Source organism: Myotis yumanensis, unplaced genomic scaffold, assembly GCF_028538775.1.
Source record: "Myotis yumanensis isolate MYYU_CA2020_CCGP unplaced genomic scaffold, mMyoYum1.0.hap1 SCAF_14, whole genome shotgun sequence".
Classification (NCBI taxonomy): Eukaryota; Metazoa; Chordata; class Mammalia; order Chiroptera; family Vespertilionidae; genus Myotis; species Myotis yumanensis.
Window position 1 is genome coordinate 41257986 of NW_027223765.1, and position 1137133 is coordinate 42395118.

The following is a 1137133-nucleotide window of genomic DNA, read 5'->3' on the forward strand; positions in this document are numbered from 1 at the left end:
TTCCACACACAGGGATCAAGCCTGCAACCAAGGTACATGTCCTTGACCAGAATCGAACCTGGGACCCTTCAGTCTATGGGCTAATGCTCTATCCACTGAGCCAAACTGGTTAGGGCTGCAGGTTTTGACTTTCAAAGGCAGGCTCCTCTTCTTGAAGAGTCTCCAGTATACGTGCAACAGGGAGGAAATAATGGCTTTTTAAGAACATGAAATGTCTATCATTGCTTTTTGAATGACAGGGTAGTGGTAGAACTCATCTGGAGAAAAAGAGAGGAGAAAAAGCTTTGGGAGATGAGAGAAAAGGGGCCCCTGACCCAAGGGCCCCAAGAGACTTCACCCAGTAAGGGACAGTCTTGGTCAGGGGGCAGTGGATGGATTTTCAGTACCTGTCCATGCCCAGCATTCAGTTTGAGGTCCACCTCCCACCCTGACCCCGTGCTGCACTTACCTTCTGCTGTCTCCGGATTTTACACAGGTCTGTTATACACAGAGCACCTGGGAAGCAAACGGGAGGTGAGGTGGCCTTGCTTATGCTTGGGAGAAGGGGCTGCAGATGTGAGCTCTGAGCAGGAACTCAGAGCAGGAGGGGTCAGGAATGGTGGTGTCTTTGAGTTCTCGGGGGAAACCTTTGGACCTGGATATTAAAGCAAAGGATGACTGTCCCTGAAGGCTGAGGAACTCAGATAAACCTCAGGAAGATTTACTTATTAAGTAGGTTTCTAGGAAGATCTCCTGGAATCCAAAGTACTTGAAAACAAAACAAAACAAAATGCAACATATGTGTGAGTATCTGGAGAGTACATGGTGCCAATTCTTTTTGAGAAGCCAAGGCTATTGGTGATTTCTACCACAGTGGAGAGATGAGCTTTGACGACTCAAAACTGTGTGTACACCAGCCTTGAATGTGGTTTCCAAAATGCCTTTCCAGTCCCAGAGGGACCAATTTGGCACTTAGGGCACACAACATTTTCTGTGCCACCTCAGGCTTTGGCACTGTAATCAATGAAGGGGAGCTTCATGATGAATTGCAGCACAATCTTGGGGTATAAATTACCTATCACTTAAAGCACAAATTGGAAAGTCTTCCTTATTTTGCCAGTTGGTTATGTAAATATCCACCAGCCCTGTCTAGATATGAGCCACCTTGGAGCGAATGGATATTTGTTTAAGAGACAAGAATGCCCTGGATTTCCCCCCTCAGTAATCTGGCTGGATGATTCCCCCCATTTGGCACTGCATGGAATTGTTAAATACATTATTCGGCAATATGGGAAGAAAGAAGAGGGAAGAATATAGAAGGTAGAGAGAAGCCTTATGAATCTATGACCTTCAAATTAGGAAAAGGAGAATGGGAGAAACAGAAGCAACATTTAATTTGAAGGAGGGGAAGGAAATAGAAAGAGGGATTATTATGCTTGAGGATTTGTGACAGTCATGTAGAAATAGCTGCTGTTTTGTGAGAACCTACTATATGCTAGTGCTGGGTTAGGAAGTATGCCAAGTATGGCAAGCCAAAGCAGGACATGGAGCATACCTACCTCTATGGTCTGAACCAGTGGGGTAGGTTCCCATGGCAAAGTCATGTTTACTAATAGGGTGGTACCACTCTCTTCCCAATCTTTCCCCATCAGTCATTCTGCAATCTTCTCCATTCTTCCATCCCACCAGACTCTCCTGCTGCCTCTGGTCTTCACACATACTCTCCATGGCTGGGGTTGCTCTTTGTCTGGCTATGTCCTTTTCAACTCAGCTGAGACACTTCTTCCCTGGCCCCAGATTAGATTCAATCCTCTTGTTATATCCTATACTAGGGCGGTAGTCTGCCTCTGCTCGCAGCCCCGCCTACCCACCCACTGCTGCTTGCTGCGCTTGCCGCCCTGCCCACCTGCCGCCCACCTTGCTGCGATCCAGAGCCTGTGGGCTGCGGGGGAGGGACCGAGAGGTGCTCAATGTCTCATGGTGACTGGTTGTTTGGTTGTCCTGGTCATCACGGACACTGGCTTTTTATATATATAGGTAATAAAAGCCTAATATGCTAAGTGTCTGGTCCTCTGGTTAGCTGTTCAACCAATCAAAGAGTAATATGCTAAGGCCACTCAGCTGCTCGTTATGACGTACAGTGACCACCAGGGGTCAGACAATTGACCGGTTGACCAGTTGCTATGATGTGCGCTGACCACCAGGGGGTAGACGCTCTGATCGGTAGGTTAGCTTGCTGCTGGGGTCCAGCCGATTGGGACTGAGCTGAGCGAGATGGGCCAGACACACCCTAGAGCCCTCCCACGGTCCCTCCCATGTTGGCCAACCTCCCGTGTCCCTCCCCGGCCCCTAATTGTGCACCAGTGGGGTCCCTCGGCCTGGCCTGCACCCTCTTGCAATCCAGGGCCAGTCGCTATGACGTGCACTTCCACAAGGGGAGCGCTGCTCAGCCAGAAGCCAGGCTCAGGGCTGGCGAGCGCAGCGGCAGTGGCAGGAGCCTCTCCACCTCTGTGGCAGTCGGACATCCGCTGAAGGCTCCCAGACTGGGAGAGGGTGCAGGCCGGGGCTGAGGGACTCCCCCGAGTGCACGAATTTCATACACCGGGCCTCTAATATTACCATATTTCCCTGTGTGGTTTAATTCATCGTTAGTGACCACTGGCCTCAGGTCTGTCTCCCCCACCACTCTGCGAGTCCATAAAGGCTGGGATGGAGTCTGTTTTATTCTCTAATGCTTAGACCTGGGCCTGGCACATGATAGATACTCAATAAACACGGGGAGGTGAAATATTTTTTCCTTACCGCCCAGTAGTTATGGGCCTTAATTTAATTTTTAGCCTTAGATTGCCAGACCTTTCTCCCTGCTTCTGTGACATATAGGTATTTATTGGTGCATTTAGATTTACCCCAGGACTAAGGCAAAATAAAGGAGAAATTCTGCTAAAGAAATAGGCGACTTTTCTTCTGACACAATGAACAGGGCTTAAGAGAATGGAAAATTTTCTTCAAGGGGAAAAGTGGAGCATTGGTAAAGATGTTGCTCTAAATCTTAGACTTGGAGAGACACTCCATTTTAAACTCAGTAGTATTACCTTTAGATTACAATGCTTTCTGAAGGCTTTAAGCCCAAGGACACTAAAGAAGAGAAAATGTAAGCAAGGAAATATGCTTTCATGATGCTAAACTCTCTGTGGTGTTGCTATCACTGCATGCAGATGAGTTTCTACATAAAGTGCACACATGTGAGTGCCATCTTGCACCTAGATTGACTGGCCGCAGGAAAACTGACCACTGCCATAGCCTCCACCACAGAGTGTCAACAAAATGAAAAACAGATCTGATTTAATGTGTTCCAGAAGCTGAAACTGCCGGCGAGTGGCCTGCAAAGGGTGCCACATCCCTAAAATGGTAGTCCCTCTCTTTGTGGCTGATTTCATTAAATTGAGTGGTTGCTAATGTCACTGAGACTAACCCAGTGAGACTCTTAGGAGCATGAAAAGAGGTTCAAGGGCATTTGAAGGCCCACAGACCAGGTTTGCCGACCTAACTCTGCACCTTACAAAAGGTAGGAGACTTGGGCAGGTCCCTCATCCTCAAGCCTCACTTTCCTGTAAAATGGGTTTGAGAACAGCCCCTAGGATTGCTGTGCCCATGCCCGACCGGAGAAGCGGGTTTGCCATTTGTTCCCTCTGCTCAGGGTGGGTGAGGACCACAGGTCCCACACTAGATGGTCCAACAGGGGCCCTCTAGTTAGGTCCCAATTTTAAGAGGATTGACAGGGTCAGAAAACTATTTTCTTCCACTTTTGAGGTTTGGTTTATTAGATGCAGGGGCCTGAGGGGATTCCGAGGGCCATTAGGACGTTCAATACATAATGTCTTGGGTACAATGCAAAGAGACTTCTGCGGGTCAAAATTTCCTCCAACTAAATGCACTTAAGAGCATTGGGGGCAGGAGTAAAGGAGATTACAACGAGAAAAACGTTGAAAAGAAGTGGGGAGAAGCTCTGCGCCAGGATAACCAGGAGAGAGAGAGAGAGAGAGAGAGAGAGAGAGAGAGATCGAAGAGAAAAGCTGCTTTACCAGCCAAGACCAGGAGACTCAGAGTCCACACCTGTAGCTCCACTAGGGGTGTTGAGATCCAGGATCTCGTGGTTCCCTCTGAGGGGTGGCCTTGCCCACCCTCCAGGCGTCCCCTAGGGTGATCCCCCAGGGCTGCTAATTCTCCTTTGTCTCAAGCCCATCGCTAATTGACCTGCAGTTTTCTTTATTTCCTTGTTAATAGCTTTTCTTCCCCCCATCCCTCCCTCCATCTGGGACCCTGGGAGGAGCATCCTCTCCCCTCCCAACAGAGCACCCCCCAACTCTCTATCTGCCTCTTCAGCCTGTGGTCCCTCACTGGAGCACGCAGAGGGAGAGGCGTCCTTCAGGTAAGATGTGCCCGGACCGGATGCACAGAGCGCCCCTGGATGGCAGCAGTGAGTCTTCCTGGGAAGATCCCTGTCCCTCACCCCCAGGTCCAGGGCTGCCTGAGCCAGTGTGAGTGAAGTCTACCAGTTCTAAGACATTAGGAAGCACCATTCCTGCTTTTAGTAAATGAAAGAGGCAGAGCTGTCGACATCCCATAAAATACAGAGACTGGACAGCAAGGCAACTTCCGCCAGCCTTGGACTGTTATTCATGGGTTCTCTGATGAACACATTCTTCCTGAGAATCTACTGCGCTGGGCTCTGACCAGGTCCGTGTCGCTGAGTTCTCACTGGACCCGCCATGGAAGTGTGACTTGCAGGAATCTCATGTAGTTCTCCTCACACTCCTCCAGGGTAGGAGCATCTTACCCCGAAGTCAGTGAAATGGCAGGGCCCAGGGAGGTCAGGAGTAGCTTCAGGCTCCCACAGGGACTATTCCTGGGATTTTTCTTGGGGAATCGAATTCCTTTACTCCAAGAAGGTTTGCATAACAGTGACTTCATTCTGATGAGGTGGAGGAGGGGCTCGCTGGACCTAAGTCCATCAATGCATCTTAGCCCTGGCCTTGGGGATTGGAGTGTGACCAGCATGGGCCAATCAGCACCACCTCCAGGACAACGATCCCTCAGTTGGAGGAGAGAAGCTTTCTTTGACCCAAGTGGGAGACATTAAGAAGAGATATTGAGCCTGTGTAGGCTAAGGGAAGTGGGAGAAAGCCAGCCTCCAGTGGCCAACCCAGGGTTTAATCGTTTTACTTAAAGCTACGCACTGTTTTTAATGGGAGGAAAATTTAGATCCTTATCATAAATGGCAAAATAGTATTGCTTGCCATAAATGAGTATATTAAAAACAAATTCATATTATTAAATTATGGTTTGATTCTGTTGCTAGCTACAATTGTTGAGCCTAAGGCTTATTCTCTTTTTCTTAAAATTGGATTCTAGCAAGTTATTAGGGAGAATTCAAAGACGACCCCCAAACCAGGCTTTCTCCTTGAGTGATATCAAGAATTGAAAGGGAGTCGATTTAACATTTCCACCTTCCACTAAAACCATCCCACAGGCTGCCCGAGGTGAGTGTTCCACAGGAGAGGCAAGGCGTCTGTACTTAGTCAAGATGATGGAAACGCATGAAGTATGGTAGGTTCTCAGAAAGATCAGGCTGTTTTGGAGTAGCCAGCCAAGGCCGCACTCTACAGCTGGTAGCTGTGACTCAGGAGCCCATTTCCACCACCTTTGCTGTACACTTTAGTTAATTTAGCAAGTATTAGGGTAATGAAGGGCCGGCTTTTCTAGGAGCTTTGGATTCCTCAGTGAACAAAACAGACAAGAATTCCTCATGAAACTTATGTTCTATTTTGGACACAGACAATAAATCATTAACGTAATAAATGAGTAATCATATTATTTTGCCCCTACAGCATCTTTATGAAATAGGAAGTATTATTAAATGATGTTGTCTATGATAAAATTAAGGCCACAGAGCTAGTGTAGAAGCAGGAACAGAATCATGATTCTTAACTCTTAGCCCAGTGTTCTTTCTATTAAATTACCACTCCTGGGAAAATGAAGGACTCAAAAAAGTGCCTGGCACTGTGCCTAATATTTAGGGGCATTCAATAAATATTTGAGTACATATTTATTGAGTTTTTTGGTGCCTGGCACTGTTGTAAGTCCTAGCGCACAAAACTGACAGGCCCTGCTCTGATGGAACTTAGTGTTGAGAGAGAGAAATGGAGAGGTAGTCATCCAATATTATATTAGTATTACAATTAATAAAAATGTTAAGAAGTACAATTTGGCACTTAAAAAATAGTCATGGTTGCCCAGCCGTGTGGTTCAGTGGTTGAGCATCAACCTATGAATCAGGAGATCACAGTTCTATTCCTAGTCAAGGCACATGCCCGGGTTGCCAGCTCGATTCCCAGTGTGGCAGCTGATCAGTGATTCTCTCTCATCATTGATCTCTCTCTTTCTCTCCCTTTATCTCTGAAATCAATAAAAATGTATTAACAATAAATAAAAAATAGTCATGGTGATGTAAAGTACAGCATAGGGAATATAATCAATAATATTGTAATAACTATGTACGGTGTCAGGTGGTACTAGACTTATTGGGGGGGTCACTTCATAAATTATATAATGTCTAACCACTAATATAATATTGAATGTTGACTTTAATTGAAAAAATAAACATATTGACTGTATAATATACAATCTAATTAGACCTTAGTATATAAGCTAACTTTTAAAATTGCTTTTCATTTATTAAGTGCTTATTGAATGCCTACTAGATGTTGGGAAGAACTATCATCTTGTTAACTTTTATTCTAGGAAAGTGATTTAGCCCTTTTGTCACATATTCCTCTTCTGTACTGTTAATAATGGACAAGCAAACTATGCCAAACATTGGGTTTTATGGGGAGACTTTGTTTAGACCCCTATCTTGTATAGTATTTATACATTCTTGGTGCTCAGAAGTGTACAGCGTAAAAAGGGAGTGTCCAATTGTACTTGCCTTTTAGACAAAGGAACACATAACCCCACCATGCCCATTTGGTGGATATGGAAAGAGAAACAAAAGGAAGGGAAAGAATCTTGCTAGCCTCTCTCAGAGAGTTAGCTATAGAGGCTTAGGTGGTCTCACTGCCAAGGGCTCTGCTCTGTCTCTCTGGCTGGGCCAGGGGTAAGCAGGGAATAGAGTGGTGGATCGGGAGATGTGTAGCTTAGGATAGATCACCTCTTTCTTAGGGTTTAGGTTATTTGATTCAAGCTATCAGCCAGAGGGTATGTGTCCAGGCTCAGAGCACAGTCTTGAAAAATGTTGACTTCCCTGCTCTGCCACTTGTCAGGGCAAGGAATAAACCCCTCATGATCTCTGCTTCCTCCTCTTACAGTACTTGTCCCCATCCAATGAGTTGTCCTCAGGACGGGATGATGTTATCCAGGGTAAGCAGGCAACATAGTACCTGGCTCGGGGTAAGTGACAGTGGATGTTAGCTTTCACTGTTATTCTTTTATAAAATGTATTTTCTCTTGAATAAAAGTAGATGCGTGCATTGTACTTTTGTGGCTGAAAGCATGGCTTCTTTAGAACATTTACGTAATAGGTGCGCAGGACTCCATAGATTGTAAACTGCTGTCTTGTACTCTGAATAATTGAGCCACTGGTTGCTGCTCAGTACAACCTCTCTCAGGCTTCCCTTTGAATTGCGGCCTTCTAATGTGGTGGTGATTACACGGTGACTGTGAAGGATGAACTGAACTCATCTGACCTGCTTCTCTCTAGCTAAGGACTGCTGGGGGTTTAGTAGAATTCTCTCCACGAGCTGGCAGGGGTGCAGCCCTACTTTGGTTGGCTGGTCTTTCAGCATGAGAGTCCTTGCTGGCTTCCTAGCCAGAGCTGGCTCCCTGGGGAGCTTGACCAGGCTGTTCCCCATCCCTGGTGGGACCAGCTGAGGCACAGCTCAAGAGTCCAGCCTGGTTTCCAGCCTGCCCTGCCTCGGCATGTCCGTGACCCCACTCAGGCTCCCAGGATAAAGGACTGGCTCTAGAGCACAGCACAGACCCCTTTGGCCTCCTGGGAAGTGGGCTGGTGAGTGAGGAGTGGGGGGACTCTCAGTGAGAACGTGCCTTTTGCTGTGGGTACCGCTTGATTGTAACTTTTAAATATGTAAACATTTAGTCTGTGGGCGTTTATTTGTACCCTTGGTCAGTTTCCATGAATTTAGAGCCAGGCCTACCCCCTGGCCCCCAGTAAAATCTAGTAGGCCTATTGGGTTGTTGAAAGAGGGGTACAATCTTAAGGTAGAAGAGACAAAGAGGTGGCATATCTGTTGTATTTTATTGTATATCTCTTGTGATCTCTACCTTGGCATCCCTCCCCACCAGCTCCCTAGATGCATCACCATGGCACCAACTGCCTAGCGTCTAGGCCAGGGGTGGGCAAACTTTTTGACTCAAGGGTCACAATGGGTTCTTAAACTGGACCGGAGGGCCGGAACAAAAGCATGGATGGAGTGTTTGTGTGAACTAATATAAATTCAAAGTAACCATCATTACATAAAAGGGTACGGTCTTTTTTTTTTTAGTTTTATTCATTTCAAACGGGCAGGCCGTTCACACAAACACTCTATCCATGCTTTTGTTCTGGCCCTCCGATCCAGTTTAAGAACCCATTGTGGCCCTTGAGTCAAAAACTTTGCCCACCCCTGCCCTAGACAGTTGACTGAATTGGTATGGAGACCATATCATCTGAAATAATTCTGAACTAGCTGCTAGATAGAGCCCAGGCATTTCAATATGCATGTGTCCATGGGAGAGATGCTCTGTCAGGCATGAATTTATTGGCTAGCATATTAGTTATCTATTGCTGTATAACAAATTACCCCAAAGTTAGTGGCTTAAAAAACCACATTTATCATCTCATAGTTTCTATAGCTCAAACATCTGTGTGAACTTAGTTCTCTCACAGGCTACAATCAGGTGTTGGCCCGAACTGCAGTCATGCCAAGACTCCATTTTGAAAGATCCACTTTCCCAGCTCACCCACATGGTGGTTGGGAGGGTTCAGTGTCTGGTGGGCTACTGGACTCACTGGCTATTGGCAGGAGGACATCCTTAGTTCCTTGCTCTGTGGGCCTCTCCAGAGGGGAGCTCAGAATAGCTTGTTCTATCAGAGCAAGAGAGCAGACAAGGGAAGGAGCACGGACAAGATGGGAGTCACCGTCTTTTGTAAACTAGTGTCATACGTGACATTCCATCACCTTTGCCACATTCTACACCTTGGAAGCAAATTCCCTACATCTAAGGGGAGGGGATTCCACAAAAGTATGAATACGGGAAGCAATCTGAGATGGCTGTCTATCATCGTTAGTTCATTTGTTCATTCACTCAGTCAACCCAGAGCTTTCCAGGCACTGGGCACTGGCCTTCGCACTCTAGCACTAAAGCAGTTTATCTCAGTTACTGAGATCCAAATTTCATGTTCCATGGGGGATTTTTAAGGATTAGAAAGTTAGTTTAGTATTATTGCTACTTTCCTAATTTATTCACTTTCACTCTCTTGGAGGGAAACACATGACTTCATTTTCTTGTGTATAGAAAATCCTCTTCCCGATTGAAAATAAAAATGTTTCTCTGATTCACTGTGTGAAGCCAAGGCATCTATTGAAGGAATAAAAACCACACTACATACATGACAACTGAATAAGGAGAGGAATCTGTTTAAAATAAATAAGATGATGTAGGTTGATTCACCTAACCAAATTATGGTTATTTCATTAACTCTTCAATCGAATTCCAAATCCTCATTCTCTTTGCTGAGGTAAATTTGTTTAACATGAAGCCTTGACATCCTTTAAAATAATTATGCTCCTAAATGAAAGTTTAATTTTTAATCACCCGCTTTGCTAAAAGAGAAGCAAATGAGAGGATAATATGACAATTTAAAGGATTTGCAATAGATCCCTGAGCGCTAGAGAGACATGAATTTTTCCTGAGTGCTGCTGACTAGTGGAGGAATTTTAAATATGGTAAATGTTTGCTTCGTTAATGGAAATAAAACCAGAGGCAATTAGAAGCCAACAGAGACCAGGAAGGTCAACGCTCCCTGATCAATCGCTGACCTTAATGGGGGCTGTGATCTTCTCCCCACCAGGTCCCTCCTCTAGGGAACTTCTGGACTCAAGATTCAGGGTGGTGCAAATCCCATTAGAAAAAAGGGCCAAATCCCAGCACAACAGAATAAAAATCAATTTCATCTGAGAATGAAGGAGCTACCAGGGGTGGGCAAACTTTTTGACTCGAGGGCCACAATGGGTTCTTAAACTGGACCGGAGGGCCGGAACAAAAGCATGGATGGAGTGTTTGTGTGAACTAATATAAATTCAAAGTAAACATCATTACATAAAAGGGTATGGTCTTTTTTTTTTTTTTTTAGTTTTATTCATTTTAAACGGCCGGATCAGGCCCGCGGGCCGTAGTTTGCCCACGGCAGATGCTCCTGTATATTTGCAAATAATGAACTCGATACAATAGAGAGGACTGGTTAGTTTGTTTCAACTTATGGTAAATGGTATGACTTTGGATTGTTTGCTTTTTTAATTTTAATCCTTACCCGAAAATATGTTTTTGTTGATTTTTAGAGAGAGTGAAAAGTTGAGAGAGAGAGAGTAAGGGAGAGAGAGAGATGTGAGAGAGAAAAATCAATTGGTTGCCTCTCATGTGGGACCTGATTGGGGATCAAACCTTCAATCTAGGTATCTAGGTATGTACGCTGACCAGGAGTCCAACCCACAACCTTTTGTTGTATAGGACAACGCCCTTACCAACTGAGACATCCGGCCAGGCCTGGTTTGTTTGCTTTTAAATCACTTTCCAGCAGTTGAAGGTAACATCTGCCAGCTCCGGTTAGGAATGTGAATTCATGTAAGAGATGTTTTCAACCAGAGTTACCGAACGATGAGTGAAAAACAGAGCCTCTCTCAGTCACTCTCCGGATGACGGGTCTGGTTAAGGAGGCTTTACTCCCTCTTCGTTGTAAGTCTTTTAAAAACGGAGTTTTTTCTCTCTCTCTTCAGAACTTGTGAATTGTATTGATGCTCTTTACCTCCTCACATTCCTCATTGCTTCACATGGCAGAGGTCACATTTTAACGCCGCATGTGCTGATTTCCTTGAAATAAAATGAAAAAGGCACAGAAGGGAAAGGTACTTGTGATTCTGTTTCTAGACATTGCGCTCAGAGGTGAGGGCTCATTTGCAGTGGCTCTGACTTTTAACCTATACCTTGTTTGTTTGATTAGCTGTCTCTGATCCATGTAAAACTAGTGAGAGTGCAGTCACATTCATAGTTGTCAGCCTTTCAAAGTTCATATATGATTTTTTTAAAAAAGCTTACTATCATTATTATTTATTGCACCAACAACCATAGAGCATTGTTACTACAGATCAAAATGAAAGAAAAAGTTCATCCACACTCCTATTCAAATATATTTTATTTTTCAAGTTGCCTCCCAAATCTTGGTTATGCATAAAAGTATTTTTTCACACAGTTGTAAAAGTAGGATAGATAAGGGTTGCGTTTTACTTTTAAACTTAAGGTGCCATACACATTCTTCATTACTTCATTTTAGTCCTCACAATTAAAATGCTCATATCTGCAAATATTCCTTTGAATGGTGAGACCATTTTCATTTATGATTATGAACATTTAGATGAAATATAGTATATAAATATTTCTACAAAGTGTGTTTTTCTGGCATAATTGAAACATTTTTTTGGATTATTTCCTTGGTATAAAGTCCCAAAAGTGAGGTCAAAGGGGTAAGAATATTTTTATCCTTTTTAGCAAATTTGTGTCCTTGATGAGTTGCACTCATTTACACTGCACGTTGTCACCCTATCAGTCTTACCTGTTAGCATCGAGAATTCTCATTTAAGTTATTTCCTTCCTGGATGGCTGGCAAGTGGGTGCATTTGGATGTCATCACATCAGTGGACAAATGCATGTTATTTCCTAGTCTTCGCTCCTGCTCTCTCGGGGGGAAGAATGTGGAGATACTTCCTTAGAGTCTTAACTCGTCTCTTAAACTAATAATTAGGAAGCAACCCAAGGAAATACTATTTAGACATGTCAGCATAAGTTAATTCCTGATGTTCTTTCATGTTCTTTTGTCCATTTTTAGCTGGGACATTAGAGGCAGAGGGAGCCACAGCTGGGACTGAAGGCAGAGGGAGCCACAGTGTTACCATTTCCAAGTTGTTCATCTGGGGCCCTGTCACTCCCCTGAGTCTTTGCTGATGCTCTTCATCGAGCCTGGAAAGTGCTGTGCTTCTGTCCCCAGTTTAATGACTGTGGTAGCCAGAATGCTAAACATGGCTCCCAGGAGGCCACTGCCGTAATCCCCAGCAGCCATTGATATGGTGAGTGATCACTCCCAGGATGGCGCTCTTTTGTTGGCAGTTGACTTTGGTGGGTTTATCTGGGTGGGCCTGATCTAATCCCATGGTAGCAGAAGGGAATTAATAACTTTGAAGCACAAGGGGCATGTGACACACCGTGGCGGGTTTGAAGATGGAGGAGGCCACATGCCAAGGATGTGGATAGTCTTTAGGAGCTGAGAGCCAGCCGGGAAATGGGGACCTCAGACCTACAGCTAAAGGAACTGCATTTGGCCAACCCGAAGGAGCAGGGAAGTGGATTCTTCCCCAGGGCTTGTGGGAAAGAGCCCAGTTGGCCTCAATGTTGGCCTGTGAGACCCTAAGGGGAGAACCCAGTGGGGCCCACGGGGACATCTGACCCACAGAAGTGTGAGATAAATGTTCAACGGCTAGATGTGTGGTAATTGGTGACTACAACACTAGAAAACTAATGCAGTGGCATAGAAAGAAGGTTGTCAGAAATGGTAGGAATTATCTTGAATCAGCTTGCTGGGCTCAACAGATTCCATGTGAAAGAACTGCTGACTGAAGCCCATGGCAGCCTGAATGCCTCTGCTGCTGGGGCTTCAAACGTACTCCTGTCCTTTCCTGCTGCTGCTGGCTCCGTCGTTGGCTCCCCAGCCTGCTGGCCACAGTTGTGTTGGTTATAGAGCTACATACTTAAATGTGTCTAAGTATCATGTCAACTGGGGATGTAAAAAGTGAGCTTGAAGACGGTCCATCTTTCTACAAAGATGAACGCTTCGGGATGCCTGGGTAAATGGTGGCCACTGGAAAATGCCATGGAATTAGCTGGGTGTGGCAGCTGAAACACCAGAAAAGAGTTGTAAAGTTCTAGAAGGCCTCTGCACTCAGATTGCACTGTAAATATGTCTAAATTCTCCCTTGTGGTAAAGAATTTGAAACTAGAAATGGTACATAGTTCATGATGAAGACAGCTGACAGGGTGTTCCCTCAGCGGTGTCACTCTCAAAGGAACAGCCTCAGCCGTACATCCGAAGAGTGGTGAACGAAGACACATGGCTTTTTTAAAAGTTAAAATACAATGTTTCAGGCATTTACTTTTGTTATATTTGATTATTACTCCCATTGATTAAATTTTTTCCTGAACAACTATCAAGTACTTCTGATTATGTCAGATAAGAACTTCTGTTGTAATGTCACAGCACACATGTGTGTGCACACATGGCTGGTTGAGCAGTTTACATCTCAAATTATGAAACACGATCACATTTTTATGAAAAACACATTCCTATAAAAACAATGGGAATACCTCTGGTAGTTATATTTGAGTGGTAGGATTATGGGTATTGCTTATGTATATGTTTTCTATAATACAAACATATTACTTTTGAAATAAGGCAATAATAAAATAGTAACTCTAAGCTATCTTTCCAAGTCAAGGTCTAAAAAAAATTCCCTCCCTGATGTTTTTCTGGATTCACATGAAGCTTCCTAAATTGCTTATTTCTATATGCTTTTATAGATCCTTACTTGTACTTCTGGCTTCGCATTTAATTAGTTCTGATATTTAGCACGGCCTATTGTGCCTTTCCCACTTGTTTGAGAGCAGGGACCATGTCTTATGAATATTCATATTCCATAACATCAAGCACAGTTCCCACCCTTTAAGAAGTGCTCATCCAATCAATGAGTGTAGTCACAAATATATCAGAAACTTAAAAAAATGAAAGCACTCTTAGAGCCCTTTGGTAAGTGGCTTTAAAATCATACTCTGATCTACGTCATCCAGATTATGTGTTTTAGCATCTTACATAATCCGAAAACAAAGACAATACAGTCTTTGCTTTCAAATTATACGGAGTATAAAGGCCTAGATTTGAGCTTTTCTGGGCAAAATGAGAACAGCTTTATGAAAAGCAAAGACAAGCTCAGCACCAGTGTGCAGGCCCCACACAGATGTTTGCCAGGCTCTGGAAGACTCTGCCTAGTGGAGGTTCTCCTGACATTTCCCTCCTAGACAACCTGTGAGCAAGCCCTCTGTGTCTGTAGCGGGGCATTTGTGAAGCGTTTCCGAGTCTGCATCTCCTGCAAGCAGACCAGGCTATGTCCTCATTTTGTTAGTGTGATTGCTGAGAATGGAGTGGTCTATTAAAAAGTAATGGTCACCGCTGCCTGACGGATTTGCTTCTTGCAACATTAGTGTCATGGTGATGGATTAGCAGAATCTCCAAAGTGGAAAGGCGTGTTTCCGCAAATACTTTGTATAAACATAAATTCACTTGCAAACGTTACTCATTTTCCTTTTATTTTTAACTTGCTATCCTTTAATATTTACCATGCCTCTCTCAGCACATGCAGCCCTTGCTGGATCAGTGACTGTGGGAGGGCCAGAGAACCTATGCCGTGTTTATTGAGTTTCCCCTCTGCTTCTGAGCTGCTTGCAGGAGGGGAAGAGAAGAAAACAAAAACACAAGGCAGGACCTAGCAACCTCACTAGGCTAGAAAAGCTCTGAGAGGCATTGTTTTTACTAGAAAGGCAAGTCTGTGTAGTGATTTGAAAACTGTCTGCCATGGGGGCTTCTGGGGAGGAGAGGTGGGAGAGTAGAGTAGGCAGAGCAGAGAGGAGTTTTAGGGCAGTGAAAATACTCTGTATGATATTATGATGATGGGTATATGTCACTGCACTTTCGTCTAAAGAGTGAACCCTATGTTAACTATGGATTTGGGGTAATTATCATATGTCAATGTAGGTTCATTCTTGGTAAAACAAAAAAAAAAAGTACCATTTTGGTGAGTGATGTTGGTAATGGAGAAGGCTATGCATGTGTGGGTATTGGGGATACAGAGGAAATCTCTGTACCTTCCTCTCAATTTTGTTGTAAAACTAAAACTGCTCTAAAAAGTCTTAAGAAAAACCAACCTCTGTTTCATTTCATCTTTCACTGTAAAATTGAACGACTGCTCATGTTGCCTTCCAACATCTAGAAGGACCAAATCAAGAAATGAATGGTATCTCCCGCTAAGGCTGGACTCAACGGACAGCTGAACTATCATGTGTTTCCAGCAGTTGGGACCAATACACTTTCTATTAAAGACTTCATAAAATGCATTTCGCTGGAGATAAGGTTTGTCTGCCTGGGAGAGGAGGTACATTCAGAAGCTTGCACAATAGGCCACCAAACCTGATAAACTCAGAATCCTAAGAGATTGGAATGCCACTGGGAGAAGGGCTGAGGGTAGTGAGCTAAGAAGTATTAGGGACCTGGAAAGAGGAGACACACCCCAGTGATGACCCTTTCTCTGTGTTTGTGGAACCTGTTTTCATTATTCCTGGTTCTATAGATACCCATCTGTTGGTTTTGCCTGCCCAGGATCCATTCTGCTAATAGCTGCTCTCTGATTTTCTTTGAGGAAGGATCTGTTTACCACTCTTCGATTTAGGTCTGGATGAAATTGACTTCATCTCTGACCTCAAGGGTGGGCATGTGACCCAGGCCTGACAAGGAAAGCCACACCCTCTTCCAGTCCAGTATAGAGATGGAGCATCAGCCACTCAGCAGATATTCAGTTATTGTACCTTGAGTCTTTTAAGAATTCTTCCTTCTATACATGGAGACATTTCTTGGTTGCATCATATAAAAATCTCCCTAGCAATATCCCATTTATTATGCTTCATGTTTGTCTCTCTTGTTGTTGTTTTTCAATATTAGAGAGTTTGTAATGCAGTTGAATTAACTAGTGTAGCAGCCTGGGGGGTTAAAGATAGTTAACCAGCTGGGAGAAGAATTCATTGTCTAGCTTAATATTTAGAGATATGTGAAGGCAGGGTACTTTTAGTGGTTGAGCATTCTAAGATAAATGAACCTTATAAGAAATGAGAGTCCAATGAATTGCTTCAACCAGATCTGGTTAGCTGTAAACATCATTAACTTAAAATGCTTTCTCTTACCCCTGTTGTCTGTGATAAGATGGGCCTCCTAAGTGGGAAAGTGCTGTTCTGTCACATTTTAACTCCTTCTGGGGTATCAGAGCTGGCTGAAATCAGGCTTCCTGCAAGCTACATTAAGCTTGTGTTCCTTCAGGCCAGAAGGGAAATTGTGATGTCTCTTCCGGGTTTAGAGATTTCCAAGCCAAGGCAGCTTTCTTCCTAAAATCAGGGCTTTAATAACAAATATATAAGAAGATGTAGATCAGTCTACTTGTATGCTATTTTAAAGGCATTTTTTTTTCTAATATTTAGTGTACCTCTTGATGTCCCCATTCTTGATGTCCGAGATCAAGATTTGCAAAATTTAGATGTTAAAATATGTGTGATGTTGAGTTTAGAGAGGGTGATTTTTGTAATGAGTTCTTTGTAATGAGTTCTTCTCAAATCACTCTTTATATTGCCAGAAAACACGTTATGGACCAAGTTTCTTTAAGTCAATAACATCATAAAAAAAAAGGAAAAAGAAGAAAAATGGTGCTGATAATGGAAACTCTTCTAGATTTTAAAAAGACTAGCTTTTAGAAATGAAATGATCAGTTGGCCCTTATGCGGATCTTAGTTGGAATAAAAAACTACAAAGATACATTTTGGGGATAAATCAGAGAAATTTAAATATGGTCTAAGTAGTAGATGATATTAAGAAAGTATAGTTAATTTTGATAGAGGCAAAATTGTTTTGGTTATGTTAGAAATGCATGCTGAAGTATTTTGAGATGAAATGTCACAATGTCTAATCTATATATATAAAAGCCTAAGTGACCGAATGACCGAATGACTGGTTGACCAGTCACTATGATGTGCACTGACCACCAGGAGACAGATGCTCAATGTAAAGGATCGGGCTCCCTCCTGTCTGAATTGGGCCTGCAGGGATCAGGCCAAAACCAGCTATCTGACATCCCCTGAGGGGTCTCAGATTGTGAGAGGGTGCACTAGGGACCCCACCGGTGCACGGTGCACCAGGCCTCTAGTTTATTTTTAAAAAGGTGAAACAAGTACAGCAAGCTATTTATTAAATCTAGGTTATATTTATATAAGTTTCACTAAACAATACTCTATTTTATGTGTTTGAAATCTATATATACAAAACCCTAATATGCAAATAGACCTAATGGCAGAACAACTGAACAACTGGTCGCTATGATGTGCGCTGACCATGGGGCACGTGCAGAACATGGCGGGCATCGGCTGTGGTGGGATGGTGGACCAGGTGAACCGGGGGCACCAAACCAAGGTGGGGCACCGGTCGCTGTCATTGGGGCAAGCCTCTGGTGGTTACTGAAAATTCTTTTCTCCTGCGTGCCATGGTCCCACCTGGTGCTTGCACCTGCTGCCCATGACGGCCCTACTTGCAACCGCTGCTGGTTGCCTGGTGCCGGTCCTGATCGCACCTGGGGGCTTCACCACCTCCCCCTGCTCCTGAGGGGTGATGGGAACAGCAGCCGCCACTTGCACCCGCTGCTGGCGCTGGTCCCAATCGCTCTGTGCCATCAGCGGGTGTGAGTGGGGCCAGTGCTGTCAGTACGTGGGAGCAGTGGCAGCAGGAGCGGGGCTGCCAGCAGATAGAGGACTGGGGACTGCGGCAGGAGGGGCCAGGCGGGGGTCTTTTCAAGGTGCATGAATTTGTGCACTGGGCCCCTAGTATAATATAAAGGGTTTTTTTTTTTAAAGGACAAATACATTTTTAGTGGATTCCTTTTCTATACCTATTTTAAGAAACCAATATTGATACCATCTCTGAAGGAAACTTTAGAAGAAAACTACAAACATAAATTAGGTAGATTTAACATCGCTTTAAAAAGTCCTCTGCTGTTGGAATATAAAATTATGCAGCATTTATAAGTAAAAGTTCATGAAGATCTCTTAGTTCATCTATGTTCTGTGGGTGGGTGGGGATAAATGAATAATAAAAGCATTGCCTGTTGAAGGAATAAAATGTCAACTCATAAATTAAACTCCATGAAAATTATTTAAAGTACTTGTAAGTATAACAGGTTCACCAGAAATGGTTCTCATTTGCATGATAGCATTTCCTATAAACGAGTAGAAAGTAATATATGGTCATTGTAGAAAACACAGATAATCCATAAAAAGAAAAGGATCCCATAATTTTACTCCCTGTTATTAATATAGGATATTTCTACACAGCATTTTTTTTATAAACAAGAATAGATCTATCTTCCTTCTCTCCCTCCCTCTTTTCCTGATCTCTTCCTCATTTCCTTTCTCCCTTTTTCATTAGACATGGGATTGAAATGGAAATGAGAACAGAAACAGGAAAAGTGGCCACACCCAGGAGTGGAACCCACTTGCGAGGAAAGCACTCCACTCCTAGAATGAAGCTGTCTTTACTTTGGTAACTTATGGTATTTTTTAAATAAGTTTTTAAAGAATTCTTATATGTCGAGGTAATTAGCCCTTTGTCTGAGAGACGAGTTGCAAGTATCTCCAGTCACCCAGTTGTCATTTTTAAGTGTTTCACAACTTTATTATTGCGATTGGTCACATTTATGAAGATTTTATAGTTACAAATAGTTATAATACAAAAAGACAGTTATCACAATGCAAGGTAGTCCATCAGCATCTCTTAAAAACAACAGTCTTATTGCTGGGCAACAATATGGTACAGAGAAACCTCATAACCGTAAGTTTGTGTTTGTTTTTTTTAAATTGAGGCATAATTTACATACAATAAAATGCACAGATCTGACGTTTTAGGAGTTTTGGCAATAGTATCCACCTGTGCAAACACCATCCAAAACAAGATATAGAACATTGCGTCACCTCCAAAAGGGTCTTCGTGTCCTTTCTAGACGATGACACGATGCCTACCCACTAGGCAAGCATTTTCTGATTTGTCATCATAGATTAGTTTTTGTTTGTTTTTGGACTTCACATATTTCGGAACCATTATAGTATATACACTCATTTCATTCAAGCATAATGTTTTTGAGGTTCATTCATGTTGATTGTTGCATGTATTAGTGACTCATTTTTAGTGCTGTACGTAGATTCAAGTTTTCTTATATTTGCATTGTTTCCTTGAATTATATCTTTAGATATTTGTTCTGTTTTCATTGTCTTGGGTTTCTTCTCTGAAGACTATGATCATATGTTTGATCATCTTGGCCTGCCTTCAATATCTCATTTTCTAGCTAATATTTAATCATTTCTTTATTTCCATTTTATTTTGTTAGTTTTTGTAAGTTTTATTCTCTATGTCCCTTACTTTATTTTCTGCAGTATATATCCTTCTTCATGTCCCTTCAGTTTAATATTTATTTCTTTGGCGATTTTATCTTTTTCATCTGATTCTTCCCCGAGTTCTGCAAGCTTATGTTTCATCCCCTCCTGTTGTCTTCATCATCTTTTCCCCAAATGCTTGTATTTCTTCTTGTGATCTTCCATCATTGAGGGGGGATTGCTTCTTATGTTTTTAAAGTTCATGGTGAAATATTTGGTAACGGTTTTCATCTGCTCTTTGGCAACATTTTTATGGTGAGTGTTTTTTGTTCTTTGATGAATTCTGCTATTTTGTTTTTTACATTTTAAGGAATAGACTCTTTGTACTGATGTTGGGCCAGGTGTTTCGTCTCCTCCCCTTCTTACCCTCCCTTGTTCCACCTCCTTCTCTTCATCTTCTTCCCCTCCCTCCCCTTATTTCTTCTTTCATTCGTCATTGAGTTCATTCATTTTCTAGATCAATAACTATTTTCAAGAGCTTTAAGTTTGTGTTTATGGATAGGAGGTCTGGGGATAAACTGAGTTAGCTTTTCTTCACAACCCCCAAACTTTTCCCTTTTATCTGCTGCTGTAATGATAGCCTATGCAATGTAACATGGCTGTGTGATTCCTTGTGCGGTACCCTATCTTTTGCTTCAAGACCATGAGTCTTGGAGAGCTTCTGCTTTCAATTTTGTTCAACTGAAGTTCTGCACCCATTGTTGCCACATGGATGGAGTATCTGCATTTAGGAAGTGCTTTTAACTCTCAGGCACTTGTGATTTCTGGTGTCTGCTAATGCTGGGACCCCTCACCTCTCTGCTTTTCTGCCCCCCCCCCACCCCCCCCACCCCCATCCTCAGCTTCTGCATCACCTGCTCCTGTGGGCAGTCTTTACTTGTATTTTGTACTCTGCAGACTACATCTGCCTTCAAGTTTTGATGAAAATGGAGTTTATGGATAAAAATATCTTTGTTGATTTTTTGAGTTCTCTGAGAAAGGAAAATGGCTGAATTGATAGAATTATGTTCATACCAGAAGTCCCTCTTTTCTCTGTGGATCCAGACAGCCTACATGGTTCACAGAGACTAATAACAATAAGTACAAACCCATCTGTTACTGTAAATGTGACTTTTGGCTCTCAATTTTTATAATGAATCTATAGGTAAGGGCTGGAAGAATGACTTATAAAATAAAATGTAAACATTATAAACCTTGACAATGTAAAAATTGTGATATACTTGCCAAATATTTCTATTTGAGGTGAAGAGAACATAAGAGGGAGAGTAAATGCACAGATTGGAAAGTAACTCCCACTGTGGCATGCCCAAGGATGCTGGGTAACACAGCATTGGAGAGTAAAGTTAATAACCCAGTGGATAGGACACTCTATGAGGGCACAGCCTGCTTCACACACTCTCATGTCCTTGGCATTTAGAATCACAGCTGCATGTGGTAAGGGCACCACAAAATTGGCTATGCTGATGACTAAACAAATAAAAATGTAGAAATATAAAATATACCATTTAGAGTTACAATGATAATCACAAAAATAACTAAAACCAGAAGTTGTCTAAAGTCATTTTCTTTGGAAAGAAAGAAGACTTCACATCTCATTTTTTAATTTTCTGTACTGGTTGAAGCCTTTTAAAAATTATGTTTACATATTGTTTCTATCATTTAAAAGAAATGATTGAATAAAAAAGAGGGGAAAAAACTCAAAGCAATCTCACTGAAATAAGTATATTTGAGGAATTTTTAATTGATTATGTGTTTTCATTGGTGATAACTATATTAAAGCATTGGATTATTATTTGAATATATATTATATAAATGAGCTGAGGATTTAGAGGGCCTCTTTTCCCAATAGGAAGTTATGTTTTTCTCTTACTGCCAACCTTAATCCATGCTGAGAGAGAGAGAATTATTGACAATGAGCACTTAAAACAGTGGCTAATCTCATTCATATTTATATTTGCCCTTGGAATTTGTGTGTGTTTATGTGGGGGTGCCTAAATAGATAGATCATTTATCAAACTATATTTTTAAAAATCTTATTTAAAAATTGACTTATTTCCCGAAGTGTAGCCTTGTTGAGTAGTGGGAGGCATTGCTGAATGGCACTGGGGAAGCTGACCTGGAATGAGAAGTTGAGACTGGATCATTAAAAAATTGGCTTCAAGTAGAGGGTTTAGCATGTATATTTGAAACCTGATTATATTCTGCAAAATTTAAAATATTATATTTGTACAAAAGTAAACAATTTACTCTTTTGATAATTGCTATTCCTGGAATTTAAATATCTTAGGTCTACAAAACATGGTTATTTAAACAAACATTTTAAAGTATAATAGCAATTCACACAATTGCAACTCATCATTTCCACAGCTGTTGTTATCAGTGAAAGAGGGAAAAGCCACAAATGCACACACTGCAAGGAGGTCAGGGGGCACTGCCTGGGCCACTCCGCCAGCTGGGCCTGCTGACGTGGTCATCTTTCTCAACTTAGAAGACATGTATCACTTCCTCCTGCCAGGTCTGAGCTCTGAGGAGCAACCTCTCCTCCCCCTGCTCGTTCATTAACACCGACAGGTCTTCCTCGCCTGCCTTATCATGATTTAGAAAACAGGTGATCACACACAAGTCATCTTTCTGGAACATCTGTGATATTCGGGTGCTGATTGTGTTAATACCTCCAGATATACTAACTTCTACTCTCTACACTTTTTGTAAAGATTAAAACAAACAAAAATGTTGAAAATAAGAAGTGAAATGTTTTACTTTAATTTCCCAATCCCATTTTCTAGAGGTAACCAGCAGTAACAGTTTAGCAAGTGACTTTCCAGTTTGTTCCATGCTTACACACTCAGGATATATATATACACTGAGTGGCCAGTTTATTATGACCACCCCTTCAGTACTTCGTTGGGTCACCTTTTGCCTTCAATACTGTGGCCATTCTTCTTGGCATTGACTCCACGAGATGTTGAAAGGTGATGCGAGGAATCTGTCACCATGCCTGATGAATAGCACTGTCCAGTTCTGTGAGATTTGATGGTTGTGGAACCAGCTGCCTGATGGCTCTTTTAACTTCGTCCCACAAATGTTCAATTGGATTGAGAACTGGTGATTGTGGGGCACTTAAGCAAGGTAAAGTCTCCCTCATGTTCTTGAAACCACTCCTGCACAATACGAGCACCGTGGCATGGCGCATTGTCTTGTTGGAAGAAGCCATCCCCATTGGGATACGCCATCAACATGATAGGATGAACCTGATCAGCAATGATACTTAGGTATGTTGTGCTATTCAGACGTTGTTCCACACGAATTAAAGGGCCCAATTCATGCCAGGAAAACATGCCCCAAACCATAACACTGCCCCCACCAGCTTGAAGGGTTGTACGCATGCATGTGGGGTGCATGCTTTCATGCTGTTTCTGCCAAATTCTCACTCTGCCATCTGCATGATGCAACTGGAAACGTGATTCATCGGACCACATGACTTTTTTCCAATGCTCGACTGTCCAATTCCTGTGCGAATTGGAGACGCTTTATCTTGGTGACTGCAGACAGCAAAGGTGTTTGAACAGGCCTTCGGCTTCCATATCCCATATGATGCAGTGTATGGCTAATTTGCCTACAAACATCAGGTGGTCATAATAATCTGGCCACTCAGTGTATATACTACTATACTAGAGGCCCGATGCATGAAATTTGTTCAAGGGGCTCGGCCCTCACAGCCACGGTGGCTGCCTTGGCCCTCACAGCCCTGGCTTCAGCTGGAAGGTTGTCCGGAGGGTCATTCTGCTGTTAGGCCATCTGGACTAATTAGCATATTACACTTTTATTATTAGAAGATACTAGTGACCTGGTGCACAAATTCGTTCACATTGAAAGGAAATTAATTAGAAGAAATATTTTAATATCGCTACTTTCCCTTTCTCTATAATAGCAGTGTCAGAGATTAAAGAAATTTAGTCAAATGTATATGAAAATAATTTATAAATTGATTAATAAACAATAACAACATGATGTAATAATAATAAAAACATGATATAAAACAACATTGATAAAAACTATGACTGATAAATTAATTAAACTTATTCTAATATCTCCCTGTATACCACATTAAGAGTAAAAACACTTTCAGAGTGCTTGTCTAATTTCCCTTGTGATGAAGTATTTACAACTTTAACTTTAACGTTACACGCTCTTCAAACTCAAGAGAAAGCAACATATAACTGACCATGTCTGAAAACAGGTTCAGGTAGGGATATTTCTACTCTGTCTAGAGTTTGTCCTTGTGACTTATTAATAGTCATCGCAAATGCTGGCATAATGGGAAACTGTCTTCAAATTTATTTAAATGGGAGGCCAGTGTCAGATAGGGATGCCGGCTTCTTTAGGCTTCAGAGGTACATTGTGCCAATGGCTGGTCTTCAGACATATTCTATTGATGACGATGCTTTCTTTCAGCTTCAGAATATCAACAAAAACAACCAAATTCATGATCGACAATGACAGATTGAAACACGTGCGTGCGATTGGTGCCAGTGAGAGCTTTATATGTATCGTGAATGGGCAAGTCAACATCTATTTTTAAATTGCCAGTGCGCGTCATATGTACCAGCTGGTTGGTCAGACGGTCGGATGGATGTACGATCGGTCACTTAGCCTTTTATATATATAGATATATACCCCTATAATTGCATCTATGCCTATATCTATGTTTTTGTTTTTTAAAATGGGTTTATACTACACATTGTTCTACAACCTGTTGTTTTTTCCATTTAGGACTTTCACTTAACATTGACAGCTTGCCATATGGGCACTTCAGTTCATAGAAGTCACCTTATCCTTTTTCTTTTTTTAAAATTGATTTTTTTTTTTTTTGAGAGAGAGAGAGAGAGAGAGAGAGAGAGAGAGAGAATGTGCCCTGACCAGGGATCAAACCTGCAACCTGGGTATGTGCCCTGACCGGGAATCAAACCCATTGAACCCGCCACCTTTTGGTGTATGGGATGACACTCCAACCACCTGAGAAACACCAGCCATGGAGTCACCTTATCCTTTTTAATGGATTTATGACATTTCCTTATGTGATAAACTGTGATTAACTTAACTACTTCTCATTTGGTGGGCACTTGCAAACCTTGTAATTTCTTAAGATACTCCCAAAGAAATTAATCTGATCCTGGAAATACATTTTCTTACACCCCTGACCTCCAGAAAGCACCTGCCCACTATGAAAACAGGCAACTTTGGATGCAGATAATTAGAAGGTGTGTTATGCACGAACACTTGCTTCTTTTTCTCCATTTGGCTGTGTGGTTTAAATGTAAATCACAACGAAAATAGTAGCCTCAGCATATGTTGCGACTGTTCATTTAAGAGCTTCTCATTTTACATGAGTATTCTTCTCTTACCCAGAGAATGGTGGCTGAGAAGTTGTGCCATTAGGCATGCGAGTGTAGCTGTGTGAGTGTGAAGCCACTGTTCTTCAGGGTAGAATTTGGTTTAAAGGAATCTCCTTAATTGAATGCCAAGCCTGCCTTACCCTAGGACATATTGCCTTTTGCAGACAAGATGACTGCAGTGTTATGATTATTGCATTCACATGCACACTTATGTATTCACATACATGCACACAGAATCACATATACAAGGTGTCCCCCCCAAAATGTGTCCACACTTTAACAGCTGATAGCTCTATTTTGAAAATGAAATGTACTTTAATAAACACTGTCTTTATAATTATTCAAAGTAAGTGTGTACATTTTTGGGGGGCACCCTATATAAACTCCCACCTATAATCATACATATAAAGCAGTCACACACAGTCACATACACAATACTGATACATTATACATTCATACCAAGACATATTCTGCACATACATACATATATGTGTGATATACATTGTATAATGTACATACACGCACAGAGAATCACTTTATTCAGTAAACCATTGTGAGGGCTCATAGCGTGGGGTTAGGGGTGGGCAGGGAAGGGCTGGAGGAGAACAGACTTGCGAGCTCAGTCCCCACCCCTGAGTAGGGGTGGACAAGCCAGCTCTGACCTCTGTGGCCACAGGTTCTAGGCTTGGGTGAGCTGCTCCACAGCCAGCTGCTCCTAACAGGGGTGGGCAAACTTTTTGACTCGAGGGCCACAATGGGTTCTTAAACTGGACCGGAGGGCCGGAACAAAAGCATGGATGGAGTGTTTGTGTGAACTAATATAAATTCAAAGTAAACATCATTACATAAAAGGGTACGGTCTTTTTTTTTTTTTTTAATTTTATTCATTTCAAAAGGGCCGGATCCGGCCCTCGGGCCGTAGTTTGCCCACGGCTGTCCTAGAAGGACCTTCCTCTGGGATGGGCCTGTGCCACTGCCCAGGACAAGCTTCTCCCAGTCGGGAAGGGCTCTTAGGCGGAGGGGGCACATCTCATACAAAGCACCAGCATGCCCACCCATTGCCACTTTCTGTGTTGAGGACTCAAAAGCCCTGTTGATTTTTTTTTGTTGTTTGGTTGGTCTTTTCCCCCCAATTCAGTGGAAGAGTTAGAAATGTTTGCAAGGACCATCTAGTTTGGTTGAATTCAGCTGAAGCTGCTTTAATGCCTGTTCCATGCAAGCGGCATTGAACAGTGAGCCCACACCCGCTTCAGGGCCATCTTTCTCCAGGGCTGCATTTCAGAGACGTCCAAATTGCTCCCAGGAGTAGAACATTCTTCTGTGGTCGCAGTGGTCTCCTTGGCGCATATCTGCACCCGAGCTCCTCCGAGGGACTAGGAATAATGTCACTGTTACACAGTAAACAGAATTCTGGAGAGGACAAGTAAGTTTCTTCCCCCTGACAGCTTAAACAGCAGCACTGAGCACGGCATTTCATAGTGTTTTTAACTTGAGAAATCTCCCTTGTCTCTGCCTCTCGTCTTCCTCCAGCCAGCATCCTCCCACAGAGATGTTACTGAGGATTTCTCCTCAGAGGAACAGCTTCCCTGGGTCGTTCCTTCTTGGCACATCTAATGCCTTCTTAAAGGCCCTGTGTCTGGGGTGAGGTGCCCTACAGCCTGAGGAGGACGGAAATAAGCAGGACCTTAGGAGAAAGGGATTTCAAACTGACGTCCTTTCTAGTCATTCCTCCCATGTTTATTGAGTCCCCATAATGTTAAAGTTCTTGCTGAAGACATTAGAGTCAGAATGATGAAGAACATGGGCACATCCCATCCAATGGGGAGGCGCAGTGTAAACAAATAAATCACTCTATCAGCAGTGATAACTGCTAGGAGGAAGATGCAGCAAGGCGAGGGAACAGAGAGGCGTGTGTGAGAGCCAGTGTATATGCTTCTCTTTTACCTGGAGGGGTCAGGGCCAAGTTCTCCCCTCGGAGGAGACATTTGAGCAGAGACCTGAATACAGTGAGATAAAGCCGTGGAGCCATCTGGAGGAAGAGTGATCCAGGCAGAGGGCACAACACATGCAAGGGCCCAGGTGGGAGCAAGCTCAGCATTTTGGGAACTCCAAGGAGACTGGCTGGAGCACAGTGAGCAATGGGGAGAGGAATGGAAAGTGAGGCTGGAGCGGGACCAGTCAGGGGCCTTGGGAGCCTTGGTAGAGAGTCTGAATTTTAATTTAAAACAGAAACCATGGGAAGATCTCTAGCAGTGGAATGCCTAGGATTTGATTTTTGTTTTTTAAAAAAGAATGCATTAGAACAGTGTTTCTCAACCTTCTGGCCCTTTAAATACAGTTCCTCATGTTGTGACCCAACCGTAAAATTATTTTCGTTGCTACTTCATAACTGTAATGTTGCTACTGTTATGAATCGTAATGTAAATATCTGATATGCAGGATGGTCTTAGACGACCCCTGTGAAAGGGTCGTTCGACCGCCAAAGGGGTCGCGACCCACAGTTTGAGAACCACTGCATTAGAAGGAATGCCTCATTAGGAATCAGTCAAAGGATCCTACAGAAGATATGATGGAAGTCTGGGCCAGGCAGTGCGATAGGCACAGAGAGATGGGTTCTGTTTGAGATAGAGATAGAGATAGAGATAGAGATAGAGATAGAGATAGAGATAGAGATAGAGTTAGAGATAGGGAGTGTGAGAGAGAGAGAGAGAGAGAGAGAGTTAGTTGATGGTCAAGCAGGAAAGGAAACTGAGCTTCAGCCAAGGGCTCCATGGCTTTGGCACTCAGAGGCAAAGTGAGAGCCAAAGCAACGCTTGCAGAATGAAAGTAGTAACCAACATTTGTTGAATATTTAGCTGCACTAGCCCGTTTCATTCTCCTCATGTCTTCGTGGAAATGGCTCTGTGGTTACCATCTTTGGCAATTGAGAAAGGGTGGCTCAGAGAGGTTGGGTAACTTCCCCAGCTAATGTGAGGGTGACCCATGACCTGGACTTAGGTTTGTTTGACCCCAAGCTCTATACTATACCTTGAGTGAGAGAAGCCTTGTGCTTGCAAAAGTGGTGATACAGATCCCCACTCCCCTTCTTGCCCCAATTTGAATTACTGAATCAGAACCTCTGGGGGTTTGGGAACCACCCCTGTAGGGATCAAGGACTTCAAGTGTTTCTCACATTTCTTCCCAATGATCGATCCCTCTCTCCACTGCAGCCCAGGCCCCAGAATCTGAATTGTTACAGAGCTATGAACATTTGTATTCTGTTGCTTTGAATAAGTACTAGTACCTCATTCACATGGCTCAAAAATCCAAATGCTAGAAAGTGACAAACAAACATTGAGAAATGTCACTCTCAAACTCATCCCCTCTACTTTGTTCTTCCTAATCCCTCAGCAGGTAATAACTATTAGTAGTTTCTTGGTACCTTTCATTGTTTTTCAACAAATACAAATATGTATCATTTCCCCCTTTCTTACACAAAAGCAGCATGAAGTATACACTTAAACAATTTAATAAAGCTAAAGATCTTTCATACCCATAGGTAGAAAGTATCCTCACTTTTAAAATTGCTGCCTAATACTCCATTGTGAGGATACACCAGTTTCTTGAACCAATTCTGTACTGATAGCCACGGGTTGTTCCCAATCTTCTGCTCTTAGAGATCATGTGATAATGAATGACATATCTGTATGCCATTTAGTACTGTAAGATACATTCCCAGAGGCAGGATTGCTGGGTCAAAGGTGAAAGCATTTGTCATTTTGCTTCTTTGGAGTGAACCATTTTGTATCCCTACCAGCAACATCACAGCCTTGTAGCTGGTGTCTTTGTAATCCAGAGTAGTAGATCTTACTCAGTTAGACCCAAGTCCCCCTTTACCATCCAGATATGAAATTCTAAGACAGCATAACCTACTCAAAGTCAGAATTAAAGAAAAAATCAATATGATGCTTTATCTGGTAAAATAAAATAAAATAAAAGCAATTTATAATAAAATAAGAGGTAATTCACTATGTGAAATGCTCGTGCAAGGCTGCACTGCAAGATGTAAGAAGTCATTAGATGCTTGTGCCTATATGTGGACTAACTGGGTGCCACACCCCAAGTGAAGACTGACACTGATGTGCTAGTGATTCAGGACCTGTGAGCACAGTTGCCATTGGAGAAGGGATTTCCAAAATGGTAAAACAAACAAACAACCCCCTTGATAAGGTTCTGAACAAAACAGAAGAAAATCTTCCCTTTATTTACACATTAGTTGCATTCCTGGAAAACTCAGTGCTTATTAAAGCCATGCAAACACTCTTTTGTGTTTATATATAAAATGGGCTTGAGTTCTCAATTCAGGTGATTACAGGCAGGCTTTTCTCCTACCCCAATGTCCAGTGGGACATTTGAAAGTCTCATGGGACACAGAGCAATTCTTCCTCGTGTGGCACTGTCCTACCCTCCTCCACTGAAGGCCAGCAGGACTCCCAGCCATTGTGAGGAAGTGAAAAGTCCCAACTGTTCACTGCCTTCTCCTGCCCAGAGGACCGCTGCTGTGGGGTCTCCTCTGGAATCCATTCCATAGACCAGGATTCGGTGAAGGTTTCTGAAAAATTCACCTCTGTTTCATCATGTTTCACTCTGTTCAGACCCCTCTGGTAGCCACTCATTGTTGCAGGATAAGTGCAGCATCCTCAGCTGGGACAGCGTCTGCAGGTTCATTAGCTGGATTCAATGCTTCAACTGAGAGTTGGGTATTGAAATATATAATTTTTGTTTGTTGGTTTGTTTTGGTGAAAGTAGCAAGTAGGACCCAGTGCCCAGTGTTGCACTTGGCATATTGAGAGGTGCTCCTGGTCACTTGTCCTGATGTGGCGGCACAAACGCCCAATTTTTGTGACACTTGGAGTTCTGAATTTAATTAGCAGAAAGTTTAAATATTTTTATTCTTGAGAGAGTAGGACATGTTTAGTGGGATCCGTCCTTAATGTATTGTGCATAATGCTCTGTTGAAGATAGTCTGTGTGTAAGTTTCAAAGGCTCAAGATGCCACTCTCCTGTGACCGTGATGCCCTGTGTTAGGGCTCCTCTCCTGGTTACTCTCTAGTTGCCTGTGAAGGTTAATGCCTGGGTCAGGCTGGTGGACCATAATGACTTCACCATAAACTGTTCTCATGATCTTGGTGCCCAGGTGGCTCTCAATATAGTCTAGCAATCCAGCAGTTCAAATATGACTAAGCTGTATTATTTTGTTGTGCCTCAATTTTCCCATCAGTGAATAGGGATGACGATAGGATGGCTGCTACAGGTACTATTTTGTCAGATGCAATGTTTGACCCCTTGTCCAAGTTTATGATTATGCATTTATCACGGTGGCTTTTGGAGCCAAGCCTGTCTCTGTCTCTAGTGTATTAACTCTGTGAAGGCAGGTCTCTGAGCACATCCTACCATCCTATCACTGGATAAATCAGGGATTGCATGAGGGGTGTTATGTAGATACCATATAGGTAACGGATTGGAATTTTATTAACAAGGGATAGTATACTTTCACACACTCACTCACTCATTTATTCATTTGGGCGAGGGGGAAGACTTCTGGGTTCTGATAGGAAAATTACTTTTCTCCAAGCCCCCGTTTAAGCAGCAAAGCCATCCCAACCGCTTGCCCTGGGGTCAGGCGCACTTGGCGTCATTTGGAACTGCTAGCAGGCTTCCGGAGATGGGAGGTGTGCACAGAAGCGGAGAATTCATTATAGCCAGTTAGTCATCCGTGGAGATTGTAGACACTGCCCGTGGGCAGGGCGCACCTGGCGCTTCCTGGGTGGGGCCTGTTCCCCGCGCTGCGCCCCAAGGTGGGAGCTGGAAGGCCCACGGGAACCTGGGGCGGGGGGGGGGGGGGCGCTTCTCAGTGGCCCATGTCCCCGCGCTGCCACCTCTGAGATCAAGCCCAGCATCTGCTGGGGGAACTTTTTCCAGGGACTGCTGGGCAGGATCCTCGACGACACCACCGGGCGGACGCCACAGCCCTCCCCCCCCCCCCCCTTCCTTCCCTGAAAGCTGAGGGTGCTGAGGTGGCAGGCGGGGGCAGAAGAATGCGGGCCCTGATGCCCAGGCCGCCGGGGGACCCCGCGAGGTCTGGAGCGCCAGCTGGTCCAGGATGACTCAGCCTCGCTGGGGTCCATCCTTACTGCGGGCCGGCGCCAGGGTTCCGCAAAGTTCCCACTCACGCCCCAGACTTGGCGCGGGGGTCAGGGGGCTCCAAAGCCGGGTCCCGAGGCCTCGGGGAAGCCTGGTTCTCAGGGCGCCGGGGGTACCCCGACTTCTTTCACCTTGCCTTTCCTCTGCGGGCTGCCCCAGTGCGCCTCCGCCGGTGGCTGGGGTCCGAGTGGGGAAGGGGACCCCTGGCTCTCAGAGGGGTCTTTCATTCCCAAACCAAAGGAGTCTGCCCGTCCGGGAGGACTTGGCGCCCGATTTGCTCCCTGCCGCTCCGGACACCCCGGCCCCGCCACTCCCGCAGCCCCGCGGACGCCGGCCAGGCCCATCCAGTGCCAGCTGTTCCCAAGCCCTCGCCCGGGTTCGGGTTCGGCGCGTCCAGGCGGCTCTGCTGCGGGCCCGCCGGTCCCCGCGCCGGTTCCCTGCACCGCGGCCGCGCGCCGCCCTCCGCGCCTTCCCCGCCAGCGCCGCGGGCCCAGGAGCGCTGCGGGCGGCCGCGCAGCCGTGCCCCCGCCGGAGCCCCGAGTCCCCGGCCCCGTCCCCACCCCAACGCCCGCGGGCGACCCGGCTCCTTCTTCAGACTTTTGCTTCTTCACCCGCCTTCTCTCAGGAAAACTGCGCGGCCGGGCGGGGGTCGCGCTATCTCTAGGCTCCGCGGCACCGACCCGCCGCCCCTGCCCCGGACCCGGCGCGCCCGCTCCGAGCTGTCACCCACGAAGTGCAGGGCGCTGCGCCCGCCTCGGCCTCCCTCCGGCGCCCCCAGCCGCCCCAGCGTGGACGGCCCGGCCCGAGGCGCGCCCCGGCGGCGGACTGCGGAGTTGGAGGAACTCGGCGGCCGCAGTGGCCGGGCGGGGCGGGGCAGGGCGCGCTCGCTGCGGCCAAGGACACCCGAGTTGGCGAGTCCCCGCCCGCGCGGCGCCTCCCACCCGCCCTCCGTGGCCGCCGGACTCCCCCGGGCCGCCGAGGCGGGGCCGCGGCCGCCGCTGCGAGAGGCGCGCTTCCCTCCTCCTCCTCCTCCTCCTCCTCCTCGCCTGCTCCCCCTCCGCCTCCCTCCCTCCTCCTCCCCGCCCTCTCCCCACCCCGCCCGCTCCTTTTTCTGCTCCTCAAGTGAGCTGGGCGCGCGAGGCAGGCGGGCAGCGCGGAGCAGGCAGCCCAGCGCGCAGCCCACCGCCGCCCCGCGCAGCTCCCGCGGCCGCTCCTGTCGCCGCCGCCGCGCGTGGAGGGAGCCCAGCATGGCCGGGCCGGGCTGGCCGCGCCGCGCCTCCCGGGGCCCCCGGGCGCTCCTGGCCGCCGCGCTCCTCTACGCCGCGCTGGGGGCCGCGGTGCGCTCGGAGCAGCAGATCCCGCTCTCCGTGTAAGTGCAGCTCCCGCGCCCGGGGAGGGGACCCGCGACCCGCTGTGCTCAAGTTTGGGCGCCGGCAGGTGCGGCCGGCAGGTCTTGCTGGCGTCGGCCTCGCCTCTCGCACCTGCACTCCTTCCAGGAGCGGAGCGGGGCGGGCGGCGAGGTTGGGGTGGGACCCTCCAGCCCCGACCCCCGGGCTGGCGAGTGGGACCTGGAGAGGCTCACCTCAAGTGACAGCGCCAACTTTGAAGCCTGTTTACTGAACCCAACTTCCATGGGCCGGTTGTTTACCCCGTCGTTGCCACCTTCACTTCTTTTGGGGGAGGAGGATGGGTGGGCTTCTTCCGACGAGTATTGGCCAGGTGATACCCATTTGGGGTGGGTAAGTTCTCGGGCAATTATTCAAATAAAACCCAGTGATCTTTTCAGACAGCCTGGGAGACTTTGCACATTTTGAACTATGTGACCCCCCTCGTGCCCCCTCCCGCGCCGTGCTCTGCAGTTTGGTGCTTTTTCTTTCATCCCCCCCCTCCCCCTCGCCCCTTCTCCTGTGTATCTCTCTCCCGGCTCCTTCAGCCACAGCCCGCGGGTGCGTGTGCGTGCGCGTTGGCTGTGACACGGGGTTACATTGGTTCCTGTGCCCTTTTCCCTTGCAGGGTGAAGCTCTGGGCCTCGGCTTTCGGCGGGGAGATAAAATCCATCGCTGCTAAGTACTCCGGCTCCCAGCTTCTGCAAAAGGTAAGGTTTCTGTGGTGGCAGGAAGCAAGCGAGGATTTTTTTTTTTTTTCCCAGCACAGAAAATGGAGGCAGTTTTAGTTTTCCAAACAAACGTGAACCCCCGGCAGCATCAGTTAGCAGAGGTGTCCCTGATCCCCGGTTTCTTGGCAATGCCCGGTGCGGTGACTTCTCCCTACCAGCTGGCTATTTTTAGATGACACTTGATTCTAAACACAAAGAAAAGCAGGATACTCACAGGCACTGTCCTGGCCGGGGCTCTGAAACTCGGTGCTTCTGCACAGCTCTCCTCTCGGTGTCGGTACTGCCGTTTCAGTGCCAGAGCAGATGCTCCTTGGCCAGGAAATGCTAACTTCATCCAAGGGGTCCAGACTCCGTGCCTATTTGGCGGTGCCTTTCACCTCGCCTGCCTGGGAGGCTGGGGTTCAGTGGATCAGAGAGAGGCGCTGCACTATTGTTTGTCATCCCTGCAGTTGTACAATCCCATTATTCCCCAATCATCTAGACCCAGGGCTGGGATGCATTACATCATTACAGATAAGGAGAATGAATATGGTTATCTTTCCACTCAGCTGCACTGCCGGGTAATAACCTGGGAGAGTGGTCCGCAAACTTAAGAAATTGGTCTTCGTCCATATAATTCTGGAGAGTAATGAGAATGGGGAATTGATTATTAGGCTTTTATCAGGAGCGGCATCAATTTTAATTCAAACAGACAGCATTATGTTCAAAATTACAGTGTGTGATATATGGTTCTTTGCCCTCCTCTCTAAGAAGAAAAGAAAGGAAAAAAAATAAAGGCCTGGGAATGAGAGATTAGAGGGGTTAAAAGAGTTTCAAGTTAACAAATCAACAGGATTAATCCAAGTATTCTCTTAAAGATAGAAAACAAAATTGGCCTTGAGGGGATAATTCTCTGAAAATGGGTACAAACAGCTTAAATTGTTAAGTTAACTTTTAAGCATTTTAAAATGTGCTTTTTGGGCCAATGTAACATATGTGTTATGCATGCTGCCTGGTAACCAAGTACGTATTTTATTTATGGCATACCGCTTCAGAGAGGAGCATTTTTGGGGACAGTATATGAAACAGTTTGTCACATGAAATTTAAATATCGTAATAAAATACCAGCCCATAATAGAATGTTATTCTGGTTTAAAAACTGCCAATAGCCATACTCTTTTAAACTGTGCAGATTGTTTGCTCAACTCCATTATTTGGGGAAGGAGTTCATTGAATTAAAGGCAGTTGATAAAAATTTGAGGCTCTGATGTACCCTTATGGACGATGATAATTTACAGACCCGTGAACCTTCTCTCAGTTTGTAAGGATTGCGTCTTTTGCTCATATTCTTTTACTCTGGACCAGTCTGTACCCTGCCTTGGCGTTTTGCCCATGTGTCAGATGTGTTATGTGGAGAGTTCTGGACTATCGCATTGTCTGTGTATTTTTCTTATGCTTTTAAAGAAGAGAATATTTGTATAACTTTAAAGAAATATTTTTCATCTGCATGTTGTAGTGGAGTTGTAACAACTCTGAAAGCATTACTTCAGAGCCCGTGACTGTTTTTTTTAGTTGTGCTTACATATCTTCTAGTTCACATTTTGTAGGAGCACATGAAATATATATTTTTCCTCTCTCTGAAGTGAAAACACACACACACACACACACACACACACACACACACACACTCACACAAAATGCACAAAACCCCATCAACCATATTATTGGCTTCTCTATAATAGCAAATTGGAAACAGTTAAAATGCTTCTCTTACCTTCTCATCAGCATCCTTTCTGATAGTGAATTCACAAGCCTAGCTTTGCTTTTGTCATCTTTGCAGCTTGACAATTGTATAATTATTTCCAGCTGTTTATGGCTTTGTTGTCAGTTCTTGCTGTTGCCTGGCATTTGGTAATCTGATGCGAGGAAGGTGAGGTGTTGCTTAGCATTAGGTTCCAGGATGGGTATCTGCTCTTGCTCTTGGATTGCAATCACCGGCCATGGAATCCTGAGGTAGCCAGGGCTTTGGCTTGCTAGGCAAGTACTTCCATGAATGATGGGCCGGGCACATTAGACAATGCACATCGGGGAGCATTTTTGCAGTTATCTTTTGGCCGTCTTATTCCATTGCCCCCAAGTATGACTATTTTAAAAATTAGCAAAGAACACTGATTTAGAGAGTTTTCACAGGATGAATGAGAAAAGATCTGAGGTGCTCAGAGTGTGGGAGGCATAGCATCATTTGGAAAAGCAAGGAGCCGGTTGCCTTTCTCTTCTTTATTTTCAAGTTTCTGGCCATTTGCATGGGAAATTACTCCTCTAAGTCAAAACTCTCTGCATCCTTCCATTATAGCATTGCATCTTTAACAGTTAAGATACTCTCAAAATGACCGAGAAAACTTGGTTGAAAAATGCATTAACACCGACTGTATTAAGAGGACTCAAAGGTGACAATACTGTGTTGCATAATAGACTGTAATTACATTTTTAAGGCATGGACATTGAACGTTGAATTTCAGTTAAGTGAGGTATACTGCAGGCCACTGTATAATTGTATGTACTCTATTGTGTAGTTTCTCTGATTGACACTTCCTGTTGTGATGGATGTAGTATGCTCATTTTTAGCATGGGACTTTAGGACTTTTTGCACTAAGGCAAAAACTTTATAAAGTAGTTATAGTGAGTAGAAGTTAAGTAATAATTGGCCATCTATTTTAAGGTGTTTGAGGACAGGGAAAACTGCCATTTTGGTAATAGGTTCTTATTAGGTAATTTAATGGGTGGTAGCAGAATTATCACTGACTTCAACATAAATACACATAGTTAATAATGTGCCTCATTGTTGTGGCTTCAGAAAGGAGACTATTTCATTAATTGTTTCTATATTTCATACCATGGCTTTTGCTACTTTAGCTTATGATAATGTATTAGGTATTCACTGCCAGACTTTTCTTATTTTTTTTCCTCCTTTTTGTCTTTGCTGAGCACAGGAATAGCAACCTATTAGTTCCTTACAAAGAGGAAATCTTTTATTTTATAAAATGCAGTAGTCCGTGTTTTAGCGAAGTTGTGTGTTTTCAGTACAGAATGGCTTGGATGTTGGAGCTGGACTGAATCTTGAGAGGCCATCCTGTGGTTCAGGAGCGCGGGCCCGGGAAGGAAGGTGCTGGTATGTGGCTGTGTGCCTGGATGCTGCCTTCCTGAGCTGCAGATACTGCAGGGGTTTCGATTCACTTCACCCTTTAATTAACTTTCCTATTTGACATATTCATGCCAGGATTCAGCTCCTCCATCTCGCTTCATTTTCCCCAAAGAATGTGCTTTGTTTGGGTTCTTTGGGGGAGGCATGGCTTCATTACCCCTCTAATACCGGGGTTCAGTGGGAGGCATTCTAGTAGGTCAGATAACCTAGGCTGTTAAACTCCCGGGCTCCCCAGCCCTAACATTCACAAGAAAAGGCATTAAACTGGCATGATTCTCATTTCATCCTCCTTGGGGACAATTTGGTAGGAGCTGGGTGTTTCATTCTATTCAGTCCTGCATTCAGGGAATGCTTGTTCATGGGAACGAAGTGTGTTTCAATTGCATTTTCCAGAACTGTGTGGATAAATACACAGCAGAAATATAGGTAATGTGTGTCTGTGGCAGTAATGCTGGGAAAGCATTGACATTTACCTTGGATGCCCCTTGCAGCCCTTCTTGGAATGCACAACTAGGTTTTTGTGTTATCAACTATTTATCGAGAGAGCGGCTTTAATACACAAACTTGATGTCTCTTTCCACAGGGCAGAGTCAGCAAAGTAAAAGGCTGGCTCTTTAAGCCACTTTGATAATTATGACTTTTTTATCAATGTGGGAATCGATGGACGTTTGAATAATTAAATAGGAGTAGACACTTGTCAGGAATTGGGGAGCAGTGCTTGCTGCCCTTAGGAAGCCTGAAGCTCGCCCTACAGATTGCTTTTATGGGGGAGGTGCCACTTAGCTGAGCATTTTTGTTGAATAAATACAGTTATTTGTCATCCTGCAAGATTAATGCATTCACCCTATGCTGCCTATGCTTTAAGTCTCGGCACCACTTCAGTTACTGGACTTTTCCCTGGCAGATTATTTTTTAGAGTCTTGAAATCTCAGAAATGACAGCTTTCTTTTACTTTTAAAAAATATATGTTTTTATTCATTTTTAGAGAGAGGAAGGGAGAAGGAAAGAGACATTGATCCACTACCTCGTGCACACCCCCTACTATAGATCGAGCCCACAACCCGGGCATGTGCCCGAACTGGAATCTAAGGGTGACCTCCTGGTTCATAGGTCACTACTTAACCACACCAGCTGGGCGGAAATGACCATTGTCAAACTTTGAGGGCAGTTTATTGGTGTCATTAGCCCAGGCATCAGGACATTAGCAGGGCAGGGCAAACCAGTTAAAATTCAGTGTGAGCATCTTCCCCAGGCATATATCTACTTGCATCTATAAACTGGTACATGGTCACTTCCTGTTCAGAGAAAGTTCTTTTTTTATGGCTTTGCTCAGTTTTGGTTTGAGCCCCTTTTGTTCATTTCTTTTTCTTTTTCCTCAAAAAATTTTTTCTTTTCTGCCAGGTATACTTCTGCTCTGCTTTTTCTCTCATCAGGAACTGCTACAGCCTCTTCCTCAGATTTCCACATGCTAGTCAGATAAGGGAAATGAAAATATGGTGCTCTTGTCAGAGGCAAACTTCAGACTTTTATTTCCATGTGCTAATCAATTGTGATCAATTACTATGGTGATATCAAACTGGTTTACTTTTATATTGTATTTTATCTTATTTATTCTAATACCAGGGTGCTGTTAGGCAAACACATGAATATCAAACCACCTAATAATTATGAAATCTGTCAGGCACAGGCAAGCACAATTAATGTTTCCAGTCTGTGATAAAGACATAGCTGTGTATCAGGATGAATAAAACCATTACCCTGAGCACCTACCAGGTGGTCTATTGTATTCAAATAAGTGCAAGTTTGGGGTTCAGCCTTTTTCTTTTTCAGTTTTTGATTGATCCTCACGTGGTGTTTAATGCTCCCACTTATGGTGGTCAATGAATGGCTTGGGGTGTTGGGCTTACTTAGAGAAGCGTACATTCTCACAGGGATCCTTTGCGTCAGGTCTGTCATTAATCCAGATTTCCTACTGCAGGTGCCCACTAGTGGCCCTTTTCTTTTTCCAAGCACGCACCTCTGAGGCATTTATTTCAGGCACCGCCCTCATCTTCTGCAGTCACAGTGCTTGTTAGAACGGGCTCCGGAGTCCACAGGTTGTGTGTTCCTGGGACACTATGATGTGACTTAGAGGTCTGCTATGGCTGAGACTGAGAAAAAAAATGAAATAGATGTTAGAAATGCCAGTCTATGAATTTGCATATGAGATTCCTCCCCCTCCCTCATTTTAATGTAATTTTTATACAAGAGACACGTGGCCTGTGTTTCATCTCCAGTGACTCGAGTGATGCTTTTATGCATCATTCAACAAGAGAAGTTGAATGGCAACACAGAGAATCTTCATCAGCCCTGGCCCAACTCATACCTGGCAACACATAGAATCTTCATCAGCCCTCTGGCCCACTAAAGTCAGCTTCTTCTTCAAGGGAAGAAAATGAGGTGGGGGAAGAGGAGGGTGCTTGCTGTCCCTTGCTTTTCCTGAGCAGTTAGAGACCAGTAGACAGAGGGGGGTTGTGTCTGAAATGTAAAGCCAGACTTAAGGGCCCCTCTTTGACACAGTCCTCTACCTGGGCCACACCCCACCCTTAGCAGACTAGGCATCTGCATAGCTGATGTGTTTGGGGGGATTTTTACCTGCATAGCCAGCACATCTGCTTTTCAGAAAAAAAGTTATTTTACAAATTCAGCTTTGAAAAGGGTCTAGTATGTTTTCAATAAATGGCAAACATTTCGATTTTCACTTGCTTTGAACAACACTCTCTGGGTGCTCATTCCAAGGCAGTTTAACTATGGCATTACATTTATAGGGTGTATTAACTTTATATGTTGCATGGCTTCCCCAGTTACCCCAAATCAAGATTATGAAAATAACTCAGAAACCAAACTGGGCATTTCAAGGCCAAATTGGAAAGGAGAGCATTATCTCTTGACAAGACATAGTTGGCTATTTCTTCACTTTGTGCATTTGCTATTGGAAAACTACCCTCCCAAGGTTAAAAGAGCTGCTATTCATGTAAATGCCCTGGACAGGCAAGCTGGGCAGGGCTGTGGATGGTCTTGGGTTATCCATTTCTCGTGAAGCCACTGCCAGTCGATATTCGGGGCTTGCACATGTCATTGCCATTATACTTATTAAGTTTGTGTGTGCATGTGTGTTCCAATAAGAATGGATGCTGCTCATCGCAGAATGTGCCAGATGCTGCCTGCTGATAGGAGGACTGTTCTTGTCCTCTGTGCTGCTGGAGAGCAGGGCCCGAGGGAGCACACCAGGGAGCTAGGACAGAACCGAGTGACCCGGTCCACCAGGCGTGGATTTGTCCAGCATATGAGATTTTATAAGCAGCTGGAAGCTGAGGATCTGCTCAGACCAGGACCAGCTACATAATTTGCAGGGCCCAGTGTGAAAGGAAAACATGAGACCTCTTGTTAAAAAATTATGAAGACTTTCAAGCATTAAGGCAAGCCAAGGGCTCATTGGGTCCGGGAAAACCCACTGTGCGAGAGGCCGTCCTCAGTTCGGTACCCCCCCCCCCCCCCCCCGTGCTGAGTCACTGGTCCTCTCAGCCTAATTTAAGGTTCCTGGCTGCAGTCAGTTTAGGGGGCATCCTTTGCTCATCTTTGTTGTAATAGGTGGAGAGCGTGGAGCATTTTCAGAGATATACATCTTTGGAGACACAGTGTTGTTAAAGGTAAGGTCACTGGCCTAGGAGCGGTGGCACCCGTCCTTTTATGTTTTCTGTAGGCATTTTCTGAGTGGCCTTGGGCAAATAATTTCATCTATAATAATAAAAGCGTAATATGCTAATTAGACCAGACAACAGAACGACCTTCCAGATGTTCTTCCGGATGTCCTTCCAGATGAAGTCGGGGCTGCGTGCGAGGGCTGAGGCAAGCTGCCATGGCTGTGAGGGCTGAGCCCCTTGCACGAATTTTGTGCATCGGGCCTCTAGTCAAATAATAAAAAACAGCATTCACTGGGTGTCCCTGCATTCCAGGTACTGTGATAAGTACTTTACATATGTCATGCCATCCAGTTCCCCCAACAACCTAAGGAGGCAGGGACTACCAGTCACCCATTTTACAGATTTAGAAGCTGAGGCTTCAGAAGTTAAGCAGCCTCCCCAAGGTGACCAAGCTGAGCTTGCAGAGTCCACGGTGCTGTGGCCTCTCCCCTCTGTGTGCTCTTCTTTGACCTCAGTTCCCATTTGAAAAAATGTGAATGTACCTGCCTTCTCTACCTCCTGGGTATTTGGGAGGCTTAAATGAGATAACATCTGGGAAATTACTTTAGAAACAATTAGAGCCTAGGATAACAGCTGAGAGGACTCGGCTTGGAGTCAGAACTTGGATGTAAGTCCCAGATCTGCCATTTCCTAGCTGGGTCACCTTGTATTTTAACATTTCTGAGCTTGTACTTGCAAATGTGAAAGGAGATCAATACCTTCTACCTTACAGGCTGTGGTGAGGATTAAATAAAATAAAATATTCAGAGCATCTAGCACAGTGCCTGGCACTTAAGTGCTTCATGCCAGCGAGTTGTTGAGGTCATGCTTGTTTGCATGACACAAATACCAGCTCCTCGGATAACGCCATTGAGCACTCATGGGGTATGGCTCCACACATACATGTGGACTGAGTTAGCAAGCAAGTGCATGAATGGGTGAGTGAGTGCTGGGTGCTGGGGTGTAGGCAGGTGAGCCCACCTGGCACTTGATGGGGAGGAACCCGTGAGACCAAATACTTCAGAGTAGGAGGAGGCAGCAGCAGACACAGCCTCTGTCCAGATGTTAAGTCTTCTGGAAGGTCAGCACCCTTCTCCCCGAGGGCCGGGGAATTGCCCAGAGGAACCCTTCACACAGGGTCTTCCGGTCACTCCTCCCTGGCTCACCCAGCTGTGTAGGCAGTGGGCCAGGCCGAGGAATGCCTGTGTCTGCTGCACTGCCCAGAGGGACAGCCGGGAGCACCCAGCAGCTTTTCCTGCTGTAAAAGTGCACCCAGCAGCTGCTGCAGACATGCATTAATCCAGATATCCTCTAGGACATCAGGCCAGGCATTTCCTCCTGTGAGAATTCTTCTTGCTGGCCTTGGGGGGACACTGACCTTCTCCTGCCTAGCGCCCGAGGAGCAGTGGAAGAGGCCATTCGGGGTCCAGGCACCTCGCTGGGGCAGGGAGTCTTTCCTCCAGTCAGGGAGGGAGATGCTGCACTGCACGCGGGCCGCCGCCATCTGTCATCAGGAGGCACTGAAGGGCATCCATGTTCCTTGTTTCTTCCCGCAGCTCTGCCCGCCCCCTCTTCAGAGCTGCCTTGACACGTTCTGTGTTGTGTTTTGGCCTTGGAGCATCTGCAGTCCTCTGCTGATCTCCTTCAAGAGTTTGAATGAGTGACACTTGCCACCCTCTTTGTGTAAACATAGGTACCAGCATCTTGAAATCATGAAGGGGATGCTATTGTAGTCGCATAACTTTTAAAAATTGTTTATGCATCAAGCCATTCTAATGAACACCAAAAGTCAGAAGTCAGTAATGAAAGAAAGTGAGGTGGCACCATTTTTACCTTGGTTTGCTCATCAGCAAAACAGAGCTAATAATGAAAGCCCCTGTGTCAGAGGGCTCTGGGAGGATTAAATGATATAACACAGGAAGAGTTTAGAATGATACGTGGCACATGGGAAGCTGTAGCTCTCCAGCTACTCTCTCATTTATAGAGTCTTGTTTCATTATTAATGAAGAACAAGAGAAATGCCTGGAATTGTAGTCACTTTGATCCCATGATGAGTTCATAAAATTAAGGCAGTACGTGTCACCCACACTTAATATGATGGGTACAATGGCAAACAATAACATTTATTATGTCTCTGAGGAGGTAAAATTCTTTTTGCCTCCCCCCTCCTCACCCTCCCGCCCCCCACCAAATTTCCTCATCCTGTCCCTTGCTCAGTAAAAGTGCCCAGTTGTGGGATTCAAGTTTGTTCCTGCTATAACATTGTATTGTAATTTGCAAAGCAAAGTGAGAGTCAGAAACACCAGGCAGGTTTTTGCCTGTGTCCCTACGCCATCCGTAGTGCCTTTTCCATTGTGCTGCGTTGAGGCAGAGGTGGAAAAATATTGTAGGAAGGAACAATAGGTGGGAGGCAATAAATCCATTGAAAGTAGGAAGTCTGGCCACGAGTCTTAACATACAGCTTTGCTCTTAGCTTCCTACCAGTTTCCATGATCAGGGGAATTTCTGTTAGCACAATACAATCGCATCATGTACCAGGTACAAACAGCTCTGTGGGCAGAGGCTTTCGCCCCACTGACCAATAAATGGTAGTCGCCTGGCTTCTGGGATGGTCATGCTGAAGTTTGACTGTCCTTGGTGCCGGTCTGGGCTTCTTTCGGAATGTTACACTTTTGCACACTGGCTGAGGGCACACTGCTAGGGGATGACTATCAGGCAATCTTTACAGGTGCATGGGTGTGTGTGTGCGTGGGCGAATGTGTGTGTGGGTGTTTTAATATACATGGGTTGTTTCCTTTTGTTGGTAAAAACTGGTAACTCCTTGAAATTCCCAGGGTCTGTGTCCAAGTTCAAGTGTTTCAGAACATCAGGAGTCATCTGGTCACCCTGAAATCAGGGGTAATCCTCTCAGGAAAGGGCTCATAGCTCACTAACCTTTTCAAAATACAACCAGCAACATACATTTTCCAGAACAGGAATTTCAGAATTACAGACCCATGCTGGATTTCTTACTTCAACAGCAAGATTTTCAGGGGTTTTTTTGCATGAAACAAATACCCTATGAATGACAGGAAAAATATATAGTGTTAGAAATTAGAGTTCATTGATTTTAAAAGTCTTTAAAGAGAGGTGGTTGGTCTTGGGAGGGCAGAACTGTGAATGGGTGAGAGTCTGGATCAGAGTGAGACTAGTCTGGGTTTGAATCTGATGCTACTGCTGACTAGTCATCTGACCCTGACAAGTCAGTCACTGAACCTCAGTGTTCTTACCTGTCAAATGGGCACAGTGGTACTAACTTCTAGGAGGAGTGGAGGGGTCTGACTGAGAAGCCGCACACAGGATGCTTGGCCAGGAGTGGCTCCTAGGAAGAGTTTAGAAAAGGTGGGCTATCGTTACTCTTGGTTACTGTTGTTATGATTATTATTCCACAGTGGCTGCTGCCATGTACCAGGGCATGTTGCTGCTGAAGATAGCAATTTGTTCACATGGGGGAGAGCTAATAGGCCATCCACAGGCCTCGTTTGTGACCTCCAGTAACACTGCCCAGCACAGAGCCCCATCAGTGCTCCTTAGGCAGTCATCCTAAAAATGATGCAGGTACTTTGTATTTTGTGCCATGTGCTTTATTTGTACTATTTCATTTAATTCCTCACAACTACTTCTGAGGTTGCATTTTCTTCTCTTTTATTTGTTTGTCCTCAAGGATATTTTTTTCCATTGATTTCAGAGAGGCAGTGAAAGGGAGGGAGGGAGAAAGAGAGAAAGGGAAAGAGAGAAACATCCATGTGAGAGAGAAACACTGGTTGGTGGCCTCCACTTGCACCCTGACTGGGGCTGGGATTGAACCTGCAACCCAGGTTCATGACATGCCCTGACTGGAAATCAAACCCGCTACCTTCCCGTGAGCAGGCCAACGCTCTAACCCACGGAGCCACGCCAGCCGGCTGAGGTTGCGTTATAGAAGTGCAGAAATGGAGACAGACAGCGTGACTTTGCCTCAGGCTACATCACTCCTGGTGGCAGAGGCAGGCTTGGAGCCTGGGTCATGTGAATCCTGGGCACCTGGGCTGGGGTCTGAGGAAGGGCCCCTGGATACCTCCCAGGACCAGCATTCTCCCTGAGCTTTCCTTACAGCCTGGCGTTGGTCCATCCGGGCGGTTGTTGGAGGCTTGCTCCTGCTCTCATCCTTTCCCCAACCGAAATCTTAAATGTTTGGGTACATAGTCATTTGCTTTCATAATGCAGAATTAAAAGGGGCAACGGCTGGACTGAAGGCAGGGCCCAGTAAGCCCTCTAGCTTTTTACAGTTCTCTCTTTTATTACAATAAAATGATGCTACTGATCTTTTGATTTCAGCTCATTAGGTCTGACTCTTAGAAGCCTTTCTGAGAAGCTCATTGAATTTGGTTAAATTTCCTTTTGTGCGTTCCCCATTATGGTAATGGATGTTTCTGTGGAAGAGCCAGCGTGGGCCCTGGGACCTGGGGACAAGACTGATCTGGCTTTGCCATCCAGCTTAGCTCCTATTCAGCCAGGCCTCAGGTTCCTTACCTGTCAAATGGGGTCATGGTGAGGATCCGCTTTGTTGACATCTAACAGTCTCAGCGCAGAGCTGGGAAGTACTTTGTCAATTTTAATTCCTTGGCCTTTGTTATTCCCATTCTTCGTCTCTCTGTCCTGAATGTTTTTTTATTTCCCTCTGGGACGCTACAGTTCTGTTTTTCTGCATGAGTGACAGCCAGCTTGAAGGCCACAGCCCTTGGACTCAGCAGGGTCAGTTTTATTTTGCATGGAATGAGTCTGGCAGATCCGTTCATGCCCTAGGCAGGTCTGGGAATGTGTGATATCCTGAGGACCCCTTAATCTCTCTCCATGGGGGGTGTTGAGAAGGAGGCAGGTAAGCTAGACCTTAAATTCCCATGCGGGGGGCAGGCTTGTTCTTTCGGGGAGGAGAGGACCCTCTTTGGCATGGGGCACAGAGCTGTCTTCGGGGTGGGCTTCAGGGGCTGTTGTGGATGCGTGACTATACAGATGAACAAAGGAAGGGTGGAGGGGAGCCTTTTCCTGGTGCTCACAGGCTAGTAATGAGAATAAGAAAGCTGTTGAGCACAGGCTAAGAACAAGGTCCTTCCCATCCCTTTCTTCATTTACTCTCCAATGCTGGGTCTTATGGGTCCCTAGCATCAGGCGTGGATGCCACCGGAAGTCGGAGACTGCCTCCCAGCTACAGCAGTCCAGCTCTGAAGCCCTGCGAGCCTGTCCCTCACCCATAGCCCCTGGGTTCCAGCAGGGACTGCCAGACAGCCTAGCCAGCTGCTCCTCACTTCTCCCAGCCCGCGGCCTCCTCTCGTCCCAGGAGCCCCCCAGCCCATCTCGGTCAGCACCCAGAAAACACGGCCAGGTCTCCCTGAGAAGCCTCCCCGCCAGGCTGAGGGGTCCCGGTACCTCCGCAGCACCAAGCCCAGCAGCTGCCACGGGAGCACCGCAGTGCTGGGCAGGAGCACCGCAGTGCTGGGCGGGTGCACGCGGAGCACCAAGCGAGACTGATGGGTCCGCGCAGCCGCCACCATCAACCTGGGGGAGGCAGCTCTGCACAGGCAATTAGGAAGCTGCTGCAGCTAATTCCATGGAGCGCGCCAATGCCACATTCCCAGTGACATTCCGGAGAAATGGATTTTATTTCTGTCCCCGTCACCTTCATGTAGGGCCGTTACCTGGCCTTCTCTGAGGCCCTGCCAGCTTCAAGATGTTGCACGTTGTTTGCTGAGCATGATTTCACCTTCTTAGTGTGGCTTCCTTTGATTTTATATTTGTTTATTTATTTATTTTCACGTCATTGGGACTGGGTTTCTGAGTGTGTGCGTTGCAGGTGATCAGAGCTGCTTCTTCGTCTGTTGCACGCACGTACCTGCAGCATCCACAGAGCAGCGCTACCCACTCCTGGACCACATCCTGGCTGTGCCCTACATGGCTGTGCCCGGCACCTCCGTGTAGGAGGAGACCTTGGGAGAGGCCATAAATCCAGGCTGGGTGATTCGCATTTGCATTTGCATCCTGCAGGTGCAATTGCCTGCTCTCTTCCCCAGGCCTAGTCCCGGGAGCTGCCTAAAATAAAGCCTGCACCAAGCACAGCCCCTCCGAGATGAGGGGGAGCAGCTGGCTGCAAAGTGGGAATTAAATTATATGGATTTAATGGGGGGCAGTTTTGCCAAAAGATGTTTAGCTCCAGCCCTCCTTTCTCCCAGTGTCAGAGTCAACAGGGTATGGCGTTTGGGGGCTTCTGGAGGGTTCCTGCGTCCAGCTTCTCCCTGGGACGTTATTCTATGGTGTCGTGAGGCTTCCAGGATGACCTTTGCTCTGCGGAGCACCTCGGGTCATATCACACCTGGAATTTGCCATGTGGCCTTGCAGTGACCAGAATCCTATGCTCACTTCTGCCTTCCTGCTGTGCCTGGCTGCTCACTCAGACGGGACCAGGAATGAGAGACCTCGGGGCTGGCAAGGTCGTTCTGAGAACCAGCCCCTCCCCTGTGGGTTGGGAGACTCGGTGGCCTGCCCCAGGTGTCACAGTGAATCGGAAAGGCTAGCCCGGGTCCTGCACTGAGCCCACAGAGGGAAGGAAGACACCATGTCAGAGGACAGTGAGAGGCAGCCTCTCGCCCCCTGTCCCTCTGCTCTTGTCCCACACCTTTCAAAGCTCCCCTGCTGGCCTGCAGGAGAAATTGGTTTGCAACCTTTCCTGGGATGAAATCTCTTTTAAGCTAGTCTTTTACCTATAGAAAATGTTTCCCCAGTGTATCTCTTTTCAACAGCCAAAATATTTGTCCCAGTGTGTCATCGGGGAACATTCTCCTTATTAACACAGTCTGCATATGGGAAGCCAGTAGAAGTCAGAACAATTAGTCAAATGTTTATTAAGCGCTGATAACCATCTGGAAACCTGAGGCCTCAACTTTCTCCTTTTGCACAATAGAGGTTCAAATGACCACATGCTTCATTTGGGGTAGGATATTATGGGTTGGGAAAATCTTTAGCCGTCTTCACAGACCTATAAGAACACATTTGCTTTTAACCTAATGTTGGAAATATTTTCATCCCTCCTCCCCTCCTTTTCTTCCTGCTTCACCAGATACCTATTGAATACTCAATGAGGCGTGCAGAGCGTGTTGGGCGCCAGAATCCCTTTGCTGTTGTGGCTACCTTTTCCCATCCTCACCCGGAATGCCTCAGGGACAGCACACTGCTCACAGTCCCCAAACACACCAGGCCGTGCCACGCCTCCATGCCACGGCCCGTGCTGTTCTTGCTGTCCACACTACCCTCCCTGTTGCCCTTGTCGGGCACTTGAGCCTGACTCTGGAGGATGTCAGACTTCAGCATCAGAAATATCACCCGGGGAGCTTGCTAAAATGCATTATTCCAGGGTCCCACCTCAGGAGATGGAGACTCAGTAAGCTTGGCCCAGGGCCCAGGAACCTGCATTCTAACTAACTAGGTGAATCTGTTGCTGGTGGTCCATGGACCAGGCTTTGAGAAATGTTGCTTATTTCTGATTGTTGGGAAGGCTGCTGGCTTGCTCTAAAGAGACCCACTCATTCCCTGTCTTTTCTGCTGGGGGGAAGCGAGCACATCTTCCCATCATGGTTTGCTTTAGCATCTGTGTGTGAAGTCTGTGTTGTCCTGGGCCAGAGGCTGTGGCTGCTCGGCCTCTGACCCCAGCCCGACGCTGGCCCTGGATACAGCCTTCCTCGGTGTACCTGGCGTGAGTGGAGCTTTGGAACAAGTCAGGCATTTTGTGTCTAAGTCAGAAGGTACCCAGGAGCATGTCTGATTGTTGAAGCAGTTTATTGAGAAATCGCTGAGCAGACTTGAAGTGGCCATTCTCCAACTTGTGAGATGGAGAGGAATTTGTTGACCTGTCACTGATGGCTTTTCTTCTTACCAAACAGGTGAGAGGGTCCTGTGGTTACTTACCCTTTAACAAAAAAGGGTTAGTGTGAAAGACATCATCTGCTTTGCACAGAAGGCTGCTCCTGATCTGCCTGGTACAAGAATTGCTCCCCCAGGGGTCTGTTGGGCACAAAACTGCATTTCCCCCCCACGTCAGTGGCTTTTAAACTTTTTTGACCATGGCTCACAGTAAGATATACATGGTTCATTGCAACCCACTGTACACAACTTCACATGTGAAACACAAGTTTTATGGAGCATTACTTAGCCTGACTCTCTGTAGTGTAGTCTGGTCTGTTCTATATGATCATACTCCTTTCTACTAGTCTGTTGTGTTGTTCTGTTCTGTTCTGTTCTATTCATGTTATAAAGCTAACTGTGAACAGTGAATTGATCTCACAAACTAATAAATGTGCTAAGAAAAAAAGTGCTGTAAATGTTACTAGGGTAGATTATAGGTTGGTTCAATTTTATTCTGGGAACTACAGCATTGATCTTTGAGACTAAAGCTGTGTTTTCCCCAATTATAATGCTAGGTGGTGATAGCTAACATTTACCAGCCAGTCACAATTTAAGTTCTTTATATAAATTGTAGTTCACCTTCTCAACAATCCCAAGAGAGAGGTGCTCCGATGCCCCCTTTTGTAGATGAGAACACTTCGGTTCAGGGAGGTCACATAGCTAGTACGTTGGTTCTTGAACTCAGAGCTGTGTGGCTGTGAGCCTGTATGCTTAACCTATGTTTGCATTTACCTCTGCCTGTTGCCAGCAGCCACCTTAGTTGGTCCTAAATGTTACCACTGGGCTCCTATGTGGACAATATGGGATGGCACAGTGGGGAGCATGGGAGGAAGTGTGAGAGAAAGGGAGGAGAGTGGAAGAGGGACGTTTGGGAAGCACAGGGTGAGCTGTGGTCTTTAAAAACATCTGATATTAGCCCAAACCAGTTTGGCTCAGTGGCTAGAGCGTCGGCCTGTGGACTCAAAGGTCCCAGGTTTGGTTCCGGTCAAGGGCATGTACCTTGGTTGCGGGCACATCCCCAGTAGGGAGTGTGCAGGAGGCAGCTGATCATGTTTCTCTCTCATCGATGTTTCTAACTCTCTATCCCTCTCCCTTCCTTTCTGTAAAAAAATCAATAAAATATATAGAAAACCCCCAAACATCTGGTATTATACCTAGCACTTACAGAATTTACAGAGAGTTTTTACATCTCTGTTCTCCTGGCCACTTCCTTTTACTGTGTCTACTGCTTCTGGCATTTGTTATTGTACCTGCTGGGCAGTTAGTTTTCTCATCTCTTTCTCTGACCAGGGTCATCTTGGCATGCCCAGGACCTGGCCCAAGGAGAGGCCTCACGAGCGTTTGGTGAATGTGCACGCGCATGAAGAGGTCCTTTAATTTAATCCTTACAACTAGCCCATGAGTAGCATTTTATGCTAGTATTGCATTTGAGGAACGGGGCCCGAGATTATGAAGCTAGTGATGGAGGAACACCACCCCTGGGTGCAGATATGACTATTATGTTCCTACTCATTTGTTTTCTGAAAATTAATTTGGTTATCCCACCTCCCAAGAATTTACTTTCCTACATCTGGATCTGGGTTTGCTGAGCTTGGTTTCGTAGGTGTTTTTGGTTATTTAGGCGTGATGTGGCTTGACCAGAGGTCACGGCTAGAGAGGTCAAGGCCCTGCCTGGGAGTCTGGGTCCAGGTTCCAGCCCTGGCTGACACTGCTTCTCCCTGAGCCTGCTCTCCACCAAGCTCCAAGGGCCTTCAGTGCCGACTCAGCATAGCCAAGGGGTGGCAGGCCCTGCCTCAGTTCCCAGGCTGCTCCACCGGGAGATGGGTGGCACTCTTTCCATTCAGTGCCAGTGGCCACCTGTCCTACCAACATCTGCTGCCCTTGGCTCTGTCTGCACCAGCTCCTGCTCAAGTAGAGGGAGGTGGGATACTACTGGCCCTACCTCAGGAATGTAGTGGGGGCAGTGACTCCAAGCAGAGCCAACTCTGGGGAATACAAGACAGAAGTAGCTGAATGGCCAAGAGAAAACAGGGCTGCACCATTGTTGGAGGGGGCAGAGATGACTTCCCATCTCGGTACATTCTCCTTTGCATTTTTGATGATGTTATTTCCCAGCAACTGTTGTACCAAAGCCCTGTTTTTAGAGTTGTGTCAGGGAATGGAGTCATCTCTGAATATAAAAGGCAAAAATAAAAGGGACTAAAATATTTGACATATGATGAAGTTCTGTGATATTTTAGACAGTGAGTAAATTGGTATTTATATAACCTGATATATTCATTTCCCCTGATCCACCCTCCCTTGAATGTTGACTTAATAACATGCATGACTAAATCACGTTAATTGCTTTAAACTGCCAAAGTAAAAAAAAAAAATAAAAGCCAGCATTTGTTCAACAAGTGTGCCGTGTTCTTTCCTGCTGGAGCCGGGGAGGAGCTGAAGTCCCCGGGGGAGGGAAGGCTGATACGGAACCAGAGCAGCGCAGGAAAGGGGGCTTGTACATCCCAAGACCATGAACTGATAGGGCCAGACCTAAGCAGTGGAGCTGAGGGTTAAGCTGCTGGCACCTGGCTGTAGGTTCGAATCCCGTGGATGGTATATAGTCTTGAGCAGCTACTTAACTTATTATTTCACATTTTACTCTTTTGTAAGTGATCCCCATCTCACTGGATTGTTGTGAAGATACATTAGATCATGAATATAACATTTAGCTCAGTGCCTGGCAGTCATAGGAATTCAGTGAATGGCAGCAACCATTGTTTTAATTCTTACCATTAAGTTATGCACCTGCCCTCTGAGGTATTGCCCCATCCAGAGGATGTCAGACCCCCCCCCCCTCCCCGCCACAGAGAAAGACCGTTGCTTGCTCATTGCTTTATTTTTGGCTTCCATAATAATCTCTGTCAGTAAATATTTGTGGAATGAGTGAATGAGTGCAGCAAATGAAGGAACTTCAGAGGCTGAGAAAACTGAGGCCCAGAGAGGTCGGCCAGATCGTGAAGGACAGAACAGAGATTCACGCCAGGTTTGCTTGGTCCTCAGCCATGGCCATCAACTAGTGGAGGCTTGTTGGCTCCCCTCTTTAATGCTACCAAAGTTCCTAGGAGGAATACCATCTGTCCCTGCGATGTGAGGGTTAAGTGTGTGTGTGTGTGTGTGTGTGTGTGTGTGTGTATGCACATTTTCCAGGATGGCATCCGGAGAAGGTGGGTCATGTTAGATGTAGCCTTATGATTATTTAGAAACTAATTATTTGGTCAGTTTTCATTCTGGAGCAAAATGACAGAATGGTAAGCTTTCTGTCTTTTTAAATTTCTTTTTGTTAATTCTCACCCAAGGATATTTTCCCATTGATTTTTGGAGAGAGTGGAAGAGAAGGGGGTGGGGGGAGACAGAGAGAGATATATATAGCGATGTGAGAGAGACACACCATGGTTGCCTCCTGCATGCACCCTGACCAGGGCCAGGAATCGAGCCTGCAACCGAGGTGCATGTTCTTGACCAGAATTGAACCCGGGACCTTTCAGTCTGCAGGCCGACGCTCTATCCATTGAGCCAAGCCAGCTGGGGCAGCTTTCTCTCTCAGAGAAAAGCTTCCGAAGGGCCCCTGTGTTCTGAATCACAGAGTCCCACCAGGATGCTGAAATAGCCCATTGCCATCAAGGCCCATTCGAGGTGCTTTTTTAAAAAAATACATTTTTATTGATTTCAGAGAGGGAAGGAGAGGGAGAGAGAGAGAGAAACATCCATGATGAGAGAGAATCATTGATTGGCTGCCTCCTGCATGCCTCCCTCCTGGGGATCGAGCTCACAACCTGGGCATGTGCCCTTGACTGGAATCAAACCCGGGACCCTTCAGTCCACAGGCTGATGCTCTATCCAGTGAACCAAACCGTCTAGGGCTCGAGGTGCCTTTTCTGGGACTTGGTAGAGGAGAGCTTTCCCACTGAGCCTCGTGCATGTGCCATCTTTCTCCTGTATATTGCAATGGTGATTTAAACCTCCCTGCTCACTGCAAAATCCCTTCGACTCCAGGTGCAGTGGGCTGTGGAGGTCACTGCATCTCGTCTTTCTCAGGTCTGTTTTGCAGGCAGGACTACGGGGTTAAGTGAGGACGAGAGGGAGCAGCAGAGGGGCTGGAGTGTGAAGAGGAGCACTTTCTGTTCTTTTTTAAAAGTCCTTGAATTAAGCCCTTAGTATAGATCGGAGAGATGATGGCTATTATTACTTTGCTTCTTGTATAGCAGGTATTAGTCCAGAATGTCAAAATACATCAATAGCACATTTCTTTTTCCATTTCTCCACTTCCCGTGGAGGGGGAGGGGAGGGCATTTCCAGAGGGAATATCGCTGCCTCAGACGGTGCTGGGCCCTGGCAGGAGCACGAGAAAACAGTGTGCACTTGATGATTTCTTTCATTTACTCATCATTCATTCATTCCTCACTCAACAAACATTTTTGCATCTTGCTACTCCATTCCAGGTGTAATGCTTGGCTTTGGGGACTTACAGACAAGCACGCAGAATAAGATGCAGTCCACACTCCCATGGAGATTACCACCTCGTGCAAGAATCAGGCATTTCTCAGAGAATTAGACTAACTGATGCAAGTCTCCCTGTGGTGACCTGCTCTGGTCCAGGGTCAGAGGAGGCTTTGCAGAGGGGATGAGTTTTAGCTGAGACTGGGGAAAGCAGGGATTCATAGCAGAAGGGACCCTGGATCCTCTGTGACGCTTCCTCACCCATCGTAGCCCAGCTCCACCCTCACCTGGGCCTGTGCTTCAGCTCCTTGCATGAATCTAGGTCTCAAAGCTCATCCCATACTTTCTTCTCAGCCTGTGCTTCTCTTGTTCCTACTGCCCTAATGCCCCCCCTCCCCCATCCCCAGAACTGCAGGTAGGGTTCTCAGTCCTTGTGCCTGGTTCTCTAACTCACCAAACAGTTTTGAACTTCTGCTCGGCTGGTGCTCAGTGCTGGACCCGCAGCTGCTACGGCCTTCAGGAAGCCTTTCCCCGTCTCTGTCCTGCTTTGCCTTCTGCACCGCTCTGTGCTCATCATGGATGACCTTGGCTTCTAATCACTGTGGTACCACCATTGGGTCTTCCCCTCAGCTCCACAAGCTCTTTGCGGCCCTCCTATCCCTTTCATTTTTGTTTTCCTCAAAGCTTCCTAGGACAAAGCCTTGTGATGATGATGATGATGATGATGATGATGATAACACCCTGATGCTTGTTGAACGTTTACCACAAGCCAGCTGGTGTTTAAAACACCTCATACATATGAGCTTATTTAATTCTCCCAACAGCCCCCCGAGTAAGCTCCTCTGTGATTATCTGAAGAAGAAACTGAGGCATAGAGCTACTGTTAACTTTGCCAATGTCGCTTGGCTAGAAGGTGATAGAGGCAGGTCTCCAGCTTGGGCACCGTGACTCCAGTGTCTGTAACCACCACACCTCACCTTCTTCCTAGCACGGCCTGCACCTGCCAGGTTGTACATGTGAAATGATTGTGCTGGTTAGTGACATACAACACAACCCTCTGGCAGAGTGCGCACAAGTGCAGTAACCCTGAGTGGTAGAGGAGTAACTCACTGACTCTGGCCCTCCTGGTGCCACAAGAGGTAGGGTGCTGACTAGGTTTCTGTGCTCTGGGATTTGTTCCTATCCCACAGGGTAGGGGGCAAGGTTGATGCATTGGTCACACCAGCAGCCCTGCTGGGCTCTGATTCTTTTATCCCTGGTTGGTTTTCTTCCCAGGACTGAAGAAGATTCTAGACCAGGCCCAATTGTGTGGATCATAGAAAGGCCAGTGTCATTACTATAGGTGCACATTCTTTGTTTCACCACAGGGCTTCCAAAGCTGGCAGAGACGGGAATTTCCTTTCACTGCAGTGTTCAACCATAGATGCTGGATGAAATCACAACTGTGATAAAATCTAGCATTTTAAATTGCCAAGTGTTGTCTATTTATTGTGGACATTCTTGGAAATACAAATAAAAACAGCTGCTATTCTGGCCTGATCACTGTTGATATTTTGGTGTATTTCTTCCACACTTTTCCCCTTTGAATATGTTTATGCATATATTTATGCATATATGTACACATATTTACTTTACATAAATGGGATCATGTTGTACCAACTATTTTATAATGGCAAGACGTTCAGAGTGGATTTAGGCAGTGTAGGGACCACTTAAAATAATTCTTTTTCCTACAAAATAAAATTCGTACTATTCTTTGAAAAATTGGAAAGTACTGAATAATACAATAAGAAAAAAATTATTTCTCACCTTGCAATGCAAGAATGACTGCTTTAATGTTCTGCAGCATTTCTTCTAGGCTGCTTAAAATTAGAATCAGACTATAGATATGACATTATTTTGCCCTCCCTCCCCCTAACTTTCTGGCATGGACATGCCCCCATTTCATTTAGTATTCTTCAAAATGATGTGCTTTCTGGCTATAAAATATTTCACCACGTGGATGTGTTGTAACTTATGTCACCTTCCCTCAATGTCGGGCCCAAACATTGATGCCCAGATCACTTCGTCCCGCCCCCCCCCGCCCCCCCATACTGTGTAAACAATGCTTTACTGAACATCCCTTCGTCTCTGCCTGGTTCCAAAATTCTGATCATGTCCCTCAGAGCCATCCTTGCAGGGGACATCACTGCTAAAGGGTGTGAGTTTTAGTAGCACTCTCTGCTCTTGCTGCTGCTGCTGCAATGTGTGTGTGTGTGTGTGTGTGTGTGTGTGTGTGTGTGCACACGCTCATTTTACTCTTTGTTTCTCTCCTGTAGCATCCAGCTCTGTTCCATGGTTTGTGGCTTAAGCTCACCTGATAGCATTGGTTGGGCTGAACTTATTTTTTCTTACATGTGCTAGACAATCGACTGTGCTAGTAGCAAGGCTTTGGGGTCAGGCGTACCTGGGTTCAAATCCTGGTTCTGCCGCTTACTAGATGTGTGGACTTGAGTAAGTTATTCATCTGCCCTGAACTTTAGTTTACTGAGAGAAAAATGATATCTACTTATGAAGTTATTGTGAGGATTAAGTGAAGTAGTATATTCCAAGTGCTTAGCATTGAACACATAGTAAAGTCTCAATAATGGCAAATGTTCATTTGTACCATTTATTCCACTTCACTTTTTAGCTTTTAGGACTGTAGGAATTTGCTTCATTTAACAAAACTATTCATATTCATAGAATTTCAAAATAATGTAGAGATCAGTTGTGTGTTTTAGCTACTATCTGTGTGGTTTAGAGAGAGGTCTTAGGGTACCAAGTGTCATTTAGGGTGTCGGGCATCCTGTATCAGTTTATAGGGTCCCCAAAAGAGTTTGGGATTTTGGATTGGCTTCTAGCCTAAAAACTGGCTTTAAAGAGATAGACCATGATCTAAGTGTTGGCTGGGGGAGTGCAAGCTGCCTCCTTAATCTCCCAAATGCAGTTGTTTTGGCAATCAAATAAATTAGAATTAACAATGACCAGTTATAACATGAGGTACACTGCCAATTTTGTAGCAGCATCTAAACCCCAGAGTAAGTGGAGATATTTGCAGACATGACTTGCGCTGTGCACAATGTCAGGAGGCCAGGGGGTTGAGTTTTGATAATAAAAACATTCACGATGCTTATGTCTGGACTTCTGGAACCTGGATGCTGAACTAGAACTGCTTACCGCTAGCTTGGACAGCATGGGCTGTGGCCTGGCCGGGGTGGCTCAGTTGGCTGGAGCGTCGTCATGCCCGGGCACTGACCGTGCCCTGAGAGGCAGCCGGTTCCATTCCCAGTCTGAGCACATTGCCCAGGTTTTGGCTTCTGTCTTCCGTTGGGGTGCATATGGGAGGCAACTAATCAATGTTTCTGTCTCACATCTCTCCCTCTCTCTCTAAAATATCAATAAAGACATATAAAGAAAAAAGCACCCTACGGGTATTGTAGAATTGTGCACCTGAAACCTATATAATTTTGTTAACTAGTGTCACCCCAATAAATTCAATTAAAAATAAATTAAAAGAAAAACAAAAAAATATGGGTTTTTGATGCTGTAAAGAAAAACACATTTTTTTTTCTTTTAGGGAAGTGTCCCCTTTTCCATTTAATATCACTAAAATTTGTAAGAAAGAAGAGGAACAATTCTAGGTGCTTTTTGAATGCTGGGTAGTGGGAACAGCAGAGCCTTGTCTGCCACTGAATACCGCCACGTGCAGGGGCTCTCCTGGGAAGGGATAGGAAAAACACCAACAGAACAGCAGGGGGAGAGACTAGCCTTCTCTGTGAGTCGGAGGGTGAGGCTGGAGGGTGCGATGGTTGGTGCACGTTCCTGTTCTGTGGGCCACTACGTGGCTGTGGGGAGATGGAGAGCAGCCTGGTGTGGCCAGGCGACGATAGTGTCCCTTCAGATGGTCCCTTTATGTGAGTGATGGTCCCTTTTCCATGCCACACAGTGCTCTCCTATTATACAGCAGGGCTCCAGGGAATGACCATGGAATCTCTGAGATTTCTCAAGAAATAAGATGCTGGTTGCATCTGCTTGGAAGGGGGGTTGCTTTGGGGATGAAGTGACTCCAGGTGGCCCTTTGTACATTGCCCTGGGGGGCTGAGACCTTGATGTTGGTCATCAGCTCTGCAGCCCTGCTAGGGACCTGTGTGGCCATTTTGCCGTGTGGAGAGGTTTGGAGGTGGCCCAGACTCCCTAGAACCATGGTCGGCAAACTGCGGCTCGCGAGCCACATGCGGCTTTTTGGCCCCTTGAGTGTGGCTCTCCCACAAAATACCACGTGCGGGCGCGCGTACAACGCGATTGAAACTTCGTGGCCCATGCACAGAAGTCGGTTTTCGGCCTGGGCGAGTCTATTTTGAAGAAGTACTGTTGATATTTGGCTCTGTTGACTAATGAGTTTGCCGACCACTGCTCTAGAATATGCTCAGTGCCCCTGCCTTACCTGTAAGCTGGACCAGCAAAGCCCACCATTCAGAGCACTTGGGTCATTGTCATGCCACTGCCATGGGTTAAGCAGCAGAAGTCTAGAAGAGCGAGAAACTGACCGCACAAAGCCAGACCAGGCCCTGTGATTCCCACCCTCGGGTCCCCTCCAGGTGACCAATGCCCTTTGCTGCTGGGATCTGCTTTTGAGTAGTTTCTCTTCCCACTGATGCTCTGCTGTTCTTTGATGTTATGCAAATCTCTTTTCTCTTGTGGAAGCAAATCCAGCTGAGACAGTTTCTAGCCTGGCAGGGAGACATCACTCCTTTCTCCTGCTGAGGACAAGCCCAGAACCCTGTTGTTAACGCAGTGGGAGTCCCTTGGAGCAGACAGGAGGCTGTAGCCCCATTTTCTCTGTAGAGGAATTCTGACAGGGGGTTTTGAGGAGACCTGGCCCCAGGCTCTCCTCCTGCCAATGGCCGGGGCTGCAGCTTGCACTCCCACCCCTCTCCATGGCCCCCCTGCACCCTGCATTTCAGAGGCTGTGACATTCTTCATCAGAGGTGACATTCATTGATAGAGTTTTGTCTGGGCAAAGCGGTGTGATCTTCCCTGAACTTACACTGTTTAATTTAATTCTACCCGCATCCCTCTGAGGTTTGTCTGCTCCTATTTGGTCTGTCTTGCAGGTGGGGCAACCGAGGCCCCAGAAGCCAAGTAACTGGCTCAGGGTCCCACAGTTAGTAAGCCTGAACCTGGAGAGGCAGAGGCAAGAGGGTGACTTAAATAGCTTGACCCTGGAGCCTGAGGAATTTGAGGAGACACAGGAATTATAATAGCAGCAAATGATGTTGGAACCTGTAATGAATTGCTCACCACTGCACGAAAGCATCAGACTCACTCACTTAATCCTCCTGAGGACCCAAGGAGCAGGTGTGGTCGTCCCCATGGCCCAGGCCAGGAGCTGTGCTTGGAGAGGGCAGCTGGCAGGCCCAGGTCACACAGGGAACAGTCCGCAGGGTGGGTTTGAATTCGGATCTGTCCAGCTCCAAAGGCCTGACTTCAGCCCCTTGCTATTTTGCACTGGGCTGCACCCAAGTGCTTTCCTAGTCCTTGAGGGCTCTGGGCTCCCCCCTCTGGTAAATACAGAGTAAAGGAAGTAAACAGAGTAATAAAGTCTTGCTTCATCTTGCTGTGGGAATAGTTCATATCGCAGAGTATGTTTAGGGAGAGTTGTGGCAAGTATGGCACCAGCAGGAGTGGTATCCTCTGTGCCCCCCGCCCCCCCCCCTTCCCCGCCCCACTCTCCCCAGCTAGGGCAATGGGCCCTCCTCACTCCCTCACAGGACAGGGCAGCAGGTCACAGGGGCTCTAGGGTCTCTGTGATGGCACCTGGCTATGCACCCAAGGTCCTGCCCTGGAGCTTTGGGACATCACCCCTTGGAGGGCACTTGACCCTGGGTGCCCAGCAAAGGAGGCGAGGGCTTCCCTTTCCCCTGTCTTCTTTGGTCCCCACACACAGCGGGACCCATGGCTTCCCCACCCACGGCTGGGATCTGCTTCCCTGGGGTTCAGGGAATGTCCCACCCATGAGTCTTTCTGAGCCACCTGAGCCTCTGAGTGTCTTGGGGAGACCCCGGAGGACTCCTCACGGGGATCAGTGTTGTGGGCCCCTCTGTCCTCCAGTTGCCTGGTTGGCCCCTTTCCCTGCCTGCGATTGCTGCAGTTCGTCACAGGGTGGCAGCAAGAGTCAGATGCGGAGGCTGCACTGGGCTCCCTTGTAGCCAGGACAGAGCCTCTGGCCTCTGTGGCTCCTCCCGCCTCTTCCCTGGCAGGACCCAGGCCGGGGCTCAGCATCTCTCATGGTCTTTTCTTGCCAGCATTGCAGGTTCAGGGAAGAACGAAAATTCCCCCTTTTAGTGAATAACGCTAATCATATACTTTGATTTCTAATTAGTCCTTTCTGTATCCCAAACCCATACTGTTCCAAGAGAACCAATGCACAGCTACCAACAAAGATACAAAATCAATTCAGGGAGAAAGCTGGCTTGAGGGTACAGCTGTGACTCCCCTGCATTGTTTACTGGCTCTGCCACTAGGGCATGTGGCTTTGCTCTTCATCTGTAAAATGGGAAAATCGATAGCTTCAGGGTTATGAGGGCAGGGCCTTCAGTGATTGGGAGCCAAACAAGGAACACAAGGAGAGGAGCATTTTGTAGGGCCAGGATGACAAGCTTGGTTCCAGACATGTTCAGTTTCAGGTGCCCACAGGACATCCAGTGTACCCGCTGGGCTCTGTGGTTTACCAGAGTCCTGTTAAGGTGAAGATTAACTTGGTGCCTGACTCTTGAGATAATGCACTTTGTATTATTTAAGTAACATAAGGACTCTCTCTTTCTTATTTATAATGTTTTTATTATTTTCTTTTAGTTACATTGAATTTATTGGGGTGACATTGGTTAATAAAATTATATAGGTTTCAGGGGTACAATTCTATAATATACCATCTTCTTTATATTATATTATGTGTTCACCATCACCTTTCATTCCTCTTTTCCCCTCTCCGGCCTCCCCCCACCCCCCTTTCCCTCTGGTAATCAGCATACTGTTTCCTATCTATGAGATGTTATTTTTTTCTTAATCCCAGACCCCTTCCCCTCTGACAGCTGTCAGTCTGTTCTCTGTATCTATGATTCTGTTTCTATTTTGTTTGTTAGTTTATTTTGCTCATTAGATTCCACATATAAGTGAAGTCATATGGTACTTGTCTTTCTCTGACTGGTGGAACTCTCTTAAAGAAATCAATTTTTCCCTTCCCCCCTTTTATCCCTCCCTTTTTTTCCTCCTCATGTATATGTGGAGTCACATACAGACATACAAAGAATAGAAACAGATTTGACTTTCCCTGGGAAAGTTCAGTTTTCAGGGTCTGCTTCCCTATGTAGAAAGAAAAAAGAATGTTGATAGTCCCTGGGGAGAAAAAAATAAAACAAAAATACGAAATTCCCCTAAAACTCCAGAATTTGTCATTTTCTAGTTTCTCCCTTTTAGTTCTTACTTCAGGTGTTAAAGGTCTAAGCTTTTGGGAAATGCTCTGAGGATTTTTAAGGAAAAATATAATGGAAATGAAAGGCAGATGGGATAGTTTTATTCTGGGGCAGGAGGAGGATGGGAATGAATGAGACCCAGGCATGGGCAGGGGCTGAACAGCCCTGGGTACCCCATTCTGGTCTTGCTTCTTCAACACAATGTGCCCATGGTGCCTAAGCTGGGTGATTCTGATGTAGTTTAGAGATGTTACGAGGGTTCATCAAATAATCTGGGACATAGTACATTCTCAATAAATGGTAACATTATTATTATTATTTATTATTGTAATTATTATAACTCAATTTCCTTATATGGTAGAGCTAAAGTCACATTTTCCAGGGAGAGGCACCAGTCATATATTAAAACAAAAACATTACAGAGGAATAAATAAAGTGGTTATTATAATTCATTTAGGATTGGGGAGTATTCTAAGCGGAAATAGCTGTTGAAGTAGCTATAGAATTGGTGCTTCATATGTGATGGATTAATGGATAAGTGGATGAAGGAAGGGAGAGTAAAAGGGATGGGTGAATGCATGAATGAATGAATGAATGAATGAATGGATTAGATGTATGGATGGGAAAGATATATGGATGGAAGGATGGGTAAATGTGAGGGAGGAAGGAGGGATGGATGGAAGAGGGGTGGATAGATGGATGGTTGGGTGAAGGACTAAATAGATGGATGGGTAGATGGGTAATTGGGTAGGTAGTTGTATGGAGGGAAAGGTGAATGGTTGGTTTGTAGGTGAATGGATGGACAAATGAGTGGATGATTGGGAGGATACTAGTAGATGTATGAATGGATGAGTGAATGGATTACTCTCACTGTGTTTTTGCAACATTTGTCTACACCATTCTCACAGGCTCTTTCTAAAGAGCATTGATTCAAGTTTGCCTTGGGTTTGGTTACTTATGCCTTTGATATTTGTCTCAGGACACTGAGCTCTGGGCAGTCAGGGACCCCCTACTTCACCTCTGTCCTCCATGTGGCCTGGAAACAACACATAGTGGTTAATATTATGCTTGTAGGAAATGACATTAAATCAGCCGTGGGCAAACTACGGCCCGTTTGAAATGAATAAAACTAAAAAAAAAAAAAGACCGTGCCCTTTTATGTAATGATGTTTACTTTGAATTTATATTAGTTCACACAAACACTCCATCCATGCTTTTGTTCCGGCCCTCCGGTCCAGTTTAAGAACCCATTGTGGCCCTCGAGTCAAAAAGTTTGCTCACCCCTGCATTAAATGAAACATTCTCATCTCAGGAGAGGGACATTGTCCTGTGGCTGAGTTTATGCCAAATGCCACACCTGGAATGTTGTGGCCATTGAGCTTGTGCCTGTTTCTTTAAAAAACTGCATTTCTATCAACAGATCCTCTTATTTGGTAGGACTTTAAAATGGTGCTCACTTAAAAAAATCCATTAGTGTTTGGCTTCTTTTCAAAACCTTCTCTGATTAAATGCATGTGAACCCCAGTCTCATACAGTCTAGCACATAGTAGGTGCTTCCAATTTTTTATGAAGAGTAAGTAAATGTTTCTCAGAGGTTGATCATGTGTCCACATTGTGTCCCAGGGAACTGGAAGGGGCCAGGGAGGAGTGGACAAACTTAGAAAGAGGTGAATCACCCAAGCTGCAGAGAGGAGAGAGGCAGAGGCAAAACAAAACCTCGGAATATAACTGTCCTGTCTTCTCTGTTTAATTTTTAATAGTGTTTAGAGAACAAAAACACATGGGAAAACTATTTTAAAGAGACATTTATAGATATTTCTAAGTGCAGCCTGTGATTGATCTTTTTAATACCAGAAGAATTTTTATCTAAGTATGAGGGAAAAAAATGTGTGGTTATTTGCCTCGGTGCTTACTTCCTGTGAGCAGATTGCCGAGGCCGACCCTCGTCGCACAAACTGTCGGAGAAGCAAAGAGGTCCTTTGGGAAGGAGCTTAATGTACGTTGGACTCACATAGGTGATGCAAGCGATGTAGCCAGGAATCCAAGGTCTTAGGAGCACTTCATCACCCGCAGTGGTGTCCTCACGTGCTCGTTATATTGTGCAAATAGGCTGTAGGTCCACTGAAACCCCACTCCTTTTGGGAGAGAATGCAGGCAGGTTCCTCTGTATGCAGTACCCACAGGCTGTTCAGCGGCCGGGGTACTGGGTTATAGAGACACGTGGTAAGTCTGTGACTTTGGGCAGGTTAAGTCTCTACTCTGGGCCTCAGTGCCCACACCTGTAAAAGAAGGTCAGTGTTCTTCTGGGGAAGGTTAGGGTCACACAGGTAAGCACTGACCACTGCGTTTCATACAGAAACACATCAATGCCAGCAGCCTACCCGGATCCCTTAGTTCAAGACAGTGGCAGGAGACAGGGAAGGAGAAATGCGCACACGTGTATTTTGGAGTCAAAATAAATATGTTAACCGAGAAATGGGAGGACTCCAGGTTGGAGGGGCTTGTGGAGTACCTTAAATCTCATTTATTCAATAAATGTTATTGAGTACCCGCGGTGTGTCAGGCACTGTGACCGTGCTGTTGTTTATGAATGAAAAAGATGACAATGTGGCCTCACTGAATTTAGTTGGGGAGGGGCTGAGGAGTTGATTGGGTCGATGCTAAATAAAGGAATACATATATAATGATTAATGAAGAGAAAACTTAAAGGGGCTGAAGTGAATTTTTTGAACTATATAATATGACCCACCAACTGATGTGTGTGTGTGTGTGTGTGTGTATGTGTATGTGTAGCAATTGTTTTTTTTTTATATGCACATTGTACTGTTTTATTTTATTTATTTTTAAAAATGGTAGTTCTGCTGCCCTGGCCTGTGTGGCTCAGTTGGTTGGAGCATCGTCCTGTCCACCAAAGGGTCGCAGGTTCTACTCCCAGTCAGGCACATACCCAGGTTGTAGGTTTGATCCCTGGTCAGGGTGCATACAGTAGGCAACCAATCAATGTTTCTCTCTCACATAGGTGTGTTTTTTTCCCCTCTCTCTCCTTCCCCCTTCCTTTCTAAAGTCAATTTAAAAAAGTAGTTCTAACTCACTAAGTTTATTTTATTATTTATTATTGGGTTGCTTGTTGCCTGAAAAACTTTTGTAGAATAGTCCTTAACCTTTTCTGCTGGGTTTGGCTGGTACACTCCTCATGCTACAGTGTGATACAATCTGAACTCTTTCAGAGCCTCTGTGTTGGTAGCATGGGCATTCAGCCAGTGAAGAAGTAGAGGCTAAGTAATGTGGTAGACTACAGCCAATACTGAGTTCTAGACCCAGCCTAGCTTTGCAGCTGCAAAATATGGGGATTTGTTTCACTATATGACTGCAGGTCAAGTATATATTTAAATCTCTAGAATAAATGAACAAAGTGGTTCTTTTAATCCACATACCTAATTTGAATGCTATTTCCCAACCAAATCATTATGTTCTTACTTCAGATTCAAACAATTTCACTAAGGTCCTGCTATGTACCAGGTTTTAAAAAACAGAAAATTATATCTAATACTTCTGTAGCATTTGTTATGTACAGGCACTAATCTAAACACTTATATGCCATAGCTCATTTACTATTCCTCGTAACCTGATTAGAGAGATACCTGTTTTACACATGAGAACCAAGCACAGATTAAAGTAATGTGACTGAGATCAAGGTGATGGAGTGAGGTTCGAAACCAGAGCTCTTAGTTTAAAAGCCCGGTTTCTTGTCACAGGTGTGCAGTTCTGTCGTGTCAACAAAGGAACCTGCTGCTGTGATCTTTTTCTTTCTCTGTGAGGTTGATGCTGTGTTTCTTACATTTCAATCATTTGGTTTTACCTTCACAGGGTTTATCTACTATTTACTGTTTTCCTATAAATTGACTTACTTTTTTCTAACTTCAATAAAAGTATTTAAATAGAAACGTAGAAGCAGTACAGATAAATATCAAACCATTATCAGCTCCCATAATGGAAGTAACTGCTATGAAAACAAGACAATGGTATTGGAATCCAGCTGGATATTTTTGCTTGTGGAAGGCTCTTTGTTGAATCCTGTTCTCTCTTAGAGAGGGACTTAGGAGAGGTGGTTTTATTGGTCAGGCTATGCTGGGCTATGCTGCAATAATAAGCACACCTTGGAATCTCACAGAGTCGGCTGGGGGTGGACAACTTCCCAGGGCAGTGTCCGTCCTCCGTCCCCACTCAGGGCTGCAGGTCACTTCCCATCTGGCTCCCCCAGCACACCATGTCCTATCTGGTTGCTGCAGAAAGGGGAAGAGAAGGAGAAGAGGGGGACACACATAACTTCTGCTCAGATCCATTGCTGAACTAGTTGGCCTCAGGCTAGCAGTGGGGAATGCTGGGAAATAAAAAGGGACACACAGGTAGTTAGAGGTAACCTTGTGTAATATAACATTGAGGTTTCTTCTTTCTTTCTTTCTTTTTTTTTTTTTAAATATATTTTATTGATTTTTTACAGAGAGGAAGGGAGAGAGATAGAGAGTTAGAAACATCTATGAGAATGAAACATCGATCAGCTGCCTCCTGCACACCCCCTACTGGGGATGTGCCTGCAACCAAGGTACATGCCCTTGACCGGAATCGAACCTGGGACCTTTCAGTCCGCAGGCTGATGCTCTATCCAATGAGCCAAACCGGTTTCGGCTCTTCTTTCTTTCGTAACACTAGAAGCCCGGTGCACAAAAATTTGTGCACTGGGGGGGGGGGGGGGGGGGAGGTGGTCCCCCAGCCCGGCCTGTGCCCTCTCGCAGTCTGGGACCCCTCGGTAGATAACGACCTGCTGGCTTAGGCCTGCTCCCAGGTGGCAGAGGGCACGCCCAATCCCTAGGTGCAGCCCCTGGCCAGGCTCAGAGCAGGGCTGATTGGAGAGTTGGGGCCCCGCCCTGTCATGCACAGAGCAGGGCGGATCAGGAGGTTGCGATGCCACCCTTAGTCACGCTCAGGGTAGGGCCGATTGGAGGGTTGGGGCACCGCCCCCTGTCACACTCAAGGCAGGGTCGATGGGGAGGTTGTGGCGCCACCCCCTGTCACGCACAGAGCAGGGCCCATCAGGGGGTTGGGGAGCTCCCCCTGTCATGCATAGAGTAGGGCCAATAGGGGAGTTAGGGCACCGCCCTCTATCACCCACAGAGCAGGGCCGATCAGGGGGTTGGGGCGCCGCCACTGTCACACTCAGGGCAGGGCCGATGGGGAGGTTATGGCTCTACCCTGTCACACACAGAGCAGGGCCTGTGGGGGCGGGGGGGTTGGGGCGCCACACCCTGTCACACACAGAGCCGCAGGGCGATCAGGGGGTTTGGGTGCTGCCCCCTGTCACGCTGATCCGGTGCCAGGAGGCCTTGCGGCTCCGCTGATCCCGGTGCTGGGAGGCATATTACCCTTTTACTATATAGGATAGAGGCCTGGGGGCCGGCTGGTTTGCCCTGAAGGGTGTCCTGGATCAGGGTGGGGGTCCCCACTGGGGTGCCTGGCCAGCCTGGATGAGGGGATGATGGCTGTTTGCAGCTGGTCACACACCCTTCAGGGTGGGGGTCCCCACTGGGGTGACTGGCCAGTCTGGGTGAGGGGCTGAGGGCTGCTTTCAGGCTGGCGGTTGTTGATTGAAGCTCCCAACTGCTCCTTTTTTTTATTTTATTCTGGGCCAGCTTTAGCTCTGGCTCTAGCTCTGAGAGCAGGTATCTGGTTTGTTTCTGTTCTATAATCGAAACAATGTATAACTCCAGCTCTGAGATCCGGCCTATATTTGTTAGAATGTTTCAAACTGCCAGCTCAGAGGCCCGAAAGTGAGGCAGGGAACGTTGCAGTCTGCAGTCACTGGAGCAAGCAAGCCTCATGCTCGCTTCCAGCTGCTTGGCTGCCGGCCGCCATCTTGGCTGACAGTTAATTTGCATAAGGATATGCTGATTAGCCAATGGGAAGGGTAGCGGTCGTACGCTAATTACCATGTTTCTCTTTTATTAGTGTAGATGGGCAAAGGAACTAAAGGCAAGTTGTAAGGAGGAAACCGCCTTTGTGGCATGGGTTATCTGTCAGTCCGGTCTGCAGGGAAACCTGGGTGAGCAGGTCCTGTCACCAGAGCCAGGACTATGGGACAATTGAGGAAGGAGCAGGGCCATTCAGGAGCAGGGCCGCTTCCTGGAGCTAATATTCAACCCGAACAGATTTTGTTTTAGAAATAGATATCTTCCAGAACTTCTATTTACTGTAATTTAAAAATACATACAGTGTCACTTTATTGTCCCACTAATCTATTTTTCATGTGATCTTACTAAGGTTTTGCCAAACACAGTATTCTATTTAGGAACATAATTACCAATATTTGTTTATAGTTTGCTTTTTGAAGCTATGCAGCCTGACTTACGTGCATATGTTCTATCCTCCCAGCTGAGTGAAAGCTCCGTGAATACAGGGAACTTTTCAGTCCCCTCATTGCGTTGGTTTGGGTCACACTGGCACAAGCTGAGTTAGTAATCCGAGTACAAATAGCTTACATATATGATGAACCCAGGAACTCCAGTAGGGGAGTGAGGACATGAAAAAGCAGACGATAAAGGGTGCTTTATCAAGCCAGTCACCGTGTGGGCAATTGCAGTGTAATAGGCGGGGGGCTCTGGGAGACAGTGCAGTACACACTCTATGGAATGATCAAGGGTGGGGGGCTGGGCATTACACAGGGATGCCTGTTAGCCTATGTTTGAGAGCTGCTCCTGGGAGTGGTCAGTCCTCAGCACTGCCTGCCCAGTTGGCAGGTGGGTGGATGTACCTGGGGCATCTTGCCTCTGCTACACCCACAGTGTCTAACGGTCAGCCTCTTTGACTCCCAGGGAGCCAGACTCCGAGATGGCTCTCATTGCCTCCAGGTCTTCGTGCTCTTATAGCATCTCCCTCTCTGAACCAGGGATGGCCCTTCCTGACAGAAGTGACGTGTGACCTCTGAGGTGTGGGCTTTGCCTTGGTCTCTAGGATTCCTTTCTCGGGTGTAGCCCATCGCTGTGCTATCAGGGGCCCATGTGGAGAGGAGGTGAGGCTGCTGACTCAGAGCTAACATTGACTTGCTGGCCAGATGAGTGAGCCTCTTTGAAAACGAGTCCTCTAACCCATTGATTTTTTTTATCTCATGGCACCCATAAACTAATTACCAAAATTCTGCAGTTCACCAAAAAAATATAGTATCTGACAAAAAACAGGTATAATTTTGATTCATTTATATAAGACAGCTATTGTTGTATTGGCTGTTGTCATTTTTTTTAATTTGACAGTCTAAGGGAAAAGAGGTCAGTGCCCCTGACTAAATAGTCAGGTATTGCATGTTTTAAAAATTCTTGCAGCAGACCAGTTGAAAGTCATTGCTCTAACCTCGTGCAGCCTTGAAGTGAAGCATCTCCCTCCAGCTGAGATCCCCTGGCACCCGCTTGAGAGACCCACACGTGAGCTCTGCTCAGCTGAGCCTCTCCCCAATTCCTGACCCACAGAAGCCACAGGAGATAAGAAATGATCATGACTGTTTTCACCCACTAGGCTTTGGGGTGACTTGCTATGTAGCAATAGACAACTAAATACTCACCAAAGTCGTGGAGTGATTTGCAAGTCAGCAGGGGTCCCTCGCCCTGTGCTGGAGGGATCCACTCTTCAAGTGATGGATGCTGGACATGTTTTATCAAAGATGGCGACTTGGGTGGGAGCAGAAAGAAGAGAGGAGACATTCTCTTGCAAGGGCTCTTTTCAGTTAGCAACCTCCTTAGAACCATTGCATTCAGAAGTTCTTTGGGAAGGGGGAGAAGCAACATAAATTTTGAAGGGAGCTGCCTATTTCAGAAGGAAATTGCCACCCAAGGTGGGAGGCAGAGCAGCTCTGGACCCTGGAAGTGCTGAAGATCATCCCCGCGCTGTGTTGTCTGTAATCTCTGGCTCCCGCAGTCTGGCTGCTTAGAGCTTTGCGATTCTTTAGCGGGGACTGGGATGGCATTAGAAGCCCCCTGGCCGGCTATTTCTGTGTCCTTTTATTTGTCCTCTCTAGGGGCTGTATTTTCCATACCTGTTAATTTAGGTCCTTTTGTGAGTTGTTTTATTGCAGATGCCTTTTGTGGAAATTTTCTTCTAGGCCGGCTGGAAAGTGTTTTCAGTATCGATTCCGTCTTTAAACAATATACCGGAGTTCACTGCTCGCCAGGAAAAAAGGACTCATCTCGAGCGTTCAGAACAGTGTGCGGTGGGCTTCCTGTCCCAGGCAGAATCCTGCGGTGTATCTTCTGTCCAGTATAAACCAACTTGTCCTCTTTACATAAAATCTAATCTCTCGAATAACAAGAGTGCAGATGCAGAACTGGTTTCTCGGAATCAGATGGCTGCGCTCAGTCTTTCAGGCTTGTTCATGATTTTCCTGTTGCTGTTTTTGAGGTTTGATCGAGGCCCCACACATATCTCTGCTGGGCTTGCTTCTGTGCTGTGTGAGGTGGTGGAGAGAATACACTTCCTCTTGGGGAATGGGTTTCATTTGATCACCCAGCAAGCACTCCTAAAACGGTGCTGGAGCTTGTGTCAGTCTCATCATTTGCATAAATGCAAAAAGAATAGGTTATCTGTGATGGTCATGAGTGATGGTCACAAATACTCCATTTGCTCTCCCTCTGGGCAAGTGTTAACTCTCACTTCCCATGCTGTTTAGTGTGGCAATATCACTTTCCATTGGCCAGTGGGATGTAAGTGGATGTGATGTGTGTCACTTCTGGGCGAAGTCCCTGAGTCCTGTGTCTGATCACCCTGCATTGCAATGGCAGTGTTTTTAGACAGTAGAAGCTCTGTCTAGCTCTTTGTTTTAAATCATCCCTCTGAACCAAATCCTCTTCAGGTCATCCTAATTTCCTGGTGGATCCAGCCATCATTAAACGAGTACATGATCACTCATGAACATTTGGAAAATGGGGGAATATAGAAAGAAGAGAAAAAAAATATAATTTTATACCCAAACACCACTGCTATTAACATAAACATTTCTTTTTCAGATTTCTTTCTTGCTCAGTGCAGATTTTTAAAACTTGATTATAGTCATTTGGTATGTACAATTTTATGTCCTTTCTCATGGTTGTTATATCATCCACAGTGTTATTACACACTCTTCATAAGAGTCCCTTTTTAATGATCGTGCAATAGGGGATACAGTTTAAATGAAAAAACTTAAGCTATAGAATCATAAAAAATTATCTTCCTCGTAGTTGCAATATATCCACTAGTTGAGAAGGGGGTAAGTTAAAAAAATTAACAAATTTCTCACAGTTGTGCCTCCCATGTACAGTACCAGCCTTGCTCTGGATGGAAAGTCATATACAATGAATCATCATGTTCTTATGGGCCTGCTGTTGATAAACAAATGTTTATTCTATATCTAATCCTCTTGGGACTAGTTTGGTTTTGTTATCACTGAGTTCTTTGTCTTACTTAGCTCATGGAACCCACCTGTTTTAAAAAACAACACTCACAAAAATTTCTCTTCTCTATGAGGAGGACTCAAGCTTGCACAATTTGGGGAGTGCACTTTATAAAAAAAAAACACAAAATTTTGAATACAAAACAAAGAACAGCACATTATTTAATTTAACAGTTGAAAGTGTCACTTATGTAACAAACATACCACAAACATTACAAAATCCAGAACATAACATAAAATTATTATTACTATTTTATTTTAATTAACTGCTGACATGCTTTATAATTATAATAAAAAAGAGATTTATTTTTCTCCTACACTTTTTGGCAGAATGTTCATTGATCTGCTCTTCATCCATTTTATATGGAGAGAATAGAAAGATGATTCATTCTTTGTTTTTGGCAGTTCTTCACATGGGATGCCCAATAGAATAATTTGGAAACTACTAAGAATCCCGAAGCTCAGGATGTTCTCTAAACTACTTAATTCAGAATTGCTGGGAGCCAGGCATTAGTCTTTTGTAAAAGCATAGGGTGAGAACCATAGTTAAGGATGGATGATGGAAATTAGACTTTTATTATTAATGTTTCAGAAAAGTTTCTTTCAGCTTCACTACTCGTTACTGGTATTGTCATATATATTTTTAGTCTTGTCATATTTGGGAAAAACCCTACCAGTTTCTTTCATACACGATTTGTGAGATTTTAGTCCATTTAAATTTTTCTGTGCAGTGACTAATCTTAAATGTTCTTGCAATTGAAGACACTCACTGACCAGTTTGTCATTGGTGCCCTCATTCTCCAGGCCTTTTACAAGTTTTATGCTATATTTTATTCAGGTCAGTATTTTGTGCCAAAAGAGTAAGAAATTGAATGGCCTAAAGAAATGTGATTGGATAAGACCATTTCCGCTGAAAGGAGAGTGTGAGCAAAGTGAGGTCCAAGAGGCGGGTCTTGTGTGAATTGAGGACAGTGGGTGAGTGGAGCAGCTGTGGGCAATGCCACTAGGAAAGGGAGAAGTCTGGGTGCAAGTAGGAAAATGCCACATGCGGGCAAGCACTGGAGAGTGGACAGCCTGCTTTTAAGTTCAGGGATTGATAAGCATATGAAAGACAATGTCATGCAGTGTTAAGAGTATTCCCTTCAGAGGCCCTTAGTCCTGTCAGTATTACTAACCAGCAATGCCTCTAATGGAAATAAGACATGCATATGGCCCTCGATGCCCAACCTCAATAGATCTCCATCTCAGCTTCCTCTTCACTGCATCCCATCAAGCCCCTGGCCACACCTATGCCACCTGCTGGGAAGAGGAGTGTGACAGAAGACAAGAGGGAGCATTTGAGGTTAAAATAACTTTTGTTAAGTTGACAAAAGCATACGTCGTGGCTAATCTATCTCTGCTTTTGTACATGAATTAGTAACTGAATGTTACATGTCCTGGTCAAGTTGAGGCTTAAAAAAGAATAAATAAGAGCTACTGATGTCAAAGTTTCAGCCCTAGGACCTTAAGAAACAGTTGAAACTTTTGTGCCTTTCCTTCAGTTTCATTGTGTGAGAAATGATTGTAGCTTTTTGAGACTGCAGCCTCACAGCCTGTGGAATATCATGATATTGAAAAGCGTCATTCTTGGGTTGCCATCCTGTTTCCATTGAGTTCCCGACAGGAGGCTTCTTTAGGAAATTAGCAAAGGCTGAACCAGAGCCAGCCTCCTTAGGATTTCTGAGTCTCATCAGTCCTGACATTAAGACAGCGATGATTGCTCCCCAGGGAGTAGCCACTGTGCGTTTTTATACCATCCCAGCCATGGGTTCAGAGGTTCATGGGCTCATAATTTGGGTGCACATTGATGGTCATGGTTATTACCAAGATGTATCAAGCCCCAGGAATCCTGGAGGGGCTCAGGTCAAGGCAAAGGATGGAATTAACCTTAACCTCTAGGTGAGGATGTGGGGCCAGAGCCAATCTGTCACTCAGGGGTGTTTACTGAGTGGGTTCATCTGTGTGGCATAGAGATGTTTCAGTTACTATTGCTAAGTAACAACACCCCCCAGAACTTGGTAGTGAAAAATAAGCATTTTGCATACTCATGGTTCCTGGGGTCGGGGATTTGAACACGGCAGAGTGACTTGTTTCTGCTGGGACCTCATCTGGGAACATTTGAAGCCTGGGGATAACTTGGTGGCTGGGAGTTGGAATCGTCTGGAGACAGCTTCAGTTATGCGTACATCCTGGGACCTTGGCTGGGCTGTCAGCTGGAACCCTACATGTGGCCTCCTGTATAGTGTCTCTGTGTAGGATGGCTTGGCCTTTCTCATAATGTGACAGTCGAGTTCAAGAGAACACATCAGTTGGTGGGTCATATTAAATAGCTAAAATGAATATAAAATGTAATGCCACTAGGAAAGGGAGAAGTCTGGGTGCAAATAGGAAAATGCCACTTGCTGGCAAGTAATATAAAGAAAACTAAATCAGGTCAAGGGAGAGGGAACAATGGGAGGCGCTAGTTTAGATAGGGCTGTTAGAGAAGGCCTCACTGATTAGGTACATTGTAGGCGGGGTAGAGCAAGTACAAGGTCCAGAGGCAGAATATTGTTGGCAAGATTGAGAAATGGCCGGGAGGCCAGTATGGCTGGAGCAGAAGAAGTGAGAAGAGCGGTTGAAAATGAGGTTGAAGTCATAAGGGTCAGATGTTGTAGGGCCAGGCTCTGATGATAACTTTGTATTGATACTAGGTGCAATGGGAGCTTGTCAGCTTTTGTTGCAGTAACAACCAAATCTCAGTAACCTACAACAGCAACTATTGATGAAGTACTGTGAAGTAAAATCTCAGGGAAGCCTTAGGGAATGGCTGCAGTCCACCTTTCAAACTTTTAGTCAAGACCCACATGGTTACTTGACCTTCAAAAGCTGACTATAGCTTTGCTGCACATCCCCTTTATCGCAGGGTCTAAGCGGAGGGAGTCACCTTTCTCTGGGACAGTGCTGTCCTGGTGGTGGAAGGAAAGAGCGATGGTGGAATCCATGATAGCTCATAAAGCTATTTCTTTGAAGTGAGCATGCCACTCCTCATATTTCATTGGCCAAAGTCTGTCACATGGCCAAGCCTGATATCAGTGGGGTTGGGTAGAAAACAGTTACTAGTATAAACAAACACACTCTGACTGAGACCCATGGAAGGTTTTTGAGTGATAATGACATCTCATTTGCCTTTTAATAAGATCCCCTGGAAAAACAAATTTAATACAGGCAGTGGGACCTTGACTTACGAATTTAATTCGTTCGGAGACCTAGCTCGTTAAGGAGCTCGTTAACTCAAATTACTCTGTCAACTCAATGCACAAAAATCGGCAGAGAGACAGCTGGTATCTCAAAAAACTCTTTAGTTGGGACACTCGTAAGTCAAGGCCCCACTGTACTGAACTGAGAGATAGTAGGAGAGAGCTGTGGTGCTGTGGTCCCCAGAGACCTACAGGAGGAGGTGTCAATACAAATACACACCCAGCCTTCGGGCATGATGTCAGGTGTTCCAGGAGGTGCTCAGCCCCTTCCCACACAGACCACAAGTTTTAATTGAGGAAGAGACTAGTGAGCTGTCAGTATCAATATAGTATGCTTGGTTCCTAGATAGAGGACAGCCCAGGGGGCTGTGGTAATACCGAATGGAGTGCCTAACCCAATCAGGAGGTCAGGGAAAGAGGAGATTTCTTGGTGGAGACTTGGCATCAAGTAGGAGTTAGCTGGGTCAGGAGGAGACGCTGGGGAGACAGGAATAGGATGCGCCTGGTAGAGGGACTAGCATCAGCAAAGGCTCTCAGGTGAGAAGGACGCTTCATGTCACCTTTTCTGTGTGTCAGGGGAATCAGTTGAGGCCGAGGAGTCCCCTGCCTTTTCTGTGGGACTTCATACCTTGCCCTCCCATTTCTTTTTGTCCTTCTAGGACAGTGGTTCTCAACCTTCCTAATGCCGTGACCCTTTAATATAGTTCCTCATGTTGTGGTGACCCCCAACCATAAAATTATTTTCGTTGCTACTTCATAACTGTAATTTTGCTACTGTTATAAATCGTAATGTAAATATCTGATATGCAGGATGTACTTTCATTGTTACAAATTGAATGTAATTAAAGCATAGTGATTAATCACAAAAACAATATGTAATTATATACGTGTTTTCCGATGGTCTTAGGCGACCCCTGTGAAAGGGTCGTTCGACCCCCAAAGGGGTCACGACCCACAGGTTGAGAACTGCTGTTCTAGGAGCTCCACAAGTTTATCTGGTAGGCATATTGATTCCATATGCATTACACCTGCAAGTTTCAACCTTAAGAAACTGCCTACACTACTGAAGTGTGGAGCCAACAGTTCCCTGTCATGAACAGGGATGAACATACCAGATGAGTAGTCAGAACTCCCCCTGATATGGGACTTCTGCCCACATTCTCCTCCTCCTGGGCACTCAATGGGAATTTGTCATTTTGCTCTCTCGACTTCGCAGTTTCCTTTCAGATTCAAGTATCTGGCCTTTGTTCAGACAGTTCCTAAGCCTTTGTCCTCTGGGGTCACTTTTTAGGTTATTTAAAAGTTCAGGAAGGGAAGGTATGGCAATCATCTAGTCCAGTGATGGTGAACCTATGACACGCATGTCAGAGGTGACACGCGAACTCATTTTTTGGTTGATTTTTCTTTGTTAAATGGCATTTAAATATATAAAATAAATATCAAAAATATAAGTCTTTATTTTACTATGGTTGAAAATATCAAAAAATTTCTATATGTGACACGGCACCAGAATTAAGTTAGGGTTTTTCAAAATGCTGACATGCTGAGCTCAAAAAGTTCGCCATCACTGTTTCCTTGCTGCATTTCCCAGAGGTAGGTACTTTGTGCGAACGCTTGGCGTATCCTCACCTTGTGCCCTCTGTGTGGTGTACAGAGGCGTGTTCATCTCCTGAACAGTGAGAGCCCCAGCCCTGCCAGTTCTAGGCTGTGAGGCCTCAGACAAGCCTCAGACCCTCTCTGTGACTTAGGTTGATCTTAGGGTCCTTGTATGGATTCAGTGAAATAAAGCGTGCAAAGCACTGAACCCAGGGCCTGTGTAAACAACATCCATCACCTGTTACCACTGCTTTCACCTTTCCTTGAAGTCCAGTAGAGCAAGGAGCCAGAAAACCTGGTTTTTAGTCTCAGCTCCTGCTCTTAAGTAGCTGGGTGACCTAGGGCAAGATGCTCTTCTTTTCTGGACCTCATTTTTCTCTTCTGTCAAACAAGATGGATGAATGAGATCAGTCTTCTTGAACAGAAACTTCAGTGGCATTTGGGAAGGCACAGGTCCTGGTTGTGTGGGATAATCCCTGGTTGTGTGGCATAATTCCTCGTTGTGTGCCCACACTAAATGCCAGTGGGCCCCCCCCCCCCCGCACATTGTTAGAAACCCAAACAGCACCCCCTATCATCAATTATTTCTGGCTGTCCCTGGTAGTTGGTGATAGTACTGCCCCTGGTTGAGAACGCCTGAACCAGCCCATCCTGAACTCCATGCTGTCTGATGTCCTGTACCAGTGGCAGAGTGAGGATCCAGCAGGGCAGGTAGACAGGGCAGTTCCCTAGGGCCCCCGCTCCTGTGATCCTGAGACAGCTTCATTTCCTCCGACTCAGAAGCTTCTTGGCCCCCACATATGGAGGAAGCAAGGGGTTTCCAACAAATAAAAACACAAACCTGATTTTGCCCCAAGGATCCCTCTTTGTCCCCTGGTCACATTCTTGGCAATTGATATATGCTGCCCTCTTGGGAAGGTGGAGAGGCAGCCATGTGATCACTGAAAATACATTTGACCTCCAGTGGTGTAACTTGAAGTATGTGACCTAAAAAAAGGATCCACAAAGAGAGGTGCCTCGAGTGTTCTGCTGAGAGAGGAGCCGGGCGTGCAATGACCGCAGCTGAGCACCTGCAGTCCTCGTCGCCTTGTTTGCCAAGAACCTTTGAGATGGGCAGGGGCTTTGTTCAAAGCCTTGAAACTCACAGTGTGGATCCATGTGGAGCTGGCTGCGTTTCCTTTTAGCCTGTCTCAGCATTTCAGAGACGAAGTTCAAGGCTGGAAATTTGACCTTGGTGGACTTCTCTTTTCCAGCTGGTGCTTTGCGGTCTCGAGGACCATTGGCAGCCCGAGTCCATCATGTCCCTTTGCCCATTTGTTCTCCCGAGGTTGACAGCCCTAAATTATAATGCCGCTCGCCGAATACCATTAATCTTAAGCACGCAACTTACTGCAAGTTATTAGCCGCTCACCTTGAAATTCTGTGAATAGAAAAGAAAATTACCCTACTGTCCAGAGCCCCTTATTAATTGAATACCTGGTGGAAGAATACAGAGAGTGCCATTAACTTTGAGATAGGGGAGCTTGTTGCCCCCTTTTATTTATTTTTATTTTACCCTTGGATGTCCTTCTAAGTAAATTACTAAAATTTGGTAATTTGGGGGAAGGTTTTTCTTTCTTCCTCAATACCTTCAATCCCAAGCATTTTAGTTAAGAAGCTGTTAGTGATGCCTCTGCCTCTGTGGTGCTTAAATTTATAGAAAGTAGGGGAAGGAGGGGGCAAGGGGAAGAGATCAACCAAAGGACTTGTATGCATGCATATAAGCTAAACCAATGGACATGGACAACAGGGGGAGGAGAGCATGACTGGGGGCGGGGATGGGGGTTTAATGCGGGGGGATGAGGACACATTTGTAATACCTTAACTAATAAAGAATTTAAAAAAAGATGAATTTTAAAGGGTTTGTTGCATTTATCAGATAATTTTCTGAACCTTTGGGAACATTGCTAATGAGTTTTTATGAGATAGTTTGTGCGTCTCTTTAGCGTGGAGAGATGAAGATTGCTAACTTGATAGTCTGAAGAATCCTGACATCTTTATTTATATTTGAATATCTTTTAGGTCATTTCTCCTATCAAAGATATCCTGGTGAAAGTTAACATTTTGGGGGAGACTTTTTGAGTTATAATATTACCTGGGTTATAGTTTTTTCTTAATTATAAAAAGTCTAGTAAGACAGCTTTTGAGAAAAAGAATTGTGATTCAGGCTTTGAAGTTTCCCTCACTCCCTATATAGAATTGAATTTCTACTTACACAGTGTCTGCTGGTTCCTGTTTTGCACTTCATTCTCTCTGCCTTGTTTTCTTACTGAGTTCTTCCATCATCTCTTTGAGTTGAGACACCTGTGTTCCCCACTAGATTGTAAACTTCCAATAGTGTTTAGATGTCCCCAAGTCAGGCACATGGTTGGCCCACAGTAGAATGTTTTCAGTAAAGGTTTGTCAACTGGGAAAATGTGTGATTTCCTTAGCCCTGCAAAGGCATTGGTGTGCACCAGAGTCAGATTGGACCTGATAGCCTTCAACTCTGATGATTCATCCCCAGCTTTCCGCCTTTCTCTCATTGAGATGTGGCATCTCTGTGGGTTCCTTACACCCCCTTTGCCAGTTATCATCACATGTAACACAGTCTGAGGAGACATACAATGGCAGCTCAAGCTTGGGAAAGAGTGCATTCAAGATGGTGGGCTCCAGCGGTGTCTTGGTGGGAGGATCATGCTCAGATCTGTGGGTTATTGATTAAGTGTGGAGCCAATTTTTAGAATCAGAGAGCGTGGGAGGCAGGGGATGGGACCTTGAGCCCGTGCTGTTCATCACCTTCATTTGCTGGTGGTGGAGATGCCCCAGAGTGAAGTTCTTTTGTTACTGTTGTTAGCTAGTTAGTGAATAGGAAAAGAGCAAAGGGAAGGCCAGACATTATAAGCATGGTCATCTGGGCAGCTCCACTAGGATGCTACAGCTTCATACTCCCTAGGACAGTGGTCGGCAAACTGCGGCTCGCGAGCCACATGTGGCTCTTTGGCTCCTTGAGTGTGGCGCTTCCAAAAAACACCGACTTCTGCGCATGGGCCACGAAGTTTCAATCGCACTGTACATGCGCGCCCACACGTGATATTTTGTGGAAGAGCCACACTCAAGGGGCCAAAGAGCCACATGTGGCTCTCGAGCCGCAGTTTGCTGACCACTGCCCTAGGGAACCACTGGTTCATTCCCTACAGATCACTGGGGGAAGGAAACAAGTAAAGGGGGAGATGAGCATATGTGCAGTGAAGTCAGGCTGACATAGGGAAGGTGCTTGCCTGTCAGTCTAGCATGGGAAAGGGATCATTGGCTAGGAGGGTGAAGCCACTACAAGCGTGTGAAATCTGGGAGGGTGAAATCCCCAGACACAGAGTTCCTTCTCTCTTGAGCTCTTCTTGTGCCCTCTCGCTTTCTTTTTCCATGATCCACACTCACCCCCCACCACGTGGCCTTAAGCAGCTGCATGGCCCATGGCCATACGGACCCCACATGCAATGGACTGTAGCTGGAAACACAAGCTAAGCTAGCCAGAGGCTGGACTTCAATCCATCTTATCATTTTGTCCTAATTTCCTTCACTCCTTTTTCTGTCTTCATTTCTAATCCTTTCTCTTCTTTCCTATATTGTGCTTGTTAGTGAACCCTTCAATAGAGGCAACACAGGACTGTTATGCTTGACTCCTTATGACAGAAGGAATAGATCTTGAGAGGGGGAAAAGTTAAGGCGAACAATGAAAATGAGGTCAGTGGGAGCCTCTTGCCCAGAATCTGGGACACTGTAGGTTCTCCATAAATGTTTGTGGAATGAATGAGTTTGTAACTTTCATTCACTTGTGCTGACATTATTTCACATTTGCATAATGGCGAGTAGGTTCTGTTTTGTTAATCCATGCAAAAATATTCTTTGAATTTTCTCTTGTCTGATTGGGGTGCTTGTCTTTTAAAATGTGAACAATCTAGAAGTAATGTTGCATAAGTCAGGGTGATTTCAGGATGGGAGTTGTTTGCAGTTTTTAAATGGAAATCCCAGATTTGGAATGCAAGGATGCTCACCTCCCACGATGCCTTGCGTGCCTGGGAGCTGCTTCATGAAGCCTGGCTCAGTTCTATTTACAATCCAAACGAGATTCCAGGCGTGTTTGCCAAAGTCCGCAGCCTTCTCAGCGCTCCTGCCAGTGTCCCTGTGGTTGGCCCAGGAGCACCTGGCCAAGGCTCTACTTTCAGAGCAGGATTGTGCACTTGCTGGAGTTTGCTTATGCAAATGAATTCACAAATTGATGCAAATTAGAGAAGAAAGGAAGGCCCCTTCAGGTGTCCTCGGCCAGTGCTCCTGGACTCCCAAAGGCTCAGCAGAGCAAACTTTGGGGCCTTACCTTCTTTAATTTCAGTGCCAGGGAATCTGATGTAAGTGCTTCATCCCGAGGGCGGTTTTCTGGACCCTCACTGTCCTGGCAGGAAGTTCTGGATGCTGGCATGAAATTACCGCCCAGTTTTTGTATGCACTGCCTCGCACCCAAGATGAGATTGAAGTGGACAGTTCAGGGTGGTCAGGAATATGATCAGGAATATGCTTTGAATGGACAGAGGGGATGTTGCTTATTGTGGGAGACTTGTGAGCTGTTCGTGTGTTGTGGAAAGAGAATCCCAGATCACCATTGGTCTTAAAACGGAAAAGCTAAAAAACAACACAAACGAAAACACAGTAATTCAGATTTCAGCAGAAGAATCAAGGCTGAAAAATAGTGTCTGTGCCTGAACCGGTAAATAGAATAGCAGCCTGACCCAGGAGCCAGCCTTGCTCTCAGGGTGGCAAGAGACAGACCCAGCGCAAGCAAAGGGGGTTTACTTTTGGGAGACAGAGCTTTTCCCTAGACTCCAAAGACTGAAAATAATGCCTCATGGTCCTTGGAAAGGATCCGAGTCACCTTTTGTTCAGTGGGCCATCATCTCTGATTCTCCTTCATGCATTTATTATACAGTTTATTGTTGCAGTTCTGTGAGCTGGACACTTGTCCCCATGGAGCTTACCATCTACTGGGGGAAGCAGAAAATAAACAACAAAAATATAAAAATAAATAAAACTATGACATACAGTAAAGAAATGGAATAGTGATAGGGAATAGTATGTGTGTGTGTGTGTGTGTGTGTGAGAGAGAGAGAGAGAGAGAGAGAGAGAGAGAGAGAGAGAGAATGGTGATAGTGGTGATGTGGGGGGAACATGTTTTATATCAGGTGGGAAGGAAGACCTCTCTCTAAATGTTAACGGCAAAAGGGCACCAGTTGTTACCTGTGAAGTTGGACCTCGGTTTAGCAACCTTGGTTTTTGAGTTTCCCTAAGAAAATAATTCAGAGCCAAGGAACTCAAATATAAGCAGAAGTTATTTAGGAAGTCACAGGGGTGGAAGTGAGCTGTGGGAGAAGTGAGCCCATTGGGCTGCATGGACTCAGGGAACAAGTTACAGAGGCAAAAGAAGGGCCCTTGGAGCTTAGGAGAGAGGAAAGCATGCTCTCACACTGGGTCTTTCCTCTTAAGGGTTTTTATCTGTTCTCTAAAGGAAGGGATTTTAGGGGAGGTCTCAGGGGAGGATCTCAATAGAATATTCATCAGCTTTCCAGGTGTGTCCTTTCAGGATTGTGGTCTCTAATAATTGGCCAGTGCTAGGGGAGGGGTCATTAGTCATTGTACCTCGCTCTGATGTCAATCATACCATCATCCCACCTGGCCTTGCTTTTTTCCTGGGCCTGGAGCTGAAATACAACTGAGACCTCGACGTTATCTCTAGTTTGACCAAAACTCTGTCTCTCTGGTCAACAGACCTGAGGCTTTATTCCTAAGATTATTTGATGCAATGAGAACCTCATTGTCCTGAGGGCTTAATGTTCAAGGGAGTGGTCGTGCAAGGGCTTGTATTAGAGTCCTATGAGGCTATTCTCAGGTCCCCTTGTTCTTCCTTTAAGGGAGTCCACACATGACTAGTGATACTCTGCTCATGTCTGTCTAACTGCCTACTCTAACATAAGGAGGTGACATTTTAGACAAGATCTGAATGGTGAGATTGAGTTATCCAGGTAAAGAGTGGAGGGAGAAAGTGGCCTGGGAATAGGCTATTACACAAACAGGCTTGGCCAAGAGACCTACTGAGAAGGAAACCAAGTCAATTTGCTCTTCAGGTAGAGTGTCCACATCAGTTCCATCAGGAGCACAAGTTTGCCTGTTCCTAGTACAAAACAGGTTATGAATAAAATTCAAAGCACAATTAAAAATTAAATAATGTACGTGATAAAAATATTCCTGGTTAGAATTCTGGGCATCTGAGACACAGTTTGGAATTTCAAAATATTGCTGTTGTGGACCTTTTCGGTATTGATAATTTTGTCCTCGAAGAGTCAAGAAATATACCTTCCCCTCTCCCTCCCTCCCTCTGCCTCTTCAGCAATATCACCCAAGAGCAGATCAGTGAGTAAACCTTTCTTCTATTGGAATCAATTTTGCTCACTAAAAGCTTTTTATATGAAGACCAGCAAGTGTCCATTTTAAAGCTCCTATTCTATTTAAGAAACCAAATTTTGTCAAACCTGAACTCAGCTGGAAAGATCAGTAGATTTTATTATTTTTGCCACGTCAATAGATTTGTCTTTCTCTCGACTTTGGCAGATGTCTTAAACTAAAAAATATAGATGAAGTCATTTTAATAAAAAACCTTTTACTGAATGATTGGAGACCTTATGTATTGATGGAAAGACTGGCCAGGCCATCTAACTATGATTGCGGGGGAGAGGGAGGGTGTATGGATCAGAAATTCCTTAAAGGACCTTGCAGTGTAGAGCTTTGAGGATTATCTACTAGTATTTTAGGCATGTTTGTGGAACTGTTTTTGAGCCCTTTGTTTCCTTTTCAAAGATTGTAAGCACTTCTTAGGAATAACTAAATGAACAGTGAAGTTATTGATGAGGGCTTTTCTGAATTCTGTAGCTGCATTGTAACTTACATGTTGATATTTGTCACGAGAGATCAGTTAGTTTGCTGTGCCAAAGCGATCTTGAGGAGGTACTGTAAGAGGAGCCCAAGGAAGAGCTTTGGTGATTTCTTCAAGGAATGCTCTGATGAGGCTCTAGGTACATCCTGGCAGGCCTGGCACTTTGTGGTTGCAGTTTCTTGGAGGCAGAGCTGATCCCTGGCGATGGGACGGTTCATGCTGGGAAGCCTTCTGACCTGTCAGAGGCCATTCTGACATAGAGCAGAATTACTATCAGAGGGGAAGTGTTACGGGGAAGTTGGGGTATTATCTTCCCCACTGAGTACTGGGGGTGGAGTTCTTACGATATCTCTAGAAAAATAATGTTCTGAGACTTGCATGGGAGGATGAGTGACTTTTATTTGCTTGGGATGACATCTCTGTGTTTTTAAAGTCCCATTTCCCTTAGTCCAGTCCTGGGAGAAGTGCAGCTGGGGGTTCAGTGGAGCTAAAAGCAAAGCCAGCGTCCAGAGTTTCCATTCCATGTTGAAGCTAGTCCAGTTGAGCATCAGGCTCATTGTAGTCAATTAGTCCATTGTGTGTGGAGCCATTTGGGCAAATGCAGGGGAGCAGGAGCGTGAGAGCCCCACAAGCCAGGAGTCAAGCAAGAGGAACAAAGAGGAACCAAGAGAGCAAACTTCTTTGTTCAGAGGATTAAGTATCCCAAATCTTCCCACACTTGCAGTGGCCACACTTACTCTGGCCAATGACCTCTTCCCAGGTGTGACTGATAGCAAGCACCTTTGCTAGTCCCCCCAGCTTTACTGGGCATGCATCTATTTCTCCCCTGTCTAGTCCCTTCCTCCAGTGATCTGCAGGGAATAGACCAGTAGCTTCCTGGGGAGTAAAGCTGTAGCTTCTTGGCAAAGGGGCCCAAGTGACATAATATTTGGCCTCCCCTTTGCTCCTTTCTTGTTCTTAATACTAGTTTAATTGCAACTGTATCAGAACAGCAGGTTGCTTGCAAATCCCCATATTCCACTTATGAAGTGTTTTATGTCCAAAACTGTTTAAGAAATGACCATCCAAACATGAAGGTTAAAGAAGTACAGATGATCCAGTAAGGTGGGACTCACAAGTAGCCTAAAGGTTTAAAACATGCGGATCTCCAGCCAGAGTCTGAGGAACAGAGCTCTTCCTCTTCCACGCACAATGCTTAGCCGGATGGTCAAGGACTGGTGGCTGTTAAAGAAATGGCAGGTGACTCCTGGGGATATCTTTCCAAGAACTTTGCATTATTCTAGGCTGAAATCCTGGGTCGCTGGTGTCTTTCCCTATGCATGTGTTCATCTATGCCTTTTTCTCTTGTTCTATCCATCTCCCTCTCTCTTCTCTTCTTCCGGTCCATTTGCCTCTCTGATGTTCATTTCTGTCCTGTCCTTGAGAGTCTTTCCATCTCAGCCAGAGTTCAGCAAAGATTGTGCTCTGTCCTTCCTCTTCTCCTGACCTGTGGCATACCTGCTAAATGGCCAGTGAGAAAGCTCTCTGGCTTCCATGAATGGCCTCTCTTCGGAGAAAGCACCACGGTCCATCAGACATGCCCCGTGCACACCGGCCTTTGCATAGCTGAGGGATCCTTAGTGATATTTGCCCTGCGGTTCTGCCCCCGCAGTGCCTGTCTTTAGGCACCCAACACCTCCCCTCCTCCCTTCCAAACCCGAGATGCTGTTTCCTCTGCCTGGGCTGCCAGTGTAAACCTCTGTTGGAAGGTGTTCATTTGATTTGGCAGGAAACATGTTATTTCTATCAGGCCTGTATGCTTGTGTTCTGCTGAGCCTTTGACTTGTAGTCCTTGGCAAGCTTTGGCCCTGCACACAGCACTGCTACATGCTGGTTGGACCTGGCAGAATTGTGGGGTTTTTCTCTTTGGCTTCTAAATATAGAGCTCCCGCTCCATACTTTGTACATTAAAGGGTGGTTTCACTGTCTGAATGGCCCTTTAATGTATGTTGGGGTGATGTAGATCCAGATGGGCAATGTTTTTGGCACCTACTGTGGGCTTATTAAGGGGTGGGGAACCTTTCTTCTGCCAATGGCCATTTGGATATTTATAGCATCATTTGCAGGCCATACAAAATTATCAACTTAAAAATTAGCCTGCCATATTTGGTCAAACATTTAATTAACTCACCCCTAATGCCTTGACAGGGCCAGACCAAATGATTTCTTGGGGCTTATATGGCCTGCGGGCCAGGTGTTCCCCACCCCTGGCCCTAATACCTAATGTTGACTACATAAAGAAGGTGGCTACCAACACTATATAACATATTTTGCACATTAAAACCTCAGTTCTATAATAAAAGTGTGTAAGTTCAGTTGAAACATGAAATTCCTGATATTTGACCATTTTTTGACCTGCAAAAATGGCAATTTCATGTGGCTCAACGTAGTAGTATTGAATAGGAGGAGAGGGCTTGGTTTAAAAGGACCTGATGCTCTATTTAATAAATTCATTTATTCAAGACACATCTATCGAGTATGTTTCCTATGCTTAGCAATTTGGGTAGGTGTTGGATGGGGTTACAAAGAGAAATCAAGTCTGTTCCCTGCCCTCTAGCCAGGAAGACACTCAACCAATTTGAGTACAAGTGTCAGGTGTTCTAAGGAAAGTCTGTTCATGTATCAGGGGCCTGAGGGATGACTGACCGTGAAGTGCTGGTTTGCCTGGGACTGTTCCCAGTGATAACATGGAAAGTCCTGGGCAAACTGGGACTGGATTATGTGGGCATCCTGCAGTTGTGGCTCCATGCAAAGATAACAGCTCTGTTAACAAGTTTATGCTGGGAAATAAAGTCACCCCTCCAACCTGGAAGAGGCAACAAAGCACACTAGCAAAGGAAAAGCTCTGTGAAGTCTCAGTGGAGGAAGCTGTTAAATTTGTTTAACCAGGAATTCTCTAATTTATTTGTCCTTGGAGCTCCTTTTGTATTTAACATCCTTTGAACATCTTTGGGTTCTCCTCTCTTTGTGCTTTGGGGGAAAATTGCATCATTCTCTATCCTAAAGTGCACATTATTACCTTATATTATTAGTCTGATCCATGATTCAGGCAACAATTAGTATTAAAATAGCCCATCACAAGGAAATTTAGTAATAATGCAATCTTGGGATTAAAAGGTTTTTCAGAAGGGTTGCTAATGTGTTGTGGAGGGCTGTGAGTTACCGCAAGGCTATTTTTTCTGGCTGACAGGCAGAGTCAGGCTGGCTGCTCACCTCTTTCTACAAGTGTGTTTTTTTTGCACCAAAGTCTGAGCCAAGTTGTTATGGAAACGGAAACAGTCGCCCTGTCTGAGAGCAATGCCTTGCTAATAATTAGAGAGCACGGCTGAGCAAACTTTAGTGGAAATGATTAATCTTTGCAAAGTACAGGTAAGCCTAGAAGATTGAACAGGTGTTTTTTGGCCTTTGCACTTTTCATCCCTAGAAAATTTTAATTTGGAAAGAGCTGAGCAAGCTCAGGTTTTGAGTCTTTCCTTGCATTAAAAAGGAAAGTCATCCCTAATATTATGTTTACTGTGACTTTATATTTTTAAAGGACATCTCTTAAGCCTATAGAGTTTCTCAGGCTGTGGTTTGCAACCCTTTTTGAGCTTGTTAAAATGCAGATCTCTGGGCCTCTCTCCAGATCCATTGAGTCCGAATATCTCGAATATCTTGGGCAGGGTCTTGGGATTTGATTCTGTAACAAACTCTCTGCTGAATTTGATGCTTGCACCCTGAAGTTAGCTTTGCTCTAGGAATCGGGAAACTTTAAAGAGCCAGATAGCAAATAGGTTAGGCTTTGCAGCTCTATTGTAGTGTGACACTAGCCATAAACAATGCCCGAAGGAATGGGCATGGCTGTGTTCCCATATGACTTTATTACAAAGACAGCAGTGGCTGGACTTGGCCCTTGGCTGTAGTTTGCTGACCCTGCTGAAGGATCTGCCAAGTACCGTCCATGTAATGGGACTGCTACTTTCTTTTTTAAAAAAATATATTTTATTGGTTTTTTACAGAGAGTAAGGGAGAGGGATAGTTAGAAACATCGATGAGAGAGAAACATTGATCCGCTGCCTCCTGCACACCCCCTACTGGGAATATGCCCGCAACCAAGGTACATGCCCTTAACCAGAATCAAACCTGGGACTCTTGAGTCTGCAGGCCCACGCTCTATCCACTGAGCCAAACCGGTTAGGGCAGGGACTGCTACTTTCAAAGGCATTTGTGCAAAAAGTCAACCACCCTTCTAGATATCTTCTCTTCTCACCTAAATACAGACAAAAGGAGAAGATACCTCTGCTGGGGAAGGGGAGGGAGGGAGTTTGGAGTGATCAGATGGCAAACCATTCTTCTGTGGTTATGAGTCATTGTGGATGAGATGATTTCCTGGTTTGGGGGCTAGAACAGAAGTGAATTGGTGAACTTGAGTCTGTTCTGAAGAAGTCTCAGGTTTTTCTTGAAGGAGGAGATGGAAGTTTGGTATTGATGGAGGAGGGGTTGATTTGAAAGGTACTGTTTCCCTTCTTTTTCTCTGCCCAACTTGCTCCATATGGCTTCCCTCCCAGCCCCCCACCTCCACCCTGAATTCCTGCTCTGTCTCTCAGGCTTGGCCTTTGGAGTCAGAGTTGGATTAGTATCTATTCCCTGTATTCATGGAACACTGGACTCTTCTCTGGGAGTGCAGATAAGCTCAGCAACTTGAGATTTTCTTGCCATTTTCAAATGCCACCATGGCACATTCTGTGTTACATTTATGGTAGCTAATTGTTCATAGCTTTTAAAAGGCTTTTGGAGTGAAAGGGGGCCTTGTTCTTTTTTTTTCTTTACAATTTGAATGGCTTTAATTTATTTTTCTTGTCTATTACTGTGATTAGGACTTCCATTGCTATTAAATAAAAGTGGTAACAGTGGACATCCTTATCTTTTTCCTGATCTATTTTTTCTTTATTGATTAAGGTATTACATATGTGTCCTTATCCCCCCAGTACTCCCCTCCCACACTCATGCCCTCACTCCTGTGTCTGTGTCCATTGGTTAGGCTTATATGCATGCATACAAGTCCTTTGGTTGATCTCTTCCCCTTAGCCCCACCCTCCCCTACCTTCTCTCTGAGAATTGATGGTCTGATGGATGCTTCTCTGTCTCTGGATCTGTTTTTGTTCATCAGTTTATGTTGTTCATTATATTCCACAAATGAGTGAGATCATGTGATATTTATCTTTCTCTGACTGGCTTATTTCGCTTAGCATAATGCTCTCCAGTTCCATCCATGCTGTTGCAAATGGTAAGAACTTCTTCTTTTTTACCGCAGTGTAGTATTCCATTGTGTAGATGTACCGAAGTTTTTTAATCCACTCATCTGCTGATGGGCACTTAGGCTGTTTCCAGATCTTCGCTATGGTAAATTGTGCTGCTATGAACATAGGGGTACATATATCCTTTCTGATTGGTGTTTCTCTAGTTTCTTGGGATATAGTCCTAGAAGTGGGCTCACTGGTTCAAATGGGAGTTCCATTTTTAATTTTTTGAGGAAACTCCATACTGTCTTCCACAGTGGCTGCACCAGTTTGCATTCCCACCAGCAGTGCACGAGGGTTCCTTTTTCTTTGCATCCTCCCCAGCACTTGTCATTTGTTGATTTTTTGATGATAGCCATTCTGACAGGTGTGAGATGGTACACTATTGTCATTTTGATTTGCATCTCTTGGATGATTAGTGACTTTGAGCATGTTTCCATATGTCTCTTGTCCTTCCTTATGTCCTCTTTTGAAAAGTATCTATTTAGGTCCATTGCCCATCTTTTGATTGGGTTGTTTATCTTTTTTTTGTTAAGTTGTATGAGTTCCCTATAAATGTTGGAGATTAAACCCTTATCAGTGATAACATTGGCAAATAAGTTCTACCATGCAGTGGGCTTTTTTGTTGTTTTGTTGATGGTTTCTTTTGCTGTGCAGAAGCTTGTTATTTTGATGTAGTCCCATTTGTTTATTTTTCCTTAGTTTCCATTGCTCTAGGAGCTGTATCGGTAAATATACTGCTTCAGCATATGTCTGAGATTTTGCTGCCTGTGGATTCCTCTAATATTTTTATGGTTTCCCGTTGTATGTTTAAGTCCTTTATCCATTTTGAGTTTATTTTTGTGTATGGTGTAAGTTGGTGGTCTAGTTTCATTTTTTGCATGTATCTGTCCAATTTTCCCAACACCATTTATTGAAGAGACTGTCTTGACTCCATTGTATGCTCTTGCCTCCTTTGTCAAATATTAATTGGCATAGTGGTTTGGGTTGATTTCTAGGTTCTCTATTCTATTCCATTGGTCTATATGTCTGTTCTTGTGCCAGTACCAGGCAGTTTTGAGAACAGTGGCTTTGTAATACAGCTTGATATCTGGTATTGAGATCCCTCCTACTTTGTTCTTCTTTCTCAGGATTGCTGCAGCTATTCAGAATCTTTTTTTCATCCCAGATGAATTTTTGGAGAGTTTGTTCTAGGTCTGTGAAATATGCAGTTGGTATTCTAATGGGAGTGCATTGCATCTACAGATTGCTTTGCGTAGTATGGGCATTTTAAGGATGTTGATTCTACCAGTCCATGAACATGGTATGTTCTTCCATCTGTTTATGTCTTCCTCTATCTCTTTTTTTCAGTGTCCTGTAGTTTTCCGAGTACAGGTCTTTTACCTCCTTAGTTTATTCCTAGGTATCTTAATTTTTTGGGTGTGATCATAAATGGGATTTTTAAAAATCTCTCTTTCTGTAAGTTCATTATTTGTGTATAGAAATGCCATAGATTTCTTGGTGTTAATTTTGTATCCTGCTACATTGCTGAATTCATTTATTAAGTCTAATATTTTTTTTTGATGGAGTCTGTAGGGTTTTCTATGTACAGTATCATTTCATCTGTGAATAATGACAGTTTTATATCTTCTTTTCCAATTTGGGTACCTTTTATTTCTTCATCTTGTCTAATTGTTATGGCTAGCACTTCCAGGACTATGTTGAACAGGAGTGGTGAAAGTGGGCATCCCTGTCTCATACCTGTTCTTTTAGGTTTTGCCCATTCAGTATGATGTTGGCTGTAGATTTGTCATATAAGGCTTTTATTATGTTGAGGTATGATCCCTCTATTCCCATTTTGCTGAGGGTTTTTTTTTTTTTTTTTTCAAGAAAGGGTGTTGGATTTTGTCAAATGCTTTTTCTGCATCAATCGATATGACTGTGTGATTTTTATCTCTCAATTTGTTTATGTGATATATCATGTTTATTGATTTGTGGATATTGTACCATCCTTGCATCCCCAGGATAAATCCTATTTGGTCATGGTGTATGATCTTTCTGATGTAATGCTGGATCCAATTTGCTAGAATTTTGTTGAGGATTTTGGCATCTATGTTCATGAGGGATATTGGCCTGTAATTCTCTTTCACTGTATTGTCTTAATCTGGTTTTGGTATTAGGGTAATGCTGACTTCATAGAATGAGCTTGGAAGTGCTCCTTCCTCTTGAATTTTTTGGAATAGTCTGAGGAGGATAGGTTTTAGGTCTTCTTTGAATATTTTAATAAACTCCCCTGTGAAGCTGTCTGTCCTCAGGCTTTTGTTTGCTGGAAGCTTTTTGATGACTGCTTCAATTTCCTCCATAGTTATTGGCCTATTGAGATTTTTAGAATCTTCCTGATTGAGTTTTGGAAGGTTGTATTTTTCTAGGAATATGTCCATTTTCTCTAGATCAGCGGTTCTCAACCTGTGGGTCGCGACCCCTTTGGCGGTTGAACGACCCTTTCACAGGGGTCACCTTAGACCTTCCTGCACATCAGATATTTACATTACGATTCATAACAGTAGCAACATTACAGTTATGACGTAGCAATGAAAATAATTTTATGGTTGGGTCACAACATGAGGAACTGTATTTAAAGAGCCAGAAGGTTGAGAACCACTGCTCTAGATTGTCTAGTTTGTTGGAATAGAGTTGTTCATAGTATTTTTTAACATCCTTTGTATTTCTGTGGGGTCTGTTGTTATTTTGCCTCTTTCATTTCTGATTTTGTTTATTTGAGTGCTCTCTCTTTGCTTCTTGGTGAGCCTGGCTAGAGCTAGTTTATCCTTTCAAAGACCCAGCTCTTTGTTTCATTGATTTTGTGTATTGTTTTTTTGGTCTCTGTGTCATTTATTTCTGCTCTGATCTTTATTATCTCCTTCCTTCTGCTCACTCTGGGCTTTTCTTGTTGCTCTCTTTCTAACTCTTTGAGTTGTAGAGTTAGATGATTTATTACCATTTTCTTGTGTTTTTTTTTTGTTGTTGTTTGTTTTTTTTGTTTTGATGTAGGCCTGTAGAACTATAAACTTTCCTCTCAGGACTGCTTTCACTGTGTCCCATAGATTTTGGATTGTTGTGTTTTCATTGCCATTCGTTTCCAGGATATTTTAAATTTCTTCTTTGATCTCTTTGATAACCCAATCATTGTTTAATAGCATGCTATTCAGCTTCCAAGTGTTTGAATTTTTTTGATTGTTTTTATTGTAGTTTATTTCTAATACTATGCCATTGTGGTCTGAGAAGATGCTTGATATGATTTCAATCTTCTTGAATTTGGAGAGACTTTGCCTGTGACCTAATATGTGGTCTGTCTTTGAAAATGTCCCATGTGCACTTGAGAAGAATGTATGTTCCATGGCTTTGGGATGAAATGTTCTGAAGATGTCAATTAAGTCCATCTGATCTAGTGACTCATTTAGGATTGCTGATTCTTTGTCTAGACTCTAGGCAGGGGTCCTCAAACTACGGCCCTCGGGCCACATGCAAATACAAATATTGTATTTGTTCCCGTTTTGTTTTTTTACTTCAAAATAAGATATGTGCAGTGTGCATAGGAATTTGTTCATAGCTTTTTTTAAAAAAACTATAGTCCGGCTCTCCAATGGTCTGAGGGACAGTGAACTGGCCCCCTGTTTAAAAAGTTTGAGGACCCCTGCTCTAGAGGATTTATCCAGTGTTGTCAGTGGGATGTTAAAGTCCCTTATTATGATTGTATTGTTGTCAATCTCTCCCTTGATATCTCCCAGGAGTTTTTTTTTTTTAAATGTATTTGGGTGTTCCTGCATTGAGTTCATATATGTTTACCAGGGTTATATCCTCTTGTTGTATCGATCCCTTTAGTGTTATGAAGTGGCCTTCCTTATCTCTTGTTATGGCCTTCACTTTGAGGTCTATTTTCTCAGATATAAGTATTGCTATCCCAGCTTTTATTGGGCGGCCTTGTTCTTTAAGGGTTAGAACTGAGAATTAGAGAACATACTCTTATGTACTTTGTTGTGTTACGTTGGGTTTGGGGTTCAATTTTCCCAACTGTATACATCCAACCAGATTATGAGCTTTTCTGCTTCTTGTTCGAATACTGTTTTTCCAAATGGTTTGCTTAGTTTCAATTTTTTTTTTTTATGTGTTTAAGGAGGAAATAGTTCCTCTGGACTACAGATATGAATGCACCGACTAATGCTGCTTTCAGAACGTATTTCTGTTCATATCCTCCGGCTTTTCTTCTTTGTGTCACAGCAATTCCTTGCTATTTTCTTATTTTCTGATTTCTTTTGAAGGGATAATGATGGTGGCCAATTTGTGCATTTTATAATGTTTTAATTCGGTTCTTCTCATACTGAAGCTTATTCTGGAAACATAATGGCACACACACCTGAGTCGTTCTCTTTGATTCAGCCTTAAAATCTGTTTCCCACACGGTTTGAGTCTGTATATTGTGGGATCATTAGCTTGTGTAGCTTTGCGATGTCACTGTCAGCTCTCTGTTATCAAATATAAGAGCATTTTCTTTTGACATATTTATATCCAGTTCCCAAACTATTTTATATTAATTTACTTGCTTTACATTTATCACAAGGTGATTTTAAGCCTTCTCTTGTTCATTGTTGTTTATTTTTTAACAACTTTGGCTTTATATATATTTTGAAATGTGAGCATTTATGCTTTACTTCTCTTATGTACCATTTTCCCTCTTGATTTTTTTATTCCTTCTTTCTAATTATATTTTTACTTTTCAAACAAAAATCATGTACTCAGTGCTTTCTGTGAGCAACAAATATTCCTCCATCATCTGCATGGACCTGTGCATAGCCTGCTCCCTAGAGGGGCTATGCTTTTCCTTTGGTTGGAGGTGAACAATTTTGGGCAGCCTAGTGAGGGCTTAGGGAGCTTGGAGTCAGGAGTCAGGAGAGCTTGAGTTTTGGTGTCTCTAACTCCCTGTCTGTGTGACCCTGATCCCAGGGGCCCTTCTCTGCAATACCTCCCTGGAACGGGTGTGTATCACTGCATGCCAACTGTCTAGTATATGCCTGGCAGAGAGCGAGTGCCCATGAGCATGAGCTGTTACCCTGATAACAAGAAGGTGGATGAATCCCTTCCCACATACTTAAGGACAGATACCATCTATCTGAATATGCCAGTTCCCATGAGCCCTGTCCGTTTCCAACCTGAAATGCTGAGATTGGTTACATTTTTAGCCTGCAAACTCAGGTTCTTTATCTATGGCTCGCTATTTTGGGTATTGGACCCAGAGTGATTTCACAGGAAGGATTTGGCAGGGTGTCGGCAGTTTTCTCGGTGACAGAAATGGGAGGTGGGACGTTTCAGGACCAGGTTGCTGCCTGTCTTTCAATCTTGCTGTGTGGTGGGGGCTCCTTGGACTTTTTCATGCAATAGTTAGCTTTGGAGAATTCTTGGCCACAGAGAAGAATCGAGTCCCCACACTTGCTCCTTCCCATTGTAAAGCTTCCATGAGAATTAAGTTTTTAGGAAACATTTTTTCTTTCTTTAGTGAAAACCATCATAACCTGGTGATGATGCTATTACTGAAGTTGACAGAGGACCTGAGACAAAGCCGTGTGAAAGGTGTGGAATATCCTACTCCAGGCTCCTGTAATTGCTGCGGAGACGATGTTTTCTTAATTTCACTGGTTTCCTGGGTGGTTGGATTCTTGCATCTCTGTCCCCTACCTTTATCTTTAAGAGAATGTTGCTGCTTTTGTAGCTCATGAGCAATATATACTCTCAAATTTCAGCTCTATGAAATTGGTGGAAAACTAGGGAAGAACTTTTTAAAAGGATTACCTTCTTTAAAAATGTTACCTTATTTCCTCTGATCTGTCATCTGTTTCCATGGAAATAGAATTAGGAGATAGTTTCTGACGATCATTTTCAGGGTTGGCTCCTGATTCCTACTCCAGTTTCCATAGAGATGGAAGCAACACTGGTGAAGACAAGGTAAAAAGGATTACAAAAGTGAGCTGCCACGTGGACTGTGGTCCAGACCTATTCTGGCGGTTGCTGCATGTTCAGTTTGGTCATGAACCCTCTGCGACGCTGGTACTTGATGGAAAACCAGTGGTTATTACTCAAAAAATGGCCTTCGTCCTAAGCTGAGGGGTCCCGCTGTTTTCCACACTTCTCTTTGTCTTCTAGAATCGGCTTCAGAGCCAGCCCCAGCCCCATGGATCCTGACCCCCTGCGTCCTTTTTAGAATGGGCTCTAAAGCAGTTGAGTCAATCAGGCATTGATTACCTGGCAATATTGGTATCTCTGGTCTCCCAAGGTAGACAGTACAGGCAGAGAGAGACTCTGGCTTTTGTGTGCCAGGAGCCCGGCCTTCCTGAGTCCACATACTGGCAGGCGCTTTCACATTTTCTGTCTGCTTTCACAGGCAGACACAGGAACAGAAAGGGCCAGGTTGCATGGCGTTGTCACGAACTGCGCTGTGCTCTTTCTGAGGGCTGTCTTGGTTGTTTGCCTGGAAATGATGAAATTGGCTTTATGCTTTCACTGAAGTCCAATCAGCCTGCACTTTTCACAGAGCAGTTAGTTGGGAACCGATTGATTCCATTCACATGAATAATGTGTCAAAATAAAAAATGGTGTCCTTTGAAGAAAGCAGCTTTAAAATGAATCAGGATGAAATAGGATGTTCGCGTGGGCGTCCCCTCCTTTGGACCCAGGCTTTTTGTTCTGGGCTGCAGGACAGCAGAGTCTGGGACTGGAAGGTTGGGCCATCCCGTGAGGGGTTGCTTTCCCGAATCTCTGAATTCCTCTGATGGGAAGAAAATTAGGTGACAGTCTTGAAGGTTTCTTTGCATAGCAAACATGCTTCTGGAACTTTAGCACGCCTGCTGACTGGAGTTGGTGGCTGTGGTGCCTGTACCATCTCTGCCTGCACTGCCAGTCCTTTGGGGAGAGAAGGAGAGAGTAGTAGCGCCAAGCTCCCCCCAGAGAGGCTGCACATACATAGCTCATCCTGGGAAGGTCATTTGCTCTTCATCAGAGGTCCAGCCCCTTTGTGATTTCGAAAGAAGAAAAAATGGGGATGAGAAACAGCCATGAAATACTGAGGATTAAACTGACTGAAGGAGGGGACTTGACCTCATGTGTCTCTGTAGGCACCTCAGGAATTGCATGTGGATTGTTGACGTGCAGAAAGATCTGGAAATCTGGGATTCAGGCATTCTTGCTCTCTTCTTGCTCCCCTTCTATGGGAATTCTGCTGCTACCCAGCTCTGACCCATGCTGACCTTGACTCTCCAGGGTGCTTGGCTGAGCCATCTGCACCTGCACCCCTCCTGCCCCATGGTGGAGGAGCCACACCTGGTGGAATTCTCTGAAATCCTCCAAATTCTTCCACTGGGTGTGCAGATTGGACCCCTTTTATGGTCAGGGCCATCTCCCTCTGTGTTTTGGGTTTTCTTAGCTTTAGTTTCTGAGGATTTTTTCCTTCCTTTTTTTCTCTCCATTCTGTGTTTTAACTTATATGTTCTTTTTTCCCCCCTCCTCTTGCTTTTTTTTTTTGGTTACACCTTAATCAGGAAAGGAAAATCTTCTAGAAATGTGCATGTAACATGAAGAAAAACCTAACCTTGAGGTAGTAACTTTACATATCTGAGACCTCACTCAAAAGTGCCAGGGGGTGGGTGGAGTGAGTGAGACTCAGTTTACCAGGTGGGACCACACACTGGCTGGTTGGCTGCACACCTGCTTTGTGCCAGATGGGACACCAAGTGTGTGAACTCGCTTAGTGCTCAAGACCCTGAGTGGGCACACCACTAAGGTCTGTCTTGGGAGTGAATATGTCACCATCTGCATTTTACATATAGGGAAACTGAGGCTCCTGCCTGGAATCAGCCCAGTTCTGTGAACTGCAAGGACGACACCCACTGCCAGTGACATACATGACCTCGCTGCTGACACTGGAGGCTTCCCTCAGTCCAAGGAGACCCGGCCACAGAGCCTCCCAACTGCCAGCTGCTCTCACTTGTACTTCTTGTTAGGAGCTCTCTATGTGGTTACTGTCTTCTCTTCCTTCAAGGCCCAGATCATGTGTCCCTCCTCTTTGGAGTCTTCCAAGAACCATGTCTGCCTCCTTCCTCAGCAGGCCTGGCTGCTCCCCTGCCAGTTGATGTCCAGGGGTGTGCTTGGCCTGTGACCCTAGAGCTGGGTGTATTGTAAGTGCTAAGTCTGTACTTGCCTGCCTGACCTCCTGGCTTAGGAGGCCCTTGAGGGAAAGGGCTGCATCTTCCACCCTAATATTCAGCAGGTGCTCAGTAAGTGTTTGCAGAAGGAGGATACCCAGTGGATATTAGCTCTGAGCAGAGTCTGTGAGCTAGTGGACCATCTGGTTGACCGAATAGTGATGAATAACAAAGGCTTCCTAGGGTCCCAGCCCCCCTAACCAGGTATGGCGGGACTCGTCCCTCTTCTCTGTGACAAGTGGATGGTTCTAGCCTGAGTGGAAACAGCAGAACAGCTGACATTTACAATATTCACCGTTCACTTACTGTGTAAAGGGTTTGATTGTAGGGTCGTTAATCAAGCTGTCAGGTGGAACATGAAGGTCTTATTTATTATATAAGAAGCCATTTTATAAAGAAATTGAGCTGTGGTAATGAATAGGTATTGGGCACCAATGATGTTGCCGCTATCAATCAAGATATTCATATTTAGAGGTAACAGCGACCGTGAGGGATTGTAAAAACTTCCCCAAGGATGAATTATACCATTTGATGATTAACTTTCCATTAAGTACACTGGCTGTTTACAATTAGACTTTTTACAAAAGTTAGAAACAAATCTGTATTTAAATAACAGTTATGATTGAGCATATCAACAGAAAGAGACATTGCTAATACTTTAAATTAATTATGAATAAATTATTGGGTATAAAATATATTCTCCTATTAAATATGTCCTAATCTATTTCATGAGCTTGGAGAATCACGTGATTTGTTCCAGTGCCACAACTGATGGGGCAGGATTAGGATTTGAACTCATCACCTGTGCTTGAAAATGTTTTTCAGGTGCTTCACCATGAACTGTCTCATTTACACTTTAAACAATTTTGTGGACCCAAGTCCCGCGTGTATTTTATTGACACAGGCTTTGGAGCCGATTCTCTCTTCTGTCCCGTGATGTTGTGACGGGGTCCCTCGTGGCATGCTTACAGGGGGAGTGAATGGCTGTCCTGGCCATAGTAAGCTGTCTGCACAGGTGAACTATTTATTTTTTCAATCCTCACCAGAGAACATATTTTCCATTGATCTTTAGAGAAAGAGTGGAAGGAAGGGAAGAGAGAGGGAAGGAGGGAGAAAGATAGAGAGAGAGAGAGAAAGAGAGAGAGAGAGAGAGGGAGAGAAACATCGATGTGAGAGACACACATTGACTGGTTTGCCTCCCACACATGCCCAGGATTGGGGAATCAAACCTGCAACCAACCAAGGTATGTGCCCTTGACCGGGAATCGAACCCCAGACCCTTCAGTCTGAGGGCTGATGCTCTAACCACTGAGACAAACCGGGCAGGAAGGTGAACTATTTTTAAAATGATATTTCAGTGACTTTAAGCAAATACCTCAATTTGGAAACTGGTTTTGATACCTTGAATAATCTGGTGGGTCTGGGAATGTGTTTGCAGGCAACAATATTTATCAAAGTTAGCCTTTATTTTGCCCCAAAGCTGAAGTTATAACATAGTTTTAATGCAAATACTTAAGTTTTCTACCCAGGACTGATGAACAGTGAGGGGTTTTGGGTGAGCCACTTAGCAGCACAGCCTCTCCAGCACCCACTGAGAACTCATCAGCATTCAGTAGCCCTGCCAGAGTGGAAAAGTCTATTTACTTTAAATGAGATTTTGCTTGATTGCTATTTTTATTTTGAAAATCCAATTTTAGCTTTTTGTCTCACATAATAATGAGTTTTTTGATAAATATTGTCACCCTTTATTGTAAGTGTAAAGGAGAGGTAACAGCTTTGTGCAGTGAGCTAGTGCATCGGAATCCGATGCTAGGAACCTGTTTGTCATTGGCACAAACAAAGGCATTTCTTCTTCTTGGACAGGCAGAGGCTGTTGATGGTCCCCTTGGAGAAATTTGATGCCACCTTTGAAAATTCAGAGACTGAAGTCCGAAGTGAATGTTGCCACCTTATTTGATTTGGAGTGGTTAAAATTGGATGACGTTCACCATTAATTCTGGTTGGGTTTCACTTTGCTGTGGCTGAGTGCCCTACGCACGCTGTGGAGGATTAAGGGGAAGGGGTCCCTTGGTGATCACTTCCTTACTGTGAGTTTCCTTTGGGATGGCAGAAACTGCTTATCGTGGCCCAGGACAGAAAATAAATCCCGAAGGCGCCATACAGCTCAAGTGACAATTTGAGAATAACAGTTGGAGCAGTGCAGAGAAGCTGAGGCCCAAATTCACTTAAAAAACAGAGGAACTAATCTGTCAGGCATTGGATGGAAAGCCTATTTCTGAGTTTATTTCACAGCACATTATGACAACGTTTTTTAAAATCACGATTCATCTCCATTTAAAAGATATAATCTGCATATACTCATGGGAAATACTCAGAGACAAAGCTTTGCGATTTTTCCCCCTGAAGCTGACCTTGTGTGCCCCCCGCCCAGCCCCACCCCCCAGCCAAGGGACATTTTTCGCACCGTGAAATGTAATTTATTGGACCCAAACAAAATTGGAATAAAAGCCATCATCGTTATCAGTGAAAAAGAAAGTGAGGATTTAGGAGAATCAGGGCTAAGAAATTCATTTCTTTTGCTATTCAAAAATAAATATGCTGAAGGAGATGCAGGGAGACCCCCTAATTCCAAAGTATTTGCACCCATTTCTGGTTTACAGTACAGAGTGTCAGTTGAGAGGGATGGGCAGTTGTGGAGTTTATGTTGGCCCACACCCTCCTTTGGCTGAGGAGCCTGGAGCCCAGGGGCGAGAGGTCACATGCGAGAGTCAAATGGCTGGCCAGGGGCAGGGCTGGGTTTGCACCCTGGTCCATGTACTTGGTGTCTTTGCTTTCACCTCTCTAAAACTTTTCTTTTGGGAAGCCCATCTTTTTTTTTTTAATATGTTTTTTTTTTTTTTATTGATTTTCTACAGAGAGGAAGGGAGAGGGATAGAGAGTTAGAAACATCGATGAGAGAGAAACATCGATCAGCCGCCTCCTGCGTGCCCCCCACTGGGAATGTGCCCGCAACCAAGGTACATGCCCTTGACCGGAATCGAACCTGGGACCCTTGAGTCCGCAGGCCGACGCTCTATCCACTGAGCCAAACTGGTTCTGGCAAGCCCATCTTTTTTTAAATACCACAGTGTATTGTGTTCTTTCAGTGTCTAGTTTCACATTCGCTTGAGTCTAAGAGGAGCCACAAAATAAATGATCTTTGCGGGGACTTCAGCAGTGACTGATGAGGACAGTTCTCTTGTCTTGAACTTGCTTCTTTTCAATTTAGGGAACGTGGAATTGCCTCGAGGACAGAGTCACCGGCCTTTCCCAGGGCACCTGTCCCTGTGCATTTGTGATGGTCTTCTTAGATGAGACTCAGTTATCAGAGGTCAAGTTCCAAGGCTGCGTCGGCTTCATGAACACAAGAATGTCGTCAGTCTCGAGTTCAGGAAACAAATGCTCTCACAGAGCTGGGGAAGTGGAGTGGTCAGAGATTCAGGGTGGTTGGGGAAAGCCAGAGCCCTAAAAGGTTGTGTAGGGCAGGTGCTGCCTGGGTCTTTGCTGCCTCCCCAGGATATGGGCATTTATCCCCTATTTGAGAGAATATCACCCACTTCTGTGATTGTTCACTGTGTGCCAGGCTCTGTACAGGCTCTGTGCGAAGGTCTAGGACTCTTTCTCTCCAGTTGTAGAAGCACAGAAATGAGATCTGAGTCACTTGTTCAAGATCACCCTCCCGGAGACCCTCAGTCTGCTTTGAACCCAGGCTCTGCCCAGCACCCGCAATATGGGAATGGGACCTGTGCCCTGGGGCTGCCCCCTTGCCCACCTCATCTCCCCTTTGCTCTTATGTCTGATTTCTGCATGAAAAGAGCCATCACATGTACAGTACGTTATGCTTCACACGGTTATTATTAAACCTGGTGGAATTGAACCCATTTTGGGAGATGAGCTCCTCTCCTAACCATGATGCCCGTTCCTCTCCTTTCCTGGCGCACAGTTTTATTTTTCCTTTGATTCAGAGTTGTGAATGTGGGTGAAAATGGAGGAAGGTTTTCTCTGGAACTGGATTCCATGTTTTCCGGAGCTAATAGCAGAATGCTATAGTGTTTCTGTCTGTCAGCAACATTCAGGCGAGAATCACATCCACTAGCAGTTCCGGTGAGGAGAATGGCTTCTGAGGGCCAGTGACTTAGGCAGTAGAGCCTAAATGGAGAGAATTCTTCTGCATGGGCCCAAGACAGAGCCCTCCGTGCCCGGGGCAGGAAGGGTTTGCATATATTTTCCGTAGGTTCTAGTCATAAACGTTGGGATTTTCTGTTGACAAGGCAATAATGAACCCACTGGTTTGGAAGGTGAGGTAATGGGAAGCCTATTTTACCAGCCCAGCTGGTGCTATGTCAGTATCACAAAGTTGTGATTCTTGTGCTTGTTAGACTGTAGTTCTTCCAAAGGCTTCACAGAGTTCGTGGTTTCCATGCTCTGCTTTGTCCTGACATAAGCTCTATATGATTCACAAAGAAACACTTGTGTTAGAATTAAATGACTTTCCTGTAGAAGAGAACTTCACAAAAAGTTTTTTGAACAAATAACTGGGAAATTCTAGTTTCTCAATTTTTTTTTTTTCTTGGTGATTGTGCACTAATATATTTAAGGCACTGAGAAATCCTGAGAAAGAAACCTGTTTCATTTTACCCTGGTATTTCCCAACCTTATTTATTGCCCTAGATTTTAATTTGCCTGAAGGGGTTTTAGTACTTAGAGGGCAGTCACATAACATCTAAGAGTTGAATTATATTTATTTACTAGAGGCCCAGTGCACGAATTCATGCATGGGTGGGGTCCCTCAGCTGGGATGGCAATCAGGGCCAATGGGGGCCATCTCGCCCAGTCCCTGTCAGGGTGATTGGAGCTGGCTGGTCAGGGCAGGAGGGACTGCAGGAGATTGGCTGGCTGGGGGAGGGACCATGGAAGGTTGGCTGGCTGGCCCTGATTATGGCTGATCGGGGCCGTCCGGCAGGGAGGAGGGATCATGGGAGGTTGGCCTGCCATGGGAGGTTGGCTGTGGGAGTGCACTGTCCACCAGGGGGAAGCTCCTATGTTGAGTGTCTTCCCCCTGGTGGTCAGTGTGTGTCATAGTGACTGGTTGACCGGTCGTTCGGTTGACCGGTTATATGGTCGCTTAGGCTTTTATATATAGACTAGAGGCCTGGTGCACAAAAATTTGTGCACTCGGGGGGTGGGGTCCCTCAGCCTGGCCTATGCCCTCTTGCAGTCTGGGACCCCTCGGAGGATGTCCACCTGCTGGCTTAGGCCCGCTCCCTGGGAGATCGGGCCCAAGCTGGCAGTCAGACATCCCTCTGGCAGCCCGGCAGCCCTCGGGGGATGTCCACTTACCAGCAGGGAGCAGACCTAAGCTGCAGTCGGACATCCTTAGTGCTGCTGAGGAGGTGGGAGAGGCTCCTGCCACCACCGCTGTGCTGGCAGCCATCAGCCTGGCTTGTGGCTGAGCAGAGCTCCCCCTGTGGGAGCGTACTGACCACCAGGGGACAGCTCCCGCATTGAGCGTCTGCCCCCTGGTGGTCAGTGTGTGTCATAGTGACCAGTCATTCCCAGTCATTCTGCTGTTAGGGTCAATTTGCATATTACTTTTTTAAAAAAAAATATATTTTATTGATTTTTTACAGAGAGGAAGGGAGAGAGATAGAGAGTTAGAAACATCAATGAGAGAGAAACATCGATCAGCTGCCTCCTGCACATCTCCTACTGGGGATGTGCCCGCAACCCAGGTACATGCCCTTGACCGGAATCGAACCTGGGACCTTTCAGTCCGCAGGCCGACGCTCTATCCACTGAGCCAAACCGGTTTTGGCTGCATATTACTCTTTTATTATATAGGATAGAGGCCTGGTGCATGGGTGGGGGCCTGCTGGCTTGCCCTGAAGGGTGTCCTGGATCAGGGTGGGGGTCCCGCTGGGGTGCCTGGCCAGCCTGGGTGAGGGACTGATGGGTGTTTTCAGGCTGGTCACACCCCCTTCAGGGTGGGGGTCCCCACTAGGGTGCCTGGCCAGTCTGGGTGAGGGGCTGATGGCTGTTTGCAGCTGGTCACACCCTCTTCAGGGTGGAGGTCCCCACTGGGGTGCCTGGCCAGCCTGAGTGAGGGGCTGATGGCTGCTTGCAGGCTGGTTACACCCCCTTTAGGGCCATTTTCAGGCTGGCCAAGCCCCCCAGCGACGGAAGCTCCCAGCCTCTCCTTTTTTTCTTTTTCTTTTTTTATTCTGGGATTTATTTACCTTCTATAATTGAAACTTTGTAGCCTTGAGAGGAGCTCAGAGCCAGCCAGGGCAGGCGGGAGGGAAGCTTGGCTTCCTCCATTGCAAGCCTCCTGCTCACTCCAGCTCCATGGCCACAGCCGGCTGAAAGCAGGTATATAGGGTTTATTTACCTTCTATAATTGAAACTTTGTTGCTTTGAGTGGAGCTCAGAATTGGCTGCGGCAGGTGGGAAGCTTGGCTTCCTTCATCATTGGGGCAACCAAGCCTCCTGCTTGTTCCAGCTCCGTGGCTGCTGGCCGCCATCTTGGTTGGGTTAATTTGCATATAGTCGCTCTGATTGGCTGGTGGGCGTGGCTTTAGGTGTAGCAAGGTATGGTCAATTTGCATGTTTGTCTTTTATTAGTGTAGATGTGCATATTAGCCTGCAGATTTAAAGCCAAATCCTTTAGATCAAGGATCAACAAACATTTTCTCTCATGGGCCAGATTGTAAATATTTTGAGCTCTGTGAGCCATGAGGCCTGTTGCAACACTGGACCCTGCCCTTGCAGCATGAAAGCAGACACAGATAACACATGAATGGATGGACATGGTGGTGTTCCAATAAAACTTTATGTATAGAAACAGGCAGACTAGCTGTAGTCTGTAAGTCATAGGTTGCCCATCTTGTGTCAGACCCCTGGACTCTGGATCACCCTGCTGCTCTTCTGTGCCATTCCCTCTGGTGTAAAGCATGCTTGATTCAATAACTGCTACTCAGTTTCCAAAACTTGGCTCAAGCACCCCTCCCCCAGAAGCCTCCTTGGACTCCCAGGCCAGCTCCATGTCTCCCCATAGTCTCAGTGGCTTCCTCTATCATAGCCCTAAGCAACTAAGCTGTCATCACTCATTTCCTTCCCCCACCCCACTGGGAGCCCTTAGGGAAGGGGCCTTATTGCTAGTGTGTAGCTTCAGCTCTTATGCAGACACTCACTGTGAGCTTGTGGGATGAATATGATGTGATAACTTGACACAGCATTTTGTTTTTGTTTTGTTTGGGTGAACTCGTAGAGTTAATAGTAAGTACAGCAGGAGGAAATGCTCTTTCCAAATAAAAATTTCAAGTATCCCCCAAGACACGGATCATTTGGATAAATCTGAGGATGAATTCCACATCCTCCCAGGATCTGTGATTCTCTGGTGAAGGAAGGAAGAAATGAGGCTCCTGTGTACTGTGGTAAATTATGCGTGAGGAACAGAAAAGCCGAGTGAAAATGATAATTTAGGGGGCAATGGGGATGCATTTGAAAGATCTGAAGGCGTATTTTTCTCCTTCTTTCTCCATGTATTAGAGATTAAATGATATAGACCTTTTTCTCTTTTCACCCAGGCCTTTAAAATATTTTTTTCTGGCAATTTCTCTTCATATTACATGACTGCTCTAATTACATCTCTAGTTTTAAGATAATAGAACTGCATTTTTAATGTGCTCTCTACTGTATCTCGATTTATGATGTGTCTTCTTTCTTACGCCTTCTAAAAGAATTAACTGAGTTAATATTAAAATAAAGTAGGTGAATTAAAAGGGAATGAGCCTTTAAAATCTCAGATCCAACCCAAATGCTCCCTCAAAGGCTGACCTCTCCTTCTCTGAGGCCAGGATAGCCTTGCTCTCACCTGCCTTCCTGCTGGAAAGCCCCACTGACATCCAGGTGTGCCCATGACCCTGAGCTGGCCTGATGAGGGAGGAAAGGAAGGGAAAGGCTGGCTTGATGTCCCATAAGGTTTGAATTGCATTCCCCTAGAAGAGACACCATGACTTTCCCAGAGTCCAATGCTGAGAGTCCCATAATCTCTCAGCAATTTGGCCCCCTTCTGCTGCTGACCCCAGAAGCCCTGCAGGGTGCAGTGACTTTCAGAGTCCTAGCAGGCAGAGCAGGGCTTATCTCAATGCCACTGCTGATGAATGGGGTCACTTGACATCTTGGCCTTCAGCCTCTGGATGACTCCATCTGTCTGGAGTGATCGATCGACCTCCTGGGTTATCTTCAATGTTAGCAAACAAAACTCCATGTACTCAGTTGAATATTAAATACCACTGTGCCTATCTCTCACTCTGATCTTAGGGACTGCACAAAGGAAATTGCAGAGATTTAAAAGTCTTGACAATGGAAATAATTGGATAGCACAATTGTGTTATTCATTAAACACAGGCCCTTTCTTCAAGGAGGTCATATATGACTAAAGGACAGGGACACACAAACCCAGGACTGTGGGGCTGGAGAATAATGCCATGTATAAAGTCCTGTGGGGGTTTGGAGGAAGGCATACTGTCTGTCTGTCTGTCTGTCTGGAATAGGGACTAGACAGTCAGGAAGAGGTTCCCAGGTGAGGTCATGATTAACTGGGGTATTTAAGGATGACCTGGTGTTCACCAAATTGAAGGGCAGGGTTCCAGAAGTTTCTCACAAAGAGAGTAGAATTCCCCGATAATGGCCAGGTTTGCAGATACAGAATTAGGGGAGTAACAGGTGATTGTGCTTCCCCAACCAGACACTCAGAAGAACATTTAGTGTAGCTGTTTCATACACATGGAACTCATCATATAGATTCCTAAACATAAGTCATGGTTGCGATTCTCCCATCTTTCCATTGTTACACTAACTTTTATTAAGTATAAATGAGGAACTTAACAGCCAACCAAACAACTAAGTAGCAGGAGAGGCTGTGTAGGAACCATCCGGAAGGGACAACCCTGCTGAGAGCAGTGCTGTTTCAGCACTGAGGACAGCGACACACAGCCCTTTGAACTCCTGGACCTGGAAAGTCCTCTGCTGATGATTCATAGGTGTTGAATGTGGTAAGGAATGGCATTGTTTGCAGAGTCTGTTTCATCATGCCCTCAGGACTGCACCCAAGCTTGGTCAGGCCACCATAGGTTAGACTCTGATACCCCTGTACTGGAGGCCAAGTGCCTCAGAGTCACATTCCCCTGGTATGGACCTCTTGGCGTTGGGATCAGATCACAAGGGTTCTCTTGAAGCAGATGGAAGGCCATGCTCGCTGTGTTTTCTGCCAGACAGTTGGCTCAAGGTTATTGTGTTACTTGCAGTTCCTTTACATATGAGGAATTTCTGTGCCTTTTCCGGGTCATAGGTAATGATCACAGGGCCCCTTCTCTAATAGACCTGCAGATCCCAAATTTCCAAAATGGCTATTTTTTTCTGTTTATTAGTGGATTGAGACTAGTGGTGAAATTCACTGCCAAATTCTGTAGGATATAGAGTGTCACTCATTTAGTACTTGGCAGGCCACTCCATGTCATTTTTGTCCCCCAGAAACTCAGGATGATGGACTTGGCCTTTGACTGACTTTGACAAGTCTGTAGAATTTTCTCCACCTCCACTTAATGTGTCCAGCCTCAGTCAGAAGTGAAGCTGAGGTGTCTGAGTCTCAGCCGGACTCTATATTTTATTGGAAGCATTAGCTAAAGCAATCCCTTTACATTTACTTTGGAAATGAGGGCTCCAATGTATTCAAGGATTTCTTGGATTTTTGTGACTGTAAACCCTAATTTTTTCATTCCAACTTAGCCAGGCTGTTGACTGGCAAGTTTTTGTGTGTGAAGTTGATTCCCCAAAGAGACTGAATGGATGTTCATATTTGCTTGTACAGTCATAGCTAGAAAGAGGCTCTCCGTGAAATGAGCCCAGTGATTCTGTGTGTGGTGCCTCTGGTCTGAATGGGCTTATTCCTTAAAAAAAAAAAAACACAAAAAACTGCACATGATATTTGAAAAGAAACTCCCTAGAGTTAATTGTGCTCATGGACCTTTGTGGGTCACTGCTGGGGTTGGCATAATGAGGGCATGCTTTATGAGTGTGCCACCTGTGCAATCACACCAGACCCCATGCTCAGAAGGGCCCCTGTTTGGTTTAATGTCCTGCTGCCAACCTTTTGAAGTTCTTAATTTTTGAACAAGGGGCCTCACATTTATATTTTGCACTCAGTTCTGTAAATTATGTAGCTAGTCCTGACACAGTCTAGTGTGGAAAGAGCATAACAACTGGAGTACAGGGACCTTGTAGGATGCAGAGAGGATACAATGGATTTTAATAGGTGTCTTATCCATTCATATAGGTTGTATAACTCTCCTCCACAGTACATCGTTTTAGCATAAGGCCAGGACAGAAAGAATGAAAGTTAAACACAAAGGCAGCAAGTGGGCTTGTGACTCTTAAACCAGTCTGATTTCTCACTTCCCTGTGCCCCTAACCCATCCTTTGAGATCTGGAGCCCAGGAGGCAACTAGCAGGGCTCACAGTCCTGTTGGGTGGCAGCAGGTGAGTGTCCCACATGGTGATGAGCATGCTGGCAGGCTGGGCATCTCTGGGCATAGGGTTGGCAAGTTACTGGGGTGAGTGATGCTTCTTGCCCAGCTTTAGAAGGGAGTTGTCTGGAGCCGTGAGAGTTTGGAGAGACCTGCTGGAAGCCCTTTCCCACTCCACTGGGCATGAAGGACAGGCCGAGTTAGCCAGAGGCCTGATCCCAGCAGCTGGACCTCACAGCCAGGTTGCTTACTGTCTGCTGAGTTCAGGCCCTCTGCACCTTCACCTTAGATGCTTTACAGAGGTAATTGTTTATTCCTATAATATTGATTAATACACAGAACTTTCTGCCTTTTAATTGTTACATACAATAATCCATCCTCATAAATGCTTTCCCCAGTATTCCTAACTGCAGGTGGGGCTATGACAAATTATTAGCAGCAGTTAAGGTGAGGTACCTAGAAAGAATGGGCAAATGTTTCTTAAAACCTCATCCCTGTACAGAAGGCAGAAAGGCAACAGGCAAATACAAGGTTTAGGACCTCCTGCCCATGGTTACAAGGTTATGTTCCAGATAAGTGACACCTCTCCCTGCCCTGCCACCAGCACACACACCACTTTGTACCTTCTGAACTCGAGAGATTTAAAATCTCCCATCACTGTCACCTTTGGTTTTTAGCTTCAGTTAAATCTCTAAGCATGTCACTATCCGAGTTTCTGTCTTTAGAAACCTTTGAATGTGAGCCTCAAAGTGATCCTCCCAGTGTGCTTTCTCATCTTCTCTTGCACAGTGATGCGATCGGCAATTCGCCATTCTGCTCCCAGGAAAAGCAAATCTCTTTCATCTGACTTCCCTTGTTAGATGATGTGGGACTCATCTAGAAACATTTTAGGGCCCTCGGTTGTAACGGCAGAGGTGTTAAGACCCAGTGGACAGACACAGGGCTGGCATCTGTAGAGTTGGGTTCGGATCCTGACCCTGCCACTTGATGGTCATCTGATTTTGGGCAAAACATTTAACCTCCTTGGGACTCAGTTTTCTCTTCTATAAAATGGGGATCTCAGTCCAAAATAAAAGAGAGGACAACCCTCCGTGACTGTTCTTGGAAACATGGGGGGCAGTGTCAGAATTTGGTGTAGTTTGCTTCTTCTTCTCCTTTTTTAAAATGTATTTTTATTGATTTCAGAGAGGAAGAGAGAGGTAGACAGAGATAGAAACATTAATGATGAGAGAGAATCATTGATCGGCTGCCTCTTGCACACCCGCTACTGAGGATCGAGCCCGCAACCTAGGCATGTGCCCTTGACCGGAATTGAACCTGGGACCTTCAGTCTAATAGCCGACGATCCATCCACTGAGCCCAACCAGCTAGGGCATGGTGTGGTTTGCTTCTTGACTGAAGTTGGTGGAAGCTGAAGAAAACATTCCCTTTATTGAGCTGGATTTGTTTTAATTAATTATGGTAACCCCACTCAAGGACAGTTGTGCAGCACTCATATGGAGCCATAGCACAGCCTGCTCTGGGGGGTGGAGGGTAGCCCTGGAGCGTGGACGAAGCCATCTCCATCCTCTGAAACAGAAGCAGAACTTGCGCAGCTTCAGTGAGCAGGGACAGTGTTCTGGGACAAATGTGCAATCTTCACTGTCTTTTTGTAATGCGAGATCACATCAGATTAATGATTTTGAAATGAGTATTTTTCTGCCTTCTGGCCATATTTAATGTTCTAACATCTTTTATCTTTTTCTTTTTTTTAACATCATCAACAGCCACATCATCATAATACTACTCAGTTTAGTAATTTTGGTTTTATACTCACGCTGAGCCAGCCAAACCGTTAAATGGACGTTGTAATCGGGTATCCAGGGAGCTCCTTGGGAGATGGGCTGTTTTCGGTCCGTTTCCATATTGAGCTGACTGAGTACGTGGAACTTGGAGACACGCTCTCTGTTCATTGGTATGTGTTGTGGGTGGTGGGGATCCAGCCTCCTCTGTGGACTGTGTGGCTTTGGAGAGCTGGGTTTGGGTGTCAGGATTTTGCAATTGGGGAAGTTATATAATTTCTCTAGGCCTCTGTTTTCTGATATTTTGGGATAATGTTGGATTTTGATACCTGCCTTCTGTTTCTGATGTTACCATGCCATATACTTAACCTGCTGTTTCTACCCTGAATATTGAAGTGGAGGGTCCTTGGATACATCTACATGGAGGGGGTTTGCTTGAGGGGGTTTGGATTTATTTGGGACCCGCTCACTGCCTTCTAGTGCATTCATGCTCTCCTTGTAACTTTTCTTTAGACCCTCTTATGCCATTCAGAATCATAAAACCTGGGAAGCTGTTTTTTTTTTTTTTTTTTTTTTTTTTTTTTAAATTTCCTGTCAGTTAGCAGTGCTGAGTGATTCAAGAGTGGGTGGTCCTTCATCCTCCCAATTCCAGAAAGTTCTTTTAAAGACTGCTTGGGGGTGGAGGGGAAGACTTTAACTTGATTTTTTTTTTTTAACACAAATGATGTGTTTTGACAAATACATATCACCATGATGAGTTTATGCTAAGGGAAATGCTTGGGAAATGCTAGTTGTTACAAACAGTGCTTATTTTTCTTTCTGCAAACAGGTATTGACACGTGGGTGACAACTTTTGACTGAGATGGGGCTAATGCCATATGCACATGAATCTTTGGTAACAACATGGAAACCACATCAATGCCCAGACTCTTGGGGTATTTAAAAAATCAGGGACCTCACGGGGGACGCAGGGAGCACATGGTTTTGAGTGTCGGAGCCTGGGTCAGGTCCCAGCACTGCCACCACTTCGGGGTCTTGGGAAAGTGACTCTTCTCTTAGTGTGGTTCTCCCCACACTAAGTAAAGTGTGGAATGAGCACAGGAGGTAGGAGGCTGCCTTAGCTCCCCACCAGCATCCCCCACACCCAAGGTCTGTGAGTGCGCACACCATGCTGGTTGTGGTTTGTTCTCTGAGGACCTCCAGGTAACTCAGGTGGGAGCAGGGGTGTGACAAATGCACCCTGATATCTGCAGCTGGTGTGAGGGAAAGCCACCTCTCATTGAGCAGGTATTATGGAGCCAGCAGAGCTGCTTACCCCTCAGGGAGAGTTATCACTAGAGAAGGGGCGGAGGAATCTAAGAATTATGGGCAGTGAAACAGTGTTAGTTAGTTGCAGCCCTATTGGACTCTGCTTCCAGTATCCTTCCTCCTGTGACTGATGAGGAGGCTATTGGTGATTATAGTGAACATTTACTTAGCACATAACCTTGGCAGGCTTGGTGTTAAATGGTTCACATTTAATCTCTACAACAACCCTCTGAGGAAGGAGCTGATATGATTGAAACCATTTTTTTGGATGAGGGCATGAGGCTCAGAGGGATGAAGTGAGCTCCCTGGTGACGTGGTAAATTGGGGAGGCTGGTTTCAGCCCAGGTGGTAGGACTTTGCAACCCTTGAATTCAGTGGCTGTGGCTGTGGCTAAGGATCGAGTGAAGCTGCTCTGGGTAGAGGTCAGGCTGTGCCCAGTTATACAGTGGGAGAAAGCAGGCAAGAGGGTGTTTGTACACCTCTTTGCAAATTGAATATTGCAGCCAGCAGCTTTTCCAGGGGCCAGTTTTTCTGGAACTAAATAACTAGGGTTTCTACCCTGCCCCCAATGGTGACATCAACACATAATGATAATACACATTAGAACCCTAATTTCTAGGTACCATCATAAGGATTTTGCAAACATTATCTCTTGGGTCTTGATAACAGCCCTATTAAATAGGTAGGGTGACTATTCCCATTTCCAGATGAGAAAACAGTCACTTACCTTAGGTCTTGGGACCATCTACCTGGACAGTTTGTCCCTAGAGCTCCCACCCATGACCACCAGTCTGTGTGCACTCAGGAAGGACCCCCAACCTGGAAGAGCTGTTGCAGGAAGGATGATCTGAGCTGTTGCAGGGCTGATTTAGAGTGTGTTGCTGGGAACATCAGCTCCATGGCCTGAGAGACCTGGGTTCAAATTTGGTTTCCCCCACTTACAGACTGTGTGGCCATGGGCAAGCGATTGCTTTTCCTCTTGAGAGCTCATTGTCTGACCCTCTGTCAGCCCACAACATATGGGAGCTATCGTTACATTCACGATCAAGGAGCAGGGCACAGTAGTGGAACTATCACCCAATGGCCAAAGTCAGAAACCCACAGCAGTTTTCTCTCCTGCCTCTCTTCCACATCCCCATCTTTGCAGCATTTTCTCTGGAACATTCCTCCTGGCTGTCCCTTCCTCTCTGCCTGATTACCACATGGATGAGACCCTCATCCATGAATCTCCTGCCTGCCTACCATTGTGTATCCTCTGATTCACTTCCCACATGGCCACCAGGTTACCCTGCCAGCAAAGCACATCTGACCCAGTCATCTTGCTAAAAAGTCCCAAATGACACCCGGTCACTTACTGCCAGATTTTTTTGAACCTTAGAAGGTATTGGAATCATTGGGGGACTAACATGCGCATATGGGGTCCCACACCCAGAGATCCAGTTCTGGGCCTGGGTCACGCCCAGAAATCTGCTGCCTGGCCGTTGCCCCAGGTGATTCTGATCTGGGCTGGAACACTGACCCGTGAGGGTGTAGTTCAGGTTCCTTAACAGCCTCTGAGCCTGGCTTATTTCTGCCTCTGTGTCTTTGTGAGGCCACCCCTCTGTCCCCTGCCTCTGCTTCCCCTTTCACCTGGCTTCGTGTTTTGAAGACTCAGCTCTAAGAGAGACCGACACGAAGATGTAATGACAGCGTGAAGCACCATAATATCCATCATTCATTGAAGGCTTATCATGTGCTGGTGCAAGCTTTTACAGGTCTTCACTCATTTACTCCTATAGCCTGGGAGGCCAATGCAGTTATGGTCTCCACTTTCATGGATGTGGAAAGCCAGGTGTTGGGAGGTTGAGCTGCTTACCCCAGGGAGGAGCCCAGGTGGTCCAGGTCTCGGTGGGGTGGGTGGTGAGAGTGCCGTCTTTGGATTTTGCAGCACTGGCTTGGGTTGCCACATCACAGTGACTGGAGGACACTGCTGACATTCAAAGTGCAGAGCTCAGGGATGATGGGCATCCTGAAGTGTATACGGCAGCCCGGTTTATGGGAACAGCGTCCCACATCCCTCACACCCAGCAGGGAATTCTGCTGGACATTCATTCATGCAGGTGAAAACCCTGATCACAATGATTTGAGCCTAGAATCTAAGTTAAACACACATTGTTTTATTTCATGGTTTTAATAAACAATGAATTTTTCTAGAGCATGGCTACCATAAATCACCAAGAGTTACTCATTGTTTTTGGAGTAGTCCATCATTGACAGACACATTAATAGCCATTAAGACTCATGTCACGGGGATGCAAAGTATAGCGTAGGGAATACAGTCAGTGTCAGATGGGTAGTAGACTTATCAGGGTGATCGCTTCATAAGTTATACATGTCTAATTACTCTGTTGTGCACCTGAAACTAATATAATATTTTATGTCAACTGTAATTGAAAAGTAAAAAGGCACACCTGTGTCTGCCCATGTTTGTAGCTGTTGAACTTCTGGCGATTCTAGAGATTCGACTGTTTATGTTTTTAGTGTAGTTGTGCCTTAGTGCTTCCCTACTGAAATATATATTATTTTATTATAAATCGGTTGCCTTTGATTCTCTCTTATATTGTAGGTCAGGAATATGAAATTATCTGAGTTTTCAGGATAGTAAAGGAGACATAACCAAGTGATTATCGAAAAAGGAGGTGTTTGGTCTCATCAGGTTAAAATCCACTTCTCTAAACTTCAGGTGGGAGGGCTATGAGTTCTCAGGAGGGGCATCAAATGGAAACTGGTTAAAATAAAACTAGAGCGTGGAATGCCTTTGCTAGACCTCAGCTTGCCTCCTGCCCACACATCACAGCCCTCCTCATTCTCTTTGAGATGTTAATTTGTTGCTATGAAAATTATCTTGTCACTGACAAAGGGAATCTGGAAGAATCAGCTCTTCTTATAAAGTGGTTCCTATGGTATCTGCAGGGCTTTGTCAGTTTGCAAGTTATGAATATGTATGTCTCAGAAAAAAATTCCTCATTTAAATTGCATTTTCAGTAATTTCTCACTTAATTTCACATGGAAAATAATGACATTTCCAGCCTTTGCCTAGGTGAATGTCTTCAGAGATGGCAGTTTTTGCTCAGAGGCTGAAAGGTCACTGGGATTTACTGAATTCCACGCGGATGCCGCCCTGCTGCTGCACTTGTTTTTATATAAAATAATGTATGTGCCCGATACAGTATTGACTGAACATAAATGCCAGGCATGATTATGGTAAATTAGACCTTTTGCATTATTTATGAGATCCAACGTAAAACCCGTTTCCCTTTCCCCCACAAATGTTTGTGTAAAAGCCGTTGTAGGACTTGTAACAATTTGAAAATTTATTACACAAATAAATTTGTTTATGTTTTAAAGTCAGTTCTAGCCCAGGTTTCCTCATCCCCACCCATGAGTTCTGCAGGCAGAAAAGGAACCTGTTACACATGTTATTGGACATGTCTTGGGTGGCCTGAGTCCTAGAGAAGCTGAACATGGGGATGGCAGGCAAGGTCTTCATTTTGGCTCCACGTCGGCTGGTCCAGGCCACGGTTATTTGAGCATCTGTATGAAGGTGTGGATATCTACAGCATGTCCTCATTCCCTTCTCAGTTTCTAGGGAAAAATGGAATGCCTGACTCCAGTATGGATCCACCTTCATCATTTTTTTCCAGATAAAAACTTACCAGAAGTGTGTTTTTTTTTCCTGGTACCCTCTGGTCTTATACTGATCTCTTGAGGGAAGCAAGCAGGATGAGCTCACAGATGCCATGTCTTCCTTGAGCTGTGTGTGTCGATTTTTTTGTGGCAAGTCAGCATGATAACATCTTACACTTGTTTAGACTCTTAGTTTCAGAACTGCTTCTACATATGAGCTCCTATCTTTAATCTCCAGGCTGCTGTCCTACACGTGGATATGGGCTCTGGGGGAGCAGGTCTGAACAGGGGTGGCTCACTGAGTCCATTCTTTCCACATTCACACCTCCATTTCTTAGCTTTCTGCACATTCTTTCCCAGGTTATTATTTCTCCTACCCCATTTCCTCACCATCTCCACCCTGAAGTTAAAGGTTTCTCTACCTTTGGTGTTAGAGACTCACTTAGGAACTGGCTTTGATTAGTACAGTGACATTGTACGTGTCTTTGGATATATTCACAATGAAAGTCAAACAGCATGTGTCAAGTTCCAAGGAAAGAGAGATCTCAGAAGCAAAATTGATGCCTCTTTCTTGTCAGACTTTTCTCTTTTTTTAATCTAAAAGGCTGGTTCTGTTCTTTACCTGTGCATAACAAGGAAGGGGTGAACCGCCGCTTTTGTGTGTCTTTGCCTTTGTAATGCCTACAAGAGCCCCCTCCTAATAGGCTCCGTGTGGCTCTGCCCTGCGACCAAGACCACAAGAGATCTGAGTCAGTGAACCCATCACACCTGAAAGGCCCAGCTCCTGTTTGCTGGGTTAGCCTTTCCAAGGGCATTTTACAGTGTCTGGAACCCTTTTCACGTGAACCAACTCAGCCTGGTGTTAGGCCAGAGCCTCTGGCTTCCCATGGCCCAGGGCACTTCTGTTAACCAGCTCGAGTATTTGATGTGCCTGCCACTCTGTGGGGCTCTATTTGCTGACTTACACCATTTGCTCACTTTTTATGCTTCAGTTCCAGTACGTTTGGACAATGAAATTAAATTGGCCCATTTCTAGCACATTAATTGGCTTTGTTCTCCTGCTCTGGCACGGAGCCTCACGTGGGATTATTTAAAAGGAAGACTCAGCTGGGAGCACAGAGGAATCCAAGGGTTGGTATCTGTCCTTTCAACGCCCTGGTTTTGTTGTCAGGCCTGGTTGGTGACATCATCCTTAGCCCCAGGCTTCGTGAGGCCCCTGCAGGGCATAGTCTGGTTGGTGCAGGTCACTCACCAACGCCTTTATTCTTCAGCTGACTTTCCCTTACTGAGTGATGGTGACTGCCAAGAGCTCCTAAGTGCCTGGCTCCTTACCTTTGCTGTAGAATGGAAGCCTTGATGAAATGTATCTATTTCTTTTATTCCTGGCCCCCTACTTTTCCTGTCTTCCCTTTTTCCTTTTAAAAAAAATCCTTACCTGAGAATATGTTGGGAAATGTCAGTCAGACCCAATCTCTTGCTTTGTGGCTGATGTAGCTAAGACCCAGGGAGGGAAGGTTTGTCCTGGGTCACATGCCTGGGGTGGCAATCCATTCTGCAGCCCAGTTCTCCCATCTGAGGACTTTTCCCACCCTAAGGCACCGCCCCAGGCCTTGTGTTACTATCTTTAAGCATTTCAGATTGGGTCTAGGCCAGCAGTGGGCAAACTTCGGCCCGTGTGCCAGATCCGGCCCATTTGAAATGAATAAAACTAAAAAAAAAAAAAAGACCGTACCCTTTTATGTAATGATGTTTACTTTGAATTTATATTAGTTCACACAAACACTCCATCCATGCTTTTGTTCCATCCCTCCGGTCCAGTTTAAGAACCCATTGTGGCCCTCGAGTCAAAAAGTTTGCCCACCCCTGGTCTAGGCCTTATGTTGGGCAGTTGTTAATTCCAGAGCAGAAATAATTTCTAGTTTTCAGTCATTTATAACAAAATTATTTGTATTAAGTTTCTGTTACTGTAGCCCCTCAAATTATTACACCAACCAGGACAAAAGTAATTGCAAAGACATAAGAACCGTATTTGTGAAATTGGATAATTTACCACCAAAGAAAATACAGGGAGGGTCTCCTCACATAAAAATGCTGGGATGATTTTACTCGGAGATATCAACTTGATCTCTAGCTTTTGTGGCAGATAGCCAGCTGGGAGGAAAGCATTAAGAGAAAATAAAACGAAAGAGATCTCTAGCATATACTTGTGGTTTTCTCATTTCAGTATTTATTCCTGCCAATTATCAGAGTAGGAGCAAGGCTTCAGGGAAAACTGTTGTAGGGTACTCATACCATTTGATTACTTAGGGTTGAATAGTCATAAAATTATACTGACCCATAGACTTTTCTGATGTTTCCCCATTTCTTTCTTTCTTTCTTTCTTTTTTTTTTTTTTTTTCATGTTTTAGGCAATGCTTAAAAGAAAATAAGATTTCTTTGGTTGAGATTTTAAGATTTTTGAGGTGAAAATATTGTTTTTTATGTATAATTCAAAGTTATATTATGTGGTACAGGCAACTTGCTAAAATGCTTCTGTGGATTATTTAGAATTACACTAATCCGATAGCCATTGGGCCATCTATAGCTATTGAGCACTTGAAATATGGCTGGTATCAACTGAGATGCTATGCTAATATGAAAAAGACATTAAGTTTTGAAAACAAAGTACAAGAAAAAGAATGTAAAATATGTCATAATTTAAAAACAGTGATTACATGCTGAAATGATAGTACTTTGGAGTAAGTCAAATACATTAGTGAAATTAATTTTATCTGTTTCTTTTTACATTATAATGTATTTACCAGAAAATTTAAATTACACATGTAATTATCATATATTTATTTTGGAAAGCACTGAAGAGTAAGATGAGACTAATCAAGGAAATTTTGAGCAATTAGAACAATGATAGGGAAGCTGACTTATTTGACACTGAAGAATATTGTTACGATGTTTGAAGCAATAGTAACAAAAGGAGTGAGCATTGGCTCAAGAATCATAACGGGGTGGACTGAAACATCTGGCCTAGAAACCAACCCTGGCGTTTGTGTTCAGTCAATGTAAAGGTGGCCTCAAGTCACTAGGTTAATGCAAGATTATATAATAAACAATCCAAGTGGTTAACTATTTGGTAAAAGATTTGAGTTTGAACCTGATGTTATAATAAACCCTAAGATAAATTTCAGATAGATTAAGAAAATAAATATAAGACATTAGACTACTAAAAAGAACTAGAACATTACCTAGTCAAATGCATATTTGATCTCAGAATAAAATCAGTAGAAAAAAATTATGAAGATATGGGAACAGGAAACTCTTCTCAGCTTCTCATGACTCCCTGAAGCTACAAGGCTCGGGAGACAACATTTAACGGACATCAGAACACTCTGAAGTCATCTGGCCTTGTCCCTGCCAGTCAGATTTAACAAATGAAAATATGTGATACCCAGTTAAATTTCAGATAAACAACAAATAGTTTTTAGTATAAGCTTGCAATAGTTGGGGCTTACTTTTACTAAAAAATGTCGTTTATCTGAAATTCAAGTTTAATTGGGCTTTCTGTGTTTTATTTGGCAACACTAGGCCTGGGGATGGCAAACCCAGTATGCAGAAGGAACGGAAGGGGTAGGAGTTCAGTAGTCACATGTCTGAATACAGTGGAGAAGGGACCACGGACACAACTGCCCTGCAAATAGGCTTTCAACCAATTGCTCCCTTTGTGCCCTGTACCTCATCTCTGGCTCCTGGAATATGGGGTACCTCTTGTCCAGGATACAGCTGGACCCCTCATGCTGCAGGCAGTTAATAGAACAGAGGAATCCAGTCCTAACTCCTAGTTACCATGCCTTCTTCATTCCATTTTCCAAAATGAATGAATGTTGTTTGCTGTAGTCCCCTCCCCATCCCTTATCCTGTGAGTTTCTATACCCACTTTATTCTTTTACTGTCTTTTAATGTGGTTTCACAAAGAGGAGAAAAGTTCATGTGGTCTAGGTACTATGATTACTAGAAAGGCAACCTTAATCAGAACACATATTTCAATTATTTCATTAATACATGCATTCATTTTTGTTGAAAGAAAAACAATACATACAAAGAAAGAATTCCGTTGATTCCTCAGTTTCTAGTAGACAGCCCCAAACTTTGCTCACCAAGAGTTCTCTGGTTGAATAGGAGATTATATGGTCAAATTGGGCCTGGGGGAGGGTGAGTGTTAAGTGCAGGGAGTGAGCTCACCAGGTAGGACATGGGAGGATTGTTCTGGGAGGATTGTTCATGGTCAGGGTTTACATCATTGATTGAAAAGTTATGGTAACTCTATTGGGAAGATTGAGGGAGGTAAATCAGGGGATTGTGTTGAGAGCAAAATCTTCATTTACAACAGGATGTCAACTGATACTTTCTATAATTAATAATGCCTATATTGCTACTTTCTGATATTTAGCTACATGGAGGCAAATGCCAATGTAAGGAGCTACAGGAGTTGAAAGTGGTTGCCTCTGAGCCTGGAATGGGGCAGAGCGTGGGATAGAGGACAGAAAGGGAGGGAAGAAGGATTGGGGTAGAAGGTGTCTTCTTTTGTTTAATGGTCAACATTGGGCTCCTCTCATCTGGAGGTTCCATTGCTCCCTAGGGACTGCTAGAGCCCTTGGCAGGACTTGCTCTGCCAGCAAGCCATGGACAAACAGTGACCAGACACAGGGACCAGGCCAGAACAGGATGTACATCACCTCTGTTCCCAGAATTTGGTCACATGGCCTCAACTTCACTGCAAGGGTGGCTGGGAAATGTAGTCTTTTTGAGTGCCCAGGAAGAGGAATGGGCTTAGGTGAGCCTCTGGGCAGTGTCTGACACAAGAGCTATTGTGAGTGGAGCTCTCACTGTGTGTCAACATATTAAGCCATTTACATACACTGTCTCACTAATTCTGGGAGATGTGTTCTAAGGTCTCTGTCTTCCTCACCAAGAAATGAGGCTCAGAGACATAGCCATTTGCCAGGGTTACACAGCTCAGCTAGTAACTGGGAGATCTGGGCTCGTTCATGATCTGGTACCACTGTATCCTGAATGGTCCTGTACTTGAATTTTAATCATTTATTTTAAAAAAAGAGCATTGTGAGAAAATTTATAACCCTGTTTAAAATCTCTCTTGGACCCATTCTTATGTTCTTTTCCATACTGTGTCTGAGGTTTGAAGCAGTGTATTTCTCTCCCTTGCCCAAACCCACTGCTAACCTTCCTGGATGAATGGAAGTTGGTGTAAGATTCCTGGTGGCAGTCTTCCAGGCCAGCAGTGAGGAGAAACTTGCATTTGTCTGCGTTACCTGGGAAATGACAGAGACCAGGCTCCATGCACCATTGCACCATACGGAGAGTGGGCCACGGAGCATGGTCACTAGTGAGGAGAGAGCTGATGGCACGAGGGGAAAGTGACAAATCACTCCTCTCTGTAACTTCATCACGGGAGCCATGAGATGGAGCCACTTGACGGAAAGCATTTCCACAAGATTACTGTGGGTTGCCTTCCCGGGTATGTCTGTTCTCAGGACACTTACCCACTTGCCTGAAAAGTGATCTACAGCCCCGCTGGCTGAGTGACCGCCTAGGTGTGAATTCTGCTTTTCTTCCCCTGTCAGTTGAGTCCAGTGACTCAGAGCCCTTTTTGAAGTTGAAGTAACTTGGTGTTATTGACTCAATTTGGTGATGCATTTCCTCTACTATTTTCTAAGATGCCTGAGTAGTGAGTGTGTTCTGTAACTTCTCTACTTGGCTAATCTTGTTTGCCAACTGCCCTTTAAGATGTTGGTGTTCCTCAGGGGCCTTCTGGGGAGAGCTGGGTCCCCAGCAGGACCACTGACTGGCTTGGAAAGGCTCCGTTGTGTGGGAGGCATTGGTCTCAGTGGCCTCTGCTTTGGCCCTGGATAACCTACAGTCTTGACCAGGGACTTGTGTTGCACCTCTACCACCCCTCCTCCTAGTCTCAGAGTGGCCTTGCTGGTGCCAGGCCTCTGCTACTCACCAGTGTCTGCTCTTGGCAGTGAGTGGCAATTTGAGGCCCTCCAGTGGGCTTTTCTCTGCTTCTTTCATTATTTTAAAAATTCTTTATTGCTTAAAGTATTACATATAGTATTACATATGTTTCCTTTTCCCCCATTGACCTCTCCCCTGCCACCTCCACCCCCCCCCCCAGCACATGCCCTCACCCCCCTAGTGTCTGTGTCCATTGATTATGCTTCAGTGCATGCATACAAGTCCTTTGGTTGTGCTTCTTTCATTTTGAACAGACATATCCACTTCTGGTCTATACAGGTCTCCTTTCTCTGTTTTAGAACATTACTGTGTGGGTGGTAATACATTTTTTCCAATTATACTGATATATTTGGTGAATGTTTGATTGAACATATTGAACCAAGGGCTTACACAATTTTCAGAGGATTTCAAGTTATGCATTGAAACGATCGGAGACCCCTGAGGATGTCAGTAAGAGTAGGAGGTAATTTTCGCTCTTAGAGAAGCCCTTTAATAAGGTCAGTTGTCCATCATGCCTCACCCTCCTGCCCCTTTGTGTGCACCTGGTGATCTTGCTGCAGACTAAAGCTCTGGTTGGAGTTGTGTATCAAGCAACATGAGAGAACTTTCTTTAGAACTTGTAACTAATGAAAATACAGGTCAAAAGTAATTATTCCGGTATCGTTCTGTACCAAGCGAGGCTGAGAGGAGTTCACCCATTAAATTACATTTCAGTGTTCTGTTCCAGTGTGTGTCCCTTTGCAGCTTTATTTAAAGAAAGCATAATGTGAAAGGCTTTTAAATCTGATGAAAGAAAGACAGGAGCCTTAGTCATTTATGGTAGAACCTCTCATCTCATCATCTGTTCCAAGAACAAAGATGTTTTTAAAACCTGGATGCAGGCAGTCTCTTGGATATATTAATGGAACACAACCTTAATAGACTCCTCCAGAGGAAAATCTAAAGATATATTAGCTCTCTCCAAACTACTTTGATCTCAAACTTTTTATTATTTTACTGTGTAAATTTTCTCAAATATCTAAGGATTTTGTTTTAAAAGAATTCCTTTAGAGGTGAATGCTGTAGGTGTATCTCTTTTGCCTATGTGGATTTTTGATCATTGAATTTGAGATATATTTAGCATGTGTTTGTTGAGCATCTACTAAGCACCATGCATTGTTCTAGGCCTCTAGACTCCATCAGTGAACAGGAGAGAGGAAGATCTATGCCTTGGTGGGCCAATATTCTAGTGAGGAGAGGACAGATAATAAAGATAAGTGTAATAGTTAAGAAACACACAAAATTTGTAGCATGTGGTAAGTCACATGGAAAAAAAGAGTGGAGAGGTAAGGAAGATTAGGAGAACCTGGGGATATAGGGTGGTGGGAATAGGAATGCATTATCCAGAGGTGGCACCTGTGACTCCACTGGTCAGCCCTTGACTTTCCATCATGTAAAATTAGGATGCAGGGAAATGACTTCTAAATTTTTTGAACAATGAGTTATCATTAAAAACATAACTAAACAGCTGTTGTTTCTTAGGTATAAGACTGTCTAGTTTATTTCTCAGTAGGAAAATTAACAAACATAGTCAAAAAAATCTACACAGTGTGCAAAAATATATATCTCATGATGTCAGAGAGCTCATCTTGACCTAAGAAGAAATGTGTTTTTAATCTGGGGTTATATGTCAACTTGGTTGGACATTGGACTTCTGTGTTTTTTTTTCCTTTTCTTTTCCTTTTTGTTAATCCTCACCCGAGGATATTTTTCCATTGAGTTTTAGGGAGAGTAGAAGAGAGAGGGAAAGACAGAAACATTGATGTGAGAGAAACACACAGATTGGTTGCCTCCTGCATGAGCCCTGACCAGGGCCCAGGCCGGAGAGAAGCCTGCAACCAAGGTATGTCATTCTTGATAGTGTGTAAATGACTGATAGGCTGCATCTTGAGAAGGAATACTGACTAGGTACGGATAATTTAATGGAGGGGTATGTTAATAGAACTAGATATATAATGATGGGGGATCATTGAATATTATTCATTGTTTAAAATAGATAATGCACTTGACTGGGGCATCAAAAGAATATGAAAAGTGGCACAGAGAAAAGAAAAAAACAGAAAAGGAGTACAGAAAAAGTTTTTATCTTACCTCTGTTTTCCATTTCCTTGGTTCTGTATCCTCACTCAAACAGGAAATAACTGATATTAGTTTATTAATCCTTCTCTATATATTTTTATGCACATGCAGTCACTACCAATATATATTGTTGTGTCCTCTATTTTATGTAAGTGATAGCACATTATATATGTTGCTAAAACCCTGCTTCTCTCCATTTTGCAAGTCTCCTCATATTAGAGCACAAATACTTTTATGTGCTTCCCCCCCCGCCCCAGCTGTAAAGTAGCGCATTTTATGAATGGGTCAATATAATTTCAACCACACCCTTTGAGAGACCTATCTTTTGCTGTTATCATGCCACCCTGAATACCTTGCACAGGCATCATTTCACCTGTGGATACCTTTGTTTTGGGATAAATCCCTACAAGTGGAAGAGTAGAGGTAAAGGCTGATTGCGCTGGTAATGTTGATGTGTTTTGCTAACTGAACCGTTAGAGGGGTTGCACTAATTTACACCCCCTCACCAGCCATGAATGAGATGCTTCCCCTCAGTCTTGCTGGGAGATTGTGCTAGTGATCGTGTGAACATTCCCCACCAGATAGGTAAGAAGGAATGCAGTTTTGAGAAAGGGGGATTTCTTGAATCTCCCTTGTGTCCTCTGGACTGTCAACTCCTCTCTATTCTGCATGTTCCCACAAGGGCAGGTGACTAGTGTCTGGGAACCTTACTCCTGGAGGACACTGTAATCTGCTTGGAGCTATATGTTTTCCTTACCTTTGGATTCAAAACTCAGACCCATTTAATTTTTACAAACTGCATAGTTTCCTCTGACTGTCTAGGTGTTCTTAATTGCTGGCTTAGTTGACAGTGACTCAATTCGCTAGTTTTAATTTTTTCTATCATCTATGAATTAATGCATAATTAATGGGAGGGAGCCTGTTATTTAAAGATACTTACAAATTTCTTTGTAAACATATATTTATAAGATATAAATTATTTTATTAATTTTCTATTTTTTAAAATTTAGGTATTTAAGGGTTATATTTCTTTAAAAAAAACTGAGGGCTGAGGTACACAATGAAGCAAAGGCACCATAGAAGCCAGATGAATTTACTTGGCTTGTACTGGGGAGGAAACAATTTTACTCTACCCTTCCAGGTTCTTTCAGCTGGTCTAATAATTAAATCAGCATGAAACAGATTAAGAGAAAATAACTGAATTTAATTACAGATGTACATATAGGAACCCCACATACAGGAGAGAGTCAGGGACAGAAATGGGGAAATGAAACATGTGTGGAATCCTAACTAAAGAATTAGGTAAGAGGCCTGAGGTTTCAGAGGGGAGAACAGTAATTTGCAGGACGATAAGAGCAGATGTTCAGTAATTAGAAGTCTGCCCTGCCCTATAGCTATGTCATAAAAAGAATTATTCCTGATGATAACTCTTATTCTGGGCAAAGTCCTAAATTTAAATTCTTAAAGGGAGAGGCAAAAGTTTCTCTTGATCCCACAGGATCTTGACTGTCTTCAGTTCAAAAGAATCCACATACCAGAGCCACATCCTGGGCTGGTTCCTTCTGATCCCTACAGTAGGAGACTGTAGAGAACACTATAGAAATCTTGACTGCACCTGCCTCTGTCTCAGGAAGGCATCCCCCAGACACCTTGAAGCCTTACTTTTTAAGGCTCAGGGAATGGAAAAATATCCTCGATCAGCTAACTTAGATGTAAGAGCCTCTGTTTTGTCCTCAGACAGGTGTGGCGGGCAGGGAGGGCTCAATCTCGGGCTCCGGGCCTCAGTCTCCTCATCTGTGAAGTGGGGCTGATGATAATCCTGCGCATGGATAGTCCACTGGGATTAACGAGATGGTGTGTGATGCAGGTAGTGCAGTGCCTGGGATCAGCAGGCCTCCAGGGCTCCTCAATACCCCTCCCTTTAGGTTCGCTCTTATATTTTCATGGTTCCTCACCAACGGCCTTCAACCTGTGCCTATAATGTGGGCTCCTGAGCTGATGATCCAACTCAGAATATCCACCATCGGTTTTCCTTGTGAAGCCTCCAGATGACCCCCGTCAGGGCCTGGGAAGAGGGCCCAGAGCGAACGAATGCTTCCACAAATGGCTCTTGGCCACGGAAACTGGGTCACATTTCCTTTCTTTAGGAAAATGCTCAGGTCATTTGCTTCCTGAAAAACCTTATTTTTCACTCTTCTGAAAGGTTGTTAATGGAATAGTTTAAGAAGAAATAATAAAGCCTCTTTTCTTCAGGTCCTCTCTGGCTGTATTAATTAGTATATTTCTATAATGTTAATGTGGCTATTTACCAGCATGGGTTTGGGCCATTAAAGGCACCCCCTCCTGACCCACACCCTGGGGGAACATTGGTAATACAGGAGCAATTGCTCCCTGGTGGTGTGCCTGGGTCACAGTTCATTGTTCTTTAATGGATGCCTCCATCTGACTGCTGGTGGAGGATAAGAGCATTTTCTCTCCTCCGTGGCCCTCCCTGGGAGGATGGTTCCTTTCCCTGCAGTACACAGAGGATGTAGGCTGAATATAGAATTCCTAGTGACCCTGTTGCTAAATGTAAGGGGTGGCCTGCTGTCTTCAGGCTGCTGACTGCACAGATCGGATGTGGAGCCATCAGCACCAGATCAACCCTGCCCTGCTGGGGACTGTCTGAGCCTTGCCATTGCCAACGGAAATACTGGGACGAAGGCATTTGCTGAGATCCCTTGGCCCCCGAGGCTCAAGCCTTGTTGGCGTGGGATCCCAGAGCAGCTCATGACCACTCTGTAAGTCTAGAGACGCCTCTGGCAAGAATGAGTCTGGCATTTAAAAATTCTCGTGAGGGAAATTCCCATATTTCAGATGATTCTGAGTTCATCAATTCGATAAACCTGTCACGTACCATGCCTCGAGCATCCAGCATTAACATTTTGTCTATTGCAAGTGCCTTGCTTTTGATTGGTAAACACACAGAGGAGCTGTAAAATCCATCTTTACATCACAGCCACCAAGAGAGACAAACGGGAGGCCCATCCTCCCGTGTCTCTTAGGGACACAGCCTGGAGTCTGAGGGCAGGACCCGGGTAGTACGCAGTGGCTGTCACTAATGGTGAGTTGGCGAAGTGAGTGGATTTTACCCGCTGCGTCTGTGGCCCTGGACCAGCCAGTACTTTCTGTTTCAGATTGTCCTTAGAGCTACACAGGTCCCTGTGTTAGAGCTGAAAGGTGTGTGGGGTTGGCTCTCCTGTTCTGAGCAGCTCACAGTTACCGGGTCAGGCAACCTCCCGGAGTGTGACAAGGCTCCCCAGCCCAGTCAGAAGGAAGCAGCTCTGTTAAGCCCCTGTCTCATGCCAGTGTCCAGAGGTGACACTACCAGACCAAAGAACTTTTGTCTCTTTGGTCATTTCATCGAGGTGCTTTTGTCTTGTCATTTTGGGGCTTTTGTCTCGTCATTTGGTGCTCAGATGCTGACGCCAACAAGGGCTAGGAAGCAGGAGCCAGGCAGACCTTCTGTCCTTTGGCTGGAGTTTCTCCAACAAGCCTGATGGGAGCAGATAGTCCATGCAATACAGTGTCCTCCAGGAGGGAGCCTCAAGTGTGACCTATGCCAAGCATCTAGCCATCAGCTGAGAGGCAGCTGGGGCCTCGGCCAGCCCCTCCCCTGTACTGTGCTTGCTCCCTGTTCTTCCTCGGAGCTGAAGTCAGCTCCACAGAGCAGCCCTGGAGCCCAGAGTTGCTGGCGGTTTCTGCCCCCCCCCCCCCCCAATCACCCTTCAGATACTCTTATACGTGTGGACGTGGCCTTTGGATTTGAGAAGCCAAGGCTTACCTTGTCTTTGTTTGCTGGGTGTGCCCTGCCTTGCCTGAGACCACCCTCCTTCCAAGTGAGCAAGGCTCCTGAGGGAGGGAGGTGGGGCAACACATTTTCTACTTTTTCATCTCTCACAGCCTTTCCCATGTAATTGCCAAACTCAGGTCCACAGCCCAGTGCCCCTGGGTGTGAAATTGATTTCCTCTGGTCTCAGTTGACCAAAGAGAAATAAGGATAAGGCAGGGAGACGTTCATACATGTAAATATATTCCATGCAAGGGCTGAGCTTTTTTATTCCGAGCCGGCTCTTCTTTTTTGATTTAAAATATCCTTGATGAAATGACTGTAATAGAAGATTGTGTGTGTTTGTGTGTGTGTGTGTGTGTGTGTGTGTGTGTATTTCCTCTTTAATGCCCTTACTTTGTTAAACAAAAACTTCACAGTCCCGTGCTGGTTCCCCGGATTAGGTAGTCCTCCCCGTTTTGGGTTTATGGACCCTCTGAGAGCTGTGCATTCCTGTGTGGCCACCCCTGCTCACTTTCCTACGTTTAGTTTCTGGGGGGTGGGGCGTGGCATAGTTTAAGAAGCCCGGCACCCACCCTTTGCAGAGGTGTTGTACAATTTCAGAAGCTAAGGCTTTTCAAGTTGGGATTTTTATATTCCAAACAGCCTCTTTAATGTCCATTTTCTTGCAATGGTACATTTTTTCCCCATGTCAACAGTTTAAAAAAGTTCGTATTTTGAGGATGTTTAAATATTCCAAATATGTATATACTAATAAACAAAAACTAATAGTTGCATAAATATTAAAATATCCTGCTTATCCTTAAGGTTTGCACAGACAGGTTAAGCAGTTGTTCCCCAAGTGTGTAGGGGTGGGCTATGGGCCCCAGAGTTCCAGGGCTACAATTGAACTCTGGATTAATGTCAACATTTTAAACTAATTAGGTGAGGAAAAAGCATTTCAAAGAAAGCGTAATGGCTCCTTGCACTCCTGCTGGAAGGCAGCACCAGCATAATTGTCTGGTTAGAAAAGCTTTTTAACATCAGTGATTTAACTGAGCATATTTGAAGGAAACCCAGGAAAAATGCTTTAAATGTTTTGTGTTTGTCAAAACTAAGGCCAGGTGGAAGACAGCAGTCCCAGCCAGGACGGGAGTGATCGCAGTGGCCGGGATGGGGGACCTGCTCATTGAGCTGGGATTGTTTGGAGCGCCTGCCCTGGCGGCCTGGTGGATGCTGTGAGGACAAGGCCAGAGATGTTCCAGAGGGAGGCAGAGGAGAGCAAGGTGTGTCACCTAGGTAGTGACAGTGCCTGGAAGAGTGACGAGAAGACAGTGAGGACCTTGGGTCTGGAAGTGGGGAAGGCCTTGAGGAGAGGGGTCCCATCTGGGCTGCGAGGAGGGCCTACCTCTGGGGGAGCCAAGGGAGGCATCTGGGGGAGGGAGGGAGGCAAGGGGAGAGGTCGCCTTGAGGTCCTAGAGCAGTGATTCCCAAAGTGGGCGCTACCGCCCCCCGGTGGGCGCTGCAGCGATCCAGGGGGGCGGTGATGGCCACAGGTGCATTTGGGGGCGATGAGTAACTGCTATTAAAATTTTAAAAAATTAATTTCCAGGGGCTGAGTAATATTTTTTCTGGAAAGGGGACGGTAGGCCAAATAAGTTTGGGAACCACTGTCCTAGAGGGAGGCAGGGCTTCTTTCCAGTGTGATGGGGAAGCAACCAGAGGATTGTTCAGCAGGGCAGTGACTACAAGGGCAGGTGGGGTCTCAGGGTCTCAGGCAGAGAGAGCCGGGCTTCTGAGCACCCCACTCCGTGATCCAGGCAGTCTTAGCCTGTGGCAGCATTCCTTTTCCTGGTTCTGTCTGGCCACCCCACACCTGCCCTTGGCTGGAGAGCTGATGGACATTGAGGTAAACTGAATAATAGCCACTCCCAAATACCAAATCCTCATCCCGGGAATTGTAAATGCCACCTTATTTAGAAAAAGGGTCTTTGCTGGTATGGGCTGGGATTTTGAAATGAGATTGCCCTGGACTTTTTGGATGGGTCTTAAAGGCCATCATAAGCATCTCTATAAAGGAGAGGCAAAAAGAGTTACAGACACCGAGGAGAACAGGAGGTGAGGACAGAGACAAGAGATGCCAAGGGATGCCAACAGCCACCGGAAGCTGGCTGAGGCAAGGGACAACAGCCCTTCCCCAAGAGCCTTGGAGGGAGTGTGGCCCTAACATCTTGAATTTAGACTTTTGGCCTCCAGACTAGGAAAGAATAAATTTCTGTTGTTTTAAGCCACTGGTTTGTGGCAATTTGTTACAGACACCACAGGAAACTACTACAGGCCCTAGGGAGAAAGGGAGGGGTGTGTCATCTTCTCTCTTCTTTCCAGCTCCCAACCCCCTGCATGGTGGGTGCTGATGGAAGGGGGAGGGAGAGGGGTTGAGGGTGATGACTATGCCCTCCCCAGGCTGGTCGTAGCTTGTTGATGAGGGTGGTGGGCAGGAGGCACTTGTCAGCCTGGACTGGTGCATGCCCCCACCGGCTGTACCTCCCCTCAGCTGATGTTTCCCATGGGAAGTGGGGCCAGTGGGGTCCGATGTCCTAGTTTTCCCAGACAAGCCTGAAAATCTGATTTTTAAACATGAGCTTTTCTGGTGTAGAAAGCTGGCTCAAGTGTTTACTTTAGTCTGCAGGTCTGATTTGGCCCTAGAGTGAGGCAAAGGGCTCTCTTTCGTAACTTGTCTTATAGTTTTGATTTGTCCCAGAGGTTAGTATAGTAATCTCCACCCTTATTTTTAAGAGTCTTATTGGGATTTTAGTCAGTATATTAGTTTCTCATGCTGCTGTGACAAATGACCACAAATTAGTTGTTTAAAACCATAGAAATGTATCAGTTTACCATTCTAGGGGTCAGACGTGCAGAACAGATTTTACAGGGCTACCACCAAGGTTGTGTTCCTGATGGTGGCTCCTGGGGAGAGTTCGGGTCTTGCCTTTCCCAGTGTCCAGAGGCTGTTTGTGGCTCATGGCCCACTTCATGGCCCACTCTGACCTCTGCCTCTCTCTTCACATCTGATTCTCTGACTGTCACCTCCCTCTCTCCCCTATGAGGATGCTTGTGCCACACTGGGCCCAATCCAGGTCCATCTCTCCACCTCAGGACCCTTATTGTAATCACATGTGCAAAGTCTCTGCTTCCATGTAAGGTCACATATTCATAGGTTGCGGGGATTAGGACATGAACATGTTTGAGGGGCCATCACAACCCCTTACGTCAGTAACTGGTGTTTACCTGTCGATCTCCCAGGAGAACCCTCATGGCTGCCTTGTCTCCTTTTTACCCATTCCAGTTTGTGCTGGAGCTGGTCGGTACCAGCTCTCGAGAGCTGACTGTAAAGTATCTGATTATTTAACCAGTATGCTGTGCACCTGACATTGATACAAAATAATATTGAATGTAAACTGTAATTTAAAATTTAAAAAAGAGCCAATTGTGCCTATCTCTTCCCAATTTAATGTTAGTGCTTCATATCGGTAGCTTGACATGGGCCAGGGTAGAGGATTCACACCGTGGAAGTCAGCAAATGCTACATGCAGGCCTTGCCAGCTCTCCTCCTCCGCTCTTTGTCCTGGAGAGCTGGATGCTAGAAGCTCACCTGCGTGCCTTTGACCTCACCTGTTCTGTTGGGGCTGAGATTCCTGTTTTCTGGGGGACCCTGCCCATTTTTCTGTGGATTGTCATCTCACATTCCGGGCGGGGGGAGGGGACGGGAAGGATGGATATGGCTGTCCAGAAACATTATGGATATCTTGGTATGGAGACCATTATTGACTGAACGCTGTAGTTCGGATAATAAACTATGTGCCCTTTGGCATTTTCTTCCTTCAAAGGAATCAGGGATTTTCGCTCGTTCCTGGTTGGCATTGCATCCCTCCTTTGCTGGCATAAGGAAAACATTATGTATTTGCTGGCTTTAACCTAACGGCCTCCTTCCTTCGTAAGCATTTGGGGCTAATCGCCCCTGTGTTCCACTGTGAGGGGGCCGCAGTGTCCCTCCCAGTGCTTCGACTCTGACAGACAGACGTGTGCAGTTCTGTGAAAGCTGGGTGGCCACACTCCCCAGTGACCCCCGGAGCTGGTGGAACGGGGCTCATCTAGAAGGTAGCATGCTGACAGGGGGTGGCAATTCATTAAGGATTCTGCTTACTAGAACCATCTTTCCTTACTGACCCAGAGATTAATGTAAATATTCTCACAGAACCTCACCCCTGTTTTTGCACTTGGCATTTTATCATGCTAACCGTACCTTTTGAATTTCTAAAGTTGTGTCTCCTATTCTCTTTTCTAATGGAATTTCAAGCAACTTTTTTGATCAAGAACTTCCAAACAATGGGCTATCTAAAATATTGAAAAGCTGTGGTTTTCCCCCTTTTATGTCAATACCTGGTTAATTGTTTCTCGGCGACTGCTCTGACTGTTTCCTCCAGCTTTGTTTACAGTCTGTCTGCTGTGATAGGAAGAGTATTTTCATTACATGCATTGCAAGCATGTTTGGAACATAATTGCTCCTATCAGTTAGGTTTGCAGTAAAGCCTCATTAATTAGACATGTCATTATTAGCTAATATTCCCATCACAGCGGAGGATTTTCAGTAAGTTACTTAAAAGTGAGGATTGACCCAAATCGTGCTAAATTTACTAAAGCTCTGATACTCAGGTAGCCTAGAGTGACAGGCGATTAGCTCAGCAAATCAAGCCACCCTCAGATGTGACAAGTGGCTCCAAAAGGGCTGTTTTGTTGGGAGACAAGGCCCAGTGTGGACTTCCACTTCCTTGTCAACCCCCGCCCCCCACCCCTCCCCCCCCACCCCCGTGCCAGTGCTGGTAGCCTCTTCCAGGCTGAGAGGCGTGGAGGCTCAGCAACACTGCTGTGCTGGCCTTGCATGAGCAGGGCTTTACCAGCAGGTGGGCGTGGAGCCAGTGAGAGGTTGAGGTGGGGACATTCGCCATTCAGCCAGCCAATATTTATCCTGTCTGCTCCATGCAGGCACCAGGTGAAGCACTTTGAAGTGCACGTTCTCATTTTGTTCTCACCCTGGGAAGTAGTCTTTAATTCATCCAGTAGGTATTAGTAGCTACCAGGTAGCAGGCATTTTACTGGGTGCTGGAGATATGGAGATCAAAATCAGTGAAGCCTGCCTCCGTACACCACAGAGCCTAGAGTCTAGGCCAGTGATGGCGAACCTCTGACACGCGAACTCATTTTTTTGGTTGATTTTTCTTTGTTAAATGGCATTTAAATATGTAAAATAAATATCAAAAATATAAGTCTTTGTTTTACTATGGTTGCAAATATCAAAAAATTTCTATCTGTGACACGGCACCAGAGTTAAGTTAGGGTTTTACAAAATGCTGACACGCGGAGCTCAAAAAGTTCGCCATCACTGGTCTAGGCCCTAGACCTGTGGTTGGCAAACTGCGGCTCGCGAGCCACATACAGCTCTTTGGCCCCTTGAGTGTGGCTCTTCCTAAGCCTTAGAAGTACCCTAATTAAGTTAATAACAATGTACCTACCTATATAGTTTAAGTTTAAAAAAATTTGGCTCTCAAAAGAAATTTCAATCGTTCTACTGTTGATATTTGGCTCTGTTGACTAATGAGTTTGCTGACCACTGACTATCAAAATGTTAGCTATGAGAGGGTGGGATCATGAGAATGGTACGGCCATGACCAAAAATTCCATTGATTATTTTATTTCCATTTTGGATTGGCTGTGGGCGCCACCATCTTTGAGGGCAGGGCAGTCAATTAGCATTCCATTCTTTATGACGATAGTTGACTCTCCTGTTTGTATTTAAAGTTGATTAATTCAGCCTCTTTCACAGTTGAGTATTTTCCCAAGGTACAGTTGTAACTTTGAGCTTCTAACTTGGTAGTTTAAGTTTTAATGAGAATTATTTAAATTGTTTGAAATATGAAAACTTATACCTAAATGAGAGTCCATATAAACTGAAATCCACTAAAATACATTAATTATTAAATGAATATATTATAGATTTGTTTTTTGTATTTGTGAGTTTTCCCCAGCAAGATTTTTATAAAGATACTAGAGGCCCGGTGCATGAAAATTCATGCACTGGAGGGGGGTCCCTCAGCCCAGCATGCCCCCTCTCACAGTTTGGGAGCCCTCAGGGGTGGGGGGCTACCTGGCGATCAGGGGAAGGCAATGCCCCCATCACACCTCTGCTGCTGCCACTGCCAGCAGCGCAAGCCTCAGCCAGCCCTGGTTACCTGCGCCTCGGGTGGCCCTGGGGGGCTGGGGGGCTGAGGGGACTGGGTGCTGCCATCTTGTGGCTGTGGGCGCAGCCATTTTTGAGGGCATACAGTTAATTATCATATTCCCTCCTTATTGGCTGTGGGCACCGCCATCTTTGAGGGCAGGACAGTCAATTAGCATATTCCCTCCTTATTGTCTGTGGGCACCGCCATCTTTGTGACAGTGTGAGCATCAATTAGAATATTCCCTCTTTATTAGATAGGATGCTGTTGGCATATTCAGCAATTTATAATTCTAGAAGAAATTATTTTCTCATTGATTCATTCATTCACTACTTGTATATTTTGTGATTCTGAGAGCACACACCTAACCTTTCACAGTGTGCTGTGAGTGATACCCTTTCATGTTCAATGCAGAAAACTTGCAATCATCAGTCCCTTTACCTCCTGTTATAGTTGTCATATGTGCTGACAATGCTAACATTTTTGCTTTAAAGAGTCATACATATTTTAGAGTACCTAGGAGTAGAAAAGGCTTTTTATTATTTTTCTTCTGTCATGCCTGAACATCCAACTTTCCCTCTATTGACATTTACGCTGATGGCACCGGTCCCACCTGCACCTGCTGACGGCGTGGAGTTATTGGGGTCGGCTCCAGCAGCGGGTGCGAGAGGCGGTCACTGCCCCGATCACCCCTTAGGAGCAGGGGGAGGTGGAGAAGCCCTCAGGGAAGATCAGGGCCTGCAGCCGCTGCTTGCACCTGCTGATGGTGCCAAGTGATTAGAACCGGTGCTGGGCACCAGCAACAGGTGCGAGTGGCGGCTCCAGCACCGGCTGCGGGGGCAAGCAGGGCCCGTGCTGGCAGTGGGTGTGAGTGCTGGGTGGGACCGTGGCATGCAGGAGCAAAGAATTTTCAGTAACCACCAGAGGTTCACCCCAATGACAGCAACCAGTGCCTGGCCTTGGTCTGGTGCCCCAACTCACCTGCTCTACCATCCCGCTGTGGTCAACGCCTGCCATGTTCTATAATGCCCCCTGGTGGTCAGTGAATGACATAGCTACTGGTTGTTCGGTTGTTTGGTTGTTTGGTTGTTCCGCCGTTCAGTCTATTTGCCTATTAGCCTTTTGTTATATAGGATATTGTGTTTTTAAGTTTTAAAATTTTCATTTGGTCCTTTATTGTGGTTTATATTTCTCTGCTTAGTGTTCTTATATTTTCATTTATTTCTATTGTGTTTTCCTTTATCTCTCTTTTTAAATTTCAGTATAGTTGATATACAATATTATATTTGTTTCAGGTGTACAATATAGTGATGCAAAATTTATGTATCTTACAATGTGATCAACTGTCACTGTGCAAACTTAGCACAATATTATTGACTGTAGTCCCCTTCCCTTTTTTTATCCACTCCTCCCCCATCTCTTTTCTAGTAATCATCAGTTTGATCTGTGTTTCAGTGAATCTGTTTTTGTTTTGTTTGTTTATTTGTTTGGTGTGAACTATAGTTTTAATAGCACTTTTTAAAGTCTCTGTTTGATATTTCTCACATAGGAATTAGCATCTGTTGACTGGATTTTTTCTCAAGTAATTTTGGATTATATCCTGAATATTCTGAAAGTTATCTTGTGTAAACTCTGGGTCTAGTTAGAATCTCCTGGAAAATGTTGAATTTTTTTGTTTTTTATCAGGCAATGAATCTAATTAGATTCAAACTATAAACTTCATTTTCATTTCATTTCATTGAATGGCGGTTCCCATCTTAACCAGACTTCTAAGCTATAGAATGCAGATTTGGCTCTGTCCTTTGCATGCATAGTTTATAGATCATTCTGAAGCTTGTTTGGGTTATTCAAATCTCAGCTAAGTTCTCTAAGCCTTTGCTACATGGGTTTGAGTCTATCCCATACATGCTTTATTCAGGCTGGAGTTTTGCAAGAGGACAAAGAAAAGACAAACTATTCAGCTATTGCCTGGGACTCTTTTGGTCACCTTCCCTACACCCTTTCACCAATCTGGAGAGAAGTCATTTCTCTGAGCCAGCGAAGGTTGGAAGAAGTGGAGCTTACTTGCATGCTCTTGGTCCAACTTGTTCTAGGGACTCTCTGTGGCTCTACTTTTATTTCAATGTAAAATGTGTGTGATTACAGGATGTCATCCGACCTTTCAGAACTCCCAGGATGCAAAGAGATTTGGTCCATTCTCCTGGTTTTATAAATTAGAAGATGGAGACATGTTGAAAGGTCTAAATCTTGAGCCTTAACAGGTCTCCACTTTGGTTCCCATAATGGGATGGGGTGGCAGAAACTGAGTTCAGAACCTAGCTCTGCCACTTATCTGGGCGTGATCTTATGGAGAGATCTGAGCACTTTAAGTTTAGATTTCATCACCTGTACAGTGAGAATAATACTTGGCTTGCTCTGAGAGTTAGACATATTAGTGCTGTATATAAATCACCTAGTCCAGGACACCACTAAGTGGCGCTAAAAAAGATTGAAAAATATTTCTTTTTTTCCTCTTTAATTTAATTTAATTTTTCCCATCACCTTTTAGACACTCTATGCCCTCTACCACCTCCACCCATTCAGCCCCACCCCCCACCCCTGGCTATCTGCCTGCTCTCTATGACTATGACTCTATTTTGTTTGGTAATTAAGTCTTGAACAAATATTTCTTGATTCTGGCAGACTCCTTGGTGGGAACATGGGCCCTATCTTTGAGGAGGTGGCCAGAGTCTAGCAGTGATTTCTTTAGCAAGTTTATAGAAATTCTGGTCTTTTATTTCAAGTCCTTTATTTCACTCATGAAATTCAGACCTTGAAGTCAGAAACCTGAGACTAAAGACCTGTGACTTACTTACCTGCAACTTTACTCTGTTCCCAGTTCTTGCTCTTAGTAGGTCCCTACAGATCGTTACTAAAGATGTTTGCTGTGGTGACCAGATAATGCCTTCACAGTCTGAACTGAGAAATGGCAGAATCACTTTCACAGGCATGACTGCCTGTATTGTCAAGAGTGGAGTTGGGTTTTTAGTTTGGGTTTTCACATATGGGCTTTGCACACGCCAGAGTGTGTTGATATAGTGACGGGGTGCTCTGCTGCTTTTCTCTCCCCAAGGGGCTCACATCTGCTTTCACAGAAGACCCCGAGGTCTGTGAGGAGGCCGGTTGCACCTGCCGATTCAAGCATCTTAGAAAGGCAGGGCCCTGTGTGGCTCCAGTGGCAGAGATTCCTGTACTTGCTGCAGCATCAGGGCTCAATCAGATGAGCAATGCTGCTGGGTCCAGTCTGGAGAGCCTGGGTTCTCTTTCTCATTTGGACCTTTGTCGCATGACACAGGATTCGATGTTACCTGATCTTCGGAAGGCCTAAAGGGCTAATGATTTCTAGGCCAGATTTGAAAGTTATGGGTAAGTTACGGAAATTTGAAGCCTTTATGGAGTTTGCTGGATCCCTTTCTGCTCTTTTCTTCTTCTTTCTTGTGCTGTTTTATCCACATGGCAGCTACCCAATTATAAAACCCCAGCATTACCCTTGAATACCAGTTGTCTTGGCAAGCTTTTTATATAGTTTAAACTGGAATCCATTTTATTATATCCTGTTCAGAGCGCTCATTTCAATAGAGAGGGACATGTTAATCATTTGGCTGGCTGCAGATTATAGAGACCCCTCCCCTCCTTCCTTTCTCATCTTGATGGAACTTCCTGTCTGTTCTTTGTCACTTCAACACGTTGCCTCTAAATAGCCAGGGCAAAGGGAGCATTGCAATAATGGGAAAGTATTATGTAAGTTGAAAACTTCTCCAAAGGTAAGTTTAATTATGAGCAAAGACATTTTAAAAAATAAATAATAAATGAAAAAAAACACACCTATTTACTATGGGACTGACTATAAAAAGGCTTAATTGTTTTTGTGTGCTTTTTTTTCCTTGCGGTTTAAAGTATTTTCAACTTATTAGTGTTCTCAGTTTCTGGTCCTAAAAACAAACATGAATTTAAAAGGTAGCATAGTTTTATTGTAGGAAATTATGCCAGATTTTATTTTTCCTCCTTTATTGCCAGTGGAGTATTTTCTGGCCTCTTCTTTGGGCTTCCCAGAAGGATGAAGCTCCAAGAACCTGTGAAATTCTCCTTCCTGACCTCTATGGGCTGAATGTTTGTGTCCACCCCTCCTCCACCCCGGTTCATGTCAGAGTCTCTCCTCACATCCTTCTCCCCAGGTGATAGTATTTGGAGATGTGGCCTTTGGGAAGTAATTAGGTTTAGATTCAGTCATAAGGCTCTAGTTCTCATGATGGGATTAGTGCCCTTATAAAAAGAGACCAGAGTGGCCTGCTCTCTCTACCTCCCCACTCACCTTGCCAAAAGCATATAGCAAGGTGGCCATCCTCAAATTAGGAAGAGGGCCCTCACCAGACACTGAATGTACTGGCACTTTGATTTTGGACTCCCCAACCCCCAGAATTGTAGGAAAGAAACATCTGTTGTTTAAGCCACCCAGTTTATGGTGGATTTTGTTATAGCAGCCCAAACTGACTGAGACACTGATTTACCTTACTAACATTCACCAAAGTGTTTCCCAAATCTCATAAGAATTATCTAAGCCAATACATATTTAAATTGGTAAATTGTAAGGGTCATTAATTTCTGAAAAGGCATAATAATTTTTGTAGATAATTTTGAAGAGTATCCTATGATCTATAAATGAAAAGCTCATCTTAGCATGTAAATAGTTTCTGAGCCACAGTTAGACACAGGAGATTCTAAAAGCAAATTCTGCTGGACTCTGTGGGAGACAGGTTGCAAACGTTTAGCTTCATTAAACATGTTATACTTACAGCTCAAGAAATGCCGTAAATCTGTATGAGAGATTATTCCGGCCACATGTCACCTCTTCAGTCTTATAAAATCCCTCTTATCTTGCCAAAGAATCTAGATTTGACATTTTTATTTCAATAATATTTTATATAGATAGATGTGGATAAATCTCTTTGCAAAAGGAAGAATTATAAATGCTAATTCATTCAATTGAGCTGTAAACATTTTCTCCGCTGCTTAATAAGACAAAATACATAAAGATTAATTAAATGATCGAAAATTTCCAAGCTTCTTTTTAATTGTGTAAATTGAACCTGCTGCCAAGAGAGATCCAGCTCTGGAAAACATGATAGATGGTGATGGGGACACATGGTGACTTGGATGGACTCCATTTCTAGGTTCTGCCTGAGTGTGCTGGCCAGTGTGAGGTTTACAAAAAACATCCACTCTGCCAGCATGTAAGCCAGGGCTCAATGGTCAGTGGTTTCATGTGACGTCTTTAGGGTGCCGTCACATTGAGGAGACAAGGGAGAAGCTCAGTGGTTGGGGGCATGGGTCTCCAGGGAAAGAGTGGCTCAAATGTCATAGCTGCCAAGTATCTGGGTGTTTATAAGGTTTCTGTTTGTTGAAATCCAAAATGCTGTACCTTGCTGGGTAGAAGAAGTTCTTAAGCAGGAATTAGAAAGCCTACCTCCTGGTCCTTCCTCTGACAGCTAACCCCATGGAACCAATGGCCCACCATCTGCAAGATAGGGGCAATGTTACATGTTTCTACCTTTCAGGGTGAAGGTAAGGAGCCCGTAGAAGTGACTATGATAGTCAGAGTTCCTTGAGAAAATTGAAAGCAATATATTTCTTAGTTTGTTGGTCGATTTATCAAATACTCCATGAGCATCTGCTAGCAAAGCAGGACAGCCTGTGAGTAAGAGGCTCACACATATGTATAACTAATGTGCAGATGTGTTGTAAGTATGTTTTCAGATGCTGCTATAATGTTGTCTTGAAGCTGAAAGGGATTTTTGTCCAGTTCCACATGTGTATTTTCAGTGTGTCATAAAAGTCCCTGGCATGTACTAGTGGTTCCATACATTTATCGAATGTAAGAATGAATGGTTTGCACAGGCATTATCCTTAGTAGTACATGGCTTTGTCAAGGCCAAGGTTATAGGCTGCAAGGTTGTAGAGACACGTTTATTATATTCCATTGCATGGAGATGGGCAGCTGCCAAATGTCAAGCAACTACATGATGAACAGAAAGGGTGGTCTTGGGGTGAGGTGGGAGCAAAGTTCTCAAGAACTCGGGTAGCAGTACCCAAACTGTTGCTTTGGATGTGACCCCTTCCCCATGGCACACCTGGAGTTGCTTGTTCCCATGTGACATGGCTTGGGTCCACTGCCTTGTTATCCAAGAACAGACACATTTCATGGGAATGACTGCCTCTGTGCCATGGTAGCCTCAGCTGTGTAAACACATGTTGTGTGTGTATATTCCATATACTAGGATATGACATGTTGTGAGTGTCTGTCTGACCTGAAGAGCTCAGCCTCAGAGTCAAACTGTTGAGGGGTCCATTCTTAGGTTAGCCATCGGCTGGCTTCCTGCTCTCGGAAGTCACTGAATCTCTTGGAGCTTGGGTTTTAGCTACAGGGAGGTGATGAGAGCCCCTACTTCATGGTGTTACTGGGAACATTAAATGAGTCAGGGCCCACCAGGGGCTAGTGAGTTGAGTGGTAGTCTATGTGAGAGAGTGTTTAGTTGTCCCTGTTCTCACATCAATACCACTTATTATAGGATTACTAGGAGCTGGGTCCTAGGCTGAGACTCTTAGGCACATAATATTTTTGAATTTTCATAGAAATACCATGAGGTGGGTTTTTAAGCCCAAAGGGAAACATGTCACAAGTGGTGAATTGCATGAGAACAGTTTTGCTTTGTTTTGACTCAAACAGCTTCCTTTTAGATATACTCAGACAATCCCCCACCCCCACCCCACACTGAACACATTCCCCCACCCCACCGTGCTTTCAGAGTCCATTGTTTCACATCATTTGTTCGGGTTTTCCTGTGTGGCTCTTCATAGGCCTTTTCCTAATATTAAATAGCTTATTCCTTGAACTGCAGATATAGAGCACATGGACATTTTGGTCTGTGATAGTACAAGGACCATGCTTCAAATTATGTAATTAGAGTACAAAACCTCATTGCCATCCATGCCCCTACTGTTTGCAGAATCTCATGCCCATCATTCCCTTGGAATGGTCCTCACTGAGTGCTGGCTCTCTGCAAACTATTGCACTGATAAGGTGAACCTGACCCATGCCTGCTCCCAAGGGTTGTCAGTCTACTGGGGGAGACACCCAGACCGACAAATAGTTATACTCGTCATGGTGAATGCTCTGCTAGTCCTAGGAAGACAAATAGAGTGGACTGAGGAGAGGGGAAGTGGTGGACCCGAGTTCAGGAAGGGCCCTCTAAGGTGGCCATTGACTAGAGACCAGGTATTCCCTTCCATGTTCACTCTCCTTTTCTTTTAGCACTTACTACTACCTGTACCACTACCTGATCTTTTTCTGCCCTCCCCCCACCCCCCATCCCCTTGGAACTTAACTCTGTGAGAACAGGGTCTTAGTCTGTTAGCATTCATGCTCATATCCAAGATTTTAGGGCCTGGAGTAGTCTGCCACAGTGTGGAATGAATGAGTGACAGATGGGCCCGTGAACTGGAAGCCACAGACTATGGATAGTATATAGGAGGTTACCAGGTAGACAAGGGTGAGCCACATGCACAGGGCAGGGAAAACGACACAGGAACAGCTTATCTAAAGGCACAGAGCCTATAGACACCATAGATCAGTGGTTCTCAACCTTCCTAATGCCGTGATCCTTTAATACAGTTCCTCATGTTGTGGTGACCCCCAACCATAAAATTATTTTCGTTGCTACTTCATAACTGTAATTTTGCTACTGTTATGAATCGTAATGTAAATATCTGATATGCAGGATGTATTTTCATTGTTACAAATTGAACATAATTAAAGCATAGTGATTAATCACAAAAACAATATGTAATTATATATGTGTTTTCCGATGGTCTTAGGCGACCCCTGTGAAAGGGTCGTTCGACCCCCAAAGGGGTCACGACCCACAGGTTGAGAACTGCTGCCATAGATGGCCATATCCTGAGTGAGTATTTTATAAGGGGCTGCCTTGCCTTTTTGGCCTCTGTGACCTTCTGTTTCTTTGGAAACACATCCAATAACACAGCCCTGGTTAAGCAGGACAGTGGCTGTTCGGGTCTCGCTTTCTGATAGAGTATAGCAGTGTTCATTCTTTGCGACAGAATTCTTATAACTTTAGGAAAATGAGTGGTCTGTACATAGTGGACTGACTAATAATTTAATCTAAGGAGGAGTGTCTGCAAGCAAGAGATCTGGATGCTTTCTCAGCTCAAAGGGATGCTGGGAATCATTAGTATGGAGGATTTAAATTTTCTATTTGATTTTCACAGTTGGTTTTCACTGGTGTTGTATGCCTGAGTTATATAGGAACTGCTCCTATTTGGAAGACTAAGGATGGGTTGACTATTGGTATAAATAAAACTAAGAAGGTTTTCATGAACATTTAGGAAAATACCTATTCTTCCAGATCTTGGTTTCTAATACTATTTCCCAGTAAAAGGAACTAGGTCTCTGTGGAGAAAGAGCAGATTCTAGGACTGAGGCATGGAATCTATAAGATGAGCCTGGAGCATTTGTATTGTCCGAAAGTAATAACCAAGTTCTCATGAAACAAATAATAAAAACATAGTGGAGAGTGTATGCCAAAGAGATATAGGAGTCACCTGAGAGAGCCCCCAGTGGCCGAACTGGAATAATTTCAGCAACAAAATAAATAGAATAAAGTAGTGTTGGATTGTAACCCAAAGTATGAGTATCTACCATCTGTAGAAATGGGGAGTAGACACATCTTCTGGACAGAAGAATTCCATGTAATGTGTGCAGCTGCTCTGTCTCAGGGAGATGGAGCAGAACTCCACTCCTCACCTGCTGACTTCCTTCCAAAGAATACAGGATGGAAGGGGAGAAAAAAGAATAAATTTACAGTGGAGCAGGTTGCCAACCACCATGTCAACCAGGTAATGAAGGTTAATGTCAACAGCGATTTGTCACGTGATGTGATGAGAATGGCACTTACTTCCTCAGAACCTGTAAACTCCAGTTTAACCATGAGAAAAACATCAGAGAAATCACATTTGAAGAACATTGTACAAAATACCTAACCAGCACTCCTCCAAACTGCCAAGATCATTACGACAAGGAAAATCTAAGAGAAAGTATCACAACCAAGAGGAAATTAAGGGGATAGGATGACTAAGTGTGACATGATATCCTAAATGAAGTCTTGGAAACGAAAAATGACATTAGGTAAAAACCAAGCAAATCTGAATAAAGCATGGATTTTAGTTAATAATAATGTATCAGTGTTGGTTTCTTAGTGTTGACAGATATCCCATGTGAACGTAAAGGATAGCAATAGGGGAAACTGGGCAGGGGATAGGTACAAAATCTGTACTATCTTTGCAATTGTTCTGTAAACATAAAAACTATTCTAAGACAAAAAGTTTATGTAAAAATGCCCACTGAGCTAAACTCCAGGTTATTGTCACTTTTGACTGGATACCAAGATGCCAGGTCAGCATGCCCATGTGTGTTCTGTGGATGAAAATTGAGGGATGGCTTAAAAACCTTAGCTCAATAAATACAGACGGTGTGCATGAAAGTCTTCAGGCATGTGGAAACTTCTTGTCAGGGACAGTTGGGCGACTCGTAAACTAATGCAAAGCTCATTTGAAATAACCATTCTTTCAAGCAGGCTCTACAACATAGCAACAAAGCCACACTGTGCTGGGTTCAAATCCAGCCATGTGGCACACTAGCCAACAGATTTTTGCACAAGTGGTTTTACACTCTGAACCTCAGTTTCCTCTTCAATAAAACAAATATCACAGTGACACTGCATCGTTGATGATTTCCAGGATAAAATGAAGGCGATTCTAATGTATGTAAAGCACTTAGCATAGTACTTGGGACACATTCGCTGTTTCTTAGATGGAAGCTGCATGGTTGCTGATAACTTCTTTTATTTTTTTTAACTTGTAAAAAATATTTCATTGACTCAGGTCTAATGATTCTGCTTAATGACAGTAGATGACGCTAGTGGCTACTTGGATCTGATTGCAAGCCTAGGAGGAAGTCTTCTCTTACAAAACATGGTATCAACACCTCTGCTTCCCCTTGGAAGAATTAATTGTGTTAAATAATGTGTGTTAGACATTGCCATACCTCTTTCAAGCTGCTCATGTCCCCAGGAGGAAGAACACATCTGGTGTGGAAGGGTTTACAAGGTTTGCTGTGCAGGGGAAATGATGCACGCCGGAGCTTGGCTCACTTGGACAGAGGTTTGGAGAGGAGAAGAGGGTTCAGAGAGGAGAGCAAAGGCGCCCAGTTTACCTCCCAAATCCACCCACATGTACCAAGGGATGCCCCTATTGCTATTTATCTAAGAAGTTAGTATTTCATATTCCCTGCTCATCTAAGTATCCATGTAGTTTGGATTTATCTAAATTGTACCAATGGAATGGAGGTGAAACACATTTTTATAGATTATCATGCTTCTGGAACTTGACTTCTATGAAGAAGGATTCTAGCTGACCCACCAAGACTTTATTTAATAGACTTAACTTTTTAATTGCCTTTTTTTCTGCCTCTCAGGAATTATTAATCATGAATATTTTATCTCAATTGAAAGCCCAAGTGTTTGTGCTGTCAGCACGTGTTGCACAGAGCAAAGTATCCCAGCTTTGCCTCAGTTTCCCTTGGCTACATCTCCCAATGTTTTCCTCTTTTCATTTCAGGATCTCCCCGAAGCTTCATGAGTGTGAAGTAGGAAAAAATGGCTTCATGCGTCAATAGGATTAGGAAATACAGAGTTAAGCCAAGTTAAGAAATAGACTTCTTTAATACAGGACTTTCCAGAGCCTTGATTTTCCTGATGTGCATTGTGATTCTCTGAGAGTGCGCGGTATGGCTCATCTCCAAAATCCCGTGAGATCTGCTTTCTGCAGAGTCTCTGCAGCCTGATCCTGAGGGATTGGTGTTTGAAAGTAAAAATCTAAAAAACACTGTTCCATATTATTTTTTCAAAAAACACTGTTTCATACTATTTTTCAATTTCTTTGTACTCATTAGACTTGTCTTTCTTATGTCTACAAGCCATATTTAGCATAATTTACACATTATTAAATTTTCTTGCATATTATGCCCTCAATATATATGATTGTAATTAAAAAGGTAATATAGTTGAACCTCTGTAGAACTTAGGTTTTATTTTTGTCACATAATCGCCTGCATTGACATTTGTGGGTTGTCAGTCACCTGTGCATAATAAGGGGGCAGAAGCAAATTGCTGCTGAGCCCAGAGGTATAGCAAATCACCTCAAATGATTATGCAAAAAAAAAAATCCAATTGGGTCTTATAATTGCTTTCTTATGGCCATCCCACTATGTGGACTTTTTTTAATAGAGAAAAAAACCTCAAAAGATGAATGCGCTTGCTAAGATATTTTCTTTCCTTTGGCATAGAGCTTCTTACTAGTAAATCTCAAAGTGATCTAGTTTTTATGGTGTCAGTTTTTATATGTGAGAGTACCTGGTAGAGACGTTGATACAATTAAGCAAATATGCCCTGCTTTTTCTGAGAAGGGAAAGTGCTAAAGTACATTCCAATTTTAAGTCTAAAAGAAAAAAGGTTTGCAAGGGCTGCTGAGAAGACCCTGGGATGTGAGAGAGTTACCTCCCTAATGCAGTTCAAACCACTAGTGATGGGCCAGCCGGAACGTGGTACAGTGATTCAGTTCAACTCTTTTCCCGTGGCTCAAGGAAATTAATTTTCTTATGCCCACCAAAGTGCTGTTTACCCAAAATGTAAGCCACAGCACTAATGAACTCAATTGAGGTCTTTAGAGTGTTTTGAATATTTTATTTATTAGCAACAGAGAAACCAGCCATTGTGTTTATTGATGTCAAATGGAAAAATATTTAGGATGTGATGCTCATAAATTCATTATCAGTCATTCTTCCTAACGCTTGTCAAATATTATTATCTGATATGTACAAAGGGGTGGGAATCTGGCCCTGTGGCTAAACTATAGGACCCAAGGCAATGCTGGGCAGCAATTACTGAGTCAGCTAAGTCCTACCTCTGGGGAGGGGCTTGGCTTGGAATGTGGTCAAGGCCTTTCAGAGGCTCTCGAAGAACAGGAAAAAATAGGGATTGAATTTTTTAAAATATATTTTTATTGATTTCAGAGAGGAAGGGAGAGGGAGAGAGAGATAGAAACTTCAATGATGAGAGAGAATTATTGATCAACTGCCTCATGCATGCACCCCTACATGTGCCCTTGACTGGAATCGAACCCGGGACCCTTCAGTCCACAGGCCAACACTCTATCCACTGAGCCAAACCAGCTAGGGTGGGATTGAATTTTTTGAGAAGTGTTGCTTTCAAACTATAAGCAAAAATGCCTTTATTATATTAATTAAATGTGGAAATAAATCAGTAGGTATTTACAGAGTAACCATTATGTCAAAGGAAGGGTGTAGAGCAATAAGCCTAACTCTTCTAGCCTTTTACAATTTTATAATTCAGATGGAGAGATGAGACATAAACGCATGGACAAAGTTCATTGCCTATGCAAGAATCAAAGAAGGCTGAAGCAGCTTCAGGTTTTCAGTAACTGCATTTGAAGAAAGTTATTATTCCTGTTGTGTGAACCCAGTTGCCAAATATGTCCAAGTAAAAGGTCTGGATGAGAAGAAGGAAGGTTGTGGTGTGCCGAGTAGGTGTGGGGAAGACAAATGTGGTTCTTCCAGCTGTCATGGCTCAGAATCATAACTTCACTTCCTGAAAATCAGATAATCTGAGCCTTGATCTAAAAAATGGCATAGGAGGTAATAGGATATAATGGATAAACATCAGGACTTCAAGTGAAACATAGTGGACTTTGGGGGCAGGTTATTTGAGTGTCTAATTCTCACGTTATTCATCATTAAAATAGGGATAATGAAAATCCATACAACTGTAATAACTACCAACCTGGTTTCTGTGAGAATAAAATCAGATGACACTTTTAAAGTTAATCCACTTTACGCTAGCTAGGCATCGCATAAATGTTTCACTAAACATTGGCTGCTATAAGAATCACTGTAAACAACATGTGTAGAATTTTGTTTGGGGCCAGAAATAAAGTTTACAGACTAGAGAATAGAATCATATAGTTAAAGAACTTAATATCTCATTTTAGAATATAAACTACCCTTTGGGGATTTGTGACAAACTATCCATGACTATTTGGAGTGGTTCAAGATGTTAATGGGGCTCTCTGAGTAAGAGGGAATTTGGAATATTCAACCCACCAAGATATGAGAAAAGAATTGACTGGTGACAATCATATTAGGTGGACTTTTGTTGTTGTTGTTGTTGACATGAAAACCAATCCAGACAGGGGTCACAAAGTAGAATGTGGGGGGAGGGGGCTGACAGGTCCTATTGGTAGGTTGTTGCAGGTCAAAAGCCCAGCAAGTTAGGTTGAAAGATCAGTGATGATAAGCAAGTCTGTTTTGTTCCAACCTACCCAAGAGAACAGTAATTACCAGACATAGTAATGCTTGTCAAAGGTGGTTACTGAAAACCCTCTGCTGCTTCAGCATAATCAGAACGACAGAAGTTGCAGGGTGATTTTCCATGAGAGAGGCATCCACTCAGAATGCTAATTAGGTGAAGGCGAAGGAATAGGGATCAGCCACTGGGAGATGCATTTCTCTCTGATAAGTGAAGCTGAGAAGGGAAGTAGTAGGGAGAAGAATTCGACTTACCTGTGTTATGGCTTATGATGTGATTCTCCACATTGATTTCAGGCTCCTAATTCTTTCCTTCTGTTTGTTTTGGAAAGAGATGCTTGGAGCAGCCACAGCAGAGGGGAGGCTGCCCTTTCGCTGGGAAACTTTGTAGGTGCCGTTGTTCTTGGAAATACCTTGGTACAAAGAAAGAAATCACTTAGGAACCAATTGTTATCTTCCAGCTCCTTGGGAAAGCTCTCTAAAAATAAAGGTCGGAGTCTTTATTCTTTTGTCCAATTCTGATTTCTTCTGGTGACCGCAAAATGGAACTTGAATCCAAAGGTAAATGGGCCCCCTTGGACATGGAGCTGACACTTGGGATCATGCCATATCTTTTATTTTCTGTCAAACATTGTCTCTGAGAGAAATCTAAACATTTGTCTAGAAAAATCTCAGCGCTGTTGTCGAGGTGACCATGACTGAGGGCTGCCTTTCTCTTAGGCACCGTTGTAAGCACTTCAGAGCAAAACTTCACATAATCCTCATACCATTCTGAGTGGGGGGTTCCATACTATCATGAGCCTATGTTAGATTGAGAGAAAGTAGCCTAGTGAGGCTAAGTGTGTTGCCGTAGGCCACACAGCCTCTAAGTGGGGCTGCCAGGGTTTCAACCCCAGCCATCTGGCTCCAGAGTCCACAAAGAAAGCATATTAATGACAAAGGGGCTTTGGGGGCAACTTTAAGATGGAAAAAGGCCTGCGTAACAGAGTCTGATCAAACTGGGCCTCATGGGGACCATGTTGGGCATGCCCAACTCCCACTGCACCCAAGACACTGTAGGCTGGTGTGCCAACTGCATGCTGCCCAGATGGCTGCTTGGGAGGTGGTCAGTGGGTGGAGTGGATGGTGGGCTGGCCATATCTAGGAAGCTTCTATGGCAGAGGGCGCCATGGTGGGGCAGTCATTTGGACCCTGGGCTCTGGGGACACATGCGCCAGCTTCTGAGTGTACTGGTAGTGGTAGCTGGTGAGTTGTTCCACACTTGCTACCACTACCAGTACACTGTGTGTGACCTTGGACAAGTTATCTCAAGTTTCTAAGCCTTGGTTTCCCCACCTAAAATATGATGAAAAGAGCATCTGTGAAACAGGGCTGCTGTGAGGGTTAAGTGAGGGAAAACATGTAGAAGCTTGAACACAAGGCCTGGACATGGGGAGTGTGCAGTCTGACAGAGGTGGTTGATTTTGTTTGGCTGCTACAGGGGCAGAGAGGCGGTTGCGAAGATAATTGACAGTAAAGCACCGCCTACCAGTTGTCAAAATATGGAAGTGCTCTTGGACAACACGCTTCCTAACAACAGAGAGACCGAAGGAGATTGGTTGCAGGTGAATTGCAGGCAACTTCAGCACTTTAGCCTGAAGGCCAGTTTCCAATCCTAAACCAGGTGCCTGAGTCCAGATCTCATCTGAGATTGTGCCCTCTGCCTCCAGTTCTTTTATTCTCCAGCACAGCAGTGCTTTTCCTTCCCCCGTGTCCTGTGGAGCCCTGGGAACCCCAGGCTGCTGGGCGCTTGACTCACTGCCAGGCAGATACAGGGTGGGGGGTGTGGAAAGACTTGAGACCGAGGGGCCCTTAGATGCTTGGCTAATGCTAGGTGATGCCAGGTGAGCCTGGTCAGAAATGGAGTGGGTGCTCTTGAGTACAGTCTTCTATTGTGAGTTCACATGGTTCCGAATTATTTCCAGCCCTCTTTCCTCTTGCCCTTAGCTTTTCATTGCTTTCCTGTTCTTCAAGCCGATTGTGGAGCCATCTCCAGCGCTGGAGAGGGGGATGAGGATGAAAACTGGAGCCTTGCTGATGGCTCAGCTCCAGGAGGATCTAACCCCGTCTTTCACATTTCAGTGCAAATAACGGTGTTGTCTTCCTTACCTGCATTCTTAAGGCCAATGAAGCATTTGATAGCTCTGACTAAAAATGATCAGTTAGGATCAAAAGGGGAAAAAGAAACAAAAGCAAAACAAAGCATTCCCCCCGCACCATACACACACAGCACACCTCAGGGAGGTGGGGGCTCCAAGTCCTTCTGATTCTGGGTTCCAGATCCAAGCTTGAAACTGGAACGAAGATCTTGAGCTCTGACTCAGCTTTGCACCTGTGACCTGCACAACCTTGGACAAGTCCTAAGCCCTCCAACTTCTACTGCCCTGAGCTCTGTGGGCAATGACATCTACCCTCCTTCCTCACTGGACTCACAGAGACAAATGAGAATGTATCGGGGTCTCTTTCCAAATTGTACATTACAAGTTTTGATTCATACTCACCCCCCGACCCCCAGGTCACAGAGCTTAGCACATTCATGATGGAGAACTGTGTGGAACCTGTAACATACTGTCAGCTGGAAATAGTATGTGGAAAAGGCGATTTTAATGTGTGACATGTGTGTCTGCGATACACCATGTGGGGAAAACCTCAGTGTCTGCTTCCCCTCAGCAGGGGATACAGCTTCAGGTGACGGTACTCCCCCATCCCCTGCTGGTGAATGACCTGGCAATTCATTCCAGCACCTTCTCCCAGAGTTCAAATAGTGCCCCTCAATCCTTCTCAACTGAGGGCGCTGTGGGGAGGAACTGGAGAAATCATGGAATCCAAGCAGGGCTACAGTTAGCACTCAGCTGCTGAGAGAAGCAGCCCCAGTGGCTACAGATGAGCAGCACCGATCGGGCAGGGGTGGGAAAATGCCCGCCCCCGTGACCTGCGGAGATGGCGGGGAACCAGAGCAGCTGGCATTGGAGGTGATCTTGAAGAACAGTGTTTCCTCTTCGACTTTAAAGTGAACTGAAAGCTATTAGTCGAATGAGATTATGTTCAAACTATGTCAACTATGAAACACAGTATATATTCATTGTTATTAAATCAAACCATCAAACGCTTCATTAGCTTTAAAAATAACATCATTTGTGCCAAAGATTCATTGGCTGGTGACTTCCCTGAGCAGGGACCAAAGTCACCACTGTGGCCTCTGGGTCTGGAGGAATGCCCTGTTCATAGTGAGGGCTCAGCAAAGATTTGTTCACTGATTGGTTGAAGGAAAATAAAAGATGCATCTATTGAATAAGCCAGTGATTTTCAAAAGTAGGCATCTACATTGACATTTGAGCCGTTCAAAATGTGTTGGGTGGGCCATACCTAGGGTAATCTTTTGTCCTGATTTACCCAAGATTGTGCCTGTTTATACCAGTTTCTTGCATAATTATTGCCAGTTCCTTTCACGTTCAACAGTGTCTTCATTTGAATAATAAATTACACAGATGTGTAATTCAAGTAGTGGGCTTGTTGGAGAATGCAAGGGTTATTTTGTTTGTTTTTGTAATGGTTCTGAATGAGTGAGTGTGAATGTATGTGTAAATAAACGATCATTTCTTTGGGGACTCTCTGGCTGGAACCATCAAAACGTACCTTGTGCCAAACAGAGAAAGTAGAGTCCTGGCTCTGAGCTTGGCGCATACTTGAGGGCTAGGGCCTTTGACCTTAGGCCAGGGGTGCCCTCCCATCTTTTATCCAGAGCCTTGTATTTTGCATTGCCTCCCACTCCCACCCTTGAGGTGGCAATGGCACTTAATACTTTTCATTTGGAACCTGAGCATGACACTGATATGGAGCACAAATGATATTACGTGACCTGGCTCCTAGGGACTAGTTAGAGAAATATCAAAATGATATTGTCATAAAGTGGTTTCACTTCTATGGCAGGACAACAGTGTGAAATTTGAGGATCCTCTGGGTCACAGGGAAGCCCTGTGTGTTACTGTTCCAGCTCTCCTGTTGAAGTCTGCTCGCTCCCAGTATCTATGAACAGCTTTGGAAATAGTCTCTCTGTGCAGTAAGCTCTCCAGGAATCTTTCCTAATTGGGGTCCCAAAATGTACTGTATTTATGTAAAGTGTCTGGATCCCAGTGACACCAATTTCTGTTTTTGTGAAGCCGCCTTTTTGGTACAATAATCTCATATACAGTTTTTTTCCTCTTTGTATAGTTTTGCTAATGGACAAGCAGATCCCTGCAGGAAAAACCTCCGCCCTCTTGCAGGATGGCCTGATGAATAGATTGTCGGAAAACTAGCCCTAGATTTAGGTTGAGCTTCTTGTAGTGGATTTCACCCTGAATTTTACTTGAGAATAACTGAACATGCTCTAGACATACATGGACTTCCGAGTAGTTGATGTCAGCCCTACCTGTCACGGAAACGTGATGGGAGCATGGAATCAGTTGTGAGCAGGGCGTTGTCTCATTTTGGTCGTCAGGTGCTGTGGGCTTGGCTCTCTCATGTCTGCTAGGTTTTATTTTTATTATTTATTTCCTTTATTTTAAGTGTTTTAGGGGCTTCTGTAAAGACTTAATTGGCCAGTGACTATGTCACTAGGACTTTCTTAACATTAGATGTTTTCGCCTTTAGCAGTTTCTCTCACCTCTTCTTGGTGTCTTCGGTGCAGGCTGCCCCCCTTGGGACACAGAACTGCCTTTCTCTGCTCTCTGTTGTGTTTTCACCCAGGGCCAGGCATCTGTCATCTGTCATCTGTCCTCCGCCATCTGTCTGTGCTGCCCACCCCCCTGCTCCTTTGTGCTGCTATCTGAGTGACACTACTATGTTCTAACTGTCCTAGAGGGCTCCAATGAGGGTGGGGGTGGCGGGGGGGGGGGGGGGAGGAGGAGAGGTCTGGGGGCGGCAGGCAGAGCAGAGCCAGTAGTGGATCTTAGCTTCCAAGCTCCATGGTTCTTACCTTCATCACTTCCAGGCCACAGCAACCTGTCTGCATTTTCTGAGGCTTTGCAGGCCATTAGACTCACATAACTTTTGCCTTTCCTGTGACCCTGTGGTTTTGGCTGTGAGGATTTAACTGAATATTCTCTCTGAATTATCCTGTGCCCGTCTTGTTTACACACATCTCTGAAATTGGACTTTCAATATTGAAGATTCAAAACTGCCCTGAGTTTGACCAGCTCTCTCAAGTACGATGGCTCCGAGCGTCTTCATGTTGGATGGCATTTTGAAATACTATATCGATGCTGCGTTTTTAAGGGATGTCTTAGCTCAGTGCCAGGAGCCTGGTGTTAATTTGTGAATAAGGGGTTGTGAGTGGGTCTCTTCATTCCTGTTACCCATTTTGATTCAGAGGACTCGTGTGTTTTTATGTGTGTGTGCCTTTTGGAGGATTCCTTAGGGAGCGAGATCAGGATAACTTCAGTTTCTAATCCGGGAATCTTCAGACAGCCACGCAGGGATCTTGTTTAAAAGGCAGTTTCTCGTGTTTCCTTGGAGAGTCACTGGGCTCGCCTGGGCTGGGCTCGGATGTGTGGAGTTTTCCATTTTCTTGGCCGGCGTTGGCTAGCACTGTTAGAGACACTTGAGAAGCACTTCTCTGAGGAGGGCTGACACCCATCAGACGGCAGGTCTGGGTTTGCCAGGAATGTGTCTGATCTGCCGAGGGTCGTTTTCCATTTCCAGTTAGAAATGGGGGTTAAGTGATGGTTCTTTATCTCACAATCCACCGCTTCCTCCCATTTCCCCTTCCAGGAGCTGTCCGGGGGACCAGGGGACCAGTGAGAGCTGCCAAGGAGCTTCTAATAACCTATTGTTGCTTTTTGGAACAATAGGATGTACTTACTCTGTAGGAGTGCAATGATGTACCCACCAAATGCTATCTTCTGTTGGCTTCCGGGTGGTTACATGTGTGTGCCTGTGTGTTTTGATGGAGAAGATAAGGCCCTGGGCCAATTTCTTAACCTGTCTGAGCTTCAGCTCCCCAGTATGAAAATGGGGATGATAAGTGTACCTAATGTTATAAAGATGAAATGCTAAACGTTAAGAATAGAGCCTCACTTGTAATACGTGCTACGGAAGGTTATTTGCTAGTAGTATTATTGATATTATATTGTTGCTAAATTATTGAGTTAAAGTAACAATGTTCTTTGTCAGAAATGTATAGGAATCAAGAAGAAAGACGGGAGAACCCTCTACACAGCGGCTTGCACGCTCTGAGGGAGTCGGTGCAATTTCTGGGATGAACACAGCCCTTATCTGCAGTGGGGAGCCTTTATCAAGCAATCTGCTGTGCAGAGCGTTAATAGGACATTTTCCTGTCCTCCAGCCCTGGCTCAGAGGTGCTGCCAATTCCAGATAAAAGCGCTGGAGTAATCTCAGTTGACTATTGTCTGCCTCCTTAATCTGGCCATTGTGAAATTAATATTTGGGTGTGAGGGAAGACAAACATCTGTAACTTTCCCCTTGTGGAATGGCTGTTCGGTTTCTACTGCACACATTTTTCTCTCAGGTCACAGCTGTCTAAACCTGACCCCCCCCCCCCCCCCCCTTAAAAATGGAATCCTGTTTGATTTAATGGTAATGCTCATAGTGCGAAGGAGAGTTAAGAGTCATCCTGGCGTTAAAACCTTCTAAGCCTTAAAATAAATATATTGTTGCTATCTTGAAACTTTCCAAACTGAACTTGGAATTCACTCAGGCATCTTACAGAGCTTTGAAATGTAAGAGGTGGACAACTAATGATCCTGTAAATTCCTAATAACATCGCAGCCAGGCTTGCAGCTTAAATATAACAAAATGCAACTCAGTGCAGGGATGTGCATTGGCAAATGTCCACACGATTATTAATCAACTTGCTCTTCTGATTACAGAAGATTTATTTTGGAGGAATTTGGTGTTTTATCATCATCTCTCCTCCGAATGATTGCGGCAGCCTCCTGACTGGTCTTCATGCTCCTCTCCCCTTTTTACTTCAATCCATCTTGCATGATTCTGGGTTACCTTTTCTAAAACAGTGTTCCAAACAGCTCGCTCCCTTGCTCAGAAGCCTCTGTAGCTCCCCACTGCCTCTGACAGAAGTATAATCCACAGATCTCTGTATTCCAGGCCCTTCTGTGTCTGCTTCCCCTGCCCGCAGCGCTCCTGTGCTAGAGACAACTCTGGTCGGCCCCATTGGCCCCTCTAGGCTTTGCTCACCCATTGTTTGCTCTGCCCGACAGCCCCTTCCCCACCTCCATGGCCAGGTGTGCTGGTACTGCGGGATCCCTCAGCTCATCTCCAGTGCCTTTCAGAGGAGCCTTTTCTGAACACTCTGCCCTCAGATGTAATCATCCCACTGGTCTTGACTGGGGTGCATGGATGTACAGAGGCACAGAAAGGTTAGGAACTTAACCAGATTGCACATTTGTTCAGTGTCATAGCTGGGCTGGGCAATGAAATACTTAATGGACATGCAAAAGCCTAGTTGCATGTGAAATGTAGGTTCTGGGAGGACTTACCGTTGGGATGCAGGCTGGAGGAAGGCTGTCTGTGCCTAGTCCTGCAAAGAGAGGGCCAGAGCCTGATATCAGCAGCACCTTTTCTGCTGGACCTGCCATCTAGTCGTTAAGGAGGTGCCCATTCCCTGCCCTGGTGCTGGGAAGTGCTGTGCCAAGTCTGGCCGTGACGGGAAGAAGTCCTCCAGACTAGACAGCCACCTTTCTCTCACTGTGCTGAGCAAGGGGCCATCTGACAAGGAGAGTGGCAGCTGCTGGGGTCTTCTTATTCCATGTAGGGGCTCCCTGGCTGTGGCAGAGCCTGCTTATCCATCAATAGGCATCTGAGTGAGGGAAAAGAAAGTAGGTTTCTTAGGCTTGTGGACTATTGTGGGTATCCCCAAGTTCATGCTGTTTCCTAGAGAGTCCACATTTCCCCTCAGGAGCTGGAATATGGTGGGTGACACATACATGAGAATCTCACACTAGTGACATTGCACTCTCTGCCATCAACAGGAAATGCAGAATTGTCTTCTCTGCCAGGGACCACCTTAAGAGCAACAACTGCAAAATAAGCTGCTTTCTCCCTCGCCTTCCCCGCTTCCCCCCCCTTCCCCCGCCTCCCTCCACACACACATTTCTCACCCAGAAACTGTGGAAAAAAGAAACCATTTCTCACTCAGAAACTGTGGAAAAAAGAAAAAAAGAAACGAGCTTCTCTGGTTAGAACACCATGAAACCACTGAAGGTAGTTTTCCATGTTTAATTTTCTATATTTTTGGCCAATGCTGACCCTTTAAAAGTCTGCATTTGGCCCTTCCTTCATCCACTTGGACTGACTTTCAGGCTACAGTAAACAGGGTCTCGTTATGTCCAACAAAGCAGAAATGCAGATTCGATGAGTAATTATTAAGAACTTTCCAGAATATTAGCCGTTTCAGTCCCTGCAGTGACTGGTGATGGAATAGTCCATTAGACGTTTCTGTTCCCAGCAACTCCTGAGAATTGATTCCAATCTGAAGCAGCCAAGCGCTTTGATCAATACCATAATTACTCTTATTGATGGATTGTTGTACAATGGTAGCCATCAAGACAGTCCGTCAGCTCCGGAGGCACCCGGACTGTCCCCTGCAAGCTGTAATGTACCGCAAATATCTGATTCAAATCAACTTACTATTGAGGCCAGGATGACAAGCGTGAAATTAATTGTTCCACTCCATGTAAGACCTGCATTCTTCTTTGGGGAGAGTAATTGTTTGCTGCATGTAGCGCGAGAGCTGGGGGAGCCTTGCCTCTGCAATGTTTATGGACTTAGTTTCCCCACCCCCACCCCCAGCAGCTATTTTTCCTACTCTTTCGGGTGTCAGCAGTGTTGTACAGCTGCTCTTCCTGCTGCTGTTTGTCACTGGGTCTTGTCATGTCAGAGAGAATGGTTTTCTTCTAGAAAGGGTGACTGCAGCTAGAGTACGTTTTTCTGAAAAGCTTGTTCATAAAAAGAGAGGGTTTGTTGGCTGACACAAAAGCAAGAAGACCTCAAAAGCACTTCCGTGAATGTAAGAACATTAGGCAAATAGCAGGAGTTGTGATAGGCTAATTCAAGAAGTTCTCCTTTTACTGAGAATCTTCTGAATAGACTTGGCCTTCAGAGACCTGTGGATGGAGGGATGACTAGGCCACCTCATTTGAAGTCAAGGACAATTGAGTACATTGGAAAACGGGGACAGTCCCAGCAGTGGTTGGCCATTCAGTCCTCCTCAGCCAGCTGACCATTGGATGAATTCGGGATCTCAGTAGAACTTGAGAAAAGTGTTGTAAAATGGTTTTATAAGAATATCAAGTACATAAGCTCACAGCAGGTGCAGGAAGGGAAAAGACTGTAGAAATGGAGGAGCATCAGAGCACAGAACCCTTCATGGCCTCCAGGGGTGGATGGATGTCCTGCTGGAGGTGGGACTCTTAGATTCTAGGGTTAGTCAGCAGCTAGGACTTCTAGGTGTGGCAATGCCTTTTGGTGTAATGAGTGTTTATGACAGCATTTCCAAGTTAGATCCGATGGGAATGGATTGCTGAAAAAGGGATTCTATGGTCAACTGATCCTATAGCCAACCAATATATACTGAGCACCTGCTATGTGTAAGCATTATTTAGGCCCTGGGGCTAGCTAAGTAAATGACATCCTGCACCTTTGAAGCTTACATTCTCAGGGGAAAGGTAAGAAAGCAGACAATAACTGTACACTCAAATATGTAAAGTGACGTCAGATGATATTAGGGATGACACTTTACGGAAGGTGGCAACTCTGTCTGATGTTGGAGAATTAAGACCAAGGAAGAGTAAGTAAAGTGGGTTTGAATCCAACCAAGCTCAGGGGCTGAAAGCCGCCTTCACCATTAAACCTGGTTTGTCTTTGAGATGTGCTGCTCGCTGAGTTTCCTTTTACACTTTGGAAGGAGGGGAGGAGAGCTCATGCTATCAGCATTCAGTACAGGGAAAAGAACCAGTATAAAAAACCCAATTGAGATGTTGGAGATGGCTTTAGAGGTATGTATGTGATTCTATTTCTGCTCAGTCATGTAAGCATTTGAAAGTATTGATTGAACACTTTCAAAACACCTGAAGGAACCAGGAGTGATTAATAATAAATAACCTACAAAAGCAAAACTTAGAGAATTGTAAAACTCCAGATGATGCTACTTAGGGAGGAGGATTCCATATCATCCAGTTGCATGTAACCTTGTTAACTCATATCTCCACCATAGAGGACCAAGGTGGCTGTAGCATTAACCTGCTCATCATGCTTTCCTAGCTCCCATTTTGGGGGATCATAGCCTCCTTCCTTTTGATGTCAGAGCCCTATAGGCTCCAGCCACAAGGTGGTAAGGATGCCCAAGCTCAGCCCACCAAGGTCACAGACCACTCTGGACACAGGAATTGCCTCAAAAAGGGCTTGTGACTCAGACTAGGTAGGCCAACCAGCGCTTTTCTGGACTTCTCTCCAGGAGCCAGTGAGAACAATGCTCTTCCCACCAGTGTGTCTAAGCTGATAGGATGAGAGTCTGGCCTGGTGACATGGCCTGCTTAGAAGGAAGTCAGGCAGAGCTAAGAGCTGTGCTGGAGAGGGAAATAAACACAGCAGGTGTTGGGACAATCCACAGTTGTGGGCTCTTGATTCTTTAGACTGCCTTGTTTAATCTAGTATACAAATCTAATGGGGGGAGATCTTCTAAAAACAAAAAAAATTGAAATATGCTTCTACTTCATTAAGCCACGTTGGTGAGATTTCGCCTGTGTTGTCTGGAGAGCAGGTGGCAGTGCTCTCACTGTGCAGTGGGCTTGAAAGACTTCTCCCAGGAGGGATGTGGAGCTGGAACCCGGCAGCTTGTTCTTGGGACTCCCATACGGTCGCCTGTGGAAGCACTTCCTGTGAATGCAAGTTATGCAAGTTCTCTTTGGTGACTTTTATGATGACTGCATCATAAATATATATCATAAAGGCCATCTGTGAAGGAAACACACAAAATTAAAGTCCATACAGTTAAAACAGAAGCCTGCCAATACATTTATGTAGCTGCAAAATAGGGACTTCTGAGAAGAGAGACAAAATTTGCAGCTGCTTCAGCCAAGCACTGCCTTCTAGCCACTCAGCTTTTTCGATGCTCAGGAATTTTATGGACCAGCTGCTCTGCTGAGATGCAGTGATATATGGGCAGGGGAGTCTTGAATAAATACGTTTCCTCTTTCTCCTCCTTGCGAGCCGGGATCTTTAGCCCTTGCTTCTTCCAAGAATTGAACCCAGTAATGTTTGATGTTTATAAAAGATGAGTCAGCTATTTATTTAGTTACTTGAGCCATTTCTCATATGGAATCAGCATGTGACAAGTTTGTTTTCTAACAGAAACTATATTTATTGTGTTCATGCTGAGATGTCACTCTTTGGAATCTTTCATATTCATCTCTTCTTTCTCTGCAGATCAGGCCCCTAGAATCGAGTGCCTCAAACGTCTACCTTACCCTACAAAGCCCCCAGGGTTTGTCTCTTTTCCTATTATGTCTCCTACTCCTTCCCTGAGTGTTCAGCAAGGCTTTGGCCTCACTGGCCCTCGTTTTCTTCCTTAAGGAAACCAGCCTCTTGATGGTGAGGACCTTATCGTTCACATTCCCTCGGCCTTGAATACACGTCCCTCAGCCTTTGCTCTCCTGACTTACCAGGCAGGTCTCAGCTCACATGTTGTCTCCATAGAGCAGCTTGCACTGAGCAGGTGATCCAACATCCTTTGCCCAGTAACTAACTCCATAGCATGTGGTCCGCTCCTTCTCTCCAAAATAACTTTGTCTGAAATCTGAACTCATTTCCAGCTTGTTCTCTCCTTCTCCTTCTCTGATACTGAGGGGGAGGGGAATTCAATATTGAAGTTTGGAACTCCGCATTAAGCTGGATGCTTCAATGATCTCATTTAATCCTTACAGAGGCCCGAGGAGCCAACAATACTAAAGCCCATCTTCTTTCCACATCTGGAGTCCGGCTTCACTTTTTGGCACCTGAGTTTCTTCCTGGCTCTGGATATCATGAGAGGATCAATTGATTTTGTGATTACAGTTGACTCTTGAATAACACATGGATTAGGGGCACTGACCCCCATGCAATTGAAAATCCATGTATAACTTTTGACTACTGTTCACTCTCAATATACACAGGGGGTTGGTTGCAGTATCCCCTATGGATACTTGCGTGGAAACACAAGTCCCTTATACAAAATGGCATAGCACAATGCATTAAGTTGGCCCTTCACATCTGTGGATTCTTAACTGTGGATTAAAAATATGGGTTTGATCTGTGGTTGGTTGAATCAGCAGATGCAAAACGTCTAAGTGGACCTGCACAGTTGAAAGCCATGTGTTCAAGGGTCAGTTGTGTATGTGTGCTGCCTTCTTCCCCTTTAAGCATGGTGGTAGGACTGCTGAACCTTTTGAGCCTTGCAGAGGGCTTAGTACAAGAAGGGCCATGACTCAGACCAGGGGCCTTAGGGCCAACGATGAGGGTAGGCAGAGGGGGTTCCTGGCTGAATCCCTTAATCTGCCTGGTCTGGATACATGATTTTGTGACCACAGAATTCCCTATGAACAAATTTGTGTTTCCTCATGGCTAGAGAACATTTAAAAGTTCTTTTTTCACTTATTCTTTTGCAAGGGTTGAAAGAAATGTAAGTCTTGTGTATTTAGTGATATGGAGTCTTAGAATCTCTCTCACCCTAACCGCAATTTATAGAAATTGATAGTCAGGGACATGGTCCAAAATATACAAATGTGCTTTAAGGGGCAACATGCTGAATTGTTTGAAGCATCCTGTACTTGCCTCCTAGGAGGCACAAATCCCTCCCTGGTGCTTGAATCTGGCCCACCCTAATAGGCCAGGTGGCTTTTTGCAGCCCCACAGGGGTCTGTCTCTTTGGGGGCGGTGACCTCAGTGGAGGTGGAGAGGGGTTTGGGGGAAGGGAGCACGAGTTTTGATTTTTTGCTACTGCTCTCTAAGGAGTTCTTCTATATTTCACTGTAGTGTGTTCCCAGAACCCGTGACAGCCTGTATAATTGCTGGACCGACATAAATCTATAGCAACGATGGGTAGTTTTGCTGATGTGCTTGCTCCAGGCTGCAAGACTCGGCAGACCACGTCTGCATATCATATCACAATCTCAGGCCTCGGTGGGACAGGGAAGGAAAGCTATTTATTGTGCCTCCAAGGTCATGATGTGAGATTGTGGGGGTTGGGGCAGGGGAGTCACAATGCAAGGAGCATTATTTGGCAGAGAGAGGTCCCCGAATATCTGTCATTTACTAGTAAATACGCGGGTTAAAACCCTGACTGGTTAGAAGTCTTTCCTCAAAGTTTGAAAGTTAAATAATTAAATGTGCTTAGGCTTTCAAAACAGATATTGAAAAAAAAAAAGAAAGACCTTATCAAATTGCTTAAAGGATTTTGAACATTGTTTTTTAAATGCATTCGTTTGGCCTGTAGACATATGCTGAGCCCCCACTGTGTGCCTAGCACCGTGATTGGTGCTGGAGACACAAGAATATGATGAGGAAGGTGGGTTCCTTGCCAGGCAGAACCTGTGATCAGCCAAGAAGGAGCCATTATCCCAGTAATTCCAGTTCCCTCCGCCGCAGCCATGTGGAGAGCACCCTTTCTCCCTGTCGGTCCTGTCAATGGATACGGTTCTCTTTTCTTTTTCTCATTTTTGTTTTTCTTTCTGGTCTACATTTTTAAAGTCTGTTTTCAATTTTTGATGATAATTTAAGAAACAAACTCAGGAATCCACTTGCTTTGTAATTAGAACATTACAGATAAAACACAAGCTCCGTTAGACTTCCCCCACCCCAGGTACCCACTGTGATAGATTTACTGCCTGGCTTTGTGGAGGATTTTTGCTGTACTTCCATTGTGTGTGGAAAGTGACTACTCCTATTCCAACCCAAATGCAGCACATGCTATGCAGACATCATTGTGCAACTTGTGTCTTTTATTCTATAGTATATTTTTACATTAGTTCACGTTGATATCTGGAAATGAAATGGATTAATTTTAATGACTGAAAGCTATGCTTATTCATCCTCCTCCTCAGAACCTTGTATGTTGGTGACGGCCTACGGACCCAGAAGAGTAAAAGTAATAGATAGAAAGAGTTTGGGTGTGTTGAGTGCTCAAGATATGGCTGATGGTTCTAAGTCTCACATGGGTTATCTCATTTAATCATGAGAGCCACCTCCATGGGCTAAGTACTGTTTTTATCATCATTTTATAAGAGGGAGGTTGAGGCATGGAGAAATAAGGTAATTTTCCAAAGGATACACAGCTAGACAATGAGGTCAAGATTTGAAGCCAGGTAGTGCAATTCCAGAGCCAGAGATTTCTTGGTTCTTTTGACCATCTGTGGTTTCTGGGACTTTAGATGCTGAATGCTACAAATGAAGCAGTGTGACTGGATGGTACAGGATCACTGAGGGGACGGTGGGTGGTTTGCATGTCTGTCAACCCATTGATTCAGGGAACACCTGTTGAGCACCTTCAGCATGCTGGATTCTGTGTGAGTCCCCAGCAACACAGCAAAGAGACACAGCTGTGCCTCAGGAAGCTCACAGTGAGCTAGGATAATGCTGTGACCACCTACGGAAGGCATGCGTGTTGTCTGCACCTGGTCGAGTGCGGATCTTGTCCCCTCTGCGGTTATGTATTTTGTTTTGTTTCATTTTCTTGCACATTAGTAGCATTTGTTAAACTGCATTTTTAACGTGGGCCCATCGGCATATTTGGAGGAGTCTAGTCTTTCTGTAGTGGCATTATTGCCTTCTGCATTCCTTCTGTCCGGGCAGCATGTCCTGGACCCTGGCATTTTATCCCCAGTTGTTGCCCAGTCACAATATGACAGATTTGCTATTCATCCAGCTCAATCATAATTAGCATAATCGCCTCTGGTGCCCACCCAGATGTGGTGGGTAGTGTCCTCCACTGATTACAAAGATTGCTTGCCAGGCATTTCGGGAAACTGCTCTTACTTCCTGTCCTCATATCACTTCTGTGGGTTGATGTTTCTGCTCTCGTGTTGAAAAACAAAGTAAGGAAATGTTCAGTGTGTCTTGTGTAACGATGAAGGATAATCAGTGCCTGTGATTTTTTCTTTGACAATCAGGAGAACAGTTAAGGACAGAAGGAAGTATAAATCACTTGGCTTTGAACTCAAGGATTCATTAATTGTCCTGAAGGCTCAGATGAAAGGAGTGTGCTTATTCTTCTCTCTTTACTTGGACCTAGAATAATCTTTTAGTTTAGGAGTGAAAAGGTTTAATGGGTCATCTTTTTTCCTTTTCTATCAACAATGAAGTGGAGCTTATAGGAAATGTTGGCCAGGTTATCTATCTATCTATCTATCTATCTATTATCTATCTATCTATCTATCTATCTATCTATCTATCTATCTTTCTATCTATCTTGGGAACACTTAGGTAAATTAAATTATGACTTTCTACTGTTTAGTTTGTTGAACCAAAAACTATCAAGCTCTCTTTCATTGCTTAAAGATCACATTTTTATTTTGTTTTATTGTTGGTTAATCCTCACCTGAGGATATTTTCCCACTGATTTTTAGAGAGAGTGGAGGGGAGGGGGAGAGAGACAGAAAGAGAAACATTGATGTGAGAGAGACACATTAATTGGTTGCCTCCTGCTAATAACCTGAGCAGGGCCTGGGATCAAGCCTGCAACCTAGGTATGTGCCCTTGACTGCAATTGAACCTAAGTCCGCAGTCCAACACTCTATCCACTGGGTCTAACCAGCTAGGGCAGTGGTCGGCAAACTCATTATTCAACAGAGCCAAATATCAACAGTACAACGATTGAAATTTCTTTTGAGAGCCAAATTTTTTAAACTTAAACTATATAGGTAGGTACATTGTTATTAACTTAATTAGGGTACTCCTAAGGCTTAGGAAGAGCCACACTCAAGGGGCCAAAGAGCCGCATGTGGCTCGTGAGACGCAGTTTGCCAATCACGATGCTAAGGCAAAGACCACATTTTTAAGAGACACATTGTCCTTCTAAGTAACTTCTTTCTCATTTTGCTATGCATATGAAATGAAAAAATACATATATTTAAAAGAAGAAAGCGTATTTTTTCTCTTGGGATAGAACCCACTTGTATTTTGAGGAGGTTTAAATTTCAGACTGACCTAAAGCCTTTTGAGGTTCAAGTTTAATTTGCTCTTAGCAAAAAAATAAAAATAAAAGTCAGTTCAAAGAGGTGGGACATTTAAAGACTTTTAAAATACTCAAAGCTTCTTGGATATCAAATAGCTCTCAGAGAAAGCATTTGATGAATGAAGGACATAGGAATTAGAAAAATATGGGCCTATTTTTCTTTATATATAATCATATTTAAAAGTGGAGGAAAAAGTTCTTAGGTCTAGAGAATTGGGACTTAAATCAGTGGCTCTTGGAAAATTTTGGTTGTTGCCAAACATAGAAAATGGACCAGTTCGGCCTGAGCTTTATAGAAGTGAAAACTCCTCTAGCCAGTTCTATGACAAATGAAATTAGCATGTAAAATGTTGGAACATGCCATCTTGGTAATAGTTCTTATAATTGGAATTGAATAGTCTGCCAGCTGCTGTCAATAATATTTACTGGGATTCTATGGCTATTATTCCAGATAACTGAAATGGAAAATAAGGTTGAGAGAGATGAGATAAGACATCAAGGAATTCTCTAAACGTTCCTAAGAGCGCTGATTTCCTGAATTAGCTTGTTTTGGAGTTTGGAGTTTAATGTTGCCTGAGGTTAACTCTGCCTTTCGACTGAAGGTATTGGATTACAGTTGTGGAGAACAGAGGGCTCTGAGGCTGCATGGCCGGCTCACAGTGGGCACTCTGTATAGGAGCACCAACAGCGAGGGCCCGGTAACCGTCTTGCTCATGCACGTCACAGGCATTTTGTCCAGGTCATTTGCCATTAGGGTCTTCATGTAAATTGACATGTACTGAGTGGGAGAGTGGTGCCTGAATGAATGACAGACAGCAGGAGCTGCCTCGTCCATGTGGAAGACACAGAATTCCAGGCTGGAGGGAGTGACGTGGGCAGTCAGTGCCTGCCCGTTCTTACCTTAAATTCCAGTTTAAGGGAAGGGCCACCACTGGGAAGGGCAAGGTGATGACATGGATGACATCCGGCTGACCGGGCCTCCTGCTAGCTCTCAGGCACCATGGATATGTGACTGGTTCACTTCATTGTCGTTTCTGCGGTACCAAGTGACCAATCAGCAGAAACTTGAGCACATGTAAATGGTTTCATCCTCTGCACACCTCATCTTAGCTTTGACCTGAGCATGGACCACAGATGGTTTACATTTCAGTAGCTTGTATTTACTTAGTGTGAAATGGAGGGAAAATATAATTGGCACAATCATGATGTCATTGTCATTTGAGCTTAAGGATGCGGCTAACGTAGGCAGTAAGAAGAAAATGTGACTTTATTAAAAAAACAAAAATTGCAGGTGTGTTCAGCCATTCTAAGTATGACGTTGTGACTCAATGATAGAAGTTTGCACGCACACCTTGGCATACTCATTCATGTCAGGTGGGTATTTTCACTCTTTAAGGCTTGGGTGTTGTAAGGTAGTATTTCCATTATGGAATGTGTACTCCTTCACAAATCCTCTTTAATGACAGTGACTTGTTGGAGTTGCAGAGGAGGCTATGGCTCCTGTTCTGGGTACTCAGTTCACTTTAAATAGATGTTTCTAGGGAGTTCATAGTCTCTATTGGAGGTGCCCTTGGACCCTACCCTCCCGCCACTTGGTTTGCAAGTTTCAGAAACGTGGTAAGCCATAGTAGAAACATATTACTTTATTTTTAAAGGACAAATGAAAGGTATCCTTCCAAAATGGAATAGAATTTAGTCACTGTTTCTTGGGAGCCCAAAGTTGGCTATGAGTCTGAAATCATGTGATGGCTGGTGATCAGGGAAAGGAACAGCCAATCCATGGCTGTTTTAAGTTTTACTTAAATGTTAGAAAGCATATCCTAAGTGAAATTTACCTGGAAGGTACTTGCAATGTTTGGTGGCAATGGGGCAGGGTTTCCTAAGTGATTATTCCAGACCCCACTTGCCTGAGTAATTTTTCCATCCTAAATGTGGGTGATTTTCAAGGGTTTGCAGTTCATTCATATACCAATTTTTTGGCTTAATCTAATGGCACAGAAAGGTTTTAGCCTGGAAGCCAAAAACGTTTTGGGGGTTATTTTAAAAATAATGTTTAAAACATAAATCTCTTTGGTTGCTCCAAGTTAAAAATGATGAAATAAAAAGAAGAAAAAGGAAAGAAGTTAATGGTCTGAAACGTAGTGTTGGTATGTGTTTATACTCAGAACAGAACAGTGTGCTGGCTTTGGCAATTGGGAAATATTAATATTCTGCACTGTGGTATGGGAATTTGGAAAAGAGGTTTAAAGAAAAGGCTCATATGACAAATTTTTAATAAGAAAGAGGCTGCTGCCCATGTATAAGAAATCCTGCCTGTCTGTCCTGGGTGGGACAACCTTGATATGATGGCCATTCAGGGGTCACTCCACCACTGTGGTGTCATGGCATGTGGCTACCATCCCTGAGCTGCGACCACTTGCTGGCCACTAAGCTGACGTGTGACTGATCTCACTTTGCCTTCACAATAACCCTGTGAATGAGGGTTATTTTCACCATCTTAGAGATGAGAAAACAGGTTTGGAGAGGGGAAAAGGAACTCGCCCGAGGTCACTCAGTTGGTGAGTGGCAAAGCTGGGACTTGAACCTGGGCCTCTGTCTGTATTCTAACCATTGTGTGATAGGACACAGGAATCAAAGCACTTGGAAACAGAGCACCTTGGAGGCAGTGGTTCGAAACCCTTTGTGTTTTGTTTCATGAATTTGAATGATGAAAGGTATTTAAAAGTATGTCAGACACTTAGAAAAGCGCCTGGCCCCTGAGGAAATCCTTCAGAATACATGGTAGCTGCTGTGTTGTTGTTGTTTAGTAATAATAACACTAGTATTGATCCGATTTTGGCCTGGGGAACAGACAAATAAAAGCTTTTGTTAGCTTGTTATACCAGAACCAGCAGCAGTTGGTCTGAGTTTGAGGCTGGGCAAAGTCATATGTGGACACCATTTCATTCGGACCTGGTGATACTTAAGCTTAAAAGTGGTTTTGAAATTGCCTTATTCTCCCTGCATTTAGCATCCTCCTCAGGTGCCCTGCAGATTTAACGGTTAAAGCAGCCTTTAGCAAAATTACCTATGTGCTGAATTTGCAAATATGAATGAGAAAAAGTCTCTTTTCTCTGCTTACTTAGCCTCCTGATTATTTTGTTTTTGTGTTGTTATTATACAAACCTTACTTTATTTAAATCTAAGATATAAAAAATACTATGTAATGAGTGTTATAGAAATTAATTGGCCTAGTCCAGCCATTATCCTGGCACCTTTCTTGAGTTGACCACATAAATCGCTTTCCCCCATTGCCACCACTTAACAAGATGTTGACAGTCCTCATTCCTCAAACATGGCTTTGCCAGCATCCACAAGAGGCACATGTCAGCTGCCAACCATGTCAGCCTTCTATTCCTGCATGACAATTTACCAGAAACTTAGCGGCTTAAAACAACTTCCATTTATTACCTCACAGTCCTATCGCTCAGCGGCCCAGGAGGGCTGCATCTGGTGAGATCTGCTCTCAGTGTTTGGCTCCTGGACCGGCCCAAAACCACGTGCCGTCCTGGTTGGGCCTCGATCTGGAGGCTCAGGGAAGGACACTTCCATGCTCATTCAGACTGTCAGCGGGAATCTGGTCCTCGCAGGCATGGGACTGAGGTCTCTGTTTCCTGGGCTCTCGGTGGAGGATGTCTCTCATCTCCTTAAGGCTGCTGCCCTCAATACTTCATGTCGCCCCTTCATCTTCAAAGGCAGCAACAGTGCATCGGGCCTCTCGAGCTTCCCATCTCCCTGGCTTTCCCTTCTGTCTCCAGTCAGAGAAAGCTTTCTGCTTTTGAGAGATGATTTCGTTTCATGTATTGTTTTTATATAAAATCAGGAACAGCGAGCCACCAAGAAACCCTGGAGAAAAGCAGGAGGGCTGCATCTGATTTGCATTTTTTGAAGTAATTATTTCTAAACCACAGCTGGTGGGAATAGCACCACAATGGATGGGACTTGAGAGATGGGGCTCCAAGTCTTGGTTCTGGGACCATGTGTCTGGAGAGCCTGAGCACGTTTTCTGGGACTTGATTTCGCCAGCTGAAGAATGAGATAGCCTGGTTTTTAGGGTCAGCTTGTTTTCTTTGTCTTTCTTCCCCTCTACTCTCCCACTCTCATCCTGTCTTCCCTGGCAGATCTCTGTAAATCAACTGTCCTCCTCTTCCCCACTGAGCCTGGATGCAGTCCTAGAATCCTTTAGACATGGCCCTCCAGAAAGTCACCAGCAATCCTCTGGAGTTGGCCTTGGAGCCGAAACCCGTGTATCATCCCGGCACTTGGAGGTCTCATTTCATCCTGAAATGTGGTGATTCTCTGAAATGAAGAATGATCAGCTCCCTTGGTCAAATTGCAGCCAGCCAGAGAAGAGCCAGTTGGCTTTTGCTTTGCTTGTCGTACAGACATCTGGGGAGCGGGTTCAGTTTTCAAGCCACAAAATTGAGGTGTGCAGAAAAAAAATCACTTTCTTTCTCTCTAATTGAACTTCATTTCTAGTTTAAGTCCATGTTCTGCCAAGTTGTTGAAATGAAATCCCAGTCAGGTCATGGTACTCCCTCTGGCTCTCCTTGGGGTTGTTCCAAATCCTACGGGCCACGTGGAGCCCAGGCCTGGGGGTTGAGGGGCTGCTGATCCTTTGCTGTCACCTGTCTGTGATGGCATCTGTGGAGACATCCTGGCTCCCAGTTGTTGGTTTTGTCCAGCAGAGGCTAGGTTAGTGAATGAACCCCCAGAATTAAGTCATTTTCTTGCTCAAAGTCCTCTATGACTTGGGCTGTTACCCAGGGCATCCTTCACCCATGCATTGATCAAGGAACTAGCTGTTGCTGTCTTGTTTCAGCACATGGCCTCTAGTTTCTCAGGTGAGAAGATTGAGCTGGAAGGTCACTGGGTGGCTCTTAAATGTGTTGTTCTGGATGTGACCAGTTCCTTCCTATATGTACTTGCCAAAGCTGGGTACAGGGACCCACCCATCCAGAGGGAGAGATGTGAGTGTGTTTGTGTGTGTGTGTGGGGGGGGGGGGGGGGGGGGCGTCAGGTGAGCATTGCCAGTAGCTACCACAGTTGTTGATTCATTTTTAGTTGATTCCGCATTTCTCCATCCTCCCTGTAGTTCTTGAGCAGGTTGCCAGCTCTGTGCTCTGCTCAAGCTGCTTTCGGCCAGTGATGGAGGCTTTCTGTTCTTCCTCCACCTGTCTGGGCTTGGACACGTGCTGGGCCTGTCTGTGCTCTTCAGCACACCTGAACCACACATGTCTATCTTTTGCCTACTTTCTTGACAGCAGGGGCATGCAGTATTTACACCAAGCTGATATTTGAGGCCATTCATTCTCTGAGGATCAGTGTATGCTGGGAAAATCAGACAGATGCTGGTGATTTTGACACTACTACATGTGATTGAGACCCGCTCAGAAGCAGCCTTTATGCTGGAAATCTGTGGTTATTTGAACCTATATTACTAGGGATTTCATGACTGCTGTACCAGCAATGCCTGGCAATGAGATCCCGGTAGAGGTGGTGGTAAAGATGGTCACGGGGATTAGGAAGGTTTCTGGTATTTCTCAAATTATGTATGATTTGACATCAAAGCCCCCAGAACTGAGTGGGGAAAATAACTTTCTTGTTCTATTTAAAGAAAACAGCACCGGTTATAGAAGCCCTGTGGAATCCTGCGGTGGGAACAGGAGGTGCAAGAAAAACCTTGTTTTCAGGTTCCTTAAGCTTATCTCTTGTTCCCATCATCCGTGTCTGACTTGGCCAGTACGGTGTGGTGAGGACTCAGGGCTCCTTGCCGGGGACACTGCTCGTCCTCCCCTGAGAGCTTGCCAGCATTTCCAGTCTGGGCCCTGGTGAGCAGGTGAGTGGGCAGAAGTGGCTCTGACTGCCTCTGACTCCATCCTTCCCAGGCTTAGTTTATCCCGAGTTCTGCATCCCAGAAAGTTCCAAGCCAAGCATTGGACTCGCTCATTGTGGGTCCTGCTGTGAGCCAGCCTCTCCTCCTGATTAGTACATGAAAGTATTACCCTGCTTCATCACCTCACATTTTCAGTCATTATCCTGTCGTGGTCATTGTAAACATGTCACTTGAGAAGGGAAAGCAGATTTTTGTGATTCCATATGCGCAACACAAGGACATTGGTGACGAAAATTGTGGAATTTGTGAAGGTCTTAGGTTTGTTCTTTCCTCTCATCCAGCTGTGCTTACTGGCTGGAAAGAACGGTTGGCTCTGGCTCGTTACTCTGGGCTGCTGGGCTCTTCTTCCTTTCTCAGCTGTTCATAAGTTGAAAAAGGGAGGTTTCTCTTGCCCCCTCTCTTTCTCGGTTTCTCTACCTCTCTCTGTCTCTGTCTCTCTGTTTCTGCCTGTCTCTCTCTTACTGCCATGCCCTCCTCCACCCTCTGATCCCATTCCAGCTTCCCTGATTGATACCCCAGTGCTTTCTTTGACCTAACAAATATCCAGATGAATTAAATCACTCTCCATGTCTTCTCTTTTCCTGTCTTTGTGTCATTTAGTCTACTGGAAACGATCTTCTCTTATGAAATCTAAATCTTTCCCATTTTAAAAAATAATCTTGTATGAAGTGTAAAACATCTGGAAAACATACAAATATGTGTTTCTATATTCACAGACTCATTTCTATCTAGATAGAAACATCCAGGAAATATAGAAAGTATAAGGCAGAAAAGTATAAAAACCCATAACTTTATCACTTGACTATAATCATTTCTATTTATTTTTCTTTTGACCTTATTTTTTTTCTTTTTAAAAAACCCTCTGATGAATTTGTCTGTGTGTTATCCTTGTTTTTGAGGCCCACTTCAAACACAAGAATCCTTGGACACTTTCCTGTCTAAGACACTAATCCCGACTAAAAGACACGACCTAGCATCCCTAGGATGTTGGTTCCCCTGCACTTCATTGTGTACTCTGGGTCATCATATTAACAGATCATCCCAAAACAGTGATTTATAACAACAAATGGTTACCCTCAGAGTCTCTGTGGGTCAGGGATGTGAGCTCAGCTTAACTGGGCCCTCTGACCCAGGATCTGCTATAGGCTACAATTGAAGTATCAGCTGGGCTGCAGTCTCATCTGAAGGCTTGCCTGGGCAGGTCTGCTCCCAGATCACTGGCATGCTTGTTGGATGGAGGATCTCAGTTCCTCATGGGCTGTTGGCTGGAGGCTTTCTTTAGGTGTTCACCACGTGACCCTCTCTATAGAGCAGCTCATTACATGGCAGCTGGCCTCCCTCATAGGGAGCATGTGAAAGAGCCAGGGAGGCAGGCAAGAGAAGAGCCAGATTCTTTTATAATCCAATCTGGGAAGTGGTACCACATTACTTTTGTCATATTCTATTCATTAGAAAGAAGTCTCCAGCTCTAGCCACACTCAGGGGAAGGGGGTTACACAAAGACACCAATCCCAGGAAGCAGGATGGACCATTGGAGGCCATCCCAGAAGTTGCCTACACAGACAGGCTTATTTATGAGCCTGTTGTCTCTCCTGCACTGGACTGTGTTTCATCTTGAGCAGAGCCCTGCTCAATCATCTTCTCTCCACAGCTTAGTCAGATAATGCATCGTGCACCTGAGGCACATACTGGGAAACCTGTCTTGTTGTGACCATTTGGGGTTTCATAACATGTGTCCTCTGTCCCACCCCGCTATGCCTTTGCTGGATAATTCTTCTCAGTCCTTCCAGTCTCAGCTGATGAACCATCTACCAGGGGGCAGTGCTTAACCTCGTTTATTCCATCAAGCACTTTGACAGTCTAATACTTACTCTTTCTTAGAAAAAACACACACACGTTCAAGTGCATAACATGAAATGCATGGAATGATAGGGAAACCCAATTATAAGGAAATACAGTTATCAAAATAACCCTCCATATGTATAATATTAGTGCTTACTTTTTAACACCTTAAATATCAAGATCCAGTATCAGGTTTAAATTCAAAATAGTGATGACAGCAAATGCCATTTTGAGATACTGACAACAACTTAACTGTGGTGGGAAAATATCTGATTTCTATTAGTGATAAAGTTAGCTTCTTCTAATACAACTTTTATTCAGTATTCAAAAATCAAGTGAGATATCAGTGAAAATCCAGATATGATTCTTTTTGGACTTCCTGAACCCTGATTGAGAACCCCACCTGTAGGGAAGGGTTAGCTGCCTCCCCACACCCCTCACCTTCTTTTCTTCCCACATGCTCTTCCTCGTACCGCCCCCTCCCCCCCGTTAAGGAGTCCTTGCCTGACCTCTTGCTGGAGAGTGGAAGGGGCAGCAGGGTTTCCACTGGAAATATGAGGATGACCTGAGAGAAAAGCAAGAGCAGTTTGATAAGAAAACGAAAAAGGACATGATGGATAAGGTTGTCTGTATTGATTGTGTGGCTGGGAGTTTTGTGTTCTGCGGCAGGGAATGGAGAGACCGGGGTAGGGGGAGAGAAGAAACAAGACTACAGGGCGCGTGGAGAGAGAGAAAATGCAAGAGCTGGGGGAGGGGGGTATGGAAGGTATTATTCTATGTTTATCTATGAGACTGAGGTAAAGGTTCAAATCTTGTGTTTTCTGGCTGTCAACTGTTGTGTCTTTAAACCTGTCTCTCTGCTAGAGCTGATCATGGGGTGGGTGTCCTGGCCTGGTTGCTCACTCATGACCATGTACTGTGATTATGTGTGTAGACCAGGATTGATGTACCATGGGTCTCAGGTCAAGTCTGGCTGCCCCTGTTTTTGTACAGCTCCAGTTTCAAGTTCTGGGCACCATGCTTTTCCAGATGTTATAGTCCTCAGGCTCTGCCCCATGGCTTGGAGGAAGTGCCCATGGGTCTCCCCGAGGAATGTCCTGCACCGTTCCCTTCTGTCCTTCAGATCAAAACCAGCCTGCAGGACTCTGCCACTGCCATTTAAAACTTCTGCATTCTTCCTGTTTCTTTAAACCAGGCGAGTATCACCAACCCAGCTACAGAGCCCACAGAGTCAAATTAGCATTCTTCAGTGTGCATGGAACCTGCAAAGATATCTAATTCGCTGTTCTAAATGAACTTATTTCCTACTCCCCAAAGCCTTGCTCCTCCCCTGCGAGGCTCGAGCGATGAAGAGATTGGCTGTGTCACTTTGATGACTCATTTAATTTCCAGTTACACGAGGGGAATGCACAAGTGCAAGGTAAGGGTGAGATGCAGATTCTGACTTAGGAATTGAAACATCACAAGCAATTTCAGCGGCACCTCTAGGCCATGGCTACGGGCAGGTAGTTATGACCTTGGCTGAGGGTGGACCAAACAGCATGGCCCAACTGTGATGCATATCTAAGTAGAGCTGTGTAATTTCCCAAGGGATGGTGGATTTATTAAAAATTGGAATCCTGACAAGCTCTGTCTCTCTCTTTCCCTGGTAGTGTGCCCTGCCTAGAGATGACCTTGACTATGCTCAGACTGCACATAACTTGTGCCTGGCAAGTGGGGCTTTCAAAGAGAGGCCTTGTCTGCAAGAGGATGCTTGATTTTTCTAGAACTTTCCTTCTCCATCATGCTGTCTTTAATATTAGAAAGCATTATGTAGTGTGAGTAACACTACATGTCCAGGCTGGATCGTCTGTGCAGAACTCCAGATTAGTCCTAAGAATGGAAACTCTTTGAGCCCCAGCCTCTTGTGCATGGAGCTGTCTCTGCCCTCACACACCCAGGACCGAGGACCTGACTTGGGTTTGTGCTTTGAGGAGTTGCCTCACTTACTCAGTGTGGTCAGGGGGGCGTGGTCAGGGTATAACCGGAGTCATTCGTTTAGCTTTGTTTTTGTTTTTTTTAAAATATATTTTATTGATTTTTTACAGAGAGGAAGGGATAAGGATAGAGAGTTAGAAACATCGATGAGAGAGAAACATCGACCAGCTGCCTCCTGCACACCTCCCACCGGGGATGTGCCCGCAACCAAGGTACATGCCCTTGACCGGAATTGAACCCAGGACCCTTCAGTCCACAGGCCGACGCTCTATCCACTGAGCCAAACCGGTTTGGCTAGCTTTGGTTTTGGGGTAGCCTGAAGCCAAGGTTCCCCAATTGGCATTTTATACCCTGAGTTTTCAGTAGTAGAGGCAATCCAGGATCAGCTTCACCCATAGAGTAATTTTAACAGTGATTCCTTTGATACATCAACTATACCTAAAGGAAAATAAGAAAGATGACTTGTTTGTTCGTTTAACACTCATTGTTGAGTGCTACGCCTCTTGTGTCTCAGGCTTGGTACTGGCGTGCAGTGAGGAGAAACACGCAGCTCTAGTCCAGTGGAGGGGACCCAAGTAAATGGTAACTACAAAGTGTGAGGTGCTGTGCAGTTCATGAGCACTGTGCAGAGAGAGAGAGAAGCTGGAGCGGGGGTAGGGGGTCAGGGGAGGGTAGTCAGGGCAGGCCTCCGAGAGGTGACATGGAAGCTGAGACCTGATTATGTTGCCGTCTTGGCCGTGCCTGTCTCTCAGGTCACACTGACAGTTTCCCCCTTGAGCTCGGAGGTGACACTCCTCCCAAACTACCTTTTCTCTTCTAACCTTAGTCTCTTGCCTGTTAGCCTTCACATAGCTGTTCCCTCTGCATGGTTCTCTCATTCCCTCTCATCCTCATCTTTCTTAACCAGCTGCTATGCATCCTTCGGGTCTCACTCAGCTTAGGCACCCTTCTTCTGTACAGCCCTTTGTGACCTCAGGTCTGGACTGGGTGCCGCTCCCAGACATGGTCTGCACATCCCCCCTTCCCTTGTCATGGGTGGAACTTCCTTGGTTTTCTCCTTGATGAGGCTGTGAGCTCCCCGGGGGCAGGGAGTGTGGACATCTCATTCATGCCTCTACCTCCGGCGTCCACCCTACGTGCGGCTGACACACTTACACGTGGGCCAGTGAGTGCTGGAGGGGACTGTGGCTCCTAGAAAACTTGGAGCTGAGAGTGGCAGGTAGCCGCACAGGGACTGCAGGCAGCCTGACCTTGCATGCAGATAATTCACCCATCCCAGGTGTGGGAAAGCCGGTAGATTAAAACAGCATCCAGAGCAGGGCCCCTCCCCTGGCTTTGTGCTCACAGGAATGTTCCATGATTTTTGAAATAGGAAGGTGTCACTATTTTTGTGTAGATTCTCACACATTTTTTCGACTCCTAATCTTTTCCTTTGTGCATCCAGGTGGCCAAAAAGCACACGACTACCTAACTGTGTCAGACCAAGTGGGTAGGGAGGCATGGTGAACCTCCCCCTTCCCTGATGGGCCATGATGGGAGGGGACGGCCAGCCTCTGGGGAGGGAGGGGAGACCCCAGACCCCAGAGCTCACTCACACAGGGCAGCTCTGTAATGAGGTGATTCTTCATTCCCTGAACTGCTGAGAACTGCACACACCGCTGTGTGCCCGTGGCCGTCATGTGGAGACACCCACAGAATGGCCAGTTGTGTGGTTGTCTTATCGATGGCCTCCCTCCTCTGCAGACTCTGGCTGGGGAAGTGAATTATATTTTGTTGTGCAGAATTAAAGCTCCCAGTGAGGAGCTGAAGCTCTGTGCGAGTGCATTGTGGTAGGAGGCGAGGAGAACTGGGTCAGTAGAAGTCCCCAGCAGCTAGGAATGGATACATGCCTCTGGAGATGTGTGGTCCCAGTGGGTCTCATGTGACCGTGTGACAGGGGTTTCTACCATGTTGTCCTGTCCTGTTCACACTGCTCACCAAGATAGCACAGCATGAAGGCTTGCTGCCCTGTGTCAGAGAGTAAACTAGCACTCTCCCCACTCCCTTCTCTCTCTCTCTCAACATTTGTAATATTAAACAGAAAGGCTTTATTCTGTAGTTGATAACAGGAAATGAATGTATGACTAACAAAAGCAATTGTGACAACAAAATTTTGATACAGAAAGATTTTCACCACATATGTAAAAAAATACCTCACAAAATGGCACATATACAGGGTAAGGTTTACAGTTGTTTGTATGGAAACTAACACAATAATTAATAAAGAATAATACAGGAATAAACTCCGTGAGTTTTGCATACTCAGAACTGTAAACCTACTTTTGCCCCACTCTGTATGTTTAAATATTTTTGGTGTGTGTGGGGTGGCAGGTTAGTGGAATTATTACCAGGCTTTCTAGTAAATAAGAACTTATTATTAGTATTTTAATAAGCTAACAAAGGTATAGCAAAATAGCTTTGAGAGTTGAGTAAGGACAAGCTCTTTATGCCACCTTATAAGACTAGTTTGACATGCTAATAGCCCCTCTGGATAGTAGCCATTGGTTAGTAACAACCATAAAATGGGAAGAACAGATGTGTTAACACTGAGACACAGGCTAGTGTGCGGGTCATTCTGGGGCTCTGACACCCTCAGTGAGTGGCTGTATGTGCTTGGGCACTAAGGAATGGGAGCGGAGGCATTTTCCTGTTAATGTCGCGTACATTTCTCAACATCTAAAGCGATCCAGGAGAAGAAGCAGTTGTGCCCAGGGATGCACTGTCCTCGATTCCCAAGTCTCCAATCTGTGTGCTGGGTTCAAAGACACAGTAGTCACTTAGATCTTTGTGAGCTTACAGCGTAATAATTCATAAGCTATTAAACAAATAAGTATTTAAACATTACAAACTGTGATAAGTGTTATGAAAAAGAAAACAGTTCAAGGTGAGAGCACAAGAGACATCCCTTTCTCTAGCAATTAGCCATCTCAGATGAGCACAAAATCTCAGTTTTGGCTTTTCCCCCCCAATCAAATATGGTCATTATTTGCTGGATCACAAAGTACATCATGGTAATTAGTATTGGCTGTGCTTGTGGATTAAAGTCTATTAACAAACAGGGAGGAATGTACATGAGAAATAGGACTTTATTTCTGAGGGCAAATTTACCTTGTGATGAAGCAGTTTTGTGCTGAAGGATGTGGCTTTACGTGACACTACAGTCATTCTTATCTTTAAAAAGGGATTGACTTGGGCTTTGGGTTAGCAGGACTTAGAAATGTGATTCTAGTTTTAGGATATAAATTGCAAAAGTTCTGCGAGAAGAAGTCTTGTCCAAAGAGAATGAATAGGGAAGGCAGAGCTTTGTGGTGGAGAAGAGGCCAGCCTAACTTTCCCAGGTTCTGGGCTTTAATCCTGGACCCGCTGTTCACCTCCCTGGAGCAGGCCCCTCCCTGTCACAGGGTGAGAGTCCCTCAGTGTCGGAAGAGATAGACTTTCAGGGTCTCCCCTTCACTGGTGCCTTACGATGATGCTAGCCGGTGTTTTTGGTCACAGAATATAATGTGAAGTTTGGGTTTCTGGGTTATTTTATCTGCACGTTAAACATGAGAACAAGATTCTTAATGGGTGAATGTCTTGAGTTTAGATACTTCACAGTAAGAGCAGATAAACTATTTAGAAAGCGTTCCTAGCAAGGGAAAGAAATTGCTTTATGGCTCACTCTGTGTACCTGGCTTTCATCGCACAGAGTAAGGTTCTGGGGATATGATTTAATCAGCGTTATCAGAAAGCACGTGTTGTGTCTTTGAGCAGTTCCGAGAGTTGGGATAAATCTCAGGTGTATCCCACTCCCACTGTACAATTTGAAAGCTGATAATGACTGTGTTGTTCTTGATCTTCTAACATCAGAGAGGTTTCTATGTGTAGACATATCCCCAGGGAAGAGGTGCTGATTTCAGTACTACTGTTCGGAAGTATGTATTTACATAGATATCTGTAGCATAACGTCTTTTCCTCTTTTTTCCTTTTATATTAACTTTTGTGCCAGTGTTAACTTTTTAGTTCTTACGTATGTGCCACAGTTAGGTGTAATGTTACATTATGGGAAGATGAGTGAAGTGCAGATGAGAACTCTACTTCCTTTGTAACTTCGCTGAAATCCAAAATTATTTCAACATAAATCTACTTAAGGGAAATTTCTTTTATTAAAATGTCTTCATTGCATGGTTATTGAATACACTCTGAGCAGTAACTTCTCTTGATGAACACTTTCCGGGGCAGAATAAATTCTAAAAAAAAATCAATTTAGTTGGAAGAAAGCTCCTTCATACTAGAGCTTCTTAGTAAAAAGTCACCTGGTTGCTGCCCCAGTAATTCTTCTAAACCTGGAATCACAAGAAGATGTTCTTTGCAGCATTATTGATACGAGTAAAAGATGTTCCCAAATAAGAGACATTAAATGAATAACCAGCGGTTCTCAACCTGTGGGTCACAACCATTGGAAAACACATATAGCATATCAGATATTTACATTACGATTCATAACAGTAGCAAAATTACTGTTATGAAGTAGCAACGTAAATAATTTTATGGTTGGGGGTCACCACAACATGAGGAACTGTATTAAAGGGTCACAGCATTAGGAAGGTTGAGAACCACCTTATTAAAGACCCTTCAACATCCTGGAATACTATCAGCAATAACATGATAGTGTCTAATATATTTGATATTAATAATGTGGAAAAAGTAGGTCATAAAGGAGAATGTGAATAAAATATATACCTACATATGCAGGAAGGCAGAAAACAGTATGGCAGACTTTATACCAAAATACAAATTGCTGTTTATAAGTAGCTTGTGAGTTATTGGGAATCCTTATTTATATTTTGCTTATGTTAATTTCCTATGTTACTGCCATAAACATGTAGTACATGTTTAAAAGAAAAAAAAGTCATTATTCCCCTCCTCATAAGCACAAATTTAAAAATAACCTTACAAGAATGATGACTATCTTTTAGTCTCTTCAATAAATGGTGTTGGGAAAATTGGACAGATACATGCAAGAAAATGAAACTAGACCACCAACTTACACCAAACACAAAAATGAACTCAAAATGGATAAAGGACTTAAATGTATGACAGGAAACCATAAACATTCTAGAAGAATCCAAAGGCAACAAAATCTCAGACATATGCCGAGGCAATTTCTTCACTGATACAGCTCCTAGGGCACTTGAAACTAAAGAGAAAATGAACAAATGGGACTTCATCAAAATAAAAAGCTTCTGCACAGCAAAAGAAACCATCAACAAAACAACAAGAAAGCCCACTGCGTGTGAAAACATATTTGCCAATGTCATATCTGATAAGGGCCTAATCTCCAAAATTTATAGAGAACTCATACAACTTAACAAAAGGAAGATAAACAATCCAATCAGAAAATGGGCAAAGGATCTAAATAGACACCTTTCAAAAGAGGACATTCAGAAAGCCAAGAGACATATGAAAACATGCTCAAAGTCACTAATCATCCGAGAGATGCAAATCAAAACAACAATGAGGTACCATCTCACACCTGTCAGAATAGCTATCATCAACAAATCAACAAACGACAAGTGCTGGAGAGGATGTGGAGAAAAAGGAACACTCATGCACTGCTGGTGGGAATGCAGACTGGTGCAGCCACTATGGAAGACAGTATGGAGTTTCCTCAAAAAACTGGAAATGGAACTTCCATTTGATCCTGTGATCCCACTTCTAGGAATATATCTCAAGAACCAGAAACACCAATCAGAAAGGATATATGCACCCATATGTTCATAGCAGCACAATTCACCATAGCTAAGATCTGGAAACAGCCTAAGTGCCCATCAGTAGATGAATGGATTAGAAAACTGTGGTACATCTACACGATGGAATACTATGCTGCTGTAAAAAAGAAGGAACTCTTACCATTTGCAACAGCATGGATGGAGCTGGAGAGCATTATGCTAAGTGAAATAAGCCAGTCAATGAAGGAAAAATACCACATGATCTCACTCATTCATGGATAATAAAGACCATCATAAACTTATGAACAAAAATAGATACAGAGGCAGAGCTGCCTCAAACAGACTGTCAAACTGCAGCAGGAAGGCCGTGGGAGGTAGGGGGACAGAATGGGGGGGTAAGAGATCAACCGAAAGACTTATATGCATGCATATAAGCATAACCAATGGACATAAGACACTGGGGGGTAGGGGAGGCCAGGGGATTGTCAAGGGCGAGGGGAAAAGGAAGACATATGTAATACCCTTTGTAATACTTTAAGCAATAAAAAAATAAAAAGAAAAAGAAAACAATTACTATGCAATAATTCAGAATAAAACAGCCATGTGTATCTAAAAAATAAATAAATAAAAGAATGATGACTATCTTTTATCCTAGGCAGTAAAAGTGACATGTCCATATGAAAACACTGTCTGAATTTGGTCTCTTAAAAATAAACCTTGCCCTAGCCGGTTTGGCTCAGTGGATAGAGCGTCGGCCTGTGGACTGAAGGGTCCCAGGTTTGATTTCAGTCAAGGGCGCATGCCTGAGTTGTGGGCTCCATCCCCAGTAGGGTGCATGCAGGAAGCAGCCAATCAGTGATTCTCTCTCATCATTGATGTTTCTATCTCTGCCTCTCCTTCCTCTCTGAAATCAATAAAAATATATTTAAAAATAATAAACCTTAAGCTTCCTTTTACTTGAAACACACTGTCTTTTTCTCTTTGACTTTCATTCTTACTGCTGAAAGCTTAAACAGTTCATCAGAATCTCCTGTCATTTTAGCCATTGATGTGTTCTGTCATAAATGATCCGAATCTGTAATCTTTTAAAAGAAACGGTAAACATTAATTATCATGGACTAGAAAAAACTGTGTGTCTCCCCATTGGCACAGAACATTACCTGCCTGGAGCAATTGTTTTTTTGTAACTTTTATTCATGGGGTGTGCTTTTTACTTGCTATGGCTTAGTGACATGTTTCTGACATTTCCTAAAACCCAAATTCTGATCTGTTCCTGGAACAAGGGATGATTGGGGGAGAAAGTCACTCCAGGGAAGGAGTTTGCTGGACAGATCTGTAAAACTGTCTAGGGAAGGAGCATCTACATTCATTCATTTATTCCTGTGTTAATATATTTTTTTATTTACTCAACTATTAAGTGTGTTCGTGTTATGTGCAGGACACTGTGTTGGAAGTTGCAGAACATAAAACACAATCCAGGAAGGGAGATAAGTATGCAAATAATTAGTAGAGTGATTATTGACCCCCAAAATAAACAACAACAAAAAAGCATTCATTTAATAAAGAGGCCAGAAAATAAACCTTTCACATATATGGTCAATTGATTTCAACAAGGGTGCTAAAATCATTCAATGGGGAAATACTAGTCTTTTCAACAAACAATACTGGGACACCTGGGTAGCCACATGCATAAGAAAGAAATTGTACCCTTGTGGCACACCAAATATAAACACTAACTCAAAATGCATTAAAGACCTAAAGGTAGGAGCTAAAACTCTAACACTTTTAGAAGAAAACATAGTGCTAAATCTTTGTAACCTCAGAGTTGGCAATGCATTTTTGGATATAATACCAAAAAGCATGAGCAACAAAATAAAAAGAATACATAAATTGGAATTCGTTGAAAGTAAAGCTTTTGTGCTTCAAAGTACAGCATCAAGGAAGTGAAAAGACAGCCCACAGAATGGGAGAAAATACTTGAAAATCATGTATATTACAAGAGACTTGTATCTAGAATATGTAAAAAAAGTTATATGAACACCCTTATTAGTTGAGTAAATAAATAAATATATTAATGGAGGAATAAATGAATGAATGTAGATGCTCCTTCCCTAGACAGTTTTACAAATCTGTTCAGCACAACTCAATAATATAAAAACAACCCCATTAAAAAGTGCAAAGTATCTGAATAGACATCTGTTGAAAGAAGATATACCAATGGCCAATAAGCACATGAAAGTATTACCTGAAAAGATGCTTGAAATTATTAGTCATGAGGGAAGCATAAATCAAAACCATAGAGAGATATTACTTCATACCCACTAGGATGAGAATAAACAAAATGTCAGATACTAAGTGTTGGCAAGGATATAGTGAAATCAGAACCTTTATACATTGCTGGTGGGAATGTAAAATGGTACAATTGCTGTGGGAAACAGGCAGTTTCTCAAAAAGTTGAATGGTAAACATAGCATTACCATATGACCCAGTGATCTCACTCCTAGGTGTATACCGAAAATAATTGAAAGAAGGGGCTCAGATATTTGTACACCAATGCTCATAGAAGCATTATTCACAATAGCCAAAAAAATGGAAGCAACTCAACTATTCATCAACAGATGAATGGATAAACAAAGCATGGTAAATACATACAATGGAATATTATTCAACCTTATAAAGGAACAAAATTCTGATAATGCTACAAGATGGATAAACCTTGAAAACATGATGCTAAGTGAAATAAGCCAGACACAAGGAGAAATATTGCATGAGTCCACTTATACAAAGTACCTAGAATAAGCAAATTCATAGAGACAGAAAGTAGAATAGAGGTTATTAGGGACAGGGGAGGTGGGATTGGAACTTTATTGTTTAATGGGTTGAGAGTTTCAGTTTGGGATGAAAAACAGTTCTAGGGGTGGATAGTGGTGATGGTTGCAATGTGTTGAAAATACTCAATGCCACTGAATGGTGCATTTAATGGTTAAAGTGACAAATTTTACGTTATGTATATTTTACCACACACACAAAAATAAGTTATACATTCCTCTCTTAAGCAAGATGAGTATGAGAAGAACCTTGAGTTTTTCCAAGTCAAATTTTTATTCCAAATTCTCTTGCTTTACTTAATATGTTTAATTTATTGACAATTACAAGAGTTTTGTTATTCTTTTTTAACAAAAGGGAATTATTAATGTGTCAACATTAAATTTTTTAAAACCTTTTATCCCCCCTGCCCCAGCCGTCGCCCCCCCCCCCCCCCCCCCCCCCGCAAAAAAAAAGCATGCGTTTGTAGCAAACAAGGCTTGGAATAATTGGATATCCATATGTAAAATAAATGAACGTTGACCTTCACATCTTTTTAGAAAAATTAAATAAAAATGGATCATAGGCCTCAATGTAAATTATAAAACTTCCAAAAGAAAACATAGGAAAACATTTTTTGTGACTGGATTAGGCACAAAGTTCTTAGACATGACACCCAAAACACTATCCACTAAAAACAAGAACAAATTGAAATTTACCCAAATTTAAAACTTTTTTATGTGAAAGACACAATTTAAAAAGTGAAAAGACAAATCACACCCTTTGAGAAAATATTTGCAATTCCAGCATATAGAAGCCTTGTATCTAGAATATATAAAGAACGCTCAAAATTTAAGAATGAGAAAATGAACAACCCAATTAAATTGGGCAAGATTCGAACAGACATTTCGCTAGAGAAGGTATATGGATGGCAAATAAGCACATGAAAATGTACTTAACATTATTAGTCATTACAGAAGTGTCTGTTAATAATACAGTGAGATATTACTACACACCTATGAGAATGGCTCATATTCTCTCCCTCCCTCAAAAAAACAAAACAACAAAATCTTACAATTCCCAATATTGGTGAGGATGAGGAGCAAATGGGACTATCATATTCTGCCGGTGGGACTGTGAAATGGTGCAACCATATGGCCTACCCATTCCACTCCCAGGCATATACTGAAGAGAGATGGAAACTTGTGTTCACCCAAATACCAGTATCTGAATGGTCATAGCAGATTTATTTATAACAGCTCCAAACCATGGAAGGGTGGCGAGGTCAATGATGGGAAGAGTTGGGGTTTCCAAGGTTCTGTGGTTCTGACGGAGGCTTCACCTGGTTGGGGGTGCAAGGAGGCCTCTGTGAAGGCAATGGTGCCTCAGGGCAGACCTGCCTTGTAGGAGACAGATAGGTGATGGGGAGTGTGGAGCACAGAGAACATCCAGATGTAGTGAGCTCTGCAGCCTCTCCCTCCCCGGGTCCTAGGAATTACTGGGCTTTGACAGAGAGGAAGGGGTTCAGTGTGGCTGGAGCACGGATGTAAGGTGGGTGTGATGATGGATGAGGGGTGGTTGATGGAGTTCGGCTGGAGGAGATCCCATGGGCTGTGTCTGGCTTTGTCAAGCCTTGGAAGGGTGTGAGTTCTAGGATGCACATGGCAGGAGCCAGAGAGAGGATGGACTCAGAGGGGTAAGACTGGGAGGACACTGGGAAGGTGCCTAGCCACTGAGGTAGAGACATGGGTGTGAATTGGACTTGGGGGCTGGAATGGTTAGAAGTGAACAGATTCAGCAAAATCCAGTGCTGAGGTGCAACCAGACCTTTTCCAGAGGGTTTCTTTTGCTTTTTCTCCCCCCCTTCCCTTCTTCCTCTCCCTCCCCAGCCACCCCAGGTCAGAAGAGGTAGTGGGTCTTGTTGCTTTCTTGTTCCTTGCCCTTGCCTTCACCACACAGACCCAGGCCTGTGGGAAAGGAACCTTACTAACGTAAGATGGATGGGCTTGGCCAAGGGAACTCTGCATTTCCCAGGATAACATTTGTCTTTATTTTAAATCATTGAAACAGCATTTAGGCGAGAACAGGGATCCATGCATGCTTTTATCCAGCGTGTTTTCCAATTGCTGGCATTATCCTCTAATAACGGGATGTGTACTCGATATGATATAGGGGCCACTGGGCTGCAGAGCAGTCATTAGCTTTCCCTCAAAAATAAAAAGAGAGGCTGCTGTTTGAATAATGATCCCTGGCTGTTTTCTTTGTACACGGGCCATTTCCTTAATTAGGTTTCAAGCTTCATCTCTCTTGTTTTTAACTAAAAAGCCAAGTGAGAAAGAGACAAATTGTATTGTGGAAAAAGGGAGAGGAATGTGTTCCATGCAAAGTAAGGGACAAATGCGTGAAACGAGATCAGCGGACTCCCCGATGATCACGCTGACGTGGGCAGAGCTGGGTGGGTGTCTGGGCTGAATCCAGCATCTTTTGAAGCCTGAAGGTCCTCTGTGCACACCCCAGGGAATACCCCCCACTTCCTGTTTAGAGTTGTGATCCAGAATTTGTCTGTCAGGTCACCTTTTCCTTCACTCTACCTTGTGAAGAGTGCCTCTTCAACACACACTCTTAGGAGTCAGGCACTCTGGGTGTGAATCCTGCCCTGCTGAGCACCAGCTCTGAGACCCTGGGCAAACCAAGGGATCCTCATAGTCCCAGGCTGTTCTTTGGGAAAATGGAGGTGATAATAGTAGCCAACTTTGCAGGGTGGCTGTGGGATTAAACTGCTTATCTTTTATGTGAAACACCGAAAGTCCTGCATGGGACACGGGGGTGTTCCGTTAAGCTGCTGTGGTCATTATTGTTATTACTAGAGGCCCAATGCACGAAATTCATGCAGCCCCAGCTTCGTCCGGAAGGTCATCCAGAAGGACGTCCGGAAGGTAGTTTGGCTGTCTGGTCTAATTAGCATATTATGATTTTTTATTATTATAGATAGATGGTTAGCCCCTGAGGGAGAGTCCTGGCAGAGGACTGAGGACAGGTGGGCAATTGTTTCATAACCCAGTCCATAGTGCGGGGAAGGGAGGCCCCATGTTGGAGCCATAGATTACAGAGAACATCGACACCTCATTTATTTCCCCCCAGAATATCCTGTTTCTCACCTGTTGTTTTTAACTTCTGAGCTCCCTGAGCTGCTGAAGTTGGTGGCACCCTTTGAACCTACTGACTATGGCAGGAATCACTTTGAGTTAGACTGAGGCCTTGGTGCATACATTCCATCTTCTCAAATTGGGATTTTTTAAAAAATTAATGTTAAATGTTAAAAGAATGTAAAAGCTGGACAAAAGGCAGGACCACAAAACAGCTTTCCTGACCTACCTAGGCGAGAACTGTTCTTTATTCCCTCAGCAAGCCTTCTCCTCACCTGCCCTCCTACTGCCCAAGCATCGGATATGGCGATAAAAACCAGAATCGCTGTCATTTAGAACTCAGGTTGTGGTCCATGGACAAATAGCATTGGCATCATCTGGGGCTTGCTAGAAATGCAGAATCTCTATTCCCACCCAGATCTGAATCAGAATCCTAATTTTAATAAAACTCCACAAGAGATTTATGTGCATATTAAAATGTCAGGTGCTGTGGCATCTCCCACTCACTGGTCCATTCTCCCATTGAGCCAAAGAGTGAGTCCTGGTCATCGAAATGTAATGAAGGTGGGGAGGAGGGGACAGGGCCACAGGCCACACTCCTGCTCTGGGGCTGTGGGGTAGCTATCCTCAGTTCTCTTAGCAAGGAGAGTGTTTTCACAAGTGCCTTACACTGGAGAGCTTCTTCAGTAATGGGTACATCATGCTTTTAAGGTTAGGTTTATTTGAGGTTGCATTTTATTTCTTTTTTCTGGTTAACCTTATGTAGCATCCCCCCCTCCCCCTTTGCTGTGTTTAATGAAAGATGAATGGATTAAAGGAAGCCCGGTAATAACACGGAAATGGAACATCTCAAAAAAACATTCAGTTCATGAGAGAGACCCTGGAACACAAAATGAATGCAAGGCAGATAAATTCAGGGCTCATTTATTAACTACAATTCACCTTGAATTCAGAAAAGGGAACTTTTTCGGTAAAGGATAAGTGACAAGATTTGAAAAGGGCCCCTTGGGGAAAGAGGATTAACAAAAGAAGACATTATAGAATGAGATAGAAGTGAATTAACAAATCGATTTTCTGTTAAGGTTTAGAAGACACAAGATTTATTTGGGAGATAAATATTTGGTAATTGAAAGCTGTAAGTATTTTGTTGTGATTTTCCAGTGGAGCTATGCCCCATGAAAATCTTATGGCTGATGAACATGGACTGGTGCGGATCCTATAAAAAGGCTGCCAGATCGATTTCTCCCTCAGTGTTTGTCTCTGTATGTCTCAGATGCATTTTTTTTTCTACTTTAGAAATGTAAAGGATTTCCCCTCTAATCAAAGGAATTAGTTTAAAACTTAACAAAAATAATTTGAAATAGAAGCTAAAATCATTTTTTTTTTAATCAGAGGAAGTTCTTTTAATAAGAGCCTGGTATTGGATTTTTGTTCATTGCACATTTACCTCCCAGCATTCCACCTGAATTCTATGAACATGTTTCCGTTGGTTTTAGAGCAGTGTCCTGGGACTCGTCCTATCTGTTGACAGCAGAACATGGCAGTTTACCTGATGAAGGTTTTATGGGATGTGATGTCCTGTCGGCAGGTGATAAACTTGATGTAGAAAATGCCACGGGCAATCTGTGCCACGTGGCCCGTTCTCAGAAATGGCCCTTGCTTGGATTCCCATATCTGACCCTTCCAGAGGATGCTGGGGTGTATTGTTTGGCTCATCAATTCACAAAGGATTATTGATTTTCCGATGATCTATAGCAGTGGTTCTCAACCTTCCTAATGCCTCGACCCTTTAATACAGTTCCTCATGTTGTGGTGACCCCCAACCATAAAATTATTTTTGTTGCTACTTCATAACTGTAATGTTGCTACTGTTATGAATCATAATGTAAATATCTGATATGCAGGATGTATTTTCATTGTTACAAATTGAACATAATTAAAGCATAGTGATTAATCACAAAAACAATATGTAATTATATATGTGTTTTCCGATGGTCTTAGGCGACCCCTGTGAAAGGGTCGTTCGACCCCCAAAGGGGTCGCGACCCACAGGTTGAGAACCGCTGATCTATAGCTTCTTCGCCTTTGGGATATAGGCTGTGCTGCAGAACAGGGAGGGGGTGAAGGTTGTTAGAAGACAAAAGTGACCATATGTCTACCTGACTTAATTTCAATTCCTTACTATTTTTTCATTCATGTCCCTTTCTTCCTCTTTCTTCCTATTCATATAGGAAATGGGTGTCTGATTATGTATTTGGCTTTTGACTCTGCTGCTTTCTGGGTACAAATGTTACCAATAATGTCACTGTCATCAGTTCTTATATCTGACGGCCCATTGGGTGAATGGGTTTCTTTATATGAAGTTGTAATTATTTATGTTCAAAGGTAGAAAAAGAGAAATGAAACATATTTAACAAATAGATTATAATTACAGATCTAATATTATACAGGTTTTTTTACATACATAATAATTTTAAAAGGAATTATTTAATATTATTGAAATTGCAAAGGTAATTAGGCTTTTCCAAACAAAACTTGGTTATTTTACCCATTGAAATAGTCCTTCATTTCCTGCACTTGTTCTGGTTTTCTTTGTTCTCCTAATTTATCCCCCTTTTCCTCATGAAACAAGGCATGCGCACATGGACACACACCTTTTTGGGAGGATGGTAGAGAGCGATGGTTCCTTTGGAACTATGTTGCTTTTGGATCAACCCATGTTTGGAAAAGATGAGTCATATGACTCAAGCAGGGAGCCATATGTCTCCCACCTGACCATTGTTTAAGTTTGCTTATGTAGATTACAGAATATGTAATTCAAGGGAAGAAAAGAAAATACTTTCCTAAAATTGAACTACAAAAGCATGTGAAACAAATATACAGGCGACTTGAACCTTTTTTGTCTCACTTTGTCCCTATTTTGGTTCCAGGTCCATCTATACCAAACTCAGTTTTCCTGGAAACTCTTCGCATTGTATTCGGTTTTATGTCAAAGCTGGGGACTGGAGCAGCACAGTCTCCTCTCCCAGCACGATCTTTCAGTCAAGGCTGCTGGCCTTACCACTTCTCCGCTGAGAACAGTCCCAGCTTCTCTCAGGCGCGGTAACACTGATGTATGCCCGGGAACACTGATGTATGCCCGGGAGAGCCAAGTGTCTATGTGAGAGCTAAGGAATGGAGACCTGGAAGTGGCTGGGATAGCTCAGGAGTCTGTTCTAAACATGACTTTGGTTCATGGAGAGGATTCTCTACCATCGTTCAGACATTTGGAAGGTGTTTTCCCCCCTTCCCCCCAGCAGAATGTGTTTCTCAGAACATTTACTGAGCTTCCATGGAAGAATTCTGAAGGGCCAATGGAAACAGCACTTGCTGGATCTCCTAATTCTCCATCTTGAGTGTAGTTGTTCAGGTTGTTCACCAAAAGCACCCCTGCAGCTGAGCATATACTTTCATCCACATCCACCCCCCAACCCCCACCAGGACCTTTTAATAATTCTCAGTACTAAGAATGGGACGGTCTTCCCCAAAGTCCAATTACACAGGAGGAGACTCTACCGTTGTCCCGTGAGCTATGGCCTGGATTGGCCTCTGGTGTCACATGTCCATGACCTCACCCTCTCCTGTCTGTTCACTCCTCCTTCATCCATTTCCCTCTTCTCCTCCACCCAATTGCACATAGGGGCCTTTGCTTGGGCTTGGTTTTGGACTCGTTTTTTTCTCCTCTCCTGCTCTCATCTCCTCCATTTGCCTCTGTACTCTGTTATTGTGAGTGATCCCATTCACGTGCAGTGTCCTCTTCATTCCACAATCCTCCCAACCTGGGGTGTGGGCCCATGCCATTCCCTTTGCCTACTAGTCATTTCCCTCCAGTCTCCCCCTCTCCTCTCAGCTCATTCTTTCAGTATCTGTTGTAACAGCAATTCCTCAGAGAGGGCTTTTCTCTCCATCAAATTTGGGTCCCCAAGAGTTCAGGGAGATGGTCATTAAGATTTGTGTTATGTGCATTCAGTGTTGAAAATGATTATTTCTCCCAGGCTTTTGCAACCCCTACACTTTGACATATTTGGCTGGATAATTCTTTGTTGTGGAGACTGCCCTGTGCTTCATAGGGTGTATAGCAGCTTCCCTGGCCTGTACCCACTATATATGAGCAGCATTCTCTCCTCCTCCCCTACTTCCATTGTGAAAACCAAAGATCTCTTCAGACACCGCTAAATGTCCCTACAGTCTCTGAATGCTTACCTTTCTTTTTCAGGAGAAGCCCATCCCAAGGGCCCCAGGGCATTGGTCTGAGGGCTTTGGTGACTGGGCCCTTGAACACTCCCCTTCCTTATTCTGGTGGTCTGAAGGATGAGTTCATCCTTTTTTTTTTTTTTTGGTACTTAAGCTTTTTGGGAAATAATTTGAAAATAAATCCCATTGTAATGTATAGAATGATCTCATGTTGACTATAAAAACACAGTTACACTTAAAGTCTTACATTTTTTTAAAAAAGAAAAAATCTTAAAGGTATGAGCCAAAAGGTATTCCCTGGTGTTTTGAGGAATTGGGGTTAAGGTTATTTTGGTTTTATCTATTTGCTTATGTCTACTTCTGATTATTCTTCCTAAAGTGAGAATATTTTGCTTTTATAATAAGTAAAAACTGTCATTTACCATCAACTATTTTAGGAGAATTATAAGGAGAGGTTGGAACACGGGTAATGGAACCAGCTTGCCTGGATTTGAATCCCACTCTTCCCTTTCTATTTTTCTCCATATTAGACTTTACTTTCCCCATTAGAAAAGCACTATCACAAAAATTTCTTTTAGAAAACTGGAAAAATTTATGCAACATTCTGCCACCATAACCCAGCCATGATCAGAATTTTGCTGTGGTCCCTCCCAGTGTCTTTTGGTTTGTGTTTTTACATGGCTTTAATTATAAACGTAATGCACTTCACTTAGCATTCTTTCATGAACAGATTTCCATGGTTGTACACAGTTACATGTATGTTGGATGAAATTAATTTTTGACGCAGTCACCTAGTAGCTGTGGACAATGGCCAAGCTTGTTGAATGGGCTGATTAATTCATGTCTCCAGTATGAGCCTCCTGAGTCAGTCCCATTTGTGGTTTGCATGTTATCAGACATTCTAAATTTCTTTGAACTTGACACTTTATATATTTTTAATCACTCGCATAAAACATGAGTGAATGCTCTTTGTGAAGAATTCTAATAACCTAGTATTACATAGGGAAAAATCATAGTTCCCTTTATGGTGCCTTAAGACGCTGGCTCCAGATAAACACTGTTTCCAGCGTAGTTGTTTACCCTTCCCTGAGCCATTGGAGAAATTGTTATTGACAGAGGCCCCAGAGAACCTTATAAGCTGTAATCTATACTTAACGTAGCAAAACCATCTGCCAAAATTATCGCAGAAAATGTCCATAATTTGATGTATGTGTTTAATATACAGAACGCTTCCATTGGATTGTAAATATATGCTAATGATCAGACAATACACGAGACACAGACCAGCAGTTGTCAACAGGTGCTGAACATCCTGCTGCTGCACGTGAATCAGGGCAGATGCCCTGTCACTGTTCACACATCACGTGACCTTTCCGGGGGCCTCTTGCTGTTCTTGGGTAGTGCACAGGGGGGCTTAACCTGGGTCCACAGCCTTGGGGACAATCCAGGGGGCATGAACCTATTGGGGGGCGGGAAATGACATCAGTGTTTGCACTGACCTCTAACCAAAATGTATTCCTTTCTCTTACACATGGCAATAAGCCGCAGCAGTGCCTGTGACTTTGTCACCAGCAAAGACCACAGATGTTTTCATATCATGTCATAGTTGAGGCAGGCATCTCCTTGCTGTTGCTGCTCATCCTTGACACCCATAGTGACGGCGGTTAATACTTAGCACAAAGTCTTGTTATTTAATGCACTGATGAAAAAACACATACATTACACATTTATGCTTTGAACGTTTTAAACTGAATTTCAGTGTAATTGGTTTCATGCCTATGTGTTTGCTTTTCGAATTTAAAATATCATTCTGACCCTGACCGTGGTGTTCGGTGGTTAGAGCATGGCCCCATCCACTGAAGGGTCACAGGTTCGATTTCTGGTCAAGGGCATGGAGCTGGGCTGGGCTGCAGATCCCATCCCCAGCCCCAGTCAGGTGCACGAGGGAGGCAACCAATCGATGTGCCTCTCACACATTGATATTTCTCACTCTTTATCTCTCTTTCTCTCTCTCTTCCTCCTCCCTCCCTTCCTTCCACTCTCTCTAAAAAAAAAATCATTATGAAAAGGGTCTGTGGGTTTCATCAAATTCCAGAGCAGCTACTCTCCCAAATCCCCCAAAATCCCCATCTTAAAAGCATATTATACAGGATAATAAGAATAGGGTGGCTATATTGATTAATTTCCTTATATTTTCCTAAATTCATTCAGGAGACAAATACTGGTAGCATAGTGATTGTGTGTGTGTGTGTGTGTGTGTGTGTGTGCGTGTGTGTGTGTGTGAGAGAGAGAGAGAGAGAGAGAGAGATTATTAACATTTCCTATGACTCTGGTATTTTTCAAACCAGCATAGGAAAAAAACCCTTTTTAAGAGTAATTTGTGGGCTTCTCTCAATCTGCTTGGAGTCCTCATCTTCAGGGTCTTGTTTCTGTGCCTCCAACCCCAAGTGATGAGGAATCCAGTGCTTTATTTAGGTCTGGCATGTAGGTCGTTAGGGGATACAGCCTAAGGGTCTGAGCTCCTTCAAGGCCAGGGAACGCGAATGCCTGGGACCCTGGTGAGCCAGGTGAACATCGGTCTCTTATGGTCCTGAGCTGGCTGCTGCTCTCTCGGTGCCTCAGTTTCATTTCACGGTGGAGGTCACAGCAGCGCCTGGTTCGGGGGTTAGTGATAGCTTCCCGGAAGCAGCCCCCACACTGCCCAGCAGCCCACTGCCTTCGGAGACCATGTTATTGTCTCGGTCTCCTTATGTGAAGAGGAAAGAGGAGGAAGATGTTTACTGACATTTTGTATCTGGGTGCCAGAGGGTTCAAAGAAAGAGACTCAGTGGGTGACTTCACATAAAATCATGGATTTCTGGCTTCTTTTTTAAAAAAGGAAGACTGGATAACCACAGCGTGCCCCTCACCCACAAAGATCAGCCAAAAAGTCACCATCGTTTTAGGATGAGACGAAGGTCTGCTGTTTGCCCCAGGCCCCAGCCTGGCTCGATCCCCCTCACCTGAAATGACCTGTCTGGCCTCTGGAGGTGTTTGCGTTTTTTGTTTCTGAAATGGATTATTTCTAAAATTTTTTCGGATTCTAACACTGATTTTAAAGATATTGGGAGAAGTCCTGTGTGCTGGGCTCAGTGAAGTATGCCAACAAAATTATTTGGTTCTGAAGTTGGTGACATTTAAATTCTTGGGAGGCTCAGATTATGTTTTGCATCTCAGCATAGGGATGGCTGTGCTATAACACCTTCACTTTTTGGTACTGTTATGGCAGATGAGTGTAGCTGTGGCAAGGTGAGACAAGAGGATGTTTCCGTGAAAATGTTGACGCCATGGGTTATTTTTCTCTGCCCTGAAATCAGTAGGAGGGAACAGAATCTTCCCGACATTTTTATAAAGGTTTCCCAACAGGAGACGGGAGACCAGTCTTCAGCTTTTCCTTCCCACGGGAGGGAGGGCGGGTTCATCACTATTAGGCACGATCTCACTGATACCCTTATAATTAACTAGTTATTAATCATAGGAAAGGAGCCAAGGGAAGGCCAGACATTATAGGCATGTTCCCTGCAAAACATCAGAGAAAGGAGACTGGACAAAGGGAAAATAGATACATGCCCAGTAAAGTTGTGATAACATAGCTGAGATATGTCTGTCAGTCACACCTGGGAACAGAGGTCATTGGCCAGAATGGGCATGGCCACTTCCAGCAGCAGAAGATTTGGGACACTTAACCCTGTAAACAAAGGAGTTCGCTTTCTTGGGACTTATGCAACTCTGGGCTTTTGGGGCTCTTTTGCTCCTGCTCCCCTGCATTCACCAGGTGGACCCCACACACAGTGCACTCAGGGACTGTAACTAGCCTGATGCTGAATTGGTCCCAGCTCCAACATGGAAAGGAAACCCTGGACACTGGCTTTGCTTTTAGCTTTGCTGAACCCCCAGCTCCACTTCTATGACTGGACTAAGGGAAATGGGACTTTGGAGACCCAGGGATGTAATTCCATGGAAATAGAGCTTTTTACCATGTCTCATCGTCCTGTGGGGGCCTCTGGGAAGGCTTATTCTAGCGGTACCCCACGAACCCCACTTCCACTAGCAGCTGGGAAAGACGAGGCATGTTTTTTCTCTGATAACATCACCGTGGTTCTCTACATTCCCCAACAAAAAGCCGGGGGCCAGCAGTGCCATGAATTGGTGCCTCTCTTTTTAGTTTGGAGTTGATGGAGTTAAAGATTCATTCAGATGCAGGGTCTTAGCACTCATTCCAGCTTTTGGCTCTGTAAGTACAGGAACCACTTGAGCAGCTGCAAATAGCATTAGCTCTAAGCTTGTTACAGATCTTGCAGACTCATTCATTGATTGCCTTCGATTTTCAGGACATCTTGGCTATAGAATTAAAAAGACTTTAGTTAAGCCAATTAACTTTCCTGGGGCCTGGGCGACTAATACCGTATGCTGGAGAAGGTCATTGATGTTAATCAAATAGCACTTTTATTTGAGCTGGGATTAAGGAAATCGTACTAAAGGTCTCAGAATTGTTTATAATGTATTTCTTTCTGTGTTGCTCTAACTTGCCCTTTAACACCTGGGCCTGACCATAATTACATCCACAAGTACTCAGGTGATATTGCCCTTCCTGTAGCCTGCAGCTTGATTGCGCCAACTCTGAAGTATCCATCTTGCCGTTGATTCCAAGCCAAGTTTTAATCGGAGGTTTCATCTGTCTACAGTTTAGCAAGCCTTTTATACTCAAGTGTGGTGGTAAAGAGTGTGGACTCTGGGGCCACGCTGCCTGGGTTTGAATCCTGGTTCTGTGACAGCAGCACAGGCAGCTCACAGACCCGTGGTGACATAAGCATCTATTTCCATAGTGTTCACTTAGAGCAGCGGTTCTCAACCTGTGGGTTGCGATCCCCTTAGCGTTTGAACTACCCTTTCACAGGGGTCCCCTAAGACCATCCTGCATATCAGATATTTACATTACGATTCATAACAGTAGCAACATTACAGTTATAAGTAGCAACGAAAATAATTTTATGGTTGGGTCACAACATGAGGAACTGTATTTAAAGGGCCAGAAGGTTGAGAACCACTGACTTAGAGCCTGGATATGCTCTCCAGCTACCTGGTACCGTTTCCCAGGCTCCCTTATGCTGGGTCTGTTCCTGCCTGTGGAAAGTGAGCGGAGCTGATGATGCATGTCCCTTCCAGGCTATGGAGTTTTCAGCAAGCAGGTGTGCCTTCTCCACTCCCTATACCCCCATTTGCTGGCTGAATGCAGAAGGCTCAAGGCCTTCGAGGAGAGCAGAGACTCACGGGAGGATCCTGGATCTCCGAGTCACTATGTGGAAAGGCCCTGATGACAAAGATCCCCCACATGGGATGGTAACAAGAAATAAATCTATATTGGGTAAGCCACTGAGATTTGGGGATATTTTTACTATACCAGCTTCTGTCCCCCTAATGAATACAACCACTCACTGGTGGTGTAACCTTGGATCCTTCTGTGTGTCTCTGTTCTCCACGCAGGCCTCAGTTCTCTAACCTGCAAAATGGGGGGAAATAGTATCTGTATCACCCAAAGTAAGTGTTCAATAAATGCTTGTTGTTCTTACTAATAACAATTCATTATTATTATTGTCATCATTGTTGTTACCCCTTCTGATTTTTTGGGAGCAGGAAGGATAAATTACTTTAAATGGGAACATCAGAAAAATGTGTTTGAAAAAAGTGGCCTGCAGAAAACAATCTATACCAAGTAGTACAGGCTTTGTCAAGTAATGTTTTATTATTTGCAGTTTGGCTGTAGTTACATTGGTCGGTGTACATAAAACACACCCATAAATGATGTGTACAATGAAATTTTTCTTCTCTAACACACATGGGCCTGTAATCATTATTTTGGGGTTTAGTGTTGTGAGGATGTATGTGCCCCATAAATAGTTATATTCAGAGCTTCAGATCCCCCCATACAGTTATCCAGAAAATACCCGGGAATGGGATTTTTTAATAAGCACTGAGATCATTTGGTTTTGTTCAGTAGACAGATGGATCTCCCAATTTTAAAGCAGTGTGCTCCTCTGCCACACTGGGCAAGGATGGCTGCATCAACAGCTGGTTGAGTAGCCTGCCTCTGACTTAATTTTCCTTATGGAATAGGGAGTGCGATGCAGCACTCACACTCAGTTTTATCACCATAGAGCTACAGTTTATCAGTGGTATTTGTCCAGTTGACTGTGTTGAACAGTAAAAGCTTATGAGACTCATCAAGAGTTTTTTAAAAAGTATAGACAGTAAACCAGGAGAGGGGGGACATCCATCTGTTACGTCAGCACCTGACAATCTGAAAGTAGTAGAATGTCTCAGAGGGCACCCCCTGCGGGGCCAGCTGCTCTGAGAGCAGCCTCCCTGGGACTCTGGAGGGGGGCGCACTCCACACAGTGAGCTCGGAACAAGGGCCCCAGGGACACTGGGGCTGGGGACCCCATAATTCATAGATTACCAGAAGGTACCTTGATAAATAATTTAAACCACACTACTCTCCCCACCTCCCCCCACCCCCAGGTAGAAGTTCTTAACCGCTTCTGCCCTCAGTGGCAGCCCATGTCCATGCTTCTCACCCCATGGAGTAAGAACTGATTCCAGATTCCTTGAGTGGTCTCCAAGTGCCACAGCCCTGCAGAAGGCGGGGCCCAGCTCTCCCTGCCTCCTCTGTTCTTTGGGTTGTAATGTAGTGCCCTGTCCTCCTTCCTCTCCTGTCATTTCTAAACCAAGGTCTCTTCTTCTTATGCAAACTGTCTCTTGTCCTGATGGTTTTGACAGTGAAAAAACAGCATTCTTCAAGGATTTTCTTCAAACTCAATGAGGCCTGAGAGAGCACAGAATCACTAGTGGGTGTTTTTGTTTTAATGTTGACCTTGGAGACGCTTGATCAGAACACCTGTGTGACGCAGAATTGTTTGTACAAAATGGCTCTTCCCATTTTCAAATATTAGAATAGCCTTCTGTGATCTAGAGTTCCATGAGTTTAGTTAGGTGGTGGTTGTTATGGTTAAAAAGGAGCATTCTTAACATCAGCTTAAAGGATTTAGAAATATATTTACTTGGAAGCATAATTGCTTTGGAGTGTTGTATTTGAAGTGACACTGTATGCGATAATTGAGTTGAGAGGAATACTAAGTACATTTATGTCACAATAGGAAAATGACACTGCCTATAAGGTGAGACTCTAAGAATTGTAGATGACTCGTTTGTGTGACAACATCTTTAGTAACATATCTAAAAAACATCATCTGCCAGCCCTACACACACACAAATGTGTAGGCTCCTATCACCCAGTTTCTGCCAGAAGGAGCCATTTTCAGAGATACTGTTGAAGACACCTCAGGACCTTGTGAATGTATTTGGAAACTGCCAATCCCAGAGCAGCATTGAGAACTAGTTCACCTGTTAGGCTGTGAATGTTGATTAAGACTTTCTTCTTATTGTTGAGGCAAGAGAATGACATTTTTCAGGAGTTATAGACCAAAGGTCAGAATTTATTACTAACCTCCACCATCACCATCACAATTTTGAGCACTTTTTGTCCAGCATTCTGTTGGGTACTTGATCCACTTGACCTCATTGGATCATCCCAACAGCAGTCTGAGGTCTAGTGTCATCCACTTCACTGATGAAGGAAAGGAGGCTGATGGAGGCCAGGCAGCTTGTCACATAGCTAGTAAGTGGGGACATTAGGACTTGAACTTAGCACCTCTGGCTAGAGAGTCCCTGGTTAGCACCATGTCAAATTGCCTCGAGAGTGGGATGCACATTGATGATCTTCCTCTGACTTGAGCTCTGGCAGGTGATTCTAAACCAAAGAGGAGGATGTTACCGGGCTCCAAATCAGTAGTATTACAGCAAAATCCATGCGGGTCCTTTTCCACCCATCCCATTGTGGTCAGCCCTTTTTGCTAGAAATAAGACAGAGAAGACAAAACAGTAACTGTCTCTCATTCTCCCTGATGGAGGGACATACATGCTTACATGTACATGTACACGGAAGGGGATTACATGCAACCTGAAAAGACTTCCCCCTGCTCCCATGGTGCTCACTCTCCCATCAAGCTTGTTCAGAGTCCTGCTCTGCTTACCAGCCACCTTGTGTTGGCTCAAGACTGCCTCATTAAAGTAACGGGGTACTCCATCACTGTCGTCTCCCAGGAGGCAGGGAATTGTATATACTTCATAGTCATTCCCTTTTCCAGGGGCCTTAGCTCATTTATTGTTTTACACGCCTTCCTGGGACCCTTTTCCTACACAATGACTGTGACATCCTTCCTGTTCCTGGCCAAGTTTTCACTGTTGACAGAACTGTTGGGTTGCTCACAGTACCTGAGACTGACCCCTCCCTACTCAGGGAGAAATATAGGTCTGTGCTTTATAGACTGTTATACATTCAGTAGAACAGACAACACTCTCTTGCCTCTGGCATAAATGATTTACCTGCACTGAAGACAGGAGTGACATCAGGGGAGACATACAGGGCTTGATGGGATATCAGGGCTCAAGTTTAGACTGAAATGATCCATGCAGCTCTGCTCCAATTTATTTATTACTTTTTTAAAACCCTCATATGAGAATATGTTGTTTTTTTATTGATTTTAGAGAGGGGGGGAGATAGAGAGAGAGAGAAACATCAATGTGAGAGAGAAACATCAATCAGTTGCCTCCCATACAAGCCCCAACCTGGGATTGAACCCACAACCTAGCTATATGCCCTGAGCTGGAATCAAACCCGCAACCTTTTGGTGTATTTGAGGACTCTCCAACCAACTGAGCCACCTAGCCAAGCTATTACTTATCCTATCTAATAAAAGAGAAACATGGTAATTAGCTGTACCTCCGCTACCCTTCCCATTGGCTAATCAGGGCGATATGCAAATTAACTGCCAGCCAAGATGGCGGCCGGCAGCCAGGCAGCTTGAAGCTAACAGGAGGCTTGCTTGCTTCAGTGACGGAGGAAGCCAACGTTCCCCACCTGCCGCTGCCGGCCTCTGAGCTTGCAGTTTGAAACATTGTTACAAATATAGAAGCTAAACAAAACCCCAGAAACCTGCTTTCAGCCAGCCAGGATCTCAGAGCTGGAGTTGAAACAGTGTTTCGATTATAGAACCCAAACAAACCAGATACCTGCTTTCAGCAGCCGAGGCCTCAGAGCTGGAGCCAAGCCTCAGGGCTAAAGCTGGCCCAGAATAACAAAAAAAAAAGAAAAAAAGGAGCGGTTGGGAGCTTCAGTCACTCACCAGCCTGAAAACAGCCCTCAGCCCCTCACCCAGACTGGCCAGGCACCCCAGTGTGGACCCCCACCCTGAAGGGGGTGTGACCAGCTGCAAACAGCCATCATCCTCTCATCCAGGCTGGCCAGGCACCCCACTGGGGACCTCCACCCTGATCCAGGACACCCTTCAGGGCAAACCACCCGGCCCCCACCCGTGCACCAGGCCTCTATCCTATATAGTAAAAGGGTAATATGCCTCCCAGCACCGGGATCAGCGGAGCCGCGAGGCCTCCCGGCACTGGGATCAGCGTGACAGGGGGCAGTGTCCAAACCCCCTGATAGCCCTGCGGCTCGGCTCTGTGTGTGACAGGGGGCGGGGCCACAACCTCCCTATCCGCCCTGCTCTGTTCCTGACAGGGGAAGGTGCCCCAACCCCCTGATCAGCCCTGCTCTGTGCCTGATAGGGGAGAGCTCCCCAACCCCCTGATCGCCCTGCGGCTCTGTGTGTGACAGGGTGCGGCGCCCCAAACCCCCCCCCCCCCCCACAGGCCCGGCTCTGTATGTGACGGGGTAGAGCCATAACCTCCCCATTGGCCCTGCCCTGAGTGTGACAGGGTGTGGCGCCCCAACCCCCTGATTGGCCCTGCTCTGTGCGTGACAGGGGGTGGCGCCACAACCTCCCCATCGACCCTGCCTTGAGTGTGACAGGGGGCGGTGCCCCATCCCCCCAGTTGGCCTTACCCTGAGCGTGACTGAGGGTGGCATCGCAACCTCCCGATCCGCCCTGCTCTGTGCATGACAGGAGGCGGTGCCCCAACTCCCCAATCGGCCCTGCTCTGAGCCCGACCAGGGGCTGCACCTAGGGATTGGGCCTGCCCTCTGCCACCCGGGAGCGGGCCTAAGCCAGCAGGTCATTATCTCCCGAGGGGTCCCAGATTGCGAGAGGGCACAGGCCGGGCTGAGGGACCCCCCTCCCCCCCGAGTGCACAAATTTTTGTGCACCGGGCCTCTAGTTTTAAATAAAATGAACCAAAATTTAGCTTCTTTATACCCCAAGGGGAACATATGTATTTGCTAACACCCCCCACCCACCTGGCACATTGAATGAATGAAAATAAAAGTGATTTCAGTTTAGGTTCTTTTTTTTGTGTTGGTGTGATTCTTACTTAAATAGTGGTTTAATGAACTTATTTCTGCACTGTGGCTATTTTAGAGAGTAAGACTGACAATTGAACCTTAAGGTAGGAACACGAAGCATCTTCTGCTCATGTTCCTTTAAGGGCCTGGGCATAGCCAGTCTCCAGGTGCTTTCCCAGGAACAGGGTTTATTGGGGATCTGGGTCAGGGATTTCAAGGGAAGTGCCATAGGCTTAGGAGAGGGATGGAGAAGCAGGCCATTCTCTAAAAGTCCTGGCTTTGAGGCAAGCCCCCCAGATTCTCACTAGGGGCTGAGAAAGTCCTTGCTTTGCTATTGCTCTTCCTAGATATGCTGTCAGCCCTCATCTAGTGATTTAATTCTTCCCACTTTAGAGATGAAATTGCAGTTTTTGATGAAAAATTTGGCCAAGAGACCATGTTCAGATGCACCGGCTCTTTGGCTAATGATCCCCATTCATCCATTCCCTGCGGAGGGCATGTTTCACAGTGCTGAGTGTCCTCAGAGCCCCCACTTTCATGTTTGGCGTTTATACCAATTAACTGTGATTGGTCAGAAGCCTCCTGGCTGGAGTCCCTCTCTGAGGCTGTTCCAGGTGACTCACCCCTAGATACGCAGTCATCACGTAGGAGAAAAATGACCCAAATGTATGAACAGCATTAAGTGTTCTGACAGTGACGTAGTGCTTTTCTCTTCCTGGTGTTTGTGTGAAATGATCTGGCAAAGTAGATGCTGCAGAAATAATGCATTTCTTTGCCTCCCTTCGCCAATGATGAATGTTCTTGGCTCATCACGAGATTTCTTGCCAAATGCTGATTCTGCTAACAGAAGGAGTGGGGGCTTCAGATGCTCTCCTGAGACAGAGGGAATAAAACGTTCCTCAGGCTCGCCTGCCTTCTGTGTCATGCATACTGAGAGGTGCTCTTGTGAAGGGCTGTGTTCTGCCTTCTCCCAGGTCTTGGCTAAAGCCACAGACTGGGTTGCTCAGGTGTCCCTGGCTATGGCCCCAAGCCTTAGGGCGGGGGGTGGGGTGGGGCAGAGGACAAGGGTGGCAGAGTGAAGAGCATCGACATCATCCCCACCCTGTTGGATTTGTCTCTTATATTAAGAGCTTCAGTTCAGGAAGGCATCAGTACGAAAACACAAAGATGCTTCGTGTTCCTACCTTAAGGTTCAATAGAATCATCTGTAGCAGAAATGCCAAGATGGAAAACCAGGGCCTGTGAGGATTGGAAGGGCCTGCTATGTGCCGGCACTGTGCTGGGGGCCTTTGCAGACATCCTCCTAGTAACCCTCTCAGCACTCTGAATGAGGACCCTGAGGCACAGGAGGTTAAGCGATTTCCTTGAAGTGACATGACCAAACTCCCAAACTGCTGCTGTGTCTGACTATCAAACTTCTGCATGTCTCCTGGGAGCCCACCTGCCATTCCTCTGACTCTTCTGGCCTCTCGCTGTTGCTGAGTCCCAAGTTCTGGTCGTGTACACCTCCCAACTCCTAGTCTCCATCCAGCTTTACTCCCTCCTACCCATTCTGCACACTAAGATTTTTCAAAACGACACATCTGATCATCGAGTCCCAATACTACCCAGAAACCCTTCAATGGCTCTGGCTGTTGCCTGTCTCCACACCCCACCCTCCTACCCTAATCAGGATGAGGTCCAAACCCTTACATCCTAGAACACTACCCTTGATGGACTGATTCTGCTCACTACTCTGACCTCATCTCTCATTAGAGTCCCCCACCTTGACCATCCATGTGCCAACGAAGTGAAACCGGGTAGTTTCTTGAGCCCCAGGCAGCTTCTTGTCCCTGGACCTCCATACCTGCCTCTTGCTCTGTCAGGCAGGCTCATCCCCTATTGTGTCTCCCACCTTCCCAGCCTAGTCGTCCTTTAAAGGCCCAGCAATATGGGAGTCACTACGTTGCCCACCCCACTGGTTCAACCTACCACTGTGTTGTACCTTCTTTGCCTGTTTACTCATCAGAATACTCCTGACCATTAGAAAACCAGCCTTATTGAGTTCTGCTTTACTTATCATTGCGCTGGGTGTCTAGTACCCTGCCCAGCATACCAGAGACACAAAAGAGATGTTTGCAGAACAAGTAAATGGGACACTGGAGACAGTATTCAAATCCAGGCTGGCCTGAACCTTTAATTGGGTGGCACAATGTCACTTCCATGCTCATCTTCCCCTCTGGCTTCCTTTGTGTTTTCAGGGACCTGCTGATACTTCCCTAACTCCTTTTCCCAGTGGAAGGAGGACTGCATTTATGCGAAACAAGTAATTGCTAAGGCAGCCCTTGAACCTGTAGGAAACAGCCCTTGTCTGTATAGCTGTGTGGGAAGCCACCTGGAGGGGTGTTTTGCCTCCAGCACAGTCTTGATACCTGAGAGAACAAAAGAGGATTTGTAGCCCAAACACAGCCATGGTGTCATTTATAATTAAGGCTTCAGGGCCACCTTCTGAGGGGGCTTGCTCATTTCCCTCAGGATATTTTTATTGTCAAGAGCTGCATCTGCTCCTTTAAAGTCCAGCTTCAACTTCACCCCTCAGTGGCCCTGTGGGGAATCTCGCCCACTTTTGGGACACCCGGTGGGCCCTGGCCACAGTTGCTCTGGCTCACTTGGAGCAGCCTGGGAGCAGCTGCAGCCCTCGTGAACTGACCATGTCTCTAGTTTTTGCCACTTGACTCTCTTGGCAAGTCCAAGCCACCACTGGCTACAAAAATCAATGAAACAGGGGTTTTATGGCGGTGAAATGCAGCCTCACAAACCAGCTTGCAAGTATTTAGGCTGTCAATCCTTCACCCTTTGCTTCTAAGTTCAAATGACCAAGCGACTAGAAGTTAGCCCTTTCTAGGTTTAAAACACACTCTAACCACTTGCCTTTCAACATGGCTAAACCTCTCTGTGCCTCAGTTCCCCATCTGCAGCATGGGGATAATGCCAACCTCCCAGGGTGGCTGTGAGGATGAGACGAATTAATTTGTGAAGAGCTTCCGGCGCCGTGCTGGGCCTGGGATAGACGGAGGACTGACTCATTGTACCGACTTCCTCAGGCTCTGCTAATGAAGACGTGCTGCTTAATTACACAGTTTCTAATTGGGACCACATCCCCCTGCAGGAATCTGTTTATGAGGCGCCCATATGCTACTCTACATACAACTACAACTTTTATATTTTCTAATTTCCAATGTGTGTTCATTGTAAAAATGAGAACATGCAGGTAAGCAAGAAAGGAAGAAACCCATTTGTAATTGTATAGCCAGCTGTGAACACTTGGTGCCTCCTTCTAGCAGGGTGTGTGTGTGTATGTGTGTGTGTGTGTGTGTGTGTGTGTGTGTGTGCTTGCGTGTGTGCAGGTTAGTAACTGAAAATAAAAAGCACCGATTACTGTCTGTACCATATCGTATCACACTGCATGCACAATTCCTGCCTTCTTCCATACACTTTTTGGATGGCCATGTGGAATTCTGTTGTACTGTTGAGCTTACTCCCTCCAGTTGCTTGAAGTCAAATCGCTTGGTTTCACACTGAGGCACGTTTTTAAAGGTTTTGATGTTGCATTCTAAACTGCTAAGGGCTTGCAGTTGATTAATGACTGTCCTGGGTTAATCTCTCTGTTCTTGAAAATCCTTTGATTCCAGCAAAGTGTGATGTTTCCTGGTAAGAGTAAGGCATTACGTTGTTCTGTCCTGATTCCAACAGGCATCAACACATCTTGAAAAGCAGGTTTTTTTCCTTATGGACTAACTTCCCCAGGGTGATGAGAAAGTAGCATGGGCTTGACTCATAGCTGAGAGGACCCATTGTCATGTGTCCTGAAGGGAGGAGAGGAGGAGACAGGCTGGCAGAGGAATGGATCCAGTGAACGGCTATGCTTGTCCCACATCTGGAGTCCTTGGCTTGGCAAGAGCTTCATGCTGAGATTGGTTAGCTAGGTCACCAGGCACCCAATAGTCCTGGGAGACTGACAGCTCCCCAAAAAGTCAGCGGCTCCTTTCACAGAACAGATTCAGAAGGAGAAAAGACGCAGGAAGATCTTGGGGGACAGTGAGAAATGAATTGATTCCCTTTTAGAACTCTATTGGGAGAGAAACACATGCAAGGAGCAGATATGGCCAGAATAATGGCCCTCCTATATAAAAGCCAAAAGATTCAAGTAAAGGCCAATTGTGAAATCCATTTTATTTTTCTTTATCTTAAATCTCTAGATCAGCGTTAGTTTCAGAATTACTTAAGACAGAGATTGATTTCACTGCCTCTGTAAATACTAGACGGACATTAGTTTTGTTTTGTTTCTCTCACTTCTTGAACTTTGTGTTTTTGGTAGTGAATCAGCCTTGGCTATGAGTTGGTCTCTGCTGCTGGCTTTTGGAGCACATCTGGCGGGCAGCAGAGAACCCCCAGGATTTTTGGCTCCAAAGACATTAGCTTGCATTTGGACTTAGGGAAAGTTTCCAGTAATTGCCATTGAAGTTTTCTTCATACAGCAGAGGACGCTGTTAGCTTGAGCCAGGCGTGGGCTGGCTGGAGTCCCACATCCCAGGCTGAGCCAGTCAACCTCCCAAGGGGTTGGGAGGTCACCCTTACAGAACCATAGGCCAGTGCAGCTGCATCGCCGGCTTGTTGCTTGACTTGTAACACCACAATTGTTCTCCAGAGAGGTCCTGTGAGTGTCTGCTGTGGGCTGGCAGGTGACCATGGGGACCTGTCCTCACCCCCTGGACCACAGACCTTACAAAGCCTGCAGAGAAGAGCACGGGGTGCTCTGGGGCTCAGAGGGAGGGCGCATCCTCCTTGTCTTGGGGAACCAGGACCCCCTTGTTGAGGCGGAGGGGAAAGTTAGAAGAAGGAATATGGGTTTTCTAGGTGAGATAGAAGAGAGACTCTCGATACAAACACATAAGATGTTTCCAGGGAGCAGGGAGCAACATGTCTCTTTCAACTCAAGGTCCATTATGGGACCTTGAGCATCTTATAAACAATGTAGCAGGTGTCTGTCTTGGTCCAGACTCAGGTGGTCTGAAATAGCACTTTATTTTGTCAGGATTACCTTAATTCTGAGAAACCCCAAGCCCTTGGGCCTGATGTTCAGGTGAGAGGCCCAATGCCTGAGGGTCCCTTCCTGTCTGTTCCAGAGTCCAGCTGTGGGCCCTGGGCCCTCTGTGTGGCCAGAAGCCCCCAGACTCTAGGAATTTCATTTTAGTGTTAAGGATCAGAGGGATTCTCTCTACATTCATTTCCTTAGACTAGAGTCACTCCCTCTGTTTTTAAACTCTAATCTTTTTTTTAAAGACACAAGTATTCTTGCCTCAAAGGACTTGGGAATGTGCTCTAGGAAGGGAAGTGTTTTCTCACCCGCGTGTGAGTGCGTGCACACACACACACACACACACACTCCCCCTTCCTTGGGGTGAGGAAAAACTGAACCTCCATCTAGTTTACATTTTTTAAGATGAATTTACATTTTATCTCTATTTATAAATTTATATCTTAAAATGATCTTATTTTTAAAAAGTCATTATATTGTTCACTTCAAAAATGACTGTCAAGGTTACTAGAGTCAAGGTAAGATACGGAGCCCTTAGGATCTTGGGGTGAGGGGTTATTAACTGATTTAGTTCTCCCCACAAATAAGAGTTATTGTAAGGCCCCCAGTATTTTCAGTTTCCAGCCCTTTATAGCTGCATAAATGGAAGTGATTCCTGTTCACACTAAAAGTATTTGGAACTCCATTTACAAAATATTGAAGAGATCACTAAGACCTTTTGCTTATATGGATTATGTTTATTGATATTTGTCAAATTAGAAATTAAAACTAAGAAATTTAAAAATTAAAAATTATTAATTCAAAACATAAAAACTTCTTACATGTTAACGTAAATAACATATTTTATGAAAAACAAACGTATTTTGTAAAACAGAAAATTTAGTTAGAGGAATGGCCCTTTCTTTTCATTTTTGCAAATGTCTCTCATGCTTGGTGTAAGAGGAGGGGTGATTTTCCTCTGCTTCTGGTTTCAGTCTGTGGTGATTTGTTGAAATCTATGAAGAAAATCTGGCTTCACATGGATATGCTCTTGGAAAAAGGGGGCACTGCCTGGGTCCCTGAAAGGGTCTCAGAGACTCCACAGGGGTGCTTGGACCACTCTGAGAATGGCTTAAGCAGACCAGTTACCAGGGCATGTGATGGGTTTTAAACGAAACATTGTGAGAATTTGGGTGAATTGTAGGTCAAATCAGTCTCTTATGGAACAGAGGAACAGATTAAGAAATCTTGTATAAAGCGTTGTTTTTATGGTCTTGTACTTGATTGCACATGCTCCTTCCGTGAGCTCGGGCGGGGGGAGACATATGACGTCCCCAGTAATTGACTTGAATTGCTGAAATCTGTAGCAAGGGCTCCATTGTTATAAAGTGTTTTTAAGATGCTCTGCCGTTCTTTAACTTCTACTCCAGTTCAGGAGATGACATGCTTTCTCTATAAAGGATCAGAGTAACTATTTTAGATTTTGTGAGTCCTCTGGTCTCTGTGTGACTACTTACTTACCTTGATAGAATATGTAAACAAATGGGCATCGTTTTGTCCCAACAAAACTTTATAAAAACAGATGGTGGCCTGGATTTGGCCCAAGGGTTCTAGTTTGCTGGCTCCTGCTATAATTACACATTAGAGTCCTAGCCTTGAGACTATTTTGCCCCAAGTCCTCAGTCTTCAGCCATGAAAAGTTTAGTGATATTCAAGGAAAAATAAAACCAAAAAAGTTGAATTTCTTCTTTTTTACTTGATGACACATCTGGAATAGTCAGCTTCCAGTGGTGTTGGCTGCAGGCAGTCCTCCTGAGGAACCGCTGACTGTGGGCCGATTGGAAATAGAGTGTTGATTCCAGGAACTGAAGAGGATGGATGGTAGAGTTTACTTGCTTCACGGTTTATTCTTTTCCTGGGTGCTAGTTAAGCTTCCAGAGAGTCAGAGCCAATTTTTACATTTCTCCCTATTGGTTCAATAATTATGAAATACAGTCCCATCTCCCCAAATCCAACAGAGACAGTCATATTGTAACTTTACTTTTACTGACTCCTTGTGGATAGAGATGCTGGGACAGCACAGGCGAGGTGTTTTGCAGTATCTTGAGCCTTCATTGTTTCCCCCCCTTCTTACAGAAATACAAAGAGTATGAGAAAGACGTCGCCATAGAAGAAATCGATGGCCTCCAACTGGTGAAAAAGCTGGCAAAGAACATGGAAGAGATGTTTCACAAGAAATCTGAAGCAGTGCGGGTAAGTGCCTCGGCTTCAGCTCTTTATGGTCTGTAGACATAAGGCAGCTGCAGGGAACTGGCTCTTGTGAACCCAACTCTCAGAGACCAAAGTTGACTCAGCTATCATGTGAACTTTTTCTTTTCATAAGTCTAGTGAACCAGGAAGAGGCATCACTAGGGGCAGGATTGCCCTCTCCATATATGGTTCAGGTCCTATATTTCATTTTATAATTTTACTAGAGGCTTGGTGCACGGAATTCGTGCACTCGGGGGGTCCCTTAGCTGGCCTGCGCCCTCTCGCAGTCCGGGAGCCCTCAGCAGTAGGACATCCTTAGCATTGCCACTGCTGCTGCGCTCACCAGCCATGAACCCCGCTCAGGGCTTCTGGCTGAGCAGCCCACCCCCTATGGGAGTGTGCTGACCACCAGGGGGCAGCTCCTGCATTGAGCGTGTGCCCCCTGGTGGTCAGTGCGCAGCATAGCGACCTGTGGTTCTGCTGTTCGGTTGACTTGCATATTAGCCTTTTATTATATAGGATGCTTTCATCAGAGGCAATGTTAATTGTATAGCCAGAGAGGGTGGCTTATGACTGTGTGATGCATGTCCTAATTCCCCAAATATCACTCAAAGGTCCCTGGGTTCAACTAAGCAGCTATAAAAAATTTAAGCAATGCTTGCCAAAATATGGAACTGGAAATCTCAATGAAGTGAATGAATCTAGATGAAGTCAGAAGTTCCTTTGTCACTAGTGGACTATTACTATAAATATAAAGCTTGTCTTGACTGGTAGGAGCTCCCTGAACTTTCATATTATCAGCAGGACAAATGGAACTACAGTGCACAGATATATTATTTTGGATTTCCAAGGTGGTTTCTGACTTTATTCCTTGTAGTCAGCTAAACAGGCCATCCTCCGTTCTTGCTTTAGGACATGGGAATGTTGCAGTATCCTATATTGTCATATTGGCACAGGATTATGGGAAAGAATTGCAATATGCAGACTTCTTTATTTCTAATCATGTATAGTTTGCTTACCTTCCAGTTTTAATAGTCATCTCCAGAATCACTTTATTATAAAGGAACACTTTTGACTTTAGCTTTTCTCACACTTAATTGGCCACAGAAATTTCCACTAGTTATTTCTGCTTTAAACCTGATGACCCCACATATTTGCTTAACCCTGAAACTTTTCTGTACTATTTTTAAAATTGATTTAAGAGAAGAGGGGAGAGGGAGAGAGAGATATAAACATCAGTGATGAGAGAGAATCATTGATCAGCTGCCTCCTCCACATCCCCCACTGGGGATCAAGCCCACAACCTGGGCATGTGCCCTGAGCAGGAATCGAACCTTGTGACCTCCTGGTTCACAGGGCAATGCTCAACTGCTGAGCCACTCCATCTAGGCATTTCTGTACTATTTTGATTCAGGGTAGGAGGGATTGTAGATTAGTAGCTAAGAGCATGAGTCTGACCTGGGTTTAGTGCCTGTCTTTGTCACCTCCTAAGCTTCGGCCTTTGGAGAAACAGCTTTACTCATCTGTAAATGGGAAAACAACAAGAGGTATGAAATTTAATCATAAGTTATACTTTAGAGCCACTTAGCACAGACCCAGACATATACCCAGTGCTCTGAAATGTGTATGTCATGTATTTCAAAATAGATGTGCAGGGCCTTTTGCGAGCACACTTGATGCCACAAAGTCTAGGCTGACTGGTCCAGTGAGAGTGGCTCCTCCTCCCAGTCTTAACAGGAGAGAGGGCTTGTGTGCCCGGGTGGAGTTTGGTTTGGAGACGGTTTCGTCGCTGAGATTGACCTGGTCTCATTGTCAGCTGTGTGGCTCTATTGGCCCCAGTCATGAACCACGTGGCATTTGGAGTGAGATGAGGTGGCCACTGAGAGATCTCCTGGATGTGGGTTCATGTTGAGGCCAGGGGAGAAGAGGGTGTGACTTTTACATACTATAATGACACCCCACTTCTTGAATAGGAACAGTTGATATTTGCCTGTGGGACTTGTGAACATCTGGAGGGCAGACACCTCCAGTCCCGATGTGCCTGTGGTTTGCAGTGGAGCATTATCTGCAGCGTTGCCCTAGAAGACATCTCGGTGCCCCAGGGTCCTTCCTTTCCCATGCCACCCACCAAGCCGCAGCCTTCTTCTCAAATAGCCCAGGAGAAAAAACATTTTAGAACTCACTCGATCACTGCGATGCCCCATGTCTCACGGTCTCCCATTTCCAAGCACCCATCCGCACCCTCAGCAACCTGAGCAGGGTCGGAGGTTCTAGCGCCTCCCGAGTGTCTTCCTGCCAATAACTGATGCAGCGCCAAGTGCTTATCAATGGTGGGCGGCTGGGAGGACGCAGGGACCTAAGTGAGAAAACTGGCTCACCAACAGCACTGGTTATTAGCATTTCCATGGATGTATATAAAATATTTATGAGACTAGAAATAGCAATTTAGAAAACTGCACTCACACCTTTAGTCTGCGCAGGCAGTTAAGTTAGTGCTGGGGAAAAAGGAGACCCCGTCCTCCGCAGGCCTGCCGTCTCTTGGCTGTTAAGCAGTGTTGATCCTTTCTGTCGCTTCTGGCTTGATTTCATCATTTTACCCCATCGCTTTCCCCAGTGATTAGTTGAATCAGAGTGATTTTATCATACTCGTCCCCTATTTGAATTACTCTCCACTATGCAATTATCCTATCACAGAAAGTCCCATTTTCTCCCTGTCAGATGTCTGAAGCAAATGGGAAACCTAAAGTGGCCTGCCCATTACATAACCTCTGTCATCTGGTTGGTAATGGACTATATGTAACTTTTTTTTTCTCCAGGCCAGCAAATTACAAATAACCTTAGCTTTAATAATTGCCATTAACATAATGGTGGCATCATGATGGCATCACTTCTTAACTAATATTTTCTAGCACGTTTTAATGCCCTCGGCGGTTTAAATCATTTTTCCAAGTCCACTTGGAGGCTGGCAGTGGGTTGTTTTGACTTAGAGCCAAATCAAGTTTGATGCAGCCACGCTGCTCCTTGCTCTCTCGGATAACACTTGTGCCTTAAGCCTTATCTCCCAACTTCTTTGTCCAGACGTGTTCATGCAACCAAGTCCTCATTTAATGCTGCTGAGCGGTTTATCAAGTTTTAAGTTCTATAAATGGACAAGGAATGGAATCAATTTGCTTCCAGTTCATTAACATTTCAAGGAGATATTTCACATGCTGGATGGGAGGAAGTGGTGGTCGGCAGTCCTCTGCCGCCTGATGACTCCCATGGGCCTTCCCACGTGACACCTGGAAATGCTGGGCTTGTCACAGGTCAGAGCTCCTGTGAAATACTGACAGAGGCACAATTGACACAGCTCCCCGTTCCTCTGTCTTGCTGATGGTCACCAGTTCCTCTCCCTGATTTGAGAAGAGGGAGAAGGCCAAGGATGTGCATCCCATGGCCTTGGCTGTGTGGGCAGGCTGCCCAGCCTTTCCTTTGTCTTTGATATCCCAGCCTCCACTAGGAGGAGCACAAACCATCACCCCACTGGAGGGGCCATCTGAGCCCCAGCGACCCCCGGGCGGGCACAGTGAAGTGTGTAGCTGGAGGAGACTGTAGGAAGTGACCAGGCCACTGCAGGCATCTCTGATTACAGGGACCCACTTTGGGGACAGATTCCAGCACTGCCAGGGGAGGTGATGGTCTTGTGGTTTCAAAATGGCCCACAGGCTCAAGATGAGCAGCACAGCCTGCAAGAGTGAGCCAGGAAATGACCACAAGAAGGACTTTGGAGAATATATGAATGTGTACTAGGGTTCTCCAGAATGGTGTTCAAAGGGTGGGTTCTCCAGAGCTGTTGTTGCCTTTGATTGTTGGGGCCACCCCAGAGCCACTCCCTTCGTCACACTGATTTGGGTCAGACTTGTAACTTCCTTTCGTCTTGTTCTCAGGAGTTCCTGGTTTCCCTGGAAGGCACTGACCCACGTGGCTTTCACAAACAGGCAGGGCAGAGTCCAGAGAGAGGGGATTATAGGATGGTATCTATTCCTGCCACACAACAGCCAAAACATTAAGTACTTTACTTGTTGTTCACATGCAATGGGGACAGTGAGGAGACATAAAAACAGGTTGTAGCTAAACTCACAAAGTGAGGAGGAGTCTGTTGTTTTCAAACCTTGGATAAGCTATTGAGTAAATTTTGGAGGCACTCAGAAGCTCATACCTGGACATAAACTTCATCCTGTTTCACTTATTTTTTTTAATTATATCGATACAGCGATACATCCAGCTCTCGAAAAAAGAGTGTTTTGCTTAAAAATAAACGCGCTTGCTCCTGGGGAAAGGCTGGAGAGACTAGATTGCATGTGAAGTCCCCCTTCCTGTAGCCGCCTGCTGTGCACTGCAGAGCTGTTTCCCATTACAGCTGTACTGTGGAAAGTAATTGCTGTTGTACAGTAATTCAATTTCAGGGCATTCACGCATCGCTTCACCGATAGGGGTTTATCTGAAGGGACCTGGGACTTGAAGGCTTTTTATCGAGAAATGCCACATGCAGCACAACGTTTTTCCTGGGTAGCGAATACCAGCATTTGCATTTAATAAACATTTACCTTCCCCAAAAGATGGATATTTTTCCCCCTGCAGAAGAGATTTACACCAGTCTTCCAATAAGCTAGAGGGTACTATTAAGGCGACTTCCTCTAGATGTTTTTTGATGAGTGTGTGCCTACATGTGTATGACTATAAAACACATCTTTGTTTTTATGTAAATGTATATATACACAGAGGCATGACAAGCAGGGTGTGCCCAGGGAAAGCATGCTCTGTACCAAAAATATATGCTATGGAAGGGATTAATATCTACAGGGCCTTGTGAACACTTCTGGTTTAAAAACCATCTATATCGCCCTAGCCAATTTGGCTCAGTGGTTAGAGCGCCAGTCTGCGGACAGAAACTTCCCAGGTTGATTACTGTCAAGGGCACATACCTGGGTTGCAGACTCTACCCCTGGCCCATGTTAGGCTGTGTGTAGGAGGCAACCAATCAATGTGTCTCTCTCACATCGATGTTTTTCTCTCTCTATCTCTCCCCCTTCCTTCCAATCTCTCTAAAAATCAATGGAAAAATGTCCTCAGGTGAGGATTAATAACAACAGAACAAAACAAAAACCATCTGTCTCTGCAGGCAAGGTGATATTGTTGGTGCAGACACTTTCAAAAGGACCCCCATTAAGTTGGAATTGAAATCAACTCTTTTGTTTATAAATTTATACATTAAGTAAAGGTTCTTAAGACAGAACTGATCCTCCCTGTATAAAAGAACTCTTAGATTGTGAGGACTCTTTGGATATTAAGTCCGAAATGAGCTGCAAAGGTCTTAAGAGTTGAATCTATCAAGCATTAGTAGAGTGGCCTCAGTGGAGGCGCTGTACATACATAAGAACATTTCCTGCCTTGTGTTCATGTGTCATCTCATCTCGGATTTTCAAAACTTGCTCCTTGAAAGAGGAGTAAATTTGTTTCTGAGAAAACCAAATGTTTTAAGTCACAAGTGAAGAAGGAAAAGACTCTTCTTTTTTATGTTGCCGCCTATTTGCTTTTCTTTCTCCCTCCCCGTCTCCTTCTCTCCCTCTCTCTGTGCAAACTGGATTGCAAAATTCCATACATATATGTAAGAGAATTTAGAGCAGAAACCTCAAACCAGAAGACACAGAAAATAGCAGCGGTCTGGCCACACCAGTTCTAATGAGGTCAGCGAGCCATTCTTGGTTAATGGTTGAGGGTAAGACCACATGGAACCGCATGGTCTTCCTGGAGTTCACCCCAAATGGATGGGGCTGGGGTTTCCGCTGACGTACTCCGGAGCCTCACAGGGAGGCCGGGAGGCTGCTGTCCCACCCACACTGACAGTGAGCAGCTCCCTGCCTCTGGAGGGGCACGAGCTTCTGCCAAGGGAGGCAGGGAGGACGGCTGGTCTGTCTGTGCCATTTGTCTCCTAGCTCCTCGAGACCCCTCTCTCCTACCACCTCGAGTGCTGGAAGTTGGCTGGCTTGGTGAACAGTATGGAGTGGTCTTGCAGTTCTGGGATGCTGACCCCTAGAAAGAGTTCTTCTTTGGGGTAGTACCACTGTGCCAAACCTGCCCCAAATTCATGGATTTTTTTGTCTCATTCCCAAATATTTGACTCTAAGTTTTCCATGTTCAGAGCCAAAACCCCAAGACTTAGTTTGGGGTTTTCTATGTAACTCACCTCAGCCATGTTTTTTTTTTCTTCTTAAGCTTTATGTTTTGTTTTTACTGGTTATACAATACATGGTTATTATAAAAGAAAAGAAATGTGAAAAAATGATAAAGGAGAAAGTAGAGATAACAGCACAACATCTTGCAGTACCTTTTGCTTTTAGCCATCTTAATTTCTATTCTTCCAGATGGTTTTCTATTGGGCATGTGTATATGGATACATGTGTGGTGTTTATATAAACTTCTAAAACATTGGATTATAGTTTCTTGTAACCAGCTTTTTTTTTCTTTTGAAATTGTACATGTTGTGGACATCCATCCATGCTAATGAAGACATATTTCTATTCTTTTGCCTGACAGCATAACCATCTTCTCTCGGGGTGTCCCAATCAAGCAGTTGTCTCTTGGTGAGCATCGATGTCATGGACAGTGTTTCACCATTATCAGCAATCATATGATAGACTCTCCTGCAGAGAAACTTCTGTCCATTTCTTTGATGCATGTATTGGGATGTGTTTCTAGGAGTAAGATCAAGGCTTTTGGTTCCTTGCCGGCTTGTCCCCCAGGCAGCATCCACTCACTCGTGCTCCTACCTGTGTGGTTGCAAAACTACCATTTCTTCACTTTCTGCTCTAGCATCTGACTGTCATTAGTCTTTTAGTCCTTGTCCATCTTACAGGCAAAAAAGTAGCAGTTCCCTTTACGTTGTTTCGGTAATTACTCACTGTGTGGCACGATGGCTCTCCGGCCCTGCACCAGGGTTTGAAGTAGACCACACAGTGTCACAGAGCGTGGGCATGGGTGCCATGACATAGAGAAGGCCTGGTGCTGGCCCCCTGCCATCCCACAGAGAGGTGAGTGAGCCAGGCATGAGCTCGGACACACTTGGACACCCTACCCTCTCCCTTCCTGGAGCGTGTCATAGCACAGCCTGGTGGGTGTGTGAGGGGCTGTGGACACACTGACCAGCACCAAGCTGCCTGGATTTGGGGTGCCAGTTGTTTGGAGGAGTTGTCAGTGGCTCAGCACCCAAGGATTGTGGTACTCGGGTGTCTTAGACCCCCCACCATTGGAGAAAGTCACCAGCCCCAAGAAAACATGAGCTGGTGCAGCCCCTCTCACTGGAATGGTGGCTCATTGTTGGGACATCAGACTGAGGGCCTGAGTCACTTTGGTTCACTTCTCCTATGGACCATGTAGGAGGATTGACCATTTTGTATAGGTTCATGGATCATGTCTTCTTCCTCTCCTCCCCTCCGCCACCCCCCAACCCCTACCCCGCCCTCCTCCTTCTCCTTCTTTAAATAAACTGCCTGTTAATACCCTTCCCCACCATTTACACTGCACTCTTTCTCTTCCTTGTCCCAGCTTGTCCCCACTCCAGCCCCAGAACCTATTACAGGGTCTGAACCTCCAGTGAAATGCTCATGAAACATTTGTTGACTGACTCACAGACTTTCATCTTGGAGTCAGGGTACCTGGATATCAGAGTGATCACAGATGACAGAGAACTCCCGAACGATGAAGGGGAGAGAAAAGGATTCAAGTTTCATTGTTGTGGGGCTGGGCTTTCTAGACCCCTCACTGTCTGTCCATTTAAATGAGGCTTCTGTGTGCTGCCGCCTGCTTGGACTCTGGCTGTGGGCTTCAGCTCAGTCCTCCCCACGTGGGCCTGCTCCTGGAACTGGGTGAATGGAGGAGCTGAAAAGGGCAGACACCAGCCAGCTGCTCAGAGTGGAAATAAAAGGTTGATGATTTCCATAGATTGAAATCAATCCTTCTCCCTTCCTCCCTCCCTCCCTCCTCTCTTCCTATTTGTCTGGAACTGATAAAGGAAGACTTGATTCCTGGGCAGGTGAAGGAGAAGAAGTCAGTGCTGTGAGGCCGTGACTTAGCAAAGTAGCCTCGAGCTCCCTGGTGTTCTCTGTGCCTGACTGAGTGAGCTTTTGGTTACAATGCATAGCTGGACTCTAGAGCTAGGGTGTGTGCCTCTGGGCTGGGCAGATGTTTCTCCTCATGTGGCAGGTGGTAAACAGGCAGCCTACTACCCCCAAGAGATGGCACAAACCGATGCTATGAGCAGGTTCGAGAGGCTTGCCGTAAATCTGAGAGTGATGTCATGCAGGAGAGTTTCAAAGTGGCGCTGTCCCAGCTGGGACGTGGCTGGGCCAGGACACTCACCTAGAGCCGCCCCACCCCACTACACCAGATTGTCCATCACAACGTCTTAGATGTTGTGCTTCCTCTGTTTATCTTAGTGCTGACTGGCAGCTTGCCAGGCTCTGCCTAGAACCCCAGTGTCATGAGGGCAGGGAGCATGATGGTCATGTTTCCCTCATGTCCCCACGGCTCAGGGAGTATGCTCGGTGAGTGTCCATGAATGAACCTGTCACACTGGTAATGGTGATGTCAGGGGATGAGCGTCCCATGTTTGGGACGACCATCTGGTCACCAGGACACAGGGCCGGGTAAGGTCCCAAGCGCTTCCCATGTGTCTGTGCCTGCCCTGCCCACTCTTTCCCATGAAACCATCCATTTGTCCTCCGCCTCACACATAGAATTTGGATTTGGTTTATGCTGCACCATGATAAAGAAAATGAAAGAATTACTTTTGCATCCAAAGTAAAATGTTATTTAAAATCATATTTCCCATTTTCATTGCCTGTTTTTCCTTTCCATTTAAAAAATCCATTTTGAAAGATTTCCTGTCACTTCGGTTAAGACCGCGTGGACCAAGCAGCCTGCAGAAGAGAGGCGTGTGGCCACAAGACCATGTATGAAATTATAGTGCAGGTCCCTGCCTTTGGCCCAAGTAACAACGATGCCCCATCAGGGAGCCCATGGGGAGGTGCGGCCTCACCTGCTGGGACTGGAAGACCAAGGTGTCTCCTGCAGGCGGAAGATATGCAGCACTGTCTGAATCAGAGTGGCTGCGTCAGGGATGGAGATGGGGACAGGGAAGCTCAGCAGCTCTATTGCAACAAGGTGCTGGCTTTTCGGAGTATCGCATGGTCATTCCAGCCCCCCAGGCCAGGTAGAAAACAATGCCACAGGAGTTATACGCAGGCAAGGTAAAGGAAATCTTACAAGGTTTATGGGTGGGAGGAAATTATGGTGCATCACCAAAGTGTCACCCTCCATAGGTCCAAATGACAGAATGAAGCCATAATAATAATAATAACAATAATAATAGGCCACTGGCTATAATTGTATAAATTACTGGCAACAAATGAAAGGTTTTCAGGAATATTTTGAATGCATAGTTAGTATGTTTAACCAAGGATGTGTTGGTGGTGTGAGTCGTCTCTTTTTGGTCTTGGCTCAGTTTTCTACGTGGAGGTTAGGAACAGCTGGCCCTGCGCAGGCAGGGAGGTTATTTACGTTTTCTCAATTAGGCCATGAGGGGAAGAGGAGAAGGTAGCCAGGGATTCATTGGCATTTCGTTTGCACTGCATTCAGGGGAGGGATGGCGGCCCTTTCAGTAATCAGAGTCTTTGTTAACAATCAGCCGGGATATTGTTGATTGCACATCCCAGGCTGTGCTGGCTGCTTGAGCAGACACCACACAAGGCTTTGTACCATCGGGGCAAAGGTGGAGTTTTTGTTTCTTGTGTGATTTTTAATTGAATTTTTGCATGTGAGCTGGGGAGGAAAGCCATCGGGAAGAGACTTAGAAAGCCTGCCTCACTGTGCAGCCCGTGATCCCCAAGCTGCCCATCACTGTCGGGTGGGCTTTGCAGAGAGGACCTTGTCCAGGGGTCCAAGGAGCCTGTGGTGGCCATCAGACAGCAGAGCCTTATCTCGGTCATGATGGGGAGTTGCTTATAAATACCCAACCCCCGTGGCAAGGGGGAGTCTCCTTTTCTCAAGCAGGGGACTCTGGAAGAACCTCAGGTTGGGCAGAGGTACTGGTCTGGGCACTTTCACCGAGAGGTGAGCAGACAGTGCCAGCAGCAAAGGGCATAGACGCAGCCCCCGCACAGCCGAGCTTGCAGCTCTTGGGCCAGCCATGCAGTGGCCTCTGTTGGGGGTTTGTTGAGTCTCGCAGGCTGTCTCCATGAGGACTCCCCCCACCTGCTCGGTGCACCCCTCCCTGGCTGTGCTGGGAGCCTTCTGTTGCAGTCTCCACGGCCAAGGTCTGGGAACAGTGTGGTTCTCAGCAGGAAATCAGGTGGCCTCTGAGGCCGTGGCCGTTCACACTCGCAGGGCTTGTTTCAGGGGCCATGGGGAGTCAGAAGCAAGTATCTGCGTCACAGCTAGAAGCCCATGACCCCAGGCCAGTCCTGGCCACAGAGAGGCTTCACTGGACCCACGTGGGTTTGACAAAAATGAAATCACATATAAAAATACCCAGATTTAAAGCTTGAAAAATTGAGAGGGGTAGCCATCCTGGGTCCCCATTCCCACAGGACAGTTATCAGCATGAACTGCCCAGTTTGCTGATTTCCATGCTGTTCCCCAGTCATTTATTTTACCCCAAAAAGCACTGAGTTTACAACCCCTGGATTAGTCAGACCAGGGCCAGAGCCTCTTCAGGGACAGAGAGAGGGTCTGAGTGTTTGAAGTTTGAAAGCTCATAGGGGGGATTCTCAGAGCTTTTACAGTTCACTAGGACAGTAAGCTGGAGTCTTTGTCATTGTTGTCATCCTTGGCACATTAGCCAGTGCTTCTCATTTGCCAAGACACTATGCAGTGCATTACATATATTATCTCCTTTAAGTGTTACAACCTTGTGAAGTTCTTGGCTGGGGGAAGGAGGAGAAGAAAGGTCATTCACAGGACACAGGATAAGAAAGGATAGGGCAGCATCTCTCTCTCTCTCTCTCTCTCTCTCTCTCTCATTTTGAGAACCACCACATGAGGTTGTGTCTGAGATTTTCTTCTCCTTTAACATTTTAGCATTGTAGCCCTTGTTTTAGGCTCTTACCAATAAGAAGTCCTATTTGTTTTGTTGTATTCCTCCCCCCCGAATTTCTGAGAAGACTTGATCTGTGTAAATAATTACCAATCTGGTCTCATTCACAGAATCAGGAAGCAAAAATCACAGTGGTACCCTCGCTCACAACCCCCTCCCCAGAACACACTTTCCTGCTAGAATGATGACTGAGACAATATCTCTCACCAGGAGAAGGGGATGAAAAATGCTCAAAGTGGTTACATTTGAATATGTGGCACTTATCTCTCTGTGCAGGCCCCTTACAGAAAAAATAATTCATCAAACTTTGCTCAAGAAAAAAGAGCTTTCATCAACAACATCAAACACTCACCATGGCAGGAACAGGACAATAAAGGAGTTATTTTAGCAGAATTAACAGGAAGAAATTAGCCTCGTATATCCTTCCTTTTTATCACAGTGTGGTGCATTTACATGTTCTGAAATTTCACATTTGCATAGTCGATGATTTTAAATTAGATTCTCACATCTCCTCTCTGATGTTTGTCATGTGTATAACTTGTCTTAATAACTGAGTTGTTCGCATTTAAAAAATAGTTATCTAATCAACAGCCTAACCCAGTTACCTTTACAATTATTTAACAGTTTTAATGAGTTATAATTCACATATGATATAATTCACTCATTTCAAGTGTACAATTAAGTGTTTTTTAGTACATCCACAGAATTGTACAACCATCACCCCCAGCCAACTGTAGAAGATTTTCACCGACTCACGGAGAAAACCCGGGACTCATTAGCAGCCACTTCACATTCCCTCCAAAATTTCCTTCCTCCAAGATTAGGCAAACCCTATTCCACTTTGTGTTGGCAAAGATTTACCTATTCTGGACATCTCATGTAAATGGAGTCAAGCAGTGTATGTGTGGTCTTTTGTGACTGATTTCCTTCACGCCGCATAATGTGTTTTTCCCTAGGGCTCTTTTATTTAAACTTTTCTTTTAAGGTTGGCACTATTAGAAATGCCCCCATTTCCCACCTCCAAACAGCCCCCGCCCCCTTCCCTCTGGCTGTCACCACACTGTTGTCTGTGTCTATGGGCTATGCATATATGTTCTTTGGCTAATCTCTTCACCTTCTTTCAGTCCTCCCTGCCCCCCACCATCCTCCCCTCTGACAGCTGTCAGTCTGTTTCATGTATCCATGCCTCTGGTTCTATTTTGTTTGTCAATTTATTTTGTTCATTAGATTGCACATATCAGTGAGATCATGTGATACTTGTCTTTCTCTGATTGGCTTATTTCACTTAGCATAATAATATCCAGGTGCATCTATGCTGTCCCAAAAGATAAGAGCTCCCCTCCCCTTTTTTTTTGGCCGCATGTATTCCATTGTGTAAATGTAATAAGTGGAAGCATATATCAGAAAGATTAACATAATTAAAATATCCATACCACCCAAAACAATCTATAAATTCAATGCAATTTCTATTAAAATACCAATGGCATATTTCACAAATCGAGAACAAATATTAAAATTTTTTTTTAAGGAAACCCAAAAGACCTTGATAAACCTTAGCAATTTTGAGGAAAAAAAACAAAGTTAGAGGTATCACAATAACAGATATCAAACTACACTACAAGGCCATTATCATCAAAACAGCCTGATACTGGCATAAGAACAGGCATATAGATCAATAGAGCCCATAAACCAACCCACATCTTTATGCTCAGTTAATATTTGACAGAGGAGACAAGAGCATACAATGGACTAAAGACAGACCCTTCGATAAATGGTGTTGGGAAAATTGGACAGGTATGTGCAAAAAACTGAAACTAGACCACCAACTTACACCATATATAAGAATAAACTCAAAATTGATAAAAAGACTTAAATATAAGTCACAAAACCATAAAATCCTAGAAGAAAACATAGGCAGTAAAATCGCAGACATCTCTCTTAGCAATATTTTTGCCGATGTATCTCCTAGGCCGAGGGAGTATTGCAGTATCATCCCAGTGCCCTTCCTCCTTGCCCGGAGCCGGGCAGGCAAATGGCTTGATTTCACACAGCATCTTCCTGCTGGCAATTATATAGCACTGGGCTTCCATGTGAGTATTTCCAACATGAGTTAGCAGGGAGATGCACGATCCTACGGTGGACAGCTGAATCACTCAGAATGTTTTATAGTTTATTTCACTGTCCACAGGAGTAGATCAAGCCGCGGAGTCCGTCTTGGTCATTAAGATGTAGTCCAGCTCTTGCATTCAGAGCTTTTGAGTGCCTTAATTGAGCACTTGTCTGGCCTGATGGCTGTTGGCAGGGCTGTGCGGGCGCTCCCCAAGGGCAGACAACGCCAGTAAATCGCAATCACAATGGAGCACCGATGGAAGAAGTAAACAGTTCTGAAACCATGCTATAAATTGTCATCCAGTGATGATTCTGTTTTATTATGAAGGTTAAATTACAGCAATCACCCATGCACAAAGGCTCTGCAGTAAGAAAACATTCGGGAACAATGTTTTTCTCCTATGGCTTGGGTGATGGGTGTGTAGGAATAACACACAGTGAATTGTTTACTGTGGGCCAGAAAGGAAAATATGAACTATAGCTCACTGCCAGGTGTGCACTCTCTTTATCTTTTATGAACCAAGCAGGTTGTAAGCAGGTTGCTGTTCCCACAGGAAAAGATGATAAACTTGACCGGAAGACAACTTCCAGCTATGTTTTTCTTCTCTCTCTGTCTCCTCTCTACATGCAGGCGTGTGTATGTGTGGTTGTGTGTGTGTGTCTGTCTATTGGGGCTGGGATGGGTTAGGATAAAATTAACCAGGGAATGATGCCCACCCGAGTGATTAACAGCTTACAGATGCAGTCTTTCTGAAGTTCCCCAGAATGCTCTCTCAAGGCCTTATGTATTTCATAGCCACTTGATTTAGTGGTGAAAAGATGGGCTTCGGAGCTGTCCAAATTCTGGTTTAAATCCTGACTCTACCTCTTAATAGCTGTGTGACTTAGGGGAAGGTCATTGCTCTCTGATCCTCAAGATTATCAACTGTAAATGGGAGCAGTGACTTGCCTCACTGGTGTGGGCCCATAAAATGCGACCTGATACTAGTCACACAGTCCCTGCTCATTATTATTGTGTGGCGGCAGCAGCAGTTGGTAGCATCGCCACAGATATTCTGGCATCCCCAAAGCTTCATGATGACCTCTCACCGCAGAATTATTTTGCAGCTGGTAGAATTTATACAGAAAAGCAACCATGTTAACGCTGGAAGTTGATGTTGTAATTGCAGAGAGCTTATCGCCTCCCATCATTTCTCACTTCATTTACAATGAAATGGACACCCATTGGCAAGGCCATTGCGTGATCTTGACCCTGCCTGCCTCTCCCAGTCCCTCTCCTGCTGAGTTCCCACGTGGACCTCCCACTTGTCCCTGGAACATGCCAGGTCTGTTCTCTCTGCAGTGCCCTTGTGTTCTCTCTGAGTGACATATTCTTTGCCAGAATTTGCTTCCTTCTTGTTATTCAAGATTCAGCTCAGGTTCTTTTTAAGGCAGCCTTTCTTGGCCACCTTGCCCAAGAGAGGGTTCTCTCCCACCCTACACAAACCCCTTGCTCCCTCCTTGCCCACCCTCCCACTGCCCTGTCACTTTCTTTCACATAGCCTTGCTTATGCTTTGTCTCATGGAACTCATCAGTATCTGAAATTACCTTTTCACGTATCTGGCTTTAATTTCCTCCCCTGCTAGAATTTAAGGTCCTGGAAGAGGACTGTGATCTATTCACCTGGGACAGAGCCTTCTATAGCACAGATACCCAAAAAGTATCCGTTGAATGAGAAATGCATGTTTCTGTGATGTACAGATCAGATCAGAATATTTTACCTAGAAAAGCATTGGAAACGCAAACAATTTAAATAAATTAGTGGCCTTTTAAAGTATTAGGCATTAATACTGTTCTTTGTGAGTTGTAAGATGCACTCTAATGGGTAGAATTAAAACTATGAGTGATACTACCAGCTCTGGGGAATTGCAGGGTGGAAAGTGATATGAACTTTAATCATCAAACTTTAATTTTCTCATGGCTTTAAAAAGTATAATTTGCAATGATGACCTGTAAATACTTATTGAAAATTAATGATGAATTTACACGTATTTATTTAATAATATTGTAGAGTTATTTTTAAGGGAAAGATTTCTCCAAAGGTGATGAGTCACAGAGGCTATCTCACTGTTGAGGGTGATAAAAGACAGAGAAAAATGACAACATTGAGGGATAAATGATTTTAGGAAACTTAGATTATAAACAAGTTAATCCTATAGATGAAAAAAACCCCTTAGAAAATTTCTCACCAATGTTATTTTTTAGGTTTGGGCTGATAGTGTACCCCACTCTCAGCACTTTATTATGAAAATATGCAGCAAAATTAAAATAGTTTTACCATAAACATCCATATACCCATCACCCATTTTCTACCATTGACATTAAGCATTCTCTCTTTATTACGTATCTGGCCATCGAAAGCCATTAATTTATTCACCCACTAGTATACTTGTTTTAGTGCATTTTAAAGGAAATTGCAGACTTGTTGATGCTATTTTCAATAATCCATTTGTCATTGAAAATGAAACATGTTTTGTAGAAGTTGGGCTGACATATTTAATATATCTAATATATTTAATACCAAAATTCGAAATGGTGTTAGTAAATTATTCAGCCTGATTAGACAGGACCCAACATCTTCCTGGGCTCTAACCTTGTGTTTGACTTGACTTGATATTATCACGTGTACTACCTTAGACAGAAACACTCTTGAAGAATTTTAAAGTTTTTAAAGTATTAGGAAAGACACAGAAATCCCTCCTGGTATTTCAGACAGGAAGAGCTTTAACACAGAGAATTTAAGGCTTACAAAACAGTTGGAAAGACTGAGGAAACAAACATCAGAGAACATCAACTTTAGTTTTTAGGAAACTGGGCAGTGCAGAGATCCCAGGCTAACACTCCACCATGATTTCAGCTGCCTGCAGCACTGGGGTGGGCAGTTTGCTGGAAGCCACTGGCAAAGCCTAGAGCTGCCCTCAGTAGAGGCTCAAGTACCTGTTTGTGCCTCACTGCCCCCAGGAAGACACTGCTGCCTGTTCCTCAAGCTCTTGCCCATCTCCCAGGAGAGCCTCTCACTGGCTGAATCTAACCTGGACCCTGCCTGGAGGATTCTGGGAAATGTAGTTCCTGGGCTACCAGCCCCTGAGATACAGGGCCAAGCACATTACCAACAATCAGCACCAGCATGTTTAACAAATATTATATCAGAAGCCGATGGGAAAATTTTACACCTGGAATAGTGTATCTAGAATGTTGAGAAAGTAGTCCTTTGCAATTATTTAACAGTCACTCACTTTAATGGTTTTTCATGGAATGTGTGGAGTAGTCTAGTATCATTTGGAGATACAAATAATAGTATTTTGCTATTACAGATGTTCAGAATTAAAATTCATGATTTGTGCTCTGTCATTTTGAATTTTAATAAATTTACACTGGCCAAAACAAATGTGATTGGATGGATGGATAAATAACTGGTGAAAAAAGAGCTTATATAATGATGCCTCCCAAAAGCATATGTTTTCAAATGGCATCTTAAGGGTCTAGGACTGGGGATCCTTCCAAAATGCAAAGGAATGAAGTGGAAATGATAGACTGACAGACACGGGGTTGTGTTCACTGGGCAGGAATGTCTGGCTTGGAGCCCCGTGAAATCGTTTAAATCTCTCCCTTTGTCCCCCAGGGTTCCCCAGGATTCCATGTTAGAGCTGCACTGTCAGGTTAATGCACATTTTGGACAGATTTGAGCTTACAGTACACCTGATCCTTCTGGCATTGCTGTCTGCTATGTTCTGTCTTCCAAGTATCTGTCCCTCTTGCTCAGGCAGCTGTACCCTATTTTCTTTCCTCATTCTAGGCCATGGGTGGGAGTGGGGATGATGGACACATGACCCAGGTCTGGACAGTTTGCATACTTCGTCTCTCTGCCTTAGTCATTTGTCTCAGGATGGGCACTGGACCTGTGTCAGCCCAAAGAAACTCCCACGAGGGCCTTGTTTTGGGAAGATGAGAAGAGAGGCACTCCCTTTGCACCATCCTGGCTGAGCTGCTAGGATAGGATGTGGAGGTGCCTCAGCCATGCTCCCTGCCTGAAAAAGCCCACCCTGATGCAGGCCATGCGTGCAGGCTCTTTCATGCAGACCTGGAGGCACATGGTGACAGGACTTGACACTGAATTCAGCTGTGGTTGCAGCTAGCTTTAGCCTGGATGTTTTACTTTATGAGCCAAGTACTCCCCTCGCCCCTTTTACAAATTGAGTCCGTTTGCAGTATCTGTCATTTGTAACTAAATTTGTCCTAAAAAACCCAAAAGCCGGAAACCATCCAAGCTTTTACCATGGGGCACCTGTTCTGGACATGGATAGATGTTTCTGCATTGAGACCTCCCTCCTTGGTGTCCTCCTGGGCTATCCCCCCAGAGCCAGCTTGGTGCCCTTCTCTTTAACACCCCACAGAATTCTAAGCTCGACCTCCCTGGAGTTGAGTCTACTTTGAATGAATGAATAGCTACTCCCTCTGCTTTCAGGATTTACCACTGGGCTGTGACTGCTTGAACGTTAGGGGTCCCACTGAAGCTCACCTGCATGAGGGTCCTCTGCACAGGCCACCTCGGCCTCACAACTTCTTTAAGGTTCGCATGTGTGCATCCTGGCTACATTGTGAACATCAAACTAATAGGACTCGACTGACCTTCCCTTGTTTGATGCCTCTGGCTCAGATCACACACACAAAATCACATTTTTATTTCCAAGTGCTAGTGTAAAATCTAGATCATCTACTAAACAGTGCCCAAATGGAAACAGACATGACTATGTGCTGCTTCCAGTCCTTTATAAGGGATAGGCAACGTAACTATAAGTCTGCAAGAACAAAGCTGTGAAAGCATCATTGTAGTCTTATTCACGTCTGTTCCACAAAGTTGCTTTGTCAGACCGTGTGTGTGTGTGTGTGTGTGTGTGTGTGTGTGTGTGTGTGTGTGTTCCATTTTGGGCATTGGCCTTGTTTCAGAATTGCATGATATAGAGAGAGGTCTGTTAGTGCTGCCTCTCAAAGACCCTCAAATCATCGCCAGGCTGTGCGGTTATTATGAAATGTAATGCCATTGGGAAAGTCGGGCTTGTTCCAACTGAAGTTGACTTTTGGGTTTCTGTTTTTCTGGTAACGGACGCTGCACTTTGCCCCCTCCTCCCTTTTTTCTGTACAGCATCCATTACTCTGCTTCCTGATTTCCTGTGGGAACCTGCCCTTTCCCATCCCTTAGTCCATACGGTTTACATGGAGCAGATCCCAGGTGTGAGCAGAAGGCTAGTGTTGCTCATATACAGAGGAAGTAATGGTCTAGTCCAGTGATGGCGAACCTTTTGAGCTCGGCGTGTCAGCATTTTGAAAAACCCTAACTTAACTCTGGTGCCGTGTCACATATAGAAATTTTTTGATCTTTGCAACCATAGTAAAACAAAGATTTATATTTTTGATATTTATTTTATATATTTAAATGCCATTTAACAAAGAAAAATCAACCAAAAAAATGAGTTTGTGTGTCACAGGTTCGCCATCACTGGTAGTCAGTAGGTCGTGATTCTTACCACGGGTACAAGCTCTGCCTCATCACTCCCTGACCTTACTTCTTGCCATTTTGTTTACTGTGCTTCACCTCCCACCTTTGTGTCTGCCATCTCTTCGCCTGGTCTGCTCTTCCGCAGACAGCCACGTGGCTTGCCCTGCACTTCATTCTGGTCCCTGTTCAAACGTCAGTTCTCAAAGAGACCTTTCCCGGTCATCCTCACCAAGACAGCATCTCTGGCCTTTTTTGTCACTTGAGCTAACACAATCCCTATGTTGTGTAGCACCTTGGAGGTAGAAGTTTGTTCCTCACTGCTAAAGAGGTCCAGGAGAGGCTGCTACCCCTGATCAGGCTCCTTCCGTGTGTGTTCTCACTTCCGCCATGATTCCCAGCACTCAGACTCCATGGTGGCTGATCCAGCCTCCCCAGAGCGGAGCCCCGGGCAGATAGCCGAGCTAGTGTCTGAGCAGAGCTAGTGCCCATGGGCTCCCAGCTGGGTACTGGATGGAGGTTCATGGGAGGCTTTTTGGGGAGAGGATGAGACCTGGAGGTGTGATGTAGAGATCAATTCAGGGTGGAGGCACCCACTGATTCCTCTGACCTGGACGGACCAGGAAAGTGGGTTCACTGAACATCTGGTACACGCAGATGAGATGGCATACCAAAGGGAAGCCTGGGAAAGGGAGCTCAGCTTTATTATCACCTGCATCCCCTTCCCTAGGAGTCAAAGCCCTGGGAGGCTGGGGCTGTTCTGAGCATCTCCAGCAATTGGTAACCACGAGGCACTGAGAACTCTCTCCTTTCATCTACTGATCCTTATGGGAGATTCCAAATCTGTACATCGGCTTAGCTCCTGGCATGGCAATTGCATTGTGTATGTAATTAACTACATTCCATCTCTCATTAAGCTAGAGTGAGGCTTTGTTAATTATTTTTTTTTTGTAGTCTAAATACTCAGTATAGTGCCTGAGTCAATAGTAATAGTCAATAATTGTTAAATTAATAAAATAATAAATAATGATTATTGAGTGTTTGCAATGGCCAGGCATGGTTCTAATCCCATTATATATAAACTTATTTAAGCATCACAACAATAATAATAAGGGGGTAGGTAGAACTATTTTCCTGTCTCATAGATGAGGAAACTGACTCACAAAGCTGTAAGTTACTTGCCAGGCATCACTGAGCTAGCAAGTGGATGAGCTTGGATTTGAGCCCATCAAATCTACATAATATTTGCTTTATTAATAATAAAATAGTATAAACGTCATATAATGTTACTGTCACCTAAACATATATCAAGAATGTTCATAACAGAGTAGCATAGGCTGCTTATCCACCGAACGGTTCTTGAACCACGTGAAAGTGATCGGATTTAAAGATGAGAAAGGCAGTGCTAAGATCCAAGAAGCTTACAGATGGAGGAAGTGATAGGAATCTATGCACAGATCTGTCCTATGAGGCCATGGGACTGGCTGTTATAATAAAGACATCAAATCCTGTTGACATGTACAGGAGATGTGATTGATGCTGGTCTGTGAGGCAGGAGAAGGCTCTGAGACCAGGTGCCCTGTGGGCTGGCTGGGAGCGGAAATGGCAGGGAGGGCGGGCAGGGGAGCAGGTGGTCAGTGACTTAGGAGCAGGACCTCTTCCTGTGTGGAAGTGATGCTTCAGTACCTGGAGCCGTGTGTTCCCTCCAAACCAGTTGATTAGATTTTAAATTACTGACCAGTTTGAACTTTGAAAATGTTGGATTCCAGGAGATTAAACTGACATCAATAAAGAGCCTGTCTGAGGTGGTTGACCAGGACCACTTTGAAGTTGACAAGGTGGATAATGGCTACCAGTAAAGGTGAAGAGGTGCCTACCGAAGCCTCACTTGGGCTGGAACCACCCTAGTGGGGAGCCTCCAGGCTGTGACTCTCTAGTGATCTGGGGCTTGAGGAGCTCTGGGTCCAGGCAGCCCCCCTGTGAGCTGTGTGGACTGACATCACCACATATCAAAACAATGTGCTGTCTGTTGCTGCTGTTCAGGGTGATGGTTTTGGATAGAAAACACCTGAAATATATTTAATGCATTTAAAGAGTTTCATCTTGGGAAAATGTATTTAATCCAGAGAAGTGCTTCTAGACCTTCAGTAAATTTAAGGGTCACCTGAGAAGTTTGTTAAATGCAGATTCATGGGCCCTGCTTGGATGGTGTATCCAGTAAGCTCAGAGAAGGGCTGTGGAACTGCCACTCCACCCTCAAACCCCAGGCAGACTCCAGCCTAGGGGTCTAGGGGTCTCCTTCTGAGAAGCCTGGAGCCAGATGATAACTTCTAAAGGAGGGCAGGTTAGAAGCTTCTCTGCCGTGCAGGCAGAAAGTATTAGAATGCCTCTTTTCAAATATCCATTGTTGTGTATGTTTTATGATGTACCTAGCAGAGCAATAGTACATTACGATAATGTACATAATAGTGATATTTATATAATGTGTGTATAAATGTACCCATCTGCAAGCATATGCTCACTGTTTCCTGTGTTGCTGATAAGAACATGCATTTTTTTTTAAATTCAGGCAGTCAGTTTAAAGGAAGTTTTAAGGATTCATCTTGCTGAAACAGGCCAGGTATGCCATGTCACAGATAATTAGAGGAGGAGATGGAAACGAGCAGCATACTTCACGTGTAACGGGTGAATAACAAGTGTTGTTACTAAGGTGCACTGCAGGGCCCCTCCCTCTCGCCTGCCTGTTGCCAGGAGCACCCTGGGCTCATCTTCCTGTAGGTGCAGCGGAGAGCACTGCGTTCCCTGGGATCTGGACCCCTGATTACATATGTGCTGCTTCAAGTCAGAACCCCTTTATTCAGCCTTGTGTCCCCCCACCCACATCAGCGCCTGCCTCTCCATGGGTTGGGTGACTGAATGAGGGTGGGGAGGGAGGGAGGGAAGGACTCTATCCATTGCTTTCTATCATGGCCCTTGGCATGCTGGGGACCATACACAAGAGCAAACTGTGTGTTGGCAACAATAAACCCTTTATCCCTATCCCACTCTTTTCTGGCTAATATGCCCCCTGATCAGAAGGTTTTCCTTCCTCAGGGAACCTCTCTTTGGATGGAGACACAGACTCACTGGACCTGGTTTGGGTTCCAGCTGGCCTGCTGGTTATCTCCGTGGCCTTTCTATATGCTCCTCCTCTGGGGTCTCATTTCCCGAACAGTGAATGAGGGATTTGGAGTGACCCAAACTCCAGCTACTCCTGCTTTGCCTTCATAATTCTTTCCTAATCTGAGTAGCACCTATAGAAATGATAAACACGATGTTCTCTTTACATTGACTTCCCTTTTTCTTACATTTATTTTAAAAGCAGCCTTTAACTCACCAGTGCTGAAGGAAAGCCTTGAAGAAGAGACTTAAGGAAGTAGAGTGAACCCCAAACAGGCTTGCTCAGTGCTTGTTCATTGCTATGGCCTGCAGGGTTGAGCTCGAGGCCTGTGGTGAGGTTGGTTCTGATTGGAAAGGGGTTAGAGACCCAAACGCTGGGCTGAGACTTTTCCTCCTCCTCATCTTGGATCACGAGGCTTGAGGGAGCACTGGAAGAGAACTCTTCTCTCTCTCTGAGGTTCGGAGTTATTTAATAGGGTGTCTAGTGGCCACCTGCTGTCACTCCCCAAAGCACCTGAAGCCCATGTCATCCCCACAGGCCTCTCCCTCTGGCCATGGAAGATGCCAGGCCTTTTCTATCTTAGGTGGAGCATGATTCGTTACTGGGCATCTCTTGTTGCTTATTTTTCCTTCAAAATTGCATGTTTAGTGTTTGAATCACAGCGTAGTGTTTGAATCACAACCAGGTGTCTCTTATAGCTGTTTTTAGGTTAAATAAATATAAGGGGCCCGAAGGACATCACTTGTACTATGGCATCTGTCCTCCCATGCCAGGTTTATCTTTGACTTTGCGCAGTATCCTCACATGGTGGGAAGAGAGAGAGTCAGCTCTCCTGGGCCTCTTCTTATAAGGGCACTTACCCATTCATCAGGGCTCCACCCCCATGACCCAATCGCTCCCCAAAGCCCCACCTCCAAATACCATCACACTGGGGATTAGGTTTCAACATATAATTTTGCATTCTATACAAACATGCATTCTAGAACAGACAGCTCTATGGGTTTTGACAATTGTGTAATGTCATGGATCCAGCATTTCAGTGTCATACAGGACAACTTCACAACCTAAAAATCTGCTGTGCTTCAGTGACGAGTGATCTCTTCGCTGTCTCCATAGTTTTCTCTTTTTCTGTATATTTTTTAAAATTATGGTTAAATATACATAACATTTACTATTTTAACCATTTTGAAGTGCACAATTTCTTCACATGCATGTGTAATGGGGTTTAGATTCAGGCAGGTGGCTGACTTTGAAGCCACAAAGGTGATGAGGAAAATGACAAAGCCAGACACATGGCTCATGCCTGCGGTCATGCTGGATGCCCACGGAGCCTTGACTGCATGGAGCCCGGGCCACACTTTTCACATGCAGAACGCGTTGACTTCTCATGCGAGTACTAACAGGCAGATGCTGTTACTACATGAGGAAGGAGAGGAGACCTGACACTGAACCCGGAAATGGCAAAGCTGGGAGGAAACCCCTGTGGTCCAACTCCACATCTCAGCCTCTGCACCCGTGCACTTTCCTGCCTCTGTGGCACCTGATGAAGCTGCGGTGGCAACGCTCTCCTGAGGGTGTGATGCGCACGCCCTTATATTCTGGAGACCAGCTGGAATGGAGACCTTTATGCTGCCTTATTAGTAGATCCTTTAGATGATAACTGCAGATGATACTTCTGTTTATCCATTACTTGTGTTTTCATCAGATTTGATAGGTACCTGTAATACATACCCTTAATACAAAACACACTTATTTCTATATTAAACACTAGAAGTTTGGGGGAAACAGAGTAAAGAATGAGATTATGCTGTGTCAGGATCAGAAATAACTTGTTTTGGCTAAAAAAATTTTTGTTGCTGTCTCCTTCAGAGACATTTGTCAGGTGACTCCATGGACCTGGCTACATGACACAAGGCTCCTTCTGCCCCATCCCAGATGGAACTGCACATGCACACAGCCTCTGGGCCCTTCCCTGCGCTGACTGGTCTATGGGCCCACCTTCCTCTCCTAGGCTGTGACCTCTAGAAAGCAGGAACTTCTCATGGGGCCTGGTACACCTTAGGCACTTAGTAAGTTTTTATTTAATAAACTTAACTGTAGAGAGCTATATGCTTTTCAAAGCAGGCACAGATACAAAAAGCCATCTCTTAATTTGACTCCCATTATGTAAACGCAAAAAAGTTAGTGTTGCTTGAAAGAAAATTCCTAGACTATTCTGCTTTTGGGTTTGTTGGAATGATGAGCTGATTGCAGCACAAGGTTTCATCAAGAACACTCAGAGTGTCAGCCAGGAATAAACTCCAAATGTTCACTGTACTCCAGTTCCCTACCATAGACCCCTCTGTTGCCCTGGTAATGGGTTCAACATAGCCAATTATTGTTCTTTTTGGAATTTGGATCTTTGTTCTCAGCCTGAGTACATATTAATCGTTTTGGTGATTTTTTTAACTTTTATTTATTTTGAATGGTTTTTAAATTGATTTTCAGAGAGAAAAGAAGGGAGAGGGAGAGAGAAACATCGATGTGAGAGCTCAACGTCGATCGGCTGCCTCCTTGCACACCCCCAACTAGGGATCTAGCCCACAACCTAAGCATGTGCCCTTGACCAGAAATCAAACCAGCATCCTACTGGTGTGTGGGACGATGCCCAACCAACTGAGCCACACCGGCCAGGGCTTTTATTTTTATTTTTTATTTCGTTGGCTGGCATTGTGACCAAAATAACTGTGACCCATGATTCATTGAAACATTTTAACTGCAAGATAAAATATTTTTTAATTTACAGAATTTCTGTAGTCAAGTCAAAATGGGTAATTTTCTAGTAATGTTATTGCCAGTGCTCTGATATCTATAATGTTATGTTTCAGTTATAAAATGCTTGATACTATGAACTTGCAGAAACATCTATTTCCTTTTAAATGGAAATTCAAGGCACATGATCAGGAGCCTCTTGTTCTTCGGTGAAACGCCGCTACTTCTTTGCCCATAACTTGTTTTTCTCATTCTGTGGATTATTGCAAATGACATTAAAATTATTTGCTCATCTTTCTTTTCTGTCAAGAAGAGAGCTCGTTGTATTAGAAACACACCTAATTGTAATTGTGGTTTTTTCAATTAGCATCCTGCAGTAGGAAGTGAGAGGCTGCCAGCGCTGTCCCAGGGAAGGAGAGAGAAAATGGGGCTGGGGTGGTGATGAGGATGGTGTGTGTGTGTGGGGGAGACGACAAAAAAGAAAGACTTTTCAGGGAGTGGGGTGCTGAGTTTCTGAGTTTCTGAGCTGTTTTCCCCCTTGCAGCTCTCACCTCCACAATGACACTGCAGGCCCTGAGAAGGGGGCCTTGGGAGGATGGATGAAGAAGGCAGGGAGCGCCCACCTACCCCGAGCCCACTGAGCCTGTGGATTGAATCTGTCCAGGCCCAGCCTCCTGCAACCATTCGTTCTGAACATTGCACTTTCTCATTAGGAATCTCTCATTAGGAGACATTCTTAAGAGGAAGCTCCTTTCAGGAATTCCGAAGCACAGACTTCATGGAGCCCATCGTCAGTACCAGTCCCATCTGTCACTCCTCCTCCCAGCAGCTCCTAATGGCTCCCCTGGCTGAGCCAAGCTGTTGGCTCCTTATCTTTTCAGAGCATTGCTCTGTTTATCTTTATTTCACTCCGCTCCTTTAATTTTTGCCTGTCTAACTTTTCATTATTCGCTTCCTTATCTTTAAAATCACCAGTGAGTTGCTTTCCTTCTTTTTAATTAGTTCTAAGCCTCTTTTGGCCACAAAGCTTCCTGAAAAATCATAGCACGCAGGCATCCATCATGGCAGCCCAGAGCTTCCCTTTGTTACGGGATGGTCCGCCCAGGCCCAGCATCTCTTCTTTGTTAGGATGATGTCCTGCTCTGTCCAGTCATGACTCTTACAATTCTTACCTCAGTTTTCTTCAGAATTCATCCCTGTACCTGAGCATCAGAAAGCTTTGTTCTTCACCCCTGCTCAGGACAGTTGCTTGCCTTCTGCGGTGCATGGGTACGAGCTGGCTGCCATGGCGGGAATTCTCTTTAACACCTCCCTTGAACAGAGGGCCCTTTGGTTCAGATGTTGCCCATACAGCTGTGCTGTGTTTTGGCTGTTGGTGGGTCTTTGACATTTTATGACCAAAGGATCTGACTTCAGTTATATCTTCAGCCCTGTCTGCTCATCAGGGTAGACTCAGCTGATTGCCTGGTGGGCGGTGTTCCCTGCCCCCTTCCTGTCCAGTCTCTATCCCTTCACAACAGGTATTATGAGGGGATAAAGAGAGAGAAAGACCTTTGGATGGGAAGTAGACCACCTTCCCTCCTCCCTTTAAAAAAATAAAATTTGAGGTGTTCAAATAACCGTACTCTAGAAATTCCAAATGGGTTTCCAGTTGCTCAGTGTCACCTTAGTTATTTTATTTGTTTGAATGGATATTTCAGATAAGTGTAGGATTTTCTTGATTGATGCTAGTCAGTTTTCTATTTCCTTTTTATTAATCCAACGTTCATTAGGCATCGATGACACTTCAGGTTCTGTGCCAGGCCCGGAAATAGAGAAGTGAACAGGATAAGCATGGTCTTTCCCTCCTTCAGCTTAAGGCCTGTGTGTTGGGGGAGTTAATGTAATTGACCGCAGAGGCTCTATGGCACAGTGGTAGAGTATATTAGATTCTACTAACTGCACACTAATTCACACTTTCACATTTTATACATACTTTATTGGAGCACAGTCAGAAACATCTAGAAGTTTCAGGATGACTGGCTCAACATTTCTATCATCAACTTAGTGATATTGCATCCTCTTGCTCACATCCCAGGTAAATGTTCTGCAGGAGAGAGCTTTCTAGATACTTGAAGCATTGAGCCTTGTAAAATGTCATGAATTCTGTGGGATCTGTGTCTTGAATGTATTCTCTCTCTGTCTGCCTACCTGAATGGTATTATATTAATATTCCCCTTGCGGATTTATTAATGACTTTTAACATCCATTAGTTGTGGCACAATCATTTGGTAAGGTATGCAGAGGTTGTTTGCCTCAGGGTCAAATGTTTCCAGATTGCTATAGATTTGGAGTTTTTGAGTCTGATTTCTAGATATTATCCGTCTCCTTTTTTCTTGTCACATAGCCATGGGTGATTTTTGCTGCATTGGTTGCTATTTTCTATTTTGTTAGAATAATTTTCAAACTAAGAGTCAAAAGACCTCTAAATGTTTCTGTTCCCTGCTTTGTGCAATTCTTTTAAAAATATTTTTATTGATTTCATAGAGGAAGGGAGAGAAAGAAACATCAGTGATGAGAGAGAATCATTGATCAGCTGCCTCATGTACAATCTACACTGGGTTTCGAGCCCACAACCCAAGCACATGCCCTGACCATGGAATCGAACCATGACCTCCTAGTTCATAGGTCAATGCTCAACCACTGAGCCATGCTGGCTGGGCTGTGCAACTCTTTAGTTCTCACTTTTATCTTCATGTTTGAACGCTCTTGGTAACAAAGGGTAGTTGGGATATATCACTTTAAAGAATGATTAATCTCTACAGTGTGTGCTTTCACCTATAATAAGGTTAGATACTCTTTCAACCTGGTTGGTAGCCTCCTTTTTAGACTCACTATCATGGCCAAGCATATTAACTTTGTAAAGTAAGAGTTCTTGGAAACTGAGCACTGGCTCATGTCTCACCCCATGCTCACGGCTGTGCCCGCTGCCAGGAACTTTTCTAAAGCACAGTCCAGTTATATCATCCCTCTGACTCACTCCTAGCTTCCCACAGAATGGTCCCATGCTACTCACCTAATTCACCTTAACTCATGTCAGACCCCTTTCTTTAGAAAAAGCATGTCAAACGTGCGGCCCGTGGGCCGCATGCCTCATTTATTTGTCCCATGTTAGCCTTTGAGTTTGACATGCTTGCTTTAGAATCTGATCCCCTTCGCTGTGCTTCTGTCAGAGCCCAAAGCAGGTCTCCTTCCTCCCCGGCCCTCATGGCTCTCGGTGCTTTGCTTCCGATGCCTGTAGCACCTCGTTACATGGGTATACTAGTATGTAGTGTTGTTATTGCCCCAGTCATGGCAGGCCCTTTGTGAGCTAGAGCGTTCTCCTTTGGTCTTATACTCCCCTTGCACTTGGCATAGTGGAAGGTCATACAGCATGAGGGTGAGAGCATAGCAAGTGCACTTGATTTCTCCTCTGGCTCTGCCTGTTGCCCCCTCACGGTGCAAACTATTTCATATGCACAAGGTACTATTGAGTCATTTACAAAATAGAGGTGATGGTAGCACCCACCTTGTAGGATCCTTGTGAGGATAGAGCCCCAAGGTCCAGTACAATTAAAGATAGTGGTTGTATTGTTATTACTACTCCTAGTGGAAATATTACTATTACTCTTCCAAGTTATTCAATATATGTTAACATGATTTGAATCTGAAAAATTTGGTGTGTGCCAATCATAGGCATAAACCTGGGGAAAGTCGATTGTAACTTACAGGGTCACCAACACTTAAATCAGCGTGTGGAAGGATCACAAACAAGAAAGCAGTGACCAGTAGGTTATTAAAGGCTCCACACACCCAGACCAGGCATCTCCTGGTCACTGGGGCATCAGTGGAGCTGACTGTGGATAGCACCCCGCTCTAGCAATTTAGGGTTTCTCCAGAAATTATCGTACATGTGTGATATGTGACTTTTAATGTGTTTTTATTGATTTTTGGAGAGGAGAGAGAGAGAGAGAGAGAGAGAGAGAGAGAAACATCGATGTGAAAAATACAGATCTGCTGTCTTCTGTATGCACCCTATGGGGGATTAAGCCTGAAACCTAGGCATGTGTCCTGACCAGGAATCGAACAGGTGACCTTTTGGTGCACTCAATCAACTGAGCCACACCAGTCAGGGCCAAATATATCACATTTAAATGTGAATGGGTAGGAAGGTGCTGGTACTTAATTCTAAGGAAATATGCACAAAAGTTAGAAATAGTCATGTGTGGAAGCTTGGGATACAGCTGTGGTAGTGAATCCTGATACATTCTGGCCAGTCAGTTTGGTGGTTTCTAGTCATCACATTGAAGTCATCACATGCAGTTAACTTAGTGATATAGCCGCTTCCTCAAAGTCAGACATGGCAGGACAGTTAGGGCAGCAGAATTCCTATGTAGTTCTGAAAGAAACAGAGATCAAATCTGAAGTTGCTAGGAAAGGGAGCCGTCCCTCAAGGCCCGTCACCAGCAGCTGAGTGCAGTCTTGGAGCCAGACTGACGTTGGCTGAGTCCCACCTCTGCCCTGTCCCGGTGGTGTGATGGCCTGGTTCAGCAGGTGCGGGTGTGGGAAGGTCCTGAGTGGTATTTTTACAAAGTCACCATCCTGCTCCCCCTTCACAGTAGTTTTGCTCATCAGCTGAGTTTGGGAACCACAGCTCTAAGCAAAGTTGGCTCAAGAGGCAGGACTTTTTGGTGAGTATGCTAGAACCAGCAATGGCATGGACCAGAGTAATGTATGAAAACACCAGTCTCAACTTCGGAGCCTAAGCTGACCCCTCAGAAACCTTCCCCTCTCCCCTGGCTGGCTTCAGGAGGGCAGGGCAGTGGGGTGATGAGATGCCAGAGCAATGGGGCAAGCCGCCTCCCTACAGACTAGGCTCTTGGCCATCCTGTCACAGCCAGAGAGTTAGCCAGCCAGCCTCCCAGCAGGGGCTTGGGGAGGGGGTGGGCAGCAGAGGCCCCTTGGGTAGTATTTGGTCCTGGAAGAAAGAGAACTACTCTTCCATCTAGAAAGTCTTTCTGCCAGGATGGCGTTTTCTCATGTTTGCCCAGGATTCCTGTTACCCCTAATCGCCTCCTTTGTGTAGCTTTAGCCATTATTTTCCTTTTTGCGTTTACTCTGTCAGACACTTAAGGGCTGTTATCATGTCTCTTTCGCCAAGCTATACACACGCAGGGTCTTTTCATCTTTGCACATAAATCTTAGCTTTCCATCCCCTCAACACCTACCCATACATGCTGTGCACTGTTTGCTTTGGATTGCGTCTTGGAAGTGGAGGAATTTTCCCCCTTGGAATTACTGGCATTAGTGTGCACTTTATACGTCGGCCACAGACACACTCACAGAGGGAATTACGGAACAGAATCCGGTTTACTATTGTTCTAAGTGCAGCACAGGGCCTCTTAGCCCCCTGATGGTATCTCTTTAAATTGAGTTTGAGGCATGGGCAAAAGTCAGCAATGACTAGTGTTTCCATTACTTTCCATCTTATAAAGTATGGGAGGCCTAAAACCAAAAAAGAAAAACAATGCAAGGGTAATAAAAAATGACAAACAGTGCTGTGATGAGCTGCCAGTTTAACGGGGTTCCAGTGCTTTCCATCCCTGGCACCCTCCTGAGTATCTTTGAGTTTCTTTATTGTGCATACAGGGTTTTCTGTCAATGCTTTTACTTCTCAGCAAAGCCAGCTTAACTCATTCAAAATCAGATAAAAGGGGGGGAAAAGACACAACTATTTAAATATTAAATTTAATTCTTCTTGTCATTCTACTCAGTGGCTGGACTGTGAGATCTAAGGCCTGTCTGCTGGGCCCCTCAGGCTGCTTGGTTCTCACATGCCTCTCCTTGCCTTTGAAGGGGATTCCAGTATTTGATGATAGTATCTTTTGTACAACATGGTTCATAAATGTAAGCCAGTTGCTGTCTCTTTTACTCAACAGCAATAACAACTGAAAAATCATTTGCAACACCAGAGAGGAATGTGACTATACTGGACTTACTGAGCGGTGGTGTATCAGTGTCTCTTTCTCCAACAAAATATTTACTAAGGACCTCTTCTGTCCTGAGTAGACTTCTGGGCAGTGGAGATACTGTTGGAAACAAACTTTACTGTGGTGGTGTGTGTATGAAAAATAGTGATAAGTATGCTTCAGAGGATGAAAATAACCAGATACGAGAGACTGATTGGGTGGTGGTCTCTTTATATTGGGGGTCAGGCCAGTCTTTCTGTGTATTTGACAATGTGACTTCGGGGTCTGCATGGCCAGGAGGATGAGATTGGGGAGATAGGCAGGGGTTGGGTTGTATATAGTTCTGCAGGCTAGGGCTGGGAGTATGGATTGTACTTGAAGTACAACTGGAGGCCACTGAAGGGTTTCAGACAGTAAGAGACATAATCTGATTTATGTCCAGGTTACCCCAGGTGCTGTGTGGAGACCAATGCGTAGGGGGTGAGGGTAGAAACAGGCCAGCTAGTGGGCTCTTGTATTCATCAGGGGAGAGATCAGGGAATAGGGTTGTATTGGTAGAGATGGAGAGAGGTGTGGTCAGCATACGTTGGAAGTCAGTCATCAGGAATTGCTCATAGGTTGGCCATAGGGCAGCGTGTGCAGGAGGTGCTGAGGAAAGGAGAGTAACACATACCTCCTAGACTTTGCTTTGCAGCCTTCAGTTCAGCTCTGGCCACCTTAAGTTTGAGATGTCTTTTAGACTTGTAAGTGGAGATGTAAAAAAATGCCACTGGCTCTATACGGGCAAGAGTCCAGGCTGAATATGGAAGCTTGGAAGGACTGCCATATAGGTGATACAGTAAGTCATGTTAGGGGTTGTCTACAGATGTGGGAGAAAGGAAAAGAGCCTGGTTGGACTGCTACCCCTTCACCTCACACACGCTGGTCATACTGGAAACCCCACTGTACATGTGCAGATATTGTCCCGCCATTCACTGCTCTGCTCTAGTCGGCTGCTCTGAAGCTGGCAGGTCACTGTGGAGTTGCTCAGTTCTTGGTCAGTCAGATATTCGGAGAATCACAAGGACTGGCTGCATCAGCCACATCTGGGTGTGATTTCCTTACAAATTGCAGAGGCCCCTTCTGAGGTGCTCTGTGATGACTTCCTCCAACATCCAGATCTGGAGGGCACTTTCAGAATGAAATCTGGACAGCTCTGCACAGGGCCAGGGTCTATACAGTGTAGGCGGGTTGTCATTCCCCAGAGAGCTGGTGGAGGGAGCCTGAGGTGAGCTAGTGGGGTGGCGTTCCTTAAAGTCATTTAGTTTTCCTTTTTGGTCATCCCTGTTGGGGTGGGCTGCTATTCCCAATTCCTGTCATATTGTATGGGAATTAAAAAGCTGTCTTGCAGTCTCACTTTTCTTCTTTGCTGAGAACATCCAGAGCTCTGCACCAACTTGAGGGCTCAGGTCACTGCAAAGACACTGCTGATTCAGTTTTTTGTACCTAATGAATCAATTGGCATCAAGGTCTAACCTTGACACAGTGAGGTGAGTTATGCCTTGGCAGCCACGCTCAGGCACCGCATTCCTGTGAAACCCTATATAAGTAATGTGGCTGGCTCGGAGATGCTCAGCACAGCAGGTCTGTGAATGGCTTTAAAGAATAGATGGCAGATGGGATGGTGGCCTTAAAATTTAGGGAGTGTTCAGTATTTAATGCTAATGAATGTCCCCCCCCAAAAATAATACTGAAAAATTTTTGTTAGTGCAAATGGGCTGTATGAATCTATAAAGTCCACAAGAGTGGAATTAATAAAAAAAATAGGTGCATTCCTGCGGCCTTAGTGTTTGTCTAAAACACTTTCAGGGGTGGCATGCACTCTTGAAGCAAACCTCCAGCACCTCTTATTTGAGCTCATGTCACTTTTCTCCCTGGGTTTTCTGGCAGAGCAAATTGGCAAAAGCACAGTTGCAGAGGGTTAGGCCATTTGTTTTGTCATTCTAGAGGGCCCCTCCTTGTGGGATGCCAGAATGGAGGGCTCACCATGAGAGGTGACCACTCCCAGCTCCGGCCTCCCGTTGGTTGCTCCTGATGTGACTTGCCCAGGGGTACTGACTGCAGTCTCTGCCAGGCCAGGAAATCCAAGTGCAAGACCATGTCTTGTTAATCACTCTGCTCTCAGGGCCATGGTGCTGCTCAGTGCACCAGCGGGTGGGGGGAGGGAGCTCAGTGAATGAGATGTGATCAGTGGGTACAGTTAGTCTTTTAGGACCCTGGAATAAACACATCATTATTATATGGATTTAGATATATTGAATATCAAATCTTGACCTTGGCATATAACAGATATAATCTACAAATGGCTGTTATAAATTGAGGTGATCACACTCACATCTTTTATAAAAATGTAACATGCGCAGCACCAAATGATGGTGAGGTAGTGGAGCCACAGGAACTCTGATTCATTGCTGGTGGGAATGCAAAAGGGTGCAGCCACTTTGGAAGATGGTTTGGACTTTCCTTACTAAACTAAACAGCAATTCAATTGTGCTTCTTGGTATGTACTCAACTAAGCTGAAAACCAAACTCTACACAAAAACCTGCACATGAATGTTTATAGACGCTTTACTCATAATTGCCCAAACTGGGAAACGACCAAGATATATTTCCATAGGTGAGTGGATAAATGGTATATCCAGACAACAGAATATATTTGGTGATTTCAAAAAAGAGCTGTCAAGTATGAAAAGGCTTGGTGGCACTTTAGATGCATATTGCTAAGTGGAAGAAGCCAGTGTGAAAGGCTGCATATCTCCTGATTCCAGCTCTATAACATCCTGGCAAAAGCAAAACTATAGTGACAGTAAAATGATCCTGGTTACTAGGGGCTTAGAGAGGGCGGAATGACTAGGTGGAGTACAGGGAATTTTTAGAACAGTTAAACTATTTTGTGTGATACTGTAATGATGGATGCATGTCATTTTACATTTGTCAAAACCCATAGAATGTACAACACAAAGAATGAACCCTAATGTAAACTATGAACTCAGTTAATAATAAGCATTGGCTCATCTGATGTGACATGTCCACCATTCTAATGCAAGATGGAGTAATAGGGAAAATTGCGTGTGGGGGAGGTGAGGTGGTATTTGGGGGTTCTCTTTATATTTGTCATTTTTTCTGTAAACCTAAAACGGCTCTAAAAAATAAAATCTATTTTTAAAAAACGACTAGTAAAATGCTATGGAAACGTAAGACATTGCAAGGAGAGGGCTGATCATGTCTTTTTTTTTTTTTTTTTCAATAATAATTTTTATTTCTTAAAGTATTACAAAGAGTATTACATATGTCTCCTTTTTCCCCCCCATGACGTTCCCCCGGCCCCTACCCCCCGCCCCCCCCCCCCGTGTCTTGTGTCCATTGGTTAATCTTATATGCATGCATATAAGTCCTTCAGTTGGTCTCTTAATCCCCCCCCAACCCTCCCCAGGCTCCCCATTGTAGTTTAACATTCTGTTCAATGTTGCTCTGCTTCTGTATCTACCCCTGTTCATCAGTCCATACTGGTCCCCTTTATTTGTCCCAACCTCACTGGAGTAGTCTCAACCTCACCAGGGCCGTCTGAGCCTCACCAGGGCCGTTTCAACCTCACCTGGGTCGTCCCTACCTCACAGGGGCCGTTTCAACCTCACCGGGGTCGTCCCTACCACACCAGGGCCGTTTCAACCTGACTGGGGTTGTCGCTACCACACCGGGGCCGTTTCAACCTGACCGGAGTTGTCCCTACCACACCGGGGCCGTTTCGACCTGACTGGGGTCGTCCCTACCTCACGGGGGCCGTTTCAACCTGACCGGGGTTGTCCCTACCACGCCGGGGCCGTTTCGACCTGACTGGGGTCGTCCCTACCTCACGGGGGCTGTTTCAACCTCACCGGGGTCGTCCCTACCTCACGGGGGCCGTTTCAACCTGACCGGGGTTGTCCCTACCACGCCGGGGCCGTTTCGACCTAACTGGGGTCGTCCCTACCTCACGGGGGCTGTTTCAACCTCACCGGGGTCGTCCCTACCACACCGGGGCCGTTTCGACCTGTCTGGGGTCGTCCCTACCTCACGGGGGCCGTTTCAACCTCACTGGGGTCGTCCCTACCTCACGGGGGCCGTTTCAACTTGACCGGGGTTGTCCCTACCACACCGGGGCCGTTTCGACCTGACTGGGGTCGTCCCTACCTCATGGGGGCTGTTTCAACCTCACCGGGGTCGTCCCTACCACACCGGGGCCGTTTCGACCTAACTGGGGTCGTCCCTACCTCACGGGGGCTGTTTCAACCTCACCGGGGTCGTCCCTACCACACCGGGGCCGTTTCGACCTGACTGGGGTCGTCCCTACCTCACGGGGGCCGTTTCAACCTCACCGGGGTTGTCCCTACCACACCGGGGCTGTTTCAACCTGACCGGGGTTGTCCCTACCACACCGGGGCCGTTTCGACCTGACTGGGGTCGTCCCTACCTCACGGGGGCCGTTTCAACCTGACCGGGGTTGTCCCTACCACGCCGGGGCCGTTTCGACCTGACTGGGGTCGTCCCTACCTCACGGGGGCTGTTTCAACCTCACCGGGGTCGTCCCTACCTCACGGGGGCCGTTTCAACCTGACCGGGGTTGTCCCTACCACGCCGGGGCCGTGATCATGTCTTTTTTGCCATTGGATTTACCAAAAAAGAAATTAAAGCCTTATGTATATCTGAATCCAGAATTCATTAAATTGTTTCTTTGTAAAGAATATGCAGTTTCATTTCAGTAAAGGAAATGTTCTACTTTTGAGGCCACAGCTGCAAGAAGGACTGATTGTAACATTTTGGCATTAACGTTCAGTGTTCAAGTGAGTCGCTCGGGTGGGCCAATCATCTTCTCCCTGCCCTGGTTTCATCATCTGTAAAATTAGGACGATAATGCCTGAGGATACTTAAAATCAGAGGCCCGTGGAAGGGGAAGAGAGGCATTGCACGGCCCTTGAGCAATCTCCTGAAATGTGAGGCATCCATGGGAGGGCTGCTGGGCCAGGCGCCTCCCCGCTGGCCCGTGGCTTCCTTATCTGAAAAATGATCGTGTTGTTCCCTCCAGCCCTGGTGTTTGGTAATTCCTATTCTGGTACTTAGTGTGTGAAATTACCAATGAATCAACAATACGGCAAATTGGGTATCAACCCGAAGCAAGCTGGAAGGCCAATATTCAGTTATTAAAGGCAAGAGGTAATGGGAAAAAAATAAGATAATTAATTTTAATAGTTTATACTTACTATTTGCTGGACATGTTTTAGGATACTTTCCTTCTCATGACCTCATTTTTTCCTTCCATAGACATTTCCTGTAACCCCTCTACTCAGCCATCCCTTTATATTGTCTGAGGAGCCCCCCGGAAACAACATAGGGTGGAGGGAGAGAGGAGGGAAGATATTTCATATATTCGTAACATGTGCATTATGGGAGAAATGACCTTTTAGTAAACTGAATGTATTGCACCAGGTTAGAGAAACTAATAGAAAAGGATTCAGGATCTCTCCTCAAATTAGGTATTCAAGGTCAAAAGGGAAGTATCACTTCTTCCAGGATTATGTAGTTTAACATCGGATTAGGAATAAATCAGAATGTATAGGGTAATTGAGTTATTATTTTAAATATTCTCTGGGCCCAAGGCCTGGGAGGTGAACTTTACGGGAGGGGCTACTTAAACACTGAGCTGGTCCCTGCAGTGTAGAATTCCTCCGGTGTGGGTGGCGTTGTGGCGTGAGTTACGGCGTAGAGATATAAAACACCCTGGCGTGTGATGCACAGCTCAAGTGAATGGGGTAGAGGATACACTGGGGGTTCCTGGCAGATGCAAAATGGAAACACTATAGCTCGGGGCTAGATTATAAAGGGTAATTCATGTCATGCTAAGGAATGTGGGAGTATTTCCCAAGGCATCTTCCCCATACACAAGTTCAGAGGGTTAGTCTGTGGAAATGAAGAGCTTCATGGTCAAACGTGTGAGAAATGGTTCTTGAGCCTTTACAGCTGCGTGATGCTCAGTGGTGTGTGGTCCTCGCAGGTTCCGCGGTAAAGCTGAAGCTGGCATTTCTCAAACATGGGGCATTGCAGACAGTACCACTATGTGTGTAACTCACCCATGGTTACCTGGGCCAATACCAGAGATTCCCTGGTGCAGATGCTGGGTGCTGCTGCAGGCCCTGGGGCACAGAAGGTTTGACAGGGAGGGATATGCTTGGTCCTTTGCAGTAGTAGGTGGAGGATGGAGGGGAGGAAGGACATCTGTTAGAGCACCACTGTGAGAACCCAAGGCTGTGTCATCACAAGCATTATTCGGGTCCTAGGTGTGTTTTCAGACACCAAGGTCAGGAATAAGCCAACTGGAGCCCAAGGCTCATATCTAGTGGATCCACCTCCTGTTTTTATAAATAAAGTTTTATTGGAACGCAGCCACACCCATTCCTTCCCATGTTGTCTTTTCACTATAACAACAGAGTTGAGTATTCCTTCCCATGTTGTCTTTTCTTTCTTTCTTTCTTTTTTTTTACAGAGAGGAAGGGAGAGGGATAGAGAGTTAGAAATATGGATGAGAGAGAAACATCGATCAGCTGCCTCCTGCACACTCCCTACTGGGGATGTGCCTGCAACCAAGGTACATGCCCTTGACCGGACTCAAACCTGCGACCCTTCAGTCTGCAGGCCAACATTCTATCCACTGAGCCAAACCAGTTAGGGCCCATGTTGTCTTTTCACTATAACAACAGAGTTGAGTAGCTGAGCTAGAGACCATGTGGCCTACAAAGCCAAAAATATTTGCCATCTGGTTCCTTACAGAAACTTTTGTTGACCTCTGATCTGAGCGATTGATTAGGTTAGTTTTAGTTATGCAAATGAAAGAGAATTATCAGGGATTTTCAGTTCCAGTTTCTTCAAACAGATGAATGCAAAGAAATATATACAAACAGCATTCCAAATGCCAGATTCTAGGAGTCAGCCCTAACTTGAAAGCATCATGAAAGGGCTAGACACAGGGATCATCCTTTTCGGCTCTAAAGGTCCAAGAAAACTGAAGACCTGCTTTCGTCTCTGGTGGGATGTGTATCCCTCCCTTGGTGGGACCCAGCTGCAGGGGACCAGGAGGCCACTTCTGTCCTCAGATGTTGAGGCCTTAAGCTATCAATCATTACCCTTGGCACGACCTCAAGCTGTCACAACCCTTAGGAATCCAGCTGCAGTTTCTGGTTCCTCTGAGCCCAGTTTCCCCAACACACTGTTGATACTGGCAGACGTTGTCTGCTCTCTCCCTTGGAGACCAACTTTCTACACATATTTCTTGGGGCACATATATTTATATAGCATGTATAATGTAAAGTCTTGTAATGATAAAGTATGTGGTTGCCCCAAAAGGTAGAGTGGAGGCATTCAATTCCATCTCTCCCACAAGACAGATTTATGTGGCCCGTTCAACGCCTGGCTACCCAACACCCAGTGCATGCTTTATTTTATTTTATTATGTTTTTCTCATGAGTAAGCGATCTAAAAATTTGAAACTGTATTGTTTCAGTGGTGTTGATATGTTGGAGACTCTAGGAAAGTTAGTTGTAACAAAATCTCTAAGAATTACTAGTATTTGTCACCTTATGGTGTTAGCAAGTGTTTAAGAGAATTTTCAGATAGCTGCACAGAAAACATAAAGAGGTAATGTTTCTTAGCTGTGAAACATGCCAGGGAAAATGTTCACGTCCAATCATGATTTGAATATTTGTTTTTACGGGAAGTTAAGCACCAGCAGTGAGTTCCACAGCTTATAAAGTGGGTGGTTGTAAATGAAGTGCGAAGGTTGCTGGGGGCCCGTGAGGTGAACTGGAAACAGCCTGCCTGGCTGGCTGGCAGCTCTGGAGACCAGAGACCTGAGACCATCTGTGGGTCCACAGAGCAGGTCTGGCCAGTGCACTGCAACTGCCTGTCTTCACATCCCCAAGGCAGCCGCTCTGGTTTTTAATTCTCATCTGAGAATGATGAATTTTAGGTCCAATTCAACTTCTGGGGTTTTGCTTACGGGAATATCCACTTCATTATTTTTCATTTGAAAACCAGAAAGTACAGTTTACCTTGTGATTTCAGGAGGACAGAGACCTAGATTATAATCACTGACATCTCTGATGTTTGAAACATTCATTTTTTGAAGCAGCTGATTGCAGAAATCTTTACATGTAAAAGTAAGGCTGCTGTAGATATTAAAAAGACTAGGCTGTGGTCTGGTTCCGCTATGAGCCAGCTGGCTATGTGACTCTGGGCGGAGCCAGAGCCTCAGATCTTTCCTGATATAATGGAAATGGTAGTATTTGCCTCCCAGGCTACCGACAGTGATCAAAGGAGAGACGCATGAGAGGGATCTAAGAGATGTAAGTAAAGGTCTTGAAAACGATAGGCAGATTGTCCTCTGTGGGAATTTTATGTACGTGAATGTGTGTGTTTGTACATAGACATACTTTACTCACCGTGAATAGGCCTACATGGGTTATGAAAACTAATCAGTAACATGGGCATAATAGCTCCCGTGAGCTAAAAGGTTATGATGTGCTCCGTATTTCCCAGAAAATATCCCCAGTCCTTGCAGCATTCCCACAGCTAGAGGCATGCCACTCTGTATTATTTTTCTATTGATGCATAAAAAACCCCCAAAAAACAAAAACCAGCACCTATTTATTATTATTGTCGGTAGGTCAGAAGTCGTGACATAGTGTAGCTGGCTGGGTTCTCTGCTCAGGGTCTGACTAGGCTGAAACCAAAGTGTCGCTCAGGCTGCAACCTCATTTGAGGGTTCTCTTCCAGTTGTTGACGGAATTCAGTCCTGTGAGGTGCTAGGCCCGAGGTCCCCGTTTTCTTGCTGGCTGTTGGCCAGGGGTTGTTCTCAGCTTCTCCAGGCCACCCTCGTGTCCTAGCCACATGGCCTTCTCACAGAGAAGAGGCAGTTACTTCTTCAAAGTCAGCAGGGAACCCATCTCTCCCATTTCTGCTTTTATAACTTCTTATATAACGTAATCTAACCGAGGGGGTGGCTACCCCTCCATATTCACAAGCCCTGCCCACACTCAACCAAGAGGGATTAGGCAGGGAGTGTTGACCGGGGGATGGAGAACTTGGGGTGCCATCTTTGAAATCTGCCTACCACACATCCTCATTTTGCAAATGGGAGAAGATTCTCAAGGAAGTTACATTCCTAGCTCTGAGTCACAGAGCCAATAAGGGCAGAGTGGGATTTGATTACCACCAGCCTCCCAGGCAAGATGTTGGGGGAGAGGGAGAGGCTGTTACATGTTTTCAAGAAAGTACTGGGTGGGGACAACTGCACTGTGGACCAAAGCTCCTCAGAGTGCGGGCCATAGGCTGGTGTTGGCTCAAGGAACTGTTTGTTATCGCAATGAGATAAGAACAGAAATTGAGAGCAAGTGTCCGGAAATAGTTATCACAATATGACATTGCTGTGACATCAAGGATGCTCTGCTTTTGTGTGTTAAGAGAGTATTGGACTCTGATGGATTGGAAAACACACAACAGAAAAAAAAAAAAAGCCAATAAACCCCAAATTTGGACCCTTCACCACTTGCAGTGTGAGGAGTCTTGTGTAGAGCACATCTCCTCAGTCCTGCTGGCATCGATGAGGCCCCAGTGTCTCTCTCCTCGCTCCAGAGCTGAGCACGAATCCACCGGAAGAACACCACCTGGGTGACAGAAGTAGCTGAGACCTTGGACAGCTCTTTCTGGCCTTTGCTCTTGCACATCGCCGCTTGCTCAGCGAAGCCTAAAAATGCTCCCACTGAGTTTCCAAGGATTCGGGGTGCCTTTTGAATCAGAATATTCAGAAGCCCTGCTGGTCATGACTATGCCATTGGTTTTAGAGGTTATAGAGAAGCTGTCCTGCTGGCCTACCAAGCGGTCAAGGTGGATTGTCAAGGTTGTCCCAAGTTCTTTTGGTGACAAGTCACCAAACCCCACAGGAAACGGCACTGGTGAAAATGAAGATTTGATGGTGCAGCAGCAGAGGTGTGTGGTGGAGCCCGACAGAGAGAGAGGTGGGGCCAGGCCATGAGCAGAAACTGGGAGACCCACCCTCACTCCCACCTCTGCTGCTCTTCCTCCTGCTCCCTTCTCTTCTCAGCACCCGGCTTTCTCTGGTTCTCTGGGTACACTGGGGTTGGTGGCAGCGATAGCCTCCTTTTCCAAGTTCATGTGTCTTACTTCTAATGTCCCACAGTAGCTGACGAAAGTCTCAAGCCTCTAATTCCAAATTCTTGAGGAGCCCCTTTTGGTCCCACATCTATTCTTGAGACAAGATTGATTAGTGCAGTGTGGCAGCTGGGCCCCTCAGGGGGAGGCTGGCTGGGCAGACACGGTAGAATGCCTCTTACACCCACCCGTGTCTAGACCTCAGGAAGATACATTAACATTCTCTCCATGTAGGAAATGTTGATTAGCTACCTAAAAAAATAATTAGTAAAGACCTTCTTGATATTTTGTAGCTCAATCATTGTCTGAAACATGGCCCTGTTTTTATTAAGACCAAATATCAAAACAACAGGGACACAATTTTATCTTCCTGAAAAATCTCTCCCTTCAGAATAGAAAGACCTTGGGCAACATCTAATTGTTTCTGTGCCTCTTAATTTGATGGCTTGAGAAATGTTTGTAGTCTTTTAAGAATGTCTATGGAAATTTCCTGTCCCTGACACAGATCAAGTTGTTTAAAAGATGGATGGCGATTTTATATTGAATTGTGATAATAATATCTCATTTGCTGCTACTTAAATAACTTCTTTTCCTCTGAATACATGTAGGTCAAGTTACTCCTTCAGTTCTAAAAAGATTCTGGGAATAAAAAAGAATGGCAAATGGAAGAAAGCCAATTATTCAACAATTTTAGACTTTTGAAGATCATCACATTTTACAATATTGATTATTTTTCGCTTGATTACAGTGACTCTCTCCAGCTATTTATTACAATATATGTAGATCTTAATTCACAGAATACATTTGTTCTCAACTAAAAGTAAGTGCAAGGAAGTGGAACGAGGAAGGAGGTGAATGAAAAGTTGAATTTTGACATCAATGAATAACCATCGAGTAAACAATCATATTTGGCTTTCCTAAGCATTGGATTTGACTAATAACATATTGACCTCCTCTTGTCAGAGAAGCTCGGATTTCTTAATATATACCACCTCAGGCATTTCCCATTTATTTTTATAGTGGCTTGAGAACAACTTTGTGTCATTTCCGCCTGATAGGAGAGAAACGGGGAAATGAAGTGGCAGGCAGCAAGCACTGAGATTTGTGGTCTGGAATTAGAGAGTGAAATTTGTTTCTGCGACCTGAACTCAGTTCACCAACTTATGTTGTTGAACCTTTGACATGGCTCAGAAATTAGACTTTGAGTGAAGTGGGGCCACCTTAAATACCCTGTAACCTCATTTAATCCTGGCTGAATATTTAGTCAACAGGCATTGAAGGACTTCTGGGCTCAGTACGCTCCACTCTGGGTCTCAGTCAAACCAGTTCTGGACCTCCGGGGGTTTCTATTCCACCTCTATTTAGGATGTGTCTGTAAACCTCTAAAATACAAGGTAGAAAATGTGGGATGGCAGGAGGGATACGCAGATAAAGATGTTCTGAGGAGGTAACCATTAACTCAGCAAATGTGTCAAACGGAGACTGGACACTGCTGCTTTTATATTTCTGCAGTCATTCCTTCACTCGTTTACTCACACATTTAGCCCACATTCTGTGAGTAATTACCATGGGGCCAGAGGTTGGATAGACAGTCTGCTATCCCAGAGTTCAGCCTAATAAAAGAGGGGTGAGCCAGGAAAAGATGGGAAGGGTCATTCACTGTGAGCAGCCACTGATGAGCACCCCCAGATAAGGATTCTCACCTATGCCCTGAACACAGCTGTGGACAAGTCCAAGGTATCCAGGCGTAGAAGGGGGGAAGGATCAGCTCTGTGGCTGATGCTTATAATGCAGTATAGGCAAAGCATCTCTCAGCTGAGTACAGATTTGTCCAATATTCCAGTGAAAGAGGTCTGGGACCCCAGAGGAAGGAGCCATTTATTCTGCTTAGGAGGGTTCAGTAAAGGTCCACAGAGCAGGAGATGTTGGAGGAGGGCGTTGGAGGGAGAATGGGGGTGTGCTGGGCAGGAATGAGATGAGTCCAGCCAGAGGCACCCCATGCGGAGGAGACCACCTGCTTGTTGCTGGTTTGGATGCCACGCAGTGTGCAATGATTATGGCGTGGGCCTGACTTCTCTCACTACTCTGCACTTTATCTAGATAACCTCTCGAAATGAAAGAGGAGTTAGGCTTCCCTTTTGAGGATTAGTAACCCTAGGGCTAGAAAATAGTTTTCTCAGAAACTTGGAAAGCGAATGTAAAATACATTTTTTCCCCTTGTCAGAAAATGTTTAAATCCATTAGGATGCAAAGATTAGGGGCTTCAATTGGATTCGCAGGAGGTATGCCAGCTCCACATATGTGCTAGATTATTTTTTTGAAATGATTTAGGCACTTTGCCCATAAACTAGAGTAAGGCTTTTGATACAACTGAACAACTGGGGAAGAAATCTTTGAGAAGGGCCTATGCATTTCACCTTGGCAACCACTAGCTGAAACATTCAATAGATATGGTCCCTGAATTTTGGACTCGGCTTTTCTTAATTTTACTTCTTTTTTTCCAGATGTATCTTGATGAGAAAAAGGCAGCTGCTTGTTTAACTCCATACACATTTGTATTATCTCAAATGATCTAACAATTATGGTTAAGAGTCTTACAAGAGGCTACAATGCTGGTAAAGAGAAAACCAACCTCAAAAAAGGGAAGGGTGCTACAAACACAAAGCTGAGAGCAAAGAAAATGGAGACAAAGCAAAAGCATTTTGCATGTAAATGTGGCTGGGTTCCAGGCACCTGCCAGGTGGAAGTTGTTAAGAATGATAAAATGGTTATTCACTTTCAATTCATCCCTCCTCTCCTGTTTACATTTGATAAACTGCCAAGTCTAATTCTCTCAGTACCAACTTACCTTTTCTAATAATTTTCTCCAACAGCTGTCCACTCAGGTTGCTTAGTTTGTGGTTTTTTTTTACCCCTATTAAATGTTGTTTGATGCACTCACTTGATCCTCCAAGGAAGACATTTCTGTGAAGACAATTAAATTACCAAAGGGCAGACAACTTCCATGAATGTCAGCTCTGCTCCCAACCCACTGTGGGCACTGGGATTCTCTGGCCGTCAGTACTCAAGTGCCCCTACCTTGTTTGAGGTGGTCTCACCATATTGTCCCTGGGGACATTGTTTCCAGGCCTGAGTGGCCTCCCTGAGAGCCAGCCTTTAGAGAAAGGGAAGCTGAAGAGTCTGGTTCTGACCACCCATCACCTGGTCACAAGAAGCAGCTGTCAAAAGTCCCTAGTTCAAGGGAGTGAAGGTTCCTGGGGAATGCAACCCATCCAAGAAGGGTCAAAACACCGAACCAGGGGGTTAGGGCAAGAGCCCTGGCCACAACTCCGTCCCTTGACTCGGTGCCTACAAGAGCTCAACCGAGTTTGTAGTAGCTCCTTTTCAGATGAACCTTGCCAGCTGGTCTTCCCACATTACACTTGCCTTAACTGGGCCAGGGTCTTGCCTCATCATCATGGTTTTCCCAATGTCCTGGGTCAGGTTCCTATTTGCCCCTTTGGACTTTGCAACACGCTTTTGTCCTTGACCTTGTAAAATGTTCCCTGCCATCTGCATGGTTGAGATGCCTCCCCACCTTGACCTCTAGTATTGTTCTGTCAGGTGATTCAGCATCCACTGCCTGGCTGTTGCTTATAATATTAGTTATCAGCAAAGTGGCATGTACTATTGATGGTTTTCATTGAGTACCTGTAAGTTAAAAACTATGATTTATTAAACAGCATCAATTAAGTGGTTTGTCTAAAAGATGTATCGGTAAATGAGGGAAATTGTACAAGGAGCAATATTTTGTTACACAGAACACATAGACACAAGTTGATATTCTTGTTTTAACTTATTAACAGTTATCATTTTAATTCTTATTTGACGTAACCATGTCTGAGTTACCTATAACATTCATCACATAAACAGTGATTGTTTGATTGCATATTTGCCTCTTTTACTATTTTTTGCAATCTTCAAGAGGAAGGACTATGTATTATTAAGCTTTGCTTAATAAATAATGGTTGAACTTAACTTCTGAGAGATCCAGAGAGGGAAAGAAAGCCCAGGTAAGTCACTGATCTCTTCTGGTGCACACACATTTTTATTTTTAGAATATAACCGGCACATATGACATAATAAGTTTATTAATCAGCATGTGTGTTCTGAAGCAAGCTAATATTTGGGGGCCTGGTTCCCTTTTAACATACTCTTCTTTCTGTGTTCATTACCCTGCTTACTTTCCTTCCCTAATAGCGAAAGCTTAATTAACATCATAGAAATAATCACCCATACGTATACATATAACATCAATATATCAGGGCTATGCCAGGTCATTAAAAAGGTTGTTTTCCCTCCCTCTCCCAAGGCTTAAGGAACATTGTTCTTTTTAAAAACTTGTAAAATAATTTAATGACACAAAACATTTTTAGATAGCAGTACGGAATAGGACTAAGTTCATTATTGATGGCTGTGATTATATTTGACAGTGACGAGGAGCCATGGCTGTGCTGGGCAGCCTTCTGCATGGCATTCTGTGAGGTACCCTCTGCTCCAAGCAGCTGGTGGTGGGACAAGTCGGGGCTAATCTTAGGCATCTTTTAATGTTAGTTCAAATTCTGCCTCTCCTCTCTTCCTGGCCTCAGCAGTGGGAAGTTATCACTCCTTCGTCAACTCTTACCCCTCCTATTAACTGAATGTCTTATTTGAAAATTGGCGAACAGCATCGGGGATAGTAATTTATTGTTATTGCTGGAGGTCACTACACATTCCTAGGGGGCAGAGACTGTCTTAAGTATTTTGTACCTCCCTTCAGTGCCAGGCCACATTCTTTGTTTATAGTGGACGCTTAATAAATATTTGTTAAGTAACTGGTTTCATGCCCCTTAAGATCAGATGTTCTTGATCTCACTCATAAGTAGAATGAACAAAATAAATTGATGAACAAAATGTATCCAGAGACATAGAAGCATAGAACAGACTTTTGAATCTCAGAGGGAAGGTAAGGGAGGGTGGCTAGGTGGTTGGGAAGAGATCAACCAGAGAACTTGCATGCATATATGCATAACCTATGGACACAGACAATAGGGTGGTGAAGGCCTGGGGTGGGCGTAGAGTCAGGCTAGAAGAAGTCAGTGGGGGAGACAAGGGGACATAGGTAATACTTTAAACGATAAAGATTAAAAAAATAAAAATTTAATAAAGATCCAATGTTCTTTATTAGTTTAATAATTGAGGGGATTTTTTTTCTTGATGTAGCACACAAACAATGGGAAAACCTTTTTGGAATGTGGTGGGGTAAAAATGAATAGTAATAACTGTAATAAGCCTTTCAAAATATGGCAAATCCATGATATTTTCCTCCATGTGGTGTTTCCTTTCCCAAGGCGTGAGAAAGATTTTAATTAGTGCTATTGATATGTTGGCCCCTGGATTGACCTCAAATTCTGCTAGATGCCCTCCGAGTCCTAATTCTTAGACTCTAGTAGTTGAATGTTGACAATACAACGCACTTCTCAGGATCAGGTTAATATATTTAACTTACATTTACCTCAATAATATTTATTTAGTGTTTTTAATCACAGCTATTGCAAATGCCAGTAATTTTGCTGGTTAATCTGAAATGGGTTGTTGCACTAAAGGTACATAAAAGATCTTAATTAAGAACCAAGTAAGTAATTCTGTAAAGCAGATTTAAATCTCAGCACAGACTTTCCTGGTCTCATCGGTGGGAGATAGGACTTCCCCCTGTTGATGGTGATTGGTGGTCCAGGTCACGCTGGGAAGGCAGGTTGCACTTGCGAGTTGGCACCGCTGAGTCACTGCATGCTTTGAGGAACAGGAGACAATGGTACTTAATTTCACCCTAATATAACAAAGACACTTTTTGGGGGATGACAGTTTTATCGAAATATAATTTACCATGTAAAGAATAAAAATCAGTGGGTTTTAGTATATTTACAATTGTACAATCATCATAACAATTGATTTCAGAATACTTTCATCACCCCCACAAGAAACCCAATACCTTTAGCCATTATCCCTCAATCTCATCCCTAGACATTCACTAATCTTTCTGTTTCTATGGATTTGCCTCTTTTGGATGTTTCATGTACACAAAATCCTGTCAGATTGGTCTTTTGTGACTGACTCCTTTAACACAATGTTCTCGTTTCACCCATGGCGCAGCATGTATCAGCACTTACTTCCTTTTGATTGCCAAATAATGCTCCATTGCTTGGATACACCCCTGTTTGTTTATCCATTCATCAGTGGACGAGCATTTGGGTTGTTTCCACTTTTAACTATTATGACTAACACAGCTACGAACATTTGTGTATAAGTTTTTGTGTGGACATTAGATTTTTATTTTCCATGTGTGTATACCTAGGAGTGAAATTACTAGTTCACATGTTTAACCTTTGGAGGAACTACCAGACTGTTTTCCAAAGTGGCCGTGTCATTTTACAGCACTTGGGATACGTTTACTGTGATAACGTAGTATCACATTACCCATAGGTGGGTCTCTGCATTTGAAAAACAGATCCATTAATTCACATTCCTGAGTCTCTCCCATTGATATGTTTTCTAACAGCTTTACTGATACATAACGTCAATACAAGTCACCATTTTCAGTGTAGAATTCAGCGACGTTAGTAGAGTTCCGAGTTGTGCATGTGTCCCTGCAAGGTGGTGACTGGTGCACATCTCAGTGTGTGCATCCTCATCGCTTCAGGAAGACGCCTCCCGTTGCCAGGTATTCGATCTATCCTCACTCACTTCACTTTGTGACTTGCTGGCCCAGGCGGTAGCTGAGCCAAAGGGCTGAGAAAACTCTGACTAATAAACATAAATTTGAGAAGCTTCTTTCAGTTTCATTTTTTTCAAGCCCCAGTAGGTTCACAAGCCCATTCTGTAACCTAGAAATTTTGAAACCTAGAAAGCTCCAAAAATTGAAAATTTTTCGTAAGTCATTTGTTGAAAAAGCCTGACCTAAACTGACATATGTATAATATGTATAACATTTATTTTAATTAGCATGAATAATCACATGTCTTACTACAGAAATAGAGTATTTGATTATGGAGTGCTGCCCTGGTCCTCACTAGGGATGCTCTGTAATAAGTATGTGATACAGGTTTCATTTTATCTTTCTAAAGTCTAAATAATCCGGAACTGTCATAGCATCCCCAGACCAAGGGCACCAGATACCGTCTGGAGACCTGTGCTTGCTTTCGGAGGCCAGCATCTCAGGGCCTTTGCACTTGTACATCTCAGAAACTCTTCCTCCAGAACTTCTCAGGCTTCCTGCTTGTTTTTAGAGGCAGGGATTCCTTTCCTGACCACCCAAACATGCATGTCCCCTCACTCTCTACTGTGTCACCTTGTTTTATAATTCATACTTAGCTGATGTGACCTAACATATTTCTTCCTTTGATTGCTGCCTATGTCCCTGCTAGCTTGTTCTGTTGCTACGGAGTTGATTGTGCTTGGTCCCTCCCGGGGGTAGAGTGGGACTTGACCTAAAAGATGCTGCTGCTGTCAGACACGCAAGGCTGCTGCCTCTCCCAGCACATCAAAAGTAAATGTTTGGTCTTGATTCTTGTCCCACCTCCTGTTACCATGGAGACGGAGACAGGGAGTTCTCTATGTGTCTCCTGGCCCAAAGGGAGGACAGATTGGCAGTTAGGCAATCATCAGCCTTCGAATTGTTTTTTTTTTTTTTTATGTTTTATTTTCTTCAAAGGGAGATTTTCATCCCTGTGTTTGGGACAGGAAGAAAGTTGTCACCAGAACATCAGTCTCCTTTTCTCTTTTCTCCTCAGTCTGTAGATGAATAGGTGGCAGGCATACTTTCCGACACAATGCAAAAGATCTGAGAGTGCCTAACTCCCTCCAATCTAGCCCCGTTGCCCCTCATTTTACACCTGGTGGTAAAGCATAACACGACAGGCAGGCTCCAGTCCAGACATCACAGCCTCAGTTTATCCGAGTGTTGGATTAAGTATCATTTCTTAAGGACCAGTGGAGGCAGCTGCCAGTGGCTGTTTCAAGGGCCTGTGCCACTCTGGAGCGCATCCACGTTGGCATCTGTGGTCTGAGTCTTCGTAACGGTTTAACCCAGTGACAGTGCCCTGAGTTCCATTCTCATCCCATAACTCAGTCGCTGGGCCAGTTCAAGACTTTCTCATCTGTGCAATGGGGACGTGGGGCTTTGCAAGGGCTTATTATCGCTTAAATGGGCAAACATTTGTAAAACCCAGACACAGGGAAGGGCCTTGACCATGTCCATTCCCATCTTCTGCATTTTCCTAGGACTCTTTTTTCTTAAATCCTCACCTGAGGATATTTTTCCCACTGATCTTTAGAGAGAGAGACTGGAAAGGAAGAGGGGAGGAGGGAGAGAGAGAGAGAGAGAGAGAGAGAGAGAGAGAAAGAGAGAGAAAGAAACATCGATGTGAGAGACATTGACTGGTTGCCTCCTGCTTGTGCCCAGACCAGGGCCAGGGGTTGAACCTGCAACCAAGGTACTTGCCCTTGACCTGGAATCGAACCCGTGATCCTTCGGTCCGTGGACCGATGCTCCAACCAATGAGCCAAACTGGCTGGGGCCTTCCTAGGACTCTTTTTTTTTTTTAAGACTCTTAATTTGCTCAAAATCTTTTAGAGCCTTTGGAATATTAAAGGGAATTTAAACACCACTAAAGTCCAGATAAATTTTATGAGTTTGCTCAAACTATGTAGTACCGCTGATATTCAACTGCTTTTGATTCACAAAGTGGAAATTTTCTACAACTTACCACTTCTCCGAGTCTATTTCACAGTAAAAGAAGGGTGTGGGTGTTCACAGAAAGGGGAACAAGGCGTGTCGGTGGGAGCGTTGTGCTGAAAAGAGGACTCCGTTTTGTTTGATCCTGTAAGAGCATCGGGAAGTACAGGACTCCAAGCTGCAGGGCATGGGCGGTCCAGAGGGTGTGAGAGCAAAGCGGGATGGATGTACAGAGCAGGCGCACAAATGAGGCACTGCATAGAGGCCAGAGGGAAGTTACATTTTTGCTCTTGGTCTACTTTTAAGCAAAATGGATTTAGTGTTTCATTAGCTCTGCCTTTGCTTTGTTAAAAAAAAAAAAATTCTTAAGTCTTTCACCACTGGCATGTGTTCATATATCTGCTTATTACATTGTCATTTTGAAATAAAGTTATAATTAAGAGCTGACAGAGGAGAAAGAGTTGAAGCTGAGAGAATAAAGTCTATGAATAACTTTCCATCAAAATTCAAACCTTCTATGTAATTTAGTTCATTACCTGGGCATTAAAAAAGGGACAGGCAGCTTATCCTTTAAGCTAGCTTCTCATCCTTGGAAATTTAAAAATGTTAAGTCTGGTTCCAGAGGGTAAAAATGTCATTTCTTGAAAGAGGAGGGCATGTATGAGGAATAGGAAAACAGCAAAAAGATGAGTTTAAGGCACACACTCTTCCTTCAGAACCAGCCCCTTGGTTAACTCAGCGACCTGTGGACTCAAGAGCTCATGCACAAAATATTATGCACAAAATATTATGTCATGAGGGCTGGGCCCCTTACTGCCCACGTTTTGAGTTGAAGCTGTCATTTTTCTTGATAGTGTCAGCAAGGTTCAGATTGCTAGCTTCAGGAATTTATTTCTATGTCGGGAAGAAGGCCTGTTCTGAAGACATTGAACAAGGAACTTGTGTAACCTGTGTGGGGACCAAGATTCTGGGAACAGTCTTATTTATTATTATTATTGGTTTCATTGGAAATAAGCTTCACACCAAGTACATGTGTTTGACTGTACCTTAGAGCAGTGGTTTCCAATCGGTAGGCCACGGCACACCGGTGTGCCGCAAGAAATTTTAAAACATGCAATACCTCACTCTTGTCCCTTAGATAGTCAAATGAAAAAAAAAATGGTAACAGCCAACAACAGTAGCTGTCTGGTGTGAATGAGCCAAAAATATTCCTATTTTTTTTGTCAGATCTGAAAAATATGTAATTTTTGTTGTGCTACAAAATTTTAGTAATTAGTTTGTGGTTCCCTGAGGTGAAAAAGTGGAAATTGCTGCCTTAGAGGAGTAAAAGCCAGCTTGGTCCTATTTCCCAGGGTCCTTCAAAAGGTATATGTGACCCTCGCCATTTGGACTTTTTGTTTTTCAAGGATCCCAGTATGTTATGAAATGAAGAAATGACAAACACAATTGAAAATTGTTGTATATTTTAAATATTTACATTAAAAGTCCTGGCCAGTGGCTCAGTTGGTTGGAGCATCATCTGGTGCACTGAAAAGTTGCAGATTTGACTCTGGGTCAGGGCTCATACCAAACTTGCGGGTTCTATCTCCAGTCAGGGAATACTAGTATAAGGAAGGCAACCAATTGATATTCTCTTCTCCTCCCCTCCCCTCCCCTCCCCTCCCCTCCCCTCTCCTCTCCTCTCCTCTCCTCTCCTCTCCTCTCCTCTCCTCTCCTCTCCTCTCCTCTCCTCTCCACTCCTCTCCTCTCCTCTCTCTCTCCCCCTTTCTAGAATCATATCCTTGGGTAAGGATTAAAAATAAAAATAAAAAATTAATGAACACATAAATATTTACACTCACAAATTGCTGCCTTTTAGTAAAGAGTGCCTAAACAATATCATTGGGCTCTTCCCAGGAAAATTAAGGATACAGTAAAGAAAAATGATCATGTGGCATGGGCCGTGTGGCCCAGGAAAGGAATGCAACTTTAAACAAGGCCTCCTTCCAGTGCCATGGTTTCTCTGTGATTATACCTATAACCTCTTTAGGAGACAATGTAGAGAGTCTAACTTGCAGGCCCTGTGACTTGGAGGCCTTGGCCCACTAGCTTTCTGGCTCCCAGGAAAGGTCCTAGAGCTGTCTGAGCTGGGTCTGCAGGCAGCTTCCCAGGACAGTTCTTATTACTGCTTTTGTTAAGTGACATGTTTTCATCTTAAAGCCTTCCTTAACTTTCCTCCTCTTTCTCCTTTTTTCAAAATTTATATATATATAAATTTTCCCAAAGTTCCCTCACTCCCATTTCTCTGCTCCCTGCATTTTGGCCCCTGCTCCTACTTCTGCTCTGAAATGGTCTTACACAGTCACCCCCTGGCTCACTCAGTCATGTTTGATCAGAAAAACAAAAAACCCTTTAGGCATTCCAAGTAGGCAGGGATTTAATCTTCTGAATTAAAAGCTTTCTTCATCATTAGAACTGGGGGCACGAGGGTCAGGGAAGCTGCTGCCCAAGTTCGTAGACTTGGGAAGTGCCCCAGACTCAGAGAGCCACCACTAATGGCCTCAGCTGTCAGCAGGCCCAGTGGGTAATTCCCAAGAGGGCACCTGGATGGCACTGGCAAAAGATACCTGCCACCTGCAGATGCCCACATACTTGCCAGCTGCTTTGATTGGAGAATATTGGTGTCACCCCTGCCATTGAAGGGATGCTATAGATGGTGGTGAGGGTCAGCAGCCTCCACACAAACATACCCTTAACCACCAAGCTTTCTATCACCACATTACTCAGTCCGACTGTGATATTTTGCAGCTCCTGCCCACCCTTCTTTTCTCAAATGTTCTTTGAGCTCCAGCTCCCTTTCTGACCATTCCTGGGTATCTCCTGGGCACAGTACTGGGCAGTGGCAAATGGCACCAGAGCTACTATTACTTTGCCTTCTCCTTCATTCTCTAGGTGTTGTTGGCCTCTGAGTCTTGTAAATTCTCTCTCCTAAGTAGCTTTAGCAAGCCTTCTCTACAGTCTTTCTCTTTATTGCTTTGGATAGCCTTTGGATATTTTTAAAAGTTTAGATAACTTCAATAATATTTAGCCACTTAAAACATTCTGGCCTTCTTTCTTGCTACCCTCCATCCCCATGCAGTCAGTCAGTCCATCCTTTAAATACCTCCATACACTGAACTGCCTATAACTGCCTGGATGCATCATGTTCTCTTTTGCCTTGGGGCCTGTTACTGGGATCCTGGGATGTCTTTCCTTTGTTTTCTGGGCTAGCTCTTGCCTTCAGGTCTCAAAAAAGATGAGAAGCCTCCTTGTATCCCTGAGCCAGGTCTAGTTGACCCGTCAGTGGATGTCCACAGTATCCCTTGCTTCCTCCTCTTGGAACCTTTGTCACATTGAGTGGTGGTTGCCTGTTTGTCTCTTTCTCACCCTAGACTGTAGCATCCTCAAAGGAAGGAGCTGCATCTTATAAACTTTATATTTCCATTCAAACACAGTTCCTGGAACTCTTATAAACTTTATATTCCCAGTCAAACGCAGTTCCTGGAACTCACACAATAGGATTCATAGATATTTCATTTTTCCGCAGCTGTATTTTGAGCATTGGCCATGTTCTGTATAACATTTTAACATGAATCCAGTCACCATTTCATTGGAGTTGGGGTGGGGACTTCACAGTGGAGCCATGGTTCTCAAACTTAATTTGTTTTGGAAGGCTGTTTGAGAAGTGATCTGCCTGAAAACCAAATCATTTTTTTCCCATTAGAAATAATGTAAATTGAATTTATTCGTTCCAGACCTCCAAGTGATTCCTTGTTTTAACCTTTCTATATACAGTGCATGTCTAATATACTGTGTAATCTGTAAACAAACACTTCTTTCCTTACATTTATCAAACCGACCCCTACTTAAATGAATTACTTTCAGCACTCGTTCCAGGGGTGTCTTTCAGGAGGTCAGTGTGCAGCATCTTTGCTTTTTCACATGTCATTGCCTCTGAAATGCTGTCACCAGCTAACTGCTTTTTGTTTATACAAATCAATAACAATTTCTATACCTCTTCAGTTGCCTGTGATCATTGTTTCTTTCACACCCTTAGCAACATTAGCATTCTTGATGGCCTCTTTATGTTTTAAAATTGTGCTAATCATCCATTTTGCCAGCAAAAAAAAACAACAACAAAAAACAAAAAAAATAAACCCACAAGAAAATTCACAATACAGTTTCTTCAGATATTAACCACATGAGGTTTCTCTCCTTTGTGGCCTGAGAGATGCTTCTTGTCATGCTGATGTGTCAGCATAAAAGGGTTGTCAGGTCAAGAACTGAAGTTTCCTTCAACAACCAGGCCCTTTTTTCCTTGAACAACTTGGTTGAGAACCAAATTGTTCAAAATGGGAGATATTCAGAACCAAGATTTGACTGTATCTCTAAGGAGTCATTTGCATGGCAGAATGAATGATGAGGAGTGGGCAAACATCTAAGGATCTAGGAAAGGAACATTCTAGGCCAAGAGAACAGCAAGAGTAACGGAGACGAGAATGTGGTGGTCTGGGTTCAGAAAGATGGCTGGGAGGAGGAGCTGAGATGCAGGGTCAGATTGTGATGGGCCTGTGGGTCATGGTCATGAGTAATGGGAAGTGATTGAGGGGTTTCAAGGGGGGAACGATGATATCAGAATTATACTTAAAAGGCTCTGCCTGGCAACTGTGTAAAGAATTGAATGTAGGGCCTGAAGAAGAAACTGAAGACATGTTAGGGGGCTGGAGTTTCCAGGGGGACATAGCTATGGCTTTGATTGGGGTTGTTCCAGGGGAGGTCATGCTAAAAGCTATAAAACGTGGGGCATATTTTGTAGAGAGAGTCTATATGACTCGCTGATGGCTTGAGATATTTGTGGAATAAGTGGCATTAAAGCAAATGGTTTCCCTGCTACAGTCTCTCTATGTTTCAGGTTTATCCCCTCCCTGCTACCAGATTAATTTAAAGATGACTTAAATTTCAGAACTGATCCTGTTGCTTTTATGCCCAATCAGATCTCTTCAGCTCCCCACCCCCACTGTGCATAGAAATAGTATTCCTTAGCCTTGCTCATTGCCCTTGCTCACCTGAACTTCACTTGCCTGCCGTTTTGCACCCTTTTCTTCAACACCACTGACCTCCCCCCTTACAAACCATCTGCCACTCTGTAGACACATGAGGCTCCTCTTACCTTGGATACTTTGCTGCTCATTCTCCCATAGTTTCCCTGGGCCACTTGGCTGACTTCCACTCATCCTGTACCTCAGGCTCACTGTCACATGTATGAAACCTTCCCCACACTGGTGCCCCATGCCCTGGCAGAGTTGTATGCTCTCTGCTTTGAGTTTTCATAACACTTTAACTTCTCTGCCCTTTGGTTTCCCCATGTGTAAAGTTGGGATGATATCTGTGCTTTCCTTCATAAGACACTTGTGAGGATTAACGGGTTTAATTGACTGAGTCACTAGAACAGTTGGCACTAGGATAGGAAGTGTGAACCCCAATAATTGCGTGCTATTATCACCTTATGTCACCTCCTAGGATAGCCCATGTCACATTGTCTAATTTCATCTCCTTCCAGCTGAACTATGGATGTGTTTGTCATCTTCCTGGCCAAAGCCTCTGGCATAATTCTTCTCACATACTTAATCATCATCATCACCATTGTTGTCACCATTGACAGTAATAAGAGCTAACATTAATGGACATTTACTATGTATTAAGAACTTTTGCCCAGACTATTTTCTTTAAGTAGCTGGAGCCAAAATTTAGTCAAGTTGTCTGACCCAGGGCCTGCTCTCTGGACCAATATGATATGTTCCCTCCCAAACTGAAGTTGCCTAGCAAGTATCTAGAGGCATAGATAGAAGGGAATAATGAAAAGGAAATTAAAATAGCATTTTCCCTGCATCAGATTTAAACAAAAACCCATCTTGAGCAGGTAAAGTCTGAACAGACATGGAAATTGTTCCTCATTTTTCCATGATCAAGGAGAAGGGTATATTTTTCCTTTCCTGGCTATGATTGGGGTCCAGGGGCTGGGAGCTGCCTGTTACACTCGCTGGTCCTGCCACACTTACCATCCTGTCACACTCGCTGCCCTGCCACACTCTAAGTCTCACAGTGCCATCCATCAAAGGAGCTTGTGTTGGCAAACAGCTTACTCATTGTGCCTGCGCCATTCTGAGGACATCAGTCAAGCCTTTCGATACAGGCTCTTGCCTCAGTTCATTTTCAGCCTCACTGATCACAGATTTTGTTGCTGAAGCTGAGAAAGAGAGTTCTGGATTCTGAAAACCAGTCCTTAAGGAGCAGGTGCTCAGCCTCACGTTTGAGAACACAGACTTGGAGTCCTTTCCTTGGCAGCAGAATTAACTTTCATATAACCTCCATGTAACTGTGAACTTGAGGAGTTCTTCCAAGTTCTCCCATCTGAGAGCCAAGTGTGGGAGGCACAGACGCTGACGTTTCCTTGTTCCAGGCAAGCTGTGCTGTGCCTGAAAACCTTGCCTCTCCCCCTGTCCCATCGCAACAATATCTCACACTCGTGCAGAACTGGAGGAAATGTTTTGTGTGTGTGCATTCTCATCAAATTCACACATAGAAGATCAACTAAAGAGGATCTTTTTTTAGTTCATCAGAGAAGAACATCAAGGCCCAGAGAGGAGAACAGTTTTTGACTTGAGCAGCTAGTGAGCTGGATGACCAGGACTCAGACCCTGTTTTGGGGCTCGGAGATGTGTCTGGTCCTACTGGGCCATAATGCTTAAAAGACCGAAAGCTTCCTGAAGGCCAAGACAAGTCATTGATCTCTGGTGTCCCACTCAGTTCTTGTTGCTGTTCTGATTACTTCATAGACTCTCAACAAATACTTGTTAAGCTAAATTGAATGGAAGTGATGGCACTGTGTCACTACCACCAGGAATGGAAACTGTCATAGGACAGACTTTCCCACCCAGACTATCATCCTCTTACCTTGGCTGTGCCTTTTCTTGTCCTGCCTGTCTTACTGTAGGCAGATGTCCCCATCTTCCTTAGGTCATTGGACCGTATCTTCAAAGCTCCATCATTGCGGGTTCCAGTCCAAACCTCTGAGGAGGTGCTGAAAAGGTTCTAATTAAGGGCTGGGACAGATTGTGTTCACCACCGTCAGAGCCCTCAGGGATAGATGGTTTCCAGTGTGTAAAACAAATGTTTATCCTAAAAGTGATATAATGTCATAGTTGGGTTCATCCTGAGCTGACCCCTTGGGAAATGAATAACAGTTCCATTGTCCACAAAGGAACTAGATCAGCTCAAAACTGAAGGGCCCTGAGTGGATTTTCTAAGGGTTATGGTTAAACTAGAGGCCTGGTGCACGAATTCATGCACCAGTGGGGTCCCTCGGCCTGGCCTGCAGGATCCGGCTGAAACTGGCTCTCTGACATCCCCGAGGGGTCCTGGATTGCGAGAGGGTGCAGACCAGACTGAGGGACCTCACCGGTGCACGATTGGGGCTGGGGAGGGACATGGGAGGTTGGCCAGCTGCGGAAGGACCGTGGGAGGGCTCCAGGGCATGTCCAGCCTGTCTGGCTCACTCCCAATTGGCCAGACCCCAGCAGCAAGCTCACCTACCGGTTGGAATGTCTTCCCCCTGGTGATCAGTGCACATCATAGCAACTGGTTGACCGGTCGACTGTCTGCCCTGTGGTGGTCAGCACACGTCATAGCAAGTGGTTAAGTGGCCTTAGCATATCATTAGCATATTACACTTTGATTGGTTGAACGGCCGACCAGACACTTAACATATTAGGTTTTTATTATAATTCTATAGGATAGTCTTGATTTTGATTATCAACCCTAAACCATTCCCAGAGGGTTACCTAAGCAGAAGACAATTCTTAAAAATGCTGCATCACTGGGAAAAATTACTTTGGGCTGAAAGACAAGGTTGACTTCTTTTCCTGTTTCCTCCCCAGCTGCCTTGGCCCTTGGGCAGCCATTTCAGCGAAGTTCGTCTGTTTCCATCTCCAGAAGCTTTGCCAATGCTGCACTTTGGGCCAATGCAGCCTTAGATGTAGAGCAAGATGCCTTTGGTTTGGAAAAAGGCCATTCGTGTTGATAATAGGTATTAATTTAAGCAATCTCAAATTGATAACTGGTATCTCCAGTAGAAACAAAGATAATTTGGTATTGATTGTGATTGTGTCTTCTGATGTCGACTCCAGGCTTAGTTTGTCTTGTCAAAGGCTGGTGTAGCCTCATGTAATCTGAAAGAGACAGGAAGGGGAGGAAGAGAGCTCCCACCCACAGAGAGATGTGTTTGCTCTATTGCTCTGTTACCTGCTTTCTCTGGAAACTTCATAGATTAGCTTTTCTAATCCACTTTGAAATGTTTGCTGTTTCTAAAGCAGAAGCAATCTTTGTGGCTTTCAGGCAGAAGGTCATTTTATACAAAATGTTCATTCGTGTGCAGCAAAGCTTATTTCTTCCGAAGGAACAAAGAAATAATGGAGGCTCCTTAAAAGTTGTTTTTCTCTAAAGAAACGATCATCTTGATAGTTGGTGAATTATATGGGTCATTTTGATTGGAATTGCAAAGTAAAAACACTTGTATGAGGAAGGATTACTAAATAACATTAAGCTCTCAGATAGGACTCCACCTGCAGTTTCATCATTTCAGAGCAGGATCGGAAAATGAATTGGATTTCTTCTTGTCTAATTGTGTCCTTCTCTCCAGGTTATTCCTTTGCCCTGATTTCTTGCCTGATGGTCACCCAGCCAAGGCTGTGGCCTCCATGTAGGTCTCTGAGGTCCAGCTGTTTCCAGAACTTTTCTTGCCTCCAAAGCTTTGTTTACAATGTTTCCATGGGATGGAACAGTCTGTCAGCTTCTTTCCTTCTGGAAGAACCTCCCATTCTCCTGTAGGGCTCAGCCTAAATGTCACTTGTGGGGAGCTTCCTGACCTACTGCCAATGTTCTTTGTCATTCATCCCTTCACATGAAAGAGCTACTTGCCTTGTGCCTGTCCCTCATCCTTCTGGAAACCGCCTCCTGTTGTTTCATGGCTCATGGTGGTAGGTTCCACACTTTGCAAAATCACCATCCAATAACTCTAGCAACAAAAGCAGTGAGGATTAATCTACACTGTTACAGAGCAATACAAACTCTATCCTCAGTGACAGAAGAAATGATAGTGTTAATTTTAATATCTTACTTTTTTGTTTTTGAGCTTCATGGTTCTTAAACTATTGTTTTCTGACCTTCATACAAGAGAAGAGTGTTTGAAATTAGTCCTGGGAACACATCCGTCTCATTTTGCCCAGATTCCTAGAGACATCTTTTGATGTGCTGATGGCATTTAATGAGGATGGAATTGTTTCATTTTGTTTTAAAGATCCACAGAGTTTGAAATCTGTGACTATGGAGAGGATACGGGTATTCTCTGTCCTCACCTCTGTAGATGGTCATCATGCAGAGGTCAAGCCTGCCAGGAACCTTGGTGCTAGGAGAGCATCAATCCCATGTACACAGTGTTGTAACTCTCATTCTATTAAATGCTAGCCCTTACGACAACAGCCACTAAAGCCAGTGTGAGGGAAAGACGACGTGCCACACTGGGTATGCTTGTGGGGGAAATTGTTACTTCTCTTTGATCACTCCTTTGGGTTATCTTCCTTCACACTTAGCTCTTATTGATTTGGTATTAATGACAATTCAAAACTATCTCCAAGTTAATCATCACTGCAGCTTAAATCCATGTTAATGATTATAGATTTTTCCCAGTTATCCCCTTAGTGGAGTTTAAGCAGTATTTAAGAAAGAATTATGTATTCATTCTAGAAAAAAATGGCAATAAAAACCCTGGTGTGATATTAAATGTATTGTTGCAAAACATTCAATGAAAACCATTGAACATATTAAGTGCTTTGGCATTTTCCAATATTCCATTATAACAGCATTTACAAAGCAACACTTTTTAGCTTTAGCATGAGAAATCAAAATGTTTTTTTTTCGGTTTTAATATTTGTTTTGCTTTAAGAGTTTTGTCCATAATGAACCCCCCGATTTTAGGAATATTTATTGAAACTTTTCTCATTTGTACACAATTTGCTCATCTTGATGGAACCAGTAGGAGTCCAGCAGTAGGTCACTGAGGCTGTGTGATTACATTTTCTATCTCCTCCCACGCTCATGGCATCTTCCCGGCGTTCCTCCTAGAAAGCCAGAATGACCAGGAACAAAAAGATGAAATACAAACAGAACAAAAGATCATTTTCTTCTTCTGATTCAATTTTCACTTTGACCTGGTGTCCTATTTCCCCCTGCTGGACCATGACAGGAAGTTTGACCTCTATAATGTCTTTAACTTTATTCTTTATTCCAGTGTTTTGGGAGAGGAGATGGAAGACAGCATTCTGTAGTGTTGTAGGGATAATGTGGGGTCGTTGGAACAAGAGATAAGATGCGATTTTAAATGAAATGCTTTAATATCCCTGCTATTCCCCTAGGCCAGTGGTTCTCAACCTTAGCTGCACATTAGAATCATCTGGGAATCTTTTTAAAATCCTGATTTCCGGGCCTCATCCTCCGGAAATTCTGTTTCTTTGTCACTAATGTTGTGGCCCCATCCAAGAGGTTTTGGGTTGGCAGGAGGTGCTCACTCTTACACCCCTGTCCTTGGTAGCTTGCTTGCCTGCTGCTGCCTTTGTGGCCCCACCCCATAACAAAGAAACAGAATTTCCGGAGGATGAGGCCCAGAAATCAGGATTTTAAAAAGATTCCCAGGTGATTCTAATGTGCAGCCAAGGTTGAGAACCACTGTCCTAGGCAGTTGTGATTTCACCGTAGCTATAAATACTGTCCATGGTCCATGACTTCTAGCATTTGTTATTTATAAAGGTAGCTTCTGTTTATACTTATTTAACTAAAAAGGAAGAGTAATTTAGAAATATAAAAGTCAATGAAATGTACATCAACTCATGAATTAAAACATTGTGCATTTAGGTGCTTTGTTCCAATCCCAGGGTGTGTATTACATTTACATTGAATAAGGAAATTTTCAGCATTAAAGGGAGAGGGGAGAATTTGGCATTAAAGGTGCTGTGGACAAAACTTTTGGTTTTCCTTCCCTCACAGCACACTTTTGAATACAAGTCTTTAAAGCCATTTTTATTTCCAGTGTTCAGTTTTAATTAAAAACCACAGTCGCAATTCTATAGCCCTTCTTCACAACCAAAAGGGGAATTCATGCAAGAGAAAATTAACTTATTATTATTAAAAGCACACTGCCTTTCTAATAGACATAATAGAATAACAGTTTTCCTCAGGCTCAGTGGCAGCTTTTTATATAATAACTAAAATATTAGCACATTTAAATTGATTTTTTGTACCTGCAGGTGATAATTAAACTTATTTTTAAAGCATACTTAATTTGAATTAGATGATAGAGATATTTGTGCAGGAAAGAGACATTTTAAGCTTTTTATTTACTGGCAAGCATCAGAGTTGAAGTTGAGTTGTCTTGATTTTTAAAACATTATTGATTTTATAGAAAGAGGAAATGTTCTACTCATTTATGCATTTGTTGGTTGATTCCTGTAAGTGCCCTGACCAGGGATTGAACCTTCAATTTTGGCATATTAGGACAATGCTCTGACCAACTGAGCTACTTGGCCAGGGTGTCTTGATTTTTAAAAATGAGAACTCAATTTATTTTTATTTTATTAACAGGGGAACCTCTATCCCCAGGAGTCTGTTTTAGGCAAGTTTATGACACATGATTTTCTTCTTAGGTACAATTTTTTTCACTCATTTATTTTTATGCGAGTGTTTCAGAGGAAAGATAAACAATCCTTTGTTCCTTTCAAAAGGTACACAGTTCTGATGTCCTGCTTGTCATTACTATTGTGTACAATAGCTGAGCCTATTCTTGGGGTTTCCCCCGGAATTTTCTCATAAAATATAAGCCTGTCTCCCACCGGCATCAGGGTGCAGTTGGGATAACCCCACGGTTGATTGCAGGAAGGGTATATCCTTTCAAAGAGCTCTGTTCCAAAGTACTTACTTGTTTCACATGGGACAGGGATATGTATAGTTGACTATCTTTTCCTGAGTCTTATTTCCTAAGCTTTGCAGTGAGTGTGATCGGAAATATCATTGTGATAAATGAAGAAGCCATGCAGCAACCTAACTTGAAAATGAGCATTAAACTGGCCAGAAGGGTTCAGATTCTCTTGTACTCACTGCTCCACACAGAGAGCAGTATTCTGGCTTATCTCAGTGATTAGTACAATTTTATTGAATTGTTTCCAGTGTGTTACCTGTTTATACACCATGTCTTGCATTGTAGTATTTGTGGTTGAAATACATTTTATGTTATGTTATATTATATTTGGACATGTTATATGGTATGTATGATATACATTAACATACAAACACAAATATAAGTAAAATGCTTTATAAGAAATGCATTTTACACTATACTCTGTCATAATTTCTATTTGCCTATCATTTCCATCTTGTTCTCTTACTTGTTGTTCCTATACTGCTTTTGTGTTTTTGTACATTTCCAATTCTTCACTTTTTTTCAATATTATCTGTCTCGGTCATTGTGAAATTAATTTGTTCCCATCTTTTGATCATTTGTACTTTTGATGGACATTGCTGGATTCTCAGAATGCTTAGGCACCATGATAAAAACAACTTCTATGTGTTTAAGTAAATACATAATCAAAATGCATAACTTTTAGATCATGTAAATGTTCAGACGTGCATAATATTTATACACATTCAATATGTAACTGATTTTTATGATACATGCATACAAATTTTAAGTCTGTTACAAAGATTAAAAGAATAAGCTCTCAAGAAAACATTGATTTGATATATCACTGCCTGTCACTCATCTGTCAGGGTTCATATCGATCCATTTGCAAATTGTGTCTTGTGATCCCAGAAGGCTGACAAACCTCATCGGCTGGGACAATTCCAAGAAAACTGCGACCCTTTGAAAGCTGTCCCAATGTAAGCTTTGGGCCAACATATCCAATCTACGTAGACCGTGTCTCTTATTTTTCTTTTCCTCAGTTTCTCCTCCTCTCCATTTTATGCCTCTCTTCTATAAAGTACTTTACGTCTCATGGTGAAAATAGATATGTGCACAGGTTTTGAAAAGATAAATGAGAGTTGAGACACCTTGGAGGACTGGAGGAGCTCATTCAGCAAGGCATCAGGGTTGAGCTACGATCAGGCTAAGTGGTGTTTTTAGCCAGTGGATCAGTCACTGGCAGAGCTTGTTAACACAGGTCGCCAGGCCCACCCCCAGAGCTCCCAATTCTGCACGACTGGATGGGGCCTGAGAAGGTGTATTTCTAACAAGCTCTCAGGTGAAACTGATGCTGCTGATGGGGGACTACGTTTTGAGAACCACTGCTCCGGGGTCACCTTTTCATGTGCATAAGGTGAAGAAATGACCCAGAGAGGGGAAGGGTCTTGTCCCAAATCTCACAATTGTAGTGTGTTGCATTGCGCTGGAGTTAGAACTCATTCTTCTGTCGCCAGCCCTGTCCTGCTTCCTGGGGGCTATTCTTCGATTGACCAGAGATGGAGCAGACCCTTTCTGACCATCTGCAGGGAGTGTGAGGAGCCAGATTGGCCAGCCCTCCCAGATTCCTGTCTGTAACAGCACGGCCTCTGGCTGGCCTATCTCTTTCTTTGTATGCCCCTATGAAGAGAGAAGACTTTAGTGCTCTATACCAGAGCCCAAAGTTACCCAGTCATATTCAGACTCTTCATTTCTATGTCCAATTTAATAATCATTCATGGAACATTTGTCTGTGGATTTGTGATTATTTAGAGATTAATGTCATCATTTTTTTTTTTAAAACATGGCCTTTTAAATTCAGGTCTGTATTATGTCAAGCGAAAGCAAGTTAAAGGTAGCATAGGCTGCAAGATTAACCATGGGAAAAACAGGAATGGTTGCATTTTTATTTGGATCAAAAGATTTTTCTCTTAGTTCAATGAAATTTCAGTGAAATATTATTTAAATAAATGAATTTTCTGCAATATCTTCTCGTTTGCATTTTCATGGTGGGAAATAACTTACTGGCAAATTCAAATTAAAGTGAAATGATTTTGGTTGTTGAATAATTGTTAAATGGAATTTCATTAAGTTGTTTTCATAAGAATATGAAGTGGCTGAATTTAGTTGGCTAAGAAGAATAATTGTGTATTTAATTTCAGTGATTTTATTATTGGGATGAAGATTGTCAAAATGGCATTGATGTCCCATAAAATTCAAATAACTGTCACCTGATAATTACATACTAGAACTGGGTGCAGAAAAAATTGACCTTGAATGAGGCAGGCAATTAAAATAAGTAGTGTTTTCCAAAGCATTGGGGAAGTTAGTCCATTTAGAATTACAGTCAATTCAGTTCAATAAATTTTGACTAAGGGCCTTCTCTGCCTAAGGAATGTACTTTCTAGGTAGGTCCTGGAGTCCATATCCAGCCTCAAGGGCCAGTGTCTTTTATACAAAAATGGATGTGGAACATGTGTGTCTTTATACACACATAACAATAAATATCTGTTGGAAGAATTATGGTTGAATAATGAAGGCAAAAGCTGGATTTTGACACTGATGTTACTATGTTCAGTGTCATGGGTATAAAGGTACCAGTCACAATGAACATGATATACTCTGACATTTGGGGGGCAACAGAGAAAACTCAGTCTTTTCACATTGTAGGAATGGGGTCCAGGCCACACTTGTAACCCTTCCTGTCGATTTCTGTCTTTTCAGCGCCTGGTGGAGGCTGCGGAAGAAGCACACCTGAAACATGAATTCGATGCAGACTTGCAGGTACGTGATTATAGTTCGAATTAATTGTTTTCTGCTGAAGGAGAAGCACTCAGTGTACCAGGAATGCCAGGTTTCAGTGGCTGGGAAAGAAAGGCTTTGAGAGGATGACACTGAGTTGGAATAAATGTGCCTATTTTTTGATAAGGCAGGATAGGGAACCTCAACCATTGTCCACCATGATAATTGCAGTGGGATGACACAAGCTCATGAATATAACCAGATTTTGATGGATTCTTCTCCAATTCTGGGAGAGTTAACCAGCCAACTGACAATAATCACCAGAGCTCTTAATGGTAAATTGATAAGATAGATAGCAGAATACAGACACTTCCTTGGCTTAAGTGATTGAAAGGAATGTTGTGATGGATCTAATGTTGAATTGATTTTAATTGTATTTAAAAATTAAATCATTCACAGATGTGGGATTTGAACATCCACTTAATAAATTTCTTGTAGTAATCTCATATCTCATCATGGAATCCTGTGTCTGGTTGAGAAGGCTTTTGATGTTGTCTTGTAGAGAGAAAACATAGTAGAAGGGGCCAGTGAATTGAATAACATGTGGAGGTTCCTTTGCTTCTCTTCTGAAGTAAATTTTATCTGTATTGTCATTCCTGAGTTGTGTAGCCTCTCCTTACTTCTAGAAAAAACAGAGGGAGTAAACCTGAATCCTTAAGTCTGTGTTTTGATAGAACATAACTCTTTTAGTGGTCACAATTGGGAAATAGTGGTATATGAAAAAGATAAAGACAGAAGAAAGAAAAGATAGTGATCCCTGAGATAGGCTTTGGCTGTATCTCTGTCCCATGGGTCTACCTCTTGTCATCATTACTGTCTACATTGGTTTTCTTTTTGCCTTGTAGGTAAAAGCATGAACACTCAAATGTGGTAATTGAGGAAAGTTTAATAAAGGGAATATTTACAAATGTGTGGTAAATGAAACCAACAAGCTATAGTGTTGCACCCCAGGTCAAGCCACACTCCTGGCCTGAAGGAGCCAGGGGACAGAGAGGTTTCTAATAGCCAGAGAGTAGCTATATGGAAAGGGTACTTGATAGAGGGGTGCAGCCATGATGATCTGGCAGTTTTTGGGAAAGATACCCCAACAACAATTTCTAGCCTTCTGATCTCTTGCTGGTACCCACTATTGGTTGAATCCAACTGTCAGTATAGTTGACTTGATTCAGCCTCCTGAGGCATTGCACTGGGTGGAGAAGGGTGAAGAATAGATCTGGAGGGGAAGCAGAAAATGTCAAACCTACTATCTGAGGTTCATTTTTAGGCATAATCCCCAACATATAAAGCAAATAGAGCCTGGAATATAGCCAAGCACAAGAAGTTGCAGGGGGAGGTGGAGCTGTTCTAGTCACTGTTGGTAACATTGGAGAGGAGTGGAGAAGCCAGCCCCGGTTTCTGAGCACAGCTGCAAGAGAGAGAACAGAGAAATCAGCTGAATATAGCAAGAAGCATCGCGCTTCCTACAGCTACAACCATGCGGCGGCTCCAGGAAGATCCAGGGGCCATATACTGGCCATGCTGACTTCAGTGTGCCTGCTCTTCAGAGGGTCTGGACTTCCTAGAGTGGCCATGAGGGGTTTAATGGAAGCATCAGGAAGCGCCTTTGTAAGTGTGACACTTGCAAGGAAGGGTCTCTTGAATGTGTTGCCAAGGGAAATTGTCTTCCTCTCCTCAGGAGTTCCTTAGGCCTTTTCAGGAATATTCTGGTACTAAAGGACAGAAGCTCATCTCAAATCAACTTAGATTATAACATTGAATAAATTAAGAAACCATGAGTCTACTCTGATAATAAACAAACAGGTAGATAAAAAGATAAATGCATAAATAAATGAGAAGGGAAGCTCTTACGATGGCATGGCAATTAATAACTATGGAAGAAATGATGGAGTTAGAAAATTATGGTATTGATTGATTGAGATAAGAATCTTCAATTGATACTAAAATTAGCAGGTAAAAGTTTGATGAAGAACAGGACATTGACAGTCTTAATGCAACCACCCACAAATTACTCATTAATCACAAAGGAGAAAATATCAACTTTATTAGGGAAAAAGCTGGCAGAGACTATCTTGAATATGTAACCAAAGTTAATGTCATCAGTGATGAGACCAAGTGACATCAGGAGCTTCCAGATGTGATGACCAGGATGGATACAACACCGCTTATGTAGGATTCTTTCACAGTGTGTCCCAAAGGTGTAGCCTTAACCTAATCATGACAAAATGTCAGAGAATCTGGACTAAGGCATATTTTACAAAGTAACTGGCTGGACAGTTCACGAAGTAACTGGTTGGACAGTTCAAAAAAGTCAAGGTCAAGAAAGACAAAGAAACATTGAGGACTTGTTCCTGAATAAAGGACATTAAAGACACATGACAACTAAATGCAACATGAGATCCTAAACTGGATTCTGAACCAGAAGCAAAGATGTGAATATTGACTATGCATTCGATAAATAATATTGCCTCAATGTGGACTTTCCTGATTTTGAGCCTTGTATTGTGTTTATGTAAGAGAATGTCCTTGTTCTTGGGTTTCTCTGGACTAAATATTTGGATCCATTGGTCCAATTGGAAGGAGTGAGTTTGCGGGAGGGCAAGAAAGGACTGTTTTGTAAAATCTGGTGTTTATGTCTCATAGTCAATTTTATGCCGAGACCAGTTGTCTAGTCAAGGCAGATGGGCAAGGAAGGGAATGCTTTAATTGACTTCAGGGGATTTTTATCCTTCAGCTGAGGAAACATGTTCTGTGGTTTAGCGCAGCTAACCTTGAGCCGCTCTCTTTTGTCTGTCTGGAGCTGTTGTTATCTTCCCAGAGTGTTCTGACTTCCTTCCCATTATTGAAGCTTCACAATAAAACCCTGTTGTAGCACAAGCGGTTCCTTGTCAAATGTGGTGCTGTAAACACGAATGCAGCGTTGGGTCTCTCTGGAGAAAAAATAGAGGACGAGAAAGTGAGTCCCTGGAGTGTTACAGCTTTTGTTTTCTTGGGAAGCCCTGTCCTCTGTTTTGTGTGAGTACACAAGAACTATCAGAGGCTCAGTTGTGGTCTGAACACAAGAGTAGATGTTGAAATAACCAGTCAATATTGCAGAGTGTCATTCACTACCCAGACCTCAGACCTCAGTGAAATCTCTGGGTCAGAGTAAGCCATGCACACTTTCTCGGAAACCTGAAAAAGGGAGGCCTTCCAGAGAATGGATGTGCACTGAAGAATGCCTGTCGGCTTCCATGAAGGTTTTGAAGCTGCAAAGCAGCGATGCTATTAAGCACAAGTCTGTTAACAGCTTGGGTGTCAGCCCCGTTGCTATTACTGGGGTAGCCGGTCTGTGTACGGGCTCTGAGTTTATTGCTATGACGGTCCATTAGAGCTGATCAATTGTTAATCTGGGTTCTGCTGACCTCTTGGCAACCCCTGGCAGTGGATTGTGTATATCAAAAAAATTTCAGACTACCATCTGCTCACCGTGAAATAATGCTGAGAAGGTCCCTGCACTATTAGATCAGTAAGAGCAAAGGGAGCTGGGAGGTTTTTGTGGAATTTCCTAAACTGTGTAGCTTCATGTTATATAGTCTTAGCCCCTCTGCTCTCCCAAAACCAAAGGGGTGATACATCTGCCCGTTCTTTTACGTCAGCTTTGAGATTTTGTGCCACGGTACCTTCATGTATTTTAAAAGTGAAAATTTTGGGGTTTTTTGGTAGAATCTTTGAAAGTTATCTATCACTAGAAAGTTGTTTCCTCTATTGCCAGCATTTTATTTTTCATTTGTCTCTCCAGAGGTTTAACACTTTCCCCAGGGGTTTATGACCTTGAAGTTGGCAGTCCCTTCTGTAAGGTCCCTAACTCTGGCATTAGATGGTTAGTGCCTAACAAAAGCTGTGTTGGGCAAAAGCAAAATGCAGCCTTTGACGGGTAGCGTGTGTGAGCAACCACAGTGCAGCATCCTCCGTGGGAAGCAGGGCTGCCCAGTTGTCACTGGCTGCAAAGCTTGTGGGATGCTAGTGTCATCCCAGCCCCGGGGGGTCCCCCTTTAAGATGCCCTCCATGAGCCTCTGTGGGTTTTGTTATTTATTCCCTGATACCTCCATTGGGACAACTTTCAGTTACAACTGATGTCAACAGAGGCCTTGTTAAAGGGGCATTCTTCCCTTTTTTAGTTTATGTTTTGAATGAACATAGGTTTTTAATGTAAAGCACATGGGAGGTTAATGATGATGTTAAAAACAGAGCTTTAGAAACTGCCTCAATTATCACGCATGATTATTTTAGTGTTTCACCCTCATTATTTTGATGGCAAAATCTACCTTGGGCCTGGGGCAGTGTGGTGGGGGTGGATCCTCGCCCTGATTATCCTAGCTACTGATGGATTTCCAGAAAACTAGGTCTACACGTGCAGTAAAACTCAGAGACTGTCTTCCCCCTCTTACTTTTCCTTTTTGGGTTTTTCCACCAGCGATGAAGAAGAAGACAAAACTTTTTTTTTTTTTTTGACAGTTTACTAAAAACTTGCTTATCTTTGAATGGCGAACATAGTTACTTTGAAAACTGTCTCAGATAAGTGCCAATTGCACAGCGCTGGTGCACAGTGGGGAAAATTGTGGTTTTGAATTGTGTATCCTGCAGAAGCCTTTTCCATTACAGCATTTTCTATAGTATATTTTTCTTTGTTGTTTGTAAGTGACAGGAAAAAAAGCCTGGTGACAGTCCGAGGGGTAACCAAGTGTGAGTGGACACAAAAGGCTCTGGAATTAGCAATGGAGTTGTGTTTTTTTTTTAAGTATTGCTATTATTTTTGCAGTTTACTTTCAATATTATTTTGTATTGGTTTCAGGTGAACGGCATAGTGGTTACACAATCATATACTTTACAAAGTGTTCCCCCTGATATTCCCAGTGCCCACCTGGCTCCCTACATAGTTATTGACTCTATTTCCTATGTGGTGACTGTATGGAGACAGCTGATTGACGTGGTGCAGTAAAGAAGAAAGATGGGGGCCGCACCTATAGGAGAAATAACTGAGGAGAGAAGGAAAATTTCACACTCTCTGTATTAAAATCAATCTTTTTTCCTGATCTAACTATGGGGCATGCCTATTGCTTTTCTTTTTTTCTTTTTCTCTCTTTTTATCAGCTTGGCAGGGGCGGTCACATTTCTCTGCATTTTAAGATCTTACATTAGGTGTTCTTAGTTAGGACTTGCCGCTTGTCATTTATTCACAGCACTGATGTGTAAATAGTCTCTGAGGAAACTCTAGGTGTGAGCATTTTAGAATAAAAGTCATTTTTCAGTTGTTACAAACCATAGACACGCACACTATTGCTTTTGTTCATTTAGCTAGAACATTATCGCTTTGCATAAGGCCAATGCCGTGCCTTTGAGGTTTGTGTTATTCACTTGTTTGGTGGTCACATGTTGTGCACATTGACTATTGCTCAAGCAGCTTGATCCAACAGAGAGAGCTTTGGCCTGGTGACCTGGAAGTTTCGGTGCCAGTAGTGCCAGTCCCACTGGGTCATTACATGCTCAAAGATCTGTTGCTGTGGTCTCTTTGCTCAGCTGTAAAATGGCATGCTTGTAGAATCGAGATGATGTCTAAGACCTCACCCATCTCATGTGCTGTAATTCATTCAACAGAGAGTTACCAGTGGCCTCCTATAGTCAGCACTATGCTGTGGATATGACCATGAGCTCAGCAGATGCTGTCTTTGTTCTCACAGAGTTCACCCAATGGGAGAGATAGAGGATAAAGACATGGCAACATAAATAATTATTAGATTTTGGCTATGGCAAATGACAGGAAAGAGAAGCACAGGGTATTATCACAGTGCACGACAGGAGACCTCTGTCAGTCTGGGGTTCCAAGCTGCATTGGAGAAAATCCCTGAAGAGCTCCCTTGATTGAGGGAGATTCTAGGTTCACCTCCACCACAGTTAGAAGAAGTCTCCCCAGACACAGGGAATCCATATTATCTTTATTTTCCCTAAGTGAAAAATTAAAATGATTTTATATACATAATAATTTTGATAATCTATAAAGATACTTTATTTTTGCCTCTTATGATGCTTATTACTTCCTAACCTGTTAATTTTATTCCTGTAAGTGTCCTTTTTAAAAAATTTAACATTATGCAGAACTCAGTACATGTTAGGGCCTCTGTAGGTTGGGGGTGACCCTTATCCTCCAGGAAAATACTAATCTACCTTTTCAGTTTAATTTTATTTTTTTGGATACAGCACAGACTGGTTTATTATACAACACATAGTGGATGTTGTAGTCTATGGGCAAGGAATCACCTCAAGTAACTATATGGATAGTACACTTGAATTCAGTCTTGATCTAGAAGAGGAGTTTGCAAACTATGGCCCTTGGGTCAAATCCAGCCCAGTACCTGATTTTGTAAATGAAGTTTTATTGGAATAACGCCATGCCCATTTATTTATATCTTGTCCTGGCTTCTTTTGAGCTGCAATGGGGAAATTGAGTAGTTGTGACCGGAAAGGTAAGGCCTCTAGAGCCTCAGGTATTTACTATCTGAATCTTTTGCTTTTGGGGCCAGTCTGCCTTTTGGTGCTAAGCTACCTTTTGGTGCTAATCTACTTTTAAAAAATATGTTGTTTCAGTTGGTGCTTTAAGGATTAAAATAAGCATCTGTAACTTAAGTGTACAGTGTATCTAGACTTAGTGTGTCAAGTACCATTTTACCTGAAATAAGAACTTTACAACAGTGCAATTCCATCTACCACCATCCTTTGTGGTATTGTCATACTATGTTACTTCTATATGTTATAAACACTATAGTAAAATGTTATTTTTATTTTGTTTTATTTTTTTCTTTAAACGTCCATATCATAAAACATTAATTGCGAAATAAGTTAGTAATATATTTACCCAGACATTTATAATTTCTGGTACTCTTCCTTCCTATAGATGAGAAGTTCCTCTGTTATAATTTCTCTTCAGCCTGAAGAACCTCTTTTAGCATTTTAACATTTACAGGTTCAGTAGCAACAACTTTTTTTCAGCTTCTGTTTATTTAAATATATCTTTATTTCACCCTCATTTTTGAAGGATGATTTTGCTGGATATAGAATTTTTACTTGACAGTTTCATTTTTTTCTTTTAGCACTTTGAAGATATAATCCCATTCTCTTCTGTGCTTTAATGCTTCTGATGAAATTTCAACTGTCATTCTTTTCTTTGTTTCTCTGAATGCAGTGTATCATTGTTCCCTGCTGCTTTCAAGATTTTTCTCCTTATCTTTGATTTTCAGTAAACTATAAAGTATGATAAGTTAAAGATGTTCCTAGATGTGATTTTCTTTGTACTTATTCTGCTTTGAGTTTGCCAAGATTCTTGAATATTCTCACCATATTTGAAAATTTTTAAGTAATTATTTTCTCAAAATCTTACCTATTTCTCTTTATATTTTCTTCTGACTCTTAAGTTGTATCTATGTTGGATTGCTTAATATTATCCCACAGGTCTATGTTCTATTAATTGGTCTCCAAGTTTACTAACCCTTTCTTCTGTAATCTCCAATCTGCTGTTAAACACATCCAGTCAACATTTTATTTTATATATTATACTTTTAGTTCTAGAATTTTTATTCAACTTTTTATACTCTCCATTTCCTCCTGAAATTCCCCTTATGTGCAACAGTTATATTCATGTTTTATTTTAAGCCCTTGAACATATCTACAATAGTTGTTTTTTTTTTTTTTAATTCCTTCTCTGCTAATTCTAGTACCTGGATCATGTTTGTATTGTTAACTGCTTTCTTCTTTTAAAGTAACTTTTTGAAATTTACTTTTTTGCTTCTTCACATACCCACTTATTTTTTGTTGTATAATGGACATTGTGGTTATTCTGACTGATTTTTATAAATTTCCTTATTGTAACTTAGTATTGGTTGATCCATGTAGTAGGTATTTTAAAAAACACCAAATTTATTGAATCTGATTATAATGGTATAAGAAACCGTTATTAAAGAGATGAAAAGAAAATAATCATAAACCATACATAACAGGGCAGCCTGCAGTGATTTGATCTTCTGCATTACTTAAGTTGTGAGTACAATATTGTCTTCTTTGTTCCAAAAGAACCATACAAGGCCATCTTCCAGTTGAAAGAAAGAGAAAAATGAATTTTTAAAATAGAATCTTGAAATGTAAACATTGTTTCTCAAAAGTTTATAATTTCTACAGATTAATTATATTAGAACCATCCAGATAAAGGTATTGATATTAACAAATTTAAAGACAAAAGTGCAAGAGCTCAACCAAAGAACTTGTATGCATAGATGTATAATCCATAGACACAGATGATAGGGTGGTGAAGGCCTGGGGAATGGGGGCAGGGGTGGGCCAGAAGAGGTCAATGGGGAGAAAAAGGAGACATATGTAATGCTTTCAATAATAAAGATTTAACAAAATAAAAATAAAGACAAAAGTGCAATTTTATAGCAATGATAATTGTTTTGGCTTTCTTTGCATATTCATCTTACTTTACAGTTCAGAAAGAAATAATGGCATTACTTATTCTTCCAAAGTCACCTTTTATGCACCTGTACAACATTCCCACACTAGCAACCCTCTTTTTAGAGATTCTTTAAAAAGACCCTTTTTATTTTTTATTTATTTATTTATTTATTTATTTTATTTTATTTTTTTTAAAAAATATATTTTATTGATTTTTTACAGAGAGGAAGGGAGAGAGATAGAGAGTTAGAAACATCGATGAGAGAGAAACATCGATCAGCTGCCTCCTGCACATCTCCCACTGGGGATGTGCCCGCAACCCAGGTACATGCCCTTGACCGGAATCGAACCTGGGACCTTTCAGTCCGCAGGCCGACGCTCTATCCACTGAGCCAAACCGGTTTCGGCAAAAAAAGACCCTTTTTAAAAACAGGTGTGAGTTTAGAAACTCTGGGTCACTTATCTCTAATTTCATCAATAATGAACAACCTAGTGTTTTCCTCATTGTCCTCAAATTTCTTGTTACAACATTCTGTATCATGAACGTGCATACTCAATTTGAAGGCAATGCTTGTTATTGAATTCTGAATGATTGCTTTAGAAAGCACGTTCTTTCCTACCAAAAAGTCATTGGTTCTTATGAGGTCTTGGATTTCTTAATTGGGCTTTCTCAAAGCTGGGAATATTTATTTTAAATAAATATTTGTTTAAAACACATTTGTTTTAAATAATATATTTTAAACACAATAAAAACCACAAATTCAAAATTTATTAAATATTCCAATTAAGAAATACTTTTTATGTTCAGTTTTATTGTTTTCATGTGCACAGTATGATTCTGGCGTTTCAGACCACAGCCAGGTTGGAATGGGGCATTTTGGGACACCAGACAATGTTTGCATATCTACATTCATTAAGTAAACAGTTAGTGGTTCCATTAATCATAATATTCAGAGTCCCATGGTACATTTCCAGAAACTGTAGTGTCTTTCATTAAGATGGCTGACCACAGAGGTCACAGGCAGCCCCAGAAATGCATGAGGATCTTTCTGCAGCTACATTTGAAAGCAATGGAAATGCCTTTCAGTTGCTGATTTTTCAACTGAGGATCTTGTGATCTAGGGATTTGCCAACTACTATTGAATTCTTTAAACTTGAATCTGATGGCAATCCAGAAAGTACACAACTCAACAAGAAATTCCCTACCCTCGATTTAAGCTTATTATTGAAGTACCTGATACGTACACAGATGAATTAACTCTTACTTTTTCTACTTTCAGGTTTGTTTGTGATACAGGCTTTCATAATATATACATAGCTCCAAGCACACACCTTTGATATGATAATCCTAATTCTTCCATTTAAAAATTCTTCCACGAGTAACGATTTTAGGACATTTCTCTTTGTTGGCTAATGAGCACTAATAGATTTTGGTAACTATGATAAGAGTAATAGGTGGCGTTATAAAAAATGTATTAAGTGCAGGCAGTGGCTTAAGTGCTCCACAGGCACTATGTCATTTATTCTTCTCCTCACAATCCTGTGAGATGTACACTGTTATTATCTCTGTCTTACATATGGAGAAGCTGAAGATTGAGAGGCCACGTGCTGGCCCAGGGTCATACAACAGTGGGTGGAATGAGTCAGAATTTACAACCGGGTTTATCTGGCTCCAAAGACCAATAAGTTCCATTGGCTCATGGAACTACAGTTTACAACATTGATCTTAATTTGCACTGGACAAAATCTTATAGGGAAATAAATTTCAGTTATCATGGGTTTATTTAAAAGGTCTATCAAATACTTCAAAATGAAATTTTCCAGAATCATAAATTCTGACCCAGATATCTATGAAATTAAAAAAGCTCAATAAAATACAATGATTCAGTGGAAATGATTACACATCAGTTTACTGATATTATTAGAAACATGTATAAGAGAAACAGTCCCTCATTTGGCAATTGGATCCATCCTCTAAATACAGTAACACAACTAGGTTTAAGAATAAGATCTGAACTCCCCATGTCCCTTATGGAGCACTGTGTAACCTGCCCAGCATTACGTGTGGATGAATAGCCACCTCCAACTCTTTCCCTCCTGCCTGTGCTCCTGTCTCACTCCCCCCCCCCACCAATAAGATTTATTTGTTTATTTTCCTGTCTTCTCCAGCAAAACATAAGCTCCACAAGAGTAGGCACATGACAACTAGTCAGATGTCCACAGATATTTGTTAAAATTAATCGAAATGTGTAATGGTGATACAATACTAAGACCCACAGCCGATCACCAGAGTTGTGCATTGTTAGTAACCCAGGAAGCTGATTCTTTCTTAAAAGAAATACTTATGCTTTACCAGAAGAGATGCAATTTTTGCAGTAATAAGCAAAGACGTTTTCATATACTAATGGCAGCCTTTTAGTGGAACAGTTGGCTTTTGCTATTACTTGCAGTAAATTAAAATATTTGCTCATTTTTCTCATCCAAATGATATGTTTCTGTCCTTTAATATGTAGTTACAAATATATGAACATACTAATTAATTATGAACAAGATAATTATGTTTACTTAATACGATATTAAATAAATAGCTATTTAGTTATTTGTATGGAAAGAGACATGTTTATAGAGAAAACATCTTTAAAATTAGAAAGGAGAAAAATTAGACAGGAAACAGCTCTTGCAACTCGGATTCCTCTCTTGAGCAGGTTCACACTCACTTCCCAGCCTCCTTTGCCAGAGCTGGGGATTCTGTGTGTCTGTGGCAGGGGGAGCCTCTTAGATACAAATGGGAGTTTGGAGGGAGATACAATCAGGCTCTGAAAACGAGTATTTGACAGCAAAAACGGGTGTGCATTGGGGTCCTATCTAAATGTTGTAGCTAACAGAAAGTGAACTACTTTCATGATCATCTCCTTAGAATATCTTTAAATGCCATCCTGTCAGCCTCTCATGGAAAATCCTGGAATTTACATTCCACTTGCTCATAGAGAAACAAAACAACATCAACATAAACAAACAACCTTGAAAAAAGTCCTTTCTCTTGCTGGTAGTCATTAACAGAAGGAAAAAAAAGAATGACTTTCCTCCTTGGAGTATCACATTGGTAGCCAGGTGCCTTGAAGTTTTGCTAGCCCTCTATCTGACCTTGGGAAAGTCATGTTCCTTTTAGACTTCATGTTCCCTCAGGTAAGTGAGGGTGGGACTAAGGGATGTTCCTCCCTGACCCAGAACAGAGTCTCTGATGTGGTGATTTGTTTTTGGAGAGAGAGAACAGTTATCTTCCCAGAGGGGTTGCACTCATTTTTTTTTTTTTTTTTTTTTAGGAAATCCAGCAACTTATACAGACATAGCATTGTCCTAAGGGAAACATCTCTGAGAGTGAAATTCTTTTTCTATTCTTTTCTCCCTCAAGATAGATATAAACTTCCTACTTTAATACTGAAAAAGGGAAACTTCAAGGAAAGATTGATTGATTGGGTCACTCATAAACTCTCCTCCTGGTAAATAATTTTATCAGTTTAGATTGAAAGGTATTCTTATGAATAATAAAGGACGTGTGTGTGTGTGTGTGTGTGTGTGTGTGTGTGTGTGATGTTAAGAACATAACTGGAACTGAAATGACTTGTTTTACTCCAAACCTTAGTTTGCTGTATAGTTAAAGAAATCCAGAACCAACTTAAACCTTTGCTTTGACTTATTTGGAAGTGATTATGTCATGCCTATAATTGTATTCTTAATTTATCTTTTTTCCTAAAAGGTTTCAGGTGACAGGACATACAGCCACCATGAAAACATTTTTTTCCTGGGTTTTAAAGCCCTTTGTCACCTTGTTTTACATGAGACTGGCTGCCATGTAGAGGTTGATCTGATTAAAAAGGAGCAAGACTGGAGAGGGAGAGGAGGAGAAATTACAGCTTCATAGTAATATTTTCTGAAACCCAGGTCAAGAGAAAAGTGGGCCACAGACAGCTTTTGTCTGGTCATAATGGTCCTTTGATTACAAGGAAATAAAAGAGGATTTCTTATGTCTGATTATTCTGCTGATTAACATTCTGGATGAGGTAGATATTAGCTGTTGAAAGAACATCTTCTGAAGACAGAAAAACACAGATTTAAATACTGGCTCTTTTTTTCTTCACATTTCTTAGCTCGTTGGAGTCTCCGGTTCTTCTTCGTGTTATTAAGATGGCGATGCTGTTCCTGTAAGGGTGTCAGGCTTCCCCGGGCTTCTTTATCTACATGAAGTATTTAACACTGTTGGAGAAGATGACCCCAGTTGGGCCTTATCCTTATTTTGGCCAACTCTCTTGCAACACAGAGGGATTGATTCCGTTTATAATTGCATACTTAGCCTCTGCCTCCTTTGAGGACTGTGAGCTCCATGAGACAGGGAACACGTCTGCTTTTCTGTGACGTGACTGGAGCTTAGGCACACAGCTGGCACTCAATATATACTCAAGGAAGGACTGAATGACTGAAGGAAAAAATGAAGGATCATCTCAAGATTTAGACACCCATTAGGAAGGAGGTTAAAAGCAGTCTTGGCCAAAGAGAAAAATAATACAATGCCGTTAGCAGAATTGATGGTAACTTCGCAGCTGAAAGGCTGTCCACCTTGGGAATCTGAGGGGGCACAGGAGTGGGTGTTTCTTGTCCACAGAGGGGCTGAACTCTAACCAACTTTGGCCGCACCTGCCTTCTCCTGGGGGGAGGGGGGGGCGGGTGACCTTGAGAGAGACTCCTATCGAAGACCTGGAGCAACTTCCCTTTGGAATCCTCAGCCAGTTGGGGAGCGCTAGGCCAGCCAATTGTTCCATTTGGTTTCATTGTTGTTTTAAACTTTATGTGTCAGAGGAAGAGCACGAACAAGAGGCTGCTGCTAGGACATAGTTTATATTCCTCTCCTAATTTCGTTAATGGCTTTCAAGAAAATCTCTCGTAACTGCCTTAAGCATTCTGTCTTCATTATTAAATACCAGCCATTTATTCTATTCTACACTTCTTTTTGGCTTTGTGTGCCAATTTTTTCTGTGACTTTCTGACTTACAGGGACACTGAACTGTAGGCAGGTGGTTCAAGAGGCACAGCCTTCCGTGTAAATGTCCAGAAACACCACCATGCTTTTAGAAATGACTTAGCAAGACGAATGTCTGGAGTCTGGGTTCTATTCATTCAACTTTCAAAGGCAACATTAGCCATTAGTAAAATCAGCAAAGTCCTCTTTGGTTTGGGGCCATCTCAGTTGTACTTTATAGGTCTCATATACCCCAACCTCAAGGGCAGGGTTTGACCTTGAATCTCAGTCACATCCCAGCCAGGTCCACACCCTGTCTCAGGTCATGATTTGAGAGGAGTTATAGGATCTTGACTCAGCATTACAAGGTGTGCCTTAAACTTGAGGCTGTCAGGTGAGGTAGGATTCTGAGGGCTATGACTATCTCATGTAATCCAGGCACTAATCTGGTTGGGGGGGGGGGGTATGTACTATATTATTGTCCTCACTTCAGGAGTGATGAAACTGACATTCATATAAGTTAAATAAAATATCCCAAGTCACATGGAAGGATGTGGCAGAACTAAGATGAGAAATTAACTGGTTTTAGTTCCATGAACAGCACTTAAATATTACACTTCCCAGAAAGCCGACTTTGTTTGTAAATGTTTATTTCCCAGGTCTTTATTTGACCTGATATTGATGGGTGATTGGAAGTTGTAATGAATTTGAAAAGCAGTCAATCAGTTGAGCCAGGTTGGTGGTGTTCTTATTTTCTTGCACATGGGGCTACACAGCGTCTGCTGCACTAGATGCTATCCCTATGTCTCCTGAGTCACCCTTTACAATCCATATGATATTCCACCAGGAGGCGGGTGCTCTGCTCCCAGATGAAGCAAGAGGCACCTTTGGCGAGATGACTGTGCAGTGAGCTTGCTGGTGGTGTGTGGGAACATCTGTAATCTGAAGCACTTTTATACCAAGGACCCTGATTGATTTATTGATTAATTATTTTTCTTGAATTTACCTGCAAAGAAAAAGAGTCTAGAATGTTCTCCCGAGACTGGAGGCAGCAGGCAGGGAGCCGGTAACAACTGGAGGAGCCTGGCACAGCCAGTCAGACACGCCGAGCTCTCTTTGCTTCCTTGCTCTGCCTTTTGTTCTATTGCCTTTCAGTTTAATCGACTAAAGACAGGGGAAGGGCAGAGCAGGTGACACCTCTCTTGAGCAAAAAGGGCCCTGGGGTCCGTTGGGGGTGTCTGTTGATGGGATTCACGTTATTGTTTTAATCCTCACCCGAGGATATTTTTCCAATTGATTTCTAAAGAGAGTGGAAAGGAGGGAGGAAGGGGAGGGAGAGAAACATCCACATGAGAGAAACACATTGATTGGTTGCCTCCCACACTTGTCCCTACCGGGGCTGGGGAACCTGCAACCAAGGTACATGCCTTGACTGGGAATCGAACCCGTAACCCTTCGGTCCGAGGGCTGATGCTCTAACCCAGCGGTTCTCAACCTGTGGGTCGCGACCCCTTTGGGGGTCGAACGACCCTTTCACAGGGGTCGCCTAAGACCATTGGAAAACACATATATAATTACATATTGTTTTTGTGATTAATCACTATGCTTTAATTATGTTCAATTTGTAACAATGAAAATACATCCTGCATATCAGATATTTACATTACGACTCATAACAGTAGCAAAATTACAGTTATGAAGTAGCAACGAAAATAATGTTATGGTTGGGGGTCACCACAACATGAGGAACTGTATGAAAGGGTCACGGCATTAGGAAGGTTGAGAACCACTGCTCTAATCACTAAGCAACTGTCCAGGGCGAGATTCACATTATTGATGTACATTTCCAATGTGGCACAGGCCAGCCCTGGTGTTGAGACGTTCACCTGGACTCCATGGGGGTGGGGGGCTGTTGGTGTGTTTGCTTTTCTGGGAGAGGTAACTGTTCCCTATCCTGGGAGGGTTGGGACCGGGCGCACTGGAGATAAGGATTTAATGAATACATATGAGAAGAGGAGATTCAAGCCACTGAGCCTGCATTGCCCTGGGCCCTTCCCATTTCAGGATGTGAGATATTTGGGGAGTAAATCTCAGAGGATCACGGAGGAAAAACCGTCCGAGAGGTGTCGGGGAGAGAGAGATATGACTTCCCTGTGCTTCTAACAGCAGGTGGGTGGGCCGTCTCACTGAGAGCCTGAGGAATCACCACTCCGCTTTGTCCATTGTCTTTGTTTGTATAATTCACTTACAGCTTTAAAAACAATGATTAGCCCTGCCCTCTGCACATGATTCCACGTGGCAGAGAGGACATGCTTTTGATTTATTCTTTGCTTCTAATCGTGGTGTCTGAATGTCAGGGTTCACTGGCTGGAGAGAATGAGCCTTGCTTTTGTAAAGCAGTTAATTGAACCCGGTAACGATTACTGTCAGAAACCCCGGGGCTGTGCTGGTCCCCTGTGTCCTCCTTCGGGGTGTTTTTCAGTGCCCAGTGTGCCAGGACACTGGAGGTTTTCCAGAGGGAAACAGCACGTTGGGGTTTGTGTACCGCAGACCCCAACTGCGGGCGTTAGTAACCTTTCCTGGGTTTGTACCCGTTTCTGATCCCAGAGACTTCAGAGGGCAGTGTTTCCGGTTCTGAAATGTTTAAGAACATGTTTGCATTATAGACAGCAGACGCAGGGCCAGTCTCTGGGACTGAGGCAGGACTCCTCCACATCAGTCACAAAACTGCCACAGTAAAACCTCCTCCAGATCGATCTACCGCAAAGCAGCAGCGGCAGAACGGGCCGAAGAGATGGCAGCCCACTGACAGGAGTGGATTACAAAGACAAAATGCTCAATCCCACTGCTATTCACGGGACAGTAATTAAAGCAGTGGAATGCCACTCTTAGCAATCAGCTGGCAAAATAATCATGATGAGGTTGATAGTATCCAATGCGGGTAGGGCCTGGGGAGGCAAGATTCCGTGATGCAGCCACGCGGCAGGAGCGTGTAAACGAGTGCACAGACCCCGTGGGCGTTCAGCTGCACACCTCACCTCTACTTACAGGAATACTGGCTCATGTGCACCAGAAACCAGCATCGCTTGATTTAGCAAAAGTCCACAGGCTGCCTAAAGGTCTACTGTACTGGAAAGGCTGATGAGACTATGGCAGATCCATGGAATGGGAGTCTAGGGAGTAGCTCTGGGAATGAGGCAGAACAGGTAACGCCCAGAACATGTATTGTTAACTTTGCAAATCCAAGGCAGGGTTTAGAGTTATTTTTACAATGTGATATAATTGATGTTAAACAGGAAAGTGATCCTCATATATTGAGAATCTATATATTTTTGTTATTACAGGGGAAAGGTCTATGCATAGCATCTCTAAGAAGGGCCTGAGATTACCAGGGTGGTCAAAGGGAGTCTTATTTGGGATGCTTATTTGATTTTTACAAGGAAATTATTTGGGATAACTAAAATTGAATTTTAAAGTGCTTTTTAAAGGGAAAATGAAGGATTGGTTAGTGGGTTAATATCCATTAGTGTCTGCTTATTGCCTTACAGTAGCCACAGAGGGAAGCCAGAGATCAGCGCATCCAACATGGAGCGCTAGCACCCCGTTTTCATTCTCCTCTTGGGCTTAGAAGCCCATTTCCTCAAGGGGTTCTGATGAAGATCAAGTGGATCTGTGTGTGTCTTGCTCCCCTGCTTCCTCAGCCCCAGCACAGTGCCTGCCCGTGGACCTGAACTTAGAGGTCTTAGTGTGTCTATATAACTGGCGATAGATGATTGCCCTCTGCCTTGTAGTCGGAGGTGCCCCAGCTTCAAATCCGGAGGGTCCAGTGTACAGGCCCTAGGTTTACATGGGCTCTGCTAGGCCAGTCGTCCTGAGCGGAAGGCCCTCTAGCCTCTGTTAGGGTGTCCAGCGTGCCCAGGCTGAGGCTTTGCTCAGACCTTTGTGGCCCATGTGTGGTTTAACGCTCTGCTGTTGCCATCTTGAAATTATTAATAGTTTTGAACAAGGGGCCCTGCGTTGCCTTTTGCACTGGGGCCTACAAATTATGGTTAGAGTGACTTATGGGGGCCTCCCTTGGCCAGGTGGTGAGGAGAGCTAATGAGAACCCGGGACCCTGGTTGGATGAATGGGAGATGAGGAGTTCCCACAGCTGCTCCTTCCCCTGCTTGAAGCAGCCTCCGCTAATGAAGGGACATGGATTTAGAAGTCTGAAGGTTCTAAATTCAAAGCTCAGTGGGGCCTTTTAATAAGTTGGCGAATTCTTAGGTAAGTTACTTCACTCTGAGCCTCAGGTTGAGGATTAGAGGAGAGACAGTGGTTCTCAACCTTCCTAATGCCATGACCCTTTAATACAGTTCCTCATGTTGTGGTGACCCCCAACCATAACATTATTTTCGTTGCTATTTCATAACTGTAATTTTGCTACTGTTATGAATCGTAATGTAAATATCTGATATGCAGGATGTATTTTCAGGGGTCGCAACCCACAGGTTGAAAACCGCTGAAAGGCATCAGGCTCAGAGTTGTTTTAGCACTTTCTCCTCTGCTCTTCTCTTTTTCTGGAATTTTCCACTAGCATCTTGTCGTCTCCTCTCCCACCCCCAGCTCTGCACTAGTGGGACAGCTCTAGGGATACCAGGAATGGCCAAGGCAAAGTGGGTTTGGGTTTTCCTCTGAAATGTAGGTAAATCCAGGCACATTATCATCATGGGGGAGCCCCAGTATTGCTGTGGTTTCTGTAACAAGCAGTGAGGTGTGAGCATCTCTGGGGCTCCAGGTCCCAGGTCAGGCCCTGAGGATGGGGGAGGGGCCAGCCCCGGCCCTGAGGCAGCTCCACCACCTTTGACCAAAGGGGAATCTTATTTGGGATGCTTATTCGAATTTTACAAGGAAATTATCTGGGATAATAAAATATGAATTTTAAAATGTTTTCTGAGAGAAAATGAAGAATTGATGATTGGGTTAATACCAATTAGTGTCTGCCACTTGCCTTACAGTAGCCACAGAGGGAGGGAAGCCCAAGATCAGAGCCTCCAACATCAGAGCAAAGCCTTGGGAGGAGCTGATTCCATGAGTGATCTCGCTGACCTGCCTTAGGCTGAGGTTGGAGATTGACACATGGGCTCGCTGGTAGCCCAGGTTTCATCGGAGCAGTTCAAGTCAGCGTATTCCCAGCCTTGGAGATATCACCACTCAGGGTGTGTGGGTGGTTGGTTGGTTTGCATGAGAGTTGAGCTGTTGCTCCTGGTCAGACAGTTCAGTTGAGGACCAGAGCCCAGGTGTGCATCCTGGGTAACTCTTCCTGGGTAACAGATGTCTATCTCTGGCTCCTAGGGCCAAGAGGAGAGAGAGGCCAGGGGCATGACTATCACAGACGTGCTCGTTGGTAGACACATTGTTATTTGTATTCTAAAGATATAGGATATTTGCAAAGTTTATTTCAGGTACCAAACTCTTACTTAAAGCATACTTATTTTCAAGAGTGTCATAAGCTAGCCGTGGTTTTTATAGCTCCAAGTATTTTGATCCTTTTCAGCTTTCCATCTTTGCCATAAACTGTATTTTATGTGCATGTCATAATATTTGCCTTCCCACTCCTTTTAATGGGTTCGGATATTTTGGAATCAGTTACTTGGTGCTTTTGTTTTTTCACATGAAACATACCACCGATTCTTCCCTTAAATATTTTAAATGTTGGAAATAATTTCTTAGGTGACATAAATTACGATGCACAGCCCGCTGAGCTGTTCTTCCCTGGCGATGTGAATGATAGTGTTTCGGCTTTCCCACTGGTTCTGTCACTAACCCATCATAGACACCAGCCCCAATTAGTGTGCAGACGTGGAACCAGCCGAGGAGTGACGTGTGAGCACAGCAAATAGCGGTGGACGCTGGGCCCTTCCCCGAGGAACAGCTGAGTTTGTCACCTGTCATATCTGAATGCCTAATAGTTCCATTTGTGTAAATATGCACTTTGGTAGTTTTTTCCATTTTACACAGTAATTTGTAACCACAGTTGGCAATGATGTCTGCTTGCAAAATCTTACCCTTTGGTTTCTTTTCATTCCGTTAAATTATAAAATCCTTTCTTGATTCAAGCATATTATGCCTTATAGCTCCCTGTTAACATGCCCACTTGTACCATCTCTACTTTTGTGTCTTCCTTTACTCTTGATTTTTTCCTTTTTTTCTTTTGTCTCTTTTTCCCCTTTCATTCTTAATCTTTCCCTTCTTTCCTCTGTCCTTCCCTCCTTCCTTTCCCTTCCTTTCCTTTTGTCTTTGTCCCCTTTCTTTGCTTTGGAAAGTGTTATAAGGAGTCAGAACTGGGAGTGTTTACTTACACCCGTGCTGTGCTCAGCCAGGAGGGACTGGGAATGGTTTCTGGCCCTTCATTGACCTTGCAAGTGCCAGAAAGTCCTGCACTTGTGGATTATCAAGACATATTTGTTGACTAATAGATTTTTTTATAAAACAGATTTTTCAAAGTGTGTAGCAGAGAACAGTCTTTAAATTAGCAAACATCCAGGACATGTTTGCTTCCCTTGGCCACCCATCCAGAAAGTAACCGTTCATTTGGTTGTGTAAGATGTGCATTGTTAAGATCCTCTTACATGCCTGACATTGTGTTTGGTGTGTTTTAATCCTCCCCTGAGGATGTTTCTTTATTGATTTTTTTTTAAGAGAGAGAGAAAGGGGGGGGGGGGGGGGAGAGACATTGATTGGTTACCTCCCGTATGCCCTTGGACAGGGGATCGAGGAACCTGCAACCTGGGTATGTGCCCTCAGCGGGAATCAAACCCGAGACCTTTCAGTGTACGGGACGACACTCCAACCAACTGAGCCACACCATCCAGGGCCCAACGTAGTTATCTTTAAACCGAGATACTTTTCTAAGTGAAAGAGGAACTATTGATAATTACTCTTGGACAACAGTTGTAAAGCAGGACTACCCTAGGCCAATGGTAAGATTGGCAGATAAAATATAGGACACCCAGTTACTTCTGAAATTTAAATTTGGCTGTTAGTCCTGTGTTTTTCATTGTTGTCCTGGCAACCCTATCTGCAGTCATCAACACATGAGACGTGCTCCGTGCAGTATGGAGCTTGTAGTCTAGCCATCCTAACTGCAGGTTATTGACCTCAGGTATTACACTGATTACTTAACATGTCCCAGCAACCCTGGGAGGGGGTGGTGCTTTCCACTTCACAAGGCAGACTAACAGGTAGTCCCATCCCCAAGGTCAGACAGCGAGGACCTGGAGGTGTGGGTAGGGAGTGGGGAGTCAGGACCAGGATCTCAGCTTTGACCCCGTTACCTGCGAAGGCTTCCCCGTGCCCACCCGACCCTCCCACCTTCTGACCTGCATGTGCCAGCACGGAGCTCCTTTTGCAGGTTTTTAAAGAGATCCTGCCGGGAAGTGAAGTCTCCAGCATTCCTTCTCCACGGCTGCATTTTCCAGGCAGCAGGAGGCAACCAGCTGTTTTCTCTGTATCGAACCCAAAACATGTCACGCAGAAAAAATGTCAAGTCATTTTGAAAAATGTCTGAAGCATAATGCGCTTGACAGGGGTGAAACAGCATTGGCCATAGTCACGTAATTACTACCTCAGTGTTTGTTTACCGTACAGCCCTTTCTTCTTCGCTCGAATTAAATCAATCTGAGCAACGAGGCAGCTTTATACAACCCAGGTCTCAGCGCAGACAAGTGAGATTTTTCTCAGGTTCTTCATAGGCATGATCCTAGCCAGGTTGACTAAGCAACTTCACAGCTTCTTCCAGGTTCTTATCTTCAGACTAAACTCAGACAGACATATTGAATTAAAGTAAATGAAGGTCACCTACCCGCCCCGCCCCCGCCCGCCCCCGCTAAACAAAAAAATGTTAAGATAGAATGAGGCACTGAGGTCCCAGACCTGATTTGAATGTAAGCTGCAGCCAGACACCATAACATCGACAGCCACTAGATGTCGCTGATGATTCACACCAGTGCCACTGCACGCCCACTTCAGTCCTTGACACTGTCAACCCAGAGTTAAAAATCTGGGTCTTCCAAGTTTTTGTTTTTTTCTACCTTTTTATTCTTTAATATCTTCTTTGTGTTCATCCAAATGGGCCTTCTTTCTCCTGTCCATGATCTTTTTTCTACCTTTCTAAAGTTGTCGAAGAAGACGTTGAAGAGGATAAGAAAGGCTGTCATATTTAAACCATCTCACTCTTTGTGTATGTTGCTTTTTTCAAATTTTCCTGAAACTCGTCAGACTTCATTTCCTTGACGAATTTGGTTAGTGTGTATTAACTCAACTTACCTAAGTTACTGTAGGTTTCCTACATCCAGTGAAGTTGACCTTCCTGTTACAGATCTATGCTTGATTTACTTTGAAAAGGGAGGACATCTTTAGCACTGGGATTTGCCCCTGACAATTGGAGGGATCAGATGCCTGTTGTGGTCCCAGGAGGCTGAGTCCTTGGTCAGCCATTCTGGCTCAGACACTGCCGCTGGAGGGATGCTCCTGGAGGAAGGTGGGAGGGCTGGACGTGGAAATTATACGACAGAGGAAGTTCGAGGCTGGGCAACAATTTCAAAAGCAGAAAGACTGGCAGCTGCTATAGATTTCCACTCCTAATGAGCTACATTTTTTCCTCCAGAGCATGGCTAATATGGGATAGGATTCTCAAATTAAAAAAAAAGAAGGAATGTTTAAAGGGAGTAAGGTTAGCTTTAATCAACCAAAAAAAATCATAAAACTAATTTTTAGAAAAGCATGAGACCCATGGAAAGTTCTCTTGTAAGTATTATAATGGCAAGCCATTCTCTTTTCCTTCCTTCCTTCCTTCCTTCCTTCCTTCCTTCCTTCCTTCCTTCCTTCCTTCCTTCCTTTCTCCCTCCCTCCCTCCCTCCCTCCCTCCCTCCCTCCCTCCCTCCCTCCCTCCCTCCTTCCCTTCCTCTTTCTCTCTCTCTCTCTCTCTTTCTTTCTCTCTCTCTTTTCCTTCCTTCCTTCCTCCCTCCCTCCCTCCTCCCTCCCTTCCTCCCTTCCTTTCTCTCTCTCTCTTTCTCTCTTTCTTTCTCTCTCTCTTTTCCTTCCTTCCTTCCTTCCTTCCTTCCTTCCTTCCTTCCTTCCTTCCTTCCTCCCTCCCTCCCTCCCTCCCTCCCTCCCTCCCTTCCTTCCTTTTCTTTCTTTCTTGTTCTTACTTTTGAAATAGCAAACCCCTGGGTGGAGGGGAGTGTTATAGCCCTGCATTAGACTGGGAATTGGTTGTAGATCCAGTCTTCACAGGAGAGCCCTGCTGGTGGAGGGGAGGGCCTTCTCTAAGAGTGGGCTCAGGCTTCTCAGCTGTAGCTGACATTTCAGTAAGAGTGGGATGGGCCTGAGATTTCCTGGGGGCCATACCATGGTGGACAACTGTATGGTGAGGGGCAAACTCTGCTGTTCAGCTCCCATGCCTACTTTGGCATCCAGCAGTATGAAGCCCCCTAACATGTAAAGTAGTTGTTTTTTTGCCAGGGACTTTTCTTGGATGGTGGAATGAAGCATTTGCTTGAGTTAATTTTTAAATAGTCTTTTATGGATTTCATTATATTGCAAAAAATTTAACATCCATGAAATAAGAATAATGTAATCTTAAGAGGTTTAGATTTCCCAGTCATTGGAAGGAAAAGACAGGCCTTTTTTAAGTATCCCGATTAAAATCTGACATTCTGTTTAGAATTTCAGGGAATGAATGAATATCCTAAAAATGTCTAGTTGACTGTGCTGTGGATGGAGATGGGGGGAAAGAAGCCACAATGCAGTATCTAAACACAAAACACTTCCTGAGTTTCCCCACAGTATGAATTAATCATATTTGATACTAATTATGTCCTTGCTATACAACAACTTCCTGTGTAAATTGTGGGAAACCGTGAGAACATTTCCAAGCCCCACGCCAGTTTTACATTGAGCTTGTATATGGGGATTTGTTATTTGCTAGGTGTCTCTTTCAATACAAATTATTCTCTGAAGATTTACTAAGGTGCAGTGTTGCTAATTTTTCACTTTCAGGAAAGATTCTGTTATTTTTCCCTCCCCTTCAATCAAAGTGTTTAAAGTATTGGGAATGGGTCGACAATACAGTTTGGATAGAGCTGTTAGGCTCGTTCAGAATTATTTGTGCATATGTTATTAAGAGCCCCGGTGAATTGTTTGACTTTTGTCATTTATAACTTTTTGTCCCCAGAGCCAGCATTTGGAATTCACACCACCCAGTAACCATTATTAAAAATATCTTTGATTAAAGCTCCTCTTCCAAGTCCACATACTCAGAAGTTGGCCTGATCCTAGACCTGGTTTGGTTTCTTGTTGGGCCCTGGGTGTCCTAGGTCCCTCACATATGCCCAAGGTCTACCCTGTAGTAAGTTCTAAAACCAGTTGGACCCTTGAGTTTCCTCCAGACCCATAATGACCACAGCAAGACCAGCTCTTTTGGACTAGAGCGAGTGCTTTAAATCTCTGAAGACACTGTCAGTTGAGGGTTCTCTACTTGATTATTGTGGGAATTTGCTTGAGAAATAACTCTTTCATGAAATAACATATATATATTTAAATAAATCTAACCTTGTAGTGTATCAACACATGTACTTATAAAATGTATTGATTGTAAAGGTTGTTTCTTCAAACCTCATGTCCTGTAGGGGACTCCTTAGATCAATTCTAGCCATAAAAACCATGATTATGTTAACTAATATGGAAGATGGCCATGCTGCATTTTCAGGCAAAACCATAATTAAATAGGAATTGCAAAATGCTCTTTACTGCTGGGGTCCCATTTTTATAAATGTGTGTGATCATAGATATACATCTAAAAGCTCTGTATTGCCAGAATAGTAGAATTATAGCTATTTAGAATGTTTTGGTCCTTCAGGAGCTTCTTATTTTTATGATGAAGATATATTTTATTATCAGAAAATAAATAAGGAAGCTCTTTCCTGTTGGGGAGAAATGAAGGTCGTATTTGTTTTCGATTTCTCAATTTACTGGGTGTTTCCATATGCTGCTATCAAAATATAACTGGAGCAAAATATGCAGATGCATTTCTGGAACCAAATGAACTCTAGAATACGTCATTCTCCAAAATATTGTAATTCATTTTAAAGAAGGAAGAAGTAAAACGTGCTCTTTCCTAACTAGCTGTGAGTTTCCCCCTGAAAACAAAAGCACTGACATCACCTTCTCAAAGCCTTCAGTGCCAGTAGACCCATTTCACGATTCTTTCCACCCAGGCTCTGTTACGATTCTGTTAAGGTTTTATCAGAACATTACAAATATATTAGGAATGTGAGGCTTTCAGCATACACGTATTGCTGCTGCTGTTTATTATGGATTTTTTTTCCTAAATTACCTCAGGCATTAATTTTAAGAAAGTCTGCCTGGATTCAATTTATTTTAATTAAAATATAAAATGAGAATGGAGTAAAGTTGACATTTGGGGAAGTTCCCCTAACATGTCTGCGTTGTATCTTCTGGTTCCCAATTGCAGATGAAGACCAAGGATTACTGGGTCTTGCTTGATGCCGTAGCCTTTTTCACCATGCCATTTTCTTGGGCCAAAATAATTAAGTGGTGAAATTTTTTTACAAAAAAAATCGAAAGGTTTTGATCTGGGTAAGTGGGCACATTTTAATCAGTATATTATGAGCTGATGTTTTGATTCAGAGCAAGAAATGAACACAAATCCACTTGTGAAATGGATGATAAAATGATTTTGTGTTGAGCTTAATTTAACGTTGGAAGAGGAGCAATAAATATAGGTCATGGAACAATGACTGTTGCTTATCAAAGTTGTGAGTAGCTGGGTATTTATGTACTTATTCAATGCCTCTCTTTTTAGTTGTAAGCTCTGTGAGAATGGAGATAGCATCTGTTATCCTCTTTATTGCTGTAACTCCAGATACTAGCCAGTTCCTGCAACTAGTAGATGCTCAATGAATACATATCAACTGAATGAATATATTCTGGAAATAATAGACTTGTCATCTTCCTATATGTCTGCCAGGAGTTAGTTTTCCTTTGAACAAAGAGTCTTAAGCTTTCATAAAATTAAAATTTGAGCTACGAAAAGTGATGTCTGGATTCATTCTCCTTAAGAAACATTAGAACATAACTGATACATCCAGTTACAGCCAAGATGGAATAGCCTCATTACCCCCAGGTCCTCCCTCTTGCAACTAAAAAGGTCTAGACATCATATAAAAAATGAGCATAGGAAGAACTTGAAAGGTAGAAGGAAGAAGATGGACTGCCTGAGGACCTTCAGACCCGAGGGACCACATGGTTGTGGCTTCCCTGGGTTTCCTATTACTTCTCATACATCATGGACAGAACACTCCAGAAGCCTCCCACCTGGATGGCTAACAAGCACAGATGGTAAGGAAAGCCGGTTCCCTCAAGACTGGGAAAAGGATGGCCTCACAGCAGAAACCTTTCTGGCAATATTCACTTTCCACCACCCAAATACCAATGGAAAAAATCACCCCCCACTCCACTATGTTTTTAGCACGGCCAGGCAAAGTGCTCATCTCCCACCCATGCTCCCAACCAGCAGAATCAAGCAATGGTGCTCCAATCCCCCCACAGAGCTGAGCCAGGGACGGCCCTCACACCCCTGCCTGGCTGAAGCAGGCAGAGTTTCAGCTTCCCTCCTGGGTGGCGTTTGTGTGGCTCAGTGGGGGCCTGATATTCCATTCCCTGCTTGGTGAACAGCAGTGTTCCTGTTCCCCTGCCTGGACTCTGTCAATGGGTGCCCCGAGTGCCCAGAATCAACATGACTGAATAAGCAAATTGAGGTTCATCAGCATTCTCCTTTCTTTCACCCCAGTAGGAAGCTTAACCTCCACACTTCCCAAGCAAGCAGCAGCAATGAGACTGAACAACATGGTGTAAAGCAGAGCTAGTTGGTTCTCTGGTTTTGGCCCATCCCTTTCCTCCACCAATGCTGGTGAGGTCCCATGTGACATCAATGAGACTGAACAAGGTGTTGTGAGGTGAGGCGATTAGCACTACAGTGTCCCCAGCCCCTGTGAGTGGGATGCCTTCATCTCCACCTGGCATCAAAGAAGTGGCTGTACTCTGCTCCCCTTTTCCCTGGGGGTAATACCCAGTGGGGAACTGGGATTCTGTGTCCATTTGCAGCAATAAAGAGGTATGTCACTTCTCCCCTCCCCGACTCCTCCAGTGGCAGTGGAGTCTAACAGAAAGTTGAGCTTATAAGCCTTCCCAGGGCCAACAGGGTGATGTAGTTGGAGCCCCACTTTGACTGGGAAGATGTCAGCAAGGCTGAAGGGCAAGCTGCACTGCCATCCCACCTCAATGCAATAAGGTAATGTGACTCAGTGCACCACTTTTGCTGAGATAGTGTCCATACATACTCATCCAGCCTTTTGCTCCACCTCCACAGGAGGAAAGGCTGCAAAATGAGGAGATTGAAGAGGATCGACAGTTCCATAATATTCAATTGTTCAGGATATCATTAAAAACCAAGAGCCGAGAAAAGTTACAACTTGAATGAAAAGACAGTCAACACAAATAGAAAATAAATTGATTATTGGAATTATCTTACAAGGATTTAAAGAAGCCATTACAAAAATACTTGAAGCAATTATAATTTTTTTCTGAAACAAATGAAAATAGAAAAAAATAGGAGTTATTAAAAAAGAATAAAATGGAAGTTGTAGAATTGAAAAATACAATCACCTGTCCTGCCTCTCCCTCTCCACCAAATAAAAACTTACTGGATGGGCTCAATAGTGGAGTGGAGATGACAGATAACAGAATCAGTGAACTTAGGCACAGATGAAAATTAAATTATCCAGCCTGAAAAACAGAAAAATAGATTGGGGGTGGCAAGAACAGATCCTGGGGTAGGGGGTGCATCTGTGGGAAAATAAAAAATAGGAAGAACTAATATTTATATCATCATAGACAGAAGGAAAGAAGAAAATGAGACTGAAAATGTATTCAAAGAAATAATGCCCGAAAACTTCATAAATTTGGTGAAAGACATAAACCTGCAGATCCAAGAAGCTGCAGCTGAGTAAACTTCACAGAAGATAACCCAAAAACAATTTACATGAAGATACATCAGAATAACACTTCTGAAAACTAAAGATAAAGAAAAAATTAACTTATTATTTATAGAGGAACACCTATTTGAATCACTGCAGATCTATCATCTGAAACCTGGAGGCCAGAGGAAGTGGTATATTTTTTCATTACTGAAAGAAAAGAAACTCTCAGTTGTAGCAAGACTATCCCTCAGGAATAAAAGGAAATAAAGAAGTACTGACTAAAGAATACTGAGAATCTGTTGCTATCATATCCACCTTTAAATAATGTCTAAAGGAAGCTGTCTAAACAAAAATGAACTTCGGAAAGGAAAGAAGAATATTAGGATGGGTCAAAATAGAGGTGAATATAGTAGACTATCCTTCTCATGAATTTCTTAAATTGTGTTTTATAGTTGAAACAAAAATGATAAAACCTACTGTGTTGCTTAATGTATGTAGAGGAAACAGTTAAGACAATTATACTTAAAAAGTGGTATGGTTAGAGAACTGAGTGCAATTACATTTTCTATACCTCACTAGAAATATCTCTACTAGTAGAGTGTGATACATTATACATCCATATTGTAATATCTACAACAACCACTATTTCAAATTGGCAAGTCTCCTTCTTGACACTTTTTCAAAACATGGTTACGCACCTGTGTATGTACCTTAAAAAATGTAGAGTTGGCTTATGAGACTTTTACATAAATGCTTCCATATTCTACATGGCATTCTGCAATGTGTTTTTTTATTCAATATGTTTTTTATTGTAATTCCTCATAATTACTGTGTTAGATATGAATGCACCACTTTATTTTTCTGATGCTTTACTGAGAGATTTTTTTCAAGAGTTTTTTTTTTTTTTCCAGTTTAGCTACTACAAACAATTCATAATGGACATATTTGTTGGAAGCCCCTGGAGTACATGTGTATGTTTCTGTTTTTGAATTTTTGTAGTTGAAATAAAAACCCTTGGATGTCTACCCCTGTTTTGTTTCCTTGGCTCATTCTGGCCTATATGCAAAGTCAGATTCTCATAGATCCCATTTAGCAGGAAAAGCTTTCCTGGAAATGCAAGCTGCTTGAGGATTAGATGTGCTCCTAGATCATGATAGGTTGTCACCAAGGAGTTTAGACAGATGTTACTGGTCACTCCACGTAGACCAGTGTTGTTCAAGGGTGTTCAAGGAATCTGTGGGTGGACTTCTTTGTAGTTTAAGATTATTTATTTATTTATTTATTTATTTATTTTTAAAAGAAATATTTCCTTAGATCCCAGGATAAATGATTGCCTACAGTTCTGTTTCCTTGAGGATCCCCGGGGCCACTAGAAAACATGCTCCTTTCTTTGTTTTCCTAATTACTTACGGCATGGACGGACATGATCCCTTGCAACAGTCAAGATGGTTAAACACAGCCAGTCAGGAAAATAAGGGCATGGTGGTCAGAGGTGCCAACACTGCCCAAGGTAACATGGGAGACAGATGTGATGTTTTGTGATTGAGAGTGTTTGCAGGTTGGTATGCCATCACTCATTGGTCAGGATGGACAGAGAGTATAGATGCTGGACAGCTCATTGGTGGGGTTGGGAGAGAATACACAGATATAGATGTATTTTATATATATATATATATATATACATATATATATATATATATGAATTCTGTAGGGGTCTTATTAAAGAAAATATTGGAGACAAGTAGAATTATAATAAACTAGAGGCCTGGTGCACAAAATTTGTGCATGGCGGGGTCCCCTCAGCCCAGCCTGCACCCTCTCTAATACGGGATCCCTCTCACAATCCTGGACTGCTGGCTCCTAATTGCTCACCTGCCTGCCTGCCTGCCTGGTTGCCCCTAACTGCCCCCCCTGCCAGCCTAATGGCCCACAACTGCCCCCCCCCCCCGCCAGCCTGGTTGCCCCCAACTGCATCCCCCCCCTCCGACGGCTTGGTCACCCCCAATTGCCACCTTCTTCTGGCCCGGTCACCCCTAACTGCTCCCCCCCTGCCAGCCTGGTCGCCCCCAACTGCCCCCCCCGCCCCCCCCCCCCGCTGGCCTGGTCGCTCCCAACTGCCCCCCCCCCCCCCTCACCAGCCTGGTTGCCCCATGCAGCCTGCTTGTTCAGTCGTTTGGTCATCCCTCACTAACCCCCCTGCCAGCCTGGTCATAGGCAGCCATCTTGTGAGAGTGTGAGGGTTAATTTTCATATTACCTCTTTATTATATAGGATTAGTGATGACTGAATGGCTAACTGAAATTTCTCTGAGGACAAGAAAGGCTGTGTTAACTCCATGGGAAGGGTTAGAGAAGGGGGCAGAATCACTCCTTTTCTTTCGATAATGCTGTTTGCATGAGGAAAATCAGTTGGTTTCCAAGTAAATTATTTTGACTTCCTTGTGGCTTACTTTTTAAATATGATTATAAAATAATTTGGAATCTGACATGTAGAGGCTTCAGCTACTAAATTGTGTTTCATGATATGCCTTAGGTGGGTGATTTATCTATCAACCACCAAATAAGGGACATGAGGACTTTTACAAATAATTTTCAGTTCTGTAAACCTTCCTGAAAAAAAAAAATATTGCTTTGGGAAATCAGGATGACCTCTTGTTGCCGATTTTCAGAGTAACTCCCTGGGAGAGGGAAAGCACATTGAGAAATCAAAGTATAATTAATGCATAGTTCTTTGTTTAGAGGAGAGACTGAATTGAATATTATTAAAAGCATTTAAGGTGACCTGTGTTTTGTATCAAGGGCATTTAGATGGCTAAATTATGATAAAGGGAGTATTGTATTTGTCAGCTATTATCATTCTAAATTTGCATAAAAGTAATCATAATAGTGAGAGACATTAAATGCATTAATTACCCATTAAAGGGGCAATTTAGCAATCATTAAGGGAGGCACTAATAGATTGGTGATCATCTTTACAAATGATGTGCTTGATCTAAACTTTATATAACACCAAAAAGATTAATCAGCCATTTTTACTTTGGTAAAAAAAAAAATATATATATATATATACTAGAGGCCAGGTGCATAAAATTCATACACGAGTAGGGTCCCTAGGCCTGGCCAGCGATCAGGGCCAATCTGTGGGGTGACTGGTGGGACGATCAGGGGCCCCTGCTGGCACCTGCCTTGGCCGGCCTGGCGCTGCCTGCTTGCTAGCCCTGCCCCCCGCCCCCGGTCGTCTCCCTCTGCAGGGTGACTGGTGGGGCGATTGGGAGGCCCTTGCTGGCATCCACCTTGGCTGGCCTGGGGCCTGCGGGCTGGGGGAAGCTCCTGTGTTGAGCATCTGTCCCCTGGTGGTCAGTGTACATCATAGTGACCAGTTGTTCCGCTGTTGAGTCAATTTGCATATTAGGCTTTTATTATGTAGGATATATCTATATAGATAGATATATATATATAGATATCTATCTATATAGATATATAGATTAGAGGCCCGGTGCATGAATTCTTGCACAGGTGGGGTCTGTCTGGCCCACCCCAATGGGGGCCCATCCGGCCAGGCCAGCGGGGGGAAGGGGCTGCAGGTGGTTGGCTAGCTGGCCTCGTCCCTGATCGGGGTGTTGGGGGCTGATCGGGGGCCGGGCCGCCTGGGGAGGGGACCGGTCAGGGCCTGGATCAGGCTGGTTGGCTGCCGCAGTGTGCATCATAGCCACCGGTTGTTCTGGTCATTCTGCCGTTTCAGTTGCAGGGCATATATATATAAGTTTTCCGGTAGCTTCTGTTAAGAATTAAATGTTGGAATGAATGAGCAAGCATTCATATTGTGCTTGTTCCATAACTTTGCATAAGATACATGGGAATACCAGTATCAAATTTTTGATGGATCCATATACTCACCTGCCATGGTAAGAAACCTTGCCATTGTCTCAAGTTCAACAGTTATAGAAACAGCCTGATCGTTCTCCCCAGTGCCCCCCACAACTGATCCTATGGCAGTTGGGGATGCCCATCTTTCATTTTTTGGACATCACAGTTAGGAGCCTGGATTCACCTTGTCCAGCTATCTTGTGTTTGATTTTGAAATATCTTTGTCTCCAATAGGGTTAATGTGCTTGCAAATGAAAGACAACCACTCAAGGTAGCCTGTATAAAGGAGACTGTTTTTATAAACCAGGATAGAAAGCTTGTGGAACCCAATGGTAGCAGAATAACTAGGCCTCCTGAGGGCCTGGGGTAGAACAGAGGGGAGTTCCTAGCAACTTAGGCTATCTCTCTCCCACCCACTGGCATCCGCTGCTTTTCTTTTAGCCTCTTTGCAGAACTGGCTTCTCTGCTTTGCCAGGAATGTGGGCCCCAGCCCAGAACTTATGTGCTTGTCTCAGGCCAGTGCTGCCCACTAATGGACCGGAGGGTTTGTATCCCAACTCCAGATTCCTAGAAGGGAGAAAGTGTGGCTGTGTTTTTATCATGCACTCACCCCTGTTTCAATCGCCATGGCCAGAAGACAGGTGCATGTCATAAAGTGTGCCTCAGGGGAGGCAGTTGCAGAGAAGGTTGGTGGCTTCCCTTGATCTCTGGCACAATACACTTCCCTCACCAAGAGAGACCAAGTTCTGCTCTGGAACCCGAAGGCTGGAACTGACTCTCACTGTTTTCCTCCCCTTCAGGCTGCCCCTTCCCCTCTTCCCTGCCACAAAGCTGTCTGATATGCTTCTCCAGTGTAACATTTACATCATGTCGCTGTCACATCTAGTAAGCTAGGCTCTTTCTGATTCCCACACAGTCCAGGCCTTCTCTTGCATTCTAATGGCTCTCTGACCTTATCTGGCCAGCCTCATCTTCACTACACTGTGGGCCATTCCAGCACGCAGCAGGGCTGGCTGGCTGGCTGTCCATGCCTTTATTCCCCCCACCTGGACCTGTGCCTCTGCTTTGCCCCTTGTGTGAGGTGTCCCAACCTCTCTCCTCTCCAGTTACAGTGATCTGGCTCAGCTCAGGCAGACCTGGGTTTAAGCATCTGGAGTGGGAAGAATCATGCCTAGTTTGAAGGACTGGTGTGGGAAGGAGCCAGCTCTGAGCTTCTCTCCTGGGCCTGGCAGTTCTGTTAGGAATGATTGCAGCAGCAGCAGGTGCTTTTGTTAAAGGCCCACGTGAATCCCTGCCTTTCCCAGGAAGCCCACCTGAACCACGCTCACCCTTGCTATCTTCAGGCTGCCTCTGTCTCCTTAACACAGTCTAGCAAGTAACTGCTCCATAGTACACACTGCTGTTCCTGAGTCCCCTTGCTGGACTGCAAACTCCTTAAGGGTAGGAATGGTGTTTCTGATTTTTTTTAAATCCATTGTGCTTAGCACTAAGTAAATGCTTTTCTTCATTATTGGACAAATGTGATCTAGTTCCATAAAATAAACATTTCTGAGTGCCTCTTTATGTGTCAGATATCATTCATTGAAAAAAGTATGCTTGACCCAACAAAGGCCCATGGAGTGAATAGATTGTGAAGGATGATATATTTGATTGGCATTGTAATGACACAAAATCTTTTACTTTCAAGTCTCTAATTATGCGTGGTTTTATACTGGCTCTTGAACAAAGAAACCCACAAAGAACTTTTCCCTTTGCTTGAATCTGCCCAAATTATTGACATGGACTTAAGTAATGAACCCATCATGGTAGACTTTATAGGGTCACTTACAGAGTTTCAAGCCCTTCTCCTTTTCTTCTCCATGATCTCTCAGCCTCCCTTGTGTCTGTGGATGCCCATGTGACCTTGTTCTGGTAAAGGGGAATAGGCAGATGCTCCAAGAGATGGTTTCTCTCATCAGTTAAAAACAAAGATTTGTCCTTGCTGATGTGTTCAGTTGGTTGGAGCATAACCCCATAGATGAAAAGGTTGTGGGTTTGATCCCCAGTTGGGCACGTTAGAGGCAGCTGATTGATTCCTCTCTCACATTGATGTTTCTCTCTTTCTCTCTCTCTTCTCCTCTCTCTAAGACAATACAGAAGGTAATACACATTTTTTAAAAACACACAAAGATATGTAAAGAGAAGGGTTTTCTCCTTCTGCCTTTTTCCTACCTGGAAGGCAGATGCTGTGCTTGGAGATGCAGCAGCCATTCTGCTACCATGAGATTGAAAGCCATAAGCTAAGGATGGGGACTAGGAAGATGGGGAAAGCTGGTACCTCAGTGATGTTCTTGAACAACTGCCCCTGCCCTTAAGTACCTCCTTCTGGATACCATTATTCATGAGAAAAAACAAAGAATAATTGTTTAAGCCAATGTTCATTGGTTTTTCCCTTCCTTGCGCTTGAATGCACTGTCAGAGGACTGACATTGACACAGCAGCATCAAATCGTTAGCTCAAGAGTGATAAAAATCAGGCTGCTTGGATGATGTAGTTAATTCAGTTGCTCCCTAAGTAAGTACTTCCTCATTCATTAATCTATCCCTCATTAATCCAATCAACCATCTGTATGTTCGTTCAATCTATATGAGCAGGGCAAGGCCTATGTATGTGCAGCACTGGGAAAAAAGGTTCCCAGGGTTCCCATCTTACTTGTGGCCAGCCACTTCATCAGTTGCTGCTGAGACGAAGGTCAGAGACCCAATAGGGAAAGAACTTGGCCTCTTGGTGGATCCTGAAGCCATCCCACTATTTGCTAGCTGCTTGGGCACTTGAACATGAGCCACATCTCCCTGAGCTGCCTTGTCAGTAGAAATGGCTATCCATACCTACCTATCATGAAGGGCTGTATGGAACATGTAAAGATGTAATAAGTACATCTGGACACAGGTGCTGAATGAAAGTCAGCAGGGAAGGAAGCTAAAGGAAACTGTTGATGAAGAAAAGCACCTAATTTTTTTTGTTTAAAGAGACTACATGAGTCAGGGGACAGGGACAGCTTTCTGTGGTAGAACCAGTCTCTGGGGAATCAGGCTAGACCAGGAATTCTTCCATACCACCAGCCGTCTGCCTTTCCCCGGGTTGTTTAGTTTTACGGTCTCAGTGCCTGTCTGTGTGTGGTGGTGAGGTGGGCAGGCAGGCGTGGCAGTAGAACAGTTCGCTTTAGGCAGCGTCTTAGATTGTGGGAAATGTGTTGCAAAACTCTTGACTGGAAGGCTCCAGTTTTTGTATACTGATCGCCACATAAGGGCGCCCTGTCTAGGACTGCTGACTCTTCAAGCTTTCTTCTCTTGAAGAATTTGGAAGCCGGGAGGGGAAGGACCATCTTCATTGGGGATGCTTTCTTCCCCACACCTACCTGTCAGCCCACCCAGTTTATCAGGAGGAGCAGAGGCAGATCTGCAGACCAGCCACCTGGCAAGCGCCCTGCCCTCCATCTGCAGCTGGCCTGCAGGGACTTGGCGAGCTTTCCTCCCAGGGTCGGTCACAGTGTGTTCAGCCTTCATGTGTGTCTCTTGCCATGTCTTGCCTTTAACACAGGCAGATAGAAGAGATTGCGAAGGAAAATGACTCTCACGGTTTTCCTCCTTTCATCTGAGTCATGGGTCACAGATCAAAGTGGCCACAAAGTCATCTTTGCTTCATAGAATTCTGTTGCACAACATGCTGTTTGTTTTGTTTTGTTGGGGAGAGCAGGCTGAAGATTTGGTTGTATATCCTCCAGTTCTCTTTGCTTCTGGACTTCCTTATCATGTTGTTTGACGTTGGCAGTAGACTTGAAGCTACAGGTGATGCCTGATTCATCCCTGCAAGGCAAGGAAAGAGTGGAGACCTGGCCGCCTTTAATGTAACCAAACAATGAGCATGACACACTGTTTCCCCCTTTCCCTGTGTTCCCATCTCCCTTTGGATGCTTCCTCGGTGCATGTTGTTGGTTGAAACTATTAATCAAGGTGCCCAACTCTCCCCCGTCCCCCCCAGCTAGATGGGAACTCCTGGCCCAAAGCTGGCCTGTCAGCCTCTCCCAAGACTTAAATTTGAGCAGAAAGTCCCAGACACTTTCTCTGGTGTTTTCCTGACCAGGATGATGAATAATTCTTGCCACTTGGAAATCCACAGTGTCCTTTGCTCCTTCTTCCTCAAGGTGTGTTCTCCAGCCTTCTTGTTGATTCTGTGAGGTCCTAGTCTGCTTGCAAATCATTCCCTCTTGGTTTAAATTGCCACAGTACTTTTTGAATCCAAAGAATCCTGGCTAATGCAGTTGGCCTTTTCATAAACTAGCCTGTTCCTTTACTTGCAATTTCTGTCTCATTTTGTCTGTGGACACTACCTCCTGAGATGGTAAACACATCATGGGGACCAAGTAACAGCGATTAGGGCCCAGTGAGCTGAACCTCTTCTCTCCAGGGGACTCTCAGAGCTGCCAACAGCAATGTGGCTCTTGCTTCTGCTGGTTTTAAGTGAATTGTTGGCCTGAGTTTTGAGGCACTCAGAGCTCTATATTTCTGAAAAACACGGCTAATGAGTCCTTACAAAGAACTTAACTCATTGTTCAGTCAGTACTTCTTTTAGGTTTTCCTTATTAGAAATAATTGAATTCCTTTTACTGTTGATTTAGAGATAAAGATTCTTTCTTAGGGGAGACTCTACCTCTCCCAGTGCAGCCCAAATTCTGCGTCCTCCGTGAAATAATCCTCTTGTCATCTCTCCCCTCCGCCCACACAGAGTGAGCCTCTGCCTACCGTGAATGAGCCTGAACCAAATGTGCAAGAGGACGCAGACTCCAGAACCCACCTAGGCCAGGCAGAGTCCAGTAGGCCAGGTGTCCAGTGACGAATGATAGCAATTCTGAGCCTCAGGTCAGGGTTACAGTGGCAGGGAAAGGAACTGGGATCTCAGACTGCTGTGCTCCAGCCATTGTGGTCACGTGTAAAGGTAGTTCTGTTGTGTCAGAATTGAACATCCATATTTGAAATGAACAATCCCATTACTAAACAAATTGAAATTTAAAACATTGTGCAGACCTCACTACTTAGGCCAAACAAAACATTCCTGCAGGCTAAACATAGACTGGGATCTCAAGAATTCTTGACCTCTGTACTACTTAGGAACTAGGTCCGAGTTATAGTAACTAACAGAAAAAACCAACTTGCAGAAGAGCATGCATAGAATGCATTTCTGTCCATGCCTATATATGTCTCTATATCTACCTGTAGACATGCATGCATAGACTGTATCTATACACATAAACATGCACGCACGTGTACACACATTCATCTATGAATGGGGAGAAAGTGGATAATCCATATCATTATTGCCAGAGGGGAGGAGGTGGGGACGTGTTGGGATACTTTCAATTTTCATATCTCATTTCTGTAATGTGTACATTTTTAGTTAGAAGCATCTCTTCTCTTTCTTTGCTATTCAGGAAAAACAAAAAGGATACAACGAAAATGGGAGGAGAGCAGCGGCCTGATAATGCTGTATTACCTTTAGCCACTCCCCTATTTTATAGGGAAGGTGTTTACAAGGCCTGCTTATTGCAGAGCTCCTTATTTTGGTTATGTCTCCAGTCCCTGTCATAGAACTTCCCCTGTACATAGGTGACCACCAGTGTGCTCTGAGGGGATGGATGCATGACGGAGGCAGGCTGATAGAACAGCTCTGGCAATGAAGAATCCAAGAGCAGGCTTGGAGTGCCTGCATTGATGACATAATTGCCTCAACACTGAGTTTCACCCACCTGTATTCATAAGAAGAGATAATTGCATGTTTTGCTGAAAGATGTCTGCCGATCTTCAGTTTTTTTGTTTGTTTTAAATATATTTTTATATATTTCAGAGAGGAAGGGAGAGGGAGAGAGAGATAGAAACATTAATGATGACAGAGAATCATTGATCAGCTGCCTCTTGCACACCCCACACTAAGGACCGAGCCCACAACCTGGGCATGTTCCCTGACCTCCTGGTTCATAGGTTGATGCTCAACCATTGAGCCATGGCAGCTGGGCCGATCTGCCATTTCATAAGCTGCATCAAGTTTGATACTTTTTGTGCCTCCTAATTTATCTTTCTTTTTTGGACATCCACATATGATCAGAATACATGCTCTTACCTGTTCCAGTTCTCAGTTCCAAAACTTTGGCTAATTTGATCAAGAACAATAATGGATGGGAAAAACCCATAGATCATGGAGCAAAGATAGACCTCTTGTTGCACAAATGGGCGCCGTGAGGCCTGGACAGGGACCTGACTTCGGAAAGCACCACAGGTGGTTGAGGGAGACAGTACAGGGAGAGGCCAGGTGTCTGGGCCCATAAGTCAGGACTCTTCCACACCATGCTGCTTCTTTAAAAACGTTTAGAAAAGGACAATGAGTAATATAACAAACACCAAGATTGCCATCCAGAATAAATGGCTGTTTTACCTTTTGTCCTTTTCACTTTTCTGGGTGTCCTTTTTTTTTTTTAACTTTCCTTAACGAGTACTGCTTCTCCACACCCCAAAATCTTATTTGAGGTGTAGTCCTAATAATGGGATTCCTGAACAATGATATTTAAGGAAGCATCATGACAGTGATGTCTGAGCCATCTCAGAATCCACTGAGCTTGACTTCTTCATGCCTCCAACAGTGCTGGGCGCCTGCAGTGTGTGGGTTGTGACGTGTCTGCCCTAACGTTCCCTCCCAGCCCCTACGAGGTTTCTCTGCATCACTGGAGTGGAGCCTCCTGGAAAGGAGACTCTGAACTGTCTGAGCCATAGACGCGATTTCTCCCACATTGCAGATTCTCCAAGATGGGATCTGGGAGGAACATTTTTTTAACCCAGCTCTGACATCTTGGTTAATTACACAAGAGGCACTTTTTTTCAGCCAACAAGACTGTCCTTGTTTTTGATTGTTGTGAACCAGTCGTTCCAAATTCATTTTTCTTTGATCAGTGTTCCACAACGTGTCTGAAGGCGAATCTGCTCCAATTCACAATAGATGAAAACCACCACTTGAATGGCAGCTGCAGGTTTTTATTTTCCTTAAAAATTATCTATCTGAAGGGGGAAAATCTGAGAAATTGTATTATGCCAGGGGAAAATATCAGTGATGGATTCTTCGCCAAGATGATTAAAACTGGGAAAATATGAAAAAGAAAACAAAGGATAAATCCTGGAAAAGGAAGTTGTCTGAAAAGAAGATCAGCAGTTGCAAAGGCTATTTCAGGGAGGGTGTTGGTTCAAGTCTGAGAACCTCAAATGGCTGTCAGAGGAAGTTTCCAGAAAATGAACTATTTCCAGTGTTTTGTTTTCATGTCAGTCAAACAGAGTATACAAAGGGCTTGTAAGCCAGACCACGGAAGTAAAGACTCCACATCTCATGTGGTGTGGTGGGACCTCTGTGGCCGGGAGCTGTATAGAGCTTTTGTTTGTTTAGATTCTCGTTGGCCTTGAACGATAACAGGGGACATCCATTTGTGGCTCCTGCTGACACTCTGGCAAGGCATTACTAGGTTCCTGTTAAGTCACAGTTATACATCAGGGCAAACGTGGGCCAGAGAGCACAACTTGTCTGTTATTTATTTATTTTTTTTAATACATTTTATTGATTTTTTACAGAGAGGAAGGGAGAGAGACAGAGAGTCAGAAACATCGATGAGAGAGAAACATCGATCAGCTGCCTACCGCACACCTCCCACTGGGGATGTGACCGCAACCCAGGCACATGCCCTTGACCGGAATCGAACCCGGGACCCTTCAGTCCGCAGGCCGACGCTCCATCCACTGAGCCAAACCGGCTTCGGCTTGTCTGTTCTTTTGAAAATGATGCTTTGACATTTGTGCAAAGAAGCTGTGGGGGTTACTCTTTCTTATAATGACACATATTACTGTGAACCAACCTTTGAGCTGTTTTAGATAACATTTCTGGTCATTTTAGGATAAATAATTCTAATCTTGGCCTTGGAGTTCTTGGTAATGGATTCAGGTCCTTCATAAATACTTCTGGGAGGGTGTTTCAGAAATAACTAGCTCCTGCTGAATTTAACAATAGAAAAGGCCTTGCTTATTGATTATATTTGTTTTGGCTGTGGCAGAAAACTCAGTCTAAAGTAGCATGACAACAAGAACATTTACAAAAAAGTTCAAGGGAGATGTGACTTCAAGCAAGGTGGATACAGATGATGTCTTAAAAACACCTGTGTCCTGCTTGCATGTCTCATGCTTCAATCCCATCTGCCTGGGTTAGTCCATTCTTAAGCAGGCTGGGCACCAGCTCCATGTCTTCCCAGACACAACTAAGGTGGAAGAGAAGAACATACATCTGAAAGCTCAACACACAGGACTGAAAACTGAGGCTGGTTGCCTCCGACTGACCCAGTAAATGTAGCCTAAGTCATGTGCCCAGCTCTGAGCTGACCACTGGGCACTGGTTGATGAGGTCTGGATCAGGAGCTGCTCCCCTGGGAGAGGAGGAGCCATCTCCTCCAGATCCTTAGGCCAGACCCTGCTTCACCCAGGGATTTGAACAAAGTCACAGGACCTTTTGCTGTCTCTCCATTTCTTCTTCCTGCACGTTGTCTTTATGCTCAGGTCCCCCGCTGACCTTCAGAAAACTGGAGATTGAAACGATAGGTAGGACAAGAGCTCTGAAAAAGGCCCACACCTACTGATGCTCTTTACAGAAAAGTGCCAATGAACTAACAAGTGGAGAAATGAGTGAGCAGTGCTCATGTTCCCTCCAGTGCGATCCGTCTTCACCTCTTTGGTCATCACTGAACCTTGTACCAAACCACCCAAGATCTCCAGTGTGTTTGGGAACCAGGTGGTCCCAGCTGTTTCCGTTGTCCAGAACGCAGGTCCTGGGACAGGGGCCTCACTGCTGCATTATTTTCTCATTAGCCTGTCTTAGTTTTCTAACTGCAGGGTGAGCTGTGTTCTTCTATTTGTCAGGGGAGCCATACATCATCTCTGCAGAGATTGGTTCATCATCAGTTATCTTGTGTCTGTTCACATCTCTGTTTGACTCAAGATGAATTCAGCAATGAGTACTTTAGAACCATATGAGTCTTTATCTGGTATGTATTTATTTTAGAGTGGTCAATATCACTCATCAACCCGTCAGTGAAAAACAGGAAAATGCAAACTGCTTTTTAATATCATAAAGGATTTGAACTGTATTTTTAAATCCTTCAGTCCTGTGTGCTGTGTTGGACTGTCATGGAGCCGAGGAGCTGGATTCCAGAATGTGATTAATCACAGTTAATACCTCTATAGAGAGCGCTGGCTTCTTGTGATACAAACAGTATAAAAGGAAAAGAATTGTTCCTGTTGGCTAATACAAAGCAATTAGCTTAAGTGTAGGAATTTGTCTCTATATAGGGTGAGTCAAATTCACTCCATTTAAAGAACATGGTGTGTTCATGTTTTCAATGAAAACGATGTGCTAATTTAGTGTTTAAGATTTGTTTCAAATTTGCTTTTCTTTATGAAGGAAAGTAGTAATCTTAGTGCCAATTTTATGTTGCTCTGTTTCTACATAGATATACTGCACATAAGCTCTGCTGTTGGTCCCCTCTCTCTGGCATTTTGTCTATAAATGCAATAATTGGAACAACCAATTGTTTGTAGAAGAAATAGTTATTAAAATATTTACTTATGTAACTTGTGTTTTTTTCCCTTCATAAGCGAAATCAATCTATAACACAAGTTCACAGTTGATAGTTGTGCCATTGTTTGGCTCTGGGGAGCGGCTCAAGTCTTTACCTGAGTTAGTTTCCTATCTCTGTCTCCTTTAGGCCAGGATGACAGTGTTTCTGCCAATATAATTGTTTTAAAACCTTGTAGCCTTCCTTGAATATCAAGGGGATCCATGCCAATACCCAGGGGCATTCTCTACAGATTCTTCCTGGGTAACCCTGTCTCCATTCCTCTCTCTGCTTAGATGGACTATTGGATCCATGAGTCACATGCCTAATTTCCCTGCTCTTTCTTATCTGGACAGGCCAACAATTTTCCAAGTCACCAAGAGCTGGTTCCATTTGTTTAATAATTTCATCCTTGATTTATCTGTTTTGTTTTTGAATTTTACTGTAAGCAGCAAGGGGGAACCAGGCCACACCTTGGACATATTGCTTTGAAGGTTTCTCAGCTAAATTTCTTCTTCCCTCTGAGAATTGTCAGTCTGTTTCATTTTCAGGCCTCTGATTCTATTTTATTCACCAGTTTATTCTGTTCATTAGATTTCTTAATTTATTTTGATTTTTAGATTCAATTGTTAATAGATATATATTTGTTGCCCTTTTATTGTTCATATTATTGATCTTTTTTGTTTTCTTCTTCCTCCTCTTCTAAAAGAATACCCTTCAACATTTCATATAATACTGGTTTGGTGGTGATGAACTCCTTTAGCTTTTTCTTGTCTGTGAAACTCTTTATCTGACCTTCAATTCTAAATGATAGCTTTGCTGGGTAAAATAATCTTGGTTGTAGGTCCTTGCTATTCATCACTTTGAATATCTCTTGCCACTCCTTCTGGCCTGCATAGTTTCTGTTGAGAAATCAGCTGACAGTCGTATGGGCACTCCCTTATAGGTAACTAACTTCTTTTCTCTTGCTGCTTTTAAGATTCTCTCTTTGTGTTTAGCCCTTGGCATTTTAATTATGACGTGTCTTGGTGTGGTCCTCTTTGGGTTCCTCTTGTTTGGGACTCTCTGTGCTTTCTGGACTTCACCAGGTAGGGGAAGTTTTCTGTCATTATTTCTTCAAGTAGGTTTTCAATATCTTGCTCTCTCTCTTCTTCTGGCACCCCCATAATCTGGATGTTGGTACGCTTGAAGTTGTCCCAGAGGCTCCTTACACTATCTCCATATTTTTTTATTCTTTTTTCTTTTTGCTCTGCTGGTTGGGTGTTTTTTGCTTCTTTATATTTCAATTCCTTGATTTGATTCTCTGAATCCTATACTCTACTGTTGAATCCCTGTATATTGTTCTTTATTTCAGTCAGTGTATGCTTAATTTATGAATGGTCCTTTTCCATTTTTTTGGCATTCTCACGAAAATCCTTGCAAGTCTCACTAAGTTCCTTAAAGGGTTCTAGAAGATTCTTGAGTAACCTTATAATGGTGGTTTTGAACCCTATATCCAGTAGTTTGCTTTCTTCCATTTCTTACATGTTTCTTTTTCTCCACATTTTGGCAGCTTCCCTGTGTTTGCTTCTATGTATTGGGTAGAGCTGCTATGTCTCCTTGAGTTCGCAGAGTGGCCTTGTGTAGTAGGTGTCCTGGAGGGCCCACTGGCTCAGCCTCCCCAGTCATCTCAGCTGGGCACTGTAGATGCACCCCTTCGTGGGCTGTGTGTACAGTCTTATTGTAGTTGAGACTTGAATCCTGTTGGTGTCACTGGGAAGAATTGACTTCCAGGCCAATTAGCTGTGAGGACCAGCTGCGACTACAGTGGGAGAACTGCTGTTCAGGAGACACCCCTGTGGTGCAGGACTTGCTTCAGTGGGGCTTGGCTGCTCACGGAGTCTGCCCTTGAGTGTGTCGCTTATGGATGTGTAGAGTTGTAATCTGGTATGGTCTGATACTGACCACTGGTTACACCGGCTCTTGGGTCTCTAGGATGGTTCAAAGTCAGCCACTGCCTGGGGCCACCCAGCAGGAGCTACAGAGAGAATTGAAGGCCCTCCTCTTTGTATTGGGTTTGGAAGTGCCCAGCTGTGAAGCAAGGCAGGCTGGTGCTAGTGCCATGTCTTGGGCCTTTTATTGATAGGTTTGGGGCTCCCTGACCCACCTGCAGCTTGTTTAAAATTTTAGCCTGAGCAAGGACAAGCCATTCATATGCAAAAGCCACTGCACACAGCTGGATGGAATTGTAAATTGGATGAAGTGGGGTCTCAGGGAACCACCAGTGCGGAGCAAACAGAAACAGTTGCCAGTCAGCCCTGCAACCTGGGGAAGTCCCAGCATAGGAACAATGACCCCTGGGAGCACCTCCTTCTAGGAGAAAGCCACCCCCTAGTTCTTACCCCAATGCCAGAAAATCCACTTCCTCCTCCTATGTGTCTCTGTCTTCCAGAGCCTGGCCCTGGCACTGGAGCTCAGAGAAAGCAGGACCTTGTAAGTTCAGGTAGTGGGCCAGCCTTTTAAGGGGAACAGCTGGTCTCCAGCAGCCTCTGTGTCACTGATCCCCAACACACACGGTTTTTACAGCTGATAGTCACAGGGACTTCTTTCCCCAGCTCTGGGACCCTGGGCTGGGCGTCTGGTGTGGGGCTGGGACAACCTTGCTCCTCCGGCAGCCTCCTCAGAGATGTTCTCCCTCCTGATTTAAAAAGTGGCACATCTGAGTGTCAGACCAGCCTGATCTGCACCTCTGCACCTCCTACCAGTATCAGTGTTCTTTATTTTTTACTTCTATTTTTTGTAGGACTTCTAATCAGCCAGCTTTCAGCAGTTCTGGATGATGGTTGTTCTGTGTTTTGGTTGTAATTTTGATGTGGTTGTGGGAGGTGGCAAGTACAGGCATTTGCCTACGCCACCATCTTGGTTCTCAAAACTCTCTGCTTTTAAAGAGCTTACCTGACTGGGCCAGGCCCAAATCTCCTAATTAAAGGTCAACTGACTTGAGATTTCATTTTCACTAGCAAAATACCCCCACATTAATGTTTTATTGAATAATTAGGGGACAGGAATTTTAGATGGGCCATATTTAGATTTCTGACCACCATAGTAGGTGTTGTATAAACTTATTTATTTGTTTGTTTGTTTGTTTGTTTGTTCATCCATTCATTCATTCATTGTACTGAATCAAGGAGAGAGTAGAACATTAAAAAAAATAAAGTATCAAATTAATTGAGTGTTACCTCTGCTAATTTCAGGTCCTTTTCAATATGATATCAGTGTGACTCTGGTTACCTGCCTATTGTTGTGACTAAGAAAACCACAACCTAACAGAGAAGAAAACAAAACAAAGAAACCAGTAAATTATGCTGATGTTGTTGCCTTTTATATTTTTTGGAAGGAAGAGAAATCTGCTGATCTGGGCCAACTTTTTCCCCTCAATGGCTGGCACTGCTCAGTAACATTACAAGTGTTCTTCATATATAGTGTTTATTTCTTTGAGGATCTTGGGTAAAAAAAGTTACTTAAAAAAAAGAAAATGGATTTAAACATGTGGAAAAGTTTAAAAGAAGAGGGTTAGTACGACCGATATAAAATAGTTGTAAAAAGTGAACCACCTCATTATAATGTTGTGATTTCTGAGCCATATTGAGTTTCATTAGTTGCCCAACATTATAATTATAAGTGTAGTTAGAAACATGGGTGCCCTTCAAAAGTTTGGGATGGCTGATTGGGATTTTGTAGGCCATCCAGTGTTGAAAGGTTTGCTTCATCATGTTGTGGTGTTATCTTTGGGTTGAGAAACAGGAATCTTCCAAAAAGAAAAGTTTAGAGAGTCCTGGTAGATTTTGCCATCCTGTGGTTTGCAGCCTATTTGCTGGAAGCACCATGAAGTGTTCAGTACTGAAAATCAGCTTTAATTAACTTTCAAATTTAAAAGCAACTATTTTTTATGTGTTGTTTTAGAGTGAGAGGTCCCAGGCAGGATTTTCCCTGTATCAAATAAACAACAATAGGAGTTCTGGCTGGCAAGAGTTGTCTGCCTCAGTTGATCTGTCTCCAGGAAAGTAAGTTCAAAGCAGAGCACCAAATGGCATCTGAATGAGGGTCTAACCAATTGGAACTGGCAAGAGGCACCGATTCTGTGGGTGCCCTTGAGAACGCATGTGCGCTCCTTTCTGTGCTGTGAACTGTAAACCTGGGACGAGTCTTGGAAATACATCAATGATCCTTGAACCTGCTTGGACTTGTGAAAGGGAGAAGGAGGAGGTGAAGGAGAAAGAGAAGCTCAGTCGATGAGGAGTGATATTTATGGGGTGAGCAATACTGGGCTTCAAGTCTTAGCTTGAAGGAGATTTGGGCAAGTTGCTTGATCTCTCAAACTGTGGCATCCATATCTGCAAAATAGAGATAATAATAATAGTAATAATAATACCTGATGTGGACTGAATATGTGTCCCCCCATCAAAATTTATATGTTGAGCCCTAACCGGTTTGGCCCGGTGGATAGAGCGTCAGCCTGCGGGACTCAAGGGTCCCAGGTTCAATTCCGGTCAAGGGCATGTACCTTGGTTGCGGGAACATCCCCAGTAGGGAGTGTGCAGGAGGCAGCTGATCGATGTTTCTCTCTCATCGATGTTTCTAACTCTCTATCCCTCTTCCTTCCTCTCCGTAAAAAAATCAATAAAATATATTTTAAAAAAATTTATATGTTGAAATCTTATCCTCAATGTGATAGTATTTGGGAGGATTTTAGGAGGTGATTAGGTCATAAGAGTGGAACTCTCATGAATGGAATTAGTGCCCTTACAAAAGAGACTCCAGAGATCTTCCTCACCCCTTCCACCATGTTAGCACATAGCAAAAAAGACAGTCACCTAGGAAGCATGCTCTCATGAGACACAGAATCTGCCAGTGCCTTGACCTTGCACTGCCCAGACTCCAGATCTGTGAGAAATAAGTTCCTGTTGTTTAAAAGTTACCCAGATTTATAAAAGATATTTTGTTCTAGCTTCCCACATGGACTAAAACAATATCTCTTCTCTACTATATTAAGTGATGCTTAAAAGCATTTAATAGAGTACCTGGCATGCACGTACTTAGCAAATATTGGCTGTAATTGAAGGGAATTCATATAAGAAAGAAACAGGAAAGATTAAGAGCAAAAGAAAGAAAAAGAGAAGGAAGAAAGAGAATAGGGGAAAATGAGACTGTTGGAGGCAGATAGAAGAAGGAGGTGGTCTAGATTATTAGGATTCAATGCATTTAGAAGAAGAATTTAAGTTCAAATTGATATTTCATTGCCCGAGAGAGGTTGAGTTCTAGGATGAACACTGTCTACTGCTTAAAACCCTTTGGATGGTGAGTTTCTCTACCTTTTAAGTGAAGCTTTAAGGGACTGATCAATGCAACCCACAGGATGCCTCTGTAATCTAGTGGTGATATTAGTGGAGCCTGGGAAATATTTTATAATCACCAGTCAATTTATTTGCCAACTTATTCTACACTAAAGATGTTGGCATCAAACTTTTTACTCCAACGCTAAGCACAGACTCTCAGGAGAACTGATTAAAGAGAAATCTAAGTGAAATGCTACTTTGAATAGTGGGTCTCCCTGGAAATGAATGAAGTGACTCAGGGGATAGAGATTGCCAGGGGGAGCCTGGAACGGAGGAGCTGGCTTGTGCTCCTCCCCAGCACTGGCTTCCCTCTCAGAGTCACTGCCCCTGGGTCTGTCCCCATTGTGAGTTGCAAAGGAAAGAACATACTCGACGAGCAGCGGAGTTTTGGTTTAATCTGGGGTGGAATACCTTCAAGGTTTCCTGTGATGCTGCTTTTTGGAGAATAATTGAATTACCTCCCTCAGCAAAATGGCAAATGGTGTGTAAAGTCTCTCACAGCAAGGGGAAAAATGAGAATAAATGTCTTTTTTCCCCTCTCTGTTTTGCTTTGAGATTTTGGTACAGAAATACATTCATTTAGAACAAATGAAGACATATCCTTTTAAGAAAGTTGGCCAACATGTTTGAGAGGTCTCATTGCTTTCTGTGGGTCATGGGGGAGCTGTGGGGGCCTTCATACCACCAAAATCGACTATTTTTCTCTACCTACAAACCAAAGAAAAACAAAGTTTTTAGTTTATAACTAAACCCTTGAAGGCAGTTTCATAAATTTTTAAAAATTCAATAACTTCTTTTCTTTTTACTCTTCAAGATGTACATGATGGTAGATAGGAATGTGGACACTTCTCTCAAGTCTGGCTGTATAGAAAGCAGTAGATGGGATGGTGTGCGGGGGGGGCGGGGGGGGGGGAAGAGTAATTTTCCTTCTGCCCTTCTGAATTCTTCCAAGTGGCTTGATAATCAAATTAACATGAGACAGATTAACAGGAGAAAAATGACCTAATTTATTAGGTGTGAGAATATGGGACCCAAGGACAGATGGGCCGTTTAAGGCTTCTATGCCATCTTGAGCTAAAGAGAAGGGGGCTGTGGTTTGGGACTTCAAAAGGCAGAAAGGCAATTCATATGGAGATAGGAAAGAAAATGTTTGGTAAATGAATGTTTGCTGGGCCATCTTTAACCATGGGGCCCAGAGAGGACTTGGAGCAAATGGGCCTTGCTGGGTTCCTCCCTGTCTATCACACTAGTTCATATTAAACTATTCTTATTTCTGATGCTAACTCCCTTCCTTGAGCAGGTCCTCTATCTAAATTATTTTAGGCAGTGAGGACAAAGATCAAAGTTTTTCTTGAGTTTTTCTTTTCTTAAAAATAACCAGCTTAAAATAATCAATATCCCCAAAGGCATATTTTACAGTGGCAAGTTCTGCTTTGCCTCAAGGGCAGGTGAGTGGCTGGATGCCATCATCAAGGAGCACAGAGGGGAGGCTGGTGCTGCTGGGAAGGTCAGCGGAGACCAGCCCAGGGTTCATATTGTTCACTCTGGGATGATCTCTTCCAATCTGATCTCAGTGGTTCAGGGAGATCTCTGTACTTCAAATATGTTGACCACAAAAATATTCTCAGGGTACATTGGGTTATTAGGAATGATAAAAGCTAATACTCATATGTAAAGTGATTAGATAGGAACCTGCTATAGAACCTCCTTGCCTGTGAGGAAAGAACTATCCTCAATTATTTGAGATTGGGATACTGAGGCCTAAAATGGATTAGTAGCTTGACCAAGGTCATTGCAATAACACCTAGTTAGTGGCAGAACAGGGATTTGAAGCGTGCAGCCCTACTTTAGGTTACCCACCATTCCAGACTGTCCCCATTACAGAATGTGGAAAACTGAACAGTCTTCCTTCCCCCCATACCAACCTTCTTCTCTTCTTATGTTTCCTGTGTCAGAGGACAGCCCACCCACCATCCATTCACTTTCACAAACCAGAAATCAGAGAATCATCCTTGACTTGCCACCTCCTGTGCCCGCCCCATGAATCCGTCACCAACTTCTGTCCAACCTCACATCCCGGCACTCTCTCACCTGCCTGTTTCTCTCCACCCCGTGGCCACTAACTTGTTTAAGTCACCTTGTCTCTTGCCTGGATTTCTGCCTCCCTCTCCTTGCTGGTCTTCCAGTTGTCTCTCTTCCAATCTTATCTCCAAGGTCCAGGGAGATCTCTGTATTTCAAGTCTGATCCTTTTGGAGGGTAAATCTCTTCAGTGGATCCTCCATCTCATGACAGAGAGCTGCCTTCCCCATAGTGTACACTCCTGTACATGGTCACTTAATGTGTGCAACTTTCATAGGAAGGGACACATGACTGGCAGTGATTGAATTATTCTGCTTCAATTAATCCCTCTGACAACCTCTGGAAGAAAGTCTCAAGTTAGTGTTAATATTCTAATTCTTGATTATCTCCATTTTTAACCAAGAGGGAGTAAGTGGCTGTAGTTAGCTAAAATTTAATACTACTGCTTATTCTTATTGTGTTTTTATGGTTTTTTTCTACTCTATGACTTATAATACAAGTTTTCCCTAATATAGTAGTGATAAGCAAGTTACCTTTTAAAAGGACTATCTTATATAATAAAAGGCTAATATGCAATTGTCCCCTTAGGAGTTCAACCACTCGCTGTGATGTGCGCTGACAACCAGAGGGTGGCACAGAATGAAGGAAGACCCCAGCTGGCAGCCGGCAGCTGGGGGAAGGAAGGCCCCAATTGGCCCTGATGGCCAGCCAGGCCCAGGGACCTGACCCATGCACAAATATTGTGCACTGGGCCTCTAGTACTTAAATAGTAAAGTAAAAGTATAATAAATTATTAATTAATAAAAAACACAGGAGATATAGTACAGAAAAAACTGATCATGGTACAAGAAAGACTGGAGTTTGGAAAACCTTAATTAGAGAGCTTTCTGGAACCTGCTCCCTGCCTGTGTTGCCAGCCTCAATTCTCCCATATTTATTCCATTTTGGATTATTTCTTGAGACTGATGGTGTCTTGAGCTGTGCAGTGGCTCCCACCTTCCTCTCTCTCCCTTCTTGGAGACATCAGAACTCAACAGGAGAGGAGGCTTTGTATTGGTCCATATGTCCTGCAAGCACGGATTAGTCACTGATCGGCATTATTTTACTAAATAGTGTCATTAGAAGAAGAAATTTTTTGAACAGTGTTGTTAAATATGTGGACGAGCAAATGATTGAGTTGTGTATTTTAAGATCTTACAGTAATACCTGCTCACTGGGCAACTGTTTGTCAAGCTTTTTACAGTAATTTATTCAAACCAACATCATACCACTTTCAGAAGCTGGAAATCCATCTCTGTTTAGCAGACCGTCTTATCTTTGGGGGATAAACTTATAAAACCCTAGGGGCATTTTCTCTCCTCTCAACTGTTTGTCAGAATATGAAAGTCACAGGAACCTGCTCCTTCCAAACTTCCCTTACACAGGCTCCCAGAAGCAGAGTCCATAATAGGGTTAAAATGTTCTCCTAACCCCTAATTTCCAATACAAGTGCTCCTCCCAAAACAATTGCACTGAGAGTGTTGACCCTGAGAATGCATTCTTTGACTTCTCATCTTCTTGTGTTTTCATTTGAGGCAGGGGGAGGGGCTTAAACAGCAGACATTTATTTTTCATAGTTCTGGAAGCTAGAATTCTAAGATCAAAATGTCAGCAGGGCTGTTTTCTTCTGGCGCCTCTCTTGTTTGCAGGTAGCCATCTTCTCCGGGTGTCCTCACCTGGTCTTTCCTCTATACATCCCTCATGTCGATCTCTTTTTGGAGTTTTGAAGACAGAATGCTTGCTGAGATTGTTGCTGCTTGGCGTAGAGTCCTGTGGATTTGCAGCCACTGAGCCTGCATCCACATGCAAAAGTTCCTCCGTTTGGGACCACCTCCTTATGCTTTCTCTTCCTCTTTTACTGACGTGGTCCACCACCAGCATTGCTTTCAGTTCCTGGGTAGTAAGAACTGAAACAGGGACTTATAATAAAAGGAAAATCATATAAGTTGGGCCACAAACAAGTTATAGAATTTAAAATGAAAATTTTAAATTTAAACATACAACTTTCAGGAATTTAATGATTGTCAGTTTGGGCTGCTTCCTGATTTTCGGGGACACTTTATTTTCTTTTCCATGTGGGCAGTTTTGGTAGGAAACCTGGACTCATGTTTCCATAAGCGAGGATGATAGATGGTGTTAAATGCCTGGAAGACTTGGGTACAAACTCCAGAATCTGAAGTGAAGGAAGCTGGGAGGGAACCCCTCGGGTCATCTGGTGGAAAGGCCTCGTAGTCAGATGGGGAGACAGAGGCTCAGAACGTTAAAGACTCATCCAGGTGAAAAAACAATCCAGACAGAAAATCCCAGCCTTCTGACTCAGGCCTGAGATCACTCTTCCTGTGATGACCACAGGAATCCCTGGTCCTGGGACACTTTCTGATCCTGTGTGTGGCTCGGCCTCTGTTGGGGGGAGGCAGCAAGGTCTGGACATTCTCATTCCTTGGTGGCCTCCGGGAATCCCTGGAGATGGACAGCACTTTTGCTCTTGCTTCCAGGAAGGGAAGACAGAGGTCAGACATGAAAACCTGGCCTCCGGCGAGGCCGCCTTGAGGTGGAAAGACATTAGATGAGAAGCCAAACACATGTTTTATCTTCCAAAGCTTTGGGACAATCCCCAGATCCCCCCACACCTTCGCTGCACTCTGGTGTTTCATCTGCACGGCCAAAGTGGAGTTGTTCTTTCAAAGTGTTTCTAGGAAGCCCGCAGGGTTTCTCGAAAACCTCAAGCAGATGGATAAGTTATGTGATCTTCATTCCCACCCGCTGGAAAGCCTGTGGCTAATATTCCACAATGGCCCTGGAATCTGGGTGGCTTCTAAGCGACCTGGCCTCCACGGCTTCTTTGGGCGAGATCAAAGACTTCTCAAAACAGCCCAAGCATGGGAAGCGATTGGTAACTGTGCTCCGTTCTTCCACAGCTATTTGCTTTTGCAATCCCAGCCTTCACATCTTTTTCCAAAAATTGTCCATGGCAGTCATTCTCCGGAGCGGTTGAAGAGCTAATAGACATTCTCATTTTGTTCCACCCATGACTACAGGAGACTCTGTTGCTAGATGAGTTTATCTGAATTCCATTTGCTTAGACCTTACGAAGTGAATACATTTGAATTAATGTGTAGTTGTCGGAGGAGAGGGAAGTTATACTTTGAGGGGTTAAGCGATGTTTGTGTTCATTTATAGAAGTGGGTCTTTAGGGGTGTAAACGTACTCAACACCATGATACCATATTGCCTCTATTAGTTTATACAACATTTTCATTAAGGGACGCTAAAATAAACACATGGGGATTTCTAAAATGAGTTTTTTCCTTTTGAACAGCCAGATATTTATGTTTCTTTGGGTTGTGTTGGCAGATAAATATGTTTTCCCTTTTTAAGGTAACATTTGGGAGAAATATGCATCAATAAGTATGTAAGTTATAATTAGAGTTCCCCTCAAATTGCGTTTGCTGTGTTGGGTAACTCTCTAATAGTGTTCCTTCCCATAATAATTAGAGCAGAATTGAGATGTCAGGAAAGAAACTGATACTCCTGACTTAGTTGTCATTTCAGGGGAGTTTGGGAGGGGAAGTGGGAAGCATTTGGCTTCTTTGTAAGTGGAAATTTTATTACTGTATTTGTATTTCTAAATGACTACGAATGGAACTGTGGTGGGTAAACTCATGAATGTTAATATGGCTATAGCTTCTGCTTACATAACACTTTGGTGTTCTGCCCTTTATTAGACTCCTATAGACGTTGATGGTTCGACAATTGGAGCTTTTAAACTAATGGAAGGCTTTCAACCAAATAGAATGCCTTCATTACTCCCAAGCAGGGAGATCTGAATGTGAATTGAGGTGGTTTCAACTAATCTGAGAAAACATTTTTATAAAAAGACTAATACCCATAATTTATATGTTTATTTTCAGTTTTCTTTGACTTGAATAAATTAGGGCAGGAATTTATATCATTTTTCTTCTTTTCAGTTCCCAGCTGCATTAGTCAGTATGACAACCTGACACCTCAGGGGATTAACTCATGAGAATTTATTTATTGCTTTTGAAAAAGCCCCTGTGAGTCCAGGAGCTTTCCTGGGACCTTCTCTTCCAGTGGGTGACTCAGGGACCCAGGCACCCTCCATTGTGTCATCTGAAATATGTGGCTTCTGGAATTGCTTCAAGGGGGAAGACAGTGTGGGCTACTCATCACCCTTCCCAGATAGTGTAGGTAGAAAGTGACACACAGCACATCTGCTCACTGGCCATTGGCCAAACTAGCCAGGCCCCACACCAACTACAGGAGCAACTAGAGAATATCGAGGTGACATGAGGCCCTCCTGTTTTCCTCTCCAGGGATTCCCAACACTTCACAGGTGCCTAGCAAATGTTCACTGAGAGAACAAATGAATGAATAATGAATCCTAGTAACAACTTGGCAGTCATTTTAAGTTGCCGTTCTAAATTGATAGAGGAGGGACTAAAAATGGCTGGAGGAATATTAACTTTAAAGGGTGTTCTGTGTACATTTCCATCATTGACAGCTACGGGAGCTCGTTGCTGGTTTAAGTCTAGGTATCTCTGCTCTGGCACAACGATTTTTTTTTTTGGAGGTACTGACACATGGGGCCTGAAAAATGTCATCTTCAGATCCTAAAGGCCTCTAAAGCAAACAGCACCTTGTAGTCAATTAGGTGGAGGTGTATCAGAGCCCTCACTGTGTGCATGGTGGGAACGGAGCATGTTAAGGTTACAGAGAAGGTTAACCTCCGTTGACAAGACAAAACTGAAGCCGTTTTCTCTCTCTGCAGAGCAGTCCCCAATCTGTATTGTCAGCACAGAGGAGCTTATCCATTTTCTCCAGGGCATTATCTCAAACGAGGTGTCAGGGCACTAAATGGATTTACTGTCTTGTATTATTTTTTTATTTTGATGTTTAATTTTTTTTATCCCACTTGTTTATTGTCATGTGAGGTTAAAACAATAACAAAAATAAACAGGGAAGACTGAATGAGAAACAGATGACAGCCTCACAATTTTTTATTTTATTCCCGAGTAGTTATTGCAGGAACCTTAAGGAATGCCATTGTGTTAATTTCTAGTGTTTGCTCTCTTGACTCCTTACATCTCATTTCCACAACTTATTTTAATTCAGATAATAGGTCAATTCACTGAAACATATTCAGAACATTCACTACGTACAATCCAATGTATGACTAGATACGTTGTAATATGTGACTGCTTTTCCATAATACCTTGGTAAGTTACAATTTTGGAAAGCAACTCCAGGTCATCAAAAATGGCCGTAGGTGTTGGAGTTGGTCACACAAGGTCTCCAGTGTAATTCTGCCACCTCCTAACGGTGGGACCTTCAGGCAATTGCTCAGTCATGCTGAGCTTCAGTCTCCTCAGAGGGGGCGATGGGAGGAGAGTTTGACGAGGACCCTAAGAGGTCCTAAGCGCCCTAACCGGTTTGGCTCAGTGGATAGAGCGTCAGCCTGTGGACTGAAGGGTCCCAGGTTCGATTCCGGTCAAGGGCATGTACCTGGGTTGCAGGCACATCCCCAGTAGGGGGTATGCAGGAGGCAGCTGATTGATGTTTCTCTCTCATTGATGTTTCTAACTCTCTATCCCTCTTCCTTCCTCTCTGTAAAAAAATCAATAAAATATATTTTAAAAAAAGAGGTACTAAGCAAGGAAACACTATTGTACTTGGACACATCACCCTCAATAACCAGATAGCCCTGGGTGTACTGTAAATGAAATAACATTTCTTCTAGATTTTGAAAAATTCTAGATATGTCTAGGAAAGCTTATATTTTCTGTTCCATTCTCCACCCTGTCCCCTCCTCACCCCAAGGATAGAGTTAATCAGCTTTGGAAAATCCAGCACTGCGCGTTGGACACACACACATTAGGCACACTGGTGGTACCTACACTTGTTATCACATTTTTTTTTTCTTTATCAGAGAAGCAGTTGTGTTTAAGATGCTAGGAGTTATGGAAAAGACAGTATAATGTTTTACCTTGGAAACCAGAGATGGATGCCACCTCTTTTTGAGGTGTGTATGCTGTGGCCTTGGATATCTCTTCCCCTAATTAACTTCCTGTGAGAAACGCAGAGTAAATCACCAGAGCAACCGGACCACTGTGATGTGAAATGCTAGAACATTCTAAATTGTAGTAATCATCATGATAATGAGGCCACATATTCTATGTCTGTCTTTTAATTGCTTCTTAACTCTTCTAAGTGGGAATGGCAGAGTTATTATGATGTGGAAATGCGGGGAGATCATTTATTTCTTACTTCAGTTGGGCTTTGTGAAGAAACTTGTTCTAGTCTAATGAGAATTGTGAGAGTTTCTTTGAAGAACAACGTAGGTAGATGATTTTAAATATAGTTTAATACTACTAATATACGGCATAAAAATATGGATTTGCCTTAGAGTCATGCATAAAGCATTACACTCTAAAGCCCAAGTGCCCTAATAGAGTCTTGTTCTTCCACTTTTTGCTACTCGGATTCAAATTCATAGGTGATTTTTTCCCTTGAACCAAGGAAGTCCAGTTATTGGACAGTACAGTAGAGGAGCTCATTATTGGATAGTTAGTCTTGTAAACTGGTGTTCTGTTTTGGACTTAAAGGCCATATGTTCATATTCCATTTACAGTTCTTGAGTGTCTTCCATGTAACAACTGACTTAATCTTACTGATGACTTCATGTAGTGTATGTTAGCCCAGGAAGTTTTTATAAAAACCCTCGATAGTATAGTATAGACATCGTTTGAAGTCTCTGCCAGGCCAACAAGGACTCCCCCCAAAAAATCCTTTATTCATGAGGATGGACCCCAGTTTATGCCATGTTTATACAACCATGTTTATACAACTTGACTCCCTCACCCTCCCACCTTCCATGTCCCAGTTGATTGGACCATGCGTGGTCTTTTGACATATGGTGGACCAATTGGATTTCCTCTCCTAGGATCTGGAAATTAGATCGCAGTTTCGTTTATCCTGGGCTAACCTCTGAATAGAAAGGTGTAAACAGGGAGACGCTTCAGGTATTTCTCTTTGCTCTGTGAATCAGTGGAGGGAAGTAGAAAGGCGAAGTGAGGGAACTTGACCCAGGGCCTGGCTTTCTTGTTTGTAGTTCCAGGTCTTTCCTCGGACCTGGCTGTTTTCAGTTCTTTGAATTCCATCAAGCACTCTCATATCTTAGGACACCTTTTAACACTTCCAAAATAACTAACATAATAGTTGTTTTTGTCCCTATTTTGCGTATGAAGGAAACTGAGGTTCAGGGAAGCCAATCTTATTCCAAGTGTTGATGGTGGTGCTTCTGAACTCAAACAGGACTCTAGCAACCCAAGTCAAATTAAAACAAACAAACAAACAAACAAAAAGCACATTTTTTTAACTTACTTACCTGGGCATTCCAAGGTAAGTCTTTAACTGTGATTGCAGTCAAGGATTGTAACAGAATCATTTCATCAAGCCTCTTTTCTGCCAACTCTTGGCTCTGTTTGTTTGTGTGGATTTGTTCTCAGATTAGTGATCCCTGGATGTGGGTGGAGCAAGTGGCCACTGGCAGCCCAAAGCAGCAACTTTGTAACTTGTAACTATTGATAAAGGGCTTGGGGAGCTGTCTCCCAGCATTCATAGCATTGCCTGAAAAAGAAGGACTCTGATTGGCCAGCCTGGGTCACATGCTGGAGAGTGACTGACAGGGCTCCTTGATTGGCATCTCCCCCTATATCAGAGATTTGGGGTTCCCTTACTAAAACAAGGGAGAAGAGATGCTGAGCAGAGCCAAGCAAAGCAACCTTATTCATCACATTTACTTTTATTCCTCTACCTGAGTAGAAGTGACAGATGATACTCATATGTGTGACACACTCCATATGCAACTTTTATCCACCAGCTGGCAATCTCCCTCCCACTCAAACAGATCAATCTGGATATAGATGATTGGGTGTGAGCTTATTATTCAGATAACCTTAAATCTACTCTAACTAATTAGAAAAGTCAGTCTGTTGCAAATGTGAGTACTCCCACCATTAGTGAGAACAAGTGTGACACATTTCACAATTGTTGAGGCACAAATACTGAGGTGGAGACCCCTGCTCTTGGATGGATGTTATGAGAATAATTGTACCAACATCTTTTTTGACACATGCCTACCTATGTAGAGCACATTTGAGTGCCTCGCAATAGCCAGGCAAAGTTGTAGGCACTTGGGTTCCAGCTATGAACAAAACAGAGAAAGTCTTAGTCTTCATATGGATCTCAGGTTTCTAATTGGAGAGATGGACATAAACTAATGAAAAAATAAAAAGAACTTCAGATATTGAGTGCAATCAAGAACATAAAACAGGGGAGTGGGCCTATTGTTGTTTAATTTGGTAGCCACTAGCTGTGTATGGCTATTTAAAGTTAAGTTAAAATATATGTAAATGAAATCAAATTAAAAAGTCAAGTTCCCCAGTCACACCAGTGACATTTCATGTGCTCAGTAACCACAAGGGGCTGTTAACTACTGCATCAGTGCATACATAGAACATGTCCATCACTGCACAAAGTTCTGTCACATTGGAAAGAGGCAGTTAGGGTTATTCAGAGAAGGCCTTGCTGTGAAGCTGACATTTATACTAAGACCTAAAGCCAGCCACGCAAAGGCCTTAAGGAATAGCATTCCAGGAAGAGCAAACAGTAGATGCAAAGACCTGAGATGGGAATGGGCTTGGCCTATTTGAAGATCCAAAGATGGCCAGTGTCTCTGATTGATGTGGAGAGGCAGGAAAGAGCTAGATCAATATGACCTTTGGTTGTATTCTACACAGTGGGAAACCATTGCTTGAGTGAGAGAGATAGTGACAGTTTTACTTAATTTTTAAAGAATCATTCTGGTTGCTGGGGGAAGAGCGTGTCAATGGCAGAAGGAGAACATAGAAGACCTTCAATATCATTGGACGAAAGTAAAAAATCGTTAATGGAAGGCCCAGCCAGGCCAGGGTGTCCTTTAGCCTGATGTTATTTTGCTAGAGTTCAGGGCCCTGACAGAGCCCAAAGAGGGGTTCCCAGCTGCCTCGAGAAGTTCCCTGTCACAGTGTTAGACTGAGCAGTCAACCAGACAAACCCCAGAGGAGCCTGAGCCCTCAGACCCTATGTCCTCCCCGCACTGTCCCCCGTCTCTCTGGGGCAGAGCCTGGGTCACTGCTGGCTGTCCTCAGCTACTCTGAGCTCCTGCTGTGTCTTGAGGACCACTGCAGGGCTCTGCTGCTGTACTTTATCAACTCCCTACCTACATCTTCCTTCAACAATCCCAACGAGTACCTGTTATGTGCCAGGTATTGTATTAGATGCTGGGGTTACAGTGGCACAAGAAGCAGCAGCAGTGGTCCCTGCAAACATATATCTCACAATGTAGAGTGGAAGCCGTTTAAACTAAATAATCGCTCAGATAAGTGTGCTGTGACCTCTGGGATAAGTGCTATGCAGAGACGCCCATGAGACTTCAAGGGCACTCAATAGGAATGTCCCCAATCAGGGAAGTCAAAGGTGGCTGCCCAAAAGATGTGATAACTGAACTGGATCTAAGGGGGGACGGGGATTATGAAAGTGTCAACTGGAGAAAATCTTCTGGACAGGAGGGAATAGTATGGCCAGTGGCCACATGGACCTAGGATCATGGAGTGATGGAGCCATTAATGGGGACCAATGAGGTGAGCAGTTCAGTGAGGTGGGCGGTTCTAGGTTTGGGGAGGAGCCAGAGCTAGGAGTCCTTGACTGCCATGGTAAGGAACTTGTCCTTTGTCTTAAGACCTTTGGGAAAGCCCTGGAGGATTTCTTGTAGGTCAGTGGCCAGTCAGGAAACTCACACTGCCCTAAGGAGACGACAGTGGGGGATGGGCACAGTAGGTGTTGAGGGAGCACCTGGGAAACCCATCCCCAGTGAGTGGGAGATAATGGTGTTCCTGCCTTGTCTTTTCATACGTTTTCCTCCGCCCTCGGTCTGCCAGTCAGCTCCACCACAGTAGTGACTGCTATTATTTGTCGAAACCCTATTATGTGAAAGCGTATGAAATTACCAATATATAACCATTATTATACAGGTCAACCGAATACTGTGACTAAGTCAGTGAACTGAGTGCTTTTTTTTTCCTTTATGTGTTTCTTACTCAAAATGATTCCCCTATAATGTGGGTGTTGTAATCCCATCATGTGGACGAGGTAACTGGGAGATTGTGGCTAAGCAGCAGAGCTGGGATTTGAACCCAGCATGCTTGAGTTATATACTCCATCCCAAGGCTCTTAAAGTTAAATGCCAAGTGGCCAGCTAGACCTGCAGACCGCTGCGGTCCAGGCCTGCATAAGTAGCTTGTTAAGTAGGCCATTAAGACTCATATTTGAGCAGTCTCCGAGGCCAGAGATTCCAGATGGCTGGGAGAAGGATATTCATTATCTGCTTTTTAAAGGAACGGTGGTGCTTGGGGAATTATAAATGAGTTAATGTAACATTAATACCTAGAAATATTCTGAAACAGATCATTAAAAAGTCAATTCTCACATATGAGGAGAAAATGGGATTATTGAGTAGTAACAGATAGCACCGGAGAGGGCCACTGAGGAGCGGGGTATATGTCACTTCCCCATAGGATGCCTGTGCCCTGAGAACTTGGTATTTTCTGGGCTCATTTGGAGCTAAAATTCTTACTAATTTTTATTTTTTAATCTAAGTTGTAAAAAGTTGGCTGCCATCCCAGAGCACGGAAGGGGAAAATAATAAGGAAAAGAGGAGAGAACCAAAACATATTAAGAGCCTGCTCTGGGCACTGTGCCTATTGCTTTTGTCCATTTTATCCCACTCAATCCTCAGAAAGATCTGAAGAGGAAGTGTCGCCATTCCCTCTGCACAGAGAAAGAAACAGCCGTAGAAAGTTAGAGTGCCCTTTGGAAGCAAGTGTGCTTTCAACCCTGGGCATCAGGCTTCAAAGCCCTGCTTTCCTCTCCTTGCCATCCCTGGCCGGTTTGCTGCTTCATGAGTGGAACACGGTGAAATCCAGGCAGGGGGAGGGATGGGAATCAGGAGGCCCGTGCAGGTTTCTGCCCCCACTTGGCACTAACTTCTGGGCTGGGAGAGGGAAGGCTCCTCCCAGCTGATGGTGGGACATGAAGATGTTGCCCTGAGTGGTTATTGTATTTGTTTATTCGCCCTACCACCTGACTGAGGATCCAGGCACTGTGTTTGGTGCCAGGGATGTAGAGGTGAGAAAGGTGTGGTGTCTCTGGGATGGTAAGATACTCCTGAAATCCAGGGATGCATGGGTGCCTGCCTGCCCTTCGGTGACTCACCACCCAAAGCTAACCCTTTAAGGCAGTGGTTCTCAACCTTCCTAATGCCGCTACCCTTTAGTACAGTTCCTCATGTTGTGGTGACCCTCGATTTAATTGTTATAAATTGAACATAATTAAAGCATAGTGATTAATCACAAAAAAATATGTAATTATATATGTGTTTTCCTATGGTCTTAGGTGACCCCTGTGAAAGGGTCGTTCGACCCCCAAAGGGGTCGCGACCCACAGGTTGAGAACCGTTGCTCTAAGGGTTTCCAGGGAAGCAAATCCCATGAAGGAAAAGGCCCAAGGACCCACTGATTTCCTGAGTTGGGAGAGAAGATCAGAGGAGGTAGGATAACTGGGAAGGAGAAGGCTTTGGGGGAGTGGGAGAGAGAGCCCTGGGCCTGCAGATGGATTTGAGCCCTTAACCATGGTGCCCTTTACTGAGTTCTTCCCTGTGCTGGATGCTTGAAGGAGTTCAAAGCATCCAGCACAGGTGAGGAAATAGAGGCACATAAAGATCAGGTAGAGAAAGATAGGTGATGATTGGGCCAACAGGACTGGGTAGGTAGAGATTGAAGCCAGTATCAGGGCCGGGTGAGGAATGCACACCGGACAAGAACCCAAGGCCGGAGGGACACTTCCAGTGAGGCCTGGCAATGCTGAGAGCAGTCCTTCTGGAAGGCCTTCAGCATCAGGGTGTGATGCGTGTGCAAGTTAGGACTCTGCTTGCAAGTAACAGAAGCCCACTCAGCTTAGCCACCAGCAAATCGCATGAAGGAAAAGGCCTGAGGACCACAGAGCTTAATGTAAAGACTGCAGGGAGTGGTTGCCTCAGGCAACCTCAGGGCGCTGGCTCAGCCTGCCTGTAACGCCCTAAGTGGAGACGAATGTTTGAACCCTAGCAAGAGAGCAGGGAGGCTGGTCACTGGAGGAGACCCAGTGGACAAAGTGGGGAGCAGCTGGACCACAGGGCCTTTCAGAGCTTGGGGAAGGGTTTATTCTGAGGGTGGCAGGGAACCCCTGGAGAGTGACACAGCCCAATCCACTTGTCTAAACAATCACTCTGGTTGCTGCCTGGATGGGTGGTGGGGGACGAGGAGATAGCTGGGAGTCCAGCTGACAAATTGCTGCCCCAGTCCATTGAGAAGGACAGTTGTGACGGTTCATTTCATGTGTCAACTTGGCGAGGCTGTGGTACCCAGGTGTTTGTTTGGTCAAGCACCAGTTTTGATGTTGCTGTGAAGGCATTTTTAGATGTGACTAACATTTACAATCAGTAGACTCTGAGGGAAGCAGGTCCCCTCATCTGTAACAAGGGGGTGCCTCCTCCGGTCAGCTGGAGGCCTTAACAGCAAAGACAGGTTCACTGAGGAAGAAGCAATTCTGCCTGGTGAGGGTGAGGGCAAGTGAAGACCCTGCCTGTCCCAGCTGCCTGGTCTGCCCTGTGGAATCTGGATTCAAGGCTGCAACACCAAGTCTTACCGAAATACCCAGCCTGCCAGCTCGCCCTATAGAATCTGGACTTGCCAGTGCCCACCATCAAATGAGCCAACTCAATAAAGCTCAACCTCTCCCTCTCTCTCCCTCTCCCCCGCCCCCATTGGTCTATTTCTCCAGAACATTCTGACCAGTCTGGGTGTTTATTGAGTGGGTGCTGGCTTTGCTAATAGTGCTTGTTCTGGGTTCCACCCTCAGGCTGAATTTTATGACTTGGAGTGACTCTGGGGTTCAGTGCCCGGTAGGTGAGCGGAGAAGCAGAGGCCCACCTGCTGCGGAGTTTACAGCTGGGTGGTTCCACAGCGCACACACAGCGGAAACAATTAGCGAGCTTTCCAGGCGGGATTTAATTAAATGTGTGGAGCAGTACCTCCGCCCCTGAGGCAGGCCTGCTGCAGTAGACCCTGTAGTTCTGCTATGCAACTCACCTTGGAAGGGAAATGGAAGTCACCCCAGAAACTCTGCCTCTCCGCCTGGGCTGCACCCTGGAATCACCTGGCCGAGGCTGGAGAAACACCCTCTTGATATTTAAATAGAATTGTTCTGAGATCTGGCCAGATGTTGGAAGCTCCCAGGCTGGGGTTGAGAAGCATTGCCCCAGGGCATCTGGATGTTTGAGGCCAGCTGCCTCTCACCTGTGAGAGTGAAGAGGGAACAGCGGAGAGGTCAGGTGCCTGTTTTTTGTAGAGAAAGTTTTATTCGGACTCAGCCACACCCACTTGTTTATGTATTGCATTTGGCTACTCTTGCTAAAACAACAGAATGAAATGTGACAGAGACTGTTTGGCCTGCAAAACATAAAGTAGTTACTGTCTGGCTCTTTCTAGAAGCAGTGTGCCAACCTGTAAACTAGGGCTGAGGAGTGCTCAGGGCTGTGAGGGTTGGAGAGACTCCACCACCATTGGAGGTGAACTTAGGCTTCTAAGGCTGAGATATCACCTCAGGAGCCTTCTCAACACACGCAGGCAGTCACCACCAGCTAGTGAGCGAAGCCACACACGCTGTGCTATCTAGTGATTGTTCCTGATGAATCCGAGGTTTGGCTCTGGATGGCGGCAGGTGTGCAGCTAGGCCAATGAGACGACCTTACCTACTGGATTCTAGTTGGTAGAGAGGTGGAGCAATAAATTGTTTTCACTGGTGCACCGCTATCAGAACTGAAAACTGCCATATTCTGTGACAATGGCATTGCAGGAGAGGGCCTCTGCCCGCGGGAGGATGCCCAGCCAGCCCTCGGGGAAGCTGCGGTTCCTGGAGGTATCACAGGGCTCCCGCCTTGTCCCTCATCTTACGATGATTTGCACGGGTCAGCAATTCGGATCACTTCTCGAGTCACGTTCACCCACTACTCTGTACACTCTTCTCCCTGAATGTGACCGGCAGTGCAGCAGTATGACCTTGGCCTCCTCCAGCTTCCCTTTCCCTGGGCCATGGGAGATGCTGTCTACTGCATGATCTCCCCTCCCTGCTGAGAATGCTCCTGGGTGCCACGTGACTTGGAAGCTGACTGTGAAGACAGGTCTGCAGGAGAGACCTGGTGACCCAGTGGATCCTGACACTGGATCCTGGTCAGTTAGTCAACCAACAAGGGCCTGGTGATACAGCAGTGCCTAACACGGACATGATTCCTGAGTTGCTGAACTAGTCCTGGGGAAGCCACCATTGATAAAACAGTCACACAGGTACTTATACAGTGACCCCTTGGCAAGTGCTGAGGAGGACACCAGCATGATCAGCTGTGTCTGTGCAATGCTGCATTCAGCATCTCTGCCCCCAGACCTCCAAGCTTAACAGTGTAGTCTCACGGAGTTCAAGGCCCTGAGAAGTCCTGAAATGGAGAGACCTCTTTGCCTTTCCTTAAACTCCAGCTCTCCATGCATTTCCCAACCTTTGTTCACCATGACACACATTTTAAAAATCACTCCTTGCAAGTGTTCTGTGGCCTGGCTCTCTTGTACACACAGATCATGTTTTGGAAATGCTGCTCTGGGACACTGTCCAGAAGTGCTGTACCCAGGGGTGCACAGAACCAGCCAGGGGTGCCCCAAAGAGAATGTGTCACTTGTACCTTTTACTTTTACTGTATATTTTGTAGTTTGTTTTAGAATGTTCATTTATCTATATAATAGAGGAATATGCAAATTAGCTGGGACACCATAACGTCATGACCAAACAGCAAGGACCTGAGGCTGCATGGTGCCTGGCCAGGGCGAGGGACCTCAAGCCGTGCCCCCTGCCCGGTGGGGCTTGACCGGGGACCTCAGGCTGTGCCCCTCACCCCAGCGGCAGGCCGGGAGACCTCAGACTGCGCTCCCCAACCTGCGGGGCTTGACGGGGGACCTCAGGTTGTGCCTCTCGCCTGGTGGGGCTTGACGGGGGACCTGAGGCTGCGCCCGCCGCCCGGAGGGGCTTGACGGGGTTGGGGCTGGTCAGGTCTGGGTCTCACCCAATGGGGTGGGGCAGGTCGGGTTTGGGTCTCCTGCATTTTCGAAGCGCGTGCGGGTGGTGGGCAGGGACTTGACTCCAGGTCCCAAAGTGCACCCCAGACTCTGACAGGAGGGAGATTTTCATATCTCCCTTTCATCTCTGACACTTCTATTATAGAGAAAGGGCAAATAGCAATATTAAAATATTTCCGCTAATTAATTCCCCTTTAATGTGCAGAATTTTGTGCACTGGGCCACTAGTGTTAGTATAATGGTTGGTAAGCAGGACATATGTTATAAATAAATATGTATCTAGGAGATGCTGCTCAAAAACATTTTTTCAAAGATTATTTATTTAGCACAGGTTTAGGCTCACAGCACAATTGAGAGGCCAGTACAGAGAGATCTGCCCTCTGCTCCCACACATCACTCACCAAGGGTGAACCTACATTGACACATAACCACCCAGTCCATCGTTTACTTTAGTATGTACTCTTGGTATTTTATATTCTCTGGGTTTGGAAAAGTGTATAATGACACATTTATCATTATATCATACATACTATTTTCACTGCCCTGAAAATCCTGTGTTCTGCCTATTCATTCCTCGCCCCCACCACACCCCTGGAGAACACTGATCTTGTATTGTCTCTACAGCTTTGCCTTTTCCAGAATGTCACCGAGTTGGGGTCATTCAGTATGTAGTCTTCTTATATTGGCTTCTTTCAGTTAGTAATATGTATTTAGATTCCTCAGGTCTTTTCATGGCTTGATAGCACATTTCTTTTTTTAAAAAAAATATATTTTTATTGATTTCAGAGAACAAGGGAGAGGGAGAGAGAGATAGAAACATCAATGATGAGAGAGAAAATCATTGATTGGCTGCCTCCTGCAAACCCCATGCTGGGGATTGAACCCGCAACCCTGGTATGTGCTCCAACTGGGAATCAAACCGTGACCTTCCGTTTCATAGGTTGACACTCAACCACCAAGCCATGCCAGCCGGGCTAATAGCTCATTTCTTATTAGTTCTAAGTAATATTCCATTGTCTGGAGGTACATAATTTACTTGTCCATTCACTCTCTGAAGGACATCCTGGTTTGTTCCAAGTTTAAATAAAGCTTCTATAGACATCTATGTGCAGGTTTATGTGAGGACATAAGTTTTCAGCTCTTTTGAGTAAAAGCCAAATAGCATGGTCACATGTACACCCCTGGAGAACACTGATCTTGTATTGTCTCTACAGCTTTGCCTTTTCCAGAATGTCACCGAGTTGGGGTCATACAGTATGTAGTCTTCTTATATTGGCTTCTTTCAGTTAGTAGTATGTATTTAGATTCCTCAGGTCTTTTCATGGCTTGATAGCACATTTCTTTTTTAAAAAAAAATATATTTTTATTGATTTCAGAGAACAAGGGAGAGGGAGAGAGAGATAGAAACATCAATGATGAGAGAGAAAATCATTGATTGGCTGCCTCCTGCAAACCCCATGCTGGGGATTGAACCCGCAACCCTGGTATGTGCTCCAACTGGGAATCAAACCGTGACCTTCCGTTTCATAGGTTGACACTCAACCACCAAGCCATGCCAGCCGGGCTAATAGCTCATTTCTTATTAGTTCTAAGTAATATTCCATTGTCTGGAGGTACATAATTTACTTGTCCATTCACTCTCTGAAGGACATCCTGGTTTGTTCCAAGTTTAAATAAAGCTTCTATAGACATCTATGTGCAGGTTTATGTGAGGACATAAGTTTTCAGCTCTTTTGAGTAAAAGCCAAATAGCATGGTCACATGTTAAAAGTATGTTTAATTCTGTAAGAAACCACCAAACTGTTTTTGAAAGTGGCTGTATCATGTTTGATTCCCTCCAGCAGTATAAGAGAGTTTTTGTTGCTTCACATTCTCACCGGCATTTGGTGTTGTCAGTGTTTGGGATTTTGGCCATTTTAATAGGCATGTAATGGTATCTCTTTGTTGTTTTAATTCACATTTCCCTGATGACATATGATGTGGAACATCTTTCACATGCTCATTTGCCATCTGTATATCTTATTTAGTGAAGCAACTTTTAAAGTGTTTGGCCCATTTTTTAACTGAGTTTGTTTTCTTATTGTTGAGTTTAAATGTTCTTAATATATTTTGGATAACAGTTCTTTATCATATGTGTCTTTCCAGTCTGTTCCTTGTCTTCTAATTCTCTTGACACTATCTTTCATAAAGCAGAAGTTTTTCATTCCAATGAAGTCTACTTTATAATTCTTTCATGGATTTTGTCTTTGGTGTTGTACCTAAAAAACATCACACCCAAGGTCATCTAGGCTTCCCTTGTTATTTTCTAGGAGATTTATAGTTTTCATTTTATATTTAGGTCTATGATTCATTTTGAGTGTTTTTTTTTTTTTGTGTGTGTGAAATGTTTAAGCTCCATGTTTAGCCTCTCCTCCTCCTCCTCCTCCTCCTCCTCTTGCTCCCCCCCCTCCTTCTCCTCTCCCTTCTCCTTCTCCTTCTTATTTTTTTGCATGTGGATGTTCAAATTTTCCAGCACCATTCGTTGAAGAGACTATCTTTGCTCTTTTGTCAAAAATCAGTTGACTGTATTTATGGGAGTCAATTTCTGGGCTCTCCATTTTGCTTCATTGATCTATTTATCTATTCTTCCACCAATATCACAGTGTTTCTATTGCTGTATAGTTTTATAGTAAGTCTTGAAGTTGGGTAACATCAGTCCTTCAGCATTATTCTTTTCCTTCAATATTGTACTAAAAAACTTTTTAGCGAAAGAAATGCTTAATTCCTTCCAGCTTGAGGTTTTTTATTTCTGTCTCTTGAAATTCTCATAACACCCTACTAAAAGGGATGGCAAACTATAGCCTGCAGGTGAAATCCCTTTTGTAATTTTTGCACGTTTTTGTTAAATTAAGTTTGACTGACACACAGCGTGTGCATTGGTTTAGACACTGTCTGTGCCGCTGCTGTGCTGTAAGGGAAGTCGAGGTGTCGCAGCCACTTCCCTACAGCTTACAACTTCTAAAATACTTACTATCTGACCTTTACAGAAGAACTGTGTCTGCACCTGCCTGAATGAGTCTGTTTTAGGCACTCACTGGACCATCTCATTCTGAGCCACCTCCTTCTGAGCCACCACTTTTGTACGTCACAATCTGTGTCCTGCATTAGTTTCCTTTGCACCCCATCACACTTAGTAGGTTATCGGATCTACTCACAACATTGATTTGCTCTTACTCCATGGGATTCAGAAATACTGAGGTGACTTGAACTAAGCATATCTTTTCTCGACCATGTGGACAAAGCCCCTGAGCCTCATAACGATAGCAATGAATTCCAAGGGCTGAGGAATGATTCTTCTTGTTTGCACCAAGTCAGCCTTTTCCAAGTCAATAAGGACAAATGGATTTGGGAGGAGAAGCAGAATACACAGTCGCCCGCGGGAAATGATGAGCGCCACTGAGCAAAAGCCTGCTTGCCTTTCCATCCCGCCTTCATTTGTATTCTGGGCTGTGCAGACTATTCCATTCAACGGCCTGGCCTCCGGAGGGCCTGTGCGTGAACCATGATTGCCTTGGCCTTTACCATGCAGGCCGAGGCTTTGTTTTGTTAATTCAACATCCAGTTATAATGAAACAATGGCATTGAAGGTTTGAGATTTAAAAAGTGTTGATAATATTCTGGGAAGCACTTGGGTCTGTGGGAGATTAAGACCTTACCCAGCGTGGAGCTGTGGGAGGAAACCCTGCTGACATGTTACCTAGAAAGCAGATCCGGTTAGAAGGACGGCCTTCCCCTTGGTGTGGGCAGTTCATGGGCCAGTCAAGGTGTTTCTGCTGCTCCGGTGCTCCCTGGTTGGTGTTTCATCAGGAAGGTGTGTTTTCTTTTGTTTCTGGGTGTCATATCACAGTAAATCATAATATGGCTGGGAGTGAAATTTGTTAAACTGAGTTTTGTTTCTGTATAGCTTTTGAATTAAGAATTGTTCAAAAAGTGAAAGGTCTTCTATGATTAATTTTCTTATTGAGGCATACATTTCTAGGTAATAAAATGCAAGTTCTTTTGCTGAAAAGTCAGTGCGTACTGACAAATGAATACTCCTGAGTAGCCCACACCCCATGAAGACATAGAACGTGTCCAGCATCCCAGGACGTTCCCTTGTGTTCCTTTCCAGTAGCCCCCCTCCCAGAAGCAATCCTTGCATCCTGCCACTATTGCCTTTGCTAGAACTTCATATAAAAATGGCATTGTACACATGTACTCTTGTGATTCTGGCTTCATTCCCTTACAAAGTTTTTGAGATCCATGCATATTTTGACATCAATGGATAGATCTTCCAGACAGAAAATCACCAGGAAATAGTGGCCTTAAATGGCACACTAGTTTAGATGGCTTTAACTTATATCTTCAGAGTATTTTACCCCAAATAAGCAGAAGAAATATTCTTTTCAAATACACATGGAACATTTTCTAAGATAGACCACATGTTAGGACACAAAACAAGTCTCAATAAACTTAAGAAGATTGAAATCATATCATGTATCTTCTCTGACCACATTTGTATGAAACTAGAAATCAAATACAAGAAAAAAATGAAAAATTAATTCCGTAAAGTAGCAGAGTACAAAACAAATATTCAGAAATCAGTTGCATTTTTATACAGCAATAATGAACTATCAGAAAGGGAAACTAACAAAACAATCCCATTTGCAATTGCATTAAAAAAAAAGGAATAAACTTAACCATGGATGTAAAATGCCTGTACTTGGATAATTATAAGAACTGAAAAAAGAAACAGAATAAGATACAAATAAGTGGAAGCATATATCATCTTCATGGACAGATATAACTAATCCTATGTAATAAAAGCCTAATATGCTAAGTGTCCGGTCATCCCGTCTTCTTTTCAAACAATCAAAGCATAATATGCTAATGATATGCTAAGGCCATTCAACTGCTCATTATGATGTGCACTGACCACCAGGGGGCAGATGCTCTGACTGATAGGTTAGTTTGCTGCTGGGGTCCGGCCGATTGGGACTGAGTGAGATGGGCCGGACACACCCTGGAGCCCTCCTGCAGTCCCTCCCCGACTGGCCAACCTCCTGTCCCTCCCCAGCCCCGATCGTGCGCCAATGGGGTCCCTCAGCCTGGCCTGCACCATCTCGCAATTGGGTTGAGGTACCCCCCCCACCCCCAAGTTCAAGAATTTTGTGCACCGGGCCTCTAGTATCATTACAGTGTTCATACTACCCAAATCAATGTATAGATTCAATGCAATTTCTATCAAGATACTAATGGTATATTTCACAGAACTAGAATCAATATTCCAAAAATTTATATGGAACAACAAAAGACCCCGAATAGCCACAGCAATCACAAGACAGAACAAAGTTGAAGGAATCACTGTTATCAAATACCAGATATTAAATACTACAAGGTCATAGGAATAAAAATAGCATGGTACTGGCATAAAAACAGACATACAGAATAATGGAACAGAGTAGAGAGCCCAGAAATAAACCCATGCCTTTATGGTCAATTAATATTCAACAAAAGATGCAGGAACATACAATAAGGTAAAGATAGTCTATTCAATAAATGGTGCTGGGGAAATTGGACAGAAATGTACAAAAAAATGAAACTAGACAACCTTCTTACACAATACACAAGAATAATCTCAAAATGGATCAAAGACTTTACCGTAAGACTCAATATCATAAAAGTCCTAGAAGAAGACAGAGGCAATAAGATCTCAAACATCTCTTGTAGAATTTTTTTCCCTGATATATAACCTTGGGCAAAGGAAACAAAAGAAAAATTAAACAAATGGGACTACATCAAACTAAAATATTTTTGGACAGCAAAGGGAACCATCAACAAAGTGAAAAGACAACCCACTAAATGGGAGATACATCTGATAGGGTTAGTATGAACAATTTATACCTGAATAGACACTTCTCCAAAGAGGACATACAGATATCCAATAGACCATGAAAAATTGCCTGTCACTAATCATCAGGGAAATGCAAATTAAAACCATAATGAGATATCACCTCACACCTGTCAGAATGGCTATCATCAATAAATCAACAAACAAAAAGTATTGGCAAGGATGTGGAGAAAAGGGAACCCTCATGCATGTTGGTGGGAATATAGATTAATTCAGCCTCTGTGGAAAGCAGTATGCAGTTACCTCAAAATAACTAAAACCGAAACTGCCTTATGACAGAGAGATTCCACTTCTGAGAATATATTTGAACAAATCCAAAACATTGATTTGAAAGAATGTATGAACCCCTATGAAGATTGCAGTGTTTTTTTCAATAGCCAAGATCTGAAAACAGACCAAACAAAAAAGCTGTGGTACATTTACACAATGGAACATTACTTGGCTGTAAAAAAGAAGGAAATCTTCCCCTTTATGACAGTGGGGATTGATCAGGAGAGTGTTACACTAAGTGAAATATGCCAGTCAAAGAAAGACAAGTACCATATGATTTAACTTACATGTGGAATCTAATGAACAAAACAAACTAATAAACAAAATAGAAACAGACTCATAGATACAGAAAACAGACTAACAGACTGATAGCTGTTGTGAGGAGAGTTGGGAAGCTGGGTGAAAAACGTTATTAAGCAAAATCATAGACACAGACAACAGTGTGGTGATTACCAGAGGGAAAGGGTGGCTTGGGGAGGAAGAAGAGGGTAAAAAGGGCCATAAAATGATGATGGAAGGACACTTGACTTGGGGTGGTGAACACACAATGCAATATACAGATGATGTGTTACAGAATTGTACACCTGAAATACCTGAAACCTATGTAATTTTATAACTAATGTTACCCCAATAAACTCAATAAAAACATAAAATTAGGTTTCTGAGTTACAAAGCAGGAAAGGCAAAATCAGTCATCACAAATGATGAGTTAAAACGCATATTATGGAAAATGTTGCTTCATGATGATAAGAGGAAAAAGAAAGCCTGACAATGACTCTTTCCAGACAATGGTAATGTTTACAATTATCTTCTGAAAATAAAGAAGTAAACCATTGTTTAATATTAAAAACAAGGGAAAAAAAATCAATTGACTATATTTGTGGCTTTATTTTTGGACTCTGTTCCATTGATCTGTTTGTTTCTTCTAAGGCCAATACCATACTGTTTTTACTTAATTAGGTTTATAGTAAAACTTAAAATCAGGAAATGTGACTCCTTGGACTTGGTTCTTCTTTGTCAAAATTGTTTTCAATATTGTAGATCCCTTTTACTTCCATGTAAAACTTGAAATACACTTGGCAATTCCTAGAAAAAGCCTGTTGAGATTTTGATTGGGATTTTGTTGAATTTATAGATCAATTTCAGAAGAATTAGCACCTTAATACTGAATTTTCTAATCCTTAAGCAAGCTATCTCTCTGTATTTATTTAAACCTTTTAAAATTTCTCACAGCAATAAACAGAGTGGGGAAAACATAGGTTTACAGATGTTTGAATGGAAAAATAATACCATTATATATATATATATATATATATATATATATATATATATATATGCCTAAGCGACTGTTTGACCATTTGACCGTTCGACCATTTGACCAGTAGCTATGATGTGCACTGACCACCAGGGGGCAGATGCTCAATGAACAGGCATAGAACCATGGAACAGACTGATGAATCTCAGAGGGAAGGGGATAAGGGGGAGGGCGGGAAGAGATTCACCAAAGATCTTATATGCATACTAGAGGCCTGGTGCAGGGATTCTTGCACCAGTGGGGTCCCTTGGCCTGCTCTGCAGAGATCAGGCTGAAACCGGAAGTCCAACATCCCCTGAGGGGTCCTAGATTTCGAGAAGGTGCAGGCCAGGCTGAGGGGCCCCACTGGTGCAGGAATCTGTGTACTGGGCCTCTAGTTAATAAATAATAATACAAGAATAAACTCTGTGTTTCATGTACTCACATCTGTGAATCTACTTTTGCCCTACCCTGTATTGTAGTTTTCAGCATACAGGCATTATATATGCGTTTTATAAAAGGAATACATAAGTATTTCATCTTTTTTATACTACTGTAAATGTTACTTCTTTCAATTTTAATTTCAATTGTTCTTTGTTAGTATACTAGTATTTACTGATTTTTATATATTGATCTTGTATCCCATGATTTTGCTAAACTCACTAGTTATAGTAGATTATGTGAATTCCTCAGGTTTTGCAACATAGGTAATCATGCTGTATATAAATAGAGTATTTCCTTTTCAATCCCTATGACCACTTATTTGTTTGTTTTACTGAATTTGCCAGGACCACTAGTATGATGTTGAATAGAAATGATCCAACATCTTTGCCACGCTCCTGATCTTAGAGGAAACATATTGAGTGCTTCATCATGTATATAATTTTAGCTGTAGGTTTTTCATAAATGCTCTTCATCAGGTTGAGGACATTTTATCCTATTTCTAATTTCCTGAGAGTTTTTTGATAAACAAAAGTTGAATTCTTTCAAATGAATTTTTCTGCATTTATTTGGTCATGTGATTTTTTTTTCTTTATTCTGTTAATGTGGTAAACTGTGCTGATATTTTCAAATGCGAAACCAACCTTGAATTCCTGGGATAAACACAAGTTGGTCATCTTTTTAAGTATAGGTGAATTTGATTCAATATTTTGTTAAGATTTTTACATCTAGGTTAATGAGGGATATTAGTGTATAATTTTTTAAAAAATTTCTTGTTTGATTTTGGCATCAGGGTTATGCTGCCTTCATTAAATAAGTTGAGACATATTCCCTCTTCTAATTTTATAAGAGGGTTTGTGTTTATTTCTTACATATTTGATGTAATTCATAATTTAAGGCACCTGAACCTGGAGTTATTTGTTTTAGCATGGCTATTAATTGTGAACTCACTTACTTTGTGTTTGTAGGGCCAGGCATATCTTCTTTTGAGAATTTTGGTAATTTCTATTTTTAAAAGAAATTTGACATTTAACTCAAGTTATCAAATATCGGCATAAAGTTGTTTGTAATAACCCCTTATCTTTTCATTGTCTCTAGGATATATAATAATGTTTCCTCTTTCATTCCTGATACTAGTATTCTGTGCTTTCTTTTTTTTTTATTCATTCATCTAGCTAGGGTTTTATAATTTTATTAACTATTTTAAAGAACCAACTTTAATATTATTGATTTCCCCCTGCTGTTATTTGCTTTTTGTTTTATTGCTTTCTGCTTTTATCTCTATTATTTCATTTATTCTTTTAACATTGAGTTTCATTTGTTCTTTTTTATCTTCAACTATTCATCTTAAAATTTGTTTCTTTTCCATAAGCTTTTAAATCTATAATTTTTTGGTAGTCTTTTTCGCTACATCTTACACATATTGACACTTTTCATTATCATTCTTTAAAAATATTTTCCATGTAATTTTCTTTCTTGACACATGTATTATTAAGCACTGTGCTGTTTAATTTCCAAATCTTTAGGGTTTTTCTAGGCATAAACTTTTCTTAGATATCATTGATAGTTTTATATCATTATCATATATTAATTTCTAAAATTATCCTATTGTTATCAGGGACAATACTATGTGGATTTCAGTCATTTAAAACTTACTGAGCCGAACCGGTTTGGCTCAGTGGATAGAGCATTGGCCTGCGGACTGAAGGGTCCCAGGTTCGATTCCGGTCAGGGGCATGTATCTTGGTTGCGGGCACATCTCCACTGGGGGGCGTGCAGGAGGCAGCTGATCAATCTCTCTCATCGATGTTTCTGACTCTCTATCCCTCTCCCTTCTTCACTGTAAAAAATCAATAAAATATATTAAAAAAAAGTTATTGTGCCCTGCCGGTGTGGCTCAGTGGTTGAGCGTAGACCCATGCACCAAGGGGTCACTGGTTCAATTCCTGGTCAGGGCACATGCCCCTATTGTGGGCTTGATCTTCAGCAGGGGGCATGCAGGAGGCAGCCGATAGATGTTGATGTTTCTCTCTCATGGATGGTTTTATCTCTCTCTCCCTTCCTTTCTCTCTAAAAATCAATAAAAACATATTTAACACCTCACTTCCTGGCTTCTTTTAATATTTTCTTTGACTTTTTTGCTGTTTGAAAATGATATGACTAGGTGTAGATTGTTTTTTAAGTCATATGCTTGGTGCTCTCTGAGTTTCTTGGATCTGTGGTTTGGTGTTTGTCATAATTTTAGAAAAATTTCAGCCATTATTATGTCAAAATTTCTTCTGTTTCTTACTCTCCTTTCCTTCTGGTATTCCTATTACACGTTTCACCTTTTGTAATTGTCCCACGTTCTTGAATGTTCTGTTTCTTTTATTTCTCTCCATTTTTTACTCGTTGCTTTTCAGTTTGGGAAGTTTTCTATTGAGCTATTTTTCGGTTCATTGATTATATCCTCAGCTGTATTCAGTCTGCTGATGAGCCAGCAGAGGCATTCTTCATTCTGTTATAGTGTTTTTGGTTACTAGGGTTTCCTTTTTTTCATTTGAAAATTTTAAACAGACTACCAAAAAATTATAGATTTAAAAGCTTATGGAAAAGAAGCAAATTTTAAGATGAATAGTTGAAGATAAAAAAGAACAAATGAAACTCAATGTTAAAAGAATAAATAAAAGGAAATAAATAAATAAATAAAATATTCTTTCTTAGAATATTCATCTCTCTGCTTATATTATCCACTTGTTCTTACCTGTTTTCTATTTTTTTCCATTAGTGTCCTGAGCTTATTAATCACAGTTGCTTTAAATCCCCAGTCTGATCATTCCATCCACACTGCCATCTGCCATCTTGCAATCATGTAGATAAGAGCACATGCTGTGGAAATAGACTGCCTATGTGTGAACCCTGACTCTGCTTGTCAGCTGTACATTAATCTTTGACAGGGAACCTGAATTCTCTATATCTCAGTTTCCTCATCTGTGAAGTGGGAATACTCATAAGATCTTTTTCATTGAGTTGTTAGGAACATCAGCACATGAAAGGAGAATTAACCCATCAAAAGCACTTAGAATAATGTAAGCATTATATATATATATACACACACACTAGAGCCCCAGTGCATGAAATTCGTGCGCAGGTAGGGTTCCTAGGCCTGGCCAGCAATCAGGGCCGATTGGGGCCTTCTGGCTGCTGGCCAGGGCTTTCCTTCCAGCTGCTGGCTGCCGGCCAGAGCCTCCCTTTCCTGGGTGGCTGCCAGCTGGGTCCTTCCTTCATTCCTCGCCACCCCCTGGTGGTCAGCGCACGTCATAGTGAGCGATGGAACTCCCAGTCTCCCAGTCGAACTCCCAAGGGGACACTTTGCATATTCGCCTTTTATATACATAGATTCCATGATGATGATTATGATGACGATGATGATATGAGGATACAGCCATTTTTAAAACGTGTCTGCACACTTGCATCTTGAGGGCCTTTGCCCTGCTGTCCCCTTGGCCTGTGCTGTCGCCGACACAGCTCCTTTCCTCCCTTCATTCAGCATGTGTGCGAGTCCCTGGAGCAGTGAGACCTCCTCTGAGCCTTGTATATAAAAGCACAGCCCTTCCCTGCTGCTTTCCCCTGGTCCTGCTTTATTATTTTTCTTTTTCTGACATATTACCTGTTTACTTGTTATTTTTTATTCTTTCCAGTTGCCTTCAACTGAAATGTAGGCTGTGTAATAACAGGGTCTGTCTTCAAATTTTCAAAAATTAAAATGGTTTTAGGACAGTTTTCTTTACATATGCAAAAGGAAGTACTGTGCAGCTCCTTCCATTTTTCCCACCAAGAATATTGTATGATATTGAGAAGCACTTACATACCACTATCACACCCCTGTGAAAGCTGCCATCAGGATACGGAAGAGTAAAAGGGACCACGTGACCAGGGCAGGATCCACAGTGTGAGGATGGCCCGTGGCTTAAGCCCAGGTCTGCCTGAGACCACAGCCCCCTGCCTGAGCCACATGTAACGTTTCCTGGCCTTCTCTTTCAGTATGAATACTTCAATGCTGTGCTGATCAATGAAAGGGACAAAGACGGGAACTTTTTGGAGCTGGGGAAGGAATTCATCTTGGCCCCAAATGACCATTTCAATAATCTGCCTGTGAATATCAGTCTCAGTGATGTCCAGGTGCCAACGAACATGTACAACAAAGGTAAGCCTCAGGGCGCTCCTTTCAGCGGCGGAGAGGAGGTGGTGAGGTGCGGGTCTGGCTGGTTTGGGACATTATGTTATTTTGAAAACCACAATTATACCCTGGGTATGTCAGCGTATACCTCAGAGGAGGTCTCACTGCTCCAGGGACTCGCACCCTGGGTAGGTGCAGTGTATGCTTGATCTGCCTGGAGTCTCTGGCTTGCTACTTGCGCATGCTGTTTGCAGGAGCTCTCTGACAGCCAGTCCAGGGTTAGCAAACTTGCTTCTGTAAAGGGCCCAATAGTAAATATCTCTAGCCTTGAGGGACATCTAGCCTGCTCACAGCTACTCAACTCTGCTGTGCTGGCACAAACACAGCCTTGGCGACAGGTAAGTCAGTGGATGTGGCTGTGTTTCAGTAAAACATTCACCTACAAAAAGCAATGTCCGGATTGGGCCTGTAGGAGGTCACTCCCTGACCTGTGGTGGAGTCTCTCTCTCCCCTTCCTCTGTTCCTTGTAATGGTAGTTAAGTGTTCAGGAACGCCTGGGGTTGCAACAGAGTCAGTTGTGGTCTTTCTTAGAGTACAAAGCAGCAGGGACCTCAAGGGGCTCCCTGTTTTCAGGCTTGTGGCCCTCAAATCCAGCCTTCACATAAGGGTCTAGGGATATTGTCCCCAAGTCCCCATATGCCCATTGGGGTTGGGATTATCTTGGCCAAGGACCGGGCTCTGGCAGCAGATGGACTCTGGTTAGACCCTGGGTTTCACCTCTGAATGGCTGTGACCTTGAGTGCACCACCTTCTCTCCTGAGACCTTAGTTCCCTCTCCCGTAGAATGTGGATAATAACTGTGTCTACCTCATGCGGTGGCTGTGAGGACTTAACAGAGGGTGTGAATAAAGGCTTACGTTAATGATGTTGCCCTTGTCATCATCACCATCACTGAGTTGGACTTTGCTCTGCTTTGTCACACCTGGGAGGCTCCTAAACAAAGAGCCATTCCCTCCGAAAAATACTTCAGAAAATGATGGCATCTTCAAAGTAAAATTCCGCCCTGCTGCCTACCATTGTGGTTTCAAAAATATCAGGTCCCAGTGTCCATCACCCACCCAGCTCCGATTCACCTACAGTTGCGCGGTGGTCCAGAGAAGGCTGTGGGTTTGGTTCCTGCTCCTCCCGTCGCTGGATCCTGAGCCTCAGTTTCCCCCCGGGATGAGGATGCCAGCTCCCTCAGAGGGCCATTGTGGGGCTGTAAAACGATCTGGGTGCAGCCTTCGCACAACAGCGACTCATGGAAGTGCTCCGCCATCTTAGCTGCCATCGCTGTTACTGGGAAACAACATGACCATGAGGTGCATTTCTAAATAGTTCTAGGTCCCTGTTTACAAAGGCTGGTCAGTGATTAAAGAACCTCCTCCTCACTGTCTCTGAAGCATGCCTCTCGTGCCTGTGCTTTGTGGCTGGATACCTGATGTCTTCCTTTCCTTGTTACCCTGTTACCCATCCTTAATCCTCAGTGGGGGCAGGACTCCATTCGTGAATTATTCCCATGGTTTTGGGGCACTGCATGGTGAAGCAGACACAGCCCCTCTCCTGAGGGGTTCACACTTTACTTGGGGAACAAACAGGTAATGAGATCATTAGTTAGCGGTCACCTTCATGGAAAGCCAGGGGCAGTGGGAGTGCCAAGGTGGGGCCCTGCCACTTGCTCATGTGGCAGCCATACATTTGCCATTTTCTCTCTTCCTCCTGTCCTGATGTCAGTCTGAACCGCCTCTGCTGGGCTCTGGACTGGGCCACCTGACCTAATCTTCAGTTTGGACTCTTCCTTAGAGAGCAGATTCCTGAGCACCTGAGCCTGAGGGGCTGAGCTCACGTCTCTGGTAGGATTGAGTCCTCTAGGACGGTCTTGTCAGTGAGGTAGGAAGGCCCCTTTGTGCATCGTGCCTGGAAGAAAGCCATCCTCTCAGCATTAAATACACACTCAACTGAAGATGAAAAGTTAACAAGATTTTACAGAGCAATTTCAGATATAAAACAATTCAGAACGATCTTTTAAAATATGACAGCTGCTGCAAGGTTGCTGGAGCCATTAGCACCATTATGGAGAGAGATTTAATTGCACCGTAAGCTTTAAAGGCATAATTGTACCTTTTGGGGGCAACAGCACAATGAGGGACCAGCACTGCCATTGATCACTCAGGCTGTGGTGGTGGCTCTGAGTCTCACCAGGCGAATTCTAAAAGCCCAGGCAAGGGCAGCGATCTATGAGGCGGACTTGGGCCCTGTGGGAGCTTCGCTTGAGCTGTGGAGGTAGGTGATGATGTTTAAAGTCACCTGATGGACCTGCAGGGGTGAAACCCAAGGCCTGGGGTCTCAGCCTGTGCAAAAGTAGGCTGTGGGGTCTGCCTACCGCCCCAACCCAGACTCGCTGGTCCCTGGCAGTGGGGTCAGTCAGGCTCTATCCTTTGTCTAGTCTGCTAGGCAGCGCGGAGCTGCCCAGGGGAGGGGCTTCAGGAAAATTCCTGTCTCCATTCTACCTAATTCAAACCAGCCCCAAACCATCTTTTTTCTTTTCAAGCTGCAGAGATGTATTTCATGTTTAGAGCACCCTCCAGCTCCGATCCAGTTATTGATGACATGTACTCAACACACATGCTCAGAGCTTGGTCCCTGGCTGTGATGCTCCTGGGTTAGGAATCTTACTCCCCACAAAGGAACCAATGCTGGGTCACGCTCTCCCACGGGGCAGCTTGGACCCCGGGGGTGCACGTGGTTTGAGACTTGCTTGGGAGCTGCTGTGTGTGGGAAGTGCTGTGCCAAGCTGGGGGTGACAAGTCCCACTTACTTGGCTGCCTCTCTGGACATGAGGTCCGAGAGAATAGGCACCTGGTCCCTCAGGATCCTCTCGGCTACTCTCAGGTCACCTTGGGGACTGGGAAGATTTGCACAGGCTGAGACCCCAGGCCTTGGGTTTCACCCCTGCAGGTCCATTGCCTGCCTTCCTTCTGAAGCATAAACATTCCCGGCACTGTAAGGAGGTGGGGACAGGCTCTGCTCTAGTGAGACCCCAGGTCCATCTCCAGTGTCATGTCCCTCTGGCTGCCCTCTGCCTCCTCTCCTTTGCACACCACAGCTCCCTGCCCAATAACTGCACTGAGTTGAGATGCTCACACTTGCTGGGGAGAGCTTCTGACTTATGTAGCTTGCACATGTCAACCCTGCAAACATCCTGGGAGCAAGAACTACAGAGGCTCTGACTACCGGCCTGGGAGAGAAAGGGGGAGAGAGCAGAGAGAACTAAATGTTGTCTCAGTGCAATATGTCATCTGTTCCTTTGTTTGTGCTTTCCATCCTTCATTCATTCATCAGACATTGTCTGTGCCAAGCTCTAGAGATCCATCCATGACTAGGACAGACATGGGCCCTGCCCCGAGCGGTGGGGGAAGACAGGTACTGAGCAAGGTATGACCAGCGTGACAGGAGTTGCGAAGGCAGAGTGCGGCGCTGACCTGGTCCTGGCCTCCCTGAGATGAGGAGAGGAGGAGACAGGCAGGCAGGGAGTCATTGGTAGTGAAGTGTGTCCCACAGAAAGACTAAACTATGAGCAGGTATCCAGGTGGGCGAGTGTGGGGCAGGGACTCTGAGAGTGAGGAAGTGGGGTATCGGGGAGTCAGGATGGGCTGGCCCCCAGCAGCTGCAGCAGGAGTGGCTGCCTCCTCTATGGGAGTCAGAAAGGTAACTGTGGGGCCCGGGAGGGCTGGTCAGGTGGTGACAGGCTGTGAGAGCCATCAGAAGATCATGGAAGCGTTGGGGCCTGGTACCATCTGATTGGCAGCTTCCCTGAGAGGAGGTGTTTGCTGGAACAGGTGTGCGCTGGTCCCATCCACACGGAGGAGAGGACAGAAGGGAGGGAAGGAATCCAGGACACAGAATGAGAAAACCCGGGGGAGAGGAATGGTGCCTGGCCTGTTGGATGACTAAGGTGAGGGCTCTCGGGCCTGGGTCCCAGAGAGCAACCTCCATCGAGAATATTAGCTCCCTGAGGGCAGGAACCTTATCTGTTTTGTTTTCTGATGATTTATCAGCTCCAGCATGGTACTTAGCACATAGTAGGGGCTCAATAAATATTTATTGCAAGGTGAGTGAAGGAAAGAAGAGTGCAATTAAAACACTTTGTTTTGATATGTATGAAGAAAAGACACCTGAAATAACTCTACATCTTGATTCCCCCTCCTCCAGCAGTAAAGGAAGGCAGGGGGACAGGTGGCCTGCCCGGCAGGCATAGGGGAGGTGTGAGTTGCGAGATACAGCCTAGGCGTGGTCGGCAAACTGCAGCTCCTGAGCCATATGCGGCTCTTTGGCCCCTTGAGTGTGGCTCTTCCTAAGCCTTAGGAGTACCCTAATTAAATTAATAACAATGTACCTACCTATATAGTTTAAGTTTAAAAAATTTGGCTCTCAAAAGAAATTTCAATCGTTGTACTGTTGATATTTGGCTCTGTTGACTAATGAGTTTGCCGACTACTGGCCTAGGCCATCCCTTTATCTTCTTGTCAGGGAACCTAGTCAGACAAGACTGGGCTGTGTGTAGAGGCCCAGCCCCTGAAAATGAAAACAGGTTCAGGGAAAGGGACACTCATCACCACCATCACAGAGGAATCGTTCTGTCTATTACAGTCCAATAGGTTCTTCTAAAAGCCCAGGCAAGGGCAGCGGTCTATGAGGTGGACTCGGGCCCTGTGGGAGCAGAGCTAGCTGCTGGGAGGTGGACCTGGGCCCTGTGGGCGCAGAGCTCGCTGCTGGGAGGTGGACTCGGGCCCTGTGGGCGCAGAGCTCGCTGCTGGGAGGTGGACCTGGGCCCTGTGGGCGCAGAGCTCGCTGCTGGGAGGTGGACTTGTGTCCTGTGGGCGCAGAGCTAGCTGCTGGGAGGTGGACCTGGGTCCTGTGGGCACAGAGCTCGCTGCTGGGAGGTGGACCTGGGTCCTGTGGGCACAGAGCTCGCTGCTGGGAGGTGGACCTGGGTCCTGTGGGCGCAGAGCTCGCTGCTGGGCGGTGGACTTGTGTCCTGTGGGCGCAGAGCTAGCTGCTGGGAGGTGGACTTGGGCCCTGTGGGAGCAGAGTTCCCTGCTGGGAGGTGGACCTGGGCCCTGTGGGCGCAGAGCTCGCTGCTGGGAGGTGGACTTGGGCCCTGTAGGTGCAGAGCTAGCTGCTGGGAGGTGGACTTGTGTCCTGTGGGCGCAGAGCTCGCTGCTGGGAGGTGGACTTGGGCCCTGTAGGTGCAGAGCTAGCTGCTGGGAGGTGGACTTGTGTCCTGTGGGCGCAGAGCTAGCTGCTGGGAGGTGGACTCGGGCCCTGTGGGAGCAGAGTGCGCTGCCATCAGGATAGGCAGGATCACTCTGTGTGGATTTGTCAGATGTCTCAACCTATTTTTCAAATGTTGGGTTTGATAAAATGCAAAGTGCATTTTACCAAGCACTTTTCCCCTTAATTACATGTGTATATTTTAAGGGGAATTTAATCCATATGTTTCTGCTTCGTTTACACGGAAATCATTAAAATGTTTTCTAAGAGTTGTTTGACGTGTAAGAAGGCTCATGGACCTTTAAAAATGCTGTGTTTAAGTTTCTTTTTCTTCCCCTTGCCTGTGTGTGTGTGTGTGTGTGTGTGTGTGGAGAGAGAGAGAGAGAGAGAGAGAAAGAGAGAGAGAGAGAGAGAGAGATTCAGGCTCTGAATGGTTTGTTTTCTCCTGGAATGCTGAACTGGACCATTTGGAGGTGGCTTGAATCACGCTTTCACGTCTGTCTCCCTTCACTCACTGAACGTGATGGTGCTATGGCCATAAATGGGGATCGGGCCTGACACCCCGCTCTTGCTCTAGAGGAAGATGCTAGGACTCTCCCAGCGCAGGGCCCTCCGGCACCTGCAGGCCTCACCTGGGCCAGGGGAACTTTCCCAGCCCGGCCCGCCAGTGTGAGGACAGCAGGACAGGTGAGACATACACAGGGTAATGCCACTGAAGGGACTCCACAGCTGTCATCCCCAAATAGTCATCATTTTTCTCTTACAGTTTGAAAATTATATTTTTGTGTCACAGAATAACTTTATCTGCTTAAAAAGTCACAGTTTGAGCAGCTGAGTTCAAGCTCCTTTGCCAGTCCTTCACACTTGCGCTGCATGTGCACGCACATGAGCCCAGCACAGGTCTGCATAGTGGTGTATGTGTCCGTGCACAGGCTTGTGTCCATACTTCCTCAGGAGTGGTGTTAGTGGAAGGGGGATGCCATGTGGCTCCTTAGCCCTATGCTTGGGCTTGTGTTTATCCCAGAAGGTGCATTTGTTGAATGAATGAATGAATGAATGAAGCAATCATTCAGTCAATCAATGAATCAAGGAGTCGATTGCTTACCAAGAGCAGCGTCTGATTTACTACTACCCCATGTGTTATAGGCAGCAGCAGGAACACCATCTTCCCCAGCTGCTGTGAAAGAATTCCAAGACAAACCTTCCACAGCTGGTGGTCTAGAGTGGGGTCCAGACATAAAATAGGATAAACCTCAAATGCATGACTTCAGTGAATGGCTCCCTAACAATCGAGTGGGAAGAGTTGCACCTCCCCCTGAGCCTCTGGGAAGCACTTCGGTGTTGCTCTGGCCCATTCACTCAGGCCTGACCCCTGCAGTGCCCATCGTCTCCATGAGGTCTGTTTCCCGGTTTTCCAGAAGCATCAGCGAGTCTTTGGAGTGTAGCAGGCCTGGACATGGATCACAATTCTCTGAGTACCAGCCTGGTAGACCAGAGAAAAACGTTCCACTCTCTGAGCCTCAGTTTCCTCCTCTGTAAGGTGTGAAGTGTTATTTTGAGCACCCAGCACAGAGCCTGGCATGAGGAGGTGCTTGATTGACACACATCACCTCCTCAAGCAAAACCAGTTTCCATCTCTCGACTCTCCAGGTGGGTTCCTGACCTGGCCCTGCCCAAGACTCAGCCTCTCGTCAGCGTTTTGCAGGGTGAGGTATAAACACTCTCACAAACGATGCCAGTTCACTGCCCTCTCTCACTGGCCAGCTATCTCCTCACCCTTCGTACCAGATCCCGGGACTCCAACACTCAATGGCCTTCCCTTGCGCTCCTCCCTCCACCCCAGCCTGCTCTCCCTGCTCCCCTGACCAGACTCCCCCTGTCTTGAGAGCCCAGCTTCTCCACGGAGACCTTGTCCCTCCCTGTGGTCTCAGCCCTCCTCTCCAGAACAGCCACCTGCCCCTCATGGATGTCCCCACAGAGCAGTGGCTTCACTTTCCCTGGAAAGCAGGGGGATCATTTTCTCATCCCCTTGGGACCTGGCAGAATGGCTGGAATAGAAGTGTTTCCACCGATGTTTGTTGAGCTGAATTTTATATTGCTACCTTCCTACCTTGAACCTGCACTACTATAATACCACCTGGATCCTACATTATTGCATCGCCACCTGAATCCTACATTACTACATCACTAACAGAATCCTACACACTGCATCAGCACCTGAATCCCACATTACTACATCACTACCTGGATGCTACATCACTGCATCACCACCTGAATCCTACATCACTGCATCACTACCTGGATCCTGCATTACTGCATCACCACCTGAATCCTACATCAGTACAGGAATCTTACATTGTTACATTACTATCTGATTCCCATATTACTATAGGTCATCACAGATGGATCATTATTTCTGCTTGTTGGTTTGTCAATTCTACTTCTATTTGAATTTGATTTTGTGTGTGTGTGTGTGCTTGCTGTTGAAGACGATCGTTTTAGATGTATTCTTAATGAAGTTATACTGCCTTCAAGTTCTCTTACTTTGTTTGTATTTTTAATATCTTCCTATTTTTCCAGAATAATAGAAATCATTATGGAGGCTTGCAATTCAATGAGAGCTGAATGTAGGCCAGGGCATTCTACAAGGAGGGGCCGGGACAGTGAAGGGCAATGTAAGAGCTGGAACCATTGCTAACAGGGGTTTTTGTTTGTTGTTGGTTTTCCTGGTGTGTCTACATTTGTGAAATGTCGCATTAATAGTAGAGAACCGGGATTTGTAGGTGATTTACAGTATGTACTTAATGACTTAGGTAGCAGTCCACTTAACACTTGCTTGCTTTGGATCTGTGCTGTGATGGGGAAGGGGAAGGATGGGGCCATCTTCAGCACCTGGAAATCACAGCAGTGTGTGGTGCAGCCTGGGCAGGCAGTGGGGACAATAGGACTAGAAGCTCTGTGCCCGGACTGACTCAGCCAGCCATGAGATGCCACCGGGCCCCGAGAATGAGAAAGGGGCAGCTTTGCTGAGGATATGGGGGCTGGGCCTCCGGGGAGGTGAGCAGATGATCCTGCAGGTGGCCCCAGGCCTCCTCTGCCCCCTCCCTGGGCTGCACCAGGTCAGCCATGGGGTTCGTCCAAGGGCGTGTGGTCCAGTGACATATGCGTTGCCTCAGTGCTGACTCTTGCCGCCACAAAGGTTGTGCTGCCTGCTCATCTGTAAAGCAGACATTATGATAGCACCTACCTCATGGAAGTTTGTGAGGATTAAATGAAACAGCACACTACGCTCAGCCTTTAGCACCGTGGCTTGTATGTGGTAAATGCCTACTAAGCGTCACTTTTGTTAGTGATGATGGTGAATACCCCAGAGTGGCTGATCTATGCCTGGGTGTGTGTGTGACCCTGAACCAGGTGACATTATTTTTCCTCCTCTATGTTGGAAATCCATTTACTACTGGACAGTCAATGCACAGAAAACAGTGTGGAGCCAGAGTTGCTTGCGGGTGTCAGGAGCCGTGGGCGCCTTCTGCAGCAGCCGCGTGCTGATGCTCACCCGCCTTCCCTTTGCTCCTCATGCTCAGACCTGGGAGCCTCCTTGTGTTCAGGTCCTACCGCTGGGCCACACGGCTGCTGAGAACCGTGGTGTCGTCAGTTAATTGCTGTGAGGCTTCCAAATGACGCTCTTGGCTTTCCTTCTTTCAGGGACTCAGGACTCTCGGGGGTCCTGGGGCCTCAGCAGTTCGCTGGTACTAGTCATGGCAGGGGCTTTCTTCCCACTTCTCTTTCTTCTCTCCCCTGCTCTAAGCTAATGGAATCTTCTACCTAGAACACACAGCCCCCCTCTTCCTTGGGAGCACTCCCCTGTGCATGAGCCCACGGATGTCTTCCTCGTCAGTGTTCTTCCTTTGGATAACATTGATGCGGTGTTTATTAGGTGCAGGCACAAGCATGATCTCAGACAGTATAATCCTACCCACAAGTCAGTGAAGTAGGAGCCATTGTTATTCCCATTTTACAGATGAGGAGACAGAGGCTTAGAGACTTACTCAGGATGACTCAGCCAGTGAAATGGACGAGTCAGCATATGACCCCCCACACTTTGATTTCAGAACCACCGGGACATACTGCCTCTTTGTACTGTGTCCTATATGTCCCCTTATCCACCACCCTGTGGCTGTGCCTGTGTTCACGTAGCTGTGTCATGCCTATTAACACACACACTTTGCTCGTGTGGCAAATGGAAGGCCCTGTTTTTGTCAAATTGTGCTATTTTCTTCTCAGCATGTAAAAATCCATCATAAATGAAAACTAGTCTTTTTAAAAAAAAAAAAAAAAATACTCCCAATCTCTTCTCCTGAGCAAAAGAAATGTTGCAGCAGAAAATCTTTTTAAAAATGTAAAGCAAACTGCCTCAGAATATCAGTGGGTACCAGCTGCTCACACGTTGGGGATATTTCTGTTGGAGGTGAGACGCCTCCACATTTAATCCTACAAACCTGCCAGACAGGAATGCTTACCAGGGAAGGGAATAATGATTTGCAGCGCAAAACGGCTCTCCGCCTCCCTGGCCTCGGTGCCTTTAGAAGTGAATTCCTCCACCATAGTGACTGGGGTGACAGGCACAGAGCTGGGTTCGACACCACCATCATATATTGATCTAATAGATTTTCACAAAACATCTCCCGTGTGCCGACATCAGACGCTAGCATAGAAAGGTGTGATGAATGGGAAGACACCGCCATGCGCTCCTGGAGCTCGCAGGCCAGTGGGGAGGCACAGGGAAGTGAGCGCACAGTGAGCGCTGGGTGCACCCAGAGGAAAGGGGGCTGTGGTTCTACCAGGCTGTGTCCCAGAACAGCTCAGCCGGGCAGGGGGCGAACTAGGAGTGGCGGTGGCCATGGCCAGAGGACACGTTCTTGAGGAAGATGAGCTTGGCTGCCGTCTGAAGGGTGAGTGGGAAATAATAGCCAAGGACTGGGGCAGGCTGGGAGGGAGGACTATTGCAGAGAGATCACAGTGCACGGATGTTGCTAAGCATCCTTGAAAGACTGTTTGGGGGTGAAATAAGGGAGGGAGATGCTATGTAAAATCTGCCACTCTTGATCCACTGTGTACACAGGATATTCAGGGAATACAAGTCTGTACTCCAGAGAAAGCCATTGTATTGTATGAGTTAGCTTGCCCAAACTTGCCTGATTATGGCGGGCTCTCTCAGGGAACAGCATTAGCATCTCGGAGGGAACAGGCATTTCCTGGGAGACCTGAGTGAGATGAAGCCCCATGTGCTCAGGTGGAGAGGTTCAGATGCTCACCAATAAGGGGCCGAGATGCCGGGGAAAATACATAGGACATTGTGCATGTTTGAAGGGTATTTATAAATGGTGTATATGCAGAACATTTCTCTAGGAATATACAGGAAATTAAAGGACTTACTTTTTACATTCCACCCTCGGTTCAGTTTAAGTGTTTTCCCATGGACAAGTGATGCTTTTTTAGGAGTTAAAAACCAAAGAACAAAAGCATTTGATTTACAAAAGCTGCTCCTCTACAAGTATGTTTCAGGTACACAGCTATCCGGTAAAAGGCAGCACAGCTGTGTGTCAGTTGCTAATGGCTTTCCAGTCGACGGGCCACTCAGCTTGTGGTGGGCATGGCTGACACACTCTTGTTTGAGGCAGAGGACCATGGAGTAAGCTGTTTATGTGCGACACTGACTCTGCTGAAGATTGCATTTAGTGTCATACTGTGCCCTGGGGTGGCAGTAGTTATTTTCATCCAAGTGATGTGGCCCTGGGGAAGGAGAAATGGTTCCCTCTAAAACCATTCCATAATACTCCAGTCATTTGTGGGCAGGTGTCACAGACATGGGGGTGCTCTTCCTCAAATATGAGCAATGTTCTACACTTGGGGTCACATAGATCAGTGCTTCCAGGGATCAGACTGGAAATGGGATTAGAAGTGAGGTTTGCTGTTTTCAGGCCAAAGGCAGGTGGCTGTGTGTCTTGCTTGTGTTCTCATTGACATTGCCTCAGGGTCCATGCATGATGCTTTTTGAAGCAGCTGTTCCTGGGCTTCAGGAACCCTCTGGAGGTGAGGGAGGTGCCTGACAGAGGCCCAGGGCTGAGCGACGAGGATGTGCCTCAGTCAGTCCCTGTGGCTTGACCGCCTGTCGCAGGCCCCTCTTCAAGCCTGGCCTGCATTGGTGAGATGAGTCACGGGGTTGGGGCCAGAGGTTGCATCTTCACCACCTGAAGGATGCACAGGTAGACCTTCGGGACAGGACACCCACTCTCAGCTGTATTCTCTGCTCAGTGCCCCCTGAAATGCCTAAAGCCCATGCCTCCGTTACTTCGGGTGGGTTTCTAGTAAAAATGACTGTGGTTTCCTTATTTATCTTTTGAGATATCCTTCTCTGAGCAGCATGGCAGCTCCATGTTATAATCTCCCAGGGCCACCGTCTGGCATTCCTTCACCGTTCGGAAGTGGGAGAGTGATTTTCTACATTTCTGATTGGATTTCCTTTTGCAGGACCAAGTCTTTCGGGAACCCAGACGAAGAGGTGTGAGGGGCTCTCTATTGGGGTGCAGACTCAGGACCAGTTGGGGTGCTGGCGATGGGCTAGCATTAGGGAGACCATAGGGAGGTTTCCCAGGCAGCAGAGGAGCCCCAAGAAAAGAGTAGACCAGGTCAAGGCCTTCTGACATGTGCCCAGAAGCAGGTGGGGCTGGTTTGTTCTGCACAAAGCAGACTTTAAAGACTGGGGCTCAGTGCCCTGTCAGCTTTTACAGCCTTTCTGGAAGGTCCTCTTGGATTTCAACAGGTTCTCATACCCTCTGCTCTGATCTCCTTGGTTTTCTCCAGTCGATTGGCAGCATGGGCCTACGCTCCTTCCCCATCCCTTCTCCCATTTTCTCCTGCCATGGAATATCTGCTTGTCTCAAAGGGATCGATTTACCCTTTTCTTATTTGCCAGTTTACTCCCTTCTTTCTAAGAGGATCTGAGGCAGGTGCATTGAAGGGCTAAAAGGTCTTTTCTTCTTTTGTCCTTCTTGTTCCTCCCTCCATTTTGTGAGCAGAGTCTAGCCAATGACTGAGTGACGATTCCTATGTGCCCAAAGGCACTGGCTTTTTAAGTACAGTTTGGGGCTACTGCGTTGAATGAAAGGTGGAGCACGAAAGACGAGAGCTCTCAGTTTTATGTGTAAGAAACACTGTTTTAGCTCACATAGAAGTTTCCTTCTGTTTGCCCTTTTCTGGGACAACCCCAGCAGGTATCAGCATAAGGGCTGCTAAGACACGCCTGTCTCCCCAGGATAACAGAGGGCCACTGGGACGCCGCCATGCTGTGCCCGACAGGCAGGTGCCGCCAGGTGCCCCAGCTCCACAGCCTCCCTGGCCACCTGCTGGTGGCCAAACGGCCTGGGTTAGCATCCAGGCTCCACTATTCAGCTGTGGTGTGATTTCAAACAAGATAGAGAACCCCTCAGCCTCAAGGAGAATAACTCTACCCACCTCAGCGCAGGGCATTTTTTAAAGACTGGATGAAAGAGAGAGGAGAGAGACAGAGAGACAGAGGGAGATACACAGAGAAAAACAGAGAGACACAGACAGAGACACAGAGGGAGACACACAGACAGACTCTGACATATTAGTAGACCCAGAAAGAAAGCATCAGGCACTGCCATTGCTGTTGCTCACCCACTCGCAGATGGGAAGACTGAGTCTCAGGGAGGTTAAGTTACCTGTCCAAGTGTGAATCCCGGTCCAGCCCTCTGAAAAGTCAGCTGTCTTACCTGCCGTGCAAGGCGAGCCTCCCCAGAGCGGGCCTGGGAGAAGCACCTGCTGCTCCTCACTGACACCGAGGGAAGGACTTCATGGTCAGCCTGCTCACAGCCCTACCGGTGTCGCCATGGCTAGTTCTTACTGCCGTCCTGCAGCCAGTCTGGCCTCCAGCTAGGAAGCCTCGGTGTAGCTGGGTGTGGCTTATTATTGGAGCAATGTGTGCGGTTGGTGGTTGGCGACTAGCCTCTGCTCCCAGGCCCCTCCCAGTGCCCCTTGTCCACCCAGTCTCTCCCTGCAGCCGAAGGGCTGGCGTCCCAGGGGAGCCTGCTGCAGAGCTGCCGTTTCTGTCCATTGTGGTAGGTTGGCACCTGCCATATGGCTTGCAGACCCTGAGTGTTGCTTGCCAGGTGTAAAGGCACTGTGCTCCCTTGGTGCCAGTCTGACTGGCTCATTGGCAGTGACCTCCCCAGTGGGTAAATGTGCATCTCTCTGTGCCCCCAAGGTCTCTAACTCTTCTCTTAGGGGCATCCTGAGAGCCTCGCAGTGCGGCCAAGCCCTCTGCCTTGTCTCTGCGAATGCTACCCGTGGCTGCCTGGTCTTGGCCCAGTGTTCCTGCTGCCTTGACCCCCTGCTCCATCCAGACTCTTGGGGCAAGACCTCAGGAGCTTCTGGGCTCTCCCAGAACCACTGGGCCAGGACCCCATTCAGTTGAGGGTGGAGCCTAGGGTGGCCCTGGGAATCTTAGCATAGAGGACTAGAACAGCCACCTGCACCCCAGGTTAGAAGTGCTCTGTGTCCCTGGAGACCTCATTGTGGGGGTGGATCTTCTGGGGTCCTTCTAATGAAGGGCAGTGGGCTCCCAGAGCTGGGCTGGATGGATCCTCCTCAGGGAGTGGCCTGGTCCAGGGACTTCTTTATTAGAAACTGGGTGGACGGGGACGGGGCGGGGACTCTCTGCCGGGCGAGTGCAGAGCCAGCGCGGGGCTGCTGTGTGTCTGGTGGTTCTGAGCGTGGACCTGGGGCCCAGTCCTGCTCCTCCACGTGCTGGATGTCGACCTCATGAGTTCCTGAGCCTCTGCCAATCAGTCCTCTTCTACAAGGCCTTCATCCCCATGGTGTGGAGGCCAGAAAGCATCTGGGAGCATGGAGAAGAGTGGTGGTGGTGGTGGTGGTGGTGGAGGCGGCAGGGTCGGGGCCAGGGGGGGGGGGGGGAGGGTAGAGGGAAAGGGAAGGGAAGAGAGGGAGGGGTGGGAGAGGGTATGCGCCAGGCTCCCTCAGCCTCTGTCACCTGGTGGATTATTTCTGTGGCTGGTATTGTTGGTAATCTGACAGCAGAAATGCTCTCTTCTTATCCTGACACATTTCACTCTAGAATTTCAGATTTCTTTCCCCCTGTAGCTCATTCTAAGGAGTCCGCAGAAGAAAATATGACTAGAAGTTGTTTCAACTGTTGAGATATGAAATCCCTTTGTCACTCTTTCACCGGGTTTTCCCTCCGAAGTCTCACTGGAGTTGATAAAAAGGAGGCAGGGTTGGTGGTTACTCTTTTACTTACACAGGAAAAGCCGTCTTCATCCTTCAGGTTCAGAGTCACATAAAATATTTGAAATTGACATTTACCAGCTAATGCGAGGCCTTAACAAATACACTGTCACCTGGAGCTGAAAATAGATTCAGGGGATGAGGGTAGAGAACTAAGGAGCCTTCCTGGGTGTGGGGGCCAGCGAGCTGACAGGTGGTGGAAGATGGAATGCGGGCACCTCTGCAGCTCATCTGTATGAAGGTCATCTCTTCCACACCCAGGATTTACCCTACAGAAGGTGCTCCTCAGGGACCCTTTGTGAGGTAGAGGTCCGCCTCCTGGTGTTGATAGTAACTTTGCCCAGGAAGGAGCTGGCCTTCTGCCCAGATGCCATCCCCTGGGCACTCCCCTCCATCCTTAGGATCTCACCCTGCCTTCCCTCATGCTTCCCAGCCTTCGGAAGGCATGGGTGGCCCTCTTCAGAGAATCAGAATCTAGACACGAGCAGACCCACACCAGGGCGAATTCATGGTGAAGTCAGACATTGGAACAGTACGGGGGAGAGTCTGCTCTGAGCTCCCCCCGTTTTCAGACTGTATGACAGCAAAGTCCGTCTGTTCTTCCCATTGTGAGCAGCCCCTCTTCTCAATCAATAGCGTAGTCATGGGAGACACGTAACGCACTTTCAGGTTGTGCCAGAAGGGCTTTATCCTCCATTCGCAGGCCTGTGGCCTGCATTTCTGTCCAGAGGATGGCCAAGTATGGAGAAGCTGCTGCAGAGAATGTCGTCTCTGGAGGGATGTGGTTCACATTAGCTCAACTGACAGAAATCTAAGTCAAACATGCCAAGATCTGAGTTTAAATGGGGAGTGAGTGCTGACTAGGCTGGTGAGAAGTACAACCATCTGCTGGCACTGAATGGCCTGAGGCAAGGCCTCTGGGAGGTGTCCAGCCTCGGGCGGTGGTGGGAGCACACCTGGGGCCAGCGTATTGCCATTCAAGACGAGAAGCGAGGAGTGTGAGCACATCTGCTATGGTTCCGTGTGTCTGCGTTAAAAACGAAAAGTCTAGGCGGGGGGATGCCATACTGTGGACGTTGAAATGGCGACTTGTGAGGAGGCTGGTTTCCTAAAAGTAACAGATAAAATTCCTGATGGTTCAGTCACCCTCCGCACACATGTCCGGGAGGGCTGAAGTTCATTACCCGGGCAGCAGCTGATGGTTCACAGGGGCCTCCGTGCAGTCTCCCAGCTGTGCTCACCTGGATCACGCGAGGCTCCCGAGAAGAGGTGACTGTTTGTCAGAGGCACCTCTTCATCCCGAGAGCTGAGAGGTTGGCGTCTGGGCCCAGAAGCCAGAGCGCTGGCCTCAGGGTTTGGTCCTAGAAGCAACGGAGGCAGGGCCTTCACACAGCTCATTTGTCAGTGTGTTTGGCCCGAGCACAGCCGTTCATAAACACAGCACTGACTCAGTCCCCAGCCGGCATCATAAGGTGCAGGAACCAGAAATGCTGTCCAGAGAGAACCTGGGGAGACTCCAGGGACCAGAGGGTGGGGCGATGTTCTTATCTCAGTCCACTTAATGGTCAAAATCACTCCAAACTTCTTTTTTAAAAAGAAAACCGCTTTACGAAGATATAATTCACATACAGTTTCCGCTAAATGTACTATTTCATGGTTTTTCATATATTCACAGTTATGTGCAAGCATCATCATGGTCAATTTTAGAGCATCTTCATCATCCCAGAAAGAAACCCTGCAGCCTTTAGGGATTACCCACCTATCCCCCCATCCCTCCCAGCCCTAAGCAGCCATGAGTCTACTTTCTGTCTCGATAGAATTGCCTTTTCTGGACATTTCATATAAATGTAACCATATAATATGTGCTTTTCCATAACTGGCTTATTTTACTTAGCATAATTTTTTAAAGTTTCATTAACATTATAGCATACATCAGTATTTATTCCTTTTATGCTTGAGTAATATTCCATTGTAGGCATACACTACAGATTGCTTATCCATTCGTCAGTTAATGGACATTTAGACTGTTTTGACCTTTTGACTATTGTTATTGCTATAAATATTCATGTAACAGTTTTTGCATGGACATATATTTTTATTTTTATTGGGTATGTACTTAGGAGTGAAACTGTTGGATCATATAGCAACTTTATGTTCAACCATTTGAGGAGTGGCCAGATTTTTTTCTGAAGTGGTTGTACCATTGTCCATTCACACCAGAAATGTGTGAAGGTTCTGATTCATCTACATTCTTCCTAATATTGTGAGAAATAATATTTACTTCTTTTTAAAAATATACTTTTATTGATTTCAGAGAGGGAGAGGGAGAGATAAAAACATTAATGGTGAGAGAGAATCATTAATCGGCTAACTCTTGCAGGCCCCACACTAGGGATGGAGCCTGCAACCTGGGCATGTGCCCTGGCCGGGAATTGAACCATGACCTCCTGGTTCCTAGGTTGACACTCAGCCACTGAGCCACACCAGCCGGGCAGGAAATAATATTTCATTGTGGTTTTGATGTACATGTCCATGGTGACTAATGATTTCAAGCAAGATTTCATGTGACAGGTAGCCGGTGGCAGGATGAAAAATGCCGGTGTCTTAGCCCTCTGGGATGAATGCCCCGCAGCTGCCAGTGTGGGGAGGGAGCCTGAGTTCTTGGCTGTACCAGTCCAGAGCCAAGTTTCTGTCTGGTTGAGCTGGAAAGGGAGAGGGAGGAAGCAGGTCTTGGTTCAAATACAATAGACTCCTGCTTTTCTGACTAACATTTAGTAAAATCAATTGAATAAGTGTTTCTTTTCTTGCAGTGTGTTCTTAGGACCATTTCTAGAAACTTTAAGTGATTGTTTTAAAAATAGCTTTGCCAGTTGCACTGTGGAGCAAGTCTGAGGAGCTCCTCGTGCTCTGGTGGTAAAAGTGGAAACTCTCAGGGTACTGCCTGAATATCCTCTGGGAAGGCAGAGTCTGAGACATGGTCGGGCTTGGAAAGCCCCAGGAGGTTGGGGTGTGCAGCCAGGATGAAGGCTATCAGTGCAATGAATGGGAGCATGGATTTGGGTGTGAGTCATAGCCCTTGGGCCCAATGTCACTTATCTATTAGTTTCTTTTTTTGTTGTTGTTGATCTTTACTCAAGGATCCTTTTCCATTTTTAGACAGAGTGGAAGGGAGAGGGAGAGACAGAGAAAAACATCTATTTGAGAAAGATACATTGATTGGTTGCCTCCTGCATGCACCCCAACCAGCGCCAGGGAACCTGCAACCAAGTTATGTGCCCTTGACCGGAATTGAACCCGGGACCCTTCAGTCCGTGGGCCAATGCTCTCTCCACTGAGCCGAACTGGCTATGGCTGGATTATTTTCTTAATTTATAAAATGGGGATGAGAATGATTCCTACACCAGAAGGTTGTAGTGAGGGTTAAATGAGTAACACGGTAAAGCATATAAATATTATAACACATAATATAACAACATATCATGTAATAATAAAACTAATTATTGTTTGGATTGGTAAATTTTGAGCTTAAAGGGAAAAAAGGACTATATTCTTGTAGTTGATTATCTTACTGTGTCTTCAAAGTAGGATAGGAAAGTTGAACTCAACTAGTGTAATAGTAACGTTTTTGAAGAACATATAATGCTCTAACCTAAGTGTACATCTTTAGTCTTCACAGCAATTCTATGAAGTTCAGCTCTGTTTTTTAGATCATAATTTTATAGGTGAAGGATGGAGTTCAGAGACATGGAGTAACTTGCCCAGGGTCACACAGCTTTTTCATATAGTCAACCATATGCAGTATTGCCTGACTGTGAAGTCCTTCATAGGAAATGGACACCTGAAAGATTGTGCTGTGTTGGCTGAGGGAACAGATGACACGCTCTAGCCTTTGGTCCGATTCTGATTCCTGCATCCTGTACCTCCCAGAAGAGGATGTTTACATACCTGCTGGCTATAGATTGTCACCTCTGACACCCGTGGGGGATACACTCAGGCTGGGAGTTTCAGGGCTTCCTAGTTACAGGTACTCTTGGCCCAATTGCTTCTTGGATAAGGGTGTGTGTGTGATGGATGGGTGTCATAACTCCCTTTAAGTGACAAATTGAAAAGCCCCATTTAATCCAAAAAATGGCAGTGGTTCCTCTCATTTCGGTCTTGTTTTGGGCTGCCTCTACACACCCTCAGAAGACTCCTCCCCGCCCCCCCCCCCCCCCCGCCCCCAACTTCTGATCATTCCTGCATTGACTTGCTGCAGTGACAAAGCTCATCTCTGGCCCTGGCGATGGGCTCTGGCAATGACATTTGGAGGAGAGTGGCCTACAGAGTTCAAGAGAAGCCAGGTGAGGCATTTCTGTGAAGTCCAAGTGGGGAGTGTCAGATCTCATTGCTCAAGGGCAGAAGGATTGGTCACTGAGGAACTTGAATTGCTTGGGTGGGACCCTGACAAGGGAACTCTGAGGCAGAGGAGATAATATTAGACATTTGCAACATTGGCAAGAAAAGGAAATTTGTCACTGAATGAGTCAGGTCAAGTTTCCTGTTCAAAACCTAAAACCCCTCCGCAGGTGGTCAGGGCCTGAGACCAGCAGACCCAGAGCTGCCCCCTGTCACAGCTTGTCCTTGAGCGGCTGTCAGTGCCTTTCTCTCTGATGTGCCCACCCTGCCTCTCTGACCTCATTTCTACACCTGCCATCCAGTTCCTGCCAGCACAGGGTGGCCTTCTGTCTGTCACTGTGTATTCCAGACCCATTTTCTCGTCATGGTCTATGCAGACTGCCCGGCCCTAATCTGGTCACGTCTGACTAAATCCTGTCCACTCTCAAAGCCACCAAGCCTCACTGGGGGCTCTGCCAGGTTCCCGAAAGCCTCCCGAATCCTGCCGGCCCTCTTCCAGCTCTCACACAGCTCGCTGGGGTCATTGCACGCAGGGCTCCTGCCTCTCTTGCACTGTCCGGGTGTGCTGGCTCCTAGCTATGGTGTGGCATGGCTGGTGTGTTTTCTGTTGAGATCAGTGTCATGACTACTGGAAAGAGAAGCTGCACAGGTACAACTGGACATACAGCCTGAGACACTGTGGTTCTGAGGAATTTGGGGAGGAAGGGCTATGGTGTGGGTGGCTTGTTCTCAAGTGGCTGGGAACGGAAAATTATGCGCATGTGTGTGAGTGTGTGAGTGTGTGTGAGTGTGTGTGTGTGTGTGTGTGTGTGTGTTTGTGTGTGTATGTGTGTGTGGAGAATGTGCAAAGGTTGAAACAAATAGGATAAAGTGTTAAATAGGATAAAGAATCTAGAAAGGTGGATTGGTGGTCTTCATGCTGTTTTTAGTCTTGCAGCTTTTCTGTCAGCTTGAGAATGTTTCCAAAAAATTTTATCTCCAGCTGCTGTCCCCCACCCCCAATAAAATGAAGACAAAACAATGGCCATCCTGAAGATACCCCCCCCACCCCCCCCACACACACACTCTCCCACACACATCCCACAGGGAGTGTGTTGCCCCCCTGCAGGATGCCTTCTATCTCCACCCTCCCTGCCGGGTCTGCTGGTGACCACTGAAGCTGGTGGTCCAAGCTGCCATCTCTACTTGCCTCCTCGCTGACTGGTCTTCTTGCTTCCATTGTAGTCTCCACACCTCATCATAGCCAAGGGGTTCTTTTTATAACACAAATCAGCTCACATCACTTCCCCGTTGATAGCGTTTTTCTCAATCTGCCCTGCCCTCCCGCCGACTCAGACCTCATCCCCTCCCATTTCCTTCTGCTCTGTTGAGGCTGGTCTTGCTGTTCTGGGGCACGCCAGGCTCATGGGGTTCTTCCCGTGAGATGCCCCTTTTGCCTGGAATGCCTTTCCCTCTGATTTTGCATGGCTTCCCCTCTATTCATACCTCATTAAGATGTAACTTCTGTTGTATTCACTGTTTGAGGGTCACCTCCTCAGAAATGCCTTGTCTGACTATCTTCTTTTAAAAAATGACCCCTTCTTCCTCCATTATCCCCAATTCTTTTTTACTTCATTTTTTTCACGGTAGGAATGATCATTTTGCCACTAATGAAATTATCCTATGCTTAATTGTTATCACTCCGATAGAATGTAAGCCCCAGGGGGTGGGGCTGTGGCTTGTCTCTGCTGGAACAGTGTTTCTCAGGCTGCGGTCCCAGAAAGGCAACCATCAGCCTCATCTGGGAACTTGTTAGAAATGAAAGTTTCTCGGGCCTTTTCTGATCTGTTGAATCAGGTACTCTGGGCTCCAGGAAGGAGGTGGGGGGCGCAGGGGGTAGAGAATTTGCGATTTACAACTCCTCCAATTGACTCGGGTGCGATTTAAAATGTGAGAATTGCTGCTTTCCAATAGTGATTGAGTTAAGTTCTAAGAAATATTTAAGTGAACAAACAAATATTTAGTGCCTGCCTGTGTTATAATGCTCACTTTCTGTTGCCTTCTTGATTCAGAACTTTAAAATTCTATTCCACAAAAACATAATTTTTTTTTTCATTATAACAGTGTGAATGTTTCAAGTTTGGGCTTTCTGGGGATTAAAAGTTAAGATGTAACTTCTGTTTTATTCTCTGGTCCTAGTGCCTCCTTTGTTGTAGGCTGCTGCCACCTTCCTTGCTCGACATTTCAGATCATGGCTGTTGTTGGGGAAATAGTATCGGTAGCTTCACATTTATGTATATAAAAGCCTAAGCAACTGTTCGACTGTTCGACCAGTAGCTATGATGCACACTGACCACTCAGTGCAGGAGCAGCTGAGCTAGGGTGACTTGGCAGCTGCGGTTCTCAGGTGATGCACCTGGTACCAGAGAGAAGGGAGCCCAATTCCTGGGTGCATCACCTGAGAACTGCCCTCTTGTAATCCGGAACCCTCGGGGGATGTCATAGATCCGGTTTTGGCCCAATCCCCACAGCCCAAGCCAAGGGCCTCTAGATATGAATAATTATAGAGATTCCATTTTGTGCTGCTGAGTGTTTGTGGAGAGAATATAGGATGTGTGAGCTGGTGAACTGGCTCAGCCAGGATTCGTGTCAGGCCTCACTGACCTGCTAAGAATAGAAGCGGGTGGACAGGTCAGCTGTCAGGATGCTGAGTAATGCCTGGTGTGAGACCTTTGCTGGCCAATTTGTCAGTGTCAGCTCTGAACGCATTCTTGTCTAGAGAACAGATGAAGTGGCCAGCAGGTAGAACGGCCAAATGAAAAGGACTAAAAGGTTATTTGTTGGAAAATTAGAAGTTCCAACTTCCAGAGAATCTCTTGGAGATGTCACTGCTCAGAGCTATTTACTTGGGAGCGTCGGCGGCTGAGCTGTATGTATTCCATCTCATAATGTGGGCTTTCCGCCTGAATGTCCCTTGAGCAGAAAGAAGTCATTAAAACACCCAGTTTTCAGCCCCTCCCTCTAGTCCTAGGAAACGTCACTGAGCTGATGTGGGCAGTTGCGTGCACTGAGGGCACCGTTGCATGCAGCGGGCTTGGGCCTGTCCCAGTGTTAGCCTGCTCATCAGATTAGGGTGGTTTTAAGTGTCCCTCTGTCCCTTTCTGGATTTTCTGCAGTGCACACTTCTTTTTAAAGCCCGTGTGGGAGTATTTGGAAGTGTATTTGGTTGGGCTTGTCCACTCTCCATGTGGGTATGAACTGAGATGTGCAGAGAGCAAGCGGGAAATTTTCCAGGACAGTTTGGAGTCACCCACTAGGGATCATCCACACTCCGCTGATTGCAACTCCTCCAGACCCCGGCCTGTCAGCAGACCAGTGATGAGCAGTGTGTCCCCCTGTCACTCCTGTCTCCTTGCTCACGTGGCTGCTGCTCTGTGAGCCGGCTGAGGGTAGGTGGTTGGAGCTCTGCATTGAGTGCTCACAGGTGCCCAGCACCTGTAACTCTGGCAACGCCACTTAACCTCACTCGCCTGTGCAGTGGGGCCGTCAACACCATGCCTTGGTGAGGGAGACGTAGTACTAGCCCCCGAAGAGCCTGGCATGTATTAATAAATGCCCAGTAAATGGCATGACTTCATAATAGCAATCATCTTCCTCCGACTGTGGCAGTTCAGTATTGTTATCCTCATCTTAATGACAAACTGAGGCAGAGAGAGATGGAGCGAGGGAGGGGCAGACAGCACAGCCACCTGGAGAGACGGATGCTGTGTGTGGACGAGCACCTGTGAAGAGGTCATGAACTGGCCATGTGAGAGGTCGGGGTTCCCTCGTCCTGGAACCCCGTGCTCTGGCTCCCAGCGCAGAGGCCCAGCACGTGGTGGGAAAGAAGTGGCTCTGGTGCTTGAGGGTGTGGTTAAATCTTCACTCCCTCATTGCCACGCTGCATGACCTTGGGGGATCACTTCGCCCTCCACCCTATGCCTCCCCTGCCCTCTGTAAAACGAGGGTGTTGATGGCACCACCGCATAGGAGTCACTTATTAGACAACCATTTATTGAATACTTACTATGTGCCATTCACTTGCAGGGACCATCCTGCCAGGGAGCTCTGGGCACTTTGCCCTGTATCCAAATTGGCGGCTTAGGCAAAGGCTTGAGCCGCAGCGAAGCTGAGTCCTGGCCAGATGCCTGGGGATCTTCCTGGAAGGAGAGGGTGGGAGGCCCCTTATCGTCAGGCCATCCTGAGGCAGCTCCCAGCTGCTCCTGGGTTCCGATGAGGACGAGGAGCGGGGCTCTGCCCACCCTCAGAGTAGAGCTGCAAGCTAGACAACTGCTTAGCTGCCATCTAGATTTGGCTCCGCAACGGGGGTCACCCCCAGCCCCTTTTGTTTGCTGTCATTCCTTCGGTTGTGTCGGCCAAGAACCGCAGGGAGCTGACTGGCACTGTGGCCTCCGTCTGTGTCTAGGTAAGCAACGCACTTGCCACATGGAAAAGTGGCTCCTTGAGCGAGCCAGGCCTCGGCCCCGCCCTCTTTGTCTGTGTGCCCGAGTTGGACAGTGCGGAGCTGCAGTCTCCGTGTGCACTGGGAAGTCTCATCACGTGCTTCTCGGACTCATGGAGTTGCCATCCTCGTAGGGAGAAGGAAAATAAACAAGTAAACACACAAGAATGCCTAAATCACAATGAGACAGGGGCTTCTGGGTAACTGGTTGTAAGCACTCAGCCCAGGGGTCCGTGGGCTCCCTCCCCGCCCCCTCCAGCCTTTGCAGCCTGGGCTCTGGAGTCTCAGAGCACCGTCCAGAGTGCAGGGTCACGAGAAGTGAATAGGCTTCGGGAGAATCTGCCGGTGTCCCGAGCACGTGGACAGGGCGGCCTGGCTCCTGGGCTGAGTGGGGCAGTGATAGCAGCAACTCACAGGGGCCAGGCTCCCAAGGACGTGCTCTGCCCGCCCGAGCCTGAGGTCAGGGCTTCCCCACAGTCGGACAAGGGCTGCCCGGGGAGCAAGCCTTGACTGACTCTTCCTGGGGAAGATGCTAACCCGGGCCACGCAGCCAAACTTGACCCATCTCCACTCTGCTTTTCCCCGTGTCTCCTCCGCAGCCCTGTCCCAGGCAACCAGCTCTGCCCTCAGCAGCCTCTCCCACTAGGAGGGTAAACATATGGCAGTCATTCCCACAGGGAGTGTAGGCCGTTCCTGCAGCCCAGCTCAGAGGTGGGAGAGTAAAGCAGCAGGCATGTTTGGTGAGGCAGGTCTCTGTGAGCACCCTTCCTGAGGCCGCCCGGGTCCTCATGGTCACCGTGGGAAGAGGACACAGTATCCCTGTGTCGCAGGGATTCAAGTGGGTTCACACAGGTAGGAACAGCTTCAAGCGCACTTGGCCAGTGAAGTGGGCATTTGAACTTGGGTGGTTTGAGGTGAGGCACCTGCTTCCCACGGTGAGGCAGCGCTGGAGCAGACTGTGACGGGGAGCACGTGGAAGGCATGGCGGCTGCTGTTGGCAGGGGTGAGGAAGCTGAGCTGGGGGGCAGCACCTCGGACTCTTTGTCTGGCCTGGGTCAGTACCTGCAGTGACATCCCTGTTAGTGCAGAGGTCTTCGGTGAAGGGCACCCACGCCTTCTCTATGACCAAGCCCAGGACGGGGCCGTGCCCTCCTCATGTACTGTAACATCCCACCCAGGCATGCCCCGTCCCCCCAAGCTATATGACCACCCTTTGTCCACCTGGGAAGTAGAATCTGGGGGTGACCTGCTGAGAACGGGTGTTGGACAGGTCACTTCGCCTCCCTGGCCTTTCAGATAATTGAAGCCCCTGCTGCACTGCCGCTGTCCTCACTGTGGGCTGCCCTCTGGCACCCATGATGCTTGCCTTAGAGCCGTATTTGGTGGTGTGGTGGACACTCATCTCAACGCACCCATCTGTGAATTAAATACCACCCCACTATGTATGCACCCCCAGGACACTCGGCAGTTTTCTTTTTTCTCCATCGCATTCTTCCCCTTCCTCTCAGCTTCCCTTTAAGGCGCCCTCCATCATCAGTAAAGGAGTCCTCTCCCAGGTAAGGAAAGAGAGCAGGCTGGTGGCAATGGCAGCTTCCAGAATGGATCCATGACCCCCCTCTGACATTGCAAAAGGGATCTGAGAGTCCAGGGGAGCAGGGAGAGAGGAGGCCAAGTTTCTGCTGTTCGTCGCTGCTCCCTCCAGGGAAGACTGTCTCCTCCTCACAGACGAGGCCCGTGTCTGAGAGATGTGCTGTCATCCCGCGCTGCTCTGTGTCCATCCCCCTGAGCGTCACACCAAGATGCGCAGGATCCCCAGGGCCCTCCATCTGGCTCTGTTCCAGGCGCACCGCGTGTGGGAGATCCGAGGCCCGCCTCTCAAGGCTGTTGCTTCATTTGCTTTTTGGGACCCAAAGGGTTCACGTGCTGTAGCTGTGAATTTGTTTTTAGTTAGAACTTTTGGGAATGTGACCCGGTGATTTGCTTATTCTCTTTTTGCTGTGGTTTTTGTCTGTAGATGTGGTCAAGAAGAGCTATCGGGTGACCCTGAGCTTCCCCATCTGTAAAATGGGGATGATGTCCTTACTCCCTCTGGAGTTGTTTTGAGAATCGAATGTGTTGCTCTACATGGATGTCCTGGCACATCCTGAGTGCTCAATGCCTGTTGACTGTGTTCAGGTTCCGCTACCTGCAAAGGTGTCTCCTGTGCAAATTACGCTCTCTAGTGCCCCAGTGTCCACATTTGTAAATGTGCACGGAGGACCCATGTGACAGAGGAGTAAGTGAGCCAAAACATGGAATGTGCTTCGCCAGGCAAACAGAAAGTGCTGCACACGTGGCCAGTCTCCTTATGTTTAGGGGGGTGTGTTTTTAAAATTGAGCCAGCTTTTCTCTTTTCCTGTGTTAATTCTTATTCAAATAAAACCTGGTGAACAGTGTATGGACCTTTTCCAGGACCATCAATATCGTGTACAGTCTGTTGTAGTTTGAGGGTGTGAGGGTGTCTGTGTGAGATACAAGTGCATGTTAAATGCTTTCCTTTGCTCCCAGGGCATTTGTACAGCGTTCACCCGTTTCCATCTGGACACTTGAGTCTCTTTGCCTTCCTCTGCTTTGGCTTCTCAGACCAGAAATCTCAATCCAAATTGACACACGTATGATGGTGCAAGGTTAAGTGTGTGCGTGCTTTAAATATTTCTCTCGCTTTCCAAAGCTTTATCTTTTCAAAATTGGTAGCCTGGAGGGTGGGGCAGGCATCTCAGAAATTGTGAGCAAGAGGGGGCCTCCTCCGCCTGGTTAAGGAAATTGCTAAGAAAGGAAAAGGTTTAACCTTGAAGACCAATGAGGTGTGTTGGGGAGCAATCTAAGTGTCGTCCCATCTGTGGCCGGGCATCTCAGGACCAGGTGTGAGAACCAGCGCGGAGCAGGCTCAGGGGCTGTGCTGGAGGGATGGACCCCTGTTCATGTTACTCAGCTTGAAAATCTGACGGTCGGAGTGACGTCACCACCGGCCCAGGTTGCAGATGAGCTGCTGTCTCCCCACTGGTGGATTTCTGCAGAGAACTAATCCTGCAAAGCAAACCTCATCTCGTTCTCTAATCAAGTGGCAGCGCGGGCTATTGAACAAGTGGCAGTTGTCCTTTTCCCTGGGCCTGCGAGGCAGAGCGAGCGTCTTGGCAATTCTTGGAAATAATGATCTCTTACAAGAGCATCTAATTCAGAAGCAGCATCAAACCCCTGATGCCTTCCTGGACCAAAGTGTTTATGTTTCTTTGCTCGTAGCAGACTGATGATGGTACATTTTCACCCGGAGTGAGCAACAGCAGGGAACTGTGGAGCTGCTGCTGAGTCGTCTCTATAATTGAAATACCAAATGTAAAACTCAATTTAATTTGCCATCATCTCCCCCTACAATGGGTGTTTTGAGTTTGTTCGATGCTATTCTAAGACATAAAATGGTCCTTTTTACCTGCTCCTGCTGTTTCATATTAAGTTAATGTGAGAAATTGTATAGCAGGACTCATAACAATAATCTATATTACTGGCCAAAAATATCCATTTAAAAAAATAAATTGAAGGACATTGTAGTGGTTGAATAATGTTTCCCTCAAAAATTCATGTTCACTCAGAATCTCAGGCAGTGGCCTTATTTGGAAATAGAGTTTTTGCTGATGTAATTCATTAAGGACCTCAGGATGAGATTATACTAGATTTTAGGGTGGCACCTAAATCCAATGAGAAGTAGCCTTAGAAGAGAGGAAGGTCCGGCCAAGGTGGCTCATTGGTTGAGCATCAACCTATGAACCAGTAGGCCATGGTTTGATTCCTGGTCAGGGCACATGCCCGGATTGCAGGCTCAATCCCTAGTAGGGGACATGCAGGAGGCAATCAATCAATGATTCATTCTCATCATTGATGTTTCTCTATCTTCCTTTCTCTTCCTCTCTGAAATCAGGGGGGGAGAGAGAGAGAGAGAGAGAGGCACATAGAGACACAGAGAGAGGAAGGTCCTGCACACAGAGGTAGAGTTAGAGTTATGCATAGAGGAGCCCAGGAATGCCAAGGATTGTCAGCAACCACCAGGAGGTAGATGAAGGACATGGGACAGTTTCTCCTTCAGAACCTCCAGACAGAGCCAGCCCTACCGACACACCGATTTGAGACTCCTGGCTCAGGAACTGTGGGAGAAGAGAATGCTGTTGCTTAAAGCCACCCAGTTAGTTGTAGTTTGTTATGGCAGCACCAGGAATCTACCCACAAGCCAGGGCTCTTCTGGGCCCCGTTAGACAAGTGTCTCAAGTCACCCTCCCAGGACTACCTGGGAAGGGGGCACCAGGGTCCTGAGAAACAGAGAAAGACTGAGGAGCTGTCCTGAATTCAAGGAGACGAAAGAGACAGCACAGCTAATGAAATGTGTGACCCTGGATTAGGCCCAGACTAAGGACATGGGTGGGGTAGTTGATGGCACATAAATGAGATCTGTAGATTAGGTGCTAGTTATCAGTGTCAGTGTGGTTTTGATTATTGGACTGTGATGGTTCGGTAGCAGGTTAACATTTGGGGAAGCTAGGTGAAGGGTATATGGGGATTTTTCTTCTTACAAATTTTGTGACTGTTTTAAAGTTTGGGAGTATTTCACAATGGAAATTTAAAACAGTGATACTGTTGGTTTTACAGGAGAAAGATGGATGGGAAAGAGGTCAGAGGCATTATTTTGGACATGTTAGGAATGGTGAGCTGCCTTGCGTACATTTCTGTAGTAACGACACAGGCATCGCTTCTCAGTTCACCAACATTTCCCTCTTTACACTTGTGAGGAAGTTAAATTTATTTTCAAACAAATCCTTCCAAGTACTCGGGGTACTAAAAATTCCACACATGAAACCAGACTTCTTGCTTCCCCACACGGGATATGCATGCCTCGCTGCTGTTACAGGTGAGGGAGGTGCGCATGGCCTGGGAAACGGACAAATGGAATGTAAAGTGAGGGTCTAGCTGTAAAGGAGTGGACACAGCCCAACTGCATTTTAATAAAACTTTAAATTTGCATGCCCTTTAATGTCTTACCACAGACAGACGAGGGAGGAGAGTTTCATATCAAGATGTTAACACAGTTATTGATAGGATTAGGGGGATTTTCATTTTCTTTCTGATCCTTTAATTTTTTTTCAAATATTGAGGATATCTTTGTTAATTAAATGAGAAGTTATTTTTTAAGGTAAAGAATAAAACTCTTTTTAGAGCATGATGTCTACTTTCTTCCCCTGAAACAGAGCTCTATGCTTGGTTTAACATAAAAAGCCCCAAGTGGAAACTTCACACAGAATATCTCTATTATTCCACTCTCTTACCACGTAGGCCGAGGCTGGGGCCCTGTCGCTGTACTCAGAGGTGGCCAGGGTGACAGCACGACCTGTCTGGTGGTCTAGTCAGTGTCTGAAATGTCCAACTGAGGATTCGTTCTTGGCTCAAGACATAGATATTTAAAGAAAAATACTGTCTGCATTTTGTTTATCAAACGGTCTTTCTTATGTTTCTTCTTTGGCACAATTAAATAGATTTTAGAATTTGCAGTTGTGGGTCCTTAATATATTCATCCCAAGATGCCTTTGTGCATCTGTTATATATTTCCATATTGTTGTTGCTAATAATTTTGGGGAAATTTTTAAGCATTTGAACTTTTCCCCCCTTGCTTTAAAGATGATGTCTGGAGAAAGTTAAAGACCCGGAAAGTTATTAACTTTTTTGTACCCCTCATTGCACCATAGTCAGCTACTTTTAAGACGAAAGGGCCCAATTTTTTTGTCCTCCCCCCCCCCTCCCTTTCCTTTTCTTCTGAAATAGAATTTTCATTAATCAAGAGGATTGTATTGGCCTGCTGGTATGAATTTATACTGATCCCATATGTAATGAACTGTGCTCATGCCTAATTCAATTGTAAGAGATGAGGTCTCCATAAATACATGGCAAATACATAATATGTCTTTGAGAACAAATATTGAACAACTAAAAATTAAATCAAATATCTGTTTTAAGTAATACGTTCTCTCTTAAATATTTCTGCCCTTTATTATGGGCTGTTGTTTTGAAACGCGCTTATTATCTTCTCTTCACATATTTTGTATTTTTTGTTGAGTCTGCCTATCTCCTGACCTTCCAGTGACCACGCCAGCTTTCTTTATTTTGATCTTGTACTCTCGCCCTGGCATCATGGATGGTCCTAGCTTTGGGACATTCCTTGAGTAATATAGCTTTCAGTTCTTACAAACATCTCATTATATTCTAATCATGTAAATGCTATTGAAATATCAGCAACTTTAAATTTACATGTCCTTTAATTCACATACAAAATAGAACCAAGCTATTTAGTAATAATCAAGCAGACCAAAGAGTGAAATCATGGCAGATTAAATAAAAAAGCTTAATTGGATATGAGCTGCATAGATGGCTTGTCTTATTTCTAGTTAGCCACTGTAATAAAATTAGTCATCAAATGTGTTAGGACTCTAAAATGTTACTGGAGGTTTAATTTATTCTGTACTTCTGGCAGTTTAAAATATGTTCCAAACAATTAAATCAGACCACCATGATAATATAAAACTTGTACCATCTTTATTGCTAGCTCGAAAATAACCTTTGGACTACAAAATTTTTTAAGAAAAGATTTCTCAAACCTTGAGTTAAAAGCTTTCTCTTATTTAAACAATGCCAGCTAAAATTTGGAAGTAGCTCTGTCCTTGAAGGTTTTTGGAGATCAACTTCCATTTCTGAAGGCCTGTCCTTGTCACACGTCATTTTTTTAGCAGTCAGCTTCTCTCTTGGTGCAGTTCCTGTTAAATATGTATGGCCTGTTCGGTTTTACTTTAGTAGAAATGGCATTTTATTATTTTTCATTGTTATTTGTAGCATTATCAGCAGGTCTTGAAGCATTATTTCCCATGAAGCACTTCTTTTCACTTCTTTGATTTTTCTTTCCATCCCCAGTGATCTGTCTTTTGCATTAAACTTTCCTTGATAAAGTTCTTTCTATCTTTCATGCAATTTTAGAATGCTCACCATATTTCTTGTACCATAGTATGCTATGAAATGCTTCACTTGGGGTATGGTTCTGCCAGATTTAAATTCTTTAACCAAATTAGTGCTTGGGGAAGTCCTGAGTCACATGGGCTTTGTGGCCTCTGAGATGACTCTTTGGGTGATTGTGACCATGTTGGGAAGTGGGAGTTGTTTATGGTTTGGTGTCCATACCTCCTCTTCCTCCTCATGGTACCCTGAATTTCTTTTAGGACCCCATCTTCCATGGCTAGTGGGCTTGCATTCAGACCCAAGGTGTAACAAGTTTAAGCAATCGCTCAGCATATCTCATCCCACTTCTGTGTGGGCTAGTTCAGGGACGGGTCTACAATGGTCAGAGCCCATGGAAAGTACGGAAATATTTGAAGATTTCACATCTTACCCCGGAGAAGCATGGAGGAAAGATGGCTGGCTGTGAGTGCTGCAGCAGTTTCCTGGTGCTGTACAGGGATAGGCTGCAGATGCTGGGGCAAGGGCTATAGGTTGAAAGGCCAGGGTGTGTGAGAGGAAGGGTCTCAGGATGGAGCCAGTTCAGTAGGATGCAAAATAGAAAGAAAGTTGGAAGCCAGGTCCTTGGTGAAGCCATTGGTAATCTGGATCAGTCTGCCCTTTGAGCCATTCCTACTCCTCATCTTCCCAATTCGGTGGCCCAGTATTTCTTAAAGAATTTTGAGTAGGGTCTTTGTTTCCTTCAATTGGACAGATGCCCAACTTGAAGAAGTAGAGGTTGCACTGACATAATTATAGTAGAAACTCTTAAATAACCTCAAGTTAAGCAATATAGTGGATTAATTAATGTTCTTCATTTCTTCTCCATCAGTGAAACACTAAGGCTGGTGTCTAGGGCATGCTGAATGCCCATAGCTAGTTGACTGCATACAATACTCAAAAGGCCATGGTCCTACAGGCAATGATTGGCTAAGTGTTAAAAGAAGGCATTTGATGTATTATTTTAAAAATGAGTTTTTGCTCTACTTCATTTTGGCTAATCAACCAACTGCATGATCACATCAGAGATACACATATGCATACAGAGTCAATCAATTCTATGCCTTATGAAATGGGTGAGCTCTCAATGGGGTGCCCATCCATTTTGGTTTGCCAAAGACAGACCCACTTTACAGTGGTAGTCCATATATAGTAATGAAAAGGCCCCTCGGTCCCCAGTTTGGTTGATAAATTATATGGGCATCCTACTTATAAATCCTACTTATATGGGCATCCTACTTATAAATCACTTAATAGAATTGAACCTATGCACTTGGATTTTTCATGAGCTATTTGTGATAAGAGGAGGTACCTTTAATCATGGGTCCTTGCCTCTCAGGAGTTAGGGTGCACCAGCTACTGAAGGTCCATAAACTCAATCATTTGGTCTCAATTAATTTGTTCCAACTAATATTGCTTAACAAGCCAAAGAAATAGTTGACAAAAGAATTTGTAGGTTGAGTGAAGTCTGGTGGAAAGATGTCTGGAGCCGCCTTGTTAATAGTTCTTGGCCAATATTATTGGAGGTTGGCATTATTCCTAGTGTGCATCATGCTTTTTGGGAGTTTGAACTTCCAGTGATAAAATCCGGGGGTGGGGGGGATTATGACCTGTAGATATTCAGATGAAATTGGGCATCCAAAGCAAATTCTTCCAGTGTTCTAGTCATGTGAGCCCTGTCCCCTTGTGCCATATCCATCAAAGCCACCTAGGCAGGGGTTTGGCTTGCTCCCCGGAGGCCTGTGAGAGGGCGGGTCTTCCCTGCCGTTACTTGCAGAGAACATGCCTGCTTCTTAGAGCACCTTTCTGCACTCTCTCAGTCCTACTCCTGACTTCTGCTCGCAGGCCTAGCTAGGAGTGTAGAGCTAGATGCCTTTAGTCTGTGACCACATCCACATTTTCATATCCTTGGGGCTGAATGGCCTCAGGAGTTTGTCAGCTTCTGAGCAGGAAGACATAGAGGATTGTCTTTATACAAGGACTGTGTTCATGTGTCACCTGCCACCCCCCACCCAGGCGTAGACAGTGCTAATGTTTGAGTGTGAATTCCCTGGGAGGGAGCCTGGGAGGAGACCATGAGCTGCTGCTTTGAGCCATTGGCGTTGCATCCCCAGCCTGCCACCATGGGCCACACATATGACTTCATGTCTTTCTGCTCAACACCTGTATAATTACTTAATGCTTTTCTTTAACTCACTCTTTATTTTTATCTAAATAAATTTAGCCTCATTCTGCACAATAATCTGAGTATCCACAGGTTCAATGTGTTGGTTAAAATTTCTCTAATATCATGACATACATAATTCATAAAGACTTAAAAGTTTCTTTGTGTGCTACCTGGAAGCACTTACCTATGCTGGGTTGTGGGGTGTGTATGTCTTTGGAGGTGGTGAGGGTGGGGCATAAGCCTTCGTCCATCCATTCCTTCCTTTTTAATAAAGAAGAAATTAAGATGTCTTTATTCTACTACCCTATTGGCAGCTATTTGTAAGCCCAGATAGCAGCATTCCATTTGACCAATGAAGGCACAATGAGGCCATTCATTAAGACATCACTCCCTTCCTTGTCCCACCTCTTCCAGGCACAAAAACCAAGGCTCCAGGACATCTCAGAGGAAGAGAAGAGATCCTGGTACAGAGGGGAGGTTGTGTCTACACCTCCAGCACTGTGATGACTCCGTCCCCACCACCAGTGTTGCCTGTTAAGTCACTCACAGCATAGGTGTGGATAGGACCTGCACTGGCACGTGGCACTACGGCATTCTTGCTTCCTACTCAAGGCTCACCTCCATCTCCTTTCTGTTAGACCTTTGCCTTCAGTGGGCACATCTTTCCTTCTTCCCTGCTCAGAACCCCACTTTCTTTCCCATCCACCCTGTCTTTCTCACCCACAATTCAATTTTGTGACAGCTCTCAGAAACGGGGTCACCTTCCCATTCCATCCGGCCCTCATGTCCCCCCACCTGGGCCTCTCTGAAGACCCAGGCTCAAGGTTGCATGTGATCTCTGCAATATAAATGTCACAGTAGGTAGGAGAGTCGGCTCTCTCTTGGCCTGTGGGTGTTGAAAGCAAACAGCAGTTAAACTTGGTCCATTTCCCTTTCGGAATGTCCATAATCCAAGTATCTCCTTCCTGTGTGTGATGCTGGGCCCGCAGCAGCAGTGATGTACAGGCCTGCTGCCCCGGCCCTCTTCGCAGCCCTGGCTCCCTCAGCCTCCCACCCGGTGCCTGCTGCCTTGTCCAACCCACAGCTCTGCGTCTTCCCACCAGCAATATCCTTGACAGCTCCTTAATTGCTACACACATTTGTACAGTTCCCTGGCAATTATATTTCAGACCCTGTCAAGGTACCTGCTGGCCTCGGGGCTGTGTTTATATTAAATATCAATAAAAAGCTGATAGCATCGGCACAGATGGCAGGCTCGCAAAATCATATTTTCCTGGGAGCCAGGCCTGTCCAGAAGATGGAAGGAAGGGCTGTTTAAATTTTTTTCTCTCTCCTGAAAGGTTGTAATGAGAGGAGACGGTCTGAGTATCGGGAATGGGTTCTCACTGAGTGCTGGCAGCTTTGTGTTCTCTGACTGGGTGTTGCCCTTGATTATGTGTGACTTGTCATAACATCTGTTTTCTCCAGAATTGCTTCTTTGTGGAACCATTGGGCACAGCTTCAGGGGCCCTAGACATTTTTAGGTGCTATTGACTGATGGGTAGGAGTGCATTTGGCTGTACTTTGAGGGAGAGTGCCCTGCTGTCCTCCGACCAGCATCTTAGGTGAAAGGACGGCCTAGTTTCTCACTGGCTGTGTGGTCGTCGCTCACTGAACCTTGGTTCCCTCACCCTTGAGACAGTGTGGGCCTTCTCAATAGCGGTGAGCATGATGGAGAATGAGGGGTGTAGGGCCACTGGCATTGTGTGGGCACATAGGAGCACCAAGCAAGGGAGCTCGCTTCCCCCATGGACTGTACGTTCCATAGGGTTAAAATCCATGTCTGGTATGTTCAATGCTTTATCCCCTAACTCCGAGCTCAGTGCCTGAAACACACTCAGCAAATATTTTCTGAACGAATGAATAAATGCACACTCCATCCAAAACAGGGGCTAAGTGCTCCTGGGATATTAGAAAATGTGACATGACTTATACCCTTTATGTGGATATAAAGGGTATAAATCATGTCACATATACATATAAAATATTTATTTGAAAACATTTACTTATTAAATTGATTAGGGTGATATTAGTCAACATGAAAATATAGGTTTCAGATGTGGATTTCTATGTTACAAGTTCTGTATATTGTACCGTGTGCCCACCACCCAAAGTCAAATCTTCTCCTGTCACCTTATATTGGGGCCCCCTTCTACCCCGTCCTTCTTCCCTCTGGCAATCACCATACTGCTGTTTGTGTTCATTGATTTCAGTTTTATATCCCACATATGAGTGAAATCATATAGTTCTTAGCTCTTTCTGACTGACTGATTTCACTTAGCATAATGTTCTCAGGGTCCATCCATGTTGTTGCAAATGGCACTATTTCGTCCTTTCTTATGGCTGAGTAGTGTTCGATAGTGTATATTTACCACATCTTCTTTATCCATTCCTCTATCACAGGACACTTTGATTGTTTCCATGTCTTGGCTACCATGAATAATGCTTCAGTGAACATAGGGTTGCATATACCTTTGCAAATACATGATTTCGAGTTTTTTGGGTATATAACCAGGCGAGGGATTGCTGGGTCATATGGTAGTTCTATTAATTTTTTGAGGATTCACCAGACTGCTTCCATAGTGGCTGTACCAGTCTACAACCCTACCAGCAGTGAATTAGGGTTCTCCTTTTTCCACAACCTCTCCAACACTTGTTATTGCTTGTCTTGTTGATAATGGCCACTCTAACAGGTGTAAGGTGGTATCTCATTGTAGTTTTGATTTGCATTTCCCTAATTACCAGTGAGGTTGAACATCTTTTCATATATCTATTGGCTTTTCATATGTCTTCCTGGGAGAGGTGTATTTCAGGTCCTCTGCTCACTTTTTGATTGGGTTGTTTGTTTGGTGTTGAGTTTTATAAAATATACTAGAGGCCTGGTACATGAAATTCATGCATGGGGTGGGGATCCCCTCAGCCCACCCTGCACCCTCTCCAATCCAGGACTTTTCCGGTGATGTTCAACTGCTAAACCGGCAGTCGGACATCCCTCTCACAATCCTGGACCACTGGCTCCTAATCACTCACCTGCCTGCCTACCTGGTCGCCTGTTACTGCCCCTCCCACTGGCCTTGTCACCCCCAAGTGACCCCCTCTGCCAGCCTGGTAGCCCCTAACTGCCCGCCCCCCTCCCCGCCAGCCTGGTTGCCTCTTACTTTCCCCCCCTGCTGGCCTGGTTGCCCCCAACTGCCCCCCTCTGTTGGCCTCTTCATCCTTAACTGCCCCCCCATGCTGCCTGGTCGCCCCAAACTGCCCTCCCCACCAGCCTGGTCACCCCACACAGCCTGCTGTTCAGTCGTTTAGTCGTCCCTCACTAACCCCCCTGCCGGCTTGGTCGTAGGCAGACATCTTGTGAGGGCATAAGGGTTAATTTGCATATTCCCTTTTTATTATATAGGATTTTTCTGATTCCAGAGAGGAAAGAAGAGGGAGATAAAAAAAACACACATCAATGATGAGAGAGAATTATTGATTGGCTGCTTCCTGCACACCCCCTACTGAGGATCAACAACCCAGGCATGTGCTCTGACTCAGAATCAAATCCATGACCTCTTGGTTCTTAGGTAGACACTCAGCTTCTGAGCCACACTGGCCAGGCCATGATTTATACCCTTCAGCAGGTTGTCCAATGGTAGTAGTAGTAACAGCTACTATAAATATAATCATTAGAAGAAAAAAAGGGAAAAGCCTTAGTGAGATTGGCCAGGGTCGTGAACTGGGTGTATATAGTTGGGTGTTGGAGGGCAAGCAGATTTGAAAGGGATCCTGGGCTGGATCAGAGTGGCTTGGAGCACCAGACAATGATGGTTAGTCTGCATGATGGGATAGCAGGAACTACTGCTGTTTCTGGGGCAAGGTGGGTGGTCTGGCCATGGTATTTAGAGCAGATTTAAGAGAAGGACACCAAGTTCCAGGGAGCCTCTGTGAGGGCCATGCAAGGTTGGTGTTTTCATACATCCTGGTGGGTAGAGAGTGACTGTGCTCACTCCATCTCCAAACCTGTCCAAGAGGAGTCTGTTCCCTTTCCAACCAGAGCAAACCCTCAGGAAGGAGGTAGGCTCTGCTTCTTCAGCTTTATGCTGTAGACCTCCAGGGAGACTCAGTGAGTGCCACAATATCGCATGGCACAAGGGGTGTTTTACATTAGTGAGTACCAGCTTAACTGCAATTTATCAAATGCCATTTTAGAGTCAGAAGCCCCTTGATGGTGCTCATCTTCACTCTAGACCGAAAGTCCAAATGCCTATGGTGACAGCATAGCCTCACTGGCAGCTTTGCACAGAAATGCTGAGGCGGATGCGTAAGGGGCTTTGCAGAAGGGCTTTTGTCCCCAGCATTGCCTTGTCTTCACCCACTATGTCCCCTTCCACTCCCTGTCCCCAGCATCAGGTGCAGAGCTGCCATGTCAGGGCCCAAAGACTGCCTAATCCCAGTCCCCCTCTCCAGTGACCTCCCACTTTATTTGTTGACAGCTGAGGGCATTCAGCCTGCTATGAGCCACCTGTTCCCTGGTGTCCAGACCGTACATTTCTAGGCACCCCATTCCTCTTCCCCCTGTGTCTCTCTGGGAGGCAGTAAATAAGAGCTCACAGCCTCCCCTCAAGTCTTCTTCCAGCTAATAGTTTGGACAAGGAATTTAGCTAATCTCTACCTTAGGAAGGTGATGTTCTCAGGCAATGGATTTCAATGTACCAAGGATCAGTTTCCTTATCTATAAAGTGTGGCTAGGGAGAGTTGTTTGTACCTACCTGGAAAGGGTCCTGCATATTTCGTGGCACATTGGAAATGTTCCAGAAATGACAATCTCTGCTGCTGTCAATGTCATCATCATTGTTTTTATTTCTATTATATACTTTTCTTCTTCTTAAGACTGGGGAATGGTTTATTCTAGGAGAATAAGAAGTGACCAGGAAGAAGATTTATAGTATGTTAAGGGAGGAGGACTCTTTAAAATTCATATATTTAAGGCAAAAAGCAAACAAACAGAAGACTTTAGTCATTGATGTGACCTGGGAATGACCCCTGGAGCCTAGCACACTGAGAGTCCAGAGCACTCTCTAGATTTGCCAGGCCGGTAGGGGTGCCTGTTTGCCATTCATTTTGCTTCCCAACTTCATCTAGAGAGGTTCAGCATTGGGTCATGAGTTCTCTTCGTCCCTCCTGTCCTAGGGCTGCCAGAAATTGGCTTCAGCTTTGTGAATTAAATGTGAAACCTGCATTTAATATCTAGCATAGCACATCACTGAGTTTAGAGGAACAGTAAATGTTTGGCAAATAAACCTACTTGATAATTCAACACACATTAAGGGCTATTTTCCAATACATATAAGTACTTGATAATTAGCATAGAAACTATTCATTATTTAATCTATGATCTATTTAGAATGAATAGGAGAGATGTCATTTACTTGCTGAAATGGGAGACATGAAAACTATCCAGCCATTCTCCTCTTGAATTGGATCCAACATGTAGTGCTGAGGACAACTCCTGCATGGCTCAAGCCCTCTCCTCTGGCTGGGTGCGAGTTCAAATTCAGAAGACACACTTTCAAAGACCTCAGAAAAGCCCAAGGTCCTTCCTCCAGCCTTGTTCAAGGCAGGAAATGCCTTTTATTAACAAAGGCCACACTTCAAACCCTAGTTGAACCTGAACTCTGTCCTTTCCCTTCAAACAATGGTTTCTGGGTAATAGTAGTTCTACATTAGCCTATAATCTCTCAAATGTACTCAGATTCTCTAGAAATGGACCCATCTTTTGTGGCAGAAAGGCAAGTTTAAATCAACCCAGTACTATTAATTCACTAGAGAGTAAACAATATTGAGGGAAAAGACGGCTTTGAGGTCTGGAGAGGAAACTCCATGAAGATCCTGGTTGCTTGGAGAGGTGTCCTGGAAAGAGGAAGCAGGCTATGCTCACTGTAGAGTTCAAAAGAAAAAGGACCTGAATTGAGGACTGTGAGTAAAAATGTGAGGGGTCTTGGCGCTAGTGGAGCATAGGTCAGGTCTCTTAGGAACGTATGCCTGGCAGAAAACCCATGCTTGCTGTGGCCTGCCCACCCTCCAGCCCACCTTGCAGCTCTCCCCTGACCCCAGCAACATGCTCTGATTTGCTGTTTCTCAAAATACTGGTTTCTTCCCAGCTCAGGGCTTTCTGAAGTGCTGCTCTCTCTGCCTAGTAAGCTCTTGTTGGCCACCGCATTTTTGGGCTGATGCCTACTTAGCATTCCTGTCTCTCCTCTAAGTGTTCATCTTTGACCATCCATTTTGAGTCACTCCCCTTCCTTCTTTCCATACAAGTAGCTTACCATTCCTTTTTGTTGCCTTTGTGACACCCATTTCTACTTGGAATTCTCCTTATTTGTCCATTGTCTCCCCTCCTCAGACTAAAATGTCAGCTTCACAGTCTGTTGGCTCAGGGCTGAATGCCTGCTAGAGTAGATGCTCCATAAATGTTCCTTGACAGATCAAATGAATGAAAGATCCATGAACAGGACCTTGCCCTGATAATTTAAGGAAGGGTGGATGAGATTAGGGAGAACCCCAGCTGGATAGTTTTAGAACCACTGAGCTGCTCCGGGGTTGGGGCTCATCATAGAATGGCATGAGACCAGTGAAGTCCCCTCTGAGGGTTAGGAGGCCTCACACCTTACATGCCTTTTCTCAGCAGCCTTTGAGGGAGAGCCAGTTCTATCTCTTGCTACAGATGAGAATGGCAACTCAGGGAAGTTGTCATAGTGCAGAGCTGTTAGCTAACAAGTGTCCAGTGAGGACTCAAACCCTGAACTCCAGCTCCAAAGCCTGAGTTCCAGACTGGTTCCCACCTCTGTGAGGCTGCTGCCCAGGATCACCACTGTAGGGTGGGTGCTCCCAGGGATACCTGCTGTAGGGAGCAGGGACACCCACTGTTGGGAGGGCACTTCCTGGGGACACCCTCTGTAACGAACAGGGACAAACGTTGCGAGTTCTTATTTATTCATTTACTAATGCACAGAGTAAATAACAGCCCCCTTTGGGGAGCGTTTTGGATGTGCCAGTGGCTGTGCTAAGTGCTTACATTCATTGACTTGCTTGAAATCAAAGGGCTGGTCATCTCCAGCAGGACTCGGGAGATGAGGCTGGTGACTGAAAGATGATGACCAGAGAGGCTATTCCTTCAAAGATAAAGAACTGAAATGGAAAATTGTGTGACTGTGTGTAGGAGGGTGTGTGTGAAGAGAACGTTAGCCATGTGTAACACCAGGTGACCTCCCTGTACCAAGCGCCAACCATGGGGGAGAGCAGTTATTTGGGGGAAAATAAAAGAAGGAAACTGCAAAGGTGATTTCTTAAAAATATACTTTTTATTGATTTCAGAGAGGAAGGGAGAGGGAGAGAGAAATAGAAACATCAATGATGAGAGAGAATCATCGATTGGCTGCCTCCTGCAGAACCTCCACTGGGGATCGAGCCCGTAACCCAGGCATGTGCCCTTGACCAGAATTGAACCTGGGACCCTTCAGTCCGCAGGCCAACGCTCCATCCACTAAGCCAAACCAGCTAGGGCTGCAAAGGTGATTTTTGATGGGTTATATGATACATTACAAAGACAGATCCGAGATGTGTGAGATGCTTTTTAGATACCAATTGCAAATTGATCACAGAGGTGGTGTGGGACTCTCACTCTCTAAACATCTGCTAGGCATCTATTTTACTAAAAGCTGAACATCTGATAAATTTTTGACTGGCATCGGAAGGGATTTAATCTCTCAGGAGATAGCAGAACCACTATTCCTGGACTTCGTATGGACCAACATGAATAATAAGTTGATGTGGAATGGGCAGGAACATTGAATAAAATGACTGTGTTATGTGGCATTCGCTATACTGAGCACAGTAGGCTGAGCATTGACACATACACTAGACATTAAGGAAAATATTTTAACCCAATTTTGTACATTATAGGTTAGACCCATTGACATAAGTCAGGAAGCTCATAAAATTATAATACAGACATAAAAATCTGAGTTGTCCCCATAAAGAAGAAAAGGAAGAAGGCCTTTAAATGTTCTTTGTAGGGTAAAAGCCTGCATTTATTAAGCTAGGTTTAAAAAGGAATACACACAAACTATGGAATATGGGTGTATTGTAGGATAAGTAAGAGAGTACCTGTATTGGGTTGAGCAGCGGCCTCCTGTATGTCCTGCAGATGTGAGCTGTTTTGGAAATAGGATCTTTGCAGATGTAATTAAGTTAAAAATTTTGAGATGAGATCATCTTGAATTGAGGGTGGACCCTGAATCCAATGGCTGGTTTCTTCAAAGAAAAGGAGAGGTGATTGGACAAAGGCATATAGAGGGGACAGGCCATATAGAGATGGAGGCAGGAGTTGGAGTGATGCATCTACAAGGCAGGAAGCATCAAGGGTTGCTGGGGGCCACCAGGAGCTAGGAGAGAGGCATGGGACACATTCTTCCTCAGGGCCCCGGGATGATCCAATCCTGCCAACACCGTGATTTTGGCGTTCTGGCCTCTGAAATAAATTTCTGTTTTGAACCACTTAGTCTGTGGTGTTTTGTTATAGCAGCCACAGGAAGCCAATACAGTACATTAAACCCCTAAGACGATTAAGGGTGGAGGTGAAAGCTAACGTTCAAATTAATCTAGGACTCCTGAAAAATCCTACATGAAGCAAAGGGGGCTTTTAAACAAATTTTGAAACAAAACACAGTAAACCTGCCACTAAGGAGGATGCTGTCATTTTTACAAGTGACCTTAAGAAAGCAAATCTGCTCAGCAAGCACGGAGGGAACATCAGGCTGGGGAGTTGTCCACACCCCGGTAATGTCTACCTCCTTCTCAGTCAATGCTGGGAAGGCTGGGGTCCTGGGTACATGGGGTGCATGACCCTTTCGGCTCCTTCACTTCTGCTTTCTGGCAATGAGCTGCGAAAACCATTTTTAACTGAAGTCTTTTTAAATCCCAAATACTTAGATGAATGCACCACTTAATAATGACATCATTTTCCTGTTTTTCTCTTCTATCTCTTAGGTGATGGTAACAATGGACAGTAATTCAGGATTTTTTTCTTCTATTAATTTGCTTGCTAAGGAAGCTTGTGAAATCAGTACACTGTGATTATTTGAGATATTTGATGAAATAGGTGTGTGCAACAGTCACCATTTTAACTAGATCATATCTTTTAGTGGTTCTGATTCTCTTGCTCACCACGCCCTAGGAAAATTATGCCCCCTTTTCTTGAGGAGGCATAATTTCATAGCAAGATCTGAGGTCCAAATGAAGTGGGCAAAGCGATCCTCAGACCACCACCATCTCTGAATGTACTCACCCTTCCCCAGGTGGTAATCTTAGGTTTCCAGGACCGCCTGGAGGCAAGGACCGACTCTTACCACCTCCAAAGAAACCACTACCGAGAAAAAAGAATCCTCTAACTGGAAACTGTTTGACTCCTTAACATGTTGAGACAGTCATCTGGTGAATTGGAATTTTTGCTTCTAATCGTGAAAGGTTTTCATATGACACTGACATAATTGAGGCCATTGATGGAGGAGGCAAGAACCATAGATTTTTTTTCAGTGTCATTATTGTCTTTGCATCTTTGAGGATTAATTTAAGGGGCTTTTGTAGCAGAGAGTGAGTCAGGATAATTTTTGTCAAGCTTGGACAGGAACAATAAAGGGCTCCATTTTCCAGGATTGTAAAGATCAAGTCTTTCTTAAAATTACTTGCGGCAAAAGGTTGAATTGGTCATTTTCACTCTCCTCGCCTGTGATGTGGTTATTATTGTTCACAAGAGTTAGAATGAGAGTCAGAATCCCAATTGCCTATTGAGTCCTAGTAAGTGATCTGAAAAAATAAGGCAGCCAGAGGTAAGACAATAAGACAAGACACCATGAATGCCCACTGGGTCAGGAGCCATTGTTGGCTCTACTGGGTCCTCTCCAGGTGAACATTTTGGGGCAGCCAGCTGGCAGAGGGCAGATTGTGTGGAGGAGGGTGGGGGGGGATAGGGTGCACTATAGTGAGCAAGTCAGTGTACCTAATTCATATGAACATTTCTGACATGATTTATCTCATTGTCTTACCATGAGATTGAGGACTGGAGTGACCCAATCTCTCCTCATCCCCTCAGCTGTGCATAAAGATGAATATTTGGAATAAGGACGCCGAGGTGGGATTGCTGTGGCTTAGAGTCCCACAGGGAGCTCTGGGGAGGGTGTGGGACTTCAGGCCAGTGAAATACCTCCATAGATGACTTTAGGAATGCCCTTGGCCTTTTCTGTCAATTATTTTAACCTTCCAAGCAGCCTTTGATGGTGGGCACTATTACCCCCATTTTACAAATAAGGAAAACACTGATCAGAGGTTTTGTCACTTCCTAGCGGGGTGCCGATAGGAGGAACCTAACCTTCTTCACTCAGTTTTCACTGGTGTAGCCTGCAGGGTAGCGAGGCAGCCTGTCTTGGAGGCTGAGGTAGGGTGGTAGGAGATAAAATAGCACAGTGCCTGTCCCACAGGAAACACTGAAAGGTTTCTCCTCCTCCTCTTCCTATTTATTAATATGCTCATCCTGTTGTTAGTCTTCTCATCAGACTGGGACTGGACAATTATTTCCCCAGTTAGAACAGAATGTTGCTTAATGTGGTATCATTTTGAAACAGGAGTTTCAGAGATTAAAAAAACAAAAAGTGGACAGTCATGACATCCTCGCTGCTCCGTCCTGCTTCCACCAGTATCCAGAAATCTTGTCCATTTTCCTTCAGTGCCCTTGCCCTTCATTCTTATGTGTGGGACAAGGAGTTATCTTTGGGCAGCCCAGGGTGAGGAAGAGGGATTTGCTCCTGGAATAGCGGGTCAGAGAGTAGACAGCTGTCTGTAATCTTCGTTTTAATCACCCATCCAGCCAACCAGCCCTCTCTTCACCAATCCATACGTTTTTGGAGTTTCTGCCACGGGCTGCTCAAAGGAGTCCAGCAGAAGAGCGCAGCGAGGTGGTGCCTTCCCTCCTGCGCTCAAGCTGCTGAACAAAAGAAGTGGAGAGATTTACTTGCACAATTCCAATTTACTTACCTTTTTTTTTTTTTTTTTTTAAAAAAAAAGCAAACTTCTAGGGCTGAGGTGGAGAGAATTTGAACGAGACTGTGTTGGCTGAGGTAAATGCAGTGCGAAAAAAAACACACACATGTTTTTCCTATTGTTAAGCTGAGTTCAGGCTCAGGAAGGGGAAAGTGTAAAAAATGCTAAAAAGGTCTCTCTTTGCTCCCTTGAGAACTGTGGGCCACATGAGAATAAAGGGATGTGCCTTTCAGGGAAGGAGCCATTGGGAGGGCTCCCACTTGCTGGAGGGCTCAGGCAGGGCAGGATGGGGACACCGTGATGTATGGAGTTTCCAGGGGCTGTCACTGTCTTTGTGGCTTTCTGCAAGGTGGCCTCCTGCTGGTTACCACCAGCTATGCAATACCAGCCAGGTTCTATCTCATTTTGGTTTGTAACATCTTCTCTCTCTTTCTTTTCCCCCCTCCAGACCCAGCAATTGTCAATGGTGTTTATTGGTCTGAATCCCTAAACAAAGTTTTTGTGGATAACTTTGACCGTGACCCGTCTCTCATATGGCAGTACTTTGGAAGTGCAAAGGGTTTTTTCCGGCAGTATCCAGGTGAGTATCCTGCATGAAGGGTTATGATTCAGACAAAGGGACATGTGGTATGTTCCTTTAGGGTTTGCAGTTAAAATTGGTCCCCCTTCCTTTAGGAGAAAATGAAATGTTCTAAAAAGCAAAACAGAAGAACAGACAAAACAAAACAGAAACTGACTCATTGATACAGAGAACAAACTGATGGTTGTCGGAGGGGAGGGAGGTGGGGGCATAGGAAAAATAAGTGAAGGGGATTAAGAGGAACAGAATTCCAGTTATAAAATAAGTAAGTCATGGGGATGTAATGGACAGCATAGGGAATGCAGTCAGTAGTGGTGTAGTAACTATTTGGTGTCATTTGTTTATTACTTACCACAGTGATCATTTGTAAGGTATTTAAATGTCGAATCACTGGGTTGTACACCTGAAACTAATATAATATTGCATGTCAACTATGTGCCAATTAAAAAGCCATTAAATCTATCTTCAGGTGCAGGACAGGATTTTCCATGTGGCATCTGCACCCCCTCGTGCACATGCACCAGGCATCTTTCTCAATACATTCATTCATAGAGTTGCCCAAAATGGGGAATGGTGGTTTGAGACATACGGTATTTAAACTTCCTCACAAGAGTTTGCCTTTATTATTATTATTATTATTGTTGTTGTTATTATTATTGTTATAATCGGGGAAAGGAACAAGTCATCATTGGAGGAGTTAAGTTCTGACTGGAAGGTGTAGGAAATGGAAAATTTGAATTTGAGTTTTCCCCCTCTGGAGCCAACTGCCCTTGGAAGAAGGGGCCGAAATGGCCAACGCACCGTGGATGTCGGGAACCTATCCTTAGGGGCCACCAGCAGCACCTTCCAATGAGTGCATTTGTCAGAGTCTGGCCATCTTGCCGTGAAGCAGGTGTTCATTTGGGAGCCTTCCCAGGCCTCTACTTTGCAATAGGAATTTAACTCTGGCTTGGTTTGAATTTTAATTAAAAAGGGAAGTTTTAATTTTGCTTACAAGTTGTGAAAACAGGACTCGAGGCTGCAATTGTGCCAGCAACACAGCTGTACAAATTAACAAGCTCAACCTAAAAGAAGGGGGAAAAAACATCCTGCATAATCTTGGAGCAATTAAGTGGAGTCTTTTATGTTTTCATTAAGTAAGGCTAGGCACCTGATGTCTTCCCGCTCCGAGGCACAGAGACTGCCAGCCTCCGCCCCGAGGAGCTGCTTGCCTTGCACACAGCATCTGTCCCCTGAGACTTGCCTGCCAATGTCTGCTTTGCCAGATTATTCACCATTTCCCAAGAGCTGTGTTCAGCAGGGAACGCATGTTCCTCCTGGAGCTCACAGGAATTTAAACAATAAATATCTTATTAAAGATAACGCTATAATAAACAGCGGTCTGTTAAAGTTCCAGTATCACCAAGTTGCAGTCTGCTTTGAAACACTCAACAGAAAGTAAATTTCACACAGATGTTGCTGAAATGAGAGCATGGTGGGTGGCTGATCCATTGAGGAAGCCACAAGGACATCTCATCATCTTGCCATGTGGCATTTGGCTGAAGTGGAGCAGATAAGAAGAAACCAGAGGTCATCTGTTGTCTCCACCAGCAGGAAGCCCTCAAACTATGGTCATGAGGAAATTTGAAAATAAAGGTGTATGAATAATCTTGGGCTGCCATAGCAAAATATAGACTGAAAGGTTGAAACACAGACATTTATCCCTCATAGGTATGGAGGCTGGGAAGGACAAGATCAAGGTACCAGCACACTCAGTTCTTGGTGAGAGCCCTCTTTCTGGGTTGCAGATGGCCACCTTCTCCCGGAGTCCTCCCATGGTAGAGAGAAGAGGCTCTGCTGTTTCCTACTCTTCCTAAAAGGCCACTAATCCCATCGCGGGACCCACCCTCATAGCTTCATTTAAACCTAATTACCTTCCAAAGGCTCTACCTCTCAATACCATCACATAGAGGGTTAGGGCTTCAACATATGAATGGGGGGGGGGGGCGGGCCTTGACTCAAACATTCAGTCTACAATAAAAGGGAATTCTAATAGAGAGTTTATATAATAGGGGAGATTAATTACATACAAGGTTTTCATCAGTCAGAGCAGTTGACTCAGAAATGCTTATAGTTCTTTTATGACATTTGTAGCAGAATTTTGACTTTGTAAAATTTCTGCATCTTTTCTATGTTAATGTAGACATAGGCACAGTCCTCCAAAGGGCTTTCATTGCCTGATAAATGTCACGCAGTCAGTGCTGAGTTCTGAACAGAGAGCACATAACATGATTATTGGAAAAAGGATCCAGGGGCATTTTTTTTGCTAGGATGTTTTTCTTTTCATGATGCATCTTTCCGTGTGTAGAGTGATATAATACTGTAAACCAGTTATCAGCATGCATGTTCTTAAGCAGAAGGGATGTTTCTTTATTCTTACAAAAATATATCTTGAGTTCTTGCTTTGTTCTGAGCTCTGTGTGAGGCCCTGAGGATAAAATGAGGAACTGGACAGAAAAGGTCCTTGAGCAGGCCCCTCTTGTTGGGACATGCATTCATCAGGGATTTTGATTGAAACATTCAGAAACCCAGTTATGATTAGCTCCAGCAAGGGGCACATTTATTGGCTCATATAACTCAAAATTCAAGGGTTGTGCAATTTTGAGGCACAGACGGATTCCAGAAGTCAGCAATGCCATTTGGATTTTGACTATTTGCTTTCATTCTTCACCTCTACCTTCCTCTGTTCTGACCTTCTTTCCCTGGCAGATGATCTCGCAATGGAGAACGTGGCCGCGGGCTTGCAGGGTCATTCTTCAGTTATGGTCCTGGGAAGAGACAGCATCTTTCTCAATAGCCTGGATGAAAGTCCAAGGATTAGCCTGGTCTGGGTCATGTACCCACATGGGAAACCCAGGACACTGGACAGTGGGTAGGGCCAGTCAAGTGAAACCATGGGGATTGGTGAGGATACTGTGGCCTTGCCTGGAGTGGGCGCCTAAAGGGACAATGACCACCATGGGGAGAGAGACGAACAGGTCGGTGTGGTACAGTGTGTTTCATGCTAAGGTAGGGGAAATAGAGGGTGCTGGGGGATCACAGAAAAGGAGCACCAATCCCATCTCTGGAGGTGGAAGGAAATTCTTTCTGGAAGGAGAATTTTAGTCAGCATTAGCCTAGAAGCATACCTGTGATGATGTTGTCCACTCTGCATAACTTCGCATAGGCCTCCACAAGTATCCCTTATGTGTATGGGCAGGTGGCAACAGTTCTGTCGTGCTGTCTGAAAGAAGTGTCTGTGACCACCCAGATGCTCTGTATCTAGTGTCTAATGTGGTAGCCACTGACCACAGGTGGCTGCTGAGAACTTGAAATGTGCCTAGTGAGACTGAGGAACTAAGATTTGAATTTTATACTTTTAATTAATTTAAGTGTAGAAGGAAGTAGTCACATGGGGCTAGTAGCTACTGTGTTGAATAGTATAACTGTAGAAAAAGACTTGTATAATCTGATGCCCAGTTTTCAAGGTACTACTGGCATTGCCTTTTAGTGTCTACATTACAAAAGGGTCTCACTGAACAGGGAACTTCAGATAAGCTCTTCTAAACAACAGCAACAACAAAACTGCTGTTAAAGGGCCTTTGGGCTCTGCAGGATTGTTTACTCAGGGCTAGTGAAGCTCTGTTTAGTTCAGTTTCATCCCTGAGAGCCTTTGGGATTGCTGTGAATGTAACACTCCTGCTGATGATAGTGATGGTGGCCACTGTTTGTTGAGCTCTCTGCTGGCTGCTCATACACGCATTGCTTGCTTTAACCCTCACACGATCCTCTGAGCTGGGGCTCCTGCAATGCCCACTGTGCAAATGAGAAAACAGAGGCCAAGAGATGAACCGACTAACCCAGGACATACCAACAGGGTCAAAGGGAGTTGGCAATAGTGTTAATGCTTCAACCACCTCTTTTTTTTTGTTTGCTCTCATGGTGGTTGTTACCCTATAAAATATGAACTCTGGCCTACGGTCCTGAAGCATCAGGCTTTCAATCCTTGTCTCCTTTACTGGGATACCTGCCCCAGGAGGACAGAGCCATTTGTTTCGTCCATCACTTGTCACCAGCACCAAGAATATCACATTGTAGGTATTCAGTATGTATTTGTTAAATGGATATATCACTCAGTGGATCAAAGTCCAGCACATCTACCATCCCCTATCATACTGGTATTAGCAGCCTTCCCTCCCTAGGAACAGTAGAGCTGCTGCCTCTCTGGGAAACTGGTCACTAGCTTCTGTCTAAGGGACTGAGTGACCGAGAAGGGAATGGGCATAAACACAGTGTAGAGCCATGTAGAGTTCTGCCATCCCCCTCCATTGCTCCCTCTTCTCCAAGTCCTCCCAAGTCTCTGTCCTTTCTATCTCAATGTCCACCAAGTCCGGGACACTGGGTGCCCCCTTCTGTTGGTGGTTTACCTCATTATGCCTCATGACCACTATGTTAAGGTTAAAAGGGATCTCCAGGCTCATCACCTCCCAGGAGGCAGAGTCGTACCTGCACAGTGAGTCTATCCTGAGAGCCTCGTCAGTTCATGATTTTACAATCCTGTGTGTGTCCCAGTTTCTGCCTGGGTGGGGCCTTCAGTGCTGATCCATCCTTCGTGTTCTGGCCAATTCTTCCCTCTGTCCTCCATGATATGGCTGACTGGCAGTCATTTGTAGCTGTCCTTAAATATATATAGGGAGAAAACTATCTGTCATAGATCAGTAGCTAATCAAACACAGACAACAATTAAATGTATGCATGATGATAAGCAGCTCAGCTCCTTCCCCAGTATCAGACTCTCCCCATCCCAGAGCCTCATCTCAGGAGATTGTTCCAGTAGGAGGCTCGGTGATCACAAAGGGAACTGCTTTTCTGGTCTTTGTCATGATTTCTGGGCCACACGAAGGTGGAAGCTGGTTCCCAGTACAGCTGCGAGGAGGGGAACGGATGGCTAACTAAAGAGCTCTCTACAAGTTTGGATAACCAAAGAGCTCTCTGCAAGCTGCTGTTGGCTGGTAACACGTCAAGATTTGGTTCCCTGCACAGTGTTACTTTCTGTTTTTCCTCTTGCCCGCCTTCCTCACCAAGGGTTAGCAGTAGGTGAAGTGTGGTTGATATTGGAGGATTGTCTTAGAAGACATTCCAAATTTGATGAAAACTCATTCATGTTAAGCTAGCATTTCATTGTAGACCAGCTACTTTAGATCTAAAGTTATATTGGGAGGTATTTATTTAAACTTAAGATTTGGGGCTGAATAAACAATATCGAGGAAGGAATTGGGCAGAATTTACCCAGTTAGGGATAAACCAACATCTGCTACCTCTTGATTTTCCTTCCTTTCTTTCCTCATCTTTCTGGGCTTTTATTCTCAGATAGGGAAGAGAAATCCCAGGTTGCAATGTGATAGTTAGTGTTTTTCAGGTGGTGGGTTGTGCAGATGGCTTGGATGTCATTAGCGGCTCCAGGGCAGTATTGGGGAAAGGACTTGGCCCTAAGGAGAGAAGAAAAGCAATGGGCAAAGATACCCTTTTTGAGGTAGAGGGCAGAAATAAATCAAGAGGCCAAAAAGATATTTGGAGTTTACTGTGCTCTTTGTTGTAGTTGTTAGTGCTGTTGGACTGTCTTGAACCTTTCTGTCACATGCAATTATATTGGCAGCATGTGGCTCAGCTTTCAGACGAGGCTGGATGAGGCTCTGCTCTCTTGGCCCTGCTGTTCGTTTGCATGTGCTAAAGGAGAATATGAAGTCATATGTTGTTTTAGATGAAATTAATTTCACTCTAATATTAGTTTTAATGACTCCGGGGGACCAGCTATGGGGTATATGAATGTTGTACAATATTTTACATTCAGTCAGATTTGAGCATTGGAGTCTGCAGTAGAGATTTTGACATTATTTTGAGTCTCACCTCAAGGATGTGCTGAATGTTCTGGAGACTGTCCTCTGAAAGCTGAGGAAGGCAGCTTGGCAATCACTGGCGCTGCTCATGAAGCCACGAGGTCCAGGGAGAAGCAGCTAAGTCTGCTGAGCTGCATCCTTCCTCCTGCCTGGAGATTCATGCCCCATCCAGCCTGGGTGGGTCCCCAAAGGCATGTGCACTTCCAGAAGTTACGTGGCTCCTGGGGGTAGCTTTTAATTAACAGACAGTTCCCTGCATCACAAAATTCCCTGCATGTCAGTGAGCCAGCTATTACTATCTCTGGGATTTAAAGTTACTTGAATATTTTCACAATATCTACCTGTGCAAAAACTTATATACTAAAAAGTTGATATGTCCTTGGGGAGATGGTACCATCTGGAATAGAGTTTCCTGAAGTTTCTCTCCTAAAACATTTTGTTGTGAGACTGTTTTGGGGAGAAGGGGCTAAGTGGTCAAATTAGCTTGGTGAATGCTGCCCCTGCCGTTCCAGTCCCGGAGATTCAGGATGTGCTGGAGCAGGTTAAAGGTCCTCAGATGTCCCTCCCGGTTTATTTTTATTCACTTAACTCAAGTTCTCATCCTACTAGAAATCTCAGGGAAAGCTACTGAACTCGGAGAACCTTGGATTCCCTGATGTGAAATGAAGGTTTTGATCCAAAGGTCAGATTTGAGGAAGTTGACCCCCCCAAAGCCCATCCAGTCCGGACTTGGAGACCAGGTTGACTTTTGTTGTTACATCCAGGGCAGTGGTGCCTAGAACTGCCTGCATCCTCACTCAGTGTGCACTGATGTCCTGACTCAGAGAGCCCGGGCCTCAGGTTCCTGCTGCTACCAGGCTCTTTCCTCTGCATAAACGTCTGTGCACTGGGCACAGCCACACCAGCGTTCCTTCAGTTCCTTGAACTTGACGTGCTCTTCTCAGCCTCAGGACCTTTGCAAACATTGCTCTCTCTACGTGGGGTATTCTTCTTCACCCTGTGGCCACTCCTCACTTAGGTTTCATGAATCTAACCCACTGGTGGGTTTAATGGTGTGTCTACCACAAATGCATGCTCACTTGGAGCCTCGGAATGTAACCTTACTTGAAAGTAGGGTCTCTTAGATGTAATTAGTTAAGTTGGGATTAGATCATACTGTATTTGGGTGGGACCTACATCCAAGGTGACTGGTGTCCTAAAAAAGGAGAAGACACAGGGACACAGTGGGAGTCAGCCATAGGAAGATAAGAAAGAGATTGCAGAAATGCAGCTCTAAGTCAGGGAACACCAAGGACTACTGAGGCCACCAGAAGGTAAGGGGCAAGGAAGGACTCTTCCCTAGAGCCTTCAGAGGGGGCATGGCCCTTGATGTTGCACATCTGTCTCCCATCACTGTGAGAACATACACTCCTGTCAAGCCGCCCAGTTGGTAGGCCTTTGTTAACTCCGCCCTAATGTTCCATCATTCTGTTCTCAGCTTGAAGAGCCTCCTTTATCTTCAGGATTAGAGCCAACCTTTATACCAGGGGTCCTCAAACTACGGCCTGCAGGCCACCTGCAAATACAAATATTGTATTTGTTCCTGTTTTTTTTTTTTTTTTTTTTTTTTACTTCAAAATAAGATGTGCAGTGTGCATAGGAATTTGTTCATAGTTGTTCTTTTTTAAACTATAGTCCGGCCCTCCAACGGTCTGAGGGACAGTGAACTGGCCCCCTGTTTAAAAAGTTTGAGGACCCCTGATTTTACACTAACATAGCCTCAGGTATAGAGCCACCATTATTCACTAACACAGCCTCAGGTCCTTCTTCCTTTTACAGCCGCCTTTATACACTAGCATAGCCTCAGGTACTGTCCTTCCAGACATCTCTGGTTCTTGTGATTTTATACATAGTGTCTTTTTTTCTGCTAGATGTGAGGCTTCCTGAGGGCAGGAGGGGCTGGGCCCACCTTTCTTAGTCTCTGCTGTCTGCGCTTCACTTGTCAGAGTGACTGGGAGGAGGGACAATCCCACTTGCAGAGAAATGAACTCAGTCCAAAGGAGAGCATGCGGTGGCATCAATTCCTGTCCCCCAGGCTCAGGCCTAAATGCTGGGCAGGAGGAGCAAACTGACCATGTTCTCATTCTGGTAGAGCACAGTGATGGGGAGGGTGGATGGCAGACATGCTCGCCATCGAAGAACACTACACACAATTCAACTCCAGAAACACCCACTGACCGCCTACCATGAGTCAACACATTAAAAGATAAATTCTCTTTATATTGGACTCAAACCAATTCTGTGTGGAACATTACCTAGCCTCACCAAGGATATAATTGCAAATGTGTCAAGACTGTATGAATGTGGCTGCACTTGGCTTTGTACATAGCAGTGTGTCAGATGTTTTTAAAACAAATTGCATTCTTGTCCTTTAGTGTACAATAGCATGTCAGCATTATTTTATCTTCATTACCTAATGGCCTTCCATTGGCAGTGGCTTCTCATACTTTTTTCTGATTTGTTACAGGGAACTCATTAAATGAGGCACTTTTGCAGATGGGAAATGTAGGTACAAGGAAGACAAGAACAAAATGACTCATTGGATTACAAACTGCCATCTCAGAGTTATCTGTGTAATAACTCGGGGGTGTTATCTTGAGCACATGCCTGTGAGCTCCGTGTGGTCCGGAAGGCTGGCCATTATTAATTGGAAAGGAGACTCTCAAGGCTACAGTCTGAGTCACGATTTCCTCATAGAAAATAATTTTTCTAGTGTTCTGAACTCCAAAGTCTGTGCTTCAAATCTTCCATCTCTGAGCACCACTGAGAGTTGAAAACAATGATTTTCTATCTTATTTTTAGGCAGCAAAAACTTTTTTTAAAAGTTTTATTCTTAAAAACCAAGTTGTAAACAGAGAATGTCAACTGTCTGCAAACCCTGAAGCTAAAGGTGTTGGAACCCACTTACATCTAAGAAAAGCTCTCCAGGCCTCCAAGCTTGAAACTCACACTTCATTGTACAGCACAATTAGGGCCATTTTATTTTATTTTATTTTATTTGAAAGCCAGGCCAAAATTCCTGATTTTAAAAACAGGAGTCAGGAAGGAACCGACCTGTGTATATTCTGCGATAGCAACATATCAAATGCTTGTACCTCCCATACTATAGGCATAACTGACCCAGGTCCAGGGACGCGCCCACCTTGCCCAGAGACCTGTGAATGATGCCCCAGGTCCAGCAATTTGAGGGACAGTGAGAAATGACCTTGGCTAACTTTATCTTTACCCACGGAAGGGGCTGCAGCCCATCCTTCCTCAATGGACAGTGCTTTACTCAAGGCAGCGCCACCGCCAGCGGGCCTTGGCAGGAGTGCACTCAGGCTAATTGCTGTCCTGTGAGCACCCTCCCAGAGTGGGCGACGGAGCACGTGATGAGCTCCAGGGTTGGTCTTCACATGTGATTTTTCACCCTGTCCACTCAGTCAGCAAAGCAGAGCAGTCTTGAAGTGCTATGAATAAATATTTGAAGTTTCTGGGTTTCTTATAACTCCATTTTTCTTCTAGGGATTAAATGGGAACCAGATGAGAATGGAGTCATTGCCTTTGACTGCAGGAACCGAAAATGGTAGGAAATGGACAAACCTCTCAGTTAGTTTTTAAAAGGCAAACTTGCAGAGAGGGTCAAGATTCAGTTTCCCCGTGTGTTCCCCTGACCTAGGTACATCCAGGCAGCGACTTCTCCGAAGGACGTGGTCATCTTAGTTGACGTCAGCGGCAGCATGAAGGGTCTCCGCCTGACCATCGCCAAGCAGACGGTCTCGTCTATTCTGGACACGCTGGGGGATGATGACTTCTTCAACATCATCGCTGTGAGTGCGGCTGCTTTGTGCTTTCTGTGCACTTCGGGTTCCTTTGATCTTTTAGTAGCAACTGTTCAGTCTTATTGCTTTTGTATGTAGAGCGTTAGATGCCCAGGATGAGCACTGGTTAGTCCCCTGTGAGCTCAGTGAGTGGTGAGGTTGGAGGGGCTCGGGGAGACTGGGGTGCTGGTGAGCACAGTTGCTCTCCTAACCACGCAGACAGCTGCTGCTGGAAGGTAGCACGAGGTTGGTTTTCCTGGGTCGCCAGCCTCTGCAGAATTAGACGTGGCAAGGTTTTCCTTAAACTGCTAGATCTTCTCCTGTGGGAATTAACTTTAAGCTGGATTGGTCTGATGACAGCGATAGTGATAATCGTGATGATAAAATGAGGAAAAAGTGAAGAGCAGTCGTAGACTCACTTACAGAACACTTTATCTCATCTTCAGAAACCAGAGTGGCACTTATTCAGTGCCTACTGTGTGCCATTTACTTTACTCTTCATATTTGCATTCTCTTTGTCGCTCATAGCAACTCTAGGTGGTCCGGGTGGTTTGGGCGTTTGCTCAGACAAAGCTGCTTGGATTGAGAGAGTGTCAGTCAGTGGGCTGAGGCCACAGCACTGGGAAGTGGGAGATGCAGGAGCCACGCCTGGCAGTGCCGTCCTCTCTGGCAAGAGCCGATTCAGCTGCGCATCTCCATCTCCTCCCCAGTTCTCTGGTGTGATTCTCGTCAGGTCCTTTATGTCCCTGTCACTCTTTTCCCAAAGAGTGTAGCCACAGTGAGCCTGGTCCTTCTCCTGGAGAGCTTAACCAGGTGCTCCTGTGTGGGCCACCTGGGCTGGGCCTCATCACCTCTATCTGGGACGTGGACGGCGTGTAGCAGGCAGGGAGGCAGCATGGTGAGGGGGACGGAGCTTGGGCTTTGGAGTTGGGACTTAGTTTTGAATCCGGGTGCTCCCGGAGTCCCTGGGCCAGTGCACAGGAGGCCACGGTCAGCGGGAGGGTGCTATTTGAAGAGCGGTGTATCATGCTGTGAGAATGCTGCTGCTCTTGTCTGCTGGGCTCTGCCGAGCCCCTGAGCAGAATGTGTCATCAAGGGGCCCTACTTCTGGCAGCCTCCTGCATGACACCCTCTTTTATTCGCTAGGCAGAGGGCTTGACGGAGTGTCCTCCTGCCTGCGTGTGCTTGTGATGGGACTCTGAGCAAAAGACACAACCACAGGGCCTCATGATTTAGAGCTTCAGATTTTACAAAGCCCCAAAGAAGAAAGGGAAAAGAAAGAAAATCATAGCTTCCATGAAAGTAGGGGTTAGTCTTGTTCATTCATTAAACTGTCATTGGTGCCTAGAACAGTGCCTGGCAAATAGTAGGAGTTTAAATATTTATGGAATGAATAATACCAGCAGCTGCTTTCCACAGAGGGCCCACTGTGTGCAAGCCCCTGTTAGGTGTCTTATGTGGATTCCCTCATTGGATCCTCTCCCAGCTCTGTGCTAAGTGGCATGGAGACAAAGGCACCAAGAGGTAGAAATGACTGGCTTAAGATCACTACCCAGAGAAAGGGGCACAGTGAGGACTCAGAAACAGTCTGGCTTGACCTCCCACTTCCTGAGCAGAAGTGAAGAGGTTGGAGTTGAGGGTTCAGCCACCTTCCTGTGAAACTCCATGGCTGGGGCCAGGGTTTTCCCCCCAGGAGACTTTAAGATAGAAGTTGTCTACCAGTCATTGAGAATATGCAAATGAAGCCTGATCCCCACACATCCTGAAGCATTTACAGATAAGAAGCAGCTAATTCGGGACTATCTTTCTTATTAATCTTTAATTACTCATTACAGAAGTATCAGAAATTTGCATAATAAGAAGAGCTAACTAATTACATCCTGAATTCTTATCAGTCAGAATTTATTGTTCTGTTAACAAAACCAATCGATTGAAATAATCTCTGTAAATTCATTAAGATACACACACAATGTCAACTCAATAATGAAAAGAGGGTGATTAAGATAATTAAAAGTAGACATGCCAGTTATTATAGATCACTTAAGAAAAAAAGTTATTTTTTACCCCAAATTGTCCCGTTATGTAAAGAAATCTATTAGAAATCCCATTAATCCTCTCTACACATCTCTTTGTTAGTTTTCAACATAAATGATCAGCATTAGGACTATATACATAATTATTTCAGTAACTAGAAAGATACTCGGAACATTTTTACATGAAATCTCTACAGTAAAATCATGAACTCTGCTTCCCTAAAGGATAAAGTAATGGACCAAATATGCTAGTGGATTTATATCAAAAGCCTGAGATCACAAAATGAATCACTACTTAACAATAACTTTTCCACATTGATTTATTTTAATATAGACAATATATGTAAATTTTTTAAACAATTCAGAAATGTTCCCATTCCCTTTTCATTTGGCACATATTCTTTCAAATTTTTCTGCATACATGAACATACATACATAACTTTTCTACAAAAATAAAATCACATTTTATAGAATATTCAGCAACTTGCCTTTATAACTCATATTGTAATCACGTGCATTTGCAAAGCAGGGCATTCTGTCACCTGTAGTTGACATTAACTTTTTAATCCATCCCCTTTGCTGGGCATATGCTGTTACTGATCTCTTTTCTACAGTGACTGGACGCCTGCATGTGTTTTTGCAGGGTTGGTTGTGCACTACTAAGTAAAATCTAGATGTGGAATCGCTGTACCAAAGGACATGCCCATAGTTAGTATTACTGGAATACACTGAGTAGGATGTAATGTTTACACACTTAGAAACTGTATTAGTTAGCTCCATCTTCCATAACAAAATATGTCTGAGTGGCTTAAACAACAGAAATTTATTTACTCACAGTTCGAAAGGCTAGAAAGTCCAAGATCAAGGTCCAGCAGGGTTTGTTTTCTGGTGAGGATTCCCTTTCTAGTTTGTAGACTGCCACCTTCTCCCTGTGTACTCACATGGCTTTTTCTCTGTATGTGCTCAGGGAAGAAGAGTGTGTGTGTGTGTGTGTGTGTGTGTGTGTGTGTGTTGGGGGGCTGTGAGGAGAGAGAGCGAGCTCTCATGTCTCTTCTTATAAGAGCAGGTTCCCCTCATGAGGGACCACCCCCGTGACCTCATCTAACCCTAATTACTTCCCAAAGGCCCCATCTCCAAATGCCACCACATCAGGGTTAGGGCTTCAACATAGGAATTTAAGGGGAACACAAACATTCAGTTGGTAACACCAACATTTTGAGGGTTTTTAATATTCAATTGGTAATTGACAAATCTTTGTTTTCATTCTCTTGAACTGTCTCTCCCAACCGAAGTGTATTTTACCAATTTGGCCTTGCCAAATTGTGGTGGTGGTTTGTTTGTTGTGATTTCTCCATCACCTTCTCCTGTTTCCATAGTAGCACGATTGCTACAGTAATATGGTGCAAGCTTTTCTTCCGTCTGTCTAAAACAGTCACTTACCTCTGTCTAGAGCCTCCCCCCGCCCCCCCACTGCGGGCTCTTGTACGTGCAAGGGGTGAATGTTTGAAGCTCCATCGAGAATTTGAGAACGCCCTGCCAATCTGTCTGAATTCCTTGTTCTGCGGGCTGGGTTTCATTTACGGGAGAGGACCTTATCATCTCACCCTTCATTGCACTGTCAGCTTTCTCTTGCTTGCCGGGTAGATGTTTGAGGAGGAATGTCAGTGTCTTAGAGAGAAAGTACAGAAAACAGTCTTTATTTTCAGTGATGGAAGCCCTTGTGCATTGTGGGCATTTGTTTGTGCAAACCTAATTCATCATCATGCTTGGATTTTCAGTGCCAATCCTGAGGATAGGAGGAGTAAGGTTGAAAGGGTGGAAGCGGCTTTCCTTGGCCATTCCGGGCATCTTTGCATGTTTGCATTAAGTTCATTGCTAAGTGCATCTTCTGTATTATCTGTATTATCTGGAGAAGCTTTCAATCCAGGTCTTGCCAGAGAATACACATGAAAAGATGACATTAAAAATGGTTTTAGCTTTCATGGGCTGGGTATTACAGAATCTACCTAAGACTGATGAACTAAATGATTGAATTATAAAAGGACAGTTGAAATGTGAGAGTGATTTTGTGCATTCCGAGCTAAAATGTAAGGCCCAGCCACTGGTGCATGAAGAGATGTTTCCGACAAGAGAAAAGGCATCTTTTTCTGATTCACTTTGAAGTCGAACTCCAAGCCATGCATTAAATGAACAATATTATCATAGAAATGAGGGTGCTAATTCTGTTTTGTCAGATGCTAAAATTTGAAAAATGATTTTACAGGATTCTAAAGCCATGCATTAAATGAATACAGTATTAACCGGCTGATATTGTTAAATCAGCTTAAATGCCTTTTATAGCCCGTGTTTATGAGAAGAGCATCGTTTGTTAGTTCAACCCAGAACTTTCTGTGCCCTGGTTTTAATTTGCAGAATTTTCTTTCAAACCATCTCTCCAGTGCTTTGCCTGCTGTGGATTTGCTTTTTAAAGTAATCGATTCCGTATTAAAAGTATGAGGATGGTATTTTCTTTCAGTGCTCATTTGTTCTATTCTACTAATTATGTCCAGTTGTGTTTCAAATTATACAAGAAGCTTTTGTAATGCAAAAGCTCCGTGGGATTCCTTGTGTTGGTGAAAATACTGTGGGCTCATCTGCTTCATTACATAATCCCTACACATTTTCATTCTGAAGGTTATTTAATCAAAAGTGCACCAATAAAACCATAAAAATATTTAATGGCATTCCAGCAATTCCACATCAGTTTTCTCGTGTCATATGAGCATGCCAGCATTTTAATTCTGTGGGGTTTTTGTGGAATTTGGGATTCTCCAAAACATCCCCACATACTTCCTTCTTGTTTATTTATCTGTTTTTTCAAGGTAGAGTTTCTCCTCTCTTTTTCTTTTCTTGTTTCAATGTCAACTCTTTTTTTCTAGGCTTTGTTCTTCTTTTCTGTCAGTAAACTTCTCTACAACTTTGCCTCTTGTTTCTTTGTTCTGATTATTTATTCATTCTACAAACACTGTTGAGTGCTAACAGTTAAGCAGTGGGCATTGATGTTTTGTGAGGGTTGGTGTGGGAGCCACCGGGGGCAGGTGCTCCCAGTAGCATTGTCAGTGCAGTCTTGAGAGGGGCAGCAAGGGAGGCCGGGAGAACAGAGCTGGGGCATGCAACCAACTGTAGATTCAGTGATGGCTTCTTGGCCGAAGTGATGACTAAGTGGACAAGAGTTAGCCATTAACCAGACATATGCAGTGAGGCAGGGCAGGAGGAAGGAGCATTGAGGAGGAAAGCACTGCCTGCAGGTTGTAGCAACTCCTCTTCCATCCCAGGAGATGCAGGCTTGGTCGGGGTGACTGTAGGAGGCGGAGTAGGTGGATGGGAGAGTGACGGAAAGAAGGGGCCTGGAGTGAGAGGGTCAGCCCAGATCCCGCAAGTGTGGTCAGCCACAGCGCGGAACTGGATGTCATTTGGAGACAATGGATGCGGAAGTGGTCTCACCTGCACAGGAGGCATTGAGAGGGTCCCTTTAAGTCCCCACCTTCCCAGGTCTTCGCTCATTCTCCTTTTTAGGCGACTGATGATCTGTTAGGCCTGAAAGCTCCATTGCTTTCATCGATCAAGCCCAGCTTCCAAAATGAAGCAGGGTTTAGCGTCCTCAGAATCATCCAGAACCCAGTCAGCTGTCCTCCATTCTCTGACCAACACAAATCAGCGTGGAACATGATAGCACACCGGTGCTGGGGCTGCATGAATCTTGGTGGGCGAATCCAGTTCATTGGTTCTTTGTCTCCAAAATGTTCTGGCCATTCATTTAATGCAACTTAAAACTTGCTCTTCCTATTTGAGATCATCATTAAAATTCCCATTGAGGAGTTGGCTGTATCTTTAAAATGGGAGACGTTGGGAAAGCTTACAGAGATTGGGCAACAGAAAGGTAAAGGATGGTGATGTGTCAGAGCGTAGAGTGTGGTGGTTGCAAAGAGGAGAGGGAGGCACAGTTCCTGCGAGAAGAGACTGGGGGGATGTAGTCCAAGACTGAAGGAGGTCAGGGCTTTATCTCAAGCCTGCTTTTGTTTTTGGATGGATCACTGCAGCATCACAGATAAGCACATTTTATTCTGAAAAGAAAGGCACACATTATCTTCAGATGTAATGAGCATATTCTTTTACTGATGAAAGCAGGAAAAAAAAGTGGTTCATGATCACTGCACAGTGATGATCATGGGGAAATGTAGCCAGTATTTTATGTCCCTGGCACATAGCAGGTGCTTAGTTAATATTCATTGAGCAAACACAGGAACAAAGGGTTGGTACCCTAGCACACGCCTTCCTGGAAGGGGTTTGGGCAGTGAGCTGGTTGCACTGTATTGGCTCTCGGTCTGTCAGAGACCTGAGTCACCGAGAGGGTTCAGAGGTGACACAGAGAGGGATAGCGTGTGGCCACACACCGGGTGATTTCTGTCTCAGGTATTTAGACAGTCACTGTGCCTACTGGTGAAGCACTTCTCTCCAATAGTGGGGTCTGTGCTCTCCAGAGGAGGTCAAGGCATGTGAGATGCTCCCCAGAGTGGATCACTGCCATCACCCCCCACATCCCTTCCTACTTAGCAAGTGCAGCAGGGGGTGGAGGGTACACGATGGTCTTTGTCTCCATGGAACACACATCACACTCACAAATGTAGTCTCTTTCTTTCTGTGCATGTGTGCCAGATGCTTTCTTTCTGTTTCTATATGCCAGGTTCTAAGTTGAGTCTTTACTGAATCATCTAATTTCATCTTCACCATGAGATCAGGGGGAGGTTCAGTTCAATCCCCAATTTCTCCAACACAAACACGAAGGCTCTCAGTTAGTGTGTGGCAGAGCCAGGATTTGAACCCAACCTGTCTGCCTCAGTTGCATCAGTTCCTACTGCTCTAGCCTTTGCTAGCAGAGGAGGGGATCCAATCAGACAAGGGGAGGGGATTCAATCAGACAAGAGGAGGGGATCCAATCAGACAAGAGGAGGGGATCCAATCAGACAAGAGGATGGGATAAGGAAACCAGCAGTGCCTGAGGCCCTGTGTCTATATGGCTGTTTCTGAGCTCTTTAAGGGGAGAAAGTGCTTGTCCATCTCCTCACAATATGGTTGGTGGGCTGGCTGGACCATCTCCAGGGTGGCTTGGTCCCCCTGCTATTCTGCTAAGAGACTCTACCCATGTCCCAGAAATTTGAGGAACAATTTACAGCTTTGGGGGAAAAGGGATTGGTCGAGTTTCTCTTTAGGTTCAATCCTGGCAGTGGGAAGGCAAAAAAGCAAATGACAGAAGCAGACTCCGTGTTGCCAGTGACCATGTGCACTTGCATCCTTTCTTCCTTAGTCCATTGCTATCTGGTTGTTTAAGTAAGGATGCAGGAGAACCATTCATAGTGCTGAGGTGCCCAGATCTGGAGTAGTGAATTAATATGGCCATCCCACATCACAGAGTAGAAATGTAGGGAACATCCATACAAACGCGAAAGTGAAAGAGAGCAGCTGGGAGCTTGGAAGCAGCTCCACAGGCAGGACACCCTTGGTGTCCCCTGGAGGAGCTCTGGGGTAGCGTGGTGAGCTTGCACAGCCAGCGGGCCCCCTGGCACAGCTGCCTGGGGTGCACCATTCCTTCACACGGCTGAGCCAGCTCCCTTTGGTGCTGCAGACCAGATTGCTCAGTGTAGCTTTATCCTGATGCAGTCAAGGGAAATTAGTCAACTGCAAGCTTGGATGATGCCACTAACAAGCTGACGGGGGTTCAGAAGAGCAGATTCCTCCGCTGTGGCCCCAGCTCACACAGCGAAGGCGAGCATGGTTTTGATTACTGCACATGTTCCTCCCTGATGAGGGCGAGAACTTCTTGGTCTCCTTTACTTTTAAGTCCTCTCCGCAGCCCCCCACAGGCACAGACCTTTGCATTAGCAAAGCAGTTTCAGGTCTGTTGCCTCATTGGATCCTCTCAGGGACCCCTGGAGGATAAACAGAAGATGAATTAGCACCTTCTTGTGCATAAGAATCCAGGATCAGAGAGGTTTAGTGACTTTCCCAAGGCCACACAGTGAGTACATGGCAGAGGTGGGAACTGGATGTGTGTCCTGACTCCCAGCTCAGAGTGTACACCATGAGAATCAACTTTGAGAGTGTGTATTAGGCAGAACACAGATGAAGTGTTTACATTTATCTGGGAAATGGAGTTGGAAAGTTTTTGGCTGCAGGTTAGTAAACAACTGACTGAAGGCTGCTGCAGCATCTAGGTATCTCCTATTCTCAGGGGAGAGCCTGAGGGCCGGCAGCGGCAGTGGCTCAGCAGTGTCCTCAGGGACCCACACTGGCTCCCTTCCCACTCTGTCTTCCTTGAACTTCACTCTCCACTTTTCATCTTGTCCCCTCATGGTTACAAAATGACTTGCAACTGCATAAGAGCATCCCAAGTGAGAAAGAAGGCATGGATATAGAGGAGAAAATAATTCATTGAAACTGCCCAGAAAACTATCCCTTCAAGTTTCATGGGCTGAAAATGAGTCACTTGACCAACCCTCGAGGCAAGACAGGCTATGAAGGTGTGCATCCAGCAGAGGGGTCCGGATAGCTGTGATTGGTTCAGACTGTTATGCTTTAGGCTTTAGGAATAGACATATTGTCACCCTGAACCAAATCAGTCAACAGCGGGGGTAGAGGCAGAGGGGAGGGCTGTTTTATTCTCTTCAGTCCAATATGAACTGAAAACTTTGGGGAAGCTCTTCTTCAGGTTGGACTGTGCACTCTCTTTACGGATCCTGAGATGATGTTCTGTTTGGTCATGAAATGTTACGCATTGTTTCATGGGCTGAAAATGAGTCACTTGACCATTTGGCGCATTTCAGAACTGCATGAATGTATTTTTTCCTCCATGCTTCACCAGAAGAGATCTAAGCTCTAAGACCGTGGAGCTATACTTTTTCAAATGCTTTTGTATGTCTACACTAAGAACAAAGGTTAAAGAAGGAGCAAAAGCCAGACTGGTGATATACATAGAGGGTTGGGGATTAGAGAGGAGGCACTGGGGGCGTGGTCGTCCTGAAGCCAGAGGCTGTGAGGTTAGAGTCTAACCGTTAGACTATCTGGGATTGAATCTGGACTCCACCCCTTATGTATGACTTTGGACAAGTTGGTCATCCTTGCTCTGCTCCAGTTTCCCTATCTGTGAAGGGAAAGTAATTGGAAGTGCTTCCCACATGAGGCTGAAATGTCGTGTGGATGAAGTCTAGGCTGTGTCTAGATGAAGTAAGTGTTAGTATTATCACTACTCCAACTTGCTTGTAAGCACCTTAGCATGTGGAACCCAATGAGTCTCCATAGCTGTAGCAGCAGCTGCTGGTCTGGTCCTCTTGAGTCTTCTCTCCAGTGTGTCCAGAGCAGTTGTCCCAGGCTCGTCGCTTTATTTCCCTCACCCCCGCTCACAGTCCTCCATGGCCCTCTGTGCCCTCAAGCTCGAAGTCCAAACTCCTTAGCCAGACTTTCCATGAGATCTGGGCCTGTGAGATGGTTCCGGTTCCTTCCCTCAGGAACCCTGGGCTAGGCCTTTGGTCCATGAAGAAGTGCCCTGACACTCTCACTGAACAAATTGTTCCTGGGCACCTGCTGTGGCTCAGCCCTGTGCTGTCACAGGGAACACACAGAAATCAGACATGGATCCTTGCAATGTGGCCCCGCCTTGTGGTGAGGGAACCAGGCACCAGGTAACTAGGACTTGGGAGGATTCAGGAGAGGGGCTACAGTGGAGGCAGGAATGAGCTGAGCTGGAGGATGAGCAGGAGTCAGCCAGCAGATTCCAGAGTAAGGGGATTAGGGCTGGCTGTGCTAAGTTCATGGGGGAGGACTACTGAGTTAAGGTAGGACAACAGATGCCAGTGTCCAGAGCCTTGCCAAGGCCTGGGCAGGTTCATCTGAAGAGCAGTGGGAGCTGTGAATGGGGCTGACAGGAGATGACATAGTCCGATTTATAGTTTGGAAGGACAAGTTTAGCTACAGTGCAGAGAATCAGGCTTGATAAGAGAAATAAAGAGAAGAACACTCACATTTCAACTTCCTAGTTGTGAGCTTTGGACAAAATCAAATGGTCTTATTCTGTGTATTCTGGGATCAAGCATGATTGGAAGGCAGGCATTGGCCTGTGTGGAAGATGGTGTCACTGTGCATGAGTAATGTCATGACCAACACCTGCGCAGCCCCCCAGAGTGCCCAGAGAACATCATGGCCTCTCCTCTATTCTGGCCTCATACACCTGTGACCCCCACATGCTTCCCTGGCTCCATGAGGCCAAAGGCAGGAGCTGCAGGTCTATTCGCCCAAGTCTGGGATGCCCTTTAGATCCCACATGGGCCGTGTGCTGTCAGCCATGCTCAGGGAGCCCCCATGTTTGGAGCTACCCCTGAAGGATTATAATTTAACTGTGTACACCCTGAACTCTGCCAGACCAACACGTGCTCGAGAAGTTTCTTCTTCAAACTAGAAAAGAATCAAGGCCGTCTTTGGCACATAAGCATGATTTCTCCAGGGTCACCAATTGGAAAAGCCACCGTAGGTGAATGAATTGAGCCTGTGATCATGCTGCTTTTCTGTTTGTGTGTGTATAGCCTTAAATTATTACATTGGACACTTTAAATGCTTAATTGTTTCCTCTTGGCTGTTTCTTCCCTCTGCAGTATAACGAGGAGCTTCACTACGTGGAACCTTGCCTGAATGGAACGTTGGTGCAAGCCGACAGGACGAACAAGGAGGTAAGGCCTGCTGCTTTGCGGGCACATCATCACTTAAAATAATTATGTCTTAACCTTTAGAAACTCATCAAATGCACCGATCTTTCATTGCGGGCCTCAGAACCCTTGTGTGTGAACATTTAGGAAGAGGCAGGAGGAAATCATGGCAATACAATGATCGCATGGATTTCAGATGCTTGCTAATGCCGAAACAATTGCATTGGTTTTCTCTTTCTCTTGCTCTAAGCACATCCTCTGTTGTGCTTGGCACCTGGGTTGACACCACTGAAAAAATATGTCCGTTGCTGAGATTTTAAGGAAAATTTAAGTCACTTGGTATATTAGTATTGCTTTTAATATAATTGATTAAATAATTGTTGATGTAGCTATTGGGGTAACTTGTCTCCCAGGTTAGAAGGTAAACTTTACAAGGATAGAGATGGTGTCTGCTCTCTGCTGTATCTTTAATGCTCCAAGTATTGCCTGCCCCCTAAATATTATGGAACAAAAGAAAGACAGGTTAAAGGAGCACCTTAAGAAATGAGGTAGAAGTTCACCTTCCAGTTGGAGCATCCTAGGAAAACAGCCAGAATAGATTTCTATAAACATAAATATTATTTCCTTTTGGCCATCTTTAGATTAGTACAACCACCACTGCTACCAATACTCCTCCTACAGGGCCAGGTGACAATTTAGGCTGAAGGTGTAGCTGCAACGACAACAATGTCATACCTCCTGGGACTCATAGCTGCAGTTGCTCACATTTGTTTTGTTGTAACTGCCAGATAGATACAATAAAATGATGCACCTGCCCTGGAGTGCAGACCCATGAGGTGGCCGAGGACAGTGGCCAAGGTAGGCCTCCGTGAGGCACTGTGCGTGGGCGGGGAGACTCCCTGGCCCAAATGGGAGTGACACTGGTGCTCAGATGCAGGGGGTAGAAGCACCTGGTTGGGCATCTCTGCGGAAGTGAAGGACAGAGGATTTAGAACACAGGTGAGAAGGAAAACATTATACCAGAATTGACATCCAAGCTTCAATTTGAAGGGGAAGAAATACCATAGCAAGCTCTGTTCTTAGGAGAAAGGGGCAGGTACATTGTAGATCAAAGAACAAGTGTCTCCAGGGAATGTTGGTTTATGGCCATTTTCTAGGCTATGGTAGGAAAAAAATGACATAAACTTACAAGCGAATTTTCCTAGGGACTTTCCCTTTGTTTGGTCTTTGCCTGGGTCTGGATTGCATCCCTTCCCCAATATAGCAGCATTGGAATATTTCCAGACCTCAGATAGGTGTTCATTGATGGTGCTTATGACATTAAATAGAAAAGATGCTTCAGCCCGGCCAGCGTGGTTCAGTTATTGAACCACCTATGAACCAGGAGGTCATTGTTTGATTCCCGGTCAGGGGACATGCCCAGGTTGCAGGCTCAGTTCCCAGTGTGGGCTGTGCAGGAGGCAGCTGATCAATGATTCTCTCTCATCATTGATGTTTCTCTCTCTCTCTCTCTCTCTCTCTCTCTCTCTCTCTCTCTCTCTCTCTCCCCTTCCTTTCTGAAATCAATAAAAATATATTTTTAAAAAAGATGCTTCAAACGATTAATGCCTTTCTTTAGGTAACTTCCCAATGAACAGAGCCAGTTTGATATCTGGAGACACAAAGTCTTATGATTGAAAAACTTGTTAGAGAAGGTGGGCTAAAAATTTATTTAAAATTCTCTTTGATTGTATGGGTATTAAAGACAGGAGTAGTTTTAAATATAAAAATTAATCCAGACTCTGATTCTGCCAGTATGGAGCAGCCACATTTCAATTAGACTTTCCCCCTTACAAATAGAAATCCCTGTACATGACCTAATCTAATGACATGCAGGTGAGCTCCCTGGATTTCCGTATTGATTCTCATATGACCCAAATAGAGCAATCCAGATGACTCCCTCCTGAACCAGCAATAGACACACACACATGGATACACACACACACACACACACACACACACACACACACACACACAAGTTTCAAGAAAAGCTAAATGACCAGGAAAAGGGTGGTATATCCAAGAAAACCTTTGAGACAACACCTTTTCTATTTCAGCCAAACACCAATGGTACAACTCTAGACAACTCTCCATAGCTTCAGTGGGGCTGAACAGAGAGTTGACTTTCCATCCCACTGATACCCACATGGTTTTGTGCTACACTTCAACAGAGACAAAATGTTAATAAAAATGATGAAATAATACCGAGTCTCATAATATATAGTCTAAATGCCCAGAATGCAATAAAACATTCCTTGTCATCTAAGAACTAAAAAAATCATAATATGAGTAAGAAGAGACAATCAACATAAGCTAATATTGACATGAATCAGATGTTGAAATTATCAATTGCTTCAACAAGCAATTCGGAATTCTCTTGAAGCAAGCAAAGAAATAAAACATCTCATCAAAGAAATAGAAGTGATAAAAAAGAACTCAATGGAAATTATAGAACTGAAATATACAGTTACCAAAATAAAAAGCTACCTGGATCAGCTCACCAGTAGAGTGGAGATGACAGCAGGTAAAATCATTGAACGTTAGGATAGATCAATAGAAATTAACCAATCTGAACAGCAGAGAGAAAATGGAATGGAATGAACTGAGTCCCAGGGACATGTGGACAATAACGAAAGGGCAAGCAGCCATGTCATGAAAGTAGAACTCGATAGATGTTTGAAGATGTATTGACTGAAAACTCTAAATTAATAAAAAGCATAAACATATACATTCAAGAGTCTAAGCAAATTCCAAATAGGATAAACCCAAGTAAGTCAATGGCAAGACATATGATAATTAAATACAATTAGACAAAGGGAAAAAACTTGGTAATAGCCAGAGAGAAAAAACGTGTTACTCAAATTACTCATTTGAATGATAGTAAATTTCTCACGTGAAATCATGGAGACCAGAAGGAAGTGGCATAGTATTCTTCAAATACTGAAAGAAAAGAACTGTCAACTTGGGATTCTGTATTCAGTGAAAATATATTTCATGAATGAAGGGGAAATGAAGACATTCTCAGATGACTGAAAGCTATGATAATTTGTTAGCAAATCAACACTTAAAGAATGGCTAGAGAAGTTCTCCAAACATAAAGGAAATAATAGAAAAAGAATTGAAACTGCAGAAAGAAAAGAATATTGGAATGGGTACAAATAGGAGTAAGTATAATAGACTTTCATAATTCTCAGGAGATTCTTAAATCATAATTGATAGTTGAAGCAAAATTTAAATAATTATATTTTTAAAGTATGGAGGGTAAAGGAATCTAATTTCTACATTTTTATGGGATTGATACATGCTGATACCAGTAGACTGGGACAGTTACATATTTTTAATAACTAGAGCAACTGTAAAGAAAACAGAAAAGATGGGTATTCTTATAAAGCAACTCATAGGAATTTAGAAAAGAGAAACAGGGATGAGATTCAGAGGAAATGAAGAGGAAAAAGACATAAATTGGCAACCTTAAGCCTTAGCTAATTATCTTTCACATAAACACACCATTTAAAGCAGTGATGGCGAACCTATGACACGCGTGTCAGAGGTGACACACGAACTCATTTTTTTTGGTTGATTTTTCTTTGTTAAATGGCATTTAAATATATAAAATAAATATCAAAAATATAAGTCTTTGTTTTACTGTGGTTGCAAATATCAAAAAATTTCTATATGTGACATGGCACCAGAGTTAAGTTAGGGTTTTTCAAAATGCTGACACGCCGAGCTCAAAAGGTTCACCATCACTGATTTAAAGGATAGAGATTGGCCAAGTAGATAAAAAATGATCCAACCAATTCACTTAAAATACAAGGACATGGGTATGTTGAAAGTAAAAGGATGGAAGAAGGTATACAATGCAAGCATTAATAAGGGTGACTATATTAACTTCAGATAACATCATCTTCAGAACAAAAAAAATTAGTAGAGACAGTGAGGGAAAATACAAAATGATAAAAGGATTAATCCACCAGGCAGACATAACTATTCTAAAGGTGTTTGGACTAAGCTGCCGGAGCTTTATAACACGTGAAGCAAAAATTAACAGAGCTGTTGATTAGTGATATTGAGCATCTTTTTATATGTCTATTGGCCATCTGTATGACCTCTTTGAAGAAATGTCTACTCAGATCCTTTGCCCATTTTTTAACCAGATTGTTTTTGTTGTTAAGTTTATAATTTTATTATATATTTTGGATTTTAACCCCTCATACATGTATCATTGGCTAAGTGTCCATTGATAGGTGAATGGAAAACAAGATGTGGTATATCTATACAAAGGAATATTATAATTCAGCCATACAAAGAATGTAGTCTCGTGATCTGTGACAATATGGATGGACCTAGAGGATATTATGCTAAGTGCTATGTCAGACAGATAAAGAGTTACCACATGCTTTTTGTTTATCTGTGAAATCTAAAAAACAAAACAATTAAGAAAACAAAATATCAGATTTATAGAGAGAACAAATTGATGGTCACCAAATGGGAGAGGGGTTAGGGAATGCATGAAAAAGGTGAAAGGGATTAAGAAGTAAAAATTGCCAGTTATAAAAATAGTCACAGGAATATAAAGTATAGCATAGGGAATATAGTCAATAATATTGTAATAACTATGTATGCTGTCAGATGGGTACTAGACTTATTGGGATAATTACTTTGTAACATCTATATATGTCCAATCACTATGCTACATACTCAAAACTAATATAATGTTGTATGTCAACTGTAATTGAAAAATAATTTTTAAAAAATTAATACAGCTTGGGGTAGAAATAGAAAAACTTAAAGTTAGCCCTGGTCAGGTAGCTCAATTGGTTAGAGCATCATCCTGATATGCCAAAGTTGCAAGTTCAATCCCAGTTCAGGGCACATATAAGCATCAACCAATGAATACATAAATAAGTGGAACAACAAATCAATGTTCTTCTCTAGCTCTCTAAAATCAATAAATAAAAAAATTAAAAAAGAAAAACCTACAATTACAGTGGGGACTTGTACACTTCACAGTCTTTAATTGATAGATTACTAAACTGAAATCAGCAAAGATAGAGAAGAACTAAACAAAATTATCAACCAATAAGATCTGAATAACATATATAGAATACTTTATTCTCCAATAGCAGCATGCATATTCTTTTCAAATACCCATGGAACATTAGCCAAGGTAAAACATATCTTGGGTCATAATATAAACTATAAAAAAGTTGACATCATACTGAGTATCTTTTCTGATAATAATGGAATCAAATAGAAATCTATAACAGAGTGATGACAGAAAAATATTCAAACACTTATAAATGGAGCACACTTCTAAATAATCCATGGGTCAAGGAGGAGGTATTGAAGGAAATATATAAATGTATGAAAATGAAAAGACAATATATCAAAATGTGTGGGACAAAGCTGTTACAGATTTTAGAGGGAAATTTGTAGCACTAAAGGCCTACATAAGGAAGAGGAAAGCCTCAAATTAATAATCTAACTGTCTAACACAATAAAGTAGAAAAAGAAAGAAAAATAAACCCAAAGCAAACAGGAAGAAAAAAATAATAAAAAGTAGAATCAATTAAATTGAACCAGGTTAACAGTAGAGAAAAATCAATGGCAATAAAACCTGGTTCTTCAAAAATAAATCAATAAAACTGATAAACCTCTAGCAAGACTGGTGAAGATAAAAGGAGAGAGGTTACACATCACCAATATCAAAAGTGAAACAGGGAATGTCACTGCAGATACTGCAATTATTAAAAACAATACAAGGACATTACAAACACCTTTATACTCATGATTTTGAGAACTTAGAAGAATTGGACCAAGTATCAAAAACTACAAGCTATAGAAATCCAATCACATGCACACACACAAAATAAAGGAAAAAAACAAAACAACCTTAATCTTGACTCACACCTCACAATTTAAACAAAATATAATTCAAACAGGTCCAAGACTTAAATGTAAAATGTAAAACCATAGCACTGTCTGAAAAAAATGTGGGAGACAATCTTTGGGCTCCCTAGCTGGACAAGAGTTCTTAGGCTTGACATCAAACAATGCATGAAAGAAAAATTTGACATAATGAATCTCATCAAAATAAGAAGAAAATTATGCAGTGTAAAAGACCCTGTTTGAAAGGATGAAAAGGTATGTGATTTTCAAATTTCTTCTCCCAAATCATGTATTTGATAAAGAACGAGTAAATAGTGACCGTATAAATAACTCTCAAAAAACAAATAATCCAATTAGAAAATGGACAAAGGACATGAAGAGATATTTTACTGGAAAAGGACATAGAGATAATAAGTAAGTACATGAAAAGTTATTCAATATCATTAGCCGCCAGAGAAATACAAATTAAAACCACAATGAGATATCATTACACACCTATTAGAATGACTAGAATAAAAGACTAAAAATAATGAAAAACAATAAATGCTGGTGACATGTAGAGAAATTGGCTCACTCACACCATACATTGCTGATGGGCATGTTACACAGTGCAGCTACTCTAGAAAACATTTGGCAGTTTCTTATAAAACTAAACATGCAATTAGGATATGACCCAGAATTTGCACTATTGGGCATTTATCTGAGAAATGAAAATTTATGTGAACACAAAACCTGTACACAAATATTCATAGCAACTTTATTCATAATAGCCCCAAACTGGAAAACATGTGGGTGAAATGATCTGATTCCAGGCTTGGCAATCCTCACTAGTCTTTCTAGTTCAGGTCAAATCCCCTAAATGGCAGCTTGGGAGCCTTCTCATGTTCCTTGTGAACTGGGGAAAGAGGATGGTGACTTCTGTATGAACCTGTGGAGAAATGGCACGGTGCACACTGATGCCAGTCCTCCAGAATTCTGACTACACTGTGCCACATCCTTTGGGACATTCATCTTTCACTTAAAATATCCATGTTGTATCATGACAAGTTTTTATGATGGCCAAATAGGTGAGAGTCTTTCTTTTCTATACTTTTTCATCTTCTGAGTATTTTCCTGGTGACCATAGTGATGTTACCTCCAGTTAATGAAAGGGCATGGGAGGGCTTCTGGATGGTGACATTTGGGATGATTATGTCGTGCACCTTTAGTCCTATGATAGCTAACTCTGGCTTTACAACATGCAGGCGACTGCCTAAAAAATCAGAACTAGATAATTTTAATTAAAATAGTATTTAAGCCCCAGCCGGTTTGGCTCAGTGGATAGAGTGTCAGCCTGCGGACTGAATGGTCCCAGGTTTGATTCCTGTCAAGGGCACATGCCCAGGTTGCAGGCTCGATCCCCAGTAGGGAGTGTATGCAGGAGGTAGCCAATCAATGATTCTCTCGCCTCATTGATGTTTCTGTCTTTCTCTCCCTCTCCTTTCTGCTCTGAAATCAATAAAAATATGTATTTAAAAACAACAACAACTACAAAAAACAGTATTTAATTAAAATGATTTAAAAATTTGAAAGAGGAGTGAGAAAATGTCAATGAGCATTGGGGTAGAAGAAAAGATCAGGGTAAAATTGCTGGCCTCATTCAAACTAACTTGTCCTGGTTTAAAGATTTCCTGTGACTTTGTTTGAAATAGCCCATGAGCACCGTCCCTGAGCAAGTGAGTTTAAGGCTCTGAGTTTTTGGTTTTGGCTTTTAAAAGTATTGTTTACTGTCTGGAGAAAATTTTGTTTTGCTGCTTTATGTACCAAATAACTCACTTTTGTTTTTTTCTTTGAGTAAAAAGAAACCATGACAAATTGGGTGAGCCTGGAGCTCAAATATAGACTTCAAACCAGTAAACTCACATCCTAATCTACTTCAGACCTTCTGAACCATTCATCAGCCCTCCGAGTGAACCTCCTGTGGTCTCTCTGGGGCCCGGGAGGAAGGAGAGCCATGTGCTTTCCCTCTGGTTTATAACGGAGCTGTTCTGCAATCCACCGAGTAGCATGGCTCTGTTTAAGATTCATTTAGTAACCCTCGGAACTCTCATCTTCCTGGCAGTTTTGATCATTTCCCATGGGAGTCCTGAACGTCCATGAATTAAGAGAAGTCCACATCTGAGCTGTTGGGTTTCCCCCAGTACTGCTTCTTCCAGTTTGAGCTTTGTTATGGAAACAGCCTCGGTTTCTACAACTTCCCACCTCTCTTGGCTTCGTGGGCCTCCAGTGTACAGTGTGCCAGGGATAGGGGAGTGTGGGGCATGTAGGCAGAAAGGAGTGCTTCTTGCCCGGCTGGTATGGCTCAGTGGTTGAGCATTGTCTCATGGACCGAGAATTCCCTGGTTCAATTCCTGATTTGGGGCTTGATCCCCAGTAGGGGGTGTGCAGGAGAGGCAGATCATTGATGGATCGATGTTCCTATCTCTCTCCCCCTCTTCCTTCCTCCTCTCTAAAATTAATAAAAACGTATTTAGAAAAGAAAAAGTAGCCCTTCTGCACACCAGTGAATGAAGGCCAAACACCAAGGGAGACAAAGTTTGCAGAACACAAACCTTCTTTTATTCAATTCAAAACCAATAAGAGGCAGTTAGAATTGCATTTAAAATGCCATGAGTACATTAGAAGTAACTGACAGAGAAAAAAATTGAGAACAACTTAAATGTAAACAAATTCTTGTAGATTCAATATAACTTAACACAATGCAGCTCGAAGTAGAAACAAGGTAGGTTTATGTATACCATGAGAGAGTAACAGCGGTGTCTAGTTAGGTTCAAAAAAGAAACTTGAAGAACAGTTTGCTTTGTGGTTTCTATATTGCTTAAAGATAGAAAGATATAAAGGAGGGAAGGAAGGAAAGAGGGAGGGAGGAAGGAAGGAAGGGGAAGGACTTAGGAAGTGTATTTGATACCTTTCTTTTTAAAAAAAAATTGTACTGAAAGCATTTTACATGAGTTAGCATTTAACAAATTGTTGTGCGTCCCATGCAGTATTGGTAACTACAGCAGGTCTCTGGAACTTACTCATCACGCAGAGCTGAAACTTTATACCTGCTGAATAGCAAATATCTATACACTGAGCCCAAAGTACTTTTGCAGTCAGAAATATAATACTTTAATATTAATTTTCTATTCTTAGAATGAATACAAATGTTTTTTAAAAAACGATTAGTGCAGGTCTGTAAACACTAACCCGTGAGATGAGGACACCCCTCCTGCTAATTTCCAGAAAGGCTTCTTCCTGATTTCTGCTTATTGAGGGTAAGAGGTACGGCCATATTTTAGGTCCATGTCACCCTATTGGCTTACGTGAATCCTGCTGCTTTATAGTGACTCCAGTGATTCATAAAGCAAATGTCTCCTAATTCCTGAGCAGTAGCTCTGTAGTAGAGCGGAAGTTACCAAAATGATGACCAGAGACTGTTGCCATGGGAGATGTGTTCCAGAAACTATCCTCAATTATGTTCCCCTTTACATTTCATTATGTATTTATATTAATTTGATAAAATTCGCTTGTTTCAAAACAGTCAAGCAACCACTGGGCAACTATCTAGATTATTGAATATTTATCAATGCATAATTTGGGTTAAAACCATTGATATAGTTTAAAATTTTTCTGTTTTCTTCACTTTACTATAGTGTGCTTTGTGAACCCCTATATGAATCTAGATTAGGGGTCTAAAACCAGATAGCAAATATTTTAGGCTTCGTGGGCCATGTGGGCTCTGCTCTAACTACTTAGATTTGCCATTGTGGCATGAAAGCAGCTATGGGCAATACAGAAACACGTGGGTATGTGGCTGTGTCCGATAAAACTTTATTTATAAAAATTGGTTCAGGCCTGTGTGGTGCTGACCCCTAGTGTGGACGGTGGACAAGACTAGAGGAGAAGTCTGTTATCAAAAAAAGAACTTACATTGAGCTCAGGCAAAATCTTTCTGGAAGGGCCTGGAAATCGGTGGTTGAGAACTAGAGTAGATGAGCTAATACTTCTTCACTCTTCTCATGTTCACTCTGTTGGCAAATGAGGCTGGATCACTACCTTGAGCTGACTTTCAACCTTGCATAGATTTGCCAGTTAACTGATTTCTGATTTCTTAGTTCATTTACATTTAACCTGGAAGCCATCTTTTCTTCATTGAATATCTTCCCTGCACAGAGCAGAAGGCATTTTCCCTGCTTCGCTGCCTCTTTCTTATCTTTAGAGAGAAGATGTTATTATATGGTTAATACTTCCAGGATTTGCCTTAAGTCTAGCATCTTTCTTGGGTATTTGCAATGAGCTTGTGCTGGATCGAGTTGGATTGACTTCATAAAGCAGTTCGCTGGATCCTTCAGGGGGTACCCAGCACAAGTCAGGGAGCCCCGGTTTGGAGCTGATTTCTCCTGATCCTTCCCTGGGGGCCAGAGGCTGCCTGCCTGGCTTTTCCTCGGGATGGGCTTTGGAAACTGCAGGTAATACAGTGTGTTGTGAGGCACCGAGGGAGCCGCTCATTATGGCGTCTCTGCTGTATTTGTTTTGGGCTGCCCTCCTGCATGGCTGGATGAGCCTCCTATGCCGTGGCTTTGCTGAGTGTACATCTCATGAGCCTTGTGTGGAAGCTGTGGGTCTTAGAGGGAGCAGGTCACCCAGTGAAGCCTGCACCCCACCTCTGGAGCCCTCCCGGTCATCTCACTCCCAGGATGGGTGCTGTGCTTGCTCTCCCTGCTCATCAGTTTCTTCACTTCTGATTTATTTTCACTGATAATTAAATGTTATTTGTATTCTTTTCGGTGATGCCTAGATCATGTGCCCAATGTCTTGCACTTGGAATTGTGTGATCCAGAGTAGCTAGCCAGGAGCCACCCTCACCTCATCATCATCATAGGCACGGCATGCTGGATGAGATTCATCACATTTGACTACAAGCATTTTGACTTCAATATTTTCTAAATTCCCATTCTGGGCATGGAGGTGGAGGATGATCAAGACTGGGCAGCTGGGCCTAAGAATCCATGGGTAACATTAAAACAATGTGTAGATTCCTGATTCCACCCAAAACAGACTGGTTCAGAACCTCTCCACCTGGAGCCAGGATGTTTTAACAAGCTTCCCGGGAATTCTGTTGCAGTCAGCCCAGGAACCTACCTTTAGACACTGTTGGAGTCTAGTATATCCCCAAATCGTGTGCCCCAGTCACCTACTGAAGCTAGCCATTCTGCTTGGACTTGTTTGAGTGTGGAGGGTCATGAGCTTGAACCTCCTGAGCTCTCATTATTGCTGACAATCCAAGTCTTGGGAGTCTGAGTTAATTGTATGACTCATTGTGGGAGTTCAAATAGTGTTTTCACAGTTAGGAGCTGCCTTCTAAGTCATTTCTTTTTTTTTTTTCCATATTTGACATCAGTGAATCAAACTAATCATTGGGAAGGACTCTATATGCAGTTCCCAGTTAAGGGAGAATTTCTGTTCTTATTTAGTCTTTCAGGGCACTGGGAAGGAAAACTGGGCATTGGTGAACACGGGTAGACACTTATGTAGAGATGGAAAAAAAGTCCCTGAGTGGAGATAGTCTTCTAACAATGCCAGCTTCCAAGCCACGGCCTCCATCAGGACTGGCTACAGATTTGCGGGGCCTGGTGCAAAATGAAAATTCAGGCCCTTGATTCAACACTTAAGAATTTCAAGATGGCAACAGAAGACCATTGAACCAAAGATTGAACCCTTCTAAACACAGGTTCCTGTATAAGGCCAACCTTGGAATCTGTCTCAACTTTACTAGCTCTGAGAATAAATATGTCCTCTTTTCCTACCTGTTTATAAGATGCCATCAAGAGAACATTTGAGTAATAAGGAGAAAAGGGTCCTGAATTATTGTAGAGATTTTGAGGTAGGTAGACTGAGTTTTAGGATTCCGACTTTCTTATTGTTTTAACTCCTACTAAACTGGCTTGCACTTCACTTATGATGTGAAAGCTTCTCTGGCCACTAGGGGAGGCACCTCTTCCTTACTCACACCCAGAGCAGAGGGGACCTGGTGGGAACCCTTTAACAAACCCCAGCCCCATAACCTGGGATTTCAAACTGGAGTTGAAGCAGAGCAGGGCTGCGTTGTTTAGACATTCCCGCTGTCTGAAGTTGAAGGTGTTTGTGGGTGGTCCCCCTCTGTTCGGTGTCACTATCAACAAACGTGTGGAAAGAAGAAGTAACCGGAGATGCCGGCAAGCTTCAGTGAGCTCTGCCTTAATTGGCGAGTCGGTTGCATTTGTAGCACAGGCAGAATCAATTAGGAGCTGGGCTCCGAGACCCAGACAACACCGGCCCTGCCCTGCCCTGCCGCCAGCACAGCCCTGGCGCAGAACCCCTGTGGTGGCTCCACCAGAGAGGAAGAGGTGCTGTCCCCGCCACCCCCCCCCCCCCCCACACACACACATAAGGCTCTAGGACTGCTGAGTTACCCCCATTGTTTTCATTTCTCTTATTTTCCAAGAATTCTTCCAACCTGCCAGGCTTTCTTCACTCCATCTATCCAATCTCTTCCTTTCTTTCAAGAGCCTGCCCCTCCGAGGTGTCATTGGAGGTCTTTCTGTCTCCCTTGAAGGCACAGACCCTCTTTTCTTCCACTGTCCCCACTGCTCCAGGCCCAGGGTCAGGCATCCAATGTGCACTTGATAGCACATCTGTCTGTCTGTCCTGTAGAGCAGACTATATTGCTGGCAGGTTGGAGGGTGTCTTTGAGTCTAAGATCACAAACAAAATAAGGATTTGTTCCCCAAATACAGACCTGCCAAGAAGAAGGGCTCATCCATAGCAGTGAGGCTTGTCTGTAGTGATGTTTTCACATTTTCAAAAGATTTTTAAATTTATATTTTCATATATGAAATAATCAAGAATATGGATAAGCAATAGGAAGAACATTTTAAAAGTCACATTGTAGCCCTATTATCAAAAAGTTCCAACTATATAATTTTTGTGTTTATCCTGAAGACTATCATATCAGATATATATGCTTTAAAAAAATAAGGTGGGTTGTGTATTTTGTTATTATAAACAGTGCTGTGATGAGCATCTGTACATACATATTTGAATATTTGCTTGATTAATTCTTTAGAATACATTTGAAGAATTGAAATAGGGTCAAATATTATTTAACTTTTGCACACATGTAAGGCTTTTTATATGTATTCGTTTGTTCATTGGTTCAACAAGTATTTGCGTGCCAGGCACCATTGCAGTTGGGGGTATAATGTGAACAAGACTGACGAAGTCCCTTCTCCCATGAAGATGCTAAGTTCTGGTGAGACAGTTAATACCAAAGCAATTGTTATGCCCCCACGTTAGACCCTGGTGATGTCAACACTCACACCTCCAGCCCTGGTCACAGCCCTGCCTACTCAGGGGGTCTCTGGGGTGTCAACCAGCAGCCTCAAGTTTCTTGTACCCAAAACCAGACTCTTCGCTTTAATTCCCAAAACTTCTCCCCCCCCGCGCCCGCCCCCCCCCCCCCCCCCCGAGTTGTCCTCAGTTTAGCAAGTGGCAGTTCCAGAGTAAGATTCAAGCCCAAACTGCTTTCTCCTTGTTTCTTCTCCTTCCCTGGAGGAGGGGCACCCGACCGCCAGCAAGTTCTGCCACCTCAATCTTCTAAACAACGAATCTGACCACACTCGAGCCTTCTGCCGTTCCCACCAGGGGCTGAGCCACATCCTGCTCCCACAACTGTGGCCGACAACTGGCCTCCCTGCCTCTACCCTTCTCCATCCCTCACTCCTCCCAGCATCTAGTCTGTTCTCCACTCTGGGCAGAATGATGCTTTAGCTTTTAAAGGAAAAGCCAGGCCACCCCATCTTGTGTTCAAGCTCCTGCAGTGGCTCCCGGTGGAATAAAGCCAGTGAGGGCCCGCAATCCTGCCCACCCCTCATCTCTCAGTGCCCATCGCTCTGTTACCTCCACTCACCCAGCTTCAACTTCTCTTGCTCCACACTGCTTCTTGGACCCATAGGCCTTGCTGTCCCCACTAAGGACTTGGCACTTGTGTTTCTGGTGCTTGGGGGGATCTTCCCGATGGCCATGTGACGCGCTCCATCACCCCCTCAGGTCTCTGCTCCAAGGCTATCCTCAGAGCCACCTTCCTGACCTCGCTGTTGAAACTGCAGCCGCGTTACTGTCTTGCTCCGTGTTACACTCATTCAGAGCCCTTCTTAGTCATAACGTCTCCCTCACACACTGGAATATCACTCCACGAGGGCCTGGCTCATGACAGGTACTGATAAATACTATTGAGTGAATCAAACAAACAGGGAAATAAAAAGCCAAGAGCTGTAAAAATACAACAGGATAAGGGGCAGAGAGTGACTTAGGGGGGATGCAGTGGTGGTCAGGGACCTTCTCCAAGGCGTTGAGAGGAAACCTGGGTGAGAAAAGGCCTCATCCCGGGGGCCTTGTCTGGCGGGCTGAGGTCCTGCCTTGGCCATTCTGATGAAGCCACTGGGATGTTATATAGGGGAGCGGCAGGATGTGATGTCTCTTTTTAAAGAATCCCTTTGAGTGCTGTGAGGAGAAGGGTCATGTCAGGTCAGAATAGAAGCAGGTGATCCCAGGAGAGTCCTTCTCTGCATCTAGGTGGGTGAGAGTGGTGCCTTGAACCAGGATGATGCTAGCGGAGGTGGTGAATAGTGAGTGGGTTTGAAGATACACTTCCGGTGGATTTATTGTGGACAGTGACAGAGAGAGTGTGTGTACCCTTCAGGGGGACTGTGCTAGCTCGAATGGTCATGGGTGCGATGCTCGTGCCCTGGTGAGGTTGACTTTTCATATGTGCTCTATGAATACATACCACAGAGCATCCATGCACTCTATGAATATACACTGTACTATACATACCATACACTATGTGACTATATGCCGATGAGTGTCAAAGGGGATTAGCCTGGTTACCTTGGATGGAGTGAGGGGGCGGGTCCTCCTCTGTCCTTCCAGGAGGGTCCGACAGGTAGTGTTTCTAATCTGATGTCCACGTTAGGAAGCATAGGTAATCCCAGGGAGAAGAGGATCAACCAGGACAGGTTATATCATCCCAAACATCTCCTGGGAAGAGGAAAGATGAGAGCTGGGGTTCAGCAAGGAATATGACTCTTTCTCTATGCAAATAATAAACTAAATAGGGAGGAAAATGTGGAAGAAGAAGAGTATGGTAACACGTGAATAAAGATGTGGACGTGATTCTTTGAGTGGCAGAAAGGGACACTGAGGGACCTGAAGGGACCGGGTATATGAAAAGATGTAAAGAGCTGGACTGATGCAAATGACTGGTGCAAACTTTCTCTGGTATAGATGGTAATAAATGAATACATGATGGTGCTGATTTCACTAGTGGGTGACTTGCATATTCATGGGTCAACAGGACAGATCGCTTCTAACATTAAAATATCTGTTGCCATGATTATAACTAGATTTGTGTTCATAAAAGAGTTTCAGAAACAGGTAGGATGCATTCAACAACATTTACATTTTATCCTGCTAAATCAGAATAAGGCTCATTTAATCTATTGAAACACTTACAAAAAAGCCCTCAATCTGTTTTAGGCCTGAACTGCAGCACTGTTAATTAGGAAGACTGCATTCGTTTGCAATGAGCTCGTAACGACTTTTGAAAATCTCTGAAGGTTTATAGAAAAGCTATTACCAGTGTTGTGGGGAAAAGGTCACTGCCTTGAAGCTTTGAAAAATGACTTTAGACATTTACTAAAGATCCATGTGCAGGAAGAAAGGAGAGGACCACCTGCTGAAGGCCAGGACCCCCCCTCCGATCTTCACATATCATTTTACAGGCTCTCATTTTACAGGAATATGAGCCAAGATCCTCCCCACTCCACACACACACCCTCGGGGAATTACTCAGGATCTGCAGGGAAAGAGGGGCCTTATATTCACAAGTAAATAAAAGTCAGGAAGTTACCAGCTTGAAAACAGATTCAAAGATTCATTTTTGAAAACAAGGGATGTTTGAGAAAAGGAGGATTCATATTATTTGTATGAAGAACTGTGATGTTGAAAGTCTGTGATGGAGTCATGATGGTCATTCAGGAGAGGGAAATAGTAAGCCTGTGCTTATTAATGTAAAAAAAAATTCAAACCTGTAAAAAATTTTTGTGAGTTTATTTAAGCCAAACTGTTGACGATTACCTGATAGCAGCATCTCATGGTGTTAAGATAATGTTCTGGAGAATGGTGATTTTTTCACCTTGTTTTATATAATCAAAGGAGTAGATATAAGTGGGTTACATAAAATCCATTGGTGATAAATTAGGGAGATAGGAGAAAGCAAAGGGGGTGGGCGGGGAGGAAACCTCTGGGATTGGATAAAAAGTAAAATGGACGCAGACACCAGGGGGGTGAGGGCATGAATGGAAGGGGGTGGGGTGGGGTGGGATAAGGACACATCTACACTAATAAAAGAGAAACATGGTAATTAGTGTACGACCGCTACCCTTCCCATTGGCTAATCAGCATATCCTTATGCAAATTAACTGTCAGCCAAGATGGCGGCCGGCAGCCATGCACTGAAGCGAACAGGGAGGCTTGCTTGCTCTAGTGACGGCGGACTCCAATGTTCCCCACCTGACTTGCTGGCCTCTCAGCTGCAACTCTAAGCAACTATGTTGCAAATATAGAAGCTAAACAAAACCCTAGAAACCGGCTTTCAGTCAGCCGGGCATCAGCCAGCCGGACCGCAACATTGTATCAAATACAGAAGGTAAAGGAAGGCCAGAAACTTGCTTTCAGCAGCGAGGCCTCAGAGCTAAAGCTGGCCCAGAATAGAAAAAAGAAAAAGAAAAAAAGGAGCGGTTGTGAGCTTCAGTCACCCGCCAGCCTGAAAACGGCCCTCAGCCCCTCACCCAGACTGGCCAGGCACCCCAGTGGGGACCCCCACCCTGATCCAGGACACCCTTCAGGGCAAACCAGCCGGCCCCCACCCATGCACCAGGCCTCTATTCTATATAGTAAAAGGGTAATATGCCTCCTGGCACCAGGATCAGCGGAGCCGCGAGGCTCCAGGCACTGGGATCAGCGTGACAGGGGGCAGTGCCCAAACCCCCTGATCGCCCTGCGGCTCTGTGTGTGAGAGGGGGCGGGGCCACAACCTCCCTATCCACCCTGCTCTGTTTGTGACAGGGGAAGGCGCCCCAACCCCCTGATCAGCCCTGCTCTGTGCCTGATGGGGGGAAGCTCCCCAATCCCCTGACCGGCCCTGCTCTGTGTGTGACAGGGTGCGGCGCCCCAAGCCCCCCTCCCCCCCCACGGGCCCTGCTCTGTGTGTGACAGGGTAGAGCCATAACCTCCCCATTGGCCCTGCCCTGAGTGTGACAGGGTGCAGCGCCCCAACCCCCTGATCTGCCCTGCTCTGTGCGTGACAGGGGGCGGTGCCCCAACTCCCCTATCGGCCCTACTCTGTGCGTGACGGGGGGAGCTCCCCAACCCCCTGATTGGCCCTGCTCTGTGAGTGACAGGGGGCAGCGCCCCAAATCCCTGATCGGCCCTGCTCTGTGCGTGACAGGGGGTGGCGCCGCAACCTCCCCATCGACCCTGCCTTGAGTGTGACAGGGGGCGGTGCCCCAACCCCCGAATCGGCTGTACCCTAAGCGTGACTGAGGGTGGCATCGCAACCTCCCAATCCGCCCTGCTCTGTGCATGACAGGGTGCGGCGCCCCAACTCCCCAATCGGCCCTGCTCTGAGCCTGACCAGGGGCTGCACCTAGGGATTGGGCCTGCCCTCTGCCACCTGGGAGCAGGCCTAAGCCAGCAGGTCGTTATCTCCTGAGGGGTCCCAGACTGCGAGAGGGCACAGGCCGGGCTGGGGGACCCTCTCCCCCCCTCCCCGAGTGCACAAATTTTTGTGCACCGGGCCTCTAGTCTACACTAATAAAAGAGAAACATGGTAATTAGCGTACGACTGCTACCCTTTTCATTGGCTAATCAGTGAGTATATGCAAATTAACTGTCAGCCAAGATGGTGGCCGGCAGCCAGGCAGCTGAGAACAGGATGCTTGGTTGCCCCAGCGAAAGAGGAAACCAAGGTTCCCGCCTGCAACTGCGGGGCTCTGAGCTCCTGAAGCAACAGCTCCAAAAGATATAATGTTTTAATTATAGAAGCTAAAAGATGGCGGTTAATCTGCATACTCAGGCTCCAAGTGGTAGAGTGAAGCCAAACAGCCCTGAAGCCGCAGAGCAGAGAGGCCTCAGTGCCCGGGGATCAGCAGAGCCGGGAGGCCTCCCGGCCACCTGGATCAGCGGAGCCGAGAGGCCTCCCATCCGCCTGGATCAGCAGAGCTGAGAGACCTCCCCGCCCCGGGATCAGTGGAGCCTGATGGAAGCCCTGTGTGTTTATGCACCCTGGAGGTTCAGAGGTCCTGTCCTAGGCAGAGGCCTATGGAGAAATTTTCGACACTGAGAAGCAGCCTATGGGCTGGAAGGCGGCTCCTCTGACCTCAGTGCTGTAGAAGACCATTAAGCAGAAAACTAAAGAAACCGATTTTACATCATTTCCCAGGTGTAGAACAGTTGGCATGTAAGCCCCTGACCAGTGCCCAGCCTCTCCTCTGTCAGTCTATCTCACTCTTAGGTACCATGTTCTTCGTTCTGTCTTAACTGCAACTCATTTTTAAACTAGATTGCTTTTAAAAGAAGACTAAATAAAGTTTCCCTTAAGTTATTTAGGTGGTGCTGGGGCTGCTGGGGGTATCAGAGACACAAACCCGCAGGCCCGGCACCCAGCCGACCCAAGGCCTTCGTGGCAGATCTAAGGAGCAGCAAGCCAAGCGGTAGGAAGCAGCAAGCAGGTGGGCAGTAACAAGGGAGGGGTCCCGGACTGCAAGAGGGCACATGCTGGGCTAAGGGACCCCCCCCCCACCCATCCCCAGTGCACGAATTTTGTGCACCGGGCCTCTAGTATGTAATAACAATCAATAAAGAAAAAAGAGTAAAATGATAGACACACACTTCTTTTACATAGGTGGGTTCAGGATAGTTAACAGTCAACAATTAACAAGATAACTAACAACGAGGGAATTTGTGGTCTGGGCCCTGAGGCAATTTAGTATATCCTGAGGGGTCCAGAAAAAGGGAAGTTAAAAGTTACCCTGACATTCCACAGGTATGATATCTTAGATACAAAAAGACAGCAGGCTCAGTAAAGATCAAAGTTGGTCTTTGTCAGGGAAGATACTGGCCTAAAACATGAGTGCACTATAAACTGCTTTTTTAATGAAAGGCTTTATTTTTCAGACCGTCCTTTGTAGTTACTTTAGGTCTCTTGAGTTTGCAAGGCCACCACACATGCCTTACCTGGGTTAGTCAGGTTAGCTTGTGGCCCCTTTTTGTCCCCATGCTTTACTTAGTTGAGTTTTTAACTTGAGGAGTAAGTGTCCTCAAGGTCTGTTGATTGGAGAGCCACCATCCACAGGACACTCTTTCCAGTGGCCTGAGCTCCCTTACAAGATGCATCCTTGTCATCTGTGGGTATTGGGCCGCCCTACATCCATTGTCCTCTTTTGTAGAACCCTTAGTTTGAAATGTCGGGACCATACGCTGAGAAGTCAAGGTCTCGTTTTCTCCTTTATAAAAGAGGTTGATGAGACTTTGTGTCCAGCACTCTGAGAATTCGGGGCAGGGCAGAGTTCTTGGAGGCACGTTCATTGTAATGTGGTCCCTGAGTGCACCTGGCACCTGATTCTCCCCATTGATTCTAAAAGCTGTCTGATGGCCAGCGGCCCCAAATTAGTTTCTGTTGCTTGCAACCAAAGAATGCAGATGCACTGGCAAATGAACTTTTTAGTAAGTTGGAACTGTATGCACAATTTCCACTTCAAGTATGTTGCTGCCCTTTGCATAGCTTCTCTGAAGGGAGAGAGATGAGTTCCAGCTTCCTGCTTCTAAATCTTAGTGTGTGCACACGAGTGTGGCTCCTGAATAATGTGAGACTCGGGCCTCTCACGGGCTAAATCTAGAGGCCGCTGCTAAGGAATATGGAATGTATCTATGCCTCACGCTGTATGCTCTTTAAGATCTCCGAGAAATTCACGCCAGGGGGTTCGTTGGCAGACTTCACTGACTTGAATTTCTCTGAAATCTTAAAAATCATACAGCGTGAGCCATGCTGCTAGTAATTTGCTAGGGCTGCCTAACAAAGTTCCACACACTGGGTGGCCTAAAACAGCAGGAATTTATTGCCTAAAGTGACGGAGGCTAGAAGTCTGAAATCAGAGTGTCCGCAGGGTCGTGCTCTCTCTGAAACCTGTAGGGGAATCTGTCCTTGCCTCTTCCTAGTCTTTGGTAGTTTGCTGGTAACCTTCAGCATTCCTTAGCTTGTAGCTCCATCACTTCCATCTGTCTTCGCATGCTGCTCTCCCTGTGTTTCTGTCTTTCTTCACATGGCATCTTCATCTAAGGTGTCTTAGTCCATTCAGGCTGCTATAACAAAAAGACCATAGACCAGAGGGCTTAAACAGCAGACATTTACTCTCACAAGTGTGGAGGCTGCGAAGTTCAAGATCAAGGTGCCAGCAGTGGTGTCTGGCCAGAGCCTACTTCCTTGAGTAATCAAAGGCCATCTGTGGGAAAGGCATGAGGGAGCTCTCTGGGGTCTCTTCTCTAAGGCTCTGCCCTCATAACCTGAACATTTCCCAAAGGCCCCACCTCCAATATCATCACAATGGGAATTAAGTTTCAACATATGAATTTTGAGGAGACGCAAACATTCAATCTTTAGCCTAAGAAATACCAGTTACATTGAATTAGGGGGCCACCTTACTCCAGTATGACCTCATCATAATCTAACTAATGAGGTCTGCAGGGACCTTGCAAGTAAAGTCACATGCAGAGATACCAGGGATTAGAATGTCAACATATCTTTTTGATTCACAATTCAAGCCATAACACTGGCTGGAACCCATACTCCTGTGGCAATGATAAGAAGTTTTAAGGCCCTCCCCATGTACCTTGTACCAGTGTGGACTCACCTTCTAAGCTCATTCAGTATCAGCCACTGTCATTCATACTAGAGGGTCATGGGCTGCCTTTCGGACACACTATGGTCTTTTCAGCTCTTCTCTGCCTGGCATACTCCTTGTCTTCCTTAGGGAAACATCCTTGATCACCCAACTCAAGGTAGCCCATGTTCCCTAGTTCACGCTTTCCCACCAGACCCACTCTACAGAACTCTTATCACAAGTTATTTTATTTTTAAATTTGTCTTGTACCTCTCTTGCCCCCACCAAATAGGGCACAAGTTCCACGAGGCCAGAGGCCTTGTCTAATTCTCCCAGCATCTATAATAGATACTCAGTAAACATATGTAAAGATCCCGATAAAGTGTGTGCTAGCCCTTTATTTGAACAATGTGAATTTTAGTGTCTGTTAGAGTCAGCTAAGTGAATTGCCATGGAGTAAGAACTGATTGGCAGTCATGTATCAAGTACCAACAACAAAGTAAGGGGGAAATTTACTTTGTTGTTTAATATGTGAAATTTTATTCCAGCTCACTTAAATGACTTTGTTTTCCAAGATGCCTTTCCTTTGAAACTGATGGTCCTTTGATAGTAGATAAAAGTGCACTTTAATTCTGAAATGAGAACCAAGTCCGGCCAATTTCTCCAGCCTTGGAACAGTCCTCCTTGTCTTGATTTTTAAGGCAGAACAATAACATAAATCTATGAAAAGGGGGCTTATCATGTTGTCTAGAATCAGTTGTTCTTCTCACTTGACCATGTCATACAGACCCCCCTCTCCCTTTATATAGTTTCCATTCACTGGTCACATAACAGCAACCAGTGCATTCTCCTTATGAGCTCCTTTTACGCTTGCGGAGTGCTGGAGAGCAGCATTTCTGGGCTGCCGGAGTCAGTCTGGTACACGGAGGTGCAGTGGTCCACAGAGGAAGCCTCACTCAGCCCAGGACTCTGAGGCACATGAAGAGAGTTGCATTCACAGAGGCCTCCTCTGCCCCATGCTGCCTGCACTGTGGTCCTGCAGACACAGCCCTGCACAGCGCAAATGGGAGACTGGATTCCTGGGGCCTGAACCTGAGAAGCCACAGCCTGGACCCTTTGCTTCACCCCCTCCCCAACCCCTCTTTGCCTCAACTCTGAGCATAAAAGGCTAAAATGAACACAATTGCTTGGTCTCTACATCCTTTAAAACAAAAGGCACCTGCCTCCCAGTTCCTCCATGGACCTTTGCTTCACGCTCGCGTGTGCTTTGCTCTAATACCGCACAGACTTTAACTCCCTGGCATGGGTTTTTGGAAACAGCATGTTTAGTTTGCCTTCGAAGTGAACTTAAAATTCTTTCCCATGTGGGCCGGACCGGTATGGTTCAGTGGTTGAGTGTTGCCCTGTGAACCAGAAAGTCACAGTTCAGGGTGTGCAGGAGGCAGCCGATCAATGATTCTGTCTCATCATTGATGTTTCATCTCTCTTTCCCTCTCCCTTCCTCTCTGAAATCAATAAAAATACATTTAAAAAATATTTCCCATTTTAGTCCTTGTAACCAGAGGAGCAAAGTGGACAAAAATCCAATTTTAAGGTTGTCACTAAAATGATATTTTATTATTGCCATTGAGATTAAACATTGGAGAAGTTCCAGGGCAGAGTAATTTGGGGCTGTGCAGTGGGCATGCTCACCTCTCCATGGATTTCTTTCTCCCTGGCACCTGCTGAGGGCCCCAAATTCATCAGTGCACTCAACAGCTGCTCCAGGAGCACAGCACGGCAGGCTCTTATTGTGGAATGGCTCCTGGCATGTGGCTGTTTTCATTTGGACTCCCTGAATCATAGTAGTCCCCTCATTTCTCCCAGGCACACACCCCGAATGGTTTAGAATTTCCATAATACAACCGCATTCCTATCAGAATGCCCCCCAAAATTCTGCTAGTATTAAATGCTGGCGAGGATGCAGAGCAACTGGATCTCTCATAGGTTGTTGGTGGGAACATGAAACGGTGCAGCCACTCTGGAAAACAGTTTGACAATCGTTTGTAAGTTGAAACTACACTTACTACATGACCCAGCAATCCTACGTGTGGGTATGTAGCCCAGAAAAATAAAAACATGCCCATAAAATAACCTGTATGAGCATGCTCATAAGAGTTTTCATTGTAATTGCCCAAACTGGAAACAACCCACATATCCTTCAGCTGATGAATGCATAAGTAGATGGTGGTATATCCATTCAATGGTATTAACAGAAAAAGACCTATTGATATATGGGACAATGTATAGGATAGATGTAAGGCCGTTATGCTGGTGGAAAGAAATCTTAAAAGGCTGCATACTGTATAGTTCCATTTATATGACGGTCTCAAAATAAAACCAAAGCAATAGAGAATGATCAGTGCGTCCAGGGGTAGGAGATGGTGAGGAGGTGGGTATAAATGGGAAGGTAGTACAGGGGATTTCTGATTGTGGTGGTGGTTACACCAAAATACACATGTGATAAAATTCCATAAAACCATACATCAATAAAATAATGTGTGTGAAAACTGGTGAAATCCAAATAATTTCTATAGTTTAATTGATAGTATTATTCCACTCTGAATTTCCTGGTTTTGATAATTATACTAATATATATATTGTCATTGGGGGAAGCTGGATAAAGGGTATCAAAACTCTCTGTTACTAATTTTGGAACTTCTCTGTGAGTCTACAATTACTAGTAAAAAGGGTTTAACAATTCCCTTAATAGCAGCAAATAATTTCTGACTATTCACTAGTGTCTGTTGTCTCAGTGCTGTACATCTATAATCTTTCTTGACTTTCCCAACCATCATATCTGATGTGTTCTGTGTTCCCCATTTTATTGGTGAGGAAAACCCCAATATCATATATGTGATAAAGAGTAATAGGGCTAGGATTTCAACACCAGCGGCCAGGTTCCAGAATCTGTGCATTTAACTACTATGAGGTCCTTTCTCCCGAACCAAGCTCTCTGATACAGACACCAGTGTAGACCACCCCTGCTGGGGATCTCAATGGTGTTGCTGAAAGATGAGGCTTCCGTCTTTGCTGCTTACTTACAATGAACATAGCTCTTGCAAGTTTAAAAGTGTCATGGCTCAAATTTTTTTACATAATAAAGTAACAAGAATGAATAAAAAGAATGCATAATCTCATATAGACGTGTTATCAGAGACTCCCTGGCAATGGACATGGATTGCTTGGAGTAGGGGGCGAAGCACTGTGGGGAGGTGCAAGGAACTGTTGACTTTGAGGCTATTGAGTTGTGATCTGGACTCTGATACTTTCTGGTGACTTTGGGCAATTTACTTAGCCTTTTTGGTCTGTTTTCTTATCAACAGAACAGGGACTTTTGTCCCCTGACTGAGCAATTGAAAGGGTGTTATGGACTGAATTGTGTGCCCCCCTCACCCCCAAATACATATGTTGAAGCCTTAACTCCCATCTGCAAGCTAAGCAGAGGGGCCTTAGGAGAAACCAACCCTGATCACCCATTGCTCTTTGGACTTGCAACTTCCAAGCCTGTGAGAAAATACATTTTTGTTATTGAAGCCACCAAGAGGGTGGTATTTTGTTGTGGCAGCTTCCCACATGTGTTCTTTTCCCATCACCAAGCAATTCTCCAATTCTCAGCTGTCTCCCCAACTCCCTTCTGATACTGTCTACCTACAATTGTGTCAGATCCCACAGGTTAAGGGATCAGTCCCACAAGACTGTACTCCTACCCCCTTCAGACACCAATTTCAAGTCCAGGTGGTCACCTGTGCTGCTGATGGATTGGATATACAAGGGAGGTTCCATGGCCCCCTCCTCAGATCTGATTACTTTGCCAGAGGGGCTTCCAGAACTCGCAGAAACTGTTCTCTGGGTTTGCACCCTACACGTGTTCACATGTCCACCTCCACGAGTTCACCAACTTGGAAGCTCTCCAAACCCTGTCCGTTTGTGTTTTTATTGAGGATTCCTTAAGTAGGCATCACTGATTAAATCCTTGACCACTGGTGACTGAGCTCAATCTCTAGGCCCTCTCCCTTCCCTGGAGGTCTTGTGAAGGGCAGCTGCTGAAAGTTCCAACCCCCTGCTCTTGGTTGGTTTCCCTGGCAACCAGCCCCCACATCCTTTGGTGCTTTCCATTATTCACCTCATTAACATAAACTCAGGTGTGGTGGAAAGGGGCTTGTTATGTAAATAACAAAAAGACATTCCTTTCACTTTGTAGCTCTTAACATTTAGGACATCCCAAGAGTTTTAGGAGATCTCTGCCAGAAATGAGGATGGATGAAGACCAAATATGTATTTCTTATCATAAATTACAATACCACACAGCCCTAGCAAACACATACAGGATCTGAACATATTAAAAGTAGAAAGTGCTGCTTGTATGTCAAGTGACAAGAGTGTTGGTGGCAATCTAGCATCTAATCACGTTCCTTAGAAAGAGCAAGTGCCTCTCTTTTTCTATTGGCCACATGAGTGTTTCTCAAATACCTATTTGAGGAAACAGCTCCATGACAAGATGTTAATAGATGTCCTGGTGGGAGCAGGGAGGGTGAGAAATGACAGATTAAATATGTCTGCTGCATTAACAACCCTTGAGAGTTTTCCCTCGGAGTTGAGCACTGGTGAGTGAGCTCAATCTGCAGGCCTGAGCAAAGTGTGAACACAGCCATGCTGGACTGAAATCTGTGTTAAACTTGTACTGTGGGCAGAGTGTCCATGAACGGGGACTGCACAGAGTTGAGCTGGGTGGGCATGGCATTCCAAGAGTGGGGATTGCATAGAGTTGAGCTGAGGTTGTGGGTTATATAACATTTCTAATTGTTGACCATTTCTCAGATTGTATTTCTGTCCCATGAAGTTCCTTGAAAGATCTTTGATAAGCAGCGTTTAAATGACTCCCTCCCTTCTCTGCCTTTCATTTTATGTCCCACTTCTGCAATGACTTCCCTCACGGGCAGCATCTCCTTAGCCAGGGCTCTTTTGTCTTTATCCTCAAGATCCTCAGGATGCCACTTAGACTCTAATCATTCAGCAGTGAAGTCATCTTTCTTCTAAAGGGCTGACCAGAAGAGCCATTTTATTAATTTAGTATGTCTGCTCTTGTGCTCAAATGAGACAGTCCCATCAAATTAGGAACATGGAATGATGAGGCCTGGGGCACATGGGTATTCAGTCTCCTCTCTAACTTGGTACCAAGGAATGTCTGCACATTTGGAAAAGAATTACCAGCTCAGGGAAGGCAGTGTTTCAGACCTGGGGCTCCCTTGAAAGTGACATTCAGATCTTGGCAGGATGCAGAGGGAGAAGACTGGAAAAAAGAAATGTGGTACCTATTGCAGACTTCCTACTTAAATCATGTGGCGTTTTCTTTGTTAAATGAATCCAGGAAGGACTACACTTAAAGGATGAGATTTAAAGAAACTGTGCTGGTGCCTTTATTGTCTCATCCCAGGCTTGACCTCCCTCTTTCCCTCCCTATACTCCTCTTAGGGCCCCAGAGGGAGGGACCTGGGACTCAGAGTGGGACAGCCAGGGGACTGACCAGGTGGCTTCCAGGGGAAGGAGAATTTCTTCTTCTGCACTGGCCAGGTATTTCCCGGTCAGGCGGCCTTTGCTCTAGGTACGCTGCAAGGCCCTTTGCCTCCAGATTGGTTCAGGAAACTCTTTCTGGGATGCTTCCTGGATGGCCATCACATGAATCATTGTTCTGGTGACTCATAATCATAGCTCACCTGGAACCAGCCTGAAGACACTGAGCAACAAAGGAAAATGCCAAATAGAACTTTGTGAAGTTGGGGGGTGGAGGAAGGGGGCTCAGGGAGGGTCTGAACCCCACACAGTGGACCTACTCCAGCTCCTGCCTTTGTTAAATTTAGAAGGAACATTATCCAGATGTCAGATAATTAGCACATTTTGCTATTTTTCTCTGCATGATGAAACTAATGATTTTCTTTCTAAAGTTCCTTTACTTTCAATTAGAGGTGAGTAGAGATGTGTTAATTAAACTCATGAAACCTCCTGCCTACCAGGCTGAGCAGCAGACCGGCCCCCCAGGGCCCTGGGAACGTTCCCTAACAATTGGGGAAGACAGCCAGCTGTGGGAAGGAAAAGGCCAGCTAATTAGTTTGAGGATGCCTGGTGGCTGATCACCGCATGGGAACCTGGTTTCCGAGGGAGCTGGAATGACTGGGATCACTGTAGCAGGCATAACTGGATAGTAGTCCTTGCCTGCCTCAGACCAGCGGTCTGTGTGCTGACGAAGGGCCCCTGAGTCTCAGGGGGCTGGGAACAAAGAGAGGGTCTCGGTGAAGCACTGTGACTGCAGACTGCCTCTGTGGCCGGATGTGAAGAAGAGCAGCACAGGGAGCCTGCAGGTGGGTATGGACAAGAAACATCATGAGACTATGGCACACAGTAAGGGGATCAAAGGAGCAGACCTTAGCACGGTTGATATTTAGCTGATCTGTGACTGCATCATTAAGACCTTTCACAATATCCATTCTGTTTCTTAATTTGCAGTTTCACCTGCCAGGCATACTGCACATTTATTTTAAGGAGGCATTTTCCTCAGCAAAATAACTTGGGTATTCCACAGAAGTTTATCTTTATTCTTACAAGGATAGTTCATTTAAAATTTTTCCTTTGTTCATGGGTCAATACAGTTCCCTCTTGGAGAGAGTGCTGCTGTTCTGTTCACCTTGCTAGGGAAGCCTGATTTTCCTTGATTGGGAGCACGCATGTTGTCTCTAAGGCTTGCTGTTGATTTCATGTCCCGTGATTGAAAATTCACCTGTTAATTTCCTGTGGATTGTTGCTATTTTGCTTGGTAGCATGTGAATGGCCCTAGGGTTCTGTCCCTCTGTTCTGTGAGGTCCATGGCCCACCTGCTTCTGACCTGGAAGTCCATGTTATGAACCCCACAACCTGCCATTCCATCTCAGCTGAGTCTTGGTCATCCTTAAACAATCATTCTGGCTAATAATTTTGTTGAACACAAGCCCTCAATGTGGCCTACAAGTTCCTGCCTCGTCTGGTTTCTTCCTGGCTCTCCGGACCCATGTTTCTTTTCCCTTTCCATGCTCTGGCCCCAGGGACCCTATTAAACTTATTTATGTGTGCTCTGTTTCCTCCTGCCACAGGGCCTTGGCACATGCTATTCCTCCACAGTTCTCATGCCGCAGCCCTCTTGACTTTGTAATTCCTGGGCCCTCCCTTAGTGCTCCTATTGTGAACCACCAAAGTACCACGAGCCTTCCTGGATGGCACTTGTTAGTCTTGTGTATCGGTGTGCTGGTCGATTGTGGTCTGTCTCCCTCGGCTGGTATGGGAACTCTGTGGGCAGAGACCAAATCTGCTTTTGCTCCATTGATTAAGTACAGTATGCGACATCAGATTGATTCTTAATGAATGAATACAAGTCAGCAGGCTGAGGATAGTGGGATTAAGGTGCACCATCAGAAAGGGAAGGAGAGACCTTGGTAGTGAAGCTGTGGGGTAAATACAGTCAGACTTTGGTTCATTCAGCACAGATGGGATTGGAGCAAATGGATGCCTGGAGGACCCTTCCTCTCCTGAGCCAGAAAATTTGAATTCTTGTTATGGCCCTGGCCTGGCACAGAGACTACCTTAGTAGAACACACACCTCCAGCCTTTATCATCAAATTCTTTAAACTCCAACTTTCTTTCCCTTACCATCCTTGGAGTAAATTCCTGAGCTGTGTCTGGAAAGTACTTCCTCAGCTTATGTCCTTGTCCTTTTGCCCATCACATAATCGGGATAGAATTCCCACCACATTGTATGCCCTTCATGAGCTTCTCAGACTGTTCTTTACTCCTCTGCCCCTCCATTGGCCCCTCTTTGCTCTTTCTTCGGTCCTCCTGCTTGTTTCCCAGGTGTGTACCCCAAGGGAAACACAGAGGCTGCAGAGTGTGAGTGGTTAAGAAGGGGGCTTGTGTTGGGCTCGTAGAAAAATGGCCAATTCTATGTCAGGGGTGGAAAAGGAGCAAGATGAGCCTGGAACATCGTGCCCGTTGTGACCACAGGAAGCTGCTGACCACTAACTGTAAAAGGACGTGGGTGCCAACCTGAGGAGAACAGGCTCCCACCTGCCACAAGTGAGCAACAAATTGAAACACAAAATATGTGCTGCAGTTCATGCCGACACTAAAACAATGAAGCAGGGAAATGAGAAGTTCACGATGATGCTAAAAAAAAGAGAGAGGAAGCCCTTTCCTCTTTTGGACCCAGTTTTATATTTAAAACCAGTAAACAAACCAAGAGCAGCAAGCGTTTATCCAACTTTCCTCTGCAAATGGTTCCTCAGGTAACTAAATAGTGTAAGAGGAGAAGCTCTCATTTCTAGAAATTTCTGGGCATTTTTTTACCTAATAAATATGGGTGATAGAATAATATGTCATTCCTAATGAGTTAATGAACCTACACATTGAGGACCAGTGGCTGCCAGAATCACAAGGAGACTACCAGTCATTAGTCTGAAGGGAGTAAGAGCATCATCAATGAAGTGCATGTCAAATGGATACCTGCCTGCCTTTCTGCCTACCTGCGGACAGGCATGCATAAGTGGTCAAAACCGAATCTGATCAATTTACTAAAATATAGGGGCCAGAGGGACATGTTAAATGTCACCCAAAGAATGCAGTTAGCAGAATTCAGATTCTGGGGCATTCTTCATGAAAAACAACTTTGTTACTTCAACAAAAAATTATAAGTAAAATAATGGCAAAGGAAGTCTAGAATGAGAGACTTAAGTGAACCCTCAACCAATCACAATGCATGGACCTCATTTGAATCCTGATTCAGACGGTGTGACTGTGATTGACACGGGTGAAGCATATACTGTGCATTTGTTTGTTAAAAGTCTTTCTCTTTCAGAGACATATTATATTGTCATAGTCACAGATTAAATAAGATAATGCCTGGGTTGTGCTTCAAGATAATCTGGATGAAGGTGTATTAATTACCTATTGTGTGTGACAAATTACCCCTCCTCCCACTCCCAACCTCCCAGTTTAATAGCTTATTACACAACATCTATCATCTCACACAGTTTCCGAGGGAGAGAACGGTGGGGAGTGCCTTAGCTGGGTGGTTCTGGCTCAGGGTCACAGCCAGGCTTCACTGAGGATGTTGGCCAAGGGCTGCAGTACCTGCAGGCTGGCCTAGGATGGAAGAGCTGCTTCTGGGCTCATTCATGTGGCTGCTGGCAAGAAATCTCAGTTCCCTGTTAGCAGTTGGTTGGAAGCTTAGGCTACTCTATATGGCCACCTCCTAACAAAGCAGTTGGCTTCCCATAGAGCAAACTATCTGGCAGAGATCAGCAGAGCAGCCACGATGGAAAACCAGAGTCATTTACCACCTAATCTTGCACATGGCATACCATCACTTCGGCTGTGTTCTCTTGATCACAGAGCCAGCCCTGGTGCAGTGTGGGTGTGGATGGCAGGTGGTGAGGGTCAGGGAGGCCAGCTTGGAGAGAGCTACCATGAGGGAGATGGAAGTAGGTAGTGGTGGGATATCACTAAAACAAGATTCGCCATGAATTGGTCATGGAAATTTTCTATAACAAAATGTGTTTTTTGGGGGGGAAAATCACAAAATAAATACTTCAGAGACCCAATGCTTAGATTTAAGCCCCCACTCCACCATTCGTTAGTGGTAAGCCCTGGTAAGTGAGGCAAACCCACTGAACCTGTTTCCTCATTTATAACATGAGGGTAGTGAGGGCGCCGTGCCTCCCGGGTAGTTGTAAGTCTTGAAGGAGACGCCAGTCAGGAGTCTCAAGCCAAAGTGGGATGTAGAAAACACCCAATAAATATTAGTTGTCAGCAGTGTTACCCTCTCTTTTGTCCCCATCTCTCTCTTTTTGCTAAGCCTCAGTCCATCCCAGGACCACTGATTTTTTGGAAACACTTTTCTCTAACTTTTTAGATGCATATTATGATGTTCCTTGAGAAAGGCACATTCATTTGTCTCCTTACCATGCATGTCCCCCCCCTCAACATGCTGCAGAGTAAAGCACGTGCTGTGTGTGTTTGTGTGTGTGTGTGTGTGTGTGTGTGTGTGTGTGTGACATGTCTGTGTGATGTCTTTGCTGCTCAGGCCATCAGCACAGCTCTGAGAATGTGGACTAAGCCCGTGGAAGGCGGCACCTCTCCCACAAACTCTGTATAGGTTGACTGAGCCATAGTTCTTGTCTGTCCAGCATCCGATCCCTCTTCTGTCCATAGAAATTCACTTGGTGAAGGTCATGTAACACTTAGCCAGGTTCTTGCCATCAACCTCAAGTTCAGAAATTTACATGGTCGAGGCCTGAGTCAGCCAAGGACCTCCTCTCTGGCCACCTCGTTGATTCAGACCCAGACATAAAATCCAAGCTCTGCTAGTCTCAGAACTTTTTTGATAAAAATTTTGCCGAAATTGGTCTGGTATAGAGCTGACAGATTTAGAAAAACAAAAAAATAAACAAGCAGGTAGTGTACCCAATTAACTTTGAATTTTAGATAAACAGTAAATAAAATTTTAGTAGACTATGTGTTGTTTATCTGAAATTCAAACTCAGTTGGGTGTCCTGTATTTTGTCTGGTGACTCCTACTCTGACCACCAGGCAGACTAGTCCAGGAACATATAAGACCTGTGATGTGGGCAGCTGTGTGGTCAGGAGCCTGCTGATGGAATGCAGGACACACAGAACCAGGAGCTCAACAGAGGACCCAGCCTGCGAGCACCTTGGAGTCCCTGGTCCCTGCCTATATTTCCAGTCTCTCCATATGACTTTCCTTTTGCTATATGTAGAAGTGTGTGTGTGTTGTAGGGGGGGGGGTGGGGGGGTGGGGGGGGGGGCAGCGAGGCTGTTTTTGCTTTTAAAATTTTGATTTGGATACTTTAATAGGCTAAAAAAAAACAACCTAGTGCTATTGCTGCCCTATTAATAAGACCTTACCTTTACTAATTTGCTGGATTATGTCTGAACATCATTAAATTGTCACAGTAACTCTACGTGATATAAATACAGAAATATTGACCCAATAGTTTCCCTTCTATGAAGCTGTTATATTGATATTAGTCTACATATGCACTACAACCCTCCGATGTGTGTACAAAGATGTTTATTGTAGGAATGCTTGAAAAAAATAATACTCTGAAAACCTAAATTTTCATCAGTGGGGGACTGGTTAAATAAATGTTGATATACGCCTAAAAATGTCACAGCGTTCTATAGGGTATTTGCTTATTCACAGACTTGAATGAGCATGGAAGAAATTTAGATAATTAAGGCTAATACACATATATAATTAACTTGGCAAAAATACAGAGGTCAGTAAAATAAGTACATGTTAATTGAATACAAGATTTATAAATCGATATGAATCTTACAAGTGATCATACAGAAGAAGCTGTACTTTTGTTGTTTTGGGACACACCTTTGCCAAGCTGTCATGGAAATAAACGCGGCCTCCCCTCAATGGGCCACTGTAGGGTGGGTCAGAGCACATCCATCAACCCCTGGACAGACTCCGAATGTGTGTCCTCAGCACCCCACACCTTCCTCGCTGGAGCTGTAGCTTTGCGTTTGATGTGAAGGCCCTCACCCTGACTGTGAAGGGATGGTGTGATGAAGATAAGCCTGCCCGGCACTCGCCCTGGACGCTCACTCTAAGGCCATGGTCAGCAAACTGTGGCTCACGAGCCACATGCGGCTCTTTGGCCCCTTGAGTGTGGCTCTTCCTAAGCCTTAGGAGTACCCTAATTAAATTAATAACAATGTACCTACCTATATAGTTTAAGTTTAAAAAATTTGGCTCTCAAAAGAAATTTCAATTGTTGTACTGTTGATATTTGGCTCTGTTGACTAATGAGTTTGCCGACCACTGCTCTGAGGTCACATTGCTTGTGAGTCTAGGCTTCCACGGAGCTTGGAGCCTCATTGGGAAAGGACTGGCACCGTGACCTCTGTCTGCTCTCGCACACTGCAGCCGATGAAAGCATTCTTCTTTCAAGAAACGCATTTGAATCCAATGAAGGTTTTCATAAAGTTTATAAAAGATGAACTTGGACATTGGGAATTGTCAGAAAGACGTGAAGGGTGAGGCCTGCTGTTTGCACACACGCCCTCGCGCCCAGCCTGGACACAAAGCAGATGCTTCAGTAGCATCAGTCTCTCAGAGATTCATCGAGCTGCTCCCTCAGACACCGGACAGGAGGGACAATGAGCTAATGCGAAGTGGCAGGGAGTCCCTGGGACCCAACCTTGCCCCCTGAGGAGCGAGGAACCAACGGACTGCTTTGGTGGAGGCATCTGTTCCGCTGTTGATATTTCCCGAATGGAGAGAATCGCCAATCCCGGGCTCAATCACCATCACACATGGCCCAATTAGTGTTCTTGCCGTGGAAATGAGCTTGTAGCTGATCTGACTACCTGGTATGAAATAACACTCATTGTTCACATCCAGGAGATCGATCTCCTCTCTAATTTGGCATTTGCATTAAACAGCTGCTACCCTCAGACACTTCAATTTGTTCTAGACGACATGAAGGAGAGACGGGGACTGGCGCAGACGAGGCCCCACCCGTGTCTGCACTTTCTCCCCTAAATTGCAAACATATGGGCTGCCTCTTGAGCACCAGCTTTCTCGGGCCATTCTGTTTTCATGTTTGGGAAACACCGTGTCACTGTCTGCTTTCCCCACTGGAATCAAATGAGAATCATATTCACCGGAGCCCAGGCTTTGAGGTGGCAACCTCCCTAGATGGGTACCTGTCCTGAAAACTGTATTAACTGTGCATCGCCCTCGGTTGCTATTCAGTGTGCACGAAATAGGCAGTAAAATCCAGCCAGGGGATTGCTCAGACTAGACTGGAGTCTGGGGAGTCCTCCCAGGGTTGGGGCTGGGAAGGTGTTGCCAGGAGGAATGATATGAGAACCCAAGTCCATATTTATATTAAATCATCTGTGGTCTAGTATCCCAGTCAGGCTAGAAGACAGGGGCGCACACCCTCTGAGCCTCTGGCAAATGGTTGCTCAGTGGCAGTGGGACTGATCACAGGCTGACTGAGAAATCCCAGTGAGGAATTTGACATCAGAATGAGGTGGACATGACCATCGGGACACTGAATTAACTGGTGTAAGCGGTATCCCTGTTTTAGGAGAAGGCAAGTGATGTCATGTGTGTTACTGACAGAGCTGAAAACTGGAGAGCCTCGACAGGGCGCGCTTATTCTTAGTTTGGTGCCAAGTGACCTTATACAGTCGAGCGCATTTAATGCACCAGCGTGCTGATGAACCCCAGGAGGAACGGCGGGCTCCCGGACAGAGCTCCTGTGCTCTTGTTCCACTGGGCTTCATGTACACATCACAGACTCAAAAATAAAATGATGAAGGTTTTCATGACGGTGACAGCAAAGTGTTAGACCAAGCACAGGACCTTCTGAGCATGGGATGGTGGCTTTGCACAGGACCCAACAGGCTCTGCTCCCTGCATGCTGGGCTTTATAGGAACCTTGAAGGCTGTGCCCCAGGTGCTGGGGGGCATTGCTGCTTAGGGGTTCAGATATGGGGCTCAGCACTTGGAAACGCACCTTCCTCATGCTTGTCCTGCCATCATGGGCAAAAATTTCACTATTTCGAGTCTCCATTTGCTTATGTATAAAATGGGAACATAATAGAACCTTTCTTTTGGGGAGTTAGGACTGTGAGGCAATGCAGGAAAAGCAGTGCCTGGCATGCAGCCATCAGTGGGCCAACCTTGCTGCCACTGGAGGACTTGGGTGGCAATGCCCGAGAGCCTTCCCAAGGCTGAGGTGCCGCAGTGCCCTCACCCACACCTGACGGGTACTAAACCCAGGTGTGCTGCACGGGGGTCACCTGATGGGCATCACTGACAGGGGCTGTCAGCCTCCCCCCACGTCTCCCCAGGAAGGACCGCCGCTACTCAAGGGCTCTTGTTGGGGGGACGGTTCTGTCCACTTTCATGTTAATCCCATGCTCTTAATTGGCAGGACTCAAACATTCCCTATAATTATAGAGACAGGAAAAAACATGGCTGCTGTTATCACTGTTGATTCAAGGAAATCAAATGCTGGTGAGGGAGAGGGTTATTCCAGCAGGACCCCCGGCGGCCTGGATGTTGTGCGTGTTTCACAGAGATAAGCGGCCTGGCTGTGCGGTTGGCATCCGGGCACACAGAGCCATGACGCTCGCGTTCTCCACCTCCCCAGGCAGTCAGCCGCCTTAATTGCTTTGGAAGCCAGGCCTTGTCCCGGGCAGCAGCATATGCTGCATGCGTGCCTGAAGCAAAGATAAAGAGCCACCCTCCTCCTCCTTTATTGAAGTTTAATAATAAAATGGAACTGTCACCACTTCCAATAAATTGTTTATTTTAATTTAGAAAAATAATGAAAACTGGCCACCTTCTGGCACACAGTTGCTGAGGAGCGTCTGCCTGGCTCGGGCCGTCCCGGATCCTCTGTTCTCTGGAGCCGGCTCTGGGAGACACGCAGGTCTCGGTGTCCCTGACATCAACCACGTGCCTCTCCCCGTCTAATAAAACCTGGACCTGGAAGGGCAAGATGAGTCATTTTTCAAGGTGTATTAGATTGGAAAGTTGCAAACCAGGAAGATGGCAGGGAGGAAGTTTTGTAGGATTTTTTTAAGTATTGCTTTAAGTGAATATGAAATTCAAAGTCTTCCATTTGTCTGCCATCACGGTCTTTCAGATGACTTCTCTTTTCCTGTAATACCTGTGAGAGGTTAGTCCAGCCCCCTTGCATTAGGGGAGAATGAAGGCTCCCAGGCTGATAGAGAGGGCAAGTGGCCAGTCAGGAGCTGGAATTCAGGCCATGGCTCCCACCTGCTGCTCTGAGGCACGGCTGCTCCCGCTCTCCCACTCCCCTGCAGGAGCTGTCCCATCCCCATTTCACAGGGGGCATTACTGAGGCCCGAGAGCCAAAGCTACATGCCTCGGCGTCTCATAGCTGGTAAATGGCGTAACCGGAACTAGGATGTCTCTTGAACCCCAGTTCAGCAATTGTTTTGTTTTCCAGGGGAGTCCACGGGGTCTAGGTATCAACTGCTTCCATGCAATGATTATAATATAATTGCATTAAATATAACAATTTTTAAATCTAGAGCAGCCACAACTGGGAGTAGAGGAAAGGAAATCCGTACTGATGAGGAGGCCGCAGGGCAGTCAACGTGCTTCTTCGTTCCCTTTCAGACACAGCCCTTGGAGGCATGTGGTTAGGATTCTCCAGCAATCTCTCCAGGCCCTGGTAGTGAAAGCGAATCCAGGGCATGCTGGGTACGCAGTGCCTTGCTCCCTGTGTGAAAACCATAAGATGCAATGATAGTGGTTAAGAGGGGGTGGAGGGAGTGGCATAGATGAGATGAGGAGGGACATTGTAATGCAGGGAGAGCTTCAGGGAGCTACTGTCTCAGCCAAGTTTATGTGATGGTCGTGGTCATCAAGGTCCTGCCCATTAAGTGGCCCAAATCCTGCTAGATCTGGTGGGGCAAAGAAGCAAATCTGTTGGCTCACATACCTGAAAATGCTAAGCATAGCTGGGTCTAGGGAAGTGATTCTCAACTTGCGGGTCACGACCCCTTTCGCGGTCGAACGACCCTTTCACAGGGGTTGCCTAAGACCATCCCGCATATCAGATATTTACATTACAATTCATAACAGTAGCAACATTACAGTTATGAAGTAGCAACGAAAATAATGTTATGGTTGGGTCACAACATGAGGAACTGTATTTAAAGGGCCAGAAGGTTGAGAACCACTGGTCTAGGGGCTCAGCCATGTTCTCCTGATGCCATCTTGCCCCCTCCATTGTGGGCTCTGCTCTGCTTGGCTGTTACCTTACTCAGGTGAGCTCTTCCTGGGCAGTGGCTAGATGGCTGCAGGCAGCACCAGCCTCCCTCCCTGACCTGTCATCTCAGTGGAGCACCTTCTTCCCCACATGTCAGCAGAAGCCCAGGGATTGTATCATGTGCCCATGCCTGACCTCGGCCGATGAGGTGGAATTCACAGATTGCATGGGCCCCCCCTTGATCTGGGAAGGAGGGAGGAAGGTGTTAGCCATACCTACACCACATAGATTATGAGCGGTGGGGGAGCAGGAAAATCAGAAGAAGGGGAATGGATGCTGGACAAGCGGAAATCACACGTATCCACTGGCTACAAGCCTTAGGGTTTCCTCTGACTGACAGTAGGTCAATGGCTTGGTGAGGAGGAGGTGCTGTGTCCAGGCCAGCGCTGTCTGACAGAACTAACGATGCAATGGTAGGCATGCTCTTTCTTCCTCACTGTCCCATGCAGCAGCTACTAGCCACATGGGGCTATCAAGCCCTTAAAACATGGCTTGGGAGAATGAGGAGCTGAGTTTTTAATGTTAGGTAATTTTAATTGAATTTAATGTAAGTACCTCCATGTAGCTCGTGGCTACCTTGGTGGACAGAGCAGCTCCTGGTGGAAGCCAATCAGGGGCGATGTTTTTCTGGAAGGCAATATGGGGTTTTGTGTAAAAGGAGAGTTGGGCCAAGGGTTTAATGCAGCCTGGAAGACCTGGGGGGATGAAGCTGATTGGGTTCAGGGTATGCAGGAGGAGCAAAGGCAGCTTGGATGTGAGGGACATGGGAGAGAAAGAAGCAAAAAGAAAGTTCTTCATCTGTGAGGCCATTTGGAAACCCTTAACCTAAGGAAATATTTTTTTCCATCTAATATACGGACCAGATTTGTACCAGGAAAAAACAAAATCACAACTGACCTCGTTACAAAAGCAAATTCCATGACATGTTGTTGCATTTTACCCCTAAGTATCCAGTAATGAAAGCAACCGTTGCCTGAAGCGCTTTCTCCACAGGACACACAGCTACACATGGATTAAAAGGAAAACTAAGCAGGGCTGCTGTCTTATTAAAAAAACACAATGCTGCGTGACCTGTGCGACTGAGCACAATGAAATGCAGTTGACAGAAATGACATCAGTGAACAGAATGAACTTGTCAAGGCAGCCTCTGGTCACTGCCATGGGAGCGTGGGGCTGGTTAAAGAGCAGCCTCTGCATGCGGCATGCTTGGCGTGCGTGGGTGACACTCGCCAATCCTGAGTCCTCTTGGTGGCCACCCCACACAAGTCAGGTTCCAGGTGGTTGTGCTTGGTGAGGGTGGACCGATCTGTTCTGATTTCCCTGAGTCTTCTGTGGCCAGGACGCCTGGGCTTCCTTAGACCCACTCACTGCCAGGATTTGTTCACAGGGTGCTCATGTAGGGCATGCCACGTGCTCAGTGTCCTGCTGGGCCATGAGCACCAGGCAGGAAGAACAGAGAAGCCCAGAGCTCGGTTCCTGGCAGTGTGGTTTTTCTGGTTCCATGGCCTTTATCATTTCTCTCCCCCATCACTCAAGCACTTGACAATCTCCTATAGTCTCGGCCACAGCTCAGACACAGGGATGAAGAAAGAGCATTCTGGAGCCAGACTGGCCAGGTGTATGCCAAGCTCATGGCCAGTACCTGACATACAAAATAGAAAAAAAAATCAGCAGGTGTATATCGGAAAGAAGGAGGGCATTGAAGTGGGTGAAGCTGATGAGGGGATGAACCTGGGCCTGGCAGCCAGGAGGTGCGTGGATTTGGGCATGGTGCTGAGCCTCAGTCTCCCCCTTTGACAGGCGGGGTGAGGAACCTCACAGGATTGTTTTGAGGACTCAGTGACCTGGTATGTAAGAATCTAACATGGAGCCCTACCTGATTTGGCTCAGTGGATAGAGCGTCAGCCTGCCCACTGAAGGGTCCCAGGTTTGATTCTGGTCAAGGGCATGTACCTTGGTTGCAGGCACATCCCCAGTAGGGGGTGTGCAGGAGGCAGCTGATCGATGTTTCTCTCTCATCTATGTTTCTAACTCTCTATCCCTCTCTGTAAAAAATAAAAAAAAAAATATATATATATATATAAAAGAATCTAACATGGAGCAGGCTTTGATAACCAGAGCTGCTCTGAACATGAGGGTGTGTTGCTGTGAGGGCCAGGTGGGCTGGGGAATGTCTTGGTTGCGGGTGTGTGAATAGTCCCAGGGTGAACTTTAAATCCAGCCTTGATTCAAGTTTGGCCTGGGTGTCATTAAAGCTGAATGGCCCTGAGGAGCCCACTGAAGCCCTAGTCCCGTGGGCCAGCAAGCCTGCGGTCCATCCCCGTGAGCAGTGGCCTGGTGTTTCCTGAGGGGGCACAGGCAGAACAGCGTCTTAGAACCATTAGCCATGACCCGGGACCCGTCTCTATGATCTGCTCAGATTCTGTGATCAGTTTCAGGGTCCTATGGCAGATGTGCCATGAGTAGGTGTCACCATCTCAATGCTGATGGCATGCTTGGGGCATTGTTGGGTACCAGGGCATTGTAAGGGAAAAAAGAAAAAAACAATCCTAGACCAGGAAATCGCCAGCAAAGGTTTTCCATGAGCCCCACCTTCCTGCCTCCTAGTGACTCCTCTCATCCGTTTTCCCAACAGACAAGGAGTGGACGCCTTTGGGAAGAGAAGAATCCCCTTCCATAGAAAATAAATGATTTCAGAATGGGTCCGCTGGAAAGCAATGCCAGGCACCTAGTCTCTGTGGACAGGGGCTTTGGTTCAGTGGTCATCACACACACTCGACATGCCCCTGGGCGGGTGCTGGGTTCCCTCTTGCTCATTTGTTAGGAGCAGCAACATGTGGGGCATTTCTCATAATAGGACAGACACTAATGGGTTTTCTGCTTTCTGTTTCAGCACTTCAGGGAGCACCTGGACAAACTTTTTGCCAAAGGAATCGGGATGCTGGATATCGCTCTGAACGAGGCCTTCAACATTCTCAGCGATGTAAGCTCCTCTCGGATTTGCCTTTCTCTCGTCCAACAGACTAGATGGGATTTGTTTTAGTTGTGGACCAGTGTTCTGACTAGGCCTGGCTGTCACTGAGCAGTGTCCACGGTACAGGTGGGAGGATGAAGTGGCCAGCCCTGTGTGAGGTCTGGGGAACCAGGTCCAGTGGGGAGGCCAAACCAGCCCCCTGCTGGGCAGAGTTGGTGGTGCAGTCTGGTCGGACCCACCAGCCATGCTTTTGGACTCAGAAATATCTGGACACCTTATAACGCAGATTTCTTTTCACCTGAGAAACTCCGTGTCTTCATAGAGTAGACCCGTGAATGTGACGATGTTCCAAGGTTTAGGGTGTGCTAAACCTCTCCTCTGCTCTCTGCCAGCCCCTTGGAGATCCCCAATAAATAGTACCATAGCCCAGGTTCCAGTAAGTACTGCAGGGAAGAATTCTGTGTGATCAGCTGTGTCTCACACTTTGAACAAAGAGTGTTTTTTTCAAGTAGCACCTGCTAACATCCCAGGCAATGTGTTGGTGTTGGGCAGGTGATTCTTTTCCTGAATCTACCTGTGTGAAGCTAGGACCACATGGGACTTTTGTGTCCCCGTTGCTCTGGGAGGGTGGTGGGGAAAATGATGAGTGTCTTCATCAATGCAGTTCCTGGATCATTTATTTAGATAATATGTATTGTATGCTTTATAATGTCAGACAAGACAGTAGGGAACAGAATTGGCAACTGTTTGCCTTAATTTACCTTGCATGTTAGGGCAAAGGTCAGCACATTTTGGCCCATGAGCCACATCCAGCCTGCACGTGTGATTGAAATGCAGCTACGCCCACCTGCTTGTGTATTGTCTGTGCCTCCTCACACACTACATCGGTAGAGCTGGTTAGTTGCACTAGGGACCACATGGCCCATAAAACCTAAAATACTTACTATGTCAGCCTTTACAGAAGATGTTTGCTGATCCCAGTTCTAGTGAGCAAAGACAGATGAGGTACCTTTCCTATGAAGAAGGATAGCACCATGGTGTGAGCATGATGGCAGTTGCTGCTTTATACAGTGAGGCCAGGGAAGGTCTCTCTGATGCGGTCATGTTGCAGGAGAGACCTGAAGGAAGTGAGGGGGCAGCCATGTGCATACGTCCAGCAAGAAGCTTCCAGCAAGAGGAACAGAAATGCAAAGGCCCTGAGGCAGGGTGTTTGGCATTTGTACAATACAGCGAGGAGACAAGAACAAGTGAGGAAAAGAGAGTGTGCTAGGGAATGAGATCTCGGGGTAGCAGGAGCGGGTCATGTGGAGCTTGCAGACCCTGGCGAGGATTTTGGCTCTCGCTCTGGTTGGGATGAAGTCATTGGGGTCTGAGCAGAGAATGGCACATTGGGTTTCAGCAGCATTTGGCTGGCTGCTGTGTTTAGAAGCAACTGTAGGTGGGCAGAGACAATAGCAGGACGGCCATTAAATCATCTGGGTGACAGATAATAATGGCTTGGATCAGGGAGGCAGCAGTTGAGATGTTAAGAAGCAAAAAAATAGAAAGCACTCTTGGTATTTCAAACAGCAGGAGTTCAATTCTGAGAATTGGTTGCACCGGGATGGAAAAGCTGAGACCAAGCAGGGAATGACACAATCCACAGAAGAATGCCAGCAGGAGGCACTCCTCTCTAGGGCAGGAGGGACAACAGGAAGGGGGGACTACATCAGAGCCTCCTCACTGTGGCCGTCTAGAGGGGGCAGAACCACAAGGGAAAGGCCTGGCATGGGGAAGCTAGTGCTGGGGAGGAGACACAGCCATTGCCAGAAGACACCACACCCTTACAGCAGAGAGAAGGGAGAAATTGCTCAGAAACCTGGCTTCTCCCTGGTGTCCTCCAGTATTCTCCTGCAGATGAACTTTGTCAAGACTGCTGGGGAGACTGGGAAACTTGGTTTTCAGGAAAAAGGCATGGAGTGAAGCTGAGAGTGAACAGGCACTAAATGGGGCGACTGCCGTGGTGAAGTGTTGCAGGAGCTGGGAGACCTGCTGAGGTTCAGGGCTGAGCCTCCAGGCAGCTGTGTGGGGCCAGCTGGGCCAGGTTCCAGCATCCAGCCAACACTGCACAGGTCCTTTGTCGTGGTCAGTTTTGCCCAATTCCCAAACTTGACTTGTTCCTACTCAGCTATACTGACCTCTCAAGCCAAGGGTGACACCTGATTCTAGACTCCCTTTTACCAATACAGCTGTTGGTACCCAGAAGGCCATTTAGGTCTCAGCAATGAGCCAATGCCACAACTGAAGAGGAGAGAAAAATAAGAAGGGAAGGTGCCACACTAGCTCCTTCAATGTAAACCAGCGTTTCTCAACCTGTGGGTCGCGACCCCTTTGGCGGTCGAACAATGCTTTCACAGGGGTCACCTAAAACCAGATATTTACATTATGATTAATGTAAATTTCAGATATTTACATTACGATTCATAACAGTAGCAACATTACAGTTATGAAGTAGCAACGAAAATAATTTTATGGTTGGGTCACAACATGAGGAACTGTATTTAAAGGGCCAGAAGGTTGAGAACCACTGGTTTAAACCCAAGACCATCCCTCCCAGTCACCCCAAGGGGCTGTCAGGTAGGGATGATTAACATTTATGCAACCCTCGTTGTTTAGGACAGTGCACTTCTGTTAACACCTTATTAATAACTTAGAAGCATACCTGGCCTGAGCAAAGGGCCAAGCTACACCTTTAAGTTCTGGCTTGAGTCCTGGATGGATGCCTTCTCCGGGCTTGGAGATGTGGAGCTCTGCCTCTCAGCAGGCTCTTTCTAGGAGCTAATATGGAAAGGACTTGGCACGATTGGAAAATTGGCTCCTTTTTTTTAATCTCAAAAGCCTCATATCTGCAGCAGGGGGAGGCTAGTTTGAGCCGGGGAGTCCCTGTTTGGAAACCTGCCTGCAGTGAACTTCTGTTCTTTTGCTCTTCGGCAGAGATGGTGCAGGAGTGAGAGTTAGAAAGGCTCGTCCTATAGTTATGTGTGTGGCCTCTGGAGTCAGGCAGGCTGGGCTGGGAAGCCTGATTCTGTGGCCTTGAGAAAGCTGTGCTCAGTTTCCCCTCATTTTCCTCACCTGTGAAAAGGGGACAGGAATAGACCCAGCACTGGCCTCAGGATTTGTGAGGCCCAGTGCCAAATGAAATGCAGGCCCCTTGTTGGAAAGTTATTAAGAATTTTAAGGGCATTACAGCAGTGTTAAGCCAGGTATATGGCCCTGAAGAGCTGTGCACATCACAAGCCTATGAAGTTGGTCCTGGTAGACGGAGGTTGAGAAGTCAGCATGGGGAAGCGGTGCCTGGTCTCCTCTCAGCCGTGCTGGGCTCAGTGAGCAGAGCCATCTCCGTGACTAGGGACACGAGGCTGCCTCAACTCTGCCAGGCTGCCTGTGGTTTCTAGGAGTAGCTCCCCCTCCGGATGCCTTGGTCCTATTCTCTGCCCAAGGCCTCAGGAATATCCCTTTGTTATTGGTGGGGAGAGGTCCTCATCTCCACTGGTTGCTAGTGGAGTCGGCTTCTTGCAATATCCTGAGGAAAGAATTTTCTGAGACTTGCATGCAAGAATGAGAGATTGTAAAAAATAAAATAAAAATATTTCTGTGAATTCAAACCCCTGTGTTACCAACGTCCCATTTCCCTCAGTCACGCCATAAAAAAAGTCCCATTTTGCTTTCAGCAGAGCTAAAATCAAAGCCAGTATCCAGAGTTTCTGTTCCATGTCAGGCATAGTCCAATCCAGGCTAGTTTAGTTTGTGTTTCTCACTGCAATCTATTAGTCCATTGCCTGTGGGGTCCACATGGCCATGGGCCATGGGTCTAATGAGGGAACATAGGCAGAAGCAAAGCCAAAGGGACCAAGAGCAAGTCAAGAGCATGAGCTCTTTTGTCTGCAGGATTATGTATCTCCAGATTTTCACGGGCTTCAGTGGCCCTGTCCATTCTGGTCAATGATCACTCTTCCCAGGACTGACTGACAGCAAGCACCTTCCTGATGTCAGCCCCACTCACGGTGCATGCACCTACCCTCCACTTTGTCCAGTCCCCTCCCCCAGCAATCTGCAGGGAATGGGCTGGTGGTTCCCTGGGGAGTGTGAAATTGCAGCTTCCTGGTTAAGCTGCCCAAATGACATGCCTCTAATGTCTGGCTTCCCCTTTGCCCCTTTTCTATCCTATCTAATAAAAGAGTAATATGCAAATTAACTGTCACTCCCTGACAAAGATGGTGGAGTCTATAGCAGCTGGGGCAGGACGCTGGCTGCATTACCCCAGCAACGTGATCCCAGCAGGCATTGCCGTGGTGACCCGGAGCAGGCAAGCACCTAGCAGGTCCTGCTGGTGGGTCGCCGCAGGGACCCCCGAGCAGGCAAGCGCGGCCCTTAGGCAGCACCTAGCAGAGCCTGCTGGCAGGTCGCCGCGGGGATCTGCAAGCAGGCAAGCGCAGCCTGCAGGCAGTGCCCAGCAGGTCCTGCTTGCCCGTCGCTGGCTGCAGGCAGCACCCAGCAGGGCCTGCTTGCCATCACCATGGTGTGGAGCAGGCAGGCCCCACAGAGAGCAGATAACCTCGGGGAGTGGGCCTAAGCCATCAGTAGGACATCCCCTGAGAGCTGCTGGATTGGAGAGGGTGCAGGTTGGGCTGAGGGACACCTCCCCCCCCCCTCCCCGCATGAATTTCCTGCACCGGGCCTCTAGTTTTTAATAATTAGCTAATTACAATGGTATCACTTTCATCTTCCCCTCTCTTCTTTTCCTTGTCCGGTTCCTTTTCTCTTCCCTTCCCTTCCACTTACCAGTTTTGTTCTCCAACACCTTACACCACTGTTTCTCATTGCACGCCCATTTGAATGCTGACCTTCCAAGATACTCCCACATAGGTGCTGTGGTCAAGGTGGGGGGATGCACAGTGCACTTGAACATGTTAAAGGCCTGGAAGTCCTGCAATGAACCAACCTTTTCAAATGTGTTTATACCAGTATTCAAACATAGTGACCCAGGAACCCTTTATATCATGTCATATCCATAGGATTAGAATCTTGCACAAGTCACAGTCCAAGGAGCACACTTCCGGGCACGGGATCTTTGTGTGCTCCAGGGGGGGTAGATGACCCTCCCAACACCTCTACAATCCAGAGACTTCACCACATGGCGGATTTTCCCCCTTGAATCCTGGTGAGAGAAGTATTTTTGAACCAGAGAAACCTTCCACATACCTACTTGCTCTGCCTTCATCTGGAAAAATCCTCTAGGGCCTGGCCAATCAGAAGAAGTTATGGGCCAAATGTAAATCCGGAAAGTAAGAAACAGAAGGAACAAAAAATGTTACAAAATGTCCCTACTTGAGGTTGGTTGGTAGTTGGCACCATATTTTTTTAGTGCACATTTATCCCATAGAGAAAAGCATTTTCATTTTATCTCTTGCCATTGGGGTTTTAAATAGTCAAACACTGAAAAACACAGAGAAGGTTAATCTCTCATGAAAATGAAGCTCTAGCTATTTTCTCCTTCACCGATATGATCTTTATGTGATGTATTTCTCTTCCTGTGTATTATGCCTGCCTTTATAAGCAAATATGAAATAAAAAGTAATTTCTCAAACACAAAAACACACATCTTTCTCTCTCTCTCTCTCTCTCTCTCTCTCTCTCTTTCTCTCTCTCTCTCTCTCACACACACACACACACACACACACTCTTGAAATTGTGACTGTGGCTAGAACTTAGAATAGCTCAGAGGTAACTATAACCAAATGCAGTTAATTCTGTTTTGCATTTACCTGTCTTTCAGTTTCAGTATTTGCTCAGATGGCTTAAAGGCTTGCAGTTACTATACAAACAGCTTTGAAAGGAGCATTCAAATACCTTTGTAAGACCCTTCTGGCTGTTGATCTCTGCTGCCTTCCTTAGATTCTGTTAAGAACACAGAGCCAGTTTGCTACAGTAGTTAACATCTACCTTGTCATGTGACAACTGCAATTATCTTTTTGGCGATGAATATGATCTTTGCAGTGATTACCTTTAAATTTTTTTTCTTAGCCAATTAAATAAAATTCGGTGACATTTCAAAGACTGTTAATCACAACCAAATGCTTTAAATGTCAGGATGCATTGAAATTTTCTCTGCTAACTGATGAATCACTGAGCTAATTGTAGTTCATCATCAGGCCCTTGTCACTGTTATTATTATGGAAAACACTTTCATCACTCTTGCTATTCAACAAAAAAAAAAGTTCTAGACAAATATGAAGAGAAGAGATAGTACTCATCAAAGCATTTGAATTTAATTGCGTTCTCCCAAATTCTCCAACTGCAGATTGCTGCAGAGAATACCAAGGATGCAGCCAGAGAGGAAAATGATGTTTTTAAATAAACAGCTCTGGGCATTCCTTCTTCTAGTCTGTGTTATTCCGATATCTTCATTTCTCCCTCCCCACACCCCCTCTTTCTTGCCTTTTATTTGGGAGAGTTTTTCCAGGATGTTTTCAAATGAGTTGCACGAACAACATCCCCAAGCTGTCCTGTTTTTCCCCTTTCTGCAGTTTCTGTGACTTGAAGCATAGATCACCTTTATTCAGTGGCTTCAAGGCTGTGTTGGATGCAAGCTCCCCAAAGTATCTCCAGAACAACCTGTTGATGAGACAAGGCTACAAGGCTGTTTTCCTTCCTGCAGTAAGGAACCAAGTGCACTCTGACCATAAGATCTAAGCGGTGTCTCATATGGGAATGGCAAAGTCCTTTATTGAGACTGATTAAAATCTGATTGAAGGTGTGTCCTTTAGGGAGGAGGAGAAGGAAGAGGCTTGGTTAAGACCCAGTAAGAATCCTAATGTTATAGTGGAGGATTGGTAGATGCAGCAAGGGGAGGATTTTGAGATGGGAGTTCAAAGAGTCTTAGGTATGAATTGTCCTTTGATGCTTTCTTTTGAAGAGCTGATGGGTCTTTCAGGAAGTTCCTGGAAGAAGCCATAAAGTTATTTGCAATTTTTATCTCTCTCAAAGAGATTTTTCTGGAATATTGTTATGTCAATAAAGACGGTAGAATAGTAGTGATGTGAAGCTTTGTGGTGTGTTGGCTTTAGTTGTCAGGATTTCTACCTACTCATTTGTGTCATGGGCCATGTCTGCTCATTAATTCAAGGACACCTGTCCAGTCTGAGATGCAGGAGTGGCTGCCAGGGGCAGGATTTAAGTGAGGTCAGTGTCTAGTGCACAAAATGTAAGGAGCACTCACTCACTGTCAGGGTGGTAGCCCTGGTAACGCCAAGTGACCCTGGAATCCTGGACAGGATGAAGACAGGAGAAGGAAATAGATGTTTGTGGAGTCCTACTATGTATCCCTATCTGCTCAAGGATCTTATTGGGAGGCCCTTAGAGTGTGCTGAATCTGGGAGTGACTTCTGGAGCTGGACTGCCTGGGATCAAATCTCAGCTATGGCAGTTAGTAGCTGTGTGACCTTGTTAGCTAATGTCTCTGTGCTTCAGTTTCCTTGCCTTGTAAAATGGGGATAATGATAGTACCTACCTCAGAGGCTAGTAAAGGTTAAGTATATACATATAGCCCAGCATATAATGAAATTTAACCTTTGTTGTAGCAAGCAGGTAAGCATGGTACTCTCATCAGATAAATGAAGAAAAGGACACTCTGAAGTAAGAACTCACTCCAGGCACACAGCTTGTAGTGCTGGGATGGGGTTGAGCACTTTCCACTGTCTCGTGATACATCACGCATGTTTCCAGTTGGCTTTGCTCTGTCCCAATGTGGCCACAAGGCAAGTCATTCCATCCATCCATCCATTCATCCATCCATCCACCCACCCATCCATCCATCCATCCACCCACCCACCCACCCACCCACCCATCCATCCACCCACCCACCCACCCACCCACCCATCCACCCACCCACCCACCCATCCATCCATCCATCCATCCATCCATCCATCCATCAATTATAGTCTTCTTTCAAGTTACTACAACTTCAAACTCTACATCAGAATTCTAAGTGCATGGAGTCTGGGCATTAAACTTCAACTTGAATGTTTTATTAGCTCTTTGGTTCACCAGGAGGTAGCAGCCAATCCAAAAGAAGCTTCTATCCCTTCCCAGTTTCATGGTCAACAGTTTGAACATGCTGGGTGTCATTGTATGTACGGTTTTTTAAAAATACGTTTTTATTAATTTCAGAAAGAGGGGGAGAGAGAGAGAAACATCAATGATGAGAGAGGATCATTGATTGACTGCCTCCTGCACACCCCCTAGTGGGGATCAAGCCAGCAACCTGGGCATGTGCACTCAGGAATCAAACTGTGACCTCCTGGTTCATGGGCCAACACTCAACCACTGAGCAAAACCAGCGGGGCTATACACACTGTTGTGTCTCCCCCCCCCCCCGCCCCCCCCCCCGGAATGCCCTACCCCAGACACTCAGTTCCTTCAGAAGTTACTCAAGTGTCACCATCTCAGTGAGGTTTTCCCTGACTACTTTTTCTAAAGGTACCCCTTTTGCATATCCCATTCCTTTTCTCTGTTTTCTTCCCCCCCCCCCCTTAGCATCACCATCATTAAATACACAATATAATTTACTTATTTACTTTGTTTTTCTATGTCTCCCCAGATAGAATATAAACTACACGAGGGAAGGGATTTTTGTATGTTATAGTGCCAGTACTGTGTGGGCTTTTAGTGAATAATTTTTGAATACATGAATAAACTTTATAGTTTATAGTGGATGGAGTTTGATGTGTGAAGGTTAAAGACTTTTTGTGGTTCCCATGCCCTGGCATTGTCACATCATTGTAGGGTTTTTAAAGGACATGGTGTTGCTTGGAATTGCAGCGTGAATGACATTCATTGAGGGAAGTCTTCACTCCTGACTCAAGGAAGGACGGGAAGCTTTGGCAAGCCCAGTCTGGCCTCCCAGCCTACTTCTCACCGAGGCTGGGACTCTTCAATCTTATGTAAAGATGAAAGCTGAGGACATGTAGGGCTCTACACACCAGTGGGCACAATCTTGGAATTTCAGCATGCTACACATGCTAACGTGTATAAACTAGTACAAAATGTTACAAGCTTTCAGCTATATGTTGAAAACAAACCCTAAACCAAGGGTGCTTAAGCTTCTAATCTGAATTGTTGTGATCCTGACTTTATTCCCTATATGTCCAAAACCTCCTTGATCTTATTGTATAGAACAGCTTGTACCCATTAGACCCATTCAAACCAGACTCAGATTTTGAAAGAGATGTTGCCTGGCACACAGTCTGCCGCCCATATCATGTGTCCCTGACGGGCCGTGCCAACTCCTCCGGGCTTGTGTTCTGAGGCTGTCCACACCGGGAGGTGAGAGAAGTTAGATGTGTTCACATCTCACTTCCCACCTTATACCTGGTTTTCAGAAATCTCTTCTGTGGTCTGTATGTCATTCCAAGTTGTCAGAGCGTGACCCCTGATTGGGGAAGGCCTTGTTGAGCAGGTTCTGCGTTGGTGGTGCCCATGCACTCTCCTTCTGAGAGGCTCCCTAAGCCCACAGCTTCTTGCCTCTGAAGTCTCGCAGATACACAGAGCTCTCTGATGAGTTGTTTTATTCTGCACTTACTTCTTTCTGCAGTTCAACCACACGGGACAAGGCAGCATCTGCAGCCAGGCCATCATGCTCATCACCGACGGGGCGGTGGACACCTACGACACGATCTTTGCCAAATACAACTGGCCAGAGCGGAAGGTAAGTGGATGCTGAGCTGGCCACGAAGTGCAGTCCATGCAGAAGCTCTGCTGTGTGGAAACCTCCGGATCGTCCACAGATAAGTGCCCCGTGTAGATTTAATCGCATAATAGCCTCTGGTTTCTCAGCCTTGTGTTTGTTGGTTCACCGCAACAGAACTATGGATTTCCTTGTTCTCAAAATGAAATGTGTTTGGAGGAGAGAAGAGCCCTGTAAAGGCATGTTCAGTGAAAAGATCCGCTGTGACGTATGCTTTGTCCACTTGGGGCAGTTCTTCTCCTTGAACTGCCAGAGTTGCTTGGTGGGTCCACATTCGTGGATGGTGAGGTCAGCCCCAGCGGCCCTGCGGCATCTCCTGTCTGGTTCTTTGTTGCTACAGCTCTTTGTCGAGTCCTCGTGACCACCCAGAAGCTCCTCGCCATCCCTCCCTCCCCCAGTGCTGTTCCCCACGCGTGTCCGAGTATGTTCTCTATTCTAATTACTTCTTTGCTCTCCAGGTTGACATCTATTTATCTGTTGAACCAGCTGCTTGGGTTTCTGTGATGGATATTAATATTTTTGGTGCCTTTTGAGTGCTTTAACCCAGAGGTTCCTCAAGCTATTAGCCATTTTGAATTCGCTGGGGAGAGCTCTTAAGTTATGAATATGCAAACCTTCCTCTACACCAGTGGTCAGCAAACTCATTAGTCAACAAAGCCAAATATCAACAGTACAACGACTGAAATTTCTTTTGAGAGCCAAATTTTTTAAACTTAAACTATATAGGTAAGGTACATTGTTATTAACTTAATTAGGTTACTCCTAAGCTGGCCTTTGCTAAAAACGTCCTCAATCTGATTGAGGTACGTTCTCTGAGGTCGACCTCTTCCAACTCTCCCATCCACACTCGTCTTGTATACTTGTTTCGTCTATCTCCTTGCATTCATCCTCTCTATATGTCCAAACCATCTCAACGTACCTTTCTTAATCCTCGACACTACATCTTCTTTCACTCCACAACATTCCCTAAAATAAACTTAATAAACTTTACTGAAAGTTTTAAGTCAACTTCGCACTGTACGTGCGTGCCTGCACGTGGTATTTTGTGGAAGAGCCACACCCAAGGGGCCAAAGAGGCACATGTGGCTCGAGAGCCGCGGTTTGCCAACCACTGCTCTACACCTACTGAATCAAAACCTCTGAGGTTATGGCCCAGGAATCTGTGTTTTCAGTAAGTTCCTCAAGTGAGCACCAATCAGCAGATGGGCAGCAGGGGATCACTGTCTTACCTAAAGGGTGGCATTTCAGCAGGGAAATGAGGTCACTGGGAGAGGGCACTATCCTGGGGGCATCACAAAATGCTCTCCTACCCCCTGTGCCGACAGCCTCGTTCTGGTGGCCTCTATAGGTGCGTGAGACCATTCAGAACAAGTCCATCCTGCTTGTTCTGCTTTATATGTTTAATTTCTGGGAATTGAACTAATCATGCACATTTGGCAAAAAAAGAAACAGAAGGCAAATGACAACTGTGCTCAGCCGTATCTGGGGAGCAGGGACCCTGGAGGGAGTGTGAGATGTCGGTCCATGTTCCCTCGCTCACTCTTGATCCCCACGTGTCTCTGATAACATTGGCATCTTACCTCACCAGGTGTGAGTCTGATTTTTAAGGGTACAGACCTTTGTACAACCTGGTTCCCAGACGGACAGCACCTCCTTCCCTGGGGCTTACCCTTAGAAACAGCCATCATTTCTGAGGCTGGAGGAAAAGCTAGCTGTGCTGGGCTTACTAAGAGAATGTAGGGCTCCGACACAGCACCTGCCTAACTAATCCAGGAATAAATTTGACTGAACACAACTTCCTCAATAAGCACTGACTTTAGAATCCAATCCTGAATCAGATGATGTTCACTGTTGGACAAGGTGACTCAGATGCTGTATTTCCGGTGACGATTTCCAGGGACAGGTAGAGGCCAGAGTTCATTCCCAATAAGTGTATGTGGCGTGAAAGGAGGAACAGGCTGGGTGGATGTGTACACCTGCAGCACACGGCACAGTACTGGGCACGTGGTTGGTACCTAATGTTCAACCACGGCTAAGTGAGGGCGGCTAAGTGACGGAGCCGGGAGGGAGACCGCAGCACCAGTGAATGTGGATGCAGTCAAATAAGAGGTTCACGGATGCCATGACATCTCACAGCAGGTTGAAGGGTATTTTGACTAATTTAAGACCATCTTAAGTAAAAGAAGAAAGTGAAGGGGCCTTTTAATAACCAGCTCCAGCACCACCAAATGTGTGGTCATATGAGTCTCATGCGCAGAATCACATGAATCCCTCCCGCTGGGTGATACTTGATGGAGAGCAGTTGCCGGAATATCCTATGTAACATCATGGCATTGCTTGCAGAGAGAGGCAGAGGATGAGAGCTGCACGGTCATAATTCTTCAGACAAAACACAAATTTTAACATATCTTTCGAAAGGAACAATATTGACTTTAGGCCAGGTGCTTCCTAGGATTGATTGGAACCAGGGTCCTGGAAATTTCAATGTTGCACAAAAACAATTTCATCTACTTAGAAAGTACTATCAAGCAGAAGCAGATTTCTTTCTGTAGCAAGAGGGTCTTTTTCTATGATTAAAAATTCATAGCAGGACACCTTTCCTTTCTGCTCCTTTCTGGAGAGTTCCATAACATACAAATACACATACATGTACACATACATGTACATATGTACGCATACACATGCATATACACATACAGTCTCTTCTCCATGACTTCTCCATGATGATGCAGGTAATACATGTATATAACACCCTATGTGGTTGCACCCTGTGTTAAAGTGAGATGATGGGAAATGTCTACACAGTCATCTTTCTCTGTTATTTTGAACACTAGGGGCTCAGTGCACGAATTCATGCACCTTGAAAGGAACTGTGGGCCTCAAGGCTGCGGTGGCCACAGGGTCAGGTCTCAGCCCATCCTCCCCGTCCCCGCCTGGCCCCCAGTCCCCTGTCTGCTGGCAGCCACACTCCTGCTGCTGCAGCTCCGATGTGCTGATGGCACTGGCCCCGCTCACCCCAATCACTCGGCTGACGGTGCCAAGTGATTGGGACCAGCACCAGCAGTGGGTGCGAGTGGAGCCAGCACCATCAGCAGGTGTGAGCAGTGGCTGCTGCCCCAATTGCCCCTCAGGAGTAGGGGGAGGTGGAGAAGCCCTCAGGGGCAATCAGGCCAGCAGTCACTGCTCACACCTGCTGATGGCGCCAAGCAAATTTTCAGTAACCACCAGAGGCTCGCCCTGATAACAGCGACCGGTGCCCCGTCTTGGTCTGGTGCCCCCACTCACCTGCTCCACCATCCTGCTGTGGCCAACACCTGCCATATCCCATGCTCTGTTGCCTGCTACTAATGCCTGCCATGTTCCGCACAGGCCCTGTGGTGGCTAGCACACCTTATAGTGACTGGTTTTTAGGTTGTTCTGCCATTCAGTCCATTTGCATATTAGCCTTTTATTATATAGGATTAGCAGAGGGTTGTGTCCTGAGATGGTTGGTAAGCTTCCAGATGACAGAAACAGGAAATGGGTTCAGGAAGAGGAAAGATGACCTTAAGGCTAGAGTCTGATTCCCATGAGAGAGTCTTTCTCAAACTTGAGACAGCGAGTAGCAGAACATCCTGGGGGCTCCTTCCCACAACCCCTGCTTACCCATCACCATCAGTGATTCTGATTCAGTGGGGCCCCCGGGGCCTGAGAGTGAGCATTCCTAACGAGTTCCCCGGGGATGCCTTGGCTGTGGGTGGAGCAGTACCCGTGGGGAACTGCTGCCATAGAGTCCAGGGAATGGGTGCAGTTACTCTGTGGGCTCTGCCACTTTTGCTCCCCTCTGTCAACCTTTACAAGAACCTGTCCCCTCAGTCAGAGCCAGTGCCCAGGTATACGTTCCTTGGCCCATACTTTGCTAAAATATTACCAGTTCCTGATCATCATTTAAAAATCTGGCTGTAGTATATATAATTTTTCTCATAAATGGATACACTTGGCACTTGGGAGCCAACATTCTCCTATGACAAACACACACACACACACACACACACACACACACACAAAGAAAAAACTGGCTGGAGCTGAGAAGTGGCTGCTTCCTTAGATGGCAGATGCATGCTCTGTTTGGCCAAGACCCTCACCGCTCCATCAATTCCTCTGAGCCCACTTCACCCATATGCTTTACATGCCCATAGGGATGCGGTGCTGGTCAGCAGGCACTTGCTGTTTCACAGATGGGGCTTATATCGCCAACCTTGGGGGACTTGTTCCTTTCTCTTGGGCCTGCCCTGAGCTCGCCCCTTTCTGCTCCAGCTGGAGGCCATCTGCCATTGCCTGAACCCTAAACTTCAGACTCACTCAGAATTGTCCTAAGGGAGCTTAGCCTCATGGCCAGGACTTCTGTTGTTCCGGGCCTGTTTTTCATCCTCACTGGCTTGGTGAGTCCTTGAGGACAGGTTTTGTATCTCTGAACAGTCCTACCACCATGCACCATATCCTAATACCCCAGCCCCGCTGAGAAGCGTGGCCTGGCCACCCTAGCATAGTACTGAGATTCTGTCCCCTGGTGTTTACATGCTGTATAATCTCCTCACCTTGATCGTGAGTGACACCTGTGATTTGCTTCTGACCAATAAAATATGGTAAAGGTGAGGGTGTTGCAGATGTAATCAGGCCTCAAGTCAGTAGATTTTGATGTAATCAGGGAGGTTTCATTGAGGCTGGGCTTATTTAATTGCAAACCCTTAAAGAGGGCCTAAACACTCCCTAGTGGGCAGAGACACTCTTCTTGCCAGTTTGATGAAGTGAGTGGCTATTTGGAGAAACCCTGTGACAAGGACCTGAGGGCAGCTTCTGGGACCTGGGGCATCCTCCAGGCGACAGTCACAAAGCTCTGGGCCCTCACTCTTATAGCCACAAGGAGATGTCTCCTGCTGACAATGTATGAGCTTGCCGGCAGCGTCTTTCTTAATGGAAACAGCCCCGTCAGTACCTGGACTGCAACTTTGTGAGGCAGGACCTGAGGGCCCAGCTAAGCTGTGTCCAGACTCCAGACCCAAAGACACTGAGATATCAAATGTGTGTTCATTTAAGCCGTTACTTTTTTGGTAACTTGTTATGCAGCAAAAGAAGCAAGGGAAAGGCAGAAAGGAAAGACAATTACTTATATAGCAATACTGTAAACATCCAAAACCTAATGGCTTAAAATAGCAGTTTATTATTTCTCGCAATTCTGTGCCTTAACTGCGTGGTGAGTTGGCTCCGCATGGTGCCTGGTGTGGTCTCTAGTTCATCTGGGACCGTGGCTGGGCTGCCTCCATTGTGTTCAGCACGTGGTGCCTAACTCTCCAGGACCAGCTGTGAACTTTCTTTCCTCAATATAGTAGCCTGGACTTCTTTACAATACGGTAGCTAGGTTCCCAGAAAGGGAGATGGGGAGGAAGTAGGGAGCAGGCCAGAGTGTTACAGAAAAACCGGACAAGAACCAAACAGCGCTCTGAGAGTTTGGAGTTACACTTTATTCACTGCGGCGGGCTTAGGGAAATGAATCCAAATTCTAAGCAACGCTACAAGCAGAACTTCCCTTTTTATGGAAGAGCCAGCCCTTTGTGCGCTTGCTGGCAGCGGCCTTGAAAACTACACAGTTCTATCAATTAAAAAATACACCTGGCATGGCATTGGGTGTATCTAGTCTCTGGCCTACAAGGTCAGACAGCTAAGTTTATCTCCCCCATTATTCAAGCAGGCTAGAAAGCAAAGTTACTTTTGCAGAATTAGATAGAGGCCATCCAAAGAATAGCAGAGAATTCCAAACAGAAGTTTTACAGAATAGGGGTTTTCCTTCACAAGAGGAGCTCTTGTGGCTATCTACCACCTAACCAGGGCTTTGTGTAAGGCAACTGATTAGTAAATCATTTTAGAATGAGTGGGAAGAAGGAATGCATTGCTGGTAATTTAGCTTTGAATCCATGAAGGCAGCAATTGCTGATGCAATATGTCCCTTGCCAGCATTGTATTTCTGAGTGCAGAAATGAGGAGCTATTTATTCATTTATTGGGTGCCATTTACCTTTGCCTGATATCCATTGGTTTGGGGCTTAATAGCAGCTCTTGTACACTTGGAATAAAATATGCACTTCTCAACATGAAAGGGACTCATTCCAGGACCTGCTCAAGAAATAAAGCTGCCTACATTTAAATTAGAAAAACAGTTATACCTGTCATCTATGTAGTCATTCTTCCAAGTGAACTATAATAATAATAAAAAAAGCTCATGCAGTTATTTATCATTACTTCCCCCAATGTGCAAGGTAGATGGATAGTAAGAAATGGTGAGGAAGGCCCTAGCTGATGTGGCTTGGTTGGCTGGGTGTCGTCCTGAGCACCAAAGGTTGCTGGTTCGATTTTAGGCCACATGCCTAGGTTGTGGGCTTGATCCTCAATAGGGGGCACACTGGAGGCAGCTGGTCCATGTCTCTCTCTCTCTCTCAAAATCATTAAGTATATATATATATATATATATATATATATATATATATATATATATGAAGTGGTAAGTGATTTAAAGAAAGGATTGCACACTAGGCCAAATCTGATCCATTGCCTACTTTGTGTGGCTTATGAGCTATGAATCAAAGGTATTTCCCATTTTTAAGTGGTAAAAATAAAAGAACCTCAAGGAAAATAATATTTCAATATTAATGTGAGAGGTATATAAAATACAAAGTTTACTGTCCATAAATAAAATATTCTTGTAACACAGCCATCCCCATTTGTTTACATGTTGTCTATTGTTGAAGATTTGTGACCGAGACCCTGTGGCCCACAAAGCCTGAAATATTTACTATCTGGCCCTTTAAGAGTATGTTGGCCAACCCCTGATCTAAAGGCATCAACAGGGTGTTGTTGGAAGTCACTGAGATGCCCTCGGAATTGTGTGCATTGGCTGAATTCAAAACGTGGGGGCAGTTTCTCCCGACGTTCCTATAGTTTTTCTCTACTTGAATAACTATACTGGCCACATACTAAATGGTGGGGGGTGGAGCCATGATGGCAGATACTTCTCTTTATGTTATGGGTATGTCTCCTCCATCTGTGGAGCCATTCTTTCAGCTTTTTGAGTCCTTTCTGTCCCTCTCCTTCTCCTTCAGCACTGCCCTCGGAGCTGGGGTACAGTGCACGGTGATGTGGCTACTCGGAAAGCGAGCTGTGGCACCCAGCCTGGGGCTGCCCCCAGTGCCTGGAAGGTGGCATCTTCATAAATGCTCTCCCTAACTGCCCCGGGAGCACTGTTTATGGTGACGTGGCACATGGCAGAGTGTCACGGCTTTCAGGTCACTGGGCCAACAGGGGACACCCTGGAGAGAATCCAACTTCCTCTTTTTCCAGACCCAGGAAAGCAGAGCCCCCCTCCCCCCATACAAATGATATGGAACCCTTGGAACCCCTATCTCAGTGGGGCCAGATGGGCCTACTCATGGGTTTATGACTCTTATTTTGCTTTGCATTATACCAGGACCCTTCTGTGCCTGTTAGATGGCCCTGTGCTGACCTCCTCTATGTGGGTCTGTGATGAGAGACGTAGGCAGCACTGTATTCCCTTTGCTGTACTTTACATCCCATGACTATTTGGTAACTGCCAATTCGGACTTCTTAATCCCTTCACCTTTTTCACCCAGTTCCCCAACCCTCTTCCCCCCAACAGCTATCTGTCTGTTCTCTGTAACTATGAGTCTGTTTTTACTTTGTTTATTAGTTTATTTTGTTTTTTTGGATTCCACATATAAGTGAAATCATACAGTATTTGTCTTTGTCGCCACACACTTGCTAGACTGGCTGTCATCAATAAATCAACAAACAACAAGTGCTGGCGAAGATATGGAGAAAAGGGAACCCTTTTGTACTGTTGGTTTCAGGAATGCAAATTGGTGCAGCCACTATAAAAAACAGTATGGAGGTTTCTCAAAAAATTAAAAATAGAACTGCCTTATGACCCAGTGATTTCACTTCTGAGTATATATTCAAAGAAACCCCAAACACTAATTCGAAAGAATATATGCACCCCTATGTTCATTGTAGTGTTATTTATAATAGCCAAGATATGGAAGCACCCCAAGTGCCCATCAGTAGATGAGTGGATAAAAAAGCTGTGGCACATTTACACAATGGAAGAAGAATGAAATCTTACTACCTGTGAGAGCATGGGTGGACCTAGAGAGTATTATGCTAAGTGAAATAAGTCAGTCAGATCACAGATAACAAGTGAAAGGACCAATGAATTAGAAATCATGGTAAAGCTCCTGAAGGGGACAGCAAGGGCCAGAGACGGAGAATGGGGTGTGAGGGAACCCCCTCTGAGGGGTGAGCAGGTAAGTGAAAGAGCTGGGCCGAGGGGCAGAGGGAACAGCACTTTCAGAGGCCCGAGGAGAAGGTGGGCTTGTGAGGAGCTGGAGGAAGAGCAGGTGGCTGGGTGGGAGTGTCATGGGAAAGGTTGGCAGGACAGCCAGGGGCCAGCTCCTCTGGCCTTTAATGGGCACAGTAAGGAGCTGGGATTGTGATCCAAGGGTAGTGGGAGCCATGGAAGTTTCTTGATCAGGGAGAGGCCTGAGCTGATTGTTTTCAGAAGTTCTCTGACAGCTGCATGGGGGTCAGGCTACCAGGCATGGGCCTGAGCTGTGTCTGCAGTTTGGGTATTGACACGCCTCATCATCATTGATTTCAGTGGGTGGGGACTGGGGGGCGGGTTTCTTTTACTTCCTGTGACTGCTCCCAGGTGGTCCTGGTTCATCCTGCTGCTTTCCTTCCCGGCTCAGTTGGGTGGTGACATGTCTCTGTCTCTCGCTCCCTGACTGAAGTGCCATTTGGGTCTGAAAGTTTGGGGTGAGTTTGTGTCATTGCTGTATTTTTTCCAGGGTGAGAAATCCTAGAGCTGTCTTGGGAAAATGACAGGAACATTCATCTCTCGTGGTCAGTCAGCAGTGTGACAGGAAAAGGCATTTCTGTCACAGTGGTGAGAGCTCACCCGGGCCCCCCTCGCCGCTGAAGGGAGAGTCGCAATGGTTCGCTGTCTCCCAGCATATCTTTAATTACTTCTGTGGGGATAAGACATCCTGTGACTCAGGCGAGAACATGAGGAGACAAGTCAGGAGCGGGGCCCACTGGTGCTTGGCTGCTGCCAGCCACCGAGAAATCAGCTCCTGTCGGGCTCCCGACAGCCGTGGGCACCTCCCGCCACAGCAGCGCGGGTCTCTTCCCCACACCCAGAAAGCACGCAGGGACAGTGCACATTCCCGCGTGCCCCCCGCTGCCCTCCAGGAGATGGATATCAAAGCCACCCTGCAGGGAACTCCCCCCAAACCCAGCCCCACGCTAGGTAGGTGCAGAGACAAACACTTCACTTGCTTTCTCTCATTTCATCCTTAACGCTGCCCAGGGGGACACTCCTGTCACCGTTCTCTTCTTGCAGGGCACAGAACTCCGGCTCAGGGACGTTGTCATTGATCCCACAGCTCTGAGCTGGGGGCTTTGCTCCTTTGCCACGTGGGACTGTCTCCACACCTGTGGTCTCAAACTGAGGGTCTGGCGGTCGGGGGGCGGGGGGGGGGGGGGCGTGGGGGACTGGTAAATAGTGTTTCCTGAATTCCCTTCTCTGCAGATGTGCCCCGGAATCAGCATTGTGATAGGAGGCTCCAGGACCACACTTTGTGAGTCATGAGGGTTTTCATGCCCCTCATGGCCTTGTGGGTGATGACTATTCATCTCAGCTGAGGTGCTCTGGGAAATGCCACTGGGGACAGTGATGTCACCACTGGAGCAGGCAGGGTCCAGGCAGGGCAAAAATCCATCAATTATTTTTTTAAATATTTTTATTGATTTCAGAGAGGATGGGAGAGGGAGAGAGAGAGATAGAAACATCCATGATGAGAGAAAATCACTGATAAACTGCCTCCTATATGCCCCACACTGGGGATTGAGCCTGCAATCGGGCATGTGCCCTGACCGGGAATTGAACCATGACCTCCTTGTTCATAGTTTGATGCTCTAACACTGAAGCATGCCCACAGGGCCCCACCAGTTATTTTAATGAGAGAACTTAATGTTAACCAGAAAGGGCAAAATGAAGTCTAGGGTGACATGGAAGAAGTGACTTCAGGAAATAGCCACCACCCCTGTGGCTGGTCCGGGAGGAGGGCAGGAGAGGGGAAGAAAGGGGAAGCGGTTGTTAAAGTTCAGAGGCTGAGAGGAGAGGACTTAGGGGGCTGGGACCCAGACCTCTGAGGAGGGCGCCCTGGTTGGGAGGCGCTGGGGTCTCTGAGCTCAGGGCAGGGTGCTGTGGGGCTGGGACCTCTAAAAGGGATGAGTGTTGGAAAAATGGCAAAGTGGATTCATTCAGTGCTGCTGGGATGAACTCTCCCTGCTGGGGCAAGTTGCCTGGCTGGGCTGATGGGCTGGGAACAAGAGGCCAGCGACAGCAAGGTAGAGGGAGCAAGTCCCTTCTCCCTCCTCCATCCCTGCAGCCTCCTTCTCATGACCCTGTGGGAAGAGCCTGGCCAGAGCAGTGGGCAAGGCAGAAGTGGGTTGCAGAGTCCAGCCCAGCGGGCCGTAGTTTGCCCACAGCTGGTTTAGATGCTGACAAATCTGTCCCCCTGCTTGTGATGGGGGCTGATTACACACACCTTGCAGTGTTGTTCAGAACAAAAGAGGATGTGCTACCAAGCTCAGTGCTGGCCCCAAAGTGGGGGAAGCACGCAATGCTGTGCCATCAACATTGTCGCCATGATGGCCAACCATTGGCATTGCTAACACTTTTATTTAACGTTACAGTTAAAATGTAGTTGTATGGGCTGAATTCAAGATGGTATAGCAATATATTTTCAGATGCGGAAAATAGAAAGTACTTTTCTTATCCCTGAATCGGGATTCCTCTTATGCGGTGTCTTGGTTGACTTATAAGAAGGTTATTCAGCTGCATTTTAAATCATTTCTAGGCCTTGCCTTTACCTGTTTAATGAATAAATATGTATGCAGTGTCCTTTATACCTACATTTGTAGCGCCGATCAAAATGTGCTGAGATCTGTTCGCCCATTCAGTATCGTTAATTAATGATACATAAGAGCTTGTGTTTCTCAGTTCAGAGGAGCAGCCCATCTGTATTAGTGAAATGCAAAACAGAGATTGAAAAGTAGTGTTGCTTTTATATTAGCATCCCTTACCTGGAGTGGCGGCCAAGGCTCTGACTGCCTGGACCGGGTCCAGACCTGACCGTTTCTGAGCTCTGTGACTTTGGGCAAGTGATTAGATCTTCTTGTGCTTCCTTTCCTCATGTTGGGAATGGGATAGGGGTGGGGACAAGAGCTGTGCTGCCCTCCCAGGGTTGTTGTGGGGGCAGATGAGTAGTGCTCACAGTCTAGCAGGTCCTTGGGGACAGCAGGTGCTCAGTGGATGTCAGTGATGGGGAAGAGACTGTGGCCTGTGGATCCTGGGCCAGGCTTGGTGGATGCATCTGCGCATCCCCCTCAGGCAGCTTGCCTGCTGTGAAACAAGAGCATGGGACTGGGTGCGGCGGGTTTGGGAACACAGGTGGCTGGTTGAGTGGGTTTGGAAGTGCTCAATCCTTTTTATTTCCCTGAGAATATATTTATTTATTTGTTTGTTTATTATGTGGTTAGCTTTATATATTTATTTTTTATTGAGGTAACAGTGGTTAATAACATGTAAGTTTCAGGTATACAACATTATAATTCTACTAGAGGCCTGTTGCACAAATTTGTGCACCAGTGGGGCCCTTCAGGCTGTCCTGTGGAATCAGACTGAAACCGACTCTCTGACATCCCCCGAGGGGTCCTGGATTGCAAGAAGGTGAAGGCCAGGCTGAGGGACCCCACTGGTGCATGATTGGGTCCAGGGAGGGACGCAGGAGGTTGGCCAGCCAGAGAGGGACCGTGGAGGGCTCCAGGGTGTGTTGGCCTGTCTCTCTCTGTCCCGATCGCTGGACCCCAGCAGCAAGCTCACTTATGGGTTGGAGCATCTTTCCCCTGGTGGTCAGTGCATGTCATAGCGAGCAGTTGAGTGGCCTTAGCATATCATTAGCATATTATGCTTTGATTGTTTAAATGGTCAACTGAACGACCAGACACTTAGCATATTAGGCTTTTATTATATAGGATGTCTGTATACAGGACCGTGTGCTAACCACCAGTAGTCTAGTTTCTGTCTGTCACCATATGTTTGGCCCCATACATTTGACCCCATTTACTGGTTTAGCCCTCCCCACCCCTCTTTCCTCCTGGTGCCCACCAGTTTGTTGTGTGTATCTGTGACTCGTTTTTCTCATAAGCAGCCTCGCATTATTTCCTTACCTCAAGTACTCCCTTCATTAACCTCCCCCCCGCAGATGATTTGATGGGAAGCTCCCAGCAGCCGGTCTGTGAGGGACCCTGGACAGGGAACTGGTCTGGCCAAGTAAATGCAGGTCTTTCTCTTCTAAGAGGGGCTCGGCGCCTCCAGCAGCCAGAAACTACCCCTGAAGTTCACCATCTCACCCGTTAAGCTGTGCCCACTTCCCTACAACCCCCTGCAGGATGGGCCAGGGAGGGGACTTAGCAGGGTGCAGAGGAGGGCAGAAAACACGTGCCATCCAGAAAGGCTCCCACTGTGCAGGGAATTTTCCAGTCAACTGTTTCCACCTGTTTCCTTGCCACTTTTCCACCTACATGTGAATTCTGATCAAATCAGATTTCTTCCCAATTCTCAGATTTGTTTATCAGAAGTAGGCACTCCACACAGCAGCCGGGCACTTTGGAAACTACAGGTAAATTGTGCCAATGAATCCCTGAACCTCCTCCATCTCCCCACTTTACGCTGAGGTTAGGCCCAGGTCCCTAGAGAGGCGCACAGACCTGGCCTGGTGGTGTCTGCTCATTGGGACTGTTCTCCACTGCCCGCCCTCGTGCCTTCTGACAACCTGCTGCTCTGACGAGGTCTGCTGCTTCTGCCCCCTTTGCCTGGACACTTTAACCCAGATTTCTACATTGGCTCACTTCACACCTCCTTCATGTCCTTGCTCAGACACCACTTTTCAGTGACACCTACTGTGACCATCGATTTAAAGTTGCTCCCGACCCTGACTGCCAGCATCTTAGCTACTGCTTTCCTTTTAGTGGTAGAGTTTTTTCATCTTGTAACATATTAGATAAACATCACAAGGAAGTAAATTGTTTGTTGTCTCATCCATCGAAAGCATGATGCTATGAGAACAGGGTGCTGGGTCTGTCTTGCCCATTGATGTTCCCCAAGTGCCTATCAAATGCGCATGCTCAGGGAGCCTTCTGAAAGGAAGGGGTGAATGCCACCCAGCACTTTGCCAAGAATCTCATTTGATTCTCTCAGCATTTTTACAGAATCGGAATTCATAGTATGTCTCTTTTATAGGTGAGGAAACTGACTTGAGAGCAGGTTAAGTAACTCTACTCCAAAGTCCTAGCTTTATCCTGCACCCCAGCACGCACCCCATCCTGGCCTGAGGCCTGGGGTGGCAAGAGCCTGCCTAGGGCTCTCCCATCGAGCTTCCTTGGGAAGACAGAGAGTGCCCAGGGGAAAGGCTTCCAGGTAGTGGAATTTCTAGCACCCTGACTATCTAGACAGCAGAGGTGGCATTATCTCTGCAATGCTTATCTTCTCCAGTAGACTCGAGATCATTTCCTATTTGGTTCTCCCCAAAGCTTAGTACTTGACACAGTGCTGGATGCATAGCAGGTGCTCAGGAAACATTGTGGAAGGAGAAAGGAACAAGTAGATTTAGGTCAAGGCAAGGTTTCCACACCCCCTTGCACATCCCTGCAGCCTTGTGTTGTCAGTGCTACATGCACAGAGGAACTGAACTACCCTTTGAACTTGACCCCAATAGCCCAACAGGAAGGATCCCCAGCCCCAAACCTGACCCTGAGCCTTGCACTTCTAGCACTTTGTGTTTGTTTCACAACACTAGGCCTTTATCACAGAGGAACCATTTCTTTTTTAGCTAACTTTGCTGTGGGACAAATCAGCTTTATGCCTCATAAATGAAGCTCCTTCTTCTAGCAGATTTTGGGAAATCGAATATTCTCTGAAGGCTGACTCTTGAATTACCTCCTCCAACACCTGGGATAAAACCTGAGTCTTCCAATGCCAAATGCTGTTGGCCATCAACCTGTTATCCATCCAACTATCTTTACCTTAGTCATTCCCATATAAAATTGAAGGGAGGAGATTTCCAGGGCTTAGTGAACATGATCCATTACTTCAGCCCAGCACCTTGGGACTTTCTCTCAGCACAGAGCCTCCCACAAAAGCCTTCTGCCCCCTCCCAAATTCCATCGTGTAATAAAGATCTTGTCCTGACCTCTTCACTCCTCCGGGATTCCTATCTTGAAAACGAAACAGCTGATGGTGGTGACTAATGGGGCCTCTTTGGGGAGGCACATACGAGCTGCGCGTTGACTGTCCAGCAGGAAGTGGCTGCCCGGCGAGCCTCACTGGAAAGCAAAGAGGCCCATGTGGAAGTCTGTGCTGGACACACACTGAGAGTGAGATGGATGGGGATGGCCACACACCTCCTGCGTCCACGTCAGACCCTAGAAGGAATTTCCAAGGTGCCCTTTGGTTTGGAGAGAGTTAATCTGGCTGGGGCAGCATCTGGTTCCTTTTGGGTCAGAAACCTGAATATTTGGTACTCCCTACCACTGGTTCTATAAATCTGACCCTCAGAACTCATGGACACTTTCAGGCTATTAATATTTGGATCATTATTATTATTTAAAAAAATTACGTGATTTTTTTCTGTGCCTCAATGGGACAGAGATAAAAAGTGATGGTTTTAGAATTTCAAAGACTGTTCTGGTTTAGACTCAGGATGGAAGCATGTCTATGTGAGCCAAAGAGAGACTTTCCAAAATGTGCTTTCTCCTCACAGAATAATTATCTTAACCCTCTTAAGAATACTGATGCTTTCCCTTCCTCTGGACTTAGGAAATGGTCTGTTAGGAGCTCTTCTCATTAACAAATTTCTAGACCCCCCTTCAAAAAAAAAATCCAGGGATTGACAACTGGAGCTCTGACATCAGGGGAAAAGGATGGTTCTTAGTTATGGGCCTCTCTGATTCTGTCTCTTCCAGGCAGAACACTTAAGAATTCCCTTGTTGCTGCCATTCACTGGGGAGTGTTAGACATCTGACATCGAGGTTTCTCCAGGCCCTTAAGAAATTCTTAGAGCAGCAGTTCTCAACCTGTGGGTCACGACCCCTTTGGGGGTCAAATGACCCTTTCACAGGGGTCGCCTAAATACATCCTGCATATCAGATATTTACATTACAATTCATAACAGTAGCAAAATTACAGTTATGAAGTAGCAACAAAAATAATTTTATGGTTGGGGGTCACCACAACATGAGGAACTGTATTAAAGGGTCGTGGCATTAGGAAGGTTGAGAATCACTGTCTTAGAGGAACAGGCATATGGCTCACACAGACATCTCACAGTTTGAAGGTCTGACTTGAGCTTATATATTTAAATATGTTTTTATTGATTTTTAGAAAGAGAAAGGATGAGAGAGAGAGAGAGAGAGAGAGAGAGAGGGAGAGAGAAACATTGATGAAAGAGAAACATAGATCGGCTGCCTCCTGTACACCCCCTACTGGGGATTGAGACCACAGCCCTGGCAAGTGCCCTGACCAGGAATCAAACCTGGGACCTCTTAGTTCATGGGTCAATGCTCAACCATTGAGCCACACCAGCGGGGCTATAGATACTGACACCATCAATTATAGTTTAAAATGAGGTATTCATATTGGGTTTAACTTGATTGTTAACTCTTTACACATTGTCAGTTCCATAAGGTGGATGCCATGTCTTTCTTGGTCACCAATATATGCCCAATACTCTTTGTATTAGCACAGAAATCACATGAGTGAGAGTGTGTGTGCATGTGACTGCAGACTGAACACAGGCCATGTGCTAGCAGGGCTGGAATGACCTTTCAGGTATGGGACTTGAGACCGCCCTCTGAGAGCTTATTTGTGATCCCTGGGAGGTGAGGAGTGATGACCAAAACAAAGATGAGTGTAAAGGGAGTCTAACCGCCCTCCCCCCGACCCCCCCATTCTGATAGACTAAACACTGTGCATGGCATCCTGCAGGGGTTTCAAAGTGCCTGACTCTGAGAGATGTGAGGGTTTAGGAAGTCCTCTTGGATGGGACAGCCTGTTGTTCCATTGGGTGCTATTGGTGGCCTTCTGTGTTCCTCATCCTCCTGCCTCCCTCACTCCTCCAGGTCTGACCCCCCTCCCCCCCGCCCCCCCCCCCCCCCCCCCCCCCGCTCCCTTAGCCTCTGGCCACAGGAGCAGGTGCTGATCTGGTTGCCTGGCCCCAGGGGAGGAGCTGCTGCACTTGCTTCTCTCCTGAAGCCAGTGCTGTGCAGGCTCACGTGGCAGGTGTGCTTGGTGGGATGTGTCCAAGTACGTAGACGACGCAAAAAAGGAAACTGCTTTTCCGAGTTGACGTAGGACAGGAGAAGCAGTGGGGGTATCCCCGAGTCGGACAGTCTTGGTGTGAAGGACGGAGAAGCACAGTGTGATGTCAACTTGGTCTTGAGCTGTGATCTTAAGCCATGCAGTTTCCTCCAAGCTTCTAATTTGTAAAATGGCCTTAGTAATAGTAACTAGTTTTCTTGCAAGAACCACGAGAAAAGGTATGTGGCAGTACCTGTGGTCCACGGAACCAGTGAGTGAAACGGGACAACATTCTTGAGGAAAGAGAAGGGAGTGTATGAGGCAGGATCCCTGCAGAGGCCTAGAAGAAACGTGGGACCTGAGAATGACGAGCATTTGAGAGGAATCCTCCAGGCCTTTCTGGAAGCATCTCTCTCTGCCCTGGCTGGGACCAGATTTCTCATTGACTTAATTTTAAAATGTCACGGTGACTGACCACCATCTGTTGTCCCGTTGCCTGGATGGCCCGCCAGGCCATTGCAGGAAGCGCTGCGGCCTTGGTGACTATGGCGTGTTTTAGGGACAGTGCAAGAACTCCTGTCGTCCTTAACCCCATCTGGGCTGAGGGGCTGGTGTGAGCGAGATGTCCATGCGCTTGTCACCAGGCCTCTTGGAGTTATCTCCGTGGTGACGGGGCCTTCAAGGCGCCGAGGCTTTGATCAACCTGTGGCGGAGGGCTGTGTGCATCCCTTCTTGGATTTCTTCTTTTAAAACACAAAAGGGATCTGGAATTGATCCCAGACAATACATCTGCCTCTTCACTGCACTTCAGAAGGGCAGGATGACAAGAAAGGCGATGAAGACAACTAAATGCATTTATGATTTATGCCCCTGTGATAAATCAATGGATGATTTCTCCCCAAAATGTGGTCACTGCCTGGTAACTCATACCAGCTGACACATCTGTGAGATGCTCAGGGGAACGGGGGCCGAGCCCCTCCTCGCCATGTGCACACCAGGCCTTGAACCCGCACCCCTGGGACAGGGATTTGGACATGAGAGAGACGGGGCCGTCCCACGCGGTCAGGAAGATGGCTGCTCACTGCCCCTTTCCCCCAGGAGCCCAGGTTTTCCTTCCTGCGGCCTGATGGTGCGGTTCTGCTCGGCCTGCCTTGGTTCATCTCCAGCATTCCTCTCTAGACTTGCCTTCATGTGTGGTGAGGGAGAATTTTCCATTCCCTAAAGGTGATTTGATCAGGCCAGAGTCCTCAAAGCAAGTGGGGAGAGTGGAAAATCACATTAACTCTTTCATTAACTCCAGCTGTCTGCGCCCAGTTCAAGATGGCAAGGAGGTTTCGTCTCTGGGGCCAGTTCAGGCCTTCGGAGGTGACTTGGAGCTCTGGCGTGGGAAGGGCTGTGACAGCTCATCTGTCTGGAAGAGGGACAGGCTGTGTATGGCCAGCGAGGAGTGTTTGCCTTGCGCAAGAAGCCAGTGGCGGCCCTTGTGCCACGTGTCCGCCATCCCTTTTCTCCGTGGTTTCTTTGTATCTCAAAGGCCCAGCCTTGCCTTTCTGAACGTGGAAAGCTGTATCTACATCTTCCAAAATATTCTATCATTAGACGTTTTCAAGGATCTATTGAACCATTTTTGGCTGCTTGGCAGTCCCAGCGCAGCTTCCTTCCCCACTATTCTGTTAAAGCATCATCTGAAGTAACGTGGGTTTCGGGGCGGAAAAGTCACATTCATTTTACAAGTTACCTGCAAATGAAACTGCCTGGTTGTGCCTCTTATTTTCCTCCTGTTGAAAAATGTCTTTGTTGCTCCATTTTTGCCTTTCTTTGCAGCAGACTTGAGAAGCTCTCAGGATGCAGTTTAAAGAGTTAGGCAATGTCATTCTCCTTACCTTGCCTTCTGGAAAAAAGCGTCAAAGCCATTGCCTGGGCCTGGTCTGGAAGGCGGGACCCCTGAGGGTGGACAAGGAAGCACAGGTGGATACAGAGGCTGGCGCTCTCTCTGTGAGGCCAGCGAGGTTGCTGAAACTCCTGTCAGAGCAAAAGCTCAGCAAGGAGAGGTGGCTGAGATGAGGTGCTGGCCGCAGGCTGGGGCTTCTTCTGGAACCCCTGATGCTGGGCCCATATCTCCCTGATCCCTGCAGACTATTGTATAGAAAGGAAAAGAGCCAGTCAGTAAAGGTTTCTCGTTTGATGTCGCTGCTGATCCCTCACATTGCCGTTGTCCCAGCCAGAAATAATATACCTGCAGCTGTTTCCATAGGACAACGGGGACGTCTAATAATATATCGGGCTGATCTAAGCTGCCTTTTCTCCAGCGATGCCCCACGGGGAAGATAGATATTCCGAATTCATATTATCTGGTGGTGCTAATCAGAAACCATGGCTGTGGAAATGACTTGTCCTGTTTGCTCCTCTTCTAATAGGAAATCATAAATTAACACAAGCTTGATAGATTCCGCATAAGGCCAGGATGAAGCCCTCACATATTTTGTTGGATGTTACATAATTAGGCGACTTCTCAGAGGAGTTCTAATTATGCCTATGGAATAGGCTCCAGATAATGAAATGCATCCATCTCATTGGCCAGCCGTCTGTCGTTTAGCACTGAGCTCCTAGTCACTCCTCGAGTTCACCTTCAAGCTCAGTGCATGGAGCTTTATTTACAGCCACAGAACTTGGAAATGAAATACAGAGTTATTTTACAATGTACTTCTTTACTTTTTCTAACAAAATCAGTGTTCCTTAGCTTTATGTACTGGTAAATGGCCATGTGTAAAGAAGCTATACGAATCCCAAAGCATAAAGATTCCCCCACAAATGCATTACTAAGGCTCATGGTACCAAAAAACTGCCAGAGATAGGAAGAGAATAATGACAAGGCCAAAGGGAATGAGTTCTTTGACTCTGAATTTCATTATCTGCAGCATTCGTACTTAGTAAGCGTTGGATAGATAGGTGGGTGGGTAAGTAGATGGATGGATGGATGGATGGATAGATGGATGGATGGATAAGTGAGTGGATGGTTGGATAAGAGGGCAGACGTTTACTTAAATGGATGGATGACTAATTGGGAAGGATTGTAGATGAAAGAGAACTAACTCCGGAAAATCTACTTTTGGATGTGTTATTCTGTATTTGATTGTTAGAGAAAATTATGAGGGGAAAAAAGGGACTCCTTTTTAAAAAAATAATTATTTATTTATAAAAGAGAAGATTCTTTAAATTTCGCAATAGACAGCTTTGAGAGGTAACAGTAAAGACGTAGGGAAAGTAGACATGGAGGAAAATAGAAGAAATATCTCTGAGACAGACTAGGTAAGAGATATCCTTACATTCCAATTGCATAAACCACAGGATAAAAATTCATTCTTTATACATAATAAGATAAAAGTATAAATAAGCCTTGGTAACTAAACAGAGTTGGGACAAAGCTCTGTTTGAATTTCCCTGAAATGTAGATTGCTCCATAGCACATCAGTGAATGGAACTCAAGCCAAGAAGAGGCCAGTCGGAGTGAAGTTTATGGAGTGTTTCTGCCTCAGTTTCTACATTTTGTAATGAGGTTGCTTAGTGGGAAGAGGAGACTGCCCATCCTGTTGCTGACTCAGCCACAGGGAAGATGCTGGCTTTTCTCCCTGACTCAAAGCCATCGTGACTCTCTTCTGAGGGCCATAGGCAGCAAAGGCATTTTTGCTGAGTGCTGTGAAGCTATGTCATCTCCAACGTTGTCCCCTGAAATACATTTAGAAAGGAAGGCCTGCAAAGATGTTAAACCAAGTTTTTTTTAAGACAAAAATAAGTCTTGATTTATGACCCATGATGCAGGGAGACTGGGGGGTTACCTGGTGGTGTGAGGGAGCCTGGACCTGCATCATCCCCAGCCCAGTTGGAAATATTTTGTGCCATCAAACACCTTCTGTCTGGCCGAGCACCTGGGGCAGCAGAATCTTTATAAGAACCTGTCCATGTGGTTGGTGGCCGAATTCCAGTGGGACAGCTGTGGGCAGTTCTCTGGCGCTAGGTTTGGATTTTTCTCTTATGAAAAGAGCCTTTTATGAACTCTGCTGACCAAAGGGTTAGTTCGTTCCTGTTTCTAGCAGAAGCATTTCACTGTGGCTTCAGTTTTTGAAGAGCAGGTCCCCTTGTGTTGGTCATTTATCTATATTCTGGCTGGCATAGAATTGCTGCATGAATATTGCTCTAAAGACCCCTGAATTGGATGTGTTCATAAGATGCACACATGAAAAGGAGGCTTCAATGAACTATGTAATGCTGGAATCCTAGAACCCAAAGATTTGAAGATACCTTAAAAGAGTGAACGACATGAATTGGTTTTTAAGACTAAATATGACCTCTGCAGGTCAGTTTTGTTTTGTTTCATGCGAATCGATGCATAATCAGTAACTGCCTTCTAAGGTAGAGGCTGGGAGGAAGCAGCGAGAGTAAGGCCAAATGCCATTGACAGGGAACATGTGATTCCAATGGTTAGATGAGCGTGTTTTTATTTTATTTCTGTTCTTTCAAAAAACAGCATTCCTACTTTCACCTAATGACACAGTGTTGAACCCTGAAAACTGATGTACTGTCTGTTATCAACAGACCACTCCCTGTTGAGTTACAAGAAGAGACAGTCTAGTTTGTGAAATTTTTTGTGATAAATATTTGGGCCATGTATTGAGTCAAAATAGGCATTTCTAAATTTGAGTTTTATATCAACTTGAGATATATAACAAAAAAAAAAAAAAGAAGCAGAATTGACATGAAAAAAGGTATTTTTTTCAAAAATCCAAATGGCTACTTATAGCTCTCTATTATTCAGTGTTTAAGGAAAACTCCTATTTTAAGAACAAATAGCATCAGTAGGCCTCAAGACTCAAGTCCAAAAAAGCAAATCCCCTGAGTGTGGAAGGAATGCTTTAAAAACGTGTAACAAATTAGGTCCAATTAAAAAAAAGTAAGTCGGTCAATCAAACATACAATGCCTTGCGTTCCCACTCTGTTCCTTGCTGAGTCATTAGCATGTGGCTGAGAGAGGAAAGACCCTGGCCTGCCTTTCTCCTTCACACAATAAAACTTCATCAAGTGCAAACAGCCTGGCAGGTCCGGAGGCTGGCATCTGCCAGCAGGGGTGCTGCTAGGATGACTGGTCCAGCTTGCTGGGCACAGAACCAGGAAGTTAATGTGTGGGTAGGCTCTGCATTGTTCGGGAGGCACTCTTGGGCTTCTGCTGTGTAATTACAGTGACAAAGGCTCAGTCACTGTTTACCAGGCTTATCCTCAGGTGTAGAAATGCACTGTGAGCATTCTCTCGGCGTTTGCTTGGCAGTGGGGGGAATTCTTTGTCTTTTTAATTAAAAGCAAAATCATTCTGCTGCTTCTAGGGTTACAAAATAAGTATTTTCACTGCATCGAGTGGCTCTCCAGCTTCCCCTCATACCTGGGCTTTTTCTGGGCCACGCACCACTCTCCGTGCCCCAAGGGCATGCTCTCCATCACTGGATGTTGGGGACAAAGACCTGGAGAAGGACCCACACAATTGATGCAGAGCCAGTCCACCTGTGTGCTTGCTGTGACCACCCTCCTGTGGCCCACAGGCCCTGCTGAGGTCTGGCCTCCAGTCTCCCTCAGGCCTCACCTCACACCTGGGATTTCCTGTGCTGGGGTCCCACTCTCCCTCCCCAGGGGCCATGGCATATGCTGCTTTACCCCTCATGATGCTCCTGTTCCTCACTCAACAACAAACACACCTTTCAAATTTCAGCTCAGGCCTGTTGTCCTGTCCCCTAAGCCCCAGCGGGGTCATATTCTTTTGTCACACATTCCCATGGGACAGCACCCTCTTCTCTGTGCATTAATGTCTGTTTCTTACCTTCTCTTCAGTGGTTTTGTCTTATTGTTTGGCTCCTTTACTAAATACGTGTTCCATGTGACAGAGTCCTGCCCTCTCCACGGGCATGATACCACGCTGTGCTCGGGGCTCTGTGTCCAGAAGGTCCCATGCTGGCCTAATGCTCTGTTAGGTCTTGAAATCCTTAGTACTTTTTGAACAATGTCCCCCCAATTTTATGTTGCACTGGGCCCCCCAAATCATGTAGTCAGTCGTGGGCTGGGGCCATGCCTGCTCCTGTTGGATCTGGAGGACTTGGTCTGGGCTCAAGAAGCCTTCTGTAAATGAGTATTTTGGCGACAAAAGATGATCTCCCATCATTAGGGCATGAAGGATACAGGGCCTAATACCCAATATCAAGTCAGGATGCTATATATTTTCTTGGCAGCTCACTACTTAATCTGATTCTTTTCAGAAAGCTTGGCACGTGCAACCAATATTGAATTTAAGAGACATGCATATTATGATCTAAGAAAAAAAGTTGGTTGTATAAAAGGAAGTATAAAAATGGGCTGGTCTGTTGTTAATTTTTTGTCCTATTTTTAGAACCAAAAGGGTGAAGTTTAGAGAGCAAAAATGCTAATCATCTTGCAAAGCGTGCTGTAATAAGCTGGGGCGAACACTGCCTTGGGGAAAATATTCTCCAAATGGCAGAGGCAGCAGAAGCAGAGGCTGGGGCGCCTCTAGGTAAATATAAGCGCTTTGCCCCGTGCTCCTTCAGGGCCAAGGAAACACTGAGCGAACAGCATGGCCGGCTGGAGCTTCCATCACTTGGTTGGGGAAGCTCGCTCGCTCACATGGAACCTTGGCCGAATGTCTGCCGAGGGGTTCGAGGAAAATGCAAGACTTCACCATTTTGTCCGGCGTGCCCATAAGTTTTCTGTCACTTTCTGAGTTGGACACATTTTCCCCCTCTCCCTTGCCCACCCCAAAGGTGACTGCCGCAGATGGCGGAGTTGGCAGGGTTTTCCAGGCCATGCCGGCACAAGCTGTTAATAAATTAGGTGCACAGAAGTGTGATGGCAAGGCGCTTCCTCCCGGAGTTCACAGGCCTTCCAGAACATTTATGTCTCATTATAGCCGTACAGCAGTTTATGCCCTAATAAATCAGAGAAGCTTTGTGGAGATGGGCTGGACCCTAATGAATCTTTCTGTTGGCGTTTTCCCTTTACAGGCGCAAATAATGGAGCAAAACCGCCCCATCTGGCCACTCTGTAAGGGAGAACACGTAGCGGGAGCTGTTTTCTCGAGCATGACAAAGGTCACTGCAGGTAGCAGGAGTGAGGGGTGGCAGCCAGGGCTGTGAGTGACAAGGTGGAATGAAGCCATTTAGGAGCCTTTATCACTGTGATTACAGGCATTAGCTGAGCTGTCAGGGCCCTGTTCTCCCGCCTGTGATGGGCCCTGGGTCTTCACTGATTTTTCACATTTAATTTCCAGACCTGTTTGCTGTCTGGCAGGCACTGCAAATGGACACACACCCTCAGCGTGGCCTGTGGGCCTATTCACTTTGATTTACGTTCCATTATCTTAATAAGGTGCACTCTCCACTCACTGGGAATGGTTGCCAAGCAGAGTGTGTGTGGGGGGAGGCAGGGGGGGGGGCGGGGGGCGCGGGGAGGGAAGGATCACTTTCTTTCTCTGCCTTCCCTCACCAGTGCAAAGAGATGTGTGATGAAAGCCAAGTAAATATGGAAATTATTATTAATTATGTTTTGATGGACAGAAATGCATTATTCTGGCTAGGAAATCAACTTGTCTCTAGTGGAGGTTTACCAGATGTTAAAAATAAGGAGGAATGTGTGTGTGTGTGCGTGTGTTGGGGTGGGGGTGGGATCATATAAAAACCAGCCTCTAGAAACAAGTGAGAACTTTGTTTTGGATGGTTATGCATTTTCACAAGGGAACCCAGCACCCATTTTAGAAGTCAACAAATATTGATCATTTCCTTTGGACCAGGTAACTGGGTTTTCATTTCACTGGCGGAAAACTTACATCTAATTAAGCCAAGAATCCATCTTGCCTTGCCCTGCTTCTCCATCGCAGCTGGTCTGTGCTCAGCCCTTCCTAGGGCTGTGGAAGCTTGGAGGTGCCCTGACTGCACATTTGTGTCTACAGAGAGGCTGTGGGCGCCTTTGCAGAGAGGAATGTACCCGCTGGGCCTATTCTTTTCTGCAAAGGCTTTCCTGGTGCTTCTTCAGTCATCTCTTTGCTGCTGGGAAGGCAGAGGAGAAGCGAGTTCGGGATTTATCCAGAGTGGCAGGGAGGGCAGAGCTCCTCCCTGAGCCTGGGCTCCTCTCAGGTTTACAGGACTCCTCCCTTCCAGTTTCCCCAGCCGATGGCCAGGTGAGGGTCACAGACTCTGCATGGAAATACAGCTGCGCTGGGCAGGCACGAGAGAGGTTTTGGCCTCTCTCCCAGCAGAATTATGCAGAAGTCGGTGGAGAGAGGGAAGGAGGGAGGAGGCAAAGTCACTCCCTAGCTGAAAAAGCCCTGGAAATGTAGACTCAAAGCCAAGCGCTGCTTGCAGATTAGGGGTTGCCAAGGCCCAGCACCCCAAGACTCAGGGAGAAACGGGAGTCCTGGAGGAGTTAGTAAGCGGCCACAGGTGGGTTTCCCCGTCTCTCCGGCTGTGATGGGAAGGTTAGTGAGACCTGATAGGGTCACAAAGGGACAGTAATGTCTTGACTGAGGTGATGTGCTCTGCCAAGGGAACAGGAAATCGGCCCTTCAGTGAGGCACCTGCCCTGTCAAACTTCGCTCGGGGCTGAGTGTGTCCGGAGACCTCATTTGGTTCTGGATGTTGAATACGTAGCAGCTTTTTTTTAAAAGTTTCCATTTGAAGGTGGCTGAGCCCTGGAAGGAATTGGCACCTTGCTGTTACAGCAAGTAGTGCTGTTGTTGGCTAGAGTTTCTTAATCAGGTTGACCACTTTGTAGTTCTAGGTAAAAGGATCTAGAGAGAGAGAGAGCAAGCTGGGGGTGCTGTGTGTGCCAGGGGATGAGGCCAAGAGGAGGAAGCAGCCAGGGGGTCTCACTTGGTTCAGTGCCCTGCCCCAGTGCCATGTTCTAACCCCACTTAGGCCTTTCCCTTCCTCTGAGATCTTGGACAGACCCCAGGACTTGTTCATGTACCCTGTTTCTCTTCCCTAAAATCTGCCGATGGAAACTCTACCCTCACCTTAGAGGGTCCTTTTGCAGAAGAAAAATGAAAGATAAAAAGGGTTTGTTGGGAATTGTCTGTGCTCTTTCAGGCCTAACTCAGCATCACGTTTATGGCTTGGTCAGGACTGAGGGTCTATTCTGGGCTGCATGCTTGGCATCACCAATATGCCAGCTAAGCCACTTTCAAGCTAGATGACCTTGTGCAGGATGCATAAGGCACCTGTGCCCCGGCTCTCCTGTGTGTGAATAGGGATTGTCTTGCTAATTCTCTCTTAGGGTTGTTTCTAGGATTAAAGCAAAGAATGCCTGTAACACAGCACTGTGCTGGCACTAAGTCCATACTCAGTAGATGACAGCTGTCATGACCATGATGATAAGGACAATGACATTGTTACTTGGGGAACGGAGAATCCAAAGACCAGGATGATAGTTGATAGATGACACATAGATTTAATTTCATATGCCAAGTTCTATCAATGGGAGATTGTGTTAAGCAAGATTCTGAGAATGCATATGGGCTCAGTGAGAGAACACTGAAGTCAGTCAAGGATATTTGCCTTTGGAGATAGAATCAAGGAGGATGACACACCATGAATTCGCTATCTCCTTAACATTCCACTGCTGCCCCAAATAGCTGTGTAATCTGGGTTAAATCCACCTCTCTGAAACTGTCATTTTTTTAACCTGTAACATGGGAAGGTTGGACCACATCAGTTTTCTTGGAGGTGTTAGCGGGCTGTTAGAAGGGGTTGGGGGTAGGGAAAACGATCTTTGAGTAGAATTTGGAAATGCTTTGTCTAATTTGACAAGTTAAGACAGATTTCCTTATCACAGGACTTGTCAGAACCTTTAATGTGCTTGAAAATTCCAAATGGGGACATTCTTCCCACACGTACCTGATCATGAACACATTTGTTTTTATAACAATAGCAACTTGTGTTGCACAGAATGGACTTTGAGAAAGTAAATTATCCCCACGGGCCAATTATTTTTTTTCTCTCTCCAAAGCCTTGAAATCTGTAAGTCTTGAAAACTCAAATAATTTAATGACTGCCTCTCCCCACCATGAACTTTTCACATCTTATTTAAAAATGCACACTTAAAAGCCACATTTAAATGATGATTCTTCATTGCTTGGGACAATTTTGAAAAATACCAAAGGTTATGTTTGGTAAAACAGTGATCCTTAATGTTTAGAACCCCTTCATTCTGAGTCCCAGGTTTAGTTGTGAGTCATTCTGATACGTTAGGCTCCCTCTTTGACTAAAACACTTTTTCCCCCTCAATATTTAACCTCCCTTTGGGGCTGGTCTGCACCAAGGACCTGTGGGGTGAGCGACTCTCCCCTCTCTACCTTAGACTCCAGTTGCCTGTCACCCTGTCTGGGCTGCCTGAGAGGCAAGGGAAAGCCCCAGTATGTCTCACACTTGCCCGGCCAGCCTCTGTGTCTTCCATGCAGGCGAAGTTAGCAAGGGAAGCAGCCTGATGGTACTTGAAATCTGAAGGTTTGATTTATCATTGGTCATTAATAAATAACTTTCTCTTTTGTGTCATCCCCGAAGGTCATTGAAACTATATTTTTGGTCAATTATGCTGTACAGTAACTTTGGGTAATTGGTCTCTTTTAACAAGCAAACACTTAGAACATGCTTTGTGCTTGGAACATAGATATGGTCCCCAATGTTTCTTCCTTCTACTGGATGACAGGACATTAGTTTCCCAAGCTGGTCCCATGAAGTGCAGGCCCCTGCCATTCATTCAGTCATTCATGAGTTAGTGAGTGAGTGAGTGAAAGGAGGGAGAGGAGTGTTGGCGGTTAAGAGTAAAAAGGGGAAGGAGGATGGAGATTTGAGGAAAGAGATGAGTGCCAATTATTGTTTCAGGAGAGTAGGGCAGAGTATAGATCAGGGGAAAGTAGAGTATGTTCAGCAATGGGAGGGACCACTTGAGATTTTAAATTATAATTTAAAGTGGACTGTCGGTCAACACAGTTGTGTGTTTTTCTGCAGCTATACTAGCTGCTTGGGTACCAGCGCAGAGGAGGTGGAAGGTTGTATCTAACTAGGGGTGGAGTACAAGTCATATGGAAGGAGAATTAATGGAATTGAGAGTGGGTTCAGGAAATGAGCCTTGGAATCAAAGGTGGGTAAGGAAGGAAATGAGGATAAGAGGCAGGTGATAGGCTGGTTGTCTGAAAATTGAGTGCAGAAAATCGAGATTTTGGCGCTAACACAGTATTGACAATAATAAAGTATTGACAGTGACAATGACTTTCTGTCAGGCTAGCTAGACCATTCACGTGCCCTCCTGTTGCTGCCATCTCCTGACCTCCTGACCACTCCTGACTATTTTAGTATTGGACCTCTCTGTCCACCATCTTCCCGTTGTCATTCTTAGTGACATTAACATCCACACAGATGGATCATTCAACATCCTAGCTTAATTCCTTAAAACGATCCCTCCCGAAGGTGATGTCCTCTGTCCACATCAACCATCTGCTCCCATGGTTATATTCTAGATTTTGGACCACTTTTTATTTATTAAAAAATATGTAACTTTATTGTTAAAAGTATTACAGATGCCCCCCTTTTTTCCCATTGATCCCCTCCACCCTGTATCCGACCCTCCTAGGCCTTCACTGCACTATTGTCTGTGTCCATGGGTTATGCATGTACGCATATAAGTTCCCGGGTTAATCTCTCCCAACCCACCCCTCACCCCCGCCTTCCCTCTGAGATTCATCAGTGTTCCATGCTTCTATGTCTCTGGATCTATTTTGTTCATCAGTTTATTTTGTTCATTAGATTCCACGTATGAATGAAATCATATGATACTTATTTTTCTCTGACTGCCTTATTTTGCTAAGCATAATACTCTCCAGGTCCCTCCATGCTGCCTCAATGGGTGAGAGATCCTTGTTTTTTACATCTGCAGAGTATTCCATGGTATACATTTTCCACAGCCTTTTTATCTTTCATGGAACCCTGATTGATCTTCTGCAGAGGTAGCCTTCTCTGGAACATGTTCCTGGAAGTGCTGGGTTTGAATCCCAGTGCGACCACCAGCTTCCCATCCATTACTTCCCCAGGCTTCCCTTTGATAAACGGATCATGCAGAGTAGTTGTGGGAACTATGCACTAACACACATAAAATCCCTAACTCAATACTTGGCTTATAGCTGCTCCTCCGTAAATGTTAGTCCCTTTCCTCACCTCTTCCCAGCAGCTTGACATTGGACTTAAATAACAGACTCCTTCTGTTAAAGAAACACGCTCTTTACACATAACAGAGCCAATCAAAGCAATGGCTAATGGAGGTTGGATTAGATACATTGGTATGTATCATTGCCAGCTTGTGCCTGAGTCTTGGTAGGACCTTGATGGATTCTGACTCTGTACCTGGACACAGTTGGGTTGCTCTGTCCCTCATGCAACAGGGTGCATGTTTGTGGGGGTGGTGAACAGGGGTTGTCATGGACCCTACATGCTGGGCTGTTGGCAGGACAGAAGGGTTCAGATAAATGAGCCATGTGGACAGAATCTGGGAAAACAACCTTCTGCTTCCTCTTGATATCTAGGTCATCAGGATTGTTCTTGCAAGGAGCAGAGACCAAGCTCACTTTCTCTAAGGAGAACTCCTGACATTCTGTTAGCCAAAGAAGGTCAGAGGACCACTGCCAGCTGCCTGCCATAGACAGGGCAGAGTGGATTAATTAAAACTAAAAATAGACCTCAACTGGAATTACTCTTGCAAGTAGAGGGAAAATAGATTGGCCAGAGCTAAGACTTTTGCAGCCATCTCCCTTGCATTTAACTTTGACCCCCAAAATGGATGAAGCAGAGGAATTATTTTTGGTACCAGGTAGGTTGTCTGACATCCACACTGCATTAGTTCTGGTCCCGCATATTTAGGGAGTTAGTTATGGCATTTATTTTTATTTTTTATTTTTTTACTTTTTAAACTCAAATGATGTGAGGTATTTGAGAGTCAGAAAGGAGTTGATATTTATGTGCCCTTGAGCATAAATCCACCTGCTCAGTTAAATAAATAAATGTTGTCTCAGGAATAAAACTTATCCAGTTTACTTTAAAAGCTTGTGTTGCTTTTGTTTTGTTTTGTATCCCAAAATATGCAATTTTACATATTAAAGTTAAAATCATTGTAATGTTGAATGTTCTTGAAGAGGAAGTAGTTACAGTATTTGGTACCGTGAGCCTCATAGCCATTTACTAGGAGGTTGGAATGGCTTATTTTATACAAGGAAGCCTAATTTTGGCAGTTCTATAGGATGGTGAAAAATAAAAAAGAAGACAGACCTGAACATATGTGATCTCTTCCAAGTTTTCTTTTCTCAAGGCCAAGAGCTGTAAATGGCAAGATTGATTTGATATTTGAACTAACAAAAATTTTTGCTCTCATCACCTGAGCTTATAAATGGTAATCTTCAATAAAAGTATTGGCCTGTATTTCAAGACAAATAGACTTAAATTCTCTTCAAATAAGCATCAAGATGTAACATACCTTCCAAAACAATGTGTGAATTATGAATGGTGTAGAGTGAATAGTTGAAAATTTCATTAGTAATGGTTTGAAACAATTTGATGGATGTGAAAAATTGTCTTTTGTAGCCAAAATGCTTTCTCTTTTACTCTCCTGTCCCAGGAACATGTTATAAATCATGTTTTATTATTATGAAATATTAATTTTTTATCCCAGTTGATTCATTATTTGGGTAGAAAAAATTCAAATCTCTGAACCAAAGAGATTATTAAAATCATATTGTAGTGGCCATAGGAGTGGAGTTTGATTGTTTAAGCCATGGAAGGAGGAGGAGAGAACAGAATAAATTTACTCTTCAAAATAGATGTTCATCAGAGACAGAGAAAGGTAAAGGACCACAGTATTTAGAAGGGAAAGTTGAGTTACCTTTAGAATCTAGAGTGATAAATTTGTGACTGAGAGAGAAATTAAGCAAGAGGTGAAAGATTCATAGGACAAAAATGCTGATTTTTTTAAGACGTGGGAATAGAAGTAGGTAGCTATAGATGGACTCTTTTTTTGATTTCTGTTGAATATAATGATATGAACTGAGGGATCAGAAAAAAGTTCTAAGGACTTAAATCAGGGGGCTGGAGGGGCCAGAGGGAATCCCTGGATTGAATGGCCTTTCCAGTTTGGCTGGAGGGGATTCCAAGAGTAAAGTGGCTTGGCTATGGCCAGAGTAGAAATATTTTATGCTTTAAGATTATGTGCCTGTCTGAAACAGTGTGGGAAATCTGAGTGAAATTTTTCCATTGCTGTTAATTTAAATTCTAAAACCTACACTCAATGAACACTGTTAACAATAGAAAGAAATATTTCAATTCTTCATCTTTTGTGTGGGAATAAAGATAAATTCCTCAGACAAATCACTTTTGTAAGGCGGGGGGGGGGTGGTTAATAAGACATGATTGGGTGAGGTTGGAAGGAATTGTAGAACAGCTTGCAAATTCATTTTGAGGTGAAAAAACTGTTTACTAGGGGGAAAATCACCAACTATGTCCCTGGATCAAATGTGTAGATACTTCGAAAGATATGCCTTCATATAATTGTGGAAAAGGAGAAGCTGATAATCTTGCCCAGCTCAACAACGTTTCCTTTTTATTTTAAGGTTTTGTTCTGTTGGCTGCACAGATGTTTCTAATTTTTCCGGGTGTGTTTATATGTTTGCAAGTTTCTGAGGCTGTGCTGATGAATGGCGTTTTTACTGAATTTATATGTAGCTTTCAGATAGTAAAAATGTGCTGAAGCTTCTTCAGCTTACCCTGACCCCCAGCCTGGGTCTCGTCTGAGGAAACACACTCTACTGTCTTAGTATCCTCGGGGTTTCCCTGATCGGTGCCTCCACATGCTACTGTAATTAAAATACTGAAAGGGGGAACTGGCTTTTGTGAAGTTAATGGCAGGACCACAAGAGGCTGGATTCACTCTCGATGCGTTTCCCTTGGATGGCAAGGATTGGCCCAGCAAAGGTGGTCCTCAATGAGCATCCCATTACGTCATCTTCTACAGAGAAGAACATTTACTTCCAATGACAGTACGGACCTTTGAATGGAATGCTTGGGAGGTTTGGGGGCTTTATAGTCATTTTGTTAAATTTTTAAAATGGAATTATGATCAATAGGGGGTAGAGGTGTGAGAGCCTTTCTTCTGGCTCAGTTATTCCCTAGGTATGTTGTGAGCACTTACTCCCTGCATTCCAGGCGCTGTGCTGGCCATGAGGGGAGAGTGGGGGAGGGGTGGACAACAGCCCAGGGGAGGAGGGAGATGCCCTGGTCCAAAGAGTATTGCTTCTAACTGGGAGAGCTTGTTCGATTATTATCAAATGGCCTTTTCTATCCAAAACCTTACAGCCATAGGAAATTCTTTAAAAAAACAAACACATTTTTTAATTGATTTCAGAGAGGAAGGGAGAGGGAGAGAGAGAGAGAAAAATCAATGATGAGAATCATTGATCGGCTACCTCCTGCACGCCCCCTACTGGGGATCGAGCCCACAACCCAGGCATGTTACCTTGACCAGAATCAAATCTGGGACCCTTCAGTCCACAAGCTGACGCTCTATCCGCTGAGCCAAACAAGCTAGGGTCATAGGAAATTCTTATCTGAAATTTTCCCTTTCTATTCCAGTATATGAGATGACCCAGGGATGAGAGGGAACACCAGGCGAGGCCCTGACTGCTTCTCGGGTGTCTCGTCTAGAACACCAGGTCACCATGTGTGCAGACACAGGACAGTGAAAATAGTAAACAGAGGCAAAGGTAGAAGAAGGAGGAAGGTTGAATAGGCAGGAGAAAGTGAATTAACATTTAAATGTCTACATGCTCCAAGCTTTTCATCTGTGACTAGCTTAGTCTCAGAGAAAATAGGTGACTTGCCCAAAGCTACAGAACTAATAAACAGGGACTCAGAATTTTAATTAACATTGGCATAATTGCACAGTTTTGTGTGTTGTGCTGTGTCCTCATTGTCTCATTTATATAAAACACCCCCACCGCATGTGTGCTCATACACACACACACACACACACACACACCACAAAACCCCAGTAATGTACCGATAACAAAGAAAAGTAGTTCACTACAGAGATGAGAAGGAAATGGAGAAGCAGAATAAGTGTGTGTGTGGACCAAGGGTTCTATATTTTATGTTGTTAGAACATTGCCAATGAAATCAATACAGAGTAGGGTCAAAGAATTTTAAGTTCAGAAAGGAAACGTTAATGCTCTCAGAATGGGCTTTAAATAAACCCCTTTTCATAAACAGGTCTGGAAACCTGAAAATGCAGATTTGTTTTCTCTCACAAGGCCATCAACAGCCATTCCAAAGCAGCAGGCTGGGCGGAGCCAGGGGTGCCTGCGGGGTGTGCCCTGCCTGCAGACCACCTGGGGACTAGCTGTGCTCCCACCAGTGCCCACCGCCCTGTGCACAGCTAGGCCAGCCCGGATGACTGCTTTGAAGCTGAGCTATGAACCTTAGTTTCAGAGTTGCTTAAATTGTATGACAGTGCAGTGAAATATGAACATGAAAAGTGAAATATGAAAAGTGAAAACTGAATCCCAGTTATCTGGCAAAGGCAACTAGATAAAGGTCCTTATAAACCAACTAATATAAATTGTATTCTCTCCATTTGCATTCTCTCTAGAGCAGCGGTTCTCAACCTGTGGGTCGCGACCCCTTTGGGGGGTCGAACGACCCTTTCACAGGGGTCGCCTAAGACCACCGGAAAACACATATATAATTATATATTGTTTTTGTGATTAATCACTATGTTTTAATTATGTTCAATTTATAACAATGAAATTGAGGGTCGCCACAACATGAGGAACTGTATTAAAGGGTTGTGGCATCAGGGAGGTTGAGAACCACTGCCCTAGAGAGTTTCTCACTGACAGGAATAAAAAGGAAAGAGAACTGGAAGTTCATTTTTTAAAAATAATTTTTAAAAGCATGTTATTATTTATTTTAGAGAAGAAGCAAGAAAGATAGAAACATCAATGATGAGAATCATTGATCAGCTGCCCCCTGCACACCCTACACTGGGAACAAACCTGCAACCCTGGCATGTGCCCTGACCAGGAATTGAACCGGTGACCTCTTGGTTCACAGGTTGACACTCAACCCCTAGCCACACCGGCTGGGGTGGAAGTTCATTTCTGAAACCGAACACTCACATCGGATTTCTGCATGAGTTTCAGAGATGCCACCAGTCTAGAGTTGCTGGGGGATAACTTGTGTGGGCCTTGAATCCTCTGCTCCCTGGGTAAGGGCTCTAGGAGCCAGCTTCTCTGTGTGGATCTGCTTGCTAGGTCCTGAAATAAAAACACAAAGACACACACAGACTAAACCCTTCGAAGTGGACAGTGCGAATTAGTGGTCACAGCATGGATTTGGTGTCCAATGACCAACATTCAAATCCAGACCTTGCTACTTGGGAGCCCTGAGACCATGGACAAGCTCTCTAGGGGTCATTTCTTCAACTTCCACGAGGAAATAAGGTGGTGGGGGTTGAATCAGTGCACACAGCACATCTAGCACAGGGCTGGGCCTGGAGGCTTTTCCTCAATGCTGGCTACCAACTGTTCTCCCTCTTCTCCCAATTCTGTGTCCACCACCACTGTTAGTTTCTTAGGCTGCTGTAATGATACCATGAATGGGGTGGTCTAAACGAACAGAAATCCATTCTCTTGGTCTGAAGTCAACTGTCAGCAGGGCCACACTCCCTCTGCAGGCTCCAGGAGCGGATCTCCTCCTCTCGTCTGGTGGTTGCCCACAATCCTTGGCGTTCTCTGGCTTGTGGCAGCGTAACTCCAGTCTCCACCTGTCTTTACATGGCCCTCTTCCTTCTCTGTGTCTGTGCCAAGATTTTCCTCTTCTTACAAGGACAGCAGCCACTGCATTAGGGGCGGCCTTAATCCAGTATGACCTCATTTTAACTTGATTACATGTGCAAACACCCCTTTTCCAAGGAAGGCCAAAATCACAGGGGTTAGGGCTTTGCAGAATCCAACCCACAACAAACAAACACCGTCTTTGTCTTAGGCCCCAGGGAGCCTTGCCTGCATCCCAGGTCAGGCGCATTTTCTACAGTCACCTGCTTTGCCAGCTGCATAGCTTGTCCTTGTCATCTGTGAGTGGATCCTGCCGACAGCTAACCTTGGTTTTAGGAACTTCTTCATGGTATCTGTTCAGTCCTGTGTCCCCTTGATGTGTTTTGTGGTTGAGTAAATTTTGCAGATACCTGATAAAAAGGCAGGAGATACGCTTACCTTCCTCATTTGCTGTGCGGCTCAGGAGACAGCGTACACCATTGAAAACTGTTATTACATGTTTGACATGTTCATAAACGTCTCCTCTGTGTGGAGAAGCTCTCAGCTGATCACAGACACGGTGAGAGCAGCTCAGTGGGGTCAGTTTGATGAAGGGTCCTGGCCGGATGGTGAGACTCAGCCAGAGGGGAGGAGGGTCTGCAAAGCTGCCTTGTCCTTCAAGCCCCTCTGTTTGCTGGATGGACGAGTCCAGCCTGCGTGGAGTATTGGAATCTGCAGAGACATCTGCTTACCTTCAAATCCAGAAGACAGAAAACCCAGACTTTGATGAAATGTCACCTAAACATTCTATCGACTCCTGCATGTGTGTCTTGGCATCTGGGCCAAATATGGAAAGCGACAACCTTCCAGAGCAAAGCCCTGTGGCCTGTCCCAGGACTGCTCAGCCTCTGAGAGTGCAGAGTGCTGTGGACTGGCTCTGAAACACGCCAAAGAACGAAAACAACCAAAGCAAACAAGTTAGCAAACAAACAAACAGAAACACCTGGAATGAATGAATCAGGGGTCCTCCAAGTTTTCCTGCAGTGTGCTTCCTCTACTATTGTAGCATGAAAGCAGCCATAGACAATATGTGCACAATTGGGCATGGCTAGGTTCCAATAAAGCTTTATTTGTAGAAACAGGCAATGGGCCAGATTTGGCTCATGGGCTATAGTTTGCCAACCCCTGGAATGAGTCAGTCAATCTGATTTTTTTTTTCCTTCTGGTGTCTAGAAGCTATTTCTACATTTCCTTCTATATTCTAGAAGCTCATCCCTTTCTCTCTTCTTTTTAGACACTGTATAGTACAGTGTGTAAGAGCCAGGTTGTAGAGAAAAAACACCTGGGTTCAAGTCCTGCTGCTGTTGTTGAGTTGCAGTGTAAGCCTAACCTCTCTTTTCCTCTGGGAAAATAACGTAGTACATGTAAAGTGCTTAGCATGGTGGCTGACTCATTATATCTCCATGAGAACTGTTGGCAGCTGGCTGGCACTACAAACAGTGGCAGAAAGACACTGTTCATAGATGCCACCTCCGGACGGATCATGTTGTGTTTTGTGGAGTTGTTTTCAGTTACTGCTGCTTGATTCCTTTCTCCACCTCAGTAGGTGAAAGTCATCACATTCTTCTGTGCTTTCATCCCGTAAGCATTAACCTGTACCTGTTCGCCCTTGTAGTCTGTGGGATGCTGCAGGGCAAGGAGTGCCCTCACTTCTCTGTATCCCACCCTATCACCCGCCCCAAATAGTGACCAGCAAGCATTTGCTGAATTACCTGGCTGTGTCAGAAATGATTTTTCCTGTGGTGTTTTGAATTATCCTATTTCTCATAGCAGCACTATGTTAATTCAAATCAGGAAGAGAGCAAACTCACTATTCAGCTAGAGCAGGGTTTCCAAAGTAGACCCGAGGGCCAAATACGGCCTGCCACCTGTTCTTGTAAATAAAGTTTTATTGGAACACAGCCATGCTCATTCATTTACATACTGTCTGTGGCTGCTTTTTCATTAAGCAGCTGAGTCGAGTTCTTGCAGCAGGGACCATATGGCCCACAAAGCCTGAAATATTTACAGAAGAAGTTGGTAGACCCGGGCTAACTCTTCCTCAGTACCCCGACCAACACTTACTAAACTGCAGAGGGTTCAGACAATTACTCAGACTGTGCACAGAGACAGAAAGTGTCTTCCTCTTAAGGTCTGTGGTCAAGCATTAGAGTAATGGCCAGATGGAATCTACAGGCCAACAGGGGATCCAAGAGAGTTTCAATTGTTAGGCTTAAGTTAAATGTCTCACCAGTTCTCACTGTGGGTTTCAGACACACTAAAATTTAAGCTTGGGACATGGCTGCAGTTCCCAAATTGTGTACCGAGGCACCCCAGGGCGTGGCAGCAAAATCCCAGGAGCTCTGTAGGACATTTTAAATGTCCAAGGGAAGCACAGTGACACTCGACACTGACCTGGCATGAAACTTTGAGTTCTGGTGGATCATGCTGCTTTTTTTCCAGTGAGGTCACATCTTCGTGGGGATGAGTTTGGGGCAGTGGCTGGGATGGAAAAGGCAAGTACCATGTGAAAATCAATGTGGGACAGGAAATGGGGGTGTTACTATCCAGTCTGGTTTCAAGGCTTGAGAGCTCACGCCTGGTCCATCAGGTATAAATCTGGTTGTTTAAGGATGATATAAAATATTATTTTTTCAAATGCCTATTAAGTTAAGACATAACTACTTACTTAATGAACAGGATGGCTGGGTATTTTGGCCTGGGGTTATTGTGAACCAGGAAAGGTCTGGCACCTCTGGTCTGTGCTCTTTATAGCGGCGCATCTGAGTGCCAGGAAGAAGCACTCGGTATATTCTGACAGTCAAGTGTGACTTTTCTTTTTCTTGTGTAAACCATTTCCAAGTCGTCTTTAAAGGAAATGAAAATTCTGGTATATAGCAGGGAAAACAGGAAATCAATCATCTCAACACTAGTTGGTTAAGATGTCCCAACGTTTTTGAATGAGTATCTAAACCAGCAGTTCTCAACCTGTGGGTCGCGATCCCTTTGGGGGTTGAACGACCCTTTCACAGGGGTCGCCTCAGACCATCGGAAAACACATATATAATTATATATTGTTCTTGTGATTAATCACTATGCTTTCATTATGTTCAATTTGTAACAATGAAGATACATCCTGCATATCAGATATTTACATGATGATTCATAACAGTAGCAAAATTACAGTTATGAAGTAGCAACGAAAATAATTTTATGGTTGGGCGTCACCACAACATGAGGAACTGTATTAAAGGGTCGCGGCATTAGGAAGGTTGAGAATCACTGATCTAAACCAAAAGGAGTCACTTGGATTCGGCTCCATCAATCAATAATACTTTAATGCTTATTCTATGTTGGAGCCCTGCCACTGAGCAGGAAGACATGCGCTTCCTTCCAGGAGTCATTGTAGGAGTCACTTTGAGGAAGCAGCTTGGCCTTTTAAAGGCTGCGCATCTCTCCCACACCCCGCAGGTTGCATTGATTGTCAAAGGGGATCTTTAGTGAGTGCTTTCCAGGCTGCTCCTGCAGAGCAGTCACCCTGGCATTAGATGCACAGGATCCCTGGAAACTCCTCCAGAGAATGGTCCTTCCCTATACAGACCCCCGACGGCACCCTTTGTCTCAACCCCTTGCCCAGGGAGGGATGTTTCCAACCCATGAGAAACACTCTGTAATTTTTTGCCTTTAACCAGAATGTTCTTAGTCAGTGATATGCATTGATATACCTCTCCGTTTTATTTTCTCCCATGTTGTATGAGCAACTTCTTAGAGTTCATATTTTCTTATTGTTTATAAGAATCACACTGGCCTTTAAAAATGGGAAAAAGGAATTAGCAGATAAATCCTTAATTAATGGCTCTTTTGTTCCCCAGAGCATGGGGCTCTTATTCCTTTCTTTCTATTAACGGTTGGATCCCCATTATAAATATCCTATGTCTTCTAAATTACCTGCTGATGTTCGCCAAATAGAAGCCATTTGTATCCACAAAGAGACTTTCATTTATTTCCTTCTCTCCTCCCTCTTCTCCATGGTCATTGTTTTAATTTGTTACCTGTTTCACTTGCTCCTTGTTGTCTTCCTTTCTTCCCTTCTGTCTTTCTCCACCCCCATTCTTCCCATGAATGCCCAGGCAGTTCAGGAAGGAGGGAGGGAGGACAAGGCCCAGTCGCACAGCTGTTCGGAGAACAGGCGTTGGACTCAGTGAGGTTTATGTTTGTTCCTGTTTCCCCTGCGTAGCTGCCTACACTTCGCCAGCCCTCAGTCTCCAGCCTGCATTATGGTGACGGTAAAATGGGCTCGAAGGGCCACTAGAAAGATCGAATGATGTAATGTCCGTAAAGCCATTGACATAGTGCCTGACACAGGGAGCTCCAAAGTCATATGTGCCCTCACTGATGCTAATAATTAGAGTGACAGTTGTGAAATCTTGCAGTCGACTTACAATCTTTCCCTTGCTTCTCCAGCAGCAGTGTTTGACACAGTTGATCTCGCCCCCTCCTGGAGGCTTCCACTCTTCACTTGGCTGCCAGGATGCTCAGGTCTCTTGGTTTGCTCCCTCTCCCCAACCTTTCCTTCTCAGTCTCTTTTGCCAGTTCCCTCTCCTTTCCTTGGTCCTCAGTGCTCCAGGGCCAGTGCTCGGTGCTTTCTTCTCTATCTACGCTCACTCCTTTGGAAGGTGATCTTATCTGGGCTCATTTATTTAAATTTCATGTACCTGTTGACAACTCTCGAAGGTAGAATGGGGCAAAGGTAGGCTTACAGTTGTGAGTATACAAAGCACAGAGTTTATTCTTTTTTTAAAAAAAAAAGTTTTTATTGATTTTAGAGAGGGAGAGAGAGATAGAAACATCAATGAGAGAGAATCATTGATCGGCTGCCTCCCACTCACCCCTACTAGAGATCCAGCCCAAAACCCAGACCTGTGCCCTGACTGGGAATCCAACTGTGACCTCCTGGTTCACATGTCGACGGTTGATGCTCAACCACTGAGCCACACTGACTGACCGGGCACAGAGTTTATTCTTATTTATTAATTATTGTATTATTTTCCATGTGTACAACTACAGACCCACTTTTGCCCCACCCTGTATATTCTCGGGGTATACATCTCTTCTGATGCTCAGACCTGTACATCCAACCTGTGTCCCACATCTCTCCCTGGTTGTTGGATGAGCATCTCAGGTTTCTATCCAAAGCTCAGCTCCTCATCTGCCTCCCAGCCTGCTCTCCTCTCAGCCACCTCACTTGTCTTTGATGGCAACACTGTTCTAGTTGCACAGCCAGAAGTTCAGAGTCTTGTCCCTGGTGCCCTCTCTCACCCCTGCTCCATCCAGTCAATCAGTAAATCCTGGAGGCTCCACTTCAGATATTCCTGGATCCTGACACACCCACCCTCCCCCACTGCCAGCATCCTGGCCCACTCACCTGACTACTATGTTAGCCACCTACCTGGTCTCCCTGCCTCCTTGACACCCCTTCTCACATAATCTGTTCTCAGCACAGTAGCCAGAGTAATCCATGGAAACCATATGTCAGTTTCCTCTGCGCATGGTCCTCTGCAGGTTCCCATTCTCTCAGAGTAGAAGCCAAGTTCTTATGAAAAAAATGCATCCCTCCTTGCCCTGCTGCACCTGTCCACCTGCACCCCTGACTTCTTTTCCCATTCTCCTCTCATTTCTGTGTCTCCGGCCTGGCTGGCCTCCTCACTCCTTTGAGATAAGCCAGTACTTTCCTGCCTCCGGACCTTGGCACTGCCTCTTTCCTCTGCCTGGGACACTTTTCCTCCCAATGTCCGTGAGGATGACTTTCTCACCCCCTTTTAGTCTTTGCCCAGATACCCTTTCTCCATACGGCCTCCTGTGACCACCCTATTTAAATTGCATCTCCCCACTGACTCTGGTTTGATAACTCCAGGTGCCTCTTAATTTGCTTTAGTTTTTTCCCTCCATAGTACTTTCACTTATCACCTTTTCACATGCTACACAATTTAACAACTTATTTGTAAGGTTTGTTGTTTATTCCTGTCCAATAGAATGTTGGTAGCACAGGGAGGGAGATCTTTCTAGTTTTTTGACTGATGAATCCTAGGTGTTCAGAACAGGGCCCCATTCATAATAAGTGTTCAATACATATTTGTTAAATCGTTATCATTACAATTTGATTATCTGGCTAGGGGTATGAGTATTGAATCTTCATTTTTATGTAGATGATTAATTGGACCAAGTATCCTTTTTTAATGCAGCCTGTGATTTGATAGAAGAATTGTATCTGATTGAGACAGAAATATGAATCATTTGAAATCATATGGGAAATTAGAAAAGTGTGGCTTCAGAGGTGTAATTCATCAGGGCAGGATGAATAGATTTTGTGTCATTCGAGGGTTTCGTGTTGCTTTTTCATTCCCACTGTGCCTCACATAAGAAGGAAGAACGCTAAGCTGGCCCTGCCAGGACTTAGGCTAGTCTTCTGGGGAAAGTTACCTTTCAGGAGGCAATGCAGCAAAGCCCCGCTCAACTGGAGTTGTCCTGTTGTCTCGCCCTGTGAGCAATTCTATTTTATGGTATTGAGTGGCTTATAAACAGCAGGACATCTGAAGCCTGTCAGTGTAGCTTTTCTCTGTTTTTCAATGTGTTTAAAGATGGCATTACAAATATTTTAGCCCTCTACCCTCAAGGGCTGCGACATCTGGATCCTCTGGGACGCCACAGCAGTCCTGCAGCCTAGATGACCTGGAGAGGGACAGACTGCGGATACACCAGGCTCGCTTCCAGTCACATGTGGCCGAGATGGTCAGTTCAGCGAGAAGGGGAAGAGAGAAGGTGTGTGATGGAAGCCTGGCCATACTTGGCTTGCCTTGCAGGGAAGAAGTTATCAGAACGCCAAAGGAAGGTGCCGGAAGTATATTCCCAGCACACAGCTTAGAAAGAAAAGTAGTTATAGTAATCTCTAGCTCAGAGGGCCTAGTTTATCAACATGAAACTGAGCAAAAGCTGAATTCCTTTAGATCCCAGTGGCATGAAGAGGGGTTGGCTCTTGGGCCCTGAGAGGTGGGCGTTGCTGTCTTTGCCTGCATGAATACTTTTTATTTTATTCAGTGTGCGTCATAAGATGTTCACATTAGCAGGGCTGTTTTTAAGCCTTGAGAGCTGATTCTTGGGTGAGAATGCAGTGGAGAGCTCCATCCATCTTCCCTTATCTTTTATTTTTGACTCTGTGAATACCCCACCAGTTGCCATGGTGTCCTTCATCACAAACAGCTGATAACCGGTCAAATTCATAATATTAATTTCTACTGATCCTGTGCTCAGGTTTGTTTTTCCCTCTGCCCTCCTAAGAATTCCCTTTAAACCCAGCTCATCCCGGAGGGAAAGTGTTTTAGGAGAACGCCACCACACACATCCCCTTTCCTTTGTCCTGCCTGATGCTGGTCACTGTGCCTTCAGAGGTAGAGGGAGCCGCACAGCTGTGCCGGGGCGGCCTGCGTGCCGGGCTGTGGATCACACAGGCTCCCAGCTTCCTTTCTTCTCCGGTCAGAGTTAGATGACTCTCCAGATAGTCGTTCAAGCTGAGTTTCCATTTCAGCTCTGGGTTCTACTGACATTTCTTAGCAGCTCCCTGCATGCAACACATCAGCAAGCAAGATGGACTCCAGCCCAGGTCCCTGCTTTAACTCACCGGCAGCCGGGACAGGCTGCAGCCCAGGTACCGGCTCCTTTCATTCTGCAGGCAGGTTCCGTGTCTCTCGCAGCCTTTTTGGAAAGAATTACTCTGATTTCACAGATGTCTGTGCCTGGCCAAACCTGTCCACCTCTAACCCGGTTATCTATCTTCCTCTGCTGAGAATTTACCCAGCCACGGCCTGAAGTAAAAACCAACTGAGGGCTGGTTCCCACCAATGAAACTGCCAACACTTCTGAATGAGGGCTTACAGATTGGAGATGTGGCTGCTGCATTTCATGGACTGGTAAAATATATATATAAAAAAAAAAAGTGTGTAGTGGCATAGGGTTGCAGATTTTTATTTTGGTTGGTCAGGATGTTAAGGTAAGCAAATCAGAACAACTGTTATTATCTAACATCTTAGAGAATACTGGACATTTGAACACTAAAATTTAGGCAGGCCCAGATTCGTGGCTCAGTGGTTAAGCCTTGACCTATGAACTAGGAGGTCACAGTTCGATTCCCAGTCAGGGCACATGCTGGGTACAGGCTCAATCTCCAGTGGGGGTCATGCAGGAGGCAGCCGATTGGTGATTCTCTAATATCATTGAGGTTTCTCTCTCTCTCTTTCCCTCTCCCTTCCTCTCTGATATCAATAAAAATATTTTTAAAAATAAAATAAAATGTAGGCAGGATATTATCTCAGAATAAAAGACAATCCTTGAAAGAAATCCATTCGACTTTATGGGAAAGTCTGTTATTTTCCTTGTTTCCCTGGGACTGGTGAGGACGTGTTCTCATAGCCCTGCTGCTCTGCCTGACGGCGTTGGTGACCCAGCTAATGGGAGGGTCCGGGCGGCTGCCACTCAGCTCCCATGACAAGACAGCTGGGGATGCTATCTGGTCAGCACACTCCAAAGACCAGTCACTGCTTTGAGAAAGACTCTGTAGGCTGTTCCTCCCTTCCCTTCCAGGGGACCATTGCTGCCCGTCCCTCCTCCTGCCTGCTTCCCTACTAATTCCGCTCTCTTTTCTTGCTTGTATATTTTTACATCTTGTTATGTTCTTTTGTTTGTTTTAGGAAATGATAGGAAAAATCTAAGGGGAAAAATAAAATGTTCCTATAATGTATCTCTGAGAGAACACAGAGCTAAAATCCAATGTTGTTTTTGTAGCCTTTTTTCTATGTCTGTTTCTCACAAAATGAGGATCCTTCTATATACTTTTATATTTTGATCACTTCTTCCTTTCTATTACATCAGTGCCACTTTGACATGCTATGAAATGCTTTTTAAAAACATAATTTCAGTGAGGAGCAGTATTCAAGTTTAGGTTTTCTTTTTCTCGTTGCTTTTTAAACAAATTACAATCTTGTGCATAGCACACAGTGTTTCTAAGATACATAAACTGGTTCTGAAGAGGAACCTTTGAAAGTGAAGGCCACCTGTTTCCAAATGGCCTTGGGGATGGTCCTCCAAATGCACATGTCCCTGTGCAGGGGGCCCTGGCACCTTCCCACTGCCCACTAGCTGTAGCTAGAGGTGAACTTTGAAAACAACCTTAATTGTTGGATTTGTTTATCACCTTGATTGTGATGATGATATCATGGGTGTTTGCCCATGTCTGAACTTAACTTGTACACATTAAAGGCATATGGTTCTTTCTATATTATACCTAATAAATATAAATACCTTGGCCAATCTGATTGTAGAAATTCTTTCATTACTAGTATGATTTTATATAGTCATTTGTATTTTCTTCTCTGTGAGTGACTTATGAAGCCCTTTGCTTCCCATTGTTTTAAATCAAGAAGGAATTCATCTTTTTCCTTGTTAATTGGTATCTATCCTTACTGATTTATTTTTATGCTAGAGGCCCGATGCATGAAATTCATGCAAGAGTAGCCCTTCCCTCACAGCCCCAGCTTCGTCAGGAAGGTTGTCCGGAAGGATGTCTGGAAGGACGTCCATTCTAATTAGCATATTATGCTTTTATTATTATAGACTAGAGGCCTGGTGCACAAAAATTTGTGCACTCAGGGGGTGGTGTCCCTCAGCCCGGCCTGTGCCCTCTCGCAGTCTGGGACCCCTCGGGGGATGACCACCTGCTGGCTTAGGCCTGCTCCCTGGGGGATTGGGCCTAAGCTGGCAATCAGACATCCCTCTGGCAGCCCAGGAGCCCTTAGGGGATGTCCACTTGCCAGCGGGGAGCAGGCCTAAGCTGCAGTCTGACATCTTTAGCACTGCTGAGGAGGTGGGAGAGGCTCCCGCCACCACCACTGTGCTGGCAGCCGTCAGCCTGGCTTGTGGCTGAGCAGAGCTCCCCCTGTGGGAGCGCACTGACCACCAGGGGGCAGCTCCTGCATTGAGCATCTGCCCCCTGGTGGTCAGTGTGTGTCATAGTGACCAGTGATTCCCAGTCGCTCTGCTGTTAGGGTCAATTTGCATATTACCCTTTTACTATATAGGATAAGGACACTACCCTTTGTCCTCATCCACAAATATTTTTCTCTTTTTCTGTTTGCTTTCTGATTTTTTAAAAAAATATAGTTTATTGATATTTTACAGAGAGGAAGGGAGAGGGATAGAGAGTCAGAAATATTGATGAGAGTGAAACATTGATCAGCTGCCTCCTGCACATCTCCCACTGGGGATGTGCCCGCAACCAAGGTACATGCCCTTGACTAGAATCAAACCTGGGACCCTTGAGTCCACAGGCTGACGCTCTATCCACTGAGCCAAATGGGTCAGGGCTGCTTTCTGATTTTTATGGTAGCTCTTGCTATGTCAAAATTTTTAAATGTTGTGAATTCAGATGATCAATTATTGCCTTTCTGGTTCTGCTTTGGCTAATGTTCCTGAAAAGGATTTTGCTTTCTTATTCCCTCTTCTTCCTGCCTCTCTTTCTCTTTTCTCTCTTTGCTTCTCTCCCCACTGTGGTCCGCGGGCTGGGAGAGAGGAGGGAAGCCTGGCCCAAGGTGAGGACTGGGCTCCTTTTGGTAGTTTTTTTCTCTGGTTTGACTTGTCTACTGCTCTGATATTTGCTTTTCCTCACCTTTCTGTGCTTTTGACTTCTAGTAACTCTGTTATTATAATCAGATAAAAATCTTCTTAGTAGCTTCAATTATAGTTGCTGACAGCTATAACTTTACAAATAATTACTGGTGTTATCTGTGTATTGGGCCATCGCCTCCCCAAGTCAGCAGATTGGGGTGGACTCCTGTGGCCTCCACAGCTCATCTTGCGATGGTTGGTGAGCAGGTTTCCTTCTCAGGAGCACTGCATTCTGCTGGCAGGGGGCGCACCTACTTCCTGCCACCATGACTTTCAAAACTGTTTTCAAATGCCTTTGAGGCTCAATGCTATCTGCAAAGCACAGAAATGCGTTTACCTTCACTCATCAGCTCATCGTCTACTTCCCATGTTTGCTTTTCCTGGTCCTAGGGCGTTTCCTTCGCAGAGGGTTTTGTTTCTCTGGTGATTTTATTTAGCCCATGATTTACATACACCCACCTTTACCACATCACTTGGAAATACCATTTTCCTGTGGTTCCACTTCATGAAACACCCACTCTGCCCACTAATCTCTGCAGATCGCTTTTTAAAGGATGCAATCTCTTAAGTTAGCCAGCAATATCATGTTAAAAAACCATCCTTTGCCCGGCCGGTGTGGCTCAGTGGGTGAGTGTTGACCTATGAATTTGGAGGTCACAGAGCAATTCCTGGTCAGGGCACATGCCCAGGTTGCAGGCTCAATCCCCAGTGTGGGCGATGTTTCTCTCTCTCTCTCTTCCTCATCTGTCCTCATTTCACACCTGAGGAGTATGTAGGTAAGAACAGGCTCACAGCAGGGGCCACCCCACCAGCCTCAGACTCAGCTCTGTCTCACTCTGAAGTTTGTGGGTGGTACGACTGCTTTCCTCTTCACCAAGGCCTCCTGGGAGGATGGGCGGGTGCTGAGGGTCTGGAGAAATAAGAGGACCTTGTGGGAGAATAGCATGGCTCTGGTGAGGTCACGTGGCTCTTCTTGCCTGCTTCCCTTCCACATTTAGAGGTACGTGGGGCAGGCAGGGACTGACTCTTGAGCAGGGTGACCAGGTGAGTAAGGTGTACTGGCCAGTGCAGGTGCTTTCCCTGGGCTGGGCTTAGACCACTCTCCGCACCTGGGCTGGGCGTAGACCACTCTGGGGAAGAAATGGCCGCACAGGAGATAGTGCCTCTGTTTTTAACAAGTGATGGAGGCACCTCCTGCGAGAGCAGAATCCCTTGGCATCTTCTGTGAATTCCCACCTGAGACTCAGAGAGGAAAAACAAGTCTTTGTGCTTCCAGCAAGGCTCTTAACATTCGCGCCTGCATTTCCTCAAAGCAGGCGGAGCCGAACAGTCTTCTATTTGAAGGTGGACTCTCGGGAGCTGTAAGCATCAGCTCTTCCTAATCCCACAAGTTTCAAGGGACAAGTAGAGATTCTGAGTTTGTGGAGGAAAATCCCTCCATCGGCTTGTGTGGAAATCCTGCTCACGCTTATCCATGCTCATGACCCTTTCCTGTAACCGCTTTCCCCTTTCCTGCAATATCCCTGGCCCTGGCTACGGGATACCCTACTCCGATGGCTGGAAAGGATGGAGCAGTGTGCACACTTAACTCATTTTTCATGCATTCCAGCGAGAGGCAGTTGGAGCAAGAGCGCTGCAGGCAGGAGACTTCTAGTCCTTTCCTGACTACCCTCCGTGAATTCAAATCACTCAGTTAATAGATGCCAAAGTCTCTGCTGGGAAGGGGGATGGGAGAGAAGAAAGAAGAATATTTGCTAAAAATCTCTAAGGTATTTAGCAGTGAATTCGTTTTCCCCCTAGCCAGACTTAACATTTTTTCTCCTAGAGTCTCATTTCATGGGTGGGCATGGTGATCTGCATTCTTGGCCTATCATTCATTGGAATTTTTTTAATTATGCACAATATGTTATCTTAACACTTTCCACAAACAGAAACTCATGTTTATTGCCCCCTTGGAGCTCTCTGCTGTCATTGTTGCTGCTCTCTGCTTACCTTCATTTAAAACAATCAACTGCAAGCCCAACAACATCTTCAAACTTGTCAGATCCCAGGACAATTGCTTGCTCAGGGTGCTTCCCAGGAAACTGCTTGTGGATGTCGAGTTAATAGCAACCATAGCAGACTTGTAACCAAGGCGTAGTCTCAGGAATGTGAATAGCAAATTAGGGGGAATAAGTTTGGACATCAGAATCTTGGGGGAGGTCAACTTATTGACACACAGGGATGGTGTTGTTTGTTTAGAAGATGAGTCACAATTCTGTCTTCCTTTGAACTCTTTCAAAAGAACTGGCTCCCAGACAAAGGGAAATAGAATACAGTGAGAGTTGTCTGTTTTCATAAACTTTCAACTCGCTTTGTTGCCAGTCCTGTTTTTCAAAGTTGCCTTAGACAAACAGAAGACATGTTTAATATTCTGCCGTGGACGATCCGATACTCATTTTGATATGTTCATGGTCCCTGTTGATTTTGAAATGCTGAACAGAAACAGTTGGCATTGGGGAGGGCGAGCCAAGGATTCCAAAGAAGCTCTGCCTCCTGCTGGCAGTCACCTTGGAGGAGCTGAAAACGCCGAGTAAGCAGAATCCTTGTAGTCGGAATAAAACATGATTAGAACATTCGGGGAAGGAGATGTAATGTGACTGGGGAAAGTGTTAACTGCATGGAAATGATAAGTACATTTGCCTAACACTTTCATCTCTTCTGATGCATTTTATAAATTGACACGTGGACAATGGCCTGCATGAATTCTCTCAGCCTGTGTTTTCTTCCAAACATCACAGTTTGTGCAAGTACAAGGACACACGGGCGAGCATGAGACCTTGTACAGATCACTCAGAACCACGCAAGTGCAGGCAGCTCAGCCTGGGTTTTAGTCTGGAATCAGAGATTATTGAAACCATAGGAGGCATTTGGATAATAAGGGTACAATCACTGTTGTTATTTAAGATTCCTGACTGTCCACCCTGTGCTTCATTAGAAACATAGAAGACCCTGAACTTGACCAAAGGACTTAAGATGAAACTTAGACAAAGGCATCAATGCGGGGCAAAACCCAAGGGTATGAAAAAGAAATTCAAGTCATAGGGAACTGGTGGCATCTGTTTCCAGTTTACAAAGTTTTGTTCCTTCCTTTTGACCTCATGCCAGAGAGTGGGTGATAGATGCTTGGGAGGGGCAGCGGCAGGGGAGGAGCGGGAGGGGTAGCTGGGCAGGTGCTGGAGGAGTGAGAGAGACAGGAGCCGAGATGTGAGCTCTTCCTTGTCGTTATGAACCAAAGTCTTCCCCTCCTTTGGAAAACAACCTGCTTGTTCCTTCGGCCACTTGTTCCACATCCAAACTACCCAGCAAACAGCATTTCCTTGTGGCCTCTTCTCTTCTCCCCTGCAACAGTGTGTGTATCCCTTTCTACTTTGTGTCGTGTTTGCCTTGCCTTCCCTATTAGACTAGTAGCGATTTATTATAAGGGATTGCTCCTGTTATTGTTTTAGTTCACAGCAGTGGTTCTTTTGAATTGAGATTTTATGAACTTGGATTTGAGTTCCTACTCAGTTCAGTGCCTTTGGGTGAGCTATTGGGCCATTCTGCGCCTCAGTTTATAGTCTACATGGAATGAAGATCACACACAGTATTGACTCCATCCTGAGCTGCTGTGAGATGAAGCGAGGGGCTGTATGGAGAGTACTTAGCATGTGTTAAGCAATGTTAGCTTAGCTTTTCCTCTATTCCTGTGGTCACACCACATAGCAGCAGTGCTTATTAGATGATTTAGTCCCTTGTTGAATGAATGACCAAATATGCCAACCCAAACCTTCATAGTAACCATGATGTGAAATTGAGTGTTTGTGTGAGTAACTTGTGTGTGACTCAGACACACACAAGGTGTCACCAATGGTTTCCTTAGGTAACAGAGCCCAATCCTGGCCTTAATTATCTACTCGAATCACCTAATCTCAGCCGGGGACAACCCAGGCTTAGAGAAGCTAACAGATTCGCCGAGACTCACACAACTCATATGCAGTAGATCCAGAATTCGAACTCAGGACAGCCTGACTCCCAACTCAACCTCACCTGCCTAACCCCATGCGACACCTCACATGTTCCCTAGGTGAGTGCTAAGTGATCATTAACATTCAAGTGTGCCTTTTCCCACGGATATTTATTTCTCTGTCCATTTATGCTCTTCAGTTGATTTTCTCTCACTCCAGCCTGACTGTGCTGCCCAATGTGGTGGCCATGAGCCACACAGGACTTCTTAAATTGACATTTCAGTTAGTTAAACAAGTTTAAAATTTAGTTTTTTAATCACACTGGCCATATTTCAAGTGTTCAGTAGTTACATTTAGCTTCTGGCAGCCATATTAGCACAGATTTGTGATATTTTTGTCACTGTGGAAAGCTCTATTGGCCAGCACTGCTCCACAGAAAGCCTCAAATAAATAACAGTCAGGGTGCTGTTTTCTTTTTCCTGACATACATGGTTACATTCTCGGTGCTTTGTAACGGATGAGACATCGGATAACCAGTTGGTAGAAGAATGATAGTTATATTATCAAAAGCTTGTTTTGAAATCATTGACTTACTGTGTGTTGGGCTCCATGCAAAGTGCTTTCAATGAGTTTTTTCATGTCATTCTTATAGCAGGCCTGGGGGCAGATGCGCTGTCTGCTGTTTCAGAGGGTAGGAAAGCCACGTGCGCTAGGACTCAGAGCTGTTCAGTGGAGGAATGTGAACCCAACACCAATCTTTTGGACTCCAGAGCCATGGCCCTGAACCATTGCACTGCTTTCCCCGGAAGTCACAGCCTGGTCACAGAAAGCATGCGCTGTCTGACCTAACGGCAGGGGCAGCAAAGTTATCTGTTTTAACTTTCAGTGGAACTGGCCACAGCGAGTGAAAGAAATCGGGTTCTTTTCACTGTGTTAATGTGCCTCTGATTCTTGAAAGAAACCAACTTGGCAACCAAACTGAAATGTCCTTCTAGGCTTCAAAAATCATCTCTCATTCTTCATTTCTACAATAAAAAATGTGTGCAGCCCACCAAAAAATGATCATTTTATGTTTGAAAGTGGATCAGAAACCAATTATTTGAGAAACTGGTTGTGTCGTCAAGGTTTCAAAACCTTGACGATCTTAAGGAAAATAAAATGAGCCCTTCTATGTGAAAGACGCCTAACAGCTGTTTGCAACAAGTGGTGGGAATTCTACTGGACTTCTCTCCCCATTCTCTCTGTACCCAGTATAGCTAACTCCTGCTCTCAGGCTGTGCTTTAAAGATGTGAATACATGCAGTAAACTTCCACTCACTATAAATGGTCATTGAAAAGTTTTAGGTTAGACAGGGTGCCATGAAGTTTGTGTTATTCAAAGTAACCTGCCCAAGATTCATTTTAACCATGTGATACAATTTACCTTTAAGAATTTTATAGGTGTAATCCTACTCTGACAAATTAAATGTCAAAGTAGTTTCAAGATCTTGGATTGTATTACATCTCAAAATAGTGTCTCTACAATGAGAGTGGTGGCCTGTGACTCAGATGTTTTCTTTAGGACCGAAATATTCCTGAAAGCATGTAGGTCAGTGCTGGGCGTATTGTATGGGTTTATCAACATTTTCTATCCTGCTACCTGGTTCTGATTGGAATTTTCTATCTCCTGCATGACTTTCCCATCTCCGAAAGGGACTGTTTTTTCTCCTCAGTACTTAGGAGATAGATGTCACATGAAAAGCGGTAGAGTTTACACATTGTTCATGTCTCCCAATCAAAGTTGCAGGGTGAGTGTCACTCACGCTCCAGGTTCAGAAACACTTGAGTCAGAGAGAGCCTGTTTGTTCACAGCACTTTAACTACTCAAGGAATCTCCCAGTGACTGGATGTGCAGTCCAAACCCCTACCTCCAGCCCCAGGTAATCACAAGAGTGATGAGAAACCCTACATGCTCTCTTTCTTCTCCTAAGCTCACTTTAATCTTGCTCTTTGAAAGGCAAGTGGTTTTGCTTGTGCAAACAGCTTCATAGAAATGTCAAATCTGGCACCCGCCGTCTCTGCTGAAGGGGGAGACTGGGTACAAAGGCTCCGTGCTCAGGGCCAGCTTTGAAATGGCTCCAGCTGTATTGCCAATGCAAATGCAGAGGGGGGAATTACTGGAACAAATTGAAAGGTTATTCAGACTGGAATTTAGAATCTCAATAAAAAAGGCTGTTAGAAGCCAAAGCCCTCGGAGTAACCGGATCATTTAAAAATACATCTTTTCTGCATTAACTGTGTGTGACAGCCGCATTAGAAATGCTGCAGCCCAAGCATGTTCCTTGAGCATTTGTAACCGACTTGTGAGGACAGCTGAAATCTCCCACCGGGGGCAATGCTGGGTCCCCAGCCCAGAAGTAGTTTCCATTTCTTAAATTTCGTTTCCGATTTTTGATACCTGGAAAATGGGTTTTGCCTTTTGCCCCTGTTGCTTGCTGCAGCCTCAGTGATCTCTATAGGCTACGTGCCTTGATAAAAATTTTGTGAGCTAGTAATTTTCCTTTCTGATGTCACAGAGGGCAGTTCCTGATCACGCAGATGTTGGGGATCCGAAATAGCACACAGTTTACTGCGGTGGAATCCCTTCATCAAGATGTGTTTTAGGCCCAGACATGGGCATAACTCACCCATGTGAGGCAATGGCTCCACTGTAGGACTCCCTTCCCATTGTTTACAATCTCTTCTTTCACTACCTTTGGAAAGAAGTGACCCCAAGCCAGTTGTTATCAATGTGCATAACAGGCCCCTCAACCCCCACTCCAGAAACTTAATTTCCTTGAACCAAGTGGGAGATATTTTCAAGGGGAAACATCCCTGTAGACCAGTGATTCTCAACCTTCCTAATGCCACGACCCTTTATACAGTTCCTCATGTTGTGGTGACCCCCAACCATAAAATTATTTTCGTTGCTACTTCATAACTGTAATTTTGCTACTGTTGTGAATCATAATGTAAATATCTGATATGCAGGATGTATTTTCATTGTTACAAATTGAACATAATGAAAGCATTGTGATTAATCACAAAAACAATATGTAATTATATATGTGTTTTCCGATGGTCTTAGGCGACCCCTGTGAAAGGGTCGTTCGACCCCCAAAGGGTCTCGACCCACAGGTTGAGAACCGCTGCTGTAGACAGTGGAGAATGAATTTAAGTCAAGGTGACACACACTTCCTGTGGCTCCCAGTGTTCTCATGGCAGCTGGGCACAGGGCTACTGAGACCCTGGAGTTGTAGCTGACACAGCCTCTGCACTGTCACCTGTTTATTTCTAAAAGTGGCTCGGTCTCCAAAAGATTCAGCCATTGTTTTTAATTTGCGAAATATTTCAAATGTACCAAGTACCCGCTATCTGGAATCAGCAAATACTCACATTTTGCCATATTTATTTTAATCGTTCAGCCTTAGTTTACGTCCTCACTTCCTTTCTCCTTCTCCAGGTGTCACATTATTTCCTTTTCCAGGCAGAGTTAGCGCTTGGTGTTGCCCAATTATATTTGTTTGTACCAGAGTCTTAAAAAGTATGTTACTGAATGACAGCTATAAGGTAACTTCCTTGTAGCTCCCTGTAGACTCTGTATTTGAGAACAAAAACGTGGCCTCTTCCAGCTTGTTGTGCCCCAGCTTCTGGTGAGTGCTGCAGTGGGTTCCTACAAGTTTATTGTCGTCATTGTTTGTTTGTTTATTTGTTTGTTTGTTTGGAATGAGTGGATGACTCCATATTTGAAAATTCAGCTTACTCAAGCATTTCAGACTCTCAAATATCAACAGTCTCTCTTGCCATCGATGACCAATGCTTTTAATGAGTGTTTTCTAACAGGACCGTGGTTATTTAATTCAAGAGTCTGAGCCTTCCAAATAATATTTCTATAACTAACACTTTCAAACTGACTCTGTTTGGATTATCTGATATAACTATAAAATAACAGGGCATCTTCCTCCTTAGAAGTATGTAAGTTGCTTCACATAATGCGCTTTTCCCAGCTCAATGAGCTTGCAATTTGCTATGAGGATTTGTGACTGAAGTCCACTGTCTTGATCAAACCTGGAAATAGACAAGCACTTCAGTGGTGCTGAAGGTCATCCCTAGTAGAGTGGTGACTAGATGATGACCACAGTGCCTTTTCTCATCATACAGTTGCCATAAAAGAATTACCTGATCTCTTCTAGTTTTTCTGCCTCCTTTGAGATACCATCATTAGCTCACTCACATGTTCTAAGCAACATCCTTTTCACACACTGTGGAGTCTCATTTCCACATTTAAGTCCAGTTCTTCCACGTGCCCAGTGTTTCTCTGACCAGTAGTGTGCCCATCAAGACCCAACGATGCATTATTTTATTGTATCCAAGTAAAGCTATTTTTCAACACAAGGATATAGCGTTCTTCATTTACTGCAGCTAAAATAGAGTCTGGGTAATGCCACATACTGGCTCTGTTCCTGGGGTTGACATTTCGGTAGAAGGTGGGCACAGGGTGCTTCATCCCCAAAGAGAACATTTTTTCTTGAATGAGTGGCAATTCTCAACCATATTATCTACCATGAAAAAAGGAATGCATGATACGGCCATGTCTGGCACGTGCCAATGCTTGCCTAGAGTTATACATCCTTCACCTCTTTGCCTTCATTTCAGGAACACCCTTTAGAATGCAAGTGGGCCGGGTGATATTAGCAGTTTGATTAAATCTGTCTGTATTTATTAAAAATGTTACCTGTTTTCAGACTTTGGTGCTTGGACTTTTGTTAGATGCCAATCACCTCATGACCCAGAGCAGATGCCCTTGAGACCAGCTGCCCATGAGTGACAGTGCCTCGGGAGACTGCCTTTTCCTGAAGCTCTGTGTTTGGTTGCCTTAGAATTCATCTTGTGACTGATGGTCGGGGGCACTGTGGGAACGGATGCTCTTCAATTTTGGCTCCCCACTCCCAGGGTACAAGCAGTGGGAGGCTGGAAAACTTAAAGCTCACAGAGGGGAACATTTTTGCGCGGACTGTGCCAGAATCCCATGCTCTGTGGGCTACATAATGGATTTTATTCAGAGTCCCGCACAGGCCAAGCATCATGATATGGTTGGGAAACTTTCCATCAGCTACTGTGAGCTCCATCACTCTAGTCTCTACCTCCGTTTTTGGCTTCTCCATTCTTGGTCCCATTTTGTGAAGCAGCCAACCATCCAGATGGGGATTTCACGCTCTGCTGCTCTGCTGCCCCAGCTCTTCCCCTTACAAAGGCCTCCTTTCAAGCCCTTCATGTAAGCAATGCATAGATGGTGTATAAAGGGGAACAAGTGAAAGAAGCCAAGAGCCAGCAACTTTCTGAAAAATGTTGTCATTAGAGCATTTTCATGAAGGCCCAGCAATTCATTAGGCTGAGTCCAGGCAAAAGCCCCGTTCCCCCCAACATATGTAATGCATTCAGACCTAATTGGCCATGATCCAGTCCAGTTTTAAGGGTGACATTCTTGGCATTTTGGAGGTCAGAGGAGAGATTTGATTTGAAGTTTGTCATGTGTGTTTCCCATATGTTATGTTTAAGTTTATTACATTCATTGGATGTGCCATTGCCTTTTAATTTCTAAACAAAAATCAGATAAGTTTGCCAACCCTGGCTCATCATGCCATCAATCCAAAGCCTCAATCAGGAGCCATCTACACCTTGTGCAGGTGTATGAGAGGGATTCACAGAGCAGCCTACTGTGTGAATGGGATTAAGACTGACCGGAAAAGAACCCTGCCTGTCTTTCATCTGTGGAGCTTTCTTTGCAGCTCTGGTACCAGGGTGTGGCTAATGCCACCAAGGCTTACCTGGAGGCGATGTTATGAAGAAGTCTATGAGTAAGGGCAGCTCTCCAGAGGATTCTTGCTGACCTGTTGCATTCCCATGGTCTGCGCATCCCAGAGTTTCACTATGTGGGATAGTTGGAGTGAGGGGACTTCTGGAGCACACTGTTGCCCGGGTTTACATTTGCTTGTCTGACTTCAGCAGGGTAGCGGGCATGGTACGTAGCACGTTGTATTTGTCTATCAGAGGGATCACTCATCTGATGGAAAGGCTCTTCCGAATCCTGTTTTCATTCCCCTTTTCCTGTTGGAGTCGGATCTCAGCTATAATAATCAAGGCTTGGGTGGGTGACTTCAGGTCCACCTGTATCCACAGAGAGGCTGTAGATACGCATTGTTTGAAGCTTTGAAGTACTGCCCATGTTGAACAGTAGACAAGGGTTATGGCCTGAAAAAGGGTAATTGTTTATTTGAAGCTAAAAGTCAGAGATGTGGGAGACATAATTTAAAGAGCCCAGGGGCCTTATATTCCTTACCTCAACTCATTGAAGAACATATAAAGCAATCAAGTGGAACTTTTCTGGGTTTGAAACTGAATAATCCATTCAAATTCACTAATGTGTAATCTCTGAGAATGAGAAGTAGCTGGACGGTATCACATTATATATACAAAGGTGTTATCTAATTTGATATCGGGCCACCACTGTTTTGCCTGAATATTATAATAAAAAATGGAAATTTTAATTCAGTGAGATAAGTTTTAAGGGTTAGATTAATAGCTGGCTTACCCTGTAGAGCTACCAAAGACAAAGTGACAGAAAATAACCCAAATAAACAATTTTTGCAAAGGATGGAATTGAATAAGATCCTTTTGATTGGAGACTTTGGGATTACTGCCAAACTGGATTTGGGGTTGTTTATAGTAGGTACGTGTTGATTGAGCAGAGACTCATGAAAGCTGAATATCCCCTAGCCTTCTCCCAAGTATGCGGGAGGTAGAGGGCTAGTGGAAAAGAGACAGATAACTAAATCTTTTAGAGAAGAATGCTTTTAACTGCACATTTGTAAGTTAAGCCATAATTTCAATGCCCAAATCTCTGGAGACCCTAGAATTTCCTCCAACACCTGAGTTCATGGTGAAGGAGTGAGGTCCTAACAAGCTTACATAGGCTTTTAGTTACTCATTCACTTTTCATGAGCCCAGTTTGGTTTCTTAGTATTGGGTCTTAAAATTTCCTCTTTTTCTATAACTCCATCAGTTGAAAATATATGTTGTTTTCTTTTAGTTTTCCACTGATTCTGGTATGAAGAGATGAGACTGATTTTAAATAAGTATTGTTTACATCTATTTATAACCCTAAAATCTGACTTCACACCTGTCCTCAATTTTAAACTACAGTTGCAGACTGCTTTTTAATTTTTTTAAAAGAAGTTTAGTGCCTAGCATATGGTAGAGATGCTGTCTTCCAAAAAGAAAATGTGCCTTTGATTTTTAACAACAACAACAACAACAAAAATAGGCAGAGATGTGCTAGACAAAAATCACAGAGTGGATTCATTTGTTTGCTAAACATGCATTTATTCATGCATTGAATAAGTATTTGTTGAGCAACTATTATGTACCAGACATTGAACTAACACCCAGCCAGTGGATAACACAGGTGAACAGTGGTTACTGAGGGGTCAGGAAATAAACAAGAAAACTCCAAATTACGAATTTTAGAGCAAATTGTGGTAAACATAACAGAGGAAAAGTAAATGTCTCTGTGAGATTGTATTAATAAGGTTAGGCTGGACTATGTTGCAGTAACAATAAATAATAAATGTATATGGCTTCATGAAAGCAAAGGTTTATTTCCTCTCACATTCCAATATTATGCAGGTTGGCTAGTTCTCTTGGGAGGTGACTGTCCACCCTCCTTAAATTATTGGGCACCACCAACTTCAAAGTGTGGTCTCCATAACTGTGACAGAAGGGAGAGAAAGATTAAGGAGTATTACATAGGCATATTTTTGGCCAGCTAGAAAGTGGGTATATCATTTCTGCTCATATTTCATTGGCCAGAACCTAGCCACATGGGCCCAACTTTACTGCAAGTGAGACTGGGAAATGCAGTTCTCCCGAGGGCCCAGAAAGAAGAAATGGATTGGTGAGCATCTTGATTTAAGTGGAAGACCTAATTTAGAGCAGAGGCTCTGGTAGTATATATCTGTAGAAGTACAGTAATTAGAATATTAAATGTAGCCACATTAGCAGAATATACATTCTTCTCAAGAGCATATGAACATTCTCCAGGATAGAGCAAATGCTTAGTCACAAGTCTTAAAAGATTTGAGAAGATTGAAAGTATACCAAGTATCTTTTCCAACCACAATGGAATGAAACTAGAAATCAATAGCAAAAGGAACACTGGAAAATTCACAAATATGTAGAAACTAAACAGCACACTTTTGAACAACCAGTGGGTCAAATAAAAAATCAAAAGGAAAATTAGAAAAATTTAGAGACAAATGAAAATACAATATGCCAAAACCTATGGAGTAGCAAAAGCAGTACCAAGAGGGAAGTTTATAATGATAAACACCTATATTAAAAAGAAGAAAATCTCAAATAAGTAAATTAACTTTATATCTCAAGAAACTAGAAAAAACGAAGAAGAAACGAATCCCAAATTTAGTAGAAGGAAGGAAATAATAAAGATTAGAACATAAATAAAAGAAATAGAAAATAGAGTAAATCAGTGAAACCGAGGGTTGGTTTTTGTAAAAGATAGATGAAGTTGACTTTTAGTTAGACTAAGAAAGAAGACAAATAAATGAAATCATAAATGAAAGAGGAGACATTACAACTGATGCCACAGAAATAAAAAGGATTATAAAAGATTACTATGAACAATTATATACCGTCAAATTGGGTAGCCTAGAAGAAATGAACAGATTCCTCGAAACATATAACCTATCAAGACTGAGCCATAATAAAATGTCTGAACAGAGAAGTAACTAGTAAGGAAATTGAATTAGTAATGAAAAACCTCTTAACCTGGGACCAGATGGCCTCACTAGTGAATTCTACCAAATATTTAAAGAATTAATTTCAGTTATTCTTAAACTCTTCCAAAAAATTGAAGAGGAGGATATACTTCCAAACTTATTTTGTGAGGCCAGCATTACCCTGATTCCAAAACTAGACAAGGACTCCACAGGAAAGAAAACTATAGGCCTCTAGCTTGATGAATATATGAAAAAGCCACAACAAAGACCTAACAAACTGAATCCAATAGCACTTTAAGGCAATCATGCACTATGATCAAGTAAGATCTATCCCTGGTATGCAAGGATGGTTCAATATATGCAAGTCATTGTGATATACCACATTAACAGGATAATGGATAAAATGCATACTATCATCTCAATCAATCGATACAGAAAAGGCATTGTCAAAATTAAATACCTTGTCATAATAAAAACTGTTAACAAATTGGGTACAGAAGGAACAGAACATAATAAAGGCCATATATAACAAACCCACAGCTAACATCACACACACTGGTGGAAAGACTGAAAGCTTTGCTTTTAAGATCAGGAACAAGGCAAGAATGTTCACTCTCACCAATTCTGTTCAACATAGTACTAGAAGTCTTATCCAAACTGATTAGGCAAGGAAAGAAATAAAAGGCATTCAAATCAGAAAAGCAGAAATAAAATTATCTCTGTTGGCAGATGATATGATCATATGTGTAAAAAACCCTAAAGACTCCAACACACACACACACACACACACACACACACTGTTGGAACTAATAAACAAATTTAATAAAGTTGAAGGATACTGCCCTGCCTCTGTTGGTTAGAGCATCGTCCTGTATACCAAAAAAAAAAAAAAAAAAAAAAGTTGCAAGTTTTTATCCTGGTCAGGACACTCACATCGATGTTTCTCTCTTTCTCTCTCTCTTCCATTCCTTCTCTCTATAAATCAATAAAAAATATATCCTTTGAGTGAGGATTTAAAAAATAATAAATTAAAGTTGCAGGATACAGAATCAATATACATAAATCAGTTGTGTTTCTATGCACTAGCAATGAACTATCTAAAAATAAAATTAGGAAAACAATCTCATTTAGAGTAGCATCAAAAAGAATAAAATACTGCCCTGGCTGGTTTGGCTCAGTGCATAAGAGCATCAGTCTGCAGAGTGAAGGGTCCCGGGTTCTAGTCTAGTCAAGGGCATATACCTGGTTTTTGGGCTCGTCCCCAGTAGGGGGGGTGCAGGAGGCAGTGGATCAATGATTCTCTCTCATCATTGATGTTTCTACCTCCCTCTCCCTTCCTCTTTGAAATCAATTAAAAAAAAAAAAAATATATATATATATATATATATATATATATTACTTAAGAATAAACTTAACTAAGGAGGTGAAAGACTTATGCATTGAAAACTAAAGATTGTTTTCCTCTTCTCCCTTCCCTTTCAAATGCTACACAAGGAATATTAAACCTGTTAAACAAAGCCTTTGTTTTAATGAAAGAAATAATAGGGACAATTTTGACAGCAGGAGAAGCTGCCTTGGGGAGAAGGCATAATATTATGGTGAGAACTCTGGACAGTAAAGTCAAATTCTGCTGCAATTACTTACGACCACATGCAACATCCTAAAACTCTCAGTGCTGGTTTCTTCGTCTGTAATATAGAGATCACCATCATAATAAAACCCACCTGGATTAGTTTCCTTTTTCTGTTCTAACAAATTACCACAAATGTAGTAGCTTAGAACAACTCAAATTTATTAACTTGCAGTTCATAGGTTAGAAATCTGACACCGGGCTCCCTGGGTTAAATTCGAAGTGTCAGCAGGGCTGTATTCCTTTCTGGAGATCATTTGTTTTCTTGCCTTTTCAGATTCCTAGAGGCCACCCTGTTTCTTGGCTCCTGGTCTCCTTCCTTCTGCAAAGCCAGCAATGGCCTGTGGAGTCTTTCTTACATCACAGCTCTGATCCTGACACCTTCTGCCACTCTAAAGGGCCCCTGTGATTGCACTGGCCCAGTGGGATAACTCAGAATAACCTCTCTAGTTCAAGGTCGGCAGATTAGCCATCTTAATTCCATCTGCAGCTTTAATACCCTTTGTCACGTAACATAATATAATCACAAAATTCCAGGGATTAGAATGTAGACATCCTGTCGGGAGAGGAGGACAGCGTTATGCTGCCTACCACACTACCCCACAGGGACGTTGTGATTATTAAGTAAGGTGACTCCTGTGGTGGCTTAGAATAGTGCCAGTCACATAAGCAAATGCTCGATAAATGTCAGACGTGACCCCATTACGCCATGCCAGTAATGAAGTTGTTTTGCAGAGGGACAGGCTGCTGGCCTCTCTGTCTCGAGGAAGAATCTGATTGCTACCTTGCTCAATGCTAGAAGGGATGATAAAAGGACATAGATAAAAATAAATTCCTCTTTGGGTCTTGCCCTTTGCTTTTCAAAGCCAAAGCTCGGAGTCTAAGATCCTTTGGGGATTATGTGATTCTTCAGAGAAAACATGTGGCTTATGCAAAACCAATGTTATGAATAACAAGAATGAAACAAAGTGGGCAAGATCCAAGCAGAACATTATCCCCACAGAAAAGTGGCCGGTAGGAAGGTGAAGAGCCACGCTGCCCTGGATCATGTTGTATTATCTGGTGAGGCAACTGCAGTCCAGGATGCAGTTAAGATAATAGACTCAGGAGTTGGATTTCCTTTTCTTCCCAGTAGTTGGGTGACCTCAAGCCTTAGTTTCCTCACTTGCCAGATGTGGGTGAAAACAGCACTCACCTTCACATGAGATGAAGACTAGATGAGCTGACACAGCCCAGAGCTTGGCACAGGGAGGGCCCCACCGTGGTTGCCAGGTGGGGATGCTCAGGAATCTTTCCCATGCACTAAGGGCCTCGCTGAAAAGAATTAGAGTTGCAAGAGCCATTCTCCTGCTAGTCTGAGGCCAAGCTAGAAGGATTATGAGTGTTATCTTCAAAATTTTATTCTCATGTAGTTAAATCTAAGTAAATGTTTATTCCATTAAACTTCCCTCCCCAGATTGCATCATATGTAATTACGAGATGAAAATGTGGTCTGGAGAATGAACACAGCCATTGTTCAAGTTTTACATATGTGATGATGGTGTTTGACTCTTCCTTGTAGGGAGGAGGCTGGCTTTGTTGGTTGAGGTGGATTATGACGGTTGGGCCAAGGGACAGACAGCAGAGAGCTGCAATTTCTTGGTTGGAAAGAAATATATTGCAGGAGTAATATCTTATCTTGGGCTATTTTCATCCCATAGGGGGACTAACTGAAGATGAAGACAAAGATGATGAAAGACAAGATGATATTTTAATGTCACCGGGCCTGGAAACAAGAGTGCTATTGTTTGCAGACAGCCTTTGTTCATCTGTATGAGATTAGCAATGGCATTAATTTATTCAAGATTAAGTTCTGAAGGAGTCATCGAAGCTGAGCTCTTTCTTTTATGGAGCACGTGCACTAGCTCTGGGATGCTGTCCTCTGCGGCTGAGGCATCCTCTGAGCGAGCTGTCCTGTCAGAATGGCTGACCCATTAGACAAGCCTCAGAATCACCTTTTTCTGCCTCTTAGCCACACTCAGGATTCCGACATAGGCTTGTATTCTTTAGATTTCTTTCATTAAAAAAAAAAAACTTACCTGAGGATATGTTTTTATTGATTTGAGAGAGAGAGAGAGATGTGTGAGAAAAACATTGATCAGTTATCTCTAGTATGTGCCCAGACCAGGGATCAAATCCTCAATCTAGGTATGTGCCCTGGCTTGGAAATTGAACCTGTAACCTTTGGTGCACCCGACTATGCTCCAGCCAACTGAGCCACCTGGGCCAGGGCTCTTCTTTAGATTTCTAATAGTGAAAGCAATGGGAAGTAGAAATTGGTAAAGTCAGTGGGTTTCAGGTAGGGCTATTGTGATTCAGTCCCCTCTTCCAGGTTCCCTGATATATTCAAACTTTTGACAAATATATTGCAACCCTGGATTCTTTCCTCATCAGGACAGTTCATTAGCTATGGCTCATTTAAACTTATGTTCATGAGGCTGATGGTAGCACTGGGTTATCATAAAGACTGTTAACTTAAAAAACAACCTTTTTATTTTGAAATAATTTTAAACTCACAAGAAAAACAGAAAGTGTAGAGTGTTCCTTTGTACCCTTTCTCCTACTGATACAATCTTAAATAGGTATAGTCAGTTCACTTTTTAAAGACCTTATATAGTGAGGTTTCAATAACAACATGGGATATGGTACAAAACAACTTAAGTGTGGGGCCCTATGATGTTTTTAAACAAGGACCGCTCCAACGTGAACGAACACTGTACCCCCAGCACCTGCAGAGCCTCTCCCTCAAAATGCCTCTTCCAGTCACGATGTCCCCCAAACACAATTACTCTTCTGACTTCTACCACCATGGGTTAGTTTTACCTGTTACTGACCCTCGTATAAACAGAACCATCCGGCACATACTCTTCATGCTTGGCTTCTTTTTGCCCAGTGTTATATCTGTGAGATTCATTTGGGCTGTTGTTTATCGCTGTGTTGTACCTGGTAGAAGGGATATATCATCATTTATTTATTTTTTCCTCTAAATATGGACACATAGGTTATTTTCAATTTTGGCTACTTCAAATTATGCTGCTATAAAAATTATTCCATGTGCCTTTTATTGCACACTCGTGTAGGCATTTCTGTGGGGAATATACCTAGGAGTCAAATCACTGGCTCATAAGTTATGCATATGGTAGGCATGAGTATGCCAAAGTTTTCCACAGTGATTAAGACAATGGGAGTTTCTGTACTTCTGTCAACACTTGATATTCTCAACTTTTTAAGTTTTAGCCATCTTGGTATGTGTGTGTGTGTGTTAGTATCTGAGTGTTTTCATTTGCATTTCCTTCATGACTAATATTATTCATCTTTTCATGTTTGTTGGATGTAAGAGAGAAATATCAATCAGTTGCCCCTGACCCGACCTGAGGTTGAACTTGAAACCTGGATATGTGCCCTGACTGGGAATCAAACCAGAGACCTTTCAGTGTATGGGATGATGCTCCAACCAACTGAGTCACAGCAGCCAGGTCTACTTGGAGGTTTTCCTTACAGATTCAATCACTTTAATAGATGTAGGCTAGCCTGATATTTAAATCTATTCTTTTTTTAAATATATTTTATTGATTTTTTTTTTTTTTTTTTACAGAGAGGAAGGGAGAGGCATAAAGAGTTAGAAACATCGATCAGCTGTCTCCTGCACACCCCATACTGGGGATGTGCCCACAACCAAGTACATGCCCTTGATCGGAATCGAACCTGGGACCCTTCAGTCTGCAGGCCGACGCTCTATCCACTGAGCCAAACCAGTTAGGGCTAAATCTATTCTTGAGTCAGTTTTAATAAAATGTGCTTTATGAGGAATATCTTCATTTATTTCAAATTCTCCTGTTTATTGGGCTAAAGTTATATATGAATTCCCCTCATTTTCGTTTTAATATCTAAAAGATCTGTAGGACTTTCTGTTTTCCATTTCTAATGTGGTTAAATTGTGTTTTCACTCATTTTTCATTAATCCTTCTTTTAAAGAATTTATCAAATTTATTGGACTTTCAAGAAGCAACTCTTGGCATATATCTGTTTTCTGTCATTGACTTCTGTTCTTACTTTTGATTTCTTTCCTTACACTTTCTTTGGGTTAAATTTGACATTTTAATAGCTTATTATAATGGAGCCTTAGATCATTGATTATCAGCCTTCTTTTTTATTGTACGCATGTAGAGCTGTTAATTTCCTTTGAGTGCTTTAGTGGTATCCCACATGCTTTTAGATATCATATTTTCGTTATCATTGAATTCAAACTATTTTCTAATTTTCATTTTGAGCTCTTCTTCATCCCATGAATTATTTAAAGTGTATTATATAATTTTAAAGCAATTTGGGTTCCAAATTTTCCAGTTAATATTTTATGACTTTTAAGTTATTGCAAATGAGATAGTAAACAGCTTCTGTGTGATTTTCATTCTCTCAAATACAGTTAGACTTGCTTTATAGACAAGCATTGATGTGTTTTGGTTAATGATCTTTGAGTACTTGTAAACAAAATTTATTCTAAAGTTGATGATTACACTGTTCTATATATGTTTAAGTAGGCCAAACTCACTAATTGTAATATTCAGATCTTCTGATTGCTTTGTTTGCTTATTTTATCCATTATAAAGGGGTGTGTTAAAAATCCCCCACTATGCCCTGGCCAGTGTTGCTTGGTGGTTAGAGTGTCAGCCTGCACACCAAAGAGTCATGGTTTCCATTCCCAGTCAAGGGCACATACCTAGGTTGTAGGTTCAATCCCCAGTTCCTATAAGGATATGTGCGGGAGGCAACCAATCTGTGTCTCTGTCACATGGATGTTTCTCTTCTCTTCTCTTCTCTTCTCTTCTCTTCTCTTCTCTTCTCTTCTCTTCTCTTCTCTTCTCTTCCCTTCCCTTCCCTTCCCTTCCCTTCCCTTCCCTTCCCTTCCCTTCCCTTCCTTTCCCTTCTTCTCTCTCTCTCTCTCTCTCTCTCTCCCCTCCCTCCCTCCCTCCCTCCCTCCCTTCAACTCTCTTTAAAAGTCAATGGAAAAAATATCCTTGGGTGAGGATTAATAACAAAAAAATCTCCAACTATGATGTTGTATTTCTCTATTTCTCCTTTTAGTTCAGTTTTTGTTTTATATATTGTGTCTTTGTTATTATCAGTATACAGATTTAGGGTTGCTATGTTTTCCTGTTGAATCAGCCCTTTCACTATTACATCTATTAAAAGATAAATAATGTTATTTACAGTTACATTGTATTTACAAGGTTTCAAAGTTAAAAAGATGGGATCTTCTTCCTAAAGTATTTCTTTGAATTCTGCTGATAAAAAAAATTTGTGTAAAACTTTCAATATTGCTCTCATTTTAAAGGATATTTTTACTAAGTACAAAATTCTAATTTGACACAGGTTCTTTTGACCCTTTATCAGATTTTTTAGCCCAGAATCCAATGTTTTCTGTTCTTTCTGCCTTTCATTTTTTTCTGTTGAGAATACAGTTGTCAGTCTTATTATTGCTCCATAGAGTGTACTGTCCTTTTTTCCTTTAGCTGACATCAAGGTTTTTTCTTTGGTTTTTAAAATTTTTATTATGACATGTTTGTGAAACACTGAGTTAGATTAGTCTCTATGGACAACGGCTGGGCCTTATTCTTGCTTCCAGTGGTCACTGACTCTATTTTCTAGCTAGAGCTTGTAGATGAAAGAATATCTAATGGAAATGGTCATTTTTGAGTGTTTTGCCTCCTCCGGGGAATATATCAGATTGAAACAGAATATTTAACTTACCACAGTGAGGTCTGGCTCTTGGCTGTGCATTGTCACACTTTTCAGCAAGTATCGCTGCCTTACAGAAACAAAATTAATTTAAATTCTCTTTAAATGCATCTTTGGGTTTGATTCCTAAATTGAAACTGTCAAAAGATCAACTAACAGTGTCATCACATGGAACGAGAGGGAAATGTGCTTTAAAGACGCTGGGTCCATTTGATCTCTTACAGAACTAGGTTGGCTATTTTCCTGCAAGAGTCGACTTGGCAAACAGTAAGATAAAGGAATCTGAAGAGTCAGTCAGTGCCTGCATGTCAGTGTGTCTTGTGATTGTATGTACTTCTGTATCTACATCTGCATATACATCTCTAACCATGAAACAGACGCTGAGGACCTATGATGTTTTATCCGACCCATGGCACTGTTGCTGCTATCGGCATGGATTATTGCCACTGGATTCTCTCTCTCATGTCACAGGATTGCCTGAGCCTCTATATCAGAGCTATTTTTAAGGCTCTATGTGACCCCAAAAGTTGATGAAGACCATGTTGTGTTGATACTGTAAGGTCTCAAAGGAAGATAAACTAAAAATGCTTTTCCAGGTCACAGTCATTCACATCTGCTCTTTCTTTGAGGTCACAGTGGGTGTTCTGATTTTGCATTTGGTCCAGAACATGCCCAGGACTTGTAGTGGTCCCAGAGAGTCAGAAATGTCCTGGTAAACATGACAGCGAAGGATCTGGAAGAATCCTGTCCTTTTTTTTTGGCGGGGGGGGGGAGGGGGGCGTGTCAGTGTGACACCCATCCTAGGGTAATAGCTGAAAAACCCACATCTCCAAAAGTTTTGGTTTTCAGCAGGACCAGGGACTCTGAGACCGTATGTTAAAGTGCCTGCGTTCTCAGAGTCTAACTGAAGCAGGTATGTTCAGAGACAGATATGCCCTCCATGGAGTCACTCAGGTGTTTAGGCAAACACTTCAGTTCAAGCAAAAGCATGTGTGGCAATGGCTCAGATCAAAGTTGCCGCCATGTAATTGAAACTGATTTGTATTGGGTTCCTTCAGGCTCTTTTGTCTTCCTTTCTGAGAGCAGCATTTTCCTTCTTATCTTCATTTATGTCTGTTCTTCCTTAATCATCTTCAAATGTTTGTGGGTTGATGTTCACATGTCCCCATTCTGTTTTTTAAATCTCATTTGTTGCCATCTTTCTCTTACAGAGAGAGGAAGTGTTCTGTTTAGGCTACGTGTTTAAGGGTGAAACATGTTTACAGAATCTTCATCTGTCTCCCCTGAGCCTGATCTATTGGATGACATCACTCTATAATTTTGCATGATTTGGACAATGCAAAGTGTTCAGGAAAGAATGTTCAGGACGGCAAATAGAACATGTTTTTGTAATTAGCCAGAGAACCCAGGCTATAACTTATGATTCTTAAAAAAAAAAAGTACTACAAATCTAACAAGAGAAGGTGGTCCTTGCTGATCTATTATTTGATGGCCCAAGGTGACTTTGAGGGTATTTTGTTTCTTGAATATTTGTGTGTGGTTGAGACATGAGTCTGGAAGGGAGTTTAGCCTTTGAACTCTGGGTTAAGAATTTTTATCTAGAGGAGTTGATATTATTAATGATAGGGATTTTGGAGACATTTGAACAAAATCTTTTAGTGTCTGGAATTTTGAGATAGTAATGGAAGGTCCTTAATTTCATATCAATGAGAGCCTAATGAATAAATATATACTTGGACCTTCCTCCCTTCCACCCATGATTTGTTCTTGTTCTTGATTATTGGCTATACTGTCTTGTTCTTTCCATCTGAATTGGTTAGTCAGAAGCATCCTTAAGAAGTCCCACCGAATGGCTGAATACTTCTGTTCACTGCCTGCTGACCTTCGGGGCATCATTTTCTAAGACTTCCATATCTTAGTCATCTGAGCTTTATTGGACCCTTTAAGTAATTAAGAGGACAGAACACAGAAGAGAGAATCTCATTAAAGATGTATGAAATGTCAAAATTTAGCAAATCTAAAATCTATGCTTAATTTTAGGAGAAATGAGAGCTTTAATTGGCTTGTTCAGAGATATCAACAGAAGTAAAGCCAGTCAAGTGAGTGGGGATTCACTGGGACCATCCCCACTGCTCCTCCATCTGTAACACTTGGGGGTCTGTTTGGGAGAAATACAAATCATTGGGTAAAAACTTCATGTTTCTGCCCCTCTATGTGGGATACTTGCACCACAAGGGCCTGGACTGATAAAAGGGTTAACCTCAATGTTGAACACTGTTTAGCTGTCTTGGGACATTTGTTCTGTGTTCATGGATTTAGTAATTTTAATGTAAATAGGCACCCCAGCAGCTGCGTCCCCTTAAGCATATTTTATTTAGCAGCTGAGTTATCCACGTCACTTGGCAGCCATAGATTTTCAATTTTTCCTTGTGCCAAGAGGGCAGCTGGAATAATTTGAGTACTCATTAATTTGGGAGAAATATGAGCTGTGTGAGGCAGACAACACGCGTCTTCTGTATGGTGTTGTACAAGGATAAGCAGATCAGAGGAGAAGCAATTTGCCCTATCCCAAAGGGGCCTTAGGATTTAATAAGCTGGTTATGAAAATTCTATTTCTTTGCAATTCGAAGCATCTAATTAGAGCCTGTAATTTCTCTCCTATAATGAGAGTGGATGAAGGTTAACGTTAGGCCTCCTGGGCCCTTTCACATTCATTTACAGAGAGAAATCAGGTAACGTTGTAGCTAATTAGAACAGGTTATTAAATATTTAGTCCCCCATCTTGATGGAACTTGAAGAATGCATGCATGTTGTTGGGGGATGGAAAATGATAAAGGGAAGTTAAGTTTAATTTTTAATCAAAGATAAACTTTAGGCAGAATAATGATTTTAGTCCTTACTATCTCAACCCAATGGCCAGAGAGGCAATTGCCTCCAGTCCTCTGAACTGTCAAGACAAAGCAAGATGATGTCAATTTAACTTTATCACTGTGCACATTTCCCAAGTTCAAACAGCTGGGATTTATGCAACTTCGTCAAGTACAAAGAACTCGATTTTGATCATAGCAGTGACATAAAAAAACAAAAAGCAACTTCTTGATGTTTCAGAATTTGGGTTTTGAGTTTGTAGAATATGAGTGTGTTTGGGACCATCCTAAGGAGATGCATCATCCATAGATAGGTCTTTCTTCTAGGAGAGGATTCATCGGAAACTGGGTAGTATTGTGTGGAATGAAGTCTGACCTTTCAATAGACTGATAGCCAAACTCCTGCTTGCTGAGGATGATAAGTTACTCTTCTCTTGTCATAACCCAATGATGGCGAACCTTTTGAGTTTGGCGTGTCAGCATTTTGGAAAACCCTAACTTAACTCTGGTGCCGTGTCACATATAGAAATTTTTTGATATTTGCAACCATAGTAAAACAAAGACTTACATTTTTGATATTTTATATATTTAAATGCCATTTAACAAAGAAAAATCAACCAAAAAAATGAGTTTGCGTGTCACCATTGGCACGCGTGTCATAGGTTCGCCATCACTGTATAACCCAACCCAAATTATCTTCCCAAAGTGAGATTCGGTTAAGTCAGGATGTGTATATCAGCAACCAGTCCTTCGGAATCAATGCTGTGACTGGTCTTCCCTCGGGGCCTGACACAGGGAAAACATCTTCAGGAGGAAATCAGTTTGTGGAATGCTCCCAGGACTTCTGTACTTTACCCGGAAGCAGGCTCTTAGGAATCCAGAATACTATGAAAGAGCAAAGATGAGCGGGAAGATGAAAAGCTTTATAAAATTAGAAAGATTCCAAGGAGTGACTTTGAGGCATGCATCCCTAGCACTTTTCTAGTGAGGAGATTTAATTTAGCCTGTGAAACCCCACCACTGTTCCAGGTGGTTCATTTGGGGGTGCTTGAAGCATCTTTGCAGATCTGTACAAAATAAATGGCAACTCCCAAAGACCATCTTACTTTGCTACATTGGCTTCCATTTGCCAGTTATTACAAAATGGTTTCTGACGGCAATAATCCTTTGAAAATCGCCTGTTATTGGGGATAATAGCTGGTTGTCAGAGCATTAACCACCCTCGACTTCTCTTTGGGCTATTACATAACAAGAGAATGAACTGCTGGTGAGTCTGCCAGGTGTATTAAATTAGATCATGCATTACAGAAGTTCTGGGATGAGGATTAGCATTCAGAAAAGACTATCAGAGGTTGCCAAACTCATTATCTGCTGAGGCAGAAGCTGGCCTCCGGCCTGGGGAGGCAAGGCTCGGGTTGGAACTGGTCAGCCACTACCTCTGGTCCTTCTCTGCTCTCGCATGGAGACAGACAAGAAGCACACCAGCATTTCTCTTCTGCTCTTTTTCTTCTGAAGAAAACCAAAGTCCACTGCATTAACCATAGCCAGCTGTAAAGCTGAAATGACAGTGGCTTCACTCATTTTCTGGTTTCTGAACAGCAGACCTATGTCCTGGAAGTCTTCTATGGCCGTAGAATAGGGTGGAGTCTGGATTTTGTTCTCTCGTACCCTTAGGACAATAAATGTTGACAGTGGGCCTTCAGATGTATGGCCTCTGGGAGGCTCTGCTGCAGGTCTCAAACACCCATGTTCACTCTTAGAGTTGACATGTCTCCTTATGCTCGAGACATCTTTCAGGTCAGAATTTGTCCAAAGAGGAGAAGCATGACACCAAATGATGGCTGAATACCTATAGAAGTAAGCTTTCAGCTATGAACATGCAGAAGAATCAGGACTTGCCTATTCTCACCAGTGCTGGGCAATCCTTCATGTAGCTATTGTCGAGTCCATTTTTGATGTCCTGTGGAATGATACTGCTTCTAATTTTCAGTGGGACATCTTGTGAGATCTCTTTAATAGCATATCACCTCTGGGATGCTTAAGTTCTAAACTGTGGATTTTCCTACCTAAGTGATATCTGGGTGGAATTAGCTATTTGCATCAACACTGTAACCCTAGTTCCTGGTACAGAGCCTCACACATAGTAGATGCTCTGTAAGTATCTGCTGAATGGAAATGAATGGAAATTTCTTACTGTCTTGTTCTGAAAATAATGTTTTCTTATAACAAAAATATATGTTCACTGTAGAAAATTGATAAAAAAGCAGATAACAGGAAAGAAATATGTGTCACCTGTTATCCAACTGCCAGACAGTATGGCATTAGATATATTTTGCATGCATCTTTCCATTATTTTTCTCTGCATGTGTATTTCCATTTTTTATAGCGTGGATAAGACTGTATATAGCATTTTAGAATCTATTTTGTTCATTTAGTGATGTCTTTCCAAGTTATTAAGTGATCAACTTTACCATTTTTGCAATGGCTTCATAAATGTTCATTGAATGAATGTACTATAATTTGCTTCTGTGGGCGCATTTAAGTGGTTGCAATTTTTCTGTCATATGAACAGTGCTGCAATATATATTCTTTATATTAGATCTTTGTTTCACTATATGATAATTTCCTTGGGCAACATGGAGAGGCAAACAAGAAAACATCTGGCAAAACTTCTGAAAAGACAAATTAATCTGGTGGTTAGAAACTAAGGCAAATTGGGCTTTCACAGACTAGCAGGCATCTGTACTTTCCTTGAACTGTGAAGGATAATAGCATCTTATGGAAGTCATCTATGGGTAAATGTTTAGAAGCCATAGAATGGACTATGGACTGTTATATCAGTTCTATTTATACATCTTAGCAAAATAAAAAATTTCAACTTGGTGATAAAAACAATTCCCTAGACATGATTTCCTATAAGTGGAATTTCCATGTCAAAGGTTATGGCCAAGTTATCTTCAGAAAGCTTATGCCAATATATGTTCCTACCAGCAGAAGGGCTATTTCCCAATACTCTCATTGTCATTAACAAGTCATTTTTATGTTGATAGCAAAAATCAAACAAAAATACCCCCAATCTTATTTTTATTTAACTCTGTATTTGTTTTTGTGCTTAAAAATGAGATTCAACATTTTATTCTTTTGTTTGTTTGTTTTTGTTGACAGGTGTATTTCCTTTTCTGTAAGCTACTGATTCATGTCCTTTGGTCTATTATCGTATTATCATGTCATAGGGCTGCAGTTAAGAAAATGATCTTTGGAGTCCTACCTGCCTTAACTAAAAGGGATTCAATAGCTGCTACTTACCTGCTGTGTGACCTGAGGCAGGTTACTACCCTTTTTAGGCCTCAGTTTTCTCATCTGTTAAATGAGAATAATGATAATGTCCCCCTCACTGCAATCATGTGCAGGTCCTGGCAATGGGCCAATGCTCAACCTCCTTAATTTTAATGTTTGAGTACTCATCTAACCTCGCTATTTCTTTTAGTGTGTTCCTACCCATATAAAGTGATGGGTTGTCCCCATTTAGCCTGTATTTATACCTTTTAATTTCCTGCAATAGCCACGTATGTCATGTGCCATTGAGTCGGCTGCATCTCCTGGCGACCCTGTGAATAATGATGTCCATATTAATTCATTTATCTGAAAAATATTTGGGGGCAGCTCCTATGGGTCAGGTGCTGGATGAGGAGTTGGGGAAACAACAGTGAACACGACTGCTATTGTATCTCCACCATGAACCTTACGCTTCTCTATGTGTTTGTGAGAGAGAGTGTGAGTGTGTGTGTGTGTAGCAAACAGAACATAGCCAGGTGACAGAGAATAAAACTTTTAGTTGCACCAAATACTATGTTGGAAATCACTAGGATCTCAGACAGAAAATAAAAGGGGGCTTTTTTTAGATAACATGAGGAGGGAGGGACTTTTGGAGGTAGAAAGTTTTATGATGTGATCTATAGAATGGGAAGGAGATAGCCATGCTAAAATGTCTCCGTGCAGAAAAGGTGGCATATGCAAAGGCCCTGTGACAGGAAAGAACTCCGTGTGTTCAAGAAATTGGAAAAAGACCAGCCTGGAGGAAGGGGGTGGGGTGGGAATTTGGCAATGGCATGGGGGGCCAACCAGAGGTGGGAGGTAGAACAGGGCAGGGGCCAGAGCATGTGGGGTGGGGAGGCGGCACCTGATTCTTATTCTAAATCAGTGATTCTCAACCTTCCTAATGCCGCGACCCTTTAATACAGTTCCTCATGTTGTGGTGACCCCCAACCATAAAATTATTTTTGTTGCTACTTCATAACTGTAATTTTGCTACTGTTATGAATCATAATGTAAATATCTGATATGCAGGATGTATTTTCATTGTTAGAAATTGAACATAATTAAAGCATAGTGATTAATCACAAGAACAATATATAATTACTAGAGGCCTGGTGCACGAAATTCGTGTACTGGGAATGGGTGGGGGGTCCCTTAGCCCAGCATGTGCCCTCTTGCAGTCCAGGACCCCTCCCTTGTTACTGCCCACCTGCTTGCTGCTTCCTACCGCTTGGCTTGCTGCTCCTTAGTGCTGCCACAAAGGCCTTGGGTCTGCTGGGTGCCAGGCCTGCGGGTTTGTGTCTCTGATACCCCCAACAGCCCCAGCACCAAGGTGGCGGGCCTTGGGGCTGCTGGGTACAGGCCCCCCGTTGCGTGTTTGTGTCTTCTATCAGGCCCCCAGCAGCCCCAGCAGCCCCAGCACCACCTAAATAACTTAAGGGAAACTTTATTTAGTCTTCTTTTAAAAGCAATCTAGTTTAAAAATGAGTTGCAGTTAAGACAGAACAAAGAACATGGTACCTAAGAGTGAGATAGACTGACAGAGGAGAGGCTGGGCACTGGTCAGGGGCTTACATGCCAACTGTTCTCCACCTGGGAAATGATGTAAAATCGGTTTCTTTAGTTTTCTGCTTAATGGTCTTCTCCAGCACTGAGGTCAGAGGAGCCGCCTTCCAGCCCGTAGGCTGCTTCTCAGAGTCGAAAATTTCGCCATAGGCCTCTGCCTAGGACAGGACCTCTGAACCCCCAGGGTGCATAAACACACAGGGCTTCCATCGGGCTTCACTGATCCTGGGGCTGGGAGGCCTCTCGGCTCCGCTGATCCCGGGGCCGGGAGGCCTCTCAGCTCCGCTGATCCCGGTGCCGGGAGGCCTCGAGGCTCCGCTGATCCCCCGCCGGGAGGTCTCTAGGCTCTGCTGATCCCGGTGCGGGGAGGCCTCTTGGCTCTGCTTATCCCGGGGCCGGGAGGCCTCTCGGCTCCGCTGATCCCCGGGCAGTGAGGCCTCTCTGCTCTGCGGCTTCAGGGCTGTTTGGCTTGGCTCTACCGCTCGGAGCCTGAGTATGCAGATTAACCGCCATCTTTTAGCTTCTATAATTGAAACATTGTATCTTTTGGAGCTGTTGCTCAGGAGCTCAGAGCCCCGCAGCTGCAGGCGGGAACCTTGGTTTCCTCTATCGCTGGGGCAACCAAGCATCCTGTTCTCAGCTGCCTGGCTGCCGGCCGCCATCTTGGCTGACAGTTAATTTGCATATACTCACTGATTAGCCAATGAAAAGGGTAGCGGTCGTACGCTAATTACCATGTTTCTCTTTTATTAGTGTAGATATGTGTGTTTTCCGATGGTCTTAAGTGACCCCTGTGAAAGGGTCGTTTGACCCCCAAAGGGGTCACAACCCACAGGTTGGTGACCCACAGGTTGAGAACCACTGTAAATGGAAAGGAAGGCCTGCATAACTTTGAACAGAGGAGGGACATATCTGATTCCTATTGTAAAACACTCTCCCTAGGACAGGATAGCAATAGAGGAACTCACAAAAGAGGCCTCATTGATTATCCAGGTGAGAGGTGTTTGTGGCTTAGACGAGGTATTGCTGGAGGAGATGAAAATCACAGGAATTGCATTGAGCAATGAGCTGCAAAATAAGTTATGTATGTCTGTATTCCATGTTATAAATTAGGATCACTTCTAACACTGGCTGTCATTAGAAGTCACCCATTGCTCTGAAAGAGTGGGTTTCCAGGCCCACGGCAGATGATCTGGCTCCTTCATCCAGTGGAGTGTTGTGCCCTCAAGAGAAACGTACTTCTCTAGGAAGAGCTGCAGTCGCCCAGGGAGGGATGTTTATGATGCGAGATTGTGGAACTTCCTTCAGCCATAGGTCTGTCAGCTTTGGCCAGTCTTGAGGCTCCCCACGGGGAGACACAGAGTTTGAAAAAGCCACCTCAGTTCCAGCACAGTGTCTAACTGGCTCTTCCCTTGATCCGCATGAAAAGTCCTGACCTCAGAAGAACAACAAACAACAAACAATAAATCCCTGAGGACAAGGAAACAGAACAGATTCTAGCTCTCAGACTGCCAACCTTATTTCAGTGTGTATATGCTTTTCTGTCCAAACCCATGCTCTTCTTGGTTTATATGTCACTGATCTGTCTGCCGCCTCCCAGAGCACCCTTCCCCATCATCCCTGCACATTCTATATAAATCTTCTCAGGGTTTACAGCTTCTCTTCATGGCATGAAAGTGCCTTGGGGACAGCCATGACCTGTTTTCCTGTGCCACCTCACCTTCCTCACTGCTCATCTGTCAAATGCCTTTTTCACCAACTTATTTGCATGACCAATACTACTTAAATTTCAGTTGTTTTCTCTTACCTGTGGGATGTAGGGGGTAAAAGAAAAAGGAATAAGGGTTCCTTTTTAAGAATGAGTCTTTGGCCTCCAGTATTCTCTTGCCCAAAGCTAAGAGAAGGAATACAATGACTTTACAATGTACGGGCTTGACAAAATCCAACACCCTTCCATGGTAAAACCTCTCAATAAATTGGGTCTAGAGGGAACATGCTGGAACATCATAAAGGCCACATATGAAAACCCACAACTAACACTGGGGATGCAGGGGAAAGCTTTTCCCCTAGAATGAGAAACAAGACAGGGTGCCCACTCTTGCCACATCTCTTCAGCATAGTACTGGAAGCCACGGCCACAGCAGTTGGCAAAGAAACAAAGGCATGTAAAAGAAATAAAAGCATGCCAATAGGAAAGGAAGAACTAAAATTGTGTGTTTGCAGGTGAGATGATCCCATATAATAAAAGGCTAATATGCAAATTGACCGAGCTGTGGAATGACTGTTTGCTATGATACACACTGACCACCAGGGGGCAGACATTCAACACAGGAGCTGCCCCCTGGTGGTCAGTGTGCTCCCACAGGGAAGCACTGCTCAACCAGAAGCTGGGCTCAGGGCCGGCCGGTGAGCACAGTAGACATTCCCCGAGGACACTCAAACTGTGAGAGGGTGCAGGCTGGGCTGAGGGACCTCCCACCCCCCCCCCCCCCCCCCCCCGCCATCAGTGCACGAATCTCGTGCACCAGGCCTCTAGTATTATATAAAGAAAACCCTAAAGATCCACTGAAAAACTATTAGAGCTAATAGAATGAATTCAGTAAAGTTGCAGGATATCCGATCAACATGCAAAAACAGTTGCATTTTTATATACTAACAACAAAGTATCTGAAAAAGAAAGAACAATTCTATTTACAAAAGCATAAAAACAGTAAAATACTTAGGAATAAATTTTATTAAGAATGTGAGAAATCAGTGTGGTTCACATAGTTAGGACAGAGATAGTATAAAAAATTAAGGGGGGATCTCAATCAGCAACCTTTGAGAAGTCTGGAGTAGTGAATAACAAAACAACAGATCCTTTACCCTATGTTCTTTCATTTCTTCATGTATTGTTGCCTTCTTTATTCTATAGAAAGGACTTAGAAAAATTACAAGTTCCATGAAGGTAGAGACATGTGTTTTTCTCCCCTTATGTCTCCAGCATTGAGAAGGGGGTTTAGAATCTAGTGGGTACCCAGTTAATACTCAGTGGATGGAAGAGTATGTAGGAGGGCAGTGGATGGAAAACATTAAACAGAAAAGATAACACAAATCAGAGGTCAGCTGGGAGAAAAAAAGGGATACCAAAGGCAGGGACATAAACATAGAGCTAAAAACACCCGATCTCTGAGATGTTTGAGCCTGCCCCTTGAGGACAGCCAATGCAAAGGAGCCCTGGACAGCCATAAGATTCCCAATCTGTAGGAATCACAGGTGAGAGGTGTTTGTTGCTTAGACAGGGTATTGTGGCATATGCAAACAGTTGCTTAGGATAAATTATAACTCTTCCTGATTGAAGACTAGATATAAATTCCCCCTGGAATTCCTCTGAAAGAAGATAATGGCCTCTCCAGTTCCTCCAGAGCTTTTCCGTGCCTTCCTGACCCATCATCTGAGGCTACTACTCATTGATGCCAAAATAGTGGTCCTCACCCAGGGGGCATGCTCCCATAGGGGGGTTCCAGGTCTTGGGAACACACTGGAACCCCTGGAAGGGGCAGAGGTCGGTGTCCAGGAAATGAGAATCTATAGATTACCAAACCCCACACATTATTCTGATACACAAGCCCCTTCCTCACACCCCTGGGCCATGTCCCTACCTGTCTGCCTCTTGGAGAATCACAGGTAAATAGAGTTAACACTGTCCTCAACAATATCCTTGCAGTTGTCTGATGAGTCCTTGACTGTCTTATTGACAGTGAGCCCCAGAAGGTGGTAGGTCAGGTGACAGCAGAAACTGCTATTTTCAGCTAATTCTTAGTGACAGGGAGGATTGGTTGGGAAAATAGAAGTGACAAGAACCTTGGAAGAAAACAAATGTGCTAGTTTAGAATTCACAACAGCGGTTGGTTTTAATGAATTTGAGAATGATTTGGACAGAATTCCAAAATCCCAATCCTTGACCTATGACCTTCTGCTGTGCTGATTCAGCAGGTTGGGCAGGGAGTGAGTGCTTTTCTCCAGTACTGGCTGCTTCTTACTGTGGGGCTTTGACACAAATCCCAGTGAGAACTCCCAAGGGCCACATCTGTGCCCAAGGGCAAATGGGATCTGTTCCCTGATCCACACCCTTCAGTAGGTGGCAGAAGAAGGCAAAGACAGACTCAGGGGTGAGGAACACTAAGGAAAAAGGAACTTTTCTCTCAGGTCCAGAGAAGGGCAGGCCTAGTCATGTCTTCAAGCTTCATACCCTTTGCTATTTTCCTATACATTTTCTCTTTAGGGTCCAGGCAAAAAGAACCATTAGAAGTTCCCTCTTATCATGAACCTAGATAGCCCTGGCCAAGTTCTCAATGGATCTTAATGATTCTCCAAAGGTTGATAGAAGTTGTCATTGTTACACCTCTGATTGTGTTAGGAACTGGCAATCCCATTGTCACTGGTAAAGATAAATACCAGTGATGACTTGTCAAAACTCTCCCCTAGGGAAAATCCTCTTCTTCACCCACAAAAATCAATTTCCTCTTCAATCAGCCCTCTGGGCAGTGTGAGGGAGCATCTGTGGATAGGAGATTCAACTTTCTTCAGCCCACTTTGTGTGTTGTTATTGAAAAAAAATTAATCTGAAACACAAGTAAACCTAAGCTTACTGGAATTCATTGCTTCTGACCTGTCTTTTCATTCATTATCTCACTTGCTATTAATCACAGTTAGTGGGATGGGGTGCCAATTCACCTGCTATAGGTAGAAAGCACAGCTCACAGGGTTTCACTAACTTACTCAGATCCCTGCACAAGTAAGTGTAGAGTTGGAGCCAACTGGAACCCAGGTCTCCTGATTCCTGGCTGTTTTAAAGGTAACTCAGGATTTGTTTTAATCTGATATGGTAAGGCACACAGACATGGGGATGACTGTCAGGAGGAAAGAAGTTTATTATACTCATAGTCCCCTAGAAGCCAGGGTCATGCCATACCACATAGAGCCTCATGACAGCACCAAGGCCAGATGTGGACAGAGAGGGGGGATTGGTGGGGTGAAGACTTTATTGTGGTTCCCCTGAGAAAAAAAGAGGCAAAGCAGGGTAGGCAGGTTTAGGATTGAATATTACAGCGGGCTCTGGGGCATAGGGGCTGCCCCTGATTGCCTGGTGCCAGGCCCTAGGGTGATTAGGACAAGTGAATAATGGCCCAGGCTGTGAGCACCTGAGAAAAGGAGGTGGCCAGAGGCTTCATCTCTGGATTGGTTGGTTTGTATATCCAGGTGCACTGGCAGGCAAGTTGTATACTATCCCCAGGGATTAGCCGAGCCTGGGAGGGGTGGTCCCTCCACAGTAGCATGGCTCCAGAGAGCAGACCATCAGAGATACAAAAATAAAAAGACATGGTCAATGCACTCACTGATCTGCCCCCTGGATGAATTTCATCACCCCCCTTTGAGGGCGTTGCTGCTTGACTTCTTACTGATCCACTACGTGGTGTGTAATCTCCTCTGTGTCCCTGTGCTAAACCGGGCCACAGCCTCTGTGACCCAGAGACCCCCATCTCCTTCACTTTGACAAAACACATGACCATGAAACTGAACTGCCACCCCCTGGCTGGGAGATTACTACGGGGTGATTTTTTTTCTGATTTGGGATCTTTTCAATACCACACACGAGGTATCAGGGGCTGTGCTTGAGAGGACAGAGATTGTACAGATTCTCAGAGCGTCCCCAAATGACAGTTCATTTTTCATAATGATCTATGATATTCATTTGTTGAAATTTTATTACTTTTGTAATTTAATTCAATTTTCCCCATTTCATTGCTGCTCGGGGCAGCGTTATCTTATTTGCCTCTCTCATCCTCCATATGAGGATGTTTCTCATTTTACTATGAGCACCATGGCGTCCAGATTAAAGCTGCCTGTTCAATAGAACTGTTTCCAGTGGTGTCAACCTGCCCAGAGCCCACCTCTGCTTGTGCAGCATTTTCAGGGAGACACATGGGGGCAGTGATTTATGAAGCATTTTGGGGAATAATCAAGGCCCAACCCTCATCTTCGGCTTAGAGATTAAAGATCGTATTCAGAAACATTTCTCTGCATCAGCAATCATAGAAATGAGCAAATAATACTAGGAGTGGATTAGGAATATGTTTTATGAAGATACAGATGAAGAATGTATTGAGCAACATCAAATTGACTTTAAAGCATAAAGATATCAGGAGACATCTCCTTAAAGCTGAAGTCATGCACCATTTTTGAGAAATCCTGGAGGTATTTTAGGACATGATTGAGTTGGGCAGTGAGTCAGAAGGGTCAGGAGCCGGTGGGAAGACGTGCAGGTGAGTCCTCCAGATTACTGGCAGAAGCTGCCACTTAGCTGAATTAAAATTCAGAACCCATGGGTACGGACACCTGTAGGTGCTGGAGGACTCTTTTTAGCAAGTTTCATTTATATCTATAACCCATATAACTTGCAGGTTTTTAAAGGTAAAAATACTGGGTCTATAGTTAAACGTTATTTTACAATAGAAGATTCCTTTCTCTTTCCTATAACAGGAAAGACTGTGATTCCAGAGGCTGCTAAGTGCCCCGGCCCAGGCCCTTTCCCCGGCATCTGGGGGGAAGAGTGAGCTTATTGTAATCTCAAGAAGCAGTGCTTTGCGTGTAAACACCAGCTCAGCAGCCACAGGCATCGGGCACAGGTCTGCCCTTTCCTGCTTGCCCAGGCTGGTCGATGTCTGATAGTCCTGCCTTGTTGGATTGACACAAGCTTCTTTCAAAATGTCATCCTGAGCCAGTGCCTCTCTTTTTGTCTTTAACCACCCACTGGGCTGTTCAGCCTCGACCCTGAGCACCCAGTGGAAGCATCTTTATTGGGAATGGCGTCAGTGTTTTCTTTTATTTTTTTCTTATTTATTGATTGATTGACTGATTAAATTGATTGGGTGACATTGGTCAACATTCCAGTGATTTCTAATTCCCAGTCCTGCTTTCCTTTGCTCAGGCCTCCTCTTCTTTGTGCTATTTTTTTTTCTTATGTGTTGGATTTAGACCACCTGTGTCAGACCCACCATGAGCACTTTTGAAAAATCTAGATGCCTGGGCTTAATCTGAATCTCTGGAGGGTGGGTGCTGGGGGCACCACCTTTCACAAGTGATTGAAAGCGCCTAGTGCAGCGGTTCTCAACCTGTGGGTCGAGACCCCTTTGGGGGTCTAACGACCCTTTCACAGGGGTCGCCTAAGACCACCGGAAAACACATATATAATTACATATTGTTTTTGTGATTAATCACTATGCTTTAATTATGCTCAATTTGTAACAATGAAAATACATCCTGCATATCAGATATTTACATTATGATTCATAACAGTAGCAAAATTATAGTTATGAAGTAGCAACAAAAATAATTTTATGGTTGGGGGTCACCACAACATGAGGAACTGTATTAAAGGGTCGTGGCATTAGGAAGGTTGAGAACCACTGGCCTAGTGATTCTGATGCCCAGAGACATCTGACAGCTCTCTCCACCCTGGCCAGAGCCACCTTCACCTCTCACGTAAAACATTTCAGTGGCCTCTTACTTAGCGTCTCTGTTTCTATGCTTATCTCCCTGTGGCTGTGGTTCTCAAACTTGGCTGCACAGTGCAACTCCATAGGAGATTAAATGTCAGTCCTGCCTGATTTAATTGATCTGCGATGGGACCTGAGCATGCAGAATTATATCATCACAGGAAAATCAGGGCAGCTGGGATGAGCACAACGCTCCATGGCTATTTTCCACACGCAGACAGAAGGGCCTTTTACAATTTTATATGTTGCTCATGTCAGGCTTCTGTTCAGCCCCCCTGTGGTTTCTGTTTTTGCTGGGGGGGGGGCGGGAAGCCCACTGTCTAATGTTTACCACAAAGGCTCACATGATTTGGCCTCTGTTGTCTGTCCAAGTTCATCCCCTATGGCCTCTTCTAGCTGACTCCACCCATCCCCGCTGGTCTCTTCCATATCCTTGAACATCCCTATCTCAAGGACTTTGTACCATCTGGTCCTTTCGCCTGGAACATTCTTCCCCAATAGCCATATGTCTTACTCCGCCACCCCATTTGGTCTGGATTCCTGCTCAAATATCACCTTATCAGGGAAGCCTTCCCTCCCTTCCTTCCTAAAATAGCCGCCTCCATTGCTCTCCATTGCCTTAACTTGTTTTATTTTCTTCATAAGCGTTTAATACAACAAATAATCAAACATTTTATGTGAATTTGCCATTTATGAACTGCTTCACTCTCACAAAAATCTAAACTCCCCGAGGACAGAGAGTTTGTTTTATTTATTCATCAGATCCCCAACACATAGTAGGTGCTTGAAAGTTACTTGTGATGGGTAGTGAATTGCTGCTCTTGGACTGTCTCAAAAACATGGGCACTGGTGACCTGCCACTCATTACTAGGGACCTGTTAGTGGCAGCAGCCTGTTTTCTGGCTGTGCAATGCCCCCTGATAGCTTTACTGGCAGCTGCTTCCCCTCCCCTATTTTAATGGTTGTAGAAAGGAGGGAATTTGACCCATGACCCCTGCGAATAAGACTACCTCTATTCACCAAAAGTTAAAAGGAATGACGCCCCCTCAAGTTTTTGCTGGAAATTGCATCTATACGAGAAAGAAGCATACATCTCTTTTTTGGAAAAACTGGGTTGTTTTTTGTTTGTTTCATTTGGGAACTTTTATACTCAGTAGATTAAGTTATGTGACTTTGAACTTTGAAATGTCCACATCTTAAGATTTTATTAAGCCTGACTGCGTTTAAAGAACATTTAAAGACATCCAAACTTACATGGAAGATCAAAATGAACTAATAGGTCGATGCAGACATTTTTCCACCCTGCCTTTATGCCGGTTAATGAAAGCGGCGCCTTTGTGCCTGCGGACAATGAGCACGGAGGCCTGGCTCTCCCAGGAACTCTGGTGTCTCCTGACAACGGTCCTGGCTGAACTGTGCCACGATGCCTTTTCATGATACGCACCTGGCCCTCAGGACCACCCTCGATCTGCTAAGGCAACTTGCCACATCAGAAAAGTGATTGGACTCAAGGCAGACTTGTGAAAGTTTGTTTGATGGCACTTCCTAGGGAAATCATCTCCAACCCTTGGAAATGAAATCCATCAGGCAACAGGATCTGTCAGTGATGGAAATGAGGAACAATTTAAGTCTGTTACACAGAGGTTTCACACTCAGTTAATTGAGCAGTAGAATAAGCAGCCCACCCAGGAAGGTGCGAGGCCACGTTTAATTTCCACGTATCATCTCTTCTGTGTTTGATGTTCCCTGCCATGTTTATGCTTCCTGTATCCTTATAGAATGGTTCCCGAAACAGGGGTGTCCTTACTTTCTTCCTATTTTAAGGGGTTTCTAATTATTTTTAATACGTTTTTGTTGATATCAGAGGGAGGGAGGGAGAGAGAGAGAAACATCAATGACGAGAGACAATCATTGATCAGCTGCCTCCTGCATGCCCCCTACTTGGGATCGAGCACAATTCCCGTGCATGTGCCCTGACCAGGAATTGAAATGCGACCTCCTGGTTCATGTGTTGACCCTCAACCACTAAGCCACACCAGTCAGGTGGGATCTCTAATTCAGGGGTCCTCAAACTACGGCCCGAGGGCCACATGCAAATACAAATATTGTATATGTTCCCGTTTTGTTTTTTTACTTCAAAATAAGATATGTGCAGTGTGCATAGGAATTTGTTCATATTTTTTTTTTTGAACTATAGTCCGGCCCTCCAATGGTCTGAGGGACAGTGAACTGGCCCCCTGTTTAAAAAGTTTGAGGACCCCTGCTCTAATTATTAAAGCAATACTTATTCGTTTGTGAAAACATTCAGATGAAATTGAAATTTCTGAAGTAGTAAGTGTAAGTCTCCTTTTAGAAAAAAATAGGACTCCATGTTACATAATATCCTACCACCTGCTTTTTTCCCTTACCAATTTCTGATGGATGTCTTTCTACATGAATACATAGCTGCGTGGCGTTCCTCTGCCTGAATAGACTATACGTTTTTAGCCAATGAGCTATCATGAAACACTTAAGATTTAACAGTTTTTGACCGTTACAAATAATGACACTGAACATTCTTGTATTTTATCATTTTAGTGTATTTAGTGAAAATGTATAAAACTGAATTACAGGGCTTTAAGAGGTCATGCACTCTACAGTTCTCCTACCCCTTCCTGTCATCTTTGTTACCACCTTGGCCCCCAGAGGCATTGTATTTGTTCTCCTGTCTACCAGACAAATGCCTAGAGGTAGAATTACTGGTTCTAAAAAATTACAACTATAAAATGCTATGGCTATTGTTAAATTGCTCTTCAAAATATTTATTTTGGATGAAATCTCTTTTCTCTTTGTTGCCAGTTGAAAGGCAGACTTGTGAGAAGTCCAGGGTGTGAACCCAGCATCGTTTGATTATGTTTATTTTATAGGCAGAGATGCAACAAGTCGTTTCCACGCCATTTCTACTCAGATGAGGAGGCCAGTCCCCTGGGAGCCAAGGAACGCACATCAATGGAAATATTAAAGATGATTCTGATTTTCTTTCACAAACCAACAAAACAAATATACTGCCATAAATCCTTTAGCACATACCTGACCCAGGGGACGGTGCTGACTGTAGAAGCCACAATGGTGGTGGTGGTGGGGAGGGGGGGGGGTGTGTGTGGGCTGGTTTTCATTATTGTGATGATTGTTAGCACAATTACTCTTGAGCATTGCAATCATGTCTGGTCTGAAGTTTGGCACAATCCTACTGGTTTTCCAAATAGGTTGCCATCTTTTAAAATCAGGAATTATAGAATGATTCACGGCATTGTTCTAGAGTTTTAACTATGCCTCTGAGAGAACTCAGTTTATCCTGTGGCTCTTCATCTGGAGAGCAGAGGAGGTTTGGCACACACAGGCACCTCTACCCAAAACAGAATGGGTTGCTTTGTGACAGGTCTTTTCCGCTTTGCCTACAAGACAGACTCATAGCTGCATTTCCCGAGAGCCATCTATTATGCTTTCTGATTGGTTAAGAGCCAGTGGGCATGCAAGTTTTTATCAATCTAGGGTTTCCTCTTCAAATAGCTTAAGTGGGAAATGGAGGGCAAAGTGCTAGGAAAGCAGCCTGGGTCGGGTCTCAAGAGCCTGGAGTCCAGTCCATCTCCTGTGGGTGCTGGCTCTGGACCTCGGAGCTGGGTGAGGATTTCTCTGTTGGAAGAACCAGCGTCTGCAGGGGGATAAGAGGAGACCCCAGTGTTATCTGAGGCCTCAGGACTCAGAGAGAACTCTGATTAGATCAGGACTTGAAACTAATCAAGTCCCTTTATTTCACTGGGCCTCTGTTTCCACTAAATCAGTCATCAGCTATCTGCCAACAGTGGGCAGACAGGCAAAGTGAACAGGGAACAGCGCTGTGTTGGAGGGTCAGTGGTAACCACCTTGGCTACATGGACCCCAGTGGAAATAGTGGGGGGAGGAGGGAGGAGAGTAAAGAGAGGCCAGGCTTCCCGGGAAGCCCCCTTGAAGGGTGAAATGACTGCCTCACCAAAGGAAAATGAGGACAGACTATGGCTACATAATGATAATGTATTTTTTAAACATATTTTTAGTTGGAAATAAACCATCACTTAAAAACTAGTCTTCAAGTTGTAATTCCCAGATAAGCAGATATTCCTAATTCTAACAAAATCTTCATTTTTGGCACTCATATATTTTTATTCACTCATGTCTGCATCTGTGATGTTACGAGCACTGTGCTCCCATGGGGCCATGGCCAGGGGCAAGAGACCTAGCCCTTCTTTTCCCTCATCAAGTGAATAGTCTAGTGGAGATCAATCTCATAGAGGTAACCACACAGATATTAGTCAACCACAGTGGAAAAAAAGCTCTGAAGGAGTAGTGAGGGTGCCTGAACTGGTCTGGATGTGACCGAAGGACTGAACTTGGCCTAACAGGAGTTTTATTTGGACTGTGTAGTGTTGACCCACATATCACTTTAAATTTGAATGAAAGGGCTTTAACATTTTTAATTCTTTATCTTTCTTCTGTCTAACCCTCATGTACCACTTTGGGAGTTGGATTGTGGTTTATATAAATAATTCTGTCTGATTATTTCACTTAGCACAGTATTCTCTAAGTGCATCCATGTTGTTGCAAATGGCAAAACTTCATTCTTTTTATGGATGAGTAATTTTCCCTTCTCTTTCTCTCTCTCCCCTTTCCTCTCTATATCTTATCTCTCTTTGTTGATATCATATCTTCTTTATCTATTCACTTATCGATGGGCACCTAGGTTGCTTCCATGCCTTGGCTATTGTAAATAATGCTGCAGTGATATATGGGTACATAAAGAGTGGGGCAAAGATAGATCTACAGTTGTTCATCTGGAAAATAATACAATAATTAATACATAAAATACTAGAATAAACTCTGTGATTTGAGAACTCACAACTGTAAACTTACTTTTACCCCACCCTGTATATCTTTTCAAATTAATGTTTTTGTTTTCTTCAGATAGATACCCAGATGTGGAATTTCTGGGTTGTATAGTAGTTGTATCTTTAATTTTTTGAGGGACCTCCATACTGTTTTCCATAGTGGCTGCACCAATTTGCAATCCCACCAATAATGTAAAAGGGTTTCCTTTTCTCTCCATCTTCTCCAAATACTATATGATTTCCCTTATGTGTCAAATCTAAAACACAAAACAAACAAACAAAGCAAAAAAGAAATGGACTCTTAGATACAGAGAATAAATTGATGGTTGCTAGAGGGGAGGAGAACGGGAGAATGGGTGAGAGGGAATAAGAGGTACAAAGCTCCAGTTTAAAGATAAAAGTCATGGAGATGGCATGTACAGCATCGGGAAAATAGTCAATATTACTATAATAAACTTTGCATGGTGACCGATGGTCACTAGTATTGTGATGATCAAATCATGAGAAATACAGTGTTGAGTCACTGTTGTACACCTGAAACTAATATATAATGTATGCCAACTATCATAAAAAACAAAGTATTCTGCCCTCATGAGAGAGAGTTAGGAAAACAATAGAAAAGAATAGAGCCGGGGTTTTACATGTGTTGGAGCCAAAACCTCAGGAAGGCTTGAGAGGGTCCCCATTGGTCTCCTGGCTGCAGGCTATGCCTCTTGTCCCAGTTGTTTACCTCCTAAGATCAAGCTAGGGACCACAGATGGCAAGACAGTGTCTGCAGCCTGTCCTCGCCACTGGGGGGAAATGTTGAGGGTCTTTCAGTGGCATTTTTATTCCCAGGAAGAGCAAACTCTGCATTTCCTGTGCGGATCTGGGCCAGACCTGGATGCTCCTTATCCATATGTGTGCAGCCAAACACGGCCCGTAATGTTGCCAGTCTCCCATTTCACGTTGTTCTCCTCTGTCGCGAGCTCCACACCGAAAAACAACCACCACCAGTGCCACATGGTTTCAAAGATCAAAGGCCCCAGTTCTGAATATATTTCAAGCTGCCTGTACTTCAAATGTTTTAAATATGTTCCTCCAGATGGGAAGCATGGGGCATTAACGAGGTAAACCACATGTGCATGAGCCGGGATGTGGTCTGTGCAGGACAGTGAAAAGGGAACAGTGCTGATCCGTGTGTTTGCCTTCCCCTCAGGTCCGCATCTTCACGTACCTCATTGGACGGGAGGCGGCTTTTGCAGACAATCTCAAGTGGATGGCCTGTGCCAACAAAGGTAGGTCCCTCTGATGGGCCTGGCTCCCCTATGCCTTCTCCTTGGATGCGCAGAAATCAAGATAGTCATGAGGAAGTGGAGAATTCTAGGGGAAGGCTGTGAGTTCTAAGATGAGGTCTGGGTGTGTCTAAATGATTTTTTTATAAACTTGTAACAGCTTCTCCCAAAATATGCCCATAAAGTTTGAGGACATAGTCAAGTGGAATGGCTGAGCCTCTCCACTCTACTGCTCAGTAGCTGAGGGGCCTTGGGAGAGTTACTGTGGCAGAGCCGTTTACTGTGCACCAAATATCCACGTGCTTGCTCAGCATTCCTGGTCCCTTGAGCCCCAGTGGGGCCTCAACACTGGTTCTGGCCAATAGTCTTTAAGCAAAACCAAGCTGGTCATTTCTGGGATAATGCATTTAAGAGCTGGTGTGGTGTTGTCTACGCTCTGGCTCTTGTGCACTCTGAAACTACATAATGGAATAGTCATGAAATGAACAACCTTCATCAGCCTGGGGCCCTGAGTCATCACATGGAGCGAATGCCTTTCCACTCCCCCTGTCCCCTGCCATAGGCCAGCCCACACTGCATACATAGTGTGTGTGATGAGCCTTAGTGTTAAGCCACTGGGGTTTCCGGTTTCCTATGTTCCCATAGCATGACTTAGCCTACACAACCAATTAAGTCTAGTTTGAGTTAAAACAAAGTTATTTTAGTTGCAAGCAACCAAAGTTGCTCCCTGAAATTAAAAAGAGGAGTGTTTTGGAGAGAGAAGGGAGTGACTCAGAATCTAGACAAGGGAGGGAAGCTTGTGTCCCAGGAGGACCAGGGAGCTGTGTTTTTGTTTTCTTTCCCTTCTTGGTTTCCTTCTACACTCTGTGCATTCTTCCCTCTGTAGGTAGACCTTCTCTGCTATGGTAGACCTTCTCTGCTATGGCATGGGCATATTCAGAAATTCCCATCCTATGCCATGTACAGCCCTCTATCCACACAGCAGGATATGATATTGGAAAGGAGTTTTTATCTTCTCCATTTGAGACTGATTGATCCACAACTTTAAGTTCTGATTTTTAAGTTCCCTACCTTCCTCCCAAAAAGGGTTATGACCCCAGCTTGGTCCAGGACCCCCCTGTTGATTTGGGTATGGGCAGAGATAAGCCCACAGAGAAAAACATATGCACTCTGAGGGGCCCAGCACTGGGTGGGGGTGGGAAGTTCCCAGAGAATAGGGGCATGGCCCAGGAAATAAACCTCAGCCTATCTTTCCCATTGCTTAGCATTGTCTTTAATTATCTGCTTCTACTTGCAACAATATTTTAAGCACGTCTCATTTTCCGCATTCAAAAAGAGGAGACCTGCATGGAAGGCAACATTTCCTTGAAGCTATTAATAACACATTCTATGATTATTTTAGTTTATTGGCTGGCTCCCCTCACGATAGGTATCGGTAATATGATTATCTCAGAGCTAATGCATTTGGCTCCATTTCAGGAGACACATGGGAGGACCGCGGGCCCGAGGGGGTGGAAGCTGATGCATCCTCTGTTTCCTCTGAGGAAAGGGTCCATTCTTGAAACAATTTTTGGAACTTTGTTGACATTTGAAAATCTTGAGTGAGCTCCACTTTTCCTGTTTTCCTTTTCCCCTTTATTCTGCGGTCTTGGAAAAAAAAAAAAAAAAGAGTTCCTTTCCATTTTTTTTTTTTAAAATGTTGCTGTTATTCTTGCCACGTTGAATTGCAGTTCTCCCGTCGGCTAGGATGCAGTTAGTCATGGGTTATTGTTTTTACCACTGTCTGTGTCCAGCTGATGAAAATTACTCAAATTGAAGTCTTGTCTTAATCAACTAATATTACACCATAATTTAGTTTTAGTCATTGTTTATAAGAATCTCTGAAGCATCCTTTTGAAGATAGTTTAGTCAACTTAGAGTATTTCAGGGCCTGGCTATAGCATACAGCCCTTTAGATGTAAAAGTTCTGAGTACAGCCACTTGGAAAATCCAAGGAGGTAATAGTAGCCGCTGAGCTGGCCGGGCCTTGGATTCCACAGTGATTCTCCTTCCCTTCCTGTCTAAATCCGGTCATTTCCTTCCCTGCCAGAGCCAGGCCCTCTCAGAAGTTTCACCTCCTTACTCCGCTTCTCTCCTGAAGGGCCTCGGGAATAAAATGTCATTGTTTACCACTCTTCAAAGTAGCAGCTGCCATCAAAACGTTAGGTTCCAGTCATCTGTGCCCATATAAACATTGGCTTCGTGTTGCGTCAGTTATGGGGTTTTAGACCACGTAACATCAGTGAGCAAGTATTCTTCTATGGTCATTAATTAAATCATTGTTTATAGTCTCAGATTGTTATAGTATGGAGGCAGCATAACATTTTTCATCTCAAGTGACATGAGGTCCAGAGGGGCCCCCCCTTACATATTTTCATCCTGACTCAGACAAGTGCTTCAGTGAAATGAGTCATTAACATTCAGGGGCCAGAGCAGACTCGGGGAGAGCCCAGGGGAGCCCAGGGAGAAGCTTGTCAGTGGCCGGGCCGGGCCTGGCCATGGTGGCCCTGTGGAGGAGCAGGAGCTGGGCCCACACACCTTCCCCAGTCAGGGGGCGAGGAGCCACTCTCCCTACAGAATTTCTTGCTTGCAAGTCTGGTAGCCATGGAGACTGTTCTCAGCCGTTGGACCTCAGACATGTCCCCTGGAAATGGGTATCTGGGGACGTGTACACGGCTTGCAGGAGTTCTCTGCCTCCTCCGATCTACTAGCAAAATCCAGAGAGGCCTGGAGCTCATTGGTTTGTTTCATTTTAAGCATAACTAGGTCCTATCTTGAGGGAAACGGCCCTAATGAGGCAAAACAGCAAAGCATTTTAAATCCATTAAAGTGATCATTGCCACTGTACAGTGGCTGGTGGAATATACAGTTTCAAGTTCATACTATTGGGTAAATAAGTGAACTGGGAAAACTGCAGAGAGGGGCCAACGCGCCCCGATATGCCATAAAGTCATGATGACCTTCTCTAATGTTCAGTGTGCCAGGATTTTAAACAAGCACCGCCCGCGTCTCCCTCGGAAATCAGCGAAGGGAGTGCTTTCCAGCTGTGCAAATAGAGGGGGCCTCCCTGTTTGGGCTTTCAACCCATCAGTCATCGTTAGGGCGAATGGAAAGGCCACAGGAGTCTCTCTTGGTTGTCTGTTCCGCTTGTCCCTTTCTGATAGGTTCATGGTCATTCTCTCCTTATTTGAAAGCGAGCTAGTGGCCTAAGCCCTCCTCAGAAGTTCAGACCCACAGCCCTTTTTCCATGAAAAAATTCTTACCCTCACGCTGCATTTGTTTCCAAGAGTCTTGGCCCCTAAAAGATAGCTTCACACTTACGAGGCCACAATGGTGGTAGGTGAGGGTAGGGGAAAGTGGCAATCCAACTTTCACTATTTTGGAACAAGTGGAAGAAGACACAAATGGTGGTTATTCAGATAAGTGTGTATAATATTTTTTGTACCCTTTGACCAATATCACCCCAATTCCCTTAACCCTCAGCCCCTGGTAACCACCATTTCACTCTCTGTGTCTACAAGCTCAGCTTTTTTAGGTTCCATATGGATTCCACATATAAGGGATATAATTCAGCATTAGTCTCTGTTTGCTTAACCTCACATAGCATAATCCCTGCAGCTCCATCCATGTTGTCCCAAATGGCAAGCTTTCCTTCTTTCTCATAGCTGAATAATACGTCACTGTGTGTGTGTGTGTGTGTGTGTGTGTGTGTTTGAAGTTGTGTACATGCCATAGAACATGAAGATGCTGCCCCTGTTATTTATAACAACTAAGGATGACCAACTAAGTGTCATCCTTAGTTGTTATAAGGTTGTACTATGCAGGTAGAGTGCAAGAGTACTTTTGTGACATATCTCTTTTGACCCTCACTAAAGCTCTTTTAGGTGCTTGGGAAGAAAACTGAGATCTAGTTTTCTTTTCCTAAAAAAAATATACTTTTATTGATTTCATAGAAGGGAAAGGGAGAGAGAGAGAGAGAGAGAGAGAGAGAGAGAGAGAGAGAGAGAAACATCAATGATGAGAATCATTGATTGGTTGTCTCCTTCACGTTCCACACGTGCTCTGACAGGAACTCAAATCATGACCTCCTAATTCATAGGTGGATGCTCAACCACTGAGCCATAGTGGCTGGGCAAGATCTAGTTTCCTTGCCCCAGGTTACCAGCTAGCAGGTGGCAGAGCCAGAGGCTGTCCCAGTGGATCCGAAGCCTGAGGCTCACTTCACCAGATTGTGAGGTTACCTCTCTTTGGGGAGAAGAAAGTCGTGTTTCATGGAGGACTCCTGCATGTCTTCCAGAGTTTGAGACTCTAGGAAAAGGAATGTAGAGGTGGAGGAAAGACTTGGTCAGCTAATAAAGACCAAGTGGGATTTCTCCCCAGCCTGTGTGTTCCAGAAACGGCCCTGCCTCCGCTTGTGTGGGCATGTGGTTCAGTTTCTGACGTTTTACAAAGCGGGACATTAAGGCTCTGAGAGGAGATGAGGCAGTTTGGGGTGTGGGTGCTGCGACAGAGCTACAGACGGGCCAGCCTTCCTAGATCCATCACGTGATCCTTTAAATGACCTTTTCTAACATGAAATCTAAAATGTAACATTATTCACAAAGGAAAAGGGTTGTTTCTAAATTTGAGAGTTTGGCTGATTCTGATGGCTTCACACTGGAGACCCCCACTCTCTGGTGGGCACATGCCCACGGAGGCAGCGGGTAGGCGCCTGGCCCCATGGTCATTCCCTCCAGGTCAGTTCTTTCCAACTCACTGGACATGTGCCCTTTGGCTCCAAGGCCCACCGGACCTCTTGCTGGATGTCTGTGAAGGTCCGAGGGGAGGTGGAGGTAGGAAGTTGTTTATAGATTGCATATCTTTTTACAGAAATAAGTGCTTTGTCAGTAGCATGTGATGCTGATGGGGAGGAGGAAGAAGAGAACGCTGTTGTCCAGAGGAAGGCAAACGAGGTCACACCATCGACTTCACTGCCCACTCCACTGTCCTGAGGAGACTGAAATCTGAGCTTTGTCTTATTCAGAGATGAGTGTTTGTAAAGGGAGTGGTGCCTCACAGCAAAGGTGAACGGGGACTTGGCGAGGGAGATAGATGGCCAGGGTCTCCAATGAGGAGCCAACTGGGGCCCTCAGCTCTGACGTCATTGCAAAGTAGAATAATGAATGATGGAGCTTCTCATCTAAAGGCACCTTTTAGACAAGGGACTCCTAAGAAATCTAGAGGTGAGGGTGATAGAATCTCAGCAATACAAAGCACCAGGCTGCGTGTGGTTGATCACAGGGAGCAGTTGTAACCCGGAGTTCACAGGAGGCTCTGTGAGGGAATAAAGTACATAAATAGATGTTACGTAGAAAAATGAGAAGACCATTTGTAATAGGTGGCTAATTACAGCATTAATTACTCCTTGGTAATTACTGAATGATTGCTGATTCTGTTTTCCTACATGATATATGACGTCCAAAAAGGCTCATTAAAGAAGAGAATAAACATTCAAGAGCTAGAATTTAAAAGAAAAAAAGGGGGGAGCGGGGAGGAGGGAAAGGAGCCAGTTCGGAGAATGCAGAGGGAAAACAAGGGAAGCGTCTATGGTTACAGCCAAAGCGTCCAGCCCTCAGCGACTTCCTGTTATCCATCAAAAGTACATTTGTTAACTAAAACTTAGATGAAAACATTTGAAAGCAAGAAAGGGTCTTTCAGAAAGGTTGGAGATTTTAATGGGTTGGGGTTAGATGATTAAATTTGCATGAAGCTTTGCAGTATACGTTATTAATATTATTTGTGTAATCTCAGCTTCTCTTACCTTCTATACATCTGCATGCCTGGTCTATATTTTGAAATATAAATTAGAACTGTGCCCTGGGTTTTGAGTAGACCTTTGGTGCTAATTATTGAGTATTTCCCAGGAACCTCAAGGAGACCCATGCATTTCCCCACCCCATCCTCAACTTGTCCTGGCCGCAGAGATGCAGACAGCCCATTAGGGGCGACCTCCTGGGGAGGACCTCTGAGCAGCCACGTGTGTCTGTTCTTTTCTGAAACAGGAAGAAGCAGTGTCCTCAGTGGTCAAGGGTAAAGGTTCTGGAATCAGATGAACCTGGATTGGAATTGATCTGAGACGAATCACTGAGTTCTCTGCTCTGTTTCCTACTGATACAGGGAGCCCATGAGTTTCCCAGGCCCACAGGGGCAAGGTGGATGCCAGTAAGACCCCAGTGGGTGTCCCTGCATTGCCAACCCATATGTGGGCTCTGGGAATCCTGCTCCTGACAAGACGGGTGCTCGTTTTTTGTAATATTTCATGGAGCTAATATTCCAGTGAAAGAGAACATAGTAAACAAGCAAGTCAGAGTTTAGCACCAGATTAATCTTCTGAAGAAAGTGAAGGCAGGGCGAAGTGAGAGGAAGTGAGTTTAGACAGCTGAACCCTGCATGATAAACAAGACCCAGCCATGGAGAAACTGGATGGAATCTGTGCCAGCCAGAGGGGACAGCAGGAGCCAAAGCCTGAGAGGGGAATGCATTGGCCTGTCAGAGGAGGAGGAAGGCCAGGGAGCCCAATGAGAGCGATGGTGAGCAAACAAAGGGAGTGAGGCCATCCAGGTGGGGGGCAGGCAGCTGAAGGAAAGTCTTGGCAGTGTGGCTAAGAAACTTTGATTTTATTCTAACTCTAAATAGAACCAGTTTTAGGAGCTTTAGCAGAGAGATGAGGATCTGCTTTATACTTTCAGATGATCCCTCCGGCTGCAGGATAAGGAGGAGGGGTATTTGGGGAGGCTATTGCCGTACCCTGGAGGAGAGACTGGAGTCAGGAGTGGGCTGGGGCAGAGGAGAGGGGGAAGTGGGTTTCCGATATGTTATAGAGATAGGGCCAGAACACCTTGCTCGTGGACTAGCCATGGGCTGGGGTGAGCAAGGGGTGACTGTCAAGGATAGCGCTTATGTTTTTGGCCTAATCTGGGGAGTGGTGCCATTTGCTGAAATGGGGAAGAGGCAGTTGGAGGAGGAATGCGTTTGGTGAGGGAACCAGGAGTTGGCTTGGGACGAGTCCAGTCTGAGAATCCTGTTAGTCATCCTGTGGAAGTGTCAGGTATACCGTTGGCTGTGGGTCTGGAGCTCTGGGGAGCAGCCAGCTTTTTGTAGCTTCTCAGAATGTAGACTGTGACCAGCAATGCCAAGTGAGGATGATCTCAGCTCCATCCCCGTCCAAGTGTGTGGTGGTTTTTCCTTTCCACTCCCTCTATGCTAATGACCTGTCTCTCCCATCCTTCTCCTCACATTCATTCCCCTTCTTCTCTTGGCCCAATTTTGGAAAATCCAAATCAAGGATTTTTACTGTTGGCTTTGAGGATCAAGAAAATGCAGACAACCAAGAAGAACTCCTCCTAAGAGTTGCTGTCTTTATGCACATTTTGCACAGGAACCCCAAATAGGAATTATTCTTCTCGAGTCCAGAATCATGGAGCTGTCCCCTCCTCTTATCACCATGGCAACATCTCTCTTATGTCCTCTTTGCCTTGATTGTCTAAGACCTTTCCCTCAGAACCACGGTTTGTCCACTAGAGTAAAGATGAAATATTTTCTTTCTTATTCAAACACTGATTGCAGCCACTGTGCCTGGAGGGGTAACTATGGATGCCCCCTTTCATCCAGCGACCCTCTTTCAAACTTGTCTTTCCCACCAATTCTGCAAGAAGGGCCGCCTGGGAGTGTCCCAGTGGATCTCCTGACTTTGGTGCCTGACCTCTGATGGAGGCCAAGGTGCTCATGGGCCCCATTCTTGGGCTGCACCCTAAAACAGGAGCTCAGAGCCTGCTCCTTCAGGGTCCTATTTCCCCTGGGATGGGTGAGGCTCTGGCCCTGGCAGGGAGGGTTGGGGGAGGACAGGAGTGACAATGCATGTTAATTACACTGTGCAGAGCTGTCATCAGGAAGCCAGAAGCCACATGGTCCCGACCTGGTTTGGGGTTGGCACACCAAATTCAAACCAGCTGGGCTTTGTTTGAAAATGCCTTGGCAGGGTCCGGCCCTCTCTGGACAACAGAAGGACTGGCATTCCCTTACCCAAGCCCTGTTAGGCACTGTGAGGTTCTGTAAACACTGTAGCCAGTGCTGAGACAGACCTGGCTCCAGAGGCACTCACACCCTCTCTGATGTGTTGGCACCAGGAGCTGGTATGAGCCTCATTATTAGGGTCCTCATTTAAAGGACGGGGAGGAAACAGGGCATGTCCATCCAGTGTCCCTGCTTCAGATCCTCCATGACTACCTGCCTGTGGGATGAAGCCCAGGCTCTTCCCAAGGTCCTGTGTGCGGGTGCCCTGTGCCTTCCTCTGATCTCATACCACCCACGGTGCCCTCCCGCCCAGCTCCTTACTCCAGTCACTCCAGCTATTTTCAGTTTCCAGAGGGGCCTGAGCCTGCCCTTCGCCTTTATTTACACTCCTTGCTTGGTTGTACACTCTTTAACCCCTCTTCCTCCAGCTATTGGTCCTCATCCTGCAGGGTTAGTGGTGCTGACCCTTCCTTGGGGCTGCCGAGTGTGCCTGGCTGTCCCTGCTGTGTGCTTTAGGGCAGCGGTCACCGACTGGTGGTCCGTGAGGTCCGGAAGGTTGGTGACCGCTGCTTTAGGGCAACACTGATTGTGCTGTTCTGTGGTGGTTCTACTCAGACTCCCCAGGCCCAGGAGGCAGGGGCCCCCCCATTCTGTTAATCCCTGCTTCTCCAGGGCTAGGTACCAAGAAAGCCCTCCATAAAGGTTTGGATGAAGGGCCCCAGTTCATCCCTCCCCTTCCAACATCTCCCAACCCACCCACAGCAAGGCCAACAGGAGCCCACACTGAAGAGGAACATAGCAATGCCCTGAACTAGAGATCAAAACGGCATCCCCATCCGGAGACAATCGCACAGTTAGAACTTACGTTACTTAGAAGCCAGGTCCACCAGCATATTCAATAGGCAGGTCTGGCAACCACACAGGGGTATGAGCTGGCATGTCAGCCTCAAACTCATAAAGGGCAAAATTCTGTAAAAGCAAAAGGCACAGATGAAGAGACTCCCAATCCTGGACTCACCTCCTGGATTTGCCGCTGGAGACCTGAGGGAACGTGGGGGAGACACATATCCACTGTCTGCCTCGGTCTTCTCCTCTTTACAGTGGGCACAGTTATCCCCACCTCATCGTGTTGTTAAGAATAAATGGGACAAAGCCTTTCCAGTGTTTAGCAAATGTTGTGTCCTGCAGTAAGCACTCAAAAATTAACTATAACTATTATTGTTATAGTGATAAGAATGGATAGCCTTTCCATTTTGAGGTGCATAGTTTTCCCATTGGAAATAAATCCACCAAAGTAAAAAACAAAAGGTTACGAAATGGCATATAAAAGGACCCTTCCGCGCTCCTGCCAGGAAGGTCTGCATGTGCACGCACAGAAAACAGTCTGGGGAGACAAAGCAGCGGTCACCAACCTTTCTGACCTCACGGGCCACCAGTGGTCCATGGACCACTGGCTGGTGACTGCTGCTCTAAAGGGCCAGCAGGGGCTTCCTCTGGGGGGTGGGTTTGTGGTTGATTTTAATTGTATTCCTTTGCTTGCTGATATTTTCTATCATGAACATATGATTCATGAAGTGGGTGATGGCAGAGGGGAGATCTAAGGTTTAACAAGGAAAAGAAGAGGCAGAAATTAGCTAGAGGCTAAGAAGGCGTGGCAGGTGTGGGCTCCCCAGTGGCCGGTCTTCCTGTCTGTTCCTGAACTGGTTCTCCCTTGGCAGGATTCTTCACCCAGATCTCCACGTTGGCTGATGTGCAGGAAAATGTCATGGAATACCTCCACGTGCTGAGCCGGCCCAAGGTGATCGACCAGGAGCACGACGTGGTGTGGACTGAAGCGTACATCGACAGCACCGTGAGTCACGGGCCCCAGGGAGCCTGAGGGCTCATCCCTGTGTTCATTTCAGAAGACAGCAATGGGGCCACTCATCCTCTATAATGGGGTTCAGTGACATTTTCCTTCGTTGTACAGTTTGCAAACAAAGTTGGTGAAAATGTCACCAGCATTCTGGAAGGGGTGTGATCAGCACAGAAATCTCACTTTTTGAGTGTGTCTTCTCTACCTACTTGTTTCCTCCCACGTGTGTACAAATGCTGTCATTGGAGCAGTGACGAGGGGCGTGTTAGATTCAGTCCCCCGTCTGAGAGGCCCAGTCCTGGGGATCAATCTTTGGGTCTGAACTTGGGAAGGTGGCTGGGTTTGGCCCTCACAGTGAATCGGAGCCACGGCAGAGGCCACAGCTGTGTTTTCTTCGCGTAGATGAGTGAGAATCTGCTTCGGTGGCGGTGATATAGGCCAGGGCTTGCTTTTGGAACTCTAGCCAAGGCTCATTCTAACGCTGAATTCTAAGCACAGGATTCTGATGCTGAATTAGTTTAAAAGGAGGAACTTTGCCAATCACCAAACAATGGCTCCGTGGCCTGGTTGCTTGTGTATTTTCAGGGTGATTTTTCATAGTGATAATGGGTCTGATGGGAGTGGCGTTTTTCATTAATTGATTGTAAATGTTCGCACAGGGCTTCTCTCTCATCGTTTTTGTTGGGATTAACATCACATTAATCACTGTAACCCAGACATAGCTGTTCTCCAGAGTGGTCTCAATGGCTGCTGTGGGCCGGCTCTTCTCTCCGTGAGTCTCATTCCTGTGGCGTTTCTGGCAGCGACAGGCAGATGCAGGCTGGGGACGGCATGTGGGAACCCAGCTTGGGGGGCACTGCAGCAGCCTGCCCCACCTCGGCCTCCAAGTCACAGTGGGAGCATGGAAATATGAACTGGTCCAGAAGGGGTGTCCCTTCCCCAGGAGAATCACCCTGAGCAGAGGAAGGTGTTAAGCTGAAAACCCTCTCTGGTTGACAAGGAGACCTTGGGCCTGTATCACTGTCAGGGTCCGACGCCAGCTTGATTTAGAATCCTGGATGACGTAACTAAGCCGCCCATTTATGTTGGCACCGTAGTAACAATAACAATAGCAACAACAGTGATGGTTGCATCCCCTCTTCTTCCCTGTGGCTGAGGAAGGCAGGAAAAGAGCATGAAGAGGAGTGTGGCCAGCCGGGATCGAAGCCATCAAGTCACCCAGTGGTTTTGTGTATAAACCCTAAACAGCCAGTTTGATCGGTCACATTATTTGTTCATCAATTTAAAAAATATAAAACAAAGTCTCTACAATTAAAACATTACAGTAGCAGCACCTGGATAGACAGAGAGGTCAGTGGAATAGAAGGTCCAAAAATAGCCCCACCTACATATAGAGATGTAGTGTGTGATAAATGTGGCATTGCAGACCAGTGGGACTAGGGTAGGCTTTGCACTGAATGCCTTTGAGAAAACTAGATAGCCATTTAGAAAAAAAGTAGTTCTATTCTTAACATCATACCCAAAAAAAGAATTCCAAAGGATCAGAGACCTAAAGTGTAAAAAATGAAATCATACAATCAGTAGAACAAAACTTGGGTCGCTTTCTCTGTGACCTGAGTCCGGAGAAAGGCTTTCTAGCAATGACTCCAAAATCCAGATGCAATAAAAAGAAAGATAAGTAAGTTTGACTACTTAAAAGAAAAACAAAGCAAAAACCAACTTTTAGTAAGTCGAAAACTATTATAAGCAAAGTCAAAAGGCAAATGATAAAAATAGAAGAAAATAGTTGCAGCATATAGGACACACACAGAACTAATAAGCCTAATATATAAAGAACTTTTAAAAATGGAAGGGAAAATCCCAAAATTCCAATAGGAAACATGAGCAAAAGACATGCACATAATGAAATTAATAAAAAATAATAAATATGACTTTTAAACATATGGAAGATGTACAACTTCACTCATAATAAGAAAAATGCACATTGAAATGTAGCAATATACCAATTCTCACCTATTAGAGAGGCAAAAACTAAAAGCATTAGAGTATATACACTGTACTGGTGAGGTTGAGGGGAAGGGACATTCATACGTTGCTATGGGAAGACAGAATGGGCAATCCCACTGTGACCCAGCAATCCCAATTATAGAAATTAACCCTGAAGATGAACCTCAGAAACATAAAAACACATACATTCTGTTCATTGCAGAATTGCTCATAATTGCAAAATACTGTAAGTTACCTAAATACCTAATCATAAGAGATTGATGGATAAACTGTGGTACTTCCACACAATGGAGTCTTAATGCTAAAAACAAGAATGAGGACTGTTTCAATTGGTTGATATGGAATGACTTCTAGGATATATTGCTAAGCAGAATGAGCAAAATGCAGGAGTATAAATAAGGTGCTATCTTTTATGTAAGAAAGAAGAGGGAATAAGAAGACGTGTATCTGCTTATTTAAAAAAAAAAAAAACACAGAAAGAAAAATCAGAAACCAATAGAACTGGTTACCTCAAGAAGTGGGAGGAGTGCTGAGCAGAAGGGACCATGGAGGGGGACAGACATTTCTGAGTTATCTTCTTGCATAGTTTTGACAAAGCCTGTTTCCAACAATTGAAAAGTAAACAAAATGGGGCAAAACCAATAGTGAATGTAAACAAAAGAAAATGAATTTAACTACATTTCAAATGAGAAAAAAATATATATATATCCCCAAAAGTAGGGAAAAGAAGCAACCCTTTGAATATAGTGGTTGCACACTTTAAATTTTGAACAGTACTTTGACTACCTTCAGGCTAAGGGGGAAAAAAGAACTGCAAGTAAATTTTAAACTTTTAGTGACATTTGTAGTAATATGGGTATAGCCATTCTGAATTTATTTTGTGAGCGTGGTAGGATTGAGCACATGTGTAAATGGGGGGAGACTGGATTGAAGGTATCAGCATTGAAGTACCACTCTGCAACGATTTTCATTAAAGAGTGGTTAGGGCAAAGGTCATCAGTGGATGCTAAATCTAGGGGAAAATTTTGAGCAAATCTTTTCATTGTCTCAAAGAGCCTTCCCAGAGGTTTTTGACAAGTTGTGAGGGGGCAAAGTAGTGTGAGCGAATATCAACAAAATCTTGAGTGGGCCATCAAAATTAGTGTCACCCATGAGGAGCGTGCTTTCGGTAAAGAACACATTACACTTAGATTATTCTGCCTGGGGATATGCTACCTGAAGCTCCTGGAGGAAGCAGATTAAGCTTTGTTTTTTTGTTGTTGTTGTGTTTTTTTAACACACTTTATTTTATAATTTTGTATTGATTTCAGAGAGGAAGGGAGAGGGTCAAGCCCACAATCCGGGCATGTCCCCTGACCAGGAATCAACCATGACTTCCTGGTTCATAGGTCGATGCTCAACCACTGATCCACTGTGGCTGGTCTTTGTTTTAATATGATGTCTTGCTATAGATAATGATAATCACTTAAATCAATTGTTTTAGATCTATTAATGACATACACAAAACATACATATGTTCATGTATGAACTCTTGACAGCAGAGGCAAAGGGAATGGGGAGCAGCTCTAGCTGCGCAGCTGCAATGGCAATGTCCTTTATCTTAATCATTTACATGAAATTTGCTTTCTGTGCCATGATCACCTTTACTTACTTTAAAATAAAATAATGGTTTTAAGTGGCTCACTGTTGAGTAAAATGGAATGCCAGGGTAACAGAGCTCTTTATTCCACCTCTTCCAGACCCTTTGCTATACATAAGCCAACCCCCAGACCATGCTTGTCCCTGAAATGACAAATCAGCATCACCTCCGTGCTTTCCAAGCTTCTGTTGTACCTTTGCAGACAGCCTGATAAACACCTTCCTTGCAGAGTGCTTTGAGGGTTCCTTCTCAGCCTGGTGGTCTTGAGAAGCCTGTCGGGTGGGTGAGGACACGGGGGAGTCAGCCTCCCTCTTTCCTAAGCCTGCTCAGTGAGCAGAGGCAGCTGCTGCTCCCACAGGTGCTTCTGGGCTGGGAGGCAACTATCTCTTTCACCTCATCTGGGCCTGGATCCTCCCAGGAAGAGGGCAGAAGCCCTCTGTCACTGATGTGGGGTCAAAATAGGATTTGTGTGCTGAACTTGTCTGCGAAGTCTAAATTCTAAGATGAACCCACCAACTTTGGAACCGCTCAGAAAACGATGGGGTGGGATGTGGAGGTCAGCAATTGCAAGGTCCTGCCCGCCCTGACACAGCCAGGGCAGTGCAGCCAGCTTGCAATCATGAGAGTCCAGGCGCCGGAGCGCTCGGCATTGGCACTGGGGACTCCATGTTAATACTTGATGTCCTGGTGGAATCGGCACCTATGGAATTTTTTATATTTCAACATATTTAAAATCCACCTTAGTATAGTAGCTAAAGGCACTGCATGTAGAGTAAGAATCGCCTCAGTTTGAATTCTACTCCTATGCCATACCAGCCTTGGGACTGTAAGGAAGTCGCTTAGCTTTGTTGTATGTTGCTTTCCACATTTGCAAATGGGAATAAAACCTGCCTTGGGGTTGACTCTAAGGATCAAATGCCTGTGCGTGGAGAAAATGCAATAAATACTGCCTATCATCGTTCCCAACCTCAGGAAATCCAGTGAGAATTTTTCTCCTTGGTTGTGAGAAGTTATAAAAAATACTCTTCTTTATGTGAGCTGGGTCTCAAAGAAACTTCAGGGTAGTTACAATATGGCTTCTACCATTTAGATCAAGCATGTCAAACTCAAGGCCTGTGGGCCGCAGGCAGCCCACAATGAATATTTTTGCGGCCCAGCCAATATAATGGTATGTAAGAAACGTTTTAATAAAAATTTCATAACTTAATTTTTACAATATCCTGTTATACATAGTTATTAATAACAAACTACAACGTTCGCTAAAGACCGATTACTATAATGGTGTTGCATTCATTTCCCTCACATGCCTTACATGCAGGCGCACCATTTCTCTCCATTAATACTACTAGCAGCGAATATTTTAGCAGCCGATGTCACGTCATTACTCTTGTACTGACTTGTTTGGTGTGCGCAACAGGAAATATATCGCTTTTGGAGAACAAGAAAAATAGGTTTATTTGCGTTACACTTATTAATTTGTGTAGTTATTCAGTGTCTGGTAAGTTAATGTTCAAGAAAAAATACTAAATTTTATTAAAATGTTCTATTATTTTATGTTAATGATTACTCATTTATTTCAGCCCTTTGTATTCAGCATGTCTCTCTCGAAATAAACCTACGTTTCTGTGAAAATTGAAGCTTTTGGGTTTTTTTTTGCGGCCCACATAAACCTTGTTTATTTGGCCCGTGTTAGCCATTGAGTTTGACATGCTTGGTTTAGATAATAGAATTTGGGACTTAAGTGTGATGAGGAGCCCGAAAGCACTGTTCTTCTAGAGATAAACTTGAATCCTCTGGAGTTCATGTTGCTGCCATTACAGGTTGTGGTCAGGCATCAATGTGTGGCGTTGGTGCCCAGGGTCAGTGTCCCTGAGGGAGGCTGCTTGTTGCGTTGCATCAGCCCAGGAGAGTCCCTCAGCCTCACAGAGGTGAAAGCTGGCTGCCTTGCCTAAGGAAAGGGAAACGTGGCCGGAGCCCCCTAACTGGCCGTCCCTCAACCGGCTCAGTGCCCTCTCTGCTCTGGAGCAGTCTGTGGCCCACAGCACACGGGTCTTTCGGTCTGGAAGCCACGTTGGCACAGATGCCTACACAGCTGTGCCCCCAGCTGAGCTGCACGCTCAGGGGAAGCCAGTCCTCTTCATCCCTGACCTGTTGATGGCAGATGTCATTTTGCCATAGCTGTATACATCAGCTAAGCGTTACTTAAACCATTGAATTCTGCTCATTACCCTGTAATTACTGCTATAAAAAAAGTTGTTACTTCTGTGATTGTGTACATGAATGCCTTATGCCTTGGAAAGACTTTAAGAGAAAAATTACTGGTGTGATAAGTATGGACAAAGCAATCATGAAAGACGGGAGAAAAAGTCTTTCCTGTGCTCAAGGATACTGACACTTAACCTCCCTTCCTTCCTTTCTTCCTTCCTTCCCTTTATTCCTTTCTTTCTTCTTTCCTTCCTTCCTCCCTCCCTCCCTCCTTCCTTCCCTCCCTTCCTTCCTCTCTTTCTCTCTTCCTTTCTCTCTTTCTTCCTATAGGGTAGTTTACCTTGCTTAGTCTGTTTCATCCTAGGTTGCTGGTGTAGATCTGGTGGCTAAGGTAGCCTCTGCCCAGTGTCTTGTTGCCCTTGGTAGCCCACAGAGCCTGTGTGCTCCGTGAAGAAGAGTGACCCTCCCAGACACCGAGAGGAGGGCCACCACCTGGTGTGAGAGCAGCTGGGACTCCCAGCTGGAACTGCCAACACACTGCGTGTGGGTCAGCATTGCCGGGACAGCTGTGTTAGTTTTCTGTTGCAAAAACGGATTACCACAAACTTATCTGCTTAAAACAACACAAGCATATTATCTCATGGCTCCCATGGGTCGGGAATCTGGGCACAAGCTAGCTGGGCCCTCAACTCAGGGTCTCACAGGCTGCCATTAAGTGTTGGCTGCACTGCAGTTCTCATCTGCCCTCCGGGCCCCTTTGGATTGCTGGCAGGATGCAGCCCCTTCAGTCGCAGGACTATGATTCCCGTTTTCTGGTTACTGACCCCTGGGGAGTGTTCTCAGCTCCTATAACCCACAGTTCCTGGCCATGCGGCCACCATACAGTTCACACAATGCAGTTTACTTTCTTCCAGGCCACCAAGAACACACCTCATTGAATCTTCCCCTTCCTTTAAAGCAGCAGTTCACAACCTGTGGGTCGCTACCCCTTTGGGGGTCGAACGACCCTTTCACAGGGGTCGCCTAAGACCATCGGAAAACACATATATAATTACATATTGTTTTTGTGATTAATCACTATGCTTTAATTATGTTCAATTTGTAACAATGAAAATACATCCTGCATATCAGATATTTACGTTACGATTCATAACAGTAGCAAAGTTATAGTTATGAAGTAGCAACAAAAAATAATTTTATGGTTGGGGGTCACCACAACATGAGGAACTGTATTAAAGGGTCGCAGCATCAGGAAGGTTGAGAACCACTGCTTTAAAGGCATCTCTGACCAGGTCGGGCTGACCCAGGACAACCTCTCTTTTAATTAACTCAGAGGCCAATGAGAGTAACCTGATCATGGGAGTGATAGCCCATCAGACATTCCAGGGGAGGGGATTTAAGAGACACATATTCATTGAGGCAGAAATCCAGGGAGCGTTTTAGAGTTCTGCCTACTGCAAGAGCCTCTGTTCCGTGCTGTGGTCTGAGAGGGAAAGAAAATCCAGAAGGAAATGTCACCACCACCGCCTCCTCCTGGGAACATGGGCGGCCATGGCGCTCTCTGTCAGAACGTCTCTGCTCACCACTAGTCTCAGGGGCCTGGCTCTCAGGGGCAGTGTCGTCTGAAATTAGCTTTGATTCCTCTAGGAACCAGAAGACCTCTGATTTATGTAATTTCCACCAAGTTCTAAGAAAATAGTGAATTTGGACACTTGATCCCACAAGTTTGCTTTATATGGTCTTACAAGTCTTCTTTCTCCTTGTCTGGTGGTTAAAGCAAAAGGAATTCTGTTTGCTTGACTCATCAGTGATTATGGCTTAAAACCCAGCAGCAACAAACATAATTATGTAAGTGATTTAATGCTTAAATGAATAGCTTAAGAAGACCTACCAGTACAGGGCTTTCCCTTTTTATTAATTATGCATTGATTCATACAGTTCTGGGTCTGAACAAGCTCAAGATAAACGTTTGTGAACAGAAGCTGAGTTTGGACTCTTGCACACGAAGAGTCAAGGGCTGTATTTAACCAAGCCTGACCTAGAATGGAGACTTCCTTCAGCGCCCCTCTCTCCGCCCTGCCTGCTACTCCCAGTCTGATTTGATATCCTGTTTCCTGCCTGGTTGTTCTATTCAATTTGCTTTCCTGGTGAAGCCCAAATAAATGAATTAATGTTCACAACATGAATTACGTTTCATCTCATAAAAGCTCATGTATTCATTGACAAAACAGCAAACACTGTAATTCTGAAATTCAGGGGCTTCTAATCTGAATACAAGTCACACACAGTCATCATTAGGTGCAAAGCAAAACAATCTCTAACAAAGGAATTTGTTCCATTTTGCAGGCAAATGGCTTGTACTTTCCAGCTTGGGAACGCCTCGCACCTTGCTGTGCAGGGCAGAGCCTGCGTTAAACTGAGGATGCATCATATCCCGATCAACCCTTCCAGGGAGTTTGCATAGACCACAGTGACACACAGAAGGGGAGCAAAGAAATCTTTTAGAAACAGTGGGAATGTGACCATTTAAAATAATGAGAATTCATTACTGAGCCCTCCTGCCCCTCCCCTTTGCTGGTAATGCAATTCAGTCTGCAATTTGTAGGAACTTTCAAACCAATTTAGTTGCATTTGCAAATTGGACCTATGTCCCTCCTCCTCACCCCCCACTAAGTCCAAGTTGGAGAAAATGCTTTGCATTCTATAAATTGCACATTCGTTTCAGTTTCCCATCTAGGAAGAGCAGCACCTAGGCCATTTAGGAGTCGTTTGGGTGATTGCTTTAAGCTACATCTTACTGCCTAGAAGCAATTACTCAGGGGGTCGAAGGCATCATAAAGAAGTTGTTGGGGCTTGGAAACTGAATGTACAGTATTTTCCCAAGATACCGCTGCATATCGAAGAAGTTCAAATCGTCAAAACAAAAAGACACACGTAAAGAGAAACATAAACCATCCTGCTGGGCTGTGGAGCAGAGAGTGCCATCTGCATCACATGGCATGGAGGAAGCTGATTACGCTGGGACCTCTATTTCATAGCAGATGGGTTCATTAAATTTAATAGCCTCCAGAGCCTTTAGAAACCGTGTTAAAAACATGTGGAGCATGCTGTGACACTTCACTTCTGGCCCTGCAGTCATTATAACTGGCACAGACTATAAATATTACAGTACTTTATTTCCATTGAAACAGATTACTATTCTAATTATTTTTTTGCCAGGAGATGGTAATGTTAAAAATGAGTGCATCCCTGTTTTCTGGTACCATTTATATTCATCTAACTACTTTCCTCTTCCATTTGGTTCTATATTTTTCTATTAGTTTTTTTTCTAAGATTATCCTTTTTTTTTCTATGAGTTCACGTTATAAAACATGCATCAAAAGCATAAAATTATTATCTTCAGGGAAGATGTCCTAACACCCTGTATAGATGATGGTCAACTAATCCAAAAGCTTAGAGCTGAAAATGAAAAAGAATATATTTCAAGTGGGTGGGGTTTTTTCCCCCTCAGATTTTTAGATTTATTGTTGTCTCTGCTATTATGGTATAATAATTTGCAATTCTCTATAATGAAAGGACAGCCTCTAAAAATAGACTTAAGACCGTATAGAAATGGATAAGACCTTTAAGTCTAAATAATCATTTAGCATGACAGATTACTTAACACTCTTTGTGTATAAGTGACAGCACCCTACTCAAAGGAGCCAAGGTCAAAAAGGGAATTTGTTGACTCTTAGAACCAAGACACATATGTAGTTTTGTCTTGAAGTGTGGCTAGATTTAGGGTTCAATCCCATGTTATTTAGACTTCTCCTTTGACTCTTATTAGCTTAATTCCCAGGCATGTTCTCCCTAAAGGGTGGCAATGAATGCCTCTACCATCCACTAACTTTCATTATCTTTATAGTCCCTTACTCTTATAGCATCTATATCAAGCCTATGATAGACCTGTGTGGGTCAAAAACCATACTGAGTAGTTAGGTGGGGCTACTAATTGATGGCGCGAATCTCACAGAGTAGGGGAGAAACCAGTCCTAAAGAAAATTGATCCTGGGAGGACTAAAAGGCAACAGAATCCTGCACAGAACTTGTGTGTAGTACTCAAAACTAATCCAAGCCAAAGATCATGTATCCCATCAGTATGGTAGTCATTATTATACCATGTTTTCAACCAATGGAGCCCTTTATCTAGTCAAATGTTTCCCTGGCCCCTTCATGTATAAAACATACAGAGGCATAGCTGCTCTGGTAGACACTGGAAAGGAAGTATGGAGTACTGAAGGAGTCTCTGAAGCACTTTTATTGCTCCTTCCCGGCACAGCAGAGTCTAGGTCAGGGGTGGGCAAACTTTTTGACTTGAGGGCCACAATGGGTTCTTAAACTGGACCGGAGGGCCGGAACAAAAGCATGGATGGAGTGTTTGTGTGAACTAATATAAATTCAAAGTAAACATCATTACATAAAAGGGTACGGTCTTTTTTTTTTTTTTAGTTTTATTCATTTCAAACGGGCCGGATCCGGCCCGTGGGCCGTAGTTTGCCCACGGCTGATCTAGGTAGTATTCTGGGTAATCGTTGAATCTCAGGGTGGTATTCTCTGGTGTAGGTTATCTTCTGTGCCCCTAAGTTTACAGCAAGGTACTGATCTGGGTCCAATTAGGAAAGATGGTATAAGGATTGGGAGGATGTGTCCTTGGTTATAGTAGAAACCCAAATTGAAAAAGTTATTATAATAATATTTTATAATATTTCTGCCTTATTTCTCTTCATTACTGAAGATAATCAAAAGTTTATTATAATCATACTTATATCACCTCTTAGGACACATTGGCTATTGGGAGAGAACGCATTTAAACTAGGAGAATTTTTTTTAGGAGAAATGTATTAGATGGATACAGGAACAGCCTCAGCAGGGACAAGAATCATCAAGAGAGTAGGAAACCATCATGAGCAAATAACTGCTCTCTATTCTTTCTTTTGGGAGCCACACAACCTCCTGCCTGTTCTCTAACATGTCAGCTGTATTTCTTCAAATATATATTTATTGATTTCAGAGAGAGTTAGTGAGAGAGAGAGAGTGAGAGAGTGAGAGAGAGCACAATATCAATGATGAGAGAGAATCATTGATTGGCTGCCTCTTGCATGCACCCTATTAGGGATCAAGCCCAAAACCTGGGCATGTGCCCTGACTGGGAATGAAACCGTGAATGCCTGGTCCATAGGTTGATGCTGAACCACTAAGCCATATCAGGCAGGCAGCTGTATTTTTTTATTCTCTGTAGCCCAATTCTGTTGTCATGGGGAACACATGTTCTTCCCAAAGTCTACTTTACATGATGTCCTAGTTCAAACCCAGTGGAGATGAACTCAGTGTTTGGGTATCCGAGCTCATTTACCAGCAAATTACATAACTTACTCCTAGCCCATGGTTCCATTGAGGTCAGATGCCTACCACTTAACCAATCAGCTGTGGCTGGGGAAAGGTTATGTGACATAGGTCATATGATAGAAGCAGCTCAGCCAGGGTTGTGGGTAGCAGATTCTGTAAGAAAGAGGTATGGTAGAAGGAAATGGGTAAACTGGAGTTTGTAGGAGTTGTCATTTCTAGACCTCTGTCATTCCACCTATGGCTTCTGTAAGTTATATGCCAAGCTGAACTCTAATACTAATAACTCTTAGGAGCAGGTCTTCTTTCCTCTTCTTTGAGACATAGGCTCATGGCTTCTTTTTAGCCCTGCCTCCCACATCTTTGACCTCCATCCACCTTCCCCGCTACATGGGTGGTGGGAATCCTTCTCTTGTGTCTTCTGAGAAAAAAGGGAGATATTTTGACCATCAAAGCCAAAGCTGTACTGCTGTTCCCCCTTCACAGCCCAGATATTTGGGCAGTTAGATTCTTAGAGCTGATTCTCATGCTTTGACATGGTTTAAACTAAAATGAACACATTCCTGTTACTACCAGCATGAAGAATAATTAAAATAATCCCAGAGAATCAAGCTGTGGTTTGATATCAGCTGCCAGTTTATCTTCTCTTGCTGTATAAAGAATTTCTTCCACATAGAAGAGTTAATTACTTAACTCTTATTCCATAAGGATTACTGTGCCTATTATAAATGTATTGTCCATAGGGCCATGTTCAAAGATACCATAGATAAGAACATTTCACCTGATTTGTGCTCTTAAACTGCTTCTATTTGAAAATAGTGCCCTGGCTGGTTTGGCTCAGTGAATAGAACATAGGCCTGGGGACTGAAGGGTCCCTGGTTCGATTTCGGTCAAAGGCAAGTACCAGGGTTGCCGGCTCAATTCCCAGTGGGGGGTGTGCAGGAGACAGCCAATCAATAATTCTCTCTCATCATTGATGTTTCTATCTCTCTCTCCCTATCTTTCTCTTCCTCTCCCTTCCTCTCTGAAATCAATACAAATATATTTTTAAAAAAATAGCAAGGACCACTCTCTGCCTGTCTTACATGGAAAGAGTATTCCTTGAAGGCCTTTCACACCTGCATTTCAGAGATATGCAATCAAAATCTCTTCAGCCTCATTCTGCTGAAGATGCCCAATACCAGCTCCTCAGGGGGAAATTCTCTCTTGTTCTGAAAAATGAAAGGAAAAGCAAAGACGATCATTTATTCAGGCAAAGGGAACAGGTTTTCAAATCAATTTACATTATGTTTTATCAAAAAATGTGGAACATCAACATCTTTGCCAATTGATGGAAACAACTATTAAACACTCTTGTAATTGATCTCTCTTCTGAGATGGTATTTATTATGGTACCATCTGAGGAGATCAAATTAAAGATGGCCTGAGATGAAGCAAGAGCTGAGTACCCATCCACCCTCTCAGTGGTTCTCTCTCATCACTGATGTTTCTCTCTCCCTCTCACTTCCTCTCTCTGTTTCTCCTTTACTCAGCCCACTGTTAAGGAGCATTTGTTTCCATGTGGAGAGTCCTTCCTTAGAGAAGACAGGATTCACATGCACTGTTTGTTCATCTATTGACCTCCCCATGGGATCCCAATAGAAGGGACCCATGGGCAGGACTGCAGTCACACCTTATAGGGGCAGGGCCATCTCTAGACCAAATTAGATAACTTTTCTATCTGCTTCTGAAAAACATTCCAAGGCCCAGTTTGAAAGGGCTTCACAAATGGTTGAGCTATTTAACTATCAACCAGTAAGTTAGAGGATCTAAAGTGGGAGTGGGATCCCCACTGGCTCAGAACCTCCAGGGGAACCTAAATTCTAAGCATTTGAATCACTTGATAACCTGACTCCTATTTACCTCTCAGCCATGCTGGTCAGCGTTTTGTTGCTTTAACACCCCAAACTCTTTCTCCCTTCTCTAGGCTTTTGAAGATGCTTCTCCTGAACTGGAAAGATGGCTCTCCCACTGTGCTTCTCTACTGAGAGAGAGAATCCTTCCCATTTTCCACGTCTCAGCTAAAGGGTCACCCTCATGTGCCAATGACTTTCCATCTCAGATCCCTATCAGTTTCCTTCATAGACGCTATAGTCGTTTATAATTATTTCAATTAAGCACTTTGATTTTTTTCTCTTTAAAAATTCTTTATTGTCTGCCTTCCCAACAATAATGTAAGGACGGAGGCAAAGTCTGTATTGGGTCCCTAGAACCACACATTCATTATTAACACAGGGAGGCTAAGTGGCTTGCTCTTAGTCACACCAGCAATTTCTTTTTACTACTCACTAGAGTTTGTTTTCCCCAGTCTACACTATTCTTCGCCTAAAAAGGTACAAGAAGATGCCAAGAATTAGGGACAAAATAATAAAGAATATTGGCTACAAAGTAGATGGTGGCACCAAGATAGAGTATAAAATATTTTCCCTGAAATGCAACCATCTCATCTGTCTTTCCTTTTTTAAATCCAGCTGAATGGTCAATTTCAGGTCTGAAGCAACTGGTTTTCTTGAATGCTAACCTCATCTACTCAGTGGCAGTCACTGATGTCAGATGGAAGAACAGGGAACTTTCGGGGGTGAACCAGATTTTTGCAATGTTCTCTTTCTATGCCTGTTGTTAAAAGCAATATGTTGGGGAAAGGGTTGATTGCTTAAGGCACATTGTTTATGCTACATTACTTAGGTCTGATGGAAAAGTTCCTAACAGTGGTTTTCTTGCTAAAGATATGGTTTATGGATGAAGAGTGGAATGTGATTTTTTTTGGTAGGGCATCAGCATAATTTAGGTGGACTCCAGAGAAACTTGATATTGGGAGAGGCCCGGGAAAATATTCAGGTCTATGGAGCTTCTTTAGAATTAGCACTCAATTCTCCATCAAAATATAGATGCTTTCTGCTTTTAATTACCATCCTTATTCAAGCCAAGTTAATTACTCTGGACCAGACTGGAAAGGAATATTCCCAGAAAGTCTGATATGATAGAATGGGAGTGTGTTTTCTGAAGAAGATACTGAGAAGTCCTTAATGAGTTAGTGTTTCAGGATAACTTTTGCAACAGAATACTAAGGGAATAAGAGGGGGGAAATAGAGATTTTTGGCAGCTGTTCCCCATCAGAGCACTTGACAATCTGCTTCTTATTTAGTTTTCTGTTATGTAAAAGCATGGAATTCTCAAGTTAAGAAATATTGATCACTGCATGACAATACATATGTGATGAAACTGTATTGTGTTGAAAAAGCTCTCCTTTTAAAGTGAGATTACTGATTCTCGATTTTGTTATTGAAATGTGTGGGTCATTTTACTTAGAAAATAATGTGGTTTTCTTAAACCTAAGTTATTTAGAGGTTAAAATAATCTTAATTTTAACTCTTAATATTATTAAGAACAGATTTGCAAGCAAGTACAAACTGAATGCAAACAAGAACAAACTTGGAAAAGCAAATCAGTGGCTGGGAATGCAGAAAGGCAGTGAGGGCTGTCTTGGCCACAGTACAAAGCTTCACAGCAGCCCCTCGCTGTATTGGCAGAGCCACACATTTTTGTAAGGTCTGTTGATTTCCCCAGACTTCACGGAATCTAGATCAGGTTTGTCAAGGTCCCATTTCTCTTGCTATGACAATCCAGCCTAGGGCTGAATGAGGAGCACTCAGAGTATATGGACTTCAAGGCCATCCTGTCCATCTGGATTGCTCCTTCTCTAGTTGTCAGCAAACATGAGGGTTTACTCGTTGGCCATCATTGTTCTAGGAACACTGTGGAACCACATGGATAGTTACCTGGTTTATTGGCCGGACACCTACTAAGCTGAGGGCCAGTCTCTACACTGGGCATTAAGGTGTCATAGCTTCCAATTTCAGGAAATACAGTTTAAGTACTTGTACTGAACAACCCAATCATATAATTTTAAATTATTATATTATTTTTAGTAGATATCAGTGGCCTTCAACATTGCGTGGTGAAAACTGTGTGTCCTCTTCCTCACAGTCTTATTACCAGGATGTGGTAGAAAGAAGTCTCAAACAAATTCTGCCATCCACACAAACATTTATTAGCAGCATTCATAAAAGCCAGCCGAGTGTTGTGTGAGCTTAAGGAAGTCCAAGCTCTTGGTCTTGCATCAGAACAAATGCATTATTTGCAGGAGTCAGTTTACCTTCTATTTGGAGTGAGCAGCTTAAGACTGTTTAACAATCAGGTCTAGGCCACTGTTTCTAAGGATAAAAGCGACTGAGCTCCCAGAGTCCAAAGTCCTTATGTGGGTTCAAACAGAGAAAGGCAAGGCCTCTGCAATCTATTCAACCAACCCACACAGAGTGGGCTCCTCCAATTTACCGATAAAAAAATCTTGTCTTATGTCCAGTAGGGTAATTGACAAAACCTCTTTGTTGCTCAAAGATAAATAGTACATGCCACCTTTTGCTTGAATACTTGCTGAATGTATATTCCCAATCGGGGCAATTAACCATTTCTGAGATATAGATTAAAATTATTTATATCACACATTTATGTTGAAGTCTACAGTAAACCACATGCCACATAACAGCATTAAACTGTATACAATCAAGGCATCTTCTTTGTAAAGTGGGGATAATAATATTGCTGATCTCATAGGGTTGTGAAGATTTAAAAAGGTACTTTTGCTTAGCACCATGCCAGGTGCATGGCCCTCCATAAAGGCTAATCCTTATTACCTAGAAATTCAGAATAACATTATTATATGTTGTTCCATACATAGTCTTGTGGACTTAGAGGCATCCCTGAGTCTTCACTCTTTGCAGCTGTGCTCCCTACAATGCCTGGTGTATCCTGCCTGGAAGCTCCATTCCATGCTTGGGAGTGAAAAAGAAAAAAAAAAACTACCAATGTCATTGCCTCCCATTATCTCAGAAGTCTTTATGGCTGCATCCTATAGAAACAACTAGAGTAAGAAGTCATCACGGTGCTGGGCTCTGCCGCCTTCCTAATCTTGATGCCCAGCAGGTGTGAACCAAGAAGCTTGTGGGGAAAGACTGAGCTAGGAAAACTAACCGTGATCTTCAGAAGCATCCTTCCTGCCAGGGCAGTAGGCCAGGCGCTAGAATGCACCCAGACCTTGTGCCAGGTGCATCTGTATCCCTGTCAAGTAGGTTCTCTTATCTCCATTTTCCAGACACAGAAGCCGAGGCCCAGGGTTATGGAGGAGTTTGCCCAAGGAGATGGGATAATTAGTAGAACAAAAGGGATTCAGCCCTAGGTTGCCTGCCTGGTGTGCGGTCTGCACTCTCTGATGCGATGCTGCTCTTGGGAAGGTCTCCCGACACATATGTCTGTGCTTTGATGAGGAGCAAGCCCACCAGACTGCATGATGGAGTGCCAAAGCCTTTAAAATGCCTGGTATGCGATTAGAAATGTCCTTGCCATTCCCACAAGCCTGAGTTCTGTTGCTTCCATTGAATTCTGAAAAGCCCACGGTGCCTGCTTTGAGTTGTGAAGACACTGGATCTTGAATTGTCCCAAATTATGTTTCCCATGGTGTTGGCAACCCAAGATAGGAAACTTTAAATTTTACAGCATGTACCTCTCCCATGGAGAGTTCTCTGTGCTGTATTAAATGACAGAAGGAAAACGCAGCTCATCGCACTTGTAAAAGAAGCCGCAGCATTCCTGGGTTTAAATCTGGAGGCAAAACAATTCTATTTAATGGGTTTTTTAAAAGCCTGGAATTTGCATTTTGAATGTGTTATACATCACAAACAGGATTTTGATGGTGATAGCACACACCGTAATCACATCCTATCATTTACGTAGCTCCAACTGCTGTCACCCTGTCCGAATCATGATATGCTATACACAGAGCTTCTCCCCTGGGGGAAGTTGAATGTCCTGAATCAAACTCCTGGGGACACTGGGAATGACTTAGAAAGTCTGGCCACCTTCATGAGTAATCAGGCGAGTGAGGCAGAAGGTTAAAATGTAGATCAAAACTTCAGATGTGCAATCAAACAACCAAGGAGTTCTGAAGGCAACCACAACAAGGTGTTTGAACTTGGGAAAGGAAGGTGAACCCTCACATTGTGGGATTGTGCTCATGCTCAGTCCTTCCAAGAGGCTGTCCACTAACCTTAGGGCTAAGAGCTGACGTGACTCAGAAACTCTGCCTCTCCTCAGAGCCTCTGCTCCAAGACTGCTGTGGAAGGACCAGGGGGGAGCAGTGATGTCATCAGGAGTTTTTTAAACGAATTTTACTGTTTTCCCCACCCCCAATAATCAACTTTTAGTTGTTTTTCTTGTCTTTGGTTAAATTTATTGGGGTGACATTGGTTGATAAAATTATATAGGTTTTTGTATATTGTATTGTGTGTTTGCCACCCAAAGTCAGATCTCCTTCTGTCACCATGTATTTGACCCTCTTTACCCATTTCTACCCCCTGCCCCATCCTTACCCTATGGTAACCACCATACTGATGTGCCTGTGAGTTTCTGCTTGTCTTCTTCGTTCATTTGTTATTTTCAGTTGTATAGCCCACATATAAGCGAAATCATATGATTCTTGACTTTTTCCTTCTGACTTATTTCACTTAGCACGATATTCTCAAGATCCATCCATGTTGTTGCAAATGGCAGTTTCATCTTTTCTTGTGGCTGAGTCATGTTCCATTGGATGTGGTTTTCTTTTTCAAGAATAGATGGTCAAATTTACCTTCTTTCCTCCATGCCCAATCACTGCCAGTTTTCACTTCCAAATCAGAATTCCTCCGGAGAGATTTGGGGCCATTAAAGTGTGAAAGAGAGACTCCAGGACAGTGCCTAGAATGAAAGAGGGGGCATAACACAATTGCCCTGTATAAGAAAAGAGGACAAATGAGAAAAACAGCCTTGCTTTCTGAGATAAGAGAGGGCACAGCAGGCTCAGCAAGGTGAGGGGGAGGAAGGAACTGACTCCAGATGGGCAGGTGACTTGGTCTTCTTAAGGGCAGGAATAACTCTTATTTAATTTTATGTTCTTTTTTCTGTGGCCATGTAACCCCCTACATCTTATAAAGGTCCATCGCATTTTCTCCAAGGCATCAGAGAAGGGGTTTGGGGGTGAAACCATAGGAAAGTTCCAGTTTTCTACATCTCTGCCCCCTTAGGAAGGTCAAGAGGGGTGTGCATGTAGGGCGGAGAGATATAGTTCCCAGACAGAATGAAGGTAAATATATTGGGGCCACTAATGGAAGATGAGGGTTATTTTAGTAAGGTTTGTTATGCAGACTCAACCTCATGCAGAATCCAGGGTGATAAGTATATTTCCCACAATTAGGAGTTATTTTCCTATTCCTGTGATGGGAGAGGAAGGGGGGCACCTTCCAAAAGGAAAATGTATACCCAACCTTTAGGTAGGAAGGGAGAAGGGTAGAGAGCTTTTTCCCAGTCTACTGTTTCTCAATTATTTTCAGGGTCAAAACAATCCTATGCCAAAGTGGCATATTTTACAGTGGTGTACTCTGACCCCATTCCAGTAAAATAGCCTCCCCTTGGGGGAACCTAATTTAATTCTTATTGTAGTTGAATCTACTTGCCTAACACATTCATTCTTCAAGTCTCTGCGTCCCTTCCCTGCTCTGGCTTCATAGCCCAGTTACACAGTGTGGTTATCTTTAGTTTACCTCTTGGTTTCCCCAGTTTGTAGCAGTAGAACAGTGGTTCTCAACCTTCCTAATGCTGCGACCCTTTAATACAGTTCCTCATGTTGTGGTGACCCCCAATTTCATTGTTACAAATTGAACATAATTAAAACATAGTGATTAATCACCAAAAAAATATGTAATTATATATGTGTTTTCTGATGGTCTTAGGCGACCCCTGTGAAAGGGTCGTTCAACCCCCAAAGGGGTCGCGACCCACAGGTTGAGAACCGCTGCACTAGGACATGGAGTAATACCTAAGTCTTATGTCCACTGTTTTTCTCTGGCCCTGGGGCTGATGCTTAATAGCTATTTAGTGGGTAAGTAATTAGCAAAGAACTATATTATTAGTTATGGTATGTTCAAACCTAAAAAAAAATGTGAATGTGATGTTTGTCACTCAATTAGAACCCAGTGAATAAACACTTAGCAATTTCACATCCATCTCATCCATTTGTGTTCAAAAAAGAAACATGGTTGATTTTACATATGGAATATTAAACTGGGGACACATATCGTGACACCTCAAAGAGCATGTATCTTATCCATCTTTGCATGTGGCCGGCATCCCCAATACTCTCATATGAATGCTCATTGTGTGACTGAGTGAATGTGTGTATGAATCTATGACTTAAACTTATCTTTTATTATATTAGATTTTCCCATTCGGAGATGTGGAAGCATTGTTATTTGAAAGAACTCTGTGGTTTTAATTTCCATTAACAAAAGGAGAGATGAAAACAACCGAACTTACCATTGCCACATACTTGTTTCAGAGCCTGTCTCTTCTTGTGGGTGTTTCATGCACACATATTTGAATGAGTTTACAAAACTCACAACACATTAATGACAATTGCCTTGAGTTTCAGAGCAATTGGATTCTGGAGCAGCTCATTTGAGTTAGTTATGGGTAATGAGCTATCAAAGTAACAATATGACCTGAATCTCTTGGGTTACACCACCTCATCAGCCCAAATCCATTGCCTCATAAAACCTTTCTGGGCCCTGTCATTAATTGACTTAGGGCACCGTTAGGATTTTTTTTAAAAATTTAAGTCACCACGAATTTTCATTTTCTCTGAAAAATACAGATCAGAAACACAAATAGTTTCTGTCTATGAAACTGGAAGGTAGCTATTAACAGTCCTCTTTTTCTTCAGCAATTCCTAGGCCTCACTGTTGGCTCTGATGGTGACCATGGCCGACTGCCCTGTCCCCAGCACAGTTGCTGCAGTTGCCATAAGTTTCCTTATTCGCGGGCACCTGCTGCCTTCTGTGACTCCATGTCTTCTTTAATTTTTTAGCCATCTGATCTCTTGTGTCAATCATGACATCGCTGTGGGATATGGGCATTGAAAGTCTTTTTAACTTTGTGCCAGTGTTGGGCATTCATGATCTAAGAAAGGTTGCTCAATCACCTCAATGGTGAATCACCATCTACCATGCCTCAGCCTGGGCTGATTCCCATTCTGAGCTTTGCCCGGGCATCTCTTGTCTGATTGTTCAGGAAAGTCCCACTACCACTGAAGTACTAGTACAACTCAGTGTCTAAGTGTGTGGAAGACCTGCAGGGTACACTTGCACCTCAGTGCCCTCAAGGCTCCCTGTGTCTCTGTAGTGACTGCCTCCCTCTTAGTAGCCATTGAGGGAATCAGTCAGAGGTGTTTCCAAAAAGTCACTTTTGAAATTCCCTCAATCCTGAGGAGGGGGAAGCCGGGGATACTGAGGCACTGACCATTGTCTCTCTGTACTATCTGTGACTACCCACCCCCGGATTTCTGAGCTCTCGACAACTGAATAGACATTGGGAAGAGAATCACTTGGAGTTTGAAAACAGAGGTTCAAGTCTGCTCTGCTCCTCACGGCCATGTGCTCCAACATAAATCACCTCCCTTTCTGGGCATCAGTTTCCTACCTGTAGAGTCAGATGCCCCATGAACTATAATGTGTAACACAAAGTTGAGGTGGTGACACTATGGATTTTTTAAACATTAACATTATGGTAGCCATTACAGTAAGGAATAGGGGACTGAATTTGCCCCCAGCAAGTATTCCCAGATGCTTAGTTCTAAAAGGTTTCTCCATCAATTCTCAGTGTCTGGTATGTAGGAGACATTTAATAAGCTTTTGTTGAGTGAAAAAATACATATCATTCCCTGGGTGCATGGAATAACTGAGCAATCAATAATGATAATAATAATAATACCACCCACATTTATTGAATACTCACTATTGGCCAGGCATAGTTCAAAGAGTTTGACACATAACTATAGGTCAAACTACCTCTAAATAATGTAACATTAATATAGTGAAATATAAAATTAAATATAGCATTAACTGTAAATGTACAATAGCCTTACAAATAGGTGCTATTGTTATCCCCATTTGCAGGTGATGAAAGTGAGGCATGAAAGGCTGAGCAAGTTGCCCAAGTATCCATTCAAGGCATTTGGTTTTCAAAACAACAACTGTCCTTTCCGCAGTAGAATGTAAATGGTTTTTAAAATAAAACCAGCCGGTATTTGAGTGTTAGGGCACTCACCGGTTCCCGGGTTGCTCTCGGATAAACACTGAGTGAGGGATGCTGAACCCCTGTGATAACCAAGTGGAGACGCTGACACGGAATCGTCATCGTGGGCTTGGGTCCGAATGAGGCTGCGAGCACATCTGTGACCAAGTCCTTCCAGATCTGTGTGCCCTGCCGTGTTCAGTCAGCAGGCTGGGAAAATCCACAGGGCGATGGCCAAATCACACTGTTTTGCCAAGCAGTCCCCACTCCCCCCCCCCCTCCCGCCCCCCAGAACCTTAATTGGAAAACCTATGGTTATTTGGATGGAAATTTAATCTGAGCCTCTGATTCATTTACTCATTAAACTGCTATTTAGTTCTAGCTATATGAGCTGCCAGAGCTTTCCCTAAAGCTCCCCTAAACCAAAGTGAATTATGGACACATTCAGTGAGACCAATTTGAGTCACATCTAAGTGAACCTGAGCCGGAGGGCCCTGCAGGTCAGGCTGAGTGAGTGAAGGCAGGCAGACCTGGCGGGCACCGGCATTCCTCTGTTTTGAGATCCACTCCTCTGTTCTCCCAAAGGATTGCATGATGGCGTTTTGGGAGAGTCAAACTTCTCATATAATGAGGAATGTTTTCTCTTTCCTTTCTAATAAGGCATTTGTGTCACTGATGGGGGTGGGTGGCAGGGGTGTGTCATGCTGGTTAAGGAAACAGCCCTGGAGCCGGAGGGCCTGGATTCCAAGGCTCTACCACTTAGCAGATGTCCCCCGGGGACTGTTTGCTCAGCCCTTACAGCAGGGGTCCTCAAACTTTTTAAACAGGGGGCCAGTTCACTGCCCCTCAGACCGTTGGAGGGCCGGACTATAGTTTAAAAAAAAAACAAAACTATGAACAAATTCCTATGCACACTGCACATATCTTATTTTGAAGTAAAAAAACATAACGGGAACAAGTACAATATTTGTATTTGCATGTGGCCCTCGGCCGTAGTTTGAGGACCCCTGCCTTACAGTTTCGTCACATACAAAGGGGGAGGGGGAGGTAATGATAGACTCGCCTGCTGGGACATTGTAAGGAAAACTGATGTCCTGTCCTCTCCCAGGGACCTGCCTTCGCCCCTGTCACTGGCAGGTTTTGTGGCAGCCCTTGTAGCAGGGCTGCCTGCTGCTGCTGCAAGCCAACACGTTCACATCCACGTGTTATCATCCATTTCAAGGGTTGCAAATGTGAATGTTCCCAAGTGAGTACATGGAGAACTGAGTATAAGAAAATAGGGACTGGGGTTGGGGGGCTGTGGCCACCACAGCACGCACACACCATTTAAAGGTATTCATTTTCCTTTAAAAACAGCTGATGGCCAAATGAAACCACAGACATCATCAGCTGGGGCTGGAAACTCCTTATGTCTGACTCTACCGTTCACACCTTTTCCTTTGACCCCTTCTCCTCCTGCCTCGAGCGTCCACCTCTGTCTTCCTCAGTGATTGAAGCCCCCGCACCTCCTTTCCTGTACACAAGGTCCCTGGCAGCTAGAATAGCAGCGGGACACATCTCAGTGTCTCTGCACTTGGAGCTCACCCTTCCGTCCATCAGCGTTCCCACCGCTGGGGCCTGGTCTTGCTGCCACTGTAAGCACTCCACGTGGAGTTGGCCCTGCCGTGTGTCCTGTGGTCCTGTGGCAAGCAGCCCCATCTAGAAAGGGCTTCTGTTTCTTGGTTATGCTCAGGGGTGTCTCTGTCGCAAGGCAGTGCCATGCAGAGTGAAAGGGATTGTGGCATCTTAGGTTGTCTGACCCCAAACTCAGAACCCTGGATTCTATGGTGTCTCCCACTGTGTACTGTTAACCAGCCATTACCTCCAGGGACCGGAAGATTTCACTGTCTAATCTTTATTCTTACTTTTTATCTACCTTTCTATTATGGATAGTCTATGAAGTTCCTTAAAGAGAAGTTTGTTCTGCTCTGGCTGGTGTGCTAAGTGGTTAGAGCATTGGCCCATGCACCACAGGGTCTCGGGGTTCAATTTCTGGTCAAGGGTTGCAAGTTCAATCAACAGCCCCAGTCAGGGCGCATGTGGGAGGCAAGCGATTGATGTGTCTCTTTTACATCAATGTTTCTCTTTCTCTCTCCCCACCACCCACACTCTCTGAAAATCAGTGGAAAAAATATACTCAGGTGAAGATGAACATAACAAAACCAAAGAGAGGAGTTTGTTCCTCTGAGGCCTGCTCTCTCAGCAGAAAGGCTGTGCAGTGTAGATGGTTAGGAAACAGATCCTGAGCAGTGGATGCTGCTTTCCCTCCATCAACAAGAACTTGCTAATGGCATGATTTGGGGCAGGACACAAAGCTGTTCAGGCCCATCTCTTGGTCTCACTCAGTTGTCAGTAGGAATGTAAAGAATTGTCAGAAGGCCTAGGAACCATCCTGGACCAGGTGAAGGAGGACAGGTAGTAATTGTATTCAGAACAGTTGCAAAGATGGGAAAATGGAGATGAAGTAGCAAGGAAGAGAAATGCACGCTCAATTCACATGTGATTAGACATTTTCCATTTTTAGCCTCATGGCTTAAATTTGCATAATTCTTTTAAAAAGAAAAATTAATTATTTATGACTGTAGCTTTTAACCAAACTGTGCATTTAAAGTAATCACCCTGGGTAATTTAAAATCTTTTCTGCAAACAGTTTATGCTCATTAGGATGAGAAAACTGTTGGTTTATTCAATTAAAAGGACATTATTGCAAGTTTGGATTCTCTCTCTTTTTTCCCCCCACTTCAAAATAGAGGGCAGCCACATTGAGACAGATGGAACGTAATTAACTTGTCTCAAAAACTGACCAGATTTTGCTTTTTTAAAAAAATTTAAAGATGGTAGATTCCAATAGCCTTTTCAAAAGCCGAACCAGTATTTCAAAAAACTGAAGAGGAGTCCTACCCTTTCCACCCTTTCCTCTGACAGGCAGTGGGTACAGAAAACATTTGCTCCCTGCCAAACGCGCGGGACTTCCTCACCAGGCCAGTAGGAGTCACATACAAAAACTGCATCTCCTTGGTGCTTTGTAGGTTTCACAACTTTTGCTTTGACCCCTTCTCCTCCTCCCTCAAGCATCCACCTCATTTACTGCAGTTGGGCTCTGCCACGGAAGCCTACCATGATGAAGGATGTTACTGTCCTCTACTTACTGGCTGGTTCCCTGGGTGTCTGTGATGCATGATACTCTCTGGGAAGAATACACCTGTGACATTTTTCCAGAGCATGCACTCACCGGTGTGTAGGTAACCAATGCCCAGGTCCATGTGGGGCCCTCCTACAGGCTGGGGTGAAATGCCTGGCAGTCACAGACCTGCTTCCATCCCAGAAGCAGGACCCGAAGCTGACCTGAGCAGCCTGGGTAGCTTGGCATTAGGAGATAAGCTGGCAGGAAAGTGGCGGGGAAGGGAGCTGGCGGGGGCGGGAGGAGAGGGGTTGGATGGATCAGGAGAGACCAGGCATACTCCTGTCCGGAGCTTGCTTTGTGAAAGCCGCTCGGGTTTCCTGGACCTCTAAAATAATGTGGCTAAACTGAATAGCTGCCTTTCCCCCCCCCCTTTTTAATTAGCAGAGCTCTTGTATTAAATTAAATCATAACAACCATCATGTGTAAAATAAAGAGCAACTCTGATTAAATTGGGCCCCTGTTGCTCAGTCTCAGGTTCACAGAATTGGGGGCTCATGAAGCAAATTTCCTGAACCACTGGTACAGATAGATGACAACCTGTTGTCTTAGTGAATCGGATCTCTTTGGTTGTGCAGGAAATCCAGCTCAGCCAGACTTGTGTGCTTAAGGAGAACCTATTGAATCCTAAAACTGAAGCTTCAGAGTGCATATCCCTTTGTGTAGGCGTGGCTGGATCTAGGTGCCCAGATGTTGTCAGGAACCTGCTTCTTGCCATCTCTCGGCTCTGTTTTCCTGTGTGGATTTATTCTCCAGTAAAACTCTTCTCCCTTTGCCATGTCAAGACTGCCCCAACAGGCCCAGGCTTATTTCCTACTAGTGGAGCTCTTTGCCCCAGAAGAAGAAATCTCTCCTTATGGTACTAGCTAAGGCCCTGGTGCTGACTCTCATGGCTTCAGCTACAGGCTTATCTCTGCCTGAACTAATCACAGTGATGAGCAGGATGGAGGATTCTGATTGGCCATAGGCAGGTCACATGTTACCCTTGGGTTTGGGGGAGAATGGAGTCAGCCCCAGTCCCATCACAGACCTGAGAGTAGGGGCTAGGTTTTGTCTCACAGGTGACTCAAAGTGCTCCTACCAAAAGAAGGGGCAGGTTCTGTTCAGGCAAAAAATAGCGGTTCCCTCTAGTTCCCTTCCACATCTAACAACCTCAGAGTCTACTCACATCCTACTACTTTTCTTCCGCATCTGTGGAGATTTTGTTCAAGTTTGGTGTAGAGGACTTGTTCCTCTGTGGAGAATAAGCTGATGTTTGTATAAAGAGAAAAAAGACATGTGAGGTTGTGGGGGGAACAGAGAAAAAGACGATGGAAAATAGTAAATGCTGACCCATTTCATCTCTCCTGAATGCAGTCATCTTTCTAGGAAGGAAATGAATCAATTATTTTTGTCCTGTTATCATAAAGACTTGCTGGTCCCCCTCTGATATCTCCTGAGCAGCACTGAAGTGGGAGCCAAGACTGTAACAGGTTTTATTCCTCTGCTTCCTATGCTCTTTGCAGCTGTTTGGCAAGAGTTCCGTAAGCTCATGTTTCAACCAACTTTTGTATACATGCCCAGAATTCATGGCTGATTGAGCTACTTGAGCTTTGCAAATGTAGACATTGATGATATGTCTTTGCTAAAGGTTTAATAGTGAGGTGGTTTTGGCTGTGTGACCCATACATGCAAGACCATGACTATAAGTGTCTTCCTGAGAGAAGCAAGGTGATTAGGGGGCTAGACCATAGTCTTGGTAATGATAGGACTAAGTGTCTATGAGCCCTGAGCTAGAACTGAATGAATAACTTGGTACCACACTCAGGAGCCTATTGTCTAGGCCTGTAGAGTGTGGTGACCTTGCAAAGAAAGCAAGTTGAAACCTTGGCTCTGATACTTGCCACCCACACTAACTTAGGTACAGTTTCCTCCTCTATAAAATGGAAAACATGGCATCTACTTTCTATTACTATTGCTGCTTAATGAACACCTCAAAACAGAGTGGTGTGAAACAACCATTTTCAGACATTCACAAATGCTGTGGCAGGAATCTGGACAGGGGACGTTAAGGTTAACTAAGCTCCACTCCAAGACATCTGAGGTCCTAGCTGAGAAGACTCAAAGCTCAAGGTGCATTGATCGCTGGGTACTAGTATCACCTAGAGGCACCTGTATGCACATGTCGGGTGGTTAATACTGGCTGATGGCTAGGACATCAGATGAGCGGTCAGCTGTATACTTACACTGGCCACACCTACATCATCTATGTGGTTGCTTTGCATGGGCTAATTTAAGCTTCCTCACTGCATGGGGCTGGGTCTCCAGAGCAAGGCAGTGCATGACATGTTTATAATCTATCTGTAGAAGTCACATGGTGCTATTTCCCCCACACTCAGAAGATTGAGGCAATCACAAAGGTCTTACCAATTTCAAGAGGTAGGGACATAGATCCCGGTACTTTATAGGAGTGACAACATTGCATTGTAAATTGAGCATGGCCTGGGAGATATTGCTATGGCTCACCCTGAAATATGCAATCTTCCATATCTGGTAAATTATGCCAATTAATATCAATTATAAGAATACCAGAGGCCCGGTGCACTAATTCATGCATGGGTGGGGTTCCTCAGCCTGACTGGTGATCAGGGCTGATTAGGGGAGGCCGGCTGGCTGGGGAGAGGGACTGTAGGAGGTTGGCTGGCTGCAGGAGGTTGGTTGTGGGAGCACACTGACCACCTGGGGGCAGCTCCTGTGTTGGACGCCTGCCCCTTGGTGGTCAATGTGCGTCAAAGCAACTGGTTGACTGGTCGTTTGGTTGCATAGGCTTTTATATATGCACTAGAGGCCCGGTGCACAAAAATTTGTGCACTGGGGGGGGGGGGGTGTCCCCCAGCCCGGCCTGTGCCCTCTCTCAGTCTGGGACCCCTCGGGAGATAACGACCTGCTGGCTTAGGCCTGCTTCTGGGTGGCAGAGGGCAGGCCCAATCCCTAGGTGCAGCCCCTGGTCAGGCTCAGAGCAGGGCTGATTGGGGAGTTGGGGCGCCGCCCCGTCATGCACAGAGCAGGGTGGATCAGGAGGTTGCGATGCCACCCTCAGTCACGCTCAGGGTACAGCCGATTGGGGGGTTGGGGCACCGGCCCCTGTCACACTCAAGGCAGGGTCGATGGGGAGGTTGCGGCGCCACCCCCTGTCATGCACAGAGCAGGGCCGATCAGGGGTGTTGGGGCTCCGTACCCTGTCATGCACAGAGCAGGGCCGATCAGGGAGTTGAGGAGCTCCCCGCTGTCACTCACAGAGTAGAGCAAATAGGGGAGTTGGGGCACCGCCCCCTGTCACACACAGAGCAGGGCGGATAAGGGGGTTGGGGCGCTGCACCCTGTCACACTCAGGGCAGGGCCAATGGGGAGGTTATGGCTCTACCCTGTCACACACAGAGCAGGGCCCGTGGGGGGGGGAGGGGTTGGGGTGCCGCACCCTGTCACACACAGAGCAGAGCTGATCAGGGGGTTGGTGCGCTGCACCCTGTCAAACACAGAGCCGAAGGGCAATCAGGGGATTGGGGAGCTCCCCCCTATCAGGCACAGAGCAGGGCAGATAGGGAGGTTGTGGCCCCGCCCCCTATAACACACAGAGCTGCAGGGCGATCAGGGGGTTTGGGCGCTGCCCCCTGTCACGCTGATCCCGGTGCCGGGAGGCATATTACCCTTTTACTATATAGGATAGAGGCCTGGTGCACGGGTGGGGACTGGCTGGTTTGCCCTGAAGGGTGTCCTGGATCAGGGTGGGGGTCCCCACTGGGGTGCCTGGCCAGTCTGGGTGAGGGGCTGAGGGCTGTTTTCCGGAAGCGAGTGACTGAAGCTCCCAACCGCTCCTTTTTTTCTTTTTTTTTTTATTCTGGGCCAGCTTTAGCTCTGAGGCCTCGCCACCACTGAAAACTTCGAAACAATGTTGCTAAAGCCCGGCTGAATGAAAGCCGTTTCTGGTGTTTTGTTTATCTTCTTATTTGCAACATAGTACATAGTTGCTTAGAGTTGTAGCTCAGAGGCCGGCAAGTGAGGCGGGGAATGTTGGAGTCCGCAGTCACTGCAGCAAGCAAGCCTCATGTTTGCTTCCAGCTGCCTGGCTGCCGGCCACCATCTTGGCTGACAGTTAATTTGCATATACTCACTGATTAGCCAATGAAAAGGGTAGTGGTCGTATGCTAATTACCATGTTTCTCTTTTATTAGTGTAGATTCTTATGATAAACACTATTTGATGACTTTTTTTTCTTTTTAAATATTGCTAAATTTAGTTTGCTAACATTTTATTAAGGATTTTTGTTTCTATATTCACAAGGGATTTCAGTCTGTAGTAATTTTTCTTTTAATTTGTCAAGTTTGATAATACTAATCTAATAAAATGTGTTAAGAAGTATTTCCATCTTTATCTTATGACAAAGTTTGTGCAAGGTTGCTGATTTTATCCTTGAATATTATTAGAATGTATTAATGAAAACATTTGGGTCTGGAGCTTTCTTGAGGGAGAAGATTTTAATTCCAAATTATTTTTCTTTTGTAGATATGGGGCTTTATAGATTTTATTTTTCTTATATCACTTTTTCTCATTTGTCTTTTAAGGAATTTGTCCATTTTATCTAAGTTGTTGAATTTATTGCCATAAGGATATTCATAAACTTCTCTTATTCTTTTAATGTATTTAGGATATATGGTGCTATCTCCTCTTTTACTGAAGATATTGGCAATTTGTTATCAGTCTAGCTGTACACTTTTTCAGGTGTTTTTTAAAATATTTTTATTGATTTCAGAGAGGAAGGGGAGAGGGAGAGAGAGAGAAACATCAATGATGAGAGAGAATCATTGATCAGCTGCTTCCTGCATGCCCCACACTGGGGATCGAGCCCACAACCCAGGCATGCGCCCTGACCTGGAATTGAACCGTGATCTTCTGGTTCATAGGTTGATGCTCAACCACTGAGCCACACTGGCCAGCATCAGGTATTTTTTTTTAGAAACTATTTTTAAAGAACAAGCCTTTAGTTTTTACTCTTCTGTTTGTTTGTTTTTCTGTTGCATTAATTGTGCTCTTTTTTTTTTTTTTTTTTTTAGTATTCCCCTCCGCTGATTATATTGTGGTTAATTTTATCTTTTCCCCCTAACTTCTTAAGGTGAAGCTTTTACCGTTGATAGTAAACTTTTCTCTTTTTCCATATAAGCATTTAAAGGTATATGTTGCTTCCTAACAACCTTTTTAGCCACATCTCACAACTTTTGATATGTTGTGTTTTCATTTTCATTTGGTTCAAAATATTTTCTAATGTTGCTTGTGATTTATATTCACTATTGGCCTATTAGCTATACTTCTTAGCTGTGACTTTCAAGTGGTGGCTCTGATGTAATAATTTGCATCTACAACTTCTCACAGTCTATCTTCTTTATAATGGAAGCAACTCACAATAGTATATGCCATGCCCCCTTCCATCGTCTGTGCTATTATTATAATTTTAACTTCATATATATTATTATCCCAACACAATGTACTTTTTTCATTTTGCTTAAAACAATTAATTAAAAAGTGAGAAGAAATATTATATTTACCCAATTTTTTTTCATTTCTGCTGTTATTGATTCTTTTGTATAGATTCAAGTTTCCATCTGGAATCACTTTCCTTTGGCCTGAAGAACTTTCTTTAATCTTTTCTAAAGTGCTAGCCTATATGTGGTTCAAAATACTTTTTCAGAATTTTGTTTTATCTGAAAACAATTTATTTTACTTTGTTTTGGGAGGGATATTTTCACTGGATACAGAATTCTACATTTATATTTTTATTATAGTACTTTAAAACAATTGCTCTATTATCATCTTTCTTGCATTGTTTCTGATGAGAAATCAGTGATAATTACCTTTCTTCCCCTATATCTATCTGCTGTTATTGTATTTCTTGTCCTTAAGAGTTTGTTATTATGGGTGGTTTTCAGCAATTTTATTATAATGAATCTAGGTATTGTTTTTGTGTGTGTTCATCTTGATTGAGATTCATTAAGCTTATCAGATTGGCGTGTTTATAAATTTTATCAAATTTAAGATATGTAGCCATTATTTCTTCAATTCTTCTTCTTTACCTTCCCAATATCACACAGTTCTGGACTTTTAATTGCACATATATTTATCTTCTTGATATTTTCCTATTGGTTACTGCAATTCTTCACCTTTCTTTTTTCTCTCTACATTTCAGTTTCAATAACTTTTATTGCTGGCTTCAGGTTCACTGATATTTTCCTCTGAAATATCTAACTTGCTGTTAAGCATCATCCAGTAGACATTTTAAATATGTACTTTTCAGCTCTAAGCGTCCTATTTGGTTTTGATTTCTACTGTTTTTTACATCAATTTTAATTTTTATTTCTCTCTTTTTAATGTTCAGTTTTCATGTATATTATTGATTACATTTCTAATAGCTGAGTTATAGTCCAGATTTTCTAATTATATTATTTTTGAGTAAATTTCTACTGACTGTTTTTCCTTTTATGAGTTATAGTTTTCTGTTTCTATGGTGATAAGTGGGCATTATGTGGTTGTGTGTCTGGATTTTGTTGTTTTTCTTTAAAAAATGTTGAGTCTTGCAGTCAATTAATTAACTTATGTATCCGACTAACCCTTGCAATACTTGTTTTTAGGCTTTGTTAAACATGTATGGTGTATCTTTTACTCGAGGGCTAGTTTAGTTCTAATCCTAGGCATGAACTTTTAGGGGTTCCTATTGAATGCCTTAGGTATTTATCAAGGTGTTCTATACTGGCTGGTTGAAACTTGTAAGTTCCCAGCCATGTTTGAGGCCCAATAGATATTTTTTTTTGTTTACAGCTTTATAACAGTTATCCTCTCCTCCCTCCTGTAATTGTGCTTTGCCCAGCCTCACCCTGTATATGTTCATTTTAATATTAAATTAAAAATTCAAGAGGATCTCTCAGTAGATTTATGGATCTCTTTATCTGTATAGCTTTCTCTCTCTGGTGTTCCACCTTGCAAATTAAAGCCACCTTAGGCTTCAACTTTGATTCATTCCTTTTCAGTTCAGCACAAACCATGCTTTGCTTGGGCTCACCGGCCCTCCTCTAGGGTCTTATAAACAACTCCAGAGAGAGAATTGGAATGATCATGAGTCTAACCTCACTTTTTGCCTTCTTTTATGAAGCAAAGTCTGTGCTAATTGTTGACCAATATCAAAGGTGTTTGGGTTTTTTTGCCTAGGTATCAAGTTGTTTGTGTCAGAAGGGCTAATCCAATACTAGTTATTCCATTGTGACCAGAGTAGAAAACTTAAAATATAAAATGATGATGATGATTAGTTTGTTTATCCTCAAGATTATCTAATGAAATTGTTCCATTTATTCATTTATATTCCACATTTAAAAATATGTTGGGTTTGAATTATTTTTACCAGATAACTATGCTTATCTTAAAAAATAAATTTTTAAAGACAGTGACAATTTATTGAATATGACATTGAGATAATTTTTATTTAAATATGATCCTATATTAAGTTAAATTTTATTGTGAGATAGCCCTCTTTTTATACTCTTTAAAAATATGTTTAACCATGGTACCTAACTTATGTATTCATTATAAGTGGTCTTATACTTTTATGCTCGGGTCTTGGCATTTGGATTCCTCTAGTTTTTAAGTGAGAACTTCAGAAGCATATTGGCCTCTTTGAGATTTGGACCCAAGTGTCACTGTTAAGACCTGACTTTCTTAACTAAGAGAAAAAAGTTACTCTGTTTTATGACTTAATTGTAAGTTAATCAAGACCATAAGAAAAATTCCAATGGAAATACACATGGACTTCAAAATTATAGGAACATGTGTTTGGCAAAATGTGCTTTAAGGATTGCCAGACCCCAGATTTGGGGGTTGGGGTGCAAAATGTAGTTTGAGAGATCAGCAGTCCCAGCATATTAATAGGCCTTCTCTTTTCTAGACATGACCAAAGCAAGTCTGAAGTAGTAGAGAAATCACTGTGTCAGCAGGCTTGAGAGGAGGACAAAGTCCTCTCCTCCTCTGCTGGCAAGCAGACAACTTTATTTTTACTCTGTGTTCCCTTTATTATCCATGAATAGATTATTCTAAGTTTTTAGGAAAAGACCAGTTGGATTATTTGAATTGTTTATACTGTTGGGTCAGAAAACAAGGTTTGGAGTCAGTCTCAGTTTTTCCATTTTTATTATATATACAGGTGATTGCATTTGACCCCTTGAGTTGTCATAAGAATTTCTCATAAGGATGCATTAGATCCCTTAGATCCTGGCCTGGCTCACAGTGAACACTCAGCGTGTGAAAGCTCTCATTGTTCCTAAATAGGCTCCCGTCTTGACTTGAACAATTCTTAGATGCAAAAAAGAGAACTAATATTCAACACATGGCTTTGGCATTTTTTTCTCCGTTCAGGTGAATATAAAGTAGATTTACTGATGGGCCAACGTGAAACAATATGTAAGAAAAGGAAATGTTCATAGAAAAGAACTCCTCTAAGACTAGAATTACAGAACTGGAAGTTTCCTGAAGGATCCCCTAATTGAAAACACTAACAGAGGATTGTATGTCACTCACAGCCCACACCTTCACCCTTGACTATCTATATAATGTGTCCACTCATGTGAGATACAGGCTTAATGAATGAAAGAACTACGTAGCCTTCTGCTTTTATTTCATAGCTTATTAAGTTTGTCGTAGGAGACAGAAAAATGTCCAGGACCAAATTGACTCCGAGTTATAGAAATGGAGATGAAGTAGAGATCCAGATTATCTACACTGAAATATGTAACAAAATATTTTTTTAGCCACTAAAAAATGTAGCTCTGACATTGTGTTTTGCCTTCATTTCTGGCCCCTTCAAATTTTTCCCAGGTTATATAGTGTCTATATACTCTTTCCATTGCAGATATGCAGGGTGACTTGAGATTCATTCATTTTACAATTAACAAAAGATATGTGTTGAGGGGAGGGTCTTTCTGGTCGACTTTCTTGGGGGTCCAATATTTCTGGTTAACTTGCTATACAGATTTCTTTGTGTCTCAACAGTTTGGCAGATCTGAAAATTCTCTCTTGAAGACATCTGTTGAGTGAAGTAATGGTTTCATTCCAGACTCTTGAGTTTTCATTATAGTTTTCCTCTGAGGGTTTTTTTTTTATTAAAGTAAAGTTGACATACAATATTATATTAGTTTCAGGTGTACAACACAGTGATCTGACTTTTATATTCCCTACCATGTGATCACCACAGTAAGTCTGGTACCATCTGTCACCATACAAAGTTATTATGATAATACTATTCTTCCTTAGCTGTACATTACATACCCATGACCTATTTTTCTTAAACTGGAGGTGTGTGCCTCTTATTCCGCTTCACCTTTTTCACCCATCCCTTCTCCTTCCTTCTGTCTGGCAACCATTACTTTGTTCTCTGTATCTATGAGTCTGTCTCTGTTTGTTTTATTTAGGTTCCATATATAAGTGAAATCATATGGTATTTGTATTTCTTTGTCTGACTTATTTCGCTTAACACTATACCCTCTAGGTTCATCTATGTTGTTGCATATGGCAAGATTTCATTCTATTTTATGGTTAAGTAATATTTTAGTGTGTGTATGTATTCATTCGTCTATTGATCTTTGGATCATTGTGTTTTCATTTGTCTTAAGATATTTTTATATCCTCCTTGATTTCATAGTTAGCCCATAGGTTGTTTAGTATCATGTTTAGCTTTATACGTTTTTGTGGGTGTTTCTTTTTTTTCAGTTTTCTGGTAATTGATTTCTAGCATCATACTGTTGTGATCAGAAAAGATGTTTGATATTATTTTAATCTTCTTACATTTATTGAGCTTTGTTTTGTGGCCTATGTGTGTCTACCCTGGAGAATATTCCTTGTGCACTTAATAAGAATGTGTTTTCTGGGTTTTTTTGGTTGGAGTGTTCTATAGACATGGATTAAGTTCATCTGATCTAATGTATCATTTAAGGACAATATTTCCTTATTGATTTTCTACCTGGGTAATCTATTCATTTATGTAAGTATCATTAATATTTGTACTATAAATTTCTCCCTTTATGTCTGTTAATATTTGCTTTATGTATTTAAATACTCCTATGTTGGGTATGTAGGTGTTTACAAATGTTATATCCTCGTGCAGAATTTATCTTTTAATCATTATGTAATACCCTTTTTTTGTCTCTCATTATAGTCTCTGTTTTAAAGTCTCTTTTGTCTCATATAAGTATTTCTACCCCAGCTTTCTTTTTGTTTCCATTTGTATGAAATATCTTTTCCCATCTCTTCCTTTTCAGTCTGTGTGTCTTTCAGTTAAAAGTGAGTCTCTTTTAGACAGCATATGCACAAGTCATGTAAATACATCAATTTCCCCTATATCTTTTGATGGGAACATTTAGTCAATTTACAGTTAAGGTAGTTATTGATAAGTATATACTTTTGCCATTTTATTTTTTTCTGGTGGATTTTGTAGGTTTTCTCTGCTCTTTTATTCTCTTAGTCTTTTCTGTGCCTTTCTTTTTCTCTTACTCTATTCTCTTGAACATTAATGACTCTTTAGTGATATGCCTGGATTTCTTTCTCTCTATTTTTTTTGAATCTATTATAGGTTATAGGTTTGTGGTTACTATGAGAATCATATGTTATCACCTATGTTTATAGTAGTCTATTTTTAAGTTGATGGTTGCTTACGTTTGAATGTATTCCAAAAGCAATACATATTTTTACTCACAGCTCCACACCATGTTGGATGTTTTTGACAATGTGTTTTACAGCTTGTGTGTGTGTATTCTTTATTATTGTACTTACACACATGAACCTACTATTTTAACCTTCATGCTAGCTTTTTAATTGATTTATCTACTATTTTTAATAAAAGTTTGCCTTTACCAATGGAATTGTTTTTTCCCTATATTTTATTATTTTTAGTGGTGGCATTTTTCTTCTGCTTAAAAAGGAGTCCCTTTAACATTTATTATAATACTAGTTTAGTGGTAATGAACTCTTTTAGCTTTTACTTCTCTGAGAAATTTCTTTTCTCTTTTTAACATATTTTTATTGATTTCAGAGAGGAAGGGAGAGGGGTAGAAACACCAATGATGAGAGAGAATCATTGATTGGCTGCCTCCTGCACACCCCCTACTAGGTTTCAAGCCCACAACCCGTGCATGTGCCCTTGACCGATGCTCTATCCACTGAGCCAAACCAGTTAGAACTGAGAAATTCTTTATCCTTCCTTCAATTCTGAATGATAACCCTTCTGGTTAGAGCTTTCTTGGTTGTAGATTTTATTCTTTTATCACCTAATAGTCTTATGGAGGGTTCCCTTATTTTAAACTAGCTTCTTTTCTCTTGCTGCTTTTAAGATTCTCTCTTTGTCTTCAACTTTTGGCATTTTAATTATGATGTGTCTTGGTATGGACCTCTTTGAATTTGCCTTGTTTAGAACTCTCTGTGCTTCCTGGATTTGGATGGCTGTTTTCTTCATCAGGTTAGGGAACTTTTCAAATAAGATTTCTGTCCCTTTCTCTCTTTTTTTTCCTCTGGTACCCTTATAATGTGAATTTTGTTATGCTTGATGTTGTGGCAGAGTTCCTTTAGACTATCCTCATTTATTTTTATTCTTTTTCTTTTTGATGTTCTGATTGGGTCATTACTACTACATTATCTTAAAGATTGCTGATCCATTCATTCTTCTGCATCATCTCATATGCTGCTGATTTCCTATAATGAATTTTTCCAGTTATTTTGTTATTTAGTTCTGATTGGTTCTTTTTTACATTTTCTATCTCTGTTGAAATTCCCACTAAATTCATGTATTCTTCTGAATTCATTGAGCATTTCTATAACCATTTCTTTGTATTATTTTCTGGTAGATTGCTTATATTCATTTTTGTTTAGTTATTTCTCGGGAGTTTTGTCCTGACCTTATTGCTTTGTCTCTTCATTTTGGCTGTCTCTCTATGTTTGTTTCTATGTATTAGGTAGATCTGCTATATCTCTCAGTCTTGAAAATATCGGACTTCTGCAGGAGGCATCTTATGGGTCTCAGTAGCACAATGCCCCGGGCTCACTAGAGCCAGGTGCCTCAGGCATGTCCCTTTTGTGAATTGTGTGTGTCCTCCTGTTATAGTAGAACTGCAATCACTGTTGGTGTTCCAGTGGGTGGGGCTGACCCTAGATGATCTGGTGTGTGGGGTTGTCTCTACAGAGAGGAAGCTGTTTTGGTGCCATTCAGGTCCCCTATCAGGCATGTTGGTTGTGGAGCTTCTTAGGTGGGGCTTTGGTGGGGGTCAAAGCTGGCTGGGAGGTGTTTCCAGTCTGGAGCTTCTTGGGAGGGGCTCCAGTATGGGCCAGTGCTGGCTGCCACTTGTTCTGGGCTTGGAGCAGCTTTAGAAAGGCTACTTATGAACCAAGGAAGACTCCTGCTTATGCTGAGCTTGGAAAAGGCTGTAGTGTGAGCTGAGACCAACTGATGCTCATGCTGAGCTTGGGACTACTTGAGAAAGCCTGTGGTGGGAATCAAGGTTGGCCGCTCTGTGTGGTGGGTCTGGAGTCACTTGAAAGAGGCTATGGCCAGTGCAAGTGGGTTGGGTGGGGCTGGATCTCAGAGGAATGGCAGGGCAAGGTGAAGGGTGTTACCCAGGTTCATGGAGAAGGACAGATTTGGTGCCTGCCCACACTGGGCCAGCCAAGTTGAAGGAGATCACAACAAAAGAAATAATGGTGCCAGTCGATGCTTCTGTCTACAGAGTTTCCGCTGATCCCTGCCCTTCCTCTGAGGGTTTTTTATGCCTCCTTTGTGGGAGAGGGCAACTCATTCATCTATTTTGAAGGGTTTCAAATTCTTTGGCTCACCATATCCCGTGGTAGGTCTTCCTTGGAGGGCCTTCTGGTCATTCCTGAATTTTCTGTTTCTCTGAGACTATGACATGCCATATGTGCTCTCTGCTTTTAGATATCAAGGCCCATGTCTCTCCCAGGTGGCTTCAGATCCAGGTTGTGGGAGGCTGAAAGAAAGTACTAGTACCTTCCTCTGTTGCACCCCTGTTGGTACTTCTCTTACTACCTCCCTTTCCTCCCCCAACCTTCTCAGTAAAATGTCTCCTTATATGTCCCCGCATTGGCTCCAAGTTCATATCTCAGAGGAATTACATGACACGCATAAATTATGAAACATTTTTGCAAATTAAGTTTTAATTAAAACCAGGAGCTTAGAGCATCCAACTGGAAGTAGTCACAATGTTGAAAAGTGACACTGGTAGGGTGGGAGTTCAGGAGAAGGTCTGAATGACTTTGTATCCTGTTCAGATATTTCCAAAATGAATCCTGCAGAAAAGAACTTCCTTCCCTATCAGATTCTCCTTAATGTAAACTGATCCCTGGACTGCCAAGTGAACCAATGTGGTTTCCAAGCAGGAAATACAAACGCATCCTGGGGGTTTTATCTGGACTTTGCCAAATTTCCTTTGATTCCACCAACCTGTGTTCTCACAGGGAATGAGCAGGACCATGGGCTCCCCAATTCCAGGTAATTTTTTAGCAAGATGACCACCCAAAGTAAAGGTGAAGGATGACAATTTTAATTGGAAACTTACTTTTCCAATACAATGCAGAGTTCAAGCCAGATGAGAAACGACTTCTTATTGTGAGAATATTCAGAACATTATAGTGAGCAAAATGTCTAGGGTTTTCCTCCAGCCGATAGGCTTAGCTATATGTAATGTGATAATTTTTCTGGTCAGCCCATTAATAATTCACATTTTCCAGCATCCCCCAAAATGTCTGCCATCAAGTGAGTAATTTATGCAGCCGTGCCTTTCATCCAGGCATGGCTCTACTGCAAAAAATAACACAAAAAACAACCAAAAAAAACAACAACTCAGCAACAACAACAACAACAACAAAAACACAACAGATTTTTTTTTATCCAAAGTGAAGTTTGAAAAATCTGATCTTTAGTTATCAGTCCACTTCTTTTCTACTAAATGACACAAGGTAGCTATTCTGCAGTGGGCCAAGCAGTAGAACTAGTTGTTCGGGAATTTCGAATTTGAGTATTATCTCTGTCTGTAACTTGTTTGGACCATGGAAAAGGCCCATCCATATAATCTCTTTTTAAAAATTACTAGAATAATTTTTAAAATAATAATGCATAGTGTAGACTTAGGGGTGGTGAGATGAGTATTAGAAAGACAGAATTCTGGTCAGAGTATAAATTAAGACATATTTTCTTGAGGCATTTGGACTAAAATATAGAATGTCCATTAACTAGTAATTCAACTTTTTGAAAAGTTGAGAATATATATATAGCAATTTCACTATAAGGACATTTATTGAAAGAATGTTTATTGCAGTGTCATTCATGTTAGTGACAAGGTGAATACAATTGAGATAGCTAATAACAAGGAATTCAATAAGTAATTTATTATATATTTAAATAATTGAATACTGTACAGTCATTTAACATGTTACCTGAGGTCAACAATAGATATTAGCATCATAGGTGGCATTAAATGTCTTCTTTGCCTATCTTTTATATCTAATTTTCTACAAGGAGCATGCATTGCTTGTGAGATTTTTCTTAAAGGAACACTTTAAAATAGCTGTGTGTTGCAAATATATATATATTGTTTTTAAACATATTGTTGGGAAAAATGAGTTAAAGTTTCATCTATACCCCAAACTAGATGTTGAGAAATCACTAATAAATTGTCTACAGAAGTGTTTTTCAAACTTTTTCATCTCATGGCATACATAAACTAATTACAAAAATGCTGTGGCACACCAAAATTAAAATTTTTGCCCATCTGACAAAAAAAAAGATATAATTTTGACTCATTCACACCAGATGGCTATTGTTATGTTGGCTGTTGTCACTTTTTTATTTGACAATCTAAGTGAAAAGAGGTCAGTGCCTTGACTAAATAGTCAGGTATTGCATAAGTTAAATATTTTGTAGCACCCCAGGTTGAAAATCGCTGGTCTATGGTCAGGTAAGATAATATCCAAACTGTCAAAAGCAAGACCATTTGGAATACATAGATACCATTATCTCCCATGAATCTTTCTAACGAGACTTGAAGGACTTAGGGCAGTGGTTCTCAACCTTCCTAATGCCACGACCCTTTTATACAGTTCCTCATGTTGTGGTGACCCCCAACCATAAAATTATTTTTGTTGCTACTTCATAACTGTAATTTTGCTACTGTTATGAATCGTAATGTAAATATCTGATATGCAGGATGTATTTAGGCGACCCCTGTTAAAGGGTCATTCGACCCCCAAACGGGTCACGACCCACAGGTTAAGAACCACTGACTTAGGGGATGTGGAACAAAAATTTAAATATGGAATTGAATAATTTTAAAATAGAGAAGCCAGTTAAATTTATTTTCTTTTATTGACCCTGTTTTGTTCTCATCTTGCACTCTGAAAGTTGTCTGTCTCTGTCTCTGCCACTGCTTCCATCCTTTCCTCCGTCGTTGGCATCACCATGGCAAGCGGTGAGTGGAAGTCAGGAGACTCGGGCATGTATTGCTCTCATTTCGTCCTTACACCAATCCCATGAAATGGTGTTGTTACTGTTATCTTCCAGGTGAGAAATTCAGAGCTCGGAGATATGTTGCTGCCCAAGTAAGTCCTCACAGCTAGGAAGTGGTAGAGTGGGATTTGAAACCTAGCCTACCAAACTCCAAGGCCCTCCCTTTTTTCATCCCTTCCTTTCTGCTTCCTTTCCTTTTTTCCTCCCTTCCTTTTCCTTCCTTCTTTTCTTCCTACCTCCTTTTTTCTTGTCTTCTCTATTTTTTTAGTTTCTTTTCTTTCTCTCCCCTTCCATTCTTCCTTCATTCACATTTCCTTCCCTTTTCTTTTTTTCCTCTTTCCTTTGTACTAAATTCTTACCAAGGGCCAGGTACAGCACATGTCTAGTTCCTGGTGGTAAACCTATGAATAAGACAGATATGGCCCTTGGATGGATCTTAAGTTTTCAGGTCGGGAGGTAACAAATAAGATTACAGAATATACTAAATGCTAAGACAGGAATAAACAAGACGATGTCATAGAAAAACACTTGGGGTTGATATAGGGGCTCCTATCAGAGGAGGTGCCATCAGAACTAAAATCTGATAGATGGGTAGGAATCAATGAGGTGGGGTTGTGGGGGGAGAGGGTGTCAGGGAATTGACATGGTCAGGGGACGGAGCATCAGCCAATCAGAGAAAGCCACACAAAGGCTTTGAGGCAGCAAAGGAGGCTTGGGCACCAGGGCTGGGAAAGTAACAGGCTTATCCTGTTAGATCATTCTGGATGCAATAAAGAGAAAGGACTGGAGGGAGGAATAAAAGTGAGGAGGCAGATGGGCAACAATGGTGGCTTGCTGTGTGATGGTGGGAGTGGATGGATGTGGGACAGAACCTACGCTGCCAAATCTCAGCTCATCGGAGACCTTCCCCTGCTTGGCGTAGTTTTTGGAGTTGGAGCCAATTAACAGAACTTCCTCTGATATATAGAGAAGTAGGGATTTTGTCCACATTGCTTAATGAAGAAGAATGGAAGATTATAAATGCAAACATGTACAAGAAAAAAAAATGAACACAAAGAACCTTTGCAGCTAGCAGGGATGTATGGCTCATTCATAAGGCCTGAGGCAAAGGGCCAGCTTTACAAATAGGATAAACATATGTGGGCCAGGCTTTTTTTGTTTTACACAGTTGGCAAGAAAATACTTTGTTTCCCATTTGGTCTTTACATATTTTATAGTGAAATGTGCTGTTTTGATCAATAGATCTTTAATTGGAGTTTATTTTTAAAAAGGATGCCACTCAATTCCAGAACTTGGTTGAGCAAAAGAGCAATCCGTGTCCCCTCAGTTGTCCCCATGGCTCTGTGTACAACTCTGAGATAGAAACGAAGTATATGACGAAAGTTAAAACAAAGCCCTCCCTTCCCTCCTGGAAGCGCTGTCTCTTTCTGAGACACCTGTGTATAGTTTTGGGGACTCAGAGAGTGCTCCCATCTCCTTCTACTCACCTGCAGCCCCCCACAGTCCTTTCAGCCGCCTCAGCATACAGACCTGGAGCCGGAGGAGTCCCCCACGATGCAGTTCCTCGATGTGTGCTCTCCCTTGGTGGCCTTGTCTGCTACTGACAGGGCTCACACTGCCTGCCATACACCTCTGCCTGCAGATCTCAGAAACATCTTAAAATTTCCAGTTTTGTACAGAGCTGAACTTGGTATATTTTTCCTCAGATACGCTTGTCCCATAGTTTTTTTCTCCTCAGTAAATGGCTGTTTCATTTTTTGCATTTACCTGGCCCACCTGGACACATCCTTGATGTCTCTCCTCTCAGTTATCATCCAGTCCATCATCTCTACGCTCAAATAGACAGAGACCACTGCCTGCCACCTGCACCACCAGCACCCTGGTCCATCATCTCTCATCTAGATGACTTAATAGCCTTTTCACTATTCTGCCTTCTCAAATCCTGTCTTTGCTGCTCTCTGGCTCTGTGACCTTACAGTTGTAACTTCTGCAAAACTGTGATAATAATAGAACTTGCCTAATAAGGTTTCTTTGGGTTTCCAATAAATTAATATAGGTAATGGACTTAGGATGTTGCATAGCATGTGATGGCTATTGTAATTGGCTGCCATTTCTACTATACTCAACATCCTAGTGTGTGGTTTCCATCCTCAAAATAACCTTCTAGTTCAGAATGGCTACTAGGATGCCAGCCATCATATCTCCCTTCCTGGCAGCAGGCTGGAGGAAATACTTTTATTTACATCATTTGGAAAAGCCATATCTATGGACATCTCATTGGCCATGTCTGAATCACTTAGCCACACCAAGCTCTAGTAGAGTCATTTAGCTGAGCCTGGCTAAAAGCTGGGTTTCTGTTATCCCATCCCCCCCTCCAAAGGGACAGAATGGCAGTTATTGCAATTGGCAGTAACTATGCTATGAATAGGATGAGCATGGTATTATGAGGGCATATGATGAGGGCATATGATATGTGAGGTCAGACAAGGCTTCTCTGTGACAATGACAACTGACCAGAGAAGTGGAGGTGTTTGCTAGGCAAGGGAGGCAGGGGAGGGAGGGTCCCAGGAGGAGGAGAGAACATGTGTCCCTGTCTGTGACAGGAGAGGGCGTGGTGAATATTTAGGCTACACCGTACATCCGATGTTACATGCTGAGAGAACTGATAGGCTGGATTCTCCGTCCTCCATCCAGACTCTCCCATAAGAGGTGGTGCCAGGATTACTCACTGCACTTGTCTCACATGGGAGATGCCCAGATGCAATGGCCTGAGAGGTTCCCCAAAGGCTTCAGGAGCATAGTCTGGTGCTAGCACCCTTGGTCTACATGAGAAGCAGCATCTTGATCCTGATGGTTAAAGCAGAGGTAGGCTGCAGATAGACTTGACTTTGGCCCTTAGCACAAGCATCTCCTGGCTGCATGAACTTGTACTTAGCCATTCTAAATACATTTGACCATTGAGCAACACAGGGGTCCTGAGTGTTAACCCCAAAGTGCCTCATCCCTGCATAGTCAACAATCTGCATATAACTTTTGATTCTCCTTTCAGCCTACTGTCAACCAGAGCCTTACCGATAACATAAAATTTCAAGTAACACACATTTTATTTTGTGTATGTTATATTTATTACATCTTGTATTTTTGCAAAGAAGTAAGATAGGTAAAATAAAATGTTACTAATAAATCATAAAGAAGAAAAAGTAACCTTTTCTGTGTTTATTAAAAAACACGAATAAGTGGACCCATGCAGTTTAAACCCATGTTGTTCAAAGGTCAAATGTATTATCCATTTCATCATTTATAAACTGAGTATGATGCTAATATTTAACCCAGAGGTCCGCTGTGAGTACCAGCATTGCTCAAAATAGTAAAGCACTTAGCCAAATGCCTGGTCCATTGAGAATATTCACTGAAGAGTGGCTGTTTCTATTATTCCTGTCATCTTCCTCTTCATCACTTTCCTCTCCTTCATTCTCTCTTGAATGACACATTCTCAGCCTTTCCATGTTCAAACATGAAGTGCCACATGAATACATCCTGCACCCAGCTTTCCTCTAGGGATGTGCAAGCTGGCAGCACACGACTTCTTTCTTTCCTCACCCTTCCTTGTAAAAAGTGACTGGAGGGTGTATACAGCTGGGTATAGAATCATCCAATCTGGGGCCATTTGACTTGGAGGGAGCCCGAAGTTGCCTGTGCAGACTGTTTTGTAGTGAGTGAGGAAACAGACCCAGAGAGGTGAAGCTTGGGTAGGCAAGGCCTGACAAGGTGGCCTTAAAGAAGGAGAGGCCTTTGTGGAAGAGAAGTTGCCTCCCCTCAGGCCCCATGGTGATGGAGTATTTCCCATGCAGGATTTATGCACATCCATGGGTTGGTGAGATAATCCGAACATATACAGAAGCCTGTGCCAGCATATGGGAGTCCAAGCGTTTCGTATCTATTCTTGTGGCAGAGATATCTGTTTTCTTCTTGAAAGCCATCTGCTTGAGTTATCAACATGGAGTATGGGGGTGCAGTGGGCTGTGGCATCCAGGCAGTTACCTCAATTATCTTTCTCTGGCATCCAGCCTGGGTATACCCTAGTAATAAGGTGCCTTCTTTAACAGGTGAACACCAGTCACAGGCACAGCTTAGAGAACTTCATGGAGACTTACATACAAGCCAGATATCCTCCTCATGCCCTCATGGAGCTCGTGACCTCGTGGGAGAGAGACATGAAACAAATAATTACATAAAAATTATAGATGTGCTCAGACCTTCCGAGATCATCATGTCCAGGAATATGTTTTGCTTTTCTTCATTTTTTAGCCCACAACAGACATTGCTAATTGGTTGTTACATTCTTTCTAACAAAACTCAGACATAACTTCAGAATCCTTCTCAACATGTGAGAAGGTTGATCTCCTCCAGACAGCCATTACTAATCAGTCAGACTTGGCCCTCAAGGCAACACCTACGGGCCATCCAAGATCTGGCCCCTTTCCCAGCCCTCCCTCCACCATTGCTTTTTACAGAACAGCACCTTGGCCAATGGCTGGAAGGCATGGGCCACAAGACTCCAGCCAGAGGCAAAGGCAGACCCAGTGTCCAGGGCCTGGCTCCCAGCTGGGGGCCCTGCATACTGCTTGTGCATGTTGAGTGAACGGTATGTCCTCCAGGGCCGACTCCTAAGCAGTAGCATCTGCGGCTGCCAGTGATCCGATCTGAATTTGTTATGTTCTATTCCGAGGCTCCTTCTCAGTGGTCCGACCTGTTTAGGGCGTTGCAAGCTGTAATTTATGTTATTTAAAAGTTCCGATAGGAAAGCTGCTCTTTGTTCTCATGAGCTATTTCTTGAGGAAAATATATGTTTTGTGGAAAGTTTGAGGGCAGCCGTAAGCAGAGGACATCACCACAGAGGCCTGGTCTCTCATTTTCCTTCCCAGGATTTCTTCTCATATGCTCAACCGAGTGAGGTAAAAAGTGGTGTTTTCTGCTCCGTGAAGATCAGACTTCCAGAAAGAGAGCAAGAAAGAGAGGGAAGTCTCCTTCCAGAGAGGCCTGTCAAGTCCAGCGGTTTGCACAGGGCTTAACTTTGGTATTTATTTTATAGTTCGTCAAACATTTGTAATTCTCACGGCCCCCGGTGCATTTCATATGACATAGCTGTGATTCAGCGCAAATGCTTTCCTAAGGAAACACACATTCTTCATTCCCCTAATGTTCACATCTCCAAGGTTTCCTTTCCGTTGTGTGAAAAGATGTTTAATATTTAAGAGACTTTTCTTTAAATCATTCCTCATTTTAAGCTCGATTTCTCACCTCTCCATACATTTTTTTTCCGACCTCTTGAGAAGCACTGGAAGAACTCGTGAACTTCCTTTTGCATAGTCACAGCCATAACTGGGAGGAAAGAATCCAAAAAGCATGCTGGTATTCCTGTCTTTTTAAATTGGAAGACCTTTCAGGATAAAGTTGCTTGAAAAATACATGTTGGAGAGGTTGAGTTCTGCCCTTCATGGGCATTCTTCCGCATCCTGGAGAAGTCTCTGAGACCTGAGGCATCTTGTGGGTCTGGATTTATCCTTCTGCCCTCTGCTGGGCTCCTCTACAGGGTCAGGGCTGTAGGGCGGGTTGAAGAAAGCCCTGGTCTTGGTGCATAGGAAGAGAGCGCGTTCTTCCAAAGGCAAAAAGAATGGGGGGAAAGAAGATGCAAATGGGGGCCCTATGATGTCTGGTTTAGTTGTCTTGCATTTCCTCGTATTTATGATATTATAAACATTAGAGGCCCAACTGGTGTGGCTCGTGATTGGTTGTTGACTCAAGAACCAAGAGATCACGGTTTGATTTCCGGTCAGGGCACATGCCTGGGTTTCGGGCTGGATCCCCAGACGGAGGTGTGCAGGAGGCAGCTGATCAATGATTTTCTCTCATCATTAATGTTTCTATCTCTCTATCCCTCTCCCTTCCTCTCTCTCTCTCAAAATCAATAATAATAATAAAAAAACCATATTGAACTCTAGAGATAGGAAAGTCTGTGGTCACAATTTTCAAGTGTTTGTGGCCTTTGTTAATGTAGGAGTTGCGTTGAATTTGTGTGTTTTAAAGACAGGCAATCCAGCTTTGTAATTTATTATCTATGGGACATTGTACAGTTACATAACTTCTATTTCCATTTTATTTTTCATTTGTAAAATGGGGATAATATGAGTACCTAGTATTGAGTTGCTATGATTTTATTTGATAATACAAAGAAAGGGCTTAATACAGTGCCTGATGACGAGTTCATAGTCAATAAATGTTAATCTCTAAGAAAGAAGTTTGTCTTAAAAATGAATTCTTAGATTTGGTATTTATATGCAGATAACACTAATTCCACTCCAGATTAGAAAAATGCTTTTTAAAACACTGTGGACTATAATGTCACAAATACTGTGGCATTAAGCCTGATAGTGTCAATGTAGAAAAATAGACAAATACATCTTGTAAATGTTCATCTTTTTGCACGTCTATGACTTCAGTTCCTTGCCTGTGCTATTGGGAAAGTGATTATGCCGGATATTATGCACTGACTGACTGCCTTTTTGTTGTTCCAAGAATATCAGCTTTACTTCAGAAGCACACATTCTTGTGCATGCTTCCTTAACCACCAATAAAGGGAATGGTTAATGTGCTACAAAGCAAGAAAATGGGCTTTCAAAGCATAACCTACTTCTAACGGTCTTACCTTTATGTACAACAGGGTTTCTCAACTTTGGTACAATCAACATGTGGCCCAGATAATTCTAAGCCCTGATCTGTAGCCACTAGAGACAAATAGCTCTTGCTCCCTCCCCTCTCCCAACCACAACTGTGTTTGGTGAGCCCCCCTCCAGTGGGAACTGATGGCTACAGGAAGAAGGGATTGGGTCTGGGAAGTATGTGCGTTTTGGGCTACTGGACAGAACCTCATGTCCAGCTTTGCAAGGAGGTTACCAAACTGCCTGGGCATGGCGATTCCCAAAATGCCTGCTCACAGACTATCTGTTGACACTACAGATTCAGACAGCAGATGCAATAATCAGCACTGAAGCTTTATTTTGGGAAATGACTTGGCTTTAGTTTTATTTTCCTCTTTTTCTCCCAATTATGGTCTTTTCATTTGCCAATGCAGCTGAACAAAGTTTTACAGTTAATCTTCACTTCTTATATAATGATTGCTTTTTTTTCTTTTTGTTTTGTTTTCCCCTTATTTTTCAGCTCCCTCAGGCACAAAAGGTAAACTCTTTTCCATCTCATTCCAGTCATCCCCAGAGCTCACGAGCTGTGCATGCCCTCCATGGTCTTGTGCGCTCAGCACTGTTCGTGACCAGTGAAATGGTTTTCCTCTTACAACTTCAGCAGCCTGGAGTTGGACAGGAGCAAAAAGGCCAACTGAGTCAGCTGTCCCCTGTCTCCCTGCCAAGTTAGTCCCACCAAAGAACCCTATAGTGGCCAGTGGTTTGGGGGCAAATCTCTGCCCATTTTGCTAAGAATTCTCAAATAATAGGTCAAGGGTAAAGTTTGGCACATTCCTTCAAGCATCGCATTCCAGATCTTCCCTGGGGTACTTTCCTAGAGAGACAGATCATGTGAATAATTAGTAAGGCCCAGTGATCAAGTTTAGATTCTGGGCTCTGAAGCCAAATCTCTGCAAACTCCCCTTGGGTTTTACTAGCTGCAAAACCCAAAACTCCTTCTCTTGTCTCGTCACCCATACCACCCAGAGAACATTTGAACAGAGTGCTTACCAATGGCCAGACCCTTTCACTGGTCCTCATTGTCTGTCTGAGATGACCTGGATCCACCATCTAGAATGTTCTCTGTCCAGAAAGATTCCATGTGGTTGCAGTGCTGGCTTTGCTGTTTCGTCCCCATGGCATGTCATTGTATCCTAAGGACAGTTATGGCAGAAAACATATCACATGATGCCTGCTGCCTTGTTCTTGTCTATTTCACAAAACTGAGCAAGATTTCCAGGAGACACAGTGATTTCTGGGGGACAAATGAAGGATGGTTTTGTTTCAGGAGTTGAGGAAGGGTGCCAGTCTGAAATTTCAGCAGTGCCTCCCTGACTCTCCAGTTTGGAGCAGAGATAATTTGGTTTCCCCTCATTGAGAGAGATGGCACAACTGCTCTACAAAAGACAGTCTGTTCAGACCATATGGACAACCAGAGGCCTAGAAATCATTACACAATTGCTCAAATGTATTTGAGTATTTAAACAAGGCGAGACATGCTAGTGTGTGACTTGGCTTGTGGTGATGTTTGATTACACTCCAGTGCCATCACAAAAGGATTGAACACTTCATTAAAAGTTAAAAGTATTTGAGTAGAGCAACCACTTCCAGGATAAATATATGGTCAGAATTCCAGAGTATCTGGAAGGCTTAGCATCTTTGATAGGTCACGCTTTCTTAATTGCCCACATTTGAAATTTCTTTGTAAAGAGATTTAATAAATTCAGTGCCTAAAAATGGACTGGCCCCAACTTACTGGCATTTGTTCATCAACTTTCCACTGATCCATATACAAAAGGATTCTGTTGTAGAAGATTCCTTGTGAATTTGAATTGCCATCAGCCATGGAAGTTTAAACAAAGTTCAAAACAAACCAATGCAGGATATGGTAAGAACAGTTGTTGCTGGGGCATCTGATTCTTCAACAGCACTTAGTCCACTGAACTCTTTCTTCTGTTGTCATGTGTTGACTCACATCCCCTGCTCTGTGAAGGGAAGCACGTTATTGTGATCATAGAAAGTTCAAAATCAAGGAAGATGCCCAGTGGCTTCCCTGTCTCCAAGATGCTGGGCCACCCAAGGGCCTTCTTCTGCAGCCCTATATAAGATGAAATAGCTTTTCCTCCCATCCCTCACCTATGAATTGTCTTCTCTGTTATAATAATATTAAAAATTATTAAGAACCCTGCATGAAACGGTTTCAGAATTCTTTGGGGTAGTTTTTGAGCAATTCAGCTCTTTGGAGGAGATGGAATATAAACCTCTGGGTATCTGGGCTGGAAGGAGAGGGCCGTTGACTGGAGGCCCACTGCGATGGAAGGCATCCTCCTTCAGGACCACCAGTATCTATTGGTCATGTCTGAGCATCCTGGCCCCTTACATCCTCCTTTTCCCTCCCCAGGGTTACCTCAGTGACATTTTGCAGAGTCCTTTACTGAAAAGATGAGGTTCTTACAAGCAACAATCCCCCTCACATAGGTTGTCTTGCACTTACCCAGCAAAGAAATATGGTGGGTTCCATTCCCACCTTCATTCACTTGTGACCATGAGCAAGTAACTTGAGCTCTCTAAGCCTTAGGATTCTTGTTTATTTAACAGGAATGAGACTAACTTTGCGGTTTTGAGAGTTACTTCTCTCACTTGTGCCTAGCACAGAGTTTGACATATGCTGGACACTCACAAAACTTAGAGTTCCTGTGACTATTTGCTTGTCCAAGGATGCTCTAGAGAGCAGGTCAAGAGAACAGTCTTATGTGATGGGGAGGGGTCTGAACCTCTGCAGTGTTCTGTGGTTCTGACTCAAGCCTGATGATAATCAGGAGATGAGAAAAGAGGCCAGAAGGTATGTCGGACTCCTATTTTGTTAGAAACTCTGTGTATTACCTGACTGCTCCCTTTACATGAGTCAGAAAGACATGCTGATTGAGTTTGACACCCCACAAAACAAAGCAAATGCTTCAAAAGACAATTGTTTTGAGGGATTTCTCCCAAACGTTTTTGACATTACCTGTAGATTTCACCCATCCGTGGACATGATTATAATGAGCCCTTCCAAACCCGGGAGTTTGTTGTTCTGGGGTAAGAGGGAGGCATCTCCAGCTGCTTCATCTTTGGCCTGCTTCTCACACAAGGTCATGAGTGCATACATTGGACCATATGGTATCTGCATTTGTGCCATCTTGTATCATCAGCAACTGTTTTCTCTATAAATATTTTAAATTGTTATGTCTCTACAAACATGCTTATTTTAATCTCTTTGCTGATCTACAACTAAAACTGTCCTATTTGGGTGTCCTTCATACATGTAGCAGCCACTAATGAATATTGTCTATAGTTATGGTTTTCATGAGTCTAATATTTTGAGGATCTTTCAAAACTTATCTCCTAGCCCTTTATGACTCTTTTCTGGGATAATAGTTCGCAAACAAATGGTTTTGTTTTGCTTTTTCCTGTGATTCTCAAGCACCTCTAAGATCATTTATGGGCCATGAATTTCAACCCTTTCTATAACCCAAATGTTGACATACCTGATCAATGTTAAATGTTTTAACCAAATACATACGCAGCATCCTGAAATGTTGGTTAAAAATCATGTAGTTTGCAGACCCGATGCCTTCAGGCCATCACAGATCTATCCCTTTTGGTGGAAATTGAACTGCTTTCTCCAGTGTATTGATTGCCCTTTGATTCAATAATGAAAAAAAGTCCATATGTGAGAAAGATTTGCCCTTTTTTTTCTTTACATGGTACTTCTTGACTTCAACAAAAATATCTAGGCAATCCCATTTTATTATAATAATATAGCAGAATTACCCAGAGCCATTGCAAATGCATATTCAATAGTCATACGTCGGGGGCGGGGCGGGGGTGGGGGCGGAAAGGCCCATTTTTCAAGTTGCCTATTCATTCGAGTAGATTCTGTCTGTAGGAACTAAATTTACTCAGTGGTTAACTTAATCACTGTAGAGTGGGGCCTTGCATACTGAAAGGCAAAAATACTCATCGGCTGTTTATGTGGGTTAATTTTTCCACACACTGGTACCCCTTGCCTTCATTTTGTGCTGTTTTCACATGCTTTTGGAGTTTGTCAAAGACAGTTTCTTGGAGGTTTTGAAGGTGCTTTATGTGTTGCTGGCCTGGTATTAATATCAGCCTGAGAATTCTGAGCAGGCACAACAGTCTTCTCAAAACCAGAGTTAAAGGCAACCACACTTCTAATCCTGTTCTGAAAAGCAATTGATGCATCCAGGGCCTCACAGTGTGGCCAAGGATCCTGCTTAATAGCCCAGCTGCCTGTTTTGTTTCCTGTTAGGAATAGCTTAACTTGCTTCTTGAACAAACACAGCAGGGTTCAAGATCTGTTGTTCTGCGCCTGCTGGGATAGTCTGTGCTGCTTAGCTTGTAGGAGGACTCCGGAGTGCATAAATTAGCTTCCTAAATGGAAGTCGATTTTTAGTTTTTCTTTCAGGATGGAACTGTTTTATTAATTTCCACCCCTCAGTGCAAATGGGATCCTGAGTCCATTTCTTTGTTTCCTTGTTTATATTAAATCTAGAGGAGTAACTGGAAACATTCATTAATCTAAAGTTTTCTTCCCTTTTTATTCGCTCTCCCTCTCCTTCCCTTGTTCTTTAGGTGTAAACTTGTATGAGCAGAATTTGGCCTGCCCTTATCTCAGTGTAATCAGATTTCAGCAATTGTGAGGCGTTATTTATCATTCTTGGCCTCGTTTAACTTCTATACTTTGCAATGTTGAATTAACCGTCATTGAAAATAGAACATTGAAAGTGCAACGCTGCTGTTTTCATAGAACTGAAGGTCTAGTGATGTTAGCATTTCCCTGCAGTTAGAGACCCAGCAAAGTCGCTGAAAATGAAGTGCAAGACTGAGGTGATAACTGTTTACATTTGGTTCTGGTTTAGGACTCATTTGTTTTTAACCTTCACTTGTGTGTAAACTATTACATCTTGTTGTGAGAACCCTGTTTTCTGCCTTATCGTGTACCTTTTTATAGGAACACATACAGGCATGTTTTATACGCGTTCTCAAGCTGGGGCTGTTAAGCTTGACGAGGCTCTGAGTCTGGAAGATGCTTTTTTCCTGTGATTCTTAAGCACTTCTAAGATCATTTATGGACCATGAATTTCAACCCTTTACATAACCCAAATATTGACACACCTGACCAATGTTAAATGTTTTCACCAAATACATAGGCAGCGGTGGGCTGCAGCTTCTGTGGATGGGCATGGGAACAGGAAGCCAGAGTAAGTCCAGTCCTCAGCTCTTCCCATGGCCAGTCGGAGTTACAGTGTTCACAGAACCAAGTGCGTTGTCCTCGGCTGTGGTTCTGTATGAGTGTGTCTGTGATAGTCCAGACAAGCTGCTCTGCCATTGAGGTAGTAAGTGAGCTTTGCAAGTTTCTTACCCGTGTGAGTGTGGGCCACGTGGCCCTGTCCAGCTCTGTGTTTGAGACCATAAATAAATGAATGCAAGACCCTCTGGCTCAGATGTATGGCTTCCCGATGGTGGGACGGCCGGCAGACAGCACACAGGGGCCAGCTGAAGCCCATGGGCCGATGGGAACCATGAGCTCTCTGTGAAGGCAGGACACTGTTCGCATTTCTTATTTAAAATAAAGAATTTGTTCATTTTAAACAACCTCATAATGTATGTCTACTTGTATGTATGAAAAATATTCAAGTTTTACCCTATTTTTATATATATTTGACTTTTTGTTACACTTATATACTATTTTGTAATAGGGAAAATAGCAAGGAAATAACAGAGATTCAATTTCATTATGAAAAATATTTTTTTTAGGTTTTACACTGTTAAGAATGAAAATTAGTTTTAAAATGTCTTCAAGAAAACATTGCCAGTACATATGAAGAATGTTCATACTTACATGCTTTGACTCAATAATTCTTTTTTGGAGAATCTTACCTAAATTGGTCAGTGATTTACAAGATTATTTGTAATGAGGAAAAGGAGAGCCAACATACCCAGCAATAGGAAAGTGGTGGCAAAAGTTACCGCAGTTCTGAGAGATAGTATATTAGGAAGCAACTACAAAATTATGGGCCTAGAGGAGATTTAATAATATGCCTGTCCTACTCACACCTCATTGGAGAGCTGGCTGGAAGCAAAGGCAACCTTGGGCTTAAAACTGAGGAAAATGGAGCTGGTGAGAACAGTATTGCCCACAATGGTATTTGGAGAGTGCGGTCACTGCATGATATACTGCATGGTATAGCCCTCTGTGCTGTGCTTACACGGCAGAACGGGCTAGTCCACCCTCATGGCAGAGTAAGGAGAGCCCACCAGTCTGAGGCCAATGCCAGGGTTGGCTGGAGGTGGAGCAGAAGCCCAGCCCTGCTAGCTGTTCCTGGTAACCTGGCCCAGATGCTATCATGATTAGCCCTGGTGTTCTCATGTTCATAATGGGGCAAAAACATCCCTCTTACAGGGGGAGGGAGGCACATGAACAGGCAGCCAGGGCCATCCACAGCCAGTGCTCAGCTCGAGGCTGTGCTGGCTGTGGCAGGCAGTGATGCTAATAGGCTCATACCTTGCTTATTAGAGAGAAATGGATAAAAATCAAGCAGAAATTGTTTGAAAACACTGAGATAACCTGGTGTTCTTAGAAAAAATAACTAGTTATTTGGGAAGACAAAAACCCAGTGCTTTGTAGTCCCAGGCTTAATTTTTAGTGTCTTAGGAATTCAAAGTATTTTTTCAAAAAATCTCATTTGTTTAAAATATGTGAATGTTTTCTACTATTTCTTTAAATCAAGCAAAACCAAGAAATATGACTCTCTTGAGAAGTTAAAGCAATCAAAACTACTCATAACATTGCTAAAATGAAACTGCCTTTTCTTTAGAAAGTCAAAGAAATATCTGAATAAAAGCGGTGGGATTTTTTTAAAAAAAAGTTTATTTACAATTGTTCTTACATCTCAAAACAAATGTATACATCCTTCTTCCTTTTATAAGAGAAGGAAGGTGGAGGATTGAGAGAAGATATTTCAAAAAAGTCCAGTTGACCTGTGTGACATCAAAAGTCAGTGTAACCCATGTTAAGTTTGGGGGAAGTCTTGAGGAAGACAGCCCAGGATAGACCATGTTTTGATTCCCTTGCTTCTGGATGTAGTCCTATAGGTCATTCTTACTGACCCCCAAGGTGAACTTGAACTCAAACTTGTGTTGCCATTTTGGCGTCTCCTCTGTATTTATTGATAGACTTAGAGCACCTGTATCTGTCACATGACATCCTAAATACATTTCCAGAAGAAAGTATACGCATCTACACTTTATTGGTCAAGACGCTGGAGGAGAACATCATTTAAAGGACAACTGCATGGAATACCTCAATGAAGTAAAGAGTGACGCAACCCAGAACATGTGATCCTGAGTCAAGAATGCATGTTTTTCTGACTTCATTGCTATATTTGCATTAGTTCAGAAGAAACAGAATAGCATTCCCACACAGGGCCAATCAGAGTCAATACAAGTCCAAGACTAACTTGACAATCAAATCGATGTCAAAATGGAAATCTAAATCAATTCTATATCAAATATCAAATCAATGTCAAATCACCACCAGTAATTTTTGTCAGAATTTATAGGTCCTCACAGGAGGGGCTTTTCTGTGTGGCGGATGGAGTAGGTAAACAGCATGAGTGACTCAGGTGTAGCTTCTCATTTCTTTACTTTTTTGGCATAATTTTTTGGTTAGGAACAATTTTTATTTTCATCAGCAGAATTTGTCTACCTGTTATCATCTCTGCACGTTTTAACTGGGAACTTGGTCATTTTAATGAAGCAATTGCCTTTTCAGTTTTTCTTCCTAAACTCATCCACATATTTCTTGGTCTGGTTCAGTGCCTGATCCTTTTTCCAGTCACATTATTTGTTGGTCAGACCCCTAATTAATGGATATATCTTCATTACAAACGCAAATGTAGCCCAGGGCCATGAGGACTGGAGGGATGGTTCTGTGTGAGCCTCCAGACGTCTCATGCCAAAGGATTCAACTGAAATGACCCTCTGGGTAAATTGAAGCAGTTGAGCAATCATGCATAGCAACACTACTAAGAAGTTCAAAAACAGAGAGTTAGATGTTTATCCCTTCAAATTAGCTAGACGGATTTTGAAAAAATCCCAACCCTAGTTTCACGAGGTAGAAAAATGTCAGGCAAGGGACTAATGCCATGGTATGGATTTTCTTTTTCCAGAAATGACTCACTAAATCGAACCACTTGCTGAATCATGAGCCCTTTGTGTGTGGATGGGACCCATACACATTTGCCCAGACCTGGGACACAGGAGATGATTCGGAGCTGGTGCATCTGAAGCATCTGTCCCTTCTTCCATGACCCTCTCCCTCCCCAGCGATGTCCTTCCCAATGTACATCCTTCCCACCTCCTTTACTCTTGGCAATTACAACTCCTACCTCCCCAGCTGCTTTCTAAAGCCATGATGTTCAATCATGGGATAAAGGAGAAATATTATTCTATATTGTTTATGTAATTTGAGTGGAAAGGTGAACTTCTCTCCCCAAGCCTAGAAAGTTCCTTGTAAGATTAATTGCACTTGACAGATGTTCCAGGCACTGTACTAGGGCATTTCACATCTATAATTCTACTTTATCCTCCCAAGAACTCTGCGGGGGTCTTCCTGATTTGCTTGGTTGCCTTTTTCATCACATGACATTTGTCACAACATGACATTTGTCATATCCCCCAACTCAGGAAGCTGAGGACAGTGTGGTTAGGACAGGGGCTCTAGAATCAGTTGGGCCGAGGCTGAAATCCTGACCCTGCCAACTTCTGTGACCAGGAGCAAGGTACTTTGCCCTTTTAGCTTCAAAATCTTCACCTGCAAGACCTTTTCGAGGTCTGTGTCAGGGTTAAATAAGGCTATGTAAATATAAAACATTTGAAGCAATGTTTGGTTATAGCAAGTTGTGCTTGGCAATAGATATGGATGGATGGAAAGAAGGAAGGAAGGAAGGCAGGAAGGAAGGAAGGATGGAAGGATGGAAGGAAGGAAGGAAGGATGGAAGGATGGAAGGAAGGAAGGTTGGATGGAAGGAAGGAAGGATGGATGGAAGGAAGAATGGGTGTATAAAAGGATGGAGAGATAAAAATGACCCCAATTTGAACAGCCTGCTCTGGGACGTTATACAATCTATGTGCTACTGTAGATAATTTCTCCTTTTGTGCTGCTCTCCAAGGAGGTCATAGTATTTAATTAAGCTGTTTTAAAAAAAAGCTCTGTGACATCACTTGGACATCATGAGCCTTCTGTCCTATGGGTGGCAGCAGCATGCGGGCATCAGCTTCCCAGAACCTACTAAGCAAAGATACAAGGCGAAGGAGGAAACAGAGGCCGCCCACAGTGAAAGCTGCAGCAGTAGCCTTAGAGTCTGTTGGAATGCTGGTTCCAATCCTCTGTGACTCCTCATCCTCTCTAGGCCTCATTTTTAAGCTAAATGAAAGGATGGGATTGGAGTAAATTCCTTTCAAGAGTATCTCCTGAGCGCTTCTTATGTAACAACTCCACGCTGAATGCTGTGGGTGAAAAGAGAAAGCATCCCAGCTTCTGCCCCTGGGGTCCTCAGGCTCCACCGAATCCCAGCTTCCCTTCCAGCCGCATGTTCAGCGACTTTGCTGCATTAACAGTTTGCACAGACGTGGTCCTAGATGGTATCTTGGGCTGTAGAGTAAATATGATTATCTTTGTAGTGAGGTTGGAGAACATCTGGTTCCCATTTCCACTTCGTTAGGGAAGGTTTTATGGAGGAAGCGGCATTTCAGGGGGTCTTTAAACAAGGGGAAGGCTTTGTCTCAGCCCTGAAGCTCCACACTTGGCCGGGTTTTCAGGCATCTATTGGAGAGGTGGCTAAACCACGTTTGTGAACATATAAATGTTCGGCCGCAATGGGGGTGGGGGTCAGTTATGTGTCCTAGCTCATCATGAACACTGGCCAAAGCCTAATGCCCCAAGATAATTCTCATGTTCATTATTTCGGGGAATTCTTGAAATAAGCATGCTCTACCCTAATAAACAAACACAGCCGTTTCCCAAGACAGCTCTCAGATATGCTCATCTGTCATATCCTCCTGCCAGGGCTTTACTTATACTAATATGTGTCCCTGGTCAAAGGCAGCAGCCTCCTCTATGTAGATGTTTATTCATAAGCACATTCCCTGCCTAATGACTTACATCTTAGAAACTCTGGGGGGAAAGGAAACAAAGGAAACATTTTCCCGAACAATAACAACTTTATTAGAAGACAGTTATTTGGAGATTCTCATACAGATGTTCCAACATCAGCATTATCATCCACCAAGCTGTCTTCAGGTTGTTAAAATGGGAACGAGAGAACAAACAAAGTCAGCGACTTAGTTCATGCAAGATGCAGATAAAGTTCAAAAAGGGAAATCTGATTGTTTTTGTATTTAGACAACTTAAAATATAGTGAATCTCATAAGAATTAAGGGTCTCCACGGAGACATAGGAGCATAGAACAGACTGACGGACTTCAGAGGGGAGGTGGGGGTGGGAGATGGGTACAGATTAACCACTTAAGAACTTAGGTACATATAGGCATCGCCCATGGACACAGACAATAGTGTGGTGAAGGCCTGTCCGATGAATTAAAAGTAGATTAGAAGGAACTGGATTAGAAATGAAGAGACCATATAAAAATCTGCTTCTAAAGACCTTTCCCCAAAAATGTTTAAGAAAAGAGAATTGAGGCATTTGATGAGGATGTAAGTTGAAGGTTGATATAACTGTTTTGAAGCAGAAGTGATTAAAAATCTATTAAAAATTTCAAAACTTAAAAAGAATGCGGGCTCTCCAGATCTCAGGTGCAAGTAACAGTGACTCAGTAAGACAAGGAGATGCCTTGGCTACAGCAAGAGGACATTTATGTACACTCTCTGGGACCAAGTGACTACACTTCACCAAGACAACCACATGCAAAGCAGGGAGCGTGGCACTTGGAGGTTTACTTATTCTAAGTTCATGCTTATGCTCCACTGCTATTTAGGATTCAGGCATTTTGCAAAAATGTTGAAAAATGCCAGTGCAAACTGAGAATCTAAATAATGTCCGTTGTCTGTAATTTGTCTAGATTTTAAAAGAGAAACAGTTCATCTGAGTAGTGTTAGAAAAGACGACGATTCGTACTGCTTGCGTGGAAAGAACCAGTTCTTCAATTAAAAATAATAATGCCTGCTCTTCCTAAACCTCTTGCTATAAAGAACATCCAAAATACTGATAGTCATATGTAATATGTTGAACCAAGAATACAAAACTTTATTCTGATAGCTTTTTCATGTGAAAGTGCTACAGTTGTTCTTTTAAAGGGCTCTTTTGATCTTTATGCAAAAGGGAGTTTTTTTTAAAAGAGAACTATTATCATCATTATTATTTATTTTTGGCATTAATATTCATTGCAAGCATATGCTATTGGGTGGTTTTATTTATAAAATCCTTTCTGTAGATAAGAATTTATGGGGATTTTCTTCTTATTAAAAACTTCAATCATACAGAAAAGAGATAAGTATAAAACACTTCATCAGAGATACACACAATTTAGAAGTCTTTTGGTTTTATTATAGGGAAAAAGCCTATTCTTTCTTACTCTTCTCATTTTAAAATGGATTCTTAGGCTACTGAGTAAACTAATTTTGACATTTGCGTACATGTGTAAAGCCTCTCATTTAAAACTGACCAGCAAATTTCATTATCAGCTGGGGAAATCTAAATGAGAGTAACATTCAGAGTCAGATAATATTACCATTCGCCAAGCAGGACATGTTAATGATCCTGAGCTCCCTTTTCACACCTAAGATGCGCAGATAGGATTTTGTTTCCAGGTTTCAGTGGGTTTCACCTGTGTTCTCTGGAGCTTGCCTGTTTCTCCACCAGGGCGTGTCTCCGGAGCAAAGGCACTTCTGCATATACCCAAATGCAAAAAGTACACGTTAAGACAGGTCATTGAGTGTGGTTCTTATTACTAGTAGATCCCCCCCGACATCTCTTTCCACTATTGAGGATCAGGGCTGCTGTGATGAAGGCAGGGGTGGGAGGTTTGGGGGAGGAGAAGTAGGCAGGCATTGAAGGGGTAGGTACAGAGGACTTTGTTGGTCCAGGAATAGGAGGGAAGGCCCAGGGAATTTTTGCATGTGTAGAGGGTTTCTCCATAGCCACATTTTCTGTTCATGCGTCCCTGCTCTTCTCCCTGATGCTCCCACCAACTAATCTGTACAGACCGTCATTCCCATGACTTTCTACTTAGTTGCCGTGGAGTGTGAGAACTGGAGGACAGGGGTGCCATCTGTGTCCATCCTGTCCCACTGCCCCTCCTTCAGCATGTGATGCCCAGAGAATAGCCCTGGGGGATTCCCAGGTCATTGGTAGACTTCAGCTCATGGAGAGAGGAGAGGAGAGAATGCCAAGGAGTTGGCTTCCTTCCATTCAAGCTCCATTTGAGAAAGTGAAAAAAAAAAAAAAAAAAAAGACTCTTCCTTTTCCAGCACTCCCGTGCCGCATTCTCAGGTCCTGCTTACCTGAAGAATCAGTGCTGCTCCTTTCTAAGCGTTTCATCTGCTATTGGAAGATGTACACAGCTGTGTTTTCCCACCTCCTAGTACTATTCTTTTCCTATCAAGACAAGGGTTATTGGCAGAACTAAGAGTTGATGCAGTCTATCTTTTTCTTCCACTGGAGAGGAACTAAGTGACATTGGCTGCCATTTAAATACATTTTTATTGGGAAGGCCAGACTCTGAAAAGGCCTTATCTCCCAGGACCTTGTGCCTGCAATTCCCCCCACCTGCCACTAGACAGCGCAGTGTCTTTTCCCGGAGTGCAAGTTGGTGTTCATCTCAGGTGTTGGAAGGAAGACACGGCAGAAATACAGCCAGGTGCATACGTCTATAAAATACGTATGTATTATGTTACACATTAAAAGATGTACTCTTAAAATAGTCAATACATTGATCAATTCTAATAAGAAAAGGAAAACATATACGCATAAGAGGAGCAAAGCACAGGAGGAATGTGGTATTTGAGGAGAGTTCCTGAGTTGGCCTTTGTTCTTGGCTCAGCGCCCGCCCCTTCCTGAACTGCTTCCCCGTTTGTGCACAACCTTTTCTTTGAGCCCAGGCCTCAGGGCTGAGCAGACCTGGCAGGAGGCTCCGCTGAAAACCACCTGGCAGCTCTTAACTCGCTCAAATGCCTTCTCAGGGCCTGGCACCCTCCTTTCTCTGGGGCTTGGCACTCACCCTCAGGGGCTGCAGCTGCAGGACAAACCGAGGGCTGTGCCACTGGCCCTGGCAGCTTTCTCTGAGTGGAGATGTGAGGAAGGCACCACAGCAGATGCCCTGATCTAAAGGGCCTGCTGGGCACCGGTGATGCCTGCGCCTGTCTCCCTGTCTGTCCTTTCCCCACATGTTCTCGCATCTCTGTCCTGGTGCCATCCCAAGCAGACTGGTTGGTTCTGCGACCTCTCGCTAAGGCTTTTCTCAAAACAGGCACAATTCCGTTTATTGTGATGTTTTACACAAAATCCTAATGTCAATAGTTTTGCAGACCACCATAGAAATTCATTATTTCTCCACAGGACTGTCTATTGCCATTCAGTGTCTGGGTCCCCTGGGTGCTTACATTTCTGCCTTGTGGGAAGGACCACCTCCCTGGTAGCTAGAGCCACTTGGGTCATGTATGGCCAATATTGGCACTGGCAAAACTCAGGCCTCTTCTGTCATGAGTCACAAATCCAATCCATGCTCATTTGGGCAAAACAAAACAAAACAAAAAAGGTACTGCTTCAAACGATCCCATCATGGCAAAAAGCATGGGGGGAGCTGACCTTAGGAAGGAGGGCATCCAGGGACTGGGACTCTCTCTCTCTCTCTCTCCTGTCTTATTCTCTCTCCCTTTCCTTTTTCCCCCATAACACACACACACACACACACACACACACACACACACACACACCACTCATCTCTCCTCTTCTCTCTGGAGTGACTTTGTGTTCTCAGTGGCTGCTCTGTGGGGGAGGGGAGTCGGGCATGGCTGACAGTCTCACATTCTTATAACTGTCCACAAAGAGGAGTAGAGATTTCCCATTAGTCCAGGTTGGGATAAAAAGAAAAAAAAACACCCAGGTAGCCCACCTTGAATCATTGCCTAATAATAAACCAATCAATGTGGCCTAGAGAGGATGTGCATGTGTGTGCATATGTGTGCATACATGTGTGTGCTTGCGTGTGTGTGTGTAGTGCTCTGGTTGGCTCAGCCTGGGTCTGATGCCCAGTCACGAGCAGGATGGGAGAGCTTAGCTGCCAAGAGAAACTGTGGGTGGAAGCGGTGAAGAGGAGTTCTCTAAAGGAAGGGGGTGATATTTACAAAAGATGGAAAAAGGGGGCTGGACAGTTTTTTTAAATGTCTTCATATATTCTTTCATTCATAAGTAATCTTAAGTATAAAACGACTGGATGAATCTGTCACGGAATCCCTGACAGGTATCAGCAAATGCCAGGCAATTTTACTTTAGCTCCCCTGCTCAAGCAGTGAGAGCCTGAGTGCCCGCCCCGGCCACCTCCTCGCCCTCTGCCTCCTTAGCCTTCGTCTCCCCTGGCAGACCTGGGTTCCTTGAAGATAAGACCTATATCTCATTCCTAGCTGACTTCCAGCACATGGCATGGAACTTGGCACATAGCTGATGCTCAGGGAATGTTTCTCAAGGGAATCGATGAATAATAATAATTGGGCCGGCGGCAAAACTGACAGACCACAACTGTGGTGCCATTATTTTATCCTGGGCCACACCCAAAGTTGTCTGCAGTGTCATCCATGGGAAGCAAACCATGAGGAGTAGAGACCTGGCATCACTGCCTGTACCTCGCACATGAATCCAAATGCATATTCATATGGGCCACATGCATGATTAACTTGGGAAGCTAGCAGGAAGCAGTCAATCTGTTGAGCAAGCTTGTGTTTTATAAACCAGGTGTTCGGTATTATTATTCATCATTTCCTTTGATACTAGAACAGTCCCCATTATGTAGCACAGGAAATGAAGGCTATGGAATAATATACACGTATTATACAACAGAGCCCCACAACCAAGCATTCTGGAGGCCTGTTCAAAGCCTGGGCAAGCATAATTGAATGGTAGTTCATTTTAGGGTTCCCACTTGGACTCGAGTTAATGGGATTTTGCCGAGATGGACCATGGTGACCCCCCTCTCCCATTCCTACACTTTGGAAAATGAATGTTGACTCTACGTCTGCGTTTTTCTTGGAAGCCACGCGTATGAATCATAAGCAGCTCTTGCCTCAGCAGCTGCTACAGGTTAAGGGGCCAGAGAAACGCAGGGACCCCCTAGCGTTTGGGGACAGAGGGTGTCTGGCTGTGGTTGGCTGCATAACTTCTGCTTGGTGGTCTGGAAAAAAACTTTTGCCACTGGCTTCTATTTCCTATGGCATGAGTACTGAATGCCTTTCGATCATAAAATATTTACAGTGCAAATTAATTTTCAAATTGATGTTCCTGCTCCGTGAAATGTTTAAGATTCACAAACGCCAGACCTGTGGAGGCTGGGGAAGAAGGAGCTGGTGGGTTCAGATTAGCATGAAGAGCATGCAAGTGATATTTCCAGGGTCCAGCCAGCCGTCGTGGCCACACTGATGAGCTTACAAACTGGGGAGGTCCAGGTTAGGGCTCTTGCCAACCCCATCCCAGCCTGGGCCAGAGCTGCCCCTAGGAGAGGAGTAGGTGAGCTCATAGCATAGTGGCTAGACTGAGCTCACTGCATTTCCTCTGTTTACCTGGGGCTGGTTACAAATGAGTGGTTTCAGTACAGATAAAATATGGGGATTTCTTTCTAGGTAATGATGATGCAGTCATTACCTTTGGAATTAACCTCTGAGTGGAGTTGACACTTTTGCGGCTTCATATTGGGAAGTTAGGTTCTCATGATCTTGTGTTTGTAACAGAACAATGAGCAGTGATTTAGAATTGATTTCTACTGGTTGCAGGGGGAAGAAGCTTCATTTCTCATTATTGCCAATGGTATGTTTTTATTTCAGTCATGGTATATGTTAGCATTGCTTGAAATTTTTATTTGAGTTGCAAAGTGGAAGTTCCCCAGGATTATGAATCAACTCAAATCAATTTTTAACAGCATTAAGAATTACTTAAGGAGTTGGGATATGGGAAGATTTCTGATTCTGAGAGAGATGTTTTCTGTAGGTTGGTTCTGCCTTCGAAAATGGCCTTGCATGTCCTCAGTGACAGCAGTATTATACTCTACTTTTAGCAAGAGGTTGGAACCCAGTATTCACAAACTGTTTGACCTGGTTCCTGACAATAATAACTGTCAACATCATCTCATAGTTCATTTTATTTAGTTACTAGTATTAATGATGATAATACTTTGTTTACTTATCCTAACAACCAAATTAGGCTGCCCCAAATAATAGACTACATGATTACCGTGTGTATTAGTAAGGGTTCTCTAGAGAAACCGAAGCATAGGAGACACATATATGGTGTCCCCAAAATGCATTTCCAATGGGTTACATCTGAAAAGAAAGAAACATCTATTGAGTATCAGAAAAAAAGCGTGTATACATTTTTGGGACACTCTGTAGTATATTGTTCTATATATTTTTTTCTGGACGTAATTTGAGAGAGAGATTTCTTTTAAGGAACTGCCTCACACAACTATGGGCTGACACTTCTGAAGCCTGCAGGGCAGGTTCTCAGGCTGGAAGTCCAGGAAGGGTTTGTATTGCAGTCTTGAGTCCGAAGCCAGTCTGGAAGCAGGATTCCTTCTTCCCTGAGGGATCTGTTTTTTCTCTTGAGACTCTGAACTGATTGAAGAAAACATCCCCATATTATGGAGGGTAATCTGCTTTCTTAAAGTCTACTGATTTAAATGTTAATCACATCTAAAAGATGGTTCACAGCCACCTCTAGACTGGTGTTTGATCAAACAACTCGGCACTGTGGCCTAGCCACGTTGATACATAAAATGAACCATCACACCATGAATCCCCAGTCTTTGAGGGACCATGAGACTTTTGTCTCATCTTGCTTATTATGGGGGAATGTAGGCCCATCTTGATATGAATGTAAAACGAATAAAAACATGGCCCCCTCTATTCCTATTAGGAGTTTGTCCCAATGACACAAGCGTGTTCTGTGCCACATTTCAAGGGTTGTTCCTAGAGGAGAAATGTTTAGCTTCTTAGCAGTGATTTCGGGGATCAAATGATCAAGTTATGTTTTTTGTTTTGTTTTTGTTTTTTTTTTAAATATATTTTTATTGATTTCAGAGAGGAAGGGAGAGGGAGAGAGAGATAGAAACATCAATGATGAGAGAGAATTATTGATTGGCTGCCTCCTGCATGCCTCACACTGGGGATCGAGCCCACAACCCAGGCATGTGCCCTTGACCAGAATCAAACCTGGGACCCTTCAGTCCGCAGGCCGACGCTCTATTCACCGAGGCAAACCAGCTAGGGCTCTGTTTTTGTTTTTGATTTGTGTGCTTTTCAACTGGGACTGGCATGCAAAGATCTGTAGAAGTCCAAAAAAGGTCTTGACTCAACTACGTTGGGGAGAGTAAATGCTTCCAGATTCCACTTTTTTCAGCAGGGCCAAGTATAGAACCCTTTACCTTCATGCTTTCTGATCCTCAATTTCCAGAATACAGAGAAGCATTAACATTGCACATATTGAACATAAATGTCTACCAAGTAAAATTGTAAAATCAATCTGTGTTAATACAATAAAATGAATCACTAAGACTCAACAAGGCTTTATTTGAACCCAAATGGCCTAGTGCAGTGAACTGATCAGCTGCAAAGACTGACTTTGTTTCCCCAGCCGGAGGCCCAGATCCCCATCCAAATCCTGGCTCTGCACTTCCTCCTGGGCTGAGGGCTGGAGTGGGTGCAGGTCCACTCCCAGCCACCCCTGGCCCATGAAGGAAGGTTAGCCATAGAGATGGCTCCCGCCCTGCACTTCCAGGTCAGTCTCAGGTAACTGGCTTTTCTCTCTCCATCCAGCTTGCCGACGATCAGGGCCTTGTCCTGATGACCACAGTCGCCATGCCCGTGTTTAGTAAGCAGAATGAAACCGTGAGTACAGCCGCTTGATGCCAGGAGGGTTGGTTTCTGAGACCTCTCCGGCTCCAGCTCTGGTGGTCTTCATTTATTGATTTATTTTAAGGACAGAGGGTTTATCATTTTCCCTCACATATAATCCTGCTGTTAGAATCATGAAATCAAACAGAGATGGGAGGAATTCAAGCAGGCTCCATGTTACAGGGTGCAGCACTTTTACAACGTTTACGTGTTAAATGACCAGAGGAAGGAAAACCCCAGAGAGACTCCTTGATTATGGTGGATGGCTAGTCTCCCGTTTGAAGTCGCCAAACTTGTATTAGCTTCCTAGGCCTGAGATAACAAAGTCCCACCAATTGGGTGGCTCAAAGCAAAGAAGTTTATTCTTACAATTTAGGAGGCTGGAAGTCCAAAATCAAGGTGTCAGCAGGGCCATGCTTTTTCTGAAGGTTCTAGGGAAGGATCCTTCCTTGGGCCCAGACTTTCCTTGCTTTGCAGCAGCACAAGTCCAACCTCTGCCTCAGTCTTCACATGGCCTTCTTCTCTCATGTCCTTTCCTCTTCTTAGAAAGACACCAGTCATTGGATATAGGGTCCATCCTAAATCCAGGATGATTTCACCTCGAGATCCTTAACTGATTATACCTGCTAAGACCCTGTTTCCAAATGTGGTCACAGTGTGAGGTTCTGCGTGAACTTGGACTTAAGGAAAACAATGGGCAGTAGCCATTTGTATCTTCTTCCAGAAGGCGTTTCTGACATGTAAAGTTTCAGCACATCACAGTGACCTTGGAAACTGGGACCCCAAAGGCCTCTTCCTTCACTTTAGTTCTTGATTTCAACTGGCTGCTTAAAAATCTTTGGGTTGTTTCTTCTTTCTCTGGCTATTGAGTCTCTCTCTCCTGGGCACCAGATGGTAGTGTAAATTGAGAAAGCAGTTAACACACTATAAGTCTTTCCTGTGGAAAGCTTCCATAAGAGAAACTGATTAATGATCACAGGCCTTAGCTGCTGAAACTTTAGTGCTTCTGCACATCAATTCTTCATTTTTAGGAGAGAGAAGAGAAGGAGGTTGTCTTGGTATGAGTGTGTGTTGAGAGTTATAGCTGTTAATGTTTGGCCTGAGAAGCTACCAGGCTTATCTAGTAACATTTTGGGTGGGGGATGGGGAATAGAAGAGGGTTCCTCTTGGACACCTGGGTTAATCCTCAATCTCTGTCATTTTGGAGAAGGCACCTGACAGTGACCTATGGCATGTGGCTTCTCAGAAGGTTCTAGTTCTTCTGCCAAATTAACTTACTGTTGTTATTGTTTAATGTTTTCTCAACAGAGATCGAAGGGCATTCTTCTAGGTGTGGTTGGCACAGATGTCCCAGTGAAAGAACTGCTGAAGACCATCCCCAAATACAAGGTAACACATCACTTATTTAAGAGTCAAGGGCCAAATGTTCAAAACAGTTTCACATAGTAACTATTAAAGCACAAAGTAAAGAGGCCCTTCTTTTCTCTTTCTGGAAGGCTCTGCTTTGCGGAGGAAGATCTGAGGAGGTCTATGCATGCCCACCCAGACTTGTGTGGGCCTATAGAAATCTACACAAGTCTATGCAGGTCTCCATAGGTCTAACTTCTCTGGGCATCTCCTAAGCCAGTCCTGACTCACCCAGTCTGAGGATCCTCTAAGATCTGTTACTTCTTAATAGAAACCCAGTGAGGCACAGGGAAAAATAGTCACTGACCATATTGAAAGAGTATTTCCTCTGTCTCAGAAGGCAATGGGGTATATTCATTAATATTCCTTTCCTAATGCTAAATTAAAATACGTGCCCCAAATAATTGTAAGGCTTTCTTTAACTTTGGACGTAATTGAGGGGGTGAAATAGGTAATTTTGAAACAAAAATAGGACAGGCCTTGGTAGCCCACTGCATTGGGAGTTTAGAACAACATGAGGAGCATTGAAAGGCAGGGGCCATGAAGAAGGAGCACTGTATGGAAGGGACTCTGAGAGGAAGAAAGGCTGGAACCTAGCTTTGTATGTGAGGCCAGCCTGCATCAGGGAGAGGAGTCATGCTTTCTCCTTACCTGACCATACTGCATGCCCAGCGTCCTGTTCCCACCACTACATTTGGGGACCGAGGGGCTCTCATGAGTCCCAGTGCCACCCTCAGCCAGACCTACTCCAGTTCCCATGGGAACAAGCATCCTGACTTCCACATGAATCCCCAGTGGTCTTTGGATTGGTGTCTGCTTTGTCTGGGGCAGGTAGGCCCAACACAGGAACCCACCTGAAGCTGACGAACTGCACTGCCTCCAGGGCTGGCTACAGAGGGCAACCAGTTCCTGTGGAGGTGATGTGATGCCAGTAGTTATCTGGGGTCCATGGGGATAACTTTAATTGGTATTTATGTTCTCTGGCTGTGTGAGGTATGCTGCTGTGGTGAAATAAATATGTTAATGAAATCAGAGCAATGGCCACACCAGGAGTGCCCCCCGCCGCCCCCCCCCCCGTCGGACTTGACATTCTCCTTCCTTTAGAGCAATGCTGTCCAGACTGCATCCCTGCACTCATCACCATACACTCTGCCTGTCTTCATGCTGTCCACATAGCCACTGGGCAGGTCCTTTTAAATGTAAACAGACTCACTGTTTCTCTTACTTATCTCCTCTAACCTCCGCCTGGCAATCACATGTGAAGCACAAGTGGTGATGTGCTAATTCTAGTCTCTGAAACACAGGTTAGTCAGGGGAGTGACATGGATGGGCTCACCTTTAAACAAATGGCCCATATCCTTGAGCCCCACACAGAAAACTCTCACCTGGTGCCTAGTGGGCGCTCCTCAGAAAAGTAAGGCAAAGGGTGGGAAGAGGCAAGGTCCTCAGCCCCATCACAGCCATTCAGAACTACATGTGAGTGTGGAGGGTGGGACGGGGCAGATAGACCCTGCTCCTGGTCCTAAGAGGGGTGTTCACTGAGCAGACATGGTTCCCTGACTACACAGGGTTGAGACCATACCTGCCTCCTCTTCCCCAGCACCCAGCAGACTGGCTCCCCGTCTTCATTTCAGGTCCTCTCATAGACTGACGGGGAGCTCCCTTTCCCCCTGTGTGGACAGCAAGCTTTTTTAGCCAGGAATGTTGACTAGTTGGCTGAGCGGCAGGGCCCACTTCCTTACTACCTCTTTCCTGCTGAGCCTGATTCATCACAGTTGTGAGGGGCCCCTGGGCCTTCGCTATGCTAAGCTTAGAGCTCTGGAGTAGCCACACACAGGGCCCTGCCTCCACTGCTGAGGAGCTGCGTGTGGACAGGTCTCCAACTCCTCTCTGTCCAATGTGATAACAATAGGACCTGCTCATAGACTTGCGTGAAGCATTGACCACTATCATTAATCAGAAACAATTATGGCACACTGGTCATGGGGACCGCTGTGATGGGCAGCCTCCTGGTACCCACAGCCCTCTCCACATGGGATGCTGCCTGCATGGAGCTGCTCATGGCTTTCCCACCCCAGATTCAGGCACCTGTGGGCTTCGTGTCCACTGAACCTTTGCTAACTTAGAATGCCCTAGAGAAAGCCCAACCACCATCTGGGATCCTGGGCCACCTTTAAAAATGAGTTTTTATAAGATTTTGAAAGGCCTGGGAAAGGCTTATGATCCAAGGTCATGTGTGTCAGGCAGGATTCTTAAGTTTGATGACAAGCACAGCCCCACCTTTTGACAGAAGGTTGGGGTAAGAGCAAGAGAATGGATCAGCCAGTCACTAGGCATCACAGCAAACTCTTGTCCAAACAAGTCACCTGCATGGATGGATGCAGCCGGAATGATTGGGTCACATTTCAGAGCATTGGATATAAAATGAGAAGTGCAGAAAATGGCTGTTAAAAAATCATTATTTTGTGGTATGAGACAGGGTGCCTCCTGGTAGAATATTAGCAGGTAACAGTGGCCGAGAACTCGATGCTGTGCAAAGTGCATTCCCCACATCACCTTAGCAAATCCTCTTCAGGTAAGGGCTGTGCTCCTAGATCCATTCTACTCATAGGAGACGCAGGTTCACAGGGGGAATGTTCACAGAGTGCAGGGCCAGGAAGTGGTGGGCGTGATCTCAGGCAGGTCTGTGTGACCTCTGACCGCGGTGCTGAGAGGAGATCTCAGGCATTCACATACCACTTCGCAATGTGATGCCATGCTCATAGACCATCTGTACCATTCTTGACTTAACCGTCACTTGTAAATCAACTCAGAACTTTCTTCACTTAACTCAGTTTTAATAGGGAACTCCCTTTAAAAAGTAAAGCCAGTTATATAGGATAATTGTAAAAAAAAAATCATGAAAACAAAATAATAGTATGAAGTGATTGCTTGGTAATCCAAGGTTCTGAACTTGAGGTCTGGTCTTTTCAAGGTAGTAGTCAAGGCAAGTGCTAAAGCAGCACTAAATGAAACTTGTTTTATATCATTGGAAGGGAGGAATTGGAAAAGGGCTCACACTCACTAGGTGGTTCTGGCTAGTAAGTTTAATCCTGGGCCCATATGCCCCCTAAATTATCTTGCTTACATTCTGTTTTTCCTAAGAAAGCAAAATAGTCCATTGGATCATGATGGAGGGCTGAGAAGTGAGGTCCATGGGGGTTGTTCATCCTGGAGTGGTGGGCACCCCTGCCCCTGGGGCTCCCCTCAGCTCTGGGCATTGGTGCCATCATCACCATCCAGAAGCCCATGCTGCAACCGTCCTATAAGCCAGGGCTTCCCAGAGTCCCTAGAAGCTTTGGCTCTCCCAGCACTTCCTGGTGGGCCCTTAGCACCCGCTCCACCCCAAGAAAGGGAAGCTCCTTTGAACAAACAGGGCAGCTCTATTCCCATATGTTGATGCCATTTCAGTGATCAAATTAGAGAGCCATCTGCATAGGAAAGAGGAAATGAACTCTAAGCTAGAGTCGGGTGTCCGGGCTCACAAAATGTGGCCTCCTTGGCCAAAGAACTCTCCTGCTTGGGCTGACTGAATGACAGAGGCCTTCTTCTTACTGCCCCGGGGGTCCTGACAACCAGCCTCACCCCCATCAAAGCTCTTATAGTTGGGGTTAGGGGATCTGAGTGATACAAACCCACATCAACAAGTCTTGGAAACGGTAGAGCTCCCCAGAGACTGAAAGCTAAAGGATGAAGGAGAGATTTGAGTTCCTTAAAGACTCCCAGAATCTCTGGCTCACTGTTTAAGGAAGGGCATCCCACCCTGAGAGAATGTTTCCAAGCAATTCTCAAGCCTCTTATCTCATATGAGAAGATGTAGAAACCCAAGTTCAGGGCCACGACTTGATACATGCCCAACAAATCAAGAAACTATGAACATAATATGAAACTGATAACAATGACCCTGTGAGTTTATTTCTCAAAGCTTCCTCTACCAGGGAAGGTGCTACCCTCTTTATCACATGTTCTCACTTAATAAGAGGCAGACACTGCTGTTACCCTCATGTTACAGCTCAAGAAACTGAGGCACAGAAAATGGAAATATCTCGCCAAGTTTCAGGGCTAGTAAGCCATGGTTTTCCCACTATTTAGTACCCTAAAGCCATTAAGAACAATAAATGACAATAATAATAATCACAGTTCAAATAATAGTTAATAATATTAACAATAATGGCTAAAATAAAATAAAACAATGAAAGGTTTATTGAACTTGCTACTGTGTGGCATGGTAAAAATTCTTTACATGCACGATTCCCACTGAATCCTCATTAGGCTCCCATGGAGTGGGTGCACCTTGGCCCCATTTTTAGTTGAGGAAACTTGAAATAACTTTCTCAGCATAACTCACCTAGTAAATGATGAATGAAACGAAGTGTAGCAGGAGAATAGAGGAAGGTCAGCTCCAGGAATTAACCAGTGGTGCCTGACATACGGGCACTTCTGTTTTTTGCTTCCCCAAGGCATAGGCTGGGAATCGGAGACACAGGTAGGACATACTTACACCTAAGTCATTCCTCCTCTGGTTCCCACAAAACACCTTGGGAGACAGTGTGCGTGTCAGCCAGGGTGGAACAGGTCTTTCCAGGGAGCAGAGTGCAGATCACACCTTCCGTTCTGATCGACACCTTGTAAAGATGAGTCAGCGCTTGGCTTGTGGGGTTTTCCCCGAAGATAGAATTCTTTCTTTTCCCTTCGCTGCATAGATTTTCCCACAAGGCAATCAGACTTCCTATAATTTTTATTAAGAATTCCAGACCCCCTGGCAAAAATTTCCAGACACCACAGCCTCTGTTAAGGTAACGAGCCATTTTATAATTGGGTTCACTTCATTAGCCCAAAGCCCTGCACGTGGAGGGAGGCACCTCCTTCCAGGCTGTGGACCAAGGCCCCTGGTCTCCAGGAGGGCGGCTTCAGGACTGAGGCCCCCTGAGCAGCCCCGAGTGCTGGACCCCGTGTGTCCTATCTGGGTTCTGTTACTCCGAGGGACTGCACAGGAACACTGGTTCTACTTCAGATGAAATAAAAATTAGATATTTCATCAGTATATTGATTTGTGGCCAAAAACGAATGTTGGACATTGTGACATTATAAGCTTTCAGTTTTCTGAGAGATTCACCCACAGAATGTCTTTGGAGATTGGCTCCGAGTTGCTCTTCGTACATCTACAGTAGGTTATAGCCATGCGTCACCCACCAACCAGCAAAGCGTTCTGATGTTATTTTCCCAGGCTGTTCTCCTGGGAAGAATTTTCACCAGATCGTTTCTGAATGTCAGGAAGACCTCAGGAACAGCCTTGTGAAGGATGGAGTATACACCTGCCATCATAAGTCAGCCTCGCCTTTTCAGCTCATTTCTAACATTAACATTCATTTAGACTTTAAAGATGAATTAGATAATATTTGGGTAAAAAGTGAAGAACATCTTAAGTAGATACAGACCTTAACTGGAGTACCTGCTACCTGCAGGACATAATGCCAGGGGTTGCAGAAGTCAAAGATGAGTGGGATGGCTCCTTCCTCACCAAGAGCCCATTCTGATGGGGAGGTGCTGTTTTATCTGGAACAGGGCAGAGGAAGGAAAGGGAACTTGCTAGCATTGGGAGACAGGTATTAAATCATCAAAGCCCTTGACTAATGCTTTGGTAATATATAATCAAACTCACAAATAATTGATTATTGTCATTTTGATAAGTGCAATACAGGAAAAGTAGATGGCATTAGGGTATAGTTTCATGAAGGTAGCAATGGAGAAATTCTCAGGGTTTTGTGGAAACATGGTATGGAAAGGAGGAAACAACGGGGGAGGTCAGGAGAGACTTTTATTTTATTATTATTTATTTATCATTGATTTCAGAGGGGAAGAGAGATGGAAAAACATCAATGATGAGAAAGAATCTATTGGTTGCCTCCTGTATATCCCCCACTGGGGATCAAGCCCGCAACCCATGTGCCCTGACCGGGAATCGAACCGGTGACCTCGTGGTCCATGGGTTGACGCTCAACCACTGAGCATACCAGCTGGGAAGGAGAGACTTTTATTTTATTTTATTTGTTTTAAAAGTATATTTTATTGATTTTTTACAGAGAGGAAGGGAGAGAGACAGAAAGTTAGAAACATCAATCAGCTTCCTCCTGCACATCTCCTACTGGGGATGTGGCCACAACCCAGGTACATGCCCTTGACCGGAATTGAACCTGGGACCTTTCAGTCCGCAAGCCGACGATCTATCCACTGAGCCAAACCGGTTTCGGCGGAGAGACTTTTAATAGGCCATGATTATCCTGAGGCTGAGCTTACAGTGTGGATGAGAATTAGCTGGGGGACATGGGGCAGAGCAGTGCTCCAGGCCACTAGCACTGTGTGAGTAAAGGTCTGGGAGGGAGAGAAAACCACAGGGGGTTGTTGTCACTGCCATGTGCCCTGAGAGGCAATGAGTGGAAGGAGGCTGGGCTGGGTGGGTAGGTAGGGACCAAACCCCAGGGAGACCTGATGGACACTCCCACGGGTTTCATCTTACACAAAGAGAGGTCTTTAGCGGGTTTTACAAAGGGGAACAACAGGGCCAGAGTTACCTTTGACCAATCTTGAGGGGACTTGGTTGGGGCCAAGCTTTGAGGCAGGAGAGCTGTTAGGACAAGTGTGGAAATCTATTACATTAAATCTACATGGGTGGAAGCGTGGGGAAGCAGAGTTGAATGTGAGTAATTTCTGGTATAAAAATTAGTGATTACTTGGATCAAGAAGTTGGGGATGCAAGAGAGAAACAAACCTAAGGATGATGCTCTAATTTCTAATGTGGGCATCAGGGTGGGTGGTGGTGCCACCGTTGGAGAGAGAAGGGCAGGAAAAACCACAGGAAGTGGGAGAGCGCTGCAATGCTCTGGGTGTGGTGTCTATGCAGTGCCTGAGGGATATCCAGGTAGAAATGACCAACACACAGTTGGGTACGTGGATCTGCCACTGAGGGGAGGGGGCGCAGCTGGGAGAGAAACTAGGGAAAATGAGTGCTTGAGCGGTGGGTGGAGGATGAGAAGGAGGAAACCTGGGAGCTTGGGCCCTGGGAGCTGAGGGAATAGAGTGAAGGAAGAGGGGGCAGTTGGCTCACACAACCAGAAAGATTCGAGAGAGAGCTGTCTCTAGGTTTAGTCATTAGGACGCCATTGGCTACTGTGGGGAAAGCAGTTCTGGTGGCATCTTGGTGGGTGAGGCAGATTCTAGTCGGCCAGGGCATAAATGGGCAACAAGGAAGAAGAGGTAGCCATTACACAGTGAGTGTAGTATGTTGGGTGGGGAGGTCAGCTCGGCCCCTCATTCCAGGGGAGAGAGCAGAGAGTTTCGCGTAGCTTTGTAGAATCTGCACTCAATTCAATATGTTTTATTGTCCCCCCACTTCCTCCTTTTACTCTTCCTGGTGTCCGTGCTCCCCTTCCCTCCGTCCCAACCACCCCTCCATGTATTTTGACCCACATGGCATGACCTTGGCCATCATGGAACCTGTAGGGAGATAGGTATTAAATCATCAAAGCCCCTGACTGATGCCTTGATAAGGTATAATAATCAAACTCACAAATAATTGATTATTATAATTTTGATAAGTGCAATACAGGAAAAGTAGAGGGTATTAAGGGAGCATATGCAAGGAGCTCTATCTTCTTTTCAGTATTAGGTCCTGAAGGAATGTACATTAGAAGGCACTGACTATATTAGCTGACTATAAAATATCATTTGTTGGGGCTAATTTGGAATTCGAATTTCCAACGAAATACCCCTTCTGCTTTTAATGGGTAAAGTTAGACTCCCCTAGTCCTTTTTGACCCCTCTGGTCCGTATTAAACTGGGATATAATAATGGTAATTAATGCAGTGTTGACTGTATCTGACATTTTTCCAAGAGACAAGATGAAAGAGACAATATACATCTCAAAGGATAGGAAATCTCTGGTTTATCTTTCTCAGCATAATGAAATATACTTTTATCATTAGACTCAAGTAGAATCTAATTAAAACTTGCTGTGCAAGGTAACTCCAGGAGAAAATGCCTGTTGCCCTTGACTACCACATGCATATTTGCTTTATGTAATTAATGCAAAGGAAACTTTTAATTGCCAGTGTTAAATTCTCTGAAGTCAATTTCACATCACCTTGACAATAAGCTAAGAAGCAGACTGGGTCATTCTTGGTTTGTAAACTGTTGTCTGGATCGTTTAATAGTATCATATTCAAGAACGTGATCAGCAGAGGATTTTAAAGAAAAGTAATAGTGAGAGCTCAGAACTATGAAATAACTCGTCGGAAAAAAATGTAGGATTTTTTTCTTCTTCCCTTTTACTGCTCTGGGAAAAGTGGGTTACATTTCATTTTTTTTCAGAGAGAGAAAGAGAGAGAGGGAGAGGGAGGGAGAGAGAGAGAGAGAGAGAGAGAGAGAGAGATCAGTATGGGTTTTATGCCAGAGGCCATTTTAATACATGAATGATTTGTAGGTAAATTTATTGTAGCCAATGGGTGCAGTCAACTGTGTAATAGAAATATTGTCAAAAAGCCAGGATTATTATTTAAATAAGTGCAGTGTTAAATTTGATTACATACTTTTTAAAGCTAATAAAACATTTCATTGCTCTCAAACTATTTCCCATAGTCCCATTTAGTCAGAAAACATAAATTAAGTGAGGCTCTGCATAGAAAATTACCCAGGCTTTGTGTCGATGGAAGCATGCATGGAAAAGCTTGGCAGCCTCACAATTTAAAGACAAAGGGATGTAAAAGGGGTTGGCAGGCTCCTCTGCAGGCTGGGGGTGGGGGGACACTTTTATCCTTGAAGAATTATAAAAAATGACTGCCTAGGAGAGTGCGTGCTTAAGGTGGCCCCTGTGGGTGTGGAATTGCAGGCAGCCTACATGTGCATCAGAATGAGGTCACCTCTTTCCTTATCACAGAAGAGAGAAGACACCCAGGGTGATAAAGTTCCGTGCACTTGGACAAAAGGTCTTTCCACCAACATTAGCCACTTTAAAAAAAAAATGTAATTGTTTTTGTTTTAAATAAATCAAAGTAAAGCCTTTGATGCCAACGTGGGGATGTGACATTTTAAATTGTGCTATTTGCTGAGCTTCTCCTGTGACAGGTCTTCATTTCCACCAAATGTCAAGGATCAGCGCCTCGCGTTCATTTTAATGAAATATTGTGCTGATAAGGGTTATGAATGCCAAGTTTAAGCTGTAAATTACTAAACGCCGGGCTGCTTTATGCTTTGTGAATGCACGGGGGAGCAAGCTAATGAAGGTTTCTCTCTCTCTCGCTTCCTTTTACAGTTAGGGATTCACGGTTATGCCTTTGCAATCACAAATAATGGATATATCCTGACGCATCCAGAACTCAGACCACTGGTAAGAGAAAGGCTTCTTTCTGTGTTTCTCCTTTTATGATTTAAAAGGTTTTCTTCAGTGCTACAGGGATGACACTTGGCAGCGGTGTTCACATTAAAAGCTCAATTGATGATATTATCTCCTAAAGGTGGGTTTTCACAGTTAGTAAATAAATAATTTTAGGTAGATACAGTTACTATCATGCTGGTATATATAAACTAGAGGCCCGGTGCACAAAAATCATGCACTGGGGGTAGGGGGGAGTCCCTCAGCCCAGCCTGTGCCCTCTTTCAGTCCAGGATCTCTCGCTCCTTACCACCTACCTGCAGCAGAGGTGGGAGAGGCTCCCGCCACCTCCACTGTGCTCGCCAGCAGTGAGCCCAGCTTCTGGCTGAGCAGCGCTCCCCCTGTGGGAGTGTACTAACCACCAGGGGGCAGCTCCTGCACTGAACGTCTGCCCCCTGGTGGTCAGCTTGCATCATAGTGACCGGTTGTTCCATGGTTCGTTCCATTTGCATATTAGCCTTTTATTATATAGGATCCATACACATCTATGTGCATTTCTTTATTGATTTCACTGCTGTGAATATATGGAGATTTTTTAAACTCTGAACTGTTTGAAACATATCATAATGGGTACCTTTATACAACAAATGGTCTGACTCTCCAACCCGAGACTGACATGTTGCAAGTTTCATTTGATACAACAAACTAGACCCGGCATCCCTGGAAATTCATTACCATAGGACCTGCCCCCAAATTACATTGCCTAAGCCCAGTGCCTCCTGTGTTGAAGGGATTCAACAACACCTTTTTCGTTTCCATAAAACAGTTGAGATTTTCACCATTTCCTGCCGAGGCCATATCTGGTAGCATGGTCGGTGACCCGACCTGTAGACCATTTTCTTTCAGCAACATTTTCACTTTCTCTGCAATGAGTGGGGTTAGGCCACATCCAGGACAGATCATGAGTTCACAGTCCTCCCCGTTCCCTGGGGGAGGCTCCCTGGAGCCCCGTGTTGAGGAGGATTCTGAAGGGCAGCCAGACTGCCGGCTAGGAGGCCCTGGTCCCCTGGCAGCATCTCCTGTGGGCGTGGAGGGCAACGAATGCGAGGGGGCCATGTCTTTGCCATTTCTGCACTAGTTGGAATGTGTTGGAAACAGGGCAGCCCTTTTAGTTTCTGTGTTTAGTCCATTTTACAGATGTTATAAAGGTATAAAGAGTAAAACAGTAAATGCTGCTTTTGGAAGTTAAGAAAGTATAGGTTGTTTCCTATAGCAATCCATGTGTACACACTCACATATTCACATGTACCCAGACTTCTCATTCTCTTTCATCAAAATCAGCAAAGAGCGGCAGTGCCTGCTACGCAAATGTTTGTTGGCGAAGCCTTGTGGGGACCAGTCTGCTCCTCGCTTGACTCGTTGTTTAGAAAAGTTCATGTTTGACCTGCATCATCATCCGGCTTTGCTCTAATCGCCCCGGTATTAACGGAGTCACGGCCACGTCATGTGGATCCCATATGCACGCGTTAAGATGGGAATTACGGTAACAGTTGATTTCCACAATGTTTTTATCAGAAAAAGATTGGGCTAACTGGTTAGCTAGTTCCAAATGTAACTCCGAACTATTGAAAAGTTTGATTGAAAAAGATACTAACTTTCTAAGGATATTGAAGTCTGGAAACATTTAGGCCTAAAAGCTTAGCACGTTGCCCATTTCCGAGCCGCCCAGTTGGGATTGTCTGTGGGGAGCAGGACGAGTTGTGTGTTTGGTGCGGCCCAGTCTGGCTCCTAGTGCTTATTTATTCCAAGTGGGAGTGGAACCGAGTAAATGAAACAATCGAACCTGGATCTTCTGCCAGTGAGTGAATTAGCTTCCTATTTATCAGCTTTTAAAGAAGGGACGGAATGGATCCAGATGTCAGAAGTCACCGAGGCACTTTCGCTCTCTCTGCAGCAACGGGGATGAGCGGCTCCCATCTGCATAGTCAGCCGCAGGTCTTTCTGCTCGTTTACATCCTCTGGTCGTGCAGCAAAGGGTCTGTTTGCAAACGGTCCAGGGATGCTCTTTTGAGAGCTATGGAAGGGCTCCCAGAAATCAGGCCGACCAGCCAGCGCCAACCTCATCCTAACAGTGCAAATACAGACCGTTTCTGCCCTCCTCACTGTACTGAATGGTTTCACCCAAAGTGGTAACCAGGGTCAAGTGCCCAACAATGGGGTGGCCCCCCCAGATGCCCAATCTCACTTGTGATCATCTCAACCCGATGAACCATATTGCAGTTGACCTGTGATAAGGACCTAAGGAATGGCCAGGCAGCTTCTCTGTCTCTGACCCCAAGGCCATGAGCTCTTTAGAGGAGGCTTAGAGGATTCCATGAGCGTGCCCATCTGAATGGGGTCCATATGTGGACATTGACTGTGCCTCAAGGTTTGCATTTTCCTCCAGGGAAAGAGAGAGCAGGGGCATGGAAGGAACTTCAGCAACACAGACGTTGCCATTGAGTCCTAGCCCTGTCACATCCCAGCTGTGCGACCTTGGGCAAGTCACACACCTCTCTAAGCATCTGTTTCCCTTACACTCCTGTCATAACCATAGTGATGTATCTCAGCTTGGTTGTCAAAGTAAATGACATAATGCCAGCCAAGAGCTCTGTGTGACAAAGCAGGCCCAGGACATGGTGGGGACAGGGGTGGTTAACCTGGCACCTGTGTGTGCTTTTTTGGCTCTGTGGATCTGAGCTCAGGTGCTATAAAATAGTTTGGGTGGACATGGTGGTGGTGGATGCTTAAGGGGGATCTAAAGAACAATTTTTGATTATTCATTTGGTTCAGATTATTACGGTAAACATTAGAGGGCTGGTGCACAAAATTTGTGCACTGGAGGGGGGTTGTCCCTCAGTCCAGCCTGCGCCCTCTCACAGTCTGGGAGCCCTGCTATCGATCACCCTGCAGAGGGAGATATTTCCCACCTGTTGCAGCGCTGTGGGCTGGGTAGCCTGGGCCTCCCTCTTTGGGGCAATCGATCATGGAGGCTCCCTCTCTGCCCCCCCCCCCCCCCCCCCCCCCCCCCGCTGATCAGTTGCCCCACAGAGGGTGGCCTGGGCCTCCCTCTGCCAGGGTGATCATGGAGCAATGGTGGGGCCCCCGAACCAATAGCATCCCATCCACCTTGGCTGGCCTGGCGCCAGTACATGTCATAGCGTGGTCATCCGGACGATTGTCTGGATGGTCGTTCTGCTGTTTGGTCATTCGCAATTTGCATATTGCACTTTTATTATTATAGATTGGTTAGGGATTATGGACACAAATACACTCACCCAGACAGATACAGAGTCCTGAAATCATGCAGTGATTCAATCCTCATTTCCATCTGCCTTCAACTCTGGGAAACCTCAGGTAAGCCTGTCTGTGCCTATGTGTCTGTCGATCCCCTCTCGGTCTCTCTCTGTCTTTCCTGTCTCTCTCTCACACAGGCGCGCGCACACACACACACACACACACACACATTCTCAGTTTTCTTGGCCAACTCTTGTCTATAAGACAGACAACAACTATACTATGAGATTCTATTTGAGCCCTATCTTGTGAGGAAACCAAAGTGTGGGTTGCTGTGGTTTTTAAAGTAGCAATAGGTATAGCAATAGAAGCTGCAGTAAGAGGAAATGATGGTAAGAGTCAAGCAACAAGGATGGACTACTCCCAGCTTTGGCCTATACAAGTCATTGGTTCGTCTCTGATTTTTTGTTCACCTGAACAACAAAAGCTGGAAGTTTTCCCTTCTCTGTCCCTCACCACCAGCACACAGTAGGGTCCCGGGAAGTGAATGAAGGAAGGCACCCTCCAAACCCACTGTTTTCACTGTTTCTCACTTTTGGTCATTTGGATAATGTCATTTGTGAGCTTCCCCATGAAACCCGGGGTCTGCACCAGGCGTGATCCACCCTGGTCAGAACCCTCACGTGTGGCTGGGGACAACCAGTGGCCAGCAGCTCCCTCAGCTAGCTGATGATTCAGGCAAGGAAGCCTCATTCCAACCTGACGCGCCTTCTCCAGAGCCCAGCCATATAACAGAATCCTTATTATAGATGCACATTCCCCTCAGTTCTGGCTGAGGCCACTGGTTAGCACATTGGCCGTGAGTGTGGGGCGGTGGCCAGTGTGAGAGGGTGGAGCAAACTCACTTAAAACAACTCATATTCTCTCTCCCTCTGCCACTGAGGCTGTTTCTGCCCCTGCAGCTGGAGGAAAGAAGTGGGTTTCTCTGAAGCACAATACCAATATTTTTCTAATTTGTCCAATAAGATCTTTCCCCTGAACTTAATGTTTGGCTTGATTTTATCCAGTGTTTTCTTTAATCTTGTATGATTTGGGTGTGAATCATGAAGTGTCTCCAAAAACAGCTCAGATGTAGGGGCCTTACTCAGCTGACTTGCTTTGGTTTAATTGGCAAAACTGCTAAAGTAACACTTTTCCGTTGATAACTGGGCCACCCTTAGTCTGTCCTCAGTTATTTCTCAGCCACTCTGTCCTGCCACCAGCTTGTCACTGCTGGTAGGCTGACTGACATGGATTCCACAGACGTTTGCCTGGCACCTGGGGAGCGAGGTCCTGTTGGACCTGGCAGTGGTTCTCAACCTTCCTAATGCCGCGAATCTTTAATACAGTTCCTCATGTTGTGGTGACCCCCAACCATAAAATTATTTTCGTTGCTACTTCATAACTGTAACTTTGCTACTGTTATGAATCATAATGTAAATATCTGATATGCAGGATGTATTTTCAGGGGTCGCGACCCACAGGTTGAGAACCGCTGGTAGGGGCTGATGTGGCATCGGGTGGGCTGGGTGCCATCCCACGGGTGGGGGCCCTACCTATTCTCTGGGTGGGGAACTGGACAACAGCACAGCAAGAGGGATTCAAGTTAGAACTTAGGGCATGCTTTTGAGTACTGTAGTTATTAAGCACCTGGAAATTTTTTCTTGGTCTCAACCACTTTTTAACGTTCAGATAAAAAATATTTCAAAATATAGTTATGTATAGTTACTTCTAGGTTGATTTGCTGTGCACTTCCTTCTTCCCATGTCTTTGAGAGCTTAATGGATTTTTTTTTTAATGTGGAACCCTGAATATGTCTCTTTCTTTTGCCCAACAGGGCATCGAGGGAGATAAGACTGGGAAGGTGCCACCTTTAGCATGACCTGATGTTGTTTTGCTTTGAGATTTTGGTGATCCCCCTCCCCCTCTTTCTTCCCCTTTTAGAAGAAAGGACATCTGAGTTGACTTTCTTCCTCAAGGAGGCCTGGGATGTGGGCCTGGTCACACCACCAAGAGGGCACAAAAGGGGGCCCCAGGACAGGCAGGGCCCACGGAGGAGCCTGGAGCGGGCACAACCTGAGACCTGCTTCCAGAAGGCCCCCGTGGACATATCTGCCAAAGGATGTTCATTCTGTGTCTGCAATCCCGGGAGGTGGGGAAGGATGCTGGCAGGTTTCTGTTCTGATTGAAAATTTGCCAACTGCATGGGCCACTGGGTGTGCTGGTGGACATCATGGGAGGTGGGGATCAGGGAAAGAAATCTTCATTCATTCCTTCAACTTCTGCTGGAGGTCCACTGTGCTCCAGGCCTGAGCAAGCTGCTCAGAGTGGCTACAGAGATGTGCCCTGCCTCAAAGAACCCCGAATCTAACCGACAGATAAGATTTAAGACTTGGGGAGAATAACTAGAGACACTACCAACATTTTTTGTATGTTTGTATTGTTGATCTTAGTATTTTCTTTTTAACATGTGTTGATTCCTTGTTATGTGACAGACACTGCTTGAAGTGTCTTACATGTGTTAAAGTTTTTAATCATAACTCATTTCATACCTAGGATGCGGGTGGGTGGAAAGGCTCAGGGCTCCTGGGAAGGATGTGTGTGAGTCAGGCCTGGGAGGAAGATGGGTCAAGGAGGCACTTGAAGTCAGATTGTAGACACCTGTGAGGGCCAGGCTGAGGAGCTGGGCTTCTCTTCGGAAGGCAGATACCCCAGGCTGCCTGCAGGAAGCGAGGCACTGAATAAACGAGAAGATGGTCAGGTGACTAGAAAGTGCCGGAAGCCAGAGCCCTGAACCAGCTCAGTTAGGATGTGCTACATTCACCCGCTACGTGGGTTGGTGCTTCAGGAGATGGGAGGCAGAGTGACTGGAGAGTGGGAGTGACCGAGAGGCCTGGTCTCTGCAGCCACATGGATGAACAAGAAGGTAATCACTGGATTATTATAGTTAAACTCTGTCTACACTGGGGCTGTTGGTGAGAATATAATGGGAACCACGAACATGAGCTGCTGGGTAATTTAAAATTTTCTAGTAGCCACAGCTAAAAGTAAAAGAAAAAAAAGGTGAAATTAAGAATATATTTTCTTTAACCCAATAAATTCAAAATCACATTGTTTCAACATACAATGAATATGAAAATTATTGATGAGATAGTTTACATCCCTTTTTCATACTAATCTTTGAGCTCCGGTGTGTATTTTACACCCATGGCACGTCTCAGATCTGACCAGCCGCATGCCAGGTGCTCAGGAGCCACGGGTGACAGCACAGGTCTAGGGTGTGGCCAGCTATTTGGGACCCTTCTGAATAAGATGCTGGATTATAGGAGCTCCTCTTTCCTGAGAGTGAATGAGAACAAACGTTAGCACCGCCACCCATCACTATTTCATCTGGGGAGTCTGTGCAAATGGTTGGTGGCTTCTTAGCCTCCTCCCTTGTGACCTCATCCACCACAATCTCCCCCCTCCCCCTTTTCCCAGGCTGTGGCCTCCTGGGAGGGAAAGCAGAGAGTTATCTACAACTTAGGGCATCAAGTCAGTGCCAGGGCAGATGGGCAGGTGCTCTCCCAGGTTGGGCCGTGCTTCTCTGACTGTTTCAGTCCTAAGCCATGTCAACCTCCTTAACCAAACTGTGGGTGAGCCTGGGCCTTCAGGTTGTCCAATAGGAAGTTGAGACACACACCACTTCTCTTGTTCTGTAAAACTCAGGTTAACTCTTTAGGGAGCTCACATTCTGCAGATGACTGTGTCATCTGTCTTCCTTACCTGTTCCAGAGCCTTCCTCTCCCCCTGAATTCAGCATTATTGCCAGTCCAGCCCCGGGCTCTCCACAGCCTGAGCTTTGTCTGGTGTCACCGCCTTTCCGTTGTGTCCTTCCTGACTGTCCCTGACCCAATCGGAACGCTGATTCTGCTGCTTGGTCCTTGCGAACACCAGGCAGTTAGGTTTCCATGTCCTTTTGTAACTGCACAGGTTACAATGGACCCTTGCACAAGGTCCACTACACGAATGACATGTGGTCATGCTAATAAACATCCTTACACCACGGTCCTCTCATATGGATTAAGTGGATATTCCTATAGACACATGTAAATATATGTTGAATGCTACATGGACAGTGCATATCAAACACCAGTTTAAACAGAAGCTTAAAAGGTAGGGGCACTATTAAAATCCTTGTCAAAATCCACTGACTTGGCTCAAGCAATGGGCCAGGCGAGGTTAAATGTGATTTTTGTATCATCATGCAGATCCTCAATTATGTAAGGGCCTTCTTCCATCCCACACCTAATAGTTTTCTCTTTCTGTGTAATTCTTGAACCCACAGTGCTTCAGTTAACTTTCCTTCATTTCTTCTGCCCATCCGCAACTACTCAATGCAAATGCGAAGGGTTCTTTTGAGTTCAACAGGTGTGGGTGTGGCCCCACCAGTGGCTTTCCTGGGCCTCTCCCCCAAGTCCTCCACCCTCATGTCCACTTGGAATCTGGCCCCCAAGTGCTCCAAGCCCAACCTTCTCTCTCTGTCGCTACCCCCTGGTCCCCGGGTCAGGGCCACCTGCCATCTCTCCTAGGTGACTTCAGTCCCCATTCAGGTCCTCTCTGGGCACCTGCCCCATCCCACCCCAGCACCATACTCAGCAGTCAGAGGGGTCTTTGCCAACATCACTCCGATGCTGTGCTTCCCTTGGCATTTAGAGCAAAACAAAAACTCCCGGCATGACCCCAGCTCCGCACTAGATCTGGCTCCATGACCTGATCTGCTGGGCCTGCGTGGCTGCCCCCCATGCTCCCCTGTGCTCCAGCCAGCTCTGGCCCTTTTCCATTCCCCAATGGAATCCTTGTGCCTGCTCTTCCCTCTGCCTCTAATCTCATCCCAGATATACCGTGACTGGCTTGTTCTCACCCCCGAGTCTCATCTCAGAGGTTACCCCTATACAGAGGTGTCCTTGCTCCTCAACCAAAGGAGCCACACTCTTCCTCTGTCACTCCCCCCTCATGTCCCTGCTTTAGTTTCCTTGGTTCACTTATCACTCTTGAGAAAGGTCTATATACTCAACTACCCCCTGTTGTTCCCTGTGAATTCCTGGGAGTTGGCTCTGCACAGAGGAGACAGTCAGTAAATATTTCTGGCATGATCCTGATGATGTTTGAAGGATGCTGATGACTAGATGTCTGGGTACCGATTCCCTACTTGAAGTAGGGAATTAGAAGTGCAGGTGCCATATGTTTTCCCAGGAAACATTTCTTGAGTCCTTGCTACATCAGGTGCAGAAACAAGCACATTTGCTCAGTCAACACCTCCTTTCCTTCGGCCTCTCCCTCTGCCCTGCTGGCCTGCAAGTATTCCTCAGATGTTCCTGGGGTCGAGCACTGTGCTGGCCACTGGAGACATAGAAGCAGGTGGAAGGATGTCTGCCCACAAGAAGCTCACTGTACCAAGCCAGAGTCCCCGACAGCCAGAAGGGCCAGGACAGTCTGTGGGCTCATGGGGGAAGGGGTTGTCTACTTTGCTCAAGGAAGGACACCCTGTGATACAGGAGGACTTCCCAGAGGAGGTGGCAAGAACACCAACTGCATCCTTTTTCCACTCTGGTAGACACTTCTTCTTACCCAGCAGGGGCCCCACACTGTCCCCAGGACGGCTGTCCTCCAACCAGACCGGACATGACTTCTGCCTCTGGTCTCGGAACCAGGCATTCTGCTGGCCCCAGCCTGTCAGGGTGTGTGGGGTGGGGGTAGTATAATTTACAAATCTTTCAGGGGCTCTAACTGCTGGAATCCCTTCCCAGCCTCCAGGCCCTGCACTCAGGCTGCTGAACTGAAGGAGGATGCCCAGTAGGTGGCGCCCGGGCACCGCCGTGTGCCCGTGCGGAGGTTGCGGTGCCTGCCAGCACACATTCTCTGAACAGGCCTGGTCTGAGTCCATCCCATTTCGTTTAAAAGAAAGAATTAACGGATGCTTAGTAAATGTATCTGCTCAGAGGAGCGTGTTCCCGAGAGAAAATAAACAAGACTGCGTGACCCCCACGCAGCGAGCCTGTTCCTTTTGAAATACATCATTTGGCAAAAGAGAACACAGAGCCTCACATGCCTTCCTCCTGATGCCATTGTTGAGGGCACTGTTTGCACTGCCCGGGTCTGGACACTTGAGTGGAAGCAGTGCTGCCCGGAGCTGGGGACGCTTACCCCTCCTGCGTTTGGGGATTCAGCCGAGGAGGGGGCGCCTGGATTTCTGTCCAGCTGTGAACCTCAACAGCCTCTTAGTCCCCAAATTCTGTGGCCGGGTGTGTGCTTAGGCGCTCAGGGCGTAGATGGGGTTAGCAAGTAAGGGGCTCGCAGTAACGCCTAAGGGCGTTAGGGGCCAGGCGGGATGCTGAACGCCCAGTGTGCTTTGCTTCCTACGTCCTGACAGAATCCCGAGTGTTAGTGTTTTATCTCAGAGATGGTAACTGATGCTGAGCCCAAGACTGTGTCAGTTAAAGTACAATGGGCTCAATCATCAGGGGGAAACAGATGACTGTGGGCACTGTCATTTTCCATAAGATGAAACCTATGCAATTGGGAGGACTTCCCTCAGTTCTGAAGCTGAGATGTGTGAGGCTCTTTTACAAGAGGAAAGCTGGGCTGGAGAGCCTCCTGGCTGCAGCCCACAGTTCTCCCCTTGCTCTGGCCCGCCTGCCCACACGCACGCAGACCTGTGTGGAGCACAGTAGTGGCTCCTTGGCCCTGGGCTGTGGGTGGGGCCTGCTCCTGGGGGCCACCCAAAAGAAGTGGAGAGGGGAGAGGTGGGGTCTGTGTCTATTCAGCCCTGTATCCCCTGAGACTGACTGCACATAATCTAAAGCCACAAAGCCTCCCTTGCTCTCTTTGGACTCCTGGGACTGCTCCTTCCTTTGTCCTTCATGCAGATGGGAGAAAAAGGTCCCTGCTGCTTCTAGTTCCAGGGCACTGCCCCATTTTTTTTGTAGTTTTCCACACCCTACCTACACCATTACAATAGCCCCTTTATTCAACTTTCCTTAATTAGCCAGCTTGACTATGCCATGTGCTTCCTGCTGGGCCCTGGCTGATACAAAGGTATGAATAGATGGAAGGCTGTTTTTTCTTAAGTCTTTACTCAGTCCAGAGAGAAGGGGGGAAAGCAGGATGAATGGGAGGAAAGAGAAAGAATGGAAAAGCAAGGGTAGTAAGAGAGGAAATGAGAGAGGAAGGAAGGGAAGGAGGAAGAAAGGGAAGGAGGAAGAGAAAAGGCAAGAGGAAAAGACCCTCTAACAGTTCCTTTATTTACTAGTGCCCCGGGGGAGAGGGGGGGTCCCTCAGCCTGGCCTGTGCCCCCTCAAAGTCTGGGAGCCCTCAGGGGATGCCGGACATTGTTAGTGCTGTGGCAGACGGGGGAGAGGCTCCCAATACTGCCGCCGTGAGCCCACTTCTGGCTGAGCGGTGCTCCCCCTGTAGGAGCACACCTACCACCAGGGGGCAGCTCCTGCACTGAGCGTCGGCCCCACTGGTGGTCAGTGCGTGTCATAGCAAATGGTTGTTCCACCGTTCGGTCAATTTGCATATTAGCCTTTTATTATATAGGATGCATCTGGCAAATTCCCATTTGTTCAAGGGACAGAGAATTGGTCTCTGTTGCTTACAACCAGAGCAGCCTAGCTGATATGCCCACAGGAACCACAGGTCTTGGAACCACTGCTGGGTGTGGCTCTGACCCCTGCTCCAAAGGAGCTCACAGTCTGCACCTCTTCCCTCTCCCTCCCCACAAAACTTTCCTCTCTATCCCACCCACCCCTATGCCCCCAGAGGTCTCTCCTCCTCCCACCAGGCCTCTTGCCCAGGCCTTAGAGTTTGAGCTCCACTACATCATAGAAATATCTTGACACAGGCATTCCCTCACTCATGGCAAGCAATCTGAAGACAACAGGGCAGGTTAGTCTGTTCACCTGTGCCCACAAGGCCCGGTAAGGTGCCTAGCAGAGGAAGTGGAATAATAAATAAATGAGGAGAGAACACCCGCATATAGGAGATTGATCACACAGTGACAGTATGTTATTAAGCATCAGGGTGGAAATGTAGCATTTATAAAAGGACATGGTGTCTGGCTGTGGAAGGGGTGGCTGAGAAGGCTGCAGGGGGCTGGTTTGCAGCCTGTAAACTGGAGGTCACAGTGGGTGATGCAGTCCAGCACAACCAGGAGCCGCAAAGGGCCCTGCAGACACCAGGATACACCAGGTGTGCCTCTGGAGCCCTCCCTACCCCCTGCCTCCTGCCTCTCTCCCTCCCTCTTTCCTTTGCTGCCCTCCCTGTCCCCCCTCCCCCCCTTTCCTCATCTGGCATGTACTTATTGAACACCTCTCATATGCCAGGCATCCTATTAGATGCTGGGGATCTCATGATAAAACAAAACAAAATAATTTGCCCTGCACTTGGTGTTTGCAACCTCATGGAGAAGATACATGTGGGTTTTTTCTGTTGTTGTTTGTTTTTTTCCAGCTGATCAGTAAACAAATAGTTGTACACATTTTGGATAAACTCTCCAGAGAAAACAGGATCTGAGAAAATTAAAAAGTAGGCAGAGGCACCCCCTTAGTTGGATAGTCAGGGAGAACCCTTCTTCAGGCGATATTTTAAGCTGAGCCCTGAAGTCCCGAGGGAAGGAAGAGGATACACTGTGCCAAGGCTGTGAGACTGGCCCGGGGGGCGGAACCATGTCTGCAAACCCTGAGGCATGGGGATGCTCTGGAATCTGCTGGTATACTTAGAACAGGCTTCCAAAGCACGAGGGAGAGCGGCTTGAGTTTTTATTGATAAATTTCCATTTGGAAACATGCTTAGCGAAGCAGCTGCTGCTGATGCCTGCCCCATGCCTGCCTGTCTGCCCTCAGTCCTGACCATTTCCACCCACGCCAGCCTGCCTGCAGCTGCCAGCACCTGGGCGAAGACATTCTCTGGCTCCTGGGGCCCACTTATCTCAGGCGTGCAGCAGGCCAGATGTGCTAGCATCAGCATCCCTCCATCAAAGACGGGTGAGCCCGCGCACCTCGCAGGTGGGATAGCTCCAGGTGCCTGCTGCACACTGGCTCCCAGGGCCCCCAGTGCTAAGGTGCTCGGGCAGCACCTTATGTTGGGTGCCTGCCCTTCTCTGTCTGTGAGTCACTTTGCCATGTCCCTGCAGGCATTTCCTGGGATCCCACCTCAAGTAAAATCCTTGCTGTTGAATTCTGGGGTCAGGGTCTGCTTCAGAGAGAAGCAAGCTAAGACACCAGTATGTCCACATTTCTTTGCAGAAATTGATTTGCTCTGGCCTAGAGCCTGGACCCCAGGCCTCCGTGCACCCACTTGGACCTTCTCATTAACACGGTGGCATTAAGCACATGTTCCACTCTGTTCCAGGCCCCTGCACAGGTTTCCACCTCATCCCAGCCTGCTTGGAGAATGCACATCTTTATGCCGTTCGTCACCGAGAAGGCACTTGAAGGAAATTTGGTTTAGAGATAGGATTCTCTGCTGCTTTGTTGTTTGGCAGAAGAATTTGATGAGGACAAAGCTCCTCTTTGCACTGGACACACTCTGACCTTTGTTTCACTAGATTAATTTCATATCTAGAGTGCCCCATCTTGGATGATGAATTAGCAATAAAAAGCTCATCAAAATGTAATTACATGCAATGTGTTGAATAATGATCTCTTAAAAATTCCTATAGATTTGTCTGCACCTCCTTCCCCTGGTGGGGGAAATGAGGCTCAGCTGCTAGCTCCTAGCCTGGCTCAGGAATGCAGACCCTCGCCATGCCGAGGGACTGAGACTGGAGAGCTGGCTTCTGTCATTGCCCAATGTCATCTAATTGATCAATTGCTTTTCTCCACATGATACAATACACATCTTTATATAATTTAAAGGACCATCTCAACGGGCAGGAATAAGCAGGAAATGGAAGCTCAAGGCAGAGTGAAGCCCTCACCTCCTCCATCTGCAGCAGCCTGTGGGGGCAGAGAGTTATTAATTAAAATGGTAACTGCCCAGAGGGTAGCAGCATGGAGGGCTCCTGGGATGGGAGCTTTAAAGCTTCCTTAACTTTAAACTCCAGGAGAGAGGGTTCCTCCTTAAAACCAGAAAACAGAGCCACCTGTACCGAAGAGGAGGCTCTACGGAGCTGTAGAGTGAGGTTAGGTCTCCCGGCTCTGACCTGGTTCTCTCCAGAGGCCTGGACTAGGACTGGGAGGAAGCTTAGCTTTACCCTCAGTCTATCAGGGGGAGTCCTGTAAAACCTACAGCTGGGCCCTAGCTCGGTGGTTCTCAACCTTCCGGCCCTTTAAATACAGTTCCTCATGTTGTGACCCCCAACCATAAAATTATTTTCGTTGCTACTTCATAACTAATGTTGCTACTGTTATGAATCGTAATGTAAATATCTGATATGCAGGATGTTCTTAGGCGACCCCTTTGAAAGGGTCGTTCCACCGCCAGAGGGGTCGCGACCCACAGGTTGAGAACCACTGCCTAGCTGGTTTGGCTCAGTGGATAGAGCATGGGCCTATGAACTGAAAGGTCCCGGGTTCGATTCCGGTCAAAGGCACATACCTGTGTTGCAGGCTCAATCCCCTGTAGGGGGCGTGCAGGAGGCAGCCGATCAATGATTCTCTCTCATCATTGATGTTTCTGTCTCTCTCTCCCTCTCCCTTCCTCTCTGAAATCAATAAAAATATATTTTTTTAAAAAACCTACAGCTGGGCTGACTGCGAATATCCCAATGATCCCAACAGGGTGAATGCCCACGCTCATTTGAATATCTGAAGAATTCAGTCATTTGGATGCCAATGCGTGTTCCTCGGGGAGTTTACATTTCAGAAAGACAGTGCATCTGAATCCCCATGAGAGCATTAAATTGCTATCTAATTAGCAGTCCCAAATTATATATATTTAAAAGATAATTAAAGGTTTGAAGGCTGTTGGAATAACTGGTTATACATTTAAATGAATCACTAGAAATTTGTTAGTAATGTGTGGAGTTTTCTTTTATTTCTTGCTTCCTCCTTTGAAGTTCAGTAGACCCAACCTCGCGGGGTTAAGTCTGGTAGTGGGAAGATAAAGGCAGCTGTTTTTAATTATTGCTGCTCAACCCTCCAAATAATTATAAGCAGCTGTCATTTTTTACATAATCCTAAATGATAAGACCCAAAGAATGCAAATAAAAAGGTTGAGACCATGGCTTTTTGGCCCAATAACTGAATGCTTACCATACCCTGAGCTGACCACTGCACTTCACTGAGGAGCTGCCTGGCCATGAGGTCTTCAGCAGCTGCCACGGGCACGTGTGTTTGGGAACGCACCCCCCAGGTGCCACTTCCACATTCTCAGTGGCATCCTTAGGGCAAAGGAGACACTCACACATGTGGAATATTGACACAGGAAAGTAGTTTGGCTAAGCCAGGCAGGTTTTTAGCTGGAAGTTCTGGATCTCACTTGCCTCTTTCTCCTTGGGAGGGGCTCTACCCCTGCCCTTGACTTAATGACACCCTCCCCCCCAACACACACACACACACACGTACACACATTAGATTGCATGATAGGTCACTCAATAGCTGGCATTCCTTTGGCCTGGGGCTGCGGATTTCATAGGACTGAATGCTTTTGTGCACCAGCTGGCCAGGGTCAGAAATCCCAAAGGACAGGCTGCCCTGCCAGCCTCCACCCAGGTCGCTCTGGGGTCAAGTCTGAAGTTCAATGCTTTTCGTACCTGTCGCTCCCTGGATGGGTGGAAATCTCCTGAGGAACAGGTCAAGAGGGCATTGGCCATAGCCACATGACTTCTCCCTTTGGGGACAGAGACTATGAAACCAAAGTACACACACACACACAGGAATGGGCAAAAGTAGGTTTACAGTGATGAGTGTGGGGAAACACAGTTTATTCTTGTGTTATTATTTATTAATTATTGTATTATTTTCTATATGAACTGTAAGCCTACTTTCCCCCCTCCTTTATGTGTGTGTGTGTGTGTGTGTATTTTTTATTTTTTTAATGGAAAGATTCCTTTGAGAGGTCATTTGAAACAGCTCTGCTCAGTGTGGAATTACAGGGTGCCTATTGATGACATTACAGGTCACCTGCCATCACCCCCTTCCCGTGCCCTGGCAGGAGACATCTCAGGCAGGCGCCAGGAGCACCCTCAGGTCCACAGGTACCTGGCTCTCCACGGAGCAGAGCATCTCTGAGGATAGGTGTCTGGGGTCAACATCAGCTCTACCACTGTCAGCTGCGTGACCTTGGACACCTTATCTACCTGGACTCAGTTTCCTTCGCTGAAAAAATGGGAACAAAAATAGTATGAACTACATGGGGTTGTTATGAAGATTGAATGACCTCATGCTCACAAAATGCCTAGCAAGGCCAGGCACAGAGTGTCATACCTGTGTTTGTTAAGGGGAATACACACCCTCATTTGTTCATTTACTCTGTTCGCTCACCCATCAGATATTGTGGAGAACCTACTCTTTGCCAGTGTGCTCCTGGGCCCTGTGAGTCAGCACCTAATACCAGGGCAGTGTGGTGGGTGTGGAGGCGGAGGAGGAGGTGGGGTCCTGAACTGACTGAGGACAGGCCAGTGCGGGCTTCCCCGGGGACCTGATGTCTCCGCCGAGTCCTGAGGGGCCACTTGACTTTGAATTGGGATAAAGAGGTTGAAAATAGATGGAGCAGTGTGTGCAGAGGCCTGAAGGCAAGAATGATAATGACATTTTTGCAGCTGGCTTAGTGTAGCTGGGGAGCATGGCAAGAGGCAGGAAGTGGTGAGAGAGAGGCCAGAGCAGCGAGCACTCCCCCATCAAGGAGAGAGGTATCATGGGGGCTGACACTACCTGGTGGCTAGAGGGATGGAGGGATGTGATTCACTTTCAAGAGACACTTACTTAGAAGCAATAGATGTGGCAGTTTACTGCGTCCCATCAGCTTTGCCAGGCCCACTGCCTTTTTCTCTGATTACAGTGGCCTGTTCCAGCCTCTGCCCACATATCTGTGATCACAGACAAATATAAGACCCAGAGGACTCAGTCGGCCTTACCAGGGGCCTTCGGTTTTCCTCTGAGTCATGAGTGATGTCAGAGGTCTCTTGGGCTTAGTCAGACTAGCAAGCATCCAGAAACGTGTGTGTGTGTGTGTGTGTGTGTGTGCTTAAAGATATATCAGTAGAACTGAGGATCACATTAAAAAATATCAGAAGGAAACATTTTGCTCACTCACCAGTCCAGTGGTCTGGATGGACCCAGGATGGGTGAGAGCCTACTGAGTTTGGTGGTCAGGAATGGCTAGGCAGAGAGCAGGCGGCTGGAAGGGATGTCACATGCGTGTGTATGCTGCAAATAACTGTGTCCTGGGGAAGATGCCGAGTGAGGGCCGCCCCAGGAGGAAGGCAGAGAGACTCTAGCTGGAAGAATCAGAAACTGTCACGGAGGACGTGGCCACAAAGATGGATCCCTGCCTGTCTTCTCTTCTTCACAAGTTCCTAGAAAAAATTAGCAGAAAATGGAGGAACAAAATAAAGCTATCATGCCAAGCAGCTCCCACAAAAAGCTGCACACACACACACTCCCACCTGCACATTTGACGAAGGCGTAGCAGTCAAACATAGGGTGATACTGTCACAGGCATCCACCAGTCAAGGTGTGGAAGGAAGGATCCCTTGCCCTCTTTTCTGCATCTCTCTTCTTACTTCACTTGCAAATTCATTGCCAGCTCCCTGCCCTTCGTGTCATTTAGCACAAAAACCTTGAAGTTGAGAGATCTCCCCGTTCTCTTCTGACGGCCATCCCTACAAGCTGGGATGCCGAGACTGGAGTCCTTTTCCCAGTGACAGGCTTGGGAGGCACACGCGGAAGGAGAAAGCCACCCACAGGAGGGCTCACTCTACAGCAAGTTCCAAGGATAACACATTGCCTTTCAGTGTTGGTTGATACTATTTTCTGATTTCACTTACGGGAATAAGGAAATCCATTGTCTTCACAGTTTCTGAACTAGAACTTGTCTGACGGTTTCCACTTACTCAAGGTTTTGTGTTTTTTTGTTTTTTGTGTTGTTTTTTTTTTTGATACATAGTTTCTCAATGGAATTGTGCCAAATAAAGTTCTGTAAATGCACACAAAAAGTTGCTTGTCAAATCTCAGAGACAAACTCTCAAATCATAGATGTCATCTCCTAAGGGCAATGGAATTGGAAATCTCTGTATGAAACAGGGAATGTAGTTGGCACATGGCACATGTGTGTGCTCAAAGACTGGGTGGCAGTCTGTTTGAAACTTTGACATTCCTTTTGAAGGCTGTCTTTCTTGCATCCACTTTTGCTCAGGAAACTTTAGAGCAGGCTTTGTCTCAAGGTGTCTAATATCGGAGGAGCTGGCTCCCGGGGGCCCGCAGGCACCTTTACTTTGTGTGTATCATCCACGTGCTTTTCCCTTCTCTGCTGAGAGCTTATCGCCTCTTCTCCCGAGTCAGCAGAGGCCCCTCTCCTCCCTGCGTCAGGGTCCCCTGTCGCCGTCCCTTTGCTGGCACAAGTTCCTCCCACCTGGCCCCTCAGCATGATTTTCATTTTTATGGCTCACTTGCTTTCATAGGACAGATCGGCTTTTTGAGAAGCAGGATTTAAACCCAGCCGCAGAGCAGTAAGCGGAGTCTGACCCCCAAAAGTGGCAGCGGGGCTGGCCACCTCCTCCCCACACACAGTGCCTATGACTCACGGAGACTCGGAGGACACCGATTTAAGATAAAGGTCATTTGGGTTTTCAAAGCAGCCTGTTAATTGTTGTTTCTTTAAAAAATACCAAAGCTGTTTTAGATTTACAGCGATCAAAAGGGTTTTGTAATCACAGTAAGAGCACGAAGGACGTTTCATCTTCGAGACACTTAAAAACACTAATTAATGAGAGTGTGGTACCTTTCAGAAAAAGGAAAAGGCTCCTTGTCTCGACATGCCTGTTGCCTCTCCCCCACCTTCCGGGTGCTTCCGGACACACCCTCGTGGCCTGCTTTCCCTCCGGCGTATCTGGGCTTCTCATCTCCCCTTGAGCAGGAAAGACTTCATCTGTGAACACAGAATCGTCAGCATTTCTCTCCTGGCCTAGTCACCCAGGCACACATCTTCTCCAGCGGAGCCCATTGTGGAGAGGCAGCACGATTTTCATGGACACCTGAGCCGCAGTGGTGTCACCGGGCCCTGCACGGCTTCTCTGAGGCCAAGCGTTGGGTTTTGGTCACTGGGTGTCGTATATAGAAGACATCATACATTGGGCATGTGACTCGCATGATACTTAGCTTGCTGCACTCACTCAGTTTATTGTAATTGTCCTTGATCTAAAATGGATGCCTGCATCCTTGGCTATCAAGGCCGGTTTTAGGGCAGCCCGAAGGAGTCCGCTGTTAACAGAGACAGGGCTGGCTGGTGAGAGTTGGCGTACAGAATGGTTCTGCAGCCAGCCGTGTGCCTGCTAAGTGCAGTCCATCCATCAATTGCCGTCGGGGCTGAGGACATGCGTTGGCAAGGAGACCACATCCAGGTGGCAGTGCAGAGGGAGGTGGAGACCGGAGGCTCAGAAACCAGGCAGAGTTGGTTTTGAATCCGAGTCCCACTGCCTATTAGCCTGTCACCAAGGGACCTGCATCCCTGGGCTCAGCATTTCCCAGCAGGGAAGCGACTGTCCCTCCATTGGAGCTGGGAGAATTAGATGAGATATGTCCAAGCACAGTGCCTGGCACAAGTCTTCATGACAATGAGAGGTTACAAGGGTAAAGCTGGCCAGCAAAAATGTTTGCTTTGTTTGTTTTTTTTGCTAAAGGCAGTGACTTAGAAAGCAGAACAGATTGTCAGATTGTTTGCTACATTTTATGAATTTCTTGTTAGAGAAACAATGAACTTAGAAAACTGAAAACAGTGACTGCTTCAAAGTCCTTATCCTTGGGAAAGAGAGCAGAGTATCAAATGATGATCCCTGCATCGTGGGAGTGAGGGCAAAATATTTTTTTTTCATTTCTTGCGCTTTTCATTTTTTTTCAAATTTTCTTGCAAAAATATTTTCAATTTTTTTTTCAAAAGAAAAAAATACACAGCAATATGCAAACTGCTTAAATTGTAGCCAGGAGAACAGTGACTGATACCAGCTACTGGGAGCCCCTTTTCCTGGGGTCCCCTCCACTGAGGCTGGACATACTGTGACAGTCACAAACCTTGATTTGCAGACTGTAGGAGAGAAGGCCTGTCTGGCCACCTGGTCAGGAAACCACGTCCTTATATGAGAACTTTCCCTTTGACCTTGAGAAGAATTGGCCACCTTGCCAGGCTGAACTGTTTCTTTAAAGGAATAAAAATAGTAATAAGCAACTGTACTGCTAAGACCTATTTTATTCTGTGAATGCACTCTCTAGGGATGAGCTCAGTGATGTAGGGGCTGCCATATCTCAGCAATGACATTAGCAGTTTAGAGAGCTGGCCCAGTGGGCATGTTCTCAAGCCCTGTTTGCTAGGACATACTATGTGCTCAGCCATGCTTGTACTCATTTGCTTCTCCACAGCCCTGTGAGCTAGAGGCTGTTACCTTTATCTTAGAGGCTAGCAGGTGCGCACTAGGCCCAGGGGAGCTCACACAAGGGCACACCAGCCCAGAGGAGCCCAGACAAGGGCACACCAGCCCAGAGGAGCCCAGACAAGTGCACACCAGCCCAGGGGAGCTCAGACAAGTGCACACCAACCCACAGGAGCCCAGACAAGTGCACACCAGCCCAGGGGAGCTCAGACAAGTGCACACCAGCCCAGAGGAGCCCAGACAAGTGCACACCAGCCCAGAGGAGCCCAGACAAGTGTACACCAGCCCAGAGGAGCCCAGACAAGTGCACACCAGCCCAGAGGAGCCCAGACAAGTGCACACTAGCCCAGAGGAGCCCAGACAAGTGCACACTAGCCCCAGGGAAGCCCAGACAAGTGCACACTAGCCCAGAGGAGCCCAGACAAGTGCACACTAGCCCCAGGGAAGCCCAGACAAGTGCACACTAGCCCAGAGGAGCCCAGACAAGTGCACACTAGCCCAGAGGAGCCCAGACAAGTGCACACTAGCCCCAGGGAAGCCCAGACAAGTGCACACCAGCCCAGAGGAGCCCAGACAAGTGCACACCAGCCCCAGGGGAGCCCAGAGAAGTACACACCAGCCCAGAGGAGCCCAGACAAGTGCACACCAGCCCCAGGGGAGCCCAGACAAGTGCACACCAGCCCAGAGGAGCCCAGACAAGTGCACACCAGCCCAGAGGAGCCCAGACAAGTGCACACCAGCCCGGAGGAGCCCAGACAAGTGCACACTAGCCCCAGGGAAGCCCAGACAAGTGCACACCAGCCCAGAGGAGCCCAGACAAGTGCACACCAGCCCAGAGGAGCCCAGACAAGTGCACACTAGCCCCAGGTGAGCTCAGACAAGTGCACACCAGCCCAGAGGAGCCCAGACAAGTGCACACCAGCCCCAGGGGAGCCCAGAGAAGTGCACACCAGCCCAGAGGAGCCCAGACAAGGGCACACCAGCCCAGAGGAGCCCAGACAAGTGCACACCAGCCCAGAGGAGCTCAGACAAGTGAACACCAGCCCCATGGAAGCCCAGACAAGTGCACACCAGCCCCACGGGAGCCCAGACAAGGGCACACTAGCCCAGAGGAGCCCAGACAAGTGCACATCAGCCCCAGGGGAGCCCAGAGAAGTGCACACCAGCCCAGAGGAGCCCAGACAAGTGCACACCAGCCCCACGGGAGCCCAGACAAGGGCACACTAGCCCAGAGGAGCCCAGACAAGTGCACATCAGCCCCAGGGGAGCCCAGACAAGTGCACACCAGCCCAGAGGAGCCCAGACAAGTGTACACCAGCCCCAGGGGAGCCCAGAGAAGTGCACACCAGCCCAGAGGAGCCCAGACAAGTGCACACTGGCCCCAGGGAAGCCCAGACAAGTGCACACCAGCCCAGAGGAGCCCAGACAAGTGCACACCAGCCCCAGGGGAGCCCAGAGAAGTGCACACCAGCCCAGAGGAGCCCAGACAAGTGCACACCAGCCCCAGGGGAGCCCAGACAAGTGCACACTAGCCCCAGGGGAGCTCAGACAAGTGCACATCTGCCCAGAGGAGTCCAGACAAGTGCACACCAGCCCAAAGAGTACACAGCCTATAGATAAAAACCTGATGGGAATGGGAGCCTGACGCTGAGCCCTGGTTTTTAACTGCTCTCCTAACTGGCCTGATTCACTGGTGGTGAATCAAGATGTGCTATTCGAGGGCGGGAGATTATCCTTCTCTGACAGCTTCTCCATGCCTTCCCAAAGCTCACCTGGGCCTGGCTCAGCACCTGATAAATATTCAGTGTCCAACAGTACTTTGGGGTGTGTGGGTGAACAAATGAGCAAGTGAGGGCATGAAGGGATGAAGGAGTGAAGGAATGAAGTGCCCAGTGGCCATCAGCCCCCACTCTCTTTCATGGAGGAGAGAGGCCGTGCGTTCTTTCCTTCTCTGAAGTGGCTGGTAGGCCTCTGAGACTAGAGGAGGCCAGGACCTCGGGCGATGTGGCCAAGGTGTTCACCAGCTGAGGACCGTGGCTGCCCTGGAGGAGAAACATCTGCCCAGACAATGGCTGGCTCCCAGCCCGCGGCCATACCCTTTCTGCAGATGGCATTAGCTTTGGGCAAGGCTTCTTCCTCTCCAGTTGTGGGCCTCCCACCCCATCTCCTTCCTTCCTGTTGGCAGCGCAGAGCAGCACGTCCCGTGTATCAATTATTAACACACACATTATTTGTTTCACAGAGGCTGCATGGATGTGTGTGGCTGATTTCCTCTGGCCCTTCCCAAAAGAACACAGAAAAACCAAAGGCATTTTGGGGTTTTTCAAACCAACGTGAACATGGCCACCACTGTAGCCCATCCCATTATGCACCCAACGTGGGTCTGCAGGTAACACAGGCACTCATATCCAGACCGTCACCACTGCAGGAAGGCCTGGCCCTTCCATGCCCCCAGATAGTTCCAGCTTCCTCCTCAGATGGGTGCCCCTCTGGTCCCATCCTCCTAGGCCACAGGCTGGCTTGTGTGTTCACCACATCTGGCCTTTATTTAAAACTCCACCTCAAAGCATTTCATAGCACAGAATATCTTTCCTTATTAAATTCTCCCTCACATATTTTTTTCATAAAACAGGCACCAAAAACTACAAACCTACCTGTGGCTCTCAAAGTATCTGTTTATAAACCTTTGGAAACCGTTTGCAATTCGTTAATCACATTTTCAAAGGAAGTTACAGATTACAGATACACTAACAAATGCCATATACGGTGCCTCGGCCCCAGTAACAAGATCCTCACGCAGGGAAGAGGGAGAGGGGCTGGTGGACCTGGGGTTTGTCCCAGGCTCAGTCCCATGGGAGAGGGGAGAGATGGCCTGGGAGATTTGAGAATTTGGTTCTTTTTTCTGTCTCTCTCTGTCTGTGGCCACACACATATGTCCGTCCTCTCAAGGGGAAAATAGGTACAGAGGATCAGCCTGTTTCAACATGTAATTTGTCTCGATTAGCATTAATGTAATTGACGGGTTCCCTATAGGAACACCAAATCACATGTTCCTAAATAATCATTAAAGTACCAAAGTTTGTGAACACTTCACTTAAAGCGTACTTTTAAAGTAGTTCATTTTAGAAGAAGAAAATAAAGAAACACTCTATACAAGTCGGAACCCTGTTGACTACCTATGCTTGAAATTCAAGTCAGCTTTTACAAATATTTAAAAAGGGAAGGATGGTTATGTGGAGAGAATGTATCAGTACATGAAACATCTGAAAGAATACGGATTTCAGGCACAGCTTGATTCAGGTGTCCATACCTGGTTTCAGGACTTGCTTCATATCTATTCTCTGCTTTCTCTGCCCCGACATCATTCTCAGGAAGTAGTGGCCGCAGTGGCCAGGAGGAGCTCAAGTTCACATCCTCGCACCTTAATGATGCTGGTGGATGGAGAGCCTCTTTCTCTGGGCAAATCCAGGAAAGCATCCCAGATAGAGTCTCAGTTGGGTTGGCCTGAGTTATGGCCCCATCTCTGAACCAATCTCTGTGTCCTGGAGGAATCTGGGCCTTCCTCCCATGCTCAGGTCACTTGCCTACCCCTGAACCAAGGAGGTCTTACCTCCACTGGAACATTTATTGAGAGTAGGGTCAAGGGGTTCCCTATAGGAAAAAAATGAAAGTTGACCATGTAAGTGGGGGGCGGAGGGGATGGATGGTGACAATCTATAGCACAGGTGTCTTCCTAAAGAAGGTCCAATCTCTGGCCATTTAATATGTTTCTTAATGGGGGAAATGACAAAGGTCACTATCAGGTCATTATGCTAGCGCTTACTCGTCATTCCCAACCTGTTTCATATATGCATCCGACCACTGGCTTTTTTCCTTTTCTCACCCAAATTAATCACCTGGTTACATCACTATATTCTAAAGGAGCTCACCCATTACTAAAGACACACATGGAAAGTGGTTCAGACCTGTTACACATGCCGGGTTAAGGACACATTGCAGAGGGCCATTCCTGCAATGGGGTTCTGGAGGGAAGATCCCAGCTCGGTCTGTTTCTCAGTGAAATTCAACTACGGAGACTTGCTGGACTTGGTCCGTATGCTGGGAAGTCTGACTTCCCCTGACTCTCTAATCTCTTCAAGTTTCATGAATACCAGGAATATAATGTACTGCATTTCTTGAGTGGTTATTTAAACAGTGAAGAAAAGACATGTTAGGAATGGTCAGAAACCCAGGGTTCTCTGCAGTTCCACTTGTGCCAGCTGCCATCTAAAAGGACTTGGGTTCTTTAGCACAAGTACACATTTTTCTACCAGGAGTGTTTGAGTCACAAGTTGGTGTTGAGTATACAACTCTTGGTGTGTAAGATACACATGAGGTGAAGACATATGTGTGTGCTTGTCTGACATTATCCTCTTCAACAAATCTCTCCAACCCGTCTATGGTTTGCAGAATTATTGCAAAATTATTGCATGGGTCCCCTTCATTTCATGGAAGTGAAATATTTATCCAGTTGCATACAGTGAGCCTATGTCTTCATCAGGAGGGCCAGGGCTCTCAGGAATCATGCTAGCTATATATTAAGGGTTTATTTTGTGCCTGTGAATGCGTTCCCCACTTCACATATAGCACCTATTTAATCCTCTCAACCTCCCTTGGCTGTGGAGGTGCTCTTATGTTTCCCATTGGCAGCTGAGAAAAGGGGGGCTTGGAGCAGCTGGGCACCTTGCTCAGTCACATGCCTGATAAGGGCAGGACCACTGTTCTCCCCTCTTCTAACAAAGACAGGTGGGTACTTTTTCTGAGGCTGAGGGAGCATTTGGTGCTCTGGATCTTGGGATTTTTTAAAGTTTCTTGGTCAGGGGGTATGGTAAGTGGGGTGTCCTCCCCCTACTGGCTGTATGATCTTATCTATCTTGTTATTTGATGTGTTATTTAATGTGTTAGAGCCCATTTTCCTATATGCATGATGGGCAAGGAATTGACCTTCCAGAGGCAGAAGGTGATAAGCTGTCAGCAAGTCCTTGGGAAAGAATGTCCAATAAATGGAGGTTGAATAAATGAATAAAGGGGCATTTTGAAACAACCAAAGAAAGTATTTCCACCAAAGACAGTTCAGACCTAGCATTAGGCTACCCAAGAAATTGTGACGGTTCCCCTTTAACAGTCAGAATCTGGGCTGCATGAACTTCTGGAGTGCCTGGTGGCTCTGTGATGGCTGTTACTAAAATGGGACTTGGGCCATTAGCACAGGTAACAATGGTCCAAGAATGTCTGAATCCCCCATCACACCTCCTCACTTAGACTCTAGCAACAGCCCCCTGCCCTTGTCCTGTTCCTCCCACTCAGCTGGCCTGGCTCTCCCGAGCACAGAGCTGCCCTGCATACACGGACTTTCCATAACAGGATCCAACCGAGAGCCTGCTCTCATTTACAGCGGCTTCTGAGGGAAGCCCTTCCCCTCCTCTTCATCTGGAGCGGGTCTGATGTCATAGCACTCACCATGACGCTGTTCATCGGAAACCTGAGGGCGGGGAGGGAAGGCCGGTGAGCAGGGCTCGTCAGGGCCCTGTCCCTTGGAGGCGAGGTGGCCTTCCCGGATGTTGGGGGTGGGCAGTCTCCACAGATGTCTCGGGGTTCCAGAAATTCAGCCAAAATGAAGAAGGCAAGAGGCTAGGGGACCACCTCACCCTGCTGGGCCCCACAGGGGCTCTCGGTCTGGTCTCTCTCCCTCAGACGTCACCAGGGCCAGGTTGGACCTGTCTGGTTCCACCTGTGGACAGGGATTTTCTCCTTCACGCCTGATGTGCCCTCAGCACCAGTCTCCTTAGTAGCCAGTGTTCAAAGTGGTAACTTGTGGTTTCAGAGTCTTAGAATCTTATCAATTAAATCCAAAGATGGCCAATTTAGAGAGAAAAGCAAACAAGAAAAGGCTGTACATACATATATTTTCCCCAGTCTGACATTAGCCGTATCTTACAGTACAGGGGTCCCTTCTCCTCAGCCTGCAGTAGAGGGCAGACTTTCCCACATTATAAGCGCCCACCAGCCAACATTGAAGACCCGAGACGGGAGTGTCCAGACCAGGAACATCCGGTTGATAAAAGGGTGGGCTTGCAGGGTGACTAACGCCAGTGATTTAGGGGGGAACCCTGAAACCACGTGCCCAGTTATGAATGCACTCGCCCTCTTTTCCAGAGAAATGCCCCAATGGCCTTTAGATCTGGCAGCGATTCCCAACACCCACATCCAGCCCGGGGGAGGCAGCGTGCTGAGCTCAGGACTGCCGGGGCCACTGGGGTGGCAGGGAGAAGTGTCTGTGTGTCTGCACACGTTACTAGGATGTTGAACCCACCTGTGGAGACCGGTGCTTTTGTAGCCTAACCAAGGGTGTGGAGCACATTGAGATAAGAGGTAGAGTGGAGAAGCATGAAACACAGAAGGACACCACTAGGTATTTGATACCATGTGTAAGACGCCCTTTTCTGTTTTAAACGGGCGGTTTCAGAGCCTTGTTGTGGAGGAAAAGGCTCTTCCCCGTCTCACATACAAGCCCTCTGAGGAGGGGAAACTCTGATTTGCATCTGGTGATTTAGAGCCATGAGGTTCACCAGGTAAATTCATATCAAGCAAAGAGTTGGCTTGTATATTCTCCCAGCTCAGAGCCAATGTTCATAGACGTCTGGCCTCAGCTTTCCTGCCTTTCAAACCTCTAGGGCTGGTACCCGGCTGGGCCTCTCATTGACGTCCCTCCATTCATGGTCCCCATCCTCAGAACAGGACTCAGGAGGATAAAGGTTGCCCTGCTGGTCGTCTCATGCAAGTGTTTTCTCTTTCTGTCTCTGTCCCTTGCTAGTACGAAGAAGGCAAAAAGCGAAGGAAACCTAACTACAGTAGCGTGGACCTCTCCGAGGTCGAGTGGGAAGACAGAGACGATGTGGTAAGTGGTTTCTTTCAAGCCTGGTGAGGAGGGAGATCCACTGTACCCACTTTTGTACCTGGAGGCTGCCCCAGGAGCCAGCAAGAGGCCTACCAGAGGGACACCTGGCCACCAGAGGGACGCGGAGACAATGGGCCCTTGTACTGAGTTTGGAGTTTATAACTTTCCCGCTGATCAGACTGGTGCCGACAGGCCAGCCACCAGCCTGCTTTGCACAATCTGCAAAACCACCCCCTGGTGGGCTCTGGTCCCTTCTGCAGTTGATGAATCCATACGCCTCTTCAGTGCACTTGGCTCCTGTCAGGGAGCCTGGGTGGGGGGCTCTGCCCTGGGCACAGTCAGGGTCAGAGTTCACCTGTCAGGATTTCATGTTTCTGCTCGGTGGGCCACCCCCTTTCCTAGGCAGGAACAGCCTTTTCTCCTTCGCAGGCCATTACAAAAGCCATATACCCATTTCCCACACAGATTCAGGCGCTGGTACTGCATCCAGAACTTCCCCAGGCCCACAGTTTAGCCCCGTCAGCCTTCGTGATACATCATCATTAAGTCAGAATTGTTAGACATGGCTGCCTTTGTGTAAATGCTGGCGGGTGGTGCTTATTTAAATCATAACTATCCAGGTGTTTCTGTCCACATTCTTGCCCTTCACCTTCTCCCCATTGTCTCCTATTGCCTCTGCCAAGGCCATGTTCTTCTGCCCGCATCCTCCCTGGCTTGTCGGGGTCCTCTCTTAGGTGTCACCATTGGGTCGGCATTGTTCCCATCCCTCACTCTGTCCTGCTCTTCAGAGGGGTTTTGGGGGAGCCATTGAAGTCCCCAGGCTGGGTTCTCATGCTTCCAGAAACGTGGCCGGCCTGGCAGTTCTCTCGCTGTAGTTTCCTTTTCCCGTCCTCGCTCCCCGGACTTCTCATCCAGCATAAATTGCGATTTTCTTTCTTGCTTACAAAGTGCCAAGACCATTTCTGTTTCATAATGTAACCTATTTCCTTCTACATCTGTACTAGAAGTACTAGAAGTCCTTTTAAACTTCTACTAGAAGTCTTTTTAAACCCAGGTTCAGACAAAATGATTTTACTATTTGATAAAAAGCGACTTCCTCATCTGCACTCTTTAGCACACACACACATGGGGTCAGTGGCCTGGTAGAGTTTTACATTTTCTAGTTCTTACACATTGTCTTCAGGATTCATGTCAGATTCTTTGGATTGTGCTGCACCTAATGTATATGTCATTTCTTTTCAACCTGCTCATCCCAAGAATCAGACTAGCCCAGCCGTGAGGAGCGCAGCTCAGGGATGAGCCCGCCTGGGTTCAGATCTGCTGCTTGCTGGCTGCTGGCCCCGGGTCAGCAATGATCCTGTCTGCACCTCAATTTTGTTTCTTGTTCTTTAGTTTTGTCCCATTAAATGAGTCTAATGATAATAGTAACTACCTCATAGAGCTGTTTTGAATATTAAATGTGTTGATATGTTGAACAATTTAAATGAAAGTACCCATGTGTCGGCATGGGGAGCGCTATGAGTGGCACCATCGTCGGTCCTCAGGAGACCTTCTCATCAGCCCGTGTCCTGTGGGCTTACAGTTGCTAAACTGTCTCAGGAATCTCCAAAGGGTGCCTCCCATTGTTTCCTTTCTCTTCCATCTTCACTTTACCTGTTGTTTATTGTGCCTTCACTGGACCTTTGGGTTTTTTCTCCCAGAAGGCATGAGCTTGTCAACATGCTTCCCCATCCCTTCCTCATTCCCACTTTCATGAATGTGGAGGGTGGACTTAATGATGCTGGTTCTCACTCCAGAGCCCTGTGTCCAGGAAGCATCCCTCAGCTGGTCACTAGTCACTGCTCGGCTGACACTCACTTCTCCTGGGCCTGTGACTGGAGGACATTGATTACATGGCTCACTCTAGGCATCACCTGTGCCCCAGTTAGTCTTCAGTGAGGTGATATCTCCTTTTACTAAGGATGGTTTGGAATATGCCCGAATTCCTTTGCCTCATCTTCCTTTCTCACAGGAGTTGCAGAGTGTTGGGTTCCCATCCTATGTACTTCCGAAAAAGGTGTGAGGTCACATATACTATTATTATTATTATTATTATACTTCTTTATTGTTCACATATACTATTAAAACGCATGCAAAAGAAGATTGGATAAAATTTAAAAAAATTTAAGATCAGAAATCATTTACAGGAAAATGAGTGAGACTTCTGGCTCCAGGGTGAGCCAGGCACCATGTCAATAATATGATGAGTAGGACAGCTCTGGTGGGCACAGTGAGCCAGGAAGTGAGCCTGACACATGCAGAGCCCAGACTGAATCCTGGTGCTAATCACCTCCTAGAACAGTGGTTCTCAACCTGTGGGTTGCGACCCCTTTGGCGGTCAAATGACCCTTTAACAGGGGTCGCCTAAGACCATCCTGCATATCAGATATTTACATTACGATTCATAACAGTAGCAACATTACAGTTATGAAGTAGCACCGAAAATAATTTTATGGTTGGGTCACAACATGAGGAACTGTATTTAAAGGGCCAGAAGGTTGAGAACCACTGGAAGGAAGAGGTACCTTTAAGTTCCCAGAGATGGCTGAAGGAATTGAGGGTGACTTTTATCTTATTCTTATATCTGTTAGTTGTTCCCAGACTTTCCACCATGAGCAGGATTATTTCTATAAACAGAAGGAAGCTGATATCAGTAGGAGCTCCCACACATTGAATTCTCCCTACAGGCCAGTACTATTCTAAGTGCTGTCTGTAGACCAACTTGTTTATTCCCCATAGAAATCCTGAGATATTGATGTGACTGCTGTCCTCATTTTACAGCTAAAGAAACTGAGGCAAGGAATTGCTGTAATGGTCCAAGAGCACTGAGTGTGGATTCCACGCCAGGCATCTGGCCCCAATGCTCTTGACCATGTTGGTATGACTTAGAAGGAGCCCTTGAATCCAAGACTCCATGGAGACACCCTGTATCAGTGCCTTATATGTGTCATCCTCCCCTAAGTGGTACAGAAAAGACGGGGTGTGCCTGCCATATAGCTGCTGAACAAATGCTGCGATGGTGGTGTGAGTAGGGCCCCATCTGGTTCTGCCTTGAGTCCAGCTGAAATCCCTGTGTTGCAGTGTAAGCCCTATTTCTCCCCCCCAACCCCGGGCAACTCACTTCTTCTTACCTGGGATGATGCTGATGGAAAGATTCCCCTGAGTCCTTTCTTTCCAAAGCTCTAGCGACCTCTTCTCCTGCAACTTATTTCTGAGACCTTTGGCTGTTTAGTTTGTTCTTTACACCCATTCTTGTACCTCTTCAGCTCATGGTTGAGCCTTGGGCCCCCAAACCAGCACAGCATGCCTGAGAGCCCAGGCTGAAGCAGGGAGAGAGAGAGGATTTTGTTGTACAAGTGCTCTGTGTCTGAGTCTGTTTTCACCTTCCGGTTGAAGGCTGGCTCAGGAATAACAGACCTGTTTCTCCACTGTCCTCCCTTCCCCTTGAACCTGTTGGCTTGGCCAGGGTCATGCCCATGGGGGCCAGAAGCGTTTGCCTCCTGTGCATCGGCAAAGGTGAGGCTCCTGATCTGATGTGGATGATGAACCTCCAATTAGGAAAATGAGTTCTCTTTCTATAATTATACACAAAATCTAAGGTGATCAGGGACTCTCTGGGAGAAGCTGCAGGCTCACAGTGGAACTGTAAGTGTGGCCACCAGTCATCGTTAGTCAAGTGGGTGCTTTGAGTGGTCAGCTAAGATGCCTCGACTTCAGGGTTCAGGTGAAAGACAGACCCTCTGGGGCTCCGGAAGCACTTCTGATGTCTGATCCGGCTAAGGCAGGGCCAGGGAAGGGGGTGCTTCCTGGAGCCCCAGAACCCTGATCCCAGTTGCCAGATTCTTGTATTCAGCCTGCAGAGGTTTGTCCTGTATCTTAGAAACCACGCTGGGGTGAGAGCTGCTGTAATGTCCACTGCATGGGCACAGTAGCAAGTGCTGGCTCTCTGATAGGGAAACATAAAGGTATGTCATTGATATTTTAATTTGCCTTTCTTTGTATGTCAAGTTGAACATCTGCACATGTGACTTTTTAAAATATATTTTTACTGATTTCAGAGAGGAAGGGAAAGGAAGAGAGAGATAGAACATCAATGGTGAGAGAGAATCATTGGTAGGCTGCCTCCTGCACACTCCCCACTGAGGATCGAGCCTGCAACCCGAGCCTGTGCCCTGACCAGGAATCGAACCCTGATCTCCTGGTGGGGCTGCACAGATGACTTTTGACGGCTACATAACATTCTGACACGAGCACACCCCAACTCCTTTGGAGGTGTCCCTTGCCAGGCCATGTTCATTGCTCCAGTTGCTCATGTGGTAATCCAGGTGGTGGTGGGGTTGAGGGAAATCAGACACTCTGGGCAGCACGGCTGACCACGCCCTTCCTGCTGGGTGGGAACTGATAGCATTGTCACTCCCCTCCTCTTTCCCCTCCTCTCTGGGTACCACCTCGGAACCCAGACCCTGTGGCTGGTGGTAGCCCTGACTTACCATAGCATCGCTGTCCCCTTCTCCAGCCTCACTCTCCTAGGATGGAAAAGTGACATTTCTGTGCTCCAGCCCCACAGGGCTGCTCCGTCACTGGACAGCCTATTGAAAAAGCACCAACCCCTTTCCGTCCTCTGGCAGTGAGGATGGAAAACCAGCTTCCCGCCCGCCCCAGGCCATAGGGCCTCCGCCGGTGGGAGAGCCTATTGGGACATCAGACCTCAGACTACTGCCTGGTCAATGTGTAAAACATTTCCTTTGATTTAAAAAAAAATGGCCAGAAATAGCAGTAAATTATTTTTTCTATTAATACTACACAACTTTTATATTAATGCTTTAAATTTGTCCAAATGCTTTCTCTCCTGATTTGAAAAGCAGAACAACATGGGTTCAGGGGGCAGAGAGCCTGTGTGGCCATGGGTGAGTGTCCTAAAGCCTTGCCTCAGTTTCGCCCGCCCCCCCCTGGAAAGCAGGGATAATAATGATCCCATAAGATGATTCCGAGACTCTTAAAACCTGTGCCTGGCACATAGTAAGAGCTCAGTGTCTGTCATATCACCCAAGCCTCCTAAGCCTGCTACACGGTTTACACAGCACCCGGCGGGACCCCGGGGGTCTGGAAGTCCTCACTCATGAACACTTCCGGCGGGATGAATGAAGTTGAGGAAACTGAGCCACAGCGAGGTCACGGGACAGTGGTATTGTCATGGTGAAGCCTGGCACGGGAGCCGTGACATCCTGCGTTACTTCTCTTTCCCGTGGCTGGCTCTTTTCAGTCGGTGCCAACCTGGAGGTGGCTACGAGCAGCAGTTCTCAACCTGAGGAATGAGGGGATAGTCACCAAATTCATTCGGTTGTTCCTGAGCAGCAGGGAAAGGCCATGGGGGATCTGTAAGATCAGGAGACACCAGGCTGCATCAGAGAAGCTGTAGTGCTCACGTGGCTCACCCTCAAGAAAGTCTAAAAACACTGGTTTACAGCATGGGCATCAGTGCCAAGCACACTAGAGTTTAAATCCTGGTTCATGACGCTATTGAGAGGGGTCTGACAGTAAAGAAAGTCAGGGGGGTGATGAGGAAGATGCTGCTGCTGCTGCTGGTGCTGATGTCGATGGAGGGCAGCCAACGTTGACTGAGTGCCAAGGGGGCGTCAGGCGCTCTTGTCAATATTAGCTCCTCTGATCCTCCCTAAACCTCTGTGAGATGGGTGCTGTCATTAATTCCATTTTGCAGAAAGGAAACTGAGGCTCAGAAGGGATCATTGATGGGTCTAGGACAGTGATGGCGAACCTATGACACGCGTGTCAGAGGTGACATGCGAACTCATTTTTTTGGTTGATTTTTCTTTGTTAAATGGCATTTAAATATATAAAATAAATATCAAAAATATAAGTCTTTGTTTTACTATGGTTGCAAATATCAAAAAATTTCTATATGTGACAGGCCACCAGAGTTAAGTTAGGGTTTTTCAAATGCTGACACGCTGAGCTCAAAAGGTTTGCCATCACTGGTCTAGGATCACAAAGCCGGTTCCAGGGTTCATCCCTTCACTACAGGGCTATCCTGCCCCACAGGTTGGTTTTCAGTAAGTGTAACCTACTTTCATTCGTATTGAAGAAAGGGGGAAGACCAGACTAGTCATCTAAGCATTTGCCTCGAGAAAGCTGAGAAAGCACCCATGACCCTAGCCCAGGATCCTCCCAGGCCCCCGCTGACTGCTCTGTGCTACGGGGAGGTAGGGTGGGGAGGCATGGAGGGTGGGGAGGCTTACCTAATCTCTGTCTTGCCTGGGGAATGTGAGAGGGGAAGGTCCCAAATGGCTTTAGGCAGGCACCAGAAAGAGGAAAAATGAAAACCATGTTAAAGATAAATGGAGCCGTTCTTAAAAGTTAGAAAGTAGACTTAATTAGGACCAGCTCTCCCCATCCAAAACCACAAAAGTTAAAATGGGAAAATATTTCCAGAAATGCCCATTATGTGTTGTTCAAAAATATCTAGAGTAAAAAAATATATGTTTTATTTTATGCATGCCTCCAGATAAAAATTATGCTTTTACCCTGTCTCACAGACGAGGGGAATGCAAACCCAGATCTAGACACCCCGAATCAGATCGAGGTTGCCTGCAAGCGTTGCAGTTTTCTATCACCTAGATCTTACTCAAGCTCCTCAAAGAAAAGAGGGGCAAGGGTGAAAAAGCAAAACAGAAAGAAAACCCAGCACAGGGCTGGGAAGGAGCCTTTCCTGACAGGCTGTGGCATGTCAGCATCTGCTCCTGTTCCATTAAATGGCCTTCCCTGTCGTCTCCCATTGGTGCCCATGATGGCACATCTTTCATCACTGTGTCTGCTGTCCTTCTCTGAACTCACGGAAGGGCCATACGTAATTAGGAGAGGTCAGCCAGGGGTGGGGGAGGGAGCCAGGCGCCCTGCTCCGAGGGGACCTCCAGAAATCAGATAGAAGGTTGCCCTGTTCCCTGCCCGTCAGTGTCAGCGAAGCCATTAATTGGCCCTGATTTCTCCGAGAGCATTTGGTGATGATTCATGCTATGGAAGCTAATCCCTGGCTTCCAAGTGGTTGGCCTCGTGTGTGTGTGTGTGTGTGTGTGTGTGTGTGTTTGAAACTACTGTGTAGGAAAACGCCTTTAACGCACATTTTGAAAAGTTATTTCTCCATGACAAACCAATGCCCTTTTTGGGAATACAACTTATCCCCGGAGACATTCTTGCTCCTTGAGTGTGTTGGGGGTTTGTCCTTGGACTTGTCAACATTGCATAGGCTTTTCTGTGGGTGTTGCCTGAGGTTTACCCCAACACCCCAAATTGAAGTTAGAGTCATTTATTTATTTATTGTAGTTAGCCTCTCTCCCCTTGTCCAACAGCCATTGGGTGTTGATTCTGCAGGAGCCCTGTTTCCGAGGTCTGAGTGCCACATGCACACTCACCATGGAAGCAGCCAGGATGCGGCAGGAAGCAGCCCAGATCCGTCTCACCTCTGCTTTGCACAGGCCTCCATTGTGCCACCGAGCCGGAGGGTGCAAGGTGCCCCTGTGGCTTAGTAACCCAGAGGAGAACTAACACTGTTTTCTTTTATCATTTTAGTTACGAAATGCCATGGTGAATCGAAAGACAGGGAAGTTTTCCATGGAGGTGAAGAAGACAGTGGACAAAGGGGTACATTTTTCTCAAACATTCTTGCCACTTAATTTAAAACAAACCACTGTGAAAAATTAGCTTTTGAAAGCTCTATCTGGAATAAATATCTTTCGCTGAGATCATTTTTCTCTTGTCTTTACTTATCTCAAACAAGATTCATGTAGTACTGTTAACCTGATCATAGTGTGTCCATTTATTTTTATTTATTTCTGAAAACGTCACCTAGCAGACTAACCATGTTTTCTTTTCTCTACGACCTTTTTTTTTTCAATCTAGAAACGGGTTTTGGTGATGACAAATGACTACTATTATACAGACATCAAGGGTACTCCTTTCAGGTAGAGCTGACCATAATACATGGACATTCCATCCGACCCATCAGTTGTGTTTGTACAAAACCTGCTGACACTCTCAGAGCTCATCATCTGAAGATAACCAGACACCCTGCCCAAAGGCTGGAGCGAGTGAGGAAGGGCCTGTGCCCAGGCTGCTTTGGTTTTTGGTTTCCAGGAGGGGGAAGATGGTTCAGGCTCACGCAGGGCAACTCACTCAAGTGTCTTGGCTTTTGCATCTCATTATCCAGCAAATAAGCTTTGGGGGTTCCAACTAAGGGGGGAGAGACAAGTTCAGAGGGTTACCAGGGTCCTTAACCATCTAACTTGCTGCCTAGTGAGTTTCATTTCACCTTTTATTTCCATGACCCAAAATTTAAAAAAAAAAATCCTTCAAACCTGTAGGTAGCATACCCATCACTACATGCTGTACTTCCATTTGAATTTCTCTGAACTGTCCTTCTGTGCTTGTCCACCTTTGAATCCTGTTATTTCTCTTTGTAACAGTCCTGGGAAATGGCTTTGCCTCCTGCCTGCTTACAGATGCGTATGTGGCATTCTGACGTCTCCCGCTGCTGTTTCTGCAGCGTCGGGACACTTTTTGTCAAAAGTGATTTCAGTGGGGCTGCTTCCTGTTCCCAAACGGTTGCCTCGCAGAGCTAAGGAGAGAAAGAATTTACTGACTTTAGATTAATCTGAAAACTAAGTGATGGATTGTTGTCATAGAAGGCCAGGGATCATGGGTAGGTTCCATTGGAACCAGAGCAACCCAGGGAACACTGGACTGCTAAGGGTGTTTGCCAAACGAAGAGACTGTGTTTTCAAAGCATGGTCTCTTACTTTAGACAGATGCAGAAAGTAGCTGACATCAGGCCCGTGAGGGTGTGATAACTCTGTTAGACTAGGCCCAGGGGTCGGCAAACTCATTAGTCAACAGAGCCAAATATCAACAGTACAACGATTGAAATTTCTTTTGAGAGCCAAATGTTTTAAACTTCAACTATATAGGTAGGTACATTGTTATTAACTTAATTAGGGTACTCCTATGGCTTAGGAAGAGCCACACTCAACGGGCCAAAGAGCCGCATGTGGCTCGCGAGCCGCAGTTTGCCGACCACTAGACTAGGGAGAGAGTGAAGCAAAGAAGCCCACAGAACAGCCATGTGGCTACGCTCAAGTGGTGGTAGAAGTTTTCCTTTCTGCCCTTGGGAAGGGCTTAATTTGCCTTAGTCCCGAGCTCTACGGTCTGGAGGGGCCCGCCTCTGGCTGAAGGCAGGGCAGCGGTGCAGGGGTGCGTAAGGTGGTAGTGAAGAGCAGGGCAAGTGACCCTTTCGAGGGCATCCAAGAAAAGGGCTTGCGAGGGGGCTGCGCAGCTTGCCACACCTCTTTGTAAACACGCGAGAGCCGCCAGTTGCTGCGGGCACTTCCAATCAAAAAATGTACTTTGAAGCAGCTGATTGAACCTAAGAAAAACCAACACCAGCTATAATCAGTGGGGTTTTGAAAATAAACTGTTGGAAAAATTGTTTACAGAACATGAAATGGCAATGTGAAAATGGAAAATAAGAAGTTAGCCCACAAGTCTATGCCAGTCGATGCCATGGGTCTCAAGGTCTGCTTTGTTTCTCTGCACAGTTTAGGTGTGGCGCTCTCCAGGGGCCATGGGAAGTATTTCTTCCGAGGGAATGTAACCATTGAAGAAGGTAAGATGCTGCCGTGGTCAGTCTTATCCTTTCTGTGGGAAGGAAGCCCGGGCGCCCACCGTGGGTTCACTGAAGAACTTGGGCATCTGTCCAACACTCTGGCCAATCCCTGGACATTTGACTTAACTAACAGCCACTTGATGTCACCTGCTTTTCTACATTGATTCCGAATGGTGGGAACCCCAACCCGTGGGGCCTTTCTTATGATTTCATTTATTTATATTCTGCTTTAGTCCACAGAGTTGTGAAGGCCACTCATAGGAATCATCCTCTAACTATATGCTTCTCACCCATAAAAATCAGTACCGGGAAAAATAAAACTCAAGCCAAGGAAAAAAAATGAAAACAAAATTATGCAAGCCTGGGTCTCCTACACATTTAAGCCACACATTTCACTTGTGTTTCATGGCAGCCTGGGTCCAAAGGGTCCAACAGGAACTGCTCATTTCAATGATTTCCATAGTTTAGAAGGCATAAGTGGCCCCTTCAGATTCCCAGACCCTCTGGTCTTCAGAAAGCCCTGTAAACTCCTAGCAACAGGTAGCAGTCGTTATAGCTCTTTAAGACTAAAATAGTTGTCACACCTTTACTGTCCTTTTCATCTCCCCACAACCTGGTAGCTCAGATAAGTTACCTTTCTGTTTCAGCAGCTCACAGGGAGGGGTGGGCTGGCCTCTGAAGGGCTTCACTCCCAAACTGTCCTTGAGTGCATCCCTTGCCCAACCTGGGTGTTCAGCTTTGCATCTTCACAAAGAAGGAGTTGGGCCAGACCAGTGCTCTGTCTGGGTGTCCCCAGGGGATATGGCCAAGGGCAGAAGGTCTATTTCAAGTCAGGTGTTAATGAAAGCTGATTACAAATGAATGAGAAGAACTTCCAGCAGCTGGACCACCTTGTGGCTCAGATGTAGCTGAGAATGAAGCATGAGATTGGTTGTCCCTGAGATGCCAGTTATAGACAGTCTTCTGGTTTACCACTGATTCTCCATGCTGTGTTTCAAAAGTGTTGCTTTTTGTCTTCCAAGCAATTGTGTCATCTCAAGGAATAGGAAGGATAGGGAAGGGGGTTCATAGTGGCCTGTGGAAGAACTCAGAGTGTGCCCACTGCAGAGCCAATCAATTGTGTGGCCTCTTCCCAGAGACATGCAAGAGAAAACGGGCAACTTTGTGACTTGGACAAGATACTCAATAGAATGTGTTCTCCAAAATTATTTTTTTTTAATTCTAGAATTTTCTGGCCCCATGAGCCATGTGTAGCTCTGTGGATATCACTGCCTATGAAGCCAGAAAATATATGTTTAAGCCATCTGAAGTCAAGCTGAGGAAATACCCCATGGTCAGAACAATCAGAGAGAGTATGAATAGATTAATGGCCTCTCATGTGTCCATTCCCTTAGTCAATCCTCAATACATGGTCTGCAAGTTGTTTTGCATGGTCTTTTGGATCATTTTTTAGTCACTATCTTCTCCCTGTATGTCCCACAGCTGGTAGGCTGAGAGTCAGGTAGAGATCATTTCAGAGCTAACTGTAACCACCATGCAAGACATTAGTCTGAATCCTCAGCAAGGGGCAGAGTGTCTGGTTATCCACAAAAATGAGGTCAGATCTCCCTCTCTCTGTTGGTCCTCTATGAATAAGAGGGCTTGCAGTCCTGCCACCTGTGCTGAGTCACAGAGCCTGAGAAAGCTGCTTCGCCCCTGGCTAACTAGGAGAGACTCATGTCATTACTAAGGGCCAAGGCATGATTGGTGTGCTGTTCTGTTCCTGGAGAAGGAAGGAGGACCCTGGGACGGACAACCTCACTTCTGTAGGATCCTCCATAAGGAATGCTGCCCCAGAGAATGTAGGCATTTTTAATGTGCTTTTCAAATGCCAGATATTACAAAGATGGTGAACACATAGATTTTGCTCCAAATGTAAGGAGTCACTACTGAGGTTGAAGTCATGGGCTGTAGTTCTACCTGCTGAAATCGCTCCTCTTCTGAATCTCCTTGACACTTTGTCTGCATCTTTAATATCTATTATACATAATGATTGTTCTGTAAATTAGAGACTATCTCATTAGTGTCAGCATTAGCAATCATCAGTAGGTGTAATTTTGTCAGGAGGACCAAAATAAGAGGTGAAAGAATTAGAAAACAGTTCAATTTATTTGGTGCCCTAGGAACTCTGAGAGGAAGCAGTAAAAAAGATCTTTCTTTCACGGTCTCATGTATAGGTCCTATGAAATATAGCCAGAGGGGGCTTTGTGGATCAAAGCTGATGAGAAAAGAAACTAAAATAATAGCTAGAATTGACATCATTAACCCCATATTCCAGGAAGGCAAGATCTCACATGAGGTCCTTCACACTCATAATTCCTTCTGCCAGGAGCACTCTCTCCAGTAGCTACATGGCTTTCCCTCACCTCCTTCAGGATTTTGCTTAACAGTCATTTTCTCAGTGAAGACTTCCCTGACATCCATGGCTAAAACTGAAACTTTCTTTCTCCACCCTTACTATCTCTTGTCTCTCCCTACCCTTGTTACATTCTCTCTTCTTCATAGATCTCACCGCTAACTGATACTCTATGTATTTTAATTTTATTTACTTATCTCTTTCCTGCCACTGGAAGGTAAATATCAGGAGAGAAGTGATTTTTGTTTTGTTCACTGCTATATTCTTAGGGCCTGGAATAGCACTTTGCTCAGTGAACATATGAAATGAAGGGAAGAATTGTCCTAGGAACCAATTACTATCCCATTCAATCCTCTCCTGAAGTCTATCTGTTAGGCATGTTCACCTGTATGTTCTGGCTGATAAAACTCAAAGTTGAAGTGACATTCCCAAGATCATTCAACCAGTAGGTGCTGGAGCCAGAATTTGGCCACTTAGGTGATAGATGATGATAGTCTATCTAATGTATCCCCTACTTCCTGTAAAATTGAGCAGGAGTGTGTGTTGATTGATCTAGTATTTTTCTGTATTTTACACATTTGTATTTGAGGAGAAAATTGGAATCCGGGGTGCAGTGAGACAGTGCTGGTCATTTGGGAAACTCTGACATCCTAAAACAGGCTTTCAGCACCATTGGAGTCCCTGAGGTCAGCACTCGAAAGTATGGCTGCTGATGACCCACTGAAATGAAGTCTCATGAACACAGAAGGAAAGAGACTGATTTCACAGAGTTGGGGTGTTCTGGACCATTCTGTGAAAACGCCCAAATTCTCTGCTACCCCTGTTCTCTTCGCTACCTTTCCAGACCGATGACTCATTTTCACTTAGGATTCTGTAACAACTAGCCATGTTTGCTGGTCAGTTGAGTATTGGCAATTTCATACCATTCAACTTATAATTTCACCCTCACAACCACCCATCAGTTAGAGACTGTTACCATTATCCCTGCTTTGCACATGAAGAGACAACATTTAGAAAAGTAAGGTAACCTGCTAAAGTCCCACAGGAGTTAGGTGGCCTCGCCCAGTCCCCAGCTCAGGCTGCATGGGGATCCAAAGGCAGTGTTTCCACCATCATCCTAAGCTCCTCTCCCACGACTCACTGGTGCATCATTTCTCGGCAAGGAGTTGAGGCTTTCCTGGGATACATACACAGCCGTGGAAGGTGGTGGCTGAGTGAGGAAGAAGTTTTTCCTGGAAAATAACTTGTTTCCTTTGATCAGAGTCCCTTTTCCGAGGCAGATATCTTTGGGGTTGATGTCTACCCTTAACCAGCCCAGGGCCCCGCCCAAGAACATTTGAAGCACGTGAGAGGATGAGGAGGGTCAGTGCCCCACACAGATGGCGTTTACTCATTAACGTCTTCTCCTTGACCTCCAGGCCTGCATGACTTAGAACACCCCGATGTGTCCTTGGCAGATGAATGGTAAGAATTAAAATCCTTCATCAGTACTGGTGTTTGGTGCCTGCTTTGTTCTCAAGTTCTCTATACTCTCGTGTCCAGTTCTCCTGTTTTAAAGGCAAAAGAAGGTGATGCTGTGACTATTTACATGTTGTCTGGGCCATGTCATGTCCGTAGGTCCTACTGCAACACGGACCTGCACCCAGAGCACCGCCATCTGTCTCAGTTAGAAGCGATTAAGCTCTACCTCAAAGGCAAAGAACCTCTGCTGCAATGTGAGTGTGCTTCCAGACGCGGCGTATGCAGGTGGTGGTGGGGGGGGTGAAAGCAAAACCATCGGTCGCTTCAGTGTTCCAGGGGAGCTTTGCTTTGGCAGAGACTATCAGTCACCTTAAATCCAGCCAAATGTCTGCTTCCTGTGGGAACAAGAGAAAGAATGTGGGTTATGGAAAGTCATGTAGAATTCCCGATCCCAGATTAACCCTTTACACCAGATTTATCCTCCTACCAAACGATTTAGTCAAATAACCATTTAGTCAAATACCTGAATAGGATGAAAATGTTACAACTGGGAAGGGACTGTATATATCTGCTTATCCAGCTCTTTTATTCTATAAACTAGAGGTCCAATGACAAATACTCGTGCAAAAGCAGGACTTCCTTCCCCTGGCTGCCGGCACCGGCTTCCCTCTGGCACCCTGGATCTGGGCTTCCCTCGCAACATCCAGAAGGACGTCTGGAAGGACGCCCAATCTAATTAGCATATTATGCTTTTATTATTATAGATGGTAAACCAGGGCTGGAAATAGGACTTGTCTTACTCAAGGTCATAATCTAGGTGTCCTAATTCTCTCCAGGGTGGGATTGCCACTGCTTCTTGTGGGGTATGTGCTGCTCCTCTCCTCCCACCATGTGCCCTAGGAGGGAGCTTAGTGGGTCAGAAATGGCAGACAACTCATGCAGAGGGAAGGGCAGGGAGAGCAGCAGCAGGCCTGGCGCTCACCAAGCACAAGGTCAGATCTTGAACTGTTAGTTGCAGTGGCTACAGACTAGGCAGAGGGAGACTCATCCAAGATGAGCATTACAGACCCTTAACAGCTATCACTTATTCAGTGATGTGAAATGTTCCTTACACGTGTTGTCTTCTAGAATAAGCACAGCAGCCCTGGGAGGTGTAAGGAGATTGCCCAGCTCCTAAACCACATCTTCATGGAATGGATTAACTTTTCTGGATGTGCTCTGATAGAGAAAGGGTCAGCTGGACAGCCTAGGAGCCCAACTTTTTTTTTTTTTTTTTTTTTACTTTGACTTTTTGCAGGACAGATTTTTAAAAGCATAGAAATTAGATTTAAAAACCATTTACATTTGCCATCAAGTCTTAATATTTTGCCATACTTGCTTCTTGCACATTTTTAAGGAATAAAACATAACAGATAATGTTGAAGCCTGAGTACCCCATCCTGTGCAATTTCCTTCCCAGGGAGAATTGCCATCCTGTATTTGTTCATCATCCCCATACATTTTATGCTATAACTATATACAGGGTGGGGCAGGAGTAGGTTTACATTTGTTTGTATGGAAAATAATATAATAACTAATAAATAATAATACAAAAATAAATTGTTTCAAGTACTCCCAACTGTAAACCCACCTTTGCCCACCCTGTATATAGGTATCCATTAAAAATATGTAACATTATTTTCCATATTAAAATATAAGATGTCCGCAAAAATGTGTACACACTTTAACAGCTGATAGCTCAATTTTGAAAATGAAATATATTTTAATAAACACTGGCTTTATAATTATTCAAAGTTTTCATATACATTTTTGGGACACCCTATATATTTTCCCATGTTTATTTTCTATAAATTTTATGTATATGGTATACTATACATATTATAAATTTTATAATATATGCATTATTCTATATCTTGTGTTGTCACTCATTGTAATTTTGAGAGATGCATTTGTGTTGATTATTTAACTCTGATTCATTTGTTTGAATTACTATATAATATTCCACTGCATGACAGTTTTTCAGTTTATCTGTTTTTTTGTTGTTGTTGTTGTTTCTTTCTTTCTTTCCTTCTTTGGTGATCTGTTATTTTTTTAAAATTTTTAAAAATCTTTATTGTTGAAAATATTATATATGTCCCCTCCTCCCCCCATTGACCCCCTCTAGCCAGACCTCGCCCCAAGCTCCACCTTGTTCTTCCCCCAGCCTACATGAGACTCCTCTGCTTTGTGTGATAATGAGTTGCCCCTGTTGTGAGGTGATTGGAGGGCTCTAGGATGCCTTTGCTAGACTTGGGATATCCCCCTGATTCCTTAGCCTCTTCCCCGGAACTCTGCCAAGAGCCCCTTTGCATAGGGACTTATTTCTCCTCTAAAATGAAGGGGGGAAAAGGTTTTTTAATGAAAGGAATCACAATATAGAGTCCCAGAAGTTAGGAGGTTATCGGATCCCTCTCCCTTCTTGCAACTGACTAAAATCAGGGCCATGAAGACCCACAGGCTTTGACAGGGGACAGAAATGGGATGAAAAGAATAAACTCTCCAAGGACTGCTGGCTTCTGGTCTCCACACCCCATGGTTGGCCTGGGGTCTTTGGCATGAACTACTAGATGGGGGGAGGGAGAGAGAGAGCAGAGCACAGAAGTGTGAGGTTCCCAAGGCTCTCCATTTGCTATTGTCTCACCCAAACACTTAGGGGGCTGCTGGGATGCTGGCAGGTCAGGTGTCAGACTGTTTCATATTTTCAGCTGATGGGAGGTAAGTATATAAAGCAACACACTGTGTGAGAAAGCGGCCTGCAGATACTGCAGAATGAGCTGCTGGGTGCTTCTCATGCCCCCGTTTGGGGCCCGGCCAGAGCCATCTTCTCAGGCCTGCCCCTCCTGACAGGTGATAAAGAACTGATCCAGGAGGTCCTTTTCGATGCTGTGGTGAGCGCTCCCATTGAAGCCTATTGGACCAGCCTTGCCCTCAACAAATCTGAGTAAGTGGTTGCACGTGTCCCCCTTTCATGGCCATTTCCCCACAAACAGTCCGAAATATGGTTATAGTTTAAGAACTAAACTGTTTGAGGAGCCTGGTGTTAAAGTTCTTTAATTTTCCCCAAAGCTCCAAACCACAAGAGCTAGAGCAGATTAGCGGCTGGGGCTTGGATGGCAAGCTACTGGGTTTGACGTGTAATTTGTTTGAGTTTTAACATTACATGAAATTCGGTATGCGGAGGTAGGGTGACACTTCCGAGAGGGTGGGGGCAGAAGGAGCATTGTGCTTCCTGCCCTGCTGTGGCTGCCTTTACTTCGCAGTCTGGGAGGTTGGGATTCAGGCCAGGTTTGCTGGTGAGCAGGACAGAAAGTAGGAGCGCTGCTTCATTAGGGTGTCAGATGTAACCCTGTGGCTTTACTCCCAAAGGGGAGGATGTCGGGGGATGGGAGCCGGCAAGGGGAATTGTTGTCAAAGACTATGGTGAGAATTGCCTCAGCAGCTTATTATTATTATTATTATTATTATTATTATTGCTACTATTTTAAGTAGGTGTTTAAAGATTTAAAATAATAAGAAAACAATTTCTTTTTATATCTTCACATCATACATTATTCAGTTCTCTCTCCTTTTCTGCTCTTTCTTTTTTTTTCTTCCTTTCTTTTGTCTTTCCTTCTATATATTCTCTTCTATCCTGTCCATTATTCATTCTGCTCTCATTTCCAGTCATTCATTCATTCATCAAATATTGATGACTGTGTCTTATATGTCAGGGATGAGGCTAGGTGCTGGTGAATGGAGGTCACGCCGTTAAACACAGTCCTTGTCATCATGACACCAGTGGTATATAGTGTGCTGTATTATTAAGAATTGTGATAACTGTTGAAGAAAAAAATGGAGTAAAGATGGAAGACAGGAAAGGCTTTTCTGGGCAGGCACTAGCTCAAGAGTTGGGGAGCATTCAAGGGAATTAGCACAGCATGTGCAAAGGCCCTGAGGTAAGAAAGCACTTGACACATTTGAGGAATTTAAAGAAGGCCAATAGGTCAGTGGGAACACACCTGGAGATGAGGCTGCAGAGGGTTCAGGTTGTTCAGGACCTTGGGAGTCAAGTTAAAGGTTTTGGATTTTATCCTCAGAGTATTGGAAAATCGTTGAAGGGTTTTAATAAGGACATGATTCGATTTGTACTTTTAAAGATCCCTTTACTACTGTGTGGAGAATGAATAATGATGGAGTAAGAACAATAGAGGTTCCTACAGCATTCCCAGGGATTTGCCACTCAGACAGGGCGGTGGCAGATAGCATAGAGAGAAGAGGTGTCCAGGTGGCATGCTTCGGAAGTGAGACCCCCGGCACTTGAGGGGCGGGCAGCTGAACTGTCAAGGATAGTTCTCAGGTTTATGATATGAGTAACTCAGTGCCACTTCCCAGGACAGGAAACAACACAGATCAGATTTGTGACTGGATTGGCCAGAGTTCATTTCTAGACATTTTAAGATTGCACTGACTAAAAGTCTCCTAAGTGGAGATGTGAGGTAGCTGATTTTTTACATGAGCCTGAAGGCACAAAGAAAGATGGCCATTCTCATTAGATTCGGGGCGTTTTTGGAATGATTACCTACATGGGTTATTCCCAGAAACGTTAGGAGAGAGTCAAAGCCCTTCCTGGGATTGCGTTCTCTAGTGCAGTGGTTCTCAACCTTCTGGCCCTTTAAAACAGTTCCTCATGTTGTGACCCCCAAGCATAAAATTATTTTCGTTGCTACTTCATAACTGTAATTTTGCTACTGTTATGAATCGTAATGTAAATATCTGATATGCAGGATGGTCTTAGGCGACCCCTGTGAAAGGGTCGTTCGACCGCCAAAGGGGTCGCGACCCACACGTTGAGAACCGCTGCTCTAGTGGATGTGGAAATGTTCCTTTAGGCTTCCCTGAAACTCAAAATCCTGTGCAGAGGCTGCTGATTCACTCCTAACACATGCTAAAGATTTCCAAAATGGTAGCTTGCTTTGCACTCCACATCTGTAACTGATTGGGCAGCCTGGCTCTCCAATTCTGTATTGGCTACAAGCAGAAACAAATGCATTGTGTTGGTTTTTATTCACCCCTTAAATACTTAAAGGTAGAATTGACCACTTTGGCTACCATCGAAGAGCAGGTAACCAAATGATCATCTAATGTAGATGACATGGATAAGGCTTCCAATCCAATTGTTACTAGTATCTAGGGTAGGGAAATAAATTCAATAATCAGTATTCTCCTTATACTGTTATTGAAAATAAAAGTATGCCTTGGTTGAGAAAACCATTTGATTTTTTTTAAAGGAGTATGCATTGCCCTAGCCGGTTTGGCTCAGTGGATAGAGCGTCAGCCTGGGGACTGAAGGGTCCCAGGTTCGATTCAGGGCAAGGGCATATACCTTGGTTGCAAGCACATCCCCAGTAGGGGGTGTGCAGGAGGCAGCTGATTCGTCGCTGTCATCGATGTTTCTAACTCTCTATCCTTCTCCCTTCCTCTCTTTAAAAAAACCAATAAAATATAATTTTTTAAAAAGGAGTATGCATTACAAATATCCTAAAGAACTTGTTCAAACATAAAAATAAACTTGAAAGCTGAAAAATAAATGTTCAGTGACTTTTCAAATGACTTCTCATGTTAAGGCCATTCTTCAAGTTCCTATGAATGGCATCTGCAGGGCTGTCTGAAGAAGCCATTTCTTTACTCATCTCTGTGGTGCTGGAGGTGAGGAGAAGGCCCCTGCTCCGGTAGCAGTTACAAGCTGGTGCCCCCAGATGGTGTTGAATTCAAGTCCTAGACATTTCCAGGCTGTGGGATGCTGCAGGTTTGGTTCAGTGCCTCACTTGCTTATTTTGGCTAATGACAGATCCCACTAGTGGTCTCAGTACCAAAAACAGACTTTGTAGCATCAATGCAGAAAGCTCGCTTTCAGGACTTGCTTCCTCTCTTTAGAGTTGCTCCCATTCTGGGCCCGCTGTCTCTGAACTTGCACCCAGGAACTTGAGGTGAAGGTGTCCTTATCTAGCTTTGGGGATGCGTTTTCTCATGACCCTTTTGTTGTCATGGAGTTCTTAGATTTCTTGCAAGAATTAGGATGACAACTTTTATAACTGATTAGGGTTTGCATCCTGTGCTGGTATGTGTGTGCGTTTCTAGAATTTCTTTTCCAATTTCAGGTTATGGAAGTGCTAGTTCATAAAAGGTTCCAAGAGTGTTAAATGCAAAGGCGATTATCTGCTTACCGTCCGGAAGGACCCCTGACCCCTGCTGCTCTGTTTCAGGAATTCTGACAAGGGCGTGGAGGTCGCCTTCCTTGGCACTCGCACCGGCCTCTCCAGGATCAATCTGTTTGTTGGGGCTGAGCAGCTCACCAATCAGTAAGTGGGGGGTGGCGGGGAGTCCTCTGTGGGGCCCAGAGAGAAACTGAGGCAGGAAGTTCAAAGGGAAGCTTATTTAATTTCTTGATCCCACCACTGGTTGAAGTGAAATTCAGGCCACCCCAGGCCTGTTGATACTTTTCCTCTCTGTTCCACCACGGGGGCCCCAGCGTGTGTGTTCACCTGCCCTGGCCTTTCCATAACCCGTTGTTCCTCAGGCTTCTTGGCTTCTGTCCGCCATCCTGGCGTCCTCTCCCACCCTGGTGAGTCATTTAGGAACCCTGGATGCGGTGCAGCTGCTGGGGGGCAGCCAGAGGGAGGACCGCTCGTCCCCAACAAGTGGCTTCGGGGAGTCTGACTGTTCCGCACGCAGCTCTGCAGAGGAATTCCTGTCCGTCCCGGTCTGTCCGGGAATCAGTGCCTATTTGTGTGCATTTTGAGAGACCTCGGTGTGTCTGCACTGAGCCCCACGCGGGGAGTAGGCAGGCTGGTGTCACTCGGTTGGACCATGTTTCTTTGCGCTTCCAAAGAGACCTGAGTGGACAGTGTGTAGGGCTTGCCGAACCCAGGACCCAGATTCCCTAACATCGCTGCACAGTCCTGTGTCTCCAGAGAGCCACGGGCCCTTAACTCTTCAAACTGGTGTGTCCAGAGCTGGTGTGGACCTGGGATGGCATTCCTGAGCCCATTAATAAGTTTGCTCCATTTCTTTTCTCTGAAGCAAGAGACCTTATTAGGCCAGAGGCAAACGGAACCTGTGATTCAGAAAGTTTGCAAAGTGCACGTGTGGGAGTTCAGAGGTTCCCGGAGAACCTCACCCCGCCGCTGACCTCATGAAACCAAGTCTGCTGTGTGGCAGGTCCATCAATTTGTAGACGTTTTGTGGACCTGCTTCTAATTCCTATTCAAGGACTCTCGTCCCCAGCATCTCAAGTTTGTTATTTTGGAAGTTGACTATAGTTGTGACTTGATTTTTTTCCAAACCCTCTTTCGCCCTTTACCCTTGAATGGTATTTTTGCAGAAGGCAAGCTCCTAGGAAGAAGTAGAAGTGTCCAGATATACACCCTTTAGGACCCAGAGAGGCAAAGGGGTAGACTGTCCAATGCTCAGAGAGGAAGGCTGATGTTTGTTTTGAGATGAAAACAAATGAACAAGAAAATAACAGCCACCAAATGTGGCACCTTGCCAGTCTGTTACCTCTGCTATCGCGACAGTTGAAAGACGACCACACGAGCTCAGGACTGCTGGGATGAGCAGCCGGCTGTCTCACTCATTCCCTTCACTCTGTGCATCTGAAAAATGGGGGTAATGATCTCTCTGAGTTATTGTGAGGGCCAAAAAGATTATAGACTTAAGCTGCTTTGGGAAGCTAGAAATGCCTACAATTATGAGTTCTGTTCTCAGTGGCCAACCCTGTTCTTATCCAACAAAGGCTGTTGGGATGCACCCGTGTCCGGCTTCTCCTTGCTGAGTGGTCATGCTCTTCTTACTCCTTCCCATTTCCAGGGACTTCCTGAAAGCTGGAGACAAGGAGAACATCTTTAATGCAGACCATTTCCCTCTCTGGTACCGAAGAGCTGCCGAGCAGATTCCCGGGAGCTTCGTCTACTCCATCCCCTTCAGCACAGGTGGGTGTCCTCGTGGGAGGCCTGGGCGTTGCCTGCAGAGTAGGGGGGATCGGCCTGAATGCTGAGCAGAGCCAAGTTCAACCTTGGGAGCCAACGCTGACTGTCAGCCCAATGCTGAAGTAGTGACCTGTTCTATATGTGCAACAGCCCCAAATAAAATAAAATAAAAATGAAGCTTTTTTTTTTTTTTTTGCTTAACCAGGTTTCAAAAGCAGGGTTATTTTGTACCAGGTGGAATTTGAGTGCAAACTTCTCAGTAGATTTTGTGTAATGCAGTCATAGCCCTACTTTGAGATGTTTGGGCAGGCATGGCATCCTTTGTCAAAACCTTCAGCAAGTCACATCACTCTGGAGGCCCATGTTCCCCAGGAGAAGGGTACTGGTTTAAGTGGACGTGCAGGAGTAAGGATGCAGACTTAGCACAGCCTCAACCCTCCTGACAGAGGCTGCAGTGGCCATTGCGGGGCATGGAGCCAATGATTTTTCCAGTCCTAAGATTTAATGATGCAATAAAAAAAAGACAAGGTCACCAAAAAAGGACTGCACACTGTCTTATTTCAACCAGCTTAGAAGCAAGCCAATCTAGAAATCTCTCCAATTGTCCTTGGCATGTTCTTGTCTCACGCGTGCAGTAGTGTGAGTGCAAGGCTCTGTGCATCGTAGAAACGTCAGAGATGAATGTGAGCCGGCTCCGTGAACTTGGACGTTTCTGGACATTCAGTCGGTACTTATGTTTTATATCAGGGCCTCTGTATGAACCTCATACAAGTGTGCCTAAGTCAGCCCCAGTGGAGGCTCTGTAATGCTTCATGTCAAAGCCCCTCATTTCCACGAATGAAAACCCCTCATAAAAAGTTCTCTCGAAACCTGCATAAGTCATGTTGACAGGAGTTGTCTAATAATTAGTTGAATGGACTGACTCATTAAAAAGAGGGTCCCTCATTAATGAAGATATTTAAGAAAAGGTGAAATTTTATTATAGAAACTCCCTTGCTGGGTGGGTTACGAAACACGATTATCCTTTAGGTTCCATTTGAACTGAGATTCTTGGAGTCTGGGCTCCTTTGCTGACAGGCCTGTGTTAGCCACACCCATGCACATGTGTGTTCTCAACCATAAGCTTCCAGATGACTAGAGCTCTCTCTTTTTGTTATCAGCACCACACTTTATTGCTGAAAATATCAACTAAGACCGTGGATGCTCTCATTCTGCTGCACACCTCCCAATAATGTCTCCTTTTATCGTGCAGTCTTGTAAAACTTCCTTTTTTATGGTCCTATCAAGAAAAAACAGAATTTAGCTTCCTAGATCATCTGAACTGGAATCTCGAAGTTATTCTTTGTGACAAAATAGCTTTTGCCCAAAGCTGGACAGAGAGGAGCTGTGAGCATCCCCCGAAAGAGAGAGAGAGAGAGAGAGAGAGAGAGAGAGTGTGTGTGTGTGTGTGTGTGTGTGTGAGAGAGAGAGAGAGAGAGAGAGAGAGAGAGAACTTCTCATTTCAGTTTTCTCGGTTATTATTCCTACAAAGAATTCTGATTAATTAAGGCTTTTGGCAAGTGGGGTTTTCACTGAACTTTCAATGAATTCATAAATGCAAAGGGATTTACCTTTTTCCTGGTAAAGTTCTGGATGACATAATATCTTCGGAGATTTCGTGGCCCCTTTAGACTTGGGAAAATGTTCAGCACCACCATCGCTGCTGGGGAGCTCCTCTCGCTTTCTGACTGTGTGCTGAGGACCTGCAGACACTGGGGAGGAAGCTGGTTCTCATTCCAGCTGAGACTGGGGCCAGGAGAAGTTCTCCATTGCTTCGGCCACACGGCTGTTCAAATGCAGGTCTGCCTTCTCCCTCTTTCCCAAGGCAATTGATTCCGTTTGGCTCCCATTCATTGCACACCTCTTGTGCGGCGGGAACTGGCTGGGCATGTGGGCTCAGCATCTTTTACTCCATGGGCATTGAACCATTGTGAGTGATCGGAAATCTCTTCATAGCGATGCCTTACTGTTACCACAGTCAGAAGAGTTTGGAGTCAGATTGTATTCCAGCTCTATCCCTGTTTAGAATGGTTTTGCTCAGAAAAAGTTGGACTTAAAGTTAGAATGTTATAAGTCAGTCAAGTTGCAACCAATAAATCAGACCTGAAGTCCTCAACTCAAAAAATAATTTTAAAACTTCATCTCATGCAGCTCTCCCTGGCTAAATTCAGAAACACAGTCTGAATATGATTACCGATGCAAGTAAATGCTGCAATTCATAACCACAAATTAGAGAAAAGGTGGCCCCGCCACGGTGGTCAGTCATCCTGGTGGGAAAAGGCTGGATGCTCCCAGTGCAGGTGGTCAGGACTCACTCGGTGTTGATGCTTCCTATGGGGCAGACTGGCTGCCCAGCACCTGTGCAGGGAGCAGGCCAGCTCTGGGCTCTGGGACGCCAGCCCCAGCACCATTTGTAGAATCGGTGTCTGTGAGCCACTACAATGACTCTCTTAACATGTGCACTCTAACTCCCTCCATTTCTGGTTTTTCTTCTTGCAGGAACAGTCAACAAAAGCAATGTGGTGACAGCGAGTACCTCCATCCAGCTCCTGGATGAACGGAAATCCCCCGTGGTGGCAGGTAAGCAGTGGATTTCAATGAATGAATATAAAGCAAGTGAAGCATCCACTTATCTGGCCACTCAACTACTTCTGAGTACCGGAAAGTTGGTTTTCAAAGGAAAAACAATTTTAAATCACTCCCCTTTCAGCCTGGTGTCATCTCCTCCAACCCAGGGCTCTGACAGCTGGTTATATTTGATGTGAACACAGGACTTGTAATCATAAACTCCAAGACATCGCTGGGCTGTGCGGAGGCTTTCCTCACAGTAGGTCGCATGTGCATTTAAAGTGAGCGCCGTTCCCACTTCCACATCCTTAGGATCACAGTGGGCATACGAGGAGATTATGGGTTTGTTTTAGGCAAATACAAGCCGAAATGTGCCCTTCTCCAGCGAGCCTGAGATTTTCATCACCCTAATCCCCTGGAGGAATTAGAGTTAAATGTATCTGCAGGTGCCGGGTTTGAGAAAGCCAGAACATTTTATGATTGAGAGTCTTAAATTGAAAAAAACACACACACACACACAAAAACCTGTCTCTGGCTTTTCCCATCTCTCTCACTCTCAGGAGTGTCAGTAGGTATCAGTGGCTGGCTGGGGGCTTTCACTGGTGTCTGGCTTAAAGGGCCAGAAACTGCCACAAGCCCTCCTGGGAGGACAGCTGCTGAGAAAAATGGCACATCATCTATTTTTGATAAATCATTGTTGAATCCATCGGTTGACGGATGGGTGAGAGCTTCCAAGCATCATCCTGACATTGGCTAGATTTACCGAAGGGAGTCAATAGTTTGTATGGAGGGTGACTTTGAACATCAACTTCTGTGTCTTCCCAAAGGTTTGTGGGAAGGACTGCAAATAGAGCAGGCATGTTTGAAGTGGTTGTTCTTTGGCTGGGAAACACTGGGTTTTCTCCCCCCACTGTATTTCCCACTTAGCCTATGCATCATGATTATATTAGCAGGCATTGAAAGATTTGGGGACAGTTGCCCTGGATGTTTCTGGGTTATTGGGCATAGCAAGGAAGACAGTCTTATGTATCTGACCTGTAGCTCATCTTAAACGAGGCAGACCTGCAACTAATCAGCCAGGAGATAAGGACTCTGAGGATTCACAGCTGCTGTCCAAAATTTGTCACTTCGTGTCTCATGTTCCTTGAGGAAAGTAAGAGATAGGATCATTATTTTAACTCAGCAAGATTTATTTGTGCTTAAAACAGGTCAGACTTGCCAACCTCCAGGTTGACCCAGTCAGCTAGGGTGCGTTAGCTCCCGCAGCTGGTGCCACATACACCTGTCGGCGGCATGGTCTGACCTAGGTTGTCTGTCTATCTGTCTGAAATTTCTTTTTAAAATCATTTCCTTGGGTTTCTCACTCAGTCATCACAAAGAATGCTCTGTGTTGACCCTAAGGTGACTGTTCCCATCCAAGCCACTTCTGTCCAAGTTGTAAACTATGCCCAAAAGTTTCTAAATTTCTTGCATTTCATAAATGTCTGTTTGGCTGAGTAAGGATGAAATGGACTCAGCCTGGGCATTGCACATCCAGTCTGGAGAAGAACGTGACTTCTCCAGAGGGTTTGCTGATCTGCTGTTGAGATAGACACCTGGCCAGAGACCACAGGCAGGGCTGGCCCACCTTGAGTGGGTGGAAAAGACATCCTCCTGCTTATTGCTACTTGGTAAGTGTCAACTGAGCAAAAGATAAGTGTCCCCATTTTCAAAAGAGAATTCCAGAACAAGATAAAGACACAAGGCTATCTGAGGAACTGTATTTAGTTCATACCTTTTAAAACTGGTGATTATTAATCTTCCTTCTTATAGTATGTTTGGTAAACATAAGATAAAACAGATTTGCTCGGTTTGATCTTGAAGGCTGCCACGGAGGCAGCGCCATGAAGGCAATGACCTCAGGAGGACCTTTTTCTGTCTCCACAGGCAGAGTGGCCCCTCCAGCACTCCCCCAAGTTTCTCGGACTCTGACTCACCCATCATGTCACTGCGTGATTAGGTTCCGTAACTTTCTTCTGCGTGTTTTCCTCAAATTAAGTAGACATTGTTTACCACTCTAAAAATAAAAAGGGCCATTTTAATTGGGGAAGAAGCCTTGTTTTGGCAGGTGAGCATGGCATCTGTGAGCAGGCTTGTCCCCCACCAGCAGATGGGATACAGCCAACTGGCAGTCATCTGGGGCTTCAATGAAACCCTTGCGTTAAATTGAAATTTATCTGAAAAGAAAGGTGAACAATTTTGCAAATAATTATCAAGGACTCCTTTGAAAGGCCTGCATGGCTCCCATGCCCCATTGGACATTCTCATGCACGCCGGCTACATGTGTCTATTTGGAGTAGAAAGAGATTCTTGTTTTGTTTTGTTTTATTCTTTTTTCTTTTTTTTCTTGTTTTCATTTTTAAACAAAAACATTTAGATACTCATCTGTCAATGACATCTTTGAAGAAAGGGCAGTCAAACCGGGCAGGATTCCATTTATATGTCAGCCCCGGTGCATAAATGGGCCCCATCCATCTTCTTGGCCTATGACATTGCTTACAGTCCTTCTCTTGAGGAATCTGCCAGCTCCCCAGCTGCCACTAGTATGCTGAATTCTCTTAATTGCTTTCCCACTGCAAAGGGAGACGTGGTTGGACTTTCGCTTTGACCTACCAAGTCTCTCTGGCCCAGGAACCATTGGTGTGTGTCAGGCCCCTAACCCATTTTTCTGTTGTTCCTGAATGATTATAAGCTGGATAGAGCTTATAATTCCTATAAGGTCCACATGGATTTGTCATTCACTCTATAACTTGCTAAATGTGTGGTCTTGGGTCTCTGAAGTTCAACCTAAAATAAGATCGAGATCATTACCTTGCTCACCTTACTCTGGGTTGACTTGGGGATAAAATGAGAAACTGAACAAGAAAATACCTGACTATGAAGATGTATAAAAATGCAAGGATTTGGGGTAACCCATTTTTATCTATACAGCATATCTATTGATTTATTGATTTATTCAATAAATATTTTTGGAATTCTTGCTTTTACCAGGTATTCTAGATATAAATGAATAATAACCAGGCCCCATAAATGACATACCCTTCTTTGCCCCAGAGATTAAAATACATTATCTTTTTAAGCCATGTCTACATAGGGCAAATGAATTGAAAAGCTAACCAATGATCCAGAAGGTCGTAGAGGCCAAAGACTTTGTTCTTTTCATCATGTGGCCCTCCCAGCATGACCTGATGGTACTTGAAGCATAGCAGACCAATCCTTGGTAGGAAGTCTATAAAGTGAATTGAGCTTGTAGCAACTGTTCTGCTCTTATTTAGTTATTATGACTTGAGTTCCATAAATTACCTAGATAAGGGTGTTAATTCTCCACTTCACTCTCAATGGAGAGACTGGGCCCTAGTGACTAACAGTCATAGGCTCTGCTTCCTCCATGCTCAGGTGGAAATGACCTGGAGAAAGAAGGAAATGTGCGGGGTAGGTGGGGGCGGGGGCTTGAGAACTGAGCCAGGTTGGAAGGAGTGACTGTGCAGGGGACTGCCTCCCCTTCCTGAGTGCTTGTCTGACCTCGCTATTTTCCTTCTAGATCTTCCTTCTGACAAATGCAACATACCCAATCTTAGTCTTTGTTAGGAAGTTCAGATTGCTGGATTTTTAAAATAATAGATAATAAATGTCTAATTATTTGCAGTTGCTTTACAATGTAAATTTTAACATATCAAAATCTCCAATCTCTTTTAAAAATGTTCCAGTTTGATTTCTTAAACAAATTGTAAACTCTCCAAACGTAAGGACTGACCCCATCATCTTGTAAATCACAGTGCTAAGTACAAGGGCTCATGTGTGGTGGATTTGTCAGAACATTGGCCAAACAAATGACTCAGGAAGAGGGAACTCATTTTTACCTGCTGTATGTAGGCACATAAGCTTGTGACATTTACTCTCCAGCCAATGGAGCAGAGCCCAGGACTATTAGTCACTGGGGCCCAGTCTTTCCATTGAGAGTGGAGAATTAATACCATTATCTGGGTAATTTATGGAACTCAAGTCATAATAACTAAGAAAGGCACTCAGCAGTCAAAACATCAATCCTCATCATGGTGATATGATACAGACCAACCTGGGTATTTTAAAGAATAAAAAAAACTGTTTATTGTCCCATCCTAATGGCAATTGTGTTAACTCAGTAGTTACCTCTGCGTTAGCAGATGTCCTTTCTGAGGTCCAAACATAAAACATGATGCTTGAGACAGCTTATCTCATTAGCAACAGAAAGATATTACAGTATTCGAGGCATCGGTTTTTTTACTGAAAATTTTAAAAACAGATTTATTGAGATGCAATTTGCATGCCACCTCTTTACCTGTTTTAAGTGTAAAATTCAATGGAGTGAGGGTGGTGTTTCTGACCTGCCAGTCTGTTCCTTTGCAAGGAATACAGACCACATTAGATATACTAATTCATTCATTGGGGGAAATTTGAAAAAGTGAGTTATGTGGTCTCATTTGCATATTTCTAGGCAGTGTGATAAAGAGAAATGCTTGGTGATAGGACAAAAGATTCCATTTTAACCAGCTAAATAGGACAGAGATTGATTATCGCCACTGGCAATTAGCTATTGTCAGCTATGACTTATTTAAATTGACTGTACTATTTAATATGGACCCTTCTTTAGCACTGGATGAATAATGCTGGCAAAATGGTATAGGCAAACATTCAGCTTGACATCATTTCTTTGGTGGGGTTTTACATATTTGGTATATACTAGTTAATTAGTATGTCAGGATCATGTGTCCAGTCTGTATGGATAAACCTCTACTTTGTTAGATCTGAGCAAAGGGAGTCTTTGGTCTTGGCAGAAATGAATACTTACCGATGAAACCAGTAGTTCTCAACCAGGGGCAATTTTGCTTGCAGGAGGCATTTGACAACATTGAGACACATTTTCGATTGTTCCAACTGGTTAGGAAGGAAGCTACTGGCATCTAGTGGGTAGAGGTCATGAGTCACTGCTGAACATCCTATAAGGCACAGGACAGCCCCCCACAACACAGAAGTGTCTCATCCAAAGTGTCAGTAGTGCAAGATTGAGAAATGCTGTATAGATGGACAGGCAAACTCCAATTCTTGCCTTCATATTCAGTGGTTTCCTTTATAGGCTCATTTACAGAAAGGTCTTGTTTCATTTCTTCATTTTGTAATTCAGTCATTCAGTAAATATACATCTAGCACCTACTGTGAACCTAGTGTTGGGGATACACCTATGAACAAGTACCCCAGGGAACACTGTGGAATGTGGGGAGGGCTGTTGGTTATACAATGAGAGGGCACTATTGCCATCCCATTTCCAGCGGCTGGGGTGACAGCTGTCCCAAGAACTATGCCACCCAAGTGCTACAACCCTGAGTAAGACCCAGGGCTGCCAATGGAGAGCTTCCATTTGTGTGGGATATGGATAAATATTGCATGAATGGAGGAAGGAGAGAAAAGGATTTCTGGTAATGGTAAATGCTCTATAGAAAACAGATCAGGGTAAAGAGATGAAGTGTGGTCGGCAGTAGCAAAGGCAGGATACAAGCTCACATTCATTCATACCCGTGTCTGGGTGTGTGGCAGAGACAATGTCCCTCCAGATTATGGGTAGGGGCTCAGGGAAGGCATCTGTAAGGAAATGACATGAGCAGAGTCCTGAATGATGAGATGCAGCCTTTATGCAAAGATCTGTGGGAAGAGCATTCCAGGCAAAGGCAACAGATTTCTCCAAGAATCTTGAACAAGATCCTTCATACATGTTGTGTCTGTGTTCCAGGTGGGTACTCTAAGATACAAATGAGTCTCTCAGGTTTGGGGGCTACTTACTAGGATCCAAAAGCAGGACTGATGGGCAGGTTGCAGGTGACCTGGGTAGGTGGGGAACACAAGGCAAATCTTTGCTCTAAATGTCAACTATGAGATGGGGTTTTTATGTATTTGGCATTTGTTTTATTAAGCTAAAGAATGGGTGCAATGCAGGGGCAGAAGGAGGTCTAAGCCAGTAGGACTGACACAGCAATCTTCATAGACCTGGATGAGCAGTGCAGCTCCCGATCATGCTGTATTACAAGTCTGCAGCTAGAATTCGCGTTCGAGTTGACCATGTAGATCTGCTGCTCTGCACACCACCGTAGCCAGTGACAGGAGCACGGTGAGGATTACTGCTCCAGGAATAGAAATAGTCCAGAGTTCTGAGAAACTGGATCCTCCGTGCAACCTCTCCAGGGCACTCACTCCCAAGAGTCACCATCCTTTTATAATCGTGAGTCAACGCCCCAACAAGCCCTTCCCCGAAAAATCAGCAGCAGAATTTTAGGGTAACAGTTCCTCATACCTGCCTTGTGCGTTCTGTATGGGCAAGTTAAGACCGCTCTTCTTGAGGTCATGGTGAGATTTGAACATTAAAACCACTGGGAACTGAGGATTTAGCAGTGACCACAGGGCCATTGCTCCGTCTTGTTCTGGGCCTGAGTTCAAGTTTGAAAAATGAGGTCGATTGTGCTTTGTTTGGATTTCTAACAGCCTGGTATTAAAGATGGATATTTGTTTCATTATTAACCAATAATGGGATATTTCTTACACTCAGATTTGGTCTGGATTTAGGGAGCCCCTGCGGTTCCTGTTGAGAGATATAAATGATCATTATATAAATAAAATTTTTATACATATGAAGTACTTGGTAAATGCTCCTCGTTGAGTGCTCAATAATGGTGAGCTGATTTTGTAAATAACATTTTATTGAAAGAAAGTCATGTCTGCATTGTCTATAGACACCTCCCTGCTGAAATGGCAGAGCTGGGTAGTTGGATAGAGACTGTGTGGATTCCAAAGCCAAAAATATTTAGTACCTGGCCCCTTACAGCAAAGAGTTTGCCAACCTTGCTTTAGATGAAAATACATAACAGTCCATAAAAACATAAAACGCCGACGTGTTCGCTTCTTTCACCATCTTTTTCTCTTACAAAGTGAAGTGGATGTTTTAATCAGAGGCCGTATAAGTAGATGTTGAAGACAGAGCTTCATGTATCAGATGCTGTCCATCAGTGGTGCCTACTGTTTTGTATATGTGGTTACACAGAAATCCCAATCTAAGATCCTGAGCTTTCTAAAAATATATGCTCTCATTGTCAGTCAAGACCGTGATTTACTTAATCTCCGCTCCAGTTTATAAACCTCTGAACAGTGTAATCAGCATAATGCTTGGTAGAGCATTGGAAATGCCCTCACATGCTTTAGTGGAAAATAGCTTCTGGGATTTTCATTTTTTTTCTAACATGGCTCATGAGAGATTTGGGGGCTGATTTAGCTGCCTCTATTCAGGCAAATCTCCTAGTGACCTTGTTGGGATTTTGATCTCAGTTACGATTGGAGTATATGTGACTCATGCTAAGTGAAAGGCCATAAAGGATAAGTGAGCTGGCGTGCATCTCCCTCCTGGTAAGGAGGGACAGCGTGAGCAGAGTCTGTACCAGGAGCATAAAAGCTTGACAGTCTGTGCATGGATTCTCTTGCTCACAGAAATGCTCTGGCCAGTCTGTGCTGGGAGAGGGATAGCTGATCAAAGGCTTTCTATTCCCACGGCCTCCCAAAGCGTGCGTTCACCGAGAACCCCTGGGTTCCCCTCTGGGTGAAATGATCTGCATGAGGTCAAGATCAGTGTCTGCATGTCATTTCTACTTCAAGGTCAACTTAAATGTGACCAGGCTCAGGCAGATTGGAGTGTGCAGTTGTCTTTGAAAATGAAAAGAAATTTCAGAATGAAAATGTAGTGCATGGTCATTTTATATGCTTTTACTTTATTGGCCTTCTTCCTCCATCTTCCAGATGTTTTGCTGATATATCCAGGTTTTTAAGCCAAAATTATTTTTATTACTAGTACGTTAGTTTATTTGTATTATGTATTTGTCACTCTTTTATGCTAAATGCCTTTCCCCCTGCCTGTCTCTCATTCTCTCTGGAACCCACTCCAATCAGGTTTCATCCACAGTGAAACATTTCTCATCAAGGGTAACAATAGCTTCCACATAACCAAATCCAAAACTGAACTTCATATGTTTGTTTTTCTTGGTCTGTCAGCAGCTCTTGTCCATGTTGGCCATGTTCTCCTTGAGGTATTGCCTACCTGGCTGCTTACCACTACTAGGTCTCCTTTGCTGGTTCCACTCATCTCCCTAATTGTTCATGCTTAAGGGCCCATTCGAGGCATTTAAATGACAAGCCAGAGTTCTCTCACTTGACTCTTTTTTTACTACTCAACAGCTTCACTCCTTCTAAGATAGGCCTATCAAATGCAATAGAGTCCGCCCTACCCGGTTTGGCTCAGTGGATGGAGCGTCGGCTTGCAGACTGAAAGGTCCCAGGTTCGATTCCAGCTAAGGGCATGTACCTTGGTTGTGGGCACATCTCCAGTAGGGGGTGTGCAAGAGGCAGCTGACCGATGTTTCTCTCTCATCGATGTTTCGAACTCTCTATCCCTCTCCCTTCCTCTCTGTGAAAAATCAATAAAGTATATTTTAAAAAATGCAATAGAGTCCAAGCTGAAGTCCCAGTTCCAGTTATTCCCTCACCTCCGCTCTTCCTCAGCAGTCTTGCTGATCTAGGTAATTCTATTAATCTAGTCATTCATAAGTCCATAGACCTTGGAGTCATTTTTTAACATTTATTTGGGTAACATTGAATATGCTCAAAAGTAGACAAAAACATACAAAGAAACTCCATGTGTCTTTACCCATTTCCAGGAGCTATCAATCTTATGGCCATTGTGCCCTTCAAACCCCAATATACTTTCACACCACCCATATTAGTTTAAATCAAATCCTGGTCATTAAACCATTCATCCATAAATATTCCAGTATACATATTTAAAGGATAAGAACTTCTTTGTGTTTTAATATAGCAATACCATTACCACACCTAACATAATAATTTCTAATTACCTATTACTTAGTCAGTGTTTAAATCCATAATTGTCCCAAAAAATCTCATTTTCAGTGTTTTACTCTTTGTTCACATCAGTATCTTAAAGTCATTCTTGACTCTTCCCTTTTGCTCCTACCCACAACCAATCTGTAAATCCCGATGTTTCTTTCTTAAAATTTTGTGCAGAATCTGACCATTTCTAGGTACCTCTCATACTACCTTGCTGGACTACTTCACCCTTATCTTTCCTTTGAATTGTTCAGTGGCCTTCCAACTTGTTCCCCTTCTTCCTTCCACCTCTGGCCCCCTCAGTCTATTCTTCATTACCTATCTTTTAATACAATTGCTGTGGCTATTGTATTAAAAGATATGTAATATCATGTCACTCCTGTGTTCAAAACTCTATTGACTTCCCAACTTACCCAGAGTTAAAAGCCAAAAATCCTCACAATCGTCTGTGTATTAGTTAATTGTTGCTGTCAAACAAATTGTTTCAACAATTTAGAACCTGACAACTACAAACACTTGCTGTCTTACAGTTTTTGTGAGTCAGGAATCTAGGTGAAGCGTGAGGTCAGGGAAGCTGTGTCCTGCAGCTCAGGGTCTCTCACGAAGGCTGCAATAGAAGTGTTGCTGGGGGCTGTGGTCTCATCTGAAGGCTTAATAAGCAGAGGAAATGCTTCCACCTTCACTCATGAGATCATCAGCAGGATTCAGTTCCTCCTGAGTTGTTAGACAGAGGGTCTTAGTTCCTCACTGTTGTTGGCCAGCGGCCTCCCTTACTGCTCTGCCACATGGATATCTCCACAGGGCAGTTCACAGTGTGTTAGTTGACTTCCATCAGAGCAAACAAGAGAGTGTGAGCAAGATGGAAGCTGGGATATTTTGTAATATAATCTTGGAAGTAATATCCTCTCATGTTTGCCATATTCCGTTTTAAGATACCATACCTTAACTTGCATTTAAAAAAAATAGAAACAGAGACACATAGATGATAAATCTCTTGCCCCAAAATATCTATTAGCAACTTAAAGAACAAGAATTAGAACCATAAACTTTGTTTTCCAGTTTTTTTGCTATTCATTTTTTACATCAATAGAACTTAGAAAATCTTTAAATGTGAGTATCAAGATTGAAGAATCACAGATAATTCAAAGATTATAATATACTGGATGAATTATAGATTCACTTGCAATAAAGGTATTTTATTTTAATTTTGATAACAAAATACTTATTGATGAAATGGACCATGAAAAAAATTTTATTAGTAGAGGCATTTTTCCCTCATGTTCACTAGATGGTGAATCATGATGGAATGCGTTAGCATGCAGTAACAAAGATCGCTAAAATCTGCAACTTAATACAACGAAAACTTATCTCTTGCTTTCAAAAAGCACACTTACAGGTATAGGTGACTCTCATAGGTAGTTATCCTATACCTATAGAGGTTAACTCAATATTCCAGGCTCCTTATTCTAGCAATTAAATGCTTCTACCCTGAAATGACACAAATCGCTTCATTTATATTTCTTTGGCAAAAGAAAAAAAAAGGAGAAGTGATTAAACCAGGGCATGGATACCAGGAAATGGGAATCATTGAATGTCATCTCTACCCTCAGCTCCTTCCACTTCTGCCTTTGTCCATTCAACCACAGCCATAGCTTTTCAAACACACTGAGCTTGCTTCTATCTCAGGGCCTTTTCGCCTGCTATGCCTTCTCCCTGGGACATTTTTCCTCCAGATATTTTCATCACTGGCTTCATCATTTTTCCCAGGTCTTTGCTCAAATATTTTTCTCCATAAATAAAGTAGAAACCTTTCCTTTCACATATCGCCAGAACTCACTGCTCCTCACACCTGTTTTTTTGCCATCTTATATATTTTTAATTTCTTAAAGTTCTTCCTCTGCAAGATGCTAAGTTCCATGGGGAATACACTTTATATTTCTTGTTCTCTTCTTCATCATTGGTACTAGAAAATTGCCTGGATTGCAACAGATGATCTGAAATTTGTTAAAGTATTGACTTTGCATTGTTTGGTAGCCAAAAAGCAAAGCCATTGAGACTTCACTCTGACTTTAACGGATTTTTGTGATCATCACTGGCATGTTAATGGCATGACTTCCACATTTTTAAGTTCTTCTCATTCTCTTCCTCCTCTACCATTTCCTCTTGATTTCTATAATTTGTTCCTTGATTTATTAAAGTATATCTTGATTTATTTTTCTTCAAAAGCGATGTGTAGATATTGTGCTTCCTGAGCCCTTGCGTATCTGAGAATTGCAATCTCAGTTTGGTGCCTGTTTTGTTTCTATTAGTTTAGTTCCTAGGTTTTAGAGTTTTTAATTTGTTCTTTAAATTTGAAAATTTTACCAGAATCTATTTGGTTCATTTATTTCTTTTTCTCTGATTTGGGCTGATTGAGACTACGAGCACCACACAATAACCTAGACCAGCGGTTCTCAACCTGTGGGTTGCGACCCCTTAGGGGATCGAACGACCCTTTCACAGGGGTCGCCTAAGACCATCAGAAAATACATATATAATTACATATTGTTTTGTGATTAATCACTATGCTTTAATTATGTTCAATTTGTAACAATGAAATTGGGGGTCACCACAACATGAGGAACTGTATTAAAGGGTCGAGGCATTAGGAAGTTTGAGAACCACTGACCTAGACTAACATTTAATATTTTTTCATTAATCTTTCTTATGTGAAGCTTTTATTGATCTATGTAACGAGTTTTTCTTTAGCTCATGAAAATACCTTTACAGATTTTTTTCCTTCTGTTACACATGTTCTAATCTGCTTATTGAGAAAACCAGTTATCCATATATTGGTTCTCTATGGTTACCCCTTCATTTCTATCATCTATTGTTTTCATCTCTTTCTTTTCTTCTGTATTCTGGGAGTGAATATTCCACAGTATGTACTAGTATTCTGCATCACTGATTCAATATGTTGCAGGGTTTCTTTCGTACCTCTGATGATGACTGTGGTATATGTTAATCATTTATCACTTATTTATTTTTGTAAAATATATGTGCATTATTTACTATCATTAGTCATCATTATTTTATTATTTATTATTATTTTATGGTTGTCTGAAATTATTTACTCCTTCATTCCCTGTAGGGGGTTGCATATACTTGCCCATTGCCCCATCCCTTGCAGTACCTTCTTGAGCTGTATGCTCTGTGCCTCATCACCTCTGAACTTAGCCATATGACATGATTTTGTCAATAGCATGTGAGTAAGTATAATGTACACCAAATCCAACCAAACACTTTAAAATTTGCATTGGAATATACTTTAAAATAGATCTTACATGTTTCTTCTGAATGTTAAGGGCAATGTTGCCTTTCTTCCTTTATTTTTTCTTAAGTATCTTTTAGTATACTTAAGTACTTTAAGTATCTTAATTTTAACCATCATTAAAATATGGGGGTTTGCCAATGAACAGGGTAAATGGCTTTCTCTCAAGAGTCCTTCTTGTTGGCTTTAGAGCCCTCCTTCGAGACTCAGATGGGAGGCTAATTGATATACACAGCCCCTAGACCAGTGATGGCGAACCTATGACATGCATGTCAGAGGTGACATGCGAACTCATTTTTTTGGTTGATTTTTCTTTGTTAAATGGCATTTAAATATATAAAATAAATATCAAAAATATAAATCTTTGTTTTACTATGGTTGCAAATATCAAAAAATTTCTATATGTGACATGGCACCAGAGTTAAGTTAGGGTTTTTCAAAATGCTGACACACCAAGCTCAAAACGTTCGCCATCACTGCCCTAGACAAATGCCCAGTGTCTACAAGTCTTCCATTTAGTGTGGAATTGCAGGATTGGTAAGGGATGCCACCACTTGTTGCTTGGTGGTCTGACTATTTAACCTAGATAAACCAAAGTAGTCTGTAGTTTTCATTCCTTATAAGCAATGTAGATAAAAACTATAGTCCCTAGTTTGTATGTATCTTATTATCCTCTCTTCTTTTTTTCATATTATTACATGCTACATTGTAGAGACATGAATGTCTAGTGGATGAAGACAGCAAAGTCTTGGTGGCAGGTGTGGTGACAGTTAAATGTCCTTGCATGCTTTACATGTAGGAGGAATGGTCTCCCTCTGGTTTTGAAGCCATGTCCCAGAGGAAGGAATAGCAGCATAAAAGATGAGGACTTTAGACTATTACTCTCTTCCTTTACATCCCACTCATCTGCCGGAAGGTCACATCTGTGCTTTGCATAGCGGGCATTCCTCCTGGGGACTTGGATATCATTGACCAGTATTTCTAATTTCAGATAACACCACAACTTTCCTTCTGTGTGTTCATGAAGACTTCAATTGGAAGCACTACTTATCAGCCATTGTCTATTTTATTATTTTCTCAAATAATACAAGACGGTGCAGCTGAGTTTCTTCCCCTTCCATCTAAGAACATCTTTTCCAGCCCAGCAGAGTCTATGTGCTAGAAAAACTCTCATTTTCCCATTTTGCCTTGGCTTCTTAGGCTGGCTTTCTGGGTGTTGGTGGGACCAAAGCTCTGGCAGGGACATGCTGGTTGGTGGTTGGGTTTCTTTTCCCTGCCATGTTTTAAGAGCTGGCAGTTCCAGGGAAGGGTTCCAGCTCTGACTTCTTCAAACTTGTCACATTCCAAAAAGTGCCCAGAAAGTTTGACCTTAGAAAGATCTGCATCCAAACGCCTACTCCACTACTTATTACTTACTAGTGCCTTGAATAAGTGACCCAAACCCTATGGTTGTGTTTCTTCATCTATTATGTGGCAACAAAATGCCTGCATGTTTTGGTCAATATGAGGCTTAGAGAAAATAACAGTAATACACTTGGAAACCAATTGGCACAAAATTGTGTGCTCAGTAAATTTTTATGGTGGTACCATAATTGTCTTCATCCAAACAATTAATAGAATAATGTCATAGTCTTGACACTGTGGTTCACACAGAATGAATAAAGAATGGCAGGGACTGAGTTGAATCATCCATACTAACTCCATGCTCCTGTAACTGCATTTACCAGGCCTGTAATTAATTATCTATGTGGCTTTGGGAAAGTTCCTTTCCTTTTCCATGCTTCTATTTCCCATCCTATATAATAAAAGCCTAATATGCAAATCAACTGAATGGTGGAATGACCGATCACTATGATGCACACTGACCACCAGGGGACAGATGCTCAACGTAGGTGCTGCCCACAGCCAGCAGGCCCCAGGCCAGCCAAGGTGGGTGCCAGTGGAGGTCCCCCACCCCCGGTCACCCAGCTGGTTGCCCCACAGTGGGAGGCAACTGGCAGCAGTGGTGGGGGACAGAGCCAGCAAGTAGGCAGCGCCAGACCAGCCAAGGTGGGTGCCAGCGGGGACCCCTGATCGCCCTGCAGGTCACCTCACAGATCGGCCCTGATCGCTGGCCAGACCTAGGGACCCTACTTATGCACAAATTTTGTTACCAGGCCTCTAGTTTATAAAATAAGAACATGGGGGTAGCAAGTAGGTTTAATCTGATAAGTCGACTTCAATTAATCAGTAGAGGGTACCTATAAAACAGTTTTAAAAGGATTCTGAGGCCTTGGCTGGGTTCAGTAGATACGTTTTCTTTCATCTACTCGCAATGTCTGAAATGGGTAGGGAGGTTAGTCACAGCTATCCCGAAATTTGCCAGATGTAGACTAAATGCTTTCAACAGACCTTCCTAATTCCCAGTTCTGGGGTTTTTTCCTGGGTCTGCTTTATGGGCCTTTATAATTGGGTGACATCTTATTCATAGAACTGAATATTCAGTGTTGTCAGAGTGAAGAGTAGGTATGGACACTGAAGGAGACTGGTGGATTATGAAGCTGCTTCTTTGAATGGGATGGGGGTTTCTTTGAGATCTCAATGCAATTTGTGCATTAAAAAAATAAAGCACTTTCATCAGAAGGGCAAACAGGCTAGTTCCCTGAAGTTGCACATCACAACCCAGTCGGGCCATGTAGGGTTGGAATATCATTTGCTGGTAGGTTTCTGTCTAATCGCATTAAGCAATGGACACACTGGTGGGTTTGACCAGACTGGAAACATTTATTTCCTGATATGCAACAGAATGTTATAGCTTCCAAACCGTTGTATAATTGTATTAATGTGTGCTCCAGATCAATTATTTTATATGGATTTAGCCACTTCCTTTGATATTTAGGATTTAAGATAAGAGTGTCTTATTTCTGGGGTAACTTGGTTAACTCAAGTAATGAGATTTGATCTTCATGAATCTTTAGGAGATGCTGTGCATCACTTTTCAGTCTTCCATTTGTATAAGGAAAGAGAAAACCTTCATTTGTCCATTGGCATTTTATCATTGTAAGCACAAGATTCTGCCTGCAGGTTCAGGGACCTTTGCCTTAATTTTGAAAGCTTTTCCGGTATAGATTTGATACTTGGTCTCCTTTCTCCATAATCTCTATGACAGGGTGCATTCTTCATAATCCCTCCTGTTGGCCTCACTTCAGAGAGCTACAAGCAAGCTACAAGCATCTTTGGGTCCTGCTCTTATGAATCTGTGATTTCTGGCAAAGCAAAAATCGCCAGTCCATAATCATACTTTTCCACTAAATATGGTGAAAAAAAATTCTATTGTAGATGGTTTTCTCAGAAACAGTCAACACTCAACGTGCTTTTTGTTCACAGTGTACCCTCAGCAAGACTCTTGATGGAAGGCCATCTTTATAGGGGAATCTATGAATATGACAAGACAGCAGCAATAGACAGCTGAAAGTAATCTGTGAGGCGTTTGCAAATTACCCCTCATGCGCTGTAGTGGTTGCAAAAGATAATTTGTGGTTCTCGCAGAATACCCTGCAAATTGGGTCTTTCATCTGCGATGTTTTTTACGGTTAAAACATTTCATTTCTCATATTAACAAATGATAACTCTGCATTTGTTAATCTAAACAATTTGATTTATATTTTTCTGTGCTGAGAAGCTGTTGACATTTCAGGGTAAGTAATTATTTTCATTGCCAACTGCCGTTTGTGGTGATTGTAGGCAAGAGATAGAAATCTGACTATACGTATGCACCATTTTAATCATTTTTCTTAAAGACTGTTTATAAAGCAGGGATCTGTTTGCCTGAGTTATCATCTGTACTTAGAAATCTAATAGGACATGGGTGTTGACGAGTGAGGGTTCTAGCCACGTTCAGGGTTTTCTGTGATGTATTGGATGCTTTCCATGCGACCGCTGTGGAAAGGGGACAGGGCTGCTGCAGTATCACCAAAACCTCTGGCGGAGCCCTGGGCGCTGACAGTCTGAAATCACAGCAGTGAGAGGAAATGGATTATTGGCCTCAGTAGATCCCAGCTTATGTAATATCTGTTCAAGTATCTCCCAGGGTGGTTGCCAGGATTACATGACAGATGCTCAGGAGAACGCCTCGCACTATGCCCGGTACATAGTGCAAGCTCTGGAAACATTTGGTGAAATGGGGACGACATGAAAAAGGATCATCTAAATTTCCTTTCTCATATTGCTTTCTTGTCCAAGGACTCGCAGTCCAGGGCAAGAGAAAGGAAGATTTTTTTCACTACATCCTTCAACCGGATGCTCAGCCTTGCCAACAGAGCCGGAAGGAGGCACCAGGACTAGGGTGGAACAGCTGGCTTTCTCTGGGTTTTCTCTTTTTGATCTTAAAATCCTTGTTAATTTTTCAATCCACTCTTTAACATATCCAGGTTTATTTTAATATTCAGGAAAATTAACATCAAAGTTTATACTTTTCCCCCAGAAAAATCATTTAGCAAAATTGCTGCTTCGAAAAGACGGTCCATCATTAGCTTGTGGGTGTGCGTGAAGCCCACACTAGCTGTGAAGCCCTGTGGACAGGGGTAGGTAGACGGCCTCCATGATGATTAGGGGCAGGTTGGTGTGTGTCCTGCAGGGTAGGCTGTGGTAGGTTCATCGTCTGCTTTCCTCAGCTCCTTACACTGCTGGGTAGAGCTCTGGCCACATCAGACAAGTCACCACTCCTGCATGTTCAGACCTCCCATTCACATTTCAGGTCAGGGAATGGACTACTGATTTAGGACTGAAAACAATTTTTCCATGGCCTGAAGGAGTGAATGTAGAGCCAGGACCCTGAATGGCAAATGTATTTTATCCTTTGAACCAACTTCAATTGATTAGTTCTGGTTGCCTACAGTGCTGTCTTAAGAAGGCATCTGTGGTGCATGGAGGCTCAGCGGGGAAGAGTGCTGGGATTGATTAGCAATGTCTGTCAAGGTCTCTGGAGGGATAGCTTGCTCTCTAGTTGCTATTGTGTGCTTTTGATGTGTCTTTCACTCTTCTGTGTAAAGTGATTTTTTTTTAATACTAACAGGTGACTAAGTATGAGACAGGCTATCATGAGAGAGAGCAGGTAGATTCCACTTTAAGAAAATCTGGCATGAGAAAATGCAAATTTACAAAATGCATAAATCTGGAGCTCATTATTGTCATTACAGTAAGATTCCATGAAAGGTTCCTTTAAATAGCGAGCTCCCCTACTGCATTAAAATGATGATTCAATTTACAGAAATTCACTTTGCATGCAACTCTTCAGGACCGTGTCTGTGCAGTAAAGCAAGCCCCACCTGATTGTTTTAAACCACGGCCTACATGCTGTTCAGGGTGGCTGCTGCCACATATCTCCAGTCTCTTGATAATTCCCACTCTCTTCAGACTTCCTTCTTCCTTCCTCTCCCAGAGTGTTGAGTAGACAATCTGGGTGGTGGTCAATAGCTGCTGGCTCCCACCCGACCGCGGCTGCGTTTCATTAGTGGGTAAACTGATTGCTCCGTGTGTGTTTACGCGTGGGTGTGGCTGTCCAAGTCTGCGCACTTGTGCGCTCTGGTGTGGATGCAGATACACACAAGCCCTTCCCTCGCTCTCAGCCCACCCTAAATTCATTCCTGCTGTGAGTTACAAATGGAAGGTTCCACTCGCCTGGTGGATATGGCCTTCCAATGAGATGTGCCCCGGATTCCGGCTCCCCGTCTTCTTTGTGTTTGTTTATATGTTATTTACCCTCGCATCTAAAACCTTCTCCAGGCCCTGGGCCCGAGTCCCATTACGCAGACTTGAAACCCTCTTCTTCCTCTGTGGCCTAGAAAGCCCCAAATGGTTTTCTAATTTAGAAAATTAAATATAATCTGACTCTTGTGGCAGGCTACAAAATTCCCGACCAACAGACGCTCCCATTAAATATGTAACATACACAACATCTAAAAGTATCACCAATCTAGCATGAACTTGAATTATAGAGGCATTTGGTGCCCCTTGGGTAAGATCACCAGCCTCTTCCCAGGCGCTCACAATTGGGCAGTTTTCCAATGGACCGTAAAGCTCCTAGGAATGCTGATGGCACACGTGCTTGCGTTTCTGTGCTCTGTAAAAGCAACTTCCTGCAGGGAAGAGGACCTTAAAGAGATGGTAGCTCCCCTTCCTCTGTGCCCGGCCTTCTCCCACATAGAATAAAGTCTAATAAACTTCTCAGGCACAGAACACAAGTATCATTTCTAGTTCATCTACAGTATTTTTTTTTTAATCTCAACATAAATTTCTTCTCCGAAATATTTTTTAAAGACACATCCTTTTTGTTTTCTTTTGGAAAGAGCAAAATGAGGCAGGAACAGTGGACATACCAGCCCTCTTCAGAGACTATCTTCTGGCCTAAAGTGCTTATTCCTACTTGAGACGAAAGCGCTCAAGCCGGTGGGCTGTCAAGCAGCTCTTTTCCTTCCGTCTTCGCAGGCTCGGGGGTTTGAGCCAAGGGTGCCTCCCGGTAATGGGCTGTAATAGCTGCATAGGTGCAACCATAGATGGTGGCCACCAGCATCATGAGACATAGGATCCCGGACAAAACCCCGGCGATGATGACAGTGACCAAGGCGCGACGCAGATTGGTGGGCCTGGGCTTGGGTTTCCGCTCACACTCTGACTGGTCTTGCTCCTCCACACTGTGGCTCTCAGGAGGCCTCGGGACAGCCCGCTGGGCAGAACCCAGCAGCTGCCCCTGCCAGGACTCCAGATCTGGAGAGGGCGAAAGGCAGGGCTGGTACAGCTCGTGAGGGATTTTAAGGAGGTCCTTTCCCTTCCAGGTGTCTGGTGACGCACAGACGACACTGTCCATGACTCCCCCTTAAAAAAAAAAAAAAAAAAGCAAAAGCAAAGGGTGATAACAGAGCCTGACACAATTGAATTCCAAAAGCCTCAACCTGCGAAAACGTTAGGCAGATGGAATTTATAAAGCACCTTCCCCCTCCCCCCCGAAGTCAAAGAACTTAACAATTACATTTTATGATTTTAGGATTTCTAAATTGGCCAAATGCTAAACACGCCACACTAAATTGGCAATTCTATCTGACCAAGAGTTCATTAGAAGCCAGGTCACCTTTGCCTAATAAAACGCCGAGGGCAAAGCGATGCGGAGCTGACAGGAAGGGGCACTGGAGGCCAACCTGAGGGCACCCCCGCCCCTAATGAAGCGCTCTACACAAACAAACCTATTGTACAAGCTCCCATTGCACATCTTAAAACAAAAACAAAAAATAAAACAAACGTCCTTTATTGTGACGTTATGTGTTCATTACCAAGACCCTATGTGTCTGGCCTCCTATGCACCTGTGTCCTCGGCCCAGAGTCACGTGCCAGCCTTCGACCCCAGAAGGCATGTCTGCTGACAGGTTGTGGGTCCCACACCCTCTAGAGCAGTGATGGCGAACCTTTTGAGCTTGGCGTGTCAGCATTTTGAAAAACCCTAACTTAACTCTGGTGCCGTGTCACATATAGAAATTTTTTGATATTTGCAACCATAGTAAAAAAAAAAGACTTATATTTTTTATATTTATTTTATATATTTAAATGCCCTTTAACAAAGAAAAATCAGCCAAAAAAAATGAGTTCGCGTGTCACCTCTGACACGTGTGTCATAGGTTCGCCATCACTGCTCTAGACCAGGGGTGGGCAAACTTTTTGACTCGAGGGCCACAATGGGTTCTCAAACTGGACCGGAGGCCGGAACAAAAGCATGGATGGAGTGTTTGTGTGAACTGATATAAATTCAAAGTAAACATCATTACATAAAAGGGTACGGTCTTTTTTTTTGTTTGTTTTATTCATTTCAAACGGCCGGATCCGGCCTGCGGGCCGTAGTTTGCCCACGGCTGCTCTAGACTCATGGAAGCTGACAAGGCAAGAAGCTCCAGCTTGCCAAGCACTCGTTACTCCCCATCTGGCCACTGGGAGCTCATAACCACTGTCTTGGAAGAAATTTGATTTAAATCTTGAGTCTGACCATCACTTAGCTGTGCAATTTTAAGAAAATTACTTGACCATTCTGTGCTCTGCTTGCTCATCTGGAAAGTGGGAGGGGGAAATAATGAAATTCACCCCATAAGACTGCTCTGAGGACTAACATATATCAAGTTGGATAACATATATCAAGTGTTTAGCACAATACTATAACTTGCCCAGAATACTAGTAAATGTTTAATACAGACAGCTATTAGCATAAAAGTGATTTGGTACTTATGAATGGAGAGGGAGGAATACTAATGACAACATCTATACATGTGTTTTTGTGGAGAAGACATTATTAAGTATTCATCACAGCACGTGTTTTGTCTGGGGCCCACAGGAAGATGAAGTTTCCCCACCCTCTGTGGTCAGGTTGGGGCCGTGTGACAGTTCTGGCCACTGGAACCAGCGAATGTCACTTCTAGGCCACAAAAACCCCTGCTTAATCCTCCAAGCACTTTGTTCCCATTTGGTGTTAACCTTAGCGGCCACGTGGTCAAGTTGGCAATGTGGACAGCTGGAAGGGGCTTAAGTCCCCGAAGGACTGCACCGACCCCAGCCCCTCCCCCAACTCCCTTGGACTCTGACAAGAGTGCCTTTTATTGTGTGCATCACTGAGATGGTTGTCAATCAATCAGCCTGTCCTGACTAACACTGCTAGGGTTTGTATCTATTTATGCATCTTTGTAAAGCAGGTCTTGACCTGTACTAGCCCTTTGTTTTACCTTTATTCAATAAGTCAGTAGTCAGATTGTCTCCTACATCTAGCATCTATTGGGAAGGGGGGGTTCCTAGTTATTTTGGGTCCCCCAGATCTTGTGACCCCCAAATCAATTTCACCTTCTACAGAAAGGCTGTTGTCTGTACCAGGCAGCTCTGCCGTGAGGGGGTGTTGAACTGAGTTTCGGAACCAGAGGACCAGAATAGGTCTCAGGAGCTCCTGGCTCAGCACTGTCAGTTTCCACCTGGTGACCCTGAGAGCTGGTGAGGGGCACGGCTGTCCAATGATCACCAGCAAGTTTGTGGCAGACGTCAATCCCTCCCATGTTCCATCTAGTGTCCTGAACCTAGGAACTATCTTCTTTCTTTGTCAAGAAATATTCTTCTTTGATAAAAGCTATCTTTTTGTGGAGGTTTGGCTCATGCTCACCATTTAGTCTAAAACACAATAGCTGAAGCCACTTCACTGCTAGATGTAAAGTTTTATTTGCCTCTTATAAGAAAGATTTTTACCACCATATGTAGTCCCTGTTGTAGGTCAACTCTGAGATTAGCTGCTTAGTGATAAGCTGTTTGCTTCTATATTGTTGAAAGGGATTCTCAACTCGACATTGTATACTTGAACTCAGTGTGAGCTCTAACCAGCTTCCGTCTGTGCTCTAACCTGCTACACCATCCAACTCTGCTGATTCCCCAATTCACGTCTGTAGCTCTGCTGTCTTCCTGTATCAGAGAGGCTCAAACGTACATCCACCAATGCAACACCTTCCCTGGACATGAAATGGACATCTCACACTTGATCTTCCCCCAACTGAGGTCTGATTTACTCTCTCACACACACTCACCCACTTCCTCCTTCCCCATTCCCCAGTCTGCCCCTTATCAGCTATTGGCATCCTTTACTAGTATCTGGTTATTCCTGCAGGACAAAAATTAGAATTTTCCATGATTACCCTCCTTCATCTTCCAGTCCAACCTATTAGCAATTTCTATCAGTTCAGTATTTCAAACATCTCCCAATGTTGATTCCTTCTCACCAGCCTGGTCTGGGCCACCTCCACCTCTTCCCTGGATGACTGATTACTTCTCCCTCATTCCCCTGCTTCTTCTTGGGTAGGCTTCGATCAGCTCTCCCTAGAGTCCCCAGAGTGACCTTTAAACTGTAATCACATCACATTGTTCCTCTAAGTAAAATTCAGGAGATTTTTATCTCACCTAAGGTTCCTCCAGGACCGGGCCCTGAGTATTTATGTTATCTTATCTCTGTCGGCTCTCTCACTCCCTTCCTCTGCTCCAGGCACTGTTTCGTCCTTAGTTAATAAGCTACGCCCCCTCCTGGTCAGACCCTCTGCACTGCTTCCTTTCCTCCACTTAGCTCATGGCTCCTGCCTCCTGAACAGGTTCTGCTGGCCCATGTCTCCTCCTTGGAGAGGCCTTCCTAGCCTTCCTACCCCTCCCTCCCCTTTCCCTGCCTCAGTTTCCCTAGCACTAACTGCTTTCTGAACATGGATATTTGTTATCTTATTTACCATCTGTTCCTACTACCAGGTCATAAACTCTGTGATATTAGGGATTTTCTTGTTCAATTGCCTTTTCTTGATGCCTAGAAAAGTTCCAGGCATGTAAGGGGCACTCAAATATAGGGATGAATAAATGAACCACTGTGATGTAGAGGGAGGACCTAGGACCAAGATTCAATGCCATTCGTTCTGTTCTCTTCTGAGCGTCCACTCTGTCATCTTGGGCAAGATGCCTAGCCTCTCTGGGCCTCTGTTTCCCATTGGTTACAAGCTAGTACTGGCAAATTTTTCTATAAAGGGCCAATAGCAAATATGGTAAGCTTTGCTGTATATATCCTGTCAAAACTATTCAATTTTGTCCTTAGAGTGCAAAACAGCCACAAAGAATAAATAACAAATGGGCATGGGTGTGTTCTAATAAGTCTTTCTTTGCCAAAACGGGGGGTGGCGGGGGGGTGGGCTGGATTTGGCCTTCAGGCTGTTGCTCACTGATCCCTGGGGGACTTCCAGATCCCCTCATCTTTGATATTCCAGGATCTCTTGCTTTGATTTCGACATCTGGTTAAAGAAATAGTCCCTTTAGAGAGGGGTCCCTGTTGCACCCAACTTCAGTAACTGGTACTTGCTAAGGCAGAGGGATCACCTGAGGGAGGGTTTGTAGCTGTGGGTGGGTGGAGGCAGACACAGGGGAATGTTCCAGGGACGGATACCAGGCCACAGGTGGATCTCATTTGAAAACTGAATTTGATTCCAGCTTGGAGTTCAACAGTTATTCAGGTGGAGACCAAATTTCCCTCCTTCTTAAGGGTCTACAGTTTCCTGATAAATAATTAAATGCTGTTATCATTCAAAAAGTGGAAAGTTATCTCCATGAACCGGATTTGTAAAACGACTTTAAGAACCTGAATGTAAACACCTTTGAATGACTCACGTCTGTGCCATACTGTGACATGACACCAATGAGGACAAAGCTACTACGGGCCCCTCGTGCACCCCTCAAGGTCCTCTCTAACGCAGAGAACAGATGAGGTTCATCCCAGGCGAGTAACACACAGACGGGCTTTCCAAACAGACGTTACTCACCTTTATAGATAAATTTCTCCAGCCAGAGTTTGAGACCCAGCAAGTGGCAGTTGCATTTCCAGAGGTTGTCCTTGAGAAAGAGGCGCTTCACGCTGGACATGGATTCTAGGAGCACCCGATCCAGCTGCTGAAGCTGGTTTTGTTGGACCGCAAACAGGGTTAGGTTCTCCCAGTGCTCACCCAAGGAGGCTGGAAGGTGGCTGATGTTGTTGGAGGACACATCAAGCTCCCTCAGCTGAGGGAGGGAATGGAAAAGTCCACTTTCCAAGGAATGTAGGGAGTTCTGGGTCAGGTTTAAGACCCGCAAGTGCTGAAGTCCATGGAAAGCTCCGGGGGCCAGGATGGAAAGTGAATTGTTGCCCAAGTTCAAGGTCGTGAGCTGTGGCACTGACCTAAATGCAGAAGCAGAGAGCTGGTGTATCTGGTTATCTTGTAAATGCAGCGTTAGAGTCTGAGGAGGCAGATCGGGAGGGATTTCAGCCAGACCCTGGCGGCTGCAGTCTACAGAATTCAAGGACGCTTGACAACGGCACTCCTCAGGGCAGCCGCAAGCCACCCGGAGCAGGGAAACCACACTGGAGAGCAGGAGCAGCTCACCTAGGACAGACAGAAAGGAAGTGGGATAGGAACCAGCTTGTCAGTGGTGCTGTCATTTCCTCCCCTAGGAGTACAGGCAATGCGATTCTGAGCCAGCCAACACCTTGCACCACCTTTCATAGACTTGATGCATCCCCAGTGCCAATGCCTACTGCACCCTCTGTGCTAACATTGTCAGAAGCCTTGGAAAAGACACTTTCTCAGTGGCTCAGAAATCAGAACATGGAAGACTTTAGGATGTTGAATAGGAAGGTGAAAACATCTTTCTGAGGCACATGCCCTGGTAGGGAACAGCAAAATCACCTGGGCCAGAGTGTGACAGGTGATCAGGAGTTCAGGTAGTCACATTTCTAAAAAGTGTGCCCCATCAGTGCGAGCCGTTAGAACTCTCTGTGGGACTGGAAACACCCTCCATCTGCTGTCCAGTATGGTAGCCACTGGCTGTGTGTGGCTACTGAGCTCTGAAAGGTGACAAAGGTAGCTCAGGAACTGAATTCTTATTTACATTTAATTTTAGTGAATCTAAATGTAACTAGCCACATGGTGCCAGTGGGTAGCATATTGGATAGGGCAGATCTAACACGTTCCTACAGGCTGGCTGGTGTGGCTCAGTGATCGAGTGGCGACCTAGGAACCAGGAGGTTATGGTTTGATTTCCAACACAGGAGGCAGCTGATCAATGATTCTCTCCCATCATTGATGTTTCTATTTCTCTCTCCCTCTCCTTTCCTCTCTGAAATAAAAATATATATATATATTGAAAAAATAATAATAGCCCTAGCATCTATATATATAAAAGTCAAGCCATCAGAATGCCGGAATGACCGGTTGCTTTGACGCGCACTGCTGCCCTGATCGCCCCCCCACCCAACACCCTGATTGGGGGTGGGGCTGGCCGGCCAACCTCCCATGTCCCCTCCCCCCAGCTGGCCCGGCCTCGATTGGCCCCCAATCAGGGCAGGATGGCTGGATCCCACCCAGCAGAAATATATATATTACTCTTAACCTTGTAAATCTGGTTCTACTATTATCCCCATTTTGAAGGTGAGGCAACTGAGGCACAGACAGTAGCTTCAAGAATAGCTTTGAATCACTGCCCAAGGTCACACATATAAGTAGTAGAGTCATGATTTGAACCCAAGAGGTCTGCTTCCAGAGCCTGTAAGGGTTCTTACCTGCTGTGCTTTGCTGCCTGTCAAATACTTTTACACACACACACACACACACACACACACACGAAGAAGCACATGCATAATACTGTTTTTATAGTGGTTTATATAATAACCTACATAAATATAATCATCAGCATGTTTCATTCTACATTTTACTCTAGTCCCTCAAAACTGATCTATTCATATGGATACATAGAGCGCTAATTCATTTCTTTTAACTGCTGTACAATATTCCATGGTGGGGCCATGTCATTTACCATTTAGCTCCTCTCTTACTGATGAGCATTTGAGTCGTTGAAGTTTTCCCTCATTAGAAATGATGCTGCAAAGAGCATTTCTGCACCAAGCTCCCTGGCTGTGAGGAATGTGGCCATGAAGAAATGTGGAAGAGGGTCTCTGGAATCAACCGGAAGGTTCAGAGGATGGGAGTTTTCTAGATACTGCAAGATTCTTCTCCAGAGTAGCTGTATCATCCCTTCTTTTCTCCTGAGATTTGAATTTCAAAATAGGGAAAAGATCTGACAAGGACATTTTGTTCAATTGGTAGAGGAATTCACAGGGCCACACAATAATATTGAAAACTCAAAATAATTACCAACTCATAAAAAGGGATCTTGAAAGAGGTTTGTTTGTTTGTTTGTTTTTGGCCTTAACTATGGAAAATAGAGCCTGGCTGTCAAATGCGCTGGAGCCTGGCCCTTGAATTCTCTCTGGATGTGAGCAGTGCTTTGGGGCAAAGGAAAGGTGTCTGGGGAGGTTCTGCTCAGTGTAGTTGAGCTCAGGGGATGCAGGACATCACAGCCCCTCCCCTCTTCCAAAACAGAAAAGAGCAAAATCCTCATTTTCCTTTCTAAATTTTGCAAATAATCTAAATGATTCCTTTCACAGCCAAACATCTTTCCATCAGAGATTAGTCAACACTTTACACTTTAGCTGTGGGTCTCAGGCATTAATTGGTTGTAGGAAACCAAATCTTCAGCAAGAGAACATGTTTTCCACAGCATCCACTAATCTATTAACGAAAGGCTTGTCTTTCCAAGCTTGCAGCCAGTTTGTTCATTCTTTCTTTTGTCCCACTCCACCCTCCTCCAAAGGGGATGATCTATGGACTCTAACTTGGAGCATGGTGTTTTGTATGAAAAGGCCAATGACATGCCAACTGCATGTCTGATCACGGCTGGGCACATTCGTCCCCATGCCTGCCTCTGACCCAGCGTGGCGCACATACATTCTCCCTCAGAGACATCTGTTGGATCTGTTTGGTCTTTAGAGACAGACAACTTGAAACTAGGTTTCCCACGGACACCTTTTGCAGGGGATCCCACTCCTCCCTAGGGGACTTCTCTAAGGGGCGAGGGGAGGGACGCAGCGGGGCTCACCTTTCATGACGACGGGCGTCCGTGTTGAACCCGCAGCCCTTCTATTAATTAGCAGATCAACATCCCGAGAGCATGGCCAACTCGAAGTCCAGCTTTTCATCCGCTTCTCCTGCTGCCTGCTTGTGCTTTCTTCAATGCAGAAACAGTGGTGGCTTTCAGGAGACCCTTATTCAAGCAGTCCTCTCCCTGTCTCCATCTGGCTGGGATTGTTTTCCATCACGGGGTCTTTGGACTGCGCCCCTCTCCTTTCTGCAAGTGTCGACCTCCCCAAGATCATCCCTGCCTGTCCCATTCAGATGACGAGCCACAGAGAGGACGTTTGTCAACTCGGCGAACAGCTGTAGCATTCAGACATGACCCCGGTGGCTCGGGCTTTTTGATTAGTTAATCTGCTTGAAGTCCAGGGCACCAAAATAAAACCGCCTGCTTAATCCGGTCGTGGTTTCTGAATTCTGTTGACTTAGTAACTGTGCTGTGTCAACCCTCGGCGGGTTGGGGGACGCTCACCGTGGATCCTCGAGCTGGGGGTCTGGCAACGGAGCCAGCAGAGTGTGTAATATGAGGACAAATTGGCCTGCTGGAGGCTGACACGGTTTCCACAGTGCACTTGTTTGGTCATCGGAGGCTTATTCAGCCAACATCCGTGGGGATTAGCTGTGTTGACAGGGCCTTGATGCCCTGAAATTCATAGCCACGGTTTCCTTTCGTGCACATCACAGTCTATTCTCCCTGGTACCACAAATACTTCTCAGCTGCTTCTCTGCCTGCTCCCCACCTCCCCCTCCTACCGCCTCCACCCCCATTGAATTGACCTTTTGGTTCACGTGACTTTGGAAATACTTCTCAATCTTTTAACGTTTCCCTGATTTTTCACCTATAAAACAATAAAACCGCCCCTGTGAGCTTCTCGGGGGTGGGGGAGGGGGTCAATGAACTGTGACTGTTGTCTAATGGAAGCTGTTGGGAACTTTCCCACAGGGACCGGAACGTTTCTTTGAATGTGCAAATCCCCTGACATTTGCTGGGGTGGGGATGGCCCGAGCTGCCCTTCAACATGCTGAAATGCTCTGGGAGGCACCGCGACTACTTGGAATAGTGAAAACGTGCTTTTCTTGAGGTGGCCTGGACTCCCTGGCCTCGGCCAGTGTCATGGGGCTGCGGAGTGTGGGATTTGGAGTCAGATGATTCTGGATTTGAGTTTGGTTTCATCCTTCACCAGCTCTATGTCTCTGGGCAAGTGACTTGTGCACCAGGAGCCCCGTAGCCTCATCTGTGACATGGGGAGAGCAGTGGTCCTCGCTTTACAAGGTTGTTTCAGAGTTAAATAAAGCAATAGGTGTCATGGCCCAGAGCGCCTTCATACACGTTCACAATTACCCAAGAGGATGTGTGCCAGGACTGTCATGCTGCTGCCTTTCAAAGGCCAACCTTGACTTGACAGGTAGAGGGAGGTCCTGACAACAGACCCGGAGCCCTGCCCCCTCAGGCCACTCCTCTGGTACCCAGGGAAGAGGCCCCCTGTGAATGAAGTGGAAAAACTGGACTGTGACTATCCCTAATAGCCTCGTCTTTGGCCAATCCCCCTCCTGTCTCAGAGAACCCAACGTGCTCACCGTGACCCTCCCTGAAAAACATGCTTTACTCGGCCACCACCTTTTGTCCTCCTACACCTTGGAGCATGGGAAATACAATGGGGGAAAGTCAGGTGTAGGCAACAAGGAGCCATTAAAATCTTAATACGGGATAAATGGTCCCATCCTTCCTCTCTTCCTTCCCCCCATCTGGTCTATTTTCAGGGGCAGAGAATTTGATAATCACCATTCCTTGGTGATACATGACTATCGATGGCCCATATGTAGCCTTCAGTCATTAATTCATCACAACATAACAAACACCTGTGAACCTAACACTCACTCTAAGAACTGGAAAGTTACCAATAACTCAAATCAACCTGTGTGTCGCTGTCTTTTCCAGGGGTTAGCAAACATATTTTGAAAGGGATAAATAGTAAATATTTAGATGTTGAGTACGTTACAGTCTTTGTGGCAATTACTCCACTCTGATGGAGGGAGAAGCCAGCAATAGACAATCTATAAAAAAGGGCGTGTCTGTGTTCCCATAAAACCATATTTACCAAGTCAGGTGGAGGGCTCGGTCACCCTACAGGCCATGATTTGTGAACCCTGCTCTAGTCCTTTATGTAGCCCCTGCTGTCACTGCTCCACCACCATCACCTGTCACCCACCCCAACTTCCACCACCAGCTGGATGTGTCTCCCTGTCTCCTCATCTGTAGAATGAGGGTCTGAGTGGGATGATCTTTAGGACTCTGTTATGTGTGAAAGCTTTTCATTATGGTCAGAATGCCTGAGTGGACTTGAAAGGCCTTGTATTTACAGACTTGAGGGAGTTTGAACAAAGACTTTGAGTGTCTCTTTGGGTTATAGCAGAGCTATTTAGCTGTGTTCTGCAAGGCCCAACTAGGGTCCACGTCCTGAAAGATGAATACATGGACGTCACAGCTGGTGCAGGAGGCCGGGGCACCTGCAGGGTAACTTCAGACATCTGGGAACACCTGCAGTTAATGCCAGGCTGGTGGCTAAATGAGGAAGCACACTTCCATGCTGCTTATACCCTAAAACTGTGTGGTCTTAGACAAACCACAAAATCTCTCTGAGCCTCAGCTTCCTCATCTGTAGCATGCAGATAATATCTACCTCAAAGGATCCGGGAAGGCCCTAGTCAGTTTGGCTCAGTGGATAGAGCATCGGCCTGCATACTGAAGGGTCCCAGGTTCGATTCCAGTCAAGGGCACATGCCTGGGTTTCGGGCTCGATCCCCAGTAGGGGGCATGCAGGAGGCTATATATATTAAGTGCACAGTTTAGGTCTGGAAGAGACCTATGCAGCAGATGATCAAAAGTGGCAATTTCTACTAGCAGTATGTATTCTTGGACCTCAAAGAGTTGAGACTGGCTGCTCCCACCTACAATGTGAATACCCTGAGAACACGCAGAGAACCCCCACAGCTACGGGTTCCTTGGAGCAGTGACTTACTGCTCAAAGAGGTTCTTTGGTTCTCTTTTGCTCCTGCTGACTCTAACTGTTGATTTTAAGTGGTCAGTGCACACTTGGACAGAGAAGGACTTTGCATGCAGAGGCTGAGTTGATTAATTCCATCTGACCTCAGCCCAGAGAATAAAAGGAGGGTGTGTGATTTGCATGTTAATGCCTGCAGCATCTTTCCCCCACCCTCTTCTCCTCCCTTCCTTTCCCCCTCCTTCCCTCCATCAGCCAGATCCCAGAAGTATCAAGTCAACTCTACATGCAAAAAAGTAGGAGAGATGCCAAATGTCAGGTCAGGCCAAGCCATTCCCCAGAGGGGAGGATGCCACCATGAGGGGTGAGGTGCTCCTGGTACCAAGACTTAGTCAAGAACCTTGTTTCCCCGCACAGAAATTTGCTTCAGGCACACCCTCAGAGATTGTGGTTACCATGACACTGAGATTGCCACAAGTTCCTAGCTTCTCTATATTTCCAATATGTGTATAATATTTAGACATATATTTCCTGTACACGTTTGCCCATGTTAGGTCAGAAGGTTTCCTACTATAAGTCGGCCTATTTAACATTTCACTTCCCTCCAAAAAAAAAAAAAGTCAACAATTACTAACTCTTAAAATTGTTGATGTCTTGTAATTCAGCAAATAGTTTTTTCTCCCAGGTAATGTTATTCAGTTATTTTCAAAGAATATATTGGAGTTAAATATACTCACTTGGGAGGATATTCATAATAAATTTTTAGGTTAAATAAAGCAATTTGAGTGGAAATGCATATTGTATAATCCCATTTATGTTAGGAAAAAAATGTCAGAGTGGAGGGTTAACCCTAAAAAACGTGCATTGGTTTGTCTGAAGATTAAATACCCTGATTACCCAAGGGGCAGGGATAATGTAGAAGAAGAAAGGAAAAGGAAAATGTTCTCTTTCTACCTCTGCATATTCAACTTGCTACAACAAACATGTATTACATCTGTAATCTTAAAAACATAAAGAAGAAAAGCTTACTTTTGTTAATTAGCAAGTAAAGGTGCATTTTGTTTCCTAGAATATTTGAGATCACTTGTTTTTCAGGGACTGGCTGAGTTATATGTGTAAATAGAGCATACCCAGAGCTTGATGATGTGTCTTTCCTTGCCCAGTGAGCAGACCATATAGTGCACATGAGCATGTCATCCAGTGCTATCATTGGCTTTGGTGAAATCATGGCAAAGTGCTTCCCCCATCCCTGTCACTGGGCCCCCATCCAAAGCAGGTGCTGTGAGGATCTGATGTGAGGGAGGTTGTCAAGCTGAGGGACAGCTGCAGCCCGGGATAGTAAGAAGGAGGCCCTGGCACCACAAATCCACACAGAAATTGCATTTGGTTGTGGAGAAAATATGGCATTTGGAAAATATTTCCCTAGGAATTGTGGATGATCAAATGGCAAATTTATAAAGAGCTATTTACAATGCCTCAGTATTATTTCCTTCCTTCCTTCCTTCCTTCCTTCCTTCCTTCCTTCCTTCCTTCCTCCCTCCCTCCCTCCCTCCCTCCCTCCCTCCCTCCCTTCCTTCCTTCCTTCCTTCCTTCCTTCCTTCCTTCCTTCCTTCCTCTTTGGTCTTACAAAAAATATAGTAAGAGAACTAAGAATTTATTTTAAAACGTAAACATATCATTGATTTAGTGCTTGCAGTGGGTCAATATTGCTAAGGATTTGTATTAAAGTAATGTAACTGCTGTAACAAACCCCAAATATCAATGGCTTAACTTAACAACAGCTTATTCATTGCCCTTAACACAGTGCACTTCAGATGGACAGGGGCCAGACTCCATGCCATCATTCATGGACCCAGACTCTTTCCATCTTGTCAGGATGTCTTCCTCTTAGTTCTCAGATTTCTCTCCATCAGCTAGCTGATGGGGCCGATCCAGTAATGGTACTTAATACTTTTGCTTATATTTCATTGGCCAAAATGAAATCACGTGACCATATCTAACAGCTAGGGAGTCTGGGAAATGTAGTCTAGCTGCGTGCCTTGGAAGAAGAGGAGTCATACTTGTTGCAAAGCATTAGCAGTCTCTGCCTCCACATTTTATTAGTGTTACCTCACTTAAAGGTGACAGCTCAGTAGGCTCTAAGCTTATGATGATTTCTAATATTTCTTTCCATTGTGGTAGGTTCATGAAACAAATGCTGAATGAATGAGTGACAAAACTGAGACACAGAAAATTTAAGTAACTTATCCAAAGTCTCCAGCATATTTATTACCAACACATGGATTGTGAATACCTGTGGTAGGTACTCAGGAAACTTATAGTTTAATATATTTTATGTCTTGAGGTCTTCTTTTTATATACAATACATTCTTTTTGACAGTAAGATGCAGATTTAATTATCTGGAAGCTCTAGCTAACTGAGAAGAACACTCTTTCCTTTTGAGAAGTTCAGTGGAGAATCAAGTCTCTAGTGAGAAGGTGGGAAGGGTATGTGCATCTCTCTATTCTTTCTTGCCTTCTTGCTAAGGTAAAATTTCAAGTTCAAGGGCTACCTATGATCATTAAATTTACTTTACATGAGTATCTGTAGAGTTTAAACTCTCTTTACCTGGCCTCAAGGTGTCTAATAAAATTAGTAGAGCAGTGGATTTAAAATAAAATTAGTGGAGTAGTAGTTATGAAATGCGTGCCTTCAACCTCCTTGAAACTAAGGAAGACAGTGGCCAAAATGTATGAGACTTTTTCAGTATCCACTTGCCCATGGAGCCCAGGTCTGAGCGAGGTGTTTGGGAATTAGTAAAGACATGGCATGCTGGCTCTTGGTCTTCAAAGAATTTACCAGTTTGTAGAGTGCTACTTAGCAATTCTTATTTATTGTATCTGATTCTATGATGATCATCTCATCACCTTGAACCTGTTACCCATGGAAAGACTGCATATGACTTTGTTGGACACTGACACTGTCCAACTCTCCGGAACTAAGTCTCAGAAGTCTTTTGGGTGGTAGCAGAGGCAGACTTAGAGGCAGATTTGAGGTTTTTTTTGTTTTGTTGTTGTTGTTGTTTTGGTTCAGGTTAGAGGAAGTACAGACTTCCTATTCCAAGTTCTCCCCAACCGCACGCAGCCTTCCAGCACTTAGCTTGTGTGCATACAGGATGCATGTGAAGATAAAGATGCATTCAGATAAGTATGATTAAAGGTAATTAGTGAGCTCATGCAGCTGGTGGAATAAACATAGACAGATGCTGGTTGATATTAAGCTAATGAAAGAAACAAAAGGATCAAGAAACATGGCAGCTTAGGAAGCCTGGCCAAGGCCTCACACTGACTCGTTTTACTTAGATCTTTTGATTGACTACTTTTGTCCCTGCCCCCAAATATAAATTGGAATCAAATTCATGTTTGATTGTTTACTCATGTTATACATAAAATGAAAGTTTTGTGCAGTTCTTCTTGGTGAATCTTTATTTGCTTTTGTACTTTTATTATAACATGATAGTTCAGTTTCTGAAATAAATGACAATGTGTTTTTCATATTTTCAAATTATAACTTAGTGGATATATATTGTGGTGCAATAATAAAGCTGGGTTTTGCCTTTTTCTCTTTAAAGTTTGCTCTGTGTTAGCTCTTTGATATGTCTAGTTTAAAAATGTTCTGGACAACACAATTATCTCAAGCAGGACTTACATTCCGACCCACAAAGTACCAACCCTGAACTTTAGGAATCCTTTTTGTTATTCCAGCCTTCATCTGACCCACTGTTTCATGTTAGAACAGTGTCCCTGATATGAAACCATGGAATACGAAGTGAATCCATCTAGGTTCAATGCTGCATCCAATTTTTACTGGCTGTGTGACCTTAAATAAGTTACTTCATTTAATCATCTGTACAAAGGAACCCTGGCAAACTCTCAGATTTGCAGGGAGGGTTAAATAATATTTTTATGCAAGAACCTTAGCAAAAAAATAAAAATAAATAAAAATGCCCCTGCACATAGCAATATACATTAGCTGGTCTATTCCCTATTATATTCTCTATTATTGTGTCTGTATGACATATACCAACTAGGCACTTAGGCTGTATCTATTTGCACTGATCTGTTTGGAAGAAAAACAAGCGAGTTAAATGCAAAGGAGCGTTTTGCTTGTGTAACAGAGTTCACCCTGTTTTTGGATTATAAAACATGCATGGGGATGTGTATTTTCCTAGCATCAGCTGCCATCTAAGTGAATTTGTGCTCTACATATCTCTGCTTGTCATCAAAACAGTTCCACAAACAAAAGAACGTTTGCCTTTGGTGTCATGTGACTGAACCTTCACGGGGGACTTTTGTTAGCAAAATAATAGCAAAATAAAGGCCCTGCGTTGACTTCCATGCAGACTCCACCCCAGTTTAGAAGGGCAGCTTCCCATTTTGGTGCCATTAGGAACATTCTCATCCTTTCATTTAACCCAAGAATCCCACCGTGGGCCGCCTTCTGTGTGCTTGTCCTGTTCATTTTAAAGGTTTACCTACGGATCTTTCTTTGGCAGTCCCTCCCTGGTAGGAGGCCCTTTCCCCATCCTCGCCTAATTAGAGAAAGCATGTAGTCATCTCCCCAGGGCTGTTTAGCTTTCATCATGAAGCATGACTATCAGGGTTTCGAGGTTGATAGGAGTGGAAACATTTGTGTTCAACAAGCAGGCTCCTTCATGTGTTGTCAACATTTCATTTGTGATTCTAATGAGAGCCGAGGAGAAAATAAACTCAGTGCACGGCTCTCCACGGCCACAGCTGATGTTTATAAGTTCCGATCCATGGCTCCGATGCGCTTCCCACGAAGACATTTGGGAAGGCAGCTGTGCGCTGCTGCTGTGTGATCAGGAGCCAAGATGGTTAGATCTACCGAGACATCCCCAAGAATGGGCAATGTAGGTGCTGACGTGTACTTGTTGGTGTTTTAAATGTCCCCTGAAGGTGGAAACACCCTTATATAAAAATAGGGTATATTAGAGGGACTCCCATTCTTGACCCCTATCTCATCTGGCCTCCTCTGAAGGTCTACCAGGGATTCCACTGTGTGTTTCTTTATTAAGAAGGCACCTACTGAATGCTGCTTAACTGCTAAGCTCTGTGTTTGGGGGTATTATAGGCCTGAAAATAAGACAGCAAAATAAATGGACCTACAATCCAAATGCCCCTACAATCTAGCAAGGAGACAGACATTTATGATTCGGCCACTCACAAATAAGAAAAACTCAAGCCCTAACCGGTTTGGCTCAGCGCATAGAGCAGTGATGGCGAAACTTTTGAGCTCGGTGTGTCAGCATTTCGAAAAACCGTAACTTAACTCTGGTGCCGTGTCACATATAGAAATTTTTTTTATATTTGCAACCATAGTAAAACAAAGATTTATATTTTTTATATTTATTTTATATATTTAAATGCCATTTAACAAAGAAAAATCAACAAAAAAATGAGTTCGCGTGTCACCTCTGACACGCGTGTCATAGGTTCGCCATCACTGGGATAGAGCGTTGGCCTGGGGACTGAAGGGTCCCAGGTTCGATTCCGGTCAAGGGCATGTACCCAGGTTTCGTGCACATCCCCAGTAGGGGGCGTGCAAGAGGCAGCTGAATCGATGTCTCTCTCTCATAGATGTTTCTAACTCTCTATCTCTTTCCCTCTCCCTTCCTCTCTGTAAAAAATCAATTATATATATTTTAAAGAAAAACTCAAGCTGTGGGAGTACTGGGAAGAGGAGGTCCCCTGGTGCCATAAGAGAAGACAGCAGGGAATCTGACTTGGGAACATGGGGCCACCGTCCTGGTTTATGTTGTAACCTGTTTGCAATGGAAAAATGGGCAAGAATTTACTGCAGGGAAAGGGAGGGACAAGGGCCATCCACGTAAACACATGGCATGTGTAAGGCTGAGAGGGCAGAGTGGATGGCACAGTGCCCTGGGAGCCACGGGAGTCCAGGGTGGCTAACACAGAAGGTGAGGAGAGCTCGGTGAGAAGATGCTGGAGAAGAGGCGAGGAAGCCGGTTGTTGAGCCTCCCACCCCCACCTCCCGCTGTAACTGCATTATTAACGTTACAGTGTCCTTTGGCAGCCCCACCATCTCTCCATAACTGGACAGATGTATCTTGCTGCCCTCCATAAGGATGTAGAGAGGATTGCAATTTCGCAAGCATTACCACATCTCGGTACATGGGTATCAAATCCTGAGCTCTTCCTGCAGTTTGCGGTTCTGAGGGAGTCCTCTCCGCACGTGCCTGGGGAGCGGCAGGAGGGAGTTGTCCTCCCCACACAGTGTGTGGTCCAGTGCCGTGCAGGAAGAGCCAGCCCTGCCGGGCTCCGGGGCTCCGTTGCTAGGACAGAACGTTCCCTCCTGAGTGTTCAGGTGTATGTTAGTGTGGATACCACAGCCAGCAGGCCAGGGGTAGCAAGTAAGTGCTTGGGTGCTGCAGTTACTTGCTTTGCGGGGGGCCTAGTGGCCCACCCAGTAGCCCCAGTGAGCCCAGCACGGCCTTGGAATCCTTTCCAGCCCGGTGCGCCAGGCAGACAACAGCTGACAACTGCTGGCCTCCTGCTAGCATCATCCTAGTTGCTGCTCCTGAAGCAGATCCTTGTCATTTGCAAATTTGTCTGAGAAGTCTGCAATGCAAAGCCAAGGACCATCTTGGGAGAATTTGAAGGATGTGCTAGGAAGCTACTACCGAGCCCCATCTACCCCCCAACATCTGCATCTTGATGTAAACTTGGTGTTTCTCCTTGTCCCCATGAAGACAGTCATTTCCCTCCTGTTATAAAATAAGTTAACTATTTCTAAAAATGGGCTTCCAAAATGAGAAACAAAATTGTAGGACATGTTGAAAGGGGTGAAGTTGTGGCCTGTGCACTTGCAGAGGATGCCCATGGCTCCCACTAGAGATGTGGTTCCAGAAAAGCCGGAGGGTGGCACAGGCATCTCTTGTTTCTGAAATTGGGCACATGGGTGATCACCAGGGTTTGCTGGTTGGGTGGGTTAGCCCTGAGCCGCATATAATTTCTCCCTGAAACTCTCCCAGCAGAGCATGGTCATGGGCTTAAGAACCGGAAGTGTCTGAAAGGGTAATAAATGTTGGACGGCAAACTAAGACCAAGAGGAAACTGTGAACTAGCTCCCCATTGATTTCTCCACCCATCTGTCACATTTGGGGTGACCTGGCACTGAATTAGCAGCTTGTTCTAGCTCCCCATTAATTTCTGTATGCATCTGTCACATTGAGGTGACCTGGCACTGTGAATTAGCAGCTTGTTCTGTTTAGTTTCTCTGTCTAGAAATAAGATTGCTCTGACTGACAGAGTCCCTAAATTCTCAAGGTGAATCAAAACATCTCAAACTCATGGAACACACAGAAAATCTCAGACACAGGTGCTTTCCCCGGAGGCAATCAGGAAGTCGTCCGCCATTCCAGGAGTGGAACTATTACTCCTTACATCTTACAGAAGAAAAAAAAACAAAAACAAAACACAACCTGATTTGGGGTGAGAGTGAGTCACTAACCAGAGATCAGTTTGTAAGTAATAGGGCGGGAACTTGAACCTGCGTCTGTCTGATCTCAAAGCCTTTTAACTCCCATGTTCTTTCATTTCATCTGATTCTTCCTGGCCCCTTCCCCTTCATCAGGAGCAAACAAAGGAAGGGCCTAAAAGAGACTTAGCCCAGACAAACAGACTTGATAGAAATGACCCTACCACCCCTACCCATGCATCCGCTGACCTTAGGTCTTCGTGCTCAGTGCTTCTCCTTGCCAAGGGCCACCTAGAGAAGAGGAGGGCCTGGCGCCTGGAGGCTGTGGCTACAGGTGGAAAGGGTTCTGGGCGGAGGTGAGGGAAGCGGGCAGTTTGTGCATGGAGCTAGCACTAATCTGGTCCATCCCTGGAACGTGCTATCAGTCAGATCTGGGACAGATTTGTCATGGCTGCTCCCCTGTTCAGAAGCCGCCCCCGCAGGCCCACCCTCTCCTCCTAGCTGGGCAGGAAGGGCGGAACTCCCTTTGATCTCAGGGCCGGTAGCAGGAGAAGCATGGCGTTTTGTGGCCCTGCTCCTGCCCTGTGCCCCGGGTGAGTGTTTGGACAGCCACGCTAACAAAGCCCCTTGGCCACGTTTGCTTTAGAACCTCCCGGCTCAAGACAGAGCATGCCCTGGAAGGAATCCATGTGAAATGGCAGCCTCTTTGCACTGAAGAGTTCTTGGTGGCCATGCAGAGCAGAGGAATGCAGGACTCAGGGCTCAGCAGATGATAAGCAGCTCAAAGAGAGGGCAGGAGGTGGATGGGCTGAGCCCACCTGGCAGCCTGGACAGCTGGACTTCTGTGCAGGAAAGAACCACACAGGCCCTAGCCACTTTAGCTCAGTGGATAGAGTGTTGGCCTGCAGACTGAAGGGTCCCAGGTTCGAATCTGGTCAAGGGCACGTACCTAGGATGCAGGCTCCTGGCCCTGGTCAGGGGCATGTGGGAGGCAACCAATCAATATGTCTCTCTCACTTCAGTGTTTCTCTCTGTCTCTCCCTCTCCCTTTGGAAAAAATATCCTCAAGTGAGGATTAAAACACACACACACACACACACACACACATACACACACACACACACACACACGAACCACACAGTCACCATGTGGGTTTCCAGTCTCCATCCACAACTCTACACCTGAATAAAAGACATGGGCCCAGAGACAAATCAGCCAGCTTTTGAGATACAGTCACAGTTTAACAAGTAAGACAGGGAGCTCGTGGGAGTCCGACTTTTCTACCGATCCTCCTGCAGAAAGGAAAGTTTCTGCATCAATACTTCTGAATAGGGGGTGCTTGTCTTTTAAAAATATGGTCAGCTCCCCTGTCGTGCAGTATACTTTGATGTATTAAAGTACAGTCTGCCCCCTCCAATTACCGCCTCGGTGCCTAATGCTATAAAATTAAACTGTTCCTCGCTGATGTTTTATGAAGCTCCACCAGCGTTTCAGACGCAGACACCTTACAGACCTTCAGGCCATATGTTTTACATGCTGTCGGGGTGAACTCTGACTTGGGTCCCTAAAGCCCCACCCCCCACATTTTTTTTTTAAGTGTAGCATTTTCAAAAACTTTGCTACAGGCTGCTCCCAAATTGTGGACTGTTGGGAGTAAACCTCTCTGGTTGTGTGGGTGTGAGCCCAAAAAAGTGGTTTTATGCAAAGAAGGATACACAAGAATGTTTCCTGAATATCACTTTTGCATTTATTCTGTGCTTGATAGTATTGTGTTTGATACACTTTCCACCATTTTTTGGGGGGGTGGGGACTTAAGGGAGTAGAATATTTATTTTTGAAACCCATATGCAAAAAAGGATATGCCTTTATGCACAATGAGTTCACCCCTGTAGCAGGGAGCCAAAGGTATGTTTGCATTTTAAGAAAGAAATGGATGTAGCCACAAACGCCGATCCTCTTAACAAGACTAACTTTGTCATTTAATAAGGGAGATTATTTCATAGATTTAAAACCAGTTAACACATTTAAAACCTGATAAGACAAGGCAATCCTGGTATGTTTCCTGTTCTCTGGTGATTAAAGCAAAGCGAGGGCTGGGCTAGGGGAGGTTTTCCATGGTACAAGTAATGCTGTGAATGTTTCTCCTGGTAATGCAATTAGGAAATATTGGCCCCAGTTAATGTAACTTAAACAAAACATGTTGTCCTCGTCAAACTTGTTCAAGTTGTTAAACAGGCAAAGCCTTGTCCAAAAAGTTAAAAAACAGGGGCATATAGTGTTTCCATGGAAACTCTGTTAAAATACTGATTTGTGGATATGATCATAATCAGCCCCATAATCTAATATGACTGAATTAAATGAAAAAGAATCTTGGTTATGAAGTAAGCCCCCTGTGTAAGAGTATTCTTACACATGCAGAAAACATATGGGTCCTGACGGGCACTCTTTTCAAACTGCTTACTGGTGTGGGGACGGAGCTTTAAGATTCCAGTTTCTGTGTGCTGTTCTCCCCCCTTCCATTCATTGTTCATCGTCTTTATAATGCTGGCATTGTGTGGTTGAGCAGTAAATAAAGCCTTGATGGCATTTGGAGTTTTTAGTGTGTATCATTGCTCCCCCTAAACACCCACATTGTTTTCATTGTCTTTTGTAACAAGAGAAGATAACCCATAATATTTAACGGCTTGTGGGACGTTACAAGATTAAGTTTTATGAATATAATAATTTCTCCCTGCTAATGGAATCTTGGTAGAATTCTAACTATGCAGTTTCAAATGGATTCCTTTGACCCCTGGAGGGAAGGATATGGAACAGGAGCTGGGGTGAGTGTCCCTGGAACCCCGAGCAGAGGCTCAAGGCCGTGCCCTGGCCTCCCCGCCACCCAGGTCGGTGGCTCTGTTCGCACCTGTCTGAGCTGCAGTAAAAATGGAAACTGCTCACCGTGGGATGAACCTCAGCCTGTGGAATGGCAAAGACTGCTGTCTTTCCGTAAAGCAACTTGATTTATTTGAAATTCTGTTCCACCTTGAAAAGATCACAGGTGGCATTTGTGGGACCAGTTTCCATATCGCAAAAATATGTCCTCAGTCACATAAGAACTTAAAATAGAATGGTCACTGCGTGATTGTTAGCAAGAGCCTGGCAGTCATTGGTGCCTTAGCCATGGCGTCCCAGAGCATGTGCAGAAAGACTGTGTGACAGCTGGCAGTGAATGCCCCCTGCACAGGTGTGTCTGCACATCTCATGTCACCCAGGTCCCCTGGTGCTTGGGGCCTGGGTCCTAAGGTCACTGCATGTCTGAGGCTCACCTTCTGGACAGCGACATGCCGAGTAGAGTAAGACAGAGCTCAATGATTCAGACCCTGCCCCCAGGAGCAGAAACTGTCTCCTCCCTGAGCTCTCCCATCCACCTCCCAGAGTGGCTGCATCTTCCAGGTGTGCACACCTTCTGATTTGGGTACAGAGAGAAACAGACAAGGAGAGAAATAGATTCAGGCCAGAATCTGGTTTCAGGAGCTTGAATCTGCTGATTATTTGGTCTCCTTAATGATTCATTTTTTTTTATTTCTAATTAACTTGATTTTATAGCAAAGTAACTTATGAATATTGTTTTAAAAAATTAAATAGCACTTAAAAAGCTTACAAAGCTTCCTATATGCAACCTAGAGGAAACCACTTCTACCATGCTTAACATCTCTTTTTCATGAGCAAGTTGAGGTTACCACCTTTTATTTGTTTTCAGATATTACTTATTTACTTTCTTTAACACCTGAGTGCTTTGGACTTTTTACACCATCCCTTCTCGCTCTCTCTCTATTTCACCAACATAGCTATATACCTATGTTACAGTTTTTGATTAATTAGACAATGACTATATTATTCAGACCATCTATGTACTGTATATTCCCTACTATGTTACATAGAGTGCTATTGTGTGTGTGTTTTATGATATGTTCTCCTGCAATGAAAAATCCCCATGTCCTTTTGTTCGCTCAGTTTTCCTTCTACTCACCACTATTTCCCCCCATATGTTTCATCAAATAGCTAAAATGCCTGTTACTATTATTTTTTAAATATTCAGTATTTCTGCCTATTTCATCATTTCTTGGAGAGACCTTGCTCCCTGCGCCCTCTGTCATCCTATCCATCTGGACAATTGCTCTTCAGGCCTACTGGGCAGCTGGGCTCCTGAAACTCCCCTTCACTCCCTCTTTCCATGGTTATAACCCTCTTTCCCCTAGACCAGTGGTCGGCAAACTGCGGCCCAGTGAGTGTGCCTCTTTCACAAAATACCACGTGTGGGCACACACGTACAGTGCGATTGAAACTTCGTGGCCACACTCCAGGGGCCAAAGAGCCGCATGTGGCTCGCGAGCCGCAGTTTGCCAAACACTACCCTAGACCCTATCTTCCTTTTCCTGCCTAATTCCTCATTTTGGATTTCTAGGAAAGGAAGGTAAAATCTTTTTTGTCCTTGTAGCTCTGAGAATGTCTTAATTCCACTCTTACACATGAAATCATGTGGCTGGGTATAGAATTCTGAGCTGGAGATTATTGTCTCTCAGAATCATGAAGGCATTATTCCATTTTCTTTGGAATCCCAGTGTTATTGTTAAACAGTCTGATAGCACATTCTTTGATATGACCAGGTTTGCCCAACCTCCATCTCAGAAGCTTTTAGAATGGACTCCTTATTCCTAGTGTCTTGAAATTCTTTGATGCTGTGGGTCCCTTGTTTATGTTGTTGGACATTTTATAAGCTCCTTTGATTTACAAATGTATGTTCTTCAGTTCTAGGACATTTCCTTACGTCATTTTCCCGAATTTTTAATTTTATTTTCTGGGGCATTTTCTTTTTCCAACTGTTTCCTTTCTTAAATTTATTTGTTTATGGTGACTTTAGTCTTTTAAGTTCCCAAGAGTCCTTTTTTAGAGCAGCTTGTTCTTGTTTGGAGGACACAATATCTTCTTTGATCTCTCTGAATATATTGACTGTTTATTCTTGTTGTCTGTGCTGATAACTCTAGATCATTTTTTTGTGTGTGAGTTTTGTCTTTCTTTGTCATGGTGAAAGATCTCTACAAATATGTATAGCCTTAGTTGTTATTTAAGATGGAGGAACTAAAATGCTGATTAAAGATTTCTCCACAAATGGACCTTACTATTGGTAAATCAGTGCAACCCAGTCAATTTAAAGGCATGACCTATGAAATGTTAATAGCTCTAAAGTTTACTTGGGCGATATAAGCCCAGCTGTCAGCATCTGGGATCTGGACAGGGGAATGGAGACTAGGCAGTCTCATCAGAGAGCATGCAGGTTTTCATTTTCTCAGTTCATCCCCTCATCCCTACCTCACCTGCACATCAGCATTTTTCAGGAATATATAAGACTAGAGGCCCGGTGCATGGGTAGGGTTCCTCAGCCTGGCCGGTGATCAAGGCCTATGGGGAGCAGGTGGCCGGCAGGGGGAAAGGACCACAGGAGGTTGGCCCCTGGGGTGGCCGGTTGAGGGGAGGGGCCATGGGAGGTTGGCTGAGGGAGTGCACTGACCACCAGGGGGCAGCTCCGGCATTGAGCGTCCACTCCTGATGGTCAGTGCGCATCATAGTGACCGGTCAACTGGTCATTCCGGTCATTCTGGCTGTTTAATTGTAACGGTCACTTAGGCTTTTATATATATATATAGATGATAGTTGTGGCATATGCAGCAGAATATATTTGTGGGGAACTGCTAATCTGTGCTTTCCAGCCAACCATGTCAGTGATTAGAATTGCTATGGGATCTGGCCGTTTAAGCATTATTTTACAGTGTGTTGGTCTTGAAAGTAGCTATGTGGGCCAGTATTCCCTCTCCCCAGAAGCCATCTTTCATTTGACCTCAGTCCAGGCATGTATCTCTCTCTGAGGAGCCTGTGAATGTCAACTGAGCATGGACAGTGCCTCATAGGTGTAAGGGATAGAGAGTCTCTGAAGAGGCCTGGAGTCCACTCTGGGCTTTCCCGTCTGTTAGCTCTGTGACCTGGGCCAGATAGTTAACATCTCCAAACTGTCCTATCACTAACTCTTAGCCAAGTCTGAGGGAGTCTCAAGCTTGTCCCCAACAAGTGTAAGTGTGAAATTCTTCCCTCTCACAACTGTATTAATGTCTACAGTCACCCTCCCCTTTCTCAATATAGGCCTCCGGGTGTGTGATGAGGATTGTGGGGAATCAGACAGGGCCAGGCAAGGTTTGCCGTGTGTAGAAAAGTTACTCTCTGAGCCATCAATGGGCAAGGCAACCGAGCTGGGGGAGGGCAAGGGTGCTCTTCGGTGGTGGGTGGTCCTCCTTGCTGGAGTGACTGAGGGGCTTTATCCACTGTTCCAGCTCCTTCTCCACACAGAAGTCCTTCACCACTCCATCTGCCCAGCTGTATTTCAACAGCAGGGAGATTTGCACCCTCCCTCATTATCTCCTCCCCTTGATTCTAAGGGGCCACGAGTAGACACTTCTACTCAAATAAAAAGTAATCCAAATTGATGTGCATGCACTGAAAGGTTCCCATTTCTTCAGACTTCCACCTCAGGGTCTCATCCTCAAATATCATTTACCCAGGAATCTTTGGGCTTGGGTAGGCCCCCCTTTTAAACTCCCATGTCATCCTGTACATACATGTCTTTCAAAGCAACCACAGTGGCCGCTGGTTGTGTGGTGTCTGTGTACCTGGAGAGATGTTAAGCCTGAGAGCACACAGGCTGTACTCCTCATATGTCCCAGCACAGAAGATGCTCAGTCGGCATCTGCTGAATGAAGAGAAGCACAGATAAGAAGGGAAATCCGTGAAGGGTAGAGGCAACGTGAGGATGCATCAACGGCAGGAGAGAAGACGAAGCCTCCTAGAAATAACCCTTCCGTGGATAAGAAACATGAAATGTTTGATTTAACAAAGAAGAAAATCAAGCTCACCTGCTCCATGCCTCATTCCAAGAATACCAAATAACAACAGCGGCCATGGAGCTTAAAGAGCCGGCTCCAAACCCAGGAGGAGTGAGTATTCTGCCCAACCCTGGAGAAAGAGGCTGCTTTGCTCTCTCCTCCCATGAATGAAAATAATCCAATCTTTTATTAAACACTTGAAACAAAGAAGAGGTAAAAGGAAGAGTAAGAAATGCAACTTTGGGAGGAGAAACAGTTTATTTAAAAAAATCCCTGGGACCATTTGGTCCCCAACTGAGATTACTCTTAAGGCATGAGCTCAAGTGTGGATGATCTTTAGCTGTAGTTGCAATACTCTGTTGATAAAAATAGTTAAGCATTGTGAGATATTAATCTCCCTGTACCATAGTGCACTTAAGATGAGGAAATCAGCAGCTCTTTGCTTTTGCCTGCTCATAGCAACAACCATTCAAGGAAAATTTTGATGTTTTGTTATAGGAGCAGTTGGGGGTGGTGGGGAGAGAGAGAGAGAGGGAGAGAGAGAGAGAGAGAGAGAGAGAGAGCTCTCTAGCTCCTTCCACCATGTGAGGACCCTCTAGGAACCAGAACTTGACCTAGGAACAGAAGCTACTCTAGGCATTCCAAGTAGTAAGGGCCTGAATACAGGAAAGCAGAAGCTTTTATAATTACTGACGGGTGGAGAGTGTGGGTTGGGAAGCATGAATGCAGATGGTTCTCAAGAACTTGCTTGAAAGCTCTCCAGACTTCACATCTGCCAGCACATCTGCCTGTAACTGCCTCCAGACTAGCATGACCTCTCTCAATCCAGCACTAGCTCTCTCATCTGGCAAACTCTAATCTAGAACCATCCATGGGTGGGGGACTCTGGGAAATACAGTCCTAGCTTCTCTTCCCTAAGACAAGACAGGCCTCCTAAGGAGGAGGTGGTGCTGTCCACTGGAATATCACTCAGAAATACCCGGAACTTCCTGTGACCTCCAGTTATCATGGCCTTCTGTTTGCCCCACTGCCACCCCTTTCACCTGCTTGTCTTGGTGAGAGGGGAGACAGGAAACTTTTTACCTGGGAAAGTTCAGGTATGGTGTGAGCCTCAGGTCCACTCCAGGTGACCTCCCAAGAGCCTGCCAAGCTGAGTAGTTCTCTCACTGTATCCCCTCACAAGCAGCCTCAGTGAAAACTGAAAACTTCTTGATAATGGTTAATGGTAAGAAAGGAAAATACTCCTGAACCTTCCTGGGGACGCCTGTGCTGGCCTTCTTCATTATCCATGTTGTGGTTCCTGAGAGCAGTTAAAGGGCCTCTGTGTGTTCAACTGGTCTGGGAAAAGGTACCATGCTCCCTGTACTCTCCTACCATGAGCAGCAGCACGGTCCTGCTGACCTGCCACTGGACGGTGGCCATGGTCACCTGGGGAGCTGCCCCGGGCCATGGTGAGGCTCCCCAGGAAGGGGCACCAGGCTTCCTTAGTGATGCTTGACATGAAGTCAGGAAGGTGGGCATGCACGCCCCAGATCGCTCCATGCAGTGCTGGCCTCAGCTATTGTGTTGGACTGTGTGCAAAGAGTTGCTTAAACGATGGGTCTCTGGGCATGCAGCTAACTTGCCCAGCCCCTACTGGAAGGAGCCGCCAGTTGCATTTATCCGGACGCCATCCATTGCAAGCAACAAAAACCAAACTCAACGTGGTTTAAGCAAAACAGACAAATGAAAGGACGTCTCATTATCGAAATGGTTGGGGTGGGTGGAAATTCACTGTTTTATAACTAAAAAGTCCAAAGTTGCAGGTACAGTTGGGACCAGGGCTCAGCTGAGGTCACCAGGTTCTTTGTCTCTTGCTTCACTTGTCTGTGTCAGCCCTGTTCTCAGGCCGACCGCTCCCGGCAGTGTCCCCAGCCCTCATCCACCAGCGTGGTAAACTCAGTGGAAAGAATCCTCTTACTTCCTGAAAGTCTCAGTTCAAAGTCCTGGGCCTGGCTCTCATTGGCAAAGCTCGGGTAGGTGCCCATATGGCAGAGGAGGGGACGCATTCCTGTGCCTGCTGCGTAGGGGGCAGACTCCACATAAACCACATGGAGTGAAATTGAAGGCAGGACAACCCCCTAAAGGAAAGGGTGTAGGTATGGGTAAGGGAGGGCAAGGCTCTGCTACCACCCCCCCCACCCCCCCAAAAAAGCATGCATGCCCAGCTGGCTAAAGCAAAAGCTGTCTGTTACTCCAGCACAGCTGGAGTTAGAATTAGTCCAGGCCACCTCTGCATCAACCCGGTCAGATTGCCCACCTTTTTAGACTTCCGGTTGCTCATTTGTGCAGTAAATAGGGTGGGTTTTCGGTCCACTCCACCTTTCCACCCCTACACTTGTGCACATTGACCTGTCTACACCACAGCCAAATGGTGTAGATCGGTTAGCTATTTCAGGCCAAATTGGGTCAGAAAGCAGCAACACAACACAAAACAAACAAACAAATAAAAACAGCCGGAAAAATCTCCCAACGTTGTCGGTTAGGGACTTAGAAATATTCAAAACTGGTTTTGAAGAGACACACTCCCCAGAAGTGGCCATGGTCTCTGCCACAGACAGGCAGGGCCTGCAGGAGCCCAGACGGAAGGTTGCTTTTGCCTAAAATTCTTTTGGAAACAGGGCCCCGCCGAACTCATCTGGCGGACCGCGCTCTGGGCAGAAGTAATTATTTTTACGAGGCATTATTCATGTCTAGTCTACCTGAGGGCCACCCCAAATAATGCTTCTCCAGCTATTAAAGGCTTTATCAGGCACGCAGCGTCTCGAGCAGTTTCCTCTGGGGGAAAAGAAAAAGATTCCTCTTGAAGTTTACCACCTCCAGGGGCAATTGCTGCCCATTTCAGGGCCACGTTAAGTGGTTGGCACCTGAAAAAAGGGCAGCCTTTCTCTTTTAAGTGCAGCCGGAACATGGGAGTGAAGGAAGGGAGCGGGAGAAGTGTTTCCATGCGGCCGAGGCAGCTTTCTTGTTTTGCTGTGAGCTGGCAAACCTCAACATGCTCAAGCAGCGTTTTGTCAGATTTCTTAAATGCTGAACGTGGCACTGGCCCAAATGAATGTAGATGTTATTTTAGTGCTAGGAGAGATTTATTTTAATGTACAGATGCAGCCACTACAAAGGCCCTTTTAGTCGACTGGGGGCTCTGTTCCTGGCTCTTTGAGTCTCTACAAGCCCCCTTCTCGGTCTGGGGAGCCGGTGGATGCTGCGACATTGCAGAGTATCTCCCTTCCCTCTCCGTCTCCCAGGGCAGTGACAGGAGTGCTGCCAATAATTATCATTCAGGCGCTTTGTGCAGGGAGAAGCAGTTTGCAAGGGTCCCTTCCCTTTCCCTGGAATTCGGAGACCGTAGGGCTTGATAAAAGAAAAGGCACCAACAGGGAGCTGACTCGCCCAGCTCCCGGCTCAGCAGAGCAGCCCCAAGGGGCGCGGCTACTGATCGAGGACCTCGGTGCTCTGGGTGTGGAGGGTGCTGCTCAGGGACTGCTCGCCTCTGAGATGGGAGACCCATCAGTAGGGCTGAGCCTCAGATACCAATATCTTGCACCTTGATCGAAGCCAAAATAAACGGGAGAGGAAGCACAGAGGAAGCCGTGGCCACATGCGAGGCTTGGCCCAGCCAAATCTATGCTTTCAATGCAAGACGAGAGCAGGGCAGCCACAGACAAAGTCGGGGGCGTGGGGTGTTGGAGAAAAGGGGGAACAATCACCAGACTCGGGGGCAGAAGGGAAACTGGAGCCGAGACAGTTCTCGTCCCCATCCCACTCAAGGCCCCTCTTTATAACAGTGTGTAACATCCCCTTTACTATCCCAAAATGAAATCCGTGGAAAATATAACCTGTTTCTCTACAGGCTGCCAAACAAAAAAAGAAAGAAAGATCTATATACTGCTCCAACTAAAATAGCAAGAAATAAAAGGAGAGACGTTTCTAATAGGATAATATATATTTTAGTGTGTGAGCGCTTGGGCACAACCAGGAGAGAGACAGAAGGCAGTAGCCAGGTGCTGTTTGGACATCTCCGCCACACACCAGGCCTCCTGGCTGAGGGGGTTCTCTGAAACAGTCGAGTTGCAGGCAAAACAAAATGTGCTCACCTCCCTTTCCCAGGACTGTAGTTACATTTCTCGAAAATCCCCACATGCAAGACGTACTTTGTATTGAGAAGTAAACAGAGGCCTAGACGGGGAGCATGCTTTCCAAGGCAGAGCCCTTGAAGCACGGAGGGCCAGGGGCCACTCTTTGCTGGGGGCCATCTCGTGAGCTGTAGGCCTTCCAGTTACTGTGACAAACTACAAACTTCCAAAACAGCCCCCTAGGGGGTGATGCAGCCCCACTGAGAACCACCGGGGGAATGGGCAGCAGACTTCTGAGTCAGGCTGTGGGCTCAAATCCCAGTTCCACCAAGTCCCAGCAGCTGTGTGGCCCCAGTTAAGTTACTTAACTGCCTGCATGTTATCTGGAAAATGGAGAGTACATCTTCTAGAGATTGCTGACAGCTTCGGTGGGAGATATGTAATCGGTGCCTGGCCCACTGTGCCCCTGGCGGTCCCTGTGATTAGGGCCAGCGCCTGCAGCCCTGTGTGCCCAGGGCCGTGTCTTCTGGGCGTCACCTGCCTCCGTAGAGACAAAGGCTGTGGTCTCTGCTCTGCAGTGCCTGCAGGGGCACCTGCTTCCTCAGCTCTGCCACCTTGTTGCCAAGGACCCTCTTCTGGCTCCTTCCTTCAGAGAGAGGCGGCAAGCATGGCCTGGAGGCTCTGCGAGGTGCCAGGCCACCCTTGGCGCTCCTTTTGGCCTCCAGGAAACTGATCAGTTCACAAAAGTTGGAAAGAAAAATGTTAACATAAAGCAAAGTGTGTGAGAAACCATGTGGGTTTATTCATCTCATATTAAGCAGATATTAGCCTTTTCTACAGGGATGGTCTCATTAAATACTATAGTCTTTCTTTAGTAATTTTCAGGTGACTCCCCTTGTCCATTCATTCTAGGCATTTGTTTTTTAGCTTGCACTTTGAAGTCAGAAAGGTCTGGTTCCCACCCGGCTTCCAAATGGGAAATTTCTGTCCCGAGTCTCCCAGCTTGGCCTCTCGGAAACCTCCGTGTCCTCGGCTGTAAGACAGAGGGGACAGTGACACTCTCCACCTGGGAGGATTTTGCCAAATGTTCCGGTTTATAAACTCCCCGCAGAGTTGGGAGTGTTCTGGGCAATTGGGATTATACCAGGTCTAGCTTGCCTACCTTTTAGCAGAAAAAAAAAGAGATGAAGCCTTCCACGGCGGTTTGAAGCCCAGGGCCTCTGCAGGAGGGACCTCGGCATCCTAGCAGACAGAGGGCGAGTGACACGGTGTCTCAGTCTTGGAAAAAGTGGGTGGAGACTCAGCTACAGGACATCTAGTTTACTCAGAGCAGGTCTGTAATGTACGTTGCTGTTGCCATGTGTGTGTGTGTGTGTGTGTCTGTGTGTGCGCACCTGTGACATTTCTTGACTGTTCACTACATGCCTGACACTACGCTAGGCTCAGGACACGCATGAGCTCATTTAAGTGGCACTATGGCCCTCTACGGTGTATGTGACTCCTGCCCGGTTGTGCAGACGAGGACACTGACTGGGAGGCACACGACCTGCATTGAGACAGGCAGGACTCAGAGCCAAGTTCACTGGACATTTTTTTCAATCGGGACGTAAGTATAAGGAAACAGACACAGATGGCGACTGAGAAACTGCAAACATAGTGGGGCCTCCTAATATTGCTGAGCCCTCCCCTGTAGAGGTGGGACTCCTGAAATTCCCCACCCCTGGTCCAGACAGGATGGGCCAAGGTCACGGGCACCATGGAGGCCCCTCACAGGCGGGCAGATGGCTCATGACATGGGTAGCGAGGAGAGACTGGTCATTACAGTGGGGGCCTCAGAGGACCCCGCCATCTTTTCCATTTGAAGCCTTTGATGCATGCTGAAGGCCCGATTCCCCGAGCAGGGCTGGTGAGTTCACAGCTCCCCCTGGCCTATGGAGAAAGCTGCTGGGGACACCCAGGCAGCCGCAGGATGTTCTGAGAGGGCTCTCAAGGCTATTTGCATCACGGGAGAGGAGGCGATGGAGCCCAGTGCCCAGGTTCTGTGCCGGGACTGGCCCTGAGTGGATGTGGAGAGGCCTAGGGCAGGCGTTGGATTGGACCCTAGAGATTGCCCATCTTCGTTAGGTGGGTCACAAATGAGAAAGGGCTACAAACCTCAGTCCACACATGTCCAGTGGGCAATCAATGAAGCTTTATTTGAACTACAATGAATTTCTCTCATGAGCCTCCATGGTCCTGGCGGGAGGAAGCGTTCCCTGAACCTAGTGTCTCTCTTCTTCCCCAGGGCCCACCTGAGGCCGAAGGGTGGGAAGAGGCATTTAGTCCAATGATGCGACAGTTCCCGAGTCAGCAGCCCTCTCCGGCCCTCTGTCATCAGTCCACGGTCGCTTGGCCAATCCCTGGGCCTCACTGCGACAAGCCTGCAGGGAGCTTCACTGGGTCTGCCTATGGCCTCCACCAGGCTGTCTGTTCCCAGCACTGGCAGGGCCATTAGGAGCCAAGCTCCAGGGCCCTGCAGCTTCCCAGGCCTGATGGCAAGAGCCGTGTATTGGGGGCTACTCCCCTCTGCTCTGGGAGTCCCCTCCCCCTCCCACCCACCCTGATCTGGGGTTTAGACCCCGGGTAGGAGCAGGAAGATAGGCACGGGGGTCTCCCGGCAGTCCCCATCACCTCGGCTTCCCTGGGCTCCCTGTTTTCCCAGCCAGGCCTTCTTTCCTGAGCAGTCTCCGGGGGCTGGAGATGGGGTGAAGAGGGTAAGAACTGACCCAGGCAGTTCCCCAGTTGTCCCTTCAGTCCTGAGATTCCCAGGGGCCTCAGCTTTTGAGACTCCAAAATCCAGCATTGGCTCCTTTGTTCTCCAAGTTCCTGTGGCCTCCCTTCCCTGAGGCCCTAGGCATGGAATGCTTTAGCTGAGGGAATGGAGAGGAGCCAGGGGGTGCCAGGAAAGTCTGGCAGGAATGTTGGTAACAATTGTGTTTCAAATTGTTATCCCTCAGAAAGCGAGAGGCAACTGGTTAACTGCCTAGTGTCTGGAGTGCAGTGCATTTGCTTATTCGTTCATTCATTCATTCAGTTTTGTTTGAAAGCCTGCTGGGCACCCAGGAGACTTTGTGGAAAGGATGAGGGTCTGAGTTGAGGGGCATTGAGGCCAGGCAGTCTGACTCACCACAGAGGCCTCTGTCCACAGGGAGATCTCCTGGGGGTGAGCCTTGAAAGAAGGATTTGGACTTCCCTGCCAAATTAGCCAAGGAAGCTCCTGCCCACCCCGACAGCCCCACCTCAACACGCACGGGAACCTGACCAGTGCAGCCTATTTGAAATCCTGTTCAGGAGCCCAGATGAGAGGTCCGGTGTTGCCAAGCGCCTGTTTGGGAGCAATCACTTAATGACAGAAGATGGCTTTCCCATCCTTGACATCTGCCTGATTAATTTATGGGACAAAACTGGTATCCTTCACTCCAAAGCTGATTCCCAAATATTCTAAGCTCCTGAAATTCCAAGAGGTTGGAGGGGGAAAAAAAAGTGCTTGATTACTCCAAAATGCTGTCTTCCCCTCTCATTAATGCTCCCCACTCCCCTGTCCCTCCGCACTGACAATCGCCTTGTGCGCAGCTGTTCCAGGAGGATCTGCCTGGGCCAGGTCTGCTCCAGCTGGACACCTGCCCCCAAGGTGTTTGATTTAGAGACAGGTCTCTAGGTGGCCAGCGGGGACAAGGCCCGGGGCATGCTGGACTGGGCCTAGCAGCTTGCCTTGCTGCCGAGTGCACGCAGCACGTGGTAGCCCCTCGCCTGCTTCTGCTGTCCTTTCTAGCTCATCTGAAATGGGACACTGGATGGAGGTTGCGACTGTGTTCTTGTTGGCTCACCATCAAAAGGGCAGTTCTGCTTGTGATGAGCTCTCCCCCAAATAGTCAGCAGTTTCTGTTTGCACCTCCTTGTCAGGTCCTGGCCATTGTCTATAAAGACCAGGCAGGTGCAGCTGCTTCACTGTTATCAGCCGTGCGATGGAGGTCTCGCACTCACCAAGTTCATTCCCAGCTTGGGGTATTGCATGTGGCCTAAAATGCTCTCCTCGCCCTCCCTGTTCACCTCCCTAGCTCCTCATGAGTTCTTACTCATCCTACGGGTCCTGCCTCTTTATTGAATCGGTCCCTAACTCTACCTGTAGGAAAGGCAATGTGTCCTCAGAGTCACCTTAAGGTGATGGTCCAATCACCTAAACCGATCAGTCATCAGAATCAGAAAAGACGGCAGCAATTTGAATATTCTTATAAGTGGTGCAAATATTCTGGATCCTTTAAATAGAGAACGAGGTATGACTTATTCTGGAGCCTCCAGTCTGCATTTTGTCTGACAGAAAACCCACAGAGAGCTTGCTAGAACTCATGGCTGTGGAAACCTCCTTGACTTCACTCTGTGAGGTAAGGGTGAAGATCACTTCCTAGTAGGGAGAGTGTAGGCCTGTCACTCACTTCTCTCATCCTTGGTCTTCTTATATCCAGTGTGGCTGGGAGTGCTGCCCACCTTGCACACAGGGTTGTAAGGGTTGGCTATAAAGTATCTAAAGCTTCTAGCAGATGCCTGGCACTTAGTAGGGGGGTTAATAAACGGTATTAACGAATGTAATTATCGATACTACCATTGTTATTATGTGATATAATTCCTATGACCCTATTTATAAAACAATTTTCATCATGAAATACATCTTATGTAATTCTGAGACGAACCTGTTTCATTGAAATGTTGAAACTGATCAAGCTAGAATGACAGAGCCCTGAGGTTGGGGGATGGGCAGTACCTGGCAAGGTGTAGACGGGGTTGGTGTGCTGATGGCAAAACTTGGGGTCCAGGCTTCATTTAGGGGGGATTAGAAGTAAGACCACACCTCACCATGCCATCCCCGCTCCCCTTGTTCAGTGAAAGTCTGATTGTATGAACACCCCCAGTTCCTAACCAGTACCCCTCATGGGAAGCATGCAGCCCTCCACCTTTCCCTGCAGATCTGTTGACTTCTCACATCCATTCCTTGCTGAGAACCTTTTTGTGGCTCTCCATTTTGCACAGGACTGAGCCCATGTCACCTGGATGGCAAAGATAGGTCTCCGGAGAGAGAAAACTGTTTGAGAATAGCTGACATCCCCATCAGCCCAGCATCCAACCATCTGTCATTCATTCCACATGTATTCACAAGAACCTGCCTGAGCTGGGCACTTGTCTAGGTACAGGGAATACAGGTACAGAATAGCCTCTGACATCAAGGAACTTACCTCTAGTCAGGTGGGAATGAAACACGATGAGTAACCATAATATAATTTAATGCCAAATATCGACAAATGCTTTGAAGAAAAATAAAGCAGGTTTGACTAATGACAAGAAGGTCATCAGCCCTAGCCTGTTTTGCTCAGTGGATAGAGCGTAGACCTGCAGAACGAAGGGTCCCCAGTTTAATTCTGGTCAAGGCCACATGCCTGGGTTTCGGCTCAATCCCCAGTAGGGGGCATGCAGGAGGCAGCCAATCAATGATTCTCTCATCATTGATGTTTCCATCTCTCTCTCCCTCTCCCTTCCTCTCTGAAATCCATAAAAATATATTTTAAATATATATTTTTTAAAAGACACACACAGAAAAAGGTCATCAGAATATTCTGTAGCCCTAGCAAAGTCATGTTTATTCCCTACTGCTGTGAGGGAGAACTCTACCTTGTCAAGGTCTAAAGAGTGTCCCAGAAAGGGAAGGTCAGACAGATACAGAAAGGGTCCTGGGGTCTGGGCTGCTCTTCCCCGTGTGGGAATCTGATTGACATCTGGCTACTTTAAGAATGGTGGAGCTCTCAAGTCTTAATAGATCAGCAGTTGTTTGGTTAAGTGGCCAATTTTCCTAGTTGAGCCATCGGTTGTCCTAGGACCTAAGTAGCCTGTTGTTCAAAAAATTCGCTTGGGGGATGTTGCTCAAGTAAATCATGAAGTATTTTTACTTTACTTATCTTTCTAGGCAAGAATTTTCTGGAACAAATAGGACAGTCATATTGGTGGAGGCAGCCTCGGTTACCAGTCCTGACATGGAGCTGCGGACCCGAGCTATCTCCAGGCTCTCAGGGTTAAGTGTGCAACAGAGGTCACCCCAGGTCATTGCCTGGGATGTGCCCTGTGGCCCTCCGTGTCAGGTTGCCAGATTTAGCAAATTAGAACATTTTTATCTGGCAACCCTCTGCTTGCTTTGGATTTTTCAATAACTCGTCTATATATTAAATCAATATTTTCAGCCCTAACCGGTTTGGCTCAGTGGATAGAGCGTCGGCCTGCGGACTCAAGGGTCCCAGGTTCGATTCCGGTCAAGGGCATGTACCTTGGTTGCGGGCACATCCCCAGTGGGGAGTGTGCAGGAGGCAGCTGATTGATGTTTCTCTCTCATCGATGTTTCTGACTCTCTGTCCCTCTCCCTTCCTCTCTGTAAAAAATCAATAAAAATATATTCTTTTAAAAAATCAACATTTTCAGCCCCTCCTGAGGCATCAGAATATCTAGCAACATCCAGGTCTCAAAGCATCAGCTGAGCTGAGCTGAGCTGCTCCCTTCCCAGGAGCCAGAGCAGCTTCTCATTCGCCACTGGAGGACCTGCGTCTGGGAGCCCGGCTCCCTCGGGTGAGCTGAGTGTGCGTGGATGCGTCCCCTTCCTTCTCTGTGCCCTGGGACCTAATGAGCTGTAGAGTCAGAGGCGCTGGACACGTGCCTCCAGCCCTAGGAGCCACCCACGTGGGTGTGTTAGTGCTGCTTGGCCTCCGGTACTGTCACATGCAGTGCGGAGGTGTTGGCAAATACATGTGACCATTCCATTATGGGTTTTGAAATGTTTGGAAACCTGACCCTTGATTTGGTTATAATCTCTTCGGTAATTGTTATTAGGTGGTGACCTAATAAGAAATTGTTAACTGGGGAGCTATAATTTGGAAGCTTATAATTTTCTTAATGGACATTGATTGGTGTAACCCTGATTAAAATACAATAAAGCCTGAGGCTTACATGTTTTATTCTGAAAGGTTGAAAGAACCAGGGAGTTGACTCTAAAAACGTATTGGCTCTGAAAACTCTATTGAAATAATATTATTGGAAGAGTTTTGTGAGCATAAAATGATCTGACAAAAACGTTTCGATGCCAGCTCCACGGGCCTCGGAAAGCGGAGGGAATATAGGTTTCTGCAGATGAAGCCTGGAAAATGCTTCCAGATTACCTCAGGGGTGAAAAGAAAATTATTATTCCATCCCTCGGCCCTGCTAATTCTTTTCAATGTTGATTCTGTCAAATAATTAGAACCCAAACGGAGGAAGCATTCATAATTGTCATTTATGATACTTTCCCGAAGATGACTGCTCTGGGGAGCTCTGGTAGGGCGAACACAAAGTGATTATGAAAGCAACGTGGAGGCAGCGGGACCAGGCCTTCCTCCACACATTCCCACAAGCCCAAGCCAGACAGAGGGTGGGGACGGTTTCAGATTAAAATGGGCCTCCGAAGCTGTGAATCTTCAAAGAAAATCTTCTGCTATCGCGTTGTCAATCAAGTGATAATGAGCCCTGTTTCCCCTCCCTCCTCTCACCACAGACATAGATCATGTGGCTCTTTGTGACTTAAAAGCAAGTATAAGAAAGATTACCACCCCCCATACCACAGGGAATACTTCAGAAGTGAACTATGCAATCGGTTAGGGGGTTATATTTAAAATACCTCCTCCCCTCTTGTAATTGTATTTCTTCACCCAGCAGAGGCTAACATATGAGGTGAGTCTGCTGCTGTGAGAATGTCCCCCACCCCCTAATTTTTGAAATAATACCATACCTTGGAGATTAATGTTCAGGCTTTACCGAGATTATAACAAACGGATATTGCTTTGATCTAAATATTTTTCAAAAGGTGGTTGCTGATCATTCTCCCGCCCCTATAATCTTTTAAGAAAGCCTCTGGCCTCGCCAGTCTGACACCCAGGAGGACATGGGCCCAGCTGCCTTTGCTTCCCCCTCATCTTCGCGAGGATGCTCTGTTCTCAATTTTGCTCAAATTAGTCCCAGGATTTCAGTTGTCTTTTTTTTGTCCAACATTCCATCATGCAATTCATTAAAATCTTCACATGAAATATTTAACAGATGAGCTATGTCATAATTCACATTACAGTTTTAAATGGTTATTCATGTGGTAAGTCATTTATCCTGGACATGAGCAGACCTCGGGAATGGCATCCCATTTGATGTCAGGACGGTTAGAGTTCTTTTCCTCAAGGCCCCAGAACGGTGGCCTTCTTCCAAACCCCCAGCTCATCGTGAAATATTCCAAAAGAGTGACATTCAGATGCATTGTTAGTTCTACTCGCAATTAACTGTTTTGAAAACAAACAGAAGAAACATTTAAACAAATGTGGCTTGGCTAACAGCTATTGCAGTTGACCGTTAATTAAGGCAAGTTGGAATCTAAATATGCCAGGCCTTGTTACTATCACCGCTAGCGGGCCTGGCCATGGGACACGAAGGAAGGAAAAGCTGGGGGCTCTGTCCAAGGGGGCCTGAGGACAGGGCGGGAGGCATTAGCCCTGGCCTAGAAAATAGCCCCTCCCCTGCTTGAGAAAGGTGGCCGGTAGGAGCTCATTTTCCGCATGAGACCATGTATGGCCAGCATGTACTTGTAGAATTGGGGTTTTAGGAAAACTGGCTCCACTCCTAAGTGATGAATTACATGAGGAATCCTTAGCAGGTATTTTATTTATTACCTTATTATAGTTGTGTTGTCTCTACCATATCCCTACCCATGGATTGGACTCTATTGGAAGAAAACCCTCCTGTTTATGGGCCACCAGCTCAGGGCAGCTCTGGGCCCTGTTTCTCTGCCTGTGCAGGGAGTGAAATAATTGCCCACATGCTGTGAGCACTAGCCAGCCAGGTGAGAAGCTGTGTGGCCAGGTAGCCTGACTGCTGAGCACGCAGAGTTGATGGTGCCCGCCCTGGGACAACAACTCTCTTAGTCCTCTGTGCTGGCCTGGCTAGCCTTGCCCTGAGTATTCGTAAATGATCACGGTTTCACATGGGGTAAGTGGTCAGGTGTGGGTGGTGGAGCACACTTGCCACTGGTCCGAGAGGGGAAACATCCATCCCCAAAGCTTTCTCGGCTGAAAGATAACCGCCTTCCGTTTTCTGCCTCATTTTGCCAGTGTTCACGTCATCCTTTCCCCTTTCTTCATTATCATAATTTTGTAGAGTATTTACCCACTGATGTTATCCCCGAAGGACATGGCCAGCAGCCGACAGTATGGCTTTATCATGGATGAATTACTGTTCGGTCTCCATACATGGGCATGAAAGGTTGACTTGGTGGTGAAATACGAGAAAAAAAGGATAAACGTTCTAGGAACAAATCATAACTTGGATGTTGACAACCCTATCAAGCCTTTAGAGCAGCGGTTCTCAACCTGTGGGTCACGACCCCTTTGGGGGTCGAAAGGCCCTTTCACGGGGGTCGCCTAAGACCATCGGAAAACACATATATAACTATGTATTGTTTTTGTGATTAATCACTATGCTTTAATTATGTTCAATTTGTAACAATGAAATTGGGGGTCACCACAACATGAGGAACTGTATTAAAGCGTCGCGGCATTAGGAAGGTTGAGAACCACTGCTTTAGAGTGTCCTAATACATGTCATTTATTCTGTATCATTTATCTGCATCCCACGAAAGTTCTGTTTAGAAGGAAAGCCAGTGTGACTCTCTTTGGACAGACAGACAGACAGACAGACAGGTGAATTGACATATCCAAGAGCACAGAACAGGAGCTTATAAAGGGTTCAAAACCAGTTCTCCTGGTAGCAACACGTTCCTGGCTATAACCCGTGGATGGTGGCAGTCTCCGGCCTGAGCGCTCCATGGGCATGTGAATACCTGGCATGGCTGGGGGGCTGGGCGAATGGAAGTGGGGGTGTTTGTGTGAGGTTGCGTACCAGGCCTGGTAAGCGCTATGTTACAAACCGGATTTGTGCTCCTAGGGGTATGTTGCAACTGGGGACCAAGCCCACAGAAAATTATTTCTAAATGAATGCAATATGAAAAAGTTATTTTATTTCTAATTTTACATGTAACATTGTTCTTTGGTGAGTCTCGGATTACACTCGAATGCATGTCTATTAACCTGATATGAGATGCATGCATGATTTCATCTTGAATGCATTTGAATATAATAGCACTGGAAATGTAATTTGTATTCTCAAATTTTCTAAGGCAAAATAAATAAATCTTGGGGGTGGTAGCCACATTGAGCATATTGCATTGATTTCTTTGGGTTTCTCTCAAGCTAATTACTAACTTCCCCTTGCAAATCCAGGTCTTCTCACATGGGCAGTTCTATCTGACCTAAATCCTCATACCTAAGTCATCCTCGTTTTCCCCACCTCCAGGGAGCGGGTAGCATGGAGACGTTACCTCCGATCCTTGAAAAGCGCCAGGCCCTCTCTCTAATCCCTCTTGTTATCACGGCTCACTGTCCAGGACAACTCCCTGCTGCAGTGCAAATGTTCTAGATCTGTGTGGTCCAGTGCAGTAGCCACTGGCCCCTGTGGCTACTGAGCACTTAAAATGTCACTCCTGCAACCCAGGGACTAAATTATTCATGTTGTTTCCTGTTCATTTAAGTAGCCACATGCAGCTAGTGGCTAGCAGTCAGGCTGCGCGGGACCAGAGCCTGTGATTGAGGCCAGCTGTCTGTCCCAATTCCGTGCAGTGGTCAGTGCGCTCTGCAGATGGAATGGTCTCTCTGCTTTGGTGCTTGGGTGATGCTTTGTGCTCCTCCCCATCAGCTCTGAGAGCTGGAGCGCGACCCTCTCCTCGGTGATCTGACTGCCCTCCCAGCCCCCACCCCGGCGGCTGCATCCCTTGTGTCTTCATCTCATGTCCTCACCACCCAGCACATACCGGGCTTCTGGTAAACGTGGGAGGAAGGAAAAGGAGATGCAAAGTAGGTAGGAAGGAGGTTAGGAAGTTGGAGAAAGATGAAGTCTGGGAGTTAGAGACCTCATGGGAGGCCTGTGGTCTGTACTGCAGAGATGAAAATCTTAAGAGTATTGAGGTGAGTCCCAGGAACAGGCACCTGCATGACCAAACGAGACGGCGGTGCTCCAGACGCCTGAGTATTTCACGTGCAAGGCTATGGGGTTTGGGGGGAAGGCAGTTCTCCTAACATCGATCCTGCTGTTTCGCTGGGTTCCAAAGACCATGGCTGTGTTTTGGGGTCACTGTCCTAAGAGAATCACCCAAATGTATTGGCACATTGGGAAAGATCTCCAGGGTCTATTCTGCTCCTGGGAGGTGAGTGAGGTACCTCCAGGCGCTGTGCTGGGAATGGGACTCTAACCGGCCTTCCTGAGGGGGGTCCCCAGCAGGGAGCCTGAGAAGGTCCCAATGAGACGGAAGTTGGTGGGGGGAGCGCCACTAACTCCAGGGAAAATATGGTGATGATTTGCTGGACTGTCTAAGAAATTTCAGACCCAGGGATGGTGTTTTTATTTTCTGCTTTCTCTTTGGGACTTGGGTTTCACTAAAGCATTTTCTGTCTTTGTTTTCTTTATTAAATTAGCAAGATTGACTTGAATCAGAATGTACTGTTATGGCTTGAAATGCTGTTGAAAGAACAAAATAGACGGGCATGACAAATACCTCAGGTTCCATTTGGAGTGGGGAGGAGGGAGAGGGTGGGACTTGCCGAAATCATAATGGTTGTTTGTCCGATAAAAAAAAAAAAAAAAAAGAGACAAGAAAAAATTGTGGAGGAAAACAGTGAAAGGAAGATAAATTTCTGTTTCTTGAAGCTCACATATATTTTTTGGAATGGAGCCTAGGATGTTTGTTGGGAGGGGGGTGTTTCTATTCCGGCTTTTTTGGTGTATGTTTTTATGTTCTTGTCGATTTTTACTTTACATCGTTTTCATGCTGAGATAATTAACCAGATGCCCAAGTGGCTGTGGCTGCCGAAAATTCATCACATTCCTCTGGTCCCCTGCCATCTGGGCCGTGTCTCAGTGCATCCTTCCCAGGCTTCCCTCGTGGACTTTCTAAAACAGAGTCTGAGGTCCTGCCACTTCTCCGCCTAAAGGGCCTGCGTGGCTCCTCAGACCCCACCGCAGCAGGCAGCACACTTCTCTGTATAGGGCCACAGAGTAGGGTGTTAGGCTTTGTGGCCGTTCGGTCCCTGCCTTGTTGCAGACAGTGTAACCCGGTGAGAGTGGCTGGGTTCCAAAGAAGTCCAATTGCAGAAAGTGGCTGGGGTGGCCCTGGAGCTGACCCCTGGCCTCCAGGCTACCTTCAGATGCCTTGGCCTGGCATTCTAGACCTCTTGCCATTTGACCTCAGTCTGCACAACCACGGCCCCACCTCCCCTCCTATTCTTTAAAACCTCAGAAGACACAGGGTCTTTTAAAAGGTTTCACCCTTTTGCCTGTGCTGTTTCTGCACTTGAATTACCATCTTTTCTCTGTTCTTACTTTTCATATGGGTTGAATCTCCGTGCATTACCTTACAATTCAGCGGTTCTCAACCTGTGGGTCGCGACCCCATTGGCGGTCGAACGACCTTTCACAGGGGTCGCCTAAGACCATCCTGCATATCAGATATTTACATGACGATTCATAACAGTAGCAACATTACAATTATGAAGTAGCAACGAAAATAATTTTATGCTTGGGGGGTCACAACATGAGGAACTGTATTTAAAGGGCCAGAAGGTTGAGAACCACTGCCTTACATAAAGCTCTCACCCACTGCCCAAGGTTTAGGCTGACCCCCTATTCCTCTGTGCTCCACATGCTCTGTGTAGGCCTCTGATGTCCCCTTTACCATGTGGCTGCTCCCCAGTGAGACACTGAGGGAACGTGTGCTCTCATTCCCCTAGTACCCAGCCTGGAGTTCAGCTTGGAGAGGCCCCTGAACAAATGGTCATGAAGTTGACCCACCAATGGGCTGGTGAGTCTCGGAACCATAGGGAAGTGTAGTGATGTGTAGGTGAGAAGGTGCAAACCCAGCCAGGCTGTGGGGAGCCAGGGGCCAGCGTGGCTGAGGGGGTATGAGGATCAGGGAGCGAAAACTGAGCCAGGTCAGAACCTAGAGGACCCGTTGCACCAGGACTGTCTGGGAGCCCTCTGGCTTCCACCGCACGGCCCAGACAAGGGAGATCAGGGGCGAGGGAAGCCGTGTCTAGTTTAGGGCATCGGGACCAGGGAGAGGATGCAGCCTGCTGGAGTGAGATCAGAGGAAGCAGCCCGCATGATTAATGGGACGGAGGGACTGACTCATGAGGAAAGATTAAAGCGCTCCTCGGAGCTGGGGTACAGACTGAAAGGGGCAGATGATAGCAGGCTGCAAGTATGAGATGGATAAACACCCAGGAGGGAGCCACTGGCTTCATTAGGGAGGTGAAAACAGGACTCCATCCCAGGAGGAAAGGTTGCCAATGGAGGAACTCAGATGAGGGTGGGCTGGGGCAGTGGGGCTGCTGGAGCTGGGAGCACCACGGGGTGACTCTTTCAGAGAACCCTCTGCTCTCATCCTGCAGGGTCTCAGTCTGCCTTGGTGCTGCCCTTGGCCCTGGGAGGTGGTCTCAGAAGTGCCCGCCTGCCAGGCTGGGAGGGCTGACTGGAGAGGGTGCGGGAGGGCAGCTACAGGGAGCAGTACCTCCGGGACAGACAGAGAGACACAGACCCGTGTCCCTCCCTCTTCTTAGATACCAGTGAGTGGACGCCAGGGCAGTGTGGAGGCCCTTTGCTCCGAAGCCAGGTTGCTTCTGCCCTCCCAGTTTGGGGTTGAACCCCAGATACTCATTCCAACCCCCCTCCTGAGAGCACAGGCCGCCCTCCCCTCTGCTTGCAGCAAGCCCAGCCTTCACCCGGGCCCACAGCTTCCTCGGAGGGCTCCTCCCAACAGGGATGGCCTGGCAGGCATCTTGGGAGGCAAGATTTACTTGAAACAGCATTAAGCAGCCCCGGGCTCCAGAATCAGCTGCCCTCGGGTATTCTCTGGTATTTTCTCCAGGACTGGGCAGAGCAGCTGGTGCCATCTGACATCACCGTAGGTTGTTGATAACCAATTCACCAAGGCCTGTAGTAGAGAGGCGTGCTGGACGCTGGGTGACATTCGGATCACCTGGGGTGCTTTTCTTAAACCACCTGCAGGGTCTCAGCCCTGCCTTGGTGCCCTCCCAGCCTGGCAGGCGGGCACTTCTGAGGCTGCCTCCGAGGGTCAAGGTCAGCCCCAAGGCAGGCCTGAGACCCTGCAGGATCTCAGGGAGCTTCTGGTCCAGAGGGCAGATGCCACCTAGGGCAAAGCAGGATGGAGCCGGAGTCTGAAACGGCTCCTCTCAGAGACTTTCCATTCTGCACGCTGCAGCCGTGCGTGGCTCTGATCCTAGAGCTCACCTCTCATTCAGAGCCCTTGACATTCTGGGTGCAAAGCAGAGGTTGAGTCTCTCCCAGCCTTGACTCTCAGGGCTTCCTTCAACAATGTCTTTAGAAAATAGCAAAGCACTTGCTAGTTATAAGGGTAACAGCCCAAGACCTCCATGAATCTTCTAGTTCCTGCAGCCAACACAGCACTGATTACCCAGGTGGGGAGTCTAACAAGTGTTAGGAGTATCGAGTGAACTCTTTTTATTTTTATTTTTTGGTAATTGCATATTTCTTTTGATAGATATTATTACTTAGGTTGAGGTTACTTTATATATTTAAATAAAAGAAAAAAGCATGGAAAGATAACAATACTGGTAGTATTTAGAAATGGCAAAAATTGTGTGTGTGTGTGGGGGGGGGGGGCGGGTTGTTTACAATGGACTGAAGTTTGCAAAACTGCCCTGAAGTAAGTGGTGTCCCGCAGGGAGTCCAGTATTCCCAGCGGAGTCTCATTCTTTCTTTCCAAACTCCTCTGAAGCTTTCTCACCACCCGAAGAGACTTTTGCCCTGACTTGAGCACTTTCTGAAATGGTTCAGTAGGTACTTGGTCTTGGCTTTGTGGAGAGAAATAGTGTGAGCTTGTTCCTTTCATAGTTCTGAGGTTCTACCCAATTCCACTTCCCAAACTTTCTCATCACTCCTTCCCTTTCTGTTCCTCTCACTAGGCCTGGCAAACAGAATGTGTGACTCCATCAGAGTTCCTGGGAGAGATCATTGAGATGTGAATCCTGGGGGTGTGAATCCTGGGGGGGCGGGGGGAGGGGATGTTGGGGGGGGTAGTTAAACTAAGTCATCTAGCAAAGTGATGACTTACTTCCGAGACCAGCCTTATGACAAGGGCTTTTAAGCTTCATATCTCACTAACACATGGATAGTACACATTTTAGAAATGCCAGCTCTAAAACGGGAACTCTTGAAGAAACAGCAATCTTCTGAATATCATTCCTCCCCCCACCCCATACCCACCCATTTCTGTATTTATCTTGTGTTGGGGGAGAGGTAACCATAAATGATGAATTTTAGAAACACTCAAGTCACCTGTCTCTAAAGAACCACCTGCCCTGTGCTCAGTTTGCTCTGCATCAGGAGTTCTGTGAGTGCAGGTCACCGTGGGAATCCCTCACCTGAAAGAGGACATGTCACTGCTGTGCACGTCATGTGAATTTAGCCTGTGCTTGGTTTTCTCTGGTGTGCTCTATGGGCTCCTTGCCTTCGCAGTAACCTGCAGTGATAATGTTGCAGAGTTGTGGAAAGGGATCTCTAATGCCCCGTTTTCTTTCTGATTGCTCCCAGCTGTCGGCATTCAGATGAAACTCGAATTTTTCCAGAGGAAGTTCTGGACCGCCAGCAGACAGGTGAGTTACAGGAGGCACGGAAGCCTCGGCGGCCCTGCTATTATACAGGTGCTCACACTGGGTCCCCGGAGCCCAACGGTGCCAGGTTTCCGATGACTGTGTGTAAAATGAACTGCCGGCTGCTCAGATTACCGCTCATTTCACTGCGGAGCACAGGCTGTCAGCATGCACGACGCTCCGTGCTGGGAAGCAGGGACTTTGCTCCTACGGACAGTTCTAATCATGAGATCAGGATAGTGACCCTCCAGAGGATACATGTTTTTTCATAGTGGGAACTTTTGTGAATTTTCAGTGTCTCTCTTCAAATCTTGCCACACCTGGACGTCCACCTGTGAGCTCCTTATTGCACTCTGGAAGGACTTTGCAGGACTGGGTTTGGCGAGGCACCCATCTGCCCATCTTGGGTCAGAGGGCTTCTCCGTCTTGGAGAATGTAGGGGTGTTCTCTCCTGGGCCTGGGCTCCGGGTACTAACTTCAGGGGTATTTGTCCAGTCATCTGGCGGAAATGGCAACACATAAGTGGGCCTCTGTGCTAAATGTTGGATGATAGATCCTTTCTTAAATGAAGACACTTTAGGAAACTATAGACTAAGAACACAGATGGGTTTTTTTAAAAAAAGTCACTGGTGATTCATTCATTTAAAATAAATAATTACATAATTATGTTTCTTGTTACCCAAAGATTTTTGAATTCTTAAGAAGATATCAATGTTAAATAACAACATAAATTAAAATGAAAAAGAGCCAGCCCCCTCCCCCCAATTATCTTTTATATTACTACTAGAGGCCTGATGCACAAAATTCGTGCAAGGGGCTCGGCCCTCATGGCCCTGGCTGCCTTGCAGTCTTCGAGGGCCCCCCACGGCCCCGTGGCCCTGCCCACTGGTCATTCCAGAATGTTGTTCTGCCATCCGGTCTAATTAGCATATTAGCTCTTTATTATATAGGATAGGATACGGAGTTGGTATGTTGGTATTGATCCAAGAGAGGGCAGGTAAGACTCATTGTGGAGAATTCTGTTTAGATGGAATTTAGAATTTGAATAGTAGGCAAGGACTTTGATGGCTTGTCTTTGACTAACAAAGTGCCCGTAGCAGACCTGGGATGTCACAGTAACACATTTCCCCTTGCTTTCCCCTCCCGCAGTGCGCCTCTCTGGATGGCAAATGCTCCATCAGCTGTGATGACGAGGTAAGAAAGCCTCCTAGGGAGGTGATGGAGGGTACCTTCTCACAGAGGAAATGCCGCTAAAACACGGATTGATCTGAGCCAGTCTCCAAAACACCCAGGGATAATTGCTCTGTTCCTTTTTTTCTTTCTTTCCCCAATCAGATAACTTATGAGAGCCCGAGAAATGTGTTTTAAATGTCCCATGGCAGCACTATTGGAATTCTGGCATTTTATAGGAAAAACTACAAATTACTGCCATTTGAAACTCACATTACAATTCTCAAATCTTTTCCCCTATGTGCTATCTCTTTTTATCCTCATAACAACCCAGTGAAGTGGGTAGGAATGGTTATCCTGTTTTGCAGAGGGAGAAACTGAGGAGCAGAGAAATTAAATGATTTGCTTAATTTCATGTACTAAATGAGCTGAAAACCTAGGAGTTGAAAATTCTAAGTTTTTATTCTCGAATAGTGCTTCCCTCCTACAACTCCCTCTCCCCCAAGAGGAATTTAAATCCCACGCATGAGCAATAGAAGAAAAAAGTGTACTACTGCCATAAGTCTGTCTGTCATACTTATGTTTTTACAGCATTCAACCCCACACACCCTCTGCCTCATGCTTTAGAGCAAGCAGATGTGTAGTGGCCTCTCCCCTTGGCTCTGGTAGCCTTTGTCTCCTGTGTTAGCTAAACATTAGTCAATACATAAACTGGGACTTATAAATAATCATATATTTATATTCCTGCCGGTTACCACAAGGATTAAAGAAATCCTAGCCAAACATAATTTCAAACAGAAAACATAGAAGTATATTTTGAAAAAAAAGTAGGCAAAGGAAAAACAAGTAGAGAACTGTAGAAGGGAAGAAGTTAAAACATACAATGCTCAGTCCCCAGAGATCTGGCTGCCAGTTTAAAAAAAAAAAAAATCATAATTGTGTGAGTGAGTAACTATCCAAAGAGTAAAAGCCAAACAATCAGCTTTTCAGAAGAAGCCCAACTTTTTCTGTCAAATAAAAAAATGTTTTTCCCATAGCCAATAGCAAAGAGTTTCCTATGATGTGTTATGACCAATACCCTTTCAATAAGTTTGGGACTCCCAGTCATAGGATAGACACGTGGCCTCAAACCTCTTCTCTTCTTTGAGACATTTAGTGCCATATTGGAGTTCTCAGCTCAAAACAACACAGCTCAATAATAATATTAATTAACTTGTACAGTAGGTACAATTACTAATTTCAATTTGCTGTAAGAAAACTGAGGATAATCGGTTGGTTAGTTGGGTGACTGTATGGATGGTTGGTTGGCCATATTTGTTTGGTTGGTTGATTGGTTTGTTGGATTATTGGGTGGGTTGCTGGTTGGTTGGTTGGTTGGTTGGTTGATTATTGGTTACTAGTTGGTTGTTTTCATGGTAGATGGAAAGTTGGTTAAACAATTTGATTAATAAAGCCAAAGACAGTAATTTTCTTTCAACCCACTTTGCCTCTGTGCAGCCTCACATATAAAAACAAGTGGAAATAACAACTAGAATAGTCATCAAATCTACAATTAAAATAGCATATTTTTTATTTTTTAAATGTTTTTATTGATTTTAAAGGGAGGAAGGGAGAGGGAGAGAGAGATAGAAATATCAATGATGAGAGAGAATCATCAATTGGCCACCTCTTGAATGCCTCCCACTGGGGATTGAGCCTGCAACCTGGGCATGTGCCCTGACAGGAATCAAACCGTGACCTCCTGGTCCATGGGTCAATGCTCAACCAGTGAGCCACACCGGGCAGGTGAAATAGCATATTTTTTAAAAAGTGGAAATGGATTCCAACTTAGGAACATCCAATATATGTTTGCTGTCCAATGACTGATTTTACAGGTGGTATAGCGTGGCAGGTAAAGGAGCAGGCTATGGAGTCTGGATAGATTCAAACTGTGACTCTAACAATAATAAGCTACAAGAACTTGGGCATGTTTTTGAACCTCTGTGCTGCAGTTTCCTGAGCTCTGCATTGGGGATAGAAATAGCCACCTCACAGAGTAATGATGAGGAATAAAGGAGATGATATATAAAGAATGCATGGCATAGCTGCTGACAAATTCTAAGCACTCTGTAAATGTGAACTATAAACCAAAAATGTCTACGATTTCCTTCTTGCCCTCGAGTAGTGGTTCGCCTGATTCTAAAACCTCAGGCAGCAGTGGCACATGCACTTTAGGCAACTGAACATTTCTCCTGGGCACAGTAAACACAGGTAAGATGCCCTTCTCACTGATGATCATCTTTAGCAGTCATTGGGATAAACGCCCATTCAAATGCCATTTAAAGTTTCACATAGCTGGAAAATTAAGCATTGCATTTTCTCTGATTTCTGAACTTGGTCTGATGCTCAAATGTCCTCATTTGGCTTTGGAACTATCATCCATTTCCCATTTTGACTCTAATTTTTGGCTTCAGGAGACCAGTTGACTTAGTTTTATTTATCTATTTTTAAAAATATATTTTATTGATTTTTTTACAGAGGAAGGGAGGGGGATAGAGAGTTAGAAACATCGATGAGAGAGAAACATCGATCAGCTGCCTCCTGCACACCTCCTACTGGGGATGTGCCCGCAATCAAGGTACATGCCCTTGACCGGAATCGAACCTGGGACCTTTCAGTCCACAGGCTGAGGCTCTTTCCACTGAGCCAAACCGGTTAGGGCCAGTTGACTTAGTTTTAAATGGAAAAACCAGCCCTGTCTTCCCACTGAGGCCCCTTCGCTGAGTACCCTGGGCTGGTGGGTGGAGTCGGGCTGGCCAGATGTCACCATGTCTTGTAGAAATACATCTTTGGTTGGTCAGGCAGTGCTTGAGCCATATGCCTTGGAGGGACTGCCTCTGAGCCTGACTGGAGACTTTTAAGGAGCTCCATTCCACTGAGGGTGAATGTTAGCTTCAGAGAGAGCACAGGGGTGATATTCATATACTCACTCATTCCTTCAAGACATGTTTACTGAGCCTGTGTATGTGCCTGCTACCTCTAACCCCTGGGAGTCAATAGGAAGCAGAATCAGAAATGGAACCTCGTCCCCTGGGAACTCACTGGTTAGCAGGGAGACAGCATGTGTGGTTATCAACTGCGACCAGTGCTGGGAATTCAACTAATGTGGGTGGTCAGGGAAGGTTTCTCTGAGGAGCAACATTTGAGTCACCTGAAGATGAAGACGGAGATGACATCTCAAAGCATGAGAAGCCATTTACAGGCAGAGATCACCACATGCAGGGTGCTGAGGGTACAAAGATTAGTGCGGTCTATGACATAGGTTGGCATTCAGACAGAAGGGAAGAAGGAGGGCCGTGCCCACCTGTGTGTGTTTCATTCATGGACACCATTGTCTTCTCACTTCTCTCATTCTGTTCTCCCACTCCTTTCCACTGGTGTCCTGATGAAAGCACAGTATTTTGCAAAGACATTGGAAGATGAGAAGTTTCTCTCGTACTGAGGCATTTGGAGAAGGTGTGAGGGCAGCGAAAAGGTAGAATATTTCATATTAAAAATCATGCCAGACCGGTTTGGCTCAGTGGATGGAGCATCGGCCTGTGGACTGAGGGGTCCCGGGTTCGATTCCGGTCAGGGGCATGTACCTTGGTTGCGAGCACATCCCCAGTGGGAGGTGTGCGGGAGGCGGCTGGTCGATGTTTCTCTCTCATCGATGTTTCTGATTCTCTGTCCCTTTCCCTTCCTCTCTGTGGAAAATCAATAAAATATATGATAAATAAATAAATAAATAAATAAATAAATAAAAAATAAAAATCAGCTGCCACCTTCTCTTGTTCCAAAGGAATAGAGGCGAATAGTCATGACTAGACTTTGCAAGGCCTTTTAGACATTTCCTCTGGAATCTGAAAGACCTCCTTGATGTATGACAAGCTGGGGGAAGAGCTAAATCAAGTAGCCAGGTGCCTACCTCTCTGCACCCACCCAGCCCAGCCAGTGGAATAGCTATTGAGGGCAAGGGCACCAGTAACTCCCACCAGGCACTTCTGTTCAAAGTGACCCCTTTGCAATAAATTTTTTTCAAAAGACAGTATTTTGATAAGTGAACAAACAAAAAAGAAACAAAGTCATGGATACAGAGAACTAATTGATGGCTGCCAGATGGGAGGGGGGTTGGTGGGCTGGGTGAAGGAGGTGAAAGGATGAAGAAGTACAAATTGGTAGTTACAGAATAGTCACAGGGATGTAAAGTACAGCATAGGGAACATAGTCAATAATGTTGTGATAACTATGCATGGTGTCAGATGGGCACTAGACTTACGGGGGTAATCACTTCACAAATTATAAAATGTCTAACCATTATACTGTACACCTGAAACACACATAATATTGTATGTTAACTGTAATTGAAAAACATTTTTAAAAGACAATATTTTGATATGATAGTTGACCTATGATAAAAAGATACAACAAGTGATACGAAGTAAGGGTCAGTCTGTTCCACACTCGATATATTAGGGGTTAGATTGTGAGACCTGGAGAAAAGGTAGTAAGAAGTGTCACCTTAGGTACCTGAGATGCAATGACTCAGGCCCCACCCTCAGATGTAAGAGCCCAGCCCTCTCCCTTTCTCTTTCCCTTTTCTTTCTTCTCTTTCTTCTCCTCTCCTCTATTCTCTCTCCTCTCCTCTCTCTCTCTCTTCACAAATGAAAACAACAGTCAGTATAATGCTGGGCTTCTAAGCAATCACTGCTCAGCCTGCACCAATCAAAACAAACAGAAGTCACCCCCTCACTCCCCCAAACAAAAGACAAAACAAAAAGTAACCAAGCTCAACCAACCAGCCTCCACAGCATCTTGCTATGAACTATGGAGCAAATTCCCTTTCTAAATGTATAGCATTGATACTTGATGGCACATAGGAGGTGATCAAAAAACATCATTTGCTGAATCAATGTGGGCACAAGTTCTCTGAGGACTTCCTATCCACCCTGCACTTCACATGTGCTCAGCACTAGGCACTCCTCTCCCACTTAATCTTCTCAGCAACCCCAGGAAATAGGTGTTGCTATCTCCATCTTTCAGATAAGAAAACTAAGACTCAAGTGTTAACAGATTTTGCTCACGGTCACACTGATACCAAATGTCAGAGTCTCTGATTCTCAAGCTAGTACCTGAGCCTCCTGGGGCTAATCCCCCCTTCCTGTTAACACAAGCTCCATGCTGCTTCTCAGCCCAGACCCCCTTCCTCACCAGCTCTCCTCGCTGTCTGTGATTTTACCCAATGAACATGGCCTGGTTCTGGGCTTTATCCTCAGGTTCTGACTCATCTGCCTTTGTGCCCTGGAATCAGATATCTCTGAGCAATACTGAGTCACCAAATAATTGAAAAAAGATGTCCTTAAAAAATAAAGAAAGGAAAAATAACAAAAAAGTTCTCTCTGACTCTCTCCTTCTCTGTCTTTATCTTTGCATTTTTTGAACAACCTCATCCCTAGAGTAGGTGCTCACAATATCTGTCAAAACTTAGAGCTAAACTTCTCCAATTTCAGCTTGGACAGGACGATGGGCAGACAACTTCCAAGATGTTTGGCTTAATTTGGGGGGAAAGTAGCCTAGTGAGGGAAAGCTAAGAAAATGTCTCCTCTATTTCCTTTTATTGGGGAGGGATATGGAAAAGTCCATTGAGTATTATTTATTGTAAAGAGACATAGAGGAAGCAATTGGTCAGACTGGAATCTGGCTGATTCTGTACCAACTATTCCATAACCCAGCATCCTGCTCCCCTGATTCCAGTGAGCTTATTTCACTCCACCACACTTCCCAATAACAATTTAATCCACGTGGTTGTTGGCAGGGAGGTCTGGTCAGGAAGTCATCGTGGTGACTCAATTTACCTCACCTGAAAGTGTTTCCTATGTGCCTATGAAATGTAATAGCACCTGTCAGAGTCAGCAACCCAGGTCTGCATCAGTGACACAGCATCCTTGCTTTTGACCTGTGATTTTCTCAGAGATTTGTAAATTGAAACATTGGCAGTATCTGTTTCTTGGTTAATAGTGTGGCCAAGTCTGTTAATAACCGGTGTAACCTTGAAATACAAACTTACTCATAAACAAGTACAGTATGCTTTCTTCTCTGCCATTACTTCCTGTCATGGAATCCTAATTTAAGGAGGGGGGAAGTGAATTTAAAAATAATATTGAATGGAAGCATGGTCCAAGAAGTAAGTGCCAATTGGTAGCAATCGGTAGTCAGTATAGAGCTAATGCAATGCCCCAGCCCTTACCAGCGAGAGCATGCCTGCTATGCTGGAGCCAAACGCAAGGTCCTTTGGAGCACAGGGAAGCTTAGGCATATAGTCCTCCAGAGCCAGCCCTGCTCCTGTTCCTCTTCCCATCACCAACTAGTAGGATGTATAACAATTGGACCAAATTGTTTGGATCATCAAGTGTATTTTTATTTTTATTTTTTTTAATTAATAAATCTTTATTGTTCAGATTATTACAGATGTTCTCTTTTTTCTCCCATAGCTCCCCTCCACCTGGTTCCCACCCCACCCCATGCCCTTAACCCCTGCCTCTGTCCTCATCCATAGGTCTAAGATTTTTGTCCAATCTCTTAGTTTATAATGGGTTCTTCTTCTTTCCTAGATTGTTCCTTAGCAAGTGGTAGGGACGTACAGAAAATCCCCCTCAGCTCTGTTTAGACAAAGTCTCTTGATTTCAGATATTAACTCAAAAAGTGTGTGTTACCCAGCCGGTGTGGTTCAGTGGTTGAGCAACAACCCATGAACCAAGAAGTCACCAGTTCCATTCTAAGACAGGGTATATTCCTGGGTTGCGGGTTTGATCCCCAACCTACTGTTGACCAGAAACCTTACCAATAACATAAACAATTGATGAACACACATGCCCAGTGTGGTTCAGTGGTTGAGTGTTGACCTATGAACCAAGAGGTCACGGTTTAATCCCCATTCAGGGCACATGCCCCGGTTACAGGCTCAATCCCCAGGATGAGGCGTGTAGAAGGCAGCCAATCGATGATTCTCTCTCATTATTGATGTTTCTATCTCTCTTTTCTCTCGCTCCTCTCTGAAATTGATAAAAATATTTAAAAAAGAAAATACACTTATTTATTGAAAAAAATCCGCATGAAAGTGCACTAGCACCATTCATCCCATGTTGTTCAAGAAGCAACTGTATAATGTTTCTGATAAAATTATAAAATATCACAATATAGAATCCTTCCATTTACATTTGAATTTCTGAGAATGATCACAAGGAGACTCAAAGAGGTAGAGTTTGATCAATTTTCCTAGGAGCTTCTCTTTATCCCTTGCTATTGAAATCATTCTCTTTGGAAGCATCTTTCCTATTATCTGTTGTAACTTTTTTCTTTCCACATACGTTACTTCTGACAGATCCTAATGGGCCAGTGGCTTCCTGTGTGATAGGAGCTAATCTCCAACTGCACGTTCATGGACTTCACAAAATCTTGGCTCTTTATCTAGGATTTTCAATTGACTTTATACTCTATTTTCCTTGAACCTGCCTTGTGTTGTCCAATATTTACAACACTAGACAAACAGAGAGATATTGACCAAAGATATAGGTCTAATAGCAAGAGTACTAGTTGACTAGGGATGTTTGAGGAGGAACTAATTTTATAATTAGGGATGGGGGGTGGCTCCTGATGACTTTTAATTCTTTACACATCTGGAACAATTTGGAGAGTCAATATCTGAATATGGAGGATGCTCCTATACTCTGTGTGTATTTACTGATTGGATGGAAGTGAACCTCTCTTTGACTCAGTGTCTAGATCTGCAAAATGAGGAGCATGGCATTCAAATCAGCAAGGAGATGGAGTTGTCTAATATGACCCAATGTAAACCGGATTAAAACTCATTGGAGTACTAGTGTAATCTAAAAAAAAACACAACAAAAAACAAAAAACAAAAAAAAAAAAACACAAAAAAAACATTGCTGTCTAAAAAACTTTCTACAGTGATGGGAATGTCCAAAAGTAGACTTATTCGCTACAGCTGGTATGAAACACTTGAAATGGGACTAGTGCAACCGAGGAACTGGGTTTGCATTTTAATTCATTAACTTGCAATTAGATTTAAATCTGCATGTAGCTCGTGGCTGCCATATTGGACAGCACAGCTCTATGAGGTCTCTTCCATAATGTTGTCTCCAAAAAAATGGACAAAGTTGGTCAAGCTTCCCACCAGGGCCAGAGTAATATCCATGCAGCTAAGAGCTTTTTCAAATAGCAGGAGTGTGACCAGGTTACCCAAGCCATTCATCTGGCCTCTCTGAGTAACGGGGAGAACCCCCATTGCTCACCAGAGCCACCCACTCTTTCATAGAAGGTGCTCACAAGCTTCTCACTTTCTGCTAGTTCCCCACCACTGCCTAGTCATCGGGGATGAGTCTCTCTGAGCAGCTCATTGCTGCACCTTTTGTGCCTGATGAAAACCAACTCCGTGGATAGATAAATGTCCCTGAAAACACCAGCCCTGCGGTGGCCTGCAGCGAGGGGGAACTCAGCTCAGGGTAAAGATATGTTACAAATTAAATGCTGCAGTTGGTATGTAAAGCTGCAATAAATAGAAACTGAGTTACATCAAGGACGGAATTAAACCTTAAGTTTAAACTCCACAGCACTGTAATTAAAACTTAGCCTGTAGCAAATCATTCACTTGAGATTAAAGTAGTGTGGGGGAAGCAGAGGTTTGGGCTTACCTTGCTTTCCACAATTTATAAGTCTGAGCTACCAAAAGCTAACAGCCCTGCCCCCAAATCCAGCTCCCAATTAAAAACACAGTTTGAAAACCTTTAGGAGGCCTGAGGGGCCCCTTTAACAGAAGTCTGCCCCTTCCCCCACCCCTGCCCAAGTCTATGAACAAATTAAAAAATATTACCTGGTCCCCTGATGGTCTTCTGAGCTGACAGGGTGTTTTCATTAATACATCATTAGAGTAATGACATTGTGCTGGTGTTTTGCTTTCAAACCAGGCTGCACTTCAACCACTATGAGTACAGGCTCGGGGCCTCTGCACACTTTGTTCCTGGGAAGTATTATCCACATAAAGAAAAAAAAAAGGAAGACAAGCTGTAATTCATAAATTTTTAATGCGTCTTCCTTTTCTCCTAATCCGGGATGTTCGGGCTCGCTTGGTGTTTAATTTTTGTCTGTTGGTTCTGCAAAGTACACACTGGGGTTAGATTAACCATGGCCTTAACTCCTAGAGCCAGCAGGCCTTTCCAACTCTCCCACCACAACCCAAAACAGGTTTCTCTCCTGTTGGAAGTGTGTCCTTTTGTGCGAATGCAGTTCGAGGATACAGAGTTGAAACTGTGGTATTTTTATTTTCTAGACTGTGAACTGTTACCTCATAGACAACAATGGATTTATTCTGGTGTCTGAAGACTACACACAGGTGAGCGAGAAATTCCTACCAGTTGAGAGTAAGGAGCTCGGATGTGCTTGAGTCAGGGAATGCAAATTACGCTGTTAAAACTTTGAGACAATGATCTATAGTTAAGAGGTAATAGCAGGAGATTATAAACCCTTATTTCCATCCCTCTAAGAATGTCACAGCCCACTTCTCAGCAGGCCCCAAAGAGTTTTTACCTCCCAGTGGGGGTCTGGGGGCAGGTGGGGGCGGGGGGCGGCGGCGGGGCGCGGCGCAGAGCCCAAGGTCTGCTCACTCACTCATAAAATGTTCAATTTATAGAACTCTATGCCTCAAGGGTAGAGGTGCCTTAAAGAGTTTGGGCAATTTTAAGGAGGTTTCCTCCTTTTGATATTTTATCTTCATATATATATAATTTATATATACACACAGACACCGATATATATATATATATTCCAACATAATTGTTCTTTATGGCTTTCTTTCTGGTTGTTGCTTTTTAAAAATCAGTAATCTGAGTTCAAGGATTAACTTGACTCTCAGCACTGAGGGACAAGGATCCAGAGACAGACAAAGAATGTTCTTCATTTGAGTGAGCCGTGTGCAGTACAGGGGCAGGAGGGAAAGAGATAGAAAAAACAAACAAACAAACAAACAAGCTATGGGGGTGAGCACAGAAGTCTCCAGCGTATTCAGGAATCAAAATAAGAGTTAAAATTCATGCATTAAAACTTTGTGCATTAAAACATTTTTTTTTGCAATTAGAAGTCAAATTAACATATTCAAAGAAGGTACAATACAGGCAGGGGTAGCAGTGCCGTGCAATGTACAGGTAAAGGTTCTTGGTGAGACCTCTCTTCCTTAACTGGTTTTGGGAACTTGTGCACATCACCTAATTTGCCTGGGCCTCCTGGTGGGCTCTGTGAAGGGAGAATGGTTGACTACATATGGTTTCTTCTAACTCTAATATTTGAGGATACTGACATTTTATAGTGAAATCCCATTTAAATCATTTGAAATTCTTTAGTAGTATTTTAAATCATTTGAAATACAGTAGGCCCATCATTGCTTAATAAATTAATTAATTGTCCTTAAGTATGGCTTCATAAGGTCAGAGCTTAGTGCTCGTTAGTGTATAAATACAGGCCGGAGGTAGCATGTAGAATTGTGCTTGCTTCTTCTCCATCCATGAGAGTGCTGTGGGAATTTTAAATGCACCTTTGATGGGTGAAAACTCATACTGTTGACACTCAAACTGCCCACACCCCATCTCCTCAGAGGCTGAACATCATTGGACATTGGCTAGTTAATGGCTATTAGATAAGAGGAATAAGCCCACGAAACAAGGCCCGTCTCTGAGGGAGCCGGGAAGCCCATAGGCCTGTGGTAATACACCCGTTCTGCTGGGAGGAGAAACAGTGAGATATTCAAGGTATGGTGATGCACAGAAACTAGGCTTTTGGTGGTGAGCATGCTATAGTATTGCAGATACTAAATTATAATGGTGTGTGTGAGGGCTGGCCAGCAGCCCCTGAACGATGGATGAACAGATTACTCCCTCAGGGGCTAGAGGGCTAAGGGGTTGCCTGGCTCAAGGGTCCAAGCAGCCTTGATTGCCTGCCTCATTATCCTTTTATTGTAACAGCAGCTTGAGATAAAATTTATCTTTAAGATGCAATCAGTAGGGGGAGTAATCTTGGGAGGACACATGTGTTTGCAGTGTCCTTAAGCAAGGGCACCCAAAGATTAAGATGAAGGATTCCAGTAAACACCTGGGGGTCTACACATGAACAGACTTGTTTGGAAAGGTCAAGGAATAATTAGGGGCCCCACCTTCAACACTCCCCTAAGTCTCCCCTAAGTCAGAATTCCAATAAACAGGGCAGGTGGCCTTCCACACACTTCCCTTTTCTCGGCATGTCCTCCTTACAGCTTTCCAACCAAGTCTCGTGCTCCCCAACAGGTATACACCTGAAACTTACATGTTATGAACCAATGTTAGCACAAATTTTTTAAAAAACAAGAATCATTGGTGGAGCAAGAACCCAAATTAATAACCAGTGAGGAGGAACTCTGTCCTTCTGCCAGAATCACGAAGGGCCAGGACAGGAGCCTGATCCTGGGGGATGGAGGGTGTGGGGTGTCTTCCAGTGTGAGTCCTGGACCAGCCAACAATGTGAACCATGAAATAGTGACTAGCAAAGCCATGGCCTAACACATGGGCTCTGCTCCCTGCTGGACCTCTCCGGGGAGGAGGCCCGCAGCCCTGTCCCGGGAGCCTGCCTCTGCCCGGGCTTGTTGGATGTTGTCTGGTTTCCTGCACCCCAATTAGGATAATTCTTCTTCATCTAGGAACCAGTTCCATTGGCACTGGCCCATTTACACACACGTCACACCAATCGCTCCTAGCGGCCTCACAGGCCAGTTTACCAAGTGTCCCTTAGTGAAAAGGCAATGCTCAATATTCAGAGAAATGTTTCCTATTTCTGTCTCCTCCTCCCGTGACTTTTTGGTGAAGTGTATGTAGGCCTTTCTGTCTGAAAACTCCCAGGGGCATGACTGAGGTCACCGAGTTGTGAATGGAATCGGGATTAATACAAAGCCTATGGACCGTATTAATTCAGGCTCCTAGAGTAATGCCCTCCACCCAACCACACATAAGCTATGAATCCTCGGAGCGGCCACCGTAAAGAGAAGGGTTCCCTCCTGGTGGACACTGGCTGGTGCCAGGGCATTGGCTGGGAAAGGCTGGTCTGCCATACTGCTTGCCCCTCCCCTGAGAAACACTGGAGGGATGAGGGCTGCATGAGGACACTGACCCTTTATCCCATCATTCAGAGTTAGCAACTAGATTTTTGAAAGCGTCATCCTGGGGTGGGAAGGGCTGCTAGGCCTCAGATGCCCTGAAGACAGCCCCAGGTAGGGGAAGGGTAGGCCATTGGAGTCTGACTGCCAAGCTGTCTCCCCAAGGGGCTGACTGTCCTGTTTCATCGACATATGAACTGCCTGTCCACGCACAGAAAGTGGGTTTCTCAGAAAGTGATTTTGAGAAAGGACGCGTTCTCAGCTATAGGGAATGTAGAGGGCTGATGATGAAGAGAGCTGCTACATTTCCCTAAACAGGTCATCCAGGAATTATAAACAATTCTTTTATTAATGCTTAGGAAGCCCGTTCACAGCCTGTTTCTATCTGTATGAAGTAGTGTTTTAATCACAAGGGATTGCGTGCAGATGAATGCTTACTCCATCCAGAGTAGTTGGTGTGTGTATGCGTGTATTGTGTGTAATTCCAGCACTCAGCATGTGCTATGCAATGCAACACTCCCCACCCCGCCCCTGCCACGCATTAGGGACCAGTCACATCTGCTTACTAGTTTGCTTACACCGTCTAGTGACTATTTAGACCTTTCCCACTTTTATGTAAAACCCTGAAAACCTGCCTTTTGCTCCTGTCAGCTCCAGGACGAAGACTGTGTCCGTTTTTCTTCTCTGGTGCTTGGGCCCATTATTTCTCTACACTTCCTCACAGGTCTTCCTTTCTTCCTCACAGACGGGGGACTTTTTTGGTGAGATCGAGGGAGCTGTGATGAACAAATTGTTAACAATGGGCTCCTTTAAAAGGTAAGATTTTATGGTCCCCTGCGCCCCCCGAGAAAGTTTGCCTAAATAAAATAAAACAAACCAAGGTCAAATAAAGCAAGCCTGGACTTGACCCCGTGGCTGGTTTGCACTTGTGTTCATGCTCCAGAAGATCTCGCTGAAACCCGATGCCTCTTCTCGAGTGTTAAGAGTCTTAGAAATTCAACTCACAATGGGTTTCCTGTTCACCCAGCCCAGAGTTTATTGGAGGCCAATATTGAAGTTGGAGCCTGCACTGGGACACAAGTATATCAGTCTCAAGCAAGTGATTGGGGGAAAAAAAAAGAAGTAGAAAACGTTTTCACCTGGTCAAAAAGGGGTGCATTTTGTCTCCCATTGACAAGCTTCCCAGGGAAGCTTGCTGGAGATCTAGACCTCAGGGATGGAAGGTGATATTTAGAGACTTGATGATATAATTGTAGGAAATCAAGTGAAAAATCTCAGCACTTGCTCCCAGCTGGAGGTAAGTTTAAATCTGCTGCTAGAAGCAAACCCAGATGGTGCCATATTCCGCTGGCGACATATACTACTCAACTGGGTCCAGAGAGCTCTCAGGGGCCCTGAGTGAAGCTTCCTCACAGTCCATCCTGGGATGGCCAGCCCTGCTCTTGGGCACTGAAGCCTATGGGAAAAGCCATCACCCCAAGCAACCAGGGTGCCAGGAATGTCCCCCGGAAGTCAAACTGTCTCCCTTCCCTTGGCCTCCCTTGGCCTTCCTTTGGAGGGATGCTTTCATGGGTATATTTGATGCTGTTGAATATATAATTGCAGGAAATACAAGGATGGGCCTCAACGCACCAGTGGCTGCTGGTGGGGAGGGCAGTCTCCCCATGGATCACTCTCCTGCAGCTGAATGGCCAGGAAGTGTTAGCTCAGGAAATCAGACTTTTAAGGCAGTCAATAGGACCATCTGAGCACTGTGCTGAAAGCAAGGAATTCAAAAATGATGACCCAGTTTTTGAGATTCCATAGCTTGTTTGTGCCAGGAGGAGGGAAAAAAGAAATGATATAGAAATTGGCCAAAGTCCAGCCCTTCTGCAATCTCTGACACACTTGCTCCCAGGCCCGCCTGGAGCAGACTGCTCACTCCTGCTCATGCTTTCTTTGGAATTCAAGAACAGGCTTTAAGTTGGGTGCCAGGAGTCGTGGTGCACATGCGTGAAAACTGCTGGGAGCCGGGCTGGGGTTGCTATGGAGTTTCTCTGGATGTCTTAAAGCATCCCGGGCAGCTCCTGGAGTGTCTGCCGCCCAGGGCACCGCTGGTGTTGCTTATCTTTATGTGGGTGTGTACCCTTGTATCGTGTTAGCATGTTTTCAGCTTGGGAGTCGGGGGAGACCAAAGAGGAAGAGTGATCACACACCTGTTTCTCATCTGAAAGCAGATTTTTTTTTCAACTTCTTTAACAAAATCTGTTTTTTTCTTTTCCCTCTTGGATATTTCTTTCACACAGCTTGGTGGGAGAAAGAATGGTTATAGAGTGGAATTCTAAATTCCTAGTCTTCTCCTTAATGTGGGCGAAGTGTGGTTGACATGAATCTAGAACATTCTCTCACTATGAGAGAGTCCCTATTGTATTTGAGAAAAGGGAAGGGCTGGGGACTTTTTTTTCAATGTTAACAGCAACCGCTATCATCTGGGAGTTAGCTGACAGACCTCCTAAGCCGATTGGACGGGGCCCCTCCCTGGGACCAGGAGAGTTTGGGATTAGGAGTCGATGGAGTGGGTTTGAATCCGGGCTTTGACTAGCTGCATGACTTAGAACATGTTACCCCTCCAAGCTTTGGTTTCCTTACGGGGAAAAATGGAGATGATGATACTAATTACTTCCATGGGTTGCTGTCCGAGTTAATAAGATAGTGATAAGCGTAAGGTTCTGACACGGTGCCTGGCATATGTCAGGGCTCTGTAATTGCTGGCTGCTGCTGTGGCCTTAGTCGCTATGGATCTTGGCTCAGCCTTGGCCCCAGGTGATGCTTCCTCTGCATCCACACGTCTCACAGTAGGCTTCCCACCACACCTGGGATGGGGTCTCCAGTGCAGCCCTGCAGTCCTTGAAATCAGACACCCCTTCCCGGCCAACCCTTTCCAGCACGCAGTGCTCAGGCATGGCACAGGTGGACAGCCCCTTCATTCGGAGACCTCTGTTTCAGAAGCAACACCTACAGACCAACTTACAGGATGTAGCTGCAAGTAACTGTCAGTGGTCTGGGACAGAGGTCGTGTACATGTTAATCTGAGACCCATCCCCACCCCAAACTAGGACACATGGAGTCTGAATTGCTCTGGCGATGTGTCTGGGCCCAGATAAAGCTCAGGAATAAGTCCCTGAGATGACCTTTGATCTTAGCATCATGATCAGTGCCCGGATGGCACTAAGTTTTTTCTTTGATCTGCTCATGCCCTGGTCCTAAACAAATGAGTTCCATATACAAGAACCCTACAAGCCATCTTTTTCAGAAAGAGCGCTCAAAGAGACGAGCACCCTTTCCCTTTACCAAGCTCCCATCTGTGACCTCCTCTGGCCCCTATGTGCTGCCTCTCCCTGATGCTTGCCCGTGTGTCAGTGGACTCTTCCCTGGAATGTTTGGCCACATACTTGGTGACCTGGTGGCCATTCTACCTAGCAGTGCCATTGGCAGGAAAGGGCACCCACTTCTGCGTCTGCAGGGCCCTGTGGAAAGAAGGGAAGCCACCGACTTGTGTGAGCAAATGACCAACTTGAGGAAGTATGTGCAAACAATCTGGGAGACACAATGGTCACTCTTGGTCATTTAGCTGAGTCTCATCCGTGACTCTGGCCGCCCCCAGCTGGCATATGACATAGCATCCAGGGGCCAAATAATATACCAGGTGCTTCAGCAGTGTGACAGTAATGACCACCATGGCGACCTTCCCTGAGCACCTTCCACGCACCAGGCCTGAGAGATTTTACCACTTGCAGTCCTTTCCAACAACCCTGTGACAGGACCAGCTGCACAATCAAAGAGACACAGTGCAAAATGACCACATGGGGTCCTTTGTTCCCAAAGTGTCAAGAATTTCAAGACAATGACAGCAGAGCATTGATCCAAGTACGGGGCCCTTCTAAGCAAGGGTTCTATGCAGTGACATAGGCCAGTGTGCCCATTTAGCCATACCTGGGTATAAATATACCCATTTTATAGATGGAAATAATGAGGCTTGGACAGATTAAGAACTGGCCCTAAGCCTCTGTGTATCAGAGCTGGATTCAAACATTCTGTGGTCTGAGCACGGAGAGAATTTTCTAGCTTCTGTCCTTGTCCTGGTTCTATGTAAAATTAGCACCTGTAGCTTCCTTGAGCTCCTTTGGGAAGTGGAGGATGGCCAAGGAGGATGCTGTCTCAGCAGTGTCTTATCTGGGCAAGCAGAGCTCCCAGGATGGGGGGCCCGCTGAATGATACAATCCCCCAGATTTCTTCTAGCTGAAGCTGACAAACCATTGACCTAAGCCGTGTTCCCAGGCTTCACGCATTTTCTCATAAGATACCGTGTGCCTGGTCAGCTTTTTGTGTTTCAAACAGAGAGCTTCAAATACTCCTTCCTCCTTATCACGGAAAGTAAGTGAACTCCCTGAGTGGTGACTCATTTAGGGCTTTTCATTTGAGCTGTTCTGCTTTTTCACACGTGTGCATGTCTAGCGAGTGCCTTACGTTTATGTTTCTCAGAATCCACACTCTGTGGTTCCCTTCATGTCGTCAGCAGTGACATCTCCCCTCTGACAATTACTGGGAGAAAACCTAGTTATCTTCTTTCAAAATATTTTTATTGTAATTCATTTATCCCTTCTCGTTTCCTTGTCCCCAGTGATGCAAATTCAATGTGAGACATGCAGGGAAAAGTGGGGAAATGGACACAGCCAATCTCAGGAGAGTATCCAAGGCCTCTGACAGGGCCTCGGTGATGCCTGGACTTGAAATAAGACTCGGGTTGAGCACCAGAATCACCACCATGTGGCCTAGAACAGATTCCTCAGTCTCTTTGACCCTCTGGTTTTTTGTCACCAAAATATGGACCTGGAAGGGGGGGGGGGGGGGGGGGGAGGCGTGGTTTTGTCAACCAAAACAAGACGTGAAAATGCCGTGCAAATTAGAAAGCTTTGCAAACAGGAGGTAAGATCAGCTCCTGGAAAAGAGGTCCCAAAATCTGAGATCTTTTTTCTCTCTTTATTTTAGTCACTAATGACCCCCCAAAGGTGGTTATTGCACAACAGTTACCTCCACGGCACAGCATTCAGGGTGGGCGTATGGCCCTGGCCTCTGCCAAGCTCTTCTAGAAGGTTTTCAAACACACCTATGCCGGGCTGCACCCAGGAAATTCATGATCAGTTCAGGGGATGAAGCCCAGGTGTCGATGTTTTTTAAAAGCACCCACGTGACTCCCCGGTGCAGGCGTGGTCAAGAAATACTAAGTTGAAGATCCCTGGTTATTAGTCTAGACCCGTGGTCGGCAAACTGTGGCTCTCGAGCCACAAGCAGCTCTTTGGCCCCTTGAGTGTGGCTCTTCCACAAAATACCACGTGCGGGCACACGTACAGTGCGATTGAAACTTTGTGGCCCATGCACAGAAGTCGGTTTTTGGCCTGGGCAAGTCTATTTTGAAGAAGTACTGTTGATATTTGGTTCTGTTGACTAATGAGTTTGCCCTCCACTGGCTAGACCAGTGGTTCTCAACCTTGGCTGCACATTAGAATCACCTGGGAATCTTTTTGAAATCCTGATTTCTGGGCCCCATTTTCCAGAAATTCTGTTTCTTTGTTATTGGATGGGGCCACAACATTAGTAACAAAGAAACAGAATTTCCGGAGGATGAGGCCCAGAAATCAGGATTTTAAAAAGATTCCCAGGTGATTCTAATGTGCAGCTAAGGTTGAGAACCACTGGTCTAGATCAGGGGTCCTCAAATTTTTTAAACAGGGGGCCAGTTTACTGTCCCTCAGACCGTTGGAAGGCCGGACTATAGTTTAAAAAAAAAGCTATGAACAAATTCCTATGCACACTGCACATATCTTATTTTGAAGTAAAAAAACAAAACGGGAACAAATACAATATTTGTATTTGCATGTGGCCCGCGGGCTGTAGTTTGAGGACCCCTAGTCTAGATGCTGCCCACTTCAGAGCTGTTTGAATTTGGACAACTTTAACTCACTACATTTCAGTGTTCTCTGTAGCAACATAGAACTGAAATGTAATAATGCATGCATTTAACAAACATTCTTGTGGTTTCTGCCAAGGGGTCTTCCCTTGTTCTTTGTGTATCTAATTAAGCTTAAGGAAGGAAAGGCCAATTGGGCACACCTGGCCTTTGGCTTATGGAGAAACGAACTGCTTGCTTAATACTTTGTTTTTGCCTTGGGTTCCTATCTCTCTTGGCTGTGTCTTTTCTGTTTTGTTTTATTTTGTTTGTTTTATGTCCTTGGTGCAATATGCCTAGGCTTTCACCCTCATGAGACCGTTCATACATTCCCTGTGGGACACCTTGTCCTTCTCACATTCATTAATGGAGTTGACTTGTATAGAATCCCCTGGGTGGCTCCTTCTGCTATTTCGGTTGCCTTTCTAGAAAGGTGACCCATCAAGTAGAATTCAAAGCTTGGACCATGTCTACCCTGTCTCTGTATGATGGAGCTGCCCCGGCTCAGCGACAGGCGGTGACTTGGGAGCTTTCCCTGTCCTTGGTAATTACATTGCAATTCAGCAAATGCCCTGGCCTTGGAGTCTAGAGAGTGCGAAAAGAGCAGTCTGTTATGTTTGGACGTCTGCTTTCCTTTAATGCCGACTGCCCTGCTGATGTCTGATACTCAACAACTCATGTAATGAATGTAATGGCTTCTTGGCTTCCTGTTGACCTGACTGTGGCCACAGAAGTATGCTTTGTCAAAGGTGGTGTCGAAGGGACAAGAAGACAGATTGGCTTGGACAACTGTGTTTCTGGGCCAAGCCTTCTGGAGTGCAGAGACTGAGATTTCCACGCACCGCTCTTTAACATCCTAACGCTGCTGCTTGAGGATGCCTGATTACAGCAAAACAATAGCTGCCCTCATCTTCCTCAGAATGACAGCATGTCTGATGCATTGAATACTATCTACAGCAGTGGTTCTCAACCTTGGCTGCACATTAGAATCACCTGGGAATCTTTTTAAAATCCTGATTTCTGGGCCCCATTTTCCAGAAATTCTGTTTCTTTGTTATGGGGTGGGGCCACAACATTAGTAACAAAGAAGCAGAATTTCCAGAGGATGAGGCCCAGAAATCAGGATTTTAAAAAGATTCCCAGGTGATTCTAATGTGCAGCCAAGGCTGAGAACCACTGATCTACAGGCAAGCCATTATTCCAGCATTTCCAAGCATTGCCTCCATTAATCCCACAACAATTCCATGAAATAACTGCTACCATTATATACACCTGACAAAAGAGGACCTGGAAGTAGAGGCTCCAGGCATTTTAGTAACTTGTCCAAGTTCATGCACAGCAGTGAGGGAGGGAGATGGAGTTTGAACTCGTGTCTCTTGGATTCCAGATTCTAAACCATAGTTGGTTCATCACTACTTATCCTTCCCATCGCTGGAGCAGACTAAGTATTTTCTGCAGTGATAGTTATTCACATTCAGGCTTGTTTGGCTTCAGGAGATAGGGAAAGAACGTTTCTCAACCAAACGTGGAGTCCAATGGATCAATTAGTAGCTGGTTCTACTAGAAATGATAGGAAATTACAAAATACCAAGGAGTTAAAGAACATAGGAGTCTTTTTCTCTTTTATGTGAAGATAGTCTGAAAATACTAGTTTGGGGGCTTCATGCAGTCATCATGGATGAATGAGTACATCTTTTCTTCTCTACTGTCCTCCAAGTTGGCTTTTAATTTCAAGATTACTTCATGGTCCAAGATAGCTGCTGAGATCCAGCCATCACATCTGCACTCTCCGTTGGCAGAAGGAGGACTTAGGGAGGTCCAAAAGGCCAAGTAAAAACCATTATTAAAATTTATTTTAATATATTTTGTTTATTAATTAAAGTTATATTTATTAAAATATTTACTCCCATACAATACATCTGCTTGATCTCATGACCTCACCTAGCTACACAGGAACCTGGAAAATGTGCATATTGAAAAGTCAGAGTTCAGCTTGACAGAGAAGTGAATGGATATTGGCAAACTATGATAATCTCTGCCACAGCCAGCCTCCCCCAATTTGCTCCCGAACACACAAGTCCTTTAAAATATTGCACCCGGCCTCCTGTGATATCCACTCTGAAAATCTTCCAGAGTTGAGGCTGTGTTCACAGCTTCTAGTTTCCCCCACACCCCACATGCCCAGCATAGTCCTGAACACAAATGGTCACAGCCATCATCTAGCTCTTCTGTCCATGATGCTTGATCCCACACAATGAAAGCAGAATCACTCAATAACACCTATTGGGTTTCATTCATGGTATTAACGGCAACACCAACACTCCTAGGTACTGATATACTGAGCCTCAGGTATGAGCAACACACTGTGCTAAGTGCAGCGCAGGCATTACTGTGGTGTAGTTGCTGTGAAATGCCGACATGGCTTCATGAACTTGGCAGAGCCCAAGGAAGCTCCCCCAACATCCAAGTTTATAGCCTCAAATGGGCTTTGCATTAACTGATTCCCAAAGCACAATTCAGCTGTTTCCTTCTATTTCTTACTCAAAGAAGCAAAAGAAATTTAATCTTTTCTTTGTGGGATTAATCATGATTCCATTTTCCCCTTCTCTTTAACAAGCCAAGCTAATTTTCATGGAAGAGGCAGGTAAATGAGCTGCTGGCTGGGTGCACCTCCAGGGCCCCCATGCATGTTATCCTTTGACCCAGAATTCTGGAGGCTTCGTAGGCTCTCTGGGGCCACGTTATTTCAGAGGAGACTCTGGTCTTGGCTCTGGGCGACTCACATTGTTTATCAAATCACTGCTGCCCTCAAGGATGATTAGAGGTCCTCCCTTGAGGTCTGCAGGTGGCACCTATCTAGTTGGTGAGTGAAGCATGTACCTGTATTAGTCTGCTAGGGCTGCCATAACAAAATATCGGGTGGCCTATTTATTTTCTCACAGTTCCAGAGGCTGGAAGTCCAATATTAATGTGTCCACAGGTCTGGTTTCCCCTGAGGCCTCAGTCCTGGACAAGATGATCTTTATATCCAAATTTCCTCTTCTTAGAACAGTGGTTCTCAACCTTGGCTGCACATTAGAATCACCTGGGAATCTTTTTAATATCCTGATTTCTGGGCCTCATCCTCCGGAAATTCTGTTTCTTTGTTACTAATGTTGTGGCCCCACCCCATAACAAAGAAACAGAATCTCCGGAGGATGAGGCCCAGAAATCAGGATTTAAAAAATATTCCCAGGTGATTCTAATGTGCAGCCAAGGTTGAGAACCACTGTCTTAGAAGGACTCCAGTCAAATCAGAGTAGAATCTACCCCAAGGGCCTCCTTTTAATGTAATCACATCTCTTAAGACCTTGTCTCCAATGCAGCCTCGTTCTCAGGTACTGGGGGTTAGAACTTCAACTTATACTTTCCGAGGGACACAGGTCACCTCATAACACACCCCTAACTATGTCCAGACTGGTACCCGGCCATGGGAGGAGTTGCCGACTTGTATGAGTTCTAGTTCCTGCCTGTAAGAGGAGGAAAAACAAACCCACAAGAAATAACTAGCAAGTGGGTACGTCCCATTCTAAAAGTTACAGCTGTCAACCCTGGCTGTATATCAGAACTCTTTGGGGGAGTTTAAAAAAAAACAAACAAAAAAATTGATACCAGGTTCCTAGCCCTGATTAATGAAATCATGGGGGTGCCTGGGCATCAGCATGTATATACTTTTTTTTCTTTACCTTTTCCAGGTGATTCTAAAGGGCAGGCAGGGCTGAGAGTTGCTATTGTAAACAAATGGCAACCAGCATGTTCGTTCACAAGTGGCCTTGGAAATGGGGAGTAAGTGGACATCCCATTTGCTAGACACTTCGGCTGAGACCTGTTCACATGAGACCCTTAGGTTATCCTGTGAGGATCCTTGCTTGAGAAGCAGTTTAAATGCTCAGCTTTAAAGGACAAGAGACCTACAGCGAAATCCCAGCCGCCCCACTTAGCAGTGCTGTAATAACCTTGGAGTGGTGACCTCACCTCCCGAGCCTCGCGTCCTCGCCTGTGAAACATAACCATGCCCCTGACATCAGAGCGAATGCAGAAAGTAATTGCTCATATCTTCGTGTTGCTGCTTTTATTACCTGAGTGAGACGCTGACGTGATCAGTATCTGCAACTTTTTTTTTTAAATATTATCAGCACCTGCCAATGAAAAACACGTGGTGCTGATAGACCCTCTGCTTAATCTGTAGAACGAGTGAGGCTTTTCTCAGGGCCCCCCTCTCAGGGTTCTGCACTGGACCCTGAGTGACGCCAGCACCCTGAGCGTGGGCACCTGGCCATGCAGCCACGTGATGCTAATTCTCCGCTAATGACAGGTGCTCACACCAGATTTGTTTTAGTGATTTCCAGTCCCAGCGTTCACGGCAGCGGGCCGGCTGTGCACACTCAGCACCTCTGCTGTTGGCCGTGCTCTGCTGGTCCTCAAGGACAGGGCGCGCTCCGAGGACGTGGTGACCGCTGCCAGGAGGGGAGCAGGCAGAGCACCTGTTTGGCCCTCGAATCACAAGACTGGGCTTCCCACTCCCCTGGCTTTCAGAGAGGTCAAGAGCAAGAAGGCTTCCGTGGCCCCAGCCCCATTGTTAAGAATGCCCTCTGTTCCTGCTCCATGCCCACCACTGGTAAGTCGAAAGCAGCCCCAGAGAACATGTTTTACAGCTCGACAAAGAACACATCGTTTCACACGCTACCCTAGTGAGTCACTTTGCTTCTCATAACTTTAGATTCCGAATGGCTTAAAGTCACCCCACGGCGGGTCTCTGTGTCAAATGCCTCCCTGTCCTGCTTTTAGGGCTGTATTTGCAAACATTAAGCTAATTCCAGATTGGTGTTTAGGTAACCAGTTAGCCAAAGTGAGCTAACCCCCTGAGTCATTAGAGGTAAAGTACCTGGCCTCCTGGGCACACAGTAGGTGTTTCATAAATGCCAGTTCCTACAGTTGCTAACAAGCCTAAAGTAGCTGAGCATGAGCCTTTGGAACTCGACCGTCTAGTTCCTAGAAGAAATATTTTTCTTGGTCGTGGTGTTTGTTTAGTTGGAAAAGAGCAGAATCAGCAAAGAAGTTGAAAACAAGTCGTAAGGCCGTGGGCCTCGTCTGAGGCTCACCTGGTGCCGGAGCACTGGGTGCCCAGGCTGTTTGCCTGGCTTTGAGTTTCTTCTTCACAGACCATATCTGCCTTCCGTCACAGTTTCAAAGCAACCCGGCTGGGAGCCCAGCGATGCTGGAGATAAGGTCTGGGGCTGCAGGCCGCGGTTGAAGGGGCTGCCGGTGAGGTCATGGGGATTCAGGCATGTTATCTGTCTGAGGATGAACTCCCCTGCTGAGGGCAGCAAAGCAGCACCGCGCTTGGGCTGGGCCCAATGCTCCGGGCTTATTTTAGAGCCAAATGAAAGCAGGCAATTATCATGTTCTTTAACTATAATCAGCCGAACAGGATACAGGTAGCCACAAAATGGAGTCATTTAAAACAGTAACAGAATCACTTCAAAAAGGGTAATAATCTGGAAGTCTCTCTTTCTGTAACATCTAGTTAAAGCTGGCTAAGTGTGGAGAAGGCAGGGGAGGCTGGTTTTGTGACCTCCTCGATGGCCACGGGATCCGGGATCCGGAGAGCTGCCTGGAGAAATGAAAGGCGGGAACCCTGGCCGGGAGGCTGCCTCGGAGCAATTGACTTTGGTCCCGACATGTAAACTACGGCCTTTGAAAGTGATCCCGGGAGAACCCTGAGCTTCCTGCCATCTGGCTGTCAGGGCGGTTGCTAGGGCAAGGGCTCTCCCCGGCAGGCCAGCTGGTCCCGCCTGGCCCAGTGACCCCACCACAGCCCCTCAGCTGGGGTTTGAAAGTTGACTCTGGACATTGGTAAGGAGACCTTATCTTGGGCAGCACTTCCTGTGACATTCCAAAGAGACTCTGGGATGGGGCACAGGACTGAATTCCAAGCATTTCCTGGAACCTGTCAGGGCCTGCTGCTGAGCAGAGCGAGGTGGGTACAGCTGGGCCCCATCTGATTCTGGCCCTGCCACAGGTGAGGCAGGTGAACCCCAGCACATGGCTAGGCTGGCTGAGGTTTGGCTTGCATCGCTGAGAAATGGGCTGGTTAGGAAACTATCTTGCAGGGTTTAGAAGAGTACCTCGCTCGTTGTGGCTCAAAAGATACTGGCTGTTGTTCTCCTAGCCCTCAGCTTAGAAGCCCAGGAGCAGAAGTCCCTGTGTCACCTCTTGATGACCCCACACAGCTTCTTGGGGTGCCTGGCACTGCAGTGACGTGTGAATTTTACATCCTGGCATGTGCACCAAGGAACTAAGAAAATGAGGAGGCCTGTCCATCCTCCCACCAGCTGGAAAAAGCCTGAGTCAATTCCCATCGCATTAAACACCAGCCCCAGTAATTAATAATGGCAGTGAACACCATGCAAGTACATCACAGCAGCCCTGCCCTCTGCCGGACAATTCCTCTGTATCGTGCACTGTGCTAATTGCAGTGCATGTAACCTCAGTGAATCACCGCGACCACCGTGAAAGGCAGCTGTGCGTGATTCTCAGCCTTTACAGATGAGGAAACTGAGGCACCAGAAAGGTAAAAAAAAAAAAAAGATCACACACACACAAAACATTGTAATAAGTAGATGAGTTAGGATTTGAACTCTGGTGTCACTGACTTCAAAGCTGGCATTTTAACAATTAGGTCACACTGCTGTCACTTGGAACTTCGGGAACCAGAAGGTATTTACTCCATCTAAAGGAGTTTTAAGAGCCCAAATGCTAACAACAAAAAAATAGGCTTTCTGTCACAAGGATCATAACAGGCTAGGTCACCACATTCCAGTATACTTCCTCGTGCCTGATCATTTAAATCCTGGAATATCTCCGCGAGTCATTTTATAAGAGAAAATGAAGCCCCAGAAGAGGGTAAGCAACCTGCTCAAGATCCCACCCCGGATAAATGGCAGAAGCAACCCCTGAAACCAAGGCCCAGGCCCTCACACGCTCCACTCAACCTCTGCTGCCTCTCACCCCAGCTCCGGCCCAAGTACAGACAGAGTTGGGCCAAGGAGAAGGATGAAGCCAACAGTAATTCTTGCGAAATCCTGTAGAAATCCCATGGGCGAGTTTGCCGACTGTGGCATGGTGGGCCAGGCAGGGACCCATTAGGGTTGTCCACTGTGGTCCACAGTCGATTCTGTGGCTGGGTCACCCTCAGGGCAGCTGGTGATGGCTGTGAGAAGTCTGGGGACTTCCCCAAGCCAGAGACGTGGCTGGTCGCTCACTGCCAGCACCACACTGAGTATGCTCCGCGTAAAGCACTGCATTACTTTGGAAGGGGTTCCTGTGGGGCGAATTCCTTGCAGTCATGTAGATGTTCACGTAGCATCGCGGTGCTAACGTGTCGTCAGGCAGCTGCTGTGTAACCCAGGCTGGACTTTAAGTTCCGCTCCTGAGGGGTGCCTGGCGTCGGGGAGGGGGCCTGCGGGGAGGATGAGCTGCACATCTCCTTGGGGAGAGGGTGTTGGCTCCATCTAATAGCAGTTAACTTGCTACTAGAAACCGTCATTATCCTGTACTTGGTAGAGCTGTTGGTGGGAAATTAAAACATCTGAAACAATTGTAAAGTAGAACTTCTGAATATAGGTCATAATTGGGACAAAAGCTATGCTTTTATCATCAATGGAGAAAAAAAATGTCTACTTTCTTATGTCATAAACAGCACTGATTTCAAAAGTAAGAATATACTCACTGTTATGGAGGTGGTAGGGGGTGGGAATTACAACCAAGGGGCCAGATGGTTTCCAACACATTGTCAAAGTGCTGGGCTGGTGTTGGTCCAGGCATGTCCCCTAGTGATTGAGAACGACAGGATCCCAATGTTCCTTAATCCAAGCTGGCCCCTCCCAGCTCCACTCCACCTTGGAGACATACATGGCCAAAGGGCATTCCATCCGGGGCTCAGAATGCAGTTCAGAGCAGCCTATTTCCTGGTGGGTATCCTGGTTTACACACAGCATCCTTGACAAACCAGAATGACTGTCTCATCAGTGTGGGGGGGTTCTCCTATCCCCTCACCACCCCAATACCTTTATTCCCTGTGTTTTTCAATTTCCAAGTGTCACAGACCAAAATGAATTTGTCCACCCAGCACTAGGAGGGGCAAACACTAACCACTGAGAATTGCAGTGGAGAAAGATGGACAGTTTTATTATGAATAGTGCCACCCAGGAAAACGGAAGCACCAACTCCAGGGTTCGGAGTGGGTTTTTAAGGGTATGAGGGCAAGTTTTAATTGGCGGACCTTGGAGCTTGGCCACTTCTAGTGAGGGGCATCAGTAGGGGACGTTCCTAGACAACAGACCCTCTGCTTCTGAAGGAGTTCTGGTGTTCAAGTTGCGGTTACTAGTATGTCCTGGCCCTTTGGTTTCTTGGGAGATGGGGGCTGGGGGTCATGGGGTGGGGCTTTGGTTCCAGTGCAGCTGGAGGCCAAAGTTCTCTCCTCTATGCTTGCTTTCGGCTGCATGATGTGCCTTTTTGGTCTGTTGTCTCTGAAAAGCAACTCAGCATCTCATTAAATAGGAGAGGAGCATTTTGAGCTGGTTCTGTGGTTATGCAAGAGCAACATGCCTGTGTCTCCAGTCCTGGAAGTTGCCATGTTTCTGGGGGGAGGGCTGAAAAAATATAAACTTTCCTCCACCTGCTAAGTTCTTCTGGCTGGGCTAATGATTAAATGAACAGAAGCAGATTCACAGGAGAAACTGTCCAAAGTGTATTATGCGCATGTACATTCAGGGGTCTATAAGAATGTGACCCAAAACTCATTGGACAGTTGAGGTTTATGTGCCATTCTCGACAGTGAAGAAGGGGGCAGGGGTCTGTGAATTCCCAGGGGAGGTGGGTAATTGACAGGAAGATGAGAAAGAGAGGACACAGGGCAAATGAATCCCTGCTAGGCAACCCAGAAACAAGGGGACAGAGGGTCTCCCCTGCAGAACGGCTGTTGCCCGGATCCTTCCCGTCTGTTACTCAATGCATACAGGCTGAGGTGAGAATGCTGATGCCCTTCCGGAAGCCGGCCTTTCCATCTGAATTCCCCTGGGCAGGAAGAAGGCAGGTCAGAGGTTCTTTCTGAGTCTTTTGTTTCTTTAGAAACATCTTAAAATCAATATCCCCAAAGGCACATTGTGGGTGGCACAACCCGGGTCCCCTTGGCCATCCTGTCGTCCTTGCTAGGCCTGCACTGATTGGCGTTCGTCACTGCTACCCTGACGTAGTGTGAGTGACAGTTCACCTTGCCGAGCACAGCATCACGTGGTTCCTGTGTTTTCCCACTTCCTGAAGCTCCTTTCCATTCTCTCCTGCAGAATCACCCTCTATGACTACCAGGCCATGTGCAGGGCCAACAAGGAGAGCAGCGACGCCGCCCGGGGCCTCCTGGATGTAAGTACAGCCAGTCACCCAGCAAGCAGCTGCACGGGCTGCCTCCCTCCCAGCAGACCTTTTCCGTTGGGGTAATCAAGCTATCTTTTCCAAACCAGCAATGTGTGAAAGTATTTGCTGGTTTTACTGGATGAGCAAAGTCACTTATGTTTAAAGCCAAATTTAGTGATTATATGAATGACAAACACATCTAAAGTCTTTGATGTCTGCAGCAGCCCCCTTTTGATGGGTAGGAAAAGGGAGAAGTTTTGAGGATTTTCTTATGATATAAAAGAGAATTTAGTTTGGTTCAACAGAAATCTTCCTTTCGGTTTGTAACAGAGCTGTTAGCCTATGAACAGATTCACTTTTTTTCCCTTTCAATCCTCACCAGAGGACATTTTTTTCCATTGATTTTTAGAGAGAGTAGAAGGGAGGGAGAGAGAGAGAGAGAAAAACATCGATGTGGGAGAGACACATGGATCAGTTGCCTCCCACAGGCACCCCAACTGTGGGGGGTGGGGGTGGGGATCAAACCGAGGTAAGTGCCCTTGACTGGGAATCGAACTGTAGACTGATAACTCTGACCACTGAGCCACTATAGCCAGGGCCAAATTCACATTTTGGTAATAGATCCTCACCCCTAATCATGCTGCCACTGACCTTCAACATCATTTCCCTGGCGCTGTTTCCATGGCTGATGTCACAGTTGAGGATCAATCAACATAGCTATTATAGCATTAGAACATGGCTTTCTGACTGCCGGAATTAACTGCTATAATTTCCTCCCAGTTGTTGTTGTTTTTTCATTGTTTTTTGTTGGTTTGTTTGTTTTTTTAACCCTCACCAGAGAATATGTTTTTATTGACTTTAGAGAAGGGGGGGGCGGGGAGAGAGAGGAGAACATCAATGTGAGGAATATCGATCAGTTATTTCCCATACACACTCGCACCAGAGATCAAACTCTAAACCCCAGCATGTGTTCTGACCAGGAATCAAACCCATGACCTTTTGGTACACAGGACGATACTCTAACCAACTGAGCCACTCAGGCCAGGGCTACTCCCAGTTTTAAAATATAATTTATAATGTGCAAGCAATGTAAGTTTGGCCACCAATAAGTTGAAAACACACATACAAAAAAACCCCAACACCCAGATATAGATACTTCAGTATAGTCTAGCATATGTATATAAACATAACCCTTGTATGTTATTATTTTGTAAATTCCAAAAATTAACCTAAAATTTGGTTTGAAGCACAAAATTTAAGAGTCATTTTGGTTTTAAAATATAAATACACACCTTCTCATTTGCAGATGTACAATCTTGCCCGGGGATTATTTAAAAACTAAATATTTAACATGGTTCTCATATACTGAGGGAGCAGGAAATGATTTGAAGCTAGAGAATTTTCGAGAGGCCACTAGGAACTAAAATTTGGACATTTTGAAAACACTGCTTTTCAGTGAGAATCAACCTTTCTTTCCAAACTCAACTTCCCTAACCTTAGCAAGACTATTTCCAGACTTAGAAAGTTCCCAAGATATGTTTTCATCATTAGGCTTAAAAGCTCAATGGCTTTACCCTTCTGAATGATAATGTGTATTTAAATGTTTTAATCCCGTATTTACATAATCCATCCCTTTCCCCTTACATTGAGCCAGTGTCTGGCAGGAAATGCTCAAGTGTTCCTCCCCCTGGCCTCAGGGTGAGCTGCCCCTGCGCCTGCCCCTCCCCTCCTCCAAAGCCTCCTTAATCCTTTTCTTCCTTCTCTCCTCCTGGACCACACTACCAGGACCACTGAAAGGTCGCTATCCATCCCAGCAGATACAAAGACAGAACTGTCTCATGGTCAGGTAACCTGGGTCTTTTGAAAGAAAGATGATTATTTTTTTGAGCCCGAAGAATTGTAATGGCAAATCCCCAGGACTACAAGGTTACATTTGGTTTTAGGAAATAGTTAATAGTTCTTATCCTTATCTGACCCTTATCCCGAGGTCCCTGCGATTCAGGAAATGACAGTGAGACACTCAAATCAGAGCAAGAGATGCTGTCTGAAATTGGAGTGGGCTCCGAGCAACCCCAGTAGGTGGTGGTTGTTCTGTTTATTTCCTGGTTGGTTTGAAATAGGGAAGTTTCAAGAATGGTTTGGGGTATATAAATTGGTTCTTGTTTTATGTAAAACCAGATAATCCCCCCATTCCTAGTTCTAGTCTTTATCATCAAAATGCTCAGAAGGGAGGATTAAGCAGACCTCACTTAGGAAAGTGGGATTTGGAATTTCAATTCGCTGATATCTAAATGCAACCACAAAGGATTCTGAGATTTTTCCGGACCTGCCATCTGGAGCCCAGGCTTTGCCAGTGTCTTTGCCTGTCTTTCAAATCTGCCCACCACTCACATATCTGACATACCTGGGTACAAAGAACTGACTGACGGGGAGACGTGGTACTTTCCAGAATCCAGGAAATTGAATTATCCACATAGGAAATTTCACAGAGTAAACAACCCAACTGCTTTTTTTAATTAAAATATTCTGAAATAAAGATTAGGCTGTCAATGCCTTCTTTTATAGAGGGAAGGGGATTTTCTGCAAGGATAAAATCACATGTTTATATGGTTATCTTTTTTTTTCAAGTCCAAATATGTAAGTGTGAGAAAAGGCAGCTTAAATCCTACATAAATCATGGGCAGCATTAAAGTCAACTATATGCAATTTTTCCTTGTTTCCACGAATGACACACAGTGATGGCGAGCGGGGAATCATTTTTCCGAGAAGCAGCCGCGTAAATTTGAAATTAGTTCTGTGATCCCAGCACCTCAGCATTAGGCTGTGCAATATTAGCCCCTTGAGGGCAAAGGTCTAAGCATCCTTTGCTGAACTTTCTTCTTCCTCCCAGAGATAACCCCTGTATTAGATCACGTTTATTTTACTTGTAAATCACCTCTCACTACAGGAGAGTTCAAAGTTTTAAAATGTTAGTTTTGGGATACTATTTTCTTTCTTTCTTTTTTTTTTTTTTTTTTTTTTTAGCTAGAGCACCACTGGTTCTTAACCTGATATAATATCAATCTCTCTCAAGAATAACATTGTCTTGATGTAAAGCCTTAGGTTAAACTACAAATTTTATGTGTGATACACTTTTTTTTTTTGAATGACCTGAATTCTTCTCTTTAGCCTTATAATGCTTTCCTTGCTGCAGTAAAATGGATAATGACAGAACTTGTCTTGTAAGTACAATTGCTACATTTAAAAGAAAATGACTGCTTTTCTTGTGTATTATTAAGTGAATTGGGAGACTCTACTTCATGCTTTCAATAACCGTTAGATCCATAATACTTTGAGATAATCGCATTGAAAACCTCGAAGTACCGAAAGCTGAGACCAAAAATTATCTTGTATTAAGTTATTCACGGTCACTGCTTATGCCCTTATATCATTGTTTAGCAGACTAACAGCTTGCAATACACAAACCAAATTTATTTATTGTGGTCACTGTTAAATTTAACATAGATGTCTGGCTGCCGTTAACGCAGCCTGGGTGGGCTGTGGTCTGAAGAACAAATTGCCAGGGCTGTCCACTGTGCTACTCGGATGTCTTGCCACATACAAGGGTGGGGCCGGTGCAATCAGGGGCCACGGCTGGAGCTTTTCTCAGGTGTGATTTCATTGTTGACCCTGTCAAATTGCCATCCTGTTTGGAGGGTGCTGGATGCATCGGTGACCCAGGTCAGAGTGAAATGGCACAGAGGTGAAAGGCTTGACTTCCAGATGAGATGATGGATATGTTACAGAAACACTGCATCTCACAGGAGGAGGGATTCCATGGATGGCATGGAGGCCAGATCCTCAAAGCTGCACCAAACTCTCCCATTCTCATTTTCTTCATTAGGGTTCCAGCTCTGTGGGTTTCGGCAGACTTCTTGCCATTTGGTGAACAGACATTGTCTTCTCTCTTGCTTTCATGTAACCTACATTCATTTTACAATTTATAATTTAAGTAGGAAGTAAGCTCTGCATGTACATAGGAGACAGAAAATGCCATAACAGATACCAGTGGGACTTTTATTGAGAGTAAGTTGCTGGAGATACTAGCCATGTGCCTGAAAAAGAAATGGTCTGTGTCCATTCATTTCGGAGGAGGATTTATATTACTTTCGCATTCTTTATGAGCATTTGAGAAATTTCAATTTTTTAAAATGTGCATTGTGGTCTAATTTCATAAAGAGAAATTTGTCCCATCTGTCCCTACACACACACACACACACACACACACACGTCTCACACACACACATCACACACGTGGCTGAACAAGCTTGCATTGAAGTATAAATTTTGAAAGCTTCCTTTATTGCTGCAGGTCATAGTCTGTTATGGAATATTTTATTTGTATTTCTGAACCCGGGCAGGGGGAGCCCTTTAGAAGTTGACTAAAATTTTATATGGACTCAGACTACAACTAGAAACTCTTTCGCCGAGGAAGCAGAATATTTCTCAGCAGAGTCCTCGAGTCTAGGAAAACCTGACTCCAGGGTTCGGTTGGCTTTGGTGATAAAATAGCCTTTCACATACGAGGTAAAGCCAGTGGAAGGGGGGCGGTCACTGAACCAGCCATGTCGCTATCTCCAGATTGCGATGCCCCTCTTTCCAAGCAGGTGAGCAGTGCTGGGAAACGCATGTCACTCTTCCATTCAGGGTGTGGATGGCCAAGTAACATTGGGCTTCTCTGTCACTTCTAGGTTCCTGGTGGAATTTAACCTCTGCAGTTGGTGGCACTCAGATCTGACAGCTAAAGGTAAGGAGCCACTGGCGTCGGCTTCCCAGCTCAGAGTGATGAACCCTGGGTTCACTGGCTGCTTTTCATCAGGGATGTGCTCGCATAAAACTACTCAGGACAAACTGATGCATTTGGAGCTCTGTCAGCAAAGGCACCCTTTGTGCTAAGTGCAGTGCCATCCAATCTGACAAAAATTCCACAACCCTCATTCAGCCCATGTTGAATAATCACTTTGACCTGTGTCCTTTACTAAGGCTTAGAGGTCATACATTGCACAGGTGACGTTATCAGGAAGCTGCTGGGCAGTGCTGAAATCTGAGGGAGACAGACAGAGGTCATACATTACAAGGTGACGTCATCAGGAAGCTGCTGGGCAGTGCTGAAATCTGAGGGAGACAGTCACAGTGCCTTCTCAGGCTGAATGGAGAGATAACTGCTCTGTTTTGTTTCAATTACCTTCACAAAATAGAAATCTAATCATAAAACTTTTCCTGCCCCCAAGCCTTCAGTGATTTGAGTGGTAATTAGTAGAAGCTCTCATAGTCATGAGTTGTAGAGTTAGGTCAGTATGCATTGAGTCCTGGCTCCAAGATTGACATTTGACAAGCTATCTGATCTGGGCAAGGCTCAGTTTTCTCACAGTAAGAAAAATACGTAGTTGGTGCTCAATCTTTGCTTACTACATACCCCCCCTTTTTTATTTTTGGCCAGGTATGACCATTATAGTCACTGTCATCATAGCTTTGTAAATTATACTTAGGCCCATTTTTCCTAAATTCAGAAACTCACTAAGTTCTTGTTAGAGTATGAGATGCAGCAACACATGCAGAGTTCGATGCATAGATACACGAGCATGGATAACAGTGAACGTGACCCAAGTGTGTTCAGGTCGGTTCTGTCCTGGGAAGCTGACAGCCCCGTGGACCAGGCCCAGATGCTCTGCCTTCATCCACACACACTGTCTGATGACACTTTGTGCATGGGCTTGGTCCTTGCCCTTTCCTGCCGGGTTGGTACCATCTTCAAATGACAGCAAGTGCCCATAGTCCCACTTCTACAGACCTCGCCTTAAGGAAATAAACTGAGATGGGAACCAAGGATTCTATGTAGGATGATCATCAGCAGGGAATTTGGACTGCAAATACCAGCAACTCTTTACATGATGAGCAATAGGGACCTTTTTTTGATGTTGTTAATCCTCATTGGAGGCTATTTTTCCATTGATTTTTAGAGGGAATGAAAGGGACGGGAGAGACATATCAATTGGTTGCCTCCCCCACAGGCCCTGACCAAGGCCAGGGATAGAACCTGCAACCAAGGCATGTGCCTTTGACTGGAATTGTACCTGGGACTCTTCAATCTGAGGGTGGACACTCTATCCACTGAGCCAAACCGGCTAGGACTATGGGACATTGTAAGCTAAATTACAACTTGTTCACAGGAAGGCATAAAAAACTTTTTAAAAGATCTTGCTCCTGAAAATTTTTACCAGGTTTGAAAATGCTCATGAAATTAATTAATATAACAAGAAAAAAATAATATAGAAAAACTGTATATACTGCCCCCCCGCCCCCCGAAAGCATTCAGTGGTGGGAGAGGAGAGTGTAGCGTTAAATAGGACCAACAATCAGGATGCCAATGGCGAGCCAATGAGCAGAGACCAAGATATGAATTAAAAGGAGGAGACTCATGCACCCCCAAAGAAAAGTGTACCTACATTTTCTCATTTAAAGAATATGGTATGTGATTTGGGAAAGAGAGATGAGAAGAAACCTACTAAATGGGTGCTTGTTATCTTTCTTTCAATTTTATTTTCGCATTTGACTAGCTTTCCCACAATTTTACTACTTGTGGTAAAAATAAAGATAAATGAGATTAAAAGAGAGAAAAGGCAGATCAATGGAGGCTAAGAGAATGGGTGCAAGTTAGTTAAAGGGCTGCAATCTCTGGCGCACTGGAGCCCAGGGACAGACCACCAGCCCGCCCCACCAGCCCTGGCTCTGGGGGCGGCTTCACCTGAATGCAGGGGCTGTGGTTTCCGAGTCGGGCACCTTCCTGTGCCACTCGCTAGCCATGAGGTTCTGGGTGAATCACGTGGTCTCTTTAGGCTTTGATTTCTCCAGTTGGCCAACAGACAACAGGAGACATGATGTGGTTGTGGGAGATGAATGAAAGGGTGGTGTGTGCAAGAATGGCAGGTGGGCGTGGGCGATGGGTGGTCCTCATGTTCTGGGGGGTGGTGAGGGTTTTGGCCAAGGGGCCTGGCTAGGGAGTGTGCTCAGTGCTGAGGGCAACGGGCTGTTGTCTTCTGTGGTTTTTGTTTGGCGCTCCTCCTCACACCGTGTGCCTGCCTGCTGTGGGGCTTCAAGGTGAGGAGGAGGATGTGTTCCTTCCTCGTGCCAGCCTCCATTCCCACTTCCCCATCCTCCCCTGGTGCGATTTCCTGCCCCACGCCTGCCACCACAGGCATCAGCCCAGGCTCTGGTCTGGTCCTTCAAATCTGACGATTAGTTTTTGAGTCTCTGCTGAGTACCAGTCATTTGGGAGGGATTTCGCCTCCCATGGGTCATTGCAACATCTGGAGACATTTTTGGTTGTGGCAGCTGGGGATGGGGGTGCTACTGACATCTAGTGGGTAGAGGTCAGGGATGCCGCTAAGCGTTCCCCTATAGCACACAACTGCTGACAACAAAGAATTATTGAAAATGTCAATAGAGCAGTCCCCCCTTATCTGTAAGGGATATATTCTGAAACCCCCAATGGATGCCTGAAAGCATGGATAGTTCCAAACCCTATATATCCTGTGTTTTTCCTATACATACATAACTATGATAAAGTTTAATTCATAAATTAGGCACGTTGAGATATTAATAACAATAGCTAACAATAAGAGAGAATAATTATAACAATATACTATAATAAAAGTTATGTGAATGTGGTCTCTCTCCCTGATACCAAGATGGCTACTAAATGGCTGATGGGCTGTAGCGTATACAGCATGGACACACCTGACAAAGGGGTGATTCCTGTCTCAGGTGAGATGAAATGGAGCTGTGTGAGATTTTATCACACTGCTCAGAATGCTGAGCAAGTTAAAACTCACAAATTGTTTATTTCTGGAATTTTTCATTTAATATCTTCGGACTGTGGTTGACCGTGGGTAACTGAAATCACAGACAAGGGGGGACTACTGTGCTGCCACTATTGAGAAACTCTAGCGTAGACCAAGGGGTGAGGTGTAGCGTAGGGGGCGGCGGGCTTTGAACTCATGATGCTTACAGAAACGTGTGCAGGTTCCCTGTCTGAAATCTCACCTCCCCTCTCCCCTGCTTCCATGTGCACCAGTACCAACAGTGGGCAGCATTTCAGCTCTCTGCATCTGTTTCAGGAAGCTTTATAAAAAGGTCCTTAATAAATAATTCCAAGTTACCTCACTCCATTGTCACACCATGAGACCTTTCCCCACAAACTCTAGATAAAGTCCTTGTCCAATAATCACACTGTGGATGCATGTTGTGCTCATGTGTAGTGCTGTTCCGTTTGCAGAATGCTGGCACCAGGTTACCTTCAGACCCTTCAGCTTACCTGAGAGGTGGGGGCTGCTAGATCTGTCCCTGAGCCTTTCTGAGACACCCAAGTCAGACAGCTAAGAGAGAGTGGGCTCAGACCTCACCCAAGACCTGCCACCTCCGCCAGACAGTGGAGCGAGCCCCCCGGCCACCTTGGCTGCTGCTCATAAACTGTCTCATTCAGGCCTAAAGCCCTCTGCTGGGCATGGCTGTGACTTCCATTTTAGAGCTGAAGAAACCGAATCAAATGAGGGTGAATAAACTCCACTGTGGAGCTGCTATCAGATGGATATCTTTGTTAAATGTAATTCTTAGACTCAGTGTAAGGAGAGGAGGGTTCTGAGCACATAACTACATTGACTGACAAGGTCTCTTCATTTTGAACGTACCATTCCCTCCCTAGCTAAAGACCCTGAGCTGAGAGACGTACATCTTTGTTCCGCTAAAAATGGAATCCATAATTACACTGTTCATCTGCTTCGTTTCCTTAATGAGGGGACTGTGGAAGCGATTTCTGCTGAGTATCACAAAGGTATCATTTGGGCGAAGTTGCACAAAGAGAAGGGGCTTGCCGGCACCCGGTTATGAATGGGGGTGCCCCCGCAGAGACAAAGGGAGAGGAAAGCTTTTCAAATGGCAACTCTATTCATTCCCAATTGTCTGCATGTAATTACTGTGAACTCGAGTCGGTTATTCTCATCAGGGACATTTGTTGCTAAGGGGAAATCAAAGATATTCAATTGTGTGGGGGCTTCATTGTGCGCCAGTGATGGGTCATGGCGGCCTCGGCTATAGACGTCCAGTGTAAGTGGGGTGGGAGGGAGAGTGGTGTGATGGCAAAGAGTGTAGCAGACTCCGGGATGTGGCAGAGTGGGTATCTGGGCACCACCGCTCCCAGCAGTGTGGCTGGGGCAAGCGCCCGCTGTTGTCTGAGCTCCAAGTTCTTGGTCTGTAAACAGGAGAGCAGCAGTCCTTGCTCACTACATGATGGTGAGCGTCCCGTCCATGCACCGGGCCCAGCATGGTGTTCGGCATGTAGTGAGTGTTGGCACCTAATGAGTGTTGGCTGTGAAGGTGGCAGTGATTTGGCTGTTTAAGTAAATAATGATCAAGGTGAGCAGTCACTCTCTGTGGGATCAAGACAGGCTATGTTTGCTTTCTGAACCCCAGTTTTCCCTGCTGGAAAAAGAATCAGCCTGGCTTAGCACCATGGTCCTTGTATGCCTACAACCGTGTAAGATAAGGAGCTTAAATGCCTGAGAGTTAAAATAGTACTCACTAGGTTGCTGGAGGCCCGAGTTGTTGGTTTGCAATTTCATAGATAAGTAGTAAAGATTGGCAAATATGTGTGGTGTTTTCCAAAGTATTACAGACAAAGGTCTTCATAACAAACCACGTTAGAGTAAATGTGGCTGTGGTTCTATATGATAACGAGAGGCGCCATGCACAAAACCCGTGCACTCGGGTTGTCCCTCAGCCCGGCCTGCACCCTCTTGCAATCCGGAAGCCCTCGTGGGATGTCGGACTGATGGCTTAGGCCCGCTCCTGCGTTAAGCGTCTGCCCCCTGGTGGTCAGTGTGCGTCATAGCGACAGTCGTTCCGCCATTTGGTTGATTTGCATATTAGCCTTTTATTATATAGAACTAGAGGCCTGGTGCACGGATTCATGCACCAGTGGGGTTCCTCGGCCTGGCCTGCATCCTCTTGCAATCCGGGACTCCTCAGGGGGTGTCAGAGAGCCGGTTTTAGCCTGATCTCTGCAAGCCAGGCTGAGGGACCCCACCAGTGCACACATCCATGCACCAGGCCTCTAGTATGCATATAAGATCTTTGATTAATCTCTTCCTGCACTCCCTCCCCCCTTCCCTCTGAGATTCATCAGTCTGTTCCATGTTGCCATGCTTGTGGTTTCTGCTCCTGTGTTGAGCATCTGCCCCCTGGTGGTCAGTGCGCATCATAGCTACTGGCCGGTCAGCTGGTTGCTTAGGCTTTTATATAGAGAGATTCGTGTGTTTCCCAAAAGCACATCAAGTAGCCTCTGCCAATCCATAGCCATGTTGCAAATAGTCTCAACGGTTTATCCCCACATCAGTTTGGGTGCCCTACAGTTGTCAAAGGAACAAACATTTCATCCCCAGAAAGGACCAGAGCCAAATGAGTCTCGCCATTGAACTTGCTGGACTCACTCCATTGTAACTGGGCCCTGACAATTAGAATTAGAGATGGTGCAGTTATTGGGCATATTTAAATCACATGTGCTGCCTATCTCAGCCTGCCCCAAAGACCTTTCTCCCTTTTGTTCATTGGCCAAACTTCACAGAGCAGTTAAATATATACATGCTGGAGCCAGATTGCCAAGTTCAAAGTTTGGCTCTGCTACCTTCTGCCCTGGATCAATTTGGGCAGTTTTCTCAGTCCTCTCCTCTGTTCACTAATCTGCAAAACAGAGATAACAATTGCTTCTACCTCATAGTTGTTGTGTTGTTGGTTTTTTGTCTTGTCTTACTGTTAAATAAATTAATCCATGTAAAGCAGAACATCACCTGGCACATAGTAATTTCTCAATAAACTTAGCCATTACCATCAATAGGTCATTAGATGCCAACTGCATGCTTGTACCAACTCCACTTATCATCTGTACTATTGTTCACTTAATTTTATTTCATTTTATCGGACTCATTTTTTTTTTACATTTAGATAATGTGATTATTAAAATAGAAAGTCAGTATCACTTGCCATACAGAGAAAATAAGTGTGAAAATGAGAACCATGGAAATAAAAGAGGTGTCACCAAATTGTAGCCAGATACTCTGAGCTTTATGTTTGACCTTCCAGGTCAAACAAAAGAGAGAAGAGCAAATGAGAGAAAGATGATAAAAGCTCCTGAGCATCAAACAAAGAGGCCCTCCTGGCCAGACCAGAGGCATGGAAACAGAACGGGGAGGGAACGACCTCCCCACGGAGGGCCCCTCTGTGTGTGACTGTGGGGCGTGGGCCACCTAAACTCACCAGGCCTTCTACCTGGAGGCAGGCAATTTGCCACCGGGATTGAGATTCTCACATTTCTTTTGTCAGTTTTGCTCAGGAGAAGTATTCACTATTGAGGAAGCATACCATGGCAGTCTCTGTGAGCTGGCACAGGGGGACAGCGTCAGAGTCCTGGCCCCTGGGGACCATGACAGCTACCAGTGCTGTACCTTCAGTGGAGTCAGGACTCAGGGAGGCAGCCGCTGCTTGCCTTTTCTCACTGAAGGATTCAACAAAACAGCAGGCGCAGAAGTCACGTTGGCAGTAAGCATGGGCACTTAAATAGCATTCCCAGTGTGCCAGCCACTTTCCATTATTAATTCACTTGATCCTCGAACAAGCATGTGAGGTTGATACTGTTATACCCATGTTTCAGATGAGGACATGAAGGTGTAGAGAGTTTAAAAACTCATCTGAGATCATGAGCAGTGGCAGAATACACAAGCCCAGAATTTGTGTTCTTAGCTACTACGCAGTTAGCCCCAGGCCTGGCACATGGATGTAACACTCTGTACAGGCTAGCATTTCATAATAGTTGTGTGTGTGCCCATGCATGTATGTGAAGTGTGCATGTATGTCTCCCTGCTGAGAACTATAGTTCATGTATTCCTCAGAACGACCCTGCCAGTTAGCCTGGGCGTCTCCTCCGTATGTCAGTGACCAGTTCCTGCAAATCACATGCTCTGCATTTTAAAATGCTGCTTGTGGCTCTGGCCAGTATTGCTCAGTGGTTATAGTGTAGGCCCACGCACCAAAGGGGCATGGGTTTGATTCCCAGTGAAGGGCATGTACATGGGTTGCAGGTTTGATCCCCGACCAGGTTGGACACATGTGGAAGGCAGTCAATATATATATCTCTCCCACCCTCCCTTCCATTCTCTCTAAAAATCAATGGAAAAAAATATCCTCAGATGAGGATTAACAACCACAAAAAAGGCTGATTAGGAGTCTACTTCCTTTTGTTTCCAATAGGAAACAATTACAGTGCACAGCACTTCAGTCACAAACACCGAATTAATTTCCTCAGAATAATTAAAGCTCAGTGAAAAGCCTATGTTATAAAACACAATCACATCAGGATATAAATCCTTAGAGCAGGGCTTCCTGATCACCCAACAGTTACCTTATTGCTACCAAGCAGTTGTTCTGCATTCAGTAATCCTGTGATGGCTCACTTGTGGCAGAGCCTCCCAGATGACATTCCACAGAACATCTCCCCATGGCTCTGACTGCCAACCAATTTGTTGTGTTTTGAATATAACATGAGACTTTGTTCACACTTCATTTTCTTAAAATCCCACTGAGTTTTGCAATTGTAAATATAAATGATATATGAATATAGCATTTATTATAGATAATATATATTTATAAATATATGTTTATAATTTATATAAATATCACCCAAAAACATTATACAGAGTTTGGGTGCTGAAAACCTGTAGGCATTCTACTGGGAAAATGTTAAGGAGAAGACTTACAGTGAAGATGCCTGTACTACTGGCATCTCCATTTTACAGGTGAGAATACTGAGGATTAGCTGGAAGCGATGGAGTGGGATTTGTACTTCAAACTTCTCTGACTTCAGAGCCTTCAATTTTAACCACTATGCTATAGTATCTGTCATCCTCATATATAATTTAACTTTTCAATTACAGTTGACATACAATATTATATTAACTTCAGGTGTACAACCCATGATTAGACATTTATATAATTTACTAGTGGCCCAGTGCATGAATTCATGCACTGTGAAAGGAATTGTGCATCACCAGCCTGTGGTTGGCACGGGTGGGTCTCAGCCCATCCTCTGTGCCCCCGCCCGGCCGCTCTCGCTGTGGCCTCTGGTTTCCTCTCTGCCAGCAGCCCTGCTCCTGCTGCATCTGCTCCCACATGCTGATGGCACCAGCCCTGCTCGCACCTGCTGATGGCACGGAGTGAACGGGGCTGGCGCCAGCAGTGGGTGAGAGCGGAGCCGGTGCCGTCAACAGGTGTGAGCGGCGGCTGCTGCCCCGATCACCCCTCAGGAGCAGGGGGAAGTGGAGAAGCCCTCAGGGGTGATCGGGGCCATCAGCTGCCACTCGCACCTGCTGATGGCGCTGAGTGATTGGGAACGGGTGAAAGCGGGGCTGGCGCTGGCAGTGGATGCGAACAGGGCCATCACCGGCAGCAGGTGCAAGAGGCAGCTGTTGGCCCCAATCACCTCTCAGGACCAGGGGGAGATGGAGAAGCCCTGAGGGGCGATCGGAGCTGGCAGCCGCCACTTGTACCTGCTGACGACGCTGGGTGATTGGGGCTGGCGCCAGGTGCTGGCAGCAGGTGCAAGCGGTGGCTCTGGAACCCCACCTTGGTCTGGTGCCCCCTCTCACCTGCTCCTCCATCCCACTGTGGCCGATGCCCGCCATGTTCCGTACTCTGCCACCTGCCGCCGACACCCGCCATGTTCTGCGCGCACCCCCTGGTGGTCAGCACACATCATAGTGACCGGCTGTTCACTTGTTCAGTTGTTCTGCCATTCGGTCTATTTGCATATTAGGGTTTTATATATATAGGTGAAGTCATCACCCCGATAAACCTAGTACCCATTTGACACCATACATAGTTATTACAATATTATTGACTATATTCCCTATGCTGTATTCTACATCTCTTGATTATTCTGTAGCTATCACTTCCAAATTCCTTCACCATTTTTGCCACCCTCCCAAATCTCTTCCCCTCTCTGGCAAGTGTCAAAATGTTCTCTGTACCTAGGAGTCTGTTTCTGTTTTGCTTATTTGTTTATTTTGTTTTGTGGATTCCACCAAAGTGAAGTCATGTGGAATTTGTCTGACTTATTTCACTCAGCATGATACCCTCCAGGTCTATCCCTGTTGTTGCAGATGGCAGGATTTTATTCTTTTTTAAAAAAAAATATTTTATTGATTTTTTACAGAGAGGAAGGGAGAGGGATAGAGAGTTAGAAACATCGATGAGAGAGAAACATTGATCAACTGCCTCCTGCACACCTCCTACTGGGGATGTGCCCACAACCAAAGTACATGTCCTTGACCGGAATCGAACCTAGGACCCTTCAATCCGCAGGCCGACGCTCTATCCACTGAACCAAACCGGCCAGGGCCTTTTTTTATAGCTGAATCATATTCCATTGTATATATGCACCACTTCTTTATCCATTCATATATTGATGGACACTTCAGTTGCTTCCATATCTTGGCTGTTGTAAATTCTCTCATCCTTATTTTAATATCACAATGGCCCCACTCTAATGCTAGCATTGTATTGTTATTATTATTCACTGTTACTATTATAATTAACTGACACTTACCTAGCCTTCATGATGTTCCAGGTACTGCACTAAATACTCCACACATATTATTTATTTACTTCTCACATCAACCTCTGATAGAAACCTATATTATCCCCAACTCACATATTTTAAAAAATAAGACTTAGAGAGGTTTGGGCACTTGCCCACTGGACGTAACTTGCTTAGATAATTTAATCAACCACAAGGCCTTCACCAAGTGCCTACTATGTATTCATTTACGTACAGGGTTATTTAGTGCTGTATTACTGGACAAGGAACTTCATAATAGTAGGATTAGGCTCATGGCTTTGGTTCAAAGGCATTACGTATTTTACTAGTCCATATTTCAATTTTGTTTCTGTAATAAAACCATGCAATTGTATCATGACCTTTGTCTCACCCCAAATAATATGGTGTAACTTATATTTTAGACCTTTATTTAGATATGAATATGCATTTGTTGCTAAGTTCAAGTAAGGCTGAGTTCAGTTGACTGATGTTGTCCCAGAAAGTAGAATTCTTATGATGCATAAATGATAGCTGATGAGGCCAACGCAACTGCTCGGAGAATTATAGCTTATAGAGTTGCTTGGCAGATGAAATCACTGGACTAATTAGAAAATAATGCATTAGGCTGTGCCTAGAAAACAAGCAAAGTAGTGGGAGCAGAGCTGCATTCTGAGTTCCTATGGGATGCCAGTCACAATAAAGCCTGTGCCTTGTGTTCCTTATCTTTTCCTTTTTTTCCTTATCTCTACAGCCCAGAAATTGAAACAGACCCTGGAGCCTTGTGATACTGAGTACCCAGCATTTGTCTCTGAGCGCACCATCAAGGAGACCTCAGGGAACATTGCTTGTGAAGACTGCTCCAAGTAAGCCCCCGCCACCTCTACTCAGTGAGAACTTCCCCAGATGGGCTGATGCGAGGGGCATGCCAGGATTCCCCAGAGAGAGAGGGAAACATGGCTGCCCTCTTGTGTGAGGAAGTATTTCTATCAGCTTGGGAGAAACGTCGCTTGGTTTTAGTAGGAAGGTCGCTGAGAGTTTGGAAAGCATTCAGAATGCATCCTGGAATATGGGAGGTTTCAGTTCTCTTTGTTGATGGTTGGAAGAAGTCCTCATTGGTGTTTCCCCAATTGACAGTTGGCAATTTCGGCTACCTGTTCCAGGTCTCTTTACCGAAAGCACCGAATCTTCAGATTCACTGAAGTCTGATGGTTTACTATGGGTTTCCCTGATTACTAATACGGGTGGGCCTGTTTTTGAAACAGTTTTATTGGTCATTTGGGGGTTCTTTACCTCTTCATTCCTGTATTTCTACTGGAAGTTCTCTGTTGAGTGGTGAATCTATTCATACTGATTTGGGTTTTCTTTCTATGTTTTGGACACTTTTGTTTTTTGGGTTTTTTTTTTTTTTTGCAGTTATATGGTTTGTATATGTGTCTTCCTATTCCTGGGTCCGGCTCTTCACATTTATGGATGCCCTTAGATGAGCAGAAATTTTCTTTCACTTTTATTTTAGTCTAATTTATTTTTTCTTCTATGATTTGTCTATCTTGTACCTTGTTTCAAAAATTAGTCTCTGCCCTAATATTATAATACTATTCCCATTTATTTTTACTCTGCATGCTTTAAAGGGCTACCTTTCACATTTAGGACTTTAATCCCCCCTAGGGAGAGAGGAGAGAGAGAGGTGTAGGAGCATGAGGTAGAGTCTAGTTTGGTCTTTTCTATGTACTTAGGTTTATAACCACCACTTTATATTAAATAGTCTTTATTTTCCAATAGATTATGATACCTGTGCCATGGGCTGAGTTCCCATCTATATGTAGATCTGGTCCAGGTTTTATGGTTTGTCAATACCTTTGTCAGCACCCTGTTTCTTTAATTATTATGGCTTTATAATATGACTTGTTATTTAGAACAAATATCATTTCATTATGCTTCCCTCTTTACTCTCACATTAATTTTGGAACCAGCTCATTAATTTCCATGACTTATGTTAGGGTTTCAATTAATTTTGCTATGTTATATATAAATTTGAAGATAATTGCTATCTTTTATATTGGACCTTCCTTTCCCCTTATAAACTAAATATATCTACTTATTTATATGTATCTTTCTATGCCTTTCAATACAGTTTTATAATTTTATGTTAGATTTATACTTAGAGAGTTTATAGTTTTTCTTGCTAACATAAATAGTACATATTTGAAACTACATTTTCTAATTGATAATTGCTAGCATATGAGAATATCACTGATTTCTGCACATTGAGTATCTTATATCCCACAAATTACTAGGTATTGTTTAAGATCTGACAGTTTGTGTATAGATTTTCTTGGGCTCTCTGCATAGACAGTAATATCACTTGTGAAAATTTTTCTTTCTAATCATTATACTTAATTATTTGTTTTATTACACCAGAATTCTGATAAATAGAAGCAATGAGAGTAGGTGACCATGTCTTATTCCTAATTTAAAGGAATTGCTCCTAATAATCCATATTAAGTATAATGTTTGCTATAGGGTTTTTAAAGTTGTAGTAAAATATAAATAACATAAAATTTACCATCATAACTATTTTTAAGTGTAAAATTCAAGTGCATTAAGTAACTCACAATGTTGTGCACCCACAACTGTTATCCATTTCAAATTGCTGTAGGTTTTTGGTAGTTAACCACTTATTAAGTTTAAAAAAGACCTCTTCAAGAGTGTTTGGTGCTGCTGGTGTTATTACTTGAAACTTGAATGGATGTTGAATTTTATTTTAAAAAAATTCTACATACATTACTAAAATAATTTTAATTTTTAATATATTGAGTTATAGGGATATAATTAAAATTGTTTTCAATCATGACACATATATACCGTAAATATCTTTAATAGTAGATGGGTTGTCGAATGTGAAAATATACTTGCTTTCCCATGATGGACTTGCATTGTGAAGGTTACAAAAAACAACACCATATTTCAAGATTCATCTGCTCATATTAGATGGTGAGCTATTGCATCTATGCTCAAAAAGGAGTGCGGGCTACACTTTTCCTTTCTCATACTGTCATTTGGCTTTGCTCTTACCTTCATTTTATCATCACAAAATTACTTGGAGAATATTCCCTCTCGAATATCTTAACATTTTGTATAAGACCAAGTTATCATTTTCTGGTAGGTTTGGTAAAACTCATAAAACTATCAGTGACTGATGGGTTTTTGTTTGTTCATCTGTTTTTGTGTGAGTACATTTTCAACTACTGAATTCGTTTCTTTAGTGGTTAGCTATCTCTCTGGAATTTCTGTTTCTTTTTGAAATGACTTTGGTGATTATATTTCTTAGAAAATTGCCTATTTCTTCTCAGTTTTCAAGATTAGTGCATGCATTTGTTCATAGTGTTATCGTTTGATTAAAAATGCTATCTTATTGCTGATTTTGCCCCCTTTTAAATCAGTCTCTTTCTCTCTACCTCCTTCTCTTTCTTCTCTCTCCCCTTTCCCACTTTTCCCTTCTTCTTCTTCTTCTCCTCCTCCTCCTTTCTCTCTCTCTCTCAAGTCCCCCCCCCATGTTTCATGTTTGTTTTGTTTATCTTTTCAAAGAACAATCATTTAGATTATTTGATTATTTCTGTTGTTTCTCTGAATTTTTATTTTATTTATTTTGCTTCTTATCTGTATTATTAATTATTACCTTTCTTCTGTGTTTTGGGAGTTTACTCTGTTGTTGTTTTTTCTTCTAACATTTTGTGTTTGTTGCCTAACTTTATCAGCTTCATCCAAATATATATAATTTCTTTCTGCATTCCAGTTTATCTCCATAAATTTAATAAAAGGCTTTCATTATTATTTAACTCTAGCAATGTTATAATTTTCACTATTTTTAATCTATAAATTTTTAAATAGTTTTAAGATTTTCTAATATGTTGGATTTGAGACTAATTAAATGGCATTGTGATCTGTATAACATGTTTTTTAGTATGTGTGGAGACTTGCTTTGTATTCTAGTACTTATCCATGTATTTTTGAAAGCAAGTTTCATTCTCTAATAGCTGGATACAGGGATTAATATATTAACAAGTAACTATTGGCTTAAATGTCTTACTTTGTTTCAAAGTTTTTTGAAGGCTATTTTATTTTATATTTTAATTGTTTTCGATTGGAGTTTACATTCAGTATTTAGGGAGTGTCTGTTTTAGATGGCAATTAATCTCTTATCAGACTTAGGAATTTTTCATCTCATTTGTGTCATTCAATTCATTTTGCTTTCTATATTTTGAAGCAATGTTACCATGGACATCTCTGTTCAGAATTGGTACAGCTTTCTAATAAATCATTCCTTTTATCATTATGTAAAACCTTCTGTATGAAAGTGCTTTATGCTTCAATGTCTATTTTGTTTGCTAATAGCATAGGCATAGTAGTTTTTCTTTTGGTAACATTTCCTAGGCATATTTCCCACCCTCTTCCCTCAATTTTCAAGTATTTTTTTTTATCATTTTGCATTAGGATTTGTCTTATAAATAGAACATAGCTGGATTTGAAATACCTGTCTATTGTTGGTAGGTTTAAGACTGGATTTATTTCCATTTTATATGCTTTCTATTCTTCATTCTTTATCTTTGCCCTCCTCCTCCTCCTCCTCTTTCTTCTTCTTCCAATAGAATGTTTACCAATTTGTTTACTCACCATTGCTTTTTTTTTTTTTTTGCTATTGATTTTTTGTTTTACAGTATTTTGGAAGTTTTTCCAGAAATGTTCTGGGAGTGATAAATTCTCTCATTCTTTGTCTAAAACACCTTATTTCATAGGTACTCTGCAGAGATAATTTAACTTCATACTATCTAAATTGAAATTTTTAAAGATACCATTCCCTTGTCTTCTGACTTTTAGTTTTGCACCTTTATAAATAGGCTAGTTTTCCCCTCTCTGATGGCTTTTAAAGCATTACTCTCCCATTAATGTCCTGAAGTTTCACTGAAGTATGTCTAGATATAAATTCATTTCTGTTTTTTATGTACTTTATCCTGGATAATGTCCTTCAACTTATATTAGAGTTCATTAATTTCCTTTTGACTGTGTCTAGTCTGCTGCTTAGAGAATGCATTGAGTTTTTAATATAGATGTCTTTCCTTTTATTCTAGAGGGTTTATTTGCTTCTTTTAAAAATCTGTGTATTCTTTTATAAAGAGTCTTATTATTAAATTTCCTATACTTAATTATAAAGAACTTTTAAGGTTATTTTAGCATTTAAACTTTTAGGGCACCAGTCTCTTGTTGCTTGTGTCTGCTTTCTTTAATGGCAGATTTTTGCCCATGTGTTTTGTGATTTTTGACTGTAAACTGATCTTTACTATTAATTATTATTTTTGTGGGAATAGACTAGAGCTTGAGTTTCTCTTCATGAGAGGTTTATATCTGGGCTTCAATCATGTATCCTATTGGTATTGACTGCGCCTGGGAATAATTGTTATGTAAGCTTTTGTATTTAGGAGTTTGTGCATCATATAATTACAGTAAATATTTTTCCTAGGCAGCATGTACTTTAGGCATAACGTTTGATTTCTCATGCTGATATCAGAGCCCCAGACAACACCACTTAGCTATAAATGTACAAGTTGGCTTTTAGTATCTTCTCTTGTGAGTATTTTTTTTTTTTTGTATTTAAACATGCACTTTTAGTTTTACTATTTCATCCAACATGTCTAAGTGTTTAGAGCAGAATGGCTTCCACACTTGCCAAACCACCATGTCATGGTTTACTTCTGACTGAGGACTTCCGAGAGCCCCCACAGCAAGCACGGAGGTGTGTTCTTTAGTGCGGGAGCGGTGGGATCAGAGTGTGAATCCAACACTAGCCTTGATGACTGTGTGACCTCCAGCAAGAATCTAAATGCTCTGAATCTCAGCTTCTCCTGGGAAACTTGGGCCATAATAATAGTGAGCATAGCATGGGCTTGTTGTAAGAAGGATATCATATCCCCAGTCATCATAGCTACAAACTCCATCAGGTGGCCAGTATCTCTTAGTGAATGATAGGCAATCATATTTAGTGGAACATTAGGTTTCTTATTTCCATTCTAAATGAGAAAACAAATAGAACCAAGATAGATAACTATTAGGGCCAGTCACATGTTTCCTTGTAATTGGTAACAGACATGGGTGCAGTTTAATTAAAAGAAGTGACCTAATGATTTCAAACTGATGAGAAGACTACCTGTCATTCAGTGGGAGGTTGCTGCATTCTTGCTGTGGCCAGAAACCTCTGGAGCCTTGGGCAATGCAAGGATGACCACGATAGAAAGGTGATGTTGAAGGTGTTTGCACCACCATGACCAGCCTGTCTCAGACCTTGAATTCCATGCTGGCTTGAAGACTCCCAGGAGGCTGGGGAGTTGAGTGAGGCCTTCTACCGCGTGCTGCTGGCCCCAGGAAAAAGACACTGCAGTCTTTGAAGGATTGTCCTTTCCAAGCTTTATCTCAAGACCACCACCCAGCAGCTCAGTCAGACACTACAGAAGCAAAACAATAAAGGCTCAGGGGTCTGAGTGGGGAGAAGAGAAGGGACTATGCTTTCCCTTTTTAAATAAGCTCTTTATTGACGTTTAGCACATACAGAAAAGTGTACCAACCATATTTTTGCAGCTTGATGAACGTTCACAAGGTGGACATGTTATATAACTTACACTCACTCAGGTTAAGAACTGAAAGAACTGCCCTAACTGGTTTGGCTCAGTGGATAGAGTGCCGGCCTGCGGACTCAGGGGTCCCAGGTTTGATTCCGGTCAAGGGCATGTACATTGTTTGCGGACATATATCCAGTGGGGAGTGTGCAGGAGGCAGCTGATCGATGTTTCTCTCTCATCGATGTTTCTAACTCTCTATTCCTCTCCCTTCCTCTCTGTAAAGAATCAATAAAATATATTTTTTTTTAAAAAGAACTGAAAGAACAGTTAAGCCCCCCGGAAGCCTCCCACCTGCCCCTTTCTAGGTACAGGCCCATCTGCCATAAGATAACCACTCTCTTGATTTCTTACATCACAGTTGGTTTTTACCTGTTTCTAATGTCAACTTGTGAGATGGCAATTTAGTTAATAAGATATGAGAGCTGATATATGATTGACTGAGGGAGGTTTCTAAGGCTTCACTTGGAAAACAAGAAAAGGGTCTTAGGAAAAAAAATATACTTTAGGACTTCCGTGAACATTACTGGTTTTTTAAATGATTTTTTTATTTTTCATTTACAGTTGACATACAATATTATATTAGCTTCAGGTGTATGACATATAATTAGACAGATAGCTTACAGAGTGATCACCTCAATAAGTTTAACACCCACCTGGCACTACATATAGTTATTACAACATCATTGACTATATTCAATGCTATACTTTACATCCCCTTGACTATTTTGTAACTATCAGTTTGTATTTCTTAATCCCTTCCCCTTTTTCACCCATCCTCCAATTCCCTCCCATCTGGCAACCATCAAAATGTTCTCTGTGTCTATGAGCTTGATTCTGTTTTATTTATTTTGTGTTAGAGATTCTATATATAAGTGAAACATATGGTATTTGTCTTTGTCTGTCTGACTTATTTCACTTAGCAAGGATCCACCCATGTTGTTGCCGATGGAAAGATTTTTTTTATGGCTGAGTAATATTCCATTGTATATATGCACAAATTCATCTTTTGATGGACACTCAGGTTGCTTCCACATCTTGGCTATTGTAAATAATGCTGCAATGAACATGTGGATTCATATATCTGTTTGAATTAGTGTTTTGGGTTTAATAAAATAAATGCCCAGAAGTGGTATTACTGGGTCCTCTTATATCTTGTTATAGCTTTTGTGTTAAAGTCTATTTTGGCCAATAATAAGTATTGCTACCCTAGCTTATTTTTTTTTGTTTCATTTTCATGAATTATCTATTTTGTCACTTTACTTTCAGTCTGTGTATGTCTTTCTATCTACAGTGAGTCTCTTATAGACATCATATGTAAGGGTTTTGTTTTTTTATCCATTCAACCACCCTATGTCTTTTGATGGAGCATTAAAACCATTTACATTTAAAGCAGTTATTGATAGATACATAGTTATTCCTGTTTTATTCACATATTTTTTTAAATTTTCATTAGTTGATTTTAGAGAGAGGAGGGGAGAGAGAAAGAGAGAGAAAATTGATTTGTTGTTCCATTAACCCATGCATACATTCGTTTCTTCCTGTATGTGTCCTGACCAGAGATTAAACCCACAACCTTGGTGTATCTGGACACTGCTCCAACTGACTGAGCTATCTGGCCAGGGCAATTATCTATTTATTTTTTATCTTTTTTCTTCTTTTTTCTTAAAGAAGTCCCTTTAACATTTCTCATAATGCTGGTTTGGTGGTGATGAAATCCTTTAGCTTTTTGATGTCTGGAAGCTCTTTATCTGACCTTCAATTCTGAATGATAGCTTTGCTTTTTATCACTTTGAGTATTTCTGGCCAATCCCTCTGGCCTGGAAAGCTTATACTGAGAAATCAGCTGATAGTCTTATGGGCACTCCCTTGTAGGTAACTAACTGCTTTATTCTTGCTGTTTTTAAGATTCTCTGTCTTTAGCCCTTCGCATTTTAACTATGTCTTAGTGTGGGCCTTTTTGGGTTCATCTTGTTTGGGACTCTGTGCTTCCTGGATTTGTATGGCTATATTCTTCATCAGGTTAGGGAAGTTTTCCATCATTATTTCTTTAAAAAGTTTTTCATTTCTTGCTCTCTTTTTTCCCTTTCTGGTACCCCTATGATGTGAATGTTGTTATATTTGAAGTTGCCCCATAGACCCCTTAAACCAGTGATGGCGAACCTTTTGAGCTCGGCATGTCAGCATTTTGAAAAAACCTAACTTAACTCTGGTGCCGTGTCACATGTAGACATTTTTTGATATTTGCAACCATAGTAAAACAAAGACTTATATTTTTGATATTTATTTTATATATTTAAATGCCATTTAACAAAGAAAAATCAACCAAAAAAATGAGTTCGCGTGTTACCTCTGACACGTGTGTCATAGGTTCGCCATCACTGCCTTAAATTATTCTCATTTTTTTGTATTCTTTTTTCTTTTTACTGTTCTGACTGGATGTTTTCTGCTACCTTGTTTTCCGAGTGCTGATTTGATTCTCTGCTTTATCTAATCAATTGTTGATTCCCTATAATGTATTCTTCATTGTAATTATTATATTCTATATTTTTAACTGGTTCTTTTTTATGTTTTACATGCTCATTTTTATGTTTCCTGTCTCTCTTGAGGTTCTCACTCAGTTCACTGAGCATTCTTATAACCAGTGTTTTGAACTCTGCATCTGGTAGATTGTCTCCATGGTGTTTAGTTCTTTTTCTGGAGTTTTATTCTGTTCTTTTATTTAGGAAATGTTTCTTTGTTTCCTCATTTTAACTGCCTCCTTGAGTTTGTTTCTATGTATTAAATAGAGCTGCTACATCTCCTGCTCTTGTTAAAGTGGCCTTATGTAGTAGGTGTTCTGTGGGACCCAGTGATACAGTCTCCCTGGTCACCTGAGCCGGGTACTCAGGTGTGTCTCTTGTATGAGTTGTCTGTGCCTTCCTATTGTAAGAGCCTTGATTTCTCTTGGTACATCAATGGGAAGGACTGACCCTCAGACTGATTGGGTGTAAAGATTGCTGTGACTATAGTGGAGAAGCTGTTGAATAGAGACTCACTCTGTGGAGCAGGATTCACTTTAGTGGGGCTCTGTACCAACTAAGCCTGCCGTTTGGGTGTGTCGTTTGTGGAGGTGGTTGGGTGGTGCTCTGGTGTGGTCTGTAGCTGACCACTGGATATATTGGTTCTGGGGCCTCTTGGGAGGAGCACTGGTGCAGGGTAAGGTCAGCCACTGCCTGTGCCCCTCCTGGAGCCACTTTGAGCTTCAAAGTGACCTGCAGATTCTTCTACTTGTGCTGGGTTTGGGGCTGCTTAGCAAGAGGTACAGGGCACCCCAAGGCAAGATGCTGCTTGTTTGGGGTTTGTGAGCCTTCGAGAGAGTTTAGGAAATTCTGAAGCATGAGCCAAGACAGGCCATTTGTATGGCAAAGGTACAGGCAGTGGCTTGGGTTGGCCTGCAAGTTGGGTCGGGGAGGGCTTCAGGGAATCAATAGGGTAGGGTGAATGGTGTTAGCCAGGTTGATAGAAACTCAGATATGGTGTACAGCTGTGCAGGCTGGGTGGAGAGAGGGCTCAGCAAATGAGCAATGGCACCTGTCTGCACTTCTGTCTAGGAGAAAGCTGCCTCTCCAGTCCTTTCCCTGATGTCAGACAATTCAGTTTCTCCTAGTTGTCCCTGGCACCTTTAGACCTGCTGCCCCAGTGCTGCAACTCAGAGCAAGTGAGTCCAAGTAAGTTTGTCACCAGCCCTTTAAAAGGAATGCTTTTGACTCCAGCAGGTCTACATCTCAGTCACAGTCCCCACTGGTTTTCACAGCCTGAAATTATGGAGACTTCTCTTCCCAGCACTGGACCCCTAGGCTGGAGGACCTGGTGTGGGGCTGGGACCCGGAGCTCCTTAGGGGGGACCTCTAGAGCTGAGCTATCCCTCCTGATTTTTTAAAAATTGTTTGTTTGTTTTTTTTATTTCAGAGAGAAGGAAGAGGGAGACAGAGATAGAAACATCAATGATGAGAGAGAATCATTGATCGGCTGCCTCCTGCACACCCCATACAGGGGATCGAGCTCCCAACCCAGGCATATGTCCTGACTGAGAATTTAACCTTTACTTCCTGGTTCTTAGCTCAGTGCTTAACCACTAAACCACTGCTGTCAGGCTCCCTTTTGATTTTTAATCACCATACGTGGGTTTGGGACCAGCTTGTTCCATATCTCTGCCCTTCCTACCTATCTTAATATGGTTTCTTCTGTATATTCTTAGTTATAGGATTTTTGTTCAGCTAGACTTCAGGTGATTTTCAATGATGCTTGTTCAGTAGTTTAGTTGTAAGTTTGTTGTGGTCTTGAGAGGAGGAAAGCACAGTATTTACCTACTCCAACATCTTGATTGGAAGCCTTCAGTGAATATTTCTCAATTGCCTGTTCTATACTAGACACTACGATAGAACACATAGTCTCTGTGGAGGCTTGAGAAGGATGGAGCCCTGTGCTTCTTGTCTTTTGCATATCCCTTTCTGTTTTTCTTTGCTCCATTTTATGAAATAAATTTATTAGAAAATATATCTGAGCATTTGGCAAAGTATTTATGAAGATAACATTTTGCATTTTGTGTGATCTTTGTATTCTTAGAATACAATATGGTAAGGAGAAAAAATACTGACTTTGTCATCTCTCTCTTCTCAATGGCCAGTTGATTTTTCAATTTAACAGCCATTATGTTTGATAGAAACCAAAAATCCAAATTTGCATCCTTTACATCTGAATCTGGTAGAAATTTATCAACCATTGCAGAACTAGTTCTCTAAGACAATTACTAATTTCTGACTAACTTTGTAGGTAACTTCAGGCCAGGGGCAGTGACATTCAAAAATAACCCAGTTCTACAGCATTTGGCTAGGAGTGAGTTGGAAACTGAGTTTGGTGAAAATTATAGTATTTTAGAAATTACGCACTAAGATCTCTTTCAAAGAAAAACATCTCGCCTCCCGCAATGGAACATACAAAGCGATGGCCATTACAAACCATCCTCAAGGCAGCGATTACTTTCCTCCACAAGCGATGGCCAACCAGAGAGCAACCATCCCAAAGAACCGCTTCCCACGGGAACAGTCTCTGTGCTCTTGGACCGCCCTTAACAGTCTTCCCATCTCCTAGAGGAGTCCGATGACCTGGGTGCCTGAACACCTGGCTGGAATTCAGGAAACCGTGTCATGCGGTTCTAGCGTACAGTCAAAGTCTTCTTGGTCTCCAATGATCTTTGAAGACTAGCTGCTCCCAACTCCATTTCTGTGTCCTATTCCCAGAATTCCTTGATGGTTTTCTGTGGAAAATACATCAAGAGGTGACTCAGGGGCTCTAAATAGAAACCTTAAAATTGGCAACTCCAAAAGTGGACATTTATCTGTCTATATTATGGAAAGATATAACAGAGGGACAGTATGCAATGTTTAAAAAAGGATTTTCAAAAATATAGGGTTCATTAAGAATGCAGGAGCCTAAAAGAAAATAAGAATTTACATAAGAATGTCATTAGGGTTGGTGGCTTGGCTGCTTTAACCAATCATTTTCGTCATTCAATATCCCACTGATTATTAAATTAATCTGTTATTCAAACAGCAATCGAAAACAACTCAGCCCATATTTTCTGGGCATTTGTGACTGTCAACAAGTTACCAAAACTGGATATCTAAAAAGAATGTAATTTAATGTTTTACTATTTTCCAATACATTACTTTTCTTCTTGATACCCCTTCAACCTCGGCTGAGAAAAGGGGCTACAAATGTTTCTTTGGAATGAAAATCAATTGCTGAGTTACATACTTATAGCCAATTAAGAAAAAAAAATTTTAACCAATCAATCAAACGTGTAACATATGCAATGCCAGAGCTTTAAAAATCTTGTCACATTGCAATGCTGACAAGATATTCATTTCTAAGACAAATCCGTGGGTTTTTTAGTGTGTCTCTCTTTTTGGTAGTATCACTCATCACTCCTCATATGAATTACGTTGCCATCAGTTTCACTTTGGGATCTGAACACAAGTTTTGCTCATCTTTCTGAAAGCCCCCAAAGCAGTGGCTCCACTTCTCTTCTCTCATCACTTCTCCCCATGCGCCTTTCATTTGCCCGCTAAGCGGAGAGAAAGTAATTGGTCTCAAAGCTGTGTTGACATATTTCGTGGGCTCCAGTTCAGAGCACCATAGTTTAGGGATCCCATTTTCCTACAAACTACTCCAGTTTCCTGTTGAGGTGTCCCGCTGGGTGGGCCACTTACCACAAGTCTTCAGACTGTTCCCTGCAATGCCCTGCAGGTGTTCTTATCAAGGGGGCCTCCTGGAAAGGACCTGGAGAATGGATCCACTGAGCAGTGGGGACACGGTGTCTCCCTTGAGTAAAGGCTGAGAGGGTGGGCTCTGGATGACCACACTTAACAGTGCAAAGATTTTTTTTTTTAAATCCTCACCTGAGGATATTTTTCCTTTGATTTTTTTAGGGAGAGTGGAAGAGAGAGGGAAAGACAGAGAGAAAGAGAGAAATATTGATGTGAGAGAAACACACCCATTGGTTGCCTCGCGCATGTGCTCTGACCAGGGCCCAAGCCAGGGAGGAGCCTGCAACCAAGGTACATGCCCTTGACCAGAATCAAACCTGGGACCCTTCAGTCCACAGCCTGACGCTCTCTCCACTGAGCCAAACTGGCTAGGGTGACAGTGCAAAGATTTTAACCAGCTATTCCAACATTTTGGGTTTGAGTTTGCTCATCCCTGCAAGGGGCATAATACCTGTCTCATAAGATCTATATGTGGGTTAAAAAAAAAAAAAGTATAATCCTCATACTTAGCGCAGTGCCCAGTACAGAGTAAATGCTTGAGAAATGGGAGTTATTTTTATAGAGCACAATTCCATCTATGTTGACTGGGATGTAGGAAAACCACAGGACTCCATTCAGTCCTCTCTCCAAGATTTCTTAGCCTGGAAGGTAAAATTAATGGGTTCAATCAGGAAAAGTAGTTGGTGAGGTTTTTTGCTCCAAGGAAACTGTCCTAGATAAAGTAGAACTTGTATTTTTATCACTTCATGGATCTACTTGAGCTCTTGGTTCATAAAAAAAAAAATTGGAATTCTAAATTAGGGACCACATTCAACAGTGATCAGATACTTCATTACGCAAATTACATACAGAGTTTGCCAGTGGGTGTACATTCATGTCATGAATAATATAATTTGTAGGCGTTAAAATGTAACAGTTTTTAACCACTTAATTTGCAAGTACACGCTAATTTGTTGAAATATTTTTGTATCTCCTGCTCCATAGATTCTTGCCAAACTACTGTACTCAATCTTGTTTCAAACATGTAAATAAATATGATTCAATTTCCCATGAAATAATCATTGGCCCTTTCAAATGGGCTTAGTTCACTTTTAAATAACTAGACTTTCCACTTGGATAAGATTAACACCATGGTTCAAATTCTTCCTTTTGGAGATCGAGGGCTGTGCATTTATTTTCTTTCTTTTTTTAAAAAAAATTCTTTATTGATTAAGTTATTACATATATGTCCTTATCCCCACATTACCTCCTATCTCCCCCCCCCGCCCCCCCGCCTCACTCATGCCCTCACGCCCCTGGTATCTGTGTCCATTGGTTAGGCCTATATGCTTACATCTAAGTCCTTTGGTTGATTTTTCCCCCTTACCCTCACCCTCCCCTACCTTCCCTCTGAAGTTTGACGGTCTGATAGATGCTTCTCTGTCTCTGGATATGTTTTTGTTTATCAGTTTATGTTGTTCATTATATTCCATAAATGAGTGAGATCATGTGATATTTATCTTCCTCTGACTGGCTTATTTCACTTAGCATAATGCTCTCCAGTTCCATCCATGCTGTTGCAAATGGTAAGAACGCCTTCTTTTTTACTGCAGCATAGTATTCCATTGTGTAGATGTACCACAGTTTTTTAATCCACTCATCTACTGATGGGCACTTAGGCTGTTTCCAAATCTTAGCTATGGCGGATTGTGCTGCTATGAACATAGGGGTACATATATCCTTTCTAATTGGTGTTTCTAGTTTCTTGGGATATATTCCTAGAATTGGGATCACTGGGTCAAATGGGAGTTCCATTTTTAGTTTTTTGAGGAAACTCCATACTATTCTCCACAGTGGCTGCACCAGTCTGCATTCCCACCAGCAGTGCACGAGGGTTCTTTTTTCTCCACATCCTCGCCAGCACTTGTCGTTTGTTGATTTGTTGCTGATAGCCATTCTGACAAGTATGAGATGGTACCATATTGTCGTTTTGGTTTGTATCTCTCGGATGATTAGTGGCTTTGAGCATGTTTTCATATGTCTCTTGGCCCTTCTTCTGTCTTCTTTTGAAAAGTATCTATTTAGGTCCATTGCCCATTTTTTGATTGGGTTGTTTTTCTTCCTTTTGTTAAGTTGTATGAGTTCCTTATAAATGTTGGAGATTAAACCCTTATCGGTGATAACATTTGCAAATATGTTCTCCCATGCAGTGGGCTTTCTTGTTGTTTTGCTGATGGTTTCTTTTGCTGTGCAGAAGCTTTTTATTTTGACGTAGTCCCATTTGTTTATTTTTTCTTTAGTTCCCATTGCCCTAGAAGCAGTATCAGTGAAGGAATTGCTTCAGCATATGTCTGAGATTTTGCTGCCTGTGGATTCCTCTAGTATTTTTATGGTTTCCAGTCTTATGTTTAAGTCCTTTATCCATTTTGAGTTTATTTTTGTGTATGGTGTAAGTTGGTGGTCTAGTTTCATTTTTTGCATGTATCTGTCCAATTTTCCCAACACCATTTATTGAAGAGGCTGTCTTGACTCCATTATATGTTCATGCCTCCTTTGTCAAATATTAATTGAGCATAGTGGTTTGGGTCGATTTCTGGGCTCTCTATTCCATTCCATCGATCTATATGTCTGTTCTTGTGCCAGTACCAGGCTGTGTTGAGAACAGTGGTTTTGTAATACAGCTTGATATCTGGTATTGAGATCCCACCTACTTTGTTCTTCTTTCTCAGGATTGCTGTAGCTATTCGGGGTCTTTTTTTTAATTCCAGATGAATTTTTGGAAAGTTCTAGGTCTGTGAAATATGCCATTGGTATCTTAATGGGGAGTGCATTGAATCTATAGATTGCTTTGGGTAGTATGGACATCTTGATGATGTTGACCCTATCAATCCATGAACACAGTATGTTCTTCCATCTGTTTATGTTTTCCTCTATCTCTTTTTTCAGTATCCTGTAATTTTCCACGTATAGGTCTTTTACCTCCTCAGTCAAGTTTATTCCTAGGTATCTTAAACTTTTTTGGTGCGATGGTAAATGGGATTGATTTTTTAGTCTCTCTTTCTGTAAGTTCATTATTGGTGTATAGAAATGCCATAGATTTCTTGGTGTTAATTTTGTATCCTGCTACATTGCTGAATTCATTTATTGAGTCTAATAACTTTTTGATGGAGTCTTTAGGGTTTTTTATGTACAGTATCATGTCATCTGCGAATAAGGACAGTTTTACTTCTTCTTTTCCAATTTGAATGCCTTTTATTTCTTCTTGTCTGATCGCAATGGCTAGTACTTCCAGTACTATGTCGAACAGGAGTGGTGAGAGTGGGCATCCCTGTCTTGTTCCTGTTCTTAAGGGAAATGGTTTTAGTTCTTGCCCATTGAGTATGATGTTGGCTGTGGGTTTGTCATATATGGCTTTTATTATGTTGAGGTATGATCCTTCTATTCCCACATTGCTGAGAGTTTTTATCAAGAAAGGGTGTTGGATTTTGTCAAATGCTTTTTCTGTGTCAATTGATATGACTATGTGATCTTTATCTCTCAATTTGTTTATGTGATGTATCATGTTTATTGATTTGCGGATATTGTACCATCCTTGCATCCCCTGGATAAGTCCTACTTGGTCATGGTGTATGATCTTTCTGATGTACTGCTGGATCCGATTTGCTAGAATTTTGTTGAGGATTTTGTCATCTATGTTCATGAGGGATATTGGCCTGTAATTTTCTTTCATTGTGTTGTCTTTATCTGGTTTTGGTATCAGGGTGATACTGGCTTCATAGAATGAACTTGGAAATGTTCCTTCTTCTTGAATTTTTTGAAATAGTCTGAGGAGGATAGGTTTTAGTTCTTCCTTGAATGTTTGGTAAAACTCCCCTGTGAAGCTATCTGGCCCCAGGCTTTTGTTTGCTGGAAGCTTTTTGATTACTGCTTCAATTTCTTCCATAGTTATCGGCCCATTGAGATTTTTAGAATCTTCCTGGTTGAGTTTTAGAAGGTTGTATTTTTCTAGGAATATGTCCATTTCCTCCAGGTTGTCTAGTTTACAGGTAGTCTAAAAATACTATAGAGTTGTCCATAGTATTTTTTAACAATCCTTTGTATTTCTGTGGGGTCTGTTGTTATTTCGCCTCTTTCATTTCTGATTTTGTTTATTTGGGTCCTCTCTCTTTGCTTCTTGGTGAGCCTGGCTAGAGGCTCATCAATCTTTTTTATCCTTTCAAAGAACCAGCTCTTGGTTTCATTGATCTTCTGTATTGGTTTTTTTATTTATTTTGTTTTGTTTTGTTTTGTTTTTTTGTCTCTATGTCATTCATTTCTGCTCTGATCTTTATTATCTCCTTCCTTCTGCTCACTCTGGGCTTTTCTTGTTGCTCTCTTTCTAATTCTTTGAGTTGTAGAGTTAGATGATTTATTACCATTTTTTCTTGTTTTTTGAGATAGGCCTGTAGAGCTATAAACTTACCTCTCAGGACTGCTTTCATTGTGTCCCATAGATTTTGGATTGTTGTGTTTTTATTGTCATTAGTTTCCAGGATGTTTTTAATTTCTTCTTTGATCTCTTTGGTAACCCAATCGTTGTTTAATAGCATGCTTTTCAGCCTCCAAGTTTTTAAATTTTTTGGATTGTTTTTATTGTAGTTTATTTCTAATATTATGCCATTGTGGTCTGAGAAAATGCTTGATATGATTTCAATCTTCTTGAATTTGGGAAGACTTTGTTTGTGACCTGTGTGCGTTTATTTTCCTCCAGAGTTCCCATTGGTGTCATTCACTCTCTTGCACCTTGTGATGGTGGCTGGTGATGAGCAGAGCAGTGATCACCCAAATCAAAATAGCACCTGTCACTTAGAATTATACCGTTTCATGCCCATGCGGTGGGGGAAACAGCCTCCTTCTTCCTGCATGTTTTTGCTTTCTGTTCTGCATTTCAGAAAGTGGTAGGAATAACTACTGGATGCTAAAAGTGGTTTCTTTCCATGATAAAACATTTAAAATATGACTATCAAACTTAAAAGCTTTTCAACTACCTATCCTATAACATTCAGGACATGCCACTCACCCAGGTTACATCCTTTTTATATTATGGATCCAGAACCAGGTTTGAATAATTCTATGCTCTTAGAGTGAACAACCTAGTTAGTGCTGAATGTTTGTGGAGGCTAAAAACATCTTGGCTTTACACTTTTAAAAAGGGCAAGGAAAGGTAAATGCTTATCTTAGGAGTTTTATTTTGAGCTGTCGAAATAATGCCAGATGTGAAAATGTAGTCCAAAAGTGTGAGTATAGTAATTAGGATTAAAACCTTTTGACTTTTGGACCAATTCTCAATCTCAATCCAATGGATCAATGGAGCACTTCACAGGAGCTGGGACTTCCCTGATTCTCTTCCTTAGATGCTCAGAGGAAACAGTGCCCTTATTTCTAGATGCAAGGATGATTACCACTTTGAGGTTCCACATAGAATGGCCGTTGTTGTGTGAGTGTTGCTATCTTTACTGGCCCTTTGATAAGCAGTGTTTGGGGAGGTTTTAGTACAGGAAATGTTGTAAATTACTGTTTTCCCTCACGAGTCCATGATGCAAAATGAGAGGGGCGCATGTCTGTAATGACTAGGCAGGTCTCTACCTGCCATGAATTAGTCTCACAAACAATTTCCCATTTGTACATTTCTTAATGTGTGGGAAAGCGGGGTGGGAGCACATGTGAGTTTGGCTGGGCTCACAACCCAGGGAGGCTTTCCTCTTCCATGCTGGAGGGTAGGGGACCAGCAGAGCCCGGGACTATTTTTAGAATGTTTATTTGCATGTGGAATGGAGGGGTGCAGAGCTGTACCCACACTATTGACGTTTGCTAGCTGCATTTCTGCGGTGTATTGTCTTCGTCCCAATGGCTGTTTGTGCTGCGACGCCCACCATCCCTACCTCAAAGAGCAGTCTGTGTTCCTCCCTTGGGCTGCCCTGGCCTGCACCTGAAGTGGCTTAGCAAGTTGCCAAAACCCTATAGATGTGTGTTTATTAACTCTCCAGCTTGCCCTCCATTTGTTTAGCTTGGAAAGAGTTCCTGTATTCCTATGGGTATTAAAAACCCATCTGATGTATTAAAGGAGCTCAAAGGATCAAAGCAGAATGCTGCTTGAAATGCAGCATATTGAATAGAGACATAAAATCTCTAGACACAGACCACTTTTTCATGGGGCATTTTGTATACTCAAGAAGGAAATTCATTTTTTAATAATCAGCATTTCTTTGGGATCTGGAGTTTCTCTTTTTCTTCAGGTGACCTCCACTGCCACCTTTTTAGGATAACTCATGATCTTGACAAGAATCCCCTTGGCGACCTAGGGTAGAGGCAGGCATTAAATCTCAATATAGTTTTCATGCCTAGGAAGACGTAGTCCAGGAACCTTAACATACATATCGGCTACTGGCTAATGACCAAGGTCTTTGTGCATTTGGAAGAAAATGGGTGGAGAGGATATGAAATGAGGATCAGAGTCAGCCATGATCCACAATAATTAGAGGTGTGCATGATCAAAGTGAGAAGGACGTGGGAGAATTCTCAGGCTCGAATCATCGTACCAGAGGCCACACTGACTGCCACACTGACTTTTAGAAAACAGTATATATTTCATGAGTGATTCCATTTCTATTGAAGTAGATTGCCCCTGCAACCTTGGATTATTTTGGTGACTCCAAGCTTATGTGAGAGTTCATCTGTGATACCCGTTTATTGAATGCCTACTTTTTACCAAGAACTTCGTGTCTATCTCCACATTTATTTTTCTTTCCATGTTTTTCACTTCATCTGCATTCACCACGTAGGAACCTGAGGCTCTAAGGAGTTCAGTCCCTTGACCAGAGCTACTAAATGAATGATCTGAATTGGGTCAAGGTCCGCCTGACTCTGAAAACTGGTGGAATTCCTGTGGCATCAGTTAAGTGCTTCTCTGTCCTGATACCAAGTCACCTATGTAGTCACACATCAGACTGGTTTCATCTCACCATCAGGGTGTGCTTTGGAAACTGACAGTTCCGCCATTCACTTGACCCATGGGAAGAAGTCTACAAACATCCAGTTTGGCAAGAGCCATGCACTTCCTGGTTGCCAGTTTCGTGCAAATGTCCATCAGACCTGCTAGGGGGTTCTCTGGCAGCACTTACCTCATCAGATTAAGCATCTGTTTATTTGTATTCTTCCCTCACCGAATCAGGTGAAATAGGCTGGAACAGTGGCTGAAAGCAGTTCTGGCTTTGGTGTCATGTAAACCTGGGTTTGCGCTCTCAAGGCCATCACTTCCTCATTGGGCCATCTTTGCCTGCAAGCCACTTACTCCTTTTAGTTGTCAACTGCTTGACTGTAAAAAAGAAGATGCTAATAGTACCTGCAGGGGGTTGGGTTGATGTGTGCATCACAAGGTACAATTTTTAAAAAGGCTTCTTCCAGCATCTGGCATTTAGCTGTTACTCAAAAGCGGGGGGACGGAAAAGGGGGGGCAGGGGGGGTTGGGGGGTGTCAGATATTGAATTCTTTGTAGATGGGGACATGTCATGCTTAATTCCTATATTCCTAGAGCTTAACATAGGGCCTTGTATATGAAATAGTGGTCAGACAAGTATTGATTGAGGCAAAGTTTCCCAAGAGAATCATAACCTTGTAAAGTGTGAGCCACAGGGGAGGGTGTGTGTGTGTAATTCTAGTAGCTGAGACACCTGCTATTTAGTGTGATATTTGAAAACAAGTATCTGTTTTGAAAACAACTAGAAGCTCAGATTCCCAAGAGCCCAAAGAAAACTTTGTGATTTTCCTTAGGAAAAGAGAAGGTGGTCCTGGGAAGGTGGGGGATATGTCTGAGGCCCAGAGGGAAGGAGCCGCTGATGCCAGACTCCAGGCCCAGCAGGCAGCCTGCCATTCAGAAATTTGTCTCTTCATCACGGCTTCTCCGGCATAGCCGATAATTTCTAAATAACTATCAGCTAACGAATGCAATACATAAATAAATACAGGATGGGACAAAAAGAGGCTTACAGTTTTGAGTACACGAAACACAGAGCTTATTCTTGGATTATTATCTATTAATTATTGTATTATTTTTCATAAGAACCATTGTAAACCTATTTTTGTCCCACCCTGTATTATATACTGATACACAAACATGGTAAATAATTTGAATGCATAGCACATAAGAATATATAATGAGAATTAATTCTCCCCCCACCCATGATCCTGCAACCTCTCCAGAGGGACAGAGCTTGTGTCCAGTCCTAATCAAGTCCCTAGGGATGCCTTATGCAAATGTAAGCACACAGGCCCATTGAATGTTTCACCACTTTTTTTTTTTTTACAGAAATGATAGCTTACTATACACACTTGATATATCTGAAACTATCTTCACATCATTATATAGGTTTGCCTTTTTTTTAACCTGTGATTTCATTTTGGAGGATGTTTTCATTTAACACAAATTGGACTTTCGTTGTTCCAAAATTTTGGCTACTTGAAACAAAATAGAAGGGAATATCCTTGTGTAATGTGTAATGTTATGCATATGATAAATTGCTGGAAAAATTGATGGGCCAAAGGGTATGCATGTTTGTAATATTGACAGAAGCTACGAATATACGCTCTGAGATATTAAATTGATTTGATCTTCTACAAGTTTATGAGAATACTAGAGGCTCGGTGCACAAAAATTTGTGCACTCGGTGGGGGGGGGGGGGGTCTCTCAGCCTGGCCTGTGCCCTCTCGCAGTCTGGGACCCCTTGGGGGATGTACACCTGCTGGCTTAGGCCCGCTCCCTGGGGGATCGGGCCTAAGCTGGCAGTCAGACATTTCTCTGGCAGCCCGGGAGCCCTCGGGGGATGTCAACTTGCCAGCGGTCTAAGCTGCAGTCGAACATCCTTAGTGCTGCTGAGGAGGCGGGAGAGGCTTCTGCCACCACCGCTGTGCTGGCAGCTGTCAGCCTGGCTTGTGGCTGAGCAGTGCTCCCCCTGTGGGAGCGCACTGACCACCAGGGGGCAGCTCCTGCATTGAGCATCTGCCCCCTGGTGATCAGTGTGTGTCATAGTGACCAGTCATTCCCAGCCATTCTGCAGTTAGGGCCAATTTGCATATTACCCTTTTATTATATAGGATATGATAGTCCTACTCTTACAAATACAATGTCTTACCAGAATGTTTTGCCCTTTGCCAATCTGGTAGATGAAAAATGGAAAATCATTGTTGTCTTAACTTTTCTTTTCATGACTGAGGTTAAATATATTTTATATGTTTTATGTTTATTTCTCTTTTTGTGTACTCTCTAATTATAGCTTTACCTCCATTTTTCTCTTCTGTTGTTAGTCTCTTTTTTTAACTTATTAGACTTTTATATTGACGTTACGTAATAAGAAAATTATTTTCCTATTTATTGCATTAGAATCATAGTTCATTATAACTATTTTTTCATTGTAAAGATAATACATGGCTATTATGAAAATGGTAGAGGATTATCTACAGTCTCTACCATTTATATCTGGAAGTAAAACTACTGATGAAATTTGGTGTATCTGCTTTCATTCTTGTTTTCTGATTTTTCAAAATTGGCACAATATTATAGATATTGTATTATAACATGCCTTCTTTTAACTTGAAATATCATAAGCATATTTTATTGCCCTTAAATATTTCCACAAGATTGTTTTTAAAAATAACCACACAGGGCCCTGGCCAGGTAGCACAGAATCAACCAGTGGATGCATAAATAATTGGAACAATAGCCCTGGCCAGGGTGGCTTTGTTGGTTGGAGTGTTGTCCTGTACACCCAAAGGTGGCAGGTTCAATCCCTAGTCAGGGCATGTATGGAAGGTGACCAATCAATGTTTTCTCTTCCCTCCCACATCAATGTTTCTCTCTCTCTAACCAACAAATTAAAATTAAAAATAACCACACAGCATGTTTATTTAACTTGTTTCTTTAACCTCAATTAAGCTGTTTGTAATATTTGCTATATACTAGTAAGTAATGTCATCATACTCCTAAAGCTGTATATCCACGAAATGATATTTTTAGTATCTGTTCCTGTAAGCAAAATAGTTGGGATGATTCTTTATTGAGATGAATCTTGATAAGGGTTAGGGACACAGTATAGATAGTAAATGTTGATTTTTCTTTTGATTCCCTTCTATGTTGCTCATTTGTGGGCATAAGAAAGGATTTACAGCTACAAAAGATAATTGGTAGAAGTGGTTTTCCTGAACAGCTTCCCCAGGAAAATACAGTGCCGACTGAGAGTGGAAGTGCAAGTGGTGTGAGCTGCTATTTCTCATGTTAAGGTGATGGGAGATGCCTGTTTGTAATTTAGCCTACGATGTAAGAAAAATAGAAAATTCAGCAGTGATAGACAGGTTTATACATTTAATGCTTTTGTTAGTCATTATTTATAAACCTCCTTACATTATTGTTCTTAAGTCCAATTTTAAGAAAAGGTATTGACTTCTAGCAGGGTGCCAAGTTAATTATTTCAAGTTAATAATAAGCAACATTAAAATGACATTACACAGGCGTGTTGAGGGGTCACAGAAAAATGAGCTTCAGAAACAGTTTTTGAATGTGTGAGCATGGCTATAAGTACAACTAATCAGGAAAATTAAAGCAACATGAAAAATTGTTGGGATTAATGAACCCTGATTAAAACAGGATGAAGTGCTCAGCATATATAAAAAGTCACACAGTTCTCGGAGCAGGCCTGTGGGTTCCAGAATGCTTACTTCAGTCTACAGTAAATCTCTCAAATGAATTATGCTAATACTATTGATTCCAGCCATTTCCTGACTGGCCTATTCATCTATTCTTATGTCATTTCTCCATTATAAAAAGCTCTGGCTTCAAATGCATGCCAATCACGCTCTAAAAACAGAATTGGTTTTTGGGAAAGGAGGCAAGACACACAATATGCAACCTTGTTTTCTGTGTTTGGAAACTGCAGATTAGAAAAGGCGAGTTGAATAGTTAGTGTTTAAAATAATTCTAGAAATGCTTTCAAACTTTGCCTCTCCGTGTTATGTGAATAGATAAATTCAGATAAGCACCTAATATAATAAGTCATGGGTTAGAGTAGAGATTAAAATATACTGGCCCCAGTGATGGAGATGAGTCAAGGGAAAGGCATTGAATGTACATTAGCTCCAATTCTCCACTTGGCATTGTAAATACAATTCCATCAGCTGTTTCCTCAACAGTGGTCTCAAGTTGTTTTAAAAAGTAGAATTGGACAAGATCAAAATGGACAAGGCTGTTCTTCTGGGGGCATCTGTACCTGTGGGAAGTGTCATGAGACCATTTGCTTACCCCGTGGTCGGCAAACTGTGGCTCGAGAGCCACATGCGGCTTTTTGGCCCCTTGAGTGTGGCTCTTCCTAAGCCTTAGGGGTACCCTAATTAAGTTAATAACAATGTACCTCCCTATATAGTTTAAGTTTAAAAAATTTGGCTCTCAAAAGAAATTTCAATCGTTGTACTGATGATATTTGGCTCTGTTGACTAATGAGTTTGCCGACCGCCGGCTTAGACTATTAAGCACAGAATAAGCCACCTAGCCATCCTGTGATTATCTCCTATCTTGATATTATTAGAACATCCCCTTGTGATTTATTTTTAAGATGGTCACCAGGAGCAAAGGAATTTTACTTTTCACTTTTTAAAGTGATGTCATGTTCTATTTTTTTTCTCTCTCTTTCGGAATATTTATCAGTCGTTCTCAAACACAGGAGGACACTCATCGGCATCATCTGGGGTCCTTGTAGAAATGTATGTTCCTGGGCCTCACCCTGGACCAACTGATTCCTGGTCTCCAGGGGTTGGGTCTGGGAATCTGTATTTTGGCCAAGTTCCCCAGGTGTTTCTGATGAGCAGCCAGGCTGGGAGACTTCTGCAGGATCTCCAAGGATATAATACAATAGGATGTGACAGTACTTTCCTGGACTTCATTGCCAAAAGCTTGATTCTCTCACTTTTTTTCTTATTGGCATAAAGTAGGAAGAAGCCAGAAATAACTAAGAGAAACAACAAAAAAATTAAAATTAAAATAAACCCAGGGTAAAGTAATGCCAAAAGTTTCATTGGCAACTCAGCTTCCCCAAAGGTTCAGAAGAAGATTGTAACGGTGTCCCACCATTGTGTCTTGAAGGTGTTGTTATAAACGCACCCGGCTCAGAGAAAGATGGCCAACCTAGTGTTTAAAGTTGAGTTTATGGAAAATGAGTGGCAGTTAAAAAGGGATGAGTAATCTTAAATGAGCTGTGAATCAGGGCTTCAGGAAGACCTGGACAGAATCTGCTAGTGGCTCTTTGGGGAAGAAGTATTTCAGAACTAGTGTCCTAGGATCTTGGAGAAAACAGGTAATACCTCCCTGCAGGAGGGTGTGCCCACTACAAACCAAAGCCAGGATGCAGGAAGTCAGTCATCACCTTTAATTTACAAAGGAAGAAAGTAGACAGGAGGATCTCTCCAGGTTACCTGCCTTGATTTTTGAAGGAGGAGACAAATGAACTGCTCAGGGCGTCATGGCAGACACTTCCCCTCTCAGTTCAGTGTGCTTTCTTTCTTTTTATAAACTGTTCTTTGCAATGTCACTTTCCTCCTCTGAAGTAGTCTTTTTATATTCTAGCATTAAACGTTAAAAAAAACACCATAAGTTACAACCGTACTGTTTTTCGATCAAAGTAAATATATTTTGCCCACCTGGTGTGGCTCAGAGGTTGAGCTTTGGCCTATGAACCAGAAGATCACTGTTTGATTCCCAGTCAGGGCACATGCCTGGGTTTCAGGCTCAGTCCTCTGTACGGACGTACAGGAGGCAGCTGATTGATGATTCTCATCATTGATTTTCTGTTTCTCTCCCTCTCACTTCCTCTGTCTGAAATAAATAAAAACATTTTTTAAAAAGTAAATATATTTTATTGAATGCATTTATTTACAAAATAATGTGTTCCCTGTACACACATGTGGTGACAGACACAGTGGTAAGCACCAGGCATTAAAATCATATAAGTCAGGCTCTTGTCTTTAAGCTCATAATCTAGTTGTATGAATTTCCTGAGGAGTCATTGCATCCCCATTAACAACCTGTTTTGCCTGATTTCTAAGACTCTCCTTCTTTTCACTAACATCCACAATGAGGTAGTTACTTCTCAAAGTTGGGCTGTTTTGTCCAAATAGACATGAAAACCTCAAGCAACCCAATTCTGTTCAGGTTGGAAATTTTGGTCATACTACCTAGAAGAAACAGAGTAAAATGCATGGGAAGGTCCTTGAGTGTGTTCATTTTATTTTAAAAGTTTTATTTTTGTCCCCCTTAAGTTATTAAGGTGAACATACCAGTTACCACTTTTCATCCTAAAATTTTCATGCTGGAGACATAGCTTGGGTTTCTTGAAGCCATGTCTGTCCACTGAGTTTGAGAAGTGCTGTGTGAAGATGTAGTCACAGGTATGGCATGAGATGCTGTATATGCACATGCGAATATCCATCAACAAGAATTCAATAAAATGTTATGTATGGATATATGAATATATAGTTACAGGCATAAAATTAAGTGCTGCATGTGTATGAGAATATTCACAGATGTGAAATGTGGTATATGAATATATTAATATGAGTTCACAAATAGAAAAGGCTTTTATTCCTCATTCCTCTTAGAAAGTTAGAATTCATTTTAGCCTGTTAAAGTTTCTGGGAAGTCTTGTTGAGCTCATTTTAGCCAGAAATTCACCAAATATTCATCAATATTTGGCAAAATCCTATCTAATAAAAGATTAATATGCAAATTAACCATCACTCCACAACAAATATGGCAGCGCCCATAGCAGCTAGGGCAGGACGCTGGCAGCGTCACCCCGACAACATGAGCCCAGCAGGCATTGCGTGGTGACCTGGATCAGGCAAGCGCCCAGCAGGGCCTGCTGGCGGGTCGCCACCGGGACCCCTGAGCAGGCAAGCCCAGCCCGCAGGCAGCGCCCAGCAGGGCCTGCTTGCCCATCGCCATGGTTTGGAGCAGGCAGGCCCCGCAGAGAGCAGAGAACCATGGGGAGCGTGCCTAAGCTGTCAGTAGGACATCCCCTGAGGGCTCCCGGATTGGAGAGGGTGCAGGTCGGGCTGAGGGACACCCCCTCCCCCCCGCATGAATTTCATGCACCAGGCCTCTAGTAGTTTCATAATACCTGTCTTGAGAATCACTCTGTTAGGCTAATAATTTCAATTACAGATTGAATGAGAAGTCAGTCATGACTCTCAAGATATTTATAAGCTATTAAATGCCTTGGACATAATGCTAAGATAAATGAAAGAGCCAGGATGCTGGTATATCCATAATTATCTGTATATCTATCTATATCTATATCTATATCTATATCTATATCTATATCTATATCTCTATACTTATGTCTATATAGGTATAGATATACTAAGTATGTAAATATTAATATATAGGTGCATTTATTTAGCTAGGATGTTTAGTTTAACAGACTAGACTAGAGCCTTGTGCCAGAGAGAAGGGAGTCAGCAACTGTCTGACTAGGTATGTGAATTAGAGTTGCTACCTTCATTTGTTCAGTTAAAAAAAAAAAAAAAAGCAAAGCAAAAAACAGAAAGGAAGGACATGTTGGCTATACAGAAGATTCTTCTAGCACCTTCCCTATACATTTCTTAAAAATAGAACCACAGAGAAACGTAAAACAGGTATAAGGGCTCATTTCTTCTTCCGCAGGATCCAAAGAACAGTGGTCAGACCTTTGCAATAATGTTCATCCTCAGAACACACCCGAGCCTGCTCTACTGTGGTATTCTTTTATCTATCACAGGTGATCATTTGGAAATTTACTAAAGGGAAAAGATATAAAAAGGGTCCGAATTCAGAGAAAAACTTGACACATAAACTTCTCTTTGATCTTTTAATAGTCATTGTAAAAGATTCATTTTTAACTTTTTTATGGTAATGCAATAAACATACAAAATTAAGAACAATAGTATAATGGACTCATGTGCCTATGACACAGCTTCCACAATTGTCAACATTTTACCAACCTTGTCTCATATTAACCCCATCTACATTCTTCTTATAATTATGAAATCATTAGTAGTAGTACAATTATTATTTTCCTAGAGCAATTTAATGCAGATCCATGACAGCATATATTTTGATTGATTGATTTCAGAGAGAGAAAAGGAGAGGGAGAGAGATAGAAACATCAATGATGTGAGAGAATCATTACCAGCTGCCTCCTGCACACCCTGCACTGGGTATTGAACATGAAACCTGGGCATGTGCCCTGACCAGGAATCAAACCCTGACCTCCTGGTTCATCTCCTGGGTCAATCTTCAACCACTGAGCCACACCAGCTGGGCCATATTTTTCAATCTTTAAACAGTTTAGAGTCCATCTCTAACAGATAAGTACTTGAAAATTTTTTTTAATCATCATCATCACACCCTGCAAGATTAACAGAAATTCTGCATATGCTCTTATACCCTATCTATATTCAAAATTCCCCAAATGTCTCAAAGTGTTTTCATTTGTGGTTGGTTTGAAGCAGAACCAAATGAATTATACACATTGCCTTTAACTAGGAGGTTATTTGTTCTATAGAATGCGCTATTTTCTGCATTTCCCTGATAATTAGTGATATCGAGTGCCTTTTCATGTACCTATTAGCCATGTATCTGTATGTATTCTTTCAAAAGGGTGTATTTAGTTCCTCTGCCTATTTTTGTAAAACAGGTTGTTTGGTTTTGTTCTATGCTTTGCCCATTTTTTAAAAATTGTTTTTTAATTGAGTATTTTGAGTGTTAATATTTTTTTCATATCTAGGTACTAGTACATGTCTTTTATAGGTATTTGTGATTTGAAAATATATTCTTCAAGCTTGTGACTTGTTTTTTTATTCTCTTAGCAGTATCTTTCACAGAGCAGAAATCAGTTAATTTTGTTGAAATCTCATTTATTGATTATTTTTTAATGGATCATGCTTTTGTTTCATATCTAAGAAATCTTTGCCTATCCCAAATATTACAAATATTTTTCTATACTCTCTGTTAAAAAATTTTTACTCTTCACCTTTATATTTACATTTGTGATTCATTTTGAATGATTTTTCATATATGATGTAGAGTGCAAATTGATATTTTTTGCATACAGATATTTTCTTATTTTACTATCATTTGTTGTAAAGACTATTCTTTCTCCACTGAGTTGCCTTTGTACCTTTGTTGAAAATCACATGACCATATGTGTGTTTATCTATGTCTAGACCCTATATTATTCAGTGGATTTATGTATCTATCTTTTCTCTAATATCATTCCATCTTTATTATTGTAGCATTCTATTAAGTTTGGAAATCAGGCATTAAAAATCTGTAAATTTTTTATTTTTCAAAATTACTTTGTCTATCCTAGTAAATTTACCTTTCCATGTAAATTTTGGAATAAGCTTGTCAACTTCTATAAAGATTTGTGCTGGGATTTTGCTTGAAATAGGATTGACTACTAGTATAACTCACTTTGGAGAATAAACATAAGACTACCGAGTCTTTCAGTGTGTAGACGAGCTATGTCTTTCCAGTTGTTTTGGTCTTCTTTGATTTCTTTCATCAGTGTTTCATAGTTTTCAGCTTACAGGTTTTTCAAATATTTCAGTAGAGTTATACCTATTTGTTGTTTCTTTGCTTCTATTTTAAATGATACTTTTTCATTTTGATTTCCAACTGTTCATTGCTAGTATATAGGAATATGATTGACTTTTTCCATATTGATCTTATATTCTTTCACCCATGACTCTGACTTATTAATCTTACTTATTTTTCCTGTAGCTACTCAAAGATGTTCCATGTAGACAAATAATGTCATATGTGCACAGAGACAGTTATGATATTCCTTTCTTTCTATTGAACAAGTTTTATTTCTTTTCTGGCCTTATTGCACTTACTGGTATCTCCAGGGAGATGTTTAGTAGGAGAGCTTGAGCAGACAGCCTTGTCATGTTCTCAATCATAGAGAGAAAGCACTTGGAATTATTATTATGTCTAGTGTTAGCTATTAGTATTTTTTAGATGCCCTTTATTCGGTTAAGGACATTCCTTATTTTTCCTAACTTATCTAGTTATTTATTTATATATGTATTTCTCATGGAAGGATACAAAAGTTTGTCAAACATTTTTTTTAAATCTTTTTGTTAATCATATGGTTTTCTTACACTAGTCTTGACATAGTGTATTACATTGGTTTTTAAATGTTGAACTCTCTTGCATTCCTGGAGTTGTCATATATTGCTGTATTCAGATTGCTAATATTATGTTGTGGCATTTTTGCTCTGTGTTAACATGGTCTATTGATGTGTAATATGTTCTTTTCTTGTAGTATTGTTGTCTTGTTAAGGTATCAAGATAATCTGGCCTCCTAAAAAGACACACGAAATCTTCTCTCCTCTCTTATATTCTAGAAGATTTTGTGTAGAGTGTATTATTTCTTCCTTAAATCTGCAGTAGAATTCCCCAGTGGAGACTTCTGGGCTAGGAGATTTCTTTGTGGAAAAAATTTTAACTACAAATTTAAGATCCTTAATTGATATAAGACTATTGAGGTTAACCTAGTTCTTCTTGGGTAAGCTTTGGTAGATTGTGTCCCTCAAGGAACTTGTGCAGTTCATCTGAGTTGTCAAATTTATAGGCATACTGGTTTTTGTTGTTTAGTCCCTTTTATCATTTTCCTATCTATGAGCAATAGTTTGAGTCATTTCTCTTTTATACTTGGTAATAGAAAAAACAGACTAGAAGTTTATTGGTTTTGTTGACCATTTTAAAGAACCAACTTTACTTTTATTGATTTCTCTATTGATTTTTATTCTCAAGTTTATTGTTTTTCTCTTAGCTTTATTACTTCCTTTATTATCCTTGTTTGAATTTTCCTCTTTTTCTAGTTTTTTTTTTTTTTTTTTTTTTAGTGGTGAAAACTTATATTGTTGATTTTCAACATTTTTTTCTTTTATAATAGAAGAATTTAATACTAGAAATCTTCCTTGAAGCACTCTTTAACTGCATCTCATAAATTTTGATCTGAATTGTGTTTTATTTTTTAATAATATTTTCAAAATATTTTTTTCATTTTTCTCACAACTTTTTCTTTGACTTTAGGGTTATTTAAAAGCATGTTGTTCAATTTCAAACTATTTGGGGAGTTTCCAGAAATCTTTCTGTCATTGATTTTGGGTTTAATTTCATTATTGTTTGGGAACATTCTTTGTATAATTTTATTTTTTTTAATTTGCAAAGATTTGCTTTAGGACCTGTAACAAGATTTAATTTGATGAATGTTTTACATGCACTTGAAAAAATGTATATTGTGCTGTTGTTGATTAGAGTGTTCTATACATATCAATTAAGCAAACTTGTTTCTATATCCTTAACAATTTTCTACTTGTTCTGTTTATTCTATTGATGACCAAAAATAGACTGTTGCAGTTTTCAACTATAATTTATATATGGTGTGGGGTACAATTGTTGATTTGCCTATTTTTTTCTTTAGGTGTGTATTAGTTTTTGCTTCATTATTTAGATATTTGGTTGTTAGGTACATACATATTTAGTATTGTTAAGACTTTTTGGTGAATTGACTCCTTATTGTTTTGTGACATCCCTCTTTATACTTGTAATATTCTTTGTTCTGAAGTGTACTTTGCCTGATATTAATACAGGGATAGGCAAAGTAGGCTTATAGTTGTTTGTATGGAAAAAATACAATAATTACTAAATAGTAATATAAGAATAAACTGTGTTTTGTGTACGCACACCTGTAAACCTATTGTTGCTCACCCAAGCTTCCTTTTGAATTATATTTTTATGGTCTATTTTCTTTCAGTCTTTTTACCTTGAGCTTATCTCTGTGTTCATAATTATAGGGTTCCTCATAGGCAGGATGGAGTTGGAGCAGACTTTGTCTTATCCAGGATGTCAATCTCTATCTTATAATTGGCATGTTTAGGCCATATATTTTAAAATAGTCATTGCTATGTTTGGCTTAAAATCAACCATTTTTTTGGTTGTTTTCTGTTGCTTCTTTGTTTATTTTTTCCCTCTTTTTCTACTACCCTCTTGTATATTGAGTGTCTTGCAATTCCATTTTTTTTCTGCTACAGGCATTTTTTTTATACTTTTTAAAAAAGATTTTGTAAATGGTTATAATAAGGTTTACAACTTACATCTTTAATTTTTCATGGTCTACTTTAAAATAATATTGTAGTATTTCATGTGTAGTTTGCATATCTTATGATTATATGCTCCCAATTCCTCTCTTCCATTTTCGGCCAATCAGTATTTCTTCTGTATGTTTTCTGGCCCAGTCTCTCTTTACTCAACTCTGGGATTCCAAATACATGTTTGACTGCTTGATACTGTGTCATTGCTTATTGGAGTTTTGTTCATTTTCATTTCAATCTTTTTTTCCCCTCTATTTTTCTGTTCAGTTTGGATGGTAGCTATTGAGTTGGCTTCAAGTTTATTGGTCATTTCTTCTATTGTATATAATCTGCTTTTAATACCATTCAATGAATTTTAGATTTCAGGTATTTTATACTTTCTCTTTTTAGGATTTGCATTTGCTTTTTTTAAATTTAGTTTTCATATTTCTGCTGAAATTACTATGTCTGTCTGTTCAATATATACATGGTTTCGGCTTATTAGGCTTATTACTAACACACACACACACAAATAAATCTCATTTAATAATTCTAATATCCAAAGTGGTTAATATATATGAAATTTGTACAACTCAACAATAAAATAACAACCCAATTCAAAGTATCATCTATTAACCACTTATAGAATATATCATCTGGGTCATATATTGGTCTGTTTTTCATGACATTTTTATTCTGACTCACATTTTACTATTTCTTCACACAGATAGTAATTTTTGTATATGTTTTGTTGTGAGTGGTACAGTGTAGATGCCCTGAATTTTATCTTCCTCTGAAGAATATTAAGTTTCATTGTACCATGCATTTAAATTACCAGTCAATTTTCTGGCTCATTTGGTGGCTTGGTTTTAGGCTTTAGTAGATGAGTGCTTCATTTTTGCCCCTAGACCAGAGATATAGTATTTATACCTAAAAAATGTTTACACTAATTATGTATAGAATTTCTATGCACTAGTTGGAAGGGGTATACAGGTGTCAACCTAGGTTAATTTAACATTCAGAATTTTAAAAATAAAGTATAGTTGACATACAGTATAGTTTCAGGGTCACTAAATAGAGATATTTATATTCTTTATTATGTGATCACCACAATAAGTCTAGTAACCATCTGTCACCATACAAAGTTAATATGGTAACATTGACTATTTTCCTGTGATTTGCATCACATATCCATGACTTACTGTTATTTTTATAACTAAAGTTTTGTACCTTTTAATTTCCTTCACTTTTTTTCACCCATCTTCCCACTTCCCTCCACTCTGCTATCCATCAGTTAGTTCTCTGTATCTATGAGTCTGTTTTCTTTGTACATGTTCTATATATAAATGAAATCATACACTATTTGCCTTTCTCTGTCTGATTTATTTCACTTAGCATAATACCCTCCAGGCCCATCCATGTTGTCTCAAATGGCAAGATTTTATTCTTTTCATGGCTAAGCAATATTCCATTATATCTGTACCACATGTTCTTTACCCATTCATCTACCGATGGACACCTAGGTTACTTCCATGGCTCGACTATTGTACATAATGCTGCAATGAACATAGGGGTGCATATATCTTTTCAAATTAGTGATTTTGTATTCTTTTGATAAATATCCAGAAGTGGAATTGCTTGGTTGTATGGTAATTCCAATTTTATTGTTTTGAGGAATCTTATACTGTTTTTCATAGTGGCTGAACCAATTTGCAATCCCAACAAGAGTTTCCATTTCTCCACATCCTCCTGAACACTTGTTATTTGTTGACTTCTTTTATAATAGCTGTTCTGAACGATGTGAGATGATATTTTGCATTGTGTTATTTTGTTGTTGAGTTGTACAAGTTTTTTATATACTAACCACTTTGGATATTAACCACTTAGAGAATATATCATTTGCAAATATCTTTTTCCACTAGGAGGTTTTCTTTTCATTTTTGTTGATGTTTTTCTTCACTATGCAAAGGCTTTTTAGCTTGTTGTAGTCCCATTAGTTTATTTTGCTTTTGTTGCCCTTGCCTGAGGAGACATATTCAGAAAAATATTGCTAAGAAATATCAGAAAGTTTATTGCCTATATTTTCTTCGAGAAGTTTAGTGATTTAAGGCCTTACACTTAAGTCTTACATCCATTTGAGTTTATTTTTGTATGTGATATAAGAAAGTAGTCCAGTTTCTTTCTTTTTTTTTTTTTTTTGGTATGTCTATCCAATTTTCCCAACACCAGCTTTGTTCTTCTTTCGCAAGATTGCTTTGGCAATTGGGACTTTTGTGATTCTATGTAAGTTTTAGGATTATTTGTTCTAGTTCTGTGAAGAAATGCCATTGGTATTTTGACAGAGATTGCATTGAATCTGTAGGTATATTTGAGTAATATGGGCACTTTAAAAATTTAATTCTTCCAATCCATAAGGATGGCATTTATTCCTGGGTATTTTATTCTTTTTGATGTAATTGTAGATGAGGTTATTGATATCTTGACCTAATACTTTATTATTAATATATAGAAATGCCATAATTTATTTCTGTATATTAATTTTGGAACCTACAACTTTAGTTAGTTCTAATAGTATTTTAGTGGAGTCTTTAGGGTTTTCTATAGTATGTCTCTAAAACAGTGGTTCTCAACCTTCCTAATGCCTCAACCCTTTAATACAGTTCCTCATGTTGTGGTGACCCCCAACCATAAAATTATTTTCGTTGCTACTTCATAATTGTAATTTTGCTGCTGTTATGAATCATAATGTAAATATCTGATATGCAGGATGTATTTTCATTGTTACAAATTGAACATAATTAAAGCATAGTGATTAATCACAAAAACAATATGTAATTATATATGTGTTTTCCGATGGTCTTAGGTGACCCCTGTGAAAGGGTCGTTCGACTCCCAAAGGGGTCGCGACCCACAGGTTGAGAACGCTGCTCTAAAATCAATAAAAGTTTATTTTTTTTAAAAAATATCACTGAGATTTAGTTTTACAAATAATATATGTCTATGGTCTAAAGAATTCCATGGATTTTGGTTCTTATTAAAATGTAATTCCTAGTCATTGAAAAAAAATTTAATAGAAAAATGTACAAAGCAAAAAGTAAAAATCACATGCAATCTCAGGACTGAGGCAGAGAGTTTGCATGCTTATGCTTATGCTCTAAAGCCGGGGGGCCTGTGTTTGAAGCCCAGCTCCCGGTCTCATTAGTTTAATAACTTCGTGCAAGTTATCTAGTGTCCTCATCTGTAAAATGGGTGATAAATGGAAGTATTTAAATGGCACTGTATTTCCTTTCAGTCTTTTTTTTTTTTTTTTTTTTTTTTATGCAAAACTGGCCTCAGGCTTAACCTAATTGTTTTCTCCCCCTTAGCATAGTAGGGTGAATAAAATTTTTCTTTTCATGTAATGAAAGATGTGCAACCTTCTAGAAAGCAATTATTGATGGCCAGAATCTGACTTGTCCAGGACATTTAAATACAATTTTAAAAAATATGTTTTATTGATTGTAGAAAGAGAGGGAGGGAGAAGGAGAGAGAGAGAAGCATCAATGTGAGAGAGAAACATTGGTGGGCTGCGTCCTGCAGAACCCCTACTGGGGATCAAGCTCAGAACCTAGGCATATTTCCTGAACTGGTGACCTTTGGTGCATGGGTTGACATTTGTCCAATTGAGCCACACAGGCCAAGGCTAAAATAAGATCTTTAATTCCACAGTGAATTCTTTATACGTTGAAGTCTATTCAGGCCTTCTGATGGTTGGTTACAATGCTGTTCTATTTTGCTGAATAAACCTAACAATTCACATGGGGATTGTGGAAGATAGTGTAACACTAGAAAGTGGGAGATTGTGACTAAGTCCAAGACTATGTCAGTTTTCCCCCTTCAATCCAGGAACAAATTCTCTGGTCTCAGTTTATCAGTGAATTGTTGCATTACTACTGCCCAAACACTTTTCCACATGGAATTTTACTGTTTAATGGATAAGATGGCAGGCTGTAAAGTCTGACAGCTTAAATGCAGACCGTGGTTCTGATATCTATCACCTGTGCTATCTCAAATCAAGATGGGACCAAATACCTCAAGTTCTCTAAGCCTCAGGTGTTTCTTCTATAATTTAGGAATAATGCTATCTACCCTCTAGAGTTGTGAAATGAGTCAAGTTTTAGGTAAGAGACCTCATACAATGACTGCATGTGGTAAGTGCTCAGGTAAATGACGGTGATGATGACGGTGATTAGTTATAGCGTAATGGTTAAAAAGAAAACCTTAGGATGAAATATGCCTGGTTTTGTAGAGTTTTGATACTTGATGGGTGTTAGGATTTGGAAAACTTGTTTAACTTCTCAAAGCTTGAATGTTTTCATCTGTACAATGAAGATGATAATTCTCTGAGTTGGTGCGAAGATGAAAGGGGAACTGCTTAGAAAAGTGCTTGGCGCTGAGTAAACACTCCATAAATGTTAGCTCTTCTTCTCATTATTTATAAGGAAAGATACTAATAGTTCCAGTGAAACTATTTAACAAATTCCTTACTTTTCTTAAGGGCTTAGAAGAAAATGGCTCATGTCATAATTAAGAGGATTTATTGAAAACCCTAGTACAAAAAAACCCAACAACTTTGAAAAGCTAAAATAATAGCCAAGTTTTGAAAATATCTTTTGTTGTCAGCTCTTTGGGGATTTTCTGAGATGAGAAAGAAAACTGGGTCCCTCTTGCTTTTCATTCTATGGGGCTTCCCCCCCACCCCTGTGCCCCATATTTCAAACACAAAAATAACATAACATTTGTTGCCACCTGCCTTGGGCTAATATGCCAAAGAACTTCCTGCCCAAGTTGTTTTCAAGCTCTGGGTCCACACCATCAATCTCAGCAAATCCTTGGTGGGGCTGAGGATGAGTGGAAGTCATTATTATGGCTCATTTCCACTCTCTGTCTGCAGTATAATAAATTCCACCGCGGGACACTGGGCCCCCAGACAAAGCCTCGTTTGAGCTTTTTGTGTCGTCTCCCCATCAGCAAGGCACAAATGGAGCCACACATGGAACGCCGTAATGTGTCCATTGTATACATTTTTGAATAAGTAAGTATAACAAAGAAAACATGCTCATCCCATTTAATCTCAGCTCTTAACTGTGAAAACATGGCACATTTCCCACGCTGGAGAAGTGGGGCAGGAGAGGCCGCACCCGCCTGGTTCCTGGCAGTGCTGCGAGGTGTACCCAGTAGGCACAGTGCCGCTGGCTTCTAGGGCTCAGCTCCTGAAAACCTACATTTTCCTACTGCACTTGGATCAGGTAATGTGGTGGCCTGGCCGGCATAAGGAATCTAGGAGCGTATCACCTAGTACCCTTTCATTACCAATAACAGAAGGCTCGTCTCAAGCAAGTGTGAGCAATAAAGAGAAAAGGCGAAATGCAGGTCTCAGGGAAGGCTTAGGCTCGTGTCCCAAAGGTTAGGACCAAGACGGGGTGGTGTGTGTGTGTGTGTGTGTGTGTGTGTGTGTGTGTATGGGGCGGGGGGGGGGGGGGGGCGCGCTTTCTACTTGCACTTTTCAGCAGCATTTCCATGCATGAGCACAGAAAAGCTTGCAGTGGTTTGAAAGGCTGAAAGTGTCCTGGATCGCATATGCTGGCAGTAGGAGAAAGAGTTCTGGGTTTCAGTCTGATTGGAATAACAGGTCCAATGCCCATCTCTGAAACGGTTGCTTTCTTTGGTGGAAGGAATCAGACCGATCACTTAAGCCCAGGTGACATGCCTGTGCAGGGCCAGGCCTTTACAAGCACCTGGGCTGCCTGGAGGAAGGGTGGATTCCTGAACAAAGAGTAGGTTATTGGGAGCAAGAGGAGATGGTTTATCAAAGGGAACCGATGTAGAGGGCAGGGCCCTCTCTTTTCTGAACTCAACCAGCAGCAGAGAGGTTTAGATCTTGAAGAGTTGTCAGGGTAAACGGTTCTGGGCTGCTTCAACCTTGGACTATATTCTGTACAATTTATTTGCCAGGGAGCTTCTGCTTCTCTGAATTATAATTTTATCTTTCACTCATTTCCCACTGTTATTCAAGAAGCTTACGTTCTGAGCTGATATATATAAAAGGCCTGTGCCTTGCTCTCAGAAGCCTAGTAGGAGACAACATTACTCAAATTTAAAAACGAAATAGCTCTCTGTCTGGTTATCTAGAGAAGGGTGGGGGGAGGGGCAGGGAGAAAGAGAGGGAGGAGAGGAGGGAGGAAGAGGAGAGAAGACACTAGCTAGCTTACTCACTGTATTGTATTGTTTTGTTGAGTAAACAGCCTCTACCACCACCAACCTTAGAACAAGCTGTATCAAGCGGGAACAGCAGCGTAGTGTCCCATCAACTGAAATGTGAAGCATCTGCCCTCTTGACTTCTGTGTTGAGCTCAAGACTTGTTTTCTTTGTTCTGTTCACGGTCTCTTAGTGTGTGACCTGCGCCTCCCCACTGACATCCAGAGGGGCCGCTCGTTGAGCCTCGTGTTTACTGCTTTAGAGGATAACTTGCAGGTGCTCCCCTGAGGGGCTATGGGGAACTTCCTACAGGTTTCATAGCTCACAGTGCTCAGACCATTCCACGTGAGGCCTGGAGTGTGGGTGACTGTCCTCCCGTCCTTAGCCAGTACATAGTACCGGGGCGGGAACGGCTAGCAGCATTTTATCCGCACGCCTTTAGAAGTGAATGTGTTCTAAGTGGGTGACCTAGGTACCTGCAACATGCCACACTCTTCTTTATGTGAGAGTGTGCTTCATGGAGAGAGGAACATTCATCAAGCCTTTTAGAATCGAATTGGGACTCTCAGTGGGTTCGGGAAGAGGTGGTCTTGGCACCGGCAGCATGAGAATTACCTGGGAGCAGGTGAGAAAGGAAGACTCACTGGCCTCCTCTAGACCCACTGAACAGAAGTGCATGCCAACAAGACCCGCGGGTCATTTGTAAGCGTGTTAGGTCTGAGGAACGCTCCCTGGACCAGTAGGTCTCCACCTTGGCGGCACATTGGAATCCATGACAAAGCGCTAACTGCAGAAGCCTTGGCCCTACATCCAGGGATTCTAATGATGGGTTTTAGGTGTGGCCCAAGCACACAGGTGAATAAAAGAAAAGAAAAAGCTCCCCAGGTGATTCCAATGAGCAGCCCAGGCTAAGAAATGGAGCTCAGTCTGGGTCTCAGCACGGAAGGAGAAGCAGCATGAAGCGTTCAGGAGCCCCAGGTAGGCCCGCATGCCTGGTCCTCAGAGAGGGAGGTGGTTTATTTAGCTCATGGACAGGTGACTGCATCAGGCGGGAAAGAGCCGGCTGGGCCACACAGGGCCTGGTGTGCTGCCCTCAGGTGCAGCCCCGGGTAGATGCGAAGGAGTTCCTGGAAGTGCATGAAGAGGGAGCTAGAGTGATCAGCCTTGCACTTGGGAAGGCCTAGACTACCTCAAGAAGAGAGATTGGGCTACAGCAGGGAAACTGGTTAGAAGATATGCCAGACATGATGCAGGTTGGCACGGCCAGCTACACAATTTGCAAGCCTGGTGCAAAATGCACATGTGGGCTGCTAATGTAAAAAGCAGGGGAAAGTGTCAGTAACGGTTCTGATAGATCAGTGGTTCTCAACCTTGGCTGCACATTAGAATCACCTGGAAATCTTTTTAAAAAACAAACTTTTTAAAAATATATATTTTATTGTTTTTTTACAGAGAGGAAGGGAGAGGGATAGAGAGTTAGAAACATCGATGAGGGAGAAACATCGACCAGCTGCCTCCTGCACACCCCCTACTGGGGATATGCCCGTAACCAAGGTACATGCCCTTGACTGGAATCGAACCTGGGACCCTTCAGTCCGCAGGCCAACGCTCTATCCACTGAGCCAAACCAGTTAGGGCACCTGGGAATCTTTTTAAAATCCTGATTTCTGGGCCTCATCCTCCAGAAATTGTTTCTTTGTTATGGGGTGAGACCACAACATTAGTAACAAAGAAACAGAATTTCCAGAGGATGAGGCCCAGAAATCAGGATTTTAAAAAGATTCCCAGGTGATTCTAATGTGCAGCCAAGGTTGAGAACCACTGTGATAGGTAAAATACGCTTTTCCTTTCTGTGGCCTCTCTTGACCCGTCGTAATGTATAAATCTATGTCTGTATACTTTGGCTATTTAACACTGAGCTCCTCCGCTGCAGGGACACTCACTGGGTAAATACAGACCCTCACAGGCTCCCCTGGGTCCTGCCCCCATTACCCAGAGGGGTGTGCAGCCCAGTGGCGGCTGGGTTCTCCCTTCTTCTACCACGGTACTGAGGTGCCATGTCCTGCTTGGAGGGGTGGACTCAGTCTCCCCTTCCCACAGGCTCACACCCCAGGTCATGGTGGACAGCCACTCAACAAAGATTTTCCATCTCAGCACCAGGACACACTCGGAACCTGCTGGGTCACAGGCTGAATGTGCTGGGGTGCCGCCAGCTGCTGTTACCTGAACCCCGATGTTTTTTCTGAGTTCACCTGCCTAGGCGCACTGACCCAAAGAAGTGCCCGAACAGGAGTTTGCAGGATAGAGAGGAAAATAGTTTAATTTTGAATTAGCCAATATGGAGACGGGAGCGTGTGCTCTAAAGACCCAACTCCTGATGTGTGTGGGTTACAGAGTGTAGAGGGCAGAATCACAAGGCATCGTGGGTTAGGGGCTCGGGTCATGCTGGGAGCGGATTGGTCGGAGGTGAGGTGAGGGTGATGAAACATTTCTTAGGGTCTTGAGGACAGTTCTGAGGTCTGTCCCCATGTCCCTCTGATCCCAGGGGAAAGTAGCCAGGGTCATTCCACCTTAGGTCAGGAGCTGAAACATAGGTCAGGGTGTCATCTTTATTGTGCCTTAGGTCCTAGCCTGTGACCATTAGCTGGGTCTGGGCTACTGTCTTCTGCTTTGGGGGTTGTTGGTTATACAAGGGCTGGGTCTCTGAGGGATATCTAGATATAGATAGGTGTAGATGTAGAGATAGAGATAGAGAGAGACATAGGTAGATATATAGACATAGATATATATACATAGAGATATAGACATAGAGTTATAGACATACAGATATACTAGTAGAGATATAGATATAGATTAGTATAGGTATAGGTATAGATATAGATTAGATATAGATATAGATATAGATAAAGATATAGATATATAAAGTGTGAGATGATTTCTAGAGCTAGGGTTTAAAACTAAATTTAATCAAAGTCATAGGAACCTCGGATTCACTGCTGCCATGCCTCAGCCCATCCCATGCCTGCAGCCAGGCCTCTGCCAAGGCTGGAGGGTCATGGGTTTGCTGGGCTGGGGCAGGAGCCATGCACTTCAGAACCTCTTCCCTCCACCTCCCCCCACGCATGTTCTATTGTCCCTTGGACTTCACTTAAAACACAAAATCAAAGATAAAATTTAAAATTTCAAGCCGATCCATCCTGCAGAGCTGTAAACACCAAGTGACAAGCCTTTCCAGTGTAGGTCCCCTGTGACTGCATTAGTGCCTGGCCCACACAGCTGCCCTGAGGAAAGGGAGATGGAGGGATGGACAGGAGAGGGGTTGAGGAGACGGTCATATCAGCACACGGTAATGTCAAAGAGGAGTGTTGATAATGACTTCAAGCTCTCTGCTTGTGTCACTCAATAGACGGTGGCACCACTAAGAGACTAAGAGGTACAGCAGAAGGGGAAATGAGTATTGGGAGGGGGGCAGGGGCGCGGTTTAGGTACCTGTGAATACTTCCTTTGTTCCAATACTTAATCATCCCCCTTTTCTCTGGTTTAATTGCACAGGCTGGCACTTTCTGAACAATGAGGAATAATAGAGGGGGCGTGAGCCTCCACTTCTGACTCTCATTAACTCTGTCTCCTTCTGAAGGCTGATGCTAAACTGGGTTCAGAATCAAGAGCCCATTTCTGTTCTCTTCAGGACTGTTGTCAGGGGTGGGATTTTTGTCATTTAGGCCCCTATTGAACAGGTCCCAGACAGGTATAGGGCGTCTTACATGAATCCATTTCCGAGGAGGACAAAACAGTTGTCAAGTGGGGGTTCCCGTGTAGTCCCAGATTGAGGCGAGGAAAAAGGGACACTAGGCAGCACAGGTTCTAAAGGGAACTGCCTTGTAGCGGCACCAATTTAGAGTTGGAAACCCTCCCTGCAACATCCTCCCACCCCCCCCACCCCCCCACCCCCCGCCCAAAGCTTATTTGAGGGTAGACAGCTGGCCCACCTATAGTCTGCCATGTGAAGACTGGGGAGGGGCCTAACCAAGAAGAGATGGGGGTTTATGGAAAGAGGTTCATCCCTCCAGGGGTGGTGTTTCTTGCTGGGAGCCTGATGGGCAGTGGAGGACGCTCCTAGAGGCTCTATTCTATAAAGGAAAGAACTGATAAAATTCTTTCAAGAGCACTTGAAAGAAGGGAAGCCAGGTCTGGTGGGATATCTGCCAGGCAGCAGTCTATTCCTGGCCGCTCTCAGGGGGGCAGAGGGACCTGGAGGGAGAGGCCAGGGTGTGGAGAAGGGGCCGCACCAAAGTGGCCTATGGCTGGGCCAGCAAAGGTGCATGTTCTCAGGGTCAGGTGGACAAAAGGGAAGATGGCTGTCATCTTGCTTAACCCCGACAAGAGGGCGGCTCTCCAGGGGGTCCACACCGAGGGCAATGGGCTGTAGAGAGTGACTGCTGAGGGCGGGAGCTGCGTGGGTCATGGAGGTGGGACCGTGCGGGAGCTGCGTGGGTCATGGAGGTGGGGCCGTGTTGAGTATTACATCCTCTGAAGAATCTGTGATAACCTCACAGGGAAACCTCAAGGATGCTGGGCCACATGCAGGGTACCACAAGCCAATCTGTGTTGTAAGGAACCAAGCCATGGCCAAGAATTCCACTGTGGCCCTCCCCCCCAACATAGAAAAAATAGCCAGAGAATCCCACTGTCCCCTGAAAACGTGGCCAAGAATCCCACTGCCTCCCCCCCCCCCCCCCGAAAATGTGGCCAAGAATTCCACTGTGGTCTGGTACACAGAAAACCTGCCTCTTTGCTACTCCACTTCCCAAACTACTGAAGAAGCGAGAACCCAGAAGCTAGAAGGAAGAACAGTGAGCACAGAGCTTTGAAGTGGATGTGAGATTAGAGTATTAAACTAGACCTGACTAGTTTTATTAACCTAAAGTCAGAAAGTTATGGAATCTTTACAGAGATACCATTTAGAGATGGGAAAGCAGGATTTCAACACAGGAGAGTGGAAAGCAGCGACTTGAAAAAAGGAGAATTGTTTCGTGTTTCTATTTCTATTGAGCTGAGACAGCTCAGTAAGCTTGTTCATTTTGAATTTCTAGGTCATTCCTCACTGGGGCCCATTGTGTTACTATTGCAATATCCTGGTGAAGTCTATTTATTGCCTTTCATTTAAGATCTTTGCGCCAATATTCATAAAAAAGAGATTATTCCATATCTGTGCCTCAATATTCATAAAAAGATATTATTCCATAGCTTTTATATATATATATATATATATATATATATATATATATATATATATATATAATCTTGGTTTTCGATCAGGGTCCTTCATAAAAGACATTTGAAATATTTTCTTCTTCCCCTGTGCACTGAAACAGTTTCAATACTTTAGAACTACATGCTAACGTGACTCACCTGTGAAATTCCCGGCCTGCCGACTTTCCTGGTGAGCAGGTGAGGCCCTGCTCTGCCTCCCTTCATCAGGTTTGGTCTGGGCTGCTGTTCCCCCTCGCTCCCTCATGCCGGTCCATGGCATGGCTATAGCATTGTGCTAGGAGACACCCTCAATATTTAATTTCTAGTTTGAATTTAAACATCCCGTCACCAAATGTTCGCTCTTCACAACTTTGGGGCCTGGGTCAGTGAGGTGCATTTTGGGGCGCGTTGGGGGAGGAGAAGCATCTCCCCACCTTCAAAGAAAATCAGATCCTCTTGGTGATGGTGAGGTACCCACCCTCTCCCCCTGGAACCTAGTAGCACATAGAACAGGACCAGTGCCAAATTCAAATAAGCCCCCTATGGCTTACTCATTGTCCTTTATTTTACCTTGGGGTAAAATCTGGGAAGTTTATAAATGGTGAAAATCTCTAAAGGGCCAAAGATTTCAAAATGGTTTAAGATTCTGTCCTGCCCTGACAATATGTTCAAGCCACAGTTATGTACCCAATCAGTGAAAAGCCAGCCAACCAAGTTCCCCAAATGTGTATCCTAGGGGTCCTCTGGGACTCTTGTCCCTGGGTCCCTCCCACCGCACGTGTTTTTCTGGGGAAGCATTAGGGGAGCAGCCTGGTCGCTTTCCTCATCCGGACCGCAAAGCTCCTCTCGGTAGATAGCACGAGGCAACCATTCTCTCTCTTCAGGGAGGTTGTCTTGAAATCCCATCATTTCCCCTGTAGTCTTTCTCAGTCTGCAGTGAATGGGGGAGGGAGGACTGGGTTATTTCAGTTCTGGCAATGGCCACATCACAATCGCTTCCCTTGTCCCTCCTCTCTCTCCCTGGAGGGCCTAATTTATTTCATGCATCTTGACCCATCCCTGCTTAGCAGTGACCGCTGCGGTGCTGCCTGGAAGCCTTTCCCTCTTGCCGGCTCTGGCCCCCGAGGCAAACCCTCCAGGCCACGGATCTTCCCGGCGGTGACGTCAGCCTGGCTGCTGGGCCCAGCTGGATGGAGGTGTGTTTTATGAAGTTCAACCCTGCACCCTGGGCCATAAATACACGTTGTGCACATAAATGTACAGCTAACATTGCCCAGACCCCTCCGAAGCACCATGTTAATAAGCAGACAGTAAGTCTTTAAAATATGGAAAAGCAGTTAATCTTTCCGCTGGCAAATCCTTTGTAGGGGGTTGTTTTCCTTTGCTCCAGTATCGCTGCAGGCAGGGGTTTTCATCTCCTAGGATTTAGGGAAATACAGAGAAGTTGGCTGTGGGGCTCCATTGACAACACTTGGGGAGCCTTCCGCCGAGAGGGTGCATGTGCTACAAGCGGTGCTGATCTTGCACTCCTGCGGCTCAGCATCTGTGTGGAGCAGCCTCCGCGGACCTGCCCTCCAGTACAGACAGAGGTCTGCTGCCCGTGGCGTGTACCCACAGCAGGCCTGGGTGCGGGGGGCTTGAGCTCTGCCCCTGTTACTCTAGGACAGTGGTTCTCAACCTTGGCTGCACATTAAAATCACCTGGGAATTACTAATGTTGTGGCCCCACCCCATAACAAAGAAACAGAATTTCCGGAGGATGAGGCCCAGAAATCAGGATTTTAAAACGATCCCCAGGTGATTCTAATGTGCAGCCAAGGTTGAGAACCACTGATCTAGGAGTTACTCAGCCTCTCCTTTCCCCATCTCTAAAATGGGCACAACCATGTCTTATTCTTATAGCTTCTGTTAAGAGTACTTATCCTCTCTGAGTCCCAGTGTTCTCATTAGTAACATAAGAAAATTGATACTTTTTGCCTTTAGCATAATGTTCCCTTTCTAAATGTTCTAAGAACACATGAATACGTCTATAATAATAGAAGTGTAATATGCTAATTAGACCGGACGTCCTCCCCAACGAAGCCACGGGGGTGGGGGCCGAGCCCCTTGCCCGAATTTCGTGCATCGGGCCTCTAGTTCTCCTTATAAAGAACCTCAGCGCTACAGATTCAGTCCAAGTGTCCCTTGACAATTATTCTGCCAGTCTTCTCTCCCCTCCACTGCCCTCCTTTCCTGCCCTCTCCCCTACACCGCCCTTCCCCTTGCTCTTCCACTGGTGATGTTGTGGGAGGATCAGACTTGAGGGTGGGGATGGGGGATCAGCAGGCAGAGGTGCCTGGAGCCCATGCAGGCTGGCTTCACTGAAAGATGCTGGGGCGAGTTTGTAGCTGCCTCTCACCCTCTGAGCAGCCATGACTTTCATCCGTGTGTCTCGGGCAGAGAAGGGGAGCTGCTGGTGCTGGATTTAAGGATGACGGAGGTGAGACCTATTAGTCTGGAGATGACATGGTCTGTGCTTTATAAGTATTTAGTGTCACTCAGTCCTTCAATTCCTTCTTACCTTTTGGAAGATGCTTCATGTGTTCCTTTATATATTTGTGTTCAACTCACTGAAGTCCTATTGTTCAGTCCATTTATTCTTTCTATGTGTAACATAGGTCATGGAATGCTTACTGGTTTGTTTTCTATTCCCAAAACATCTGATCAGTCTTACCCATCCCATTTCTTTCTCTCCTTCTCTGGAACAGAATTACATATGCTTCAATAGCCATCCCTTGTTATTTCTCAGCATCCTTTTTCTATTTACTGTGTGTTGGATATCCTTTCTCGATAGTAAGTAGAGATCTGCTTTACCCTTTACCCGGTGCTGAGTAGACCATAGATCCACATACTGTTGCTATGCAATCATCCTCCTATTGATGGACTTGCCTTTAGGTTTCATATTTTTCCTCCTCTCAGGGAACAATACTATCAAGACCATCTTTCCACATGGCTTTTTGGGTCATGAGAAGAGTTTCTCTTACTGAGAAAACTACAGAAAAAAATAGGATCTAAATGATTTCCATTATAATAACACAAATGACTGTACAAAGTCACATTCGCACCAGTAGTGTCAAATAATCACTTCTGCAGACTCTCTTCCATGTGATAGTAGGCCAGGCTTAAAATTTAGCCAATCTGCTTATGAAAAATGCATTTTATAATTCTCTATTTTTTAGTGATTTTATATATATATATATATATATATATATATATATGTGTGTGTGTGTGTGTGTGTGTGTGTGTGTGTGTATGTGTGTGTGTGTATTTTCACAACCATTGTACTTCCCTCCAATTATTAGTTCGTTTTTTATATCTTCAGTAAAGCAGTAAAGTTTGGTCATTTTCTTCAAAAAGAGATGTCTTTTACTAGATTTAATTTTGGGCATTTCCTAGTGATTATTGATATCGTCATTGGTTCTTTATCTCATAAATATTTTTTCATTGGGCATTGCCAGTGTCAGGGAAAGGCTGTGGTTTATACTCTGATTATGTAACTGGTCAGCTTGCCGAGTTCTCTTACTAGTTCTAACCGTTGGTCAGTGAGTTCACAGGGGTTTTCTATGAACATGCTAATATCTGTTCTTTGGTTGATTTGGTAGGATTCACTTGTGGGCAGATTTTCAATGAGCATTTCAGTTTTTTTAGGGCTATGGGTCTACTTCTGTTTTTATATAGCTTGGGCAAATGTTGACAGTTTATATTTTAACCCCTAAAGGTGTGTTTGCTCTAGTTTTCAAGTTGTTTGCAATAATACACAGAATAGTCACTTGTTTTAAATGTCTATCTTCTGAGTTTTAATATGATGTTGTGACTTCTTGATCAGGAACACCGAAAGTTGGTTTATGTTTATGTTCTTTTAAACCAGGGTCTAGTTCTTTGTTATTTTCACATTTTAATGTACATTCTATTCTCCTGCTTTTATCTTTATAAACTTATTCTGTCTTTAATTCCGAAGTATTTACTGAGAGTCTCCGTGTCCTGGGCACAACTGTAGGTGCTGGGGATTATGGGTAACCACGGGCAGACAGCTGCAGCCTCCCACCTCCAGAAACTAGCCTATTGTGAGGGGCCGTCAGCAAGGAAGGAGCAGGCAGAGGGAAAGGAGGTTGAGAACTGACTCAGTGGTGTGGGAAGGGCTCCAGTCTTATTAGAGCAGCGGTTCTCAACCTTCTGGCCCTTTAAACACAGTTCCTCATGTTGTGACCCAACCCTAAAATTATTTCCGTTGCTACTTCATAACTGTAATGTTGCGACTGTTATGAATCGTAATGTAAATATCTGATCTGCAGGATGGTCTTAGGCGACCCCTGTGAAAGGGTCGTTCGACCGCCAAAGGGGTTGCGACCCACAGGTTAAGAACCGCTGTATTAGAAATGAGAGTAGAGAGAGGGAGATGGTGGATTATTCTTTTTAGGAGTTTTACTATAAAGGAGGACAGAGAAACAGGGCAGTAGCTAGAGGTAAGGTTAAGAGAAAGTTTTGTTTTTCCCGAGACGGGAGATACTGACGGCATGTTTGTAACCTGACGGCATGGCTAGTAGACAAAGGGATCACCTCTCTTCTATCGGTCCCATCCTTGCGGTATCCTGGGACCAGCCTTAGAGAAGGGCATCAATACTTAGCCCAGGGTAGAGGGAAGACCAGGTAGAGGGGCACAGGTGCAGCATAAGTTTTTATTGTGCCAGCTTCTCAATTAAAAAATGTAGTTCATTTATTTGCAAATTTCTTTTTCCCATAGAAGTACTTAAGATCATACTGCACAGATCTGAGTCTGGTTTATTCTCAAATTCTCAAGGATTAATTGAATGTGTTTTTTTAACCTTTAATTTCCACTGCTTATGTATTTTTGCTATTTCTAATTTTACCATACCGTAAAGAAGGATATGCAAGTGATGCTTTCTGCGCTTTGGAATGTGTTGAGGTTGCCACTGTTTGAAAATAACTTAGGGGGCCAAATATAGGGTGATGGAAGGTGATTTGACTTTAGATGGTGGGCACACAATGCAATATACAGATCATGCATCATAGAAACGTACACTTGAAACCCAAATAATCTTAACCAATGTCACCCCAATAAATAAAAAGAACTTATATTCTACATTTAGATCTCAAGAGGTTTTGTTCCATATTTTAATAGATCATGCATTCATTGATCACTTTGGTATTTCTATCAGTTTGAACACTATGATCATAAAAGTTCATGTCATTCCTTGCTATACTATTTCACTATTTTAATATGAAAAATTATTCATAGTGTATAAACTATTTATTGCATTTTAATGATGTCTGAATATTTGCATAATAATATTAACCTGTTCCTCTCTTGTGTTGTTAGCATGTTTTTGGTAAAACTTTTCCTGTCATTTGACATCTCTCATCTGACATGTTTCCCACGTCATTCTGTTTTAGGAGTGTCTGTTGCAAACAGCATAATGCTGGTATTTTGTCAATGCAATTTAAGAGTTTCTGCCTTTTACTTTGTGAATCTAATCACCTCACATTTGTTGTGATTGGTAATAATTTTAGACTAATGTTGTCAAATTTTTCTGTATATGTGTATATTACTTAACATGCTATTTTTAACTATTATCCCTAAATTCTAAAAAATAATTTTCTAGCATTATCTACAGTTACCTAGAATCAATTTTCCCCTGGACCTGACATACATTTTACTTCATGTTACTCTGTTTTCTTCATTTTATGTATTCCCATGGAGAAGTTGCTGTCATCCTCATCCCTCTTTAAGTAATTTGTTTCTAGAGAAGATATTAGGATTGGTCTATGATTTGAAGTTTCATTCATGCTAGAATGGGCCCTTTCTATGAAAAAAAATTTTTCATCAATTGGAAAACATTCTCTCCCTTTGGAACTTTTTTCATGTTTATATCTCTTTCTCCTTTACTGCACATCTGGTCAATTCATATGGCTTACTTTTTAAGTCAACCATTTGTTCTTTAAAGAATTGTGTGATCTTGGTTTTGCATTATTCTGAGACTCTGTTAACTTCCCTCCAACATGGAAATCATTGGTCCTCTGATGGGAATCATCTCAGGTAGGCTATTTTAATTCTGATAGGCACAATCCATTACAGAGGCCAGCTGCTAAAGCGATATCTTTGCATAGGTGAGAAGACACCTAGTGCTAAAAGGGGGATGTAAAGCAGATTTTTTTTTTTTATTGAGATAGTTAGCAAGGTTTAATTTTTTTCTCAAGCCAGGTGTAGTTGTGGAGAAGGGCAGAGAGTGGATGGTGGTTTAGGCATTGGGGGAACATTATTGAACAGTGACATGCCTTGTTCCCTGCTATGGGTGGGAAAAAATAAACAACTGTGTCATGTTCAATGAACAGGCACAGGGCCTTTGTAGAAAGGAAGCCAGTTGTGTTGTAATCTCGGAGGCATTCTTGGATATTACAACATATGAGATGGTAACAGGGGTCCATCTCCTAATTTCCCACGAAGCAGCAGATGCTTCTTCATGGGATGACTTTTGTAAAGCATGGTGATACACTCTAGAATAGCGGTCACCAACCTTTCGGACCTCACAGACCACCAGCGGCCCACTGGTTGGCGACTGCTACTCTAGAAAACAGAACCAATTTTCTGAGAAAGATGAATGAAAGTAAAATTTATGGAGGAACTGAACATTTTATTAGGTTATAGTCTCTTTCATCCTGCTAAATTGAATTGGATGAAATCCCATGAAAAATTAAGTGACCGGGATGCTAGGCCTGGAGTTAAATACTTACCTACTCTGTCGGCTCTGAAAGAATATGGGATTTGGGTCTCTAATCTGTTCCGCCAAAGAATCAGTATTTCTTGTGAAGGGAGGGTTTTTACGGTGGTGTTGCTTTGTCGTTCCGCTGTGTTGGGCAATGAAGAAGCAGGTGTCATTAAGCTGTTAGGCCCCAGCACAGTGTGGACTTGAGAAGGGTGGGACTTGTTAAAGGGCCAGCATTCATTTCCTCCAAACACCGTGCAGAGTGGTATCTCGAAGGGTTTAGGAAGTTCACTTCATCTTTTGTCATCCATGTGACACAGCTTCAGTCTGTCTCTGAGGAAAGGAGAGAAAAACAACTTACCCTTTCACAGGGGTCACCTAAGACCATCATGCCTATCAGATATTTACATTACGATCCATAACAGTAGCAACATTACAGTTATGAAGTAGCAACGAAAATAATTTTATGGTTGGGTCACAACATGAGGAACCGTATTTAAACGGCCAGAAGGTTGAGAACCACGGACTTAGAAGAACATCAAATGCAACTTTTGATAATGTTTAGGAAGGAAAGCAGGCTTGGAAAAGCCTAACCTCTTAGACCTTGGAAATTGAGGTGAATTAGCCAAATCTGACCCTGATGATTTGTACACATAAAATTCAGTCTTCCCAAGGTGAGTCTTATGAGCTGTGTATGGCTATAGCAACGGGCTCTTGTCTTCTTAGTGAAACTTGGTGTTTGAAAGTGAAGAGCTGATGGAAAAGGCAACTTGAGGAAACTTGTTTTCTAAAATATGGTAGTTACCCCCAGGGAAAAGTTCTCCTCGTGGCTCTCTACAGGAGGAATGGTAAGTGACCCCACCATGTCTGTGCCTCTTGTTCCCCCAGGTCCTTTGTCATCCAGCAAATCCCAAGCAGCAACCTGTTCATGGTGGTGGTGGACAGCAGCTGCCTCTGCGAGTCCGTGGCCCCCATCACCATGGCGCCCATCGAAATCAGGTATATCCTTCCGTGTTAGGCCCAGCTGCTGCTGCTGACGCTGGTAAGGGGATCAACTGCCGGGAAAGCTGGGGAGGAGTAAATGATATCTTCCCACTGTTGGAGAGAAAGAAATTGTCAAGGGATTTTAGTGCCAACGTGCAGTGCCGATGTAGAGTTGGGGGGAAGTACCATTTTGGAAATTTGCCTTAACTACAGTCAACATAACGAATCTCTTAAGTGTGAGCGTTTAAAGGCCCAGAAGATCAGAAGGCGTCCGGAATCTTGCCATGGCTTCCATCCTGAGGTCAGTCTGATAACCTGTCCTGTTCTCTTTCCCCCGCAGACTTGCCACGACAATTTCATTATAGCCAAAACGTTTACTCGTGAGAAAACCATCCCTTTCAGGCGAATCAAAGAAGCGTCTACAGGAAGGCTGCTGGCTCCCTGCTCTCAGCCTCGGTGCCTTCGCAGTCTGGGCCAAGAGCCTGTTCTCATGCCCATGATATACTTCACAAGCCTCCTTCCTATCTTTTCTGTCATGGAAGGGCTGTCATTTTATCACCTTCTGCTATTACACAAGAAGTGGCTCTGATCATCTTAGTTCACTTATTTCAAATTGTGGTGAGAATTATTCCCCCTGCTTACATTTAGAAAGCCTTTTATTTACAAAAACTTTACATGAAGCAAAAGTAGCAATGTTTATACCAGACAGAGGGTCCAAGTGTATGGAGGGGGGTGACAAGCCTCTAAACCCCTACCCATATGGAGGCACGACTATAAAGGTACTCCTTTTACACTGAAAGCCATGATCAGAGCAAAACTAAGCTTAGTGCTGAGAAAGGTGGGCTTCCAATTGATTTAGGCAAATTGTAAGAGAATACCTCCTGCAATACTGTGAGCAAAAACTTTAACAAAAAATTTTTTTGTTAAATTAAGTTCACACACCTCCTGAAAAAAAGAAAAGTTTGCCTAGACCAGTGGTCGGCAAACTCATTAGTCAAGAGAGCCAAATTTTTTAAACTTAAACTATATAGGTAGGTACATTGTTATTAACTTAATTAGGGTACTCCTAAGGCTTAGGAAGAGCCACACTCAAGGGGCCAAAGAGCCGCATGTGGCTCGCGAGCCGCAGTTTGCCGACCATGGGCCTAGACAAATTAGTATATGGAAACTGGGAAACTAGTTTTTTAAATGCCACCAGAGCCAGCTGAGTGTTAATCTCAGCCTTAAATAGCAAGTGATTTTAATGTTATTAAACTATCTAAATCCTAGAAAAGATTTTAAAGTATAGCACCAATAAGAACTTGAGATTGAGAATGTTTGCTTCTATATTCAAATGGGAGTTCAAGTTCAATAGCAGCATATTATATACATATATATGCTGAAAAGCCTTTGGTAAAATTCAATGATCACCCATGATAAAAGCTCTATGTAATATGTAAAATGAAAACACACACAATAGTTCCCCAAACACTAAAATCACTTCAGTCAAAACCAGAACGTTATACTTAGACAACTAGAGTCATAAGAGTAAAATCTTCTAGAGTTAATAGAGTTAATAAGATAATTTGCTTTGGTTACTTGATACAAAATCTGTATTTTTTTCTGTGAGTTTCTGGATGTAGTAAGATGAGGTCAATGGTACAGAATAGAAACTCTTATGTATGACAAAGGTTCAATTCAAAAGGAAGAATATAAATTAGACTTAAGTAGTGAAATAATAGTCTCATAAGAAATCCTAGGGATTGTAGAGAACTTCCTGAGACAAGAAAGCTATGGAAGAAAACCAGATTTATTTAACTATATAAAAATGATAACTTTTCTATGGAAAAGGATTACTTAAAAGTCAGTAGCCAATTTATAGAACTTGAAAAATGTACTTAGAAATCAAATTATAAAGAGCACTTTTAAATTGGTAAGTCAAACAACTACATATAAAAATAAACCATGAACATGAAAGATACAAGTCACTGGGTGATCTGAATATACAGGTAACAATGAAATATCTAGCTATAGCCATGAAAGGCAAACATACCTGTTAGGCCTGCAGTTCCAAGACTGGGCATCTCTACCACAGGCAGGGGCAAATATCACTGTCTGTTGAGGACCTACATTCAGCATTCTTTGTAGCAGTAAGAACAGATGAGAAAACGAGTGCCCATCAATAGGAAAATAGCTGAATGAAATAGAGTTAGAATAATGGAGTTGTAGAAACTTGCATCAGTCACTGGATAAAATGCTGCAGAAAGTAATATTTCATTTTTGTAAAACAGAGCCCTCCTTCCCCCCAAATGAAAAGAATGAAGAAACAAAACCTTTCATAGCCAAAGATGATCAGCTCCCTTAGATGCGATTTAACTTTCATTCTGATGGGGGAAAAATTAGAAAGCCAATATTTTGCCTTTATAATATGATCCCAACAGATAGTCTACCTCTCAAATAGTCTACATAATAGTAGTATGTATGCAAAGAGTAATTTTAAATATGTTACACATTTACAACTGTAATCAGAGATTCACATCGCGAACTTGATGAAATTTAGACGAGTGAATTTCCCTGAATTATCTAGGTCCCAAGAGACTTTGTTCAAACCATTGAAGATTGGGGAGAAGGCATCCTGGACTCTGTCTCTGCTCTGACCCGCTCTGCCTTTCTCTGCAGGAAAACGCGAGGGAATGTGGGGGTGCACCCAGCCTCCAGGCCAAGATGGTCCTTATCCTGTCCCCTCTGCTTCTGCTGCTCTTCTTAAGGTGACACTGACCGAGATGTTCTCCTGGCATGCTAAATAATGGATAAACTGTGAACCAAAATATGGTGCGACATAGGAGACATGAAATATAGTCCAACCATCAGCATCTCATGATTTTAAACTGTGCGTGATATAAACTCTTAAAGACATGTGGACAAAAATGTTATCTTTTTACTTTGCCAGTCATGTAAATGTGAGTTTGCTACATGATAACTACCCTTCATCAGAAACGGGGCTGCCAGTGGGCAGTGTCCCTTCTGCTTGAAACCCATCGAAACCAATTTAAAACTGTGTACTTTTTAAATAAAGTATATTAAAATCATAACCTCCTTGCTTGGGTTTTATCAGCACTCTATCGCCGAGTGCATGACAAAGTTCCCCATTCCAGACACCAGGAAAGGGGTGGTTGTTGGCAGAGACTTTGCTCTAAAGCAGATTCTCGGCAAATATTTAACAATTGTTTTGATGCTCCAATCTCGGTTATAAAAATATTTACAGAAGGAAATAAAAATATCATCTACATGGGAAAATTTATGACATAGAATCCTGAATTTTATTGAACTGAACTTCAATAGAAATCATAATATGGATGAGAACACATGCTCCCATAATATGCAAGTTTTGAACTATTTGGCATTGGGAATAAAGAAGCCATAAATCCTAGGAATTCATTGTGAGAAGGCTTGAAGAAGGAAAGGAACAATGACTACAAATGACTCCCAAGCTTATTGCTTGAGCATTTGGCTTCTGGCTTTTCCCATAAACAAGAGATGAAATTAGATCTCAAATATTACAAGATGTGAAACTACCCAGACCTGTAAGCATTCCTAAAACCCTGCATCCTGGACCAAAGAAAACAGATTCCATTGTATCACGGTTACCAAATAAAGTGAAATAATTTCCGTGCCTAGGTAGGATCGAGATGCCTTGCTTTGTAGGACAGACATCTAAAAGCCATGTGGAAAACACCCCTTAAATCCTTTTTAAAAAACACATTATGCCTTTGATATTTTAGAAAAATTGATGTGATCATACTACTTTATACTAAAATGATTCCAATATTTATAGGAATACCAATTCTACATTGTGGTACTTCTTTAAATTAACCAATATGACAATGCTATAACTTGCCAAGCTGCCAAAATTTAACAACAATGGGGCCCTGATATTGTGACCACTGTGATCATTGATACTGTTCACTTTCATGCACTAAATAAATGAATTCATGTTGCTCACATAAATTTTAAAATGCACAATATTTGCACTAACCAATTATATTGTAATGTTTTTACAAAAATAACATCTCATGACCATTCTCCATTAAAATTCCAAAGGACTGCAACAATAAGTATATTACATTATAATGCCCATATTTCATGTTAATGATGTAAAATATGTGCAACATAAATATAATTTCACTCCCGATCACATTCTAAAGAGTGGAATGGCATCATTTTGAGTATGTTTGTGACATAAAAGACAGCATAGTTGAGTCACACTGTTGACCAGGACATTGTCAAGCATCACCATCATGTAAGTGATCCCCCTGCCCAGTACCTCAATGTTTCATCAATGACTTCAAACAACTGGCCACTCTATTGATCTACTTAAATAGCTAATACTTTTCTCCAATGAATTGTGTCAAAAGCAGAAACCTTGATCCCTCTCTACCATACTCTTTTCTTTGGACTGACTCAGCTCCTCAAACCAAAACCCTGAAGCTGCCCTCCTCCAAGTTTTCCCCTCAGCCCACAGTACAAGGAGTCTCATGAGCTGAATGAATATAAAAACATGACCCAACTAAATGCTGTTTACAAGAGACCCACCTCAGAACAAAATATACACCCAGGATGAGAGTGAAGGGATGGAAAAGAATTTTCCATGCAAATGGAAAAGAAAAAAAAAGCTGGAGTAACGATACTCATATCTGACAAAATAGACTTTAAAATGAAGTCCATCACAATAGACAACAAAGGTCACTACATAATACTAAAGGGATCGATCCAACAAGAGGATATTACCCTGGTAAACATATATGCACCTAATATAGGAACACCTAAATATATACAAAAAACTTCTAGAGGACTTCAACGGAGAAATCGATAACAATATCGTCATAGTAGGGGATTTTCACACCTCGCTGACATCACTGGATAGATGTTTCAAACAAAAACTTAACAAGGAAACAGAGACTCTTAAAGGACACCCTGGATCAGATAAATTTAATTGATATTTATAGAACAGTTCACTCCAAAGCAGCAGAATATACATTCTTCTTAAGTGCACATGGATCATTCACAAAGATAGCCCACATGTTAGGATACCAAACAAGTCTCTACAAGTTCAAGAAGATTGAAATCATATCAAGCATCTTTTCAGATCATAGAAATCAACTACAGTAAAACCACCCAGAAACATTCAAACATATGGAGGCTAAATAACATGTTATTAAACAATGAATGGGTTACCAACGAGATCAAGAAAGAAATAAAAAACTTTCTGGAAATGAATGAAAATGCCTGCACAATAACCCCAAATTTCTGGGACACAGCAAAAGCAGTCCCAAGAGGGAAGCTCATAGCACTACAGATATATCTCAAAAAACAAGAAAAATCAGCAATGAACTATTTAACCCTACAACTTAACTAGAAAGAGAACAAGAAAAGCCCGAAGTAGAAGGAAGGAAATACAAACTAGAGCAGAGATAAGAAAATAGAGACTAAAGAAATAACACAAAAAATTCATGAAACCAAGAGCTGGTTATTTGAAAGGATAAACAAAATTGATAAACCATTAGCCAGACTCACCAAGAAACAAAGAAAGAGGACCCAAATAAAATCAGAAACAAAAGTGGAGAAGTAACCACCAACACCACAGAAATACAAAGGATAGTAAGAAAATACTATGAACAACTATATGCCAACAAGCTGGACAATGTGGATGAAATGGACAAATTCCTAGAGAAATATAATCTCCCAAAACTTAATCAGGAGAAATCAGAAAACCTGAGTAGGCCAATAACAACTGATGAAATAGAAGCAGTAATCAAAAAACTCCCAGCAAACAAAAGCCCAGGTCCGGATAGCTTCACAGGGGAGTTTTACCAAACATTCAAAAAAGAACTAACAGCTATACTCCTCAAACTATTTCAGAAAATCCAAGAGAAAAGAACACTTCCAAACTCTTTTTATGAGGCCAGCATTGTCCTAATTCCAAAATCGGATAAAGACACTACAAAGAAAGAATTACAAGCCAGTATCCCTGATGAACATAGATGCTAAAATCCTCAACAAAATGTTAGCAAATCACATCCAGAAATATGTTAAAAAGATCATACACATGACCAAGCGGGATTTATTCCAAGGATGCAAGGCTGGTACAATATTCACAAACCAATAAACATGATACATCACAAAAACAAATTAAAAGACCAAAATCACATGATCATATCGATAGATACAGAAAAAGCATTCGACAAAATCCAATGCCCATTTTTGATAAAAACTCTCAGAAAAGTGGGAATAGGGGGAGCATATCTCAACATGATACATGACAAACCTACATGACAAACCATATATGACAAACCTACAGCCAACATTATACTCAATGGGCAAAAACTAAAAGCATTTCCCCTAAGAACAGGAACAAGACAGGGATGTCCATTTTCACCACTCTTATTCAACATAGTACTGGAAGTCCTAGCCACAGTGATCAGACAAGGAGAAATAAAAGGCATCCAAATTGGAAAGGAGGAAGTAAAACTCTCATTATTCGCAGATAACATGATATTGTACATAGAAAACACTAAAGACTCCACCAAAAAACTACTAGATTTAATAAATGAATTTGGCAATGTAGCAGGATACAAAGTCAACACTCAAAAATCGATGGCTTTATTATACACCAATAATGAATTCTCAGAAAGAGAAACTAAACAATCCCATTTACCATTGCAACAACAAAAAAAATAAGATACTTAGGAATAAACTTAACCAAGGAGGCAAAAGACCTGTACTCAGAAAACTATAGGACATTGAAAAAAGTGATAGAAGAAGATATAAACAAGTGGAAGAATATACTGTGTTCATAGCTTGGTAGAATCAAATTATTAAAATGTCCATACTACTGAAGGCAAGCTACAGATTCTATGCAATCCCTATTAAAATACCAATGGCATATTTCACAGAGCTAGAATACTTCAAAAATTTATATGTAATCAACAAAGACCCCAAATAGCTGCAGCAATTTTGAGAAGAATAAGTTGGAGGAATCACAATACCAGATTTCAAGTTATACTACAAAGCCACGGTAATCAAAACAGCCTGGTACTGGCACAAGAACAGGCATATAGATCAATGGAATAGAAGAGGGAACCCAGAAATTTACCCAAGCCATTATGCTCAATTAATATTTAACAAAAGAGGCAAGAGCATACAATGGAGTCAAGAGAGTCTCTTCAATAAATGGTGGTGAAAAAATTGGACAGATATTTACAAAAAAATGAAACTAAATCACCAACTTACACCATACACAAGAATAAACTCAAAATGGATAAAAGACTTAAATGTAAGTCATGAACTCATAAAAATCCTAGAAGAAACCAAAGGCAGCAAAATCTAAGACATCTCTTATAGCAATATGTTTATAGATACATCTCCTAAGGCAAAGGAAACTAAGGAGAAAATAAACAAATGGGAGTACATCAAAATAAAACGTTTCTGCACAGCAAAAGGAACCATCAACAAAACAAAAAGAAAGCCCACTGTATGGGAGAACATATTTGGCAATGATACATCTGATAAAGGGTTAATATCCAAAATATATAAGGAAGTCATACAACTTAACAAAAGGAAGACAAACAATCCAATTTAAAAAATGGGCAAAGAACCTAAATAGATACTTCTCCAAGAGGACATACAGATGGCCAAGAGACATATGAAAAAATGCTCAAAGTCACTAATCATCTGAGAGATGCAAATCAAAATAATTAGGTACCATCTCACAACTGTCAGAATGGCTACCATCAATAAATCACCAAATGACAAGTGCTAAGTATAGAGAAAAGGGAACCCTAGTACACTGCTGGTGGGAATGCAGATTGGTGCAACTATTATGGAAAACAGTATGGAGTTTCCTCAAAAAATTAAATATGAATCTGCCATTTGACCCAGTGATCCCACTTCTAGAAATATATCCTAAGAAATCCGAAGCACCAACCAGAAAGAATGTATGCACCCCTAGGTTCATAGCAGCACAATTTAAAATAGCCAAGATCTGCTAACAGCTCAGTGCCCCATCAGTATATGAGTGAATAAAAAAGCTGTGGTACATTTATACCATGGAATACTATGCAGCAATATAAAGGAAGAATCTCTTACCCTTTGAGACAGCATGGAAGGACCTGGAGAGTATCATGCTAAGTGAAATAAGTCAGTCAGAGAATGACAAGTATCACAATGATCACACTCATATGTGGAATCTAAGTAACAAAATAAACTGAATAACGGGATGGACCCAGAGACATGGAAGCATAGAACAGAGTGCAGAATCTCAGAGGGAAGGCAGGGAGGGTGGGTGGGTGGAAGGTAATCAACCAAACACCTTGAATGCGTAACCCATGGACACAGATAATAGGGTGCTGAAGGCCTGGGCTGGGGAGGCGGGGAGGTGGGGATGGGAATGGGACAAAAAAGGGGACATATGTAATACTTCCAACAATAAACAATTATTTTTTTTTAAAAAAGAAGATAGCCAGGCTATGTTGCTTTTTATGTTGCATGGATAGCCTTAACTTAAATATGGACTACAACAAATTATTTTACCTAATAATGTAATTATTTCTCAAGGGGCTTAGGCTAATATTGGTTTAACTATGTTTTATTTCTTTGTTTCTTTAATTAACGAGCTTTATTTTTTAGAGCAGTTTAGGAACACAACAAAACTGAGTAGAAAGTACTCTCAAAATGTTCTTCATGCTCACAATTCTCATTTAAATGGATAACAATGAAATTGTTAAGATAATAAACACATTTGTCTTCCAAATAAATAAATAAACAAATAAATAAATAAATAAAATACGTATTTGTCTGATTAACCCGTGACCCACACAACAAATCTAGGGAGTGGATGTGACTGTAGGTGAAGAAACAAGGTCACAAGGAGAGAAAGTCACTTTCCCAAGGTCAAAGTGGCAGAACTGGAATTTGAACCCAGGCCATTTGGTTCCAAAGTTTGGGTATTCAGTCAATCAAATACCCAAATGAATGAAGAATGAGCAACAATCTTGTATTGCTACACCTCAGCATGTCCCAACCACTGACATTATTGTCACTTCCCCAAACTGCTGGGCCTCCACTCCCTGCTAATTCAAGCCTGTCAGCTTACCTCCCTGCTACTATTCCTGTCTTCCCACCCCCAGGCCACTCTGCTGTCCATTTGCTCTGCCGTGTCTTCACTTCTCCCTTAATCTAGCTAAGAGCCCGAAATCCACAACTGCAGTATTATGGTTACCTCCGCTGCTGAACCCACTTGGGTAGACCAGTGGGAGACCCATAAAAATCTCAACCATTGGTCTCAGCTGGGCCTTCAGCCCAATCCAGAAACATATTCTTCCCTGAGTCAGCCTCTATCCCACAACCCCCAACAAATGTTTCAAACTTCACTCTTCTTAAAACTTAGGCCATCATGGCTGCCCTACTGATACATATTTCAATGACAAAAGAAAGGTTCTCTGAATGTCACTGTAATTTTAGGAAGCATTATATATAGTATTCAGTGGTACTGCTGGAAATATTGTTACTAATGTAGATTGCATCCATTGGTAGAAGAATAGAGGGCAGAATCTACAATTACTAAACTAGCAGCTAATGGCAGAATATAAAATACCAATATTCTAACTAGTATTATTGTTAGCATTGAAAATGATGTCATATGTGTTGTTAATAGCAAAAGGCAGATAGTACTGGTTGATATAGGAGAAGGAAAATAGTAAGATGTGCTACAGGATAAAATAATCTAGCAGTAATAATATTGCTATTCAATTTGGAGAGAATTATGCATAGTTTTTCCCTTAGATTGTCAGGTATTGCACACCAAGTCCAGTGTTTACCTTCCTGTCCTGGTCATACATGTCCTCTCAGCCACCAGTTCTTGAAGTCCTTTCTTCTCCTAGCCCTTGGCCCCCTCCTCTCTGGGTTTTCCTCTCCTTCCTCAGATGCTCCTTCTCTTTTTGTTGTTCCTCCCCTCTCTCTACCTTGCATGTTGGCATGTCTTAGCTCTAGCTCTTGGTCCAGGGGCCCCTTCTCTTCTCCATCTCCCTCCCTCCCGAGGTCATCTCCTTAAGTCCCCCAGTTTTAGAGGCAGATGGCTCCCAGGTTCACCTCTCCAGCCATTCCTCCACAGAGCTCCAGACTCAGATATCCACCTGCCACTTCACCCACCCACTGGATGTACTAGAAGCATCTCAATTTTGATGTGTCCCAGGTAGATCTCTGTGCTTTCCCCTTCAATCCTGCGACTTCCCGTTTTCTCATTTCAGTACATAGGCTCACCAGCCCCAGCCTCACCACCCAGTGGCATAACTCAAATGCTTGAGCGCCCCTTATTCCTCTCTTCCTCATCCCACACCCGATCCCCCAGAAAGCCTTACTGACTATCCCCCAACAAAACATTCAAATTTTCCCGCTATGTTCCATCTCTACCACTAACCTTAGTACAAGCCATGAGAATCTCGCCACAGAACAACTGAAATAGCCTACTCAGCCGTGTCTGTGCTGTTCCTCACCGCCTACCTCTGGATTCATTTTCCTCATAGAAGACACGTCAAGTTGTGTAACGTTGCTTATCTTTCATCGGAGACTCACTTATGTCCCCATGTTATTTCAAAATGCCTAAAAATAAAAGATGGCTTGATGGGTGAATATAAATATGGCTATAGCTAGATCTGATTTAAAAATACAGTAAAATATTCATTATGAATTTAGATGATAGATGGGAATTCAAATGTAAAATTCTTTCAACTGTTTTGTGTATTTGAAATATTTTATAATAAAATTCTGGGAAAACAAAGTTTAAAATTAATCTTATTATGTACTCAAGGGCAAAAATATCCAAGCTCTGAAATTCTATAACCTTTTTGCCTGTGTTCTGATCCAACCTTCCAGCCACCCTCACTTCTACTTAAAAAATGCTTCTTTCCTTCTTCCTTCATTACTTTCACACACTAGCCTTGTTTCTGCCTCAGGGCTTTGACACTGGCTGTTCTTCTGCCTGGAATGCTCTTCCCTAGGGTCTTCTTGTAGCTGGCACCTTTTTTATCACTCAGGTCTCAATTGATGTGTTACCTCCTAAGGGAGGCCTTTCTTGGTCATTGAAACCAAATATTCATCCAGTAAGTGCCTATCATGTACCTCTATTTTATTTTCATTGGAGCCCTTATCATTACCTACACTGTTCTGTTTCCTTCATTGTCTATCTTCACTGATAAAAATATGTTCTATTAAAAACAGGAATTTGGCCCTGGCCAATTTGGCTCAGTGGATAGAGCGTCGGCCTGTGGACCAAAGGGTCCTGGGTTCGATTCTGGTCAAGAGCACGCACCTTGGTTGCAGGCTCCTCCCTGGCCCGGGCCCTGGTCAGGGCGCATGTAGGAGGCAACCAATTGATGTGTTTCTCTCAGATCAATGTTTCTCTCTGTCTTTCCCTCTCTCTTCCACTCTCCCTAAAAATCAATGGAAAATATCTTCAGGTGAGGATTAACAATAAATAAATAAATAAATAAACAAACAAACAAACAAACAGGAATTTGATGTCTTGACTCTCATGCCCCAGTACTCATTAAATGTCTGTTTGTGAATGAGTAATTGTTACAACAACCACTGTGAAGTAGATAGAAAGATATCCTCATTATACACATGAGGCTTAACTTCCATGGCCTCAGTCACCTTATTTCTAAAGCAGGTATATCAATACCTACATCATTGTTGAGCAATTCCAGGGCTTGCATTCAAAATAGCTTTTTTGAAATCACTACCTCAAAGAGATATCTTTACCTCTTCTTTATTGCAATAAAGCCACGACAATAGCCACGACAAGGAAATAACCTAAGTATAAGTCTACAGATGAATGGATAAAGAAGATGTGGGATCTCCAACTCTCGAAGGTTTTCTCTTAAAATGAAAGTTCTTTCTTAGTACAGTTTAGTATCCAGTGAATCCAAAAGATTTGAAGGTCAGCTCTGAGTTAAAGCCAACCAGAAGAAGCCAACCTGCCCAGACCAAGGAGCGATAATAGTGACAGGAGCAATAAGAAGAAAACAGGAAGTGACATTTGTTATGTGCTTATAATGTCCCCAGCATGTCACTAGCACTTGGTTCACAATGGCTGCTGTAGTGGCAAGTGTAGGGCAGAAGTGCTTGATCTGGTTTCAAAACCTCCATCCTACCCACCTCTGACACCAACTTGACAGGAGGAACCCTGACCTTCCTTCCAGCTTTTGCCATCTCTCCTAGGCATTTGTGCCCACCATGCAGCAAGCTCAGCCCTGAGGTCTGACTGTGTGGGTCCCATCCCAGGACTAGAGAGGAAGTCCCTTGAAGGGAGGAGAGACCCGTGGTTCTGTGTCCCATTGCTCACACAGTGGCTGGGGGCAGAGAGAAAGACCACAAGGTCCCTTCAGTTAATCACCTAGTCCCATCCACCTCTCTTTATGTCCTACACACCTGGCCCCTCCCTTACCATCTGCTTCAAGCTATTGTTACTCCTCACTGAAGGGGCAGCCTCCCAGCCAAGCTGCCTCAGCTTCGTATCTGGAGGAGCAAGTATGTGCAAAGTAAATCTTTGGGTTATATTGGTGGGAATTTGAGTCCTGGCTTTGCTGTTTACTGAGTAAGCTCAGTAGTTTGGATTATTTTCTTAACCTATGTGGTATGTGGTCTTCTCACATGGAAACAGGTATAATAAAAGGCATCCTTACAGGACAAGGATAGGGAGAAAATGTCATGTAGGTCAAGGGTAAAGGTGGTGCCTGGCACACAGGAAGTGCTCACTAAAATCATCCATTACTCAAATTCATGGTATAGATTTTATACAATAGAAATAACAGTCATCTTGAATTATTCCATTTTTCTGTTTAAAAATCTCACGGGGCTCCCTCATGTACACACACACACACACACACACACACACACACACGCAAAGCTCAAAGACCTTATCTTGTGGTCATGCTCTGACTCACCACATCTTCCCAGGATTCACACGAGAACCAGCTCTTGGGCATTCCATCCATGCTGCCCACAGGCCCATGATGAGCACAGAGGTCCTTGTCTGAACCTCACATTTCTCCCTTTCCAAATCTCAAATAAAAATTCCAGCCACATGGTGGGCATCTTAAGTGAATGCAGACCATTACCCCACGGAAGCGTATGAAAACCATTTCAGTGAAAGCACATGGCAGGAGGCCTGACAAACACCACGAAACCTCTCCTAATGAATTGCAGTTTGGACATGAGACTGTTTTTTGGTTTCAGAAAAAATGAAATTATTTTAAGAGCTGATGATAGAAAATTAGCTTGGTGTGGGGAAGGGGAAGATGCTGCTATTCATGAAAGGACAGGTCTTTGGAATAAAACTTTTAAACCCACCAGAATTACAGTGCAACCTTTGTTTGTAAACTCCTACAATTATGGGTTTAGATTAATTTGAGTTGAGTCCTTTCCAGTTACCATTAACCTACCACTTGAATCCATTATGCAATCATGACTCAGTAAGTCCTTCAGCATACCACTTTCAAACACGATGGGAATTAGACAGACTTTGTAAATATTTGAAATTGCCAGTTTAAAATTAATTTGACTCATTTGCTTGCTGGTTGCCAGCAATTTATGAGAGTTGGAGCTTTTTCTGTAATTCTAGATATCATTCATGAGTTTTTTAAACAATTCATTTGGAAAAATCATAGGGTGGAACTTGGTTTCTCCATTGTTATGAGTATTTCCATTTCTCCAATTCCTTGCCAATACTTATTATTATGTTCTTTTTATTATAGCAATCCTAGTGGGTGTGAAGTAGTATCTCATTGTGGCTTTGATTAGCATTTCCCTGATGGCTAATAATGTTGAGCATCTTTTCATGTGCTTATTGGCCATTGGTATATTTTCTTTGGAGAAATGTCTAAATCCTTTGCCCATTTTTAAAAATTGGGCTATTTGTCTTTTTATTGTTGGATTATAGCAGTACTTTATATATACTAGTTATAAGTGCCTTCTCAGATAGGTAATTTGCAAATATTTTTGTGCATTCTGTGGGTTGTCTATTTTGTTTATTTGTTAAATGGTAAACTATGTTGCTTCCTCCCTAGAATTTCTGGCATCTATCTGGCTTACAAAAATTTTTCACATTCTCTATGGATGTTTCTAAGAATTTTAAACCTCTTAGGTCCAAAACTGAATTTTGCATCCACTTTTACTCTATACCAGATTCACTTTATAAGTATTTTCAAGTCAGCCAACTGGTCAACCAAGGCAGACACCAACTCTTCTTAAATCTTCTCCCTTCTCATCATCCACTTCAGGTTCTGTCAAAAACTAAGCAGCTGAAACCGGTTTGGCTCAGTGGATAGAGCGTCGGCCTGCGGACTGAAAGGTCCCAGGTTCGATTCCGGTCAATAAAATCAATAAAATACATTTAAAAAAAAAAAAACAAAAAAACTAAGCAATGTTTCATTTCTGCGTGCATTAAGATCTTTGAAATCCTGATCCATCCATTATCAAAGCCTAGGTCATGTTTTAATCCTGCCTCTTCTGGACTCTTTCAACAGCATAATTCATACCCTTGCCTCCAGTCCCATCCTTCAAAATGCTAACAGAATGATGGCACTCCCATGAGACACTACAGACTAATGGTAACAAGTGCTAGTGCTGAAACCCAACTTTCCTAGTTTAAATCCTGGCTCTTCCATTTAACCTCTGTTCCTAAATTTCACATCTGTAAAATGAGGAATGATAATAGTCCCTATTTTATAGAGTTGTGTAAGGATTAAATTGTTATATAAAAAGCACTATAACCCACTTCAGCCCAATCCCCTGTCCCAGTACAGAGCCACATACCAGTGCTCGCTCTGCCCCAGGCACAGACATAATCTTCGGCTGGCACAGGCTCTGCCCCCTGGCACAGAAAGAGCCTTCAGGCCATCATGGGCTCCCACCCACCCACACAGTCAGAGTCTTCAGGCTGGTGCATGCCCTACCTTTGGCCCAGGTCAGAGCTGCTGGTGCAACCTGGTGTGCCCAGCCACAGGTCACAGAACCATGCTGAATGTGCACTGCCTTGGGTGCTAGGACTACACAGTGAATTGGATACCAGAGGGTTCTGGGCCCTCACAGGGAATTGCACACCAGAGAAATTGTACATGCACCCCCACCGACTCCGAGAATCTGAAGTGGACAATGGAGGGACCAGAACCAGGGGGAGAAGGGAGTACAACTCAGAGCAGTGACAATAAAGGTGTGAAACTCAAGGCAGACCCACCTCCCATTTAGCAAGTCCCAAATCATTGAACCACTAGGGGCTTCAACCCCTCAGACCCTAAGCAGAGAGCCCAGGGCCACAAAGAGATCGGATAAAAGGGGGAGACAAAGAAACAACCCCAATAGAAACAAAAGGAGGAATCACCAGAAAAGAAACTAAGTGACATGGAGGTGAGCAATATGTCAGAGAAAGAATTCAGAGTAAGGATCCTAGAGTTCCTAAACCGGTTAGATCAGAAAATAACCAATATATGTCAGAATTAAGAGGAAATTAAGAATGCTATAGCTAAAATAATAAACACAATAGAAGGTTTCAACAGTAGACTAGAAGAAGCAGAGGATCGAATTAGTGAGTTAGAAGACAGGGTAGAAAAACACACCCAATATGAACAGCAATTGGAGAAAAAAATTAGAAAGCAGGAGGAGAACTTAAGGGAGTTTTGGGACAACATGTAACAAAGTAAAATCCATATCATAGGGGTGCCAGAAGGACAAGGAGCAAGGATTAGAAAACCCATTTGAAGAAATAATGACAGAAACTTCCCTGATTTGGGGAAGAAAATAGTCACACAAGCACAGAGAGTACAAAACAAGATGAACCCACCAAGACATGTCATAATGGCAAATTTTTTTTTTATATATATATAAATATTTTATTGATTTTTTTTTACAGAGAGGAAGGGAAAGGGATAGAGAGTTAGAAACATCGATGAGAGAGAAACATCGATCAGCTGCCTCCTGCACACCTCCTACTGGGGATGTGCCCACAACCAAGGTACATGCCCTTGACTGGAATCGAACCTGGGACCTTTCAGTCTGCAGGCCGATGCTCTATCCACCGAGCCAAACTACTTATGGCCATAATGGCAAATGTTAATGATAGAGAATCTTAAGGGCTGCAAGAGAGAGACAGAGGGTTACCTACAAGGGATATACCATTGGATTATCAAATGATTTCTCAACAGAAACACATCAGGCCAGAAGGGAATGGAAAGAAGTATACAAAGTGATGCAAAGTAAGGGACTGAATCCAAGAATATTCTATCCAGCAAGGCGATCATTCAAAATTGAAGGGAAAATCAGGAGCTTCGCAGACAAAAATAGGCTAAGGGAGTTTATCACTACCATGCCAGAAATGTAAGAAATGCTAAAGGGACTGTTGCAAAAAGAATTAGAAAGGGAAGAAGGAACACAGGCATAAAGAATAAAAATGGCTACAAACAAGTACTTATCAATAATAACCTTAAATGTAAATGGGTTAAATGCTCTAATCAAAAGACATTGGGTGGCTAAATGGATAAGAAAACATGACCCATATATATGCTGTCTACAAGAGACCCTCCTCAGAACAAGAGAATCACACAGACTGAAAGTGAAGGGATGGAAAAATATTTTTCAGGCAAGCAGAAATGAAAAAAAAAGCAATACTTATATCTGACAAAATAGACTCAAAGTGAAGGCCATAATAAGAGATAAGGAAGGCCATTTCATAATACTAAAGGGATTGATACAACAAGAGGATATAACTCTGGTAAACATATATGTACCCAATGCAGGAGCATCCAAATACATAAAATACTTCTGGAAGGTCAAAGGAGAGATAGACAGCAATACAATCATAGTAGGGGTCTTTAATACCCCATTGACATCACTGGATAAATCTTCAAGACAAAAAATCAACAAATCAGCAATTCTAAATGACTCACTAGATCAGATGGACTTAATTGACATCTTCAGAACATTTCACCCCAAAGCTGCAGAATATACATTCTTCTTAAGTGCACATGGGACAGTTTCAAGATAGACCACATATTAGGACACAGCCTCTAAGTCTCTACAAATTCAAGAAGATTGGGTAATATTAAGCATCTTTTCAGATCACAATGGCATAATGTTAGAAATTAACTACAATAAAAATAAAAATATTCAAACACTTGGAGGCTAAATAGCATGTTATTAAACAATGATTGGGTTACCAAAGACATCAAAGAAGAAATAAAAAAACATCCTGGAAACAAATGACAATGAAAACACAACAACCCAAAGTCTAGAGGACACAGTGAAAACAGTCCTGAGAGGGAAGTTCATAGCATTACAGGCTTACCTCAAAAAAAAAAAAAAAAAAAAAAAGACCAGGAAAAACTGGTAATTAATTATCTAACATCTAACCCTAGAACTTATAGAATTAGAAAGAGATTAACATGAAAAGTCCAAAGTGAGCAGAAGGAAGGAAATAATAAAGATCAGAGTGGAAATAAATGACATAGAGACCAAAAAAATCAATACAAAAGATCAATAAAACCAAGAGCTGGTTCTTGGAAAGGATAAACAAGATTGATGAACCTCTAGCCAGGTCACCACAAAGCAAAAATAGAGGACCCAAATAATCAAATTCAGAAATGAAAGAGGCAAAATAACAACCGACCCCACAGAAATACAAAGGACTGTAAAAAAAAATACTATGAACAACTCTATTCCAACAAACTGGACATATTTCTAGAAAAATATAATCTTCCAAAATTGAATCAGGAAGAATAAAAAAATCTGAATAGGCTGATAACTATGGAGGAAATTGAAGCAGTCTTCAAAAAACTTCCAGCAAACAAAAGTCCTGGGCTGGATGGCTTTGTATGGTAGTTTTACCAAACATTCAAAGAAGAACAAAAATATACCCTCCTCAGACTATTCCAAAAAATTCAAGAGGAAGGAACACTTCTAAACTCTTTCTATAAAGCCAGCATTACCTTAATCCTAAAACCAGATAAAGACACTACAAAGAAAGAGAATTACAGGCCAATATCCCTGATGAACATAGATGCTAAAATCTTCAACAAAATTCTATCAAATTTGATCTAGCTTTACATTAGAAAGATCATACACCATGACCTTTTTATTGATTTTTATTTAGGATTTATTTTGGGGATGCAAGGCTGGTACAATATCCACATATCAATAAATGTGATACATCACATAAACAAATTGAGAGATAAAAATCACATAATCATATCAGTTAATGCAGAAAAGGCATTTGATACCCTTTCTTGATAAAAACTCTCAGCAAAGTGGGAATAGAGGGATCATACCTCAACATAATAAAAGCCTTCTATGACAAACCTACAGCCAACATCATACTCAATGAGCAAAAAATAAAATCATTTCCCATAAGAACAGGGACAAGACAGGGATGTCCACTTCTACCAGTCTGTTCAACATAGTACTGGAAGTGCTAGCCATAGCAATCAGAGAAGAAGAAGAAATAAAAGGCATCCAAATTGGAAAAGAAGAAGTAAAACAGTTATTATTCACAGATGAAATGATATTGTACTTAGAAAACCCTAAAGACTCCATCTAGGAGTCTACTAGACTTAATAAATGAATTGGGCAATGTAGCAGGATTCAAAATTAACACCGAGAAATCTATGGCTTTTTTATACACTAATAATGAACTCACAGAAAGAGAAACTAAAAAACAACAACAATCCCATTTACCAATGCAACAAAAAATTAAGATACCTAAGAATAAACTTAACTAAGGAGGTAAAAGACCTGTACTCAAAAAACTACAGGACATTGAAAAAAGAGAGGAAGACATAAACAAATGGAAGAACATACCATGTTCATGGATTGGTAGAATCAACATCATTAAAATATCCATACTACCCAAAGCAATCTATAGATTCAATTCAATCATCATTAAAATACCAATGGCATATTTCACAAACCTAGAACAAACTCGTCAAAAATTTATTTGGAATAAAAAAAAGATCCCAAATAGCTGCACCAATCCTGAGGAAGAAGAACAAAGTTGGAGGGATCTTAATACCAGATATCAAGCTATATTACAAAGCCACTGTTCTCAAAACTGCCTTGTACTAGCACAAGAACAGACATATAGACCAGTGGAACAGAACAGAGAACCCAGAAATTGACCCAAGCCATTATGCTCAATTAATATTTGGCAAAGGAGGCAAGAGCATACAATGGAGTCAATACAGTTTCTTCAATAAATGGTGTTGGAAAAACTGGACAGATACTTGCAAAAAAATGAAACTAGATCACCAGCTTACACCATACACAAACATAAACTCAAAATGGATAAAGGACTTAAATATAAGATGGGAAACCATAAAAATCTTAGACAAATCCATAGGCAGCAAAATATCATACATATGTCATAGCAGTATCTTTACTGATATAGCTTCTAGGACAATGGAAACTAAGGAGAAAATAAACAAATGGGACTACATCAACATCAAAAGCTTCTGCACAGCAAAAGAAACTATCAACAAAACAACAAGAAAGCCCACTGCATGGGAGAACATATTTGCCAATGTTATATCTGATAAGGATTTAATCTTCAAAATTTATAGGGAACTTATACAACTTAACAAAAGGAAGATAAACAATCCAATCAAAAAATTGGCAAAGGACCTAAATAGACACCTTTCAAAAGTGGACATATAGAAGGCCAAGAGACATATGAAAACATGCTCAAAGTTACTAATCATCTGAGAGATACCATCAGAATGGCTATCATCAACAACTCAACAAACGACAAGTGCTGGCAAAGGATGTGGAGAAAAGGGATCCCTCATGCACTGCTGGTGGGAACACAAACTGGTTCAGCCACTGTGGAGAACAGTATGGAGTTTTCTCAAAAAAACAAAAAATGAACTCCCATTTGATCCAGTAATCCCACTTCTAGGAATATATCCCAAGAAATCAGAAACACCAATCCAAAAGGACATATGCACCCCTATGTTCATAGCAGCATAATTTACAATAGCTAAGATTTGGAAACAGCCTAAGTGCCCATCAGCAGATGAGTGGATTAAAACAACTGTGGTACATCTGTACAATGGAATACTACACTGCTGTAAAAAAGAAAGAATTCTTACCATTTGCAATAGCATGGATGGACATGGAGGGCATTATGCTAAGCGAAATAAGCCAGTCAGAGAAAGATACATATCACATGATCTCACTAATTTGTAGAGTATAAAGAACAATAAAAATTGATGAACAAAAACAGAGCCAGAGACACAGAAGCATCGAACACACCTTTAAACCTCAGAGGGAAGGCAGGGGAAGGGGGGAAGCGGGGTAAGAGATCAACCAAAGGACTTGTATGCATGCATATAAGCATAACCAATGGACACAGCATAACCAATGGACACAGAACATGAGGGCATGTTCTGGGGGGTGGGAGTGGCCAGGGAGATGTCAATGGGGAAAAAGGAGACATATGTAATACTTTAAACAATAAAGAATTTAAATGCCTAATTAATTAATTAATAAGCACTATAAAAAGTGCCTGGTATATAACAAGCATTCAATAAATGTTAGCTAATATTGTTATTAGAATTAGTTCCTCTTTTGCCATTAATTAAATCTTTCCCAAGGCTTTGCTAACCTATGGAATAAAGTTGAAATGTGTTGCTTTCGAACATGAGACACTCCACGATCTGCAATGTGAACTGAGAAAATGTACTATGACCACAAAATCCTTGCAGTGGTTTTATATCTTTATTTTTCAGAATGTGCTATGGAATTTAGAATTATCAGGTGTAACTTCTTTCCAGGTGGTGTTGCTTTGCTACTACCGCAGAACATGTACAAAGAGCTTACTCCTGACCCGGCAGAATGCTTAGCACTTTCTATGCACTACACGCCATAATTCTCACAACTGCCTTATAAGGCAGTTAGTATTGCTATGCCCAACTTCACAGCAGGGATAAATGAAAGGGTAAGTCTGTTGTCCAAGATCACACAATTAGGAAGTAGAAAAATCTGGATACAGTCCCAAGTCTCTTGGACACCACGTCGAAAACTCCTGGCTCTGCCTCAGATAGTTTCTGAAGGGATGTCCATAGACAGCCATTCTGAAAGGCAGTGTGCAAAGGAATTTCAAGTATTTATTTCGTACTTGTAATTCCTGAATAGAGCACATCTTCCAGCTGGGAAGTCTATACACTGTTATCCAGACATCTGAAAATTCCTGGGACAAAGAAATTTTAAACATAGTTTCTGAAAGCTCTTGCTAAACAGAAGTATTTCTCCTTGGGGGCTCAGTTATCTTCCTTTGCTGGCTGGACTATCTCTGATTAACTCACTTGGTGGAAGCAAGCGGGTCTTAGACTCAGCTTTCTCCTTTCCCAGACAGCTCCTCACACATGGTGAAGGATCAGGGGAGAGTATGAGTACTCAGGAGAGTCATCCTCCTCTCCAAGAAGTAACTCAAGGTACTTGGACATTGGCGAGTGCCTGCGGCTGCCATCGTAATAAGCAGAGGCAGCACATTCCTAACTGCGTGCTCAGGAGGTCTTCATTATCCGAGGATAATTAGTTCTGGAAAAATGCTACTTAAAATGAATCCATCAAAAAATAGGAACTAAATTTTCAAAATAAACTGTAAAAAAGTTACTTGAGACTTTAATATAAAAACAAAGCTAGCAATGATGAAAACAAGCTTAATTGATTTAATGTTTAACAAAACAGATCATAATAGAGGGATAAATTAAAATTCTGCCCTCTTAGAAAATATACAATATGAATTGAGCGTGTTTTTTTCCAGTTGTTCTGACAAATTTGTATAATAGAAAAATTCAACTTGCCTTGAACTTTGCAGTATTATCATAAACTGTCTCTTTTTCAAAATTATTTAAGGATTTCACATTTCCTGAATGTCTTCTTTTTAATCCTCACCCAAGAATATGTTCATTGGTTTTAGAGAGGGGGAGGAAGAAGGAGAGAAGGAGGGAAGGAGGGAGGGAGGGAGGGAGGGAAGAAACTTTGATCAGCTGCCTCCCTCCAGGGGATTGAACCTGCAACCTAGGTATGTGCTCTGACCTGGAATCGAACCCGCAACCTTTTGGTGTATGGGACACACTCCAACCAACTGTGCCACACAGGCGGGGGTGTGAGGGTCTTTCTTAATCTTTGTTATTCAAATCATTCTCTTTCAAAGCTCCAGTTATAGCCTCAGTGTGGTTGATTTTTCTCTTTGGTTTAAGTCTGCCCAGTCCTCCTTGGTCCATGGCTTTGAGTATGGCTAACTTGGTTCTTCAATTTTCAGGGACGCCAACAAATTTTGTATCCTTTGGAAAATTGGCAATTTCATTTTTCAGTCATTTGCCTTGCATTTGCTTTCTGTTGTCTGATATTTACATTGCACAGTCAACAACGACAGTGATTGGATGCCTTGGGACAGCAGCTGATGTTAAACAGAGAGGGCTGTGTGAGAGGGAAAGATTTTAAATGTATTTCTGTGCTATGCCTTTGGTTCCTTATGCAAATTCATAATTTTGGAACCTCTCCTCATACCAATTTCCTTATTGGCATATGGCTTTCCAAATACCATGCACAGATTCACTTTGGACTTGGAGGAGTTAACACTACCTAGAGTTTGCTGAAATCCAGACTCCTTTTCATGGCCCCAGGGCCCAGTAGAGTCTCAGGAGCCGCCCCACCATCCTACATCTTTATCCTCATCTTATGCTTTTCCCCCTTGCTCATTCTGCTCCGCCACATTAGCCTTCTATATTCTTTGCCAAGCCTTTTGTTCATTCCATCTCGAATGACCTTCCCAAGGCCAACTTGTCCTTCAGGTGTCAGTTCCATGTCAGCTTCTTGAGGAGACCTGCACTGACCACTCCACCTCCAGAGAAAGCTTTCTCTTCAACTGCCCTTTAGAACCCCCCCCCCCCCCCCCCCCCCCGTTTCTCTCCTCAGGAGCACTTAGTAAAGTAAATAGCAATCTTACTTGTTTCCTCTCTCATTTCTGTCTCTGAAGCCAGGATGTAAGTTCCAGGAGAACAAGGACTTTGCTGAACTCTCTTTAACATGCACAGAGCCTGTCTTAGTCTTTGTTGGGTGGAAAACTGCACTTTGCAATTGGTACATGGGGAGAGCTTGAAGTGAGATCACTCAATTTCTCTGATTTGAAGAATTTAATCAAAGCTCTCCCTTGGGTCCATTGAAAGGATCTTTTTTCTTTTTTTTCTGAGATGCCAAAGCCAATTGAAACATTTTAGATTGCAGGGAGGACTTCACAGGAAATTTCTCAGGACCAGGGATTATATACAAAGGAAGTTATTAATTTATATACACCCCACCCACCTAAGGCTTTTGCCTCATTATCAAATTAATCACTCATTTTCCCACTGAAGAGGAAGAGGGACATGGGAAGCCAGGTAAACGGTTCATTTGGACATGATTTTCATAAACTTCTTTTTCCAAGGGCTCTCAGGTTTACTTAAAGGGCAATTTTCCCAAAATTTTAAAGGCTGAATAAAATTGGGAATATCATGAGAAAGATGTTTCATTGTAACTCATGGGCCATAACTGGATGATCCAGATCAGATTCTGGTTGGTGCCAAAGGGAGACAAGTCCCCAAGTCCTTGGAACAAAGGAATGATAAAACTAAACAAGATACAGAAAGATCAGGAATCCACGCTTTCCATTGCTAAGACCTCAGAAACCTATAAAAGCAGTTGTTTTATGGGAACACTTAGCAAAGTATTGCCCAAGTCCATTTTAAAGGCTCAAAATCCTTTGACATATGGCAATCATTATGTGTGCTCAGCTGTCTATCTTGCACAAAGCTTTCTTCTTCCCTCCCCCAAGGAAAGCGTTTCTGGGGCCCTCCATTTACCATATTTTACAAGAAGCACTTAGCAGTGAGTGAGACTCAGAAGCAGTCGCAGGAAGAACAGTCCTGGCTAAGAACTCCAGGAGCACCAGAGCATTTTGTCTCAAGATGGAAGCCTCCAGGCGAAGCTGTTTCAGATTACAAGGGGGCATGCATTCCTGGTTGGGGTTTTTCTTTAGAAAAAGGTTTAATGACTCAGATGTCCGAGGCAGCAACATGAAACATATTGTCTTGCTTGGCCTTTTCCAAAAACAGGAGGATACATGGGTCTCGTTGACTTGTTGGGATGTGTTCGGATTCCTCAAAGATCAGGTGATGAAATGATAAAAAACAAACAAACAACAACAACAAAAACACACCACATCAAGGTGGACTTTCCCAGCATGCCTTTGTGGTTCCCTTTTGTTTCAGAGGCTTTGCTATATGTCTGAGCACTGGCGCATTCAGGAGAGGGCGCCCCTGAGCTCTTGGAAGAGCAGGTGGTCCCTTTCCCCAAAGCCCTCGCCTCTGCTCTTACTGTGGGAACAGTTGGTACGACATGTCCATACTGTATTCTTGGGAAAACCTCCCCAGTCTGTTTTGATGTGGTTCTTCTCAGGAAAATCACCCAAAATGTCCCCAGGGAATAAAAATAGCAGAGTCCAAGTATATAAGGAAATGTAGTCCAGGCTTAGCTCAACTATGGAGGACATAATATGTTCTCTACATTCCTTCTTGATCTTGGCCCAAACCAGGACGGGCGAGACCTACAAGAAACATATGATGCCCCATTTTAGAATTTGCCATCTGTCCATAAAAGCCATCCTCCATACCAAAATGCCTGGAAACAAATTCACATGAAACAGTTGCTTTCCCAAGATGTTGAGAGCGCCTGTTGAGAGCGCACAGGGCACGCTTTCATGCTCTGCGGGGGGAGTGTGCATTTCGGCACTGTTCTGGGTATCACAGCAGCCCATTAAAATGCATGCTTTTTTCATTCAATTAATTCTACTTCCTACAGCTCTTCCTGAGATTATAACAGCAACAACAAAAATGGCGGGGCCAGAGACGGTGATTTTCTGATCTTTTTCTCATCTTCTGTCAAATTCAGACTCCAAAAGAAAAATAAATGCAACTCCAGAAAAGCAGAAATGTAACAGGGTGCTTCTGTGAAGATTCCTGGAGCAACAGGAAGGGGGAACTGCTCTGTGCAATGTGCAGCAAAATGATGAATCCTCTTTGGGCATCACCTTCTGGTTTCATGCATCACGTTAGGTGATTACACCCGACTCTCCCTCTCTAGAAGCTTCTCCATTCTTCAGCCAGCCCCTCCAAACTTTCCCTAGGTTTCTCTCTTGAGTAATTACTTGTCACTTTTTAAAAAGTTAATTTTTGAAAAGTTAAATTTAAAAAATTAATTTAGCTCATTTTCTTCCAATTCTTTTCTCTATCAATTATCCTCATTAGCACAATGAATTAAGCAGTAAAACTTTTAGAATGCAAGGGGTAAAGGCTGTGAATGCTCACAAAAAATCTATACTCGTCGCTCATCACTTCTTAAAGATATAAAGATTGAGTATGTATATGTTCTTTGTAGCATTATTTCTAGTAAAAAATTAGAAATAAAATATCTCTTCATCAAGGATTATTTAAATAAATTCTGCTAAATCCTTATGACTGAAAGTTACACAGTTGTTAAAATTGTGTTTTTAAGTGATTTTTCATGACTTTGGATATGTACATGGTACAATATTAAGTGGAAAAAAACAAGGTAAAATTAAACTAAACATTATTTTGCAAGTCTGACTAACTATATACCTACTTACATAGGAAGAAAAAGGAAGGAATTATCCCAATATTGTAAGAGTGGTCATTTTGGACTGAACACATTTTTTATATTAAATTTTTGTACTTTCCTAGTTTTCTATTTTTTTCCCATAATTTTCATTGAAGTCTTTTCATGTGCTATACCACTCTAGGTGCTAGAGATACAGGTATTAATAGGCTGCATACGGTCTGTGTCCTTTCGCATAAAAGCATTTTTAATGCAATACAATCTTTGAGGGTAGTGTTTCCAATTTAAATTGTTATAATTTTTTTACCTATGAAATCCTCAAATCTGGAGATTACTACACCAAATAACCTTTTAAGGAAATACCTATACACATTCAATAAGTTTCCTACTTTATAAAAATATGTACTCAACAAATTTAAATAATTTAACATGATTCAAGTATTGCTAAAATGCTTAAAGTTAACAATAATTATCAGGATGCTGAAGATGAAAATGTTAGAGAAACATGCATTTATGAATGGTTTTTATTTGACTATTTTTCTTCATAGAGGAAATCCTCTACATGTCTACAAAATCAAAACCTATTTCTCCAGGGACTTCGTTCCCAGTCCTGGAGTGAGTTATGATTGGTCTAGAAAGTTGTAAGTCTCTTTTTGTTTTCACGAGGTGATTGTCCGGATGTTAAGATGTGACATGTTTCTCAGCCTTTACCCATGGCTTGTAATCCTCATCCTGATTTCATTTCTTTTTAAGTTTCAGCTTACTTTGGAGGTTAAGTGAATTTCATTTGATGGGATAAGGCAAAAATCTTAGAAAGATTAAAGATTAAAGAAATTGCTCTTACAATGACATTTTTACATAAAAAAATAAACTACAAGAGCCTACAAGTAAGAGAAAAGGCATTTGAAACTCTCCAATCTATCAGAGTTAAAGATTCAGCTTGACTCTGGATCTGAGAAAAGGTAAACTACATTTTTAAATTGTATGTTTTTCCTTAACTTTAAAAAAAAATGTTGAAACAATCACAATTTCCAGAAGAATTGGATGTAGGGTACAAAGAACATTTCCCTGAACCATCTGAGAGTAAATTGTCAACCTGATGTCCCAGGACTCAGTAGTGGCCTTCCTAGGATGCAGGATGTTCTCTACATAACCACAGTAAAACCACCCAAATCAGGACATTAACGAGGACACACCACCATCACCTCACCCTCAGGCCTCACACGAGTGTCTCCAATGTTGTAGTAATATCATTCATGACAAACATCCATTTCAGAACCACACACTGGATTTAGCTGTTTCTTTAGTCTGGAAAAGTGGCTTGATCTTTCCTTGACTTTCCTGCACCTGGTACTTTTGCAGCTTGCTGGCCAGTTGTGCTGGAGAAAGACCTCAGTTTGGGTTCATCTGGTGTTTCCTCAGGTTCAGGTCATGCATCTTAGGCAGGAGTATGGGAGTGATACTGCATTCTCATTATCTTCCTTCAGGGAGCACACACTTTCAGTTTGTCCCATTATCAATAATGTTTGTTTTGATTACTTGATTAATGTAGTATCTTATCCACTGAAAATAATGTTTCCCATTTGTAATTAATAAATACTTTTTAAGGGGGTACCTTGAAACTGTGTAAGCAGCTTATGTCTTATTAAACTTTCAATTTATTTATTTATTTTCATCAGTATGAATGAACAGTCTCTTATTTAATACAAAGGATTTAGTAAGTTATTGTTATTTATTTTAATACTAGTGTCCTGGTGCACGAAATTCGTTCACATTAAAAGGAAATTAATTAGAAGAAGTATTTTAGTATTGCTATTTGCCCTTTTTCTATAATAGAAGTGTCAGTGATAAAAGAAAATTAGTAAAGTGCATACGAAAATCTCCATCTTGTCAGAGTCTGGGGCAGGCCGCGGGACCTAGAGTCAAGTCCCTGCCCATCACCTGCACGCGCTTCGAAAATGCAGGAGACCCAGACCCGGCCGGCCCCACCCCCATTGGGTGAGACCCAGATCCGGCCAGCCCCACTTCCATCAATCCCCTCCAGTTGGTCAGGAGGGGGTTCAGCCTCAGGTCCCCCATCCCGGTGCAGGGTGGGGGGCGCAGTCTCAGGTTCCCCATCAAGCCACGTTGGGTGGGGGGCGCAGCCTCAGGTCCTCCGACCCAGCGCTGGGTGGGTGGCGTGACCTGAGGTCCCCTGTCAAGCCCTGCTGGGCAGGGGGTGCAGCCTGAGGTCCCCTGGCCTGGCACTGGAGCGGGGAGGAGGGACATGGCCTGAGGTCCCCCGTCAAGCGCTGCCAGGCGGGTGGCGTGGCCTGAGGTCCCCAGCCTGGTGGGAACAGCATGAGGTCCCTCACCCCAGCCAGGCACCATGCAGCCTCAGGTCCCTGCTGTTTCGGTTGTGACATTATGGTGTCCTGGCTAATTTGCATATTCCTCTATTATATAGATTCAAATTGCCCTCAAATTGGTCAGTACCACTTATCGCCAGTGTCCATATGGCCTTTCCCATCATTCTTTTAAAAAAAAAAAAAAATATATATATATATATATATATATATATATTTTAAAATATATTTCTTTATTGATTTCAGAGAGGAAGGGAGGAGAGAGAGATAGAAACATCAATGATGAGAGAGAATCACTGATCGGCTGCCTCCTGCACGCCCCCCACTGGGGATCGAGCCCACAACCCAGGCATGTGCCCTTGGCCAGAATCGAACCTGGGACCCTTCAGTCCACAGGCCAATGCTCTATCCATTGAGCCAAGCCGGCCAGGGCTAAATATATTTTTATTGATTTCAGAGAGGAAGGGAGAGGGAGAGAGAAATAGAAACATTAATGATGAAAATCATTGATCAGCTGCCTCCTGCATGCCCCCTACTGGGGATCAAGCCCGAAATCTGGGCATGTGCCCTTGATTGGAATCGAACCCAGGACCTTTCAGTCCGCAGGCTGAAGCTCTATCCACTGAGCTATACCAGCTAGGGCTCCCATCCTTCTTCAAGCACTGAATTTTAGGCATGAGACCCTCCAGGTTCACCTTGCCCTTTCTTGGTCCCATCCCAGGAATCGGTCCTTTCTCAAGGAGCCTTATTTCTTTTAGAGGAGTAGGGTATATAAAAGCAAAGATCGAGTGCAAGGTGTGCTCACTGGGGTATTGTTGTGTCCAAGTCCTATCAGTGGACAGAGCTGGGGAATAAATGCATGTATATAAATGTACATGAATGTATTTATGTAGACACATGCACATCTACAATAATAAAAGGGTACTATGCTAATTAGACCAGAAGTCCTTCTGGATGTCATTCTGGACATCCTTCCTGATGAAGCCAGTGCCAGAGGGAAGCCATCCTGGGTCCTGGGTGCCTGCAGATGGCCCAAGGGAAGCCAGCCCGAGGGAAGCCCAAGTCCCGGGTGCTGGAGGGAAGCCAGTGCCAGCAGCCAGGGGAAGGAAGGCCTACTTTTGCATGAATTTTCATGCATCAGGCCTCTAGTACACATATAAATACACCCACATATGTGGGAACATGCACTTGTCTAATATGTACACATACATGAACACACATGTATACACATGCAATATATATACATGCATGTGAACACATCAATATATACTTTCATATCTATATGTATTGAAATCTATGCGTTCACACACCCAATATCTGCAGTTTCAACCACCATCTCAGGCTTTATGTCTCCAGAAAACTAGTTTTCTCCCCTTTTATATTTGTAACTCCCTTTGACAGAGATTATCCTAATAGATTGACTTATTTCATCTATTCTTGGATGTAACCAATCTCTCACTACAGCCATTGCCTCCTACTCATTCAGATGCCTCCCTCCCCACCTGGGCTCTGACACCCTGCATCAGGCTGACCCACGAGAATGCCCCTCACTCTGCGTGGGCTCTGCCCTCTCACACCATGCCAGCCTCCGTGCGAATGCCCTCCTCTACGGACTGCCACGCTGGCATTTCTCTGGGGGAAGCCCCAGCAGAGGGACACCACCCAGCTCTGACGTTGTCTCTCCGTGTCCTGGGAGAACGTCTGCAGCGAGGGAGTGCATTTTCCTTGTATGTTAAATGAAGTAATTGATATCAATTTTCAAATACTAAGCCAAAGTAGAGAATATCTATCTATATGTTTGAAGGTACACATTTTACAGATGTGACATTATAAATTAGGTATAAAATCTCTGGTCACCGGTGTTTGCCAAATCCTTTACTGGTCTTCCTAATCCCCTTTTGTCTGCCTAGAGATTAGGGTGATCTCTTTAGAAAAGGAGAAAGTCCCCCACCGAGAACCTGGTGATGGTGTCCCCTCCTCTCAGAATAAAATGCAAGCACCAGATTGCAGACCGCAAGACCGTGGCCAGGCCCCTGCTTGCCTTTCCAAGTACAACTCTTCCCACAGGCCCTGCTCATCAGGGCCGGCCTGCAGACCTTTCTGTTCCCATCCCAACCTCAGAGCCTCTGTGCTTGCTGCTTTCTTCTGCAGACGTTGGCAAAGCTGACTTCTCACTTTTCAGTCGCAGATCTACATTCCCACTCCTAGGTGACTTTGATCTTGGCTGAAGGAACTGATCCACCCCACCATTCTTTCAATCGAATCACCTCATTGTAGGGGCTTTGATGTCCTTACCAACAGCTGCAATTGTTTCTGCGTGTCATTTTCTTATTCATTTCTACAGGAATCTGGATTATCCCCCCCGTGAGTGTGAACTAAGTGACTGAATGAACAACCCAACAACATTTGAGAGCACTGCCCACTGGCTTTGATTTCCTGGCTGTGCGTCCTTAGGCAATTGCTTAACTTCTCTGGGCTTTAGGTTCCTTCACTCAAAAGTGGGGCTGAGCATCAGCATAGCTTGGCACATAGTAGAAAGGTAACAAACCTCTTCTCCACCACGGGCCCTAGAACAGTGAGATCGGCATGGGGCTTTGCAGGTCCCGACATCCTGAGCTTTTCCGTCTGAGTTCAGGCGTATTTGGGTGTGTGAATCCAGTGCCCCCAGAGGCCCCTTGGCTGACCATCTCTTTTGATCTTACCCTGTGTTTTCATTTGAGAGTCACCAGCAGCCCCATCAGTGAAAGAAAAGCTCTGTGTGAGCCACGCCGCATGAAAAAGAAAACTTCAAAATGAGCTACAGAGGAAACCGTGATCCCTGGCCCTCATGGAGAACAGCATTTCAGGGCCAAGAGAGGTATCTCTGTTTGAGGTTTCAGGGTCTTATCGACCCGGCCAAGGCAGAGATCATTACACAGGAGAAGAGAACAGAGAAAGGGAAAGAAACCCCAAGCTGGCCTGTCACTCCGGATGAAAGGCCGCTCTATCTGTTAGCATGCAGCCCGTGGTGAGAGCCCTGGGTAGCTAGATGTCAAAGCTGCAGACAGGGAGGATGACCTCACTGGAAAAGAGAATGGCGGGCCGCCCTAGGATTCGAGAATATGTGTGCTAGACAAATGATCTCCATTCAGCTAAGCTAACTTATGGATGATATAAGCCCAATCAATTCCCCATTTTTCATGCTAATAGATGCAGAGTCAGCGTGGGGAGGGGAGGCGGATGAGGGTGGCTGCTGGCCAATTCCCCTTCAGAAGATCCCATTAGCCAACGGAATCTCTCTGTAAAGATTTTCCTGTCCCAGCAGAGCATCCAGCTTTTGTGAACTTGAGCAATAGTCTTTGCAACAAAACTCTGTTATCACACAAGACACATCGTCCTAGGAGCTGCTGTCCAAGAAAGTGACTGATGACTCCAAACAGCAGGTGGGACTTAGGTTTACCATACAATCGACTCCGAGTTGAGGGCCCCCAGGCTCAGAGCTGAGCACCTCTGTGCCTGATTCATGGCCACTCTTCCCATCTCTGATACTTGATACCGGCTGCATAAGGAGCTGGCAAAACAACAACACTTGGCAAGATAGTCGGAATATGTAGTTTTTTACAGTTCACAAAGTGTTTCCACATTCATGATCTCATTTGTTCCCACTCTGTGAGGTAGGCTGAGAAAGTATTACCATCGCCTCTCCCCGCAGAGATTAGGAAATTGAGGCTCAGAGAGGCTGAGCGACTTGTCCTAGGACCACAGCAAGGTAATGGAAGTGCTGGGATTTGAACCCAGGCCTATGACCAGAGCCCACGCCCTCTCTACTAATCCAGGAGTGATACACCTGTTGGTGAGGTTTATGCTATCACTATACAGGGTTGGCACAAGTAGGTTTACAGTTTTGTGCACACGAATTTATTCTTGTATTATTTATTATTATATTGTTTTCCATACTAACAACTATAAACCTACTTTTGCTCATCCCTGTATTTATTTATTTATTTCTCACCCCGAGGATATTTTTTCCATTGATTTTTAGAGAGAGTACAAAGAAGGAGGGAGAGATAGAGAAATAGAGAAACATTGATGTGATAGAGACATATCGATCAATTGGTTGCCTCCCACACTCACCACCCTGACCCAGGTCAGGGACAGAACCTGCAGCCCAGGCATGCGCCCTTGCCAGGGAATGAACCATGGCCTCCTGATCCACAGGTCGATGTGCAACCACTGGGCAACACTGGCCAGGTTCAAATATATTTTTTTAAAGAATCAAATGACTATTGTCTGAGATCTCACATGTGGCTGGAAAACAAAATGATGAAAGTCATCGTGGTTTAAGAGTCAAATGGCAGGTCCCTGGGGCAAGCCAGATGGGAATTTCAGGGCCAATATACTCGTGGCTCACCAAAAGCTGCCTCAGCATGGCCGTGGTCTAGAAACTTAAAAGGAGGAGCTCTTTCAGTAAACTGGGAGTCCCAGGGGGAGATACTGGCTGGTGTTTTCTTCCCCAGACATCCCTTTGTTGATGGAATTACCTACCCTTCAATATGTTGGCAAGACCCCCCAGACAGTACATTCAACACATTCATTATCATAAGGGAAAGATGCCTGTTTGTTTAAAAAGTCAGGTTCTTTAGCTTCTATAATTCTTACAACTTCCTAAAGACCCCCAGGCTCTTTGTTGAGCTGAAGAACCAAATTAGGCTTAATATGATCTAATGCAAAGGTCTGAATTATGCCTTGAGTATACTTTCTGGGAGATGAAAGGACCAATATGCTTATAAAGTTCTATTACTCTTTAAAAAGGACTTTTAAAATGTTGGAAGTACCTCCTGGCGAGGGAAGGGATTAGATGCCCTGCTTTCAGTTCATTACTTCTAGTATAAACACTCGGTATTCCCCGTGTTCAGCATCACTTGACTGTCTTTATACAGACTGAGCAGATGGAGGGCCTAGGGCCGTTGTCTCTGAAGTCAGTTTAATGACTCAGGCAAAGTGAGATGTTTTGTCTGATTAAAGGTTCCATCCGCTCTTCAAAGCCACACCTTCTTCCATTTGGGAAATGACAATGTTTATGGTGCCTGTGCCCAATTGGTGGATGATGGAGCAGGTAGTAAGCAGATCACTGTGACCCAAAATACCAGTTGCAGTAAAAGAAGAGGCCCAGATGGTCCATATGCTGGCATATGATGCAAGCCTGATAATATTATGAACCTTTTTGGATGCTATCAGATATAGACATCGGATGTACTGGTAAAAATAAGTATAAAGGCATGCTCCTTAGTTTTTAAAATATTTCTAATTTTTAAAAGTGACCTGCTCAGAACAGAAATTTGGGAAGTGCAGAAAAGCAAGAACAAGAAAAATCATCCATGATCTTGCAACCCAGAAATCAACACTACTGTCTCCTTGTTGTATGTTCCCTACAAATTGAGATCCTACAAATTTCATAGCTTTCTTTTTTTTCACTTCAGATATTGTAAACATCCTTCTAAATTAACAAATATACACATATTTCATCACCATTGATAACTGTACCTATTACATTGATGTACCATTTATCATAATTTAAGCATTGTGAAGTTGGTGGACTTTTAAGTTATTTTCAACTTTTCAGTATTATAAAGGGATGAAATAAAAACTAAACTCGCTGTGCAGAAATCTTTTCTGATGATTTTCTCAGTATAAATTCCTGCAGGATTACAGGGGCCAAGGCAGTACACATTTCAGATTTGACATTTACTATAAATCACCCCTTCACAGTTTGAAAGGGGAATATGTTTGGATGCTCATCCTTTGTATTCTGATCCATACAACTTACCATTTTGACACATTTTCCATCAATTTTAGAGGCAAAAAAGGACTATATCTTGTTTTTTTTTTAATTGGCTTAAATAATGATGAACCTGTTTTGACTCTGTGAATTGGTTGTGAATAGCTCCTCCCACCCCCTTATTGTAAATTTTCTTTTCAAGTCCTTTGTTAACTTTCTATTGTTTAAAGAATTTGTCAAGTTGTAATCTTCATCTATCACATGTTTATCATTATTTACTTCTGCTAATAGTGGATTTTTATGTGTCAAGTATACATGCATATCTTTTTATAACTACATTTATTTTTTTAAAATATATTTTATTGATTTTTTTTACAGAGAGGAAAGGAGAGGGATAGAGAATTAGAAACATTGATGCGAGAGAGAGAGACATCAATCAGCTGCCTCCTGCACACCTCCTACTGGGGATGTTGCCCGCAACCAAGGTACATGCCCTTGACCGGAATCGAACCTGGGGCCTTTCAGTCTGCAGGCCGATGCTCTATCCACTGAGCCAAACCGGTTAGGGCTATAACTACATTTCTTTATGGTTTCTGTATTTGTCCCTCTGCTGAGGAAAGCCTCCCCCATCCCAAAGTGAGTGGGTCATCCTTATTGCTCCCATTTTTTATAGTTTCGTTTTAAAGTTCAATTTATATTTTTTTAAATGAAAAAATGGCAACATACCTTGAAATTCCATAGAATTATCTGTCAAAAAGGCAAGACAAAGTCCTACCATCTCTTTCTTTGGCAGCAGAAAGAGAAAACGGCATGATGAAAATGGGGAAAAGACCAGACTGACAATGCCTTCCTCCTGTACTAAGATTTTGTGCTCTTCATAATTAACTTTTCATCAACTCTTTTTGACAAAACTCACTTTAACATTGGTGACTGATACATTTTAAGCTATCAGCAAGAGAAGGTGTCCAGTGTGAACATGAGGAGCTAAGAATGACAGTGTTTAGACCCCTTTCGTCCATCTGAGCAATTCAGGCAATCTCCTCAAGACACTCAGACTTCAAAAGAGGAGCAGGTCAGAGAGAAAGCTGTGCGTTTGTGGAATACACTGACCTGCCTGAGACGCATGTGGCAACCTACTGAGGCCATCCTGAGAGAAGAGGACTTGAGCTGCACTTGGAAAATTGGGTGGAGTTAACCAGATGGAACTAAGGGAGAAGGAAAGCAAGGCAGGGGACCAGAGTGAGGAAAGGTGAAGAGAAGAGGGCCTGGCAATAACAATGTCCATTTTTTTGCTGGTGGTTCCTATTTCACCATGTGCTTGGATACATGTTACTACTTCTCATCTCTGAACCTAGGTTTCCTTGTCTGTGAAATGGGGAACAATATGAAGAATTTACTTTTAAAAAATCCAAGTAGGACTTAAATAATAGGAGAGTATATAGGTTTACAGCCTTCAGATGTGACTTAATCCAGGAACTTAAATGATGTCAATAGGACCTGGTACTATCCATCTTCAGGTTCTCTGCCATCTCTGCTGGCTCCATGTCCAGGCTCCATGCGATGGCAAGATGACAGACCCAGCTCCCCCCCACGCCCCCCCCCTCATCCTGTTGGGGTCAAGTCCAGGATTCACTCTGGATTACACTGGGTCACATGCCTGACTATGAAGCAATCACTTTTGACTGTGGTCAGAGTGATAGGATTTCCTGATTGGCCAGGCCTGAATTAGGTGCTCTGTCCTTGGAGCCAGGAGTGGAAGCCAACCTCCAACCTGAAACCCAGAGCCCTACTGCCATGGAGCATGTCTCCCCAGAGGAAGTGAGGTGCACTGCTCCCCGGGGAAGAGGGCATCGATGCTGGCCAGGCTACAACAACACTCCTTTGGACCAAGGGTATTTTATGATGCTGCAGATTAACCTTCAGTGGTTGAGGGATTAGGTATCATCCATCCCATATTACAGATGACAACAACAGAAGTTCAGAGGGATTAAGTAACTTTCCACAAGGTCTCCCAGCTAGTAACAGACACGACTAAAACTCACACAAAGCCAAGCCTCCGTGAGAGAATATTTCGGTCAAGGCTTCTTTTCACAACAGGACTGTTTAGGATCAAGCCTGGGCCAGACATCGATATCAATTTTCAAATACTAAGCCAAAGTAGAGAATATCTATCTATATGTTTGAAGGTACACATTTTACAGATGTGACATTATAAATTAGGTATAAAATCTCTGGTCACCGGTGTTTGCCAAATCCCTTACTGGTCTTCCTAATACCCTCTTGTTTGCCTAGAGATTAGGGTGATCTCTTTAGAAAAGGAGAAAGTCCCCCACCGAGAACCTGGTGATGGTGTCCCCTCCTCTCAGAATAAAATGCAAGCACCAGATTGCAGACTGCAAGACCGTGGCCAGGTACTAAGGGAGAAGGAAAGCAAGGCAGGGGGCCAGAGTGAGGAAAGGTGAAGAGAAGAGGGCCTGGCAATAACAACATCCATCTTTCAGGTACCATCTCACACCTGTAAGATGTACCTGTAAGGGCCAGGTAGCTCTCTGTTGACTTTTGACTGGCTGACCGGGCCACCCGCGGCCATCTTCACCTCGTCCCCACTGGTTTTATCCTGAAAACAGACTGAAGGAGCAGCCAGCTCTGTGCCTGCCATTGGTCGGTAGGGATTAATGACTCTGAGAAACTGACCTGACAGGTGTGAAAGGAAAATTTCTGAATGTAAACTGCCTTCTGCCACATGCAATCATCCGCGAGTCAAAAAGAAGGAAGATGACAAATTGGCCATTTTCTGGCCCCCGTGCCACAAAGGTAATAAATCTGGTTTCTCTCTCAGTTGATATTGCCTAATACAAAAATAAAGCATTTCAATTACACATTTCAATGTGTAATGGTTGTTAGGCCCACAACAGGTCAAATCTCTTATCTTTCCTAAGGATCCAGTTCTAATACACAAATGAGCCTAATATGAAAATGCTGCCCTGGACTGTGGGGCCTTCTTGTTGCCAAGCACACAAGCCGTGAGGTGCTGTTATGGTCTCAGGGTGCAGTGGCCAACAGCACAGCGTTTACAGACAGGCTGCAGAGCTTCCACTGACCAGCTCTGTAATCTCCCTGGGCCTAAAGTTTGTCATCTGAAAAAGGGGACTATGTAGTGATATCTTTCCCACATGGTTGGCTGTACAACCACATTTTTTTCACTCTATTGATATTTATTCTGCACCCAACACATGTCATGGACTGACTTAGGAGGGGATACAGAGTAGGTAACATAGTTTAGTTGCTGCCTTTTTACAGGTGTGGCTTATTCAAAACGCTGTTAATATTATACCATACACAAAAATAAACTCAAAATGGATAAAGGACTTAGATGTAAGACAGGAAACCATAAAAATCTTAGAAGAATCCACAGGCAGCAAAATATCAGACATATGTCATAGCAATATCTTTATTGATACAGCTTCTAGGGCAATGGAAACTAAGGAGAAAATAAACAAATGGGACTACATCAACATCAAAAGCTTCTGCACAGCAAAAGAAACTATCAACAAAACAAGAAAGCCCACTGCATAGGAAAACACATTTGCCAATGTTATATCTGATAAGGGGTTAATTTCCAAAATTCATAGGGAACTCATACATCTTAACAAAAGGAAGATAAACAATCCAATCAAAAAATGGGCAAAAGACCTAAATAGACACCTTTCAAAAGTGGACATACAGAAGGCCAAGAGATATATGAAAACATGCTCAAAGTCACTAATCATCTGAGAAATGCAAATCAAAACAACAATGAGGTACCATCTCACACCTGGCTATCATCAACTCCACAAACAACAAATGCTGGCGAGGATGTGGAGAAAAAGGAACCCTCGTGCACTGCTGGTGGGAATGCAGACTGGTGCAGCCACTGTAGAAAACAGTGTGGAGTTTCCTCAAAAAAATTAAAAATGAAACTCCCATTTGACCCAATGATCCCACTTCTAGGAATATATCCCAAGAAATCAGAAACACCAATCAGAAAGGATATATGCACCACTATGTTCACAGCAGCACAATTCACCATAGCTAAGATTTTGAAACAGCCTAAGTGCCTGTCAGCAGATAAGCAGATTAAAAACTGTGGTACATCTACACAATGGAATACTACACTGCTATAAAAAAGGAACTCTTACCATTCACAGCAGCATGGATGGACATGGAGAGCATTATGCCAAGAGAAAAAACCAGGTGTACTGGTTAATAATTCGAATTTTTTTCAATAGATGGAGTTACACATATGTTGATATATATTGGATTTGATATGTATGCTATTTTGTTGTATTCACAATAAGCTTCAAAACTTCATGTCAAATTTGCTGAAGGTGTTAACATCATAGATATTTTTACACTTAAAAATGTCAAATTTCATGCCAAAAAAAGAGCATTTGCGGGAAGTATTAATTCATTACTTTATTTGGAAGAAAAGTGCTGCTGAAAGTTACAGTATATTTTGGGAAGCTTATGGTGAACATGCTCCATCTCAAGATACTTGTGAATGCTGGTTCAAATGCTTTAAGTGATGGTTTAAGTGATGATTTCAATGTGAGAGACAAAGAATGTCCAGATGAACCGAAAAAGTTTGAAGACCTACAATTACAACCATTATTGGATGAAGATGCATTTCAAACTCAAAAACAACTTGCAGAAAGTTAAATGTTGCTCAGCAAACAATTTCGGACCGTTTACAAGTAATGGGAAAGATTTTAAAGGAAGGAAAATGGGTGCCACAGCAACTGAACGAAAGACAAATGGAAAACCTAAAAGTCATCAGTAAAATGTTGCTTCAACGGCATGAAAGAAAGTCTTTTTTGCATCGAATTGTGACTGGCAATGAAAAGTGGACTTATTTTGAGAATCCCAAATGCACAAAATCATGGGTTGATCCAGGTCAACCTAACATGGACTGCAAGGCCAAATTGCTTCGGAAAGAAAACAATGCTCTGCATTTGGTGGGATCAGGAAGGTGTGGCGTATTATGAGCTTCTAAAACCAGGTGAAACAGTTAATACTGATCACTACCCACAAGAAATAATCAATTTGAACCAAGCTTTGATCCTAAAATAACCAGAATGTGCCAGAAGACATGGCTAAGTAATTTTGCTTCATGATAACGCACCATCACACATTTCAAAACCAGTTAAAGACACGTCAAAAGATCTTGCCTGGGAAGTATTAACCCATGCCCTGTATTGACCAGACCTTGCTCCTTCAGATTCCCACTTGTTCTGATTGATGGCACATGCACTTTCTGAGCAGCACTTCAAAACATACGAAGAAGTGGAAAATTGGGTCTCTGAATGGTTTGCCTCAAAACAAGAAAAGTTCTATTGGGACGGTATCTACAAATTATCTGAAAGATGGGGGAAATGTGTAGCTAGCGATGGACATTACTTTGAATAAAGCACTTTCGATGTTTTTCTTGAAATTACCGTGTTTTCTTTGATTATAAAATCCACATTAACCGGTATACCTATAACCCAGTAGGAGAAAGATAAATATCACATGATCTCACTTATATGTGGAATATAATCAACAACATAAACTGATGAACAAAAATAGATCCAGAGACAGAAGCATTGAACAGACCATCAAACCTCAGAGGGAAGGTGGGGGGTCGGTAAAAGATTAACCAAAGGACTTGTATGCATGCATATGAGCATAACCAATGGACACAGATACAAGGGGGTGAGGGCATGTGCTGGAGCGGGTGGGAGTAGCTGGGGAGAGGTCAATGGGGGGAAAAGGAGACATAGGTAATACTTTAAACAATAAAGAAATAAAAATAAGATGCTGATAAGCATAAAGGTGGTACTGAAAATTCATATTAACCAATAAAACTCCCCTATAAATCTGAAATTTACTGATGTGTTACAAATGAGATATGAGTGGTGATATGAAAATGGGTAATTGGGAAATGTGACTCAGTTCTAAGATGAGTGGGAGTTGCCAAGAAGATGAATTCCCACTCACTGTAGGAACCAGGAATTAATCCATCAAAATGCAGATGGATTGTGTCTTTCCTGACCCTTGCCGTTTGCAGTGTGCCTGCTGCTGGTCCCATCAAGCCAGGAGTCTGTGTTTCCACATCACGAACCTGGGCTGGTCTTGTGACTTGGCCCGATTCTCCTTCCCAGGCAAGGAGACAGGGCAATGGAATAAAAAACCAAGAGAGGGAGTGCCCTCCTCGGCCCTGGATCTGTCTCTTGCTTCAACAGTGTTTGGAAGGAACAGACCCAGGGACGCCCCTTCTTCCAGCCTCCTACCACTCTCCTGCTCTTATTCACTCACCACTTTCAGAACCACCGCCAAGACCAGCCAACACACCGGTTTCTTTTCTACCTTAACTCCTTATTGCCGAACAACCATGAGCTCCCAAATTCGTCAGAATTATTCCACCGAGGTGGAGGCTGCGGTCAACCACCTGGCCGACCTGCCTCCATGGGCCTCCCACACCTACCTCTCTCTGGACGATGTGGCTTGCGAGTGGGGGGCGGGGCGGGAGGGCACTTCTTCTGAGAGTTGGCTGAGAAAAAGAGAAGCGGCAGGGTCCTGAGTGGCTCTTAAAGATGCAAAACAAGCTCGGTGGCCGCATTCTCTTCCAGGACGTGCTGAAGCCTTCCCAAGAGGAATGGGGCAAAACTCAGGACGCCATGGAAGCCGCCCTGGCCTTGGAAAGGAACCTGAACCAGGCCCTTTTGGAGCTGCAAGCCCAGGGTTCTACCACGCAGATCCTCAGCTATTTGACTTCCTGGAGAACCACTTCCGGGGTGAGGAGGTGAAACTCATCAAGAAGATGGGCTACACCTGGCTCACCTCTGCAGGCGGCCGGCCCCCAGGCTGGGCTGGTTGAGTATCTCTTCTAAAGGCTCACCCTCAAGCACCATTAGGAGCCTTTGGAGCCCAGAGGCCTTTGAGGGGCCCCTCTGCATCGCCCTGGTGTCTGGCTTTTACCTGAGCCTCTCCCCAAAACTACTAGCCATTCTTTTAACCACCCTGAAGCCCTCTCCCACGCATTGAACCAAATGAAACTATAAAGCTTTTTGGAAAAAAAAAAAAAAAGGAAAAGAAAAAACAGATAATAGAAATAAATCCAGAGAGCATTAGATAACGAGATTCTCAAAGATGAGCTTTGTTCAAAAAGATAATACTTAAAATGTCAGCAGGCAACAGGAAGTTATGAAATAAAATAAATAGAAACAAAAAAATTGAACTGTAGAGTCACTGAAATGAACAGTTTAACAGCGTATTAAACACAACTGAAAAGTGAAGTGGAAAACAGGACCCATGAGAAAACCAGAGGGACACCTGGAGAGAGAGAAAAATGGAATGCAAGCTCTTTGGCAGAATAGAGAGGGAACGCTTCCTAACCCTTTTTATGAGGCCAGAGCAACCTGAGAGCAACACCTCGCAAGGACATTACAGAAAGGAAAATTACAGGCCGGTCTCTCTCATGAACATAGAGGCAAAAATCCTAAGCAAAATATTAACAAGCCTGACCTACTAATTATGGAAAGGATAACACATCACATCCAACTTGGGTTTGTTCCAGGAATTCAAGGTTGCTTTAACATTTGGAAATCAGGCAATGCAAGCCATTATATTAATAGAATAAATGGAGGGAAATGAGTGTCTCAATGCATGTAGAAATGTGTTTAATAAAATTCAACACCACTTACGATTCAGAACCCATAGCAAGTTTTAAATAGGATGGGAATTCTGTCATCTAATAAAAATATCTACAAAAGACATATATTCTCATCAATAGTGAGATGTTAAGAACTCTTTTTCTGGGCTGGGGAAGGAGACAGTGATGCCCATTAGCACAGCTCTGCTGTAACTGTCACACATCCTGGTAGTGCAAAAAGGCAAGACAAATAATCAAGATGCATAATGAGTGAAAAAACAAAGCTACTATTATTTCCAGACAAATAATTATAACAGTTATAGAATCTACAAACTATTAGAACAAATTTATTAAGATTGCTAGATATAAGGACAATATGAAAGAAATATGTTTTTTTCCTATCTAAATTTATTAAAACACAAAAACTTTAAAAACTTTTAAAAGGCTTACAAAAATAATTTAAAGTTTTACAAAAATAATTCTTAAGATTGTAAAATAATTTAGAACTTTACAGTTTATAATGGCATTAAGAAACATCCAATACCTGGGGCTGGGGGGTGTCAAACAATATGTAAGATATCCACACGGAAAATCATACAATGTTACTGAAGTTAAAGAAGGTCTAAATAACTTGAGGAATACACATGTTTACAGATCAGAAACCTCAATCTATTCAGAGGTTAATTCTAATCTATATAGTTAATGGAACGCTGTCAAAATCCCAGCCATCTTTGTAGGAATGGACAAGCTGATTCTAAAATGTTTATGGAAATACCAAGGGCAAAATTAGTCTGATGCAATTATGATGGGAAAAAAAGTGGAAAGAATAGTGCAACAACATTAAATGTATGGTTAATAAGATAGAGTAGTAATGACACAAGAATCATCAAATAGAACAATGGCACAGAAAAAAAAAAAAAGAGCCCAGCATGAGGCCCCGGGTTCATTCCCCGGCACCTCCACCAAAAATAATAATAATAATTTTTTAAAAAGAGCCCAGAAAGAGACCTCCACATATGTAGACACTTGGTTTAGGCCAAACTTGCACCACAAATCAGTAGGGAAAAGATAGTTTCAATAAGCTGGGCTGTATCAATTTGCTCTTTATATTAAATAAAGACCTTTACCCCTATATTATGCACACAGTAAATCAATTCTAGGTGGGTTAGAGAAGTAAAAATGATAATAAGACAATAAAGCTTCTGGAACCCATATAGGAAAGTCTCTTCATGACTTTGGAGTAGGGAGAGGGTATTTAAATGGGTGCAAAAAAGCACTAACCCTACAAACAAAGAGTGATAAACAGCCCTGCATCAAAAGACATCCTTACAAGAATGAAAATGTAGCATACAGACGGAGAGAAGATATTAACAAAGTCTGTCAATCCTATAAATATATATATTTATATATATAAATATTCGTGCAAGAATGGGCCTTCCTTCCCCTGGCTGCCGGCACCGCCTTTGCTCCGGCTGGAGCTGCCTTTCTGACTTCCCACGCTGCCCAGAGGCCTGGAGCGACTGGGGACGGGGCATTCTGCCACTCAGTGCCTGCATCTGTAAATCAACCTGCCATCTTTGTTGTGTTAATTTGCATTCTCACTCCTGATTGGCTGGTGGGTGTCTCGAAGGTACAATTTGCATCTTTCTCTTTTATTAGTATAGATAAATTAATATATAAATTAATAAGATCACCCAACAGAAAAATGGGCAAGAGGCTCTACTTCATCAAAGAGGATATCCAAAAAGTTAATAAACATAATAAACGTTTTTCATAAATAAGAAACTATAAATTAAAACCACAATAAAGTACTGGGGCACATCAATCAGAATGGCTTAAATTAAGGAGTTGTACAATAGCAAGTGTGAGAATGAATGAGAACTAATGAGGACATTCAGATGCTGCCAATTGGAGTAAAAATTAATGCAGCAATTAAAAAAAACTTCTTGGCATTGATTACTGAACCTGAACTTATACTTACCATATGACCTAATAATTTCAGCCCTAGACATATCGTCAACAGAAGTGTGAGCAAGTATGCACCAGAGACACGCACAGGAATGCTCATATACCTGTTACCCATATAAACCCAGAGATAGAAACAACCCATGAAGTCTATCCGCATTAAGGTGAATAAATATATGGTGGTATATTTATAAAATGGAATACCTGGCTTAGAACCATGATAATGTCCTTACCATGGCAAGGACAATGAATCAACCTGGATGAAAAGCCCAAACTGCTGAATGAGAGAAGTTGTGTCCTAGAGTCTATGTGGTATGGATCTTCTTATATAAAACACAGGGTGGGGGGAACAGGCAAAACTAGAAGGTTTAGGAATGCATGCTGAGCTGATAGAACCATAAAGGAAGGCAAGGACATGAGTTCCACAAAGATCAGATCAGGGTCTCTCTCCTGGGGTGGGAAGAACGGATCAGGCACAAGCTGGGCCTCTGGGGGCTTGGAATGTTCTGTTGATATGGTGATGGTTACCTGAGGTTTCACTTGTGATAAATCACTGATCTGTACATTTCCAATGTACACAGTGTCTTTTTATTATTATTACTGATTTCAGAGTGAGGAAGGGAGAGGGATAGAGAGATAGAAATATCAATGATGAGAAAGAATAATCAATAGGTTGCCTCCTGCATGCCCCCTACTGGGGATGGATCCCGAAACCCAGGAATGTGCCCTGATAGGAATGGAAACGTGACCTCCTGGTTCATGGGTCAATGCTCAACCACTGAGTGACACTGGCTGGGCTACACTGTTCCTTATGTACTACATTTTACCACACAAATGTTACAAATATGCCAGCAACGTAGGATGGGTGATAATCACTGATTTGCCTAATGGAGACAAAGAAGGCAAAAAGTATTCGAGATCAGGACATTTCTAAACTTTCTTGCTCCTATACCCCTCCCTAAAAAAACTTTAAAAGCTTATATGTGATATTTTGCCTTTTTAATCCAACAACTAACATTTCTCAACATGTTTAAATAGTTACAGCATATTGAAACTATTAAAATTTTATAATAGAAATCTTTTACTATTCTAAAATATATCCAATGAAATATAAATACATTGGTGATTTGAAACCCACCATTTAAAATATAAATGAACAAGGTCTTTGACCGAGAAATTTTGTATTTTTCTTGAAATGTTTTCCCCTTCTCTTTTCTATGGAATTGAATACTAATGCAATGCTGTTTCCATGTTTACAAGTCTCCTATTGATTACCTATCATAATACTCTGTGACACAAATATGTATAAAACCTAGAATTTAGAATTTCCTGTGACCTTCAATTTATAAATAAAAAATTCTTCTGGGTGGAATTTTCATTATGTAGTACTAATACATAATTGATTACAATATAAATATATCACACATTTGTATAAAATATTATTAGACAGATAAAATGTATACTTTTATTGGTAATGCATCTCTTAATAAACCAAGTAGGGGTAGGCTTATGGCACATTCAGGAGAGAAGTTTGAGCACTCTAAGTTGTCCCTTTGTTTGGCACCCTGAGACACTGTACATCTCGGGCAGCACACCACGCTAGGAACAGGATGAGAGAGGCTGGCCCTTCCTTTGTAATGGGGCAGAAGAGAGACTGTAAAAGGGCAGGTGGGAAAGAGACCGGGCATGATGCCTTTCCTGAGAGCTACCAATGCTCCACACATGTCCATGCCCCCCATGACTTTACCTGGAACCCAGAGCCTGCTCGGTCCACACAGCCCACATCTCCACCCCTTCCCAGCGCACGTCCTACTGCGGCTCTCAGAGTTCCCCCTGCAGGATTGAGGCTTGACAAACACACGTTTCATAGGCTGCCTTTCCTTCCCCATCACCTGTCCCCACTCTCCCACAGGTGTTTCCTGGGATCGCCTTCCAAACTAACGGTTTGTTACTGTGGCTGCTGCTGGGGGATCTTAAACTAAGGCCTGCCTCAACTGCTGGTGTATCCTCAATTAAAGCAATTTTAGCAAAGATTATAGTAGAGGGTGTGGGAACATGTTCTTCTAAAACTCCCTGTGCATACATACCCCTTGGGGTGCACTCGTGTACCTTAGGGGTGCACAGAGCCAAGTTGGAAGCCACAGAGAGTCATGCCTTTAGGTGAGTAGGCAACTCCATTCTCTTGTGCTTTGCAGGGACTGGCCATAAGCCAGTAAGGAGACAGCATCTGGATTAATGGATACTAAGGATATGAACATACTTCATAAATTGTAAAGAGGATTCTTATGTGGACACTGGACTGGGAATCCTGGGGTGTGGATTATAGTCTAATGTTGCCCAGCTCTAATGTTGACTTACTGTATGGCCCTTCTCTTTCCCTTTTCCCCTCAGTTTTGCAATGTGCATAATGTGGTAGTTAGACAACAATTGGTTTATTTTCATATAGTTTTGACTTTATTCTTTTCATAAGCCGGAATGAACATGTGTTCAAATGCTTCAATGAAGGTAAGTTTGAGAGACCATTCTGGCTCAGAAGGCAGAAGTTCTCTGCCTCCCCAATCCTGACTGGTTCTGGGTGGTGTGGTTCCTCTGAAGAAATCACTGCTATGTCCCATGTATGAATCAAAACTACATCCTGAACTTCTGGGAAATGTCTTTATGGGAATGGGCCATTGCTAGCTCCATTCTATGGGGCATACACAGATAAAGACCATACAACATAAAATTATAACATCACGTAACATAAGAAACCCATAGAATAAAACCATTCCTTTTCTTTGCATATGAATAAAGCCCCAAATTCTTAACACCCTCTAGTTTTCCATCCACTTATGTGGCTTCCAAATCTTTGTACCGCCAGCTCCCTTCAATTTATAAATAAAAAAGTGAAGAGATCATCACATGTCATAAGCTCAATAAATATTTGTTGAACTAAAGATCCTCAGAGTTTGTACCCCTATTTTTGGTTGCAGCTATCTCTTAATATACCCCAGAATTTTCTTCAGTCCTGATTAGTAGTTTTTTTATCTTTCTCAGGTCAGGGACCCTACTGCTAAAATCTGCTAAAAGCTATGGATTGCCTCTCCAGGGAATAAACACATTTGTACAAATATACACGTTTATCATATTCTCTAAACATGGACCCAGAAAATCCTTGAGCCTCAGATTAAGCACTTCCGTGGGAGTCCTAGAATAGCATAAGTCCTCCTGATTGGCACTGACTACCTGGAGGGAAGTTTTGAAAGGGAGTCTAAGGTTAATGCACTTTTAGAAGGAAGGAAACCATGTGCCTGGAGGGGGTTGTGGCAGCCCAATGCCAGGTATCTGCCATTGTCTTCTAGATTTACAGCTCCATTTCACAAACATATTTTGTATTTCCTCTCCCCACCTCCTTCTCTACATCTTCCTTCCAGAATTTTCCCTAAATGTCACAGACCTTCATGGGAGGCGGTAGAGATTTCAGAGTAAGAGATAAGAATACAGGTTCCAGAGTCCAGCAGAACAATCCACTGTTGGCCTCTTGCTACCTGTGCCACCTCTTATAGGTTATTACAATCTCTCACTGCCTGTTTCCTCATGTGCTGAATGGGGAATGTAAAATCATTTTAAGGGACCCATCTCATAGGAGGAGTTTCTTGATGATTAAGTGAGACAATGCAATTCACTTAGCACAGTGAATGCCATCCCACCTATACGTAGAAAACATTCATGCCCGGCCAGTGTGGCTAAGTGGTTGAGTGTCAACCCAGGAACCAGGAGGTCACCATTCGATTCCTGTCAGGGCACAAGCCCAGGTTGCAGGCTCTATCCCCAGTAGGGAGTGTGCAGGTGGCAGCTGATCAATGTTTCTGTTAATCTGTATCTCTCCCTCTCTCTTCCTCTCTCTAAAACCAATGAAAAAGGACATATTAGAAATGAATAAATAGACATTTAATATTTTCTAACTCACTAAATACCTTTCTCTCAAGATAGAGTTTCTCATGGAGGCTTAATATTTCCTGTTAATAAGATTTAGTATGTTCCTCTTCCATGTCCATTAATGTGTTGACATTGCCATTATTATTATTATTATTATTATTTCTTTTCTCAAAGTAATTTGTGTACAGAGGTGTCTCATCATTACAGGGCTAACCTCATTGTATAAGGTGAAAATTGTAGGTAATTGAAATAATCCTTGAAAATGTTATAGATCCACAAGAAAATACAGCACACATGAATTCAGGTATCAAACAAAAACTATCATTATTTTGTAATTCACATGTCTGTATATCTAGGCACTCAACCCTAGTAGTAAGTAGAGAATAGTGGAGAATTCGAAAATGTTCTCATGTTCCTATAACATTAACTCTATTCTGTTTCAATATTGAGCTGCAAGAATTTTTAATGTAATAGTAGGATCCTATCTGTCACTGTGCCAAGCACATACAGGTGATGAACAAGTATTTGTTAAATTGAATTGACCTACATAACCAGGTCATTGAGTCTGGCATTATTGATATCTCAAAATGGCTCATTTTTGGAACTCATCCTTGAGAGGACGTGGACCCAGAAAAGGGTAGAAGGAACAAACATAATGTGCCTTGTTCAAGAATAAATTTTGTTCATAGATATGCCAAAGGACTAACATCTTTCATGTATCAAGAACCCAAATAGAACAAATTAAACTACCCAACACAAAGCTAAAAGATGCGATTTATTATTTTACAGAAGATGAAATACTGATGTGAAAAAGGATCGATCACATATTAAGTAACAAAAGGTGAACTAAGTCAGTAATATGCCATGTTGATCCATCAAACTTGTAACAATGGAAAAGAATTATATTACTCAAGGTAGATGTGCTCATGGCATGTACTTACAGGCACTTTCCTGTCCAATCACTGGGATTGTGAAGTGGAACCAGCTTTCAGAAATGTCATCCATTACAAATGCCTTAAAATGGTCATGTTTTGATTCAACACATGTGCCTCTAACCTGCGGAAAGAATTGGAGAAGTGTACAGAAATGAGTGCACCAGGATGCTGATCACCAGTTCTACCCTGCACTGAGCCCCACTTTAGGTGAACTCCTCTGGCCCACCTCCAGCAAGCCTTGCCCTTCCTTTCAGAATGAGGGAGCCTTGAACCAAGGGGTCATGCCTATCCTGTGCTCCTCCCTCTAGACCATGCCCCAGGTGCTCAGGACCTGGGAAAGGCCTTGAGCTCCGAGGCCCATCTCCCAAGGGTTGCCTGGGCCACCAGTGTGCTCTGCCCTAGGCTTGAGGGGTAACTGTTTGCAGTCAGGGTAGACAGAATTTGAACATGTGGACACAGGAGGCCTCTGCTTGTATAAAATTAGCTGTGTTTGAAAAGGGCTCCAAGGGTACAGGAGCTCACCTTGCATCACTGTGTTCCAGCATGGAACCCAAAAGGTCCAAGGAGTCTGAATTTGAACCTGACCCTCCAGGTCCTTACAAAGTCATATTTATCTAGATTGGAGGATAAAACTTTTTTTTTTTTTTTATTGAGCACCTTATAGGCTGGCTTCACAACTTTAAAACATTTAGTCACACACTGTGTCAGCCTTCATGATTCCCTTGGATGGACCAGGCTGCAGATGTATAAGTGTTAAGGCGAGCCTGCCCATTCCAGTCTCATTTTGACATAGAAACTAGAAGCAAGTCATACTAATTGACATGGAAAGATGTTTTAAGCTACACTAAGAAGACGGGGTCTAAAACATTTGATTCCATTTGTGTGTGAAGGGGTGTAAGAGTGAACATAGGTACACTCTTTTAAAAGCAAAAAGACATGAAAGGCATTCAGCAGCATGCTGACAGGTTATCTCGGTGGAATGGGAGGGTGGGCAGGATTTCAGTGATGCTATGTACTTAATTTTTGCTCATTTGAATTTTCTAATGTTTCAGTAAGGAGCATGTATTATTTGTGAAATAGAGTAAATAGTAAATGAAATAAAATCAGCCTCAGGGGTAACTTGCAGCCAGTTTTTGCAGAGGAGTTCACCGGGAAGGGCATCTCTCTCCTCCCGCGTGTGCCCTAAGTCCCCTACTGGACTTGACCACCTGAGCCACAGGCTCCCAACTCTGCACATCACTTATCATGCTCTTCTTTCAGAGCTGGGCTTCAGTTCCCGGACCAGAGGAGGAGAGGCTTAGGGTGCCCCTGGGATTCCCAGGGGTGAAAGGCATGCCCGAGCTGAGGTCCCCCATTCTGACCTGGAGCTGCTGGCTCACCAGTTAATGTATGCTCACTCACACCTTGACCCATCATTGGGGCAGAACTCCTTTCAACAGAGTCGGTGTGGAGGCAGCAAAGGTGAGAGTAACACAAGAGACTTTAATTAAGTTCTCCTGGGACGGGGGTGTCTGGGAGTCGGCGAAGGGGAATGGACCTGGCCGGGCTGTTTTCTTTCCTGGGTGCTTACAGCCTTCATAGGATCGCTTAAAGTTAAAACAATATACAGAAGCTTAGTTAATTTATGTCCACTTCCTACCCTCTGTTTAATTCATTAACTGTTTCCTTAACTTATTGGGTGATTGTGAACGCTGGCCAAAGAGTTTATTGTCCGGATGACATTTCAGCTTTTCATTACCAGTGTTACTTTGAAAAAATACAATGGTAAACTGATCACAGATGAAAACTTTCATTAGTGGAAAAGGGTTAAAGAAACCCACACAGGCGTCTTTGTAACTTTTCGGCACTCACAGGCCGGTGCCCATTTCGAATGTTAATTGTATGTGAATGATTGGATCCACGCTGCTCTAAAGGGGCCTCGGAGCTCATTCCAGTCTATGAAATTCGGAGTGCTGAGAAACAGTTGTGTGAAAGTTCTCTGCCCAACGCAACACACACAATTTTGTGAGCCGATGGCTCAGAGTCAGCTGGCTTAGTATCTCTAGCTGAGAAGGGTGAGAGCCAGCAAGACTAATGGGAGAATAAGGAGCCATTTTTATGAGTTTCAAAGAGAAAGGAGGGTGGGGAGGTCAGGAATGTATGAGAACAACGTGATTGCCTTTTTCATATAGGTTAATCTGCGGAGGGGCTGGGTTCAGTTGCAATGCCTTGTGAACTGCTATTGTTTCAATAACTCCTAAACACAACACTACTGGTTCTGTGCCCTTGAATCACATCACTTTCTTTTTTTTTTTTTTTTAATATATTTTATTGATTTTTTACAGAGAGGAAGGGAGAGGGATAGAGAGTTAGAAACATTGATGAGAGAGAAACATCGACCAGCTGCCTCCTGAACAGTCCCTACTGGGGATGTGCCCGCAACCAAGGAACATGCCCTTGACTGGAACCGAACCTGGGACCATTCAGTCCACAGGCCGACGCTCTATCCACTGAGCCAAACCGGTCAGGGCACACATCATTTTCTTTACTTCTTCATCACTTTTACTTCTCGATCTGCAAAATAGGCACCACAGTAGTACACACACCTCACGAGCCTGCTGTGGAGCAGAGACAGAAAGATGAACGTAACACGCATGCACATAGGAAGGGCCAGTCTCAAGCACTCACTAATGGGAGCTTTTTTTTTCACACTGATTATTGGAAATAATAAAAAAATGGTCTAGAATTTAAGAAGGCTGAAAGCATAGATAACACACACACCCTGATCAGTTCAAGATTAGATCAGTATGTTCCAGGCATGACGGACAGTGTCTCATTCACACACCCTAAAGCAGGCTCTTTCTGTATCAGGTAGCGAGTAAAAGTTCCTAGGAGAGAAATGGTTCGGATGAGAGGCAGGCCCAGAGCAGACGCTGTGAGCAGCCACACTGCTGGGGAGAGTGAGCGTCCTCACCAGGCAGCAATGATGGATCTGTGCCCTGGAAATAGGCAGGGTGGGTCCTATAATGCCGCACAATGCGGAAGCTCGGTGATTAATGGTCTACCAAAGACCATGCAGCCACCGATGATTAATCTTTATTATTTTCATTGACGATAAGAGCGTTGCCAATTCAGTTGGAAAAGACCACTGCAAAGGGGTGTGAAACCTCAAAACAGAGATGAATGCTACATGCCCAGAAGCCAGCATCCTCCAGCAAAAGAAAGATATTCATCATAGAATTACCGTCACCCAGAGAAAAAGCCTCCAAAATAAAGGTTGGGAGAAAACTAGCTTTCTCACAGGTTTATAAAGCCATGCCCGGAGGGACAATGAGGGCAACACTGTCCTCTGAAAAGAGAGGGCCCAGAATTAATGAGACACTCAGCTCGGGCCAACAGGTCAAAAATGACACAGGAGGTTGTGGCAGCTCATTGCTATTCACGTGCCTGGAGAAGCAGCCCTGGGACGATGGGGAAACAAGCCGAGAGGAAACCTGGAATAGAGAACGCTGCTCAGGTCCAGGTTTGGGAACAGCACAAAAACTGCGGGGTGAGAGAAAATAACCTCATTTACTGTGTAAGGACAAGGGTCTGAGGCAACCTAGATTTCAGTCTGAAGAGTAAATATTCCATGAGAGCGAATGGTCGAACCAGCTGCCTGGGAGAAAAGACTGGGTTCAGGGGCGCTCATTTCTTCCCAGATGGAGAAGACCAACCTTTACTCACCACTGGTTCAAGATATGACTAGAAAACAGTGAATATCCAGTGTGAGGCCAGTTGTTGTACGGGGGTCTGGGTACCAGCTCTGAGGAAAGAGGATGCATTTATACTCATCCACAGAATAAATACTTAGTAAGCCATAGCTTGCATTTATATAGAAAACAAGGCAAGTGTAGAAATAAAGAACTAAAACTCTGAAGGCAGTTTTATTTGAGCTTTATATCGCCCCATCCATTCCTATTATATGTATTTGCCTAGGGCACATTATTGATATACCACTTGGTAAGCAATGATGTTTGGATCAGCCTAGTCAGTATGGCTGAGTGGCTGAGAGGAGACCTGGAATAGGGAACACTGCTCAGGTCCAGGTTTGGGGACAGGAGGTCATGGTCCGATTCCTGGTCAGGGCACATGCCTGGGTTGCTGGCTCAATCCCCAATGTGCAGTGTGCAGGAGGCAGCTGATCATAATTCTCTCTCATTGATGTTTCTATCTCTCTCTCCCTCTCCCTTCCTCGCTGAAATCAATCAAAAATATATATTAAAAAAATAAATAAATAAGAAAAAGGGAAAAAAATGTTTGGATTATAAAACATTCAGTCACCATCTCTTTGCCACCGAGACTTGGAGAATCCCAGCTCTAATCCAGATGCCTGCTCATCTGATTTGAAAGGCACCCTTTGAGTCATCTAAATTATTTTAGAATCAGTTATATTCTCACCTTTGCCAAAGAAAAGGGTCAAGGCTGAATCTTAAAACCCTACACCCTTGGAACAGTCATTGTTGGATGTTTTAGTTGCCTCAGCTGAAGGCTGAGATGCATGAATATGATATCAGTGCTGCCCCCACATTATCAGTTGATAAAGATCACTTTGCTAGTTGCTCAAGGACTTCAGGTGAAATTCTATTAGGACAAACAAATCAACCCAAAACATCTGAAATCCTCAAAGGACAAGCGTCTAGATTACGTTCCTAACTAAGCCATAGATTCTTAGGAAAAATAATTTTAACTCTCACTGAACTATTGAGGTAAACTTAGGATTGCACAGCTACCGAAGATGGGGGGGCAAAAATTCCCCAAAGCTACAGAGATACAAATTAAGCATTTTCTCTCATGGAAGAGCTGGGAAAATTAGATCTTCATTAATAAGCAATAATTTGCACCACAAAGTATCTACATGATGGAAGGAATTTATATATATCCATCTATCCCCCCTCCCTGGTTTTTTATTTGGCTTTGGGCCTAAAAATTTGCCACACATGTTGAAGATTTGGAAAACAGCATCTTTTGCCAGATTTAACATGTGGACATAGGCAAAGCACACCAGTCTTCGTTTGCAATTCCATTTGAAAAATTGGGCACTTAAATTTATACCCAGTATTATGTCACGAATTCTTATTGACATGATATCTAAAATGAATTGTAAAGAATAAACTTCCAGGCAATGAACCTTCTTATGTGTTAAACATTGCTGGATATAACATATGTATAGTACATATATATAATATATGTAATATATATGTAATATACATATATTACATATATATATAATGCATATATATATACATACAAAATTGTCTAAAATATATATAATAACTCACAGTTCAACTCACTGGGTTGGCTTCCCCCATGGGGCAGTCAGTTGGTGAAGGGGCTGATACGGATAGTTCTTCCACAGTCTCTTCTACAGCAACACCAACTCCTTTCCCAGCTAGTGTCCATCCATTGCCTGGTGAGTATTCTTGACATTTTCTTTATTAACATCAGAGACATTTTCTCGGAAATATAGGGGAAGAAATTGCAGCAAGTGTGATTCCCTTAAGGAAACAAGTTTTGTTTTTATCCCTCAAAAGGAGTTTCTGCATATCCTCTGTGTATGCAAAAAGGTTTCAAGGTACTAGTGACAAAAGGAGGGACTTTTATTTTCTTTGCTTTTTCATTGCTATACAAGAAACAGTGTTTATTCCAAGCATCCTTATGCTGGTCATCATTTTACTAGAGCTTTACAACAACCCAGTAAAGGACCCATCTCGGGTACTGCTATGTGTCCTTTAGGGAGAGGAAGTGCGGGCCAGCAAGGGCCAGTGGCTTGCCAAAGTCTCGAGCCAGAGGAATGAACAATTGGTAAAAGAATTAGTCTCCTGGAGAGTAGCTTATGATGCTGACCAGGTAATGACCTATCAAGGTTCCAAAATTATAGTCAGTCTACAGTAAGGACTTGACCTTTCTCAGTCTGCTTTGGCTACTCTCGGGAACACAGGGAAGTACACAGGGAGCCTGGAAACTGCTGGTTTCCTGGATGTGTTGCTTGAGCATCACCACGGATGCTCTGGGATGCCACGGGAGGCCTCAAGGAAGTGGTGAGCTGACAGATGAAGCCCAAACTCTAAAAATAAATAGTTTCAAGCTTTAAAATTAACAGCTTGCATCTTTTAGATTTGGATTTGTATAGGAATGTCTACAAAGTTTTGCTTCATTTAACTAACAGGGCTTCCATTTTGGGGTTGTAGGGCATCAGATGTGTATCAGGCCCTGTGCTTGCACAAGAGAGCAAGAACTGATGTCCAAGACTTGGTGTAAACAACACAATTGTCCCTGAGCCCAAAGCACGTGCCTTCTAGACCAGCACTGTCTGGTAGGCCATTCATGCTAGCCACATATGCAATTAAAATGTTTCTAATTTTTAAATGTTCTAATTTAAAATGTTAAGCCACATTTAAAATTAAAAATAGAAAAATTTGTTGTAATAGTATCTTTTATTTACCTGATATGCCTGAAATCTTATTTCAATATGTAATCAATATAAGAAAATTTTAATTAGGTATATTTTGCTACCAACTCTGAAATCCAGTGGGCATTTCACATGAACAGCACATCCCAATTTGGATCAGCCACATTTCAAGTGCTCAATGGCCACATGTGTCTGATGGCTGTCATATTGGACCACATAAGTCTAGGCGGGATATGGAGCAAAGAGTAAGGAAACTAACACATACAATAATTACACGGAGTGATTGGTGACACTCCAGGAAAGCAAAGGTCTGAGAAGGAGAATCGTGGTTGAGCATGAAGAGAAGTGCTGGGGAGGAGCTGGCCTTCCTGACGTGGTGACCGTTGAGATCTGTTTTCCCAAAGCCTAATTAGAAGAGAAATGACATCTATCGCTTCGTACACTTCTTTGTAGAGATCAAGAAAATTTCCTAAATAGTTGTAATAATAATAAGGAATCAAGTTTGAAATCACTGGAATAGCTGATAATCATTTTATTTTTCCAAAATGTTAGAAGGTCTATTCGGTCCGTCCAAACATGTGGGTAAAGCCTGACATGCAAAAGTTCCCATCATGTGGGAAATGTTTGCTTTGGACTTCAACAAACCAATTCCAGAGTTTCCTTTGGATTCTCTGGGGCAGAGGAGAAAGGTAGGCCTAGCTCTTGAAATCATTTGCCACCAAGTGACATAGGACTTTTCCTTGAAGGCTTGTCCCTAAATACTCTCAGTGGTTGGAAGATTCAGTTCATCCCAACCAAGGGCTAAACCTAACACTTGGAGGGTTCCACATTCTAGGGCAATTGCCTCCCTCTCCTCACCCTGTTCCTGACCCAGGCTTGATGTTTACTAGAAACAGAATTGCTGAGCTTTCCTCTTTCCTCCTGATGGACCCAGTATCTCAAAGATCAACACAAAAGATGGGATGCAGGCGTGGATTTGACAATCATTATGTCCACCCCCTACACTCTGCTGTGGGACAAACAGCACACGTCTGAGGTCACATGGCTACTTGGGCAGATTCAAGGTTAGAATAGAGCTTTTCCCCCTCCTGATCCACGGCACTTCTGCAAAATTAGGCAATCTTCTCCAATATTCAGATGAAGGGTACAGCCATCATACCTTACTGTAACAAGTGCAAGCATCCATTCTTTTCTAAAGAATATATTCTCAGGAAGTGCCAAAGTTTCAGAGTTAGAGATATCTTATTTTTGTATTAAATTAATTCTTCATTCTTCTTATCGGTGCTTGATCATTATATTCCCAGTGGAGAACAGAGAACTGTTAGGTGTGAAATTAAAGTGCTCAGAAGTGGCACTGAGAGGGACAAATAACTGCTCATACAGATGTTTGAAATTAGTATTACATGTGTATGACATGAGGTTTCTAAGAGATGATACAGTGAAAACAAAATTTCTCAAAACTTTGTTTTTCTATTTCTCGTATTTGAAATGTGGAGGCACTAAAAACTATATTAAAATTTCTTAAAATTCAAACATGTTAGAAGTCAACCAAAGTCTCTAAACTGCTAGCACTTTCGTTCCATTCAGCTTTCGGAGAGTGAATTTTATTCTACAAAAGCAGAAAGCAGATTGCTTATAAATGAGTCACCGTTTCACCCATATGCTCACTGTCCGTGGTAAGTTTGTAGGTTTTGTCCATGTGGGTTCAATTTCTTTGAATCCTGTGTCATTTTATGAGGTTTCACGGCCATTTATCTAGGCATTCTTTCATCGTCAATGTGTCAATACTTAGGACCCCCTCTTTGTCACATGAAGGACAGATTAGCGAGTGTCCAGCCCTGAGCCAGGCAGGCCGCCCCAGCCCTGGGGACCACATTCCTGAAAGAGAGAGGACGCCATACAAAGAGTTACTGAGCACAAGCGATGCTGAATCGAGGAGGAAGGTCACGGGCTGCCCAAATCACCGGGAAGTACTTTAAACTGGAAGGAGAGGTAGTCCTTGGCAGGTGACATTCAGGCTGGAGCCTGAACAATGAGCAAGACTGAGTTTGGCAAAGGAGGGTGGAAGAGCACACGAGGCAGAGGGACGAGCACGAGCAGAGGCCAGAGTTGAAGGAACATTCATGGCACAGCCAGGGTCGTGGGGGCAGGGTGTGGCAGAAGGTGAGGTCAGGGGCTGGGTCATTCAGGGTCTCCAGGGCACAAGAAGCTTACGTAACGTAACGTGTGAATACAGTGGGAAGCCACCAAGGCTGAATCCAACTACTGTTTTAAAAGGATGGCTCATGGGTCAAAGTATATCAGAGACTCTTAACCCTGGGGAGGTTTTTTAAATTGCTGATGTCTGGGCCTACCACCCGAGTCGAGGTCTGTGATAGGCTCAGTGTCTCTGAGGGCACTGCAGGTGAGGGCCTGTGTCGCCAGAGCTGGGGTCCATTGAAGAAAGTGCACCGCGTGGGACCTGGTTGGGCTGCATTTAATTCAGAGGAAACCAATGAGCTTAAACCTCTCACCTGACGCAGGTGTTCCCTTTACTCTCAGTAAGTCAAGCACAGTGACATGCTGATCAAAAGTCTCAATGCTGTCGCCTGAGTTTGCCGGACATCAAGGGTGGGGAAAGCCTAAGTAACAGAAGCAGCTTGTGATAATAATTATGTATCAGCCAAAAATAACACGGCCCGGCACACCACACCTCCACTGTGTTCTCTCGGTTGGAAATATGTCATTTGCTATGTACACATCAAAATAGTCCCGCGAAGGCCCTCTGAGGGAAATATTTGGGGCCATGTGGAATTAGTTAAGCCCCACAGTGCTGGGAACTACTGTGTTGCCGAGCTGCCTGAGCGGCCCTCTAACTAATGAACCATGTCATTAATTACAGACACCTCCAATAAAAACGCCTAGAAGGCAGGCGTGATACATACGATAAATAAAAAGGTCGTAATTGGCGAGGGGGCCGGCTCAGTCTGAACCAATTGTCTCTCGTTTTCCCGGGCTGTAATTGGAGACATTAATTTGATTTATCACACGGGACTGGGAAAGATCTTGCAGTTTGCAGAGATTCGAGAGTTGTGAAATCCGTGACCTCCCAAAGTGCCTTCGCCAAGGGCAGACAATGCATTTCAGGTCGGGTTTATTACTGAAGTGACTATTTCCAAAGGGAAAGATAAATTGCAGAGAGTAACCCTCTCAAAAACCTTTCCCATCCGTTTTCCAGAATGACACGTCAGGTTTTAAAGGTAAGGGTTGATGAAGCAGCCTCAGTTACTACCAACAAAATCAAATGAAAATCATTGAATGATTTTGATGGTGTCAGTTGTCAAGTTCTTTAAGGAACTGTAAGAAACCAACCTCTGTGGTCAATATTTTGAAAAAGATGTGTAGGTGTCTGTCTTTCCTCCTTTTCTGTGTGTGTGTGTATGTGTGTGCACATTTGTAGCTAACATCTTGGAGAGACATATATAAATGTATGTATGTATCTATTTAAATGCACATTTATGTATTTAAAATAAAATATTTAATTCCTAATTTATTTGTCTAAATATTCATAGTAATTGAAATTAGCCTGTTAAATGTATCATTGTGGCAACAACAAAATCAATTCTTTGTAATTCTCAGATGATTCTCATTTGATAAGTAGGACATCAGCAATTAAATATCAATTATTTACTGATTATATAAAAGAAACCATATTACCCTGTGTATTCAAAGTAAAGACCCAGTCAGTACTAAATTCAGAAACAAATACGAGTTATTGAATGCCTACCATGGGCTGAGAGCTCGGCATCTGGCCGCACTTCTGAGTCCCCTCTCTCCACCCCACACAAGCACAAGCTGGAGTTCTGGGAGGGCAGGACTGTACCTACTATGCCCACAATGTATTCCCAGTGTCTAGCACATCATAGGTGCACAATAATATTTGTTGAATGATTGAGTGAATAAATACCTTGGGTCTAGGGCTTCCCAGAGTTTGAGAGTGACCAGGGATATTTAAAAAACATTTTGATTCCTTGTATATTGAAAATGTTGAAAAAATGTGCCATAGGACCTAAGGACTTTCTGTGTAGCCTCCTGCGTCCCCCTCCCTGTATTTGGGTGCAGGAGTGAAGGTCTAAATGTGCTACCTGCGTGAGAAGTGGGTCTCACCCGAGTCCTCATTTCCCTGTGTTCTCCCCTGCACCTTACCTGCCCATCACAGGCCTGGCTTGCACCCACCCAAGGGGGTTTCCGGGCAGGACAACATTATTGATCAATGGCCCACAGCCCTGTCTGTGCCCCAGGTCCTGAGCCCAACTTACCCTGAAGGATTTGATTAGAAGAGTGGAGCACTATCGCCATTTATAGGATAGTGTTAGCCAAAATGATATGATCTGGGTTTGCTTGAAAGTTCCATTAAACAGATGTGCTGGGAAAAGCACGGTGTCAGCTATTTGCAGAGGGGAGTGGGAACCTCAGGCCAACAGAGTGGGGACCAGGGTTATAACCAGGGATATCATCCAAGGGAGGACCTTCTGAAACTGAAACGTGGTATTATTCATGACACCAGGAGAGCAGGCTCAACCAGGGCTGTTGTCTGAGGGGGTCACGTGGTGCGGTTTATCTTGTTCTTTCGTTTCTTTCCATGGGGTGTGTTTTTCTGCCTTCCTGAGCACAGAAAATCACATTCGTTTGTTGGATCATGAACCACTCCCCCTGAGGATCTGGTGAAAGTCACGACCCTTCTCCCCAGGAACATGCTCAAGTGAAAAGACCCACGAAATGGTGCTGATGATGTCTAGGGGTTACCAGCCATCTGACCCCCGTTCCTGGATCTGAAATCAATGACCTCCTGAACCTGGATATTTCTTAATGATTTTCCAAACGAGACTTTTACACCATAGTGTGGCATTCCACTTCCCCCGTATTTTCTTTCCTTCCCCTGCTAAACCACAATGTTACCTTAGCAGACAGAATATTAGACCAACATGCTGAGCCCATGGATGCCAAGCCACTGGTTTTCCAGAGACAGGAGCCACATGAAAGCCCCCCCGCCCCCCCCACCCCCCCCTCCCCGAGCTGCATCCCTGTATTTGTCACTGTTTAGTGGTCGGGAGACCGGAGAAAATCATAGCCAAGAGGTATACACTCTAAATGTACAAAGGGGATAAAAGTGACCCGAAGATAAAATGCCTCCACTTTTTGGAAAAGAACAAATACTTGAATCTGCCGAGGAACCTAGTTATTTTCATTTCGGGTTTTATTGGAGGATTGTATAATTTCCAAATGTACAAGGAAGGTTAACAAAATAGTAAAAGCAAAAAAAAGATTGGGGGGAAAAGGTCGCTGTCTCAGGGAGGTCTCCCAAGAATGTGGGGAACTTTTCCACTGGTTGGATTGGAATCAATAATTGCCTAGGAAATGTCTCCCGGAAGCCCAGGGGTATTTAATTAACAGAATCCCCATTCACAAGAACAGTACTGGGCGGCTCTGCCCAGTGCCTGTGTCCCGGAGGAGAAGGCAGGGGCACTGACTGGACGAGAAGTCCACTCAGGAGACAAACCATCTGTGAGGTTAGCTTGCTGTGCCTTTTGCTGGAAATATTTCTAATTGTCATGAGAAATCTCTAGAATCACCAATTAGGGCCTCCTTCCTTGCTGTAACCTTAGGGCTGAATGAATCTCCTACCCACCGCTCCTCCTCGGCTGGGTGACCCCATGAAACAAACAGGAGATGGGCAATTGACTGCCCTCGTGACAGGGCCAGGCTTTCAGGAGGAGGCCCCGTGAGGGCCCCATGCTTCCTGCTGCCGGACACCTTCTGCTCTTGGAAGGGGGCCATCTGGCTGCAAGTCTGTCAATAATTGAAAGACAACCTCAGTTGCTGGCTAGGTATGTGTGATGTATGCAGGGGCCGCAGGGAGGGACATCAGGGCTGACAACCTTCAACATGCCCCTTCAGACAACACCCAGGCAGTCAGAACTGTCAAAAAAATTAAATAAAAAAAGAGGGACACTAGAGATTTTCCAAATTAAAATTATTTGGTCCTTCCAAACAAAATAATTTGATCACTTTCATGGTTTAGCCCAGTGGTCGGCAAACTCATTAGTCAACAGAGCCAAATATCAACAGTACAACGATTGAAATTTCTTTTGAGAGCCAAATTTTTTAAACTTAAACTATACAGGTAGGTTCATTCAACTTTAAATTCACGGTTTTCATCTTCCTTTTTTCTTTGTTTCTTCTTGGTAGCCATCTCAAACAGGGCACCTAAAAAAATGTTTCATTTTATAATAATAAAGCCACCAACACAAAAGAATTACAATTCTTAAATTGATGACAAACATACCTGTAGGATTTGCAGCTGGTTGGAAAAATACAGGTAACTTTATGCTTCGAGTAGGTACTTTTGTCACCCGTGCGCAATTTGCAGACGCGACTAGCACTAACCACTGCACAATGAGACTGCTGACTGACTGGCTCACTCAACTCGTGCATGAATCACGCGCGCCTGCCCCACACTGCGTATCCCGCGGCCCACCTGCGCCGCGTCTCCCGTTGCCCGACCGACCAACGGACACCCCCCACTTCTAAGGGCACTTCTTTAAAATAGACTCGCCCAGGCCGAAAACCGACTTCTGCGCAGGGGTCACGAAGTTTCAATTGCACTGCACATGCGCCCGCATGTGGTATTTTGTGGAAGAGCCACACTCAAGGGGCCAAAGAGCCACATGTGGCTCGCGAGCCGCTGTTTGCCGACCACTGGTTTAGCCTATCACTGGATCAAAAAGCATATGAACATTTCACAACCCTTATGGAATAAACCTATTCAAATAAAATCTTTAGGCAAACCATTATGGAGAACTAGATATACACATGGCGTCAACATATTATCCTACAGATACTTGCAGCTCATAACTGTGAAACCTCTCATGGTCATTGCCTTAAGTAGAGGTTGATCTTGACCTATAACATGGTGGGGGCACCAGACATGAGGTGCCCCTAGAATCCCTAACAAAGTATCAGTGCCAAAAGTGCTGAAGGAGTCTAAAACCAGGAAAGAGGAGATAGAGGAACAAGTTTATCAACACTATGAACCAATTAAATCCAGAAAGTGGGACATTCTACAGGACAAGTGGATTGATCTCTTTAACAAGTTTAAATGTGTTAAGAAAATAAAGAAAGGGTAGTGGTAAGGTCTGGTCTGATTAAAAGAAACTTAAGAGAATTAACAATCAAATAAAATACATGGCTTTGATTGACTCTTAGACTGAACAAAACAGTTGTCGAAGACATTTGGGGACAATGTGGGAAATAGGAATGTAGACTGGGCTCAGATGATACAAGCCAACTGTTAATACTGTTAGGAATGATACTGATATGAAGTTATGCAGAGTAATGTCTTTCTTTGGGATTCATACTGAACTATTTTAGGATAAAATATCTCAATGCCTATAATTTACTTCAACATCAGAAAAAAAAATAGATGACTCAAAATGGCAAAATGTTAACATTGCTAAATATAGACTATATGAGTTTGTAGATGTTAATTATATCATACTCTACTTTTCTGTTTGTCTGAAAATTTTTATAATAAAAAGAAAAAAAAGGAAAGTGGGGAAAGAAAACAAGAGAATTTCCCTAAAGACGGTCAAGATGTAGAGAGGGCAGCTAATAGCGACATCCTATTACAACCGGGGAGGAAAGCCAGAGGAAACAATGAACCACGTGGCTGTCATGACACAACCCTCCTCTCTCCTCTCCTCACTGCATGAACCTTTCATGGCTTCCCACTGCCCTTAGGGTAAAATCCAAACTCCAGAACAGCCTTCAGGGACCTAACCATGCATCACCGGTGCTTCCCTCACCCTGTCACTGGCCCAGACACTGTGGTCTCCTCTCAGGCCCTCCGTGCCTAGGATTTCTGTCTTTACCACTGGCCTTTGCACATGTCCTTTCTTGCTTGTATAGCACAACTTGCACCTCAACCAGGCATGTTCAACCCCAGCTCCTTGCACGTGCCTCATCCCCATTCACGTCAGCACAGGCAGGAGACAGACACAGACCACTTCTTCTGAGGTCTGCAGAATATCAGAACATGAAGAAGTGCTTCAAAAGGGTAACAAAATTATATTCTTTAAATGTTTATACTTAACAAATTGGTTTATTTAATGCACATATACGTACTCACACCACAGCAGATCCTCAAACAATGTTGTTTGCTTCAACGCTGTTTTGTGATAACGTTGATGAGATACCCTAGGAACTTAGCCTTTGTCTATGTAAGTTTGCCTACAGTAAAACTGTTTTTTTATACGTCATTTCACTTAAAGTCGCAGAACCTATCTGCGACCTTATGTGAGGGCTTACTGTACAATGCATATGCATCATCATTTGACAACAAAGTCATCGACACCCATAAGATATACCCTGCTGTACTGTCACCGCCAACCTACTTTCTTGTTCCTACTTTGGTCTGCAAGCTACATGAGGGTGGAATGTTAGTTTTCTATTGCTGTTGTAACAAATTACCACAAACTTAGTGGCTTAAGACAACGTAACTATTACTGTCTTACAGGTCTGTAGGTCAGAAGTGTGGTATGGCTCTCACCAGGCTACCAGCAAGGTAGAGGCAGGGCTGCCTCACTCTCTGGGGCTCCTGGAAGAGTTTTCCCTGGAGATTGCATGACTAGTTGGTAGCTATAAATTGAGGGCCATTCTCAGCTCCTAGAAACTTTCAAATTCCGTGGCGAGTGGCCTTCTTCCTCCATTTAAATGCCAATGGCAGTGGGTTGAGTCTTTCTCATGCCTCATCTCTTTGTCTGAAGCTGGGAAAGGTTCAGACCCATGAGATTAGGTTGAGCTCCCCTGAAGAACTCAGGGTAGTTTCCCTATCTGAAGGCCCATAACCTTAACCACAGGTAACACTTTTTGCCATGCCAGGTGACATACTCACACGTTTCAGGGATTAGGAAGGTAGACGTCTTTGAGGGCCATTATTCGGCTTACCACAGGCAGAAACCAAGATTTTCTTGTTTATGGTATTAAATGCTTTTGATACTATTGTTATTCTTATTCTGCATTACTGTTATTATGATCCAGCAAGTTAAGTTCAGGTGCTCTCATTATTTGTCTTTTTTGTTTTATTTTTTGGCAGATCTCTACTAATATTGTCAGATCTCATTCCATCTCACACTATGAGGTAAGACGGAAATGCAGGTGACATTCAGGAGAGAGTTATTAGAGCCCATCAAAGAAAGGGGTAAATCCATGAATGGTATAAGGTTGGGATTCAAAAGACAAACTAAGTTCCCAGGAATTCTAGAGAAAAATATCTAAAATTCAAACATCAAGGAGTAGTTCTGTTATTATATAATTTAGAATTGTAGAGAAGAGTTCTTCCATAATTTTGTACACATTAGCCACATGCATGCAATACTTTGACAATGATTAAAAAATTAATAAATATGTATATATACTATTTAAAAAAATCTCTAAGTTAAGAGAATAAAAAAAGTAAAAACGTTGCGTTGAGTACAATCCTGTTAGTTAAAAAATATATATAACACATATCCATATGCGGTTAAACAGATATGTGCTGAACATTGTTATATTTCAAAGTGTAATGACAAGGAACTGAAAAAACATGGTTACATGTGGGGAGAAGCATTTGGGTGGGGCTGGGAAAGGGGCTCTCACTTTTCAGTTTGTATCTTTCTGTCCTGCTTGGGAAAGACTGCACATGCCACTTTATCATAAAATTGGACACGGTCCATTTCAGTATAGAGACTTTATATATCCTTTTATTAAATTATTTAATTCTTCACTTCTCTTTGTCTTTAAAAAATTGATAAAAATTCTATCCTACAAACTATATGACAAATCCACGAAATACAAAATATAAGTCTAATAGAAGAAATAAGTAAACCTTGCAATAATTCCTAGAGAAGACTAATAAAGTTTATAAACCTGTACGAAGAATGTTTTTTTTAAATAAAGGAAAGAAGAAAGAAAAGAGAAACTGATAGGAAAGAGGCAGTATCACAGCAAATTCTACAGACACTGAAAATCAAAGAGTATAATAGAGCAAACTGCTTTAGACCAATAGATTTGGAAACTTAGATGAAAATAACAAATGCTATAAAATATACAAATTATAGAAGCTGATGAAAGAAGGAAGAGAAATCTTAATGGCTTGATATTTATTAAAGAAATGGAATTCATTATTTAAACTTTCCCACTAACAAAACTTTAGGCACAGTTGATTTCATTGGGGAATGTTTCCAAAAATTTCAGCAAAAGGTAAACCAATCTTATGCAGATGCTTCTAGAAAATATATATAAAAAAATTTTGTTTAATTCTGTGTATTGGGTCAGCATAAACTGATTCCAGAACCTAAGTATTTGAAACAATAATTAAAGAAGAAATTCATTAACAAAAATGTTACAGAATGTTAGTAAATAAAATCCATTATTTGGGCCCTGGCCTCTATGGCTCAGTTGGTTGGGTGTCGTCCCATGCACCAGGAGCTTGTTGGTTCCATTCCCTGTCAAGGACACATGCCTGGGTTTCAGGCTTCATCTCTGGTAGGGGGCATGCAGAAGCCAGCTGATCAATGTTGTGCTCTCACATAGATGTTTCTATCTCCCTTTTCCTTCCTCTCTCTCTAAAAAAAATCAATAAACTATTTTGAAAAATCCACTAGTGCATTAAAAAAATAAAGGATAGCATCGTATATCCAAGAAGAGTTTTTCCACATATATGAGAGTGTTTTTACATTTGAAAAATAAATCAGTGTAATTCAGCAATAAACAGAAAACAAAGAACTAATTAAATCATTTCAATAGAAGCATGAAAAAAAATTGATAAAGTTTAACAACTATCATGCTAAAAACTTTTTGCAAGTCAACATTAGAAGAAACTTCCTTAATTGGATTATAAAATCTAAAAAAAAAACACCTTATTGTAAGCATCATAGTAAATAGTGAGAAACTGGAAACATTTCCCCTAATATTGGGAGAGAAGGAGATAGATTCTTTGATTAAAATGAAGGTGGTAAAATGTATATGTGCCGCTGGGGAAAAGGCTCCAAGACTTATTAATATTTAAAAAAGTTAACCTGACATATATAAGTTAAAACTATACAAAACATAAAAATAAAAACAAATATTTAGTATAGCTTTAAACATTCTGGAAGGATATGTCCAAACTGTTAACAGCCATCACTTCATGAGAAGGGGAGGAAGGGGGGGACCCATGTTTGTATATATGAGGAACAATACATTTTTCTAATATATTTTTATATGCCTACATCACTTGAAACAATAATATATTCATGTAGTATCATTATAGTAAAATAATATCATATCATGTCCTGCTCTAAAAAGAATGTTATACCAACTTAGGGGCTTCTAGACAATTATTACTTCTCTGATCTGTAAAAATGTTCCCATGTGGGTATTGAGTTTGGTGGAGAGAACTGAAAAAATCAGCTTCTCATTTATGTAAACTGGACAAACAGAACCATGACAGTGGCATGTCTGAATGAGGGCACCTCCCATCCCAGGAGCACTGGGGCATCTGGAGTATGCAGGTAGCTGTCTCTGATTGGTCTGGAATTAATTCTATTTTAACCAGTGAGTATCTTTAGTTCTGATGGTAGCAAGAGACTATGAAAGCCAGAGCAGGGATGTATAGAGTTAGGTATTTGGGATAATCAGGTAACATAACAACACCCTTTGGCCTCATTCACCATAGCCCAAGAACATAGTCTGGGAGCAAATTCCTCTCTTCTCTCAGGTGCAACTAAAATTCTCTCTGATTGGTCGAGATGAAAGCAGATTCTAGCCTTGACTTAACCGGGCCATCCTTACTCATCACTAGTTAGATTTGGTTTCAAAGGCCAGAACACTGACAAGAGCTTCGGTAATCAGTGTCCAGGCACAGAAAGTATAGGTTTTCAGTCTTGGGGTACTGGGAGCCAGAGGCATAAGGAATGCTGGAAATTCATGTTCTACACAGAGGCCATGTCCTTGCCTCCCCTTCCCAGTACCAATCTTCCAAGAAGACCTGCTGGACAGCCAAAGAAATGTCTCCTCCACCCCCTTCAACAACTTCTAAATACAAGTCCAATTTTTATTGGACCTGTATCCATTAATCAAATGATTAATACTGAGTAGGGTAGATAAAGAGGAGAAAAGGCCATCATCTACAAAGTGTGTTTGAACATTTAATGTTACTGGTATGGGCATTCAGGAAGGTGTGTCCAGATTACAGGTATGACTTCTTAAGATCTTAGGTTCAGAGGGAGCCTTAGAAATTAATCTTCTGTCCTCTCAACTGAATTCTGCCAAGAGGACAGGGTCGAATGAAAATACTTCTCAAATTCTTCAAATTATGGACATAAAATGGAATACCAGAGACAATTATCCAGGTAATTGGACATGGAGGTTTTTTGTTTTACTCTTCACTGTTTGTGAAGACGTGGGCATTATATGACCCCTTACTCTCTAACCTAATAAGTGTATAAATCACAAGAGTTTCCTACTTCATCTGTAGCTGCTCTGATGAAATTCAGAAGTTTGGGAACCAAAACACTTTACCTCCTGGATAAAAAGCCACCCTCCATAACCAGAATAGATCTCTTCCTAGATTTAGTGTCTCAGCACATTTCTGTTGTGTTTGCAAGATGTGTACAAATCTGACTCACCATGGTATTAGATCCTGGACGAAGCATTGTGGGCCAAATGACTTACCCAAGAGCCTTCCTCAGGCTAAATGTTTAAGCAATAAGAACCAGCACAGGAAATTGGGGTTGGTCTTCCTGGGTGTGAGTCAACTTTGTGGTGATCTACTAGTAATTGGTATTTCTAGGGGGATGAGGCTGTCTGACCAAATGGATCTAGACAGCCTTTTCCCACTGGCAACCGCACAAAAACTAGATGACATAATTCACAGAATAGGAAATTAGGAGCAGATAGGAAATGCACACATGACTACTGTATTTCTTCCAAAGGGAACGCACATATTGAACAGATTACTAAGGAGGATCCTCAGAGTTGGCAAAATCAATTCATTCAAGAGATAGCAGCAGAGTTCTGGAGAAGCTGAAGACCAGAGAAGAAAGGCAAGGAGCTTAAAGAGTGGAAGATGACAGGGGCTCCTTTGGTCATCTCATGCCTAGAATTTCTGTCGCTCCTGTAAGTTCAATAACACTGCAACTCAACATTGACATGTAAGCTAGTGGGTCTTTGCTGTCTGACCATCCAACACGAGGCTAGTGACTTGATTATTTTCCATTGCCTATGGCAGACATTATTTTCATAAATTTGAATGATAGAAATTAAGTTGAAGCAAGTTCCTTGTAACCACCCAGAAGTTTGGACTTATGGAAACACTTTAGAGCAAAGCAGCAAGAATAGGTTTCTTATTTGTCTGTCAAGTCCAGCATATCTTTAGGAGAGCGGTAGAACTGTTTCCTTCTCCCTCGAACCAGGAAAAAATGTATTTTTGGAGCTTTATGACAATGCTAAGCTGGCCAAAATTTACTCAGCAATGTCCACGGGCAGCCATGTCTTTCAACACGTCCTCTTTTTCCTTCCTTGAGAAAACATTGAAAAACTATAGAGTGCCTTGTAATAGAGACATTTTTTCCCCCTTGAAAGTTAGGATGACAAGTGTAGCATTTTCTCAGCTATCCCACACCACTGAAAGACAGGGTGAGAATGACATCCATTGCACAGCTGGAATTGCAAGCACTAGAATTTCCCACAAGGACCCAAGTGTGTCTTGCCTCTGGGAGAGCTGTGACACTAGGCACGCATGATCAACCCCAGCCCCTTCCCAACTGCCCCCTTGGAGATTAGCTCAAGTGAGGATGCAAAGAAACTTACCCTGATGTGTGAGTGAAAATGGTGTGGGGTCCACTTTCCGCTCGCAGTCATACCTCATCTCTGGTGTTGTTCCTGAATAGCACATAACTGTAGAAGAGGGGAAACGAATACACTATAATTTCCAGGTCCTTCAATTGTTCGGCCAGCCTTGTTGAGTTGATGGTAATTGCTCTGTGAATCCTCTCTTATTTCCTGAAATTCCTCCAGAGCATCGCAGAGGAGTGGATTATGGCTCGGATCTGGAATGGTGAAATATCAAGAAAATGAACTCAACCACTAGACTAATCCTGGTTCTACTAAAGAGAGTGATTTTTTTTCCATTGAGATATAACTGACATATAACATTTTATTAGTTTTTGGTCCATGATATAATGATTTTATATATATGTACATTGCAAAATGATTACCAAAATGTTTTGTTAACATCCATCAAGAAAAAAAATTTTTGTGTGTGATGAGAACTTTTGAGACCCACTCTCTCAGCAACTTTTAAGTATACTATAGTCACCACACAGTGTACATTATACCACCAGGACTTACTTATCTTATAACTGGACCTTTTGACCACCTTCACCCATTTTGCTCAACCCCCATACTCAGCCTTTGGGAACCAATCTGTTCTCTGTATCTATGTATTTTTGTTTGCTTTGTTTTAGATTCCATGTATGTGATATCATACAGTATTTGTCTTTCTCTGTGTGCCTTATTTCACCTAGCATAATACCACCAAATTGCATCCATGTTGTCACAAATGACAGAATTTCCTTCTATTTTATGGATGAATAATATGCCATTGTATAGAAACCACATTTTCTTTTTTTTTCTTTTTCTTTTTTTGTTAATTCTCACCCGAGGACATTTTTCCATTGATTTTTAGAGAGTAGAAGGGAAAGGCAGAGAGGGAAATATCAATGTGAGAGAGACACATTGATTGGTTGCCTCCCACGTGCACCGTGACCAGGGCCAGGTATTGAGCCTGCAGCCAAGGTATGTGCCTTTGACCAGAATAGAACCTGGGAACCTTCAGACTGTGGGCTGACACTCTACTGAGCCAAACTGGTTAGGGAAGAAATATTATCTTTATTAATTAATCTATCCATGGACACCTATGTTGTTTCCATGTCTTGGCTATTATAAATAACTAGAGGCCTGGTGCACAAAAATTTGTGCACTGGCGGGGAGGGGGGTGTCCCTCAGCCCCACTTGTGCCCTCTCACAGTCTGGGACCCCTCGGGAGATAACGACCTGCTAGCTTAGGCCTGCTCCCGGGTGGCAGAGGGAAGGCCCAATCCCTAGGTGCAGCCCCTGGTCGGGCTCAGAGCAGGGCTGATTGGGGAGTTGGGGCGCCATCCCCTGTCATGCACAGAGCAGGGTGGATCGGGAGGTTGCGATGCCACCCCCAGTCATGCTCAGGTTAGGGCCGATTGGGGGGTTGGGGCGCCGCCCCATCACACTCAAGGCAGGGTTGATGGGGAGGTTGCGGCGCCACCCCGTCATGCACAGAGCAGGGCTCATCAGGGGGTTGGGGTGCTGCCCCCTGTCACGCACAGAGCAGGGCCCATCAGGGGCATTGGGGCTCCATACCCTGTCACACACAGAGCAGGGCCAATCAGGGGTTTGGGGAGCTCCCCCCTGTCACGCACAGAGTAGGGCCGATAGGGGAGTTGGGCACTCCTCCGTCACACTCAGGGCAGGGCCGTTGGGGAGGTTGCGGCTCCACCTCATCACACACAGATCAGGGCCCATGGGGGGGTTGGGCGCCACACCCTGTCACACACCGAGCAGGGCCGATCAGGGGGTTGGGGCGCCTTCCCCTGTCACGAACAGAGCAGGGCGGATAGGGAGGTTGTGGCCCCACCCCCTGTCACACACAGAGCTGCAGGGCGATCAGGGGGTTTGGGCGCTGCCCCCTGTCATGCTGCTCCAGGGGCCAGGAGGCCTCACGGCTCCGCTGATCCCGGGGCGTGAGGCCTTGCAGCTCCGCTGATCCCGGGTTTGGGAGGCCTCGCGACTCCGCTGATTCCAGTGCTGGGAGGCATATTACCCTTTTACTATATAGGATAGAGGCCTGGTGCACCGGTGGGGGCCGGCTGGTTTGCCCTGAAGGGTGTCCTGGATCAGGGTGGGGGTCCCGCTTGGGTGCCTGGCCAGCCTGGATGAGGGGATGATGGCTGTTTGCAGCTGGTCACACCCCCTTCCGGTTGGGGGTCCCCACTGGGGTGCCTGGCCAGTCTGGGTGAGGGGCTGAGAACCGTTTTCAGGCTGGTGGGTGACTGAAGCTCCCAACCTCTCCTTTTTTTCTTTTTTTTTTATTCTGGGATTTATTTACCTTCTATGGCTGTCACTAGAACTGAGAGCCAGCTTTAGCTCTGAGGCTCGGCTCCAGCTCTGAGACCTCGGCTGCTGAAAGCAGGTATCTGGGATTTATTTACCTTCTATAATTGAAACATATTTGCAGCTCCAGCTCTGAGGCCCAGCTGGCTGAAAGCAGGTTTCTGGGGTTTGTTTAGCTTCTATAATTGCAACATTATTTCTTAGAGTGCAGCTCAGAGCCCAGCAGCGTAAGGTGGGGAACCTTGGCTTCCTCCATCACTGGAGCAAGCAAGCCTCTTGCTGGCCGCTATCTTGGTTGGCAGTTAATTTGCATATCGCCCTGATTTGCCAATGGGAAGCGTGTCGGAGGTACGGTTAATTACCATGTTTGTCTATTATTAGATAGGATGATACAATAAACATGGAAGTGCAGATATCTTGAGTTACTGATTCTGTTCCCTTGAATAAATACACAGAAGTGGAATTGCTAGGTCATATGGTAGTTCTATTTTTAATTTTTTGAGAAACTTGTTTTCCATAGTGGCTACACTAATTTATATTCCTACCAAGAGTGCACAAGGGTTCCCTTTTCTCCACATCCTTACCAACACCTGTTATTCCTTGTCTTTTTTAAAATAGTCATTTTAACAGGCGTGAAGTGATATCTTATTGTGGTTTTGGTTTGCAATTCCCCAATGATTGGTGATGTTGAGTATCTGTGATGTTAGTCATTTGTATGTCTTCTTTGGAAAAATATCTATTTAGCTCCTCTGCCCATTTTTTAAATAAAAAAAAATTTACTATTGAGTTGTATAAATTCTATATTTTGGATATTAATCCCTTATCAATCAGATATAATCCTATATAATAAAACCCTAATATGCAAATTTACTGAACAGCAGAATGACCAGTCGCTATGATGCATACTGACCACCAGGGGGCAGTCGCTCAGCCAGAAGTCAGGCTCATGGCTGGCAAGCCCAGCAATGGTGGCGGGAGCCTCTCCTACCTCTGTGGCAGGCAGGCGGACATCCCCAAGGGGTCCCAGATTGCGAGAGGCCACAGGCTGGGCTGAGGGAGCCCACCCCTCACCCCCCAGTGCATGAATGTCATGCACCAGGCCTCTAGTTTTCAAATATTTTTTCATTTTGTGGGTTGTCTTTTAATTTTGTTGGTTTCCTTTGCTGTACAGAGGCTTTTTAGTCTGATGCAGTTTCACTTGTTTATTTTTGCTTTTGGTGTCAAATCCAAAAAACCATTGCCAATACAATGTCAAGAAGCTTACCCTTTATGTTTTCTTCTTGAAGTTTTGTGATTTCTTGCCTTAAAGTCTAATAAATTTTGAGTTGACTATTGTATATTGTTTAAGATAGGGGTCTAGTTTCATTCTTTTGCATGTGGCTCTCCAGTTTTGCCAAAACCATTTATTAAAAAGACTATCCTTCCCCCATTATATATTCTTGGCTCCTTGGTTGCAAATTAATTGACCATATATGTGTGGGTTTATTTTGTGGCTTTTTATTCTGTTCCTTTGATCTACGTATCTGTTCTTATATCAATACCATCCTGTTTTCATTACTATAGCTTTGTAGTATAGTTTCAAACCAGGAAGTGAGATAACTCCAACTTTTGTTTTCCTCCAGACTGCTTTGGCTTTCCAGGTTCTTTTTTTTTTTTTGCCCCCATACAAATTTTAGGATTATTTATTTTTTTCTTTGAAAAATGCTATTGGGAAGTGCTGCTTTTTAATTATTGGAGTCAGAGGGCTCACCAGAGAGAGGAGTGTGATAGAGGAGGGACCATCCTATTCTCTTTGAGGCTGATGCTTAACTTGGGAGGTGGTATATTTAGTAGTTAAAAACTTGCCAGAGTCAAGCCAACTAGAATGCTTGTGTGATTAGGAGAAATAGAACCTTGGAAAAATGCTTAATCACTCTAAGACTGATTTTCTATTTATAAAATTAAGGCATTAACCACTTCATAGAATTGTTCTCAGCATTAAAAGAGATAACTCTTAACTGCTCAATCCATTACCTTCCACATAGTAATTTCTCCAAAATTCTCTTGGTCATTACCAGACCAAAACACTGGGAAAGCAAATGGGCTTTTGAACGAGCAACACTTTGCATTGTTTACACCTGTATGAATCAGATGTTTTAAACCCTAGGTGGGGGCTCATGGTCTGACACAGAAGATTTTCCGAAATCAGGAGGAACTGTACCTGATGGGTTCCGTGAACGGAGCTCAGCATGTGGAGGCCTGGTGTGCATACGCTGCTGGTGCTGTTTCTCCAACGCAGCCGCCATGCAGTCCCAGGCATGATCTGCAGCCTGTCAGAACTAAGACGCTACAGGGCCTCCCACGTGGGGTCTCTGATAAGAGAGAGTAGTTACAGGCTCATGAATATGATTAAGCACCTTCCACTTACTCTCAATAGAGACTTAATTAAATACAATGTGTATTTCCTTGGCTGCCTTTGCCAAAGCTGCAAATGGTTATTGCTGCAATTATTAACAAGAATAAATGACTCTAGGAATAATGTTAGGCATTATAATGATGGCACTTGCGAAGGCTTAGAGAAGGCAATTACAATACAGACAATGTTAGTCTTTCTCCCTTCTTCCTAAACTGCTGGTGGAGGCTAGCTATTGATAGCTGCATCCTTACCTGTTTAAAAAAATCCCCTCTCTGCTCTACTGCCTGTAATTGAAGGGGTCATCCTCCAATGTCAGAGCAACACCTCGAGGATGAAGAGCACTCAGCATTAGCAGTGAGCTGGTAGGAAAGTTCATTACTATTTCGTTGTTTATCTCTTTTCAGATGATCTACAATGAACAGATCTGCAGCTGAAGCGCTGGCCGACAAAGATGTGGATTTAAACCCTGGCTGTGCTTATTTCTGTTACATACCCTTTGGGTCTCAGTGTTCGCATCTGTACAATGGAGGAAATGGCACCCGCACGCTGTGGGAATTAGATACAGGGAGTGCTTGGAACAATGCCAGGCACATGGGAAATGGTCAGTGGATGGCAAACATTACCATGTTTTGGTTTACTATTATGATTAATTTTTACTTGAAGCAACAAACACATATGAAGGCAAATATACAAATGAATACACTTTACAATGTCAGGTAAGAATACATTAACAATGCATCAGGAGGTAAAGGAGATAGACATTTCATTCCCTGAGAGGAAATTGGGACAGGGCTCCAGGGAGATGACTGGCAGCTAAGCCCACCTTTCCCCAGGAGTAAGCTTACAGCACTTGATCATCGCACAGTAGGTCTGAGTGGACATTGCCTTCTCACTGGCAGAAGATACTGAGCTCAGAGCCCTAAAGATTAGTCCCAAAAGTAGAATGGGGACTACAACCCAACGCCCTTTCTTTAGACCTTTTATGGAGAATGTTGCCCTGCTGCCCGGCAGGGAGGGTCTATGGTGAAATTGATGTACTACAAGGGGGCCAGAGGCTGAGGTCCAGTACCCGGGTGAGACTGTCTTCCCTGGGAGGCCAAGGCACCTTTTATATAAAGGCTCTTTGGATGCCAAGCCATGTGTTCCAAGTATTGTATCCACCCAGAGGGGGCGCCTTTTGCTAATTCAAACAAAGGACGGCTACTGGCTTGCTGGGCACTCAGCCAGGCTGGGCCCTCTGCTTCTTTTCTATGTTTCCCTCGGGATACAGAATGCTGGTGCAGGTTTTGCAATTTTGTGTACATATATAATTTTTACATCTTGTCTTTAACTCATTTTATTGGGTTTTATCTAATATGGAATGCTTTTCCTATCAATTAGGGTATTTAAAATAATTATTTTCATCCACATGGTTCTTCATTATTTACAATTCTCTTTGACTTGAGTTTATTTGAAAACTTAGATATCTCACTTCTCAGACCCACATCCAAGTAGTTTCTATAAATAAAAAGGCTGGAGTCACTTAACCTAATTTCAAAGACTCCCCTACATGAAGTTAAATGGAATAGTCTGGAGTTTTCTGGTATTAATCTGTGATTTTACTTTAAATAGTAGTATTATGTTGCCATCTTACTTTATTATAATTTTTACAAAAGGTTCTGGGATTACTCTTAAAATGAGCAAGGTTATAATAATAAATGATAACTCTTAAGCATGCTAAGGCTTCTCTAAATTCTGCTTATTTTTATGAACATTTGGGATGATATTGTTTGGTTTTCTAACCTTATCATTTCAGACCAGCTGAAGCCGCAACGGGCTATTTGCAGTCCTGGGTGATGAGGCCATCTATCGCGGGGCCTGGCCGGTCTTGACTTGGCTGGGAACGAGGTCATTCTGCACTGGGCTTTGCTCTTGATGAAGGATGTTGATGTGAGTCAGACTTCTTTTAGAAAATGCATGAAACTGTGTCTCCCACTCTGAACATGTACTTCCTCCTTCAAGGAGCTGAGTGTCTGGCAGGAACACTCAAGTGCATCCAAGTTCATTTCACAAAAGGTTCCTGTTACTTGTGTGACTGAACACTTAAAGGGCAGGGCCTGGGCTGGGTCTTACTGTTGTATTCCCCACCCTACTCGGCATTGAGCTTTGTAACAGGAAGAAGCCAATTAATGTTTTCTGAAGTGAACTGAAATAGCTACTAACCTCCAGTAGACTCTAACAACAACAAATGCAATGGAAAGAAAGAAAGGATGAAGCATTCCTTTTAGGGGAAAGAACCATTTGTCCATTCATTCACTCATTTATTCCTTCCCTGCCTTATATCTGAAAGATCTTATGACAATGATGTAGGAAAACTTGAAGAATACAGTGCATGAGCTATGACCTGTAGCATAGGTAAGATACGGGGTGCAGAAGGAAGAAAGGGCAGAGGAATAGTATTATTAAAGGCACAGAGGCTGGACTTTGAAGGTTGGGTTTGGGGAGGTGAGACAGGTGTCCTCTGGCTGGAGCTTAGGGGTCATGGAAAGAAGCAGTTGAACAGAATCTTAAAAAGGAGCCTCAGTACAGTCGGGAGGCTCTTGTTCATAGTCCTGCCCCCAGGGAACTGGAGGTGAATGAGGGGGACAGTATAGTCCCCCAGAGAGAACAAGCTTCTGAAGTCAGGCAGTCCTGAGTGCAAAGGCAGCTCTGGGCACATGACTTCCTTTTTCTCACTCTTCATGCATTTGCAGAATAGGGTGGTAATGATGGTGCAAGAGCACAGTGCAGCAATGGCTGGCATAGACAATGACCAACATGTAATAGATGCTCAAAAAAGGCAGCTTTCCCTTTGTCCCTATTCCTGAGCAATGCTGATCAATATAATTGTCTTCTGACAAAGTACAAGTTAAAGACCACATCTTAGATATATTTCCAAATAGCAAAATATTTTATTTAATTTTTAATAACCACAACATTTAGTCAATTATTTCCAGAGCAATCTGGATATTTGTCAATTAATGATATTATGTTTCTTTTCTTAGCAAATTCCTGGCCTTACTGTTATTTGTCCTTCACTGTGGCCCTTGAAATATATCAGTATGACCCATGCCCACCCTCCCTGATGCCCTCCACATAGCCTCCCTGAACATGTAGAAACTTTCACCCACACCTGAATTATATTTTAAATTGGCCATATGTGCCTTCAGATTGAAAAGCTGAAGGTCATTTGTAAGCACCGATTTTGTGAACATTTAGTGGTCAGTTTTTTCCCACATACATTTGGAAGTAAGAGAAGAAGATGAGGGGAAATGCTGTTTGCTACATGGGTGCATTTACCATTATATTTTAGCATTTTCATTATCTTTTTCAGAAAGTTTTCACTTTTCCTTAAAGGGCCCGATACAAAGTTTTGTCCTCAGTGACCAGTGTAATCTTCATATTTGTGTTTCCCTATATCTGAGTTATCATTAAGTGGAAGTCACTTATTTCATTGGCCACCTGATGATGAAGTAAATGCCAAATGCTTTATGAATATTTTAGCCATTTATATAACCTGAAACAACAGCTGTGATCATTAGTATTGTCACCAATGCTTTGATTCTCTTCTTTCCAGACATATGGCAAGACTGAATGTCCCTGTTTTCCTGGAAGTTAGGAGAACCAAAGGAACTTGCTTCAGCCAATGAAACATGAGTGTGTCACTTCCAGGTGGAAGCCTTTAAGACCCAGGGAGTAACTTGCTCTGTTTCCTTCCCTTGATGAGGTGACTAGTGATGTTCCAGATGGTGGAGGTGCTAATAGCTTTGCCACCCACATGGACTAGAATCCCCAGCCATGCCAAGTAAGACATGTGGCATGAGTGAGAAATAACTCTTTGTTGTTGTCATTTAACTTTTTATTGTGAAATAATTGTATATGCACATGAAGCTGTAAGAGACAATACAAAGAGATCCCAAATACTTTCCATCCAGTTGTCTCCAATGGTAAATCTTGCATCACTATAATGCAAGACCACAGCCAGGAAATAGATGTTGATAAAACCCACTGATTTGATTAAAATTCTATCAGATTTACACTCACTCATGAGTGTATGCTTGTCTGTATTTAGTTCTGTGAAACTTTATCACGTGTGTGATTTGTATGGCCATCACCCCAGTAAGATGCAGGACGGCTCCCAGCCCAAGGCTCCCTGGTGCTGCCCTTTTATAGCCACAGCACCTCCCTCCCTTCTTCCCTCTTCCTAAGCCCTGGCAACCACTGATCTGTTCTCCTTATCTACAAATTGGACATTTCAAGACTATGTAAATGCTATCATACAATACGTAACCTTTAAAACTTTTTATTGTGGTAAAATATATATAACCTAAAATTTGACACACTAACCATTTTTAAGTCTACAAATCAGTGGTAGTAATTACATTCACAGTGCTGTGCAATCAACTACATACCTTTTGAGACTGGCTTTTCCCCCCTTCGTCATGATCCCCTGAGGTTCTATTCAAGCTGTTCTGTATATCAACAGTTCATTCCTTTTTATTTCATGATATGGGTGCACCACTCTTTGTTCACGCATTGGCCCACTGACAGATATTAGAGTGGTTTCTGATTTACGCTATTAGGAATAAAGCTGAAACATTTGTGTATAAGTTTTTGTGTGAATAAGTTTTCACTTTTCTGGGATAAATGCTCAAGAGTGAAGTGACTGGGTCGCATAGTAAGCACCTGTTCAGTGTTGTAAGAAATGGCCTTGCAATACCATTTAATATCCCCAACAAAACATGTATTGTTTGAGCCATGACATTTTGGGGTTGTTATTGTAGCATAACCTACCCTGATTAATGTATCAGTAAATTATTTTCTCTTTTGCAAGGTCATCATGGAATCACATTTAACCTCAATTATGTACTAAGAGGTGACAATGAGATATTTATTTTATTCATGTATTCATTTACTAATTCCTTTACTCAACAGCTATTTGCTAGGTACAAGCTATTCTTGGGAACATGTTGGGTGTGGAGGATACAATAGTGGGAAAAGCACTTTGGTTGGAGCTCAGTGTCTACTGTGAAAAGTAGACAATAGACATAGACAAGGAAAACAGTGCTATGAAGGAGTGGCACCTGGTGGCATGACAGTACCAAAGCAGGGCACTTATGTGGCCAGGGCTGGGAAGAGAGGATTTGAGTGGGTAGAGTTCCCACTCAAAGATTTTGCTTCAGCTGAAATCTTAAGATGAGTTAACTAGGTAATGAGGCAAGCATGGAGGGTGGAGACAGAGGACATCCTAGCCAGGAAGATAGCCTGGTATAAACCTTTTGGGGCCACAGAGAGTGGGAAATTCATGAATTGAAACACGAAGGTGCTTAGAGTAGTGAGAGTATGTGTCAAAGAAGTCTAAGATGAGACCAGAATGCCTAGGACCCCAGAGGCCACTTCAGAGATGGAGATCTTGAAAGTCAGAGTAGTGGGAATCCCTGAAAGGTTTTGTCACTGGCAGTCACATGAGCATATCTGAGCTTTTAAAATATCACTCTGGTTATTGTGTGGGGAACAGATGTAAGGGATGTGTGCAGATTGCAAGCACCTGAAATTCAGGGGTTCCATAAAGACAGAGAGAAAGCTGCCCCCCTCCCAAACACTTCCCATCCTCCAAAAATAATAAAAATGAAATGATAATAAAGAGAAGAAAGTCAAGGAAGAGACAAAATTCTTTACAAAATAGACCTGAAACTATTGCCAGCACTCTATGCATGGTGCATAAGGGGGGCATACAAAATAATAACAGGATTGCAATGAACAATTGTTGGTAGAACAATTGTTGATAGATGATTAAATCGAATCAATGCTTAGCCTATGTTTTGTAGAGTGGGCCTGCTGGGTAGAGCACATAATTAGTGGATCTGAAGAAAAGATAGACATTGGGTGTGTTTACATGGGAAATGGGCTCAGTCTAGGGTCCTGTTGATCCATAAATTCACTTTACTTCTTCTTTGGGGTTTTTGAAATGTTATAAATCAGGGATTTTACGTTATTTCTCTATAAGAATGCTAAACTGAGCCTAAACAATTCTCTTTGACCAAAGTTCAGAAAATGTATTGGTATGATAACATCCAATGTTCGGGTGTATTTAAAAAAAGGGGGGGGGTAGGGGGAGGAAGCGGAGGAGGAGGAGGAGCAGAAGAAAAAAAAGAAGATGACATGGAAGTTTTCCATCTGAGGCTTGGCACTTCCTCATTTTGACACTTGACTGCTGAGTGTCTGTGATGCTAAGGGAGAACTTACCAGAAGACTCTCATCTTGAGTGAATTTAGTCTTTGAGTTGAGAGTTGAGTTGTGACTATTTAATCTAGATCCCTATAAAAGACTATAGCCAACACATAGAACTATAGTTACTAAAACAGGAGTTAGTTCCTCTCCCCCCAAATGGAAAGCACACCTTTTTGTTTCCCCCAAATAAGTACCCTTTTCCCATCACTGCTCTTAGATGTTTGAAAGCACACTCCCAGCATCCTCCTCAGTGGGCTTCAGAAGCAGAAAAGGATAATCACATGCCAGAAACAGTGACAGGCTGTAATTCTCTCTTCAAAAAATAGTTTGCCAGGGGAGCTGCCCATGCTGGTTGCATTTTATTAGCTTCCACCAAGTAGCCATTTGTGACAAAGAAGTCTCCCATCCTTAATTGGATTTGGTTTCAAGCAAATGAACTGATGCCTTGTCACTTTCCGCTGACAGAAGTAGTTTCTCAAGGCAGAGATTCTGGCTGTAGAAAGGGGAATTGGAGGACTGGGGGTTGTGGGTGAGGGCACTTGAGTCTGAGATGGAGCCTATGGGGTGAAAGAATGTGTTGTACTTGGGGCATTAAAGCCACTTGGAGCTGTGAAGCTGGGAGCCTAAGTATCTTGACTTCAAGGACATCCATTATTTCTCACCCGTTCATTCAACACTGAGTGCCTACTTTGATGAGTCAGATGTTTGGCAAACAAAACAGACTAAAATTGTACCCGCACATATCTTGCATTATACAAGGCAGGGGTCCTCAAACTATGGCTCGCGGGCCACATGCAAATACAAATATTGTATTTGTTCCCGTTTTGTTTTTTTACTTCAAAATAAGGTATGTGCAGTGTGCATAGGAATTTGTTCAGAGTTTTTTTAAAACTATAGTCCGGCCCTCCAACGGTCTGAGGGACAGTGAACTGGCCCCCTGTTTAAAAAGTTTGAGGACCCCTGATACAAGGGAAAGAAAGATAACCAAATAACATAACATGCTCACAACTTTAGATGGGATGTTAAAAGGTGAGAAACACTAGGGGAAAAAAGAAAAAGTTGAGCAAGATGAGGGGAATTGGGAGTGTTGGGGGAGGGGGGGGGTGAGCAAGTGATGGCCTTCAGAGAGTGGTTTGGGCAAACCTCACTGAGACTTGAAAGGGTGGAGAATTAGCCCAGCAGTACCTGCAGGGAGCTCACTGCAGACAGAGGGAGTGCTGGAACAAAGACCCAGAGGCAGGAGCCTGCCTGGCCCGTTAGTGGAAGAGCAAGGAGCACAACCCAGGAGAACAATGTGTGTGTGTGTTAAGACATGAGGTCAAAGAGCAAATGGGCCCCAAATCATCACAGACCTTGGGAACACTCTGGCTTTTTCCCTGAGTGAAACTGGGAAACGTTGGATGGTCAATATCTGAGAAAATGTATAATTTGGTAGTTTTGTTGGTGCCATATGATAGGGCAAAGGGTGGGAGACTAGAGCTCTAACTGAGAACGAGGTGGTTGTGGTGTGGTCTGCAGCAGCAGAGGGGGGAGTGATGGGAAATGGCTGAATTCCGGATGTATCTTGAAGATAGAGACAGGATTTCCTTTCCAAAGCACTGGATGTGGGATACAAGAGACAGAGTAGCATATAGAGCTTCCAAGGATTTGGACCTGAGCTGCTGGAAGGTGGCAGTTACCATTAACTGAGGAAGGCAGAAGGTAGAGCAGTTTCTGCAGAGACCAGGAGTGAGTTTTGGACATATGGAGTTTGTGATGTCTGTTAGACACCCAAGAGGAGGCACTGGCTTTGGAGTTGGGAGAAAAGTCAGATCTGGAGAAGCTGGGAGTTGGTGGCAGACAGCTGATAAGTGGGATCACCAAGGGGAGTGCAAACAGCGACGAGGTGAAGACCAAGGGCTGAGCCCAGGACAGTCCAACGTTAAGAGCCAAATGTGGTCACACAGAGCAGAGCACATATTACACACGTGTGACACATAGTACATGTTTGATGAATGTTACCCATAATGGCTATAATTTTTATTATATTTATTGTATCCATTGCACCTGATTATTTTTGTATTGATCTAAGTCACAAAGCGGTGACTCAAATATATATTTTTCCCTGCCCTTCAAGAGTGAGAATTCAGTGCCCCAAAAGTTCTTGTTGTGGTACAGAAGGACACTTGTTAAAATTAGGAGGAAGGCTCAGACTACCTGCAGTGATCACTAACCACTGAATACATGTTTGAAGTGTAGCCGGTTCTGTGCTAGGCCTGAGGAAGGGCACAAAGGTGACTAGAAGGACACAGTTGCTGTCCTCAGGGTGTGTATAGACCGGTGAGGGAGGCCCAGAACTGCGTACTAAATGTTATGGGGGATAAAGCAAAGTAATTTCAGAATAAAGAAAAAGAAAGTTTAATCATGTGTTCAGGGCTTAAGGTAAGGTGGTTGGTACAGATCAGTATATAGGTAAGCTCATTGGCTTTTGGAACATGTAGATACCTAAGGGATCTAAGCATCGGCTGACTGAAGTAATGAACAGCTGAATAGGGATTGCAGAGACCAGGGTGGGAACAGAGAGGCAAGTTCAATGATTTGTCAGGTTGAAAAATCCTGGGAAACAATAGAAAAGAGTTTTCAAAGAAAGGACACAGGTCCCACCCAATCCTTTGATGTTCTGCCAGCTTCCTTCAGAATGCCACACTCATTCACCTTGACCTGGACCTCTGGCTTCCACCAGCATGAGGAAAGTACTTTAATCTGCTTAAAAACAGGGTCTTGGAAAGGTGAGCAGGTTCCAAGGGGTTCTTGGCAGACAGTCCTTGCAGGCTGCCAACTGCAAAGGCAACTTGGGGTCTTGCTGCTCTTGGCTGCCACAGTGGCACCTCGGTGAGGTCTGGAAGCCTGCGCGTTATTCTTAAATTCTGAGTCAAGGGGCGGGGGGTGGGGGGGGGGGGGCGGAGGGGGGCGGGATTGGATATCAGGGTGGAAAGTCGGGTTCCCATTGGAAACTCTGATGTCACAGTCAAATTTGCTACTGTTCACAGCTGGGGTCCCCATTTGACAGCTGAGGCTGGAAACAGAATCCTTTTTGAAATCAGAAAAAAAGGAAGACATCGGCTGAATTTCAGGAAATGCCCTCATGATGAAATCTGGGAAATGGCAACTGTGCATAACAAGGAAGTGGTAGAAGTCCCAAAGCTTGAGTCACTCAGAACCGCGCTGGAGACATCGCTGGAAAGATGTTGGGGAGAGTGGCCTTCCTCAGTGGAAAGTCTGTGAAGCCCCCCTAATGTTAGTGGCACATTTTCTGAGTCCCTGACAGGGATGCTGCCTTGTTTTCCTCTGCATCACACACTACGAATAAAGCACCGGGCAAACTTTCCATGCTGCTCATGTCCCAGCTGTCATTTTCTCTTCAAGTAATGGACAAAGTTCCCCAAACAGCTTCAGGAACAAAATGTGACAAATAGGATAAAGAAAAATAACCAACTCCAGTTGACTGCAGATCAAGTTTACAAAGTCAGACACGTATATTACCCCGTTGGAATCCCAGTCTGTCTTCTGGGTGGGCTTTCTCCTTTCGTAGACCAGATTGCTAAGATGTGACGAGGTTATGACTAGTCTGGACTTTTGACTTTCAAATTAATTCTTATTGATTCCTGATCCCCTACTCTGCCTCTCAAGAGAATTAAGAGAACAAAATCCCACTTCTCACTGTGTTTTTAAAAATAACTTATGGAAGATGGTCAAATTATTAATGGAAAATCAAGTTTACTAGAAGATAAAGGTACACCAACTGATATCAGACAACTACCCATATAAAAATAAAAACTTTTCTGCCTTAAAACACAGTCTTGCCCTGGTCAGTGTGGCTCAGATGGGTGGGCATCATCCTGTGCACCTAAAGGTCGTAGGTTCAATTCACAGTCAGGGCACATGCCCAGGTTGAGGGCTCAATTCCCGGTGGGGGGCATGTGGGAGGCATCTGATCAATACTTCACTTTCAAACAATGTTTCTTTCTCTTCCTCTTCCTTCCCCCCACTCTCTCTCTGAAAAAAAATCAATTAAACTTTTATTAAAAAACAATAATAAAACAGTCTTTTTGCCTTGCTCTGGAATCCACATAAGATGTGGTCCTGGTTTGCTCCAAAATTAACATCCCTCCTGAGTCTTGAATTCATGCTTTCCTACCTCACCTTAGATCATCAATGACCTCTTTCCTCGTGTGCATCCTCAAGTTTTCTCTAGTGGGTGCTCCCTCTACCTAGAACCTCTTCAAGTAGCTACCACCCAAAACTCACTCCTGCCTCTCACATTTCTTAAATTTCAGGACTTCTTTACTAGTTAATCACATACCATGTCCCTCCCGCACATATACCTTTATTTTCTCCTTAATGCCTTACAGACTAGCTTTCCCCCTACACTCTCCTTAGATTCTTCTCATGGACGGTATGTGTGACCTCATCTCCATCTGCAGAGATGACCACTGCGGCCTTTTTGAAACCCTTGTCGTTTGGTTTCTGGAACACAGCAATTGCCTGGTTCTTCTTCTGTTTCCCTAATTTTATCCTCTCTTATAGAGACACATTTTAGAACGTCTATTTCCCAGCAAGTTTACTGATCTTAAAGACCTTTACAAAAAAAAAAAGGCCTTACAGGACCATCTTCTCATTCCCAGGGCTTGACTTTTACTGCTACATGCATGTTCCCCTAAATCTAGGCATTTTATGCTAACACTTCTACTGAAATTCAGACCTTTGTATTTGAAATTCCTATAGAAAAGACCACACAAAAGGATTTGCCAGCTGCTTTTTTAAAAAATATGTTTTTAATGATTTCAGAGAGAGGAAGGGATAGGGAGAGAGAGAGAAACATCAGTGATGAGAGAGAATTATGAATTGGCTGCCCCCTACATGACTAGAAATTGAGCCTACAATCTGGGCCTGTGCCCTGACTGGAATCAAACCATGACTTCCTGGTTTATGGGTCAATACCCAACCACTGAGACACACCGGCCAGGCCTTGCCAAGTACTTTTGATTCACTACACCTAAAAATTATTGTCCATGACCCCACCTTGGTAACACCATTTCAAATTCCTTGACTCTTGGGCTTGAATCCTTGAGACATTATTAACTCCTCCTTGCTCACTTCTCATACCCAAGCTGTTAACTTTTCCATTCTGACTCTGAAAGGTGCATACATTCCTTCCTTTTATAGCATCTTTAATTGTTTGATTTTTAAATTATAGTTGACATTTAATATTACATTAGTTTCAAACCAATCTATAGATTCAATGGAATTTCTAGCAAAATACCAATGGCATTCTTCACAAAACTAGAACAAATAATCCTAAAATGTATATGAAACCACAAAAGACCCTGAGTCCTCAGTAGCCAAATCAATCTTCAGAAAGAACAAAGTTGGAGGTATCAAATTACCTGATATCAAACTGATATCACTGTATTTAACCCAGTTATTAATTAACTGGAAAGGAACAAAGGAAAGGCTGGATATTACAGACATGGCCAGTAGAGTATGGATGACAGAAGAAAGATACTTGTCTATAGGTTACACCTGGGAGCAGATCATTGGCCAAAATGGGTGTGGCCACTGCAAGTGCATGAAATCTGAAATACATAAGCTCCAGAACAAGGGAATTCCCTCTTGCACTCTTGGGACTCTTGTCAAAGAGGGTGTGCTCTCACACAATGGACCCCACACACAATGGATTAATGAATTGCAACTAGCTGGATGCTCTACCAGACTTAGTTCCGCCATGGAATGGAAACTCTTAACACTGTCTTTGCTTTTAGTTCTGCTGAATCCCCAGCTGAACCTCTTCCAGGATTGACTTAAGGGAATTGGAACTTTATAACCTGAGGGGTATAATTTCACTCAAATAAAGCTTTCTATCACATCTTATCCTCCCGTGGGTACCTTCAGAAATTCTTATTCCAGTGGTGCCCTAAGAACTGCACTTCCACTAGGAATGGAGAAAGGCAATCCATGCAATTCTCTGATAACAAAACTATACCACCCAGATATAATGATCAGGGCAGTATGGTACTGGCATCAAAAAAGACACATAGATCAATAGAACAGAATAGAGAGCTCATAAATAAACCTACTCCTATATGGTCAATTAATCTATGATACAGGAGGCAAGCATATACAGCAGGGTAAAGATAGTTTCTTCAATAAATAGTGTTGTAATAGCTTCTTGATTGCTAACAGTGATAGCCAACAGCTCATTTTTTTATAGGAGTTTACTATGTTGAGGCACTGTGCTAAGTGTCCTCTGGACATCCTCAACCCTGTGAGCTAGCCACTGCTGTGATTCCTGCTTTATAGTGGGTAGAATAAAGTCCAGACGGGAAGTATTTCCCCATGGTCACACCATGCTCATGACTCAACTTCATTTCAGCGTCAATGCCTGAGCTTTTATTCCCAAAGCATAATGCTTCCTAGCATTAACAACAGAACCAAAGTCTTTCAACCTGATAGTTAAAAACTTTACAAAATGTGGTCCTTTTCTTCTACTCTAGGCTGCTGCTTTTGCAAAAGATGACCCCTTTACTAGTATCTTCACTGCTTTCCTCCCTCTCGTTTCAACCTTTGAGACCCTTGTCAAAGTATACACCTTTCAAGATTTCACAGGTATCTCCACTCAAAATCAATCTCTCCAGGATGCATCCTGCATGTAGTTAGTCTCATCAATGGAGCAATGATTCTCCTGCTTAGTGTTAGTTGAGTGTACAGTACATGTGTCCATTTCTTCCATTAGTGTTTCAAAAACAGTAATGTTACCCTCCCCTCTGATATATTCCCGAGCCCCTAAACCAGTGCCTAGTGTAGTGCGGGCATACGACAAGCCTTCAATATGTTTTGGTAGAACTGAGTAGCAGGCTTGTATGTGATTGGGATTTGGGTCAGTAATGATGGTACTAGGTGAGTGAGATGATAACTCTGGACCATCTACTCCTGAGGCAGACACAGATCCCAAAGGGTCTTCAGACTAATTGTCCTCAGAACATACCCTGAACTGGTGGGTCAAGGCTCTCTTCTAACCTGTAACTGGAGTTTAGTGTTCAATGTCCATAAAGCATTTTATTCAATGATGTATATTAATTCCCTCTGTTCTTCAGCTCCACCCCCAACCAAACATGGTGATCAGTGGCAGTAATAACGGCGACAAAAGCTATTATTTATCAAACTTCACAACTGAAATCTCCATTTGATTTTCAGAACCATCCAATGGAGTAGATACTACTATGATTCCTTTTTGCTGGAAGAGACTATTGAGGTTCAGAGGGCTAAGCGACTTCCCAGGATCACTCAGCTAGTAAGTTGCAAGCCAGATGCAATCTGACGCCCACGCGCTTAACCACAGAACCACACCACCTCTCTAGAGGCCCAACTTAATAAATGTGTGTTTCTTTTCCTCCTCCCCACACAGCCAGCAGAGCTCAGTCCCAGCAGCCTTGACCCCCCGCTTTGTCCTTGCGTGCCTGTGCACGGCCAGTTTACAGCCAGCTGGGCTGCTCCTGTGAAGATGTCCACTCACATCCTGGTCATCATTAATCCCCTCCTCAAGCGCCTCGGGAGGAGGGAGCAGGGGGAGCGGCCCTGGCTCCGTGCAGGTTGGGCTCCATGGGAGATGGGACGTGAAATCTTGGCACACCATTGGCCGTGAGTCATTGGGAGCCGGAGCTGTGTACCAGAGAGGACGACAGGAAACCACAGGCCCTGCCTTTGCTCTTGTGGTGACCATCTTGAGAGAGGCTGCATGAGTGTAGTGGTTCAGCTGTTCCCCGATGGCGGCCTCCCCGTCAGCGTTGGGCTGTGTTTGTCTTGGCCAGCCGGCACGTGGAAACCTTCCTGGCTCAGTCGGCGCTACTCAGGGAGACACATCCACTTCCTGAGCCTCCACTCCCTGCTCTGGCTGCTCCTTCCTGCTGTTTGAAGACAGGTTTATGGGCAGTTGGGACACAGGGACTCTTCACCGTGGCAGCAGCTTCTCACCAAGCCAGCGCCTGGTCTTTGAAGTGGTCTTGGTTCCTGAGTGAACAGAACATTGACACACCAGCAACCAATACCCTTTGTTTGTCCTCCAGGTTCACTGTATCTCTATATAAGCTGGTGCCTTCAACCTCAGCCCCACCCAGGAGTCCTCCACTCTCATGCTGACATAACTCCTCTCTTAGTTCATTACTGTTGGACTCAGTACACAGGTCACATTCATCTTCTGAAAAATTCAATTTCTGTCTTTTTCATTAAAAACGTGTTCCATCAACTTATTTAGCTGTCTGTATTATATATACACTGTGCTGTATGATGCTCACAAGAGGGAGAAAGACAGTCCTAGTCATCACGAACCTGGGGGAGACGTGAATCAATATGTGAAAAGTTGGGTAGTATTACGTTATGGTAAAAGCGAGTGTGGAGTTGGTGCTGAAGCAAGCTTACACGTGAGTCCTATATCTGCTGTGAAATTATTAGACAAATCCCAGTATCCTCATCCATAAAACAGTGGAATGTGCACCTCTCTCTCAGGGTTGCTTGTGAGGATTAAATGAGACAATGATCTATCGAGCAATTTGCTGAGTGTCTCACACTTAATTACTACCCCCAAACTGGAAGCAATTATCAGTTCTCATATTTAGGATGTGGAAGCATGCACAGGACATTAGACTAATTTATAAAAGCCTCTTCTTTCAAAATGAAACTGGACAAAATCAAGGTAGAAAGCAGCTTCAGGCATCCACCCCAAAGCAAGGGCATATGCCTCATGCTGAAGCAAAGTCTTTGCTGAGATATCTGTAAGGATTACAAGCTTAAATACTCACATCTTTGTAAGCCTTGGTCTGAACTTATCCCTTTGGGGTCAAAGACAGATGGCAGAAAGCTTCTATTTAATTCAGTTTCCAAACCTCCCATCTGCCTCCAATCAGACGATCATTCAGCCTCCCCATATGAAGAGTACACGAAGGCAGGGTCCCATCACAGACCGACCTGCAGTGACTTCATACCTGGACGTGACCACCCCACAGAGGTTCCAAATTGATGCTACTTCAAACAGTAGGCCTTTCAGAACTTGAGACTGTATTTTAACATGTTGCTCAGAATTTTGATTCTCCCTCTATCTCTACCTGGAAATTCACAGGTTTGCCTTTCACGCAGCTTTGAAAACACCGAATGGTAACCACGCTGGCTCAGATGCTTTGAGGAGAGGCTTGCATTCATTCTGGCCTGGCTAATTTGAACACTGAGTCACAGGAACTTACTTCTAAACCGCCCCTAATGTGTCTGCTTGGTGCCTTATATATTTATGCCCAAGGCTAAAATCTGTTATCATTTTCTCTAGATCTTTTTATGCATCTCTAATAAAAGCAAGTTGGTGTAGTCTAAACATTTGAATTTGTAGCAGCTGTAAGCTTACCTATTTGACATCTGTGGATGAAAATTCTTCCTTGGAGGACATATCAAAAGGCAAGGTACTCAAGTCATGAAAACTACATAAAAACATCTTTAAGTAAAAAGACTAAGCTCAGAGAGCATGTATCTTTATTCTTCAAGATTATGACCTGGTCCAGATGTTTTCTACTTTGTCCAACATTTTAAAAAAATATATTTGTATTGATTTCAGGGAGGAAAAGGGAGGGAGAGAGGGAGGGAGGGAGGGAGGGAGGGAGGGAGGGAGGGAGAGACAGAGAGAAACATCGATGATGAGAGAGAATCATTGATTAGCTGCCTCCTGTACATCCCCTACTGGAGACTGAGTACAAACTGAGCATGTGCCTTGACCAGGAACAGAACTGTGACCTCCTGGTTCATAGGTCCACGCTCAACCACTGAGCCACGCTGGCTGGGCTAACATTTTTAAGCTTCTCTTCTGTGGCTATAGGTGTACACAATGTATACTTGACTTTCATTTGAATTTCCTGCCATTAATAAGGCTCAGAGTCAATATAAAAAGGTGTTGAATATATTCCAGGCATTAGCATTCTCCTTTATGGACATAATTTTTTGGTGTACTTAGAAGTGGTTAGCTTGTTTAGCATATGCACCTTGAGGAAGCCAAATATTTTTTCCTTGATTCCTTCCTTCCATCCATTATTCATCCAACCATCTATTCATTTCTCCATTCAACATATTTATACATATTTATGTTAATCATCTATTGTGGGCCAAGCAGTGAGCTAAGTATTAGAGATATAAAACAGAATAACACATAACCTGACTTTTGATCTAGAAGAGAAGAAAAGATGTAAAGTTAAACCGGGAAGATGATGTAACCAAGGCATGAATAAAGTTCATTGGGAAAGTCTGTATGAACAGATGGGGAACAACTCACTTAGAGTCAGACAGATCTGGACTTGGGACTAACTCTACCACTAACTAGCTCGTGACCTTGGCATGTTATTTAACTCTGCTAAGACTTATTTTCTTTGTCTCAAAAAATGGGGATCATAATACTTCATAGACTTGTAGCGAGGATTTGTGAATGAAATGAGATAATCATGAAAAGCATCAACACAGCGCTCAACACTTAGTAGGTATTGAACCTTTCTATTATTAGAATTAGTGATAATCTTTGGGAAAATCTTACAGAATAGTTAACATTGCCTTTGATCTTGAATAATGAGCAGGGATTTGCCAGGTTGAAAAGGGGAAAGAACATTTCAAGTAGAGGAAATACCATGGAGTCATGAATGAATGTGACACATTAGGTGCCAGGAGATGGTTAGTGTGATCAGACAGAGAGTATATGTGTGGTGAAATTTGTGACTGGATGAATAGGATGGGACATTTGGAAAAGGACATTGTATTCCACAGTAAATGTCATGCTTTATATGGTGAACAATGGATGTACCATGATCCTATTCAATCCAGAAACAAGGAGACTAAATCTGGAAGGAGGGAGAAGGATAAGAAGCAGTTTCCTAGTTGTCAATTAGCTTCCTAAGATCTAAAGCTTTAAGCTCTGTTGTCCATCCTCAAAATACCAGACTCCCAGATATTTTCTAATTTAGGCTAATGTGTTCAGCAAAAGATTCAGAAGCCTTCCTATCATGGTCTTCTCTGCTGGAAGTAATGAAGGGCTTAGAACTAGGAAACTGGAGTCTCCTTCTTACACCATTATGGGTAAGCCTAATGGGATAATGGTTAAACAAGATGATCTCCAAGGTTACTTCCCAGTTCTAAGTCATGATTCCAAGTTACAAGGGTTCACCAACCACCTTAATTAAGTAATAAACCCACCCAAGTTCACAGTTAGCAAATTGCAGAGCCAGCATTTTAATCAAAGTTATTTAGATCTAATTGGTTTTTTGTTTGTTTGTTTTGTTTTGTGTTTGCTTGTTTTGTTTTACCTTATACTCTCTTTGCTATTATGTTCAATTACTTTGCCCAGGACAACGAATACATTATCTGTCTGTTGTCATTTGTAATTTAAGGACTTCAATTGTTCTCAAATGCAGACTTAGAATTCAATTTGGGAGCAAGTGGTTTTGTGGTCTGTTTAATTAAAAGTCTAGAACATTAAGTCCTGAGCTTCTCTCCCTTCAGGCCAAGGGCTGGCTATGAATGGTATCATGGGGCTAAACCCCACTCAAAAGATGGGAGTGTTTACAGCAAATTTTTCCTGGAGTTGGCTGGCCTCTAGGCAGGAGGCTCTGGAGAGGAAATTCATTAGCCTCATCGCTCCTTTTGCCACAGTCAGGGTGGCCAGATTCCATTACTTTACAACATTGGTGAGGGTGAGTGTGTGTGCATGTGTGTGTGTGTGTGTGTGTGTGTGTGTGTGTTGTGTGATCATCTGTCCGTAACGATGGGCATCAACTTCAAGCAAGGCTTCCTTTTCTCATGGAAGTTCAAAGTGCAGAGGTGACATATCCTGTTTTAAATTGTGGATGGAAATTTCAAATACTTTAAACAGTGCTTATTATCAAAGGGCAAAAAGGATATGATGAAAGGTAATAACACCTTATTGGCTTAGAGGCACCTCACTGGCTTTACAATGCTTTCTTGGCATGGAGTGTAAATGTTATTGGCTTTGAACTCTCCCCTGAATTATGCAAAGCTTTTGTCCCTCTCTTGACTGCCAAATGTTTCTGGGGCCCCTTCAGCGGCTTCTTGCTGAGTGGCCACACTGCCTGAGACCACTGGGCAGCTGTAAAATCTGACAGCCAAAGTGAGGGAATCCAAATCTGTTTTTTATTGCATAGTCACAGTGGCCGGGTAACTCCACCCGACCAGCTGTAGATCACTTTTATGGACAGCGAGGGACATGTCTTCTCGGTCGCATCTGCCTGGAGCATCTTCCTGGACGACTCCAGCTGAGGAAGGTCCTTGTGCGGCTGGGTGTTTTTATAACACCCCTCACCTGGGAGCAAAGCCCACTGCCCCACACATCCTGGCCTTTGCTAGCACCTCTTCTGTCGTGAATTTGGTACCTCAGTCTTTGGGAATTAAAAAATAGACTTAAAAGGTAACTTTCTGGTACCAAGCACATGGCTCTCCTCCTGAGGCTGAATTCGCTTCATTACCCCAGCTCTTCTGTCTCTGACTTACAGTAAATAATTGTCCACAGCTGTTGCGAGTTGGTTTATCCTCCAATAAAGGTCAGGATGGCTGAGTAGACATCAGAGGAAAAACTTCTGAAATTTGGTGTTTAGACTAACTTACATCTATGTTTATCTCTTTTGTGTTTGTTGTAACTAAATAGGCAAGTGTGGGTTGCGGTTAAAGCAAGACCAGGCAACCTGGATATCATGGCTTTCTTTCTAGCTCTTTAATTCCGATGCACGTGAAATTCCCTCTGTCCTCCTGTGCCTCAGTTTCCCCAGCTGTCATGCATAGGTCAGTATTTAATGGTTTCTCTCACAGATTTCCTAAGTGGGCTCAATGGGGGATCGGCTTGCTCATAATTCGTGAAACCAAATACTGGAAATGAGTTATCTTTATAAGACCAAGGGAGGGGCAATCCATTCCCACTGCTCTACAGGGCTCACCTAAAGCTGAAACATTGACAAACATTCGCGGGACGCTGGAGCTACAATGCAGAGAGAACCACTCTGTGGGAAAGCTTACTTTTCACACCAGCAGGCCAAAGAGGCAAAAAGACCCCACATCCCAGCAGGAAGTAGGATCCATTGGTGCGTTTCCATTCACCAGGGAACTGGGAGGACAGGGAAGGCTTCTGCCATATACACTGGCAGATGGGATCTTGGCTTGGCTCATTGATGGGGCCCACACAAGCTCTCCAGCTGTGTCCTGCGATATCTAGGGGGAGGCCAAACAGCAGGAGGAGGCAGGAGACATCCTTCCAGGTATAAAAATTTATTGGGTTAAAACCTAATGAAAACACAGCTTTCTCTGGAAACACCAGCACAAGGAGCAGAAGGATAAGCAAAGATGATTCCCATGAGCATTTAGCCCATTGCGATGGATGATTAGGGAGGAAGAGAAGAAGACCACGGCAAACTATAGGCTGGAAACAGACCAAGAAACACCTGACACTTTCTACAAAGGCAGCTCGTGACCATCCATTGAAGCCATGACCAGCTCATGCCTAGAATACATCTATGGGGTTGCTGATCGGGCCTCCTGACCTCGGTCTCTGCTTTGCTGAATTATCTACTCCCGACATCAGGCTAATTTGGATACAGACCAGGACCATGATACAAAGTAGAGCCTTGTGGAGTCAGACAGACCTGGAGCTATAAGAGTTATTTACCTCACTGGACCTCAATTTTATCACCTATTAAATGAGGATAATAATAATAATATGTGCCTTAAAGGGCTCTTATAAAGATTAAATGAGAGCATGCTTGAGACGCACTTGGTACACTACCTGACACATCAGAATCTTTCAATAAGTAGTTGTTACTTTTCCTAGTCCCATCACTGCCCCACGTACAGCCCTCTCATGGCCCCCATGCCTCTGGCATAAAGCCTGAGCTCCTTTTACAACCCAGGGCTCCAGCTTGCTTGTGGACCAGTGCAGTGCAGCAGAACTCTCTGCAATAAGGGAGCGGTCTCTGTCTGCGCTGCCCAGTATAGCAGCCACTGGCTACAGGTGGCCTTTCAACACTTGACAAGTGGCACTGTGACTAAGAAACAGAATTTTAAATTTTATTTAATCTTAATTCATTTTAATTTAAATAGTCACCTGTGGCTATTGGCTTCTATATTAGACAAAGCAAGTGTTAGAGTTCTGCATGTCCCTCTAAAGCAGCGGTTCTCAACCTGTGGGTCACGACCCCTTTGGCAGTCGAACGACCCTTTCACAGGGGTCGCATAAGACCATCCTGCATATCAGATATTTACATTACGGTTCATAACAGTAGCAACATTACAGTTATGAAGTAGCAACAAAAATAATTTTATGGTTGGGTCACAACATGAGGAACTGTATTTAAAGGGCCAGAAGGTTGAGAACCACTGCGAAAGGCATCCACTGTAGCCAAATGGATCTTTTCACCTCTTGCTTTTGTGCCTTTAAAGCAGGAGTGAGGAACCTTTTTTTTCTGCCAAGGGCCATTTGGATATTTATAATATCATTTGTGGGACACACAAAATTACCAACTTAAAAATGAGCCTGCTATATTTGGTCAAACATTTAATTAACTTACCCCTCATGCCATGGCAGAGCCAGACCAAATGACTTCTTGGGCCCGACATTGCCCTTGAGCTGGACATTTCCCACCCCTGCTTGAAGTTTAAACCCTCATTCCTGCAGGGTGCTGGGTATGGCTGTGTGGTTTGTGCACTATAAAATGTGCCCAGGTGAGGAGGAAAATGGGACCTGAAATTGAGCCAGTACTTGGCTCATCAACCTGCGTGTCCTGGTATGGAGCTGCATCTGCAGGATGACGGGCTGTTGTTTTTCTAATCACCTATCCAGAAGGGGGCCTCACTCAAAGGTGCCTTTATGTTAGTAGTGTCCCTATGCACCTACCCTGCTAATTACCTCCATGGCCAAAGCCATCTTGCCTTATGAGACCAGCCCAAACTCCTGCTCACTCACTAAGCTTCTTGCTCCTCTGGACTCAGAACTTTCACATTTGAGACATGGTGGAGGCCAGTGATTAAGAGTTCAGTTTCTGAAGTCATGTGCCAAGTTAGAATTCCTACTCTGTCTCCTAAATCCAACTGTGGGCATGTTATTTCATCGCTCGGGGTACTCCACTATACAATGGAACAACAATAGCACTTCTTTCATAGGGTGGTTTTCAGGAGTAAATGACAATGTGTTAGCTTCATAGTATAATGCCCAGCTCACAATGAGTGTGGATTGCATGTTTATATACTCATTCTTTCTTCAACAAATATTTACTGAGCGTCTATCATATGCCAGACACGTTGTCAAGCTCTGGAGAGTCAATGGTGAAGAAACACAAATATAATTCCTGCCCACCTGGAGGTGTGTGGGGGGTAGAAGTGATGTGTCAGATGATGACAGAAACTGCAGAACTTCAATGGGGACAAGTCCAAAGGATAGATTCCTGGTGCTATAAGAGCCTGTGGTAGATTTTGTCCTACTCAGGGAGGTCAGAAAAGACTTTTCTAAGGACAAGGTGCTTGAGCTGCTATTGGAAGGAGGACAAGTAGGTGTTGACTAGTTGAAGAGGAGAGGGAAGGGTGTTTCAGGCCTGGGGAACAGCATATGCAAAGGCCTTTGCTGGGTGGGACTGAAAAGCCCCCAGAAGGAAAGAAACAGAAAAAATGGAATGATGTCTGGTATGGGTATGAGATTAGGCTGTAGAGGTCAGAGCGGCAGGGTCTTGTAGGGGAGGAGGAGGAACAGAGGAATGACATGATCTCTTTTGCTCTCCACAAGATCTCTCTGGCTTCAGCGTGGAGAATTGATCAGATGGTACACAGGATAGAAAGAGATACATCTGGAAACTACTGCAGCCATCCAGGCAAAAGATAGTGGTGTGGAAAGAGACCAAAAACACATCTGGATTCATGAGCTCTTCCTATTTTTCTCTCATCCAAAAATTAATACTATACTAGTTTTTTTATGGTTTAACACAGGTCTGCATTTCTGTTCATTTAAGTCTCCCATCGCTGTCTAAAAGGCTGTGCCCTGTCATCCCAATCAGAAGATAAAATCTTGATAGGCAAGAAGCATTTCTATTTATGGTATCCTGCTTGTAGTAACTGAAAGAGGAATATTTGCTAAGGTGTTTTCTAAATTTCACATACTAGTGAGAGAGACAATGGTATGAATGGCTGAAACATAAAAGGGTTGTGGAGTATGTGATGATAGAAGTATTTTCCTCTGTGTTGTAAAGGAGCCATGCAAACCCCCAACTGGGACTTCTTTTTCAGATGTGCAAGTCTTACCTTCCAGAAGTGAGTAAAACCAGCATAAGGGTACTTACCCCCCAGGGTACTTGCAATGAAAGGCATGATCTAAGCCAGCTTCACGTGTGCTCTACACAAAGAGGTTGGTGTTATTACTGATTGAAACAACACTAAATAACCAAGCACATTCCTCTTTCTCAGTCTCTTCTCAACTTCAAACTTTTACTTTAGTGTTTTGTTTTCTGGGAAAAGCAGCAGAAATCCAAACTCAAAGTGACTTAAGCCAGAAGGAAATTATTCTCTCAAATAACAGGTGGCCCAGAATCTGGGTGTTCTGCAGCAAAGTCCAGGAGCTCAACCATGTCATCAAGGATGCGATCTTTCCCAGTCTGTTTTGTGTAGCACTAGCCTCAAACCAAAGCTGTTTCTCCTCAAAGTCATAAGGTAAGCAGGGCAGCCCACGCAGGATCTGGTTGGCATGGCAGGGAAAACTCTAGAGCAGCAAATGCAGTAACATGCTTCCTTGCCCATCTCCAACAGAAGAAATGGAAAACTTCTCCCGAGGCCATAAACTTAACCTCGTCCCCTTCAGCCTGATTGGGCTAAAAGGGCCACATGACTGTGCTCTGACCAAACACAACCTCTATGAAAAACGCCATGCTCTGATTGGCTTAGAGTAAGATTCTGCCCCTGGAATTAGAGAGCCTTGCTGAACAAAATTGGGCGTGCATTCACAAGTAGAAAAGGAAGGAAGGTATTGGAAAGGCAACCAAGTATGCCTTCCTAGTACGAGCTGCTTTCTAGAAAAATGAGATGACTTTATAACTCACTCAAGTTCCACTTCATTTATCCATCCATTTGCCCATTCACTCAATGAATATTTATTGGGTGCTTATTTTGCACTGGGCTCTAGGCAAGCTTATTGAGGCACCTCAAGAATTTTTCAAATACCTCCGCACATATTTTTCATGCACTTGCCACATGTGGCGGCAAGTAGCCACATGAAGAGACAGATGTACTCACGTGGCACATTTTTAAGAATCCATGCTCCTAACACTCAGTTCTCACATCCAGATCTTCATAAATCTGGATTCCAAGGGGACCAGGTCACGATATCATTTTGGGCCATTGTCAAGGAGGATTTACGATGGTTGTTTGCATGACCCAACCATATGCTGCGGCTGGAGAAATACTCTGGTTAGCCCGACTTGACGTATGTATTGATGACAAAGAATGTTACACCACACCACAGGAAAAAAACAACATGAAAACACTCCCCGACTTTATCAGCGAACTGGCTGTAGAAATAATGGCCTTCTTGGTAAAATCAAGAGATGATTAAAAATAATTAATGATGCTTCTTGAGAAAGAGCTAACAATCGAAGGATCTGGAAGCCAGCTGTCGTAACAGTTCCTGAGAAGGTGCATTTTATTGGCTCTGTGAAACGTGTGTCGTTAGCCCTACAGCAAAAGGCCAGGAAAGGAAGACCTGACCCAGAGATAATGCTGCTTCTCTGTTCTTACAGCCTCTCAGCACACAGCTCAAATCTGCTGGGGAATCACAGCATGATTAGTTTCCTCACCTTTTCCATAGAACGTCTCTGCACCTATACTCGGCATTCTGATTCTAAGATTCGTCATGTTCCTATCCCTTCTGAGCATGCTGTTCTCACTTTCTAGAACAGTCTTCCCTCCTATCCCCTGCAATTGGTTGGTTTCTCTTCACCTCTCAAATCTCAGCTTAGTCACCTCCTTCAGGAAGCATTCCTGGAAGCCCTCTTCCCCAGGCTCAGGTGGATGCTCCCTTTGGGTGCTCCTCAGCACCTCCCATCTGTGACTCTGCTTCCATGGATTATGAGTTGGTGAGAATGGGAGCTCTGAGTCTTGTTTGCTCTTGTAACCCAGCACCCAGGACAGTGCCTGGATGACAGTGCATGATACGGAGTAGAAAAGTATTTCTGCGTAGATGGCAGGTGGATAGATGATGGAGAGGTTATAAGTGAAGAATAAATAAGGCCCACCCTGACATCTCAACTTAGTCACGGTTCTTTACCTTGACAAGTAACAGGAACCAACTTGAGCAAGCTTAAGCAAAATAGAGGATTTACTGACAGGATATTAGAAGAGTTCTGAAACTCAAAAATCATTGAGTTACAGGAGAAACAAGAACTGGCAACTGGATAGCTTCTGAAAACCCAGACAAAATTTATTCTCCCTGTCTAATCTCCATTTCTTTTTCCTGTGGATCAACTTCATTCTTTTCTCTGCTCCAGCTTCATCCTCTCCGTCCTCCACACATGTGTTGGAAAAGATTTCCCAACCACTAGTTTTCTCTCTTTCTTGAAAGGAAATAGGCCAGACTATCTAGGTATCTGTAAATCCCAATGCTGAAATCCTGGAAGGACGAATCTTATTGTTTCAGTTTGGGCCAGATTGCTACCTGCACATCAGACAACTCTGATCTGGTGACGGGGTCCCATAGCACACACACGACTACCAGGGTAGACCCAGTTCTTAGAGAAAAAGTGTTTTCAGGTTGAGCAGACATTACAATTGAACACCACAATGGCAGATAGACTCTTTAGGTGATCCCCATAATCCTATCACCTGGTGTTCATGACCTTGAGTGTGGCCAGTGTTGGTGATATGCTTTTAACCAATGGAATATGACAAAGGTGACAGGATATATGTGACTACAGGTATACGAGTAGGTAATATAACATTGTAGCATCCATCTTGCTGTAGTCTGTCCCTTAATTGCTCCTAGGTGGCCGGTGGTCATGTTGGGAGACCCTACAAGCCAAGGAAGAGAGGGTGACCTCCGGTAAGCAACCATCAAAAGACTTAGGTCCTCAGACCTGTGGCCATGAGGTACCAAATTCTGCCAGCAATCTGACTGACCTAGGAAGCAGATGCATCTCCGGTCAAGCCTCCAATGAGATCACAGCTCCAGCCAACACTTTGCTGCCTTGTGAGATTTTCTGTGGGTGGAACTGCCTGGAATTCTGACCCACAGAGATTGTGAGGTAATAAATGCATGCTCTTTAGAGCTGCTGAGTTTCTGGTGATACTGCTACATGGCAATAGGAAACTAATAAACCATACAATGTATTTCCATTAAAAATACAAAAGAAGGTTCACAGGCTCTCACTACAGACCTGTAAGGTAAGCTCTGAATTAGGGGCAAACTATTCTAGGTGGTCAAAGAATGGCACAGTAGTCACTCCTGACAGTCAGCCGAAGGGCTGTCCTTAGCCCTAGGCAGGGCGTCCCCATTTGCACAGTGGAAGAGATTTCATCTTGATCCTCAGCCCCTTCCAGATGCTGTGTTGTGTGTTCTGTTAGGACACTTGCTCTCAGGAGATCGATTGATGAGGCCTCCTGGGGGCTTTGGACATCATATTTAAGATGCCAACCTCAGGAGTTCAAGACGGCAGGGAACCCAGAGGCAGCAGGTAGGCGGCCCAGGAAGGACTGTGAGAAGGGCTGTGAGGAGAGTGTGGGGTCTCCTGGAGGCTGCTGTTCTCGGGCTGTGTCCGCAGTGTTGCTTACTCTGCCTGAACCATGTGTGGTCTCCAAGTTCTTGGTTTTGATGCTGCTAAGTTGGGAGCGGGGGTTTTAGATGTGGTGCCCACCTGCTTCAGGGAAGGAGCCTTCACCTCTCACCCCAACTTGAGTGACCACAGGTGGCTAGTGTACTGACCAGGGAAGACAGACGGTTACTTGACACAGAGTGAGGAATGACTGTAACACTGTGCACATCCACATGGTTGTCCCAGACGTTACTGGTAAAAACTGCCTGTGATGTTTGTTTTAAAATTCAGATGTCCAGGCCTTTCCCCTGAAACTCCTGGTTCAGCAGCTCTAGGCTGAACCCAGAATCAGTGCTTTCAACAGCCCTCTGTGACTGGTACCATCAGGGTAGTTTAGGAAACCTCAGTAGATTGCTGTTCGTGGAGTTTGTACCATGTGATGTCAATAGTTCTGACTATATATTAGAGAGACCACTGTGGCCCAAGACTGGAAAATGATGCCCATCTAAGACCCCCTCCCCGAGTACTACACGGGAGGCTCAGAGAGACCCCGCTGCAAAAGATCTGTTGATGCATTTCCCAAATGGGCAGGGTTGGGGATCTGCTCTAACCCTCCCTACTCACACCCGCACACCGAGGAGCCTCAGGAGCTGGTCTGTCCTGAAAACTCTTTAGAAAATTGAAAAGATGCAGCACAATGGTGCTCCCAGACAGAGTGTACCTGAACCTTCATAGTGTGGGAGAGATCAGGCAAAGCCCCTCAGAGTCCCTTGCTCTTTTTTGTTGTTGTTGGGTGTTTTTTTGCTTGTGTTTATTGATTTCAGAGAGAGGAAGGGAGAGGGACAGAGGGATAGAAACATCAATGATGAGAGAGAATCAAGCCCGCAACCCAGGCATCTGCCTGACCAGGAATTGAACTGTGACCTCCTGCTATAAGTCGATGCTCAACCACTGAGCCACACCATCTGGGCAAACCCCTCACTCGTCCTCCCCTGTTTGTCCTTGTTTCCTCTGGACCAGGCAGCCCAGTCAGTCTGACTCCTGTCTTTGTTTTAGTCTCTTATTCTTCTTAGCCAACCCTCCCCTCTAAAATGCAGTCCTTATGAAGCCCAACTGCTCACATGCAGCCAGCCTGCTTCAACGCCAAGCGATACCTCATTGGAAAGGGCTGACAGAAGCAGCCCCACCGCTCCTTGACCCAGGAGTGAGCCCGCTGTGACCTGCTAGGACAGTGGGGAGCATGCCTGACTTCCAGGGAAACTCTTTTGGCTTCTGAGCTCTCATCTCCCTGGCTTTGCCCCTCCATCTCTGGCCAGTCCTGATGGCTGCTGACTGTGGCCCCTGAGACCAGGCCAGCCCTGACATCATCTACTGAAAGGGTTTAGCCAAGGACAGGCAGGAATTGACAGCCCCTATTGAACCAATGGGCCTAGCGCTGCTTCTGGCAAAGAGGAGCTCCAGACCCTGTCAAGCCACATGCTTGTTTGGTCTCCAAGGAGCATAGCATGCACGAACACATTTTTGAGTCAAAAATAATAAAAAGGAATGGAGTTTCTTTACCCCTATCTTTCAAAACAAGAAATAATATATTGGTCCTTGCAATAGTTACTGCAATTCCATTTCTTAGCATCTACCTTCCTCAGACCTTGCAACGCCCCCAGCCCCTAACACACTCTCTCTCTCTCTCTCTCTCTCTCTCTCACACACACACACACACACACACAGAGAACCACATGCTTATAAAACACACACAAGCAGGTGGATACAACATACACATCCAACATGCACATGTGCACAAACCCCTGCTGTGTTCTGAGTATGGCACCTTCCTTCCTCCCTCTTCCTCCCCTCACTGAGTGTTTCATTATGGAGAATGACTTGGCCTCTAAGTCCATCTTCCTTCTTACACAGGTGCCCGGGCGGGGGGCGGGGGGTGGGGGGTGGGCAGAATCTAAGTGTCCATAGGATTCTCTCCCCTGGCGGGGGCAGAAGATGGGTCCATGAACGCTAATCAGTCCATGTGTCACATTACATGAACTACTCTTACAGGCAGGTGAGAAATCATGTACAGCCGGCTGCTTAAAGACGGGCCTTTCCAATACCCTTCAGGTGAGAAAACTGTTCCCCTTCGCCCCCATAGCCTGTGAGCTCTGTGGCAGGTGGCCTATGCCCTGTGGTCTGCATCTCCTCAGCACCTATATCAAGTGTCACACTTGGATCAAAATATCCCAGAAGGAATTATTTATTGGGTAATTATTATGTCCAGGCAGGTAATTTATATATATATATATTCCTTGCTCCAATCCACGTATTGAATAATGAGTTCTAATATAATAATAATAGCACTTAAGTACTTATCTAGCCCTTAACAAGCACTGTTCAGAGTTTTTAACAAACATTAACTCATTTCATTTTCATAACAATGGCATTAGGCAGATCCCATTATTGTCCTCTGTTTACATGTGGAAAGTGTAAGATGCAAGAAGGCTCCACCCCTTGGCAATGTGGCAGCGCCTGTAAGTGATGGAGGCCTGTGGGGACCCAGTCCTGTCCTTGGTTGGAGCTCACCCGCCTCTCCCGGCTTGTGAGTCATCACGCAGCCTGTGGATCTGCACAGCTGGACCTAAATGCTGGCCCAGCACTTGCTACCTGCGTGAGCTGGAGTCATTGGCTCCATCCAAACCTCAGTTTCCTGAATTGGACAAAGAAGATAGTAATGATTTTAAACTCAAAACTTTCTGTGAGGACTGAGTTAATATATCTTTCTGGAACAAGCCTGGAACATATTAAAACTCTCATGAATAGAACTATTATTATTAATATTTGCACCGTGTTGCAGACAAGAAAACAGAACCAGAGAGGTTAGCTTGCCTACCCAAGTCACAGAACTCATCAGTGGAAGATATAAGGTGGAAGGAAACCTAGGTTGGCCTGCCTTTATTCTTCAAATCCTCTTATCTAGCAAACCTTGCCATTACATTGAAATCCAGGGTGTGAAAAGTACCGCAAATGGCCTCGACAGTTCGTTTCTTCTAAGCGAGTATCCCTTCTGTGTAAAGCCAGCTGTGACATTGGCCACTCTAGGATGTGTGTTCCCAAATCTGGAGATTATCAACAGAATTAGATCTAAATGTCAGATTACATCCTGTCTGATATTTGGCCTTCCCCAAAGACACATAAAATGAAAATTTTTGTAGACTGATTCTCTATTTTCCAAAGCGTTTTCCAGACTCTTTATTCTCCCAGCCCTCAAAGTCCTGCATTCACCCCTCTCCCTTAAGGACATGGGCTATGGTTCAACACATGTGGTCTCCAGCCCACCGCCGCTGGACAGGGTCCCTCGGGCATTCTCTGTAACATATGAATCCCCCAAGAGCTGAAACGCAAGTGTGGAACACTAAGGCTCTGAGGGGTGTGTGTCGTTCATGAAGTGGGTGGCTCATGTGAGCAAAGGTATGTCCCCCAAACTCAGATCACTACTCAAGGGGCATGAGCTGAGTCCAAATTAAAGGAAGACCTGTTTTGCATTTGGGGGTTGTAAATTCATCTAACGCTTGCCTTCCTACCTCTAAATGGGATACAGATTAAACTCTCAATTGTTTCAAATTAAGCTCTAAATTGTTTCAAAAATATATTTTCTAAATGATAAATTCTCAGTGACATGGAAAGCAAGAGATGCTAAAAATCAAAGTGGCATCTTTGTATTGTTTTTCTTTTACTTTTTGGGGTTGATGTTAAAAGAAGAGCCATATTTTTCAACAACTTTAGAAGACATGATTTTGGTAAAAAGTTTTCTAGTTCAGAGAATTGTCTTCCCCTTGAGTAAAATTTTAGTGACACCCTATTTTCATGTAACGAATTGATAAATACCATGTTCTTGTAAACTACAATGAAAAATATTATTAGTAGTAAGTAGAGTAACTGATTTCGATAAGATATATGATATGTGAATAGCCTTTGAGCTGGAGTAGATCTATATAACATTCGCACCCAGAAGTAAGGGCCATCTGAAACAAGAGAGCCCAGTGAGCTCCAAAGCATGGTTTTTATTAGTATTGCCTGTCTCTGTTGTTAGGAGGGAAATGTAACGATGCATACAAATTGTACTGCATTGACTTAAAACTATCACTTGCTTTAAGAAAAGTCCAAATTAAAAGAAAACAAAAATGAATTAACACATAATTTTCTCAACCAGAGATGGATTCTACCCTATTTTTATTCATTGGTGTGTGTTTTAACAAAGCACCTTAAATTACCAGCTCTCTTAAGGTGTCCTATTACGTCTTGGGCATAACTTTCAAGGCTACAGCTACATGAATATAAGCCTTTAATATTACAATTCAAGAATCCTAAATCCGTGGTTGTTTTTTTCCTTAAAAAAGAAAAAAAGTGCAGACTTGTAAAAAGTTAAATAAAAATATAAGGGCATAAGTGGGATATTTTATTTTAAAACAGGCCACAGAAAAATCTTCCTGTGATGTCAGTAATCAGTTCCTGGTATATCTGTTGTTGTTTTTCAAAAACTAATCTTCCGGTACCTAATATAAATTTAATTCTTAAAAAATAGAAATGCTTCTTAAGCTGCCTACTTCAGGCATTTTGGATCCATTACATTATGAAATACTTTTTTCTTTTTACATCTTTGGTAGTATAGTCTATAAAAACATTACTTTCATTGTCTCAGGGGGAAAACTCCCTCCTTAATTCCAATAATCATTTTGTTAAAACTCAACCTTTGTTGGAGAAAGGATCAGAATTTTTAAAAGCTCCACCTGACTGGTTCCCATGGCCCAGGCACTTGCGTCTGTCTGTCTGTCTTCCGGGACCGGGGGCACCAGAGCCAGAACAGAGCCCGGCGGGGCCGTCTGCTCTTTACACGCTGATCACAGCTGTCTTGGTGAAGTTTAATTCCACCCTTAATTTTCTGCCTCATCTGGAGCCCAACATTTCCTATTTTACCCAATCAATTTAGAAGAACATTGACCCCAACCACGAGGTTTGATCACTTGGACATTTCTTAGAAACCCAAGCCCAGTCTCACGAAAAGTGTGAGCACCTGAGCGAAGGGAAGCCTCCGAGGCAGGGGCCAGCGGGAGCTCCCGGCAAGACCCCTGGAACTGTGGCCACGTTTCCTTCCATCACTAGTGAGGCAGGTCTCAGGACCTGCAAACATTCACTTCTTCACAGCTATTTCTACAAAGCAGCTATTTCTACAAAGCTGTGGTCCACCTCCCGGCTGTGGGTGGGTAAACTGACCCAGCCTTTCGTTTGAAAACATAAGAATGTTTTCATTTGAAAACATTCCTTACTTAAGCTATGGAGAAAATTCAAGATAGCAAACAAGTGCAGAAAAAAGAAATGGTAACAACAGAATAACTGAGTCTGTGGCAATACATTAGTCTCTTTTTGGGTGTGTACAGTTTCAATTGGGTGTTCATCCCCCCCCACCCCCCCCCACCCCCACCCCCAGGATTAATTTTCCATCCTGAGTGAAGTGCCTTAAAGTAGAGAACAGATGCAGGTGACCTCTGAGGCTCCTTTCAGCTTCTGGGGCTTGGAGCCTGGAGTTTAAATTATCTTGTTCTTGAGTGGATTTGCTCATTTCGTTATTAAATGTATGATACGGCAGATGAGTTCATGGCCCTGGAGTTTATCACTTCCTTTCCCCCTTTAAGAAACACCCCATTCCTCCAGGAGGATCTGCACAGAGCAGGCATCCCACATACTCTGGACAGATTTGAAATTCCATGTTTTGATCACTTGATACTTAAGTTCTTTAGAAACATGCGATACCCAAAGAGGACTAAGGATTTGGTCTTTAAAAACAGCAGAATATTTTTAAATGATGTAGATCTATGTATCCTGACATAGATCTGTAAGATATAATCTTGGGTCGGGGGGGGGGGGGGGGGGGGTGGAGCAACACTTGAACAATATGATACCACTTCAGGTGTTTAAAAGAGAAAGCAACCCTTAAACTATTCACTTCCTTAAGCATGTATCTGTGAATGCAATGTATACAGAAACAATAGAAACGACAGAAAGGCTACACAACACACGGACAACAGCAGTGACCTCCAGGAAGAGGGTAAAATGGAGAGAACAGATTTGATACTATTAGCCATGTTTGTATTTGTAACAACCACATTTGATTAATTCAGTACTTGTTTTCTTTGAAAAGAAGCAACACATTAGAAGAACAAACAAATTGCAATCACCAAGGGATTCAGACAGAGAAAATAAAGTTGCACAGCTTATGAAAGCAAAGTGGAAACACACAAAATGCCTCTTATCGCTAAAGCAGAGGGATGTGGACAGGGCAATGATGGGCACTTTTTAAACTCTGCGTGCCATTCAAATGTGTCCTGGAAAGTGACACAAATGAGCAGAAGTCACCCTCCTGTGCACCAAATGGGGAGGCAGAGCCGTTCGGAAGAGCTACCCATTTTACAAACAAATCTTAAAAAACATGTTTTAACGTGGAAGTCAATACATAAATGTGTATTTACACAGAAAATAGTATTCATTATTTTTATAAATTTCCCTTTGGTGATGAAAACAGGTAAAAGAGATATTTAGGTCATAAGAGGAAAATTTAATTTTTAAAAATTAAAAATATTTTTATGATAATGGTTTTTGTGGAGATTTGAAAATTATCTAAATATTTGATGGAAGTCTCATTTGAATGTTGAACAAAATATTTATAAGGAAAATTTTCATCTGGATAAAATAGAATGTTTTTCAATCAAGTTAATAATATCCCCTTTTCTGAATTATTTTGATTAACATAATATTTTATTGGAAAACGTTTTAGGATCACTGCAGAAAATCAGAATGTACAGAGAGCAGAAAAGAAAAAAATATTAAAATAAACCAGCAATATTAACTTTGGATTATATCTTTGCTGATATGATGTAGATGTGCATATATGTATCAATATTACAAAAAAATGATACTTCTTGCAAAAACCTTTTAAACTTAATGTACTGGGACATTCTCCATGCCAATAAATCATTAGATATTTTCTTTTTTAAATTTTATTTTTCAACTACAGTTTACATTCACTATTATTTTGTATTAGTTTCAGGTGTATAACATAGTGGTTAGACAATCATATACTTTATTTCAAGTCCCCACCTGACACCATCCATAGTTAAATATTTTTAAACTCGGGGACACGACTGTCTCCTGTCCATTAAAGTGCTCTCATCAAGAATGTACTCAATAAAAACCACTGATAGTTCCGAGGAGCAATCACATAATAACTTCATCCCTTTATAAAGCATTCTCAAATAAATCACTTCATCTGAGCCTCCCAAAATCTGGTGAGGGATGAAAGCCAGCCCTGCTAACCTCCAGGCTGACAGGTGCGACAGAGAAGACTGAGCCCGGCCACCGCCTCCCAGGCTGGCGCTCAGCTGGTGATGTAAACCCTCTACCCCAGCCTCCACACCTCCTCCCCGGTTCCCATGCAATCTCCTCAAAACTGCCCAGCACCCTGCACACGCAGTACTTCTCGCCTCCTACCTTCTTTCTCAAAGCACATTTTCCAGCCTCTCAGTATTTTCTGTTTTTAAAGACTTGTGTGTTTCTTGCTGTTTTTTCAAGGTCAGCCACACCACGTCGGTTTCCAGCTGTAGCCCAGCACCCAGCACAGAACCCGGTACATAATAAGTGCTCACTAAAGGCTTGCTGAGTGCCCATTCCGCCGCAGCCTCCCTGACTGGAGCCAGCGTGGTGTGGAGAGATGTGCAGAGAGAGGAGCGCGCACATCTGTTTGGTTAATTTGAGTAAAGAGACCCAGGTTCTCCCTCTAGACGGAATCGATGCACTGGTTGGATTAGATTAAATTTCTAACTTCAAACTTTGGGGCAAATCAATAACACAAGATTACATAAAAAGCAGATACAGCAGCCATTATTTGAGCAAAAAAAGAAAAACCAAATAAAAAATTCGCAACAATTGATATTAAAAAAAAAAAAAAAGGTCTGTTCAGTAAAGGGGAAAATTCAATCAATAGCTTTATTATCTAAATAAGCAGATGATGGCATTTTTAACCACTTCCCAACCAGCTATTTCTATGTATTATAGAAAATGTTGGGGTACATCTTCCCAGTTTATTATTAATTACTTTCCCCGTTTTATAAGAAGGACCAATGGGAAAGCCCCCTAGTGGCCAGTTACCGATCACTTCTCTGCTTGACAGTCACGTCCAAAATGCTTAACTGAAAGCAGTTCTGCACTGGGCTGCATTCCTATTTCAGCACGATAGTCAGAGCGTTTTAAAAACCAGCTTTCCTCACAGATGGCTAAAGTTCTACATTTGAAATATGTATTCTCTTTTAGGAAGACTTTATCTTTCTATGTTTGCAAATACAAGATCTCCTATATAAAGCTAATGGAGAACAAAACAGAATTTCTATTCAAAGGTTTTGCTTTTTCCTAACCATTTGCCTCTCTCCCCCCTCCCCCAGAAATATTCACCCGAAGAACCTGTTATTATATAGTACTACACATTTCACATCAAATGTTTTTATTATCAATTTTCTCCAAATTGAATATGCCTCAGTAGAATAGTATAGCCTAGTTTTAAGTTGATATATTTGAAAATGATTTATTTTTGAAGTCTAGGTTTATTTAAAAGAATAACTGACTTTATTTTCAAAAATACTGAAACTAAAACATTATTTAACTAGTGTTGGGGTGAATGTGGTATCACCAGGAATTATATCAATGACAGAAGTTATATCTCAAATCTTAAAGACAAAATAACTCTCATAATTCTCTATCTCTAACTATATATATATATATATATATCAAATAAGCCCTTTTCATTTTGAGAAAATAATGTTAAATTGTACACATTTAAATATCTTTCATTGGTATGTATTCTTCTAAGACCCATTCTCTTAAAAATAAAATGCATTATCTGAAGCCTTTCCTGTGATGATGGAATATTACTGTTTCTGCATTCAATGGAAACATTTTAATCATCCTTTCAAAGGAAGCAATAAAAACAAAACACACAGCTCAGTCGACTCTACCTCTGTATGAAGTAATTCTTCTTTCAAGATTCGCATTTCAGCCCCACACTAATCCCAGTCCGTGGCATTTCAGTCCATGTAAATGCAAACACAAGACAGTGATGAAAACTAAGTGACGGATGAATTTTATTTTGTGAGTCTGGTACTCTTCCATCCGTTTATAGAGTTGCTTTTCACTAATCTCTATTATCTCATTTCATTGTACTCTTTTCAATAGATGAGTGACTTTGATCATTTTTCAAAAATGGAAACACACGTCAGCCATTTATCCTGCTATTTTTCTGTCTTTTGTACAGAACTTTGCAAAATAAAAGAAGGCACGTCTCTCTCTTTCCAAAACAAAGGTTGTGTTTCTTTGCTAAATTTTTAGACATCATGGTTTCTAGCAGCTTCTTCTGATGTTATCATTAGTGGAATGGGAAGCGAATTCTGGCCATGTATATTATCATGAGCAAGATTATTCATATTCATTTTCCACTCAAGTGTTTGTTATTTTCCAAGTTAGGGAGGATATTATACACTTTATTTATTTATTTTCACAATGGTAAGTGGGATTTTTTTAAATAAATAATATATTTTTAAATTTTATTTCTTTGTTTCCCCACCACTATTTATCTCCCTATACCCTTTTCCACCTCCACATACACACCCCGACCCCACCCGGGTATTTACCACACTGTTGTCCGTGTCCATGAATTCTTTCTCTCTTTCTCTTTCTCTCTCTCTCGTTTTTTAGGATATTATACACTTTAAATGGGGGGAAAATTTTAGCCATCATTTGTGATTCAATTAAGGCAAGGACCAAAAACATCTCTTTGAATGTTCCTTGAACTCAATGAGGTGGTGTCCTCCACCTCCCTCTGGGCTTTTGGAGGAGATAACATATTGCTATGAAATACTGCTTGACTTGAACAACTTTATTTCGGGCTTTAGCTGGGAAGGAAGTGGAAAATTTTAAGCATGTTAACTAAACGGATTAGCGAGGTGGCCTCTCTGTGCTTGCTTTGTGTGAAGGAACGGTCAGCCCCAGTCCCATACCCCTGCCCCCACCCCCCAAGCAACCAGCGCCCTGCACCACGCTGCACATACAGACAGACAACAGGCCTTGATGTCCTTGCCCTAAGAATATGTAATCACCCAGAGTTAGAAGTGGAAAAATGGGGGCCTCCAATCATAAGCTCATATAAGGCAATTTCAGTGTCAGCGTGGTGGACTGAGTAAATATAGAAAGGATTTATTATGAAGTTCTGTAATGACGTTGGCACCAGCAGCACGCGGCGGGGCTGCATTCGATCGCCAGAATCCAGGAACTAGCACAAACATTGAACCACTGTGTTCTCAGTGACAATAACGAGAGTGGCTTGACGATGGGCTGGCATGGCCACAAAAGACACATACTGGCATGTTTCGGAACATAAATGATAGATCTGCTGCTGGGAGTTTATAATTATTTAATCAAACCCAGACTGCAGGACCTGGAGGGACATCATGTGTCCTCCCAAGAGTGGAAAAAGGACGGAATTCAAACACTGACAGAGTCCATGGGGACAAAGAGAGGCAAGGGGCTACTTGGGCATGTGCTTTCCCAGGGCAGCCAGGGCCCATCCCAGTGCCCTTCCTCTGGGCCATGTCACCCCCAGTGTGGGTGGGGAGGAGGCGAGTTACCCACCATCCTCTTGGTGTGCTGATGGAAGTGGAATCAATTCTATTTCCTTTCATGGAATGAAACTTATGTCCTGCTCTGAACAGGAAACCACTTATTTGATCCAACTCTTTCTCCAAAACACACACACACACACACACTCACACACACACACTCACACACACACACACTCACACACTCACACACACACACACACACACACACACTCACGCACACACTGACCAAGGACGTGTGCTAGCTGCTTGCTTTATGTACACAGTTTTGAATCCACCTCCATTCCAACCCACCACCCACGTTTAGAAAATAAGATAATGGGGGTGCCGTGGTCACGACAGGTCCCATGATACTGGATGTTGGGAGACCCGGGTCTACGATGCAACTGAACTTGGCTCTTCCAATCAGTTTTTAATCTCACCACATGTTGATGGAAAAAAAAAGGAAAGGAAAGAGGCTTTCACACGCAATGATGTGTGTTTTGGTGGAAAGAGAACAAATTATTAAATTAAATTAGCATTACATTTCATTCCTAGCCCATAAGAGATTGGGGAATTTAAATAAGGTGCTCCCTTAATTGTTGCATGTTAACTTGAAGTTTCTATTTTAAAGCCCTGAGAAAGGGACTGATGATGTCATGAAAGCATAGGGGTTTTTTTGTTTTGTTTTGTTCTGGTTTTTTTATTTTAAGGATATTGAGTTAAAGCAAACTGGCATTAGGGAAACTGAATTCAGTGTGATCTTGATATAACTTGTCAAAGTATTAATTCCTAAAACTTTCTCCAATAGAAACCCTCCCCTCTAAATATCAGACTCTTCACTCTGCCAGACCCTGGTTCTGTTTTTCAATCTTTCTGCACAGACATGCTCCACAGGGTGGATGCTATCAGCGAGCAGATGGTAACTTGTCCCCTCCCTTTCCCTATGGGAATCCCACATACAGCGTTCAAGCCAGGGATACCATGTAAGTTTTTAAATGATCCAAATAGATATTTTTCTCTAAATATGATGTTTTTTATTTATTAACTAACTGTAAAAATTACACAAGTGGCACATTAGTGCATTTTTATTGTAAATAAAACAAAAGAAGAAATGAGAGTCCTCCCTCACTGCCTCCCACCCCAGACCCCACTCTTCAGCCCCAGAGCTAACCCTCGGTAACAGATCGGGTGTGTAAATTTCCTTCCCTCGTAGGCTCTTTGTACGGAACAAATTTCAGAAACAAAAATATGGAAAATATTTAACCTTCTGCCACGATTATTAGGTTTTGATGTTTAAGAGGGAAGAATGCCCAAATACATAAAAGCGGAAAATCCCCAAACAATTTGGTAAAATATTCGTTGTAGGTTCCTTCCTTCTAAAAAGTCCCCCAAAGGCTTGAGAGACGTACTTTCAAACACATGTAAAGACATCTCTACTTTTAGAAAATAAACTAAAACTGAGGTCAACTCCTTTAAAAAAAATACAGAATCTTTTATCAGTTTCCAAAAGGAGGAAAAAGAGTTCGAAGGAAAAAAAATTAAACCACCATTTCAACCACTCACATCTGATGTTCAACCAGTTTTGTCTTTTTCTGTTAGCAGTGTACTGGCATCATTCTTAAAAAGTTTTGTGTTTGGGGGCATTTTTAACCCAGTCTCTTCCATGATATAAATGTACATTTAAAAAAATTGTTTGTTTTTAATTGGCATTTTAACAGAATAATCATCTTCTCTTTTTATATATATATAACTTCAATCATCTTAAAATAGCTTATATGGAATTTATAATTAAATAAAGATGTGGATTTATTTTAAAGGTTGCAGTCGACACTCTAATTTTGTTTTATAAATGAATTAAGAGGAATTCAACCTCGCAGGAGAGGTAGGGACGATGATGATGAACAGTCGGCTTATGTATAAAAAGATCAAGCAAAGATGATAATGAAATTATCCTGAGAATCTTGCATCTCCCCTTTCCTGCCCTCTGAAGACGCCTGGGAATTTCCATGCTCGTTTTGCAAGCGTGTTCCCTGACGAATAACGTATGGTTTACAGTTGCTAGCCTGAGCTGTTTCTTTAAGGGCATTCATTACCCAGGGTGCCATTTTCTATTGCCTGTCTGAATAAGCTCAGGAACCAAAGGGCAAGTTAAGTGCACCTTTAGGCTATGCTTTGTCTTTACATGATGCTGAATTCAGAGAACAAAGCACAAAACCAAAGTGAGAAACCACCCAGCCATTTGTCCGGCACCATGTCCACAAGGGATCCAGCCAAAGGACTGAATGTTCACATTTTATTTGCTTTTGAACTGAGATCCTTGTGCAAAGAGGGAGAGAGACAGGCAAAAACTCTATTGCAGGAAGACACATGGTTGTTCGACTTCGCAGGGTGCTAAGGATGAAATGAAAGATACAGGGCGGGACAAAAGTAGGTTTACAATGGTGAGTTTGTGAAAGAGTTTATTCTTGTATATTATTTATTAATTATTGTATTACTTTCTATACGAACAACTATAAACCCACTTTCCCCCCACCCTACATAGTCTCTGACTTTGAGGAATGCATAACCTGGTGCAGAAGACTGGACCAATTGCATAAGATGAAAGGATCATTCTGACCAAGAGTAATAAAATAAAATTCATATTATAAAGTTCCAAAGGAACTACACGTTCAGAAGAATTTCTGTGTTGCTGGGATTTTTCTGAGTGGCACTCTTTGTCTTTTTTTTTTTTTTTGGTAGGGAGATGGAATTGAGTGATAGTTCGGTGATCCGTAGCTCAGCCATAATTTCCCCCCTAAAGTTGAAGTTTACTCTAAATAACTTCATTGCAATCATTCACCCAACAAGCACTCATTGAGCAATTACCATGTTCCAGCAATGTACTGGTGATGGAGTGACAGCAGCAAGGGAGTACTGCAAGGGAGTCTGGGAACTAGGGGGAGTATTGAGATGGAGAGAACTCACTCATCAGGGTTTGGGAGGCAGGAGGTAACAGAGGAGGTGACTTGGAGATAAGAACTGCAGTGACTCTTAGAATTGAGCAAGAGGAAGGGGGGAGGGGGACCAAGCACTGCTTGTGTAGAGGAAGTCTGATATTCAACTCAATGGGAAGTAATATGGCAGTGGTGTTATAAGAATACTTCTTTGTCCTCTTCCAGAAATCCTGCATGTGAATGTCACTTGCACATGCATTCATGAAGTGGATGGAGGCTCTCTGTGGATAGGGATTTCTCCAGGACATTTCATTGCCATAACTCCACACAGATACCCTCATCTCGCTCTGCATCTTATGTATACTCTGTTATTTATCCCTTTAAAAAGCCCTGGAAGGAGGTACTGTTGTAGTCCCATTTTTAAAATGAAACAGGCTCATAGAGGTAAGGTAAACAGACCAAGTTCACACAGCGAGAAAGTACTGGCAGAGCTGTGATTCAAACTGATGTGGTCTCATTGAGTATAAACCAGGCTTTCAGTATTCACCACAATATTACACTGCCCTCCTAGCTCATGTTGGGTCAAATGTCAGCATTGTGATAATAAATAATAATAATACAGCATGGCCACAAAACCTTTCTCATGCTTAACAATAGTTATCCAGAGGTACCCTCTACACCTTAGAGAAAATTTCCTCTCATCTTCTCAGAGATTCTGCCTAATGATGGTTGAACACCTAGAAATAGCCACCAGGGACTGCATGAATGACATCAATATTCAACATGATGATATTTGGAAGAACATGGGAAGTGATTGAAATCTGTACAGGCAGAGAATGGACAGGCATACACGGGTAATTTCTATGGAGCAGGTACAGAGCTTTATGTCCCCATAGATTAACTGTGAGCATTTTATGTGCCAGATTCACAGAGAAATAACCCAGACAGGGCTTTTTTTTTCTATTTGCGGAGTCTATTGGAGAGGCCAGACAGACGCATAAATAGAAGATCAAATGTAATTGCCCAAAATTGGCTAATTCTAAATGGGTGGCATGGAGAAACTATTCTGGAGAAGGAGGAATCTGAACTTGGCTTTGAAGTTGGAATGGTGGTCCAAAGGCACAAAGGACAGTATTCCCGGCAGGAGTAACCAAGATGAGCAACAGCCCAGAGATAGGGAAGGTTATTGGACATTTGGTGATCTCTCTGCACTTGCTCAAGCAGAAGAAAACACGTGAGTCTTGGAGGGAGGAAGGAGGAGAAGGAAGGGGGCGGACTATGAAGCCAGGGCCTTAAAAAACCCATGAGGATTTGGATTTTCTCTTGTAGGCAATGGGGAGCCATGAAAGGCTTTGGAGCAGAAGAGTACCTACATTATGAAATGATTATTTTGTGGCTGGAATGGAAGAAAAATTGGAGGCAAAGCCATCCAATTGAAAGCCTACTTCAGAAGACCAAGCAAGAGTAAAGGGGGGTTTGACCAAGGTCAGGGTCAGGGGTCTGGAAGGAGAAGATGTGCAGGAAGGAGTCTCCATGGGAGGTGAAGCTCACAGGAGCTGCAGGAGCTGCAGCGGCAGCCATCACTCATGTTCAAGGCCAGCATGAGAGTCCCAGACCCACTCTGTGTTTTGTGGGAGCAGGAGAGCAGGGGCCTTGCTCAGGGGGAATGGGTCAGCAAGCTTCCGCTCTGGGAAAACTGCACCGACCTCCAGCGTTTTTCTAGGACCTTGACATTGACATGACCCTGACCGACATTTTCCTTTCAGTCATGCTTGTACTTTTCCACTTACGTGAGATGCAAGCCCAGTGCTGCGGGGATTCCAGGAAGCCTGAAAGGGTGACATCATCTCCCGTCTTATGATACAGCAGGCATGTTATAGCTCTGTTTTCAATCCTAGAATCTGGAATTTGGGAAGGACCTTAACCATCCCATCTGACTCCCCTTGGGCAAGAGAGAAAGGTATGCAAACAGACCATCAACCCATACCAAAGAGCCTGTGAGGTGATGCGGACACAGATGTTTGATCTGTGGGGGACCAAGACTTTAGCCTATGTCTGTCCAATGGCGGCCCTGAAACCACAGCTAGAACAAAGTTTACTAGGGTGTATTCTGGGAGTGAAGTAAGTTGGCACTGCACTGTCTCAGACCAATAAAATACTAAATTGCCATAGAAATAATACCTTGTCATGAAAAGAATCCCGAGTTAATACTTCCGTATTAAATTAGGCTAATGCTGTATTAGGCTAATACGATATTGTGCTAATCTGGAGAGTCAGTGAACTTAGATATGCATTAAAGCCACCCATAGCCAAATGCTCCACCAACCATGGGCCTGATGTTCATTGTCTTTTATGGCAAATGTCTCCTCCTAGTCGCGGTCCTCCTCATCAACTTTAATTCGCATAGTCCCTTGGTGGCAGGTCTTCATGTTGTTGACTTGCATTTGAATTATATTAGAATTCAAAATAAAGCATTTTGCAGCAAGCTCAGATTACTCTGAGGCTCCAGAGGGAACATCTTCATGCCTAGGAGACAGCGGAGCAGGCCGCCAGTACAGTACATGTACAGTACATGTGGTTGAGCCCTTGCTTGCCATGTCCAGATGTTCTGCCTTAAAGAATGTTCCTGTGTCGGCAGCACACCAGCCTGATTCAGGAGCTCAGTATATGGAAGGAGGCAAAAGGGCTCATTTCACAGACCCACAGTCACAATAAGCAGGCAAAGGATTGGGAGGGGGGTAGAGTGACTGAGGCTTACTCCTTTCCCCTCACGGATGTAAATATCCATCCAGGCGTTCCTTCCTAAGCCCTCCTCAATCCGTCCTCAGGGGGAGGGTATTTGTAAGGACAAGGACATTATTCTAAAATCTGTCAGTCTTCATGTTAAGTGGATTCTTGCATGTTCACGCCCGTGCTTATTTTTAAGTAAATTGCTGTGTGGTTGTAAGTGCATTCTGAGACAGGGAGATTACTGAAGGATGAATGGGAAGGAAGAGTTTGGGCCTGGCTCTTTCTGAAATAAGGGAGCTCCTTGGGGGCACTAGCCAGCTGTTCCATGAATAAACGGTGTAGGCTGGTTAGAACAGCCCTGGTAGCTGCATCATCTGCAGGAATCATCTTGGTCGGTCCTGTCCCAAGTATGGTGTGTGGACTGGCTCAGTCAGCATCCTCTAGTGGAAATGGTTAGAAATGGACTGGTCCCAGCTCCACCTCAGACCTACCGAACTCACTTCTGGGCCTTGGGCCCAGGAATCTGTGTTTTAACAAATTCTGCAGGTGGGTTTTATATTTGCTGAAGTGAGTGCAAGAAGCAGCAATCTATGATGTGGGGTTGTGCCACAGTCTCAAACCAGGGGTAACACCAACTTGACCTGGGACTGTTATTCCCACAATAACCTCTTTCACCTTCAATGCTTGTGTCCTGGAAACAACCATAAAATGGAGCCCAAGTTCACACCCTTTCTCAGCTCCTGATTGTCTTTCACAAGTTGCTGGGATATTTTGGAATTCTTAGTTTTAAAGCTAGGGCTGGAAATGTAATGTGCAGGTAAGCGTAGACTAATGACACCCACAAATGTGCTGGAAAAGACAAATAGTCAACCAATAATCTTGTCTATTTCCATAAGGTCTTTGTTTTTTTGTGTGTGTTTTTTAATATATTTTTATTGATGTCAGAGAGGAAGAGAGAGGGAAAGAGAGATAGAAACATCAATGATGAGAGAGAATCATTGATTGGCTGCCTCCTGCATGCCCCCCACTGGGGATTGTGCCCACAACCTGGGCATATGCCCTGACCAGGAATCGAACCCACGACCTCTTGGTTCCTGGGTCGACGCTCAACCACTCAGCTACACCCGGCTGGGCTCCATAAGGTCTTTGGGAAGCATTTTCAAAGATTATCTCATTCTCTTTGCTCAAATATTTAGCTGAGTAAAGGGTAGAGCTGACACTTTATTCCCATTTGATAAGTAAGGAATCTGAAACTCAGTAGAATATGTTCTGAGAAGAACACTTTGATCTGTGCTTTATCATGTTTTTAACACTTTCCCGCCGAGCACATTGCGAAGATCCACAGTCAGAAGGAAGGTCTGTGTACTGATTCAGATTAGTCTGTCCTCTGGCATTCCACCCATGGGAATTTTCAACCTCAAATGAAGGGGCGGCTCCACTCCCACCCACGCAACAGCGACATCGGCTGGAGCTCTGCCACCCCACGCACCAGGACCTTCTTCAGTGGATGATCCAATACCCAGAGGAAACCCAACAGTGTTTTGATTTTAATGATTCCTAAGGTGTCCTAGTTAAAATGAGGCTGGGCAACCACTTAGCAGATGGTTAATACTTAGACTATTTAGTCATTCGAAACAATGCAATTAAGGATGAATCACGGCTCAGTAACCTAAACAAAATCAAATTAACAAATGGGCGGCACTCCCTTTGGTCTGGGAGGCTAATGCAAACCTCCCACTTCCAAGTGCCCTGAACCTTGTATGCAGCTTTCAGACATCCTGACTGACTTCTTCCCCATTTTACCATAGCCCTAGTTGAGGTCCATGGGTGAACAGCCGACTAGTACAGTGGTCAGCATACTCATTAGTCAACAGAGCCAAATATCAACAGTACAACGATTGAAATTTCTTTTGAGAGCCAAATTTTTTAAACTTAAACTATATAGGTAGGTGCATTGTTATTAACTTAATTAGGGTACTCCTAAGGCTTAGGAAGAGCCACACTCAAGGGGCCAAAGAGCCGCATGTGGCTCGCGAACCGCAGTTTGCCGACCACGGGGAAGGAAAGAGCATCTTGAAGGGACTTGCTATATATGATCTCTGGGCACTGACAGTACGGGTAGAGGATAGGACTGCAGACCTTAGGGTCAAACAGACTACAATCTGAGTCCGATTCTAGCCCTTACTAGCTAGGTGACTATGGGTAAGTTATTTAACCACTTTTCCTATTTAAAATACGAAATAAGAATAGTACCATATGTACTTATATATAATATATATTATGTGTATGTATGTGTATCTAAATGTGTAATATATGTATACACCATATATATACTTTATACCTTATCCAATAAGGATAATTACTAGTTAATTTAGATTTTCAGTCAGGTCTACACTACTATTAAAGTAGCATAACTCATCGCCAGACCATTTTCTACATTGCATCTTCATCTCTGATTTTCCTCCTGATACCGACCTATGACAATGAGTACCTTTGAAACTCTAAGGATTTTAATGGGGCCCTATTCATTTGGGGTGTGAAAAAATTCTACCCAGGTTTTTAGAAGCGGGTCTATGGAAGCACAGTGACTTGCCCAGGGTTGTGCCATTTGAGACAAAGGCATGAATGGGATCTGTTCTCATCCCGTGTCAACTTCTTTTTGAGACGGAGAGAAGCCAGCTTCCCACACCTGGACATTGAGATATGTTCTCGACAACAGTACTATTCAATAGAGTGGGTTAAATATGTACTTTAAAATTGTCTAGTAGTCAGGCTTTAAAAAGGAAAAAGAAACAGAAGAAATTACTTTTAGTAAGATATTCTGTTTAACCCAATGTATCCAAAATATTACCTCAACATGGAATCAACATGAAAATTTAGTCATGAAAAGTTAAATATTATTTCTTTCGTACTATATCTTCGAAATCCCGGGTGTGTCTTATCTTTATAGCACATTTTAATTCAGATGCTAAATTTTCATCATTCATAGTTGATCCATAGTTAGATTTCACAATATTTATGAGTGAAAGGTAGATTTCCATACCAAGTTATTCCAAACATACTAAAAAGTAAGTATCTGAATGGTCTTCATTTTTAAATGAAAAGTAACTAACATTAAAATTCACATCCAACTCATCAGTTGCACTGGCCAGACAGCCACATTGAAGTGCTCAATACTCATATGTGCCTGGTTAGCCACCCTATCGGATAGCACAGCTCTAGACTCTTCTAGCCCTAAAATGTTAAGCCTTGAGAAACCTTGCTACCATCTTGGACATAAAGATGATCTAAAAATATGACAGAGCGAGTAGGTGGCTTGCCTGGAGACATGACAAATTCACAGTTGAGAGAATTGGCATAGATTCAAAAGCTCGTGCTTGAGTGAACTTGGACAATGGTTTAACCTGCCTGCGCTCCAGTTTGCTCACACATGAAATGGGCATTACTTCATAAAGTTATCAGAATGCTACATAATGGCAACTGTAAAAACTGACTCCAGGACAGGAAGAGCAGGTGCAGAATAAAATGTAGTCTAAAGGGTTCTGGAAGATAACCTCAGATTTCTGATGATACCATTTGACAAACCTAAGTCTTCTACGAAGTGGTCATCTCTGATAGTAGCAACACTGTAGTTGCCTCACAACCATCTCTCTAGTCACGCCTTTGGGACCCTTGGAAAAATGCCACTGATACTCTGCAGTTGGAAGTGGTTGCTTTTGCACATGCTGTTCCCTTTCTCTAGAATGCCCTTTGGTTCCCTCTTTTCTGCCTGATGAATTCTTATTCATTTTTCATAACCTACTTCTAGTGTCCCCTTGGGACTCTTGTGAATAGAATTATTCAGTGCTTTCAAGCATTCTCTACTGTTTTATATTTAAAGTAATAACAGCTAAAAGTTAGGTGGTGCCAGTACTGCCTCCTTCTTAGGTAAGTTCACAGGTGGGTTGCTACCAACTCAGTTTACTTTAAGGAAAAATGCAATTTCTAAGAAGGTGGCGGTAGGGTGAGGAAGGGGAGTAGCAGTAATAATAATGATGATAATGTTTGCCACTTTACATGGATTATTTTATTCAATCCTAAGAACAACTCTATGAGAGAGATAATGAAATGAGGAAACTTGGCTGAGCCATCCTGATTTTAGAGCTCTCCTCTTAGCCATCATGCATCACCGACTTGCCATTTTGGAGAATGTGGACAATATTATTATTGCCTTCCCCAATCCAGTCTCCTTTTCTCCTCACCAAGAGAACCCCAGATTTGTTTGAGGTATCGTATCCAGTTAAAAACACCCACTTCTCCATGCCTGGACAGCATGGCTCAGTTGTTGAGCATTGATCTATGAACCAGGAATTCACTGTTCTATTCTGGTCAGAGCATATGCCCGGGTTGTGGCTTGATCCCTAGTGTGAGGTGTGCAGGAGGCAGCCAATCAGTGCTTCTCTCTTATCATTGATGTTTACGTTTCTCTCTCCCTCTCCCTTCCTCTCTGAAATCAATAAAAAGATATATTAAAAACAAACAACAACAACAACAAAAAAACCCACCCACTTCTCCAGACTCCCTTGCAGCTAAGGGTAGCCACATACATAAGGCTCTTGGGAGAGACAACCCTATCAGGGCCTTTGTTCCTTGCCTCTTCTCCTGTTTTCAAGCCTGAAATTTGCATTTCATGCCTGGAGGCACAGCAGCCATGCTGGGACTATGAAGTTAAGAGCCACATTCTAAAGATCACACAGGGCAGGAAACCAGAGGAGCCAAGATCTTTGAAACTTTGACCAGCTACACACCCCCTGGGCTGCTGCATCCAGATTTTCCATTAGGTTATCAACAGCTAAATCTCTATTTGATTCAGCCACTACAGCCAGATTTCGGTTCTAAGCAGCCAAATGCAATCTAGTAAATGGAGTGAATATGGAGCCAGCCAAGAAACTGAGCGAGCTGCATTGGATTCTTTCCTCTTCACAAACTGTTACCTGTCAGAACCTCTTTTAATTTGGCATTTGCTACCGGACCTATTTTTATCATTTCAACTGATTGGGCAAGTTTCCTATCCTCCTTCCAGAAACTCATTTTGTCACCTCTGTGATATTTTTTAGGAAGGAATATTTTTTTGGCTGACTGAGGTCATTCTTTTTGTTCTGTCTGCAGAATTTACCAAAAAAAAAAAAAAAAAGAAAAAGAAAAAAAAAGCACAGAGATTCATCAAGTAAAACTAAAAATTACTTGATCACAGTGCACAGTGACAAGGATTACTGCCTCCCCTTTAGGACAAAAGTCAAGTGGCATGAAAACCTGGAGTTGAGTTTCCAAAAGCAATCAGCTAGGCAACTAAAAGTGAAGTCCTACGACAGGCGTTGGCAAAGTACAACCTGCAGGCAAAAACCTGCCTTTGTCAATAAAGTTTTATTTAAATACAGACATGCCCATTTGTTTATATGTTGTCTTCAGATGTCTTCTAGCAACAATGGCAAAACTGAGTAGTTTCAACAGAGACTGCATGGACTGTAAGCCATGAAATATTTACTACCTAGACTTCCACAGAAACGTGTGCTGACTCCTCTCTTTAGAAAAAAGACGAAACAGAGACAAAACAACAATATTAAGAAGAAACAACAGGAGTCCCAGCCTCCCTTTAACCAGCCCAGAACAGTGCCATTGAGATCCTTGCTCCAATTCTAAAAGGTTCATTTAAACTTTCCATTTTGTGTGTGAGGATGCTGGGGTTGGTAAAAAGTTTATATAGCTCCTGAAGTCACATCTCATAATTGATGAAGCCTAAATTTTAACCCAATTCTGTCTGGATTCAAAAACCACTATTTTAATCACGAATCATTAATCATCACATTATATTTCCCCTTCTCCTGCTTAATTCAATACCTATGGTAAATACTAAAGAGGAATGCAGAGAGCATTTTAAATTGAAAAAATGACTCTGTGGGAGAAAAAGAATATCCACTTAGCTCAGAAAGGTCCGGAACCTGGAGATGAGCATATGTGCCCCCAAGATAAGTAGCAGAAGAGATATCGGACCCAAAATGGGTGGGTTAAAGTGCCAGTGAGAATGGAAGGATATTATTTCTCTGTTCAGACTGGGTTATCATGGGTGTCATGTAGATGGCCTACTCTAATAGCTCTCCTTTCAATAGGGGATGCACATCGGAAAAACTACCACTCGCCCTCAACTGAAAGAGGAACCATCACCAAATGAGGGTGCTGACCTGGTGGGAGGCACCTGAGGGTCTGAGTCACAGGACCTTCACAGCCTCGCTCTGTGCAAAGTTATCAGTGACTCTGATAAGCAAGAGACATGACTTCATGCTTGAAAAGGAGAGAGGTGGATGGCAGATGTTGAGATGGCGGATCTGTCTGAGGGCTGGGGATGTGCAGCACATGTTTAGCCTGGGGATGTGCAGGACATACCATAGGAGAGCACATGTGGAAAGAGCTGGGTGTGTTTGAAGACTTAATGTAAGTCTAATGTGAGCCCAAGGTGGGAGGCGCCACTGGAAAACCTAATTTGTTCTTTAGTTTCATGGACTGAGGGATGATATGCAGGGAATGGGAGGTGATAGTTCCACCTGAGCAGGTGGAGGTAGAGATGTGAGGGGTCTGGAGACCAACAAATATACACCCATTCAAAACACTTGAGAGCCTTCCATATGCAATGCATAATGATTATATTGAGTATACAAGGGATTTTACTTTTAAGCAGGGGATATCAACATTAAACCAATGATGAGACAAGCATATATTAGTAAGCATGGGGTGTGCCAATGAAGGAAAAAGACAAAGTGATGAGGTAGAGTTTAACAGGACCCTTCAGTTAAACTGGTTCTCTGGGAAGACCTCTGAGAAAGTGACATTTCAACTGAGATCTAAGAGGCCAGTGGGAGACAGCCTCTGAAGGCTGATGGAAGAACATTCCAGGCAGAGGAAACAGCAAGAGCAAAGGCCTGAAGGTGGGAAGAGCCACTTGAGGACCTGAGAGGCAAGTGTAGTTGGAGCTTCTTGCAGGAAAGGGATTATTAATTTTCAGGTAAGGAAGAGAAAGATGCCTCAGGGCATCTGGGCCACTTTAAGGAATTGGATTTCCATCCAAATCCAATGAAGAGCCATTGAAGGGTTCCAAGCAGTGACAGGGTAGGTTCCTTTGTGTTTTTGGTGTTGGCTGTTATGGGGATTAGAAGAGGCAGAAGACCAGAAGAGGAAAGGTCAGCTATGAAGCTACTGCAATAGTCCAGCCTAAAGGGGATGAGGCCATTGAAGAATGGCTGAAAGACCTGGGAATTGAAACCTGGAAAAACACTTCTTGGTAAGAAATACAGTCTTGTCTTCAGATCTCCAAATAGCTTGGATGTGAACAAGAGACTAGGGTCCCTCAGTCTTACTGAGGCAAGAATAAGTAACAATTGCAGAAAGCTATTGAGGAGGAGGTTTCTACTCAACACACAGAATGACAGATTATAGACTTGGAGGCAATAGTCTAGATCAGTGATGGCGAACCTATGACATGCGTGTCAGAGGTGACACGCGGACTCATTTTTTTGGTTGATTTTTCTTTGTTAAATGGCATTTAAATATATAAAATCAATATCAAAAATATAAATCTTTGTTTTACTATGGTTGCAAATATCAAAAAATTTCTATATGTGACACGGCACCAGAGTTAAGTTAGGGTTTTTCAAAATGCTGACATGCCGAGCTCAAAAGGTTCGCCATCACTGGTCTAGATGCTGCTTTTCAAAGGGTATTGTAGATCAGGGCCTCCAAAATCTTGTTCTGTGGCCTTTCAGATCCAAGAAATTCTCTGTGATAAACAGTTGTATAGTTAACTAAATAAGTCATGCTGCATACACTGGACCCTCAGAGAGTTACCTCGTATCTGATCACACTCATTAATAGCACTGAGAAGTCCTGCTTTTAAGAAACTTACTTAGCAGAATGAAAACCACCATTTCCCAAACTTAACCAACCCTGAAACTCTATTTCTGTGTAACTGCTGAATATTCTGTTTAACTATTGGCCCATGAACACACTTGGGGGAACACTGCTGGAGAGACTTTATACACAAGTTCAAAGATGAATCCTAAAGTGTCTTTCAAGTCTACAGTCTGTCATTCTGTGTTCGGCCTTACTTTATTCTCTCAGTCCCCACTTACAAGGCAGATATTCCTGACGGGACAGGAGTTTCAGCGTTGAGGATCCTATTGCATGTAAATAGTGTTATGAGATAATGTGGACTTAAACCTGGGCCCTCCCATTTACTAGCTGAGTGATCTTGAGTCATCTCTTTAACCTCTGAGAATACCAGCTTGTTTGTAAAATGAGAAAAATACTAGTACCAACCACATAAGGTGCAAGAAGAATGAAACAAAATACCATACATAAAGGCCAGTAGACAATAAGAGGAAGCATAGGATCAGTCAGCAACAGTCCTGGGGGATACCATTATCCAGTGAACCAGTGGTTCTCAAACTTCAGCGTGCATTGACATCAGCATTAGCTGGAAGACTTGTTGCAACACAGATTGTGGGGCTCTGAGAATATCTGATTCAGTGCGTGTGAGGTAGGGTGTGTGAATTTGCATTTCTAACAGATTCCCAGATGCTGCCCATGCTGCTGGTCCTGGGACCACACTTTGAGAACCACTGAACTAGGCTGGTGTTCCAGGTACCCCCATTTTTCTATTTGGCAGACAGGACCAGGCTTCATTTGTAGGTTGTTAATGAGAGAAGCCCAGAAGGACCATATTCGTATGCAATTTCCTTCCGGGAGCCACAGCTCGCCTCTGAAATGGAGCCTCCCTCTCCCACCCCACAAGTGCATTAGAGTGAGGGTTGGGGGGACAGGAGACACAGGAAGTGGAAGCACATTCAGGGGTGGGGAATAGCACTAGCCCACATATCTTGAGGGTCCTTTGGTACAGCTGCTCAGATTCAAAGACTGTCTCCCATTTATCTTCCAGGCCTGGCTGGGCTCCTGGAAGAGCAATTAAATTTTGGTTCCTACTTTTCTTGTTTTTATTTCTTATAGCCATAAAAATCTCCAATAATAAAAGATATTTTTCTTCAATATTTATAACAAGAGATGGTAGAAAGGCACACATTGTTAAGTTTCAGACCCTGATCTCAAACCCAACCCTGGTTACCTGTCAATTATATATAGCTTGGGCAAAGTGGTTAGACTCTCCATTTGAGTTTCCTCATTTGTGAAGAGTGAGTGGTGGGCACTGTAGGTGTTGCTCAGAGAAAATAGCTTTCTGGGCAGTCTCTTGAGACAATGAAATGAGATGCTGTTTGTGATGTGCCCGGCACATAGTAGAAACTCAGAAGATGCTAATTTCTTTCCTTTGCAACTCCATTGGTTTCTCATTACTTCCTAACCATCTTCTCATATTCTGGTAAATCATGGAGTTTTTCATAAATGGTCTTGAATAGCTTCTTTACGAATAGCTTCTTTTCCAAGTTCTGGAGTTCCCAGGAGACACACAGTCCTGTAGCCAAGCTCATGCATTAAGACTCATCCATGTGAGTCATGGCTTTTCTAAGACCTGAACACGGTGAGTTCATGTCAACGTCTTCTTAATCCTATATCACTAACAACAGTAGAATAAAAAAAACCCACGTGTGATGGAGACCACAAATCTATTTACCTGCTTGAATCAGGAAAGCACACTACTCTTGTTGGCTCTGTCATTAAACTTCTGGGGAAACACTTTCCACACCTGGAAATATAAACTGGAAATCTCATCATGAAACATTTTCCAATAAATCCCAGGCTTCACTACATTGTGATCCTCAAAAAATGTTGACCTTGCTGTGTTTCTGTCTGGACTAGAGTCAAAAGCATCTCTTAAATGAGAAATCATTTTCAGAAGGGCTAAAATGGTGGGGCCATTTATCTTCATTGCCACTGGATCCTTTTCATTCTGCTCAGCCTCTATCTCTAGCATTAAAAAAAATTAATGCTTAATTGACTTGAGGCCAAGTTTGGTTGACTACAGGAGGAAGAAAGTGTATGACATAAAGGGTTTCAGTCAGTGAGAGCTTAAAAAGAGTGTAGGAGCTTAAAAAAAAAGCCTGGAAATTATACTTGTCTATTTTTTTTTTTTTAAAGATGGGACTGAATACATTTTCCAGGCTCTTGATTTTAATTAAAGTCAAAGGAACATCTCAAAGGCAGGTGAAACCAACAGCAGGCAGGACATTGAGGTGGCTCGGATAAGCAACTGTGTAGAGGGTTATGGAAAGACAAAACCAAAAGCAAAGAAAGGAAAGGAAAGAAGATGGGAGAGGAGAGGAGGGGAAGGCAGGAAGGGCAGGGTTGAAGGGCACCGTGGGGAGGGAAGGGCAGAGAATGGCCGGAAATTGGATTTGCCAAGCCCAACCAGATGAAGTGAACTTGATTTCCATCAGCAATATTCACAGCCCTCCTTGAAGCACTGGTGCTCTCCTTAATTTCCAGATGGATCACAGAAGCTAAGGACACACACTGACAAATGGTAGAACCAAGACCAAACCATTTCTGATTCCAAAGCCCATGTTCTTTCTAACCTATCCCTTGGCCGTGGCTTATCATTTACGCATTTCAATTTTCAGTGGTAGACAAAGGGATTAAAAATAGCTTTATTGCTATTTCTCCCTATAAGAGCAAGGCATGCTCCCTGTAGCAAAATTAAATAATACATATGTTTTCAAAATAATAACAACAGAGCTCACATGGGTTCTGCTTGGTCTTTGTGCCAGGTCTGGGCCACATGCCTTGAGGAGTTAACTCCTTTCATCTTTACAGCTCCACGGAGTAGGGCAATCATTTGGGACTTTTTTTTTCTACTCAGGAGGACACTGAGGCTCACTCAGGCTAAATAACATGCACCAGGCCATGCAGTTTGAGAGAGGGGAGCAGGGAGAAGAAGCCAGTGGTGTGACTACTCAGTCTGCTTCAATTCTTGCCCCCATCTCCGGCAGTCCTACCCAGCCGTCACCAGAAGAACAATCTGAGTTCCTGACAGTGATTTGTTAATAGATATTGATTTTTAAATTATTTTAATCCAACCTTTGTTTTCCTTTTTTACGTTTGCCCTCAACAATATCTGTGAAACCACTTTTTTAACGTGCTAGTTTCAGTGTTTCTAATATCCACGAAACTAAACACACATTAAAATAAATGAAACACAATAAAATAAAAAGTAAAAATATTAATCTGCAGACCACCTACGAACCAAGTTTTACGCTTTGCCAGTGTTAAGAATATTTTCCTCCATCACCACCCAGAAACCCCCTGTTAATGAGGTAGAGGAAAAGGTCGGACCACACCCAGCACTTCTGAGTGGGGAAGAGGCAGGACCAGGGCCCAGATCTCAAGGTGCCCACTCCAGACTTCTCCCTCTGCACCTCCAGCCTCTTTTGTGCCCCACGTCTCTTCCCAAGACTCCCAAGTATGCAGTTGGGGGCTTCCAGAAGCGTGAATGTACAGCTGATCCTGCCTTTATTTAAAATGTTGGTATTTTGTTCATCGTGCATTTTTGCATTAATCTTGACTTTTTAAAAATACTGCATTAAAACATTATGCATTCTAATTGCTGAGTTTATTGAAATGTTTTCATGTGTAATACTAACATGTTTGTCTTTATACCAACATAATAAAAATAAAATTTTTAACATATTTTGATGGAGAAAGGAGCCCATGAATATCATAACACAGCCCTCATAAAGCTGATTACTTCCTACCCACCACCTGCTTCTCCCTCAGGGCCCTGGGGCCCCAGGAGAGTCCAAAACTGTACCGAGGAGCATGTCCGACTGCAGCTCAGAGTCCCTTGGCCCTTCAACTGCAAAACAGGAACGCATTTAAAAGCTTTATCTCGGTGCGTAATTTTTCTGAGAAATTCCATAATATATATATTTTTAATTTCCATTTACTTACTGATGCTTTCAACCCCTCTTGCAAATCTCCTCAGCTTCTCTCTCTGGGTCATTTTGGCCTCCGACCTTTCATCCCTAACATTATAATCAAACTATCCAGCCTAAGCATTATTGGCTGCTGCTTTATTTTTTAAAATGGGAGGGGGGGGGCATCCAACACACCAGATGTGGCTGTCTCCAGTTTCAGCTCTTAACGTACAATAAGTTGCAGGTTTCTTATAGTTCCTCAGGGGTAAATCGCAAACACGAATTAGCACATCACCAGCCCAACTTCCTCTTCCCAGCATGTCTGTTTCAGGTTATAGTGAAAGACGGACTCAAATATCAAAGGCATACTGCCCCTAAATTAGCCAATCAGCTCTAAATACAGCTGGAAACAAGAGCAGGGGATAATGTTTTTCAATCAGCGGACAACCCTTTGAAAGTTTAATTATAAATGGTAACCGTTTATTTCAAGCTAAATGAATTTTGCCACTTCTATGTTGGCCGTACACATTGCATGTCACCCCAGCCTAATTTCTATCTCTTACTGCCTGCAGGAGGGGGAGTAAAAATTTCGTAGACCCCTGTCCTCTAACGTCCTTTCTCTTATTGTATCATTTTTGAAGGGAGTGGCCAGTGCTTGCTCTATCATTGTTTGAAGAAATTAATTTTCTGAGCAGCTCTTTTACAAAGAAGTCGATTTGGGTTGACCTGACAAGGCAAATTAGAATCTGTGCCCTTGGAATTGGCAATCCTGTTATCCATCAATGAGGACTGTTTTCCAGCTCAGGGGAAGGAAGGAGCGGTCGGTCGGTTGAGATTGGTCCCAGGTGTCAGGACTGAGGATAAACAAGTTTGTTATCTGTTCCTGTCAAGGAGCTGATGACCTCCACCTCAGGAGCCCACTCTGGAGATAATTACAATGAATCATTTGCAAGGCAAGCCCCCAGGAGCGTGTGATTGGGCACTGTGCAATCTCCCCATCCATCTGAACCCCCTCCCCAACTTAAAGGTCACCACTCCTCAGGAAGGAAGATATAGTAGCCAGGTGTGGCTTTGTCCCCCCAGAATATCGCTGCCCTTAGGAGACTCCCCTGCTCCGTTCCATACATGTGCTTCTCTGTACCCTATAGGGTGATGTGTCAGGACTGACCAGCCTGGGTCAAGAGCCAGCCTTCAGGTGAACTTCTCAGTGGGATTCACGCTGTGGCATGTTCACCAATTTGCAAGATTCTGTGCTCTTAGGAATCAAGCCCTGAAATCAAATCTGAGACGGAGCTTGTGAAGAAATGCAGCCCAGCCTTTGAAAACAGACAGACCTACCATTTAACCAGTTAATGACCTCATGCAAACCATTGCAACACTCTTGAGTCTCAACAGTCCTATCGGTAAAATGGGGACAACATCTGTCCTGCAAGGCTTTTGTAAGGACTGTATTATTGCTGACAACGTTCTGAAAAGATCATAGCTACTAAAAATTAATAAAATAGATGTAACCGTATATCAAATGATCAAGCCCCATCAGCCAGCAGTGATATAATGGGGTCATATTTGTGTTTGAGTCCCAGATGATCATGATCCTAATTATAAATGGCGTGATCTCTGGGGGCCAGTGCTGCCCCTTTAAAATACCTTCAGTTTTTTTCCACGTTTCCCCAATTGCTGTCTTCCATGTGTTCACAAAATGGTCTGCCTGAGACCGTCTCCAGGAGGGATCCTCTGTTAGATGATGTCCACCATGTTTTCCTCTCCTTTATTGTCATTGTCAAGTATCCCCTTATTACCAGGTCACCAGGCTCAGGCCAGAGAGACTGTCCCTGACGTTCCCTCTGCCTTCACTCTCTGGGGTGACTCCGTGGCGCTGGGTCCTGTGGCAGTGTGGAGAACGGCCTCTCCCCAGCTACCTGGGCCTCATACTCATTTCTTATTTCCTAAAACAATTCAGCAAATTCCAAATCAGCAGCATCCAGCAATAACCCCGTCTCCATGAATCCACACCTCCAGGAAACGCCTTCTGTCAAATGTGAATTAACAGCTTCAACCATAGAGACAAAACTGCTTGGCACTGAGGGCCACTTCTCTCCACACCCACCAACACCCCCGCTGCATCTCCACACTTTCAGACCTGAGGGCTCAGTCTCAGCCAGGTCACACATGGAATCACAGTCAACTCTTCATTAATCAACACCATCCCCAAGTGTGGACCCTGTCCACAGCCAGTGACCACATGCTTGGAAGATAGGTGACAGATAACATATGGGTTTGCAGAGGTCAAGGGACCTTCAAGAAAAGATGTGGGAATGATTTGTTCTAAAGCATATAAATCAGCCTGTTTTCTCCCTCCCTCTCTTACATATGCCACGTGACATATTGTTTTCTAACAATAAAGACAAATTATGCTGATAACAAGGTCAAGGTACATCATATATTATGTTATATCTCAATTTGGCTTTATAAGAACATATAGATATTGGGTCAATAATAATGTAAATTAAATTATATATTAGTATGTGATATATATTAATAAAATATCCCAATAGGCCAATATAAATAATGAGGTATTTATTAATGGACTGGGGTCAAAGGTAGGTGCTTTGGAGGACCTATTTCGCTGTTATGAACAAAATTTTGACTATAAATAATAACATGAAAAATGGAAACTCTTGTATTGACTTTTCTAGCACTTCAAAGCTAACTTTTACTTGCACGTACCCAAAATGTCCTGCTGTGGCTCAGAAAATCTGTCCACCAGATCTCACAGCCACTTGTTCTCATGCCAGAGGAGCTGTGTGATCATATACGTAAAGGCAGGAAACTCCAGGATGCCAGTGACCCATAAATGGCCAGTTAACTAGGAGCAAAATTTCAATAAATCCTTACATAAAATGAGTCTCATCGTTATCATAAAATGAGTTTGAAACAATCAAGAAGTGGTATGAAGTCCATGGCTCTATGACAAGGCGAACTTCAAGAGGCAGACAGGTGAAGCACCGAAGGAAGACACAGCATGTTTTATGCAGCCCATGTCTTGCAGTCACAGCCATTCTGTATACATGTTCTTGAGTGTTCTCCACTCTAATGCTGAGTCTCAGACAGCAATATTTCACCACGCCACAGTTTTTAAATGAATCATTACTATTTTTCGCATTTTTCTTAATTTTACTGGTCTTTCATTTCCCTGATCAAACTAGTATTTCTTCTCTATTTCTTGTATTTCATCTCTATTAAGGAGGGTATGACTGCTTCATCATTTCAAATTGATGAAATGGAATTGTGTCTATTCCCTTAATTCCCATAGTTTAAATGGGTAAAAGGAAATTTTATGGGGAGGTGGTCTTATCCAGAATGCTGCCCATGCTAAATGACTAAGGGAAGTCTGACCAGGCCTGCTGGGCAGGGGAGGGTGAAGGTGTCTAGGGAGGGAACTACAGCAAGACTGGGTGAAACCAAAGGTCTTAACTAACCAATTCAGTTCAGTTAAATTATTTAGTAAAACAAAGCCAAACAAAATTTAGTTAAATACTATTTGATGAGGAATGTTACATTTGTTGTTGTTTTTAACATTATTTATTTTAAATTTTTTAAACAATATAGTTTTATTGATTTCAGAGAGGAAGGGAGAGGGAGAGAGAGATAGAAACATCTCTATATATAAAAGCCTAATACGCAAAGTGTCCCCTCAGGAGTTTGACCCACTGGGAGTTCGATCACTTGCTGTGACATGCACAGACCACCCGGGGGTGGCACGAAACTAAGGAAGGCCCTGGCCAGCAGCTGACATCTGCTAGGAACCCTACCCGTGCATGAATTTTGTTAACTGGACCTCTAGTCAATGATAAGAGAGAATCATCAATAGGCTGCCTCCTGCACATCCCACACTGGGGATCAAGCTTGCAACCCCAGCATATGCCCTGACCAGGAACTGAACCATGACCTCCTGGTTCATAGGTCGATGCTCAACTGCTGAACCATGGCTGCCGGGCTAACTTTTTATTTTGAACAATTGTAGATTCACATGTAGTTACAAGATATACTACAAAGAGATTCCTCTTACTGTTTGCCCAGTTGCCCCCAATGATAACATCTTGCAAAATTACATATAGTGCAATATTACAATGATATTGACAATGATACAGTCAAGATGTAAAACATTTACATAATACACACCCATTTTCTGAGTTGGATTTTTTTCATACAGCCCAATTCCATAGATATTAGTTCAGGTGTAGTGGGTGTCAGTAGTGCTTTCCTTTGATTGCTGAGTTGTAGTCCTCATTTTGGATATACCACAATTTGTGTAATCCATGGGGATGCCTGTGCCATTTCTGGTGTGGGGCTATTATGAATAAAGCCACTTTGAACATTTACTAGTATGCACAGGTTTTTGTGTCAACATAAATTTTGATTTATCTGGGATAAATGCCCAAGTGTGCAATTGCTGGGTTCATGGCAGTTGCATGTGTAGGTTTGTAAGAAACTGCCAAACTGTTTTCCAGAGAAGCTGCACCATTTTATATTCCCACTAGCTATGTATGGGTGGTCCAATTTCTCTACATCCTCAGCAACATTTGGTGCTGTTACTATTTTTTATTTTACTAATTCTGATAGGTGTGTCATAATATTATATTGATGGCTAATGATGTTGAACGTCTTTTCATGTGTTTAAGTGCCATGTCTACATCCTCTTTAAGAAAATATCTTTGCCCATTTTCTAATTGGATTGTTTGTTTTTGTTTTTAAAATATATTCTACAAAGTAGTCCTGTGTTGTATATGTGAATTGCAAATATTTTCTCCAAGTCTGCAGTTTGCCTTTTCAACCTTGTAACAGGGTCTTTTGAAGAAGGAAAGTTTTTAATTTCGATGAAGCCCAAATTATCAGTCAAGTTTTGGGGGGCACTGTTTTTTGTTTTTCTTGCTCAAGGATGTCCAACTGCTCCAGCACCATTTATTTAAAAGGCTATCCCTCCAACATTAAAATCTTTTGCATATTTCTCAAAAAATAGTCAGCTGTACTTACGTGGTCTATTTCTGCTTTCTCTATTCTGTTTCATTGATCTAGATGTCTATCCCTCCACTGATGCCGCATCGCCTTGATTACTGTTTCTATACAATGTCTTAAAATTGAGTAGATTGATTCCTCCCGTATTATTCTTGTCCAAAATTGTTTTGGCTTTTTTAACTCCTTGTCCTTTCCATGTAAATGTTAAAGTAATCTTGTCTATATCTATAAAAAAATCCTATTGAGATTTTAATAGCTATTGCATGAAATCGGAACATAAATTTAGAGAGAATTGACACTTTGACCATTTAGAGTCTTCCAATCAATGAATATTTATTTAAATCTTTGATTTCTTTCATCAGTATCCCTTGGTTTATTGTTATCTATATTATTTCTTTTTTCCTGCTTGCTTTGGGTTTATACTGTTGTGATGAGGTTGTTTTAAAGTTCTTGAGGTGGGAGGTTAAATTGTTGATTTGAGACTTTTTCCTTTTTTTATTTTTCTCTAAGCACCGCTTTAGCTGTATTACACAATTTAAAAAAAGTAAATTGCCTTGAACTTCCTTTTGTCCAATGGATTATGTAAAAGTACATTGTTTGATTTTCAAGTGTCTGGAGATTTCCCTGTTCTCTTTTTGTTACAGATTTTTAGTTTTATTCCATTGTGACCAGAGAATACACTATGTGTGATTTCAATTCTTCTAAATTTGTTGAGGCTTGTTTTATATCACAAAATATGGTGTATCTTGGTATGTGTTCCAGGGTTCTTGGGAAGAATGTGCATTCTGCTGTTCATGGATGGGGTAATCTATAAAGGTTGTTTAGAATTTATAAGTTCATGGTGTTGCTAAATTCTTTTATATGCCTACTGATTTTCAGTCTAGGGTCCCAGTAAGTGCTAACAGATGGATGTTGATTTCTTCAACTGTAATTGTGGACTTCTCTATTTCTCCTTAATTTTTAGCATCTTTTCCTAACAGATTACAGCTCTGTTGTTTAGTACATTCACATTTAGGATTCCTGTCTTCTTGGTGGATCAAGCCATTTAACATTATGCAGTATTCCTTTATCCAACATTAATATATTGTTAAAAATGTAATATATTAATATATTCAATATTAACATGCTCATTTGGGTGTTTTCATGATATACATTTTTCACCTTTTTCATTTCAATCTACCTATATCATTATAGTTGAAGTGAGTTTCTGGTAGGCAGCATATATAATTGGGTCATAATTTCTAATCCACTTTGCCAATCTCTGACTTTTAATTGCTGTTTATAAGCCATTTATAGAGAATGAAATTATTGCTATTTTAGAGCTTAAGTCTGCCATTTTATTTTTTGTTTCCTGTTTATTCTCTCTGCTTCTCTTTTCTCTGTTTTCCTTTTAATACCTGCTAGTTGATTACTTTAATTTTATTTTAGAATCCCATTTTGGTTTATCTGTAGTGTTTTTTAGTACATTTTTTGTATAGTATTTTAGTGGTTTCTCAAAAATTTTAAACATCCTATATAATAAAAGCTTAATATGCAAATTGTCCCCTCGACCGACCGGGAGTTCAGCCGGGAGTTTGACCGCTCGCTATGATGTGTGCTGACCATCAGGGGCGGTGTGGAAGACTGTGGGCGTCGGTGACACAGCGCTGGCAGCGGGTGGCAGTGGAGGTGTTGCCAGCCCTAATGGGCCCCAAAGAGCGAACAACCAGAGCGAGATGGTGGAGCAGGTGGGGGGAGGGGGGGGGGGCACCAGGCCAAGGCAGGTGCGAGCTGGGGCCCGATCGCCCTGCCGATTGCCCCACAGATGGCGACCAGCAGTGGCTCTGACACTTCTATTACAGAGAAAGGGCAAATAGCATTAAAATTTTCTTCTAATTATTTTCTTTTCAATGTGCATGAATCGTTGCACTGGGCCACTAGTGTATGTATGTATATACATATATATACTCACAATCTGTGGATGCTGACATTTTACCAGTGCTAGTGAAATGTAGAAGCCTTAATCCTTTTTACTTCCAGTGTTCATAATTGTTTTAAGTATTTCTTATATTTACATTTAGAACCACATTAGATAGTATTAAGATTTTTTCTTCTACTGACAAACATTATTCATAAATCCAAGAGGAGAAAAGTGAATTGTATTCATCCACATTTTTACTTATTCTGTAGTGTGCTGTGTGTTTTTTCTTTCTTGTTATTCTAAGATTCTTCTTTTATCATTTCCCTTCTGTTTAGAGAATTTCCTTTAATCATTCTTTAGGGTAGAACTTCTGGTGATAAATTCTTTTGTCTGTCCTTCATATAAAAATGTCACAATTTCCCTTTCATTTCTAGAAGAGTATTTTTGTTGGATATAGAACTCCATGTTGACAATTCTTTTCTTTTAGCACTTGAATAATGTTGTGCCATTTCCTTATATCCTCCATTGCTTCTGATGAGAAATTTACTTCATGTGAATCATTTTCCTCCTATAGGTAAGGTGTTGTTCCTTTCTTGTTGCATTCACAATTTCTTCTTTATCTTACTTTTCAGAAGTTTGATGTGTCTTATAGATTTCTTTGCATTTATTCTGTTTCATATTCTCTCAGCTTTTTAAATCTGTAGGCTTATGTCTTCTGTCAAATCTGGGAAGTTACCGCTTGTTATTTCTTTGAGTACTTTTTAGTCCTCTCTCTTCTCCTCTCCATCTGGGACTCTATGTGTCACAAACGTTAGATCTTAGATCTTATATTATAGTTCCACAGGTCCCTGAGGATCTGTTTATTTGCTTTAAGTCGATTTTCTATTTCCCAGATTATATATTTCTATTCTTCGGTCCTCAAGTTTGCTGATTCTTTCCTCTATTTCCTCCATTCCACTATTGAGTCCACTCATTTAGTGTTTGTTTGGGTTTTTTTATTTTTTGTCTTTTTATTTAAATTTCATTATTGTATTTTTTCAGTTCTTCTTTATACCTTTATTTTGTTCCTGACACTTTGTTCTTAAAACTTGTTTCAAGAATGTTTGTAATTGCTATTTGAAGCATTTTAACATGGCTGCTTTGAAATATTTGTCAAATAATGTTAGCGTCTTTGTAATCTCCATATTGGCAACTATTGATGCCAAATAAAAAGGGGCAGTTTTCAGTGCTCAGATATAAATTGTATGCTGGGATATAAGGAGCTCAGCCACATCCTGATTCTGCTGCTATTCTTTTACTCAAATATTCTTTCCTTTAACCTGTTGCATTGAGTGTCTACTTTGTGCCAACTTTATGCTAGGTTATTTAGATTCAACTGTGAAGTGGCCAGTGACTCTGCTCCTGAACTAAACATCTAGCAATGAGCACTTCTAAGCTCTTTCAATTCACTGTGACATCTGAGACAAATCACTTTCTCTTTTATTGTTCTCAGCTTGGGATTTTAAAAATGAGAATGAGTGGGTTAAACTAAAAATCTTTCTTTGGGTTATGAAACCCATTGAGAATACTATGAAAGCGATACTCTTTAAACATGTGCGTATATACCCAAAGGCATAACACATACGTACACTCAGTTTTACATATAATTTGTAGGATCCGAGAAAATAATTGGGTTAGAAATATCTCTTCTTTCTGTTGTCTAAGGGACCTTTGAATCTGTCATTATATGCTTTCAAATATCCTACAAATTGCCTGATACTAATAAGCAGGTATGAGAACACTTACTGGAATCCAGAAGCAGTTATGAAGAATTCATATCAATTTTCTTATTTATTCTCATAACAAATTTTATTCACCAGATATAATTTGTGATTAAACTATAAAGGTAGGTTAAAGAAAATATCTTTTCTCCTGTGGACTTATATGAATTGAAAGGAAAACATTGTACCTTATATTTTCAAAATTAATAAAATTCTTCAAATGTATTTTTCTACAGCAGTGATATAAAATAGGCACTGAGAGACACCAACATAGATGACATGAGACTAGCTACTTGTAAGCGGAGAATAAGTAAATATTTATAAGCATCAAACATTGTTTTAAAAAATTAAGTATGAGTCCTAAAAAGTTTAGAATTAACAAGTAGAAAAATAAAAATAGTAACTTAAAAAAACTGTCTAATAAAAAGTAGGAAAAGATCTTAAATACAAAATTATAATGTTAAATGGCAAACATGTCTTAAAATATTTAACATACAATAAATGTAAATAGGTAAATTTAATACACTGATCAAAAGCCAGACTATCAAACTGAATTAAAACAAAATTAAAAAGATAATAAGACCTAGATATCCAATGTTTCAAAAAGATTCACTTCAGATAAAAGGGCAAAGAATCAAAGAAAATATAGGACGGGAAAATAAGTGTCACACAAGTAAGAATAAAAACAAAATTTAATATATGTAAGATTTTTTTTAAATCATAAAGAATAAAAAGAGATGTTACATTTGGATATAAATCCAGAAGCGATAATAATAATAGAAAAATAAATGAAGCAACAGATGACATGAGAAAGAGAAGTAAAAAAACAATTAAAGATTTAAAATTACTGTTTTCAGAAACTGATATACTAAATCAATAAAAATGAACTAGAATATAGAAAACATTAATAAAATAATTAAGAAGTTATATGTACTAATTTATATAAAACATTGCACCCAGACATTCAATACACACTTTTTCCCTAGAATAAATAGATCAGTAATAAAAAGAAATCATATATTAGAGATAAAAATACATATAAATATACATGTATCTAAGTTTCAATATCAGCCAATGTTCTCTAACTTTAATGCAATAAAACTTAAAATTAATAAAATTGAATCAGTTGAAAATAAAAACCCGTGTCCATAAACTAAGAAAAAATAAAATAAAACAATAAATCTATCATGTAGACCTAGGGTAAACTGGAAAATAAGAAGGAAAATTTTACAGCTTAATGAAAATGAAAGCAGTACATGTCAGCATTTGCTGGATGTAGCTAACGGTTTCTAGAGTGCTTTTTATAGCTTTCTGAAAATAAAGAAGATTGAAAAATAAATGAGTTAAGTGATCATCTAAAGATGCTAAAAAGAACAACAGAACAAATCCAAAGAAACAAGAAAGATGGTAATCTGAAGATAAACGATAGACACAGAAGACTTTATAGGTGAGGTAAGGGATACACAATTCCTATTTTATACATATTGTCCTAGAAAGTTGAAAATGAGGGAGGTCTGGGCAGCTCATTTCATGAGGCTAACCCAAATGAAAAGAGTTCGAGACAAAAAAAAACACCACAACCAATAATAATAATACTATAAGTCAATTTAACTTCTGAATTTATATTTAAAAATCTTAAAATATTACTTATTTATATTGAAATGATTCAAGAATAATTCAATACAAGAAAGATTAGCAATATAATTAATCTTTAAAAATAGACTAAAAGACTGCAGGGTCACCATAGAAATAAAGAAAGCAGATGATAAAGATCAACATTTCTGAAAAAAAATATCTCTTAGAAAACTAGAAATATAAGAATATTTTTTTCACTTATGAAAAAATTAGAAAACTAGAAATAATCTGCTAAAGTTTATTCTACCAAAATCCATTGAAAACTATCTTCATGAAGAAATTTTATAATCATTTCAGTAACAAAGCAAAACTTACCGATATAGCAACTGCTATTCCAAATATTTGCAAAAGCTGTAAGATGATAAAAATAAATAACAAAAAATTGGATTGGAAAAGACAAGACATAATCTCCATTACATAGAAATCCATAAGAATCAGGAAAAAGCCATTAGAATTTGTAAGGGAGTTGAGCAAGTTTGCCAGAAACAAGATTAAATTACAAAAACAGTGTGCACATACCAAAACAAATTTGATTAGAAAGTGTGATTAGAAAGTAAGAAAATTTACAATGATGACTAAAACTGTGAATTATCTATTAGCTAGTTTAATAAAAACTGTATAGGATCTTTATGAAAAATTTTGAAATTTTATTGTAGGACATGAGAGAATAGCTGCATAAATATTCCACCCAAGTTTGGGGTAATTAAACTTTGAAATTATATCAATCAAAACATCCTGAATTAAGTTGAAAATTAAAAATCGAGTGAAAATGTTTAAGCATATTTTTTGAAATGTATTCTAAACTACATATGGATGCATGAAGGTTCATGGATAGCAAATAGCAAAGAATATTTTGAAAGATAGGGTAGGGTGGTTATTCTTGCCAGGTTTTAAGACATATTGAGAAGCAATAATAATTAGGAGAGTATGGCAATAGAGTAAGAGCAGGCCAGTAGACCAAGGGAACAGATTAGAACAGTCTCAGCTATGACTGGTGCCTCTGGGAACTTGGCATATTATAGAGATGGCATCACAAATCAGTTGGAAGGATTTCATTTTATTTATGGCTGAGTAATATTCCATCATGTAGATATACCAATTCTTTATTTATTTGTCTATCAATGAGCACCGAGGTTGCTTCCATATCTTGGCTATTATAAGTAACTAGAGGCCCAGTGCACAGATTCGTCCAGGGCATGTCCGGCCCATCTCACCTGGTCCCAATTGGCCAGACCCCAGCAGCAAGCTAACCTACTGGTCGAAGTGTCTGCCCCCTGGTGGTTAGTGTGCATCATAGTGACTGGTGTTATGAACGGTTGGACACTTAGCATATTAGGCTTTTATTATATAGGATGCTACAATGAAGACAGGGTCTGTATATGTCTTTTGGAATTAGTTACATGGATGAACCTAGAAGATACTCTAAGTAAAATAAGTCAGACAGAGAAAGACAGATACCATATGATTTCATTTATATGTGGGATCTAAAAATAAAAAACAAATGAATAAATAAAAGAAAACAGAAACAGACTCATGGATACAGAGAACAAACTGATGGTTGCCAGAGGGGATGGTGGTGGGAGGATGGGTGCAAAAGGTAAAGGGGAATATGAGGTATAAACCTCCACTTAATAAAAGAAAAACTCACAGTGATATAATGTACATCATAGGGAAAATAGTCAATATTATCATAATAATTTTATATGGTGACAGATGGTTACCAGACTTATTGTGGTGATCACATCATAAGGAATATAAATGTTGAATGACTATGTGTACACCTGAAACTAATATAGTGTATGTCAAATATACTTTTAAAAAAATCAGTGGGAGAAAGGACTGATTATTTGGTAAATAGCCTCACTCTATGGGAAAATTAAAATTAAAATGCTACCTCACACCAAATAAAAATAAACCTTATATGGAATAAGAACGAAATGTGAAAATTAAAGGTTTAAAATTAATAGAAAAAATGTAGACAATATCTTCATGACCCAGGATAGACGATTCCTTAATCAAGACTCAAAGCATAAACTCTAAAGAAATTAATTGATGGCTCAGGTATCAGAGTGGAAGATTTTCCCTTAAAAAATACACCACTGAAAACTAATCAGACAGGGGTCAGCTTCACCCTTGATGCTGTAATGTTACTCATTAAATAATGAGAGTTTTAATTAAGCAGTTACCATGTATTAGGCACTGTTCCAAGTACTTTATATACATTGAGTCGTTCACTCTTCTTGAGTAGTATTGGTATCTCCACTTTAGAGATGAGGACACTGAGGTTAAGTAACTTGTCTAAAAGTCACACAGCTGGGAAAGGGTAGCACTGGGACTGGAACCCTGATAACCCGGCCAAATCCAGAGTCTGTCCCCTTAATTATTGTTACACAGCCTTTCAGAACTTTCCTTGCTGATGCCAAGGGAAGCTGTTTGAATGAAAGGGACAAGGTTGTTCAATACTGCAAGGATGTTGAGGAGGGGCCATTGAATTTGACACTCCAGTGACTTCTGAAAGCACTGTTTCAGGTTTCAGGGAAGGGGTAAGATGGAGACTTCATTGGGCTTGTGGAGAAGTGACCAGCCAGCAACTCAGTCTTTCAAATCACAGCTATCTCTGGAAAGTTTGAGAAGGACTCACTTTCTTAATACCAGCTACTTTAGTGTTTTGGGTTTGCTTTTTAAGAATATATTTTTTTAAAATTCTTTAGATAACGCTGCCGATTATGAAAAACATGACAGTGATAAAACTAACGATCCTTACTGCCCAGAACAGACACTCCAGAAATGTAGGGTGTCTGGCAAGCTATAGCCAAAGCTCTCTAAACAAATTGGTTTTCAAACCAGCATCTCCAACTAATATTTTCCACAACACGCAACCCCATTCTTGTCTGCAGTAAAGCATTGGAATAAAACCATACTCTGTTTGTTCTCCAAGTCACATTATAACCTGCTATAAAATGAATTAATATTAATAAATCTTTTTTACCGCACTGATCTCAATGTTTTAAAGTGGTGATTACCACCTGACATGGGGCAGGCCAAGGACCAAAGGAATCTTCAGACAGCGTAAGATCCACATGAGCGTTCAAAGGGGAAAGCAAAGGAAAAGGTTTGCATGTTGAATTTGGGCATAAACATGAACATTTTGAGAAGGTTTTCCATAAGGACTCCAGATACTTTGGGATAAAAATGCCCTGAACATTTATTTTATTTTTTGTAGAGTGTCTGGGAACATGAAGGGGTGTTGGGCATGGGTTACGTAATGTGGAACACACCACGTGGCCAACCTTTTTGAAATTTTCCAGATGGGACCTACAGTTTGAAAGGCTTTAGACGTCTTCGTGATGTCCATGTTTTCTGTAATTAAAGTTTCCTCAGGCTCTGACAGCTGAGTAGTGGATGGGCTTCAATAGCCATGTCTGAAGCTACTGAGAAAGTATACAGGCTTCATCGGGCTACCTGAGGGGAGGTAGACCTGCCCAACAGGAACTTGGAACACACGGGAAACCAAGAACGCTAGAGCACATACAACCAAATAGAGAAACGGGTGAGAGAAGCCATAGGTGCTTTTGATATAATTTTAACTAGAAAAACAAGTAGAGTGGTTTATGTTGTTGAGAGCCCTTTTTCTCAGTTTGGGACCCAAGTTATCAAGAGGGAATACACCAGAAGGGGACTCATTCATTCAATACATATTGACTGAATTTCTAATTTGTCAGAAAGCACCATGAAAGGCTCTGGGAATATGATGGTGAGAAAAAACGGAGCTTCAAATGTAGTGAGTAAGATGGCCAGATAATGAGATGAAAAAGAGTATAATTATGAGCTGAGATCAATGATATTAAGAAAAGTATTAGATCTCTATGAGAGTAGCAAGGGTAGTCAACCAGGTGTTAAAAATGAGGGAGAACCTAGGAAATCTGAAGTTCACTACTAATGTGAAGGTGTTGGAGAGAAGCAGAATCCGAGTTCTCTGCCAGAGAGATCCAAGAAGGGGGAAAGCTGGGGTGGGAGAAGTTGGGGAGTAGGGAGAGCAGCAGCTCCCCCTGCCTGAGCACTAGTCCCAAAGTGATGCCTTATCAACAATATGTTTTAAATACTCCGTCACCAGGGGTATTAAGACGGTAGAAGGACATCGGAGAGAGCAATGTGAGAGCAAGTGCATGCTCTCCACAGCAGAGAGGCAAGTAAATGGTGTCTCATGGGTGTGCTCAACCACCAAGTCCCACAGTGGGCAGGCCACACCCAGGCTTGCTCCTCCATGATGGTAGGTCCCAGCGCAGCCTCTTTTTGATAGAACTCCAATGGGTAGCTTCACCAAGTTGCCTTCCCTGATCTGCAGACCCACAGAGCCATCTGCCTACAACAGTTTTATTAATGTGTCCCTCATACATTTGAAATAAAAGGACCCCGGACAGGTCTTGTCTTTCACCACTGAAACTGCTTCTCCTCTAGTTTCCATCCCAGTGAATGTCACCACCATCCATTTATTTGCCCAAGTTAGAAACATGGCCAGGCAGCCTCCTCAATACCTCCTGTCTGTTTCACCTCCTCATATTCAATCCAGTGATAAATAACTTCCAAATCCACCCACTTGAATCTCTTCTTCCCAGCTCTGCTGTGTTGAGATGAATTCAACCATCTCTTATCGGGAAGAATCCAACCTCCACCGGGGAGAATCCAACCACCGGGAAGAATCCAACCACCTCTTAACTCCTAACTGGTCTCTCCCACAGCACCTCTTGCCACCCTGCACCCCCACCCTGGTCCAGTCTCCATCAGAGAAAAGGAGAGAATATTGAACGTGTGAAGCTTCAGAGATAGAAAGAAAGCATTACCGTTTCAATCCTCAGAGCATCTCTAGGATGCCCTCGTAGTGACCCTTGGGGGAACTTAGAAATCCTTGAGCCGCTGTTGACAGATGGCAGGAGGCTGGTACTTCAGAGGAATGGCTATCACTGTGTGAACTTTAGTGAAGATGAAGTCCAGGAAGGAAAGGCCCCAGGGAGTTGGGGAAACTGGTGCTTTCTGTGCTCAAGGCCTGGCTTTTCTATTATTCCAGAAAGCTTAAAAAAGTGTAATTACCACAACAACACCACTGCTACACTGTGGCTGACATGGTCTGTGCCCACCCTATTTCCTTGGATCCCATTATCATTCCCTCCCTTTATCACTTTCTTGCACACAGCTTCTCATGTGGGTGCAGGCCCAACAGCTTGCACCTGAGTCTCTTTGTCGGCCGCTGCCCTCAGCCTACTGGAGTCTGTGTGCCTGGTCACACTAAGATGCCACCTCCCTTTGAGGAGTGCTCACATGTCTCCAGAGGTCCCCCTAGCGCAGTGGTTCTCAACCTTCTGGCCCTTTAAATACAGTTCCTCATGCTGTGACCCTCCAACTATAAAATTATTTTCGTTGCTACTTCATAACTGTAATGTTGCTACTGTTATGAATCGTAATGTAAATATCTGATATGCAGGATGGTCTTAGGCTACCCCTGTGAAAGGGTCATTTGACCACCAAAGGGGTCGAGACCCACAGGTTGAGAACCACTTCCCTAGGGACTCTTGGTGTTAACTTTGCTTGATATCCTTACTTAGCTTCCCTCCCCTCCCACTCCTACTTTCCGGGGATTGCCTCCCAATAAGTGGGATTTCCCCAAATCCTGGTCTCAGGCTCTGCTTCTGGAGAACCCAACTCCACATGGCACAGGCTAAGCACTTTCTATGCATTATTTCCACCAATCTTCAAAACAATGGCATGAGACCAGTACCAGACATTTCCCCAATTCACTGATGGTGAAACAGGATCAGAGACTCTTGGTATCCTTCACACCACAGTGCCAGGAGAGCCAGGGCTCCACCCCAAGTTTGACCCAATGCTTGGCCATTATGCTCCATCGTGCTGTGCACCCCACTTCCCTCTACTTTCCTCCAACAGCAGAGTCTCAGGCCAGGTGGTTCATTCTTAAAAGTGGTCCCTGGAGACAGGGGGCGTGGAGAGAGTGCACCCGGGATGGAGAGGAAGCAGACGTGAGGGCGTGCTCAGCTGGCCTCCACAATGTAGAATCATCTCAGAACTATTCAGAAGGGGAGAGTGTTTCTCCACCAGCTCTGCCCCATGCTGTTCAAGGATCCCCAAAGATGTCAACTCTTTCCCACTCCCAGAGCCACAAAGGGGTTTGCAGGAGCTCCCCTACCAGCTCAACCTTGTCAGAGGAACCCCAGGGCAGAATGTGAGAGAGGCACTCTCATGGACACAGGGTCTGAGTGGCTGGCACAGCAACAACTGAAGTACAGGGAGGCTATGAGGCTATCAGGCAGGGCACAGAGAACTTCCAGACATACCTCCTTTCCTGCCTCATGCAATCAATGCCTGCTCATAAGAACCCACATTTGTTGAGCATAATATGTGGCCGGCCTGGGCTAACCCCTTCCCAGGCACCAGCTTATCAATACTTTGCCACACCCCGCTGGGCAAGGACTGGTACTGTTCCCATTTTACAGTTGTGGAAACTGAGGGCTAGAGCAGTGACATGACTTGCTCGTGGTGTGCAGGATTGCAGGCACAGGGTCTGGGCTGGTTGGTTCCCAGCTCCTGTTGTCATCCACCACCCACTGCAGCTCCATGGGCAGCAGGTCTCCCAGGCCATGGCAGCCTTCCACGGGCTGGGCAGGCCCCAACTCCAGCCCTGGTTCTTATGCGGGGAACCTGGCCAGAAATCCAGCCAGGGACCGGATGGCGTCTTATAATTTCCCTGTATCCCCCAAGCTGCCTAGCGCTAAATAAATACTTGCTGACTGATTGACTCATTCCGGCCTTGCTTCCAAGTTTCCCTGGGCCCCTTCTCCAGGCAGCCCAGCCTTTCAAACTCCCCCATTTCCACCAGCTCCTGAAGCCTGACTTTGGAAGTACAGGGAGTGTTGCATTCTCAGAGATATGAGCTGGTGACAGAAGGGGCTTGGCAGTGAGGGTGGGTGGGCAGCGGAGCCGTGAGAGAGAAGCGATGGAATGAGATGGGAGAGGTCTTGACACTCCTTGTCCCAGAGGCCCCCAAACAACCTGAAATCAAGAACAATGGGCATTGACCACTCAGAGGAGATATTCCTGGGAGACCACATATCCGAGTAGTTAAGGATATAGGGTCCAGACCAGGCCTCCTGGGTTCAAATCTGCTTCAACTATCACCTCCCGTCTCTGTGCCTCAGAGCCTTTCTCTATAAACTGTGATAATCATAATAACAGCCTTGTAAGGCTGATGCTTGGGCTAAAATGAATCAGTACAGTGCTCTGTATTAACCGTCATGTCGCCAGGCTCAGTGTGTCACTCTCATACTATTGATGAGTCAACGAGGCTCAGAGAAGCAAATGTCATGCATGGGTATTAGAGCTGAAATTCAAATGCAGGTCTGATTGATTCTGAATTCCATGCACTTCTGCTGCATCAGCGTTTACACATTTCAATCATTTATCTGTTGGTTATTAGCCCCAAATTTATGAGAACTATGCACCGTTTTTTGCCTCACATACTTTAAAAATATCCACCAGGAGAAAGTTTCTTGGGGGTTAGTGGGAGGGATTGCAGTGGGAAAGCAAGAAGAAGTCCAGCTCTCATAATTGCATATCTGTGATTGGATGGAAAGACACTTAAGTCTGGTGGCCCAAGGTGGCCTCAGTGGAAATCAGCTTAAATATCAGGTTGTTTATGTCCCCTTCAGATGTTCCAGTGTGGTCATTTTGTAAACCCGTAGGACTTTGTACTGGTTTAAAATTTTTATTCCTAACAGTAATATGTGAGTTCTTGTTTGAAATTTAGCTAATAGGTGCGCCATGTCTAGGTCAAAAGTAGCCTGTTAAACCAGCAACCCTATTCTCTAGAAGGCAACTGACCAGAGAAATGACATCTTGGCAGGAGGAGGAGGGTATTATGATGGTGCCTGAAGATGTATAGTCATGTGCAGTCTGCTAGTACTTGAACCTGTAATACTGTTAATACCCTTACCTGCTCCTATCCTTCCTCCTTGCTCGCATTCACAGAACACCCCCTATTTTTTTGTGTGTTACATTTTCTTTAAAACAACCCTATGAAGTAGGAAAGTATCCCTGTTTTACACATCAGAAATCCAAGGGACAGAGAAGACTAGTAAGTTTCCTACGACCACCCAGTCAGTGAGTGGTGCAGTCACCCCAAGAAACCTGATTCCATTTTCTGTGCTCTCAACCACTATCCTCCACTCTATCACTCATGCAGAGCATGAAAATGGGCTTCCTAGTGTGCCCACCATCAAAATGGGCATCATCCACAGGAAGAGTATCCTAAGGTGGGGTTTATAAAACTTGAGCAAGGAATGGCAAGATACTTAAGGGAATGATATCAGATTAGACTCTGTTCCTATTACATGCTTGTACTTTCATTTATGCAAACCCCATTATATGAGCGCTATAAAAATCCAGCAGAATGGGAATTGTTTATGTTGATGGATGTGGAAACAGAACCTTAGCAAAGTCAAATGGCTTAGCCAGAACTACTCAGTTACACATATGGTGCAGCCAGGACTAGGTTTCTTGACCTCCAATCTCAGGGCTACTTCCATTCTATCAGAACTGCTTTGAGGCTATAAATAAAGGCATACTTATTTATTTCAACTGTTTGAAAAATGTAGGTTTGATTAATATGTAGGTATGATGAGAGCAACAGATCAGGAGATAACTGTCATTGAGAAGATAGTTTATTACCCACAGTTCCCAAGGAGGGGACATGCTACACCATGCAGGGTCACACAGGGGATCACCAGGAAGCAGAGGGAGTGAGGGGGAAACTTAATGGATGTTCTCATGGGAAGAAAGAGACAAAGCAGGATAAGCAGGTTAAACAGGCTTTTGATTAGCTGGTATGAATATGTTGGTGGGCTCTGGGTCATTACAGGCATGCTTCCTGGTGAGTTGTTTGCTATATCTAGGAATTAGTTAACCCTGGGAGGGCAGTCCCTTCCAGTGTCAACAAAGGGCCCACAATACGAAAGCATCAAAATAAAAAGACATGCTTAATACAGCACCCGGAAGAGAATAGGCTTAAGGGTGTACTATGAAACCGGGCACACAGGACACAATTAGGATGGACGGATGCGTGAATGAATGCTTGGATGGATGGATGGATGGATGAGTGGATGGTCAGATGGACCAACAGATGTACAAGGTTTATTATCCTTGATGCCCATAAAACTAGTCTAACATGTATGGTCATTTCATTGCAAACTTCTCTATTTCAAAATCAGGGATAAAGAAAGCACAGTCACAAAGTGGTGGTTGTGGGACCCTTGGAGAGACACTGATTCCATTGCTTCAAAATGAAGACTCGCTAAGTGGTGGGGAGGGAGAGTTGTAGGTGTGCTGCTGGCCATCTGGGATTTCGCATTAGTTGTTGTTACCCGTAACTCTGCAGCCTACACATCAGAGCATGGCTCTTACAAACACGAAGCCACTCCCTTCCAAAGTCACTAAGAAGCTGTTGACTGGGATATCCACATCGGCTCAGAGAGAAGAATAAGGACCCAAAGCTAGAAAACTAAAGCTAGAGAATAAAAACCTTTGAATGGGTGCTTTCATTGGGTTGTTGGCAAGAGGCATGTGCAAGGAAACCAGGTTGGTTCTCAATTTCCCTTTTAATGAATTAAAAATAGCTTCTTCTGATACTTAAACACATGGGTCCCAAATGTCCCGGATAGTTCATTAGCTCAGATGAAGAAAGCATATTTCTCCATCAGTGGGACCAGCGCATCTCAGTATGACCTCCACGCTCCTAACTACACTGGAAAGGGTGTTGTCTTTAAGCAAAGCCCAGTCCTGCTAACTCCAGAATTGGACTCTCCCTGGACCTCTGTGACTGGTGTTTTTTCTTATGTGGCATTTCTATAGAAACTCATCCCCAAGACTAGCTATCAATTGGAGGAGGTTTATTTATCCTATAGGTTTGATAATCAATCATCGGATTTCAGCACTTGTTTTGTGGGGTTCCATTTCATCACTTGCTACAGTATATATTATTATTCATTATATAAGTTTGTTAACGGTGTATTTATTTGAGTGACTCTCCCACTAAATAAAGGGGCCTTATAGAGGTTTTTTTTTTAAAATAAAAGGTTTATTTTTACACCAGCTATTTGCTTTCCTATGCTAAACCTCCGTTGAAGGCTCTGAGCGGCATGCAAAGCGAATTCCTGCATTTGGGGCTGGGATGGGCTGCTGGAAGGGTGATCTAGCAGCTGCATGGGCCCTTCAGCAGATTCGGTTTTTTCGGCCTGTCAGTCACTTTCCTTGTGCGAAGGGAACACGACGGCTGGTAGAGATTAGGAATGGTAATGTGAAAGTTTCTACCTACTGCATAAAATTCTTTCAAATTAATGCAAGCATTAAATTGTCAATGATTTTTTTCACATAAAGCAGATATGAGACTGTGCATGCCTGCTGGTGTTGGTATAGAGTTTTGTCAACATTTCTGGCATACACGGTCTGATCCTGGGGGTCAAAAAATGTCTTTTAACCAAATTTTGTTGTTTCAGTTGCTTTTTTTACCCTCATGTGTTGTAACTCAAACATAGATTCTTTTCCCAAAAATGAAATTTGGCAGGCCATTAGTCCATAATGTGGTCTAATGCCTGTGGGTATTTTTTAAGCATGTAAATGGCCAAGATATTTAGGTTTTTGAGGTTGAAAAACTGTGCACGCACTCTTAACGACTCCTTTTTCAGCCGTATTTAGTATGCATATTTATTACACATGTGTATTATGTGGTGCACTGATTAGACTGGAGATTAGTTGGGAAAATATACAAACGCCTCTTCACCGGGGAATGTCTAGCTGTCATGAGCTGATATGTCTCCTCGTTCTCACCGGGGCAAACCTGGCCCTGAGGGCTCACTCCTGGGGTGCCGAGGCTCTAGGCCATTTCCACTCCTACATGGGGCCGGAAGACGCGGACCATGACAGTAATTCGCAAGCCTGCTGACCGGCTCCATAGTAGAGCAGCATCCACAGGGAGAGGGTGTACATCCAGGCCTCCTGTTTCTAGATGCTGTCTCCTGCCTCACTGCCCTCACCTGCACCCGTGCCCAGCGGACACCCGTCCTGGGCTCTTCCGGACACTGAAGGATCCACAGACAGAATCCAAAGCAAACACTCTGAGCATAAAGAAAACACATTATAAGCCTAATCCACTGTCCAGATCATTGAAAACTAACAGTTATTACCTCATTTGAAAGTAATTTTTAACAATTAGCTTAGGAAAGTCTTTTATAATTTTTTGCTAGCCTTACACAAACTCCAATTTTTTTATGCAATCAATTAAATCTGGCAGCATAGCATCAGGCACTCATTAGGCCGGGCTGCTTGAAATTCATGTACAATTTCTTCCTTATGCTGATCTGCAGGAGCTTTTAAACTTGCGCTGGGATGCTGGCAACATCCCCCAAACATCTCAGACACATTGTCTCTCTGAGCCTGAACTTTTTTAATGGTGGTTAAACATGTTGTCTGCTTTAGTTTCCTGTCTATCTTCATCATGAGCCAGCACCTGTTTCCAATAAATTATATGCAGAACTGTATCAGCAACACCTTGGCAACAGCTGCCACCCTTAAAAGCGAGTGCCCTTGAGGACAATACACCTGTGAACACATAGAGTGTTTATTTAGCTGAAAGCCAAAACTCTAACTTACATAAAGCAATTATCTAAAGCCTAATGTATGCCCATTATTAGCACAAAATAACCCTGTTCTTAAAAACCAATAAAAATCTATTTAAAGGATTTTTCCAAATCCCGCTGAAATTTGTACTCAACCAGAGACCCAGTCTTAGCCTGGGACTTAAAATTCTAATGGTGGGCAAGGGAGAGGTTTATATGTGAATTATAATATAATATTCTTAGCTCATGCCAGCATTTGGGGCATGAGCATGCATGGGTGGTACAGCCAAAACTTTAGACTATTGAGCAAGGACATGCTTATTTAAAATAATCTTTGTTGCAAGCAACTTAAAAAAAACACACACATTTGACTGCAGTCTACAGGTTAAAAGAATGAACGGATTGTTTCAGTTTGTATTTAAATGTAGAAATGGTTCATCCCAGAATACCCTTCTTTATTTGTAAAACCCACTTTTGTCTTATGGTTCATTTCCTAATAGCATTACCCTGAGTTAGCAACGTGCTAATGAAAATGGAACCAGCGTAAGGTAACACCCATCCTGCCATATAAAATATGTCAATAATGAAAATTGCAGCCAAGTGCAGTAGCCACTGCACACCGTTCAGTTTCTGGAGGATTGGACCTGTGGCCATTTCAAAAAGTGGGATTACACGTTACATTTTGTAGAACAACAAATGAGAACAGGGCATAGGTACTGTCTCTCCCCTCCTGAGGTCTCATGAAATCTGAGTGATTTTTTGCTTAGAGTTTGTAATACGTTAATTCCTGTCTGATACTTCCTGTTGATGTGTAACCGATGGACCGATAGTCACTTAGGTGCAAATGTGTTTTAGCACTTCTGTTTGGCTGAATGCAAACGCTGTGGAAGTCACTGCTAATGAGTATTACAGCTTCCTGCTAGGTCCGGTCACTGTTGCTTCACATACAGTACACACGAGTGAGCAGAAACCTGAAGCCAGAGAACTGGACTCGGTGGGGAACCGGCAGGCCTGAGTCTTACAGCAAAATCCACAACACGTCAGGCCGGCCATGCTTTCCTTCCACCAGCCCTGGGAGTGAGTGGTGATGGGCGAGACCTCTGCAGGTGGAGGAGAGGCTCAGGGTGTGGCCCACCGGAGCCCTGTCTGCTTTACTGTCCTCTGCAATTTGCTGGTGCTTTCGTTTATTTAGCAACTGTTTTCTGAGCACCTATCACAGACTAAAAGCTGGGGATAGCAAGGGGATTGGACAGATGGTTGTCCTTTCCTGCTGGGTTGTAAAGGCCTCCTCTGCATGTTTGAAACATCTGTGATGAGAGACCACGGTTCTAACTAGGACTCTGTCACTAGTGGTAGAGTTGGTCTGGAGCAGGGGTGGGCAAACTTTTTGACTCGAGGGCCACAATGGGTTCTCAAACTGGACCGGAGGGCCGGAACAAAAGCATGGATGGAGTGTTTGTGTGAACTAATATAAATTCAAAGTAAACATCATTACATAAAAGGGTACGGTCTTTTTTTTTTTTTTTTTAGTTTTATTCATTTCAAACGGGCCGGATCCGGCCCGCGGGCCGGAGTTTGCCCACGGCTGGTCTGGAGCAAGCCTCTCACCCTGTCAGCCAGTCTCCGCCTTTGTAAAACACAGAGAACAGTTCTGTGGTATCTACATCAGAGAATTCACATGCAACCCAAATAAAACGAATACAAATGTGTCCTGCAAATTTCAAGCTTCGAGTCCTTCGGGGGGTCTCTGGTCAGAGTTTTACCAGCACAGCGGTTATCTCTTTAGGTGAGTTAGCTCGCTAAGTTTAAAAACTCAATATGAAACTCACAAAATGCAGCCACAGTAATGGTTTTATTACCAAAACTCCATCAAGCATCCCAGCCAGACTAAGTCCCCAATGGATTCACTCAATGTGTAAGGAGATCTTTCAGCCAAACTTCACTGGGGAAAAACATATAAATATACAATAATAATAATAAAAGAATATTAGGGGAGATGTGTTTTTCTTTTCTAACCAATATGGCTTTATGCTAATTCAAGGCTCTCTCTCTATGTAGATATAAGACTTCCTTCTTTGTTTTCTTGATTAGATGCCCTCACATACAATTGCATGTAAATGTGAGAGCTACCCGTTTGATTCCAGGCCAGGGGAAACCCAGGGATGGATTTATGAAGGGGAGCTCATTCCTATTCCCCTGATGATTTATCTTTATTGAAGGTCAGCACATTTAGAGCATGCTTTGCTAACTTAGCATGTGTATGGCAAATAAGTCATGAGCACCAGTTTGCACAGAAAATATGATTTGCTATGTTTAAGATAAACTAATTTTTTTAATATTGAGAGGGTAATTTAAAAAACATTTTTAATTCCTATTGGTTTCTCTGCCAGCTTGTCAGACTTCCCATTGGTGATGAAATCCTGTCAAGTGTAGATTTACTGCTGGTCATGAAACCAGACCTGGACTTGTGGTTATTTGATAATAACTGTGATAATTAATTCATCCACTAATTTCTTTCCTGTTGTCCTACATGAGTAACGTTAAACCAAGATGTTATGCTATTGGATGGAGAGAATCATTTTCATTCACACACACACACACACACACACACACACACACTTTAGAAGCTCTTTCTATTAGGCTACCAACTCCTAAAGCAGTGATGGCGAACCTTTTGAGCTCGGCATGTCAGCATTTTGAAAAACCCTAACTTAACTCTGGTGCCGTGTCACATATAGAAATTTTTTGATATTTGCAACCATAGTAAAACAAAGATTTATATTTTTGATATTTATTTTATATACTTAAATGCCATTTAACAAAGAAAAATCAACCAAAAAAATGAATTTGCGTGTCACCTCTGACACGCGTGTCATAGGTTCGCCATCACTGTCCTAAAGACTATAAATGACTTTCCTATGTCACTGGAGGATAATCCAAAAATTGGAAATGAGGTGCCCTATAGCCTGGGACTATCAAAGGTTGTTAGACAAAGTGACAGGCTCCATGGAGGTGGACAAGTGCGTTAAGACTGGATTCATAACGATGACATTAAATACAGTAGTCTGTACATGAATTATAACTGGCCCTGGTCTTTAATCGGTCCCATAGATAAATGAATCCAGACTGTCAAGTAAACTATTGCTAAGTTTTGTTTTGGGTTTTCTTTTTTTAAGGCTAGACCCATGCACGGGGTGGGGGTTTGGGGGGGAGCGGATGATATCTTTATAATATACTTTCTATTACTTTTTCTATCACTTTTGGCCTGAAAGAATTTATGCACCTCTGGGGGCATATCTCACGATGTCTTTCCTCATGAACAGAAAGGCTCACCAGTGCCCTTCTGTCAGATTTAAGATTAGGCATCAGACTAAATTCCTTCCCACACGTGGCAATGAAACAAGCCTGGCCTTTCTGACCACATGCCTCAAAACAGATCAATGAATCGATAATGATTTGTTTCCCCTCCTTTTCTCTGAAAGCAAGGTAAAGGCTGAAGAGGAATCAGAGCGATTTCTAGGTACAACCCTACCCTGTCCTATTGTGTGAGGGTGATTTATAGAAACAACCCAGGCTGGAGGTTCTGGATGTCTTTTTGCTGCACACAAAGCAGAGAGGACAAACGATAGAATGAAACTATGCTTGCTTGTGTGGGGCTTGGCTTGAGCCCATTTTGAACTGCCAGCTCATTGTTTAAAACTGCACACCTGCACAGAACCAGCTGTGGTCCGGAAGTTGATTAGCAAAAGAATGTTCATCGGGTCCTGGAACTCCTATAGAAAGTGGTATCATGGTTTGTAAGAATAATATTCCCCATGAATTACCAAAACCCAGTCAAATATTCTGCCTTAGCAAAGAGCAGGTAAGAAGGGGAAATAATTCAAGGGTGGGAGAAGGATATAGGAAATAAACTATGAAAGCAGGCTCCCAGACAGGCCCAGGCCTTGCTCAGAACTTAGTATCCATATGCTGTAGGGACATGAGAAGATTCAGAAGGTTGTCCCCAAGCATGACAACTCATCTCTCAGGTACAAGGAGGTAACAGATGGGAAATGGTGTTGGCTGAGAAACAGTCCTGGATGTGAAACTGGGCATCCGGACTGAAAGTGAGCCCTGAGGTTTTTCCAGCATTCTGGCTAGAAATGGGGAAATGGCCCTTTTCAACCTTCCTGCTGGATGCCGGCGAATCTAAACCCAGCAGGCTTACATTCATTTTAGCTTCTAGGCAGCTGTCGGAGGAGGGGGCTGGGGGAGCATGAACAATTGTTGAAAGGGCATTTGGGCTCTGGGAAAAGAAACTAAGACCCTTTGTGATGTGGGATGTTTGCAGACCACAGGGCTCTGCATAATCATGTAAAACCGTCTTTGGGGATGGAGACAGAGATGCGGATTGTGCTTCCTTTTAGGGGGAGATTTTGTGGTTGGTTTGTTTGCTGTAGGTTTTAGCAGAAAGGGGGCCCAGGACAGAGGTGCCTACTAGGGGGTCTCCCAACTGTCCAGCGGAGCAGGCGCCTTCAACATGGTGGCTTGTAGGAGGGAGGTGCTGTGGGAAGTCTGTGGAGGGGTTCTGTTGTGTGCATTCTAATCCCCTTCTGCTTTCCAAATGCTTCAGTAATCGCCTGTCAAATCAGTGGCCTGGTTTTAGCTGTGCCTCGGGGAAATGCGTGATGGGACTGGATTCGCTTTGGGGGCAGGCAGTCGGCAGGGCAGGAGGGCAGGCAATGTGGTAAAACTGGCTCCTTAGTGAAAGAGGTATCCACAGGGATTCGGAGAGAACCTGGGAACCCCTAAGATTTAAGTAGGATCCTTATCCTTTCAGTGTTGAAGAGAAATGGATCCCCGATGCTGGGTGTTTATGAGACTCGAGAGTCAGGTGGTCATTCCGGGTAGAATTCCTGGATACCAACCTGGTACTGTCCCCTCCAACCTATTTGTCTGGGGGCAAGTTACGTAACCTCTCTGCACCCCAGTTTCTGCATTTCTTAAAGTAGAGATCATGAAAGTGCCTATCTCAAGAGGTTTAAATGAAGATTAAATGAAATAATGTATGTTAAGTAATTGGCAGAAAGTGGAATATTAGAAGTGCCCAGCAAAGGATAACTTTTCTTTTATAAACTAGAATTTAAATCTTTACTGCTGCAGTAGAAGTAGGCCTGCCTGTGGGATTTGACAAGGAGAGTCAGAGAGGGATCTGTACCATAGGCAAGGGTTCCCAGCTCACATGCAATGCCTGACACACAGTAGATACGCAGTAAGTTTTTCCCAAGTGATGAATCAGGTAGACCAGGTATTTCAGTACATTAGACTGGAACTCACCTTCGTTTATAAATCTCTGGTTCATCTGCTTTCTGAAATGCCCAGTAGAAATAGTAAGGTTATCCCACTGAGTTTGGGAGGCCAAGAAACAGGTAAACAGACATTCGTAATACAGAATGGGATCACGTCAATGCCAGATTGTCACCATGCACCCATCCTCACCAGGTGTCCTGGCCTGTGACTTTGCCTACAACTCCTACAGGAATTGCTTTGGCTTGGCCTGCTTGTGTCAGAGAGGACTCCCTCAGCATAAGGATAAGTAGTGGTCACCAGTGGAAATGTAACAGGGGCTCTGGTTTCTTTGTAGGACTCCAGATGAGCATTCTGGAGTGGCAAGGTCAAGCAAAAATGTAGAGATGTGAGCAGTGAACAGGCAAGATACCACTGTACTCTCTCCACATTGTCTCTGTCAGTGGTGTGTGACAGAGACCTAGAGGCAAAGCAAGGGCTGCACGTCATTCCCTGTCATAATGAGGGGAAGGAAGGAAGGAAGGAAGGAAGGAAGGAAGGAAGGAAGGAAGGAAGGAAGGAAGGCAAACAGACATGCAAAGGGGAAAGGGCATTTACCTTTACGAAGCCAGGTTCAAATAGCATGTGCTTAAGAGATAAGTGTTATTGGAGTTGTGATAAATCAAACAAACAATAATTGTTTAGCTTATTGTCACTTTATGCCGTGAATCTTCATAAAAATGGATTGGATAATGAGATGGGAAAAGGAATTTATGGGATAGAAACTGTTCTTTCTTACCACAGTTCCCTGTTATGGATATAAAATAGACAGGCTAGCCCTAACTGGTTTGGCTCAGTGGGTAGAGCGTTGGCCTGCAGACTGAAAGGTCCCAGTTCGATTCCGGTCAAGGGCATGTACCTTGGTTGTGGGCACATCCCCAGTGGGGGGTGTGCAGGAGGCAGCTGGTCGATGTTTCTCTCTCATTGATTTTTCTGGCTCTCTATCCCTCTCCCTTCCTCTCTGTAAACAAATCAATAAGATATATTTAAAAAATAGACAGGCTAGAAGGAGAACAATCCCAAACCGTGTCAGGGGATAAGAAAGTGCTATGACATCCAAAGTGGGATGTTCACTCTAAAGGGACTGGTCCAGGCTCTATTTCTTGGGATGGAGCTTGGAATAGATCTTAGATGACCCTTAAGGAATATCTGGATTTTGACATGTAGACTTGGGTCTGGCCAGGGTCATGGTAGATCCCAGTTACAGTTATGGTGTGGATTTAAGTTCTATTTGTGACCACAAATGCTAATTCCATTAACTCCAAATGCATATAATTGATAATAAAGGAATTAATATTTTTAATATCAGGCACTGTCCTAAAAGCATCTCATGGGATCCTTTTATAGCTCTGGGAAGTAATCTCTTATTAAATCAATGGTCTGGTCTTAGTTATTATTCCCATTTTACACATGGCAACATTAAAGTTCCGAGAGGTTTTTGATGAGAGTCTTGCAGCCAGAGAGAGGTAGAGCTGGGATTATGACTTGGATCTGCCTAGTCCTTCCTCCCCAGAAGAGAGTCAGAAACTGGCTTGGGGAGGGTGTTAATCATGAAGTTACGAACATTGAAAAAGCAAATGTGAAACTGGGATCTGGAAATATTGTAAGCCCTGAACGAAATTATCCAATGATGTTGCAGATATTTTTCAATATTAGGAGCATACATTTTTTTGGCATGAACTTAAAAAATATCCATATCTTATGATGTAGAAATTCAACTTTGCATCTCAGTATTTACTGTATATACTGTACAGAAAATTTACAAATGAACACAAGAAAGTATCTGGAAGAATGTTCATTGTAGCATTTCCGTGAGAGTAAACACAAGGACTTGTATGCATGCATATAAGCATGAACAACAGGTGTGGAAAACAGGGGGTGAGGATGAGGGCAGGATTGGGGGGATGAGAGGACATTGGGGTGATAAGGACACATTTGTAATATCTTAATCAATAAAGGGGAAAAAAAGAAAAAAAAAGAGTAAACACAAAGCTAAACCAAACCAAACATCAAAACAAAAAACCCTGAAGACCTGTTGATGAGAGAACTGAAAGGAGAAAATTTTCAAAGCCACAATAAGAAAAATTTCTTACATCTGTGTGATGTGTTTTCAGACTGAGAGGGATCCATTGTCCAGCAAGATGACTACAAAATGATTCAAACTAGGTACACTATCATGAGGTTTGAGAACACCACAATAAAGAAAACGTACTAAATCCTGTGGTCAGAAAAATGAGTTCTGTATGAAGTTGCAGAGGTCAGAATGCATTGGTTTTCTAAAGCAGCTCTGGAGGATTAGGTATCAATTTATCACCGCTGATGTGCATGGCCGTGTTAAGAGAAGATAAATAGTTTTCTTGGAGAGTTTGTAGATTAATGATTACCAGGTAGACAGAAAACAAAATATAGGAAAAAGTGAAGCAATTATTACTTCCAAGAAAAACAAAGAGTTTCATAGAAAAAAAAATATAAACATAGTACATTATATATCTTATCAATGAACAGCACTTACAACAATAATAAAATGTATTTATTTATACATTATTATATTAGTGTATTGAAAAGAAAAGGCACATATGCATAGTATGGGGCAAATGGGGAAGGAGAACTAAATCTTCATCTATGCTAGAAGTTCAATCAATAATATCTAAAACTGAAAAAATAAAAGACTAGCGTTATGTTGCTATGTGATTATTTTTAATTTTATTGAGGAATAATTGGCAAACATAATTTTATATATTTAAAGTGCATAATGTGATGACTTGACATATGTATACATTGCAGAACAATTACCAAGAGTAAGAGAACTAACATATCCACCACCTCACATAGTTAACATAGGCACCTCTTGCTTGTGTGTGTGAGAATGTTATTCTTAGGATACAGACACCCAGAAATTCACAGGGATTCTTAAGTTAGTCTTTCCTTTTACTTTATAAAGATCCATTAATTTTCAACATGTAGCATACTTATTTTAGATGTACAACATAATGATTTGATATTTGTATAGGTTGTAAAATGATCACTATAATAGATCTGGTTAACATCCATCCCCATAGTTATAAAAAAATGTTTTTCTTATGATGAGGACTTCTAAGATCTACTCTCCTAGCAACTTTCAAAAGTGCAATACAATATTATTAACAATAGTCACAATGCTATGCATTACATCCCATGACTGATTTTATAACTAGAAATGTGTACCTTTTGATCTCCTTCACTCAATTTCTTCGAAGGGATCCCCTTGAAATTTAGAAGGATTCTTAAATTGGTATTATGCTATATTGGCATAATAAAACTAAGATCAATGAAAAGATTAATTATTTAAATTAATTAACTCAAACTTCAATCATAGAAAGCACAGGAAAACATATCTACGTATTGATCTAGTTTACTTTTCCAAATTTGATTTAGAAATATTTCTTAAGTACATTTATAGTAATCTGTAAATAAATGTATAAGAAGTTAAAGGTTAAAACACACATAACTCACTGGCCACAATATTCACTTCTGAAGGGCTAGGATTTGGAGATGATCATCAAGAGAACTGTAACTTTCTCTAGAATTCTTGACTCTTTTACAAAGAGAATGAGTCGAATGACTATATTCTTATGAAACTTAAAATATCCCTTTCTTCACATAGAAGTCTTTTAAAAATTAGGATAAATTTTGTTCACTTGGGTCTCTAACCATGGAAGTAACTTATGTTTTTAAGGTGTATTATATAGTTTACAAAAGGACTTTTGGCTACCTTATTGGTTTGGTTATCACAGAAGCCCTGTAAGCCAGGCATTATTGTACTTTTATCTATAAAACAGATATATACACTGGACAATATGGAGTAAATCCTCAAAGTTCCTCCTGACTCAGAGTCCGATATTAGGAAAAAAAATGGTGCTGCCTTTGTTCCCTAAGATGCCTCCCCTGTTCTGTAACCATGTAGCTCATTCCTGCTCTGTAACCATTTATCTCATTCCTTCTCTCTCTGTGTCTCTCTTTCTTAAGTTGGTATTATGCTATATTGGCATAATAAAACTAAGTTATGAGGAGTTAAGAGGCCATGTTGAGGAACCCTATGTGGTAAGGAACTAAGGGCAGCCTCTAGGACAGTGGTTCTCAACCTTGGCTGCACATTAGAATCACCTGGGAATCTTTTTAAAATCCTCATTTCTGGGCCTCATCCTCCGGAAATTCTGTTTCTTTGTTATGGTGTGAGGCCACAACATTAGTAACAAAGAAACAGAATTTCCGGAGGATGAGGCCCAGAAATCAGGATTTTAAAAAGATTCCCAGGTGATTCTAATGTGCAGCCAAGGTTGAGAACCACTGCTCTAGAAGCTGATGATATTTTTGGCTGACAGGCAGCAAGGAGCCCTCAGTCCTACAATATCAAGGGTCTGAATTCTGCCAAAAACCAAAGTGAGCCTATGCTGAGTCCTTCCCCAGTCAGGTCCCAGATGAGACCACAACCCAGTCAAAACTTTGAAGTCTTGTGAGACTCTAAGCAAAAGATCTAGCTAAGCCATACCCAAACTCCTGATACACAGAAACTGTGAAAGAATACACGTGTCGTTTTATTAAGCTGTCAAGTTTGTGGTACTATCATTCCATAACAGTAGGAAACGAGCACTTGTTCCATTGGGGAAATTCAAAATTTGAGGCGCATCTTTGGGAGCAGACTATGTATAAGTATAAAATTGGAATACCCACCAGCATATTGCTCATACTGGGGATGAAGGTCAAGGTGAGCTGCACCAGCCCCGGTAGAACAGCCCTGACCTTTCTGGACCAGGATCCTTTTGTTTTCATTCTATGGACGTGCTGACATGTCAGCTGGTTTTGCATGTGTGAATGGATCTTACACAGAGGGCTCATGCCTTAGAACATGCACGTGCTGTTTGTACAGCACAAATAACGGTGGTTTGCAGGACCCACATATATAGGATTTTACTAGAGCAACGAGGCCTTGAAAAAACCTCCCAACCTAGCAAGCTTGTGTTTTCTTTTCAAAGAAATACCAACCAAGCTTAATTTAAATAAATAGAGAAGGTAAAGGGGGGAGGGGGGAATGACATAAGCACAGATAATAGAAAAGAAAGTGGCCGGCAACACAGAGGAACCTGAGGGAGTAAGAATTCCACTAAAATGTAAGTGGAACTAATTGTTTCTCACCCAGGAATGTGGCTGATTTACCTCCCGATTGGAAAGAGGCCCCAGCCGAGTGCCTTTTAATTGAAAGGAAAGCATGGACCTTGTACATGTCACAGTCGCTTGCTCACTAAAGGATGCTGTTCTCTTTCCAGCACCTGTGGCAAGAACTGGGATATGCTGAATTGGAAGAGTGGGGGGTGGGGGGAATCAAAAATACTAGCAAAATAGGTTAAAGGAAAAGCTGTAAGAGAAGATGGAAACACTTACAATGATCCAAAAGGGAGACATTAAGGCAAAGAGGAAATGTTAATGTAGACTAAAAACACTTCTGTCTGGGAAGAAAATGTAAAATTCCCCGAATGGGTGAATCAAAAGCAACAATAAGCATAGTAAAAGTTGAATACAAACCTATTGAATTAAACTAGAATATTGACAGCAATCAGTTAGCATATTGAGTCTTCATTGTGCCAAACTTTTATTCATTCAACAAAAATTAGCCTGCACTAACTCTTTTATATTTCACCACAAGCCTATGAAACAAATAACACTGCAATCTTCATTTTACAGACAAGAAGGCCGAGAGAGGTTATGTAACTTGCCTGAGTCACATGCTAGAAAGTAGACAAGCTGGGTTTCGAATTCAGGTCTCTGTGATTCTGTTACCTCACGTTTAATATAAGAAAACTCAATTGCTATTCTGATAATAGAAAGTGAATATGGGGAAATGCTTGCGTGCAGATGGGAGGAAAGACCGCAAGTTCCTCCTGGGGTTGAGAGGCGTGGTGGTTGCAGAAAAATGTCCCTGAGGGATGAATAGGATAAAGGCAGCAAAAGACACAGCATGAGAAATGCTCTCAGAATAGAACAGTAAGGATGGCGGAAGGCTTGACTCCTCTGCCCTTTGATTTTAAAACCACTTTCCTAACCACTGTGCCAATATTAGAGTGAATTCAAGAGACTGCCTGCAACAGGATCACCTGCGAATCCTATTGAAGTCTAGATCCCCGGGCCCCACTGCAGACCATGTATGACAAGCCGCCATTGACAGCGATGCACCTTAAAGAATAAGAGAGTCTGTGCTGCTATGTAATTACCATTTCTTTTGTGTGTGTGTGTGGTGAGAACATTTCAGATTTACTCCTTTAACAACTTTCAGGTCCGTGTGATACCATTTGAACTGTAATCAGAATGCTGGGCATTAGATCCCTGAAACGCATTCTTCTAACTGGGAGTTTGCATCCTCACCTATGATTTCATATTTCCTGGTAAAAGACTGAAAAGCCGATGATGAACCCAAGAAACGACTCATGAAGGAATCTGATGACCCTTTCCTTTCCTCTGCCATTTCTGTGGAAAGGTTTGATTCCAGTACCAGCCTTTTATCCCAGCAGCTCACAAATCCCTCTTCATACAGGCCAGTGCCTGAGTCCCTGCAGCCCTCGTGCTTCTAAAGACCTCCCCCAGTGTGTTTACTGTTTTTACTCCCACCAACAGACACGAAAAATAAAGTGGCCCTGTCTCGCTACCTGTCTGGGAATCACACCGGGTCCTGACACAAAGCCGGGAACACCATTCACAGCAACTCCCTCGCTGCCAGGAGATTTGTTTTCAAAGCGCCTGACAAGCCACATCCGATTCATCCCCAGAACCCACTTGTCAGGGGAATAAACACCAAGTGTCAGAACCTCCTGGGATATCTAGTGATGAAAAGGACTTTAACGATGAACAAATTCAATCTGGTTAGAATGCCAGCAACAGAAAGGACGCGGCGTGAAGAGGTGCAGACGAGGGAGCACAGGTCTGATTTTAGGTAAGGTGGGCGCTCAGTTAGACTGATAATGAGAAACAGCTGCTGGGGTTTTCCAGCCACCAGCTGCCGGGGGAGAAGGAGGCCGATCTGGGAATGTCTTTCAGCAGGAGAGGCACTTTGGTGCTGAGAAGTAGTTCATTTTCTATAGGACTATCCCATCCATGGACATCCATTAGAGCAGCGGTTCTCAACCTGTGGGTCGCGACTCCTTTGGGAGTCGAACGACCCTTTCACAGGGGTCGCCTAAGACCATCGGAAAACACATATATAATTACATATTGTTTTTGTGATTAATCACTATGCTTTAATTATGTTCAATGTGTAACAATGAAAGCACATATAGCGTATCAGGTATTTACATTATGATTCATAACAGTAGCAAAATCACAGTTATGAAGTAGCAATGAAAATAATGGTTGGAGGTCACCACAACATGAGGAACTGTATGAAAGGGTCGCGGCATTAGGAAGGTTAAGAACCACTGCATTAGAGAATCATCTTTGCACCTGCATTTGCCACTCAGGTCCTTGCATCTTCCCTTTGGGCCTTCCCTCCAAGCCACATGGTGATTTCTCGTCTTGTTTCCACCTCTGCATTCCTACCCAGTGCTGTCACATCAGATGAACATGCCCTAGGTGACCATTCACTACTTCAGGTTCCAGGCTTCTCAAAGCCAACGTGTTAGGTGAGCTCTAGCAGTTGGTGGTGTGATGGTTTTCATTAAGTACTGAATCTTGCCTGGCAGGGATGGAGCTAAAAAATGCATACATTATTTAACAGAAGGGCTTTGCTGGTGACTGATAAAATCAAATTAGCTTCTTTGGGCTAAGGATGCATTTGAAACAGAATTTCCTCCTTTGAAGACACGGTGACAAATCTATTTGATAGGTCTGCATGTCAAGTATTTTTTGGTAGAAAATTTAACAGAATCTGTTGTTAGGCAAGGTGAATAAGAGGGGCTTAAGTTATGAACTAGACTTTTCCCCCGAAAATGTTTCTTTTTGTCACATTATTAAAGCCATACCCGCCTCTACGATTTTTATTTTAAAAAGTAGAAAAACCTCATCTATAATTGAATAAAACTTGACAGTTGCAGCATTTTCTTCCCACCTTTTGTCTATGTGAGTGCATGAGTATACAGCTGACCACTGAACAACAGAGAGGCTAGGCACCCATACCCTGCACAGTTGAAAGCCCACATATAACTTTTAACTCCTGAAAAACTTAGTTGTCCCTCAGTATCTGCAAAGGCTGGGTTCTAGGACCTGCTGTGGATATCAAAATCACAAATGCTCCAAGTCCTCTAAATAAAATGGCATCGATCAATGCATACAATTGACCCTCTGCATCCTCAGATTCCCAACTGCAGGTCAAAAACAGTATAGGTATTTATTTGAAAAAAATCCACATAAAAGTGGACCCATGCAGTTCAATCCTGTGTTGTTCAGGGTCAACTGTACATACAGGGGTGGGCAACCATTGGTAAATTATCAGCCATCTTTACCTAAAAGATAAATCATACCAATAATAATGACTCCATTTAAAGGGTATATAATATTCCATTCTGATCCTTGCTTTCGGGTAATGATTTCACAAAAGGGTAGAAATCGTTTTAAGCTTTTTGATAGGCATTCCCATATGGTTTTCCAGGAATTCTGGTACAACTTGTAATCCCACCAGTAATGTGTAGGTTTTTAACTTGTGTGAGGGTTGGCTATTAAAAACTCATAAGAGAACTCACTTCATATGTTTTGATATTTTCCAAAGTATTTGCTAATTTGTTAGGTGAAAACACTATTGTATTGCTCTTTGAAATGACTAATGAAATTTAAGACATTTTAGGCTTTCAAGTTACTTAAAAAAAAAAGGTAACACGACGTGAAGAGCTTTGCCCTGTTTCTACTCCTTCCTGGTTACATAAGTTCCTAACTCACTTAGTGAGTAATTGCAACCAATGTAGCCTAGAGCACGCATTTTGAAGTAAAGCCACATCACTTTTTGTAACCTGCGACAAGTGATTCAGTCTTTCTTGTTCAAGCAAACATGCTACAGAAGCCAAAATTAATAACAATTTTTAAAGCATACATCTAACTTTCCTCGTCTCTCTTAAAGAACATTTTTAAAAGATCTACTTTATAATGCAAGCTATTCGTTTAAAAAGCACCATGTTTCTTCTATTCCTCTTTTACTCAATGGCGGCTTGAAAGCCTCTCTCTTTCTCCATTTATAGTCTCCATCTTAACCTGCATCTAAGTTTCCATAGCACTTGTCCTTGCCTTTTACATCACACCCCCTCTTTCCTCCTGACCCTCCTGTCTTAATTTCCTCTGCTCACACTTCAAATTTGGTATCACAAATGCCTAGAGTCATTTTTGCTAAAGAATGGACTCTGGTGGATGAAATGAACAGACAGACACCCACATGCATATTGACATATCCTTTCTTCAGAAACCTGTTAGCAGTCAATATGTAAAACGGGGCTTTGCAGAAGGCCCTTGTGTTCGCATGGCAAAGCCCCATCTCAAACTGAGTTAACATTTGTTAACGTCCAGAAAAGTCAACATTTAAAAAGGAATTATTACCTGCCCACTACTTTCAAGGTATTGTGCTATATGCTCAATAAACAGGGACATTTGCAAAGATGAAGAATATCTGTTTCCTGCTCTCCACCTGCCTTCAGCTAGAAAGAGGAAAACCATAAACATGGGAAGAAAAACCCTCCCTATCAAAATAAATGTAACAATGGTGCAATTCAAGAGAAATGCCTTAGAAAGGTCACAGCCTCTAGACCAGTGAAATAAAACAGTAATATAGAGTCCCCCGCCTGCTTTCTTCAAAGCAAACACAGTCATCCCAGATGGAAAGATAGGGGAGCAGGGTCTCCAGGTTCCAACTTTGCAGCGTAGTCTGGTGCAGAAAAGGTGGCCTCAAATTGTGGGTTCTCAAAATTGTGGTGTAGTTAGCAGAGGTGCTATAAAAGCCTACCATGGAAGATGTGCCCATTGCATCCTCTGCTGTTTGAATTTCTTCTACGTGCCAGGAACTGCACCATTCACTGGGGATATCCTCGTGCACACATCAGAGGTGGATCTTGCTTTCCCATCGTTTCCAAGGAGGAGTATATTTTGTGAACTGGTCTCAATTTTGGCTCTAGGTGACCTTGTTTTTTCTTACTCACTTGCCCCCTCACCCCCCCCACCCCCCCGCCACAGTATTTCATGTTTCTTTGTAAAATGCCATAAATTCCTTCCCCAAAGCTGGATATAAACAACAAAAGAATGTTTCTACTTAGTTATGTGTCAGCATTTCTTGCTTTGTACTTGATTAGCTACTTGAGGATAAGGGTTCTGTCTCCCTCATTAGAACATGGTGTTTATTTTTGAATTTGTCTCAATACTCCACATTCTATGCAACATATTTTTCAATAAATGTTTGTAGATATACTTATCCCACTAAAATAGTTTCTATGAGCACTGCCCTTGATCAAAACCACTGTTCTGTAGTCATTCAGGCAAGAGGCGCCGAAATATTCAAAATAAAGTATTTCTACAGAAAATATCACGTTTACACAAATCTGCTGGATTATGGATAGATAAGGGCCACCCAAACCCGCTAGCTTGATTTTCAAGGAACAAACAGATGGTCAATAGTTTATTATAATCACTGAGAACCAAGGTGAAAATGGCTTCACTCAAAGAAATTTTACAGATTCTAGCTGAAGTTCAGAATAAAGATGAAAAATAGGGCTGTTGCAGAAGTAAATTAAATGATTATATCTTGCCCAGTTTCCATTTGACACCCAAAGGGAAGGAAATTAGAAATGAAAAGGTTGGGCTTTTCTTTGGAAATGATCCTTCCCTGGGTTGACTTTGCAGGGAGTGCTAACGGTGCAATGCCAAGGGGGAAACGCAGGAGCTGACCCAAGATCTGATCAACACGGCATTTGATTCAGTGAGCAGTCCCCCTGTCTGTTCTCTGTAAGACACTTCCCTAGGCATGATGGGAGTTTGAGGGAGATAGAAGAATGTAAGGGAGGAAAAATGAAAAAACACTCAAAAGAGATGAATTCTGGTCCCACAAAATAAATCTGTGTTTCCTTTAAATAAGGAATCAAGGCTCAGAAAGTTAAGCAACATCCCCCAAATCACAGTCAATAATAATCCATATATGTAAAAGCCCAGCAACTGGAACGGTGGAATGACCAGAACGACCGGTGGCTATGATGCGCACTGTGGCAGCCAACCAGCCTGATCTGGGCCCTGATCAGCACCTCTTGGCCGGCCAGGCCCTGCCACCAATTGGCCCCCAACACTCCAATCATGGGGCAGGGCCTACCAGCCAACCACCTTTGGCCCCACCCCCTGGCCAGCCCCACACCCAATCATGCCCCTTATACCCCAACCAGAGGCAGGGCTGGCCGTCCAACCACTGCAGCACCTCCTCCCCATGCCGGCCTGATCCAATGGGCCCCCATCGGGGTGGGCCGGCCGGACCCCACCTATGCACGAATTTGTGCACCTGGCCTCTAGTTAATAATAAACATTAATAGCAATAGGAACAACTGATAGAGACTAATTAAGACGTTTCCAACTCCTCCAAGTGCAATTTCAAGGGCAAACACTGGCTATGGGACCCAAGATGACTTGGTTATATTGGAAAATTCTGCAGGAAGAAATTCATTTATCCACCAAGGCTAATGTAATTGTTGGGTCTTTTGTTTTATGACTCTTATCTTTTGTCTCCTTTCCCCTCATGCACTATAATGTAGTTTTTAAAGAAATGAGATGGATGAGAAACCAAGATGGAGGCACTGGTAAACACCGGAAATTGCTGCCTCGCACAACCACTTCAAAAATACAATTAAGCCGAAACCGGTTTGGCTCAGTGGATAGAGCGTCGGCCTGCAGACTGAAGGGTCCCGGGTTCAATTCCGGTCAAGGGCATGTACCTGGGTTGCGAGCACATCCCCAGTGTGGGATGTGCAGGAGGCAGCTGATCAATGTTTCTCTCTCATCGATGTTTCTGACTCTCTATCTCTCTCCCTTCCTCTCTGTAAAAAATCAATAAAAATATATTATTAAAAAAATACAATTAAAAGACAAAATGGACATCATCCAGAACCACAGGAAGGCTGGCTGAGTGGAAATTCTACAAATAGAAGGAAAGAGAAAAGCACACTGAGACTCAGAGGAGGTGCGGAAGTAAAGTGCAGAGGTACGGAGGCGCATGTGGAAAGGGCTGGCAACTGAGGACACGGTTGTCTTTTTCAATCGGGAGGGAGTCTCAAGTTCCCAACTGCTCTGAACTCCAGTTCCAGGTGAATCTCTGGGGACCCAGACTCATACGGGGAGAAACTGGACTATCTGGCATCGGGCGGAACTCGAGGGCAGCTTTCTCCCAAAGGAGCTGGCAGCGATTACCTCGGGACACTGAGACCTGGGGCCTCTTAGGGTAGGACTGAGAATCAGCCATAGCTGTTTGCTCCACCCTGTTGATTCCCTGAGACCCCGCCCCACCCAAGCTGTGCACAGAGGCTTTTGCATATGAAAGGCCTGGCCCTTTGCAAACTGAAAATTACCTAACAAACTGCAGCTGGGTCAGAGAGACCCAGAACTTCCAAAAGAAGGTCCAAGGCCCCACAGCAGCTTGCATTGCTTCACAGCTTGGCCTCATCTGGGCATCTCCAAACCCCAAACAAAGAAGAGGAATCTGCAGATCTCTCCAAAGCTCCTGCTGGGTAGCTTCAGGCAGAGGCTAAATTAGCACCTCCTTAGAGATCCAAGAGCCAGTGTACCCAGTGGTCAGAGTGGGACCATCCAGATTACAACTCCTCAGATCCATAAGGGACACACTCAGGGGTCAGAATCAGTGAGCACCAAAGCCCCACTGAAGCAAGTCTTGCCCCAGAAGGGTGTCTCCAGCACAGAAGTTCTTCTACTGTAGATACAGCTGATTCCCACAGCCAATTGGCCTGGAGGTCAATTCCTCCCAGTGATACCTACAACAATCAAGGTTTAACTACAACAAGACTGTGCACAAAGCCCACAAAGGGGTGCACCAAGAGTGTCCACCTCAGGTAATTGGGGAGGCTGAGCCACTGGGCCCTATAGGACACCTAGCACAGAAAGCCACTTTATCAACACAGGGAAGCATAAAAAATGCAGAGACAAAGAAACAGGTCACAAATGACAGAAATGGAGGAAAGCAAACTACTGGATATAGAGTTCAAAACCACACTTACAAGGTTTTTCAAGAATTTTCTAGAAACCGCCGATAAATTTAGTGAGACCCTCAAGAAATCTAGTGAGACTCTCGAGGATATGAAAAAGGACCAACTAGAAATTAAGCATACACTGACTGAAATAAAGAATATTATACAGCGTTCCAACAGCAGACTAGAGGATCGCAAGAATCAAGTCAAAGATTTGAAATACAAAGAAGCTAAAATCACCCAACCAGAAAAAAACAAAAAGAAAAAAGAATCCAAAAATATGAAGATAGTGTAAGGAGCCTTAGGGACAACTTCAAGCACACCAACATCCAAATTATGGGGGTGCCAGAAGAAGAGAGAGAACAAGATATTGAAAACCTATTTGAAGAAATAATGACAGAAAACTTCCCCTACCTGGTGAAAGAAATTGACTTACAAGTCCAGGAAGCACAGAGAACCCCAAACAAAAGGAATCCAAAGAGGACCACACCAAGACACATCATAATTAAAATGCCAAGAGCAAAAGACAAAGAGAGAACCTTAAAAGCAGCAAGAGAAAAACAGTCAGTTACCTACAAGGGAGTACCCATATGACTGTCAGCTGATTTCTCAACAGAAACTATGCAGGCCAGAAGGGAGTGGCAAGAAATATTCAAAATGATGAATAGCAAGAACCTACAACCAAGATTACTTTACCCAGCAAAGCTATCATTCAGAATTGAAGGTCAGATAAAGAGCTTCACAGATAAGAAAAAGCTAAAGGAGTTCATCACCACCAAACCAGTATTATATGAAATGCTGAAAGGTATCCTTTAAGAACAGGAAGAAGAAAAAGGTAAAGATACAAATTATGAACAACAAATACACATCTATCAACAAGTGAATCTAAAAACCAAGTGAATAAATAATCTGATGAACAGAATAAACTGGTGAATATAATAGAATCAGGGGCATAGAAAGGGAGTGGACTGACTATTCTCGGGGGGAAAGGGGTGTGGGGGTGCAGGAAGAGACTGAACAAAAATTGTACACTTATGGATGAGGACAGTGTGTGGGGGGGGTAAGGGCAGAGGGTGGGGTGGGAACCGGGTAGAGGGGAGCTATGGGGGGAAAAAAGATGAATAACTGTAATAATCTGAACAATAAAGATTTAATAAAATAAAATAAAAGAAATGAGATGGATGAGACATACCAAGCTTTTACAAGCAAAATATGATTTATGGGGTTGTAAGTATATCTTAATTATTATAAAAATTTTCTTTTTATGACAATCATTAATAAATTTTAAATAAATATATTTAAAGCTTTAAATAAATATATTAAATGTTTTATCTTAACAAAAGATTTCTATTACCAATCAAATACTCCATTTCAATCATATCAGGGCAAATGCCTCTTTACTTCTTTCTTACTCCTAATCTTTTAGCCTCCGTAACTCATTATTAAAATGGAAATAATCAGGCTCTTCTTAAAGAGTGCTAGAACAATTAAAGACAATGTCTATAATATGTCTCATTTAGGATCTAATTCAAGATAAGCACTTCATGTCATTAATGTTGACTGTAATATTAATGCACATGTCTTTCTCCTCTAATCAATTATAAAGTCCCAATGGAGAAGCTGTTTTGTTTAGTGGATAGTTATTTCTCTGAATTGAGTTTTTATTTTTTTTAAATATATTTTTATTGATTTCAGAGAGGAGGGAGAGGGAGAAATAGAAATATCAATGATAAGAGAGAATCAATCATTGATTGGTTGCTCCCTGCATCCCCCCTACTGGAGATCGAGCCCACAACCCAGGCATGTGCCCTGACTGGGAATCAAACTGTGACCTTCTGGTTCATAGGTCAATGCTCCACCACTGAGCCACACCAGCCGGGCTAAGTTTTTATTTTATAGGTACTGTAAGTCTGATGATCTAGGATTTAAGTCCACAGCATTTTCATTACTGAGAATTAGAAAAGAGGAGGCTTGGGGCTTGCTCAGGGCAGACGGTTCTTAAAATTCCAAGAAATGGTAGCCAATAAGAAGAAAGGAGAGGAGAAGGTGAAGCAAAGGGAAGGGGCAGAGGGAGGGGCGGGGGCAGAATACACAAGAAGCAAAAGGAAGAACAGAGTGAATGAAGGCTTTTCACTCTTCACTATTAATGGCAAAGTACCTTCTCATCCAATGGTTCCTGGCCTACCATCAAAGGCTTCCCTCACTTCTTCCTTTGAGTCTCCTCAGAATCTTTGCAAGCAACTCTTCTCCCCCCTCTTCCTGCCACCTCAGGCTGAGCTGAGTTCCTATGCATCCTGCAGTCTGCCATGCGCCGTGCGGCCGGCTGGGATGGACGTGTGAATTCCTGCGTTCACTGAACTGCACTGCCAGAAGGTTCTGCACCTCTCACAGATCCAGGGCGTAAACTGAAGATTATTTCCCTCCTGGGATGACCTCGCATCATCCAAGTGCTATGCAACTGACCGACAAGCAAACTCCTTGTCTTGGTGACATCTCTGCCATTGCTCAGAATGACTACAAGCGAGTGTTACAAGCCACCCTTTGCTAGCTGTGTGGTGAAGCGGTTTCGTCAGAGCAGAGTTGATGCACACACCAGAAATGGCTGTAGAGAGCACCCAGTCACCTTATGAAAGTCACCTTCTAGCTCAAGGGGTGCTTGTCCAACTGGTCTCCTGGGCCCGGAGCTCTCTCTGCATGTTGGGGAGAGTGAAACCTCAGTGGTAGTGCAGTAGAATCCCTGTATGGGAATCACATGTCAAAAGGCAGCAAGGCAGGCTGGGAGAACCACTGGTCTATAAAGTGGTAACTTGTGTTCAGCTATGAAATGAAACCTAATGCTAAAATACAGCTTGAGCTTCCCTGATGATCCCCAGACTAGCTGTGCTCTCAATAGACTTCAACTGGATTACACTTTTCCCAAGCCTAGTGCCCACTCACCAAACCATTCTAAACTATTCAAGCTCATTGAGTCCAGAAGACCCAATGTGGCCCTGAGGGCAATGTTGACATATGTGAGAATTGCTTCTTCATGTCCATCCATTAAATCAACAAATATTTATTACACAACATCCCAGGTTATAGAGCTTTAGAAAGATCCACCTGAAGCTTCTCATAACGTAAAGTCCCTTTCCTGTCTCAAAGGAAAGAAAAGCCATAACAATATTTTAAAACTGTCAACAAATCAGTTCTTCTGTTCTATTTCTGGATATGTTGGTCACTTTTTATCCTTGGACTCAATCATCCCTCTGCCTGTTTAGGGCTTCACTGTTTCATCTCTGAATTCACAGGAGTTCAACACAATTTTATGCAGTTATTATAATTGACCCACAGCCTTTCCCCGGACGCCAGAGTCCAGAAAGTCAGAAACAAGGGCAAACTATTGACTGAATATACCAGCAACAACTCTCATCAACACTCAGCATCAGAGCCTGGCCAGTGTGGCCCAGTGGTTGAGTGTCGACCCATGCACCCAAGTTCAAATCCCAATCAGGGCACCTACCCGAGTTGTGGCTCAATCCTCAGTGGGGCAGGGTGTTCAGGAGGCAGCCAATCTATGTTTCTCTCTCATCTCATCAATGTTTCTCCCCCTCTCCCTTCTTCTCTCTCTCTCAAATAAAAACATATTGTTAAAAAACTTAGCATTAAACAGCTTTATAGATGAGTAAATATAGTCATGAGAAATTTGGGGAAATTACATGCAAAATGTGATTGCCACCTGGGATGGCAGAGGAAGTGTATACTCAATAATCAAGAGGGATCAACAGATGAAATATTTAGAGCACACACCTACAATTCAGGATGATAGTGTACTTCAATAATCTGGGAAGTGACCCTTTCTCCCTAAAAAATACTTTCTTTCATCTGCACCACCCTAGCACTGTAGGTGCAGGTCTGCCGGGCCTTTACACACGTTGCTTTACCTTATCAGGAACTTTCTTTGTGTTTTTCTTTCCCACCAGCAAAGAGGAGGCCTTGCTTTCCATCCCTGCATGTCCCCAGGGGCAGTTCAGTCCTCTGCACAACACTGATACTCGGTTCTAGAGCTGGGGCTCCATTTCACCAGTAAGTGAGGCCCTTCTTTTCATCTTATTCATTGTCACTTCCCTACCGATGATGTCTGACTCTCAGCTCAGCTACCAGACTAGTTTCTCAGTTACTCTCTCCAAATTGATAAACCAGTGCTCTGGAGAAAAAAATACACCAAAATGCATAGGCTTGATCATTATTTCTTAGTTCAGGGACAGTATTATCACCAATAAGCATTTCACCATTGCAAACATAGAGTCCGTTTGTGTCACTGGGAATTGGAGGGTCCTCACAAGGTCCTCAAGAGAAGGATGATAAATAAAGTGACAGACAGAAGACAGAATGCTCACACCTGGCCCAGGCCCTGGTCCGGTTAATATCCTGCCTTGTCTCTCACACCATGCTTTGTACTCCCTATAGAGACATGAAATAGCATATGAGGGAAAATACCTGGGGTCAAAGAAAGCAGCATGGATAAAAAGGCCTCCTGTGTGTAGATCCATTCTTCTCTGGGCCTTGGCTCTAAATCCAAATAATAGCACCTGCATCTTTTCAATGCGAAAGGAAGTTGTGAAGGTCGTGAATAAACCTAAGAGTTTGACCTCAAGAGGCACTTGCTACTTGGAGTATTATTGTCTTACTCATATATTCAGCAGTTATTTTTTAGATGTTATTTTTGGAGCACAGTGCTAGGTCGACACTCAAAAAGAGACACAGGTTATCAAGACCTTGACCCTGCCCTTGAGGTACTTACAGTGAAGACTCAAAGGGGGTGCCATGGACTGTGCCTGACCCACCACAATGAATAAATAGAGAAATTGCAAGTCAGCATTTAGAAACTTGGACAGCAAGTAATGTTATATCTATTGAAGCTAATAAGAAAAATTCAAATTGGCATTCTATGTCTTATTTGTAATTTATTTTCTATAAAGTCAATGCTCACTGCATCTTATAAAGGTATAATGAATTGGAAACTAAAACACAACTTGTCCTTAACCATTGACAGTTTTAGTAGCACTTGTCACATACACACATAACTCAAATACAAGGCAGATAAAGACAGACGTCTTCAAAAGCTAAAATAGTTCAATGGCACCGAGGGGAGGAAGAGTCTGAAAAAGATGGGTGCAGAGGTACAGGAAACCTGAGAATTTGTAAAACTTCACCTTTCCAAGCTGAACAAAAATTGATCAAAAGAGGTAAAAATTATTGACACCAGTACTAGACACGGTCCCTATGTGGTAGTTTAAATATCCAGAAACATCATTTGGTTTATATTTAAACCAAGTAGGAAAAAAAGATTCTGGAAATCAAAATAGACTTTCCTCCTATAAGGAAAAACAGAGTGGTCAAATACAAGCAAGGAAATTCTCAAAAAATACCCACCAACGTGTCAGACTAGAGAGGGCTTGGGTCTGGGGACATGGAAAGACGCCAGAGTAGGTTCCTCCACGTGCCTTCTAGAGCCGCCTTTCTTTCCCCCATAAGGAACATCTGAGCCCACCCAGGTGGAGCTGCAGTAGATAAACGTGGTAATCGTTTTCTAGTCTAGCAGATGGTAGGAGCCAAGCAAGTAGTAATATCGTAATAATATCGTAGCAGCAAGGTTTGTAACCAAGGCCCGGTAGCAAAAGAGGTCGATAAAAAGGAGGAAAATGCCTGTAACCACGGAGACCAAAGCCATGCTAGCCACAGGGTTTCTCTGAAACGCCAACCCTGCAAGGAGTCTGCTCACACCACAGGTGGGAAGCCTGGGACTCTGCAGGCAACCCACCCATTGGGTTTCCCTCTTCAGTGAGGTGGTATCTGGTGTGGTTTTAACAAAGCCAGAGATGAAAACCAGTGAACTGCCACGCGTCCAAAACGAAAACCATCCCCACACACCACGATATTTTGAATTTAATTTAAAAAATCAATTTGCAATGAATAGTATAAGAATAAATATATTACTCACAATTTGGGTGTTCTTGAATATTTTCAGCTGAAAAGACTCACGAAAAATGATTTTAAAGTTGGTCAGGGCTGCCACTTAGGGAAAACATTGTTTGTCTATAGACGCGCATGGCGTGCGTGGAAGGTCCGCGCCTGCGCCTACAGTCGCATCAGGCGAACAATGGGTTATGCCCAGCAGGTGTGGCTAGCGGTTGAGCATCGACCTATGAACCAGGACCAGCTCAGGGCACAAGCCGGGATTTCGACTCAGTCCCCAGTAGGGGACGTGCAGGAGGCAACCAACCAATGATTCTCTCTCATCATTGATGTTTCTATATGTCTCTCTTCCTCTCTGAAGTCAATAAAAATATACTTTAAAAAGAAACCACACAAACAAACAGGGATTAATTAGAGGCAACATTACCCACAGCAGCGGCTGCCTTTCTTGGGAAGCTGAGAGGTTATGGACATCATGTTATAAGAAAAGAGTTCACACATTCAAGATAAACATTGTTGTTCTGGCAAACAGGAAGACAGACTCCCCATCTTTAAAAAAAATAAAACAAAAAAGAAGAAAATGAGAAAAATAATAGGAAAATTGGCATGTCTCTACATGGCAATTCTGTTCCCCATCCCTTCTTTCCCTCCTTCCCCGCAAAGGGACAGGTTTAGAGAAAACAGTGAGATGGGGTGGACAGAGAAGGGGAAGAAGGAGAGAGAAGGGTTTCACTTTAGAAGAATTTTAATTGAAAACAAAAAGAAATAACAACTGTAATGAATTCTCAAATAAATTTTAAAGCCCGGGGTGAAATACATGGTCAAAATAAGGTAAGAAAATATAAAAATATAATAACATGATGGATGAGGATTTAGCAGAGTTAGGAAAGAATCCGAGAAGAAAAATGAATATTTTTATAGAACATAAAACTGCATCTATCAAACAAGTGGCAGTATCAGAGCCACAGGAAACAGGATTTGGAAAACACATGAAATGTAGCAGATAATGACAAAAAGAATTAAAAATGTTAAAAGGAAGAATGGTAGATATGGAGGAAAAGATTATATATATATTCTGTATCTTAAACATATCTTATAATCATTTAATATATATATTTATATCTGACAAATTGATAATTGATCATCATAAATAGAAGTAAGATTTATTATAATAAAACAAATATGCAGATGAGGAAGACCTGGGTCAACACACTGAAAGGGCTCACAGATCCTGAAAAAAAAATTGATAAATATCAACCAATGCTGAGAAAAAAATCAGTAAAATTATTGTACTGAAAGGATCAAGAAAGAATTCTAATACTCTCAGGTCGACCCATGCTGTTGCAAATGGTAAGAGTTCTTACTTTTTTACAACTGTGTAGTATTCCACTGTGTAAATGTACCACAGCTTTTTTACCTACTCCTCTGCTGATGGGCACTTGGGCTGTTTCTAAATCTTAGCTATTATAAACTATGCAGCTATGAACACAGGAGTGCATATATTCTTTCTGATTGGTGTTTATTATTTCTTGGGATATATTCTTAGAAGTAGGATCACTGGATAAAATGGCAGTTCCATATTTAATTTTCTGAGGTAACTCCATACTGTTTTCCACAATGGCTGCACCAATCTGCATTCCCAGCAGTGGTGTAGTAGGGTTCCTTTTTCTCTGCATCCTCACCAGCACTTGTTAATTAATTGATGGTAACCATTTTGACAGGTGTGATGTGATACCTCATTTTAGTTTTTATTTGCATCTCTCTGATGATTAGTGATGTTGAGCATTTTTTCATGTGTCTATTAGCCATCTGTATGTCCTCTTTGGAGAAGTGTCTATTCATGTCCTTTGCCCATTTTTTAATTGGATTGTCTTCCTGATGTTGAGTTGCTTAAGTTCTTTATATATTTTGAAAACTAGCCCCTTATCAGATGTATTATTGGTGAATATGTTCTTCCATGCAGTGGGCCCTTTTTACATTTTGTTGATGGTTTCTTTTGCTGTGCATAAGTTTTTAGTTTGATGTAGTTCAATTAGTTTATTTTTTCCTTTGTTTTGTTTCTCTTGCTCTAGGACAGTGGTCGGCAAACTCATTAGTCAACAGAGCCAAATATCAACAGAACTTCTTCAAAATAGGCTGGCCCAGGCTGAAAACCGACTTCTGTGCATGGGCCACGAAGTTTTAATCGCACTGTACGTGTGCCCGCACATGGTATTTTGTGGAAGAGCCACACTCAAGGGGCCAAAAAGCCGCATGTGGCTCTCAAGCCGCAGTTTGCTGACCAAGGGCCTAGGAGATCTATCGGCGAAAATGCTGCTACATATGATGTCTGAGATTTTACTACCTACGTTTTCTTCTAGGACGTTTATAGTTTTTTAACTTACATTTAAGTCTTTTATCCATTTTGAATTTATTCTTGTGTATACTGTAAATTGGTGGTCTAGTTTCTTTTCTTTCTTTCTTTCTTTTTTTTCCCCATATGTCTGTCCAATTTTCCCAACCTCATTTATTTAAGAGACTATTTTTACTCCATTGTATGCTCTAGCCTCCTCTGTCAAAAATTAATTGACCATAATGGCTTGGGTCGATCTCTGTTTGATTCCATTGATCTATATGCCTGTTCTTGTGCCAGTACCAGACTGTTTTGATTACAATGGCTTTGTAGTACAGTTTGAGGTATTGTGATCCCTCCAACTTTGTTCTTATTTCTCAAGATTGCTGTGGCTATTTGGGGTCTTTTTGGGGTTCCATATACATTTTTGGAATGTTTGTTCTAGATTTATGAAATATGCCTATGGCTTTTAATAGGATTGCATTCAACTGTAGATGCTTTGGGTAGTATGGACATTTTAATGATGTTAATTCTTCCAATTCATAAACATGATATATGCTTCCACTTGTTTGTATCTTTGTTTCTTTTGTCAATGTCCTATAGTTTTCTGAATATAGATCTTTTATCTTCTTGGTTTCTTTTATTCATAGGTATCTTTTTTTGTCACAATGATAAATGGGATTATTTTTTAATATAAAAATACCATTGATTTCTGGATGTTAATTTTGTATCCTGCTACTTTGCTGAATTAATTTATTAAATCTAATAGCTTTTTGGTGGAGTCTTTAGGGTTTTCTATGTACAATATCATGTCATCAGTGAATAATGATAGTTTTGCTTCCTTCTTTCCAGTTTGGATGCCTCTGATTTTTTTCTTTAACCACAGTTCTTGTGAGGCATTAAATGTTCAAAGTTCCTCCAATTGGGATGAAAGAGCCAACAGCAAACTCCTTGCAGCTCCAGGTGGTGGTAAGTCCACCACAATATTGGCAATTTCTTAGATTTTCCAAACCTCTTCCTATTTGAAAAAGCAGTAAAATATTTGAAAAAGAAAAAAAAATGCATTCTTTGGTCCCAATTATTTTTCATGTTTGACTAATGTTGGTATTACACACTCGATATTTTGATATTGACATCTGTTTCATGTTTTGCTTCTTCTTAAGTGTTCACTTCAGTTGATGTGAACTCCTCAACCTTTGGGTGACGTCTGTCCTGTGAACCGCAAAATTGCCTGTGGCTTCCCCAGGAACCCATCACGGGAATAACGGGATTCATTGCCTTCCTTAGGACCACATTCATTTGTCTTCTTTATAAGGTTGACATCAGTGTTGGAATGCCCTATCTTCTGGAAAGCATCTCACACTTCTTCGTCCGGGCCAGAGGATTAGCTCAGGGCACAAGATTCTCAACAGCACCTATGTTCATATCCCATCAGAGCACCTCTGATCTACCATTTCATAGCCAAGAGCTTATATTCAATCCACCTGTCTGTTAGGCTGCAGCTCCCTCCATTCAACTTTAGAATTAAAACAGAGTGTATGTTTTGGGGACAGGGGGTGCATCTCATAGGTGCTTTGGGGTAAAATTTGAGAAATGCATGAGGATGCAAGCTTTGAAAATAATCAAATGTGTGAATAAAGGAGCTTAAACAATAGAGAAGGTGTTTTTTAATTTACAGCATTTTATTAATGGGTTAGTCAACATTTACTCAGAACCCACTGAGTATAGATGTAACAGACATGTGGGAAGATTGCAAAAGATAGAGGAAGAGACTTTTTTCTGCTTGCAAAAATCCAACTCATTTAGTCTAATGGAAGACACCACCTAAAGACATATGAGCACAGCTACGAATACAAATCATGAAGTTTTATTTTCAAACAGAACAAATTGGAAGCCAGAATCTAGGCAATTTGACAAAGCCTTCAGACGCTCTGTTCCATCATGCCTAGGGTGGGCCTGGTCTTCGTGGTACAAGATGGCTGTGGAGTTCTAGACATCTCATTAGCATTCCAGACAGCAGATTAAAGGAAGGAATAGAAGAAGCCTTCTCTTCCCTTTTTTGGAGACTTCCCACAGATCCCACACAAGATTTCTGTCTAAATCCCAGTTTAGTTACTTGGCTGCCTATAGCTACAAAATAAGCTAGAGGAAGGAGGGTTTTTTTTAACCAGCTAAGTAATGAGCTAGCTAAAAATCAGCATTCTTAATGGTGAGATAGAATGGGAGACTGGATCAGTTATTAGGACACAAAATGTAGGCATACACAAGCACATATATACATAATTCTTCTTAGAGAAGGGACCATCACTACTAAGGCACCATAAGTTACCACTTGGGGCTGAGAAGATAAAGCCCAAGTCAGGATGTGAAGGTCTGAGGTAGGAATTAATTTCAAATGCCAAGATTCTGACACTGTTGTTATGTCCAAGAAAGAAGTGGGGGGAGTAAGTGGAGAGAAGATAAGGCACTAAGAATATGTGAAGGGACCAGAGAACTCTAACAGGTGGTGCAGTGAATTCTTAAAAATCCAAAGAAGGAAAGAGGGAAAAGGAAGGGAGGGAAGGAGAGGGAAGAGGAGGGGAGGGCAGGGAAGAAGAGAAAAAATACTTAGGTGGTAAAGCAGCTAAAAGGGTTTGTACAACAAGGGTGGCCAATATGCAAACCTGCTTCCATTTGACCCTACTTACTGCATTCACGAAGTTCCTTAGAGAGTGTGTGTTGTGGGAGGAGGTTAAATCTAGCAACAAAAAAAAGGCTAGGAAGGACCCTTAGCCATGTCAGTGTATCCTACAGGGGACCATGTACATGACATAACATTAAGAAGAAGCAGCATTAAGACGAAGCATTAAAACAAATGTGACTAAGCAAACAAGAGACCCCCCCAGAAGTCACAAACATCCTGGGGGCTCTGAGAAACAGGAAGACCACAGGTCATGAAATGGGATTTGGAGCTAATTTCTTCTAGAGCAGAAAAGGCACTTCCACATGAGTGAAGCTGCTATAAAACTTCCACTTTTCTCTCATGTCAATCTCCCAACGTATGTGTGAAGAGGATGAAGAAATGTTTATTTGAGCTTTAATAAAATATAAGCTTTATAATGCAGAAAAACACAGTTAAATGCCATCCAGCTGGTGGGCCGTTAAACCAGAGCCAGAGCGTGTGCGTTGTCACGGCCTCCTTCAGTTAGGGAGGAAGTGTGTGTCATTATCTCATCAGCTGAGCGAGACAGCCTACAGGGACGTGCTCAAATGCATGACTGAGGCTAGATTTGGCAGGAGAGTGCCCTGATTGATTAGTAATGTCTGCTCTGTGCTTTGGATTTGGGGTGTCAGCTGTCATTCAGTAGATCTGTTGTCCTCCTTAGACCACGATGACACTCTAATTGCTGAGATTTACAGCAACACCCTTTAGGTATAATAGATGTAATAGACCAGTGGTTCTCAACCTGTGGGTCGCGACCCCTTTGGCAGTCGAACGACCCTTTCACAGGGGTCGCCTAAGACCATCCTGCATATCAGATATTTACATTATGATTCATAACAGTAGAAACATTACAGTTATGAAGTAACAACTAAAATAATGTTATGGGTGGGTCACAACATGAGGAACTGTATTTAAAGAAAGTTGAGAAGCACTGTATAGACCAGTGATGGTGAACCTATGACACGCGTGTCAGAGGTGACACGCAAACTCATTTTTTTGGTTGATTTTTCTTTGTTAAATGGCATTTAAATATATAAAATAAATATAAAAATATAAGTCTTTGTTTTACTATGGTTGCAAATATCAAAAAATTTCTATATGTGACACAGCATCAGAGTTAAGTTAGGGTTTTTCAAAATGCTGACATGCCGAGCTCAAAAGGTTCGCCATCACTGATATAGACCATGACTGTTCAGACTTGCTAAGAAAAGCAATTTTAATGTAGAACAGGAAATCAAAGAAACATAGCTTCTATGAAGATAGCCTAGTTTACTGATGGCCAATAGACATGAAAAAATGCTCAGTGTCACTAATTATCAGAAAAATGCAAAATAAAACCACAATGAAATATCACTTCACACCTATAATCAATAAATCAATAAACAACAAGTGTTGGCAAGGATGTAGAGAAAAGGAAACCCTTGTGCTTTGCTGGTGGGAATGCAGATTGGTGCAGCCACTGTGGAAAACAGTATGGAGCTTCCTCAAAACATTTAAAATGGAACTGCCTATGACGCAGTGATCTCACTTCTGGGAATTTATCTGAAGAAAACCAAACACTAACTTGAAAAAATATATGCACCCCTATGTTCATTGCAGCATTATTTACAATAACCAAGGTTTGGAAGCAGCCCAAGTGCCCATCAGAGGATGAGTGTATAAAAAAGCTGTCATACATTTACTCAATGAAAAGCTGTCATACATTTACTACCCGACCATAAAAAAGAAGGAAATCTTACCCCTTCCAACAGCATGGATGGACCTGCAGAGCACTATGTTAAGTGAAATAAGCCAATCAGAGAAAGACAAGTACTGTATGATTTCACTCATATGTGTAATCTAATGAACAAAATAAACTAACAAGCTAAAAAGAGACAGACTCATAGATAGAAAACAGGCTGACAGCTGTTTGGGGATGAAGTGGGTTGGGGAGCTGGGTCAGGGATCATGAAATCATCAAAAAAGAAAAGAAAAAGAAAAAACTCAAGGACACAGACAACAGTGTGGTGGCTGCCAGGGTGGGGGTGTGGGAAAGTACAGAAGGGTATAGGGAGGATAAGTGGTGATAGAAGGAAATTTGACTTGCGATAGTGAACACACAATATGGTGTCCAAATGGTGTGTTGTGGAATTGTGGGCTGGAAACCTGTATAATTTTATTAACCAGTGTCACCCCAGTAAAATTAATAAAAAGGAAAAAGATGATACCCTAGTTTACCTAGTTCAACCTACAATGTCATACTTCAATTTCTATAACTTTCTATAAAAATATGCGCCACCCTTGGGATTCCTTGTGGAGGTGGAATAGTTATAAGTAAGGCAACATTAAATAACATGAGCAAAGTTTCTACTGTGTGCTACATGTTATACTGAAACCTTCAGAGATCAGATCTAATTCTCTCAGCAACCTGCAAGGTTCATGCCACCATTATCTTCATCCTCTACGTGAGAAATCCAAAATCTTGTCCAAGATTTCAGTAAGAATCTTGCCCAAGGTCCTACAGCTGGTAACCCACCTCTCACTGCCTCCAGGAGTGAGCCCAGGGAGGCCAAGCATAGCCTCACCAATTCACAGGAGCAGTAAAAATACTCATTCCATGTCTGAGGCCTTCCTCGGGGCCTGATCAGTGTCAGCACGGAGAAGCAGCTGGGAGGGTAGTGACATATTCATTCTCAGGTATCTTATTGGTTTGCTTCCTAATAAGAAGGGAATCTCATAACTGAAATATAGAAATTCCATTATTTTTCTGACTATATTTCCTTCCCACGGTACTCCAAGGAAGAGACCAAATTTCCTTAGACTAGAATTGGATTGTAGTAACTAAGGCGTCTAAACAGACAATCACCGTTCTTTCTCCCTGAGGGATAAATTAGGAATTTGTTGACACTTCCCCTCATGGGTGTTTCAGTCATTGGAATACCATTTTGTCACTAACATTCTGGTGGGGAGTATTCAGAATGATTAACAAAGACAAATCCATGAACCCCAGTCAATGGGGGATGATTGGTCGCAGGAGAGGGAGGCACAACTTCTTAGTGTGCACATCTCTTCTCCTCTCGACACAGCAGTGTGGGGAGATGAGTGCCCTCACCTGTTCCCTACCATGATGTGCTCACTCACTCATTCCTTCTGTCTCTCCTTAATATTACCGAGAGCATACGGTGCGCCACGCCCTGTTTTAGGCACTGGGGAGACAGCGCTGGATAAGCCCTCTCAGAGTTCACAGGTTCTTGGGAGGAGATAATACACACTGAACATCACTAAGAATAATGATAGTAGAATGTCCAGGAGGGGTAGAAAGTGACTCTCAGAGGGGCTCAGCGTCCCTGTACAGTTTGCACCAGGACCGGAACAGCCCTTAGAATAAACCCTGCTAAGGTGATGCAAAGCCCACAGGTTGTAAAGAAACATGACCATCTTCCTTCTAAAGGGGGTCACAGGCTGTGGGACTTATCATACAAGGCGTCATATGGTCTCTTTTCCACCCCTGACACAAAAAGAAGAAGGCTTCCATCTGGCCTGGCATTAAAAATTTAAATAAAAATGATGCAGTCAAGAAGACTTAGAAGACAAAGAATAATAAACTCCAGAGCTTGCCTTGAGAATACGTTTTACCAACAGGATGTGTCATAAATATGAAATGGCAAAGAAAGATGTTCTAGGACATGTCCTTTGTTAGCCAGACAGAGAATGACTTACCATCAGGAATTTTTCCCCCCACTTGAACATGAGCTGCATATAACTTCCATACTTCTGTGAAAAGGGAACCCATAAATCATAAGTTATTGTTTCCTAGAAACTGGGACTACACAAGGAGAGCCAAACAAAACCCTTTGTTTCACGAGTTTGCAACTTTTTAATTAAATACCACTTTAAACTCATACATGCGTAAGCCAAATGGAACCAATCCATTCTGCTTGGGAGCCTGGCGTCCAAGTTCCCGCTTCCACCACAGTTGCTGTGATGGGGATAGGATTCTTGCATTTGTTTCTATTTTCCCCCTCTTATCAATTTAGGTGAAATTAGAAACATGGTTCACAGGACGGGGACTAGTTCTTAACATTTCCTTTATAGTTATCATGACCAAGGATCAAATTAAACATATCAGATTATAAACCAACTAGAGGACCAATGCACAGAATTCGTGCAAGGGGCTTGGCCCTCGCAGCTGTGGTGGCTTGCCTCAGCCCTTGCAGCCCGGCTTCATTGGGAAGGTCATCTGGTCTAATTAGCATATTATGCTTTTATTATTATAGATAAGGAAGAAAGGGTGGGAGGACCAGAGAAAGTCAATAGGAGAGAGAGAAAGAGAAGCAGGGAGGAAGGAAGGAAGGAAGGAAGGAAGGAAGGGAGGGAGGGAGGGAGGGAGGGAGGGAGGGAGGAAGGAAGGAAGGAAGGAAGGAAGGAAGAAAGAAAGAAAGAAAGCAAGCAAGAAAGAAAGAAAAAAAGAAAGGAAGGAAGAAAGAAAAAGAAAGGAAGGAAGAAAGAAAGAAAGGAGAAAGGAAGGGAAGGAGGAAGAGAAGGAGAAGAGAAAGGCAGGAGATTTCTTAGATGTAAAATACTTTATCTGATCCCCACATATCATTGAGGCAGAATCTCACCAAAACCCCTGTCTCCTTCCTCCTTAGCATGCTTCTAAATTGCATTTTCCAATTTGCATAAGGATATGTGACAAATTCCCCACAGAATGTGCACAGAAGGGATGTGTCAATCCAGGAATGACCCCTAAAATCGCCTGCTCTGTTCCCCATGTTTGCTCCTCTTTTCTGCTGGCTACATGCAAAGGATCCAGCGGAGGTCCCTGAGACCCTAGAAGATGGTAGAGCCCCATGGTGAAGGCCCCTGGGTCCCTGAATGACCTCCTGGAGCACAATGCCCTCATCCTCATTCAATTGTAACCTGAGAAAGAAAGGTAAGACACCAAGATATCAGGACTTTTTCTATATAGCTAACCAGCCCTGAACAATATACCCCTGTCTTAAACAGTTTGGCCTGCTGTAATAAAATACCATAAACTAGGTGGCTTAAACAACAAACATTTATTTCTCACAGTTCTGGAGTCCAGGAAGTCCAAGATCAAGGTGCTGACAGACTTGGTGTCTGGTGAGGGCCCAATGACGGACTGGTTCATCAGTGGCTGTCTTCTCTCTGAGTGCTCACATGTCAAAGGAGGTGAGGAGCTCTCTAGATCTTTTAGAAGGGCACTGATCCCATTCATGAGGGCTCTGCTCTTATGACCTAATCACCCCCAAAAACCCCCCCACCTTTAAATACCATCACATTGGAAAATGAAGCTCAACATACATTTGAGTGGGGACACAAGTAGTCTATAACAACCCCTTTGCTCCATTGTTCCATCCATGGCTGGTGACATAACAGATGCCTTGTGGGTAAATTCTCAGGTATATAACCCTCAAACACTTATGCCATGTCCCAGGCAACGCTCACTTCACACTCAGAGGACATTCCAGAGATCTTATCTAAGTACTTAAATGCTAATTTATATTATTAGCCAGTTTGTAATCTACCCTTCACCGCAATTCCTATTTTAAAAGGCCTTTGAGAATGAGTCCCTGACTCAAGTCAAGATGAGGAAGGTTTCCTAAATCAGGGCTCAGCAGCTTTTTTTTTCCCTGTAAAGAGCCCAAGAGTAAACATTTTAGGCTACTTGAGTCTCTGTCCCAACCACGCAGTCCCCTCATCACAGCACAAAGCAGCCTGGACCACACACAAATGAATGGGCGTGGCTGTGATCCAATAAGCTCTGATGCACTAGAACAGCCAGGCTTGGCCCCTGCACTGTCATTTGCTGACCTGCTCTAAATCATTCTCACATTTTCACTAAATATGATGAAGGCCACATGTAAATTCCAGTATTAATTCTGATCCCTGAGACATTGGCTCATATTTATTTGTTTGTTGGTTTTAAGCATCATGCCTTGAGCAGTATCCACTAGGACAAACGAAGCTGTAGACAGTATTTACTTCCTGTCTCCCAGCACTGCACTGTGCCTGGCACAAGGTACAATGCAATACATTTTAGTTCCTTTCTGCTTTCCTTAAAGCTCGCTCTTGAGGTGTAGACGTGAAGTCAGACCTGAATCTGACTCGCATTTCTCGGTCTGTGGCTTTGGTCAGGTCACTTTCTCTTTGTGAGCCTTGGTCTCCAAATCTCTTGGTGAGCCTTGTGTAAAATGAGAGTAACAATATATAACTCACAGGATTTTTTGGAGGGAGAACCAAATAGAATAATGTATATATTTCATGAAATGTAAAGCCCAGTACAGAGGTAAGAGACTATTATTATAAGCTGCCTCTCCCTTCATGAATTCTAGATTTACTCTCTTCCCACTTGAAACGTGATTTTTTTTTCTCTGACAAATCCCATGGAGGTCCACTAAATCCCCATTTAGCCTCGGCCAGGAGGCTGCTGGGGGCCACAGGCCGCCTCCACCTGTGTTCTGATTGACTGCCAGAAACCTGAGCCTCCTTACAGCCACTAACTGGATCCAGAGAAGGCAGCTCCAGCTGCCAAAAAGGGTCGCTGCTTTAGAGAGATAAAATGCAATAAAGATCTTTTTTGTAATGGGCATTCTCAGTCTGGTTTGACCGGCCAATGACACAAGGCACTTGGCCTTGGACCCAGTGTTATTTGACATGAGCTCTGGAATTAAGGTCCTATTTCCATCAAAAGAGTGTTACCCCTAGCAGTCCACAGCTAAGACAGACCTTCAAAGTGCACAAAGAAAGACTCCTTTTAGTCAAGTATTAAAGTGTTGAAAAAAGATTTGTGGCTGGAATATTTACCCCTTTGCTGCAAATTTTCGTGGTTGCTCCATTCAACTGGGAGTTGCCACGTGTATTCCAGATTCCACAGCAAGCCTGGTTTCCCCATCATGGGCAATTGTGTGCCATCTACGAATGGTGCACATTTACCACTCTAAAGGAAACAAAATGCTCCAGAGCTTCATTGATGATGCCTGCATTAAAACTTGAAGGAAAGCACTGTAATTGGTTCTTGTCAACATCATTCAACCTGCCCTGACAGTGTCTAGAACAGTGCCTGGCAACACAAGGGCTCAGCACACTTGCCAACAGACTAAGCCCTATGAGCTGAACATTGTCCTATATCCGATAAGGCAGAAAGGTAAATATCCAACAAATGTGCCATAACTCCTTTCCCTATGCTCACATCTGGCATCAGTGATCACTCAGAATAATTTTTTTCCTTGATGAACCAAAACGGAGCACCAGTAGCACCTTGGCCAGGGTAGCTTTACTGAATTTCTGTACCTTCAGAATGGTTGTCCCACTGTTAGTATTTGTCCCTCCCCCAACCAGGTCCTCTTGCAATCATAGTAAACTGATCCATCTCCTCAAGATCTCAAACTAAAAACTTGGTAGCATCTTTGAAAAATCCATTCATATCTAATCTGTCAACAAGTCCTATGAATTCTAATGCCCAAAATAAATTTCGAATTGCTTCTCTTCAGCTCCATCATTTTGGACCCCCGTCATCTTGGGTCTCAATTATTTCACTAGCTTTTGAAGTGCTCTCTTGCTTCCATGCCAATACTCTCAGCTCTGCTACCCAAATAGCTGATAGAGGACTGCTAGTCAAACTTAAAACAGGTCGCGTCAATGGCTCACTGATGGACCACATAACCTGTGTGGTTTGGCTCTTCCCTTCCTTTCCAACATCAACTCACCATCCCCTCCATCACTGCAATGCAATTGCAGCTTGATGGTCTTCTTTCAGTTCTTGGAAAACAGCCAGCCCTTGGTCCCACTTAAGGCCTTCACACATGCTTTGTCATTACCTGTAGGCCTGCTGCCCATGACCCTCATTACTAAGACCTGATTCTTCAGGTCATAACCAAACTGCCACCTCCTCAGAGAGGTCTTTCTGAATCACTCACTGAACCACCTTCTTCTCTGACCTTACACTTTCTCTGAAGACTTGGATTTACTGGGAGTTTTATAAACATACAAGTTGCAACTTTCAGTAAAAAAAAGGAAGCATCCATTAAAACAGTTCCATGGTTGTCTCCTAGCAATCACTGCATTTCACAATGTTATATTATTTTTTGTTTTTATGCCACTTCTCTTACCTATTATGCAAGTGACCCAGGCATCCGGGCTTTGTTTATTGGGTGGCCTGTGTTTGCTTTAGGCTTCGGGAATCTAATAAGGGGACACCCAGAAAGATGAAACTAGATCCCTAAATGCCTATTCATTCAATAATCCTAAAATAATTTATAATAAAATCGGAAACAAAGGGCAATTGTGAAGGGTCTTTGTCTGTCTGTCCCCCTTTTCAGAGAGCCTCCAGGGGTAGTTTTCAGACCAGACATTTGGATGAGGTTTGGCCCATGTAGGTCCCATTGTTTGTGGTTCCATTGGAAGAGTGAGTCTCTCTTTCCCCAGCCCCCATGAATTCTTTGAAAATGCCAGTCAATGAAGGGCGTTCCTCGCAGAAGAACTTTGCCCTCAGGGAAGAGTTCCAGACAACAGGTCATAAATTTAGAAGGTCCTTGGTCTCAGAAGGCATTCGGAATGATTTCAATACAGTGCAGAGGAGAGCAAGAGCGTTGTTTTAACACTGTTTTGCCAGCCCTAGCTGGTTTGGCTCAGTGGACTGAGTGTCGGCCTGTGGACCAAGGGTCCCGGGCTTGATTCCAGTCAAGGGCATGTACCAATGGAAAAATATCCTCGGGTGAGGATTAAAAAGTTAAAATAAAACTTTTTGCCGGAGGGGTCAGAAAAAGAGAGGTCTGTGTAGGAATACAGGCCAGTGTACGTCTTAGAACATCCACATATTTTTTGGTCATCCAAATGATACATATTTTTTGCATAAATAAAGAGGATCTTTACTTACCCATTTGACAGGTAGGCAAACTGAGCCTGGGGGGGAGGGGTGTTGTTGCTGAGTACAACGCTAAAGAATACCTTGAAGGGGAGATGCCCAGTAGGGAAGTCTCCAAGTACCCCAATATCCCTTGTTTCTCCTCATGATCAGAATCTGATCCTGACATCTAAAGTGCTCAGCACAACAAATGGGGACCTCTTGTCTTAGACAAAGGAGATGCCCTCAGGGTGAGAGCAGATAGAGTTAAGGCCACCATAACAGAGGGACATGGGGAGCTCAAGTACTTTGGATAATTTCCATGAATCCTGCTTTAGCTGACATTTGCATCCACCCATTCAATATCTAAGGCAGAGAATTGCGTTGACTTCCTTTTGAGTCTGGTGAAGAGATACAGGAATAGCTCCAGTCATCTTACTTGTTAAACATTCTTCCTCTTTGTGGTCTGGGACTTGGTTTTGTAGCCCCTCTCTATTCTCAGCATTCAGAATATTGCCTTACATAGTACACACGCATTACATATTTGTGAAATTGCTATTAATGAATGTGATTTACCACTTCACTCTGGCCTCAGACATTCTCTGACTTTCTGGGATTCATATCACTTCTAAAATAGGTTATTTTTCTTAAGTAATAAGTGAACCACCTGTCATTTCTACCATTGAAGAAAAATTTTACATGAGACCATCATTGGTCATAATCTCAAAATATTCCTCAGTCTCTCTGACGTGGATCGTGTGCAGAGCTCGGATATCACAAGCTTCCCCACGCTTGGTCTAAAGGAGGAAGGTACACACAACTGAGTCTATAACCCGTGGACCAGAGCCCAGTGACGTCACTACTTTGAGGGCCTGGGACTCTCATCACTGTCCTTGCAAGTCCGGGCTTATGGACTCTTGTGTGGACGCTGCACACCTGCAGCATCTGGCTTGTGGCTGAGAGCTTTGACTACAACCGATGGGATTCAAATCCAGCTTGACCTTGGGACCACAGTAGGCAGTGTGTTGAACTTCTCTGAAGCTCAGTTTTTTCCCACACTGGGGACCCAGCCTCAACCCGGGCATGTGCCCTGACCAGGAATCGAACCGTGACCTCCTGGTTCATAGATCGATTCTTAACCACTGAGCCACGCTGGCTGGGCAGATGCTGAATTTCTAACAAGCCGCCAGGTGATATCAGTGCTACTGTCTGGGGACCACACGCAGAGAAGCAAGGCATAGGGCATTACATGAGATAATAATAGAATTAAATGAGGTTATTATTAATATTAGTAAGCATTATAAAAATATTAATAATTATTAGCAGGAGCATTTTGGTTGAAACACATAAAATTACCACCAGCCAGGTTTGAATTAGACTGTTTCTGACAGAGTCTTTTTAGGCAAGTTTTGTGATTACATCTGAAACCTCCGTCAGACCCTCCTCATATGCCCGAATGTAACTACAGAAGCCAACGGCACAGTGAGAAGATATTTTATTACCCATGTATTTATGTATGGGTTTTTGGGGTTTTAAAACTGGCAATTAAAACCTTGTAAATTTGTATTATCAACAAAATAAATGTAGACGGGTTAGTTACTCATTGCTAATAAATTTGATCATTCATTTATAAAACGAATGTTCGCCCAAGAATCACAGAGCACTCTATAAATATTGCTCCAGTAAGCCACAAACCACCTCGACAAGGCAGGCACACAGCACCCCTGAGGGGTTAAACAAACCCTCCAGGGCCCATGGGGGTGGGGTGAGGGGAGGCAGCCTGAATTCCAGCCCTCTGTCCCCTTCCCACACTGGGTTCAGCTTCTGGCCCAGAGGGGCTGACTCTTTGAAGCATGATATCCGTTTGGAAGCATTTCAAGTCGGCCCGCCTGGAGGCCCCATCCTTAGATAGCCCAGGAACCTGTCTGCGTGAGCCGAGAAAACCATATTTCTCTCTTTTGAGAAGCTGAGAAGCACTTGCCTCCCCTTTTCCTCTTTTCCTACCCTGCACTCCAGGCAGTTCAGCTACTGTTGAGAAAGGAACTCTCAAACCAAATGGCCCAACTATGGAGCTCAAGCACAAAGTAATCAAACAAAATTGCTGTATCACCAGACTCCCAATTCAGTATCCCCTTCTACCCTTCCCCACTGAGGGTCCTCTTCACTTCTTCTCCATCAAAGAACTCAGTCAGCCCACTTGTCATTGTGTGCTGGTGCCTTGGATGGAGCAGGGCTGGGTATCTGGCAACACTGGATGTGAATTCCAACCCAAGGCTCCAAGGACCACGGAATCTCATGTGAATTGGGATTTCACATAGATATATAGACAGACAGACAGACAGACACACACACACACACACACACACACACTGGGTGCACAAAAGTAGGTTTACAGTTGTGAATATGTGAAACAGTTTATTCTTTTTTTTTTTTTCGCTTAAAGTATTACAAAGGGTATTACATAAGTGTCCTTTTCCCCCCCCCCCCCCCCGCCCTTGACAAGCCCCTGCCCTCCCTTACCCCCCAGTGTCTTATGTCCATTAGTTATGGTTATATGGGTGCATACAAGTCCTTCGGTTGATCTCTTAATCCCCCCTCTCCTCCCCCCCAACCCTCCCTGGCCTTCCCACTGCAGTTTGACAATCAGTTTGAGGCAGCTCTGCCTCTGTATCTATTATTGTTCAAAAGTTTGTAATGGTCTTTATTATCCATGAATGAGTGAGATCATGTGGTATTTTTCCTTCATTGACTGGCTTGTTTCACTTAGCATAATGCTCTCCAGTTCCATCCATGCTGTTGCAAATGGTAGGAGTTCCTTCTTTTTAACAGCAGCATAGTATTCCATCGTGTAGATGTACCACAGTTTTCTAATCCATTCATCTACTGATGGGCACTTAGGCTGTTTCCAGATCTTAGCTATGGTGAATTGTGCTGCTATGAACATCTGGGTGCATATATCCTTTCTGATTGGTGTTTCTGTTTTCTTGGGATATATTCCTAGAAGTGGGATCACAGGGTCAAATGGGAGTTCCATTTCCAATTTTTTGAGGAACCTCCATACTGCCTTCCATAGTGGCTGCACCAGTCTGCATTCCCACCAGCAGTGCACAAGTGTTCCTTTTTCTCCACATCCTCTCCAGCACTTGTCGTTTGTTGATTTGTTGATGATGGCCATTCTGACAGGTGTGAGATGGTACCTCATTGTTGTTTTGATTTGCATCTCTCGGATGATTAGTGACTTTGAGCATGTTTTCATATGTCTCTTGGCTTTCTGAATGTCCTCTTTTGAAAGGTGTCTATTTAGATCCTTTGCCCATTTTTTGATTGGATTGTTTATCTTCTTTTTGTTAAGTTGTATGAGTTCCCTATAAATTTTGGAGATTAAGCCCTTATCAGATATGACGTTGGCAAATATGTTTTCCGAGGTGGGTTTTCTTGTTGTTTAAAACAGTTTATTCTTATGTTATTACTTATTGTATTATTTTCCATAAAACAACAAGTAAACCTACTTTTGCCCATCCCTGTATGCACTCCTGCCACCCATACATCTACACAAATCTCACATATACCTGGGCAACCACACCCACCCACATATAACCACACACACAGCCCACATGCATAACTCAGCCACACTCTCCTTCTACATATGTTCACAGACACTCACATATGCATGTACACACATATACAGCATACAAATCAAATTTATAGTCCCAAAACCTACATTTTGCTAAAATTTAAACACCATTTTATGAAGTCATAATTCTGGATAAGTATATATAGTAAAACTGGCCTTCTCTCTGTCTGTCTGTCTTTCTCTTTCTTGGAGGAAGGAGAACTGGAGACTGGTCCCTCCTTGGCTAGTGCTATCAGCAGAGCTTTGGGGGCCTTGTGGATCTCATCCCAGTAGATATCACATCTACTCCCTCTGCCCAGATTCTCCACCAGACCGTCTTCCCGAAACACCTTCCTGTGGCCCATCTCCAGACCAGCAAGATCACTTCTAAGAGAAACCCAAACCTTGGCTTCCACAAAGACTGAATGTGAGACCATATTTTTTGTTCTCAGCCTGAGCCTACTTATCCAACCGCCCTCCCTCCACCTTTGCCTACACAGCTTGAGCAAGTTCGAGGCTTATCATCATCCATTATCTCTCAGTCAGCTACTGATTTCTTTAATTGGTGGCTATATCTGTATTCTCCCCCTGGATTCAGCCTCTAAAAGAGCAGGACTCACCCTTCTTAATGAGCTTTATTCCAGTTCTACATGTGATACTGTTGTAATTAGCTAGTTATTAATAGGAAATGAGCAAAAGGAAGGCCAGACATTATAAATATGGCCGTTTGGGCAGCTTCACCAGGAAGCTGCAATTTCACGCTCCCTAGGGGACCATCAGCCTCTTCCCAGGAGATCACTGGGAGAAGGAACTGGACAAAGGGGAGAATAGATGCACATCCATTAAAAGTGGGATGACATATCTCACTGGGGAACTATAGATTGGATTGACTAGGGCCATTGCAAGCTACACTTCTTCTAGGGCAGGAAGAAGGAAAAGGGGACCTTAGAAGCTCAGGGGGTTAATTCCACAGAAATAAAGCTTTCCTCAATATCTCATGCTCCCCTGTGAGTCTCAAAAAATTCCTTTTCTTGGGATATTGCAAGAAGTCACACAAGCAACAGATGGAGATGTGGAGCTCTCCCCACCTGTACCATATGCGGGTAGGAATTCAATGAGAACTTGAGAGATTCCATTCCTCTTGGCTGCCTTTATCAGATCAGCATGGAGAATCATAGGATTTTTGAGCAGAGAACCGAAAACAGAAGACACAGTGGATGGTAAGCGTGCTGAGACATGTCTATGGAGGGGAGAGGATCTAGAAAGCTGCTTAACACACTTCCTATGAAAGGGCTTCTGGTCTGCCCTGGGCTTGGAATGAATTATCCCCACGGAAGGCTCTGAAACAGTTGCCACTCTGGCTATTTGCCCTGGACTGTTCTTTCCTGGGAGGACAAACGTCTGCTATGAGTAATGCCACAGACCGTTTTATCAGTCTGAGTTTGGCTTGCATGTGACCACCCTGAATCAGCCATCCAACCATAAAACTCGCCCCTTTAAAATGAACAATTCAGTAGTTTTTAGTGCACTCACAGTTGTTCAACCATCATTATCATCTAATTTTAGATTTCCATTACCCCACAAAGAAACCCCATGCACAGTGCCCATCAGCAGTCATGCCCATCCCACCCATACCCAAACCCTAGGCAACCACAAATCTACTTTCATTCTCTCCATGGATTTGCCTATTCTGGACATTTCACATAAACATAATTGCATAATATGTGGCCTTTTGTTACTGGTTTCTTTTACTTAGCATCATATCTTCAAGTCTATCTATTTTGTAGCATCCCTTATTATCCACTGTATGGATATACCTCTCTTGTTTATCCACTTACCAGTTGATGGACACAGGCTGCTTCCACTTTTTCGCTATTAAGAATAATGTTGCTATGAACTTTGGTGCACAAGTTTTTGTGTGAATATATATTTTCATTTCTTTCGGGTAGGTACCTAGGTCATATGGTAAACTCTATTTTTCACATTTTTGGGAACTGCCAACTATTTTCCAAAGTGGTTGAACCATTTTACATTCCCCCCAGAAATGTTAAAGGGCTTCAGTGCCTGCACATTGTCACCAACACTTGTCATTGTCTGTCTTTCTGATTGTCAGGCTTGTAGCTTTCATCTGGAACTTTATTTTAGAAAACAACTTTGAGAAAAAAACGGGGGGGTGGTATCCAGAACACTTAACTCATGAAATGGCCATACGACTCTCACTAACCCTCCGACTCCTGAGCAGGCAAAGCTCTTTGGAAGAGAGAAGCGGCTGTGCCTGAGAACGAGACTGCCCTGTGTTCACCTTCTCAGCGCTAAGATTGGCAAATGGTGCACCTTCGCTACCTTATTCCCCAGCTTTGGTGGCCTCACTGGTAAAATGAAGATGGTCTAGCCGTGGTCGGCAAACTGGGGCTCGAGAGCCACATGCAGCTCTTTGGCCCCTTGAGTGTGGCTCTTCCTAAGCCTTAGGAGTACCCTAATTAAGTTAATTACAATGTACCTACCTATATAGTTGAAGTTTAAAAAATGTGGCTCTCAAAAGAAATTTCAATCGTTGTACTGTTGATATTTGGCTCTGTTGACTAATGAGTTTGCCGACCACTGGTCTAGCCCTAGCTGGCTTGATTCAGTGGATTCAGCATTGGACCACAGACTGAAGGGTCACAGGTTCAATTCCGGTCAAGGCCATGTACCTTGGTTGTAGGCTCCATCCTCCACCCCAGTCAGGGCCCGCACAGGCAGCAACCAGTCGACGTGTCTCTCTCACATCAATGTTTCTCTCTCACATCAATGTTTCTCTCTCTGTGTCTCGCCCCCTCCCTTCCACTCTCTCTAAAAATCAATGGAAAAATATCCTTGGGTGAGGATTAACAACAACAACAACAAAAAGAACACAAAAAAAATGAAGGTGGTCTATCCATTATTCATCAAAATGAAATGTGGCATATGTGTGAACATATCTGGAAACTCACACGAAATGCAATAGGCAATCTAGAAAGTTCCTTTTGAATGGTTCTCCCTGAAGTCATGTAGTTTTGTGGCAGACCCACCACCAAATGAAAGGGAAATTTTGGTCAGTTTTTGTGAATACTCGATGTGTGTGACAAGAATGGATCTTCTCTTGTTGAATACAAAGGTTTTGTATACACATACACCAAGCAAGTTAAATGTACAAGTCCAGTCCAACTTTTCTTTATTCACTTCTTGATGTCCTCATTGTTGTTTCTGAGGAAGCTGCGGACAGTTTCACACTGAGTGTTCATTCCTCCACTTCTCCCTGTGTTTCTGTCATGTCTTTACAGCAGAGATTCTCTCTAGTCCTCCCTTAAGTGCGCTGGTCCCCTCCCAAGTTCTCTAATGCTTTCCCACAGCCCGAGAGCAAAATAATGGCGTGTGAAGGCCTCGGAAGCAACAGAGTATTGTTGCTCATAGTGGAAGCTTCAGAGGCACACAAACCTGAGTTCAAAGCTCAGCACCACTGCTTCCCTACAGTTTGTGAACTTGAGGAGTTCACTTAACCTCTCTGAGCCTCAGGGTAGCTTCCACTCCAGAAGGTTGGGCAAATTCAATGAGATGAAATATGTACAATGCTTATCACCGAGCTGGGATCAGGAATCTGGAAAGGGTTTAGTAAGTGCCAACTTTCATTGATAACAATAAATAACATCAACAACAGCCACAGATGCTAGCCTTCCTGGAATGTGTAATATGTTCTGGGCACTAAGCCAAGTGCCTCAGATGCATCAGCTCATTTAATTCCCACAGCAAACCTTTGAAAGCCATGGGATCGCCATCACCATTTCACTGATGAGGCCACTGGGTACAGAGGGATGAGGCAGTGGGCCCAAGGTCACCAGCCAGCGGGAGCTCTAGGACTGCGCTTCCACCACGAGAGCCTGGGCTCATCTTTTGATGATAAAGTGGGTCATGGAACTGACAAAAAGACACACCGCAAAGGGGCCTATTGGTCTCACTTCCCTTCCTATGGCCTCCCAGAAGTGCCCCGCAGCACCAGGCTCCACGCTGGGTGGCTACTGTGGTCTTCCTTTGTCTCAGAAAGAAGAGAGTTCGATAGGATCCAGCTGCCAGCTCCCGGCAGCCCTGCTCATGTGTTTCCAGAGCAGCTCCTGGGGCTGGGACAACAGAGCCCTTATTACTTTCTTGTTCCAAGCAGAGTCGCAAACATCTGAGAAAAAGCTGGAATGGAAAACCAAGCAAACCTTTAAAATGTGCACAATGAAAAGGCACTGTTGGGACACGTTTATGCATAGCGTGCTACGTTTGCTGAAGTTAACACTCTTGGACATAAGCCCCAGTTTCCTAGTGCAAGGTTTTTTGGGGGGAAACAAATATATAATACACAAATATATTCCCACTGAAAAAAAAAAAAGGACCCAAACCATAAGTATGATGAATAAAATGAGAAAGTTGCTCATTTCTCCCCACCTCCAGCCTGGACCCACATCCCTTGGGTATGTGGTAACCACCATCAATAGTTGGCTGTGTCTCCGCCCACGCTTCTTCCTTTGTATTTGAATGCATGTGTATATTTGTGCACATAAACATGTTTTGTTTGGAAAAATATTTTGTTTCTACACAAATGGTGTCACATTTGTTTTCAAAATAGCTTTGTTTGTGTTATTCATTTAACAATAGGTTTGGGAAATCGCTCCACGTCTGTACACACACATATTGACATCATTCTCTATAAATTACCAAGGTGTTTCCCACGGCGTGGTGCTACCGTAAATTATTAAGCCTTGACTTTCTTGATGGACCTGAGTCATCATGGTCCCCAAGGTCCCTCCCTCCTGGTAGAGTGCCCCTGGGTGATTGCCTCCCTTTGAGTGTGGGGCTGGCTAGGGAATCCATAGAATAAAGTGAAGGTGTTGAGACATCACTTCTGTGATAGGAGACAAGAGACTGTAACTTGCCTCTTGCTAGCAGACTCTCTTTCTGGCTTATAGAAGAGCCCACATAGCAAGGAACTAAGGGCAGCCTCTGGCCAACAGCCCACAAGGAACGGAATTCTGCCAACAACCATGTCAGTTTGGAAGCAGATCTTTTCCCATTGGAGTCCCAGATGAGTCTCCAGTTCTGGCCAACACCTTAATTGCAGCCTGTGAGAGACTGGAGCAGAGGGCCCAGCTAAGCTGTGCCTGGATTCCAGATCCACAGAAATTGAGACACTAAATGTGTGTTGTTTTAAGCTGCTAAATTTGTGGTAATTTGATATGCAGCAATAGATAACTGGTACAGTTGCTAATTGCTTTCTACCACAAACAGCCCTGGAACAAATGTTCTTCTGCATATAATTAGTGGTGGATTCTAGGAACAAGTCCTAGACCTGAGATTGCTCAGTCTAAGGGTAAGGATATTTCACATAGATAAATACCAGTAAACTAACCTTTAAAAATATTTAGTAAGTTACATGCATACAAACAATATAAATGTTTCTACTTTTCTTACGCCCTTCCCAAGTCATTGATCACTTAAATAATGTCAGTCTGAGAAAATCAATACTGCATTGCTTTGATTGCACTTCCCTGATTAATAGTCAGGGTGAGCATCTTTTTAAATAAATCCATTGGCCATTATTTTCCTCTTCTGCCTTTGAGACTTACCTCTTGATATCCTTTGCTTTAATCCTATTTCAAGTCAACAACTGCAGCTATGAATATGAATAATGTATCTGGAGACACACAGTGGCCAGCAGTTCCAGTGTGATGCTGAGGTTAATCACCCCAAGTGTTATCCAATTTCTCCACTGTGCAGTTACTACTTTGTCCCTTGAAACTAATAAGAAATTTATGGGAAGATTCTTAGCAATCATTCAAATATCCTGCTCCTCGTTAAAATATCCCTGTGGATTTTGTGTCCTTTGATGATTCTTGCATGAACAAAACTTTATTATGGTGGATGCAAAATGGTGATTTTCCAACTCCAGCACCCCCTCCACATTTACCAGTCCACTTTCAGCCTTCTTTGGTAGATAATATCTCCCCTCTTGCCCGTTTATGTCTTTATTATTTGTATGAACTCACAGTTTCCTGTTTTTCTCGTGTTTTATAATTTATTACTGTTCTTATTTTGGTGCCCAAATTTTTCCAGATCTTACCAGTGGAACCCTTTCAAGTTGACTATTATTTCCTTGTGATATGACTGTCTTTAAAAAAAAAAATCACTACTTTACTTTCTGACACAACAAAATGTTCTAGGTTCATCTCATAATAACCTGACGCAGCTCCAGAGACAGCCTTTTCTTTGAGAATCCTTGGTTTCTTCACGTGGGCCAAGGTGTTAGAGACGAAGACCTGGGCACCAAGCATGCTTCTTAAAATGGACCATTTTAAGTGAGTTTGAACTTTTTTAACCACTACCACAATCGAGACATGGAGTTCCCTTCACCCTTCACAGTTCCCGTATCTTGCTTGCTATTATACAATTTCCTCTGTCCAAAATGCCCCCATGTCTTGTCTTCCCCACAGTCTGCAAAACCCAGATCAAATCTTCTTTCCTTCTTAGAATTTTGTTCAGCTTCCTCACTCAAGATTCCTGGTTCCCTCTTCTTAGTTCTCATAGAACAGAGGATAAAAGTGCTTGGTTAGTAGTCAAAGGGCTCTAGTGAAGATGGGTTCTCTTCCCACTGTGTGTCCTTGGGAACCTCTCTCTCTCTGACCATTGTTTTCCCATCTGTCGAGTGGTCACTCTTGAACTATTCTCATATTCATCACCTGCAATCCTATCAGTTTACCTCCCAAAATATCTCTGGGATTTTTGTGCTTCTGTACATCTCCACAGCCACACTCGGGTATTTCTCTCCTGGAGATCTAATCTCTCAACTTCTAGTTTTGGCCCATTATGATGCATTCTTTACAACACAGCCGCAGTTGTCTTTAGAAATGCCGATCAGCACCATTATTCACCAAGTGTTGCACACTCCAGTGGCTTCTCAGTGCCATGGTGAGCAAGGCTTCCCTCCCCACATGGCTTGCAAAGACCTTCTGGATCTGACCTCTCCTTACTGATATCTCACTGAGTTCTCCTGACTTGCTTTCAGTGAATTCATCCAATTCTCCATACACCGTCCTGCTCCCTCTTGCTGGAATACTTTCCCCATATCATTTGCTCAATTCCTCTTCATCTTTCATATGGTTACATCCTCAGAGAGGCCTCTTCAGACTTCCCCAATGAGCTCAGATCCCCCACTGTGACTCCTGTAGCTCTGTGTCACTTTTTTGGTAGCACTTACCATTGTGGTACCATCTCATTTATATTTTGTGATACGTCAGTCTCTGTGACTAGAATCTAATCTCATGACAGTGGGCACTGTGCCTATCCTGAGATTGGCACTTCGTGGGTATTGTTTGAAAGAATGACTACCCACTAAGAGTAAAGTGAGATAACATACATATGGCCAAGCACAGTAAGACACATGCAAAAAGTACTCAATGCTAGAGGTTCAGTAAGACATTGCTGAGTAAGGGAGAGATTTTTTTTTTAATCCTCACCTAAAGATGTTTTGCTTTGTTTTATTGAGGGGGGGGGGGGGGGAGAGACATGAATTGGTTGCCTCCCGATTACATGCCTGACCAGGGATCAAACCCACAACCTAGGTATGTGCCCTTACTGGAAATGGAACTCACAACCTTTTTGGTGCATGGGATGATGCTCCAACCACTAAGCCACCAATCAGGGCTAAGGAAGGGATTTTTATACATTGTTTTTAATCGCTCTACTTGCCATTGTCTATTGTGAGTTCTCATTTAGATGTCTCTACTATTCCAAAAATACCTTGAAGGTGGAAACCAAGTCAGAGTCCTGCTATGGCTCTAGCACAGGTACAGTGTCCATGCTTAGGAAGGGCTCCGAAAGTGCCTACTGAGTCAAGGAGAGGTTAAATGAATGAAGTTATTTAACACCCAGATACTATTACTTCCCTATGAGAAAAGAAGAAAATATAAGTATCTAACTCAAGGGTAAATCATGAGGCTTTAGCTAGAATTGATATTTGCAAATGCTTAAAACAGTATCTGGCAAAATCAAAAGTTCTGTTTGTTCAATGAATTTATACAAATATGCAGTGCCCCCACCAGACAAATGTGAGGAATTTGAGTGGACAGGCCCATCACAGAAAAGTTGTGTGTAGGATAGAGGGGAACTTGTGGAGGGGCAATTTCTCTCTTCACCAACATAAGACATCATCTGCCTCTGTTTTAGAACACTCCAAAGTACTCATCATCAATCTCCTTAGTTCACATCACTGTTTTCTAATCACCCTTTACACACTTTAAAAGACAATTATTAACTGAGAGATGGGATGGGTTTTTTCTTGAATTTCTCCTCACTGCTCATTAAAGTTATTGCTATTCAGTCTTGCTTATTTAATCAAACCTAAATGGAATTGTACAATATTAAAAACATAACATTTATAAATGCTCAATTTAAAGTTTTCCCCCAATTATTTATGATTATTAGTTCTGAGCACATATGTGGATTTTTCTTACTCCCCCCCAAAAATGATTCCTCAGCCCTAATATAGTGCCATCTCAAAACCTCATTTTACATGAAAACAAAGCTCTATCAATTCTCTAACTTCGAATAAAAATGTGATGAATGTCACATCTTCCCAACAAACCTAGTGATTGGCAGTTGGTCACTTGGCACCACGACAGCCAGAGTACCCAAGTCACTTGCATCCAAGAGGCTTGCCCGTGAAGGTATAGCGCTCTTGAATGAGTCGGGCACAAGGCAATGAGACCCTATCAGTGACCATCTGCTCGGGGTGATTCTTTCAGTTGTGAATGAGAAACTGAAAGATGGCAGCTGTCTCTTTAATATTCAGTTCACAGTTATGAAGTCATCGACATTTTGCACTTAAAATTTATTGGTGTGAATCTCCTCTAGGAAATGGAATCATGCTTTCAATTCCTTACATCCCCGAACATAATCCTTTTCCTTCTGAAGTAAATAGGGCTGTGTCCTGGGCTTTTTCTGAACGCTTTGTCGAAGCAAAAAACCTTTTCTTTAGGGCCAGCATTCATCAGTTAAGCCTGTCTTTTACTCTAACTGAAAAAGAAAATGGTCCAGCCTTCCAACTGGCTATTCTCTGGTTGCCTTAATTCATGGGAAGCCAAGAAGGGAAAAATTGGTAGGTTCAACAGTGTTGGACAAGGATAAACAGAACCATATCACATTAACTGTAATTTACAGCATTTCAACACATCCCTGCTTCTGCCAAGGCCAGCAAGAGCAGCCCCCATTGGAAAAAGAGGGAGAATGAGGTGGGGCTGGGAGGTTGGAATAGAAAATCTGAATTTCTATTTTCTAAGCTGGAGTTAGAGAATTAGAGACCCATCAGCACTTTCTTGAATGTTTTGCTTATTCATGCTATGAAAATAAATATCACAAAATATTTTCTGAACTCTGCCTTTAGTCTGTTGCTAAAACCAAAGCCAGCGCGCTTCCAAACAGACTCACCAAGGCTTGTTTCACGAGATGGACATTGGCCGGCTGGCAGGCGGCCACCAGAGGAGTTATTGAAATTCAGTTCAAAATGATGTATTCTGCATGAAAATGCCCATTTATGAGCATTCAAAAGGATGAGAAATTTCACAGGAAGATGACAGCAGTGACAACTCCTAGGACGACCAGTGTTTCCTGGAGATGATTACCCCTAAGCATACATGTACTCCCAGAGCTCTGCTGGAGAGTTCGCGAAGGCTGGGACTGTTTGTGTTCAGATGGAATCTCTGTATGTGAAGCTATTTATTACAGGCTAAGTAAACAAATACATGCAACAGAAGGTTGGTGGAATTTGTAGTTAAAATATCCATAGCAGGGTCGACATTGTAGATCCCAAACACCAGGCTTAGACCAGAGCCCAAGGCTGAGGGACCCTTTTCTAATGAGCACTCCCTAACACATGCAGGGAACGAACATCTGGAAGTTATGTTCTCTCTGGAGAACCCCAGGAAACACTGATACCATTTTTTCCAGTACATGACCTCGAAACAATTTTTCTAGCTAAAACGATGGCTCTGTTATTGATATGCAATTTAACAACTCAACCCTCAATATTGTACTTTTTAAATGTAATCATCTTTCTCTCCAAGAGGACTGAAACGATCTCAACGATGGCATGGACTTCATCTCATTCACTGCTGCCTTCCCAGGGCTTGCAAAAGCATCCCCAGAAGCACTGTGTGGTCAAAATGCATGTGCCTGGTCACAGAGTTCTTCTAGAAAATTCATCTGCTACTATTGAATCTATTAGTGAGATAGATAGCACCATAGATTTTAAAAGGAAATTAAGGAAAGGAGAATGCTCAGCAATTAAAAAAAAAAAAACCTCTATTCAGAAATATTGTTTTATCCTCTGCATTGAGAGAGGACCAACCATTATAACATATTAGTAGTGGTCATTTCTTAGGTCCACCTCTATTGAACACTAGCAATTGGAGCAGCAAAGTTTGAGAATCATTGGCCTAACCTATCCTGGTATTGCTGAGAACCTATGTATAGAAATCAACTCAGATTAGGAGGCTTGATCCTCAGCTTGGCTAACTAATGGCAGTAATGACCACAGGACACAGGTCCTGCATGAAGCCATTCCATAGAGTTGCACAAGTCCCCAAAGCCAGGGACGTCCAGGCTCCACTTCCAGATGAGGCTCAGTGTAGCCTTGTGTTTGGCAGGTGGAGGCATCATGCATTCATCTGATAGTAGTAGCTCAGAGCCTTCTTGTGTGCTAGGTACTGTCCTGGGGCCTGGGAATACAGCAGGATAAGATAAAGTCCCTGCATCATGGAGATTATTTTATTCTGGTTGGAGAGAAAAAAAACATTTTTAAAATGCATAATAGAAGGTCAGTTAGTGATGGGAGCTATAAAGTAAAGTAAATGGAGGAGAAGGTACTGATGATAGTGCATTTGGTTGGACTACTTCGGGGAGGGAACAATGAAACAAACACATGAACTAAGTAAAGGCACAAACAATATGAGAATAGGGGCCACTACCATCTGAAAAGATCCCAAAAGGCTTTTTGGTCTCAAGCAGCATCACACAATGACATAAAAACAATCAGACAAGAACAGTGCATGACCCAGTCATATCTGAATGCTGAAAATCATTGGGAACACTTTTGTTTCTTCCACTAGGCTGTCAGAAGGAATGTTCTAAAATACGTATGCCTGCCTAGTCATAGTAAAAAGCTATGAATAAGTCACTACCTGAGACCCAAGTACATATACATTTGCAAGAAGTCTTTACTCCGTACTCCTGAATATTTTTTTTTAATTTTTCCTTACTCAACAAAAGAGAGGCAATATGTTTTTCAGCAGAAAGAGCGCCAACCTTAGGGGACAGAGAGATGAACAGGGAAGTCTTGGTTCTGTAACGCCTCAGCCACGTCACCTTGCATAAGTTGTCTCTGAGTCAGTTTCCACATTTGCAAAATAGAAATAGCCATGCTGGTTTTGTAGGGTGGTGGCGAAAATTATTTATGATAATGTCTATAAAGGCCTGGCCTATCTGGCGGATGGTGGTGGTCAGATAGTAATATTTGCCATGTTGTACAGAAAATCAGAAAGAAACAATACTTGCCCTGAAAGCCAAAAAGTAGCACCTAAGGAAACATTTCCTTCACCCTCCCCCTATCTTTAAGTTCTAATACATCAGCACCAATGCTCACAGACCAGGCCACTTGTGGATGAGGTATAGATCAGGGGTCCTCAAACTTTTTTTTTTTTTTAAATATATTTTATTGATTTTTGACAGAGAGGAAGGGAGAGAGATAGAGAGTTAGAAACATCGATGAGAGAGAAACACCGATCAGCTGCCTCCTGCACATCTCCCACTGGGGATGTGCCCGCAACCCAGGTACATGCCCTTGACCGGAATCGAACCCGGGACCTTTCAGTCCGCAGGCCGACGCTCTATCCACTGAGCCAAACCGGTTTCGGCCTCAAACTTTTTAAACAGGGGGCCAGTTCACTTTCCCTCAGACCGTTGGAAGGCCGGACTATAGTTTAAAAAAAAAAAACTATGAACAAATTCCTATGCACACTGCACATATCTTATTTTGAAGTAAAAAAACAAAACGGGAACAAATACAATATTTGTATTTGCATGTGGCCCGCGGGCCATAGTTTGAGGACCCCTGGTATAAATGATCCAGCTGCTTTTAGGCACACACACGCACCCATGCACACACAGTATATATATTTCTGTTTTAGACATGGATGTCTGCACACATAGTCTTCTGAAACTGTGGAGCTTCCTCAGTCTCAAATAAAACCAACTCACGCTAAATGGTGTCAACTCCGACCTAAATTAGTGACAATAGAAGCCACGGAATATTTTAATGAATTTAACCTCTTAAAGTGTGTAAATCAACCTTCTAATTAGAATGAGAACAACCCATTGCTACCTAGAGGAGGATGAACTTCACTGTACTTAACTTTTTTTTCAGTTAAACATTCATCCTCCATGCAACCATTTATGCATTTATCCAACCAAGAGATATCTACTGGGTGTTTGCTATGTGCCAGGCACCAGTTTACATGCTTAGGTTTCCGTGATAAACAGACCACTTTGATGCTGACCTCATAGAACATATATTCTAGTGCAGAAGATAGAGAAACACAATTAAAAATGATTTCATGAGTCATATCAGGTATTGATAAGTGCTACAAAGAAATTTTATTCAGGAGAAGTGGAGACCAGTGACAGCGCAGTGGAGGTAGGATGGGGTATTAAACAGGGTGGTGAGCGCTAGTCGGTTTGGCTCAGTGGATAAAGCATTGGCCTGTAGACTGAAGGGTCCTGGGATCAGTTCTGGTCAAGGGCACATGCCTGGGTTGTGGGCTCGATCCCCAGTGAGGACTGTGCAGGAGGCAGCCAATTAATGATTCTCTCGCATCATTGATGTTTCTCTCTCTCTTTTCCTCTCCCTTCCTCTCTGAAATCAATAAAAAATTAAAAATTAAAATAAATAATAATAAAACAAACAGTGTGATGATGTGTCAGACAACAGGTGAAATGGAAGAGTGAGTGTGTGAAGACCAGGGGGAGAGAATTCTAGGCAGAGGAGAGAGCAAGTGCCAGGGCTCTGAGGAGAAAGTGAGCTGGAGTTTTTTGAGGCATAGCCAGAGGGCCACTGTGACTGGAGCCATGAACAAGAAGGAGAGGGAGGCAGGGCCAGATCACCCGGGGCCTCATTGGCCATAGTAAGGATTTTCTAATTTATTCTAAGTGTGAAAGAAAACCTTTGAATTTTACGGTATATATTTGTTTTCATATATATATATATATATATATATATATATATATATTTTATTGATTTCAGAGAGGAGGGGAGAGGGAGAGAGAGAGATAGAAACATCAATGATGAGAGAAAATCATTTATCATTTGCCTCCTGCACATCCCCCAAAGGGGATCGAGCCTACAACCTGTGCATGTGCCCTGACTGGAATCAAACTGTGTGACCTCCTGGTTCATAGGTCGATGCTCAACCACTGTGCCATGTGGGCTAGGTTATTTGTTTTTAGTAAGGAAGTGATTTTATCTGATTTTCTTTTTATGACATTGTTATAGGAGAAACAAAATCTGTGTGCTCTGCTGCAGGACATGGCAGGGTCTAGAGATGGAGACGGAAGATGAGAAAACAAAACAGAGAGACTCATTAGGAAGTCACTACAAGACTACCCTTGAAAGAACTGGCAGGGACTTAGACCAGGGAAGCAGTAGTAGGCGTGCAGTGAGAAGCAATCAGATTTTAAAGTAGAGGAAACAGAACCTCCCGGTGGAGATGTGGGTGTGAGAAAAAGGGAGAAATAAGGGACAGCTTCTAATTTTCAGCCTGAGCGCTGGGTGCATTACTGAGATGGGAGACAGGAAAGCGGAAACCAGGAGTGCCTTTGTGGCGCATTAATTTGAAATGCTCCTTCCTGATAGAGATGCTGAGCAGGCAGATGGAAGAGAGACAAAGATGCTTAGAGTTACGGGAGGAGCACTCAGTCACTGTGGAAAAACTTCATTTTTTTTTCTTTCAGGAAGTAACATCTTACCAACTTGACTAACTGAATTTATCCAGAATTCTATACTCTATAATTACTGAATACAGATTATCTTTTATTTTTTTAATATTTTTTTTTTTCAGAGAAGAAGGGAGAGGGATAGAGAGACAGAAACATCGATGAGAAAGATCAATCAGCAGCCTCCTGCATGCCCCCCATTGGGGATGTGCCCACAACCGAGGTACATGCCCTTGACCAGAATCAAACCTGGGACCCTTCAGTCCATAGGCCGATGCTCTATCCACTGAGCCAAACCGGTTCGGCTACAGATTATCTTTTAAGTACATATGGAACTTTTATTAAAATAGACCATATGCTGGAGAAAGAAGCAAATCTTTCTCCAAGTCAACAAATTTCAAAAGAGTATATTTTTCATCTCAGTGGACTTGAACTAGAAATTAGTAACAAGAAGATTAAAAAATCTCCAGTGCTTAGAAATTAAGCAACCCATACTATATAACCTTTAAATTTAAAAAGGAAAACTATTTAAATGGAAATGAAAAATTACTTTGAACTAAACAATAATAAAGTATGACATATCAAAATGTGTGGGATGTAGCTCAAGCAGTGTTTAGAGGCAAAGTTTCAGCTTTAAATACATATATTAGAAAAGAAGAGTGAAAGTAAATTATAGAGCTTCCACTCAATAAATATATTAGCAAATTAAACTCAAAGGAAGAAAAATATATATATATACAGATCAGAACAAAAAGCAGAGAAATAGATGACCAATGTACAATGAGGAAACCTAACAAAGTTGATTCTTTGAAAAGATAAATAAATTGATAAATAAACCCAGAGCAAATCTAATCAAGAAAACATAAGAGAGAGAGAGAACACAAATCAAGATTTTAAGAGGCCACACACAACATTGCAGATTACATAGACATTAAAAGAATCATAATGGGTTACGTTGAATAACTTTATGCCAATAAATTAAACAAGTTTGATGAAATGGATAAATCCCTTGTAAAACACAACTTGTTAAAACTAACACAGAAAGAAACCAGAAATCTGTTAAAGAAATTAAATCTTTAACTAAAAATATTCCCACAAAGAAAACTCTAGATTCCGATGGTTTCATGGGTGAAGTTTTCCAAACATTTAAGGAGAATTAATAGCAATTTTATATAAACTCTTTCAAAGTTTAAAGAAAGGGAACATTTTTAAACTCATTTTATGAGGTCAGCATAACCCTGACACTACAACATAACAAAGCCATTACAAGTAAAGAAAACTACAGGCCCATCTCTCTCATAAACAAAATGTAATAAAAATGATTTCTTGAGAAAAACAAATTTCTCTGAAGATATTCCTTTGCTTCGTGTCTGTTTCGTTCACGTCTTTACAGTTGAGATACCTTCCACACTCAAAGAAAGGTTTCCAGAGACAAACATTTTCAGTGGAATCTTGCATTAAAAAATAGATGCCTATAGTTTGCCTGATATCCCCAAAGGATATATTTATGTCCCAAGGACAAAATTAATCACAATTACTCTATATGGGTCCAGCCCATTTTTTGGTCCATTTACAGAAAATGATTTAAATTAAGATAGTAAAATGACATCAGCTCCGCTCACCCACATCATTTGCATAACAAATATCTGCTAACACAAAGGTTGGTAACAGTGAGATCATTCCTCACTGTATGCTCCTGATGAGTTGCAGGTGAAAGCAGGCACACACTCACGTACCCGGAAATACTCAAATACTAGAAAGACTTGTAACCACTTGGCACCAATCACAGTGATAAAAAGATGTGATTTTGTTCAAAAACAAAGAGCAATACGCCATCTCAAGTTATTTTTATATGATAACCTGTAATTATTACTATAATAAAAAGATAGTAGTTTAATATTTTCTTGCTTATGAAATTGTCAAATATCTTTGTGTGCCATTTTATTCATCTGAGTACCCCTGAAATATGCTCACTTTGATTTGGCCATTTTGGAAGACGGGCCAGGCTAACCCATCAGCAATGCAACTAAATAATCAAATTGCTGATTTATTCAATTGAACTGACCGGACATTTCATATGTGCTTACAAACCAGTCAGCTGCAGTTGCTACAGGGCAATGGTTCTCCAAGTGTGGTCCCCAGATCAGCAACACGAGCTTCACCCGGGAACTTGTTAGAAATACAAGTTCTCTAGCTCAGCTCAGACCCATTACATCAAAAACCAAGTCAGAAACAACAGCAGTCATGGTTTTAGCAAGCTTCTCCAGGTGGTTCTGATCCCCACCTGCCTCAAATCTGAGGGCCACTGAGACAACCACTGAGTATCCAAGGCTTAGCGAATGCATTCTCTTCTTGCAACACATATGCTATTTGGGGCTCACATATACAACAGCTTCCCCTGAGGCACAGTTTTCAAGGAAAACAAAAGGAAAAGCATGTTGGGGAAATACTAGTAAAAGGCTACAATAATTTGAAGTCTCTCTAACTACTGATAGAGAGCAGTACTTGTCTCTCCGTTCTGGCTGCGGCATAGATAAAGTTGTTCATAGACTGAGGTGTGGTCTCTGGACCCGTTGGCTTTGACTCCACTCTTGACTGACTCAAGAACACAGAATGGCAAGTGAGTGGGAGCGATGGTGCTGTCCACCATCGTGACTTGCCTACGGAATGAGGGGTGGTTACAAGACTGGGCACTGAGGCCCTGGTTTGAAGTTCACCCCCCCTCTGATTAGCAGTGAGACCTTGGGCAAGCCTCTTAACCTGTTTGTGCTTCTATTTCCTTATCTGTAAAACAGGAACAATAATTGCTCCCATCTTAAGGGGTTGTGTAGTAAGTGAAAGAAAATATATGTACAGTATTCTTAGGATAGGACTTGGCACATAGTAAGTCCTTAATAAATGTTAGCAATTAATATTACTAGCATTGATACTATTCAATCTTTTCATAAATTTCATTTTATGATAGATGTATCAGACTGGGCCCTTTTGGTAACAAGTGACAGAAACTTATAGCTAGATTAGGCAAAAAGAGAGAATTTACCGGGCTCTGGAAATAGTGGAAATGGTGGCCTCAGGGATGAATGTAACCAGGACCTCAGATATACCCAAGACCCTCTCTCCTCTCTGCTTCTTTCAACATCGCCTTCATTCTCTTAGGAAACAAGACTGGCTTCCTCCCCACGTGTTTCTAGTTTTCCAGCCTCACCATTTAGTTAAGGGAGCAGACGATCTGATGAAAACATGCCAAGGGACAGCATGGACCAGCCTGGACACTGCGCTTCTCAGCACCAGTTTCTCTGGCCAGGGAAGGACGCCTTCCCATTCCACACACCAGACATGGCAGTAGCCCCAATCGACCATGAGTTTTGCTGAGGATTTATATCCCTTTGAGGTAAGCCTGGAGCAGCCTTCCTGAACCACATGCCTTGAGAGAAGTAACTCACCATTTTGTTCTCTCTTCCTGGTGTTGCTGTCATTCTCACCACATCACAATCTGGTTCTTGGTGAGGGTCCTATCTTTCATGACTTTGGTGGCGTTTGACCCCAGGCTGAAAATGGGAAGTGTTTATTTTACCTAACAAAGTACCCATGGCTGAAGGGCTTGGAGCGCTGGCGTACAGTCCTTTCTCCCCCTCCAGATGGGGCTGTAATTATAATTTAACTGTCTGGGTCCAACTTAAGGTGAGGAAAAGATATATTAAGTTTACACACATGTTATTCCCCCACCCCCACCCACATCCCTTCAGCTCTCCACATTTCAGACGCAACCACCTTTTGGGGGAGGTGCGTGTGTGTATGGATGTGTGTGTACACACCCGGCGCGTTACAATTCTCATTTTGCAAAGTTTATGCAAAAACCAAACACCTGGGTTCAGAGTTTCCTAAAGGAGTCATCTGAAGTAGGTGCTTTATGCCAAAATGTCACAAAGATTTATGTGCTTTCATTTGTGCATTAAATTGAGGACAGGTGGGAGAATGCTCAAGCCTGAGAAAAACTGATAGCTCATTTTTCCCTCCGAAGAGAGATGGCTGTTATGACTACTACTGGTTCAGATAAAATAGATACAGACCTTGTTTAAAAAAAAAAAAAAAAAGGAGGAGGGTTCAATGTTTGAAAAGCAATATTTCAGCAGTCAAATGATTACCTCTGCGATCATGTTTCTCACAAATGGGGACACTGAGCTGGGATCCCAAGGTGAGTCCACCCCCAGTTCCAACAGCACAGGCAGCACCATACCCAACTGCCAAGCACACAGCCAGGCCTCCGTCCAGCTCGCCCAGAAAGGGTCTCTGAAATTGAAGCAAATGGAGGCCTCAACACATTCCATTGTAATGGCTTGCAACAGAGTCAGTTACACATATGTAACCACTCATTTTTTAATTTGATTCTTGTTTCAAACACCTTTTCAGGACCCAATACATCTAAAAAATGTCATCACTTGATAGGTCGCTACTCTATGCCTGGCCTTGAAACAGCCGATTGGATGTGCTGAGTCTTCACCTGGATTTGAAATAAGAGTGTGAATTTGCATTTCAGAAAGGTTATGCTATTTGGAAAACATGGCCAAGCCAGGTTTTTCACAAAGAGAAATGAGCGCCTGAGGGCCGGTGGTCAGCCTCCCCTGGGAGGGACACACCGCCTGTCCCTGAGATGACCTGGAGGCAGATGGGATAAATCAAGGCGATTCTGTGCACAGTCATCCCTTGAGGTTCAAACTGAGCTTCTGAATTAAATATGTATCAGACCATTGACTGATTTCTGAAGCAAGAATTTTCTATTTGGAAACCAGAGCTATGTTCACACCGAGGGGCCAAGGATAGACCATTAGTCCCTGATTTTGTATGACTTCATTCAATTGCTTGAATGCAAATGAACTTTGAAACTTTAATGGTTTCTGATTTTTTTGTCTTGTGTCAGCCGTTACTACAATTCCAGTGATCTGTCTGTCATTTAAAGTGACCACTAAATATAATAACCAGATAGTAAGAAATGCTCAACGAGCAACAGGAAAACTTCAAGATAAAGTGCCTATAACTCCCAGACATTTCTACATGAGCTTATTTAACAGTTCAGCTCGTGATATGCATGTGTTTGCGGGAGTGATAACTATGGCTGTTGAAGGGAGGTAGATAAAGGAAGACATTTTATAAATTGGAGATAAATGGTGTTAATAGTTCAGTAAGATAAATGCTAGTCTCTGAAAATGAATTCCAGAAGGAATTGCAACACAGGAGCTGACACTACATTTTTTTTTTGTATGCCAGAAAAACACACTATCTCGCCCCCAGACTGGAGAGGGGCCTATGAACAATATTGGGATGACACTCTATTTAATTTCTAGAATGTGCACCTTTTTTGCTTGTATTACTTTTTAGCTAATGTTTTCATTAAAATTCCACTGCTTGGTGAGAGTTAAACATGGTTACTTTATAATTAAAACAAACAAAAAAATCTATTCTCCATGGTTTAAAAAGCATGCCTTGAAAGATAGCCCTACCTTAAATTTGCAATTCTTTGTATTAATGGATCTTAACTGTTTTAACATACAAATAACTGCTTACATTGTCAGTGAATCCATGGATGGTGTACTGCTCAATGCTGTACAAGGTTATGGAGTTGGGTTACCACCCTCAGCTCTGCCCTTTACAACTGCTTGAGGAACGGTGGATCCAGAGACCTTAGTAATGCCCATCGCTAGACACTGTGCAGGGTTAGAGTCAGGTTACCACTGCCAGTTCTGCACTTTGCACTTTCATCTACACTCTCTAACTTGATCCAAATAACAGTCCTCTGAGAGTCTTATTCCTCGAGCCTCGTCTGAAAACCCAGAGCTGACCTCAGCCAACTAGTCCAGAAGCTTTTGCTTTCTCTACTCCGTCCAGCCTGACTCTGCTGCTAGCATCACCTTCCCAGGTAGGATCATCATTAAGGCTATACCACATCTTGCTTGGTAGGCTGAGTATTCAGAATGTGGTGTTTAGGTTACCAGTCTGTATTTCCACAATGCCTCATGGGAATAGTGCTATTGCTTTTCTCTACACATCACAAGTTCTCCAAGACAAAATTCACTTGTGGCTTCTTGGGGGTGAATATCTCTTTGCCACGGTAATACCAGAAACAAGCTGTCTCAAACACCTCCCCACCATTGCCTCCCCATCATTGGCAATGAACCCCATCATGACTTAATAAAAACAAGAGCTAATGGTCAGGACTGGCTCTCCACACTTATTGACTTATTTAATCCTCACAACAATCCTACTGGATAGGTGGTATTATTTCACACTTTCCACCATTTTTTGTTTTTCAGTTTGCTCATGGTCACAGTCAGTAAAGGTTAGACCAGGACTCAAATCCCAGCTCTGAGTCCAAGCTCTGACCACTTGACTCTACTTATGAATAAGATAAGAAAATATACACACTTGTAAATAAACAAACGTGTGTGTGTGTATGTGTGTTTTGACCAATAGTTTTATTTCTTTTACTGATGTGAATATGCAACCAAGATTATTGGGAATACCCCAATCAGTTGATGGGATGTAGTTTGAGAAGGAAGCTGTAAGGAATAGAGGTGAAGAGAGGCAGTGGCTGCTGGGGACTACTCACCCATGAAGGAAAGCTGCAGACGGTCCACTTCTCTTCTGTGTTCACCACCAACAACAAGGTGTTTGGGGGTCCCATAGGAGGAGGCTCTGTGTAGAGGTGAAGTGATGGTTCCAGGGGGGTAAGGGAAGTGCCCTGTGATTCTACTCAGCTGTAGCTGGAAGTCTAGAATGGCTCATAATCAATGGCTACTGTCTACTGGGGAACATTAATTGGAGACTATTACAGTCTCATGATCCATCGTTGTGCTACCTACATCCCTGTATCAGATGGTTTACAGGAAAGCATACAATAGGGGGCTTGGTTATAATGACAACAAGGTTAACTTGACAAGGGTTGGCCTTTTCCTGTACATCCCTGAAACTGTGGATGAAGTAGAACACATAGGCATGCCTTTGTCAGTGGGGGCAACGAAGCCAGTCTGTTCACCAGTATGGAAAGAGGCTTCTGTTCCTTCGGTGCTGCACTCCAGAATGTAGTAGACTTGAACTTTAGGATCATGTTGTTCAAACAATGTAGATTTTTAAGTAGCAGAATCACCCTCAACATAGGCAGATGCCTACATTAGAAGGTACACTAGGGAACAAGGATAGAAAAGGAAACATAGGATTCCTATCTCCCAACTCATGCCTACCCAAAGCATGACCCAATTGGAGGGAATAATACCAAATTGATCTGAGTGGGCATAGTTGCGTTTGACTGAGTTAAATATGTACAAGAAGGATTCCACCGACATCCTCATAGGCAAGGCTGGTGCTGAATTACACATTGGTGTGCTGGACTAGCCAGTGATAGTTCTAATTAATTGGCCAGTTCCAAAGTGCCTTGCTGTAGCAGTTTAAAGTCTTGACTGTTACTCTCTCTGAATGCATATGTGATTCTGCACCTGTGGACTTGCACATGCACACATACCTACACATACATCTCCAACACTGCAACAAAGGCATTATGCGTGGGAATCCCTAGCTTTAAGGGTGCATTTTTTATCCTCAAAGCTTGGCTCAAATACTGCCTTCTCTGGACAGCCCTCCTTACTACTCTCCTACTGGGCATTATCTCTCCTTCTTTATACTTCTGTCCTTGCCATTTCTTCCACTCTGCCTTTTATTATAGGTGATTGGAGATTTGACTTCCTGTCTAGGAAGTGAGCTTCTGGATCATTAGTGACCCTTGTTTCAAGAATATTTACAAAGTCAATTTTCAATAAATTTTTCATAGAAAATAAAATACCAAGTGGGTGAATGAGTGAGCAATTTCATTTATGTGTGTGAAACAGAGACCCATGAGAAAAAAATAACGAATTGTGTGTGAAAATACTAGTTATGTTATCATGAAATGCTTTACCTTCTGAGGGTTCAATGTGGCCAAACCATTTTTGTCTGTGTTCCTAGTCTCTCTTTCCAGGTCCCCAACACCAACTGCCACTCTCAGAATGGTAGGATAGAAAACCACTGAATTACAAAGGAGTCATGACACTTGGAATTTGGAATCTATCCTGGTAGAGATGGGAGGTGTTGAGTCAAAATAGCATATACCTATGAGTTTTTCTAAAGAACTTATAAGCATAACCCATGGACACAGACAATAGTGTGATGAAGGCATTGGGGGGTGAGGGGGGGCAGGTGTAGCATGGAAAGGGTCAATGGGGAAAAAAGGGGATATCGGTAATATTTTCAATAATAAAAAGACTATACAAAAGGTCTCTCTTTCTCTTGCTCACCATCTATTTTATCCCCTTAATTTCCTAATTACCTTAATATCCCACCAGGAAATAACTTTTTCCCAAGGCCCCATTGTGGTCCTTGGAGGAGAATTCCAGTACCACCTTCTTGTTCCAAATATTCTTGAAACAAGGGTCACTAATGATCTAGGAGTCAAAAGGCCAGAGCCAGACCCACCTTTCACAGACTCAGTATAGAGAGGGCAGGCTCTCTGCTGGGACCTTGAACCTTGATCTCAGAACTCAACTGCAAGAGGTCGGGTCCTAGAGCAGCAACCCTATTTGATCAGGCTGACCTGCCTGTTGCTTTGCTTCCCTGCCTGCTCCCATCTTCCTGACCTTCCCAACAGCACCTACCTACCTTTCCACCTTCTCATTCCTCACTGTGAACTTCCCAATAGCTTCCTAATACATTCTTCAAGGCCTCAATTAGCCAGGTAAGTTCACGTTGCTAGCAACCAGTACTTCTAACCAAGAAGTGCTTCCCAAAGATGTGTTATTTACATGCTCTGACTCCACATGCCCTGAGATAGTTTCAGCTGCTACAAACAAGAGCAAGAGCACTGAGCTGATAACTAGTCTTGTCAGTAGCAAAAACAAACAAACAAAAAACTATTGCATGTGAGGGATTGTGTCTTCTGAAGAACATCACCTCTGCCAGGCTGAATTAAGCTGTCCCTCAGTATCACCTGTCTCGGCCGGCTGGCGTGGCTCAGTGGTTGAGCGTCAACCTATGAACCAAGAGGACATGGTTCCATTCCTGGTCAGGCACATGCCTGGGTTGCAGGCTCGACCCCCAGTGTGGGGCTTGCAGGAGGCAGCCAATCCCAGATTCTATCTCATCATTGATGTTTCATCTCTCTCTCCTTCTCCCTCTGCCTTCCTCTCTGAAATCAATCAAGATATATATGTATTTTTAAAAAAGAATGAGATGTGGTTGTCCCAAGGTAGTTTTAAAATATATATATGTATATAATCTGCCTATATTGTGGGGTGTTTCCTTGCAAACAGTTTAAAAAGTCAAATGAAAATATTCTACACCCACCCTCCCGCGCCACACACACACAGCAGCAGCAGCAGCAGCAATAGAAGTTACTTCTGCTGCTTTATCAAAGATGAGAAGGTTGTAATCACCATGTTGTCATGGACCAATCCATTCACTAAAGATAGTTTGTTTCCTTAATGAACCTGACTCTCTCACTCAATGCCTTTGGGAAAGCTGCAGTACAATTACTTAACTACCTTTAGGGGTGTATTGAAAATGACTCCATTCAATTGGATCTAACTGGTTAAAGTAGCCAAATCAAAGCTTTAGAGTTCCAACCCAAATATTTCCTTTTTTGGTTCTTATACACATAATTACATATGATTTACAATGACTCACAAAATTTCCAGAAATAAAAGCAGGAATCTTTATTCAAAATGTCACCCAATCCAGAAAAAAATACTAGTATACTCAGGCAACAGAAGACAGATGTCACAAACATGGGACACATGAGTTTGCCGAGTCTACCTTCACTATCCCCTGAAGTCCCATAAAGGGCAGGAGAGCAAGATCTTGGTGGTGCCCAGGGGTAAATAAAGTTCTCAGAGGTTCTGAAACCTTTTGTGTTGCTCTACAACTTCCCTCCCAGTGATCCTGTGATTAGAAATCATTCCCCACACACAGTACGAAGCAATCTGCAGAAGAGCAAGCTCAGAGGGAGGCATCTGTGTGGCAGTGGCAAGAAGAGGACCAAACCAGAGAAACATTCAAGGTGAGCAATGTTGAGGGAAACATCTACAATGATGTGCTGGAACTAGAATGGCCATAGAAAGGTCTAGAGCAGGGGTGTCTGGCTCTACCAAGGCATTAGGTGTGAGTTAGTGAAATGTTTGACCAAATATAGCAGGCTAATTTTTAGGTTGGTAATTTTGTATAACCTGAGAATGATGTTATAAATATCCAAATGGCCCTTGACAGAAAAAGATTCCCCACTTCTGGTCTAGAGGCTGAGGGATTTGCAGCTCAGGACTTGGCCTCTAGGGAAGATGGGAAGGCAGAAGTATCATGTTGGCTCACGAGGGAAGGTTAAGCAACCCAATATTAAACTGCTTATCTAAGCTGAACTTGTGAACTGCTGAGGTTTCTCCATTCTGGGTAATAATAGCTGCACACAATTATCAGCTCTAAATAGCAACCATTGTTGAAAGGAACCTGGGCCAAAATACTGATTGGGCATTTGCAAGGATTTATGGGTGAAATCAGGTCATGCAGTTGAGCCTGGGCATATTCCTCCCCATCATCACCCTCTCAAAAACAAAACAGAAAAGGAAATGAAAAAGAGAAGAGGTTCTCTCCAACTACCAACAGACAGATTGGTTTCGTTGGGTCAAGTTGGATCCATGTTCAAAAAGGAGAGGCTCATAGCCCATCTCCCAATCTAAGTAGACAAATGAGAGCCCCCTGTCCTTTATGGAGGGCCTGCAAGACTCCCTGTGCCTGGCTCCTCATGTTTCTCTTCAGCCTCCTTCACACCTGTCCTTCTGTCACACCTTTGGGATACCTGTCACTCAGCCTTCAGCCACTTTCTAGACCTTACTCTCTTTACCCCTCCGTGTCTTGTGTTTGCTGTTTCTCTGCCTGGAATGCTCTTTTCCATAATCGCTCTTCTCTCAGCTCTACATTTATTCATTTTTTTAAAATCCTCACCCGAGGATATGTTTTTATTAATTTTAGTGAGAGAGAGAAAAAAAATTGACGCAAGAGAGAAAAATTGATTAGTCGCCTCCCACATGCGCCCTGAACAGGGATGGAACCCGCAAACTAGGTATGTGCCCTGACCAGGAATTGAACCCACAACCGTTTGGTGTACAGGAGGACCCTCCAACCACTGAGTCACCTGGCTGGGGCACACATTTAAAAGTCAACCTCCACAAGGAATACTTCCCTGGAGACCCTTGAGTAGTTCCCATCCTGTTATCTCCTTGAACAGAGATGTCAGTTATGGCTGAGGGTCAAATCTGGTAGTCCACCTGCTTTTGTAAATAAAGTTTTATTGGAACATAGCCATGCCTACTCATTTACACATAGGCTGTAGCTGCTTTTGTGCGATAATAGGAGCGCTGAGTAGTTGTGACAGAGACCATATGGCCTGCAAAGCCAAAAAGAACTTACTTTCCTTCACATAGGAAGTTTGCTGATCCCCATTCCATAGATTTAACACATTCTATAATTATATTCTTTCTACTCACTTACGATTATTCTACTCGAAGCTGTATGTCCACATATGCAGGATCTTGTCTGTGTTATCCCAACATCCATTACATTGCCCGGCACAAAGACTGCACACAGCACTAAACTAAGCAGGGGGATTACCATCTCTGTTTTCAAGATGGAAATGTTGAGTGGGAATGAGAGAAATTGTATCTGTGCTGGAGGGGCTTCACTGGAGTTGGGCTATTATTCCTTTTGCTGTAGTTTTCTTTATATCCCTCATCTATATTGGTTGGTTTAGAATCTGTCCCTCCAACTGGAATGTGAGCTCCAAGAGGCCAGCTGCCATGTTTCCCTGTCTTGTTCACCATGGTGTCAGCAGCACCATGAACAGTGCCTGGCACGTAGTAAGTGCTCAAGAAATATGGTTAGTGACCGAGCAAATGAGTGAATGGATATTCTTGGCCTTAGAAGGTGGTGTTGCTGACTCTGCCTCAGAGTTGGACAAAGATAGTGCCATGTACACTGAACATGACTACAATCATAAGAACCAGCATATGTATTTTTTTCTCAAAAGTACATGGTCATGTTCCAGTTATTCATGTCAATAGAGGGATGCTCTTGCTCTTGAAATCCTGAACACCAATGATCTAGGCACCCGTCCTCTTTGAATAAAAAAGACCTCTCCTTGTGTAGCTGTGACCAATGAACTTCCTCAGTGGGGATTTCATTTTTACTAAATCAGTTTTCCCCTGGGAAGTAAAGAGAAGAGGTGGGCATGATGGGGGAAAGAGTTACAAATATTATAAACCTCAGGCCCAGATTTGAATCTACCATTTATTGGTTATATGATCTGGGAATAAATTTAGTAACTCCCCAATGCCTCATTGTGCCCATGCAGCAAATAGTGACACAAATATCAAATAGCATGGATTGTTTTGTGATAGCATGTTTTGGACTTGGGAAAATATGATGCACTGTGTAGGTCCATGAGGAGCTGTTCATATCAGCAGCAGCAGAGGCAGCAATAATAATAACTTCAGAACAGAGTTAGTGTTCAAAGAACAGGTATGCTAGAGAACTAGCATACAAGCGTACTTAAGAACTAAACTACCAAAGCATAACCCCCAGTTCTGCCATTTCCTAGTGATCTGATCTTAGGTAACCTTTGTTGTTGTTATTGCCATTAATAAAAGTTTTGCTCCTCAAAAATTCCTCAGGCCCCTGAGAGCTTTCTCTGCGAATTTCATTCATAACCTCATAGCTGATATGGGGATGCTCCTAGGGATAAAATATGGGTCAGTCCCCTAGTCAATATCTCAGGACCTTCTCTCTAAACCATCTCAACCTGGAACCGGTTCTCTATCACCGTCTGCAAAATGGCGCTTTCAATGATTGTCGGGACTATGCCCAATATACATGAAAAGAAGCGCCAAATGAGCTGAAAACATTAACACTCGGTCTGTGAAAGGCATAGAGAAGGTAGTCAAGGGGTAGAACCTTTCTTTAAGGTGCCAATGTCCCCACAGATCAACAGTACAGATCCCACTTCATCTCCTAAGATTACACTGGAAGTTGGAACTTGGCTTAGCTTTTCTTGGGAGGGGAACAAGAAGAGGCATGCTGACATGGCTCTTCTCTGAACGGCCTCTTTCTTTCCATCTGTGAAGTCAAGGCCAATGACCAGACTCTCTGAAGGAACAGAATCCAGCTTTGAGACTCTCTGATCCAAGTTTTCACTGAGCCAGAGCTATCTCTTCCCGGTTGAGTATTCACCTGTCTTCAGTCAGCCTCACTCCTATCACCTTGGGCATAGTGGATTGACCTCATGGATTTTTCTCCATTCTTTTGAGATCTACTTAAATCCCTTCAGCCTGAGTGACACTTTGAACAAGTTTTCATGAATGGGTCAGAGGAAAATGTACCCGCATCACACACCTAATCAGAGTATATATTTTCATGTATGCTGCTGTAAGCCTTTTTTATTAATATATTTAGTCAGTCTGAGGATTATGCTTAGATATTCATGTTTCTAAAACTTCATCCTAAGGATAAGGCAAGCAGGAATTTGCTTCCAAAGCAACTTACTGTTGCTACCTTTAAATAATTGAAGGTTTTAGCACCGTGATTTCTCCTTAAGCCTCTTGGTAATCCCAGCAAACTCTAGGTGTCAGAAACTGGAAGGCAACTCTCCTGCATTTTGCCATGCACGGAAGACATAGCGTTAATGGAGTCTAGCTAAAAACTAAAGACCATTTCAAAACCGGAGAATGAGACATGGGCAAACCAAGGATCCCACATAAATTCTCTTGGAACCAGGAAATGAGCATCTAGTTGAAAAATGTGCCTGTTTTTTTCTCTCCACACCCCTTCCTACCATCTCCATGTAACATTAAGATTTAGCCCTACATAACTGCAGCATGGGATAGAGCCACAAAATATAGGCAGCAAAAATCTTTCCTGCCGTGCACCAATAAAGATAATCCCCTTAATGCTGACGGTGGCACCATTTTTGTCACCAACCCCAAAGGACCTGACAGAGATGGGGAGAGAGTGGGTATCCCAAGAGCAAATAAACGCCCCTCTGGGATTAAAAAGTCAGCAGCAGAGGGCACTCCTGAAGCCCTGACCCCAGGCGGGCTGGAGAGACGGTGCACATGTTCTAGATGGGGTACTGCCCTCACAGGCAGTCAGAACAGAGCCGTCTGGTGCCAGAAGCCATTCATCAGACTCTGCAGAAAGGGCTGTCAGTTCGGCCTGCAGGCCTCCAGCCAGCCTGTCAGGATCCAGGCTTACAGCCAGAGTGTCAGGGGCTGCGGCTGGTAGCCAACCAGAACTTTGATGTCGAAGGGTTGGCCAGATGGTATGTGAGGGTGGCCAATGGGCTCCGAGACCATCCACTCTGCTCCCGGGTCAACAGTCTGAAAGCGAGCTGGCCACTGGAGTATCTCTAATAAAGATGGAGGTAGACATTTTATATTGTTAAAAAAAAATTGTTCAAATTATTTCAGTATTTGTTTTGTTTAAATTTCCATTACACATGCTTTTCATTATGCAACTCAATTAGTGTATAAAAGATTTTTCTGTTGAAAATTTTTAAATGAACATAATTGTTCAATTTGGAAAGATTACAATGCTTTTATTTAATCAACACTGCAATAAATACATTGCTCTATAATGAACCCCATACTTTTAGGCCATTAACCATTCAATAAATTTGCAATATGGACGGTTCTTTATGGAGAAGAAGATAAATAAAGCTATTGAAATGAATGTATGACAGCTATGATGCTAAGCAGCAAATTATAGCTTTTCGCTTCTCATCCCCTAGAGTTGTACCTTGATTACAAACATATGCGAGTGTAATAAACAGCATACGTTTCAATTATTATTTTGAACATGAGGTACACTGGACATTCAAGAAAAACCCCGCACCGCCGTTGCCTCTATACTCCATGGCATCCTCCCACCAAGAAGCTCTTCCGCAGTTTGTCCAAAGGTGCATCTGCTGTTTGCCTTATCGAACCAGACTGCGCCTGCCAGGAGGGAAATGATCTCAGGCCAGCAGGACCAGCGGGTTCTACTGGGGATCACAATATTAAAGCCACTCCCCTCATACGATGCTCTCTGACACTCAGAACCATTACCTGTGCCCTTCCAATCTCGGGAGATCTTGTGAGGTCTCAAAGCAGCCGAAGGCATGTCTGCCATGGCAAAGAGCTTCCAGGCCCTGCCCTCCATCCTGTCTCCCCCTTAACACATCAACTACAGTTAAAATGACAAACTACCCCATGTGCATCACCCTCATCTAAACACCTTCTGTTCCTTCTAACGCTGACTCCTCTACGGTGCCAATGAACCCTGATTTCAGATGAAGCTACTTAAGGCTTGGAGAGGTTAAGGGTTGGCATCGAGGCCCAGAACCAAGATGAGAATTTAATTATGTCTCTAATCCAATGCACCTGATTATTATTATTGGTAGCTATACTATTAATAGTACCAATAACTAAAATAATGTATTAACATTGCAAATAAGGACCAATGCGGAGTGATTATTATGTACCAGGAATTATTATACTGCCTTGTATAGATGAGGAAAGTGAAGCTTAGATGTCTGGGGAACCTGGCCCAAGGTCACAGGAAGAAATGGCAAACTGGACCAAGCTATTCAGCTCCTCCCAGGATTCATTCATTCTCTCTCTCTCCTCTCTCTCCTCTCTCTCTCTATCTCTCTCTCCTCCCTCCCTCCTTCCTTCCTTCCTTCTTTCCTTCTTTCCTTCCCTCCCTCCCTTCCTCTCTCCCTCCTTCCCTCCCTCCCTTTCTTTTAAATCCTCACCTAAGGATATGTTTTTATTGATCTTTTAGAGAGAGAAAGGGAGAGAGAGACATTAATTGGAAGAGACATTAATTAATGAAGATTCAGGTGATGGGGTACACCGGGCCAGAGCCCAGGGTTCTCTCTTTAAGTGGTTCTCGGGAAGGTCCCCTAAACCTTGTCTTATCTCTTCTTCATATTCTATTCCTGTGGTTTTGGCCTCTCACAGGAAATCTTAGAATGATCACTAATGGGAACTCCTCTTTAACCCTCTCCTCCCTGCAAGTCAGGAGAGATGGGGGCCCACAAACCATGCAGTGGGAACCTCCCTTGGTATCCAACTGGCCACATGTGGCTTGTAAGACCGAGAGCTTTTAGGAACAGAGGCCAAAGTCTGTGTGGATGTGGAATGGACAGGCCTGCTTTTGAGCTTCACCTCTCTCACTTACTAACTTGTTTACTATGACCACGTTACTTATTCTCCATATGCCTCATTATCCTCAACTATAAAATTAAAATCATGACAATTCCTACCATCACACAGTTATTATGAGATAAAATAACTATATTTTAGGGAACAAAATTTAAATTGGCTTAGTACATAGCGTATAGTAAATGCATAGTACCTAGCGTATAATGAATGCTGAATGACAGACTCTGGGCTTCAGAGTTACAGGTTTAGAGAAAATCTGAACAATTCAATTGCTCAGTCAACAAATATACATTGAACATCTATTATTTCTGGAGACCACTCCAGGCATTTGACATTTCTGCACCAGCACTTACTTTGTAGTGTGTGTGTGAGAGAGTGGTGGCGGGGGAGGCATAAAATCAACAAGTTTACAAATATATAAATGTGTATGTAATATTTTAGATTGTGACAAAAATAAGGAGAGGTGAATGAATTGAGTGGTTAAGATGAAGTGAGGGCTATTCAAGGAGGTGACATTTAAGGTAAGTTCTGAATGAAGATTCAGGTGACGGGGCACACACAGTGGTGCCTGAGACACTCTAGGACAGTGATGGCGAACCTATGACACGCGTGTCAGAGGTGACACGCAAACTCATTTTTTTGGTTGATTTTTCTTTGTTAAATGGCATTTAAATATATAAAATAAATATCAAAAATATAAATCTTTGTTTTACTATGGTTGCAAATATCAAAAGATTTCTATATGTGACACGGCACCAGAGTTAAGTTAGGGTTTTTCAAAATGCTGACACGCCGAGCTCAAAAGGTTCACCATCACTGCTCTAGGAAGTCAACAGGCATTTGGTAGAGGTAGACCAGTAATCCAGTCAGCGGCCAGATGTGTTTGTTTCACCATACAGTCATTTAAGAGGACTTGCTGTGTGGTAGGTACTAGGGGAGAGAGAAAAATTGTCTTTAGGTTCAAACCAGCTTGAGGTCCTTCTGCATTATGAATCTGCTAGTAAAGGGTTGGCAGGCTGGCCTTTTCTATATTCCAGAATATACCAGGGCCTAGATCTCTCTTTTGAGAAGAAGAGCGTGGAGTATGAGAGAGAAAAGGAAGTTAGATTCAGACCCAGGTGACAGATGTCCGAAAGGACCCCTGGCCAGCGGTGGAATCCATGTTTGCTCATTCAGTGAGAGGCAATATTGCATGTTGTGAATACAGGGGTTAGGAGTTGAAGGAACCTGGCTTCAAATCCCCCTTGTGTAGTTTACAACAGTGTGTATTTCTTCCTGAGTCTCTGTTTCCCCAGATGTAAAATGGGAGTAATAGTCTTCACCTCACAAGGAATTACTGTAATGATTTAAAATGACATGTGTAACATAAAGTTAAACTTGGCTGCTCTTACCAGTTATTTATCCTGTCAGTACATAATGATCACTGTATTATGTTTTCAACATTCCCACACATTTGCAAATTCCCCTTAATAAAATATTGGAAACAATATTAAGAAAGGTGATATATGTAAAATACCTAGGATGGAGGAGGCATTTGACAGATTATAGTTATTTAAAATTTTTCACTTAGAAATAAATTCTCAATTCCCACTTGGTACCAAGCTCTGCCTATGAATTAAGATAAAAAGATTCCTCCTCATCCTTGAGGAGTTCACAGTGTCCTTTATAACTAACCATCACCATTATATGTCTCCTCATTTTATTCCTGGGCCCTATCCCTATTTTTGCTTCTATGATTTTTTAGTACTTTGTATGTGTTTATGCCGTAAGCCATAAATAATTTGAAGAACCAACCAGGGTATAATTGAAAGGATAGATGGAGGGATAGATTGGTCATCCAAGGGAAATCTAAGAGTATTCTCAGAATCCCAAGTCACTAGTCAATTAAAATAAAGTGGGATAGCTCAGCATTTCCATGGCTGAACTGGGATTTTATTTCTTAGAAGCTCTACCAATGGCTATCCCTTTAGTCTGCCCAGTGCCTGTTCCTCCAGGAACAGAACCTACCTCCTTGGCCAAAGAGGTTAGGTTATAAATCAAGCTGAGCCAATCATATGACACCATCACTCCAACCACAATGACTGGTTTCTCAATGAGCATATGACCCAAGCCAGGCTAGGGATAGTACCCAGAATTTTCTCCCTGTTTATAGAGCTCACAGCTTAATACAGTGAAATAAGCACCATATCTTTCTATTCCTTCTTCTTACAAATTGCCTGAAAGAGAGTCAACATGCAAAGTGAAGAAAAAAGATCAAGTGGTTCTAGGCCATCTGAATCCTAGGCTTCAGTAGTCACCCAAGCCAATTCCCTTGGTTTAAAAAATTGTATGTAAGTCTTACCCTATACAACTGACCAATGGGCTGATACACTCACTTCACTCTGCCTATTGGCATGCCTGTCTTTCATCGTCCTTGAATGTAATTCTTTCTAATAATTAGACATGGAGGGCTCCAAAGGGTCTGGGCCTCTGTTAGAATCACTGAAGTTTAAGAAAAGTTATTCTTAATATAGTTGTGATGAAAATGAAAAGCAGCAAGACAGAAACTTATAAAAATAAATAAATTATTGGAATAGGCAGGGATTTCTAAAACTGGTCAGAAAGAGCACTAACCATAAAATTAAAACATTGATAAACTGGATTTCATTGACATTAAGAACATTTATTCATCAAAGACGCCATCAAGTTGGTGAAAAAAATGGGAAAATATGTAAAAAATGTAGAAATCTAACAAAGGACTTACATCCAAAATAAATAAATAATGCCATCAAATCAATAAGAAAAGGACAGAAAACACAATAGAAAAACACACACACACATGGACAAGAGTTGAACAGGGACTTCAAAGAAAAGGACATCCAAATAGCCAATAAGCATATGAAAAGGAGTTCAACAACATTACTTTTCAGGAAAATGCAAAATGAAACCCAGGTGATATATTATTACAGATCCATCAGAATGGCTAAAAATAAAAGTCTGACAATACTAAGTGTTAATGATGAAATGAAACAAAACTCACACAGTGCTGATGAAAGTGTAAATTGATACAATTCTTTATCAAAATAATATTTAGTAATTCCTACTAAATCTAAATCTAGCCTGTAACTCCACAATTCCACTCCTAGGTATATATCCAAAAGAAATAAAAACGTATGTCCACCAAAGACATGTACAAGAATGTTCATGGCTGCTTTATTTAAAGCTAGAGGCCCAATGCATGAAATTCATGCACTGGAGGAGGCGTCCCTCAGCCCAGCATGTGCCCTCTTGCAGTCTGGGAGCCCTTGGGGAATGTCTGCCTGCCGGCTTAGGCCTGATCCCTGGCCTTACCGCTGCCTGGCTTCTGAGTGTGGAGGGTGAGGGAGGGAGCACCACTCAACCAGAAGCCAGGCTCGCTGCTCCTTAGCACTGGCCCTGCCCCCTGCCCATTGGTTGGAGGGGGCCGATCAGGGAGCTGGGCTGGCCGGGGAAGGGGCCATAGGAGGTTGAGGTGCCACAGTCACACCCCGTCCCACCTCTGCAGAGGTGCTGTGACTGCGATGCCCCCTCTCCCACTGCCTCTGCAAAAGAGGGGGCCAGGACTGCCATGGCTGGCCTGGCGGCGCAGGCTCACTGGCCCCGCCCCCCGCCCACTGGTCGTTCCAGAAGGTCATTTTGCCATCCAGTCTAATTAGCATATTAGCTCTTTATTATGTAGGATTGTCCCAAACTAGTAACAGCCTAAATGTCCATAAACAGGAAAATGGATAGATAAATTGTTATGTATTTATACAATAGAATACTGCACAGCAATAAAAATTATTGATATACACAATAACTCGTGTAAATCTCAAAGACATTATGTTGAGCAAAAGCCAGACAATAAAAGAGAACATATTGTATGATTCCATTTGTATGAAGTTCAAGATCAAGCAAAGATAATCAATGGTAATAGAAGCTAGAAGACTGGTTACTAGGAAGAGTATTGACTGGGAATGGGTGCTGAAAATTTTCTGGATGGTAACAAACATGTGTAAACAATTTATTTGTACAAAATAATAAGCAAAAATGCATGGATCTATACCTTCAGGCACATGACTGACGCCCCATTTCCTAGGTGAGGGAAAATTCGGAATGATGATATTTTTTTTAATTTTTTTAAATATTTTATTGGTTTTTTACAGAGACGAAGGGAGAGGGATAGAGAGCCAGATGAGAGAGAAACATCGACCAGCTGCCTCCTGCACACTCCCCACTGGGGATATGCCTGCAACCAAAGTACATGCCCCTGACCAGAATCGAACCCGGGACCCCTCAGTCCCCAGGCCGACGCTCTATCAACTGAGCCAAACCAGCTAGGGCGGAATGATGATATTTTAAAACCTATCTTAAATGTCTTCCAAGAGTAAATTCCTTTATAAGTAGGGACGAACTCTCCAGTGTTTTCTGTGAGGTATTATTTGAAAGCCTTCATTCTCCCACTAACAATCATGCTCCTCACACTTAGATGCTTACTGGACATTTGTATCTCTTAGATCATTTTAATGGCAGCCCATGTGACAGACAGTTCAGGTGTTTTGGTGCCCACTTTAGAGTTGAGGAAACTGGCAGAAAGACTTGCAAGGGCCTGGGAATAGTCCTGGATTACAGAAACCAGAAGAACAGGACCAAAATATCATGACAAGTAGTGTAGAGCTTGTTCTCTCTCTCTTTACCCATGTCTCTTCTTCCTCTCCTATGCTTTCTCTTTCCCAGCTTTCTCTTCATCCACATTCTTCCATCTCACTTCCTATTTGTCTTTTTCTCCATTTTTCTTCGTTCTACTCCTTCTTCACTCTTGTATACCATGAATCTACCACTCTATTGCAGACTGAAACCTCTTTCAGATCTTCCAGAGTCCTGTGCTGACTCAGTTCTGTATTTCCTCACTGGCATCTTGGCATGGAACACATTTAACCTCCTCTCAAAGTCTGCCTGCGGTTTCCATTTCTGACCCCCGTTCTGGGACGAGCATGCCAATTCTCCTTGAGGAAACCACTTTCCTCTGGCTTCCATCTAGCTCTTCCTTTCTCAGGCTCCATGGATCTGTGCATATCTGGCCAGTAAGAGCATTCAATTCCCCAGGATGCAGTGATTGGATCATAAATGGGCACTAGGACCCAAGCCAAGCCAATGACATCCATGCCAGAACTTTTTATGCTGGGTTGTGATGCTGGTGACATAAGTCTAGACCTGTTTGGGATCATCCTTGCTACCACTTAGGGCAGTAGTTCTCAACCTGTGGGTCTCGACCCCTTTGGTGGTCGAACGACCCTTTCACAGGGGTCGCCTAAGACCATCCTGCATATCAGATATTTACATGACGATTCATAACAGTAGCAACATTACAGTTATGAAGTAGCAACGAAAATAATTTATGGTTGGGTCACAACATGAGGAACTGTATTTAAAGGGCCAGAAGGTTAAGAACCACTGACTTAGGGGCACATTGCTTGAGAAAGAAATCAACACAGTGGTAATCAGAGCTGAGGGATTATGATAGATTATTAACCACTTTGAGCACCTGCATCCAATCATGACTGGGGTTAGACTACTCTTAGTCATCTGAATTTTATAAACCAATAAATGACCTTCTATAATTAAGCAAGTTTAAAATGGCATAGTATATTATTCTATCACCATCTCTAATTTAATTTTTACTATATGCTTGACTTTGCCAGGTGAGTTTACAATTTCTCTAACTAAAGAGGCAAAGTCCATTTTTCTACCCCATAAATACAGGCAGACCTTGTGACTTGCCGTAGCCATTGGGATGCTAGCAGCACAAATGGAGATTTAAAATGTGCTCACGTGATAAAACTTGCTCGCTCTTACACTTCTGTTATTGCCATGACAATAGCCCTGAGCTAGCCTGCTTCAGGATGACACAGCCATGGCCCGGTTGTCAACATGGCCCTAACCAACAGCTGCCTGATCACAAAGCAAGTAAGAGAGTCAGCCAAGACCAGAAGAATCACCCAGTTAAGCCCAGTATAAATTTCTGACCCATAGACTTATGAGCTAAAGAAATGCTTATTGTTTTAATTCATTGAATTTTGGGGTAGTTTGTTACACAACATTGTTGTGTCAATAAATCATTGATAGTTGGTTTTCCATCATTCACAACCAACGAGTCTAAAAATAATATTACCCTTATGGGCTCCCACAGCTGCCCGAATTTTTCTCATTATATAATTTTACATACTATTTTTAGTAACTGTTTTTTACTGAGCTGTATATTCCTCCCAATCAGTACTGTCCAATAGAACTTGTACAATGATGGAAATGTGCTATCTCTGCATTGTCCACATGGTAGTCACTAGTACATGTGGCCATTGAATACTTGAAGTGACTGAGAAATAGAATTTTAAATTTTACTTAATTTGGATTAGTTTAAATTTAAATAGCTTACCTGTGGTTATTGGCTACTATTTTGGATAGCATAGCTCTAATGCCTAAATGCTTTAAAAGTAAAAATTGTATCCGTGTTGTTCATTATCATATATTCAACTCAAGAGAAGGTGATTAATTCATTTGTATAATATAGAAATAAATTCCTCTGACTCCCTTAGGAATTTATCACTGCTTGATAAGCAGCTTCTTCAGATGTAATGGGTGAGTGATCTTAGCTATCACCAATTTGTATAAACACCATAAGCCATAACCCAGAAGCATTCTGTCTGGAGAACAAAATTATCCTGGTCACAGCATCCTGAATTCCCCAAGACTCAGCACTTCCGTTGGCCAAAAAGGGGCTTCTGGAAACATCCAGACAGACATGAAAGTCCAGTTATTCCTACCACATGTGTTTCTCTTCTCTGACAAACATGCCTTCAATGCTTCCTGCTTCTGGTTGGATCCAGGAGGTCTAGGCAGAAGAGGGAACCAGTATGGTCCGTTAAGTACAGCTTCAAATACCTGCGGGAAATAGGAGCGTGAAAGGAGAAAGGAGGGTCAAGTTTCCAGGATGGAACTCTCAATTTCACAGGTGGCCAAGGGGCCACATAAGCAACTCAATCCCTAATTTGTGTCACACAAAATAAAGGAGACTCTGAAGTGTTCTGACATATGTAGAACCCATGTTTCCTGACAGAAGATGTTATGGATTTTTTAGAAAAAGCTTCCCAATCCTGTTGATCCTAAGATATAAGTCCAAAATGTTGGTTTTCAAAAAAATGCCCAACAAGAAATAAATGCCCAAAATATTTAAATAATTGCTTTAAAAATAATTACTGTTGTTTGCAAGATCCCTTAGTCAGCAATGGTCATCTCTCAAGACGGCAGGTAGAGGCTGAATTTTTTTTATGTTAGTGATTTCTCCTCTTTGTGTCATCTACAAATACACAAGTTAGAGGGAAGTCTTTCCAAGTCTATATTAAACGTCTTTTTAAGCCATGTAACAGAAGTCTCAAGTACAAAATGTTTTTCTAATCAAATCTAGTCCCACCTAAAAAGGCTTGTAGAGTCTATGGATTTGTGTTTCATACATGGTGTATCTTGTTGTCTTAAGTTAACTGGATCCCAGAAGGAAGGGAAGTTTTAGTAACTCAGTCCAAGGGAGTTAAGCTGAACAGAGAAGGGCAGAAAATGAACTTTGGCAAAACAGAAGAAGAATAACCATCACAAACTGCACACCTTCCTTTTGAGTCTTGATGAGAAGCATGGATGCTGGAAATGCCCCCCTCAACCACCCTCCCCCAGTAACAACAACATTGGTATCAAATGCTAATATTGTCATTATTAATAATAACAATAATTGATTGCTCGATGTATGCCCAACACTTTAATAAGCACTTTACAAGATCTCTACCTTGTTCTTTAAAACTCTAGGGATAGGTAGCCTCATTATGTTCAATTTACAAATGAAGAAACTGGGGCTCAGATAGCCCTAGCTGGTTTGGCTCAATGGATAGAGCGTCAGCCTTTGGACTGAAAGGTTCTAGGTTCAATTCTGGTCAGGGGCACATGCCTCGGTTGCGGGTTTAATCCCCAGTGAGGGGCATGCAGGAAGCAGCCAATCAATGATTCTCTCTCATCATTGATGTTTCTATCTTTCTCTCCCTCTCCCTTCCTCTCTGAAATCAATAAAATGTATTTTTAAAATAAATAAATAAATAAATATCAATAAACTATTCTTAAAAAATAAAAATAAAAAAAGAACTTGCCCACGATCTCACTCCTAGAAAGTATGAGAGTCAAGATTCAAAGCCAGGTCCTCTGGCAGGAGGGCCCATGCTCTCAAACTCTGAGTCATAGGGTAGCAGTTGGTGAGTGCCTTCAAGTCCTGGAAAGCCAAATACCTCTGCAATGAGAATCCCTGGGAAGCTGCGTCAATGTTTTCTTAACAACCCTAACTGCACCTGAAAGCAAGTAAACATTAAAAACTGAGGTTGGTTTTTTTTGTGCTTTTTTTTTATACACCAGAAAGTCTAGACACCTGCTTTTGTATATTTTCTGGAGGGGGAAAAAGAGACTCATTGTATGAAACTCATTTCAACCATTTGGAGAGGTTTGAGTAAAGATGGGTTAGGTTTGCAACTCAGTGGTGAGACATAAATGTTTAACACAGGATCTTCCTCCTTGCCCACCCTTCCCCTATGGATGCTTTGAATAATGCAAAGTCTGTTTTAAGCCCTGCTGATTGACTCAAGAAAAGGATCAGCATGTTTTGAAATATTGGTCATAGGGTCTGGCGGACGGCAGCATTAAAACACAGGGTAAAACTCAACAAGTTACTTCCTGTCAGCTGCTTCTCAAGACTTCATGGGCTTATAACACTTAATAAAAAAACATGAGCTGCAAATAATACATGATTTCAACTACAGTTTTCATTAAGTGAAGTAGACGTTTGGAAGACAGTTTCTTTCTTGTTGAGGAGTACATAAACCTTTAGTGCATGAGATGTTCATTTCCTGCCTCTTCGTTGAGGACCCACTGTGCGCTAGGCACTTTACGGTTGGTTTGATTCATATGAAATGATGGCCACCCAAACTGCTTTGACCTACACAAGTGGCAATTTCATATGGCCCAACCCAACGGATCCTACCTGTGAGGTAGGCTATCTCTTATTCCTAGCTCATTTAGGATGTCAGCTTCATGAGGACAGAAACTCATTGGCTTAATCACCTCTAAGTCCTCAGTACCTGAAACAGGGCCTGGCACATAGTAGATGCTCATTAATTATTGGATGGACGGACGGATGGATGGATGGACGGAATGGAGGGAAAGCTAAGGCTTAGGGAGCTCATCCAACAAGGAAGGGGCCAGGCCAGGTTTTGAACCCCAGGTCTGCAGCAAAACCTCCCATTCACCAAACTGATGGCTGGTCAAAGGGAGAATGCATCACCTTCTATCTTCATCTCCAGGCCTTTCTCTAAAAGTCACCCCCTGTGTCTGTGGCAGAGGAAGGACCTGGGACACTGTGTGGTAACAGAGCCAACTGCCTTCTCAGGCCCCACAGGGGCAACCTGGCTGGCAAGCATTTCGCATGCCCTTGATGCTTTAGGCCCGGAGGGAAGGGGACGGCCAGAGGCTGGACGGAAGGTCACGGTCACACAGGAGGAGGGCTGCGTGCAGAGGAGTCTGAGGTTTCAGCGGGGTGCGTGGAGCTGTGTCCAGGCTGCACTGCCTCGTTAAGTGAGGCCCCCGAGGGCTGAGCAGGAAGGTGGAGGGCAGCGCCGGCGGGGGAAAGTAAACCTGGAGGAGGAAGCCGGGGAAGCAACCCGGGCTGGAATCGTTTTGTTTTATGAATAGTTTATGAGGCGTATCAGGAGTCACACTAACGGGCGAGGGCTGGAATGTTTTCTGACTTTAAAGTGGAAGCCGCCCACGAGGCCGCGAGTGTGGGAGAGGCGGAATATGAAAAACACGAGGCCCTCTCGGCGCTGCCCAGCTCCCTTGTAAACCATGGTCCTCGGCTGCATATCTCCCTTGGAATGTTCCATCGCCTCCGAGCCCGGCACGGCCACTGTGCGCAGCTAAATGCTTTCAGGTGACTTCGCTCAGCGCCCACTCAAGTGGCCCAGGCTGGGCCCAGAGCTGAGGAGAAGTCTGGGAAGGGCCCCGCAGCCCATGGGGTGACCACGTCCACCCCAGGCGCTTTGTGCACCAGAACCAGGCTCTGGTCACCATGGGGGAGGGGAGGGGCACGGGGAGGTGGTCTTGCTGAAGGGGGCTGGGGGGAAGAACACACAAGGAGCCTCAGAAAGAAATCTTTATTTGTTCAAATCAGCCTGGTGCCTTTAACAGCTCCCTCTCTGCCCACAGGCGAAGCCACAGGCGCCCCATAAACTGACCCCTCCATCCAAGGCCTGGGGAACGCCTCCTCCCTGCTGCCCCACCCCTCAGGATGGAGCCCACATCTCTGCGGCTGACCCTCGGTGTGTAGGTTGCTCCCGGGCCCTCGCCCATCCTTGGAACTTATCCCAGCACCATCCCTCGGGGGCTCCAGGACAATGTGGAAGAGTCCCCTTTGCCCCACTTCCCAGAGTCAGACCTGAGCCCAGCTGGCTCTGGACCCAAGCCAGGGTCTGACCCGGGGCCTCCTGCTCGCCTGCGATGGGAATTCACTTTAGTCAGCAAGCGAATGCAATAGACATTTCTGCCGTGCGGGCTGCACAGCAAGAGCTGGGAGACATCCCTCCCTGGGCACCTTTCAGCCTCGACCATGTATCACACGGCCCTCTCTTCTTCCATTCAGAAGCTCTGAAAACCTGGCTCTCCAAGACAGCTCACTCTCAACCCTGCTCTCCATCTCTTGTCCCTCAGTGGAAGTTCAAGTACATGTTTCTTCCTGATAAGGTTTTCTTCCACGCTGAGTCTAAAGGTTTTCCCTTTCTCAGAAAGATCGGGAAGTCTTTCTGAGGGTCAGATACATTTCAATGACACCTGCTCTTCCCTGGAACACGCTTTTCTTTTGTTATTAGGGTGAAGTTTGGTTTATCTAGAAGAGAAGACTCTGATAACCTCGCAGCTCATACTGGGGTGCTGGTTGCAGAAAATCCCTGTAGGAAATGGACATTTGTGAAGCTATTATACGTGGCATTTGGCCAGGGAATTCATAGATCTCTAATTCTGCTTGCTTTCTTGTTTCACTCATTTATTCATTCAAAATTAATGAGTGCCTGCCCAGTTCTATATAATAAAATAGCGGGGGGGAGGGAAGCAGGTGAGGAAAAATTCTTATGGAGCTCCCAGCATAGTGAGGGAGAAGTAAAATGAAACAAGTACACAAAAAAATCAACGTGATCATTAAGATAGTAACAAGATTATGAAGACAATAATGGAATGGAGAGTGACAGGCCGAGGTAGAGGGATGGAAAGTGGGGGAGGTTTACTTCTAGCCACAGAGAGTAGTTAGTGTAAGGACAATCAGCCCTACTCTTTGGAATGTCTGGTCTCCAAACCCAGTAGAGACCTGGAGAATAGATCTGAGCTCTGAGAAAAAACAATTTCCCTAAACAGGGCCGATCTGAATGGGCCAATGACAGTCTACTGGAAAGGCTAAACCAGATACTCCTGTTGGCATTTCAGTGTGAGGAAAGAGCAAACACAAGTGCCAGGAACAAAGGACAGGGGAACTAAATGAGGAAGGGTGTGAGAGTGTGTGTCCGCATCAGCTGGGCTCCCACGTGCTGTGCGGAAGCTGCTGGAGGGTAAGAGTCCTTCCCAACCAGCGGCAGGCCTGGACAGCGGGACCACCCACAGCAGCTGCCTGGCACCTTTCTAAGAGGGAGAAAGCACTAGCTCCCCTAGAAGTCAACACATAGACAGATCCTGGCAGGAGGGTGCTGGCATACAATACGTTTTGGAATGTGGGGCTGTTATCAAGCCTCAAACGATCCCAGTTTGCATCTTAATTTAGGTGACTAAGGGCATAGTTAGTCATACACTGCAGGGGATGTGGGTTGGAGCAAAGCAGTAGATGCCTGGGAAATGTGAAAATGAATTACTGGCTTGAGTCAAGGGCATAGGTCTGGCCTCAGGTGAAGGAAGCTGAGAGGTTGCTAGGCTCATACTTCTGTGTGTATTACACAAGTCTTTGCTCCTAATGAAAACTTCATCACAAAAGGCAAGCCACATTGTAGCCAAGGCTCCATGAAGATACCGCTGTGATCAACATTTCAAAGATGCAGCTGAGAGATTTACAAGGATCCTCCTGAAAATACCAGGTAGCCAGTTATTTTAGGAAGAGGGAGACACTACGGTACCTAGAGAAGCAGAAGAAAACTAAAGCAGTGGTCGGCAAACTGCGGCTCGCGAACCACATGTGGTTCTCTGGCCCCTTGAGTGTGTCTCTTCCACAGAATACCGACTTCTGTGCATGGGCCACGAAGTTTCAATCGCACTGTACGTGCGTGCCCACACGTGGTATTTTGTGGAAGAGCCACACTCAAGGGACCAAAGAGCTGCATGTGGCTCGAGAGCTGCAGTTTGCCGACCACTACGACCACCGAGGGCTCGATCCATCATAGTGTGGCTGAAATAACACGGCTTTCTTTCTTGGGAAGAGAGGCCCAAACGTTTTCTGAGGTCCTCAGGATGCCTTCTTAGGAAGGCAAGCCACTGAAAGGGCTTTCCGAGTTTCCGGCACTTTCTTATTCCCAGGCTCTCATGTTAGAGGGGTCTTGGCCCTAACGCTGTCTGTGTGAGCCCTGGACAATGTCTTTTGTGCCACTGGCTTCATCAAAGGACCGAGCCTCACCATGCGACAGCGGTGGGCAGGAGGGAGGTGCCGTGGGGGTGATTGGACTGGACTTTCATCTTCCTACGGAGGGCTGCCTTGGCTCTGCTCCTGCCTGCCTTTCTGGGGCTTGCGATGAAAGAGTGGGCCATTGTGGGGGAGCAGCCACTCCACCCAGCCCCCAGGGGCCAAGACTGTGAGGCCCCAGCCCATGGACACTTCCGGGCCAGTGAAGAGGCCCCCAGGCGGCAGCCCTTTAAAGTCCCCTCCTCAAGGGGTGGAGGGCTAAAGATGGCAGGGCCAGGTCCCTCTCTGCAGGAGGAGGAAGCAGGACCTGCAGACCCACACCCCTGCCCTGGGAACCTTGGGCTTTGCTGAGTCTCACCACGTTTGGGAGGGAACATCCCAGTTTAAAGAAGAAACGTTTTGTAGGCCTGGCCAGGGACAAATGTTCACGCCTGTCTTGGGTAATGCCTGTCACGTGGCCGAGCTGTGCGAGCCCGCACACCTCAGTTACACACTGGCACGTGGGCACAGGCACACCAGGCTCGCTCCCACTCCCCGCTCTCAAAGGGCTCACTGCCTGCCCCAGGCCAGCCCCACCCGAGGCCAGCAGACAGGACAGACGCGGTCTGATAAAGGAAACGGATGCTGACGGGTAGAAAGAATGTGTGCAGCCCATTCGCAGGGACCAAGCCTTGGGGTGGGCATTTGCTAACAACCTGAGGAGCGAGCAGACTGGCCCAGGGGTGGCCCCAGTTCCCGATGAGCGCACTGCAGCTGTCAAGCCTGGCCCGAGGGGAACCCGTGGGCTCTCTGAGTTCCTCTGCCAAAACGTTTCAGCCCGGGATGGAGCTCAAATATTTGTCCACTTGGACTTAATTCCCTGGTGCAGCACGGAATGCCCAGCAGGCTCTTCCAGAGACAGCCTCCTCAGTGTAGGGTGCTAGGACTGTTCTTAAAAATAAGAGAGAGAGAGAGAGAGAGAGAGAGAGAGAGAGAGAGAGAGAGAGAGAGAAAGAAAACAGGGACCAAAGCCAAAGACAGAGGACAGTCACTGACCACACTGACCTTTTCCAGAGTGGCCCACCCTCGGACAGACCCAGCACAGCCAACCAAGCCAAATCCAGGCGTTTCCAAGGAGAGCAGCACATGTGGTCGCCTTGGCAACAAGGCTGTACACAGCAGAGTTAATCCTCTTCTTCAGCACACCTGCAACTTTTCCACGGCCTGTGTTGTTTGGTTTTGCACCCCCACCCCCAAGGAGCATTTAAATTAATATAAACAGTTCTTAGCTGGTCCTTATGGCAACAGCAGCAATATGGTGGGAGGGCCCCACTCAGACAACGATTGGCACAATGCCTTCTTTGTGTCATCCTTCCCGAGGGAACAGGGGCAACAAGACCTTCCAAGAGGGTTGTGGGGTGGTCCATCAGTGGCCGGGGCTCCTGGAAGATTGGGGCAGGGACAGGGGTGTGTTTGATGGCACCATGTCTGTAGAGCACGCAGGCCAAGCTCAGCGTGATGGAGATGCGAGGACGGGCAGAGGAGCATCGCTTTTTCCAAAAGTGATGCCTTTAAATAAAAGTAAGAAAGACGGCCAGGAGGGAGGCTGAGGGGTGTGGGAGTAGAGAGACAGGAGAAAAGCAAAGGTTTCCACCAGCAGGAATGGGGAGGAAACCCCAGCATTGAAAAATACAAGCCTAGTGATACCCGCTTACAAGTTCCTGCCGTAGCTGAAAGGGGCAGAAATACTCCCTGCCGAGGAGGGGAGCATCAGAGCTGAGACCACAGACTGAAATGTCTGTCCATGATGCTCCCTTCTGCACCTATTGTGCATCACCCAGTGGTCACTGAGGTGACACTGTGACTAAGGTGGACTTGGAATCTGTGGTCTCCTCTGCCCCCCTCTCCACCACCCCCCCCCCCCGCCCCATGAGAAAGCTTTATTGATGCACACATACATTTCAGGGGATAAAAGACCAAAAAAGCAAGTCACATCCCAGGATCTCAAGGTATGCCTTCCGGAGTGCTGTCAATCTGCACCAAATAAACCTTTATTTTAAAATATTTCTCCAGCGAGTTCACACCTACAATAGAATCCACCAGTCTGTTCTCAATCCAGGAACCTTATGGGAAAGTCCAGATAACCTACTAATCGGTGGTGTTAGGGAAGGTTCCTCTCCAGTAGAGACTTTTTTACAAGCAAATATGTATAGATGTACTTCTCACAATAAAAAGGCCAAGGGGCACCAGAAAAGGGTCAAATAGCCCAAAAGTGTGATAAGTCCTATAATTTTAGTAAAAAGTATGGAGGGATCAGAAAGATGGGATGAGGGAGCATTAGCTCCAGGCGAGGGAGTGGAGAGGGCGGTAGGCAGCCAAGGCTCCCCATGGGCGGTGTGATGCACCTCAGTCCTAAAGGATGAGTTTGTTCTGCCTAGTGAAGGGCTGGGAGTGCAGTGTTGTCATGGGAAGACACTGTTCCAGGTGGAGAAATTATACAGCCAAAGGCTCCAAGATCAAGCAGAATATGGTTTGCTGATGAAACTGGAAGATATTCAACAGAGAGGAGAATAGGCATGATTTGTTGGCAATGGTGAGAGCTGAACACAGGCCAGGTTGTAAGAGGCTGACAGCCACCCTGAGATGTTTGGACCTGGTTCTGAGAGAAGGAAACTGTTTTTCTGACTGTGCTGGTAGGATAGAGGCCGGGGGTGTTTAACTGGGCTGCATGAGTGGCCTGTGGAGGAGGTTGCGAAACTGGAAGGAAGGTGAAATTATCTAAAATCATGGTCTCCTCTACTCTTGCCATACTGGCTCATGAGAGATAGAAACTTCAGGCCAAAGAGAAACAGATCAATTGCCTGTAGTGCTTTTAGGTTACTGGCACTTTTTCCCCATTTCATTTTGATAGCAGGTGGGAGAAGGAAAGGATTTATGTTGGAGGAGAAGAATGGTTCCCTGGACATTCCATCTGAAAGGCATCCTATATAATAAAAGCCTATTGTGCAAATTGTCCCCTCAACCAGGAGTTTGACGTGGAGTTCAACCACTCGCTATGACATGCACCAACCACCAGGGGGCAGCACGGAACATGGTGGGTGCCAGTGATGTGGTGTTGGCAGTGGAGGTGCTGCTGGCCCCAATGGGCCCTGATGAGAGCAGGACCGCAGCGGGATGGTGGAGCAGGTGAGCAGGTGGCGCCAGGCCAAGGCGGGTGCGAGCGGGGCCCGATCACCCTGCCAATCGCCCCACAGACTGCAACCAGCAGTGGGGGGGGGGGGGGGGGGGGCGGGACTGCCACCCGGTTCCCAGGCACTGAGGGAGCTGGGAGGGGGCCCGATAACTCAGGTAGAAGGGGGTGCGTGGGGGCCTGGGGGCCCAGGTGATGCCCAGGGCCCAGAGGTCGGCTGGGACCTGCCCTCCCACGCCAGACACTTGTGCTTTGATTGCTGGCCAGGCCTAGGGACTGCACTCATGTACAAATTTCATGCACTGGGCCTCTAATTTTGTGTAATAATGTATATATAACATCTGGTGGGCATGGGCTGAAAATGTAATTGATTGTTTGATTGACTGGATTGGATTGGTGGCTCATGGGGAGTCAGGCAGGTTCTGTTCAATCTCACTTTGGGAAGTACAAGGAGGGAGCAATGCTGAGATATGTGTATGCTTTGATGGTAGACTTCTTGATTCCCTTCTCCCTATCCCCTCTACAGACTCATATCCAGGCCTACTGATTTAGCGGGAGACCATGGTGGGGAATGAGGGCGGCCTCAAAGCATGCGCCTCGTCATTAATGAGCCATGGATCAGAGTGAGAAATTCTAGCTCAAAATTGGGAGCCCAAGATATTTGGATTGCAATCTCAGCATGACCCCTTCCAAACATAGTGACCCTGGCTCGTTTACTGCACATTCTAATAATCAGCATCCTCCTCTGTGAGGTGTAGATGGTCATTATAATGCACGTGCAATGCTTAGTGTGGGCCCAGCACAGTCAACACTCAATAAATGGTAAGTAACTACAATGATTGGGATTTCAGTAGTAGCAGTTTTAGCATTCAATTAGTATTCATTCAAGTCTTCCCAAGACTAGAAAGAGCCACATTTACTAATAAATAGATGTTTGGCTGCACAAGTAAATGCTGATGTCAATTACCACACACCGCCTATATGATGCCAAGAGAGCAGGAAAAGCCATTGCAAAGCCACACGCAATCACATTAGCAAACAATACCATTAGGAAGGAATGAGGGTGCCAAGGATTGAGTTAAGCATTCACTTTTTACCTGGCAGCAATGGTATTGTACTAATTTATCATCCCAATGGCACAATGTGAGATAGAGTTGTGTGAAGTGCTAAAACATGGAAAATGTCTTTTCACAAATCCTGGGCAACCACACAGGGTGATGAATGGCAGGATAAAAAGAAGCAACACCGGGGGAGCTGGGGGGAGTTGTCTTCCCACATGCATGGACATAAAGCACTTTCCACACCTCTCAGCACCTGGTGAGATCTTTATGACACCGGGAACGCCACGTATGATGTATGACATGAGGCAGGAGTAAAGACTGGACTTTTATAGGCTTTGGCTTTCTGAGTGTTTATGGTGTTGTACAAGTGAGAGCTGCTGAGGAACTAAAATCATGAAGCAGTACCTGAGAATCAGGGACCTGGGAACAGATGGAGACAACACCTGTTAGAGGTGAAACTGGGGCGGGGGGGGAGGGGGAGGGGCGAGGTGATCTATGCAGTCCGGTGTTTGGATGCCAATGGCCACCTACAGTTTTCATGTCTAGCTTCACCAAAGTGGGATCATGCTATGCATGCTATTTGGTGCCATGTCTTTTCTACTTGAAAATATATGTTGGAAAGCCTTACATCTATAATAATAAAAGCATAATATGCTAATTAGACCAGACAGCTGACCTTCCAGACAAAGCCAGGGCTGTGAGGGCCAAGCCCTTTGCACGAATTTCGTGCATCAGGCCTCTAGTATCAATATAAATGTCAAGTTCACTTCTTATTTTAGAGTTGCATAGGGTACTACTGTAGGGTGCAAATATCTTTTGCCTAAATGTAAATTATTATCTACTGTTTCAGTGAGGATGAGGCTATATTATGCTGCCGTGACAACAGACTCCGAAACCCTAGTGGTTTTTACTACTCAACAGTAGGCAACCATCAAAGATAGTGATATTTACCAACCTGTCTTCCAGAGAAATTATACTAATTTATAATCCCAATGGTAATATTGGAAAACTGCCCATTCCCTGGAAAGAATAGCATAGGAGCAGGTCAATAAAAAGCATGGCCTTGACTGAGTCATTGGGTGACAGTCCTTCTTCCTTACCCTCCGCCTCCTGTCCTATCTTCTCCCCACCCGAAGAATGCCAGACATTCTTTACAGTAGCCTCTGTGCAGACACAGATCTGCTTGTTGATTATACTGTCTCATCTTGACCCCAAACCCTTGGATTCAAGAAGGCTGGTTTTGAGGAAGGCTGACTTCCCGGAAGAATGCAGACTCTCCAGCACCATCCTCCCACCACGCAAGTATGTGCCTCTTCTGACCAGCAAGGCTTTTATTTTCATAGCTTTGTTATTAGCTCTAGGCAACATCATGAGTAGGGGAGATGGAGAAGAGGGAGGAAATGATGATGCATAGGATGTTCTTCAAAAGTCACTTCCTTTTTATTCGGCGGCTTTCCTCACCAACAATGACTTTTATCTTCAAGGAAACTACCTCAATTCCGAGAAGAGATGTTCCCAGTTTCAGTTGACCTGCACAGGGCCACGAGATAATGGCCACATCCCCACAAATGCAGGATCTAGGCTACGGAAGAGCCATAAGAAAATTTCATTATCAGATCGTGTGTCTACACAAGTGGTGGGGATCCCCCAGCCACAGCCCTCCTCTGTTCTTTGCCTTCTTCCCACGGTACTTGTACTGGCCTGACCCCTACCTACCTCACCTCCAGATCCAACTGAGTGTCTCAGAACCACCCAGATGGAATCTCCTGCCACGTTTAGATTTTTTTTCCCTGGGAGAGTGGTTGAATGCCAGGTCACCAAGCCTCTGCATAATGAATTCCACCTGCTGGGCACACCCCATGCTTCTGGGTGGATAAAGGAGGGAGATTTGCCTTCCAGTAACAATGCCATCTGATGGAATTTTTCTCGTCATCCCTCTAGAAGTCCACTCCCTGGCCCCCTCCATCTCTGCATTGTTCTCTTGGGTCATGATGGCAGAACAGGCTGTTTCTCGGGGCCTCTTCCGGGGGGTGGGGACATGCAGGTGATATCACCAGCCAGGTATCTCCCTGCGCCCTGGGAGGGAGAAAGGGCCAACCCTGGCGGGCTCCTGCAGGAGGTCCCCTAATCAGATCATTGGTTGGCCCCACTGTGGGACATTCTTTTCTTTGTACAGAACATTCTCTCCTCCCCAGATTCCCTCTGATTGAAATGCAAAAGGAGAAATGCCAGGCCATAGAATTTAAACAGAAGGGCCTTAGACAATTTATCTCACACTTAAGCAACTTTGCAGTTTATATTTGTAAACCTCACTTATTTACTTGTCCTGTTTTTGTTAAAGTAAACTCATTTGGAGGCACCACATAAAAGGGTTTTGTTTACATGGCCTCTGCTTTCAGTTTAGATTCCTGGTTTAGTCTATTAAAATGAGTCCCGTTTTATTCTCCCAAAGAAGAAGAAAACTCTAAATAAAGTTCTGAGCCTCCCAGACATGGGTAACAGGCCCCAATTTTCGTACAAAAGCCTCAAAGCGTGGCAAGAGAAGGGTGGGGAGGCAGAGAGGAATTTGTGGGAGGCCCAGGCCTGCAGTGCTTGCCTGGGTACCGGAGTCTGGGGCCTGCCAGAGCGTTCTGGCCTGGAAACCATGAGAGGGTTCGCTCAGGACAGAGCTGAGCGCTCTAACTCACATTGGCTCAGTGGGGCTCTTAGGGGCTTCTCAGAGTCTCATTTCCCCCGTCACCTGACACCAGGCCCCTCAGAATCAGCTTCCCATTACGTGCTTGTGGGATGCCTTTCCACTCATCACAGGACACGGTCCTATTGCCTACTAAGAAGGGAAAAGATGACGGCTGACTGGCATTCTGTCACCTGTTCCTATGTCCCTCAATGTGTGTGTGTGTGTTTAGGGTCTTTTAGGAGCACTGGGGGCAAAAGTGCCTACCATGGGATTTAGCCACTGACAATAGTGAGCAATTCATTCATTTTTCTCCCTTTTTTCCTCAGCATCTGGTTTCATTCATGTTTCTGGGTGGTGGGAAGACAAGTTACTTCTTAGCAAAGAAGTGAAGCAGGCCTGGCTGGTGTTGCTCAGTGGTTTGAGCATCAACCTATGAACCAGAAGGTCATGGTTTGATTCCAGGACAGGGTACATGTGGGCTCAATACCTGGTAGGGGGCATGCAGGAGGCAGACAATCAATGATTCTCTTTCATCACTGATGTTTCTATCTCTCTCTTCTTCTCCCTTCCTCTCTGAAATCAATAAAAAATATTTTCAAAAAAAAAGGAGTAAGAACTTGTACACGTGCCTTTCTTCAAGATTTGAGACTCTCCTGTGGACTTTTTGGGGGCACCCACTCCCCAAAGCCATTCCTTCAGCTTTATAGGCTGTGGCTAAGTGAAACGCACAGGCAAAGGCCTGTGTGAAGGAGTTTGGGAAAGATATTGCCCTGTAAGCAGCCTCTTGAGGAGGAAAAAGAACTCACAGCCAACAGTCAATAGGGAAACGATGAGAGTATTCTAGAGAGTAACACATGACTGTTAGAACGAATTACTTACATCTGAACACCCTGAAGAAGAAAGGTCTGGGACACACAGTCCAGTTCAGAAGCGTATGTGCAACACAGTGTCATTCATGTTAAAAAAAATTTAAAGCTCCATCTCAAAGGCACTATGCTGAGTGGAAAACAAGCTCAAAGTCAAATATTATATGATTCTATTTATATAACATTTCCAAATGACAGAATTATAGAGATAGAGAGAAGACTAGTGGTTGGCAGGGAGGCATGACTGCAATGGGTAGGTGATGGAATAATTAGTCATTTATATATGAAATACTTTTGTATCTTGATTGTGATGGTGGTTATACAAACCTATATGTGATAAAATGGCATAGAATTAAATGCACGCTTTTTACCAATGTCATGGAACAGCTCTATAAGTTGTAACTGCTGGAGGAAACTGGGTGAAAGTTACAAGTCTCAAAACAATACCATATATTTCCACAGATATATGTGTAAGTAAATGCAAACAAACTAAAAGCAAAAGCACAGTGATTGCGGCGGTCACTTTGCCAGAAGGGGAGTACTTGTGATAAAGGGTTGGTCAGAGGGTGCTTAACCTTATCTATAATGTTAGAATATTTTTCTAACTGATGTGCATCTATGTATTTTTGTGAAACTTAAAAAAGCATTACTAACTTGTAAAGTTAGCCAAGATCAGCAAGTATTAACTGAACATTTACTATGTGCCAGGTACTATGATTGCAACAGTGAAAAGCCAGATGTACAGTCCCTGTCCTACTGGAGGATGGACCAGCCATGGAAGTAGCCACTAAACAGATGGTCACACATGTGATGGTGCCAGAACCAAGAGGCATCGGGAGTTGCAGAAATGTGGAGCTGGGAACCTAGGATTCATCTCTCTAGACTCCACAACTACCTTCTACCCAGTACATGTTCACTCACTCACACACTCACTTATTCACTCATCAAACTTTCTGGACTACCCTAAGGAGATGGAGATGAGCAACTAGGCTCCCTGCCTCAGTTACAGAAAATACATCCAAGAAACAGACCAATAACAAGTCTAGGCAATGGATTTGCCTTGGGGGTGAGGTTTCTCAAAGAGAGTGAAATAGCCTGAACTTAGGAGAATGAATAGAGCTCTTGTGCTAAAGCTGGACCAACATGGCTCACAAAAGCCAAATGTTAATTTTTTCTGGAACTCTGTGAACCAATTGTTGTTATTAACAATTTAATTATATACATTTATATTTAAGTTACATTAAAAACAAAGATAATACATCCTTAAGATCCATCACTTCCTAATTATTGTATTACCTTGTACTATTATTTATACTCTTGAGGTTATTTACATCTTTGGAAACTATACAGTGAAAATACATATAATGGTATGCTACTGAGCATCCCTTCCCAACTCTGTGTTCACGTTGGTAGCCTGAAACCAATCGTAATGTTGAGTATTTACACTACAGATATTAGTAAATGCTACAAATCAGGATCCCCCTACACACACACACACACACACACACACACACACACACACCCCTCCAGAGAGTTGGTTGGTAAACATTTACCGGCACACCACTGGACCAAGAGCGAGTTCTGCGGAGGATGCCTGGGGCTCAGCTATTGAAACAGATCTTCCCCGTTAGCACTGAGCAAAGAGCAGGAACACAGTAGATACTCAAGAGCTCATTAAGGGGCAGGAAAAGGGCAAGATGGGGCACTATATATTTCCCTGATTCTTTCTGGTAGCTTCAAGCCATGGACCTGATGTTTCTCTTGAAAAAGAATATCCCTTTATTCATCTTTATTTTTCCTGGGAGAATGAGGGGACACACAACTACTCTAAGGTCCTCCAACAGGGCTCTCCTAATTTGATGCCAACATCGCCAACTCTGGATTGTTGGCATAGCCATCCAGGAAGTTCACGCCTGGGCAGGGACTCCCACCTAGGAGAGCTGGTGACACCCAGAATCCGTACCCCAAGACAGTCCACACCCAGCTCTCCACTTTACCTTAGCCTCCAGCACCAAGCCTCTCCCTTCCCCAGCTCCTCTGTTTTTCCTTTTATGAACCCTCTGCCTGCTACTTGGAATGTAAGATGAATGCTCCCTTCTATTACTCACAGATCGCACAACTGCCAACTTCTCAGGATCTCGGCCTCTGCACGATTAAATCCCTTTAGGTTAATACAATGTTTTACAACCTTTACTTAACTAAAACCTCCCATGGTGGCCCACATAAAACTGTAAGGACTGACTTGCTGTAGTGAAATGGGGCTTGGACAAATTCACACAGACTCTTCGACATGAATAGTGCCCTCCTGGAGCTGTGTGAGCCATTGGTTCTTAATTTGGGGGACTGGGTCCCACTGAGTCCTATCCATCCTGCTTCAATCTTCCCAACCTCCATCGCCACCTCTCAGAGTCCCCTGGGGGGTTCCCCAGTGTTTTATTTATAGGAACATCTTTCTTTTTTGACTGTTCACCATCCATTTTCCCACCTGCTAGATTCAGCACTTTGATTGTCCTTAGGGAAACCACCTTGCTTTCTTTCAATTTTATGGGATTTAATGTGGAAAAACTTCCAACCAAGGGTGTAGGAGTGGGAGAGCATCAGAGCCAATGAAAGATTCAACCCCAAAACTTTTGTGAGAATTGTTGAAACGAGACATTGTTTCCACGGGAGTTTCGAGAAAAGGTGATATAAGCCTAACGCTGCAGGCACCCTTCTAGCCTGAGAATAAACTCACATGAAGCAAAACAGAGCTGAGAGAAAACCTGAGTCCTAAAGACAACTTTTGAGCACCTGGATCCATCTATGCCTGAAGTCCTGAAGTTGACACTCCTGTATTTTTTAGTTGCATGAGCCACTGAATTCTCCTTTTGGGCATGAATCAGTATAAGCTGGGTTTCTACACAGCGTGGAAACCGCTCAGGGCTGGAAGGACCCCTGAATCACAGCATGCTATTGCTAGAAGACATCATATGCATAACCTCTTCCAGAGGCCCCTTCACTTCTTACCACCAATGGATTTTTTAAATTATTAATCCTCTCTATTTGTTCTTTGTAGATTATGTCTACCAAGAGTAAAAACATATGTTGCTAATCAATAAGGGAATCATTTCCCAATTTTGTCGAATTACAATGACAGCAGCCATCATGACTGTATGCTGGATGCCGTAGACTTGGATGTGAGGCTGGCCTGCCTTGTAGTGAGTGGCTTTAGGCAAGTGGCCTCAACTCTCTAAGCCTCCTCTCCTCATCTGCAAGATGAGGTGTGAGGGCTGCTGTGTGAAATAATCAACAAAATGCATGGGAAACACTATGCGAGAACCACTAGGTGTTAATTAGTATTAAAATTCTCATTATTGCCACGTCTAACCTTCACAGCACCTGTGCAGGCGGTGTTATTATTCTCACTTGCAGAGGAGAATGTTGAGCTTCAGGATGGTCACAGGACCTTCTTGGTTTATGGTAGGGACGAGACTGGAACCCAGGTCTTCTTGTATTGGAGATCATGCTTCTCACCATACTCACTGACAGGCACACATAGAGGGAGGGAGGGAGGGAGGGAAAGAGAGAGAGAGAGAGAGCTCATTAGAGCAATGCAAAGCAGCATCAACTTGGCATAATAAGTATTCCCCAAGTATTCATTCAGCACTTACTAGGTTCCAGGTGTTATTCTAGGCACTGGATAATGTTTTCTAATTAGTCCATTATTTCTAATGAGCCTATTTGGCATTAGCTTGAACAACCGACAGTTTCTGACAGAGTTTTAGAAAAATACTGAAAATAGCTGAAAGGAATTCCTGTTAAACATAAGGGCCTGATCACACATACATTTATTTCCATGTCCTCCCTCTAACTAACCTCCCCCCACCCCCCCCAACAAGTGGCAGTCAGGGTACAAGGAGCCGTTACCCTGCAGGACCATGATATTGAGATAACTGACTATGGAAAACAACAGGGGTCACCAGAATACAATGACATGAGTTTCCAGACTGAAAGGGTCCCCCAAATGCCCAAAGAAATGAATGAAAAAGAGATTCACTCTAAGTTAATGTCCCAGAAGCTGTCAGAGTGAGTGAAAAAACTAGCTGATTTACAAAGAGAGAACAGAATGGCAAATGGGTTTGTTTTTACTAAAGCAAGGAAGTAAAATCAGGGAAAAGAAGCTTCAGAAACTCTCTGAACCTTAGTTTCATCATCAGTAAATTGGTGATAAAATGCTAAAGTATAGATTAAAGGTAATTATGTTTATAGAGGGGCAAGCAATGTAGAAAGTGTTCAGTAATGCAATGAATGGGGAGCTTCTCCAATTACTCATCAAAACCCACCTGGGTGTGCACATAGCTCCCAATGCAGTCTGTTCTCCTTTGGGAGGGGCCCAGGACTCCAAGGATGAACCATAACAGCTCAGAAATCTCCTCCCTGATGGAATTAGAAGCTAGACCTCCAAAGTTTTCAGTACCGCCCACCGAAGGTACCAGACCTCGATTGGGCCCAAGTGAAAAATCCAATTGTGCAATCCTGCCTCATTCCTCACATGTCTCAGCCATCCCGTCCTTTGGGCGGTGGGGGGGGAGGGAGGGAGTACAGGGAAGGCCTGGTAGGGCTCCAGATGCCCTGAGGAGCTGTTCCTCACAATCATGGGCTGAGATGGACAAGGAGCAGCCTCAGCTGAGGCATGGCCCTCCGCCACTGGTTCCCCCACCACCAAAACTCTGCCCCGCACTGACCCACGTCAGCTGTGCAATCCACTACTGCCTCCGATGCTGTCAGGACATTTTTGCTTAAAATAATCCAGGCTCTCCAGCAGCTCTTCGCTTGAGCTGTTGCCACTGCCAGCTTCTCCCAGGCTCAGTTCACCTTCCACACTTTACACTGGTTTCCATCCCCCAAAACACAGATGTGATCTTATTATTCTCATGCTCAGGAACCTTCCTAGCCCTCCCCCCACCACCCATTTCAGAGGCTATAAAATCCCACTTCCACAACGTGTCATGTTTGCCCACTGCTGCCTCCTGATGTCCTTCACTCCAATCGCACTGGACTCATCTCCTCTCACTGAGCACCTCCTGCCCACTTCCACCTCCAGGCCTTTGCTTGTACTGTTGCCTCTGCCTGGAGGGCCTTTTCCTCCTGTCCTGTGGTCCAAGTCCTACCATCGCCTGTGCACCCACCATGCCTCCTGAGAGCAGACTTTACGCACATTCACTGTGGGAGTCTCTCTCTAGGAAGACCCACAGAGAACAGTGACCTCCTGCAGGAGACCGAATGCCTGAGACCTCAGCACAGAGAGCATCGAATGCCGGTACCAGGCGTGTGTGACAAATCAGTGATGCCCGCGACGTGATGATAACATCCTGAGCACTTGGATGCCCTTCCCTTTGCCTCCAGGTCTCTGTTTGTTCTTCATTAATCAGAGTCACTGGGGGGGAAGATACTCTATTAGTCAAATATGCACTAATTGCTCTCGGTCATGGTGTCCCATTTGTAGTTAAACTTTGTCCTATTTATTACTATCCCATAGAAACACGAAAGACGTCATGCTTCCCAGTCCGGAGCACAAGCCAGAAAGAGACGGGGAGATTTAGGGAATCAGAGGGCCTTGAACGCAGAGCAGGGGACCCCTTATTCTTTTTAGACTAGCAGCAGCTCTGCTAATGAACTTCATTTTGAGCCATGTGACTTCCCCACCACCACTGCCATCACCCCATCTCGCTCACCCTGCAGAGCAAGTGGCTGGCACGGAGCAGCATGAAGAGTGGCGAGCACTCCCTTCTCGCCCGCCTGTTTGGATTTCATTTTCTTTTATGTGGACGCACCTCTTTCTGTCTCCTGTTCCTACCTTCCAAGATCCCCAAAGTGAAATGGACACTGTCAGCTGAGACGTAATGAATCCAGACCTGCTTTGTGGATTTTTCTTTAAAGATAACCATCATGATTAATTCCTCCAAAATAGCCAGAATAATAGAGAAAAACAAAAAGCTATCAATAATAATACATGAAAAACCAATCACAATCGAATCCCAATACGAAGAGTCATCTGGAAGACCCGTTAGGAACCCACGTGAGAAATAAGTGACAGCCGCTGATGGTATCGCTGGTGTGTAATGCGTGCGTGCGTGCGTGTTTGTATCTGCTGTCTCTCCTGGCACTTTTTAGCTCTCCTCAAGGGAAATCTACCCAATCAATTGTCAGTGTCCAAATAGTCCCCTTTCTCTGCTCGCTCTGCTTTTTGGATCTTGATGGGGGTCAGGGGAAGGTCTTCAAAGTGTATGTTTTCTTTTTCCAAATGTGAAGTGTTTGGACGAGGCCGAAGATGACTCCAGTGGAAAGGCACTGCTCCTCACGACTTGTTTTTGATCCTGGAGTGGCGCAGAGATCTGATGTTTACTGCAGGCTGGCCAGGAAGCTGCCTCTAATCACAGAGCCCGGGATCGCTGCAGCGGCCGGCAGGCTGACGTCCCATCCTGTCAGCATCGCCTGATGCGCTCATACCTCTGTGTTCTCACAGTTCACCTGGGAGCCCATGGATCCCATGGCTGCCTAGGGGGCCTGACTCCAGCTCCATTAAGACTGAGTGCCATTAATTTCAGGAGACGTGCCCCTGCCAAGGAACCACAAGGCCTGGGCTCGGATGACTGCAGGGGTCATCTGCTGTTGGGGAGGGTTGTGGTCATGCAGAAACTATGTGCGTGTGGCCCAGAGTGATCCTGGACCACAGAGAAGGGAACTGTCTCTTGGTGTGTTTGACACACATCGCGGATCGTGGCCAACTGGAGAATTCTCCATACTAACGTTCTCCTAATGAGAAGACCCTGCCAACACCACCACCAAACCAAGTTCAGAGAGAAAGAGAACAAAGAAAGCAAGATGTTCCCCCCAGATGTTGGCAAGATGAGCAGTATGTGAGGGTCCCGGAGCCTTCAGCCTAATTCACACCGTGGTCAGGTTTATTTTAAGGCTGGAGTTTGAACTTGAAGGCTTGCTATGGTGCCTGCCTTTGTCCCTCCCACAAGGGGCCCCACCTCACTGAGCAGCATTCCATGGTCCGAGCCTCCTTTCAAAGGCTGCCTTTTGCCATGGAGCTCCTGTGGGATCAGAGAAGCTATTTCTGTCCCTTATATAGAGGTCAGTGCAGTGGCAACACTAAAGATGTGGATAAACCAGCCTTCACTGCAATGCGCTCACCCTTTGACACGTTTCTAGCATCTTAGGTGCATTGAGCCTTGTGCTGAGGGGGAGCTGGCAGGGCAGAGGGGTGAAGAGCAGCTTGTCCCTGGTCAAGTCATAAGCATCAACCCTATGAAGCCAGAGGAGAGACGGTCCCTATTGTACAGAGCAGTGGGTCTTAAACTTTGGCAGAATCAAAATTGCCTGGGACAGGGTTGTTCCAACAAGCTGGTCCTACTCCTGGAGTTCTTGATTCGGTAGAGGTGGGGGGGGGGAGGTGTTGAAAATGTACGTTTCTAACAACTTCCCCAGGGATATGGAAGCTGCTGGTCCCAGGATCACGTGAGCACCACTGTCCAGGCAAAACACTGAGGCCCATCAGCAGCCAGGGACGGGTCCAATGTGTCACTAACAGGTGGAGCGGCAGTCCATGGAAAGAACATCACAGGCACAAAGCCAGGATCCTCCCAGGCTGTGGGCACCTCTCCAGCTGAGGGTAGTTCACACTTCATTCTGAATGCCTGTACCCTGCCTTACTTTCATTAGGCCATATGTGGGTAATAATTTGCACCTAGTTTTCAAACCTGAAGTGAAATAATTAATAGCTTTTATAGACTTAAAAGTTATAAATTAGATAGTACATACTATGTGTCAGTCACTTTTATGCATTATTTCATTTAATTACTCACAACAAGCCTGTGTGATAGTGATGTTATATAATATTTAAATAGCACTGATTCTGTGCCAGGAACTCTTCTAATTGCTTTAGATCAGGGGTCAGCGACCTGCTACCCATGGACCAAATCTGGTCCACCACCTGCTTTGATAAAGTTTTATTAGAACACAGCCATGCACAGTTTCCTAACTATTGGCTGTGAGTGCGTTTTTATGCTATTGTAAATGGATTGTTTTCCCAATTTTTTTTCAGATTGTTTATTATCTACACTAATAAAAGAGAAAGATGCAAACTGACTGTACATTTACGATGCCCTCCAGCCAATCAGGAGTGAGTATGCAAATTAATCCAACAAAGATGGTGGGTTAATTTGCATACGTGGGCGCCAAGCCGCCAGGGGCTGGACGGGACCCAGGCGTTCCACATCACCCAGCTGCTCCGGGCCTCTGGGCAGCGTGGGAAGTAGGAAAGGCGGCTCTGGGCCAGAACGAAAGCAGAAAGGCAGCTCCAGCCAGAGCCAAGGCGATGCTGGCAGCCAGGGGAAGGAAGGTCCATTCTTACATGAATCTTCGTGCGTCGGGCCTCTAGTTAATATATAAAAATGCAACTGATTTTTGTGTATTGGCTTTTATATCCTGCAACTTTGCTGAAGTTAAGGGCTATTTTATCCCATTGTAGAGAGAGGAAAATTGTAACACAGAGAATTTAAGTAGTTTGCCTAAATCACTTATTTAGTACGTGGGGGAGCTGAGGTTATAATCTATCTGATCTGTTTCAGGAATCTCGTCTTTTCACCATACTCTCAACTGCCTACCCTGAAAAGTAATTACTATCTGGCCAAGGTCTCACTTACAGAACGTGGTAAATCCAGAATTCAGACTCAGGTCTGACTCCAAAGGTTTGCTGGTAAAGACAATAGCATTCTGATCGCCCTAGGATACTCCAACCACAAATCCATCAACTAAATAGCTTGGTTATTTAGTGAAGAGGAACTCATTTTTTGGGTGTTTTTTTAATAAATTGGGTGTATGGAAGAAGTCAATGAATTTAGTCAAAGGGTGGCTTGGTTGGTACCCTGAATTCCCCTTAGACTGTCCATGGGATGCATCTATTTTAGATGAAATGTTTTAGGGTGCCGCTCACTATGGATTCTATGTTCCTCCACTGGTTAACATTTTAAGCTGAATTGTAAAAGATGAGAAAGGAAGGTTAACAACTTGAACAAATTTCCCCTGAATACTCCCAATGAGCATTTTAAGCCTCTTGCCTTTAAAGAGCCATGTGGAGTTGGCTGTTTAATGAGGAATTTCCCCCTCTGAGCCACAAGGTGAAGATTCCAAATCCTGAGAGAAGCCCAGGGGTAGCTTCCAGCCTTAAGTGCCAAATGAAATGACACCAAGTTGCCTCATTTGAATAGTGGGGCTCCCAAGCTGCCCAAGAGGCGGACGTGGTACCTTACAAAGGAATGGTGTGGACCCATCCCAAAGACCTGGGGCACCAATGCCAAAGGCAATGAACTTGAACCAAACAAGCCTCCTCATTGGCTGCTGCCGTTGAAGTTGTAAAAGGCTCAGACCAATGGCTCAGGGCCTGAGTAAATGTTGGCTTGGCTGACCTGTCCACTAAGATGAATGGGCCATGACTAAGGTGCAGGGATGCCAGCCCTTCCATTAACAGGGAAGGCATGCGGGGGCAGCAGAGAGGGTCAGCATACCAAGGATGCAAACAAAGATTTCTCCCTAGAGGATGAGTTTAGGGAGGAGGGGAGGAAAGAGGAGAAGACAAACCTGGATGTCCTTGGGGGATGGGCTACTTTAAAAAACCCATCTTCATGATAGCAATGTGGCCCGAGGCAAGAGCACCTGGATGCATTAAGCAGATGTGAGCACATGGACACATCTATAGCATTCATGAGCCTCAGCTTTCCTCTCTGTAAAATGGAGTTCACACTCCACTTTGCTCCTAGTAACTACCAGGAATTGCCATAAGGGATCAAATGACAGAAGATAAGAAAGGAAAAAAAAAAATATCTCCCTTCCTTTCTGAAATCAGTGAAAAACATACTCCGTATTTAACAATATGTTGGAGAATACATGAAAGAGCAAAAGAGAAAGAAGGGAGGAGAGGGGCAAGAAGAGAGGGTGGAAGGGAGAGTAAAAGGAGATAAAGAACAAAGATGACAGAAATGGAGGTGGTTGTTTCCTTTGAAATTGTGCTTTTAAAGTAATGTCCACTTTTGCATGGTAAATACACATATTTAGAGCTAGTATTGCAAACATCCACCTCTTTGTAAAGCAGTGGTTCTCAACCTTCCTAATGCAGCAACCCTTTAATACAGTTCCTCATGTTGTGGTGACCCCCAACCATAAAATTATTTTCGTTGCTACTTCATAACTGTAATTTTACTACTGTTATGAATCGTAATGTAAATATCTGATATGTAGGATATATTTTCATTGTTACAAATTGAACATAATTAAAGCATAGTGATTAATCACAAAAACAATATGTAATTATATATTCAATATGTGTTTTCCGATGGTCTTAGGCGACCCCTGTGAAAGGATCGTTCGACCCCCAAAGGGGTTGCGACCCACAGGTTGAGAACCGCTGTTGTAAAGGGTGAGAAGTATGCTAGAACCAACTATTGTGTTTGGATGAACAGACTGATTTGTCTTTGCATAAATCCAGTGACAGGCCAGCTCTGTTGAAGGAAAGGGACTCAGAATCAGGCCCATTCAGAGGGGACCGCTGTGATATTTGTGTTTTGCACAGGCAATAACAAAGGGGATGTGGGGAAGTTGAAAGTAGCTACATAAACAGGATTGCAGAGACCATCTATAAGCTCTTTAACATTAATTTAACAGCATCCATTTGAATAATGTGCTAATCCCAGAAAATCAGGTCTTGGCATCAACTTCTTACTATAGCTAGAAAAAGGAAAAGCACACTTGTTTTTCCTAAATCCTAACACTTTGACTTCTGTGTGAAACAGGATAGTAGGCATCAGGCCCAAGGGCACTGGAAGGGTGATAAGCAGAGGAGCTGCGTGTGAGCTATTCTCTGTGCTCCTCCAGGCGCACTCTCTACCTTTCTCCATCTTGCACTGTACCCTAGGAGGTTACCTCTACATTGTTCATCTCCTGGGCCTTCCTACATTTGAGTTGGTTCAATCAATGGAAGGTGCCAGGAGGACATGGAAGCAGCAGAAGAGAGAGAAATGGAGTTGTCCATTCATTACTCATTTATTCATTCTACCGAAGGCCACAGTACCTGGCAGGTAGCTCTTTCTACAATCACAGGTCTTGCCAGTGTCTAGCAACTGCTCCCTCTCTCTGCCCCTTCACATCTCACTGGCTGCAGAAGAAAAGAAGTTTAAGGACAGAAAGAGTAGACTTTGGGAGATTAGGTGAGGGCTATTCTATGTCCAGGAGGGAGACAGTGATGATTTGGTTTAGGGTGTAGAGTGAAGAGAAACAGATTAATTTTAAAAACATTAAGGAGATAAACTATGCAACCCCTGGTCATGGATTAAAGGTGAGGGTAATGGAGAAAACTGCTAGGTTGAAGGCCTGAGAAATCAGATGGATAATGGTCCGTTCGCAGTTATAAGAGCACTTGGATTCAATAATCTCTCATGGAAACTCACTCTGAGAGTTACCCCCTTGGGGATGAAGGTTGAGAAAGACCCTCAATTTCTTTGTGCCATTCAGGATGAAACTGCAGAGGAAGCAGCAGCCAAGAGGAGAGAGTTTTAGAGGATGTGGCTCTGTGCATTTGAGTAGGAAGTCCTTTTCTAAACTTCTAATTTGCATCTGCAGAAAAGCCTCATACTGTTTTTCTTACAACACCTAATGAAGACAGATTAGGCAAAGTAACTTTAAAATTGTTTTAAACTTTTTCTAGCTCTCTAAGGATCCAGAAAAATTGAATGTTAGATTGATAATTACTGTGTTTTGTTTGAGAGAGAAAGAAAAAAACTTATACGCAAAGAACATTTTCATAAATCATGTCTATGATTTAAAAAATATGGTTCGGATAGACACAACTATGCTTTACCCTGCATCTGTTTCACATACACAAATGTGTCAGGTTTACATAAACCACACTGATACAGATGAAAAATAAGGGAAGAACAAGATAAAAATAGCTCTTATAGTATCAGTAACATCTTTTATTATTATAATATATGATACCATTGCCATCAATCACACTCTTATACTGCATTGGCTAGTGACCTCAAGCCCCATGAAGGAAGAGCTAGCCAACATCCAGGAATCAATTCTTTCAGCCTAAAAAAAAAATCTCCAGTATCATATGCTTGGATTTCTGGTGACAATTTCAAAGATAGTGAAATGAAATAATCTCATCCCCCAAGTGTTGTTCAGGTCCTGATTTCAGATGCGTTTCTTTCACATGATACTCCCCCAGGGCAAGAGTGGTGAAGGGAACTGTCAATCTGCCCTTTCTGATGCTACTAAAGACAGATCATCATAAATGTAACCATCAAACCCGCCACTGGTAGCTTCCCAGGCCTGAAAGATAACCCTGATTGCGCTGATTTGTACTTTTATCAACGCCCTGGCCTACTGTCCCTGACCAGCAGAGCAGACATGCAGCTGGAAAACTCAACTCAGTTTGTCCCCCTAACTAAACCAATTAGCTTTGGTACCACAATTATAAAAATTATTGAGGTCTCCAGGGGGGATTTTTTTTAAATGAATGTAAACTAGACCTTCGTTTACTAAAGCACAGATTTTATTCTCACACAATTATTTAAATTCCTCTAACTACTTTACTTTTCATACCCTCAGCAACTATAACCTTGAAGTTGTCAATGTAAGAGATGTCTAAACCTGGTAAGGAATTATTATGAGTTTCTTTGAGCCAAACTGATAACCATTGCCTGGAAGCACAATCTCAACAGATTGAGAAAATGCTCCAGAGCAGCGGTCGCCAACCGGTGATCCTCGGACCACTGGTGGTCCGTGAGGTCCGAAAGGTTGGCGACCGCTGCTCCAGAGAATGGCTATTTTGTAGCTTATTTTATACATTATAATCAAAGGAGGAGGCATAAGGAGGATTCCATCAAATTCATTAGTGATAGATTAGGGAGGCAGGAGAAAGCAAAGAGGGAAAAACTCTGGGACTGGATAAAATTAAAATGAAGAGACAAATACTTATTGGTGGGTACAGGATAGTTAATTAATTTACAGCACATAGAGATGATACTGGGGGAACAAGATAACAATTAGGGGTTTGGGGTCTCCTGCCCTGGTAGAAGTTGTGTCCTGAGGGGTCTGGAGAAGGAGATGACTCGGACATTTCAAAGGTATCTTATCAGGTATGTTATCCTAGATGCAAAAAGACAATGGAAAGGCTCAGTTCAGGTAAAGTTTGACCTTTGTCAAGGAAGAAACCGCCCTAGGACATGACTATCTGCCATGACTGCTTTTAGTTAAGAAGCTTTAATTTCAGACCATCCTATGTAGTCACTTTCCGGCTCTGTTTTTATGAAGCCCCTATGTAGGTCTCCCCTGAGCTTGTCAGGTTTAGTGTGTGGCCCCTTTTTTGCCCACAAAGCTTATTGATCTCCAAGCAGGCACTTGATGGTTCTGAGCAATTCTATTTAAGGAGAAGGAATTGCTCTGTGATGCAAACATTTACCCCAGAGGTAATGTTTTACCAATTTTAATCCTCAAGTCTTGAGGTTGCTTAAAATTTTACTTTCACGTGAAATCCCATTTTAAAGCATTCGGGAGTCAAGAGGATCATTCTTGGCTCCAGAGCAACTTGAACGTGTGTAGATCATTCTCTGCGGTATCCCTCTATTGTAGGTGTTACATTTTACTTTTTGAGTCTGTGTTTGTCAATGGCCCATTGCATTTTCATGGCAGTTGTGTCAAGTCCCCCAGACAAGATGAGCGTTTCGACCCCTTTGCCTCTGGTTGGTCCCATCACTCCAGCCTTATCATGTCTACCGAGGTTGGTCCAATAAGAAATAGGGTCAAACCCATGGAGAAATATGGGGGGGGGGGGGGGGGGGGGATAAGAAGTCTCCTTCTGGAGAAGGCTCTTTCCTGTTCCTGTCATCCCACAGCCTCACAGGGGATGCCCTCATCCCCTCTAATAACTGCCTCAAAAGATATTTGCTGCAGAGAAAAACCCCTCCTGACCTCGCTAAGCACTCTGCCTCATATTGCATTTCTACCTCCCAAGTGCTCCCCTGGAGGCCAGACTACAAGTTCTTGAGACCAGGGGCTGTGTGCTTGTCTTCTTCAAGGCTCCTCCCTCATGACTGAATAAAAACATTTGGTGGTTAACTGGTAGAGTTTTTATCTTTATTTCCCCCCTTTTGATACCTGTTTACCCATGGAAAATGTGGATAGTGCATACAAATAGAAAATGAAAAACTAACACCGAATCCCATCACCCACTGACAGTTATTAACATACCCGTGTATTTGGTTCCTGTCCTTTTATTCAAGGCGTAAACTGTTTTTGTTTTTTAATTACTTTAATGTAGCTGTGATATACTCCATGTACTATCTTATATCCTCAATTTTCTTTTTTTAGTTGAATCTGTGTTTCAGCCCTCTCCAGAGAAATGATCATGTGATCACTTCCTGTAATGGATTATGGTTGACAGACTACTCCAGTCTGGGTCTCTAATCTGTCTTTCCTGTACTCTATATCATGTCTCTCCCCACCAGTATTATGGTATTTCTGCTCTTTTAGCCAATGGTGTGTGTGTGTGTGTGTGTGTGTGTGTGTGTCAGAGAGGGAGAGAGATGAATGAAAGAGAGGTTGAGTATGTGAAGGCTGAATGCATGAACAAGAATATGTTTGCCCAGTGGAAATCAACTTTATATACAGGAGTCTAGAACTCACACTGTCTAAGCCAGACTGCTGGACTCCATATTCTCAATTTTCTTATCAGATACATTTTCACACAATAAAATATGACTAAATAGATTCTTCCTCGATGCTATGATATATCTTTAGTATTTAATTATGAAGTGCCGAATTTGAGGTCAGAACTACACCCTCTGGTTCAGCCATACCAAGGAGAGATCGCAGTTGACAATGTAGCAAGACAGGCCAATGGATTAAAGAGTTAAACCAATTTCTTCAGTGTTTTTGCTACTTTTTTCACCTATCACTGACCCAATGCGTCCCAGGAAAAACAGAAAGTCTTCAGTCTCAGAACATACTGAGTTTCTTTCAGATCCCCAGGACACACAATACTCCTCATTCCCTAACCTCCAGGCTTTTTGACATTCTGTCCCTTCTGTTAGAAATGCTCTTCTCCCTCCTGATCCTCCCACATACACCCCAGCCCCATGGGAACCTGGCAATTTCATGTCACCCTTCAGGCCTCAAATAAATTATCACTCCCTCTATAAAGGAGACTGGTCCTTTCCCATGTACTTTCTTAGCACCATGTACTGCCCACATCAGCATCTTACACACTAATTATCCAGAACTATATTCCAGTCTTCCCTGCCAGGTTGGAATATCCAAGAAAAAGGATTATGCTTTGCTCGCTCACCATTGGATTTTTAGCATGGTAGACATTCAATAACATTTCTGAAGGAATCAATACATGAAAATGCATACATAAAACAATCAAGTGAAGTTAAGAGATTTTTAAAGTCTTCTTGTATCTCCAAGATGGCAATGGCTGATGTACCTAAGATCTTTTTCATTGGTTTGACTTAAATGTTATCTACCCATGTCCTATTCTTCTGGACACTGCACCCCAAATGCCCATTATAAAGTCACTCTTTCCCTATTCTCAGGCCACGTGGATTAAATAAGGCTGGTTCCACCCTCACTTCCGTGAGTGGAAAAAAGGCCCAAAACAAGTTAATGAAAGTAAGCCTTGACATTTTTGCTGGGATTATTGGGAAAAGGAGTTTATTGTTCTGCTGGGACTGCTGAGTTGGTAGAATGAGGCCCAGAGTGGTGATATCCATCTTGCTTCCATATGGGAAGAGCCTACCTAGGAATAAAGACAACACAGAGAAAGGCAGAGCCAAATGGTGGAGAGATATAGATTGATAGTGACTCTACTTCAGCATGTTAGTCCAGATTCATCAAAGCAATACTATCCTTAAACTTGGTCATTTCAGTTACTCTTATAACTTTGGGTTATAAAACCCAATTTTTTTAGATCAGTTAGACTTGGATTTTTATCACTTGAAATTGCCTTTCATATCACTTTACTCCATTATATGTCGTATATGTATGTTGCGGGGGATGGGGGGGAGAGAGTGTCAGGAACAGGATCCTAGTCAAGGGGTCCTTCCTAGACTCCTCCCCAGCCATTGCTCCTTCCCTGTAACGTTAGATGGAAATTGATCACTTGGTATCTAGATCCACGATAAACCTTTTCCAAAGAAATTTCACAATCAGATAGTCTCTCCTCTCATGACATCAAGGCCTCAAAGGTATGAAAAATATGGGCTCACCCAGATGAAAAGGGCTATCCTCTCTCAGAACTCATGACTATGTATCAGGATAATGATCTTCAACTCAGCTCTGAAGAAACATTTACAGGCAGCCCCTTCAAAATCACAAAATCTACTTAGCCAGACATTCCTGGTCAGGGAGGGAACCAGAGAAGTATCTTTCCTACAGGGCATTTACATTCTTTCAGTTCTGAAATTTAATGCTTACAAAATTTTAATTTCACCCTCAAATTCCTAAATGCCTGTGATGCAGACCCACTGGGCCGATGCCTCATGGCCAGTGCTGGCCCATCCATAAGAGCTCAGGCATCTCCAGGTAAGGTTGCTGCCTCCATAAAAACCATGGATGTTGTACTTGGATGGAAATCTCTGGGAAAAGATTATAAAACTCAGTAAGGAAATAACCACACCCCTAATTCCACAGACCCACAACGATCTACTTGGCAGAAGGACACCTACATGAGAAATTAGAAAAGGAAAACTTTCCAATAGTCTGCTAAACCTATGAAAACCTAGCTCAATCCAAAAGGGTCTCATAAATATAGTGAAACACTTTTGTATATACACACACACACACACACACACACACACACACAATCCTTCAAGCAAAGAGCAGAAAATGGCAAAATAAGCTTTGCTTCTCTGGCCTGGTAATTTTTACCAAAGTTCTTACAAAGTTAAAAAGCTAAATCTCAATCAGTTAAACTCAACAGGAGTTGTCTTTATTTAAAAAAAAAAAAGAAAACTATATGAAACTGAGATTGTCCAAGAAGGTCTTGTGATATATGGATGGTTCTTACATGAGAACCAACATTGCTTCCAACATGAGAAATGGGGAAGGCATAAAAATAAAGCCAGGGTTTGTGTCCTGTCCAATGAAAGGAAATACGAACATTATTAGAATCTTAACTCCCTATAATTCATTGATGCTCAATCAATGATTTATGCCACAAAAATGTCTTGACCTTCAATAAGGTTATTGGCAAAGTTAATGCCCATCACTGGAAATACCTATTAATGCATAATGATCTTTCAATAACCTATAAGATAACTTTTATCCCAGAAAAGGACTGTCATTCATGAAATATTTGTGTCCCTCCCAAATTTATATGTTGATATGAATGGGCCTGGAGCAGGGTAATAAGACGAGGGAGCAAGGTTTAGGTCAACCTCTCCAACCATTTAGTTTGCAGATTGAGTTCAGCCTGGAAGCTCTTTAGCCAAAGCTGGACCCCTGCCTGATTTTTGTTTGTTTGTTTGTTTTTGTAAATAAAGTTTTATTGGCACACAGCTATATACATTATTTACATACCAGAGCCCTGGTGCACAAATTCTTGCATGGGTTGGGTATGGCCAGCTCGCCCTGATGGAGGCCCATCGGCAGGCTGGCTGAGGGGAGGGGTGCGGGTGTTTGGCAGCCATCCCTGCCCCTGATCCGGGTGTTGGGGGCTGCCAATCAGGGGCCAGGGAGGCCCGGGGTGGAGTGTGGGGGACCGATTGGGGCCTGGATCAGGCTGGTTGGCTGCTGCAGTGAGCATCATAGCCACCGGTCATTCTGGCCGTTCTGGTCATTCTGCTGTTCCAGTCGCTGGGCTTTTATGTATATAGGTTATCTGAGGCTGCCTTGGCACTTTGATGACCTAGTTGAGTAGTTGTGAAAGGTTCCTTATGATTCACCAAGCTAAAAATACTATCTGGCCCTTTACAAAAACTATTGAAACCCTAATCCCCAGTGACCATATTTGGAGAAGGGACCTCTACAAAAGTAATTAAGATTAAATGAGGTCATAAACTTAAGGCCCATATCTGATAGGACTAGTGTACTTATAAGAAAAAGACTCCACAGCACATGACTAGGTTGCAGGTTCAGTCCCCAGTGTGTGGTGTGCAGGAGGTGGCCAATTAATGATTCTCTCTCATCGTTGATGTTTTTTATCTCTCTCTTCCTCTCTGAAATTAAAAAAAACAAAGGTATAATTGGAAATTTGAACATTGACCCAATATTTGATGACATTCAATATTATTAATTTTTAGAGATACAATCATGATATTGTGGTTATATAAAAAGAAAGAGTCCTTTTATTTTAGAGTTACATACTGAAATATCTTATATAATAAAAGCCTAATATGCTAAAAAAAAAAAAAAAAAAAAAAAAAGAAAAAGACTCCAGTGTATATTTTCTCTCTCTCTCTCTCTCTCTCTCTCTGCCTCTCTCCTCTGTCTGGTGCATGTGTGTCTGGTGTGTGTATGCATGCATACAGGCAAAGTTGTGTGAGCATGTGAGGACTCAGCGAGAAGACAGCAGTCTACAAACCAAAAAGAGATCTCACCAGAAACTAAACTTGCCAGCACCTTAATCATGGACTTCTAGCCTCTAGAACTATGAGAAAATAAATTTCGGTTGTTTAAGCCACCCAATCTGGTATTTTGTTATAACAGCCTAAGCAGACTATTACCAGGAGGGGAACATAAATAAAATCATTAATGACTCCACACTTAAGTCCCTCCTCATCCTCCACTGAAGCTCATTGGGGTCATATGTATAATCAAACCATACCACCTCTATTCCCAGAAGCTCATGGCTTGGCAGTATGCCTAATGGTTAGGAGCCTAGTCCTAAGAATGAGAACATAGATTGGATTCCCAGCTCCATGATTTGTTGCTTATGTGGTGTTTAGAAAACACCTTGGCTTTCTCTTGGCAAGACAATGGCATTGTTAATAATAATTCCTGTCCTTAGGATTAATGACCTTGTTCAGTGAGATAATACCTATGAAATACCAGCCTTATCATTCAGCTTCCATAGTGGCTCTGCTGAGAGACACCTTCTTGGAACTGATGCCCCTGTGGACACTGGGGAGAACAGGTTTGTGTTACCCACTGGGTGTTCTGTCCCAAGTTTAAGAGCAAGACATCAGGGCTGTTCTCAATGAGTCATAAACTCGGTGAGGACAGGGGCCAGTTCTGTTTTGCTCACCACTGTGGATGTGGTGCCTAGTACAGTGCCTACCACAAGTAGGGCTGGATCAAGATCTGTTGAGCAAAGGGGGAAAAGAACACACAACTGATTACTGACTGATTGCCAGTTGGCAAGTCCAGTCAGGGCCACACTGTGGATAGTCCTGGCAATGACATCAGTGAAAAAGGCAAGGTTAAATGTCACCTTGCTTGGGGATCACAGGTTGACATTGATGCGACGAGTTGCCTTGTTAATTAGAATCTTACTCTTTGTTCTGACTGGGTATGTGAATAATAAAGCAACATGGACTTTAATAAATAAATTCACTGGAAGCCTCAAAACTGACCATGACCGAAAATAATTGTCATTCCCTACATGTTTTCACTTAATAATCATTTCCACTGGCTAATGCCTAAATAAAGGAGAACAAATATCTGGCACCCAACTGTTTTCTGAGCACATAGCAGATATTTCTAATCAATCACAACACTATTTTTTTCCATGGCTCAGTCTCAGATTATTTCTCAATGTGGCATTCCAGAGAGCCACTGACAAGCAACCGGAGCTGGCCTTCGAGGTGGACCCATTCTATCTCTCTGCTCTACATGGGTTTCCTTTTACATCATGGTAATAGTCATTTGTTATTTTTCTTCCCTCCCCAGCATCTACTCTTCCTCCTTATGACATTCTAACTTTCATTTGAGGATGCACTCCTCTTCTACTCCTAATTTATTGGCAACCAGGGACATTGACTCAAAACCTGGATCCAGGGTAGAGCACACAACCAGTTGGCTCAGTCCAATTCCCTAGCCACAGAGACTGCTTCAGGGGTTGTATAAGTCAAGCCACTCAGAGCCAACATTCCTGGGCTTTTGTTGAGCTGGTGGGAAAGCTGACTCTCATTCTCAACTTGTTATAATCATGGGAGCTTAGAGTAGCCAGGCAGACAATGAGCAGACTGAGAACAAAATCAGTATGGCAGTAGGCAGAGCAGAGAAATGGGAAGAAGCTAATTCCTAGGGATCACATTTAAGCCCCTGGATCCAAGCATACCTGAAGTCGATACTCCTGGACTTACTGGTTATAAGTAAAAATTCCTCTTTTTTTTTTACTTAAACTGGTCTGAGTTGGGTGTTCTGCTCCTAGCAACAAAGAAAATATGACTTAAAGCAACAAATATCCTGGTGCATTTGTCCAACCCTTCCATGGGATGGATCTCAGAAGATACCCTGAAGGCCACCACTTTCCAACCTTGCCTTGACCTGGTTGAGGGCTGCCATTTGTCCCCTGGAACTGGGAAATGTACCAGCTAATACAACCAAAGTCTTGGCACCACAGAGATAAAAGGGGCCTTAAGGGGCCTAGAGAGCACCCGGGCATCTGGGGCCTGGAGTTCCTCTTCATCCTTCTTGCCATGTGAATGCCCCCAGTCCTGGCATGCTCACCATCTTCCAGAAAAATCTTTTCCAAATCTGCTACCTCTGATTATTCCAAATTCTTCAGTACTATACTGTTTGGGAGAGAGGGGAGAGCTAGTGTACATTCGACCACACTCTTCCGCAAGTACTGCTGTCCCACCTATTTGTTCACTCATTCATTTCTTCATACACCCAGTAAATACTTTTCAGTGGTCTCCAGGTGTCAAGCACTGGTCCAGGTACTTGGGAGACGTGAGTGAACAAAACAGATAAAGCCCCTGACTCTCAGAGCTTACATTCCAGAGACAGAAGAGAGTCAATAAACAATGAACATGATGATAAAATAATATGTAACATTAGAAGGTGACAAGAACAGTGGCGGGGGGAAGGAGCAGATTAGAGCAACCAATGACTCGGTTTTACCATCCTACACAGGGTGGTCAAGGTGGGCCTGCCTGGCAATAGAACACTGAACTCTAACTTGAAGAAGGCCAGGACTGGCCCATGCTGAAAGTGAGCGGTCCTGTGACCAGTTCATTAAAACGATTTCCCAAGTTCTTGAACTTCTGACCTATTTACTCGGCCCCAACCACCAGTATTTGGGGATAGTTCTGGGCTGTATCTATACACAGACCAAGTTCGATAAATTTCTTTCATTTTTCTGCTTGTTTTAAGTGTTCAGGGTGGTGAAGAGTGGGGAGCTGTCAGGTTTTGGCAGCTGGAAGTTAAGGAGTAGTGTTGGTGGAGACGTGCCGACCTCACAGTTTGTGTAAACACCGCCCTGCCACGGTATCGATGCCATAAATGTCTAGGAAACTGAGTCAGTGCTAAAGGATTCTGACAAATGAGTGAGCATAGCAACACCTGATAGGAATTTTCTTATAAAAAAAAGCAGCAGCTGGAGATCCTGCCTGTCATGGTGGGGCCTGGCTGACCCCGGGGTCCTAGGGAGCGGCCACTGAGGGCAGCCTCCTTAGCCCTGGGTGGCCCCACAGAGGGGCTGATGCCTGGCTGCCTGCCCCGTCCTGACCTGTGTTCCCACTGGCTCGCCAATTTTGAGATTTATGTGCCGGGGCCACACTCATACTAATCCTTTGAGGAAAACATAAAATAAATCCCAAGGATTGGGGAGGGAGGGGCCAGTCATCAGTGACGGTGGGGAAAGTCAGCGGCAGCTACACAACCTCCACAGTTCAAGGTGCATCTGAGGCTGCAGCCCAAATCCCTGGCCAATGCCACTGGGCAGCCTACCCGGGCCTAGTCCCAGAGGTGGCTATTCAGGACTTCCCAGTGAGAGGCTAACTAAGGTGCTGGCTCCTCCCTCCCAAGTGAGAGAAAGATCAGAGGAGATTTAGTATAGGGATTGGCTCACATGCTTATGGAGGCTGGGAAGTCCCAGGATCTGCTTTCTGCCAGCTGGAGACCCAGTAAAGCTGGTGGTGTAATAGCCCAAAGCAAAGGCCAGGGAATCCAGGGCTGATGGTGTAAGTTCCAGTCCGAGTCTGAAGGCCAGAGACGCAGGAACACAGATCTCCAAGGGCGGGGATAAGTGGGTTTTCTAGCTCAAACTAAAAAGGCAAATTTGCCTTTTTGTCCTATTGAGGTCCTCAGGAATTGAATGATGCCTGCCTTCCTGGGTAAGGGTGACCTTTATTCGCTTTTCCCATTCAAATGCTAATATCTTCCAGAAACACCCTCAAGAGCACACCCAGAAGTAATATTTGCCAACTCTCTGGGCATCCCTGAGCCCAGTCAGGCTGACAAATAAAATGTACTCTCACAATAATTAACCTTGACAAATCTCCTAATAATTGGGCCATGTGATCCCTTGCATAGAATCTAGGGATGGCTTGATCAAAACACACCCGGACTCTCCAAGTCATGGTTTGACTGAGTTATGAAACTGAAAAGACCAGAGAAGGGATGACTTCAGGCCTGGCTGGTTCCAAGTGCTCTGAAAGGACGCCCGGGAACTGTTATCTCTCAATTTCTCTGCACTCCTCCTTCTGTGGTGGCTCCACTCTCATGAACATTTTACCCTCATGGCAGAAAGATGCCCACTACAGCCCTGCCTGTGTGGCCCAGTGACTGAGCAATTACCTATGAACCATAAGGTCACAGTTCAATTCCCAGTCAGGAAACATGCCTGAGTTACATGCTCGATCCCCCAGTAGGGGGCGTGTAGGAGACAGCCAATCAATGATTCTCTCTCATCATTGATGTTTCTATCTCTTTCCCTCTCCCTCTCTCCCTTCATCTCTGAAATAAATAAAAAATATATATTAAAAAAAAGATGCCCACCACAGCTCCTGCCTACATCACTGTAGGTCCTAGTCCAATGGGAAGGAGGGTGTGCCTTTTTTCTGACATTACTAACAAAAGTCTCAGTGTGTGTGTGTGTGTGTGTGTGTGTGTGTGTGTGTGTTTAAATATATGCATTGGATGCTTTTAAAAATATATTTTTTTTTTATTGATTTTTTTACAGAGAGGAAGGGAGAGGAATAGAGAGTTAGAAACATCAATGAGAGAGAATCATCGATGAGCTGCCTCCTGCATGCCCCCTACTGAGGATGTGCCCCCAACCAAGGTACATGCTCTTGACCGGAATCGAACCTGGGACCCTTCAGTCCTCAGGCCAACGCTCTATCTACTGAGCCAAACCAGTTAGGGCCTCAGTGTGTTTTTAACTGAATAATAGACCCATTCCAATCACTGAGGCCACAGGAATAGGATAATACAAGTTAGGGCTGCTTCACTGCTGTTGGAGGGGGTGATGGGCAGAGGAAGGTGGGTCAAGCCAGCCAAAACCACAGTGACCATTTAAGAGCAAAATCAGTGTTGCCCACTCAACAAAGGCTTGAGCCTGAAGAATCAAGAACATAACAGGAGTGATCAGATAAGCTTGGCCCTGATTTGCTGAGTGACCTTGAGCAGGGAAACTGTTCTCTCTAAAAACCTCCAAGGTTCTATGCAACTCAGAATGCTTTCCCCTATGGATGCTTCAACAGCTGCTTCAAAATATCTACTCCAAGCCAGTTTTTCAGCTAGAGACCAAATGCTCCATAAAACGCAGCAAAAGAAGAAAAAATGTGACAAGGGTCAGCACAACCCTATGCTGCTTTATGTCTTTTCTGGCAGTTACAAAACAAACCACCAAATCACTTAGGATAATCTACTCGGTTTACAAATTTCATGGTAGCATAAACCGCTCGTTCGAGTAGGTCCAGATTAATACCCTTAACACCAAGACAGTGTTGTGCCAAGGGCAGCAGCCTGAAGAAGTCCTCCAACATCTGACAAAGATGGACGGGAAGAAGGAACGGAGACTAACAGACCACTGGGCCAGGTAGGCTTGTCTTTTCCCCAGGGAGGAAAATCGTTTTCTAATGGTCAAATCAGGGGGGAGTGTGGAACCGTTATCAATATTACGATGAAATTATATTCTTGGCTGCAGGCATGAAGCCTGTAATTGTTGATTTCATCCTCTGATGTGGCCGATTACAGATACATATATTGGTAGTCCCTCAGCTGTGCTCTTGGCATCACCGAACAAAGAGTTGGCTAGAAACACTCAGGGTCTACAGGGAAAGTGGGACAAGCATGAGGGGGAGCAGCATGTGATCCACCGAGATTGTAATTGCATTAGCAAGCAGGGACTGTGTTTCTCACGGTGAACCTGTTGTCTCTAGACCTAACAATGGAAAGACCTGATCTTCATCTAGACCAGTGGTCGGCAAACTGCGGCTCGCGAGCCACATGTGGCTCTTTGGCCCCTTGAGTGTGGCTCTTCCACAAAATACCGACTTCTGTGCATGGGCCACGAAGTTTCAATCGCACTGTACATGCGCGCCCGCACATGGTATTTTGTAGAAGAGCCACACTCAAGGGGCCAAAGAGCCGCATGTGGCAGCGAGCTGCAGTTTGCCGACCACTGAATTCTAGACAATGACATTGGTTTTTATGGCAAGGCCTCTGATTTCTACCAATGGAGACAACTTACTCAACAATTAAAGGGGGCAACATGAGGCCACATTTGAACCAGAGCTTTGGAGCTGAAGAGGGAATTAATAAAATGGAAGACACGTAAGTATTCCAAATGTAGTCCAAAGTTAAAAAGATGGACTATAAACACAAGAAACTAAGAGACATGGAAGATGGAATGAGAAGGCTAACATGAATCTAATTCAAGTTTTGAAAGGTGGTAAAAGACAGAATAAGGGAGAAGGACTATCAGAGAGATAATGTTACCAATTTTCAAATTTAGGATTAACCATAGATGTGTCATAGTGAAATTGCCAAATAGCAAAGAAAACAAAACAATCTTAAAAGCAGGCAATGATTAAGCATGGATTGCCTACAAAGAGACAGCCATCAGAATGACTACTGGTGTCTTACCACAAGAGTGCTCAGAAAGGTGGAATACCTTTAGTGGGCTGAGAAAACTACTACTAGGCTGGAGACCCACACCCTGTGAAACTCTCTTTTAATAATGAGCCAGCTGGTGTGGCTCAATGGTTGAGTGTCAACCTAAGAACCAGGAGGTCACAGTTCGACTCCCCGTCAGGGCACATGCCCAGGTTGTGGGCTCAATCTCCAGTGTGGGGCATGCAAGAGGCATCTGACCAATGATTCTCTCTCATCACTGGTGTTTTATCTCTCTCTCCCTCTCCCTTCCTCTCAGAAATCAATAAAAATATCTTTAAAAATAATAATGATGGTAAAATAAAGACAAAAAGAAACAGTATTTATCCACAAAATAGTAACCTATAAATTGCCCTTAAAACTTAAATTCTAAAGGATGTGTTAGATAAAAAAACATTTTTTTCAGATGGAAATCCAATGTAAGTAGAAAGAATCAAAGACATTAATAAATATGTGAGCTGATCCAATGTTTGTATAAAGTAATAACATACCAAATAGAATGGGGCAAAGCAAAAATAATAGCGGAGCCTTGGCTGGTGTGGCTCAGTTGGTTGGGTATCATCCCGTGCACCGAAGGTTTGATTCTTGGTCAGGGCACATGCTGGGGTTTTGGGCTCCATCCCTGTTAGGGGGCATGCAGAAGGCAGCCGATCAATGTTTCACTTTCACATCAATGTTTCTCTCCCTCTCCCTTCTTCTCTCTCTAAAAAAATCAATTTAACTATTTTAAGAAATAATAGCTGAGCACTAGCCAGTTTTCTCAGTAGTTAGAGCTTCAGCCCACATACTGAAAGGTTGTGGCTTTGATTCCCAGTCAAGGGCACATACTTCAGTTGCAGGTTCAATCTCTGGCCCTGATCTGGGCGAGAGTGAGAGGCAACCAGCCTATGTGTCTCTTTCACATCGATGTTTCTCCCTCCCTCCCTCCCTCCCTCCCTCCCTCCCTCCCTCCTTTTCACTCTTTGAAAAAGTAGTAGAGCAAATATCCTCAGGTGAGGATTAAAAACAATTTTTTAAAATAGCTGAAACAAAAATACTGGCCTGTAATAGTAAAAAGACTCCAGTTGAAACAAAAATAATGGATTGTAATGAAGGGTGAGCTGAGAATGGAATTATCCTAAACTTTGTGGGTTTTTCAGAAAGATGGGAAATGTGTTCATTAAATTTGGACTTTGTTAACTATGTTTATTAAAACTGTTAGTCTAACTACTAAAAGAATAAGCATGGAACATACATCCATAAGAAATAGCAGAGAGAAATGGAGTGAAAAAACAAAATCCAAAAGAAGGCCAAAAAGGAGAAGAAAGAATCAGAAGTAGAACAAACCAGAAGTATATAACAAGATAGAAAAAATAATTATAAACGTATCAGCATTTCCAATGAATATAAATGGATGAATGTCTACAGATAAATGTCAAACTGCCGGGCAGATTTGGAATTTTAAAAAATTCAGTGATACGTTCCATATAAAAACAAGAAGTAACAGACCTACAAGAACTGGGTAAATCCACCAATATAACAGAAATTGTGTTTAATACACCTCTAATCATTGCCAGATCAAACAGACCAAGAAGTCATTAAAAATTGAAAAATACAATTAACAATCCTGATTTAATGGGTTACATCAATCACTGAGCCCAGCAACTGGAGAATATATACTTTTTTCAAGCACAAAAGCTGGCCACACATTATGCCCTAAATCTGGCCTTGGAGAATTCAGAAACTTGATGTCAGTTGCGCTACATCCTCTGACCAATATTCACTTAAGTGAGAAAATGGGGGAAGGGAGGATAAATGGAAAAACTATATATACTTGGAAATTAGAAAAACAACAACAAATAACTAATGTGTCAAAAAATAATAATGAAAACCAGAAAATACTAACATGTGGGAAGTATCTAACTTTGTATTACAGGGCATTTTATTTCCAATGCTCCATTAGAAAGTAAGAAAATCTCCAAATTAATGAACCAAGCATTTAACAAACAGATTTAGGAAGGAAAAGACCAAGATAAAAAACTTAGAAAATAAAAGAAAAGCAAAATAAAAGAAAAACAAAATAAAGATAATAGCAAAAATTAATAAAATATAAAGTGAATACACAAGAGTGAAGATCAACAAACTCAAAAGTTGGGTCTTTTAAAATACTAATGAATAAAAGTTGATTGTCAATATTAATCAATAAAAACAGACAATATGCAAATAAACAATATTAGGTGTGAAAAAATACATTATTACAGATGCTGCAGAGATCAATAATTAATAGGTTATCATGGACCACTGTATACCAATAAACTTATACATTTCAATAGAATGGATAATTTTCTAGAAAAGCACAATCTATCAAAATTGACTTAGAAAAGAAAAGAACATAGGAATATTCCTATAACCATTTTTAAAATTATACCAAATGTTACAAAAGAAAACCCTGGACCTGGATAACTTTATAGGCATGTTCTACCAAACAGATAGAACAGATAACTTGAAGTTTACACAATTTGGTTCCAGAAATTATTTTTATTAGGCCAACCTAACCTTGACTGCAAACAAGACAGGGATAGTATAACAAGCCAGTTTTACTCATGAGCATAAAATTTAAAATGTAAATTAAATATTGGGAAGCCAAATTCAGAAATAGATTTTAAAAAAACAAAACACATTAACCAATTCTGGTTTGGTCAGAAATGTAACTTTGATTTAATATAGAAACTAGATGGCTGCAATTTGTCATATTAACAACTTAGAAAAAAATCCCCACATTTTTTATCCTAATAAATGCAAGAAGAAAAAAAAATGTTTTCCATCAAATTCAACCCAATGAAGTGAACCTATAATAAAACTACCACAAATAAGATCCTTAGCTATAAAGTTGAAAGAATTTTATCTATAAATATTTTTAGAAATCAATATAGAAGAATTTATTACCTCACTAAGAAAAGCAATTTTAAATAAGACATAATAAGCACCAAATGAGAAACCATTTAAGAAAAGATTGAAATTTTTAAATTGAGAATTTTTCATGAAAAAATAACAACCTGGAAGAACATTTTGGCAACCCATAATTAACAGAGGATTAGTATAAAGAATAAAGGATTCCTATAAATTAGTGCTAAAAAGTAATATCTCAATAGAAACAAATCATAAATAGGGCGGGAATAGACAGAGCACACACATCTTACAAATTGGCCAGTCTCAATTAGCAATTAGATAAATGTGAATTAAAATCATATTGAGTATATAATTTTGAACTGGGAATAATTAAAAAGTGTGACAGTACTAGATGTAGGCAAGAATGTGGAGTTATGGAGATTATTACATTGCTAATGGAGTATGGATTGGAACAGCAACTTTAAAAAACACTTTGGCATTGCTCAGGGAAGGTGACCGGGCTCAGGCGCCAAGGCCCAGCCATTCTAATCACTGGTTGGGAACACCTGCAAGAAATGCTCTCTCAGAAGACTCTTAAAATGTGTGCCAGCGAACATATACAAAATTGACACGGCAAGATTATTCATAAAAGTGAAACTCTGGACACCATCCAAATGCCCATGCACAGCAAAATGGATAGATGCCTGGTGGTACATCTCTACTATGGATAGTGCATAACAGTTACCAGGACTAGACTGGAGCCTGGTGTGTTATCACAGGTGAATCTCAGAAACAGGAAATGGAAAAGCAAGTTACAAAAGAATGTGAGCAACATAATCCATTTACATCAAGTTCAAAGTCAGGCAAATTCATAAATTTGTTGTTCAGGGATTTGTAAGTAGTGACAGGGCAATAAAGAAAAGCAAGAAAATTAAAAATTCAAAATTCTCAATATTGGTTACCAAAGGTAGAGGGAGGGAGGAGATGCATCAGGGAAGTAGTAAGAGAAAGCTTGGAAGGTAGTGGAAGGTGTGTGTGTGTGTGTGTGTGTGTGTGTGTGTGTGTGTGTGTGTGTGGTATTTGGGGTTCATGTCACTATTCTTTAAACTGTGCTAACACATTTTTTCAAAATTTGGTATATTTGGTATACTTTATAATTAGAAGAGCATTTAATAAAATTACAGTCTTGTTGGTTTCACTTTTTAGAAAGACTCTTAAAGAAACCAGGATAGTTTTTAAATGTGTGTTTTAAATATCTTGTATCAAGTAGCAGCACTATGTCCTTTGAAGAAATGCTGTAATTAAAAGGATGTTGGTTATGTTGTAAAGAATGGGAAATAATAGTAGTGATATCACTATCCTTATGTTGTAAAAAGTAGAAGTATTAGAAAGGAATAGCATAGCATAGATTATAAATTATTTTTTATAAGTTATGTGTTGTTGTTTTTAAAACCTGAAAAAGAGAACTGAATAAATGTACAAGAATAAAATATTTTATGCAATTTCCATTTTTAAATATATTTTTATTGTTGACCGTATTACAGATGTCCCCCATTTCCCCCCTCCACCCGGGCTCTAGCCCCCTCTAGGCCTTCCCACACTATTGTCTGTGTCCTTGGGCTATGCATGTAAGTACATAAGTTCTTTGTTTCTCTTCTTGTCCCCCCTCACCCTCCTTCTCTAAGATATGTCATTCTATTCCATGCCTTGGGACTTAAATACCTGAAAAAATACATCATTCAAAAATACCTTAAAAACACAAGATACCTACAAATAAAATAAGACATAGGACCTACCTAAAATATATGTATACTTATATTACATATATTTATTATATATTATATATTAATCATATATCATATATCATATATGGTCGCCCACTAAGCCAACATTGATGATCCTTGCAATTTGGTCTGACAAGCCCCCTCCTGTGACATCATGGTGGCCTACTGGCAACAGGCTAGACTCAGCCACACCTGATACTCCCAGATCTGTGCAAAAGCAGTGAGGGATGCACTGAAGACAGAATTCAAAGCAAACTTGAGAAGATGTCTGGCAGCAGCATGAAAATTGTGAAAGTAAAGAAGGAATAACATACCCTGACTAAAGTTGGAAATGGTACATTGCCAAGGTGGATATATGTAGGCACATGATAAGTCAGAATGAAAACAATCTCACTTAATTGGATACCTGTCTGTTGATGGATTGACAATGTCAATACATTGAAGCATGGTTCAAAAAATAATTACACTGGAGAACAAAACAAAGAGAAATAAATGAAGAGATATATCAATGAGACCCTTGGATAGAAAGACATAATATTATACTTTTATTCTAAAACTACTTTATAAAATAAACACCATCTCATTACTTTGGAACTTGACAAAATTGTTCTAAAATTAGTCTGAAGAATACTCAGTGAGAATTGCAAAAAAAAAATTTGTTTTTAAAGAGTAATGCTATAGCAGAGATTTATCAAACTCCTGGATATTAAAATACATTCTAAAGCTTTGGTGACTAAAACAATATGACATTTATTCAGGTACTAGGGTATTATACCAGGATGGTCACTGGAATACTTTTGATCTAATAGCAGAATAGGAACAACCTAAAGGTGTACTGCCATGAGCCCATTTAATAAAGCATGTGACAGTAGCACACTGAAATATTATACAAGCATTAAAACTTTAAATTAAAGTTAATCCACATCTAGATATCTCACACTAGATATCTCACACCAAAGATGATGAGAACATCTTAAAGGTAGGTAGGCAGAAGACTATATTATGAACCACGAGGTGGAACTTTAACTGGCAGGAAACTTCTCAAAAACAACAGTATGGGTCAGAGGAAAATTGAATAAGATACCAAAAATAGTGAGCAAAAATAAATAGTAAGCCTAGAATTTTCCCCTCGCTAAATTACCATTCAAGAGTCAGAGCAAAGGGTAAAATAAATACAGTTTTATGCAGTCGGCAAGAATCCACCACTTGAAGTCCCTCGCTGAAAGAACTATCAAAGGCTGGATCAGAGAGAAGGAACCTGAACCTCCTACGAGACAGTGGGATGAAAGAAACAATGCTGAGCAAATTGGGAAAATCTAAAGCAAGGACTGGGTGTATAAATAATAATTACTAATTTTTAGGATAAAAAGGGTGAGACAAAAACATAAGATTACAATAATATATAATTAAAATGGGGTAATGAGAGTGAAACCATGACATTTATCCCCCTTTTAAGTTAAGCAACCATGTTAAAAATATTTTGTGGACTCTAAAAAAATATAAGAGAAATATATAGCTTGCAAACTAGTCAGAGATAAAAGAAGAATTGTAAAGAATAGAAATCAAGCAATTCAACAAAGGAAGGAAAAAAGGAGGGGGGAGGGATAAACAAGGTATAGAAAATGCCCAAACAAAAGGGAGACATCAGTAATACTCTCAACAATAAAAATTATTTTAAATAATCCTATCTAATAAAAGGGTAATATGCAAATTAACCATCACTCTGTCACAAATATGGCAGCACCCATAGCCACAAGATGGCAGTGCCCAGTCCTCTCAGCCCTGCCGGAGTCCCCCAGTCCTGGGGGTGTGGCCGCTGAGAGTGGGCAGCATGAGTGGCCTGGTGGAATGCTTGCTTCATCGCCACGGCGACAAGGCAAGCATTCTGCGCCTGGCCGCAGATGGGCCTCTGGCCAGGCCGGAGTGCAGAATGCTTGCGTAAGAAGAGAAGGAACCAGCGAGCTGAGCAGAGTCCAGTGGCCCTCGACTCCCAGGCAAGGTCAAGTCCAGGTGGCCAGAGGGTGGAGGGGGTGGAGGATAGTATGACAGGAAGAGCTGGTGGCAGAGGCACAGGGGTGAAAGCCACCAAGAAAGAGGAAGGAAGCCCTTTATCAGAGTTCCTGAGAACAGGGAGGGAAGTTGTTTGCATTTCCCAGCCTCGGATGGGCCTCTGGGCTACGGAGCGGCCAGGCCTCTCTCTCAGAGATCTACTGGCACATGGATTCGTGCGCAGGGCTACTAGTAATAACAATAATAATAAAAGTGTGCTAATGATCTTAATATACCAAGAGTTTAGACAAATCAGGAAGAAGAAGATGAAGACTCTAGTAAAAAAGAAAAAAAGAATTGGTTAAAAAAGAATAAAATAAATTGCTTATAATGTGAAATCCCACTTACAATAAAGATACTCAAATGTAAAATGATAGGAAAAATAAGTAAAAGAAAATGCCCAGCACAGGCTCAGTGGTTGAGCATCGACCTATGAACCAGGAGGTCATGGTTTGATTCTGTCAGGGCACAGCCCAGGTTGCAGCCTCAATCCCCAGTTGCAACTGGGGGGGTGGGGGGGGGGCATGCAGGAGGCAGCCAATCAATGATTCTCTCTCATCATTGATGTTTCTATCTCTCTCTCCCTCTCCCTTCCTCTCTGAAATCAATAAAAAATATATTTATAAAAAGAAAAGAAAAAAGAAAAGAAAATGCCCAAAGGTATGTAACTTTCACTCTGTTTAGGGTATAGAAAGATAGAATGAAGTATCTCTCTTGTGTTAATAACAAGAAAACACCAGACAATATTTAAAATGCATACTATTCTAAGGAGCTGGTACGGAGCAGGTTGAAGACTGGAATAATGGAATTACAGAGAGAAAAGAGACCTTCATTAGTGAGAAGAGTCCTGGTGTCAGTTTGGGTACAGATAGACAGGAGTGGCTTCGACCAAAAACCCAGGTAATTTGTGCGAATGAAAAGAAATCAGTCAAAACTTAGATGAAAGCATGGACCAGCAGGACTGAACACGAATGGCTTCTTCTCACACCCCTCTTCCAATCCTGCCAAGAAAGCATCAATAATCCATACAGGAGGGGCAAGAAAATAGGGTTCAAGGGTGCTGCTGGAGTTGAATTCAAAGATAAAACAAAAATATTTGAAATTACAGCCTAACCTCCTTCTAGCTCAAACACTAACAAAATCAAAAAGGGAGCTGTAGGTATAATGAGACTGACACTTTATGCCTGTGCTTTTTCTCCCTGAAATTCAAATTCAGTCATGAGAAAAACATCGAATACCGAATGGGGGGTATTCTACAAAATGCCTGGCCAGTACTCCTGAAATTGTCATGGTCATAGTATCGAGCAGAGTCTGATAAACTGCCATAGGCCAGAGGGGACAGGGAGACGTGATGATGAAATGCAGTGTGGGATCCTGGGACTGAAAATGGACATGATTGGAAAAATGGAGACATCTGAACAAAGTTCAGGTTTAGTTAATAGTGATGCGCCAAAGTCTGTTTCTTAATTAGGACAAAGGTATAATAGTAATGTAAATTGTTAATAAATGGGAAACCTGGTCAAGGGATACACAGGAATTCTTTTTACTATTCTTCCAATGTTTCTGTTAATCTAAAATCATTCTGAAATAAAAAGGTTATTTTTTAAAGAGAAAAGAAAAACCCATTTACAGAGTGCAAACCATTTATGAATAAAACTAATATAGTGAAAACTAAAAAATATAGCTCACAAAAAATTAGAAAATACCTAACTAATTGGAGGGATATGCCATGTTCAAGGATTGAAAGTTTCAATATTGTTAAGGTATCATTTCTCCCCAAAATAGATTAATTCAACAAAATCCCAGCATGAATTTTCTAGAAATTGACAAGCTGATTCTAAACTTAAAATAATAACCCAAACAACTCTGATTTCAAGGCTTACTGGTTAGTGAAAGTAATCAAGACAATGTGATAAGGGCATAAGTATAGCCATGGAATTAGGACAAAATAGAATATATATATATATATATATATATATATATATATATATATATATATATAAAACTGATTTACAACAGAAGACTCAAAGTGAATGAGTTAGTAAAGGTCTTTCCAACAAATGGTGCTGAAATCACTACATATGTTTATTTTTAAAAATGAGCATCTAACCCTACCATCATACCATCAACAAAAATTAATTCAAAATGCCTCATAGACATAAATGTAAGAACTCTAACTATAAAACTTCAGTTAGGAAACAATTTTTGCAAGTTTAGGGTAGGTAAAGATTTCTTTATTGGATAAAAGAAGTATGAATCATGGGAAAAACTGATAAAATGAAGTTCATAAAAATTAAAAACATCTGCTCTTTAAAAGTTATCAGTAAGAAAAGTAAAAGATACACTACATACTGGGGAGAAATATTCACAACATATATATCTATCAACATATTTGTATCCAAAACATACAGAGAACACATAAAATTCAATAATAAGATTAACAATTCAATAAAAAATGAGCAAAATATTTTAAACACATAACTCACAAATGGCCAATAAGAACATAAATCAATAGTCTTAGTTATTAGAGAAATTCAAATTAAAAGCACAATGAGATACCACTTCCTATTCCAGAATGTTTTTTTAAATTTTTTTTAAAGACTAGGAAAGGAATTTAGTTCATTTTGCATGATTTTTTTCCCAATAGTTTATTGATTTTTTAGAGAGAAAGGAAGGGAGAGACACATCGACCTGAGAGTGTAACACTGATTGGCTGCCTCCTGAATGGCCCCCACTGGGGACTGAGCCTGCAACCTGGGCATGTGTCCTGACCAGGAATTGAACCCTTTGATGCCCAGGACAATGCCCAACCCACTGAACCACACCAGCCAGAGCCAAAATGGCTAAAATTTTTAAAATTAACAATACCCCCTTTTGGCAACAATGCGGAACAACCGAACTGCTGATGGTTCTGCAAAAACAATGCAACAACTTTGCAAACAAGTTTGCTCAGAAAGGTAGGCAACCCTTTATCCTATGACCAAGACATTCTACCCCTAAATAGTTGCTTGAGAGAAATGAAAACATATCCACAAAAGTATTGTACACAATTTCACGAAGAGGCTTAGTTCAAAGAAGTCCAAGTCTAGAAGTAACTCTGCTACGATTAACAACAGGAAGAGTGAACAAACTGTAGACCACAGCAGATGGGATCGGGGTCAGATCTCCAGTCCTTTGGATGCACACTTCTGACTCATCCTCACCTTGCATTCACTTATCTCACAACTGTTTCTTAAGGGCCGGACACGGTTCCAGGTGCTGAATACAACACCAAGCACTTTCGTTACGAAGTCCCTGCTCTCGTGGAGTACATTCTAGTGAAGGAACAAATGAACCCAACAGCTTCAGACGGTGAGAAACGCAGAGATGGAAACGTGGTGAAGGGATTTAGTGTGACTTGGTGGGAGAGACAACCCCTTCACTAGAGAAGCTGGGGGGATTGAGGCGGGGGGGGGGGGGTCAGAAGATCTTCTTGGTTCAAGTATAGTAAGGTGCTTCATGCTTCCTCCTCTTTTATCCCCTATTGTCCTAACTTGACAGACTAGTACTCCAGCTCTCAAGAGCTTTATATTCCTGTGACTTAATTCTTTTCTTAGAGAGCAGGCTTTTAGCAGTGTTTAAGAACATGAGGCCCACCCTAGCTGGTATGGCTCGTTGGATAGAGCGTTGGCCCACAGACTGAAAGGTCCTGAGTTCGATTCCAGTTAAGGGCACGTACCTTGGTTGCAGGCTCCATCCCTGGCCCTGAGTGCTTGCAGGAAGCAATCTATCAACATCAGTGTTTCTCTCTCTCTGTCTCTCCCCCTCCCTTCCACTCTCTCTAAAAAATCAGGTGAGGATTAACAACAGCAACAAAAAGAACATGAACTTCCATCTTTTTTATTGCTCATTTACTCAACAAATTATAGAGCCCTATTAGCTACCAGGTGTGAGGGGATAGGGACTGCCGGCTGCTTCCCCTGAGGGAAAGAAGAAATGAAAGAGGAAAAGGAATCAACCCACTAGCACTCCATTAGTGAACATTGGAAGAAGGCAACCCTCCCCTCAAACCTCTTTACTTCCACTTGTCTAAAAGTTGTCATAATCACAACTGTTTTTAGGATGCAGTACTATATTGATATTTGCCAGAAAGTGGATAAAATACATATCCAAATATACAGCATTTTTTATGTAAATGGCATTTCTGAAAGGTGGTCCTCTGAGAAAGATCATGCCGTTTTAGGGGGAAAGCACTGCTGTGGGTAGTGGTTCCAGATCCGACCTAATTTTCTGACTTTGGATTTCTAAACTGACCTAAGCTAATCATGGAAATATCAGTTTGGGGGAATAGATAATAGTCAATGATTACAGGTGAGTCGGGGTGAGCCCTACCCCACAACCTTCCTACTGAAAACAAGTTTCAGCCTAAATCTGCCCTTTTATAAACAAGCATTCATTGGCCAGATGCACAAAACAGTTCACCCAGCCTGTACTGCAAAGTGGGTGAGAGCCCAGCTCTATAACTTCTCAGGCAGACTGACCAGAGCTTGCATGACAGGTTGACTCAGAGTAAAGAAGATGATCCAATAGTCTAGAGCAGTGGTCGGCAAACTCATTAGTCAACAGAGCCAAATATCAACAGTACTTCTTCAAAATAGACTCGCCCAGGCCGAAAACCGACTTCTGCGCATGGGCCACGAAGTTTCAATCACACTATATGTGCGGACCCGCACATGGTATTTTGTGGAAGAGCCACTCTCAAGGGGCCAAAGAGCCGCATGTGGCTAGCGAGCCGCACTTTGCCGACCACCGGTCTAGAGTGAAGTTTGTGTTTCCCATAGAATCAGCTTCAGAGAAACAGAAACCTGTACAATGGTGCCTGAGTACAGTCTCATTTCAGGTCATGCCTCAGGGTTGAGCCCCAAATGAATAGGCTCCAGGTAGGTTTAAACAGCCTGCTTAACATGAAAGTAAATTGTCCCTAGAATATGTCAACCCATTTATATATATCGACCATACTAGTTTCACCAGTGAGAGCCCCTTTCTAACACTCATCAAGCCACTCATCTCACCGAGGAAAAGCCATCTCTAGCATTCCCTCTGCAAATCCCCGGAGCCCCTGGTATGGAGAAAGGAGCTAAAGAGAGCCAAATGGGCCTTCTGATCAGAATGTTGGCTCCCTGACCTGGGGATGACTTCCTGAATAGGGAATTGGCTGCCTGTTGTTGTTACAGCCAGCAGCACGTTGTTAACATACCACTGCCTACCGTGTATCATACAATACAGACATCTCCACCCTCCGAACATCACATCACCTCCCTTATCTGTGTCCTCGGTCATTCAGTCCCTTCATTAAACATGTGTCCATGCTACTGGGATAGAGACTAGAGACACATTCTGCCCTAAGGAGCTCAAAAGTTTAGATCTCAGAGGACAAATAATTCTATGTCCTAGAAGCCACGTGGAGCACTGTATCAAGAAGAATTCAAGCTCAGTGAGCAAAGACGTTTAGGATTGACTCACATCTGCCATGGCATGAAATGGAAATTGGTCATACATATTTATGTGCTATCCCCATGCATCTTACCACCCTCCCCAGATAGTTAAGATGACAAAGTAGAGTAATTAACTGTAAAAGTACATTGGAAAAAATTTAAAACACTGCCAATTTGAGGCATCATTACTACCAGAAGTAGCTGCCAATTCAAGCAGAAAGATGGTATCACATGCCCATCTTCAGAGATTCAAGCACCCGAGAGATGAAAAGAAGATGAAAAGAGAGAAATGAAAGTGCTGGCAAGCTTCACTTACAGCAATTTCCTGTGAAGGAAGGTCAGTGCATACCAGGCTATGCCAACCATGGCTTTCATTCAGCTTCTCTGAGAAACCACACAAGGTTCCAACAGGCAGTTAAACCATAGGAGCATTCGTATTGTGCACCGGTGACCTGAGTCATCGCTTAGTGGCACAAGTCACCCCACATAATTGCAAGCCCCCTTTGAAAATAGGGGCAGTGTTTCACAGATGAATGGCCAGTGCCATCAGTCCTGCTATAGCACAGCACATGCGTTCCTAAAAATCATCGTGCTGTGCAAAATTATGCAGTAAAAACCGCAGGACATGTGGGGAAAAAAGGTGTTGGAACACAACACTCAAAATCTTCATCAGTGACACATTTTTCAAAAAGATAGGAACGTCATAAAAATGGTAACACATTTTCACACATGTGAAACATTTGAGGAATAAATACCACAATAAATATGACAGTTTACCTTGGAAAAGACCTGGAACTTTCTTGTAGCAGTGGGCATGGAGAGGGCTGCAGCCTGTAAGCCATGCATGTCAAACTCAAAGGTTAACACGGACCAAATAAAAGAGGCGTGTGGCCTGCGGGCCATGAGTTTGACATGTTTGGTGTAAGCTATGCTATGCCGTGGTGGAAAAAAGTTATCTGAAACGGAACAGAAAGCTGTAGCATCCATCACGTGGATGGTGTGGTTCATAACATCCATGATGACTGGAGGGGGATGGTGGGGGTATAGGTATGTGCATTCTGTGTATTCCTGTGTGTCTTTGTTCAGCTAAGTGTAGTTTCTGGAGTTCACAGAGTGTTTGTCCTGGACAAAGTTCAGCATACCCAAATGTAAAATTTGTGTTAGGCTCAAATTATTTCCCAATATAGCAATCTCATTGGAACAAGTGTAAATTTCTAAAGCAAGCATCATAGCAGAACTGACTAAATAAAAGTAAAGCCCAGAGCACAAAGGAACTAGTTAATAATAGTTACTTTACTGAGAACTTTGTGAGCACGTACGCAAATTTTCTTAGTCAAGCATCACAACCAACTCAAAAAGGTTACTGTTTACAAAGGAGGAGTACTGGGGATCGGAAATTAAAATATTTGCCACCAATTATTCATGCTATAGTGGTGAAGGTAAGATTTGAACCAAGTCAGCAGGAATGCAATGCTCAAGTTCTTTACCACTGTGTCTACTGCCTTTGCAAAAGATTATTACATGTAAAATATAATTCATCCACTCATTGATTCATTTAGTGGTTCTGTGTGTCTCCTTAGCACACCAGCTACTATAAAATTGTGCCGTAGCTGTTTGTCACAAATGGCAGAGAGATCAATTCCCGTCCTACTAGGAACTAGGAATTGGGACGAGGCTATGCTCTAAGGTCCCCTGGGAGGACGGCTAGTTTAAGCACAGCATGTGGCTGGTGCCCACATTGCCCAAGGATAACACTGCAGTCGGATGTAGACCAGCAAAAGCACCACAAAGCCCTGGGAGAACCTGAGTGAGACCATGCAGGACTCATCTCGGCACCATGTGGTCGAAAAAGTAACTGCAGACCGGGCTGTTGCAGGACAGAAACTAGCATTTACAGAAAACTTAAAAAGTGCCGGCTCTGGGCTAACATGTTGGATGCTCCCAACAACACAATCCTGGGTGTCAAGATACTAAGCTCAAAAGACATGATGAATAATATTAATGTGACTTTGGCAAGTGAAACTGCTGCTAATCAAAAGGATCACCATCAAGTAGCGTTTTATAGAACCTACAAAGGCACAGGCTCAGGGGATAGGTATATTCAGAAGGCAGGGAGGTACGCCTTTGTATCTTGGCTACATCTCTTCATAACTGTGTCACCTTGGGAAAACTATTTAGCCTCCCCAAGCCTCACTGCCTCATCTATAAGGGGTGATAATGGGGTGGACCTAACAGGGTTGTTGTAATGATTGAATAAAATAATACATGCAGCCCTAGCTGACTTGGCTCAGTGGATAGAGCGTCAGCCTGCAGATTGAAGGGTCCCAGGTTCGATTCCAGTCAAGGGCACATGCCCAGGTTGTGGGCTCGATCCCTAGTAGGAGGCATGCAGGAGGCAGCCAATCAATGATTCTCTTTCATCATTGATGTTTCTATCTCCCTCTCCCTTTCTCTCTGAAATAAAAAAATAAAAATAATACATATAAAACCCTTAAGATATCAAGTGCTTAATATATGACAGCTTTTGCCTTAGACATATTCATCATTGTCATCATTACTCCATCTGCAGTTGAAAGGGATGGATACAGTGAAAGAGGAATCCCAACTCATTCTGCATTGGGTTATTGTCATAACTTCCTGCAATAGGAACTGGATAAAGACTTTCCAAGGAGGAAGAAGAAAAAAAACTGAATAAGCCTTCCAATAAGGATATAGGAGAATTCTCCTTGGTCTAAAAACACTGGTTTTAAAATTCAGTCCAATTCTTTTCATTAGCGCTTGTCTTCTGAAAACCCTGGCTCTACTTCCTCAACTTGGAGGAAACCAAGGACCACCAAATCCCAGAGAGCCAATTCCAAAGTGACTCAAAGAACCAAGGGAATCAGAGAGAATAGGTTCGCTGCCGTCCTGAAAAACTTTACAGCAGCAATTAGAGCCTGTTCAGTCTTATCCTGTCCCTGGTATTATAAAAAGCAAAGTACTCTTAGGGGATGAAAGGTTATGGTTTGCCATGAAGTAAATCCAATATTCCTTATTTTGACCAAGACAGCTGCTCCCAATTGTACATTTTTTAATGTAAAAGGGTACAGAGAATTAATCTCAGTATCTCCAAGGTATGTAACGAATTTCTCAGTTTTCAGGTTGTTGTAAACCTGGTATCAGATTTGAGAGAATAAACCTAGACATAAAAACATATCCTTTGAAGACAGGGATGCCCCCTCTCACCATTCCTGTTCAACATAGTACTGGAAGTACTAGCCATTGCGATCAGACATGAAGAAAAAATAAAAGGCTTCCAAATTGGAAAAGAAGAAGTAAAACTGTCCTTATTTGCAGATGACATGATACTGTACATAGAAAACCCTAAAGACTCCATCAAAAAATAATTAGACTTAATAAATGAATTCGGCAATGTAGCAGGATACAAAATTAATGCCAAGAAATCTAAGGCATTTCTTTACACCAATAGTGAACTTACAGAAAGGGAGACTAAAAAAGCAACCCCATTTACCATTGCACCAAAAAAATTAAGATACCTAGGAATAAACTTAACTAACGAGGTAAAAGACTTATATGCGAAAAACTACAGGACACTGAAAAAAAGAGATAGAGGAAGACATAAACAGATGGAAGAACATACCGTGTTCATGGATTGGTAGAATCAACATCATCAAAATGTCCATACTACCCAAAGCAACCTATAGATTCAATGCAATCCCCATTAAATTACCAACGGCATATTTCACAGATCTAGAACGAACGTTCCAAAAATTCATCTGAAATACAAAAAGACCCCGAATAGCTGCAGCAATCCTGAGAAAGAACAAAGTAGGTGGGATCTCAATACCAGATATCAAGCTGTATTACAAAGTCACCGTTCTTAAAACAGCCTGGTACTGGCACAAGAACAGGTATATAGATCAATGGAATAGAATAGAGAACCCAGAAATCGACCCAAACAACTATGCCCAATTAATATTCGACAAATGAGGCAAGAGCATACAATGGAGTCAAGACAGTCTCTTCAATAAATGATGTTGGGAAAATTGGACAGATACATGCAAAAAGATAAAACTAGACCACCAACTCAAACCATACACAAAAATAAACTCAAAATGGATAAAGGACTTCAATGTAAGACGGGAAACCATAAAAATACTAGAAGAATCCACAGGCAGTGAAATCGCAAACATATGCCAAAGGAATTTCTTCTCTGATACTGCTCCTAGGGCAATGGAAACTAAAGAGAAAATAAACAAATGGGACTACATCAAAATAAAAAGCTTTTGCACAGCAAAGGAAACCATTAACAAAACAACAAGAAAGCCCCTGCATGGGAGAACTTATTTGCCAATGATATCACCGATAAGGGTTTAATCTCCAAAATTTACAGGGAACTCATGCAACTTAACAAAAGGAAGATAAACAATCCAATAAAAAAAAATGGGCAACGGGCCTAAATAGGCACTTTTCGAAAGAGGACATACAGAAGGCGGAAAGACATATGAAAACATGCTCAAAGTCACTAATTATACGAGAGATGCAAATCAAAACGACAATGCGGTATCATCTCACACCTGTCAGAATGGCCATCATCAACAAATCAACAAACAACAAGTGCTGGTGAGGATGTGGAGAAAAAGGAACCCTTCTGCACTGCTGGTGGGAATGCAGACTGGTGCAGCCACTGTGGAGAACAGTATGGAGTTTCCTCAAAAAACTAAAAATGGAACTCCCATTTGACCCCGTGATCCCACTTCTAGGAATATATCCCAAGAAGCCAGAAACACCAATCAGAAAGGATATATGCACCCCTATGTTCATAGCAGCACAATTCACCATAGCTAAGATTTTGAAACAGCCTAAGTGCCCATCAGCAGATGAGTGGATTAAAAAACTGTGGTACATCTACACAATGGAATACTATGCTGCGGTAAAAAAGAAGGAATTCTTGCCATTTGCAACAGCATGGATGGAACTGGAGAGCATTATGCTAAGTGAAATAAGCCAGTCAGAGAAAGATAAATACCACATGATCTCACTCATTTGTGGAATATAGAGAACAACATAGACTGATGAACAGGGACAGATCCAAAGACAGAGAAACAGCAATCAGACTATCAGTCCCCAGAGGGAAAGTAGGGAAGGGTGGGGATAAGGGGAAGAGATCAACCAAAGGACTTGTATGCATGCATATAAGCCAAACCAATGGACACGGACAACAGGGAGATGAGAGCATGAGTGGGGCGGGCTGGGGGGGAGGGGAGGGCGGGGGTTGGGGGTTAATGGGGGGAATGTGGACACATTTGTAATACCTTAAGCAATAAAGAAATTAAAAAAACAAAAACAATATCCTTTGGCCCCGGCCCAGTGTAGCTCAGTGGTTAGAGTGTCAGCCCCATATACCGAATGGTCTCATGTTGGATTCCCACTCAAGGGCACATACCTGGGTTGCAGGTTCTATCCCCGGCACCAACCAGGGCATGGGCAGGAGGCAACCAGTCCATGTGTCTCTCTCACATTGATGTTTCCCTTCTCTCCCCCTTCCCTTCCATGCCCTCTAAAAATCAATGGAAAAAATATCCTTGGGTGAAAATTAACAAAACACACACACACATACACACACACATACACACACACACAACAAAAAGTCATCTCCTCTGGTGAAGGACATTGCCCTCCGTGGGAATCCTGTGGGCACTGATTTCCGTTTTGCATTTGGGGATCCACCCTCTGCCCCCCTTCCATCCACCAATGCTACCTTGGACATGACCAGTTATGTCTCACTCCCCTGGCCAGAGTGATTGGCTCTGAGATCCAATCAAAGTCAGTGAGATGTAAGCAGACCTTGGACAGCATTGGTGGGCTGGGGACCTGAGGCTTTCCCCGCTGCACTGGAGCCAGACAGGAGGAAGGTGATGCTTCTGCAGCTATTTTGCCAGGAGGAGAGGTAATCCCTCCAGAGAACTCATCTCAGTCAGAGAACCGTGGCCAAGATGAAGAGAGGAGAGAACCTGGGTCCTCCTGGCATCTTTAGAATATGTAGACCACCCACGCCTGCAGCTGACATTCTCACCAAACACACTTCCATGTGCCATTACATTTGCTTATTGTTTATACCCACACCTTACCTGAGCCCCAGAATTTCCTATCTGAAATGCTTTCATTGTTACTCCCCACCTGCCTACAATCTAAACATCCTTCAAGACCAGGCTTCCTCTCAGCAGTCCCCTCTGAACACTCCTATCCTGGCCAGTGCTCCTCCCTGGCTGCATTGTTGGCTATTGGAGCCATTGGCCTACGACATGACACAGCAGAGGGCATGCTGTGTGCTCACCCTTTATCCCCAATGATGCTGGAAGCATGTCACAGGCCGGCCAAGCTCTCCCTGGGCCCAGTTCAGTTCCTTCCCCGTAGGTGGTCTCAGGCAGCATTTAGCTAACTGATAAAGTTGATAAAGATGAGTTTCTGGAGCCCAGAGAATGACATTTAGTAAAAGAAATATTTTCTTATTACACAAATTGAAAAGATCAGAACAATCAGCTTCTCCGGTAGGGTCCACATCCTTGATCATTTGTAACAAGAACCATCCCACAGCATCGCCAACTGTAATAAACAGGTACTATTTCTGAGCGATTATAGCATGAAAGGCTTCTTCAAAGTATTTTATTTCATCTTCACCACAAACTCATGAGATACCCCATTATTAGCCCCATTTTATAAATGGGGAAGCCGAGGCTCAGAGGCATGAAGTGGCTTGTGCGAGGTCACAAGGCGAACAAGCGGCAGAGCCAGGATCTGCACCCTGGCAGCCGGGCTCAGAGCTTGCAATCACCGCGCTGCACTGGCCTGCAAACCTCCCAGCCTCCCTACTAATGTGCACTGTAATTGCCTCCCCAGAAGTCACGGTCAATGTACCTCGCTAAATGCTTTTTATGTAAATAGTTTATAATTGCTAGGAATGATACCTCGGTCATTTTTATCAGTTAGATAAAATTATCTTTTCAAATACTTCAAAATTATAGAGAGTTGGTCTAATTTGAAAACAATTTCTATTAAAGGGCTGCATTAAGTGTGATGATGACTCTAATGTGAATGGCCACTGTGCTAATGTCATATCCATCACTTTTACAAGCCCTGCCCAGGAAGCGTATTAAACCCATGGTCCAAGAGATAAAAATGAGAAGCCTCCTTTAGGACACAATTATCTTTTTAAATACAACCAACTAACTATCTGATAAAACTGAGCTTAATGGTCTCCGCAAAGATGAGCCCAGAGATTGTGCGTAGGAGCTGGAGAACCCTCTTAACAGACTGATGGGGTGGAATCAGCCCTGGTAGAGTGACAGTGATCACTGAGGCCACCCCAACTGGTGTGGACCATTCAGCACACGTGCCTTGTCATGGTTACCGCCCCTGGGTCAGGGGTTCTCAACCTGTGGGTCACTACCCCTTTGGTGGTCGAACGACCCTTTCACAGGGGTCGCCTAAGACCATCCTGCATATCAGATATTTACATTACGATTCATAACAGTAGCAAAATTACAGTTATGAAGTAGCAACAAAAATAATTTTATGGTTGGGGGTCACAACATGAGGAACTGTATTTAAAGGGCCAGAAGGTTGAGAACCACTGGGCTAAGGGCTCTGAGTCTGTGGTTTAGACTTACAATTCCACATCTCCGAGCTTGGCCCAGGGGAGTCACACACATAAACACTCAGCTTCAGAGACTCCAACTATGATTACCCAGAAGAGCATGCTTTTGTCTTATTTTGTTTTGCTTTGCTTTGTTTTCACCATTTCTTTTAAATAAAAATTTTAAAAAGTTACTTTATGGTTTTCTTGTGGCATGCCAGTGCCCTGGAGTGAGTGCAAGATGAAAGGTAGGAGGTTGCTGTATGCATGTCTGGTCTCGGCTTTACACCTGAGAGGGCATAAAGGAGAGGGGAGAAAGAGGAGTGGGAGGGAATCATCAAAGTGAGGATAATTCTAGCATTTGGATGTATTTCAGACTATTCTCTAGAGGCATGCCAAATACTTCATTCAGTGTTCTACCAAGGAAGTAGTCCTCTGTCTAACATTGAAGGTAATGATGACTATTTTTTATTTTTGCCTACATGCTTCCTTTAGGATCTAACTTCTGTGATGTTAGACCTGGTTGTATAGAAAACATGTCCAGTATTCAGCAAAGAGGAGGTGGCTCCTGTAACAGCCTACCATCTTCTGGCTCTCAGTATGGTCAGCACCTCACCCCCTGACCTCCACCCCCTCTGCTATCAGAGCTATCCATCTAGTGGGAAGAGTTCTTCAAAAAAAATGGAATGGATCATCTTGAGTTCCCTGGAACTGGAGAGGGCCAATCAGATTACCACTTGGTCCATTAATTAAAAAAGGAGTGGAATTCTTGAGCAGATAGGACAGGTGACCATCAGAGCCATACTCAAGGATCTAAGATTCAGTTTCTACACAAAGGTCTAATATAAGAATTGTCACTGGGTCACCCAAGAGTTCCACCAATAAATTTCTACAGTGGCCCTAAATACTTTCCCACACATGGTTCTCTCTGACATCAACTTCAAACGTGTATGGATATTTATAAAAATTATTTCACAGAAACACATGAAAACACACAAACTTCACATATGTGGAGAAGACAAGCACATTTGTAAAAATGTTAAGAGGGGATATCTCCAGGTTAAAAATTACAGATAATTTTCCTTTTCTTTTTGGTGCTTAATTTTTTTTCTTAGACTATATCTCACATGTGTCATTTATAAATAAGTTCTTTACTTAAGGCATGCACTGATAATAATGGTGATAAAATTTATCAGTTAGGAAACATACAGCAATACAATTAATCAAACCTTGAGTAATAATGGCACTGCTTAACTTTAAAAGTGCATTGGTATATTTATCAGCTCATGGGGTCTAAGGAAAAGCTGACAAACAAGGGCTTAGAAAGGCCAGGGAGACCTGGCTGGTGTGGCTCAGTTGGTTGGGTGTCATCCTGTGCAGAGGGGTTGCTGGTTCAATTCCCAGTCAGGGCACATGCAGGAGGCAGCAGATCAATGTTTTGCTCTCACATCAATGTTTCTCTCTCTCTCTCTCTCTCTCTCCCTCTCCCTTCCTTTCTCTCTAAAAAGCAATAAAAACAACAACAACAAAGGCCAAGGGTTGGGGTCTTTTGGGGATCCAGGCAGCAGAAACCACTTAAGACTTTAGCCACTTTCAGTCCTTGAGTGTCTAGGCTCCAGTATCAAATCCCCAGAGAGACAATTTATTGGTCTCAGGGCACCTTCCCACTCCTTTGTCTGTTGAGAAAAGGTCACTTTACCTGACAATCCTAGCATGACTCCATGTGGTAGGAGAGAAGGGGCTCCCCAAAGGAAAATTAGATGTTTTCAGTGAAGGAAAGGGTCATGAAGGCAAGGAAGGAAAGCCACCAACATCCACCATAATAAAGACACTGAATAGCAATCAGCTACTAAGTGCTACACACACAGCTGAATATAGACTTGATATAGATTGTTTCATTTAATAATAATAGGTAGTCTCCATAATTATTCTCATTTGATAGCTGATAAATCTGAGGTTTCAAAATATTACATGCTTACTTAAGTGATACAGGTAAGTGGGAGGATTGGGGTTAGCCTCCATCTATCTAACTGTAAATCCCACATCCTTAGCCACTGTACTTACAACCCACCCAAACTTCCCCATCCTGTAGGATCAAATGTCAAAGATAATGGGTCAAGTCAAACACCATTGCCCCACCAGGATACATTAAACATAGTCACATTTAGAGAAGTTCATTGGAAAGGCACAAAGAAATATCTCCGGAATAAGACCAGATTTCATCTCCATTGTGTTATCAGAAAGAGAAGAGAGACCAAGATGTGTGCGTGCCAGAGTCCATGAAAACCCTAAACATGTTTCTCTGAGTGCTCCTCTGGGTCTGGGTATGTCATGGAAAGATAATCTGTTTCTAATCCACTTACATTTAATTTATTAAAATATTTTGGAACAGTTATTTGAGTCCCAAAAAACATTATAGATCTATTTTATAAGACTTTAAAAACATCAATTTCCTTTGAACAAAGAAGTTCTATTTGCCTCAAGTAATTTGACCAAAACCTCAAAAAAAGTAAAATTGCTTCTAAATTCAGAACCAAAGATTCTTAAGCCCTTTCTAAACACCATAAACACTCAGATTATCTAACCAAAATGGGGTCATCTGGACCCCTCAAACATTGACCATCAGAGAAAATAGCATCAACTAAAGCGGGGGGGGGGGGGGGGGGGGGTTAAAGCTAGAAGACAGAGGAACTGGCCACTCACCAGCTGTGTGGCCTCCACTGATCCATTTCCTCTCTCTGGGCCTTGGCATTCCCTTCGTTAAAATAGAAATAGTGTTTACATCCTTAGTTATGTTCTTTGTCCACACTGTGTCCAAGAATCAAGAGAGAAAATATATGGAAAGGCTTAAACTTTTCATATATTATATGTACTACTAGAGGCCTGATGCATGAAATTTGTGCAAGAGTAGGCCTTCCTTCCCCCAGGTGCCAGCACCAACTTCCCTCTGTCCCTGGCTTCGTCCGGAAGGATGTCTGGAATGACATACAATCTAATTAGCATATTACCCTTTTATTATTATAGATAAAGTTTAATCTCTATTATTATCAGTGCTACTAATGCTACAAAAAAGTATAAATAATCAAATTGGTATAGCCAGTGGCTTAATCAAAACTAAGAAGATGAATTTTCTCAGTTCTTAGCAAACATTGGCCATGCCAAAAAGATCTCAGTTTACAGATGTCAGCAAAACCTAACTCTAAGGGTGTGGTTGACATATCCATCACTATGGCAATGGGTTGACATGAGAGCATGCATTTGTGTGTTCAATAGTCTAAAATAGTCACAGCATAAATTGTGAACAAATTATCCAAATAAATCTGACTCCTGCCCCTGAAGCTCAGTAATAAATATCTGTGTTAGGCATGGCTTGCACAAAACCTTTCCTTGGATTTGATCCTGATGTAATTTTTTATTGCAAGCTCAAATAGGAAAGGTTAATGATAGAGCAAATGTGAAGGGAAAGAAGCTAATTTGGGTGAAACATAAACTTGTTCAACTTTTAGACCGCAGGAGAAATTATGACAGTTAATTTCATGTCTTTGTATGGAATAATACACAGAGCTGTAATGGTTTCAAAATGAACTAGCAAATGAGGAAGTAAGTCTTCTCAATACTCAGAAAGAATTTGTGCATTTTATTTTAAAATATATATTATTCACTGACTCCAAGCAACATATTTTCCTGTTGGGTGAACCATACTGTGAGAATTACATTTGTTTCCCAATGTATTCCACGGGGCAATGCCAGAACGCAAGCTTAAGGGGAAGCTCCTCATCCATAGTGGATGTTCCACATGTCACTGCTGGTGGAAAGCAGCTCCCCAAAGAGAAAATGCCTGCTCCCGGGGACCACTACAGGCAACAGTAATGCCAAAGGGGATTTTTATTAGGAAGATTCCCCCTCACCAACTATTCTAAATGTTTATCCTTGTCAACTGACCTGCAACTGAGACCACCTCGTGAGGGCAGAGCAGTCACTGGTCTTTTATTCTAAGGAGCTGGAATGCGGTTCAGCAAAGGTAAACCAGTAGTCCATTCCTGCAGGTGCCTCGGAGAGCTGAGAGAGCAGGGCCCCCTGCCACCCACTCAGCACCCTCCACCAAGGTCAGCAAGCTTGTCCTTGGAAGGTTGGATAATGAGTATTTTAGAATTTATGGACCAAGAAGCAAATAGAAGATATTAATTATATAGTTAGCTCACAACGATTTTAAGGGTAACCATTTGAAATGTAGAAACCATTCTTAGTTTGCAGGCCATACAAAAACAGGCAGCAGGCCAGATTTGGTGTACGTGCCATAGCTGGCCAATCTCAATCTGAAATCTAGACTTCTGAGGCAAGCTGACATGAGGGGATAATGTTTTGAAATAGTGCTTTGTTCTTGCCTTCCCTCCCTCAATGTTCTCTTGGCCTCTTCTTCAAGCAAGGCCTCCCAGAGTTCATTGCCTCAGGACAAGACAAGTCAACAGAGAAAGAAACAAGAATCTGTTCCTGGCTTTTGGCATCTGAAAACCTTCAGTTCTCCCAACATGGGAAGATGAGCGAGGAGAGGACTCCTGCAGACAACAGATGTGGGAGAAGAGGTGTTGGGTCTGCGCTGTCAGATGTCCTTCCTGGGACCCAAGGAGAGACCTCAGCAGGTGGATGCTGGGGGTGGGACAAGCCTGAACCTGGATTCATGGTTACATGGAAAGGGGACCCAGCACCAGTTCTCATACCCTATCCCAGGCTGAATGCCAATGAAGAAGAAGAGACCGCCAATCCTCTGGCTGATGTGTGGGATCTGAGAATAGATAAATCCTGGGCCCAGATGCTGAGTGGAGGCCCAGAAAACTAACAGGACTCCAGAGAGAAAGTAACAAATCAAGCCTAAGACAACTTTACCAATATCCTCTGTCCAAGAAGGGCACAAAAAAACAGCAAAAATATCACGCATCCTTGGAGAGTAGCAAGGACACAGGGCCAGTGGCTGAAAGAGGCAAAGTTGGATATGAAGAGACATTGCAAAAGGCAATAGGGAATAAGTTAGCAGCAAGCTCTAAGCATCTACTAGTAGACCAATGATCAGATGAGATGAGGGAGATGGCCCAGGTCAACAACAGAAGGGTAATGATGAATTACAGGTCGACTCCAGCACAGAGAGACATGACTGAAAAGGGACCATTTAGGACCACCCACACCTTGGCCCTCTGATGTCTCCCAGAATTTGCACAGCTCCAGACAGAGAAGCTGGTGCTTTGTTGCTGTCACTGATAGTTTGATTCAGAAACTGAGTGTGGTTAGTGGTTGTTTATAGCTTTACATCTCACTTACCTGAGTTTGAGGAGTGAGATTCCTACCCACTAAAGAGGCTAGAAAAAAAAAAAAAAAAAGCCCAGCTGGTGTGGCTCAGTGGTTGAGCATCAACCTACGAACCAGGAAGTCATGGTTTGATTCCCAGTAGGAGCACATGCCCTAGTTGCAGGATCAATCCCCATTAGGGGCCATGCAGGAGGCAGCCAATCAATGATTCTGTCTCATTATTGATGTTTCTATATCTCTCTCCCTCTCCTTTTCTCTCTGAAATCAATATATATTTGCAGGGAGTGGCTCTAGGGTCAAGCCTCAGGCTGACCTGTGGCAGGGCCACAAACAAGTCCCAGCCTGGAGGGCAGAGCTCTCCTAGCATAATTAAACCTGACCTTGTAGCCCTCCCTAATTTTTTCCTAAGTAGCTAATGGGCTATGGGAGGTGCAGCAAGTGTTGCCAAAACAAGAACATTTGTATAAATGTTAATCTACCCTTGTTTTAATCAGACTATAAAATGAAGCATCGGCTTGCAGGCTGGGTCTTTTGTGTCCTTATCCAGGCACGGGAGATCCACCGAGCGCCAGCTGTATTCTCTTGTCTGTCTTTTCTTCAATCCTTCACCGCCCCTCCTCAGGTTCATCCTTGGCCGTGCTGGTGTGGCACATACATTTTTTAAAAGCAATGGTCTGCTGTGAGATCCAGCTCTGTAACTATCTGTGTGTCTGAGATAAACTGACCCCACTGAGCCCTGGTCTTCGGATGTGTTAAAGAGGAATTGTCCAGATAATGGATAGCAAATAGGTTTCTTCTTTGTGAGCCACATTCGATGAATCAATATATATATTAACTAACTCATTGAGTTGAGGGTTCTGGGGTTGCATCTAGGTTCATTGAGAAAGGATGTCACCATCAATGACTGATATTTCCCAGAGACGTGGAGGGAAGAGGGAAAGGTGGTGGCTGACGCACGTTTTTTTTCTACTCCTGTGCAGGTACATGATGTCTGAGGTCCCTTTTCACTTAGAAAGTCAGCAGTTTTTCAAAATGCCTGACATCCAGGAGTTGTTCTAGAAAGTTTTATTGAGAAAGTTTTTCACCAAGAATCCAGCTCCCAGCAAAAACCTGGGTCAGAGATGAAAGTGCTGGCACGGGCTCAGGGGAGAGCAAGCAGACCTGCACCCCCGCATCTGGGAGACAGCACGCCTAGTGAAGGGTCTGCTCCTTCACAGCAGTGAGCACTGGGCCTTGCGGGGGGGGGGGCGGGGGGGGCTCAGTGTGCCCATTGGACACTTAGCCCCAGAGAGCGTCAAGTGGCTCCAATGAGACAGCCAATAGAGGGGGGGACCCAGCACACAGCAGGCACTCAATAGTTGCCCGTTTCCCTCCTTCAGGCATTGGGCCTGCATATGCCAGCCGGACAGCGGTCCACAGGAAAATCTTTCCTCTCCGAAATGTGGAAATTGCTTGTCCTTGGAATAATTCTTTTCCAGGCTTTCAAAGGACGCTCAGAGTGAAATTTTTAAGCTGTTTTTTACATGCACACATCTGAGTTGCATAGGGCGCTTTGTAGGAAAGCAGATTGCTAGGCCCTGCCTTAGGGCCAATGAAACAGAGTCTCTGGAGTGGAGCCTGGAAAGTTATGTCACCAGGATTCTGACATCCACTAGCATGAAGACCACCATGTCAGCAGCCCCTTACCTCTCCATACACCCGACCACAGGCCCATCCCCTTCACCTCCTCAGGGAGGCCTTCCCTGAACACCCCATTTAACACAGCAGCCCTACCGCCACCGAGGCCTCCCTGTCTTCCTCCCCCATTTTATTTTTTTTTCTGTAACACTTTCCATTCATTATGCCATTCACATATTTTACTATGTGTCTTATCTTACCCTACCCGATCCTGAATGCCAACACCACAAGGGCAGGCTCACTGTTTTGTGCACTGCCACAACCCCTGAGCCTCAACCAGTGCCTGGCACATGGTGGACACTCAGGAAATACTCGTAGTTCTTTGCCGTATCCCATGCTCCATTTGACCTCAGAGGGCCCCAAACTAGGAGGTCAAAGGGATGTAAGGTAGTTTGTGGAGGGCTGCATAAATGACATGGTTAAAAAAAACACACTAGCCTAGAGATGTTAAGCACTGAATCCCAGTGACCTTTTAAGATAAGAAGGAAGCAATTGATCCCCTCAAAGGTCTCTCCAACCTTGCCAATTTTCAAAATTAAATGATAACTTATGGCCTTGGATTTCAGCTGTGCGGTTGGGCTGGGGTGGTACATAGTCTAAATCCAAGATCAGAGGGAAGGCTGGTGACTGCCTCTCCACAGGACTCTCCCCAAATCCAAGCTCCAGTTCCTGTTGCATTGTTCTGCCCACTCCCTGGCCCATGCCCTTGACAACCAAGCCCAAGCCGGGCACCACCCTCACTTGCCTCCAAAAAAATGAGGGTGCGGTTCCAAGCATCTGGAGATGAGGGGGGGAGGCTGTTATTTAGCAAAAGAGACACATCATTATTTCCCTGTACCAGGATCATGTTTCATTTCGCTGACTTGGCTTTGCATTTCTACAGCATCCCCGAGGCAAATAATACAATTAAGCAAAAGGAGAGGAGATTTAGTAACAATAAATTACACAGAACTGGTCATTCTTTCCCATGCAGTTTTAAAAAGAGCCGAGCCTTTAGAAGGATCAATCACCCTGAATCGCATGGGTTCAAACATTATATATAAACTACTAGTAAAAACTGATGGAGATTTGAAGTGTACACATATACATTCACACACACACACGCCACAGAAACACCCATGGGTTGGGCCTAGACATTACTTTGTCTTTTTTTACAATCTAATAACCCAAAGACTGCTATAAAAAATAGTCTTAGAATTCACATGGAAGAATTCAGGACAAAATGGGGGGGGGGGAGCTACAGAAATTAAATCTATTGGAGAAACAGGGAGGGAGAAGAGCTTCCAGTAACAGCTCTGTGGGAGCAGATGAAGGATTGAAACAGGAACCAAGAGAACAGCGTCATGCTATCAGCTCTACCGTGCATATGTGTAATGTTAGGCAAGACAATGACTTTTATGGGTTTCTAGTTCTCGCTATATAAAACAAGTTGTTTGAACCTCATCACCACCATTTTTA

The 1137133-nt window shown here is 43.8% G+C and overlaps 2 protein-coding genes and 1 pseudogene across 3 annotated transcripts; 2 read left to right on the forward strand and 1 right to left on the reverse strand.

The window, feature by feature from the left end:
• Positions 1-32410: 32410 nt before the first annotated feature.
• Positions 32411-844437, forward strand: CACNA2D3 (calcium voltage-gated channel auxiliary subunit alpha2delta 3). Of its 2 annotated transcripts, XM_070390783.1 has the most exons (38): positions 32411-32532; positions 33177-33258; positions 203583-203699; positions 268142-268201; positions 344016-344178; positions 388456-388587; positions 398046-398106; positions 398200-398350; positions 409056-409130; positions 448844-448933; positions 458556-458669; positions 545410-545488; positions 555295-555428; positions 602877-602894; positions 620495-620566; positions 621881-621961; positions 631326-631400; positions 658121-658204; positions 665828-665899; positions 666158-666219; positions 667849-667916; positions 671730-671775; positions 671929-672026; positions 674659-674752; positions 678054-678149; positions 679657-679778; positions 682314-682394; positions 746455-746516; positions 747663-747707; positions 757048-757110; positions 760637-760707; positions 775264-775339; positions 778499-778551; positions 780061-780116; positions 790762-790873; positions 841305-841422; positions 841624-841701; positions 844059-844437. In XM_070390783.1, exons 1-38 carry the CDS (start codon positions 32411-32413, stop codon positions 844149-844151), a joined length of 3276 nt encoding a protein of 1091 aa, XP_070246884.1. In that variant the 3' UTR covers positions 844152-844437. The 2 variants fall into 2 exon arrangements, with proteins under 2 accessions (XP_070246884.1, XP_070246885.1); XM_070390784.1 differs by lacking the exon at positions 602877-602894.
• Positions 701066-709135, reverse strand: LRTM1 (leucine rich repeats and transmembrane domains 1). Its single transcript, XM_070391420.1, has 3 exons — positions 709129-709135; positions 705981-706613; positions 701066-701499 (listed from the first exon to the last, which is right to left on the reverse strand). The coding sequence occupies exons 1-3, from the start codon at positions 709133-709135 to the stop codon at positions 701066-701068; spliced, it is 1074 nt and encodes a 357-aa protein (XP_070247521.1).
• Positions 844438-1113692: 269255 nt separating the features above from the next.
• Positions 1113693-1113847, forward strand: LOC138992706 (ATP synthase subunit epsilon, mitochondrial-like; annotated as a pseudogene).
• Positions 1113848-1137133: the final 23286 nt, after the last annotated feature.

What these genes read in the sequence shown, in the direction of transcription:
- LRTM1 (XM_070391420.1), bottom strand. An exon ending in GGAGAAATTTATCTATAAAG is followed by an intron (nt 701,500 to 705,980) that starts GTGAGTAACGTC and finishes TTTTTTTTTAAG; the next exon opens with GGGGAGTCATGGACAGTGTC.
- CACNA2D3 (XM_070390783.1), top strand. Translation starts at nt 32,411, where the DNA reads ATGGCCGGGCCGGGCTGGCCGCGCCGCGCCTCCCGGGGCCCCCGGGCG. An exon ending in CCTTCAACATTCTCAGCGAT is followed by an intron (nt 448,934 to 458,555) that starts GTAAGCTCCTCT and finishes TTCTTTCTGCAG; the next exon opens with TTCAACCACACGGGACAAGG. An exon ending in TCTGGACCGCCAGCAGACAG is followed by an intron (nt 746,517 to 747,662) that starts GTGAGTTACAGG and finishes CCCCTCCCGCAG; the next exon opens with TGCGCCTCTCTGGATGGCAA.